Raw genomic sequence first — 1,153,433 nt, 5'->3', positions numbered from 1 at the left:
ATCTCATCTGGTCTAGAAGCCTTTCCACTAATAAGCGATTGTAGCTGCTTTTCAATGCCGCAATCGCTTATCTCAATATCTGCCATTTCGATGTTCGCACAACGATTGGAAGGAGGGACAGTGTTATGATCTTCCGCGGTGAAACAATTTTGGAAACCCGAATTCAGTGTTTCGGCCTTCTCTCTGTTACGGTGCGGTGCGGTCACTGACAGAATGAATAGATGACTTTGATCCAGTTACTGATTTTACACACGACGAAAATCTCTTAAGGTTTTTACTCAGTTCGGTTGACAACGTCTTACTTTCAAAATCATTGAAAGCTTCTCTCATTGCCCTTACGCTCATTTCTGCGTCGTTCAGCTTTTCTTTGTCAGCTAGGTTTCTACTCCTCTTGAATGTGAGATGAAGTGCTCTTTGTTTACGTTTCGCTTTACTAATATGGCTGTTAAACCATGGTGGATCTTTCCCATCCCTTAAGACCTTACTCGGAACATACTTGTCTAAGTCATATCGAACGATGCGTTTGAATTTTTTCCATTTGTTCTCCACATCTTCGTCCTAATCACGGATTATTAGATGCTGACTGCTGATATATTCTGAAATTTGTATCCTGTCAGACGACACTTTCCCGTACACAACAATCTCATCAGCAAACAGTCTCAGATTGCTGTTTACCCAACCTGTCGAATCATTTACGTTTATAGAGAATAAGAGCGTCCTATCGCACATCCTTGCAGTGTTCCTGACAGTCAAGCACAGTGTACTAGGCTCTATTACTTAAAAAGTCTTAGATCCACCCACGTATCTTGGTACTGACGACATGTAAATTGCAAAAGTGAATTCAGCCAGAGCCATATTCCCGAGACCAGCAGACCGAACTGAAGCCTAATTTTGAAACAAAATATTATTGCGCTTATAATACTTACGATCAGACGAGTACAAATTTTTATGACCAGTTTTAGAGCTACACCAATCCACGAGATGACATTCTTGAAGATGACGTAAGCGCAACCTCATAAAACTTAAAATATTAATTTTAAATTGTCAAAATTGATTTTATGAATAATTATGGGTCTATAAATTAAGAGAGCATTGAAAAAGAAATTAAATAAGTGTTAGGGATTGTCTTTATTGACTGCTAACGTACCTCTATCTTTGAAATAAGTTAAATTACAGATTGTTCAGTAAAAGAATAATTCATGGGATTTGTTAAGCTTGATAAATGGTGTGCATCATATAACTTAAGATAAAGGTATAATTATAAATGTCTGAGCTCTTTGGTGTAGTGTCACAAATGCTCCGTTTGCCTGGTAATGACGATAATATTGATCATAGGAATACAAATAAATGCCGGCCGGAGTGGCCGTGCGGTTCTAGGCGCTACAGTCTGGAGCCGAGCGACCGCTGCGGTCGCAGGTTCGAATCCTGCCTCGGGCATGGTGAATCACGCACGCACGGTTAATCTGCAAACCAGACAGTCCCTAGCCGCAATCGGGAGTGTGCTGTGGGTTTATAAACAAGCAAGAGCTGAAATGGTAACAGGATCCGTCGAGATTGGAAACGATCTAGCCGCAGAAATGGTGGGAGTATACGACGTCAGGAAAATTACAGAAAAACTATGAATCTGTAAAGGGAGACGTCGGTAGACAAGAATGAGCGAGCGGGTATTTTTGGCGCGGGGTATCGCCTTAGACGGCCCACGCCCTCTCCTTGAGCCCGCAGTGCATCGGCCTGCAGCCGTGGACCGCCGCTGATACATAAAACATCGCGCACATCGCAGCCGTCATCGATCGATCTGCCTAAAGACTGGCTGTTGCACCGCTGACAAACCCCCGGAAGGTCGTCGTTACTCATTTAGGACAGCCGCCTCTTATAATCAAATTTTGCGCGAACAATACGTCTTTAGAATTGCTAAAGCCGCGTGACGCTCATTCCGAGAAAAGCTCAACAGCGTCTTGCTGGCCTTATGGCAAACGTGCCCGAATATGGCAGCCGGCGTCTGCGGCCTGACACGGAGACCGGTCTAAAGAGGTGATTGACTCCAGCGGGCGGAGCGGGACTTTGGCAGCCAGGGACAGGGGACAGGCACCGGCAGGGGCAGGGGGCAGGACCTCGCGCTGTGCGCTGCACGCTGGTACTCGGGACCCGTCTGTAGCACTGATTGTAATCCAACGTAAAATGATTGTGATGCACCTGCGGAATTTTCAGTGGCAGCCGCTTAGAATCCTCAGCTGTACATCCATAGTCGGTCACTATTTCGTTTTCCATGTCGGGTGCATATCTTCTTCTGCATCTCCATTCGCCCTCTCCTATCTTATTTGTCAATGTAGATGGGAAAGGGGGGGAGGGAGGAGGGAAGACCGGGAGAAAGAAAGGGAGGGAGGGAGAGAGAGAGAGAGAGAGAGAGAGAGAGAGAGAGAGAGAGAGAGAGAGAGTGAGAGGGGGGGGGGGGGAGAAGGCAGAGAAAGGGTATGTGGGAGAAAGGTGTTTTTCACGCTTTTAGATGTGCGCTGATGCATTGATCAGTACATAACTACAGACGAGTCTAGAGCTTGCTCTGAATAATCAGTGAAGTTCCACTGCGCCATTTTCCTCTCCTCCACAAAAAGTAAATATATGTATTTACCATTGAAGTAAATCTACTTTCTTCCGATTTCATAGCCGTTCAGCTGAAATCTCCCGATACTAAGTCGATCCATAATTAGCTTAAAACCGAATTAAAACGCACAAGAACATAAATTTTTGTACTGATACCAGTAAATTGATAATTCTTGCTTATGAGACTTTTTCGAAAAAATTCTAATATTTACTTGAGGGCAGTTCACTTACACTTTCACTTGTTTTCATTACATAATTTCTTTTTATAGTAATACAATTTATGTGCTGTATTTCTCGTAGACAGGTGAATGGGTGCCATTATGGTGTCGAGTATTTATTATAAGTTTGAGAATTCCATAAATGACAGTCGTTTCTGACTCCAGTATAAATATACCATCCTAGAACTGTAAGTGATGTTACTGTTTTTGTTTAGTGATCTACCAAAAAACGCCCCTCCTCCTCCTCCCCAACCCGCAATCTTTAAAGAATCGATCTTCTATGTGTAAAATAGCATCAGACGTTTAATTAATTTGCAAATCAACTAATGCGTTAAATATTTAACGTTGAGCATGTAAATGGGAAAAATTTTGTAGAAAGCATGCAATGAATTTTGTTTATTGTCGTAAGTCGCTAAGTGTTCTCAGTATCAAACTCTGGATGAGTATGCTTTGGATATTCTGTGCTCCGTTTTAGGCAAGAAGCTATTTTTTCACACATCTCAGTCTTTATGATGTCATGTCTTCTGAACTGTATTTCGTACACTTAGATAATTTTGCAGGTACAGTCAGTGTTAAATGTGGATACTGTCTGCGAAATGTGTTGCGAATAGAATTGCTAGTAAAGAAGTAATGTTGAAACGTCCTCTTAGAAAAATTTATGAATGATTATGCTGGTAAATCCCTTACGTTATTTGATTTTCAAACAGCTGAGCAAAACTGAACCTACTCAGACATTTCTCTCTTTACTTATTCTGGTCATCACTAAACTGACACACAATATTTTTAGCGCAACGCAATCTGACTTTCAAAAATCCCTACAAAAGAATGGCCCTGACTAACAATAACCTATACGTTTCATGAATCACTTACCTCACAAAAATCTTCGTTACTCGAACTACTGCGATACAGCGAGCGCTAATACTGTCAGCTAAATAAAAGATTCTAACTACTGAAGGCACTAACTACTGATAGGCATAGTTAGCAAATGAACGATTTTGATAGAGAACAAACAATGTATTTACCTTAATAGTTTTCAAAAGTCATAATATATATATCAGTTCAAGACGTCCACTTTTACAAATTTACTCTCTCTGATGGACACACGTCCAAATCGTCCACTCTCAAAACTCCGCCATCTCACTCCCCATATCCACCACTGCTGCCGGCTCACCTCCAACTGCGCAACGCTACGCGCTGTTCACATCCAACTGTCCAACACTACAATAGCGAATGTTCCAACAATGCCAACCAGCCATAGACGGCACACAGCGCAGTCAGTGATTTTCATATAGAGCGCTACATGGCGTTACCAACATAAAAACCTAAACAGCCTACTTACAATGTATTAAAACGTCACGCCTGGTGCTGAAGTTGCACTGCATGAACAGCGAAAATGTAGTAAGCCATGATTTTTTTTTTCTTTCAGTGTTTTTTGAGGTGTGTCAACCAGTTCATGAAGGCTTGCAGTTAGGTATCAAGTTTGTTGGAGCTCGCTAAGTGCTCTCGTTCTCAAATACTGGATTAATATAGTCTGGGTAGTTTGCGCATCTTGAGTTAGGGTGCCTCACGACACAAGCACGGTTTCTAGCTATATTATTGTTTTCTTCTGTTTACGGTTTAACTTAAGGTTATATCTCTTAATGAGTAGATTATGACAGCATTTCAGATTTTCGAATTCGGCCAAGAGCTGTGTGAAATAATGAGATTCTGATTTTTCTTTCCCCTGAAAGCAACTGGGACCGTGCACCGTGCTCCGGGATCTCCATTTACTGATATAGAAGTCACAGGAATTTGGATGTGCTCGTAGAGTCACGCCATAGAACTTCGCTACCTTGTCTCGCTGGGACACAAAACAGCATAAATATCGTATTGTAGCTTACGTAGTAATGCAACGTAAGGTATAATTAATAGATGTGCACCTGATTGCTGTTAAACGCGACTGAAACAGAAAATTGTATTGTTTCGATGTGTTGAAGGGTTCACGAAATAAAAGGGATGCAAGATTTAGATGGTTCATCTTGCATATTCAACATTCTCCAAACAGCTATGTGCAATCATCATCATAAGTCAGTTTCAGCTAATGATCACTCTACACCACAGTTTGAGGCTGTGGAACATACTCCAATACCCATTTTGGAACGAGACATGTAGTATTTAGTACACTGTGCTCGCATTAGAGCGGTGGGAGGTGCGGGCGGCGCTTAGAACACACATTCAAATTTAGGTTCTGCATGGTTTCCCTAAATCTCTCCAGGCAAATGGTTCCTTGGAAAGAGACACGTCCGATTTCCATCTCTCATTCGAGCTTGTTCTCCGTTAAATTCTTATATTCCTTCCTTCCCTAGTTTCTTTAATTCGGTGTTAAAAGTATGATTCAAATAGTAGTGGAAGAGTACGTTTGATATTCATCAACTGTGTGACTGCAGCGACTACACGGTATTTAGGAAAATAAATTAACGGTTATTTTCCGTTAACAATTGGGGAATTCATATGTTTTGGATGGTTTGCTTATGTAAAGGATATGTCTCATCGCCTACGTTACAATTGACAGACTATCGGTCAGGAATTTACTTCTGGGCCATTCTGTTTTCTAACTTAAATTTATGTTTATTCTTGTAGTGATTGCTTTCTGTGCCCAACCACTCTTCGCTTTCAGATACCGGTACCGAAATTGTCTACTGGTTAAATTCCGTTGTTTTCTGTCTAGTGTCTTAATTATACCTAATTTTGATCGCACTACAGCTAATTTTTAGATCTAGGTCATATCTAACATGTTCCCTTCCTAGTTCTTGCAGTCAGAGAAAAAAGTGATTCAGATCAAGGCCAATTGAACTTCTCCTTCCCTATACGAAATTGATGAACAGAAAGCGATGTGAAACTCCAGTTTTTAAGCTGCAGAACATAGTTTTGCTGAACGTTCCGTAAGCTTTTAATTCTGAATTTTCATGTCTTGAGGTATACGTCTTATTTTTGTATGCGCTCGGTGTTGCTTGCTAGTCAGATTCGAATAAGAGGAAGAGTCAATTACAACTGTTTCGCATGCAGTCTCTTGACTAAAGACACCTCTTGAGCATCCTACCAATAACGAGCAGCTTGCCATTTGATTTAGCTACAACTGAGCTACTGCGATCGGCCTGCTTTATAATGTCACTCCTGGGCATATGTATTGCATGACTAATTTTAGTTAGGAGTCGACAATCTTGTATTCAAAAGCCACAATGAATGTAGGCTTGGGTGGGTTACAGTTTGATATAACTCCGTACTAAGAATTATTTAACAAATGTGCAGCAGGCCGCTAATATTTATAGAATTTTTATCTGATGAAACTTCGTGTGATCATTGTTTCAGTACAGTTTTTTTTAGATACATAGGGAACCAAAGTCTTAATAAAGCTAAAGGAAGACTGGTAACAGTAACTACTGATTTTCTGAAATCTTTGTCCTCGCACTGGCGACTTCTTGACAGGAATTCATTATCTTTTAGTGCCTACATTTTTGTTAGAATTTATCCGAAACAAAATATAGAAGTGTGAAGTGGTGTTGGAATAAAGCTGCACGACATAAAAATTACAGCCGTTTGTAATGAGATATTTTCGAACACAAATGGAGTATTCCTTGATGTTATCACAGATTACATCTTAAGACATGTGTGCGCGACTAATTCTGCAGCACTGCTGTTTCACCTCAGCTTTGGACGTTGCATTGTGATCTAAATTGATTTCAACGTGGCACTGACATCGCCTTCTGTTCTGGTGTCTTCAGAGGGAAAGGTTAAGGGGGAAGAGACTGCTTAAGCGCAGTCTTGAACGTTTCTGCACTTTCTATACCTAGAGCATCCATTGAATGAGACATTACCGTAAGTTTTAAGATTTAACGACAAGATCCAGATTAAGTTGGTCTGAAATTGTATGCCATTATCACTGCATATATTAGCTGCCTCAGCCAGGAGGCGGATATATGTGTAACTTAATGAGTACTTCTGTTAATTTTAGCGCTTTAGTTAGCCGTATAGTATCTTTACCTTTTTAACTTGTATGAAATAATACTCTGTAGATGACTTGTAATGCCGATCATTAGGCCTACAACTTCCTCACTAAAGAAACGCATTGCAAGACACTTGCGATTTTTTAATTATTTCTGTAATATTACAAGTTATATCTCGTGCTCTACTTTTTTATTTAAGTTTCAAAACCAATCACAGAAAAAGCATGTTTTACATTCAGCGCTTCCTCGTGTTCACAGGGTAGTTAGAGAAATAAAGCTAATCACTAAGCATATTCAAATTTTGAAGAAAGTCGTATTTCAGAAGCACCAAGAGCTTTTGATGAAATAACCTTTTATTCAGTTTCGAAGAGCCGATTCTCATCAGATATCATAAAGTTATTTACATCAGCCTGTACTGTATCGATCTTACTAGCACAAAAAGAAATTAATTAAAAAGCTATCCTGCGCGCAGAGTGCACTCTGCACCGGAGTGTGGAAGCTTAACATAGACAGTGCACTAAGATTATTTAACTATATGAACGTTTTGGCCGTTTACTGTGTTAATGAGTTTCACTACTGGCGGCAATTTATCAAGCAAGATAGTCTTTTTACCTCATTTTTTGACACCACAGTACGAACAGTATGATACAAGCTGATCTAAATAATTATATAGTATCTGATGATGATAGTGAATAAAAGTTTATTTCATCAGCAGCTCTCGATGGTTATCAGATATGTCTTTCTTCTGACACTGAGGCGTGATAGCCTCCAACAATATACCTTGGTTATCGCATAAAATGTCTCTTGTTCCATGGGGCACGGCTCTTCTTTTCCGATAGAGCACAAGGTAATAACCGTTTCTTATATTCACCGGCGTACGCAGCAGTGCGTCCGAGGAGCGGAGTACGGAATGATGGGTTTTCTGGAGGCCCACTGCGAGTGGCGCGTGTCGCCGACGGACCGGCTGTGGCAGAGTTGCGCAACGCCGTTGAGCGCGGCTTTGATATACGCCAGCCGGCCGTGGGCGGCCTCCGGTATATATTAATTAGCTGCCCGGCGGAGAATCGCCGCGAATTATTTACAAAGCGACTGCGGCCTAAACACCGGCCGCGGCTTGTTTACACAATATCTCTCTCGCGACATCTGCCTCTTTATTTCTTTCATTAGCCATTCTTCGACGCCTTCTGGAGCCCTCCTCCTCTGCTGATTTACGATTCGCCGTTACGTTACTCGCAACACGTCGTCTATTAGCCGAGCCAGTCAAAGAAACTCCAAGCGTTGTGCAGGGAGCTGTAATTCCAAACGGCCACTCTCAAATTACGAGTCAGCTGGTCGCATCACTGGCACGTAATTTCAGCAGTTGAGATTGCTAGCGATTTAAATATGATGCGCGCCACTCCCGCATGCTTATTCTTAGACTATTCTGCCGCCTCATTTTATTCCTACGCGAAGCTCTAGTATGGATTCCATATATCTGTTGCAAAGGAATGATGTCAGCTAGACAAGTTCAGACTCACCTTTATTTGGCAAGCCACGGCAATCTCCCTCATACTCATAGATTCTAAATTAAGTGTAAAATTTACTGTTGTATGCCTCTTTCTCAGTTACGTCGTGAGGCTACAAGTGGAAAACATATTCACTTTTTTTTTTCACTATGGTGTAGCGATCATATCAATTTCATACGTTCTCAGTCATTGCACGACGGTCACTCCAAAAGAAATGCACACTATTTTTGCAAAAGTACAGTTTTCATTCTGCATGTGTGAAAGTTTTACAGTGTGTAGATACATCCTTCCCACTTGTTTTCAAACTTAGTTCAACCTGTTCCCGTGAGTGGCGCCGTCACAGCATGTCTTCAAGATGGCTGTTACACTTGACGCTCGTCAGAAGCAATGTGCTGTCATAGAATTCCTGTGCTGTGAAAACGGGACAGTGGCAAACATCCACAAGAGGTTGAAAAAGGTGTATGGAGATGCTGCTGTCGACCGCAGTACAGTCAGTCGGTGGGCAAGAAAGTTACGTGATGAAAGCGGGCACGGCAATATTGAGGATTGTCCTCGCAGCGCCAGGCCTCGTTCTGCACACACTCCAGACAATGTGCAGAGAGTCAACGAATGGTGACTGCTGACGGACGCATCAAAGTGAACGAATTGTCACGCTACGTAGGGATAGGGGAAGGAAGTGTTTGCAGAATACTGAAAGTGTTGGCGTTAAAAAAGGTTTGTGCCAGGTGGATTCCCAGGAAGTTGACATAGCAACAAGAAAAAAGGTATGTAGCCTTACAGTCCTCACCTGGCTCCATGTGACTATCATCTCTTTGGGAAACTGAAAGGCTCTCTTCGTGGAACAAGATTTGAAGATGATGACTCCCTTGTGCACACTGCCAAACAGTGGCTCCAACAGGTTCGTCCAGAATTTTACCGTGCGGGTATACAAGCGCTGGTTCCAAGATGGCGTAAGGCAGTTGAGAGGGATTGAAGTTATGTGGAGAAATGAAAATATTGCTCCTAAAGTATGTATCTACACACTGTAAAACTTTCAAACATGTAGAATAAAAGATGGATTTAAAAAAAATAGTGTGCATTTCTTTTGGAGTGACCCTCGTATTATGAAGTGCGCCTCCGCAGCTCAGCGGTAGCGTTAAGGCGTACCATGCTAGGGGGCCGGGGTTCGATTCCCGGCAGGGGACTGGGTGTTGTGTGTCCTTCATCCTCATTTTCATCATCATTGACACGCAAGTCGCCGAAGTGGCGTCAACTAAAAAGACTTGCAATACGGCGGCCGAAACCTGAAGGGGATATCCCGGCCAATAAACGCCATTGTATTATGAATAGTTTGCCACGTCGTGGACCGATATAATCACTACCTTATCACATATTCATGTATTTCAGGCATATTTTGCATCATATTCTGCGAGACGATTGAGTGTATTCGAATCTTTAAAACATTTCGCTTCGTAGGTATATGTTCTCTAGTTAATATTTGTTGGTAAACGAAAGCGTGATTTTTGTACAATTTTTGAAAAGTCGTGTTTTATTATTAAAACACTCAATGTGCGCCTTCATTTCGACTGAAATGTTCCTTCGAATATCTCCGGTTACCAGTATCTAGTTACATGTTCACAAACTCGTACACAGTTAGAATATGTAGGTAACTTTCGTTGGCTTTCATGCTCTCGTCGATTACCCTAATTTCTGTGACAACGCGGAATAATCAACACACGATTTCTCCTGTGAAGATACATCTGATCCAGATCTTAGGTTTGTTTTGTCTCTGGTTAATGTCAGTACATATTTACCAGATCTAGTCCTGTGATACCGTTTGTAGCTGGTGACGCTAAGACGCAAACACGTAAGATATTTTATATTTCTTTATGGTTCTTGATTTCAGCGGATCTTCTTTGTAATCATTTCTTGTAATGATACTTCCGTAAATATTTTTGATACTGGAAATTTATTTAAACAGTCTTTCAGATACTGTTAATATCTTCTGTTCTTCTATACGTCGACCGAAGATGATCATTCCATAGAAGGTAGATTCGACGATAAATGATGTATTCTTTCAGCAGCCCTTTTTAGCGATAAAGACGACCTTCATACCATTGTAAACAGTTTCTGTATTTTTAAAGCTACTAGTGTTCCGTTGCAGTTTTTTGTTATATCTACGACTACCTGTATTTCTATGGTAGTTTGACCCTCATGTCGCAACATGTGTCCTATAATCTTGTCCCTTCTTCAAGTCGGAATTTCCCACGTATTCCTTTCCGCCGTTTCTGCGGAGGACTTCTTCATTTCCCGTCTTACCAGTTCACTTCCACACAACGTTGAGCTTCAGATGAACATTCTCCGAAATTGCTTCTTAAAACTAAGTTCTACGTGGGATATTAGCAGACATCTTTAATGAGGAATGCCCTGTTTCCAGTTGTTGCTTACGAGGTAGCAGCATTCCGTCAGTTCGTCTATTTCAACGTGCCCAGTTTTGACAACAAGTCGACAAGTTTTTCGATAATGTTATTTCAGCTGACTTCATCGCTTTCAATGTTACCTTTTTTTTTGTCGTCAGTCTTCTGACTGGTTTGAAGCGGCCTGCTATCATCAGTTCCTCTCTTGCGCGAACCTCTTCATATGAGAGTAACACATAACACTCGTGACTTATGTCCTCAATTATATGCTGGCTGCATTCCAGTCTCTGTCTTCCTCTACAGTTTTTGCCCTGTACAGCTCCCTCTAGTACCATGCAAGTCTTTCCCTTATGTCTTAACACCTGTCCTATCATCCCGCCCCTTCTCCTCGTCAGTGTTTTCCACATATTCCTTTCCTGTCCGATTCTGCGCAGAACCTCCTCAGTCCTTACCTTATCAGTCCACCTCTTTTTCAACATTCGTCTGTACCACCACATCTCAAATGCTTCGATTCTCTTCTGTTCGGGTTTTCCCACAGTCCATATTTCACTACCATACAACGCTGTGCTCCAAACGCACATTCTCAGTAATTTCTTCCTCAAATTAAGGCCTATGTTTGATACTAGTAGACTTCTCTTGTCCGGAAATAGCCTTCTTGCCACTACTAGTCTGCTTTAGATGTCGTCCTTGGTCCGTCCGTCACTGGTTATCTCGCTGCCTAGGTAGTATAATTCCTTAATTTCATCTACTTCGTGACCATCAATCCTCATGTTAGGTCGTAAGTGGTTCAAATGGCTCTGAGCACAATGGGACTTAAAATCTGAGGTCATCAGTCCCCTAGAACTTAAAAACTACTTAAACCAAACTAACCTAAGGACATCACACACATCCAGGCCCGAGGCAGGATTCGAAGCTGCGACCGTAGCGGTCGCGCGGTTCCACACTGAGGCGCCTAGAACCGCTCGGCTGTTAGGTAGTAGGATTCCTTAACTTCTTCTACTTCATGACCATCAATCCTCATGTTAAGTTCCTGTTCTCGTTTCTGCTAATTCTCATTACTTTTGTCTTTTTTTCGATTTACTCCTCTTAGTAGATATTCTGCACTCATTAGATCGTTCAATCCATTCAACAGATCATGTAATTCTTGGCTGTTGTGTATACTGTATATTCCCCTTCTCCCCCTATAATTCACCCCTATTTCTCTCCGAATTTCGAACATCTTGCATCATTTTACATTGTCGAGCGCTTTTTTCAGGTCGTTAAATCCTATGAACGTGTCTTGATTTTTCTTTACTCTTGCTCCCATTATCAACTGCAATGTCAGAATTGCTTCTTTCGTGCCTTTATGTTTCCTAAAGCCAAACTGATCATCATCTAACACATCCTGAATTTTCTTCTCTATTTTTCTGTATATTATTCTTGTCAGAAACTTAGCGAATTCATGAACTGTTAAGCCGACTGTGCGATAATTCTCGCACTTGTCAGCTCTTGCAGTCTTCCGAATTGTGTGGATGATATTTTTCCGAAAGTCAGATGGTATGTCGCCAGAGCCATACGTTCTGCGCACCACCGTGAATAGTCGCTTTGTCGCCAGTTCCCCCAATGGTTTTAGAAATTCTGATGTGATGTTAATTATCCCTTCTGCCTTATTTCATCTTAAATCCTCGAAATCTCTCTTAAATTCTGATTCTATTACTGGATCCCCTATCTCTTCTAAATCGACTCCCGCTTCTTCTTCTCTCACATAAGACAAATCTTCCCCCTCATAGAGGCCTTCACTGTGCTCTTTACACCTCGCCGCTCTCTCCTCTGCGTTTAAGTGTGGAATTCCCGTTGCACTCTTAATGTTACCACCCTTGCTTTTAATTTCACTGAAGGTTGTTTCGACTTTCATATATGCTGGTTCAGTCCTTCCGACAAACATTTCATTACAGATTTCTTCACATTTTTCATGCAGCCATTTGGCCTTAGCTTCCCTGCACTTCGTATTATTTCATTCCTAAGTTACTTGTATTTCTGTATTCCTGAGTTTCCTTGAACATTTTTGTTCTTCCTGCTTTCTTCTATGAGCTGAAGTATTTCTTCTATTACCAATGGTTTCTTCGCAGTTATCTTCTTTATAAATATGTTTTTCTTTCCAACTTCTGTGACTGCGCTTTTTAGAAAAGTCCATCCCTCTTCAACTTTGCTACCTTCTGAATTACTCCTTATTGCTGTAGCTAAGGACTTATAGAACTTCAAGAGCCATGCGGGATTAGCCGAGCGGTTTGGGGCGCTGCAGTCGTGTGCTGTGCGGCTGGTCCCGGCGGAGTTTCGAGTCCTCCCTCGGGCATGGGTGTGTGTGTTTGTTCTTAGGATAATTTAGGTAAGTAGTTTGTACGCTTAGGGACTGATGACCTTAGCAGTTAAGTCCCATAAGATTTCACATATATTTGAACATTTTTGAACTTCAAGCATATCTCATCATTCCTTAGCACTTTCATATCCTACTTCTTTGCGTATTGATTCTTCCTGACTAATCTCTTCAACTTCAGTGTACTCTTCATCACTACTACATTGTGATTTGAGTGTGTATCTGCTCCTGTGTACACCTTACAATCCAGTATCTGATTTCGGAATCTGATCGTGATGTAGTCTAATTGAAATCTTCGTGTTTCACCCGGCCTTTTCCAAGTGTACCTCCTCCTCTTGTGATTCTTGTACAGAGTATTCGCTACTACTAGCTGAAATTTATTACAGAACTCAATTAGTCTTTCTCCTCTCTCATTCCTTGTCCCAAGCCCATATTCTCCTGTAACCTTTTCTTCTACTCCTTCCCCTACAACTGCATTCCAGTCGCCCATGACTATTAGATTTTCGTCTGCCTTTACGTACTTCAGTATTCCATACACTTTCTGTATGTCTTCAGCTTGCGACATCGGCGTGTAGGCCTATAACTGAACTATTGTTGTCGTTATTGGTTTGCTGTCGATTATGCTAAGAACAACCCTATCACTGACCTTTATGCAATAACACACTCTCTGCCCAATCTTCCTATTCTAGGGAATCCTACTACTGTTATTCCATTTTCTACTGATATTACCCTATAATCATCTGACCAGAAATTCTTGTATCTCTTCCGTTTCGCTTCCTACTATATCTAGATTGAATATTTGCGTTTCCCTTTTCAGATTTTCTAGCTTCTCTACCACGTTGAAGCTTCTGGCATTCCACACCTCGACTCGTAGAACGTTATCCTTTCGTTGGTTATTCAATCTTTTTTTTATGGTCACCTCCCCTTTGGCAGTCCCGTCCTGGAGATCCGAATGGGGGACTATTCCGGAATCTTTTGCTAATGGAGAGAGCATCATGACACATTTTCAGTTACAGGCCACATGTCCTTTGGATACATGTTACGTGTCTTTCAGGCAGTTTCATACCCCTAGGACAAGAGAGTGCCCTGAACTTCTGTCCGCTCCACTGCCGTCTTTGACAAGGCCGTTGGCAGAATGAGGGTGACTTCTTATACCGAAAGTCTTCCGACGCTATTGCTGATTATTAATCAAATTTTAAGCGGTGGCGGATTTCGAACCCGGGACCGAGGACGTTACCCCTAGACCACAGGTGCATCTTCACCTATCGTACAGAAGCAGAATAACAAAGATTATCAGCATTATTAATTAGATGCTGGTTTACGAAACGATGGTGTCTCAAAATTCCTTTAATATATTGCTTTGAAACTTAGTATCTCATTTCAAATGAGACCTAAATTTATGAAAACACTAATTCATTTACGGTTAGAGTAAGCGTAGAGGAGTCAGTTAATTCTTGAAGCGTATTAAAACATGCTGCAGTCTGCATGCAGTCCTCTTAATAAGAGATAATAAGAATGTGATACAGGCATTTAGGCTTTCAGGGAATAAAATATTTATTGTGCCAAGCACATGTGTTGAATCATTGTCGATGAGCGTAAACAAAGTCGAGAGCAAATTTACAATTGAATTAGTGAGAAACAAATAAATATTGGAAAAATCTTGCTTTGTACACATCTGTACTATTGCTTCATTAAATAACGAGTTTCGGTTATAAAAGGACCATCCACAGGTGTTATGTGACTTCTTAATCAGATGTATGACGAATCAAAACTGTTATCATCTTGTTGTAAATTAGTGTGTTGGTCCAACTATAAACCTGTATGTCATATGTGCTCCAGGTTTACAGTTCACTTAACCTGTTGGTTTATAACATGGTGCTTGATAATAGTTATGGTTTGTCATGCATATTATTATGCTTTCACATTATGCCTTAGGATGTTTAGTTTATGAGCGAAACTGGTTGATTAATAAAGTAATAGTATAGCTGTGTGCAAATCATAATTTTCCAAAAACTTCTAGAAGCTGTGAATCGACGCCTCCTCAAAATAATGAAGAAATATTGACGGGCAGCTGAAAAATCGAGTTTCCCAAGGCGTTTGGCTGGACAACACTAGACACATATGCTCTGAGCTGTTATAAGGCGAGGCCTGTAGCGGGACGAGGCTTGGGAAATGCAAATGAATCCTGCCGGGACCAGGTCGACGGGGAGTTGGTGAAGGCTGGTAGCGGTGGGTTAGCGGCCGGGGAAGGCGAGCGACTCAGCGTTGGCCCCAGTGAAATCCCTTGCGTGGCTCCAGCTCCCCTAGCGGGTCGTTGGGATGGGGAGGCCCGCAATGCTGTCAGCAGCATACTGTCGACCACGTGGCAGATACAGGCATTGGCGAGACTTTCGTCTCAAAATAGCAGCGACAAGCCGCGTCCTACGAGACAACACAGCTGTATCGATAATTTTTCTCCTGCCGATACTGTTATTTTCGCGTGGTTCGACCACTGCACGTTCACCAATGTTATGGTGTTATGAACACGTGGCTTCCACTGCTCCTTTGCCGCTACTTTGTGCATCCGTCAAACAAATTTCCACAAATATATGTTCCGATAGGAACCTCTGTTTGGCTGCCAAGTGCTTTCAACAGCCACGGTCTTGGAGGATAACACGTATGTTACTGGGTCTAACCCCCCCCCCCCCCTGCACTCCACCACCGGAACACAAATTAATAAATTTTTAAAGCAGTGCTTAGTATATTGAACGTCACTTCCAAAAACTGCACTCAAATAAATACGTAATTTGAAAACCCGAAAACTATTCATCCGAAATACTGAAATCTAAGTATGTTATGCAAATGATTTAAGAACTATATTAGTAACAAACTCTCACAGTTCTAACAACGTCACAATTTACAAACTATGTAAGTGAACTTTGCATTCCCTTTATCAGTATTTCAATCAGCACTACGATACTGGACACGGGCCTGCATACCATGGATATGCGAGCGTGTAACTGAACGAAATACTGTTTCTTTCAGTCGTATTTGTCTACTTTTGGGGAAGTTGGTATTCGTTACTTTTGTTCTTTGTGGAGGATCTTTCCCTTTCTGTCTTGCCTTGCTCAGCTTTCTGTGGTTTACCGGCTCTACTCGTGGGCTCAAAAAATATATCTGGTTAGTTATGCGCACTCGGTGTGATCAGGCTGTGAATTTGTGCCTTCGTTTCTCGCTTCCCACGCCCGGGTTCGATTCCCGGCGGGGTCAGGGATTTTCTCTGCCTCGTGATGACTGGGTGTTGTGTGCTGTCCTTAGGTTAGCTAGGTTTAAGTAGTTCTAAGTTCTAGGGGGACTGATGACCATAGATGTTAAGTCCCATAGTGCTCAGAGCCATTTGAACCATTTTTTTTTTTTTTTGTACCTTCGTGTAAGGTGGACTGATAAGAAATGAGGACGTTTTCCGCAGAATGGGTGAGGAGAGGAAAATATGGAAAACATTGCGGAGAAGAACGGACAGAATGATAGGACAAGTGTTAAGACATCAGGGAATAACTTCCAAGCTACTTGGGGGAGCTGTAGAAGGTGCAAACAGAGACTGGAATTTTATTCTTCTTTTTCTTTTTATTGTGCCTCTGCGCGGAATCGGCGCAGCGTCGGCACGGTTATTAACGAATTTTGCACGATTAAAGGGGTGGCCTGATTCTCTTCTATCGCCAACCTGTTAGCGCCCTGGGATGGAAATCATGTACATCCAAGATCTGCGCGTAACGTTATTATGTGAAAGCGAGCGAAAGATTTCTGCCGGCCGGAGTGGCCGAGCGGTTCTAGGTGCTAAAGTCTGGAACCGCGCGACCGCTACGGTCGTAGGTTCGAATCCTGCTTCGGGCATGGATGTGTGTGATGTCTTTAGGTTAGTTAGGTTTAAGTAGTTCTGAGTTTTAGGGGACTGATGACCACAGCAGTTCAGTCCCATAGTGCTGAGAGCCATTTGAACCATTATTGAAAGATTTCTAAATGTCCGCAAATCGTGTAGTTGAGGCAGTACTTGGGTACCAGCCCGCTGTTCACCTAGTGGGATGTGAGCAACCGCGTAAAAACCAGTTCCAACTGGCCGACACACCGGCCTTTGTCATCAATCCGCCGGGCGGATTGTATCCGGGACCGCGCATCCCGTCGTCCCGGAATTGGCGCGTTAACACACACGGCTTATCCGCGCGGGTTAAAAGAGAAAATAAACAGACTGGAATATATGCGGCGAATAATTTAGGATGTGGGTAGCAAGTGCTACTCAGAGACGAAGAGATCACGGACCGCGTCGGAGCACTCGAACACCGATGACATACAGAATAGTTTAATATGGAAACGTCTCCTTGCGAGACATGCAGCTTGGCGCTAGTTCCATCGCCGTTGCTCTCCTGCACCATGTAACTTAGGCTGCGTTTCTCGGACCAGTGGTGGTTTCCCGATGTTGCTTGGAAACACGACGTACCAGCACGTGACAGAATCAAATTTATTCACTTCACACTTACATGACGTGTTCACTACTATCTATTCCTTGGGTTTAACTGTCAGTGTAGCAACAGGAATCACGTTGTGACATGGTTCAAATGGCTCTGAGCACTATGGGACTCAACTTCTGAGGTCATGAGTCCCCTAGAACTTAGAACTACTTAAACCTAACTAACCTAAGGACATCACAGACATCCATGCCCGAGGCAGGATTTGAACCTACGACCGTAGTGGTCGCGCGGTTCCAGACTGTAGCGCCTAGAACCGCTCGGCCACCCTGGCCGGCCGTTGTGATATATAAGTGAAGTAATCAGACTGAATTTTCACTCTGCAGCGAACTATGAGCTGATCTGAAGCTTCCTGCCCTTACGGGGCTCAAGACTGCAAAGTTTGCCCTTCGTGGTCAAATGCTCTACCGACTGAGCCACCTTCGCAGCTTTACTTCCACCCTAACGACTCCACCCAACAAATCAGCACTACTGTTCAAAGGCAATAGAAAAAGAGACACATGAAAACAATTCTAAGGCTTGCTCAGAAAGAAATGAAATTTATGTGGTATCAATTAAACTTAGCCAAATCTATCACTTTTATTCAGTATCAAACTCCACCGAAGTTGTTCTGCATTCGTAGCGCGACCAGTGTGGTAAGTCGTTCCTAAATATCTCAACCCGTAGAGATTTTGCTCGCGATTGGTAAGGATATCAGGTTGGAGCCTCAGTCCGACGCACAGTTTTAAACTGCCAGGAAATTTCACATGAAGCAATGTGAAATCCGATATGAAGTGTAGCTCATCATGTAAGAACCCTGGGAAGGCAAATGAAAAAATCCGGACATTTAAAATAAATACGGGTGCTAAAGTCAATTTGATTCTTCTAAACGCCAAGTGAATGTTCGAGAGACGGGCGCACGGAACACGTACGAGGCATAAAATCTGTCAGGCTCGCTGTGACTTCGCAGCCTAACACGTCCCCTCGCGCAGTAAAACGTTGCAGCTCGCAAGTGAAGGTGCAACTAAGCACTCGCTTGTTCTGCAGTCCTTGACGTGACACGCAAGTGGAGCATGAAAAGGCGTGCGAGTGCTTTAGCGGCAGATAAAGGCCGGATAGCCACGGTGACACTGTGTAAGAGATGCCGGCCGTAAAGCGCGGCGCAGATTTGCATGGTAAAGCGGCATTAAAGTGCGGCACAGGCGAGGCGGGATGCCAGCGGGGCCGGGCCGGGCCGGCGCTCGCGCACACACGCGCCGGGGAGTCGGCGTTCGCGCCCGTCCGGTCGCGGCTGCTGCGGCTGCTTCTGCCGCCCGCCGGCGAACGGGTCGCAGCGCACGCGACGCCGCGCGGCCGAGGAGGAGGCGAGGCGAGGCCGGCCAGAGGACGCGAGCATTTGAAATGGAAATACCGCACTCGCGGGATAAGCGGCTGCCGTGCACCGCCGCGCACTGCCGAGCGTTAACATGGCATTTTACAGCCCGCCGTGCGGTCGTTTTGCACACCTGGCGACCGACACCGCGCGCCGTTCCGGAGGTTTTAACGTCGGCAAGGGCGCCCGCGCTCGACGCGAATTCCTGTGTGTCTAAATGCCCGCGACGGTCTCGTTGCCTACGGACGGCATCCGGGTATAGACGCGAGACGCCGAGTTCTCGGCTCATTCGGGCGGGATTTAGTCGGCTGGCGAAAGGTTACCATTGTGTTCGCGGGGTCGACTTTCCGCTTCAAGTCCGCCAACTTTTCAGCAAATTACCTGGCGCGGACAGTCTTTAAATGCCACGGTCGAGTCCTCCACCGACCCTGGCCACTTCTAACCGGATCATCCGAGCCACTGTTGCGTGCTGCATTAAGATCTCAGCCAACGAATTCAAACATCACGACGGCAATAATTTCAGTAATTGCTCTCGTAATCTAAGAAACCAACTAATCGGAACTCTTGAAATTTCTGCATCTGCATCTGTACTCTGGTAACCACTACATTTTCGTAACTATCTCCCAGAGTAACAAAAACTGTTACCATATGTCTTGCTCTTCATGTACGTTGACTATCCCATGCTCATCCAGTTTGCTGCGGGTCGCACTCACTTGAACAGTATGCTAGGATGGGTTACACGAGATGTCTTGTAATTAATCTCCTTCTAGACTGTTGCATTGCCCTTGTATTCTACCAAAGAACCCCTGCCACGTGCTTTACCTACCACTGAACCATCGTGATCCATTTAATTTCCCGAAAACTTCTTCCACCTTGGTATTTATATGTGTCGACTTTTTCCAGTTCTGAGTAGTTGTTGTTGCAGTACAGTATACTACGGTACGTGTATTCATTTTGTAAAGCGGACAGTTTCACATTTCTGAACACCTGAAGCAAGTTTGTAATATTTGCACCACTCTGAAATCCTCTCAAGACATGAGTGAATATTTGTATAGCTCTTTTGAATATTTGTGCAGCGTTTTTTAATATTTGTGCAGCTTTTTACGGACACTACTTCATTATAGATAACTGCGCCATCGGTGAAAAATCTGAAATTACTGTTAACATTCTCAGCGAGTTCGTTAACATACAACATGAACGACAAGAATCCAAACACTTTTCTCTGTGACACATCAGAACCTACTTCTACTTTACTGATGATCTCCATTCAGCCTCTATCCTGAGAATCCCTCAATCTAGTCACAAAATTCGTTTCATAACACATACGACTGTACTTCGATAATAAGCGTCGATGTGGTCGTGAGGCAAATGTTTTTCAGAAGTCAAGAACTACTGCATCTCCCTGACTGCTCTGATCCATAGTTTTCGGGAAGTCGTGCGAGAAAGCGTTAGTCGCTTTATTTAAAGCACATAGTTGGTGAGTTTTGTGATATGGACATGAGGTCGTGGTCTGTGCTTAATATTACCTCCTCTAATATCGGAGACATCATGAGTCGCTTTAAAGGCCCAAACTTAAAGAAGCTCACTGATATGGACTGCTTATTCGCATCCGAGTAACGGTCGGATCATGATGTCGTTAGACCGCTGTCTAAGATAACTGAGATGCTCTGACGTGCGTTATGCAACTTGAACTGCAAAACACTAGGGCTTCCAACTCATCTAATTTCAACACTTCTTCTTTCCTGTTAAAGTTATTTTGTGCTGTAAAATTTCTGTGTTGTGCCTGTATATACTAGTATTGTGGTGACTGGTTTTCGATAACTCTTTAATATCGGAGAAACGAAGTTAGTGGTTTCCTCGTCCCACTGTATGATCTGTGCAATTGCTCTTTTGTTCCTTAAGCAGTGCGCAAATGCTTCTTTTAGCAATTCATAAGTGTACTTGGTGGCGTATCCAAGGGATTTTGCATAATTCTTCAGTGGCAAGCAGCAGGCATAAAGCCCTCGCAGCGTTTGAATATTCACGCTCATTTCTTGTCGCTTTAAGCACTGTGTCAGTACCATCTTTTCGTGAGTACTGAACCGACTAGTTTTACGATGGTAGGAAGATATTCCCTTAGCTGGTTTCTTTTTTGCTAGAAGTTAAAGAAACACAGAAATATGCCGTAAATCACAGCTTAAATCCCACATAGCAATAATCGCCAACTATGTAAATACCGACCGTGTAAACCTGTATTGTGTGTTTGAAACACATTGCACAAACCAGTCTTAGAAACTCTTATCAACTACTTAGGAAGAAAGGTATAGAGGTTTGTTACATAACAATCCGTCAAGAGACATTAGGTCTGATACCAGGAACCTCTGATCACATGAACAAACCGCTTATTCATCGTCTCGTGTAGCAACAGAGGACTGCAATTTGGGTTGGTGATGCACACTACATGATACCGTATACAGTTAACCGTGTGTTTGACTGTCAGATACCTGGCGAACAGTATGCATCTGAGTCTGTAGTGGCAACAAGATAATTCGCTGTAGGAAAGGTAATGCATGCGGCTGTTATTATCTTGCTTTGGACTCGGATCATTAGTTTTGTTGATGGAAAAGTGACTGCAGACAGCCCGCATCTCGTGGTCGTGCGGTAGCGTTCTCGCTTCCCACGCCCGGGTTCCCGGGTTCGATTCCCGGCGGGGTCAGGGATTTTCTCTGCCTCGTGATGGCTGGGTGTTGTGTGCTGTCCTTAGGTTAGTTAGGTTTAAGTAGTTCTAAGTTCTAGGGGACTTATGACCACAGCAGTTGAGTCCCATAGTGCTCAGAGCCATCTGAACCATCTGACTGCAGACATTTATGAAACCACTTGATCCAAACTTAATTTATCACACTGTAGCAACATATTCATAGTCCAAACAATTCCGTTTTTTTACCAATTTTGACTTACGGCCGTGAAATACTTTTGTTGAATTACCACACAGACTGGAAAACAAAGCAAAAAGTGCATCAGGTAATAGCTTGGATTGGAAGCCGTAATTATAAGTGTAATCAAAATTAAGTGACGACAGATGAACTGTGGGTAGCTGGACCAATTAAGTTGTTTGCTGGATTACGTAAGTTCAGAAAAGTTTAAGACCAGTTGGAAAAAAAGATGGGTGAGGACATCAGAAAAGATCGTAAAGCACGGAAATATGTAGAAAAGTCATTTGTCCAGCAGAGCATGTCCAATGCACGATAATTACAATGTCACAAAGAAAGAATCATCTCCTCCTGGTTCGAAGAATATCGACTACAGTATGTTTTAAAAACTTCAAACGTAACCGCGTGAAACGTCTTTGAGATGAGCTAGGAAGTCAGTAGCGTGTCAAGTTTATTTAAACCTAAATTATTCGATACGCTTCTCGAAGAATGTTACCAAATTTCGTCTTTAGTATGTCAAAACTTAACAGAAAGCTGTCCTTGACGATTTAACATTCTAATACTAGCAAAATGGCATTCTACGCACTGTTAGTTATATGACTGACGCTTACGGAATGAATGGCAATGGATGTGTCGTGGCTTTTGGCCACGTGAAGTACTTTGGTCACCTCGTAAGTATGAAGGGTAGTGGGAGACCAGAAATCTTACATTATATTAAACTAGGATGGCTTAAAATGTGTGGTGTCTGTCCTTTCGGACGTGTCCAAAAGAACAGGCACTATGTATATAAAATTAAGGCGAGGACGACCAATGATCTCTTCAGTGCAACTGCTCACCAGACTCGAACTCTTACGGGAGTCAGCAAAATGCCGCGAGTAATGGATAATGGGCGACGGGCATTACGTTAGTAGTAAGTGGATAAGTTGAGAGTGTGGGTCTGTCGAGAGGCGTGCTAGTGTAGTCTGTGCAATTGCGATGACCACTCTGTCCGGCTGGCTTAGTGGTCAGAGCTGCCTAGTAAGCAGGACCCACGTTCGAGTCAGGTCTGGCATAAATTTTCAACTTAACCCATTGATTTAAATCAATGCCCACTCGCAGCCAATGTCTGTAATTCCTTTGTGTCTTAAACAGGATATGTTTCGTGACTTCGAATGACAGCTTTCTGTAAATACGGTAAAATGCAAGATAATTAGAAGATCAGGAAAAAGAATCCTCTTATGTTCGAATATTGTGTTAGTGGTGTGCTACTTGTCACAGTGACTCCGGTTAAATAACTTAGCTTAACACTAAAGCGATATGAAACGGAACGAGCACATATGGTCGGCAGCAGGGAAGGCGAAAAATCGACTTCTGTTTATTAGCAGAAATATAAGAAAATTTAGCTCACCTATAAAGGAGACCGCCAACAGAACACTGGGACGACACACTCTTGAGTATTGTTCGAGTGAACGGCGTCCCCACCAGGTCGGATTAAAGGAAGACATCGCAGTAATTGAGAGGCTTACTGCTAGATTTGTTACCGGTAGGTTCGTTCAAGACGCGATAATTACGGAGGTGCTTCGTGAACTGAGATGGGAATCCCTGGAGGGAAAGCTATGTTCTTTTCGCGAGGCACCATTGAGAAAATTTAGAGAACCGCCATATGCAGCTGACTGCAGTACGATTCTACTGCCGCCAACATACGTTTCGCGTAAGGACCACGAAGGCGCGATAAGAGGAAATTAGGACTCGTTCAGAGGCATTTAAACAGTCGTTTTAAACCTTGCTCCATTTGAGAGTGAAACAGGAAGAGGAATGACTAATACTGCTACAAGTTAGCCTCCGTAATGCATCGTATGTACACTCATGTTGAACACACTGAACGACTACAGATAGGACATTCATACTCGTATTCACAGGACATGTACATTAGTATGTTTTGCAGAAATGATAGTACTTGAACCGTGTAGACCCTCGGGTTCAAGGTCAGATTCGATACCGCTGAGCAACACCACCTACCGGTAAAATGTGCCTGCGGCTCTCGTTGTCGCTATAAAGCGAAAGTAATGGACCAGAGTGATTTGAGCAGACGTGCAGGATGCCTCGGAGATGTATGTGCGAACCGTACCGTCAAATCAGTGAGTTTGAAAGAGGGCGCGTTACTGGCATGAGAGACTAGGATGCATCCATCCGGGAAATTGCTGCTCGTTTGGGATGAAGTGTTTCGGCAGTGCAACGGGTGTGGGCAGGATGGTTCACGGAACGCCGTACAACACGACGGGATGGGTCAGGTCGCATCACCCAGACAACCCCCCCCCCCCCCCCCCCCCCCCGAGAAGATCGACACCTTATCCGAATGTCCGAATGGCATTGCAGGACAGGTCTGCTTCCTCCTCGGCTCGGGAGCAACAATTTAACAGTGTAACACATCGTACACTATCAGGGGCGACAGTCCATGGCATGGCTACGTGCGCGTCGTCCACTTACCACTACTCCGCCTACCTCTGACGAATGTGCAGAAATATGCTAGACGGCAATGGTGTATGGAGCGACGTCACTGGCAACAGGAATGGCATCATGTAGTTTTTTCTGACGAATCTAGGTTCTCTTCGTTTGAAAATGATGGCCGCATTTTGGTTCGTCGCAGACAGGGGGGAGTGGCGTCACAGTGACAGCATTCGCACAAGACGTACAGCGCCAACTCACAGCCTTATGGTGTCGGGTGCTGCCGGATACAGCCACAAATCACAATTGACACTGTGACCAGTGTGACTTATGTGAATAACATCCTGTGACCGTTCTGCAAAATGCCCCACACGCCATTTTTGAGCAAGAAAATGCACGACCACATGTTGCTGAACGAATACGTGCCTTCATGTTATCACAGGATGTCAGCCTTTTTACTCTGGCCCACCAGATCACCGGACTCGTCGTCAATTGACAATATGTGGTATACGGTGAATTGACGGGTGCAGCGCTGTGACCCAATGACAACCACTACACATCAATTTTGGAACCAGGTGAGTGCAGCACGGATGGCTATACCACAGAATGTTATTCACACCTCATACGCGTCGATCCCATCACACATAGAACAAGTTATTAGGCCCCTGGCGGATCCTGTGCCTAGTAGGCAACAGGACACATGCTGTACCGAGGTGACTGAAATGCTAATCATTTATGCATAAAGTACGTATTCTGTGAATATGAACGTCCTATCTCTAGTCGTTCAAGGTGTTTTTTTTTTTTTTGTGAACTTGTGTGCAGACGTATATTGTTGAAGAATATTTAGTAGTATTCACTTAAAAGACGATGGATAAACTGACGTAAATAGTTGAAGATCTATGTCTGAATTACGGCTATGAGTCCTGAACATTAAGGAAAAATGAAACAGACCTGGAAACTACGTACAAACCCGCACTGAGCTTTAAGCGAAAAGATAACTGACATATGACGTCGTACATAGGATGGTACAACCTAGAGAGGTTGCTAGCTACTCTGAAATGATACAAGCAAGGACAAGCGGTTGTCAAGGCTGGTGCTGCATTTGGAGCAATAGCCGTATGTAGCGTTAGACGCAGGATACTGTAGGACGGCCGCACCGGGATTAGCCGAGCGGTCTTAGGCGCTGCAGTCATGGGCTGTGCGGCTGGTCCTGGCGGAGGTTCGAGTCCTCCCTCGGGCGTGGGTGTGTGTGTTTGTCCTTAGGATAATTTAGGTTAAGTAGTGTGTAAGCGTAGGGACTGATGACCTTAGCAGTTAAGTCCCATACGATTTCACACACATTTGAGATTTTGAGACATACACAAAGAGGTTGTCATGATATGACAAATATAACTGTCGGTAATAAAAAAAACATATCTTGATATTTCGTGCCATTCTGCCCTGTTAAAGCCATTTTTTGGGATTATATTAGCAAATATAACAAAACGAACCGAGAATGTAACAGGATAAGTTGTTAGTCATTTTTACTGTTTTCGAGTTTTTAATCTACACGACGAAAGAGGCTTTGATAAAAAACTGACAGGGGTAAACGAAAAATTGAACAAAAGAACGGGAAAATTGAGTATTGACCTGTGAATCGCTATTTGTATTAAGTGCAAGAAAAAGTAAGTAGCACGAAATGAGAGTATTGAAATTTTCAAAAGGCGAAAATTTGTTTGCATCTTGTAGCTGAACAACTAAAACTATCAGGCCGAATGGACCCAGATGTAAATAGTACGTTCAGATTAATAAATCGTGAAGGAAAATGATTAAGAATCGTCCCTGAGAGAGAACGCTCAGCATAACAGAGGACTGCCGGAAGAAATGTGTGACTGCTGCAGCACAGGTGGATATACTCCTATGTGCACTCTGATGAACCATTTTTCATGGATGGCCGTACGAATAAGAAATGCTTCAGAGGTTGACAATGTGTTACAGTTTTACTAGAAAACTTTCGGGTAGGCGCGTGATGTGTTAGGTGACAGTCATTATACTTTAGGTCACATTTTTGCCCTCTAAATGGTGACGAAATCATTCAGCACAGACGCAGAAAATAGTATTAAGAATAAGCCATTTTAGTAATAGGTTTTTTCCTCCTTTCTCTGCTTTAAGCAACTCAATAATGTACTTCACAGAGAATTAAGTAAAATTTATTAGAGTCTGTGTATAATTTTATCTGTCTTGTCGAAACGAACATTTAACATCGTCATGAAATATTCACCACCTTCCGAATGAAACGAATATATTGTTTAGTAGGAGTACAGTAGTGTCTTTATTTCAGCATGCTAAGCCCAAGTACGCATCGACAACTTAACGGATGCCTGCAGTAGCAGCCACTGCATTGCAACATTTTACAGTATTTCAGTGGAATACATTCTCAAGATTTTTCTGTTATGCCTTATCTGTAAGCAAAATTTGTTACACTGCGAGTGACAGAGATAATCTAGTTACTGGATTTGGTCTCAAATCTGACGGCTGGATGCCGTCCCTGCCTGTCTCCGACTTAGGAAAAGAACGAGCGAGCAGGACCGACCCTCTAAACTTGCAGCCTCAGCAGTAGTAGCGGGACTTCCCCCTCGTCCCCCCCCCCCTCCAATTTTTTAGCCATCCTCCGTAGAGTCTCAGAATGGACGCAGTGCGCTGAGGCGAGCGTCGTCGTAGAACTTTGTCAATTTCGGCAACGGCGGCGACGTGTTCAGTGGCGGTGCGAGCGGCTTCATTATGCGATGCTTCCTCGCCTTCCACGATAAGGGTTAATTAACGCTGCGGACGGTCGCCCTGGAGACGTCGTGCAGGTGCCGCAGAGCCCAGCCGCCGTTGCCATGGTGATGGCCGCAGCGGCGCCTGCCCACCACGCCACCCGCAGCTCGCCACAAACCACTGCCTTCCCGCACATGCTGCCACGCCTCCTGTGATTACCGTTGCACTGAATCGTGTGAGCACTGTTATTGAAATCACGAACTGGCGGTATATTTATGATCTCATGCGATGGTGCCTAAAAATAAACTTTTACAGTATCCAAGAAAATACAACCAGGGGCGTCCTTGATACTACTACACGGCAAAGCAAACTACACATCTGGCAGGATGGAACCACCACTGTGTTTAGGCCAAAGGAAAAGTATATTCATTCACATAAAGAGCTGTCACACACTACAGGTCTGTTTGCCAATGCCCTCTATAGCAGAGCAATCAAACACTGGTCAGTACTTTTGTTTTGCAATATTCTTCACTCACTAGCACTTCACCAACATTTAGTCACGGTGTGCTGCGCGTGCATTCACGATTCGTCTGGATGATTTAATTCTGAGGCCACATTTTATTTCTCTCCGTAAAAATCTAATCAACATGCTTTTCTGCAAACTCCGTACTCTCGTTTGCATATGGAGAGTGGACCATGTCAAACGTTCTATGTGACACTTTTACACAAAACGCGTTTTCAGTGCTATTGTGTGTTCTCGATATACAGGGTGGTCAGAAAATGTGTGAAATGCTTGTAGGGATGTTACATGGCAGGTTGTACTGAGACATAAATGTTAAGAAAGAAATTCGATACGTTGCGCCGTTTCCGAGTTATTTAGCATAGAATTTAGCCAATCGGGGCGTCGCGCGCTCGCATTCAAGCGGCCTGCCAGGGGCGGTGTTGCCCAACGAGTGCTCTGTGTCGTTAGCTGAAACTTGAATTTACGCGCGCGACGATCTGATTGGCTAACTTCAATGCTAAATAACTCGGAAACGGCGCAACGTATCGAATTTGTTTCTTAACATTTATGCCTCAGTACAATTGCCCTGCAGCATCCCTACAAGCATTTCACACATTTTCTGAGTCACCTAACGTTACCGCTGGATATACACTCCTGGAAATGGAAAAAAGAACACATTGACACCGGTGTGTCAGACCCACCATACTTGCTCCGGACACTGCGAGAGGGCTGTACAAGCAATGATCACACGCACGGCACAGAGGAAACACCAGGAACCGCGGTGTTGGCCGTCGAATGGCGCTAGCTGCGCAGCATTTGTGCACCGCCGCCGTCAGTGTCAGCCAGTTTGCCGTGGCATACGGAGCTCCATCGCAGTCTTTAACACTCGTAGCATGCCGCGACAGCGTGGACGTGAACCGTATGTGCAGTTGACGGACTTTGAGTGAGGGCGTATAGTGGGCATGCGGGAGGCCGGGTGGACGTACCGCCGAATTGCTCAACACGTGGGGCGTGAGGTCTCCACAGTACATCGATGTTGTCGCCAGTGGTCGGCGGAAGGTGCACGTGCCCATCGACCTGGGACCGGACCGCAGCGACGCACGGATGCACGCCAAGACCGTAGGATCCTACGCAGTGCCGTAGGGGACCGCACCGCCACTTCCCAGCAAATTAGGGACACTGTTGCTCCTGGGGTATCGGCGAGGACCATTCGCAACCGTCTCCATGAAGCTGGGCTACGGTCCCGCACACCGTTAGGCCGTCTTCCGATCACGCCCCAACATCGTGCAGCCTGCCTCCGGTGGTGTCGCGACAGGCGTGAATGGAGGGACGAATGGAGACGTGTCGTCTTCAGCGATGAGAGTCGCTTCTGCCTTGGTGCCAATGATGGCCGTATGCGTGTTTGGCGCCGTGCAGGTGAGCGCCACAATCAGGACTGCATACGACCGAGGCACGCAGGGCCAACACCCGGCATCATGGTGTGGGGAGCGATCTCCTACACTGGCCGGACACCACTGGTGATCGTCGAGGGGACACTGAATAGTGCACGGTACATCCAAACCGTCATCGAACCCATCGTTCTACCATTCCTAGACCGGCAAGGGAACTTGCTGTTCCAACAGGACAATGCACGTCCGCATGTATCCCGTGGCACCCAACGTGCTCAAGAAGGTGTAAGTCAACTACCCTGGCCAGCAAGATCTCCGGATCTGTCCCCCATTGAGCATGTTTGGGACTGGATGAAGCGTCGTCTCACGCGGTCTGCACGTCCAGCACGAACGCTGGTCCAACTGAGGCGCCAGGTGGAAATGGCATGGCAAGCCGTTCCACAGGACTACATCCAGCATCTCTACGATCGTCTCCATGGGAGAATAGCAGCCTGCATTGCTGCGAAAGGTGGATATACACTGTACTAATGCCGACATTGTGCATGCTCTGTTGCCTGTGTCTATGTGCCTGTGGTTCTGTCAGTGTGATCATGTGATGTATCTGACCCCAGGAATGTGTCAATAAAGTTTCCCCTTCCTGGGACAATGAATTCACGGTGTTCTTATTTCAATTTCCAGGAGTGTATTTCGTAAACCACATTAAATACTGACGAACCGATTCCACAGACCGAACGTGAGGAGAGGGGCTAGTGTAATTGTTTAATACAAGCCATACAAAAATGCACGGAAGTATGTTTTTTAACACAAACCTACATTTTTTTAAATGGCACCACGTTAGTTTTGTTAGCACATCTGAACATATAAACAAATACGTAATCAGTGCCGTTTGTTGCATTGTAAAATGTTAATTACATCCGGAGATATTGTAACCTAAAGTTCACGCTTGAAAACTCCGACGTTCAGTTGCGTGTTGTAACAAACACGGCGAGCAGCATCTGCAGGGACATGTTTACGATGACGACCGTGTTTGCGAGTGTGGCTGTAGTGCACTGTTGTGATTTGGTCTAGCTGTGGCAGTGTCCGCATGTAGCGCTTGCTGCTATTGTTATTCTGCATTCGTCTCCGCACGCAGACCAACTGTAGTACACCGTGTTACCAGACGTCTGTGATAGTGTAGTGTTGTGGGAACTGTGACCATGGTTATTCGAACTCTGAAAAGGTGGAGATGATACTCATCTATGGCGAGTGTCGACGAAATGCAGCTGAAGCCTGCAGGGTGTATGCAGAACGGTACCCGAACAGAGAGCATCCAACGTGCCGCACATTGCAAAACATCTACCGCCAACTGTATGCAACAGGTATGGCCGTAGCACGCAAACGGGTCCGTAACAGGCCCGTCACAGGAGAAGCGGGTGCAGTTGGTGTGTTAGCTGCTGTTGCCATGAACCCACACATGAGTACACGGGACATTGCGAGAGCCGGTGAACTGAGTCAAAGTAGTGTGATGCGCATACTGCATCGTCACCGCTTTCATCCGTTTCATGTGTCGCTACATCAGCAATTACATGGTGATGACTTTAATCATCGAGTGCAATTCTGTCAATGGGCATTAACAGAGAATGCGTTGCAGTTCTACCTGTTTACCAATGAAGCGGGTTTCACAAACCACGGGGCAGTGAAACTACGGCACATGCATTACTGGTCCGTGGACAATCCTCGCTGGCTCAGACAGGTAGAGCGACAGCGACCGTGGACTGTAAATGTATGGTGCGGAACCATTGGCGACCACCTCATTGGTCCTCACTTCATTGCAGGGGCCCAAACAGCTGCAACATACATCGCGTTTCTACAGAATGATCTGCCAACGTTGCTCGAAAATGTCCCACTAGAAACGCGTCGACGTATGTGGTATCAGCATGATGGTGCACCTGCACATTCCGCAATTAACACTAGGCTGACCCTTGACAGGATGTTCGACGGGCGTTTCATAGGACGTGGAGGACGCATAAATTGGCCAGCCCGTTCTCCTGATCTTACACCTCTGGACTTCTTTCTGTGGGGTACGTTAAAGGAGAATGTGTACCGTGATGTGCCTACAACCCCACAGGATATGAAACAACGTATTGTGGCAGCCTGCGGCGACATTACACCAGATGTACTGTGGCGTGTACGGCATTCGTTACGCCAGAGATTTCAATTGTGTGCAGCAAATGATGGCCACCACATTGAACATCTATTGGCCTGACATGTCGGGACACACTCTATTCCACTCCGTAATTGAAAACGGAAACCACGTGTGTACGTGTACCTCACCCCTCATGGTAATGTACATGTGCGTCTGTGAAAAAGACCAATAAAAAGGTGTTAGCATGTGGACGTAATGTGCTGTTCCAGTCTCTTCTGTACCTAAGGTCCATCACCGTTCCCTTTGGATCCCTTCGTAATTCAGTGCTCTCCGATACACACGATCGAACAGCGGAGGAGTGGTACTCAAGCGTCAACTTAGGTTGCAATATCTCCGGATGTAATTAACATTTTACAATGCAACAAACGGCACTGATTACATATTTGTTTATATGTTCAGATGTGCTAACAAAACTAACGGGGTTCCATTTAAAAAAACGCAGGTTTATGTTAAAAAACATACTTCCGTGCATTTTTTATGGTTCGTATTAACCAATTACACTAGCCCCTCTCCTCACGTTCGGTCTGTGGAATCGATTCGTCAGTATTTGATATGGTTTACGAAATATATCCAGCGGTAATATTAGGTGACTTATTCAAAATAAGGAAGATTATGGCTCACGTATGCCATGCCATACTTCATCTTAGAGACGAGCCATGTTTATCAATCGCAAAACACAAAGAAATATCGACGATGTGGTCATCTCTTCTTCAACAGCGCAGTAAGTTGTACGTAAACTTGGCGACATCTGGTCACTAGCCTGTAGCTTTGTAAGAAGCAGAGGTCAAATTTGTTTTTCTCTTGGTAAAAATTAAAAACATTCGAGAAATGGTTTATTGACTACTTTTCTACTAGTTAAAATGTCAGTGCTCTGTTTTTGTACTTGTAATAAGACAAATAAAGCCTAGTGCCTCAATGTTAATGGTACTTGAAACAAAAATTTACTTATCGGCCTTAGAATAGTTAGTTTCCTGGTATGGCATCTAGAACGTGCCTAGTAAATTATTTATTTTCTAATTTGGTTCATTGTTTTTTTGTAGTGGTGAGCCGAGCAGCTTAATTCTGTAGTATCCAAGTTAGTTCTGAGTTTTTTGATCACAAATAAGTTATATAAAGAAAGAGCTATATCTTTTTTCGATTCTCATTTCAAATGTGAGAATTGGCACTTAAAACGTTTGACATTCCGTTCTTCATATAACGACTCGTTTATACTAGCAGCTGTTAACACCAAATCGCGCAGACAAAATATTTTTCCCAGAGGGAAGTACAGTTCTGCGTAACAGTAGCTATGAAGTTTTCGCAAAGTTAATGTTTCATTGTATTGCTCGTAATATCGCAGAAATTCCTTCCTAGTAACACATAAACAGTATCCGAATCGTCAGTGAGATATTTATTGATTGCACCTTACTTCTTTTCCTATGGTATGGATACTTGAATGCCGCTTCGCTCACCATCATGACCCCCATTCCGCAATCTGTATACCAGCGACATACTCTGCTTTCAAGTTACGTCACCGTTCTCTTCGTCGTCAGAGAACTGAAAACGCAAACAAAAAGTAGACTCGTATGTACACTGGTGTCCAAAACAAAAGCAACAAGCTGCTGTTTCCACATCCTGTGGCTAACTCATGATATAATCATACATACTGTCAACAGATGTTACAATCGTGTTTTGCTCGGTAGATGGCATTAGCGGGGTAGTCCCGCTTCCACAGTCGCTATGCACACAGTCACAGACGGAGCAGTATGGCATAGAGAAGACGCCTGCAGGTTCTCTGCTGTGGAGGGCCATAGGAAGAATGGAAACAGCGTTACAAACTGATGTGGTCCAAAGGCTTAATGTGAATCGTCCTGTTGTTTCTCGGATGAGAGGGCAGTTTATCGAGACCGAAACTGTGTCCCGGAAACCAGGACAGGGCCGACCACGTGCGAGATCAGAAAGAGTTTACCGTTATTTATCAGGAAGGGCACGACGGTACCGCCTTATTACTGCATTGCAACTGACATTTGACCTCTTTGGGGACGTTTTGTATTGAGGTAAACGGTGTACAGAAGGTTTCAGCAGAATGGCCTTTATTGTTGGAGACCTGCGGTCTGTTTACCTCCGGAGTGTCATCAGAGAAGATGAAGTCTAGAGTGGAGGCGTCAATACGCCACGTGGACGGTCGAACAGTGGGCCAGTGTTCTTTTCACAGCTGAGTCCAGATTTGGCCTGGAGAGTGGTTCTCGACGGATTCGCATCTGGAGGGCACGTGGAAAGAGACCGATATCGAGAGGAGTCCTAATGGTGTGGGCAAGGATTATGCTGACCACTTCAAAACCTCTTCATGAAATTGTACTGGTGAATCAGCAAGATTTTACTGCTGTGAGGTACTGTGAGGAGATCTCATGCGTGGTTGTTACGAGGTGCTACGGCCCCCAGACTTCGTATTGGTGGACGATAATCCTCGACCTCACAGAGCCTGGCTGGTTTTTTTTTTTCCGGAAGATATGGCACACATGGCGTGAGCTGCTCGCCACTCTCCAAGACTTGTGAACAGCTCTGCGGGAAGAATGGGTGTTATCGCCTCAACATGAGATTGATGACATTCACAGCATGTCCCGTCGTTGTCAGGTCTGTATGGGTGCTAGAGGTGGCCACAGCCCATAGTGAGCACACTGACCAGTTGTCGGAAGGTGTGTGCTAATCCGTTAAATTGGAAAAAATGAAGAACATTTTTCTCTACCGTTATGAATGTTGCAGTTGATTACGTTCTGTGTTCTTTACATTGTTTCTACTTTTCTATCAGCTGTTTATACTGAAACTTCCTGGCAGATTAAAACTGTTTGCCCGACCGAGACTCGAACTCGGGACCTTTGCCTTTCGCGGGCAAGTGCTCTACCAACTGAGCTACCGAAGCACGACTCACGCCCGGTACTCACAGCTTTACTTCTGCCAGTACCTCGTCTCCTACATTCCAAACTTTACAGAAGCTCTCCTGCAGGAGAGCTTCTGTAAAGTTTGGAATGTAGGAGACGAGGTACTGGCAGAAGTAAAGCTGTGAGTACCGGGCGTGAGTCGTGCTTCGGTAGCTCAGTTGGTAGAGCACTTGCCCGCGAAAGGCAAAGGTCCCGAGTTCGAGTCTCGGTCGGGCAAACAGTTTTAATCTGCCAGGAAGTTTCATATCAGCGCACACTCCGCTGCAGAGTGAAAATCTCATTCTGGAAGCTGTTTATACTGTTTTGTGGCAAAATAAAAGCAATCTTACAAAATTTCCGTTTGTTGCATTAATTTTGGACGCCAGTGTATTTTCCATGCTTGCATTGCAAGCTACGACTAACACACTCACTACTCTGAATTGGAACGTGGCTGAACCTTTTTAAGTTCCCACTGCGTCAACGTCTTCCGTGTGCTTTGTCGAGTAATATCTCAGAATTTGAATTTGCTGTGTTGACCCCTTGATTGTGATAGGTCTCTGCAGTTAGTTTTCTACATTAATCACTAATAATGTCGTCTGAATTTGGACTTAATTAATTTGTAAAGAAAGTTTAATAAACTATATGACCATGGTTTGAGATTCATAGCAGAATGTTTTAGTAGCTCATTCTCATAAGGATCAGGAAGTGCTTATGACACATAATAGGCAAACCTACGAGAAGACATGAAAGGATTAAGTAAAACATTGTTATAATACTGAGGTCATAAGCAATGCCCGATGAGACTGTCCTATCTGTTAGTACGAGAGTGACAGATTCAAAAATTTGCTCAAGCATCTTGAGCTACTAAATTCTGGTCAAATAATGCCACAGGAGCTTTGTGGCCCTTTAATGCAAATATTTATAACGAAACAGAATAGAAAACACTGGTAGAAAGGATAGCCAGTAGAGGATAGAGTAAATAACAGGTACAATGCCCGGTGCCCGGTGCAGGAATCGTACAGTGTATAAATGACTGGAGGAAAAACGTAAAATGCTTGAACCACGCTAACGTAAATGCGATTATATAAATCCCGGAGGAGTACGAAAATAGGAAATAATAAATCGGTATCATTCAGAGAACGATAAAGTTGAAGTGCTGCATCAATGCTGATGGGGCTCGATGTACAGCTTGATCCCTTCAGCAGTGGTCAATCTGAGAATTAGCTCCTAATCTTCTCTCTATGATTTTACATGCTACGATATTAATAATGGGGGAAAACAGTTCTAATTCTTAGTAACCTCAAATTTGATTATGAAGTAATAAATTTTGCTGCTTTTCCAGATTGTGGTGGATAAACTGGATCCACAGCTTCTATAGGGGAAAATTTTTATCATGCAGCTATCAAATATGTTTATTTTATATTACTTTTGTATTATTTTACAACATTTCGAGCGTTATAGCTCATTTTTGATACGAACAATTCATTTCGGGTGAATTTTTCACTCTACAGCAGTGTCCACAGCTATGAAAATTCATGGCAGTTTAAAGCTGTGTACCGGACCTTGCCTTTCGTGAGCAATACTCTTACCGAGTCGTGGATGGATAGCTTAGTCGGTAAAAGCACGGCAACCGATACACGTATTTTACCTACCAGGAAGTTTCAAACAGCGCACACTCTGTTTCAGGGTGAAAAATTAACTCAAAATGCATTAAGAAATGAGCTACAGTGCTGCGAAAGAGTTTTGCAGAATACACATATTTTGTAGCTGCCTTATGAAATGACTAACAAATGGAACTGTAGAGCGTAGCGCTTGCATGGGATCAGCAGTGACCTCTCAAAGACCGTGTAACCATTGCAGCAATGCAAGCTGCATCGGTTATCGCTTATGTGATGGGTCGTCAGCATTTGACTTGGTCAGTTTGATCGAGAGCGAGTAACTGATCTGCCTTCCTGCTCTTCGAAGTACCGTCAAATTACCGTCCGTACTAACACCGCAACCGGAATGTGAGCGGTAGAAGGCGACCCATGTGAAGCGGAAGGCTTATACGCCCGTCAGAGAACCATGAAAACTTAAGTCGCGGTTTGCAAGGCAGCTTGGTTTCCTACATTTCTCAGCACTGGAGTCACTGCTAAATGTGTGTCATTCTGTGTTCCATAATTCGCCCGTGTATGTGCGTCATGGATTTCTCAGAAAAAGAAGCCCTAACACAGATGTCTATGTGATCCCACAACGGCTAATGTTGAGATCTGAACTGAACGGACATCCTACCAAGAAGTGAAGACGGCCGTGATCAAGCTGGACAACAATCTACGCCACAATACAATACTCATTACAACACACAACTTGAAATTGAGGTGGAAAAATTAGGACACAAGTGATATCTCAAAGTGAAAGTTTTGGCATTGACAGGGAGGTACTATTCTACATATGAACCCTAATTTGCCCACGCTGGAGGATGATGAATTATACAGTTCGAAATTGCAACAGAGAGCAGTCAGGGATACCGTAGAAGCTTCCCACCAGACGAAAATCGCGAGAATTTAGTTTTCGCTGTGTCGCCGGAAGAATTCATTATGACGCATACGATCTGTGCGCAGGCGCACTCCGCTTTCCTTGTCGACGCCTCCATCCAGATTTAATTAAAAGCGAGAAAGCCCCTTTTTCGGTACCACAAAGGATTTTATCTTGCCGCGAAATTGGAAACACCGCGAACTTGCACACACGCCGGTCCGGCACGACAGCGGCTGTTTACTGCAGTCTCGGCCGACGGGAGGACACGCCAGAAGAGAAAACAGGCGAAATTTGAGGGCAGAGGTGTAAAGGGAGATGACGCAGCGACGGGATTAGAGGCTGGCGGCTGGGGGAGGGGGATAAGGCGAAACACCGCCCTTCCCTCATGACTACGAACGCAACTCAGTTCCAGGAGTGCCTCTCAGTTTCTCGAGTCATTGTCAGTAATACGTGAATACTGAGGTCTCATGCCATTAGCCATGTGACAGACGGACACTGTCTGAAGAAAAAAAAAAAAGTGAAGCACCGGGTATACATGATCGGATGCGAGTGTAACTTCGTACACACATACACCACTGGCGGGAGTGTACTTCATTAGAGCTGCAATATTTTGTGACAGGTGCATTAGAGTTGTTACTTTTTAGTGTCGTTACCAGGCCTGGTAGGATAGATATGTGACATGAACAACCTGATAGGGTCTGTACGTGGCATGAACAGCGTCACTACGAAGAATACGAACATGTGTACTCGTGTGAGACAGAGTTATAAGCACCCGGCAGACTTCGAAAGGGACGTCAGTGAAGGTTTGCATTTGCCCTGCTGGTCGAATCGTGAAATATCCAGATTTGTTGAGCATTCGGACGTGACAGCTACACGATACTGTATTGCGTGGAAAAGTGATAGCACTTGCACTTGTCGTCAAGGTTCCAGTAGAGTATGTCTGACCACCAAAAAGGAGGCTCGCAGTGTTGTGGATTAAGCACATCGTAACCCATTCACTTCTGCGCCTGCCATCCGAGAACAAGTAATGGTACCCTTGCTATGCTGGATGGAGACCGGGCGAAACAGGGAATTACCATCCCACCCATAAGCTGTCATTAACATCACCATACACATGGCTGCGTCTGGACCAGTACTGTGACCAGAAACAATGGACTGCTGATGGATAGTGTCGCATTGTGCTTAGCGATGAGTTGCTGCTGTGCACTACCTGGTTGTCGTCGTCGGGGAGCCCCAATATTCCAATTTTAGAGAGGCATTGCGGTTTTGCTCTTAGCGTCATGGTATGGGGAGCCGTCCGGTATGACTTCGGGTCACGGCTGGAAGTGACTGAGGGCACGGCACGACAGTACGTCGTGGACATCGTGCGTCCCCATACGTTAACTGCTATGAGACAGTATCGTGGGGCCGTTTTTGAACTGGGCAGTGCTCGTCTACAAATGGAAAGTGTCTCAATGAACGGTCTGTCTGACGTTTACTCTCGAGGAACATGTGAGAGACCAGCTCGAATGGTTCAGATGGCTCTAAGCACTATGGGACTTAACATCTGAGGTCATCAGTCCCCTAGACTTAGATCTACTTAAACCTAACTAACCTAAGGACATCACACACATCCATGCCCGAGGCAGGATTCGAACCTGCGACGGCAGCAGCAGCGCGATTCCGGATTGAAGCGCCTAGAACCGCACGGCCACAGCGGCCAGCAGAGACCAGCTCGGACGTCGACCCTGTCCCAGTGCCAGTATTCAGGATATCAACTACCAGTTACAACAGTTGGGCTCAGGAGATGATACAAGGGATTTATGACACTCTTCCCAACCGAATTAGTGCATGCATCTAGACCAGAGGCGGTACAACGTCATCCTGATAATTGGGATAATACTGCCAAGTTCTTTGAAAATTTGGCTGGATACTGTAATCACTAAAATAACATCACATGCCCGCATTTTGTTTCCTTTTCCCCTTCTGGGTTTTTCACTTTTTTGTCAGGTAGTGTAGTTTACTTGTTTATTAACTGACCTTCCAGCGTTACCCTTTTACTTATTTAGACCAGTTAGTTACGAAACGAAGTGGAATGTGTATGCCATAGTTTTTACATATCACACATTTAACATCTTCATCCCCACAGCAAGCCTAAAGCCAACCTCGCACCGACTGTGAATTGTAACGTCAGTGTGCTACGTGACTAGTTTATCACGCCAAAGTTTGGAAAAGGTACTTTGCTGCGTCTTCCCAGACTAGCACAGTACTATGAGGCGTGTCAGATATTCTGAACGCGCTTTTGAGTAGCGTCGTACGTCGACTAATAAAATTGGGGAAAGTGACATGTGTTACCTATAGGCCGCTTCTCGATTCAGTATGGAGAGGAAATCACGACTGTTAGGACACGAGAAGAGTTGTGCTTTTTGACACTCCATTTAAAGAAAATTGTGTATACAATCTCAAAGGCGCAAATTAACATTAAGCCCTATAATGGACAACTAAATGAAAACGGCAGGGACGGAATAAAGTAAGTAAATTGTTTATTATTTGAAGAGTAATCGCTGTAGCTCTTACCACGTTTATCCCACAGTGAGACAGGATGCCCAATGCTTTCATGGAAAGATGTTTTTGGTTGCCTACGACATTATGATTGTATTGAGGCGTGCACTTCTTCGTCCGAAGTTAACTGACGGTCACGAACGTCTTTCTTCAGGTCTCCAAAGATATGGAAATCGTGTGGGAAGTGATCGGGACAATATGAAGGACGTTTAAGGGGTTCTCAGCGAAACTTCTTCAGCGTTATCAAAACAACCTTGGCAGTGTGTGGGCTGACATTTTGTTGGAGGGTTGATTCGACTACGCTGCAGAACTTTTTATGGGAAGCTCTTACACGTCCTCCAATAGTCCCGATTCCTCCTCATGTCGTATCCATACTTTTGATGCCCTAAAGGAAGACATTCGTGGCGGTTGATTTTTTCGAACGAGGACATGTTTGCCTGGGTAAGATCACGGTTCTGGAGGCACCCACTAAAATTTTTCCGTGAAGGCATTGACTGTCTTGTCTCATAGCAGGCTAAATTTATTAAAGGTTATGGCGACTGATTCTGAGCTTATAAACAGTTTACTTAGTTTTTCCATCTGTCTCGTTTCCATTTGACTGATCAAAGTAATAGCCACTATCGCGCGGAGGCTACTACTCGTATGTTTGCCAAAGTGGAAAGGACGGTAGTGTATACTCGTCCATGACAATTGCGTTTGATGTGCAAGACACCAATAGACACTGTATAAGAAGTGATTGCCCGTTTGGGTGACGCTTCAGCATTTATTCGTGAAATACCTGGTTGTTTTTAGCTTGTCAGACAATCAGTAGGATGCACATTCTGTTTGTGCACTAATGTAAACAGAACACATTTCAGTAACAATATTCATAAAACGGGGGTCAGAGCACTGTCTCTGAATATCACTAGCGTCAAAGCCTTCGAAGACCGCTAGCAGGGAAACGGGGCATCTCGGAGAGTTTCGTCACATGAAAAAGTGTTTCTTTTCATCTCTTCTAAACACTTTAAAATTCTATGTACTTATTTTTTTTACACCCTGTTTTGTAGATGAAGAAACACGTAAGTGATAAAAATGAATCGTTCAGACGATGAATGAGGATTTCCAAAGGAAAAAAAAATTCACCCATGAAAGAAAATAACTGCTGGTGAAGTGTAAATGTAAATGTATTTAATGACAATTTCTTGGCTGGCTCTGAGCACTATGGGACTTAACATCTATGGTCATCAGTCCCTAGAACTTAGAACTACTTAAACCTAACTAACCTAAGGACAGCACACAACACCCAGCCATCACGAGGCAGAGAAAATCCCTGACCCCGCCGGGAATCGAACCCGGGAACCCGGGCGTGGGAAGCGAGAACGCTACCGCACGACCACGAGATGACAATTTCTTGCTTATATATATATATATATATATATATATATATATATATATATATATATATATATATATATATATATATATATATATATATATATATATATATATATATAGTGAATCCAACAACGAGTAGGTAGGTTGACGTACGATTTCTCATCCCAGAACGCTTTCCAACGGAACCGATGTGTGGACGGCTTTCAAATGTACGTCTAGACGAAGATCCGTCCACTCTGATTTGGCACCAGTGCGTGGAAGCGCGAGCACCGAGTACGCGCGCTCGGCGTGCAGCTGAGAACCCGTCAAGGTTCGCTCGGTGCTCGTCGTATGCAGCAAGTCTGAAGTCAAGTGCCGCCCGCAGAGCCAGGCGCACGCCTGGGCCGGAGACAGCAGCCGCTGACGTATCGGCGGCACCTGAGCAGACGCCGCGAAATTGGCGCCGCCATCTCCATGCGGTGGCCGTTTGTCATCAGGCCGACGCGAGAACTTCCTCCACAGCGGCCGCCTTGGCGCGTTCATGAATTGCAGAATCCGCGACGAATGGAAGGTGGCTCCGGTATGGGGTAGAACTGCCGAAGCAGCAGGAAGGAGAGCTCAGAGTATAACCGGTCTGCCAATGTAACGTGGCCGTAGAAATTATTCAAGATACTGAAACTATGGATATGGCAGTGATAGTGCGCCTAGATTTATTTTGCACTATAGTTGTTCCTCGCAGTTCTTTCCTGCTGATACCCTGCAACATCAACATTTTCTTTGAAGCTTTCTGTGTGCGACTCGATCGTTCAGAGTGTAGGCTCTGCTAACACAGATGTCGATGATTCGATTCCCAGTCAACGAAGGTTTCTTCTATATGTGATCACGTCTTTCACCTATGGAAATTATTTTTTAGTGTTAGGAAATGTCAAACTCTATCGTGGACCGTAGTCCACGTTACACTGAAAGTGTCCGAATATCTGTTTGGGTACGTCAAAGGATTACCATTCTGGTAGTGTCATGTCTAGTAAAACACAGTTTAAACTTTTTTTTAGACAATGGAGAAAAGAACAGCAATCTATCGCCAAATCCGTTGTTTTGTTACAGCAGATCTAGATTTCAACTGTTACATAGTCATCTTCAGTGCTAAAAAATACAAAACAGGAGAATTAGGAACAAATGTAAGGTAGCTGATAACGTATCGTAAGTGCAAACATAAGCATCACTCACTCACGTAGCATATAACAACATATTACATTAGTCGAAAGAGTCACGTAGTAAACAAGATTGGTGTTGTAGAACGTCAAATGAAGCACTTCAGTTCCAGCTGTCTGGACATATTTAGGCTCTGAGCACTATGCGGCTTCTGAGGTCATCAGTCGCCTAGAACTTAGAACTAATTAAACCTAACTAACTTAAGGACATCACACACATCCATGCCCGAGGCAGGATTCGAAACTGCAACCGTAGCAGCAACGCGGTTCTGGACTGAAGCGCCTAGAACCGCTCGGTCACAGCGGCCGTCTCCATGGTACTAAAATGCATTTAGAACACCCACTTAATCGCCCAATACAATAAAACAGCTTCATTTAACTTTTCCCCATATTTGGTGCACCCGTAGCAGGATAAATTTTAGAGTGGCAGACGTGACGCGGAAGTGACAAATTAAGTCATGAAACGTGTCGATCGCTTGATCGATACGTTTCACATGTGATAATGCAGAAGAATGCCAACGATTAGATCGGTAGATTGAGTAACTAATGAATTGTTATATTATTCTGAAATATCAGGTACGCCAAGGTCGCTTGTGAGGTTTTTTAAATCAACGGTTTCGACAAATGTTACAAGGTCTGATGTTGAAAGCAGAGACCTGTCGAAACCGGTAATCAATAAAAAGTTTGAAACTTCCTGGCAGATTAAAACTGTGTGCTGGACCGAGATTCGAAATCGGGACCTTTGCCTTTCGCGGGCAAGTGCTCTACCAACTTTTTTTTTTTTATTCTCATTTTGTTCGTTTTCGTTCGTTGTATGTGCTCGGGGCGGACGTCGTAAGACATCCGTTTAAGTTTGTCTTTGATCGGTTAACTCAGTTTTTTTTATTACAGAGGGCTGCTAACCCTCTGACTGAACACGCTGAGCTACCGTGCCGGCAACCAACTGAGCTACCCAAGCACGACTCACGCCCCGTCCTCACAGCTTTACTTCTGCCAGTACCTCGCCTCCTACCTTCCAAACTTTACAGAAGCTCTCCTGCGAACGTTTCATATGTGATAATGCAGAAGAATGCCAACGATTAGATCGGTAGATTCAGTAACTAATGAAGAAATGTGTTTATATGTTTGACATTGTGTCAGCTGCTGGGGGCAATCTGAATTGTTATATTATTCTGAAATATCAGGTACGTCAAGGTCGCTTATGAGCTTTTCTTTTTTTTTTTTATTAATCAACGGTTTCGATAAATCTTACAAGGTCCGATGTTGAAAGCACAGACCTGTCGAAACAGGTAATCAATAAAAAGCGTTCTTGGCGTACGTTATATTTCTGAATGATGTAGTGATAAGATACTGAACTGAGGTGGGAAGAAAAGAATTTAATGGAAAATCTTGACTAGTAAGGTGTGATATGACACATCTTGACGCGTCAAGGAATGGTTAATTTGGTATTTGAGGAAGATCTGTGTGGTAACTATTGTAGAGGCAGGTTCAGATGGATGCAGGCTGCGGTAGTAACATAGAAATCAGGAGTGTTACACAGGACTGATTAGAGTGGAGAGCTGCTTTAAATCAGTATTCGGACTCATGTCAGGACAACGAGAACAACATAGTTGCACGTGTCGACATTGGTGTATGCGTGGGGAAGAGTTGGGTCCTGCGGTAGCCTATAAAAGCATGACACACCCCCGTGGATAGTAAAGAGTGCGAGCCCTACAGTTTTGCAGTAAGAGCTGGGGAGGTGGCGAACACGGCGAGAGGGCGACCGCGGCAGTGGCCGGCGTCCAGCCAGAGGCGGTGGGCCGTGACTGGCAGACGTGGGCCCTCACCTCACCTCACCCAGCCGTCGCTGCCAAACGGGCCAGCGCCTGGTCACTGGTACACTGGCCTTCTGGGAGGCGCCCGCTCCTGCAGCGTTTAGTGTGTGGTCCTGTGGCCGAAATAAGGACTAAATCTCTTCATCCTGTTCCTTGGACAGCAAGCAGATTCTCAATAGACAGTCACTAAGGGGTACTTTGTTGTTACAAACGTGTACGTAGAGCACAAATTAAGCTTGATACTTGCAGAAAATTAACCGATAACGGCAAAGAACTGGATACACAGAAATCAGAACTTCATTCGTGATTGTCTACCGTTACTGTACAGTGAAAAAGAGGTTTCAGAAGTCGGAGTGCGTGAAAGTAACGACACCGTGTGATCGTTAGCACGGCGTACACAGGCGGGTGGTGGCGGTGCTGATGAACTCTGCGCCGTAGTTGGCATTCGCTGCCGACCGTCGAAGTCGCCGTCTGCGTTTTAGGGATTTCCCGCCAATCAGAGGGCCCGGCAGCGCATGAGCCCGGGCTCGGAATGTATAAGAGAGGCGCAGTCCTCTAGATTCGCGTCGTGTCTCCCCGCAGACACGCTACGAGCATAGCTATGGCTGGCTGCGACCGTGCTGGCCGCCTCACTACTCTGCCTGACTGCTGCTTGTCACCGCTGAGCCCATACCTGCTCGTGATCATAAGGCGGAGAGCGTCTTTAATTTCTGCGTACATCTATTAAGTAACCTCAGATTTATGATTAAAGCAATCCTGTAGGCGAATCTCCAAAACACTTTCTCTTCCAACCACAAAGAAGTTCATGGTTTCTAGATTTAGTGTCGTGGCCTAACTCCAACATGTGGATCCTATTTGTTTCTTCCAGCAACCTGTTACTAATATTTTACAAATTTAAAAAGTGTTATTATGTACTGTGGAGCCTCCCGTGTTGGAGAGGCGAATAGCATTGTTTAATATCAAACCATATGGGGCTCTAGCAGGTTGCACAATATTAACGGCATGATATTTAATATCGACCTTACCCTGCTACGGATTACCAGATTGGAGGTTTTATAAGGCATCAAATGCCACTTTTCCTTCTCCTTATCACAGGCAAAATAGAATTCAGAATCATCTTGGCAATATGGGTCCAGTTGTCTTCCACACATACGATTAACAATACTGAGAATCTTCACCTATCGTTATTTTGTTTGTTACTAGCGAATACTTCCTCACTGAAATATTTGACAATCTGAAGGAAGTGTTCTGCACATCGACTGCATAGTTACTGTAGCATGGGTCAAGTTAAAGTATTTTTCCTCCGGAGGAGAGGCAGCACGGGAATACTTACATACCGTATACAGTAATCAGGGTTAATAAGATTCCACACCCTGTCTCTCTCACTGTGACCATATCACTTCGTCATATATTCATGGATGTAGACCGTCTTCTGGGTACGAAGTCTAGAGAATGTAGTGAAAGTGAAAGTGAGCGTTAAAGTTCCAAATAGATGAGTTTCCAAAACATAGGAATCTTATAATATTAGAGTCTCACAGGTAAATGAGTTCTAAGCCGGGAAGTAACATGTTCGAAGAGATGTAATACAAAAAGCAGTCGCTACAGAACACGAAATTATTAACTTCATAGAATGATGACAAAAACTAATGATCACTTGATTATCGTGAAATACTACGTAACTTAGCACTGCTGTGAAGTTTTTGAGCACGGTGACTGACACTCAACAAATCAGTGACGCTTGGACCAACGCGGAAATAAAGAAAGAACAGTTCGTTTCATATGCCACCCTGTTACTAAGGCGTAGATTCAATTTCATTGCACCGAGTTGGATAGACTGGACTCGCATTCGGGAGGACGACGGTTCAAACCCGCGTCTGACCATCCTGACTTAGGATTTTCCGTTATTTCCCTAACTCGCTTAAGGCAAATGCCGGGATAGTTCCTTCGAAAAGTACGGCTGTTTTCCTGCTCCATCCTTCCGTAACCCAGCACGTGCTGCGTCTCTAATGACCTTGTTGTCGACGGGACGTTAAACACTAATCTCCTCCTCCCTTCTCAGTTTCATTGTACACTAATATATGCAGACACTCCAATCGTATATGGTCTCGGTATGTCATTTATCATCCATATACAGCAAAACAAAATGTCTCCACTGCAATATTGTTGGCCGGCCGAAGTGGCCGTGCGGTTAAAGGCGCTGCAGTCTGGAACCGCGAGACCGCTACGGTCGCAGGTTCGAATCCTGCCTCGGGCATGGATGTTTGTGATGTCCTTAGGTTAGTTAGGTTTAACTAGTTCTAAGTTCTAGGGGACTAATGACCTCAGCAGTTGAGTCCCATAGTGCTCAGAGCCATTTTTTTTTTTTTTTGCAATATTGTTGCCGCCACCTGCATTTCATAAACGTGAATATCCTGTAGTAGATTGTGGCATGAAAGTGCTTTGGAGGCCTTCGGAATTTGAAATACCTAGGCATTACTCTGGTGGAGTCTGTTTACTGTCAGCTGGATGTTTCTTTTTTATTTCATTTGTCAGTCATTTATTTTCCTTCCACTTGGCGGCAGAGTGCAGCGGCCAAACTACCACTCTTCCGCAATATGTTACAAATTTTTCAGCTTTCGTATTATAAAATTTCAAAAGGTAATGTAAGCGACCTAGTTTGTTACAAAATTATACTGATTTGATGTACATCCACTTTATTTTGAGCATCGCATGACGAGGGCAGCCAGTAACTGGGTTGAGATGGGGATGTGGGAAGTACAGTGGATTTTTTTCCCGTTGTCACACTGCCGAGTGCCTGGATGCGGGCCGCCATGAATTCCTCTCTTGTGCCACACTCTTCATCTCAGAGTAGCGCTTACAGCCAACATCGTCGATTAATTTTTGGATATACTCGAATCATTGGGTTCCTCTACAGTTTTTCCCCTCTACAACCTTCTCAAGGACCATGGAAGTTGTTCCTTGGTGTCTTAACACGTGTCCTATCATTCTTCACGTCAGTGTTCTCCATAGGATTCTTTCCTTGCTGGTTCTCTTCATTTCTTATCTTACAAGTCCACTTAATGGTCAACATTCTTCGAACCGCCCCGCGAGGGGTCTCCGGCCACCAGTGCCATACGCTCATATATATATATATATATATATATATATATATATATATATATACTTCCATACCGTGCTGTCCTCAACCGTACATTCTCAGAAATATTTTCCTCAAATTAAAGCCAATCTTCAATATAATAACACGTCTTGTTGCCATAAAAAGCCTCTCAGCTTAGGGAAATTCGTATTATATGCCCTCCTTGCTTCATCCGCAGTTGTTTTTCGCTTCCGAGGTAGCAGAATTCATTCCCTTCGTCTACTTTGTGGTACCCAATTTTGATTCTAAGTTTACCGTCAGTATCATTTCTGGTATTCCTCATTACTTCAGCCTTTCTTCAATTTACTCTCAGTCGAGAGTATATCCCCATCGGACTTTTCATTGCATTCAATAGGTCCTGCCGTTCTTCCCACCGTCATTGGTAAACTCATCCTGAGTGGTAAATGTATGTGGGGTGCAACTGATAAGGTGGGTTGTGAGTGGTGGGGGATGAACGGGATGCCAGTTGGGCAAGTATGAGTTGAAACCTCGTTGAGGATGGGATGGGGTCGGTGGGGTTGGTGTAGGTTATGGTTGGAAGGGAGAGTAGATTTCAAAGATGATTTAATGGCCTGGAAGAGAACGCTATCTAAATTACATTGGGAAAGGAGACGGAGAGTTGGAGAGGGTGGGTTGTGTTGATGGAGACGCGGCAGCAGCGCAGCTGGATGGAGGAAGTACTCCCAGGGAGCAGTCGCAGTTTGAGGACTCGATGCATGTGAGCCGCGTGGCAGGGACCGCCCCCTTCGGCCGCGGCTATCAGTCGGAGACCGCGGCGACCTGTGCTCCGACCCGCCTCTTTCCGCTGCGGCTGATTACGCGGCTGCGGCCTGGCCGGCTTTCTTGTGGGGGCCGTGGCCGCCAGATCACGATCCGCGGCGGCGCGATTGTGTTTTTGCCGCTAATCGCCGATCGGCTTCCCGTCCCGTCCACGCTCGGCCGACCCGGCTGTCCCGCAGTCGTGAGGCAGCGGCGCTCCGCCCGCGGCAGCCATCCGTGCAGACCTTCCGCGCTTTGCTGAATCTCCACCCGCATCTCACCTCCTTATATCTCATCTCACGGGCTGCTGCTGCTGCTATAAGTAAAACAGGCACGTGCAGTAGGAGCCGCCGCAGTACCCTGAGCTATCGCGTTTTCGCTCTCAGGTTGGTGCAGTGCAATTTTAGCAAGCCATCGAATGTCCTCTCTCATAAATTTTTCCTGGTACGCATACACACTTTTATACTTTTGTCTTGCCCGTATTACGACAAAAACAAATTTAAAACATATTAAGCAGTGAAAAAAGAGGGAACGCTAAATTTTTATTCACAATTTATTCCTCATATTATATTTTCCATCATGAGGCGTAGCATAGTCAATAAGTAAACTATTTGCTCAAATTTATAATGAATGTCGGACTTCAGCGACAGTTTATGAACCCTCGTATCGTAATCCGTGAGGAACGCCTCCTGAAACGTACGGTGCGGTGAACAAAATTCATAGTTTACTAAGATGGTATCTGTTCTTTCGGACATTAGTAAATATATAGTTAAGGCTCACCGGCCACTTGACCATCTTCTTCTTCTGTGCGAATGCACAAACAGTGCCTGAACTTTTACGGAAATCGGCAACGCGCCGCGAGTAATGAATATAATGGACGGCGACACTACGAATGTAGTGCGGGACAATACGTTGAGAATGTGGGTTTCGCGGAAGGCGTGCCAGAGATAAATCCCCGCAGTCGCGCTATCCTCTGTGTTCTCGGTGGCTCAGATGGATAGAGCGTCTGCCATGTAAGCAGGAGATTCCGGGTTCGAGTCCCGGTCGAGGCACACATTTTCATCTGTCCCCATTGACGTGTGCCTGTAAGCAGCTAAGGGTGTTCATTTCATTGTAAAATTCATAGTGGCAGAGTTCGATATTCCTTTTATCACTGCTTATTGTACGCCTCCGTAGCTGAGTGTTAAGCGCAGCAGAAGGCCATGCGAAGGACCCGAGTTCAATTCCCGGCTCGATCGGAGATTTTCTCCGCTCGGGGACTGGGTGTTGTGCTACCTTCGTCATCACATCATTCTCATAGACACCCAAGTCGCCGGTGCGACGTCAATCTCATTGGCAATTCTCGCACTTTCATCTTTATGATATTTCTCTGAAAACAACCGAATTCTGTAACGGACGTGATCTCTCCAATATACTGTGTGTGCCAGGAGGAATGGTCAGTATTCAGGGATATGCCAGGAATGATCATTCGAAGCAAAAACATCTAGTAAACAAGGGGTCTAAATTGCACACCATAAGGCCTAGGAACACTTCACCTTGTATATTGTGAAACAAACCTCTTTTACTGCAAGCTCTTTGCTTTACATATTTTTGGATGAGGTAGTATAGATCAAAACAAGAAAAATTGTTTGTAAACATGGACTGTAAAGAGCATACCTCAAGAGCTATGAGTACTCAGTAGAAGAGATCTACTTGAGAGTGGCGAAGATGAATCAAGTGTTCATAGTTCATGAGTTATGCATTTTGGAGCCCACGTTTACTGGAAATTTTTCCTTTTTTTGGTCCATACTACTACCTCTCAGAATATGGGAAGCAAAGTACTTGCAGCAGAAGAGATGTGTTTCATAGTAACGAAGATGAAAAACCGCTCATAGCTCTTAACCTGTGCATTTTAGAGCCAATGTTTAATAGACTTTTTTGCTTCGAATGATCGTTTCTGTCTTACCCCAGAATACTGACTATTCCTCCCCGGAAACCATATATATCTGAGATAGATTCAAGTGTGTGACTGTGTGTGTGTGTGTGTGTGTGTGTGTGTGTGTGTGTGTGTGTGTGGGGGTGGGTGGTTCAAAATGGTTCAAATGGCTCTGAGCACTATGGGACTTAACATCTGAGGTCATCAGTCCCCTAGAACTTAGAACTACTTAAACCTAACTAACCTAAGGACATCACACACATCCATGCCCGAGGCAGGACTCGAACCTGCGACCGTAGCGGTCACGTGGTTCCAGACTGTAGCGCCTAGAACCGCTCGGCCACACCGGCCGGCTCTCTCTCTGTGTGTGGTGTGTGTGTGTGTGTGTGTGTAAGAGAGATAGATAGATAGAGAGAGAGAGAGAGAGAAGATTATAATTTCATCTATTGCTGCTATAGAGCAAACCTGATTTACCAATGCAGCTGATCAAAATTTTCAACTCTCTCGGTATTTCGGTCGCTCCAACATTATAGCGTGTGCATTGATAAATTAGCCAGTCATTTTCCTGATTTAGGTTCGGTAATACAGAGTGAAGCTGAATGACAATATAATCCTGACGGGATTGATTGTTAGATGTGGGACGCTGTGAGAGTCGGTCGGGCTGATGATTCGTCTCTTAGACATCTACGTCAGGCAAGAAAAACGGAATTTATTTTTAATTAATATTAGATTGCACCGCACGGTAACCATTAACATGGCGACAGTAATCAGGCATTCAGAGTCTGGGGTATTCTCGCGGTAGGTATACGTCAGCGCGTCGCAGAGCGCCTCTCACGCTACTAGAATTCCCTCGCTGTCATTACAAGAGCCTTTGTAGTCATTGTCGCCAGGCCAGCGTGCGTGCGACTGTCACTCTTTCGCAGTGTTTTGCTTTTATTTATGACGCGGCGGCTCCACTGAGCGGGTGGCGTACGAACCCGTGCGTGTCTGCCGCGAGACCCTGCATTCAGTACGTATGCTGCAACAAACGCTTTTTATCGATTTACAGGAAACGTGAGCCGCATTGCGTCTGGCCGTATGCGAGTGATCGCTAAAGAGTCTTTGTAGTACCAGTTGTCATTGAATTCAACGTAAGTTGTTGCTGTACAGAAAATTTGCAACTCTGCGCAGTAGAATATACATCAATACAATATCACATCAATTGCTGTTCACAGATTTTTCTTATTTATTTTATACGTAATCAGGCCTAGGATGCTATTTTGCATTTCTGCCTGTTTCTAGCTCGTGCTATTACTTTTATTTCTTCACATCTACTATACTGAACATCAGAAATAGTACTTTTATCTGTCTCTAAAGCTTCTTACCAGTATTGCTCTTTTGGGAACCTAGTAAACTCCAACTGAATGCTTTACAACATGTTACATTTACTTTTTTTTACTTCTTATAAAGACTTCCCTGACAGGTCTTCCTTTTTCTGTCACGGTTTTAGGATTTCTCTGTACACTTTTTTAAGATATATCTATAACACAACGTTTCCAACACTTCCTTGTTTTCAGTCTAGCTACTCTCCTCGTATTGCTTCCGAGGAGTAATAAATTAAAATGCCATGGTTCAAATGTTTCAAATGGCTCTGAGCACTATGGGACTTAACTTCTGAGGTCATCAGTCCCCTAGAACATAGTACTACTTAAACCTAACTAACCTAAGGACATCACACACATCCATGCCCGAGGCAGGATTCGAACCTGCGACCGTAGTGGTCACGCGGTTCCAGACTGAACTGCCTAGAACCGCACGGCCACACCGGCCGACGCCACTGTTTCGCTGCATGAACAGCGGAAATGTAATAACCGATAACTTTCTTCCTTTAATCATTTTGTGCGGAGTGACAGCGAGGGAAAGTTCCGAAGATTTGAAATTGTCTGTAAAGTGTGAAGTAGCTACGTGCTCTAGTTCCCAAATATATAGTGAATAAAGTCCGGGTATTTGCGCGCCATCAGTTACGATGCTTGAAGACAAACATAAATTTTCTAATCGTAATACTCGTCTTGTGTGTCAAACTTTTAAGATAAGATTATAGCTCTTAATAAGTAGATTATGACAGCATTTAAACTTTTTAAACTTAGTCGGTAATTTTTGCGAAATTTTTGAAAATCAAATTTCTTTGGTCCTGGAAGTCATTGGATATCCACACGGAAATTGGGACGGGGGTTCCAGGACAGTCGCTTAGTAATACAGGTATTTGATACCAGTACAGCTGTATTGTTAGAGAAAGTTATCTTCAGCCAGTCCATTTGGACGCCTTGTATAATATTCTCCTCTTGAAATTTCATTCTAATTGTGATATCTTCTTTGATGAACAAATTAAGCAGTAATGATGATACATGCAAGATGAAGTTCGACACATTTTCTTGCTATTATAGAATGGCTTCTAACACGCTAGTACGGTCGAAGATGGACAGGTCGAGCAGAGCCTTTATCGTGACCTCAATTCTCTGGAGGTTTGTGTCTAGAGTCATCTCAGAAATGAAGTATACAGCACCCCCGCTGATAAAGGTGGAGAAATGGAGCCGTGAATTTCACAGTCTTGTCGAGATTTACGGATGGTGTCTAAAAGAATTTGTAACTCATTGTCAGTGTAGAGACGAGTGCAGCATTGCATCCAAATGTGCGGACGACACGTGGAACACATCCTTTAAGAGGAGCGAGTGTATTATAAACTGTAACATTTAACGTGCTGGAGCAGTATTGTGTTTCTTGTTAAGGGAGGCCATGGATGAAATTTGAGCCGAGTTAGGTGGAGACTTGATCTAAAAATTTAAATTTAAAATATTTTTCTAGTAATTGGGGCCGCGCGGGGTAGCTTAGCGGTCAGAGGCGCCTTGTCACGGTCCGAGCGGCTCCCCCCGTCGGAGGTTCGAGTCCTCCCTCGGTCATGGGTATGTGTGCTGTCCTTAGCGTAAGTTAGTTTAAGTTAGATTAAGTAGTGTGTAAGCTAAGGGACCGATGACCTCAGCGGTTTGGTCCCATAAGATCTTACCACAAATTTCCAATTTCTAGTAATTGGGAGAATACTTCATTATGAAGTCAAATGGTTCAAATGGCTCTGAGCACTATGGGACTTAACTGCTGTTCCAGACTGTAGCGCCTAGAACCGCTCGGCCACTTCGGCCGGCCCATTATGAAGTCAATGACGCTTAGTAGCCACACACGCTCAATTATCTCGCAGACAGTTCTGTGCCGGACAGAGACTCGAAGCCGCTTTTCCCGCTTTAAGCGAGCGGTCGCCTTAACCACTTCGGCCATCCGAGCACAGATCACTGCCGGATGCATGCATGTGTGAATGAACATCGCGTTCGTACTTCTTAATAACAGCTGATGTTTCGTATATATTCGGCAGTACCAGGCCCTCGACTCTCAACAACTTCCTGGAGGGGGATATATGTAACTACGACTGCAGGCTGTGACACAAGGAAAACGATGTATGGAAGTTTGGCTCTGGCTCTGATTCGTGCACGGATAGCCGAAGCGGTTAAGGCGGCCGCTCGCATAAAGCGGGAAGTTCGGGTTTGACTTCTAATCCGGTACAAACTTCACTGCCGTCATTCCAATATACGACCGATGGTGGTTCATATTCGCAACTGCGAATACATTTTACGTATTTGTTGACGTCTGTAGTCGCTGCAGCGCCTGTATCCTTCGCACAAGCATGTATGTCCTAAAGAACATTGCATAGTACTTCGTAATAACACAGGCACTGCTTTTTCGTATTATCATACACTTTCGTCTACGTCTACGTCTTTCATCTGGGCCGGTTTGCGATTGTTATGCACTACGTATAAAATAAGATTCTACCTGCTAGTTATCCCGGTGGTTTTGGTGTATACGAAGGTGTCTCATCGAGTCGTGGTGACTTGTTTTACCTCAGGTCATTGGGCGGTCTCTCGTACTTTACGCTGTTCGTGGAAGCCGCCTTACTTTGGATATTAGCTGCGTCACGTTTTCCACCGCACTTCGGGACAGTTGTCTTCCGCCGTGCCGACTGTCGGTACATTCCTGCTGCCAGAGCTGCACAGCGCCGGTCGCCACGTAAGGGCGTCGACTTTTGGGTGGGTCTGGGCCGGAATGGCCTGGGTGGTGTCCCACGGCCGGCTGGCCGCCCTTGGGCGAGACGGACGATCCGCCCGGCCCGTAGCTCTGCCGGTGACGGATCGCCGCATCACGTCTGAAGGTCCCGTGCAAAGCCGCCGTCTGATTGCCGTTTTTGTGGGCGCTTCGCGAGCCACTATGAGAAAGGAAATCCGTCAAGCCGTGCAATACGTATACCCTTTGTCTACCGTCCGTAGCCTTTTGCTAATTCCCGCAGACCTGCCACCTGATCCTCCAACTTTGTCGCTGAAGTCTCGGTAGAATCGCCTGTTTTATACGTATCTGTGATCGTCAGCGTGCGCCAGTTAATGCCTGTAGCTCGCTTGGCTTTCATTCACCAACATACATAGTAACGACCAACTGCGTTATAAACAGCGGTCATGAAACGTCCTGGCAGATTAAAATTGTTTGCCGGACCGAGTATTGATCTGCCAGGAAGTTTTAAATCAGCGCACACTCCGTTGCAAAGTGAAAATTTCGTTCTGGAAACCGCTGTTATGTTGGACAATCGGCTCTTCAATAATCTCGCCCATGTTTTAGTTGTCTATGACTTGAACTTATTGTCATTATTCTTGCACTGACCTGTAACACTATGGACAAGGCACTAGATTTACAAAAGTTTCATCCTGATCGTACAATCAGAGCTCAGGAGCATCAAGTGAGAAGATACTGCGCTTTCCTCAGACTTCTGTACCATTGCCTATAGCGCCAACATACACCTGTGAAAATCTCGCAGTCATAGTTATCTTCTGTGGGTAACTGAAAGTAGCTCCATAGACGATCCGATGAGTAGTATACTGTTGCCCAGTTCAGTGCAGGACTACATATAGTAGCCGTACAATGCCGTACCATTTTCACACTGTAAAATACAAGTACACAAATAACCGTACCACAAGAGTAACGCTACTAAACTGCGTCACCAGGTGTAGTAATCAGCAAGTATGCAGAATCATCGCCATCGAAAGGAGACCTCGTCGGATGAGTCGGACGTATTTTGGCACCGTCCACTGGTAGAGTATGAATACACCAAGTAGCAGACAAGGCGACGGTTCTTTCTATCAGATCACAGTTCAGGCATGTTGTGTCCAAATAGGACGAAAGTTTGTCTTCGGGACATGTGCTACTGTTACTCACAACTGAATCGTGTAGAGACGATGTAGCAGAGCATGTACAATCCGTTTATTAGACTAAATAACCCTGCTGAATTCCAGTACGAAACTCACTCCCGAACTGTGTCTCAGTAGTTCTGCAGCAACAAGTGTACGTGTCTGCACCTCGAAAACTTTGGCTCACACATTCTGAGTGTCATTGTGTAGTTAAGAGTGGTATCAGGGAACCGGACTCTGCACTGGGATCAACCTCTGCAGACAGGTATCAGGCGAAGAAGGTTCTCAAATGCTTACAGAGAATTGTGGAGAGTTCATCATAGTTACCCCACTAAAGGCTGCCCTACATAGAGCTAGATATGAGAGCGTGCTGAAAGGTAATGCCTCCGAACTTTTTATGTGAAAACTCTTCCAATTCGCAACTGGATTACAACACGCTGTTTCACACACACTGCCATGTTACACACTAAAATTCGGAGGCCCCTAGTGGCAGAGGGCTGCAAATATGTAGACACGAAGAATAAAGATGTAGAATGTTCATAAAGTTTGTTTTATTTCAAAAAAACTTCAGGGGTTTTCACATAAAAATTCGGATGCGTAACTTTTCAGTATGCCCTCCTAGATCACTCATGTGGCTCGTTCGCGTGCATTGTAGACAGACAGACGTCTCGATGAGATCAACTATTACTGACGACACTACATGACTGTTTACAACACAGAAACTTAAATTTGCTCTTTAACACAGTCAGTTTCGAATACTGATATTATATCATTACGGGATTGAACTTGTAAAATTAAACTGACGGGAAATAGGGCATTCAGCAACTCCCTTAATTTCTTCAAGTATCTTGTTAAATTTTTATATTTACTCATTAAGAGTAAATGGACAGTCTTTCTGTGTTCCACATGTGCTAAAATGCGCATCGACGGGTAAGAATTGGTGAGGCTGTTTTGCTGTGTACTTACGAGACATTGCAGTAGGATGTTGCAGAATATTCACAATGACAGAGTAGGCTGATATGTATTGGGGATGTATTTCTCTTCTACAGTTCACCCGCGAGATCCCATTTGAACTTGGAGAGGAGACCTGTGACCCTTGTATGAGGTTCGATTATTAGAGCGAGTGTCTTGCTCACATGCTACTTTATTAAAATTGATTATCGCTGTCGGCTTTGCAGCCATCATCAGATCTAATGATACAGCAGCTACACACTGACTTTTATAATCTAATCCGATACAAAAGTCACAACATGCGTAATATGGCACTGTAGTATCCTTGGCTTGTCATTCTACTGTGATGCACGGAAATAGGGATACATGAAAAATATTTACCATTTGCTAAGGAACTGTGTGCAGTTCGTTTTATATTGCGGCACTTAAATGTTCTAACAATGATTATAGAAGAGGAAATATTATACAGAATTTTCTAACCTAAAATCTTCAACATATTATAAGTGTTATTCAGTAGCATTAGGCGCATACCAGGATGATTCCTTTCAAAAAGCCCCGTCCGATTTCATTATGTAACCTTCTTGTCTCTGCCGACCTCGGTGTCAACGAGACGCTAAGTCTTAAACTTGCTTCCTACTTTCACATTTCATGTTGCAGCGTTGCTTGTTTTTATCTTACCTATAGTGCTTCATAAGAATAATCTACTGTTCAGAGGAATATATCTCGAGTCGTGTAATGCATGAAAGCAATTTTTTTTTTTTTTTTTTGCTTAAGTAACAAATGGCAGTTACCGTGCAGGAACGTGTCACTGCCTCATAGGAAGACGTTACGTTCCACATATATAGTCGAAAAGGAAACTTTCTTAGACTTTCTTACAAGGGAACCTCCCCATCGCACCCCCCTCAGATTTAGTTATAAGTTGGCACAGTGGATAGGCCTTGAAAAACTGAACACAGATCAATGGAGAAAACAGGAAGAAGTTGTGTGGAACTAGGAAAAAAATAGGCATAATATACAAACTGAGTAGTCCATGTGTAAGATATGCAGAATTAAGGAGACTGTGTGCTCAGGAGCGCCGTGGTCTCGTGGTTAGCGTGAGCAGCTGCGGAACGAGAGGACCTTGGTTGAAGTCTCGCCTAGAGTGAAAATTTTAATTTTTTATTTTCAGACAATTATCAAAGTTCAGGCACTCACACAAAGTCAACTTCGATCTCCAAAATTCCAAGACATGTTCAGATTTGCTTGAACATATGCAGGATTTGACGGTCTACACACGGAAAAATTTGAAAACGATAAAAACATGTTTTGACAGAGCACAGGGAAAACTGAGCGACTGTGAAACTGTTGCATTCATTTGTTGCAGTTTATGTGACAAACTACACTCCTGGAAATTGAAATAAGAACACCGTGAATTCATTGTCCCAGGAAGGGGAAACTTTATTGACACATTCCTGGGGTCAGATACATCACATGATCACACTGACAGAACCACAGGCACATAGACACAGGCAACAGAGCATGCACAATGTCGGCACTAGTACAGTGTATATCCACCTTTCGCAGCAATGCAGGCTGCTATTCTCCCATGGAGACGATCGTAGAGATGCTGGATGTAGTCCTGTGGAACGGCTTGCCATGCCATTTCCACCTGGCGCCTCAGTTGGACCAGGGTTCGTGCTGGACGTGCAGACCGCGTGAGACAACGCTTCATCCAGTCCCAAACATGCTCAATGGGAGACAGATCCGGAGATCTTGCTGGCCAGGGTAGTTGACTTACACCTTCTAGAGCACGTTGGGTGGCACGGGATACATGCGGACGTGCATTGTCCTGTTGGAACAGCAAGTTCCCTTGCCGGTCTAGGAATGGTAGAACGATGGGTTCGATGACGGTTTGGATGTACCGTGCACTATTCAGTGTCCCCTCGACGATCACCAGTGGTGTACGGCCAGTGTAGGAGATCGCTCCCCACACCATGATGCCGGGTGTTGGCCCTGTGTGCCTCGGTCGTATGCAGTCCTGATTGTGGCGCTCACCTGCACTGCGCCAAACACGCATACGACCATCATTGGCACTAAGGCAGAAGCGACTCTCATCGCTGAAGACGACACGTCTCCATTCGTCCCTCCATTACCGCCTGTCGCGACACCACTGGAGGCGGGCTGCACGATGTTGGGGCGTAAGCGGAAGACGGCCTAACGGTGTGCGGGACCGTAGCCCAGCTTCATGGAGACGGTTGCGAATGGTCCTCGCCGATACCCCAGGAGCAACAGTGTCCCTAATTTGCTGGGAAGTGGCGGTGCGGTCCCCTACGGTACTGCGTAGGATCCTACGTTCTTGGCGTGCATCCGTGCGTCGCTGCGGTCCGGTCCCAGGTCGACGGGCACGTGCATCTTCCGCCGACCACTGGCGACAACATCGATGTACTGTGGAGACCTCACGCCCCACGTGTTGAGCAATTCGGCGGTACGTCCACCCGGCCTCCCGCATGCCCACTATACGCCCTCGCTCAAAGTCCGTCAACTGCACATACGGTTCACGTCCACGCTGTCGCGGCATGCTACCAGTGTTAAAGACTGCGATGGAGCTCCGTATGCCACGGCAAACTGGCTGACACTGATGGCGGCGGTGCACAAATGCTGCGCAGCTAGCGCCATTCGACGGCCAACACCGCGGTTCCTGGTGTGTCCGCTGTGCCATGCGTGTGATCATTGCTTGTACAGCCCTCCCGCAGTGTCCGGAGCAAGTATGGTGGGTCTGACACACCGGTGTCAATGTGTTCTTTTTTCCATTTCCAGGAGTGTATTATGTTTTCATCACTTTTTTTGGGACTGATTATCACAACCACAAGAAAACCTAAATCGGGCAAGGTAGAAGAATCTTTTTACCCATTCGCCAAGTGTACAAGTTAGGTGGGTCGACAACCTATTCCTGTCATGTGACGCACATGCCGTCACCAGTGTCGTATAGAATATATCAGACGTGTTTTCCTGTGGAGGAATCAGTTGACCTATGACCTTGCGATCAAATGTTTTCGGTTCCCATCGGAGGGGCACGTCCTTTCGTCTACTAATCGCACGGTTTTGCGGTGCGGTCGCAAAACACAGACACTAATCTTATTACAGTGAACAGAGGCGTCAATGAACGAACGGACAAATCATAAATTTGCGAAAATAAAGAAAGTAAAATTTTCGCTCGAGGAAAGACTTGAACCAATAACCTTTTGTTCCGCAGGTGCACACGCTAACCACGGGACCGCGACGATCCTGAGCTTACACTATTCTTTATGTTGCATATCTTGCAGATGGACTAGTCAGTTTGTATATTTTGCTTATTTTTTTCATAGTTCCATACAACTTCTTCCTGTTTTCTCGAGTGATCTGTGTTCAGTGTTTCAAGGCCTATCCACTGTGTCAACGTATAACTAAATCTGAGGGGGGTGCGATGGGGAGGTTCCCTTTTTAGTCTAGTTGGGAGTTACTGTTCATATGCTTATGTAGGATCAGTATGGCTAGGTGTCGGTAGATGTTGCGTGCGATTGTAAGAAACACTTTCGTGGACAGTTCATAAAACGACGAATTTGTCCATCTGCTCTTTTCTGTGGCCGTTTTGATCACCATAAACCTCATCAGTATGTTAGTTCGCTTGAAGACCAAGACAAGGGCTTTGTTAACGAGACAGGACTATATCACGGAGCTAACTGCTACAATTACTGCTGGCGCCGAAGTTGCGTGCAAATCTCCTGCGCTGCATCCCTGTGTTGTGTTTAGCATTTCGACATTTTAGATAGCTGAGTTAAAGGAACATTTTTGTACGGTAAAATACAAATGTTGAACAGTTACGTTATCGGAAGTGTACAATATTTGTTACGCTACTGCACAGAACTGTTTCTCCAAGTCAGTTGTGCAGGCAGTACTGTTACAATGCGCCCCATATGGGCCACGAGCTCTCCTGTGGCAGGGTGGCTTGGGTACCTCTACGAAACAGATATCTGAGTCGTAGGTGCAACCATGCTGTAAGGCTATTTCTTGAGAGGTCAGACTGACGTATATTTATGAAGATGGGTAACAGCCTTTTCAGTAGCTGCAGAGGCAACCACCTGGATGATTGAAGACAAAAAATAATTGGCTAAGTTCTGTGGGACCAAACCACTGAGGTCATCGGTCCCTAAGTTTACCCACTACTTAATCTAACTTAAACTAACTTACGCTAAGCACAACACTCTCACCCATGCCCGAGGGAGGACTCGACCACCGACGGGGGCAGCCACGCGAACCGTGACAAGGCGCCGTAGACCGCAGGGCTACCCCGAGCGGCCGATGAGTGACTGACCTGACGATACAGGAAGCAACATGAAACATTGATCCCATGACACGGCTAAACACGAGAGAAAGCTAAAGTCCTTTTAGTTTTATTGTTGTTCTCTATTGCTGTTCACTTTACATTACAACGTTTTGAGAAGTTTTCACTGCATCCTTTTCCTCTCTAATGTGTGATGTACGACCTTTTGTCCTCATATCAAAACCACACCGAAAAATTCTTGATCTACCTAACAGAATTCATATCCTGCCTGTAGCTTCCAGCCTGATCCAAGACTTTATTTAACGTGACGTGCCGCAGATAGCTTGTGTGTCACTTTGCTGTTTGTTTACTCAAACAGCTTCTCGTTTAACCTGGCGAGGCTGAGTGAACCCCTTTCCAGACTATTCCAACACAGAAAAAGGATGAGATGGTCACCGGAAATCGAACCCGGGATCTTCACGTCAGAAACCAGCAACGCTAACCACTAGAACACTAACAATCTTCATAGCCACTGATCGCTTTCTACGGATGGTATATCTTAAATACTATCTGCATTGTAGTATTTATAAAATGTAAGATTTAACGGCCGGAAATTTCACTTTTTTAACACACTGCGGACGGATCGCAAATTTCCTCGTGTTTCGCGCGCCATCCGTTACTGACGGGTCTCCGGGTTGACTCGTGTTTCCTGCGCTCAATATGTAGATGCCATCTGCTGCGACATATCTTAACTACTTCGTCTGTTTAGATATATACAGCAGCAATCAAGGTATCAAACTTCATTGGCTTCGTGTAATTTTTGCTTGTTTGGTATTTTTATTTGGTATTTCAGATAGTCATTATTTCCGTCTTGAAGTTCCTCCTGCTTTCAGAGATGGCCCTGTCCAGAAAACGAAAGGAAATGGCCGAATCTGGAATATTTTTGACGATTATTATTCAGATGTTCCTAGTGAGATTGAAGATCTGATGACTGTGTGACTGAATGTTTTTATGGTTCGGAGGACTATTGCAGTGACAGTGACATCATTAGATCTGTATAGAATCGTAAGGATGCAGTGTTTTTAGGTGATATTGACACTAACGACGTTCTATGAATGATTCGTTTTGTTAAAGTGTAATTCTTTTGAGACGGCGCATATGTCTCACTTGTGCACTGACTGAGCTAGTGCACGGTTGAGACTGGGGCGCCGTCTCGAGTGCATTAAAATATTCCGAGTTATTACGCCACGATCGAATGAATTTCTTGGAGAAACCCAAAGTTTCGTCCCCATTTGCGGATCATATCTTCAAATCGAATTATATCTTCTGCTAATATCCGATTCATACGCTTGCTCACTACTGACTGAGATAAAAGTTTGCGTGCTCCCGCGGAGGTACGATCTCACACGGTTTCCGAGCGCACTTTGGCGTTGTCAATTGCTGCAGTCCGCAGCTATTGCCACCCCACGGTGTAAGACTGGTACACATCCTCTGCAGCACTGTAATCGAGTGTTTAACCGCCGATAGATTCAAATGGCCGTGGGGTTCACGTGTAGGTGTGCTAAAGTGAAGGGCCGTTGTCGGTGAGTTCGGTAAGGGCTGCTCTATGGGTCGTTACGGGGTCCCCTAGAAGTTTGCAGCGGACAGTGTCGGAGGGCTGTGTGTGGGACTGCGGGGGAGGGTGAACGGCCGGCGTGTTGTGGGTGGGAGCGGAGCCGAGCCGCGCCGAGCGCGGGTGAACGCCCGGGCCGCGCCTCATGCATATGGAGTGAAGCGCCGCGCGGGACCGACACGGCGCGTCCTCTGCGCCGATCATTCACGGCTGCTCATCCCCCTGAGAGGGAACATCGCAGGCGCAGGCGCAGGCGCAGCAAGTCAACAGTGCGTCTCAACCAAATCGTTGTATGTACACACTGCCGTATAGCGTGTAACGTGTTATATTGGTACCGGATCTGCATATACAAAGAAGAATGTCCTTTTGTTCGTAGTTTATACAAATTTACAGTTTTATTCCGAACTCGGTGAAAATTTGGACTCTTTACATTCAAAACAAGAGTCAGATCACTGTCAACATAAGATTCCGCAATCGGACTTAAAACATATGTGTACGTAATATTTAAAGGGGAAGAGTTATTTAAAAAATCTCTAAAAGTTCTTACCGATTTACTTCATATTTCTACAAGATACCCTAATGAATATTTGGGTGCACACAGGCTATGTATTTTTTAATATACACAGTATATAAATTAGTTTACCCATACTGAGTATGAAGAGGCGATCTGTATTTACTTTAGTAGGAGGAGAAAAACGTCTTCGCCAAGATTGCAATAAAACACTGTGTTGTGGGTAACCGGTTTCGGTAAACTATGTTACCATCATGAGTTCTTCGTACAGATTATTACAAATATCTTGTATCAGATGCACACGAAATCTTTCCATTTAATCTCCAGATTCAAACATATGGTGATTTGTGTACATAGTAATTTTAAGTTTTATTTTTGACGTGCCAATACATCATTCATGTCACATGCTGTGCATCTGGAAATTTAAAGGAAAGATATCGTGTGCATCTGGTACAAGAAATTTGTAATAACCTGTACGAAGATCTCATGATGGTAGCATAGTTTACTGAAACCGGTTACCCACAATACAGTGTTTTATTACGATCTTGGCTGAGTTTTTCTTCTGCTAAGAAAAGATATATGTACTGAAAATCTATAAAGGGGAAACGTTGAGACGAAACATCTCGATAAGTATTTGACCTATTTGCTTAAAAGTTCCTTGACAATTTACTTCAAAATTTTACACTCAGATGAAACACTGAAAAAATTAACGAAAAATTAAATTAAAAAAAAAACGAAATATATCATGATAACCTGACTGAAATTCCTAAAGCGAGACTAAATGACAGAGGCAAAACCCGTCTTGGAAATAGTACCATCACACGTCATCTGATCGTTTAACGAGCGAAAGCTCGAGATTTTTACAGAAAGATGATTACAGACACTTACTTATTGATTAGTTGCCTTCGTTCGTTACATACGATATACACCTTAGAAAACATTTTAGTCAGTGTTTCACAGCTTTTTTTGTGATTAAAATCCACAGTGCAACACAAACACTAAGGCAGGTCATGGATATACAGCAAAACTCAATACATCGCGGGATGAATCAAAATATCTAACAGAACCACGGATTTTCTGAACCACGACATAAACTTTCCGAACAATAAGAGTCGTGCTGAAACACAGCCCTACTTGAAACAGTGAAAACTGAGCTGAAACAATAGAAGACGAATTCTCCAAAAACGCAACAAAATATTTATCGCAAAATGTAACAACAGCTGCCACAACTGGTCATCTTTTCATACAAGGAAAATATAAGGTTTACAAAAGTTTGCTTGAAGAAATGAAATGAAAATACTAATAGGAAGTCGTCTACTTCCTACCGAAGTTTAACAGAAATATCGAATTTCTGTTTATTGAACACTGATAACAAAGCACAACTCGACTTTCTCTGGAACCAAAAGTTTTAAAGTCTCCTACAACACCGTTTCTTATTTGACTATTGCTTAGTTTGGTCGTTAGGAAGCGTGACTGTTAGCTTGGATTACCATCTATTATATAAATCGTATTCAAGTGCGCCCTTCGATTCAAAGCGATTGCAATTTCCCATGCGGTTAGCATTCGCTGAATCAACAAGGTGGCCGGCCAGACTGGCCGAGCGGTTCTAGGTGATACAGTCTGAAACCACGCGACCGCTACGGTCGCAGGTTCGAATCCTGCCTCGGGCATGGATGTGTGTCATGTCCTTAGGTTAGTTAGGTTTAACTAGTACTAAGTTCTAGGGGACTGATGACCACAGCAGTTAAGTGCCATAGTGCTCAGAGCCATTTGAACCATCAACAAGGCACAACGCCAACCACTATGTCTGGCAGATATTAAACATCCCGGGCAGCGTTGGGCACTGCGGCTAGTTTGATTACAAAAATCAATAGTGTTGCTGTTGTAATCCTTACGTCTGATGATGACTGCAAAGCCGAAACCGATAATCAAATTTAATTAGGTAGCACTTGAGCAAGACAATGACTTTTGTAATCTAACCCGACACAAGTGTCACATGGCGCCTGCGCAGGTACAAAGGCATCCCGCGGGTCAACTGTATCAAGAAAACTTCACCCTCAATACAATTCATGCTCTCCCATCACGAAGGCTACATGCAACAAACATCAACTTTGCAGCTCTGCAGAGCTAATAGTTTGCGCGTAGCGAGCGAAAAAATATGAAAATGTCACGAATGGTTTTTGAAGGCCAGATACAACATTGCGGGTTGCATAAAACGACATCGATAGGAGCAGCCAAATCAACTTGTGTGACGAAAACTAGGAGAGAGATTCTCTGCTAGAAATCACATTTCAATGTTGTTTGCTAGCGTGTTAAATCTGATGTAAGAAGCTGAAACGTTTACCAGCACGTGTCAAAATGCGACAACGGCAGGATCGTACCTATCAAACCCACTTTTTATCGTTCTGCGTTTGCAATCGTCGAGATTGGCTAATGGTTTAAATGGCTCTGAGCACTATTGGACTTAACATCTAAGGTCATCAGTCCCCTAGAACTTAGAGCTACTAACTAACCTAAGGACATCACACACAGCCATGCCCGAGGCAGGATTCGAACCTGCGACCGTAGTGATCGCGCGGTTTCAGACTGAAGCGCTTAGAACCGCTAGACCACCGCGGCCGGCTGGTCGACTTTCCACGACTGCCATGCGAGTATGGAATCGATTTGTTTACGAGGTCAAACTTGACGTCCTGCAGGAGCTCGAAAGCCTCATGCGAATGTCACCCTAAAGGACAAACACAGTGTTCGCTCGGCTGTGTAAGATCATATAACCTTGTCACGTACCTTATTTGCAGGAAGAGAAGCAACCATACAGACAGTGCATTGATTTCTTGAGGACCAGGACTGTCAGCACGGCGATAATTGTTGTGCCGCTGGAAAATGACACATCCCTGAAATCAGCTGGTCGTGTAGATGACACTTTATAACAGTCGAGGTGGAAAATGGTTTTTATTTTTTTTTATTTTTTACCAAACTTCACATTTTCCGTCACAAGTATCGACATCTTAAATTCGGTAGCACTTCAGCGATGGAGCTATCCCATTGTGGCACATCGAACTCAGCCAGCGAAGAAATCTTATTTTTCGGCATATGCCGAAAGACAATCGCCTAAATTCAGTATCGCTGTGAAATATGTAAGGGGCTGCAAATTAAAACGAGACAGATCGAGAAACGTAAGTAAACTGTTTATTATTTGAAAAACAATTGCCATAACTGTTAATACATTTATCCCACTGTGAGACAAGACGGTCAGTGCCTTCATGGAAAGGTGTTTGTGGTTGCCAGTTCTGACTGTCACCACCCTCTTGTAGCCCAAAGTTAATTATTAATTTTGAAGTAAGTTAATAATTTGTGCCGCTGATGACATTTTCATATGACTTGGCACACTGAGATAGTGATACACTGTAGAGAGAGGTAGCAATGTAGAATTTGAAGAAACAGTTTTCATAATACTCATCTTTTATTCTTCTTCTTTGTCGTAAGCTGTAGGCTCGTAGTCCATTCCAAATGCAACTTTATATACCGGTATAGAGGATGCTTGGCTTCATTTTGTCAAATAATATGAAGACTGATGGACCTTCTGTTGTTGAATAGATATATTTTCAATCATTTCACTCTACAATGCAAATTAACATCAACCATCATGCTAACACAACACACACAATTTTTTCTCCATCCTCGCACTTCAAATTCGTACTACTAATTGCCCAAAGACAATGATTTACCTATAGCAAAGAAAAGACTATCATCCATCGATCTACTTGTGTAAAATCATCTTTGAAACATATATTTCAAAAATAAAGTACAAATAATTGCTTATCTTTGCTTATCTTTTTAAGAAGTCCATAATCAGCATCGTAAGTATATACGATGAAGTTAATAAATTTTCCTATAGCTATATGGTAGTGGTTTTCTGGGTTTTGAGTCATCAACTTTGGAATCGGTCATTTCATGTGATCTAAGATCGGTTAGTACATTTATCTCACAATAACCAGTTTTATTACATTACAGAACCATCATTCTACCGAGCGTGCACGTCTTCTTCTGAAGGGAATCGACGGTCACGAATGTCTTTCTTCAGTGAAGGCCCTCGTGTTGCTAAGGTTGTTTAGACTGCTGCAGTTTTGCTGGGAAGCTCTTACTGAAGGACGTGCAACTCCCGATTCCTCTGTATTTCTATTTTCTATATTTCTTGAGACCCGAAGGAACACATTCGTGGCTGTCGATTTGCTTCGGACGAAGAGGCAGACGCCTGGGTACAGTCATGGCTCCGTAGGCAACCTCAAAGGTTTTCCCATGAAGACGCTGACCGCCTTGTGTCACAGTGGGATAAATGTGTTAACAGTTAGGACGCTTACTTTTGAAATAATGAACAGTTTACTTACTTTTTTCCATCTGTCTCGTTTTAATTTGTCTGTCCCTTATATATAGCTTACAGAAGTTATTCAGATACAAATCATTGTTTTAGTTGAAAATGATAAGTAACAGGAAAAATCATGGTCTGAACGTTAAACTCTTGGATTTATTAGTCTGATCTTTACACATTTAACCACCGAGCCGGTATAAATTGCTGAATCAGCTTTGATTCGTGATACGATTTATAACCGCTCAAATGTACGTTTGTTCCTTGCGTAATAGACGTGCACATACAGCATTCCCTTCAGTGCTGCTGTCTAGCTTAGAATCTGCATAATGGATAGCGAATATGCATTTACAATCATACGAAATAACTTTGGCCAGTGATTACTGCAATGAAAACGATGCAAACCGTGTAATCGTGTATGTCGAGCAGGGTTATCTAGTTGTACGTAGCACGACTGAAATAAGTAACTTTCGCAATGATTTACGTCGGCTCTCCACCATCGAGTTCACCGGTTCGTGACCTGCTCGTGAGCATTGAATTATTAGAATTGTTCTGTTTCTGTTTATTGTCCTAGACGTTGTTCATTGAAGTGCAAAAGACGTGGGCGCTAGGTCACGATTGACGGGAAATAAAACGCCTCCGCAACGACGCACATACTCGTGCTTTACGTCAGTTCGATTGGACTGGTGATCTACAGAGCAGGCGCTCTGTGCTTCGAGTCTGGAACAAGGCTGTTCCCTTGAAACGTGCTCTGTGGTTACTCTCCCTTGTTTTTGTTGTGACAGTTCTCAGCCTCAGCAAAGAAACTGCTGAAAAGGACTAAAGCAATTGGTTTTCTATATTTGAGTATTTGTAACCGAGCCCAAACGAATTAAGCGTTTTAGTGTAACTCGATGTAGCTCCGTTAATTGCACTTAAAAGAAACCATACATTACAAAAATGATAATCTGCTAAAGTTATCGAGGTCATATGTTTGCTTTCGATATTTTTTATTTTTCTCATCTTTAGCTAGAGATCTGTGGTGATGTTTAACTTTGGAGATATCATTCATAATACAATTCTACATGCACAGTTTCATAATCTGAGTCTGTTGTTATCCGCGGTCTAGTTTCCCGCTATAACAGAAATGGTGCTGTTGTACATATATATAACTATTTCCCATAAGAATTTTTATCTGAACGTGACAAGTTTCTTCGATAGATTTTAACGTCCGTCGACAGCGCGGTGATCTGAGACCGAGCGCAAACTCGAATTAGGAAAGGATAGGGAAGGAAATCGGACGTGCCTTTTCCAAAGAAATCATGCCAGCATTTGCCTGGAGTGTTTTAGAGAAATCAAGAAAAACATAACTCTGGATGACTGGACACGGACTGAGCCGTCTTCCGAATGTGAGTCCATTGTGATAAACCCTGCGTCACCTCGCTCGGTATGGTCCTTCGATGTCAAGACAGACGCCAGTAATATTCGTACACTGTACAATTTTGTTCTCACAAAAGAATCATTCAGTGGCTGCCCTCACACAATTCACGAGAGCTCACAGTCATTAACTCACCTTTTATTAAGTACAAGCATTTTTTACTGAGGTGTTTATCTACCTAACACAGAACCATAATCACAAGACTGAGAGCAAACAACTGAAGGAAAAAGTACCGATTTCAATTACTGCCGTCGATCTTCATTGAGACTGAGTCTGCAGCTGCTAACCGAGCGAGGTGGTTAGCACACTGGACTCGCATTTCGGAGGACGATGGTTAAAACCCGCGTCCGGCCTTCCACAATCAGGTTTTCCGTGATTTCCCTATATCGCTCCAGGCTAATACCAGGATAGTTCCTTTGAAAAGGCACAGTAGATTTCCCTCCCCATTCTTGACACAATCCGAGCTTGTGCTCCGTCTCTAATAACCTCGATGTCGACCGGACGTTAAATCCAATGATTACTGCAATGCTTCTTTTTTGCAGCTGCGTTGAATTATTCACATGATTTAGTACCACCTGCAGCTGTCTGTTTTCCTTCACTAATTGTACACTTGTACAGTTTAAGCAAATTCTTGTGGATGTAGCCCTATATCGTACCAGTTACGACCGTAGCAGCATGATGAGGCTTGTAGAGGAGATACTAATCTACAGAACGGTATTAAACCGATCTTTGGATTGAAGACCGTAACAAAATGTTGTGTTCTCTCACCCATGTTAATTTTAATACTTGTTTTTGTACTCCTTGTATTACATTTCCTTTTCATGGTTATATTACGATTTTGTTTGAATAAATATATTAAATTTATAGAAAAAATTAGCCAGTATTTTGTGTAGCAAGTAGTCTATGCAGTTGGTATCTTACTAAAAGGGCGACTAGACTTTTTAGTGACTGTTGTCCCACCTGCAGCAAAAATAAAATACATGATTCAAATCCCGAACTGATGCTTCGTCGCACTCAAAACAGTTTCATGTGGACTGTAGGGTGACTTGCGGAGCGTGTATGTAGATGCAGATGGGGATTCAGTAACGCTGATTTGATGCAAATGTCTAGAAAATACACTGCGCTTATATCTCTTTCATATTAGCGATTTTATTTACTTTCTGTTGCCTTTAAGCGAAGTACCGCAAGTTTTCGGGGGATATTTGGCTTTCTGGGGATAGGTGACGCTGTGTGGGAATGAGGGTCGCCCGGCAGGCGTGCCGAGATAGTGGCCACAGTTGTCATAGAGAGTGTGGCCGGATGGCGCAGTGGTTAACGCAGCTGCCCAGTCAGCGGGGAATCGGGAGCTCGAATCCCGGTCTGGGACACCTTCACTCGTCGCCGCTGATTCCGCATGAAGGCCCGATGCAGCTGATATCATAAGTTCCTTCGCTTTGCTTTTTCTCCCCCCTTCAATTACATAAAGTGTGAATATTACCGAACTATCACTTTAATAAGTTATGACTGCAAAATACTAACACAAATTGTTTATAGGAAGAAAGAAACTGGTAGGAGTCGAGCACGGGATCGAAAAATTTGTATTCTGGAGAAATACTGACCCTATTAGTTCCATTAGAAGACAGTTTAAGGAAAAACAAACCTACGTTTATATCATTCGTAAAACGGAAACCAGATGGCAGTTATAAGAGTCGAGGGCACGAAAGAGAAGCAGTGTTTGAGAACGCAGTGAGACAGTGTTGTAGCCTGTCCCCCTATGTTACTCGATCTGTACATTGAGCAAGTAGTAAAAGCAACCAAAGACAAATTTGGAGTAGGAATTAAAGTTCAGGGAGAAGCAATAACAACTCTGAGGTTTGCCGATGACGCTGTAATTTTGTCAGATGCAGCAAAGTACTTGAAAGGGGATATAAGATGAACATCAACCAAAGCGCAACAAGAATGTAGTCGAATTAAATCAGGTGATGCTGAGTGAATTAGATTCGAAACCGAGACCCTTAACGTAGTAGATGAGTTTTGCTAATTGGGCAGCAAAATAACTGATGATGGCCGAAGTATAAAGGATATAAAATGTAAACTGACAATGGCAAGAAAAAAATTTCTGAAGAACAGAAATTCATTAACATCGAATATAGATTTAAGTGTCTGGAAATTTTTTTCTTTAGGCATTCGTCTGGAGTATAGCCATATATGGAAGCGAAAAATGGACGATAAAGGGTATAGATAAAAAGAGAATAGAAGATTTTTACATGTGGTGCTACAGAAGAATGTTGAAGACCACGTAACTAACGAGGTGATACTGAATGAAACTGGGGAGAAAAGGAATTTGTGGCACACCTTGACCAAAAGAAGAGTCGCATGATAGGACACAATCTGATAAATAAAGGAATCACCAATTTAGTACTGGAGAGGAGTGTAGGGGGTTAAAATCGTAGAGGGAGACCAAGTGATGGATACAGTAAACAGATTCAGAAAGATGTGACTTGCAGTAGTTGTTCGGAAATGAAGAGGCTTGCACAGGATAGAGTAGCATCGAGAGCTGCATCAGATCAGTTCTTGGGCTGTAGACCACAGCAGCAACAAGACAAATCACAGAGTAAAAATTGGTTTTTCTACACCAAAAACTAATACATAATGTAAAGTGTAATCATGATCCATATTCAGACTCTGGAATATACAAGGTAACGTGCCAGGAATGCTCCAAGTTCTACGTAGGACAAACAGGCCGAAATATCAACTCCAGGTACACAGAGCACATTAGAGCATACACACACAACAAACACACTACATCAGCAATAGCAACACACATACATAATACAGGACACCCATTTGGAAAAATAGAGCAAAATGTCAAAGTGCTCCACCGACTAAATAAAGGACATAAAATGGATTTGCTTGAAGAACTGTCGCTACGGTCGCAGGTTCGACTCGTGCCTCGGGCATGGTTGTGTGTGATGTCCTTAGGTTAGTTAGGTTTAAGTAGTTCTAAGTTCTAGGGGACTGATGACCTCAGAAGTTAAGTCCCATAGTGCTCAGAGCCATTTGAACCATTTTTGAAGAACTGGAGATATATTCACATTACAGAATATATGAAGATAAAATATTAAATGAAAAACTTGAAAGTGAATCAGTGAATTTCTTCAGATGTTTTATAATATACTTAAATAAAAATAGTAAAACATAGAAATAAGCACAATTGTAAAATCAATATAAGCAATTCATGAGCCAAATAGTTAAGATAAATAACCTCTGTACAAAAGCATATCATAATTTGTGGAAGACCTATAATGTTATCTCTGTGGACTACCTGTAAGAAGATCTTTGTAACTGTTTTGTTTATATAAGATATTTTCGATGTGTAAAGTGTACAACAAGTTGTGTGTGATGTTAAGTGTGTGTGAGACTCTACACAAATGGACCATTAGAAAACTGTAAGTACAAATTCTTCTAAATTTTAGCCACTAACCTCTCAAAAAGAACTAATACCCAACTAAAAATCGCGTGTTTCTTATGTATTACAGTAAAAGTCAACAAACTGAAGCAGACTCACACATACTGACAACATCAAAAGAAATGGCTTAATGCACACCAAAAAACGCACTTGAAAGTGGGAATTATTTCTCTAAACGCGTCGAGCGAATAGTAAAATAAGGAAAAAATCATGACTGGTAGCAGAAGATTTATTTATTTATAAACAAACCTATTATAACAAGACAAATGTAGAAGCTGAGGAAAGCACACGCTGCCGTTTAAAGCAGAAGAAAAACAGATGCTAACTTTAAGTGTAGGATCACGGGGAGCAAAGTTCTCTGTATTTCCCAAGAACTGCCTCTTCGACGACGTCGATCGTGGCAGTCTATGTATCTATATCTTTCTATTGTGCTATCTTCTTAATACTCGAACAGTTAATTTTAAACTTTTCAGTTTCCTAATTAGTTTTAGGTTTCGAAGTATACGGAGCTGTAAGTCTGTTAAATCTTCGTTAAAACACTAGAAAACCAAATACGCTTCGTTTTTATGCACACGTAGGACTTAATATTGGGAAAACATGACCTGCCTTAGTCACTGAGTGGCGGGTCAATTGTAAATGGTGGCATATGAAATGAAGTCCGCAGAAGAGGCGTGTCACGTTTGCGCTGGCTGCTGCCGTGACGCAAGGGGCTCCATCGCGTCCGGGGACTGCCGGCCACGGCGCAGCGCAGAGTGCCTCTAATTAGGGAGTTTTACTGTGAATGGGCGCCCGCCCGGCGACTCGGCCCAGCTGCGAGTCTGCGGCCGCGGCTGCGCGCTGGGGCCATTGGCTGTAGGCGGGCGCCGCCAACTAATTACTGACAATTTCGGCGCTCCTATTCGCGTCTGGCCACTCCTCCTCGGCTTTCGCTGCAGCGACTCCACTTCGAATTCCGGCAGCCGCCGCAGTTTTATTATGCTAATGGGGCGTGCGGTCTGGCTGCGCTGTCGCCCGTAGCGCCACCGTATTGCGCTTGCTTCGCGTTATTTATGCTCCTTCGCAGTGGATTTATGAGCTGTGCCTTTTTTCCTCCTCTTCTGAATAACAGCATTTAATGAAGTGTTAGTGTTCTCTTATTTCACGCCACGGCAACCGCCATTCACTGCGAATTACATAAATCATCGACAAAGCGTGCGCTGCGTGGGAGGACGCGCGCCGCGGGCTGCGCTACGTTACGTTACGTGCGCACCCCTCTCCTCCGCACCTCCCGAAACCCTCCTGTCCCGAGGAGGCTTTGCCGGTCACGACGCCAACGGGATCTCCTCGCGCTGCTGTGCTCTCCATTCGTTCCAGACTACCGTTTCACGCCGACTCCAAACTGCTCCGCGTTTTATGGCTGAGACAAATGTGAGAGCTGACAAGCCCAGTCTCCAAGCAAGGATATCGCCCATTGAATGTCCTATTGTTTATTAAAATTTCAAGCATCTCTAAATTGGCAAAATGAATTCTTATGTTTCGCGCAAGGTAGCATTGCAATTACATCTTCATCTACATTCACAGTCTGTAAACCACTTTCAACTAAATGGCACAGGACACTTCCTACTGTACCAGTTACTAGGGCTTCTTCCCATTCCATTCAAATAAGGAGTGCAGGCATAATATGCTTAAAAGTATATTAGGGCTGTGAGTAGTCTAATATTGTCTTCACATCCGCTGCAGGACCGATTCATAGGGGACAGCAGTAAATTCATCTACATCTACATTTATACTCCGCAAGCCACCCAACGGTGTGGCGGAGGGCACTTTACGTGCCACTGTCATTACCTCCCTTTTCTGTTCCAGTCGCGTATTGTTCGCGGGAAGAACGACTGCCGGAAAGCCTCCGTGCTCGAATCTCTCTAATTTTACATTCGTGATCTCCTTGGGAGGCATAAGTAGGGGGAAGCAATATATTCGATACCTCATCCAGAAACGCACCCTCTCGAAACCTGGACAGCAAGCTACACCGCCATGCAGAGCGCCTCTCTTGCAGAGTCTGCCACTTGAGTTTGCTAAACATCTCCGTAACGCTATCACGGTTACCAAATAACCCTGTGACGAAACGCGGCGCTCTTCTTTGGATCTTCTCTATCTCCTCCGTCAGACCGATCTGGTACGGATCCCACACTGATGAGCAATACTCAAGTATAGGTCGAACGAGTGTTTTGTAAGTCACCTCCTTTGTTGATGGACTACATTTTCTAAGGACTCTCCCAATGAATCTCAACCTGGTACCCGCCTTACCAACAATTAATTTTATATGATCATTCCACTTCAAATCGTTCCGCACGCATACTCCCAGATATTTTACAGAAGTAACTGCTACCAGTGTTTGTTCCACTATCATATAATCATACAATAAAGGATCCTTCTTTCTATGTATTCGCAATACATTACATTTATCTATGTTAAGGGTCAGTTGCCACTCCCTGCACCAAATGCCTATCCGCTGCAGATCTTCCTGCATTTCGCTACAATTTTATAATGCTGCAACTTCTCTGTATACTACAGCATCATCCGCGAAAAGCCGTATGGAACTTCCGACACTATCTACTAGGTCATTTATATATATTGTGAAAAGCAATGGTCCCATAACACTCCCCTGTGGCACGCCAGAGGTTACTTTAACGTCTGTAGACGTCTCTCCATTAAGAGAGTCATCAGTTAAAGGCGATTTGTGAAACTTTATAAGTGGGCTGTCAAAGGATGGTTTGCGTCTATCTTCGAGTATCTGCCAGTTAAATTCTTTTCAGAGTCTCCTTGACGCTCTTCCATGGGTCAAACAAATCTGTAAGCACTTGTACTGCTCCTTTTGTTTTATGGGTGATTCAGCTGCCCCTACTACTGGGTTTTATGGAGCCCACAACATCTTCAGCTACCACGCAAAAAACTTTCATATTCTCTCGTGCACTATGCACAAACTTTTAGTCTCCAGGAAAAATGAACAGGACTTTTTTATAGGAAATTTAATGAAGTTTGTAGTGTGATACATTTTCGCTGGAGGCCACGGTTTTCAACTTATTCCAGAAAAATGCATATAATGTCACTTTTGTACAATTTTGTTGAATAATTCGAAAACCATAGTCTCTAGCGGAAACGCATCCTAGTACAAAATTTAACTGTATTAAATATCCTACAAAAAGGCCTTATTCATTTGTCCTGTAGGACTAATACAAAGTTGCCAGTTTTTACAGTTTATCCGTTTATCCGTAAAATTTACGGAAGCTGCAGCATTTCACGGTTTTACGGATGAACGGTGTCATTTTACGACTTTGCAGCCAATAATTTGAAGCGTTAACTGTCGATAATCACCCCACTTCCGTACAATCGATTGTCTGCATGGGTTGAAGGCAAGGCGACAGTTTCCGCTCCGCAAATTCTTTGTTCCGCTCCGTTCCTTGTTGTGATTTAAACCATATTCTTCGACATGTATGGACCAATTGCATTCGTTCCATATATATATATATATATATATATGTGTGTGTGTGTGTGTGTGTGTGTGTGTGTGTGTATGTTTTTTACCATGTGCATATCGTTTGTTCACGAGGTTGGTGTCGTGTTCATTTAATGGTTTAGGACTTTGTGTGTTTTCACATTTTTCAATCAAGTGTTTGACTGCCTTGAGTGATTATGTTATAATTTTATGTGACGTTCAGTGATCCAGCTTCCTTTCGATGTTTCGGTACATATCGAGACATTTGCTCTCGTACATTTTCATGCTCTATACTCCTCTTGTAGGATTCAAAAATAAGTCCGTCAACAAACAGTATTTCCAGACATTTAAAGAATCGTCTTTTGTTGATTTGCCGTGCATACTAAAATCAAGAAAGGGAAAAAAATTGCCTTTTGCGCGGTATGTGGGTATAATATTAATATTCCACACGGAATAATGGAAGAAACGATTTAAGTAATCATGAGAAGTGGGGTGAACGCATAAGCTACGTCAAATCGAAGGAAGATAGCAAGAAAATCAACAAGTATTTTGTCAAGTCTGGAAACGATGACAGTGACGTAATTAGGACCGAGTGTTTTTTGAAACACAATGTGCCCTTAAGTGCGGCTGATCATGCTTGTACTTTATTTAAGATGTTTCCCACATCATAAGTGGCAAAGAAATATAGCTGTTGTAGCACGAAAACGACATGAATTGTAAATAAAATGACAAGAAATGCATCATCTGAAGTTGGTAAGTGCTGCAGAACGGACCATTTTCTTTGCCAACGGATGGAAGCAACGATAACGAATGCCAAGTCGTATCCTGTTGTTGTTGTTGTTACATTTTATGATATTCCGCAGGAAAAAGTAGTGAGCACTGTGTGCTGTCCATATCAGCGTTAGACGGGAACTCAACAGGGCGAAACATATGTAACCTGATGTTATCACTGCTGAATCCTCATAGCATACCAACTAAAAACTGTGTGGCTTTCTGCTCCGACAATGATATGACACAAAAATGGGCAGTGCTGAAGGAAGTTCAACCAGGTACTGCCCTCATAGCTTGCATTTGCCACCTGATTAATACAGCAATTGAGAAAGGTGCTGGAAGATAACCACTTAAAGTGGATGAGGTCGTTGTTGTTATATTTTATTTCTTAGAGAAGAGTCTCAAACGAAAAGAAGACCTTCAGGAATTTCACAGCTTACACAATAAAGAGGCAAAGAAAATTCTATAGCATGTATGTACTAGGTGGTTATCTATAGGCAGATGTTTGGTTAGACGACTGGACCAGTGGGATCCGCTTCTTTCTTGTTCCATAAAAACACGGGAGAACTGCCGGATGTCCGTAACGTCCTGCCACGTCGTGGCAGGACGTTACTGACATCCGGCAGTTCTCCCGTGTTTTTATGGAGCAATCAGTACGCCGGGAAAGCTTTAAACATCGCGTCTTTCTTTCTTTATGGAGGAAGTAATATTATGTACACAAAATATTTCGACGAGCTTGACATCTTTCATAATACCTAGAGTTGACCGAAACGGATCCAAAGAGTAACAGAAGAATTGTTGGTCCGTTGATTTGGGGGCAGGGGACCAAACAACGAGATCATCGGTCCCATCGGATTAGGGAAGGATGGAAAGGAAGTCGGCCATGCCTTTTCGAAGGAACCATCCCGGCATTTGCGTGATGCAATTTAGGGAAATCACGGAAAAGCTAAATCAGGATAGCTGGACGCGGGGTTTGAACCGTCGTTCCGAATGCGAAGTATTAGAATAGAGAATTCTTGGTTCTGCTACTACACATGCCCCTAAAAGAATAGCATATTCTTCCAAATGCGAGAAACCCATCGTAGCCGGCCGAAGTGGCCGTGCGGTTAAAGGCGCTGCAGTCTGGAACCGCAAGACCGCTACGGTCGCAGGTTCGAATCCTGCCTCGGGCATGGATGTTTGTGATGTCCTTAGGTTAGTTAGGTTTAACTAGTTCTAAGTTCTAGGGGACTAATGACCTCAGCAGTTGAGTCCCATAGTGCTCAGAGCCATTTGAACCATTTTTGAAACCCATCCTAAAAAGTAAGACTTCTGCTACAACATGTGAGGAAAAATTGTTCGTATTCCTGTCTTCAAACTTGAACAAGGCCTTTTTCAAAATCCTCCAAGTGTTTATTCCTGTATTTGATAAATTGAATGTCGCCATTCAGACTTCTTCACTTTTTACTAGACCTTCTAATGGATTTGCTAAAGCACATGTTCACCAAAATTGTTAAATCAAAAATTGTCAAAAGTTCCTCGTTGCTTGAGGTTGAGTTCAACTGGATTTAAAATTCACCTTTCGCAACACATAAAGCAAGTTGCTAATCTTGTGTTATTCTGCTACCTGCTCTGTGCCACGCATTGCTGTGGCGCAGCGTGGTTAAATGGAAAACAAAGAAAAATGAAAGCACACGTTTCTAATATGTATCGGAATTGGATATAAGTTATGCCCTAATCTCCTTCTTCTAAGTGTCTCTGTCCATCTCCTTCCCCCTTTCTTTGACTATTTCCTCTTACTTCGACCCTCTGTTTGCCAATTTCCTCTTCCACCCTTTCTCTGTCGATTTCGCCGCGCTTGATTAGCCGATCGGTCTAGGGCGCTGCAGTCATAGACTGTGCGGCTGGTCCCGGCGGAGGTTCGAGTCCTCCATCGGGCACGGGTGTGTGTGTGTTTGTCCTTAGGATAATTTAGGTTAAGTAATGTGTAAGCTTAGGGACTGATGACCTTATTAGTTAAGTGCCATAAGATTTCTCACACATTTGAACATTTTTTTGTTGTTGTCGATTTCCTCCTTCCCCTCTGTCTGTCTTCTCTTCTCCCCGCTCTCTGCAACTCCTCCTGCCTCCTCACTCGCTCTGTCTCTCTGTCCATCACGTTGTCCCCTTTTCTGTTTTCAGCATCTCGCCTCTCTCTCTTCATCTCCTCCTACTGCCTATTTCTGTCTGTCACTCATTTTCCTCTTTCTATGTCCAGCCGCACATCTCCTCCTCCTGCCCCCTCCCTCTGACCTTCAGCCGTGTTTATTGTTATTGAAAATTCAGATTCGGTTGTACTACTCCAATCATAAGCCGATAAGTCATAAATGCAATTTTCTTGCTTGCTAACAACTTCTTGCTCTCTCTATTACATTATGTTATGTATTTATTTTTATATAACATACGTTAAAAATAGATGTATAAAACACTCGCGTATATTTTTAGCCACTACTGGAACGTCTACGGAGATCTGGCAGTGAACAAAAGCACGGTGAGTCGTCGGGCGAGGCGACTTGGTCATCATCGCAATAAGGTCTTTCAGACCGGTCCGAACTCTCACGTGCTGGCCTGCCGCATACAGCTATAGCTCCTACAATGTTGAAAGTGCAGACGCTATTTGTTGTGGTGATCAACAGATCACAATCAACTGCTCAACTGGACGTCTCTGTTGGTAGGGCTGCCACCGTCGTCCACCAGTTGGGGTACTGAAAGCCGTGTGCCCGCTCCGCTTGGTTCCTCGCCGTCTAACGGAAGACAATAAAGAGCAACGATGGACCATCTATGAAGAATTGTCTCCGTGTTACGAGGCTGATCGTGATAATTTTTTGTCGAACACCGTCAAAGCTGTGAAACGGGTTTATTACTTGTAACCGGGAAGACAACAGCAGTCCATACAGTGGCGCCATACCACCTCTCCTCTGAACAAAAAGTTCAGATCCACACCCTCAGCTGGTAGTCATGACGATAGTGTCTGTGTGTGAAATCTTATGGGACTTCACTACTTAGGTCATCAGTCCCTAAGCTTACTCACTACTTAACCTAAGTTATCCTAAGGACAAACACACATACCCATGCCCGAGGGAGGACTCGAACCTCCGCCGGGATCAGCCGCACAGTCCATGATTGCAGCGCCCTACACCGCTCGGCTAATCCCGAGCGGCCTTGACGATAGTCTTCTGCGACTACGAAGTGGTTATTCTGTTTGATGTCCTCTCTCCTGGTGCAACGATCAACTCTGATTTGTATCGTGCTACCCTCAGCAAATTGAAGAAACGACTTCAGCGTGTTCCTCGCGACAAAAATACGAACAAACTTCTCCCTCTCCATGACAAGTTTGCGCACCCGAGAGCTCACTAGACTTCACCGGACTAGTCTTCATCATCCACTCTAACAGCCCGAATCTGGCACCTTGCGACTCCCATCTGAAGTATGCACTGCGTGGGACACAGTACGTGAATGATGGGGAGGTTACTGTTTCAGCAAGGTGTTGGCTCCGACGTCGACCAATAGAATGGTACCATGGGGGCAAGCAGGCCCTACCAGTGAAATGGTACCAGGTCGTCACGTTGAACAGAGATTATGTTGAAAAATATTGTTTTGTAGCCAAAAGAGTAGGGAATAGTACGGTAAATTAGAGTCTTGAATGAAACTAACCCGCCTTCAGAAGAAATAGAACGTGTTTCATTACTTACTGAATGGCCCTCGTTCAACTGTGTCACTGCCCCACGTGCCATCACTTACCGGAACGTTATTCCTCGACAGGAGACCGTGTAAACAACTGCATCGCTATACCAATCCATCGCGGGACATTAGCCGCGAAGTATCTACATCTATATCTACGTCTACATGATCACTCTGCAATTCACATTTAAGTGCTTGGCAGAGGATTCATCGAACCACAATCATACTATCTCTCTACCATTCCACTCCCGAACAGCGCGCGGGAACAACGAACACCTAAACCTTTCTGTTCGAGCTCTGATTTCTCTTATTTTATTTTGATGATCATTCCTACCTATGTAGCTTGGGCTCAACAAAATATTTTCGCATTCGGAAGAGAAAGTTGGTGACTGAAATTTCATAAATAGATCTTGCCGCGACGAAAAACGTCTTTGCTTTAATGACTTCCATCCCAACTCGCGTATCATATCTGCCACACTCTCTCCCGCCTATTACGTGATAATACAAAACGAGCTGCCCTTTTTTGCACCCTTTCGATGTCCTCCGTCAATCCCACCTGGTAAGGATCCCACACCGCGGAGCAATATTCTAACAGAGGACGAACGAGTGTAGTGTAAGCTGTCTCTTTAGTGGACTTGTTGCATCTTCTAAGTGTCGTGCCAATGAAACGCAACCTTTGGCTCGCCTTCTCCACAATATTATCCAAGTGGTCTTTCCAGCTGAAGTAGTTCGTAATTTTAACATCCAGATACTTAGTTGAATTGAGAGCCTTGAGAATTGTACTATTTATCGAGTAATAGAATTCCAACGGATTTCTTTTGGAACATATGTGGATCACCTCACACTCTTCGTTATTTAGCGTCAACTGCCACCTGCCACACCATACAGAAATCTTTTCTAAATCGCTTTGCAACTGATACTGGTCTTCGGATGACCTTACTAGACGGTAAATTACAGCGTCATCTGCGAACAACCTAAGAGAACTGCTCAGATTGTCACCCAGGTCATTTATATAGATCAGGAACAGCAGAGAGTCCGCATCTCGTGGTCGTGCGGTAGCGTTCTCGCTTCCCACGCCCGGGTTCCCGGGTTCGATTCCCGGCGGGGTCAGAGATTTTCTCTGCCTCGTGATGACTGGGTGTTGTGTGCTGTCCTTAGGTTAGTTAGGTTTAAGTAGTTCTAAGTTCTAGGGGACTGATGACCATAGATGTTAAGTCCCATAGTGCTCAGAGCCATTTTTAGAGCCAACAGCAGAGGTCCCAGGACGCTTCCCTGGGGAACACCCGATATCACTTCAGTTTTACTCGATGGTTTGCCGTCTATTACTACGAACTGCGACTTTCCTGACAGGAGTCACGAATCCAGTCGCACAACTGAGACGATACCCCATAGGCCCGCAGCTTGATTAGAAGTCGCTTGTGAGGAACGGTGTCAAAAGCTTTCCGGAAATCTAGAAATACGGAATCAACTTGAGATCCCCTGTCGATAGCGGCCATTACGTCTTGGTCTCAAAGCAGTTATCTACCGCTGTTTGTTAGGAGGGCAGCTGGAAGAGCTGACGCGTCCGTCTGGCACGGAGACGCAGCGGAGCTGCCCGGCCCGCTGCCGCCTCGACGCGGCGCCGCCAGCCAGCCAGCCAACCAGCCAGCCGCAGCGCACGTTACGTCGGCGCCGCGGGCGAGCAGCTCGTGAATATGCATGAGGCGGGACCGTGGCGGGCCAGCCGCGAGCGCTCCGCGCCTCGGTAATTGCTCGCCCTATTTTCGGGCGCCAGTTCCCACGGGCGCCTGTTGCCCTCCTCCGATATGACATGTTATTCTCCGTGGCGCCGTCCTCTGCTGCGGCCTGCTCTCCTCTGACTGTGACTTTCGAAAAGTCGTTTGCGAGGCTTCCTGTCTTTTACTCTCAGGTGGCCCAAATGTCAACGGACACAGTGTTTCCTGTTATTTATTCGGTTGTTACAGAAATAAAGCAATTGTTATTCAGATAGTGCACCACAGTAGAACATAAATCTGAGAACCTTCGAGTACAATACACTGAATCATTCACAATCAGTTTATTGCAGTCTGGAGTATGTCAAGCGTGGCACTGCTGTACGAAACCGTCCTCTCTTTCCATCCAGGATAAGGAGCGTAGCAGCTGTGCTGCATGGTACTGGGGGATTCATCGACAGATTCCATGTCACCCGTGGTTCCCCCCTCGGTGCTTTCCAGAAAAGAAATTGTTGCTATTAACAGACTAATAGTGAGTCACACGAGTACTAATCAAACAAGATATTTGTTACACATTATACTCTCTCCAAACTGCGAGCCCTGTCTCACTGAAGAAGACATTGTGCAATACTTTGTGATAAATACAGCCACCCAAGATAAGTTACACTATACAGTATTTTAGAAATTAACTCTTATTCTTCTGTTAAGAAGTGCATTGTGCAATACACAGTTGTAACGGTATATTTTATTAGAGACGATCGATTTCCGTCTTGGATCATATCATCATCATCGGGTCCAAAAACCATTTCAGCTATGCACATCCGTAATTGGAATCACAGGTATCAGGCAATCATGCACGGAGCAAAGGAGGTCAGTTTTGTTCAGTGCATAGATACACCACACGAATACGTTTGTGAGGTTAAATAGACATAATGTTACGAATTTACAGCTAATATCAATGATGGAACAATGAAATGCATAGCTCAGATGGTTTTTGGAACCCATGTCGTCTTATCTTAGACCAAAATCAAACGTCTCTAATAAAATCTACGGTTACAGCTGCGTATTGCATAATGCAGTTCTCAGCATTCACTGGAGCTGTACAACACCACCTCTATAAAATATTTCTAATTGTTTTCCTTTTACAGTAGTTCTTACTTCCGTGGACATTTCCGGTGGCAAATATATTTGCTGTTTCACCCGTCTGAGAAGCTATTTATATTAAGATTTCATATTAAAATTTTGTGACTTATATTGCAATGCTGCAGCCGCACTACTGCGCAAACTAATTAGCTCACACACTTGTTCCCTTACCTTTATACAATTCCACTAAATAATGCATGGTGTTTTATGTTTTTTTAATGAAGTCACACAAATGTCCTCTTCGTATTAGTATGCGACATAATTGTATCAGGTGAAATTTGATTTGTCTGAAACCAATGTTTTTTTTAAAAAAAGTATTCTTGATGAGAGGTGTTTCGTGTTCCGACCGTTTACAGAGTTCACTGTTTCTTCAACTGACTGCTGTTACAAATATTAGTGATTCCTTCACTCCAAGCCGGCCGGAGTGGCCGAGCGGTTCTAGGCACTACAGTCTGGAACCGCGAGACCGCTACGGTCGCAGGTTGGAATCCAGCCGCGGGCATGGATGTGTGTGATGTCCTTAGGTTAGTTAGGTTTAAGTAGTTCTAAGTTCTAGGGGACTGATGACCTCAGAAGTTAAGTGCCATAGTGCTCAGAGCCATTTCACTCCAAGGAACCGCATCATCTATTCCAGTTTAGCAGTGGCTTTAGGACTATATGAACCATTGTAAATTATTGGCGTGTAATGTTCTATCGCGGAAGATTAACTCCACAGTACCCAATGCCAATTGTCGTCGACTTGTCAAGGTCAGATTTTCAGACGAAACAATCGTCAAAGGTGCAGACATGTTGTGTAAGCACATTTTCTGCTGTAGGCCAAAATAATTTTTTATCTGTCGTCTCGCGCTACGTTAGTTACACAGCTAATTTAGAAAAGAATGAATCAGAGTACAGTTATGTGCAAATGAACATCGATTTTTGTTTTTTGTGTTTTATTCCCTAATCATGAAGGCCTGTTGTAGAACAGAAACGTATTCTATTCGGCCAGCTATCCCAGTTGGCTTCGAATGGTGCAAAGGTTGGAGAAGGGGCAGAAAGCCAATGATATAAATGGAAAAAAGCTCTTGTAGATGACTACAGGTTTTCAGGCCGTACATACGCCCACAGTTCTAGAGCCGGTTCACTGACACCTAGATAACGTAATCATGGAAATTCATGTATTTAAGTTTAAAGCCGTGTTTCCTATTGGATTTCACGTGACTGTTCCGTCACCCGTTTCCATGCATGCACTGGTGTGGAGACAGTAGACCTCCATGTAATGTTCACATCTTGGTGTCATGCAGTTAGGCTTCCACGTGAACTTTTCGAATGCGGGTTGTGAAAGAAATTTTCATAAATTTGGACTTGGTGAGAAGTGTAACAGATTTAGCAAGCGTCAGTTCCTACAGACATTCTGCTCACCGTTGTCTGAGTGAATGCTGAAACCTTTCTGCAAATTCTCATGGGGCGATGGCGTGTACTCTCATTCATGGAGATCCAGCCGTCTGACAGGGTGCTGAACTCGGCTGCTTCTTTGTTGTTGTTCGAGTGAACTAAGTGCTGTTGCCAGGTACCTGTGTACCCCGAGAAAGAAGTCTGTTTCAGGAAGGGGACTCTATACCAAGAATACTGTCATAACCTGTTCAGTGTTTCAGACAGGAAATGTGCTTCTGAACATAACTGCAACAGTTACGCTGAGATAATGTAAACATTGTAAAATGTATACCGAATTACATTCAGTGAAACACTTATTATTAAATGGACAAATGGTTTCTAAAATAGCATCAAACAAGAAGAGATGAAGATCAATATTTCTGAAAACACCCTGAATAACGACGGCGGTCAGCAGTTCCACAGCTTGGCACCCGGCCATCGGAAGGCTGGAGCGGCCGCGGCGGTCTTGTAACCAAAACATTATCTTTGTGTTCCAGCATTACGCTAGCATAAAGCACCAGCAGCTATATTTAGTTTCTTGTTATAGTTGCATATATATTCCTTAGTATTGACTAATTTCGAACGAGTCCATTCATTTTCTAACCATTGTCTGAGTCTCTTTCATGAGATTATAAAATAATTCCAGTGTAGTATATAATAGTTTTCCTCTGTTCTTACAGTATAATTTGAACTCTATGTCCTTGGCACAAATGATTTCCTTACATTGGGCCAAGTGTAGTGAAACTTTTATACCTACCACTCACGTTCACTTTTCTGTTAGTAATGAAATTTTATAGTCACCCAACAGTTCCACAGTAACGGTGATTTATCGAGAAGTAATTTTACTTTGGTTCAATTGGCTCTGAGCACTATGGGACTCAACTTCTGAGGTCATTAGTCGCCTATAACTTAGAACTAGTTAAACCTAACTAACCTAAGGACATCACACACATCCATGCCCGAGGCGTGATTCGAATCTGCGACCGTAGCGGTCCCGCGGTTCCAGACTGCAGCGCCTAGAACCGCACGGCCACTTCGGCCGGCTAATTTTCCTTTCTGAAGTTTATATAGCAGTGCTCCATAAAATTAAACCCATATCGTCTACCGCCCACTATGAAAGCTGGAGTGCCCACTAGTAAGCGGTCGGGACTGGGTTGACTATCACTGCACTAGGCCAATGTAACAAAATATCTTTAGACAGTTGGAATGTATGGTGTAAGAACAGAAGAAACTTCTGTATACTACACTGGATTATTTTACAATCACATCGTAAAGACGAAGGCAATGATTCGAAATTGAATGGACTCGTTCAAAACTCGTCATTATGGAATATGTATGCAGCTGTGACAGGAAACTAAACAGATAAAAAATGGAAACATTCCCTTATAAGGCGCTGCCCTGGGGCTTCTGACGTGACACGCAGTAGCAGTAACCACGTGATTCATTACATGCCAGTGGTCGAAGAGTACTTTTCCGAAAGCTTGTGGGATTTAAACAACTCTACGCAGCTGGAAGCTCGAGAGAATTTTATCGGTGTATATAGCCTCGAAAATATTAATCCGATTTCACAAGACTATACCTTCTACGTGAATGAAGATAACTTACACATAGGACTAAAAAGTTTTTCTTTTCAGAAAAAGTATGCAATTTTAAAGGTATCACGTCAAGTTATGTTTAGGATCAAAGTTTTCACTTACCCTGCACAGGCCGTACGTCAAACATCGAGACGACAATTACACACGTTGCATATCTCCGTGAGCCTGTTTAAAGTTACTTCATTCACTGATGTTGTTGAAAGGAGACACACAACGTACGCAGAGTTCATCGCAGATCCTACTAAAATAGTCATGTACTATGAAATCAGGCGACCTTGGAGGCAAATGTGTTGCGAGACCCGTACGCTGCTTACTATCGATTCGTCAGAAAGACAACTCTGTGTTAACAACAGGTCTGTCATGCAGATACCAGTGCGATGTTGTTCCGCAATGCTGAAAAATGAAATTTTCAGCATGTTCTCGCAGCTTTGGAGAAAGCCAGATGAACGAGTGAGCGAGCTGGCTGCCACAGGAACAGGAATACACCTATAGGCGACCACGTGAACTGAGAACTTACAGTGGCGCCGAGGTAGGATTTGTAGTCCTGTGCAAAAGTTTGGCGCCGAGGTAGGATTTGTAGTCCTGTGCAAAAGTTAACTTAACCCGAAGTTTCTATCTTCATTCATGCAGATGCAGTCTTGTAAAATTGTATGAATCTCTCTTGAGACACGGTGTGTTTACTGTTTTTGCTGCTTTTACTCGGTGCCAGATGACGGCTTCCAGACGCGGGCTCCCACGCGCCGAGCGTCCGCGTGACACCGCCGACCCAGGCCGGCTAATGAACGGCCGCGGCTCCGAATAAATACACCGGCGACAGTCATTACCCTAATTGCAGATGGCCGGGATAGTGGGATTTGCGTTTTATCCACCAGCCGCTAATTGAGAGGAGATACTGCGAGGCAGCGTTTTACTGGCCGCCTCTCCGATCTGGGCCACGCCACGCCGCGCCGCGCCGCGCAGCCACTAATTGTTGGCCACCCTTACTAGACAGCCTCCTCTTCGCCCATCGGACGCTAAGCTCCGTTGCTTTATATGGTAACAAACACTGCACAACTGTTCCGAAAGGAGCTTTTTATTTGTTAGAATATTACGATTGGTATTTAGCATCCTTTAGTTTCTCACGTATTGGAGTTAATAGACCATTATAAACGGTAATTCAAGTATAATTTGATAAAATGGCGCCAACCAATATCTTAAATAGAACTAGACAATTCCCAGAGCTCTACACTCATTTGTACTAGTTGCTGTTGTTGTTGTTGTGCTTGTTGTTGTTGTTGTTGTTGTTTTCAGTCCGGAGACTGGTTTGGCGCAGCTCTCCATGCCACTGTATTCTGTTCGAGCCTCTTCATCTCAGAATAACTACTGCAACCTACATCCTGAATCTGACTGCTGTATTCATCTCTTCGTCTCCCTCTACGATTTTTACCCGCCCACACTTCCCTCCAGTACTAAATTGACGATCGTCTGTTGTCTCAGAATGTGTCCTATCAACCGATCCCATCTTTTAGTCAAGTTGTCCCACAGATTCTTGTCTCTCCGATTTCCCCTATTGTGAGTAGTAGCTCCTCATTAGTTACGTGGTCTACCCATGTCATCGTCAGCATACTTCTTGCAGCACCAAGGGCTTCGATTCTATCTTCGCTATGACAGAAAATTCGCTATGCTGTTGCTAGTAGCTTAACCGAATTCATTATTAAATCCATTCTTCCATCGCCCTTATATAACGCTGTATTTATACTTCCTCCTGCCACCGAAATTCACTAAGTACCACTGATATGACTTTAATTATCTGACATTCCACTCTCTGATCCGTGGAACGCCAGTTTTGTTTCTCCTGATGACGACATCCTTCTGAGTAGCCCCACCTGGACACCCGAATGGGGAACTATTTTACATTCGGAGTATTTTACCCATCATCATTTAACCGTACAGTAGAGCTGCATCTCCTCAGGAAAAATTACGGCTTTAGTTCCCTCTTTCTTTTAACCGTTCGCAGTACCAGCACAGCTAGGTCGTTTTGGTTGCTGTTACAAGGCAGATCAGCCAATCGTCCAGACTGTTGCCCCAGCGACTACTGAAGAGCTGGTGTCCCTCTTCAGGAACCGCGTTTGTCTGGCATCTCAACAGACACCCCTCCGTTGTGGTTGCACCTACGGTATGGCTGTCTGTATCGCTGAAGCTCGGAAGCCACCGCACCGACGGCGAGGTCCACGGTTCAGCAGCAACGGGGGGGAGGGCGGGCGGCGGCATTTGCGTACTTTTAATTAAAAGTAACCTTTTCACAGCCGCACACTGCTACAAACAACTGATGTTGCGGTGTCGTCCGAGGAACAAGGTCCCATGTACCTCACAACGGAACGACAAGTGAGGACAGTCGCTGCCCGACTCAGCAACGAATGAAAGCCGTCGGTGTAGACATGCCCTCAAGAGGTTCGATACGCCGTCGCTGCTACAAGAGTGCTTCTGTGAGAGCGCAGTGCCGCTCAGCCCACGCTGCAATCACCGCTTACGACGGCAGCATCGTCTTACTTCAGATCCTGCAGCGCGAGTTGTGTTACAGGCAGGAACTGTATACGGAAGTTTATAGGCAATTGTACGTCAAGAAGAAACTATCATTCTGAACTGTATTAAGTTATTACTTATAGAGTTCAGCGACAGTGACAAATATATTTTGTCATCCTGTGGATAGGGATTGTTTCAAAGTTAAGTATTCTAAAAAAATGTTCAAATGTGTGTGAAATCTTATTGGACTTAACTGCTAAGGTCATCAGTCCCTAAGCTTGCACACTACTTAACCTAAATTATCCTAAGGACAAACACACACACCCATGCCCGAGGGAGGACTCGAACTCCCGCCGGGACCAGCCGCACAGTACATGACTGCAGCGCCTTAGACCGCTCCCCTAAGCCCGCGAGGCTAAGTATTCTATCTTGATCAAGTTTTAATAAAGTGATCTAATGTTTTGTGAGTTGTAGTATCTCCTCGACCTCCTCCAGAAGTAAATCTAGGCTTGCTAGGATCCACTACAGTGCCGACGCGGAAGTCTCAAGTGTTTCCTCCGTCCGCCGCTACATATACGATTGCAACATATCTACCCATCTCGATTGAACTATAAAATACGGACAAGAAGTCTTCCAAAAAATATCACAACTGATTTGCATTACATCACAAAGCAACAATTTACACTGAAAAATTTTAGCAAATACTTTAGGCACTTTCTTACGGCACAGCGCTTGGGAACGAGCGTCTTGGAAACGGTTAAGCTGGCCGGCTATTCACGTGCTGCTGTCGTGACCATCTTGGAAGTTGATTGACGGATGGTGAAACTAAGTATTTCCGAGCACACACTTCAGCGCACATTGTTGAACGTGGGGCTCCGCGGCTGACGATCACCGGATGTTCCAATTACGACTGCGACAGAGACGGGATTGTGGACCAATGAAAACGAGTCGCCTTGTCCGCTGACCCACCTCTATTGTTATGCTAAGCTGATGATCGTGTCCGGATACGGCATCTTCCAAGCAAACTACAGCCCGAAACATGCTCTGCGCCGCGGAAACGTAGTGGTGGCAGAAATATTACGCTGTGAGGCTCATTCATCTGGGCTGGAAGTATCATGGCAGCTGCGGACCACCTGCATCCTTTCATTCTTGTTGTATTACCCGACGGCGGTAGCACTATCCAGCAGGATAACTATTCGTGCCATAAGGCCGGAATCGTGCCACAGAGGTTTTGAAGAGCTTGATGGTGAATTCACATTGATGTAATGAACACCAAATTCATCTGATGTGAATCCGTTAGAACACATCGGTGATGCTATCGAGCTTCGTCTATGCACCAACAAACCACCAGCCCGTAATTTATGGGAACAGAGGACGCACTTCTGTAGTTTTAAATAATGGCAATATACAGAATGACTGTAGTCGTTCGGATAAGGGTACTCGTGGGAATGAAGTAAAAACATCTTTAAAAATGTAACGAAAGACTTGAAATAACAATCATGAATTTATGACATATCCTTGTACCCTTGTCATAAATAGGAATATAAAATGCAAAGAAGTAAATAAATGCAAAACTGCGACCATAATAACGTCTAACTGTATTTTGAGATTTTAACTGCATTTCGTACTTTATATAAGAATGTTAGGGCGTAGTAGTAATAGGTAAAACACAATTCAAGAGGGCAGTACAAACACAGATTTATTTGTCCTTTCGGGAAGTACATTCATTTATAAAGTTAACTTGTACGACGGAAGAGAGAATGGACTGACGCAGTGGTCTCGATTTTTATGTATGGCAATGCTACATAAAAGTTATCTAGTGAATAAGTTCTTTATAACAAACGAAATGGTATTTGTAATAAGATAATATGAAAAGGGAGTCTCTTATTCGTGATTAATAAATTAGCTTCTTAAAATATAGGTATGAAGCTGGGCATCAATGATCCCTTTTGCCTGTGATAGTTAAAAGTCTCTTTTACGTTACACTGTTCCGCAAATAGTAAGTTTTAGCGCAAAATAGGTATTCAGTGGCAGAACCTGATTAAGAGAAACCTTACTAATGGTACCTGATTCATTCCTGTACGATTAACATGTGTTGACAAAAAGGAATGTTGACTTTAGAAACAATATATATGACTGCGTGATCCATGCGTAGATATCTCATGCCACACACCTCTGGAAACCTTCTAAAAACTTGTCTAATTCATGCCACGCAGAATCGCTGCTATATTAAGCAGGTGGTGGAATGTTTTGGTTCATAAATATAAAAGAGGATTTCAAACACACATGAATTACTTTTAGGAAAGTAATCAAAGTGTTGGATTACTCACCTCCAACACGAAATAGGAAGAGGATTAGAATTTATTGTCCCGTTGACAATCTTTGCTGGTTAAACACAAACTCAAATTGCGCAAGGAGGATATAGTAAATCGAATTTGACTTGGTATTTACCTTGAGAAATTTAGCATAAACTGTTAAAATGTTGAAGCAGAATTGTCGAATTGTGATTTGACCCAATGTTCTCGGGTGGAAGTTCCGTGCAAGGTACGCACATTATCTCCTTTTCAAAACGATATTTCAAGATGGCCTTCTCTTCTACTAGGAATTGGCTCTTGTTATTTTATTTTTGATCGCTTGATGTAAGCCTCTTCTGCATTTTCTTCTTATACTATTTTGCTTGTGTGAAATTGAAGGTCGCTTCTACCTCTGCTCACTTATAGAAAGCGAAATAAAATTCAATAATGTATCAACCATTGTTCAAGTTAAATCTCATGGTATGTAAGAGTTTAAGATGTTACAAACGATTTCGGTCGATTATCTCTCGTGTAACGAGCCATGTGATGGAGCTTCTATCGCGCTGGCGCTGGGGAAGACGTCACTAAAAAACAGCATGCGAAATGTTCAGAATTTTTAGATAATGTGGAATTACAAGTAATTCATAACTGAAATTGGTATCAGATATGTATTGCTTATTGTTGTATTTTATTATAAGTACTTTTCGTCATAATAGGACCAACTGTCAATTTTATCGCTAAGCTTATGGTAATCTGGTAATGTCATGGCTTTGGCGAAGAAGGAATTGCGCAGTAACAACTTGTAATCGTTATGCAATAACGCCAGAGTTCCCTCTTCGCTTCCTTAGATGTTGCAAGCGTTTCTTTGTGCAACAGGGATATTTCAAGCCATTATACATAACGTAATACTTAGCCGCCTCTGTTTATTTTGAAGCAAAGCAAACTGGACAGCAATTATCTGATGAATATTTATAGAGCAATTACCGAAAATAAGAGTATGCCTGCCAATTCGTTCCAACAAATAATCTCCCGGCGCGTTAGTGCCAAATACTCTCCGACGGCTTCCCAAGAGCCAGCGCGAAAGAAGCTCCATTACATAGCTCGCTACGAGAGAGCTAATCGACCGAAAACGTTTGTAACGCCCTAAACTCTTACGAGTAAAACAAAAATCCTGTTTAGCAGGAAATTACTCCTAACTTAATCCAAGTATCTTTGAAAAAAGTACCACTGGCCAGTGAAAAGTCGTATTATGCTTCCGTAGGCTGATCTCCTTGTACGCAGAACTGGATTCAGTTTCCGATATAGATTGCTTCAGCAATACGTACGTTGCTCTTGCGTAACACCCATTGTTGTGAACCAGTATCCTGAAAAATAGTTCTGGTTTTTGTCGTTCTGATTCCTGTTAAGCACGCGGAATTCATTGAGAGAATTAACTCATTGAGGACGGATCCCGAGTTTACTCACGTTTCGCACGCCATCGGTTAAGGATGCTGAGATAGTTCGTGATTCCTACTCGCCTTCTGTAGATGTCATCTGCTGTGATATATTTTAACTGCTTCGTGTTTTTAGGTGTTTACAAATCGAACTTCATTGCCTTCATGTACATTTTGTTTATTTAGAGTAATGATTGTATTTTGATTTTTAGAATAGTTAGTATTTTCGTCCTGATGTTTCTCCTGGTTTTAGAGATGACTCTTTTCAGAAAACGGAATGAAATGAACGAATCTGAAGTACTTTCGGCGATTTTTGACGATTATTCAGATGTTCCTCCGGTTCCCGTGAGATCACCGAAGTTAAGCGCTGTCGGGCGTAGTCGGCACTTGGATGGGTGACCATCCAGCCGCCATACGCTGTTGCCATTTTTCGGGGTGCACTCAGCCTCGTGATGCCAATTGAGGAGCTACTCGACCGAATAGTAGCGGCTCCGGTCAAAGAAACCCATCATAACGACCGGGAGAGCGGTGTGCTGACCACACGCCCCTCCTATCCGCATCCTCAACTGAGGATGATACGGCGGTCGGATGGTCCCGATGGGCCACTTGTGGCCTAAAGACGGAGTGCTTTTTTTTCAGATGTTCCTAGTGTGAACAAAGATCCGTATGACTGAGTGAATGAATATTCTTAAGGGTCTGAGGACGATTCCAGTGACAGTGGTGTCATTGTACCTGTAAAGAAGTGTAAAGAGGCAGTGTTTTCATGTGATTTCAACAATGACGATGAAGGTGATTCTGTTCTACTGAATGACTCGCCTTGTCACCTCTTCGAGACGACGCCCGAGTCTCGCTCGGGCACTGGCTATCTTTATTTAATTAGTTTGGGAAAAACAAGAAATTCTGCTACAAGACCTTGAAGATCACACGATGCTATCTTTTACCTACGGCATCATTTGGATACAGTATGAAGGGGTATGTGTTAGTACACCGCTCTCACAACCATTGTTAGCTTTGTAAATCTTGGAGACAGTACAGCTTTTCAGCTGACTCCGTGATGCTGTATGTACTCTGCTCCAGTCCTTTCCCCAAGAAAAAAATCCCTGTCTGTACGGGTAAGTAAACGCGGATCATTCGCATGTCTGACAGCTCAGTTACAAGGACGGACTCATAACTATTATGTCGTTCCGATATTTAATATATATATATATATATATATATATATATATATATATATATATATATGTGTGTGTGTGTGCGTGTGTGTGTGTGTGTGTGTGTGTGTGTGTTCATTTCATATGGACATCTCAGTAAGGTTTCTCCTTCATATGGCTAAAACGGTCATATTTTATTTTCGCTATTTAACATTCTTCGATAGTTATCTAATCATGACTTTCGAAGCCTAAGAGGAAGATACGGTCTTTTGACCACACGATCCAGTCACCTGTTTGATATGGCTTAGAAAAAGTGTGGAGAACGTGAGTTAGAATGGCGTGAGATGACACAAATCTCGGCTGTGCCAATTTTGAACTCAGTATGCCGCCCCTACAGTCTGCGCAGTCCAAAATTCCAGATCATAGGTACCACTCTCTGCACCTCAAAAGTGTCGCTATACAGCAGAGGGTAAGAGCTGTAAGAAATCTGCACGTCCGAAAGTGCAGCTGGAGGATCACCGTTGCGAAGACACGGGCAACAAATGGGGAAACCCAATGAGATAAGCGACATTGACAAAGGGTAGATTGTTATTGTAGAGCCTGTGGTCGAGTATCTCGAAACGGTGAAGCTGTTCAAATGTTCCCGTGCTACTGTCGTGAGCATCTACGGAAAGAGGTAGAAGTATAGTGGAATTACTACTAGGCTGTAAACGGTTAGTCGTCCACGATTCTACACAGAACGTTGGGTTCGGAGGCTTGTCTGCTCTGTTAAGTAGGATGGATGGTGATCTGAGGCATCTCCGCCGAAAGAGCACAATGCTGGTGCACGCACAAGTGTTACGCAGCACACCGTTCGTCGTACGTTGTTGTACGCGGAGCTCCACAGCAGACCGCCACTACGTGTTCACATGTGGACCCAACGACATCGTCAGTCACGATTGGCAGTGGGCACGGGACCGGCGGGAATCGACCGTCGGTCAGTAGAAACGTGTTGGGTCTTCGGGTGAGTCATATCTTTGCTACAGGAGGTCGACGGCCGTCTCCCACAAATACCGTCACCGAGGTGCACGCTGGTTGGAGTGGTATTACGCTACAGGAGACATTGTCCTGCGCCTGCGTGGGACCTATGCTAGTAATCGGAGATACGCTGAAAGTTGCGAAGAACCTGCATCCATTCATGCTTTATGTCTTCCCCGATGGCGATGTCATCTTTCAGCAGTATAATTGTTTGTTTCTCGGAGCCAAAACCACTGTACAGTGGTTTGGGGAGCGTTATAATGATTTCTCGGTGACCAGATCCTATGGAACCAATCTGGGTCGCTATTGGGCGCCATCACCACGTATGCAAATCAGCGACCCATTACTCACGCAGATTACATGACCTGTACGTTGAGACATCTTATGCCAACTAACCGTTGGATCCGGGATATGCAGCTTCAGTGATGTATTTCTTTCCAAAGACGAACAAACAAGAAATTAAACAGGTGGTCATAAGTTCTGGCTCATCGGTGTATAAACGTAAACATTCTGAAGAGTACAAAATAACTTCAGATTTGTTGAAGCCAAACATCGTCAAATGAGAAGAGTGCTATGACACTCTAAAACATGCTAAACACCACGCCAGGAGACGTTGAGAAAAACAAATGTTGGTGAAGGACTGCCGGAATCCTCGAGAGTCAGTCACCAGGTGAATCCTAGTAACGACGGGTGCGAAATCGTGCACAGTTTTATCAGAGTTCGCAGTTTTTAATTACACCCGTTACGCACATAAGATGTACAGAAGCAAAATATTACATAGAATTCCCTGCATGTGGTCGTTTAATGTAAACCGCAGTGGTTTCTGTGAAAATATTCATAGACTGAGTATAAATCCTTCAGGGTTTCTTTTACACTGTGTAAGTAGGCTGTTTATGTTTTCTTATTGGCAACGTTACATAGCGCTCTGTGTGAGAATCACTGGCTGTGCTGTGTGCAGTCTGTGGCTGGTTTGCATTGTTGTCTGCCATTGTAGTGTTGGACAGCGGCAGCTGGATGTGAACAGCGCGTAGCATTGCGCAGTTGGAGGTGAGCCGCCAGCAGTGGTGGATGTGGGGAGAGAGATGGCGGAGTTTTGTAATTTGTCATGAACTGCTATATATATTATGACTATTGAGGTAAATACATTGGTTGTTCTCTATCAAAATCTTTCATTTTCTAACTATGCCTATCAGTAGTTAGTGCCGTCAGTACTTTGAATCTTTTATTTAGCTGGCAGTAGTGGCGCTCGCTGTATTGCAGTAGCTTGAGTAGCGAAGATTTTTGTGAGGTAAGTGATTTGTGAAAGGTATAGTTTAATGTTAGTCAGGGCCATTCTTTTGTAGGGATTATTGAAAGTCAGATTGCGTTGCGCTAAAAATATTGTATGTCAGTTTAAGCACAGTCTTGTATAATTGTTCTAAGGGGACGTTTCAACTGTAGTTGATAAAATTTTATGGTCGCTAGCAGTTTATTGGAAATGAGTCTTCGTGAATTATTGACACTTTTTGTACCAAAAAAGAATGTTTAAGCCTTATTGAAAATTGTTTCCGTTCTTAGTATTTTGTGTCGACTAAGGTAAATAAATTACATTTGGGGAGAAATATAACGAGAATCAACAGTTACTCTATCAAGGTCTTTGAAACTAGCTTCGGCAGGATCTTTTTTTTATTTCCATTGTAAATAATTCCTGTTACACGCTTTTGGACTTTAAAAGGTGTAGATAACGTGAAGAAGTACCTGAAAATATGCGTTTTTGACACTACATGTTCCATATAAGCAAACCATAAAACGCTTTTTGGTTTGGAACCTGGCCGTATGTGTCGCCAATGTACCCCCAAATTTATTTAAATAGGTGTTCAGATTTAATATCACCTGCTCTAAACTCGAGATTATTTTACACGTGTTGCATTTGAAGAAATCTCGTTCTTCCGTTATCAGACGACACTTTGTTACGTAGGGACCAAGTGTGATGGTACATATTTGCTGTCAAGCAGTTGGCGGAGCCGAAACAGAGGAGAGGACCGTCGCACAGCACTTTTCTGGCGGATTCTAGTCGTTAGGAGGCGGCCGGCGGCCGGCGGCCAGCGAGCGCGGGTGGAGGATGACTTTAGGAGGGCCGGGCACGTAGAAGATAAAACAAAGAATGCTGCTCCGGTCGGCGGCACGACGGGGGACGAGGGTCGCGACATGGAATGACTGGCCGATGAACTGGCGGGCAGCGGCGAGCCGCGAGCCGGCGACCTGCGGCAAACGCGACCCGTGTGCGCACGCAGGCGTCCACGTGCCGAGGACCACGTTAGCAAACGACGTGGTGTTGTTGCACCAGGAGAAGGCCATCCTCGCGCTTCTTTGGAATACGCAACTTTGGCTTCACAAAATGGTTCAAATGGCTCTGAGCACTATGGGACTTAACATCTGAGGTCCTCAGTCCCCTAGAACTTAGAACTACTTAAACCTAGCTGACCTAAGGACATCACACACATCCATGCCCGAGGCAAGATTCGAACCTGCGACCGTAGCGGTCGCGCGGTTCCGGACTGAAGCGCCTAGAACCGCTCGGCCAACACGGCTGGCTTTGACTTTACATCGTGCTCCATCCCTGCAGACACCAGATTGTATCTAACGGACATTGCTTCGATTATCAGCTGCTGAGAAATCAACAGCCTGATTGTGGTATTCTCCGTAGAATCTTCGGACGGCTTAAAATGCACTAGCAGCTAATTATTTCAGGTCAGACTCAGGCGTAGTGAGAGATGACCCTATGTCTGCTATTTCCTTCCCTCTCCAAATGTTAGCAGGCCATGATTAATAGCAGAATCTTAGCAAAAAATTAGTACTGTAAGGTCAAAAACAGTAGCAGCAAATCACGAAACGAATTCACAAACATTCGATATGGTACTGACCACAAAAAACTGTATAGCTGTTTAGTATTCAGTCATTATTTCCTGCAGTGCATACGTTCGTAAAAAGCTTACAGATTCCGCACCGTAACTAATTCCAGTTGCTGTGACGGGTGCAGCAAGTTTGGCTTTGAATCCACAAAAAAGTAGAATCTGATAAGTTCCCTACATATCGATGATGTGTAACGAACGGATATTGTCATCACCACATAGTTGTTGCATGTGATAAATTTGTATCGGTAAAGAAAGTAAAAAGGTAAGACAAGCAGTTTGTCGTGGAAAGTGTACGATTAACGATGTACATCGCTGTCAAATAAAGGTACTTGTCTCTAAAGAATACATTTTAATGATAGTTAACTGACTGGTGATGGAAATATGTGTATTTGCCTGCCACGTATCAACTAGCATCCTAAGTAAGGCACAAAGAACATCATCGTTGAGGAATACTCTCGCACACATTTCACAGTCTAGGTGCAGCCATTATAGAAACCAGTCTGGTGCTCTTCAATAGTGTATGTTATGTGGCGCATGGAAGCTCGTTCCCCACTCTCCTTTTTACTTTCAATGCCGTATTATCCATACAACACAAATGCTGCACTGGCCAAGTGATCATCTGTACCACACTTCACTGTTAGAAAATATGAAAGACTCCTTGATCACGGTGTAGCACAGGAAAACTCGGTTAAACTTGTCGCAGAATTGGGAGTCAAAGTGAGTTAGCAGTACACATGAGCAATACCTGTAGTACTCTTCTTTGTTTCCTCCAGCAAAGGATCTGCTGGAGGAAAGGTGCTTTTTAAAGAGGAATAGAACAAGTAGAAATGGGACAACGAATATGCGCACATCAGAAAGGTTTATCGAGGAGTTTCGAAAATGGATCGACATAGTGTGTAGCAGAACGTCCTTTGTAAACTGGAAATCGACATAATTATTTAGTTACATTTATTGCTGCACTTGTCGACTCTGTTCATCCACTCTTGCACATGTATATTGTACAAAAATATGTCACGAGTAATGAAAATAAATTTGTGCAAGGACAAATTGACTGTTTTCCTCGAACAGTGGGCTTAACCATTTTTAGTGAGTGCATTAAGTCGTATGCCAGTTTTTTAAATAGACTGATTCATAAACAGGGAACTACACCATCTGAGCTCGTCTCCAAACCTTATTCAAACTTCCACTGTCAGTGATATTTCAACATATGTTACAAGAATACTACTACCAGTGCTTTCATGGAATGAAATCGATGAAAGATCGTGACTCTCTTTGCCAGCGAAAACAAAACTTTGAGTCAGACCTGGATGGGTACTCAGTTAGCACACTGCTTGCGAAAAGCGAATAACCGGTGCTTGAGTCTCACTGTAACACAAATTTTAACTAGAGGTCGCTGGATCGAATCCCGGTCATAGCAAGGAAATTTTGACTCTGTATTTAATCCAGCTTTCACCTCTCAGCTATGCGAGAAGTCACTAGGGATGACATGTGGTTCGGATTCCGCGTTAAATGTAGGTCCTCTTTCCTTGTTTGGACAACCGCGGTAGGCCAGTGACATGAAAGCCGATGATGTGGCGTCCAATTGAAAGTCTTGTAGGTAGCCAATGAGCCACATGAAATTATTAATTCGTTTCTAGGTTAAGCAGTTCTGACTGGTATTCGGTACTATTTCACATGTCATTGCATCTTTGTTGTTTTCATACCCATCATCCACTCGTTTCTTTTCAGTGAATATAACTCAACTGATAAAACCCTGCCGCTACAGCTGTCTTTTATGCAACATGCACACCTTCAAATACCACGTGCAATATTTTCATATTGTTTGACTCGGTACACTCAAACTATTAGTTTTACAGAAAAAATGAACAAGGTATTTTTGTACGAAATGTAATGTAGTTAAATTTTGTACTGGGATACGTGTTCTTGCTACAGGTTGTAGTTTCCGAATTATTCAAGAAAAATGTTCAAAAGTGACCTTCAAACGAGTTTTTCTTGAATAACTCGAGAACCATGGCCTCCAGCGAAAATGTGTCCATTATAAAATTTGACTACAATGAATTTCCTACAAAAAGGTCCTGTTCATGTTTTCTGTAGGACTAACATTTTGCTCACAGCGAGCGAGTGAATATGAGAATATCGCGTGTGGTTTTTGAAGGCGTTGCAGGTTGTATAAAATCGACCAGTAGGGCAGCTGGATCACCCTGTATAAATTTACCACTGCAACCGCATATCATCTGCATCGACACCTTCATGTGCACCTACATACTTACTCTGCAAACTACTATGAAGTACATGGCAGAGGGTCCCCATTGTGCCACTAATTAGGGTTTCCTCTCGTTCCACTCACGTATGGAGCACAGGAAGAATGATTGTCTGAATGCCTCTGTATGTGGTATAACTATCCTAATTTGTCTTCACAATCCCCATGTGATTGATCCGTAGAAGGTTGTAGTATATTTGTAGAATCATCATTTAAACTGGTTATTGAAACTTTGGTAGTAGACTTTCTTTGGATAGTTCACGTCTATCTTAAAGACTCTGCCAGTTCAAGTCAATCAAACCTGTGACCATTAGTGCTACCCTTCTGTGTGTACGTTCAGTGTCCCCTGTTAGCCTGTTTCTTATGGGTCCGGAACCGCGCTGCTGTTACGGTTGCAGGTTCGCATCCTGCCTCGGGCATGGATGTGTGTGATGTCCTTAGGTTAGTTAGGTTTAAGTAGTTCTAAGTCTAGGGGACTGATGACATCAGATCTTAAGTCCCATAGTGCTTAGATCCTACAAAGTACTACATCCAGATATTTGTATAAGTTCACCGATTCCAACTGTGAGTCACTGATATTATTGTCGTAGTGTACTACGTTTCTTCGTTTTGTCATGCTACATCGAAACTTTAGCGGTTCGGTGGTACTGATCTAAACTAATCCAAATATGATAATCAGAAACAGATACTACAGGCATGCCAGTCTTTGCTATCATTATCTGTAAGGAATGCAACCTCTGTTTGATGTATCTTAGACTCCCAGGAGCAAAGAAAACAATACAGACCAGCGAACTGCCTTTGATTTATAGTAACGTTCGAATCTTCTGAACAAGCACATTTTGTCTCGGGAAATATTTAGCTTTGCCCTCCGCCAGGAAAACCGTACGGGTCTGAGCCCTGAGTAGCAGTCCTGATATTTTCCCGTCATTTCTCTTTCTCTCGTCGCCGAAATGAACGCTTTCATTACAGACGTGGGCGCGGTCTTTCAAAATAAACAGCGGAGCGTTGTTCCTGATGAAAAGTGGGCAGTCTGCGCGTCGCACCGGGACCTTTTCCCGGGGTCTGCGCATGATTGCCCGCCGGGCGCGGAAAATAAACACGGCGAGGCGAGCTGTGAGGTTGAGGTTGCGCGGCTGCGAGGGCGGGGGGCCGCCAGTTGGGGTAGCTCTGCCCTGCTCTGGCTGCCTTTATAAATCGGCCGCCCCGGGCTCAGCGAAATAAAGCGCGCGAGACGCGGCCTGCTAAATTATTTTTTCCCTCGCTGCATGTCGCGCTGTTAATGACCCCAGGGACGCTCCATTTGTCACCCCGCGTCACGGCTACCCGCTGGGAACTAAAGGCGTGCAGATTTCTTACAGCTGTGTCTTTCCGCTTTACGTGACACCTGTGAGTCGCTGACGGAGGTACCGATGATTGGCAATTTTAGACTGTAGGACTCAACTGGGAGAACACAACATATCACAACATCACAAGTGCTGTAACTTATAGCAATGAATAAGACTTTTACCTTTACAGTGCCAACGGCCTCGCCTCACTGAATTCACCGGTTATTGTCAAGTTACCGAAGTTCAGAACCGTCGGGCGTGGCCAGTACTTGGGTGGGTAACCACCTGGATATGCCACCCGCTGTTAACTGCGTTCCCTTAGCTTCACGGCAAAGTGGAGGGGAAGTGGTGGCGTGTGAAGCCCCCTGATTTCCAGTCTCTACCCCAATGCCTGGATTAAATTCGAAATCTCTCCGCAGTGTCTCATAGAGTGTGCAGGTGACACTATTGATGAACGGTCCGTCGGATGGGGATGTTAAGCTCGGCGGTCCACTTGGTGCTGTGCGAGAGGAGTGGGCCATGTTCCGGCACCGGCCTTCCCCCACTTCCTCCTCTCCCTTCTTTCATCATCATCATCATCATCATCATCATCATCACCCAACACAAACATGACACCCACTACACATACCCATTACTGTCATATGTACTTATCACACACTCATTACAGTCGCATATACTTATCACATATTCTTAAAATACAGAACTGTCACATTTCGCGAAGGAAATCCTACCTACTTACGTAGGTAGAAACACCATTTATGACTGCTCGCATTGGTGGTAAAGAGGAGACTGGAGGAGATGAAGAGGTGAATTAATAACGAACAGAAGAAGAGATCGTAGCCGAGTAGTCAAAGCATATACTGCAAACAGAGTTAAAGCCAAAATCACAAATGGTTATTCAGGCAAAGTCAAAATACTCTATCTAAGGGCACACACGTAAGTCTTCAGTGACTAGCGAGGGATAAGCCGCAGTCGCCGGGCTGCGTTATGTCGGTAAACACTCGTCAGAGGGCGACGCCACCTCACGTGCTTGCCGTGGTGACTGTGCCCCGAGCAGGTGCTGGCCGCGGATGTCGCCTGGAGCTCTACTATCTCTGAAGTCCTCTATCTCTACTTACGCTAGGCGGGCAATCCGAATCACCCTCGGATACTAAAAAAGATGCCACTGTGCGCAAAGGGTAGGAAAATCTTTACAATTAGGCGGCTCGACCTGCCCTTCGGGGTCTCCCAGTCAGCTGTGCCATACGATTTTACTTACTTTATGTCACAGTATTTCCTGGCCACCAAAACTCAACACAATTTCACTCACCGAATCCTTGTACCTTACACGCCTGTGTCCTGCACACGTACCTTTCCTTCATTACCCACATTTACGATGCATATCTCAGTATTGGATCATCCTGTTTAAAAAAAGTCGTAACTATTATTTTATTTGAGATACGTGCGTGTACAACGTACTGTTGGAAAGAGCAAACTCTCGAGTTTTAAATGGTTCACATAGGTAACAGCAGTGTGCGCCCACTTCAGTTCTAGTAAAAATTGTGTCGGGACAATAGAAATCGTTTTGTGTTATACGTTTTGCGTATTGCGGGTCAGTAATAATTATTCAGCGTGACTTCCATACTAGGTATAGTGTGGATCCTCCTATAGCACAGAGCATTAGACGATGGCATGAACAACTCCGAGAACAGGTTATTTGTGTGAAGGCAAATCGCCAGGCCGTCCCAAAGTGTCTGACACAGACGTCGAACGCATCCGCCATAGTTTCTCAAAGAGTCCGCAGCAATCCGTTCGCCGTGCAGCTCGACACCTCATCACGCCCCTGATGTCCGTTTGACGTGTGTTGCGTCGACGTTTACACATGAAACCATACAAAATGTGAGGGTGACAAACAACAACGTGTGAAGTTCTGTAATTTTGCTTTTGTCAAGATGAAGGATGATAGTGTTCTTCCACGCTTAGGTTTAGTGACAAGGCAACATTCCATTTAAACGGAAAGATGAACCGTCATAAGGTGAGAATATGGAGTACGGATCAACCACATGAAGTTTCACAACACGAGAGAAACTCTCCAAAATTTAATGTGCTTTGTGCAGTTTCACGGGAAAAGGTAAGTACATTTTTCTTTGCCGAGAACACTGTTACAGGAAGCACGTATCTCGATATGCTCCAGAACTTTCTTTTCCCACAGGTGGAGACTGTTTCGAACTACTTCATTTATCAACAGGACGGAGCACCACCACACTAGCATCTGGAAGTGCAGGAATTATTAAATCAAAGGATCACTGAACGATGGGTCAAATTATTCAGCCCCACATTACTGGCCTCCAAGGTCACCGGACCTGACTATGTGATTATTTCTTGTGGGGGTTTATTAAAGACTCTGTTTATGTGCCTCCGTTACCAACAACAATGAATGAACTGAGACATAGCATAACAGCAGCTGTGGAAGCCGTACTCAAGACATGTTTGCTGAAGTGTGGGAACAATCTGAATACCGAATGGACATACGCCGTGGATCTCAAGGGGGGCGTATTGAACACCTATGAAGAGGTATGAAAAAACTTTTTGAGTTTCTCGTTTATCAAAAAACAAAATTCATTGTATATGTTTATTAGTTTCAGAAACATAGACGTGCCAAATCGGATGATTCTTTTCGATGCACCCTTTATTCTCAGTGTAACATTTGTTTTCTTTTGGAGGTACATACTTACTCCACACAAGGATTCTCACACTCTGCAGGAAAACAAGTGCGGTAATTCCCCCTTTATTATTGTGCATAAATAATTTTTATGTTTTTTATTAATAGCTTTATATTCTGTTCATGCTGGGACTTGCCACAAACTTCTGCTATAATATCTGATTACGATGCTGGAGATTCTGTGGTTAAGGTACCTCTTACATTGGGGAGGATTAGGATTCAAATCCCCGTCGACTATTCAGATTTAAACTTTCCATGGCCTCCCTAAACCAGTTAAGAAGAGCACTTACCCATCCTCCTTCTTCCTGAGCGTATTCACCTCCTGTAATGACCTCGTCGTCGACAGAATGTTAACCACAATCCTACTTCCTTCTTTCCTTGTCATGGAAGTCTCATGAGATCGGTTACTTTTCTTCGAAGGTAACCACGGCTAAGCTCGCGCTTGTGAAATCCATTCACCGTGACCGAGATGCAATCTTTTAACATCAGATAGGGGCGCAGAATCGCAGTGGCCTCACGAGATGACCCGACCGCGGGCCGGTAAACCACGAGAGCCATTCGTTACGCGCTGCCGAAGGACCCACGGTTTCTGCAGCGGACATTCCACGCTGCTAGAGAGGAAGAACGCTTCGAGAGGCGACGGCTCCGAGGTCTCGCATAGGTAACCTATGTCACGACAGTTTGTCACTTGGCAGATACTATAGACAGATTTCATTCGATTGGAATGTGGAAGCTCCTATAGGGAAAATTGAATAATTGAATATTTCAGTATTAATTCAGAAGTAAATCGGCATATCGATGGGTCGCTATGACCTTCGGTTCACTCTGTCCTCTAGCCCGAATGGAATTATGCTTGATCTGTAAGCGTCGATTAAGAAAGCGTATTTAATATTGGCATGAATACAGTTTAGATGTCTACAATGCAAATGCTAGCTACAGCTTGTTTAGAGGTCTCTGTAGTGAATACTGAAAGTGGTTGTTGTGTAACCTAATTCTCTTGAGTTGTCTTTTTTGAGCATACTGGTCAAGTTTCTCATTTCAGAACCGGAATCAGTACACAGAAGCAGTGCGACAGAAGTCTTTCCTTAGGAAGCAAATCATATTTAATATGGAAGTCATTTCTAAGTGTTGTCTCTGCTTTAGAGAAATGCAACATAATAATTAATGGAAGTGCTCTCCAGAATACACTCAAAACAAAATTTACGCATGCTGTCGAAAAGGCGAATCCGCAATCCTAGAACTCACCTTACTGGGGTCCTGTATTCGAGCAATTTTACTTGCATCTCATGATTTAGCGAGAACTGTGGATAACTCGAAATCCCCTGCACCAGTATCTGACGTCAACAGTTTTGCAGGCTTATAAATAGCTTTTCCTGTCGAAAGACTGCAGTCTTGTTCGAAAACACCGTTTTCGGGAATCACTGACCTTAACGAGCATAGACTGTACAGAAATATATAGAATTTTTTGTAAAAACACGGGAATTTATTTAGAAATATTGCTGTAAGTAATACTGCATTGTTTCCGTAGGGACGCGCGGTTTGAGGCGCAATGTCACGGATTGCGCTGCCTCTCCCACCGGAGGTTCGAGTCCTCCCTCGGGCATGTGTGAGTGAGTGAGTGAGTGTGTGTGTGTGTGTGTGTGTGTGTGTGTGTGTGTGTGTGCATTTGAACATTTTTTGCCGCAGGGAATACCGACATCTAAAGTAATCACATAATAGGAATTACAAATATTTGTGCTATCTCTCCTTTGCGTTACATCCTTGTATTAATACCTGGAATTTTTCTCACTCGTAGTCTGGCTTTAATACGTCTACTCTACCTAATGTTCACGAGACAAAGATGATATCGAAATAATCTCCAGCGATTCGAAACAAACAAGAAGTAGAGACAATGGGTACGAGAAGGAAATATCTGCACCTCAGAACGGTGGTCCAAGAATACCCGAGTAACAGAACTAAACTATGTTTAACTACTCAATATTGAGTAGCTGAGAGCAAAATTCATAGATAATGACAGTGTTTATTAGCGTTATTCTCGGCGGAAGACGATGCGTTGATTACCTTGTATTAGCAAAAGAGACATATCATTGACCTCGAGTGGAATTACAATGCATGTTTCCAACTGTATGTTCCTACTGATATATATCACCGGATTATCTGATGGTGTTATAATACATTCATTTGTTTTCATAGATTTGGGTCGCTATGGTTTGGTGGATATCACCAGATTATCTGATGGTAGATCATTATAACAGATTCACTCGCTGTCATAGATCTGGGAAGTTATATTGTATTGGTTAATTTTTTTCCCAAAAGTCCTCCACGAGTGCGTCTCCTGTGCCAACCTCTTTACTTCGGGCTAAGACGTGCAACCAACGTCCTCAATTATTTTTTGGATATATTTTAGTCAGTGTCTTCCCCTAAAAGTTTGCCTTATACTGTTCCCACTAGTACGATATACGTCATCCCTAATGTCGCTACATATGTACCGTCATTTAGTCAGTGGTTTCCTCACATTCCTTTCCTCGACTTCCCTGCGGAGGACCTTTCCTTTTGTTACCACTCCACATAATTTTCAGGATCCGTGTATTGCTGGACATATCAAACAATTCTACTATCTTCTTTTCCGGTTTTCCAATAATTCGTGATTCATTACCATATAATGATGCACTTCAATCGTACATTCACAACACGTTCTTCTTCAAATTAAGGCATAGCTTCCATACTAGTGGACTTATTCTAGCTATGAATTCTTTAGTTAGCTACATATTCCATAGATCGTTCGAACGCTTCTTATATCAGAATGATGTGGAACAAGTAAGTTTATAGACATACGTTACACGTCACTACTGTTAACATTAATGAACACATTTTCTTACTTTTTTATAGGCTGTTGTTGTTGTGGTCTTCAGTCCTGAGACTGGTTTGATGCAGCTCTCCATGCTACTCTATCCTGTGCAAGCTTCTTCAATTCCCAGTACTTACTGCAACCTACATCCTTCTGAATCTGCTTAGTGTATTCATCTCTTGGTCTCCCTCTACGATTTTTACCCTCCACACTACCCTCCAATACTAAATTGGTGATCCCTTGATGCCTCAGAACATGTCCTACCAACCGATCCCTTCTTCTGGTCAAGTTGTGCCTCAAACTTCTCCTCTCCCCAATCCTATTCAATACTTCCTCATTAGTTATGTGATCTACCCATCTAATCTTCAGCATTCTTCTGTAGCACCACATTTCGAAAGCTTCTATTCTCTTCTTGTCCAAACTATTTATCGTCCATGTTTCACTTCCATACATGGCTACACTCCATACAAATACTTTCAGAAATGACTTCCTGACACTTAAATTTATACTCGATGTTAACAAATTTCTCTTCTTCAGAAACGCTTTCCTTGCCATTGCCAGTCTACATTTTATATCCTCTCTACTTCTACCATCATCAGTTATTTTGCTCCCCAAATAGCAAAACTCTTTTACTACTTTAAGTGTCTCATTTCCTAATCTAATTCCCTCAGCATCACCCGACTTAATTCGACTACATTCCATTGTCCTCGTTTTGCTTTTGTTGATGTTCATCTTATATCCTCCTTTCAAGACACTGTCCATTCCGTTCAACTGCTCTTCCAAGTCCTTTGCTGTCTCTGACAGAATTACAATGTCATCTCAAAGTTTTTATTTCTTCTCCATGGATTTAAATACCTACTCCGAATTTTTCTTTTGTTTCCTTTACTGCTTGCTCAATATACAGATTGAATAACATCGGGGAGAGGCTACAACCCTGTCTTACTCCCTTCCCAACCACTGCTTCCCTTTCATGTCCCTCGACTCTTATAACTGCCATCTGGTTTCTGTACAAATTGTAAATAGCCTTTCGCTCCCTGTATATTACCCCTGCCACCTTTAGAATTTGAAAGAGAGTATTCCAGTCAACATTGTCAAAAGCTTTCTCTAAGTCTACAAATGCTAGAAACGTAGGTTTGCCTTTCCTTAATCTTTCTTCTAAGATAAGTCGTAAGGTCAGTATTGCCTCACGTGTTCCAATATTTCTACGGAATCCAAACTGATCTTCCCCGAGGTCGGCTTCTACTAGTTTTTCCCTTCGTCTGTAAAGAATTTGTGTTAGTATTTTGCAGCTGTGGCTTATTAAACTGATAGTTCGGTAATTTTCACATCTGTCAACACCTGCTTTCTTTGGGATTGGAATTATTATATTCTTCTTGAAGTCTGAGGGTATTTCGCCTGTTTCATACATCTTGTTCACCAGAGGGTAGAGTTTTGTCAGAACTGGATCTCCCAAGGCCGTCAGTAGTTCCAATGGAATGTTGTCTACTGTCGGGGCCTTGTTTCGACTCAGGTCTTTCAGTGCTCTGTCAAACTATTTGCGCAATATCGTGTCTCCCATTTCATCTTCATCTACATCCTCTTCCATTTCCATAATATTGTCCTCAAGTACATCGCCCTTGTATAGACCCTCTATATACTCCTTCCACCTTCGTGCTTTCCCTTCTTTGCTTAGAAATGGGCTTGCATCTGAGCTCTTGATGTTCATACAAGTGGTTCTCGTATCTCCAAAGGTCTCTTTAATTTTCCTGTAGGCAGTATCTGTCTTACCCCTAGTGAGATATGCCTCTACATCCTTACATTTGTCCTCTAGCCATCCCTGCTTAGCCATTTTGCACTTCCTGTCGATCTCGTTTTTGAGACGTTTGTATTCCTTTTTGCCTGCTTCATTTACTGCATTTTTATATTTTCTCCTTTAATCAATTAAATTCAATATTTCTTCTGTTACCCAAGAATTTCTACTAGCCGTCTTTTTACCTACTTGATCCTCTGCTGCCTTCACTACTTCATCCCTCAAAGCTACCCATTCTTCTTCTACTGTATTTCTTTCCCCCATTCCTGTCAATTGTTCCCTTATGCTCTCCCTGAAACTCTGTACAACCTCTGGTTCTTTCAGTTTATCCAGGTCCCATCTCCTTAAATTCCCACCTTTTTGCAGTTTCTTCAGTTTTAATCTACAGGTCATAACCAATAGATTGTGGTCAGAGTCCACATCTGCCCCTGGAAATGTCTTACAATTTAAAACCTGTTCCTAAATCTCTGTCTTACCATTATATAATCTATCTGATACCTTTTAGTATCTCCAGGGTTCTTCCATGTATATAACCTTCTTTCATGATTCTTAAAGCAAGTGTTGGCTACCAATTTCTAAATAGAAATTCATCCATTGTGCAGAAATTTTCCAGGAGAAATTATTTTCATAGCTTTCAGACATCTTATTGTATTGGGCAAATAATCGGAAATGTTTGTTGCTGTATATACAGCTCTGACAGCCTTAATAATAATGGATAAATGCTTCGTTTGTCGAGCATTATTTTGCCGTTTGTTCTTTTCTTCTACTTTGTGGTTCCACGTTTTCGTGTTAAGTTTATCAATAATCCCTTTTCTGCTACTCCACATCACTTTCGTCTTCTTTGGTTCATTATCAATCCACATTCTGTGGTCAGCAGCCTGTTCATTCCATTCAAGTGCTGTAATTCCTCCTCACTTTTATCAAGGGTGACAATGACATTGTCTAATTTTGTCAGTGATATAGTTCCTTCCTGTATTTTAATCCTACTCCTGAACTTTTTTCAATTCTCCCTATTGCTTCCTCAATGTACATATTGAACAACAACGGTGGAAGACTCCATTTCTGTCTTCACCCTCTTTAATCTGAGCTTTTCTTTCATGTTCTTCCTATGGTATTGTTTTCTGTCGCTTTATTACGTGCGGTATTCCTTCTGTATCTCACTACATATGCCCATTTTTCAGATAATTTTGAAAAATTTGGTCTCTGCACTGTAGAACGCTTTTTTATTTCGACAAATAGTGTGGCAGTGTCTTGACTTTTCTTAAATCTTGCGTCCACCATCAAGCACAGCGTCAGAACTGTGTTTCTGGTACCTTTACTTATCCTAACTCCAAACTGATCGTAATTTAACAGATGATCAGTTTTATTTGGCGTTCTTCTTTATATTATCTTCTCATCAACTGCTAAGCTGATCCTGCGACAGTTACCACATTTATCTGTCTCTGAATTCTTTGAAATCGTGTGGATGACGTTCTTTTGAAAGTCTGGTGGTATGTCTTAGTCTCGCAGACTGTAACACTGTATCGAATAGTATTTATTTTTGTCACTTCCAGAATGATTTTTGATAAAATGTTGAGGAGTATTGTCTATGCTTTGTGCATACAATTCTGAGACATTGTATACCACTTTGGCTGGAGGCGTTGTGATGACGGGAGAAACTAAATGGTTGATTTTTAAGGCAAGACCCGTTAGGGTATCACCCCCACAACTCGAGTACAGTAGGTAGCGTGTACCTGCTGGCAGCGACCTTGTCCGAGGCGCTGCCCTGCGGCGTGTTTGTCGTAACAAGCTCCCCGAGCCGTCGATACTCGACACGCGCCTGCCGCCTGCTGAGTAGGCCGGCCTGCTCCACACGCCGCCACCCGCCGCTCCGCTGCCCTCGGACCCCTGCTGCGTTCGCTTATAGGCCATTTCCACTCCGCTAAGCGCTCTGGTGTACGTACCGCTCAAGTCGTAGTAGTCTTTGTCTAAACAGTTTCCTCTCTTATTCTGACCGTTCCCAATTTGTATCTCACTTTCTCTTTAGTTCTTCCACAAGGGAAACTGACGATAGGTAGAGCCCGAACCCACCCACCCCTTCCCAGCCCCCCCCCCCCCCCCCCCCCGCCCCAAAAGAATGACACCTTTCCCGTCTGTCGTCTTGTATTTCAGTTATGTTATTTAATTCAACGCAATCAGAATGTAGTTATTCATAGGGTAGAACTCGGCAAATCGGCAAATATGAAACGCTTCGTGTGTCAGGTTAATAAAAGGTGTCTATACAAGATATTACAGTACACAAAATATTGCATGACGCTTAATATTTTTTATATATTTTTTTTTTTTTGTGGGGGTTGGGGAAATTACCTACTTACTATATCCAAAAATTCATCTAATGAGTAGAAGGAGTTGCCATTAAGAAATTATTTTAATTTCCTTTTAAATGCTATATGGCTATCTGTCAGACTTTTGATGCTATTAGGTAAGTGGACAAAGATTTTTGTGGCAGCATAATTTACCCCCTTCTGAGCTAAAGTTAGATTTAACCTTGAGTAGTAAAGATCATCCTTTCTCCTAGTCTTGTAGCCAAATTTCATAAGTGAATATATATATATTGTGAGGCTACAGTGAAGATCTCTATTTCTTTAAATAAGTGTCTGCAGGTTGATATTGGATGAGCTCCAGCAATTATTCTGATTACACGCTTTTGTGCAATAAACACTCTTTTATTCAATGATGAGCTACCCCAGAATATGATGCCATACGAAAGCAGAGAATGAAAATAGGCGTTGTAAGCTAATTTACTGAGATGTGTATCGCCAAAATTTGCATGACCCTAATAGCATAAGTAGATCCTCAGTGTGTTTTTTCCAGTTCAATCCCTCATCAATGTATACACCTAGTCTATATTTATTAATGGTGTCATTTCATCTACTGTGTGGAACTGTATATACTGTGTTTTGTCAAAGTTTAATAGAGCCCATTTGTAGAGAACCACTTAATGATTTTCCGAAAAACATGGTTTACAATTTCACCAGTTAATTCTTGTCTGTTGGGTGTGATAGCTATACTTCTATCATCGGCAAAAAGTACCAGCTTTGCATCTTCGTGTTAAAGTTAAATGAATTTTGATAATTAGTCACATTAATTTCTTATTTTCAGTTATTAGAGAATGTTTGTAATCTCTAATTCAGAACGCATCGAGCACGCAATAATTTCACTGTTTATTTGACAAGCCTTAACTCTCCATCTTAACAGGAAAAGGTATCACTCTTCCCATAATTACAAAGCAACCTTCTTTACGAGTTTTTTCAATCTGAATTATTTCCAAATTAGCGGACCTGGTAAAGTGCCTGCCTGGAAACCAGAAGGTCGTGGGATGGACTCCCCTTTGGACCATGGAACTAGCAGTCTTCCTTTAACCTATCCTTCATCTCTCAGTGCTGTGACGATTCGCAAGGAAAGAGACTTGGTTTGGATACCACGTCAAACTGCAGGTCCCTTTTCCCAGGTAGAATTAATAAGGCGGGTTAGGGCAATGCAAGGCGCCGAAGTGGCATCCGATTGAAGAACTTTCACCATGCAGTTAAACTACATGCCATTATTATTATTTCAAAATTACATTTATAGAATGTACTTCAGTGTTCATCTCGATTTAGATACGAAACTTTAAACCCACAGGATTTAGTTCTAAAAGTCATACATTATCAGCTACTCTTTCTTACTGCTTACGACGTATTGTTAGTCACAATTATTTAACCCATTCTTATCACAAAGATACTCCTTAATAACATTCACATACCACGTATTATTAATTTTGTTTCTTTCATGATTTTTCCTGTTTTACTTATCGTTAGTTTTGCATTTCATATCAAGTACTACTCGAAATGCCTGTACTGCTCTAACTCCCATTGACTCAATTAAAAACGCACACGCGCTCGAACGAGAAAGCCACAGCGCCAGAACAACAGTAACCAACCAATGTTCATCTGACTTCCAAAGAATTTGGTCCGGCAGATTAACTGGAACCACTAACAATAGAATTCCGTGATTAGTATACGGTAACTTTTGCTTTATAGATTATGAAACGTGCTTACTATCTATTGTTTTGCACGTGAATAATTTGAAGGTTTTTAGTGTCACATCTTAACAGAGAAGTGGAATTAAGATGGTATAAAGTGTGAAAACTTCATAAGTAAGCCATGCTTCAAGATGCATCAAAGAAATCTTCGGACTGAGGACCACAACCACAAAATTTACGAGGATTGACCAGAGAGTAATGCACCACAGTTTTTTTCTCAGCCGAAAACAATGCAAACGTTACATATACATTATTTGAAGTCTCCTGAGTGAGAGTGCCAAGTTTCCATCTCTTCCAACACATAGCGTGGCTGCAGGACAGTTTCAGAATGGCGCCTGTAGGTGACGTACGTTACAAGCAACGTGCCTCATTGAATTTCTCACTGCAGTGAAAGAAACTCTGGGGAATATTCAAAAACGCTTGTGCAAAGTCTACGAGGCATCTGCTGTCCACAGAAGTACAGTTAGTCGCTGGGCACGGAGGGTTAGGCCATTAGGAAGCAGTTCGGTGGAGCTCCACGATTTGCAGCGGTCGGAGAGACCATCCATGGCTGTCTCACCTGACATGTTGCAGCAAGCTGGTGTTGTCATTCGCGACGACAGACGCATTACGACTCGGCAATTGGTGCTCCATCTGTCAGTCAGCAAAGGAACTGTGAATGTAATTATCCGCACTCTTGGATATTCAAAAGCGTGACAAGATGGATCCTGCGGTGTCTAACAATGGGTCACAAATCGCACAGAAAAAACATTTGTCTTGATTTGTTGCAACGGTTTGAAACTGAGGGGGAGCCCTTCTTGTCCCATTGTCCCGGATTGTGTCAGGTGATCAACCTTGGTTCACCATTTTGAGCCTGAAACAAAACGACAGTCGATGGAACGGCGCGCCACGGAAGAAAAAATTCAAAGCATTAGCTTCGCGGGTAAGGTCATAATCACTGTGTTCTGGGACTGTGAAGGTGTGATTTTCATTTCTGTGATGCCAGGAGGTGGTACCATTAATTCAGAAGGATATGTCAACATATAAACAAAACTCAATACGCGCTTCCGGCGGCTTCGGCGCCACAGCAGCCCAGGAGATGTTTTGCTGCAACACTATAACGCTCGGCCCCACACATGTCTGAGGACAACTGAACACACTGTAAAACAGAGTTGGACAATGTTACCCCATCCACCCTACAGCTCTGTTCTAGCCCCCACTGACTTCCACTTGTTTGTGCCATTCGTGAAAAAGATTTTGATGACGATGAGGAGATGATTTACACAGTGAAGCAGTGGCTCCGCCAGCAGGACAAGGGTTGGTACCGATAGGGCCTACACGCCCTTATTTCGCACTGGAGGAAGGCCATAGGACGGGATGGAGATTACGTGGAAAAGTAGCGTGTGTGGATAAAACACCATTCTTTCGTGTGTGTAATTCTCACTGTATTCAATAAAGAATTGTTGATGAAAAAAAAAAATGCGGTGCATAACTTTTTTGGACAACCCTCGTATATTAGAAACTGAAGTGAAATAAACTTTATAGAGATAACTGATTTCGTAAATTTCTATCGCTGCATGCTCCTGTCAATCACTTACTTGGCATATTCAGTATAGTACTTGCCTTATGAATGAAAGATGTTCCTTCTGTTCCATTCTTTGTAATACATAGCACAGTAAATATACCGATTAATGATATCAAAGAATATTTTGGAAACGTCCTGTAATGAAGCAGAAATTAGTTTGCAATGTACAAAACGGTTTCTGCCCGTCATCGCGACATTTTTCTCTGCAGCTTCCTTGCTAACTACTTACTAGCAGAGAAACCCGTTGTAGCCCAGATATTTGTTTACAGCTGTGCTGCCACATCAGTACCAGGCAGCGTCTGGCCTTGTGTTTCATGGTTATGACGTCACATCTCCTGGAATATGTGTCGTACTATGATATAATTCTGTAGGTACATACAGCGAAATATGTAGCAATGGCTCCAAAATGTGTTGCGAGTGGAAGTAGTAGCAACGAAGTAATAAATTTAAATTTTATCCACGATGCTGCAGTTTTACACTCATCTAATAGTCTATGACGTCATATCTCCTGCACCATGTGTCGTATAATTATAAAATTTTGCTGTTAGATTCACTGGTATATGTGCATACTGTCTGCAAAATGTGATGGGATTATAGTCAGTAGTAAAGCTGTAATAAATTATAATGCCATGCCTATTGCGATATTTTTACTGCTTGAAAAGCATAAAAGTAGTAACCGATAAAATGTTTTCGTTTATCATTTTACACTGATTGTCAGCGAGAAAAATATACATAAAGTTTTGAAATTATACGTAAAGTAATGGTTCAAATGGCTCTGAGCACTATGGGATTTAACATCTGTGGTCATCAGTCCCCTAGAACTTAGAACTACTTAAACCTAACTAACCTAAGGACATCACACACATCCATGCCCGAGGCAGGATTCGAACCTGCGACCGGAGCGGTCACGCGGTTCCAGACTGAAGCGCCTAGACCGCGCGGCCACACCGGCCAGCTATACGTAAAGTTTGTTGCAAATCGCTAAGTGCTGTCATTCTCAGATACTCCGTGAATAATGTCTGGGAACTCATGCGTCGCTCGCTGCGCTTCTTTTTCACCCCCACCTCGCCCCTTTGATAGGTATGTGATTTTTAACCCCATAACGTTTGAGTAGCACGTTTAGTTGAAATAGCTCCAGTGGTGTGGAACACACACACACACACACACACACACACACACACACACACACACACACACACACACTTAGAATTTCTACAGAGGTCGGCATAGTGGTCTAATTGTGCGGTGTGACGACATGGCGAGACAGACACGCGCTAATGTGCGGTTTTCTTTCGCGACTATTTCGTTACGCAATTACGCAACACGTCCTGTAATTGAAGTCACTTTGACGTGTACGTCAAGCTCATTTGCACTCCATCATCTGCCAGCGGTATGCGTTTTAATGATGTCCTGTTTGATATTAAAGATCTGACTGTGACATACAGAATCATGACGCCGCGTGTGATGTAGCGGACTAGCACGCGCCAGTAACACGCTTCATCTAACGCCTGAGCTGGCCTTTGAATACAACGTTCCATAACGGTAGCACCCTACGTTTTTTACTGCTAGTTGAAACATTGCTTTTGTCCGTATGTCGGAACTTTCGTGGCGTCACGCGAAATCACACTCGCGGCTGTGGGTGTAATACAAGCATTCTTAGCGATGCGCGGCGTGCGAGGTAAATTACGCGACGTACTGTTCCGTGGATTTAATAAACTTTTATTGGTGGACCCAGATTAATTTCCTATTCTGCTACTCCACCAACCTTTCTGAATAAATGTCACCATCCTCGCTTTGGCCCGCGAGACATGTTCAAACTGCTCACGACTCTAAAGCCGATATTTAAAAACCCTGAAGCTATCTACTTTCAGAAAAGATTTCGAGATGTAAGCACAGGACGGTAGTATGGTCACCGGCAATAGATCATTACACCGCCTCCATCACTAAAACACTACCATCCAGCTAGCTGCACGTTCGCGCTCACTTGAAGGCAACATTCGCCTAGAATACCAAGAAGTTCAACACGAAATTAACGCCCGCGTACGGTGACGCACGTTTGGGAATCTCTCAGTTATCCGTGCTGCCGGAAATAACACGCTTAAGAAAGTTTACCCTGACGTCTGAAATTCACTACGAACACCACATCCGCCACAGAGGGCACACACCACTCCACCACGATGAGGGCTGCAGGGAGACTCCTACATTTCGCGAGCACGAAACCACTCGACGAAATTATTTAACATTTATGCCTTTGGTCCGATCAGAATCTGATGTAGAATGTAGGCATTTAACCTGCCATTTGTTGCTCCCGATAATGAGACCTCTGTAAGGAGCTGCTTCCTGGGAGGACTTTTTGAACTTTCTCTGCAACAGATGTCGGAAAATACCGGCCATCATAGGAAATCACAGATCCTTAAGCCAGTAGGTTAGGCTCCAGCCACAGCCAATTTAGGATTAAGAAAATCACAGCCTATCGCCTTCAGTATGTAGAACAATACCTTTCCCCCGATAATGGCTCTGACTGGCACAAAGACCACCTGACGAATGCACGGGGGCGCCCAGCAAATTGTGTGTTACATAGTTCTGGCCGGACAATTTGTGACCCAAATAAACTGAAGCTCTATCTAGCAGAGTGGTCATATTTTTTTCTTCCCTCTTCGCAGCGTGATCAAAATACTAGCAGAATGACCTGATGATATTCTCTCGTTCAGTAGGGAAAGTTCGTTCGTTGAAATATTAGTGTTCTCTATTCTACTAACTTGGAATACAGTGGCAATGTGTAATAGTTGTAAGAGAAGTTTTATATCAGTTGAAAACATGAAGTGAATTCGGCATCTAAAAGGTTTTTTGTGTGTTCCTTAAGCACAAAATATTTCAGGAAGGAGTTGGAAGTTACTGTCTGATATTCCCGTTTGTTGCATTAGCGCTTAATCTGCCGGTGAAACTGGTCTTAAAAACAGAATTATGAGTTACTGTTTTTACCTTACATGCAGGCAAAAGTATTGAATTCGCGCAAGGAAGGCACTGACTGTCTTGCCGCTAGCATATTTTACATACGACCAGAATCTCTTTGGATTTGCTGGCAGGTTTCTAGACAATGTTTTGTTGTGGAAACTATTATAAGTATCTCACATTGGTGTCCGTGCAAAATTCGAGCTTCAGTAAAAGATCGTCAATCTTGGAGATTTTGCGCTCGTATAAATTTGGCATGTTTTTTTCGTTGTTTCTACAGCAGTGTTCTGGCCCGTTTTGTGTAGCAAGGGGGATCAGCTCCGAGGTTTGTTAATTTATTTGATATAAATCTCTCAGCTGCTATCAATATATTTCTTTGAATTCAAGCCACATCTGTTCTACACTTACATTATTAATTTGGATGGAGAGCATATCGTCTCTCAGGAAGGCATGAAGTGAATTTTTATGTGCCTTTTTGAATAGGTAGATTTTTCGTTTATTTTTGGAGGATTTGGGGATTACAATATTTAATCTCGCTACGAGAACCTTGTGTTCCCTAATCCCTGTACGCGTTTTGATGCTCGTTATTAGCTCAGGATTATTTGTTGTTAAGCGGTCAAGTGTGTTTTCACAATTGTTTACTATTCGCGTGGGCTTACGGACTAACTGCTCGAAATAATTTTCAAAGATTACATTTTCGGATGATATTTTATGCTTACCTCCAGAATTACAAATGTATTTTCGCCAACATATCGAGGATAAATTAAAGTCACCACCAACTATAATTGTATGAGTCGGATTCGCGTTTGAAATTAAACTCAAGTTTTCTTTTAACCTTTCAGAAATTGTATCATCTGAGTTGCGAGGTCGGTAAAAGGATCCAGTTATTATTTTATTCCGATTGCCAAGAATGACCTCTGCCCATAATAACTCACAGGAACTATCTACGTCAATTTCGCTACAAGATAAATTACTTCTAACAGCTACAAACACACCACCGCCAGCTGTGTTTTGCTTATCCGTACGGAACCATTAGGTTCTTCGCAAAAAAATTTCTGCTGAACTTATCTACGGCTTTAGTCGGCTTTCAGTGCTTTCTGTCAGCGCTCGGAGCTCTGGTAGTTTCCCAACACAGCTAGACAATTTACGACTATTATATTGATGGTTCCTATATCTACGTTTTTCCTATGTTCGATCTGCATCCTTTGAGACTGAAGCTCTGTTCGTATTTCCCCGAGGTCGTCCAATCTAGAAAACTCAGTCCACGCCACACAGTCTCTGCTACCTGTGTAGCCGGCCCTTGCTTGTACTGGACTCCTGATGTATGTAGCGGAACCCGAAACCCCACCTCCCTATGGTGCAAGTCGACGAATGTGAAGCTTGCACAGTCGCAGAACCGTCTGAACCTCTGGTACAGAGCCGAGTGGAGACTCTGAATCAAAGGTACGCAACTGTTCATGCTGATGTAAATTTGGCAATTGTAAGAAAAGGGTCACGCTTAGGAACAATGTAAGAAATAGGTGTTATGTAAAAGCCAGTGTGCCTTTGTTTGAAACTGAAGTTGCACTGGGAAGTGGAAAAGGTGGCAAGGGCGAATTGGCGCGCTAATAGAGCAAGCGCGCGAAGTAAGTCAGGCAGTCTGTAAGTATCAGTGTTTGAGGCAACACCTTTGTGGAGTAGCAGAAGCTTTGCCTGCAAATTTGCACAAAAATGGCTCAGATGGAGACTGCAAACGGCTTACAGCATAGCTGCGAATTGTTGGGCTACTGTATGTAAATTTTAACGACGCCAGCAAGATATTTGCAGGCCGTACTGTGGGTAGTGTAGCCGTCATAATTGTTCGCCACACCGAAGCCCACAGCCACCAGATAAGATTTTTTTGTATTTTACTTTTGTAAAGCGTGAACCATTAATTTAAACTGTATTTTAACAATCATTCTTTAACTTTAAAGAAACCGGTTCACTCTGTTATTTCATCCTCATCATACACCAAAATAGCGTTCCTTCTTTCGATTAATCCGATTATCCTGTTTTACAGACGTATGAAGTGCCGAGTTAATATAAAGAGGCACCATTTAAATTGTTTTTGTTTAAATAACGAGAAAGTTTTCCTAGCCATTGCAAAGTGTTACAGTAAAAGTTTGCTTACGAAAAATTCAATCAGAGTGAAGCCAAGTCACTAGAATCTGTTAAATGACTATGCTGTGTTAGTTCAAAGAATAAGTGCTTTTGAAAGTATAAATTCCAGTAAGAAAGAGGTTTTCTTGAAGTGAAATGTTCAGTATAAAAAGTGTATGCTTCAGTATCTAAGTATTTTAGTATTTAAGTTTGTTGATTATGGAAAGTCCTTTTCTAAAGGTCTCCCACGGCCAAATTTCTTAGCTTGTAATGTATAAGGGTGTAGTCCAACATTGTTGAAGTGGAGTAATATTTATTTGAAAAACCAAATTAAACAGTAGCAAAAAGTAGGCAAAATACTGCTTTTCCAATACTTCAGTATTCCATAGCCTGGAAACGATGGCGACCGTTTTACATATTTTAAACCGCTAAATGAACTTAGAACTGAGTTGTCCTCGCTTCAGTATAATACTCTTCATACTGCGTTTCTTTCTAACCCCTGGGTAAGATCTTAGGAAAAGAATTTAATAGTCTGATTTACTCATCCATTAGACACAACTCAGGTCAAATTCTGTACAAAGGGTAACTCTATTGATTAGCTTTTCCTTTTCCTTTTAACAGGACTATCCTCCCATAGTATAATTTATTTCGAAATTAAACTAAAATTTAGTAAGAGGGTTATACGTGGCAACACAGAGACAGGGTTTTCTGTTATTTAGGTAAAAGCATACTAAATTACAATAGTAGTGATAGGGTTATAGAAACACCTGTTAACAAAAGCTACTACTTCATGGGCGTAGCACCTCTAGACATCCGAAGGAGAACGGCAGCTAAAATAGAAGGAAAGAAGCAAAAAATGGTTCAAATGGCTCTGAGCACTATGGGACTTAACATCTGAGGTTATTAGTCCTCTAGAACTCAGAACTACTTAAACCTCACTAACCTAAGGACATCACACACGTCTATATCCGAGGCAGGATTCGGACCTGCGACCGTAGCGGTCGCGCGGATCCAGACTGAAGCGCCTAAAACCGCTCGGCCACACCGGCCGGCGGAAAGAAGCAGGAGACGGACAAAGGCACCCTCTGTCTGGAAGAGAACATCAACCACCAAGATTCAAATCGAGAAAAAGTTTCCTCCAGACAATGCAACCGATTCACACAACACCTGCAAGCCGTAGGATACAACTCTGGCAGAGCTCATCATCAGAGAAATATTGGGACAACCCCAAGGAAGAACTTGCTGCAGGTTATCACCTCCCATTCGAGACATGAAAGATCCTCAGTAGTCTGAGAACTGGAGTACCTCGGTGTAAGATGAACATGAAGAAATGGGGATACAACTCAGTGGACGATCTGTGCGAGTGCGGTGAACCTCAAGACCACTAGCACCTACTCAACTGCAGGAATTTTATATATATATATATATATATATATATATATATATATATATATATATATATATAATATTCTCTTCTGAACACGTATAAACAAATAAATTAAATAAATAAATAAAACAGCTGACCGCGTTCTACGAAACTGGCTAAATGGCTTAAAGCGTGTGGCTGTTGCTTTTGAATGGAAATATCCCATGGACTCTTTGTGGCGTGTGTTCAAAGAGAGCAAGTTTTAGGATCGCAGTCACCCATTGTAGTTCAGTAACACCTTGAGATCCCCAAACCTTTCATTATCTCACAAGAACCTTAACTATCATTATGCTGGCACCATCGTATATCTCTCGTAGGGACCGTAAGAACAATATAAGAGAGATTAGAGCACATACTGATGCATATAGACGATCGTTTTCCCCTTGCTCAAGACGCGGGCGCAAATGGGAATAAAATCGAAATTGCTGGTACCATGCACCCTCCGCCACGCAATGCACAGTGGTTTCTGGAGTATGTATGTAGATATCGAAGAGAAACATACAAATCCAAAATGACGTCAACTTGACCCTTTTTTTCTGCCTAAAATGAGACCTTTATATCTTGTTTACGACTACCCTCCCCTACCCTCCAGTGTTCTTATCATCCTTCAATGACGACGTATCAAGCTCGCCATAGATTACGCGAGACAGTAACGCAGTGAGAGTCTTTTTACGACTTCTCCTATAGCGCAACCACACCCACTGCACTTGTTGACTGTTCGCGAGAGCAAAACGCCAGTGTCATCATCAGCTATCGGCGTTCGCCGGTCGGCAGTAAGTCAGAGATTCCTGTGTAATTGACATATTTTACGAGGTGTAGCGTATCCGACACGGGCGTCCATAATAAGCGGCGCCGACGCCTGCTCCGCTCTAGGCGAGTTTTTAAGGACGCTCGTTTCCAGCTATGCTGCCTTCCCGCCGCAGTCGCTCCCTTTTCGGACGCACGGCACCCGATCTTTACGAGGCAGTTACAGCACGGAATAGCGTGCGTCCGAATAGCGCGTTCCCGAAACAAATCACCGGTTAATAATCACGTTTCCGGAGCGTCGGAATGCGCCGCCGCCGCTGTATGGATGTAGGGCCGCGTGGCGTGCGCAGTTAACGAACGGTACCGCAGGCTGCAGTACCGCCGCGGCGCTTGCGGCAAGAACCGGTTCGCCACACGCCAAGATGAAGATCCCTGAGCGATACGAGTGTGCGGCCAGCTACCGGGGGAATATCTCTGCGAGCGGAAATCGGCGGGAGCACTGTCTCTACGTGATTTCTTTGCCGTTCCACACGGCTGCGATGCGGAATTAACTCCTACTGTACTTTAATTAACCAGCGTGGCAGATAGCGCGTTTAGTGATGGATACCAAACCGCACATATCACTGCTATTTACAAAGATGGGCTAAATTGCTCTCCTCTGGGTTGCCTAAAACCAATGCGAAAATTAAAAATCAAATGTTGTGTTATCAGAATCAACTAGTTGTTAATGTGGCAGTACCATCAAGCAGTTTGGGTAAAAGAGATCATATTGAAAACAGAATCACACAGTATTAATGCTCCACAATAATGTGGTATTTTATATTTTGCTGTGCGCTTGCCATCAAACGAAAACGTAGGTAACACACTCCACAATTCTACACAAGGAGTACTCTGATCCATATCCTGTTCAACAGTAGAGACAAGATTCCACCTTCACAATACAGTGGAATTTATAGGATTTAGTGCAATTTGTGTGGAAAATTGTGTGTAGATTAAGCAGGTACAGCTATAACTAGGCGCAACAGTCTGGAACCACGCGACCGCTACAGTCGCAGGTTCGAATCCTGCCTCGAGCATGGACGTGTGTGATGTCCTTAGGTTAGTTAGGTTTAAGTAGTTCTAAGTTCTAGGGGACTGATGACCTCAGATGTTAAGTCATATAGTGCTCAGAGCCATTTGAACCATTTCAACAACTATAGCGACAAGAAAGACTGAACATGAAAGGAATTGGAGCCTAAAAAGGAAACGATTTTATCTTTGCAGAGTTTGCTCTGAATGAATTTCGTTTTTATTAAATGTAATATTCTCCATGCATCAAATAAATGCAAAACAGTGTCATTAACGGTACTAGAAACACTGGCTATAAATAAATATTTAATGGAGAGTGTTGCAAATACATAAAATAAACACCAGTCGTACAAACAAGATTTAATCCTTAGTAATGAAACAGAGGCCCAGTATTCACCCTTGCTAGAGCAGCAGCAGCCAGTTAACATTGTTCTCGACGTAAGATGATATGCTTGTTGTGAATTGTGTAATGTTTCCCACTTGCCACGTTGCATTGTCTCTTTCCTCTCCTCTGGCCACCCCCATTTTTCCACTTCATCAGACTCAGCAACGTTTGTATTTCTATTCACATGCCATAGTATATGCTAGTACTCACTTCGTGTAATGTTTTAACGTTTAAATTGGTACCAATAATACTCCCACCCTCGGCTCTTTAAATAATCGAACCACATTTATAAAACAGTTCTAAATGTCTGAGAAACGAAAATATAGTAAGTGATAAAATGTTTTTTCATTACTTTGTAGGCGAGTATCGGCGAGAAGAAGTTTCTAAAAGGTTTGAAATTATGTGTAAAGTTTGTTGCAAGTATCTAAGCGTCCTCAGTCTCAAATACTGAATGAATTTAGTCAGGATAATTTGCATGTTGTTGAGTTAGAATGCCTCATGGTATATACAGTTTCTGACTTAATTTTAGAGTTTTGTGTTGGACATTTAATGCAAGATTATACCGCTTATTGAGTAGATTACGACAGCCTTTTAAATCTTTAAATTTAGCCATGAAGTACTGAGATCAGATTTTGGCGCCCTTGAAAGCCTTTAGATAGGCAACCAGCAACTGCACCCGGGTCCATGTTTTTAGCCGTTGAGTCTTACAGATGTTTTCAGTCTTTGAGTACAATTTAATATGCTTACTTGCGCGTACCTTCTTTGTGTGCACTACAGTATTCTTACGACAGTTTATCAGTTTGTTCTTAGAAAGTTTAACTGATAACTGTATGGCTTCGATCTTCACATCGTCACAGATCTTTGGAAATTAGTCTTTGTACAGCTAGAATCTCTAGCTGTCGAGTGGACTATTGGTTCGGTTTTGTTGATGATTTTAGCCAAGAAAACTGAAAACCGGTTCACAACAAAATCTAAAATAAATAGTTTTGGAACATTAATGATGAGTGTTTTAGTTCCTGTAAGCACGAACGAAATATTCCACAGATCTTAAAGGAGATGATGCGCACAGTATACCATTACAGGATGTTGCAGTGGAGGTTGTGCTGAGAAATAATCGTTAAGAAAAAAATTCGAAAAATTGCGTCATTTCAAATTATTTAATTCTGAATTAAGCCAATCAGATGTTTGCGCACGCAAATCCTAGCACCTGCACGCACGAAAATGCGTTAATGCATAGACAACTGTGGGGCCATGTGCAGCTACTTGTTGAAATACTGATTACCATTTAAAATGTGCCTTCCACGGAAGTGATAAATTTAAGCTAAGTGAGCAAAAGCTATGTTTGTTCGGTTTGAGGCAACCAAGCGAAGAGCAAGTTTGGCGACAGTCTCTGGCAGGCTGCTTGGGTCCACGCGCGACGACCTGATTGGCTAGCCTTTCAATGCTAAATAACTCGGCAACAGTGCAACGTATCAGTTTTTCCCCCTAAACAGTTATATCTCAGCACAACCTCCCCTACAATACACTCACGAGCTTCTCAGACTGTTTCTAACCACCCTGTACAACATTCCCATATCTCATACCTAACTTCACTAAACTTTTGTGAGTGTAGCCTGATAAATAAAAAAAAATCTACAAAAGTAAATGTAACCAGAGATGTCAAAGAATGCTTCGAGAATCCCAAAATACCTACAATACACGTAAAAGTTCCACAACAGCTGCAGAGTTCATTAAAAAAATTAGTAATGGTGTTCTGGAATCTAGGAGGGTGTAAACTTTTCGATCTTTTATGAATCAATAATATTTAAACATTTTCTTTTTTCAGTTAATGATGAAGCAGCAGTAAACCAATTGACTACATTTTTACACAAAGTTTTTGTTTCGTACTGTTCGCATACCATCGCCTTAAATTTTCATAAGTACCTTGAAACAGTTGTAAGCATATCACTTTTAATTCCTAATCTAATAGGTGTCTTCGTGGAATTCTAGCCCCTTTTCAACATCACTGCCGATTCAGGAAAAATGTACCAGCTAAAAATACGGTCACTAATTATGCGCAGAAAATCTTTCACGTCTAAAATGAAATGAATAAGTCAGCTGCACTTTCTTCGATCCTTGGAATGCATTCGGTTTTCTACCATGCGTCAATCTTATATCAAAGATACAACAATACAGGATTATTCATAGCACCTCTGAGTTTCAGGAGATTATAACACATAAAGAAGAACGACACACATCAGTCGAGAGAGATTCTCCAGAAGTTCCGATTCGTTATACGCGCCATGGCGTAGTTGCAGAGCGCACCAGTAGGGGCAAACATGTCAGAAATTGTAAACATATCCTCCGCTCCGTATTATCGTACTGAATTGCTTCGCAATTGCAGATAGGCAACCCAGTGAACAAACTTCCAAGTCAGCTGTCGTCGTTGCGCCTTTCCGGGAAAGAGCAGCAACGAATTTAGTGAATGACACACTCGTATTTAGGTTTGCTGCTTCACAAACGGTGCTGATATTGGACAACTGTAATGTGAGTTGAAAACTTGGAGGAATGCTCTATAAAATGATGTACGTCTATTTTCTGGGTGTCTTGCAGTTTTGGAGCAGTCGCCTGATGAAACCACGGAAGCACTCTTTTGATCAGAAAATGCGAAAAGATCTTACAAACGGCGTAAACAATACATTGCTGAGATTACTGTGACGGTACTATTCAATACAGCCGAATCTCCGAAAGAAACTTACGAAGAAAAAAAGAAACTGAGAAAAGATCCTCGTTGACTGACCTTGTTGTGACCTGTGCAGATCATGCTACAGGAGAATACTATTCCCTGAGACTCTTTTCCTTTTTATGGTGCTATTAAGAGAACTACTTAGACAAATGTTACATATACGGTTTAGTGGCGGCTGGTTTCATCCGCTTGGCAGGCGGTTTCAGCAAGAGGCAAATGGAAAAATTCTGCTGTCTCTCTGGAAGTTAGACTGCTACAGGACAAAGGACGTAATATCTGCCTGCGCATTGACGAGGAAAACACGGCCATTAAGGCGAAGAAGTAGCTGTATTAGAGGGAACCAATCAGAGGAGAGAGAGAGAGAGAGAGAGAGAGAGAGAGAGACGGCCAGAAGGCCACGCAATGTTTATCCGAGCAGTAAAAACAACGGCGGCTGCATTACAGGGCGATTGGCTGCGTCCATTTGCCGGCCAATTTCCTTCCGATACGTCGGCGCTGCTCGGCGCCGAGATGGTATCGGCCCCTGCCGGCTAGCTGCCGCCCGGCCCGGTCCGGCGCGGCCCGCGCCACAGTAATCCTCTTATCGCAGCGCGGCCGATTGTTCTGCACCAGGATTTACTCGGCTCGCTAACCTCCCGTCTCAGACTCTGCTGCGTCCTGGAGCACTCTGCCAGATTCCACCTGCCAGCAACACGGACTTGACACAGTCACACAGCTGTGTGAGCTAAGCTGTCAACAATCACTGACAACAACAGCAGTTGATAAAGGTTTGCGCAGGTGGGGCTTCCAAGCACGTAAAGTAAAATAAGAAGCGTGTCTGCTAAGAACCTTCAATATGCCCTTGTATATTCATGACTCGTTTCGATACTACCATCATTTTCCGGTTAACGTAAGCAAAAATACTGACTTGCTAGGACGAGCGAATATCGACCTACACATATGTACAAAGCTTATATACTTCACGGTACATCTACATCCATACTCTGCAAACTACTTTGAAGTGCATGGAGAGGGTACGTTCAATAATAACATTCTTAGTGCTCCTTCCCTTTACATTCACGTATGGACCGCCCGAAGAATGATTTCTTAAGGGGGGTAGGACGTCAAACGGGCCGACTTGGAGCAGGAGAGGCACCACAGGACATTTTAATTTCCACTGTCCATACTTTTACAAATAAATGCATAAAACTTTGTCAGCATGACCAGGAAGGATTCAGAATTCACACTCGTAGGAGTGGAAGTTCGAAAACATAACGAAATGATTTTTTTTACATGTAAAACTTCATCATTTTTTTTCACTTACTAGTGGCAGTATTTGTTGCTATAGGTACACTTTTCTTCATAAGTAAGAGAGATTCTTCGATGAATTTTGCACAGCATAGAAAACCATGCTTAAATATGTATGTAACGCTGGAATTTTCCAAATCTATTAAAAACAGTGGTAAAAATTGAGGTAATTAACTATAAAATTTGTGTTTTTTCTAAACATGAAGTTTAAAATATAACAGTTCATTCGTTTTTTCATAAATTAAATAAATTCTAGAGTTTCATACACCTGTGATTATGATATGTATGCTGTGCAAAATTCATCGAAGAATCTCTCTAACTTATGAAGAAAAGTGTACCTATAGCAACAAATGCAGCCATTAGTAAGTGAAAAAATGATGAAATTTCGCACCTAAAAAAAATTTATTTTGTTATGTTTTCGAACTTCCACTGCAATGATTGTGAATCCTGAATCCTTCCTGGTGTTGCTGACAAAATTCTATGAATTTGTTTGTAAAATTATAGACACTGGAAATTAAAATGTCCTGTGATGCCTCTCCTGCTCCAAGTCGGCCCGTTTGACGTCCTACCCCCACTAAACGGCTCTTCGCGCTCTGTAGATTGGTCTACTCTTGTCTTCGCTATCACTGCGACAGCGATAAGTGGAGGATTGTAGAATATTCCTATATTCCTCGCTTAAAGCTAATCCTTGAACCTTTGTAGTTGGCGTTCACGGGATTATTTGTGTGTACCAGTTCAGTTATTTTTCAGCATCTCCACGGCTCAAACAATGTTCGCTGTTAGACGTAGTTGGTATAGATCTTACACATATGAACAATATTCTAGGACAGGTCAAAATGAGTGTTTCGTAAGCACTCTCGTTTGTTGACTGATTGCTTTTCACTAGTATTCCACCAGTGAAACGAAGAATGTCACTTGTTTTATCCATGAAGGAGTCTTTCGCATATGAGGCTATGATTCGCCTGACAAGAGAGTACGATTTTAAAGCTACTGTATATACCTTTTAACGTAGTCAGCTATGTATTATTTCTACACTTCTTAAATTAAATTGTTGCATTAATATGTAAAGACACATTGCAGCTTCTTGGGTTCTTCTTATTTTCTAATAATATTTCTTTACACCATTCTGAAGGAAGCAAATAGTAGAAAACTTAAGAACAGCGGACGCTCAACTTAGTTGTGCGAAGATCTTCAGTCGTCCTTGACAAAACGGAATGTCGAGTTGAATTTGCGTTTTCAGTTCGAGTTCCGAAAGAAAAAAAAAAAAATAAAGAAATTAGAGATGCAATATTACAGCCAAAATTAGTTACATAGGAACGAATGGAAGAAAATTAAGTAACATACATAAAATTTTTATGTAGGGATAGTCTCTCGTCATATAATACAGAAGTAGTACTTGAAACAGTATGTTAAGAAAACTAGGAAGAGGCTACAGAGATCGCAGACTGATTTAGAACCTGTACATTGAAAGCGTGTAGTTTTTAATTGGTAGACGGACAGTAGAAAAAGAGGAACAGATTCAGAAAAGTGTGTGATAAATGTGTGGACGAGTCACTCATTTAATTTTTGTACAGTATATACATAAACGAGTTATTTGGGAAAAAAACAATGGAACTAGGTACAGTAATAGGTCGCAATTTAATAGGACCGCTGCACTTGCTGAGATACGCTGATCACACAGCTGTGTTAGATATCAAAGCAATATCATGGTTTAACGCCCTCTCGACGAGTACCTCAGGCTACGGTGGTGATAGTTTCGAACTGTTGAGTCATATTGTACAACATTTTCATTTCGCTTCATTGTTTGCTAAAAATAAGTTTGTGGAACGCAGAATATTGCAACTGGAGAAGCAGTGTGTTAGCGTTCATTTCATTCCAGTGTTTAGGTGAAACCTGCATGAACGAAGAGTTGTACGTTGAACACGATATTTTACGGTTCATTTTGATAACAATGCTCTCGTAAGCAGTGCAGTTGAAATGAAGAGTCTATTTGACGAAATGCAAAAGCAACGAATTAATGACGCAGATCTTACGATCAAAAAAGAGTTTAAAAGGCCACAAGTTTGTACAAGTAGCCACTTTTAAGAACAAAATATGTGCAGTTTACAGTAATTGGATACATATATAAATTCACTGCTAACTGAAAGCAGTTTAATTTTCATCTCTCCAGCAACAGTCTGTAGCACGTCATCTTCGTGGTGTAGCAATTTTAATGGCCAGTAGTGTATAAGGCGGCAATTGCTTGTGACATATTTGTAAAAAAGACTGGTCGGAGTATTACGAGGAGCTATGCAGCGAGATTTAATTTCAGTCACATCATGCTTTACAGGCACTCCGTTTTCTAAGCAATTGTGACGATAATAATGTTAGTTGGTGACGTCGAGACTCAAGCTGAAGGCTCTTACGTAAATCAGTCCGCTCCATTAACGTCACTGGTACAGTGCAGTGAGGTCTGTCATAACGGACACTCATAATGGAATCACTTAGGAAGTGGCTACGGTGTTCCCTCAGGCAGCAGGACAGCTATTTAACGGCGCAACTACTGCTCAAGGCGGAAGCACCGCAAAGCTCGTAACTTGTTACTTCTGCGAAAGCAGCCACATGCTTTCCCCTACACTTGAAATGAGATGTCCTTAAATACCTCCTCTGGCCTTGAAATACACGTGGCAGTCTCTCATTTTCATGCTTAAATGTCCAATCTCCCTGTAGCTGCAGAAACGATTCTACGGGGATATAAGTTGCACAAGTAGACTGCCGGTGACAGGGAAGAGCCAACATTTCCTTAGAGACTATTTTTGTTCTGAGAGAGTTGTTTCTGGATAAAAATTATAAATGAATGATCGCTTGCAGTGGCGCATTACTTAAAGTACGGCACTGGTATGCGAGAGAACCGTGATTCAAGTGTGGTTATCATAATGTCGGTTTCCCATGTAGGTTTCCTTTGGAAAAGCTATGCAGGATTCCCTTTTTTCTTTCCATCTAAGTTTTTATAGATAAAACAGTGTAAGAAAGAGAAGCACGATTTACTTTTCATTACTCCACGGTGTATGGATGTACGGAGAACATATGCTGGGTTGTGGCTACACATTATCTTGGCTACACATTACCTCAGTGTTCATGTAAGCTGTGCCAGAGACTAATATACAATATCTTCGAAACTTCAAACAGCGGAGCGTACCACAACAGTTCCTAGAAATTGTGGGCAAAAATACGCCAACATTATGTCGGGTACGTATTTTTATTAGACAACTTTCATAAGGAAAGGTGACTTGGCAAATGTTCTAATGATGTTCGATGCCTTTAGTCAGACAAACATTGTCGCCTTCTATATGTCGCTGCTGAGTCAATGTTGGTAAATAAAATGCGCTTTTTGTTATCTGACACTCGATTCATTTTGATTCGTTGTAATTTAATTTTAATCATCCCAATGAAACTCATTTTAACTTCTTGAGAAACAGGTCCATCTCTCTATAAATTACTTAAAAGATGTCATTTGAGCTGCGCGACCGCTACGGTCGCAGGTTCGAATCCTGCCTCGGGCATGTATGTGATGTCCTTAGGTTAGTTAGGTTTAACTAGTTCTAAGTTCTAGGGGACTGATGACCTCAGATGTTAAGTCCCATAGTGCTCAGAGCCATTTGAACCATTTTTTTTCATTTGAGCTTAGGACTGCCCGTAACTGATTACGTACTATTGCAGTTTTTGTATGTCACTACTTTCCAGGGCAATCAGTTTTTGGCATTCGGCAGCATGAATTTAAGCTTTATTTGATGGAAAAATTTGGTGTATAACGTTCCATTTTACACAAATAGAAAAACTGAGAGAACCACAAGCATACCAGAATAATTTCGGCTATTGGTCGTTTGTACATCAATCTGTACTCGCTCAACCAAGAGCGGAGTTATTATGTCTGTGATGTGAGTGGTTTCGTCGGTTTCTTCTTCTGATCTTGTAAAACGTAATACTCCATAGTTTCCATCACTTACAGTTTAAAGTGATGCCGTACAACGGCACAAATTTATTATGCATGAAAGCAGTGTAAAGCCGAAATTGCAATACCACGTAATATAAAATAGGCATCCATAAGCCGAAATATTTCGTTCATACAAGTGATTCATTTTTCTCACAATTTGGTCGCCAATGTAGGCCACACTGCTATTGAAATTTAATTAAGTTCGGTATTTAATGAAATAGTTTTTGAAAGGCTTATTCATGAAGAAAATTAGAAGGGATAAAGAAAGTACTGGCATTTACTGTGTATGGAGGAGTCAACGTTTTGAGCGGGAAACGATCGGTTTTGTTTCAGCGGAACACGGAGAAAGGTGCGTGGTGGAGGGGATATTGTTTTACGTTATAGAAGGAGTTTCTTTATGATCGAAGTTTCAAGTATAGGAAAAATTTCTTGGTAGGTTCGAGATGCCGACAGGGAACAGTAACGTTTTCGTCGAATTCTCAGCAGTGACGGCTGCAGGTAAATAATACTATTGTGCTTTCATTATTGCTTGTTGGTGTGTGAGCGAATAGAACAAGTTGCCGAGGGCGAAAAAGTGAGTGACTAATATTGGTACCGAGCAGCATGGGTATGCCGTACGGGCACACACATTCATAAATCATTGTTAGATTGCCTATCGTGGAAACTCAGTTCCTGTAGTTGCTTTCAAGAGTAATATTCAGACTGTGGAACGTAGTAGGGAAACGACGGGAATGTCTTGTAGCCCAGTGTGTGGGACAGGTATGGGCGCCATTGGTGGGGTTGTCACTTTGAACTTCACACACGACGCACTGCCTATCTACTCACACGTAAGAGTTCGGATATCGCGATTTCTGGTTCGTTAGGAGTATGCACAGCTCGCAGTAGCCGAGATACTAATGTTGAACAACATATACCGCAGCACCGCGCCTCTCACTCGTCGCTTGGGTCACTGAGGGGAAAAAAGGAGAAATAATATTTGCTCGATAGTGAGATATGGAGTTCTAAATCTAGTGGCTAAGGACGGGAAGGGAATTCGGCCGCAGACTTGACTGCGGAACCGTCCGAGTATTCTGATAAATGTTTTAGGGAACCCGGTAAACGAAATCGACCATTGCTAGATGAGAATTTGAATTTCACTCCTTGTGAATTAAGTCTGTTGTCTCAATCACTCAGCCGCCTTGCTCGTTTGGTGACATTAAGGAGCGAATACAGAAACATGACAGAGACATGATACGTCTTTAGGTTTCGTTCAAACCGTAGATACTGAGTTGTGCAGCAAAGAAGTGTAATTAGACTCACATGTCATTAAATGTATTTATTTACTCGTTGAAACACAGTTAAGCCTCTCTTTATGGGAACTCACCGAATGGACATTGTGCTTATTCGGGAAATGACCTGTCAGCCTCTCGCCTGGTAAGACGTACTAACAGACTTTTTGTAACTATGGAACGGTACGCCAGCACGGTAGCTCAGCGTGTTCGGTCAGAGGGTTAGCCAGTTAGCCACTCTCTGTAAAAAAAACTGAGTGAACGGATCAACAAAGAACCTAAACGGGTGTCATCGGACGTCCGCCCCGAACAAATTCAACTAACAATGTAGAACAAAATGAGATTAAAAAAAAGTGCCCATCTACAGATCCAAAGGTTCCGGTTTCTGTCGCGTACCGCTTTTTTCACCTCTCTGTGTTTTTTGATGAGAAAAGTTTCGAGTTACGTAGTGGTTCAGAATGTACGTTAAACCGTAAGTCTCCCTATAACTAGTTAAGTCAGTTCAAAGGTCGAAGCAAGGCAATGGAATATCACTTCCATCACGACCATGCCTAGCAAAGCGCTGTGGTGTTGCATGCTAGGGATTCGCGACGTTGGCAATTTCATCGTCGGCGTATAAACATCGATGGCCGATAATAATCGACCCCAAGCCAAGGATGATTTTAACATGATGTTAAATGAAGAATTTGTAGAATGACGTAAAAATCAACATATGAAGACATCTACTATCATAATCAATAGAAACAGCAATAGTTAATTTTACACATCCCACAACTTCTTGACTACAGACTAATTTTTTAATCTCTTGGTAGTTCTAATAATGACCCAGGTATAAACTGATTCTTACTACACATGTACCACATTTGAAGATGACCGTCTCTATGATGCGCATTCACGAATCCATGTTACTTCCGTTTGACATTTATACCATAGCAGCTGATTGGTGCTAGCTACGCACCCACATCAGTTGTCAGCATTGGAAGAGAAACCCCGTAGAATCCGCGTTACGTATCACTATGTCCCTGACGTAAGCGGCAAACTTCACTTTGGTCACGGCCAATTTCACCAACGTCAATTAAAATTACGCACACCTTAAGATACTTAAAATATTACCGATTCCTCTGTTAGTTCATTGATGCATATTATTATTATACGAGGTGCGGCTAGAAAAAAACCGGACTGATGCTGGAAAAAACATTTATTTACAATTATTTACAATTTCATGTTATCTCCTTCAATGTACTCTCCTCCTCGGTCTCTACACCGCTCCATACGAATTTTCCACTGTTCATAGCAATGCTGCAGATCATTTTCGGTAAGTCCATACATTACTTCCGTCGCTTTTTCTTTTACTGCTTCAACAGTCTCAAATCTAGTTCCTTTCAAAGCTGACTTGACTTTAGGGAAAAGAAAAAAGTCACAGGGGGCCAAATCAGGTGAGTAGGGTGAATGATCTAAGATGGGAATGTTGTGTTTTGCCAAAAACGTCTTCACTGACAACGCACTGTGAGCTGGGGCATTGTCTTGGTGAAGGATCCATGACTTTTTTCTCCACAAATCGTTCCGTTTTCTCCGTACTCGCTCACGTAGGGTAGCCAGGACGCTAATGTAGTAATGCTGATTCACTGTTTGTCCCTCTGGTACCCAATCAATGTGCACAATCCCTTTGATGTCAAAAAAAAAAAATCATCATTGCCTTGAATTTCGATTTTGACGTCGTGCTTTTTTTTTGTCGTGGAGAACCAGGAGTTTTCCAATGCATCGATTTTGTAAGAAGGTGAAATCACTTTCAATGTTTTCCAGGATGTCAGAACAAATCATTCTTCGGCGTTCCTTCTGTTCAATTGTGAGACACTTTGGAACCATTTTTGAACACACTTTGTTCATGTTGAAACTTTCATGAAGAATCTGCCTAACACTTTCCTTGTCAACTCCTGTTAACTCAGACACTGCTCTGATTGTTAAACGGCGATCTTGTCGAACAAGTTTACCGATTTTTTCAATGTTTGCATCAGTTTTTGCTGACAATGGTCTGCCAGTGCGAGTGTCATCACTGGTGTCTTCGCGGGCATCTTTAAATCGTTTAAACCACTCAAACACTTGTGTTCGCGATAAACAATCATCGCAGTACACTTGTTGTAACATTACAAACGTTTCACTTGCAGATTTTCCTAGTTTGAAACAAAATTTGATGTTAACACGCTGTTATTTCTGTACACTCAACATTTTCCGACGCACAGACAAAACGTCAACTACTTAAAACAGACGTCACGGGCAGACTGAGTGCAGGAGGCAGATGAAACTCGAGCAGTAGGCGGAGCGAGTCACGTGACAGGCCACGCGACTTTCAGCCTTATTGCATTCGTTTTATTGTTTCGCCAGTACTAGTCCGGTTTTTTTCTAGCCACACCTCGTATAAGGCTGAGAACTGCGGGCCTCAAAGAACACTTGACTTCGGCCGCATGCTGACCGCAGTTTGAGAACCACTGCGGTCAGATGGGTCAAATGGCTCTGAGCACTATGGGACTTAACATCTGAGGTCATCAGTCCCCTAGAACTTAGAACTACTTAAACCTAACGAACCTAAGGACATCACACACATCCATGCCCGAGGCAGGATTAGAACCTGCCACCGTAGCGGTCGCTCGGTTCCAGACTGTAGCTCCTAGAACCGCACGGCCACTCCGGCCGGCCAGATTTTTGGTTATAACGTTAAACAACGACTTGTCTGTACTGTATGTGGTAGTATATACTAGTATTTACGTGGATAGAATGTAATCTCACGTACCGTAAATGGAAAAGTGTACTTACATTATTCGAAGTATTATTTTTAGCAATTAAAAAATAATTTTAGGTAATATGGGTACACACTACTTGACACCACGGGAGCATGAACTAAATCAAAAAGCAAAGGCATTAATCCACGTTTAGCTACAAGAACAGCCAGTTTTCCTGTAGTGCTTCGTTCAAAAAATATTCCTCCCACGCTGCCCTCCCGTAATGTCCGATTGATATGCCATAAATAAATTGCACTGGTGTCTTTGTGACATGTTTTGGAAAATATGCAATTAAATGACGAAACAAAATATTGACTGTAATGACAAATAGCTTGGTTTACTTGCCAGCATCAACAGTCGATGTTTTGTGTCTAACATCACCGTCACGATGAGTCAAAAACTACAGTACTGATACTGCAACATTGGCGTTTAAACATTCAACTTCTATATTTTGTAAATATCGATGATCACGGAACATCCCTTGTTGCAATCAACCTTCGGCAGTGAGTAGGTGCAGACTTACAGGAAAGCCTCATATACATGTTACAGGCTCCTCCGATATCGATTTTTTGCTGTGCAAATGTTTTACTTCGGCCTTTGGTCGCTTCAGGCTGGATACAGTGATCTGCGACACTGGTTTGGACGTTTTGAAGCCAGTATGAGGAAGGTGAAGCACGCCAGGACGTGCCCGCGCGCTGCGCTCGCCGCGAGTCCTCCTAGCACAAGCCTCCCCCACATCTGGGTCGCGCGGCGGGCAGCGACCGCGCCGGGCCTGGCGAGATGCTATCTGCAGCAGCCAGCGCCATTTGTCTGCCGGCCCGACGCATCTGATCGGCTTCCGCGTACCGCACCGCGCAACGCCAGCCCGTGATATATGCCGCCTCGCCTCGCTGCTGGGCCGCTACCCTCCCCTCACAGCCCCGCTCCTTTACTCCACGCCAAGGCTTCCCTTGTCTCGAACCTCTCCTCCAACGAGCAGCGGATAAATAAATGAACAGCTGAAACAAATGTTTACCTACTGCGCTGTATCTGCCTCACGTCGCGCCTGTGCTCGACGGCCATGTATTTTCCCCTCCTCGTCGTAAAGTTGACGGAGATGAAAATGCTTTATACCATGAATCACAGGTCCGATATTTATCAAACTTGCACATAACAGGTACTAAACGATCAAAGTTTCTTTCCATCGGAAATGATCACCATCATCAGCGTAAGTATGAATCTTTGTTCATTGTCGATGGATCACAGAGTTTTTGACATCCAAGAGGGGACTTGTCTCCATCGTAATTCACAGTTCAAACCCGCATCGGGCCATCCAGATTTAGGTTTTCTGTTGTTTCCCTAAATAGCACGAGCAAACTGCGAGGATAGTTCCTCGCAGCCGGTTTCCTTCCCCATCCTTGACACATCGGACAAGTATTACAATAGATAATTGTTCTTGATCTGAAAATGATTATTCCCGCTCTATACGAAATATAGCCACCCAGTTTGCAAGATACAGTTACTGCGGATGTGCGTTCACCCGGATAGCCGTGCGCATGAAAGATCCGCTTCCACAACGGGGAGGTGCGCTGGCCCCGGATCGAATCCGCCCGACCGATTAACGACGACGGTCGCTCGGCAGCCAGTATGAATGTGGTTTTTCGGTGGTTTCCCACATCCGAATAGGTGAATACTGGATTGGTGCTCAAGAGTCACCTCAGTTATACCAGTCGCCAACATTTACACTGACCAGTCACATCAATGTAACCACCTGTCATAAGCCCAAATTACCACCTTTTGCAGCGCAGACCTCTGTGCGACATGCAGGAAGATAGTCAATGAGATTCTGAGAGGTACCGATAGGGATGTAGAGCCATGCCGACTTCCAGTGCCGTGGCAACCTGCGCTAGATTTCTCGGTTGATGATCCATGGTGCGAAAATCCCACAGATTCTCGACTGGGTTTTAATCCGGGGAGTTTGAGGAAGGGAGGAATACAGTAAACTAGCCCTGGTACCCTTCGAACTACACTGCAAGCTTTGTGAAACGTTGCATTGTCCTGCTAGTAGACGCCATAGTATCAAGCAGAAACGATGTGCCTGTAGCACTGGACATGGTTACTAAGACTAGATGCACACTTCTGTGCTTTCCAGAACGACTAAGTCGCCTAGGGAATTCCACGAAAAAATTCCCCAGGCCATAATGCTCCTACCGAGCGAGGTGGCCCAGTGGTTAGACACTGAACTCGCATTCGGGAGGACGACGGTTCAATCCCCCGTCCGGCCATCCTGATTTAGGTTTTCCGTGATTTCCCTAAATCGCTCCAGGCAAATGCCAGGATGGTTCCTTTAAAAGGGCACGGCCGACTTCTTTCCCCGTCCTTCCCTAATCCGATGAGACCGATGACCTCGCTGTCTCGTCTCCTTCCCCAAACAACCCAACCCATAATGCTCCTACGATTGTTGCAGGCTGTTCGCTTTCAGATGTTTCACTCCGTACAAACCAACGGCCTTCAGTCCGATGGAGTATTAAACGCGATTCATTTCAGAAGGCCACCATTGGCAAATTCTAGCCTAGGTCGTTGAAGAACAGCACTCAGCGTGGGTGCGTGATCCAGGCATCTTCTGTGGAGCCCCATACGCAGCAACGTTCACTGAACGGTCGTTAAGGAGAGAGTGTTGGTAGCCCCGTGGTTCATCGGGGCGCTCCGTTTCCTAACAGTTGTACGTCTGTTCGGCCGTAGACATCTCCACAGCTGTCTTTGAACCCTGTCAGGTATGGCTCGTGGTGTACGGCGCAACTTTTTCATTCCGCGACTATAATAATCAAGTGGTTTTGAGGCGGAGAACTAGTCGAGCCATATTCAGGGCGCATTCCGAAAAGGAAGTTGCTTGAAGGTTGTTCGGTGGAGAGGAAAAAGCTGAAAATCTGAGGCCGTAAGGTCAGGTTAATAAAGCAAGTGCGGAATGACTATCCAACCCAACTGCTGTATATTGTTTTTTGTCAGTCTAACAGATGTGGGCGAGCGTTATCGTGGAGTAGCACAGTCTTCCTAGTCGTTGTTTTTGGACTGCGTCTGCAAGACATCTCAGTTGTTGACAACAGATGTCAGCAGTGATGGTTACACCTCAGGGAAGCGATTCGTAGTACACCACATCCTCGCTTTTCCACGGGATGCATAACATTATCTATTGTGGATATGGGCGGGTTGCTGTTTTCTTTGTGCTCACCCATTCCTGTCTTTACCTTGTGTTAGGGTAAAGAGACCATTTCTCGTCATCAGTAACGATGTAGGATAGGAAGGGAGGAAAATGGTCTGTGTTGTTCACGAACCAATTGGTGACGAGCAAGTAGAGACGCACACGTGGGCACCTACTGATTTTTGCGATTTTGGCTTGGAGCATGTGGTACCCATACACCTGATTTTTGAACCTTTCCCATTGGATACAAGTGTCGCACAATGATGGAATGATCACAGTTTATCAAATTTGCCAGTTCTCGGGTACAGTGACGTGCAGTAAACCGTATAAACGATCTTTATCAAACGCTGAAGGTGTTCCTGAACGTGAAAGATCACTAGTGTCAAAGTGATCCTCCTTAAAACGAGAAAACCATTTTCTTGGCATCCTCTGCCACCGCTCTGCTAAACTCAAAGAGAAGAATACGTAGGATATGTTTAGTTTTCTCCACTTGCACTCCATTTTCTAGCATCATCAACTCCACTCACTATCTCCAAATGACAGAATGACTATATGTAGCGCGACTGCTACGGTCGCAGGTTCGAATCCTGCCTCGGGCATGGATGTGTGTGATGTCCTTAGGTTAGTTAGGTTTAAGTATTCCTAAGTTCTAGGTTCAAAAATGGCTCTGAGCACTATGGGACTCAACTGTTGAGGTCATTAGTCCCCTAGAACTTAGAACTAGTTAAACCTAACTAACCTAAGGACATCACAAACATCCATGCCCGAGGCAGGATTCGAACCTGCGACCGTAGCGGTCTTGCGGTTCCAGACTGCAGCGCCTTTAACCGCACGGCCACTTCGGCCGGCTCTAAGTTCTAGGGGACTGATGACCACAGAAGTTAAGTCCCATAGTGCTCAGAGCCATTTGCACCATTTTTGACTATATGTAAACTCAAACAGCAACAGTGGGTACAAATAAAGAATGACAGCCGATAAATGGTCTCACAGCAACCGGAATACCAACATGCAAAACAAAAACGCTCTGATCTTATGTACGAACCTAATTACATTTTATTCTGTTGACAACGACGTAGAACTCATCTGTACATTGCAATGACGCTGTGTAACGAGTAATTGTTTGGTAGTCAGGAAATTTCCCGGTGGCAAAGCTGTGAACTACACCACAAGACTCACTGAGCGGCCGCCACGGTGTAATATTTCTGTAAAAATTAATGCTTTCCTAGCAGCGCCCGGCTGGTGCTTGAGCGGAACGCCTCACTTGTTTGCATCTGAAGAGCCCTCTCTGTTTCGTGCTGTAAAACTCCCCCTTCAGTGCGTTTCCGTATCGACAGAGCAAACAGGAAGAACGGAACGGCCAATGTCGTATCTTTTTCCAGCACATCTCCGACAGAAACGGAAATCCTGTTACCTCGGGAAATATTTGCCTGCGACGGTGAGCAGGGAGAAGGGGCATAATGCAACCTCGTGAATATTTGATGCGGAGCGCGAGTAATGGATTCAGAAAGGAGATGGTGTGGGGGCGGCGCGCGGCAGAACAGTCAGCAGTCAGCGTGGCGGCAGAGCGCGCCTTCGGTCCCCGGTCCGGGCCTCCCGTGCCGCCAGTCCATCAAATGGCACAGGCCTGCGGTTTCCACTGTCCAACGCAGGCCGCACTTCCTGAAAATCGAACTCGCATTACAATTCACAGACGCAACATTAGCTCTGGTTTTCTAGTTTTACTAACAGCCTTCACACTTCTTCCCAGACAGGTGTAATTGCTGGCCGTGGTGGCCGAGCAGTTCTTGCCGCTACGGTCGCAGGTTCGAATCCTGCCTCGGGCATGGATGTGTGTGATGTCCTTACGTTAGTTAGGTTTAAGTAGTTCTAAGTTCTAGGGGCCTGGTGACCTCAGATGTTAAGTCCCATAGTGCTCAGAGCCATTTGAACCAGGTGTAACACTTTCAGAGACGTGACACACACAGAGACTGCAACGTCCCCTTAGAAAAATTAATGAATGACTGTGCTGATAAACCTCTTACATTATTTGCTTTTCAAACAGCTGAGCAAAACTGAACGTACTCAGACATTACTCTCTTTACTTATTCTGATCAAAACTAAACTGACACACAATATTTTTAGCGCAACGCAATCTGACTTCCAAAAATGCCTACAAAAGAATGGCCCTGACTAACAATAACCTATAGCTTTCATGAATCACTTACCTCACAAAAATCTTCGTTACTCGAACTACTGCAATACAGCGAGCGCCAATACTGTCAGCTAAATAAAAGATTCTAACTACTGAAGGCACTAACTACTTACTGATAGGCATAGTTAGCAAATGAAAGATTTTGATAGAGAACAAACAATGTATTTACCTTAATAGTGTTCAAAAGTCATAATATATATATATCAGTTCATGACATCCAGTCTTACAAATTTACTGTCTCTGATGGACACAAGTCCAGATCATCCGCTCTCAGAACTCCGCCATCTCTCTCCCCACATCCACCACTGCTGGCGGCTCACCTCCAACTGCGCAACGGTACGCGCTGTTCACATCGAGCTGCCCAAAACTACAATAGCAAACAACAATGCAAACCAGCCACAGACTGCACACAGCACAGCCAGTGATTTTCATACCAAGCGCTACGTGGCGTTACCAATATAAAAACGTAAACAGCCTACTTACAAGACGTGCAAATCAGTTTACGTATTTATTGTGTACCAGTACTAAAAAGTCGCTAGATGATTGTAACTAACCTGTTTCTACGAGTTATTACGTTATTATTGGAAATGGAAATGCTTATTGATTGTGAAATTAACGTGACAAGATTAGGGTCGCCATCGATTCTAACCATGCAACTAATCAAAGGTTTGGCCGAATCGGAAAATAAATTAATTTGATCACAGACCAAAAACTCATAAAAATGCATACGTTGTGATGTCGCTCATAGGGGATGCGATGTAATTAATAGTATTGCCCTTGCACTGTTCAAGAATATCAAATATTTAAAATAAAATAGAAAATGCATGAACACTGTGCAGAAGATCGGCTCCCAGCAACACACCTGAAAATAAGACTTAATCTAAAGCACTTGTTTTAAAATAAAAGGCGAAACTAATCACTGGACCTGTGCGTAAGGAAACGCGTTGGATGTGCTAACCGGGAAAGCTATGAGGTGAGTGGCTTAGGTGCAAAAATGTAACCTCGGAGTACAAGAGCAAATTGTGGATAAAATCATTTATTCCTAAGATATGGATGTGAGGCATATACACAATTCCTGATAACATTAATTCCTAAAACATCAAAGAAAAGCATCGATACATTCAACGTTACAATCTACACCTAAAAGCACTGGTGTGAATCATTCATACAACTGCTATTGCCTGATAACTGATCGCAATAACTCGTGAAATGGTTCAAATGGCTCTGAGCACTATGAAACTTAACATCTGTGGTCATCAGTCCCCTGGAACTTAGAACTACTTAAACCTAACTAACCTAAGGACATCACACACATTCATGCCCGAGGCAGGATTCGAACCTGCGACCGTAGCGGTCACGCGGTTCCAGACTGAAGCGACTAGAACCGCACGGCCACACCGGCCGGCAATAACTAGTTAAACGGTACACGTTTCGCAGTACACCCGCGTGTCCACGTGGTTTGTGGAGATGCGATTTCTAGGTATCATGGCCAAGTTGCAACAATATCACATCACGCAATCATGAACAGTTGGTATTCTTTAAAAACAAACATGAGATCGGACAGTTAGTGATGACGGTAGCCCAACAAACTCTAATGTTCAACCACGTGGTTGGCTCCCCACGGACGAAAGAGACATAAAGCAAGGAAAATTTACGATAAGGCAAAGCTATTAATATTTAGAAAAATGAAAGCTTACACAGGCACAGCTGAAGGCAAACAGACATTCATACAGAAGCGAGTGCTCACTTCTTATCGACACCTTTGTGTGGCGCTCTTCCGACGGATCCAAGTCTGCTATAGAAATTTACTAAAAGAAAAATCTGCCAAAATTTTGCACTCCTTGCTGCGACGAGGCAAAGCAATCTTTCAGAGTTGAAAAGCGAGACCAAAAGCTAACAGGTCTCCCCTCGCCAAGTATCAACGCGCCACGCGGTCAGTCTAACTCACCCTTCTTCGACTGGAGCTCAGCTGTGGACGTTTCCAGTACCGGCGGCAGACTGCCCCCTTTTTCCTCTCCAGCCTCTTCCGCGCTCCTCGTGGCCCGGAAAACCCAAAGATCCCATTTACCCCACCAACCTAACGCAGGTGGATTTCTCACAAGTAGCGCAAAAGTCTTTGCCTACTTGACCACTACGAGAGTTGGCTCTTTTGTACAACTGCTGCTGAATCTGTACGACTATCGCAGACTTCCTGCAGCAGACTACGCCACCGTCTAGCAACGTGACACACACCCACATTCATTCAATCACACCCCTATGAGAGTTATGAGAAAAGATAAACAAGGAAAAGAAAGAGAAATGCTACTGAAAATGGGCTACCGGACTAATGAAAGGTGGCTACAGGACCCTATCATGATAATAATAATAACAATAATAATAATACTGATCGTTCATATATTTAATTGGCCTCGGTGTTTACGTAGCTGTACTGAAAATAAATTCCAAATATAGTTTCTCTTTAGAACCGTCTTCCACTCAGAGGTGCGACCTGAGTATGACTACTCGGCATTTGAAAATATCGAGCCCGCATCTCGTGGTCGTGCGGTAGCGTTCTTGCTTCCCACACCCGGGTTCCCGGGTTCGATTCCCGGCGGGGTCAGGGATTTTCTCTGCCTCGTGATGGCTGGGTGTTGTGTGCTGTCCTTAGGTTAGTTAGGTTTAAGTAGTTCTAAGTTCTAGGCTACTTATGACCACAGCAGTTGAGTCCCATAGTGCTCAGAGCCATTTGAACCATTTTTTGAAAATATCGCGTGAAACAAAGAATACGTTTTCATGAAAGACTTGCAGCAACAGGACATGAGTAAACAAGATATAAACGTCACTGTCTTCAAGATAATTGTATTCACTTGTTACAGTTTTGCCTGTTGAAATGGATATTAACTTTACATCTTTCGCGTGCAATCTACTTTCGACAGTTTCATGGTTTGTTCTCCCGTCACGCAACCTCACAGATTTCCCGTAGTTTTATTAGGTTTGAATTTATGAAATAATAGGCGTCATCTACTGTCGGTGCCTCGTTCTTCTCCTCATTCACCGAGCGAGGTGGCGCAGTGGTTAACACACTGGACTCGCATTCGGGAGGACGACGGTTCAATTCCGTCTCCGGCCTTCCTGATTTAGGTTTTCCGTGATTTCCCTAAATCGCTTCAGACAAATGCCGGGATGGTTCCTTTGAAAGGGCACGGCCGATTTCCTTCCCCATCCTTCCCTCACCCGAGCTTGCGCTCCGTCTCTAATGACCTCGTTGTCGGCGGGGCGTTGAACACTAATATCCTCCTCCTCCTCCTCCTTCTCCTCATTCCCCACGACTTTGCTTTTCTTCCCTCCCTGTTCCATACTAACTGTTTCGTATTTACACTCTAGTACAGTACTATAGAATACTTGAAATGTTAAGACTATGCGCGAACGTAGTTGAGTATCTAGTCACGAAACAGTATAGTCTCGAAACACTGATTTTTTTTTGCTTTGAAGAGGCTTGACATATCTCTTTTCCAGTATTAAGAGATTATCACTTGGGATGTAATCTTTTCACTACTCAAATTAATTTCTATGAAATGGGGACACGCTCCATTTAAGCTACTATGAGAAATGTACGTAAACGAATACTTGCGATTGAAGTATACAGTTTGATCTTCGGCAACGAAGCAGAAGAACTTAGTAAAGTAAGGGTAATTTATGTCTGAATATCATCTATGACAAGGCTAAAATAATGAACAGAGAACACATCGAAAAGAAGGTAATACAAATTAACATAGAGTGAAAGAACCAGTTGATGCATTTTTGTATTTATCAGTAAACCTCATCTATAACTTACAAATGGTCCATTGTGCTGTATCTGTTTTGAAAGAAAGCTTGTTAATCTGCCTGACTGATACGCTACGGTTTCTTGCTATGAGACTGATGCTAATTTCAGGGGGTGTACAAGCTAGAGGTTCTTATGAGTATCGTGAATAATCCGCGGATTCAGGTACGATGTACACACAGCGCTGTATGATATTTTACTTTCAAACCATTTACCGTACTCTCTGGTGGTTGTGGGAATTTCATATTCCTTACTAGAGTTGTAAAACTACCGTAGGCTACCGTCAGTAAGCGTAAACAACGGTAGTTTTCCTTGTAGCTCTGGTCAGTTAAGATCGTAGCTGCGTTACCTGTACGTGAGGTGTATTGCGTACCTATCCCGCGTTACCTCGTTTTGATCGCTTTGTCTGCGAGTGCGATCATTGTTTTCTTAGATTCCCCTAGAAACCATAAGCGGTAAACCATCTAAAGACTAAGTGTGGGGACGTAAATGACCACCTAACTTACGGAATATTTTTCCTTCGTAGTTATCCTTCTGCTTGTTACTCAAAAAATGAGTATTTATAGCAAAATAGAAATTTTCATTGTTTAATTCAGATTTTATTCAAAAACTGCTGATTTTAACGCAAAACACAGGGATATTGTAGTAAAAATAAAAAGAGGCAATAGAGATTTATGACTTAGCGCCACAAAACGCGATTTTTTCAAGAATAAAGGTAAAATTTAAAAAAATAGAAAACAAAAACATATCAGACATCGCTTCAGTACTTCATCGAAATTGGTTGAAATGGCTCTGAGCACTATGGGACTTAGCATCTGAGGTCATCAGTCCCATAGAACTTACAACTACTTAAACCTAACTAACCTAAGGACATCACACACATCCATGCCCAAGGCAGAATTCGAACCTGCGACCGTAGCGGTCACGCGGTTCCAGACTGAAGCACCTAGAACCGCTCGGCCACAATGGCCGGCTACTTCATGGAGCTTATATAAATTATGTTTCTGTTATTTCCAAACAACTTTCGCACTTATCAGCTAGAACAGGAAACTCTTGCCTTTCGTCATGACGAAGAAAGTTCTTTTGAGCACAAAATAACACTAAGTATATATATTTTTTTGTTTCTTCGTGCAGCTTGACTGCATCAGAAGTAACTGTTTTGGTTACAGAAAAGCTCAGAAGTTACGCGAGCAGCTAATTTTTCTTTTCTTTTTGTTTTTTGCTTGCAAAATGCAATTAATATTTCGTAACGAAATAAAATGTACAAAAGTCTAAGATTGAACGATGTGAGTTTCTAATGATATGGAAAACAAACAAAAAGCAGTTTCTATATCAACATACATTTGTGTTTCTTTTTACTACCAATGCTAGCAGTACTCCCCGTAATCCTAAAATTTACTACGTCATTTATCTTCTAATATGCCAAAGCTATCGAAACGTAATTTTGATAGAGGGCAAACACACACACACACACACACACACACACACACACACACACACACACACACACACACACACGCTCACGAGCGCACGCGCGCGGAAAGAGAGAGAGAGAGAGATGATGTAATTTAATATAGTGAGTTCAACATAATAACACAAAAATAACTGCGTTTCTTGATGTTACAGGTAAGAGCAACGTATCATCCAGCGCAGCATTTGACAAGAAGTTCCTGTTTCTGCCAGTAAGTAGAAGAACGTTAATTTTTTCGGTCTATGCATTACTGCTATCTTCAGCCGAATTAATATTTTCAGCTATAAGAGATAATAAGAAAAAAGGCAGCTGTCATCGAAGTATGAGTAATAGTAGTAGTAGTTGTAGTAGAAACAGTAATAATAATAATAACAACAATAATACTGAAACGAGATAGAAGGCTAGAGATACACAAGGCGTATAAAAACAAAATGACGCTGGCCGCTGATAATACGGAAATGGGCTCCTTCATTTTGTTTCGGCTCCACTAACAGCGTGCTGCGATACTGCGGCATTGAAATTTCTGAGAGCACCATGAGTGCAGACAGGTAACAGCAAACAAACAAAAAAAATTAATTACGTAACTTTATTTTTTGGAGCTAATGTTTAATACTTAATGGTTACCCCCCGTAGTCAGTCTGATGTTTTCTGCAGTACACGGAGACGATACCAACCGCATTCAGTTTCCCCCCTCTCGTCGCTCGTAGCTCGTGCGATTGATGCGCATAGATGTCGCCGGAGGTGGTTCGTCATAGAAGTTACATATGACACGGAGAAGCGACAGTGATAACAGCACTGGATGTATGACTGGTAGAAACGACTCAAGATATCTGATTGCGAATCTACGCTTGCAAATGCACTCCCAGTGTTGCGAGGGGTACAGGTGGTAGTAATAGCGGTGGCAGGCGGGGAAGGAGAGAGACGTCGCCTCGAGCTGAGGTGGCGACCCGCGGTCGCTCCCCAGAGTCCAATTAGCCCGGCAGCGGCAGAGCGGCTACCTACCTGGCTGCCCGAGCCAACCATTTCCTGCCAGCCGCCTCGCTCTCTAGGGGGACATGCTGACCTGCCGAGCCAGCAGCCACGTGCCCTTTCCTTTCCTCTCCTCTCCCTTACCTTTCCTGCTCCCGGGCCAGGAATCGCAGACAAGCATGAGAATACTCTAACTGCGGAGAACACTTCTTGATTTTTTAGAGGCGAGAGATTCGTCAACTTAACACTTATCATTCCGACATTTTTTTGTTTGTTTTTCTTCAAAAACCCAGCATTTACGTACATATTTGGTTGAACAAAAGAAACATAAAAAGAAACAACAAGTTTACTGTTACCAGCCACCGTATTATTATTTCCACGACGCGTTTCAAAGGTTTAAACCTCCATCATCGGGTGGATTTACATTAGTTAGAATGATATTTGTGTGTGTGTGTGTGCGTGTGTGTGTGTGTGTGTGTGTGTGTGTGTGTGTGTGGTGTTACGCTTTTTTGGAGGAACTTGTGGCACTGCCTAGTGGAGAAACAAGACACTATTTCACAACATGGTTTTGGATTTATTCTGACAAAAATTAAACTGATATCTAATGGTAAACATTAAATAAGTAAACTAGAGTACCTCCAGTAGTCACAGGTTCCTTTCACTGTCGTAACACATCACATGTATACTGTCACATTTGAAAACAAATATGGCGTCTGGAGGTACTCTAGTTTACTTATTTAATGTTTACCATTAGATATCAGTTTAATTTTTTTCAGAAGAAATCCAAAACCATGTTGTGAAATAGTGTCTTGTTTCTCCACAAGGCAGTGCCACAAGTTCCTCTAAAAAAGCGTAACACAACACACACACAAATGTCATTCTAACTAATGTAAATCCACCCGATGATGGAGGTTTAAATCTTTGGAACGCGTCGTGGAAATAATAAAACGGTGACTGGAAACAGTAAACTTGTTGTTTCTTTTAATGTCAATAACAGTCACGGTAAAGCCTAACCTAAAATGTTCTCATTTAAAGAAACATAAAATTATAATCTTCTAAATGGTCTCAGTTCGGAGAAGAAGAGAGTCCACAAGAGTCTCCTAGTACGAAGTATCCAGCTGAAACCACTCATTGATTGCATACCATAGAGTTACTAAATTAAAATGATGCTTATTGTACGTTTCACCCTCTGTTCAAAATAGTCCCAAACATTTTGTAAGCGATTAAGATCGAGTGATTTAGGGGCCACTCGAGATACAATAGGATGCCTGAGTATTCGTCAAACTGGGAACATAATAAACACGGGTGTTGTCATCTTGAGAGATGGATTATCTACAGCATACTCATCATGCTGTATAGTAAGAAGAGAATACACAACACTTGCTCACCGAGACTGTTCAAATAAACGTTCTCGTTCATTTTCACGGTAATCTGAATGAATGGCACCAAATCACATTACAAAAAATGCTCTTCAAAGATCACAGAACCACCTCCGGTCTGTACTACAGCCACCACACACACGAGGCTGAGTGCATTATGGGGCCGTCAGTGCACTCATTCGAAAAACACTGTAACGACTCGTCGGAGCACACACTCAGCTACTGCCCAGTTTCTGTGTTGCTGGACCCGTTGAAGGGTGCAGTTTTATGTGCGCTGTGAGCAGCCTGTTGCCACGTATCCAATTCTAAATGTCCATTTCATGCTGTTTCCTAGTAATGTTCGCTCGGAAGCACGTTTAGGAGTACAGATGATGAACAAAAACATGGACACACCAAAAACAGACCACATTACCATGCCTACTAAGGTATAGGAAAACAATCAAAGCAGCTTTCAGTCGTCTCGGAATGAATAAATACAGGTGCTGTACGGTTTCCAAAGGAATCTTACAGATCTTTCGTCCAAAATATTGGCAAGTTCGGATAACTATGATGAATGTAAGTAGGTATTGCGCTTCCCTCTCTCCGAAGTAGACCACAGTGGCTCAGTGATATTCAGATCTGATGACTGTGGTGGCCAGAGACAATGCATCTTCATGCTCACACAACCAGTCCTGGGCGGTGCGAGCTGCGTGAACATGGACGCTGCCGTATTGGAACAGAGCATCGTATCAAACATTGTGGCATGGGGTGGAGCTGATCAGTCAAAACAGTCGCGTTGTTGGCAAAAATGTGACCATTTGTTCCTACGGAATACCACGATACCACCGATTATCACCGAACCCCCACCATGTTTTACTCTATGGAAGTAAACTCACAAGAAGTTTGAAACAATGTGAAACAAGACTCGTCCAGACAAATGACATTCTTCTGTTGCCGCATGGTCAGGGTTCTGCGGTTTTGGCACCACATTTCCCTGTTACGGTCATTTTCACCACGGATTAATGAGTGGTTCTGGAAATTCAGCTCGCCCTACAGTGCCCTGCTTATGGAGCTCCCTTTGTATTGCTTTGGTGCTGACAGGGTTTGCGAGTCCGACATTCAGTTCCTCCGTGACTCTTGCAATGTCGTCCTCCTCATTTTCGACGCAATCCTCTTCAAGGACCGTCTGTCACGATCACTCAACACGCACTTTTCGTCCGTTTTGTGACTTGGCGGATGATGATTTTCCACTTTCCCTGTACGCGGTATAAATCTTCTATACGGTGCATCTTAAAACACCAAACACTTACACCTCTCCCTACGAGAACAAACAATTTGCCGACATTTGAATTCACTTAGCTCCGACATAATGCACTCACAATAACACAGAGCACTGTTCTGACCGCGTCTGACACTTGCAACATGCTGAGGACAGTGCACTCTTGCCGATCGTTTATGCAAGGATTCTGCTTCGAACAAAACAAAATTTGTACGTTTTCACTGATTCATGTACGTGTTCCGGTGCTCTTATAGTACCATCAGTGTGCTTTTTGCACAGTGATTTTTAATAATGTTTTTGTTGTTTTTACGAATGTGTTCAATTGTTGCTATTTCTGGTGGTTTCCACGCTCCTAAATTCTGTCCGTCTGTATAAAACAAGGTGTCGAAAGAATAAAAAAGTATAATTTAAATAAACACTTAAAACATTACCTAACATGAGCAAATACGAGCAACCAAAAGTCCAGCAAAGTAAAATAATGAGAAACCCACTGAGAATGGTATGACAGCATCGAAACATGTATCTAACACATGAACGTGTTCTGGTTATGGCGAATTTTTCAAACACACATCTTACTAACATTCGTGTTTTAGTACAAAGGCTGTTAGTTTCAGACAACTTTCTGGCAGATTAGGAATAATACAACATGTCTGTTTGCCTAGGGCATAAACAGAAAGTTAAGATAGTAACTGGCAAATATTTATAGGGTCAGATAAACACCAGTTGTTCATTTACTTCTCAATATATAGGGTATGCAGCAACGCAATTGAATTTGTCCTTACGCTGTGGGATCCACTTCTGTATTTCTGTACCGTAGAAGTCTGCCACTCGGGGTTGAAATCAATGAAAACCATCTACTGACCGAACATAAATGTCTTCCGGTATAAGAAAAGACAGAAGTTTGAGGGAATACGAAACTGATTGTTGGATGGATGGATGTTTCGCAGTTGTGCGCTGGGCAGCATGTTGGCGAAATGTACACCGACCAACACAAATGAACTGAACATACTGTGTCTCTTGTTCCGGATGCTCTTCTCGCAATTTCTTCAGTGCTTCGCAGCAGTGGTCAGTGTTCGCGGTTCCAAAGGAACGCCGGAAGTCAACGAACAAGAGTATCCCTTATGTCCCAGAGCACCATGGAGATCCACTTCCTTGTTCACAGTCAGCACGAATTTTCTTGTGGAAACAGATCCATTGTGACACAAATGAACTGGTGTTGATCTATTCGTCAGAAGTCTATGCCTCGCCGTGGAATTTTCGGGCGTTCCAAACATCCGGCAATATTCCATTACCAACGACGCTGAGAAAGAACAGGTTTTTGTTGGTTTTTTATGTATAAACCAGGGTCTATTTGCTACACATATCCAGCAGTTTAATGGTCAAAAACTAAACTCACGCAAAGCCTTCCCCAGATTTAAATATCAGTTGAGAAATTAATGTTTCTTAGTTTGCTGAATCATTGCTCAAGAAATATAGCTTGTTTGAAAAATCTCCAGAGAGCACCACGTAAGAAAAGTAAGCTTGTCTTTCATAGAATGTCGATTTATCGTTGTTCACTTTCTTTGAAACCGAAACCATGTTCATCTCTTGTAGGAGGCACATGGTCTTCGGTCGCATACTAACAAATGATTTCTTTGGCACCCTCGTTCTTTCTTCATGACGGAAAGTTTGTCCCGCCCAATTCGAGAGTTCCAGCCGCGTCCCATTCCCAGCCTTCTTATGCAGATAGAATGCAAATGCCATTTAATCCTGTTAAAGTGGCTTTGCAGCTTCGTCGCTCCAGCACTGTGGAATTTATTCACCACGAATAAGAACTGTAAATGCCTGATACAAAGTCCAGAGGGAATAGTACAGCGAAACTTTCCCGATTTTATGAACGATTTGTACCGCCTCCTAGAATGAAAAATACTGTGCTATGATGTGATTCTACAATCTCCTTCGTTAAAATCTGTATCTAGAACTTATATCCAAAATGAATCCGTATTTAAGAAGCGTGAATAGTGCAAAACTCAACTTGCGCTTTTTCCGCACACTACTCTACGAAACATGGATGAAACGCAACAGGCAGACTACATGTTCCTAGATATCCGGAAAGCGTTTGACAAAGAGGCACGCTGAGAACTGTTAATGAAGAGCCGAGCATACTGAATAGATTGACATGGACAGAACAGCTCGTTGGAAGTCTTCTGCAGTAATATTGAGTCATGCTGCCTCTACAGCCGTCCACAATTGCGAATGGGTTGCCGCAGCAAGATTTTGTGCACGAACTGACCTCTTGATTATGTCCCGTAAATAGTCGATGGGATTCATGTTGGGCAACCTTGGCAGCCAAATTATTCGCTCTCATCGCCCAAAATGTTCAAACCAACTGCGAACAACTGTGGCCCAGTGACATGGCACATTGTCATGAAGTCAGTGGATGGCTGCAGATGGCCCCAAATAGCCGAACATAACTATTTACAATCAATGATCGATTCAGTTGCCTAGAGAACCCAGTCCTTTCCATATAAACACAGGTCACACCATTGTGGAGCCACCACTAGCTTGCACAGTGCCATCTTGACAACTTGGGTGGGATCTGCGGCACACTCGAACCCTGACATAAGCTTTTGCTATTTGAAATGGGGGCTCCAGGTTCTCCAGTCGCCTAGGGTCCAAGATACACGGTTACGATTCCAGGAGAGGCGCTGCAGACGATGTCGTGCTGTTAGCAAAGGCTCCCGCGTCGGTCATCTGCTGCCATGACCCGTTAACGCCAAATTTCGCCGCACTGTCCTAATAGAAACGATCGTACAGACCCCCGTTGATTTCTGCGGTTATTTCACGCAGTTTTGAGTGTCCGGTAGCCCTGACAACTCTGCGCAAATGCTGCTGCTCTCGGTCCTTAGGTGAAGACCTACGGCGACTGCGTTGTCCGTGGTGAGTGGTAACGCCGGAAATGTGGTGTTCTCGGCACACTGTTGACACTGTGGTCTCGGAATATTGAATTCGTTAATGATTTTCGAAATGGAATGTTCCATGCGTCTAGCTCCCAGTATCATTCCGCGTTGTGCGGCAATAATCAGGTGGGAAACCTTTTCACATAATGACAGCTCCACCAATGCACTACCTTTTATACATTGTGTGCGCGATATCATCACCATCTGTATATGTGTATATCGCTATCCAATGACTTTTGTCACCTCAGTGTATATGGAATGTTTCATTCGAATTCGTCTATACTATCACATCCATATGTGTATATCGCTATCCAATGACTTTTGTCACCTCGAATTCGTCTATACTATCACATCCAAAACATTTACTATCCGTTCTTAAACACCCTGTACAAATGAAATGCGATTGGAGGGAAAAGCAGATGAGCAACGGAAGGGCGTTAGAGGGGGAAAGAAGAAAGACGAGTGGCGCATGTTGGTGAGGGGAAGGAGGGGTTGGAACGAAGGGGAGGGAAGAAGCAGGCAGTGGGAATGGAAATTCGCCTCTGACTTGTGATCTTGGAACAGACGTTTCGCTCGTTTCGTCGAACAACGGCTCTCTCCCTATAAGTTCTGGTGGCTTGTTATGACCAAACTGCCGAAAAGATTCGCAGCCGCAGCCGTGTCAGTGAAGCGTATCAGTCGGATAACGAAGTGTGCGCCGAAGAATCCGGCTGGCCGGCGGCTCGCGGCCGCCCTCGGCCAGCGGCGATCCGATCGCGTCTTATTCGCGAGCAGCCTTCCGCGGCGCGGGCTCTGGCACGGGGTAATGATCCCGAAAGCGCGGCCGCCTTCTCCGAAGCGCCGGCGGCAGCCACAGTGGAGCCGAGTCAACGGACTGCGCGGCCCGCCGCGACGAGACGAACCAGGCCGCCGCATGGAAAACTGTACGCGACTGGCGGCCGTCCGCGTTACAGTCGGCCAACTATGGCAGCTGGACTCTCCCGAAAGGAGCGCACGGAAATGGCCTGAACGAGCCGTAACATCGTGTAGTATTCACTCATTGCTCCCCTACGTCACACACACGTCCTGGACTGCTGCGGCACACACGTTTTACCAACTCTGACCATCAGATAGTGGTAGATGTCTACTCCTTATAGTACCAAACAGCGAGGACTAGATAGTGAAACGTTCCTTCCGTCCTTCCACAGAGCTACTGTGGCATCGTACGAAGTCCCAGCCTCGGCAAAGGCCAGTATCTGCGCACAGCGATGTGGGACGCGCGAGACAGATTACGCGCCGTATTCCTCCGTAGGCTTTCTCGGAAAAGTTTATTGACATACCCAGATTATTCGTCTGCCTCTACATACACACTCCGCAAGCCACCATACCGCGCGTGGTGGAGGGTAACCTGTGCCACCACTAGTCGTTTTTTTTCTGTCCCATTCGAGGATAGAGCGAAAGAAAAACGACTATCTAATGCGTCCTTACGAGCTCTAATTTCTCTCATCTTACGAGAAATGTACATTGGCGGCGCAGAATCATCCCGTAGTCAGCTTCAAATGCCGGTTCTCTAAATTTTCTCGAAAAGAACGTTGCCTTCCCTCCAGCGATTCTCATTTGAGTTCTCGAAGTATCACTTACCTATTTTTCGAACATACCAATAACAAATCTAGCCACCCGTCTCTGAACTGCTTCGTCTACTTTACACATGAACCACACTTCCCTAAAATTCTCCCAATAAATCGAAGTCGACCATTCGCCTTCTAGATTAAAATCCTTAAATGCTCGTTCCATTTCAAATCACTTTGGAACGTTACGCCTAGATATTTAATGCATATATGACACTACCAATGCTCCAGTCGAGCATTACCGGTTTGTTTCTCCTACTCAATTGCGTCAATTTGCATTTTTCTACACTCAGAGCTAGCTGCCATTCATCACACCAACTCGAAATGGTGTCTAACGCATCTTGTATCCTCCTACAGTCACTCAGTGACGACACAATCCGGTACACCACAACATCAGCAGCAAACATCCGCAGATCACATGGCTACCTGCCCTATCCGTCAGGTCATTTATATGTATAGAATATAGTATCAGTCCTATTACACTTCCCTCGGGGACGCCTGACAATGCCTTGTCTCTGACGAACACTCGTCGTTGCGGACAACGTAGTGGGTTCAATTACTTAAGAAGTGTTCGAGCCACTCACATATATGGGAACCTACGCCATATTCTCGTACCTTCCTTACCAGTATGCACCGTGTCAAATGCTTCGAAATCAAGGAATATGCAGTCTGCTGTTGCTCTTCATCCACAGTCCGCAGGATACCAGTGAGAAAACGGCAAGCTGTGTTTCTCACGATTGAATAATACCGTTCTGTTTCGTGGATAGAAGCTTCTCTGTCTCAAGGAATCTTATAATATTCGTACTGAGATTATGTTCGAGAATTCTGCAGCAAACCGTTGTTAAGGATCTTGTTCTGTAATTTTGCGGACCTGTTTGTTCTTTTACCATTCTTATACAGAGGAGTCACCTGCGCTTTTTTCTAGTCGCTTGGGACTTCTGGCTGGCCTAGAGATCCACTATAACTGCAAGCTAAGTGAGGGAACAATGCCGTAGAGTAAATCTGTAAAACCGAACTGTGATCCATCCGGACCTAGTATTTACTTGTTTTCAACTCTTTCGGTTGTTCCTCTACGCTAGGGGCCAATTACTACGTGCTACACGCGTGAGTCTGCGCGATGGTCGAACGACAGTATGTTTGAACAGTTCTCCAGCGTCAGAGATTCCTTAAACGCGAAAGTTAAAATTTCGACTTTCCGTTTTCTATCTTGTACTGCCTCTCCAAAGTGGTCAACGAATAACTGGGTGGAAGCCTTAGACCCGGTTAGCGATTTTACATAGCATCAGAATTTTCTCAGGTTCTTGGTAAGATCTTTTGCTAAGGTCTGACGGTGTTGGTTATTGTAAACTTTGCGCGTCGATGTTTTTACAGACGCACGAATATCTAATAACTTTTACCTATCGTCATTTGCGCTTTCTCTTTTGAACCGAGTGCCGCATCCTCCCGCACTACGGTATTATCAAATCAGTCTAAATGAAGAATGTCAGCCTATCTGTGCCCCGCGAGACAATGTTAAATTTGCCTCTGCTTTAGAATCAATAATTAAAGCCCTGTAGCGTTTTAACTAATTTCAGTAAGATTCCTAGACCACTGGACAGGAAAGTGCACACCGCTAGTAGTTCATACACCGCCCCTTGATGACTCGTACCAACTTCTGCAGGTAATTTCAACAACAAAAGAGGAATACAGTTTAAAGTCAAAAGAGAAAAATGGTACACAGAAACATCGCTCACAAGTTTTCAGAGAAACGCAGTGGATTCAGCTAGACCTTGCAAAATCCACTTTGTTCTTTGAAACCCACCTGCTGCTTGCTACTGGATCCCCATTCTAATCTGCACCCTATGCCCAAAGAGCATGTCCACACATGCCTAGAAATATGTGACTCAAGAGTTCCACAGCCGCGCACGGGAACGCACTTCCAGATTGCAGCAGGCCTTCCGTATCCGAAAATGCTTCACACTAAAGATCGCTTGCTACCCAATTCAGAAATACACCCCGAAACATCGCTTCTATCTCAAATGGCACAAAACGTTTACACACGCAGACTACGTACACGTTTCTGATACGTCAAATTTCAGTGACGTGGCAGCTCGATTTCCAGTTACAAACGAAATCCTAAGCTAACCCTTCAGCCGCTGCTGCCCGATGGTAACTGTATTTCAGAAGTAAAACTTCTGAATCGTGTAGCAGGATGAGATACGGCCTCTGTGTGGTACATAGCGTGTAGTCAACAGCTTGCTCTGTCGGTCTTTCCACAATCACATTTGTAACGCGTCTCGGACTAATTTGATTATACGGCAGCTTGTACTCATTTGGAAAAATAAATGTACCGTTGTCGATAATGATATAATTTAGCGTTAATACAAAACGACCGAGTTTCGCGACACAGTAATTAATTACAAGCGTGACAAATACCATTTTTTGTCCGGCTGAATGATGAAAAGCTAAAATCCGCCAATTCACAAGATGAGCAAATTATGATTAACCATTTTACAAGGGGAGTATAGGACTATTATCACAGGTGTTATTCATCCAAATTGGAAAACGCTTTGTCACTGTATGCTCATTACTGGCAGTGACTCGGTGCTCGAAAGTACCGAACGACCAAGTAGTAGAATACACCCAAAAATAGGTGACGGTTTCGAAACGTAAACAAACAACTTAGTTTAACGTCAGCTGTTGGGTTCATGAGAACATGATGATATTTATTTTTTCAACAAGTGTGAGCTGGTTTCAGTAACGTTTAATAGTTGTGTGGAGATACGTGCTTAGTGTACAAGCTTCGTATGCCAGCGTGTACAGGCTTACCTTACCTGCGATTGTGGTCTGGTCTGTTTTGGCGACACGGCTCCCTATATCAACATGGTTGTCGCGGATAACGAGCGATGTACAGGCTGAGGCAGCTAACGCCACCCGAAATACATTCAGAATGAGTTAGTACCTCATGGCGCGCGTTGCGTGCAATACGATGAATTCTGTCAAGTACGCAAGTGTCGTGCGCAAGTTCTGAACGAACTATATACTTCTTCTGTGTTATTGGAAAGACTCTTAAGAGAGGGTTTCAGTAAATTAAATGTAGAACTTGAATAAATAGTAACGAAATAAAAATGTCAGAAACCATCTGGAGTGGCGTGTCATAGCTGTTACGGATCGGCAGGGGAATGGTTGATAAAGTGCACAATCTTATACAATATTTATCATTAAACCAGTGGTCAATGTAAAACCAACCATGTAGTCATGTAACTTATGAATGAGATACACTTCAAAGATAATAAATACAGTAGTGGTATCACAGACGACACTCCTGAAGAGCATAACAGTTCTACAATGTAAAACTTACTATAAATTTTTTGTCTAAGATTAATGCTGAATCAAAACAATCAATACAGATTCCATTCATCGACAAATGTTCCCACATAAAATAGAGATTCTCTTCCCAAAATTAGCAGTTGACTCTGAAACAAAGTTCAGATAACAAATGACAATACACTGTTCAGTCACATGGATGTGACAACCTGTTAAAAGCCTTAATAACCATCTTTTGCAGCGCGAGACTTGCAGGACGAGAGGCAGTGAAGTTCTGGCGAACTGCGCTAGCTTTCTCGGTTGAGGATCCATGGCGTGAACAGCCAGATCGAGGTGTTCTTTGAACACCGCACGTACACTGCAAGCTGTGTGAACACGTTGCATTATCCTGCTGGAAGATGACACCGTGCCAAGGAAAACCAAACTGCTCGTACAGGTGGACATGGTCCCAAAGGAAAGACGCATACTTGTGTTGATCCACTGCGTCTTCCAGAATGACGAGATCACCAATGGAATGCCACGAAAACATTCTCCAGACGATAACCGCTGCTCCTAGTTGACGTACACGTCAACGGCCATCTGTCCAATGGAGCATAAAACGCGAGTCATCTGAAAAGGTCACCTGGCGTCATTCAGTGGACTTCCAGTTGCGGTACTGGCGTGCAGATTCCAGCCTTTGTCGCCATGAACAGCAGTCAGCGTGGCTGCACGAACCAGGCGCCTGCTGCGGAGGCTCAAACACAGCAACGTTAGCTGAACGGTCGTTGAGGAGACTCTGTTGGTAGCCCCTTGGTTCATCTGGGCGGTAATGCTCATCTATGGCCCGTGGTGCACCACAGTTCCCTCGGCGCAGGTTTTGGATAACACCATTTTGCCACGCACGGTTTACTTTAACCACCGCGGCTCACGAGCGGTTTAGAAACTTAGCCATTTTGGAAATGCTTCCACCTTCGACCCGAATATACTGTTCATGCCCTTTTGGACGCCAGATAAATCGTAAATCGTTTCGTTTCCGCTTTACGACAACGACTGCACTATTGCCCCGCCCCCTCCCTCGACAGGCTCTACATACCCTCCGCTGCTAGTGCTGCTACCCGCTGTCTGTTAGTGGTTATTGCACGCCGACATCGAACATAGGCTGCGATCACATTAATGCGACTGGACCGTGTATGTAACCACAGCAGCTGACATGACGTGAATGTTTTAAACATTTCTCGAAAGGAGTGTCACTAGTAGCTATACTGCTGACTGGTGGAACGTTCTCTGTAGAATGTACATTGTCATGTTGGAGTTCCCCAGTTTTGTCGCCAGCGCCTCTCACACAGCTTCAATAATGGGCAGGATGCGTGGTTGTTGCGCCGTTGAACTCGAGCCCCAGAGTCCGAGGCCGCACCGCGTGTCGTTCCGCCACGGGCAGTGGAGGGGCAGCCGCGTCCCCTGCGTGGCCCAGCGCTGACCCTAGGTACTGTGGCCGGGAAATTCAAATCCGCCGGCACCACTGGGCCGATGCCATGTCACTCACGCCACGGAGGCTGTCCAGCAGAACATGAATCCAAGAACATGTAAATCAAGCCAAGGTTTCAGCTGGGTAACCACTAGCCACCAAGTGAAAAATCAGAGAGGCTCTCAGATCAGCAAAGCGGCTGCCCAACGTGAACCGTGAGGATGGCTACAGACTGTCACCGTCTACCTTGCCAATAACTGCAGATCACGGGCCGACCGTGCTCGCAGAGCTGCCCCGCTGCTCTCTGTTAAGACCACTCTGCGGGCAACAGATCTCAGGTTCCACCGGCCAATGTGTCACTACGGAAACTTCTACAGGATTCGATAGTGAGAACTAAGAAAAATTTTATATCAAATGCTCTCAGCACAAATAATCTCATATCCCTCCTCCTCGGTACTGTAACCCAACCAAAACATGGTAACCAGCACGTCCAGTCATTTTTTTCACACCCAGCCATTTTCATACAGTGGGTCCTTCTCCTAAAGGTCGCCAAGCGAATTTTCCCTGGTGTTTCGGAAGATATTTACAATTTCCATTTTGCGATGTGTACCTGAAATCAGCCCAAACAAATACTGTTCATCACGATTTCATGCCGAAGGTGTCGGTTTCTTTCACGTTACAAACAAAATCATTTTTAAAACTAAGTTTGACGCGTCCATTCGATGGAGCGGTCCTAAATTAGTCTACTGCGATATTTCTTTCATCTATATGTGCTAACAGAGACACTACTTAAACTAACTTATGCGAAGAACAAAACACACACCCATGCCCGAGGGAGGACTCGAACCTCCGGCAGGAGGGGCCGCGCAATTCGTGACATAGCGCCTCAAACCGCGCGGCCACTCCGCGCGGCAGAGCGCGCGCAGCTCCCCCCGTCGGAGGTTCGAGTCCTCCCTCGGATATGTGTGTGTGTGTGTGTGTGTGTGTGTGTGCAGTCCTTAGAGTAAATTTAAGTTAGATTAAGTAGTGTTTAAGCCTAGGGACCGATGACCTCAGCAGTTTGGTCCCATAGAAGTTACCACCAAAATGAAACGGAGAATACCAATACTCAGCAGCACCGAGTTGTGCCTGCTGACTGCTACCGCCAAGCAGCAGTGCTATTCAGTCGTTGCTGGAGTTCTGGTTATTCTCCGTGTTTTACTGTCCCTGTAATGCATATCGATTAAACAAATATTGTACTAGACTAATTTGGGACCGCTCTACCAAATGGACGCGTAAAATTCTGCTTTAAAAATCATGTTGTTTGTAAAGGCAGTCATGGACTGTGCATCTGGTCCCGGCGGAGGCTCGAGTCCTCCCTCGGGCATGGGTGTGTGTGTTTGTCCTTAGGATAATTTAGGTTAAGTAGTGTGTAAGCTTAGGGACTGATTACCTTAGCAGTTAAGTCCCATAAGATTTCACACACACATTGCTTCTAAAGAAAAACAAACAGGTGCCTTCGGTAAACACTGGGCATCATATGAAAGACGTGATGAGGGGTATTTGTTTGAGCTGACTCCAGCTAAACATCGCAAAAAGAAATTCCAAGTAGCTGCCGAAACACCAGGAACAATATGCATGGCGACTCTTTGGGGGACAGAGGTAAATATAACTGAAACGCTAAAACACGTCATCGAACCAGATTGCCTTTAACAGGCTGAAACGCTCGTTTTAAACAGAAAATGAGTGTCGTTGAAGAGATCCATAAGAGAAGGGAAAGTAATCAGAAAAAAAATTCGCGCAAATGTGCTAAAAAAGGAACACACAGGCTAAGAGCAAATAAAGAAATTTGCAAGTATACCAACATTTATTCGTATATGAAAAAACACTGGCTAAAGTTCTATGGGCATATTAAAAGAGTGGAACCAAGCAAATTGACTAGACTGGTTCCGGAATTCAGTGAAAGTCGCGGTAAAGCTAAAACCGAAATATTAGGCAGAAAATTTACACTAGACAGAGAGAATGAAAGTAATACGGGCACAAAGAAGAACTCTGAAATGCACTTTGTTGTGCTGTACATATATAAAGCAGTAAACACAAACCACAAGTAGCCCACTGTCTACAACAGGCACATACCCAGTAGAATTTTGTTGGAACTTTTGCCAGTAATAAGTACGAAATATTTATGCAAGAAACGAATAGTAGATTACTTTCCATAGAGCAAACTGAGTTTGAAAGAGGGTACATTTTCCGCTGCTCGGGCAAATCATCCTCCACCCTCGATCTCAGGCCTTCTATCCTACTTCAGGGCAGGATGCTGCGCTAGCGCGTGTGAACATGATCTCTCTCGAGAAGGATCGTTAGATAAATAGCCTGTCAGAGCCGTCGACAATCTCAATTTCGGCCAACTGCTTCCATTTTCACACCACAAGCGTAGGCAGCAAACCCGTGCATGTTCTAGGCACTTGAAGGACCCGCGATCTCACGCCTCCAATAAGTCTCGCCATTGACATACAGCCTTTACTCGTTGGTAGCAGTGGAAGCGGCGTCGCACGCGAGCACATAGCACTGCAATCAGGTTGTCTTCAGCGGCGTATCTTGATTCTGTTTGGACTATGTACGGTCTGGATACCACGCAGTAAACGCTTTGGGATGGGTTGGTGACTGCCCTACCCCATGCGAGGCTGAAGAGAGAGAGTGTGTTAATACAGCAATGTTGGGCCGAGGCGGGACTCCCTGTTCAGTGGCGACTACGCAACGCACACTGGTGTACGGTGCCTTGTCGCCCAGGCGCCCGCTGCCGCGCGTGCGATTGTGCGGTCACCTCGGCAGCAATATCAGCGCCGCATGCGAGTGCATCGGTCGATCGATTTCCTATTTCCAATTTAATTTCGCATGCCCTTGCGAACCCCGATTCCAGGGTTTGGCTGCACTGGCTGGGGAATCCACCTGCGCGGGACTGGCTAGCGCGGAGAGCGCCAAGCTATCGTAACGTCAGCAAGGTTCCGAAAAATAAATGCGGCTTGCTTGTAACCAACATTAACAGTTGCTGGCAACCGACCATCGAGTAATACGAGTTATGATGTTTTGTGATCACACCAGTTTTCTTCTTTCTCTGCAAAGGGGAGAGAAATCAGCTGTAAGGTAACCATATTCTCGGAAACCTCACACTTTTTATCAATGCATAGATGATTAAAATTCTTCATAAGTAAATTAATATCTAAATTTCCCCCCAAAACTCAGTTGTCCTTTGATGCAGCTGTTTCATTATACCGGGTGATCAAAAACTCAATATAAATTTGAAAACTGAATAAATCACGGAATAATGTAGATGGAGAGGTACAAATTGACATACATGCTTGGAATGACATGGGGTTTTATTAGAACCAAAAAAAGACAAAAGTTCAAAAAATGTCCGACAGATGGCGCTTCATCTGATCAGAATAGCAATAATTATCATAACAAAGTAAGACAAAGCAAAGATGATGTTCTTTACAGGAAATGCTCAGTATGTCCACCATCATTCCTCAACAATAGCTGTAGTCGAGGAATAATGTTGTGAACACCACTGTAAAGCGTGTCCGCAGTTATGGTGAGGCATTGGCGTCGGATGTTATCTTTCAGCATCCCTAGAGATTTCGGTCGATCACGATACACTTGCAACTTCAGGTAACCCCAAAGCCAATAATCGCACGGACTGAGGTCTGGGGACCTGGGAGGCCAAGCATGACGAAAGTGACCGCTGAGCACACGATCATCACCAAACGACGAGCGCAAGAGATCTTTCACGCGTCTATCAATATGGGGTGTTTTTTTTTTTTTTTGTTCTAATAAAACCCCATGTCGTTCCAAGCATGTGTGTCAATTTATTCCGTGCTTTATTAAGTTTTCAAATTTATTCTGACTTTTTGATCGCAGTATATAACCGTAAAGAAAAAGAAATTGTTCAGAAGAGTATTAAGGCTCCCCCCGACAATCACGTGAAATTCGCGTGTTTTGTTGCTGCCACCACCAGCTGGCTGTTCACGTCGCCACGTGTATAACCAGGGGGAAGCGACGGGGTCGGACTATAGTGAAGTGAACGTTCCCTAACCTTGCTTCAGCATCACACCCCGATTTGTGGTGATGGAGATAAATATTCGAAGCGTTACACTTTTAAGAAATATCTATGGAACAGATTATAGAATGCACTCGCCAGCAGCCAGCGGTGCTAGCAATGAACCACGGGGGAAATTACAACCTATGTCTACTGGCCGAAACAGACGAAGGCACAAATAAAGAGAAGGGCATTGGCGTCGTACCTCTGTTAAGTGAATATTCATTTATCTTTGTGAAAACCGTCAATTCGGCGAAGCGAACAGGCGTGCCGGAGCGGCAAGACGCGGCGCTCCCCTCGCGGGAAAACAAACAGGGTAGGCAAGTATCCGGTCGTTTGAGTATTAGCGGAAAGAGCGCCGGGGCCGGCGGTTGGCCAGGCGTGCGTGGCTGTGCGTGGCTGGCAGCGGCGCACACAAGACGGCCGACAACAAAGCGGACAATTTTACGGGGCGGTGCGCGCCGCCCCTGTGAACCCTTTGATCGGCAGCGGCAGAGGCGCCGCCCGGCGTCCACTGTGCGCCTGCAATTACGCAGCACAGCATCCGGACAGGCCGCGTCTAATTACGGGCGGCCGCGGGGGATGCCCACGGCTGCCCGCGCACCACAGCCGGCGCAGTGTGCGAACACCGCATTTCTCCGCCGGAACAGCCACGTTGCAGCTGCCTATGTCAAGAGCCTACTGCTGTTGTGCCGTGGTGTTAAGTCCGAAGCGATGTTGATGCAACTCTAGAAGCTACTCCAACCCGTGCAAGCTGCTTCTCCTCTGAACACCTACCGTGCCCTGCGCCCATTTCAACTCCCTTACCGTGTTCACGCCTTCGTCTTTTTACAGCAGGGGTGTATAAACGTCTACCTTATCTGGGCCACATTGGAAGACGACGAGTATTTATGCGCTGAAAACGTAATATAGTTAATGTTAATAATAATGAGAAAAAAATACAGAAAAACGAAATGGACGGATCTGAGAATAGCGTTGTATGGCGGGAGTTTCAAGCTGAAAATAATCAGTTTATTTTAACGAAAATCTTTTTTCGTATTGTATAATAAATGCTGTCTTCTTCAGCCGCTTCGAGACTTGGCTTGGGCCGGATGTGACCGCGGGTTCGACACCCCTCATCTACAAATATCTGAGCAGAGCAAAAACAAGACACTCTAGAAATTACACGATGAATTTTTGTCCGAATTGTCATATACAAACGATGAGTGATAAATAGACAAATGGGGTATCAAATTCAGCAAAGTGAAATCTAATTTGTTCAGAATGGTTCAAATGGCTCTGAGCACTATGGGACTTAACATCTGTGGTCATCAGTCCCCTAGAACTTAGAACTACTTAAACCTAACTAACCTAAGGACATCACACACATCGATGCCCGAGGCAGGATTCGAACCTGCGACCGTAGCGGTCACGCGGTTCCAGACTGAAGCGCTTAGAACCGCACGGCCACACCGGCCGGCATCTAGTTTGTGAAAGAAAGATTTAATTGTTTGAAAGTAACATGTGTTATTAAGAAAACAGTAATTTTATGGAAAATTTCTCAATTTATTTTTGTCCTACTTTTCGTAGCCAAGCAAAGAGTGGACAATGGACAAATGTGGGTATCGAATAGACCAGCGTGAGGTCCTATTTTTCGAAGAAAGATTTAATTGCTTGAAAGTAACCCGAAGAATTAAGAAAATGTTAATTAATTTAAGGGAACATTTTTGTCTGAATTCTCATAGCCAACAGAATGTAGGAAATGCAGAAATGGAGCACCAAATTTACAGCGTGAAGTGTAGTTTTCCCAGCCATGTAAATGAAGTATCATAAAGTTCATTTCTTCATTTTTGTGCATAAAAATTTACGTTGGTGCAGAAATTGTGAATTTCTTTCTTTCATGGTGACAAAATAAAACAAATATAAAATTACTGGATAAACAGAAACCTATCTGCCTTCTTTTCATCTTTCCACTATTAATAATTATAGAGTAGTGATCGATATTTAAATAAATTACATTTAGGTAAAAATGTTTAAAAATAGTCAAATATTTCATGAAACGATTTCCCTGAACGTAAGAAATAAGATAAAGTAGAAAAAGTTCCACATGAATCATTTTTCGTATGTGATTTGGAGCATCATTGAAAGGATACATAAAAATTTTTCTCTAATCTATTTTATTTCTTACTTTTAGACAAATCATTTCACGAAGCGTCCGACCTTTTCCAATTTTTTTTGTTACCCTCAAACTTCTCTCCATCACCAAATTAATTATTTCTCAGTGCCGCAGCCGGCCGGGGTGGCCGAGCGGTTCTAGGCGCTACAGTCTGGAACCGCGCGACTGCTACGGTCGCAGGTTCGAGTCCTGCCTCGGGCATGGATGTGTGTAATGTCCTTAGGTTAGTTAGGTTTAAGATGTTAAGTCCCATAGTGCACAGAGACATTTTTCAGTGCCGCAGGATGCATCTCATCAATATAAACCTTCTCCTAATCAAGTTTTGCCGTTAAGACTCCTCCCACTCGCTACAGTCCCTCTTCATCGCTAAACCGATCCGCCTACGTAGATCCGTGGTGGTCGCTACTGTGAGCGCAGGCGCCGGTTTTCCCGTTTCCGAGGGACGAGTCTGTTCTGCGGTCTGGAGATAATTGGACGATCTTCCATTTATCCAACCAAACGATGGTGGTTTGGCCAGACTCTACCGTTCACAAAGGTGAATTACTTTCAGAGGATGGCAGGTTTTCCTAACACATCTTTGAAGAAAAAAAAATGTTAAAAGCTACTCTCTGGGTTGTCAGGTAGCATGCCTTACAGCAAACACTGTGAGTGTAAGTAGAATATTGCCAGGTGAAGTGCCTTCATTCTGCTCCGGAGGCTGGTTGGCAGAAGGGCCTGTATGTTAAAATAATTTCCTGGAACGGTTATGTAGCTCGCGAATCAGGAGTCACCAGCAGTCCACACGAGAGCAGGACGGCAGTCATGGGCCCTTAGGGGAGGAGCTTGTCTACCTATACGGCAGACCTACTTAGCATTCTTGTGTAACTCCACAGTCCAGAAGATTCCATTCTCGTTTTTACCATCCACGTTCCATTTCTCTCTAAGGCACGCTCCAGATAAATATGTACTTTAAGTAGACTTACTAACATTTAAATTTTTATTCGATATTAACAAACTTTTTTTCAAAACAGCTTTCCTTGCTGTTGACAGTCTGCTGTTTTTACCCTCTTTACTTCTTCCGTCGTCAGTTTTTTTTTTCTTTTTTCTTTTTTTTTGCTGACCAAGAAACAAAACTATCACCTGAATTAACCCAACTACACTCCGGTACGCTTGATTTACATTTGTTGACGTTTGTCTTAAGAAACTTTTTCAGCACACTATGCATTTTGTTCAGCCGATCTTCCGTGTCTTCGAATCTTCAGAAAAAATTGTGTCTGCTATACTGGGGGACTTCTAATCGTTCCGCTCAAGGGAGTAAGGTAGCACAGCGGTTTAGGAAGACGGCTGTTAAAGTACCCTTTCAGTTATCCATATTTAGCTTGTCCATGCTTTTCTTAAACTGACTTTACGCTTCGTCTGTAATGACTTCATAATCGAATGGATGCTAATTCTTATTTCCTTCTACCGCCATACTTTCGGGACTCGATATCTACCACCAAACTTTCGGGACTCGATAAATGTTGCCTGATGAGTGTTCTGAAATGAGGAAAACTGACTTTCTGGCTGTCCGTTATTGAACTGCCAGCATTCCTGTGCAAATGAGTGTTACACATAATATCTGTCATGCATGTAAAGCTAACGTTCCCATTGACTTATTGTACTCAGTGTTGACAACACAATTAAATTCCTTTTAGTTCTTCGTCCTCATAAATCACTTGTATAGAGCTCAGACTTCTCTCGCAGTTTTGTTTCGGGCAGTGTTAGTTGTACGTAGGCAACTTTTCAGTACTGAGTGGCACAAAAATTTCCTAAAAGTTTATAGCCTTTTAAGAAAGTATAAATCTGTTCCTGAACAGTAGCCTAGTCATTATGGAGATTGAAATTCTCTATACGTGATCTACAGAAACAATTTTGTAATGTATGATGTTATACTGTGTGGCAAGAGATTTATCCGACAGTTCTATGTTTATAACTTATTTCGTTTTCTGTTCCTTTACACATGTTCATGCAAAACTGATAGTGAAGAATCATTTCTACTGTTGTGTAGGTATTCTCATTGTAAGACAGTCACAAAGGTTTTAAGAGAACAGATCAAATTAATTATCACTTAATCAACCATTTAAGACCGAGTGCTCCATGTACGAGCAACAGATTGCCGCTGACACAACACTCAACGACTGGACCAGCCAACTTACTCCAACCACGTCGAAACGCCATGTACTGCATTTACTTTTCATCGGTTTGATGCACACCGCCTTTATTTCCTGCCCTGTGTGAATCCTGTTGTCTCAGAGTAACACCTACGAGTAAACCTCCACATCTGATTGTATAAAGACTCGAAATCCCATGTACAAAACAGCTTAAAACGTCTAAGTTCTTCAAAAATTAGTTAACGTGTTAAAATAGTTTGTGTGTGTGAAATCTTATGGGACTTAACTGCTAAGGTCGTTAGTCCCTGAGCTTACACACTACTTAACCTAAATTATCCTAAGGACAAAAGCACACACCCATGACCGAGGGAGGACTCGAACCTCTGCCGGGATCAGCCGCACAGTCTATGACTGCAGCGCCCTAGACCGCTCGGCTAATCCCGCGCGGCTGTTAAAATAGTTGACCTTAATGAAGTAAAACTCTTATGGTTTAAGACGCAAAACCGTAATCCTGCTGGTTTTATTAGTTTCGGATTATTCAGCCATAGATCACTGAAAAAAAGTCAAAAGCAAAAAATTTAGTAATTAGAACGACGCTACAATTTCACTGCATGAACAACAAATATTTAGTAACCGATAAACTGTTTTTCTTTCATTCTTTATAGAGAAGGTTTAAAATTGTCTGTAAAGTTTGCTGGTAATCGCTGAGTGGTCCCATTTTCAAGTACTGGATGAATACAGCCTATGTAATGTGCGCGCCGTAAGTTAGGCTGCGTCGAGACAAACACAGAGTTTCTGGATTTAATACTGGTCGTATTGCGTTAAGCCTGTAACTTAAGAATGTACCGCGTAATGATTAGATTTTGGCAGAATTCTACATTCGTTCAATAACTATATGACGTACACAAATCAAAATTTTATTGCCCTTGGGAGCATTTGGACAGACAAGCTACAAATGGGAATGGATGACCTTTTCTCCCGTTTATTAATATAGACAACCATTTATTACCAGCCGGCCGGTGTGGCCGTGCGGTATAGGCGCTTCAGTCTGGGACCGCGTGACCGCTCCGGTCGCAGGTTCGAATCCTGCCTCGGGCATGGATGTGTGCGATGTCCTTAGGTTAGTTAGGTTTAAGTAGTTCTAAGTTCTAGGGGACTGATGACCATAGATGTTAAGTCCCATACTGCTCAGAGCTATTTGAACCATTTGAACCATTTATTACCAGCGGCGTTCAATAAGTAATGCAACACATATTTTTTTTCTGAAAGCAGGTCGGTTTTATTCAATACACATACTGTTCCCCACTCTTTTGGCTACAAAACCATATATTTCAATATAACCTCCGTTCAATGCGATGGCCATACGCCTTCTTACTGGGGGGGGGGGGGGGGCCTGTATGCCCGCATGTTACCATTCTACTGGTCGACGTCGGAGACAACGTTTTTCTGCATCAATAACTTACCCTTCGTTCACGAACTACTTCCCACGCAGTGCATCCTTCATTCAGAATGGATGGTCCTCCGTCACACCTTATGGTCTTCTGTTAGGTTGCGAGAAACCCGTCAGGGACATACCTTTGCGAGTGCAACTGATAGACGTGTGTGTTAGCACTACCAACGGAGACGTCCAGCTGAGCAGCGAGGTGTCTGATTGTCGTCCGTCGATCACCTCCAATGAGAGTTCCAACACTGCAGGAGTCATAGCTGTGTACGGCTGGCCCACACCCAGCAGGTGGGACAGGGTTGTGTGATCTTGTTAGGATGATGTCAGACGCCTCGCCCAAAAACTTACCGTGCTTTTGTTCACTTCCAGGTCCCCGTAGACGTTCTACCAGCGCCTATGAATATCTGCGATGTTCTGGTGTTCCGCCAGAAGAAACACAAGGACAACTATCTGCTTGGAATTCACCTACGTTACAGACGTCATTTTGAAGGTTACGCCAACCGCCGCCACCCATCAGAACTTCATGAAACTATAGAGGGTGAAGCGGGAATACACCACGATGTCCCACAGAATATCCCGAAACTGGTGGAGATAAAGATTTGTTACATTACTTATTGAATACCCCTAGTAGTTAGCAACGTAGCTGCCCGTGCAATGTTTTGTAGCCTGCTACGTAACTCAGCGAAGCGTGTAGGAACACGGAGAAGCATGCATCACTTTGATTTGCATTAATTTAGTCGTTGTGGGGTGAAGGATGGTTGCATTAGTCACGAGCGGAGCTGCCGGGTAGCTGGCAGCAGCCGGCCGGCTCTAATAGAGAAAACACGGCCCGGTCTGGCGGCGGTGGGCGTCGCCGCGGACGTGACCGCCCGGCGAGCGGGCAGCTCGTGTAGTGTAATTGCGGCCGCATCTCATCTCACTCGGGAGCCCGCTGGGTGGCCCCTGCCTGCCTGCCTGCCTGCCTGCCGGCGACGGCCGCCGCGCTCCGACAATGAGCATCGTTTCGCAACACCGGCCTGCCCCTAGCCCCGAGCCCCGTGCCGTGTGATCTCTGTATCTCCCCGGGCAGCGCAGTCGGTCAGAACAAGTTATCAGAGTCATGGAGCTGTGTATACACATTTATCATCCGCCTGTGGCTGTACACGCTTGTACGGAATCCGTGTACGAGCTGCAGAAGGGCGTATTGACTGCCGCTGCTGTTTCTCCACAGAAATAAAAATTACAGTAATCTTCGCTGGAGTATCGCATACAGGATGATTCAACTACCCCTACCAGCGGGTTTTATGCAACCCGCAACGCCTTCACATACCACGTGCGGGATTTTCATGTTCTTTCACTAGCTACGCTCAAAGTATTAGTCCTACAGAAAAAAAGAACAGGACTTGTGGTAGGAATTTTAACGTAGCTAAATTTTGCAGTGGGATACATTTTCGCTCGAAGCCTTAGCTTCCAAATAATTCAAGAAAAACGTACAAAAGCGACCTTGAAATGTACCCCCACTCCTACACTCAGCCTTCACGGGTCAGGATTTCTAGTATGTTGTTCACGGCACTCCCTCCTACCGCTGTACAAATATATGCGACAGCAGTATTCTTTCCAACATTCGACCTTTTTTCGTCGTCATTGACTGGCCATCGGCTTAGTTGAGCACGTACAGATAGTAAAATTGACGTTTCCGTAAATTTTACGCAACTTGTGGATTTTAACAGCATAAATAAACAATTACATCGTTGTCCTCGTCAGGTCTTCTGACTACGACAGTACTGTGCTTATAATTAGTTTTCGCATAACGTTTACAAAAGTAGTTTCTCCTTCATTACCCTCACAGGCACGTTTAAATTAATAAATAGCCGACTGGCGTCATAATAGCCCAATCAATAGAGACAAAAACGCTCGAATATCGAAAATAGTTCGTGCAGCCCGTAATTATTGAGCTGTGGTAAAAGGAAGTGCCATGAGGAAAGTAGGCATTGTACAAATCCTGATTGGTGAGGAATGAGTGTGGGGCTAGAGGTGCGTCTGAAGCTCAATTTTGAGCGTTTTTCTTCAATAACTCGAAAGGCGTGGCGTCCAGAGGAAGTTTAGCACAGTAAAAAATTTAACTGCATTGAATTTTCTACAGAGAGGTCCTGTTCTTTTCTTCTGTAGGATTAATAGTTTGCGCTTAGCAAGCGAGAGAGTGTGAACACCTCGCGCATGCTTTTTCAGGGTGTTGTCGCGTCTGGCTTTTAACGCGTCGCGGGGTGTTCAAATGCTCAAATGTGTGTGAAATCTTATGGGACTTAACTGCTGAAGTCATCAGTCCCTAAGCTTAAACACTACTTAACCTAAATTATCCTAAGGACAAACACATACACCCATGCCCGAGGGAGGACTCGAACCTCCGGCGGGACCAACCGCACAATGCATGACTGCAGCGCCCCAGACCGCTCGGCTAATCACTCGCGGCATCGCGGGTTGCATCTAGCTCAAAGGTACCTGTTCCCTTGGACCATGGGAGCAAGACTACTTTGTCGTTGAAAGAGTCAATACATGATTTTCAGAATGCTGACTGAAAAAATTGTAAATAACAGAAACTGAATAATTATAATCACGAAAATAATTGTCAGATGGTGACAATAAATTACATTTTATACAGGTAAATTCTCGACTACTGCGGAGAACTTCTGTTCAGAACACAGAGACTGTGCTACAACAAAACCGTTCAATTTATACTTGAAAAGCTGGGGTTTATCGTTGATTAATTTTTTCAGTTCAGTGCTTAAGGATGTGTTACCCAAGTGCAGATCGTTTATCTGCCTCGTGTTCACTGAATGACTGTTGCAGTTTCCTCTGGGTAAGTCAGTATTGTCAGCAACAAATCTCGTGATGGGATACATGTACCGGGATCGCAAGCAGAAATTCAAATACAAAGGCCGACTCGAAGAGAGCGAACTGATACCGCAGATTTTCCTGATCGGCCTTCTCTAGGCTAAAAATATTGTTGGAGATAGTATACAGTTATGTCATACAACAGAATAAAGTGAAAATAAATAAACCTTCGCGTTTCATTGTCAGAGACAGTAGAAATTATTCTTTTAGTGAATACAGCACCATTCAGCCTCTACGCAATACGTTGAACGTGATGTTACCAAGAAAGTCTTCCATATATCGTCAGCACTAAGAATTTAAATGGTCGACTTCACGGTCTGTTTGATCACCTTCCCACAGTAAAATTTCCGTGTCATAAACTGTATATCTTGCCTTTTGTCGCAGTTGACTATCATCTGTTTTCTCAAAGCAAGGTGTTGATGTTACCAACAACGCTACTGACTTGATCATTTACATCACATTCTACTTCTTTCACAATAACACTTCTCGTCAACAAAGAGAATTTGTTTTTAATCTTATGTCATGTTTAGTGGAGTATCATTAATATACAGGGAAGGCTTCTAAGGGTGTTACAGGGGAGGTTATTTCTCAACTGTCAAGAAAAACATTCGATACGTTGCACCGTTTCCGCTCACGAGGAATCTCCTCGTCGCCTGTGACCTTGGCTACGGCAGAGGTGGGCAAGGGTAGGATTCGATACATTGCAGCAGAATCGATATGTGTACCTTTGCACTACTTTGTTTTCTGTAACGCGGCACATGAATTAGCTGTTATTACCCGAAGACGACATTGGAAACTTCTTGACGTAAAATAAACTGCTACGAGTACAAGTGTTAGCTTTAGTCTAATAGCAGTTTTGCAGGAGCGGCGAATGATACTCATCCCATTAATAAAAACTCTAATAGAACATTGTTAACATTTGTAGCCGTTCCTCGTGAGTGGTTGCTTTATTTATGTTTACAATTTTCATGAGAAAAATTCCATCTTTTGTAACAGAATGTTTTGTTTATAAAGAAATATTTCGTATATTCACGTTATGCGTATAAGTGGTCTATGGTACAAAAACAGTTACTTAATTACAAATATTTTGAGAGGAGATATTGTAGATCTTGGCAACTAATTTAAATTATCTATTGACACATACATTGATGTCATTTGTCACATATTTTCATTTTTCTATGTTTTTCATGTAAGTGATAAATCATAACTACGTGTTTGTAAATAGATATTTGAAATGAGCTGCCAATAATCGCTACAGATGTTCTAAAATATGTGTAATTAAATAATGTTATAAACCATTGACGATGTCTAGCGCGAAGAGTCGAAATATTTTTGATTAGAAACAAAACATTCATTTGCAAAAGATGGAATGCGAATATAACATTCGGAATTTTTCTTACCCACATGAGAAACATGCGAATATAAGCTTGCAGTTCCCGTCAGTTGTCAGTGTTTTCAAGAGAGGACGTGATCTAAATATTATGTTTCGTCTGTACCGGGTAATTTAATTTTGTCATTCAGAAATGCTTGGTGAAGTCTATGACTGTGGGAAAAAAGTTTTTCTGCTATAAACCATGATTTTGTTTTTATTTATATTTTACGCAACGCGTAAAGGAAATTTCAAGTGCGTTTTTCGCGTGCTATGGTATTTATTCGTGATGTTTTCGATATGTGAAGTTCTGAATTGTTCTGTTTGTAATGTAAAAACGAACCATTTTTTTTAATAATGGTCGAACTGCATATATTGAGTTACGGGTGAATTTTGACAGAACTACTTGTACAAATACTCATCAACTGTAAGCAGCTGTGGCTGTTTTGTTTTATACGTATGTTGTTGTCATTGTGTACTAAGCACACTATATTGTGTGCGATGTTTAGTAAGTGTGAGTATATGCACAGGTGGACCACAAGAAAAATAGTTAAGTAGAAGTTCTTTGCAAATTCGCCATTAACTTTATACAGAGTGTTAGAAAAAGGTACGGCCAAACTTTCAGGAAACATTCCTCACACACAAAGAAAGGCTCTGAGCACTATGGGAGTTAACAGCTGTGGTCATCAGTCCCCTAGAACTTAGAACTACTTAAACCTAACTAACCTAAGGACATCACACACATCCATGCCCGAGGCAGGATTCGAACCTGCGACCGTAGCAGTCGCGCGGTTCCGGACTGCGCGCCTAGAACCGCGAGACCACCGCGGCCGGCACAAAGAAAGAAAATATGTTATGTGGACATGTGTCCGGAAACGCTTACTTTCCATGTTAGAGCTCATTTTATTACTTCTCTTCAAATCACATTAATCATGGAATGGAAACACACAGCAACAGAACGTACCAGCGTGACTTCAAACACTTTGTTACACGAAATGTTCAAAATGTCCTCCGTTAGCGAGGATACATGCATCCACCCTCCGTCGCATGGAATCCCTGATGCGCTGATGCAGCCCTGGAGAATGGCGTATTGTATCACAGCCGTCCACAATACGAGCACGAAGAGTCTCTACATTTGGTACCAGGGTTGCGTAGACAAGAGCTTTCAAATGCCCCCATAAATGAAAGTCAAGAGGGTTGAGGTCAGGAGAGCGTGGAGGCCATGGAATTGGTCCGCCTCTACCAATCCATCGGTCACCGAATCTGTTGTTGAGAAGCGTACGAACACTTCGACTGAAATGTGCAGGAGCTCCATCGTGCATGAACCACGTGTTGTGTCGTACTTGTAAAGGCACATGTTCTAGCAGCACAGGTAGAGTATCCCGTATGAAATCATGATAACGTGCTCCATTGAGCGTAAGTGGACGAAACTAAAATGAGCTCTAACATGGAAATTAAGCGTTTCCGGACACTTGTCCACATAACATCTTTTTTTTATTTGTGTGTGAGGAATGTTTCCTGAAAGTTTGGCCGTACCTTTTTGTAACACCCTGTATAAACCATTAATGAAAAATTGCGGATGCTTTTTGCAGCAAAGACAACAGGTCAATGCAACCCTCAAACACCGAAAACGTGACGTATAAATGGCACAGCACACAAAAAACGCACTTGAAAATGGGAATAATTTCCCGAAACGCGTTGTGCAGAACTTAAATAAAAAGAACATCATGACTAGTACCAGAAAGTTGTTTCATAAAAAAAATGTACCTGGTAAACTGCTGGTCCAGTTCAGATCGGAAACGACGGTTCCGTGTCGTGACCCTGGGCCGGCCATTACCTGCCGCAACCCGGTGGTTGCTAGCTAACCACTCGCCTCGGGGGAGTATTCTCTCGTTCTCCCTCACAGCCTATTCCGCGGCCGCAGTTTAATGAAAGTCTGCAACCTGCGGCACCATGGCGGCAAAGAGCAGCAGCCAGGTACAGCGAGGAATCAATAACGCCCGTTTACCTGACTCCTCCCCCCTCGCCTGCCCGCTTTTCAGATTTACGATGGGCACTACGGCGGGTAGCTGGAGGACCCTCTTTCCCGGGAATTAACTCTGACTTCCGCGCCGGCCTGTGCAGTCGTTTCCTTGGCCTTAAGGAGGAGGAGAAACTTGCTTGGCCCCGACGAGTCGTATTAGCTAGAAGCCGCGCATGAAATAAGCGAGTACCGAACACGGCGTTTAGATTCCAGCTCGTAGCTGCGAAACGGGTTTCCTCCTTAGCAACTGCTGACTTACCCTCGCTTGTTAATAAGACCGTAGAGAGCGCTTGAGAGGTGAAATTAAATTATGCATTTCTCGAGACACGGAGTCACTTGCTTCCAGGTTTTTTTAAACCTCCTGACTGTTTGGATGAGGGGCTTAAATTAATTCAAAGCTCTAACCAAAGCGAACACACACACACATACTACAACAGAAGAAAGCCTTGTAGAAGCCAATCAGAGCTTGCATTATATCTCCTGTTTGGAATAGTAAAACGGCCACTCTCTCTGCGTACAAGAGAAATAGATCAAATACTTCAGTTTTATTAGCACACGTCACCATAACTGTGAAGTACGTCCGTATTTTGCAGACACTACAATTCACTTTTCAACTGGGAAATGTGTGATAATGCAGGTGCTCTTACCCGATAATTCTAATATACACGCCATTCTACGTAAATTGCCCAACCATAAGATTTCCTAGACATTTCTAGATACTGAAGAAGATCGATGGCTACTGCTACTACAAAAAGACCCGAAGATACTATTAGTTTATCAGTAGTCTGAATTTTCTCTTGTCCAGCGAGATGACACATTTGAAGAATTGATGTATAGTACATACTGTTACTATTTACTAATGTACTATTACTGTTTTTCTGTGCAAATAAAGTAGGTTCGTTGCAATGTAGTTGGCAACGCAACAGATCCTTTGACAGTTATTACCCAAAGACGTCTCTCTAACCTGAAAATCGTATCACGGAATGCTCTGCCCATTATTCAATGTTCAGTTTCCTGGAAGTGGCAAATAATGCCAATTCCACGAACTATTTAACAACATTCGATAACTCATGCAAAGAATCAGACTAAGAACAGCCGACCAGTTGCAAAGGATAAAGTAATCTTTACCTAGGTTTCAATAGATATAAATCTATCTTCTTCAGAAGACGGCAGTATTATAACATGAAGTGATATGTCCTTATCGTTTAGGCAAACATCCGCCTTCATGTTATAATACTGCCGTCTTCTGAAGAAGATAGATTTATATCTATTGAAACCTAGGTAAAGATTACTTTATCCTTTGCAACTGGTCGGCTGTTCTTAGTCTGATTTACGTGGAACCGTTGCTGTAGCGCAGCTATGTTTAAAGTCATGCAAAGAAGGTATATTAAATTAAACATTTTGTGGAAGGCGTAATATACCGTTAGCAGAGCCTGTTCTGTTGATGATGCGAATAGAGCGGTCTACTGCCTGTCGAATCTCTGAACAGTTCTGAAGCGAATACTACCTGTTCGTTTTTGGAGCATCACCTGTTGTGCAGCCCACAACACCTTCACACACTATGAGTAAGATTTCCATATTCTCTCGCTCGCTATGCGTAAACTATTATTCCTACAGATAAAATGAATACGACCTTTTTGTACGAAATTTACTGTAGTTAAATTTTGTACAGATATACATTTTCTGTGGAGACCACAGTCTTCGAGATACTCAAGAACAACGCGTTGCCAGGTCGCTTTTGCACGTCTTTCTTGAATTATTCCAGAATTACGCATCTCAGTACAAGATTTAACAACATTAAATATTCCCTAAAAGAGGTCGTGTTCACCTCTTTAAATCAAACTCCAACAAATTCTTTGAAATTTATTAGCACTAGAACAGTGACCCAGAGGCACTTATTGAATTGAACTCCAGTTCACAAAATAAAAGAATTTGTGACTTCTATAATTGCGGAAAGGAACAGTGACAAATTATCAGGGGTTAACGATTACTTACAGAAGCAAAAAATTCAAGATACTGAAAGTCGCTGGAGCATGTGAATTGGGCAAAACACGGTAACAGGCTCGATTTCGGCCGACGCCCCAGACAGTTGTTCGGTTCGGTACAGATTCTGAAACATACATACAGAAAAGTACATTAAATTTACTTTACGTAAATGGAAAATAGCGCAAGTACCCCAAACATGACAGAAAAAATGAGAGTAGACAAGTGAGTTCGTTTGACTCACGAGAACTTGTTATGAAGAGGAGAATTTACGTAACGACATAAAGTACAGCATAGCAGTGGAGCTTTTGAACCTTAACTGTCAATGAATAATATTAAAAAAGTTAAACCTGGAAAGTGCACATACCGTTAGTTCAGATGAAGATCGAGGTTAACAGGCAAGAGAAAAATTTAAGAAACTTAAAGCTGGGAAGCTCACGTAGTCCAAGTAAACGTCAAAAATTTTGCAAACAGAATACGATAAAATGGAAGCTGTCTTACAATCGTGTAAATTCTTAACTCGGGCACGTCCTTATTACCTGGGCCGCGAACCAGGCCACGTCCGAGTTACTCAACCCCAGCAGACAGACCTCAGAATGAGCTGCATGCGGTTTTAAATTCCACTCAATATGCCATCTCATGAGACGCCAGAGAAACTGTTCTTAAGCGAGGAAATCTGAAGGATTTGCACAAACTTGAGTATCGATATGAGCATGCGCACGACTCAGAAAGTTTAATATTTTATTTCCCCGTTACGTGATGAACTTGTCCAAAAAGATAAGTATCGAACCGGTGTTTCGATTTCTGTGAGACAATATCTCGAAATAGTACGGTGGTATGGTTGTGGAAGTGGAAGTGGAGAAATGGATTGTCGCCAGTGCGAAGCCGGAGTACTCAGCATTAGTAGATGTGCCACTGGCGTGGAGCAGGCCTGCCCGCTGGGCGGCTCTCAGATAGGTGCGGTTTGAGTGAGGGGGCTGGAACTCTGCCGCCTGGTAAGTGTGCGGGTGCCCTAGGGGACCGGCAGCAGCAGGGCAGGAGGCGGCGCGGCCACTGAGCGCGGCCTTCCCGGGAGGCCCGCGACGCCACGGCCGCTCACATTTAGCCGCGCCGCTTTACTTATTCACGGCGGCCCGAAAGCCAGCGCGCCGGCCGCCCGTGGGGCTCATTACGCGGGGCTCGCGCCAGCTCGACGTTGCCCCGTCTCTGACAGCTGTGTAAGCCGAGCAACGGTGCACGGCTCGTGCTGACTGCTGTTACAGAGTCAGGAACGTACTGAGAGAAGAAAATTATGTTCGCTCCACACTATAACACTCTTACGACCATCCCTAGTCGGGCCTGGTGATAAAGTTTTTTTTCTTTGTTTCCTAGCGTGTGGTGTGTCCAAAGTGCTACCTTCTTTGAAGCTGAACTGCTGGGTTGGTGCTGTGTGAGAGTTAAGGTTATCTGTAATGAAGCGTAAGCTGCGGCATGGGCTCGAGGTCCTTATACGCTGCTGAGATGGTGCTTCATGCTGTTTGCTTGTTATTGAAGAGCCTCCACAGTAGCGCGAGAAACTTTTGTCCGGTGCCACCATTTTGGAGCTTTAGAACCGGTGTATTCAAAGTGTCTCATTGTTGGCCATAATGTATCAATTTTATATAGGAATTTTCGTTCAAAATGGCTCTGAGCACTATGGGACTGAACATCTGAGGTCATCAGTCCCCTAGAACTTAGAACTACTTAAACCTAACTAACCTAAGGACATCTCACACATCCATGCCCGAGGCAGGATTCGAACCTGCGACCGTAGCGATCGCGCGGTTCCAGACTGAAGCGCCTAGAACCGCTCGGCCACACCGGCCGGCGGAATTTCCGTCTCTAGCCCTTCATTTGGTCCTCGTTCGTGAGCATTTGATGTTGTGCATGTAGATTGGTGATTCTGGTCCATCGGGGAGCACCCAGGCCAAGCCTTAAGCATCCATTTTGAATCGTCTGGCTTAAGGTCAGTGGGACTAGTGATTCTCCACGTGGAGCAGCCATAGAGCAATGCAGGTAGGATCGTTGCTTTGTATAACGGAAGTTTTGCTCTAGAATTCATGTGCCCACTAGCCGCAATATGGTTTATTTGGTGCAGATCATGGAGGAATATGCGGCTTAAAAAGCAGCTTATGGTCGAGGATAACTCCTATATATTTTACTCTGTCGGACCATGTTAGTTCATGGTCCTGCAGAATAAGTCTGTTTCGCAGTTTGAGACGTCGGCGAATGGTGATGTAGTGAGCATAGGCAGGACGCCATGATAATGGCAAGGTAGTGGACACACGTTTCGTGTAGCAGAGACTCAAGAATTACTTTTCGTGGCCTGTTGCCTGCTTGCTGCTCTTGGCGGGAAATAAAATGTAACATCTGCAGATATTGAGAGGATTCTCAGTTCTGTCGGTACTGAAGCTGATGGCGAGAGACTGAAGAGAACTGTTAGTGAACTTAATGGGAAGAACTTACTAAAGCATGTTGTCTCAAGTTGGCGTCGATGCAAGCTGGTGGTGCTGCTGCTGCTCTTGTTTCCTCAGTTGCAGCTGTTGTGGCCCCGGCACCATACGAAGAGGAGGAGAACAAACCTGGGAAGAAACAGGGGCGTGAATCACATGGTTATACCGTGGCTTTGGATCATTCGTCTAAGTTTTTAAAGTGCTACAACAGAAAAAGAGAAGAAACATGGGCAGAAGAATTGTAATCTAATAGGATGGACTTCGGAATACTTGGCTGTCGCTGTACGGCCACCTGAGTGTATTATTATTATTATTAGATGAAGTTGAAGTGACAATCAATACTGTACACAATACAGGTTGTGAAGAGTGTACCTGGAAACAGAGCAGTCGCAGGATCGAACCCCGACCGAAATACGAAATCTTTTCTCTGCCCTTAACCTAGCCGTCACCTTTAAATAATATAAAGATTCCCCAAGAACGACATGAGATTCGGATTTCAGTTTAAACTGTAAGCTATTGTACCTGGAACAATTACTGGGTTAGATTAGGGAACAGCAAGTCGCCCAAGTGGCGTCCAATAGAAAGACTTGTCCCAGGCCTTTGATCCACGCTAAATTATTATTGTTAGATACTAACAGCCCAGAGTTAAGAGTGTGTATGAGCTGGCCGATACTTCTATAATATGGACTGTGGGAAAACCGTAAAAGTGGAGGATCAAAGCATTTGAGATGTTGCGCCGCAGAGGGATGAAAAAATTGGACTGATCAGATAAAAAAAAGTAGTATGCATGGACAAAGGAATACGTGTAAAACACTGAAAAGAAGAACGGTCAGGATGATAGGATATGACAGCGCGGAATTAGCCGAGCGGTCTAAGGCGCTGCAGTTATGGATTGTGCGGCAGATCCCGGCGAAGGTTCAACTCCTCCCTCGGCCATGGGTGTGTGTGTTTGTCCTTAGGATAATTTAGGTTAAGTAGTCTATAAGCTTAGGGACTGATGACCTCAGCAGTTCTATAAGATTTCACACACATCTGAACATTTTTTTTTTTTGAAAGAATATGAATTATGCCATCAGAGAATAACTTCATGGTACTTTAGGGGAATATAGAGGGTGCAAACTGAGAGAGAAATATTAGAAGAGGAGAGAAATATTAGAATAAAGCGCAGTTCAAAATGACTACACCAGTTAAAGCAGCTTCAACGTTTCAATGCAAAACGATACATTGCTAAGAATCACAGAAAATGTAAAAGAAGAAAATGCCTAGCGCTGGTAAAACACTTTGAATCGGAAGCCAGCGCATTTCTGAATCAACATCTTCCAATTCCTGGGATCGATCGTACTGGACATGAGGACGCTGTGTGCTGCTCCTTGCGTATCCAGTAAGTAACATAGGTTGTTCGGTGTAATTGCAGATGTGAGGTGAAGAAGTTCGCACGGGAGAGGAAGTCGTGGTGCGCCGCATCATAGCAGCCAGAAGACTGATGGCTGCCCCTACACCCCCCCGCCCCCCCCCCCAAAAAAATCTGAATCAGCACGACAGTAGGGCGGCACAAGTTACACTATAAGGTGGATACGAGGAATTGTTTTTCTTTCCATGCTACTAAAATTCTACTGGAGTGATAACAGTTCAACATGTCTCTTTAGACGCATGGGTGAACATTTCATTTTTGTGGCCATGGTCGTGTATACTTCATTAAGAAATTTCAAATACATTTGAAACTATCAAAATATATATTTTATTTTATCAACTGGTTTCGTTTTATTCACTTAAAACGTTGTTAGTTGATTGGAATCAGCTGTATTTACAATTTTGATTTTGGTGATACATCTAGAGTAGTTCGTTTAGTAAATAACGCCATCGTCATTTCCACTTGCCACTACATGCAACAAACAAATTCTTATCTTATGAAACGAAATATTTTTAGACCCAGAACCAAAACCAAAATTATAGTTTAAATGTTTCCAGACCACTGATTTTAAGAAGATAAAACAAAACGCTTTTGGTATACTAAAATGTGCATTTTAGTAGCTCGAAATAGCCATTTGAAATCCTTTAATTGTACAGCTCTCAAGCCACGATAAATGCACGGTGTAGGGTACACGTCCTGACCTATTCCATTTGCTGTGGAGCAACGAAAAAGAAATGACTGTATTCCTCCGTATCCCTCTAATTTTTTCCAGTTGTCGCTATGGAAGATATCCGATGCAGATGAAATAATTGTTGCATATCTTATCAAGAATATCTTTCTCTATGGCCACCCAACACGATTTCGCAAAATAGCGTCGCTTTTCTTACAGATATTCCCATTTAAGATCCATGTACGTCACTGTTACACTTTCGTGTTGGCTATTTTGACCTCCTATGACCATAGTAGAGTGCTTATGAATTAATTCGAATTTTGATGTCAGGCTTAAGAAGATCTTCAAACAAAGGTGCAACATTCATGAAAAGAAGGCACTAATGTCTTGTATGCGATTTGCTTGGCGGATGAAGAACCTTCCCAAGAAAATTGAGTCTTGCGAACGCCTTCCTAGTACCAATTTCACGTTTTCGTCTCATTGTAATATTACCCCAGGTTCCATAAGTTAAGCACCAATCAAGTAATGAAATACTATCGTCTTCGTTCTGTTTGTAGACCTAAGATGTCCCGTACTGTTGGCAATATGTGACATCTAGAGCACAGAGTTTCAAAGATGATTAATTGTTCATGCTCCTCTAGTTCGTGCGTCTGTCACTAAAATGGCCAACTCATCAAGCGTATCATGAGGTATTGTACCTAACAATTTGACGGTTCTTTCTCAATGTGGAGCAACACTGTCACATATTAAGGAACGAGGCCGAAACTGCAAGCTCGGGCACACAGATAGACTTACAACAGAAAGAAAATGATATAAACCGGATCGAATCTGCGTGGTCCAAAACAAATTTTTGGTAACTACAGTGAGAATGAAACTACTTGTGGGCGGTTAGTTCTAAGCCACCGCCGGTACTGCTGAGTCCCAAGAAGTGGAGAAATTCATGAGGCAAAAATCGTGAGCAGGTGATCAATACAAAACCGAAATATGGTTGATGCTCATTCACATGCTCCGGAGACAACACTATACGGAGACTGCATCTTTGGGGAAATGGTGTTATTATTCAGAGCAACGCCCCAATTGCAAAACGCACATGGCCAGATAAAATTTTTTCGAAGTGATTTAGTGTAATTCATCTTTGGTGAGTGTTGTAAGCACTATCGGAATACTACGAAAATGCAAGCCATACAGTCACATAACTACTTTCACATTTACCGATAGGAAGTTGAAAGTCCGCTCAAGGTTCTTTGGACGTCGATCACACACAAACCAGACCTGTTGGTGTAAAAAAGTAAAGAAACTTCTACGCAACACATTACTGTTTTATAGTTGGTTCATGTTACACCGACAGTAGTACTTACGGCAATCTGAACTAGCTTCAGTAGTTATGAGTTTCGGAGAGTGCTGCACGGTAGCGGGTAGCGGAAGTTCATTTTGTGCAGTTCGCACCAGGCCCTTAGAGGAGAAACGTATTGCTAAAGCTAGAGTTCTCATAACACTTCTGTAGCTTTAGCTCAACAGTTCTTTGCGACAGTTTTCACAATTTTTAGTGTTCGCAATTATGTGTTATTGACGGTTAGTTCATCAAGTCGTCGTTTTCGTGGATTGTATTTGCTGTCGATTCACTCAACAATGGTACAGTTACTTCACTTCAACCTATCTCTTTAAAAGTCGCAAAGGTTTCCCATTGTTCGAAGTTGAAAAAAAAAAGCTGCTCTGTAGACGTCGCAAACTCTCTTTAGCGCGGTGGTGCAGGATACAGTAGAAGCGTAAAAACTCTGATAAGTCAGTGTCTTCAATAAAATCGCAGATGTCTCCCCAATGATTCATGATGGTTGGGCATGTGCCATTGTTGATGGTGGTTTGTATGTTAGACTTGAAATATTAGCGGCTTCAGTGGTGGTATACGAAAGGATTAAGTTACCTGCCAGTATCGGACTGCACACACTTCGTGACATCGTGAATAACAACACAACACGACAATACACTACGCAATCTCTCCCCAGAATCATCCACGTAATACAAACACAAACTTTATACTACATTACAGGTACATGAGATATCAACTTCCTTGTCCAGGATAACACTGTTCTGAGCTTTCCTTGTGATTATCTGACTGATTTTGTCTTTTGATTACATGTCCAATGATCCATTTCATTCATGGATTCTGCTCGAGAACAACGACTGCCTATACGCCACTATAAATACTATAATTGCATTACTGTCTTTGTGTACGTAGTGCGAAGTGTTCGTAGTGTGGAGGGAGGAGATGGAGTGTTCCGGAGGCAACGGCGTGGTAGTGATTGCAGTGCATTACCCCTTAATCTTTACGGCGTCAATTTTGTCATTGCATTTTGCGGATCCTGCAAGTTGCTTCGAAGTGACACAGAAATCGAATGTTTAAGTTGCCCACATGCTTTTAAAGGTTTGAAGTAATTACTGAAGCGTTATGTGTGTCTTCCGAACCAGGGTGGGATTATTTTATTTGCTTCTATACGTAAGCTTGGTTTTTCTCACAGTTCTCTTTTACGTGCAAACATAGGTTCCACTCAACAACGTGTTGCAAGAGCTTGCAAGCGGCTGCTGAAATAGAAAGACGTGGAGGTGGCAAGTAATCACAGCGTGCTCGTTAACTAAGCACATTTTTTTGGGTTTGGGTAACAAATAGCTCTGACAGGAAATTAATGTTGACGCAAACTTGAGGTGATGTATTAAGTGTTCACGGGCAGTTCGTTGCGAGAGACAGTAATCTGTTTGTTTTGACGCTGGTAATGCCGTTCCTCTAGATATGTGATACCACTGCAGAGGCTTGAAAGAATGGCTGACGGTAATAAGGTAAGCACGAGAGAAACTGCTGCGCCGGCAACATCAAAAGAAGTGACGTAAGCAAAGAGAGCGACGTGTGGGCGTGCTGTCATTGCGCACTCACAGCAGTATCTCTGACAAGGCGCTGTGTGGGCGCAATTACAAATAGAACCGGTGCGGCTCTGCGAAGCACTGGCGGGCCTGGAGCCTTGTAAATCTCTAGCCAGCGCGTTCACGAAGCTGTTAACGCACTCATTAACTTTTAAGAACCCAATCTGATTACAAATAGATTTCTAGATAGGCTTTACTATCAATACATTCCTTTTCCTTAGTACGCAACTGGACCGGTCTGTAGGATGCTCTAGCTTTCGCGGACTGCGTGTAACATTCATTTCTTTTTGTACTTCTCTTTCCTTCCTAGCCGTCCAATTTCCACGCCTGAGATCTGACAGATTTACCCGTGTAACGGACGTAGAATTAACAGGCCATGTGAAGATAAATATGCGTCGCTTCCTCCAGTGGAAGGACGCTTCTCAGAAATACTTCCTAGTATGGAGGAAGAAAATACATTCAACGCGTCAAGTATCACTTATTACAACGGAAGGCTCATTGATCTCCTCCTCTGTGTAGAGCGGAGTAATAAATAATGGAAAAGGACGTGTGTAGAAAAAGTAACTACATTATAGTAGAGTATCTAATATCCAAAGTCTGAAGACGCAAACAACGGTTGAAAGCTATAAGTTTCCAGGTATTTGTGCTGCAAGAGAACGTCGTCCTTCTGATACGACACTGGGAAATTTAGGTGGCTAATGCGCAATGGTAATAGCATTTATAAGGTCGTTTTGGTTTATTAAAAATAAATGAAGCAGCAGTTATTTAGAGAATATTAGCTATTTCTGAACCATACTGTATTTATTTGGGCAACTCCAAGTATGCATTGCAGAAACGAAGCTGAAAATATCTGCCGAAATGCCAGAGATAATGCGCCCTGTATATACCTATACAAGCACAAGGCTTTCATAACCCCAGAATTGAGTAAAAATTCATTCCCATCTCCAGATTATGGTCCAGGTTTTCGAGAGATTTCTTTTGTTTGTGAGAGAAATGTTACAATTGAAACGTCCCCTTAGAACTATTTATACAAGACTGTGCTTAAACTGACACAATATTTTTTAGCGCAACGCAATCTGACTTTGAATAATCCCTAGAAAAGAATGGCCCTGACTAACATATACCTTTCACAAATCACTTACCTCACAAAAATCTTCGTTACTCGAACTACTGCAATACAGCGAGCGCCACAACTGCCAGCTAAATAAAAGATTCAAACTACGGAAGGCACTAACTACTGATAGGCATAGTTAGCAAATGAAAGATTTTGATAGAGAACAAATGATGTATTTACCTTAATAGTCATAATATATATATAGCAGTTCATGACATCCAGTCTTACAAATTTCAAAACTCCGCCATCTCTCTCCCCACATCTACCACTGCTGGCGGCTCACCTCCAACTACACAGCGCTACACGCTGTTAACATCCAACTGCCCAACACTACAATGGCAGACAACAATGCAAACTAGCCACAGACTGCACACAGCACAGCCAGTGATTTTCATACAGAGCGCTACGTAACGTTGCCAATAAGGAAACATAAACAGCCTACTTACATAGCCCCCATGCTCCCCACAAAAAATTTTACAAATTGTTTTGGGCAGTGGCCAATAATGATTTGATAAAATTTTTCATAATAACAATAACAAAGAAATCAAATGCACACACTTATTGATACAATGTTGGTCAAAAGCTAAAATTTTCTCACAGTCCGTAAAGACAGTCCTGATCATTCATCACAGTAAAATAGCAGTGTTTTTTTTTTTTTTTTCAAAGTCTGAGCAGTAAAAGAGAATGCACGTGGAAGTAGTGGATTTCCATGCAGTCTAGAAGTAGTGTTGTCCTTCTAACGGAAAGACAGTGCTGACTCTTGATATGCAGACAGGTAATGGGCCACAACAGAGCAAACCCACAGCAGAGTCAGTCGAAGTTTTGAAGAATATTGGTAGGTAGGTCATCACAGAGCAGACCCACTGTAGTCCTGGTAGAGATTATGTTATTGATGGGCCACCAGAGGTGCAGACCCACTGTAGTCCTGTACAGACGGCCAGCAACCATCTGTTGCGACTGTGCAAGTGCACAGTCACCATCGTAGAGTCTTGCGGACAATATAGCAAGTCCATAAACCACCACTTGTGCAATCACAAAGTTTTTTGGAATTGTCCTTAGAACCAGCAATGCTGTTAACCAGTCCCTTGCTGAATTATTAACACATGTGCAAACACTAACAGTCCCTACTTCTCACATATTGTCCATATACTATGACCAACAGAAACGTGTGCAGTGAAATGTAACTTACAAGTTACTTAATTTGATGAAATGGTGTCAATTACAATTTTATAACATAAGAATACAATAACAAAGGTGCAAAATACATCATTAAAGAACATAACAATATAGATAACAATTGTAGTAACACAGGATTTACAAAAGAATAGAAATAAACATATACATCAGGAATTATGACGTAAGTAAATATATAAAATAATGAGAATAGTTTTCGAAACATTAATTTCACACATGAGCATTGAAACAGAACAGAATAAATAATGCCTAAACATCTTTACAAAGAAAATAACATATTATTTGAAAAATTCTACAACATAAATCTTGTTAGCTAAACACTTAAAGACAGGAAAAAGAGAAATACACAAGGGAACACAAACACGTAGAGGGAAACACAAGGAAAGGACAGGGTTTGTTTTACTGCAGTATTTTGCAAACAAAACTTTCTTTACTTCTCGGAGATCTCCCTTCTTTCTTTATTGTTTCCAAAAAGTCCTATCTATACCTGCTTTCTGTACTTTTTTTGTATAACTTCTCAATGCATTTCTTCCAATGCATCACAACTCATTCTCTTATATAGTCTACCCCCTCTTAAGCTAACTTAAATCTACTGAGCTCAGATGCTAAAATAAGGGATGAGGCAATGCAGCAGCATAAAACAATTAATACAAACAGCAATGAAAAAAAAATGGATATTGTCACAGCAAGCTGCAGTAAATCTAAATTACCAAGCAATGCAACATTACAACTAATATGAGCCAATGTGCAGCAACAAGAAAAATAAATCAGTAGTAAAACTAGCTTAACAGAGTAATACAAAGTGAAATTTAGTAGCACTATGCCTGGCAAACAGCCGCAGCAAATGCAATAACTTATATCTAAATATGAGAAAGCTCAAGCAGAAAAAATATTACAGTAAAAATGGCCATGTTTAATACCTATGTCACATCTTAACACTAGAGTGATGCATCACTGTAACTTGCTCTAGCAGACAAGTTACCAAGTCACTGACAAAAATTATGTATGCAATTCCTGTGAAGTGGAAATGTCTTTTTGTGCTCCCTCATTTTTTTTGGAGTACATCCATCATAAAGTTATTTTTTACTGGATCTGTAGGCATAAAATATTTATATTAGTACATCTATAAAATTTTATTTTAACCAATGCTGCAGTGCAGCTAGGAACTAGATATTAAACAAAATAGTCAATGCAAGGCGTGAAACGTCATTCACTAGCCATATGGCATTTCATAATGCAGCAAACAATCTTTCAACTAGCAAGACAATAGACATGAAATGTTTCTCATCATTTCATTTCAGTAAATATCATAAATTAAGAACTCTACAGTGTAATCATGTTTTCAAGTTTGAGGGTGTCATATTTACGATTCTTTCTACAAAGGAATGTCAATAGTGAGGATAATGGCCTCTTTTTTTTTCTTCTCCACCTGTGCCTCTGAAAGGCACACACTAATGTCTTTTTTCCAGGTGTCTGTCGTGCAGCTGGGTGGTCATTTAACTTTCTTACCGAAATATTTACGACAGCAGTTTTCGCTACAGTGACAGTCTCATATAAAAATATTTCACAGGTCAAGAATTTGCGTTACAAATCTGTAGAAACAAAATCCTATTGATATAACAGTGTCCAAAAAATTTTCGTTGGCATTGTAATACACTCACACATTTACATACATTTCATAACTCTTAAAGTACGATTCTTGGTTTCCAACATCCTTTTCCACAAATCAGAGTCTCTAAACACTACTCATTATTCATATACGTATTCGTCGACACTTCTTCAATATTTCATCAAAATAAATACATAGCATTATCAAATTCCTCATTTATGGTAGCATCATCTTATTGATCATAAACATACCTCAACAGCATAATACACATTGTCATCGTAATAATATCATAAAAACTCAGCCAAATCTCAAAAATGTTGTAGCTTTCAGTTATAATGTCAAAACCTAAAAAAAAATTCTCTGCTCACTTCAATAGTGTCATCTACCTCAATCGTACTTTAAAAATCGTGATCCCATACCAAATATATCATTCAAAGCTCTCATAATATCACAATGGTTCCGAAAAAATATGAACAGTTCACAAAGTACAGACAAAATACCATTTCGTAAGTGTGAAGTTACCCAACTGTGTAATTGCGTAAACTTGTGTCACTGATGTAGTGAAAAAAAGTTTATCTCTCAGTTAAATGATCAGATAGCTGTGTAATTTGTGTGTTAGAGAAATATGGTACCGATGTGTAAAGTTGTATAAGCAAATACCATATTAGCTAGGGCTCCTTGTGCTTGCCAAACACATCGTACACAAAGTAAGCATGTACCCCCCTGAGGATTAATGTAATTATACCCTCAGGTGGTACAGATTACAGCAATGGAATGAAATGTATCACGGAAAACTTTCTTTGTAATTCAAAAATCTTGAAAAATAAATAGTTTAAGTACAAAATGAATCACTCAAATGCGTGTCCTGTAGCGCTAAATGTGCGTCTTGCTGTAAGTTAATTCTGTGGAAGTGTCGTAGTTATCGTTCCCTGTAAGCAAAGTTCTGCTGAAGTCAATGTACTTATCTCATCATAAACTAAAGTGAAATGCTTTGCGTATAGATATCGTAGTTCTTACGTACATTACCGTGATCAAGAAAGTACTATAATGTAACATATTGTTGTGCTACGAAAAAGGCTGTCTCATTGTAGCTATACTACAAAAGTTACTACTAAAACATGTTTTACTTTCCAGAATAATTCAGAAAAACTGTGCAGATATAAAACAGAAACACCGCAAAAGCAGCAATGTAAACTGTGTCACACAGTAGCGTCGTGATATAATCGTGTAGCTGTCAAAGAAACCAAATACTAAGTCATCTTTAATCTCACAAAAACTACTTCAAATAAGGAATGTCTTTTCAAGTAAACCAAAATGTTGCATTAAGATCTCATTAGCAGTATATGTTCTAAGTATGTAAGCCTTATAGTCGTTATGTAATCGTGCAACTAACAAGCAAGAATGTACACACACAGTAACACTGTGTCCTCTGTTCACTATCACAATGCAGTGGTAATTTCTGTTTAAATAAGTTCTCTTGGTTCTTGACTGGATATTTAACTTCAGACATTGTTGATTGTTAGCAGATTCTAAGTCAGACAAAGCGTACTAGTAATGTAAAGTGAAAAATTTTATAGCAAAGGCTAAGTTAAAAAGCGGATTATCTCTCAATATATGGTTTTACATGTGAAATGTGGTGTAAACCTTTACTCTTCCTAGTACGCAGTGTTTCAGCTTCGACGCAATTATCATGTGGTATACGTCGGCAAAGGATACTGGAATTTTTCTCAATGTTTGCGTCTATGTTATTTTTCTCTGAGCCAGCCGGCGCACGTGGCTGCCTGCGGTGCGAGTCATTGTCTGTTTCTTTGTTGGCGTGCGTCGTTATTGGGATTTGGAGGTCTAACTTATACAAATTCACCTTGCCCAGAGGGCCCAGCCCTGTTTAAATCCCGCCAGTTCTGATGCAATTCAGCTCTGTTGTTACGATCATATCGTCTGTCGTCATGTTGGTAGATTCCATAGTTTCTTTCTTGTCGGTCACGTGGTGGAGAATTTCTCCCTGAATCGTAACTGCGCGCTGGACCATTGCGTCTACAGTTATTCTGTCTCCCTTGATAATAATAGTTCTGGTTACCAAATTGTCTGTTTCTATGATTGTCTCTGTCATTTTCATTACTACGGAACTGCGATCTTTCTCTCTAACTATTACTCTGCCAGTGGTTGTCATATGGGTGGTGTCAGTTTTGGTCACGATTTACGTTGTAAGAATAGACTTGTCGTGTCCAGTTATTGTTTCTGACGTCACGGAATTGTGACGGATGTGACCTGTAATTGTTGTGTTCCTGTTTTCGCGTTCCGCGATTGTCAGTGTCAATTTCTAATTCTTGTAAGAGTCCCTGAAAAACTTCAATGTCGTCTTTGCAACGTCCTGCCAATATAATATGTCGTAAATGTTCAGGTAATTTGATTAAGCAAATGCGGATGAGTTCTGAGGGGCTGTACATTCGAAATGTTTCATCATTATGATGCTATGTTTTACTCGGTCTTGTGTAGCTTGAGACCAATATGCTGAGAGGAAGGCATGATAAAATTCTCCTTCACCGTGACAATCGTGAATGACCGATCGCATTTCTACAGCTGGTTCATTCTCTAAGTAGCCACACATAAATTCTAATCTGTGTTCTAACGACCAGTTGGGAGGAAAACAATGAGAGAATTGATGGAGCCATGCTTGTGGATGAATTTCGTTGCCAGAATTCTTAAATGTTTTGAATTTGCGTGTAGTAATGAATAGCTTATAGTCAAAATCATCATGTCGGCGAGTCGCATGTCGGTCATTGTTACGTCATTTCGGTGGTTCCATCTCAAAATTCGGTGTACCTTGCCAATTTCTTTCATAATTTCCGAAGTGCCCTGTGTTATTATTTTGTGGCTGTTCAGTATTTCTATGTCCCTCTTCCCGTATTGGAGCGCGAGTGTCCTCTGAAATACGTAATTCTTGTATTACCTGTATCAGCTGATCTTGTACTTCCCGGATTTCCCTTTGGTGTTGCGTATTAATTTGATTCTGATTTTGCTTGAATTTCCTAATTTGTTCACACTCTCCTGTGTCATTAAAGACTACCGGTTTTGTGTCATTCAGATTATCATCTACCTTCGTAGATAAATTATTTAGCTGATCTGAAAGTTCAACTACTTTCTCTGATAATGAACTAATTTCCTCCATGTGTCTTTCTGAACCAATTTTCAGAGTATCTACTGTGTCCTTAAAGTTTTCCTGAGTTTTTGCAAGTTGCGTAACCGAATCGGTAGATGCAACTGAGTCAATTTTAGCTTGCAAGGTCTCATGATTTTCATGAACAATAGTTTGCAGTTCTTTTATGGCTGCTTCGTGATTCTGTAATGCATTTTCATCCGTGAAAAAATAGGTTGAAACTGCTCACAAATTTGTGTTTTTACGTCATTACAGACTTTTTGACATTTCGATTCAATGTTGTGTAACTCAGTAGTTAAATCTTCACGTGTTTGTTCAAGAGTTTGTTCCAATGAGTCTAACTTTTGAAGCTTTTGCTGTGTTTGTCTCTGATTTTGTTCCATTGTGTCTAACTGTTGCTGTGATTATCTCTGGTGTTGTTCCATTGTGTCTAACTTTTGAAGATTTTGTTCCATTGTGTCTAACTTTTGAAACTTTTGTCCCATTTGTTGCATTAATTGTAATAACAATGCACTGGTGTCTGAAACATGTTCCTCAGTGCTATTCGGCAATGCATTTGAACCGCCAATATTCGCATTTTGAAAAGCAGAAAATGTGTCTTGACTTATTTGAGAAAAAGGCGAGGACGCAAAACCTGAATCTACAGTATTTGCAAGATTGTGTCCTGTCATTTCGGATTCCTGAGGCAAGCTGTTGCCGACCGATCGATCGATAATGCTTCCCTGTTCACTAATTGTTTCACTGCTTACACCAGTATTTGCAGCCCGCTCCATTTCCCTATGTACAATTACCAAATTACTACTTTGAACATTAGTTAATTCATTACACGGTGGCGCTAACACACTGCTTTCGTCTTAACTGTCATTTCTCGGTTTACTTTGGAGCCTAGTATTACGTTTTTCACACGCCATTATTGTCACAATATTTCACACGATAACACAGAAAAGCACAGTTTGAAGAGCAAAAATAAGAGAACACATTAACATAGCACTGAAAATAATATCTAGATAATTGCAGCTGCGAAATACTTGGTGCAAATCTACATGCATGCCACAACTGCTTTACTGTACAACAATGAAAGACTGCAACTACAAAGGAGATTTTCTCTACAATTACGCGCTAGCAATAAACAAAAGCTACACTAATTACACAAACTACAAGAAAAAATCAGAAGATTCCAGTGAGTAATCCTCGGCTAAGGGTCGACATATGAAACGTCCCCTTAGAACTATTTATACAAGACTGTGCTTAAACTGACACACAATATTTTTTAGCGCAACGCAATCTGACTTTGAATAATCCCTAGAAAAGAATGGCCCTGACTAACATATACCTTTCACAAATCACTTACCTCACAAAAATCTTCGTTACTCTAACTACTGAAATACAGCGAGCGCCACAACTGCCAGCTAAATAAAAGATTCAAACTACGGAAGGCACTAACTACTGTTAGGCAAAGTTAGCAAATGAAAGATTTTAATAGAGAACAAACAATGTATTTACCTTAATAGTCATAATATATGTAGCAGTTCATGACATCCAGTCTTACAAATTTCAAAACTCCGCCATCTCCCTCCCCCCATCCACCACTGCTGGCGGCTCACCTCCAACTGCACAGCGCTACGCGCTGTTAACATCCAACTGCCCAACACTACAATGGCAGACAACAATGCAAACTAGCCAGAGACTGCACACAGCAGAGCCAGTGATTTTCATACAGAGCGCTACGTTACGTTGCCAATAAGAAAACATAAACAGCCTACTTACACAATCAGTAACCCCCTCGCAAATGTTTCCAATTTTGGCTCCATCTACCCCACTCTACCAGTTTGTCTCGTTTTGGCTGCAAAGTCCCTGACACTGCAGCGGGGCATTCCTCTAAGCGTCTGACATACGTTTGGGTATTGTTAGCGAAAGGTTATCTTACGATTTGTGCTGAAACCACGCTGCTGTCATAAGAGTCGAAAGACAAGAAGAGGAATTAGTGCTTGAGAACGCTGTGAGATAGCTTTTCATCTTGTCCCCAATATTATTGAATATGTACGTTTTTTCAAGGGTAGAAGCATTAGAAATTGGAAGTTTGGGGTTTTATGATAATATTGTAATTCTAAAATGTAGTCAAAATAAATAAGTTTGCGGTTAGGGAATTAGATTGAGGAGTGAGACACAGAAAGTACGAGTAGTAGAAGTGTTCTATTGTTTAGGGCCAAAAAAAGACGACGGCAGCAGTGGAGAGGATATAAAATGCAAACCAGCAAATCAAGAAAACGTTTCTAAAACACAGAAAAATGTTAACATTGAATAGATATTAAATGTCGGGAAATATGTTCTAGAGGTACTTCTCAGGTGACTAGCCTGGTATGGAAGTACGACATGTTAGCGAATAAAACAGTGATCCAGAAAGTGTAGAATGAATTTCTTTTATTTCCGTCTACCATCTTACAAATTTTTGGTCCTTAGACTACGGGTTTGACTCAGCAATGATCATCTTTATATGTACTTAAAAGATGTTGTAAATACATTACGACATGTTTTAAAACAGATATGAAGACCATCATCGCTGTCGAAACCGGCAGTTTAAGGACCAAACAGTTTTGTGATCTAAGATGTAAATATAAGAAAACTGTTGTACGGAAGTGGTACGTGGACGATAGGCAATTCACACAAGAAGCGAACAGGAGTTTTTGAAGTGTGGTGTTACAGGAGAATTTTGAAGATTAAATGGACGTATCGGATTGCTAATGAGAGGTAATGAATCGAATTGAAGAAGAAGGGAATTTACGGCACGATGTGATTAAAAGAAGGGCATCCAAATTCAAATGGCTCCAAGCACTGTGGGACTTAACATCTGAGGTTATCAGTCCCATAGACTTAGAATTACTTAAACCTAACTAACCTAAGGACAGCACACACATCCATACCCGAGGCAGGATTCGAACCTGCGACCGCAGCAGCAGCGTGGTTCCGGACTGAAGCGCCTAGAACCGCTCGGCCACAGAGGCCGGCTGAAGGACATTCAATGAGGTATCAAGGAATCGTCAGTTTGGTAACAGAGGGAAGTATAAGGGGTAAAAATGGCAAGAGGAGACCAAGGTTTGACCACAGTAGGCAGGTTCAGATTGGCGTTAGGTGGGATAATTAGGCAGAGACGAAGTGTCTTGCCTTCGGAATGAAGACCGCACGGCCGCAATAGGAACAGGGGACTTAATTAATGTGAAAAATATTTTGGCAGCTACCCTCGTAAGCTGCTTTTTTTCATTTAAGTTTTTATTTTCCTAGTAGACATAATGTTTCGACAGTCTGGAAGAACTTTCCCAAACGCGATAAATTCTTCGCTGAGAACCTGCCTATAGTCATCAAAAATGGTTCAAATGGGTCTGAGCACTATGGGATTTAACTTCTGAGGTCATCAGTCCCCTAGAACCTAGAACTACTTATACCTAGCTAACCTAATGACATCACACACATCCATGCCCGAGGAAGGATTCGAACCTGCGACCGTAGAGGTCGCCCGGTTCCAGATTGTAGCGCCTAGAACCGCTCGGCCTCTCCGGCCGGCCTATAGTCATCGTTTTGGTTTTGGATTGCTTGTCTATAGAGTGGATGGCCGTGGTGATCGCGAATGGAGAAATGAATTCTGAAGATGAGGTGCACGGTTTTGCGAAGCGCGAGTGCGCTGCAGAACACGACCATCGGGCCGTCGTGTACGAGTACAGCGCGTAGCGGCGCCGTGTCTGCGGCTCGGCGGGAACGTGTTCTGCGAGGCAGCCGCAGAGCCAGCTTTTTCTCTTGCTCCCTCCCTCCCTCCCTCCCACCCTCCCCCTGCGTTCGCACCTTAAATAAACATCAGCGCGTCGCGGGACGGCGAGCCGGCCGTAAAACACGGCGTGGCGAGTAGGCTGCCCCGCGGTCCCACGGCGCCTCTAGCGCACAGCCAATTGTACTCGCCGACAGCGTTCTTCGCAGACAGGGACAGCGGCTGATCTGGGACTGTCAGGTACTGATATGAGTGCGTAGGCGTCCACAGAAAGTGTCAATGTGAATGAAATTGTTTTCTGTATTCAGGTGCGAATTTAGGGTTCGTTTCTGGGAAGGAGGTAACCGCAGTTTGTTATCATCTCTCACACTTCGCCTCCCCCCACCACAAATTTAATTACTGTCACCTTCCCCTTCAAATGCGCTGTAATGATAACAACAATAAAATATAAGTCGCTACTAATTTGCGCTTCGTTACTGTCAACGCTGCCGTTGTTGAGATACATGTAATATGGTATTGCATGTAATATATACCTCTTCAAGTTCCTTCAAATGACTGTCACAAATACTCATAGTTACATATGACACACAGCTTGTATACTCGTAAGAATATATCCAGATCCTGTCTATTATCCAAGGTTCGACTCGTGAATATTAGTCGTCTGTATAGTCACCAGTATATCGTGTCTCCACACAAAATATTGGAACCACACTGTGTATGTAGAACGAAGATTAGCAGTGCTTGGTACATTTTGTCATTGATAACGTTATATATTTTACTACTTGACAACAGGCAACAATGTGCAATTGCACTGTGCTTAAGTATTTCTTTGTATGTGCGGGTAGTGTCAGTCCCATTACTTTAAGAGCCGCACTTTTGTTTTCAAAGACTCAAGATAGATCTTATGATCTTTGACCTTATGGGTTATACATCGCACATGTAAGCTCTTTTAAATGTCTTAAGTGAGTAAGTGACATCTTACTACATGAGTTTTCATCAGCACATATACCACACACTGTTATATTGGCAGTTGAATATGAAATGCATTGCATGTGTTCTCTCTCTTAGTATACAAGATATCTGATGGTGGTCTGATGACTGAAACAGATTGTAGTAAAGAAGTATTAATTACAACATAATGGAAGTGAACTGTGACTTTCTTAAAATAAAGCAATAGCAATAATAATGTATTTACATCAGTACGTACTACACCACTTTAGCATAACTTGTAAGAAATTGCAGGTCAAAGGAAAACAGCATTTGATAGACACTCTTCCGAAATTTTGAGCTGTGTCATGCAGTTCATTTAGAAACGATAATAGTAACAAAACTATCGCAGCTCTTACAAAATAAAAATTTTACATGATATTCAGTTGAAGTGTACATTCACCATTGTCAGTATTGCGCTTGGCATTGCAGTTGTCAACACAGATCTGCAGACGACAGGTATGTGAGAGAGTTAATGAGGGGAATGCTGTTCCTTACAATCGTTTCTGTGTATCTTAGGGATGTCGCTCTTTCTTTTAGTTAGTCGAGAATCGCCGCGCAGAGAAGATGCGCGGTTTGAGGCTCCGTGTTACTGATTGCTTGGCCCCTCCCGCCGGAGGTTCGAGTCCTCCCTTGGACATGGGTGTGTATGTGTTGTTGTTGTTAGCATAAGCTAATTTAAGTTCGTTTACGTAGTGTGTAAGTCTAGGGACCGATGACGTCAGCAGTTGGTCCCTTAAGAATTCACACACATTTGTACATTTAGTCGAGAATCTTCCGTTTTCTATTTTCCCTTACTTAACTTTCCGTGGTTTGACAACTCTACCTGTGGATTCACAAACCGTGTCAAATATGGATGTAAAAAACAGCATTCCATTTGAGTCCATAGATGTATCAGTGCACTGTACTGAACATATTTGAATGTTGTGCAGGGGCAGTTGAATTTAGTGAAACTAAATTTCTAATTGTTGTTGATTATAGAGCCCGTAACTCAGACTTCAGAGCATTTCTGCTCAAGCTAGAGAGGATTCTTGATTCACTTTGTATTAAGTACCAGAATTGATTTATATGTGGTGACTTCAATATAAATTTTGTATATGACGGTGCAAGAAAAAGGATGTTGGTAGATCTCCCAAGTTCATATGATGTGATGCAGCCGGCCGGTGTGGCCGTGCGGTTCTAGGCGCTTCAGTCTGGAACCGCGTGACCGCTACGGTCGCAGTTTCGAATCCTGCCTCGGGCATGGATGTGTGTGCTGTCCTTAGATTAGTTAGGTTTACGTAGTTTTAAGTTCTAGGGGACTCATGACCACAGATGTTAAGTCCCATAGTGCTCAGAGCCATTTGAGCCAAGTCGCTGAACAATTGAAATTGCTATATTCTCTTTTGCCTGTGAGGTGCTGTATGGATTAAACAAACGGTCCCCTAGGATCCGCGCCTTTGGACAGTACGCCACATCACTGTGAAACTAAAAACAGTAATCTTAAACGATGTGTCAACCATCTTTGCATCGATCTTCTTCAGGGCGCCTAGACTGAAATGTTTAAACGAGTGTAAATCCCGAATGCTGAGCAAAGAGACGTTGCACCATCTTTTACAAAGAACTGTTTCAATTAGGAATTCTTCGAAGAAGGATGGGAGATTGAGATTTAGCTTCCCACGGACTAATAGAGTGTAAGAGGGGGGACTCAAGCTTGCTCCGGGGAAGGGTAAGGAGTTACATCGACCACATAATTTTCCAAGGGGCCAATCCTGGACTTTGCCGTAATAGATTCAGTGAAACCACGGGAAGCCTAAATCGGAGTGGCAGGATGGGGATTTCAGTCATCTTCCTCCCGAATGCGAGTCCGTTGTCTTCCTCCCGAATGCGAGTCCGTTGTGTCTCCAATACAGACAGCGAAAACTCGAGCTTATTAAAATACGCTGCTTTCAGAGAGCACAGAAAATCTGCCTTTTCTTCGTCATGCTAGTTAAACTATCTTATATTTAAGGATGAAATGCAGCCAAATTACATTTTCTTTCCACCAATATTTGTTTACTATACACAAGTTTTCGCACTGTTTGACCATCATAAACTAACCGAGTAATGCTGCTGTAGGAAACCGCAGCAGTCATAATTAGAAATTTTTTGAGCAACATACAGTTTAAAACATTTTTAAACGGGCTACACGTCCCTAATATATTTGAAAAATGTCATGTTACGGTCATAACCTTCTTTTTTATCCTACACAGAGTAGGTAGAACACAGTTCATGACCACTCGTAATGGCGGTATCGGAGAGCGGGCACAAACAGACGGTTCCTGTGGTCGTTGACAGTGGAGTTCACAAAGTGAATGACTAGCCAGCAGCAAAGTCCACAGCGTAGCGAAAGTCGTCAGCGCGCGCAAACAGTCGAGGAAGCGATCTGAATCGAGAAACGCAAACACAAGCAAGGTCAGTCACTCTGCTATCAATGACTTCAGAGACCAGCAAGAACTGCCAGACAAAAGCGGGGCCGCAGTATTTACAGACACTGTCGCGTCATTGGACGGGCCCATGTGACATGTCCGCAGCGGCGGCCGTGGTTCGAAGCCCGAGTATCTCTGACCTTTCCTTCACATCGATACTCGGGCTGCGTGGGGACTCTGAATCACTGTCAGATATTGAATTGACGAGTAGTTTCGACAGGAGAAACCATTTTCAGGTCGACCTACGTAACAGAAAGAATACAAAGACGAAAGCGTACAACTATTTTTATATGTAGAGGTAATGTACAAAAAACTCTGATAGGTACACACTTGAAAATGAATTATAATATAAACATCTACGTGGATGACCGCAGACAAGACAACTGTTGCCTTGATATGCGTTTAACCTAGTTCAGTATATCAGCTTTATTAGGAATATGTCGCACTATTTTGTTACTGTGTTCTACAGGCGCTTTTTAAATGCGCAGTGGTTTTTATTAGAGGTAACAATCCTTTATAATGCCTTTCTTTCTTTATCAATATGTTTCTCTTAGGCAGCTGAGGTTAGTAAATAAACTTTTCTATGAATCATATGACTTGCCATGCGCTTCACAGTTGTATACAGAGAATGGATGTAGATGTAGATGTCGTCAAGGATGAACCAAGTGAGTGTGCACTGCCAATTCCAGCTTGACGATGTGAAAACAGAGACATCATGGGAGGACAGCAGTTCAAATCCTAGTTTTACCATCCAGATTCAGGTTATCTATGGTTTCCCTAAACCGCTTAAGGCAAATATTGACATGGTTCCTTTTCAGAGGGCACCAGAGATTTACTTTTTCCTATTCTTCGGCTGTTCGAGTTTGTGCTCCGTCTATAATGACTTCATTGCCTACGGAACGTTAAACCCGAATAATCTTTCCTTATTGTTTGTTTTACTTATTTGCGTAACCTGGTTAGATTAGGCGGATCAGAGTTTCACACATACAGTACTTTTTACTTCGAAGATACTTAAGAAATGACAATAAATTTAATAAGCTGTACAGGGTATCCCAAAAACGCCCAAGACGCTAGTATGTTGTGCGAGAAGGTACAGTGATCGGTTTTCGAGAAGAAATCCATGTCCATGTCCAGAAACGCACTGCTTAGGCGCTGGGGAGCTGCGGAGTCTGAGACGGATGTGCGTTCCACATTACGTCAGTAACCCATCGTGCTGCCTACATTACAGATGGCGATGACTTGCTTACCTTTTAGGTCAATGCAGAGCCTCACGCACGTGACCCAATACGTGCGATTGTCTTTGAAGTATTTCACTCGCTCTGTGGACTCGAGCAATAAAGTCCTCTGCTGATGTTACTGTTGCGTCATACACCATACACTTCACACTACCCCACAGAAAATAGTCGAGGGGTATCAGGTCTGGCGACCGTGCTGACCATGGAACGGGTCGACCCCTGCCAATGCATCGATTGCAATATGTGACGTTCAGGTGACTCCGTCATCAAAGTGGGCTTGAGCTCAGTCGTGTTACAGCCACACATCCATCCGAACATTTAGTGGCACTACGTCGAAAAGGGTAGACAAAACATCTCTAACAAATGTTAGGTAGATCGGTCCTGTTAGTCTGTTTGGCAGCAGATATCCTGGCCCAGATGTTAATACCGATCCTGTCTTGATAATTTTGAATCACCTGCGCACACGAATTTTCGTCCACCCAAACGTGCCTGTTGTGCAAGTATTCGCATGTATCAAGTACAAAGTGCTACTTCTTGCTGTACAGCGGACGCATCTCAGGCAGAAAACAGCTGCGTGCAACTTTCCAGCTTGTCTGAGGCGTCTCTCGATGCCCTCGAATGTGGAATGATGTTTGGGTACGTCTTTTTAGAAAACGTTCCGCATACAATCTTGCAGCAGATCTCCCATTCCAGTCACTTTGCCGTATGCAAGCATCATGTCGATTATTTGTGTACTGGTACATGTCGCACAGTTGTTAACAACGTCACTGCAGGGGCAGACGACATAAGATCCGCAATAGGTTGCGCACAAGGGATCTGTGGAGAAATGTAGCGCATGCACAGGAATGTTGTCAGGCTCAGGCCGTCCTTCCGCAGTACACAGATGGCTAAAGTGTTGCATACCCTCAGACACAAAATGAATCGGAACAAACCGTAACAAGTGTTCGTTCACAGACATCGACGCACTCCAGCGCCCAGGCCGGGAGTTTCCGAAAATGGGTTCCTCCTTGAAAACCGATCAGTTTGCATACTAAGCGTCGTCAACGTTTTTGGAACACCCTGTATAACAATAAAATGTTATTATTACATGTAAAAGTGATTTGAATTTACCTAATGGCAGTGTGAATAACAGTACTGACTAAGAGTTAATATCGTTTCTACTACTACTACTACTACTACTACTTTCGCCGCCGCAAATGAAAACAATAATACTAGCATATGCAAAACTGTAGGTGTAGAAAATTAATGTTTTCTGAGATGAGAGTGCTGACGCGGATAATTTTAGGTGAATTTCAACAGCTTGAGTGACTGAAACATCACAACGGCTATAGACGCAATGACGTCTCAGTACTCTTGAATAGATGTTATAGTGCATTGCGAAAACAAGGCAAGTGCTTTATACAGATGAGGCAAAAAAGAGCAACTGGAAATGAGGTGTTTGCATGAAGACTACAGCGTGCACAGTAAGTAATTACTATTGTATTCGACATAGCGTATGGCAAATAAGGTGTGGCACATCGTGCAGCTCAGTGATCCAGTGGACAAGGCTACTTGTGAACAGGGGAAGAGGACGGTGGTGCGATCGTTCAGCAAAGAACGTCACATCACTGAGCCGTACAAATAGGTCTACAGGCTTTCGTGGCCGTTTCCATCGGTGATAAGATCTTACTAGTTATTAGGTCGTCTCATGTTCCTCCTCAAACTTGGAGAATACTCGACATTTCGACCCCTGCGCTGCGATGTAGTTTTCTTCTGGTCTCCTCGGCTGGCTGTCGATGAGTATTTCCGCGAGCTGTGCTGCATGCAGAGTGACGCAGGGGTCAGCATCGCAGGCAGGCGTGCTGCGGGTCGCCAGTTCAAACCCGACCACCAGCAGTTGTATGTTACCAGCGACTTGGCCCTGCTTCGCACTGGTAGCAATAAGGATCCGTTGTCAGACGACTTGTGTGGCTTAGCGCTTTTTTTATTTTAGGGTCACTGAGTAAAGTTATGAATACATTTCAGAGAACAACGTTATGTAACTGAATGCTTGGACCGTCATGTCATTACAATGGTGAGAGCACTTCGTGATGGAAGTAATATGTTTATAAGACATGTAAATATTGTATGCGAATCATCGGTTTATATGTGTATTCAGTGATTCAATATGTATTGGAGGCAGGCTGAGGTGGAACAAATAAAAGAAAAAAAAGGAAAAAAACACGCATGATATACATGTTTAAGCTCGTGTGAAATCACTCCTTCTGTGAATCTGTACGCACTGTCATGCATTGTTGAGAGGCATTACCGGAATTCTTTGTCGTGGACTCTTTACGGCAGACATCTTCGCCGAGCTACACAAAGAACTGGGTTCATATTTAGGTGTGATTCAAGGAAGGCAGAAAGCTGAAAACTGAATCATCTGCTGGGCTGCTGAAAGAACGTACTGCATGTAAATGAAGGAAAGTTGCTGAACTTCTTTTCCGAAAAACATTTAATTTGTAGCAGCGCAATAAATAAATAAATTAATAAAACACCACATACATTTGAAGTAGCTAGTGTTTTCGCTATGCAGTTGTTCTCAAACGATTGCAGGGAAGCTACTTGTTAAAAATATTTCATTATATCAAACTGCAAGCCTCACAGCATAGCCTGATGAAGCTGCTAAATTTTCGTTACGATACTTCGAAGTTGCTACTTCACTGCTCGTTGTTCAAGGAATCTGCAGTAAATTAAGAGTGCGTATCGCGACTGCTAAAACGAGGGAATGTGTATCTTCACACCATTGAGAGGTAAATGCTAGATTAAAAGGCAGAGTGAAAAAAAGTGACCCAGCCATGATTCGAATCCACAGCCTTTTGGCTCCGAGCCACACACTCTACCGCCAGACTACCAAACCAGATGCGAATTTCATGAAATGTATTCGCAGTTGCGAATACGAACAACCACCAGCTATATAAGTGATTGACGAAACTGAAAATGAAGATTTATATTGTACCGGGACTCGAACTCGGATTTCCCACTTTACAAAAGCGGTCGCCTTAATTGCTTTGGCTATTCATGCACAACCCACGGCCAGACCCAAACTTCTGTATGTTGTCCTTCCGCGTAACGACCTATACTCGTTTACACATTATGTGACTTCCGTACAGTTGCTGCCAAGTCTCGTCGGCTAAAATACTACGTGAGTATTACAGTGTCTGTGTTATTAAGAAGAACGATGCAATGTTCCTGTTGATATGCAAACAAAATCTAAGAACATGCACTTCTGGGACTCCGAAGGAACATTGCATCCATTTTCTTAACAACACAGGCTCTGCACTGTCATATAGAGGTGAATTTGGTTCGACTTGCTGAGTTCTTGAAGCACTGTTTCTCTCTCGAGTTCGGGCGGCTATTCGCTAGGTGGCGTTGGCGTAGTTTTCACGTCTTAACTTTAATTCATCATAATTCAGACAATTTTTTATGAAATATTTATAAATTATACACAAAAACATTGGTTCAAATGGCTCTGAGCACTATGGGACTTAACTTCTGAGGTCATCAGTCCCCTAGAACTTAGAACTACTTAATTAAACCTAAGTAACCTAAGGACGTCACGCACATCCATGCCCGAGGCAGGATTCGAACCTGCGACCGTAGCGGTCGCGCGGTTCCAGACTGTAGCGCCTACAACCGCTTTTTTTTTTTTTTATAAATCTCATTTTGTTCGATTTCGTTCGTTGCATCTGCTAGGGGCGGACGTCGTAAGACACCCGTTTAAGTTCGTTGTTAATCGATTAACTCAGTTTTTTTATTACAGAGGGCAGTTAAACCCTCTCACCGAGCACGCTGAGCTGCCGTGCCGGCTGCTCGGACACACTGGCCGGCACAGAAACATTCCTCGTGAATCAATCTATTTGTCAAAACCAGATAAAATCCCTATGGCAGTTCCTGAAATTGATCAGCATATGCAGACGGATGAGATATGTATAGAGAAGAGACATAGTATTTATCATTTTTGGAAGGTTCTTGAAACGTGGTACTTATTGGAATTAAGGAAACCATGGAAGGGAGGACTCACCAATGTAACTTTTTCACACAACCTGTTTATTTAACAATATGTAACCATAACTTTTTTTAACAAAATGAAAAAAAATTCCCTTAAACCTTGAGATGAATAAACTATTGCAAAAGAAATCAAAACTGTACACTATATGACAATCATTACAAGACGGCCAGACCTGCAGCCCGCCTGTTATCGGGTCAAACAGCGGTGTTTATTACCGCGCTGGACACACTCTGTCTTATTAAATGCCCTTCTGCAGCACATTAAAACTACACTCCTGGAAATGGAAAAAAGAACACATTGACACCGGTGTGTCAGACCCACCATACTTGCTCCGGACACTGCGAGAGGGCTGTACAAGCAATGATCACACGCACGGCACAGCGGACACACCAGGAACCGCGGTGTTGGCCGTCGAATGGCGCTAGCTGCGCAGCATTTGTGCACCGCCGCCGTCAGTGTCAGCCAGTTTGCCGTGGCATACGGAGCTCCATCGCAGTCTTTAACACTGGTAGCATGCCGCGACAGCGTGGACGTGAACCGTATGTGCAGTTGACGGACTTTGAGCGAGGGCGTATAGTGGGCATGCGGGAGGCCGGGTGGACGTACCGCCGAATTGCTCAACACGTGGGGCGTGAGGTCTCCACAGTACATCGATGTTGTCGCCAGTGGTCAGCGGAAGGTGCACGTGCCCGTCGACCTGGGACCGGACCGCAGCGACGCACGGATGCACGCCAAGACCGTAGGTTCCTACGCAGTACCGTAGGGGACCGCACCGCCACTTCCCAGCAAATTAGGGACACTGTTGCTCCTGGGGTATCGGCGAGGACCATTCGCAACCGTCTCCATGAAGCTGGGCTACGGTCCCGCACACCGTTAGGCCGTCTTCCGCTCACGCCCCAACATCGTGCAGCCCGCCTCCAGTGGTGTCGCGACAGGCGTGAATGGAGGGACGAATGGAGACGTGTCGTCTTCAGCGATGAGAGTCGCTTCTGCCTTGGTGCCAATGATGGTCGTATGCGTGTTTGGCGCCGTGCAGGTGAGCGCCACAATCAGGACTGCATACGACCGAGGCACACAGGGCCAACACCTGGCATCATGGTGTCGGGAGCGATCTCCTACACTGGCCGTACACCACTGGTGATCGTCGAGGGGACACTGAATAGTGCACGGTACATCCAAACCGTCATCGAACCCATCGTTCTACCATTCCTAGACCGGCAAGGGAACTTGCTGTTCCAACAGGACAATGCACGTCCGCATGTATCCCGTGCCACCCAACGTGCTCTAGAAGGTGTATGTCAACTACCCTGGCCAGCAAGATCTCCGGATCTGTCCCCCATTGAGCATGTTTGGGACTGGGTGAAGCGTCGTCTCACGCGGTCTGCACGTCCAGCACGAACGCTGGTCCAACTGAGGCGCCAGGTGGAAATGGCATGGCAAGCCGTTCCACAGGACTACATCCAGCATCTCTACGATCGTCTCCATGGGAGAATAGCAGCCTGCATTGCTGCGAAAGGTGGATACACACTGTACTAGTGCCGACATTGTACATGCTCTGTTGCCTGTGTCTATGTGCCTGTGGTTCTGTCAGTGTGATCATGTGATGTATCTGACCCCAGGAATGTGTCAATAAAGTTTCCCCTTCCGGGGACAATGAATTCACGGTGTTCTTATTTCAATTTCCAGGAGTGTATATAAGCACCATGGATGACAAGAGCGACTCAGTTACTGAAAACAGATGACGTAACTTTTAATTTGAAGGCTGTATGTCGAAAGGTTCGGAGTTAAGATGCGCACCTGTTCTTAAAGGCTAAACAGATTAGGAAACAATATGACAATGGTAAGGCTTACTTCAAAGCAACCAACTTCTTAATTTCAATCGGCAACCAAGTTCCATCTGGATCCCCATCCGTCCCCTTTTGAGAATCTTATTTTGACTAAAGCCCTGGTGACAGTTAGCTGTTAATATTTTCAAAGTTAAACTGATTGTCAGTTATTAGCACCGCTCTGAAGAAACGTTTTAAAACATTACTTGTGGACACTCATTATAAGAGAACTCACTCTTCAGAAACACAAGATCCAACTAAAATACACCAATAAGGACATGGTCTTTCAAACACAGCAATGAACAGCTTAGTACAACAGGTTGTTCAGATTATAACTAATGGCTGAGAAATGCAGTTACAATCAAAGAATTGAATCAGTTACCATCTAAATCTAAACACAAGACAACTGACAACTAGTGTCTTAGTGCAATACTGTAAATATCGTGTGACTAAAGCTTCCCGTCGGGTAGACCGTTCGCCGGGTGCAAGTCTTTCGATTTGACGCCACTTCGGCGACTTGCGCGTCGATGGAGATGAAATGATGATAATTAGGACAACACAACACCCAGTCCCTGAGCGGAGAAAATCTCCGACCCAGCCGGGAATCGAACACGGGCCCTTGGGATTGACATTCTGTCGCGCTGACCACTCAGTTCCCGGGGGCGGACAGTACAATGCTACGGCCTATATTTACGACTAAAGAGCCTCCGAGTAAAACTTTGAGGGTCCGGTACAAACCAGAAAATAATAAGGAGGGCAGGCAGACAATGACACAAATCACCACGAGGATTACAGAATGTTACTCCCCTTTATCAACAAGCAGTTCCATGGATCCACGGTGTGTTCCCAGCGGTTACTGAGTGGTGCCGATGAAAGCGAGGTAGAAGAGGGCAGCTAGGACACGAGACGTCGTCCGACACGAATGTTGCCAACCAGCTAACCAAGGGGATACCGGCCTGCTGCTTGTAGTTGACGCTGACCCCGGTGAAGTACTCCGGTATCTTTGCTCGCCGCAGCCCTTTTTGCGCAGCTCGTGGCTTCGGTCGCTCAGACCTCGTGACCATCTCTTGTCGCGACGCTACCGCGAATCCCCAAACTTCTTGCCTCTCTCTCGGGGCTTTTTTTTTCCTTTATTGATTTTCAATTCCCCCCGAAGGGGGTGGGCTGGCAGCAGCTTAGTACGCTGCTCTACAGCCTACAGACTTTTATTTTAAAAAACGGAAGAAGAAAAGAAACAAGAAAAACAGGCGATAAAACGGTAACATAAAGTGTAAAATGGCGGAAAAATGCGGAAAGTTAAAACAGAAAGCAACGTTAATAAAAGACACAGGAATCAGACAAGTAACATAGTACACACACAATTAAAAAACACAGCGACAGTCTGGTTTCTGTTCGCAAGAGATAAAAAGCACACCCAGCGACTTCCCAAAAAAACACAACACGGAACACTCACTGTAAAACACTCACTGTAAAACACTGCACGAAAAGGGCGGCACAAAGATGACACTCCTCTCTCGGGGCAGCGAATACTGTATATATACATCGGCGAGCAAAGTCCTTGTAAGGACACAACCCACAGATGCCAACTCTTCCTCATAGATATTGGCAGTGGGGCCGCAAGAGGGATAATCGATACTACACCTGAGCCAGTGGTGCCAGACAGAACAGTCTACTGATACAACGGCGCCACGGCTCAGTTCTCAGAATTTCTTATTTTTTAATTTTTGCATATTTTTGAGTATTCGATGTTTGTATAAAAATCGGCAGTCCTCGTCCAGGAGTTCAGTTCTGTACTGACTGTGTGCTGATGTAATAAGTGTAGGTTCAGTGCTAACGAGGAGAACACGCCAAGTGCCATCACCCGATTTCCCAGGAACGTCGCTCAGTGGAAGAGGAGTCGAAATAAACGAACACACGTCTCGGCTTACCCGTGGATACTTGACCCTTTCTGAGAAAAACGACGGCCAAAGTTTTCGAGGTACTTTATGTACCTTTTACAGGCGATATTGTCAGACGAATTGGTGGCTTAGCGGTTAGCGCCGCCGCTTCTGAATTTTGCGCCTCGTGTTTGAAACTCGATTATTGCTTTTATTTTATTTTATTCTTATTGTTTTTATTTATCTATCCTTGTCCGTATAAGGTGGCTACATGAACGTTTCTTATCAAATTAGGGGATACAGGAGCCTTATTTTAATTGTAAAATTACAACTGGATTTCATAATAAGTGTCTCACATTTATTAAATAATATGTTTGTGTATGGCGTGTTGAGAGGCTACAAACCTTTTAAATTTTCACATTCTGATATTACATTCTTATATCAGTTCTTACTCGAATATTAATGCTTATATTTGATTCATATGTTTATTCTTGAGGAAGATTTGGTCCATTCCGTTTGATGATACCGATCTTAGAAACATTCGGAAAACTGATATTCCGAACACCACGAGCGTCGCTCGGAGGTAAGTTCGCCAGAGGGACATTTCTTCGTATGAATCTCAGTAGGAAAAGAAATGTCTTTGACACTGGTGAAGATTGCACGCGTTGGCGATAATTTTTCAGCAAACTATGCCTAACAGATCACTTTTCCGAAAACTGGCGCTTGCAGTTAGTTATGAATCAAGATATTCTTCAGGCATTACACCGAAATTAATTTCAAATAATGTTCTCATCTTTTTCTTTAAATTCATTCATCTGACATACAAGTAGTAGGCGAATCAGGACAACGTTATATCATTATACACTGGAAAACATTCGTTTAGTAATCTTCAACAGACATGGGTATATCAATGAAAAATAAAAATAATATTCTGACTTCGAATACGGGTCACAAAATTAAAAAGCCGCCACGCTAACCACTGCGCTACCATGACGTCTGAGGACATCGCGCGGTAAAAGGCACTTACCGTATCTGTAAAATACCTCGATAACTTTGACCATCTTTTTTCAGAAGCTGAGACACGATTTTCGCTTATTTTGACCCCTCTTTCACTAGGGAAGTTCGTGGGGAAATAGGGATATGCCACTTGCCGTGTTCTCCTTATAAATGTTGTACTTCATTGACGACCTCACTTTCGGGTTTCGACGTCATAGTGGTTAATACGTGACAATGTGACGCGGCCTGACATGACAGCTCAAAAAATTCACCATATTTTATTTTTATTTTATTTAGAGTCATCCGTCTTCTGAATGGGTTGATGCGGCCCGCCATAAATTTCTCTCGTGTGCCAACCTCTTCATCTCCAAGTAGCACTTGCAGGACACGTCCTCACTTATTTTGCTGGATGAATTCCAATCTCACCATCAACAGCTCAAATAGCTTCACATAGTAAACAATGAGGTCCTCTGAGAAGCGTGGCAGCGAAGGCAGAGTGCAGGCGGCGTCGAGGCGCAGGTGCGGCAGGGAGTGCCTCGGCCCACGCCCACGCCACACCGCGCAATCAGCCGACGACAATGGCGGGCCCGTAATTGGCTGCTAACGATTGTTATTAGAGGCGCGACGCGGCCAGACTGGACTGGTGCCGGGCACCGCGGCCGGGTGCCGAGCCAGGGGCCGGCGCAGGGCAAGGGGCTCCTGCCGGGGGAGGGGCCTCAGCTGTTCGCTCCTGAGTAGGAATAATTACTTTCTTCTTGAAGTGTGAAGGTATTTCGCCTGACTCATAGACTATCTGATAAAAACTACTCGGATACCCCTACATAACGCGGAATTGACATCAAGATATCACAAGAGGCGAACTCGCCAGTCTAAAAGGCGTTAGGAAGTACTGCGTTGTCAGTACAAAACCAAGTACCGGCAGTAAGGGTCGGTTTGAAGAACTAGAGACTGAGACGTGCGTTAGTCTTTGGATATCAACAAAGTAAGAACAAAGTAAGAGCATATGGACTATCAGACCAATTGTGTGATTGGATTGAGGAGTTCCTAGATAACAGGACGCAGCATGTCATTCTCAATGGAGAGAAGTCTTCCGAAGTAAGAGTGATTTCAGGTGTACCGCAGAGGAGTGTCATAGGACCGTTGCTATTCACAATATACATAAATGACCTTGTGGATGACATCGGAAGTTCACTGAGGCTTTTTGCGGATGATGCTGTGGTGTATCGAGAGGTTGTAACAATGGAAAATTGTACTGAAATGCAGGAGGATCTGCAGCGAATTGACGCATGGTGCAGGGAATGGCAATTGAATCTCAATGTAGACAAGTGTAATGTGCTGCGAATACACAGAAAGATAGATCCTTTATCATTTAGCTACAAAATAGCAGGTCAGCAACTGGAAGCAGTTAATACCATAAATTATCTGGGAGTACGCATTAGGAGTGATTTAAAATGGAATGATCATATAATGTTGATCGTCGGTAAAGCAGATGCCAGACTGAGATTCATTGGAAGAATCCTAAGGAAATGCAATCCGAAAACAAAGAAAGTAGGTTACAGTACGCTTGTTCGCCCACTGCTTGAATACTGCTCAACAGTGTGGGATCCGTACCAGATAGGGTTGATAGAAGATATAGAGAAGATCCAACGGAGAGCAGCGCGCTTCGTTACAGGATCATTTAGTAATCGCGAAAGCGTTACGGAGATGATAGATAAACTCCAGTGGAAGACTCTGCAGGGAGACGCTCAGTAGCTCGGTACGGGCTTTTGTTGAAGTTTCGAGAACATATCTTCACCGAAGAGTCAAGCAGTATATTGCTCCCTCCAACGTATATCTCGCGAAGAGACCATGAGGATAAAATCAGAGAGATTAGAGCCCACACAGAGGCATACCGACAACCCTTCTTTCCACGAACAATACGAGACTGGAATAGAAGGGAGAACCGATAGAGGTACTCAAGGTACCCTCCGCCACACACCGTCAGGTGGCTTGCGGAGTATGGATGTAGATGTAGATATCACCTGAGTAACAAATGCCTCAGGGACTTTCACGTCCTTCTAAAGTCGACTGCTTGTGATATAATTCCGAAGTGGAAATGCCACATTTGAACCAAGACCAGGCAGACCTTACGTACTGTCGGAAAAGGACAGTTGGGCATTCCGGAGGATGGTCGTAGATAACCGCATCTAATCAGTGAAAGGAATCACTCTTGAGTTACAAAGTGCTAGAGAAATCCAGATAGCACAATGGTCCAGCAGCTCCTCATAAGCCACACATTTCCATAGACAATGATAAGCAACGCTTCAAGTGGGGTAAAAAGCGACGCCACTGGGGAAGTAGATACTTTAAAACTAGTGATTTGTAGTGAAGAATCACTATCTGCCATGTTACCCTGGGGGCGTCCAATGGAAGGGTTTGGGTTTGGCGGATGACTGGAGAAAGTGACCTGTCATCGTATGCAACGCCACCAATGAAGTAGATAGGAGGTGCGGTTACGCTATTGGAATGTTTCTCGTGATTTGGATGTGGTCTCCTGAGTGTGCTTAAGAAAACGAACGCCGAATGCGGAAAGATAGGAACACATTTCAGAGCATTGTGTACTGCGTGCAGTAGACGAATAGTTTGCAGGCGATGATTCTTCACATCAGCACGAGAAAGTAACCTGTAAAAAATTAGCATCTGTGAGGTAACTCTTTGTAGGTATTAACATTCCTGAAATGGACCACCTGCCCAGTATCCTGGCCTGAACCCAATGGAACAACTTTTGGATCAGTTAGAACGTTGACTTCGCTCATGACCCCAGCGTCCAATCTTACTTCCTCCTCTGGTTTCCGCTCTTGAGGCTCCTGCCACTCCTCCACTCGGGTTCAGACACATCTTTGAAGTTTTTTGAAAGAAATTTCGGCCATGTGACTGCTAATTGTTCATTAATTCTACTGTGGTCCCACACGAAGGAAACTGCTTGCAGAGACAAGCATATGGGGGTGCTCTTGTATTCCAACAGATGAAGATATTGTTTTCAGTTCAACATGCACTTGAGAATGGTTATAAAGTCATTATAAAAGTGGATGATGGAGACACCGCACATTAATGTCCACAGAAGGGTGTTCGGGTACTTTTGCTCAGAAAGCATGTATCTTCCACAGTAGGTTGAATAGTTTCGTCATGACTAGTTCTCCCAAGTATCTCAACAGTTGTGAGGGAATGTCGTCTACTGGAGGTGCTCTGTTTCGACTTGTGTCTTTCAGAACTGTCGAATTTTTCTCGCAGTGCCGTGTCTTCTACCTTATCTTCGTCTAATCCTTATCTAGTTGAGCACAACAGCTGTCACTAATGTTAACAATTAATAGAAACCGCCTGAGCTGTAATATTACACATTTATTGTGTTACGACAGGTTCCGTCCGTTGACCATCTTCTCGGCAACCATAAGTTGTTCACCAAACGAAACCGATCGTAACACATTACATGTGTAATAATACAGCTGAGGTGGTTTTTATTAATCATTAACATTATCTTCATCTATCTCGTCTTCCCTTTCCATAATAGTTTCTTGAAGTTCGCGTCTGCATAGACCAGCTATATGTTCGTTCCACAATTGAGCTTTCCGTTCTTTCCTCATTACTGGCTAGCCATCCGAGCTCTTGATGTTCATACAGCTGCTTCTGTTACCTCCACACGTGTCCTGAATTTTCCTGTAGCCGGCATCCATCTTTTACGTAGTCATCCATGCTTCTACAGCCTTGCATTTGTTCGCTAGGCATTCCCAGTCAGTCATTTTGTATTTTGTGTCAGTCTTATTTTTTAGCACCTGTTTTCTCTTTGCCTTGCTTCACTTACAACATTTTTTATGTTTTCTCACTGCGGAAGTTAAATTCAGTAACTCGATTGTTATCCAAGGATTCCTACTAGGTCTCGTCTTTTTGCCTATTTCATCCTCTATTGCTTCACTATTTCAGTGGCGTCAAATATCGTGAATAGTATGATTTAATACGATTACAGCAGAATAAAAATTCTTCAGAAAAACTAAAGAACTAAAAGAGAAAAAACAGCGTCATGATATAAGAACGCAGAAGAACTACTACCGATGAAAGTAGCAAAGGAAAATGCAAAACTGAGTATGTATGTGTATTTATTGTAGACTGCAAACAGCAAGAAAAGGTTTCCTTTAAAGAAGTTTGTAAAGATCGAATATTAGTTTAAGTGTTACGAAGTCTTTTCGAAGTGTTTGTTTGAATTGTAGCATTATATGGAACTGAAACATGGATGATAAACAATGCAGACAGGAGAATATGAGCATTTCATATGTGATGCTACTGAAGAATGCTGAATATTGGGTAGGTATGTAGCACAGGTAGTACAGAAGTCCTGAATGATACCGAGGCTGGAGGGCCCTCCAATGTATGCTGCTCGTGGCGGCAGATCACAGTGTGACATACTATATCTGACTATTTTATACTCAGATAAGGTGGTAGTAGCTCATTTACAAACAGATTTGCCCTCTATTTTAACTGGCAGTGATATGCTACGACTTTTAACGGTATGTGAAATGTCCGAAACGTTCCCTAAAATTTTAGAGAGAAGTTTTTAATGTGTTACCAGGGTCTCTGGACCATGCACGTTTCTTGTGTAAGTGATCAGCAAGCCACATATCGCTGTGTGATTATTTTAGTTTTCCTCTTCTTTTACTTGTTTTATAATGACAGTTTTAGAACGTCTGACCATTTAACGCTGTTTACAGGCTATGAGACTGTGTAATTGTGCGGGTGACTGTGGCTGACACTGGGAGAGATCGCAATTTTATGTCTGAATAGCTTAGCGCCAGCTGCTTCGCTGGCGTAGGCTGTAAGGTCTCCAGAGATTTTTTTTAGCTTTTTTTTTCTTTGATCGAATTTTTATGTTGATCACAAAGTGCAACATCTAAACTTTTCACGCTAATAAGGGCCATAGAAGCATAGTCTTTTCGGAACGTACTTCCTACGAAAAAGAGATTCTGGTAGCTGGAATTGGACGTCTTTGTTAATGGTGCGTTTGAGTCGTTGTTGTGATATTTCCATAGAGACTTACATCCACTAACATGTATTTCTTTAAAAGTCAAATAAAAACTTTAATAGATTTAGCTTTAGAAATGTTTCAGTATAATGAAATATTCCACAAAAATTTTCATTCTCTGTTTCACCGCCATAGGGGCTAAATTTCGACAAATGCTGAAACACTGATTTCTTTATTTCTGACAGAGAAATCAAATACCCATTTCCGCACTTCCAGCTACAAAATTGCAATAACAGCTTTCAAAACAAGATTTCATCCCCTGTTTCACCTCCTTATGGGTGGTATTTTGAAAAATCCCTTCTTAAACGATGCCTACAGTATGAGGTCAACAGCCTCTCGAAATGTCTAGTCTGTATCATTAGCGGTTTTGGCCGGACGATGAAGGGTCAGTCATTCAGTCAGGACTTTGCCTTTTATATGTACTGATAGCTTTTTACTTCTTTTAGCACATCTTCGACGTTTTAATCACGTCCGTTCCTACTAATTTTCATAAGAGCGCTAGCGCGCGCACACACACACACACACACACACACACGCGCGCGAGCGCGCGCGCGCGCAAACGCGCGCGCCGGCGTTGGCACACCCTTAGCCTCGATAACAGCTTCCACTCTCGCAGGCATACGGTCAGTCAGATTTTGGAAGGTTTCTTGAGGAATAGCAGCCCATTCTTTACAGTGTGCTGCACTGAGGAGAGGTATCGATGTCGGTCGGTGAGGCCTGACACGGTCAGCGTTCCAAACATTCCAAAGGTGTTCTATACGATTCACGCCGTAACACCACCACCTCTCCGAATTTTACTGTTGGCACTACACACGCTGACAGATGACATTCACCGGACATTAGCCATACCCACACCCTGCCATTGGACCGCCACATTGTGCACCGTTATTCGTCACTCCACACAACGTTTTTCCACTGTTCAATTGTCCAATGTTTACACTCCTTACACTAAGCGAGGCATCGTTTGTCATTTACCGGCGTGATGTGGGGCTTATAAGCAGCCGCTTGACCATGAAATCCAAGTATTCTGACCTCCCGCCTAACTCTCATATAGTCCGCAGCTCGTGGTCGTGCGGTAGCGTTCTCGCTTCCCACGCCCGGGTTCCCGGGTTCGATTCCCGGCGGGGTCAGGGATTTTCTCTGCCTCGTGATGACTGGGTGTTGTGTGCTGTCCTTAGGTTAGTTAGGTTTAAGTAGTTCTAAGTTCTAGGGGACTGATGGCCATAGATGTTAAGTCCCATAGTGCTCAGAGCCATTTCATTTAACTCTCATAGTACTTGCAGTGGATACTAATGCAGCTTGGAATTCCTGTGTAATGGTCTGGATAGATGTCTGCCTATTACACATTACGACCCTCTTCAACTGTCGGCGGTCTATGTCAGTCAACAGACGAGGTTGGCCTGTACGCTTTTGTGCTGTACGTGTCCCTTCACGTTTCCACTTCACTGCCACATCGGAAACAGTGGACCTAGGGATTTTAGGAGTGTGGAAGCCTCGCGCACAGACGTATGACACAAGTGACACCCAATCACCTGACCACGTTCGAAGTGCGCGAGTTCCGCGGAGCGCCCCATTCTGCTCTCTTACAATGTTTAATGACTGCTGAGGTCGCTGGCAGTAGATGGCAGCACAGTGCACCTAATATGAAAAATGTATGTTTCTGGTGGTGTCCGGATACTTTTGATCACATAGTGTACCTGATAATATTCGCTTACTGTGGGCAACATCATTGGTTACAGGAAACTGAAAACATATAGTCGACGAATCTAGGATTTGAGTTCTTGCTGCACGGCATCACTCTGTGCTCTTCCTGGACTGGGACTTGTTTACACGCTTGCGTGGTTGCCTGCAATAAGGGTTGGCAGGTCTCTTTTCATATATTCCAATAAGGGGCTTTTAACCTTCAAAGACAACGGTTTGCACTGAGCGGCGCAACCGCTTTGACGCACAGCGACGCGGAAGAAAACGAGATGCAATATCCAGCAGCGGGTGTGCCACTGCCGGACGCGCGCTGGGGAGACGTCCCACTCACTCCCTGGGGGCGGCCGGCGCTGGACGCCAGCGGCTGCATCTGGCGGCGACGGCGTTGCGCTGCCGGAGCTCTCGGCAACCAAGTCTGCCCTTATATACAGTGCTGACTGGTGTGGGCGTATATTTCGTAAGCGGCTCTGAAGGGGTACTTCGTACCTTGGCGCATCGCGCTATCGACCAGCCGCTAATCGTGTGAATGATGACAATAATGAGGTGGCACCAAAGTCCACGGCCTTTTTGCGTTACGCGAGTAGCTTTTTCAACAGAATTGGTCGTTTTCTGCGGAGACAACTATCTAGGATTATAGCCTAGTTATGATTGGTGAAGGATGGTCTCGGTATGCGTAACGCGGGTGTCTACCGTGTGCGTTGCAGTTGCGGAATCTCATACGTTGATCAGACAGCATCAGCACCGTAGAGGACCGCTGTTGTCAGTGTAAGCATCACAAACACGTACGTTAGCCAAGATAATCTGCCCTTAGCATCAGTCATCCTATGGAATATTACAACGCAGGTATTCTGGCGTTAAGTTCCAGCTGTGGCATTACCCAAGAAACAGTTGATGTTAAATTAGCAGTGGTCTTATAAACAGAGACGAAGGTTATTGCGTAAATTCTGCTTGTAATCCTGTCCTTTATCTTGTTAAACAGCAGAGGAACGGAATCAGTGTTACTTGTCAAATCCAAATGGTTCAAATGGCTCTGAGCACTATGGGACTCAACTGCTGAGGTCATTAGTCCCCTAGAACTTAGAACTAGTTAAACCTAACTAACCTAAGGATATCACAAACATCCATGCCCGAGGCAGGATTCGAACCTGCGACCGTAGCGACCTCGCGGTTCCAGACTACAGCGCCTTTAACCGCACGGCCACTTCGGCCGGCTGTCAAATCCATTATAGGCGGATCCATAATAGGCGGTTGTCGACTACATCAAACGTTTACAGTCCCGTAAGTTTGTTCAGCAATTGTTTAGAGCTTACCGACAGAAAAGATCAATACATTTGGGTACTATACCGCCAGTAAATCTACAAGAACTGTCCATGTTCTCTACGCAGGGCGTGCATTTGACAACGTAATATACAGTACTGCATAAATTAAATGAAGTCCCCACAATGAATCCACTCAAATAGTTAGAAATCTTTGTACATAGAAAGGAATGTGGACTGAACGTCCTCAATTACAAAGACGAGACAACAGCAGTGAATGTTTTTAAAAGTTCCGTGGATGTACTAGAAGATATACCGGAACTTCTCCGTAGCAGGAATTAAATATAGAAAATAAAGTCTTTATTTAAAGAAATATGACAGAAATGTTTAGTTCATGAAAAATTGCGATGTTTATTTAAGAACTATACAAACATACTCGCCCACTTTCCCGCCTCTGGCGGTCGTCCTTGGGTAGTGTAATACTCTTGCTGTGTCAATCAGTTGGAATAAATGCGGTACGGGCTGCACTTCATATTGACGCTACTTTCAGACTATTCTCCTGTACTTACCAGGCATCGGTGGAAGATTGTGGTAGGAATGGCCTCCCCTAATACTTAAAACTGCCCAAAGGGCATAGCTTTAAGAGGAGAGGGCTACTGTAGCATTTCATGTACTATGTCAACTTCGGCAATATTTATTTGATATCATGAAATATCACTCCTCTAAAAGTTAATAAAAAGTGCCTCAAACCTACGAGTGTGGTACCCGAATAGAAACCATTAGAGTGGGTTGTGAGCTTTCAAGAAGTAGTACCGAAATTTTGGAAATTTGTGGTAAGATCTTATGCGACCAAACTGCTAAGGTCATAGGTCCCTAAAACCTACACACTACCTAACCTAACTTAAACTAACTTACGCTATGGACAACAAACACACCCGTGCCCGAGGGAGGACACGAACCTCCGACAGGGGCAGCCGCACGGGCCGTGACAAGGCGCTCCAGACCGCGCAGCTACCCCGCGCGGCAGTTGTACCGAAATAAGAGCTCACGCCACCGTGATTAGGAGAAAACCAGTGTTATTTAGCGGCTGACGAAAGGGTGTAATTAAAACCATAAGGAAAACAGAAAAAGTAGAAAACGCAGTCTTGGGTAGCGTGCACCCTCTCACACACGATATTTTGGGCTGTTGTCGGATAATTAAGGAAAGTATGATCATTACGGAAAAAGACCGAAAAAGAATTACGGAGAAATTTCTTAACCACAGCATGGGATGAACCTTTCACTCCAGAGCGGAGTGCGTCAGCTATAAAACTACCTGTAAGGTTAAAACTGTGCGCAGGACCGTATCTGAAACTCGCAGCCTATATTCCAGTTCTGCAACATAATACTGATCTTCCAGGCAGGTACCTAAGGCTGAGTAGATGTGGGTCTGTCGTGGAGGGACTGGAAAGAGGAAGTGGTGCTTCAGGAACCAGTTGTATCACAATAAAGTTTTCATTTTTCTGATTAATTAATGGTAGTGGGGGAGGGACTGGAAAGAGGAAGTGATGTTTCAGGAACCAGTTGTATCACAATAAAGTTTTCATTTTTCTAATTAATTAATGGTAGTGGGATATTTTGCAAAATTTCATATATATTACGGTTTCGTAGATGTTCCTCCTAAACCTAAAATGCCAAATTACAGTTCGAAATGTATGTTACCCTCAGAAGTAAAATTGGGCAAAAACAGAAAAATATGTATTGCATTATTTTGACCCTCTACATACGCATCTTGTTTCATCAAGATCGTTTTACAAATGGGAATGTTCCCTTGTCAGTGGACACTGCCTTATTCGTTACGCTTCCTTCATTTCTTTAATATTTTTACTAAGCGGCTGTCAAGAGGATATAGTCTAATTCATCAGGAAAGCAGAAATGCATCCACTCACACACTCGATTCTGGGCTGTTGAATAGCTCGTGTAAGGGTGGTGTTCCATGTAATAATTCTTATTATTTCAGTGTTTCCGCACATGAAAAACGTACGAGTAATTCCCCGCTGTCTTTAACATTATTTACTTTTTGCAAATATTATTGAAAAGGTAAACATATGAATCTTAAAGAGAACAGATCCCAGCAAGTTACGCCATGATGAATTCCTATACGTCGCGATGCATTGTCACAGATGCGCGCAGTTCTCAGTGCATCTTCCTTTATTCCGTCTATCGCTAATTACGCTACATCTACAGCGTTACAGTTCATAACTGGTGTTCTGTGATAATAAGGTAATCCTTTCCGTTGTACTCAATTACTTTCTTTACACGGGTCCACCACAGCCACTCAAAATTTGAAGTTGAGCCGCTTCTACGGCTTTCACGAAGGGTAGTCACTTGCTCGTATTCGGAGTTGTAGAAGTCAGCTCTCTGCTGTAAGCACGTGTTTTTACGGGAAATGTCGACAGAGAACCTAGAGTGCGCGTGACGACGGCAAGACTAGAGACACGGAAGGGCGTGGTGCACCGAGCTATCGCGACCCGTTCACACACCGCGCTGTCCCGGCCGTTTTTGACTGACGGCACTGTAGCCTTTTAACCAGAAAGACAAACAGTTTTTCGACAGTTTTTTATCGACGCCCAGAAAGTAAGTGGTACGGAAGTTGCCACTAATGGTTTCCTTTTGAGGGCATCTTTGTTCCCGGAAAGACGGGAAGCAGCTCCCTCTTTCACTCGGAGGGGGAACTCGGTGTGAAAGCAAAGAATTAGAGTGAGCACCAGGGGCCGAGCTCTTAGGGCTGTAAAATAAAATGCTGCTTTGTCTGCTGTACAGGTTCACAGCGAGGATTCGTTGGAGCGGCGGTGATATGTTCACAACAAATGATACTCGTATATTGCATAATTTTGAGGAAGACGATATGGCTGCTTTTCAACGTTAATTTTTAATGTGAATTCCGAAATAATTATGTGAGTGTTCAGTGAAGAATGTCCGCAGCTCGTGGTCTTGAGGTAGCGTCCTGGCTTCCTGCTCACAGGGTCCCGGGTTCGACTCCCGGCGGGGTCAGGGCTTTTCCCTGCCTCGATATGACTGGGTGTTGTGTCGTCATCATCATCATCATTCATCCCCATTACGGTCGGAGGAAGGCAATGGCAAACCACCTCCGCTAGGACCTTGGCTAGTGGGCGGTGCGGGTGTCCCGCATCGACCCCTACGCTCCTCGGAGTGTGGGACATCATCATCATCATCATCATCATCATCATCATCAGTGAAGAATTGAGATTAAGCACGAATAATACGTGAAAAAAATTTGTGAAAATCAGTAAATTTGATATGAATAAAAAACGGACGCAGGAAATTGCATTTAGGAAGGAATACTGATCTACGCTATAATAGCTTGTGAGAAATTTAGAAACTTTCTGTTTTTGATACTGTGTGAGATAGAAATGAGCTGCTGTTGGAAAATATCTATCACACCAGAGACGGCCGAGGCGTTTAAGCAACAGCCACTAATCCGATGGACTAGTGTGTCCCTAGTCTCACTTTCCCCCGTACATGAGGAACTAGCAATCTACGCGATGCTTCCCGTGCAGTGATAACATGATGTCTTGTATAAACGCTTCCGGGAAAATGACTGTAAGGAAATGGGTCACAAGCAGCGGAAAAGTTCACATTGTGAAGAAGGTACCACTTCTAGGGTGTTAGAACAGAAACTTAAAGAATGCTTTTAAAAAATGAAAACTTAGCCTCGGATTACATGGTGTAACGAGTGGGAGGTGGAGTAGTCTGCGGGAAAAACTTGACGCTGTCAAGAATTTATTTATCAGCAATTCCCGAAACATTTGTTGTTGGATAGAGTGGTAAACACTAAAACGGTGAGTTTCACGAGCGTAAGGTTGTATAATAGATGTCTGTAGTAAGCATTCAAAACTAACGCCAGCGTCATTTAAAAGGAAAAAAGGACGAGTGTAGCTCAGATATTTAAGTAATGGCATAAAAAAGCTGAAAGTATAGCCGACTGAATGTAAACACGAAAAACAGCAAGCAAAATCGAATAGCGTGGAAATTTTGGCGTCGAAACTGTTCCGCTTTCACAGCGCAACGGCCTCACAACTTGATATCATAAGAAATGACAAAGGGTGTATGGAACTCCAGCTAAACGAAATCAGCTAATCGTCTGTTGCAATAAATTGGCAAACGCCAACTGTTTGGCTGGCGTTAATTAACGTTTCCAGGCTTGTGGTAGCGAGAGCGTGGCGGTTGAGTGTTTGGCACGCACCGTGCAGCTAAATGGAAAAAACACAGCTGTGTCAAAGGCAGGCAAATAAGAGGGGTGGGGCCCGTATAATTCCGGTATTAACTGCGCGAGCACGATCGGGCCGGAGGCGCGAGAACGGTTTAATTTAGACTCGACTGCCACAATCTCACTTCTAGTTCAGGAGTGTTCTCGCGCATACGCCGCGTCACTGCTGCAGCTCTGCCCAATTACTGGAGCAGCAGAGCACTAAGGGTAAAAGACAACCACGCTTGACAAACTCCTATTTGTTAGCGAATACCACCGTGACATTATTCGCACGTGTGCTAACGAAGAATCGCACTAGTAGCCGTAGAACCTGCATAGCTTTAGACACGATTTAAATAATCGCTATTCATGATGTTGATTGGATTTAAGGCATAATCAATCCTTACGTGAGAATCTATAATCACCTATACGACTGAATTATTATTTCGAATAGCCTCCCTTTCTTCCTCACGCAGTCGATTCATATGTCGGTCGGAGGAGGATTTGCGAGTGCGCATTAGTATCCTGCATTATGACTCTTCAGGGTTCGCGATGCCTCGAGCAGTGTTTCCACTTTCGCATTCAGACACTACATAGCACCCAGCATAGCGGCGTACAAGTAGTTTGGCAGTGTCCCAAGTGATGCAACGGGCAAGTGCCATTCTGTCGTGTCTGTCTACAGGGTGGTTGCCGGCCGCGGTGGTCTCGCGGTTCTAGGCGCTCAGTCAAGAGCCGCGTGACTGCTACGGTCGCAGGTTCGAATCCTGCCTCGGGCATGGATGTGTGTGATGTCCTTAGGTTAGTTAGGTTTAAGTAGTTCTAAGTTCTAGGGGACTGATGACCACAGATGTTAAGTCCCGTAGTGCTCAGAGCCATTTGAACCATTTTGAACAGGGTGGTTAGAGACAGTCTAGGGTATTGGAAGGTAGGTTGTGCTGAGAAATAGTTTTTGAGAAAAAAATTCGGCATTTTGTAGTATTGAAGTTAGCCAAACAAGCCGCTGCGCGTGAATTTAAGCGGCCCGTCAGAGGCTGTGAAGCCAAATGTGTTCTATTTAACCCGAGCCAAAGGCTGAGGAGTCTCGTGCGCTATCGTCTACGCTATGAGAACGATTGACAATAACTGTATCTGGCGCACGCAACAGCCTGATTGCCTACATTCAAATCAAAGTATCTCGGAAACGGCGCAACATGTCGATTTTTTTCTTAACAATTACTTCTCAGCACAAATTACCCTGCAACAGCCTGATTAGTTTTGCAGATTGTTGTTGACCACCCTATATAGTGTGCACTACCAGATGCGCAAAGAAGTTTAGTTTTGATATGTGTGTTTGGTAAAACCTAATAGTAATCATTATCGAGGGGCATAAAGCAAAAACAAGTGATAGAGACGCTTTCCGAGCTTCAAATTTTTCGAGGAAACGTGAAATTGTGAAAAGCCGCATCTGCGGTTTTTCGGGTACCTGATGCCACTTCGGCGAATCGCACGTTAATTAACGTGAGATGAAATTATTAGAACATCAAAAACACCGAGAATCGAACTCGGGACCCCACGATCTAGAGGCAGCGATACTAATCGTTAGACTACTAGCTGCACATAGTCGGAGAAGAAACAGTGACCCAACGTGGCGTTTACTCCAGCGTTGCGAATAACCACGTTAGGAAGTGACTGGAGCCTGAAACCTGGAACAGAAAAAACATACTGGCGCCGCCCCAAAGTATTCTCCATCTCTCTCTGTGTAGAATGAATCACTACCAGCCTTCGTGCTTGCACACTCTTTTAGTAATCACTTAATGTGGTACTATCCACGCAGTACCAAATCGGAAACGCGCCTTTGCTGATCACTTCCTCTTACTCGCACTGTCAGCCACCCGGTATGAGTGCAGCTGCGATCTCTGTGAAGCGCTTCGCCTCCAGTGACCTCGATGTTGACGGGACATTAAACCCAATCTTACTTTTCTGTGAAATGATGCGGAGGAGACGGTTTCGTTACAAGGCAATCGGCCGACATTCACACGAGATACGACGTTGATAAGCGTCAGAGATTTTCCAGAAGTAAAATATACCCTCAAACTAAACAGGTGATGTGAAAATGAAGGGCCGGCCGTGGTGGAAGAGCGGTTCTAGGCGCTTCAGTCCGGAACCGCGTGACTGCTACGGTCGCAGATTCGAATCCTGCCTCGGGCATGGATGTGTGTGATGTCCTTCGGTTAGTTAGGTTTAATTAGTTCTAAGTTCTAGAGGACTGATGACCTCAGAAGTTAAGTCCCATAGTGCTCAGAGCCATTTGAACCATTTTGAAAATGGATGGTTTCTCGGCGGTGATGAATAAAATGTTCTCGGGCTTCAAAGCGGTTAAAATGCCACGAGCTTACGATGAAGTGTTCCTGGGCCGTTCTCAAGTGGAACAACTGCTGACAGGTTGCTGTTACACCTTCATTTTTATGCTAGCTGCCGGCCGTGACGTCACTGGTGCGTACGTTCGATGCATCCGCGTCAACTTCAAGATCATTGGATCCCACGACGCTCTTAGCCGTAGGTCGCGCAACTATTAACACCGATGTCAATGATATTTATTCCAATTCCCCCTGTAGTTACACTGTCCCAGGGTGAGCCAAGAGGAAGGTGTCGTCAAATTTAAGTTGAAGACAGTTCTCCAGAGTATGCTCGCCTGAACAGGTTTTGATTTTTCAGGGTAGCGTAGGAGATAAAACATCTCATCCTCCTTCCTCCGTAGTTCCACAGTCCGACATAAGGTTATCCGCCTAGTACGGTTTTTTCAACCCGTATGTGTTCTTAGACATGGCGTATCTTTAACAGAGCTCAATAATTGCCGGATTATGTGACGGAGGCTTCAATATTATTGGAGGAAGTTGAACGGACGAAATGAAAGGAAGATTTCCGATTTAACTGAAGTACTCATCAATGAAATTCATGTGCAACTTTTTTATAAGTAATTTTAGGACTGAAGTAAAAAACTGGTCCTACGTGCTTCAAGTTGGTTTAGGAATTGTTGGCTGTTGGACCTTTCTCTCCGGTATACTGCAACAATACTTTAAACAGTGGAAAATTTTGCCAGTAGATTTCCATACGTTTTGGTCCACTCGCTTATTTGCAGTTTCACCACGATGGGATTTTTGTATTCTTCGCTTCCAATTGTGAGTGGAGGGCGGCTAATAAAAAAATCTGAAAACAAAAACTGTCGCCGAGATATGGAAATAAAGATTCAAATGCTGATACTGGCAGTCTACGAAGGCGATTGACGACCGCTCCAGCTATAGGCAAGAACGTCTCTGTCTTGCCGTGTTCGTTCAGGTACTATTCGCAAATGTGTAAACGGTAGCGTGCTTCCTACAATGTGGTGTTTAAGTAGCGTACCACTTAAACACTGCAGGACAACACAGGACTATCGAATGTGGTCAACACAACTGAGAATAAAAAAAGTATTCTCCGACATAAATATCGTGCTCCAACCTGACAATGTGAAATTCCACTGGCCTGCCTCAGGCTCCGCCATAACTGGTACAAAGCAGGTCACTGTTGCTCACAGTCGATGCAGGCGCATCAATAGGAGTTTTACCGAAGTCGAGAAGTTGGTAGAACATGTGTAATGTTTGTAATTTCCTCTGTACCTCCTTAACAAGCATGATTCTTACAATCCGAGGCTGGATAGTAGAAGCATTTGTTTCATTCCCTGAAATACTTCCATGTCCGATGGTTTGAACCACACTTGTTGAGGAATCCGATGTTACGACGTCAAGTACATTTTACAATATTAAAGGTAATGGCAGTCTGTTTTTATATACTTTTTTCTACCAGAACTACACTTTGTTTTGCCTGTAAGACAAATCGAGAGAGACCAGTAAAATGGTTGAAATGGCTCTGAGCACTATAGGACTTAACTTCTGAGGTCATCAGTCCCCTATAACTTAGAACTACTTAAACCTAACTAACCTAAGGACATCACACACATCCATGCCCGAGGCAGGATTCGAATCTGCGACCGTAGTGGTCCCGCGCTTCCAGACTTTAGCGCCTAGAACAGCTCGGCCACCCCGGCCGGCAGAGAGACCAGTAGTTATGATATCTTTCAAACAATTGGTGAGTTTTGTATTACCCTTCTGAGTATTTAAATAACTGCTGGAGTAGATCAAGTTTATTTATAGTGTGTTGCTCGTAAAGCACCTCTGTTGCCGAATGGTTAATAACTTGTAAATGTTTTTAGGTATACAATTATTTTTGCAAATGTAAAATTCCTATTAGTTCACGGAGAAAGTTGTCAAACTAACCGAAGGGCAACTGAACAATGTGCAATATAGTTACCGATCAGACGCTGTGTAACTCAGCCGCCAAAGAAGTTCACGATGCTCAAAGTTTTGAAACATGACAATTTACTGGAATTCAGAGTGTTACTGGCATAACAGCAAAAGCAGCAGTTCTGGAAACTGCTGTGATAGTACGACGTGAGTATAAGATCAGTCAAAGAGGTGTTCCACCGGCCGGGGTGGCCGAGCGGTTCTAGGCGCTACAGTCAGGAACCGCGCGACCGCTACCGTCGCAGGTCGAATCCTGCCTCGGGCATGGATGTGTGTGATGTCCTTAGGTTAGTTAGGTTTAAGTAGTTTTAAGTTCTAGGGGACTGATGACCTCAAATGTTAAGTTCCATAGTTCTCAGAGCCATTTGAACCATTTTTTGAAAGAGGTGTTCCGCATATTTTTCCCTGAAAATGAGTTCCACAACTCCGAAACTGTTATTTACAGAGAAAAATACATTATCAGCAATGAAAACACAGTAAACATTTTCCCTTATAAAATAATGTTGACGATAATGAAAAAAAAAAGTCTGCGTATTCTTCATCCCACCAGTTTTCATATCTCACCAGATCAAGAATTAATGCTGCAGTGGGTATCGCCATCAATTCGAAGCTTCCAGCCATTCGCTCGAAGTGGTCCAGTGGCCGATCTTGATGCCTGTCGCGTGCAAGTGTGATATGTTAAGTGCAACCTCATCTCGCACTGGATTTTTAAGCCGTGTTACGGACCATAACGAGACGCCTCCGTACCCCGACACGAAATTACTCATTGCAACAAACAAAAGATAGCACTCAGGAAGTATGTGGCCGTACAACGCGTCTCCCTCGTGGCTGCGGACGTGGTGACGAGGACCGGTCCTGCCCGCAACACCTGCGGGGTGTAATTTCGTTAGCGGAGAAGAAGATGATACTTTGCGGCCCCGTACTGTGTAACGAATTTAAAAATATATCTGCGCTAGGAGGCGAAGCGAGACGGCGACGCACCCTTAATGACAGCGCGGGCGGCCAGCGCCGAGGGTGCTCGACGCCCCAGTTCGCCGTCGCCGTCGCTGCCGCCGCATTGGCTCTAATCGCCGCCCGGCTAACGAGCCCGCCACATTCTAACAAGCCGCTCTCATTATACCGGCACGCTCCGCGGAGCACCGCTACCTCTGCCGGAAGTAGAAACTTGCCGCAACTACGCGGGACGGCCTGCTTCCGCCGCGGCAGAACACCCGCTCCATCGGCGCAGCCCGCGGCTGCCGAGTGCCGGCTTTCTCCGAGTCAGCGGTGTAGCCGAGATGAAAATAATACTGGCACGCAAACCACCGTATCTAGGACGTGACCAGTAGACCGTATCGTCAGACACAGAGAGTAGACGAGTTGGCTTCGGAGACGCCTCATAGCCAATTAGAAATCAAACACAAGTTGATGAAGTATTCTCGAGTTGTCAGCCGAGACAAGGCGTCGTTCTGCGGCAACGTTTCGACAAGTTTCCTACTCGTCATCTTCAGGCGAAGACTTAACCTGAAGATGACGAGTATGAAACTCGTCTAAACGTTGCCGCAGAACGACGCCTTGACTCGGCTGATAAGCCGAGATGACTTCGTCATCGAAATTCTCCGAGAAAGCCTGCATTCCATACAGACTTAGTTAATGATGGAGTGGCATGGGCAGCAGCGATTTTTGAAATTTTACGAGAACTACATCAAATGAAATGCACAGCGTGACAAAAAAGTGAAGCATCCAGAAGATACGGTCTGATTTAAAGTAATTCCGAACAGGTGCACGCCATTGGGAGATATCTGATTGAGTGATGTCGCAGATAGAACGGCCACTGGAATCTGTTAGTGTTGTTTGTGTTTAGTGTTCTTCCAGGCCTCGGAGGATATATAATGTGCGTGATTAGGGTCAGATGTCGAGTGATCAATATGAAGGACACGGAGACGCCGTGCACTCCTGTGAGACATGGTTATCATCTCCTAATTGTGGGTCTGTACGAATCGCGCAATATCCAGATTTGTGGAGCGTACGCCTGTGTCCCGACGGTGGACTGCATTCTGGTCGTCAAGGTAGCGAGCGACCACGTCTGACGACCATAACGGAGCACATAGTAACCCCTTCACATCTGCCCCTGCCGTCGGAGAACAATTAATAGACTTCCTGCAACCTTTTGTGCCATCGTACACCATCGGATATTAGCAGCAGCCGAACTAGAGACTTACCGTTCCACGCTTATCCTTCCGTTAACACCACAATACAAACGAGTGCATTTCGTGTGTTGCCTTGACCGGGAAGCATAGACTGTTGATGAAAGGCGTCTCATTGTGTTCAGCGACGGACCGTGGCTCTGCACTATCCAGGATGACCATCGTCGTCGAGTATCGCGGTGGCATGGGGAGAGGCCCCATGCTTCCACCGTTTTGGAGAGGCACAGCGCTGTTAGTCCTAGCGTCACGGTGTGATTAGCCATCGGATGTAACTTAGTCACGGCTGCCAGGGATTGAGGAAACTCGACGGCACTGCAGTAGTCACGGACATCCTTCTCCTCGTGTGTTAGCTCTAAGGCTACAGCATCGCGGTGACATTTTTCGAAAGGGCACTACTCGTACAACAGATATGGTACTATCTTCTGTGAACTGTCTCCTTGATGTTAGGTGTGGTGTCACCGCCAGACACCACACTTGCTAGGTGGTAGCCTTTAAACCGGCCGCGGTCTGGTAGTATACGTCGGACCCGCGTGTCGCCACTGTCAGTGATTGCAGACCGAGCGCCACCACACGGCAGGTCTAGAGAGACTTACTAGCACTCGCCCCAGTTGTACAGACGACTTTGCTAGCGATGCTACACTGACAAATACGCTCTCATTTGCCGAGACGATAGTTAGCATAGCCTTCAGCTACGTCATTTGCTACGACCTAGAAAGGCGCCATTACCAGTTTATATTGAGATTATTATTGATGTATCAACAAGAGCGATGTTCTCCAATTATGGATTAAAGTTAAGTATTACATCAACTACGTACTTTATTTGGAATTAAACTGTTCCAGACCTCACTCCAGTTTGAGTGAGCTTAAACGCGTGCCTTTCGGCTACCCGTCACTGTGGATTGGCTGTCTTGCCAGTCCACAACATTAGGTACTCATGTGGCGAGCAAGGATCTGATCTATCCCTGACTGGCCTTTTGTGACAGGAAATCAACTTTGTCACATTGCCAATATGTAAGATATCAAGGACCTGTTACATCAGTTGTAGAGAAACAGTACTCGGAAGAGGATACAACGACTTCATGACAACCTTCATCACCGTTCAGTCCAGAAAGGATGCAACGCCATCCTGAGAAGTGAACTCATACCGCCAAGCTATTTGTAAATTTGATTCGACTGTGTAATCACTGGTATAAAACAGCGTACCCTGTCACTCGTGAAATTTCGTTCCGTTTTCTTCTTCTGGGTTTTCGCCTTTTCTTGAATTTCAGTCAAAATCAATCAACACATTCTTTACTTTAACAACATGAATTATTATTTATTTACTTTAATCATGAATACAGAAACCATAAATTACTAGGTAGATTTCAATGTAATAAAATGCTCTGCATTGCATTAACGCGACACGAAAGCCTACTAGTTAAAAGGATACTGGTTCCCGGTGTATGCTGCCCGCCAGTATCGCCCGCCCCTAGAGTAACTTGGAGCGTGTAAGTTTTTCTTCTCCTGTAACATTCTTCTTGCCGATGAGCGAGGCCTTCACCAAACACGACAAGACAGGATGATTTGGGAAACTATCTAAAACCATAGCCTACGTTTTGCTCGGCAATAGAAGCGCGATTATTTACACACTTTTATAGCTAATGTTGTCGCCGAAACAGTCGTATGAAGGTCGTACGCTGAGATAACAACTCTGTCTACCATCCGGCGTGCCTCTCTTCTGCACCTTCTGCAGAGTATCCTGTGTACGCATGACGTAATGTCAGTTTCGCTGCATGCATAAACGAAGTCCATCAACTGCAAATACCTGTTTAGCCGACTGCCAATGCCAGTAGCACGAGTCACAACGCCCACTTCTAAACAACAGTCCTGTGAGAGCTGCTGACACGTCATCCAGAACATTCCTGGATAGTGGGCATGTCTGTTTCCTATCAACAAGCAGAAGAGTACATGGAGAAACCTTCTGCAGTCTTGCTTGTTCGAGGAAGCACTACAGTTCCGGCGTAATGACGTATGGCAGATGTGTACTAATTCGTTGTCGGCTTCCTGGAGTTTCCTGGCCTTGTTACTTCTAGCTGACTCAACTCACTGTTTCTCTTAGAGATGGAAGTGGCCGTCAACGACGGTTACGGAAGGAGTTCTTGTGCGTCATTCCCTCTGTCTCCAGAACGTAAAGTAATCAGACATCTAGAGAAACACTGAATTAGGGCGTCATTGGTACTATATTTGTAGCTACAGGATGTTGTGGGTGGATGCATATTTCATCCACGTTCCTCGGAGATGTAGCTTCCTTCCGCCTAGCAACCGACATGCAGTTTGAGAAGTATCGCCTGCACTCCATATCAGCTGGAACTTCATAAAATAGCTACGGTGGGAACAGATTCAGTATGCGGATGCTCATATTTTCCTGCGACGAAGACTTCCATTTCATTTGTAGTGTCATTCGTGAGGCTGGATAAACAGTTTCTCTGCGTCGTCGGCTCTCGGACACGGTGTTGTTCTGATGCAATACCGCAGGTCCATGCCTTCGAACAAATTTTATCCATTCTCGTAGATCGCGCCTTTCTCACCTGATAACACATCATCGACAAAAAAGTAGACTGTGGTTCATTTGTGAATACTATTGGAATTTTTTGTAATCATAACAGTTTCTTGCATATTCCATTATGTGACTAATGTACTAACGCACATCGACTGTAAGTTGTAGCCAACTAACACAGCTGGGATAAAACTAATGCAGAGTTTTCCTTGTATTTGCCATTCTTCGTCGCCACTTGAAAGATATATCAAATATCACCATATTTTCCTGTTGCTATCAGTCACCTTAAAAATTACGTCAGAACTTTCGGATCACGCTAAAACTTATTTATGATGAAACTATTTCTCCCAAGACCGATAATGGTCTTACCTTTTCTTGTTACTTACCAATTCTCACTAAAACTCAGCAGCCTCACCTCAGATGAAGTCTCCTCAAGTCCGTCTTTGACCAGATGTTTGCGAGACTTCGGCTGAAGGTGTTTTTATTCGACATTTTTAGCCTCAGATCACTGTGGCTTGCAGCAGATGTACATGGGCCTCATGCGCTCTCACTTTCATTGATAGCCGACTATAATACTGTCCTCTTTCGCGCCTGTGTGGCAACTCCTGCATTTCTGGTGTCATAAGGTCCTCTGCCCACTTCGAACAATCCTTGCCAACTGGGGCAATCCACGTCGACGAATAATTAGGCATAGCTGCGCACAGAATTACCTGCAGTACAAGTGGTCGTCGTCAGTACAGTATTGCGGGTACAAACATGCCACTGTGTATCCAGAAGCAATATGGCAACAGATACCAACCAGTGCAGGCTCCTCAAGTTCACTCCGTTTTGTCATGCATGTTAACACAACTTGTACGACGTTTCGGCCACAGTTGCAGTGGCCTTTTCCTAGGTCTATTGGTGTGGTTCAGCTGTGTGGAGTGGTTTATATTTTTTCATTGCTGCTCGCTGAGCAAGACGTTACGTCACAACTTTAAAAAGACCGTTGTTGTGATTAGTTCAAATGGTTCAAATGGCTCTGAGCACTATGGGACTTAACATCTATGGTCATCAGTCCCCTAGAACTTAGAACTACTTAAACCTAACTAACCTAAGGACATCACACAACACCCAGTCATCACGAGGCAGAGAAAATTCCTGACCCCGCCGGGAATCGAACCCGGGAGCCCGGGAGCGGGAAGCGAGAACGCTACCGCACGACCACGAGCTGCGGACGTTGTGATTAGTTACTTTAGGCGGAAGGAATGGGAACTTCATTACTATAGGTTTCCACGGTGGAGGGAGTGGGGATCTGCTATTGTCTATTGTTTCAAGAACCTTGTAAGCATACTCTCCGTCCATGTTGGTAGGATGTAGCTCTGACGAATCGCTAGATCAGAGAAGCCGTAGAAATAATAAAACATCCTAACAACACGGACAGACAGGATGGATTCACAGTTTTCACAGTTGTTCCATGCTGGCTGCCAGACCTCAGAGTATTTAACAGGCCGCACCAACAACATGCGACGCGAGCGCTACCGGCGAGTAACTGTCACCGCGCGGCCTGCCTCCAGCAGGTGGGAAACTGCAGCTCAATTGTGGCAAACAATGAAAGAATCAGAATACAAGAGCACATCCCCATTCGCTCCAATGTAGCAACCTACTATAATAAAGTTACCGCTCTTTCTGCCTCAAGTGACCAATCACAACAACGGCCATCTTAAAATAAATTGTGACGTAACGCAAGGCTTAGTGAGCAGCAGTGACGAAAGATAAGCGACTCCTAAACAGTGAAAGCTCACCAGTACACCCATAAGAAGGCCACTTTAACAATGAACGAAACTTTGGTCTGTCCAGTACAGTTTTTTTTTTTACATTATGATGTGGTATGATACAAAACTTTTATATCAGCGAAATGTTACTTACAGGACATATGTAGCGTAGTAGAAAGAAGATAAATGTGGATATATACGGAGTGCAAAAATTTAGGACAAAAATCAAAATGAGTGTATGGCATCGCTAGCCAGGAGGCCCCATCCGGGGAAAGTCGGTCGCCAAGTGCAAGTCTTAATTCAGACGGCATTGGACGACTTGCACGCCGATGATGAGGATGAAATTATGAGGAGAACAACACATCACCCAGCCCCCGAGCGGAGAAGAACCCGGCCGGGAATCGAACCCGGGCGCGCTTGCATGGCAAGCGAGCACGTTACCATCCAGCTAAGCAGGCGGACTATTTGGGAAACAGAGCTGCCACAATGGCTTCTGCGGCTGTACATCGAGTCTAACGCAGCTTGGACAGTAGATACAGGTAGATCTTCCATGATTCTTTAAATTTATCCGGGTTTTATCAGTCGTAGTGGCTGGCGAGTATGACTTTCTCCAAATGTGAGAGTTATGTAGAACGTGCTGAGCGAGACAACAGTCGAATACCTTGTGCATAGAGGTATGTCTTTACAGTACGGTAAATACACTATGTGATCAAAAGTATCCGGACACAATCAAAACATACGTTTTTCATACTAGGTGCATTGTGCTCCCACCTACTGCCAGGTACTCCATATCACCGACCTCAGTAGCCATGAGAGATCGTGAGAGAGCAGAATGGGGCGCTCTGCGAAACTCACGCACTTCGAACGTGGTCAGGTGATTGGATGTCACTTGTGTCACACGTCTGTACGCGAGATTTCCACACTCCTAAATATCCTTAGGACCACTGTTTCCGTCGTGATAGTGAAGTGAAACGTGAAAGGACACGTACAGCACAGCAGACATCTATCCAGACCATCACACAGGAATTCCAAAGTGTATCAGGATCCACTGCAAGTACTATGACAGTTAGGTGGGAGGTCAAAAAACTTAGATTTCTTGGCTGCTCATAAGCCACACATCACGCCGTTAAATGCCAAATGACGCCTCGATTGGTGTAAGGAGTGTAAACATTGGACGATTGAACGGCGGGAAAACGTTGTGTGAATAGGCGAATCACGGCACACAATGTTGCGATCCGATAGCAGGGTGTTGGTATGGCGAATGACCGACCGGTGAATGTCATGCGTCAGCGTGTGTAGTGCCAACAGAAGGATTCGGAGACGGTGATGTTATGGTGTGGTCGTGTATTTTTTTTTTTTTTTTTTTTTTTTGAGGCTTGCAACTCTTGTTGTTTTGCGTGGCACTAACAAATTGATGTTTTAAGCACCTTCTTGCTCCCCACTGTTGAAGAGCAGTTCGTGGATGGCGATTGCATCTTTCAGCACGATCGAGCACCTGTTCATAGTGCACGGCCTGTGGCGGAGTGGTTACACGACTATGACATCACTGTAATGGGTTGGTCTGCGCAGAGTCCTGGCCTGAATCGTACAGAACACCTTTGAGATGTTTTGGAACGCTGAATCGTGCCAGGCCACACCGACCGACATCGATACCTCTCCTCAGTGCAGCACTCCGTGAAGAAAGGGTTGCTATTCCCCAAGAAACCTTCCAGCACCTGGTTGAACGTATGCCTGCGAGAGTGGAAGATGTCATCAACGTTAAGGGTGGGCCAACACCATACTTAATTCCAGCATTACCGAGGGAGGGAGCCACGAACTTGTAAGTCATTTTCAGCCAGGTGTTCGGATGCTTTTGATCACATGGTGTATATGGCCTTGTGTTATCTCGTTCAAGGTTAACACCACAGAAACCCCGAAGGCAGGGCACCGCCACTTACGGTAACGCGTGAAAGATGTAATGTCCGCTGTCAGTATTTGCGGATATGCGAGCCGCTGGTGGTGGTATTGTGTACCCAATGGCACTGTATACCATCACGCCAAGAGATAGGGCCATATGATGGCAAATACAATGTGACAGCGTTCGCTCTGCCCACAGCCTCCCCCCTTTCATTGTAATGCTGCATGTACAACCGAGTCTCGTCCGAAAAGGAGCGAGTAAGGCTCGCCCACCGAGGGTTCCGCACAAACTTAATGATGTATTGCATGGTTCATCCATTACGAGAATTGAGAATCTCGACGATTTTCCGCCATTATCGATATCGACATAAGCAAAATATACAATTTCCCATATCTCAGAAGAATAGGTCTTAACTGGAGGATAGCAAATGACAAAAAAAATGTTCGTATAATATCATTGCAAATTAAGTTTTCGAATTTTTTTTCCCTTTGCCTGAACTGTGAAACCCTGCTTCTTGACAAATATCATGATTGTGGTGTGACGAGTGAGTTTGCAAGCATAAAATGTACGACATAAATGGCCGTATCTTAGGACTGCATTGAGTTAGAAGCTTCAGCTTCTTACACCGCCAAGAGACTGTATACCTTAAAATGTGACATAAATTGCAACTTGATACGGCTGTCCATTCCTGAAGAAAGGAATTTTTTAACTGTCTAACAGACAGACGGACAACAGAGCGATCCTATGATGGTTCCGTTACTACCGAGTGAAGTACGGAACCCTAAAAATCCACTTGATGCAATTCCTGTGCCCCATGTTGTTGGGCACTTCACTGTCAGCACGAGTCTCTCTGCCGCGCGAAAGGGAACCGCCACAATGGTCGCCATGCAGACAATTCGAGGATCTCCAGGCGTTGCCGCACAATCCATACGAGAACTTGTCTTGCACCAAACAAACCCGTTTCCGGATTAAAGTAACGTGATGTGGCTGTTCGATCCTTCGCGGGCGCTAATCGCTTAGGGCCATCGAGATCTTGGGGGGCGTTAGGCACATTCGGGTGACAGTCGTGGCATGCTGAGGAACGCAACTAGCAGTACTGCAGAAACATAAACCGCACTCTCCATACGCCATGATTATGTAGCCGTCGAATATTGATACGTGCTGGAAGTCGTTTCTCCTTCGCAGACGAGACAGAAAAAATGATACAAATGGCTCTGAGCCCTATGGGACTTAACATCTGAGGTCATCAGTCCCCTAGAACTTAGAACTACTTAAACCTAACTAACCTAAGGACATCACACACATCCATGCCCGAGGCAGGATTCGAACCTGCGACCGTAGCGGTCTCGCGGTTCCAGACTTCAGCGCCTAGAACCGCACGGCCACTTCGGCCGGCACGAGACAGAAGGCGAGCTTCTCACAAACAAACAACGTTCAGATTCGATATCAATGAAAAACCTGCTGCGTAATCTTCGGTTGTATACAGAATGTAGATGGCATTACTCCTGTCTCCTTTGTGCAGTGGCGTTGAAATGCTAACAATTTGCATATCCGAGCATGTAGTAAACTTTGTGCCAGACTGTGCCAATTGCATGTCGCCTTCGTGGTGTTGGAGTATTAATGGACGGTAGTATAGTTATACACGTCTGTGTAGCAAATTACACTTCATTAGCGATAGCAAAGGCAACAAAACTGAAACTGGCTCGTATAAGCTGCTACAGCACCGCATAGCTTGGAGACAGCAGCCACCGCGCGCGCTGGTAGGTGCGCACTGGCCTCCCGCAGTGTAATGGCAGAGCGCAGACCGCGTGGCGTTGGGAGGTTCTGGCCAGCCGTCGTCCCGTCCCATGTAGGGCCGGCGCGCGCACTTACCACCGCCGCCATGATTTACGGGACTCTCCTTGAGACGGTGGCCATAAATTAGGCAGCCCGGAGCTGACACGGCCGGCCCACGCGGCCCAACAGGTGGTCGCGCCGCCCACGCCTCCGCCCTCCAGCCTGCCGCGGGTGCCTCTTGTTGACTTTTCACCACGCATTACCATAAATTATTACCCGCTTCACTTTTCGATTTCTGGCATCTTTCCTCTAATTCAACCAACAACTTTTTTATTTAAATAAATCTCGTAACACAATGAGGTACTCGTAAATGACGGTCAAAGTGATAGCGTACCACGGACGACGACCCGACATTCTACACTGTGGCGAAACACCAAAAAAAGACAAGACTATCTCACAAGTTCCTATACGATGTAGTGAAGCAGTATCAGTCAAAGTTGATGACAGAAATACACTGGGTGATATAAGAAGCAGACTAGCAAATGTAAACAGAGTATGCGTCGCTAAAATAAGTTTACTAGTGGAAAAAATGGTTCAAATGGCTCTGAGCCCTATGGGACTTAACATCTCAGGTCATCAGTCCCCTAGAACTTAGAACTACTTAAACCTAACTAACCTAAGGACATCATACACATCCACGCCCGAGCCAGGATTCGAACCTGCGACCGTAGCGGTCTCGCGGTTCCAGGCTGTAGCGCCCAGAACCGCTCGGGCACTCTGGCCGGGTACTAGTGAAAAACTTGGAAACTTGTGGTAAGGTCTTATGGGACCTAACTACTTAGGTCATCGGTCCTTAAGCCTACACACTACTTAACCTAACGTAAACTAACTTACGCTATGGACAACACACACACCCATGCCCGAGGGAGGACTCGAACTTCCGACGGGGTGAGCCGCAAGGACAGTGACAAAGCGCCTTATACCGCGCGGCTAGGCCGTGCGGCAGTTTACTAGTCTCTGACATCGGTCGTAAATTGTCGAAAATGTGACAATATGTGACATGTACATTTCGAGCAGAGCATTGTATAAAAAGGAAGCGTTGACTGCGTCTAAAGCAAAAAAGAAGAGAATCGAAGCGATTGACTCGTGGTGTTAGAGTGGACTGTTAAGAAATGAGATCTCCCAGACAATCGGCGAGGGAAGTTATGTATGAAAAACAGTGACAAGAAGAGCGGACAGGATGATACGACGTCTATTGAAACATCCGGAAATAACTTCTGTGGTACTAGAGGGGCTGTAAGCAGGGGTTCTCAAACGTTTCCTCTGACAGAATACGTTGAGCATTCTCTCACGTTAATGGGACACCTTGATTATTCTGAGGTCTAATAAAATGTTTAAGAATGAGGAAAACTTGTTTTATTCAGTGATTGCTTCATTTTAAATCATAACTAATAACGCAGAAATCATAATAAAATTTTAAAAAAAGTAGTTCTTATCGTCAGAATGTCGAAAAATTGCAATGTTGTTAATAGTTTTTTGCGGAGCACTTATTCACTTCCCGCGGAACATAGTTGGGAAACCTTGACGTAGAGGTCGAGAAACTACAGGGAAAGACTGAGATTGGAACATATCCAAGAAATAAATAAGACTTTGGGTTTAAGAGCTAATATACCAGGATGACGTTAGGTACTGAGGAGGAAACTAGACGCAGTACATCTCAGTTAAATCTTTCACATAACCCCACAGAAAGAAATCGCATGGGGTTAAGTCGGGAGAGCGTGGAGGCCGTGACATGAATTGCTGATCATGATCTCCACCACGACCGATCCATCGGTTTTCCAATCTCCTGTTTAAGAAATGCCGAAGATCATGATGGAAGTGCGGGGGAGCACCATCCTGTCGGTCTCCAGTTGTGGCATGAGCCAATTTTCCAGCATGTCCAGATACACGTGTCCTGTAACGTTTTTTTCGCACAAGAAAAAGGGGCCGTAAACTTTAAACCGTGAGATTGCACAAAACACGTTAACTTTTGGTGAACTGCGAATTTGCTGCACGAATGCGTGAGGATTCTCTACCGTCCAGATTCGCACATTGTGTCTGTTCACTTCACCATTAAGAAAAAATGTTGTTTCGTCACTGAAAACAAGTTTCGCACTGAACGCATCCTCTTCCATGAGCTGTTGCAACCGCGCCGAAAATTCAAAGCGTTTGACTTTGTCATCGGGTGTCAGGGCTTGTAGCAATTGTAAACGGTAAGGTTTCTGCTTTAGCCTTTTCCGTAAGATTTTCCAAACCGTCGGCTGTGGTACGTTTAGCTCCCTGCTTGCTTTATTCGTCGACTTCCGCCGGCTACACGTGAAACTTGCCCGCACGCGTTCAACCGTTTCTTCGCTCACTGCAGGCCGACCCGTTGATTTCCTCTTGCAGAGGCATCCAGAAGCTTTAAACTGCGCATACCATCGCCGAATGGAGTTAGCAGTTGGTGGATCTTTGTTGAACTTCGTCCTGAAGTGTCGTTGCACTGTTATGACTGACTGATGTGAGTGCATTTCAAGCACGACATACGCTTTCTCGACTCCTGTCGCCATTTTGTCTCACTGCACTCTCGAGCGCTCTGGTGGCAGAAACCTGAAGTGCGGCTTCAGCCGAACAAAACTTTATGAGTTTTTCTACGTATCTGTAGTGTGTCGTGACCATATGTCAATGAATGGAGCTACAGTGAATTTATGAAATCGCTTCAATCATCTGTAATAGCCCTGTATAACTACGTATCGAAGGTTCCCTGAACCAGAAAACAGTAGAAAATACGCGACTTTTCTCGAACAAGTACCGGACAGAATAACGTATCGAGACCACTAGAACGGCCGCGACGTTTCTCGTAGGTATGTGTTAGCTATCTATGTGCCAAACAGTAGACTGAAACGTATAAAATACGATGATGTAGACACCCGTGCTACTTAGGAAAGTACATCTATATTCAGTCGAGTCGACCGACGAAAGAAACGAACGAATAGCGTGCGGTCTGACTCGGGGGCTGCGCGGGTGTCAACGCGGGCGGCCCCCCAGGTGGTCGGCGGGGGGCGGTGGGGGGGGGGGGGGGAGGGAGAGGGGATGCGCCCCGCGCGCCCCACCCCCATATGAATCGGCCACTGGTTGGCACTGACCTAACGTAATGTAGGATATTCGCGCAAAAACCGAAATCAGAATGGCTACGCATTAATACTATCCACACTTTTACCGAAGATCAATTGGGCAGTAATGGGCGAAGCAGACTTCTTGTTGAAAGAACCGTCCCTACCTTCGTTGAAACGACAGACATCGCAGGTAAGTCCTTTACCTAGCTGACTGAGCAGGGATCTCTTCACTATCGATACGATATGATCATTTCGTCAGTTAACCTCACCCCTCTCATCTAGTGTTTCGGAAGATATTTCCAGTTTGGATTTGCATTGTGGAGCTAGAGTCAGTCCAAACAAATACTGATCGTCACAGCCCTCGTGCGACTCCCTGCGTCGCAGAAGGCGTCGGTTTGTTTCCCGTTATAAATAAAATTATTTTTAAAGCGGATGTTTCAAGTCCATTCGATAGACCGGTTCCAAATTGGTCTAGTGCGTATGTTCGTTTTATCTATATGTATTACCAGGGACAGTTAAACACAAAGAAGAACCAGTATTCCATCAGCGACAGCATCACTCTGGCCCAAGTTGATTTCGCCATGTAATATAAAGTATGAGGATGAGTCAATACATAAAGCGCAAACGCCAGAAACCCGCATAACGTTTTAAATTTCGCGCCCATTTGTATCTACAAGGTGGCAACACATGCCGCGTGGGAGGTATCCTATACATAGTATTCTGTGTCCAAAGCTTAATGATGTGCAGTTAGAGCTATGTGTGTTTGTACCAGCCAAAAAAAAACGCGTTTTTTGTGAGCTGAGGGACTGACCACAGCGAAATTCGTCCCGTAATGGTTCGAACTGTATTTCATGGAAATTTATATTCAGTTGGATAGAGCAATTCAGCAGTGGACAAGAAGAAGTGACAAACGAGGAGCGCCCTGGCCGCTCTGGTTATCCGGTGATGGCACATTGTTTCTCCGTCTAGGGGTGTTTGGCTATCGCCAGGAGATGTCGGTCTTGTGGGCTGCAGCAATTTAGGGAACCAAATAAACCTGTTGCGTACCGAGGGGTCACTCGTTAAATGCGAACGCTGTAACAATAATTCTTCGCTGCAAGCTTTTAACGCCTTGTCGAAGGTGGGATAAGTGCTTAAGTTTACAAGAGGATTATGTTGAAAAGCAAAATAAATTTCAGGCTGGTATACACGGCTCTAATGTGTTTCTCTCAGTTTCCAGTTTGTTTATTGACTCACCCTCGTATTACAGGTTGGCTTAGTTTAATACGAGCGCCAACTGCTAATGTGGTTACTATATGTCTCTGATAGTCATATCAGTCATAGCATCTTGTACAACATTAGACATTAGGATTCTGAAAGTATTCCCTCCTTCTTCCCTTTGATAAATAGAGTGAATATATCAGAACTTATTGTGGTATTTTATTCGCACTCCCAGATAAATTACCTCCTAATACTCTTTCAATTGTTTTACGGAGACAGGTTGACATACGGATATATCATAAGTACGATTTCATACAACTGACAATATTTTATGTAAATACCACACCTATTGTACTTTTGAGTACTGTGTCATGTTCACAAATAATTATTTTAATTGACATATGCTTAATCAATCTATGTAGTTACAGGATGAATGAAATTTAGATGATCATATGTATGCTTTGTATTGCATAGGTACATCAAGATGTGACATATTGTCTTGAAATCGATTGTACATATGTGAGATAAAAATCAAAATAAAAGAAAATACACAGCTGCCAGCCAATCAACTTTTGTTGGAATAAATAAGTAACAGCTGATAGTCCTACGAATATTCGCTACGCAGCTGACTCCACGAAAATGTTGAATTACGTTTTGCGTCATTGCCATAAATTACTTCATCCGAAAAGTGGGAGTGTTACTTCAACAACGCCACGATCGGTTTCCTCTAATGTCGTCGATGTCGCCGGGTCGTTACTACACACTTTCCTTCTGTCTTTCAGTTTCTGTGTCTTTGTCATTGATAAGTGACCGCATTTGTAATGATTGTAAACACAAAGAAGCCTTTCTCTTTTTATTTTATTTTTAGAAGCAGCTGACGTAACAAGGTTGAGGATGTTATATGTGGGTGTTTTCCATATCACATTTTTTTGCCAACGTGAAAAATAAGACAGTGCACGATGATCACTCGATTTGTTACGTGTAAGAAGCAGTACGGAAAGCGCACGTAAACTGCCCCTAGCAGCTGGACTGAGCGAGGTGGCGCACTGGTTAGCACACTGGACTCGCATTCGGCAGCACGACTGTTCAAACTCGCGTCCGACCATCCTGATTTAGGTTTTCCGTGATTTCCCTAAATCACTTCAGACAAAAGTCGGGATGGTTCCTTTGAAAGGGCGCGGCCGACTTTCCTCCCCATCATCCCTAATCCAGTGGGACCGATGACCTCGCCGTTTGGACCCCTCCCCCAAATCAACCAGTAACCAACCAACATAGCCGCTGGGTAACGTTCGTAGTCAGTGCTTTGTCAGATTGCTCGTCGCCTGCGGGGCTGAACTGGTACTTTCATGGAAATGAAAGTTATCAAAAAGACGAATTGTGAGCAGCCGATCACTTTCACCGAATCGGACGGGAAGGAGAGCGTGCGCACAGAGAAATCTCTGTTGACGCCGGCAGTGAGCGGTCTAGGAAGGGGCGCAGCTGCGGTTCTCCATCACGGTTTGTTTTGCTCCGCTCTTTCTTTCTCGCCCGGCCGTTCGGAATGCGCGGTGATAAACCGTGATTAAAGAGGAGTGCCCTGGGAGGCAGAGATAAAGATAAATTTTAATGTACGCCGGGGCCGGGCATTAAGCCGGCGCACGTGTCTGGCAGCGCAGGCGCGGTGGGAAGCTGCGGTCTGCCATATTACGGCTGGCGCTCACTCTGCCGCAGTGACGGATACCGGTCTGCTGAAGTACGCTCGTCAGAAAACGCCGTGCCGATAAGCCAAGACACAGGGAAAAACCAGAGGTAGGGAGGCACTAGCCGCGCACTTCGTCTGTTTGCCTTTTCTCGTCTGCTGCAGCGTGGAACAACTTCTGCCCCACTTTACAGATCTGTACGGAATGGAAGAAATTATCTTACGTAAGTGGGTCCCGGTATAGGGACACAAGGCTCCTCCTGGTAGAAACCACAGTGATTTCGACATAAGAATAATTAAACAGGGCTTGCAGTAAGTAATGCAACACAATTTTTTTTTCTGGAAGGGGGTTGGTTTTGTTCACATTTCCAATACACAATATTATTACCCCGTCTTTTGGCTACAAAACCGTGTTTTTCAACATATTCTCCGTGCAATGCGATGGCCTTACGCCACCTTAGTGGGGGAGGGGGGGGAGCGGGGGGGGGGGAGGGGGGAGCGGGAGGGGGGGGGCTATATGACTTTGTGGTACCACTCTACTGGTCGACATCGGGGCCGAGGTCTTTCTGCATCAGTAACTTCCCCATCACGCACGTACTGCTTCCCGCGGAGTGAATATTTCACTGGGCCAAACAGATGAAAGTCGGAATGTGCGAGATCAAGGTTGTAGATGCACGAGTGCGTGAGGCGTTGCATTGTCGTGGAGAAGTGGCCACGAACATGCTGAAGCTTTTTCAGCTTCCTGAGGGTGCGCAATATATTTCCGAGTTGATCGTTGCACCAACAGGGAGGACATCAAACAGAACATTCCCTTCGCAGTCTCATAAGACCGTCGCCATGACTTTACCGGGTGAGTGTGCGGCTTTGAAATTTTGCTTCGGAAGAGAGGTGATGTGGCGCCACTCTGTGGATTACTGTTTTCTTTCCGGTGCGAAGTGACGAACCCATGCTTCATCTGCTGTGATGATGTTCGACAAAACATTGTTACGATCACCCTCCTAATGCGCAAGCAATTCCGCGCACATGATCCTGCATTGCTCTTTATCACCTTTTGTCAGGTGGTGAAAAACCCACTCGGCACATGCGTTTGCGTACCCTAACTGGTGGTCCAGAATGTTAGCACTACCAACAGAGATGTCCAGTTGAGAGGCGAGGAGCTTGATTGTGATTCGACGATCACCTCGAATGAGTTTCCGCATTTTCCAACATTGCAGGAGTCACAGCTGTGTGCGGTAAGTTGGCACGCGGGAAATCCGACAGGTTTGCACGACCTTGTCGCGATGATGAGAGGTACCTCTGCCAAAGACTCAGCGTGCTTTTGTTCACTTTTTTCCAGGTCTCCGTAGACATTCTGCAAGCGCCGATAAATATCTGCGATGCCTCGGTTTTGCGTCGAAAGAAACTCAGTGATAGCTCTCTGCTTGGAAAGAATCTGTTCCAACGCCGCCACCTAGCGGAACTTCGTGAAACTACAGTGGCTCTAGCGGGAATATTCCACAGAGTCCAACTTCGAATTCCGCATTTTTTTAACCGAAATTGACCGAGAGAAAAGGGATTGTATTACTTATTGATGTCCGTCGTAATTTTTTTTTTTTTTTCATAGCCCAGCCACGTTCAGAACATGTCTAAATGACCAACCACTAGTGAGAATGGAGCTCTTTACTGCAGGTCACGTTACAAGACAGCGAGCTTCAAATTGTTATTCAGGTGTTTATTGCCAAGTACCTGCCAGTGGCATTTCGAGTGTCTCGGAAAGAAAACACGTCACCACAGCCGTTGCCTCGCTTTTACTCCATGTTGGCGAAATCTCGTTGTGACGAGTGCACACGTTGCCCATCAGCATCGTAGCTCAGGCCATACAGGAGTTTTACTAGCAACATCTTACTTAGACCAACAACAGTTCAGCAATATTTTTCCCGTGAATCAGTCATATTCGGTTTACTCTGTCATTTGAGGCCTCAGTTCAGGGAGTACAGCAGCTTCGTCAGTACTAAGATTTGAAACGAAGAAGGCGATCAAAGAACGTGGTAAAAATTCAGCACTGCTATCGTGTACTGAGGACAGTGGCGTTTCTTCTTCTCGCAGCGTGCTTTGTGTGACCCCACTGTCGAACGTACGTCTGGGAAGAGAGCACATCTCCATAGAAAGTATGAGTGGACTGCTGGTAGAGATTCTGCTACCTGCTCTTCGTCACAGACATCTCAGTGCGTGCGTAACGACTCTGATTTGGTCTTATATAGGCAGGGCTTCATCCGTTGGACCACTGTTTGACATCTCGTGCATTTTTCAAAGCAACAGTTGGAATGATCCCTTCTACAATGTACGAATATGTAAGAGTTCTCCTCTTCCTCTCTCTCTCTCTCTCTCTCTCTCTCTCTCTCTCTCTCTCTCTATATATATCTACCTATATGTCTCTCTCTCTCTCTCTCTCTCTCTCTCTCTCTCTCACACACACACACACACACACACACACACGCTCTCACGCCATCATCGTAAGACCTTAGGTTTTTACATGTAAGTTGTCAGCTGCTACAATTGGAGGGCTTCTGAAATGCGTCAAAGCTGACGTTGCCAGGTGTCGAGACATTTCCAATAAATATTATGCATTTATAGAACTTAATGCGCAAGTGAAAGTTGCCACAATTTTTTTCATACGTACTGTGCTCTCCGATTGTGTCCTCCCACCCCCCCCCCCCCCTTCCGACACCCCACCCCACCCATTCCTTCTAGAAACGTGCCATCGAGAAAGAGGTCAATAGGGATGGAACAAAAGCACAGACTGGAGAAATATGGAAAACAAATTAGACTGTCTCTCTTTCAGATGAACCAACCCAGCGTATTCCTTTCTAAGTACAATTACGTTTTCACTAGCTTCTAAATGTCTTCCAAATTAAAGCCAATAATTCTACATACGCTGATGACATGAACTTAATAATTCATTTTGCTGTTATGTCCGTTATTTGTTCCGAGTTATTGTCGTAGACAAGGTCGTGTATTCAACGTAGAGGCATTCTTCCATTTCTAGGAAAAAGTTACGGAGATGATACTGAAGTATGATATTTATGAAAGGATTACAGAGATGGAAACTCTTTTACAATGAAGAAGATTTTCAACGAATACGAGTAGAAGATGATTCTCTTGAGGGAGTTCTTAGCTTGGATCTAAAGATTCTGAGCCTCTTACATCTTGGAAGAAATGAGCCTGGTAACATGACGTTACCCCAACCTACACAGTCGTTAAGAGAGAGTGATGCAAGCGGGTATTGTTCACCCGCCGTACAGTAGCTAAGGAAATATGATGCAAGCGACCTTTGTTCCGTAGGCTCTTGTTTACTTTGAATACATCTGTTTTATTGCCAATAAATCTCAATGGTGGTTAAGTGAATTTGCCAATAGCTCAAAACATGTAGATTTTCACTTGCAGCAAGAAATGCGTGCCGTAGGTCATATCAAAACTTCCCCTTAAACACGGAGTAAATGACATCTACACCTTTCTACTTTTCCTCTGGAAACGTTGTGCTGGAGATAATCAGCCTAACGATATGTACGATATGTTCTCGTGGACCAAGGTCACTAGCGTGATAATTGTTGAAGTGAAGAAAGTCATCCGCGTTAGATCAGATAGGAGATTAATGATTTATAGAAAGATCAAGAGCCGGCTTCGACTGAACAGTGACGACAAAGCTGTTTTTATCCGTTATTTACAAAAGTTTTAGCCTTTGTTTCCCTACCCACTCTAGGATTTACTGAAAGGAGAACTCACTTGTAAAAAAGAAAAAATACTCAGGAGGTTACAGTTTGCACGCACAGAGATGAGCGAGAGGGGACGAGTTGGGGCGCTGCGGTGTGTATGTGTGTGTGTGTGTGTGTTGTTCCTCCACGCCGTCCGGTCCAGCCTCTCGCGCACGTTCCGTGTGGATGCACTCGACCTGCCATCGGAAACCGTAAATATGAGCCTCCCCTACCACCAGCCTGCTCCTTCCGTTGGTGGAGCACATTGCTCCATCACGACCAGTCCACAAATTGGCTCCGCTTTTACAATTTATTACTTTCACTCTTGAAGCTACTGTATCTCCTTACTTTCATCACGAAGGGAGTTCATCCAATTAAATGTTAAAGTGTGTTTTTGATTCGAAGCATGTAGTGGCTGAAACATGAGTCCTGCGAAATCATAATTCAGTCAACATAAAGAAATAAATGGTAGAAATATTGCTTCAGGATTATATTTAGAAACAACAGTGAGACATGAGACTTACGAAAGCTGCAGACAGTATCAGAGCAATAGATAATGCTGATTTTGGTCTGTAAAAAGAATATTCCTTGTTTTGAGCTACAATAAATCGACTTCACGTTGTACAGTGCAAGAGTGTAAGACGCAAATATTGCGAGGTGCCGGGGCAAGCAGTGTATTTAACACTAAATTCTAGAATCTACATATGTAAATGATGCTCTAAGCCCCCCCTATTCTAACTCCGACTTTTGCAGTTGCACATGGATTAAAAAATATACGCGAAGTGACTGTAATCAACCCTGCAAGTGGAGTAGAAAAGAGTTTGGCACCTGCAATAATTTAATTTGATAAATAAGTTAAATAAAGGAAGGTTTCATTAACGTAGTGAGAAATGATGGGTTGCTCTACCGATTAAGAGAATGAAAGTTCTGTCCAAAATAACAATATGATTTATTAAGACTAAACACAAAATAATAAACAAAAAACATGAAACATTTATAATACATCAAATTGGCTCAAATTGGATACTCATACAAACGCTGTGAAGGTGTAGTTGTCCTTAAACTCGATTGTGAGGTTTATGACGAAGTGGTATGTGGAGCCAATTCCTTGCCAATCAAATCTTAAGAGAGACACACAGCTAACCCAACATTAATTGCTCCTACTCAAGACAGAACAAAGTTAGAAAAAGACGAACAGGCGCGCTCTGCTGAGCTCTGATTATCACCTGGCAAAATCCCTATCTGCCGGTGCTGCAGACATACATTACCAAACTGTCTTCTTAACTACCAGAACACGATCTGGCGTACCGGAGGCGATGGCTGGTTGCTTCGACGTCCTCCACCGAAAGGCAAGAGCCGACTCCCCTGAGCACCCGTACAGGCCGAACACAGAAAATTCCCGCCCCCACGACAGTGGCCGTGGTTAAACGTTCCAATCAGCAACTCGAAACCCGGCGGAAAATTCCACTCCATTGCCGGAGCACTACCATTCCACCAATGGAGATTCTTGGCGCCAATTTCTGCGCTGATTTTGCTACGTCACGGAGCTATGCCCTGAGCAAGCCAATCACAGTTACTATTTTGCAGAAAGCGCGGGAATTTTTCCGCCACAACTGCCTGGGTACACAAGTCATTCCCACGCCTCGCTGGTAGCCCGCCAGAAAGTGTTTTAGCTAAGTTTCTGCGAAGTAACGGAACCTCTAGCCCAGCCGCTACTTCAGGCCCATGCGGGAGTGTGTCTTGACAATGTCGGCGTCTGGAAAGCATTCACTCGACTGCCTCACACCCGTCGGCTTAACCCTCTCGAGATCAGCAGAGCCCGCCTGTCACCGGACCACCTGGGTGACGAGAGACGCTCCGTGGGAAGTCCGCGTGTGAAGGAATAGCAACTTTTCACCGCATGCAATTAGAGACGAAAATCGTAAGATAGAAATATGAGAGGGGGCTCATGCCACCTCTCAATATTAAAAAGTTTCATTTGTCGTATTATTGTCGTTACTTTTCCTGATAATTTTGCTATATTCTTTTTAATACCGGTACCTGAAGTTATTGCTAATTTGTCCTTTCCTTCGTTGTCGTAAACCATATGTAAGGCTAAGATAAGTATGATATCTCACGTCAGATGATTCAAATTGCGGGCCTGTTAGTAGCCAAAGGCCCTTGGAATATACACTCCTGGAAATGGAAAAAAGAACACATTGACACCGGTGTGTCAGACCCACCATACTTTCTCCGGACACTGCGAGAGGGCTGTACAAGCAATGATCACACGCACGGCACAGCGGACACACCAGGAACCGCGGTGTTGGCCGTCTAATGGCGCTAGCTGCGCAGCATTTGTGCACCGCCGCCGTCAGTGTCAGCCGGTTTGCCGTGGCATACGGAGCTCCATCGCAGTCTTTAACACTGGTAGCATGCCGCGACAGCGTGGACGTGAACCGTATGTGCAGTTGACGGACTTTGAGCGAGGGCGTATAGTGGGCATGCGGGAGGCCGGGTGGACGTACCGCCGAATTGCTCAACACGTGGGGCGTGAGGTCTCCACAGTACATCGATGTTGTCGCCAGTGGTCGGCGGAAGGTGCACGTGCCCGTCGACCTGGGACCGGACCGCAGCGACGCACGGATGCACGCCAAGACCGTAGGATCCTACGCAGTGCCGTAGGGGACCGCACCGCCACTTCCCAGCAAATTAGGGACACTGTTGCTCCTGGGGTATCGGCGAGGACCATTCGCAACCGTCTCCATGAAGCTGGGCTACGGTCCCGCACACCGTTAGGCCGTCTTCCGCTCACGCCCCAACATCGTGCAGCCCGCCTCCAGTGATGTCGCGACAGGCGTGAATGGAGGGACGAATGGAGACGTGTCGTCTTCAGCGATGAGAGTCGCTTCTGCCTTAGTGCCAATGATGGTCGTATGCGTGTTTGGCGCCGTGCAGGTGAGCGCCATAATCAGGACTGCATACGACCGAGGCACACAGGACCAACACCCGGCATCATGGTGTGGGGAGCGATCTCCTACACTGGCCGTACACCACTGGTGATCGTCGAGGGGACACTGAATAGTGCACGGTACATCCAAACCGTCATCGAACCCATCGTTCTACCATTCCTAGACCGGCAAGGGAACTTGCTGTTCCAACAGGACAATGCACGTCCGCATGTATCCCGTGCCACCCAACGTGCTCTAGAAGGTGTAAGTCAACTACCCTGGCCAGCAAGATCTCCGGATCTGTCCCCCATTGAGCATGTTTGGGACTGGATGAAGCGTCGTCTCACGCGGTCTGCACGTCCAGCACGAACGCTGGTCCAACTGAGGCGCCAGGTGGAAATGGCATGGCAAGCCGTTCCACAGGACTACATCCAGCATCTCTACGATCGTCTCCATGGGAGAATAGCAGCCTGCATTGCTGCGAAAGGTGGATATACACTGTACTAGTGCCGACATTGTGCATGCTCTGTTGCCTGTGTCTATGTGCCTGTGGTTCTGTCAGTGTGATCATGTGATGTATCTGACCCCAGGAATGTGTCAATAAAGTTTCCCCTTCCTGGGACAATGAATTCACGGTGTTCTTATTTCAATTTCCAGGAGTGTATGATCATTCCACTGGACCTGAGGTGTCGGCTCTGTGTCATAGTTAGTACCGTTTGCGAGGCTCTTCATCCTCGTTCCGGACGAGAGTGGTACACAGATTCACGCTTTGTGGTTAGCCATTACTGGCCATGTGGCCATTACAGCGCAAATAAGAGCAATAATGCACCTAGAGACCCCTCTGGGACTACCATGAACTGTCTGCTTTAAAATGGGCTCTGATCACGCCAATATATAAATGACTACACAGCAGTTCATAATTTTGAGACTGGCAGAGGGCTCATCGAACCATCACTCGCCAGTTTAGACACCCTCTGGAGGATGAAAGTGGTCGAAGCTGCGTTTAGTGATGACATTTGGCATCAGTGATGGAGATTTGCCTTTTTACGGTCGAATATGTGAACATGAACAACCAGATTGTCTCAGATATTTTAGTGCAGAACCAACTCTGGGCATCGTGCTGATACCCCGTAGCTAATAGTACCTTTGGAACACATAACACTGTGTGATACAACCAGAGTGTCATCCAGACAATTCTGTTACCATGCCTACAACATCGACGAGGTGAGCCTTTTAGCAGGGCAATAATGCCAGTGTATACACTTTTCTCTCTAGTTAATGCGTCCCTCAACTCCTTGGCCAGGGCGGTCGCCAGATCTGTCGTCGTTTGAGATATTGTGGTAACGTAATGGACGGCGATTGGTGTATTCTGCATTACCGGTAATATTCCTTGATTAACTATGATAACACTTGGAATTAGCATCGACGTTCTTCGCAACGTCGCTAGGCACGATTTCAACACTGAATTGTACTTACAAGGGGCTGCCCGAGGTACTGATAATGTGGTTCAAGACAATTTATGCACAAGTGTATGGCCTTATGAAAAATAAAACCTTATTCATATGAGATCACAATTTCACGGTGTTCATTTTCCACCCTCGTATCTGACAAATATCCAGAGACTTAAGACTCAGGTTTCCTACACTAAGATTAAAGTTGACTGTGTTAGCTTGTGTGCGTAGCCTTGTGAGTGTGCCATACAGTGCGAAACGCTTTGTGCTTAGAGAACGCGATCTTCGCTGTATGGCTACTCCACAAGACTAAGAGTGGCGATTTAAATTTATAATGTGCGCCGTTCATTCAGAATCCGTTCCGCGCAGCCAACCGGTATTCATACACGTCGCCGTAATTCCTGAAAGGTAAACTGCACGAAGGTTACCGAGGGCAGCGCTTGAAGCGCACAGAGAATTTTGCGTAAGAGCTTTTGTGGCAACAGTATGCGTAGGCTGACGCTGTTCTTTATTACTAAATATTGCGTTCTCACCCTTGCGCTTATGAACCGCGTAACCTTAATATGACTCATTTCTCTTTTTACTTTTTGCTAGTGTACTATTTGCCAGAGAGATAATACTATCGTACAAATTTCTCCTAATACTTTTTTACAGTCTACATGAATTTACTAGAAATGGAGAAAATACAATGCTCGACAGAAAATGTGAAACACCCAGAAGACGTGGTCGTATGCAAATGTAACTTTGCACACGTACACACCATTGGCGCATATGTGATTAGAGTTGCAATTGTTCGTGAGTGGTAGAACGGCTGCCAGAGTGCATTAGTGTTGTTCGTGTTCACTGTGTTGTCAGGCCTGCCACGGCATTTAATGGGCGTGAATAGCGCCAGATATTACTATGAAGGACACAGAGGTGCCATGTACTCGTGCTGGGTGACTTATTGAACTATATCAAATAAAATCGTCATAAAAATGGTTCAAGTGGTTCTGAGCACTATGGGACTTAACATCTGAGGTCATCAGTCCCCTAGAACTTAGAACTACGTAAACCGAACTAAGCTAAGGACATCACACACGTCCATGCCCGAGGAAAGAGTCGAACCAACATTTCGAGGCTAGAATTTGTTTCCTGTGACTCGTGCTTCCTACAAGCGGCAGGTGCTTATCTCCAAAAGAAGTCAGAAAACACGAAAAGGGCCCCCGACTGGCGGCGCACACGGCGCCGTACTGCTCTGCGGCTGGGCATTGGGCGCAGTCAGTTCTGTGGCAGGACAACGCCTGCCGCCCCCTGTGGGTTCTGGGCCGAACTCACTTCGAAGAATCTTATGGCAACCAGGCCACGGTCCCGTCCACTGGTCACGGACCTGCTTCGCCGAAGCTCTGTCTCAAATCCAATATGCTGCACATTTGCATGTACCCCAGAAACATACGTAATCCGTCAAGAGCCATCACTGATTTAATAGAGACGTGCAACTTATACAGGGCACCCTTCTGCTAGTCAATGTGGTTCATAATATCAGTAACATAAACGCACCGATTTTTCCTATTATCAGACTCAGAATGACAATTATTGTCATTTTTTTATGAAATTGGCATGCAAAATACTTGCCACGTTTCACGTTACATCTACATCTACATCCATACTCCACAAGACACCTGACGGTGTGTGGCGAAGGGTACCTTGAGTACCTCTATCGGTTCTCCCTTCTATTCCAGTCTCGTATTGTTCGTGGAAAGAAGGATTGTCGGTATGCCTCTGTGTGGGCTCTAATCTCTCTGATTTTACCCTCATGGTCTCTTCGCGAGATATACGTAGGAGGGAGCAATATACTGCTTGACTCCTCGGTGATGGTATGTTCTCGAAACTTCAACAAAAGCCCGTACCGAGCTACTGAGCGTCTCTCCTGCAGAGTCTTCCACTGGAGTTTATCTACCATTTCCGTAACGCTTTCGCTCCAGCTAACTTATAATATGCTCTTGATCGCAACACACACTGACAAGGAAAGCTCCCCAATGATGCAATCGAGTTTTTGCAACCACATATGTGGTGGTGTAGGTTAAGAACCCAGGTATCACACTCTGAAACCATTCACCTTGGTGGCCCCTCCTTTACGAGTGAAAGCAGAGAAACTTCAAATGGCTCTGAGTACTATGGGACTTAACATCTGAGTTCACCAGTCCCCTAGAACTTAGAACTACGTAAACCTAACCAACCTAAAGACATCACACACATCCATGCCCGAGGCAGGATTCGAACCTGCGACCGTAGCAGTCGCGCGGTTCCGGACTGAAGCGCCTAGAACCGCTCGGCCACCGCGGCCGGCAAGCCGAGAAACAATTTAACCTGTTCCGCTAGAGAATTAAATTAAGAGCATGTTTTTGATTAGCGCCGTAGCGTAATGGACTGCCAAACTAAATGGTGCGGGTACGAATACTGTCACGTTATTAAAAATTTTCTTTTACTTTTAAATTTTATTTTTCTCTATTAATTTGCTTAAGATGCAATGTTCCTAATTTTTCAAATCCTTTCTAAGTCATTTTAACCATTTTATTAACTTTATTATTAGTTCTCATATTGCCTTCCTGTCATTTGGAATTTTTTCCATACTGTTTTAATTCATTTTTTATTTATATAGTGTAATATTTAGCCATTTAAAAATACCGATCAAGGGACTAAAAAATCGAAATAGTTATTAGTATTTACACTGATCGTGCAACAGTCACAAAAATTAAAAGGAAAGGAATATTATCGGAACGTAACAGGATTCAAAATCGTCACCTTCCGTTTTCGAGTCCGGCACACTAGCCATTACGCTACTGTCGCAGTCTAAAATATGTTGTTAATTTAATGGTCTAGCGGAACATGTTGTTTTTCGGCTTTTACTCGTAAACGAGGGGCCACCTTGTCAGTGTGTGTTGCAATCAAGAGCATATTATAATTTAGCTGGACAAAACTGTGTGTAACGTGAAACGTGACAAGTATTTTGCATGTCAATTTCGTCAAAAATGAGAATATATTTGTCATTCTGAGTCTGATAACAGGAAAGAACGAGGGTCCACCATGGTGAACGGCTTCAGGATGCGATACCTGGGTTCCTAATCTACACCACCTTGTAGGTGGTTGCAAAAAGTTGATTGCACCAGTGAGGAACTCTCCTTGTAAGGACAGCCGCTGGTGTCTCCTGGACCATAAACATGCAGCTAGGCGCCTTGTACTAACTCTAGTCTGCTCCTAAAACTGACTCTAGGTCGAACACCTGCAACAGTGCCCATGTGGTGTTCATGTCCTCTCCTCTCTCCGCCTGAAAAACGGAGGCAGTATCCTCAAAAGAGATGTTGCACTCAGGAGCATGACATGTCGTCTGATGACCTAACAGCCCAGGAACAAAAAACCGTGCCCAGTTCTTGGATAAAGGCACAGGTCACACTCATCTACCAGAATGGTAGTAGAAGTGATCCACAGAACTACTGTTCAGTATCCTTGATATAGATTTGTTCTAGAATCTTAGAACATATTCTAAGCTTAAACATAATGACCACCTCGACATCAACCAGCATGGATTTCGAAAACGTCTGTCATGTGAAACCCAACTTGCACTTTTCTCACATGACATACAGAAAGCTTTGCATCAAAGCAATCAGGTAGATGCAGTATTTCTTGATTTCCGAAAAGCATTTGACTCTGTACCACACCTACGCTTATTGTTGAAAGTGGGATCATATGGGGTATCAATTGAAATTTGTAACTGGATTAAGAACTTTTTGGTAGGGAGGACTCAACATGTTATCGTGGATGAAGAGTCATAGTCAGGTGTAAAAGTACCTTCCGATGTGCCCCAGATGGGCACATCCGTGGGAGTGTGTCACAGAGATACTGAAGGAACTGAATCCCGAGAAAATCTATTAACGAAGTTTCAAGACGTGGCTTTAAATGATTGCTCTAGGAATATACTGCAATTCCCTACGTATCTCTCACATAGAGACTGTGAAGATAAGACTAGAATAATTACTGCATGCGCAGAGGCATTCAATCAATCATTCTTCCCGCGCTCCATTCGTGAATGGAATAGGAACAAACTCTAATAACTGGCACAGTGGGATATAACCTCTGCCATGCACCTCACGGTGGTTTGCAGGGTATAGATGTAGATGCAGCCAGGTGATGTCTTCGACAACGCACGCATTCTCTCTCTCTCTCTCTCTCTCTCTCTCTCTCTCTCTCTCTCACACACACACACACACACACACACACACACACACACACACACACAACAAAACACACACACGTAATTAACAATAGCGCCACAGACAGCAAAAGATGACCAGTGTCAGAAGTTGTCGATAACGAATACTGCACCTGAGATAAAATAAGCAAGTGACCTTACCAATAAAGACGGGGGTTTTACTTAAATTCTGCTTGCTATCCTGCTCTCTCCCTGGACAGAGGGACAGAGTGAACGCTGTTTGCTTGTAAGTTGGTAAAAATTATTCTCTGTCTATAATTTCCGACATTAGTCACATTTGGTTGTGTGGTTGTGCTGTTTGTTTTCGTTGGTTGTGTTGTCTAACTGCATATGTCGTATTAAGGTTCTTGGCCGGAGTAGTCCAACCTTCTGAGAATGCCGTGAAAGTGACGGGATGTTCACCTGTCGAAATATTGACTGTTGTCGACGACGTCACCGAGCTACACTCCCTTTTTTGTACATTTTATACTTCGGGAGAAGCTCAGGATTCATGTCGTCTCATATTAACGTGTGGGTATCACAATAGGTCTGTCATCTGAATCTAGGACTATTTTCGTCAATTTTTTATGTAGCGGAGGTAAACTGAATATTGGTGATAATAGGCCTCCCTGGTGAATTCCGGATCGGATTTGTTTGCTTTTTCCGATGTCTGTTGGTGAGTAGTTACGGAGTAATGATGAATACTTTATTTCTGTGATAGTTGACAATTGGCACACTTACATCTGCCGTCACACCCGGAAGTTAATTCTACATTACCTACTTCTCACATGTTAGCGATACTAATGATTAACGATCATCATTAATGAAGTCGTTCATTAAGGCGCTGCTTGGGTAATTACTGATATTGGCAGAAGTTTTTCCGGTCCTGTTGTGGCAGTGCGATTTTGCGTAGATCGCGTACTACGACTTCACTTCCACTTACTGAGGGCGGCACGCTATTTACAGCAGCGAAATCAGCTTAACGAGCTGTACTTTTTTCCAGTTAATTAAACCGGCAGTTTTCGCAGCCGCGATAGAGCGGCGGTGGCGATCGCTCTCGCGGTTCGCCGAGCGGACGCAGTGGGGCCGTGTGAAATGTACCCCGCCCTGGAAACTCGGCCGGCCTTTGGCGCCTTTTCCTGCCCGAAGAAAGCGTCCGTTCCTAATTAGGGCGACTCAATCAGCAGCCGCGCTGGCCCGCGCTGAAAGCGCCGGCGAAAGCAATTAGCGCGTCTGAGCGACAATCGCGCGCGCCATCGGTCGCACTAAATCCGGGGCGCCTTCCCCAGTGTTCCGACAGCCCGACTGCCAGGTAATTTCACCGGCGTGGAACAAGTGACGACGCATGACGCAGCAAGAAGCGGCTCTTTCCCGCCGTCGCTAAATCCGTCAACATGCTCACTTTTTTTTCAGTGCGGTGACGATGACGTATATATAGCGCGGTCGCCTCGGAGTATGTCTTCGTTTGGCTTAAGGTAATGCTATCATCAAGCTAAAGGTTGGTTTGAATGCTCCAGTGCTTTTGATTTAAACAGGAAGGCAAAATAGTAGTGGTCCTAGCCCCCTGTTGCACCTACCGAAACTGAATTTATGGTGCGGTATCTCAAACTGTCATTCTAGAAAAGCCAACCAGTATCTCTAAAAAGCAGCAAGGGCCTCCTCACTAGATCTCTGTTAGCCACATTTACTTCACGAATTAATGACTCAACTACAAAGGCTATTCGGAAAGTAAGGAACGATCTGTCGCGAAATAGAAACCACAATGAAAATCAAAACTGTTTTATTTGCAGCAGTTAGCTCACCTTCCGGCTACTTCTCTACATAGTCGCTTCCCTACATAGACATCTATCGTAGCTTAGCACCAACTTTCCAATACCCAAGTCATAGAAGGCAGCCTCTTGTGCTTTCCGACAATTTTCTGCACTGGACTGCAGCTTGTTTTCCCCAAAATGTTGTCTTCATAGATAGCGGTCCATTTGACCAGAAATGAAAATCACAGGGAGCCAACTTCGTGCTGTATGGTGGGTGAACCAAAACTTCCCGTCGAAAACGCTGCACGACCGTCCTCGTAGTTCCTGCAGTGAGCGACTAAGAACTGTCGTGAAGAAGGTAATGCACGATGGTTACGTTATGTGGGTTTGCATGAAATCAGGTGAAATCTCCCGGCAGGCACCCATACTTGGCGAGAAACTATATATTCTAGGCATCTTTAGGCTCACATTGTGCGCTCAGAACTGAGAATAGTGATCTGACGATATCTACGGGCATACCAGAAACATTTCCCAACACATCATTGCAAAGCTTCTTCGGATTTTCACTGTGGTTCCTATTTCGCACCGATCGTTCCTTAGTTTCGAAATAGGCATCGAATTTTGTGTCTTTTGGCCTCTAGTGCTTCGTACTGGAAGATCAGAAGCGGCGCAGTTTCGTTTCCCATAGCACACAGTCTACATCTTTGGTCATTGCTGGCCGCTGTGGCAGAGCGGTTCTAGGAGCTTCAGATCGGAACCGCGCGACTGCTACGGTTGCAGGTTCGAGTCCTGCCTCGAGCATGGATGTGTGTGATGTCCTTAGGTTAGTTAGGTTTAAGTAGTCCTAAGTTCTAGGGGACTGATGACCTCAGATGTTAAGTCCCATAGTGCTCACAGCCATTTGAACCACTGGTCGGTCATTACACCTACCTTGAGGTTAATCTGCCTCCTGTTCAAGCCCAGTACTGCAGAATGCCTCTTAAAACATGGTTTCGGTATCATTAGCCTGCCATGTTTTTTGGATTTTACTTTCGTCTTAATGATGGTGAAGACACGTTCCGAGCCAACAAATGGAATCGCTCATGTCCTGGCCATCCTGTGGCATCGCTGTTTTCACCACCTCAAGCGTCGCTTAGCAATGATTAGAGAAATGTGTTTTTTGTGAGTGGCTGCTCGACCACTGTACCCCATTTTTTTTAACTCTTTACGCACACTCATTGCTCTAGCTCGATCACTGCAACCCCTTCTTCTTAACTCCCTGCTCACAGTCATTGTACTAGCATTTTGGAACTCAAAAGTGATCCCTTCCGCTGATTTCATGCGACTCTTTTACACCATTCTCCGCACTGCTCGACAGTCCCTCTCCGTCAGTACATAAAGTCTACGTGGTCTTTGTTTAGCTGTAGCTCCTCCCTCGTGTTTCCACTACACAGTCGTATCATCAACAGTCCACTTGGGCATTTTAGAAAGCTTGGCATACTCGTGATGGATTTGTTACTCAGGTGAAAGTACACATTCGAATCACTGAGCTTTCTGGACCGACCCATTCTGCTGTTACTGGTTCGCTGCTGACAACACGGTACTCCCCGTTTCCAAAAATGGTTCAAATGGCTCTGAGCACTGTGGGACTTAACATCTGAGGTCATCAGTCCCCTAGAATTTAGAACTACTTAAACCTAACTAACCTAAAGACATCACACACATCCACGCCCGAGGCAGGATTCGAACCTGCGACCGTAGCGGTCGCGCGGTTCCAGACTGAAGCGCCTAGAACCGCTCGGCCACAGCGGCCGGCCTCCCCGTTTCCTTTTTCACTGTCATGACATTTAGTGGTCCGTTCTGCGTTGCATAGAGATGTTCGAATACTTCTGATCAGATAGTGCCTAACCTATGTATTCGTAAATAACATGGTTACTAAGGCAGTGTCCCTTCCGGGAGCAGTCCAGTCCTGACGCCACGTCTTCTCTGTGACGCGGCAGCTGAGAACCAGCGTCATGTAATAAGTAAGTTATATTCCTGAGGGGAAAGCAGAGGGCAGCTATCAGATGTATCTTGGGCTCCCTGACCGGCCAGCAGCTGGAGCCGTAAACTCCGCCAGGTGAGCTGCCCTGCCAACTTGTCGTTCCGCCCAGCTAGTCACGCTGCGGCCTGCTTCCCCTGCGACGCCCCCGTCTCCCGTGGCGAAAGGGCTGCCGCAGGTCGGTGGTGACGGGGCCGTTAATTGGCTCCAAATTATCGCTCGTCTTGGCCAAGTAATTACTCAGAAGCCCGTGCTAGACGCTGACTCGTGGAAGCCGTCGCAACACTTCCGGCCAAACACTTAGCGATCCCTTCCTCCCACACTTTCAGGCGCCGGTTATGTGCCGTAATACCAACTATAATGCATGGCCTACAGAAGTGACAGAAAAGATGTTATTTTCGTCGTATTTTTTGGTCTCAAAATGCCTCGGGGAAGAATTATGCGTAAACTAGTTAATATACAGTTTCAAGTAAACCAGTATACTAGTAAGTACGAGTGCTATTCTTAAAGTAAAGTCCGATCGGGTGCAGTAGAAACCACAGGGAAAATCCGATAAATCTTTGCAGAGATATGTTAGGCAGTGTCTCTAGTATGCCCGTCAATCGCGTCACATCGCTGTTTTCAGTTCTGAGCGCACGGATGCCTAGACAATAGTGTCTCCCGCCAAGAATCGTTGCCTGCCGTGACATTTCGCCTGATTTCATATATCCCACATAACGTAAATGTCATGCATTTCCTTCTTAATGGGATTTGTCGGCAGTACGCTGCCGGAACAACTAAGACACTTCTACAGCGTTTTTAATGGGAAGTCTTCGATGGCCTGCCATGCAGCCCGGACTTAGCTTCCTTTGATTTTCACCTCTGCTCACATGAAACGCTATCTATGAAGAGAACGCTTTGGTACAGACAACGAACTGCAGATCAGCTTGGAGAATTGGCGGGGAGCACAAGCGGCTGCCTTATATGACCATGGTATTGGAAAGTTGGTTTAACGCTACGACAAATGTCTAAGTCGGAATGGCGACTGTGTAGAGAAGTAGCTGGAAGGAGTAACTAACTGCTACATTTCGCGATCGATCGGACCTTACTTTCCGAACAGCCCTCGTACTTATTTGATTTGGTACAGTTAAGAAATCATAAATGCTTCAAAAAGGTGCTATCAGTTTGAGTATTTGTACGGCATAAACAAAAATGTGCAAATCGTATTTACGTTTGTAGACCCTACTCTCCGAAAGTTATGATTTTGCTATAGCCTTTGCGCAGATGGTCGAAAGGATATGTATGGGCTAAGAGCTCATAAAACTCGTTGAGCTCATAAAAATTACTAATGTGTCACTACGTGAAATCTTTCACGCTCTTCTATTTTGAAGAAGCGTACGAAAGAAACACGACTGTACAGGCTCGTGTAGTTTGAGAACACATACACACACACACACACACACACACACACACACACACACACACACACACATATCGTTTGCTCGCGTATTGTTTTATTCTTTATAATAGTTGTTAAACATGTGGACGCCTCTATTTCGTATTGCACAACCAGATTTCCACCCAGTATTAACACGAAATGTCTCCTACTGTCTAACTTTGGCCTTGTGGTAAATATTGCTGTAGAATTTTTATGGCTATGTTGGTGTGGAGTTACAAGTTTTCCGTTATTAACGAAGTTGTGAAACAAGTTTCAGAACTTATTAGTCTCTTTAGTAGGTTCCAAAGCCGCAGCTTCCTTCTTCTCTCTTCCCATGGTAATACATACGCGATTTAACTTACTCCAATTAGCACCTCGAATCAATGGGACACTAATTTATGCTAAGCCCGCGAGCAACATCTCCCAAAATATACTGATACGTAATGTTCTTTTACCTGACTCTCAGATGCACTTCAGTTGTCAGTGGTTTCTGCCACTTGGTGTAAGGTTTGTCGTGGCAGTAAGTTATGGAGATAATTTAGTTGCGTTTTTATTCCATAAAAAAATTAAGTAGCTGTCGTCAGTTAGTCGGTCACTAGCCCCTTCTCGTATTAAAAATATGAAACGTTTCCGTAACAGTCATTCCGTAACATTTCAACATTTTGAGAACGGAGTTCTGTCTCTCTCGCAGTTCTATCTGCACATAACTCTAAAATGTTGTTCCTGTACGTCGTGTAATAAACAGTATCGTCAAATTTACTCATTGTTTATGGAAAGACGGTGCAATGCAATATAAAGTAGTGAAAGTTTTTGTGCTGTCCTGTGGGAGCAGAGTTGAAATGTGTCGGGCACAGTCTCCACGTCCGTCCCTGTTACTCCACATCGCTGCCTACACGTGAGATCCGGTGCTGGGCTGCGGCCGGGTCGCGCACGGCGCACGGCGGACACCTTGTCCGTACAAGGGACACTTAACGATCGCCCCTCGGCCGCTTTTTCTGGACGGAGTCCTACACTTCCAGAGACACAGGCCTAGTGGCGGCGAACCTCTTTCTCCGTCCAAAGGCAGGAGCAGCGGCCGCCCTTATTGCCAGTTTGTCGCACTCCAGTAACCCCTCCTGTAGCGGACGCCGTAACTCGTGCCATATGCAGCACCATTCTTGGTAAGATCGTATCATATATGGGCGACATAAAAGTCTCAGCGGCTCCAAGTATACAAGCTGAAATACAAGTTTTACAGCAAACCGTATGACAACTTGCGTTGTTACACATAATGCCGAGTTTTACCGGCCACGGAGTGAAATAACTAAGAGAGCGCACTTCCATGCAGTGATCAGGACCTGAACGTAGATTACGGTAGCCGTGACTTACTGTCACGCATTCCTGTTGCAGTTCTGTTGCTACATCTACAGTATTTACAATCAGTAATACCTGCAGATCCAAGGAGTCTCAGCAAGACGATACACAACAGTAGCTTGTAGATCAAGAATTCAGTAATTCAGTTTCGGGAAATTGTGTTATATTTACACACTGAAGAGCCAAAGAAACTGATATACCTGCTTCATATCGCGGAGGGCCCCCGCGAGAACGCAGAATCTATGGAAGCAAAACAAATGTAAAGTGAAGTATGAAAGTTCCAGTTAAACTGACAGTTAAATTTTCATTTGTTGCTTTAGACGTCATCCTCAGTGTTAGGACAGATAAAATGTTCAGTATCTTAGTATCTTCAGGACATAAAATCACAGGTTCTTCATGAATATACTCCATGCACCTCGAGCTTAGCCACTCACATATTAAAACCAGATCCTTTCGACAGATTTTGCAATTCCATGATTCCTTTGCTTCCTTCCTATTTTTGGTACCACTAGATTCTGGTTGGTTCCCCAACAATTTTGCTTCTCTAGGTCGAAAAGTTTTGGTTTTGTCTGTGGCACTTCCCCTTTTTTTCTGCTGTGAACCGCTAATACTTGTTTGAGTTCCTTTTTCTGCAAACGAAAACTTAGAAATTATTTTGCTGTTGGTATGTATATTTTTCTGTTGGTATGTACAGCCTCGCGTCAAGGTGCTCTTCGTGATACAGTTTTGGGGTAAGATAACACATATTGCAAACTTTTAGTAAGTGCGCTAGATATTGTGGATATTTCTGCAGCATTATTAGTGGGTGGTGTTTTCTGAATGTCACGGGTCGAATGATTCCCTAACGTTAGATGAGTAATTTCATGAGGACTGTCAGTTGCTGCATTATCAGATGACAGGTCAAATAATTAGTGGCTGAAATTAGTTTTAATAGTACGCTCCGTTAAAACTGAAGGTTCAAATACAGATACTGGGAATGTCTGAGGATCGAAAGAATTATTAAAATTACCATGAAACCAGCAGTCAAGTCAGCTGGTCTCATTGCTCTTAGCTGGGCACTTCGGAGACCTCACCGAATTTCACACGTGTGACAGCTCTCACTCCTGCAGTTTACCAGCAATTTACGACAGCACCGAAGCAGAAATCTTCAAATGATTTGAAAACACACTTGTCAAGCGGCTGACATTCATCTGCACAGTTGCTTGATAGGCATAAGAGGATGATGTTTTCTTCAGCAGCATTAACATGTTCGCGTCCATGTGAGATTTAGCTCTGTAAAAAATAACAAGGGTTTTAAGCTGGCTCTTATGTTTAGAAAAATGCTCAATCCAAAATGCTCTTTTAAAGACGATTAAATGCGTTTTCGAAGCGTATATAATACGTAATAAATTGCTTACAGGCTATCTAGATGTTTGGAGAAGTCACATACACTTTCTAAAGCTTGTCCAACGTAGCAGTCAAGAGACATCACAAAATTAAGAGAAAAAGTCAGAGCTGAAATGATTACTGGCCCCGTCGAGTCCTTACTAGCAGAAGGTTCAACATACACTATCATCCTCCAGAGCATGGGCATTATTTAAAATTGTATCTTAATTGATACACCGGCCTTAATGTTAGTCATCATATGCATGAATTTCAAAATGTATGTCATTCAGTCCTCAATCACGTGTATCTCTTTTGATGGAATGCGTAATAAAATGTACAGTTCATATTTTCTTTATTCATTGCGCAAGTGATGCTAGGAATCGTCTGTTAAGCTTTTTTCAGTAAATGTATTATTCTTGTCTGATTAATGGTATGGTTACTTTTATTTTTACCACAATAATATACTTTTTACTATACTATCTCTAATTTGCAAGATATTTTACATTTACGTTGAATGAAGCAGTTATTGTTTTCGTTGAAAAACATGTATTACCACCTGTTCAACCCATAAAGAACCACCTAACCTTTTAGCAAATTACACTAAAATATTTCAGGCGATTCAGTACGACACGACTCAATGATTATGTGACCTACTGACGAGGTGCAAGCGCTGTTTGGAAGAGTTACAATTTTTTTTCCAGGTGCCAGAAGGTTTTGAATCCGCAGTTGACCTTTGCAGATTTCCTCTAGGTTCCTTCCTTAATCACCCAAAGCTAGACACTGACGGTTGCAAACGTTTCCTGAAATTCCATCGCAAAGACTGCAAGTGTGCATTTATACGATGGTGGTCATATTGTTTTAATTTTCACCTCGAAGAAATAAAGTTACGTAATTAATTTATTATTTGTTTACAGGTGCCTGTCGGGCAGTTCAGATACACGTTGGAGGCCGTGCGCCATAGTACCGCAGTTAGCCGCTGGATACGCGAATACAGTATGGCGATGGCCATTGATAAATTGGAGATGGGGAGGGCCATATTGTTTAAGCGCCTCTAGCGATGTGGCGTAGGGCTTCCAGTATGTATCTGGACTACCTGACATGTCTGCCGGCCGGGGTGGCCGAGCGGTTCTAGGCGCTACAGTCTGGAACCGCGCGACCGCTACGGTCGCAAGTTCGAATCCTGCCTCGGGCATGGATGTCTGTGTTGTCCTTAGGTGAGTTAGGTTTAAGTAGTTCTAAGTTCTAGGGGACTGATGACCTCAGCAGTTAAGTCCCATAGTGCTCAGAGCCATTTGAACCATTTTTTGACATGTCTCTGTAAACAAATAACAAATTAATCACGTTCTTTATTTCTTCGAGGTGGAAATTAAAACATACGATTACTAGTCGTATTTCTCCGCTGCTACACAGTTACTAACAACATTGTAAGCGTCTTACTCTGGGATCTGGCGCCTCAGTAAGCAGGTGAGACCGTCGCTGTAAGCGTTTCCACTGAGAAACGCGCGTGGGAGCTGAAAGAATGGCCATTATTAGAATAGCCTGTTGACGATGAGCGTGGAAGCAGCACGGCGCGAGGACGCGGCCTTCATCAGCAGGCGCCTGGTCTGGCCATTCTCCTCTCAAGAGGCGCCTCGCCTCGCCGTTAGCGTGAGTGCGATGCGATTCTCCACATCGACACGCGTGTGTAGAGTGTATGCCGGCACTGGCGGCCATTGTGAGAGCTATCGGCCCGGCTGTTTATATTAAACTGCGCGTGGATAATGCAGCGCCGTAATGGTCCCGCTCCTGCGGCTGCAAAAGGCCGCGTAGCTGGGCGAGCCGTATTTGCATTCCGGAACGGCATGCTAATCGTCAGATGGGAGCCGATCTGAGGAGAGAGAGAGAGAGCGCGCGCTTTTGTAGCGCGTCGGACTCCATCGCAACACACCAAAGCGCCTGTGCTCAGAGCGCCTTCTAAAGCAGCACCCACTGCGGAGGCAGTTTGGCCTGTGTGAGCTCCGCTTCGTCGTATTTACCAACGGAGAGGGAACTATATCCTGATTTACGGAATGTTATCTGACAACTGTTGCATTGTGTGGAATGTGTGTCACGTACTGTCAATGACTTTCTTAGCAGAGAAAGTGGGATCTCCAGCGCCGAGGATTCACGAAGAAAGAATTCGTCGCGGCGGAGACAGCCAGATGCAGCATTCCGCATTTACATATAGTACATGACTGCCCTGCAATTCACACGTAAGTACCAGGCAGGAGGTTCATCGAACCAACTTCGGACTATTTCTCTACTATTAACTCTCGAACAGCGTATGGCGAAAGCGAACACTTAAATCTTTCCGTGGGAACTCTGATGTATTTTATTACGATGATAGTTTTTCCGTATGTAGGCGGACGCCAGCAAAAATATTTTCGCACTGGGAGGAGAAAGTTGGTGATCGAAATTTTGGGAAGAGATCTCGTCGCCACGAACAACATTTTTGCTGTAATGATTGCCATCCCAACTCGCGTATCATGTCCGTGATATTTTATTTCCCTGTTTCGCGACAGCATAAAACGAACTGCCCTTCTTTCAACTTTTTCGATGTCCTCCGTCAATCCTATCTGGTGGACCGCGTAGCAATACTCTAGACGATAACGGACAAGCGTGTTGTAGGTAATCTCGTTTGGAGATAGGTTGCACCTGTTAAGTGTTCTGCCAACAAATCGGTATGCGTTTCGCCGTCGCCACAAAGTTTTTCTATGTGACAGTTCCCACATAAGTTCAGTGCCACGGAGAACAGAGAATACGTTACAAGTTACATAAACACTGCTGCATGTAGTGGACGTCCAGTACGTTCAGGAAAAACGTACAGTATTGCATTAACATTGCACGTTGACAAATTCGTACGCAAAGCACAGTAAAGACCATGTTCCTAGATTGTACCCTTCACCAAACAAAAAGCCGCTTAAGAATGTGGGCGGGAAATTCTCAGTCAGCAATGCAGCAGTGAGATCTGAAACTCTTCTTCTTCTGAAAATGACTTCACCATCGTCATTGTGAATGCTCTACTGCACTTCAAAGTGACACAGATACATGACACCTTGTCTCAACGTAGTCACCACGTCTCCGTAAACAACGGTCGGAACGCTCTGCCAAATGCCCAATTTCTCGACGATGGAAATCCGCACATTCGTGGAGCCATTCGAGAAACTATGTTTGAGATTTCCCATTGCTAGAAAATCTCTTTCCCCGTCAGACGTTGCCAAAATGATGGCAGTGACATAGTGCTAGATCTGGAATGTTGGCACCATTTCAGTACCGCTAGAATCGACATTCCGTTTGGTCCATATATCGACAGCTTTTCCCAATGAATGGTGCTGTCGCGCCATCTTCAAGTTCGGAATACGTTTCCAGTTGCCGCATCATTTCAGTCGCACCCCGTGTTGCACCAGTTATACGTACCGCGGCAGAATTATGTCCGCAGGACACTCCTAACAAGTATTCGCTTCTGACAATGCGCCACTCTTGCTGCATAATGGCCTTAGCGTTGGACTAAACGTGTAGCTTACTTTGTGAAGTCCCCTACGCATTTGTGGATGTAATAATCTCACTGGATAAGCGAGTGTAGTAGTGGTCGAAATGGTCCATAAATGACCCGTTGCCAAATTGGATGCTAGATAACTGAAAGTTAGCGGATATCTGACATTTTTGTGTCCATGTGCATTGCCATTAGATCTCTAGAACAATAGTATTTCCCGAAAAGGTCTTACGACCCTGACTTACACTTTCCACACCGTACGCGGAACATGGCACGGGAAGTACAATTTATGAATTTCTCCAGTGTCAAAACAGTACTAAATTTTTCCTCGGTTTTTAGCCATTATTTGAGTAGGATTCCTACATGATAAAATCCAATGGCTCAGATATATTAGAAGCGTAAAGCAGAAATCCCTTGTTTGAAAGGGCATCGCGTTAATGTTCAGGATGGGGCCTGATGATGATGTTTGGTTTGTGGGGAGGGGGGGGGGGGGGACTCAACTGCGCGGTTATCAGCGCCCGTATAAATTCCCAACCTTTGCTCAGTCCAGTCACGCCACTTTCATGAATGATGATGAAATGGTGAGGACAACACAAACATCCAGTCATGGTTCAAATGGTTCAAATGGCTCTGAGCACTATGGGACTCAACTGCTGAGGTCATTAGTCCCCTAGAACTTAGAACTAGTTAAACCTAACTAACCTAAGGACATCACAAACATCCATGCCCGAGGCAGGATTCGAACCTGCGACCGTAGCGGTCTTGCGGTTCCAGACTGCAGCGCCTTTAACCGCACGGCCACTTCGGCCGGCCATCCAGTCATCCCGAGGCAGGTGAAAATCCCTGACCCCGCCGGCAATCGATCCCGGGACCCCGTGCTCGGGAAGCGAGAACGCGACCGCGAGACTACGAGCTATGGGCGATGGGGCCTGAGCTCTCCTAACCTTTCTAGTGACCGTCGAGCACGGACGTGAAAGCTGCGACATGGTCGCGAATAAAAAAGTGACCCGAACATAGAATAAATTTACTGTAATTTACGTGTGTGGTCACAAATTTTTTGTCATCAGACTACCGGTTTCGGTCTATAACGACCATCTTCAGATCTGTTCTATAAAAAAGCATGTTCTAATGTACTGCAGCCATAGTGGCATCGTCAGATGTTAAACATTGCTAATTTTGAGTTTAACATTTGACGATACCATAATGGCTGCAGTACATTAGGACATGTTTTTATAGAACTGATAAGATGCTCATTATAGACCGAAACGGGTAGTCTGATAACAAAAAATTTGTGACCACAGACGTAAAGTAAAGGAAATCTATCCGAAGTACTTTAATTACTGCAAACTGCGGAAATGAAGCTTTCGTTCTACAACATAGTTGACGATTTAATGAAGTTTCGAACTAATTAAAAGTGTGCGCCATTCTGCGACTCAAAGCTAGGTGTGTGGCTTTTCCACGCTAATGCGAGCAGTCCCAGTAATTTTGTGTCGACGCAGTAAAGTTTCAATCTGGCACGATCTTACACTACACAGTGCTTCAGTACGCAGTAGAATTTTTTATTCCGTAAAAAAAAAATAAAAACCGAAAGGATATCTGAGTAATTACTAGCCTCTTTCCCTCAACTCCATTTCTCTCAGAAGTGCCAGTCCTTTATGGAAGTCAGAAGACTTCTCTGGACTGAAAGAGTAGGAGACAGCTACTCACAAATTGGTGCGTTGAGAAAAAAATGAAGATGGTGGTTTTACGTCAGGTCGGCATCAAGGTCATTAGAGACGGAACAGAAGCTCGATTTGAGGAAGGATGAGGAAAGAAATCAGCTGTGTCCGTTAAAGGAACCATCACGGCATTCGCTGTAAGTAATCTAGGAAAATGGCGGAAAATCGACGAGCGAACGACGATTTGAACCTCCATCCAATGTTTTTATCTTTGTTTCGGCAGCTGTTCACAACGGACTATATCAGTATTGCCAGATTTCTGCAAGAAGCTGAAATCCAGTTATAAGTCAGACACAAAGGATGGAGCTTGAGAAGTTGTGATAAAAAAATGGCTCTGAGCACTATGGGACTTACCTTCCGAGGTCATCAGTCCCCTAGAACTTAGAACTACTTAAACCTAACTAACCTAAGGACATCACACACATCCATGCCCGAGGCAGGATTCGAACCTGCGACCGGAACGGTTGCGCGGTTCCAGACTGTAGTGCCTAGAACCGCTCGGCCACACCGGTCGGCGAAGTTGTGATACATGGGCTGTGTTAAATGTGTGAATTTACAAATTGTACCACAAAGTTTAACTGGAATTAATGTAATTTCTAATGCATATGCTGTATCTTTCGCATTGTATACCAAAACTGTAGTTACTACTCACTTCTCAGGTTAGATGATTAATTCCAAAGGGAAATACATTCAAAAATGCACATCTGTTGTTTGGAGTTGTTAGTTCAAGCTTACACCATGGTCAGTGCACTGTCGTGTTATACAGGGTGTTACAAAAAGGTACGGCCAAACTTACAGGAAACATTTCTCGCACACAAAGAAAGAAAATATGTTATGTGGACATGTGTCCGGAAACGCTTACTTTTCATGTTAGAGCACATTTTATTACTTCTCTCCAAATCACATTAATCATGGAATGGAATCACACAGCATCAAACGTACCAGCGTTACTTCAAACACTTTGTTACAGGAAATGTTGAAAACGTCCTCCGTTAGCGAGGATACATGCATCCACCCTCCGTCGCATGGAATCCCTGATGCGCTGATGCAGCCCTGGAGAATGGCGTATTGTATCACAGCCGTCCACAATACGACCACGAAGAGTCTCTACATTTGGTACCGGGGTTGCGTAGACAAGAGCTTTCAAATGCCCACATAAATGAAAGTCAAGAGGGTTGAGGTCAGGAGAGCATGGAGGCCGTGGAATTGGTCCGCCTCTACCAATTCATCGGTCACCGAATCTGTTGTTGAGAAGCGTACGAACACTTCGACTGAAATGTGCAGGAGCTCCATCGCGCATGAACCACATGTTGTGTCGTACTTGTAAAGGCACATGTTCTAGCGGCACAGGTAGAGTATCCCGTATGAAATCATGATAACGTGCTCCATTGGGCGTAGGTGGTCGAAACTAAAATGAGCTCTAACATGGAAATTAAGCGTTTCCGGACACATGTCCACATGATATCTTTCTTTATTTGTGTGTGAGGAATGTTTCCTGAAAGTTTGGCCGTACCTTTTTGTAACACCCTTTATACGCCAAGAATGAAACAAGTTCAAAAATGGTTGAAATGGCTCTGAGCACCTTGGGACTTCACTTCTAAGGTCATCAGTCCCCTAGAACTTAGAACTACTTAAACCTAACTAACCTAAGGACATCACACATATCCATGCCCGAGGCAGGATTCGAACCTGCGACCGTAGCGGTCGCGTGGTTCCAGACTGTAGCGCCTAGAACCGCTCGGCCACTCTGGCCGGCAATGAAATAAGTCTCGGAACTTTTTCAGCGGGCGGTGTTTAAATTGCTGGACGCAAGCATAGCAAAATAATTTTCTTCTGAACTTTGCCAAGGCTTAATCGGAGATTGTATATTACAGTCCTAATTCGGTGAATCTGGAACGTGTTAATCTTGTCCTGAAAAAATACCCACACAGAAAGATTCGAGAGGCAGACCGGCCGCACTTTTGGTGCGTGTTCGTTTTCTCGTTTCTGATCGCAAATCTCGGACTGGCGACGCGAGAGATTATGGGTTATTGCCCCCCGTCTCCACCCCCCTAACCCTCACCCCTCCTCGTAGCAGCTAGAGCGCTTGTTGCTTTACGAGCTCCGGCGCTGGCCGCCGACGTCTTAATCCTGAGCAACACACATCGCCGGCTCATCGACAGCCGGGATAAATAAACACCGTTTGCAATTTCCAGCCCGCCTCCGCGACCAGCCTCGTCGCGCCGGCCTGCCCCTAAAAGCCAGCCGACCGGTGACCGGGTCGCATTTCATTGCCGCGGCCGCGTTTGAGCAGCGCACAATTCACATCGGGGTGTCGGAACGGAACAATAAATATCGCGTCCGTATTTTGAGCGTAACGAAGTGCAGATTGTATCGGCGGGGGGAGAATTAGCATATGGAAGGAGCGACCTGCGACCCTGCTAATGGCTCATTAACGTCGTCGGCGGGCACGGTGCGAATTTATGGCGGCGCGTAACTCCCACGGCTTAAAATTCAATCGCGGGCCGCGCTTTCTCGCCGCGCCGCACCACGTCGCTACACCCACGCTGCGCCACGACACAGAGCCGTGGAAACCCCCGGTGGCCCGCTGGGGGGCTCCTGCCGCGCCGATGCTTTCACCGCAGTTACCGCCCATTCAGCTCTCATGTCACCCGCTGTCGCCGATTGCGCTAACGAGCCGTGATTAGTAGGTTGCGACTGAGACGTACTACCGCTGTGCGCCCATCTCGTTGTCAGATCTGCAAACCGTGGACAGCTAGTCGGTTCTTAGCTCCGACTGGAACGGATAGGATAACATTTTCTGCCAGCTGGTTCGGCTGCACCCATTCTATAAAGCACTAACTTTTTGTTTTGACTTCTGTGCTGTCCTCTTCTCCTCTTTCTTCTTCTTGCATTCCTGTATTATTATAAAAATGATGTATGTAAGTTCCACTGGACCGATTTCGTCCAACCTTGGTACACATATTACACCTATCGTTTCCTATCTGGAATCACTGTGGGGCTAAGAAACACCCGTCTCTCAAAGCGGCAGGGGGAGAAAAGGCAGTGTACCCGAACGCGACAATATCCATATTTTAGTGGTTCAGTATTTGACAGTGAGAGTACTTAGTGATACTTATACGTTATCTTTAACCTTTACGAAATTATTTCTCGCTGCGACCTCCACAAAATTATGCAAGGAAATAAGTTTACATTTACTACATTTTCGCTGCAAAACTTCCACATGAAGCATGACTTCAATTTATTACTACTTCGCCACATACCACGAGGGTTGGAACTTAAATAGTGGCAATTATTTATTTACAGCTCGTAAAAAATAGATACCTGTTTCAAAGTTTTACTGACCTTCAAAGTAGTCACCAGCATTGCGTATAACCCGTGGCCAGCTATGTGGAAGTCGTACGATACTCTTAGCAGTGCCAGTTGTGTTGACAGTTCGAGCGGCACGGTCTATTGCCCGACGAGTTTGTAGCAGTTCTGAAGCGAATGCCGTGAAGTGTTTCCTTCAGTTTAGAAACAGAGCTGAACTCAAGAGGGCTTAAGTCATGGTAGTGCAGTAGATGGTATAGCACTTAGCAGCCCCGTTAGTCAAACAAAGCAGTAACAGCTTGCACTGTACGTGCTTGAGCATTGACCTGCAAAATGATGGCCACGTCATGCAGAAAGTGTCATCACTTCTGTCTCTATGCTGTTCATTTTTGGAACACAACCTACAACCAGCTTAGAGACAGAAGTGATGGCACTTTCTGCAGGACCTGGCCATCATTTTGCAGGACAATGCTCAAGCACGTACAGTGAAAGCTGTTACTGATTTGTTTGACTGATGAGGCTGCTAAGTGCTATGCCATCTACTGCACTCCCCTGACTTAAGCCCTCGTGAGTTCAATTCGATTTTTAAACTGAAGGAAACACTTCACGGCATTCGCTTCAGAACTGCCACAAACTCTTCGGGCAACAGACGACGCCGCTCGAACTGTCAACACAGCTGGCACTGCTAAGAGTATCCTACGACTTCCACATCGCTGGCAACGTGTTATACACTATGCTGGTGACTACTTTGAACGGCAGTAAAATTTTGAAACGCGTATCTATTTTGTACGAGCTGTAAATTAATAGTTGCCAGTATTAAAGTTCCAACCCTCGTATATTCGCGACACATTTTCCAGACGGTATTCACATATACCACTGAATATCTAGAAAATTTACGTCTTTCTACAACACATAGTTCAAGAGAAATGGCGCCATAAACACTGAGATGCCTGAGAAACTGCCGCATCGTGTATGACGTTTTAATTTGTTGCTTCTTTACTACCAATCCTATTTACAATACATTTCGCAGACAGTAAGCATGTACGCTACTGGATGAGCACGCAAAATTGTATCATTGTACAGCACATAGTTCAGGCATGCGATGTCATAAACATTGAGCTGCGTGAGAATGAAACTGTTGGACAAACTTCGCTAGACAGACAGGTGGCACGTGCTTATGCTTGCAAAGACGTGGGTAAAGATCTCATCCTAAACAGCTAGAACGATTTCAATCAAATTTGGTACGCATAAAAGTTACAGTGCGAAAAGAAATACTCTGGGGGTTTGAACCATTCTCCTAATGGGGTCAGTGTAATAATGTGGAGAGAGAAGGGAGGACGTGAAGCCGGACGGGGTGGCCGAGCGGTTCTAGGTGCTACAGTCTGGAACCGCGTGACCGCTACGGTCGCAGGTTCGAATCCTGCCTCGGGCATGGATGTGTGTGATGTCCTTAGGTTAGTTAGGTTTAAGTAGTTCTAAGTTTTAGGGGACTGATGACCTCAGCAGTTAAGTCCCATAGTGCTCAGAGCCATTTTTTTGAGGACGTGGAGATGGAAGCAGAGACAGGGAGAGGAGGAGATGGACAGAGATAGGTGAGGGGGAAATAGATAAAGAGTGGCGAAAGGAGGATATTGATAGAGAAAGGAAAGAGGAGGGTATGGACAGAGACAGGAAGAGAAAGGCAGAGAGATGGGGGAGAAGTTTCACAGACAGAGGGAGAGTAGGAAGGGAAGCGAAGGAGATGAACAAGAAGAGGGGTGGGGGGGCAGAGAGAGGTGAGAGGAGGAGACGGATAGAGAGAGGGGCAGATGGTGGACAGAGATAGGGGGAAGGACGAGATGGACTAATAGAAAATTGAATAAATACGTACCTTTGTAGTATAAAGCTCATACATTTTTCGGCTGCTTCTGTTTTATACAATTCTCCAGAGAATTTGCGAGTAAACAAATGCCTGGAAAACATAAACAACAAGACAATAAGAAGGAACACTACTTACAATGGGAATAACAAAAATAAAAAACGGAATACAGAAATTCGAAACATTGTCTTAGGGAGGAAAGAATGAACAATGAGTATAAACGGTCATAAAAAACCAGTACTATATTCAAAATCGTCGAATTAAAGAAAATTTTACCTTATTTTCGAAGAACGCAAACATATCCTAATTCTGATCAGCGGCGTAACAAAATAACTCAGCAGCCGGCGTTTTCTTCTTTCCAACAGAAATATTAGTTCAAAGAAATGAGTAAAAACCTACCTTGCTGACGATTTTCGGGAGTATTTCGTGATGTGTATTGAGGGCTCCACAACCACAGGTAATGGTAAAGTGGATAGCGTTACAAGGATTTTATTTCGCTTCCCCATGAGACTTACACTTTTTCTGCAGAAGCCACCGTATATACAGCTTTTCATTATTTACAGATCCTTACAGCAAAAGATATTTTGATCTTAGCAGGTTATAGACGCTTGGCCGCCGATGTACAGATATCTGCGCTTCAAGAAAACTAATCCACTGGCAACGGACGTTATCAAAATCAACAAGGAAAACGAAAATCTCGGGCAGAAGGTAACACTTACGTGAATCAAAGGACACGCTAACCTTACATGGAACGAAATAGTCGATACTTAGCGTAGACCACCGCTCAAAACGGCACATCTAAAAACATGTTACTACCACCAGCAGACCTAAAGACTACATTATGTGGAAGAACAAGACGCCAGTGGGAAGAAGATCAATCACTGATACACAGTAAAACGAAATGCTATCGAGAAAAATAGCCCAATTTTCTCTGGGATCCCTGGTTGCACACAATTAAGGCAAATTAGAAATTCATAAATTCAATAATTTGCGTGAGATTTAATCATAGCTCATTTTTCGGCAGTCTACTCGAAATAAAAGTTCGAGATAACAACTGCTGCGAGTAGAAGATATCCGTCAAATTTTTTTCAATTGTGAACTCTGTGCTAACCAAGTTGATCTGATATGACTGTTAGTCAGATCTTATCAGCGATTACCTACTAATGTAGCAGCACTGCTTCGACAAATAGTATACTAATTAATTATGAAATTTTTAAATAGATGCGACCTTACCCTGTTAAAACCAAGAAAATTTCTAAAATACTGAATGAAAAAGAAGCAGAAGAAGGTTCGGAGTGACAAGGTGGTATATTTAAGACATTAAAGACTTACCTGGTAGTAGATGGGCTATAAAGGGTCAAACCTGAATGGAAAGACAGAGATTGAAGTGTATCAAACAAATACTTGAAAATATACAAGTGCTACTCTGAGATGGAAGAGGGTGGCACGGGAGAGGAAGTCGCCGCAGGCCGCATCAGACCAGTCAGAAAAAAAATAAGAAAAAAAGAGTATCATATCCAGTCAGCTAGATGTAAAGATAACAGTATCACTGTCGTTGTATTGGCCGATAATTCTTTCTACCAATGATCACCCTTGCGCTACGTTTCTTGTTTTTATTTTATATATAACATCCACTTAATGAATGGAATTTTTTGTTTGGGTCATCTCAAAAACTGAAATAAAGAGTACTTCCGTTGATTCGGTTAAACAACTGGAGCAGAAAACCGTAGTATGCTTTACCAGGTGATACGCGGACGTTGCAAAGAATCCGTAGTTCATTGGAGAAACGAGTGCAGTTCTACAACCAAATTCAAATGGTTCAAATGGCTCTGAGCACTATGGGACTCAACTGCTGAGGTCATTAGTCCCCTAGAACTTAGAACTACTTAAACCTAACTAACCTAAGGACATCACAAACATCCATGCCCGAGGCAGGATTCGAACCTGCGACAGTAGCGGTCTTGCGGTTCCAGACTGCAGCGCCTTTAACCGCACGGCCACTTCGGCCGGCCTACAACCAAATTCAAGAACGACGCGTGGAATAAGTCTTTTAACAGACGCGAATGTTCAGGAAACAACAAAATGAGTCCAATTAGGTGGGTAGTTAATAAAAAAGTTTATATTTGAATTGCATTTGTAGTAACTAGAATAATATTTCAACCTGATGTTTGGGGCAGCTTGTAACCACACAGTCGCACTTACCACGTAAACGGCTCGTTTGCGGACCAATGTTTACTACAACGTTTTTGCTTCTATTAATGTATATTGTGATATAGTTTAATTGAAATACATTAGTAACCAGTAATCTTAATCTACATCTATACCCCGCAAACCATTCTATGATGTGCGGTGGAGGGTACCAGCGTCACTTCCCCATTTTCCTGTTCCAGTTGAGTGTGGTTTGCGGGAAGAACGATTGCTGGTAAGTCTCCGTGTGGGCTCGAATCGTACTAATTTTATCTTCATGGTCTTTTCGCGAGATATACATAGGAGGAAGCAATATATTGTTCGACTCTTCTAGGAATGTGTGGTTGTGGAACTTAAATAGTGGACCATAACGTGATGGAGAACGCCTCTCTTGAAGTGTCTGCCACTGGATGTAGCTGGGCGACTCCGTGACGCGTTCGCGCTTACTGACTTAATCTGTAACGAAACGTGCTGCTTTTCCTCGGACCCCATCTATCTCCTCTATCAGCCTTGTCTCATATGTATCCCGCAATGCCGAACAATATTCAGGTATTGGTCGAATGAGTGTTTGTAAGTTACTTCCTTTGTTGATAGACGACGTTTCTTGCGGATTCTTTCAATGAATATCAGTCTGGCATCTGCCTTACTCGCAATTATTTTAATATCAGAACGTATATGAAGATCTATGATGACTCCATGTTTTCTCGAGTCGCTCAGTAAATGGACAATTAATTACAATGACATTCTTAAGCGTTTGATGTTAGTCAAGTTGAATCAAATACATTATGTGTGAAATACGAATGAAGTTGTGCTGGCATACGCATACTGTAGAATACATTTTTAAGAAGTGCACAAGTGCCTAAAAGTGCAGGTTATTTACCTAGTCAGTGCAGGGGAAACTCGAATAGACCGAGGTATCCGCAAAGCCAAAGGCAACTAGACACTAGAAACGTCGTCAGACATTCATTAAAAGATAGTTCTATTTTTCACTTTGGCCTTATTATGATAACAGTAGTTTATTTTTTTACTGTTAGCTGATTTCGATTATGTGCCTAATCATATGCTTGTAAATGTTATTGATGTGTTATTCATTGATTTTGGGAAAAATGAAATGAACTGACCATCTGGCATTACTGGCCTGGAGACACCGTCTTGGGCCGTTTAGCCACCTGGTGCAAGCCTTTCTGTTTAACGCCACTTCGATGATTTTGGTGTCTTAGAAATGAAAATGACCTGATACGGTTAAGACGACACAAACAACATGTCCCCGTGCGAAGAAAATCCCTGACACGGTTGGTAATCGAAGCCGTGGCCCCGCTGTCTAGTCGCAGCGACGCTGTCCAGTAGACCATGAGCTGCAGGCTTTAGTTTTAGAGTAAGCAATTAAATGTGGCACATCCCCGAAATCAGCTGATAGTGTGAAAATAAATTATTGTGATCATAAGACAACCAAGGTAAAAAATGGGACTATGTTTTAATAAATTTGTGGCTGTGGCACCAGATATAAAAATTACCTTCATACATTTAAATATAAAAATAAGCTAGAAGGCCAAGCAGAAGACACACCTGACGGGTAGCAAACGGGGCTCAGAAAAAAATATCGTGCCCAGAGCAAATTTTTAACTTGAAAACTCTCAGGATCAGAATATTGCGGAACATTAAAATGTCGTTATATTCATTGATTTCAAAAGAACCTCCGATTCTGTAAACAAGGAGACAACATTCCTAACCCTGGAAGATGGAGGTATCGAAAAAAAAGAACAGACAATTAGTCGAACAGACACTCAGAGGCACAACGTCCAGAGTTAAATTTCTAGGAGAAGTTTCTGAATCCTTCCGAATTAATGCACTTGTTCGTCATGGCGATGGTCTCTCGCCGATTCTCTTTAACGTAGTCTGAGACAAGGTCATGAGAGAATGGGATAAAGAACTACAAGATAAAAACATCGAAGGAAGAGGAAGATTTGAGTTGAAATGTCGAGCTTTTGCTGACGATATTGCAATTATTACTAAGAACAAAAGTGATGCAAATATGTTAATAGAAGTGCTTCACATCCTTGCTGCTAAAATCGGATTACAAATATCGTATGAGAAAACAGAATAATTGACCATAAATAGAGATCAATATTAGCTCGTACAAGCACAACACGAAAACAAGAAAAAAGAGTTAATAGGTTTTAATAAGTTTAAGTATTGGGGAGAATAGATACAATCAAATTGCTTAGATAAAACCACAAATAAATAAAGGTCGAAGAAAATAGAATTAGCGTACAAACTTACTCGAAACAGAGATAATAAAAGATCAGTATCGTTGAAAGGGTCCTGTAGCCACCGTTCATTAGTCCGGTAGCCCATTTTCATTACCATTTCTCTTTCTTCTCCTTGTTTCTCTTTTCTCTTTACTCTCATAGTGGTGTGATTGAATGAATGTGGTTGTGTGTCACGTTGCTAGACGGTGGCGTAGTCTGCTGCAGAAAGTCTGCGATAGTCATACAGATTCAGCAGCAGTTGTACAGAATAGCCAACTCTCGTAGTGGTCAAGTCGGCAAAGAGGTTTTCGCTACTTGTGAGAAATCCACCTGCGTTAGGTTGGTGGCGGAAATGGCATCTTTGGGTTTTCCGGGCCACGCGGAGCGTGGAAGAGGCTGGAGAAGCGGGAGGCAGTCTGCCGCCGGTACGGGAAGCGTCCACAGCTGTGCTCCAGTCGAAGAAGGGTGAGTTAGACTGACCGCGTGGCGTGCTGTTACTTGGCGAGGGGAGAGCTGTTAGCTTTTGGTCTCGCTTTTCAAATCTGGAAGATTGCTTTGCCTTGTCGCAGCAAGGAATTCAAAACTTTGGCAGATTTTTCTTTTAGCAAATTTCTGTAGCAGACTTGGATCCTCCGGAAGAGCGCCACACAAAGTTGTCGATAAGAAGTGAGCACTCGCTTCTGTATGAATGTCTGTTTGCCTTCAGCTGTGCCTGCATAAGCTTTCACCTTTCTAAATATTTAGAGCTTTGCCTTCTCGTAAATTTTCCTTGCTTTATGTGTCTTTCGTCCGTGGGGAGCCAACTACGTGGTAGAACATTATAGTTGTTGGGCTACCGGCATCACTAACTGTCCGATCGCATGTTTGTTTTAGATAGTCTTAACATGATTGTGTTATGTGATATTGTTGGAATTTGGGCACTATACCTAGAAATTGTGTCTCCACAAACCACGTGTTATCAGGAATCGTGTACATGCCTCACATGCTTATCTTAGGAATAAAAGATTTTATCTACAATTTTCTCTTGTGTTCAGAGATTACGTTTTTGCACCTAAGCCACTCACCTCGTAGCTTTCCCGTTAGCACATACAATGCGTTTCCTTATGCACAGGTCCAGTGATTAGTCTCCCCTTGTATTTTATAACAAATGCTTTAGATTAAGTCTTATTTTCAGGTGTGTTGCTGGGAGCTGATCTTCTGCACAGTGTTCTTGCATGTGCTATTTTATTTTAAATGTTTGATTCTCGTGAACAGTGCACGGGGAACACTATTAATTACATCGTATCCCCTATGAGCGACATCACAACGTACGCATTTTTGTGAGTTTTTGGTCTGTGATCAAATTAATTTATTTTCCGACTCGACCAAATCTTTGATTAGTTGTATGGTTAGAGTCGGTGGCGACCCTACTCTTCTCACGTTAATTTCATAACCAATAAGTATTTACATTCCCAATAATAAGGAATAACCCGTAGTAACAGGTTAGTTACATCGTTCCAGGCAAAAATTAAACACTATGCAACAATAATTAAACAGGAATACAGATATGAACGCTTAACACTGATTAAAAGAGATGAACACGAATAACTGGAAAAGAAAGATAGGAAAATATCCAGAAAAAGTTGAAGACCACGGAACAACAAAGGTAACCACTGGACGAAGAGGAGAAATGAAGATCTATGCGGAAACATAGAAACAACCACAAACACAATCAGGAAGAGATGATTTAAGTTTTACAGTATATTTACAGAGTGACTGGCAATAGATAACCAACAAAATTTTTAATTTAATTTCCGAATTAAAAAAAAACAAAAAACAAAAAAAAAACTCCACAGGTTTGTTGGAAGGTATGCGAAGGAATTTGAGGAAGTTTAACGTCACAGACTACGCGACAGAGGACAAAGAAAATTTTGGGGTACTGATCAATACTACAAAATTTGCTATCCAACAACAAAAACCACAACCGAGGAGAGTGATGTCAAATGAAGAGAGTCAGGCCATCAGCCAACTCATGAAGAAGTTCCGTGAAGATAAGAAGAAAAAGACTGTATCATAGTCTTAGGTTCTAAGCGGTCTATAACTGGCCAAATTCCGCAGTACTAAAAAAAGTATTTTTTTGTTTCATTACTTATTTTTATTTCGTATTGTGTCTAAATATGATTTTACATAAACTTTTTGTTTATTTATATTCCATAAATTAATGTCTTCATTAGTACATTATCAAAATTGTAAACTGAGAAAAATACTGTTATACAAAGAATATTCAATGTTATGCACAGCCTGCTTCAGAAAAAAGTGACGGAAGTTTTTTATAATACAATAAATGAGTAAATAAAGTTCGGTGTCCGTGTCCGAGAGATGAGACAGGCGATAGTTGAAGTACACATGTAGCAACAACAACTGTTTGTTTGTTTATTGACCAAGAAACGGAACTCAAGTCTCTGGGGATGAGTGTCCACATTGCTGGAAAACAAATTGAAATGTTTATTCCCTGACGTAGCCTGGAAGATGCTCACAATGTCGAGGCCCATGAAAGCTGTAGTTGGCGCTGAGCAGTAGGATGCCGAGAATGATTAGCGGTAGGGTGCAGCGAGGCTTTGGGCTCGTGTACGGTTGAGACGAAAGTCCTGCAAAGTGCTGAACTCGAGTGCTGCTGGGACTCAGGTCGAGCACAACATTGCACTAGAGGGTGGTCGACTGAAGTCCAGGCGCGCCAAGTAGCAGCTGCTCGAGGCGAGGGCGAAGACCACTCCGTCTGGTGGGCTGCAGATGTGGTCGGCGTTGACTTCGGAGCGTGCGCTGGCTGCAGAGTGGTCGGGCGGCGGCCTAAATACCAGCCAGAAAATGGATGCTGACGTGGCTTTTAGTGGACACATTATTTCGCGCAGGATTTCTTTTCTTCATTGTTATTTCACCCACCACGCCTCATATGGGCGGGGGAGGGGGGGGGGGGGGGTTGCATGTCAGAGGTACAGTCAACACGATCTTCGGCCAAATGACAACAAAAACTAAATGAGAAGAAAACAAGAAACAGAAAGGTAAGATATTTGAAATGATTTTTTTGCATTAGAAGTCGACTTATTACCAATACTATGCACCCAAAAACTGTTGTCCAACTTAAACTCGTGTGCTAACCTTTGACTAAACAGAACCTAATTTGAACTGAACTGTAACTGGTTTGAATACAACCTGTCTTTATATTAAATGTGCTCCTGAAGTAAAACAGTTATCTGGCCATAATCAAAATTTCCATTTACCTCGCTTCTTGATAACATTGTTGCAGATTTCTTGAAATGACAACAGCAAACAGCAAGCAGGCAGTGGCTAAGCTGCATTCATATTTTTAGATAAAATTTACAAACAATATTCAAACGGTTGTATACAACATGATGCAATGTGGTAATATACAGGGTGTTACAAAAAGGTACGGCCAAACTTTCAGGAAACATTCCTCACACACAAATAAAGAAAAGATGTCATGTGGACATGTGTCCGGAAACGCTTAATTTCCATGATAGAGCTCATTTTAGTTTCGTCAGTATGTACTGTACTTCCTCGATTCACCGCCAGTTGGTCCAATTGAAGGAAGTTAATGTTGACTTTGGTGCTTGTGTTGACATGCGACTCATTGCTCTACAATACTAGCATCAACCACATCAGTACGTAGCATCAACAGGTTAGTGTTCATCACGAACGTGGTTTTGCAGTCAGTGCAATGCTTACAAATGCGGAATTGGCAGATGCCCATTGATGTATGGATTAGCACGTTGCAATAGCCGTGGCGCGGTACGTTTGTATCGAGACAGATTTCCAGAACGAAGGTGTCCCGACAGGAAGACGTTCGAAGCAATTGATTGGCGTCTTAGGGAGCACGGAACATTCCAGCCTATGACTCGCGACTGGGGAAGACGTAGGACGACGAGGACACCTGCAATGGACGAGGCAATTCTTCGTGCAGTTGACGATAACCCTAATGTCAGCGTCAGAGAAGTTGCTGCTGTACAAGGTAACGTTGACCACGTCACTGTATGGAGAGTGCTACGGGAGAACTAGTTGTTTCCGTACCATGTACAGCGTGTGCAGGCACTATCAGCAGCTGATTGGCCTCCACAGGTACACTTCTGCGAATGGTTCATCCAACAATGTGTCAATCCTCATTTCAGTGCAAATGTTCTCTTTACGGATGAGGCTTCATTCCAACGTGATCAAACTGTAAATTTTCACAATCAACATATGTGGGCTGACGAGAATCCGCACGCAACTGTACAATCACGTCATCAACACAGATTTTCTGTGAACGTTTGGGCAGGCATTGTTGGTGATATCTTGATTGGGCCCCATGTTCTTCCACCTACGCTCAATGGAGCACGTTATCATGATTTCATACGGGATACTCTACCTGTGCTGCTAGAACATGTGCCTTTACAAGTACGACACAACATGTGGTTCATGCACGATGGAGCTCTTGCACATTTCAGTCGAAGTGTTCGTACGCTTCTCAACAACAGATTTGGTGACCGATGGATTGGTAGAGGCGGACCAATTCCATGGCCTCCACGCTCTCCTGACCTCAACCCTCTTGAGATTCATTTATGTGGGCATTTGAAAGCTCTTGTCTACGCAACCCCCGTACCAAATGTAGAGACTCTTCGTGTTCGTATTGTGGACGGCTGTGATACAATACGCCATTCTCCAGGGCTGCATCAGCGCATCAGGGATTCTATGCAACGGAGGGTGGATGCATGTATCCTCGCTAACGGAGGACATTTTCAACATTTCCTGTAACGAAGTGCTTGATGTCACGCTGGTACGTTCTGTTGCTGTGTGTTTCCATTCCATGATTAATGTGATTTGAAGAGAAGTAATAAAATGAGCTTTAACATGGAAAGTAAGCATTTCCGGACACATGTCCACATAACACCTTTTCTTTATTTGTGTGTGAGGAATGTTTCCTGAAAGTTTGGTCGTACCTTTTTGTAACATCCTGTATAATGATAACTACCTTTGAAAAGTGGGATCGGGAGAGTAAATGTTTCCGTGAAATGGTATTCCAAGACAACGATTTTAGAATGATAGATTTATTTAAAAAGACAGAGTAAAACTTCACGCGGTCTTCACACATAACCTTGATCTGAACAATACCATGCTTAACAAAGTGAACAATTAGTTGATACGTTAATGCATGACTCAGGGAGGTGGAGTCATCTTTCAGCTCTGAGCAAGTAAACAAAGTTAAATAACTCACAATAATCATTCCGACAAACTAACTGCGCAGTGCTTCAGTCTTACTTCGAAATTGTTCTCTTAAAACAAAAAAAACACCTTTTCATCTTTCAGTATACACATCATGTTCATTCTTGCTGTCCTTTAGAATAAATCTTTCTTCATCTAACAGACAGAATCACAATCAACAGAGCACTACTGAATCCGTCCATCACCTACCAGACTTGAACTAAGAATGTATCAGAGATCAGAGACTGTTTAACAGTAACGTAACTTGCTCTCTCTCTCCCTCTCTCTCTCTCTCTCTCTCTCTCTCTCTCTCTCTCTCTCTCTCTCTGACGTGCACATCTACCATATAACCTACAAAAATCAAAATGATATGTCCACCTTACATTATGTACATAAGAAATATGATTTCTTGCACTTGTGATTAAAAAATAATAATAAAAGGTAAAACGAAACCTAGTAAGAGGGCATTTATAAAGATTTAAAGCATTGCACCCAATCACTGATATTTAAAAGACGCACTTTCCTGGCACTAAAATTTGAATGACCTGCCCTGGGATAGGGAGTTTGTTATTGTAGGAGAAAATGTTGGCCGCTGAGGAGGGTAGGAATGTGTTGGTATAAGGATAGAGGACCGATGCATAGTATCGGTGATGTAGGAGTGACTGTTGGGACAGAAGAGGGCGTGAGGAAGAGGGGTTATTGTGAGGCTAATAGTTGATGGGGATATGGGGTCGGGAAAAAAAGGGGTAAGGGAATGTGGGGGGGGGGGGGGGGATGGAAAGGTAACCATGGTGAGGTGGAATGGGTGGGGTGAACTTATAGCTAGTATGAGGAGTCAAAGTCGGAGCGGAGTTCATGATCTGGTCGCGTAAGAAAGTGGTGCCCGTGATTATTGTGCTATTTACTCCGGTCTTCACGGCGCACATCTGCGAGGCTAGCGCCACCAGATGCCATGGAGGCTGTCAGCCTTGTCTGAAAACAGCCCGGCGAGTTGTGTTGATGTCAGCTGTTTACGTGCGATCTGCTGGGGTAGTGTTACTAGCGGGACATGGCTGCGGCTACCCGCGGTACTCATCTGTAAGAGTGGTAGCCGCGTCGCAAGGTAGCAGCCCGGCGTATATAATATACAGAACACTAACAGGAATGTCATTTTACGCTATTGCTTGCGATATGTACGCCGTGCATTTCAGATTTTACAATGTGGATTTAATATCGTATGATGAAAATGGAAGTCTATGCAAATCTGCTACATTATCTCGGAATTATGGAGACATCTCTCGGTACTCATTTCCCAAAAATTGATTTTGCTTGTTCGTTTCGCTACGTAGCGCTTTGCAGCGTGTCACCCTGATTTCTTTCCTCACAGTTCACTCATATATCACTCATACTATAGTCGCATACTATGTGAATATTTATATCATTCCAGTCCTCTGGTGAATCAGACGCTAGCTTGCGGGACTGGGATGTGAGGCAGATGCGGTTCGAATCCGCGCGGCATATTAACGACTGTATGCTAGTACATTGGCCAGAGTGTGGTTTTTTAAACGGCTTTCCGCACTCTTTTAGGCAGGTGCTGGGCTGATGTTGATCTACCGCCGCAAAGAATACGATTAATAAGCAGAATACGACAACACACAAACGAAGTTTACACGATTCGCAGACAGGTGGCGAATGCGACCTCCATTCCTTAGATTACCTTGACGACTGTAGCGTAGTTAGTTAGCTGCTTAGTTACATGTTCCATAGGTAATTTGATCGATTCTCTCATCGAAATGGTGTGGATTAGAGTTGTGCTCTAGCAAAACTATGGTTCATAGTTTTGGTACACTGGATACATGACGTACTAAATTGTAGGATTACTCATAGTACTGGTAGCATTGGTAAGGAAAGGAACATAGATGAGTGTGTGACAGAGAAACTGGGAACCGAGGACTTCTCTTTGTCTTTTTCTTGTGTGCTTGTTTGTTTTGCACATAATTAGAACTGCACATCAATGAGTGTTAGTGTATTTGATATCTTACATCAATAAGGAATATAAACTGCATTTTATAAGTAATAAAAATCAACTGATCGCGGCCGAGCGGTCTAGTGGCGCTGCAGTCATGGACCGTGCGGCTGCTCCCGGCGGAGGTTCGAGTCCTTCCTCGGGCATGGGTATGTGTGTTTGTCGTTAGGATAATTTAGGTTACGTAGTGTGTAAGCTTAGGGACTGATGACCTTAGCAGTTAAGTCCCATAAGATTTCACATGCATTTTTTACAATTGATTGCGGAACTTCTGCGCTTTTAAGCAGACAAAGCAATTACTTTTGATAAAAGTGAACTTTATAAGCACAAACTTAGAAAAGTCTGCATAATTATTGTTGTTACTCTATACTCAGCAGAACGTTTTTCACCATGCTCAAAGGTAAGAGTTTACTCTTATTATTGATAAATGCGAAGTTGTTTATGAATAACAGAAACATGTTTTATGTAAGTTCGACGAAGTATTTGAACTATGTTTTATACTCACATATTATTGTTTTGTGTTCTTTATTTCGCCTTTTGTTGAGAAAATTAAGCCTTCTAGCGCTATCTGATAAATCTTTGTTTCCTTTATTTTCACTGCAACATGCCACTGTTTCACGTCACAAATCAACAATTTTCGAATAAAACCTGAATAAAACACAAACAGTTTCAACTTTGCTATAAATACTGTTTATTTTTAAGTAACAGATAGAAGGATAGCTATGTTGAACAAAACTATTCCGTGGGTTACAAAGTCCTTTATATATCCTCACTCAATTCAATAACGGTTCATAGCTTTCGGTTTCTGGGGGAATCTGCGAGGGCTATTCGGAGAAAGATCCCGTCGGTCGCGAAATGGAAGCGACAGTGAAAATCTGACGAAGCGTTGCACAGATGTGATGGGCAGTGTCTTTAGTTCGCCCGTCGATCGCGTCACGTCGCTCTTTTCAGTTCTGCGCACATAATGAGCACATAAAGCTGCCTGGAACAACAGTTTCTCCCTACGAGTGCGGCTGCCCACTGCCAGCCTTCTCCTCATTTCTAACGACCCTACCTAACGTACCTGTCACGTATTTCCTTCTTCATTACTCAATCGTTGGCCACACAATGCAGGGTCAATGAGGATGTTCCTGCAGCATTTTCGATTTGAAGTGTTTGATCACTCACCATACAGCCTGGACTTGGCTCCCGCTGATGCTCATCTCTGCTCACATGAACCGCTGTCTATGAACACAACATTGTGGCACACATAATGAACTGCAGACCAGCGTACAGAAGTCAAGAAAATCACAGGGGGCTACCTTCTGTGACGATGGTGCTGGTAGAACGCTAAGACAAATGTCTTAGTCGGAGGGGTGCCTGTGCAGAGAAATAACTGGATGGTGTAGAAAACTGTTGCAAATAAAAAAAAATTAGTTTTGACTATGGTTTTTATTTCGCGCCCGATCGGACTCTACTTTCCGAATAGTCCTCCTAGTAAGACAGTGATCGCTTACATAAAGAAAGAAATCGTTATGTGGTAACGCCCGATAGATACGCGACACACCTAACGTTTAGATTATGCGGGTACAATCTTAAACTAGTAGGACCTTAAACTACTAGGAAAACTAGCGTAGTGCTTGCTATAGTCTAAGGCACAATACGATGTATCAGATCATGCCACTACACATACAAACTAGTTATTCTGTTTGAGCCATCTAATTTTAAAACAAAAATTTGTGCTTAGAATAAAAAGAGTTGTCCAGAAGAAACGATTTTTAAGGGCGTCCAGTCATAAAGTTAAATGAAATGAAATTTGCCTTGTTGTGAAAAAGTCGGACTTCGTACTAGACGGGAGAAACTCTAGGGAAAAGGAGGAAAAAAAAGATTTCAGTCATCTGGTGTTGATCGGCCAAAGAACACATGAGCGGGCTGTAGCCATCAGCAGCAGCAGCAGGCCTGCTACCGCGTGTCCCCGCTGGTCGCACGCTCACAATCGCGCCGTCCATCTCTCGGGGCCGGCTGATTTTCCGCGAACTGTTCCGCCTATTCTATTGCGAATTAAGCTGCGCGCCGGCCGTAAGTCGCGCGAGCGCGCGCCTTCCATTTGCCGTAAAGCAGTCGCGCGCTGGCGGCTGGCGGCCAACCTTCGGCGCCCACGACGGGGCCCGCGTAAAGCCGGATCCCGCGCGCTTGCGTTCCGCTCGCATAAAGCACCGCGCGCCGCCGACAGCGCAATTACAGGAAGATGCTTATCTGGCCGGCGCTCGATTCTAATAAGTTGTTATATCCCCGGCGACCTTCTCTGAGCTACACGTCTGATGACAGCACACAGAAACTGAGCCAGTGAGCGGCGTCACACGCGTATATTGCACAACGCAAGTCGACCGTATTCGTGCATCATAAATGAGCTAAGAGGTAATACATTATGGGATCTGAACGTTTAAGAAAATACTAAAACTTGCCGCGAAAAGCGTGCTTCAGAAATAGGGCGACACAGGATGAGATAAAGGGTCGAAAAACTACATGTTTGACATACTCGTCCCCATCAGAGCAGCGCTGGATAGCGACATCAGTATTCACCTGCTGTGGGTAAAAGACAGTACATAAAGGAACCATCGATCAGCTCGCAAAGAGAGACATCAGAGAAGGAACATTTCGCCCAGTCAGGATTGCCGGCACTGTCTTCGTTTCTGTTGCATAGAAAGTCATCGCTCCAACAGGAAGGCATGCATTTCCCCAAGAATCAGCAACAGATACCCTCAGTACATCTACACCTAGATACATAGTCCGCATGCCAGCATACGATGCAAGGCAGAGGGTATCCTGTACTACTGTTTCACTCTAAATGGAGCGAGGGAGAAACCGCTGTCTATATGCTTCCGTACTACCTCTGAATTCTCTTATCACGGTCTTGACGCGAAGTGTGTGTTGGTGGCATTACGATCGTTCTACAGCTCGTCGTAAATTCCGGTTGTCTAAACGTTCTCAATAGTCTTTCGCGAAAAGAACGTCTCATTGCCTCCAGGTATTCCCAAGTGAATTCACGGAGAATTTATATAATTCGCACCTGTTGATCGAACTACCGGTAGGAAATCCAGCAGCACGCCTCTTATATCTTCCTTTAGTCCGACTAGGCATGGATTTAAAACACTCGAGCAGTAGAGAATAAGTTTCTCAACTGTTCCATAGGCTGTCTCCTTTGTAGATGTTTTTCACTGTCTTATAATTCTCCATATAAACCGAAGTCGATCATTCGCTGTCCGTACAACAGACTTTACGTCCTCGTTTTGTTTCATATCGCTTTGCAAAGTTATGCGTAGATATTTAATCCTCGTGACTGTGTCAAGCAGCACACTGCTAATACTGTATTCGAACACTACACAATTGCTTTTCCTATTCACCTACATTAATTTACTTTTTTTCATATAGAGAAAGATACCATCCATCATTCCAAATAGAAATTTTATCCAAGCCATCTTGTATCCTTCTACACTCATTCAAAGAATACACTTTCCCGTAGCTACAGCGTCGTCAGCAAACAGTCGCAGATTGCTGCTCACCATATCTGCAGATCGTTTATGTAAATAGAGAACTAATACACTTTCCTGGTGCACTCCTTTGTCTTCGATGTACACTCAGCATCCAGGTTAACGTACAGCGTTCTGTTACTTAGATAGTCTTTGGGTCACTCAGATATGTGAGAACCTCTACCGTACGATCGGACCTTCGTTGTCTGCAGTGTGGTACTGTTTAAACGCTTTCTGGTAAATTTAGAAATATGAAATCTCCCTGTTGCCCTTCTTCAGTTGTTCGCAGGATATTTGCGAGGAAAGGTCGAACCGGATTAACGTCAACTTTCTGTTAATAATAAGAATGCGAGTGGGGCATGGCAGCTACCCAGCACATGTACAGAGGATTAAAGCATGAAACTCGTGGGTATGGGATCATAATGACACTGACAAGGCTGATCTGAATCACATCATGTACGAAGTATAATCCAGAGCGTGTGCACCTACTGGCAATGCCTCTGTGTTCGAATATCGTGTCTCTCTTGTACCCTTTTCAAGAGGAAAATTACCACATAGTGGCCGAGATCCTCATAGAAACAAATATTCTTATTTGAGATGAACACGATCTAAACTTATTAATGAGTAATGTTTTCTGTCTATGCAAGTAAGTCGCAAAACCCCTGTCCTTGTGCCAAAGTTAGATTTGCAGTCCGTAGGTTACAATAATTTACTGCAAATCCGTTAAGCAGGGACGAGTTCGCCGTTATTGCAAATGAATACAGACCATAACCATGTATGAAAAGAGACGTAAAACTGATGTATTTATTTGTGCCAAAATAATAGAACATATTCAGAGTTACAACATTATGACTTACGTGGAACAAAGAACACTTCTCCGTGGAAGTCAGCATGGGTCTCGACAACGTCTATGATTACGACGCAACTAGCACTTTGTCCACATAATATCCTGAACTTCATAGGCATAAGAAAACATGTTGAGTCCGTATTTCTAGACTTCCGCGAATCTTTTGATTCATTACAACATCGTATTATTCCCAAAAAAAAACGACGTTCCTGTGGAATACTTAACCAAGTTTGCGACAGGCAGGACATAGGACGTTATCCTGGATGGAGAATTTACTACAAACGGCGAAGTAATAAGTGATGTAACACAGAGTAGCAGTAGGGCCATTCTCGTTAACATATTAAAGACGTAGCGGATAGCGTTAGTTGCAGTCTCTGGTTTTTCGCAGATAACGCAGTGATTTTGAAGAAAACCTGTTCTGTAAAAATTTCGGTAATATCCATTTAGATCTCGACAAAATATCACTCTGGTGGTAACTATACCTTATTGCAAATCTGTACACATTACAGTATTAATGGCCAAAAGCTAGAGCCAGTCATGTCAGTTAAGTTTTTCGGAGTAGCAATGTGTATATACATGGCGTGGAGCAACTACATGTCCAGCCACATTAATCTGACCACCAGCGAAAGCCTGAATAACCACCTGTGGCAGCGCAGACTGCTGCGAAACGTCCAGGAAGAGAGTCGATTTGGTTCTGGAAGATACTGACAGGGACTCCTGTGCCCTGGCCATCTGTGCTACATCTCTCAGTTAAGGATCCATGGCGTGAAAGCTTGGTCCCACAGATTCTCGATTGGATTTCAATCAGGGGAGTTTGGTGGTCAGGGGAGTAGTATGGTAAACTCATCTTGGTACTCTCCGAAACATAAACGTACTCTGTGAGATGCGTGACACGTTGCATTGTCCTGCTGGTAAAATCTATCGAGCTGAGACAAAACAAGCTGCATGTGGGGGTAAACATGGTCCCCAAGGATAGATGCATATTTCTATTGATCCGTTGAGCTTCCAGAATGACGAGATCACTCGTGGAATGCCACAAAAACATTCCCCAAACCATAACTGTTGCAGGGTATTCGCTTTCGCATGTTTCACTGCATAAACGCCGATGGCAATCTGTCCGGTGGAGCAGAAAGCGTGATTCATCTGAAAATGCCACCTGTCACCACTCAGTGGACGTCCAGTTGCTACGGTCGCAGGTTCGAATCCTGTCTCGGGCATGGATGTGTGTGATGTCCTTAGGTTAGTTAGGTTTAAGTAGTTCTAAGTTCTAAGGGACTGATGACCTAAAAAGTAAGTCCCATAGTGCTCAGAGCCATTTGAAGCATTTTTAGCCTGCTGCGGAGGTCCATACGCAGCAACGTTCGCGAACGATCGTTGAGGAAACATTGTTGGAAACCCCTTGGTTCTTCTGGACGGCCGTTTGCTCAACTGTTCCATATCTAGTCGCCCATTCACATCTCCGCAGTCGTCGTTCCACCACTAGTACTTCGGTGGTGGTTCTTGGTAGCGCCGTTTTACGAAGGACGCTTTACTATAACCACGACGGCACGCAAACAGGTTACAAACTTAGCCGTTTCGGAAATGCTTCCATCCTAGGCCCGAAAGACAATGATCGTACTCTTTTGGACCTCAGCTAAATCGCTCAGTTTCGGCATTACGACAACAACTGCACTGTTGTCCATGCTGTGCTCTAGTTGTGTTATAATCGAACTTTATTTGATAAAGCACGGTGAGCCCATGGTGTCATATAGTTGCATCCTACTGACAAGCTTCAGTGAGGTTGTTGCCTCTCTATATACCCTTATTGGTGATTGTATGTTATAGTCTGTGTGTCAGCGTAGATTGTATTGTTCGTGTGGGTTGCCTATCTGGTGTGAATTAAGGTGTTGGTTATAATTAGGTGTTTGTTGTGCTGCCAAATGAGCAAGTGTTGTTCTCGCGGTTCTCTGCAAACTTGTTTTAAGTGAGGCGAATCAATATTTCTTCTGCATAAGATGTACATATATCTCCTGGGTTGTTGTTGTTGTTGTTGTTGTTGTTGTGGTCTTCAGTCCTGAGACTGGTTTGATGCAGCTCTCCATGCTACCCTGTCCTGTGCAAGTTTCATCATCTCCCAGTACCTACTGCAACCTACATCCTTCTGAATCTGCTTAGTGTATTCATCTCTTGGTCTCCCTCTACGATTTTTACCCTCCACGCTGCCCTCCAATGCTAAATTTGTGATCCCTTGATGCCTCAAAGAACATGTCCTACCAACCAGTCCCTTCTTCTCGTCAAGTTGTGCCACAAACTCCTCTTCTCCTCAATTCTATTCAATACCTCCTCATTAGTTATGTGATCTACCCATCTAATCTTCAGCATTCTTCTGTAGCACCACATTACGAAAGCTTCTATTCTCGTCCTGTCCAAACTATTTATTGTCCATGTTTCACTTCCATACATGGCTACACTCCATACAAATACGTTCAGAAGCGACTTCCTGACACTTAAATCTATACTCGATGTTAAGAAATTTTTCACGCTTTCCTTGCCATTGCCAGTCTACATTTTATATCTTCTCTACTTCCACCATCATCAGTTATTTTGCTCCCCAAATAGCAAAGCTCCTTTACTACTTTAAGTGTCTCATTTCCTAATCTAATTCCCTCAGTATCACCCGACTTAATTCGACTACACTCCATTATCCTCGTTTTGCTTTTGTTGATGTTCATTTTATATCCTCCTTTCAAGACACTGTCCATTCCGTTCAACTGCTCTTCCAAGTCTTTTGCTGTCTCTGACAGAATTACAATGTCATCGGCGAACCTCAAGGTTTTTATTTCTTCTCCATGGATTTTAATACCTACTCCGAATTTTTCTCTTGTTTCCTTTACTGCTTGCTCAATATACAGATTGAATAACATTGGGGAGAGGCTGCAACCCTGTCTCACTCCCTTCCCAACCACTGCTTCCCTTTCATGCCCCTCGACTCTTATAACTGCCATCTGGTTTCTGTACAAATTGTAAATAGCCTTTCCCTCCCTGTATTTTACCCCTGTCATCTTTAGAATTTGAAAGAGAGTATTCCAGTCAACATTGTCAAAAGCTTTCTCTAAGTCTGCAAATGCTAGAAACGTAGGTTTGCCTTTCCTTAATCTTTCTTCTAAGATAAGTCGTAAGGTCAGTATTGCCTCAAGTGTTCCAATATTTCTACGGAATCCAAGCTGATCTTCCCCGAGGTCGGCTTCTACCAGTTTTTCCATTCGTCTGTAAAGAATTCGCGTTAGTATTTTTCATCTGTGACTTATTAAACTCATAGTTCGGTAATTTTCACATCTGTCAACACCTGCTCTCTTTGGGATTGGAATTATTATATTCTTCTTGAAGTCTGAGGGTACTTCGCCTGTCTCATAAATCTCTTGGGTTACGTTTTTTATTGTGCGTTGTTTCTTGCCCCTTTCAATTTTTAATTATCTTGTTATAGTGGAACGAGAATTTATTTTTACGACATTTATATTATTATATCAGAAAGTAACTAATTTCGAAAATCGAGTGGAAGTGCTTGCCTTGTGTGTTTATGCGTTGGCTCTGCGTTGTAAGTTTTATATTAATGAGTGAGAATACGTAGTTAAGAGCCCACGTGTGTACAGCTATCAACCAAACTCTACTCCAACCGAAATCCTGAGGCAAAGATGTTTTGATTTTTGAGGTATATGCTCTGAACTTTCGTCTTTGGTTAAAGCACCATTTCAAAATTACTGGAGGCGCAGGTGCAATTTCAATAGGAAGTTCGTTCGTTTCGGAGTCTGAGCCGAAATTGCATTACATCCCCGTAGGAAACACACAGACAGCCCTCCACGGCCCCGTGTCGAGCGGCCGTGTGTGGCCACTGCAGCAGCGCAGCGCAGCGTGGCCACTGTGCTAATTGGGTCTGCAGACGGAACAGACGGCGGACCTGACCGCCGACTCGGCCCCGCACACAGGCGGCCTTCTCTGGTTGGCCACTGCCTCAGACCGGTCCCTCAGTGAATGGGCCCCTTTACATGGCTGCTGACTGGAGCAGACGCTGACCGACCGCACAAGCTAGCCCACTGACGGGCAGACGGTACCGAGTGAAAGCCACAGCTCTACAACCATTGATGTTTCAGAACGTTCTAAGCAACCGTGGGTAAGAGATCGTCGATCACACAAATAATGTAGTCAAATGAAAGTTCTTTCTTTCGTGATCTCGAAGCCCTATACACTGCGTTCGATATGCAAGACAGTTGCGCGAGGGAAAGGTGATGTAATGCTGGACTTTTTTGTTGTTATTGTTGTACCGAGTGAGTATAATTAAACTTTTCCTATTTAACACGTTATAACACGGAAACTATTTCCCGTACGAGGATGAAATTTGATAGCATTAATGTCAAGGTTACGGAAAAGAGCAGTAATGCAGAATCAGTTCAACTGAAACACTTTTAATGTGCCGCTGGGTACATCGTACCATTACGTATCAGTACTATTACTGCTACAAATGGGGCTCAATATGGTGCCCACCAGTGTGAAGAAGAGTCAAAAAGCTCAGGATTGCGTTGTGCACAGCAGAAAGAAGCATGTCCCTGGTATGCTGGCTACATCTTTTGATTTAAGCTGCGCTGCAGATCAGCGCATGTGTGAATGTTCCCCTCTTAAACCCTGTTCTTCAGGTAGCCCCACAAACAGAAATCACAGGGAGTGAGATCAGGTGGTCGTGCCGGGCAAGCATTTGGAAACGGTCGGCTGATAATTCGATCTTTTCCAAACGTGTTTCGGAAAAACAGGTGAAAATCACGAGCGATGTGCGGTGGGGCCCAATCTTGCATGAAAACTGTTGCGTTCAATTCGTCTCTCTCCTGAAGGGCGGGTATGACATGCAGGCGAGGCATATCGCAGTAACGCTGGTCAGTCGCACTAAACGTCTTTGGTCCTTGAGCGCCAGCCTGTTCAAAACAGAATGGGCCAATGACGAACGTAGCCGTGAAGCCACACCATACGGTGACACGTTCACTGTACAGAGGAACAGTGACTGGAGATGAAGATCCCCACATTCTCTCATTCTGTGTGTTCATCTCATGCGTCAGAGAAAAATGAGCTTCGTCTATCCATAGGATGCTCCAGGGCCAGCCTTCGCCAATTACAATCCTTGCGAGAAAGTCAACGTCATTGTGCCTCCTGTGGTGCTAGGTGCTGTACGATATGGATCTTGTACGGAAACCATTTGAGAATGGTTCGAAGCACCTTCCAGATAGTGGGTCACGGGATGTTCAACTGTCGTGAGGTAGCACGGGCACTGCCTGACAATCGGGAACTGCGCGCAGCGCTGTCTGGTACAGCAACAGCGACTTCATCGACCACCTGTGGTGCAACCGGTCGTCGGACCCTTCCCGGAGCGACGCCCAGTTCTCCAGTTGATTAGAACTTTTTCATCATGCTCCGCACAGCAGCTGGAGAAAGAGAACCCTTCCGTAATCCTTCTAGCCATCGATATTTTCGAAGTCCGGCTGCAGCATTACTGTTGTTTTGATAATAGAGCTTCACCAATAATGCTCTGCTTCTTATGTCCAAGCTCGTGTTGACACGTCAATTAGTGCACTGCGACTGGTCAGGTGTGTGACTACCTCAGTGGACCTTGACTAACCATCTGGTAGTTGTCAGTCTGAACTGATGTTCAACATTTTGTAGCCCAGCCTCGAATAATGACAAACACTTGGTCACACGGCATTGACCATCCGGTAATCACTCACTGACAGCTTCCGAGCTACCAGTGCGGCAAATGTAGATAACTGTTTGGCATGAAATCGGTCGGTAACTGCTGAACTGAAACAACTGGCTGAGTGAAGCTGTGCGTCCAAATTTATCTGCGAGCGGCGGAAAGATGTCAACCTGCGAATTATTTTTGGTGGATGAAGGAAGTAGCCCCAGGTGTCAATCGGACGGACTCTTTTGGCCGAAGAGTAATGAAGTTACTGTTACGTGCGCCGTACTGTGGCGACTGATCTACATATACATCTATACTCTGCAAACCACTGAAGTGCATGGCAGAGTGAACGTCACATTGTACCCGTGCCATTCACATATGGAGCGTGGGAAGAATTAATCCTTAGATTCCTCTGGGTGTGCGGTAATTAATCTAATCTTGTCCTCAAGATACCTATGTGAGCGGTAGCTAGGGGATGTAGTAGTCGTATACATCTAGCGTCATCATTCAAAGCTGGTTGTTGAATGTCTGTAACTAGACTGTATCGGGATAGTTTACGTCTATCTTCAAGGGTCTGCCAGTTCAATTTCTTCGGTATCTCTGTGACATTCTCCCACGAGTCAAAGAATCCTATGACCAATCGTGCTGCCTTTCTCTGTGTACATTCAATATCCACTGTTAGTTCTATTTGGTACGGCCCCACACACTTGAGAAATATTCTACAACCGGTTGCACGAGTGATTGGCAAGCAGTCTCCTTTGTAGACTGACTGCTTTTTCCCAGTATTCTACCAATAAACCAAAATCTGCTACCTGCTTTGCCCATGACTGAGCCTATGTGACCATAATGTGCTGCGTCTTCCTTGCTAGAAAGTCCTCCGTTCAGTCACAGATTTCACTTGATACCCCGTAACAAATAACTGATCATAACTATGTGACGTCAGACTGGTCGAGAGGCCGTAGCATATGGCGCATCTAACAATAGATGAGCGACCCCATTTAGCATCTGAACTGCACGTGGCAGTTGACCACGACTGTAAACAAACGATTTAGGGGTCGTACTCGAACCCTGACATGGATCAGGATTAGTGTCTTAACTTATTACAGAATGTGTAAAGAAATCAACGAGCAGCTTACAACACAGTGCAAAGCGAAGTGCACAAAGCATTTAGTAACAGATACAGCTCAGTTACTTGCTGAGGTTGGCAGTGCAGTAAAAGCGGAAGTTCAAACCCGACCTCACCGGTATTTTACGCAACTGTAGTTCCCAGCATCCCTTACCTAAAACTGCCAAGTTCTAGTGTCCAGATAAAATTTATTAGCGGTTATCAAAGCTACAGGAAACAGATACACTACGAAACTGAACCTCCGGGCTATTTCACTTACAGCACAGATCGCGCAAATTCTCTGGGAACCGTACTCGTTGGCGGGAAGATGAAGATTGAAGACAGAGGACAGAGTGTTACCAAAATCATGCACAAGTTTTGTGATGTTGGTTATTCATATCTGATAACTAATTTGGTATCATTCTCTGTAATTTCTATTCCGTTTCGTTCGGAAGCGTTACGAAAGCAGGGTCTCGTTTGCGCTTGACACATTTTGACTTGCCACCACCTCATTCACTTAAGCAATTTTACTTTCAGCTTATTTGCTCAATTTGAACAATTTCTCAACGGATCTGACTCCTTTACAAAATATTCTAAGGCTGAAAAAAGTGCCGTAGTTAACAGGATCGAATCTATTTTGGACGTTAGGATCAGAAACCACTGGTTCAAGAAATTTGTACTGTACTGTACAAACTTAATGCTTAAATAAGAAACTTTCATCAGTCTGTTAGCACGACAGCAAGTCTGAAAAACCCATAGCTCCTCTATGGTGCGGTAGCGAGATATAAAATTTCCTGGTTTAAAAGATGGCAGAAACAAGATAAAGTAGGTTTTTGAAAACTGCGTGGGGTTCACAGGAATAGATAAGAAAAAAAAGTATGGACGGAGCTACAAATACAAAAATAACAGATCCCATGTAGAACTGTAGAAGAAAATGAATATTTCCAAAAGTGGATATCACTGGGACTGAAAGAAGGAGATATACAACACAACACTTAATAGAAAGTACAGGTCCTATTTGGCTTTATGCTGATGCGAGTCGAGGAGGATAATGCTTCGTTATGACGTAAGTGCGAAGTAGCACAGGTGTTGTTAATTTGAATATTAAGGAACTCTAAAGGCAAACAGGTGGAAAATAACTGCTGTACGACTCACCTTGCCACAGTCACCGACTGTATTTCTGTGTATCCGTGTATTTCCGTCTCAGCAAAGAAAAACGTGAATCACCAGCGGCATCGCTTCTGACGGTCAAGAATCTACCAGCTGTGGAACGCTCAAACGCCTGAAAAGTTTTCGTACGAACCCAGCCATTAAAGAGTTCAGAAATTCAATCAACAGTAAATAGAGTTGTCCATAAGAGTATTTACACTTACTTAATGAAGAACTTGTTTCATTCAAATGCATGTCCAAAGGAAATCTGCATCGTATTTATCCGCCGCCACCGGGCAAGCGACTTTCAAGTAAAAGTCTCTCCTGTGCGCCAATATACATAATGGATGTGCGAGTACAGGTTGTAGACGTATGGTTGGCAACATATGCAAGTTTGGGTCTGCCGTGAGTCGTGCTCGGATAGTCAAATGATAAGACGACTGGCTCGCGATAAACGGGAAATCCGGGTTCGAGCCCCAGCCCGGCGCAAATTTTCATTGTCGTCATTCCATTCTACATCAGATGTTTGCCCATATTTGGGAATGGATTTGATGTATTTCATAACGGCTATAATTGCCGCAGTGCCTGTTCCTTTGGACATGCATGCACGTCCAAAGGAAATTTGCATCGTAAATCGGAATAACACAGGCGCTGCTATATGATATCGTTCTGTACAAAAAGTGTCGACTGCACGAGCTATTCCCGATATTCGAAATTTTTTGGTCTCTATTGACTCGGCTATTACGCCACCAGCATCGGCTACTTCGTTGACATTATTAATTTAAACCTGTTTTTGTAAACGATGCACTAATACAAATTACGTTGACAGTTCGATCCAAACTTAACCCTTACAAGCACAGTAGTTACGCAGTGAAAAGGCCTTACGAATACAATTATGTAAATGTTTATTTTATACTGTTAAAGTTCACAAAACTGTCTTGTAAAATTTACAAAAACGTCAATTTTACAATTTTTAAGTGGTCGACTAAGCCGGTGGCGTAATACGGCCAGTCGGTGAAGACCGAAAAAGGTCGAATGTGGGAAATATTTCGTGTTGTCGCATATATTTGTACAGTTGTAGGAGGGAGTGCCAGGAACAACGTACTAGAAATCCTGATCGGTGGTGCCTGTGTGTAGGAGTGAGAGTGTGTTTGAAGGTCACTTTTGTACGTTTCTCTTGAATAAATCCTCTAGCGAAAACGTGACCCTGTTTAAAATTTAACTACATTAAATTTTGGACGAAAAGTACCTGTTCAGTTTTTTTTTTCTGTAGAACCAATTGCGTGTAGACAGAGGGAAAATATGGAAATATCGCGCGTAGTTTATGAAGGCCAGCTATAACATTGAGAGTTGCATAAAACTACAGCGGCAGCGGCATCTGAATCACCATGTATTTCATATGATAAACCGTAGCGGTGTTTTACGTCATTCATAATTGGTAATCTCAATTTAACTGATCTGCCCACTTACGACAAGGGTGTTTAGGAGCTTCGTCATCCTGGAATTACACTTCAAACCTCGTGGATAAAGCCACCTTGTGCTGTACTTATGGAAGATTATTGTTCGTTAATTCGCGTAAATGATTCCCACACTAGCTTACGCTACGAAAGCAGGCCTAATTTTACACAGTATTGGTACAGAAAATGTTTCCTTAACGATTTTTATGTAAAATATTACGAAATTAACAACTCAGTAAGTAAATTACAGTCACTTAACCGCACCTGTTTTCGGGATGATGTTTCAGCTTCTAAATCAATGCTCTAGTGCTTTCTTACCTTCAAGAAGATATAAATATTTATACATCAGTTTTTAAGAAAATGTCCATAGCATCCTATCAGTTATTTACTAGTTCTCTTAAAAGCACTTCCACTCTTCACTCTACACGGTAGTAATGTAGCCGTAAACGGTGTCTCACCAAATCGTAATAGTAAGTTCTACTCACTTTCTTCCGTAGTTTAGAATGACAGGTTTGTATTTAAAGTGACAAGTCTGTAAGTGACAAGCGCTTCACTGGAGTTCTCAGCAGCATAATTATTATGTCTATACTCTGGCTGTGCATCGTAATTACTAATCAATTCTACCTTACTGGACTTCATGAGGCTAGTTTCCCCTCCATTAACAGCCACTCCAGTGAGATGGAATGAAGCGCTATAATTCGCTATAAATTTTGCAGCTGTTGCAAGGATGTTTGTGGTTTTAAAAATTACACGCTCGCCTACTATTCCGACATAACAAGGTATAAGCTCCATTCTGATTACCATGTAATGCGCTTTTGTGTTGTACCGGTGACTGTATGATGCCGCTTTTCAGCGCTGCAACGTTATCTCCTTGTTGTCTACATTCCCATTTTTTGTCCGTGATGACAAGTGGAATTACCTAATCACCATGTCCATTTCATCATAAAGTGCCGCCGATGAAAATATGTATCATCTTGGAGGTCATTGATTTCAGTAGAACCGTTAATACCGGTATATCAATGAATACTAACTAGCGTCATTTGTAGTACCCAAAGTTCGGCACGTTCTAATGTTCACAGACAAGCAGCGAAAATCATTTACAAGAGTCTGTTTGGTACGATTGCAGAAAATTTGTTAACTGGGATGTGGTCAATTCTGGCGGATTTGCCCACCTAAAATACAATTTCTTTCAAAATACGTTTTTGTTTTCCAGTAAATTCTAACTGCCTGTTCACACCTTCAATAGCTACAAGTAAAGTTACTAACAAGGCCAGTTATCTTCAGAAAATACGAAGTTTTGAAAAAGATATTTTGTTACATGTATGATTAGTAATAAGTTACTACATACCTTAGCTCTAAAACCCAATAAAAACATCAAGCACTTAGAATACAATAAAAATTTAAAGCATTATTGTACTGAACAAAAGCTCTCTTTCAAATTACACTATTATAGAGTTGATCTGAACACATCTTAATAATATTCAATTAATTAATGAAACCATTCAGCTCACTAACGTCTTGCCTTATGCACCATGATCTTCCAAACTGCACTTTTGACGGCTTCCGTTCTCTGGCAGGAACTTAAAAGACCCATCATAAAAAAGGGTAATATAGTTGTCTCTAACTTTCTTGTGAAAACTGTATTGTCTTAAAATCTTCCCCGCTACCCAAAGCGACGTGCTCAATCTTAAAGTTAGCAACAATGGTTACAAAATGATTCAAACAAGAGCTGTTCAAGTTACCTGATAGAGATTACAAAATAATTCAAATAACAGCTCATGCGAACAATACTTGAAGAGCTCAGACGCCCACAATTCCAACACGCTAGCCACAGCAACCTACATCTTGATCATTTCAGTACAGCTGAATTCAAATATGAGAAAATATGGATCAATTGAGCTACAATTCAAATTCTGGCCGAGGTTCGACCAGTCACCCTGATGTTTACAGCTGCGATACATGTGGCGATTTATACCGCCACCGTCAGACAGTCCGCCACAGAAACGAATCACAGGGTCATCCTGAGACACGGCGCTTACGCCGTGAATAACTCGGCCGTCTGTGCGTTGACTTCGGCAATGTTACTAATACAATTTACAGTTGTCTCTCTCGTACTAGCGTCGTCTCTACGGTTGCTGTTTACTGTACACTTACTTACGTCATCCAGGCACACCGCAGCTGATACAAATCAGAGAACAGGCCGTGGTAATTAAAGCCAGACAAGGCTGTTGTAGGCAGCGTGAGGAACACGTCTCTAAAATGAAGCGCCTTTTTCCGGTAGCGGAAACGGCTACAATTACGGTCTGCGTGGGTGACACGATGGCAATCACAAAGAAACAAATAGGTGACTAAAATTCAGTAATTGCTCCGGAAATTCGCCAATCTACTTTTTTTCTGTTCTCCCAGAAAAAAGTGTACATCGTTCTTTCTTTTTTTTTTTTTTTTTTTTTTTTTTTTTTTTTTTTTTTTTTTTTTTTTATTTTTTATTTAGCCCTCTCGTTACACGTGTGGCGGTGTTTGTGCAAGCCGGCTATTCTTGTGTGTTCCTCGCGCATTAAAGTAAAAAGAGTGATCGTGTAAATACTCGGCTGTATTTTGCATAGAAGTAAGCTTGCAAGAAGAAGTGATAAAATATGCGATACCTTAATTAGCACGTATTTTGAGACTGGAATATACTGAAAGTACGAAATACACCTGAGACAACAGAACTAGAGGAACCTGATGAATATTAGTCTGCATGATTAAGATGTGTATTACGGTTGAATCGTAGCCGATAGTGTACCTACGCTTGTCAACAGCACGCTAACAGTTCTTGCAATAGTCTCTAATAGCTATGTCGGAGGCGTGAAACAGAGCTACTAAAAAAAAAAAGAAAATTTAGTATTGACCTGGGCGCCTTACATCATTGACATGCTCTGAACAATACTTCATGTTCTGCTGACACGTTTATCCGTATTCTCACTCTGTGATTCAGAAAGTGACGCACAGTTCACCATGTTTGTTTGAAGTGCTTGTGTTTCCCACAAAATGTTTAAAGGCGATTTTCCACCAAACAATGTATTCTATTTGAAGGTGGGTGATTTCTAGAGAAGCTTCAGATTATGTCCGCTGTACATATAAGATGGGTTTGGGGGCGGGGGATAAAGATGATCAACGTAAATTTTAAAAAGATATAATACTCCGTCGACCTTGATGTCCCACTTAACTTAAGGTCTGCTGGCAGAGCTGGGAGCTGAAGTAAAACTCCAAGTTGGTAATTGATGGTTGTAGATACAACATCGCTGCTACAATTTTCTACAGAAGCCGGTTGATAGATTTTGGCCATTGATGTGATCGTGTATACGACAGTTCACCCCCTCGGCGTCAGTTTCGCCATGAAGATGGTGTATTGAGTCACAGAAACTGTCGTAATATTATAAAATAACATCAAAACGACAGCTGCAGGTGTTTAGTTTTATTACGTAAGTGAACGGCTAAAGATCTACAGATAATCGATCACTAAAATGGGCATACGAAAACTTTAGAAAAGTCGTTAAACAGATCTCGCCCGTAGATCGCGACAAAAGAAGCAAAACGAAGTATGTCAACAAGTGGACACGAACGCCTCAAAAATTTGATGTAATAACAAGAAGTTACTTAGGTCTTATTAGTATTAATGCTGATGCTGTTACACTTTCTCGTACTGAAGTTGTAATTTACCAGAGTCTTAAAGAAACTTACAACGAGAAACGGGAGCATCAGTATGAAAGCTGTCGAACTGTGGGATTTTTTTTTTTTTTTGTGTGTGTGTGTAACTTCGCTGTCAGAAGAAGGGAGAGGACGTGTGCGGGTGGCTGCTAGCTGGAAGCGGCAGCCCTTTCAAGGCGCCAGAGTCAACAGGTCGCAATGAATCCCTGAGCTGCGCCCGCCACGCCCGCCTTCGGCTGCCTTAAGAATTCAGCAGCTGCTTGCCGACAGATGGGTGTGCAGGTACGCCGCGTCTCACATCCCGCCGAGATGGAGACGTTGGCGAGCTGTACGCAAAACGTCTGGCGCTACTGCTGCCGCACCTTACACTCTCTCACCAAAGTATCCGGACGCCTATTAGTGAACGTTAATGTGGGGTGTACCAGCCCATCGCTTCTGTGAAGGCTTCAGCTCCGCTGGGGACACGAGCAAGAAGTTGTCTGAACGTCTATGGAGGAATGCCAGCCCACTCTTCCTGAAACGTTGTAGTCAGAGAAGGTAGTGATGTTGGACACTACGGTCTGAAGTGAAAACGACGTTCTAACTCATCTCAAAGATGTTCTGGTGGGTTTAACTCGGTGACTTGGGTTGGCAAGTCTATCTCAGGAATTGTATTATCCACAAACCACTGCCTCACAGATGGTATATTATGACAGAGTGCTATTTCATGCTGATACAAGCGGTCATCGTCTCCGAACTATTCCTTCACTGTACATAACAGACAATGCTGTAAAATGATTTCGCTTTCTTCCACATTAAGCTTTTCCTTAAGGGCAGTGAGGGAACCACATCCCAAGCACGGTAAACGCTCCCATACCTACTGCGACATATTACTATTTTTCTCTTTTTGCCTTTTTAGTAGAATTATTTATTAAGAGCAAATATGACGTGTGCTATGCGTGGTGAAGAAAAGAGCCATGTACGTGAAACCAAGTTGGCTTTGTAAAGCAATATCCTTCTTTTGTCTGACACACATCTTTCTCACTTCCTTCTTTACCTTTCCTCCCCCTTGTCTTAATCTTTTGAGATGTGTGTATCAACGTAAATTTCTACTAGTGAGAATAACTACTTAATTTCGCTCAAGGGTTGACACATGTTCTGTTATTTGATGCCACTAATCTCATTAATATGTTATTAATAGGTTTCCATGTGGAAGTGTGACTGAGTCTTGTTGTATAAACAGAAATAACCGTCTTGGACTATATCTATTTAGCCGCCATTGCGGCCTACTCGAGATATAACTATGAATTATGGTAATTACTGAGAGCCTGCAGCTCATGGGTCTCGTAAAACTTCAGCCTGTAGACGTTTCGTCAATTCAACGCACCCACCGCAAAAAGTTAGAAATACATAGATCTATTGTAACACAACCTCCTCCGTGTTTGACTGTTGGAGCTACACATGATGACAAATACAGGGCTATTACAAATGATTGAAGCGATTTCATAAATTCACTGTAGCTCCATTCATTGACAAATGGTCACGGCACACTTCAGATACGTAGAAAAACTCATAAAGTTTTGTTCGGCTGAAGCCGCACTTCAGGTTTCTGCCGCCAGAGCGCTCGAGAGCGCAGTGAGACAAAATGGGAACAGGAGCCGAGAAAGCGTATGTCGTGCTTGAAATGCACTCACATCAGTCAGTCACAACATTGCAACGACACTTCAGGACGAAGTTCAACAAAGATCCACCAACTGCTAACTCCATTCGGCGATGGTATGCGCAGTTTAAAGCTTCTGGATGCCTCTGTAAGGGGAAATCAACGGGTCGGCCTGCAGTGAGCGAAGAAACGGTTGAACGCGTGCGGGCAAGTTTCACGCGTAGCCCACGGAAGTCGACGAATAAAGCAAGCAGGGAGCTAAACGTACCACAGCCGACGGTTTGGAAAATCTTACGGAAAAGGCTAAAGCAGAAGCCTTACCATTTACAATTGCTACAAGCCCTGACACCCGATGACAAAGTCAAACGCTTTGAATTTTCGGCGCGGTGGAGATCATGATCAGCAATTCATGTCATGGCCTCCACGCTCTCCCGACTTAACCCCATGCGATTTCTTTCTGTGCGGTTATGTAAAAGATTCAGTGTTTAAACCTCCTCTACCAAGAAACGTGCCAGAACTGCGAGCTCGCATCAACGATGCTTTCGAACTCATTGATGGGGACATGCTGCGCCGAGTGTGGGAGGAACTTGATTATCGGCTTGATGTCTGCCGAATCACTAAAGGGGCACATATCGAGCATTTGTGAATGCCTAAAAAAACTTTTTGAGTTTTTGTATGTGTGTGGAAAGCATTGTGAAAATATCTCAAATAATAAAGTTATTGTAGAGCTGTGAAATCGCTTCAATCATTTGTAATAACCCTGTAATGTTCTCCAGGTATTCGCAAAAACCCATATCCTCCCACCGGTCTACCACGTAGTCTAATGAGTTTCTTCAAATCACTCGTTTCCCTCACTCACTGTCCAGTTGCGTCTCTCTTTACACCACCAGAAACGTCGGACTACAGAAATGTGTGGCTTATGAGGAACTACTCAATTACTGAACCCCATTTTTCTTAAGTCCCTCGTATTGTCGTTGCGCTAACCGGACAACGATTTCATGTGAAATTTTTAAAATCACTCTCCGGAATGTTTGACGATCCAGTCCGTCAGTGCAGGTGGCCTGCGCGGTCTCGGTTAAGCTGTGGTTATTCCTTCAGGTTTCCACTTCAGCCATATCGTCTGAGGGCAGGTTGTAAGTCACGCCTACATAGCTCTGCTGGTAAGAGCTTTTCCTGCGAAAGGCAGGGTTCCAGGTGCAGGTCCACTTCAGCAAATATACTCTCCCAGGAAGTTCCGTTCCACTATTCAAGTTGCACACAGTTTGGTATAATTCATTTTCTAGATATAACTTGCCTGGTCCGCCCACGGGAAATGTCTAATGAGCTGACTAACTGTGGAGTACTCTCTGTTGACACGAACAAGAAGCCTTCTTGTGAACTTAAGGCCTATCTCACCTCTTACTACTGTTCTCACGTTGTGCAGCATTCCCTAAACACTCATCGCTGTTGCATTAGTTCAGCCATTGCTGAAAACACAGATATTAGTGAGAGCACGCATTGTCTGCAAGGGAAACAGCGACTGTTGAAATCAAGTAGCACTTAATGAAACCTACAGAGTGCGACTTGGGGCTGTCTCAATAAAAGACGTGCACACATATGTTGAATAGTTCACAAGAAATACCAGCTCTACTACACCCTTCAGCACCGGTGAATGGAGTTACTGGCAGTCATTTTCCCTTGCTGTCACACGCGGAGAAGGTCACTCGTACCTGGTGAAATTAGAGTACTCGTGCAGGAATAAATGTTCATGATGCTTTCCAAGAGAAAAATGGTTACCTCAGGAACTCATATTCTCCATTCCACAGGTTTTCTGTTCAGATACACTGTTCAGTCACTTTAAAGTCAAAATCCTGAATAACCACCTTTTCCAGTGTGGACGTGCAGGGAGAGTGTAAGTGACGTTCTGAAAGGCACCGACAGGTATGTGGAGCCATGCAGGCTCCAGTACAGTGGGCACAGCCCGGCCAGGGTGGTCCCACAGATTCTCGATTCGGCTTAAATCGGGGGAGTTTGGTCGCCAGGGAGTACGGTAAACGCATCTTGGTACTTTTCGAACCACTCACGTACACTGTGTGCTGTGTGACACGTCACATTGTTCTCCTCACGGATTTCATTGCACCGAGAAGAAAAACTGCGTGTAGGAGTGGACATGGTTCCCAAGGATAAATCCATACTTGCGTTGCTTCGTTGTGCCTTCCTGAATGACGAGACCACTCAGGGAATGCCACGAAAACATTCCCCTTACCAAGAAGCACCCACCTACGGCATGGACCTTTAGCTTTTAGACGTCTTTTGTTCGATGGAGCTTAAAATGTGATTTATCTCAAAAGGCGAACTATCGCGACTCAGCCAGTCGGGCTACTGACGTGCAAAGTGCAGCCTTCGTCGTCGATGAACACCAGTCAACGCGAGTGCGTGAAGCAGGCGCCTGCTGGAGATGCCCACATGCAGCAACGTTCGCTGAACGATCGTTGAGGAGGCACTGTTGGTAGCCCATTTGTTCACCTGGGCAGTCAGTTGCTCAAACGTTCTACATCTACATCTACATTTATACTCCGCAAGCCACCCAACGGTGTGTGGCGGAGGGCACTTTACGTACCACTGTCATTACCTACCCTTCCTGCCCCAGTCGGTATGGTTCGCGGGAAGAACGACTGCCGGAGAGCCTTCGTGCGCGGTCGAATCTCTCTAATTTTACATTCGTGATCTCCTCGGGAGGTATAAGTTGGGGGAAGCAATATATTCGATACCTCATCCAGAAACGCACCCTCTCGAAACCTGCACAGCAAGCTACACCGCGATGCAGAGCGCCTCTCTTGCAGAGTCTGCCACTTGAGTTTGCTAAACATCTCCGTAACGCTATCACGCTTACCAAATAACCATGTGACGAAACGCGCCGCTCTTCTTTGGATCTTCTCTATCACCTCCGTCAACCCGATCTGGTATGGATCCCACACTGATGAGCAATACTCAAGTATAGGTCGAACGAGTGTTTTGTAAGCCACCTCCTTTGTTGATGAACTACATTTTCTAAGGACTCTCTCAATGAATCTCAACCTGGTGCCCGCCTTACCAACCATAAATTTTATATGGTCATTCCACTTCAAATCGTTCCGTACGCATACTCCCAGATATTTTACAGAAGTAACTGCTACCAGTGTTTGCTCCGCTATCATATAATCATACAATAAAGGATCCTTCTTTCTATGTATTCGCAATACATTACATTTGTCTATGTTAAGGGTCAGTTGCCACTCCCTGCGCCAAGTGCCTATCCGCTGCAGATCTTCCTGCATTTCGCTACAATTTTCTAATGCTGCAACTTCTCTGTATACTACAGCATCATCCGCGAAAAGCCAACGAATAGTTGCACGTCTGTTCTCCCGTACACATCTCCGAAGCCGTCGTTCACCCCTGTCATGCATGGCCCTGGTACACCACAACATTCGTCATGCAAGAGCCGTAGTACACCATAGTTGCCTCGGCGCCAGTTTTAAATAGCGCCATTTAGCAATGCGCTATATACTTTAGTCACGGCGGCACGCGAACGGTTCACAAACAACCGAGCGAGGTGGCGCAGTGGTTAGCACACTGGACTCGCAATCGGGAGGACGACGTTTCAATCCCGCGTCCGACCATCCTGATTTAGGTTTCCCGTGATTTTCTTAAATCGCTCCAGGCAAATGCTGGGATGGTTCCTTTGAAAGGGCATGGCAAACTTCCTTCTCCGTCCTTCCCTAATCCCATGAGACCGATGATCTCGCTGTTTGGTCTCTTCCCCCAACAACCCAACCCAACCCAACCCATTGTTCTAAAAACCGGAAAACCGTTTCACAAACTTAGCAGATTCGGTAATGCTTCCACTCTTGACACGAAAGCCAATGATCATGCCCCTTTGGAGGTCAAGTAAATCGCCCAGTTTCCGCATTACGACAGTGAGTACACCGTTTACTGCGGCCCCGTACACGCTTTACATACTCTCTACTGCTAGTGCTTCCACCAATCGTCCGGGAGTGCTTATTGCACATTGACGTGGGTGGCCACGTTATTGTGACTGGACCGTGTACAAGAGCCGCAGTGTTGCGCGAGACATTGCATGTTATCAGCCGGGATACCTTTTCTTATGCAAAACAGTGTACGAACGGTAGAGAGCAGGTGCAGCAGCAGCTACGCCAGCTGACTGGCGGCTGGGCAGCAGGTAACGGTTCGCGGCCCGCGTTCTGCGCTGTCAGCGGCCGGAGTGACGGCGGACAGAGCGAGCGCAGGAAAACGACTTAATAATGGGTCTCAGCAGGAAGCGCGTCGACGCCTAACGGGATAACGAGCGCTCGGACGCCGGCAGAAATCTGCAGCGCGCAGCACAAGGCGCTTCCAGAGATGAATGGCCTGCCTGGGATACACGCCGTCACGTTTGCTGCTCCACACTCAGGCGACGGGTCAGAGCTCCGTACGCTGCATTCGGCAGGGCTACCATGCAGATGTAGACTTCTGAGCCGCCGGCCGATGTGGCCGAGCGGTTCTAGGTGCCTCAGTCCGGAACCGCACTGCTGCTACGGTCGCAGCATCGAATCCTGGCTCGGGCATGGATGTCTGTGATGTCCTTAGGTTAGTTAGGGTTAAGTAGTTCTGAGCCTAGGAGACTGATGACCTCATACGTTAAGTCCCATAGTGCTTACACCCATTTGAACCATTTTGTAGACTTCTCGTGGCGTCCATAAATCTGTTAAAGCAAATGCTGGGGTACCTGATGCGAAAAATACGTGGCCAGTTTGCTTCCTTCATCCGTGTCCTGTCTGACACTGTGTCTTTCGGTGATTCCTCACTCTTCAGTGGTTGATGCTGTACGTCACGTATTCCTCTCTCTTGTGCGAACCTTTCCATCTCATAGTTGTCTCTACTAGTATCCAAAATGCTACGATTCTAAGTTAAACATTCCCAATCGGCACCTCCTTTGCTGCTCACGAGTCGAGCGTGACGCAGCGTATGTTTCTCTAATCTGTTTTATTTCGTACTTTTAGGCAAATCATTTAACAAACAAATTTATTGTTTTTTAAAAGATGGTACCTATTTTCAAGTTTAATTCAGGGAGCATGAAATGTTTAATTATCGATGGATATTCTATTGTTACTAGAAGTATATAGATCGAGAGAGAGCAGACAGGTTTCATTTTTTACTGTGATTTGATAGTTACTGCACAATTAGGACTAAAACTGGTTAGTTTAATACCCCATTTGTACATTTCCCATTCTTCGTTTCGCTAAGAAATTCCTATAAAAAGTTTCCTCCATATCACTAATTAAGTTTTTCTGTATTACCCTGATTACTTTCAAGCAATTAATTTTTTGTTTTTATTTATTTATTTATTTATAGTCTTTTTTTACAAAATTAAACAGGTCGATTTCATACTCCATTTTACCATTTCCCAGTTTTCGTTGGCTACCAACTATGAAAATTCGCACAAAACCACATCGTGTAAGTTAGTAGTTTATAGCCAGTCTTGTTTTCGCTCTGTTCAAACATTTGACCATAAAAAGGAAGTAGAAAATCATCCTCTGAGAATGCTCCTGCTACTCGGGGAATGCTGGATTTCCCGTTCGTGAGTAAGCATTTTCAACCAGTTTTAACAACAAAGAATCGTAGGGCGGCTTATTCTTTAAGGTGTTTCCTCCAGAGGCTAGACGGAGGCAGCTGAAGCCTGAGGTCACAGAAGCCGTGACGTGCGCACCCGCGGCTCATCTTGTTAGCTTCTCCACAGCAACGACCGAGGGCGCCGCAGTGCGACGACTGCGGCGCGGATGAGGCGTGTGAAAGATGCAGCGGCGGCGGCGGCGGCGGATCCGCGCTTTACGGCCTGAGCACCTGCGGGACCCGCCCTGCCGCATCAATGATGGACAGCCAGCCCCAAACAAGGCGGCCGCGAGCCCATCTTGCACAACTGCTTCTCTCAACCCCTTGTCTTGTCCTACGCAAAAACGCAAACAACGAGGGAAACAAATGCTGTCGTTTTCTTTCGCAGACAAAGAGTAACGATTCTTATTTCCCTACATACTGCCATGCTATAACGCATTATCACTACGAATTTAAAATACTGTCGCCGTAATGTGCTTGCGTGTGCGGACTCCGTAACATGTGGAAAGCAGCGGACTGTGATCTGCTTTGTGTTGCTCCACGCAATGGACTCCCACCTCGTGAACAGGGATACGACGGATTATTCAACTTATTAACTGTGCTTTTCTCTTCCCTGTCTCTTTTTGTTCTCTTCCTTCCATCTCATGTGCAAATGTTTTCAAAATTATTTCTCGCGCTTCCTTTGATCAATCAACTTATTTCCCACTTTTGATCTCTACTATACTTCTGCCATACATTTCTGTTAGACGGCGTTACGTAAATTCGACAAAAATATAATGAGGAAATCACACAATGTTAAGATGGCATTTCTCATGTACCAAATAGTAATTGTTGTTCCTGTTACTACACTATTACTATTATTATTATTATTACTATTATTATTAAGTAAGCTCGTTAATACCAAGGACAGTAATAGTTCTTGGTTGTATAACCAATGATATTTCACTAAATTTCTAAGTCTACGAACTGCATAATTAAAAGCAGGTAACCTCTGATATCTCATAGATGTATTGAGAACTGAAAGGACAAAAAAATCTCCTTAAGTGGCGATGTACAGCAGATCAGAGGGAAATTCACTGTATCTTCTTAAATGCACTATATAACAGTACAATGCTCTGTTGTTCCCCGGATACTTTGTAAAAGTAAAAATCGTTTTTGTTGCTTGTTTCAGGATAACAGCCCTGGCCAGGAGATCCTCGACACCGTATTCCGACATCTCAATCTCCTGGAGACGGCGTACTTTGGCCTGCGCTACCTGGACGCCTCAAATCAGACGGTAAGAAATTCATTCCCTTTCATATGTTTGACGCGTAATTCACAAAACCTTTCGGGTCAACAATAGCTTTGTAACTACACGTGATCGGCTGAATACTTCTTTTGCTTTGACACGTTTTCTGGAACAACAAAGAAAGAAATATTCCAATCGGTAGCTGCATAACTAAGACACTGTCAATATACTGTTTCACACAAAACATTAGTTGTGGTATCAATTTCGCACTTCTTGTAAATTTGTGGATTTTTAAGAATAGAAATATTCAGTCGTCAGTTGCACAAATTTTTATTAAATTAACTTCTTGATTAGTTTAGTCAAATTAATTTGTCATCCTCAGAAGATACACAGTGAAGCTTACGTCGGAAAGCAAAGCAATCGTCAAGCAAAACCTGAGCGACAGAGTCCTTCCTTAAAATTTTAACGAAGAACTCAATCGTCCAGAGTTTGCGTGACGATTTCTTTCCGATGTAAGCTTAATTGTATGAGCGTCTCAGGATGACAAATTAATTTGCCGAAACTAATCAAGAAGTTAATTTAATAAAAATTTGTGCAGCTGACGACTGATTATTTCTATTCTTGAAATGTGTGCTTCACAGCTGTTGTTTGATAGCCTTGAATAAAGTTTTAAATTTATTGACAATACCGATACGTGTTTGTTAAGTCATATGATATGATGACGGTATTTTAAGCTCTAATGTATCTTGATCGACGCTACATGGCCACCTATAGTAAGCCCACGTGTTTCAGGACGCAAAAGTCCTTGGTTATGGATGAGGTACGCCTCTAACGTATAATGCATTTATGTGGCAGCTAGAAGTGAAGAGCGGATAATTTGATTCTCCATTTTTAGAATCTTAGTGTTAATGTGCTTAAGAGACTCAAAAATAAATCAAGGTTGTCGACTCACACCTTCCATTGAGAGGAGCACTGTGAACCGTGGATGAGGCGATCAGCGATCGGGGATCAGCATTTACCTGCTGAGCGCACTTTGTCGCAGCACCACCCTTGGCCTTCATGCTATGGCCTGCCACCAGATACTCTTCGGAAGGACTGCACATCGCACCGTCAACACTGTTCCTACGTCCAGAATCGGTCATCTCTGAGGTCAAATTTATATGCTTCCTGTTGAGAAATTGTTAGAACCAGATTGTCATGGTTAAAGTGCAGCTAATCACAGAGTTCCAGTGTGGGACTCGTAATTATCGTATGGCAGCGAAACTTGTTACATATTCCAATGCGTTAATGCGAAACCGATGTACGCTGGAAAATTAGTTCCTATTTTGGCCAGGAAGTGCAAATCTGGCGCTATGCAGCATATTGTTGACGAAATGTGTAAGCAGCCGTTGATAGTAAAATCAACATTAAGCCTTTCTCACTTAGTGGACCTTTTCTACTCTCGTTTCTTTCCTAATGAACTACATGTGGAGGCATTTTATACGTCTTTCCTGCATTCACAGCGCCAAATTTCCACATGGTGACCAACATAGGAACTAATTTGTCTTCGCCGGCCGGGGTGGCCGAGCGGTTCTAGGCGCTGCAGTCTGGAACCGCGTGACCGCTACTGTCGCAGGTTCGAATCCTGCCTCGGACATGGATGTGTGTGATGTCCTTAGGTTAGTTAGGTTTAAGTAGTTCTAAGTTCTAGGGGACTGATGACCTCGGAAGTTAAATCCCATAGTGCTCAGAGCCATTTTTTAAAATTTGTCTTCAGCGTAAATGGTTTCACATTAACGTATTAGTATCTGCCAAGTTTCGCTGTCATACGATAATTACATCCCACACTGGACTTCTGTGAGTAGCTGCACTTTAATTACAACCAACCATTACCTTTTCAAGCAAAGGTTCATCGCTTAACAGAAATGCATTTTCTTCTGACACACAGAAGAGACAACAACCCTGCCAGTGCTTTGTTGTAAGGTATTTTGAACACGAATTTACCACCATATAAGTATTAGTTAAGATGAATGCGGAAAACAACCACACCAGTAAATTCACACAAGTGCAAGAACCAGGATTTTTCCTGCTCAGATTCTAGAAGTGTGACTATTGTTCCCCGGCTTGGGAATCTTGTTAATGCACGTATGCATTTCTATCATTAGGTGCCAACTTTATTTTGATGAACTCCCGTGCACATTCTCAAAAAGCAAGGTACAGCAGCTTTCAATGAGTGCTTAAAGTTTTTAATGCCCCCCTCCCCCCCCCGGGGGGGGGGGGGGGGGAAATTAAGCTCTTTCTTTATTGTTAGTATTTCGTTAAGATAAGGATGCAGTTTATCCTTTTCTTTAACTACCACTTTTGCTTTACCCTGGTTGGACTTCGGTCACCGGTATGTAAAACTGTGTCTTATAACTCGCGCTGCCTGTGGCATATTATATTCAGATGAGATTCTGTATATGTGAATGCTTCGAAAGCATAAAATAAATGCTCGACGCGAATTCGTCTCTTTCATATTTGGCGTTATAAAGTACTGTGAGTGGCAGGGACTGTTTGGATACGACATCAAATGTATTCCTTCAGACAGCGTCGCTCGAAGCCAATATCAACGCACAACATTCAGCACACGGAAATTTCTGCGAAATACACAGAATTTTTTCCATTTTCGGGATGACTGGTATAAATTTATTCCGGTGCCAGGCTTTAATTAAGTAATTAAATACTGATAGCGTCACGGCGTTAATTATAACTCTTTCCTGGTACCAGCAGGAGAAACTCGCGGTAAAGCCGGTAACATTATTTTCTTTTTTAATTTAATTTTGTTTGAAACCCGCAGTTCCTATATAGGTATGAGAGCAATATACAGTTCCTTACTGTGGGACATAATTTTACCGAACAGTGTAGTAATTGTTTAAGGCAGTGTTCTTCCGTCAGACCACAATTTTCCCTCACGCATTCACGTTTTAAATGCCAAGGAAGCCGTCGACTTCGGTTTGTTCGATACTCAGATAGAAATGTACTTTTTTTATTTGAACTGAAATCTCAGAACAATAAAGTAAATCAACTTTTGTGAGAGGTTCATCACCATAGAAAAGAAAAGTAAATATCAGCAGATAATGTTTCCAAAGGAAGGCAAATATGAACCTACAACAGCTAAAACTTCATCCAAAAGTCAACAAGAATGAGCCATCTTTAGCATGCACTGATGACCACTGACCACGGCTAGATTGTATGCACCCGGTGGCGGAGTAGTCACTTGACGCAGTAGTCACGTAACGCAGTAAGGAAAATGAGAGGGGCGTTCGATTAGTAATGGAGCACAGCTTTTCCGGAAGCATATTTTATTTAGGATTCCAATACACCATATTGCGTTCGATTAGTAATGCAGCACAGCTTTTCCGGAAGCAGATTTTATTTGGGATTCCAATACACCATATTGTTCGCCATTCTCTTGACTACAAAATCCCATTTTTCAACATAATCTTCGTTCAATGCGACGGCCTTACCCCACCTTGCTGGGGCGGTTTTTATGCCCGCCTGGTACCACTCTACTGGTTGAAGTTGGAGCCAAACTCTTGCTGCATAAATAATCTCCCATTATGCACGTACTGCTTCCTGTGGATTCCGTCCTCCGCTGGGCCAGATGGATGGAAGTCGGAAGGTAGGAGATCCGGGTTCTAGGGTGGATGAGGAAGAACAGTCCAATGAGGTGAGCACCTATCTGGTGTGCAGACTCACCGTGCTTTGGTTTACTGCCAAGTCTCCGTAGAGATTCCGCAAGCGCCTGTGACTGTCTGTGATGCTTGGTTTCCCCCCAAAAGGAACTCGGCGACAGCTCTCTGCTTGGAACGCACCGCCTTTACAGACGGCATTTTGAAGGCTACATATAGCGCCACCACCTATCGGAACTTCGTGAAATTATAGGGGCTGATGCTGGAATACCCACGATGTCCCATAACAAATTCCACATTTTTTCAACCGAAGTTGCCCGAGAAAAATAACGTGTTGCGTTACTTATTGAATGCACCTCGTACATTTTAGCTAAGCAGAGACGAATGGGAATTCGAGCTTGCGGCGATACCGCCAGCAAATGAGGAAATCCACTGACATCACTGACTTTGACAAACGGCGACATTCTTATGGGCTTCCGCCAGGAAACAAGCGTCTCGGAAACCATGAAGCTGCGGGCTCTTTGCGTGGTAGTGTCGTGTACATCTGTGGGAAGTGGTTGAAGGACTGTGAAGCCACGAGTAGGCGACTAGTTGTTGGAAGCCCTAGCCTCCTCACAGAAACTGGGGGTAGGAGGCTTGCCAGGTCTGTAATGTGGGATAAGCGGCAATCTGTGGCAGATCTAACGGAAGAGTTGATGTGTCCGCTGCTGGCTGCCACAAATAAACAACACACGTGAAGGGGACATTCAAAAGTTTGAACACAACTTCTACAGCAAAAATATTCTCCACAATGAAAGAAAAAAAAGATGGTCCTGCAATATGTGAAAACAAAATGGATGCTACTCCTTGAGTAAGTGAAACAAAATAAAAGATGGTTCGTAAATAACGGAGCCACTTAGACTTTCAGCATCAGAATGTAGATGAATAAGTTCCGGGACAAATCGAAGAGTTACAAACACTTCAGCGAGCACAGTCTTAAAGTCTTAAGGCGTGACAGTATGAGTGCAACGCTGATGCAGACGCAAGTGTATCAGACACTGAAGGACGTGGGGGACAGCGTATGAACCCTGCATCTTTCCATGTTGACCTTACGACATCGTCCATTACATTTGAACACTTTTTTTGGACTACGTGAAAATTATTGCTGTTCATCTGCATCCCTCCATGCTCGATGTCTTCCCTGTCGGTGTTAGCATCTTTCGGCCCCTGGTGGCCGAGCGGTTCTAGGCGCTTCAGTCTGGAACCGCGCGACCGCTACGGTCGCAGGTTCGAATCCTGCCTCGGGCATGGATGTATGTGATGACCTTAGGTTAGTTAAGTTTAAGTAGTTCTGAGTTCTAGGGGTCTGATGACCTGAGGTGTTAAGTCCCATAGTGCTCAGAGCCATTTGAACCATTTTTGTTAGCATCTTCCAGTGGAGTAACTGTCGGCGTCACATGAGTGGAAACGTGCTACTGTGGTGTGAGGAGGGTGATAGTGAACTCTGATTGAATATATTGGCCACCATATTCTCCTGACCTGAAACCGATACAACACATCGGGGACGTGATCGGATGCCAGATCCTCACCCACAAACCACTAGCTCGTGATTTACGGCGATTGCGTGACGTATCCATAGGCATCTGGTGCCACATGGTCTCGAAACCTACCAAAGACTTTTAGGATCCACGCCAAACAGGATCGTTGCTGTATTGCGTTCCAGAGGTGGACCTACACGCAATTAATCAAGCAGTCATAAAGTTTTGGCTCGCCAGTGTCAGTACCAAAGTGATAGCGAGGGTCGTAAGACTTGGAAGTTATACTGAGCCAGGAAAATTTCTCAGATGACGCAGAATGAACAGCTAAATTTTCAGCAGTGTATTCTGAAACGAATATTCGTGACAGACTACAGTTGTGGTGTGACTGGAACATTCGCTTCGGACTTGATCTGGCAATGAAGTCTCAGAGTACATTTCGATGTTTCATCACAAACATCGGTGTAAAATTTCATGACGGAAGCAACACCGGTATTTTAGTTTAGCCCATCTCCGCTACGTGGTTACCCCCAAGTGTATGGGGGTAACAACTCTGGAGCATCTACGAGCAGAGAGAGACACATGCATTGAAGTTCGAGTATGAACGCGTGAATAATTTTAAGACTTGTTGAATGCGAAGAAAGTGATCATCGTATGTCTTCCACTGTCAAAACAGTTCTAATCCGCCACATACTTCTCGTTGGATAGTTCCCAACATGCCGGCTACAGGAGTGACAAATCGCTAGAGGCGTCCTACATATTACTCGCACAATGCATGCACACAGAAGTGCTGAGAAGAGAGAGTACTCGTGCTTTCTCTGGCTGATATGAGAATACGTTGTGGGGCGTGCAACTACTCGTTCTCCCGTCTGCCTCGACCAGGGTAGCTGTCTGCAGCTGCTGACTCTAGCGCCGCGCCCCCTTGCAGTCTTGGCTGAACGACGTCAGAGCGCGGCTGGGGCGCCAGCCCCGCGGGGAACGCCGCGTCGCATTCTGCGCCAGCAATCGCGCCGTTTTAATCAGGTAAATGCGAGCTAGGCGTCTGCGGCCGACCGCTCCATTTGCCTAATGGCGACGGACGCATTGTTGCGCTTTTCACCTGACGGCTCCTGCGGCTGCGACACAACGCAGCACAGCGCCCCACCGCGCGTCGCCCCGAGAGACTGACAGCACTGGTGGGAGTCGCGACAGTGCGCGCGATAGCATTCTGCGGAGCTGCTGAACGCGGGAATAACACGAGTTGCGCCTGTGGTCACTGACAGTTTTCTGTGTCACTGGACCTACTTGTACACCTGCACGGTTATTCAGCAGTACACATTTAAGTGTTTGGCAGAGGTTTCATAGAACTACTTACAGGCTGTTTCTTAACGGTTGCACACTCTAATAGTATGCGGAAAAAATAAACACCTGAATCTGTCTATCAGTGCTGTAATTTCTCTTATTGTATTACGGTGATCTCTCTGCGTTAGTGACAGTTAGCAGAATACGAGAGCGATTATTTTTCTTTAACTTCCGATCGGTCGCGTAATTAAAACCACAGTGAAAATCCGGCGCACATTGCGCAGATATGTGCAGTGTTTCCAGTATGCCCGTCTATCACGTCACGTCGCACTTTTAATTCTGAGCGCTCAGTGAGATGGCGTTTATTGCTGAAATAACCGGTTTTCGGTTATAAAGGTTTCTTAAAGCCAATGTAACCTGACTGTTAAAACCGCTAAAAATAACCCGTTTCTGAAATAAGAGATTTTCGTTTATTTATTCCTGTTATTTCTAGCAATAAACGTAGAAATCGAACAAAGATTGATAAAATTTGACTCCTTCAGTTCCAAGATACGTAGAATGAAAATATTAAATTAAATAGGCATATGAAAGAAAACTTCGTCCGTCCATAATTCGCTGCTTTTCTCGTAAAGTGATAAGCGGTTGATTGTTCAAAAAGAAAAAAAGACACCAGTATTCTCCTACTGATTCTAATTTTTTAAAAGTCTCCTCAAAAGTCATGTTGTTTTCGGAGGATCATATCTCTTTTTAGACATTAGGAATAATCATTGCCAAAGTGTGGAAACTGAGGTTGATGAACTCTATTTTTCATGTTAAATTGTTCATTTTCTAGGGCTGAAAGCTGATACAGGCATGTCCTGCAGATAAAGTCAGCAGATCAGCTGCTTTTTGTTTTTATTTTAAGCTATGAACGAACCGATAAATTTTACGTGTTCTCCTTGTTTGTTATGGCTCCATCTGTTTTTAATATTTTAAAGCAAATGGAGCATTGTACTTCCTTGATACCGCACTTGGTAAAATACTTCCATACTGGGGGTAGTGCCATTCTGTAATACAACTGTGTCCGACGACGGCTGTGACAAACTACCCTACAGACCAGACGGGGTAAGTTTTGAACACTGCATGTACACATGTACCGTCTAATAGGCCAAGCCAAATGGCTTGACTCAGCAGTGCTGTACCAATTCTTATGCCATGTGTTTGGTGCTCGTTTCTGTTGGCATTGTTATTAAAGTACCACTCATCCCTTTTCCTAAAATTCTATGATAACGAAATGTTTCAAAACAATGCACATTTTACTAATAGAAATTATTCATTCTTTAAGACAATTTATCAAAAAACGAAAAATTTTAGCACTGCTGCTATGGCTAATCGACATTTCGGTTTTTTACGCGGTTATTAGTAAACAATAAAAACATCCGTTATAATTCAGACCAAACAAATACCGAAAAGTGCCTGTTACTGAGAACTAAAATACTGGTATCGGTTTTAATCAGTCTCTTTTTCTCATCCATCTTACACAGTGAGCATGTAAAGATGCCTACAACAGTAGAGCCTCCCGTCAAGTACATGTTGAGGAGTTTCGTCTCATTTCATGCAGTACACAAAATGTAACTGTCACTCGTTTCCTTCTTCATGACAATCCTCGCCCGCACACTGCACGTACAACGAAGATCCCCTTGCAGTGCTTCAATGGGACGTGTATGATCAACCATCATACAGCCCGAACTTTGCTCCATCTGATTTTCATCTCTTCGTTCACGCGAATTGCTGACTATAAGGACAACATTTTAGCTCACACAAAGAACTGCAAACCAGCGTAGGGAATTGGCGGAAAACACAAGCGGCTGCCTTCTGTCACGAGGGTATTGGGAAGGTACCAAGTACAACAAATATCTAACTCAGAGCGGTGACTATGTATAGAAGTAGGTGGAAGGTATAGCTAAATGTTATAAATTAAACATTTTTTATTTTCACTGTGGTTTCCATTTAGAAAAAAATTGCCCTCGTATTTTTGCATTCGGAGTACAAATTTCTTGGCTCAGATTTCGCTAAAACTCTCGCTGCAACAAAAAAAAAAACGCCTTTAGAATCATGATAGCCATCGCAACCCGCTTATCATATACCTGATACTCCCAATTATACAAAACGAGCTGCCTCTCTTTGGACTTTTTTTATTTCTTCCGTCAGTTCTATCTGGTAAGGATCCCACACCCCATAGCAGTACCGCGGAAGACGAGAGACAAACATAGTGTAGGTGGGCTCTTTAGTACATTTGTTCCATCTTCCTAAGTCTTCTCTCAATAAAACGCAATCTTCGACTCTTGTTCCTCACAAAATTTTCAGTATGATTGTTCCTATTCACGTTGTTTATCGTAACCCTGAGATATTTAGTCGAATTGACAGTCTTTAAATTTGTTTCACTTATCCTGTAACCGAAATGTTTCAGAATTTCTTGCGTCCATGAGGTGGACCTCACTTTTTATTCGTCATGGTCGGTTTCCACTTTTGGTACCATGCAGATATCTTCTGTGATCTTTCTGTAATTCGTTTTTATCTTGAAATGGCTTTATTAGACGGTGAAAAAATGCAAACCGTTTAAGAGAGGTGTTGAGACTATTTCTAAAATCACTTATATACAGGGTGACAATTATTGAACTATACGAAAAAAATGTAAATTAGTTGCAAACTACGGGGTGAACACACTTTATTCAACGTGTAAACGTCACTATAGATATTCGAATTTAGGGTGTCACATGTTCGATATGCCTGCCATCATTGGCGATGATGTAACACAGACGAATAGCGAAATTTTGTATGACCCGCTGGAGTGTCGGAACATCGATGCTATCGATGACCTCCTGAATGGCTGTTTCCAGCTCAGCAATAGCTTTGGGTTATTGGTGTACACGTTGTCTTTAATATAGCCAAATAAGAAGGAGTCGCATGTTTTAGATCCGGAGAATATGGTGGCCAATCGAGGCCCATGCCAGTGGTCTGTGGGTAGCCCAGAGCCAGAATGCGGTGCCCAGAGCGCTTCTCCAGGACATCAAACACACTCGTGCTTCGATGGGGTCGAACTCCGTCTTGCATGAGCCACATCTCGTCGAAATCAGGGTCAATTTGGATAATAGGGATGAAATCTTCTTCCAAAATCTTCATGTACCGTTCGGTAGTCACCGTGCCATCAAGGAATATCGTACCGATTATTCCGTGACTGGAAACTGCACATCATGCAGTTACACGTTAAGGGTGAAGAGACTTCTCGATCTCGAAATGCGGATTCTCAGTCCCCCCAAATGCGCCAATTTTGCTTATTGACGAACCCATCCAAATGAAAGTGGAATTTGTCGCTAAACGAAGCCATGCATGCGATTACTGATTCCCATCATGCCCCGCGGACAACCGTGCAATGTGAACGTCCTAAAGGAAACCGTTCTGGTTTCACTAGACGACTCACCGCGATTACTACTTATATCTTAAATCACTGCTTTATTACGCTATTAAATTCAACAATCACTCCATGCTAAAAATTATTTTGCTGACACCTTTCGGGTGTAGCCTATCATCAGAACATCACATAAAATCCCTTAAACTTAAGTATTGTGCCACGTAATTACTTTCTTGACATAGGTGTTGCGAAATTGAACCCTAACAGCTAAGAGCAGCACGAATAGTCACAGGTTAATTTGACATCAGTGCTCAAATGATGGCGGGCTGCCGTTTCAAATACTAACGACCAATGATTTAGGGAAACCAAAGACAACCTAAATTTGGTTGGCCAGCCAGAGATTTGAACCGCAGCCTTCTGAATACGAATACAGTGTCTTATAACTGCGCCACCTGGCTCTCTGTTATTACATAGCCGTATTTCAGTATAGGAGCACATAATTTCGTTTCTGAGAAGAGTGTTTTCTCGTGAAAACCGTTTGTGATGTACTCCACCTGTTTTAGACATTGAGCTGCTCGTAAAAAGTAACGATTCTGAAAACAAAGAGTCGCTCATCCGTTGGATAAATGCAGCAACAACTTTACTTCACTTCTACACCCCTCGCCACTTCCCGCACAAGAGAAATAGAAACCAAATCCAATTTCATCGCTTTGTTGCTTTTACTTCATCCTTACATTTGAAGGTCGTCAGTCCTTTGACGTAAAATAGGTATAATAATATTCTGAGCAGACTTCCATGACAAAGGAATTGTATGTTTCATCTTGAAAAACCGGGAAAATCGAGGGTCGGATCATTTAATGAACAATACGAATGTTGCATATTCGCATGGCAGTGACTGCTTCGTTCGCTTCTGTGGATTATACGATACTTTTCAGTGACAAAAGGAACACTTGTTACCCTTTGACGCTATTCTCCGTCGAGGCCGTATTGAAAGTTGCAGTGCTCGTGTGAAATGCGGAAGTCGCTGAATGCAGAGCACTGTAGAATGGCAGCAACACGGAAGGACCAAGTAAACAAGCGGTAATAATTGGAAATAAAAGACCGGTAAAATATAGTAAAAGCGCTGAAAAGGGGAGGACCGCCAGGCTGCAAGGAGGGAGAAATAAAAAAGAAGTGGCGCAAAGGGTGACGAGAGAGGTGACTATCAGCGCTAGATGAAAAAGATGAGCCGGCGGGCTGAATTTTGAAGAAGTGAAAACGGAGAAAAATGATTGTGGTAGCTGTGGAATCCGACAAAAATAAAAAAAAAGGAAAGAGGAGGGGCGGGGAGTCTTTTATGTAAGCACAGCCGCTAACTGGATTGCGCGCGACTGAGTGGCCGACGCGGCGCCACGAATCTCGGCCTGCTTGCCTCCCACCCTCCCCCCACCCACACAGCCGCCACCGCCGGATTTACATTTTTAATGCGCGCCGGCAGCTCCCGGCCCTGGTTAATTCGCAGGCCGTGGCGGAATAAACACGGAAGCTGCGGCGCGTTTGCTTTGTGCTCACACACACACACACACACACACACACACACACACTGCCTCACCTGGCTGGCAGCTGCCGGCAGCAGTAGCAGAAGCTTAGCGCTGGGCGCAGCATGGCGGCTGGCGTTGCTGTCTGACGCAGCAGGCTCCGGGAAAACTCCCGTCAAAACGTGTTCGGCACTTGTACCGTGACGTCACGTTATGCTGGCTAACGAACATGTAGTCCTGACAGCACCAGCGTGTTTAGATACAAACGATGCAGGGTAACGATGTCGTCAACCTCAAGGTCAGAACAACGCAGTGATGAACCTTGGCGTCGTCCTATTGTATGCCCTCGCCTCCATCCGACCTGAAAATTGACTCATCCAGCCAGCTGTAGGGAGGCCAATAGTTTAACGTGGGATTCGAACCGAGGTGCAACTAGGTTTTTTTCACTTAACAGTTCATTGACAGCAGTGAAAGAAAAAGTTCTACAACCGTCCTAGAGTTGAACCCTAGACCTCAGCTGCCGATCCACGTAAGCGATGTTGTCCATTTTTTCCTCCCTTTTGCTACAGTGTTTTCAGTCGCACTACCCACCTTTGTAGCCGCAGTCTACTCAGGCAGAAGTCTCAGATTCGATTCCTGAATATCAAGCGCGTTTTCTGTGCGTATATTCACCCTCGTGCGGACAAATGCGAAGCCTTTCGATGAAACGAAACGAAATCAGTTCGCAAGTTGGCGGTGGCCGAGCGGTTATAGGCGCTTCAATTCGGAACCACGCGACTCCTACTGTCGCAGGTTCGAATCCTGCCTCGGGCATGGATGTGTGTGATGTCCTTAGGTTAGTTAGGTTTCAGTAGTTCTAAGTTCTAGGGGACTGATGACCTCAGATGTTAAGTCCCATAGTGCTCAGAGCCGTTTTTAAGTTCGTAAGTTGACAAAGCGGCGTTAAACAGAGGTTCTAGCAGCCCAACAACATTTTTTTTAACCGCCTAATTAGCATAAAACGCAGTATCACGATATTTTTCGGCAATTAAGTTCGAAACGCAGAGCAGTAGCAGTCAGAAAGCGAAAAGACTCAATTTTCTTTTGAAACAGGGCGTCTACTACATACAAGAAACCTAGCACATTCCAGGTTCACCTAGATATCAGATTGCACTATAGATTAAAGACTAAATTAGTCATTCCCAATGTTTCTGCTATCAGATATAGTCTTAATCATCAACTTCAACATTAGCGGCTAACAGAATTTCAGAAAGAAAAAGGATTTTAATTGAATATATTGATTTTCAGAATGGCCGAAGGTAAATTGATATTTAATTTTTGTTGGTATTTTTAAAATCGCCATGTTGGCCACTTGCTTACTCCACGATCTCTGCATAATGGCCAATGAAAGACAGTGAATACACGCATGAACAGTCTCTGCTTTGCCCACTAGAATGGATCACAAATTCTAATAATCTATGGAAAAATGTAAAATATGTAGAGAATTTTGATTGGACGTGGTTAGTAGAACAGTGAGAGTTAAGCAAATACATGTTGGGTTGGCGTGAATGTTTGCTATGATTTGCAACTATTACAGCTTTCTGTCAGCACACACGGGCGGTGCGACGCTTCAGTTCCGACGAGAAGTGGTTCTCCTCTGTAATACATTACCTTTGTCGCGAGTTTCCCTGCCTTCCGGTCGAGGCGTCTGACACGTAGCATACGACTTGCCTTTTGTACGACGGATATTACATTCTCCCGGGCAACGTCGAGCAAGGATAATTCGAGAACGTGAGTTGGCAGCGCTTGACGTCACAAAGGTCTGTGGGCAGACTCCTGTCAAATGTGTGTGCTGGACACCGTTGTCGGCGGGCGTATGAATGGAGCTTTCGGGAATTCAGTAACCTGGAGAGGAATTCGCTTATAGCAAAGGGCCCTCAGAGAGGATCCGACCTCTTGCGTCGTGGGACACCACCTGCACTTTAACCGTTTGATTTAGAAAGCTATTTCCCTGTATACACAAGACAAATAAGTTACGTTAGCTTGCTAATAATAATCGTCAGTAGTACTATTACAAAGACAGATTGTTGTTTAACGTTGTTACCAAAAATGTTCATGAGTTCTAGATTGAGTTGCTTTAAGGTTTTGCACAACGCTCTAAAAACCATTTCATTCTTGCCGTCAGTATAACTCCAATGGCAGGGCATTTACACCATTAGAAAAATGGTTTCTCCTATACATATTGTTTCTCATTACATATATTTTTAAACATAGACTGTGGATGCAACAGGTGCTGTTTTGGTTTCTTCCACGTAGTCGGTTGTAACATAAAATAACAGAGTTGTATTTACACGTTATCGACTTATTATTAGAGTACTACTATGGATTATGATTTTGCAATAACAATAAGGCTGAGGGTCAGTTAGATGGGGGTAAGAGGAGATTTAAAGAGAAAGAGGGGGGGGTCAAAATGGACATAAAGAGGACAAGTTGGCAAACGGACAGAGAGAGGGGATGCTGGAGAAAATGAAGAGAGGAGGAGATGGACAGAGAGAGAGGGGAGAAGGGAAATGCGGACGCTTATCAAATACCCATATATACAATATTTAGCAATTGCAACACATTGCCGGGTTCGCTGGTTAATTATAACACCTGCTGCGGTGGCCAAGCAAACGAACATACACTGTTAGAACGAATGTTCGAGGCAGTGAGACAAAACTGATACAGACGGTACATTCGTGAAAAAGTAGTAATTGACATGGCCCCGCAGGTGTTAGCTGGGATAGATATCGGGGAAAACATCAGACAACGCCCGAAGGCCAATGCTCTGAGTACGTGGAAGTTGTGGGGAGTACGGGTAGGAACCTTTTCTCTAATAAAAGTCTTTTTTACTTTTAAAATTTATAACTTTATTAACTTTATTAACATTATTCGTTATAATGAACAACAAGACCCTCAGTATAGTTTGTTAATGAAAGTTCCTGAAGTATTATTTTTGCAGATAAGAGAATGGTTCTCAGAATCTATTTACAACGCTTAAAACTCAAAATCCCTTTTCAAGTAAAGGAAAAAAAAAATACAAATTGCATAATGCAAGGTTAAATAAAAGATTCTAACGCTACATGGCACGTGTTTTGGTATAAAAGACACCAATGGACACCTTCCAGGCGCGTGTGAAGAGTCTAGTTTACGAGGCTCCAGTCGATACTTACATGGACTTGACCGACACGGAAACAAAACGCCAAACTCCTGGAAATCTTGACCTTGTAAGAAAGTCGATGATGAGTCCCTTACGTTCTGTCGTAATCATGGTGGTCGACCTTTTGAACAATACCAGTAAGGGAACAGTTCAGACCTTGTTTTGTATTGACTGCAAACTGTTAGAACAGGTTGAACACAGCGTATTAAAAGTGTACCTGTTTTGCCCTAGGGTTATTGCAGGTATTCAGCAATAAGATATTGGTGAACTCTTGTCGTTTACACTAAAGTTCTCAAAAAATACCCCTAAATAGCTTCCGAAATTTTTTCGGTGGGGGAAAGGGAAAGGGAGCGGGGGGAGCGAGTTCTCCCTGAAGCCATTGCGACACCTTTCATATGACGTATTACTCTCTACGCTAAATGGCAAGAACAAAAGAGAAATGCATGTCTATTGTAAAGTCATGGCTGTAGAATTGCTAATTCAAACGACCGCCGACAATGATACTGAAGCGGTTCCAGAAAGGCACTTAGTGTCGACGTTCCACTATTCTTCTGTACTTTTGGAGGACCAATATTACCTTCAAAAGGACGGTGCCTCGGAAGGGTGTTCGTCTGGTGCACTACTGCCTAGATGCACACGATTATCTCACTGCTGCATTATCTCACACAAGCAAACTTCGGACGCATTCTTATATAAAATGGACGATCGTGTACTTGCAAAGGTGTAGTTGCAGTAATAGGCAACAACTTGGCACGTTTGAACATCCACTGTTGCCAGGCTGAAACTACATTTCTCTCATACACTTGCAGTTACAGAACACTATTCCCTGCAATTTGGAACACCGTATCATCCCACGTCTGGCAGAAAACGGATGTTTACTGCAAAAATCAGGCGTGATCCTTCGCGTGCACAAGCACTGCGCTGCGTAGTGTGTCTTTTCCTAGCAAAATTCTCACTTTTTGGGAGCACCCTCAAAAGAAGCGGCCAGAGTATTAATCAAGGAGGACAGATGTGGCTGTCAGCTTGCCTCCCTTCCTTCCCCAACCAGTTATTAGCGCCGCGGAATGGAAAGCGGGCGACCAGCGTACGGGGCATCACACTCTTCGGCCTGCCCTCTGGGCATCGCAAATAGAATGATTTCGCCGGATATTTAGTCAATTACTCCCCAGACGTGCTGAAGGAAATTATTACATATTACCGGCGAGTATATTCAATTACTGCAAAAAATTAAGCAATTACATCCAATTTTGCAGCATATTACATTCATATTACTTTGAGTTTCATATGACGGAGCAAATGACGTCATCAGTGCCCATCAATGTTGCTAAACGACTAAAATGGTGACCCGATCCCAGTTACAGCTTGCCTAGAGCACCCAGTGGCAACAAAAAATTCATTTTCGGTCTTCGGTACATTTATTACCGAATTTAAAAATTTAAAATCCTGTCACAATCTACTAATCAAGAGTTATAAAGGTTTAACACAGTAAGTCAAGTATAAAAGTTAGAAATTCTGTACATGTCTTCCGGCAGAGTAACACAACGTCGCACAAGTTTTTATTCATCCAGTATTTGAGAAAGACAGCACTTAGCGGCATCCACGAAGTTTAACGCATAATTCCAAAGCTTGTAGAAACTTACTACATTTTCGCTATTAATGCAGCAAAATTCAGCATCAGTCATGACGTTTTAATTTATTATTTCTCTGCTACTAACTTGTTGACAAAATGTACATATACTACTGAATTTACCTGCTAAATTACATCATTGTGCCGGCCGCGGTGGTCTCGCGGTTCTAGGCGCGCAGTCCGGAACCGTGCGACTGCTACGGTCGCAGGTTCGAATCCTGCCTCGGGCATGGATGTGTGTGATGTCCTTAGGTTAGTTAGGTTTAAGTAGTTCTAAGTTCTTGGGGACTGATGACTACTGCAGTTGAGTCCCATAGTGCTCAGAGCCATTTGAACCATTTTACATCATTGTGCTGCATACAGTTCTGGTTTCGTAAAGCAGTGTTTGGTAATGAGAGCACTTAGCGACTTCCAAGAGAAGTTAAACGTAATTTCAAATTTTTTCTAAACATTTTCACAGTTATAGCCCAACATAATAATGAAAGGGAAATGTTTGAAACTTTTTAACACATGAAATCATTTGCACAATAATCGAACGATTGAAGGTGTTTTACGCATCGGAGTTCGATTCTTTTAGGAATCGATGGAGGAGGGGGGGAAGGGGCTGGGGTACTGCTTACTATGTAGCGAAATGAAAAGATAAATCTGTGTACGTTAGCTGGAGATATGTTCTAATAGCTGAAGATCTTCAATGATTAGAATATGCTCAGCTAACGTAAACAGATCTGCTACTGTGCGTTTCATTGTCTACTGTGTTTCTTATGGCGTAACAATCATTTGTGAGCGTACATCTATGGACACGGCCACGTGCAGAAGGTGCTTTTTGATTTTAAATATTTTATTTATGACAGACCTTTATCTACACTACAACTTGGCGTGTGGTCCAACTCAAAATGAACATATTTTATAACAAAAATTTTTGAAGACCTGAAGATGACAGAAAAGTCTGTCGAGACCGGTTGTTTGTAAATAAAGATGTATTATGCGGTCTTTGCTTTAGGAAGTTTTTACCAATCCCTATTTCCACTGTCTGTCTTAAACAACATCCTAGATTTTATCAGTGAAGAAATTGGACCCTAGCAACTGCGAACGTGGTAGGTGTTTTCACCGTAACTTGGCCGATGTTGAATAGAGAGCCGACAAAAACGGAAAAGCGAACGCTTATTCTAGCACCAGATGCGGCAACAAACAAGAGAGCGGAGCGGAGAACTGTGAGCTAACAAGGCGCGCCTGGGTCTGTGTCAACTGCCGTCAGCGCTAACTCAGCGCAACTTGCCGCACACTCAGCTGGCTGCATTGCCGCTGCTGGCAACCAACACAACCAACAGCCGCTCATCTCTCATCCTCCGGTCCCCATACCCTCGTCTTCCAGGCGTTAGATACACCTCCTTCTCGCCGCGCCGACCGCACTGATGGAGCCAGCCTTGCGTCTCGTATGACACCACACAGGTGCGCACGTGTTCTGAGGAGCTGTGTAACAGCTACTGGCAAACACTCGATTAATACTACCGAGCGAGGTGGTGCGTTGGTTAGCACACTGGACTCGCATTCTGGTTCAGTTCCCAGTCCGGCCATTCAGATTTAGGTTCTCTTTGGTTTCGGTACATCGCTTAAGGCAAATGGCGGGATGGTTCCTTTGAAACGAAACGGTCGATTTCCATCCGCTTCGTTCCTTAATCCGAGCTTTGAAAGACTCCAGGCAATACTTGTAAGGAATATGTGATATCTGTTCTTTCGGACTTTTCCCCAGTGATTTAAATCGATGCCCACCAGCACCTAATGTCGCACATTTCTTTGCGTGAAGACTTTAAGATCTACAATGCCAACTTTTGGACCAGCTCCCTTCGGTTTCCTTCAGACGTATAAAATTTGAAGCTCACTACATCTACATCTACATCTACATCTACATCCATACTCCCCAAGCCACCTGACGGTGTGTGGCGGAGGGTACCTTGAGTACCTCTATCGGTTCTCCCTTCTATTCCAGTCTCGTATTGTTCGTGGAAAGAAGGATTGTCGGTATGCCTCTGTGTGGGCTCTAAACTCTCTGATTTTATCCTCATGGTCTCTTCGCGAGATATACGTAGGAGGGAGCAACATACTGCTTGACTCTTCGGTGAAGGTATATTCTCGAAACTTTGACAAAAGCCCGTACCGAGCTACTGAGCGTCTCTCCTGCAGAGTCTTCCACTGGAGTTTATCTATCATCTCCGTAACGCTTTCGCGATTACTAAATGATCCTGTAACGAAGCGCGCTGCTCTCCGTTGGATCTTCTCTATATCTTCTATCAACCCTATCTGGTACGGATCCCACACTGCTGAGCAGTATTCAAGCAGTGGGCGAACAAGCATACTTTGTTTTCGGATTGCATTTCCTTAGGATTCTTCCAATGAATCTCAGTCTGGCATCTGCTTTACCGACGATCAACATTATATGATCATTCCATTTTAAATCACTGATCATTCCATTTTACCCGGACATCAATTGTCTAAAGCAGTGTGACTCAAATTTAATAAATAAATAAATACAATCAACTGACAAAATTGCCTTCGAAGATTAGGTATCCACCGCTGTTACGAACAAAACATCGCTGGTCGCTGAGTGCGCAACTTAATATTTTCGCGATCGTAAACTGTGATTCGACTCTACCTAGAGACAATATTTTTTGTTTCTTATTTTCCACAATTATTAACAAATATAAATGGCAATTAACAAATAATGTATCATAATTTTAGTAAAAACATCATATTTTTATTTGTAACTACTACTCGTAGAAAAATAAGTTAAAATTTGACACAGATGTGAGAAATTCGTTTTTATTAAATGAAAATACAGTAATACTGTTCACTTTCTAGCAATAGAAAATTACTTTATTTTCTATATGATATTTCCATATTTTTGTGCAGAATATTAATTTATTGTGAATACTCGCCTTTTATGGAAATAGAAATTAAAATTAAAATTTTATTAAAAATGTGATTGAGTATTAATTATAATTTCCGTGTATTAATAAATATGGAATCAAAATAAAAGTAAAAAAAGGTTGCCATATGTGAGATTCAACCCTGCAACACTAGGGTCACGACTCTTTTATGCTACCCACGCAGCCAGCAGCTAATATGTTAATATTCTCGGAATGTTTCGTACTCAACAACGATTGGAAATCTTATCTTCTAAGCCGATTTTTTTAAAGCAAGCTGTTCATTATTTCAAAACTAACCACCATAACTGTTAACATATTTGTCCCATTGTGAGACAAGATGATCAGTGGCTTCATGCAAAAACTACGGAACGACGATTGTTCCCAGGTGGGCACCTCTTCATCCGAAGCAAATCGTCATCTAATTCATCAGGGCTCCAAAAGTATGAAAATCGTATGGAGAAAGAGCGGGACTGAATGGAGAATGTGTAGGGACTACCGCCGGCCGCGGTGGCCGAGCGGTTCTAGGCACTTCAGCCCGGAACCGCACGACTGCTACGGTCGCAGGTTCGAATACTGCCTCGGGCATGGATGTGTGTGATGTCCTTAGGTTAGATAGGTTTAAGTAGTTCTAGGGGACTGATGACATCAGATGTTAAGATCCATAGTGCTCAGAGCCATTTGAACCATTTTTTTGTATGGACTACCCAACGGAACATCTGCAGCGCGGTCAAAACAACTTTGGCAACATGTGGTCGGAAACAGCCACGATCTCTCTCTGTGTGATTTCCATAGTTTTGGAACCCTGAAGAAAGACGTTTCTGGCAGTCGATCTGTTTCGCTTGTTGAGACACTTCTGTTAATTGCCGTTCCTAGAGTAACTCTTGTATAAATCTTGTTGTTCAGTAACCTCGACAGAAATTTATTTCCGCTCAGCGTTGCTAGCCTCTTGAATGTTTGGCTCTAGCGGACCATCACAAGTACACTGTCAACTGCGAAGAAAAAATTATAGCCGCGCGGGATTAGCCGAGCGGTCTTAGGCGCTGCAGTCATGGACTGTGCGGCTGGTCCCGGCGGAGGTTCGAGTCCTCCCTCGGGCATGGATGTGTGTGTAAGTCCTTAGGATAATTTAGGTTAAGTAGTGTGTAAGCTTAGGGACTGATGACCTTAGCAGTTAAGTCCCATAAGATTTCACACACATTTGAACATATGAAAAATTATAGACAACCAGTTAAAGTAACATAACAAAAAACAGATTTTCCCATCACTCAACTGCTTTCGAACCAGCTTGCCGTAGTTCTTCCAGGTATCCAGTGAGAGCACACAAGGGTCAGTCCTGAACGATGTTTGGCACCGTCTGTACTTCCTCGCTGCCCTCGCTGTTCCCGCCAATTCGATCTATTGAGAGGAGCATTAACAGTTTGATCAACACTAGGGTGCCCTATTGTGCCTCGACTGTTCCTCTGAATCACCCGATCTTAATACCTTTAGCAATGTCTGGGACTGTTTGGTTCAAATGGTTCAAATGGCTCTGAGCACTATGGGACTTAACATCTGAGGTCATCAGTCCCCTAGAACTTAGAACTACTTAAACCTAACTAACCTAAGGACATCACACACATACATGCCCGAGGCAGGATTCGAATCTGCGATCGTGGCGGTCGCGCAGTTCCAGACTGAAGCGCCTAGAACCGCTCGGCCACAACGGCCGGCGGACTATTTGGAACACCTGTTTAAACGCAGTGAGTGAGTTCATCTGCATATGAAATACCTGAAGAAACTGGGTTCTCTTGCTCGTCGAATTCGGGGTTTATAAAGACAAGAGGCTGTGTTACGCGGTATTCGTATGAGCATGCTGTCTCCCCAAGGAATATTTTTTCTTTCTGGTACGCTTTCTGCTCGTACCTTTCTACGTATCCCATTAATGAATGCTTTTCTAGCTCACCTCTTTTTTTAATCGCACCAGAGATCTTATGATATTATACCCCGGTTCGAAAATATTTACGTTTTCACGTTATAAAAACATGTCAATGAACTATTAGCATAGAAGGATGAAGTGAAATGTCAGTGATGCTAAATTCTCAGCACGTTACTTTGGTGCAACACATGCTAGCATTATGGCCGCCAAAAGCAGAATAAGACGTCTTCTTGCTCTTCTGAGACTTTCTACGCCACAGAGTGATATCACATTCGTCTACCACAGAGAGGGTATTCACGAGCTTGTTGCATGGCAGAGAAACCACAACTGACATTGTCAAGAAGTTCTCCGTGCCGCACAGCGTTTTGGAAAAAGGAGTACTGTGATATTGCACTAGTCAACGATTTCAATTGAACTTCTCCAAATGTTCGAAGACGGACAGCTAACAACATACTGACTGATATATATCGAACAGCGGCTTTTTGTGAAGAGTTTCACAGCAAACATTATCAAGTGTTACAGTGCACTGTTCCTCTTCCAAACATCTCTTTAACGCGACTGAAAAAGAGTATCCTTTATATTTATTTAAAGATGAAATTGCGTCAATGTTTTGACTGGTAAAAAGTGATGAATATTAATCATCAACAAAACACGCGCTTCATTTGCTTCTGGTCGCTTATTGAACATTCGATTTCTGTCTGTTGCATTGTTTGCGTTTTCTGTGTTACATTATATAAAGAAGGAAGCTTAGCGCTTAAAATCCCTTCACTAACGAAATCATTAGCGAAGGAACAAAAGCAAGAATGTACCAAGGATAGGGAAGAGAACGCGGTACTATCCTACGTATGTGTGTTGTTGTTGTAGTGGTTTTTTCCCCTTGTGTGGCACTCGTAGTACCAGAAACGAGATAGGTAACCAAACATTAATTGCATCATATTAAATGCTTCAATAACGAGTCTCAGTGATTTAGTACTCAAATATAGCATTCACTAGACACTGCCTGGCAAATAAGTGAAACACCCATAAGGGAAAGAGAAAACGAAGTTAAACTTGACGGGTGGAGAAGAAGTGTGATATTATTTCAGTAAATACAAAATCTATCCAAATTTACAAAGAACTTGGCAGAATGATTCCATTTATCAGTATGACGTTATAGCCTCTCTGGCTTATTTGCATGCACTGATTCGTTCAGGAGGGTGTCATAAATCCACTGAGGCCGACAGTGTGGCCCTGTACAAACTCTGGCAGTTGTTGACAACTCTGTTTCCCACGAGTGCAGGACATCTCCATGTCTTCACATTCATCATTTAACATCTGAGTCTTCAGACCTTCTTATACACTCTACCAAGCTTGGTAGAAACGCTAAACACGAACAACACTAATGCAGTCTGGTGGCCGGAACTACCTGTCATAGAGAACTGCAATTCTAATCATTTACATACCCGCCTACGGTGTGTCCGCGTTTGAAGTTACGCTGACATCGGACCATCTTTTCTCGGTGCTTCACTTGTTTCGTCAGGCAGTGAATCTCGTTCATTTCAAACGTTCGTGAATCCTTTCTGCTTTATCACCCTGTCTGCAGCGAGCGACGACCGCCTTCCTCGGCTTCAGTTTCCGCCGTAATTCGAAAGGCACGTAAAACTAGCCACCTTACGGCCTGTCAACGTGGGAACCCGCTACTTTCACGAGTTAGTCACTTACCATTGACGAAAATGCGCTTATTGAATGCAAACAGCACGTAAGTAGCGAGGTGAGGATTGTATACACGCTGAGAAAACACATACCGGGGTACCGTTAGGCAACTCCTGTCCGCTAAGTGAACGCTTCGTCACGCTGGAGCACTGACCGCACACACTTCCCGTCTCCCTCCCCCCTCCACCACGTCCCTCCCTCCCTCTCTCTCTCACTCTCTCTCTATCTCTCTCTCTCTCTCTCTTTCTCTCCGTGTGTGTGTGTGTGTGTGTGTGTGTGTGTGTGTGTGTGCGTACCCTAATGATTTTACCACCACACGTCCTTACATAAAATTTCAAAGTGTTAAAAATACTCATAATCGTCGTCGTCATCTTCTGGTCAATAAAATACTTTTTACGTGTTTTGTTCAAATGGTTTAAACATCCAATAGATGTCTCCAACAGCTATTTGTGTTTAACATCTTCTCAGGATTTGTTGTTTCAGTTTGAACCATCGGTGTTGGCACTATCTATACATATTGTAAATTAGAGTTCCCTGTTGTATTTTCTGTCTCTATGTGAAGTCAGTTCTCAGGAACAACTGTAGATATTTTTGTAGTATTAGTGATTATGAACAAAAAACTTCATATGGACGCATTTCTTGTTCCGAATGATATTCGAGATAGAGCACATTTAATATCATTTCTGTATGTTCTTTTCTTGAATAACTCGAAATCCGCACGCTCTAGCGAAAACATGTCGCAGTACAAAATTAAGCTACCTTAAATTTAATACAAAAATTGTCCTATAATTTTTTCTCCGAGACCAATAGCATGCGCGAACAGAGCGAAAGAATGTTGAAAATCACACGCGGTGCGCATGTACCGTAGCTGAAGTAGTTTTCCAACTTTATAGATCACAAGTGTGCTGTATCAAATTCGTCATCTTAACTTTCTCCAAACTGTGGTACGTCGTAAATATTTGAATAATACAAATAATAAATAACAGTGTACATTAAATGCGTTCCATCTTCGAAACCATTCGAATAGGGCTTATATCCCTATGAAGTCATCTGATCAGAATCACCAGTGCTGTGACCTTGTTTAGAATCGCTAATGCTATGACTGCTTAAAGCACATGCCCTTCCCCCTCATTCACACTGCATAGAGTGATTAACGAAGGTGGTTTGTGTATATTATTTAATACCGCAGGTATTTCGTGCTGTCCGTGCGAAGACGGCTCCGATCGCTAGTCTTACGCAAAATTAAAATACGCTTGTACTGGCTTAGAGCAAGATGAATGTAGTCGAGGAACACTTTTGAATTCGAAAGTAGGTGAAGTCAAATTTAATTCGCCCTCATTCGTTTGAATTTTCCTCGATTTTCCTGAATCATTTTATCATGGTCATGCCACGTGTCCATCATGTAGTATGCTTACCTTACGAGAAGAGCGGAGTTCCTGCTTCTTCGACGTCAGAAAGAAAAATGAGATAGCGCTTAGACGTCTTTGTTCACTGTTATTTTTTTGGTACGTGCTCGTGCAACTCTACTTATTTGATCGAACGGTTCAGCCCCAACATATTCAAACCCCGTTTACTGCGCCCAGCGACTGGTCGTCGGGCGCAGAGCACGTGTATACTTGTTGATCTTCCGCAACTGTAAATACGCCACACTTATGTACCGTTATTCTTACGTAGAGAACACAATGAGGCGCTCTAAAGCATTGAAAGTCTGCAAGTTTTCGCCAGAACCGGAAAGAATTTTTTACTGTGCACTATGCGCCGATATGAAACTTTCTGGCAAAAGTCCCGGGTTCAAGTCCCAGTCCGGCAGAGAGTTTTAATCTGTCAGTAAGTTTCATATCAGCACACACTCCGCTGCAGGGTAAAATATTGATTCTGGAAAGGTCCAGAGGCTGTGGCTAAGCCATGTCTCTCTTCCAGGATTGCTGATGCTACAATTTTCTCACGAGAACTTCAGTGAAGTTGGGAAGGTAGGAGACGAGATAACAGCGGAAGTAAAGCTGTAACGATGGGTCGTGAGTCGTACTTCCCTTCAGTTGCTACAGCACTTGCCCTCGAAAAGCAACGGTCCCGGCTTAGCACTTTTTTAATCTGCTAGGGTGTTTCATACTGTCTTGAATATTTATCTCATTCAGTTGTTGTTTCGAATATCACCACGCCTTTACTGTCCGGGCTCACTAATCTTGTCGTTCGTATACGTTGTGAAAATGTGTGAAGTTGCTTCGTTTTCTGTAGCGAAACATAAGCGTGGAAAACCATTAATAAGCAGTGAGAAACGGATTGCGCTAAATGTCTTCGAGAAATTTTCAGAAATATAGTCCATCGTTGCCAATACAACAATTTTCAGAAATAAAATTTATGAAACTTCCTGGCAGATTAAAACTGTGTGCCCGACCGAGACTCGAACTCGGGACCTTTGCCTTTCACGGGCAAGTGCTCTACCAACTGAGCTACCGAAGCACGACTCGCGCCCGGTATTCACAGCTTTACCTCTGCCAGTATCTCGTCTCCTACCTTCCAAACTTGGTAGAGCACTTGCCCGCGAAAGGCAAAGGTCCCGAGTTCGAGTCTCGGTCGGGCACACAGTTTTAATCTGCCAGGAAGTTTCATATCAGCGCACACTCCGCTGCAGAGTGAAAATCTCATTCTGGAATAAAATTTATGTTTATGTTTATGTTTTTACCAGTCACATATATATGGAAATTTGACGCTACTAACGGAATCCCTCATTTATGTCGGATTATATCAGAGCAATCACAAACTGTCGAGCATAAGCGAACGCGAATTATCTCTGGCGTAAGCGGTAGACGAGAGCGAGCGAACAGCATTCACCCATGTTCGATCCACAATCCCAGCAGTTCGCTAGTGTTCCGCTGGGTGTCGACTTCGAGCCAATCATCAAAGGAATTTAATGATCTCTCCGCTTTGTCGCTAGCGGAAAAGAGAGCTTTCGTCTGATATTTTGCGTGCAAACTACTACTGTTCAAATGGTTCAAATGGCTCTGAGCACTATGGGACTCAACAGCTGAGGTCATCAGTCCCCTAGAACTTAGAACTACTTAAACCTAACTAACCTAAGGACATCACACACATCCATGCCCGAGGCAGGATTCGAACCGTAGCGGTCGCGCGGTTCCGGACTGCGCGCCTAGAACCGCGAGATCACCGCGGCCGGCACCACTACTGTTGTTGACAGGAGTTGCGCGAGCGATGGGGCGGTCGGAAGAGAATGTAACGCTGCTGAGAATGTAGATATACCAAGTGCTTGTGAGATGCAAAAGACCTTGACATAAATGCCGAAAAAAAAACATACGATTAGTAGGAAACCGACGAAGCACTCGAAGGTCCAACTGAGAAGCGATAAAAATGATAAATTCATTAGATAGTTCCATTAGTGAGATCGAAACCAAGATGCACAAACTTTGTGTTTCCTTTTATGAAATAGGAACGGCACAAAATTTTTTCTTTGAAGTAAACACGAATATGTATTTATTACGCTAAATAAGATTGTAGGTATACGAAAGACCTGATCCTGCCTGTTGCTTGCGTTCATGATGGCTATGGCGCCATAGCTGATGCATCGCTGCAGTAACCGAATGAATAAAAATCGTTTAATTGTGATCACGGTATCTGCTCTCTAACAAATTGCATAACAGCTTTTCTGAAGTGGTTTATGTGCACGTTGTAAGCATACTCGTATTTCACATTGCATGAATCATACTTTTATTCTCATTATCTTTCTTACAAGCACTTCAATGAAATCCTTCATTGCTTCAGTTGTGTGATTGCGACAGCAAGAAGTATGTGAGATATAGCAGCTACTGCAAATCGACTCAGTTACTAACGTAAGTGTCTCAAGTGGCTAATAATAATCGTGTTGTGCTGCGCTAGGCTTCTCAGTTGTGGATCCAAGTCGTGAACAGCCCTGTCGAGGTGGTCCCAAAGATTCTCGACTGGGTTTAAATCCAGGAACTCATCCTGTAGTGCTGTTAGAACCAGGCAGGTACACTGAGAGCTGTGCGACACATTGCATTGTCCTACTGGTAGATGCCATCGTGCCGAGAAAGAACAAACTGCTTGTAGAGTTCGGCATGGGTTCCCAAGGATATATGCATACTTGTGGTAATTCAGCGTGCCTTCCAGAATGAAGAGATCACCCAGGAGATGACGCGAAATCTTTCCCCAGCCCATAACGTTCTCCTCTGGTTACAGAGTGTTTGCTTTCAGACGTTCGACGCCGTACACGCCAACGGCCATATTTCCGATGGAACACGAAACGCGATTCTTCTGGAAAGGTCACCTGTCGCCACTCAGTGGACGCCCACATTCGGTCTTTACGTGCAAACTCCAGACTTCTTCGCCGATGAACAGCAGTCAGCGTGTTTGCATAAAGCAGTCGCCTGCTGCGGAAGCCCATAAACAGCAATGTTCGCTGAACGGTGATTGAGGAGGCACTGTTGGTAGCCCCTTGGTTCATCTGGGCGGGTCGTTGTTCAACAGTTGCACGCCTGTTCGCCCTTACACACGTCCGCTGCCACCGTTCACCTCTGTCATCTATGGACCGCGGTACACCAAAATTGCATCGACGCCTGAAAAGACTGAGCCATTTCACCATGCACGGTATAGTGTAAGCACGGCGGCATGCGAACAGTTTACAAACCTAGCCATTTCGAAAATGTCTCCACTGGCCCAAAAGCCAATGATAATTCCCTCCTGATCATCAGATATATTGCTCCGATTCCGTTTTATGACAACGGTTGCACTGGTTTCCGCGTCCCCCTCCCTGACACGCTCCATATACCCTCTACTGCCAGTGCTGTCACCTCGCGTCTGTGATTGGTTATTGCACTTCGACGTCGAGTCACATTAATATGACTGAAGGATGTACACTACTGGCAATTAAAATTGCTACACCACGAAGATGACGTGCTACAGGCGTGAAATTTAACCGACAGAAAGAAGATGCTTTGATATGCAAATGATTAGTTTTTCAGAGCATTCATACAAGGTTGGCGCCGGTGGCGACACCTACAACGTGCTGACATGAGGAACGTTTCCAACCGATTTCGCAAACACAAACTGCAGTTGACCGGCGTCGCCTGGTGAAACGTTGTTGTGATGCCTCGTGTAAGGCGGAGAAATGCGTACCATCACGTTTCCGACTTTGATAAAGGTCGGATTGTAGCCTATCGCGATTGCGGTTTCTCGAATCGCGACATTACTGCTCGCGTTGGTCGAGATCCAATGACTGATAGCAGAATATGGAATCGGTGGATTCAGGAGGGTAATACGGAAGGCCATGCTGGATTCCAACGGCCTCGTATCACTAGCAGTCGAGATGACAGGCATCTTATCTGCATGGCTGTAACGGATCGTTCAGCCACGTCTCGATCCCTGAGTCAACAGATGGGGACGTTTGCAAGACAACAACCATCTGCACGAACAGTTCGACGACGTTTGCAGCAGCATGGACTATCAGCTCGGAGACCATGGCTGCGGTTACCCTTGACGCTGCATCACAGACAGGAGCGCCTAAGATAGTGTACTAAACGACGAACCTGGGTGCACGAATGGCAAAACGTCATTTTTTCAGATGAATCAAGGTCCTGTTCACAGCATTATGATGGTCACATCCGTGTTTGGCGACATCGCGGTGAAGGTATTGGAAGCGTATATTCGTCATCGCCATACTGGCGTATCACCCGGCGTGATGGTATGGGGTGCCATTGGTTACACGTCTCGGTCACCTCTTTTTCGCATTGACGGCACTTCGAACAGTGGACGTAAAATTTCAGATGTGTTACGACCCGTGGCTCTACCGTTCATTCGATCCTTGCGAAACTCTACATTTCAGCAGGATAATGCACTACCGCATGTTGCAGGTCCTGTACGGGCCTTTCTGGATACAGAAAATGTTCGACTGCTTCCCTGGCCAGCACATTCTCCAGATCTCTCAACAATTGAAAACGAGCAACTGGCTCGTCACAATGCGCCAGTCACTACTCTTGATGAACTATGGTATCGTGTTGAAGCTGCATGGGCAGCTGTACCTGTACACGCCATCCAAGCTTTGTTTGACTCAATGACGAGGCGTATCAAGGCCGTTATTACGGCCAGAGGTGGTTGTTCTGGGTACTGATTTCTCAGGATCTATACACCCAAATTGCGTGAAAATGTAATCACATGTCATTTCTAGTATAATATATTTGTCCAATGAATACCCGTTCAACATCTGCATTTCTTCTTGGTGTAGCAATTTTAATGTCCAGTAGTGTAGCTTTGTATCCAGTGACACGTGTCTGACCAAAAAACACTGACGAAGTGTTCGTAGCTTTGACACAATATGCTTGTTATCTCGTGTTGTCATCCATCCCCTGCAGTGTAAACACATGTTCATGGATAAAGACGAATAGTACCGAATACTGGTGAATTATCTGCGAATGCTCGTTTGCTTGTGATCGCTTTCATTCGCTCCGGTGTAAACGAGCCGTTCAGCGGGACGAAGACTCCAGTGATGTAATAACAAACGTGGAGGAGTACGTAACGCAACGTTTACCTGAGTCTAAAGCCACAATGAACGGAGTGCAGAGAGGCGCTGCGAAGCAGCGTTCAGGGAAACACAGTTCGTCTCGGCTCGTGGCGTGGACCTGTCGGCCCCAGGGGCACGTGCGCCCCTGCGCTCCACGTGGCTCGGCTGGCTTTTAATTGCCGCGATTCGCCGGCCGGGCCGCGGCGTGCTTTGAAGCAGCAGACTCACTTTTGCGAAACGGGCCCCCATTAAAGGAGATTAAAACGGGCCGGCCAGGGCAGACTCCCGGCGGCCGGCGGATCACCGGCCGACAGCTAATTTCTGCTCGTCCGCCAGTCTACCCGGCCCTACCCTAGCCTCCGGTTTTAAGAACTCGCCGCACTTTGTGGCCCGACGCGCGCTGAAAAGGTCCGCTAAGCTGCAGCCGCCGTAGCTTTGAGCCTGTGCGCGAGGGCTCGAGACGATAAGAATCAAACAAGCACTATCCGGTTGAGTCGCTCCGCACACATTCCTCTTTAAAAGTTAATCCAAAAAGTTTCATTTGTACGAGCAGACGTTAAATGTAGAGAACTGAAAATTCTCTCGAAATGTAAAGGGTATAGGGGCTTTTGCCTTTACAATAAGAGGCACATTCTAAACATTCTGCGTGGTGCCTGTTTGTTCTATATCGTGTCTCCCTACCACCTTCGCGCAACGACGCTCTGAGTGTTTTTTAGGGAATTGACTAGTTTGAACCTGGGACCTGTTGCTGGTAAGGAGACGCCAGACCACACATGACATGTAGAATTCAGAAGAGTTCAGTGGGACTAGCGATGATATAACCAAATACTTAATGATTTCAGCGTCAGCTCCACTGCACCCTGTAAAGGAATCTTAATACTAACTAAATTTAGTGGAAGGGGTTCAAGGCTTTCCTATTTTTAGTTAGCTGGTAAAATAACGTCGAAAAAGCAGTTGAGTTTACAATTGGAAATTTTATTCTACTCACAAAACATTGTTTATAAATTGCACTATTGATAAAAACCAACTGCGTTCAACAAAAATGTGATCGAATATTCCCTGAATGGGTTTCCAAGTTCTACAATGGATCGAAGGATGACCTATGCCATATCACATCTATAATCTAGATTTAAATTAAGTTTCACAAAAGAGAAAACTATCAATATGGTCTACAGTGACCCTCAATTATCTTTAATTACTTGTCTAACTTGTCGTAAATTACAGTGGCTGATGTGGCTTCTCAATAACTATATATCAGAAAAATCATCGCGTTTCAGATTTCTACTTCAAGTGGCAAATGTGAACACCATGAGCTTTAATTGACGATCAACACTAGTATTATGCAAAACGGGGTTGTAACAGATGAGACTTCTGCAGTTCTGAGTGAAGCCTTATGTGCTCAAAAATGCGGCATCGCGTGCGTTCATTACCTTGTCGGTGTTCGTCAGGGGGCGGCGGCCGGCACAGCTCCGTCCAGCTCGCCTTCTCGGAAGCAACTCTCACCTCGCTGTCTCGGAAGCAACTCGCTCTTAACTTCTCTTTACTACAATTTACCGAAGTTGGTTTAGAAAAAACTATCTGGCTGTGTTTTCATCTGACCAATCAGGGTCTCAATGTTAACCTTAAGCTCCGCCTACAAAAATTCTGTCTATCCAATGAGAAACGTTATACTTTTCGTGGTGGGGCAATGTTTTTAAAGTTTGTAACGTAACAGAGACGCGAAAAAGTCTCACACTAAAACTTGCAGCTGGTGTGGTCCTTTTAGCGTTACCGTATGATCTATACTGTTCTTCTGGAGGGCTCTATCTTTTAACATGGGCTTGGGGGGGTGGTCCTAACGTAACAGAGACTCGAAAAAGGACTCACGCTAAAACTTGCGGATGGTGTAGCCCTTTTTGTGTTATCGTAAGATCTATACTGTTCTTCTGGAGGGCTCTAGCTTTTAACATGGGCTGGGGGGTGGTCTTGACGTAACAGAGACGCGAAAAAGTCTCACGCTAAAACTTGCGGGTGGTGTCGTCCTAGCGGTTAGCTGGCGACGTGGGTGTCCATCCGTCCCTTATCGTAGGGCCTTCCAGCTTAACACGGTTCTGCTCTCGGCTTCTGTTCTCGTTTCTCCCCTCGGAACTGCGTCTGTCTCACGGTGGGAAGGTATGACATGCATTTAGGCATTCTTGTGTGAGTCTGTGGTATTCCATTTGCTCACTCTTTACTCGTATTACTTTGGTTAATTTAATGTCACGATTTATTCGGAGCTATGTGACATACTACTGGATTTGCTTATCATGTCAGGGTTTTCATGGAAGGTGTTGAATTTGCCTGACACCCTACTTATCACCACCCTTCGAACTTAATTTTTGCACTGAATTTAGAAAATGATTGAATCGTCAGTCAAAAATTATTCCGTTGTCTAAATTTTGTTGCCTGCTGTTCAGCCACGTTATTCTGTTCTATGCTAGTTTGTATTACTAATTTATAATTTATATTCTTCCACATTATAATTAAAAATGAGAAGAGAAGAATATTTTTATGCTATTATTAATTTTTAAATATTTTCTTTCTTTATTTAAGTGTGAAGTTTGTTTTTTAAGAAGTTTGTTGTGAAAGTGAGGAGTCTTTCACATAGATTTTCTTAGAAATATATATATTTTTTATAAATGTAGTAATTCAGTAAAATCTATTCCTAACACATTTTCTAAATAGCATGTACAAGTAAAATCTTTTTTTTTCTAGACACTCATTTCAACATTGTTACACTTACAAATAAGAATAATTTCCAAGAATTGCTTTGACAAAGAAATATACATACACAAGTATTGAGATATTATTCTAACAAATGGCACAAATGTTAAAAAAATGGAAAACATCCAACAAGATACTTTTTTATTCTTTGTTTTTATAAGAAGAAAATAAGTAAAATATAGTTATTCTTTTATTTTTATGAGGAGAAAATAAGTGGCATAAAGTTTTAGTGTTTATTATGCCTTACTTTTGTTCTTTATATACTGTCCATTTCATAACTAACGACTTATTTTTATTGATAGTCTATTTTTTTTAAGTCCATGGTCATTGACTGTTATTTTGTAGTTTATTAGCTATCTGGTGTGCTTAACTTATTTAGTTTTTCACACATTTCTTTTGCACAATTCCGACATCACATAATTTGATTTTGCACGTTCACACAATCCTACGAATGTTTAAGCATGAGGTTGGCGAATGTTTTTGCACGAAGGTGATGGACTTGAGCGAGATGGATGTGGGCAAGTATTTGATGTACAGCTTCGTTTGTCATTCCTTGTTGGCTTTGCAAGTGTGTGTTGCTGTTGTGGAGGTCCCATAATGGAATGGAGCTGTGAGTGCAGAATCTCGTGGTTTACTGGCTTTGTATGCATGAAAGTCATCGTTATGTGTCGCTGAAAGCGGTCGTTTTTCGTTGTAATACTTCGCAGACGACTAGTTTACAATAGGATAGGGATTTGGGAAGGTATGTCGTCTATTCTTCACCCATCTTCTTTCTTGGTCTCAATCTTGCGAATCTTCAACTTCAGTTCTTCCTGCTTTTTCTCTGCTTCTTACTTGCTTCTTGGGTCTTCTCTGGGCAGGATATGGAAATATTTATTGATAACTAGTCGCTTTGAAGTTCTCCTCTTAGTAACAGTTTGATAAATGGTTTGGACATGTCATTTCTACTTTGTGGACGTTTTCTTCAGTTTCGTGCATCAGCGTGCTGTTTAATAGCAGTAGTGTGACTTTTACACATATTTTTTGCCAGTGGTGGCTTGCCCAAGCGGCCTTCTCGTTGGGACGTTTATTGCTTGCTCCGCTGAGTGGGGGCGCTCAGAGACCTTTCCGGCGTTCGGCGTTTGGCATCCCGTCGCATCACTACAGGGTTCCGCTACTGTGCGGGTCTATGTTCGTGTTCGTTCCAGCAGGGTTCCGCCTAGCGGTCAAATTTATTGCCCACTTCAGTTACAAGGGCCTTCTGTTGGTCTCACTGTCCTTTCCCTTCTTTCGACACATCTGCCTTGTAGGAATTGTGTCTAGCTAATTACGTCCTTTTCTTTCTTGATACTTCTCGCGTTGCAACTTGTGGGTCATTGCATCTGGTCTTTGCTGGAGTTTTTACAATGGTTCTTACAAAAAGTTTTACTTATAATCATCTAACTTATGTCTAGTACCTATATTGTTTTACGCCTTCTTAGAAGCTTTACAAATTTCGGTGCCCTTTCCATGTTACAATTCTAAGATATTTTGAATCTTAACTTCTACAAAAATCCTCAAATTCGTTTTATTTTTATTTTTTGTCTAGTGTCATGGTGAATAGCATTTTAGTATTTCATGCTGTTAGACTATCTACGCTTTATCCCTTCACCTTAATCTATGGTACTATTGGTGTTATTTTTGCTTTTATTGAAACTACTTTCTTTTTCCCACCTTCCTTTCTCTTCATTCTTCTTTCTCCTGACGATCTTTTCTGCAACATAATCTTGAAATATTGTGCTGATTATTTACCAGTAATAAAATTAATCTTCAAACTTGTACTGAAAGTGTTTAATACTGCCAGGCTTAGGTAAAAATACCTCTGCTTTATCTCGTAAAATACCCTCTAATTCTCTTTTACTGTATTCCGAAATACCTTGAACTTCTTGCAATTTTTCGTCGATTTTTTTATGGACTTCTAACATGAGTTGAGGCGATTCCCCCTTTTGTGCATACCATTCTAATTCTTCATCCTCTTTATCTCGCGTCATTCTCAATTGTTTGTTTATAACTAGTATTTCTTCTAATTTTAGCTTTTGCTCAAAGGGAAGTGTGACATTCCCGTCTGTTACACTACCTTTACCCATATCCATTATCGCTCGTCTATCATTTAAAAAATCTGCACCTATGATCAAATCTACAGTTAGTTTAGGTATAATAACGAAGTTGGCTTCGATCTTTTGACCTTGGCACGAAAGAGTTACCATGTTTGTCTCGTAATTTCCGCAGCATTGCTTCTAATAGGACCTCTTACTTTAATCTTACATGTTTTCAGAACTGGCAATTCCTCATTGGCATTACACCGCATGAATAAATGTTCTGAGATCGCAGTCAGTTCACTTCCGCTATCAATTACAATATTGACTGGGATATGCTTTACCGTGGCCTTCAAAATTGGTTGAATTTGAAAGGGTTGGTCCTGTTCTTCTTCTTCTTGCATCAACGAATCCTCCACTGAATCATACATGAGTCTTTTTAGGAATGTCCCTTGTGAATTCGAACTTTCTGCAGGATAAGCTTCGACTGCTACTTCTCTCTCTTTTATTTCCTCTTCTCTATTTCTTCCTTCATTTACGCTTTCTTCAACATCCTCTACTTTTTCCTCATCCTCGTCTATCTTCTCCTTCTTCGTCGCTACTTCCACATAATCGCATCTAAATGCTCTAATTATCGTTTCATAACTTCCTTCATTATATACGTTGGGTTGTGTGCCCACTAGTAACTTATTTTCAAGTTTTGTCGACTGCGCATTATCCTCATTGAATTCGCTTTCCCTGGTTTCCATCTCAAATAGCTCTGCAATACTCATTGCTTCCTCCTTTCCTCCTACATTCGTTGTGCATGCCTCTGGTAATTCATCTTCCTCGTCAGTATTCTCCCAATTAATTTCGTCCCAACACGATATTGTTATTTTCTTGTTTTCGTTTTCATCTGGTCCCTGCGGATTTGTTTCTTCCTTCTTCTCTTCTCGTGATAAGATTTCTACTTCTCTGTTCAAGGTGCTGCAATTGTCCTGGGTCGGTGCGTCATTCTCTTTGACATGGGCGCTTAGCTATCAATTCGAACGTTTATCGGGGTTTGGTGGTCTTACCTCCACCTCTTCTATCTTTATTCTCTTTCTTGTTCAGCTTGTTGATAGTGGTTTCTTGGTTGATAATTTGTCGGTCTATTGGTTCTCCAGTACCCGTTCCGGTTGTCGTTATTCCCTCTGTAATAGTTGTTGCCGTTCCTGGGTGAATTATAGTTATTGCCACATTCTCTTCTAAATCCATAACCGGTAATTTGTTGAAATCTATTGTCGTTTCTTGGTGCGAAGTTATCACATGGTTCGTAATTATAGTTTCTTCGTACTGTGTCTTGTGGATTCCACTGCTTTTTGCTTTCGTTTTCACGTGCGCTTCGTCTTTTTCTTGCGTCATCTTCCGAAAATATGAACTCTAGTTCCCTTAGAATACCTTTAAATACTTCGACGTCATTGTCTCCGCGATCTACTAATGATTGCTGGTATTCCAATGTTAGCTTCATCGCGCATAATTTAATCAACTCTCCGTCACTGTATGGTACATCTAAGCATTGGTTTTTCTTTGCCATTAATTCGAAAAATTTCACGGGACTCTTCTGTCCTGAATTTTCAAAATATGGGTTCTGTAATAATTCATACTTCACTCTGTTCTGTGCTTCGCTGGACCAATATCGTGAGAGAAACTTCTCTCTGAAATCTTCGTACGATCGGCATGTCACTGCAACATTTTGCATGGTTTCTGCGACTGTTCCTGACATGTGTGCACATATAAAGTCTAATTTGTGTGCTAGCGTCCAGTGTTCCGGTAATCCTACTCGGAATTGATCAATAAAAGTTCGTGGATGTAATGAGTTTCCTTCTCGAAAGTGTTGAAATTTTCTGACTGTGAGGAAATGATCGTTGTCGTACTTCGTCATAGTTCCACATGAAATTCGCGATTCTTCGCCACTTTTGTTTCTGATCATTTCTCCCGTCGTTCTTTCCGGTTGTGGTAGATCCATTGGATATTGTCCACTGTAACTTTCGCCTACCCTTGCGTAGTATCGTTGGAGTGGTACGCAATAATTTTCTTCCATCGGTTGTGAACGTGTAGCTGAATGCATTGCACTGTACTCTTCGCGACCTGGCTTTCCATTATCAGGTATTGGTTCGGTATCTTGTCTGGCTAACCTTGCTGCTTCATTGCACGATCCAAACTGTCTTGAAACATACATTTGTGGTTCCGCATGTGTTTGTGATGACGTTTGTTCATTAAGAATTTCGAAACGCGTTTGTTGCTGTGCAGGCTGTCTGATTTCACGTATGTTACTTTCCACCTGTGATTGAAATCGCAAATGCGTAATATCTTCGTTAATTGCTTGTTTTTCCGGTGCTGTTACAGATACGGATGTGGTTGCAGACTCTGTGCTTTCGATCCTGTTCACTACGCTCTTCAATGGTTTGCAACAACTCTGTTCGCAATTTCTGAAATTGTCGCTTCGTTTGCGCTTCTATTTTGACTATGCGGTTACCATATCTTTTCAGCGCTGCTTTTGTGATACGTTTGTGTAACACACTGTTTTCAACAATTTCACGCGCTGTACCTGCTGCTTGTCTAGTAATTTCGTTTATCTGTTTCTTTAGTTTCTTGACTTCTCCCTGGGTGTTTTTACGTAATGTTTTGATCTCGTCCTGAATGTCATTACGCAATGTTTGTACGTCCGCTTGTACTTGTCAATGTCTGTACTCAACTGATTGCGACCTGTTATTAAGTTTCCTATCACTTCTCGAGATTCTTTTGCCTCGTCTTCAATATGACTTAGGTGTAACTGAATTTTTTTGTTTTGTTCTTTAATCGCACGCATTGTCTCGTGGTTTCTGCATTTTGTTTCGTCATTTCTGCATTCTGAATTTCAATTTGGTTCGCAATTTCTTTATTTTTTTCTTGTCATGGTTTCCGTCATTAATTGTAATAATTCTGCCAGATTGGTGAGTCCTATTGCGTTTTCTTCCGACGTCCTACGCTCTGTGTTTTCGCCCAAGTGTTGGTTCGCAACCGATTGCATTGAACTGTGCGGTGATACGTTTCTGCTCGCATTCCTTGTACTCTGTGGTGAGGGAGCTCTGATTACTTGTACTATGGGTTCTACGTATTCAAGACGCAAGTTAGAATCCTCATCGACTGTCTCTCTACGTTCCTGCTCCTCTGTCGTATGCTGACTTACGTTTTCTATGCCTTGACGTACATTATCCTCGTTATGGTGCGTTATATATCCTATTTCTCGCGATACCACTTCGTCTGTTGTACTGTCCTCTATTCTCTGTCCATTTTCATGCTGGGTCTCTACCTCAATTCGGTCAAGGTCTCGATCTGCCATTGCTAATGTTTCCGAATCCCTTATTTTCTGTTTTAAAAGCAATTCACGCGCCCTACTTCGAGTCAACATGCGCTCATACGATCTCACGCGTTTCATAAACTTTTTGTTCACACGACTTGACACTACCAAGACTGACAATCCATTCACTTACTTGTTGGGTCAGAACCAACTTGTCAACGATGTATCCGCCACCTGTGCGCTTGCATTGGAGAGAAAACTTAATTCTAACAATATTAAAATTCACGACCTAATTATGCTATTGTCTCTGACACTTTCTTACTATATATCGCTGCAGCTACTGTTTTCGAGTATTTAAAACTTTAGGAAGAATAAATTTGTTACTACAAAAATTTTTCAACAAGATATTTTTCTGACCTAGTTAGGCATGTGGTCGACCTTCAATCATGGTATTTTACCATCCTGGCAGGGTCGCCATTTTGTAAACCTTCTGCGTGGTGTCTGTTTGTTCAATATTGTGTCTCCCTACCACTTTCGCGCAACGACACTCTGAGTGTGTTTTTTAGGGAATTGACTAGTTGGAACCTCGGACTTGTTGCTGGTAAGGAGATGTCAGACCACACATGACATGTAGAATTCAGAAGAGTTCAGTGAGACTAGCGATGATATAACCAAATATTTAATGATTTCAGCATCAGTTCCACTACAATCCCTGTAAAGGAATCTGAATACTAACTTAATTTAGTGGAAGGGGTTCAAGGCTTTCCTATTTTTAGTTAGCTGGTAAAATAACGTCGAAAAAGCAGTTGAGTTTACAATTGGAAATTTTATTCTACTCACAAAACATCGTTTATAAATTGCACTATTGATAAAAGGAAATGTTTTAATACACGATGGTAAAAACCAACTGCGTTCAACAAAAATGTGAACGAATATTCCCTGAATGGGTTTGCAAGTTATACAATGGATCGAAGGATGACCTATGCCATATCACATCTATAATCTAGATTTAAATTAAGTTTCACAAAAGAGAAAACTATCAATATGGTCTACAGTGACCCTCAATTATCTTTAATTACTTACCTAACTTGTAAATTACAGTGGCTGATGTGGCTTCTCAATAACTATATATCACAAAAATCATCGCGTTTCGTATTTTTACTTCAAGGGGCAAATGTGAACACCATGAGCTTTAATTGACGATCGACACTAGTATTATGCAAAACGGGGTTCTAACAGATGAGACTTCTGCAGTTCTGAGTGAAGCCTTATGTGCTCAAAAATGCGGCATCGCGTGCGTTCATTATCTTGTCGGTGTTCGTCAGGGGGCGGCGGCTGGCACAGCTCCGTCCAGCTCGCCTTCTCGGAAGCAACTCTCACCTCGCTGTCTCGGAAGCAACTCGCTCTTAACTTCTCTTTACTACAATTTACCGAAGTTGGTTTAGAAAAAACTATCTGGCTGTGTTTTCATCTGACCAATCAGGGTCTCAATGTTAACCTTAAGCTCCGCCTACAAAAATTCTGTCTATCCAATGAGAAACGTTATACTTTTCGTGGTGGGGCAATGTTTTTAAAGTTTGTAACGTAACAGAGACGCGAAAAAGTCTCACGCTAAAACTTGCGGGTGCTGTCGTCCTAGCGGTTAGCTGGCGACGTGGGTGTCCGTCCCTCCCTTATCGTAGGGCCTTCCAGCTTAACACGGTTCTGCTCTCGGCTTCTGTTAGGCATTCTTGTGTTAGTCTGTGGTATTCCATTTGCTCACTCGTTACTCGTATTACTTTGTTTAATTTAATGTCACGATTTATTCGGAGCTATGTGACATACTACTGGATGTGCTTATCATGTCAGGGTTTTCATGGAAGGTGTTGGATTTGCCTGACACCTTACAACATACGTTATATAAGTACCTGGAACAGTAATGTGTACAGGTAGTAAATGGAACAAACGCGCAGTAGATGCGTAGGAAACGCAATTGACTCGTTTATATTTTTATACGACACGAGTAAACTGCGGCGTAAATACAAAAGAAACTGCAAAACAGCTATAGGACCCCTACCGGAATGCTGGGTCCACACCGAGTTGAACTGTTACGGAATATTAAGCAAATAGAAAGAGCCAACGTCAGTGATCGCTGACTTATTTGTCACAGGAAGCGTGGAACACAAACGCTGAAACATCTCAACTCACAAAACAATCGAACAAAAAGGCCCACTAACGGATAGAATTTAACGTTATTAAAAAGGTAGCTGTTAACATTGGTTGCATTACAGATATCATTAACCAACTGCTGCTTAAGAAGGATAATAAAAGAAAGAACAAAGAAGAAAAAATGAAGCTTCGTGCGTACAGGTTGTATCACGGAACTATCCCAAAATAGATAGTGGACATTTTTAAGCCTCACTGCGTCAAACTAGCGCTTCAGACAAACAATTTAGTGAAGTACCGTCTGAAACAAGCTACCGGTAACACGGTGAACAAATCTGAAGGGCCGAGAAGAAATAAAATACAGTGCACGTCCTTGATGCAGAATATAGTGGACAGAAGGGAAGAACTTTCGGGTCACATCCAAAATACACAAAGATGTTTTCAGACATGAATAACTACTAGTGAGCAGTTGTTGACCGGGTTTATATATAGTATTTATTTTACCACAGTATGTAATAATACCTTTGACGGTCATACCCTTGTCGTCTATCTACTCTCATCGAATCCTGTATCTTGGCGTTTTTCTTTCAGTGGATCATACAGTGTAGACTTTCACGGCCGATATTGTCTTCACTTAAAACTTCAGGGCTGATTCCTTGTAGGGGACTGATGACCTTAGATGTTCAGTCCCATAGTGCTCAGAGTCATTTGAACCATCTGATCCCCTGTAGTTGTACACAGATTTATATCGGTATACAAAGAGAACTGTCAACAGCCGTCTTGTTGAACATAAGAGGAATTGCCGCCTGGGTCTCAAGGATAAATCGGCCCTAGCAGAGCATGTTTACCAGGAAAGTAATCGTAAACAAAATTCAGCGAGACCAGCGTCATATCTAAAACTTCCCATTATTATGCACACATGTATAGAGAGGCTTTCGAGATTGATACACACCCTAATAATTTTAACAGGAAAGAGGAAGGTGCTACATTGTATAAAATCCGGATGTCAGCGTTGCACCGGAAGCGTGACGATCGATTACTTTCAATCGAGAATGTTTCATTACCAGAGACAGTCTCACAGCCGACGCCACGAGATGGACAGTTGCGCCCTCTGCACTGCCTGTATAATCAGCGCTTCCTCGAATTCTCTTTGCAGCTGGCCGTTTTAACTCGGAGGATGTCTCCCGCAGTTTGAGACGAAACATCAGGATGGAGTTTTATACATCGACCACAGCCTCTCAGCCCGGAAGTTTCAAGTGAAGAATATCAGTGGATGTTATAACATTTCGTTCGCTAGTACTTCTTCATGAATAAGTTCTCGATAATGTCACTGAATCTGTGTGATTCGGCTGTATTAACACGTACGCTATGTGATCAAAAGTATCCGGACAGCTGGCTTACAAGTTCGTGGCGCCCTCCATCGGTAATCCTAGAATTCAATATGTCATTGATCCACCCTTAGCCTTGATGACAGCATCCACTCTCGCAGGCGTGGGTTCAATCAGGTGCTGGAAGGTTTCTTGAGGAATGGCACCTCATTTTTCACGGAGTGGTGCACTGAGGGAGGTATCGATGTCGGTCGATGAGGTCTGGCACGAAGCCGGTTTTCCAAAACATCTCAAAGGTGTACTATGGGATTCAGGTCAGGACTCTGTGCAGGCCAGTCCATTACAGAGATATTATTGTCGTGTAACCACTCCGCCGCAGGCCGTGCATTATGAACAAGTGATCGATCGTGTTAAAAGATGCAATCGCCATCCCCAAATTGCTCTTCAACAGTGGGAAGCAAGAAGGTGCTTAAAACATCAAAGTAGGCCTGTGATGTGATAGTGCCACGCAAAACAACAAGGGTTGCAACCCCCTCCGTGAAAAACACAACCACACCATGACACCACCGCCTCCGAATTTTACTGTTCGCATTACACACGCTGGCAGATGACGTTCACTGGCCATTCGCCATACCCACACCCTGCCATCGGATCGCCACATTGTGTACCGTGATTTGTCACTCCACACAACGTTTCTCCACTGTTCAATCGTTCAATATTTACGCCCCTTACACCAAGCGAGGCGTCGTTTGGCATTTAACGGCATGATGTGCGGCTTATGAGCAGCCGCTCGACCATTAAATCCAAGTTTTCTCACCTCCCGCCTAACTGTCATAGTACTTAGAGTGGATCCTGATGCTGTTTGGAATTCCTGCGTGATGACTTGGATAGATGTCTGCCTATTACATATTAAGACCCTCTTCAACTGTTGGCGGTCTCTGTCAGACAACAGACGAGGACGGCCTGTACGCTATTCTGCTGTACGTGTCCCTTCACGATTCCAGTTCACTATCACAACGGAAACAATGGACGTAGGAATGTCTATTAGTGCGGAAATCTCGCGTACAGACGTATGACACAAGTGACACCCAATTATCTGACCACGTTCGAAGTCCGTTAGTTCCGCGGAACGTCCCAGTCTGCTCTCTCACGATGTCTAATCACTACTGAGGTCGCTGATATGGGGTAGCTGGCAGTAGGTAACGGAGCACGAGGGTCCGTTGGGCTTTTACTGTTCCAGGTCGTCCAGATCGTTGTTTTTGTACATTTGCAACATAGCCTTGAATCTCGTTTCCCCTTTGGCGTTGAACTCCATTAACGTTTTCGTACTTAATGTACCATTTCAAAACTGACTGCCGTTCATAGAATGTTAGCCCTACACCTCCCGTGTTTACTCACGTAATTGAAAATAAACAAAACAACGCTCATTTGACGACTGTCATGTACCAAAACAACGTTTATGTGGCGACTATCACGTACCAATCCAAAGCTAAAAGCCTTTGTGGTGTCTGCCAGAACGTAAAATCTAAATTCCGTCCACATACCGTGGCGGTCCCGCGCTACCAGCCCACCGCCGTGTCATCTGCCAGATGCGTTCCTGGATGCGGTATTGAGGGGCGTGTGGTTAGCACACCGCTCTCCCGACCGTTGTCAGTTTTCGTGATCCAGAACCGCTACTGTTCGGTCTAGTAGCTGCTAAGTTGGCATCACGAGGCTGAGTGTACCGCGTTCCAGTCCTCTCACGAAAGGAGAAATCCATGTCAGTACCGCGTGTCGAATCCGGATCCTCTGCAACGCAGTCAGCCGCGCTGACCTTTCCGCTATAGAGGCGGACTGCTGCCAGAACAATAAACTGTTAGAAACGAGACGTTTCCGTCAATTAATTAAAAAGTTATGGACAGTTCAACAGTGTAGCGGAGACTGGGGTACATTTAAGCGAGATCATTTTCAGTGTTTTAAAGTTTTTTAAATTTAAAATTTTTAACTCAACATTACATTCAAGAGTGCAAAAGAATTTTATATAGTCTCAAGTCGCGTGCGTGAACGAGCTCTACGTATCATAGAACAGAATGATTAGGAAACAAAATACATTACTAAAATTATCAAAATACGTGTTATTGGTAGTAAACAATATTACAGACTTGCTTACACCAGTTAACAACTTAAAATATACAGAAATTTTACCGTCAGTAAAAAAAATTTCTGGCCACATTCCACCTGTTAGTATAGTATGACATACATATAAGTTTGATTGTTAATTAAAGGCATGTTCATCATATTCATTGTCCGAATTGCAATTAATCGACACAAAAATGTGTTTCCTGTGGCACAGTCGTCGCGAGCCCACCTTTTACATCAAAGGCACGGGACCCATTCTTGACTTCTTTGTGACTAATTGTATCGTTTCAAGTAGTAAATACAAATACAGTTTTCATCCTCTTCGTTAGACTGCTACGGATTATAACGGGAAGAATGAAGAACTGGATGGGTCACTCGCTGAGATGTTAGTTTTGGAAGGACTAGTTTGTGAGAGGAGATTGAGAGGAAGGAGGAGATACAAAATGATAGACGGCGTAAAAGGGAACGGAAATTAGGTGGACCTGAAGAGCATGGCAGAAGACAGAAGAGACTGGAGAGAGTTGCCACGTGAAAACCTACCTTTAGGCAGAAATCTTATGTATTTGAAGGAGACCTATCCTTGTTTTCTGTGTTCTTGCTTGTAGTAATAGCTTGCCCTTATCAGCCCTTGCTCTCATAGAAATATTTTTTTCTGCGTGAGATTCGTAAGGTTCAGATATTCTTTTTTAGTAACTTCGATTTTCTATTCTCCTGTGTCTTTTTTTTTAGATTGCTTTTGCAACTGCTATTGCCGTTAGAGTTCCTTGACTGGGGTATCAGTTAAGATGGAAATGCAAAATAGTGCGTACACGTGTCCCAAAAGAACTGCGTAAACTTGCGCCATCGTCATATTTGAATTAGTTTCGAAAGAAGAATAGTAACTTTCAGGCTTTGAAATCATAGAAATGTACTTTGTAAAGTAGAACAATCTCCTGTAAACAAACATATATTTATCTATTGTCGATTCCAAATCATATGCTCCCAAGGAACTAGATGTTTGAGTAACAAAATTTACTCACCTAGTGCAAAAATTCAAACATGTTCTTCGCGCTAAGACGCTCACTCAGCTAGTGCTTTGAAGTTTGTTGAAAGCCCCCGGTACTAATATTCCACTATCGGTAGTGCTCCAGCAAGAATGGTTCCCGAGAAAATTGCTCTGTTTAAACGTACCCCTTCCCTTCCGTAAACGTACCCCGGTCTCCTCTACACATTTTTTCGGGCCCCTCTGTATATTCCACTGTTATTCCACTGTTAGTACGATGCAGGGCGACGTTTATGAATGTGCCCCTCATTTCCCAAAGTAGGCACGGGACGTGCCTCCTGTTTTCCCTGTCTGTCACCTCTTTCTTCCCTAAGGCATTCGTAAACTGTAGTATGCTGTGCTTAAGCAAGGGAACATGATACGAATTTTACAAGAAAGCGAACATACTTCCGTTTTCGTCTATGCTCTTCAGGTGTGCATTGGTTTTCAACATTGACGGAGTTGAACATAACTTACCGTCAGCTAGATTCCCTCAACAGTCGTGCTGTTTTCGTATCCAACATTAGTGTCGACGGTAGAACCTCGGCGCAAGAGTTAAGACGCGGATTTTCTGCTGTCCTGTCCTGCTGTGTTTGCGGACGGCCGGGGTGAGGGCACCAGGGGAACCCCCGCGTGGCCAGCCCCCGCTCCCTCCTGCCCATCCTCGCTGCGTCATTTCCGGGGGAAATGGCGCGGCCGATCGCAGGAGCGTAGATTGAGCCGTTACGGCAAAGTGGCCGGCGCTCGCTCCAGTAATGAACACAATTATTGCCACGAAATATGCTCGCCGAGAAAAGAACTCGCATATACACAATGAACCAACTCCGAGATAACGTTTCAACTCCAGTTTAATGCAGATTGCACAGTCTCATCTTCTTGCTGGCTTACGGCCTAAAGTTTAGTTAAACTGTTCTCCGAGCTGAGAAGCCTGTACGGCACTGGGACAGCCATTAGACAACGTGGCCCCTGTTTTTCTTTACACAGCGACGTTTTGCTCGTGTTGCGTTCGGGCTATGAAATCCGGATGAACTTGCACACACAACAGCAGAAAATTGAAGTGCCCCTCTCTACTACCAGTAAACTTCTCTGGAATTTTATTTTATTTTTATAAGTGTGGTTTCTGTTCTTTTGGACATATCCAAAACCAGGATTTCCAGCTTATCACGAGCGGCCGCCTTGAACACTTTGGCTGTCCGAGAACGCTTCCCGAACAACCCAAATATCCAAATGTCGCACACTCCTTACACAGTGTCCGCTGTCCATTATCCTCATTGCTCGCAGCCTCACATGATTCCTGCAGGAAGTCGAAGAGTACACTTGCGCTGAAGGTGTCATTATTTGCCGTCAAGGCGCATATATTCACAGTGAGGTGTCAGTGCTTTAAGACGGGAAGTGTGCTTGGGTAGCCGAAGTTGGTGGGGCGACCACACGCGATAAGAGGGAAACCGGTCTGACATACATTTTCACTTGTCGCCAGTGGATTTATTTCAATGGACGATTGTAGCTGATGTCGGAATTTATCGTCCGTCATTTTATTTCTTGTATCTTAATTCGCATCACACTTGCTTGCTTCGTGCATGCTTCCCAAGTTCATAATGTGGCGAAGGCATTCACAAACAGAATCAAACATCGAACTTCCCTAACGACAGTCGTAAAGTTTTCATTAACGTCTCCGAAACAACCAAACTGCCAAAATGAAAGTTAGTGATGGTGTTAGACCTTCTCTACATAATCTGCGTATCCACCCTTCAACGCCTCTTTCTTTTTCTAGCAAGGTTTCCAACTCAAAAATCACCTTGTCATAATTATGGAAATGAATGCCACGCATTGGTTTGTTCAGTGGAGGAAACAGGAAGAAGTCAATGGGTGTGTCATGTCGAGAGAATAAGGAAGGGGAGAGAGAATATCACAGACCATAGAAGCAGCGCATGTGACTGCCATGTGCAGAATGAGCTGGAGCGTTGTTGTGGAGCGAAAATAGCCCCAAGGACAGCTTTCCGCAACGCTTCGTGTTGACATCCTGCCGTAATCTCGTCAGGAGATTTTGGAAGTACACTCCTGTGACGGTTTGCTCCATACAAGCATCATATGTGTGGATAATTCCACATGTTTTGTCTTCGTGCTTTCCCCCTCTGTTTCGGGGTCAACTGACACAACCAGTACACGTCCGTGCTGCACACACATTTTATCTGTATCGGCTTGACACAGGTGCAACATTTCCTCTGCTGTCGCGGTTCGGCGCACTGTTTGAATGGTCCGAGCAGTCGTGGAACAAAGCGAGCGGTGACCTTTCAAAGAGTCGTGTGTGATGTTTAAAGCCGATCAGTGATTGATTTTGCCCTTTTCCATCGTCAGCTCGAGTGTGATACGCCGGTCTCAGAACACCAGGGTCTCTATCTGTCTAGTTTTCCCCGCTTCTTCACAGACGGCCTGGCTTTTCATTCCTCGGCATTCGGACTTGTCTGGCGACAGTGGAAGCGTATGCAGCGCCCAACCAATGTCATATGGTGGTGCACCGTTGCCGCACGTATCCGCCAACATAGAAGGGATTGTTGGAGCGCTGTTCCCCTTCAAATGCAGAGAGCGAATTCACGCACGATGGGATGCATCATTTTGTGTTAGCTTTTCTAGCGGCACACTGTGCGAGGGGATTTCAATGCTATACGCGAGCAAGCTTCCACCATCCTTCACAAACTATGAGTGTAGCCTAGTACACAGGGCTCATCTCATGATACCCTACAGAGTGAAGTGATACACTTGGAAGAAATAGGAATTGAGATACAAAACAACAAATTAAGATGGTTCTGAGGAGCGTACGTCAGACCAAACAAAAGAAGACCAAGAAGAAAATGATGTGGAGTCTACGTTCTTTTTACCATACGTGGGAAATGTCTTCTAAAAATTGCAAGAATAATGAAGAAGCGTACAATGGATACGATCTTCCTTCCGCCAGCCAAGAAGGCAGCTCTCCTGGGATCTGTGATGGATGTCCTGCTTTAATGAAAAGGTACACAGGACAAACAAAACGCACTGTAAAAGAACGTTACAGTGAACACCAGCGTACACGCACCTTTAGCAGCCTAATGAATTAGAGGTGTCTTAACATGGTATTTCTATGTATTACGGAAAAGTTAATATACTGGTCACTGCCTCATCCTTATGGAATTCAGTGATCAAGGAAGCTATGGAAATACACACAGCCTCCTCAACCGAGGCTAGGGTTTCCAACTCGACAAATCATGGGAATCCCTCATTTTACGTCTGCTCTCTCAAATGAAATATTCTTTCTTCATGTCATTCATAATTATCAACAGCACGCTTTGCGAGCGCTGTGGATTAGCTGATTCTGTCTCGCTTTGTTTTGCTCTTACCGCATCATGTTTAATCTGTGACTAACGCTCTTTTTATCAAAAGTGTTATCTCTGACGCTCTCACATTTAGTCCACAATGCGTAAAGTGATTTAAAAATGAGCAAGCGACTCACTTTGGGAATGGCTGAAAGGATGTCAGCCGAAATATCGGAACATCATTTAAAAATATCCCGAAAGCACGCCCAAAAATGATGGAATATTCGTTCCGTCGGGAAAACTTCGAGAAACACAAATAAAAATTGTATTACCTTACTTTATTTTTTGCAGGAGAGAATTGAAACTTCACTGCTACCCATCGTATGATCTCCAGAAAGAGAAAACAAGAATTTTATACAGACTTACCGCCAACCCAAGATACTCTACTGTCATGCAATTTTACTATCAGGCACCATTGCTAAGTGCGACCTCAGCTCCTGCGTATTTGAAGCAAGTATCAGTTTTCTACACAAACGACAGGACTGAAATGTTGGAGATGAGTTTCTTAGTGTGATTTCATTTGCTGTATAGGGTTAACGAGACTAAATTTCTCTGGCGTCATAGATCCTTACTATTCTTTCCAACCCACTGTCGTTAGACCTTTTTTTTTTTTTTTTTTTTTTTTTTTTTTTTTTTTTTTTTTGTTTAACTCGTGATGTTAGACTTCTGTATGCTCTACAGAAACCAATATTGTTTATTACGTGGCCCTTTGGACCAATTTCACCTGTTGCTATGCACTGAAGGTGACCACGTAATAGTTGAAATCTAGAGCTGCTGTAATAAAACAATGGATTTCGCTACGATTGCTGTTCTTTCATCCATTATCGAACGTCGTATTTTCCACTTCTTCACCAGTAATTATTCTTCAAGTTGCTTTTACTTTCACAGATTTGTTGTTCTGTCTGCAGTTTTTGTCTTCGTGTCTTCGGCAGTGCAAACAAATTTCAGTTTTCTGTGTTCATCAGGTGACAGGAGTCTTCTGCATGCCCGGATATTGCCTAAATTTATTTTGTAGGATTCGACAGTACTTAAACAGTGCCGCCGGGTTTATTCTCTTTAAAAACAAACGTATGAAGTGAGCCCACTGCGCTGTTTCATCCTGTTCGGGAGATTCTGATTTCACGGTCGGCTAACGCTAGGCTGGCAGAGGTAACAAAATAATTAGATTTTTGTTAACGCAGAAATGAATTCACAAAATTATCGAAATGGTTATTTCGTTCCTGCTGCAAAAGGTCATTTGCAAATAAAAGGTGTAATGAAATAGTAATTCACAACGGTATTTGACATGAATATGCAATACCGTTTATGTGTTATGAAAATGCTGTACAGTCGCATTCATCAAGAATTTCATTTCGACGACCACAGCGAGCCTCGAAATACAAAGGGGTTTTCATGCGTATGGCATTCTCTCATTCACAGTTTATACGCTTTCAAATTTATTTGTCTTACTGAAACCTTTCTTCCTCATTTGCATATGCGATACACATCGAGCGAATCACTGATTTTTCACTTTGTTACTGTCTCCATTCCCCCCCCCCTCCCTCCCTCTCTCTCTCTCTCTCTCTCTCTCCCCCCCCCCCCTCCCTCTCTGTCCCACTCATTCACACACACAACACACACACACACACACACACACACACACACACACACATATATATATATATATATATATATATATATATATATATATATGCACACACACAAGCGATTGTTGATAGACACACTATGTTTATACTGCTTTGATGCAATAGAATGGCTACGACATTAAGATCCCTCAGTACCTCACTAAATCATTTGACAATTTCCTCTGTTTACAGAGCAGCTGCTACAACCGGGAGCATTACTCTAAAAATGGCCCACTTTTGCACCATCGACAGCTCTCAGTAACCTTGTTCTAGGAAACTAACCATACAGATGGCACTGATAAGAAGTTAACATTACAGCACACAAAGTTTTTTTACTTCCGGTCTCAACGTGGCTACATGCAAGGTCCCTTCGATTACCGAAGAAATACAGAACGTGTTATTGCTAAACGTGCTTCAAACTTTGAAACGTGGCAGTAACTTTATAACATGGTGAAAGAATCCAAACGTAATCCAGTGTTTGTGTAAAGGTATATTCCATATTTTTACGGTGTTGTTCGAATCTTTTGAAATATTGCGAAGTTGATGCTGTTCAAAATAGTTCAAATGACTCTGAGCACTATGGCACTTAACATCTGAGGTCATCAGTCCCCTAGAACTTGGAACTACTTAAACCTACCTAACCTAAGGACATCACACACATCCATGCCCGAGGCAGGATTCGAACCTGCGACCGTAGCAGTCGCGCGGTTCCGGACTGAAGAGCCTAGAACCGCTCGACCACCACGGTCGGCGTTGATACCGTGCCAGGTACATAATTGAAGATCAAATCATTCCATTATAGCGGCGCAAACGATCTTGCTTTCTCTGAACATTTCTCGATGCGGCTACACTTTCTTGTTAAACGAGTTGCTGTTGTGCAAAACATCGCAATGTCATAAGCAGGCCAGTTTGTGTGAAGGTGACCGAACTCCGATAGCAATATGTATACGGATGAAACTGATAGTCCTTAGGAAACTCTTCCACTAGAGCAAAACATTTGCATAGTTGTGGAGGAAAAACGTTAATTATTTTTATCAGCGCTAATATCATACTGGTACGAAGAGCACCGTGCCTATGGTTACTGTAACGTCGAGTGCTATGTTAACTGAATAGTCATTCAGACCAAGGCACAGAAAAAAGTGCACTCGACCAATACTACGGCGCCACAGTCACACCAGTAGTACCGCTAATAAATACTCACAGAGCTTCGGTTGGAACGAAGCTATTGTTCATACTGAAACTTCCCACTCCCATTAATTATTTTCAGCTGATCAACAGTTGTAAAAGCATAGTGTTTATTGTGTTGCACAGATTCAATGAAGCCGCCACAAAACTAAGCTGAAACAGTGTGTTATTTAAACGATCGTAGCCTGGAGCTACTATTATAAATACTCCTGTCCCTGTTTCTTACAGTGAACCTCTATTTTTTCAGCACTGGTTGGACCCTGCCAAGAAGATTGCCAAGCAGCTGAAAGGTAAGACGGCGGTATGGATATGAAAGGAACAGTTATATCTGTAAGTTTAAACGTAGTGCGTAAAGAAAAATGTATATATTATGTGACTATTCAAACAGCTCTACCAATAAACTTGGTGGTGTAGGTGTCTTTGCAGCTTTACCCCAGCTCTCTAACTTATTTTAGAACTAATCAACATATATACTGTACAATTCCCAGACGTCTGACGCTTCCCAGTTGATGATCACAGCATCGCTCGGAAGAACAAAAAAGAAAACAATGGATATGCTTGATAATGATTAATTTCACTTTCACAGAAGTGTTACTCACATATTCAGAAAGCGGAGCTGGTAGTATACGTGTTAATTGGAGAAAGAATTTAAAAAATCACATCCTCAGTACTGCCATAGCTTTATATAAGTATTAGAATAATAAGTTCCTATGCTCAAGAAAATTTGGGTCACAGAAGTAATTCATAATCTTCTTACTCTGTAGTGATTGATCCGAGGATTGATAGCCAGCAATTACGTTGGTGGCAGATCTCCACTTTTAACGTATCTTCGATTTCCTCTTCATTTCTTCATAGATCTTCCATGTCACCCCGAAGACAGGTTATGGGAAATATTTTTCTGATTTCAAGGCTCGTGCTTTATGAGGGTCTGCTTCTTTCTGAAAGCAGTTTTTGAGTAATTCCACTTCTCACTTCTCTTTTGTCCCGTCCATCCATTGTGATCTTACTTCGTAAACAGGTGAATGAGTCCTGATGGTCCAATATCTCCTTACCTTCGTTAATTGTGACTGGTTTTATCTTGTACATAACATGACACTATTTTGAACATTTTTATTTTGTTTTATACACTTCCCCCATAACCTCCTCCGTTTTACCTATATCGCTTTAGTATCTTCCTCTCGTGCACTAACCTCTTCACCTACACCCAAAGTCCTCAGCCATTTGTTGGATGCGTTCCAATCTCTATCTTCCCTATACTTTTTTACGCTCTATAGCCCCCTCTTGTACCACGGAATTAGCCCTGGTGTCAATATGTCTTAACATTCTGTCTCTTTTATTTCTCGCTAGTGTTTTAAACATATTTAATTCCCCCCAAATTCTGCGGGGAACTTTCTCATTTCCTGCTTCTGTAGCAGCACGTGTCAAACTCTTTGCTTCTCTCCTTTTCCGACTTACCCGCAATCCATAATTGGCTTGCGTACAATGCTGTGCTCCATATGTAACTTCTCAGAGATTTCATGTTGTAATTAAGTTCAATGTTTGACGCTAGTAGACTTCTTTTGGTCGGTGAAGTGAACCTATTGGAACTTGTACCAAAGAATTCATCGAGCGGACACGCCTTTGCAGCTAACAACTTTGACTTTGTGTTTAAGTCACCCGGTTCGATTCCCGGCGGGGTCAGGGATTTTCCCTGCCTCGTGATGACTGGGTGATGAGTGCTGTCCTTAGGTTAGTTAGATTTAAGTAGTTCTAAGTTCTAGGGGACTGATGACCATAGATGTTAAGTCCCATAATGCTCAGAGCCATTTAAGTCATCCGGTAACACAGGGATCACTATGACACTATAAGCACATCACATGGACCAACAGAAATATTATTTCCCACTTATTTTTGTAGCCACTGTTAGGGTTTCTTGCATCATCTGTTGTTGTCCCTTCCTAGTACCTTCGGGGTCAGTATGAGACGATGAGGACAGTGGAATATCATATCATCCTTGTTGTCAAAGCTACTATTTTTTTCAAAGTAGCTGACTTCCTCTCTCTGAATCAATTTATCCAAGTATTTTTATGTTCAGTTACATTTCTATGACACATTACAAGTTGTAATTTTTTGTGCACTGTGCACCACTGGGTTCAATATGACGCCAGTCCAAATTTCTTTTTGTTTCTTGAACGTAATATTTATGAAAATAGAATCATTGTTATTCCGCTGAACAACTGTAACCTATCTTTCTATGTTAGTTCTGGCGGTATATCCGGTGTAAATTAGTTGAGATCTGCTGAGACAAAAAGATCTTGACATTAGAAGGATTGAACAGCAATCGAACAAATGATTTACACTCGTCACAATGTGACCAATTGGCATTTAAAGCAGGACTCTGTCTTCAGGCCACAAGTGGCCCATCGGGACCATCCGACCGCCGCGTCATCCTCAGCTGAGAATGCGGATAGGAGGGGCGTGTGGTCAGCACACCGCTCTCCCGGTCGTGATGATGGTCTTTGACCGGAGCCGCTACTATTCGGTCGAGTAGCTCCTCAAGTGGCATCACGAGGCTGAGTGCACCCCGAAAAGTGGCAACAGCGCGTGGTGGCCCAAATGGTCCCCCATCCAAGTGCCGGCCACGCCAATTAGCTTTTAAAAAGGTTTAAATTCCCTGCATCTGATGTCGCTTTCATTATATATGTTTCCTTGTTACTTACTGAATGTGCTGTTACATGCGGCCAGAGGGATTTAAGCAGTTTTTCTTCTCGCGATCCATACTTGCATGGAACGACAAGAAACCTAAGTAAGTCGTACAATGGAAAGTACCCTTTATCATTTCGCATTGATTCGCTTAAACGTACATTGTTAGACTATATCTGTCGACTTCAAGATATTTGTCGATGGCCGTCTGGGGTGCTTCTGTTACGAGACCGACCGCAGCGCAGAGTACCGTCCACAAGCGGACACGCGGCGCGGCGCTGGCTACGCCCCTGGACGCTGCAGTTCCGAGGTGCCCCTCGCTGTACGAAGCGCACGTAATTGCTGCTCTCGGGTCGAGGCGCCTCCGCCCGCCGCCATCCATTTGGCTAAGTGCTTCCTAAATCCTCCAGCCCACGACCGCTCCTCCAGACTCCCTAATTGTGGTCATCGGCACCGCACAACTACGCAAATTAACAAAACATTTATTACCGAGGCGTCCCTCGTTAGCGATAGGGACAGTTAACTGCTCTCTTTTCCATTCCTCTAAAGTTATCGTCCACACACGCTAAATAAGAGCATCGGACAAAATATAAGCAGCCCCATCACAAAAAAACAAAAAAATGTAGTTAGTTTGGAGTGCTGTAGATGGTGTGTGTAGAACTGGTAGCCGGCAATCTTGCGGCCCTCTGACGCTGACGGAAGATAAGACGGTGCTGTGGCTTCTGTGGCAGCCAGTTGTGTGGAATCAGCGGGGAAAGATTTGTTGACGTAGAACGTGATAGAATGTCAGAAACGAGCTATCTTAATTGAACGTGCCACACCGTAAAGGAAACTGCCCGACTTGTTAACTCGTAGAAGGAAATATGTGTCCGGGGGCCACGCATGCATTTTTAGTTTGTTGGACAGACAATACTGTTGGTGCTATTGGTAGGAATACCTCTGTATCTTTGTCAGTCTTGTTGTGTGAGTCATAGTTGATGGTGATGGTTACACGTGAAGTAATAGCTGTGGTCTCAAAATCATGGTCAAAAATATATCTCCAGTAACGCATGTTTTGTTGTGTCTATTAGTGTGTCTATTAGACACGTATTTCCAAAAGCGATACTTTTATTTCTGGTGAGTAGAACTACTTGCAGCTAACTGGCCTTTCTTTTAGACATTCTTTTCAGCTGAAAGACCTAGGAAGTTCTTAATACGAGTGTATTATACAGGTGGCAAAAATGGAGCGGATTGCATGTACGTCACGATAAAGAAGACCAACAGAGGTATTGGGAGGGGATCAACCAAACTTCGAAGAGAATTGTGATGAGAAACTTGCTAGGAAGCAGGAAGAAGTAGATGGAGAGGAAATGGATGTAGAGGATTTATTTTCTGACTGCTCCGATTGTGATCCTTCGTATTCTCCTGTAAAAGCAGCCTCTAGGTCTTTCACTGATGAACAAGACTCTGTTGCAGGGGTTGACTTTTCCTGCACGGATGACCAACTAAATAACGATATTCCATTTTCTTTTATTTGCCAATTGAAAATGGATATTATTGGGAATCAAAAGAACCAACTATTGCTAGACAAATATCTCGAGATAACATAAACCGGAAAATATCGGATATAACAATGGCTGTTAAAAATATAGGTGATAATCCTAAGATGGCAATATTTGATCTTCGACGTTAGATTATGAACTCTTAGAACTAACTGTGAAATGGACAAACGCTAAACTTGAGCAGTACAGACGCAGGATTGAAATAAATCACCAGAGTAACTACAAATCTACTGATCAGTATGAAATAAAAGAGGAAGTGCAGTCTTTGTCTTGAGCAGAACAACACGTTCACTGCATATAACTCTGTGACCTGTGATACACCTGTACGCATGTATAGTCCCAGAAAAATTTGTGTGAAGTGTGAGTAGATTAACTAACTCAAAATATTTGTGATTTTGAAGCTAATCCCTGACATTAAATTTTTCTTTACATAAATCATGTATTTTTGTAGAGTTCCATTATACGAGTATTCAAGGAGGTAATAAATGCTGAAATCGTTACTTGATTGGTATGTCTAGTGAATCACTGTTCAGTTTGATCATTGTACTTATTGTACATGGTGGCAGCCAGTCAATGAATATTTTAGGGAGTTGGTTTAAAAAATTTATTTCAAAGGCCCAGTCAAATCTTTACAAGTGTTCTCCCCGAGTAACTTACGCCGTGCCTACGTGAAAAAAGTCGCTTGTGTTTCAAAACAGATGCAGCTCTGTCCAGTTAAAGCTGCTGACAAGAGACGCCTTGAGCCTTCTGCTGAACCTGCTAGCGAACTCACGCCATTGGTTTTAGCCAATAGCGTGCGTGGGATGCCGATCACGTGTGTGGACGCAGGAGTGTTCTACGGTGCGGATCACAGTTGCTTCTATCTCTTGTAATCCAGACTTCGAGCAGAACAGATGTCTTCTTGGAAGGCACAGCCTCTGGCTCTGCTTTTCACTACCGGCCACGAACGTAAGTTAACATGAACCGCTTCCCCTTCCTTTGCCCATTTCAATTAATTGCTCGACCTCCTAGACTGGCCTAAACCAGGTAACTTCCGACTCTAGGCGCGCCCCTTATACACCGCACATTGACATACACCCTCTTTATTGTACCTAATTTCCAGTTTTGTTATTTAACGGCAACCCTGGACACCCACTCTCAAATCCTGACCGCTCGACCTGCTTCACACTGCCGCCGCGAGACATATGCAACAACCACCTCCCCCCTTTCCCAAACCCCGTATACATTTACAGTTGGTGACCAGAAGTGGGATCATATACATTTACAGTATATTAATCTTTCTCTTTGCCAAAAAAGCAATCTTTTTTTTTTTTACCTTGTCTGTCAAATAAGTATTTCCTGTTAAGTAATAAAAATCGTTCTTACTGTCAAGGGTTCGTGTATGAACGTAAAATGTCCAGTGTGTGTACAAGGAATGGTGACCAATCGCAGAAACGCAGCATGGTTGCAGAACAATAATTCTAAGTATATCCCACATGACAGAGACTGGAGACAAGTATCACGCTTTGTCAATAAGAGGAACTGCTGTTGCCGGTGAATGTAGGTCGATATCAACCAATTGTAGACCGAATATTGAGATATACACTCCTGGAAATTGAAATAAGAACACCGTGAATTCATTGTCCCAGGAAGGGGAAACTTTATTGACACATTCCTGGGGTCAGATAATACATCACATGATCACACTGACAGAACCACAGGCACATAGACACAGGCAACAGAGCATGCACAATGTCGGCACTAGTACAGTGTATATCCACCTTTCGCAGCAATGCAGGCTGCTATTCTCCCATGGAGACGATCGTAGAGATGCTGGATGTAGTCCTGTGGAACGGCTTGCCATGCCATTTCCACCTGGCGCCTCAGTTGGACCAGCGTTCGTGCTGGACGTGCAGACCGCGTGAGACGACGCTTCATCCAGTCCCAAACATGCTCAATGGGGGACAGATCCGGAGATCTTGCTGGCCAGGGTAGTTGACTTACACCTTCTAGAGCACGTTGGGTGGCACGGGATACATGCGGACGTGCATTGTCCTGTTGGAACTGCAAGTTTTCTTGCCGGTCTAGGAATGGTAGAACGATGGGTTCGATGACGGTTTGGATGTACCGTGCACTATTCAGTGTCCCCTCGACGATCACCAGAGGTGTACGGGCAGTGTAGGAGATCGCTCCCCACACCATGATGCCGGGTGTTGGCCCTGTGTGCCTCGGTCGTATGCAGTCCTGATTGTGGCGCTCACCTGCACGGCGCCAAACACGCATACCACCATGATTGGCACCAAGGCAGAAGCGACTCTCATCGCTGAAGACGACACGTCTCCATTCGTCCCTCCATTCACGCCTGTCGCGACACCACTGGAGGTGGGCTGCACGATGTTGGGGCGTGAGCGGAAGACGGCCTAACGGTGTGCGGGACCGTAGCCCAGCTTCATGGAGACGGTTGCGAATGGTCCTCGCCGATACCCCAGGAGCAACAGTGTCCCTAATTTGCTGGGAAGTGGCGGTGCGGTCCCCTACGGCACTGCGTAGGACCCTACGGTCTTGGCGTGCATCCGTGCGTCACTGCGGTCCGGTCCCAGGTCGACGGGCACGTGCATCTTCCGCCGACCACTGGCGACAACATCGATGTACTGTGGAGACCTCACGCCCCACGTGTTGAGCAATTCGGCGGTACATCCACCCGGCCTCCCGCATGCCCACTATACGCCCTCGCTCAAAGACCGTCAACTGCACATACGGTTCACGTCCACGCTGTCGCGGCATGCTACCAGTGTTAAAGACTGCGATGGAGCTCCGTATGCCACGGCAAACTGGCTGACACTGACGGCGGCGGTGCACAAATGCTGCGCAGCTAGCGCCAATCGACGGCCAACACCGCGGTTCCTGGTGTGTCCGCTGTGCCGTGCGTGTGATCATTGCTTGTACAGCCCTCTCGCAGTGTCCGGAGCAAGTATGGTGGGTCTGACACACCGGTGTCAATGTGTTCTTTTTTCCATTTCCAGGAGTGTAGGAACTGCGTGTAATTGACGTTTGGAGTCGAGTACATCGCAAAGACCGTTACCGCCTGTCTTGAATGGGCCAAATTAGGCGCAAACTTGACGGTAGTCATCTTGTACCGTACTACATGGTCCGACGAGCAGTTATTTTGTCTCTTTTCATATGATGCAAGGCGTCGTTACATGAAACGTTTAACCCGCAATGTGTGAAGAGGGTTTGCTTCGTATCGGAGTAGGTTCTGGTATGTTTTTCCTTGCCGTGACTTGGGCACACTCATTCACGTTACTGCGAGTATGAAACAGGATGTTTATTTCAATATCCTCACTGACCAAGTGCTGCCCTTTCTTCTACATATTGGTGACGAGCGTGCTGTGGATCGTCCTCTGTTCCAAGACAACATTCTTATTCACAGGGCTGTACTCACTCGTGCCTAATTTGCCGAACACTCGGGCACTCAGGCACCTTGACTGTTGGACTATTTGGAGCAATTATAAACAAATAAATTATTAAAAAAACAGTTAAATATATAAAATCGAAAAGTGAAAGATCAATGGCCAGGTTTTCCCGCCGCTTCATGCGTTTCCTCCAGGGGTCCCGAGGAATTACGCAAGGGGCAGTCCGGAACGATGTGTGGCACCATCTGCGCCATTACAGTGCGGTCGCGCTTTTGAGAATTTCACAAATTCTCATCTCTGGAGAGCACCAGTTGTAGTTTGACGAACACTAAGGTACCCTACCGCGCCTCGACTAACTCACTAATCACCCTATCTTAATCCATTTCGGAAATGTCTGTAACTGCGGTGGCGGAAGAAAAATCACAACACCAACGAGTAGTTGGGAACATAAACGGAAATTGGTAGACGTGTATCTGCATATGAGAAATGATGTCTATTTAAATTTCATGCTAGTCGCATAAGAATGGCACTAGGAGAGCCTCTACAAGCTTGTAAATCAGGTTTGCTTTAAATACACGCTGTAACGGTCGTGAGCATTAGTTACCTGTGAGATTAGACGTGGTGGGTTGATGTTAGTCAAGAATACCTTCAAGGCGACGAGGATCCATTATCAGCATCTCACTGAGTTTGATCGAGATCGTGTAAAAGGTCTAGGGGAAGCTGCATGTTCCTTCTGCGATATTGCAGAAAGACTTGGTAGGAATGTAGTCACTGTAAATGATTGCTGGCAGCGGTGGACACGAGAATGTACCGGACTCAGGACGGTCACGAGGCGCTACCGAGAAGGAAGACCTAGGTGTTTGGTGTATGGCTCTGGCTCATCGTACTGCATATGCAGACTTAAGGACAGCTCCGAGATCGCTGCCCTGTAGCGTGCATTCCACTGACCCTAAACCACCGCCGTCTGCGACTTCAGTGGTGTCAAGCAACAGCTTATTGGACGGAAGGGTGGAGGTCTGTTTTGTTTTCTGATAAAAGCTGGTTCTGCCTCGGTGCCAGTGATGGCAGTATGTTGGTTAGGAGGAGGCCAGTTGGGGACCTGCAGTTAACCTGTATGCGTGCTACATATATTGGACTACACCTGGAATTCTGATCTGGGATTTCGTATGACGCCAGGAGCAATGCAGCGGTTATCCCACCCACGCTGATCGCACCATTGTACGTAAGTCTGGTGACTCGTCCTGTTGCGCTGCCATTCATGAACAGCATTCAGGGGTGTTTCCCAAGAGGATAACGCTCGTCCACATACCGTTGCTATAGACCGGCATGCTTTGCTCGTATAGTGCTTCGACACGTTGCCGTGGCCTGCTCGATCACCACATCTGTCTCCAGTTGAGCAAAAATGGGACATCATCGGGCGACAACTCTAGTGTCATCCGCAAACAGCATTAACTATCGGTCACCAACAGGTGCAACAAGCATGGCCCTCCCTCCCACAAACTGACTTCCAGCACTTGGGTAACACAATTCAAGCGCGTCTGCCCGCTTGCATTCAATATTCTGGGGGTTACAACCGATATAAATGTACCAGGATTTCACATTTGCAATGGCTTATCTCGTGATTACATTAATCTCTGACCTCACAATGTTAATCAATTAAATATGTTAACTAAGTAAGTGTATTCCCGAAATTTCTTTAATCTACACTCATTATTTTTTGGTGTTGCGATTTGTTTTTACGTCAGTTTAATATGCTGCATTGTGCAGCAGGAGATGGAAGTGACCTTATTTTATAGTTCTGCGATCAAAACTCTCTAGGACACAATTTTTATTTGTTTCTTAATTATAATTACCAATCAGGGTCGAGTTATGTCATCTTTAGAGCTAAACTAAGATACAGGTGTACAGATGCCACCACTAGCGGCAGCTGGTACGCGGCGCTAGTGTTCATCGCCACTAGCTGACGCCGCTGGTAGCAACTATCCTTTTGAATTTTAGTTTTAGAGCTGAAGATAGGCTAACTAGACCGACATCTGTGATTACAATAAGCTGCAAGATTACTTGACGTTCTTATTTCATTTTTGTTTGTTTGTTTGATCGCGACGAGATAAGACTTTCATGCAGGCTTTGACTGTTCCCTTGTACTAAACATAAACTTGTATGTTGACACTAATTTACATAAAAGTAAAGTAATATTTTATGTAGTGCAAAGACTTAATTATTTTTTAGAAACATCGTGCATTTAGTGAAATAAATATAAATAAAGCTATGTAAATAGGTCATTTCGTTCAGAAACCTGCAGTTACTCGGAAAAAATTTTTATCACAATTTTAAAGCAGTGTGAATTTGAGAGTTAAGACCAAAGAAAAATTGTAGGCTAGACTTTCATATATACAGATTCATACTGTAGTATCAGATCTGATCTCCACACACTGTTATTTTCCTGAATAGTACCGCTATAGTTTCTTAAGACTCAAAGCACTTTCCAACAAGAAACTCATACCTAAGAAATGTTTCACAGTACAATCCGTCCAAATGATATTTCCTCTGAACTGGAAATACCTTAATATTCACTGGATTAAGATACTCGACCTGTTTCCATCTGGGCAGGTAGAGCAGTAAACTTTCAGGTAGAGGATAGCGACATCTAGACTGTGTCTTTTCGTTGAGTTCCAGAAATGGTTGATAAAGGCAAAACTTGGCGACTTTTAGAGCCGCGCATTCTAACGAAAGGCTACAAGGACATGAGGATACTGGGAGTAGCCGGACGTAGTTCTTGGGTCCTCGGCACGTAAGCTACCCCAAATCCACTCCAGATGCTGCATGGTGAAGGCCGTGAAACATGGATTCATGACATGATGGTAGATTAATCAGACACTCACACGTCCATCTCACGTCACTTATAAAGTATCTTAAATCGGAGTGCATAGGTACGATTTTATCTTTACTATTACACTGCGTAACTTCTTGAATGTAGAAATAAAAAGGCAGTGCCAAAAACTATATTTTCTGTTATAGTGTTAAAATATTTTGTTATTTTTTAAAAGTAAAGTTACGGATTGGTCTACCAAGTCATTATCATAACCTATTGCACTGCATTATGCCTTTCTAACTGTTCTGAACCACCGATTACATTTATTGTTGACCCTTCTTTAGTTACGTTTCTGACTTCCCCTTGTGAAACCTACAACTGATAAAAGTATCTGCATTTTCGAAGCCTGGTGTACGCCTTTCTCCTTGCTAGTAACGACTATTTGACACCATACATGATTTCTAGCACTGCCATAGGTTTACGATAATTCAGTATCATTTCCTTCTTTTGCTTGTGATTGTAGGTTTCTGATTAGTATACAATGTTCTCTATTTTCTATACTTTCTATACTGAGTTCAATACAAATTACCTCGAAACGTGGTAGCGCACAACTAAGGAAGATAAAGCTATGGATTCAGTTCAGATTTAGACTTGTACATTACTTACAGTATTCAAGTAGAGCTCACATTACTGCAACATCAGAGCTTCAAATTATTTATCGTCTTCTGTGAACATGAGCTTTACTACTCAAGCCACTCACAATACCGAATTCCGTGCCGTGCTTTTCCGTTCTAAAATCCCTTTGTCATTGTCAAAATCACGTGGGTTATACATAACACCTTTGTTGTACACTCATTTCAATGGATCATAAAATAATTTTGTTTTGGCGCTTCTTGGCAAAAATATATTTTTGGCGTAGAGTTTATTTCATTATGTTTAAGGTCTTTGAAGCTTCCTCTGCTATCGATGATGTCATACGATCCCTGTACAGCTTCTCAGTGTTGTATCAAGGGCTTTCACAAAAATCTGTTTTACCTCTTCAGGAGTCCGTAAAATACGTTTGCTCGGAAAGCGTATTACGAGGTGCATTCAACTTCTAAGGCCTCCGATTTTTTTTCTCCAGACTGGAAAGAGATAGAAACATGCGCATTGTTTTAAAATGAGGCCGCGTTCATTGTCAATACGTCCCAGAGATGGTAGCACCGTACGGCAGATGGAATCTTACCGCCAGCGGCGAGAATGAGAACTGTTTTAAATACTTAAAATGGCGACGTTTTCCTTACTTGAACAGCGTGCAATCATTCGTTTTCTGAATTTGCGTGGTGTGAAACCAATTGAAATTCATCGACAGTTGAAGGAGACATGTGGTGATGGAGTTATGGATGTGTCGAAAGTGCATTCGTGGGTGCGACAGTTTAATGAAGGCAGAACATTGTGTGACAACAAACCGAAACAACCTCGGGCTCGCACAAGCCGGTCTGACGACATGATCGAGAAAGTGGAGAGAATTGTTTTGGGGGATCGCCGAATGACTGTTGAACAGATCGCCTCCAGAGTTGGCATTTCTGTGGGTTCTGTGCACACAATCCTGCATGACGACCTGAAAATGTGAAAAGTGTCATCCAGGTGGGTGCCACGAATGCTGACGGACCACCACATGGCTGCCCGTGTGGCATGTTGCCAAGCAATGTTGACGCGCAGCGACAGCATGAATGGGACTTTCTTTTCGTCGGTTGTGACAATGGATGAGATGTGGATGCCATTTTTCAATCCAGAAACAAAGCGCCAGTCAGCTCGATGGAAGCACGCAGATTCACCGCCACCAAAAAAAATTTCGGGTAACCGCCAGTGCTGAAAAAATGATGGTGTCCTTGTTCTGGGACAGCGAGGGCATAATCCTTACCCACTGAGTTCCAAAAGGCACTACGGTAGCAGGTGAATCCTACGAAAATGTTTTGAAGAACAAATTCCTTCCTGCACTGCAACAAAAACGTCCGGGAAAGGCTGCGCGTGTGCTGTTTCACCATGACAACGCAGCCGCACATCGAGCTAACGTTACGCAACAGTTTCTTCGTGATAACAACTTTGAAGTGATTCCTCATGCTCCCTACTCACCTGACCTGGCTCCTAGTGACTTTTGGCTTTTTCCAACAATGAAAGACACTCTCCGTGGCCACACATTCACCAGCCGTGCTGCTATTGCCTCAGCGACTTTCCAGTGGTCAAAACAGACTCCTAAAGAAGCCTTCGCCGCTGCCATGGAATCATGGCGTCAGCGTTGTGAAAAATGTGTACGTCTGCAGGGCGATTACGTCGAGAAGTAACGCCAGTTTCATCGATTTCGGATGAGTACTTAATTAGAAAAAAAATCGGAGGCCTTAGAACTTGAATGCACCTCGTATTTCACTTCATCGTCTAGCATTATACGGCGTGTTGTCGTTTCGGTCTTTAGTCTGTGGAGTGGTTTGATGCAGCTCTCCACGCTAGTCTACTCTGAGCAGCCCTCTTTATCTCGGCATAGCTACTGCAGCCTACATCCATTTGCACATTCTGAATGTACTCAAGCCTTGGTTTTCCTCTACGATTTTGCGTCATTCCCCCCTCACCCAATCCCCATACTTCCTTCATTTATCTAACTGATTATTCCTTGACGCCTCAGGATGTATTTTATCAAAAAATGTATCCTTTTAGTGAAGTTGTGCCATAAATTTTTTTTCTATTCAATTCCATTCACAATCTCTTCAATAGTTGTCTGATTTATCCACCTGATCTTCAGTTTTCTTCTGTAGAACCTTAGTCTTAAGTTCCTCACGTAAGATGAAATCTGTATTTGTTCCTCAGTTACCTGGCACCCACCGTATTTACAGCAATAAACAAATGGAAAAGAGTTAACCAGCTGTATTAAAAATTAGCATTGGATAAGACGAGAGGAAAAACAAAGTCGTCGCCGTCTGTGAGCGAAGTGGTCCTCGGTTACGCCGGTGAGAGTAATAAGGCATCTTTAGCTTCGCTTTACTTTTATTTCACATCAAAAGCTGCGACTTTTGGGCGTCAGTGTAGCGAGGGCTTAGTAAGAAGGCGGGCCGTGTCTGTGAGCGCCAGTGGTGTACTCTCCTTTCAGCGGACGAGGAGCGCTTCGCCCTGAGCTGTGTGGGCGTGTGCACTGTGCGAAAGACTTCCGGAGATGAAAACGCCGCTGTCCGCCACGAACGGCTCGCCGCGCCGCGCGGCTGCAATATTTTTAAGAAGGAAAACCTGCGGCGCACACTCTCGCCTGCCGTCGTCCGCCTGTTTGCTCGTCGCTGCGCGAGGCTATCGCAGGTGCTTCCCTTATTTTTCTTTTCCCTACTTTTTGCCCCTCGTTTCCTCGCCTCGCCTTTCGGTGTCCATTAGGGAGGTGCTTCGGCTTCCGGACAGGGCCTGAATAATTGAGTACCGGGGCTGTTTTCCGTGAGCGTCCCGTAAACATGATTTGTCAGCGCTGACGGATCCGACATGGCCTTTGTCACGATCAGCGAGGGCGCCCCACCCCGACGCCTCGCCAACAATCTACACAGCCTCCCACCACCGCGTACACATAATTTTCACATGATTCAAAACCTTACCGAAGGATAAGAGGGCTGTTCGGGAAGCAATGTTCGATCGTTCGCGAAGTGGAAACCTCAATGAATATCCAATAAAGCTTCGCATAGATGTGCACAGATGTGTTGGACAATGTGTCTAGTATGTCCGTCGACAGCGTCTCTTCAGTCCTGAGCGCATAGTGATCACGTGAAGTCTAGAAAGATGAGTCTGCCGCTGAGTATGAGGGGCTGGGGAGTGATTTCGCCTGATTTCGTGCAGCCCACACAATGTAACTGTCATGCATTTCCTTCTTCGTGACAATTCTCGGCCGCACACTACAAGAGCAGTGAGGTCGTTCCTGCAGCGTTCTCGGTGGGACGTGTTACATCACTCACCAACAGCCCGGGGTTGGCTCCCTCTGATTTTGATCTCTGCTCACATGAACCGCTGCTTTGAATATAACATTTTGGCACAGACAACAAGCTACAGATCAGGTTAAGGAATTGGCAGAAATCAGAGGATACTGGAAAGTTGGTACAATGCTATCACAAATGTCTCAGTCGGAGCGGCGATAATGTAGAGAAGTAGGTGAAAGTTTTAGATAACTGCTGCAAATAAAACAATTTTGATTTTCAATGTGGCTGGTATTTCGCCACGAATCAGACCTTACCTTCCGAATAGCCCTGGTATTTCAGCCAAATAAAGCATCACAAATGGCTCTGAGCACTATGGGACATAACTTCTGAGGTCATCAGTTCCCTAGAACTTAGAATTATTTAAACCTAACTAACCTAAGGACATCCGACACATCCATGCCCGAGGCAGGATTCGAACCTGCGACCGTCGCGGTCGCGCGGTTCCAAACTGTAGCGCCTAGAACCGCTCGGCTACTCCGATCGGCAAAGCATTACACGAAGAGACTGAAGAAACTAAGCACTTTCGCTGAAGTATACATGTAGCGTAATGTAAGAATACCTTTACGGGGTACCTAATATCGGTAGTGATATGAAGTAGTAGTATTAAGCCGGACTCAGACGGAACGTGTTTCCCAGCGTGAAGCACCCAAGACGTGGTTTCCATTTCGATTGATGTACGCTTAAAAACGAACTGATGCATCACACGTAACGTGCTCCTCATCTCTATTTGCGACCCCAATGCTCTCCAGCGTTAGCTGTCGACTATATCTGGCTCGCAACTCACACAGTTTGCACGCACATAAAATTTCTACGTTCGCTCTGTTGCACACTTCCTCCCTAACCAGTACACTAGCCATGTTGTTCTATCTGTAGTATACGCAAATAAGAACTTCAGTTCCTTGAACGTGATACAAGTCCGAAAGGAAAGTTTTATGTCCAGTCAGTAAGGACAAAACCTGTGCTTGTGGAGGCAATCAGACATAATATTTATAGAGCAGTTATGTAGCCAACAGTCTGCAAAACTTTTTAAACAAATACTGAATTTCAATGAGTCAGGCAGCGATGTTGAGAGCTATCTTCATTTCGTTGGTATGTATTTCCGAGTATTTTCAGAATATCGAGCAAACTCACTCCTGACATTGAGAAAGGGGGGCAGGGAGAAGTGAGCGCTCTTATACACGGTCCTCATTGGGACCACCGCCTGTGTTCGACGAACAGTTATTATTGTATTGCGGAAACGAGGCGATTTATCTGACGTCCAAAAGGGCGAGATCATTGGTTTTCGGGCCAAGGATGGGACCATTTCCGAAACGGCTTCGTAAACTGTTCGCGAACTGCTGTATACCGTGCATGCCAACATGCCGCTATCCAAAACCGACGCCGAGGCAACTGTGCTGCACCACGGGCCTTCGGAGAGAGGGTTGAACGACGGGAGCGAAGGTGTGTATAGTGTGTTAACTGTAAGACGGCCGAGTTGTGAGGGGAGTGCAGGGAGAGGAGGAAGCAAGCACTGGCTGGCGACGCGCGAGGAGAGGAGCGGGTGGGGGGGGGGGGGGGGGGCAAGGCACGCCTACCAGTTGCAGTGCTGGCACTACAAATTACGCGTCATGCTTACACGAAAGCAGACGAAAGCCTTGGAAGTAAAACTCGCTTTAAATGTTGTTCGTAAACGACGAAACTGAAATCGTTATGTTTCGACGTAAGTCTGGGAGTATGCGTGCGGAACGATTTGAAGTGGAATGATCATATAAAATTAATTGTTGGTAATGCGGGTACCAGGTTGAGATTCATTGGGAGAGTCCTTAGAAAATGTAGTCCATCAACAAAGGAGGTGGCTTACGAAACACTTGTTCGACCTATACTTGAGTATTGCTCATCAGTGTGGGATCCGTACCAGATCGAGTTGACGGAGGAGATAGAGAAGATCCAAAGAAGAGCGGCGCGTTTCGTCACAGGGTTATTTGGTAACCGTGATAGCGTTACGGAGAAGTTTAACAAACTCAACTGGCAGACTCTACAAGAGAGGCGCTCTGCATCGCGGTGTAGCTTGCTCGCCAGGTTTCGAGAGGGTGCGTTTCTGGATGAGGTATCGAATATATTGCTTCCCCCTACTTATACCTCCCGATGAGATCACGAATGTAAAATTAGAGAGATTCGAGCGCGCACGGAGGCTTTCAGACAGTCGTTCTTCCCGCGAACTGTACGCGACTGGAACAGGAAAGGGAGGTAATGACAGTGGCACGTAAAGTGCCCTCCGCCACACACCGTTGGGTGGCTTGCGGAGAATAAATGTAGATGTAGATGTAGATTAAAATCTATATGTGTGTTTGTTCGTATACTATGCGCTCACAAAACATTCATCCGATTGCAATGAAACTTTGGTGAGTTGTTCTCCGAACGCCCGAAAAGAGTAATAGACAATGTTTCAACAGTCAGGCCAATGTAGCATGCGTAGCGCAATTGATTAGGTAAAGGCTTGTCATGCAGCCGACCCGGGTGCAATTCCCACTGCTCGCAATTTTTTTTTTTTTTCATTTTATTTCATTCTTGGACCCGACACTTGCAACTATCAGTCTTCTCGATGAGGTCCCCCACGCAGTGACACCAACGACACTCTCTTCACGTAAGTCACCCTTCCTCTGCCAACATTTATTAAACGTAAAGTTATTATCGATCCACGATTCATAGAGATAAAATATTTCTCTGCCTGCTTCCCTGAAGTTCTTCATGTCAACAGTGAAACGAGATCGTCAGCGCACAATGTCTGGACGTTCTAACAACACATTCCTCTTGTTTTCCACCTTACACCATATGAATCCCATAGACAAAAGTACTTTTCTAGGCGAGACAATACTCCACTTCCAGCCTATTTTGTCGTGCAAAACTGGAAGCAGTGTTCACAGGCTCGGCACAATCTTCTGCACTGAATAAAATTCCGCTATCGAGTCGCGAATGACACGCTGGTTGAAATCATCGATCATTACTTCGATTTCTCCACTTCTTTTCTTAAGTTAAAAGAGAGAGAAAGATTTATAAGAAAATGCCTTCTGCACTGCATGTATTTTTTTGAATTTGGAAATGTGTTTCGAAATAATACAGTAACCAGTGTTGTTTCCATACAAAGCAATACGGTAGCAAGGAAAAATAAAATATAAGGTAATTCGGACGAAATAGGGGGCTCCTCCAAAGTGATCGCGAACAAAATATCTGAAATGGAAACTCACCTTTTCTTGACAGGCGTTTGTGGTGATACATCAGGATGATTCTTGGAAAACTGTTTGAATCTTCCAATGCTACGCATGCTTTGTCCTGTGTATGTAGCAGCTCTCACTGAAGATCTGTAAATGGGCTGAAGCAATTTTTTTCTGTTCCCTTTTCCTTTCGCAGCATTCAATCATACGCAATATAATTTTACGAGCATCGCTACGTAATACTGGTTTCCTTCTAACCGTAGGCCTACCGGTAGGGGTAGGGGTTGTTGGCGACTCCCGAGATGGGCCAGCAACTGCCTCTTCACTCATTTTGATAATTTTTAGCACAACTGCACAATAAAAACACGCAGAACATTACAGCGCAAAACAATAACGAAGCAGATGACAGTGGCTGCCTTGTACAACACAGTCAGCTACGTAATGTTGGCAGCAGTCGACACTGCTTGCCTACCGAAGCCTCCCGACGTTTACCGACTTCTACCGATTCAGGACTAGGGAGAGGTCTGCCATCTAATAGTTGACACACTGTACGGTCGAATAGACGTGCACCTGATGAGCAACTGGCTGACCAGTTGAACCAAGGGGCTAAAAACAGTGCCTCCTCAACGACCTCTGAGTGAACGTTTCTGTGTGTGGTCCTCCACAGCAGGCACTTGGTTCATGCCCCCATGCTGACTGCTACTCAAATGCGACGAAGACTGGAATTTGTACACCAGTACCGCAACTGGACGTCCACTGAGCGGCCGGCCGCTGTGGCCGAGTGGTTCTAGGCGCTTCTGTCCGGAACCGCGCTGCTACGGTCGCAGGTTTGTATCCTGCCTCGGGCATGGATGTGTGTGATGTCCTTAGGTTAGTTACGTTTAAGTAGTTCTAAGTCTAGGGGACTGATGACCTCAGTTGTTAAGTCTCATAGTGCTTAGAGTCATTTGACCCATTTTTCCACTGAGTGGCGACAGGTGTCCTTTCAGATGCTCCGTCGGACAGATGGCCGTTTGCGTGGACAGCGTGAAACGTCTGAAAGCAAATACCCTGCAACAATCGTCAGGAGGAGCCAGGCCGGAGGACTGAGCTTCAGGGCCTGGGGAATGTTTTCATGACATTCTCTGGGTGATCTCGTCATTCTGGAAGACACAGTAAATCAACAAAAGTATCCTTGGTGACCGCGTCCATCCCTACATACAGTTTGTTCTTCCTTAGCTGGATGGCATCTACCAGCAGGACAAGAAAACATATGTCGCATCTGGCAGTGTACCTGCATGGTTCGCATAGCACCAGAATCAGTTTACCATACTCCCCTGGCCACCAAACTCTCCCGAATTAACCCAACCGAGAATCTGTGGGACCACGTCGATCTGGTTGTTCGCGCTGTGGATCCTCAACGGAGAAACCTAGCGCAACTGGCTGGCCACACCACTAAGGTCGGCATGATTCCACCTCCCTGTCGGTACCTTGAACTTCATTGACACAATTCCTGCACGTCTCGCCGAGGTTCGCGCTGCAAAAGGTGGTTATTTAGGTGTCTAACCGGTTGTCACATTAATGTGACTGCGCAGTGTATATACATAACTTTGAATATTACAGAAGCGCTGTATATTAAATTAATTGCAAAGTTCCAAATTACGGGAAGGTGAGCAAAACAGCAGGTGGAGATAGCAGGAAGATAACGAACTACATTTTGCTTTGTAAATATGTGCTTCTGTCCACCACCATTCGGTGAACTGGTGTTATGTATGACATCTTTCATCTTACGATATCTGAAGGCTTTAACCGGTAATATATCACTAAACAACATTTAATTATGAATAATGATACCACGAACGCTTCGGTTTTGATAAATGTTCAACGTACCATTGCTTTGAAACGATATTCTTTTATAAAGTGACCTTATAATATGTAAATGATGAAATATTCAAATTCCTTAACCTCCGGTATGACGTTTCCGTCCAGCCTATTATAAAGAATCTTAACAAAAACTACGCGGTTTCGAGATATCTTCAATGTGCTGGTGCTCTCAAACATCTTATATTCGTAGGACTTAAGTTCCGAAGTTATAGTATGTAACGCACCGAGTACTAGCGTAATCTGCAAAAGACGGAATCCGATACGATGTCTCCTAAGTTTTGCTTGTGGCGTAGAATGCGATCTTGCATCTCACTACCCACTTTCTTGGACATGTAACGAATATGTGACTTGCCTTTCACGCTACGGAGTTCTGTGGAGCGTGGAATTCCACACTGGCACGTCACAGAACTGGACCGCCTTCTCGTCTACGAATGCCTTCACGCCTCGTATGAGGACGTTTCCGAGGCCTGTTGCAGCCAGATAAATCATCTAAAGAAGAGACTAAAATAAACTAAGCTCTTTGGAACAACTATACATGCAGCGTAGTGCAAGAGTACTTGAAAAAGTGGTACTACATTCTACAGTGGTGTGACGTAGCGAATGGTACTCCTAACGCATTGCTGGTTCTCTGGAAATTTCAGAGCCGAGCGCGTCCTTTAAAGGCAGGGGCATTGTCTTGCTATTACGTTTAGCAGTTGTCGAACGCTGCTTGCTGTCAGAACTCTTACACTCATAGCTACGCTCCCGGAGACTGACCTGTCAATCGCGATGACGGTGAGCACTATTTTTGTTTTTACGTTGTATTCCTGGCAACAGTTACTGTCTTCTGAACCTGTTGGGTACCGTACCTCAAAGCCCAGAAACGCTGTTTCCGCAATGTAAAAAAGCTACGGATATGACGAAAACAAACAGTGTATCAGATCTATAACACTTGTAACTATAGCAGTTTAAGAGCTACGGTGCATACGAACACGAAGTACATGCAGCACATGACACGATAATGTTATTACCCTCCAGTGTTTTACGAACTGTTACAAGGGTGAAATATTAGACGATGAGGCGATGTGTTGTTGCTTGGTAATGTGTCAGGCGTTCTAAAGCAGTGGAGAAGTGAGAACTCATCAGGGTCGTCAACCTGCTTCCCAGCAAGTGCTCGTACCTGTCAGCACGGACAAGTTCCGCCGCTCGCGACCCCCTCGCAGGCCGCCACCCACGTGCCGGACATAAATCCACTCCTAATTGTCGCCGTCCGCTGCTCGTCCGTCTCCTGCAACATTATCCGCTTTCTCTGTCGTAAGGGTGGCAGGCGGGCCTCGAGGCGAAGGAACAGGAACGAAGGAGAGGAAAACATCGGGAAAAGTTTTATACTTCTTCCGGACTCCGAAAGAATGAAATATCCTTTTGCGCTAATGTATAAACTTCTTTGTTGCTCTTTCAGAGTTCTGTTGCTTTTCTGCCAGGTCGTTGAAGAAAGACAAATTGCCTCATGATGAGCCATTATTGAAAGGTAGCCAGTACGGACGACGAGCGCTAAATCACTTACTGTTCTCTCCCAGCGTCCACCCCACCTCTCACGCCTCCCCCTCCTCTCTCTCTCTCTCTCTCTCTCTCTCTCTCTCTCTCTCTCTCTCCCCCTCTCCCTCCTCCCTCCCTCCCTCCCTCTCTCCCTCCCTCCCTCCCTCCCCTCTGATGCTACCCCCCCCCCTATCTTCTTTTGCTCGAAGTTTCGTAATATGTTGCTGGAAAATAGTTGGCAGGGACATGGGAAGAAGAAAGTAGCAGGAGCAGCTTCTTGCGACGACTGTGTCACTCAGTTGAAAATTATACGCATTCACATTTTAAACAAAGTTTACCAAAGATTTGTCTACTTTAAAATATAAGAAATGGTTCAAATGGCTCTTGGCACTATGGGACTTAACATCTATGGTCATCAGTCCCCTAGAACTTAGAACTACTTAAACCCAACTAACCTAAGGACATCACACAACACCCAGTCATCACGAGGCAGAGAAAATCCCTGACCCCGCCGGGAATCGAATCCGAGAACCCGGGCGTGGGAAGAAAAGAACGCTACCGCACGACCACGAGCTGCGGACAAAAAAAAAAGAAAGAAAAAAGAAAAATTAGTGTGTCACAGATGGATTAGCTCACTGACAAACTTTCCGTGTCCATATGACCATGTCAAAGATGGTGGAACTTCGCCTCTGTTCAGTCTTAAAATTAAACAATTGGTCAAAGGTTTTCAAATATTAAGTCACTCGTTATGAAGAAATAAAATGTAAGCTAATATATGCATAGTTCACTTCAGACGTCCTCAGTGCTACCCGTTAAAGAACAAAAATTACCAAAAGTAATAAAGTTTTGATAGCAAATAGTTAGCAAATCCCCACTCAGGCTGATGGTAGTAGTTTGTTGGCGTAGAACGGCTCCAGGTTTGACTCGAGGCAGTAGCATATGGTCTGGCGTACCGCCTCTCGGCCGTGAAAACAGCCGCCACGCCTACATACTGACCTCATATTTTCGGCAACGCAAAAATAATTATATCCGAATAACTATAAATGTCAGTGGCTTTTGCAGACTTTCACAAAAAAAGTCAAACATTATTTTCGAAATATATTATCTTATTATATGGGAGAATTCGATCAGATAGTTGTGAAACTGTATTTCCCACGAAAATTTTGAGACTACAGTTCTATACAGTACTCTCTGGCTTGGAGCTCAGGAACAAAAAAAATTATTTTAAATTTTAGACTACAGTATAATATGTTTCTCAGATACTGAACTGTGGTGTCCACTGCATGTACAGTAATTAATACAGGATGTGTCCTAACTCCAGCGACAAAGCCTCAGAGGTTGTACAGAGATAATTTCTGCGTATTTTAGTTTAAATGATCAGTGTTCTCCAGTGGCGCTTTACAGAGTAGTAGCATTCCTTCTGATTTATTTCCCTCATTTATCTTTGTATTTATAGTGTAATGAAACTGTCTGCAGAATGGTGGAAATGCTAACGGTGAGCGCTATCTGTCTCGTTTGAAAACAGACTTTTTCCATTCACTCAACCATTTAACTCTTCGCACCAAGTGTTGCTCGGTTCTGTTTAGGTTTTGTGTTTCCGACCGTGTTACTTGTACGTCAACAGTGACATAATGAATACGAATACTTTTACTAATGGCCGGTCGGAGTGGCGCTACAGTCTGTAACCGCGCGACCGCTACGGTCGCAGGTTCGAACCCTGCCTCGGGCATGGATCTGTGTGATGTCCTTAGGTTAGTCAGGTTTAAGTAGTTCTAAGTTCTAGGGGACAGATGACCTCAGAAGTCCCATGGTGCTCAGAGCTATTTGAACCATATGAACTAATGAAGAGTCGGCCAGTGTGCACCTCGTGTATGCGTTCACTAAGTACAGTGGAAGAACAGCACAACGATCCCACACTGAGCTGTTCCAGCGGCGACTGCGACCACATCATGGTACTTGTGCATCTGAGGGTTGTTTCATTGCTGTGGGTTTTGTGTTGTGCGATCTGGTGATTACTTAACACTGGCTTTTCACTGTTGCGTGTTATTTTCACAGAAACAAAGGTAAATGGGGTAACAAACCGAGTAAGTCACACTTACATTATTACCAAGCACTGAGCCACCGGAAATCAGGCGTCCCATACACCAATATACTGAGGAAACATCACTGTACAACCTCCGAAATCACGTCCATGGGTTTCTGTTTCACCCTTTAACGGCAAACTTCTTTCTAGTTTTGTAATCCTTCTGTATTACCGCACTTGTAAACGTTGTGGTCTGTGGTGCCGATTTCTCTTCAGTTACTGACATTTGTAGTCTACTGATGTCCTTCTAGACTTGGGGGATTTGAGCCATGGTCCATTAGGTAGTAGTTATACTGCAGGGATACCATGTTGAACTTTTAGGCGTAAGAGGGTGATACAAATGAAAATCATTATTATGCAAATGAAGTAACAGAAAAATTACAGATACATCGTTTTTCGACATAGTCCCCATGACATGTAACAAATACATTCGACCACTTCAAATGTGCATGTATACCTCATTAGAAGAGCTACTTTGTTTTTGAGAATACAGTCACTCATACACCATTGTTTTTACCTCTTTATCGCTTCAGAAATACCTGGTTCCAAGAGCATGTTCGAGCCATCAGAGCGATGCTTATAATAGTTTCCACAACAAAACTTTGTCTCGAAACCTGGCAGAAAATCCAAAGAGATTCTTGCCGTATGCAAAGTATGCTAGCGACAAGACACAATCAATGCGTTCTGTGCGCGACAGCAATGGAAATATGATCGATGACAGTTCTGCTAAAGCAGAGTTACTAAACACAGCCTTCCGAAATTCGTTCACCAATGAAGACGAAGTGAATATTCCAGAATTCGAGTGAAGAACAGCTACCAACATGAGTAACTTAGAAGTAGATATCCTCGGAGTAGTGAAGCAACAAAAATTACTCGATAAAAGTAAGTGTTCCAGTCCAGATTGTACACCAATTAGGTTCCTTTCAGAGTATGCTTTTATATACCAGTTAGGTTCCTTTCAGAGTATAGCTCCACAGTTAACAATCATATACAACCGCTACCTCGACGAAAGATCCGTACCCAAAGTTGCACAGGTCACATCAGTATTCAAAGAACCCTATAGGAGTGATACACGAAATTGCAGGCCCATATCATTAACGTCACTATACAACAGGATTCTGAAACTTATATTGTGTTCGAACATTATGAATTACCTAGAAGAGAACGGTTTCTTGACACACACAGTCAACACGGATTTAGGAAACCTCGTTCTTGTGAATTACAGCTAACTGTTTACTCACACTAATTGTTGACTACTATAAACAAGGGACTTCAAGTTGGTTCCGTATTTCTAGATTTCCAGAAGGCTTTTTACACTGTACCTCACAAGCGGCTTGTAACCAAATTTCGTGCTTACGAAATTTCATCTGAGTTACGCTACTGGATTCATAACTTCTGTCAGAGAGGTCGCAGTTCGTCGTAACTGGCGGAAAGTCATCGAGTAAAACAGAAGTGAGTTATGACATGCGACAAGGTAGTGTTATAGGCCCTTTGGTGTTTCTTGTCTATATAAACGGTTTGGCTAAGTATCTGAGCAGACGTCTTAGGTTGACTGCAGATAATGCTGTCGTTTATCTTCTATAAAAGTCATCAAAAGATCAAAACAAATTACAAAAGAATTGGAAATGATATCTGTATGGTGCAGAAATTGTCAGTTGATCCTAAATAGTGAAATGTATGAGGTCCTCCACATGAGTGCTAAAAGGAATCCGTAAAACTTCGGTTACACAATAAACCTATCACATTTAAAGCCCGAAACATTCAACTAAATTCCTAGGAATACGATTACAAACAACTTAAATTGGAAAGAACACAAAGAAAATGTTGTTGGGAAGGCGAACCAAAGATTGCGTTTTATTGTCAGAACACTTAGAAGATGCAACAGATCTAATAAAGAGACTGCCAACACTACGCTTGCCCGCTACCGTTGCGCCGTGTGGATCCTTACCAGATAGGATTAACGGAATACATCGAGAAAGTACAAAGAAGAGCAGCACGTTTTGTACTATCGAAAAATAGAGGAGAGAGTGATACGGACATGATACAGGATTTGCGGTGGACTTAGTTAAGAAAGGCGATTCTCGTTGCAGAGGCATCTTCTCATGAAATTTCAATCACGAAATATCTCCTTCGAATGCGAAAATATATTGTTGACGCCAACCTACATAGGGAGAGACGATCATCATAATAAAATAAGGGAAATCAGAGCTCGCAGGGAAAGATAGAAGAGATGTTCTTTCCGCGCAATGTTCGAGAGTGCAATAATAAGTATTATTGTGAAGGTGGTTCGATGAACCCTCTGCCAGGCACTTAAGTGTGATTTGCAGAGTATCGATGTAGATGTAGATGAAAGTCACTCAGAGCGAGGTCTGGCGAGTAACGAGATATCTGAGACATTCGAAGTGATTTCGTAGCATATATGAATTACTGGTCACTATTAATCCCTTTTTCGTGTAGTGCCCCAAAATTATCCCTTTTGCATTCCAAAAGAGAGTGAGCATAACTTTTCCTGTCGATTATTGAGCGTGGATTTTGCAAAGAGCTATGGTTCCATTACCTGCTTGATCTTTTAGTAGTTTCGGGCTGGTGACAGTGCACTCAGTTTTCATCTCCTAGAACAGTTCATCACCTGAAAACAATGCAAAAGTTCCTCAAAGGCGTCGACGTGACAGTTTCTCAATTCAGCAATCAACTGGCGTGACATACACCTTTTAGAGTCTTTATTGAATAGCAGCACATCATGGACAATGCTGTGCGCTGAGATAACATTGATATGCAAAATGTGCCTCTTGCTTCTACGCAGTACGTCTGTTTTCCATCAGAAACTCTTCCACTGCGGCAGTCTTTTCGTTCCTGGCTATGTTTTGTGCCAGATCTAGACTCAGAGCGTCTACCACAGAAGTTACACCTCTTTTAAACTTTCTTCATCCCTAGTACACTTACTGCATGGACACACACGAATCACCGTAGTGTGCTTTCATCCTGTGGTACGTTTCCATTCGTTTAATAGCTACACTACTGAAGGAACATTAGAGATAACTGCACCAGCGCTGTTCGAGTTGATAATAGTGCTGCCATAGCCGGCCGAAGTGGCCGTGCGGTTAAAGGCGCTGCAGTCTGAAACCGCAAGACCGCTACGGTCGCAGGTTCGAATCCTGCCTCGGGCATGGATGTTTGTGATGTCCTTAGGTTAGTTAGGTTTAACTAGTTCTAAGTTCTAGGGGACTAATGACCTCAGCAGTTGAGTCCCATAGTGCTCAGAGCCATTTTTTTGTGCTGCCATATATACAGTGAGACAACTTACTTTTCTGTGATGCAACAACAGGCTGCCAACTGTTCGTCATTTGCCAAAGACAATTACACTTCCTGCAAACTGCCGGATCAATTTCACTAAAATTTGGTAACCATACTACTTATTGTCTAGAAGGAAGTGTTGTGGTGGTGGGAACCACCTAGCTCCCATAGGGATTGGGGAGGGGGGGGGGGGTTGAGGCTAGGGAAAATGGGTCTGTAACACCTGACATTTAGGCTGCCCTCCGTGACTAACGTGCTGTGTGGGTATTATCGTAATGTGATGCAGGGGCTACACATGGTGATGGGCATGGCTGAACAGAGACAGGAGGGAGGCGATGGACAAATAGAGAGACTAGAGTGTGAGACAGAGAGAGTGGGGAGGAGGAGGGGCTTGACACACACACACACACACACACACACACACACACACACACAGAGAGAGAGAGAGAGAGAGAGAGAGAGAGAGAGAGAGAGAGAGTAGGGAGGAGGAGATTTCTTCAATAATATAAGTGCCATATGCATACACAGGTGAAGCTGTGGCTAAAAGGCTAGTACATACACTATGTGATCAAAAGTATCCGTAAACCCCAAAAAACATACGTTTGTCATATTAGGTGCATTTTGATGGCACCTACTGCCAGGTATTCCATATCAGCGACCTCAGTAATCTTTAGACATCGTGATAGAGCAGAATGGGGCACTCTGCAAAACTCACGGACTTCTACTGTGGTCAGATGATTGGGTGTCACTTGTGTCACACGTCTGTACGCGAGATTTCCACACTCCTGAACATCCCTAGGTCCACTTTTTCCGATGTGATAGTGAACTGGAAACGTAAATGGACACGTACAGCACAATAGCGTACAGGCCGTTCTCGTCTGTTGACTGACAAAGACCGCAGACAGTTGAAGAGGGTCGTCATGTGTAATGGCCAGACATCTATCGAGACCATCACACAGGAACTCCAAACTGCATCAGGATCCACTGCAAATACTATGACAGTTAGGCGGGAGGTGAGAAAACTTGGTTTTCATGGTCGAGCGCTGCTCATAAGCCACACATCACGGCGGTAAATGCCAAACGACGCCTCGCTTGGTGTAAGGAGCGTAAACAATGGACGGTTGAACCGTGGAAAAACGTTGTGTGGAGTGACGATTCACGGTGTACAATGTGGCGATCCGATGGCAAGGTGTGGGTATGGCGAATGCCCGGTGAAAGTCATCTGCCAACGTGTGTAGTACCAAGAGTAAAATTCGGAGGCGGTGATGTTATGGTGTGGTCGTGTATTTCATGGAGGAGGATTGCACCCCTTGTTGGTTTGCGTTTCACTGTCACAGCACAGGCCTACATTGATGTTTTAAGCATCTTCTTGCTTCCCACTGTTGAAGAGCAATTCGGGGATGGGGATTTCATATTTCAACACGATCGAGCTCCTGTTCATAATGCAAGGCGTGTGGCTGAGTGGCTACACGACAATAACATCTCTGTAATGGACTTGCCTGCAGAGAGTCCTGACCTGAATCCTATAGCGCATCTTTGGGATGTTTTGAAACGCCGACTTCGAGCCAGGCCTCACCGACCGACATCGATACGTCTCCTTAGTGCAGCACTCTGTGAAGAATGGGCTACCATTCCCCAAGAAACCTTCCAGCACCTGATAGAACGTATGCCTGCGAGAGTGGAAGCTGTCATCAAGGCTAAGGGTGGGCCAACACCATATTGAATTCCAGCATTACCGAAGTAAGTCGTTTTAGCCAGGTGTCCGGATACTTTTGATCACATAGTGTATGTAATGTGTGTGTGCGTGTGTGTGTTTGTGTGTGTGTTCCACATCTCCTGCTACGCAACTAGATCGATAGCAACCAAACTAGGTACAAATATCATTTACTATAGTGAAAGATGGAAGTTGGAGTGCGAATACTGAGTGGCATAGAGCTTGGGAATATCTGGAGCAATTTCAACCATACTTGAATCTACATTTGTATTATTTGTATAATTATTTGTGCAAAAATACTGTGAGGGTAATACATATCGATCACTCACAGGGGTGGGTTGAGAAGATGTGACAAAAAAAACGTGGTAACATCCCACATTCACAGTAGTATCGAATCCATAGGTTTTTGGGGGTGCTAAGCTCATTGGTGACAGTCCTGATGACGTTCCTCTCGTAGGGTTGGGAGATGATTGGAGAGGGTTGGGAGGACAAAGGCATTGACATATCAGCACTTCTACCAAGCTCGGCACACATGGCACTTGCTGTCTGAAAAAACTACTTTGACAGTAAGATACCCCTATGGGTGAAGCTGGTGTTTAAAAAGACTGTCATAAAAGCATAACTCAGGAATATGTGCAGCAGTTTCAATCAAATCTTGAATAACTTTACTCATTATTTGTATAAAAATTCTGTGGTAGTAAGATACCCCAACAACAGCCAGGGAGGGGGTGCCAGTGAGAAACATGGAAAAACAACTAGTTGCTATTTATTTCCCGTAATCATTTGACTTGAAATAATTTAAAAGTATGATGCGCACTCTGTCTCATATGTGTTGTTCAGTGCGTCAATCAAGTCGCGAGAGTGGTACAGCAGCATGCCAAGAATATCTTCAACATGTCATACCGCTAGATACCCTAGACACATTTAACATCCACTCTGAAGTCACATGGCGTAATCGGTTACCGGCGTGAAATATATGTGTCTGTCTTATGGTTGGGCTTCATCTGAGCAGAGCGTCCCTTCCACAGTCGAAGGCAACGAGAAGCGACAGTGGGACCATTGCGTCCGCAAGTTGCATCGAGGAAGGGAAAAAAGTAGCGACGCGGCTGCTGCGGTCGCGCCGGCCAGTGGGACGCCACTTCAAAGGGAAGCCGCAAGTGGGCGGGGCCGACCGCGGCGCGCAGCGCAGCGCCGACCGCCGGCGGAATCGGGTTAGCGTAAGAGGTTTATCCTGCCTGCCTGCCTGCCTGCGGCCGCGGGGATTTTTCCTCTTCGACGCCAGGAACCTTGGGCGCGTCCTCTGCTCCCGGTGGCTGGGGGACCCTGGAAGGAAACACTATTTTCTGGGGAGGCCGCCACATCCTGAGCAGCCGTCGGCGTAAACATCCCCTGCTATGGATGAAAACTGGACTAACCCTGATAGGAGTGCAGCGACAGTTTCTACTTCAAAAAAATGCATGCCTGTGGTGTGCGTACTGTAAAACCTTCGGTACACACACCATCAGATTATTTGACTTGTCGCTCTAACGAAGTAGGCGAGTGTCAGCAATATCTCTCGTGGTCTTATCGTGGCGTGTTTATCTTCTGCCGTTAGGTCAGACGATAGAAATGCCACTTGCACGCTTAGAGTAGTAGATTGACGGTGACCAACTTTAAACAGAACTTGATTAATTTTCACACACATTTATTAAAATAATAATAAATATAGACTTTACGTAACTTGATTCTGGATGCTGTTTACAATTGACAATATGAAGTTCCTTTGGTCTTCGTACGTTAATCTTATTTTCACATATCTCTGATACTTGACCAAGTGTCTATTCATTTGTCTTCATGGCTATGTACAGGAATATGATAATCTTATTAGGCGCTGACTGAAACTTGACTATAGACTGGTACAGACAAATGTAGACTAATGCAGACTGATGCAGACTCACTAATCGGAGGTCTGTACACCCGTTATAATACCTTGGGCGTTCAGGTATCACTGCGCGAGTGTGATCCGCGAGGAGAAAAGGTTCTACTTTAGCAGCAATGTCGTTGGCTGCGTTACATATTAATACGCGGATCAGCGGAAGCAGAATTGGGTCCGTCTCTCAGACAGCGCTATCTCGTAGTGCGGAGACGGACGAGCGCTGCGCCTGCGCTGTTGTGCTTAGCGGGGCGCGCTCTATTGGGAAAGTTGTGTACGCGCTGACTACGCGGAACTATGCACGCAACAATACCAATGTTGAGACTTCAGTGAAAGTAAGTACTCAGATATTTTTGTCGCTGATAGCAGGAAAATTCTGCGTCCGTATTCTTCCCCTCTTCATCACAGACTCCACCATTACTGAAAATATCTTAACGATCTACAGAAAACTGTTAAATGAGTTATTGTACAGATAAACCATCGTAGGCCGAATTTTATTTAGTTGTCCTGTTTCGCTCATCAGACGCTCTGGTGACAACACGTTAGTGCTTTAACAGGTTGGTTGCCACGAAGCTTCTGGCTGACAAAGCGGAGCTTCGCGCAAGACACTGTGAGCCCGCTCTGTTTAATACACTGTATCTTTGAATGGCGTATTTTTAATACAGCCACATTCGCATGCCACTTTTTGATGAAACATAATGTTGATAAATGTGGCATGTAAATGCCATCTTGAGTTTGCGAGGTATTAACAGTTTAGCCTTGGTCGCAGTTGGGGCTTCTTACACCTGTGCTTGCTGTTGATTTCTTCCATTCTACCGCCATCTCCGGTACCAGCACAATCGTTCTTATCGTCACTGTTATCGATATTAGCTGTGTCCACAAATGCATATTCTTCGTCAGAAAACTCCAGTAATGCTGAATCACCGAGATCAGAATCTGATCCTTCCAAAATCCTCAGCAATTCATCACCGCTGAAACAAGTCGTTTTTCCACGTTTACAATGTTGTGCCTTCCCACTGGCTGACGGTGTGGGATCCATTTGAGCTAAAACATTTTAAGCTCTTCCTATTGTGCTTAGCGGGGCGCGCTCTATTGGGAAAGTTGTGTACGCGCTGACTACGCGGAACTATGCACGCAACAATACCAATGTTGAGACTTCAGTGAAAGTAAGTACTCAGATATTTTTGTCGCTGATAGCAGGAAAATTCTGCGTCCGTATTCTTCCCCTCTTATCTTTGCATAAAGATAATTTTTCAAAACTCTCCAGCCCTAGTTAAGCAACATCCATTAACCGTGCTTAAATGCACAGTGCTATTTAAAGTAGCTTATGAGACGATGTGTGTGATGTCCTTAGGTTAGTTAGGTTTAAGTAGTTCTAAGTTCTAGGGGACTGATGACCATAGATGTTAAGTCCCATAGTGCTCAGAGCCATTGAACCATTTTTTGAGACGATGTGATGATTACTTTAGTGTTTTGTAAATGAAATAACCAAGCTTCTCCTCAGGTGGTAGGGTATTTGCTCTAAAACCGATATTTAAAGATAACACTGTGCGCAGTACAACATATTCCAGTTACTTTGCAACCATCCTGGAAAAGAAATGGCGATAGTCTTGAAGTGCATCAGTCCATCTGCTACAACTTACCGGATGGAGAACACAATTACATCTCGTACAAGACGTTCTCTAGCCTCTAAAACATTTCTTTGCAACAGCAGTAAGATCTTTAGTAGCGTTGCAGCTTATTCAAATGGGGACAATGGACACAGACAAATATCATTCACTTACAAAAATCCAAGTCTATAACACGCTAAAGTGGCTACAATAAAGTTTGCCATCTAGCACGTCCAATCGTAATAGATATAATCATTAATATGAATAACAATAATGAAAGTATTGGTAGACGCTGCGGATAGAGAAAAGACGAACGCAATGGGTACGCAAACTTGTCATCATTTTTGAGGCTGTTTCCGAATAGTTACACCTTATGTCAGCGGTCCAAAGAAATTTCGAGAGTAAATACTTATATACCAAAATCACTACACTCCATGACTACCGCGGTGGCACTGGTACAGCAACCGAAAAATCCTTAGATACCGATAAAACAGTTCAGCTTGCACAAGATTGGTTTATTTAATCTTTACGCGTGACGCCTTTCGCCTAATCATCATCAGACAATCGATAAAAACTCTTGCTAATCGTGACCGAGGCGTCGAACGTAATTAAAAGTCCCATTGAACTGGGAGGTAACAGCCAGGTAGCCACAGTCGATGCATTGTTACATCACTGATAAAATTCTTCCTACTCATATACGAGGCGTCAAACGTGATTAAAAGTCCCAAAGAAATGGGAGGAAACAGCCAGATAGCCACTGTCAATGCTTCTTTACATCAGCCATAAAGAAACCGCCCCATGAACACAAATACGGCCTGTTTACAACACTCTGAGCACGCGCTGTCATGCCGGCAGATAGACTGAAAGTGGCCATCTGGCTGTCTCCTCCTAGTTCTTTGGGACTCTTAATCACGTTTGACGCCTGGGTTACGAGTAGGAATAATTTTATTGGTGATGTAATGAAGCACCGACTGTGGCTATCTGGCTTTTACTTCCCGGCTCTGCCGGACTTTTAATTTCGTTCGACGCCTCTTCGCGAGTTGCAGGAGTTTTTGTCGATTGTCTCATAATGCCCTCAACAAGCGAAACGTGTCACATGTGAAGTTTAAATAAAACTTTCTTGTGCAACCAAGATTGTTTTTGTTGTATTTAAATATTTAGATATCAGTGAGTCGTATTCCTGTAACAGCAGACTGGGATGCAATTCAGTTTCACTGCCACGATGACATTATTTTGACTATACCTTTCTATGTGATTAAGTCACTAAGCCATACGGCATAAACACATATAACAAGCGAACGGCGTTGCATTAGCTTGCATTACCACGATCTGTCTATTCCATTTAGTGTTTCACAACGTTATCTGTTTTCTAATGGCAAAGACTGATTAACATTTATAAAATCATTATTACATGTTATTTCTTTCTCGCCTTACGCTGATATGAAGTCTGTAATACGTTTTACAAACTGTCTTAAAATTGATTTGTAAGCACAGTAAGAAAATGTTTTCTACATTGTTATCTCGAACAGACGTCACGGTCTCTCTTGATTCGCTGTGACGGTAAGGGACATTGGCACAACCAACTATTACAGAACGAAAACCTACCGCTTTTTCCCTTAATTGTATGTTTTGATAGGTGTCGTATGTGGGAGGAGTAGGGTTTGAATACATCCAGCTGTTTTCGGCAGCTTAACGAAATACACTGATCAAAAGTATCCGGACACCTGTTAGTGGACATTAGCATCGTGTAATGTCCAGCCTCCGCCTTCACGACAGCTTTTTGGAGACACTTTCAGTGCGGTGTCTGAATGTCTGTGGAGGAATGGCATCCAAATCTTCCTCAAGAACCGACACTATCGAAGGTAGTGATGCTGGACGCTGAGGTCTGGGCGAAGTCGACGTTCTAACTTATCCCAAAGGTGTTTCATTGGGTTGATCAGTCCATTTAAGGAATCTCGTGTTCACAAACCATTGCCTCACAGATGCTGCTTTGTGGCAGAGTGCATTGTCAAAGTGATACGAACAATCATGGACTCCGAACTGTTCCTTTACTGTGTGCAGTGCATAATGCTGTAAAATGAGTTCAAATCCTTTCATATAAACCGTTTTCTTAAGTGCAATATGGGGACCGCAACCTATCCACGAAAAATACCCCTCTACCGTAAGACCATTTCCTCCAAGCTTCACTATTGGCACCACATTTGATGCCAGGTAACGATCTTCAGGTATTCACAAAATCCAAATCTTCCCATCGGATTGCCACAGGCTATAGCGCAATTCATCACACCAAATAAGGCGTTTCCAGTCACTCACTGTCGCTTGCAATTTATAGAAACGTGTGGCTTACGAGAACCATTGTATCCCATTCTTTTTCACAAACGAAGTCATTGTGCTAGATGGACTGCTGTAGTACTGTAGAACTAACGAGTGATCGCTTCCGCTGATTTTATAAGATTTTTTACAACCACCATCGGCAATCCTCGACAGCCCCTTTCTTTCAGCAAATAAGATTTGTATGGTCTTCGTTTAGCTGTGGTTGTTTTTCACGTTTCACATGCTCAAAAATGGACTTCGGCAATTTTAGGAGTATTGAAATGTCCTGATGGACTTGTTATTACGATAACATCCAGTGACTAGTCCTTGCACGATGTAACTGAGCTCTCTTGTCCGACCCATTCTGCTCTTACTGCTCGTCTATTGGCAACACAGTATGACCAGTCCGCAGCTTGTGGTGTAGTGGCTAGCGTTGCTGCCTCAGGATCACGGGATCCCGGGTTCGATTCCCCGCCGGGTTGGGGATTTTCTCTGCCCCAGGACTGGGTCCGTGTTGTCCTCATCATTTCATCATCATCATCATCATCATTCGTGATAGTGGCTAGCTTGGACTGTGTAAAAATGGACTTTATACGGGCGCTGATGACAGCGCAAATGAGCGCCCCACAAACCAGAAATCATCAAAAGTATGCCCAGCCTCCTTTTATACCGGCCTCTCGTAGCATGTAGTGGTCAGTTACGCGTCCGGATGATTTTGATCAAACAGCGTATGTCTCAATTAAAGCTAGTAGAAGTCTAGGATTTCCTTCCTCTAACGCTGTCATTGGCCAAGAATCATTATGGTTACCTACAATTACGGAAAATTCGAAACCATTACAGCTAATAAATAACAATTCTGTTAGCATTCGCTGATATAAACTTTCTAGTCAAAATTAATGAGATTACGAAAGCAGTAACATGACAAATATGAATAAACCTGAATAATGGAACAACCAACAAAGACTTTTTCACCAGACACTTGTGGTAGCAACATCACCACAACGCTACGACAACGTTTATGCATTGGCGCATACAGACACAAAGAGTATCTCAAACTGAGTTGCATTGCCGTATGTCAGCCAGAAAGTGACCTTATGCGCGCAACAGTAACAGTTTCAGCAACGATAGGACTGACTATAATGTCGTAATATCTCTGGGAAGATAGACACAGCTAGCTCTAAATTAAGTCATAAGATGTTACAGTTTGTATTGCAATACCTATTCGATGATCACATTGCCAAGTGCTAATATAAACATGAACAACAAACGATATCATAAAAACTTTTCGCAGTTCAGTGTTTGCGAGATCTATACTCATTTATCTTGTTCAACGGAAACTCTCTCTAGGTTTTCGGGATTGAGTGGCTAACACTCCTCACACCAATTTTTTTATCTACTTCCTTTTTTTGTTCTGTCTGCAACAAATAAGAGAAATTGCAACAACAACATCATCTTAGGCTTTTAACATTTCGAACGAGGTTATATATTGAACAATGTCATTGCATATTTTCATTGAACAGTCTAGGAAGAATTGAAGAGTTTGGTGCAAGAAAATGCTAAGCCGCAAGAGCGTATTTCCCGTTATTGCATGTTAGTTGTTTCGTTATATTGAAAGCCATGAACAAGAATACAACAAAACAAAGCAGTTTAATTGTAAACAGCATTTTCTAACGGCACTTGTAAAACTACTTGGGGCGGCCGTTGTGGCCGAGCCATTCTAGACGATTCAGTCTGAAACCGCGCGACCGCTACGGTCGCAGGTTCGAATCCGGCCTCGGGCATGGATGTGTCTGATGTCCTTTGGTTAGTTAGGTTTAAGAAGTTCTAAGTTCTAGGTGACTGATGATCTCAGATGTTAAGTCCCATAGTGCTCAGAGCCATTTGAACCATTTTTGAATAACTACTTGTTACCAATTTGATCGATACGGAAACGCATTAGATAATTTAATCTTTGTTTTTCCCGGTGTGTTTCTTGGTCCATAAAATGACAAGAATTCAACTGTAACCAAACTTTTTTTCCTGTGAGTATTTCGGCAAACCGTTCAGCATTCTTCGGAGGGGATCCTAAAGACTGGTGGTGGATTTAATACAACGTTATGATGGAATAAACCTCGAAGTGGAATCTGGCGTTGGTAATAGTTAACTCTCCAAGACAAGGATACTCTTTTCCTGTCAACCAGAATTTGTGATAAAACATCCCTCGGAAGAGCGTCACGGTAGTATGTATCTGTGCGGCGCCGCCCGTGTGCTGTTTCTTCCCCCGCCATTATCCATGTATGCATATGCAGCTGGCTGGCTCTACCGGTGTATAAGATGGACGGCAGCGCTTTGGCGCCAGGCTTTACGGTTCACTCCGAAAATGGCTGACAAGTTTCCAGCCGAAATATTGGAAGATGACAGGAATCACTGTTAAGTTTCCATAATTTTATTTTTGTTTCATCCATTATAAATGGTTAAATTAAGTTTTCGACTGTAATAATAATAGGTTTTCTGCTACCAGTAACGATTTTCTTTCGTGTTTATTTCGTGCGCGATGGGTTTAGAGGAATTATTTCCATTTTCAAGAGGCTTTTTACGAACATCAAGCCATTTATAGGAGCTGTTTTTGATGTGTGAGGTTCTATACTGTTCTGAGGTCTTTACTGTAATATATAAAAACACATACAATTTCGTTGTTAATGATCAGTCATTTATATAGAATGTATGGCGAATTTACAAAATACTTTTGACAGTTTGTTTTCGTGTGGCCCACTTTCGGAGAAACTCACACAATTTACGATGCACTGTGCACCTTGAAAATAACCAACATACAGAAAGAAAACAGTAATATTCTTATATACAGCCGTCAGAAATAATGTTGTAGACCATCCATAGAATATGATATACTACAAGTGGCGCTTAATAAGTAATGGAACACATTTTTCTCTGAAAGTAGGTTCAGTTTATTCAGGATTCCAATATATCGTATTATTCCCCACTTTTTTGCTACGAAATCTTATTTTTGAACTTAATCTCCGTTTAATGCGACGGCCTTACGCCACCTTACTCAGAGGACTTGTATGCCTGCATGGTACCATTCTACCATTCGACGTCGGAGGCAACGTCTCGCTGTATCAATAACCTCCCCATCATCCACGTACTTGATTCCCGCGGAGTGCGTCCTTCATTAGACCAAACAGACGGAAGTCGGAGGGTATCGAGATCCGGGTTGTAGGGTGGATGCCAACGGGCACACACCTTGGACTACCGCGACTGGTGAACGAGTTTGTCAGGACTACCGGCAGAGACGTCCATTTGCGCAGTGAGATCTTTGTGGAACGTCGATCACCTCGAATGAGAGTTTTGCACGTTCCAAAACTGCAGGAGTCAAAGCTGTGTGTGGCCGACAGGCGCGCGGGAGATAGGACGGATTTGCGCGACCTTTTGCGATGGTGACAGGCGCCTCGCCCAAAGACTCACCGTGCTTTTGTTCACCCCTAGGTCTCCGTAGACATTCTGCAGGTGCCTGTGAATATGCTCTAGCTTTCTGCCGAAAGAGACTCAACGACAGCTCTCTGCTTTAAATGCACCTCCGTTACAAGACGTCATTTTGACGACTACATATAGCGCCTTCAGATAGAAATTTCATGAAACTGTAGGAGCTGAATCAGCAATATTCCACGACGTCCCACAACGAATACCGAATATTTTCAACGGAAAATTTATTGAACACTCTTTGTGTTTACCCGTACATAGGCTACTTTTGTTGTCTACTCTGAATCGTTAGTTGCTTATATACAGAGGGGTCCAAAAAAATGTATCCACTGTTTAAAAGTCCATAACTTGCAAACTAATTGACGGAGTTGTCTCATTTTTGGTGAAAGTGTAGCTTATATTCCAACTTAAAGATATCACTGTAGATGTTCGAAATGGTCACCATTAATATCCACACACAAACGATGCCGACGAACTACAGCACGAACTACAGACTGCAACGTGTTCAGTTGGATATTTGCACATGAATATACGATTGATTCTCGAAGTTCATCCGATGTGCGTGGCATTTGTCAGTAAACGACGTCCTTTAGTGTTCCCCACAGGTAAAAGTCCAGAGGAGTTAGGTCTGGGGGACGTGGTGGATACTCCGCAGCACCTCTACGGCCTATCCATCTTCCTGGTAGATTTTCGTCGAGATACGCCCTAACACGATTTTGGCAGTGGGCTGGGGCACCATCTTGTTGAAAGTAAACTCTTCCGTCTCCATACAAGTCTCAGATGGCAGGTAAAATGGATGTCTGAAGCTTCTGAAGGTATACCTCACCGGAAATTGTGCCGTCAAAGAGGAATGGCCCAATCAAGCCCCGGTAAGACAACCCCCACCACTCTTTTACTCCTGGCAAATCCACGGCTTTGTCTACATGGACGTTCGGATTTTCGGCGACCCAGTAGATGGAATTGTGGCGATTTACTGTACCACTAAGTTTGAACAGTGCCTCATCAGACCATCTCTGCAAACTCTTCATCGTTGCGCACCATGTTAGTAAACCACTCGGAGTACTCCATCCTACGATCTGGGTCGTCCTCGTTCATTGCGTGTAGCAATCGTGGGATGTAGCACTTCCACTTTGCTGTCTTCAAAATTCGCCGAACACTTGAGCGACTCACTCCAGTTTCACGGGCACACTGTCTCACAGGCTTCTGTGGTGACCGAGTTGTAACACACGACGGGAGTTAGCTGGACTTGTTACTGTTAAAGGTCGTCCAGATCGTTGTTTTTGTATATCTTTAACACAGCCTTCGGCTTCAAATTTGTCTGGAATGTGACGAATCATTAAACGTGTCGGTGGCTTCCTCTCATCGAATTTAAGCCTTGCGCCAGCCATGTTTACTCAATGCGACTAAGAACAAAACACTATCTGGTGACTGTCATCTGATAAAACAAAGCAACGCAATACAACGCTTGTGTGGCGATTTCCGGAATTACATACTATTACACTACCAAAGATGAGACAATCCGTCAATTAGTTTGCCAGTTATGGACTTTTAAACAGTGTATACATTTTTTTGGACCCCTCTGTATTATTTACAGTGGTATTTATTTCTGTGTGTGAATTTATTTAAGATAAAGTGACCAACTAATAATTGAGGCCTAGCACTTTCCTCCCCCGATCCCTTCGGCTGGGCTCGTGGCGGCGCCTGGGTGTGCGCAGCCCGCAGCGCGCCTGACGCGGGCCCCGGCTGTGGCAGCGCGGCCGGGCGAGGCGGAGCGAGGCACGCGGCGTTAACCGCTCCGGCGATTCGGAAGGAATGCACTCGGCGAACCAACTTCAAGCGCCCCAAAGTGATTTACGGTCGGCGCTGGCGGCAATCCTGAGGCCAGGCGAACAGCCAATAAAGCGAGAGTAAACCCTCAATGGACGCCGGCTGAGCGGCATAACAGATCGCAATCTCCTCCCCACAAACGTTTACTTTCCCTCATAACTATAGCAGCCACGGGCTGCAGCTTGTTTTACGATATGGGGCAATCCTCGTGGTCAATAAGATTCTATGGAATGTGAATTGCGCATTTGGTAGTGAGTTGCAACATATTTTGCTGTATCCTGCATTTATTTCACGCCACGACACACACACACACACACACACACACACACACACAAAATCACACAAATTATGGCTTAGACAGCGCCAAAGCTAGTGACAGCGCTGTATTAATTTGCTGAAGGCGTAATAGTACCCAGTACCGAGTACCTTGTCCTCGATGGTGAGTCTTCATCGGAGATGAGGGTATCATCTGGAGTGCCACAGGGAAGTGTGGTAGGTCCGCTGTTGTTTTCTATCTACATAAATTATCTTTTGGATAAGGTGGATAGCAATGTGCGGCGGTTTGCTGATGATGCTGTGGTGTACGGGAAGATGTCGTCGTTGAGTCACTGTAGGAGGATACAAGATGACTTGGACAGGATTTGTGATTCGTGTAAAGAATGATAGCTAACTCTAAATATAGATAAATGTAAATTAGTGCAGATGAATAGGAAAAAGAATCCTGTAATGTTTGAATACTCCATTAGTAGTGTAGCGCTTGACAGTCACGTCGATTAAATATTTGGGCGTAACATTGCAGAGCGATATGAAGTGGGACAAGCAGGAAATGGCAGTTGTGAGGAAGGCGGGTAGTCGTCTTCGGTTCATTGGTAGAATTTTGGGAAGATGTCGTTCATCCGTAAAGGAGACTAAACACTAATACGACCTATTCTTGAGTACTGCTCGAGCGTTTGGGATCCCTATCAGGTCGGATTGAGGGAGGACATAGAAGCAATTCAGAGGCGGGCTGCCAGATTTGTTACTGGTAGGTTTGATCATGACGCGAGTGTTACGGAAATGCTTCAGGAGCTCGGGCGGGAGTCTCTAGAGGAAAGGAGGCGTTCTTTTCGTGAATCGCTACTGAGGAAATTTAGAGAACCAGCCTTTGAGGCTGACTGCAGTACAATTTTACTGCCGCCAACTTACATTTCGCGGAAAGACCACAAAGATAAGAGAGATTAGGGCTCGTACAGAGGCATATAGGCAGTCATTTTTCCCTCGTTCTGTTTGGAAGTGGAACAGGGAGAGAAGATGCTAGTTGTGGTACGAGGTACCCTCCGCCACGCACCGTATGGTCGATTGCGGAGTATGTATGTAGATGTAGATGAAGGCCCATAGGGCGAAAAGAATTAAACACGTGCAAAGCTATTCCCATTAGCTACGACTCTATATTGCCAGTACCCGATAAAACGTAGCAGCTCCAGAGTGGAAGGTCTGATGAAAGGATATACATTGATGAGCCACAACATTATGACCACTAGTAGTATGGGCTATATTCCGCGTTTCCATACTGCAGTAAAAAATATTATTAAGACGAAACGCGTTTCGCTTTATTTCAAAGCATCTTCAGTGGTCACTACATCAATTTGGTTTTTCTTTCAAATCTGTTTGTAGGATCGTAAATCGTAAATATACTCACACCACGAAGGGATTATCCGAATGGGAAGGAAATCGGTAAATCGATGTACATTTACTGACAAACAAATGATTGATTCAAGAGAAAGAGCTTCACAAATTGAGCCACTCAGTAATGTGTTGGTCCACCTCTGGCCCTTATGTAAGCACTTATTTGACTTGGTATTGCTTGATAAAGTTGTTGGATGTTTTCCTGACAGACGTCTTGCCAAATTCTGACCAATTGACGCGTCAGTGATGCTTCGAGATTTGATGGTCAATTGTTTCGTTATCTGTGGTAGTACAAGCGTCTTCTATTTCTCCAAGTGTGTGCTTATATTTTTCAACTAGTGGTTTCCAAGTAACATAACTCAGTGAACATGGCCCTTAAATAGAAAGAATAGCTACAATACAGGGTGTCCCAGCTATCTTGTCCACCCAAGATGTCTCTGGAACAATAACAGCTATTGGAAAACGACTTTCAACGGTATCAATGTAGGGCTGGGGCCCATGAATGTACATATTTGGAAACATTCTAAAACGAAAGCATATGCGTTTTTTAACACAAACTTATGTTTTTTTAATTGGACCTCCTATATTTTTTCTTCAGCAATCCATAGCATGACAAAGCACATACACAATGGCGTTGATTGCATCGCAATATTCCCATTACATCCCGAGATATTGAGACGCGAAGTTGACGCTTGAAACACCCGACATGCGCTGCTAGCGCACGTCCTGAGGCTCAGGCGTGAACCCCATGCTGCCCGTAATCGCGATGTGATTTACAAGTAAGTGTCCCTCTTGATAAGTATGGAGGTGTGATTACACATGTCAATCACATCGCGATTACGGGCAGCATGGGGTTCACGCCTGAGCCTCAGGACGTGCTCTAGCAGCGCATGTCGGGTGTATCAAGCGTCAACTTCGCGTCTCAATATCTCGGGATGTAATGGGAATATTGCGATGCAATCAACGCCATTGTGTATGTGCTTTGTCATGCTATGGATTGCTGAAGAAAAAATATAGGAGGTCCATTTAAAAAAACATAAGTTTGTGTTAAAAACACATATGCTTTCGTTTTAGAATGTTTCCAAATATGTACATCCATGGGCCCCAGCCCTACATTGATACCCGTGAAAGTCGTTTTCCAATAGCTGTTATTGTTCCAGAGATATTTTGGGTGGACAAGATAGCTGGGACACCCTGTATAGTACGGACGGTAACTGAAAGAAATACATGGTATGTCGAACAGAAATGGCACTGTTAATCAAAGACAGTAATTACTCTGCAGTCACTCCGATTCATGGTGGTTCACTGGACATTGAAAAAGGCGGTACATGGTTCTTAATAGGGCGTGTGTTCACCACGGAGGGCAGTGCATGCTCTGCAACGAAGTTCCATGCAGCCCACAAGGTCGGTGAGGAGTTCTGTGGTAGGGTTTTCCCTTCCTCCACCGGTGCGTTAGACAATTGATGATCGCTGTTGCATGTGGACGTGCTCCAATAAGTCTCCCCAACGCTTTCCACACGTGCTCGATGGCATTCAGGACGGGGCAACGGGAACGCGAGTCCATTTGACGAATATCCGCTCGTTCCAAGTGCTCCTTCACCTCCGCAATATCATCCATAAAAATAACGTCAACGTCCAGTACACCACTGAAAAGACGCACGTGGAGAAAAGTCCAGTAACTGGTGAGTGTACTGTGTTCAAAGATTTCGAGATCAACTTTATAACTCTACACACCATAAAACATCGAGACGCTCACTTTCGACAGTGTCCCTGGGTGTCCGCCCCCGGTGGCTGAGTGGTCAGCGCGACAGAATGTCGCCGGGTTCGATTCCAGGCTGGGTCGGACATTTTCTCAGGGACTGGGTGTTGTGTTGTCCTAATCATCATCATTTCATGCATTGTGTGTACCCACCTATCTTCATATGACAGTACGACCAGCATAATAAAAAACTTCCTTCCGAACAGGCCTGGAAGGCCCAACGTTACTGACCGACCGCCATGTCATCCTCGCACACAGGCGTCACTCGATGCAGGTGTGGAGGGCCATGTCATCAGCACACCGCTCTCCCGGCCGTATGTCAGTTTATGAGACCGTAGCCGCTACTGCTCAGTCAAGTAGCTCCTCAGTTTGCCTCACAAGGGCTGAGCGCACCGCGTTTGCCAACAGCCCTCGGCAGGCCGGATGGTCATCCATCCAAGTGCCAGCCCAGCCCGACAGCGCTTAACCTCGGTGATCTGACGGGAACCGGCGTTACCAATGCGGCAATGCTGTTGGACAGCATAATAGCGAAATAATTATATGATAAAAACAAAATAAAACTATTTGGACACGAAGTCCATGCATTTATCGGCGTCACCTGATTGTTTCGCTTCTGCACACAATCGCCAATTCCCCATAAGTGCTGTTTTCCTGAAGTGGTAACACCGGCCACATCTGTACCAAGTCACACTTGCAGCCTTTCCGTGCACTGGTTAGCTCTATAACGAAGAATATGGCTCCAACTGGCTGCACTGAGCCATCAACCATTCAGTAGTATTCCATAGGTATTGCAGGTGCCATGAAGAGAGATCCACTCACATATAACGTACTGCAGAAAGTTGCTGAGATGAATAATACACAAAAAAAAAGTTTCGCATCATCTTGGATCCAAGAGTTCCGGGACCTGTACAAAAAATTGGAATAGAGGTCAATATAAGCATCATTTCCGCCAAATTTATTGCTCATGAAAACCACACATTGCATGTTGTACCACCATACAGCGAGACTTTCAGAAGTGATGGTCCAGATTACTGTACACACCGATACCTCTAATACCCAGTAGCAAGTCCTCTTGCATTAATGCTTGCCTTATTCGGCGTGGCATACTATCCACAAGTTCATCAAGGCACTGTTGGTCCAGTTTGTCCCACTCCTCAAGGACGATTCGGCGAAGAACCCTCAGAGTCGTTGGTGGGTCACGTCGTCCATAAACAGCCTTTTCAATCCATCCCAGGTATGTTAGATAGGGCTCACGTCTGGAGAACATGCTGGCCACTCTAGTCGAGTGATGTCGTTATCTTGAAGAAAGTCATTCACGCGATGTGCACGATGGGGGCGCGAATTGTCGTCCATGAAGACGAATACCTGGCCAATATGCTGCCGATATGGTTGCACTATCGGTCGGAGGATTGCATTCACTTATCATACAGACGTTACGGCGCCTTCCATGACAACCAGCGGCGTACGTCTGCCCCACATAATGCCACCCCAAAACACCAGGGAACCTTCACCTTCCTGCACTACCGAGAGAGGTGGCGCAGTGGTTAGACACTTGACTCGCATTCGGGAGGACGACGGTTCAATCCCGCGTCCGGGCATCCTGATTTAGGTTTTCCGTGATTTCCCTAAATCACTAGAGGCAAATGCCCGGATGGTTCCTCTGAAAGGTCACGGCCGACTTCCTTCCCCATCCTTCCCTAATGCGATGAGACCGATGACCTCGCTGTCTGGTCTCCTTCCCCAAACAACCCAACCCAACCCTTGCTGCACTCGGGGGACATTGTGTCTAAGGCGTTCAACCTGACCGGGTTGCCTCCAAACTCGTCTCCGACGATTGTTTGGTTGAAGGCATATGCGACGCTCATCGGTGAAGAGAACGTGACGCTGATCCTGAGCAGTCCATTCGGCATGTTGTTGGGCCCATCTGTACCGCGCTGCATGGTGTTGTGGTTGCAAAGATGGAACTCGCCATGGACGTCGGGAGTGAAGTTGCGCATCATGCAGCCTATTGCGCACAGCTTGAGTCGTAACACGAATTCCTGTGGCTGCACGAAAAACATTATTTGACATGGTGGCGTTGCTGTCAGTGTTCCTCCGAGCCATAATGCGTAGGTCGCGGTCATCCAATCTTTGGGTGGCTTGAGTGAGGCATGTTATCGACAGTTCCTGTTTCTCTGTATCTCCTCCATGTCCGAAAAGCATCGCTTTGGTTCACTTCGAGACGCCTGGACACTTCTCTTGTTGAGAGCCCTTCCTGGCGCAAAGTAACAATGGGGACGCGATCAAACCGCGGTATTGACCGTCTAGGCATGGTTGAACTACAGATAACACGAGCTGTGTACCTCCTTTCTGCTGGAATGACTGGAACTGATCGGTTGTCGGACCCTTCGTCTAATAGGCGCTGCTCATGCATGGTTATTTACATCTTTTGGCGGGTTTAGTGACATCTCTGAACAGTCGAAGGGACTGTGCCTGTGATACAGTATCCACAGTCAACGTCTTTCTTCAGGAGTTCTGGGAAGCGGGTGATGCAAAACTTATTTTCTTGTGTGTATTAGAATATGAAGGACTTGTCTAATCCACGTGACGTGTTCCAAACGCTATGAATCAGGTGCTCATGGTATTTAATTCATGTGACAAAGTGTTTATCATCCTTTGCTACTTCGGATCGCGTTTATATTTTGTCTAATGTATTTGAACGGTCCCTAGCGATTCTGCCAGGTATACCAGAGGAAAAATTGGGGTCGCGCTACATTCCAAACGAGTTAGATCAGTCTCAGCGCTGTTGCAGCCCCACGATGTCTTTAGAGAAGGGTGGAATCGTCTGGGGAGAATGTATGTCATCAGTGTCAAAGCTTGTCAAGAACGTCGTTTTGTTATACATCACACTGCTTACTGTCATTTTCCGCCGCAGAATGTATTTAAATGAACGACCCAAAAGAATGGGTGGTGTCATTGAGCTCTTTATGCCACCTCCTTTAAGCTTTTTGTGTCGATTCTTAGATACGGTTTGTCTTAAATGTTTCCGCAGCCACTCAGAAGAAAACTACGTGATTTCAGAGCTGGGCGTTGCGTCTCTGACCTCCACCACAGAGGCCTCAAGGGAAGTGATGAGATGGCGGCAAGGGGAGGGGTGGCAACCTTCCCATAGTGTGACATGTCCACAATGGAGTGAGATAGCGTTGTGGTGAAATTTGGCGCCAATGTGGCGTCATTAACTCACCTTACACCTCATATGAACTTCCGAGTGTTGGCCCTTTTTCGCAAGTGTCGACATTTTGTTGTTTGGAGCGTCATCGACGCCATGGTTGAGCCACAGAGTGCCACGCTTTTGCACCATCACTGAGGAAGCTTGCAGGCACCTTTAGGCCAAATTTCAAACCTCGGTTTCAAACGAAGTGGTCCTTTAATTCTTTTGTGCAGTGTAGTTAAGCTCAGTGACAGTTAAAATCGTCCAGTAACATAGGAATGTTAATAAAGTAAACGTCCTTAATAAAATAAGCTGACAGAAAATATATCTCTATCCCTGGTTTGAGGACCTCTGGTCGTAACTTAGTCTAGAAAGTTCGAATCCCATGTATTTTATGACTGACATTGTTAGGTATGCAGACGCAGCCACGGTAACGGTACATTTAAAGCTCGAGCTCACGCCAAAAGCAGAACAGGAAAATACGTAAGGCCACTTTACGACAGAGCCACTTTCCCCACAAAATTTCAGTCATTGCTGAAGGTCTCCCACCATTCTGACAGCGTTCTCGTGCGCCTCCATGCGCTCATAATATTTCTGTAGACGTTCTTATTGTAACTTTCTACTTAACATATGTGCTGCGAATCATTAACGCTTTGAGATATTTTTTTTATTTTTTTTTATTTTTTTTAGGGAGGGGGATCGTCAGTCTTCTATTTGTTACGACTCCCACAAATTTCTCTCCTTTGCTAACTTCTTTGCGTCTTAACACATGACCTATTACCATCCCGCCCCTTCTTGTAAGTGTTTTCCCCACGCCAATTGTGCAGAGAACATCCTCAGTACGTATCACTCCACCTAATTTTCAACATCCTTCTATAGCACCATATCTCAGACACTTTAAATTATCTTTTGTTCCTTTTTTCCCCATAGACCATGATTCACTACCATACAATGCTTTGGTCCAAATTTTTACTCGAATTAAGGCCGATATTTGATACTAGGATACTTTCTTTTGCCAGGAATATGCTATTTGCCTGTGCTAGTTTACTTTTTATGTCTCTCTTATTCGTCCGTCATAGGTTATTTTGTTTCCAAGGTAGGAGAATTCCTTCACTTCGTCCAGTCCGTGGTACCCCATTTTTAAATTAATTTTATTGCTAATCTCATTTCTGCTACTCCTCACTACTTCCCTTCTTCGATTTACTCTCAATTCACTTTCTGTACTCATTAGACTGTTACTTCTATTCAACAGAGCCTGCAGTTCTACCTCACTTTCACTGAGGACAGCAATGTCATCGTCGAATCTTGTCACGGATATCCTTTCACCCTGAATTTTAATCCCACTCTTGAAAGTTTTATTTCTGACGTTGCTTCTTTAGTCTGTAGACTGAATAGTAGTGGTGGGTGACTTCGCTCCTGTCTTATACCCTTTCTAATCCGAGCATTTCGTTCATATTTTTCCTACGAGTCTTGTAAGTATTGTATATTACCCTCCTTTCCCTATACAGTGTATATATTTTCCTGAGAATTTCGAAGATCTTGTACCATGTTACGTTGTGAAATACTTTTTTAGGTCGGCAAATCCTATCAATGTGTCTTGATTTTTTTGCTCCCATTATCAAGTGCAACATTAGAACTGTCTCCTGGTCCCTTTACCTTTTCTAAAGCGAACCTGATAGTCATCTACCGAATTGTCAATTTTCTCTTCCATTTTTCTATACATCTTTCTTGTAATCATCTTGGATGTTGCGGTATAGTTCTCTCACTGACGTGCCCTCGCTACCTTGGGGATTGTGTGAATGATGTTTTTCCAAAACTTCGTTGGTATGTCTCGAGACTCATAGATGCTACAAATCTACTTGAATAATCGTTTGGTTGCTACGTTGCCTCGAGGCATGTGCCAATTACGCGTCTGTATATGTAGGCCAGTCCATTCCGTCGAAAAAAAGGCATGTAGTTATCGCGTCCAGTGGTGTGGCTGCCACCGGCACACAAGACAGAGAGCGGGCCGGCCATCATAGCCTCGTTAACCGGCAGTCTGGCAAGTGGGCGGGGCTGTTGATCCCTGACCCCTGGACCAGCACCACCCGAAATTTTAAACACATTAGCGAGTGCTCCGCGGAGCAGAAGGCTAACCGCTCGCTGTAAACAACGGCTCAGGGAAGTAATTCTCTCCACCCTGCTGATGACTTTCAAAACTTTACCAGTGCATTCTCCTCCTGCGTCTCAGCGCTCCGATGGTCAGACTGTTTACTGACGTAACACCATACGTTACTTCTCCGTAATGGCAAATGTGTAGATTGAGAGTAAACCAAAGAAAGAAGAAAGTATGGGGAGGAGCAGAAATGAGATTATCGACCAACAAAAAATTTAGGACCACTAAGTAGCTGAAGTTCAGGAATTCTGCTATCTTGGAAGCAAAATACACAGGACGGTTGAAGGAAGAAAATCATAAACAGCAGATTAGCACGGGCAAACAGGGCATTCATGGCCAAATAAGTCTGTTAGTTAAAATATTTACCCTAATATGAGAAAAAGATTCCTGAGGGAACGTTCGTATTGTGTGGAAGTGTATCATGTACAGCGGGAAACCGAGAATAGAAGAGAACTGATGCCTCTGCGTTATGGTGCTGAGAAAGGATATTGAAAATTATGGGGACTGATAAGAAATGAAAAGGTTATCCGAAAAATCAGCGAGAAGAGGCACAGGCACCATTGACAATAAGAAGTGACATGGTCGTAGGACATGATTTTTATAGGACATGTTTAAAATATCAAGGAATGCATACCATGATGCATGGGAGAGCTTTAGAGGGTAAAAACTGTAAAATAAGACAGAGACTGCACTATATCCAACAATCTGAGTGCAAGTGATATTCAGAGCTGAAAATGTTTGCACAGGACAAGAGAGGGATTCACGGCGTGCCGCATGTAACCAGTCAGAAAACTTATAACCCAAAAGAAAATGACAAACGTGGCGTAACTTCTTTAGAAATATTTGCAATGTGGTGAACTGCATGATTTTCCTGGAAACACATGCTCACGTGACAATACGAAGGAGAAATTTGTGATGTGTATTCTTTATGGAAAAGAATCGTCAAACTTTTAATCTACGTACTAGGCCTAAATGTTGGCTCTCGATATCGTTGTGAATAGCTGTAGTTCTGAAATTGGATAAATATTTCTTTCCATAACATCAGCCATTGGATATTTAGCCATACCTTTGCGTGAGATTGTAAACTATACAAAATTCTTGGTCGCGTTATAAATAATTACACCCAGATGAACATCTTTTCCTTTAAACTCTGAAATGTACTGAGGAAAATCTACATGTCAGTATATTACAGTTGTTTACAATGCAATTTTTTTTAGTACTCGAAAGAATTGACTTTCGTCGATGTTCTGCTCGCCACACTGCGAACCCGATTTGAAAGGCAAAATTGGTTTGCCGCTTTTTCGAAGCGAATTCGATTAATTAATCAGAAGTGGGATGCTTGGGAACCGACAGATGTACGGAAATGAAACACCCCACCCGAAAAAATGACTCTCGCAAAAGTGCACCTGTTACTGAATTATTGCCTCCATTGTCCTGCTTCCCGGTCGGTTACTGCAGACGTGTGCTTTGGTCTCGAACCTGTTTTTCTACGACAACGCCCGTTTCGCGTTGCTTGCTGCTTGCTGCTGCTGCTGCTGCTGCTGATGATGATGATGATTTTTTGTTTGTGGGGCTCTCAATTGCGTGGTTATCAGCGCCCGTACAAATTACCAGTCTTTTCAAGGTCCATTCTCGCCATCTTCCCAATGATGACGGAGTGTTGAGGACAACGCAAACACCAAGTCTCCGGGCTTCGCGTTGCGTTGGCATGGACCTGAGAAGAGGCACAGTTCAGACATACAGCGCTCTTCCCTTAGTCTCAGAAAACTCGCAGGGTATAAAAACAATGAAATCTCCTGTTAGCGAGTGTCGCAGTGTTATAAAGGAAATTAGGAAATAAATTTGCTGGCTAAAAGGAGTTAAGCATCGAGAAAAAGAAGAGGAAGCCTCCTTGGTCATTGATCCATGCACTGACTTGTCTGGGACATAAACTGGCCCATAACTGAAAATTGGCAATGAGACAGAGTTGACCTGGTCCAGCATACATTTTGTCGGGGACAGATTGGGGGCTCTTTCTGGCCGAGAGTGTACCTCACACCATCATGCACGCAATTGCAGCTGTAGACGAGCGTTATCCTGGTGAATCATGGCACTAGCATATTGTCTGGTAAGAGTTGAAGGGTGAAGGCAGAGAACGCCTACGCCGCTATAGATCCCTGAATCAGTTTCACGGATGACATGACTTCATGTTACGGCACTCCACTCTTCGTACCCTGACTCCTGCCTGTGCGGTAACGACTATATTCTAATTGACAGGAAAAAATGGCCAAAAGGAGAAGGAGGGGTTATGACGTAAACTTATTGAAAAACTGACTTTGTCCCTTGGTAATAAAGGTTATATCAATAAACTCTACGAAGTGTCACATGGAATGAAGGCTTGTGATATTTTTGAAGGATATCCTTTTGTCGGCATGGGACATTCAGCTTGGCGGCCCCCTCGGATCTCTTCCAGAAGGGCAGGGTGCGGGCCGATATCGGGTTTCCTCTCCTCCCATTCCTCCACCGTGGACAGCACAGATACAGCACTAGGCAGACTCGTCATACTGATCAATACGAGATTTCAAAACTAGTCGGAGGAAGGCAACTGCAGTAGGGATTCTCATATCTGACTTCATCGTGCATGTTCTGAATATGGGATTGACTTTATGTTTTAACCTACCCGTACATAACCGGTAACTCTTCTCCGACATGTTAAGAGGATATCCTATCAAAGCCTCTTGCGTGGTGTTTTACATTATAATAAATGTTGATGAAGAGTAGTGGAGATCCTCGAACAAGAATTGTAAAACGAAAGTTTTTACAGTCGGATCTTCACAAATTAGATTGGGAAACATAAAACCCAAATTACAAACATCTGTTTTATAATTCGACTCTCTTTCACTTGGAAAAGCTTTACTTTAAAATAAATATAAAATAAAATGTGACTAAACTCGCATACATAAGATGCAGTCTCATACTAACTCTAAGACCCGGATGATACACGTAAATAGGAGACGTAAACTGTACGCAGTTTGTCCCCCTACTCTTAAGAGCTACATACGCCCATCCTTTATATCTGATTACAACAAATGAAAACCAGTGTCTGTATAGTTATAATCCTGTATACGATTGTCATTCTTTCCAAGCAGAAGATATATGATCTTACAAACTTTTATATTAAGTAAGATATACTTTAACAGAACAGCGTATACACCACAAGATAATTTACGTAAAGAAAAAAAAAAATTAAGATGGCAATGCTTAACATGCTATATTAGGAAAGAATATTTGTCATAAAAGAAGCAAAAGCAGAATTTCAAAGTTAAAACAAATAGAACCATTGCCATATGCTTATGTAAGTGCGCAAACCACAGAACGTCCGCCAGCAGGATGTTTATGTTGCTGGTGACTTCGATGGCGGCATCGATGCGGTTCGGACAGGGCGGCACAGCACCCCATTGTGAGCATATGGAGAATTTCCGGTGGAAGCGGACTCTGAGTTTGCAGGTAAACCGTGAATGGGGTAATTTCTCAGAATATTGGCCGCTAGTTTCAGTTTTTTGCATGGATTCAAATTTAACTAGGTACAGTTCTCACATATCTGGTTAAGAGGCAGTTAGACGTTCGGAAACCATCTGTACGATATGATCATGTCACCTGCTGTAAACATTTAATTTGTCAAATAATGGATTTTTACTTTTTGATAGTCAGCCAGGGAGGTCATCGCGCAATGCGCCTACTTATCCAGTATGCGCCTACGTATCCAGTATCTGAGCAAGTCTATAGCTCGGAGCTTGTGCCCTAGAAGGGGACAGGCAGTGCCTCGCAGCCGAAGGGGACATTTTCTGCAGCCGCATTTCCGCCAGCCCGGGCGGAAGCGCATCTCATTGTTTGTTCATTCATCACCCCAGGCCGAGTGTTAAATTACCCGCCCAGCGGCCTCCCGCCAACCCCACGGGCAAAAACTTGGCCTCCGCAGCCGTCGTTACAATTAGAAGCCGTGATGAAGAGGGTATTGTGGGGGGGTACCAGCGCCCTCGACCTAACTCCTTAATTGCTGTACCCGAGACGTAATCCTTCCTCGCCGGCGGAGTCCCGGCCGCCCATCGCGACGAGCCGACTGGAAACTTGAATCGTTCCGCGAGGTGGCGCCTCCCGGGCCCTGGGTAATCCTGCGTTATGAGTGAGATTAAGATGGCGCCTGCCGCCACTCGACTGCTAACGATCGCCGATCGCAGCACCCCGATAAGGCGCTCGAGGTGCGACTTCTGCAGCCGCCCCGGGCCCAAGTTCTCTTTCTAGCATTCATTTTTAATCCTTATTTGGCACTTTTCTTTTACGGAAAAATTTAGTGTTTCTTTTCGCAAAAGATCCTTCCTGTTTACAGTTACCTGTTTCAGATAACGTTGTCACTAACCCGAAGGTTGAACTGAACACCGCTATAGTTTTGTGCAGTAGAGATTAGAAGTGAGCTCTGTATATTAGGTTTAAACCTCACCAGCGGTTCCTCTGACGTCATTTTCGAACTCGCCATCTTCGTACGCTCGGGGACCAGAGTATCCAGTCTCTTTCACTGCCCACTTACCTGAAAACTCCTCACTTGACACTGTTGTTAGGTACAAGTGGAAACTAGCCTCGTAGAACGGTGACCGAGTACTCGAGTTCGCAAGTATATCCACGATCCCACGGGACTGTCGCTATATACGCAAAAACTGGGCGTGAATATTATTTATACCAACACAATGACTGATGACTTAGCAGTGAACGTTGTTCTCTTTACACACAAATTTATTTAGACGAATAAACGCGCGTGTGTGTGTGTGTGTGTGTGTGTGTGTGTGTGTGTACTCAAATGGCTCTGAGCACTATGGGATTTAGCTTCTGAGGTCATCAGTCCCCTAGAACTACTGAAACCTAACTAACCTAAGGACATCACATACATCCATGCGCCCGCATCTCGTGGTCGTGCGGCAGCGTTCTCGCTTCCCACGCCCGGATTCCCGGGTTCGATTCCCGGCGGGGTCAGGGATTTTCTCTGCCTCGTGATGGCTGGGTGTTGTGTGATGTCCTTAGGTTAGTTAGGTTTAAGTAGTTCTAAGTTCTAGGGGACTGATGACCATAGATGTTAAGTCCCATAGTGCTCAGAGCCATTTGAACCATTACATCCATGCCCGAGGCAGGATTCGAACCTGCGACCGTAGCGGTCGCTCGGTTCCAGACTGTAGTGCCTAGAAACGCTCGGCCACTTCGGCGGGCTGTGTGTGTGTGTGTGTGCGTGTGTGTGTGTGTGCATATAATTATATGTATACAGCGTGATTCAGCTGACCTTACACCGGGGTTATCGGGGTTTTATGCAATCTGCAATTTCATCAGGTACCACAAGCGAGATGTTGATATTCTCTCACTCGCTTCACCCACTCTGTTAGTCCTACAGAAAAAACTTAACCGGATCTTATTGTAGATAATTCTTGTAGTTAAATTATTTTCTTGGATACGATTTCGCTAGAGGCCGTAGTTTTCGAATTAGTCAAGAAAAACGCACAAAAGTGACCTTCAAACGCGTTTTTCTCGAATAACTCCAAAGCCGTGGCCTCCAGCGAAAACGTATCCCAATACAAAACTTAGCTACATTAAATTTCCTATCAAAAGGTCCCGTTCAATATTTCTGTAAGACTAATAGTTTGCGCATAGCGAGCAAGAGAATATAAGAATCTCATGCGTGGCATTTAAGGGCGTTGCGGGTTGCTCAAAAACGATCGGTATAGTCACTCACTGTTGCCACATAAATGCCATGAGAAAATGAATAGTTCACTAGCGCTCTTTTTGGTCGCATCGGCATAAGTGACATCGCTCTGTGCCCTATTTTCATTTGACAAAGCACATACGTTTTCCCATGGTGAAGATGGAGTGAACAATCATTTTATTTGCGTTCCACGAAAAATGGCTCTGAGCACTATGGGACTTAACTTCTAAGGTCATCAGTCCCTTAGAACTTAGAACTACTTAAACCTAACCAACCTAAGGACATCACACACATCCATGCCCGAGGAAGGATTCGAACCTGCGACCGTGGCGGTCGCGCGGTTCCAGACTGTAGCGTCTAGAACCGCTCGGCCACCTAGGCCGGGTGCGTTTCAAGAATTTTATGTGTTTTTCGTCTGAAGCGTGGGCTACAGCATCGAACTATCTCCGGATATCATAGTCCTCTTATGGAGCACATTTGCAATTGCATACGCTACATCACGTAATTTTCGTCTTACACGCTTCACAGGTTCGTAAAACGCAGATTTGTTAGAAATCACGACAACCGGTCATTTTCGCCCTGTCATTGCTACTTTACAACAACAAGATCGTGCACTCAACTTCCATACTAAGTCACGAGTAACCTCATTCCAGCACGCTTCAGTAAGAGAGAAAGTGTCTACGAGTATGAACCAACCAAATTACCAAATTTCTGACTCCTCGTACTCGTTGAACTATTGCAGGAAGGAACGAAGCCAGTATAGCACTGACGTTTGGAGACGGGTGGTAGGGCAATGCGCAGTGTAAAGCAGCAGTGTACCACGTGATTCTGCCGCTTCTTTCTGCACTTCAGGATGAATTTAGAACATACAGCGTTGGTGTTCATATTAGTGAGTGTACACAGCCAAAGTAGTGTCTATTATGAACAGCATAAAGCCAACATGAGAAGCATTACATGAAATGATGTGAATAACACTTGTGCAAAATATACTTCAGCCCAACCGTTTTTGAACAAATGATAACAACAAATTTCAATCAGTAAAAAATACGGTATAACAGAGAAATTAGTCAACTTATAAAACTACAAACCAGTATGACTACTCACTGCCGAAAAAGTCACAATTTATGAAACTAGTAAGAGTTCAAAGTATCCTCCTACGTCTCCCGACATCTAATTAAGAACGACTTTGTAACTAGTGTTTAGATATTTAAAAAAAAATGCCACAGGCCGCGCACAATTATATTTACTAGCACCTCTTTCGCTGGTGAGACGTGAGCATCATCAGTTTCCTGCGAGCTCTGATTTCCCTTATTTTAGTATGACGATCATTTCTTCCTTAGTAGGTCGGCGTCAACAAAATATTTTCGCACTCGGAGCAGAAAGATGACGATTGAAATTTCGGGAGAAGATTCTGCCGCAACGACAAACGAGGCCCGCCCCAACTCCTGTATCATGTTAGGGACACTCTCTTCCACATTTTGTGATACTAAAAAACGTGCTGCTCTTCTTTGAACTTTCTCTATGTACTCAGTGAATCATCACAGACCACGCAGCAGTACTCCAAAAGAGGGCAGACAAGCGTAGTGCAGGCAGTTCCTTTAGCAGATCTGCTGCATCTTCTAAGTGTTCTGCCAATAAAACGCAATCTTTGATTCGCCTTCACAACAACATTTTCAATGTGATGTTTCCAGTTTAAGTTGTTCGTAATTGTAATTCTAGGTATCTAATTGAATTTACGGCCTTCAGATTTGATTGATTTGTCGTGTAACCGGAGTTTAAGCGATTCCTTTTAGCACTCATGTGTGTGACCCCACACTTTTCATTATTTATGGTCAATTGCCGATTTTCGCACCATTCAGATACCTTTTCTAAATTGTTGTTCAATTTATTTTGATCTTCTGATGACTTTACTAGACGGAAAACGACAGCATCATTTGCAAACAACCTAAGACGGTTTGTCAGATTGTGTCCTAAACCGTTTATATATATAAGGAACACAGAGAGCCTATAAGACTACCTCAAGGAACGTCAGAAATCACTTCTGGTTTACTCGACGGCTTTCCGTCAATTACTACCAACTGTGACCTCTCTGACAGGAAATCACGAATCCACTCACATAACTGAAATTTGACAACATGCCGCTTGTGGGGTACAGCGTAAAAAGCCTTCTGGAAATCTAGAGATACGGAACCAATTTGAAATCCCTTGTCAGTAGCACTCAACCCTTCGTGTGTGTAAAGACCTAGTTGAGTTTCACAATAACGATGTTTTCTAAATCCGTGTTGACTGTGTGTCAATAGACCGTTCTCTTCTAGGTAATTCATGATTTTCGAACACAGTATATGTTCCAAAATCTTGCTGCATATCGTCGTTAATGATACGGGCATGTAATTTAGCGCATTACTCCTACTGACTTTCTTGAATATTTGTGTAACTTCCAGTCTCTGGGTATGGATCTTTCGTCGAGAAAGTACGGAACTATTGCATCAGCATACGCTGAAAGGAACGTAACTAGTATACATTCTGGACTGGAAAACTTACTTTTTTTATGTGATTTAAGTCGCTTCACTACTCGAGGAGATCTGCTTACTCATTCTGGCAGCTGTTTTTGATACAAATTCGAGAATATTTACTTCGTCTTCTTTGGTGAAGGAATTTCGAGAGGCTGTGTTTAGTAACTCTGCTTTGGCATCACTGTCGTCGATAGTATTTTTTCCATTGCTATCGCGCAGATAAGTCATTGATTGTGTCTTGTCGCAAGCACACTTTACATTCGACCAGGGTCTCTTTGGATTTTTTGCCAAGTTTCGAGACAAAGTTTCGTTGTGGAAACTGTTATAAACATCTCGAATTGAAGTCCGCGCTAAATTTCGAGCTTCTGTAAAAGATCGTCAGTCTTGGATATTTTGAGTTCATTTAAATATGACATGCTTGTTTCGTTGTTTCTGCAACAGTATGCTGACAAGTTTTGTGTACCAAAGGGGGTCAGTACCGTCATTTTTTTTAATTTATTTGTTATAAATCTCTCAATTGCTGTGGATACTCGTTCTTTGAATTCATGTCACATCTGGTCTTCACTTATTGGTATAATGTTAATTTGGAAGGAATGGAGACTGTCTCTCAGGAATGCGTCAAGCGAATTTTTATCTGATGTTTTGAACAGGTATATTTTCCGTTTATTTTTGGAGGATTTGGGGGTTACAATTTTCAGTCTCGCTACGGCATCCCTGTGATCAGTAATTCCTGTACCCGTTTTGATGCTGTTTATTAGCTCAGGATTATTTGTTGCTAACAGGTGAAGTGTATTTTCACAACTGTTTACTATTCGAGTGGGCTCACGAACTAACTGCTAGAAATAATTTTCAGAGGATGCGTTTAGCCCAATTTCGGAGAACGAATATTCCTCCCTACAGCCGAATGTTAGGGAAATTCTTGATATATTAAAACTTGGTGCTGAACAGGGACGCGAATCTAGAACCTCGGGTTTGGGAGGGAGGAGAGAGGAACTGGCGGAACAGAAGCTGTGAAGGCGTGTCGTTAGACGTGAGTGCTAACTCAGTCGGTAAGGGCATCGCCCGCGAAAGGCAAGATTCCGGTTTCGCATCCCGGTGCAGCACACACTTTCGACCTGTCAGGAAATTTCAACATAATTCAAGTTTGTTAGATTCAGCCATGTGTATAGTGTCACATCCTGGTCACCACACTGATCAGCGGCAATAAAAAGATATTCTGTCTACTTTGGTTGATATGAAATTCTAATATCAGGCACGATATCCAGAGTCAATAATAAAAATTACAATCCCTGCACAGTTCCTCTACAATGATCGTTCTCAGCCCATTAAATCATCCAACTCATGTCAAGTACCCAATCCTAACCCCAATGGAGAGCAGGTTTGTTCTCAATAATCCTGTTGTGCCGCCCATCCTTGGGCTGCTCACCTACCTCTAGGCTTTGTCTCCATTAGGATATTAGAGCAAACTGTGCACGCTCATTTCCTATTTCCCCACTCTTCAGATTTTCTCTTTTTCCCGCATGCTACTGATACTTCCAAATAATTGTTTCAAAATCGGTTGCTAGGTTTCTGGAAGTACATATGGCCTTCAGATCTCGTTTCCCATACGAAACTCTTTTTAACTGTGTCATCTTCCGTACAAAGGAATTGAAGGTGTGTGTTTTTTTTGGCATGTGATCAACTACAACGGCATAGTACTTAAACTAGGTTCTGCACACGAACGGTGGTTAATGAGAAGCATTTGATGCGTAACAAAAGAATATATACAATATCTAGCACCTTTCAGATTATGTTGAGATCAGAGTAAGTTGTCTCATTTTTATAACTTTTCTATCATCACATTCCACTTTAAAAAATTAAAGAAATAATTTGTGTATTCAACTGCAGGCGGTAATACTTTTTCCACTACTACGCTTCCTCACAATTTTTTGATTTTGTTCAGTGTACTATGAACTGTTTTACGTGAGAGAGAATGAAGATACTCGTCGCAGATTAACGTAGTGTTGTGTACGTATAGGTCATGTACCGGAAGACAGGCTGTGATAATGAATATGGGCTAACGTCCTTTTTAATGAACTATATGACTTCACCATTTGACAGGCCCAATAAATATTTTCATACAACATGTGGAACATACTTTAAAATAACTATTCTTTATTTCGTTGAATATGCCTTTTACATATTGTCGCAGAAAAATTAGAGAATATTCCTCACAAAAATACATACGGTACATCTTACGCTTAGTAGATTACTGTGAGCTAAAAATCTGTTCCTTGTAGTAGAGGGTAACTTGAACTGGAAGTTCAGTTAAAAGAGGCAGCCCTTTTACTAATATTTTCTCCTAATTCTTTCATACTTTGCAGCGTGCGAGGCAACGCTGAAGCATACTCCACAGACGACTGGAACAAAAAAACGAGATAACATTTCTGTTGACTGAATTTTCGTATTTTTATTACGGATACCCAGAAACCATTTCCAGTTCCGCTGGCTCAGCAAGAAATGGTGAACAGCTTTCATTGAATCCGTGCTCTCCCGACAGTTATTCATTCTGTTCGCCCCCCAACGGTTCGGATTTTTTATTTTTTTCGTGAAAGAAATTGTTTCATTCGAATTGAGTTTCACCGTGTTATGTAAATGGCGCCGATTTTCCGAGCGCGGCGGAGGCTAACAAAAACGCATCGGCCGCTACCTGCGCAGCGCCGGCCGCGGGCGCGGGCGCCGGCCGTGTTATTTGGGCCCGCGGCCGGGCGCAGCGGCCAGGCCCGGTGATACGCTACCTGGCAATTACGGCCGCCTGATGAATGTCTCGCTCTAATAAGAAGCGTTCCCAGCGCCCGCGGCGAGCCGGCCTCTCTGCTCGCCTCCGCCTCTGCGTGCCCTACCGCCCTCCCAGCCCACGGCCCAGTCTCTGTCACCGCACCTCGCACCGTTCTTTCCTTAGCGTTGTTCGCTTTGTTGAGCGGGGTGCCTATCGTATGTGTAACTACACTACTGGCCATTACAGTTGCTACATCAAGAAGAAATGCAGATGCTAAACGTGTATTCATTGGACAAATATATTATACTAGAACTGACATGTGATTACATTTTCACGCAATTTGGGTGCATAGATCCTGAGGAATCAGTACCCAGAACAACCACCTCTGGCCGTAATAACGGCCTTGATACGCCTCGGCATTGAGTCAAACAGAGCTTGGATGGCGTGTAGAGGTACAGTTGCCCATGCAGTTTCAACACGATACCACAGTTCATCAAGAGTAGTGACTGACGTATTGTGATGAGCCAGTTGCTCGGCCACCATTGACCAGACGTTTACAGTTGGTGAGGGATCTGGAGAATGTGCTGGTCAGGGCAGCAGTCGAACATTTTCTGTGTCCAGAAAGGCCCGTGCAGGACCTGCGACATGCGGTCGTGCATTATCCTGCTGAAATTTAGGGTTTCGCAGGGATCGAATGAAGGGTAGAGCTACGGGTCGTAACGCATCTGAAATGTAACGTCCACTGTTCAAAGTGCCGTCAATGCGAACAAGAGGTGACCGAGACTTGTAATCAGTGGCACCCCATACCATCACGCCGGTTGATACGCCAGTATGGCGATGACGAATACACGCTCTCTTCCAATGTGCGTTCACCGCGCTGTCGCCAAACACGAATGCGACCATCATGATGCTGCAAACAGAACCTGGATTCATCCGAAAAAAATGACGTTTTGCCATTCGTGCACCCAGGTTCGTCGCTGAGTACACCATCGCAGGCGCGCCTGCCTGTGATGCTGCGTCAAGGGTAACCGCAGCCATGGTCTCCGAGCTGATAGTCCATGCTGATGCAAACGTCTGTTCGTGCAGATGGTTGTTGTCTTGCAAACGTCCCCATCTGTTGACTCAGGGATCGAGACGTGGCTGCACGATCCGTTACAGCCATGCGGATAAGATGCCTGTCATCTCGACTGCTAGTGATACGAGGCCGTTGGGATCCAGCATTGCGTTCCGTATTACCCTCCTGAACCCACCGATTCCATATTTTGCTACCAGTCATTGCATCTCGACCAACGGGAGCAGCAATGTCGCGATACGATAAACCACAATCGCGATAGGCTACAATGCGACTTTTATCAAAGTCGGAAACGTGATGGTACGCATTTCTCCTCCTTACACGAGGCATTACAACAACGTTTCACCAGGCAACGCCGGTCAACTGCTGTTTGTGTATGCGAAATCGGTTGGAAACTTTCCTCATGTCGGCACGTTGTAGGTGTCCCCGCTGGCGCCAGCCTTGTGTGAATGCTCTGAAAAGCTAATCATTTGCATATCACGGAATCTTCTTCCTGTCGGTTAAATTTCGCGTCTGTAGCACATCACCTTCGTCGTGTAGCAATTTTAATGGCCAGTAGTGTATATTACATTTGTGAGTGGGCATACCTTTCCCACTGCAACAACGTTGTCTTAAGCCAAGACTTTAGGGAAAGTCGTGTCCTGCATCTATTGGCGGATTGTGAATAAAATTATTATGTATTGCTAATTAAACTGGCGTGCATGGAATATAAATTGAAGGGGCCTTCGGTTAGAAATGCAACACTTTTTTTCTGAAAGCAGGGGTTGGTTTCATTCAGGATTTCAAGACACCATATTAATCCCAACTCTTTTGCCTACAAATCCCTGTTTTTCAACATAATCTGCGTTCAATGCGACGGCCTTACGGCACCTTACTGGGAATGCCTGTATACCCATTCTACTGGCCGACGTCGGGGCCAACGTCTTGCTGCATCATTCACCTACTGCTTCGCGAAGTGCATCCTTCATTGAGCTAAACAGAAGGAAAAAGGAAGGCGCGAGATCTGAGCTGTATGGTGGATAAGGAAGAAATGTCCAACGAAGTTTTGTGAGCTCCTCTCGGGTGCGCAGAATTGTGACTTCCCGTGGAGCAGTGAGGTGTTTGATTGGGATCCGTCGATCACCTCGAAAGAGAGTGTCCGCACGTTTCAACATTGCATGCGTCTCAGCTGTGTGCGGTCAGCCTTCACGCAGGAGATCGGACATGTTTGCGCGACCTCTTTGCTATGATTGGAGATTCCTCGCCCAGCGACTCGCCGTGCTTTTATTCACAGCCCGGTCTCCACAGACACTCTGCGATGCTCTGATTCTCCGCCAGCAGAAACTCAATGAGAGTTGTCTGCTTGCAATGCATCTCCGTTAGAGACGCCATTTTGAAGGCTATGTTTGGCCCCGCCACATATCGCAACTTCATTAAACTACAGGGAATGAAACGGGAATGTACCACGATGTTCCACAACAAAGTCCGCATTCTTTCAACGAAAACTGGCCGAGAAAAAAAGTGTCTACGTTTCAGCACATTTATTTACAACAATGATCAATGGATTTATGTAGCCAATATATGTAAATGCGGTTTTGTTTGATTATACATCACTACTGGAGTGCTGTGGAAGTGAGTTGTTGCCATCCCACAGCTTTTAACAATGCGTCCAAAGTCCTTTCACGCTAAAAGGGAAGGAAATGGACATTTGAAAACACGTGCGCACAAAAGTGATGACAGTCGCCCAAGAGGCAATGATGAATGAGGCCATGAATATCATCCAACCAGTTTAGAAACCACGTCATCGTCAAATGAGAATTCAGACATTTCATGTATGCTGTAAATTTTGGAACATGTTTCTTCTTTATGTTAGTGTCCGCTATATTTCTTACTGTCTTGTTGCTTCATATGCTGGTGCTGAGAATGAGGCTGAAAACATTTTTCAAGATCAGAGAGCAGTTCCCTGGACTGCAAGTACTAACAGCACAGTGAAGAGACCGCAGCTGTGGAACACAGTACCAGCTACTAGTAGCGAAAGAGTTACACCTACTTGGAATAATTCCTTGCCAGAAGCAGATGATGTGAAAGCTGCCATAGATTATTTTCGCATCTTTGTGACGACTCATTTACAAACCATATAGTTGAACAGAGTAATATATTTTCTGTTCAGAATAAGATAAATAGGCCACTAAAACTCACAAAAGAACTTGAGCAGTTTCTTGGCACAGTTTTACATATGTCAATGTATCATCTCCCTTGCGCCTGTATGTACTGGGCGATGGCAAGTCAACTGACCCATGTTGCTGACTTTATGTCACGTGATTTGTTAAAGACATCTCAAGAGAAACATTTATTTCGATGATAGTGAAAAAATTCCGATCACTGATGATCCAAACATGGATGCGCTGTTCTAAATACGACCAGTAATTGACTCATTGCTTCCCAAATGTCAGCTGTATGTCAAAATCAGATGAGTATTGATAAGCAGATGATTCCATTCAAAGGCAGTCTGCATTAAAGCAATATTTGCCCAAGAAACCCATTCAGTGGGGTTATAAAATATTTATTTTATGTGACAAAAAAGGAATGGTGCACAATTTTGAGATTTATACGGGCAAAATTGTTTCAGTGGCGGGCTGTCTGGACAGAGGTGCAAGGGGAAATACTGTGTTACACCAAGCACAAACTATTGAAGACGGCCACAATAATGTCTTTTTTGACAGCTGGTTTTCATCTAGTAATCTGCTTGTTACATTGATTAAAAGGAGGATTTATTCATCGGAAGTATTCCACTCAAACCGTCTTCCAGGTTGTACGTCTTCAACTGATAGGAGCCCGAAGAAGCGAAGAAGGAAGTCTTTCAAAGGAAAGGAGGTTACTCTTGATGGTGTACACGTCAGAGTAGTAAAATGGTTTGACAACAGAGGCGTGATTCTTGCCAGTACATTTGCATCTGCTTATCCAGTTAGCGCAGTACGAATATTGGACGTAACACAAGAAGCACACGCTCAGGTATCATGCACTAGCATTGTTACAATCTTCAACAAATTCATGGGAAAGATGAATTTGCTTGATGTTCTAATTTTATGTTACAGGATTTTCATGAAATAAAGAAAACGTTATCACATGTTTCTTTTTCACTTGGTGGTTCTTGTAGTAGCGAATCGTTGGTTGCTGTATCGAAGGGACAGTGATACTTTGGGAATTCGCCTTCGCAAACAAAATGGTCTTCTGGAATTCAATTCCAGAATAGCACATGTTCTCTGCAAGCAAGGAAAAGACATAACATGAAAAAAGAGAGGTAGGCCCTCACTAAGTATGGAAATGGAAATTCAGTGTAATAAGCATAGGGTTCTGACAAACCATAACAAAATAAGTTTACCCGCACAGATGGGATTGGTCACTGGCCCTGCGTAACACAGATGCAAAAGACCTAGCTTCAGAGAGCAGACAGTTTTAAGTGTACTAAACGAAAACTTCACCTTTACCTAAGCACAAACTGAAATCGATTCAGGCATTCCCATGAGTAAAATAATTGTAACCCCATGCATTGGAATTAGACACAAACAAGGTATAATTCAAACACATGTAAATTACTTTTTCTATCGAGTCTTATGAGAAAGTTCAACAGAAAAAATCTCTCAATGAGGAGTTGTAAGTCTTTTACTTCTCAAACGCCTGTTGTCGCAAATTGACACATACCCAATTATACCAAATATGTATAACATTTATTACATTTGACATTATTAATGGTCTAACATCCCAATAGTGATCAAAAAATAAGATTTTTGGTTTTTCTTTCAGTAGAAATTAATTCACGCACTAAGAGGGTAAAGAACGGCGTCATGGAACCACAAAATGCTCCTATAACGTAAATAAATCCAAATTACAGCAGATTTTGATAGCTCCATGGTTCTTTAAATGTGTGAAACTCTGCAACTCTGTTTACAGAAAACATTTTGAAATGTATTCGCAGATGCGAGTATGGACAACCATGAGCTGGGTAATGGAATGACAGTAATGAAAATTTGTGCCGGACTGGGACTCCGCCAAGAGAAACGCAATGACAGCTCTCTGCTCGGAACGCACATCCGGTACATTTGCCATTTTCAATACTACGTATAACGCCGCCATCTATCAGTATTTCATGAAACGGTAGGGACTGAAACGTTAATACTGTATAGTGCCCCACAACAAATTCTGCATTTTTTCAACCGAAATTGGCCGAGAAAGAAATTGTTGCATTAAATATAAAACCCCCTTCGTACTAAGAATGATGAATGCGCACTCCGACTTTATATCGTGTAAATTTTGTTATCGTCAGTGTTGCGAGAGTTTGTTTCTATTATCGTTCTTAAATTAGTTCCACGACACGTGTACTCCGATTTTCTGGCCAATGTACATTTCTCTATATTGCCAGTTACTCTACAGATATGTACACAACACTGATGTAAACAAATTATTATTATTGTTATATCAAGCCATTTTGTGTAATCAAACTATTTATTATTATATATTACATATTTTATCGTTGCTGTCATCAAAGTCGTAGGCATTAGTGGTGCACTAGATGTGGCAGATTGCAATTTATATTTTTTAGGGGGGGGGAAGGGGGGGTAGAAGCATTATCAAACTGCGACCCCCTGCTCCTCCTTCGCTACCAGAGCCGCATCCTGCAACTGTGCCTGGTAAGAGCTTAGGAACTTACACACGCTTTCGGGATGAATGCCGTTAAAAGCCCGCGTGAATATCCAGATTTAGACTTTCCATGGTTACCCTAATGCCAGAATGGTTCTTGTGAACCACTCATTCTTGATCATCTTTCCGTGATAGTTAACAATAAATATTGTGTTGAGCCAAAGGACATTCCTTATAAATGTGTTTCGAACTGTTTTCACTTCGTAAGGCATATCATACTTCTCTGAACAGTGTCCATATATTCCCCCTTCAATCAGTCTAATTGCTACTCGAGGGGGACAGTGCAGTGTTAACTTACTCTGGCTTTCTGAATACGTTACTGTCTTTCCATTGTATTTTTACAATAGCTCCCACACTATAAAAATTGAAATAGCATATAATTTTGGTAAGCAATTTGTTTCATACAACTTTTCCCGGTGATCGTAAACGAAAGAACGTAAACGAAATGTTCAGTTTCACATGTCTCCTCGTTTGTAGCCAGTGGTATGTGCATAACATGATCCGGTCTGTTAGTGACTCATTAATTCTGTAATTGAGGCCCATTGGCACGTTTCATCGATCACGTAGACAGAAATAGCTATGATGTATCATCATTTTGGCTGAAGTTATACTCAGATGATGAAAATGTATAAATGGCAACAAGCTAATCATTTACAGATAGGCAATTGATGGTCGCTGAACCGGAACGCTAGACATCAATGCATCTGTGTGATCTCTTTCCAAACCCCCCCCCCCCCCCCGCCCACCAGCCACCCTTCGCCCCCTCTCTCTCTCTCTCTCTCTCTCTCTCTCTCTCTCTCTGTCGCACGTGGACGCTCAGACGCTCACACGCACACACACACACACACACACACACACACACACAAGAATGGCTAGAGACTTTATCAGGGAACGATGACACATCTTCACTGGCCGTATACTAAGCATGAACGACAGAAAAGTGACCCATGTTTGGAAGCTCAAAGGAAGACCTACATAGGACTCAGATGAAGTCAAAGAGTGGGATAACGTAACTAATTGTGCCGAATAGGAACGTCTTAAACCAGACGACGGGAAGGCTGTCGACCGAAAACCATAAACAGAAGAATCAGAGAAAAATACGTATTCAGGTGACGAATACCGTACTGACAACCATAGGCAGATACGACGGCGTGCAGAAAAGTGTTACCTCCGAATTTCGTATGTGAAAACTCTTAAACTGTTTTTTAAATAAAACAAACGTTATTAATATTCACATCGTTATTTTTCATGTCTACGAATTGCAGCGTGGAACATTGTGGTGTGTAATGTAACTATGTCGGTGAGTGAGGAATAGCGCGTTTCGAATTCGAAGAGTTCGCCCACACATAGAGCACCCTCTTCTTCAGCATGCCAGTCCTAGAACACACTCGACCGCTGCGACATCTGCAACAATCCGACGCTATGGGCTCCCTGTTATCGATCATCCTCCGCACAATCCCGAATTGGCCCCATCCAATGTTCAATGTTTCATAAACTTAAGGAACACCTTCGAGGACTTCACTTCGGCAGTGATGAAGCGGCGCAAACAGAGGTGAGGTTGTGATTCTACCAACAAAATCAAACGTTATCCAGGGACGATATCAATAAACTGGTCTTTCTTTCGGAGAAACGTGTTTCTCGCCAGGGTGACCATGTTGATAAATAGATACGTAGACATGGTGAATAAAGACGTGGAATGTTATTAACATTTGTTTATTTAACAAGGTTTATGAGTTTTCGCATAAAAAATTCGGAGGCTTTACTTTTCAGCTCGCTCTCGTATTAGTGTAGACAGATGATTATATGAACCTCTTCTATAAAGAAGCCCAGAATGGAAGCCCCGGTTCTGTAGGATGTTCATCGCACGCCGACCTCTGCACAACCCCACAGAGAATTGCGAAGTTAGTACTGTGCTTGCTCGATGTTCATATTTTTGATCCTCTGACTATAACAGATAAGATACAGTTGCAACGCTAACACTACAGAGTTCTCCCTGACCTGCATTAGCTACTACACTCCCGGAAATGGAAAAAAGAACACATTGACACCGGTGTGTCAGACCCACCATACTTGCTCCGGACACTGCGAGAGGGCTGTACAAGCAATGATCACACGCACGGCACAGCGGACACACCAGGAACCGCCGTGTTGGCCGTCGAATGGCGCTAGCTGCGCAGCATTTGTGCACCGCCGCCGTCAGTGTCAGCCAGTTTGCCGTGGCATACGGAGCTCCATCGCAGTCTTTAACACTGGTAGCATGCCGCGACAGCGTGGACGTGAACCGTATGTGCAGTTGACGGACTTTGAGCGAGGGCGTATAGTGGGCATGCGGGAGGCCGAGTGGACGTACCGCCGAATTGCTCAACACGTGGGGCGTGAGGTCTCCACAGTACATCGATGTTGTCGCCAGTGGTCGGCGGAAGGTGCACGTGCCCGTCGACCTGGGACCGGACCGCAGCGACGCACGGATGCACGCCAAGACCGTAGGATCCTACGCAGTGCCGTAGGGGACCGCACCGCCACTTCCCAGCAAATTAGGGACACTGTTGCTCCTGGGGTATCGGCGAGGACCATTCGCAACCGTCTCCATGAAGCTGGGCTACGGTCCCGCACACCGTTAGGCCGTCTTCCGCTCACGCCCCAACATCGTGCAGCCCGCCTCCAGTGGTGTCGCGACAGGCGTGAATGGAGGGACGAATGGAGACGTGTCGTCTTCAGCGATGAGAGTCGCTTCTGCCTTGGTGCCAATGATGGTCGTATGCGTGTTTGGCGCCGTACAGGTGAGCGCCACAATCAGGACTGCATACGACCGAGGCACACAGGGCCAACACCCGGCATCATGGTGTGGGGAGCGATCTCCTACACTGGCCGTACACCACTGGTGATCGTCGAGGGGACACTGAATAGTGCACGGTACATCCAAACCGTCATCGAACCCATCGTTCTACCATTCCTAGACCGGCAAGGGAACTTGCTGTTCGAACAGGACAATGCACGTCCGCATGTATCCCGTGCCACCCAACGTGCTCTAGAAGGTGTAAGTCAACTACCCTGGCCAGCAAGATCTCCGGATCTGTCCCCCATTGAGCATGTTTGGGACTGGATGAAGCGTCGTCTCACGCGGTCTGCACGTCCAGCATGAACGCTGGTCCAACTGAGGCGCCAGGTGGAAATGGCATGGCAAGCCGTTCCACAGGCCTACATCCAGCATCTCTACGATCGTCTCCATGGGAGAATAGCAGCCTGCATTGCTGCGAAAGGTGGATATACACTGTACTAGTGCCGACATTGTGCATGCTCTGTTGCCTGTGTCTATGTGCCTGTGGTTCTGTCAGTGTGATCATGTGATGTATCTGACCCCAGGAATGTGTCAATAAAGTTTCCCCTTCCTGGGACAATGAATTCACGGTGTTCTTATTTCAATTTCCAGGAGTGTATTTTGGCAACACATTGTGAGGGCAAAAGCAAGGTATGACAACCGTTAACCGAACTTTACGTCTCTGTCCAAAACTTAACAATAGTTAATACGAGTAGTTGACTATTATAATAGATTTGTTACTCATGAATCATTGGCCCATAAGAAGTCATTATAGTCAGAGACAATGTTTGCCAAGTTATAGGTAAGTGTGGCAGTAGAATAACCTAAGCGCGTTAAACCTCTACTGCCGATACAGCATTTTACGTGGACCGATGCAACAATGTAGGCAATGAAAGGACCCTCTTGCCAGAGATCACTCTTTAGAATTTGGCAGAAATGTCTTAAATTCAGAGGCTCTTCATGGTGATTTCAGAGACATTCGAAGTATGTCTGTTGATAAAATATCGATACATCTTCCAAAAAATATCAATATGTATACCGGCGGTATTATCTTCAGCGATAAATCGATATCGAAATGGCAATATCGACGGGTGATATTTTTATTTTATATTATATTTTCTTCGCCATTTTCGCTGAATATTTGGAACTGTTCTTTTGAAATTGTTCCTTACCATAATTTTGCTTTCGCTGTCTGAAGGAGTCTTACTAGCTTTTGAGCTTTCGTCAGTTCCAGCCTTTCTCTTTGTCTGTATGAAGCAAGTACAGGCGGTACAAAGAAGAAGTCCGACTGCACTGGGTAGTGGCGGTATGAATGGAACAAGATGATTTCCGGTGTGAAGTTAGCACGCCGGTTGCCTTAAAAAACAATTTTTAACGCAAGTAGTGTACTATTCCTTCTCATTAGCATTCTTCATAAACAGTTGCTAAAAATGATAAACAAAAATATAAATGCCAAGATGATCTTTGTGGTGGGCGGATACGTGTGAGCGGAAATGCTGACTTAATCGGCGCTCGGCGCGCGCTACCAACAGAAACTGCATCGTTCAACTTCACCACGCAGTTTACAACTGCTAAGTCGCTGGCGTTTGCAGAAATGAAAAAAACAGGGAAGTTGCCGTGAAGTGTTCCAGACAAATCCAATGTGTGACGAAACCGAACGACGGATCCATCGGACAGCTAGTATGCAACTTGCATGCAATTACTATTGTTAGCAAAGTGCGTATCGCCAAGCGTGAACGTGCATCGTTTTCCTTTCAATCCTTGCTGTAAATGTATGTCCACGCGATGCCTATTTCGTCGTGCGAAATCGCAGATGCACGGGAATAAAATGCATGAACTAAAATTTGTGGAAAGAGCACGTGTACGCATGGGTGTTTTCGTTTCCACACGTTGCCTCATTGCACAAGCAGTCTGCTGTGAATCTCCTTCTTTGCTTAGGATCTTGCGTTGCGTTTTTCGTGATGAAAAGGTGACAGAACAAGAAAACGCAAAAGCGACTTAGGTAAAGAATTATATAAGCAACAGAGGTACGAGAAATACAAAGTGATGACAACGTTTTGTCTGCTAATTTCAGAAAGAGGTCACGACGAGATTTTAGATTTTCTGCTTGGGGAACTGCAGTGGTAAGGCTGGCAATAAATTTTTGTTACCTATTAACTGGCGACTTATAGATTCGTTTCAGTTATTTGTTCCTCATTTCAAAACAATGCATTTTAGTTCTATTCAATTTCTAGTTTATAATGTGGAATAATTGTAATTTATTACTTGAGTGTTTCATACCTCTTTTCACAGTGGGAAATGCCCAAGTTTGTAATTATTAGGATACTTTGTTCCTGTACAATATTGCAGTTTGTATCTATTAGCATCTATAAAGACTGTTCTCATGTATAATTATGAGTTGTTCCATATCCATGGTGATCCCTTGCATAACGAGACAACAGAATACGAATTAGTAAATAAAAATTAAAGTGATTATTCCTGCTACTAAGAAATACTTAATGGTAGTTCTTGGTCGTTATGTGAAAGTTAATTTACTTTCAAAGAGTCAGTTGCATTTAATACTGAAATATGGTATGTAGATTGGCATCCTCGGACTCGGCAAATTTGGGAATGACACGTGAATCCATCAGAGCGGAGGTTGTGTTTTTCAATTTCGTATTGTTTGCATCATCAGTGTGCTTCATTTCTGTTTTTAGTGATTTTTTGAGGAGCTCCACTATCCCATCACTTCTGTCGTTCAGATATCAAGCTCCTCAGTTATTGTGCTTTTAAGTTGCCATAGAATGGATATTCGTCCACAATTTTCATATACATTTCTCATAAATTTTTCGGTTACTCTTCTCAGTTTTCCTACTTCGAAACTTACGGTATTTCATTGTTAACATAAATACACTCCTGGAAATGGAAAAAAGAACACATTGACACCGGTGTGTCAGACCCACCATACTTGCTCCGGACACTGCGAGAGGGCTGTACAAGCAATGATCACACGCACGGCACAGCGGACACACCAGGAACCGCGGTGTTGGCCGTCGAATGGCGCTAGCTGCGCAGCATTTGTGCACCGCCGCCGTCAGTGTCAGCCAGTTTGCCGTGGTATACGGAGCTCCATCGCAGTCTTTAACACTGGTAGCATGCCGCGACAGCGTGGACGTGAACCGTATGTGCAGTTGACGGACTTTGAGCGAGGGCGTATAGTGGGCATGCGGGAGGCCGGGTGGACGTATCGCCGAATTGGGGCGTGAGGTCTCCACAGTACATCGATGTTGTCGCCAGTGGTAGGCGGAAGGTGCACGTGCCCGTCGACCTGGGACCGGACCGCAGCGACGCACGGATGCACGCCAAGACCGTAGGATCCTACGCAGTGCCGTAGGGGACCGCACCGCCACTTCCCAGCAAATTAGGGACACTGTTGCTCCTGGGGTATCGGCGAGGACCATTCGCAACCGTCTCCATGAAGCTGGGCTACGGTCCCGCACACCGTTAGGCCGTCTTCCGCTCACGCCCCAACATCGTGCAGCCCGCCTCCATTGGTGTCGCGACAGGCGTGAATGGAGGGACGAATGGAGACGTGTCGTCTTCAGCGATGAGAGTCGCTTCTGCCTTGGTGCCAATGATGGTCGTATGCGTGTTTGGCGCCGTGCAGGTGAGCGCCACAATCAGGACTGCATACGACCGAGGCACACAGGGCCAACACCCGGCATCATGGTGTGGGGAGCGATCTCCTACACTGGCCGTACACCAGTGGTGGTCGTCGAGGGGACACTGAATAGTGCACGGTACATCCAAACCGTCATCGAACCCATCGTTCTACCATTCCTAGACCGGCAAGGGAACTTGCTGTTCGAACAGGACAATGCACGTCCGCATGTATCCCGTGCCACCCAACGTGCTCTAGAAGGTGTAAGTCAACTACCCTGGCCAGCAAGATCTCCGGATCTGTCCCCCATCGAGCATGTTTGTGACTGCATGAAGCGTCGTCTCACGCGGTCTGCACGTCCAGCACGAACGCTGGTCCAACTGAGGCGCCAGGTGGAAATGGCATGGCAAGCCGTTCCACAGGACTACATCCAGCATCTCTACGATCGTCTCCATGGGAGAATAGCAGCCTGCATTGCTGCGAAAGGTGGATATACACTGTACTAGTGCCGACATTGTGCATGCTCTGTTGCCTGTGTCTATGTGCCTGTGGTTCTGTCAGTGTGATCATGTGATGTATCTGACCCCAGGAATGTGTCAATAAAGTTTCCCCTTCCTGGGACAATGAATTCACGGTGTTCTTATTTCAATTTCCAGGAGTGTATGATCGGAGACTTTTTATTTAATACGTGACGCTCGGGGCAACACATCTCGAATTTTTATTTAAATAATCTTCAGAAGCGGCTTTACACACGATTTTTTTCTTTGTCTATAATCATCTACAAACTGAAGCATGCATCTTTCGGAGCCAACAGACATTATTAGACATACATCACCTTACAGCATAGCCTGCTAGCTTGTTGACGTACAGAATAATAATAAATCAATTACTTGACTATACAGCTCTAAAACCGGCAGTATATTCACAAAGTGCAGCTCATTATCTTTATAAGCCAATACGTCGACATTTTTTCTGCAACGATCGATACACCGATACTTTTCTTCGGCATATCAACGGCCGATAATGATATTTCTTTAAATGTCGAAAATCGGATCCCCGATATTTTTAAAAACTATCAACAGTCCTAATTCCAAGTAATCGCTTATAAAATGAATGAATCATTGGTTCCAATCCACGGACTAAATGGAAATCAGATAAACACCAGGACTGATATACCATTCATGGAAAGCTATCGCTAGACTACTATTTCAGAGATGATAAAAGAACTGGATACCTTTGGGAGTGAATTAGGGACCACCTACGTCGCCACTAGACTCCGAAACGAAACCTATAATAAGCGCCCCTCTTGAATCCCAATCAGGAAATTACAGGTGTAAACCACTTTTGGTGTCGGACTTCAAAACACGAGTAATATATTAAGAAAAAAGTAGTATCTATTTTACTTTTAGTATCACGCCCACTGAAGTTGCCTCAATAGGTCAACGGTTTAACCTTCTGTTGCAGGGACGGATCCTTTCACGCTGTACTTCGGCGTGAAGTTCTACGCGGCTGACCCGTGCAAACTGCTGGAGGAGATCACGAGGTAAGTCAGAGATCGGTAGGCCGCGCCACGCCCCCTCTACCGCTACCCAGAGCACTGAGCAGCCTTTCTAGAAATCTCCCGCGACGGCTGCAAACGGTATCAATCACTTAGCCTCCAGGGAGAACGTTAAAGATTACAGAGTAATTATTTTGCTCCCTGCGAGATAAGATGTGAGCGACACGAAAGTAATTATGAACTGTGGAATTTTCTCTTTTTTGTGGAAACACTGAGTACGGTTTATTTGACATAGAGGAAACATAACTCTTATTGCGTTACTGAATTATGATGTATGTCAAGTGGTAATGTACTATAAAAAAAAGAAAATTAAATGTTAAAAGAAAAAGAAATCTCTAACAAAAGTAGTTGAAGCCCCGACAGAGACTCAATAAAGGAACAAAGATTCTCAATACACAGATGATTAAAACAGAACACTGTAAAAATTTTAAAAAACATACCCGACCACTGATGCAACAAGTGAGTATAAATATTTATTGACCAATTTGTGCTTCATAGATGGAACTTAGCTATAAGGTAATCATACGGTTTTCTTTATTTAGTCAGCGTCACGTTCCACCAGCACTAAAAATATTGAGAAATTTGTGCAGTACGCATATTATGTAGGTTTTATTTGAAATGTTGTTATACGGTTTCTGCAGTCTTTATGCATATCTCTCATTCAACTGGTATGACAATAGCACGTGCCAGATTGAAGAATCTAGCACAGAAGTTACTACATAGAATCTTTAGAGAATGCTAAACATTTTGGGATAGTTCATTGCGGTAATTCGAAAGAAACCAAATCCCATTAAAATTGTAAACAACACAACTGTGTTGTCTCTCTCCGTTATTAATGTCAGGTCTACCTGGAAGTGTATATGGCTGCAGACATGGAACTGAATTTTCAATAGCGTTTAGAAAGCGTTTAACATGAAGTAATGAGAAGTAACGTAGGCAAGCTAAGAAGTTAACTTCATAGCGGAACGACGATTCTCAGGTTATAAGAAAGTACTGAATGCTTACCGTATTGGCTCCGTCACTAATGACTGCATCTGAGGCATCGTTTCTTAAATGACTGATACGACAACAGAAAAGCTAATGATTTTAAGCTTGTTTTCTTCAGTCGAACTGGAATTACAGAGACTGATTATGTTCAAGAAGTTGGATGTGTAGCTTTCATAAAGATTCATAAAGCAATATGAAGTATTTTCTTTTTTGTTGCATCTACCTCTCCCCCCCCCCCCCCCCCCTTTCAAACCCTACCTCCAACATATACCTATTTAAAACATTGGCCGCAGTTGCAAAATACAATACGCTGATATGTTAGAGTTGGCAAGTCTGGTTGCTCACGCAATTGCTTAGGTAAATTCTACTTGTAAGTACAGTTCTTTTCTTTTCTGTTATTGTAAAATATTAGATGGTACACATATAGATTTACTTTGTCCTAGATCTGAAGATGATCCGGAGTGATCGAAACATGTAATCGAATTTAAAAGGTATGTGTAACTGAGACGGGTCAAAAAATGAGAATTATCTTAAATATCTGTTCTAAAAATTGTCTGAAATGTGCCTGCTTTCAATGAGAACAGGAACTTCTTTCGGGTTTTAAACAGACTGTAGCGCCTAGAACCGCTCGGCTACCCTGGCCGGCTGTCACTATTAAAGTTTGAACCCTCGCAGTAAGGTGATCGCTCGCGATAAGTGGGAAATGCGGGTTCGAGTCCAGGTCCGGGACAAATTTTCACTGTCGTCATTCCATTATACAGCTGATGGTTGTCCACATTCACAGCTGCGAATGCATTTCATGTATTATTGTTGTTTAATGCACTGTGAAGAATACACAGATTGCTATATGCCATGGAGGTTTATGATAACATAGTCACAGTAAGTATGTGTGGGATGGGGGGTGGACAGGACAGGTGCCTTTTCTATCTGTACAAACGTCAGTTAAACGGAGGTAGCGAAGTTGTGTGCGCCATCTGTCCGTTTATCATGTAAATTTTTCTCTGTGTATTCAATTTGTTCAAATGGCTCTAAGCACTATGGGACTTAACATCTGACGTCGTAGGTCCCCTTGACTTAGAACTACTTAAACCTAACTAACCTAAGGACATCACACACATCCATGCCCGAGGCAGGATTCGAACCTGCGACCGTAGCTGCAGTGCGGTTCCAGACTGAAGCGCCTAGAACGGCTCGGTCACAGAGCTGGCTTTTCTGTGTGTGTATGTATTTTAACTGTTTAGGTTTCGTATTCTGTGATGCGGAAATCGGGGACCAGTCGAGCATTTGCGTAGACGAACATTGGAAAAAATGGCTAAAAATCATACTCACTCTCGCCGTTATTCCAGACCAACGACTGTAAATACATCACGAAGATTCGGTATGGGACTGTCTCACTACTCTTTCTACCAAGGTATCGTGCTGCGCGTTAATTTACGCGGTACAGTAATACATGTCGTTGTTGTTGTTGTTGTTGTGGTCTTCAGTCCTGAGACTGGTTTGATGCAGCTCTCCATGCTACTCTATCCTGTGCAAGCTCCTTCATCTCCCAGTACCTACTGCAACCTACATCCTTCTGAATCTGTTTAGTGTACGCATCCCTTTGTCTCCCTCTAAAATTTTTACCCTCCACGCTGCCCTCCAATACTAAATCGGTGATCCCTTGATGCCTCAGAACATGTCCTAGCAACCGATCCCTTCTTCTAGTCAAGTTGTGCCACAAACTCCTGTTTTCCCCAATCCTATTCAGAACCTCCTCATTAGTTATGTGATCTACCCATCTAATCTTCAGCATTCTTCTGTAGCACCACATTTCGAAGGCTTCTATTCTCTTCTTGTCAAACTGTTTATCGTCCATGTTTCACTTCCGTACATGGCTACACTCCATACATATACTTTCAGAAACGACTTCCTGACACTTAAATCTATACTCGATGTTAACAAATTTCTCTTCTTCAGAAACGCTTTCCTTCCCATTGCCAGTCTACATTTTACATCCTCTCTACTTCGACCATCATTAGTTATTTTGCTACCCAAATAGCGAAACTCCTTTACTGCTTTAAGTGTCTCATTTCCTAATCTAATTCTCTCAGCATCACCCGACTTCATTCACTGCATTCCATTATCCTCGTTTTGATTTTGTTGATGTTCATCTTATATCCTCCTTTCAAGACACTGTCCATTCCGTTCAACTGCTCTTCCAAGTCCTTTGCTGTCTCTGACAGAATTACAATGTCATCGGCGGACCTCAAAGTTTTTATTTCTTCTCTATTGATTTTAATACCTACTCCGAACTTTTCTTTTGTTTCCTTCGCTGCTTGCTCAATATACAGATTGAATAACATTGGGGAGAGGCTACAACCCTGTCTCACTCCCTTCCCAACCACTGCTTCCAATTTGTGTCCCTCTAGTCTTATAACTGCCATCTGGTTTCTGTACAAATTGTAAATAGCCTTTCGCTCCCTGTATTTTACCCCTGCCACCTTCAGAATTTGAAAGAGAGTATTCCAGTCAACATTGTCAAAAGCTTTCTCTAAGTATACAATGCTAGAAACGTAGCTTTGCCTTTTCTTAATCTAGCTTCTAAAATAAGTCGTAGGGTCAGTATTGCCTCACGTGTTCCCATATTTCTACGGAATCCAAACTGATCTTCCCCAAGGTCGGCTTCTACCAGTTTTTCCATTCGTCTGTAAAGAATTCGCGTTAGTATTTTGCAGCCGTGACTTATTAAACTGGTAGTTCGGTAATTTTCACATCTGTCAACGCCTGCTTTCTTTGGGATTGGACATACATGAACGGCGACAAATCGTAACTCACAGCATAAATAAAAAGTATGCCGAGCACGAGAAAACAAATTGCGAGGACCTATAACTCACAAAAGCAAGACGCAGAAGCAGAATCGGTGGAGCGAATGTGTGTGCGTCATAAACGCTCCTCGGCTGCCCACTTTGCGTGAATTGTGGGAGGTTGTCCCCGGTGATGTTCCGTATCGCTCCGCTTGCGTCACTCCAAACGGGCGGTCCAGCACGTGGAGACTGGGGCGCGGCGGGGAGCAGCGGCGCTCGTTCCGGAGAGCCTTACCTTCCGCGCGGTTTGCTCTCACATGTGACGACCGAGTGAGCGCCAAGTGTTATAGCACCGCGCTTTTCTTCCCGCGAATGTTAGCTCTTATTTGCTCCAACGGGCTGCGCTTTATCGGCATGGGAGTCATTGCTGAATTGTGCTTCCCAGGATATCAGCCGAAAGGGCTTTGGCTCCGAGTGTCGTACGAAAACAACCCCAAACATCAGCGCATGCAAAGAGCGTGCCAGATCATTACGGATAAGTACTTTCCCGAAAAGTCGAAAACACTACAAGATCTGAAATGCAAATCATATTTTACTTTCTACAGGCCACACAACCGTGCAAGTGTACAGCATTTATTTTGGTTTGGAGGGAATCTGAAATCGAGTATGCATCTGGAGATACGACGGCATTGACAATGTCGTCCATGATCTCAGTCATAAATCATTTTTGTCAGGAGAGATACGTAGGAAAATAATTTTTGACGTCATTAAGGAACTACACCGATTTTACTTAATATTTTAACAAAAAAGCATTCTAGACGCAATAAATTATTTATTTTTAATTCTGGTAACTGGTTTCGGTCTACAGTTGGTGACAGGTATCAGTTGGTACTCAAGCAGCTCCGGGAACGAGCTCCTCATGTCATCTGGAGCCTCTTTTCTGGAGATTGTCGTGTAGACCTAAACCGGTTGCGACAATGAAATATAAACAATTTATTGCGATCTGGAGTACTCTTTTGTTAAAAATCTTGGAAAGTTTAAGAACTCGTGTAATGAACACTTTCGACATTTTTTTTCTATACTAAAACACATGCAACCCATACTGTTGTGAATAACCCTAACTTTTTTAATTACTGGTGCTATTTGGCGGTGCAAAAACCTGCACTTCCTCGGACTTATTTTCTCTTATCATCATGTCATATGTAACAAATGCTCTAGTCTGCAACAAACTAGTATTAGATGTAAATCTTTCTTAACGTGTAAACTGCCTGTAAATTTAAAGTGTTCCCACTCAATACTTGTAATTTAACAAATGGAACATCTTGCTCTAATTTTAACACGCTGGACGAATTCTTCTGGGAGACTAACATAACAAAATTCCAGTTAAACACGATAGAAATTCCCATGCAAGGTGTAGTTTTATTGAAAAGAACTAAGGTGCGATGCTTACACGTGTAGTTTAAGATAAACTGTAGAGTAGGCGGCGTCCCTTTTGTGTTACTGTGATAAATGAGATATACGCACAATTTAAATCGAAGGCGTTTCATGGTTATTCTCGCATCACTTGACAAGCGAAATCTGCCGGCCAACTACGAAGTCCCAAAGGATGAACTCTTTCTGCGGCATTCTTTGTACTGCAACAGTTCACACGTGAAAAACGTGCTTAGCATGAATGACCTTGGATTGAGTTCATAGCAGTGTCCTATCACCATAGAGTACCAAGAAATATTCTGGTACTACATTGTTCATATTAAATAGCAATAGGAGACTGTAAGGTAAACGATTATTTTCTGTTGAAAAGTCCATCAATGAAATAAGAAATACATTAGTTGAAAGGCCCAACACGTGAATGTTAAGGAAAAGTTATCTTATCTTATCCGTAATAGAATCGCAAAGCCACGAAATTTTCACAAATAACACAGTAAGTAGAGTGTGCAGAAGTTTACTTTTGTGAAGTAGTACCAAGATGGCGGACTGAAGCAGAGGTAGGGATTGTGGCAGGGATAACAAGGTATCGTCGAACTTGTACAAATGCACGCTTGAGTAAAAAAAGGAACTTGACATTTCCATATTCTGTCAATCTAGAAAAGCACACATATGTACTTTCCTTTGTTTATCGAAAATAATCCAAATAACTTAGTGAAAACATCGTTTTGTTATTTTTTAGGATAATTAGCATTAGAAAATTATATTTACGATGAAATTTGTCTTCCTGTTGCTGCCTAATTTGTCTTCCTGTTGCTGCCTTGCAGAAAACGTTTCTGATTCTTATTGTAGAGCAGCTAGAGTTTTGAGGAAATTGGATCAGATACAAGTATTTCGTTTCCATTGCAAGATTTTTTGAAGAAAAGAGAAAGTTCCTGTGGTAACCATACCCAAAAATTTAAGAAACTATAGCTTTACCTCTTGTACCAGCAAAGGTGCTGGTGGTTTACTCTATTTCATCATCAGAAAGGTATCTCTTGTGTTCTTCATAGCTCCGTCCTCTGATGTTGGCTTCACGTAGAAAGCATTGTAAACAGGCACTATATGCGAAGAAGTCTCTTGAGGCTATTCAGCTTTGCTGATTCCCTCTCTTGCTACTTCTGCCTTCTACGTACGCCTCTGATGAGCGTGTTTCAGTTTTCCCGTTCGTCTTTCATTTCTAATCTGCTTATTAACTGTTTTTTGGGCAAGAGTCTTTTTTGTTTTGGAATGAGGAAAAACAGAATAAAATCTTCATTAAAACACTTCTCTATGCAGATAGAGTTTTAAGACCTAATTACAGCAGGCCACAGGACAAGGATGGTACACAACAATGGAAGAACACGGTGTCTTTACCTTTCATTAGTAAGGTTACAGATCGAATCGGCAAAATTTTGCTGAAACATAAAGTTAAACCGGTATTCAAACCTACCAGAAAAATAGGACAAGTACTTCGCTCTGTTAAAGATAGAAGACCACCATTATCATCTAGCGGTGTTTATAAAATTCCGTGTACATGTGGCAAGGTCTATATTGGTACTTCGAAAAGAAGTGTGAATACGAGGATAAAGGAGCATAAAATCTTTGCCGACTGGGTAAAATAGATAAATCGGCCGTTGCGGAACATGCACTTCAGTCCGGTGACCATGTAGTTAAGTTTTCTGAAACTACAATTTTAAGTGCTACCACGAACTATTATCCACGACTGTATAGGGAGGCTATTGAAATATATAAACATGAAGATAATTTTAATAGAAAAGAAGAGGCCTTGAAATTAAGCGAGATATGGACAGTGGCGTTACAGAATCGATAAGTGATTTTTATCTATAACGGACTATTATCGATAGTTACATTTTATCTTTGACTAGTTTTCTCTCTGCTACTATGTGCAAACTAGACCACACCCACTTTCCTCGGTATTTAGGCCGCTCTCCGACGCCCGACTCCTCAGTCGGCAGGACTCAACAGGACCAACCATACCTCTGAGGATGTCCAACGTAGTATTGGACGAAACGTTAGGAATAGAAGTATTCCATGAACCACGGCCATAAAACTCGGAAGAATTATCAACAACTGTAATGAAGATGCGTTCCAAGCAGAGAGCTGTCATTAATTTTGTTTCTTGGCGGAGAACCAGAGCATCGCAGATATTCGTAGGCGAGTGCAGAATGTCTACGGAGACCTGGCAGTGAACAAAATACAGAAACCTCGTAGGACAAAAAGGCAAGTCGTTGAGAACGGCGTCTGTCATCATCGCGACAAGGTCACGCAAACCTATCCGATCTCCCATGTGACGTCCAGCCGCACACAACTGTGACTTCTGCAGTGTTGAACGTGCAGACACTTTCATTCGAGGTAATCGACGGATCACAGACAAACACCTCGCTGCTCAACCGAACATCTCTGTCGTTAGTGCTGACGCATTCGTCAACCAGTTGCGGTAGCCAAAGGTGTCTGCCTGCTGGGTTCCTCGACGCCTAACGGAAGACTATAAAGAGAAACGGAGGACTATCCGTGCGGAATTGGTTGCGCGTTACGAGGCTGATCGTGAAAATTTTTTGTCGAATGTCATCACACGTTCAAATGTTCAAATGTGTGTGAAATCTTATGGGACTCAACTGCTAAGATCATCAGTCCCTAAGCTTACACACTACTTAACCTAAATTATCCTAAGGACAAACACACACACCCATGTCCGAGAGAGGACTCGAACCTCCGCCGGGACCAGCCGCACAGTCCATGACTGCAGCGCCTAACACCGCTCGGCTAATCCCACGCGGCTGTCATCACAAGTGATGAAACAGGGGTTCTTCACTTCGAACCGGAAACAAAGAGACAGTTAATGGGGCTGTGCCACACAACCTCTCCTCCGAAGAAAAGATTCACAGCCAACCCCGACAGACGGTAAAATCGTGGCGTTGGTCTTCTGTGAGTCTGAAGGGGTTACTCTGTTTGATGTCCTCCCTCATGGTGTAACGATCAACTCTGAAGTGTATTGTGCCACCCTCAGGAAATTGAAGAAACGACTTCAGCGTGAACATCACCACAAAAGTTCAAACGTACTTCTCCTTCTCCATGGCAATCCAAGGCCTCGTACAAGTCTGCGCAAGCGAGAGCCGCTCACAAACCTTTATCGGACTTTCTTCCTCATCCGAACCTACAGCCTCGCACTTCACGACTTCCATCTGTTTGGTCCGTGGGAAGCAGTACGTGGGTGACGGGGAGGTCATTGATGCAGGAAGACGGCTCCAACACCGATCTGTAGAGTGGTACCGTGCGGGCATATATGTCCTCCCAGTGAGGTCGCGTAAGGCCGTCGCATTGAACGCACTTTGAAAAATAAGGTTTTGTAGTCAAAATGGTGGAGAATAATATGGTATAAAGGAATCATGAATAATACCAACCTCCTTTCAGAAAAAAATGTGTTGCAATTCTTATTTTAGGGCTCTCGTTTGTTATCACATGTATGGTAAACAGCACTTGTTTCTACCTCACGAAAGATGAAATTTAAGTATATGACATAAAGAGCGCAGATGACTTTTTCCCCAATATATCTAAACCAGCAGTGTCGGAAAATAAAGAAGGGCTCGCTTCAACGGTTAATTAAATTTGGCCAGTGGCGTTTCCACACGCGTGCAAAGCAAACAGAGATAGTAACAAGTGGGATCTGCCGGCGGCAGCAGCAGCAGCAGGGTTCAGCATCAGTAATGTGTGGGCGAGCTCGGCTCAGCCCGGCCGGCTGCAGATCGATGGGATAAACGCAGCCCCCCGAGCTGGCCGGCGCGGCTTCTGCCGCGTGTATTTCCGCCTCTCTGACAGCAGACCGCGCTGCCACTCACGGCACGCGGTCGGGCGGCCGCCATTGGGGGTGGTTAATTAGAAAACGGACGCCGCGCAGCGGTCAGGGGGTGCGCCTATTTGCGTGCGCCACCGCCGCCGCCGCCGCCGCCGCCGGCCCCCTCTCGCGTGCGTTCTTAGCCGCCCCCGCCGCCAGCGCTGCAATAATACACGCAGTTTTGTGTCAGGGCCAGGCGCGGCATTCACGCGCAAACAGCCCGGGGTGGAGCGGCTGTTTGTTCTGCGGGATTGGCTACACGCTAGGGGATCCTCCATCCGCACGGCGACCTGGACTTGACGCGCGTCTCTAACGCGATTGTTTCCGCGGGACAAGGAGATGCCTGTTGCTACGTCTATATACACGTATACAGACGTCTCTAGCGGGCTGTTGTTGGTATTCCGAGACGACAGGGATCGTACTTTCCCCAAAAATAATTTTACCGCTATACTTTCTACACCAGATTGTTTTCTTTCCTTTACTTTTACAAAATAAAAATTTGGAGTAGGAATTAAAATCCATTGAGAAGAAATAAAAACTGTGAGGGTTACCTACGACATTGTAATTTTGTCAAAGATAGCAAAGGACCTTTAAGAGCAGTCGAACGGAATGGACTGTGTCTTGAAAGGAGGATGAACAACAAAAGCAAAACGAGGATAACGGAATGTAGTCGAATTAAATCAGGTGATGCCGATTGACTTAGATTAGAAACTCAGACACATAAAGTAGTAGATGAGTTGTGCTATCTGGGGAGGAAAATAGCTGATTATGGATGAAGGAGAGAGGATATAAAATGTAGACTGGCTATGCCAAGGACAGCGTTTCTGAAGAAGAGAGATTTGTTAATATTGAGTATAGATTTGTCAGGAAGTCCTTTCTGAAAGTATTTGTATGGAAGTGAAACGTGGACGATAAATAGTTTAGACAAGAAGAGGAGGAGGAGGAGATTAGTGTTTAAACGTCCCGTCGACAACGAGATCATGAGAGACGGAGCACAAGCTCGGATTAGCGAAGGATTGGGAAGGAAATCGGCCGTGCCCTTTCAAAGGAACCATCTCGGCAGTTGCCTGAAACGATTTAGGGAAATCACGGAAAACCTAAATCAGGATGGCCGGAGACGGGTTTGAACCGTCGTCCTCTAGACAAGAAGAGAATAGAAGCTTTCGAAACGTGGTGCTACAGAAAGATGTTGAAGATTAAGTGGGTAGATCACGTAACTAACAGGAAGTGCAAAATGGCTAAGCAGGGATGGCTAGAGGGCAAATGTAAGGATGTAGAGGCTTATCTCACTAGGGGTAAGATAAATTCTGCCTACAGGAAAATTAAAGAGACCTTTGGAGAAAGGAGAACCACTTGCATGAACATCAAGAGCTTTGATGGAAACCCAGTTCTAACCAAAGAAGGGAAAGCAGAAAGGTGGAAGGAGTATGTAGAAGGTCTGTACAATGGTGATGTACTTGAGGACAATATTATGGAAATGGAAGAGAATGTAGATGAAGATGAAATGGGAGATACGATACGGCGTGAAAAGTTTGACAGAGCACTGAAAGACCTGAGCCGAAACAAGGCCCCGGGAGTAGACAACATTCCATTAGAACTACTGACGGCCTTGGGAGAGCAAGTCCTGACAAAACTCTACTCTCTGGTGAGGAAGATGTATGGGACAGGCGAAGTACCCTCAGACTAATGACGACGTAATGAATAGAATTTAGGAGAAGAGGAATTTGTGGCACAACGTGACCAGAAGAAGTGATCAGTTGGTACGCAACGTTCTGAGGCACCAAGGGATCACTAATTTATTATTGGATGGAAGCGTGGAGGGTAAAAATGGTAGAGGGAGACCAAGAGATGAATACACTAAGCAGATTCAGAAGGATGTAGGTTGCGGTAGTGAATCTGAGATGAAGAGGCATGCACAGTATAGAGTATGATGGAGAGCTGCATCAAACCAGTCTCTGGACTGAAGACCACAACAACAACAACCACCAAACTGTTTCCAAGATGGAATGTACTGTATTTCACCTATTTGGCCGCTCTGGCTTTATCAGTATGATGCAAGGTATTACTGTGATATCTCATTATAATAATCGAATGGAGCCATCCACGTTTGGTTATCTTCGGTGTTGTTAAATCTTACTGGTTGAGGGTCGAGTTCCATGAAACATTTTTTTCCTGGCATTTCGCCCAGAGTTGGATGTCTTCACACATTCTCTTTGTTTCGCTGAGTCTTACTCAGTAACGAGTTGGACGTCGGAGAGCGACATAAATACTGTGACAATGGGGCACCCTAGAAGAATACAGGTGATAATATTTTTCAAACATAAAACTCGTCGATCTGTTTCATCGAAGATATACTACGGATTCTGTAGAGGTACTGTCCGTACATCATTAAGTTTTATCCGCATTTCAGTTGCGCCATAAATCGCTTCTCTCCACGAGTACATTAAATACTTCATCATTAGTTATCCACTCTAATCATCTGTAGCATTATTTTTCAAAGATTCACTTGTCTTCCTGTCTGTATCGTCCATTTTCACTTCCTTGTAAGGTTACACTCGAAACAGATACTTCCAGACGTCCTTGCAATATATTGTAAGTTTGAATTTTATATCCTCTTCTGTCGTCTGTTATTTGCAGCCGATATACTAAATCTCGTCTACTACTATTATTGTCTCATTTCCTAATCCAGTTTCCTCAGCACCACTTGACTGAATTTCATTACCCTTTATTTACTAGGTATTCATCTTGTTACCTCCTTCCATGACATTGCGTATTCGATGTAACTGATCTCACAATTTCTTTGTCATTTCTGAAACAAGTACAATGTTAGTGGAAATTTTATTTCTCTTCTCCCTGAACTCTAATTCATTTTCAGAATTTCTCCTTAGTTTCCGTTATTGTTTGTTTTAGGTTCGGATTGAATAATTTGACACTCTGTAGCCCTGTCACACTTTCTCCTCAACTACTGCTTTCCTTTCATGTTTTTGTACTCTCATTACTAAAAGCTGTTTTCTTTTTATTACGAGGGACGTTCAAATGTGTGTGAAATCTTATGGGACCTAACTGCTAAGGTCATCAGTCCCTATGCTTACACACTACTTAACCTAAATTATCCTAAGGACAAACACAAACACCCATGTCCGTGGGAGGACTCTAACCTCCGCCGGGACCAGCCGCACAGCCCATGACTACAGCGCCTGAGACCGCTCGGCTAATCCCGCGCGGCCCTCTCACAGTTCTGTGACTGACACCCGAACAACAGAGAACTGACATGTATTGAGACTAGAAAATATACATTGATAATGGCTATGCACTAGCCAAAATCTGTAATTGCCAAGTAAAACCTCCAAAAAAAAAAAGAAAAAAAGAAAAAAGGACGACTGATCGCTGTGCTCTATCATTTATAAATCAGATCACGGTCGCAGACTGCATCCACCTTCTAATGGAAGGTGACCTGACGATCATTCCATAACAGTTCCGTATTTTGTCAATTACACTGTCAGTTAGCCTTCCCTTCTCAACCAACCCTTCACCATCATTGAGTTTTTGTTTTTTGATCCCATTCGTTTCTGTGCGTGTCCTACACACCCAAATTTCTTCACTACAACATCATTACCGTAGGACTTCAGTTCTTGAATATGTTTGAAACTTTAGGAATCACCGCCACCAGGGTAATTTACATATCGCACTTTATCATACGCAACAGAACGCTGAATTGTACTAGCAACACCAGCTACTTCTATTCTTCCACTAGTGCCACTATAGTTAGTTGTGCAATTATTTAGATGTGGACCTTTATTTTTATGTGGACACCTACAATATTTACATATTACTGCTACATCTGAAACTTCCTGTATACATACTAGTTGCAGATACTACGCCAGAAAAGATGTGTGGGCCCGTTCATGCCAGGTACCATCGAATGCTGTAGTCAAGTCTCTATTACCACCGTTTTCTAGTACTGCCTCTTCCACACCCTTCTTCATAGATTCTATAAAGACTTTTCTACTTTAGACCCAATAAATCAATTACAGTTCGTAAACTTGGTTGGGGGATTTGGAAGATTCATCACGTCACAGAAAACTTGAAACGTCCCCTTAGAACAATTATACACGTGACTGGGCTTAAACTGACACACAATATTTTTAGCGCAACGCAGTCTGACTTTCAAAAATCCCTACAAAAGAATGGCCCTGACTAACATTAACCTAAACGTTTCACAAATCACTTACCTCACAAAAATCTTGGTTACTCGAACTACTGCAATACAGCGAGCGCCACTTCTGCCAGCTAAATAAAAGACTCAAACTACTGAAGGCACTAACTACTGATAGGCATAGTTAGCAAATGAAAGATTTTAATAGAGAACAAACAATGTATTTACCTTAATAGTGTTGAAAAATCATAATACACATAGCAGTTCATGACATCCAGTCTTACAAATTTCACAACTCCGACATCTCTCCCCCACATCCACCACTGCTGGCGGCTCACCTCCAACTGCGCAACGCTGCGCGCTGTTCACATCCAGCTGCCCAACACTACAATGGCAGACAACAATGCAAACTAGCCACAGACTGCACACAGCACAGCCAGTGATTTTCATACAGAGCGCTACGTGGCGTTACCAATAAGAAAACCTAAACAGCCTACTTACATAGCCCCCATGCTCCCCACAAAAAAATTTTACAAATTGTTTTGGGCAGTGGCCAATAATGATTTGATAAAGTTTTTCATAATTACAATAACAAAGATAATAAAATTTAATGTTGGTCAAAAGCTAAAATTTTCTCACAGTCCATAAAGACAATTCTGATCGTTCATCACTGTAAAATCGCAGTGTTTTTCTCAAAGTCTGAGCACTAAAAGAAAATGCACACAGAAGTAGTGGATTTCCATGCAGTCTTGAAGAAGCAGTGTTGTCCTTCCAACGAAAAGACAGTGCTGACTCTTGACATGCAGACAAGTAATGGGCCACAACAGAGCAAACCCACCGCAGAGTCTGTCGAAGTTTTGAAGAATATTGGTAGGTAGGTCATCACAGAGCAGACCAACTGTAGTCCTGGTAGAGATTACGGTATTGGTGGGCCACCAGAGGAGCAGACCCACTGCAGTCCTTGTAGAAATAATGGTATTGGTGGGCCATCGAAGGTGCAGACCCACTGTAGTCGATGTAGAGACGGCCAGCAGCCATCTGTTGCGACTGTGCAGGTGCACAATCACCATCGAAGATTCTTGCGGAGAATATAGCAAGTCCATAAACCACCACTTGTGCACTCACAAAAATTTTTTTTTGAAATGTCCTTAGAACCAGCAATGCTGTTATCCAGTCCCTTGCTGAATTATTAACACACGTGCAAACACTATCAGTCACTACTTCTCACATATTGTCCATATACTATGACCAACAGAAACGTGTGCAGTGAAATGTAACTTACAAGTTAATAATATGATGAACTGTTATCAATTACTATTTTATAACATAAGAATACAATAACAAATGTACAAAATACATCATTAAAAATATAATAATACAGATAACATTTGTAGTAATAGGGGCTTTACAAAAGAATGGAAATAAACATATGCATCAGTGTTACAGGAATTATGACATAAGTAAATACATAAAAGATCAGAATAATTATTGAAACATCAACTTCACACATGAGCATTAAAACAGAACAGAATTAATAATGTCTAACATCTTTACAAAGTAAATAACATTATTAATGCAAATTATATTTGAGGATAACAGTATTCCTCATCATAGTAAATGTAGCTTAGTACTAGAAAAACTCTACAACATAAATCTTATTAGCTAAACACATAAAGACAGGAAAAACGCAAAAATGCAAGAGTACACAAACACATAGCAGAATAACACAGGGGGGAAAGGATAGGGTTTGTTTTAAGTGTAACATTTGGTACTGCAGTATTTTGCAAACAAAACCTTTTTTTTCTTGGAGATCTCCTTTCGTTCATCATTATTCCCAAAAAGTCCTATCTATACATGCCTTCTGTACTTTTTTCGTATAACTTCTCAATGCATTTCTTCCAATTCATTGCAACTCATTCTCTTATATAGTCTACCCCCTCTTAAGCTAACTTAAATCTACTGAGCTCAGATGCTAAACTAAGGGACGAGGCAATGCAGCAGTACAAAACAATTAACACAAACAGCAATGACAAAATATTCAAATTGGCCAAGCAAGCAGCAATATTACAACTAATATAAGGGAATGAGCAGCAAACAAGAAAAATAAATCAGTAGTAAAACTGGCTTAACAGAGTAATGTAAAGTGAAATATAGTAGCACTATGCCTGGCAAACAGCAGCAGCAAATGCAATAAATTATATCTGAACATGACAAAGCTCAAGCAGAAAAATATTAAAGTAAAGACAACAATGCAGATAAGGGAAATGTCTATTCACATCTTAATATCTATGTCATTAAAGTGGTGCACCACAACTTATTCTACAAAATAAATTACCAAGTACTTGAAAAGAAAATTATGAATGCAGTTCCTGTGAAGGTAAATGTCTTTTTGTGCTCCCTCATTTTTTTTAAAAAAATTATTATTTACTCGATCTGTAGACAGAAAATATTTATATTAGTACATCTATAAATTTTATTTTAACGAATGCTGCAATGCAGCTAGAAACTAGATATTAAACAAATTGAGTAAATAAATACACTCCTGGAAATGGAAAAAAGAACACATTGACACCGGTGTATCAGACCCACCATACTTGCTCCGGACACTGCGAGAGGGCTGTACAAGCAATGATCACACGCACGGCACAGCGGACACACCAGGAACCGCGGTGTTGGCCGTCGAATGGCGCTAGCTGCGCAACATTTGTGCACCACCGCCGTCAGTGTCAGCCAGTTTGCCGTGGCATACGGAGCTCCATCGCAGTCTTTAACACTGGCAGCATGCCGCGACAGCGTGGACGTGAACCGTATGTGCAGTTGACGGACTTTGAGCGAGGGCGTATAGTGGGCATGCGGGAGGCCGGGATGGACGTACCGCCGAATTGCTCAACACGTGGGGCGTGAGGTCTCCACAGTACATCGATGTTGTCGCCAGTGGTCGGCGGAAGGTGCACGTGCCCGTCAACCTGGGACCGGACCGCAGCGACGCACGGATGCACGCCAAGACCGTAGGATCCTACGCAGTGCCGTAGGGGACCGCACCGCCACTTCCCAGCAAATTAGGGACACTGTTGCTCCTGGGGTATCGGCGAGGACCATTCGCAACTGTCTCCATGAAGCTGGGCTGCGGTCCCGCACACCGTTAGGCCGTCTTCCGCTCACGCCCCAACATCGTGCAGCCCGCCTCCAGTAGTGTCGCGACAGGCGTGAATGGAGGGACGAATGGAGACGTGTCGTCTTCAGCGATGAGAGTCGCTTCTGCCTTGGTGCCAATGATGGTCGTATGCATGTTTGGCGCCGTGCAGGTGAGCGCCACAATCAGGACTGCATACGACCGAGGCACACAGGGCCAACACCCGGCATCAGGGTGTGGGGAGCGATCTCCTACACTGGCCGTACACCACTGGTGATCATCGAGGGGACACTGAATAGTGCACGGTACATCCAAACCGTCATCGAACCCATCATTCTACCATTCCTAGACCGGCAAGGGAACTTGCTGTTCCAACAGGACAATGCACGTCCGCATGTATCCCGTGCCACCCAACGTGCTCTAGAAGGTGTAAGTCAACTACCCTGGCCAGCAAGATCTCCGGATCTGTCCCCCATTGAGCATGTTTGGGACTGGATGAAGCGTCGTCTCACGCGGTCTGCACGTCCAGCACGAACGCTGGTCCAACTGAGGCGCCAGGTGGAAATGGCATGGCAAGCCGTTCCACAGGACTACATCCAGCATCTCTACGTTCGTCTCCATGGGAGAATAGCAGCCTGCATTGCTGCGAAAGGTGGATATACACTGTACTAGTGCCGACATGTTGCATGCTCTGTTGCCTGTGTCTATGTGCCTGTGGTTCTGTCAGTGTGATCATGTGATGTATCTGACCCCAGGAATGTGTCAATAAAGTTTCCCCTTCCTGGGACAATGAATTCACGGTGTTCTTATTTCAATTTCCAGGAGTGTACATAAAGCAAGTCATATGGCACTTCTCTCAACTAGCAAGACAATAGCCGTGAAATGTTTCTCGTCATTTCATTAGGCAATTTAGTAAATATCATAAATTAAGAGCTCCACAGTATAATCATATGTTTTCAAATTTGAGCATGTCGTATTTGCGATGCTTTCTACAAAGGAATGTCAATAGCGAGGTTAATGGCCTCCCATTTTTTTTCTACCTGTGCCTCTGAAAAGGCACAAACTAATGGCTTTTTCTCCAGGCGTCTGACAAGCTGGGTGCCTATGATGCATTACGTGCAGGTGGTCACTTAACTTTCTTACAGAAATATGTACGACAGCAGTTTCCGCTACAGTGACAGTCTCATATAAAAATATCTCACATGTCAAGAATTTGCGTTACAAATCTGTAGAAACAAAATCCTATTGATATAACAGAGTCCAAAAAATTTTCGGCGGCATTGTAATACATTCATGCATTTACATACCTTTCATAACTCTTAAAGTACGATTCTTGGTTTGCAACAACCTTTATCACAAACCAGAGTCCCTAACCACTACTCATTATTCCTTACCTTATTTGTCGACACTTCTTCAATATTTCATCATAACAGATATGTAGCATACTCAAATAATTCATATAGCATCAGCTTATTGATTATAAACATACCGCAACAGCATAATACACATAGTCATCGTAATTATAACATCATAACACCTCAGTCAACTCTCAAAATCGTCGTAGCTTCCTCCAATAATTTCAAAACCTAAAAAAAATTCTCTGCTCATTTCAATAGTGTCATATACCTCAAATGTACTTTAAAATCATGATCCCATACCAAATACATCATTCAAAGCTCTCATAGTATCACAATGGTTCCAAAAAAATATGAACAGTTCACAAAGTACAGACAAAATACAATTTCATAAGTGTGAAATTATCCAACTGTCTAATTACGTAAACATGTGTTACTGACATAAAAAAAATTATGTTTCTCTGTTAAATAATCAGATAGCTGTGTAATTCTGTGTTGGAGAAATTTGGTACCGATGTGTAAAGTTGTGTAAGCAAATACCATATTAGCTAGGGATCCTTGTGCTTGCCACACACATGGTACACAAAGTAAGAGTGTACCCCCCTGAGGATTAATGTAATTATACCCTCAGGTGTTACAGATTACAGCAATGGAATGGAATGTATCACGGAAAACCTTTGTATTGTTGTACTTCAAATATCTTTAAAAATAAATGTTTTAAGTACAAAATTAATCACTGAAATACATGTACTGTAGCGCTAAACTGTGCGTCTTGTTGTAAGATAATCTCTGTGGAAGTGTCGTAGTTATTGTCCTCCGAAAGCTAAGTTCTGCAGAAGCCAATGTACTTACCTCATGATAAACAAAAGTGAAATGCTTTGCGTATAGATATCTTAGTTATTACACTTATTGCCGTGATGAAGAAAGTACTGTGCTGTAACGTATTGTTGTGCTACTGAAAAGGCAGTCTCATTGTAGCTATACCACAAAAGTTACTACTAAAACATGTTTTACTTTCCAGAATAATACAGAAAAACTGTGCAGATATAAAACAGAAACACTGCAAAAGCAACATTGTAAATTGTCACTCATTAGTAGCGTCGTGATAAAATCGTGTAGCTGTTACATAAACTAACCACTGTCTCATCTGGTATCTCACAGAAAGTACTTTAAATCCAGAATGTATTTTCAAGTAAACCAAAATGTTGCATTAAAATCTCATTAGCAGTACTGGTAAATGTTCTAAATATGTGAGCCTTATAGTCGTTACGTAACCGTGCAACTAACAAGCAAGAATGTACACACACAATAACACTGTGTCGTCTGTTCACTATAACAATGCATTTGTAATTACTGTTTAAATAAATTCTCTTGGTTCTTGATTGGATATTTAACTTCAAACATTGTTGCATGGTAATAGTTTCTAAATCTGACAAAGCATACTAGAAATGTGAAGTGAAAAGTTTTATGGCAAAGACTAAGTTGAAAAGCAGATTATCTCTCAATAAATGGTTTTACATGTGAAATGTGGTGTAACCCTTAGCTCTTCCTAGTACGCATAGTTTTAGCTTCAGTGGAATTATCATGTGGTATATGGTACATCGGTAAAGAATACTGGAATTTTTCCCAGGGTTAGCGTCTATGTTATTTTTCTCTGAGCCAGCCGGCGCACGCGGCTGCCTGCGGTGCGAGTCATTGTCTGTCTCTTTGTTGGCGTGCGTCGTTATTGGGATTAGGAGACCTAACTTCTACAAATTCACCTTGACGAGAAGGCCCTGCCTTGTTTGAAGCTCGCCAGTTCTGATGCAATTCAGGTCTGTCGTTTTGTCGGTAGTTTACACAGTTTCTTGTTTGTCGGTCATGTGGTGGAGAATTTCTCCCGGAATCGTAACTGCGCGCTGAACTGTTGCGTCTTAATTTATTCTGTCTCCCTTCATAATAATTGTTTTTGTTCCCATATTGTCTGTTTCTATGGTAATCTCTGTCATATTCATTACTACGGAAATGCGATCTTTCTCTGTAACTATTATTACTCTGCCAGTGGTTGCCATATGGGTAGTGTCTGTTTTGGTCACGATTTGCGTTGTAAGAATAGACTTGTCGTGTCCAGTTATTGTTTCTGTCGTCACGGAATTGTGACGGATGTGACCTGTAGTGGTTGTTTTCCTGTTTTTTGCATCCCGCGACTGTCTGAGTCAATTTCTAATTCTTGTAAGAGTCCCTGAAAAGCTTCAATGTCGTTTTTGCAACGTCCTGCCAAAATAATATTTCGTAAATGTTCAGGCAATTTCATTAAGCAAATGCGGATAAGTTCTGACGGGCTGTATGGGTTTGACAGGTATTGATTCTTGTGCAACATGTCTTCAAAATATTTCACAGGACTGGAAAATTCAGATTGTTCAAAGTGTTTCATCATCATGATGCTATGTTTTACTGGGTCTTGTGTAGCTTGAGACCAATATGCTGAGAGGAAGGCATGATAAAATTCTCCTTCACTGTGACAATTGTGAATGACCGATCGCATTCTTACAGCTGGTTCATTCTCTAAATAGCCACACATAAATTCTAATCTGTGCTCTAATGACCAGTTGGGTGGAAAACAATGAGATAATTGATGGAGCCATGCTTGTGGATGTATGTCGTTGCCAGAATTCTTAAATGTTTTGAATTTACGTGTAGTAATGAACAGCTTATAGTCAAAATCATCATATTGGCGAGTCGCATGTCGGTCATGATCACGTCGTTTCGGCGGTTCCATCTCAAAATTCGGTGTACCTTGCCAATTTCTTTCATAATTTCCGAAGTGCCCTGAGTTATTATTTTGTGGCTGTTCCGTATTTCTATGTCCCTCTTCCCGTATTGGAGCGCAAATGGCCTCTGAAATACGTAATTCTTGTATTACCTATGTCAGCTGATCTTGTACTTCCCGGATTTCTCTTTGGTGTTGCGTATTAATTTGATTCTGATTTTGTTTGAATTTCCTAATTTGTTCGCACTCTTCTGTGTCATTAAAGACTACCGGTTTTGTGTCATTCAGATTATCATCTACCTTCATAGATAAATTATTTAGCTGATCCGAAAGTTCAACTACTTTCTCTGATAATGAACTAATTTCCTCTATGTGTCTTTCTGAACGAATTTTCAGAGTATCTACTATGTCCTTTAAGTTTTCCTGAGTTTTTGCAAGTTGCGTAACCAAATCGGTAGATGCAACTGAGTAAATTTTAGCTTGCAAGGTCTCATGATTTTCATGAACAATAATTTGCAGTTCTTTTATGGCTCCTTCATGATTCTGTAATGCATTTTAATGCCGCGAAAAAATAGGTTGAAAATGTTCACAAATTTGTGTTTTTACGTCGTTACAGACTTTTTGACATTTCGATTCGATTTTATGTAACTCAGTAGTTAAATCTTCACGTATTTGTTCAAGTGTGGTGTGAAGATTTTGTTCCATTGCGTCTAACTGTTGCTGTGTTTGTCTCTGGTGTTGTTCCATTGTGTCTAACTTTTCAAGCTTTTGTCCCATTGTTGCATTAATTGTAATAACAATGCACTGGTGTCTGAAACATGTTCCTCAGTGCTTTTCGGCAGTGAATTTGCACCGGCAACATTCACATTTTGACAAGCGGAAAATGTGTCTTGACTCATTTGAGAAAACGGTGAGAACCCAAAACCTGAGTCTACAGTATTTGAAAGATTGTGTTCTGTCATTCCCGATTCCTGAGGCGAGCTGTTGCCGACCGATCGATCGATAATGCTTCCCTGTTCACTACCTGTTTCACTGTCTACACCATTATTTGACGCCCGTTCCATTTCCTTATGCACAGTTACCATATTACTACTTTGACTGTCTGTTAATTCATTACACAGCGGTGCTGGTAAGCTACGCTCGTCGTCACTATTATTTCTCTGTTTACTTTGGAGCCTAGTGTTACGTTTTTCACACGGCATTATTGCCACAATATTTCACACGATTACACAGAAAATAAGAGAACACATTAACATAGCGCTGAAAATAATATCTAGTTAATTGCAAGCTGCGAAATACGTGGTGCAAATTTACATGCGTGCCACACCTGTTTTACTGTACAACAATGAAAGACTGCAACTACAAAGGAGATTCTCTCTACAATTACGCGCTAGCAATAAACAGAATCTACACTAATTACACAAACTACAAGAAAAAATCATAAGATTCCAGTGAGGTATCCTCGGCTAAGCGTCGACATATGAAATGTCCCCTTTGAAAAATTTATACATGACTCTGTTTAAACTGACACACAATATTTTTAGCGCAACGCAATCTGACTTTCAAAAATACCCACAAAAGAATGGCCCTGACTAACATTAACCTAAACGTTTCACAAATCACTTACCTCACAAAAATCTTGGTTACTCGAACTACTGCAATACGGCGAGCGCCACTACTGCCAGCTAAATAAAAGATTCAAACTACTGAAGGCACTAACTACTGATAGGCATAGTTAGCAAATGAAAGATTTTAATAGAGAACAAACAATGTATTTACCTTCATAGTGTTGAAAAATCATAATATACATAGCAGTTCATGACATCCAGTCTTACAAATTTCACAACTCCGACATCTCTCTCCCCACATCCACCACTGCTGGCGGCTCACCTCCAACTGCGCAACGCTACGCGCTGTTCACATCCAGCTGCCCAACACTACAACGGCAGACAACAATGCAAACTAGCCACAGACTGCACACAGCACAGCCAGTGATTTTCATACAGAGCGCTACGTGGCGTTACCAGTAAGAAAACCTAAACAGCCTACTTACAAACTGTACCTGCATTAGCACCCATACCAATTGTACGCAAGGCATAAACAAATTTAATGTTGTGTTCATAGACTTTGCTACCATTTTCTTCATTTGGAGTTACAGCAATACTGTTCCAGAAGGTGGTCATGTATGAAGACTTACCGCACTTCAGTTCCATTTCACTGGCAAGTACTACGTGATTTTTTATAGAGAGTTCCAGACCGACTTCACTACACTGAATACATCTTACAAAGTTCGTAAAAATTCCGATGAGAACTGACATATCAAATATTTCATTCACATTCGATTCGCTTATAAGACATTCATACTTTCCACTAACTGAACCAAGGTTCCTCTACAAAGTACTTCCTTTCTCAGTTTCATTGCAGTGGGCAAGTGTACCAGCAAGGTTAGGTTCACGCACTTGGTTATCGCCTTTATTGTTTGCGGTAATAACGCCTATCCTCGCCTTTCCAACCTTTGTCCTTTTCTGAAAAGCCTTCAGATGATTTCTAATCACTTTACGTTCACCCATTATTATCCTTCAGTACAACAGAGACTTCAGTGAACAGAATTCACTACGAATATTTTCAAGCTTACAAGAGATTAAATAAACATGAAACACACGATAATCGAGCGAGTGATACATTTCGAACTATCACCGGTTAGCCTCAACGCTTATTTTGTAACAATTATTTTCTCTCACATCACTAAAATGTACACTATGAGCATGTAGATTCGTAAGTACAACATTTGACAGCAGTTTACCAGCGCCACAATGGGTCATGCCCATGCAGAATATATTTCAAAAATATTTTAAAAATAGTTATAATCTTCTGAACTGAATAATTTGTACATAAATTGAAAGGGGAAAGTCTGTAGATTTTTAAAATACAAGAAAGAAAAAATTGAACATGTCATGATTTTGAACCTTTCCGGAGCCCCTTAATAGATCAGAAAATGTACAAGTACTCCAATGGTTGCATCGCCACATACAGAGGTTTCGTATTGTGTACAGTAATAAAAACACAGTTACTTCCAGACTCTCCAGCATCTTTACACATAAGGTATTTCTGAAGGCTGTGATCGTCATTTTATGTTAAAATGAAAAAAAATGTGTCGTTTACATACAAAAGGCCTTTTTCGTCTGTAATAATGACATTTAATTTCATCCTCAGTAGATTTCTGGAATAGTGTACAGTTCTTTTCTATACGTTGATCAAAGGTTTAAAACATTTCCATCCTAATTTTTTACAAATATACTGATTGTCTTGCTTGTGCTGGCGATTTCTGGTTTTCCTCTCATGTTGTCACAGGTTGAAAAAAAATCTCTCGCACTTATGGAAATTTAACACATTCACGTCATTACTCATTTTCTTGCTTTCTCAGACCAGAGTTCGACAAACTCGAAAAAAGTTGTTAAGAAATACCTGTAATCTCACTCCACGAAGAGGACCTAAACTGAATCAATTGTATTCAAATGCAGGTACTGTTTTGATACTTTTACTGACTCCTACAGATTCTGTATCCAGTCTGGTCCAGATGAGCTAGTGATCTGTGTCTGATCACCTGACTGCCGTGCAAAGATAAACCATAAACCATAACAAAAATAAGATAATCATGTTAAGGCGACGACAGCGTATCGATATTATAGTTGCTTAATTGGATGCTATTACTAAAACTTTAAATGACTGGTGTCCAAGAGTAGTTTGGCCCTTAGGATGAAGTATTTCGATTCAAAATCGATTACTTATGGATGAATGGGTTTATCTGAAACGCCTTTTGAGCACGCTCCAATGGACGAATTGCCCCAGTAAGTAATGTTTTCAGTGCATTTGATTTTCAAATGAGAGAAAACGCTCTGAAAAAAAAGTGTGAAAATAAGAATGAGACATATATTAAATTAAAAAAGGAAAGAGGACCGAGTTGTAACTCTTCCGTAACATTGCGTGCTATAAGTATGTGAGCAAAGAAGGAAATGTAACACACATTTTTCAACGAAGGGAAGCAACTGCTGTCGTTCAGTTAGCGGCACGCACTGTCGGCAGTTCTTCGGAATGAAGTCCTCAGTTCGGCGCCCTTGCAGCGCCTTGCACGGCACAGGGCACGAGGCTCGCTTCCCCCACTTAGCTGCGCCCTTATTGCCTCGTTAGCGACACGGCGGCTCGAGTGGTTCGGTGCCCTCGTGTGAACCGCGCCCATTCTGGCAGGTGGAGCGTGACTTTCGCCGAGCGGATTCATTACGCATATTGGGCTTGGGCGCCGCCTGGAGTACCCGGCCGCTGATTAAAAAGGCGTCGCGTGCGTGTACGGCGCCCGGCAAAAGGTGTGCGTCGACACCCATCGATTCTCGTCCCCACTAAAAGCTCCTCTCTGGCTCTCTTTCCCTCGTTCCCTTCCGGTGGATTTAATATTTCACACCCGGCGATAAATTTACGGCTTTCGAAATCTTTGAAAGGCTGGAACTCCGGCACGTATTCCATCACGCGTGCTCTCCGTTGCGATTAGGAGAAAGGGGTCTATGTTGCAGTCAGTTTCTGACGACTTCTTCTGCTCATTATTTTGTAATATTTGGAAAGTTTGCCTCTATTCCGCATTGCGGAGGGAAAATATCAATTTTGGTGTCGTAACTGAGGTAAGGAACAATTTTTTGCTGTTTCATATCCAACATATTACCTGCACGTGCTCTTAGTTTGTGCAGCTGCAACTAATGATATCTTGTTATATTTTGACATGATTCAAGAAATGATTGGCCAGTGCTCATTACATGGCATCCAGTTAACACACATGTTACCAGCGAACAAATACTGACCTACTCCATCATATTTCGGACGTGCATTCTGGACAGCATATTTCCCATATTTCGACTATCTTCAACGTGAGTCTAAGACCGAGTTAAATGCACTTGATACAAAGATATACCGTCGAGAAAGTGCGTGTCCATCAGAGACAGGAACGTCGGCTGAAGAGCGTCCTACCGAGCGAGGTGGCGCAGTGGTTAGCACACTGGACTCGCATTCGGGAGGACGGCGGTTCAAACCCGCGTCCGGCCATCCTGATTTAGGTTTTCCTTGATTTCCCTTAATCGCTTCAGGCAAATGCCGGGCCAACTTCCTTCCCCATCCTTCCCTAATCCGATGGGACCGATGACCTCGATGTTTGGTTTTCTCCCACGAATCAACCAACCATCCAGAGCGTCCTGGATAAAACTTCTGTCGTCTAATAACAAAACATAGATAGTGCCGAGTCAATATATCCACAGTCCTTATTAATTACGTGGTTAATTTTTAAAATGTACAGCATGTGTTTGAATGCCATGTAGTGAAGACTCAGAACAGTAACGCCCCTCCAAGCGTAGACGTGAAGTGAGTGGTTTCCATGACTTGTCGAGCTGGAAACCCTCGTCACAATTCAGTACATTGTCTACCAATTTGGATTGCACAGCTTCTTTGATGACTGAGGATGTAGACCATATCCGTTGTAGCCAGTACCTTGACTTACCCATACTCCAAGGAGTGCCCAGTGGAATGAAGTGCCACTGTGGATTCGTTTCCCTGGTGTTCTATACATCTTTCTTGTCCAGTACGTGTTGTTTGCCTTGTGTAACATTTACCACACTGACCAGGAAGTAAATACCAGACTTTCTTGGAAGTATATAATCTTTTAGAGGTTCCAGAAGATTAGTTGTTAGTTTGGGGGAGGGGACCAAACAGCGAGGTCATCGGTCCCAATGTTTCAGAAGAGCTGGCGCCCTGTCTGGTAGCCTTCTTCATTATTGTGGCAGTATTTGAAGAAACATTTTTGTATAACCATTTTTACTGAATCCATTTCCCAGATGTTGCAGTTGGTTCTGTATGCAGCCAGCACTACGTCGGCCCTAAGTACAGGAGTTGGCACAGATTTGGGAAACATCAGAAACACAACACATTACCGTCCCTAATACGATGCAACAGAACCGTTGGTTTTTAAAATAGCTTCAAGTAGTCTCAGAATAGATAAATACAGATCTAGTAAGATTTTCAACCTTTTTCTATTATTCCTACAAAACAGGAGCGATTTCAGGTGACGATAATGGACATGGATGACGGTCACGACCCTCCCATCTAAAGCAGACCACGAAGACTCAATAATACTGAGATCTGGTGGCCAAGGGAGATGCTACAATCCATCTTCGTGCTCACAAAATCGGTCCTAGAGGATGCGAACTGTGAGAAAAGGTGCCCTGTCGCCTTGGAACACTGTATCACTGTTGGGGAACAAACCTGTACCATGGCATGGACCTGATCAGCCAAAATGGTTACGTAGTACTTGACAATAACGCGACCACCTGGAACATCACGATATGTCTCCCAAGTCATCACCGAATCCCCGCCACATTTCACTCTTGGGACAGAAACTCTATCAGAACATGGAAACCGTGTGAAACAAGGATTATCCGACCGAATGATGTTCTTCCATTGCTCCATAGTCCAAGTTTCATGGCTTCGGCACAACTGTTGCATCACTTATGAGTGGTTTTGAAATTAGAGCTGGTCGTGCAGTTCCCTGCTTTTGGAGCTCCCTTCGTGATGTTTTGTTGCTGAGATGGTTCGTGATTGCAATTATTCAGTTCCGCAGTGACCTTTACAGCTGTCGTCCTCTCTATTTTTCGCCGCACTTCTCTTCCATGACTGTCTGTCAAGATCAATCGACACGCACTTTCGTCCGCGCTGTGATTTAGTAGATGATATTTCTCTGCTTTCTCTGTATAAAGCTTCGATAGGGTGCTTCTTGAAACACCACAAACACGTCTTGGTTACGGAAGGACCCACCCTACGAGCACTGACAATTTTCCCACGTTCGAAGCCACTTAGTTCCGACATACCGCACTCACAACTGCACTGAACACTGTTCTACCTATGACTGACACTTGCTCCATATTTTTGTCCACATCCTGTAACTGTTTAGGCTCGCAACGGATTCTTCATTTCTTTCTATATTTCCGTATTTGCAACCGAGCGAGGTGACCCTGTTATTGAGGTACTGAACTCCCATTCCTGCAGGAGTAAGGTATGAGGTCCAGTCATAAGTTTTAATTGAAATAAGGCAACGAAAAAAGTTTTTGTTTGTTTGCTGGTGTACATCTACAGTCATGGTTACATTGATCTCCCGCGCCATTGTACCGTAAAACAACGCTAAAGTAAATAATAATAGTGCGTCCCGTTGATAAAGTGCAAACTGGCTGCGCTATTTTGTGATGGGTCCTAGAACAGTGCGTCGCGGGCGTTTCTGTATGTAGGACTCCAAATAAATAAAAAATAATTTCAAAACTATATTTTTTCGAGATACTCGAAAGTTTATGAATAATTTCGCTTCATTCCATTTAGTTGTAGTCACGTTTTTACTATTGCAAGCAATTGCATATTAATCCGTAAACACCGCGCACTACGTAAAAGTGAGGATGTCTCCATGCAACCGAGTTGATCAGGCTGTGTGGCAGTCCAGCGGTTTGGGGGAATAGCAGCAGTTGTGTGAATATCCATTCCCTGAATACAATACCTGTGCCACGTATTCTCTACGAAACGTCGTCTCTTTATCAAGAAAGAAAAACCAATGTTGGACCTACCCCATTTTCTTCGACAAGCTTATTTCTTAAAGTTATTCGAAATTATAATATCAGGTAATTTTGAACAGTGTGCACTGCGATGAGAAAAAGTCATGGAACAGTGATATGCACACATACAGCTGGTGGTAGTATCGCACGCACAAGGTATAAAAGGGCAGTGCTTTGGCTGACCTGTCATTTGTACTTAAGTGACTCGTGTGAAAGGTTTCCGTCGTAATTGCGGTCGCACGACGGAAATTAACAGACTTTGAACGCGGAATGGTAGTTGAAGCTAGACGCATGGGACATTTCATTTCAGAAATCGCTAGGGAATTCAATATTACGAGATCCACAGTGTCAAGAGTGCCGCAAAGTATCAAATTTTAGGCATTACTTCTCATCACGGACAACGCAGTGGCCGACAGCTTGCACTGAACGACAGAAAGCAGCGACGTTTGCGCAGCTTTTTCAGTGCTAACAAACAGCACTGCGTGAAATAGCTGCAGATATCAATGTAGGACGTACGACGAATGTATCCGTTACGACAGTGTGGTTAAATTTGGCGTTAATGGGCTATGGCAGCAGACGAAGACGGGAGTACCTTTGCCAGCAGCACGACGTCGTCTGCAGCGCCTCTCCTGAGCTCCCGACCATATCGGTTGGACCCCAGAAGAATGGAAAGCTGTGGCCTAGTCAGATAAGCCCCAAGTTTCATTGGGTAAGAGCTGATGGTAGGGTTCGAGCTTGACGCAAACCCTAGGAAGCAATGGACCCAAGTTATCAACAAGGCACTGTGCAAGGTGGTAATTGCTCCATAATGGTGTGGGCTGCGTTTATATGGAACGGACTGGCTCCTCTGGTCCAGCCGAACCGATCATGGTTATGTTCTGCTAGCTGTGGACCATTTTCATCCATTCATGGACATCATGTTCCCCTAACAAAAACAGAATTTTTATGGAAGGCAATCCCCCATGTCAGAACATTCTTAACAATTCGAACCAATGATGTGACGACCCAGACCGCCCGGAATGGATCCCATGAAACATTTATGGGACATAATCGAGAGATCAAAAAGATGGTTCAAATGGCTCTGAGCACTATGGGACTTAACTTCTGAGGTGATCAGTCCCCTAGAACATATAACTACTTAAACCTAAGTAACCTAAGGACATCACACACATCCACACCCGAGGCAGGATTCGAACCTGCGACCGTAGCGGTCGTGCGGTTCCAGACTGTAGCGCCTAGAACCGCTCGGCCACCCAAGCCGCCAATCGAGAGATCAGTTCATGCACAACATAGTTCCCCGGCAAGAGTTTCGCAATTATGGAGAGCTATAGAGGCAGCGTGGCTCAGTGTTTCTGCAGGGGGCTTCCAACGATTTGTTGAGTCCATGCCATACGCCGGGCAAAAAAAGGTCCGATTCGATACTAGGAGGCGGTTCTTGACTTTGTCACCTTAGTGTATTAGTTTAATGACCTTTTGCCGTTTCCGCCATGGCAAGACGCATGTGTTAGCGGGATACGTTTGCTACATTCTTCAACAGAGACTTTTTAACAATAGTGAATCATATCGTTACTAATTTTACAGTCAATCGAGAATACAGACAAGTTCAGCCCTTAGGCCAGAATTCACTGGTATTTCAACTCGCACTTTGGACAGTGTACACTGAGATGAAAAAAAAGTCATTTCCCACTCCTGTAAATAACTAAACATTTCCACACGAAGGTTAGTCCCTTCCTCAATTATTAAAGAAATAAATTTTCAGTAGTGAGATAGATCTCACGTATAAAGAAATTTTCACTTGTTTTAAAATTATATTTTCTACAATTTGCCATCTGGATCAGTGGAATTCTCCGCTCCCGTCCACCCTGAGTTAATAGGGGCTGTGCACCTGCTAAGAATTCCCTATCTTATCGACCATCTAATATCTTCAACTTCAGTCTATATAATCTCATCCGAGACCCCTTCTCGCTTCTGTTTCTGGTTCTCCAACGGTCTAAATTGTCTTTATAGACATTCGGACACCTCCAGAGGTAGCTGGATTTTTCTTAAAATACATTTCACACCTAACCCAGACGTCTGTCTGTATGGCAAAATGCTTCTAAACCAATGTTTAGTGGACAACGTGTCGTGGGAGATACGCAGATGAAGACTGGATTTCAATAACAGCTTCTTACAAGCAACATACTGCTACAAGCACTGTTGATGAAGAATTCTTGCAGAACATGTTGAATACGCCTCCTATTGTGTATAATTCAGAAAAAATTCACTCTGTCGTACTAATAAAGAAGAAGTAGCTGCCAATTTGAACATCGGTCAACAATTTGATTTATACGATAAGAAGTACGGAGCGAATTTTAATGATATTTTCATTTTACGCTCCAAACGAATGCGAAGAGCTTGAGCTACAGAAGTATTGACAGCTCGCAGATATGGCCAGGCGATACATTATTGTTTGAAGCACATCAATGTCTTTTTTTTTTTTTTTTTTTTTTTTTTTTTTTACCGAAGCGTCCTCGAACGATTCAATAACGTCGAATCAACGACTCCGCAAAACAATGTAAAAACGGTCTGTTTTATTAGCGTTGCGATTTGTGCACCGTGAATGACCATTCGTTAAAACAGCTGAATTCCCCTTTTTTCATCCGAAAAACGAATGCGGAGGACAGTTATGAAGATTAATTGCGTTGCTGTGTTGCTTTTACTCTTAAGCGCAGTCCGACTGAAAATCGCTTAATCCATATAATTCCGTTATTGTGTTGGAGAAAAACGGATTTACGAGAATAATTGGCGGTGCTCTTTTTGTGTGCACGCTTGCGGTCTAGTACTCGAAGATCCCCTAACGTTATTCCGTATACAGCAGAACGGCTCAGCTGCTTTCAATCAATCCAGCAATTCGATACACGGAGCGACAGTCGAAAATATACCAGTACCATTACTGAGCCTTCAGTCTTTCTGACTGCAGCTTAGTATGTTTTCAGGTCCTTGAATACTGGTAATTCCCGTAGCCTACTGGATTGCGATGAATATCACAGATAAATTACAATCAATTAACTTCCAGCTGACATAATACAGTACTTTACGTCCAGGAATGAAAGACCGTCCACGTTTATTACACCTGGATCTTGAGCGCAACATGTACGGAGTCAGAAAATGTGGAATAGGTTCGGTCCTATCCCAAGAAGAACGTGAGTACTTAATTCTAGTATAAAAGATCGTATGTGGCTCTTATTCTTATTTCTGCGTCACTGCTGACAATTTCTGATGATCTTTTTCATGAACTGAAAATGTAGCTAATTTTGAAATTATTACAATATCTGAGTGTAATTCTGTGATGCTAACATGGTTTTTTTTACAACAGTCGAAGGTCTGTGTTATTACAAAGCATAATTTTCCTTATCACAAAACAGTTACTAAGCTGGGTTCAAAAATGGTTCAAATGGCTCTGAGCACTATGGGACTTAACATCTATGGTCATCAGTCCCCTAGAACTTATAACTACTCAAATCTAACTAAGCTAAGGACATCACACAACACCCAGTCATCACGAGGCAGAGAAAATCCCTGACCCCGCCGGGAATCGAACCCGGGAACCCGGGCGCGGGAAGCGAGAACGCTACCGCACGACCACGAGCTGTGTACAAACTAAACTGGGAATATCGTGTAAATACGGGGTGATTCAATGTGAATGGGACAAATGAAAGTATTCCTGTGGCCACAGTAACGAGCTTACTTCAAAAATACATACATCGACTGAAAGGTTAACTCTCACAATTCTTATGGGCATTCTCAGATGTTCGACGTGAATGGAGTATGCCTTAACTGCTGCAAGTGCAGGGGGAATCAGGATACGGAAACCACGTCCTTCACACATACACGAAAGAAAAAATTCGTTGATGTATGCGACCTGTGGGGGCCACAACATGAACTACACACACATCATTCGAGTCAGCACTGCCAATCCAACGCTGTGGACGATGTTCATCGAGGTGTCCACGCACGGGGGCCTCCGTCGTGCTGCAAATCGAGGTCGGGTACCTCTTCTGTCAGAGAGAAAGCATATCGAGATAAGTTATACCTGTAACGGTAGCTTCTGCGAAAACGAAAGGACTAAACCCTCTATGTTTGGCTATGTGGCGGAAAACATGAAGTTTCGGAGAATCATGTTCATGTTCCAGAGAGGCGGTTTTTGTGTGCCTTACATTCTCAAATGTTACTTGTTTACTTTGCCACTCAGGTGAAATGTGACTTCGTCAGAAAACACCTCCAACCGTAGTTGAAAGTCAGTGCATTGTGTCTATCGCGGTTTATCGGCTGGTTTTACGCCTGCAACATTTGAATTCTGTAAGCCTATAACTGAAGCCGTTGGTGCAACGCACGCCACGTTCCTTATTGTGACACATTCTCTTCTCTGCAGGCACGCTGCGTGGATTTTCTGGGGCTGCTTTCGTCGATCGTTACGAATGTTTTCCATCTCTTCATTCTCGATAGATGAGCGTACTGTTGTTTTCTTTTTGCGTACTACTTTGTTCATCTAGTTCGGTTTATCGGCTGCTTTTACGCCTGCAACATTTGAATTCTGTAAGCCTTCAACTGAAGACGTTGGTGCAACGCACGCCACGTTCCTTATTGTGACACATTCTCTTCTCTGCAGGCACGCTGCATGGATTTTCTGGAGCTGCTTTCGTCGATCGTTACGAATGTTTTCCACCTCTTCATTCTCGAAAGATGAGCGTACTGTTGTTTTCTTTTTGCGTACCACTTTGTTCATCTAGCAATGTTATGACTATATTGTACCACTTTACCAAACTTGATCCGAAAATCGCTTTGAACAACGATTGTTGATAATGATTCTGCGTATAATATGACACAATGTGCCTTTTCCATCAAGGATGCCACCACTCTCAATATCAACGCGAGCGATAAACAACAGTTGTTTCATTGTTGACAACCTAAACTGTGGGCCATAACACTTCATACTATACGTGTATCTCTGAAATTAAGTCACTGCAGAAGTCACAGGTATTCTTTCTTTTTGTCCTATTCATTTTGTATCACTCTCTAGTTGCCTCTTTCGCTTCCAGAAGAAAATCTTAATCCCAAAGATTCACGATGGCAAATCAGGTAAGTATGGTTTTATTATACCGTTGTCGTGTATACATAGTATCTGGTTTTGAAATGCAGGAGTTGGGAGCTTCTTTCTGTTAAAAATAGAGCAATATTGAAAATCCAGGTGATGATGTCTTCGAGTATGCAAGTGTCCTTCGTTGTGTTTAGCAGTTGATTGTAGTCTGTACTGAAAAGTTCTTGCCCAGCTCACAACAGCGCAAACTATAGAGCTGTATCACTAAGCGTATAACCCTCCTGAGTCCTTGATGAATTCTGTAAGCGTTTATGTGTGTTCAACTTGAAACTGACGAACAACCGCTGTTCCTTCCTTCTAGTATTTATAGTAAAGGTAAAGTCTGTAGCGTTCAACCCGCGGACGGGCTTCCGGCCGTCTTTTAGACCCTTGGGAAAAATGGCGAGTGCTCAATCTAAGAGGAGGCCGAGTGGACTTGGGGCCGTCCTCGAGGGACTGGAACGAGAAATATTCCTGCTCCCACCCGGGGTTGAATCCGGGATCTCCAGGGCTAAAGCCTACCGCTCTACTCGCTAGACCACCACGGCTATCTCTAGTACTTATAATAATATCAAACCGTACAGCCTATTATCACTTATTATCATAAGCATTAAATAGTCGCTAGACGACAAACTGCAGTCTGCTTCGGTTAATACTTAGAATTTTACCTGGCTAATATAAATAAAGCATACAGGAAATACTTTCGCAATGGCGAATACGGGCAACCTCCAACTCTAGAATGGAATGACTAAATAGAAAATTTGTGCCAGACCGGGACTCGAACCCAGATATCTCCCATGCCGCGAGCGGTCGCCGTAACAATTTCGGCTGTCCGTGCACGATTCACGGCCACACCCAAACTTCCATATGTCGTCGTGCATGTATCATGAACAGTACTCGTACACTTTCTGTAATTACCGTACATGGGAGACATTTTATCGAAAGTCGCTAGCCTCGTATCGGCGGATAAATATGGCACGATATCGTAGAAATAATGCAGTCTATTTGGGGTAGCAAATTGAGCGCATATGCAGCACATACCATATAAACGATTCGTCGCAGTAACACTGTGGTAGTAGACGCAAAGAGGGGGGGGGGGGGGGGAGAGGGCGTTTGGGTAGCGGAGGCGTGTCGTGAAACATGACAGCTTTGATTAGAGCGAAAATAAATGTGTCTCACATGAAAACCTACCTGGGGTCGTCGAAGAGAATTATTCTCGTCTGTACCGGAGTCGTCTATGACACACCCTTAGTCATGTTATGAAAATGATAGTACACAACACATTTTCCTGAATAGTAGTTGATGTGACTGATATCTTCAGAAATTTTTGGGAGTTTTAATTTATGCGTACAAACTTGCTACCCACCTGCACCGGAAACAGTTTGAAACAACGAGCTGAACTGAATATCGCAGAATACATAACTATTGCATGCTACACCACTGTCATACTTTCGGCTAATTGTAAATCGCAACGAGAACGAGCAGTAGTATGTTGTAAGTGGTATGTTAACCGAGGACCTAGAAACGACGGAGAGGCTCCGTCCCCTCCGCAGCCGTAATGGTCCACAACGCCACGACGACTACCGTAGTCCACTTCACCCCTCCGCCGCCCCACACCGAACCTTTAACCTAACCCAGGGTTATTGTGCGGTTCGGCCCACGTTGGACCCCCCCCCCCCCCCCCCCAAGGAACATCTCACACCAGACGAGTTTGCGTGGTAGAGTAAATGTGGTGTGCCCGTAAGAACTTGTTTGCCCAGCAATCGCCGACATAGTGTAGCTGAGGCAGAATAAGGGGAACCAGCCCGCATTTTCCGAGGCAGATGGAAAACCGCCTAAAAACCATCCACAGACTGGCCGGTTCACCGGACCTCGACACAAGTCCTCCGGGCGGATTCGTGCCGGGGACCAGGAGCTCCTGCCCAATCCGGAAAGCCGTGCTGTAGACCGCTCGGCCGGCCGATGTGGCCGTGCGGTTAAAGGCGCTGCAGCCTGGAACCGCAAGACCGCTACGGTCGCAGGTTCGAATCCTGCCTCGGGCATGGATGTTTGTGATGTCCTTAGGTTAGTTAGGTTTAACTAGTTCTAAGTTCTAGAGGACTAATGACCTCAGCAGTTGAGTCCCGTAGTGCTCAGAGCCATTTGAACCATTTTTTGTAGACCGCTCGGCTAACCGGGCGGGCGAGCCAATAGCAACTCGTTGTCACATGCCAGCAAACAGCGCCCTGACAACAAGCGGAGTCTTGCCCAGCAGCCAAAGCAATCTTAATATACGGATTCCCTATTTTTGGAAATCAAGTATTAAATAGGAATTTACCTGTTTAATAAATGAACTAAGAAAAAAATTAAGAATTATTGAAAACTTATAAAATTTTTGTGTCTGCGTTCCCGTACATGGACATGTGAACGAGATTAGTCATTTGCCGGTTTTCAAGGAGACTTTTGCCATTTGCATACCGACTCGCTAAGAAATGCTGCGAAGAGAGCGTATAACCATTAGCTTGTTAGACTGAAGAAGTTATTAAGGTGTGAAAAAGAACACTCAGTTTTTCCACTCATGCAGCACATTCGTTTTGTTTCTCTACTGAATAGCTTGGCACTGCAGAAATGTCACATTTATTTCATTTTGTCGGTGTGTTTGTTGTACTGTTCAGTGAGGTCATAATGGAATGCTTCACCTGCCAAACTGTAATCGCTGCTTCTTCTGCTTTGCACTTCTCATACGATAATGTGAAGTTCATGTACTTGCTATTGTTGTCGTAACAAGAACTTCACTCCATTGTAAGTTTATTTTTTTTCTTCAGCTGCTTGTCTCTGTCTGCTTGCTGTCTCTTTCGGTCCTCTTCCGTAATTTCATCTCGCTGTTCATCTGTTAAGTTTTTCCTCAATGTGTTCATTCTCTTCCGTTGTTCTCGCTTCTTATTTGTTTCATTTCTTCCCTGTTCTTGCTGTTTCTTTTCAGTTGATCACTGTCAAGATCTTTACGTTTCAGCATCCCGTTATGTGCTAATTTTATTTAATACACAAAAATTCCACTTAACACACAATTAACTATCTTAAGTATTTCATTTTCATTAAAATTTTTTTTCACTTTCCGTCACTTTGACTTTTCCTTGACCCACTCTAATCGATTTCCAAAGTATACTACCACATAAGTGTCGCAATCGCACCTCTTGAACTGGAACGCATCCTCATCACAACAGGGTAATGAAACATTCGAGACAATTGTCGAACATCCTGGAAGATTCTGGTAGAATTCTAGAAAATTCTAGAACATTCTGGAACATTCTCGAACCTTCTAGAACATTTTATAAAATTTTCAAACTTTGTGGAATTTTCTATAACATTCTCGAACCTTGAACATGCCGGCTAGGGTCGGCACTCGAATCCCAGCTGATCCACCGACTTTGCGAGGTTCCCCTGTTTTGAAGGGTATTTATTTTTCAAAATTTTGCGTCTACTGATACTCAACAAGGAGCTAAAGTCAATTCGTTGCATTAATCAGTGCTGCAGACTAAGTAGGCAGTAAGTAGGAAGCTAGTTCCCACGAAAGCAGAGGCAGCGACCGGACCAAATGGCACGCTGGTAAATCACGAGAGTGGGGAGGGGAACGCGAGCCCTGAACACGGGTTATTCGGCAGGAAGTACGTAGGAGAACCACTGGTGTCCTGGCGCGAAAGTCCGATTTTACTTTATTAAATGTTCAAGGTTAAAGTCCTTCTTACCATAACTGGTACTAGAAGAATTATAGGGGTCATCATAGCTTCAACAGCATAATAACGCTATGCAGTAAACGACATAAATTCAGTAAACAACTGAATATTGCTAATTTACTGGAGCTGTATGAAGGGCTATGAATTTTATGATGTGAGCAAGATATATCGGCTGCGCGCCAACCCCGCCTGTCGGTGATAGGATGTACTTGGAGCATGTTCGCTTGTGATAGTCGGCTTTGCCAAGCTCTCGGAGTTTATTAAAGTTTTGGGAAGAATCGTTTCATGGTACTAAACTGTTACTATTTTACGCTGCATGCAAATAAACGCATTATTATGCCTTCGGCGACCTGGGATTTACTTAATATAAATTAGCTACCCACGTTACCACTTAGAATCAGAGAACGCCTGCTTGCATCTTCTGGTGAATCCAGTGCGCTACAAGAGCTGTTGTGATGGACGACAGCAACAGGAGTTTTATAGAGATCAATTAGGAGGAAATTCTAAGCACTAATTCACTAAAATAAACTATGACAGGGTCCTCTTCACTAGCGCAGTCTCCAGGCTGAAGGCTCGACCAGTATACTGTACCTCACGTACAACACTTTTCATACAATCGCGGCTGAACTGAGAAACTTATATGGGTATTTAGGACCGAGAGGGGAGTTTGCAACTTCTCATAAGATTCCCGCTTTTGACACCCGTATCTTTGGACCGAATATCTGCAGTTTCCAGCTGAAACTTGCTTCATGGGAACCTCTGCAGTTTCAAAGCGAAACTTTCTTCATGGGTGGAGGATGGAGGTCAATAGAATCCAAAGGGAATTGCGGAGTATATACGCAGCAAGCGTTTTTGTCCATGCATGCCAGTACAACCCCGCAGTCCCATTGGGATGCGAATATATGTTAGTTTCAACATCGTCATACATATCTTCTTTACGTGGGTTGTTCAGCAGTGCTTGTGTACGGCAGGCATTATGCTCGCATTTCAACCTAAATGCGCTTCATCACTACTTGGCCGAGGATTGTGGACGACAGGAATATACTCATAACCGTTTGGACTGTTGATGACAAAAAGGACGCTGAGTCACGCAAACGTACAAGCTCAGAGTGGCCGTCACAGCGTGCGAAAGCTCGGGTCTTGCGCTACGAACTGGTCGCGACCTTTGCGCTCTGATCCCTGACAAGACGTGCGAAGAAATTCGAATTTCTCTCGGCTTATCGCATAATCTGCCAGTCACAACGGCGGAGAGAAAGCAAGACACGGGCGTCTCCGCGACAGGGCAGCCAGAGTCGTCACGGGTCTTCCAGTCTGCGACCTGGCCGACTTCTCTGCTTTCCGTTACACGGACTAACACGTGTTCCTTACTACCGGTCCTAAACCGGCCACTCTCGAGTCGCTCTCTAAGCTTCTCGAGAATAGCTTCAAATGAGGGTTTAAATATATTAAAGTAACAAAGACGTAATGTGAAATTTCGTACGCCTTTCCTAATAAATATAGCTTAGACCTTGCCGACCTCCTGATACATTAAGGTTCGTAAGTGATCGAGATCACGAAACGGCGTGAAGCAGATCGATAAATGCGTGCACTAAAAAATGCCTCGACAGCGTGACAAAGTGTGACACGTTCCTCTGACCCGTCTTCGGAGCTTCCGTTGCGTTTGCGTGAAGTCTCACAGCCCGAAATCATATGAATCGTTTTCCGCAGAAACGCAACTGGTCCATAATTCATAACTTTCCATTTTTTGACAATTATTGTTCTAAGTTGTCTACCGCGAAACGGAAACCTGTTTGCGCGATGACATGAGTCCGGCAACGTCGTCAATTTTCCGTTATCTGATTATGAGGAGCTACACAGGGACATGTTGGTGAAAGAAGGAAAGCTACTATACAGCGGATGACATTGTAGCTCTGGAAATAATTGTTCGATTTGTAATTATTCTTTCTCATATAATTACAATAAATTGGTCAAAAAACAGTATGTTTTGCTGTGTTCAAATAAAAGTGAATCGTTTTATCGAATACAGCTCCTGATGGTCTACTTTCTGTAAAAGAACCCGCCTCAGTAGTTGATTCGTATGGTAAAGTCATTCCTAGACACCTGAAAAGGGTTCTCACTGTTTCAAAACATCGAGAGTTGACTTTTCAGCTGAAAATCCTCATAGTGTTAAGAGCAACATGAATAATTCTGGCTTCACGATGGATATTTTGAGGCTGAGAAAAGCTGTGCAACCTTTGGAACTCTTTCCAAAGACAATATCCCTCAAGACAAGATGCAGTTTTGGACTTCAGTCCGATCATGGCCGACAACATCTGTATCTCGTGGTGTAGATGAAGATAAGTGAGTAATACAACCGTGCAAAACGTGAAATATTATTCAGAAATACTTAACAAACAATGTTTATTATAATACAAGACTTCTATATGTACAGTTCCATAGCAAAGCAAGTACCTTAACATTAAAATTAATCTCAAACGCTGCGTATTGCAGAAAGGGAACATGTCCAACTTTTACGTGCGTATAATAAGTTAGAATACATACATCAAGAAACCAGAAATACATGTCACGTGACGAAATGGTTAAACCTGATTTTAGTCACTTTTTGTCTTTACTGTGCAAGTATGAAATGAGAACATTTTGCATTTCTGCATTAAGTGGTTGATATACAATTAGCGATGAGACAAATTATGGGATGTACCGCTCATGTACACTGTGATGAAAAAGGTCATAGAGTACCTCCTAATATTGTGTCGAAACTCCTTCATTCCAGGCTTAGTGTAACAATTCGACGCATGGACTCAACATGTCGTTGGAAGTCCTCTGCAAAAATATTGAGCCATGCTGCCTCAATAGTCATCCACAATTGCGAAGGAGTTGGCAATGTAAGATTTTGTGCACTAACTCGCGTCTCGATTATGTCCCGTAAGGGTTCGATCGAAACCATGTCGTGCGATCTGGGTGGCCAAATCATTCGCTGGAATTGTCCAGAATGTTCTTCAAACTAATTACCTAGTGACATGACATCGTTGTTTGGGAGCAGGAAGTCTACGAATGGCTGCAGATGATCGGTTCAGATGGACCAGAGCGCACAGTCCATTCCATCTAAACGCAACTCACACAATTATGAAGCCACCACCACCTTGCACAGTGCTTTGTTAGCAACTTGGGTCTATAGCTTCGTGGGATCTGCGCCAAACTCGAACCCTACCATCAGCTCTTACTAACTGGGACTCATCTGACCAGGCCCGGTTTTCCAGTCGCCTAGGACCCAACCGATATTATCATGAGCTCAGGAGAGGAGCAGCAGGCAACGTCGTACTGTTAGCAAAACGCACACGCTGCTGTCTTGTGCTGCCATAGCTCATTAACGCCAAATTTCACCGCACTATTCCAATGGATACGTTCGTCGTACACGCCACACCGATTTCTGCAGTCATTTCACGTGGTTTTGCTCGTCTGTTAGCATTGGGAACATTACGCAAACGCTGCTGCTCTCGGTCGTTAAGTGAAGGCGTTCAGCCACTGTGCTGTCCGTGGTGAGAGGTAATGCCTGAAATTTGGTATTCTCGGCGTACGGTTGACACAGTGGATTTCGGAATGTTGAATTTCCAAGCGATTTCTGAAACGGACTGTGCCATGCGTCTAGCACCAACTACCATTCCACGTTCAAAGTCTGTTAATTGCCGTCGTATGGCCATAATAACGTCGGGAATCTTTTCACATGAATCAACTGAGTTCTAATGACAGCTTCGCCAATGCACTGCCCGTTTATACTTCGTGAACGCTATACTAGCGCTACCTTCCCATCATGGCATTTATCACCTCTGTGTAATTTGATCGAAAACTTTGTTGACAGACCATGATTAATACCTTTTACTGCTACAGTATTAAAGCAGTGTAAATAAGAGTCATGAGTCTCGCTTTGACACGGGAGACATGGTTAAAAATGTTACCACTCCCATATGTCACAAACGTCCACCAGATTTTCAACTACTTTCAGAGGATTCTGAGATCCAGACCAGAAAACCACAGTAAACTACACTGTTATCTAACAGCTCTCCTCGGTAATCCCCCTTCATAAATAAAACAGGATAGCAATATAAAGGTAACAGAAAGGATACATACAAAAACACCTTACATAAAGTTTTTACTGGAAGAAAAGGAAGCTCTCTTCTATTACATCTCGACAACTCAGAACGTTTACCCTACAGTCTAACGGAATGTAAGTCTACCAGATAAAATAGTAGTCATTCCCTTATATAGGCACACAGGTCGTTTTGGAGCGATATAGATGGGCAGAACTCGAACTAGGCTGCCGTTTGACCCTCTACCGGGGAAGTAAGTAATTGTCGGTGAACAAGGGAGGCCCTTGTTCTTCGTCGACATGATTAGTGTGCTGAGGACATTCCCGTGTTCCGAGATGAAACAGCCTTGATCACTCGGCCTACCTCGGCGATTACACTGGTCTGCCACTTAACGAGACCTTAACCCAACAGGAAATACCTAGGATTATTTCAAAAAGCGGCTGAAACGTAGCAGTAGACACTCTCGTAATATGTTAACAGTGTGGGATGTAATCGACAATAAGTGACTTACTTTGGTAATTTTTTATACATATGATCCTTGAAGCTCACAACTTAGATGTTAATCTGCCAAAACAGTCGTACAACTCTTAAAATTCTCAAGAAAATCGACTTTGATGTTTTCCGAGCATCTTTAATTTGCTGAAGTAAGGCCCATGTTTTGGTTGACCTCGTAGTTCTGTGATACACTGCTCGCTTGCCATGTGGGGAACTGGCGTTATTTGTTAACAAAAAAACTGTTGGATTCACAGTCAATGTAAATTTTTAAATAAATGTGCACGTTCTACGAGCATTAGCGTGAAATATAAAATACAAAAGCTGGAAAAATAATTTTGTAATATTTTTTTCAATTTTAACAATCTTTGTTAACTATCGTTTATAAAAGTTCAATGCCGGTAATTAAGAATTTCTATTTGCAATGAAAAGTGGAATTCCATGTGCAATATGTAATTATAAATAATAAAACTTGCATTATATGTGATTTAATTAGGGTACATTCGATGAATTTCATATCTAAATGTCGTAGGTGTTCGAACTGATAGGAAAACAACGAAAAGATAATGACCAGAACAAGACTCCAAGCAACTATTACCAGTCTTGCCCCCCATCCATTTTTCTTTTATCTTTACATGTTTTACATTGCATGGAAGTGCTCTTAGTAAATGGACCTTTCGTTAAAATTTCTTTATACCTATGATCCTTGAAGCTCACAGCTCAGATTTTAATCTGCCAAAGCAGTCGATTCAACTCTTAAAATTCTCAAGAAAATCGACTTTCAAGATTTTAGAGCATCTTTAATTTGCTGAAGTAAGGCCAATGTTTTGGCTGCCAACTTGAAGGGTGAGAGGTCTACGACAGAAACGCGTGGCCCATCGAAAAATATTCGTAGCTTAAGCAAATTAAAGACGCAGGGAAAACGTCAAAAGCCGATTTTCTTGAGAATTTTTAAGTGTTACACTGAACTGTTTTGGATGACTGACTGTAGAAAATTACAAAAATCCGATGGCCGTGTGGTATGCTTGTTAGATACATAATACATAAAGAAACTTGTGGACTTTTTTCTTCGGCAAATGGATGATATTATCAAGGCTACAGGCTGTTTTACGTGGTATCATCAAGATGTCTCATGGAGGTGAATAATTTTACGGCCGGAGTGCTGACGAAAAGAAGGAAGGACGACTAGTTGTGGCGTCTCCTCCATGTTGTGGTCTACATCTACATCTACATTTATACTCCGCAAGCCACCCAACGGTGTGTGGCGGAGGGCACTTTACGTGCCACTGTCATTACCTCCCTTTTCTGTTCCAGTCGCGTATGGTTCGCGGGAAGAACGACTGTCTGAAAGCCTCCGTGCGCGCTCGAATCTCTCTAATTTTTGCATTCGTGATCTCCTCGGGAGGTATAAGTGAGGGGAAGCAATATATTCGATACCTCATCCAGAAACGCACCCTCTCGAAACCTGGCGAGCAAGCTACACCGTGATGCAGAGCGCCTCTCTTGCAGAGTCTGCCACTTGAGTTTGCTAAACATCTCCGTAACGCTATCACGCTTACCAAATAACCCTGTGACGAAACGCGCCGCTCTTCTTTGGATCTTCTCTATCTCCTCCGTCAACCCGATCTTGTACGGATCCCACACTGATGAGCAATACTCAAGTATAGGTCGAACGAGTGTTTTATAAGCCACCTCCTTTGTTGATGGACTACATTTTCTAAGCACTCTCCCAATGAATCTCAACCTGGTACCCGCCTTACCAACAATTAATTTTATATGATCATTCCACTTCAAATCGTTCCGCACGCATACTCCCAGATATTTTACAGAAGTAACTGCTACCAGTGTTTGTTCCGCTATCATATAATCATACAATAAAGGATCCTTCTTTCTATGTATTCGCAATACATTACATTTGTCTACGTTACGGGTCAGTTGCCACTCCCTGCACCAAGTGCCTATCCGCTGCAAATCTTCCTGCATTTCGCTACAATTTTCTAATGCTGCAACTTCTCTGTATACTACAGCATCATCCGCGAAAAGCCGCATGGAACTTCCGACACTATCTACTAGGTCATTTATATATATTGTGAAAAGCAATGGTCCCATAACACTCCCCTGTGGCACGCCAGAGGTTACTTTAACGTCTGTAGACGTCTCTCCATTGATAACAACATGCTGTGTTCTGTTTGCTAAAAACTCTTCAATCCAGCCACACAGCTGGTCTGATATTCCGTAGGCTCTTACTTTGTTTATCAGGCGACAGTGCGGAACTGTATCGAACGCCTTCCGGAAGTCAAGGAAATGGCATCTACCTGGGAGCCTGTATCTAATATTTTCTGGGTCTCATGAACAAATAAAGCGAGTTGGGTCTCACACGATCGCTGTTTCCGGAATCCATGTTGATTCCTACAGAGTAGATTCTGGGTTTCCAAAAACGACATGATACTCGAGCAAAAAACATGTTCTAAAATTCTACAACAGATCGACGTCAGAGATATAGGTCTATAGTTTAGCGCATCTGCTCGACGACCCTTCTTGAAGACTGGGACTACCTGTGCTCTTTTCCAGTCATTTGGAACCTTCCGTTCCTCTAGAGACTTGCGGTACACGGCTGTTAGAAGGGGGGCAAGTTCTTTCGCGTACTCTGTGTAGAATCGAATTGGTATCCCGTCAGGTCGAGTGGACTTTCCTCTGTTGAGTGATTCCAGTTGCTTTTCTATTCCTTGGACACTTATTTCGATGTCAGCCATTTTTTCGTTTGTGCGAGGATTTAGAGAAGGAACTGCATTGCGGTCTTCCTCTGTGAAACAGCTTTGGAAAAAGGTGTTTAGTATTTCAGCTTTACGCGTGTCATCCTCTGTTTCAATGCCATCATCATCCCGGAGTGTCTGGATATGCTGTTTCGAGCCACTTACTGATTTACGTAAGACCAGAACTTCCTAGGATTTTCTGTCAAGTCGGTACATAGAATTTTACTTTCGAATACACTGAACGATTCACGCATATCCCTCCTTACGCTAACTTTGACATCGTTTAGCTTCTGTTTGTCTGAGAGGTTTTGGCTGCGTTTACACTTGGAGTGAAGCTCCCTTTGCTTTCGCAGTAGTTCTTAACTTTGTTGTTGTACCACGGTGGGTTTTTCCCGTCCCTCACAGTTTTACTCGGCGCGTACCTGTCTAAAACGCATTTTACGATTGCCTTGAACTTTTTCCATAAACACTCAACGTTGTCAGTGTCGGAACAGAATTTTCGTTTTGATCTGTTAGGTAGTCTGAAATCTGCCTTCTATTACTCTTGCTAAACAGATAAACCTTCCTCCCTTTTTTTGTATTCCTATTAACTTCCATATTCAGGGATTCTGCAACGGCCTTATGATCACTGATTCCCTGTTCTGCACTTACAGAGTCGAAAAGTTCGGGTCTGTTTCTTACCAGTAGGTCCAAGACGTTATCTCCACGAGTCGGTTCTCTGTTTAATTGCTCGAGGTAATTTTCGGATAGTCACTCAGTATAATCTCACTCGATGCTCTGTCCCTACCACCCGTCCTAAACATCTGAGTGTCCCAGTCTATATCTGGTAAATTGAAATCTCCACCTAAGACTATAACATGCTGAGAAAATTTATGTGAAATTTATTCCAAATTTTCTCTCAGTTGTTCTGCCACTAATGCTGCTGTGTCGGGAGGTCGGTAAAAGGAGCCAATTATTAACCTAGTTCGGTTGTTGAGTGTAACCTCCACCCATAATAATTCACAGGAACTATCCACTTCTACTTCACTACAGGATAAACTACTACTAACAGCGACAAACACGCCACCACCGGTTGTATGCAATCTATCCTTTCTAAACACCGTCTGTGCCTTTATAAAAATTTCGGCAGAATTTATCTCTGGCTTCAGCCAGCTTTCTGTACCTATAACGATTTCAGCTTCGGTGCTTTCTATCAGCGCTTGAAGTTCCGGTACTTTACCAATGCAGCTTCGACAGTTTACAATTACAATACCGATTGCTGCTTGGCCCCCGCATGTCCTGACTTTGCCCCGCATCCTTTGAGGCTGCTGCCCTTCCTGTACTTGCCCGAGGCCATTTAACCTAAAAAACCGCCCAGTCCACGCCACACAACCCCTGCTACCCGTGTAGCCGCTTGCTGCGCGTAGTGGAATCCTGACCTATCCAGCGGAACCACCCTATGGTGCAAGTCGAGGAATCTGCAGCCCACACGGTCGCAGAACCGTCTCAGCCTCTGATTCAGACCCTCCACTCGGCTCTGTACTAAAGGTCCGCAGTCAGTCCTGTCGACGATGCTGCAGATGGTGAGCTCTGCTTTCATCCCGCTAGCGAGACTGGCAGTCTTCACCAAATCAGATAGCCGCCGGAAGCCAGAGAGGATTTCCTCCGATCCATAGCGACACACATCATTGGTGCCGATATGAGCGACCACCTGCAGATGGGTGCACCCTGTACCCTTCATGGCATCCGGAAGGACCCTTTCCACATCTGGAATGACTCCCCCTGGTATGCACACGGAGTGCACATTGGTTTTCTTCCCCTCTCTTGCTGCCATATCCCTAAGGGGCCCCATTACGCGCCTGACGTTGGAGCACTGGCTCTGCAGAACATAATTGGTTAATAAAATCATCCACGGTATTGTTAAAAGAAGCACTCCTAAAGTATGCCACCGAGCGAGGTGGCGCAGTGCTTAGCACACTGGACTCGCATTCGGCAGAACGACGGTTCAAAGCCGCGTCCGGCCATCCTGATTTAGGTTTTTCCGTGATTTCCCTAAACTGTTTCAGGCAAATGCCGGGATGGTTCCTTTGAAAGGGCACGGCTAACTTCCTTCCCTAATCAGATGGGATCTATGACCCCGCTGTTTGGTTCCCTCTCCCGAATCAAACAGCCAACCAAAGTATGCCATTTTAGGTAACTAAGGCACGCTTAAATGAGGATGTCACGAAGGATTTTTAGAATTCTATCCCGCAGTAAGAGCAGTGTGCTGGCCACGCTGCCCCCCCCCCCCCCCACCTCTCCTTGCCTTCCTCTCTCGGAAGATACGAAAAGAACTGCGAGATTATAGCGGCTCTAAAGACGGGGGAGGCCCGCGAGGGCGGTGTTGCTGCTGAGGGTCAGGCTCGCAATAATTAATGGGGTAATTTTTGTGTTGACGGGCCGCCCTTAATTGTGTAGCGCTCCGGCGCGCCCGGGGCGAGGTCTCGCAGGTATGTGCGCCGCCTCCGCGCCCAGGAAGAGCAGGAACGGCAATTAAACGACCGCAGTTACTGTCTGCGCCTTCTTTACAGCGCGCCGCGGAATCCATTTTTGACCCTAGAGGCTCGAACGTTCTCTTCCATCACACATGAAATGCGTTTCCGAAACTTCGCACCGCAATCACGAAGCGGTGATTTAGCTTGTATTGGGACGCACAAAGGGCAGAAACAGTTTCGCCTAAGAATTAGAAACAAGAGATGCTGAAGTTTGTAAACAGTGAATGTGTTAAGTTTAAATGCAGTGCTCTCAGAGCAAAGTATACAACGAAGATGCAGAGGACTACAGGTATTTTGACTTGTTTGGTTCCCAGGATCAGTGCACCTTAACTAAACACCGGATCTGGCACCTGATGTTGTACAAAACTTCCGAAATGCATCGTAAATGAAAAAATAAATAAATTTAATGACTGACTACATTTTATTTGTTTTGTAAACAGCCAACCAAACAATTATACGTGTACAGACACATGTTATGCTTAGAATGGTTCACTTTTAAAATTTCTCATTTTGGAATGGTTTTCGGAACGGATCAATCTGGTGTTTATTTTCCTTTGTTGACTTGATTTAACCAGGGAGATAAAACAACAGTCATCATAGCCCCCCCCCCCCCTGTCGCCCACACCGAAAATCAGTACGGTACCTCTCCCTGTCCTTCTCGAGAAACCAACCAGTACCCTTAAAGAGTAGTAGGAGCCCCTTTTCTAGAACTCTGTTAGTCATAATTCCTTCATCAATTAATGACCCAAATATTTTGTGTCTTTTAGCCTTCATTGCTTCGGCATTAGAAGATTAAATTTGATGATGTTTCTTCACCAGTACCACGTAGTCCACTCTTAGGGCTTCTTTCTACAAATCTGTCGTGTGCAGGTGTGCTCTGAAATTCCCATGGCCAGTCATTGATCTACAACGGCGTCAATCTACCTCCTGTGCAAGCCCAGCATTACAGAACTTCTCTTAAGACATGATTTCGGCATTGTGAGCTTGCCATGTTTTTCTGCTACATGCTACCTTCTGATCCAGATACGTAGTCCAGATTTTACCACCGCATTAGTAATAAACTGAATTATCGTCGCTGCCCAGGCTGTCCTATCAGCTTGTTCCTTCCTTCCCACTAATTCCTGAGTGATCGGGCACCGGCCACAGGTTTGTCATGTTGCTTTCCCCTTGTCTTACAAGGCTTTCGTGACATTTTGCAAACATCTTTATTTCTTTGCAGAGACCGAGAAAGGTTTCAGAGGTGCTTGACCCTCTGCATGAATGTGGATTCTACTCTCTTTGTACCACCTACCTGAATTCTTCTTCGGGCATAAACTGCTAGCGAATATCTCCGCCTTTTTCTTTGTTACTTATTTACGGTTTACAAACCTAGAGTAATCGAAGATACACTCCCAACAGTTCACAATAAATTTACAATACTTCTCAGTACACTGGCAACAGTCCAGTGAAATTTATAACATTTCGAAATCATTTCTCAGTAATTTGCAAGAGTTCCACCTTAGGGTCCAGTGCACTTTTCTACTCTCAGAATAACATATTACTTGTCTTGCTGCATCTCTCGTTTCTCAAAGAGGCCAGCAGCTGTGTAGAACATGATGCATCTTTAACAGCTCATTTGCTGTATGTACCCGTTCTACGTACAAATGTCTTCGTGCAACCCCAAAACCAAAAATCTTTGATATGTCAGGAGATTTTGATTGCTACTGACGCCACAGACCACAGACGGGGGCATGTGCGATTCAGATGTGGACTAATACTTGTGGTACAATGTGAAGTTGGAAGTACATAGTATTTCCTGTGCCCAGTGGAAAATGTTGTGGTTGTTTCGAATGAAAAGCGATGCTCGTTGAGGGTCTAACATATCATTCGCAGTCCATTCCTGACTAATCGTCCTGTGTCCATTGTGTATGCTAAAGGCGGTTTCCAGTATCCTAAACAAAGTGGTTTTCTCCAAGCTAGAGACAATGAGTCGTTGCTAAATGGTTCATGGCCTGAACCCATATGGTTGGCCAAGGAGGTTGTGACATATCGTGAGGCCGGGCGAACTTAAGATTGTGGCAGGAAGCAGCACCTTCTAGAGACATTTTCTTAGCGGAGGCGCTAAGTAAACAACGGGAACAGCTGAATCTATCCCTGAGACTGACTGGTTGGGACGGTTAAATATTAAATAATCTCGTGGAGTAGTTCAGAGCTCGCGAAACCTGTGAGTCACCCGACAGCTCTCTCGAGGTTGAGGCTGTAAGTCGTGCGCACTATGGAATTGGTGTTTTGAAATATCTAACCCAAGTCTGGTGTTAGCCTTTATTATCAGCAGAGCTACTTTTCATGTACGGAAAGACTACAACAATCGGAAGCGTTTTTACCTTGAGCGGGAGTGGAATTCTGTTTAGCCCTTTTCCACCGAGGAGTCTTGTATCAGAACGTGGAGCCTAGTATACGCAGAACGAAGCGGACTTGGCAGGATGTAACAGAAGCAAATAAATTCCATTTCTTCTCGTGGAAATTTGTGTGGAGTTTTAGTGAGGGTTTTGACCTTTTGACAACCTGAGCTGTATTCCTGCATTGGTGTTGTGGAGATAATAGGCAAAACTCGTTCGTAGCCAGCTCAAGGCGGTTCATCAACTGTTAGCGGTGTACGTATTCCAGTCTCGTGGTCGAATTTCGCATTCTTCCTGTCACTAGAACAATGTTGAAAAACTTTTATTCAAGAAAAACGGATGCCACCTCATTCATTTCTCCAAGAAAAATCAGGAACACTCATATCTGTAAATATGGTAAAATAAATGCCGCGTGAGATGCACTAAAACCCCTTCGTCAATACTGCGACCGCGGTCTAATCATAATATCGAGCTCCCCAACTATTGTACCTAATATCACTGCTTCCTTTGATAGTTATTTATACCAAATCGAACGTTGCCCGAAAAGCTCTTAACAATATTACTTTGAACTGCGAAACGATAACTGGTTCGTTCGCTAACGAGTTACGTGTTCCCATCAGCGAGCACAGAACAAGACGGCTTGATGATCACGCTCGGCAGTTTCTCGCTTGCGGGCGCAGGGCGTATTCGCGTCATAGACCGACCACAACCTCCGACATTCGTTTCGTTAATCTGATTCATTTTTAATAAATAGTGTTGTAAATTTGAAACTCCAGTAAGAATAAAGTTTTTAGTTTGGTCAGTTTGGTTTATTGATGAATTGAGTATTGCTATTACCTGAAGTTATGCATCTTGCAACCAGTTTTGTACAGGAGATTCTATAGTCTTCCGTAGCTCAAGGAAGAAGTTCCTCACAAGAAGAAAGTCTCCCACACCCCGGGTCCAGTTGTCTTGACTATCTGTCATAGTGGAGTGAGTAACCTGCCTCTCTTCTGATACGTGCAGCTATAGCAAAGAATGCAACTCTGTCCGGACATCAGATCATCATCCGCAGTGTGGGTTGGGCCCCACCTATTCGCAATGATAGACGTAGATTATATAACAGTACAGCAAAGGTACTTTCCTTCCGTGTTTGTACATAATAAAACACCCAGGCTTTCGCCACAACAAAAAAGTCTTTGGTACAGAGAACACTGGGAATTACCCCTTTTGTCCGTTCATGATGTTTGGGCATTACTCACTTCCTTCTCAGCAAATAATTCGACTCTTGTCAGCTCCTGTTACCGCAGCCGAAACACTGCTCTTCCGGAGCCGCGAGGTACACGGGAGCCTGTACAGCGCCAGTTTTATGCCAGCCATCAAACAGTAAAGCCATAAGAGAGGCGCCGGTGTTTTTGTGGCAGTTACACAGCTCGGCGACCTGGTCCCGTTTCCTGCGGCGTTCCGTACCGGCCAGCGGGTCGACGGGCCGGAAGTGGGCCATCGCGTGCGTCCAGCCGCGCCTCTGGCCTCCCCGTCGTGGGCGAGAGCCGGCAGACAGGCGCGGATTAAGCTGCCGCCGCCCGTCCTCCCCCGCAACCTCGCCCATTACCCGCACGAAGTCACTCTCACCAGGAATTGCGACACACACCCGACAATTCCTGTCTGCCGCGAAGTAGAGCAAACTCACCGAACAGACCTCAGAGTTTCTACAAACTGTTGCAAAAACGGCAGAAAGGGGAAGACTGCAGATCCATCCCTGACTTGTTCTTTCAAAATAGTGGACACAGTCCAGAAAAATAAACGATGTCTTCAGTAACGCCGCAAGTTATTTATGCAGCCAATGCTGCCTTTGGGGGGGGGGGGGGGGGGGGGGTAGGACGTCAAACGGGACCACTTGGAGCAGGAGAGGCACCACAGGACATTTTAATTTCCACTGTCTATACTTTTCCAAATAAATTCATAAAACTTTGTCAAAACGGCCAGAAAGGATTCAGGATTTACACTCATAGCAGTGGAAGTTCAAAAGTATAAGAAAATAATTGTTTTTTTTTTTTTACATTTTAAATTTGACCTTTTTTCACTTACCGTCGGCTGCATTTGTTGCTATAGGTACACTTTTCTTCTTAAGTAAGGAAGATTCTTCGATGAATTTTGCACATCATACAAACCATAATTACTGGTGTATGAAGCTCTAGAATTTTCCAAATCTATTGAAAACTGTGGTAAAAATTGAAATAATTAACGATAAAATTTGAATTTTTTCTAAACATGAAGTTTAGAATGTAAAAGCACGTTCATTTTTTCATAAATTAAATAATTTCTAGAGTTTCATACACCTGCATGTATGGTTTGTATGCTGTGCAAAATTCATCGACGAATCTCTCTTACTTATGAAGAAACGTGTACCTACAGAAACAAACGCAGCCAATACTAAGTGAAAAAGTGATGAACTTTCACATGTGAAACAAAATTAATTTTGTTATGTTTTTGAACTTCCACTGCTATGAGTGTAAATCCTGAATCGTTCCTGGTCATGCTGACAAAGTTTTATGAATTTATTCGTAAAAGTATAGACAGTGGGAATTAAAAAGTCCTGTGGTGTCTCTCCTGCTCCAAGACGGCCCGTTTGACTTCCTAGCCCCCTTAATGATACGCGCTTAGGTTGTTCGACTGGACGTTTATTTCCTTTCTTTGTTTAGTGTGTGTGTGTGTGTGTGTGTGTGTGTGTGTGTGTGTGTGTGTGTGTGTGTAACGTGGCAAAATATACACTACTGAAACGAATTTGTTACTGATACCTGGAGGCTACAATTGGTCTGGAATGTAATGTTCCGGTAACACCTGTCCTGTGAAGAGCCGGCTGTGGCTACTTAATAGTACAATAAATGGTATCAGATTTAAAAAGCGACTGGTTGCGTACTATCCTTACGTGACTGCCAGTAAAAGTCACATTGCAGTTATCAATCCACACTGGGTGTAATGAATGGAATGATGCTACATTCCGAATGGTTTGCTAAACAGAACGTTATGACCACCTACGTAATAGCCAATATGTTCACTTTTGGCACGGATAACGGCAGCGACGCGTCGTGGCACGGAAGCAACGAGGCCTTGGTAGGACGCTGGAGGGAGCTGGCACCACATCCGCACACACAAGCCACCTAATTCCCGTTAATTCCGGGGATGCGGCCAATGAGCTCTGACGGCACGTTCAAAAAATGGTTCAAATGGCTCTGAGCACTATGGGACTTAACATCTGAGGTCATCAGTCCCCTAGAACTCAGAACTACATAAACCTAACTAACCTAAGGACATCACACACATCCGTGCCCGAGGTAGGATTCGAACCTGCGACCGTAGCGGTCGCGCGGTTCCAGACTGAAGCGCCTAGAACCGCTCGGCCACAACGGCGCGTTCAATCACATTCCATATGGTTCCGATCTGGTGAACTGGTAGGCCAGCACGTCAGTTGGAACTCGCCATTGAGTTCCTCGAACCACTCCATCACACTCCTGGCCTTGTGACAAGGCGCATTATCCTGTTGAAAACTGCCACTGCCGTCGGCAAACGCGATAGTCATGAAGGGCTGTACGATGCTTCTCGGCCACTGGACCCTTGGACGCTCGCGTGAATGTTCCTCAGAGCGTAACGTAACCGCCGGCAGCTTGTCTCCGTCCCGCAGTGCATGTGTCAAGGAGCAGACCCCCTGGAAAACGGCGGATTCGCGCACTCCCATCGGCATGATGAAGAAGATATCGGGATCCATCAAACCATGCAACGTTCTGCCACTCCGCCAACGTATAGTGCCGAAGGTGACGTGCCCATTTCAGTTGTAGTTGCGATGTCATGGTGTTAAAATTGGCACATGTATGGTTAGTCGGCTGCGGAGGCCCATCGTTAGGAGTGTTCGATCCACTGTGTGTTCAGACACACTTGTATTCTGCCCAGCGTTAAAGTCTGATGTTAGTTGAGCCACAGTTCGTCACCTGTCTTGTTTTACTAGTCTGCCCAATCCACGACGTCCGACATCTATAATGGGGTGTGGCACGACGCCTGGACGAAGATTCACCTTAGTTTCACCACGTGTTGAATGCACTCACCACACCACTCCTTGAACACCCGACAAGTCGTGCAGTTTCCAAAATGCTCATACCGAGCCTCCCAGCCATCACAATCTTCCCTCGCTCAAACTCAGATACATAGCTCGCCTTCCCCGTTCTACACACTGAAAGCACGCTCACTGATAGTACATGCACCGTGCGTGTGTCTGACTAGAAGTTATTCCTCGCCAGGTGACACTGTTGTCGCCTGGGCGGGTTTATATCGGTACCAGGTCGGTGGTCATAATGTACTGGCTGATCGGTGTATATTTACGAGTACATAGCTTAGTAGCACATGGTTTCTTGTCTTGACTGGACGCAATTCACAAGGCTATTTTTGTAAATGGGGACAAACTGCAGAAAACGGTCCCTTAGAGCAGCGGTGTCCCACCTTTTAGATTACCTGAGACACACTGGAAGAACACGAGTATCTCTGGGCCGCAAATAATATACTTAACTCTAAATGCAGAGAGGTAAAACAAAAGAACGCGTTTGGTGTGAACATCAAATTCAAAATATTCAGTTTATCATAGAAGAATGTTATGATTTTCACTGATCGTGTGATAGATGCTCGCTGCTTGAGCTGCATTGAAACTTGCTTTGTCCCGCATCCGCGTTGGAAACCTCTAGCTTAGAGGACAAGGAGTAAAAAACTTAATATGAACACCCGACATAAATGTCCAAAAATATCAGTCTTCTTTACCTCTTTGCTTCTGATATGATTTGTACGCTTCGTTACATTTCATTGTTATTTCGTAATTTCCAATTATTTCGAAACTTCCAACCTTCAATAGTTTTTCGTGGGCTTAATACTTCACTAATGATTCGCGTTTGTAATATTTCTCAGTTACCTGTTTTATCGTTTAGTGTTGTACAGTTGCTCGCATATGGGTATTCTGTTGTAATTCCTTAATTTTCCGTTTGTAGACAGGCATTTTTTTCATTCTAAAGGTCTTTAGTTACATCATATTCAATTCCTGTTTGTCCGAAGCTCGTGGTCGTGTGGTAGCGTTCTCGCTTCCAGCGCCTGGGTCCCCGGGTTCGATTCCCGGCGGGATCAGGGATTTTCTCTGCCTCGTGATGACTGGGTGTTGTGTGATGTCCTTAGGTTTGTTAGGTTTAAGTAGTTCTAAGTTCTAGGGGACTGATGACCATAGATGTTAAGTCCCATAGTGCTCAGAGCTAATTCCTGTTTAATTTACCCTTTCTCCTGAAGCTGTTCTTTTCAAACCATTTTCTTGGATTATCTCTCCTTGATATTTAAATTTTTTAGCCTCCTTTATTTATCCAATACCTGCCTCCAGATATTTCGATGCATATTTAATGTTTGTTAAGTAGTTGTTTTTCTTGCAGAAATTCTTAAATCTGTCCCATAGCATATTTCTCTTAAGATTAATTTGAAGCTTATTATTTTAAGCGTTCTGAGATTTCAAAACAGTTGCACGCCTCATACAGTAGCTCAATGTGCACAAAATGGTTCAAATGGCTCTGAGCACTATGGTACTTAACATCTGAGGTCATCGGTGCCTTAGAACTTAGAACTACTTAAACCTAACTAACCTAAGGACATCACACACATCCATGCCCGAGTCAGGATTTGAACCTGCGACTGTAGTGGTCGCGCGGTTCCAGACTGGAGCTTCTAGAACCGCGCGGCCACACCGGCCGGCCAATGTGCACAGAAAACAGAGGAAGGATACATCGAAACAGAACTAGCTAGCAACATCAGCCCAATCCTATATGAAAGCTAAGAAAGATAAACTCGCAGAATAATCATCGAACCTAAACAATCTCCAAAACATAATCCTATTTTAGATTTTAGAGGGCTTCTACTCACTTGTAAGGGGAATGCCGAAATTATACCGTACCCTCTAAAGAGGAAAATCTAAAATCAAAAGTCAAATAATGTAAGAAGAACAATAAATTCAAAATCCACCCTATCCCGCAAATAAATGGAGCACTATTCCTGGTTGTCGGGCGTCAAGGCTGGCGACAGTCAGTTTGGTAGCCCACCGCTGTTATCCCACCGCTGTCTGCTACGTCTCTAGACACGTCTTCGACCTGGAATCTCATTCACTGAAGTAGAATTATCTTCAATGATGAGTCCCGCTTTGAATTAAGGCCCGATAACCTGTCATCCAGGGCTTACATTTCAGCAACATAATTCCCGCCCATGCACAGCGAGAGTTTTCTATTGCTTGTGTTGGCACTTAGTAAACTCTACCTCGCATAGCAAGGTCACCGAATCTCTCCTCAACTGACAACATTTGGATGATTGTGGGCAGGGCCTTCCAATCAGCTCGGGATTTTGACGATCTACCGTACCAGTTGGACAGAATTTGGCACGATATCTCTCAGTAGGACATCCAACAGCTCTCTCTGTCAATGGAAATCATTGCTTGTCTGGGGGCCACAGGTTGACCAATGCGTTATTGACTTGTGCAATTTGTGAAGCTCTTCGTTGAGAATAAATCATCCATTTTTTTTCTGAAATTGTAACTATTCGTTTGTCTCTACATTTACATTACATGTACCGATTTTCGTTCCATTCGGATAATTCCTCCGTGGTGTGCCGTTTTTTTTTTTTTTTTTTTGTTTTTTTTTTATCTTAGAGTGTACTAAACATTCCCAAGGAGACAAGATCCAAACTACCTGACGTTACCAGAAGCGGCCATTCAACAGATCAGACGGGAATAGTGTTTAACGAGCCCTAATGCCTAGGAAGTTCCGATGGCGACCCCGAGGAGGTTAGACGTGAAAAACGACGGTGGCGACGAGCGGCCGATTTGTCGGAAGCACCAGCGGCTGCGTAATGTGGTAGTAGCGGTGGCGGCGGCGGCAACCGGCGGAGCAGGTCCGTGCGGCGTGGACGGCCCGAGGCACGAGGAAGTCGGCAATTAGCAGATCGCGTCCGGGAAGACGGGCAGGGCAGGGGCAGCGGCAGCGGCAGTAGCTGCAGCGGCCGCGGCAGGCTGGCGACCCGGGCCGGACACGGCGCCGCGACCGGCGCGCCGAGCGGGCAATGACCGCAGCGCTGCGCGGGCCGGGCGGGGCCACGGTCGCGGGAGCAAGCGGAAAGAAAAAAAGAAAGAGAGGGAAGCAAAGACACCACTGCCGTGCCGTGCCGCGGCGTGACGTGACGTGACGTGACGTGACGTGTCAGCGGCCGCGGATACGCAGCGGTCGCATCGCGCCGCCCGCGCTGACAGCCGATAGCTGCCGCCACTGGCTCGTAATTCGTCACTCGTTTCCGCTATTACTGATTTCATTCGGAATGAACGTGTGGCGTGCGTACTGTAAGACTTTCGGTACACACACCATCAGATTATTTGACTTGTCGCTTTAACGAAGTACGCGAGTGTCAGCAATATGTCTCGTGGTCTTATCGTGGCGTGTTTATCTTCTGCCGTTAGGTCAGACGATAGACATGCCACTTGCACGCTTAGAGTAGCAGTTGACGGTGACCAACTTTAAACAGAACTTGATTAATTTTCACACACATTTATTAAAATAATAACAACCACAAACCTTACTTAACTTGATTCTGGATGCTGTTTACAATTGACAATCTGAAGTTCCTTTGGTCTTGGTACCTTAATCTTATTGTCACATATCTCTGATACTTGACAAAGGGTCTATACATTTGTCTTCATGGCTATGTACAGGAATATGGTAATCTTATTAGGCGCAGACTGAAACTTGGCTACAGACTAATGCAGACTGACTGATCGGAGGTCTGTATACTCGTTATAATACCTCGCGCGTTCAGGTATCACTGCGCGAGTGTGATCCGCGAGGAGAAAAGGTTCTACGTTATCAGCAGTCTCATTGGCTGCGTAACATATTAATACGCGGATCGGCGGAAGCAGAATTTGGTCCGTCTCTAAGACAGCGCCATCTCGAAGTGCGGAGACGGACGAGCGCTGCGCCTGCGCTGTTGTGCTTACGGGGCGCGCTCTAGTGGAAAAGTTGTGTACGCGCTGACTACGCGGAACTATGTACACAACAGAACGCATTCCATACAACTCTCTACAAAACTGCGCTGTTGACCACTGAAGTTGCAACCCAGTGTAGACTACTTGCAACAAAAGTGAAATTGAAAATACTTCATTTAAATTGAAAATATTTTATTTGTCGGGCCTGGTGTTCTTAGTGGCCCACATTGGTTAAGACACTGGAATCGAAAATGGCAGAGCTGAGTTCAGATCCCCGTGGTGATATCCAGACTTCCCTAGTTCGCGTAGTTTCCCCCAAATCACTTCAGCGGAATAATACCCGAGTAGTTTCTTTCAAGAGTGCAACGCCTGTTTACTAGTCCATCCTTCACCAGTTGAGCAGTTCCTCTGTGTCTGGTGGCAAGACTATCGACGCTATAGTAACTTACTTCGTTTTCTTATGTGAGGACCCTATCATAAAGAGGGTGATAGTTCCAGGCGCCTCGCTTTCCTTGCTTTTTACAAGACGATGTTGCAGTTTTGTTCCGGAGCTCCAAATTTAATACCGCTCATAAATTGTATGAAAGACACCTGGTGAATCAGTAGAAGAGGCCGAACGGACTGTATTCCTGCCATACTGTGGAGCAACTAGCAGTAAGTTAGGACGTCTGCTGCAGAAACATGGGCTAAGACCAGTGTTCCGGCCCGTCCCCAAGATACGAGATATGTTGCGCCCTCTTAAAGACGGCATTGCTCTTCGAGTGTCCGGTGTGTATGGTGTACCTTGTGAATGTGGCAGCATGTATATCGGACAAACAATTCGCACGTTTGCGGAGCTCTGGTGGTGGTGGTGGTTAGTGTTTAACGTCCCGTCGACAACGAGGTCATTAGAGACGGAGCGCAAGTTCGGGTTAGGGAAGGATTGGGAAGGAAATCGGCCGTGCCCTTTCAAAGGAACCATCCCGGCATTTGCCTGAAACGATTTAGGGAAATCACGGAAAACCTAAATCAGGATGGCCGGAGACGGGATTGAACCGTCGTCCTCCAGAATGCGAGTCCAGTGCGGAGCTCTGTATTGCGCACAAGCGCCATATAAAACAAAGGGAGCTTGATAAGTCGGCCATAGCAGGGCGTTGCCTAGAAAACGGACATAAAATACTGTTCGAAAATACAAAAGTGTTGGCTCATGTGTCTACATATTGGGACTGCGTTGTAAAGGAAGCGGCCGAGATTCGTTTAAACAACAACAATTTCAACACAGACCAGGGGTACACACTCAGCAGGCATGGGGGCGGGCTTTGGACATCGAAAGAAAGCAAAGACAGATGCGCGACGCGGGAGCGGCAGTTTGCTGCCACGGGCAATAGCTCCGCTAGCTGTCCGGCTCGACTTACGCGCGCGCCCCATTGGGTCGATCTGAGTGGCTGCTAATGATGTCATCAGGCCTATACAAGCGAGAAACCGTAGCAGCCTCGGCAGTCAGTGAACTCCTGACGACGATGGCGAAGATGGTCATCGAAAGATCGAGGATTTTATTCGAATTGACGCGGCTTGAAAACCGAGAAATTTTTATTCATGTATGCCGTCGCGAAAGACTCCGAGAACACATAAAAGAATGGTGTTTTATCTACACACCCTATGTTTCCACGTAATCTCCATCCCGTTGTATGCCCTTCCTCCAGCACGAAACAAGATCGTTTATGCCCTGTCAGTACCATTCCCTGTCCTGGTGGCGGAGCCAGTGCATCACTGTGAGAATCACCTCCTCATCGTCCTCAAAATGTCTTCCACACAAGGCATCCCTTATTGGCCCAGACAAGTGGAAGTCCGAGGGGGCTAGGTCAGGGCTATACAGTGGACGGGGTAGTGCTCTCCAACCCTGTTTTGCTATGTGTTCAGCAGTCCTCAGACTTGTGCCGGGCCGAGCGTTATCGTATTGCATCAAAACGTCTCCTGGGTTGCTGTGGCGCCGAAGTCGCTGGAAGCGCGTCTTGAGCTTTGTTAATGCGTTGACATATGCTTCTGAATTTATGGTGCGGCCTCTTGGCATCATATCAATGAGAATCACACCTTCACAATCCCAAAACAGGGTGTTTGTGACCTTACCGGCGAGAGCAGTTGCTTTGAATTTTTTCTTCTGCGGGGAGCAGGAATGGCGCCAATTCCATCGACTGTCGTTTTGTTTCGGGCTCAAAATAGTGAACCCAGGTTTTATCACCTGTCACAATCCGGGACGAGACGGCCTCTTTCTCAGCTTCAACACGTTGCAACAAATCAAGGTAAATGTTTTTTCTGTGTGATTTGTAATCCATCGTTAGACACATTGGGACCCATCTTTTGAATATCCAAGAGTGAGGATAATTGCATCCACACTGCCTCTGTTGATTGACAGATGCAGCGCCAGTTTCCGAGACGTAATACGGCTGTCCTCGCGAATGAAAACATCAGCTCGCTGTAAAATGTCAGGTATGACAACCGCGGATAGTCTTCCCGACCGCTGCAAATCGTGGAGCTCCGCCGAACCGCCTTCTGATGACCTCACCCTCCGTGCCCAGCGACTAACTATACTTCTGTCGACAGCAGATGCTCCATAGACTTCGCACAAGCGTTTGTGAATATTCCCCACAGTTTCTTTCTCTGCAGTGAGAAATTCGATGACAGCACGTTGCTTGTAACGTAAATCACCTACAGACGCCATTTTGAAACTGTCCTGCAGCTACGCTATCTGTCGGAAGTAACGGAAACTTGGCGCTCTCACCCGAGAGACTTCAAATAATATACATACGTAACGTTTCCAATTCGTAGAGATGTTTTTGACTGAGAAAGAAAATGTGGTGCATTACTTTCTGGGCAACCCTCGTGTGTACAGAGGTTCTCTTCATTTGGCCAGGCAGTGCTTTTACTTCCTTGTATATAAACTGAAGGATTACGTATCAAGGCGTACAAAATAATGGTCCAGTTAAGTATAGCGTAGCTGTTAAACGACACAGCGTCATTCAGTCACTCTAAATGTTAATTCTCGTGTACAACTTCATAAACAATGGTAAGGAGAGTTGGACTACAGGGCGATGCAGCAGCTGACATAGTAGGAAAGCTGGAATGGAGAAGAAATGATTAGTGAACAAGTTGCTTCAAATGGCTCTGAGCACTATGGGACTTAACTTCTGAGGTCATCAGTCCCCTAGAACTGAGAACTACTTAAACCTAACTAACCTAAGGACATCACACACATCCATGCCCGAGGCAGGATTCGAACCTGCGACCGTAGCGGTCGCGCGGTTCCAGACCGTAGCGCCTAGAACCCCTCGGCCACCCCAGTGGGCAGTGAACAAGTAACACAACAAACAGAAGATTTACTTAACTTGTATTTCTCCAAACGTGCGGATACTCATTACCACTGATGCACGAAAAGCAGTGATTAGGCAGCGTCTGTTTGGCGTCCCATAGAGAAGTGACTCCAAGCACGACTGGGCTGACCCGCTGCTGCCAGCCCTCTTACCACGGCGGCAGAGGGCGCTCGACGCACCGAGCAGCTAGAGGCGTGGCTCAGCGGGCGTGCTCCATTGGCCGCACCAGATCCTCCATGAATGCTGTCAGTGTCTCACAGTATCCTGCAATATCGTTGCTATGATGCTCAAACGATACGTGATACCACATTAATAAACAATATCTTATAAATAATTAATTTAGAAGTATCATAAAGGAATGACTTAAATATTCAGTCACATAAGACAAAAATTGATTACCATTTATTTATTTCGGTACATTGTAAGTCCTCCAAATTGTTTTATAGCCTCGCTGATTACCAAATAAATGCTTTCAGTAGTTATCCAGCAACTTAACAGCATTGCAGAGTTTAAACTTTACTTTGTTTAAAGTTATTGTATCTCAAGCACATTTGTAATGACCAGGTCGCTTATTAATGTGGAAATATATAAGGTTCTTAACACCAGGCCAGCACCTTGTTAAGGCTCCGTTTAGCCTAATATCGTCTGTAAGCGGCAGTACATAGTCGTAGCAGTCACCAGATTAAGTCTCGAACCTACGCACTTCTTGTACTCACTGACTGCCTAACCCTGACTGTCCTTAACTTTGTGCGCTTCTGGTAGACTTAGATTCCCTTAGGAAAGCTTTGTGGGAAAATTCAAGTTACAGCTCAATTATACATTCAGTAATAATGTAAAACACATGAAAAAGTGATTTCATACGGGATACTCTACCTGTGCTGCTAGAACATGTGCCTTTACAAGTACGACACAACATGTGGTTCATGCACGATGGAGCTCCTGCACATTTCAGTCGAAGTGTTCGTACGCTTCTCAACAACAGATTCGGTGACCGATGGATTGGTAGAGGCGGACCAATTCCATGGCCTCCACGCTTTCCTGACCTCAACCCTCTTGTCTTTCATTTATGGGGGCATTTGAAAGCTCTTGTCTACGCAACCCCGGTACCAAATGCAGAGACCCTTCGCGCTCGTATTGTGGACGGCTGTGATACAATACGCCATTCTCCAGGGCTGCATCAGCGCATCAGGGATTCCATGCGACGGAGGGTGGATGCATGTATCCTCGCTAACGGAGGACATTTGGAACATTTCCTGTAACAAAGTGTTTGAAGTCACGCTGGTACGTTCTGTTGCTGTGTGTTTCCATTCCATGATTAATGTGATTTGAAGAGAAGTAATAAAATGAGCTCTAACATGGAAAGTAAGCGTTTCCGGACACATCTCCACATAACATATTTTCTTTCTTTGTGTGTGAGGAATGTTTCCTGATAGTTTGGCCGTAACTTTTTGTAACACCCTGTAGATCTCATTTACACTGTTTTCCTTTTTTCTCTTATTTGGTTTATTGTTATTTTAGTAATAGCTATAACTGGGTAGTCGTTGTGAAGGAATAGGTCAGTAACTGCCTTAATTGTAAATGTTTACGGTCTAGGGCGCTGCAGTTATGGACTGTGCGGCTGGTCCCGGCGGAGGTTCGAGTCCTCCCTCGGGCATGGGTGTGTGTGTTTGTCCTTAGGATAATTTAGGTTAAGTAGTGTCTAAGCTTAGGGACTGATGACCTTAGCAGTTAAGTCCCATAAGATTTCACACACGTTTGAACGTTTTTGTAAATGTTTACACAATAGCTTATGTATCGGTTTCCTACCGAAAGGAAGAAGAGTAAAAGATACCAACAAAAGGCATAAAATGTATTCGCAGTTGCCAATGTGGACATCCATCAGCTGTATAATGGAATGACAACAATGAACATTTGTGCTGCACCGGGACTCGAACCCAGATTTACCGCTTGTCGCGAGCGGGTTCGAGTCCCAGTCCAGTACAAATGTTCATTGTTGTCATTCCATTATACAGCTGATGGCTGTCCACATTCGCAACTGCGAATACATGTTATGTATTTTTTAACGCCTGTAGTAGCCGCATTAGCTGTTCTTTCGGACACGTATGCATGTTCGAAGGAAAATTGCATCGCAATTCTGAATAACACAGGCCCTGGAATATCATATTAACAAAATGTGTCTACAACACATTGTAAATTCTGGCTCTGAGCACCAGGGTATTTTACAGAAATACATGGTCTTTCACATGTATTCCAGTGCGTGACACAGGTTCTACATTTCAAGAGGACTCACTTGGCACCCCAAAAGATAAACATTTATCCCCCCTCCCCCTTAGGTTCGACGTACCTTGCGGGCACGAAACTCCTGCGAGACAGCTGTCTGTGTTCCGCCTCTGTGTTCGGTGTGGTAGTCCTCAGGGGCGGCCCAGGAAAGTAGTTTCGTTCCGGCTGCGCATCGCGATCCGTCCGTCTTAGCTGGTTCACACAAGGGAGCGCAAACGACAGGAGACACTCTGCTCACGCTGCGCCGTAGGTCCGGCAGGGCGGTCTCTGCAAGCTTGTCTTTAGACCACATTGTGAAAAGGAGAAGCAATTCATTGTGCATATAACCAATCAAGTTTGAAGGGAAAATCTGCCCAAACACAGTAAAAGTAATTATGTTGTTGTTGCTGTTACGAACGCTTTGATTCCAAATGTGTGCTGTCGTTTATGAACAATTAAACCAATAATGTACACCCGTTAACAGTAATAAAAAAATATTATTCTGCTGTTTGGCACGCTATTCCACGAGCAATACTTAACTGATGTTTCTCTAGACTGCTTCCAGAGCCGGATTTTCAACTACTGAAAAGTCGAACGTCACAGTAGCTTCTCTCTGAACGGTATGTAACTGTTGAGAGAAGAACTATGAGCAAAGATTAAAATTCTGCCTTCGCTGTCGGATAGAGGAAAAGTGGCTTGATCCCGGTTTCTTCGTGTTACGACACTGTCGTTGGGAACGTTGAGTAATATCAGGCTGTGATTTTTTGTCTCCGAAGAGCTATTCTGCGTGTTATAGAATTAAATATTTTGCATATAGCTCTCTAGCACTTCTACGCTCTGTTTAGCATGACGTACAGCACTGAATAATGCAATAATTGGTGGAAATTATTGTGATAAATCGTCGAAAGGGGCGGAAAGGAACCAGTGTAAAAACAGAATTAGTTTGAAGCAGGAATTATCTTCAGTGGTACTGCTTTTATTCTTCGTCACAGAGCTGAGGTGAGATGGTGGGCGAGCATCTCTCAAGTACGCTAATCGTCCGTAGGAGTAGCCAAGATAGTGATTCAGTTTCGTAATATTAATGGCGGAAATGTGAAACGGCAATACGTGCGACTATACGAGAGGTGCTTGATGAAGTGCGTGTCACAAAGCAGTATCAATCAGTATCGTGTTTAATTACTGTTACGCGCAGTTCAATTAATAATAATCGCTGATGTGGATTACCTGCAATGTCATAATTGTTTGAATCTAATGTCACTGTAAGTGAAATATCGGATGGCGTGTATTGGACTTGATCGGTGAACTGCTCCTAAGTTCTTTATTTCAGATGACACTAAATTACCACGTGCCACTTGTGTCGACGGCTGAGAAAAATGGTTAGGGGCATCTCGTTAAAGTAGCAGATAATGACACATGCCGGGGCTGTCATAGAAGAAATAAAAATGAAAGCGCTGTACTGTTAGCTTATAAAATAAAGGAAGGTCGACAACGTGGTCATTTGATACAGAACACAAACTCGGATTGGCCACGGGTGGAGAAATAAATCTGTAGCGTTCCTTCCAATGTTACTGTCCCGTCATTAGCTTTAAGCGCTTTATGGCAAATCACGAAACAACTAAATGTGGGTGACCGAACGGGGATTTGTGACGCCGTCCTACCGACTGCGGTCTAGGTGTCTTAAGCGCTGCGCCACCATGTCAGACTGTCACAGTAAGGTCACGTCAGTACCCTCCAAATAATTCGTAACTTGAGTGATGGATACCCATATGCTAGTGCGAAATACGACAGTCGTTTCTCTTACGAGCGAAACGCCTCATTGGTTAAAACACTGAACTCGGGTTAAGGACGATAAGGACTCGATTTAGCTCTTCACCCATCCCCTTTCTTCATTCAAGCGGTTTACCTAATCGCTTGAAAGCGCCACGGTCGGTTTCCTATACAGCCTCTTATAAAGCCTCCCTTTATATGGTTCAAATGGCTCTGAGCACTAAGGGACTCAACTGCTGAGGTCATTAGTCCCCTAGAACTTAGAACTAGTTAAACCTAACTAACCTAAGTACATCACAAACATCCATGCCCGAGGCAGGATTCGAACCTGCGACCGTAGCGGTCTTGCGGTTCCAGACTGCAGCGCCTTTAACCGCACGGCCACTGCGGCCGGCCTCCCTTTATATCCTTCTGTTTGCTATTGTAAGGCTGAATTATTCTGAACGTTAAAGCTTTAAGCAAAGATCAGTGGAACAAGCCAATGGATATTTTGAAGAGGAACGAAGTGGATTATAAGGAAAGACGACTGGTACAGAATGTGTTTAGGACAGAAAGTAAGAATAAAGATTGGAAATGAAATAGCGGAAGGAAGCAGCATCGGAAGGGGTGTCAGACAAGAGGGTTTTCTTTCCCCTATATAATAATAATAACCATTATTATTATTGCGAAAGGCTTATATAGAGAAAAGAGGAGCATGTGGAAAGAGAATATTTTGCTGATGATATGGTGTTAGTGGCAGAAAGTGAACGAAGTGTAAATATCTAACATATCTGAATTAAGCTTGGCCCGCATCTCGTGGTCGTGCGGTAGCGTTCTCGCTTCCCACGCCCGGGTTCCCGGGTTCGATTCCCGGCGGGGTCAGGGATTTTCTCTGCCTCGTGATGGCTGGGTGTTGTGTGATGTCCTTAGGTTAGTTAGGTTGTTAGTTAGGTTTAAGTAGTTCTAAGTTCTAGGGGACTGATGACCATAGATGTTAAGTCCCATAGTGCTCAGAGCCATTTGAACCATTTTGAATTAAGCTTGTGTGGATTGTGAGATGTCACTCAGTATAGCAAAAACAAAGCGTATTGATATCGGCATAGCATGGAGACTGCAATATCAAGATAGTACAAACTAAAGTCAAGTAAGAGCATTTAAATATCTTGAAAGTACGATCACTGAAGAGTTGACATGTTATCAGGATATGAAAAATTGCACTGCTATAGCGAAGGAGGCATTCAGTAGAAAGAGGAGATTACTAAGTGGGAAACTAGATAAAGGTCTGACGAAAACACTTGGCAAGAGTTTTGTCTCGAGTGTGGCACTCTATGTGGCAGAAACATGGACACTGAGACGAGAGGATAAAGAAAAAGCTAGAAATATTTGTGATGTGGGTATGGAGGAGAATGCAGAGGATAAGGTGCAGGGAAATAGTAACGAAAGAGTGTTGGAGAGGACTGATAAGAGGAAAAGACTGCTGTAGGTTAATAGAAAAAGGAAGAAGTAGTGGATGGGATATTTAGGAGGGAGTGTTTGCTGACAGACGCTTCGCAACGTCTAGTTTGTGGAGCAGATTGAGAGGAAAGAGGAGATACAGGATAGACGCCAAGGGAACAGGAAATTACGCGGACTTGAGGAGGATGGCAGGAAACAAGAAAGCATGGAGAGTTACTATGTGAAAATCTGCCTATTGGCAGAACATTGGCGATGATGATGGTGGTGATAACTAAACTGATGATCTTCTGAGGTTTCTATAGGATGTAGAATAAATTAGATTTGTGAGCAATGAAAAAGTGGAAGTTGGCTGTAGTCATCAGTCGAATTATAAAAATAAGTAAAATCATTCTTAATGTTGTCCACAGCTGGGACGCAGGTTTATACAGTACAACTTGACCTTGAGCTGGGTCATAGACCGTTGTTTCACTTCTGCTTCTATCAACGGCACTATGAGATGCGTATACACTCTTTCATCATTAGGTGCCAGTAAATTATTTTCATAGTTTTCCATGTGTTGTTACATCCATTTCACTTTAGTGTTACAGCAGTAATAGACCATTCTAAAAGTGCATCTAAATTCCAATTAACTGCTCAGAAGACGGAAGGAAGGTTAGACTTTAACGTCCCGTCGACAACGATATCATTAGGGACGGAGCACAAGCTCGGATTCTTTCAAAGATGGGGAAGGAAGTCAGCTGTGTCTTTTCAAACTGCTCAGAGACAAACGCATGTGTAAATGCTATTGCACTACCAGTTTCTTATTAAATTAAATGGATCTTCAACTGTGTTGTTGGTGTTTCATTATGGCAAATATTGACGTTTCACTAAGGCAAATAAGTAGTATCAACAAATGCGTTCAATTATGCATAAATGGGAAGAGAGCAATGGGCCACACGAATTGCATACATTGAATAGAGGCTGTTGTAAGCTGCATTGTAGGAAAAAGATATTTGTTATCTAAGGCACTGCATCGTTTAAAGTAGTTTATTGTTACATTTATTGATAGTTTCTAGGATGTAGGCATTTATCTCATTAAGTTTGCTAATATTTAATCTTTATACACGTACGTTTGCTTAATGAGAAAGAGTATTACTTGGTAGGCTTGTTTTGGTGACAGAAAAATTAATGGTTTTCCAGTAGTAATTCACTTCTCTCTAACGTCTAACATCGTCAATACATCATCATTACACCAAAAGATAATGGCACCGGAGAGCAACTAAAATTTTCTCACATATTCCCTTGGAGCATTATCTATGTATGTATCTGTGGACCAGATCGAGAACGGTATTTATATTTTATTTAATACTACCCACCGCTTTAATAGGCAAGTGGTTCTTACCCCGACTGCGATTGTTCTCAGACAGTAACTGATGTGTGTGCCAAGTTTGCTTGAAATTGATCCTGGGGTTTCGGAGGAGACGTGGAACATACATAGAAGCATGCAAACATACACGCGTTTTTATACTATGTACGAATATCGTTTCTTTTTCATGATCAGCTTTCAACGAAATATAGCCTATACGGTGCCTCTAGGTACTAAGCTAAAGTTGCCAGTTAAAACGTCGAATCCGTCTATTAGTTTTTGAGATTAGCGTGTTCAGATAGACAAAGTTATTTATAAAACTTTGAATCACGATATCTCTTTTACTGTGATTCGATTTTGATGAGCTAAAGCCCTAAAGTATGCTCAAATTACCGCTGAACATGTGTAAAGACAGACACGTGACGGTTTTACGGATTTATTACAAGAATAGAAGCCGGCCGGGGTGGCCTAGCGGTTCTAGGCGCTACAGTCTGGAACCGCGCGACCACTACGGTCACATGGATGTGTGTGATGTCCTTAGCTTAGTTAGGTTTAAGTAGTTCTAAGTTCTAGGGGACTGATGACCGCAGAAGTTAAGTCCCATAGTGCTCAGAGCCATTTGAACCAAGAATAAAAGCGCGAAGGCAAGGTAAAATGTTCTCGGCTTGGTAATGAAAGGAAGTTTTATTATCTTAATGAAATGTGGTGCTGTCGAAAAATATTAAAAATTAAAGGGAAGAGCGAAGTAAAGATTAGGTGAGGAAAGGAGTTTATGAAAGACGTTTACTAGAAAGCAGACATCTGGTACGGCGTAGAGAAATACAGTTTTGCGCTGGAAGTAACAGAGAGGGGGAAACGCACTAGTGGAATATATGAAACGTATTAGAGAGGATGCTGGGTTTGGTAGTTGTATATAGATGAAAAGATTAGTACAACATAAGAGAAGATGGACAGGATCAAACAAGTCAAAAGCTAGCTTTAAAAAACTCAAAAAAGGTATAGAGAGAGAAAAGAGAGGGAGAGAGAGAGCGAGTGAGAGAGAGACAGGCAGAGGAGAAATAAAAGAAAGTGGTGGGTAGACAGAAAGAGAGATAATGGCACTCAATTGCTGCTGTACTGGACCTCTGTGGACAGAAGGCTTTTTCGAGTGCTGCAATGAACGCCGCTACTGGAGCGGCGGTGTTGGTTTCGGGAAAGCGGCCAAAAGCCGACCCCCGCTGGTTACTTGGAATAGGCATGACGCCACTCTTTTTAATAACCGTGGCGCATAAAGCATTCGACCTTCCGAGCCAATAATTAAGAGTCGCGCGTGTGGCAGCGATCAGGGTTCGTTTCCTGGAACCGCACGTAACGCCGCGAAACGAAGTGCCCCGCGGATCGTAACTCGCGCGGCGCCCCTGCGCTAACGACTGTCCTTTTGTTGCCGAGCTAGATTTATCTCCTTCAGACAGTAGACAAGGGCGCTGCAGTGTGCGTGCCCGGCTTCGGAAATTCGCCATCGCCGACGGTGCTCCTCTGCGACCTCGCAAAGCATCTACGGAGGTTGCCGAAGGAGCGAACTTTCGTGGAAGGCTCGTTCCAGACGAGGACGCCGTCATTAACTCGAGCCCGGGGTAATATTCATTACAGTGCCGGCATTCTTCCTGACGACCGTATTGTACAGTAAATAGTTGGAAATTAATTTTCGGGGGTTCATTATTTCGCTCCTATTGTGGCGAGCGGCCTGACAGTGATTGACTGCATGCCGCGACCGCCATTCATCGCACTCAAGTAGGGGCTTGGCCCCTGTGGTGGGGATCGCAGGTGTTGAACTACGATTTCGGGATGAGCAAAACAAATATCACTCCCTCCTCCCCTGCTAGTGACTATACGATTCACGTGTTTAGTAAGCATATAATTATACGTAGCCTTAAAGTAATTGTAAGAGACGATGTTTCCGTCTGAGGATGTTGGTGCAGCGTATAAGCAACGTAGCACGATTCCGAATTGGCTATACAGGGTGTTACAAAAAGGTACGGCCAAACTTTCAGGAAACATTCCTCACACACAAATAAAGAAAAGATGTTATGTGGACATGTGTCCGGAAACGCTTAATTTCCATGTTAGAGCTCATTTTAGTTTCGTCAGTATGTACTGTACTTCCTCGATTCACCGCCATGATTTCATACGGTATACTCTACCTGTGCTACTAGAACATGTGGCTTTACAAGTACGACACAACATGTGGTTCATGCACGATGGAGCTCCTGCACATTTCAGTCGAAGTGTTCGTGCGCTTCTCAACAACAGATTCGGTGACCGATGGATTGGTAGAGGCGGACCAATTCCATGGCCTCCACGCTCTCCTGACCTCAACCCTCTTGACTTTCATTGATGGGGGCATTTGAAAGCTCTTGTCTACGCAACCCCGGTACCAAATGTAGAGACTCTTCGTGCTCGTATTGTGGACGGCTGTGATACAACACGCCATTCTCCAGGGCTGCATCAGCGCATCAGGGATTCCATGCGACGGAGGGTGGATGCATGTATCCTCGCTAACGGAGGACATTTTGAACATTTCCTGTAACAGTGAAGTCACGCTGGTACGTTCTGTTGCTGTGTGTTTCCATTCCATGATTAATGTGCTTTGAAGAGAAGTAATAAAATGAGATCTAACATGGAAAGTAAGCGTTTCCGGACACATGTCCGCATAACATATTTTCTTTCTTTGTGTGTGAGGAATGTTTCCTGAAAGTTTGGCCGTACCTTTTTGTAACACCCTGTATAAGTACCAACATATAGGAAGGAGATTAGTTGACATTCATGTCCTTCCGACGCTTGTGCGTTATATGCGGAAACGTGAACTATGGCGACGTTATTACCAAATGCGTGCAAACACGACCAACGTGCTGTTATTCTATTCTTGGCTCCTGGAGGACAGATCCTGGTAGAAAGGAGAATTTGTGTGGGGCAGGATGTCCATGTAAAACCATCTTGTGGAATGACGCACGAAGTTCTGAGTGCTGCTGCTTCATGATAACGCAAGTCCCTGGATCTCAAATGTCTACGCTGACTCAAGTGGGAGACAATCGAGCATCCACCCTATAGTCTTGATCTCTGCCCATGGGATTATCACGCTTCGGTTCCTTAAAAAAGACAATGAGGCGTCGACGATTGCTGTCGGACGAGGAAAGGCATCAGGCAGCTACGGATCTCTACGCAGCAGGACACAGTGTCTTACAAAACGGATATCTTCAAGCTGGTGCATCGATGGAATGATCGCATCAGTGCTCATGGTGATTCTGGTCTGTATTGGCCTTCGAACGGAAACTTTTGATCGCTCCTTATTGTATTGCGGAAACTCTGTGGTGAGAACTCCTCCAGTCACCCTTTTTCTATAAAGCAGGACGAACGACATGTGAAACTATTACAACAAGGAACAAGAAATTGAAGAGGAAAATGGTGATAGATATGATAATGTGTCTTCCACAGCTCCCAAAGGATCAGCCAAGTGAAATGTTTCTTATGGATGCGGAAAGAGTAAAAAAAGTCTGAAACATGTTTTAATTTCAAAGATAATAATACACTTCTCACAAGACATGTAAATTTACGATATACTTGGGTGCATTTATAATCCTCAGGTTGTTCTAACCGTTTGAAAAAACTCTTACTTCGTTTGGATTTTACGTGAATAACTACGTTTTTTGTGAGCTTTTTTTGAAGGAAACTGCGGACATGCTTTAAACTTACACAAATCGGTTCAAATTTTGTACGAATTTTGTACGAAGGTAGATACATGGATAAAGCCTAAATGAATTTTTTATCTAATAATCTTCGTCTATTGTCGAGATACGATGTTTTAAAGTCGAGCTAAATACAGAACGTCAAATTAGTCCTTACTGATTGGAATGCGCATAAACGATTTAAAGTGAATCAAGTAAATAAAGAAATCCATTTTAGAATAAAATTGAAAATTTACTTTCAAAAATTTGGGTTCATTTGCATTTTACGTGCAAAACCACATTTTTGTAAGTCTTTTTTGGTCCGACAACTCTATATTTCACAGTCGTGCGAACCGATTCAAATTTTGTAAGAAGGTAGACAAATGCATGTAATTAATGGGCAGTATGTTGTTTTATGAAAGCTTTGTCCGTTTCCACGATATAAGCGACACAGTTCGACAGACAATAAAACAACTCTATGCCAGATCTGCCGTCGCCCGAATTAGTAAAAATCTACAGCAGTTGCCAAGCTGTGGCTGTCTAATGTCAAAATTACGGTGGAGTTAAATTTGGGAACCAGAGTGAAAAATGCTCTCATAATAGCACAAAAAGGGCGAATATATCCTGGGCAGAATTAGAGATGTAAAAGAAGGTAACAAGTTTTCCGACTTGTCTGGTAGCTTCAAAGATGTTTAAATCAAAATATCTTGATATATTCGCGCTTTCTTACGATTTAACCCTATTTCCCCAGCGCAGTAGCTCTCCTAGGCGAAAGGTGTTGGTAGTGCGTCTTGCAATTTACAGGCTTAAGTCCTCGCCAGCCACAGCAAAAACCACACAGGGTGAGTCAGAAAGAATACACAGTTTTGGAATGACGATTTGTTGAGATAACTTACAGAATCTGTAGAAGAGTCATTGTGTCGCAAAAAACTTCAAGTTTCAAGTAAAAGTGGCAAGTATCATTTTCGTTCGATGTGACCACCATCTGCGATGCGGCAAACATTGCAAGTCCCTGTCTCTCAAATGTCTACGCTGACTCAAGTGGGAGACAATCGAGCATCCTCCCTATAGTCTTCCCACACTCGTTGCAGCAAATCGGGCGTAACTTGTGCAACATCAGCGTAGATTCGATTCTTCAGGTCAGCGAAATTGTTTGGTAGGGGAGGAACATACACACGGTCTTCAATGAAACCTCAGAGGAAGGAATCCAGTGGTGTCAAGTCAGGGAAGCGAGGTGACCGTGCTAGTGGCCTTTCTCGGCCAGTCCACCGACCTCGGAAGCGATTATTGAGGAAACTTCGAACTTCCGTCAGGAAATGAGGTAGTGTACCGTCTTGCTTTAATAAACTATACCATCTCGATCATTTTCGTCGATCTGTGAAATTAAAAAGTTTTCAAGTATATCCAAACAAAGTAACAGAATCATCAACACGCAGACGACCTTGTGATTTCTCTTGTCGTAGTGAACAACCCGTCTCAACAAAGTTTTTGTTCCAAGAGTAAATTGTGGGCCTGTTTGGAGGTACTTTGCGTATTCGGTATTAAATTAATGCCTAGCAGCTGCTGTAGAGTTCGTTTCATGAAATCAAAACACACAGCGAGCATGCTCCGCACCAGTGAAAGCAACCATTTTTATTGTCCACTACGCTGCTTAAGGTTGTTTGCTACAAAACGACACGTGTATTGATTCTGTAAGTTATCTCAATAAATATCTATATCGTTCCAAAGTTGTAAAGTCCTATTTGACTCAGCCTGCAAAATATCATCTGGCGAAAAGAATTAAAGTAATAGCTATTTGGGGGGGGGGGGGGGGCGGCGGCTGGATGCTTTATATTATGTGATATGGGTACTAAAACTAACAAGTAAAAAAAGCACGAATATGTCAAGATGTCTCTGAAGGTACCAGATAAGTCGAAAAGCAGGTCCCGTTCCTTTAAATCGCCAACTCTCCCAGGACACATTCGCCTTTTTCTTATTGTGGTACCAGCAATTCTCGTTTTGGTTACTGTACAGCTGTCTGAGTTTGGGGAGTGCAAAGCTTATTTGTTGATGCATGTTGAGATGCACAGCCTGATGAAGCTGTGGCAGGTACTTGTCCCGCTAGTGCGGAATGTGTCCGCAGACAGCTGTCGGAGCGGGTGCCTGCTGGCAGCGCGAGTGTTCTCGGCCGTGTCCCTGATTCGTGGGAACCACCTCTCCGCGCCTCGCCGGCACAGACTGCCGCTGGCCAATTACACGTGGCACAGTGCTCCACGGGCATTCCTCAGCCTACCTCCGCCCCCGCCCACACCACACGCCCCCGTAAATTATACCGCCCGCTCCCCAGCGGCAGCACATCCCACAGGCCTGCATTCCGAAGAAGGGAAATCATTAGCTGCTGCCAGTCTAGGAGGCCTACAAACAACACTGCAGTAACGTCTTCGTACTCGTTTCGTTTTCGTATAAAGTTCGCAAAGTAATTAATTCTGTTCACTGTACCGAAGCTGATAACCCTTCTGAGTAATAAATATTGTTGTAATCATCTGTTATGAGTACCTGTTTGAGAAAAATGTTATACATGCAATTGCGACTGCAAAGGGCTACGTACTCGTATATTGCTTTCTTCCGTTTGCGTTCCGGTACATACAGTATCTACATGTGCTGTGAGGAAAAACGGTTCGGTTACGAATAACTGTTGAAAAAATTGGAAATTGCTGGTAAGTTCCTATCGGACCAAGCTGCCGAGGTCATCGCTTTCTAGGCTTACACACTACTTAATCAAACTTAAACTAACTTACGCTAAGGATAACACACACACACACACACACCGATGCCCAAGGGAGGATTCGAACCTCTTAACTAGTTCTAAGTTCTAGGGGACTAATGACCTCAGAAGTTGAGTCCCATAGTGCTCAGAGCCATTTGAACCATTTGATTCGAACCTCCGACGGAAGAAGCCGCGCGAACCGAGGCAAGGCGCCAAGACCACTCGGCTACCCCGCGCGGCTAACTGTCGAAGACAGTGAAGACATATCGTAGCGGTTGCTAATGTGGCGCGTGTCGTTTGAGGTTAGATACAGAGAAATATTTTTTTATTTTTTAACTAACTGTTTAATGAATGTTAGAAGATAAATGTGACAAAATGGTGTAAAAAAGTCGTTTTATGTTCACGCCTGCTTGACACCGGGGACGTTACAGACGGAGCTCAGCTCGGATTGTTTCGAAGATGGGGAATGAAATCGACCGTGCCTTTTCAAAGAAAGCATCAAGGCATTTGCCGGAAGCGATTCATGGAAACCTAAATCTGGATAGTCGGATGCGTTTTTGAACCGGTCTTCCTCCCAAGTGCGAAACCATTTTGCTGGCCACTACGCCCCCTCGATCAGTACACCAGTTAAGGAGTCAGCGTCTTAGGCTTTGGATAACAGCGGTTCTTCCCCGAGCACACTACACTTGATTATCAGGCGGCAGATGGGAACCTCTTACAACTGAATAACAAAATAAAATTTACCAAATCCTGCGTAAACGGACCCCGTATTGGATGGGATAAATCCTAGCGGAAAGAAGAGGACTGAGTTGTATTCGTGGTGAGCTGCAAGGGTTGGACAAAAATATGGAAACAGCAAAAACACAATGCATTATCATGCCTAATACGATGTAGGGAACCCGTTGGGGCCCGCATCTCGTGGTCGTGCGGTAGCGTTCTCGCTTCCCACGCCCGGGTTCCCGGGTTCGATTCCCGGCGGGGTCAGGGATTTTCTCTGCCTCGTGATGGCTGGGTGTTGTGTGCTGTCCTTAGGTTAGTTAGGTTTAAGTAGTTCTAAGTTCTAGTGGACTTATGACCACAGCAGTTGAGTCCCATAGTGCTCAGAGCCATTTGAACCATTTGAACCCGTTGGGATTCAAAACAGATTCCAGTGATCCCCGAATGGATAAATAATACAAGTCCCGTATGTGTGAATTTCTAAGGGACCAAACTGCTGAGGCCATCGGTCCCTAGACTTACACGCTACTTAAACTAACTTATGCTAAGAACAACACACACACCCATGCCCCAGGGAGGACTCGAACCTCCAGCGGGAGGGGCCGCGTAGTCAGTGACATGCCGCCTCAAACAGCGGGGCCATCTGCGCGGCAAGTCCTGTATGGTTTCATACCATTCTTCCTACAAGATAGTTGCCAGTTCTGGTAACGATGATGGAAGTGGATAGCGATCACGTAGCCTTCTCTCCAAAGAAGACGCCAAAGGCACAAAAAATTGAAATGTGGTAACCATGGTGGCCCGGAGAGGTGCAATAACTCACCTTCGCTCTCACAAAAGCAGTACTGGAAGATGCGAGCTGTGTGAACGGGGCCCATGCCTTCTTGGAACACAGCATCACCGTTGAGGAACAAACACTGTACAACAGGATGGATCTTCTAAACCAAAATGGATAAATAATCCTAGGCAGTTATGCGACCTTGCGGATTAAACGTGGGATCCGTGAAATACCACAGTATGGCTTACCAGATCATCACCCGAACACTTGCTGTGTTTCATTTTTGGGATGTAAAGTTGGCCAGAAGTTGGAAAAAGTGGAAAACAACACTAACCTGACGAAATGTCATCCTTCCACAGCTACATAGTTCAGGTTTTATGGCTTCAGTAGCACGTTCTCCTGTTACGGGCATATGTATCACTGATGAGCGCTTTGTGATTTCCAGTTCGCCTTGCCATTCTCTGCTTATGGAGATCCATTCGTGTTGATTTGGTGCTGACAGAGCACGCGAGTGCGACATTTAGTTCTGGAGTGACTTTTGCCTCTGTCGTTCTGTTATTTTTCGTTAAATGCTTTGCAATGACCGTACTCCACTATCACTCAACACACACGTTTGTTTGCGTTGTGACTTAACGAATGATTGTTTTCCGATTTCCCTGTATGTGGTATAAAACTTCGATAGTGTACTCTCTTGAAACACCAAACACTTGGGCTACGTTAGTTACGGAAGCGCGCACAATACGAGCACCAACAATCCGCCAGTGTTCGAATGCACTGAGCTCCGATATAACACTCTCACAAGTACACATAACGCTGCTCTCACCGCGACTGACACTTGCAACGTACTGAGGAACACAGGTACCTTTCGTCGTCAAATACAACAACGCAACATGCAGGCTTGGGTATCATCTGCATTTACGTTCAGGCATGTATTTCTCGTGGTGTTTACATATTTTTGTCCAACCACATTATTATCGAAGTATGATACGAAATCGCGGTGAAAAAAACTTTTATTTATCGATGAATTCATGCGTGTGTGGCAGTGAAGTCATACCTGCTTTGAGTGACTGTATTTGCCATATACAGATGAATGTATAGATTAATAAACGTTCTTCTTCTCATCATTACTTATTACACCTCGGTTACACATTGCCACGAATGTGTCGTTATTGTTATTGTTTTCGTTACTGAAGGAACACAACTCGTTCTGGCAATACAAGTGGAAAATTAGGAAAACGGGTGAAGAAATTTGATGCGAACGCTGTACTAACGGACATCTAGTCCGGCGTCTTAGTAAGTTGCGCCAACGCCGCTTCTCGAAAATGCGGGTTCGGTAGTTTTGTTACAGTGCACAAATAATGCAGTAAATGGTAGGAGTACTGTTAGTATTGGTAGCACTGGTAGAAAAAGACGCATAAATTAGTTTGTGAGAGAGAAACTGGTAGCTAACGACTGCTGTTTGTTGTTTTCTTGTTTTGCACATAACTAGAACGGTATATCGTTAGTGTTATTCGATTGTTATTTTATATCTTTTCAAAATATAATTTGCATTTTACAAGTAAGTCAGTTGATCGCTTAACATCTGCGCTTTTGTGTAACCAATACAATTAATTTTGACGCAGACACCGTTTATATGCACAAACATAAAAATTTACGTAATTACTTATGTTATTTCGTACTCGGTAGAATGTTCTTCGTCACGATCAGAGACAGGAGTTTCTTGTTATGATCTACGAGTGGGAAAGTTGTTTATGAATAACCGAAACGTATGTTATATAAGCTCGGCAAAATATAGAAGCAATATCTGGTATGTTTTTGTTCTGCGTTATTTTTATATTACCTTTTTTTTTCTTTTGAGGAAATTGCTTTTTCGAGCGCTATAGATTTATTGTTTTCTGTTTTTACCGTAACTTCCCTCTGTTTCACGTTACAAATCACTTGATACGCTTTATTTTTACTTTGTATTGTATTACACTGAAGTGGGAGCCTAGAAACGACGGAGAGGATTCGTCCCCACCGTAGTCTCTGTGGTACACAACCCGTCACCCCTCCGCGGTCCCAGACCGAACCAAGGGTTATTGTGCGGTTCGGACCCCAGTGGGCACCCACCCCCCTTGCCCTCCGGGAACGTCTCACACCAGACGAGTGTAATCCCATTGTTTGCGTGGTAGAGTAATTATGGTGTACGCGTACGTGGAGACTGCGCAGCAATCGGCCACATAGTGTAACCTAGGCAGAATAAGGAGAATCAGTTCGCATTTGCCAACGCTGATGGAAAACCGCCTTAAAAACCATCCACAGACTGGCCGGCACACCGGACCTCGACACTAATCTGCGGGGCGTATTCGAGCGGAGGACCGGCACGCCTTCGTGCCCGGAAAGCAGTGCGTTAGACCGCACGGCCACTGGGAAGGCTTTTTATTACTTTACAAAAACGTTCAAATGTGTGTGAAATCTTATGGGACTCAACTTCTAAGGTCATCAGTCCCTAAGATTACAGCCGGCCTGAGTGGCCAAGCGGTTCTAGGCGCTTCAGTCTGGCACCGCGTGACCGCTACGGTCGCAGGTTCGAATCCTGCCTCGGGCATGAATGTGTGTGATGTCCTTAGGTTAGTTAGGTTTAAGTAGTTCTAAGTTCTAGGGGACTGATGACCTCAGATGTTAAGTCCCATAGTGCTCAGAGCCATTTTGAACGTGAGCTTACACATTACCTAACCTAAATTATTCTAAGGACAAACACACACACCTATGCCCGAGGGAGGACTCGAACCTCCGCCGGGACCAGCCGCACATTTACTGACTGCAGCGCCTCAGAACGTTCGGTTAATCCCGCGCGGCTCTACTTTACAGACAGGAGAACAACTATACAGAACAAAAATATTCCGTAGATCATGCGGCTAATTATAATCCTCACTCTGTTTCTAGACAGTTCACCGATTCCGGTTTCTAGGGTAATCTAACAGGACCTTGATTGCATACACAAACAAAGCGCTCGAAATGAAGTAACGCTCGATGGCTATACAACAGACCAAACGTACAGATAATGCGTTTACGAGATTTTTAACCGACCAAGGCTTACTTATAACAGTCTCCGGTAGCCTACGTTAGTTTTAAAACTCTACTCATAATACTTCGAACCTTCTGAACTTCTCAGAAAGGCCTGAGAAGCGCATCCTTCTAGAGCAGCATTCGTTATATGTAAATATGTACTACAGTCGTGCAAAGGATGAGCAGATTCGGTGACCCGTTGGGCGTGTACTTCCGTCGTAAAACAATTGAGTTGTCCTTTGTACTGATTATGAAATCTCATTCTGTCACACAGACTGCTCAGATTTGCTTTTATTTGGGAACAAATCCTAATCGTAGCTTGCACGACTCGATATTTTTGTTGTTTTATATATCTCGATGAAAAAGAACACCTCGCGAAGCGGCTCCTGAGTGCACGCCGTCACTGGTGATTATCTCGAGGATCTGTCACAGCGCTGCGTCAGCGGCGCTGCTCCGCGTTCGAGCCTGGTGTTTATGGACACGCCGCTAACATCGGCGATGCCCGTCCAGGCCATGGAGCGCGTGCCGCGGCCAGTCCCCACGCGCGCTGCGCGCTGCCCACGGCCCGTCCCGTCCCTCTAACTCCTGTAATCGGTGGGTCGGAGGGCGCCCGCCGGCACAGATAGAGGGCGCACCACACCACAGCACGCTACGCTACGCCACGCCACGCAACGGCCGGCTTGTGCGGTGTCTGCTGACAAGGCCGGCGCGCCGCGGCGCTCGCCCACGAGCCTGCTAACGCCAGCGCCCGCTCTGTGCCCCGAACAGCCGTATAATAGCGGCCGCTGAATAAAACCTCGCCGCGGAGTGAATACCGCAATTTGCCTCCGCTTACACACGTGTAAGATATTGTACGAGCCCACAAAGCCCCACCGTCCAGGTACGCACGTAATTTCAAAATATCAATCTAAACCCGTATTCGATGAAAGGAATTACAATTTTTATTTCGTAATCTCCACGCTGAAAATTTATATTATCACGTAATATTCACCGCAAAATATGCAGGAATGGTTCCCGTGGCTCAGTTATCGTCCTTAAATTCTATTACGATCCATTCTTCCTCTATTCGTTAAAATTGCAGGCCATCACATATTTTGCTGTCAGTATCACGCAACCGGCAAAAAAGTATTGAATAACCAATGATTGTTCTATAATCAAGCTCCTACTACTCATTTATTTTTTCGTTTCTTTGTTCATTTCTCCATTTCATAAAACTATCACTCGGTGTGGAGTAGGTATTACATCGAACAGCACGAGCATGGCAACCTTCGTTTATAAATAGAGTAGGAAAAACTTTCAGAAAATATTGTAAGTAGAGATATCCAAATCGCTGCTATGTTTAGAGTATTCAGTGCTTTATTTGTTTGCTATAGGCCTATTTCGGCAACACTGCCGTTTTCTAGCTGCCTGCGGGTAATACACTTTTAAGGCAAAATATTATGACCACCTGCTTAATATCTTCTTTGCTCGTCTTTGGAAGGAAATATGCCCACATCACGGACTCTGTGTATCAGTGGTCTGACGGTTTGTTGGTAGGTTTGTGGAGGCATGTGGCATTAGATGTCTACGCACAGGTCATGAAATTAGCATAAATAACGGGCCGATGACTTTCGTACGCAGTGATGGCGCAAGATAGGATTTACGTCTGGCGAATTTGGTCGCCGAGACATCAACGTGAGTTCGCTATATCGCTCCTCAAATGACTGTAGCAGGGTTCTGGCTCAGAGACACGGCCATTGTACTGCTCAAAGATGACATTGCCGTCGGGGAAGACATCAAACATGAAAGCATGCAGGTGGTTCGCAGCTGTCAGCGTATCTTCGATTACTACCACAGGTCCCATGCAAGCGCACGAAAATGTCACCCATAGCATAATACTGCTCCCATCAGGTCACCTATAGTTCACATCTACTTGTGAGGATTACGAGTTTGATGATATTTATACGATTTATCCTATACTGTATTAGTACAGATTTTAGATGAAGCAGTACTCAGGGACCAGGTCGAAAGTACACATTCAAGTTGTGGTCCTGTGCATGTGGATATAACGACGTCTAAGCAATGTTTTGCAAACTCATGCTCCTGAGCGGACTTCTGGGGTGCTGCTCAAATTTCAGGTGTATAGCAGATATTTCAAACAGTCTCGAAGTATCTGGGGTAAACTACCCACGTCATTGGAGTGATTCACTCGGCTTCCAGCCTGTAGGCCACCAACTAAGCTTAGGAGGTTGGTTCAAATGGCTCTGAGCACTAAGCGGTCATCAGTCGCCTAGAACTTAGAACTAATTAAACCTAACTAACCTAAGGACATCACACACATCCATGCCCGTGGCAGGATTCGAACCTGCGACCGTAGCGGTCGCTTATCAGGAAGTAGCACCACTTTGAAATCTTATCAAGATCTGACTGAATATTTTTACATCTTTTTTTCAGTACTTCATAGTACATTGTTGTTCATTTGCAAAGGGTCTGATGTTACTGTTGATACCGTCTGCCAGGTCACTGATATGCAACATAACCAGCAAGGATCACAACACCTTTCCTGTCGATGACTTTCCATCTCAGATAATATGCTGCGTGCTCCCTACCAAGAACTACTTGGTCCAGCCACAAATTTCGTTTGATGTGGTATATGATGGTACTTCGGCTAATAGTTTTTGCTTTCCTGTTAAGCGCTTTTCAGAAGTGAAAAAATACCAGATCTACCTGTCCCTTGTTACATGTCATTTACAATCTATGCAACCTTAATCCCTGTAGAATAATTGCCGGCCGCGGTGGTCTAGCGGTTCTAGGCGCTCAGTCAGGAACTGCGCGACTGCTACGGTCGCAGGTTCGAATCCTGCCTCGGGCATGGATGTGTGTGATGTCCTTAGGTTAGTTCGGTTTAAGTAGTTCTAAGTTCTAGGGGACTGATGACCACAGATGTTAAGTCCCATAGTGCTCAGAGCCATTTGAACCATTGTAGAATAATTTGAATACTTATTTATTTCTTGCTGCTGACAAATAAAACCTGCACTCTCTTATATCTAATGCAGATTATATATTACAAATTGTAACTGTACAAGTATTAAAATATGCATTCACATAAATTTGGTGTTGAATAAATTTGATACAGCTAAAATAATCTATTTTAAGATTTAACTAAATGCACCATCTTATATATATTAGTTTATTGCTCGCTGTTTCGCTTGCCTAGTCTCTATGGCTTGCAGAGATATTTTTTGTTTTTATTTAATCGAATTTTTATGTTGTTCACAAACTGCAACACCTTCTAAGTTTCTCACTTAATTAAGGCCATAAAGCATGGTCTTTTTCGAATTTACTTCTGATCAAAAAGAGGTTCTGGTAGCTGGAGATCAAACATTTTTATCATTCTTTTTGCGTTCTTGAGGAAATAATTCGATAGCCGCTTTCATCCCCTAACAAACATTGCTTTATATTTAACCGAGAAGTGTTGCTTAAAAATTTTCATCACCTACCGCACTCCCGTAGGGGTTGAATTTCCAGAAACACTGCAAAGCGTATTTTTTTTTTATTCTGCACAAGAAATCAAGTACCAGTTATCATAGATGTAGCCTTAAAAACCTTTAGTAGCTCTTTAGTAATTATTTATTTTCAAAAAACTTCGACCCATTATTTTACCCCCTTAGTGGCTGAATTTCCAAAAATTCTGAATCACGTATTCTTTTTCATTTTCTGACTGAGAAACTAAATAACAATTTTCGTAGTTCTAACTTCAAAATTCCCTTAATAGCGACATACTTTCAAAATGCCTTTCATCACCTATTTCGCACCCTTAGGATGGAATTTCGGACAATCCCTTCACAAACGATGCTTACAAAACGGTGCCTACAGTATGAGATCCACACCCTCTACAAACTTCAGGTTTCTGTCCTTAGCGGTTTTGGGCTGGGCGATGATGATTCAGTGAGTCAAGACATTGACTTTTATAAATAGAGGTTATGGCCTGGTATTGCTGGACCATCTGATGCTTTGGCATGACATACTATACTTCAAGAAAAACAAAGTACAACTCCTGCACTGTAGCTATAAACTATTTTACTGTAAAGGAACAATGAATTACTCTGTCCAGTGTTACAGTGTCGAATCCGTTTCCTTACTACGAAATTATTTTATTTGAGTGAGAGTGAGATGACGAAACTGGTGTTTGTCCAGACAGGCGTTGACGAGCTGGCTGTTTGTCCGTGTTGCAGGTACCAGTTCTTCCTGCAGGTGAAGCAGGACATCCTGCAGGGCCGGCTGCCTGTGACGTTCGACCTGGCGGCCGAACTGGGCGCCTACGTCGTGCAATGTGAGTACCGCCGCCGGCACTTGCTGCTGCTGCTGCTGCTGCTGCTGCCAGCTGCTCGCTCTCGCCACGCCTCCGTCTGCACTTAACACCCATTGGTGTGACTGGGGCAACCAGGGTATTCTTGCACTCTGCCACAACTCCCTCTCTCCTATCTATCTTTTGTTTTGTTTAATTGTCACCGCTGCCTAACAGACTTTTTTGTTTTTTCTTCTTTTTTTATGATACAAATTCAAAATATATAAAACACACAGTCCAAAGTCCCACTGCTTGCAACAGTACCGCGGTTCCGTCTTCATTACTGCATTGCCTATCAATAAAAAGCCATGATAAGCAAAACGTTGCGTTGGTTCCTGTGTAATGAGAGGGCTCCGTCTAGTAGGTGATAAAAATCAAGGGCGTCTCTGTACCGTGGAGAGCTTTTATGCAACTGTTGCTCAGCACAGTCCAATACGAACGTCCTCATGATTTCCTTTCATACATCTCCGCCCCCTTCCTCTTTTAGCAAACTCCAACCTTCCCTTCTTCCTCCCCCCTCCCACTTCGTCCTTCCTTTTCTCCTTTTCTTCTGTATCTTTTTTTTTCCTCACAAAACTGCGTCCTCACGGAAAGGGTGCCCAGGGCACGCGCACGATCTATGACTCCCTGTTTACGCCACTGCTTACGATTTTACTGTTGGTGTACGTCTTCATGCAGTGAATGTTAACTCCTAGATTATCTGAATGATTTTTTTCGAAATGGTGTGGAATGACTCAGTTTAAAGTGTGTGTATACATGATTAGCTACAACAATCATCATATTTTTCAGTCCTACTCGTTGAAGATCCTACTAAAAAATAATTTCTTTGGATTCACAAATTATCATCAGCTTCACTGATAAGACCTCTTGATGAACATTTTGATATACAAAATCTTTAGTGCTGAAGCTAAATAAGCGTCTCGTCCGGCTAAACGTGTTAATCGAGCTACAAGCATAAAGTGTTCCGCTTCTCAGACCTTATTCACCATCAGCGACGATCCTTCAGAAGGCACAACGTAGTCGACGCCAGTCTTTCAAATATTATTCACACTTTCTCGAACTGTAACCCTGGCTAATGATTCCCTGTCCCTGTATGCTGTATTCATGTAGACAAGAGCGACTATATAATATATACCGTTTTAAAAGTGTAGGTTGTGGTCTTAAGCGTTCTGCCCAACATTTTATCTCCGCTGCTTCGAAAAAGTAATACTTCTGACACAAACTTGAAACGATCACATATAACACGTTGAAAGAAGAGCAGATAGAAATTGATGCTACAGATGCGTCTAAAATCATTATCCACAACCTGTTCGTCAGATGATCGTGTTTACCGAATTGGCTATGCGACAGACGACAGACACCTGACGCCCATGATAAGAAACTGGTTTAGTTAACACCACCTTTACAGAATAGGTGCCACAGCACCCTCCTGATTGGCTCAGTTTCTTCACTCACATACTCTTTCCCTGTAACCAGTTAAGTAACTTTGTGCGAAAGAGTAAGCGTGGTGAAACATTAGTCTCATGCACTTAGTAAGAGATTATAGCTTGCAGATATAACTGAGTTTATATTCACTTGGAGAGTTACTGTATCATTCGAAGGTCGCTCAGGCGATGCATGTATGTGTTTTTAATCTTTACCTTATACGCCATGGTATAACGAGCAGACTGTAACGACTTCACTTCGGAGCGAATCAATGTATTTGTACAACTGTGTAGCTATTTTTAATTTCCATAATTAAAAATAATTGTACACATTACCTGTTTCCATGGTGATCTTTGATCAGTTGCGATCTACTCTGCACGTACACCTATGAAATAACATACCAAATTCCATAAAAATAAACATAAATTGAAGGTTTTACAGGGAACGATACTAAAACAATCTCGGCTGTTTAAGCCGTCGCTTCTATTAAAGTATTCGAATTACTGGTTTCTCGAAGTGATTAACCTCTGAGAATTTAAACATATATCCGCACATCCTTACATTGTCTCAGGAAATGGGAGACAAACGTTAATCAGGCACTTATACATCAAGCCACGGCCTAAAATGCAAAAACCGTACATGACCCGTGAAGTATACAAGCTTTTGTTGTGTGGATACCTGTCCTTCATCGAAGAGCAATTTCTTCATGCAGTGAACCACAGCCGTGAATTTCTTAAAGACAATGTCATGGTTCCACCTTGGCTGTTACTTAATTAACCAGTATTTGCTTCACTATGTTTTGCATGATTGACCAATTTCGGCCTTATAGACCATTTTCATTATCAATAACATGTAATATATCTGACTGTAGCTCTCGAGCATTGCGAATAATGCTGAAACTGGCCGATCGTACGAAACGTAGTATATTGTGTAAATTGAAGGTCGAGAGGGGAGGGAGGGAGCTGCGTCGGGTCTTCATGCGGAATCAGCGACGATGAGTGAAAAATGTGTGCCAGACCGGGATTCAAACTCGTGATCTCCTGCTGACTAGGCATGGGCGTTAACCACTGCGCCACCCGGACACAGTGTTTATCGCAGTTTCGTGGGCTATTTCGGCACGCCTCCCAGCCGAGCTACATACTCATCTGGTGCCACCTATTCGGAATACCCGTCCATGTCCTCCAGGATCGCTACTCTGAGATTCGTAATCGTGCATCTGCACTGAACGTGGTGGATCCACTGCCCATCGAGGCAAATCAGTTATATGAATGCGTGGTGTCTGTTCTTTCGAATACGTCCACGCGTTCTTAGAAATGTAGTATAGTAAATACTTGTTAATTCACTAGCAGCCGATGTGTAACCAAGACAAAAACTTCACCGAAACATCATGGGCACTCTGCCAGTTCTCTTTCTTCTCCTTTTTTTTTTTTCGTCTGTACAAGTAATGAAGTGAGGTCATTTCCACATTTTTAGTTTTTAAGATATTTATCACTGTTTGGATACTCAACTTATTACAAGACTCAGAGAGACAAAACGGAAACGTACGTTGCTGGCAAGCAAAGTTTCTGCAGTTCCAGGGCCGCCGCGCAAATCGGACACAGGATAAGCAAGTGGCTGCATTGCCGGTTTTCCATCTCTCCAATTTTCGATCCTGAGAAAAGGAAATATGCAGTGTACGTTTCCACGATCCTGCGACCTGATGTGAAAACGTCTGGATGGATACATGTTCGTAGAGTGCGTTTACCCGGAGGTTCGTCAGTTCTTGTATTCAGTTTCCGCAGCTAGGCCTCCCGTTTCGAAACCTGTCCACGCCAATGCTTTCTCGCGCGGGAATGACCCCTCTAGCTGCACTCAACGGTACAACTCCCTATTTCACCGTCACTGATTCGGTCCACGTACGCTGCTAGTTAATAAGAGCGTGCTCTGCATGACGCGAAGCCGCGTTGCGACGACTAGCCATTTACGGCAGAACACGCTCAACCGGGCGATAGCTGACGCTAATGCTTCCCAAGTACGACAGTCATTACTCTCGCAGTACAAGCGCTCAATACTCCAGATTGTACGCGGCTTTGTGATTCGATATGAGTGTTACAGATATTTACGTGGAGGAGCGGTGTAACTCTGAGAATAGGCGCGCCGCTGATACTCCTGCAGCTCTCTGCCCCACCGCCTCCTGCCTGTGACGCAGACTGTGCATCAGCCACCGCGGCAATAAACGCGACAGTGCGGGGCGTTTGTTATTTGCACGCGCGACTTTTAGCTCGCCACTAACGACTAGCAGGAGTGGGTCGCTCGTAAAGTTCAGGGGGACGGAGGACAGCGGAACGGCAAGTCCCTCCATCTTAACGTATTGCGAGGAGAATTGTTTCCTTGCTTTCTTATGCCAGTGGTTCGAATGCAGTAGTGCAGCGCGTTCCGTGGAGTTCTAAAACCACTATCACTCAGAAAACTGTACATATTCAGAACGCAGCGAGTTTGAAAGAGTCAGTGCTTTCTACAGCGTTCAGATATTAGGCAGCGTAGTAAACCAGTATTTATTTCAGTGTGACTACGTCTTTTGAAAATCGGTCGCGTCATCCTCCTTGTCGTTGCGGTTCCACACGTCCTCTAGCCCAAGGAAACAAGCAAAGAGTGAGAAAGAAGTACCAGAGCTACTCTGAACAGCATCGCATGTGGACATTGTGGGGAATTTTGTTTCTGAACCTGTAGAAAGCGACTGCGTAACTTCGGCTAGCCGAACACGTCCACCCTCCGACCCAAATCTCCATATGCCACACACTGTAGAGTAGTGTTCCCTGTCCTTTATTCCTCTTCGCTCAATTTCTCTTCGCTCGCAGCCTTACTGTACTCCCGCGGGAGGTCGGACATTATTGCGCATCTGCACTGAAAGATCGATATGGCATCAGGCGCATATGTGACGAGGGCTGTTCTTTAAGTAAGGTCCTATCGGTCGTGAAATGGAAACCACAGTGAAAATCAAAATATTTTTATTTGCAGTAGCTACTTTTCTACATAGTCGCCGCTCCGACTTAGACGTTTGTCGTAACATTGCACCAACTTTCCAATACCCTCGTCATAGAAGGCAGCAGCGTGTGCTTTCCACCAATTCTATACGCTAATCTTCAGCATGTTACCTGAGCCACAAAGTTGTCTCCATAGCCAGCAGTTCATGCGAGCAGAGATAAAAATCAGAGGGAGCGAAAAAAAAAATTTTTTTTAATGTTCAAAAGTGTGTTAAATCGTATGTGACTTAATTGCTAAGGTCATCAGTCCCTAAGCTTACACACTACTTAACCTATATGATCCTAAGGACAAACACACACACCCATGCCCGAGGGAGGACTCGAACCACCGCCGGGACCAGCCGCACAGTCCATGACTGCAGCGCCTTAGACCGCTCGGCTTATCCCGCGTGGCAGAGGGAGCCAAGCCCTGGCTGTATAATGTCCAATCAAACACTTCCCATGGAAAACGCTGCAGGAGTGTCCTCAATGCCTCTGCAGTGTGCTCTTGAATATTGTCATGAAGAAGGAAATGCATGATAGTTTTGTGGGTTGCATGAAATAAGGCGGAATCTCTCACAGGGACTCAAACTTAGTGGGAGACCCCTTACTGTAGCGCAGAACCGATAAGATCGATGTGGCGCGATCGACGGGTATACCAAAGACACTGTATGTAAAGCTTAATCGGTTTTTCACTATTGTTTCCATTTAGCAGTCGATCGGATCTTACTTTCCGAATAGCCCTCGAATATAAGTACTGTGTCTGGTCTTTCGGGCGTATATTATATAGATAGTGTGCCTGTTCTTTCAGACATACCTATCCGAGAGAACAGTCACCTTCATAATACATGCCCCTGATGGCATATCGATCTTCCAGACCAGATGCACAATAATGTCCGACCTCTCGCGGAAGCACGGTAGTGCTGCGAGCGAACTAGAGTTGTGGACAGGGGAAGCTACTTTGAAGTGTGCTGCATGTGGCGATTTGGGTCGGAGGATAGACGTGTTAGCATAGTCGAAGCAGTTAGGGCCACCACGCGTAAATCGGAAAAACCGGTTTCGAATCCCGGTCCGCCACTTATTCTCAAAAAAATGGCTCTGAGCACTATGCGACTTAACTTCTGAGGTTATCAGTCGCCTAGAACTTAGAACTAATTAAACATAACTAACCTAAGGACATCACACACATCCATGCCCGAGGCAGGATTCGAACCTGCGACCGTAGCGGTCGCTCGGCTCCAGACTGTAGCGCCCAGAACCGCACGGCCACTCCGGCCGGCCACTTATTCTCATACGTCAGCATTGAGTTATTTCGGTGTCCCATTGTAGCAAAAATCAGAAATTTCTTTGGTCAACTACATTGTTCTTTGCTTCTGTCGCTCTGAACTTACCGTGGTAGTGACACTGTGTCTTAGGTCCGTTCAGCCTACGAAGAAAAGCATAGGACACAGACACCAGAAAAGCGTCGGTTGCCACAGCTATACGTCCTGCCGCGTGGGATTAGCCGAGCGGTCTTAGGCGCTGCAGTCATGGACTGTGCGGCTGGTCCCGGCGGAGGTTCGAATCCTCCCTCGGGCATGGGTGTGTGTGTTTGTCCTTAGGATAATTTAGGTTAAGTAGTGTGTAAGCTTAGGGACTGATGACCTTAGCAGTTAAGTCCCATAAGATTTCACACACATTTGAACATTTTTGAACTATACGTCCTTATGGATTATCTCCTATTTCGCCCTTGTTCTAATTCCACACTCCTACGACATTAGCCTGCAACGGGCTTTAGTTGTGCGTTCCTTACTTCATCGCTAAAAAGCCTAACAAAAGCCGTACAAGCAGGACTCTAATACATTTGGCCGGACACGACCGTAAAAATTTGGACAGGTGCGGCTAAAGTCGTAACCTGACAACCCAAATCCGAGCAGCGCGTTTCTGACTGGTTTGATATGGCCAGCGTCTTCACTTCACAGCAGCACTTACACAACGCTCTCTGTTATTTGTCGTACAAAGCTCAATTTCTGCCTTCATTTACAATTACGCTCTATAAAGTATCATGGGAGTTATTCCTTGATACTGCATTAGCATACGATCTCATTCTGTCACGTCTTCTAGTTACTGTTTCCGCATATTCTTCTCCTAGCCAATTCCATGAAGGATCTCCTTACTCCTTACCTTATCAGTCCGCGAATCGTGTACGAAGTATGAGGCTTGTCTGTGGGACACTTCTTGCGTTATTAATCACGCCATTGGAATGGGATTTAGCTGGCGAAGCTAGTGGTGATACTGCAGTTAACGCAGTCACCTGTGTCCCACAGAAGCAAGAACACGCTTCATGAGTAGCTCTCCGATCAGACAACGTCCATCTCCCGAGGCAACGTGAAGCAGTAACGCGCCGGCGCTAAGCCGTCGCCACACGGAGCGTGCCGACTTCAATGTGCTGCTGAACACTCAGAAATGATGCGACTTGTTCATTCGATACATGGGCCCCAGCGTGGTATACGCGATCGCAGCGCGCTCCAGTGGCAGTTGTCGGCTGTATCTTGCTCGTAAACCACACTGTTTACGAGGTGGACGGGGTTAAAATTCCCATATTAGCTATATTAAAACGTTCTCCCTTCCCAATACGTTAGTTAGGTTGTTCTGTCTGAAGCATACATAAATTAAAACTTCAGTCTCCGTGAGAATATTATGAGGCGCAGAAATGAAAGTACCATGTCCAGTCAGCTAGGACATCGGCTTGTAAAAACTCGATCACAAATAGTGCGATACAAATTCATATTAGTTCTCCACATACGATGAAAATTATTTCATCGTTCTCACTTTTTAGTAAAATCCTGAGGTCATTCTTACTTGATGACTGTTCCAACTGCAAGTAGAGCAAGGTGTCCTGTAGATTAAGCCAATCGAACAAACTCGCCCCTCAAAAAGAGCGCGCATACATTTAAATAACATAGAATATCATAGTATATACTCGTATTAAAATAATAAGAAAGTATCAGAACTAGTAAAAACGCGAAATTACTGGATGGAGTAAAACGCGAATCACCAACACTACGCTTCTGTGACGCTGCTTATTGCGCTACCGCGACCGCCACTGTTGAGAGACCATACCTAGTTTGTTACTGTGTCCTGATAGCTTCAGTTGTAGCTATATTACCAACTGCAATTTAATTATGACAAATTGGATCCTCAACGTGCTGTTGATTTCAAATGGCATACTCTCATAACACGCAAGTTTCAATAATTCTTTTACCAGGAATACAACGATTCTTATCATTTTACGACAGCAAATCGTTCAATTAACTGAGGGTTCTCGAGAGCTCCCCAGTTTTCTGGTGCTCAGAAACAGCATATACAGGGTGAAGCGAAATTCTCAGCGTGACTCCTCACATGCTACCGATAAAAAAAAAAAAAAAATGTCTGTCACAAAATTTCATCCGGCGAGTTCATCCGACAGAAAAAGGACGTTAAAGAGTAGCAATCTGGCAACACTGTTACCATACATATGGTAACTTGCTCTGTCAGCCCAAATCAGTTGTACTGTGCAGTTGGTGCAGTAGATACAGTTTTGGATTAGCATGCAAGAGGTCGATGGTTCGATCCTGGGTTGCTGATATTACTCTGCACGTTCTTAAAGACTCCCCAACGTGCTGTTCCACACTAGGACGTTAGAAACTCAGTACGCTCAACGCTCGGATGCACGGTCCGTGTCCCGGTGGCGTCAGTTTCCGAGTGGATTTGGTGCGGAGTGAGACACTCGCGGAGAGGCGTGCGGCGTGGGCTCGCCGACGCCTGCGGCGGTTCCCACGCCGGCACGGAATATGCCAGGTGGCGGGGCTCGCTCGCGGCCTTCGCGCTTAATGCGCTGCACTTCCGATTCAGTTGTTGGCCCCAACAAATCACACCTAGATTAATCCTCTGTGGAAACAAGTGGGAGTAGCCCGTTGAATAGTAACTAATGGGACAACTTCTGCTAAAGGGTGTGGGCAATACCGCGACGACGACTCGAGCCGAACGGTGAAGCTGTGTCGAGTAGCAGTAGCAGGCGACAACTCTATTAACGAGTGCTGTTCCGTTCCTTCTTCTTGAAGCTAATCTCGGTCTGCGATCCTGTACAGTAAAGCAATATCTCTGAGGATACAAAAAGTGCAGCTACACTCAGCTGTTCACAAAACTGCTTCGTATCTTTCATTACCACTCCTCCGCTTCTGATCTGGTGCTTGCCACGCTCCGCGTGTAGCGGAGTTGCACTGTCGTGTTATAGTACACGTAAAGCTTTTCTGCTTATATGCGCCACTTTTTATTTACGCTGGCAACATTAGGGCTATTAGGTCTTCTCTTACATCTTAGGTAATCTTTATATTTCACAATACATTCACTAAGACACACGTAAGTGGTCATACATCTCACTTCAAATCCAACAACCGCTGTTTGTTGAAACGAATATGATGCCTTAACTTTGCTTTTCGTTTGTTTAATCTGTTTTAAAAGACAGATAACTGGGCTGTGATAGAAAATTTCATTGTGTTACGAATAACTAACTGATTCTTCCATCGATGTTTGGTAGGAAATTATCGTGTTTATAATAAAAAGCACCAAAAGTGGATGTTCTACGGTATGGTAGATTTTAGAAGAAATGCATCAACAGTCTGTATCTCATCAAGTGGTTTAGCGTAAGCAACGCTTTTCAGATTCCCCCACATCTAAAAATCGAGAGGGGTTAAGTCTGTTAATGGAGGTGGCCACGCACAGGGTCTCCTCGTCTTATTCATCTCCTGGGGAAGATATTGTTGAGATGACCTCGAAGAATGGTGCACAAGAGGGCTGGTGTTCCATTGTACGTCTGTCTTATTATATGTCGTGTTGAATAGGAACAAAAATATGGATGTCCTGTAGCACTGTAGAACATCCATATTTTGTGCGCTATTTATATATAAATACATAGTTCTGCTAAGCAGCGACGGTGGAATTAGTTAACACTTACAAAGAGTTAAGATATAAATAGTGGGAATAGTTTTCGTTTGTGAAAAGCAGAAGAGTAGAGATAAATTACAAGGCAGGCAGATTTACATTGCAAGCACTGGTAAAAATGGTTGTGATAGAAAAGAATCGGGGAGAAAGAGAGAGAGAGAGAGAGAGAGAGAGAGAGAGAGAGAGAGAGAGAGATAGGAACATGGTAGAATGCAATAATGAACACAGAACGAAAGAAATTTGCGTGACCAACGATGAATGAAAAGAGAAATAATTGTAACTGGGAGATGTAAGGGTTTGCTTCGCTCTTTGACATAAAGAAAGAGCCGCAGATGTTAATATTGTAGGGGATAGTTATGAGACTGACCATCTTAAATGAATATGGTATTTAATTTGGCATGCGGTAGATGATAGCTTGTTCCAGAGACGGGGGGGGGGGGGGGGGAGGAGCAATGAAGAAGGAGTTTGCGAACGTTTTTACTTAACGTGAGGACACAAGCGGGATACTAGATAAGCGAGAACTTGCGTTATAGTCATTATGAAGTGATAGGTACTTTACCCGTGTTGGGTATTGGAATGCGTACACAGTGAGGAGCCGATGAAGTTGGCAAAGTGTCGAAGCGTATGGTGGTCATCCTAAATGGACGCAGTCATCCTAACTCAGCGTATGAAATACTGATAAGGTCAAACAGACACGAGCTGCAGATGTAACGCGCACAAGCTTTCACGCTCAGCTTTTACTCTCCAAAGTTTCCGCTTGCACTCTCTTGATCGACTAATCTTCGTAACCGAGTGTGATTCCGGATCGCGTTGCTAATGTGCGTGCTAGTTAATTTTACATGTAGAATAGTTTGTATATGTATGAAGAAAATACCTCCACACGCCTCTCGCCACCCAGAAAACTGACGTCTACGTCCCACGGAGAATTCCTGACGATGAAAAACGAGTACATTATTTATCGTGAACAGGACTGCGAACTATGGCGTGGAGTGTAAACGCGGACATTCCGTGAAACTCCAAAGAACCGGTCGCACGAAAAAGGTACGGCAGCGCACAGAAATTCTGACTCACCTCACGCGATAACGTCGTCTCGTGCGAACCGAAAGAGCGGAGAGCAAAAAAGAGTGTGCTAGGAAACAGTCGCCGACGCTGCGATGCAGGAACTGGTCCCGCAGGAGGCACCGATTTACGTGGTGCCAGGGTGCAGTCTGTAAATGAAAAGTTGCGTGTAAAGGCTTCAATGCCGGGAGAGTTTGAGAGTCTGCGTGACGTGTTCCATGTTCCGCAGAGGCTGTGCAATGTTTACTGATAGAAGGGAAGAACATTCAAGCGCCCTTTGACTCGTTACAAACGTGCGCCGGGTCGTAACGTATCTGTGGCTTTCGGAAGTATTCTACCCGACCACACCGAGCTACATGATACGGTTCACAGGCTCTCTCGCACCTCGGTTCTTCTTGCTGTTCAAGAACTGAAATTCATCTTGTGTCATATATTTCATTTGCTAGGATCTCCTGTGATGGACCACTGCCAAAATCACAGATTCTAATTCAAGTCGAAGTCTTGGACGCAAGTTCTGGCAGCGGCTATGTATATCACAACAACACGTGCTTTTGTCTGACGAGTTAAACTTCAAATAATGTAATACTTTTTGTTGGAAATATTGAACGTATACATGGTGAATATTAAGTAAGAAGACAAATTTTCTGATGACAGAAACAAAAAAATCTCATGACTGCACAGGTCCAGAAATGAACGCTGAGTGCAACGAAGCAATTAGCACTTGTTAGCACCTGTACATTACATCATTCATTCATGGTACGAAATATACATTAGCGTGTTAAAACGTCGTTTTCTGTTGTTGCGTGATATTTACAATACATTTAAAAAAAGTAATGTATCGTAGACCAAATAAAGAAAAATTAAATACATGGTTAAGAAATATGTGCTATGAGGTAATGCCCAGGCTGTTATAATTATTTCTCATACAGTTCATTACGGACATTTTTTTCAGAGAGAACAAAAATTAGAAAAATGATAAAGTTGATCATCGCTGCGTGAAATAATAAAATCTTGTCGAGAATGAGTATGGCTACGATTAGATAATAAAAAAACGTTACTTAGGCCTACTCATTCTATCAAATATGTTTGTTGTTTGCGTTTTTCGAGAAACGAAATTAATTAACTAGAAAAATGTAAGCAGTCGTTTCAGAATGAGCTTAAACGTGAAACTAGCTAAATTAATCAGACACTGGAGAAAATTGGGGCTAATTGAAGTATTTCATTTTTCCCTTATCGTTATAAACCTTTCTTTATCCCAACTACGTGTTTTATGATCGTTAAGTACCTGAGTGCAATAATTTCACTGTCTCCTAATTATGATCCATCCTTGAATCGTAACTAACAAATGTTTGACGATAGGAGGTATATTTCCGACATTCGAATCACTGGAAAACAAAGGATTACCCTTCTCGAGAGAAATGTTTACAAAGATCGTATGTAGAACGTACTCACAATGGTTTCCATCGACACGGTTTCACATTACACTAACGCCCACACAGAAAAGAAACAACCGATTCTTGAAACACAACCTACGGAAATAGGAAAAGCATTCGGATCAGAGTATTTCTCAGTTTTGCAACATGGACTCACTGTTCTTCTGAACGAATCTGTGATAACACATGTAGACAACGATCGTGTTTGCCTTGGCAACACAAGTAATGACCCCCCCCATGTTTTGACGGCAGGAGCAGCCCACGTTATTCTCATAACGCCGCGAGCAATTAGAACAAGTTTCCCCTGTCGCCTCGATTATAACGTAAACGTTTGCCGCGGCGCGCTATCGGATTTCCAGTATAGCTCAAGGATAGCGATCCCAAAACGACCAGCGACGACAGGGCACAATTTGCCTCGCGCTGATTCGGATCTCCGACACGGGTGCAGGCAGTGCATACAGAGAAGCGCGAATCGATTTGAACTCGTCGGCCTGCCATATACGGGGTCGGCCATATATTCAATTTAAATGGCCGGCGGTGCGTTGAGTAACACCTGCTTTGCATACTCGTCTCGAGCACGCTCCGCTGCTCAAAATATTTTGAGCTCGGTGCGATCAGATTTTCGCAACGGTCGACTTGGTCTACGGCAATACTCTGTCCACGACGAGATGCATCCCCCGAGAGATGCACAATTGCGTTCACAGCTGATTTATCTGGACGTCACCCTGGAGCCACAAATCACTGTCAAGTGAATAGCGGATGGTGCTTCTTATTGTTACGACGTTTTTAATCGTTTTCCTCCTCCGTTCACTAATGGAACGTGGGAAGAGTGTCTGGCTTCAAGCGTCCACACCTGCATTAATTAATTAATCTTGTCATCACAATACATACGAGCTTCGTGAGTAGGTGTATACACAACTTTCTTTCATTCCCCATCTAACAAACGCTGTTCGTTCTAGCTTTACCGACGTTACCGTTTATTATGAGAAGTTTGCCCACTTATTTCCTGCTTATACAGTGTGTTCGGAAATTCCCGTCACAAAATTCTAGGATATGTAGAGGGCAGAGAGTACATAATACTATGTATAGGAACCCATATCCTGAATCGTTATCCAACGACGTCACAGGTTGTCGAAGTTACAGGGGTCGGCGCCTGTGAATGTAGGTACTGTACATACAGGGTAATTCCGTTATGATGTTAAAAACTGAAAAGATGACGAAGACGGATAAACGTATCACTTTGGGGTGAGGGTCCCTGTACCGGAAACGAACGCGTCGAAAGTTATAAGCGAAAACCGTTCTGATACGTCTGACAGTGGAAAAAATGTGCCAGTATTGTTATTGCTAAGAATGTAAAGTATGTAACTTTCAGGCGTAATAGTATGGACCAATAAAAGAAAAAATGTCTGGTCACCACAGGCTCTGAAATGCATACGTGAGGAGCTATGAACACATGTTCATCTTCGCTAGTGTGACTCTATTGAACAAGTGTTCATGGCTCTTCAGGTACACGTTTTGGAGCACACATTTACTAGATATTATTCCTTGTTTTCGTTCATACAACCACTTGTGGAAGATGCCTGCCCTACAGACATAACAACAACAGTGCCGGTGCATGTATTCCACTGTCAGAGGTATCAGAACGGTTTTCGCTTATAACTTTAGACCCGTTCGTTTCCAGTACAGGGACCCTTACCTCACATTAATACATTTATTTTTCTCCGTGATCCTTGAAAGTTTGTAATCTCGTCACGGTATCTCGCTTTATTTACATACTTTTACAGGCGCTGGCGGCTATATTTTGGCACTCTGCAACGTCGCTGGATGATGTTTCCGGACATGGGTTATTCAAAATGTTATGTACTAACGTCGGAGACGTGTTTGGAGGCAACCCGATCAGGCTGAACGCCTTATACACACTGTCCAGTCTGCCTCGTGATGACTGGGTCTTGTGTGCTGTCCTTAGGCTAGTTAGGTTTAAGTAGTTCTAAGTTCTAGGGGACTGATGACCACAGATGTTGAGTCCCATAGTGCTCAGAGCCATTTGAACCAAGCCAACACTATCTAGCGAGTGCAGCAAGGTGGAGATTCCCTGCTGTTTTGTGGTGGCATTATGGGGGGTCGACGTACGCCGCTGGTGGTCATGGAAGGCGCCGTACTGGCTGTACGACACGTGAATACCATCCTCTTACCGGTAGTGGAACAATATTAGCAACACATTGGTGGGGCATTCATCTTCATGGACCACAATTCGCGCCGCCATAATGCACATCTTGTGAATGACTTCCTTCAGGATAATAACAAGTCCTAGAACTCTGGAACGGGAATTTCCGAACATACTGTATGATGACTGTAACAAATTTTTGTACATTTCTCCAAATTCTGTTGCTGTTTTTACACGTCTGGCCGATGACTTTAACTGCACAGGGCTTCTGCGGCTGTACTTTTTTTTCCATGCAATTCACGGCCACGATAGCGGTATGCAGACAATATTTTCTCGCCTGTGTTATTGAGGTAAAGCACAAAATTTGAGCTTACTGGTATTCCGTCAGTCAAAGAAAACTGTTCAGCAGTGCTGGGGTACAAACTCAGTGTGTCAGTGTTTTAATGCCTAAAGATGATGACGGCGACATTATTAATTTATTAAAATTATTTATTCATTTATTTTAGCGTTCTGTCATTGTACAGGGTGTATCAAAGTCAAGGATAACAACTTTTGTCGGAGACGAAACGTTCGCCGGCGCTTGCCGATGACGACGGCCAGGTGTCTTTCTGTATTGGTTGTACACCCAAGAAGTGACAGGGCGTAGGTGCTCTGCAGCGTGTGTGCAAATATGCCTTGTGTCCTGCCTATAATCCAGTCAGCTGCTACGTATGAAAAGCAGAGACACAGCAAAATCAAAGATTCCGATTCGCTTCTAAAATATCTCTCTGCGCCTAGAAGCATCATTTTTAAGGTTTTCTTGTTGACAGTCACTGTCGGTTCATTGGGATTGGTAGTATGCAGTACACCTGGTTAACAGATCCTGCAATTTCTGTGAAATTTCATGTCGGGCGCGAACACAAAAGGATGCCTAGCGTCACCGGAAAGCACCAGCAAACTGTTTGTCTCTAACAAAAGTTTTTCACCGCAACGTGATCTATCGCAGCCGTGAGTTTGATGCCAAGACTTTCACTCTGTAAATGTTTTATTTTATACAATTAGTATTAGCAATTAACTGCTTTAGCGATTGCGAATTTTTTACTGTTTATGTGTGTTTCATTATGCAACAATATCTTTTTCAGTTATGTAAGACAACTCGATGAGTATTTCCTGGTAGATTAAAACTGTGTGCCGAACCGGGACTCGAACCTGTCACGGATAAATCGTCTTTCGACTGAGCTATGCAAGCGAGGCTCGCGATCCGCCCACACAGCATCGCTTCCACCAGCGCGTCTCTCCTGCCTTCCAGACTTCACAGTTCGGCAAACCTTGCACGGCAAGGATTCCTGGAAGAAAGGATACAGCGGAGAAATGAGTTACATTAGCACACAGTTTTGATCCATTAGAAAGTTCCAGATCAAAGCACACTCCGATGCAGAGTGAAAATTCGTTCTGGAAATAATTATTATTACGTTTCCTATTGGAGAGAGAAGGAATTTACTTTGCGCAGTGTCTCGAATGCACTGCTTCGATCCTCGCTCTCTAGTATATTCGACAGACGGTGTGCTGCTGAGAGTGGAGGGAAAAATTTCGTGTCGCAATTTTGTCCGCTACTGAGAAGTTAATGCCATACCGCCACCACTTTCAGTTGCACTAGCACCGCATAACGGCCTCGGCTGCTGTAAAATGCAAAATCACCTGTAGTAATAGAGAATGGGCTTCGGTTTTACGCCCTGCGCTCCCTCTATTTCTTATTTCCGGCATCACTGCCAGCCTTGTGCGCAAGCCGAGAGCTGCCGGGACAGGGAGCCACATCGTTCGGCCACCACGCCGCTGCTGCTACTACTACTACTCGCTTCGCTCACGTGCTGTCCGCTGACCCTACGAGGGCCTCACTGAATAAATCAGCAGATTGTCTCCGCAGCGAGCAGGGGCGTCGTCCCATCTGAAGACCGTAATCAAGATTTACAGGAATAGGCACCGGTTCTCCGCTGCTGCGAAAGGCCAAACTGCCGGGTAATCCCGCCGTCTGGTGTGCTAATGCTCTTCAGCGTGACTTGCTGGCTAGTCCATACCCCGGTAATATTTTGGAATGGTTTGCACGACCCGCCATGAGTGTTAAAGGTGTGCTTTTCAGCCTCCTGTGTACCAACACCCTTGATTTCCTTCGGATCTGGTACACGGAAGAGCCTGAGTACCTTCTACAACCGAACTACACCCCGAATCCTGTACTATTGATTCTCCACTGTCCAGTCACATTACTGTGAGCGCCTGACAAAAGCCTAATAGCCATATTTTGCAGCACGGACGTGCAGGAGGAGTGTCAGTGAGGTTCTGGGAGGTACCAGGGAGGATGTCGAGCCGTACCGACTCCAGGGCTGTGGCCAGCTGCGCTAGATTTCACGGTTGATCAATGATGCGAAAAGCCCAATCGAGATTGTACCACAAATTCCCGATAAGGTTTAAATCCTGGCGGTTTGGTAGCATGGAGAGTTCGGTAAACTCATCCTGGTGCTCTTCGAACCACGCACGTGTACTGCAAGCTGTGAGACACATTGCGTTGTCCTGCTGGTAGATGACATCCTACCGAGAAAAAACAAACTGCATGTGGGGGTGGACATGACCCCCAAGGATAGACGCATGCATGTGTTGATCTTTTGTGCCTTCCAGAATGACGAGATCACCCAGGGAATCCCATGAAAATATTCTCCAGACCTTGATGCTCCTTGCTAGTTGCAGGGTGTCTGCTTTCAATGGTTTTACGTCTTACACGGCAATGGCCATCTGTCCGATGGAACATAAAACTTGAGTCATGGGAAAAGGGCAGTGGACGTCCAGTTGCTGTACTGGCGTGCAAATTCCAGGCTTTGTTGCTGATGTACAGCAGTCAGCCTGGGTGCTTGAACCAGGTAGTTGCTGCGGAGCCCCGTACACAGCAACGTCACTGCATGGTCGCTGAGGAGACACTGTTGAAAGCTCCTTGGCTCATCTGAGCGGTCAGTTGCTCGACAGTTGCACGTCTACTCACCCGTATACATCGCCATAGCCATTCTCACCCGCGTCATTAACAGACCGCAGTTCACTACAGCTCCCTCTGCGCTGCTTTTGGATAGTAACATTTTCACGTGCACCTTATACTTCAACCACGGTGACAAACGAACAGTTTACAGATTTAGCCGTTTCGGCAATGCTTCCACCCTTGTCCCGAAAGCCAATGATCATGGCTTTTTTTTCCGCATTACGACAACGACTGCACTGTTTCCCGCGTACCCCTCCTCCCCCACCCCCTCCCTCCGACACGGCTTTAAATACCTTCCACTTCTAGTGATGCAATCGGCTGTTTGTGACTGATTATTGCACGTTGACGTCGAACGTAGGTAGTGGTCACATTAATGTGACTCGAGCGTGTATTAAACAGAAAAGGTCATAGGCCGTCACAGTGTTGGAATATTAACCGTCAGTCTGCGGTCCATACATTGGTAGATAAAATTGACAGAGGAAATATAGAACCAAAGAACAGCAGCGCTACAAGAGAAGCGTCCTGCATCACAGTGCATCTTTCCTAGAAAGATCAACCAACACATTTCTTCCTAGAGAAAAGACCACGAAGATAAAATTAGAGAGTCTGGATCTCACTCGGAGACTTACCAACAGCTGTTCTTTCCACGGACCATTCGCAATTGGAACTGGATGGCTTACGGAGTTTAACTGTAGATGTAGATATACTTACCAACGGCGTATTACTAGTGTTATGTAGCAGTTCCCAGATTAAAACGATCAAAGCAAGATTGAGTTTGATGCTTTAACTACTAATATATTATGTCCATTTAAAGGAAAATTCCACGTTCTAATTATGTTGACCATACGCAATCTCTGAGAATTCAGTATATGATCTGGAACCTCCATGTGCCGCAGCTAGATGTTCTGCGCCTTGTATGGAATCAGAGTGGGCCAGAATTTGCCACTAGGGAATTTTCCTTCATACGGTTCGTAAACGTACCCACGAGACACCAATAGTGGTTGCTGAAGCAGCGTGACGAACAATTTGCCGACCTAACATATACCAGTTATATCCAAAGAGCTACGTGTCGAGCTAACGTGCAGACTAGGGAAAACAGTGGCACTCACTGTTCTTTGAAGAACGGTTCTACATTCCACTGCCACATATCATCGGGACCTGTCCGATTGTAATTCTGCAGCTGGAAAAGCTACAGTGGTGAGCATCTCCGGCTGTGAAACCACTGCAGTGCAGCGTCTACTGCTCACATTGTGCTCAGTACTTAGGAGTTCAGACGCATCTTGTATCCAGTGCCTCCTCCCAAGATGTTTGTCCGCTACAATATCCATAGACTAACGTTGCCAGGCCACGGTAGCGGCAGTCGCTGAAGGACGCGTTTAAAGGGATTCATCCAGCTCCACAACGACAGCGTTTACTAACCCATCGCTGTCTGATACCTTCGTGGCTTCCGCACATTGGAACCCAACACAATGGTATGTTTGCTATCAGCCCATTCCGCAGCAAACAGCTTCGAATCGTCGACGTAGAGAGGCAAAGACTGCAGACGAAGGAGCTTTGCCGCCTCTAATGCCATACTGATATCGGTAGTCAGGATGACTAGTAACGTGAAGCAGTAACCGGTCCTGTCTAGCTACTGCTGTCTTCTATCCACCAGGTCCTCAGAAGCGACACTTTCTAACCAACAAGCATATTCATTACTGATCGGAATGTCACAAACCAATTTCTAATTGTTCTGCCCCATTCTAATTCACTCACATTTCTGATCTTTTACCCACTGACAAGGCACAGTGGAAGTTGCGTACCTGTTTCAACACCGTCATTTGGTTACACTTAACACAACACCGATATTCCCAGCCACGCAAAAAAGGACCATGCAGGGCTTCCTCGTACGCCTTCTCTCTGCAGTCTCACTTATAAGTGACACCCTGTTCGGGACACCTTCGAATTTGAAATCGTTCTGACATATATGGCTGTTGTCATTTTGTCAAACTATAATGTCAGATGTAAGCTTTTCTCATTTTACAAAAAGTAGATTCAAATTCCAGAATGAATTTACTCAATAGCTATGCCGAAAGTTTTCGACATATTATAACTGTTTGCCGTGACTTGGATCTAAACCGTATCCCTGTCGTTATCGACGGAGCGTTCCGGACCCGTCTCAAACTATCCATTTCAAAGCTCAACAGAACGTTGCGTTGCCGCGTACACCATACTGCAAATTCATTCTAGAATAGAAGTGCTCCTGACGGTAGCTTGTCCGTGAAGAACTACGGGAGATTTTGTACGGAGCTTTGAAACTAGTTGAGACCTACTGTGATAGAGACATTGGCCTTGGTAGCATACGTGGGTAGCCGCACCGTCTCTCACCTCGACCCCATTTATGAGAGTTTCGTCTAACTTGAATTTTTTTTGCAGTCTCTTTCACTACCGTACAACGCGAAGCTCTCGAGAAAGAAAATTTTGTTACTTGCGTTATAATTTTTGCGGGGTCGTACTCAGGCTAAAAGTAAAATTCCGCTTAGCAACGAGATATGAACGTTGAACAAATGTTTTTCATATTTATGGCAACGGTTCTCCATAACCAGGTTGCTCGCGCCAGTAGCTTTGGATGGCAGGATGCCAGTCAGTCGAGGAATACCATCTGCTGCTAAAGTCTTCTACTACACTAGCAACTTCACCTATGATTGGTTGCAGCTTTTACCTCTACCAGTAATCAATAGGAGCAGTAAAACGCTCGACTTAGCTCACCGTTAAGTGACCGGTGAAAATCAATGACCAGTGCCCAGCTTGAGGTTGTTAACTCAAGCACTCCACTTCTTTGGAGCAAGCGCAGATAATTACATTCACCTAAGTAACGCGACACTTGTTTCCGAAAGTGTCCTACCAACTGTGGACACCAGAAGACTCCTTAAGAAGATCCCTGCGGAAAAGGGCAGTAATGTCGAATATTAAAGTAGTAATTTGAAGAGGAGCTTTTCGCCTACTATAGTTCTTTTATCATGGCGGTTCGCGCATCCGCGCCCAGACGCGGGAGATTGCTGCGTTGCCAGTTGCACGCGCCAAGCAAGTTTACGTTAAGGGGGGAGCGCGCAGTTTATGAAAGAAAGCCACCACGGCCGCATTAACACTTTCGCTGCTGCAGACACGTGCTCCCCGCATTCCGCCGTGTGCGCGATTTTGTCATCACTGCACTGCTCACCTGTGCAGACACATGGTGTTCCGACTGCTTTGACACACTTATCATTCGATTTCATAAAAACTATTTGGCCCAAAAATTTGATTTTTACACATCTTCTTGACTGATACCTTCCCCCCCCCCCCATAAATGACTTAATTTTGTTTCGATGTTCAACGCAGTTATTGTGCAGCATTAAATGTAGTAAACCACTGCACGAAATTTTTAAGAGGTTACAGAGGTAAAAGTCCATAGCGTATACTTTCTGTATGGTTGATTTCAGTTGCCACTAGAAATTTCAAAAAATTACATTGAAACAAATAAAATTCATGATGTAAGACACTTCGATATTGTTTTTAAATAAAGAAAATATTAAGCACAGAACATGGTTTGAACTCGGAACATTTCTCTTAGCAGCCAAACACTTTAACCATTATGCTAACGCAGCTCATCATTCAATATAGTTCCTGGAGGACTTTAAACGAGGACGCAAAATACCGACAAACACTGTTGGTATGACTATGAATTACTCACGTTTCGTCGAAGTACAATAGGAAATAAACAATTACTGCTGTTCTTTATTGCGAAAAAGCGGTTGATGAGAATGATACAAACACCTTTCCTTGTTATCGCCTGAATTAGGAGGCTTATTGCTTGTTTGGTTTAATTAATTAATAGAATATGAAGCAAATGGTATACAGAATGCTTTTTACAAACTTTCTATAAAAGAAATTCTGCTATCAAGATATTGCTTTCGTTCAGTTACTTTATTTATGACTGAACGTTTCTAAAACTGAAGACACTCGTCCATGCTTTGTACTGCAGTCGAGCTCTGGCAACATCGTTCTCTGTTCATTGGCTGACTGTGTTTTGTGTCGTCAGATGCGCAGAACGAACCTACACACGGCCGCCGTCATAAATGACGCGCACTTTAGTCACCTAAAGGATTTTACATTCAATGGCAGCGGCCACGCCCGCAGTTAACAAATGTCATTCTGTGTGTAGTAGGATACGCGTGCTGTCAGCTCTCTCAGTTATCGCTTCACACAACTTTTACCTGCTCGTTTTGAAATGGGTGCAGTTTCGAGTAGGTCCACCCACGGCGATATGGAAAGTCCAGATGCAAGTCCTGCAGCAGGAGCAAGCTGAGTCAGCAGGCAGGGAAAAGCTGGCGCTGTCCATCCGCGGCCTTAATCCCGGCTCGTGTCGCCTTGCCAGAGAATTAAGCGCGGTGATTACCGAGCGGTACGCGGCGTGACGCCACACTCTCCCCCGTGTCGCTACGGCTGTTTATCACTGCCACATGTCTGGCCAGCTGCATGCACCTAACCGTGCCCCTATCACTAAAACTGCGCTGTTGTTTAGTGAATAAAATACGAGCTTACCGGATTTGTGACTGGGTTAAGGATTCAGTCCTAATCAGAACTCAGTCCGTTATTCTTAACGGGTCGAAATCGACAAATATGAAGACAATTTTTGTAGTACCACAAGGGAATATTGTAGGGCTATTATGGTTTGCAATATAAGACTGGAAGCCCTTTGGAGCTTTTTGCAGATGATACTATGGTCTACAGTTTGGGTTTCTTAAGGGTTCTGATACTGAGAAACCTATTTACACTTACAGCGAAAATGTCCTTAATTCATTGGACAACAAACTAGAGGCAACTGGCATATTCTGTGACCTGTCAAAGGCGTTTGACTGTGTGAATCACAGCATTCTTTTAAATAAATTAAAATATTATGGCGTCACTGGTAGTGCTGCAATAGAAAACAAAGGGTGTCGATAGGTAACACTTCAGCAGTAGGCAATCAGACATCATCTGACTGGGAAGAAATTACATGTGATGTTCCACAAGGTTCCATACTAGCTACACTACTGTTTCTTGTGTACATTAATGACCTGTCATCTGTTACATTACCAGGTGCCAAGTTTGTCTTATTTGCAGATGATACAAACATTGCAATAAACAGTAGATCAAATATAAATTTAGAAAGGGCAGCTTATCAAATTTTTACTGACATTAATAAGTGGTTCATAGCCAATTCACTGTCATTAAACTTTGAAAAGACACACTATATGCAGTTCAGAACTTCCAAGAGAGTTCCCTCTGGTGTGTGTGTAAAATATGATGACATGGAAATAGGAGAAGTTGAGAGTGTAAAATTCTTGGGATTAGAACTTGATAATAAATTCAGTTGGGAGCAACATACTAACGAACTGCTAAAGCACCTAAACAAGTCTGTGTTTGCAATGCGAATGATGTCAGACATAGGAGATATAAATATTAAAAATCTGTCATATTTTGCTTATTTTGCCTCCATTATGTCATATGGTATCATATTTTGGGCTAACTCAACAAACAGAAAATTTTTTTAGAGTACAGAAGCGTATAATAAGAGTAATGAGTAGTGTAAATCCAAGAACATCATGTCGAAACCTATTCAAAGAAATGGGCATATTAACCGCAGCTTCTCAGTATATTTATTCCTTAATGAAGCTTGTTGTAAATAATACATATCTTTTTCCAACTAACTGATTAGTACACAGTATCAATACTAGGAATAAGAACAACATACATAAAGATTTAAAATCACTTTCTCTTGCCCAGAAAGGGGTCCAGTATTCAGCAACGCATATTTTCAATAAGTTACCAGCAACCATTAAGAGTTCAGTTTCAGACAAGGCACAATTTAAACATAATTTAAAAGAAATTTTGGTGGCAAACTCTATTCCATCCATGAGTTTCTCAACAAGTGCCGTAGACCATTTTAATGAAAATTTATTATCCTTTAATTTTTGACAATACTTGGTTGTAACAGCCAAGTAACTACCTGCTGTGTGAATGATGGATGTATGGAAACCAGATGTAAGTCTTAAGTCTGTAAATAGTGGAAGTTTAATTTTAAATCTTGTACATAATCTGACTGTTCTTAACTGAGGATCACTGAAGTAAATAATTTACATTAATTTTTGACAATACTTGGTTGTAATAGCCAAGAAACTAGCAAATGTCTGAATGATGAATTTAATGAAAGCAGATATAAGTATCAAACCTGTAAATATTAGAAGTTTAAATTTAATTCATGTACATAATTTTACTGTTTATTGACTGAGAATCATTAAAATTAATGAAACTCAACTTCGCCGATCTAAGACACTCTTTGATCTTCCTTGTCGGTTTGAAAATCGTCTTTACGCTCGTAACGAGAGCAGGACGAATATGTGAGCCGCAACACCTCAAACGAGAAATGCAACACCTGGAAACTGTCCTGAGGAGCAATGGGTACTCCACAAATTATATTAGAAGTGTAACAGAGCCAAACACTCGGAGAAGTAAGGAACCAGAAAAAGAAATGTCGGGTACGGCCTTTCTGCCATACATTCCTAGAGTGATTGACAGAATCGGCTGTATATTGCGCAAACATGGCGTAAAGACGATTTTCAAACCGACAAGGAAGATCAAAGAGTGTCTTAGATCGGCGAAGGAGAAAAGAGACTCACTTGCAATGTCGGGAATATACCGTATACCATGCACATGCGGAAAAGTTTATGTCGGAATGACTGGACGATCCATCAACACCAGGATCAAAGAGCATAAGCGACATTGCAGGTTGGGGCAGGTGGAGAAATCGACCGTGGCAGAGCACGCACTGAATGAGACCGACCACGTAATAAAATTCGCCGACACGGAAGTTCTGGCTGTAGAGAAGCACTATCACACGCGCTTGTTCAGAGAAGCTGTAGAAATACAAAAACACGCGAACAGTTTGAACAAGAAAGAGGAAAGCCTTAAGGTAAACGGATCATGGCTTCCCGTACTGCAGCGAACGACCGTCGCAGGTAGCAAGAGGAGAACCGCACCGGAAATGACCGCAGAGAAGCCCTCGGACGTTGGCGCGCCAGGTACATATAGTCTGCGCCCGCGAGCTCGGCTCCAGTTCACCACCGGCAATGGAGGGTGAAGCTTTGACAATGCCAGCCACTCGTGCTGGCGAAACGTCAGAAAAATCATTATATGAACGTCGGCCGAAGAACCCGAGACAGAAGCCAATAGGCAGTTTGTCAACAAGTGGCCACGAAAGCCTTAACAATTTTGAACAAAATTTATCTTTGTTCGCCGAGCTCAGTTGTAGCTATGGAACTGCACACGTGGACTTGCGGTTGAGATCACACTAAATGAGTCACGGTTACTGTGTGGCAAACGTTCAGAAAGGCCGAAATGTGGCTTCAGTACAGTGACTAGAAAGCACAAGCTCATAGACACTTGTTGACACCGTTCTGATAGCGTTGGCGCGTAGGCATAGTTCACAGGAGATGGAAGTCTCTTCATTCCCAGGCGGTTGACCCTGGCTGTGTCTCGGCGATTAGGCACCACAAAGACGTTACTCCGATAGTAACTTTCTGGAATGGGGCAGGGCCCGACCTCGAACAGAACGGCGTTCCTGGTCTTTGGCAACGCTAGGGCGGAGGCGCGACTGTGGTGTCTCGGAAGTAAGGGAGGCACGGCTTCTTCCTAGTATCTCATTGCCGCCCCTCTCTGCGGTGGTCGATACTTTTCCGCCGCTTTCGTTACTCGACGACAGCGCAAATGTAGCTGTACAAACCACAAAGTGTGTCCTACTGCCACTTAGAAGAAAGCTGTTCTCGTGAAATCCGGAAATATTATTTAGCCAACCGCCTAGAACACGTAAGTAGTAATGCCAGTTGCTACTTTGCCTTTGCAGGACAGTTAATAAGAACAAGTCTCTTTGCATTGCAGAAAACTTTGGTCATAACATTTTGCCAGATAAAATCGACATAGTCTTTCTCTTTGGTGCACAGTCTCCCGTTTCCACCCATCGTTTTGATTGCTGTTCAGTTTCTGAAGTGAGTGGACGACGCAAGTCTCTTCTGTAGTGAAAAAATTGTGAAAAACATTAAAACAGTCTAAAAATTACTAGGAAATATTAGTCAGTACTCAACAAATGGGGTACCTACGCCAGACGATGATTTATCGCAGTTATTTCCTTGTGTAGACCTTATCACACTGTTTTTTTCCGAGATGCCTGTAGTATCAGCCCTTACATACACATTTTTATGGTAGGGTGTTGGATGGCCGGCGATTACTTTCTTCAGTTCTTTCGTCTGTAGTTGCAGTTTGAGATGTTCGTATCGTAAACAATTTGAAATACGGGATGGCGTGTTTGAATTCAGCTATCCATTTCTTAATGGTTTCAAATGAAAAACAGACACAGTACAAAAATTCGCCAACCATCTCCTGTACCATATTGCAAAGCCACAGCCCGCTTACTTAAGTGGCGTTAATAGGTTGTTGTATACAGATATCGGTATGTTGAACCTGATGTGGTCAGGGTGTTTCTGTGTGAAACTAGAAATGTAACATAGTTTTTATTCCGGGCAGTTATTCTTGCTAATAATGCTGCTTTTGTAGCTCTAGCATTGTAGCATGAAGTTCCAAGCGAGGTCGTTCGTTGGTGGCTAGTGCTAGAAATACGAGGCTGTGAACATTGATTTTCCTGCGTTCTCAGGACACGTGCAATGTAGGGACTTTACGTTGACAAACATCACACAGCGTCTCTCACTTTTTAACCAGACAGCACTCCAACTACGTACTGCCCTCTAGTACTTATGTTACAGACCAGTTTTCTCCTGAATATCGCTTCTTGGTTCCTTTCTCACTTTTAGTTTCACACGGTATACAAATTAGTCGTAACATTAAAATCTTCTAAGAAGCCCACAACAGAATACTTCTACAGCTTTCCTGTTTAACACTGTCATAGAAGCGTTACTTTTTATTACATTACTGCTAGATTATTCGGCTTGTAACATGGACCTTCAGGCAAATGGGCAACAACTGCGCATGTTGCTGATGGATACGTCATATTTGAAACAGACTTCGCTTATATATGCCCGCAGTTCACATTTTAATTTGTCCATTAAGCATATGAAAAAGGCAGTATACATCCGTGGATATATAGATTATTGACAGTGCTTAAATGGTGTGTGTTGAAGTTCACGCAAAGAGATCTGCAGCAAACACACTTGATTGGAAATGAAGCGATGTGCAACATTTTTCTACTAGCAATGAGAAACACAAATCGACGCGTCATTCTGTTAGTTTAGTTATTGTCTTCAGTTAACTGCTTAATGGAGGGTATTTGAGAACAGGCTACGAAATTATTAAGATAATTAACCTATTTTTAACCTTAAGTAGAAAAGTTTGCAGCCGCAATACAAGATAATTACCGTGGAAACGCAAGGAACTGAAAAACAGTTAAATTATTGTAGCTGCGTGACGACCATGACACACTCAGACTACGCAACATTTTGCAAGACACTATTTCTCGGAACTGCACACTGCGTCCAAGCGACCAAGATCGCATCTGCATGCTTTCCACGAGCGAACGTTAAAGGCGGTTCCCATAGTTCACACTTGCTTCAGATATATCGCGGGTGTAAGTCGTAGTCCTCCATAGAGATTTATAGAGTACGGTTTCAGAATAGTGCAGTAGACCGCCTTTCCACTGCAAGTTTATGACTCTTACCTCCAGACGTACAGTTCACACACCTCTCACGTTAGTTGCTTAACGACGGGGGTAGTAATTAAATAAATTCATCTCACATTTTACGCTTTTTTCGGTACAACCTTAAAAAGTAATATTTTAAAGAATGGTCATGACTATATCTTCCAAATTAATTGTAGAAATTTAGTTTTATCTAATGACGAAGAATTAAATACAATAAATATCCAGTTAAAATATTAACGACTGCAACCCACAAATTCACTCAATAAACGATGCCTATCATATATTAAGCAACAAATGGCAAATGAATCGATATAACAATAAATACTAGTTCAAGTAATTTACCTGTAATTTATTTGGATATGTTGACGAAACCACTGAAAAGAATCAGATTTATGAGGGAAAATTATGTTCTTCGAAATCGATCTCCAAAGTGACTAGCACTAAAACAGAGCCACACCAAACAATTACTACAGTAGTTTAAGATTCTAGTTTCGTATTTAGGAGGACCTTAGCAAATTTTCACACTTGATTCTCAGTAACTACTCTGAATCGCTTCAGGCTAATTGTAGAACAGTATTTTTGGATAAGCTTTTGCTCCACCACTAAGAACATCGTTGACGGGGATGTGTTAACTGGTAGTATTCTTTCCTTCCTTAAAAACATAGCAAGAGGACTGTAACCTAACTTCAATAAGCTGGACAGTGTCGACGACATTAAAAAATGTGGTTCCTTCGTCCATAGTCTTCTAAGACCGTTGAGAAACTCTTGTAGATATCAATTACACGAATATTATAGTCTTGTAAAGAGATTTTTCGTCCTTTTTCTGGAACTAACTATTTTCTTCGAAGATTCATCCGTGTATAGCCATTGATGTTCCGACAGGGGACCAGATATACAGAGTATTCGGGCATAATAGTGTCTGACATGACAATGGAGTGTGGCATCATTTGGATGCGGTAGGGAAGGATATGGGGTCGATATGCCAACCTCGGCTACTGGAACAAGAAGCTCCTCAGTTGGCATGATGAGGCAGAGGGCACGCCGTTGAAGTCCGCCCACCAAGTAAAAAAGCACCGGGAATTGAATCCGAGTGCTCCACATGCTGGACAGGTGCGCTGACCACTTAGCTAAATGCCCCAGTACCGGACTGAGAATTAAATAGAGGATCATCTTAAAGTCTGTATACATTTACGTGAAAATACGTGTTTATTAAACAACTGAAACACACAAAGCAACGTACATCACAACAGAATCACAAATCAGTAGCTACCCGCCAGATTGCCCTCCAAGTCTAGGTACACATGCCAACGCTCTTCCACAGACCGAAGCACTCTGTTCAACATAGCTGGAGAGACCTGATCAACTACGTCTCTAATTCGTTGTATCCGTTGCGCTACACTGTTAATCTTCAGCTGGTACACTTCAGCCACGAAAACCTCCCACGCAAAAAATCTGTAGAGATCAAACATGGAGAGCGAGAGACTCAAAGCCTTCCAGAACCACACCCAGTCCACTTGCAGTAAAACAGCTCCATCCAGGTGCTAAAGCAAAATGGGGTGGTCCACCATTCTTCTGAAAGTAACTGTCCGTAATGCCGTCTTTTACTGAGGCTCCAGAAAAAATTGTCAAGGTATTAAGTTAGGGCCGCCTGCTGAGGCCGAGCGATTCTAGGCGCTTCAGTCCGGCGCCGCGCGGCTGCTATGGTCGCAGGTTCGAATCCTGCCTGGGGCATGGATGTGTCTAATGTCCTTAGGTTAGTTAGGTTTAAGTAGTTCTAAGTCTAGGGGACTGATGACCTCAGATGTTAAGTCTCATAGTGCTGAGAGCCATTTGAATCATTATTAAGTTATGTATCTCCCGTAATACTTTCCTCTGCAAACATAGACAGTAATCCTTGTCACCCCTAACTCCACAATGGGTGTGTCTGGTTGCCGCTCCTGCTGTGCGAACGGTTGTTCATCTGCCCAGATTCCACAACTGTGTCCACCCGCATGCCCACAGGTGAAATATTGCTTCATCACTGAACGACACAAGTGCCATGAGATTCTCATTTTCTACACCCTATAACAGGTCATAACATACAGCCGGTCGAGCAGCACATTCCTCAGCTTCTAGCTCATGCAGAATCTGGACGTGGCATCAACGTTGCTGCAAAAAAATGGCTCTAAGCACTATGGGACTTAACATCTGAGGTCATCAGTCCCGTAGACTTAGAGCTACTTAAACCTAACTTACCTGAGAACATCATATACGTCATGCCCGAGGCAGGTTTCGAACCTTCGACCGTAGCAGCAGTGCGGTTCCGGACTAAAGCGCCTAGAACCGCTCGGCCACAGCATCCGGGCGTTGCTGCATAGTAGGGTTTTCGAAACTGCGTAGCGAGCTAGGTATTGAAAAACCTACAACGCTGTGATAAGTGTGTAGGGGCTCCGTGTTATTGCACGCTTCCCAGAACGTCCCTCGTGATTAACAGTACCGATAACTTTGAATTTTTTAAACTAAATTCTTTAATTGCCAATCTTATGGGACCTGGTTTTCTAAATTTGCTGAAAATATCTTCCCACACCTGTTGAAATGTCATCCCACGAAAACAGCTCAAACAAAAGCGGTTCCTCCTCCTGATGTGAGCAATGTGTCGGATCATCTGCAACATAAATCGATTTAGCTATAATATCATAAATAAGCATACAAACCGTATGACCACTCTGTACTTTTGAAGTGCACCTCGTGGCGTACTTCAAGACACCCTTTATTAAATCTGGGAAGTGGGATGGGATTTAAACCGCCGTCCTCCCAAAAACCAGTGAAATCTAGGAAGTCGGACGGATTTTTAACCGCTCTCCCGAAAACGAGTGTAGTTTATATCCAGACCAGGGGCTTTGGGTGCTCTTCAAGCAGGGCTTCTACGTCGGCGCCAATTAGGCTGTTGCTGCCGAGTCCGCACCTACACAGTACTCTATTCCACGCAACATCGATAGGGGTCCACAGGATGCAGAGCTGCAGCTCTCGGAGTGCGCAGATCAAGGGATGGATGACATATCGTCGATCTAGCATCCTGAAGATTTAATATCTTATTCGTCTCTGTAGTGACCGAGCGAGGTTGCGGGGCCGCTGAGGCAAGGGATAGAATGAGAAATAGTTCGTTTCGGTCATCTCGGGCACCAGCGAGAGACGCGTGTAAGTGACGTTTGCTGGGCGGCAAGTGTGAACGACTGGGTGTCGATCGTATCGAGGAGGGCGGAGGCGTCGGCGTCGGCGTCGGCGTGACTCACTTCCGGAGAGTGTGCGCAGATTTACGCGGCCGTCGCCAGGACACGGCGGCCGGCCCACGCAGAGCAGCGCAGAACCTCGTACGTCACGCCAAGTGAGGGCGGCGGCACCACTCTCCGCTACACGGTGAAAACTCGCTAAACCCTGCTCCATTCCTAGTCCAGCCTATAGTGCAACCACAGCAGCAATTTTCTGCCTCATCTTCATCGTAGTCACCATCACGCGGATTTCGTCGTTTTACATCTGGAATTGCATTTATATTGTGCAAAAAAAAAAAAAATGGTTCAAATGGCTCTGAGCACTATGGGACTCAACTTCTGTGGTCATCAGTCCCCTAGAACTTAGAACTACTTAAACCTAACTAACCTAAGGACATCACACACATCCATGCGCGAGGCAGGATTCGAACCTGCGACCGTAGCGGTCGTGCGGTTCCAGACTGTAGCGCCTATAGTGTACAAATGTAAAATGATTTTGACAGGCAGCGTTGTGACGAGATATGCTGCCGAAAAAAATTCATCATCCTCTATTATTCTATTCAGTGGCATCAGGATATGATATGTGCGTACTGAGTGGCTGTCATGTTAGTGACTCATTCATCACGGTCGTCCTCAGTCAGGTGGCACTTTGGAAGCCTGTTTGTGCGCCCTCTGTTTGGACTCTGCAAGCAGTAACTGTACTGAGTTTAGAGGTAAACAGTGTTTGCATCATTCATTCAAGGATACAACCATGCCCCACCCTCGAGTATGTGCTCCTGCTGAACAATTTCATCGATTTGAACGGGACCACATTATGGGACTAGGGGAAGATGGAACGACATATGGACGGGTTGCTGTACACGCACATCGTAATGCATCTGTTGTATGTTACTGTTTTGAGCAATAGTCTGTGGAACATTCTCACACCGATAGACCACGATCTGGACGTCCACCTATTACAGATGCACATCAATATCGACACATTGTAAGAGTAGAAATGGCCCAACTAACATAATCCTTGGAAGAAATGTGGGCACATGTTGCACCTGATGTGTGCCAAGCACCACTGGGGGCCGTCTGCAGCAGGACTTGTGAAGTCACGTTTGCCTCTGGCTAGGTTACCACTGACACCACGGCACCGCCAGCACGGCTGCTCTGGTTTAGCGAAAGAGTAGACTGGAGTATGGAAAGGCTCTCGTTGTCTTCAGTGATAGCAGTAGGTTCTGTTCGTATGCGAGTGTATGGCGTAGACCTGTTGAGCGACCTATTCCGGAGTGTATTCGCCCACGATTCACAAGTCCCACCCCAGATTTCAAGATGGCTGAGGGGGGAGGGGGATGGGTGGAGGGGGGCATAAGTTGCAACTCATGGTCACCGATTTTTCAGTGTAAAGTCACCAGTGCCCGCAACATTGCACATGTTGGCACGTGTTGTTATTCCCGTGCAATTGCAAATTTCTTCGCCAGGAAGGTAACGCGCTTTTCAACAGGACAGCGCTATATACAACCAGCTACAGCTACTGCGACGCAACGTGTTCTTCATGGTATACAACAACTGCCATGATCACAGATGTCCCACCAACCGAGCACATGTGGTACATAGTGAAGCGGGAACTTTTTCGTTTTCCAACTTCTGTATGACCCATTGCCGAATTGCAACAAAAGGTGCAAGGTACTTCGGACAATCTATCGCAAGAAGGAATTGGGCACTATTACGATCGACTGTATTGCCGCCAAAGGGGATATGCTGTGTACTGACGTGACTATTTGGAAAACCTTTACTGTGACATACGAATTCAACTTTGACTGAATACTCCTACAATGGTGCCTACCTACCACATCACTTGTCAATAAAGCAAACTTGTCCCTGAGGGTGTTGATTTATTTTTCTGAAGTATACATAAGTGTCGTCTAAAGCCAATGATCAAATATGACGTTTGTACTACTCACGTATGTTCGAGAGCAATGTGAAGCTTTCTTAGTCTGTCAGTGGAGAACGTCGGAAGTACACTTACTACTCGTCATAAGCTCTCTACAGATCAGTATACTTTGTTCAACATTTTTCAATTTGGGAGCTTCCATCCTTGATGCGTCGTCGGTAATTTGTGTCGGAACCTGTTAATCGGTCTGGAGACGTTTCCCAGTTACTTTTTATTTTTTTTATTTTTACGTGTGAGTTCACAGCATGTGTTGATGGTAACAAAAATTGTGAATATGGTGCCTTTTGATTCAATTTATTATTGTCGTTGTATGTATTTGTACAACACATAATAAAGCTATGTTAGCACACAACTAACCGTTTCGCGACTCACACTCCTATCAGATGGCTATCATGGAAGTCATCAATCGAAAGTACTTAAACTTGCAAAGTAGCAGTTATGAAATGACGCAAATTTATACAAAAGTTCTGGGCTTATTTTAAATCGCTCTCTCGTGTCCCTCTCATCTGTCCCTTCACACTACCGCTACTACAACAGAGTGCCTCATATGCTGCAGTGTCTCCGACCGCATCCGCTTGTTGCCACACCAGCTGACTGCTAATACAACGGCTCGTCCAGTGAACACTATATGGACGGCACGACATGAATACGTCAGCTGTTCCGTGTTTATGCGTGATCTGTTTGTACATAATAGGGCCGTGAAGCGTACTTGAAGGACTAGAAACAGTGGTTTACAAGGATAGATTTAATAAAGCACAGATGGGATTCTTAAAGGTTTCGTGGATAATGCAGAAGTAGAGAAGACATTCTATTCGACGGACGCTACTGTGATGGGGAGGGACAAACGGACTCCATATGGCGATTTTAAGGTAAGACGAGGATTTCTTTTTCACATGATGGTATTTTGTAACTACTTCCGTGCATGCTCAAATATAATCGTATGTGAGTGTTGATTTAAGCACGGACAGCCAACTGATGAACGAATGGCTCTCAAAAAGCGTAATTGTGTTGCATTGTAGATAAATATGAGGATTAACTGAAGCACTACCTTGGCTCCATAAGATGAGTAATAATAAAACTCCTACTGCAGATCTCTAAAGATCCGCGAAGTCAAGACACCTGTACGGACGGGTGCACTGTCGTGAAGAAAGATATGACATTTTCGTTCTGCAATCCGTCCGTCTTGCCACGTCTTCATTATCTACGTTCATTCAGAAGGTTAGTGTAGTTTCCACCAGCTATTGTAGAAGAATCCACTGTGGATCGCATGAAACCTTTACCATACTTCTGCGGCAGATGAGATCGATTTCGCCTTATTTTGGAGCCGGACATCCGCTTTCCGCCCACTGCTTTGATAACTGTTACGTTCCTCTCATGAAGTGACGAACCCGCATCTCATCTACAGCAGGACATCAACGGAAACAGTCGCATCCTATTTAAAACGCACCGAACATTGCTGATAAATTCGTTTTCACATTTGCTTTTACGTCATCTACATCTACATCCATACTCCGCAAGCCACCTGGCGGTGTGTGGCGGAGGGTACCTTGAGTACCTCTATCGGTTCTCCCTTCTATTCCAGTCTCGTATTGTTCGTGGAAAGAAAGATTGTTGGTATGCCTCTGTGTGTTCTCTATTCTCTCTGATTTTATCCTCATGGTCTCTTCGTAAGATGTACGCAGGAGGAAGGAATATACTGCTTGACTCCTCGGTGAAGGTATGTTCTCGAAACTTCAACAAAAGCCCGTACCGAGGTACTGAGCGTCTCTCCTGCAGAGTCTTCCACTGGAGTTTATCTATCAGCTCCGTAACGCTTTCGCGATTACTAAATGATCCTGTAACGAAGGGCGCTGCTCTCCGTTGGATCTTCTCTATCTCTTCTATCAACCCTGTCTGGTACGGATCTCACACCGGTGAGCAGTATTCAAGCAGTGGGCGAACAAGTGTACTGTAACCTACTTCCTTTGTTTTAGGACTGCATTTCCTTAGGATTCTTCCAATGGTTCTCAGTCCGGCATCTGCTCTACCGACGCTTAGTTTTCAACAAATGTGGCGCCCTATTTGCACAAAGCTTCCTAATAGTAAATTCGTCGTGAAAATTGTACTGACCTGATAGGCATAGGGGGCTGACTACCTCACACGCCAATAATCACCGAGCGTCCAAAATAGTATTGCACACATTCTCTAGGTTAACTCAAAAATGGCTGGCTCTGAGCACTATGGGACTTAACATCTGTGGTCATCAGTCCCCTATAACTTAGAACTAATTAAACCTAACTAACCTAAGGACATCACACACATCCATGCCCGAGGCAGGATTCGAACCTGCGACCGTAGCAGTCGCGCGGTTCCGGACTGAGCGCCTAGAACCGCGAGACCACCGCGGCCGGCTTAACACAAAAATCTAAACAAATATAACCGAGTAAAAGACGCGTTTTAATATTTCATACCTCATGTACAGGTTCACTGATTGTAAGAAATCCTTCTAAAAAAGTCTCACAGCGCCTACTCGCCCATAAAATTACTACCATTACAATTATTTCCTTCATAGATTGAATTAGCACTTTCAGTAGAATCTACACATTATTATTAATACGCTTCAAGAGGCACTGACAGATCCTTACAACTCTTTCGCTGGATGTAATGCATTCACGGTGACCGATAGTTAATCCTGGAGACACTAGGAATGGTCGCCACAGTCAGCACCTTGAGCTGACGTCTGCGGCAGGCGCTTTCGCTATTGTCGTGTATTGTCTAGTGTGGGAAAGCGTGAGCAGACGACTCGAGCCATAACTCTCGGGCTGCTGGAGAAAGCAAACCGTTAGCGCGATGTCGATAGCAATACGCGACACGCCCAGAAACCAACAGAGCACGTCCGCAACAGGCTCACGCTGCGGAAAAGTCAGCTGATACGGCGATGGTTGCAGAAATGTCAGTGTTTCGTTCCGATCTTTCGTGACAACTTTTCTAAATACACACCATGGAATCGCACATAACTGCCGGAAAATTCAGGTGGAGATGCTTTCATATCAAGGACACCCGTGCAAAGGCAAACTAATTCAAAATGAACTGTGTATCAACGCGGTGACAATTCATTACTTCATATCAAGGGACGTGCAAGACAAAGAAATGCAAAACGAACTGTGTAACAACACGCTGACAATTCAGTATGTCGTATACAGCCGTTTCAGTGTTCAAAAATCTAAACTGGTTCTCTACTTGTGCATACAAAGTGTTTCAGGGGAAATATAATATTTCAGGAGGCATCTCTATTAAAAGGTTTTGAATGAAGGCTCATATGACTCTTCAGGGTCGTTGTTTTTGACACGCCCAACACAGTATCACACATTTGCACCAACAAGTGATGCTTCAGATGGGACATTGAACGTCGGTGCAACCTACATTTATGGGGCACATAACTATGGAAAGTAGTTCAGACCATCTTCCTGCATTGTAATAAAGAACGACTCCTACAGTTTCCCAATAATAGCTGACATCACGTCACAGTTATGGATCCCGGATCTTAGTTGTTCTCATTAATTGATTTAGTCTGTAATTTAAACTGTGTGTGACTGTTCCAGGAACGAAACACGGAACAACGTGAACTAAACTGGCAAACGCTTTATTAAAAGCCACGTACTGCAGTCTGAAACTGCGACGAGAGTGCAAAAAAAAATGTTCAAAATAAAAACAGCTCAGTAATACTAAAATTGAAGATAAGAAACGAATCTGTAGCGTAGAAAGCGGAAGGATGATCAACAAAGACAGAAGAAAGCCTACTGCAGAACGTAAAGGTAATAAATGACCACTCTGAATTCACGGAAAGAAACAAAATGTTCAGTATACAAAGGGTTGAAGAAGGCTAAGCAGCATATTAAGGGCAATGGAAAGTAAAAACGGACTATAAACTGACAAACGAAGAATTATAATGATTGTTTCGCTGCGTATACTCGTAAGTGTTTGACAGTGACAGGATGATGCAGTCGGGTAGTTCTTTAGTGTGCTCTCTTTCCGAGGACATCCTGTGTTACGCAAGTCGGTGCTGAACACATTAGGATCTTATTCCGAAGGTGAAAGGTGTGCTTGTAAGACACAGCAACACATTCACAACACCGCTGCCCTTGATAGACTAACAACCGCCGCTCGGTGTGTTTCTCGAGGAGTGCCTGGTCTCCCGCCACTGTGACCGGTCATCGTACCTCTGGACCAGCCGGAAGTGAAGTGCTCTGGGAACGACTGCAACCTGACCGCCATTAATGCCGCAAACTCGCTCCAAGTTCTTCTTTTTATTGCCACCAAATTACTTCCCGCACGGCGTTCTGGTTGCGTGACGGCAGTAGTAACTTGGGTAACAGAACTAATTTGTAGCTTAATTTACGGTCAGGTCTGCGATGCTATTTACATAGCAAAAAAGTGACAGAGCCGTTCGCCCTCTCGATGCATTTGTTGTTAACTATTTATGACCCTTATGAAATAGCATCAGATCGCGTATTTTAGTCAGCTTCTCGTTTACTTAGCCTTTATATTTTAAAAAAAATTTTTTGATCTCAACTCGTGTGGCGAGTAATGAACATGCTGGTGCTTGTGGAGTCCGGAAGAAAATTGGATTGAAACGTGAAACTGTTCCTTAAGCAATTTTAGTTTCACGCTTAGAGCGCTTTCTGCTGACTTCTTGTAGAAGGGAAGGGAAGTGGTCAACTTCGGTTTATTGAGAGAATTTTGGGGATGTGTAGTTCATCTGTAAAGGTAACCGATAGAGAACACTAGTGCGACGCATTATTTACTGCATGAGTGGTTGGGATCCCCATCTGGTCGGATTAAAGGCAAACACCGAAGCAATTTAGAGGTGGGCTGCTAGATTCGTTACCGGCAGGTTCGAAAAACACGCAAGTGTTACGAAGCGGCTTTGGGACCTCAAATGGGAATCCCTGGAGGGAAGGGGCCGTTCTTATCGTCGAACACTATTGATAAAATTCAAAGAACTGGTATTTGAAGCTGATAGCAGAAAGATTCTACTACCGTCAACGTACATTTCGGTTAAGGACCGCCCATATAAGATAAATTAGGGCTCGCATGGAAGAACGTAAACAGTCGTTTCTCCCTGTCTGTGTTTGCGAGGGGAACAGGAAAAGAAAAGTGGTGGTACAAGGTACGCTCTGCGACGCAGAGTGCTGTGGCTTACGGAGTATGTATATAGATGTAAACGATAATATATGACTTCTTTTGTCGGTGAAGCAACAAGAACAACGGTCCAGACTCGTTACAATACAGTGTCACGCTTACAAGGTAAATAAACATCAAGTCAAAATAAGTCAAAATTTGCACCTCCTGCGTCAACTACTGAAGAAATCGATTCTCATACTGAGTCGAATGTTACTTGAATGAATGTAAGAGGAGAGATTGCTGGCTTCCTGACTGGTTCGATGCGGTCCCCTATCACATTACCATTCCCACTTCTGTGCTGATCTCATCATCTCAGATTAGCTTTTCCACCACACTTCCTCAATTATTTGTTCCGTATAATCCAATCTGTATCCTCCACTACAAGGTTTATCCACTATGGCTCCCTATAATGCGATGGGAGCTACTCCCTGGTGTTGTAACACGTGTTCCCTTGTCCTAGCCAGTGTTTCCATTCTTCGACAGTTCAGCGGATAACAAACCTCTACATTCCTTACCTTAACAGTTCACTTACTTCTCGGCATCCTTCACTAACCTCACATCATTCGTTTCCCTTCTTTATAGTGCGCATAGTTGAAATATATGCTCGTAAAGTACAAATTTTCTACTGAAGTTGCATAATTGGCTATGGCTCTGAGCACTATGGGACTTAACTTCTGAGGTCATCAGTCCCCTATAACTTAGAACTACTTAAACCTAACTAACCTAAGGACATCACAAACATCCATGCCCGAGGCAGGATTCGAACCTGCGACCGTAGCGGTCGCGCGGTTCCAGACTGTAGCGTCTAGAACCGCTCGGCCACTCTGGCCGGCAGTTGCATGATTTTATCTCCGAAAAAAGTACGCCTGACAGCAACATTGGGGTAGGTACATTCCACGTGTCGCCAAAGTCATCGATTTTACTCTATGTACACATTAACAAATATTCTTTTCCATACACTGACCTTTAATTTTTTGTGAGGTTCATATCATCCCAGAATTTAATTAAAATAGTTTCCTTCCTCCGGATCTGATAAACATTTTTGGGATGTTTCCCTTGGTTCTAAGACAAATCCCGAAACCAGAAATCCCCAGTCGTCTTCCAAATATTCCCATTGACACTCCGTCTGCCTCGCTACTAGTTCGACTGAAAATCCCTTAGCTCTATCATGGACCCTTACAGCCCTCTCTACCTAGGGAGACAAAAAAGCTACGGTTTAGTAGCTGAAAAAGACGCAGCTGGTACATGTTCATCAGTTTGTCTATTTTTCTTTGTATTATATTCTTCGCCAAGTTCATTGTATAAAGAAATGGGAGTACTGCTACATAAGCAAGGGAAATGTGTAAGATGGCTTAATCCATAAAAGTATTCCTTTCGAGGAGTAGTCGCCGATACAGGTTTTTATCTCTAGACCTAAATCTATAGTTCGAGAGCCACATAACAGGGCGTGGCAGGGGATACTTTGTGCATCGTTCCCATTTTCCCTGTGTTTGTTGACGGAGAGTATTGTAATCTTTCTCTTGCATGGATGGATTACATTCCTGAGGATACTTCCGATGCACCTCAATCTGGCATGACCCTTACCTGAATTTAGTGTTACGCGGTCGTTCTGTTCTCTCCGTATGCATATTTCTACATATTTAATGGATGTAACTGCTTCCAGTGATTGCAAAGCAATTGAGTAATCATTCAGTAATGCGTCTTTCTCTGTATTTATGCGCAGTACTCCATATTTGTCTATTTTAGGGGTTAACTGCCGGTCCTTGCATGTACTGTCAATACAATGCTCCTGCGCTTCGCTATAACTTCGAAGGGTTTTTCTGCGTACTACAGCATCATCAACGAAATGCCTCGTGGATCTTCCGACGTTATCCTCCAGGCCATTCATATACCGAGTGTTTCAAAACTACACCGGAGAACTGCTAGGGAACATAGAAAGTGTCTTGAGGAACAAAATGAGGATAGAAACCCGTGTACAGAAACGTCATCCAACGACGCTACAGAACGTCGAAGTTATATAGGTACCGGCGCCTGTATATGTATGCGTATATAAATTACAGGATGATGTTACAAAGTTTCAGGGATCATGGAGAAGAATAAATGTATCAATTTGAGATAAGGAACCCTGGTCCAGAAATAAGAGTCGAAAGTTATAAGCGCAAATCATTCTGGTACCTCTACAGTGGAATACATATTCCAGTACTATTGTTGCTAAGATTGTAAGGGAGGCAACTCACAGAGACGGTAGTATGGGCCAAAACAAGAAGAAAATGTCCAGTAAACATGAGTTATAAACTGAATAACTGAAGAGCGTTGAGTACTTACCATCTTGGCTATTGTGAAACACATCTGCTCTATTGAACCAGTGCTCATAGCTCCTCAGTTATGCATTTTAGAACACATGTTTACTGGACATTTTTTCTTGTTTTGGCCCATACTATCATATCTGAAAGTTGTCTACCTTACAATATTAGGAACAATTGTACTGGAACATGTACTCGTATACCGTTGTCCGAGGTATAGGAACGATTTGCTCTCCTAAATTTCGACTCGTTCATTTCCGGACCAGGATTTTAATCTCAGACTGATAAATTTATTCTTCTCCATCATCCATGAAAGGATCATCACGGAATCACCCTGTATATTCACAGACATATACAGGCGCCGGCGTCTATATAACTTCGACACTCTGTAGCGTCGTTGGATGATGTTTCCGGACACGGATTGATATCCTCGTTTTGTTCCTCAACACACTTTCTACATCCTGTCAAAGTTTTTCGGTGTAATTGTGAAACAACCTGTATATTGTTCAAATGTGTGTGAAATCGTATGTGATTTAACTGCTAAGGTCATCAGTCCCTAAGCGTACACACTACTTAACTTAAATTATCCTAAGGACAAACACACACACCCGTGCCCGAGGGAGGACTCGAACCTCCCCCGGGACCAGCCGCACAGTCCATGACTGCAGCGCCTCACACCGCTTGGCTAATCCCGCGCGGCCAACCTGTATATTGTGAAAATTGATGGGCCTGGAACACTCTGTTGGGGTACGCCCGAAGCTAGCTCAACATCTCAAGGTCTCTCCCCATTGAGTGTGACGTGCTGTGTTCTGTTTGTTGGAAACTCTTCAGTCCAACCACACTGTTGGTTTGATATTCTGTAGTCTCGTATTTTGTCCATTCGGCGGCAGTGGGAAATTGTATCGAATACCTACCGGAAGTCAGGAAAAGCAGCATCAACCTGGGCGCCGGTATCTACTACTTTGTGAGTCTCCTCATCGTCACGATTCTTCTCTCCGCGACAAACGGTGTACTTCTTACGACTCTGTTGTGGTCAACGGAAAGTACAGCCCGGACTGTGGAGCTATAGGAGCCGTTAGCCGGCACTCGGCGGGGGTCTCGGTCCGTGCCGAAGGTGCGCGCGTGTAAGCGTAATTGAACAGATAGGGCCGGGGCGATGTGAAGTACCGCGGGATACAAATGGGCTGTCGGCCGGCTATCTGGCGCGTCATGTTTCACGGCGGCCGCCGTTCGGGACCGGCCAATAAACGCCGCCGCCGTAGCCCGCAGCTTGCGGCGTGCAGACTCGCCGCAGTCGACGCCGGCGTCGGCTCGCCCGTCCGACAGCAACCCTCGCCGCGCCGCGGTAGCTCGCGCTGATCCTGCCCTGATAACGCAGCCGCCTCTTGCCGGCCAGCAGGACGCCACGCCTGTTCGTAAGGCTGTACGAGATTAAAAAGGTGTAAGACAGTGATGTAGTCTTTGTCCACTACTATTCAATCTGTACGTCGAAGAAGCAATGAGGAAACCAAGGAAAGGCTCAAGAGTAAGATAAAAAGTCAGAACGAAAGGATATCGATGATACGATTCGCTAATGACATTTCCACCCCGGCGAAAGCGAGAAAGAATCACGGGTCATACATACTAAAAGGAATGGACAGTCTACTAACAAGGGGGCCGTACGAACTCCCTCTCACCGATTTGATTTGTATCGACAGTGTGTGTAGGACACGATAGGACTTGAATATGTGTGAATAGGAAGTCACAACTCTCAAACAGTTACTGAGAAAATAGAGTTTGAATATTTTAGGTCTGTTTACAAACACAAGTGCTTAGTTTCATAAGATCGAGTTCTCTGTATCGAATCTCGCTACCGGTACTTTTTTATGAGTTACCTGCACAAATATTTGGTGTTACGCTTCGATATGCGTGGTACGCCGTGAAACTGCATACCTTTTATGAATGTAAACCAAGTGTGTTCTGCAATTCAAATGGTTCAAATGGCTCTAAGCACCATGGGACTTACCCGGGTTCCCGGGTTCGATTCCCGGCGGGGTCAGGGATTTTCTCTGCCTCGTGATGACTGGGTGTTGTGTGATGTCCTTAGGTTAGTTAGGTTTAAATAGTTCTAAGTTTTAGGGGACTGATGACCATAGATGTTAAGTCCCACAGTGCTCAGAGCCATTTGAACCATTTTTGAACCATGGGACTTAACATCTGAGGTCATCAGTCCACTAGACTTAGAACTACTTAAACCTAACTAACCTAAGGACATCACACACATCAATGCTCCAGGCAGGATTAGAACTTGTGTTTTGCAATAGACACACTGAAAGAAACCATCGACATGCAAAAAATCAGCGTTCCTTACACCTGTTGTATATCGCTATAGTTATTGTTTTTCGAATTTCTACGATGAGTATCATCCTGATTGGTGCAGTGCTGCATAGGTTATACATTATACCTTTCACAAATACAGATACAATACTGTAAATGAAATGACTATATCGATTTCACTGGATTTTCTCGCGTATCCTTCTTCATTTCCGATCTCCTTAAGAAAAAACACTTTCTCCTTTTTTTCATGTTAAATATTTGAAAAATAATAAATGAATCATTAGATATTGATATTTTTAAGGTAATAATAAATCTGTTGATGGAATTAGGTGGGAATAAAAAATAATTACCAGCAATGAGATTCGATCCAGAGACCTGGCGTATAGGAAACTGAGACCTTACTCGCTCGTTTGCGGATTGTATTAACGTTAGTGCCCCTACAAAGCTTACAGCATTCACACGCCTATAATCTTCAAACTTAATTTTCTCAAAAACGCTTGGAAGTTGCGTCTTCCTGTTTACATATGTTAAATTTCTAGTCGTATCGTATATCCACCTGTCTTCGTCGTCGTCGTTGTTGTTGTTGTTACGGTCTTCAGTCCTGAGACTGGTTTGATGCAGCTCTCCATGCTACTCTATACTGTGCAAGCTTCTTCATCTCCCAGTACCTACTGCAACCTACATCCTTCTGAATCTGCTTGGTGTATTCATCTCTTGGTCTCCCTCTACGATTTTTACCCTCCACGCTGCCCTCCAATACTAAATTGGTGATTCCTTGATGCCTAAGAACATGTCCTGCCAACCGATCGCTTCTTCTAGTCAAGTTGTGCCACAAACGTCTCTTCTCCCCACTCCTATTCAACACCTCCTCATTAGTTGTGTGAAGTACCCATCTAATCTTCAGCATTCTTCTGTAATTCCCCTGTCAACGTGAATCAAATCGATAGGGGGAAATTCGTACTGTCACCTAGCAAGCGCAGGTTGTAGATAAGAAAAATGTCATGGCTGTCCAATTTTATTACTGTAAGGAGTTGCGTGGTTGCGAGGAAAGGAGAGAAACTTTATTAAGACTAATATTAAGGCTGTACACAAAGCGCGGTGTCAGAAAGTGGGCCAGTGCTCCATACGAAGTCAGACTTGTTGACAGCCTGCTGAGGAAACGGCAGTGCTGTAGCGGCTAGGCGAGGACAACGCCCTCGAGCGCCAAGGCGACTAACAGGCGCTGGCATACAGCCAGAATGTTCCAGAACCTTCGAAAGGTTTCTGCAAGAATCTTTTGGAAGACCTTCGGAAGAGTCAAGGAAAACATCTCCACAGGAGAAACTCACACGGAAGTCCCTGACAAAATAGTATGCAAACAGCTAGTGCAGGGGGTCATGACAATCATTGTCAGGATGCAGAAGAAGCAGTATTACAGCCGAGCTTCGGAGTCCCTACAGAGTGATACTTCGATGCTGCTACAGTAAAAACTACGAGAAGACTGTACACATTCGAGGGAGGAAAACTAAGTTTCCGAAAAAATACGCAATAACATTTATTATCTTGCATTTTCTATCTGCTAATAAACAACAAGCTCTGTAGAGTTTATCAGTAATAGTACCGGCGAGTAATTGTCGATGTCTCCTGTGTGTCGGAATATAAAGAGGAGAAAGTGCTTTCTCGCACCTGTCTCCTGTTGTGGTTAAAGTACTTGATAGTGTACTGTCGGAACGAGTGGCAAACAGAGCGCTCGTCTCTGATAGTGAAAGGCGGAATTCAAGAACTGAGAATAGCTGAAAAGGACTAACATATAATGTGGTAGAGTGTACTCTTTGGTTTGAAAATGTATGAAGCCACTGTAACGCACCTCTCCGGATAATGCTGAACTCTTGGGAAATAAATTTTTCTTAAATTGAATCCCTAAGTGTTTGTATTATTAATCATTTCCTACGAATCCAACAACTCCTCCTCTCCATTTCAAAATCATTTGTGCTAGGTATCATGCGACGCTTTCTCCCTGACACTCCATTAAAGGGCTTTGTAGAACACGGCCCACATTGTCAACGTCCTGATTGCGTCCTACCTTAGTCCAAAGCTGGTGATAGGACCTGTACCGGGCCTTGACAAGCAAACCGAAGAACGATGAAACTGTAATGACAAATGGCAGAAATGAGATTAGTAAGAAAATTACCGTCAAAATTCTGGACCGTCAAGCATAAGAAATGAAGGAATTCTGCTATCTTGCTAGCAAAGTAAGACATGACGGTCGAAACAAGAACAAGAACAAGCACAGGCAAAGAAGGCACTTGTGCCCAAAAGAAATCTTCTATCAAACATTGGCCTTAATCTGAGGAAGAATTTATTGAGAATGTACGTTTAGAGCAGAGTATTGCATCAAAGATAATCATGGACTGTGGTAAAACCAGAAAAGAAGCGGACTCGAAGCGTTTGAGTTATTCTGCTGTAGAATTAAATTGAAAATTAGACAGATTGACAAGAAATGAGGAGAATAATCGCCGAATCGTCGAGGAAAGGTACGTGAGGGGAAAACTGGCAAGAAGAAAGGACTGGACGGGGAACATGGATTAAGATATCAGGGAATCTTCATGGTACTAGACGGAGCTGTAGAGGTAAAAACTAAGGGAAAAAACAAAGATTGGAATCCAAACAAGTAATTGAGGACTTTCGATGAAAGTGTTAATCTGTGGTGAGGAGGTTGGCACAAGACAGGAATTCGTGAGAGGTCGCATCAAACCAGTTAGACGGCTAATGACGCCGTAAGAAAAGGCTGTATTTCCACAAGCTCTGAACATAAAAATGCCAGTACTGAGGGAATGGGGTGACGTCGCTAAGACATCCTACTCATATTATGGACCATCTACGTTTACTGGTGTGCCTAAATCGTTTCAGGTAGTCTCTTGTGTGCCTCTTGAAGAAGATATGGTCGAAGATATCGTAAGAAATCGCAGGAAAACATATACATAATTTCCGCGTGGTGTAATGAATGTCATACCTTTTTAAATGTACGCTAATCTCCGTAACAGAGAGAAAAAGCCGATAGGAGCTCGTTACAAGTTCAGCGGTAAACATCGTGAGCACGTCGCAGGGCATGAGTATGCAGGGACAACAATAAGAAGCGATTTTAAATGGGAAGATGACGTTAAATACTCATTAGGAAAGCAAATGGAAGATTTAAAACAGTTGTAGGGATATGACGAAAACCAATGCTTCTGTAAAGAAAATTTCATACAGGGAGATAGTACATAATTCTAAAGCGATGTTCCAGTGTCTGGAGTTCTTACCAAGTAGGCTCGACTACAGACATCTAACAAAAGCAGAGACGCGCTGCTAGGAACTTCACACGTCAATATAGTCCATACGCAAGTCAAACAGAAATGCGCGGGGGAGCCGAAATGGGAATTATTGAAAGAAACACGACATAGTTTTGGCGAATCTTGTCGCTAAATTCAGAGGTCCCGTTTTCGAAGCAGATTGTGCGATCATATGCTGCCATCATCTCATAAATCGCTAAGGGATGATGATGATGATGACCATGATAAGACTGCAGAGATTAGGGCAACTCAAGAGGACGTGATCTTTCCCCGTTCAATACGCCAAAGGAGCAGGAAAAAAATCTGTAATGTACGGCGTACCTTCCGCCGTGCACTGTGCAGGGGCTTGCTGAGTAGATGTATGACGGTTATTCGTTTATTAAGGTCCGATCGGTCGCGAAACGGAAACCACAATGAAAATCAAGAATATTCCAGATATTTCTATACAGAGTTGTCGCTCCGACATAGTCATTTGCCGTAGGCTCCCACCAGCTTGCCGATATCCCTGTCATAGACGACAGCCGCCTTTACTTCCTGCCAGTTCTCTACGCTGGTCTACTGCTCGTTGTCTGTGCCATCAGTTCATGTGAGCAGAGATAAACGTTAGAGGGAGCTAGCTGTTTGGTGGGTAATCAAGCACTTCCCACCAAAAACGCTCCAGGGACGTCCTCATTGCCCTTGCAGAGTGCGTCCGAGAATTGTTATGCAAAAGAAGGAAATACATGATAGTTAAGTGGGTTGCGTGACACCAGGAAAAACCTCTCAGCAGGCACACATATTTAGCGGGGAGACCCTATTCTCTGAGCACCTTTATTTGCTCTCTGTGCGCTCAGAAGTGAAAAGAGCGACTTGTCGCGGTCGATGGGAAAACTAGAGACACTACCGAACACGTGTGTAGAAAGCTTCATTGGAGTTTCACTGAGAATCCCATTTAGCGACCGGCCGAAACTTAAAAAACGAATAGCCGTCAATTTTCTTTCCCGTGTCTGTCCAATCTGAATTCATTTTAATGACCGTGAACGAGAGAGGTGCGCAGTGGATACAGGACTGGACGACAGAGTTCAAACCTCTATTCACTCATCCAAATTCAGGTTTCCCAATGTTTCCACAAATCGCTTAAGGTTTGAAAATAACACGGCCGATTTCCTTCCCCAGCAATATTCAAACAAGGCTTCGGGATATCACGGAATACCAAGTAGATCGTACATCGAATATGCTGCTTAATTACCCCGTTAGCTAATTCATATGCATCCAAAACTCTTACACAGCGACTAGTCACCTGTGACTAAAAAGAGCGAAAGTCACTCCTGTTCGCAGAAAAAGTAACAGAACACTCTTTTTTTTAAAAAAGGAATGTCCGTCTCTTGACTGTTAACTGTTCATTGATTTTACGCAGTCATGATTTCGGCTTCATAGCTATTCTTAAGTGGATGTTGGAATGTGTCTGACCTATCTGTGACGTGTCATTTTTTCTGGCAAAAGAACTGATGCACAGAACTACACGCGAACGTCACTGACGTCGGGTAATTGTAACATCCTAGAGCATCTAAGTTTAACCATTATGACGTTCTGTGAGAAAACGAGTGTCTCACAGAATCAGCACGATTTTATAAGACACAACCCATAAGAAACACAGCTCAGTTCTTTTCACAAGAAATCTTACAAACAATAAATGCAGATAAACAGATTTTGTTTTCCTAGATTTTCTAAAGATGTTACGCTCTGTTCCACATCGTCGACTACGTCATTAGACACGGAAAACCAGTCTTTGATTCAGTAATTTACACCCACTGGTGCACTGAGTGAGAGCAAAGCGAACTGTATGCCTCTCTTACTAATTTATTATAATAATCCCTGCGCGAGATATACGATGCTGGCAGCAGAGTGCACGCACAGCCTCGAATATTTGTTCTGAAAACTTAGCGAAGAACGTTCCCTAACAACATCATCTTCTTTGCTTCAAAAATTCCAATGTAAGTCCCCCAAGGATCCCTGTTAAACTTTCGTACAAGCTGTAACGACTGGTACGGCCCTTATAGCACGCCTCTGAATTCATTGGGTGTCTTTATGACGGCTGCCTGATGAAGACTTGAAACCCTGGAACACTCCTCCGGAACACACTATCTTGTAAGAGGGACAACCGCAGCCATAAGTAGACATGATTTATAACCACTCGGCTGCTTTTGTAAATAATTCATTTGACGACCGGTTTCGTAGCTTTGAAGCCACATCATTTAACATATCGAACGAGATGATGTGGCTTCAAAGATACGAAGCCGGTCGTTAAATAAATTATTTACTAGAGCAGCCACACAGTTATTATTCAAGTCTTCACGTCACGCGTGCAGCTTCCCTTATAAATGCACTGTACTTTTTCACAATCACTCCAATGATGTTACGTCTTCCGTTCGCTTTCCCTAAAATACATTTCAGTTCTTCCCCTCCTATCTTACGGTTTCTTCGTATTACTTCTGAATTTTTAAACAATTTGACGTGCTCCGGGTATTCTAAGAAAAAAGTGCAGTAAACATTGGCTGTAATATGCATACCTTACTAGCGTTGAGCACGTGTTCATTTTCGATACTGTGAAATACAGCTCTTCCACTGAAGTATTGCTCATAGCTCTGAAGGCATTCATTTTAGAGCCCATCAGACTTTAATCGTCGAATGATCGTCCCGTCTTACCCCTGAATATTGACCACGCCTCCTGACACACCCTGTGTACAAAAGACCTCGAGTAAAAAGAAGGGAAGGAAGATTTGGTTTAACGTCCCGTCGACACTGAGGTCATTAGTGGTGGAGCTGAAGCTCGGATTGTATCAAGGATGGGGAAGGGAATCGGCAGTACCCTTTCAAAGGAACCATCCCGGCATTTGCCTGGAGCGAATTAGGGAAACCACGGAAAACTTTTATCTGGATGGCCGGACGCGATTTGAACCGCCGTGCTCCCGAGTGCGAGTCCAGTGTGCTAACCACTGCGCCACCTCGCTCGGTAGCTCGTGTAGAACTTCGACTGTTCCACGAGGGTTTTTGTGGTTGATGCTGTTGTACAATGAGAAGTCGTAATTCCAGAAAATTGTAGAAAAATGCAGGAAGACCTGCACAGGACGACGCTCGGCACAGGGATTGGTACTTGACCTCAGCTTAAACATATATAACGGGTTGCCTTTATATAGCCAGAATGACTCTTATTGAACGGTTAGTCCATTGCAGAATAAGTAGTGGAACAATCACATAAAAAAAATATGTAGGAGTGTGCCTACGGAGCGATTTAAAGTGGAACGACCATATAAAACAAATAGCAGATAATGCAGATGCCACACTGCGATTTATTGGAAGAACACACACACACACACACACACACACACACACACACACACAGACACACATGGTAGCTATGGTAGCTCACTAAATTTGAATATTGTTGTCAGTCTGCGATCCGTTCCATGAAAGGACTGATAGACGAATACTAGAAAGACCCACAGAAAACCAACGCGTTTCGTAACAGGTTCATCTAGTAAACGCGAAAATGTCACGGAGATGCTCAAGTGTACATTTGCGTAAGGGTCAATCAGTATATTTCTTCCTCCTACGTACACGTGCGAAAAGACCGTGAAGATAGTTACAGGTCACTCTGCAGTTTACCAGCATACCATTCGCGACTGGAACAGGAAAAGGGGAAATGACAGTGGTATACAAAATACTCTTCGCCACTATACCCTAAGGCGGCACTCGGAGAATAGGTGTATATGTTATATGAATGCCTCGATGTGCTATGAATCCGCTACCGCCAGTGCAGATGCATGTTTACATTCGAACTCCAGCCGGAATCTAAAATTAGCGAGCACAGAGGACATGGACTGTGGATGAATGGTGGCGCTAGGCGAGAGTGTGAGTCGGCCGGGGAGTGTTCGGGTGGCGCAGGGGTTAACACAGCTGCCTAGTAATGAGGAGGTCTCAGTTTCGAGTCCCGGTCTGGGTTACATCTTCACTCGTCACCGCTGAGTCAGCATAAAGTCCCGATGCAGCTGGTTTCATCAGTTCCTTCCTTTCCCTTTCCTTTTTTGCCCCACCCCTCAATCGTCAGTTTACGTCAGATGAAGATGTAGATGTTCTACTTCAAAGAAATATATCTCGGCATTCCCACACAGCATAATGACTTCTCCGTTTGAGAACTTGGCGAAAATAATGTGTTGCTAATGGATTTCCAGCAGCTATGGATGTAGGTGAGGTAATTAGATTAGCCAAAAAAATTAATCATAAAATATTTACTTACTGGTCACTGCAATGACAGGTCGATAAGGTAAACAAGTGGGAAACGTTGAGAACTTCTAGTTGGGACGGGATGTTGAAACACGTCTGGGTTTGAAAGCCACGTAAATGGCACGATTCTCGCGGGATGTGAGATGCCGGACGGCTTACGGGAGGATGCTCCGCAGGGAGACGAGGGCAGCGCGCGCTCGCCGGCCTTGTAAATTGGGCAGCAGGTGTCGGGAGCCGGCCGCCGTTACCGGATCCGGAGGCAGCCGCGCTCTGCTGAGCTGGACCCGTGCGGGCTATTTCCCCTAGGACGCTGGCCGGCCACGTGATTAGGAAACCCGGCACTGTTTGCACAGCCGAGGGCGCCACGTGCGGCCCACTACGCCCTCTCCGGCGCTGCTCCCACCCGCGAATGTAATCTCGAGCCGACCGGACGAATCCTTACCTTGGAACGTGTGACTTCCCAACCTCGAGCCATCCTCACAAGGGAGATCGATGCTCATGTGGAGCTGTACGAGTTTTGTGACGTCAGGGCCCGTACTTTCACATAGAGAAAGCTTGAAACACGAAATTAATTCTGAAATATTTCGACAAACTGCAACGGGTTATTTAACCACAAAAACGCAAGAAAGCTCTCTGCGTCTCAAGCAAAATTTGGAGTCGCCATATTGGATTTCGTCGTTTTCAATTGAAAATCATATCTTGAAGGTTTTATAGCTTGCACCGTATGAATACAAGTCGTTTCAAAGCATCAACAAACTGAAGATTTCTCGAGAACGCGTCGTTATTAGTACGATTTGTTGTAATAAAATCATGGGAAACGTCATTCTTCAAGATAAATATTTTCGTGTTTGGTCTTTTTCGTATCATAGCATGCATGTTACGAACGTATGCCGTTTCAAGACAAGAGCTCATTGAAGATTCATCCAATAATGTTAGTGGTACGATTTTTGTTATAATTAAACCTCAGTTAATAACACACAGCCTTCACGAGATCATAACATAAAAGACACAGTTGTTATGTTGCAGACATTCGGTGTAGTGCAGTGCATAGATTTGCGGAGTAACAGACAAATGTGTAGCTCGCTCATGTGTCGGTATATTAAAAATAAACTTATTCATCTTCGCGTATCTAAAAGGTTCTGCGACTTTCTTATTAATTTAATAGTGCTTTGTTCCCCTAACATTCGATGGGATATAAATACAAGTACACTCTTTGTTGTGTACATACCAAGAAACATGGCCAAAAAACTGCAAGATTGTTTTCTACGTGCCCGATGCGCTAGCGGACACACACACACACACACACACACACACACACACACACACACACACACACACACACATACATGAAGTACAGTTTAGGTCACAGTTATATTGCAGCAAATAATTTTTTTCTATCAACTTGAGAGCATGCACTAGTTGCAGCAGGATATTTCGAAATTTCTTGTTTCAAGTCTTGTATTTCACATGTCCTAAAAATTCCGCTGCTGAACAGAAACAGTAATGAAGTAAGAATGACTTCAAGAGGGCAGCACCAGATAATCTTGTCCTTTCCTTTGGGAATTCAGTATGGAGCTCTGACAGCGCTCAGTGGATACGCAACTTCTTGTACACCTCCTCGTCCGGCACTAACTACTTTACGAACTGTTGTGCAAATTCTACCCATTGCTGCTCTATATCATGTTAGATTATTAGACCACACATTAATCGTAAATCAAAGCCGTGAACAGAAAAATAATCGACTACAAATAACTAACAGATTTAATACAGTCAAATAATAATCCGTGTCGTATTAACGGCGATTGTTACAACACACTTTACTCTCTCGATCCGAAAGCAGTAATTTTCTTTCTACGTGATGTGTCTCAGATAAATGTAAGATACAGTTATTCTTGAATTTTTATTAATACAGTTGATCCAGCTACCGATCAAACGGATCGTTGGTTGACAGTTAACCGCAAACGTTCCAGTCACCAAATTCAAATTTGCGCACCTGCTGTGTAGAAGTTCCGCTGGCCCTGAGGCGTCCAATTCTGCGGTTTGCCCCTATTGCCAACCGTCACTGTGACTATGCCACGATCCAACAGAACTTTCGTTTGTGACAGACCGTGATCTTGTGTCGTTCTCACTGGTGAATAAACGTAAGCGTTCTTTATTTCGTGTTTCAAATATATAAAAAATAGTTCTCTGGAATATGGTGTTCGAAAACGGGCATTAAAAAGAAAAGTGGTGCGATGAAAAGATTTGCAGGCGTGCTTGACAGTGAAGGTGGAATCTTGCTTAGAAAAACGTTGAAAATGACAGACAATTAGACACTGCAGTTTATCCATACTCCATGCAAACGAGCAGCTGAAGAAGAACAATGCTGTGAGGAAGCGTTTCACTGCTCTGGTTAAAGGAAGAATGTGATGTTGTCCAGTTGCTTGAAAAAGTTTGGGAGTTTCAGCTCTATAGCAAGAACAAATTTTCGACTTTCTTTCCTAAACTGTAAACCTACCATTTTGATCTTGCTGCCCTGTCGGGCATTGATTACTCATGGTATATTATCCGATGGATTCACATACAGTAGTAATTTTCCTTTTGGCCGACAGGTCCTTGCATCTGAAATCACTTCTTAAATACTTTCAACAGCCAAATAATTTTGCTGAAATATATTGGGACGTACGTTAATCTAAAACTATTAGTAAGCTGAGTTAACACATATGTTGCCGCGGTATGTTTCCCTGAACAACCTCTATTATAAGCGTACACAAACCATCGTCTACTCCGATCACTGATTTCGTTATGGTTTAAGTTTAAAACTTTGGGATAAATGGGCAATGAAGACATGCAAGTCTGTAATCGAGTCCGGATGGTAACTGGATAAATCTATTGCGTAATTGATATCTCCACAGTGTATTATGTGATTAGTGCGCTACTATTGGTGATGCGCCATACAATTGTGTGGAGCGGTCCTCTCCGTTAATTTCATTTCTTAATTATCATTTACAATGCAATCACGACATTAAAACCGATGGGCATCGTGCACACTACACACGACTACACTTGACATTTCGTAACAGTTCGGAGGAAAGAAACAACAAACACCTGCAGTAGTATCCTGCCCAGGACATCAGCGTGGTGTTTCTGGTCTGTTCCTAAAGCTTGCTGTGCTCGCTGACTTTGAATTAAGTAGATTGCAATACATAGCTATTTTGCCACCAATGTAAAACTAATCTAGACAGATCCATTTTAATTTTGTGATAAACTATAACCAGAAAGGAAAAACGAGACTTTGCTCACGGTATCTCAGATCTCTGCGTTCGCAGCTTATTTCTGCGTTGCATACAATTATGGTCCCGCAGTCATGGCAACAAAGATATTTCCATATGGCCTTCTACCGCCGTAGGTGTAAGTTTCATTTCCGTGAAATTCTGCTCAACTTTTCATTTTTGAGTTTTTTATGTTTCTGTGAGCGCTATAGATTTTAATCCGAAACGTAATTACTCGTAACACGTATTTCGGCGAGAGAATATTTGAATACGCTTCCACTGACAAAGCGCCCGTCGCAATAATAAAAATGAGTTTGTAGAGGCGCTTTGGTAGGGGATAGGAGGACGCCGACGCACGAATTAATTTGATGAATAGTACTTTGTTTAATATTCCGTTGAAGCTGAAGAGTCAGATATCTAAACTACAGCGCCATATACATCAAAAGCGTTTCTGTAACAAGCCAGATCTGTCACGCTGACAGTGACTTTTCATATGATTGAGAGAAAAGCATAAAACGTTGGTTCTTCTTCTTTTCGTAAGTTTTGTCCTCTCTAGGGCGAGCTTTGGTGTACTCATGTTTTTATTTAATTTAATTTTGCACTGTTTCCCCTTCCTACCGCTACAGCTTCCTGATACCTGGGTGGTGGATTTCGTATGCACCACATGTCTGGAAATTGTGTAAACTTTGTTCTGTGTCTGATCGAGTTTTAACTGTCCGGGTATCGCATATTCTGAGGCGGAATGTGGGAACCAGCCCATCATTTGCACAAAAGAGGGTGAGTAACCGCATAAAATTTACAAGCAGGCCTGTGCGACAGACACGGTCGTTAGTTCGCCACGCGGATCCGATTCGGATAAGGCTCACCTTCCGGTCGCTCAAACTAGCGCGATGCGGTGCGCGGTACTCTGTAGGAGAAGAGAATACTGCTATTACCAGTACTTAACACTCCTGCTACCAAGAAGTGGACGCTAATTACCTAACCATTTTCGTCATTACAAAACAGCAATAAAAGACAATGAGAAGAGCTTTCTTGCACAAAACATGCACCGAATGTCATGATAAATTGTTCCGTACTGTGTATTTCAGCTCTTGACCCTGCAGGGAATTGCGTTACACGGGGAACAGTCGTTGGCGGCTTTAAACCAACCCTCACACAATCTGTTTGTCGGTTTGCTTTCCGGCTTTCTGACCGCCCTAAATAATTTAGTGGCTTTTATCACCGGAACCGTTTGTGAACTTCTGCGTGCGGCCCATTTATATTCTCGCAAACGGAATAAACTCGAGTCCCGGATGAGGTAGGAGATTTTAATTTCGAGTGAATACATTGTTTGGATATCAACTCAGGGGAATGGAGCAGCAACAACCTGCTGGATTCAGATGTGGAGGTAGCGCGGTTTGCTTCAAGACTTCACGGCAATTCTGGACCCGTTGTCTGCCAAACGCCGTGGCTAATCTGTCACAGCGTCACTGTCCGCTGCAGGGCGTGGTGATTATCAGGTAGAGCTACTGGCCGACACCGAGACATCATTCCCAGCTGCAACGTTTTTAAATTTCTCTTAGTATGTCGGTAACCAGTCGAGTAAGAGACTTTTTTTGGGGGGGGGGGGGGAGGAGGGATGGGACATTACGTCGGGATCATCTAACATCAAAATAAAAATTTTTACTAGACGTAAACGTTAAATTCTTGCATTTAACTGCGATTACAAAGACGAGCTCTACACGAATAGTAGTTTACGGAAGTGTCGAGTGAGTCCTACAGTTATTATTAAATACTTAATTAATAACTTCATTAATAAATAAACGTGCACTGGAAGAAATGAGTCATCAGACAAATTATTCTGATTCTGGTTGTCATAAAGCTTACCGTGTTCAGGAATATTCAACGACATGTTACTGTAAAAAATTAAAATGATTGGAAGATTTGGTACACGCTTTCAAATCCAAAACATTTTACATTTGAGGATTCGGGTCACTGTTTTATTCGCGACCATGTCGCAGGTGTTGAATTTAATTGACGAAAGGAGAAAATATAAAAATGCAATAAGTGAAGCAGGCAAAAAGGAATACAAATGTCTCAAAAACGAGATCGACAGGAAGTGCAAAATGGCTAAGCAGGGATGGCTAGAGGACACATGTAAGGATGTAGAGGCTTATCTCGCTAGAGGCAAGATAGATACTGCCTACAGGAAAATTAAAGAGACCTTTGGAGAAAAGAGAACCACTTCTATGAATATCAAGAGCTCAGATGGAAACCCAGTTCTAAGCAAAGAAGGGAGAGCAGAAAGGTGGAAGGAGTATATAGAGGGTCTATACAAGGGTGATGTGCTTGAGGACAATATTATGGAAGTGGAAGAGGATGTAGATGAAGATGAAATGGGAAATACGATACTGCGAAAAGAGTTTGACAGAGCACTGAAAGACCTGAGTCGAAACAAGGCCCCGGGAGTAGACAACATTCCATTAGAACTACTGACGGCCTTGGGAGAGCCAGTCCTGACAAAACTCTACCATCTGGTGAGCAAGACAGGCGAAATACAATCAGACTTCCAGAAGAATATAATAATTCAAATCCCAAAGAAAGCAGGTGTTGACAGATGTGAAAATTACCGAACTATCAGTTTAATAAGTCACAGCTGCAAAATACTAACGCGAATTATTTACAGACGAATGGAAAAACTGATAGAAGCCGACCTCGGGGTAGATCAGTTTGGATTACGTAGAAATATGGGAACACGTGAGGCAATACTGACCTTACGATTTATCTTAGAAGAAAGATTAAGGAAAGGCAAACCTACGTTTCTAGCGTTTGTAGACTTACAGAAAGATTTCGACATTGTTGACTGGAATACTATCTTTCAAATTCTGAAGGTGGCAGGGATAAAATACAGGGAGCGAAAGGCTATTTACAATTTGTACAGAAACCAGATGGCAGTTACAAGAGTCGAGAGGCATGAAAGGGAAGCAGTGGTTGGGAAGGGAGTGAGACAGCGTTGTAGCCGCTCCCCGATGTTATTCAATCTGTATATTGAGCAAGCAGTAAAGGAAACAAAAGAAAAATTTGGAGTAGGTATTAAAATCCATGGAGAAGAAATAAAAACTTTGAGGTTCGCCGATGACATTGTAATTCTGTCAGAGACAGCAAAGGACTTGGAAGAGAAGTTGAACGGAATGGACAGTGTCTTGAAAGGAGGATATAAGATGAACATCAACAAAAGCAAAACGAGGATAATGGAATGCAGTCGAATTAAGTCGGGTCATGCTGAGGGAATTAGATTAGGAAATGAGACACTTAAAGTAGTAAAGGAGTTTTGCTATTTGGGGAGCAAAATAACTGATGATGGTCGAAGTAGAGAGGATATAAAATGTAGACTGGCAATGGCAAGGAAAGCGTTTCTGAAGAAGAGAAATTTGCTAACATCTAGTATAGATATAAGTGTAAGGAAATCGTTTCTGAAAGTATTTGTATGGAGTGCAGCCATGTATGGAAGTGAAACATGGACGATAAATAGTTTGGACAAGAAGAGAATAGAAGCTTCGAATTGTGGTGCTACAGAAGAATGCTGAAGATTAGATGGGTGGATCATATAACTAATGAGGAGGTATTGAATAGAATTGGGGAGAAGAGGAATTTGTGGCACAACTTGACAAGAAGAAGGGGCAGGTTGGTAGGACATGTTCTGAGGCATCAGGGGATCACAAATTTAGCATTGGAGGGCAGCGTGGAGGGTAAAAATCGTAGAAGGAGACCAAGAGATGAATACAGTAAGCAGATTCAGAAGGATGTAGGTTGCAGTAAGTACTGGGAGATGAAGAAGCTTGCACAGGATAGAGTAGCAGGGAGAGCTGCATCAAACCAGTCTCAGGACTGAAGACCACAACAACAACAATGTCGCAGCGTGTGACATGCTTACCGGTTTGCCGCCTCAAATGTTGAGGGAGTCGAGAGCTTTTTTTTCTGTAATAGGTGATCAAAAAGGTTCCTTTCGAAGGCCGTACGGTCCAGAATCGGTATGCCAATCAGGCAAAATCGGCGTGAACAGTGAGGCAATCATCCCACCAACGCACCCGGTTAAAGATACCCTTTTCGTAAAACACCTTGCCCTACTGCGTGATGGCCGGCCGGTGTGGCCGTGCGGTTAAAGGCGCTTCAGTCTGGAACCGCGTGACCGCTACGGGCATGGATGTGTGTGATGTCCTTAGGTTAGTTAGGTTTAATTAGTTCTAAGTTCTAGGCGACTGATGACCTCAGAAGTTAAGTCGCATAGTGCTCAGAGCCATTTGAACCTACTGCGTGAAGAAGTCTGTAAATGCCTGCTAAACGTCCTCGTCCGATAAGAATCGCAGACCTTTCAAGGCCTTTTTAAGGCACGACAGGCGTGATAATCGCGTGGGGAGAGACCAAGAGAATAGGGTGGGTGCTCGGGTGTCTCCTGCTTGAGTTGGCGTCACTTCCGCGTTACACTTTTTGCTGTATGGGGACATGTGTTATAATGAGCAAGCAGCACCCCTTGTCGCCACTGGTTTCCGACACACATTCCGTTCCATATACATTCTTCATTCTCCGGTTATTGGCTACCAGTGCTTGTCCTTCGACAGGCAAAAAGAAATAACAGCACGTTGCTCCTGTTTGGACGCTTTCAGTAATAACGTCGCTATAGTTCACACTTCCGCATTTATCGCTTACACACCGGAAAGATACAAATGTCAGTCTAGTCCTTTGCCGACAGTCCTTTGCCGACAAGTTCATGGTTATTTTCCAGCGTCGGAGTCGCGCTACGTTGCATATACACTGTAGCAACGCTCTGAAATGGAAACTTTTTGATCGTCTTTTGTAACTTTAAAAGAATGTTCACCACTTCCAAGTGAGTAATGGGTACCGCCGTGGAGATAGCAAGATAGAAATTACCTACCGTCACGCAGAAACATTAGTGCCTACATTAAAGATATTTAATCTCCCTAAGAGAGACTTCGAAATGTTTAGAATGTTGAGCCATGGTACCCTGGTGGTTTCACGTTCTAGTTTTAGATTCTGCACCTTCCACGTTAGATTATCGTGTTTTTAGCCTTCACCTCTGTCTAGCATTTCCCGGAATGGGCGCGCTAATTGGACGAGAAAGATTTGAGAACGTAGGTCACCAGCGTGAAAGCTCTCGCGCGAAGCCGTGCGGGCGTATCTCACACGCATATCTCGCGGCGGACATTCGTCACCGACCGAGGCCGCGTCGGCCGCTCTGACAAACCGCTCGCAGATCACGCCGATAAAATATGGCAAACGGGGTAATTTAACATTCTAACGCCACACGTCTCCGGGTCAGTGTAAAAACGGGAAACGCGAGCGAGGACCTTCACAGCGCCGGCGAATCTTAGGTCATTTAACGCGGAAAACTGTCGGTGCCCTGTATTTCTGTTTAACACTGATCTCATTAACACCTCTTAACGTCACTTTAACCGGGGCTTCAATCCAGCTACAATGCTCCTGGTAAGTTTTTGGCTCGAGTCATCATCAGAAAGTGACATAAGCACACGGGACAAAGAATTAGTCACCGTTGGAACACATCACGCTAATACCGCGAAAGATTGCCTCTGGCATTCATAAAGGCCTGAGAAAGAGAATTCACGTATTTCTTTAGGCATGCCACATTCAGTTGAAGCCACTTCTTGTTGATCACATTCCGTAGAGCTGCCACATAGCAGAGATTTTCATTGCTAGCTGTTCTTGGTTGTCACAGACATTACCCACACGATTGAGATCAGGTTATTTAGCAGATCAGCCGACGTGCTTTAGGGGTTCTGAGTGTCCGTGAAACCAAGAAGGTTACGCGTACAGCTCTATGAGCACGGCTGTTGTGGACGAAGGGAGTGTTTTTGTTCTGGTCTTCAGTTTTAAAACTGTTTTGATGCAGCTTTCCGCGATACTCTATCCTGAGCAAGCCTCTTCACCACCGAATAACAACTGTCCACTTTAACCAGGTTGCTGAACTCGTCTCTTGGCCTCCCTTTGCAATTTTTACCCGTCCCCCCTCCCCCCCCCCCCCCCACCTCAAACATCCCAGTAGTACTAAACTGACGATTCCCTGTTGTCCTCAGAATGTGTTCTATCAATTGATCCCTTCTTTTAGTCAGCTTTCGCTAAGATCTCATCCTTCCTAATTCTACTAAGTATCTCCTCATTTATTAGGTGATCTATCCATCTAGTCTTTAGAATCCTTTTGTAGCACCACATTTCAAAAGCTTCTTGTCTGAACACTTTATCGTCTTTCGTCCACACTTCACTTCCATACTAGGCTACTCTCCACAGAAATAGTTTCAGTAACAGCTTCCTAACTTTTAAATTTGTCAAATGAAACTTTATGGTTCGAGAGATCTTTACTAGTGTCAAATATATATGATGTATGTGTGCAGACTGGAGCAAGTACCAAGGCCAGGATTTGAACCCATGCCTGCTGCTCACTAGTTAGGTACACTACCAGTACGTCACCCTGGCACAGTGGCTTTGCACAACTGCACGGACTACCCTAGAACGCCTCCCTCCTCAATACAGATTCCCATTCACGCCTTGGCCCATTTGGCGCTTCAGAGACTCTCCAAATGTCTCTGAAACCATAAAGTTCGATGTGACGTCTGGGTTTCGGGCGTGATCCCCCGTTTCGTTCGATGCTGAAGTGCTATTCCAATACAACTGGAGAGCCTGTGCAATGTTGTTCGGTTTTAGGGGAAATATCAAATGGACTGAGTCGTCAATGGGAATTTGGAGAAAGGGGTCTAGGATAGTCTCTATAGTTGAACAAAGCCACTGTGCCAAGGCGGCATAGTGGTCAGCCCCTTTGTCTAGTGAGCAAACGGTCGGGTTCGGATCCTGGCCTTGGTACAAATTTTCATTCATTGCTTCAAACTGCATATATACTTAAATTTATATTCAATGTGAACAAATTTCTGTTCTTCAGAATCACTTTCCATATCACTGCCAGTTTGCATTTTTATATCGTCTTTAATTCGGCCATCATAAGTCATTTCATTGCCTGAATAGCGAAATTCATTTACTACTTTTGGTCTCTCATTTCCTAGTCTAATTCCCTCAGAACCACCTCTTTTAATTCGACTACATTCCTTGCCCTTGCAGTGCCTTTGTTAATGTTCATCCTACATCCCCCTTTCAAGACACTATCCATTCCGTTGAACTGCACTTCCATGTCCTTTGCTATAGAAGGGAGAGTTCACATCATACTCATCTTGAAGACGTAGAAGAAACGGCAACACATGGTTACCGAAATGTCGAAATATTCAACTTGATCTATGCACACAGTAATCTGAAAGAGTTGGCCAACTGATGGTACGAAAAACGCCAGAGAAACATCACAGAACCATATTCATCCTGAAATACACCTTCAATATGCTTCACTTAAATACTTCACTGGGAATCGGTGCACTCGACGCCAAGTGTCATTTAAACAGAGGCAAAATCGCGACTCTTTGCACCACACTACACGGCTCAGTGCCGCTATGAGCTATGGCCTTTCTCGAGTTACGTCTGCTATTGTCCGTTGCGCGCAGTGCTCTTCACAGTGTTAACTCAGAAAGAGCTTGAGATACACCAGCAGTCACTGACGACAGCAGTTCCTCTCGCTACTGGTGAAATTCAGTTTTTATGAAGCTAAGTAACTAAAATGAAAGTGGTATAGACGGCGCAGTTCCGATAAGTGCCCACTATCCTAGCCTTCATGATATCTTACACATTGCCATGTCTCAGTTAGGTTAATAAAGTCCAGTCCTGCACTAATTTACGAGATGTGTTCAACTGGAATGAAAGGGCATGTGGTTGTCGTAATGGATGTTATTGCACAGCTTAGTGGTACGTACCAGCTGCCAACAATTATCTTCGTACTGTGGCACTGTTTTGTAATGTGCGAAGTACTTACTATTTGGTTTCAGTTTCTTACAATGATCTGATAAAGAGCTGAGGCTCGAAACTAGTCAGCAACTGCTAAAGAAAATTAATACTGGACTTGGACAATTCTCTGCAATTTATTGCATAATTTGATTCCTCTCGCGGTTGAAACCGACTGCTAGTGACAAAGCGTGACACTTCTCTCTGGCCTCTACTGATTAGGCCTCAGCTCTGTTTCATGGCTACGATTGGTACACCATTCCTTGTAGATACGGCGATATACCAACAAATTAGAGGAACAGTGGTTGTGGGCACGTCCACACGGTAAATCCTTTCTGCCTTTCTGTCATCTTACTGGACATTTTCCGTACTATCTACTGGCAAATAATTCACTGTCATGACTTACGTGCTTGGTGGAGGGTCACATTTTCGCGTCGAACCAGTTCTACAGGGCTCAAAAACGACCAGTGTGCTCTTTAAGGCTGTGACTAATGTTCTGGTCAGAGAGCTTAGTAGAACCTTCATTATCCCAATCGGGGTAGCAGGAATACTACCGACCGCATTGCACTTCTTAGCGAGTAGTAAACGATGTAATAAAACAAGTGTGTGTGTGTGTGTGTGTGTGTGTGTGTGTGTGTGTGTGTGTTGCTGTTTGTGGATTAAGGGCGTTCGAAGACGAGGTTACCAGCGTCCATGCGGAAAATAGTCGAAGCGAATGTGGTTAAACGCAGAAAATACGATAAAAGGAGTAAGAAACAATCTGAGATTAAATAGCACCCAGTCTCTCCCAAGTAATGAAACAAGTCTGGGAGGCGCACGTTTACGGTGGTAGTGTCGTACCAATAAAACTGCCACCTCTGATTCCTTAGAGAATCGAACTGCCCTGTGATTAACAGCTTCAAACGTCTGATTGCTTTCCAAATGAGTTAACGTGTTAAGTATCTGACAATTAACCATGTAAGCAAGAAAGCGTATAGAAGAAATCTAAAATTATGTTTGAAGTGTGTTGTAATTTTCCAATTGCTCTCATTATCACTCAATAATATGTGTTACGTTCACGCATGTCATTGTGTATGTAGTCTTAGCTCCTGAACTGCGTCGCACAGTGACATCATTTTGCGGGTAAAGTCCGTGGTGCGTGTGGATGCTGTCTGCAAAATATATTGCGCACGCAGTTAATAGTAAAGAAGTAATGAAACGTCGTGCCGGATGCTGAAGTCTGATTGCGTGAACAGCGAAAATATACGAAGCGATAAACTTTTCTTCATTGCATCATTTCGTCAACACCGACAGCGAGAAAAAGTCTCGTAGAGGTTTTAAATCCATACATATTATAAAAATGGATGTGTGTGTGTGTGTGTGTGTGTGTGTGTGTGTGTGTGTGTGTGAACTATTTGACCGATTTCTGGTGACTTGCAACAAACCTTACACATAATTTCAAACCTTTACAGAATTTTTCCTCCCTGACAACCCCTACAAAATGGTGAAAGGAAAAATGTTTATCGCTTACTATTTTTCCGCTGTTCAAGCAGTAAAAGCACCACCTGTGGCATGAAGTTATAATTTATTTCATCTTTACTACTGATTGTATTCGCAACGCATTTTGCAGACAGCATGCATATAGGCCACTCAGTGTCAGTGAAAATTATATCATTGTACGACACGCATTTCAGGAGATATGACGTCTTAAACAATGAGATGCGTGAAAAACTGCCACATCGTGCGTAACTTTTAAACTCCATTCTCAAAACATATTGTAGACAGTAACCGCACATGCCGCTGAGTGTACCTACAAAATTATATCATTGTACGACACATTGTTCAGGAGAGACGACGTCAGAAATATTAAGTACAAGGCGAGATGCTGCGCGGTACGGGCGTGGTCGCACCGCTATAAATAAATGTCTGGACTACGTAGGGTTTCTCCGCTAGTTATGTATCAGGTTTGTTGAAAATCGCTAAAGTTCTCTCATTCTCAAATACTGTATGCATCTGGGTAATTTCCGTGCTGTGAGTTACCGTGCCTCTAAATACAGGGTGTCCAGAAAAGGGCTCCCTGATTTCAAAATTAAATATTTCGAAAACAAAGATCGATAGGGGAATGCAGTAAACGGTATGTTTATTGTGAAAGCTGTAAGAAGTTTATACAGCAGTTTGAAATAATAGTTACAAAAGCTGCTAACAGATGGCGCTGTACGCTGTACAGCTCATATCAGCATACATAAGTGAAATAATCGTATGAAAACAATCTTTGCAAAGAATCACATCACAATGTTTTCAAAATGTTCACCATTGGCACTACAGAGGTGGCGCAAACGAAGAATGAAATTCACCATCACATTTCGTAGTGTCTCAACCGAAATGGATTCACATGCCACAGAGATCGCCGATTCAAGCTCGTCCAGCGTAGCGGGATGCTTCGGGTAGACCATGTCTTTCACTGTGCCCCCCCAAAAAAAAGTCACAGGGAGTCAAATCCGGCGAATATGGAGGCCAGTCCATGCCTGCACCAGTAAATTTGGGATTTTCCAAAGCAATGACTCGATTCCCGAAGTATTCCTCAAGAAAGCGAAACACTTGTTCGGTCCGATGTGGTCGGGCTCCATCTTGCATAAACCATTCAGTACCTGGTCGATCCTCTAACGCTTGCTGTGTGGCGACAAATTGTTCCAAAATTGCAACGTAACGTGCACCAGTGACCGTTTCTCGAATGAAAAAAGGGCCAATAATGCCTCTGCTGCATACTGCAGCCCACACAGTAACTTTAGAAGAATACAGGGGTTTCGCTTCACACCAATATGGCTTTTCGGAACCCCAAAATCGCCAGTTCTGCTTAGTCACGTATCCATTCAGGTGGAAGTGTGCTTCATCTGTAAACCAGATGCAGCCAACAGCAAATCCTTCACTATCAATCATTGTGAGCATCTGATTAGCAAAGGCAACCCTTTGTTGCACAGCTCGTACGGGTATGTCCTGGTGCGTTTGAATTTTGAATGGAAACATGTGTAGGCTCTTTCTCAGTATTTTCTGCGTGCTGGAACGCTTCAAACCAGTCTCAGGTGCAATTCTACGAACGGATGACATTGGATTTCGCTGAATAATTCCAGAAACTGTGGCGATATTTTCAGGCGTAACTGTGGTTTGCTTGCTGCCAACATGCCCCACTAGATCATCAGTTACGCTGCTGTTTGTTGAAATTTTGCGAAGAGCGTACGAATGGTTTTCGCATCGGGTCCTTTTGGAACATTAAATCGTGCTTGAAAACTTCGCCTTGTTGCAGTAGGACTCTCTTCTAACCTGTGGTACTCTAGCACCAGAAAAACGCGTTGTTCAGTGGAGTACATGGTTTTAATCTCTTCCTTCGGTACGCTAACCTCCTTTCACGTTTCAATAGTGGAACTGATCGCTCTGGGCTTCGGATCACTGTTTATACTAGGCATTACGTATGGCGATTACAGCGCCATCTGTTAGCAGCTTTTGTAACTATTATTTCAAACTGCTGTATAAACTTCTAACAGCTTTCACAATAAACATACCGTTTACTGCATTCCTCTATCGATCTTTGTTTTCGAGATATTTAATTTTGAAATCAGGGAGCCCTTTTCTGGACACCCTTATACACAGTCTGTAACTGCAATATGTGTCGTCCTGTGTGAAGTCCTTAACATAACATTATGTCTCTTAATGAGCAGATTGGCACCATTTTAAATCTTTAATTTTGGTCAATAATTGTATGAAATACTAAGGACCAACTTTTTATTGCCCCTGGAAGTCTTTACATAGGCAACCTGAAAGCAAAACCGTGTAGCGTGTTATCCGTTCGGTAATACAGGTGGTGCCGCCTCCCCTACAGGAAGAGTTCGGAGCCAGAGCGCCGGCCGGCCGGACGCTGGCCGCGCAAAGCCGTTGCAGCGGCGATCAGCCATTCAGGACGGCTCGGCACGTCTTAGCGCCTCCATTGTTCCCGCTGCCCATTGTGAGGAAGCGAGCATTCCGACGCGGCGCGACGCACCACGGAGCGTTTTTTCCGACTTTTTTTCGGTGCGCGAAGTGTCCGGCATTACGCGCAACCGGCGCGCCGTCTTTTGTCTCGCGACCGGAGGCGCTGTAATTCCGTCACTCGCCTCTTCCGCTGTCCAAGATGGCGTCACAGCTCTTCGCGATCTGTGCGCGTTCAGTATCGACGAGACCCCGCCGACGTCGCTGAAAGAGTTTTCGCGTGCGGCCCCCGCTGCGCCCACTTGATAGAATTAGAATGCTTCCGCTGTCCCCGGCGTCCCTTTGAATCCGACGTCCCTCGATTTCGCACGCCCCGCCACCCTCACTCACTGCCGACTCCCCCGACACGCCGCTTCTTTTGTTTGTCGATGGATGCCGTCAAATGAGAGCGACGTTCGTCGCCCAGCCCGGTCCGGTCCGAGGCGGCGAGCAGCGCTCGATCGATGAGCCCACCCTCAGCGAGAGAGTTTGTCCTAAGCGCGGGTGACAAAGGTAAACAAATACAAAACGGAAAATCGAAATCAGAAGCCGCCATTAAACGCGAGTATTTTTTTAGAAGCATTTATTTGTTCCCTGTTCATTCGACGTTTTTATTATCACCTTGAAAGAAAACGGATGTTACTAGAATTGATGCAGTGGAGATAGGTTGCATCATTTTATTTTGGCTCCTCTAGCGTCACACTGCGATATTTTGACGCGGGTATTTCAGCATCTGCGAGGGCTGTAGACTTATACTTGCAAATAAACCAAAAATAATAACGGAACATTGTTTGAGGTGGCAGTTAAAATACATATTGTGATAGTTTCTTAAAGTAGCGGAATTTAGTGTCTCATAATTTCTATATAGGTATCTTAAGTTTTGATTTTCAACCCACTGCAACGCACATACTGCGAAGTGTTTAAGCTTTCCGACCGAATTAAATATGTACTTCTTCCCTCTTTTGCTTAAAAAATTTCAGACAAAATTTGAAAAATTCGTCAAACCGATTGTCAGTCTAACAAAGAGTAGAGATTTGTCTGTCATGATTTACCACCGGCTCGCCATTGCTTTCAGTACAAACGGTGATTTTTTAAACTTTGTAATAATAAATAAAGACCAAGTAAGTGATCCAGCAATGAAATCTAGCTAATGTTATTCCCGTCACCATCCATTCCTTAAGAGGGACTTGTATACAACGCTCGAATATCTCTAATTTATATATATCAAACATTACGTATTACAGAGTCACGTATATACATACCAAATACCTGTAGCTTCCCGCATAAGCAGAGCACTTGGGCAAGAATTTATCTACCATTTGAGTTTGCCAACATCCAAGCCGGAGCTTGCAGCTGATTGCCATCTATTGAACAAGGAAGGAACGAAAACTAGGATTTAACCTCCCGTCAATGACGATGTCATTAGGGACGGAGCAACCGCTCTCAATGAACAAGGAAGAAGAATGATAAATGCCGTGTACTTCCTAAAGGAGATATTTGCCTTAACTGGGCTAGGGAAACCCCATAAAATCTTCAACTCAGTGGCCAGACAAGGATCTGAATCCCTCTCCTGAATGTGGCTGCAGTTATCAGTAACTACTATCTGAGAGAGTTAATACACAGTGAATGTTCATCTCGCACCAACTGCTTTGTTCACGGCATCCTAAAAGGACAGCACAGCCTACTTATGTCAGCCTTTTAGGTCCTCTTGAATTAAGAAAACGGCCCGCCTATGTGGCCGAGCGGTTCTAGGCGCTACAGTTTGGAACCGCGCGACCGCTACGGTCGCAGGTTCGAATCCTGTCTCGGGCATGGATGTGTGTGTTGTCCGTAGGTTAGTTAGGTTTAAGTAGTTCTAAGTTCTAGGGGACTGATGACCTCAGAAGTTAAGTCCCATAGTGCTCAGAGCCATCTGAACCATTTGAAAACCTCTCCCTTTCTTGAAGGATATCATTTCACCTAGCAGATAGCTTCCATAGACGCCCAAGGATCCACGTCGAGCATTTTGTCCGAGTCAAAAGTGCTTGAAAACTTCTTTCTTTGTTGCCTTTCCTTCACTTTTCGTTCTCTCCCCCATGGATTAAAGTGGGCTGTTTTTGACCCAGTTCATTATACGGTTCTTTCTCAGCAAGTACTAGGTGAACTGGTAGTGGAAGCAGAGGAACTCCAGTATTTAGGTGACAACCAAGAAAAATCTTCCGAAACCCTTGGTCGCACTGGGGGATTGGAACTGTTTTCATCTATTTCTGGAATAATGCCATATTGTATATTACCCGTCTTTCTCTAAAGCTTATCACTATCTTTCTCGGAATTTCAAACTTCCTGGACCATTTTACATTGTAGAACGCTTTTTCGAGGTAGACAAATCCTATGAAGGTGTCTTGATTTTTTTTTTTTTTTTTAGTCTTGTTTCCACTATCTACCATTCCTAAAGACTAACTGATCATCATTCTAACGCATCCTCAATTTTCTTTTCCATTATCTTGTATGTTATTCCTGTCAGCGACTTGGATGCGGGAGCTGTTAACCTGATTGTGCGACAATTCTCGCACTTATCGGCTCTTGCAATCTTCGCAATTGTGTGGATGAATTTTTTCCGCCAGTCTCATACATTGTAATAGTCGTTTTCAGAATGATATTTTCACTCTGCAGCGGAGTGTGCGCTGATATGAACTTCCTGGCAGATTAAAACTGTGTGCCGGACCGAGACGCGAACTCTGGGTCTTTACCTTTCGCGGGCAAGTGCTCTACCAACTGAGCTGCCCAAGCACGACTCTCGACCCTTTCTCACTGCTTCAGTTCTGCGAGTACCTCGTCTCCTGCCTTCCAAACTTCACAACAGCTTTTCTGCGAAGTCGTTTTGTTGCCACTTTCCCCAATGATTTTAGAAATTCTGACGGAATGTCATCTATCCCTTCTGCCTTACTCGATCTTAAGTGATCCAAAGACCTTTTAGATTCCGATTCCAATACTGGAACCCCTGTCTCTTCTGTACCGACTGCTGTCTGTTCTTAAAGCGCTGATTCGGCCAGTGACAGCTCCGCAGGAATCGGGATGCGCGGGCTGCGGCGCGGCGCGGCGCGGCGGCTGTCAGACCGTGACCTGGCCTGAATGCCACGCACGGGCGCAGAGTCTCCGGACCTCAGGCGGCCGTCGCTGTGCGTAATTACGCGGACGTGGGCGCCGTCCGGCCGTGTCTGATGAGCGGACGGCGCCGTCACGCCACCAGAGCCGGCGCCGGCCCCCGCTGCGTCTCTCTCGACTATAAGTCAATCTCTGGAGCGGCTCAGCAACAGAATCACCTCATTGTTCGAGTTCGTTTTTCGGCTTGACCTAGCGCGCTGCCATCTTTCGATACTTTTTTTCGTAATGGATTAAGGAACATCCTGACTCTGTCGACTACGGCTGATGAAACTACGCTGTCAGAAAAAAAAATTAATACACACTTTTAGAGATTTCCATTTCACTCAAGGTTTATTGTTCAACAGTGCATAAGGAGTAGGGGCCTACATACGGTAAATGATTACATTTACAGATCATCAACACCACTGGTTCTGAGGTACCAGATATTGATCCATGCAGAAAAAAATGGTTCAAATGGCTCTGAGCACTATGGGACTTAACAGATCCATGCAGAAACACCCATATTAGTACCTGGTGTAGCCTCTACGGGCAGCAATGCATGCGTTGACTCTGGCCTTCAGTCTATTGTACAGGTCACGAATACTGTCCTGGAGAAACGTTATGCCACGCTTACTCGACCTGTTCACGTACTTCTGCAAGAGTTGTTGGCTGACGAGCCGCACGAGCCACTTTTCGTCCCATCATGTCAAACAAGTGCCCGATTGGATACCAGTCTGGAGGTCGTGCTGGCTAGGGAAGTTGTCGCATTCTTGTAGAGCATGTTGAGTTTCACGAGCAATGTGTTGTCGAGCATTATCCTATTGGAACAACACATCACCTTCCTGTTTTAAGAATGGCGAAAGAACGGTTCTAACAACACTCTGCACGTACAGAACGCTGGTTGGTGTCCCCAGACCACAAGGCATGGAGCGGAGGGGGGGAGGGGGGAGAGTGTGTCTTGGACGAATACACTCTGAGACAATACTCACCATCCCTACGTCACACGGGCAAACGATCATCACCTGCATGCAGGCAGAATCTGCTTCCATCGCTGAAGACCACGGCGCACTAATCCATCTTCTGACCTTCTGATCTGACGGGACCAGTCGAGTCATGCACGTCGATGCTATCGCGTGAGTGGAAGACAGACTGGATATGTCTGTGCTCTTAGTCCCACTGCTAATAACTGGTTCGCAACAGTTCGTGTTGACATGACTTGGCTTACAAAACATCTTATTTGTGCTTCGATAGGTACAAGATTTTCCACTGCTGTTCTTGCAGTACGATGATCTCGGCGGTCGTCTGTGCTGCGTGGACGTCTAGAACCTCGTCTACGGGTTTGAGACTGGCTACATGGCCAGTGTACCAGCATCGTTGCACAACTGATGTAACACGTCCAACTTGTGTACCAATTCTCCGAAAGGACCATCCCGCCACACGGAAGGCCTCAATTTTGAACTCGCTCAGCTGGCTGTAGGAAGCACGAGCGTGTCTCCGTGGCATGGTTGTCTGCTTGCTTCACACGTCTGCGCCACACTGAGCCTTCTGGCTGTGAGCGCTCTCTATTAAAGGGTAGACACAGATAGCGGTCTGGTAGCTGTGCCACTACGCTATATGTTGGCGGACGACGTTGAAACCATTATCAGTACACCTGCTATACCCCATATGGCGTATGCTGTCATGAGATCAAAATCAACGTCGTATTCCCAGGTGTGCTCATCTTTTTCCCGCGGTGTATTTTATTACGGTTTTTGTTTCAGGTGTTACCTCACCCCTCCAACCTAAATGCACATTTACTTTATTACAGACGCCGTATATTGTTATTGTGTCTTCAGTGCGAGAGTGATTTGGTACAGCTGTCCATGTTACACTATCCTGTGCAAAGCTCTTAATCTTTGCATAATTACTGCAGCCTACATTTATTCTAACGGCTATTAGGAATATAAGGTCCTATCGGTCACGAAATGGCAACCACTGCGAAAATCAGAAATATTTTATTTGCAAGTGTTTCATTTGCAACAACTAGCTACACGTTCTCACTACTTCTCTACATAGTCGCCATTCCGAATTAGACATCTGTCCTAGTGTTGTACCAACTTTCTAATACCCTCGTCATGGAAGGCAACCGCCTGTGCTTTCCGCCAATTCTGTACGCTGGTCTACAGCTCGTTGTTTGCTCCGAAATATTTTCTCCGTAGCCATGTGGTTCATGTGAGCAGAGATGAAATTCAGGGGGAGCCAATTACGGACTGTATTCTGGGTGATGAAACACTTCCCATCGAAAAAGTGTCAGAAGTGTCTTCATTGTCCCTGCAGAATGTGGCCGACAGTTATCATGAAGAAGGAAACTCATGACAGTTATGGTATGTGGACTGCGTGACATCAGGCGAAATCTCTCAGCAGGCCCTAGTACTTGGCGGGAGACACTGTTTTCTAGGCATTTTTACGTGCTCACTGTGCGCTCAGTACTGAAAAGAGCGACGTGACGCGATTGATGAGCATACTAGAGATATTGCTCGACACATATCTGCAAAGCATCATCGAATTTACACTGTGGTTTCCATTTCGCGCCTGATCGGGCCTTACTTTCGAATAACCCTCGTACATTCATGCCTAGGACTGCCTAACAATTCTTATCCTCCACAGTTTTCTCCATTACCAAACTGACACTAATTTGATGTCTCAGGATGTACCCTAGCAACCGATCCCTTCTTTAATCTAATTGCACAATAAATTTCTTCCCTACCTGATTCAATTTGGTACTTCCTCATTTGTTATGCATTCTATCCATCTAATCTTCAATATTCTTCTGTAGCTACTGTTCTCTTCTTGTCTGAACTCTTTACCGTCCACGTTTCAAATACGGAAATATACAGGATTTAACGGTTATAAGTTCCAATATTATTAAATGTGGTACCTTAATATGTCCACACATCAGCGTATGAGTTGTTTTTTCTCTGCGTCGAACAATCTTCCCATAAACACACCACAAGTTTTACGACCTGACTTTTTTGTTCGTGGCTGCACCTTGGCCATGAAGTGAACTACACTGGTCTGTGTAGACTATCCTTTCGCCTCCACCCACCCACCCACACTACAGTACCGATCTGCTGCCCAGTGGATAATAAGCTTTAATGGTTTGTTTGTGCCACGAGTACTAGCCAACATAAAAACATACTACTCATAATAGCTATGATTATTAGCCTGCAGATAATACTGGTGTAATGTTGATCAGGCACAGTCCTCAGTCACCAACACGAATATCTGCACTTAGACCCGTTACACCTTGCATATTTCACAAGATATTACAATCCAGAAAAATATCTTCAGAAATACTTCCTAACACTTAAATGTAAATTGGAGTTAACAAATTTATGTTTCCCATACACACTTTTCTTACTATTACTAGCCGGGTTTTTTATCCTCTCTTCTTCGTCTATCATCAGTAATTTTTCCCCCCAGACAACAATAATCATCTACTTCTTCCACTATTTCATTTAACGGTCTTATTCTCTCAATATCTCCTTTCCATTATACTTGTTTAGCTTTTGTTGATATTCATATTTTAACCACTTTTCAAAACTCTGTTCTTCCATGTCTTTTGCCGTCTCTGACAGATTGTAGATTTAATTTTTTAATATTCGCATTATGTTATAAATTTTCACAAGCAACGCTTTCGAAATATTGACACAGTGCACAGTAAACAGAGTTTGCCTCCCTTTTACATGTGAGGTTAGAACACAATGTTATGTATCTCATAGGAACCATGTTCTATAGATTTTTTTTTACATTACCGACTTCCTCATATTTATCGATAACTTGCATCTTTTTGTTGCGTCATTATGTGTAACACCGGATAAAGTTGGAGATTTTTGCGAGATGTGGCATCAGGATCCTAACAGAGGGATGTTATTATGCTGTCAACGTGTAAAGACACGTAAAATGTGTTTATAGTGCACTGTGTTAATATTTCGGTAAGCACGCTTGTGTATAGGAAGAATAAAATGCGAGTATAGAGAACAAATATTAGGCCTGCAATTTGTTACCTACGACCAGCAACCTGCTGGTATTTCACACAGGTACTACGTGCCCTACGTAACGGTAATCAATTATATGAACAAACCTTTCGTGAATCAGCCTCAGTATTAGCGAAAATCATATCAAAATCCGTTCCTGAGATTAGCCTTCAAATGCGGACAGTAACACATGGAGGGAAAATTTATTCATAATATGTAGTGTTGAGGACCTATAGTCCAGTATGACCCTTATTTTATTTCATTTTATTCAATGGGCTCTACAAACTGGGTGTCAACAATTAATGTTGAGATAACTGTCACTTGAAACGCGTATTTGAATTGCATCAGGGACTATTAAAGTAGCTGAACGCAAATAGTTTTTGCTGAATGATTTATTCTCGTCACAGGCTCCACTCTTACTAGAGGGACCTGTGCGAGTACAATAACTCTCAGGATTCTTCACTGGCTCAGAGACCGAGTGGGTTGGGGCAGTGGTTACCGCACTGGATTCGCATTCTGAAGGACGACGGTTCAAACCCGTGTCCGACCATCCTGATTTTGGTTTTTCCGTGATTTCCCTAAATCACTTCAGGCAAATATCGGGATGGCTCCTTTGAAATGGCTTGGCTGTTTTCCTTCTCCATCCTTTCCTAATCCGAGCTTGTGCTCCGTTTCTAATACCCTAGTTGTCGACGGGATGTTAAACGCCAATCTCCTCCCCCTCCAGCTCAGAGTTAGGCAATTTAACAAAACAGTAATCGTAAGGTACAACTTAAAGGCCTTTCCGTCCGGTGCATTAGTCCCGTATCCCGAGCACGAAAGAAATGGACGATCTTCGGCTGTGTAGGATGATTTGTGCCTAATATGACGCCACCATTTTCTGTTGCCTTCAAAAGTTAAGGATTTTGTGTCACGACGTCATTTGACCCCCCGATCTGTTGTGTAACGTTGTCACAGGTTGCTCCCCTCACGGCGAAGGTCCACCGAGATCTTTATGTCAAGGCAACTGCAGCGCCAGATGAGGTGACGACATACCGGTTAGAGCAGCAGGGCTTAATTAAACAACGCGTGACTGGCTATAACTTCTGCGTTAGATCTGACCTTTTTCGAGCGGCGAGGTCAAGCTTTCTAAAGTACGTTGAATCATAGCTAACCGTTGTTAATTTCCGTTTATGACAATAACAGCTGCCTTTACGACGTTCGTTGGCTGATAATAATGCATTCCATTTGAAGCTTTTTCTATGAAATGCCTTTGAACTCTCACCATGATCACTTGCTTTATAGTCGCAGAACATTTGATACGTGTTTTACCTAGCTCACTGAAACTGTATAAGGTTAACATAATGCGGGATCTGCTTTTTCTTCATTTTTATGTCCAATAAGTAATCTTCTATCTCTTAACTGTAATTAAAGCAGCCTAATTATGTGACTCATCAGCCACATTGCGGTGACGATGTAACTAATCAACGTGAAAGTACATTAGTCAAAGCGACGAAGCACAGGTTCAGTATCCTATCGTGTCATGTTTATATACATATTTATTTAAGCATTTATTTTACCTAGCAAGACTGAAGCATTCATTCAGAGCCGCCTCTTACATATTACGCGACATTCATAGCGACTCAACGCTACAGTATGCTTACTACATAAACAGTAAATAATATGAATACGTAATAATATCAACAATAATAATAATAGTAACTTACATTTAGTAATTAACCTGTGTTGAAAATTGGCTCATATCAGAAGATTATCGAAAGCAAAATTAATCCCACTATCCAAGAAGAAACATAGAGGTTCATGTAATAATTATCGAAGAATAAGTTTATTAAACGCTGGATATGAGATATATCTGAAAATAATAAATAATGATCTCAACGTGCACCTTTATCGGAAGCACAATTCAGATTTTTAAAAAGCTGGATCCTGTATAGATAACGTACTTAGGTGTAAACATATATTGAAAAAAAGAATAGAGCGTACATCGCCTTTCTTGGCGATGAAAAGGCTTAATAAAGTCAATAGGGAGCAGCTGTGGAGCATAACGCAAAAGAATTGATCTCCGAAACATCTGACACATTTAGTACAGTATACGTAAGAAGTAGTCAAAAGGTGGAAAGAAAATATTTCGAGCGCTTAAATTTATTCTACAGGAAGATTAAGATAAACTTCAAAGACCATTGTACAGAATACGTTTCATTAGTCGAATTTGAAATCTGCGTTTATGCAGTTATCAACCTATAGAAAAGTCTCCAAATTTACTTACCTAGGATATGAAATGCCTTTTAGTGACGATAACAAGGTGAAAAAGAAACTCCACATATTTCAGTACACGCGCGTAACATTTTGACGAACACTGAAAGGCAAGATACGACACCAGACTCACAATACGTTATATAAAACCATGGCCATATGGGAAGTGAGAAGTGGGTAAATGAAATAAAATGTAGACATTTGAAGTGAGATTTTTAAGAAAAATGAAAGGTTACTCCATAAGGGACAGAAAAAGGAACGAAGAAATTAAAGAACAATAAAAATATTTTCGTCGGATGAGAAAATATTTCAGAGTAGAGTAAAGTTGAAAACACATACTGTGGAAGGACAATTACCCGTGAATATTATCCTACTAAAAGAAGAGACTGTAGTCATCTTGAGAAAAGATGGTCTGAAATATGAGGTCGGAACAGGTTACAGGCCTATCCATGAAGAGGAAGTAAGTATAGCAATAATAACAATAATATAATAATAATAATGATAATAATTGTAATAGTAATATTGGACATACTGGCTTTCAGAAATGTCGTTCTTATTAAAATTGCATTAAGCAATGTTCTAACTGCGTTCTTGTCGAATGTAAGTAATGACATCTAACAGAAGTGTGTGGCAGGAGTACGGAAGGATTCCACTGTGGAGAAGAAACTGACTGATCATAGGAAGAGTGTGGAATAACAGGCTAGGATTAGCTGGTGAGAGTGAAGGAAGCAGAGATAGATATGGCCTTCCAATGAGTGCTGGGGCTATTCTATCAACTAGGACAAGGCCGATTCGTTTATAAGTCTTAAGTTTAGCGACTGCCCCATACCTTCTAACCGCGGTCATATTACTATGGAATACATTTCTTGAAAGCTATTCCTCTGGCACAATGAATTTTAGTTTTATAGTGTGCTCGATCTATTTAAAGTTGCAATAGGAGAACCTGAAGAGATTGGAAGAAGTGTTGTGCCGTTCATTCACATCACCAACGCCGACATTCAGACTGTTGCCAAGCAGATTGCGACTCTGTACGCTACAAAGCTGTTTTCTCAGCTGATAATAGAGAACATAAGCACCAAATGAAAATTTCTTGACAGAACAATCAAAGAGCAGATTTATCTCTCTCATTAATGGAGCTCATAGGACCGCAGTAGTGACCTTTTAAAAAGTGCGCGGTGCTTCGTGAACTGATATAGGTTTCGAGAAAAGACGCGAATCTGAAATCAACACGACCCTGGCTTATACAAATCCAGCTCGTTCTCCGTGAACTGCCTCAGGTAGAACGGCTGCTATTATACGATATTAACTAGAGTACCTCTTACCGCGTGCAGGGTACGGCTTCTAGTCACGACAAGTGAACTGTGCGCATTTATGCTGTGTCTACACACAGAGATTCTGACAGATTACGCGGGAAGCGCTATTTGCATATGCCTTAGCTGCCCATGGCCGAGCGCAAATAAATTAAGCTGTTTAAGCTCTTGTGTTGCAATTCAAATTTCTCTTATCTCCCCATTGTGATCACGATAATCTCCCATCTACTTGTTCACAACTCGTTCTATGTGGTATTTCTATATTTTACGTCGTCTCTCATAGGAAATGCATTGGAGTTACCAATAGCAGAAACTGTTTCATTATTCATTAAGCTTACTTGCGAACATTTGTCCGTTTGCTCGTCCAGTTGATTTAGCGCTCCACCGAGGTGAATACAGACTATTTTTCTAAGCACGTAAAACAACTAAGACCTGAGCTTCGCCGCAACTCCGATATGATTACGCAACAGCGAGAAAGCCTTCGTTTTCATCATACAAAGCTGTGGTAAAGGTCTTCCCGGAGCGTGTAGTTATGGTTATCGTGTTATGTCATGTTTGTCCTCCAGTTCTTTCATCTGAAAGCGTGTTTCAGTCCAACCCTCAGAATGGAATTTTTAATGAAATGGAAAAATTCTCGGCATTACTCGCTATAGTGTGTCCTCTATTCAGATACACCGTCCTCCTCAGCAGTAAATACGACCTTCCGACAGGCGTCGTGTCATTCGTATTATCCTGGTAATGTCCAAAATCTCGAATCTTTATTTATGCAGGTGATGGCAATGTGACTGCCGTTTGCGATGAAAACAAGAGACTTTTTCGATGTATCTGTAAGCATTTCAAAGATTCTACGATTAGCACATGCCACGAAACTGGTTCACGTCGTCACAGGAGTCTCTTGAAAGCTTCATTTCCTATTAACTAATTCCGTGTATTTATTTTTATTTATTTTATTAATTTATTTGAAATCAGGGTCTTCAGGGCTCCTCCCACATCGGACGGGAGTTTAACGCATACAGTACCTTTTTTTGCGTCATAGTTAGCTAAGAAATAACGATAATTTTAATATGGAATTCGTGTAATTAAAAATGACTTGAACGTACCTAGAAGGGATGTGAATAAATAGCACTGCCTAAGAAGTAATTAAGTTAATACTAACAGTACCACAACTATTGCTTCTGCTACTGTCGATATAATAAGAGTACTAGTACTTCTATTAATAATAATAATAATAATAATAATAATAAGCAACAAACCTAGCAACCAACACAACTGGATACAGATCACAAGTATACACAACATTTATTGCCAGATACCCAGAATTAAAATTTTTAACAGAACAACGACTAGCTGATCAGATCGGTGTAATAATCTAAAATAACAGGATACCCCAGTCAGAATTAGAAAACATCAAATAACAAGTACAACAAATACTGGAACAAAATAATGTGCAATCAGAAGAAGAAGAAAATACAGTAATGGACTCAAACATCCCAGAGCAAACAAACAAAGAACAACACGCATCAATTAAACAGTCAGAGGAAAACGAAATCTTAAGACAGCCACCAGAACAAGCACAAATAGAACACGAAGTGACACACATGTTAGATATAGAAGAAAAATTTCAGCTGACATATATAGAATACAAAGACACAAATACAGACATTAGACCATTCTTGCATAGACCGCCAAATAACTCACAAGTCGAAACAACAATAAAAACTATCAACACAATCATACACAACAAAATAAATGAAAACACAACTATGGAAGAGTTACAGCTACTGGTTTATATAGGAGCACTCACTACGCTAAATATACACAGTAGGCAGAGATCAGAACCAACCAACACACAGAAGAAACCCACAAAACCAGCATGGCAACACAGGCTACAGATCAGAATAGAAAAACTGAGAAAAGACATCGGACAGCTAACACAATTTATAAGAAATGAAATGTCAGAAAAAAAGCGAAAAAGGTTAGGTAAAATCTCACAACAAGAAGTGATAGAGCAATTAGATGAAAAGAAGCAGAAATTACAAGCATTGGCCAAACGACTTAAAAGATACAAAAAAAGCGAAAATAGAAGGAAACAAAACCAAACATTCAACACAAACCAAAAGAAATTTTACCAGACAATAGATAACACACACATTAAAATAGACAATCCACCAAACATAACAGACATGGAACACTTCTGGAGCAACAGATGGTCAAACCCGGTACAACACAACAGGCATGCACGATGGATACAAGCAAAAACAGATACATACAAGATGATACCACAAATACCTGAAGTGATAATTTTGCAACATGAAGTCACCCAAGCAATTAATTCTACTCACAATTGGAAAGCCCCTGGAAAAGATAAAATAGCAAATTTCTGGCTAAAGAAATTCACCTCAACACATTCACATCTGACTAAATTATTTAACAGTTACATTGCAGACCCATACACATTCCCTGATACACTTACACATGAATAACTTATCTGAAACCTAAAGATCAAGCAGACACAGCAAACCCAGCTAAATATCGACCCATAACATGCCTACCAACAATATACAAAATATTAACTTCAGTCATTACACAGAAATTAATGACACATACAACACAGAACAAAATTATAAATGAAGAACGAAAAGGCTGTTGCAAAGGAATGCAGAGGTGACATATCAAGCTAAAACTAAACAAAGGTCGCTACACTATGCATACATTGATTACCAAAAAGCTTTTGATAGTGTACCCCACTCATGGTTACGACAAATATTGGAAATATACAAAGTAGATCCTAAATTGAGACAGTTCCTAAACATAGTAATGAAAAATTGGAAAACCACACTTAATGTCCAAACAAATTCAAATAATATCACATCACAGCCAATACAGATTAAGCGTGGAATATACCAAGGAGACTCATTAAGTCCTTTCTGGTTCTGCCTTGCTCTGAACCCACTATCCAACATGCTAAATAATACAAATTATGGATACAATACTACTGGAACATACCCACACAAAATCACACATCTGCTATACATGGATGATCTAAAACTACTGGCAGCATCAAATCAACAACTCAACCAATTACTAAAGATAACAGAAGTATTCAGCAATGATATAAATATGGCTTTTGGAACAGACAAATGTAAGAAAAATAGCATAGTCAAGGGAAAACACACTAAACAAGAGGATTACATATTGGATAACCACAGCGACTGCATAGAAGCGGTGGAAAAACAGATGTCTGTAAATATCTAGGATACAGACAAAAAATAGGAATAGATAATACAAATATTAAAGGAGAACTAAAAGAAAAATATAGACAAAGACTAACAAAAATGCTGAAAACAGAATTGACAGCAAGAAACAAGACAAAAGCTATAAATACTTATGCTATACCAATATTGACCTACTCATTTGGAGTAGTGAAATGGAGTAACACAGACCTAGAAGCACTCAATACACTTACACGATCACAATGCCACAAATATAGAATACATCACATACATTCAGCAACAGAAAGATTCACATTAAGCAGAAAGGAAGGAGGAAGGGGATTTACTGACATAAAAAACCTACATTTTGGACAGGTAGAAAATTTAAGAAAATTCTTTATAGAACGAGCAGAAACTAGCAAAATACACAAAGCAATCACTCATATAAATACTTCGGCTACACCACTGCAATTTCATAACCACTTCTACAACCCTTTAGATCACATAACATCAACAGATACCAAGAAAGTAAATTGGAAATAGAAAACACTACATGGCAAGCACCCGTATCATCTAACACAGCCACACATCGATCAAGACGCATCCAACACATGGCTAAGAAAAGGCAATATATACAGTGAGACAGAAGGATTCATGATTGCAATACAGGATCAAACAATAAACACCAGGTATTACAGCAAGCATATTATTAAAGATCCCAATACCACAACAGATAAATGCAGACTTTGCAAACAACAAATAGAAACAGTAGATCACATCACAAGCGGATGTACAGTACTAGCAAATACAGAATACCCCAGAAGACATGACAATGTAGCAAAAATAATACGTCAACAGCTTGCCTTACAACATAATCTTATAAAACAACGTGTTCCCACATACAAGTATGCACCACAAAATGTACGGAGAACGATGAATACAAATTATACTGGAACAGAGCCATTATAACAGATAAAACAACACCACATAACAAACCTGACATCATACTCACCAATAAAAAGAAGAAATTAACACAACTAATCGAAATATCCTTACCCAATACAACAAATATACAAACGAAAACAGGAGAAAAAATTGAAAAATACATCCAACTGGCTGAGGAAGTCGAAGACATGTGGCATCAGGATAAAGTTGACATCATACCAATTATACAATCAACTACAGGAGTCATACAACACAATATCCACCAGTACATCAATGCAATACAGCTACATCCAAACTTATATATACAACTACAGAAAACTGTAATTATTGACACTTGTTCAATTACCCGAAAGTTCCTAAATGCAATGCAACATATACCATACAGTTAAAGGAAGTCACGCTTGATCAAGGTCCGCGTCACCTTCCATTTTTAACCAGACATAACGTCTGAGACAAGAAAGAAATAATAATAATAATAATAATAGTAATAGTAATGGTAACTGGAGATACAAAGTCATAGAGAGTTCTGAGTGAAAGTAATGCACGTTCAGTGCCCACGAAGAGCGTTGGAAAATGAGATAGATCTGTTTGGACGGCCACATGTGACGAGGTAAAGAGTTTGTGCGAGGACAGAGGTAGACATTATTGCTGGATCACTAAATACTCGTACGTCATTAATTGTCTTATGTAGCTGGATATGTTATCCAGTTCTGTGATATAATGAGGGAGGTCATCTTAGTGTCCGGTTCCTGCTACCGAAAAGGACTTCGAGAAAGCGCCTGAGTGACGTGAGTGGCAGAGAAAGGATTTTTGTTCTGGCGGGATATTTCTGCTCTGTTGTTCAGACGAGAGCATTAAGGTCTAGGAGAGATATGTTGATGAGACAGTATAGAAGACGGAGGGTATGGGAACCTTTGCGCTTGTCTGCACACAGCTAGGATATCTATGCATATGATAGTGAAATATGATTAAAGAGTAGAACATCACAGATATATCGAATACAGTCATTCATAACGAGTACCAGACGCCGTGAGGTTTCCTGAGAAAGGCCTTGCAGGGTAACATCTCTGTAATCAACAACTGGAAGTATAAGTATCGGTACGTTTCCTTTTCAAGTTGAAAGGCGATAGCTTTTTATGTTTTTGTAGGGCTTGATAAGGTGCTCATGCCTTCTTGCAGATTGCCACTGTGTGTTGGGCACAATTTAGCTTTTCATCTATTATTACTCATAGACTATTTGCTGAGGGAGATTGTATTTGCACCGTGTAACATCAAATGTGGTAGATATTTGCGATATTTCTGGCTAATGAGCCTAGTACGACCTACCAGGACCTCTAGGCTTTTGGTTAGAGTGAGCTTTAACCCCATAGTCTGTGTCCCTGTCGATATTGCACACAGATCAGTATTGAAAATCTCGATAACTGCCTTTAGGTGTATTGATTTTGCACTTAAAATCGAGGTCATCGGCTTACATGTGGTGTTTATAGCACGACGTGACTGATGACACGTTATTGATGTACAATGGAAAGAGTATAGAAATAGACCTAATACCGACCCTTTGGTAAAGATTATCTAACAAGTTTCCACTGACTCCTACATTTAATTAAAGATTTATTCCAGCGTTTTCTGTTAAGGAAAGAAAATTACAGCTTCAATTTCGGTCGATATCGAGATTACTGGAAGCGGTACACAAACCCAGTGGAGAAAGGATGGGCAGGGGAGTCAAGAGTGACACATTGAACCAGTCCGGTTTTAGCCTGAAATAATTTAGAGAAAAGACAATTTCAAAGGAACCATCCCCACATCTGCCTTAGTTGATATACGGAAATCATGGAAAACCTAAATCTGGAAAGCTGGACGAGGCTTGAACCGCGCTCCTCTCGATAAAGGAAAGAAGGAAGATTAGTACTGAACGTCTTCGCTAGGAGATCATTACAGACGGAGTGCAAGTTCTGATTTGGGAAGGAAATCGGTCGTGCCCTTTCATAATAACTACCTCCGCTTTCGTCTTTAGTGATTTAGAGAAATCACAGAAAACCCAAATTTGTTATCAATTTTCACTCTGCAGCGGAGTGTGCAATGATACGATATATCCTAGCAGATTAAAGCTGTGTGCCGGACCTTTGCCTTTCGTGGGCAAATGCTCTAACAACTGATTCTGGAAACATTCCCCAAGTTGTGACTAAGCCATGTATCAGCAACATCCTTTCTTCCAGAAAAGCTAGACCCGCAAGATTAGCAGGAGAACTTCTGTGTAGTCTGAAAGGTAAGAGACGAGGTACTGGCGGACGTCAAGCTGTGAGGACGGGTCCTGAGACGTACTTGGGTAGCTCAGTTGGTAGAGCACTAGCTGTCGAAAGGCAAAGGCCCCGATTTCGTGTCTGGCTCCAACACACAGGTTTATTCTGCCACGAAGTTTCTAACCAAATCTGGTTGGCCGTGCGGAGATAGGCATAGCCGTGGTCCAGAGCGCGACTCCAGGGTCTCACCATTGCATCACCTGCTCGGTGTGAGGTAATAGGACTCTCAACACTAGTCTTTCTCTGCATAGCTTTTCCAATAGTTGAGATTATGTATATTTCGAGTTCCTCTTTAACTCTCAATTTCTGGCTGTGGTTTGCCACAGAAGGCGAAAGAATGCTTACGCGATACCATCCCACGGGCGTCACGAAGTTGGCACCGGAACTGAAAGTTTCGTCAGAGCCGATAGCGGTCGTGCAGAATTCGGCGGACCCAATGTACCACGCCCCAAGTGGCTCTGCCGGCAGGTCTGCTCGTGGCTTCGGTCACATCGTTTGTACTGTAGTTAGAGAGCTTCATCCTTGCTGACACTGAAAACTGGACTTACTTCTTGCTGCTTATTTGCAATGAGTCATGGTCCACTTGGAAAAATATAAGTTAAGGAAATATTCCGTTTTTTGTCTTAACTCGTTGGCTAATCATTTCCGCTCCTCTCCAGCTTTCCTACGACGTCAGCTGCCGCACGACACTGTAGCCCACCCTCCCTTACCGCTGTGTACGAAGTCGTACACAACACAATCCTGTTTCACGTCAGGTGTGCTCCCTGCCGCCGTTGGATAAGCAGCTGAGCAGCAAGTCGTATACTCCTAGCTCACTCATTTGTTACATAGTTTAATTCTTAATTTCTTTGCGTGTTTTTGGTACTTGCATTGTTTAGTTCATAAATTTCGGGCGTATTATAGTATTTGAGAGTGTAGCATCGTGTTTTAGTATCTGAATAGTGTAATTTCGCTTAGTCTCCTTCCGTCGCCGAGCAGTGTCAGCAGTGCGCAAGTAGCAGCATTACTGCATTTACTAGGCAATCTTGTATTTTAATAACCGTTTAAATTTTGTCGATTTGTTTGCGCTCTCTGTAGATTAGTTCAGACGTTCTTAGCAAAACAGTTTTTAGCATGGATAGGAACTGCAACTGCTGTGTTCGGATGCAGGCTGAGTTGGCATCCCTTCGCTCCCAGCTTCAGGCAGTGTTGGCTTCGGTCACACAGCTTGAGGCTGTTGCCAATGGGCATCACTGTGGGGGTCGGGATGGGGGTTTGTCGGGGACGGCCAGCTCGTCCCACGCATCCCCTGATCGGACTACGACTGTGGTTGCCCGGGATACTGCCCGCATTGAGGCTGATCCCTCACCTGTGGTAGAGTGGGAGGTCGTTTCAAGGTGTGGCAGGGGGCGAAAGACATTCCGGAGGGCTGAACAGAAAGCCTCTCCAGTTTGTCTGACGAACCGGTTTCAGGCTCTGTCTCAGGCTGATACTGATCTTCGGCCTGACATGGCTGCTTGTCCTGTTCCAGAGGTTGCCCCTCAGTCTGCAAGATCCGGGCAGTCGCAGAGGGTGGGCTTACTGGTAGTTGGGAGCTCCAACGTCAGGCGCGTAATGGGGCCCCTTAGGGAAATGGCAGCAAGAGAGGGGAAGAAAACCAATGTGCACTCCGTGTGCATACCGGGGGGAGTCATTCCAGATGTGGAAAGGGTCCTTCCGGATGCCATGAAGGGTACAGGGTGCACCCATCTGCAGGTGGTCGCTCATGTCGGCACCAATGATGTGTGTCGCTATGGATCGGAGGAAATCCTCTCTGGCTTCCGGCGGCTATCTGATTTGGTGAAGACTGCCAGTCTCGCTAGCGGGATGAAAGCAGAGCTCACCATCTGCAGCATCGTCGACAGGACTGACTGCGGGCCTTTGGTACAGAGCCGAGTGGAGGGTCTGAATCAGAGGCTGAGACGGTTCTGCGACCGTGTGGGCTGCAGATTCCTCGACTTGCGCCATAGGGTGGTGGGGTTTCGGGTTCCGCTGGATAGGTCAGGAGTCCACTACACGCAACAAGCGGCTACACGGGTAGCAGGGGTTGTGTGGCGTGGGCTGGGCGGTTTTTTAGGTTAGATGGCCTTGGGCAAGTACAGAAAGGGCAACAGCCTCAACGGGTGCGGGGCAAAGTCAGGACATGCGGGGACCGAGCAGCAATCGGTATCGTAATTGTCAACTGTCGAAGCTGCGTTGGTAAAGTACCGGAACTTCAAGCGCTGATAGAAGGCACCGAAGCTGAAATCGTTATAGGTACAGAAAGCTGGCTTAAGCCAGAGATAGATTCTGCCGAAATTTTTACAAAGGTACAGACGGTGTTTAGAAAGGATAGATTGCATGCAACCGGTGGTGGAGTGTTCATCGCTGTTAGTAGTAGTTTATCCTGTAGTGAAGTAGAAGTGGATAGTTCCTGTGAATTATTATGGGTGGAGGTTACACTAAACAACCGAACTAGGTTAATAATTGGCTCCTTTTACCGACCTCCCGACTCAGCAGCATTAGTGGCAGAACAACTGAGAGAAAATTTGGAATACATTTCACATAAATTTTCTCAGCATGTTATAGTCTTAGGTGGAGATTTCAATTTACCAGATATAGACTGGGACACTCAGATGTTTAGCACGGGTGGTAGGGACAGAGCATCGAGTGACATTATACTGAGTGCACTATCCGAAAATTACCTCGAGCAATTAAACAGAGAACCGACTCGTGGAGATAACATATTGGACCTACTGATAACAAACAGACCCGAACTTTTCGAATCTGTATGTACAGAACAGGGAATCAGTGATCATAAGGCCGTTGCAGCATCCCTGAATATGGAAGTTAATAGGAATATAAAAAAAGGGAGGAAGGTTTATCTGTTTAGCAAGAGTAATAGAAGGCAGATTTCAGACTACCTAACAGATCAAAACGAAAATTTCTGTTCCGACGCTGACAATGTTGAGTGTTTATGGAAAAAGTTCAAGGCAATCGTAAAATGCGTTTTAGACAGGTACGTGCCGAGTAAAACTGTGAGGGACGGGAAAAACCCACCGTGGTACAACAACAAAGTTAGGAAACTACTGCGAAAGCAAAGAGAGCTTCACTCCAAGTTTAAACGCAGCCAAAACCTCTCAGACAAACAGAAGCTAAACGATGTCAAAGTTAGCGTAAGGAGGGCTATGCGTGAAGCGTTCATTGAATTCGAAAGTAAAATTCTATGTACCGACTTGACAGAAAATCCTAGGAAGTTCTGGTCTTACGTTAAATCAGTAAGTGGCTCGAAACAGCATATCCAGACACTACGGGATGATGATGGCATTGAAACAGAGGATGACACGCGTAAAGCTGAAATACTAAACACCTTTTTCCAAAGCTGTTTCACAGAGGAAGACCGCACTGCAGTTCCTTCTCTAAATCCTCGCACAAACGAAAAAATGGCTGACATCGAAATAAGTGTCCAAGGAATAGAAAAGCAACTGGAATCACTCAATAGAGGAAAGTCCACTGGACCTGACGGGATACCAATTCGATTCTACACAGAGTACGCGAAAGAACTTGCCCCCCTTCTAACAGCCGTGTACCGCAAGTCTCTAGAGGAACGGAGGGTTCCAAATGATTGGAAAAGAGCACAGATAGTCCCAGTCTTCAAGAAGGGTCGTCGAGCAGATGCGCAAAACTATAGACCTATATCTCTTACGTCGATCTCTTGTAGAATTTTAGAACATGTTTTTTGCTCGCGTATCATGTCATTTCTGGAAACCCAGAATCTACTATGTAGGAATCAACATGGATTCCGGAAACAGCGATCGTGTGAGACCCAACTCGCCTTATTTGTTCACGAGACCCAGAAAATATTAGATACAGGCTCCCAGGTAGATGCTATTTTTCTTGACTTCCGGAAGGCGTTCGATACAGTTCCGCACTGTCGCCTGATAAGCAAAGTAAGAGCCTACGGAATATCAGACCAGCTGTGTGGCTGGATTGAGGAGTTTTTGGCAAACAGAACACAGCATGTTGTTATCAATGGAGAGACGTCTACAGACGTTAAAGTAACCTCTGGCGTGCCACAGGGGAGTGTTATGGGACCATTGCTTTTCACAATATATATAAATGACTTAGTAGATAGTGTCGGAAGTTCCATGCGGCTTTTCGCGGATGATGCTGTAGTATACAGAGAAGTTGCTGCATTAGAAAATTGTAGCGAAATACAGGAAGATCTGCAGCGGATAGGCACTTGGTGCAGGGAGTGGCAACTGACCCTTAACATAGACAAATGTAATGTATTGCGAATACATAGAAAGAAGGATCCTTTATTGTATGATTATATGATAGCGGAACAAACACTGGTAGCAGTTACTTCAGTAAAATATCTGGGAGTATGCGTACGGAACGATTTGAAGTGGAATGATCATATAAAACTAATTGTTGGTAAGGCGGGTACCAGGTTGAGATTCATTGGGAGAGTGCTTAGAAAATGTAGTCCATCAACAAAGGAGGTGGCTTACAAAACACTCGTTCGACCTATACTTGAGTATTGCTCATCAGTGTGGGATCCGTACCAGGTCGGGTTGACGGAGGAGATAGAGAAGATCCAAAGAAGAGCGGCGCGTTTCGTCACTGGGTTATTTGGTAACCGTGATAGCGTTACGGAGATGTTTAATAAACTCAAGTGGCAGACTCTGCAAGAGAGGCGCTCTGCATCGCGGTGTAGCTTGCTCGCCAGGTTTCGAGAGGATGCGTTTCTGGATGAGGTATCGAATATATTGCTTCCCCCTACTTATACTTCCCGAGGAGATCACGAATGTAAAATTAGAGAGATTAGAGCGCGCACGGAGGCTTTCAGACAGTCGTTCTTCCCGCGAACCATACGCGACTGGAACAGGAAAGGGAGGTAATGACAGTGGCACGTAAGGTGCCCTCCGCCACACACCGTTGGGTGGCTTGCGGAGTATCAATGTAGATGTAGATGTAGATGTGTATCTATTCAGATTTACCTGCAGAGACGTCGGGCACACTCTTGCTACAGTGAGTCGGAGTGGTTTTCAACATCTATTTGCACCATGCTCACGACTGAAGAAAGCACTTTTTGTAAATTAATTACTTGCTTCAGAAACTTACGCGGATGACAGTAGTACAACGAGAACTCGTAAACATTGTGTCTGAAGATTTCAGTAAAACTTCATGTTTTTATTTCACAGTCTCTCTCTCTCTCTCTCTCTCTCTCTCTCTCTCTCTCTCTCTCTCTGTCTCTCTCTTTCTCTCTTTCTCTCCCTCCCCCTTCATGAAGGGTCGTCGAGCAGATGCGCAAAACTATAGACCTATATCTCTTACGTCGATCTCTTGTAGAATTTTAGAACATGTTTTTTGCTCGCGTATCATGTCATTTCTGGAAACCCAGAATCTACTATGTAGGAATCAACATGGATTCCGGAAACAGCGATCGTGTGAGACCCAACTCGCCTTATTTGTTCATGAGACCCAGAAAATATTAGATACAGGCTCCCAGGTAGATGCAATTTTTCTTGACTTCCGGAAGGCGTTCGATACAGTTCCGCACTGTCGCCTGATAAACAAAGTAAGAGCCTACGTAATATCAGACCAGCTGTGTGGCTGGATTGAAGAGTTTTTAGCAAACAGAACACAGCATGTTGTTATCAATGGAGAGACGTCTACAGACGTTAAAGTAACCTCTGGCGTGCCACAGGGGAGTGTTATGGGACCATTGCTTTTCACAATATATATAAATGACTTAGTAGATAGTGTCGGAAGTTCCATGCGGCTTTTCGCGGATGATGCTGTAGTATACAGAGAAGTTGCTGCATTAGAAAATTGTAGCGAAATGCAGGAAGATCTGCAGCGGATAGGCACTTGGTGCAAGGAGTGGCAACTGACCCTTAACATAGACAAATGTAATGTATTGCGAATACATAGAAAGAAGGATCCTTTATTGTATGATTATATGATAGCGGAACAAACACTGGTAGCAGTTACTTCTGTAAAATATCTGGGAGTATGCGTACGGAACGATTTGAAGTGGAATGATCATATAAAATTAATTGTTGGTAAGGCGGGTACCAGGTTGAGATTCATTGGGAGAGTGCTTAGAAAATGTAGTCCATCAACAAAGGAGGTGGCTTACAAAACACACTCGTTCGACCTATACTTGAGTATTGCTCATCAGTGTGGGATCCGTACCAGGTCGGGTTGACGGAGGAGATAGAAAAGATCCAAAGAAGAGCGGCGCGTTTCGTCACCAGGTTATTTGGTAACCGTGATAGCGTTACGGAGATGTTTAATAAACTCAAGTGGCAGACTCTGCAAGAGAGGCGCTCTGCATCGCGGTGTAGCTTGCTGTCCAGGTTTCGAGAGGGTGCGTTTCTGGATGAGGTATCGAATATATTGCTTCCCCCTACTTATACCTCCCGAGGAGATCACGAATGTAAAATTAGAGAGATTAGAGCGCGCACGGAGGCTTTCAGACAGTCGTTCTTCCCGCGAACCATACGCGACTGGAACAGGAATAGGAAGGGAATGACAGTGGCACGTAAAGTGCCCTCCGCCACACACCGTTGGGTGGCTTGCGGAGTATCAATGTAGATGTAGATGTAGATGTAGATGTAGATGTAGATGAGTGCTTTGCAGATTGTTTGTTTTTACTAACAATCGCGTCATCATCGCCTCGTCGGAGACTGACTCGAACTTCTTTAGCTTTTCCAGCAATTTTTTGTTAGCAGCTTCTTACTTTCCACTTTTCACGTTTTTTTTTGTACTCTCTCTCTCTCTCTCTCTCTCTCTCCCTCCCTCTCTCTCTCTCTCCAAACAAATTTCCACTCTATCCACTCTATAAGGCACCTTGAATTCTTCGGTTTTGTTGCTCCTTCTGCTCTTTGTCACGTACGTAAATGAACATCTCGAAGACAAAGCACACTGAGAAATGCAACGCAAAGTAGCGTAACGCAAACTTGCATCCCGCGAAGACAACTCGCACTCGCGCTTGTTTTTGGGAAAGAGATGCCAGAAAAAAAAAAAAAGACCAACTCTACTCCTTGTCAAAGGACGCGACGCAAAGTTCGAATCACGCGCTGGCTGGCGTTTCGCAGTTGTCTTTCGCAAATAGTGCAGAAGCCGAGGATAAATTGCACGCCGCCATGGTACATATAAGTTCTTCGGTGCGCATGTCGTTATTCACGTTGTGACACAGAGAGATGGTCCGCTCGGGAGCGCCAAGGTGAGATAGCGTGGGTGGCACACGCGGCCACTGGAAGAACAAACACAGGCGCAGGAAGCGCGGCGCGCAGTGAACTGGCGACTCGCGGGGGCGCAGCCGGGCGGGCTCCGAACCGCGGGCCATCTGTCTTGCGGCGGCCGCGTCATAAATCGCGCCGCTCTGCCTGGCCCGGCGACAGCCGTCCGTGGCTGGGTCACGCCGACGGCCGACGGCACATGCCGCCCTACAAGGAGCAGGGCGCGCCGCGCCGCTGCGCAGCTGTGACGTCAGCACCGGCCTACTGCGTGCGGGGTCAGTGTATGTTGCTCGGCCTGCACTAACACTGAGGTGACGAAAGTCCTAGTATCGTGTCGGACCTCCTTTTTGTCCGGGGTAGTGCAGCAACTCGATGTGGCATCGACTCAACAAGTCACTGGAAGTCTCCTGCAGAAATACTAATCCATGCCGTCCATAATAACGAAAGTGTTGCCGGGCAGGATTTTGAGGCCGATCTGGCCTCGTTATTATGTCCCATAAATGTCGTATGGAATTCGTGTCGGGCGATCTGGGTGGCCAAATCATTCGCTCGTACTGTCCAGAACGTTGTTCAAACCAATTGGCAACAGTTGTGGCTCGGTAACGTGGCGCATTATCATCCAAATAAAGTCCATCGTTGGCTGCAAATGGTCTCCAAGTAGCTGAACATAACCATTTCCACTCAGTGATCGGTTCAGTTCGATCAGAGGACACAGTCCAGTCCACGTAAACTTAGCCAACATCATTGTGAACCATCACCAGCTTGCACAGTCCTAGTTGATAACTTGGGTCCATTGTTCTGTGGGGTCTGCGCCACACTCGAACCCTACCATCAGCTCTTACCAACTGATATCTGGCCTCAACCGGGCCACGGTGTTCCAGTCATCTCTGATGTCCAACCGATATGGTCGCGAGCCCAGGAGAGATGCTTAAGCCGATGTCGTGCTGTTAACAAAGCACTTGCTTCGGTCATCTGCTGCCATATCCCATTAACGCCAAATTTTGCCGCAGTGTCGGTGCGGGTACATTAGTCCTACGTCCCACATAGACTTCTGCGTTTATTTCATGCGGAGTTGCTTGTCTTTTAGTACTTACAACTCTTCGCAAATGCCGCTGCTGTTGGTTGTCAAGTGGAGGCTGTCGGGCACTGCGTTGTCCGTGGTGAGCTGTAATGTCTGAAATGTAGTGCTCTCGGCACACTCTTGACACTGTGAATTTCGGAATAATGAATTCCCAAACTTTTCCGAAATGGAATGTCCCGTGCATCTAGCCGTATCACTTGCGTTCACAGTCTGTTAACTCCCGTAGAGTGGCCATAATCACGTCAGACACCATTTCACTTGAATCACCTAAGTTCAAATGACACCTCCGGCAGTGCACTGCCCTTTTATACCTCGTGTACGCGATACTACATCCATCTATATATGTGCATATCGCTATCCATTGATTTTTTTTCACCTCACTTTACTCTCACAAGGGGGCGGACTGGCGCCCTTCGATTTTCTCGATACACTGTCTAATAAGAAAAGTGAAGCTCCCAGAATGGGCGGAGGAAACGAAATGAAATGTCTCGTGTTGAGACGGGATATGTAACGTTATTTCAGTGATTACAAAATCGAGTCAACTTTACAAAGAACTTGGTAGTATGACGCAACTTATTAGTATGATGTTGCACCTCGTCTTGTGTGGACGCATTCACCGATTCGGTTGGGGAAAGGTGTATATGTTCCTGAGGCAAGCTGACCCACAGCTGTTCTAACTGTTCCCCGATATCCCGGATAGTGGCTTTTGACAGAGGTGACACACGAGCGTGCCCCACACATGTGGTATCTTTGCAGACCAGGGGAGTTCGTTAACCTCAGACAGTTCATAGATACATGTGCCTCGTGTGAACTAGCATTTTCCTATTGAGAAATGGCTCTACAGGACTGTTGCTTAAGGACTCAGGATGTCTATGACGTAGTATTGTGCCCTCGGAGTTTCCTCAAGTAGCAGTGACCTGAAGTCATACCCGACGACTCCCCACATTCGCAACAATGTGCAACCGGGATAGCGCAGAGCAGCGATTCATTGCTGAACACAATTCTACACCATTCATCAGTAGTCCTTGCTTTCCAGTCATGGCATCACACCAAACGTAGCCGTTTGTGTTGTGGTGTTAACGGCAGCCTACCCATGCGACGGTAATTCCCTAGTCCAGCTGCTCCTAGTCTCTGGTCAGTGATGCGGGTCGACAGTGAATGTTGTAGAGACTCCATTATGTGTTCTGGGATGGCAAGTGCAGATGTGAAGCGGATGCAGTGTGCTTGATCCACAAGCAGCGACACTCTCTTGTGGTGGACTGACGTGATGGACCAGAACCTTGGCGATAAATGTGCCAACACACATTCCCATCAGTCCAACATATCGCCACTGTCACATCCGAATGCCCCATAAATCCAGAGATTTCAGGATTCCACTAGCCGGCCGGATGGAGATCAACAAATGAGGCCCCTTTCAAACAAAGTCATGTGCTGATAATGCTGTTTCATGTGAGTATGTGCATCTCGGTGTCCTTCGCACAAATCACTGAATATTTGGTGAGGAGAAAATACACACATACGTATTTACGTAATTAAAAGCTCTAACTTAAAAAACATTTTCCACAGTAAATTTTTAACGAACAGCATTGATACTTGGTGCTACACGTGCCAACCCGAGGCAGAAAGCCTCGTCTGCTCATTTCGTCTCAGATTTGATTGCATTTCTATGCAAAATGGCATTCCTTTGTCTCACTGCACGCCTCTTTGTTAAGTCTGCAAAGCTAGTACTACTAGTTGAAGGCGCTGCATCATAAAGCGTTGCTAGCTATACGGTTTTAGTCTCGGCTATCTAGGCATGTTACGAGGCCACGTCTTGATTTTCTCAGTTAATGTTAGCTCCGCCTATCGCGGACGCTGCATCTAAACGTCGCAGCTTTCAGCAAACAATAAAGTGTGAGATTATCTGAGGCGGCCGTACAAGGCGTCGCGTCGAGCAGGGGAATTCCTTCCGCAGCCGCTGCCGGCCGATCAGATGCGGGCGTCGGCCTGGCCGGTACGCTGATAGCCCTGCCAGCGCCGTTAATGAGCCAGCGGGGGTCGAACCCAGGACGCTGCGCCGCCGCTCGTTACTGCCTCGTCGTCTCCGCCTCCGAGTCAGAGTCGAGAGGGCCACTGTCCTAGGACCGCACATGGGAAGAATTTGGGCTGATGCTTCGTATGCACGGGGCACATCAAAGACGCGAGAGTACACTTAATCAAATAATTAAAATGTAAGTTAATTCAGTGACCACTTTCCGAATTCACTCTACTGGACAAGGGTGTAGAAATTTTTTTCTTAGGTCTTTCAGTGCTCCGTCAAACTCTTCTCGCAGTGTCTTATCTCCCATGTCATCTTCAACTACTTCATCTTACTTCATCTTCTATCTTCTGTTTCTATGTCTTCTGTATGTTCCCGCTTATTTTGCCACTATGATATCGTTCAAGTTCCAACAGCAAATTCAACTTCAGTAGTATTCAATAATTCTCCCTTACTCATTTTATGCATTGTATTTACCTTTTTGTCAAAGGGCAAAGCACTACTCTACAACCTAATGTTAACGACTTTCTGGCCAGATTCGGTGTTCGGGGAGTGTTGTGTCTTGGTACATGTTTCATATTTTAGCTTCTAGCCAGCCCTGTAATAGAAGTTAAAAATATTTTCTTATCCATTTTTAAATTACGTCATTCATTTTTTGTTGCAGTAGTCTTTTCATGAAATTGCTAAAACTACTCCGAAAACTTAAGATCTTTTTTTCCTAGTGGGAAAAAACATTTTCTAAGACACTACACGGTCTTCTACCTAGGAACTAATATTTTATTTAAATTTAAAAGCAGTACAATCGAGAAAATCTTGTCATAATTTTATTTAATCGTCTTTCTCTTACATTATTACTCCACTAAACACCAATAATCAATGAAGGAAATCAAATTAAGCACAAGTTACAAGTTAAATACATTTTGAAACAAATGCTGTTGGAAGTCAACACAAATTTCGGTTTTAAAGACAGGTAAAACATATAAAAGAGTCTCAGTTCACGTATCGAATGTTCCTTGGTAAAAGACCTTCTGTTTCGAGATAAAAGACGGCGCCCGACCGATGAAGTGTGGCTTGACCGTACACGCTTTATGTAACTAGTTTTAAAGATGTAGAGAATTTTAATCACAATATAATTCTGTAACTGAATTATTAACAATATATTCCAAATAGCTTTAATGTGTTATACAGCACTTATAGGTATACGTACGTGTCCTTCGATCACAGACCCTGCGGACCACGCGCTGCTTTTGCAAACTGCCTTGATTCCTTTCTGTTTTGCGCTCGGTTTGTCCACGTGTCTCCAGTCCCCAGGGCAGCCAGTCCTTCGCCAGGTAGTCCATCCAGCGTTGCCTTCGTCATGCTGTGGCTTTTAGTTTTCCATCAAATGCCTTCTTCACCTGTTTTTCCTTTGGCATATAGACTACATGGTCCACCCACTGCATTCTTTCGCTCTTCAGCTTCTACAGGATTGGTGGTTGTTGTATCAAGATATAAATTTCCTCGTCCTTCCCTTTCCTCCATTTTCCTTTATCTGAGATCGGTTCTCAAATCTTTCTCATTGCTCTTCTTTCAGATATCAGTAGTTTTTCCTTTTCTCGTTTAGTCATTCTCGATCTTTCTAAACCGTAAATGACTGCGGGGCGTGTCAGTGTGTCACATATTCTCATCTTAGAATTTTCTGATACTGATTTTGAGCTGAGTGACTCCCTGAGGGAACACATGCATTTCATTCCTACTGTTATTCTTTCCTTGATGTCCATTTCTATGCTGTTGTCATTGCTGAGCCAAGATCCTAAGGATTCGAACTGGTGAACTCTCAAGCCATCTATCTCAAGAAGCTCTTTCTGCTTTTGTCTTCTTCCTAATTGCATTATCTCTGCTTTTTCTTGATTCACCTTAAGGCCAACGTTCTGGGTGTAGTTGTCCGTTTTCTGGTACGTTTCTTTCAGCTCATAGTTTCATTCCTTTACTAGTACTATATCATCAACATATGCGACAAAAATGGTTCAAATGGCTCTGAGCACTATGGGACTTAGCTGCTGAGGTCATCAATCCCCTAGAACTTAGAACTACTTAAACCTAACTAACCTAAGGACAACAGACACATCCATGTGCAGGATTCGAACCTGCGACCGTAGCGGTCGCGCGGTTCCAGATGTAGCGTCTAGAACCCCTCGGCCACTCCGGCCGTATGCGACACAAATGAAATTACTATCCATCAGTACTCCAGCCCACTCCTGTTGCCTACATTCCCGTATTCCTTTCTCGCACATGACATTGAACTACTCAGATGAGAGGGCATCCTCTTGTAGCAGCTTAAATGAGTAGAACTCAAAATATTTAGAAAAGCTACACAACACACAATCTCCTGCCTCAGAACAAAAAACAGAGTACAAAATTCAGAATCTGCTTATGGGGGTCTCCAGTGCGCATTCCTTCACGTTATTCTAAAATCAGTCACTAGACTGAAGTACTGACCGAAAAGATCACATGTTCCTACGGATGCTATCATCTAGGCACGGTTGTAGTTGGATGACTTTAAATTTAATGACTGTCGTCGTCTGTTGTTCCTGCTACTGCTTGTCGAGTATGATATACAGTAGTTACCCTAAAAAAAAATTAAAAAAAAAAGTAAGCGATCTGAAAGAACTGGAGATTCGGATTAACGATGACGGAATGATCGAGGTTCCTTTATATACTGGATACAACCGGTATAAGTGCAGGTATTTTTATATGTGGTAGATTAATATGTACATATATACCTGTGTTGGTTGTTTTTCCTCTGCGTCGAACAGTCTTCCTGCAAACACTACAAATAATTTACTACCTGATGTTTTCTGCACGGTTGAAATTGGAACACTAAGTGGACTACTCATGTCAGTATAGATTAACAGTTTTACGACCAAGCAGCCGGCCGGATTGGCCGTGCGGTTCTAGGCGCTACAGTCTGGAGCCTAGCGACCGCTACGGTCGCAGGTTCGAATCCTGCCTCGGGCATGGATGTGTGTGATGTCCTTAGGTTAGTTAGGTTTAATTAGTTCTAAGTTCTAGGCGACTGATGACCTCAGAAGTTAAGTCGCATAGTGCTCAGAGCCATTTAAACTCATACTGTTAACAACAAAGAAAATATCGGAGTCGACGAGAAGTTCGCGAACTTACACAACATGTTACCCGAACTGCCCGTTTCTGAGCCAAAAATGCCCTTTGTGAATGGAAAACTTTGGATGTGTCTTAAGCGAAAACAAACGAAGTAGACTAAATTTGGTGTTGGGCTACCACTTATTACAAATTCTATTACAATGGTAAATGTAGCAGCATTCAGTTTTTGAACAAGATCCTGGCCATGGTACTAGTGGTCGGTCGGCTGTGACGAGTCTAAACTTCCATAGGCCCGTGTAAATTAGAGGAATTGTATGCAACAGGCAAAATGTGTTTAAGAAAGCGGCCCTAATTAAACATGATACTTGTATTAGCCATCTAGTAATGTATTTATTTAGTGTCAAGGAAGACATTTAACCACCGAATGAATCAGGATTCCAAATCAAATTAATTTATTACTTAATGCAGTTAGAAAACATCAGCATCAATTGAGTGATACTATCTTATTGATGATCAGAATCACAAGTACTCAACCTAAATGATCGTTCAACGTGAACGATACTAAAGTCTTGGGAAAGAGTGGAATAAAAGGGGGATGCTTAATGTTATAGTCTCATAAATCTATATAATTTCGAACTCGTGGCATCTGCTCAGCAGTTGCATCATTACGCCGAAAGGTTAGTTATCTAACGTATGCATACTATAGCAACAAATAAGATGGATGAAAACTCCCCCAAACTCACTATGAGAGAACGATATTCGAAACTATTGCTCGTTCTTAACAACTTCTGGGTCTCCTCACTCTACCTAAGCACATGTCACCAAACCTTAATCTGCGCGGGCGGATCAGAAGTCAAGTTTCCTTGAGAAATGTTGCTGGCAAAGAGGAAACCAGCCCCTCGTCAGTTGCGTTCTCCTCCGCTTTCATCGGTGAAGTGATCTATTTGGCGCCCAGTGGAGAAGTGGGTTCCGTTCACTCTCCAGACTACCAGACTAACTCTCCCCTCTTTCTCTGGGCGCCTCTCGGTGCGCCAATCAGAAAATTTTACAAAACTCTACCCAATGACTCGGCCGTAAATAAATCAACAACTTCCGAATTTACAATATTAATCTATGGAAGGACTCAAGTTTGAAAAAGACATCCCCACTCTGCTATCGAGGTCCCTCTCTAGCCAACCCACTGGTTCCACGTTTTGGACTTTCTGGAAGCCAACGTTGGGCTTCGCCCCTCTGCTAAATTATTCCTGTTAACTAGTAAGAAGTCCCGTTCTAAATTTTCAACAAACTGTTCGGGCTGTCCCTGTGAAGACTTGGACTTCGCTATGATTATAGGATGTAGAGGGAGAGAGAAGGGGGCAGAAACAATTACGTCGCAAATTGGCATTCGTTTCACATTGATCTCAAATACTGTGTCCCGCTGTTTGTCCGTGGATTTCCAGTCTTCTAGTAAAAATTTGGTTTCCGGCTGTAGATTTTCGCATCCTCACGCTGGGTATCTGGCCGGGAAGGCAGGATCGCGTCACTGGAGGACAGGAAGAAATAAAAAAGTGTAAAAGGTTTGGCTGGGGAGAGTAAGGTGCCGGGATTGCAAAAGGCTCTCGAGTACGGCCGCTGCGGTGGCAGCGGCGGTGGGGTAGCGGACGCGAATAATGCACTCAAGTTTTTTAATTACGAGATTTAATTTCATATCGGCGGCACGGCGGCCAGGAGAGAGCGCCAAATGTAATAATCGGAAGCGCCGGCGCCTCGCATTAACGTCGCAGCGCGTCGTTAATAATTTAACAGCTGCCACGTCCCCGACACTGCCGCTGTCGCCGCCGCCGCCGCCGCCGCCGCCGCCGCCGCCGCCGCTGCACTCCGGGGAGCCGTCCCCCTGGCCCCTGCTTATCTCCGCTATCGTTCGCACACTGACGCTGCCGCCATATTCCTGTGCCCGTGCACTTAAATTGGATTGCTCTTCTGCTCACCTGCGAGAGTCCCAAAATCCTGGTCGTCGTATCAGAGACCGCCAGACCGGGCGGGCACTGTATTTCTACTTAATGCTCGCACATTATTTCCCAGTATCCTGCTATATCTCGAAGAGGCAATGCGAATACATTACGTTTTAGGCCTGTTGTTCCACTCCATGTGGGGCTCCGAAACGAGGTGGCATAGCAGAGAAAACCCAGGACTCGTTCGGGAGAAGTTCCAATCCCAATCCAGATTTTGTGGTTTGGGTTCGTGATTTCATAAATCGCTCCAAATCTCACTGGTTCATTCACCTCTACCTCTGGGAATCGCTCAAGTCCTACTTCATAATGAAATGCGAGGTGTGAAACCTACACTAAAATAATAAGGGAATAAGAGTGAAGAGCATTTTGTTGTGTTTTTAACAGACTTCTAGTAACTAATTTTAATGACGATTTGTTTACATCACGTGTCCGCCTGTTTAACAGTAACTGGAGGAGTAAATCGAATATTGTTGTGTGTGTCAGTGTTTCTCACACTGTAAATTATTCTTCACATTCTGTCTGTTTTACCAGTTCGTTTTGTTGTGGTTTAGTAGGGTGCACTGTACAAGACCGACAGTTAGTTGATAAAGCGGTTGTAGAGAGAAGTCATATTTATTTTTAAAAGGGAAAAAAAGGGATTTTCAAAATTTTTCACCTCTTTTTTGACTCGGGTATCTATAGAGACAATTTCAGTGATACATTTCTAGTTCTGACAAGAAAATCTGGAGGAAAATTACATCGATTATGAGGATATTTTGCTGCTGTTGCAGTCCTTTGAATGTTGCACCGCGGCGAACTTCACTGCACTTTCCGTCAAGAGTGGCGTAAACGTCAAGTTTCGCTTCAGTTGCCATTGCTTGTTTCAGTGATCAGTGACCTAAGTTTCTAGAAGCGTTGAGAAAAACCCGGATTTTTTTAAAATCAACCCAGTTGGTTATATTGGGTTTTTATAAGCATTGGGACTTCTAGCACTTTTTCGTATTGACAATAGTTTGATTTCTTGTCATTGATTTATTGAAAACACCAACTGATTCTTACAACTACTGTATTGTAGATAAATTCTCAATAAATAAGTGGCAGACTGTGGTAGTGACATCAGTGCCGCATGTACCAGTCTGAGATTATTTCACTTTTCAACAGTCTCCCGCTGCATATTTAAACACTTATCTCGTAGTCCTACAAGGCCTTAAAGCTCTTCAGCACGAAATTCTTGTGACAGCATTAGCAACCAACAAGTGATCTCTCGGGCAGTAACCAATTTGTAAACTGAAGGCAGAGGAGGGGAGAAATGAAAGGGCTTACTAATAATGTCAGGTGCATCGGGACATTACGCAGAATCGACGGCGAGGAGTGAAAATGTGTACCAGACCGGGATTCGGATCAGGGATATCCTGCTTACGAGGCGGGTGTGTTAACCACTGCGCGATCAGTTATCGTAACTGCGCGGACGATGTCGGCAAGTCTCACGGCTGACTCATATTCGCACCGAGCGCCACCCCTGTCCACTACCTCCTTCTCCGCAACTCTGAGATTCCCGCAGGAGTTCGGACGTACTCGCGCTTCCGCACCGAAGAAGGTGGATCCGTTGCCCGTCTAGGTGAAACTGTTATATGAATGCGTGATGTCTGTTCTTTCACACGTCTCCGAAAGAACAGACACCAGGCATTCATATAATAACGAATTTGTTCGGTTCCTTAAATTGCTGCATCCAACAACACCGACGTATTGTCGGGATAGCGAAATGTTACTCGACGGGGAAACATCGCTGCGTCATTGGATAAGCAGAACGGCCAGGACGCTCCTTGAAATTTCCTGCCGGATGAAAACTGCGTGCCGGACTCAAACTCGGGACCTTTACCTAACGCGAGCCAGTGCTCTACCGACTGAGCTCCCCAAGCACGACCCACGACCCGTCCTCACGGTTTAACTTCCTCCAGTACCTTGCCTCCTAACTTCCATACATCACAGAAGCTCTCCTGCGAACTTTGCAGAAGTAGTTTTAATCTGCCAGGAAGTTTCATATCAGCGCGCACTCCGCTGCAGAGTGAAAATGTCATTCTACGATACTCCTTGTTTTTAATTTTTTCTTTTCCTTTGTTGAGTTACTGAGCTGTACATTTCTAACCATATACGACGCGAATTTCACTATGAACGTCCTTTGCGGAAATCGATTGGCTTACAAAAATCATGCCAAGTCGGGTAGACATTTGCAGTACTACTGCCATCTCGCTATGACTGCAGACCAGTAAGGGTTTACTGGGAAATACTGTTTGTCGTCTACCTCCACGCAACATGTTCTGTCGTCTTGCAGATAAGTAAGAGCGCGAAATTTAGAACGACGTGTGGTAACCTGGCGTTCGCCACTTATTTATTGAGTCACTCTTGTATGCATAAATTTTGGCACTTTCAAGAGGTCTCTGCTGACAGTAGAAAAATATTCGATAATGTTATATTTTATAGAGATGTCTCTCATCTCCGACAACTGTCAGAGGTTAGTAGAGACGTAGACTTTCTTCAAGCAGACAGCACAAATAATGCATAAGGTGTCGAACTGTGGATCGATCTTTTAGAAAGTCCTGATGTAGAAACCTGTAAGAACGTAATAAAGAAACGAAAGGAACAAGCATTAGAATCCTTTCACTGTCATACTAATGTGCTAGGTTCAATATTCAGAGGGAGAAGATTAACTGCTGAACGAGAAGAAAGTACAGAAAACTGGCTCATAGGCATGCAACCAGAGGGGATTCCAAGTGTCATGTCCTCTAGAACTGTTGATTCTGATTACTTTCCTGCCACTAAGTTTTCTGATGCAGTTGTAACACACTTCCATCCAAACAAATGGTGGAAGGTAATGGAGTTGAAAACAGAAAATAGGAAACTTACTCACAAGATTTCTTAATTTTTTGAAAAGTAGCAGTTCTTGTCCTGCTAGCACTTGCATGCATTGAGAGAATCTTCTCCACTTACGGACTTATTTGATCAAAATTAAGAAATAATGTAGGAGAGAACTGAAAAATTAGTGTAAATCTAAAAGTTTCTGCGTGCATCCAAGGAGGACTAAATTGTATTTTGCAGTCATTATGATTTTATACCACGTTAAGGATTTATTTCTGGAAGTTAAATGTTATTTAAGTGTGTTATATTGCAAGAAATGTCCAAACATGCTGTTAGTAAAAAAAGTTCTTTTGACAGTAAATAGCCGGCCGCTGGTGGCCGAGCGGTTCTAGGCGCTTCAGTCTGGAAGCGCACGACCGCTACGGTCGCAGGTTCGAATCCTGCCTTGGGCATGGATGTGTGTGAGGTCCTTAGGTTAGTTAGGTTTAAGTAGTTCTAAGTTCTAGGAGACTGATGACCTGAGATGTTAAGTCCCATAGTGCTCAGAGCCATTTGACAGTAAATAGTTGCTTTCAATGAATAGAATGGCTCTTTTTCATTTGGCTAACTATATACCGTTTTGTATAATTATTAATTTTTCGTAATTAAGTATAGTTGGGTTTTAATGGAATCCTTTGACGGGATTTTTCGAATATTTTTCTAAAGAAACTCGAGGGTTTTTTGGTCGATTTAAATTACATAAACTCTGTTTTTTACGCTCCGCGCCTTTCAGACGGCCGATCCAGCAGTAGAGATATCCTCATATTCAATGTATTTTTTCTTCCTAATTCTTGTAAGACTTACAGAAGAATGGTTCAAATGGCTCTGAGCACTATGCGACTTAACTTCTGAGGTGATCAGTCGCCTAGAACTTAGAACTAATTAAACCTAACTAACATAAGGACATCACACTCATCCATTCCCGAGGCAGGATTCGAACCTGTGACCGTAGCGGTCGCTCGGTTCCGAACTGTAGCGCCTAGAACCGCACGGCCACTCCGGCCGGCCTTACGAAGAGTTGTATCATTGAATTTATGTCGTGTAGACCTGCAAATGTCTTATGGCATCATGTTCTGGGGAATGTAGCGCAAATGCCAAACAATAGCTGTATTGCAATCAGCTCTTATTTACTTCTCTTTGAGCTATCAGTTTCGGTAATTCACTGGTGCCATCCTCAAGTCTGTATGCACAGCTCTCTGCTATCTAACCGGTGGGGTACTCACTTCAGAAAAATATTTGTGGAATCAAGGTTTATTGGATGGCACCTATTGCATTGCACCATTGCATCCGTTTACAGTGTATATTGGGGCTGAGGATGGAAACAGTAAACTGCCGAAACTTGTAGCTTAAAGAAAAATGAATAACAACTGATCGATGAATAACAACTGATTGAGATACGGCTGCTTTTGTTATTTGCTATACGTACTTTTTGATCGGCCGAAGTGGCCGTGCGGTTCTAGGCGCTGCAGTCTGGAACCGCGAGACCGCTACGGTCGCAGGTTCGAATCCTGCCTCGGGCATGGATGTGTGTGATGTCCTTAGGTTAGTTAGGTTTAACTAGTTCTAAGTTCTAGGGGACTAATGACCTCAGCAGTTGAGTCCCATAGTGCTCAGAACCATTTGAACCATTTGATCAGCCGAGTACATGACGGATCCAAGAAGATTGAATATTGTGGGGTAATACATCAGTGAGGAAAAAGTGGTTGTTGCACAGAATCGTGTAATAATGACAATGCGTGCTGTCGATTCTAGAGCCTCCTGTAGACAGCTGTTTAAAAAGTTGTGTCTAATGAGAACAGCCCGACAGTTTGTTTAGTTCCTCATGAAGTTCGTCGTCAAGAGTCAGTCGCTGTTTGAAAACAACTGTAACATTCACAGACGTAATACTAGAATAAATGTTTACGCTATCTATTACACAGCCGTAGTCTGGCACAGAAAAGAGTGATGTATCCAACAATAAAAATCGCTGACCACCTACCTAGTGATATAAAGATTTTAGGAGAAAATAAAATTAGTTTCAAGCCAGAAATGAAATCATATCTGCATGACAATTCCTCCTACTCCATAGAAGAATACCTAAATGTATAATAGTGTTGTTGTTTTGTGTGTGTGTGTGTGTGTGTGTGTGTGTGTGTGTGTGTGTGTGTGACAGACAGAGAGAGAGAGAGAGAGAGAGAGAGAGAGAGAGAGAGAGAGAGAGAGACAGAGAGGAAGACTGAGATAGAGAGGAAGACTGAACATATTTCAGTGTAAATCAGGGCATGAATGGAAAAAATAAAAATCATGTTAACGGTCTGCATGTTGCCGTATTTTTCACTGAGAGAGGACGCACTTACGATCCACGGAATATGGATGGAACTAACTAATAAATATGTTGAACACATTAAACGTTATTTGAGGTTTTGAAGCGAAAAAGTTTGGCGCCTTAGCCTGTACACGAAGTTAGAGGTGAAGAGTCCGTCATTGGCGACAGCTACGGAAGAATTGTCACGCGAAGATTAACTGCAACCAAATATATCTGCACTTAAGGAAAACTCCGAATGAAGGAGATAAGGCGAAGGATGACGGAAGTTTGCACAGCCTTTGCTCTCAGCATACGACTTCAGACCCACAGTAATGTGCATAGGCCGTCATACGTGTTGCCTCGGATTAAAGGAATAAGAAAAAAGGAAGAACCCGATGAGAGACGGCGGCTCTGGCACCGCCGAGACCACCACTCAAAGGGGATGACCCCGGGGGCAGGGGCAGGAGTAGGAGTAGGAGCAGGAGCAGGAGCGAGAGGGAATTTTGTGGCGGCGTCATTAACAGCGGCCGCGGCGCGCTCAGCCCCACTCGAGATCAGACGCGGAGCTGATAGCCGCCCCCCCCCCTCCCCCACTGCTTCCTCCCCGCTGATTGCAGCCCAGTCCCTCTTGCGGGACCGCTCCGTATCTACATCTACGGCACCAGACCAGTCCCCTGTCCTGTCCACATTATAAGGCCTGCCCGAATCACTTCTTATGCCTACGCAGCAGTCTCGTTGCATCGACGCATGTTCGGTGACCAGACTAACCTCACGTTATCTGCTAATGACAGACAATCGTCTTCTTCTTTTTCTTCTTCTCCTCCTCCTCCTCCTCTTCCTCCTCCTGTCATGTGTTAGGCCTTCCACGGCCTGCTGTAGCTACATATGGTTCCTCCATCTTTCTACTGTTCTTGCAATTTACCTTCTGCCTTGCGGAATATATTGCCAAATGATGTGGGGGTAATACTTACTACGTCATTCGCAACAGATAGAATATCCATTTTGCCTATTTTCTTCAACCTTTTCGTTTGTATTAAATATCTTCAATTCCTTCGTAATATCTAAGTTTCTTTTCTAATATGATATTATGTACCGTGCCATTTTTCCGAGTAATTACATTTCGTTGGCCTGTAATATTAGTTTATCATTTTTTCCTTCATAAAATATTCACTCCCAAACAGCAAATGTTGGTACCGGTATAATTTTATTATATTTAAGATAAGCTTCTGTTCTTACTTTGTTTTGGAGAGATTTTCTAATGCTGCTGCTTTGGTAATTGAAAAAAGGGGTGCATATTTTACAGTAGGCGGATAAGTCATGTCAGCTCCACGCTGTATGATTTTCGGCCATATGTTATATTGTTTTCATCGTAACATGTTCATTTTATTATTTTTATAGATTATTTAAGTCAAATGACTTCATGTTCGTACTAAGAAAATATTTGTAGACAGCAATCTGAATTATAACGTAGCAAATCTAACTGCATTTAACGCCACCTAGCGAGCCACAGATTGTGATTTAAGGCAGACCACCTCACTAAATAGCACTAGTCTGTGATACAAGTCCACACGAAAACTGATAAGACATATAGTATCGCGGTTTTATTTTCGCTTTATCGTATGTATGTATTGTGCTATTTGTACCGTGGCTGTGTCCACAACGCGTTAAGCTGCATAGTTAAAAAATATAAAAATAACGATTAAGACGAACAAATGTACTGAGGACTCGAAAACTGTTGTTAAGTCATTTACAGTCACTTCCAGAGAGAGAGAGAGAAGAAAAGATTCATGGCATGCAGTTTGGAAAGCTGTCAGCCTTCGTATCTACCAGCTTTCAAAGATCATTCGAGGAAATTGCTATAACTTAATAAAAGAGCAGAGGAAAAGTGATGCGAATTTAAGCTTGAAATTCAAGATCAGAAGAAACAGCCACAGCCCATCATACAGAATGTGACTCGCTGTAAAACGACAAATCGTTTTTGCTAGCAGAGGATGAAGCAGTTGTGCAGTTTGACGAAATTATATGCGAGACGAAGGGTGTCATTTACTTGCTCAGATGATTGCAGCGGCTTCCAATTGCTGGAGGAGAGGTTGTGGTGCCGATCGTCGCTTGCGATGTTCCGTACGCCCATCATGGATGGTCGGCAGCTCGCAGCGTGACCGTCCCGAAACGTAGCAGCACGACCCCGCGCTCAGCAGTCGTTAATGTCCACCACTCACCTGTTTACACGTCTTCATCGGCGGCTGCCCACGCAGACCTGTCGCTTTTAGCGGCTGTCGGCTGTCATCTGTATCTTATGGATACGCCTAGGTGCGGCACAGTTCACTGTCCTCACTGGCGATTCGAGCCTCAACAGCTCCTCGAAATAATGTAAAATTTGCGCAAATATTCCTGCAGATTGTTAATTGACCTCGGCTAGGACTCATGTCACCTGCGAGCATACCGCAGTGCGTTATGAGCGTCTTGCATCCGGTCGTGTTCGGATCGCCAATCATGACACAGTGACATCCGTACTAACATAGCTTAACACGTGGGCTAGAACCCCCGCATTACTTAATGGCTCCGCTGAAAAGTTGTGGGACAGCAATGTAAACGTTCCAGGCGCCAACACCAGTTGGTTCTAGTACGTATTCTAACAAATAAAGTGACTTTCAGTTCTGACAGTTCTTTGTAAGTGTGGAAAAACTCGGGATTACGCCTTTAATTTTTTTTTGTTTCTCCCTTAAATTGGCTGCGTGAGCCGTCCTCACAGCAGACACAGAGAGGAGCCTTTCTCTTCCAATAGAGGCACGTCCAGTGAGAAACTGTGGCTTTTAGATCAAACATCTGGTTGACAACTGACTCAGTTCCTTTGTTGTAGTTTCAAACTATAAAAAGTTTTTCTCAAACGCGTTTGGATTACATGAAATTACATGTACTCCGTGGCACAGTTACCTGCGAACAACTATGCAGGTCTGTCGACGAACTGCGGCTTAGTCGTCTGTCTAAGGCGTCTTCGGATGTTAGGTCAATACACTGACCCATTGGCAGTTAGAAAATAATGTCGTAAGTTGGGTTGGGACACCGAATTCCGTTCTCTTTCTTCGCGCACATTGGCATTCTTCCTTCGTGAAATACTAGTGTAATGTTCTAAGAGTTACTGTTTGTATGTATCTGACAATGGAGAGCACGTGAAGTGGGATGTCGTATTTTTGTTTTCGATGAGAATGACAGAGATGGTGATTTTCTATATTAGTGGGTGGCCTGCTCCTGTCGAATTCCAAGTAGAGGCTTGCCAAACTTGCCTGCGGAAGACACTGCAAAGTGCTTCGGATTTTAAGCCAGTGCACAGAATGTCTCGTGATCAGGATATTTACGCCTCTCCCGTCATTATAGGCCTAATACTAACGATAAAATTTTTTTCCACCACCAGGGTCGCAAGTGATCGTGAGCCACCGTCATAGCTCGCGTTTGCGACCTCTCATACTGAGATCTGATATTGTCAGCTTTGGAAAAAAGTGGAGGTGGTTCTATTTCATGTAGGTTTTTACTATCGCATGTTTCGACTCGTCCCCTGGTCTTCCCACCCTCCTAAGCTGCACCAAGTATGTCTCAGATATACTGATCACTTAACTGCGGGGCTTTTATCTTTCTACAAGAGAGAACGACTCAACCAAAACCCGACATATACGATATCTAAAAATCTTTGCGACGGACTTCTACAAGTGGTAGATCACGTCATAGGGAACAAATTTTATTAGAGACAAAATATTTGCCGACGATTTTCGGCGATGTTAGGTCTTTTTAATACAGTAACTGGTTATGACCCTGAGATGCATCAGGGCATAGTCGCGCTGTAGTGTTCGTAAGTGAAGTGTGTTGCCTATAAGCCAGTCATCTGCCCCACGTGAAAGGCGCTAGACTGAGCTTCTAAAATAATTTTCTCCGCATAGACACTCATTCTTAAGATTTTATGTTGAAACTCACAATAAATTTACTGGTGTAGATAGTGTGCAAATGCAACACACCTGGTTAGTAGACCATGCTAGTTCGATGAAGTGTCATAGTCGCAGGGCCAGCGGTATAATAAAACGATGACTGGTGTCTCCAGCGAAAATTTTGTCTCGGACAAAAGTTGTTCCCCATGACGTAATCTGTTATCCACAGACTTTGAAGCACGCCGAATTTTCTATTTGCTCACACCAGACGACAAAATATTTTTAGTTTAAATGTAAAACGTGTCGTATGTGTCTAAGAATAAAAGAATTCACGACAGGGCTACGAAACAGACAGTAGTGGATGACACTACAACGTGGCACAGCTGAACCCGCGGGATTTGGCGGCTCAGTAGGAATTACCAAGCTGCAGGCGTTCTCCTGCAGCAACACATCTCGCACGACTTGGGATTCAGACAGGTGGACGCGTACGTCACTCACATCTCCGGCGGCAGTAAAATGCGCGCATTGTCCGACATTCTTATCGGGCCGAATTTTGCCAACTCGCGTTTCCAGTCGGCGGGCATCTCCGGCGGGAATGCGAGGCGCCTGGTAACGGCCGGCCTAACCCGCTCCCAGGCGGCGCCCTAACTTCACTCCCCACCACACCCACTGGACAGCCTTGGTCGCTTACAACGCTCACCATGCAACTCGCTGGAGGTACATTTCTACGTGATTGTGACCAGCTACACAAGCAACAATACGAACGCCAAGATTTGCTGATGCTCATAAGCAGTTGAAACTGGTATTAACCCTAGCAATATTAACATATTTTCCATAATGTGTACTACGAAAGGGGGGAGGGGGGGTTACGTTATGCCTGGCAGCAACACACTTTTTAAACATCTACTGATATGTAAGTAGGGTTCAGAACCTGTCAATATCTTCTACATCAACTTAGCAATGCCATGACCAAGGAGCGATACTTCATGACTACCATAAAAAAAAGAAAAATACAAATTTAGATAGCTGTCGTTGACATTTACTCACAACATACTTTTCAGAAATATACTGATATGTAATAATGGTCCTGAACCTGAAAATACAAATATGACATTTGTTGTGAAAAGGCACAAACAATTACAGAGTCTGGTAGAAGATATCATTGAAAACAATACCAATTTCTCCAAAATTTTAAAATATAAGATATATGACTAGGTATCCTCCACCGGATATTGCGGGCTTAAAGATCATTTCTTTTGAATAAACCTTAGAAAATTATTTAATTTTAACACCAGTTCGACTGTTTATGACTATCATCAGATTTCGTTGTTGGTACTGTTACACCAGTAACCCATCATAATCACGTAAAAATGTACCACCAGCCAGTTGCTTAATACTTCAAGCCCTTCTTCTTGTGGTCTTCAGTCCAAAGACTGGTTTAATTTACACTATCTGATCAAAAGTGTACGGGCACCCTTATGTAAAGCGTAATCGACCAATACATGACATGAGATGCGGACGTGCGAGGAGTACTGTTTTCTCAGCAGAGAAGCTGTAACTGCGGAATGGGACTGGTAACTGGATGTCACATCTCACATAAGTAACAAAACTATCTGGCTCATTCAGACTCTTCTAAAGTCCCCCAAGACGACTGTTGCTGATACGACTATGAAATGCAAATGCTAAGGAACATCCACAGCTAACTAAGACCAGGTAGTGAGGGACTGTCGTGCATTGGGGGGGGGGGGGGGGCAGGGGGGGAGGAGAGGATGGGTAGGGGAGGGGAGGTTGTAAAATTCGCCTGAAATTAGCGGAAGGTCTCATTCGAGAATTCCAAAGTACTACCAGTACCCCACCTAGTATAGTGACCGTACGCAGGAAGTTAAAAGGAATGGGGAACAATGATCGAGGAGCTTCTATAAGCCACACGTTCATGTCGGCAGTGCTAAGCGACGCTTAAGGTGGTGTAATGGGAGGCTACTGGACAGCTGGCGAATGGGAAAGAGTGATGTGGAGTAGTGGATCACACGCTATATCGTGCGGAAAGCCGATAGAAGGGTCATCTGCCACCGTGTGTAATGCCAACGGTAATGTACGGAGGATGTGGTGCTAGTGTGTGGGGATGTTTTTCGTGTTTAGTGTTTGGTCCTTTTAATGCGCTTATGTTCAAATGTGTGTGGATTCCTAAGGGACAAAACTTCTGACGTCATCGGTCCAAAGACTTATACACTACTTAAACTAACTTATGCTAAGAACGACACACACATCCATGCCCGAGGGAGGACGAAAACCTTCGGCGAGAGGGGCCGCACAGTCCGTGACACGGCGCCTCAAACCGCGCAGCCACTCCGCGCGCCAATGCGCTTAAGGAGGGATATAAGCACATTTTACAGCATTGTGTCCTGCTTATAGTAGAAAAACACGTCGGACACGATGAATGATCGTAACCGCAAGGTCATAAAGCACTGAGATGATGGTTTGTGGACTATAACATACCTGAAATGGACTATTCTCATCACCGGAGTGGAACATCTTTGGAGTGAATCAGAACGTCGACATGCCCGCATACCCCAGCGTCTATCATTACTAGCTTCTCTGGTTTCGGCTCTTGAGGAAGAAAGAGCTGCCACTCGTCCATGGACTCCCTGACACCTCATTCAATGCGCCCCCAGCTGAGATCAAGCTGTCATAAAGCTGAAGGGTGAGCACTCTCCACATGTTAATATGTACTAATACTTGTCGGGATACTTCTGATCGAATAGTGTGTCTTTCGACGCTGGTCTATCCTGTACAAATTTCATCATCTCTGCAAATAAATCGCAACCTGCATTCATCTGAATATGCTTGCTGTACTCTAGCGCTGGCTCCTCCTTCAGTTTTTGGATAAAGTTAAGTGCAATACTAGCAATCGACATTGACCAGTGATGTAGTAGATATGCGTCAAGTGACGTAGAAAATAATGACTCAGACGTCATATCGTGGTCGTATTTAGAAATTTATATAACTTTCGATTATGAATATTTACTACATTCGGCAGAAAAATATTGCGAGTTACAACTACGTTGCTAAATCGTTTCTGCACTTCATGGATTAGGCATTATTTTCCGTTCCGACTTCATAGTTGCCTCCAGCGTGTGAAGCGTCTGCCTGGACCTCTTCTGCTTCTCGGCTTGTAATCCAACGCTGCCTTGTGAAGTCTGCTATTTTCTTTCTTTTCAAGTGATTGATTCAGTTTTGTTATTTAATACGTTATTATGTGCTGATTGTATACAGGATGATTCACCTAACGTTACCGCTGGATATATTTCGTAAACCACATCAAATACTGACGAATCGATTCCACAGACCGAACGTGAGTAGAGGGACTAGTGTAACTGGTTAATACAAACCATAAACAAATGCACGGAAGTATGTTTTTTAACACAAACCTACGTTTTTTAAATGGAACCCCGTTAGTTTTGTTAGCACATCTGAACATATAAACAAATACGTAATCAGTGCCGTTTGTTGCATTGTAAAATGTTAATTACATCCGGAGATATTGTAACCTGAAGTTGACGCTTGAGTACCACTCCTCCGCTGTTCGATCGTGTGTATCGGAGAGCACCGAATTACGTAGGGATCCAAAGGGAACGGTGATGGACCTTAGGTACAGAAGAGACTGGAAAAGCACATTACGTCCACATGCTAACACCTTTTTATTGGTCTTTTCCACTGATGCACATGTACATTACCATGAGGGGTGAGGTACATGTACACACGTGGTTTCCGTTTTCAATTACGGAGTGGAATAGAGTGTGTCCCGACATGTCAGGCCAATAGATGTTCAATGTGGTGGCCATCATTTGCTGCACACAATTGCAATCTCTGGCGTAATGAATGTCGTACACACCGCAGTACTTCTGGTGTAATGTCGCCGCAGGCTGCCACAATACGTTGTTTCATATCCTCTGGGGTTGTAGGCACATCACGGTACACATTCTCCTTTAACATACCCCACAGAAAGAAGTCCAGAGGTGTAAGATCAGGAGAACGGGCTGGCCAATTTATGCGTCCTCCATGTCCTATGAAACGCCCGTCGAACGTGTACCTCACCCCTCATGGTAATGTACATGTGCGCCAGTGAAAAAGAGCAATAAAAAGGTGTTAGCATGTGGACGTAATGTGCTGTTCCAGTCTCTTCTGTACCTAAGGTCCATCACCGTTCCCTTTGGATCCCTACGTAATTCGGTGCTCTCCGATACACACGATCGAACAGCGGAGGAGTGGTACTCAAGCGTCAACTTTAGGTTACAATATCTCCGGATGTAATTAACATTTTACAATGCAACAAACGGCACTGATTACGTATTTGTTTATATGTTCAGATGTGCTAACAAAACTAACGGGGTTCCATTTAAAAAACGTAGGTTTGTGTTAAAAAACATACTTCCGTGCATTTTTTTATGGTTTGTATTAAACAATTGCACTAGCCCCTCTCCTCACGTTCGGTCTGTGGAATCGATTCGTCAGTATTTGATGTGGTGTACGAAATATATCCAGCGGTAATGTTAGGTGACTCACCCTGTATATAAATTTTTTCCTAATATCTCCATTTCGTATCCTAGTCATCTTTGTACATCCTTTAACATTGCTTAAAAATCTCATTTCTCCTGATTGCATTTTATTTGCTTTTGTGTCGGCACCCAGGCTTTGCAGCCATAAAGCAATGTACGTAAAGTCATTACTTTATTAAAGTTAGTTTCTTTTCTTCCATAACTTTATTTTTAAAAGTCCTTTGAATAGTCCTACACACAGCTTGAAATTTGCTAACTTGTTGGTCAATATTCTTGTCATTACAAAAACTTCTGTCACAGCCAAGGTATTTAAAAATCGTTACTTGTTCTAAAATACTGTTTTCTAGCACATTCTTTCAACGATTGGAATAGTTATTTTCGTTTCATTGACTGATATTTTAAAATTGTAAGATTTACGTAGATTATTTAAAACATACATGGATCTCTGTCACTGAGTCTCATTTTGCATGAATCGCAATGTCAAGGACAACTGACGATGGTGGCGCCATTTGCGCTTTACGACGAATTATCAGTTACCTAGCGAATCGCATACGCGGGCAAACCAGTGTCCGTGTAACGTGGAAAGCTCCGATTTTCCAGAAAACGTTTTCACCAAAGAGAGCGATAAGCAACGGCAGGTTCATTACTATCTACACAGTTACAAAATCCGTTTGCGAGATATGAAAGAGATTCATCAGTCAGCAGAACTGAAACAGTCGCCTGCATTGATCGACGAGCGTGCAATCTGCCCCGCCGGCCTCACGTGCGCCGCAGCTTTTATCTCGGTGGCCTTTGAGTAGCGCGCCAGTGGCTTTGGCGCCCGCTGTAGCGGCAGCCCTGATAACGCGGCCTGCTGCAGGTACGCCGGCGCGTCGGACGCTGGCTTCATTAACGGAAGCTGCACAGCTCCACCGACCGGCTGTTAACAAATACATTCGCCTCCGAGCAGATGCTTATGAATTCCTTGTGGCTTGTGTCCTGCTATCGTTGTCGAGCTTTCGCAACAGATGTTTCTGAGATTTGATCCACAGTCCCTATGGGCCACCGTTCTGCGCTGTCCGCTCCCAGATTTCCTTCTCCGTGTTGTAGCCTGTTGCACCTCGAAAGCTGAGTGTCGTAAACGAGAAACGAGTCAGTGTTAAACATTCACACGGTTTTCTCGGGAGTTTTGGAAATCCTTTCGTTTAACTGAATAACAGTAACAATTAAAACTTGTATTTGACCATCAGCATTTAGTGTTGATTGCAACGTTCTTTAAACAGATAGTACGTTGTAATATACAAGCAGAACGAATGTAAATATTGCAATGCAAAATTAATATTCGAGTACACTGTAAGAGAAAGGTGAGGACGGACAGCGGATGATCTTTCCTAATGCGACAGAAATCGGTAGATGTGACGTACATGTAGAGACAAACAAATGATTACAGTTTCAGAAAAATTGGAAGATCCATTCAAGAGAAATAACTTCACAAATTGAGCAAGTCAATAACGCATTGGCCGTCCGGGCTGGCCGAGAGGTTCTAGGCGCTACAATCTGGAGCCGCGCCACCGCTACGGTCGCAGATTCGAATCCTGCCTCGGGCATGGATGTGTGTGATGTCCTTAGGCTAGTTAGGTTTAATTAGTTCTAAGTTCTAGGCGACTGATGACCTCAGAAGTGAAGTCCCATAGTGCTCAGAGCCATTTGAACCATTTGAACCAATAACGCATTGGTCCACCTCTAACACATGTGCAAGCAGTTGTTTGGCTTGGCATTGACTGACACAGTTGTTGGATGTACTCCTGAAGGATATCGTACCAAATTCTGTCCAAATGGAGCATTAGATCGTAAAAACCTAGAGCTGGTTGGAGGGCCCTGCCCATAATGCTCCGAAAGTTCTCAAATGGAGAGAGAGATACGGCGATCATGCTGCTAAAGGTAGAGTTTGGCGAGGACGAAGACAAGCAGTAGAAACTTGCCGTGTGCGATTGGGCATTATCTTTCCGCAATGTTAGCCCAGGAAGGCTTCCCATGAAGGGCAACAAAACGGGGCCCTGCGCTGTAAGGATCACGCGGATGGCAACCAAAGGGCCCTACTATGAAATGAATGGCTCTCTAGACCATCACTCCTGATCGTCGGCCCGTATGGCGGGCGACGGTCAGTATGGTGTCCATCATTGTCTGCGGCGTCTCTAGTCAAGTCTTCACTGGTCATCGGGACACAGTTCGTAGCAGGGCTCATCACTGAAGACAATTCTACTCCAGTCAATGAGATTCCAGGCCGAAGACGAGAGTGGAGTCGCTCCAGACAGTAGTGTGATTCCAACCTCACTTTGGCCACCATACCACCCGACAGCCAGGAGACATAGTCTGGGCTGCCATTTCCTTTCATGGCATGACCCCTTTCTTTGTCATCCGAGGCACACTTACAGCACATCAGTACGTCGACGATATTCTACGCCCCGTTTTGTAACCCTCCATGGAAAGCCATCCTGGGCTTACGTTTCAGTAAGATAACGCCCGCCCGCACACGGCGAGAGTTTCTACTACTTGTCTTCGTGCTTCCTAAACCCTATCTTGGTCAGAAAGGTCGCCGGATCTCTCCCCAATTGATCAATACTAGGATTTGTCGATCTAAAGTGTCAGTTTGACGGAATTTGGCACTGTATCGCTCAGAAGATCATCCAACAACTGCATAAATCAGTGCGAAGCCGAATAGCTGATTGGCTAAGGGCCAGAGGAGGGCCATCTCGCTATTGACTTGCACAAATTATGAAGATCTTTGTTTAGATCTTCCAGTTTTTCTGATACTGTGATCATCAGTTTGTCTGTACATGTATATCACATCTACCGATTTCTGTCGCATTCGGACAATTCCTTCGTGGTGGGTCTTTTTCTTTTTTTTATTGTCTTAGAGTGTACTCTGTGAACAGCAAGGGTCGTAACACACTTTCGTCGGACACTCCTGGCTACTTCTACGCGTGTCTATGGCTGTCCAGCCGAGACAACCTGCTCCGTCCGCGCAAGCAGTAGACGCGCGGCCCGCGCCCCTGGGCGAGACCTCAGTTTGGCTGCTCGGCCTGGTCCAGCTGCAGCTGCAGGGGCAGACGGAGGCTGGCGCCACAGCCCCCACCGCCCCCGCACGCCGGCGGCCAGGTACGGATCTTGGCTTGGGCCGGCCCGTTAATGACGTGGGTGTGGCCGGCAGCGCCCGTGGCTATTAATCAAACACTGCTACAGAAACACCGCGCGCCCTCGGACTTGTTCCCTTTGGAAGCTCAGCTGTGTTTATAGCTGCAGGCGGCTGTAAACCCGGTCCGTACAGGCCACTTACAGAAAATGAGACACGCAGCCCTTCCTCATAAGGTCGCTCTCAAATGGAAAGCCACACGTTAGCACGCACCCACCGAACCTATCTGTTCCCAGCAGTCGCGTCGATTGTTAATCCTATTTGATTCCTAGCATGCATCTACATCAACATATACAGGATTAACCCGAACGAGCATACAGAATGATTCAGCAGCCCCCACGCGAGATTTTCATACTCCCTCATTCGCTACTTGCAAACTGTTTGTGTTATGACCAGACGAAACTACAATCGTTCGGCCATAACTGTGGGTTCTTTAATTTCTCTGGTAGACTTCTCATTGGAATACAACATGTGAAGTATTAGTTGACTTCATTACACGAATGAATAAAAAGATTTACTTAATTTTATACGGTTCTATGCCACAGGAGTGTTGAAAACTTACAGCTGTCATAGACGTTTAGAGCATCACTCATTCATACAACAACAACTCTTCTTTTGAAGTACAATGTTTAACATTTACGAAAGTACATTTTCGTCTGCAACTTGAATAATTCTTTAGTCTTACTCGATCATGTTGACTGCTTCAGTAGAGGTCACCAGCTGGGCAGAGCGCTTCCATGCTCGGCTCTATATCGACCTCGTGGGAGGGCGCTGTGTGGTGAGAGACAGCGGATTGCAGCGAGACACCGCTACGTCTGTGTATCGATGCGCGTTGCTGACTTTGGTGTGGCTCCGCGGTCTTTGGATGCTACCACAATTAGTCTTACAGAAAAGACGATCAGGACCATTTTACATGAAATTTAATGTAGTTCAAATATGCACTGGGATACACTTTCGCTAGAGGCAGTAATTCCAGAGTTACTCAACAAAAACGTACAGAAGTGACCTTTGTTCTTAATTGATTGGCCTTATTACGCGACTGGCTTAGTCGAAGACTTGCAAATTGTAAAACTGACATTTGTGCGAATTATACTTAACAGTTTTCTTAATTTTAACAGCATGAAATAAAAAATTATGTGATTGTATTCGTCAGGCCTTCTGACAATGTAACTACTGTGCTTGTAAGGGTTAAGTTTGGATCTAACATCAACGTAATTAATCTTAGCGTACCTCATAGGCACAATTAAATTAATAATGCCAACGAAATAGCCGGCTATTCTGGTAGCGTAATAGCGCAATGAAAGAGACCATAAAAGGTCGAATACCGTGTAGTAGTTTTGTGCAATGGCGGAGGTAAAGCCACGAACAACATACTAGAAATCCTGACTGGTGAGGGATGACTCTGAGGATGGAACTGTGTTTGGAGGTCTCTTTTGTATGTTTTTCTTGAAAACTCGAAAATCGTGACCTCCAGCGAAAAAGTATCCCAGTACAAAATTCAATTACTTTAAAGCTCCTACCAAATGGTCGTGTTCATTTTTTCTGAACGACTATTAGTTTTCGCGCAGCGAGCGAGAGAACATGAAAATCCCGCGCGTCGTTTTTGAGGCCAGATACAGAATTGTGGATTTCGTAACACGACATTGGTATGGGGCAGCTGAATCACCTTTGTGTATGCATTCATAAAGTCTCAATAAAGACTTGTTGCATTCACTCACGGTATCTTCTTTGGCAACAGCAGTGCTCACTTTAATCGTAGACCAGTCGGTACTGCTCCGTTCTGTTTCGATTTGTTTTTGCAGCAGTATTAAAAAATGTTCAAATGTGTGTGAAATCTTATGGGATTTAACTACTAAGGTCTTCAGTCCCTAAGCTAACACACTACTTAACCTCAATTATCCTAAGAACAAACACACACACCCATGCCCGAGGGAGGACTCGAACCTCCGCCGGGACCAGCCGCACAGTCCATGACTGCAGCGCAGCAGTATTAGTTGCACGTTATAAGTGATACACAGCAATATCTATGGCTTCACTGATGAAGAGTTAGTTGGAATGCACTTTGAGTATGGATACATTGAATGCAATGGAGAGCGGCACAACCACCGAATGCTTGTTATCAAGTCTTCGAAGAAAGCACTCGAATAACGAATTCACGCTATCCAGATACTGATTGCGGCAGTATGCCAATATCGATACATCTTAATGTCTGTACATTAAGTGCCTATGGGGCCTGAATATGGCATATTGTAGTGACACGACTGGTTGTCAAAATAAAATTAAATAACTTATCAAAACGTTCGACTATTTGGTGACTTTCCTTGGTAAATATTTGATCAGCTGCTGTCCCCCAATCACAGTGGATCAACAGAGACTGAATGATAAACTGTTCCTGCAGCGAATCTCATTACAGTTCGTCTGCATCTGAGGGTTATTGTACTGAAACAAAGTACGAGGGGTACCGTCTTGCTTAAAATATCTTGAACTTTGACCCTCGCTCGAATCGGGCAAAACCTCCAAGAATGCCAGAAAATCTTCGTAGAGTAAAACTCTGACTATGAGGTGAAAGCCCAAATGGCGAACATTGTCTGGATTTATTATGCCCAGAAAAACTCGTTAACGGTATTATACTGGATTGTACAATATATTAGCTCATGAGAGACACTCTAAGGGATACACATGAAGTACGTGTTGTTGTTTGTAATCCCAAAGCACGGAATTGCACTAGGACGGGCTCATCGCATGGTGCACAGCGTTGCAGACATCGAGGAAGTATTGGTGACGTCGGAAGTACGTCGATTAGAGACCTCGTGCCGCCGTACGTCGCCCGCAGGAGAACCTCAAGCATAAGAATGCAACCAACTGAAACCAGATTCGAATCACTATTTCAACTAATAAACACTAACTTCATTTTCGGTAAATCTTAATTTGAACTGATCACGCTTGATCAGTTATGAAAGCCGTTAATGGTACTAATGCCAACCAATGTCTCGTTTATTTCATAAAATACCCTTGTACACTCACAAAAGGTAAGTGGGGTAACAAACCGAATAAATAATAAGAACATTATTATTCTGTAGTGAGCAATCGGAGTGCACGCGTCCCTTATCGTGAAAACGCAGAAAACATCCCCGAAGAAACCTCAGAAATTCTGTCGGTGGAGTTCTGTTCCACCTCTAATATTCCACCATCCACTGTGCAGGTATGGCTACTTCACAACAGTATTACCAATATGTGTGTTACTAAACGGCTAACAGATGTCGAGATTATCTAAGGGCTTCCAGTGGCAACAAAAATTTGTTTTTCAAAAATTAATGCAGTTATTGACCGAATGTAAAAATTTTAAATGTTTTCATAATCTACTCTGAAAGAGACGCAATCTTAAAGATTAGAGGCAGCCCAATTTACGATGCGCCAATTATCCAGAGCCTATTCATCCGGTATTTGAGAATGATTACGCTTAGAAACTTCGAATAAATGTTACACGTATTTTCAAGTATTTTATAACAATTTTGTCTCTTATGTGTTTACTGTCAAGTATTTAACACATTAACTCATTTGTACTCAAAATCTTGAAGCTGATTGATGAATGGAAATTCAATTTCTTAAAGAATCAGAGTTGGCGACTTTAGTGGTTCTCTCCTATTCGTTTCACCTATTGGGCGAGGGATGAATAGCTGTATGTATGCCTCTGTACTCTCCTAATCTTATCTCATTCTATATACGACAGTATCATAGACTGGTAGCATGGTTCTCCTCGAATACAGATTTGGCGAAAACAAATGGATACTTTAATTTTGATACCCCGAGCACCTCTATAAGAATTGCATTTGGGCTGTAATGACCTGTTACGATCATAGCGTATCTGAATTCGTATGGCGTCTTTTGTTATTTGATAAAGACTGCAACCGCTGAACAATACTGTAGAATTTGTCGCACTAGCTTCTAGTTGGCAATTCCCTTTAGAAATGCACTCCCTTTTCCCAGAAGATTGACATTACCATACAGTTCGCTACTAAGTGAAGGTCTTCTCAGCCTCGCATTTTCTGGGTGGGTTTGTTTCTTTGATTTACTGAATTACGTGAAAGACCTCGCCCTTTCCTCCACAGTGGAGTGGAAGGTACCGTTCAAAGGTCGTAGTAATGAATGCCGAGCTGCGTTGGTGGCATGTCTGACAGTAATTACACTACGAAGTAATTGAAGCTCGGAGTTCCTGCGCATTTGTATGAGCATTGTCGCGGGAGGTAATTTGAATTTGCCTAGCAAGCGGCTATAAACCGTATGTAGCACGTAAGTCACGGGCGTAATAGCGGTTGGCACCTTCACGGGCAGTCGGGCCGGTCGAGGTATGCCCCGTAAACAACAATATACTCTGGTCTAGTCCGTGCGTTTCCGGACGTCGACGGCGCCGCGTGATTCTTAGCACAGAATGGTTTTTCGCAATAGTTAAGGAGGCGCACTGTCAGTGACGAGAACAGCTGGCGGACTGTCAGAGCTTTCGCCAAAAGGAGCTTCACACCCGACGCCTAGAGCATTGCTCCACGCAACGCGAGAACTGGCAATCGTCGCGGCGTGGACTCCCTTGTTGAAATTATCCTCATGACAGCTCAGGCACCACCCACAACTCGCAAGGGAAATGTACCTCCTACGCGTAATTGTGTGTACCCGTTTTTAGCACGATTATGCTGCATACTTAGATGTAACGAATATTGTTGCAATACGTTGCGCTTCTCAGGGGTTTTCGAGAAATCGCAGTTCAAATTTTTCGAGCCTCTTAAATGTCGTATGAGGGAGACACCCGTCGAGCGCCTACGTTAGGCGAGCCAGCTAAGGCGGTGGAAGAGAAAACTGCTCATAGTATATTCGAGTAATTTGATTTCCTTTTTTCCCCACTAATTTTCAGCAGGCTGTTGTACCACTACAACGAATCGTGTTTCTTATGAGAGGTACAATAACAGCAACTACAATAACAGTGATGACTATAATAATGAATATTATTATTATTACTATTATTATTAGTATGATTACTGTCGGACTTTCGTGGCAAGGTATAATCGGGAATCGTGATGAAATAAACGTTTATTTGTCGATATATTCATGTGCGTATAGTGTGCACTATTCAAAGCAGGCATAGCAGAGCATGACTTCACTGCGGTTGGCGATGTACAATGTAATTATAATAATGTATCGTGATAAAATGAAGATTCAACTATTCGTGCCTGCATGTTCGTATCTTTATTCAAAGCGGTTATCACACGACATATTTTCACTGTAATACACGCACGAATATATCTAAAAATAGCTCATCATTTCATCAGGATTCCATATTGTATCTTGATTATACGTTGGCACGATGTGCCACAATAGTCATCGTTGCGCCTGTTGTTCTTTTCTGTAGAAACATTATTCGTCATAGCGATATAAGCGTTCAGTGGAAGATTAAGCAAGACGGCGAGAGTAACGCAGCTGCTCGACAGCTGGCGGTCTTGTGTGGTTTCCGAGAGGCTTGTAATACTTTGAAGATTTCTGGAAAACCGTTGAAGAGCTCGTCGTTACTAGAGCTACGGTCTTACATATGCGGTTTCCGATTCTGATCTCTCCTCAATCGCAGCAAAAACTGAGGTCTCCTGTTTCACAAATCGTGCCACCATTGCAGGAGAGCACATGGTCAGCGCCAACAGAATACTGTGTAAGAATGTACTGTATTCGATAGCCTGTTAGCTGTAAAACAAAAGCTACTACCCTTTGGAATACTGTGATCCTAACAAGAATCTGTAACAATTGTGAATGTATAATCCGAAGGGAAACGGCGTTTGGCCTTTATAGGATACGAGGTGTGGCTGTACAATAAAGGAACTGATGCTGTCACAGAGTAAGTACGCTCGCTCCAAGGATGCACGCTGTTTTGCATGCAGTTTTGTCAGTCGAATGCGGCATCTCTGATGTCTGTAGACAGATTCTGTGTCCGTGGTCTTCGTCTGCGTCATTTTCTTTTGCTGGAAAAATGATAAATCTAAAAATATAGCAACGTATTGTTGTGAAGTTTCACACGAAACTTTGGATAACTGCTAGTGTAACCTATCTGTTACTAAAATAACTTTATGGCGGATACTGTTTATTATGTAGCGAATTCCTGAGCGTTCCAGGTGTTTCCAAGAAGACCGAGAAGTTGTTGAATATGACTCACACCCGGGACGCGCTTCAACATGAAAATATCGAAGAAGCAGGTAATTTGATTCGATCAGACCGTCAGTTGCGTGTTCGGTCGATTGCTAAACCTGTAGGAACTGACGAAGAAAGCGTGAAGCAACTAAAATGAGAAAAGTGTGTGTGAAACTCGTGACGAAAATTCTCACTATCGAGCAAACAGAAGCCCGTGAAAATATTGTATACAGTTGAGAATGATACTAATTTCATGGAAAGAGTAGTAACATGTGACGCATCTTGATTTTTCGTTTATTATCCAGAAAGTAAGCATCAATCCGTACGTTGGAACGGCCCAGCTTCACCGAGAGCGAAAAAAGCTCGAATAAGCAAATCAAAATTAAAAGCAATGATTTTTTTCGATATTCACGGAATTGTGTATCTTCCCTGGTTTACTGGAGGTCAAACTATTAATCAAGACTGCTACCGTGAGGTTCTTTCACAACTCCTTGAAAGAATACAGAAAAAAATGACCTGAACTGGGGAAGAACAAGTCACGGATTCTGCAGCAATACAACGCACCACCTCCTACCGCATTGGCTGTTAAGAGGTTTCTAGCGATGTATAGCAACCCAGTGTTAGACCACCCACCTTACTCGCCTGATAATTTTTTTAATAATGCGGGGCCACAGTCATAATATATTTCTTTAAAGTCAGTACCGCCATTAGACTGTTGTTTATTTACAATGTTAGATTTAATCTTACACAATCATGATTTCGGCTTCAAAGTGCCATTACGAAGTGTTTTAAGTGTTATAAATTGCCAAAGATAGCATATTGTCGTATTAAAATACAGTATTAAACTCATTGTCTAAGAGTCGATATTTCTGGCATTGTGTCTAATAGTGTATTTTAATACGACAGTATGCCCTCTTTGTCAATTTATAACACGTAAAACACTTCATAATGTCACTTTGAAGTCGAAATCATGATTGAGTAAGGGTAAATGTAACACTGTAAATAAACAACAGTCTAATGGCAGTACTGACTTTAAAGAAATTACTCGCCAGACTTTGCACCATGTTACTTTTATCTGTTCCTCAAGGTCAAATCTGCGTTAAAAGAAACAAGATTTCAGTCCGTTGAACCAGCGAAAGAAAAAGCGTCACACGTCATCAAGGAGCTTACAGAGGAACACTTGAAAGCACTGCTTCCGTCAATGAAAAATTCGCACGTAGGTTTGAACGGATATATGAGGGGAGTATATTGAGGGTAACAATAAATGTTTCTGAAATATTTTGCAGCAATACTCCCGTTATTTTATAGCCACACTTCGTATTTAAGGATAAGTAATTAATGTACATCGGGAAGAGAACTGGTCCTAATACGACACCCTGAGGAAACGGCGTTGCAGTACTCCAGCTGGGTGCGAGATCAACGTACGGTAGTTGTTTGCAGCCAGTGGACGGGAAATGTGAATGAATGGGAGGAGGTGCGCCGCGAGACGGCCGCCGGGAGCGACCGCCGGCCCTGACCGCGGCGCTCGGACACTGGGCCGGAAGTTGCGCCGCGCATAACGGCGGCATTACGCTAAGTCGGCGGCGGCCGGTCGTTGGCTCCTGGACCAGCCGGCGCTTCCTGCGGCGTCACGAGGCCCGGCCTTCTGCGCCGCCTGGCCGACGACCGCGCGCCGGAAACGGCCTTGCCCGCCCCCAGGCGACTCTAGCGCCCAGCTCTCTAGCTCACTGCTCCTGTCGATAGCGGTGACGTGTCCCGACCAGGGCAGTTCAGCATACACTGCGGCACCAGCGATCTGCCGGGTAGCGCGGCCAGCAACGAGAGACTTCCTGCTGATGACGCTACTGCGTACCGAAAAATGTCGTCGTTCGGTTATTGTAGCGCATGGCCGGCCACGGCGTGCCAAATTTGACGTGTTCAGTGTGTGCGGCCCGTCTCCGCTTTGCTCGTTACTTCCCGGAAATACCCGGTGCAGTGCGACATTTCATTTAGTATTGCGGTGTGGCATTCTTCAGTCGACGCAACCCTTTTCATTTCGTCAGAATCGTGGTGTCAGTATTATTTGCCGTCTGCCATTTGTGAAACAAAGGGCCGGCCGCGGTGGCCGAGCGGTCTAGGCGCTACAGTCTGGAACCGCGCGACCGCTACGATCGCGGGTTCGAAATCTGCCTCGGGCATGGATGTGTGTGATGTCCTTAGGTTAGTTAGTTTTAAGTGGCTCTAGGGGATTTATCACCTCAGAAGTTAAGTCCCATAGTGCTCAGAGTCATTTGAACCATTTGAAACAAAGGACGTTCACATGTCAGTGGCTATTTACACGCACACGCTTTTAAAACTGAACGGGAAAGACAGAATTGAGAGATGAGAATTCTCGATGTACACTGAAGGGTCACAGAAACTGGTATATGCATGCGTGCGCAAATAGCGAGGTATGTAAACAAGCAGACTACCGCGCTGCGGTCGGCAACGCCTATATAAGACAACAAAAGTCTGACGCAGTTGTTAGATTGGTTTACTGCTGCTACAATGGCAAGTTATCAAGATACAAGTGAGTTTAAATGTGGTGTTATAGTCGGCGCACGAGCGATGGGACACAGGGAGGCTGAAACATTAAATCTCCAACATCGCTGCGGCCGGGAAAAGATCCTGCAAGAACGGGACCAACGACGACTGGAGAGAATCGTTCAACGTGACTGAAGTGCAACTCTTCCCCAAACTGCTGCAGATACCAATGCTGGGCCATCAACAAGTGTCAGCGTACGAAACATTCAACGAACCATCATCGATATGGGCTTTCGGAGCCGAGGGCCCACTCGTCTACCCTTGATGACTGCACGATGCAAAGCTTTACGCCTCGCCTGGGCTCGTCAACACCGACATTGGACTGTTGATGACTGGAAACATGTCGCCTGATCGGACGACTATAGCTTCAAATTGTATCGAGCGGATGAACGTGTACGGGTCATGAATCCATAGACCCTACATGTAGAAGCTGGTGGAGGCTCTGTAATGACGTGGGGCGTATGCAGTCTGAGTGATATGCGAATCTTGATAGGTCTAGATACGACTCTGACAGGTAAATAAATAAATGTCGTGTCACCGTTCGCCGGGTGCAAGTCTTTCGATTTGACGCCACTTCGGCGACTAGCGCGTCGATGGGGATGAAATGACGATGATTAGGACAACACCCAGTCTCTGAGCGCAGAAAATCTCCGACCCAGCCGGGAATCGAACCCAGACCCTGAGGAATGACAGTCTGTCGCGCTGACCATTCAGCTACTGGGGGCGGACACTCTGACAGGTGACAGGTACGTAAGCATCCCGTCTGATCACCTGCATCCATTCATGCCCTTTGTGCAATCCGACAGACTTGAGCAATTCCAGTAGGACAATGCGACATCCCACACATCCAGAATTGCTACGGAGTGGCTCTTCTGAGTTTAAACACTTCCGCTGGCCACCAAACTCCCCAGACATGAACATTATTGAGCACATCTGGGATGCCTTGCAACGTGCTGTTCAGAAGAGACGTCGACCCGCTCGTACTCCTAAGGATTTATGGGCAGCCCTGCAGGATTCATGGTGTCAGTTCCCTCCAGCACTACTTCAGACGTTAGTCGAAGCCATGTCCCGTCATGTCGCGCCAATTCTGCGCGCTCGCGTGGGCCCTACACGATACTAGGCAGGTGTACTAGTTTCTTTGTCTCTTCAGTGTATATGATCCAGGTGTATAAGCGACGGATACTTCAGATTTGCTCTGAAACTACATTACAATACCATGCAGAGAGAGTTTAAAGGTTTAACCTGTGAATGGATGAGAAAAAAATTCCAGCGATCGACAGATGGGTTTCATTGTTATGTACAGCAAGAAGCACTTTGTGCTAAATTTGCATGCATGGAGCAGGTGAAGAAGTTGGTGGTGAGCCGTGCGAGGCTCGTGTTCATGCCAGATCTCATTTGACATCCTGTTTTTACTGTATTACCACCTCGTGTCACCGAGTTGCCACCTTGCCTGCCCGTGAGCGGCAGCAGCGGCGCTTATCGATATAAGCGCTGGCATATTATCTTTGCTGACTGCTGTTACTTCCCGGTTGTCGTGTGTTCGGGTGAGCTGGGATCTGCCAGTGAGTTGGGAGGCGCTAGGAGTGCAGTTCGGACCTGGCAGTAATTGACTTGGGACGCGGCAGAAGTTCTTTTGGGTCGCGGCTACAGTGAGGTCCAGACAGCCATGACTTGCCCGACCGTTGCCGATATACCGGGTGATTGAAAAGTCAGTATAAATTTGAAAACTTAATAAACCACGGAATAATGTAGATAGAGAGGTAAAAATTGACACACATGCTTGGAATGACATGGGGTTTGGCTTTGGGGTTACCTGAAGTCGCAAGTATATCGTGATCGACCGACATCTCTAGGGAGGCTGAAAGACAACATCCGACGCCAGTACCTCACCACAACTCCGGACATGCTTTACAGTGCTGTTCACAACATTATTCCTCGACTACAGCCATTGTTGAGGAATGATGATGGACATATTGAGCATTTCCTGTAAAGAACATCATCTTTGCTTGTTTTACTTTGTTATGCTAATTATTGCTATTCTGATCAGATGAAGCGCCATTTGTCGGACATTTTTTGAACGTTTGTATTTTTTGGTTCTAATAAAACCTCATGTCATTCCAAGCATGTGTGTCAATTTGTACATCTCTATCTACATTATTCCGTGATTTATTCAGTTTTCAAATTTATACTGACTTTTTGGTCACCCAGTATATCACTTGAGTGCGGACCACCTTGGTTGGTCATCGGTCTTGTCGGACGTCGTGTATGTTGGCCGGTGATCGCTTATGGGTTGCCTGCGTTTGCCGACTCGCGATACGTCCTTGTTATTGCACAGTCGCTGCCTGAGTCGGTCGGTTGGCGTGGGGCAGCGAGGAAATCTCCGTGGGGCGTGGTTTGACTGGACCCGCCGGCGGTCTCTATGCAGTGTCTGACTGTGTGGAGCTGTTCCCGTTGCTACGAGGTTCGTGGCTCACCGACCCTGGACACAAAAGTTGAGTTTGGATTTAATGTACCAGCAAGTCAAGACTGTTCACATTGTGCCGTTTGGTTCTCGTTGATGGCTGTTGGGACATTCCCGCGAGCAAGAGCGTGTGCCTTCGAGTTGGCGAAGGTTTAGCCACCGTCTGGTGGAGTCTTAACTCTACTTGTTTATTTGCAATTGAAGTGCACCAGCGGAATTTTCTGCCTTGTGGCCGTTAACGTTCCGGTTACCTGCCCTGGCTGTTGACATAAATTTAGACAGTGTCCTTTCCTCACCGTGTTGTCGCTGTCCAGCACGGTCTGTAGTTCGACAGCTTAATGGATGCTTGGTTGTGAGCGTCCATGCCTTTACGTTTGCATTGAACTCCCGGTTGTGTGCTGGTCGAGTGGAGCGCAAGTTACCTTGTTGGTAGCTCCGTTGACTGTCTGTTGATTGGGTTGTCGTCGGATCGAGTGTGGTTGGGCCGACTGCCTGTCCCACCTAAGTGAAGGTTGGTATTTCAAGTGCTGGCCGACCCCCCGAAACTTCTGAGAGCTGTTAGCTGCACTGACTTTTCTTATTTTCTATTGTGTGTATTTGTATGGCTCATAGCCGATGGTTTTGAATTAAAGTTGAATTGTTTTTAGTGGTGTTTTCAGTCATGGGACTTCAGCCGTTTTAAAATTATAGTTCCTTGCTTGTCAAGTGTTAGATTGTTTGGGGCTTTCAGCCTAATTTAAGGCTTTGTTGTTTAAATTTATTTCTAAGTTTTTCAATACATGTTAATCTCTAGTGCAGTCTCCGTGTGATTGAGCTGTCGAGTTGGAACAGAAGAACGAACGTAATCCATTGTACTGGAGCTTACATTCGGAGATACGCCACAGAAGCGAGATGACGCAGCTGGAGTGCAGACGGCGCTACTTGAGTAAGCAGCAGCGCCTGCAGCCCACGCTGTAGGCACCCCTCGTGGCGCGTCCTGCCTAGTGGAGCAGAGCACACGGCACAGTACCCGGCCGGTCTTCCTGGCAGGCCTATACAGGGAGGGTGGCTACGGCCTTTGTGCGCGCGCAAGCCGACACCCGCCCAGGACTGTGCCCAACACAAGGACACACAGCCTGCACCGGATCCTTCGACAACGCACGCCTCTCAGCATGTGTGTTCTGTAGAGCATCCGACAGTGAAACCAGTCAACCTGAACACGAAATTCATATGTAATATTTCATACATGGTTTACGGTCTAAGCAGGAAAGTGTCAGATTACCAAGCCCAGATGTTGGAATTCGACCCCTTGGTGGCCCCACGATTTCTTTCCGTCATTCACCGCTTCTTCAGTTGCCGTCAGAACTTCGTGTAAATGAAAAATGTCGCGGAAATAATCAGCCAGCTCCAATGGCAGTCGCTACAACACAGACGTTGTGCCTCACGATGCGGGTTACTGATAAAATACTGAAAGCATACGTTCCTAGATTAGACAAAAAATATATTGCTTCCCCCTACAAATATCTCGCGAAAAGACCCTGAATGTAAAACTGGAGAGACTCGAGCTCACACAAGGAGTTACCAACAACCGTCTTTCCTGTGGACCATTTGGAACTGGAAAATGACAGAGTTAGGGGGGGGGGGGGGGCAGTGACAATGCTACACAAATTACACCCCACCACAAACCATAAGGTGGCTTGTGGAGCGTGGATGAAGGCGTAGACCATGCCAACATGTCTGCGGTCTTTAAAAAAATCTTTGGGTGAGGATACAGTTACTTTATATGATGATACTCTAACCGGCAACTTAACAGCTTCGATATTTACATACCAATCTTAAGGATGGAAAGAATGAAGCCGATTCTTCATCCTTTAAGCATCACAATATCACAAATATAATTTACGGCTGTCGCCTTCTTGCTTCACGTTTGCCACCAAGTGACGACCAAATTCGAGTGTACGATGTTAAATTTTTATAAAGGTCCAATGACTTTTGTATAGGGATGTATAGAGAGGACATAGAAGTTAAATAAAACCCAAAAACAACTGTGACAGAAAAAAGGAGGGCTGAAATGAAACATGTTGTCAACCTTACTGGTAAATATAGGAATAGCGCCATCATGTCTGCACTGTTGGGCTGCTACGAATAGCTTGGTCTGCTCTCAAGCAAGCAGAAGGAAATTTCTGCTACAGTGTACTATTTCCAACATCTCCACAAGTAAACACTAGCGACAATCTACTCACCACATGTTACCAAGAAAAGGAGGAAATCAGTAGTGTCTTCATAATTATTTTTACACTTGTGTTTGCTGTGCGTTCTGTTTGTAGTCAAGGCTTGAAGTGCTAATCGTAGTGGTACTATTATAATTATTTCTTGCGTAGCGTACAGAGCTGTGTCAATTAGACACGAATCAATTAGAGATGCCGTTAACTACCCTTAACGTCTGTAGCAGACCGCCGCACCACTCTTAAAGGAACATACTGCACAACTTCTAAGGTACCACCCGCCATTTACTGTATAGTGGCTTGCAGAATGTAGCTTGTGCTTATAATTGAATTGCAGCTTCTCACAGACGTCCAGTGTGGGCTGTAATTATCGTACGGCAGAGAAACTTGAGAGACATTCTAATGCGTTAATGCGGAACCGTTTTACGCTAGGAAACAAATAAGTTCCAATTTCGGCCGCCGGGTGCAAATCTTTCGCTGTGAATGCAAGAAAGACGTATAGAAATGTTTCCATATGCAACGAATTAGGAATAGGATGTGGGCGGAACAGGTCAACCAAGTGAGAAAAGCATAATGCTGATGTTATTATAACCGCCACTTACACAATTTGTTCAGTACGAGCAGCGGAGACATCGACGAGGTGCTGTGCAGCGCCAGATTTGCATCCGGTGGCCACAATTGGAACTAACTTTTTCCTAGCGTAAATCGGTTCCGCATCAACGCATTAGAATATCTACCAAGTCCCGCAGCCACACGATAATTGCAGCCCACACTAGACCTATATGAGTAGCTGCACTTTAATTATAACTCCGGTTGGAGGAATCGGTTGGTGGGACACGTCCGGAGATGTCAGTGAATAGTCATTTCGATAACGTAAGGAAATTTGAGAAGCAAAAGTTGTAGAGGGAGACCAAGGCATGCTAGTAAGCAGACTTAAATGGATATAGGTATCAGTAGGTATGCAGAAGTGAAGAGTCTTCCATAGGATGGACTAGTATGGAGAGAGCTGCATCGAATATCATCAGACCACCAGCGTGCCACCAGTGAGCTCGCTCTTCTATCGCTCGTTGTCTCCGATTAGGTGGGGGGCGGGGGAGGGGGGGGGGGAGGCGCCACGCACACCCGCCACCAGAGGACGCTGTATTCACATGACCTCACGTCCTGTGACTCTGATTGACTGGCGTGTCTTTTTAAGCAGCCACACTCAGAGCCTCACTCCAGACTCATTGGCTCTACAGACTCATATCAGTCTTAGTACAGAAGATTTCAATGATGAAAAATACATCAACGTAGCATGGCGCTACTAAGCATTATTATTTACCAGTGACTTATCTAATTGTATCAGCATTCATGACTATTTGTTTCTATCAAGAATATTAATCTCTTTATCTATAACTCAGCACCACAGAAGGACGTATAACATTTCAAAGTTATGTACATCTCTGTAAGTAAGGGCAAAATTGTAAATAAACTTATTAATTTGTTATCTTTTTTTGTACGAGGGGCGTACAGTAAGAAATCAACAAATATTTTTTCTCGGCCAGTTTCAGTTGGAAAAAAAGCGGAATTTGTTGTGGGACATCGTGGAATAAAGCCGCTTCAACCCCTACAGTTTCATAAAGTTCCAGTAGGTAGCGCGCTGTACGTAGCGTTGAAAATGGTGTCCGTAATGCAAGGGCGTCCCGAGCAGAGACCTATCATTGAGCTTCTTTCAGTGACAGACCAGATCATAGGGGATATTGATTGACGCTTGCAGAATACCTGAACAAAAGTAAGCTGAGTCGTTGGGCGACGCGACTGTCGTCATCAAAAAGAGGTCGCGCAAACCTCTCCTATCTGCTGCGAACCGGCCAGCCCCACACAGCTGTGACTCCTGCAATGTTGCAACGTGCGGAAAGTCTCATTCGAGGTGACCGACGGATCACGGTCAAACACCTCGCTGCCCAGCTGGACGTCTCTGTTGGTAGTGGTGACACATTCGTCCAACAGTTGGAGTGCTCAAAGGTATGTGCCCGCTGGGTCTGTCGGCACCTAACAGAGCAACGAAACACCATCTGTGTGGAATTGCTTGCGCGTTACGAGACAATTTTTTGTCAAACGTCGACACAGACGTTGAAACGTGGGTTCGTCACTTCGAACTGGAAACAAAACAGCAATCCACAGAGTGGCGCTACACCACCCCTTCCTCCGAAGAAAAAGTACAAAACCGCACCGTCACTAATAGTCATGGAGACGGTCTTCTGTGACTCTGAAGGGGTTATTCTGATTGATGTCTTCCCTCGTGGTGCAAAGATCAGTTTTTAAGTGTATTACGCTACCCTCAGGAAATTGAGGAAACGACTTCAGCGTGTTCGTCACCCAAAAATAGGTAAGCTACCAGGATAGGAAAGTGTCAGGATAGTTAGGTACGGCAGGTCGCAGCAGTAGCACTTTGAAGAACTTTCTTTCATGTATTAAATAGCTATTTGCAAAGATTGGAATCAGAATAGATACAGGTAGTGAAGAAAGCAGAATTGTAGGGAAAAGGGCGTGTGTTATTGTGTTGGAAAATTTTGCATTTTTTACTGTTTTGTGTAGCTGTTAGGGCATAGGATTTTCAGGTGATAGGCACAGACGCAGAGTGACGCAGAGACGCAGTGTGACGCAGCATCATACAAATTAGAATTAAGAAATAACATTTTTCTCCCTTTGCAAGCACACAGGTAGAGATTGGAGACTCTAGCAAAGCGGAGAGAACATTAGCCGAGAAGTCACGACGTTGTTGTTGTTGTTGTTGTTGTTGTTGGTTCAAATGGCTCTGAGCACTATGGGGCTTAATATCTGTGGTCATCAGTCCCCTAGAACTTAGAACTACTTAAACCTAACTAACCTAAAGACATCACACACATCCATGCCCGAGGCAGGATTCGAACCTTCGACCGTAGCAGTCGCGCGGTTCCGGACTAAGCGCCTAGAACCGCTAGACCACCGCGGCCGGCTGTTGTTGGTTCAACCAACTGGTAAGTGGTCTTACAGTTTTTTAGACAGGGTTGTGGAGTGTTGAAAGAATTTCCATGTTAACGAGAGCACAAGCCAAAAGGTTACGTGAGAGACAGCAAGTAGACAAGATGGGTTAGAGTCAACCAGATAGACAGCAAGTAAACAGCTTATTGAGAATAGGACAGAAGGTGAACCTGAAAATAGGACAGACGGTGAATCAGAGAATAGGACAGTCGGGGAGCTGCAGAATCAGCAGGCTCAGTTAGACTGGGATAAAATTGAGACAGATCAGACAGATGGGAATCGAAGGGATGAGAACATGGAATTTCCAGAATATGAAATCCCAGGTAGGGCACATTCTGAGCCAGAAATAGACAGCCCACGTAGGAAATGGCAAAGATTAAAGGTGAAACGAGCACAGGAAACGCGTTGGTTTGCCGCATATTCAGGGACAGAATACGCGTCAATACAGTCAATGAACCGGCATTTAGCTAACGTTCAAAGAGAAGTAGACAGTGAGGAATAGAGGGAACATTTAGAATACATCGAACCTATGGTACACATTCTAAATATGCCCCAACAGCAGACACAGAACTTTGCGGAGTGACGAGCGCCACTAAAAGGTTCCGTAACAGACGCAACTGTACCTGCAAACACAAGGCATACACATTCTCCATTACAACGGAAGAAGTCTGCACGCCCGAGAGGAGCTCTCTAAACTTCATTGGACTTTTATTCCTCATTCACCCTACATCCCGGATTCCGCAGCTTCCGACTTCCATCTGTACGGCCCAATAAACGATGCACTCCGCGGGAGGCAGCACGTGGACGATGGGGTGGTTACTGATGCAGCAAGATGTTTACTCCTGCTTGCAGAGTGGTACCAAGTGCGCATACGGGCATTCCTAGTAAGGTGGCATACGGCCGTCGCGTGAAACGGAGTTGAAACGTCCCCTTAGAAAAATTAGTGAATCACTGTGCTGATAAACCTCTACGTTATTTGATTTTCAAACAGCTGAGCAAAACTGAACGTACTCAGACAATACTCTCTTTACTTATTCTGATCAACACTAAACTGACACACAATATTTTTAGCGCAACGCAATCTGACTTTGAAAAATCCCTACAACAGAATGGCCCTGACTAACAATAACCTATACCTTTCATGAATCACTTACCTCACAAAAATATTCGTTACTCGAACTACTGCAATACAGCGAGCACCACTACTGCCAGCTAAATAAAAGATTCAAACTACTGAAGGCACTAACTACTGATAGGCATAGTTAGCAAATGAAAGATTATGATAGAGAACGAACAATGTATTTACCTTAATAGTGTTCAAAAGTCATTATATATATATATATATATATAATAAGTTCATTACATCCAGTCTTACAAATTTACTGTCTCTGATGGACACACGTCCAGATCATCCTCTCTGAAAACTCCGCCATCTCACTCCCCACATCCACCACTGCTGGCGGCTCACCTCCGACTGCGCAACGCTACGAGTTGTTCACATTCAACTGCCCAACACTGCAATAGCGAATTTTACAACAATGCCAACCGGCCACAGACTGCACACAGCCAGTGATTTTCATACAGAGCGCTACGTGGCGTTACCAATATAAAAACCTAAACAGCCTACTTACACCTAAACAGCCTACTTACAGAGTTTACGTTAAAAAATATTTTGTAGCGAAAAGAATGGGGAATAATATTGTGTACTGGGGCACTGAATAAAACGAACCCGGTTTCAGAAAGAAAAGTGTTGCATTACTTACTAAACGCCACTTGTATTTGTAGCGTAACACGCGGTCGTATTACCTCTATGCGCTACACACTGACACAAGTGTCGTGACGTCGTCTGTCCCGCTGCAGGCCTGGGCGTGAGCACTGCGCTTTGGGCGCGTTTCCGCCCTCAGGTTAACTGAAGCCGGAGACGCCCTCGCCGGCCGGGTCCTCGACGTAAAAGCATTCCCCTCGTCGGCGGACCTGGAGGGCCGTCTCGTCCCGGTGTCCGTTGCCGGGTCGGCTCTAACGAAGGCAATCACCGTGAGGCGAGCGGCGCCTCTAACGACCAGCCAGCCACACTTGCCGCGCCCGCGCCAGATGAGGGCGAAATATTCATCGGCGCTGGCCCGCTCCGCCCCATATTAGCATTCGGCTGCCGTGGCGTCGCCCGCGGCACCACGCTTCTTTCTGCGTCTCCTACGTCCCCTCCCCTCCCCCCCCACCCCCCCCCGTGTCCTCCACCGGTCGTGCAGCCTCGAGCGCAGGGTATTTGTTCCTCCGCCAGCGCGCTCCCCCCCCCCCCCCCCCCCTCCTACTCCTCCCCCGCCACCTCCCTCTTTTACCTTTTCCACCGGAGAAAACCGGGAAATATTTTTTAACAATATCGCGTACCGGGCTAACTCGCAAACGGGAAGGAAGTAATACCTGGCAGGTGCGACCGTGAATATTAACAAGCGCCGCTTTGACGCCCGTCCGTCGCTTCGTCGCGCCACAATATTCACTCGCGTGGAGGGCTCCCAGCTGCCGCCTTTGTCGCCCAAGTGCGCTGCAGCGGCCAGCTTCTCTTTTTATGTCCCCCCGCCGCACCGCCTTACACTCCTTCGCAGAAACTGAACGCTCATGAAAATAAGTACGGGGCACACATGTGATTTTACTTTCTTTACTGGCGAAAGAAATGTGTGAATTCATAACAGACCTCCTGTTGTGTTCTCGAGAACTTCCTCTTCAGTTTAAACTGCCGTACAGTTTTCAGAGTTCAGCGTTCTCATTTTTTAATCCAAAAACAGCACGTAATGGCACCTTGCGCGGCACAAGTAGGTAACATTCTGCAGTGTCGACACTGCAATTCACACCGAGTACAAGCGCGGCCGTTTCTTAATTGGTAGACTACATACAAAGCGACCTCACCCGTGCCTGCACAGACGGCGCGGTGGCGAATGGGACAATGGTAGGTGTGCGGAGCTCCGTTGTGAACGAACATCGTGCAGTAGGGGAGTTTTAGTGTCAGAACTGAAGCCTCTGCACAACCATATATCTGGGTATAGCTTGTAAAATACAGCTAGCGATTCTTCAAACGATCGTACTAAGACATTATGTCAAAATAACGAATAATTCGACAAATACAGACTGGCAGGACTTTCGAGTTTCACTTAGAGTCTGCGTCCGTTCCGGGTGGAAGGTGATAAGGCCGAAGGCCAGCTCGAGGGTATACAAGTAATGAATCTGGAAAGACGACTTCAGTCGTCACGCAGCTGCGCGTACAACAACACTGGACGGCGAACTGAGATGCCACACTACGGGAGGAGATGTAGGCATTCTCGCCAGATGCTCTATTTGGCCATTGATAATATAGAAGTTACTACCAGTGATAAAGGTGCACCTGAAGTTGTTTAGCAAGGCCCGTCCGTATTTTGCGGCTGTTTTCTGAACCTTACACTTACGAAGAGTGATACGGCTCAACATAGTAATTTACAAATCTTTAACATAGTGCAGCGCTTCAGCAACCGTGAATTGTTCAAAAATTAAGAAATTCAGCCTTCTGTTGCAAGGTAAAATTTCATTAGTTTACCTAGGTTTCGACGCCAATTTTGGTATCTTCTTCAGAACAAAAATTAAATTATTTTGAGGGCCAAACGTTGGCCGTGTCACAGAATAAAATTAAAACAGAATAAAGACGCGTAGTCATAAGATTATGTCTGTCAAAACTAAAAACATTAAGACTAACTTAGACGGAGCTACGCCGGCCAGGAATAAGAGTCACACGCAAGCAAAAGGTTTCCTTATCTCTACAAGTTATCACCCCAATCTTAGGAAGTTGCTGGTCCACAGTATTTCTTTTCAGAAAGTAAGTATTTTTTGTTGGTTCAAACCTATCTACGGATTTAGGAGCAGCTTTTTAGCCGTCGCCTTTCCCGCGTACGCACATGTCACATATAGTCGACATATTTCACACATATTTCACCTGCATCTGTATCTAAATTCCCCCCAGCTGTTTCGTTTTCATTCAAATCAAAGTTTTTGAGGTCATATCTCCCAAATTTTGTCTCATACAATGATATAAATTCACAGGTACATCGAGTGGTATATTCGATTACTGTCTGTGAAGTGTGTTGTGAATAAAGTTAGTAGCAAAGAAGTAATAAATTAAAACGTCATGCATGAGGTGGCAGTTTTTTACGCATTTCAGCGTTTATGACCTCACATCTCTTGGATTGTGATATACTATTGGTAGGTACATTGAGCGGAATACGTGGCTACTGTCTGCGAAATACAGGGTGAGTCAGGAGTAAAGGTACATGCTTTGAGACGCGATAGTATTAGTGATACTGAAAAAAAACTTCATACGAACCTGTTGCAAATGGTTTCTGAGATAGAACACGTTTTATATCACTCCTTTAAGTATTTCTTTAATATCTCGAAATTATCACACTCCAACGAAAACGTGTCTCAGTATGCAAACTAAATTAAATTTGTTACAAAGAAAGGTCCTATTTACTTTTTTTTAGCACTAACACTTTGAGCGAAGAGATCGCGTTGTAGCGTAGGTGTTTTTTGTAGGCCAGTTTGAGGTAGTTTTCCGACTTTACAGACCGCAAGCATCCCGTATCAAAACTTTCGTCTCAGCTTCCTCTATACTACTGTGGTACGTTGTAAACAATTAGAATGAGTAATACAGAAAATAAATAGAAATGCATTTTAAAAGTGTTCTGTCTCGGGAACCATTCGAAATAAGGGCATATGTCTACATCAAGTTTTTTGTTCAGAATCACTAATGCTATCACTAGTAAAAACACGTACCTTTCCTCCTGACTCACCCTGTATACTGTGAATAGAGTTAATCGTAAAGAAGTAATTAATTAAAATGTACTGAATGATGAAGCAGTTTTTCGCGCATGTCAGTATTTGACGTCATATCTCCTAATCCATGTTCGTACAACAATATATTTTTGTAAGTACATTCTTGGGTATATGTGGATACTGACTGCAAAATGTGTTCCGCATAGAGTTTCTAGCAAAGAAGTAATAAATTTAAACCTTACGCATTGTGCAGCAGCTCTTCACGCATCTCAGTGTTTATAACGTCATATCTCATCAACTATGTGTCCTACAATCTTACAATTTTGCTGGTACCAGTGATATATGTTGTCTGTGAAAAGAAGTAATAAATTAAAACGACGTGCCTGACGTGGCAATTTTAGTGCATTAACAGCGAAAAATGTAGTAAACCATAAACTTTTTTCCTTTCATCATTTTGTGTGAGTTGTCAACGAGAAAATGTTTCATAAAAGTTCGAAGTTATGTGTAAAGTTTGTCACTGAGTGTTCTCATTCTCATATACTGGATGAGTATAGTCTGGCTATATGCGTGTCGTCAACTACGCAAATTTTTCATCCCCAGCCCTTTGACAGGTAGATTGCTCTTAGCCCCACAGCGATTCTTGGGAGAAAGTTAATAATCTGTGTACTAAGTTTAGATGAAATCGGTTCAAAAATGGTTCAAATGGCTCTGAGCACTATGGGACTTAACTACTGAGGTCATCAGTCCCCTAGAACTTAGAACTACTTAAACCCAACTAACCTAAGGACATCACACACATCCATGCCCGAGGCAGGATTCGAACCTGCGACCGTAGCGGTCACGCGGTTCCAAACTGACGCGCTTAGAACCGCACGGCCACACCGGCCGGCATGAAATCGGTCCTGTGGTTTAGAAGGAGATGTGGAACATACATACTTGCACACATACATACACACAAGCATACATGTGTACAACCTTTTTCATAACATGTATGAATACCGCTAGTTCCCTGCTGTCCATCATAATAAAATTTACGGTTGACTAATTTTCCCTTGGGCTGGGTCCGCTGTGGACACCTGCACAGGCCACAAAGTGAAGCAGAGTCTGTCTCCCGGAAACTACGTCTAAACTTTTGCTTTGGGTTCTTTCCAGACCCCGCTGGCTTACCCCGCCATGCTGACTGGCAATATTTGAGAGCCGCCAGCCGGGCTTGCTCCTGAAATTTCTATCAGACGTCCTCGTCCTACAGCCACTGCTGAACAAATTCTGATAGGCTCGCTGAATTAAAACAAATTTCGCCATTGTATATACTCTGATTTTTATGCTCTTTTCACCATTCTTAGTGTAAAAAAAATCTGCTTTACTTAACATGTTGTGCAGCTAATTATTTTCGTGCTTCATTGCTTAATTCGTTTAGTTATCAATGTGTGTGAGTGCAGTCTTGTCTCAGCACATTGCCACATTTACACCTAAAAAAAAAAAAAATTCCTCTTCTCCATCTTCTGCAGTTTGCTGAAGTAGTGGAGCCTTTGAAGTTACTTGTAGGTATGCTCTCACCCTTTTTATTCTCTTTATTGAGCGTTAAAAATAGCTAGCGTTTCCTGCAACCTTATCAATCACAATTTTCAATAAGATTTTTGCTTGTTTCTTTGCCTCTTATGACAAAAAATTAGTATTATTGCGTAGAATGACACGTGCCTAATGGTGAAGAATTTTCTACGTACCTATGGTGCACGAAGATTATGGTGCCACAGTATGTAGTAAAGAGATAGCTATGAGAACGCTCTAAGTTAGCAAATCGGGAGGTAACAGTGGCCTGCTGTGGCCGCCCTTTCGGAACATGGGGATGGAATCATCCAGTTCTCTTGGTGAGAATGCGTATCTGTGACAGTGACACATTATTCTGTGTGAGCCCTATTAACAAACATCCCAAGGAGTAAATTCACTGTTCGGTAATTCTTTACAACAACAACAACAACAACAACAACAGATGATGTATGCTCCATTTGTCATTCCACTTTGTTAATCAGGTGTTGTAATGTATCTATGAAAGATAATCAAATAAATAAAATGAAATTTTGAATGTTAATTGTTCAAGAGGTGGGACACATCATATTACCAACAACAGGCATATAACAAAAATAGCTTGGAACTGTCGACTTTTTGGATTTTTGATTAGAATGGAGTACCTGCTTTGTCGAAGGAAAATTTTTACCTGAAATTTCATATTCTTTTGAAATTCAGCCGCAGAAGTCGTCATTGGAGAGCAGAGAAACCTGGTGACGGAAGACGGTGAAAACATTAAACTGCAGTGCAAGAAAAGATTTGTAAGACAATAGCAATGTTAATCGGACTGCGTAAAAAAGAAACTTAGACTGTAGGTTCGATTTGTGAAAGACGTAAATGTACATTCGATGGCGTGCTAATGGCACTCATTTATCACGTCACCAAGTCGTTCACTTCCCACGGCTTAATTAGCTGCAACATATAAGCACAAACTCCAAATAGTATTAGTAGAAGAAACTGATGACTTTGTCAATAAAAGTAAACACAGCAAAATTCATTCATGCTTGTTACTAAAATCAAATTACAGATAGTAAAATGTACAGGACCTTGCAGGATGGTAGTCTGGGTACAAAAGGGCATCAAGAAGAATTAACTCATGTCTTTACTTTTACAAAACATAAGAGGAACGAAAATCGAACGTAGATGCGTTTAGTTTTAAAGACATAAGTTCTGCTATAAACTCATAATGATCTATGATCTGTTCGCTGACATTAGGAACACAGTTATTCGTTATAGTATGTAGCCCCAATTTTTAAATGTACTTCTACAATCCCCTTCGCAAGCCACTTTGCAATGTCTGACGGAGGGTAGGTTCGGGTCCCCCCCTCCCCCCCATCTCCCGTGGTGTTCCATTCGCGAATAGGTGTGTGAGGGAGGGCAACTTCCGGTAAGCTTCCATATCAGTTCTAGTTTTCTAAATTTACTGCACGAACATTTCACAAGACATGTGAGGGAGGAAGTGACTCTTCTTGGGAAGTCCCTTCTCGAAATTTCGGTACCAAACCTCTATGTAATGTCTAACGCCTCTCTTGTAGCGCTAGCCACTGGAGATTATTGAGCGTACTCATACCGCTCTTGGCATTATTGGACGAAACTGTAACAAAACAGTGACCTGTTTGAAGAAACCGTCTCGTGATTCTCGTGATTGAAACAGTGGAAAGCCTGAATCAGTGTAGGAGGCGTAATTGAGAGTGCAGTCCAGCGTCTTAAACTGAGCATCACCGTTCTCTCCCACATTTCGTGCAGGGGCTATTCGTTAGCAGCCCATGCGTACGTACGGTATGTAACAAGTTTCTAATATTGTAACTACGAAAAAACACATTGCCACTGATAGTAGTGGACATAAACAACGAAAGACAGCCGACGTATATCTCTTACGTATCCTAGAATAATTTTTTATTTAAATCTCTTTGATTAATTTAATTTCTTATCACGTGGGTTTAAGAGGAAATACTACTGGAAATGTATGATGTAGCAAACATCCCATAAAAATGGAAAAAAGTTCGAAATCACCAGAAATACCCTAATATGTGTCTGAACTGAATGCTAAGCCTACACTGATCGTAGATTTCAGGATATAATATGGTCACAATAACTACACCACACATTTTGCTGCGATCTTTAGCTATCGCGGACGTAGCGAAGAAAGAAAAGAGGAAATTCCTGCTCGCATCTTTGGTGACGATTTATTTCTGTGACAAGTAACGCGATGTATGTCCCGGCGCTAGCATAAGGCTGTTCGTATCGCGGCACGAGACAGAGTTATGGTGATAATACTATGGAAAGCGGCGCACGTCTCCTCTCGGACAAGGATCCCACAACAAGCCGTATCTCGCGAAGAAAACAAAGACTCCTGGTTTGCTTCTTTTCTTCTTTCATTGTGACAGCTATACGGTCTCTATTGTTTCGTTGTGAAAGTGTTGTATGTAGTCACACGCGGTATGGTAGAACTTTTCCTCCGTTCAGATGGAGAAGCACTGAATTTGAAGTCATAATCTGTTTCTTTTACAGATATAGATTTAGGGAACAATACTTTGCCGCACGTCAACCGAACGTGTATTGTATTCAGAAAGCAAGTCATTTCTTATTGGAACCAGTTACAAAATTAGGCTCCATATCATTTTCTCATTCATCCGACATCTTCCTTGAAAACACATTTAAATGATGATAATGTTCTAAGAATCATAATAACAGTGACTGTGTTTTAACATCATGTGGCTATGAGCTTTGAGCTGTCTCACAAATGCCCCGTCATGATCTGTACTAAGCAGTGTGCTATTAAATTACAAAAATGTTTCTACATTTTAATTAACTTCTGTTGAATGTGAAAAGACGTAACGTGATGACTGTTCACGTGGCACTTCTAAATATTTGAAAAACTACTCTGAAAAATCTTCGGTTGCTCTTTATTTTCAATCTAAATACACACATTGGTAAACGGAGATTCGAGGCGCTGAGGGGGAGGTAAAGTGGGTGGGCAAATGGGATGAGTAAATAAGTAACTGAATTAGCTCGTAAAATCTGCCACCTACAATTGTTAGGTTTGTCCTGTTCCTTCACGAAGAAAACTCTCTGCGAGATCCCGGTCTATATACGGGTCACAAGAGACCACTCGTCTACTCATAGCCTAAGCAAATATGTGAGGGAGGCCTTTGGAGGAACATCACTACCTCGACAGTGTTGAGCAATATTGTATAAAGGATGTGTGTTGCTTTTGTGCCGTTGATTTTCTGTCATTAATCAGTGATGATGACGTCATGAGAATTCCTCCTAACTGAAGGAGATTTTCTGCATCGGTGTACCATCTGTCTGGACTCTGTTCAAACTTCCAAACGCCAAGATCGCTAGTAAACCATAATTAGATTTAGATAACCGTTTTCAGCAAGGCTATGTTGTCATCTTCGGATCTAATGCTTTACAACACTAAATCGTCTTTTTGCACAGTAATGATACTAATGCGCCGACTACGAGTGTTCTCAGACTAAACTCATTATCATCATTAATGCACAAAAAGATGATTTAATGTTATGTAGCGTTAGATTTGGAGATGACAACATTCTTGCCGAAACATGTTATCTAAATCTAATAAATGCTTCATTAGCGATCTTGGCGTTTGGAAGTTTCTTCAGGGTCTACACCAATCCAGATCGTTCCCAGGCTGATAGAATCTCGTTAATACATATGTACCGTCTGCTGTCCATCATGGAATTTACGTTGCAACAACTTCCGTCTAAATGTACAGTTGTTATGTGAAGGCGGCTTGTTACTACTAAGAAACTCATATTTCAATGGAGTTCTACACTTTTTCAGACGTCTGAACCAGTTAAGCCTGTCTAAAACGGAATCAGTGTCCCTGAAAAGCGACTCTGCAGGCATGAACTCGCTTGCCGAGAGGAATATTTTCGCTTCCATTCAGAGAAACTTCACCATTTAAGTAAGAACTTGATTCTGCGAGGACCAACTTGTTAAAGGCCAAGCGCACAAAGCAATCGGAAATGTAATTAAAAGGGACAGGAGTGAGGCAGCCGCTACGTCGTTCATTAAATGCGGGGTAATTAGTGAAATTAGGACCACGTCTGGTCGAACGACTACGCACACCTGCAGGATACAAACTAGAAAGAGATGTCCAGATGTGGGATTATACGGAATATTTTTAAATGCAAATGTTAGCGTTTCGATTTTGCAGTCGCTTTGGTTCTTTTTACGGGGCCTTCAGATCCACCATGCGCTTACCGAAATAGCAAATTAACGTGCTGTCTTAGCTTCGGTTTTCTTACTAGTTTTGCAGAGCTATCTTTTTCTCGCCGATTCTTATCTCTGTAGTAAAATAAAACTTAGCTGTTGACCATGCTAGAAATTGTTTCTCTTATTTACGTAGAGCTCTTCTCCGTTTTTCCCTTGACATACTCGACACACAAACATGCAGTTATCGGCTTCATAGCGGTGAATGCTTTTCTATCGACCAACCTAGATACATTCTAACAAGTAATATATGAATTAGTGCATACGGCGAGCTCCCACAAATATTTATTCAGCATGACACAGACCACTTTTAAAGACACACAGTTTCATATCAAATAACAGCATTGTTTCCCTATACATTCCCTGTTGCAAAATTGTAGTACAAATACAGCATGCCTCACAGGCTGTAACCGAGTTCCTCTTATCTATCCTATGTTTATGGTATTTTAATTATTTACCCGTTGCAGAATGCTTTTCAATTAGTCAGTGGCTGTTTTCGATTGTGGAAGCCAGCTCCGTATGGCTACACAGTATTGCAAGCGTGTCACAGGTCTCTGGAGAAACGCCCATGGACGAAATAAGTTGTTCATTAGTGGAAAATCCTTATGAAAATGCCCTACGTAAAAACATTTCAGTTCCACACATTCACTTGGCCGATAGTAGACATCTTTGCATGTTTCCTGTCTGTGAAGTTCGGGGCAAAGCTTAGAGCAGCTTAATTTGTGACATAAAGACCTATAACCATTATGTAGCTCCGCACGTCCTTGTCACGTCAATAACAATAAGATTCCACTTCCCATAAAAACATTTCCGGCATGGCTCGAAATTATAATGTCATAGTAAGCATAAACAGAGTGATGTGTCAAGCAGTATCTGCCGTAACACTGGTGCTCAGAGTTACGATACATACTGCTTGACACGACTAAGTTTTTCTCTGATATTATGATGGATCGTGCCCGAAATGGGTTATAAAAAGCATTAACAACAAGTGGACACTTCTCAGTAGCAACCTACAGCGATACCGACGTCCACAGTTAAGGGATAGGACGTCCCTGAATCTAGTTTTTGTCCTATGTAGCAGTGTACTCAGAAATAAATTTTCATTGCAAATAAAAATTGAAATCTACCTGGATGATCCCAATGTCTCCACTGCTCGGGGTCAGCACCTGTCAGTAAATTTCTCATGCAGTCATATTCTGGAGGAGTGCAACACCATACACCATACACCCTGACACCGATAGTGGACACTAATAATGGGTTGTGACCAGCATTCGCCTTCATAACGGCTTGAATTCTGCTGGGGACACTTCTAGAGGTGTCTGAATGACTGTGGAGGAATGGTAGCTCTTTCTTCATCAAGGCCGAAACTCTAGAAGACAGTAATGTTGTACGCTGGGGTCTGCAACGAAGTCGACCTTCTAATTCATTCCGTTGTGCTCAGGTCGCTACTCGGACCAGGCCAATTCATTTCAAGAATGTCATTATCCACTAACCATTACCTCACAGATGCTGCATTACGATAGAGTGCATTGTGATGAGGATATAATCACTCTTCGTCTCCGAACTGTTCCTTTGCTGTATGCAGTAAACAATGCAGTAAAATTTGTACATTAGATGCATGAAACGTTTTCTTAAAAGCAATGAAGGGGTCACACACTAATAACGAAAAAACATCCCCTCACCGTAACACCATGTTCTTTATACTTCACTGTTGGCACTAGACGTGATGGAAGGTAACTTTCACCAGGCATTCGCCAAACCCATACCCTTCCACCGGATTTCCGTAGAGCACGTGACTCCAAATCACTCATTCCCAGTCGTCCACTGTCCAATGGAGTCGCACTTTACATCACCTTAAACGTGTGATAACATTGACTACAGAAATACGAAGATTGGAACTTTAATAGTGGCAACTATTTGTTTACAGCTCGTACAAAATAGGTACGTGTTTCAAAGTTTTACTGACCTTCAAAGTAGTCACCAGCATTGTGTATAACCCGTTGCCAAAGACGTGGAAGTCGTAGGACACTCATAGCACTGCCAGTTGTGTTGACAGTTCGAGTGGCGCGGAATATTCAAAATGGCTCTAAGCACTATGGGACTTAACATCTGAGATCATCAGTCCCCTAGACTTAGAACTACTTAAACGTAACTAACCTAAGGACATCACACACATCCATGTTCGAGGCAGGATTCGAAACCTGTGACAGTAGTAGCCACGTGGTTACAAACTGAAGCGCCTAGAACTGCTCGACCACAACGGGCGGCCGCGGTCTATTGCCCGACGAATTTGTGGCAGTTCTGAAGCGAATGCCGCGAAGTGTTTCCTTCAGTTTAGAAATTGTGTTGAACTTACGAGGGCTTAAGTCAGGTGAGTGCAGTAGGTGGCATAGCACTTAGCAGCCCCATCTGTCAAACAAATCAGTAACAGCTTGCACTGTACGTGCTTGAGCATTGCCCTGTAAAATGACGGTCAGGTCCTGCAGAAAGTGTCATCACTTCTGTCTCTAAGCTGGTCGTAGATTGCGTTCCAAAAATGAACAGCATAGAGACATTTTGAGACAAGCAGTGTGGTAATGGCGATTTGTGTTGTGGTGACAAACGAAAATTCGCCGTCTCGGAGTTTGCTCTCCAGAAGTCAATTCATATGTTAATCGGCCGCGATCTTCAGTTCTCGATTTGCTTCAGACAAAGTTGCCTTTCCGGAAATGTCGCGTTTGCGTAACAGTAAAGGTGCAGATTCGGTGTACGTTGCTCTTCGACTCTCAACTGGAGTAGTACCTACACAGAAAAAGTTCCTGGACTGTACCAACATCCGCCCAAAGCCAGCGACCTGTCTAGCAAGGCCGAAATTCTATTCTCGATGTCAGCACTCGATACGGAACGGTAATAACAGTATTGTAATAGGCGAGGAGAATTTCTCTTACGTGGGCCAAAGGGCCGCCGAACGCGGACTCCTGCTGACAGACAATTACAGTTATTATCCGCCCTGGTAGCCGGGCGGCGCATGCGCAGATGTAAGTCGCGATAGTCCTGACCGCGAACAATGCGGGCAGGCGCCACGGCGTGGGGGCCCTCATTAGCCGCAATTTACCAATTACTCTCCGTTATGTCGGTCTGTCTGTCTGCCTGTATCCCACAGAAAACCTTCGCCTATAGCTGAGGCTGTTTTCTTTCTTTGTAGTCCATTTTTTTGTCGTTACTATCTGACAATGTGTTTTTAGTTAGAGGCGGAGTTTCTCAGGCAAATATATGGCTGTTTTGTCTTACACGTCAGCCTTTGACCCCGTAGGTATCCAGTAATCAGAACTCACAAGCAGGTCAACGCATTGTTTTATGGTCGTGTTGCCATTCAATCGATGTTTGGGCGATACGATTACAAATTATGAGGTCAAAGTAAAAAGCACGACGGCGTGCTCAAAAGTAATGTGACCGAATTTTTTATGCGAAAACTCTTAAAGCTTTTTAAATAAAACGAACGTTTTTAACATCCTACATTCTTATTCACGTCTACATACTTGTGGCCCTCTGTCGTTAGAGGGCTCCGAACAGTGGCGTGTAACATGGCAGTGGGTGACGTAACTACGTCGGTGCGTGAGAAACAGCGTGTTGTAATCGAGTTTCAATTTTGAGGACGTGAAGCACCGACACCTTCAGCTTGACAACGCCACACGAGCGCTGCAACAACTGCAGCAATCCGACGCCTTGGCCTCACTGGCATCGATCATCTTCCATACAGTCCCGACTTGTCCCATACGATTGTCATCTGTTTCCAAAACGTAAAGGACAACTTCGAGGACTTCACTTTGATAGTGATGAAGAGATGCAGACAGAGGTGATGTTATGGCTCCGTCAACAAACATTCTACAGTGACGGTATCTAGAAGCTGGTCTCTCGTCGGAATAAATTTGTTCGTCGCCAGGATGACTATGTTGAGAAAAAAATATGTAGACATTAAGAAAAAAAATGTAGAATATTAATAACGTTTGTTTTATTTAGAAAGCTTTAACAATTCTCACATAAAAAAAATCGGAGCCCTTACTATTCAGCACGCCCTCGGACCATATTCTTTCGCACGAGTAAACGTTACCCTTCAGCTCTAATCACGATTTATGTTAGAATTATACTCATTGCTTGCACTAAAAGAATCAAAATTAAACTTGAAACATAGACTAGTAAATAAGTTAACCTTGTCGAATGATACAAATCTATCATTACTTGAAATAGATGTCTAATTCTGTCGGCTAGCTCTAGAGAATTTTTACTATATTTTTAAGCAATATATCCAACTTTATTTATTTTTTTTTATTTTTAAGCAGGACTATTTACATAATTAGTGATGAGCCGAATAGGGGTACCAGGGCCGGCCGAGGTGGCCAAGCGGTTCTAGGCGCTGCAGTCTGGAACCACGCGACTGCTACAGTCGCAGGCTCGAATCCTGCCTCGGGCATGGATGTATCTGATGTCCTTAGGTTAGTTAGGTTTAAGTAGTTCTAAGTTCTAGGGGATTGATGACCACAACAGTTAGTCCCATAGTGCTCACAGCCATTTGAGCCATTTGAGGGGTACCAGTTTTGTGCATTTTGGGCTGAGCACGTCAGGTTAGTGTGCACGGATTCATAAGCAAGAATTCTTTAACACAGTGAAACCTTTCGTTTCTGCCTAGTTACAGTAACTTGATGAAGTGGCGTGATCAGAAAAAAACTGATATAAATTTATTTGCACTAGCTTTTTCAAATCAGTCCTTAACTATTACCATCAGCGTCTCGCCATTATCATCATGGATAACACTTAAGAAATTAAGGACTGCTGATGGAAAACGCAACCAGCCATAAGTATTTTTAAAGATATTTCTTTTTTGCCATGACTATTTTACGGCTATCATGCCCATCTTCAGATGGCTACACTTGTTTGAAATTGAATGCTATTGTTGAACACAATGTTTTTTTTTTGTGAGCACAATTGTAGTACGCATTAATAAGACAATGATACGGAAGTACCAATTTGATTATGTAACGTTTCCACTGTCGTGTAAGTGCGACACAGCAGCACTGAACAGCTCACGTAACAAACGGCTACAGCTAGAGTAAGGAGTGAGTTAGTATAAATGGCAACGTTTTCGTTACAAGAACAGCGGGTAATTATTCGTTTACACCACTTATGGGTATGATACCAATTAAAATTCACCGCCAGTTGACTGAGAGGTTATCCACAGAATCGTTGAGTGGAGGGACGTGTGGAAAACATTGACAAGAAGAAGAAACAGGATGGTAGAACATGTATTAGGAAATAAAGGTACTCTCTTGGTACTAGTGGAAGCTGTAGATGGTAAAAGCAGTAGAGGAAGACAGAGATTCAAATGTACCCAAAAACTAATCGATTACGTTGGGTGTAAATGATAGTCCGAGCTGAAGAGGTTGGCAGGTGTGAGGAATTCGTGGCAGGCCACATCCGACCAGACCAAAGACTGAAGACAGACCAAAAAAAACCTGACCACACCTCGTAATATAAAGGAGACTATTGCTTTTCTTTGGTAACGTAAGAATTACAATCCTTGCTGGTATCGAAATTACGGGCAGTAAGTCATCTGTTGCTTTGAAGAGCAAACTGCTTTGCAGAACTAGAGGAGAGCGCTGCCTGCGAAGGGCCGCGTTGTTGGGCGGGTTCCTCGCTCGGTCTGTGGTGTATATTGCGGTTTTAATATCCGCCGCCAGTGCGGACAGGCACGTGTAAACGCAGTCAACAGGTGCTTTGCTCCTTAATCTATAGTCGCTCGCAATTGGGCGTTCCTTCGCTCGTGGGGAGCTAGTCAATAAGCGTCTACGTGTAACTACACAGACACTCTGCAAGCCACAGTGAAGTGCGTGGCAGAGTGTACTTTCCATTGGAGAATTTATAAGAATTTGTTCCCGTTCCATTCGTGTGCGGTCCCCAGGAAAAAAGACTGTTCAAACGCCATTACACTCGTTGTAATTAGTCTAATCTTTTCTTCGTAGTGCCTGCAGCGGCGATACGTAGGGAGCTGTAGTATATTCCTAAATTTCCACTTAATATCGTTTCGTGAAACTTTGCAAGTAGATTCCCGCTGATAGCATCTATATTCAAGCGTCTGCCAGTCCGTATTTGTCAGCATCTCCTTAATGTTCAGCCATGAGTCAAAAACCTGTGACCATTCGCGTTGACCTTCTTTTCATACGTTCAGTATTCCCTGTTAGACCTATTTGGTATGTCCTACACACCTGATCAATATTCTACCATGAGTAGCACGAGTATTTGTAAGCAGTTTCTCTGTAGGATGGCTGTATTTTTCCGGTATCCCAGCAATGAACCAAAGTCTACCACCTACTTCAACTACGGCTCACCATTCCATTTTATAACACCAACGTGTTGGTACATCCTATAAGCTTACAAACTGAAATTAAGACAAATCTGGAAAAGCTGTGCAGTGGGAGAGAAAAAGTATGTAATGTGGAATTCTGCGTAAGAACAAGTAACTCTGCAGCTGCAGCCAGGGGAACTTGGTGATGGCAGTCGACCGTTGTTCGTTTCCAGAGCTAATGAACAACAGTAACGGATAGGAATGTGCTTAGAACAACTCCCTCCCGATCGTTAATCCTCAGAATATTTTCACTGTCGTGCTTACACGGGTTTCCAGTTTTGCAATGACTGAGGTGAAAGAACCCGCTGTAGAAACTCCTCAAATGTTAAAGCAGGCTTTTGGAAACAACGCTTAAGATAGTGAGACTTTTCATTACGACTACCGAAAACGGTTGAAAATCGACGATTGATGACGACCGTTACAGTGGTTCTCAACAGTCAACACACTAGAAAATCTCCAGAAAGTGAGGAATTTGGTTCTGCAAGATTGTCGACACACCATTCGAGACTTCTGCAACACCTAGGGAATAAGTACTGTGACATAAATATTGAACGTGAGAAAAATTGCAGTGAAGCTAGTGCCACGACTGCTTGATCGGAAGCGATATCGCGTGGCAGTCTACTGTGAACTTAAACAACTGTAAATTTTTTCGTAACAAGTGCCAAACCCACAAATTTAGTAAAGGACATTTCAATTTTTCACCTTCGCTTTATTACTATCACAGTCATTTACTTCACACCGTCAGCTGATTTTGGCGATGTAACATTTTGAAATACTTGCTCATAAAAAATACGTCTGTCATTTAAATCTAACTGCAATTGACTGCAGCAGATTCGAACGAGAACAACGTCCTTCACCCATGCAATACTGCATTACGGCGGCATTCTTCTTTAAATCCTTGACGGGTATGGAACGTGTTTCTCGCTTGAGTCTAATAGTGCATTTACATATTTAAATAACAGACGCACGTTCTTTGAGTAAGCACCTCAAAATAGCACATCTTTGAAAGCATCTGATTGTGTGAAGTAAATGATTGTGATCATAATACAGTCAAGATGGAAAATGAAATTGTAAAACAACTTTTTCAACACGAAGTTGGAATTTTTTGGCTATGGCCCTGCAATTGTCGGAGTGGAATTCTTCACCTCGGCCACAAAAACGTATCTAAGTTAGGAGTATAACACTATACATTATTCAGGAAGTTCTGACTAAAAATAAGACGACAATTGTTCCCCATTGGCCGTGCTCGCCAGACATAGCTCCGTGCGATTTCTTCATCTTCTACTTATTCTTCTTCATCAAGATGATGAAGTCGAAGGCTTGAAGATTTGGTACAGTTTACGATATTGAAGTGGACCCACAGAGGAGGCTAAACTCGCTAACTTCCATGATGCATTTCAAAGCTGACGTAAAGATCATTGTATTCGCTCCCAGGGCGATGACTTTGTAGGTGATAGTACGGAATAAGCTTTAGGCAAGAAGCAAAAATTTCAGTTAATGTGTTCCGGAACGTTTGGATACCACCTGGTTATTCCTCCACAATAATTTTAGGGCAGCAACATACGGCATCTACAGGAGATTCCCTATGTAAGAAAGAAGATTGTGACCTCCAGATGTTACATAAAATTCTCACTGATCGTAAGCCAAAACTGCGCTATGTAATGTACATAGAAAAAGCGACCATTCTACGCGAGTTCGCTTGCCAAGTGTCCACTTTGCGCTGAGCTACTATGCGTCAGAGAGGCGCCAGGCGGTTAGGCAGACCCGCTCGGCGCTCGGCGGTGCGGCCGCCGCTATTTATCTGAGCCGTCAATTGGCTAACACGGCCGGCCGCGTGTAGTGCCAGCCAGAGATTTATACGTGTATCATTGTGCTGTCAGGAGATTATTGCCGGAGCGCTGGGTGAGAGGGCAGCCGATCTACATGTGCCGTTCTCTCTGCTCTGCACTGCTATGGTGCCACCGCTTCTCCACGCACTCCATTATCATCGTCGACCTGGACTAGTGATCATCAACAGGGGATGAAAATAAAGAAGGGTTTGATTATGATTTTCTTTTAAAATCCTCATTGTCATTTTTTAGACTACTATTTAATAGATTTACATCGACATTGACATCTATAATACACAAGCCACGTTGCTGTAATTGGTGGAGCGTACTTAGTGCACCACTTCGCTTCCTCCTTTCCTATTCCTGTCGCCAACTGTCCTCGGGAAAAACGAGTATTGATATGCATCCGTGTGAGCTAGAAGTCCTCTAATTTCAACCTCGTAGTATTCTCGCCAAATGTACATAGCAGGGAGCAATATATTGGTTGAATCTTCTAGGAACGTAGACTCTTCCAACTTTGACAGTTAACTACTTCTTGTTAACGAATGTCACTGGAGTGGAAAGAGCATCTCAATCACGCCTTAGCACTTACTAAATGAACGTGTAATGAAACGTGCTGCTCTTTCCATCTTCTCTCTGTTGCTATCTCTTCTCTCTGGTACTGATACCAGACAGACCGACGAGCAATACTCAACGAAAGAGGATATTGTTAGCTACCTCCTTTGTGGATGGACTATACTTCCAGAGCATTTCTTCCATTGAATCTCGGTCTGGCATCTGCCTTGGCTTCGATTAATTTTATGAGATCGTTCTACTTTATATTGTTCCGTATGAATACTCCTAGATATTTGTGGATGCGACTGCTTCCAGTGAATGTTTTGGAATTCTGTAATCATATAACAATGGCTATTCCTCCCTATTTATGTGTAATGCGTCGGATTCATTTAAGCTAAGGGTCAGTTGTCAGTCTGTGCACCAAGGGTCGATCAACTGCATATCTTCCAGCATGTTACTACAATTTTCTAGCATTGGATGTTCTCTTTACACCACATTATCAACCGCGAAAGGTGTCTCCCAACTTCCAACTTTAACTTCTAGAGCATATAAATATATATAGTGCAAGGTAATGTCCCTACAACATTTCCTTGGAGTATATCCGAAATTATTTTTATTGTTGTGTCATAATCATCAGTGAATTGACATCCACTGCTGGATAAAAGTATCTTTCCTATGCCTTACTTTCTTCAGCAATACGCGTACGTGGAGATTTTTCAAGTTTTATACTGAAATCCATAACCTTTTCATTGGGACGTTGTTTCGGTCTATTGTTATCTCCTGGAACCCAGAAAAAGAGTTCCTTGGTCCACTTTCCATCTGTAGGCCTGGCCTTACGTTTCACTCACCTCCATTTTGTTTTAATTACACTCGTAATTACACCTTTCATTCCATTGTGCTCGATGACCCGTTTATTTGTTTTCCTTGTAAGCACCACCACGCGTCTTTCCTTTGCTCACTGAGCAGCTTTCAGTTTAAATGGTTAAATTTCGTGTCTATCATAAGGCAAAGCCACACTGACTGTAGACTTTGAGACAAATAGGAAATTTTCTCCCCAAAACTATCCTGTTTACCAAAAGAACGCCAGGAAATTTTTATCCGTCAGTTTATGTCTTTTGCTGCCTGTCCAGACTTACAAGGTGACATTACGCAAAATTAAAAAAAAAATCTTAGAATTGCAAACTCGCTGGGTCGCTTTTACTTAAATTTCGTATTTATTATCAATCGGAGAAGTTGATTAACAACTACTAAATCATAATACTTTAATAAAAATTACATATTTTCAGTCACTAATCGTATGTAAATGCGAGTATACTGAATAAATTAAAATTTGGTACAAAAATGCATAACATCAAGTAGAACATAATATATTTTTTTATTTCTGAGACAGAACAGGATTATTGACGTATGCAGTTTATTCACTAAACAATGTTACATTTCGCAAGTCTGTATCAAATTTCAATTTATTTTTATGCGTTTGATAACTAAAATAAAAAAAATGAATACATTTTATGGATAGCTAGGGACCCCACTCATAATGGAAATATATTGGATGCAATGGCAACAAATAGACCTGAGCTCCTTGATCAAGTCCACACTTAGACTGCTATCAGTGACCATGAGACAATAGTAGTAACAATGATTACCAAAGTATAAAGTGCTAGTAAGACGAGTAGCAAGATTTTTATGTTCATTGTCATATCCCAATGAGTAACTTCAAACTTTTACGTCAGGACAGGAGCATGTAGAAGAAGTGTGGGTCATGTTGAAAGAATCATTTACCATGCACTAGATAGATGTACCGAACCGATCAGTTCATGATGGGACGGTCACTCCATGGTATACAGTCACTGCAAAGAAACTGAGATTATTGTATAATAGGCATAAAATAATGCATAGGACTATAGGTAGAGAGATGCTGAATGTGACGAGTTTTACTGTCCAGAGGCCAATGCATGAAGCTTCCAGCGACTACCATAGAGGTATTTTACCGAAATAACTCTCATAAAACCCGAAGAAATTTTGGCTTTAAATAAAGGGTGTTAGGAGCATCCAAGTTAGTGTCCAGACACTCATGGACGAGATAGGAACTGATATTGAGGGTGGCAAAGCCAAAGCAGAAATGCTTAACTCCGTTTTCAAATGTTCCTTTACAAAAGAAAACTCAGGAGTATTGCAATTTAATTCTCGTCCGACTAAAAAAGATGAGTGAAATAGGATTCAGTGTCAGTGAACCCAGAAACAGGTAAAACCGGTAAAATTGAACAAAGCTCCAGGGCCTGATGCAATCCTTATCAGGATCTACACCGAATTTGCGGCTGAATTAGCCCTCGTTTAAACATAATGTATCGAAGATCCCCAACAAAATCCTCTGTTCAGTGGTTGGAAGAAATCACAGATTACACTTAGCTACAAGAATGGCAGCAGAAGTGATTCACAAAATTACCGTCCAATATCCTTGACATCCATTTTAGAAGATATTCAGAGCTCAAACGTATTGAGACACGTTGAACGAATGATCTCTTCTACGCCAACTAGCATGGATTCCGAAAACATCCATCATATGAAACTCAACTCACACTTTTCTCACGTGACATTCTGGAAGCCTTCGATCAGTGCATTCAGGCATATGCAGTATTTCACGATTTTCGAAAAGCATTTCACTCAATACTACAACTACACGTAGAAATCAAACTACTGATTGGACACAGGATTTCTTGGTATGGAGGACACAGCATGTTATCTTGGGTGGAGAAACATCAAGAGACATAGAAGTAGCTTCTGGAGTGTCCCAGAGAAGTGTGTTGGGACCCTTTCTGTTCATTTTCTGTATTAATGACCTTGCAGACAAAATTAATAGTAAAGTCAGATTTTTTCGCAGATGATGCAGTTGTCTGTAAAGTAGTGTTGTCCGAAGGGAGCTGCTCAAAAATTCAGTCAGATCTTGATAAAATATCAAAATGGTGCAGACTTGCTTTAAATGTTCAGAACTGTAAAACTGTGTACGTCACGAATCGAAAACACAAAGGAGTATTTTGTGACTGTAATATAAATGAGTCAAAATTTGAATCTACTAAGTCATACAAATACGTGGCTGTGATAGGTAGTTGGGACATGGAATGGAACGATCACAGCGACACAGTCATAGCTGACAAAATGCGGTCAATTCATTGGTAGAGTAGTAAGTAAATACAATCAGTCTACAAAAGAGACTGGTAACGAAACTCTAGTGCTGCCCGTCCAAGAATATTGCTCAAGTGTGTGAGATTTGTACCAAATAGGACTGGCAGGGGATATTGAACGGATACAAAGAAGGGCAGCACGAATGGTCGCGGGTTTGTTTGACCCAAGGAGACAGTGTCCCAGAGATTCTTAGGGCAGACTCACTAAGGCTGTCGCAAACTATTCCGTGTAATACTACTTGGGAAGTTTCTAGAACGAACTTTAAGAAGTGTTGAACCAAGGAATATACTACAACCCTCTACGTACCGAGGTGCCTCAGCATACATGATATGAATGGGAAGCCCTAACAAACACTCTTTGCTATGCGCATCACAGTGGTTAGTAAAGTGTAGATGTAGATGTAGGTGTAGATGTAGATGTCACTTTATTGATAAATTATGACTCAGTATTTGTTGATTAACATTTCTGTTTAATAGTAATAAAGAATTTAAATGAAAGTAAAAAAGTCGCTCTTTCCGAAAAGCGCCCCGACCTGGAAATTATAAGACCTTTCAGACTCGGCTACAGGCGACTCTGTAACCATGCTATTTCGTATTTACAACGCTTGGAAATCTTCTAATTTCGAAGTGCGATGTTTTGAATAATTGCATCGTATTGTGTTAGAACATTGGTTTCTGGGATCTGTGTTTCAAATCCTAAAATTATGAGGAAAATCTAAGATTGCCAGTCCGTCAAGTCCCCTTACTAATAGTCAAATGGTTCAAATGGCTCTGAGCACTATGTGACTTAACATCTGAGGTCATCAGTCCCCTAGAACTTAGAACTACTTAAACCTAACTAACCTAAGGACATCACACACATCCATACCCGAGGCAGGATTCGAACCTGTGACCGTAGCGATCGCGCGGTTCCAGACTGAAGCGCCTAGAACCACTTGGCCACAGTGGCCGGCTTACTAATAATCAATGTACTTATTAAACGAAGCACACTGATCGTGTTCGGATTGTATCTCTTTCCTCTATAGATCCTATTTGGTACGGATCCCAGACTGACAAATAGTATTCAAGTATTAGTCGAACGAGGGTTTTGCAAGATGCCTCCTTCGTGGGTGGACTACGGTTCCTGAGGATCCTTCCAGTGAGTCTCTTTCTGGCATTTGCTTCACCTGCGATTAGTTTTATGTGGTGGTTCCTCTTTAAATCGTTCCGTACACCAACTCCTGATGTGACTGCTGCCACCGACCGTTCTGCAATGGTGTAATCGTATAATAAGGGGTCTCTCTGCCTATTTATTCGCAACACGTTACATTTGTTTAAGTTGAGTTTGAGTGCCAGTCCCTGCGCCAAGCGTCGATCCTCGGGTACAGGTATGGCCCTATTCGCGTTCATTTATTTAGTTACGCAACCACGGTCTTAGACTCAGCAGATGTAAAGTGTATTCTGAGGAACGTAGCAACACTGCATCCACAGCCTGAGCCGTAATATATTACAGACTTCAGAGGTGACCTTCCAGTGTTAACGCTGTCATTACGAGGCGCCGGACAGAGTGATCGTTAGAAATGATTTATGGACCGCTGTGGTAAGTAGCAGGCCGTGGATTTATCGGAGATTGATGCCAGCAGCCTTGCACAGTGATTTAAGAGTAACCACTGAGCTGAGAATCCACGTATCAAAGAGTGTGGGGGGAGGGATGGGGGGGGGGGGGGAGTGCGTGGGGAAACATACGTACGCGCGCAAGCGCGTCGCCTATCGGCTGTTTGCGTTTTCCGAAGCAAGCAGTCCGTTTGTAACAAGCACGGCGACGTAATGCGCTAATGGGTGAATTTGCGTCGTTTCCTCTCGCTGCGCCGCATTACCAATTCAAATGTAATTGCGCCGTCGCAGCTGTCTTTATTGGAGGCGGCAGGCGGCCAGGGCGGTGCCTGCGAGGTGCGGGGGCGTGGAAGCTACTCCGTGGGGGGCCTCGCCGTCAACGTCAGCGGCAGCAGCGACAACCACCCGTCTCACAACTCGGCTCTAACCCCCTTTCACGCAGAGGTCACCTCATGTGGTACAAGGGATGGCCATCACAATACGGACACCCTCCTACAAACACCTCAATCCCGAAAACTGTTTTCTGACTGCATCATATCGCACTGGCGGCGACTTGTCTGTGCCCTTGCGACATAATCTCTCTGCAAATGTGGCGAGCCGCCATAGAGCGTAGTTTTTGTGGTGCTGTGCTGCTCTGACGTCATGTCGTGTAATGCTACCTCCCGGTCACCTTGGCATACTGATGTATTTTTTTTTGTGACATGAGTAGTTCAGCAAGAGGTCGAGCAGATACTACAACACACAAACAAATTATTGGTAATATATTAATACTTGAACATGGTTAACACTCTGTAAACAATTATTGTCCATACAGGTGACAAGACTTTGATACTGTCTCTGACACTTATTCTTTCGCGCTTCTTTCATTGCAGAATATTTTCACAGCAGAGTAGAATTCTTTCAAAAATGGTTCAAATGGCTCTGAGCACTATGAGACTTAACTTCTAAGGTCATCAGTCCCCTACAACTTAGAACTACTTAAACCTAACTATCACACACAGCCATGCCCGAGGCAGGATTCGAACTCGCGACCGCAGCGGTCGCGTGATTCCAGACTGTAGCGCCTACAACCATTCGGCCACCCCGGCCGGCTAGAATTCTTTAATACAATTCTTTAATTTGATATAAAGTTCGGAATAACTTTTCTACTAGTATGCAGCCAGATTTGTGCTAAGATGATATTGTCATCATTGTCGATAATTACATAGCGACTGAGCTGATTGCTTAGAGAGTGGATACAGCGTCGTACGAAAACACTTGGAGGCGTGTCTACGTTGTCGTATACTATTCGTTGCTGTGTTTGGCAGGGACTGTGTATGTTATGTTATGTTAATCGGGGACCTAGAAACGACGAAGAGGCTCCGTCCCCGCCGCAGCCGCAGTGGTCCACAACCCCACGACGACTACTGCAGTCCACTTCACTCCTCCGCGGCCCCACACCGAACCCAGGGTTATTGTGCGGTTCGGCCCCCGGTGGACCCCACAGGGAACGTCTCACACCAACGAGTGTAACCCTTATGTTTGCGTTGTAGAGTAATTGTGGTGTACGCGTACGTGGAGAACTTGTTTGCGCAGCAATCGCCGACATAGTGTAGCTGAGGCGGAATAAGGGGAACCAGCCCGCATTCGCCGAGGCAGATGGAAAACCGCCTAAAAACCATCCACAGACTGGCTGGCTCACCGGACCTCGACACAAATCCGCCGGGCGGAATCGTGCCGGGGATCGGCGCTCCTTCCCGCCCGGAAAGCCGTGCGTTACGCCGCACGGCCAACCGGGCGGGCGCGACCGTGTGTACTTGTGGTGCCATAGTGAAGTACCAAATTTTGTGTGAGACCTCGTTCTTCGGACGAAACCAGGTTTTTGTTTTTCAGAAAATCATTTGTTGGTACTGTCTGTCTGCGTTTTATACATCCCTTGTATCTCTGCTGTCACCGTTTACTTCGATGTCCAATTATCATAAGTCGTGTACTACTTTTAGCGTTTCATTTCTTAATATAGTTTATAAACTATCATCTGATGTAACTGTGCTACATTCCATTATACTTATTTTGTTGATGTTCAATTTATACATTCTTTTGAATACATTCTGTTCAACAGTTCTGCCAAGTCCTTTGGTGCCTCTGACAGAATTGCAATGTCATCACAAACCTCAAAGTATTTATTTCTTACCCCTGAACTTAAATGACTTTGTATCCAAATTTGTTTCCTTTACTGCATGCCCAATATATAGAGCAAACCATCGGGTATTTCTTCAACTCTTAGAACTGCAATCAGGTTTCTGAAGAAGTTCTACATACGACGTATCAAATACAAATCAAAAATAAGTAAACCCACTGTTACAAGAAAATAGAAAGAATGATAAGTATATCTGAAGACCGAATAGTATCCGAAGTCTTCTCAGCTGTCTAGTTCTAATGGTTCTAATGGCTCTGAGCACTATGGGATTTAACTTCTGAGGTCATCAGTCCCCTAGAACTTAGAACTACTTAAACCTAACTAACCTAAGGACATCACACACATCCATGCTCGTGGCAGGATTCGAACCTGCGAACGTAGCGGTCACGCGGTTCCAGACTGTAGCGCCTAGAACCGCTCGACCATCCCGGCCGGCTGTCTAATTCTCAGTTGCTGACACTAAGAAAGAGATTTTATGGGAAGCTCATTTAGTGATTAGCGTGGAGTTTCAGAATGATGAAATCATTTTAAGAAAACACCTTAGTCTATCAAATTGTATTATGCAAGATGGGATATATGTATTTGAATCGGCGATGACACAAACATCACTGTCGCAGATATATTTGAAAATGGGCACAGGCCGAAACTCGACAGTAGTGTCAAATATATACAGGGTACAATAAAGCTCGTCTTGCACAACAGAATTTGACAGCCCACAGTGGTTTTCTATAACGGTTTCATCGTTCAAAAATTATGTCGAGACTGTGGACCCACACATAAAGAAATAAGCGTGGAGTTATTTTGAGGTGGGTACGTATGTTAGGGTGCTTCTATTGCTTTTAATATAAGGTAAGCAAATGAGTGCATAATTTTACTTTAAATGTAATGAAGGCACTACAGTGCTACGAATAGTATAGCTTTTCGTCAAACTATTCTTCTAAAGCACGTCCAGATTTCATCACAAACTACAGTGATTCCGTAAAAGAATTAATATAAAATAAGCACAGGAAATATAACGTACAGGAGAACCTTTGGATATATTCTTCCCATGCAACGAAATTTGTAATACTTTACATTCGATGAGCAGTTTCTCTTTCTCGTCTAGCCTTTAAGAGACAAACAATAAAGAGCAGGCATTTGAAAAACATAAGAAGGAACGCATATTTTAACAAATATCTGGACGGAATAAATGTAGACAAAAATATTCCGTTTTTCTTGAGACCCATGAGTAGGGTTGTGAGTGTTATGCAAGGGAAAGTCTGTCTTGATTGCATGCGAACTCTGCAGTCCTTCACTATTGGAACCTACCAAAACATTCTGAGAAAAATAGTTTTTACTCGTCGCATTTTAGCCTTCTGTAGCTCACCTCATACTCCCATATGTTATTGTTTCCTGGAGGACGAAAATAATTTTTGTATAAAGCTGCATAGCCTTTTGCGTTTTCACTGCAGATATTCGCTCTCCTATTTTCAGCTAAAGAGCGATAGTATTAGGACTCCTTTCTGTTTTGGTAGAACCAGAAAACTGCGCAGTAACTACACTTGCCTGAAACGCGGGGCCATTTTAAAGAGAGTTAGGGCTGTGACTGGTGCCAATGGCCGGAATAATACAACCTACAAGAGCGTAACGCTCGCTATATTAGTACCGTTGCAGAACTCCACCTATCCATTGTGTAAAGAATTCGTAATGCTGTCGAGCTGTGTGATGCACTCGATTCAGCATGTAAAAACAAACATATCACGTCGTATCAGGTAGGTCGGTGTCCCGGATGGCAGGTGATTTATTGAAAAGCATATTCACCAGGATTGTTTTCGCTCTGTTCAATAAAGGTTAGCGAACCTCGCGCCATGCTCGTTGTCGCATAAATTCCTCGCGAGACTGCACACGCTGACAGAATACTCTTTCTAAAACTGCCTGCAACTGCTGAACAGCTCACTCGGAAGAAAAGCGGCATCTCGACCCGCGACCTTAAACTGATTCAAAAGGACCGGTCCGTGCCGGAACGATGTAGAAGCAAACACCGCCGGGCGACACGTAATAACAGCGACCGTGCGTGAACGAGGTTTGCCGATGGGAGGGGAGCGACACACAGTCACAGAGAGCGCCGGAAACGCAGGTACGGCCGTATCTCATTATTGGCTGTTGACGGGGAAGGCCGCGCGCGTCGTACTGTATATCTCGGCAAGAGTGCAGCCGGCGGCGCGGGCCCCGTCTAATCCAATCCGCCCGGAGCTCGGCCCGCGACAAAGCTTGCAGTTAGTTCAGCGCCCCAGCCCGGGATATTAAACCGGCTGACGGACCGCTCCCGGCAAAAGAGTCAGCCAGCCAGCCTCTACACAAAATTACAGTCCCCCTCCTGTCACCCTTCTAAGCGCGATTTTTTTCCCTTTTTTCTGCACTGTCGGCAGTTCTCGTCAGCGTAGCAGGCAGGAAATAAAAATAAAAAATGCACCGACTTGCGGCGCGCCAGTTCGTCAACCGCGGGCACAGCGCGGCGAGGCGTGTGTACGAACGGACGTGTCGGTCGACGCACCGTGAAATGTTCCCGGCTGCGTAATATCAGCGGGAGGTGCTGCTGCGGAAATGTACGAATGCCTTCCCCTTCTTTCTGCTCCAGGGACGGCAGTTTCGCAGGTCTTGTCACATTTCTCCCGAGTGTGTTTCGCTTCCCTTCCTCACGTAGACTGCGTACTTGTTTTCTTGAGGGAGGGACTTGATGATAAACAGATAACAAGGAGACCTTACGGACTCCCTTTCTCCGATTTTCTTCAAAGAAAATGGTTCAAATGGCTCTGCGCACTATGGGACTGAACATCTGAGGTCATCAGTCCCCTAGAACTTAGAACTTCTTAAACCTAACTAACCTAAGGACATCACACACATCCATGCCCGAGGCAGGATTCGAACCTGCGACCGTAGCAGTCCCGCGGTTCCGGACTGAGCGCCTAGAACCGATAGACCACCGCGGCCGGCAAAACTCATTCATCAAAATCTATATGGTACTTCCCGTTGATCCAGTTTCATGATATTTGGCATGAAACAAGATTTCACAGTATAATCTAAGTAAAGGGAGAAAATTATAATTGTTAATTGTTAAATATATCGCAAGAAAACATATTTCTTTTGTCATTTCGTACCGGACGTTAAACTTGAAATTAAAACAATCATTAGTTCTGCATTCACTTTGACTGGGTCGCAATGATAAAAGTAAAACATCAGTCAAAGAATGAGTTTATTGCTCATATGAAGCGATTCGGAATGTATCCATTACTGCACGCCATATCTAGGTGCAGTAATCGCTCCTGGGTACCTGATGATGGATACATTCCGAAACGCGTCCAACGAGCAACGAAGTCATTCCTCACCTGATGTTTGACTTTTTCCATTTCGACCCAGTTAGCCTGAATGGAGAACTACTGATTATTATAACAATTGTCACCTGCCTCCTACATGACTTAATGCCACATTTGTATTATTGAAATTAAAACATTCTCGAAAATCTTGGAATCCTTGGGACCGATATCTTTCCAGAATTAATGTCAATAACAAGCAGAAATGATCGAAATTCTGGATTCCCGGAATGGATGAACTGTCTTTATAGACAGGTAAGTTTGTACCAAACCTTTTTTTTTACTTCCACTCGCATTCTGTATGTACTGCGAAAATGTTAATTAATAAAAATTGAATCATCCAAAAATGAAATTTTAAATTATATCTCATTTCCATAGCGAGCATTATATTGAAATTAATCTTCTCCTTCTTCTATGGCACTATAGCCCTTGATGGACCTTGACCTCCTCAACAATATTGCTGCACACATATCTGTACTCTGCTTCTCTCTTCCATCGGCGGATCTCCATCTTGTTAAGCTCAGCGAGCAAACTGTCCAGCCATCTCTCTTGGTCGGCTCTTTTTTCTGGTGGCATACATTCTGACTTTCATTATTTGTTTGGGAATCCTGTCATCTATAAGCCTCTCTATATGTCCGTATTCTTTGAGATTTAATAAATTTTACTTCATCTTTCTTTTGTATATGTTCTTGTATTTCATGTTTGTACCTTCTGCTCCATCCATCTGCCTCTCTCACAGGCCCATAAATTTTTCGCGGGATTATCCTTTCAAATGTCGTTATGTTGTTCATATCTGCTTCTGTCTTCGCCCACATTTCTGACCCATTGTAACAACTGGTTACACAAGGGAACAGTATACTCTTATCTTGGTTGATCTTGTAATTAGATATTTCCTTCATACCTGTACGTTTGCCTAACAGGCACTATTTCCTGTCTGTATCCTTTCTCTAATACATTGTCTCATGTTGTTGAATGGTTCAAATGGCTCTTAGCACTATGGGACTTAACATCTGAGGTCATCAGTCCCCTATACTTAGAACTACTTAAACCTAACTAACCTAAGGACATCACACACATCCATGCCCGAGGCAGGATTAGAACCTGCGACCGTAGCAGCAGTGCGGTTCCGGACTGAAGCGCCTAGAACCGCTCGGCCACCACGGCCGACTCTCACGTTGTTATTGCTGGCTATAGGACACCTATATAATGGAAGAAGCTGGCAGCTTTAAAACATTTATTAGAGGCGTTCAGGTCATGCGGTGTTCGTCTTGTCTTAGATACTTAAGAAAATCTGAGAGTTTATTTTCTCCGTGAGACGCCATAGCCTCCTATGATCACCAAGGACGAACCGTTTTAGTTTTCTCCCTCAATAAATTTCATATTGAACTCAGGTGGGTTGGGGGGAAGAGAATTGAAAATAATTACTCCCAGATTGGGAACGACAACTCTAACTCAAAGGAAGTTATTCCCTGATATCCTACAAACATATAAAATTGCCCTATGCCTCCTTGTCCCTAGCGGATTAGCGGTGCCCAATGCTGAAGTCAGCGTGTAGTTGGCAGGCTACGCTGTGTGCCCAGACGGCCGAGTTCCTCCGCACACGTACCTGCTCGCAGCCACGTTAGCGTTATTCCATTATTTCAGTAATGACAGCGTAATGCTTCTCTTAATTATACGTTTCCCGCTACCCGCCTCCGGCGCTGCATGCGGAGCCTTCCCTCTTAAAATGGGGGCGTAATTGTAATAACAGATAATTACACGCACTCGAAACGCCGAGCCCGCGAGAGTTGTGAGTCGTAGCGCGAGATGGGCGTCGCCATTAAGAGGGAGTCCCCGCTGCTCCCCAGCTCGGCGCTGCCTGCAGTGCCCACGGGGCGCGGGGTCGCTGCAACTGCCCTTTCGTACGCGTGATACATGATGGGCCACAAATGGTAAACACACCGCGCCGCCATTCGGGCCACTTCTGTCAAAAAAACGTAACCATCACTCAGGGATTAGGCATTAGGTCTGTTCTGACTCGCCGGCTGCTGCTTACAGGGTGGTACACTCAGCGATTTACACTGATGAGCCAAAACATTATGACCGCCTTCTTTATAGGTTGTTTGCCCGATTTTGAAACGAAATACAAAAATGGTTCAAATGGCTCTGAGCACTATGGGACTTAACATCTGTGGTCATCAGTCCCTAGAACTTAGAACTACTTAAACCTAACTAACCTAAGGACATCACACACATCGATGCCCGAGGCAGGATTCGAACCTGCGACCGTAGCAAACGAAATACATCACTGATTCTGTGTATCAGGGACCTGACAGTTTGTCAGAGGGTTTGAGGAGGTATGTGGCATTAGATGTCTACGTAAAAGTCATGTAAATCGCGTGAATAATGAGCCTCTGTTTTGTGTACGCGGTGATGACGCCGGATAGCGAGCCAGATGGCTTCCACAGGATTATATCAGGCGAATTTGATCACCGAAACATCAACACGAGTTTACTAAAATGTTCCTCAGACCACTGTAGCACGGCTCTGGCTCCGAGATAGGGACAGTTATACTGCTGAAAGGTGACATCGCCGATGGGGAAGACATCAAGAATGAAGGGATGCAGGTGGTTCGCAGCTGTCAGCGTACGTTTTTAGTACCACAGGTCCTATGCAAGAGCAAGAGAAAGTCTCCCATAGCATAATACTGCTCCCAGCAACCTGCGCCCGTGCGCGCTGCACGTTTCGAGCCACTGTTCACCACGATGACGGCATTTGTGGAGACGACCATCGACCAACTGTAGCAAAAAATGTGAATCAGCCGAAGAGCTGACATGTTCCCATTGATCGACGATCGATTCCCGATGGTCCCGTGCCCACTGCAATCGTAACTGACAATGTCGTGGGTTCAGCATGTGAACACTTAGGGGTGACATGGTATGGAGCTCCATGTTCAACAATGTACGATAAGCGTGTGCTCCGAAACACTTGTGCGTGCACCAGCATTGTGCCCTTACGGCAGAGATGCCACAGATCGCCATCTATCCTACTTTACAGAGTAGACAAGCCTCCGAACCCACTGAGCGAAGTGGAGCAGTGGTTAGCACACTGCACTGGCATCCGGGAGGACGACGGTTCAAAACTGCGTCCGGCCATCCTGATTTAGGTTTTCCGGGTTTTCCCTAAATCACTGCAGAGAAATGACAGGATTGTCCCTTTGAAACGACGCGGTCGATATCCTTCCCCATCTCTCCCTTATCCGATGGGACCAATGACCTCGCTGTTTTGTTCCCTCTCCCAAATCAACCAATGAATCAACTTCCGAACTCTACGTTCTGTGAAGAGTGATGGACGTCCAACCATTTAGCGCCTTCCGTAAATGCTCACGACACTAGCATGTGAACATTCGACCAGCTTCGCCGTTTCCGAGACACCCTTTCATTGGCTCTGAATAATAATAATAATGATAATAATAATAATAATAATCTGCCCTTGGTCAAAGTCGCTTATCTCAATGGATTTCCCCAGGGTGATCCCCTGTCCATGTCTGCTCCGCTTAAATACTTTGTTACCTCATCACATGGCCGCAACATTACCAGGCGGCATCCAACGTCGTGGTTGGCAGCTTCCTACCTCAGGAAGAAGCTGAGGAGGTACTGAGAGTCAAACTGGGCCCTTCCGCACTGAGAGTAGCGACTCTAACCATTTGGCTACAGTAGCGGTCAATATTTTTAGCTTCATCGGGCACATACTGCTTCTACACATTGTGTGTTTACCAAGAATATTCATACACACGAAGTCAGACCGCTATATTCACGTATACACTTAGGGGTAGTATCTCGTACACAAGGTACAAAAGTGCTTATGGTGAAGCTACGGATCACTACGACTCCCGACCTCGAATAACTCACCGTTTGATACGCCTGCGGCTGGCAGTGATGCCAAATACTGGAACAAAACAATTAATTCTTGCATAGATATTCCACATAAAAAGTCTTTACCAATGAGTAATGGTTTGACAGGGTGTTCGATATTGTTTCTAGGTGACTGAAAAGTTGTAACAGTCCATGATAAGATAAGCCCACCCAATGAGGAGGACTGTTAGAAACCAGGGCAAGGCCATTTGAACATTTTCTTTGTATTATTAACACTGTGAATTATTTCTCTAAGTTGATAACTGCAAATAAGCACTGTACTGTTGTACAGTTTTCTTTCCGTAACAACTCAAAAAACTAGCATTTCGCGATATATGCTTACATGGCTCTTTTTTGTTTCCACTTGATAGGCTCGCTACTGTTTTTTCTAGGAATTTTTAACGTGTTCTGTATATCAGCAACTCATTGTATAGTGCATTGCGAAAGGTAGTACTCAACGTTATTTGTTCTTCACTTTCGTGAATGGAGCGCAGCACAGATGTATAGTTTCATGAATCCTTCCGCAACATGATCTTATTCATCTTGCTCCTCTCGTAATTCACGTAGAATGGTTCAAATGGCTCTGAGCACTATGGGACTTAACTTCTAAGGTCATCAGTCCCCTAGAACTTAGAACTACTTAAACCTAACTAACCTAAGGACATCACAAACATCCATGCCCGAGGCAGGATTCGAACCTGCGACTCTAGCGGTCGCGCAGTTCCAGACTGTAGCGCCTAGAACCGCTCGGCCACCTCGGCCGGCTAATTCACGTAGAGAACAATAGAGAAACTTTTAACATTCTTCCTCACTTATTGATTTTTTAAACTTGCACAATAGCTTTTCGAGTAACAACTATCGTCTTGCTACCAACGTTTCCCTTATAAGATCGTTAGTTTCTCTGCGCACTGTCTTATTGGCAGAAAAGACCAGTCTAGTCTAGCGGCAGGACTCCGAAAGTCCAGCAGCTTCTCCTCGAGTCCCGTCTTGTGCGGGGCTCAAACACTGGAGGGTATAGTGGGAAATGAAGGCTAGTCAGAGCTTTTAACAACGGCAAAGCAGCACGGGAATCGTCGACTTTTACCACACTGTGCCTGTGGTTTTGGAGAAACCACTGTTTCATTCCCAGGAAATTGCAGTTGCTGATGAAGGACGCGCGTTTCTTAAACACCAGAAATTTGTGGTCGTGCGTCGTTCGCTTTCCAAACGTCCTAATTACACCGCATACTGAGTAGTCTTTGCCTGACGCAAGTCATTTTTCCCACTCTCTTCGGAATGAGGTACAGACTACCGCAATGTATGACCCAATATTACAACATTATTGCCTAGTCACTTAATTTTTTTTTAAACTGAAATTACTCTTTTTCAGTAAAGATAGTTTCGTGCGGCACTACCGAAGGACGAACTTCAACGTATTTCCTTGCATTCACAAAATAGCTCTGAATGATTACTGTCTAATCGTGCGTAAATGTGTTCCATTTATCTTATGTGCCTCAGTGCTGTAGTTATTTAAATTGTGAACCGTTGGCCCATAATGCATACCAAGATTATGATTAATTTGTTACAACTGAATTTTACCACAGTGCCTTAGCATGTCAGCGGGGGGAAACAAACTTCCAGTGTGAGAGGTCTTTCCACAAAGTTAATCCCAACATTGGAAAGAATAATATAGTTGTTCGCCACATCTGTACACAAAGCTTCAAGCTGCCAATGCATTTCTGCGTTTCCAAATTCCAAGAAGTCATTCTGTATATCCCGCAACACCAGCATCCGTGGGATAAATTGTGATACGGATTATTGTTTAGTTTTAATTCAGCGCACACTCCGTTCCAAGGGGAGAGATTTATTCTGGAAATAGCCTGCAATATGTGCCGCAGTCGCTCTCCTCAACAGTATGCACTAGAGCTTTGGTGCTCAACTACTCTGTCTTACTGCGCTTTCTGGCTGTTGCAAGCTATCATGTAACTCGGAATAACTTTCAAGACGAGCAGAAATCCTATACCTATTATAAAAGTTCTCTCAGACGAATCTTTTTCCATACGGAAAGAGACGCAAAGTTCTTCACAGGCAGGCTTGTTAATCTGTCCCTGTTCATCATCTTCTTCTTCATGGCCTTAACCCGTGTTCCGGATTAGCATTGTTAGTGACAGTCACCACTTCCCACTGGGACGGAATTTTGTGTACCACAGGTGCCTAAGTCTACAGTTACAGCAAATGCAAATGTGAGAACGTTTTCTAAACGTTTGTGAGTCGTGTAACTGGAACGAGACGTCATTACGAGCCGGGTATTCATGTAGTCTGATGTGAGGTACCGCCTAAAAGGCACATCCAGGCAGGCCGACACGCGGGCGGTCATCGTCAATCGATCAGGGGCCGGCGCGGATCCCCGTGTCCCGGCAGCAAGCGCCACAACACGCACACCCATCCTTATTTGAATAACCACAGCTCAAAAGAAATCTTACTTTAGTGATTCAGATAATCAAGTGTTCTGTTTTATATTCTAGAAACATATCACGTTTCTTCGGGTTTGCTACTGTAGGTCGCTGATTTCCTGAAGCAGCGTGACATAATTTCTACCTGGGGTCCTATTTGACGATCCAAAATAAACAACGTTGAAAAAACTTACCAGGTTACCAAAATAAGATCACCGGACAAAAAGTTAGCCACCACAGTGTGGCTGGACAGGTGAATAGTTAAGATTTACAGATGGCACAGCGGTCGAGTCACGTACTCAACCACGCGTGCACTGCATCTGCGTCACTATAAGGCAATAGCGATCAGTGAGACATTAAAGGCTTCAAGCGGACATTGCAGTCAAACATGGGTAAATGTAAGGATGTGACAGAGTGACAAAAAGGGGCCATACGGTGTGTGGAGTTATTGGATTTGTTGGCGTCTCGTGGCACGCTGTTCAACGAATCTAGGCAGTTATCAAGTCCAGCGACACAAGTACAGCGTATTAAATGATGGTTTTAATGATTTCTCTATGGGCGTGTAATTTCTTGTCCGGTGAGCTTATTATGTATCGGTGAACGCACTTAAGCCAGACTACACGGAATAACTAATGCTGTCTTTAACCCGAAAGCTGAACACCATAGTCCTTTACTTGGCATGGTTCTGTTGGAATTGGTGTTCCCTAGTCTTCCGGCGACCATTGAGAGTATTTACCAAACAACATACAGGGCTGTTATGGTTTAACGTGGACTCCGAACCGCGGCGCAGTTTGCATTTTTCGCGTGTGCAAAGTGTAATTGGGCGTGAAAGAAGAGACAGGAAAAAAATTTAGGACCCACTGTGGATTTAACATCGATTTTTTTAAGTTTGAGGCCTAACTTACCTACTTGGCTACCGAGCCACAATTGAGAACGTCCATGCATTACAGCAGCGGAGAATCAACGACTAACAGCGAAGCAATGGGGCACGAGACGTACTCGCCAATAACGGATTCTCTTTGAAGTGTACCTCATGGACTGGATAAAACAGACGTGTTCGCACTGTCTTTAACATCACTAGCACGATCCACAGCGCTGCAAGAAAACACACGGAGTTTTAATTTACTGATCCTTAATTTTCGTTATTGTTCCCCTGTCGTCCTCCGTTGCGTGCAATTTATCTTGACATTTTCTGGTTAGATCCATCTGTTTGCAATTTAGTAAAGCCAGTTTTATGATGCCATAAGAGTTCCGCCTTTGTTTTTTGATGGGTTGTACCAGTGGCCTGAAATGTATACGGATTTATGTGTATACTATTGTATTTTATATACTAGCCAAAGTAATCCCACGATAGAAACAGTTTTGACAGTTTCTGACGTTCTGTAACCTAATAATGATCCAAATTTTTTAATTAGAAAGTTTATAGGTGCTGCTCAGTGGTTTTAAAGCTGTTTTTCTGCTTTCAGTCTATCGAATACTCCCCTGCCAATTGTGTAATGTATGTTTGGGATATCACAAACACATATTCGACAGTTGACATCATCCAATAGTTGGCAACAATATTCAAAATAGAATACGAATAAAATGTGTGTTCTTATTCTCAATGCTGTTTTAGTGAAAATGAGAAGGACTGGAAGTAGAAGAACAGCTTTAAAAAGAGCAAAGAAACAGCCAATCAAGTACATGTGTACATCTGCATCTACGATCCGCGTAAGTAAAAATTTGGAATATTATTATTTTCTATAAAGTCTGAAAGGTGCAGAATTGTTTCTAAGCCGAAAGTACACTGGCTGGTATGTCATTCAAATAGTATACACACACACACACACAAATATATATATGGCCAGTGAAGCTACCTTTCAAAAAGTAATGGAGAAACGCTTATAGCGTGATAAAGTTGGTGTTAGTCAATTGCACAAATTACCCGACAGGAAAATTATGGACATAAAAGGGCATTTACTCAGTTTTCTGACAAACGCTCACGTCCGATTTCTGCCACAGTGTTTCTCTCTCTCTCTCTCTCTCTCTCTCTCTCTCTCTCTCTTCTCTCTTTCCAGCAAGTAAGCTGTAACAGTGTCGGTAGGTGTTCGCGAAACTGAGGTAGCTGTTGTACGGCAACTGCTTACGGCAAGAGACAGCACCTTTCCCACCGCTTCTCCGTGGCCGCACGGGACTATGCAGAGCCGTCAGAACGCATAAATAAGCTGCTGCTCGTGTTTCAGCATGCAGGCACCACAGCCTCACCGCGAGCCTTTGTGTCGGTGCACCTCGCACGATTCCAGGTAACGATCATTCAGAGTCGCACCGTAGCCGAGACCGCGCGCCGCCTGTGTAATTCCGTCCCCGGATGCAGTGCGCCTCCGTTGTCTCAAATGCGCGGCATGCAAGGCGCGCTGCAGGCTAGTTCTACGGCCGCCGTTTTGTTGCAGTGCAGGAACAGTCAGCACGAGAACTGGCAGCGCCGCTACGCAAGGGAGGCCATCGAAACTTTTCTTCTCGAACTAACAAGGAAACATCACCAACTCGACATTTTAAGGGGAAAAACTACACCTGCAATATTTCGGCCCCAGCAGTCGACCCCGCGCGAAAATTCGGGCCGTAATTCTGACACTACACATTTACGACCTTCCGAATGTAGAGCGTTTACGTTACGCGCGTACCGGATGTTTGTCACTCGCCCCACTCCACTGCAGCCGCCTAATGTCAGAGCACCATCTACTGAACGATGGAGTGAATAACAGGTTTGTGAGATAATGCTGTGACACTGGTAACACGTTATGTTCATTATACTCGTATCAAAGTGCGAGATTTCTAACCTGTAGCTTGTGCCAGAGATCTCTTTGCTCTGAACTGTTCTGTGGCGCGAGTAATAAATGCAGTGTAAATCAATGAAACGAATGAGTGTGTCATTAGAGAAGTAAAGGAGCGCTGCTTCATTATTAACGCCGCTGTTGTGCGCCATTTATTTTGGATTTTAAACCTGAAAATGTTAAAGTGAAGTGCAGGTACAGACGCAGAAGATGCGCTGTTCTTCAACGTCACTGGCATCATTAAATCGTAAATCGAAAAAAATTAACTTCATTTCATAATAATTCTTCAGTTTCTTATTTTTGCTCATTTTTCTTTTGATGCACATAGACACCTGCAGAATATCAATATGAGAATACCGCTAAATAATACTCAAGGTACGTTATCGTGAGCTTGAAAAAAAAATGGCTCTGAGCACTACGGGACTTAACATCTACGTCATCAGTCCCCTAGAACGTAGAACTACTTAAACCTAACTAATCTAAGAACATCACAAACATCCATGCCAGAAGCAGGATTCGAACCTGCGACCGTAGCGGTCGCGCGATTCCAGACGGAAGCGCCTAGAGCCTCTCGGCCACACCGGCCGGTTCGTGAGGTTGACCTATTATGTACTGTACTCACATTACTTACCTATTTTTCACCTAGAATAACATGTGTTCTCGAAGAAGATTTCGTAGCACGTTTGACAGATGTGTGCATCACTCCCCACCTCTTCCCTCGCCTTCAACATCCCGCCAATAGAAGTAATTTGGTTGTCACTCCGCCGTTGAAAACTTCGCGATTTTTTTTTTTTTTTTTTTTCGTGATCGATTGCAAGGGCTGATACCTTGCAACTGTACTTTCTTCCTTTCTTCTTCTTAAAATACGAGGTAGAGTTGGTGATGTTTCCTTGTAAGAGAGCCTCAGTTATTTTTTGAGCATTTTACAAACTCTATGTTTCGATGAAGTGACACGTTCGTTTTCTTTGTGACCAGTCATAAAAGTAGAGAAATTATATAACACGATAGCACGTGGAATTTTTTTATAACAAAAAAGTTTTGCGTAAATTACGCCTCTGGCACTGATAATGGCCTCAATTTCGGCCATTTCCATAAGACTTTTAACGGCATTCCTCACAAGCAACTTCTAATCAGATTGCGTATCCGCGGAGCATCACCTCAGTTGTCCGACTGGATCCGTGAGTTCCTGTCAGAAAGTTCACAGTTCGTAGTAATTGACGGAAAGTCAAACAGAAGTATTATTTGGCGTTCCCCAAGGGAATATTATAGGCCCTCTGCTATTCCTGATCTACATAAACGACATAGGATGCTGCCATATACCGTCTTGTAAAGTCATCAGATGATCAAAACCAATTGCAAAATTATTTAGACAAGATATCTGCATGGTGCGAAAAGTGCAGAGGACACTAAATAATGAAAAGTGTGAAGTCATCCACATGAATACTAAAAGAAATCCGCTGAATTTAGGTAACATGATAAATCACACAAATCTAAAGGCTATAAATTGAACTAAATATATAGGAATTACAATTACGAAGAAGTTAAATTGGATCAGAAACAAAATGTTGTGGAGAAAGCAACTAAAGACAGCAATTTATTGATAAAGCGCTTATAAGGTGCAACAGATCCGCGAAAGAAACTACTTACTCTAAGACTGTCCACGTTTTTCTGTAGTATTTCTGTGTAGTGTGGGGTCCGAATCAGAGGGGACTGAAGAAGGACATCGAAACAGTCGAAGGAGGGGGAGAGAGTTCTACGGACAAGAACTGGGGTGGCAGTCAGTTAAACAAAGGGATGTTTAGGCATATTTCGTTGGAGCAAGATCTGCTTTCGAAATTTCAATCATCGACATTCTTCGCCGATTGCGAAAATATTCTGATGGCACTCACCTACTAGGGAGACATGATCATCATTATAAAGTAAGAGAGATCAGAGCTCGCACAAGAAGACTTAAGTGCTTGCTTTTCCCGCACGCCGTTCGAGAATCGACGGTTAAGAAATAGCTTAAAGGAGGTTCGTTGATTCCTCTGCTAGGCACTTAATTTTGAACTATGATCATCTATATGCAGACATAAAGAGTGTATACAGGTTTCTTCAGGTACTCCACATCCACGGGAAGCCACGCCTCCTGCAGATCTACCAAACTGCCGCTGCTACGTCTTAACCGCTATTCCAAAGTGCCACAGAAATTTTGTAGCGGCTTAAGCGCGATGATTTTTAGCAAGACATTCGAGAGGCGAGAGGGTGCACCAGTATTCGTCAAGCCGGAAATGAACGCGTGCGACACTGTGAATACGGTTGTTGTCATATTGGAAGATGGGAGTGTCCGCTGCATACTGATCATGAAGATATACAGAAAGAAAAATTCTTGGTCACTGTGAATGTTGACGGTAGCCTGAGTTCCCCAAAACAGCATAAGAGAACCATCTGCGATCCGAACTTCCCTGATCCCCGTCGTAGTGGCATAGGGAAACTGGAAAATCTGTAACAACATAATTTACACGAATAAACTCAGGAAAAAATTCTTATTCACGAAACTGCATATATACAGTATGCTATTTATGTTTTCTTTACAAAATGCCACAGACTCTCTCTTTACTTCATACAGATGACATCGGAAAGATGTGCTCCAATTTGGTGTTCACATTGTAATAGCTCATTATGAAAAATTTGGAATGCTCGATGTAGCATGTCTCGAAGAATGGCAGTGGTTTCGTCTTCAGTCTTTTGTATCAGTTCGTGGATAGATGCTGGATATGTGATGTGCACATTGCTTTCAAGACGTTCCACTGAAAGACATCGCACACACTGAAATCAGACCTTGCAGGCCACGGAATGTCACCATTACGTGAAATATTGTGCCTTCCAAACAATTGGCGAAAGTCGTCTACAGACTGTCGAGTGGCATGTGACGAGACTACATTTGTTCGATGTTAAGATCACGCAGTCCCGGTATAAAGAATTTTCCAAGCATACCAATTTACCGAGCGGATGTTACTGTTGTTGCAGGGCCATCCTCACGTTCAAAAAAGTAAGGACAAGTGACATGATATAGCACACCATACTGTAACCTTGGCACTATGGGAAGGAAACTTGTAAAACCCACATGGATTTTCATGTGCTCAATAACGGAAGTTCTGTTCGTTAACGTATCTGTTAAGTGGAAGTAGACTTCATCTAACGCCCATTTGTTGTTGAGGTTCAAATGGTTCAAATGGCTCTAAGCACTGTGGGACTTAACATCAGAGGTCATCTGTCCCCTAGACTTAGGACTACTTCACTGGCAGGACACTTAGAAGATGCAACAAGTCCACTAAAGAGACAGCTTACACTACACTCGTTCGTCCTCTGTTAAAATATTGCTGCGCGATGTGGGATACTTACCAGGTGGGATTGGCGGAGGACATCGAAAGGGTGCAAAAACGGACAGCTCGTTTTGTATTATCACGTAATAGGGGAGAGAGTGTAGCAGATATTGTTGTGACTTGGCAAGACAGCCAAGCCACTATGAGGTGAAGCCGAAAGGCACGCGTTAAAGCTCACGCAGGCTGGCGTGAGGTCTGGAAAATGACAAGGTCTTTATAGTAGCAAAAATAGTACGTAGCTTCTGGAATACTTAACTTTAATCCATAATTGGTGAACATCTGTCTGACGGTACATGCATCACAAGATAAATAGCGAATGATAATGGCGCCTTGCTAGGTCGTAGCAAATGACGTAGCTGAAGGCTATGCTAACTATCGTCTCGGCAAATGAGAGCGTAATTTGTCAGTGAACCATCGCTAGCAAAGTCGGCTGTACAACTGGGGCGAGTGCTAGGAAGTCTCTCTAGACCTGCCGTGTGGCGGCGATCGGTCTGCAATGACCGATAGTGGCGACACGCGGGTCCGACGTATACTAGCGGACCGCGGCCGATTGAAAGGCTACCACCTAGCAAGTGTGGTGTCTGGCGATGACACCACAGATATGATACGCGAGTTGGGATGGAAGTCATTAAAGCAAAGACGTTTTTCGTCGCGGCGAGATCTATTTACGAAATTTCAGTCACCAACTTTCTTTTCCGAATGCGAAAATATTTTGCTGAGCCCAACCTACATAGGTAGGAATGATCATCAAAATAAAATAAGAGAAATCAGAGCTCGAACAGAAAGGTTTAGGTGTTCGTTTTTCCCGCACGCTGTTCGGGAGTGGAATGGTAGAGAGATAGTATGATTGTGGTTCGATGAACCCTCTGCCAAGCACTTAAATGTGAATTGCAGAGTAATCATGTAGATGTAGATATAGATGTAGAACCTAAGGAGAGCACACACATCCATGCCCGAGGCAGGATTCGAACCTGCGACCGTAGCAGCAGCGCGGTTCCGGACTGAAGCGCTTAGAACCGTTCAGCTACAACGGCCGGCCCAGGATAACATTACGACGTTATTGTAGAAAAGAACAGTGAAATACTAGTCCTCACTCTGTGGTCAACGCGTGGCATCACCGACTGTCAGTGCTGTGCCTTCGGACGTAACGAGTGAGCAGTCAGATAGCGCAGCTTGTCCGCTTGTGTTGCCTGTTAGTGTCGGAATCGATTTAGAGCGCTCGCGAGCGCAGCTGACTTACGAGGACGGAAAGGTGTCGCCGCGTGAGCGATGGAAACCCGCGCTGGCAGATGCCGGCCGCGCGCCGCCACCCACTGTCCTACGACTCGTCTCATTGTCCAACAGCATTTTTCTGCTGCTCCAATCACGATGTGAGAAACTTAACTTCTGCGGCCAGCTTAGAAACAACTGCAAGCTCATCAGAGGATGGAGTAAATTACAGTAACATTATTTCCATGAAGAATGTGCGTGTGCCTGTTTTTTCCGAGACGACCCGAAACCAACAGAAGCGCAAGCAAGGCACTTCCGAGAAAATCATAGCGTTGTTCTTTGACTGAACCGAACATGTATCCACCACTGCCTCAAAGGATAGAAGACAAATTAATGCCGAATGATATACAATGATAATGTTATATTAACTAATGCATGAGCATGGTTGAGCATCGTTTCTGAAGTTCTTGAGAAATTCAGTTATATTAACTAATGCATGCTAATAATGGTTGAGCATCGTTTCTGAAGTACTTGAGAAATTCAGCAACCAGCCGGTTGCTGTATTTCTTCAAATAACAGTTGGTTTACCACATGTCGTTGATGAGATCAGCGTAAACTGAGAACGTCGCGTCATTCTTCACCATGAACCTGCCTGTTCTCCCAGAGCATGTCAAACAATAGATTATTTGACGGAGAAATACACTGCCCATAGCTACCTGATTTATCGCTTCATTACTGCCGGCCGCGGTGGTCGAGCGGTTCTAGGCGCTGCAGTCCGGAACCGCACGACTGCTACGGTCGCAGGTTCGAATCCTGCCTCGGGCATGGATGTGTGTGATGTCCTTAGGTTAGTTAGGTTTAAGTAGTTCTACGTTCTAGGGGACTGATGACCTCAGATGTTAAGTCCCATAGTGCTCAGAGCCATTTTAGCTTCATTACTTGTTTCCGTTCCCTCATGTCAAAAAATATGCATGAACAGCGATTTTCATTATCTCATCAAGCTGTTGAATCCTTTCATACTAGTATGTAATTTAATTATCAGTCTAATACAATTGTTACGCGGAATAGTATATTAGCTGCAGAATAGATGAATCACAAGTTTGGAATGTCGCTGACCCCTGCATGCCCGATGGGCTAGCTAGGTAATCGTCTTGCACCGTTTTTTCATTTCCTTTTCGACACTTCCGCAACTCTCGCATTCACACGACACTGGACATTTTAGGCTTGTTGGATTCCTTTCGACGAGAGATTTCTTCTCACTTACATTTTCTATATTTCCGAGCATGTTTACGAGTCATAGGATACGGCATGTTTCATTATTTTGAAATTTTCAATTTAATCCCCATTTTCACTTACATTCCAGCCAATATGTTTGATGTCTCACTTATGTTATAGTAGTCCTCCGCACGCTCCTGAAAATGACAGGCAAATTAATATCCTAACGAAATGCGTTTCCGTGCTACACCAATTTATAACTTTACACGAAGCTAATCAATAACACTCAGGCGTATGCACCTACATTGCAAAAACTGTTTACGCATTATTAGTCTCATCCTTATTAGCGATTCAGACATCACGGTATTATGTCACACAAGAAAGTTCGACCGACGGGCGAATAGACGTTTTCACGTCAAAAAAAAAAATTTCACCATACTTTACGTCTTGATCCAAAGGGATTCGAGGCCCATCTTTTTACGCACTCCGAAGCATCTCTGGGGCTGGAAGCGACCGGCATGTGTTTCATATGAATCAGTTTTTTTTAAATCTAGTCATCATCCCTGATTACAGAAACTACAGAAAAATTTATTTGAAACCCGGGTTTCCGGGTTCGATTCCCGGAGGGGTCAGGGATTTTCTCTGCCTCTTGATGACTGGGTGTTGTGTGATGTCCTTAGGTTAGTTAGGTTTAAGTAGTTCTAAGTTCTAGGGGACTGATGACCATAGATGTTAAGTCCCATAGTGCTCAGAGCCATTTTTATTTGAAATACGATCGACCACCACGGAACAATGAATTGGGCGCATAGTGCCAAAAACAGTTTTTTTTAATAATTTCGAAACAAAAATATATTTCGGTAAGTATAAATATGTTTAATATTAAAAGAGAAAGAAGTAAGTGCTAAGGCATGGACTGTAACAAAAACAATTCTTTCTTGCTACGAGATTAGTACAGGAATAGGTAAGATCATCTGATGGCCTGAGTAAGACTTTTCATTTCGTAAAAACTGCGCAGAAAAATTGTTTTATTGATACGATCCTAACATCCCAACAGGTCGAAAAGCTTTTCGTCCAGAAATTTCAGTTTTTTTGAAAATTCAGTTCTTCGTTAAAGTTAATCTAAAACGGATACCATTCGAAAAATTTGCGATGTACATTTCTAATTAAAAATGTTTGAATGTTAGGTCTGGGACATTCGATATTGAAAGTAGGTTATTCTTCTGTGATCCATATGATAGTTCTATCATCAACAGAAAATAGTCACTGCATATATATACATTTTGAAATTAGAAGTAATTCTTTTGCATGTAGTTAATTTTTTCACTTTGTTCTTAGAAAGTCTTTCATCAACTTTGGCGTGGAATTAGTTCGCTGCGTTTGTGGAAGTCGCTCTCAGTTTTGAATAGCAGACATTACAAGGTCCCGAGTTCGAGTCTTGGTCCGGCACACAGTTTTAATCTGTCAAGAAGTTTCATATTAGCGCACAATCCGCTGCAGTTTGAAAATATCATTCTGAAAACATCACCCAGGCTGTGGCTAAGCCGTGTCTCTGCAATATCCTTTCGTCCAGGAGTGCTAGTTCTGCAAGATCTGCAGGAGAGCTTCTGGGTAGTTTAGAAGGTAGGAGACGAGGTACTGGCTGTGAGGACGAGTCGTGAGTCGCGCTTGGGTAGCTCAGATGGCAGAGCACTCGTCCACGAAAGGCCGAAGGTACCTAGTTAGATTCTCGGTCCAGTACACAGTTTTAATCTTTTAGGAAGTTTCATATCAGCGCAAATTCCGCTGCAGAGTGAAAATATCATTCAGCAGACGTTACACATAGACGTTATTGTTACACAGCATTTTCTACGTTATTGAAGTTACGCTCCTGCCACATACGATCGAATCACGCCAGCCCTCACACAGTAACAACATATTTCATTGAACACCAATGGCAGACTGGGAACTCGAACCCGCAAATTCCGCCATTACGGGTGACGATGCAGCCGCGAGAGCACTTAGGCCGACAAATAAATGTTGAGGAAAATAAACTGTTGGATTATCAGTAGCTTCCGGTAGCAGTGTGTTTCTTGGAACATCATTCTACAAGTAATATCCAGATAGTACGACCTCCTGACCAGCAGAGGAAAAAGATTTGTAGTGATCAATACGATTCACCGTAAATAGATCTCCATAGTGCAGACTGGCTTAACGACACGTATGGAGTACCGCCCACCCTTAGTAAGAATACGTTATCTTCTTCGTGAGCGGGCTGCGTGCGCTGCCTGCTGTTGCTCCTGCTGCTGGCTGTGCCTGCGTTACTGGGACCTCCCGCTGGCGGGGGTCGAACCCGGGCCCGGCGCCTCAGCGGGGCTCCATAGGCCATTTGTTGTGCGTCAGACGCAGGTGCGCCCCACGCCTCGCCCCCTGACAGCCAATCCGGCCGGGCGCTCCCTGCCGCCATTCTGTTTGCGAACGTCGCGCACCCGCCCAACACTCCACACTCCTGGGTCTTTCCACAAACCCTTCCCCAGTAAGCTGAAGCACGTGCTGTACAGGGACGTTAGGAAGCGCTGACGTGGAATCAGATTGTAATCTATCAGTGTTGAAACGCTACAATTCCAAATTTCCGAGAATAGTTACGTGCTGTTACTTTCTTGAGACATTCTTCATCTCTTATTTGTTTTCCTTGGGGTTGGGTTGTTGTTGTTTTTGGGGAAGGAGACCAGACAGCGAGGTCATCGGTCTAATCGGATTAGGGAAGGAAGGCGGCCGTGCCCTTTCAAAGGAACCATCCCGGCATTTGCCTGGAGCGATTTAGGGAAATCACGGAAAACCTAAATCAGGATGGCCGGACGCGTGATTGAACCGTCGTCCTCCCGAATGCGAGTCCAGTGTCTAACCACTGCACCACCTCGCTCGGTGTTTTCCTTGGTAAAAATCCATGACTATGTTTGCTAGTATCAAATACTGTTTTTTCTGCATTAGTACATGGGGGAGGGTCGGGAGTTTATCAAAATAGAGGCAGTCGTTTTCGTAAGCCGGAAAGGCTATGCCCATTTTTTACTACGCGGTGCAGTCACGTTAATATGACCACCGCCTACGTTCGACTACAACGTGTAGTAACCACTCGCAAACGGCCGGTTGGAACACTGGCATGCCGGGGAGACCTGGAAAAAATTGCAGTCATTGTCGTAATGCGGAAACGGAGTGGTTTATCTGACGTCCGAAAGGGCGTGATAAGTGGCTTTCGGACCAACAGTTGAAGCATTTCCGAAACGGCCAAGTTTGTAAATTGTTCGCATGCCACCGTTGTTAAAGTACACAGTGCATAACCAAATGGCGCTACCCAAAACCGGCATCGAGACGACTATGGCGTAGCACTTGCCTGGATGACAGGATACATAGAATGTATTCGCAGTCGCGAATATGGACTACCACCGGCTGTATAAAGGAGTGACGGCAACGAAAATGTGTACCGGACCCCATACGTCGTCACCGATGTGTATACAACCTGTACTCGTACATCTATTATACTCGTACATGCTCTCGTACAGGGGAGAAATTTTACTTGAAAATCACTTGCCCCGTGTCGACGGACAAATACGATATTGCAGTGCCTGTCCTATTCCGAATTGCAATGGAGTGTTCCTTCGGACATTCAAGCATCGCAATTAAGAATTGCACACACAGCAATACCTTATAGATGACAGTTGTGAACGACAGCTGCAAAGATGTGTAGGGGCAAATAGATGTCCAACTGTTGAGCAACCGACCGTCCAGAAGAGCCAACAGTGTCTCCTTATAGATGACAGTTGTGAACGACAGCTGCAAAGATGTGTAGGGGCAAATAGATGTCCAACTGTTGAGCAACTGACCGTCCAGAAGAGCCAACAGTGTCTCCTTATAGATGACAGTTGTGAACGACAGCTGCAAAGATGTGTAGGGGCAAACAGATGTCCAACTGTTGAGCAACTGACCGTCCAGAAGAGCCAACAGTGTCTCCTTATAGATGACAGTTGTGAACGACAGCTGCAAGGATGTGTAGGGGCAAACAGATGTCCAACTGTTGAGCAACTGACCGTCCAGAAGAGCCAACAGTGTCTCCTTATAGATGACAGTTGTGAACGACAGCTGCAAAGATGTGTAGGGGCAAACAGATGTCCAACTGTTGAGCAACTGACCGTCCAGAAGAGCCAACAGTGTCTCCTTATAGATGACAGTTGTGAACGACAGCTGCAAAGATGTGTAGGGGCAAACAGATGTCCAACTGTTGAGCAACTGACCGTCCAGAAGAGCCAACAGTGTCTCCTTATAGATGACAGTTGTGAACGACAGCTGCAAAGATGTGTAGGGGCAAACAGATGTCCAACTGTTGAGCAACTGACCGTCCAGAAGAGCCAACAGTGTCTCCTTATAGATGACAGTTGTGAACGACAGCTGCAAAGATGTGTAGGGGCAAACAGATGTCCAACTGTTGAGCAACTGACCGTCCAGAAGAGCCAACAGTGTCTCCTTATAGATGACAGTTGTGAACGACAGCTGCAAAGATGTGTAGGGGCAAACAGATGTCCAACTGTTGAGCAACTGACCGTCCAGAAGAGCCAACAGTGTCTCCTTATAGATGACAGTTGTGAAAGACAGCTGCAAAGATGTGTAGGGGCAAATAGATGTCCAACTGTTGAGCAACTGACCGTCCAGAAGAGCCAACAGTGTCTCCTTAACGACCTCTCAGCGAGCCTTGCTGCGGATGGACCTCCGCGGCAGGTGCCTGGTTCATGCACCCGTACTGACTGTTGTTCATCTGCAGTCTGCACGCCAATACCGCAACTTCTAACAACCCTGCCACAACAAAGGTCAAAATTTAATGATTGTGGTGTTGCTCATGCTGCTAAATCTGCATTTTCGGGCAACAACAGTCATATTATGTGGCAGGTGTCATTAGAGCACAGTTAATAAAGTTAATAATCAAAAAACTAGGCACTCATCTTTTTGTGTTTCCCACGCTGGTCTCGTCGTAAAATCATGGCTCAATCGTTGAAAATTTAGGTAGTCATGATTCCAAGCTCGGATGCAAAGAGGCCTAGGTTTTATTCTGCTATATTCAAAAGTTTTGTAGATGCGCTTCACAAACCATTCTTGAAGATTACACTTTTACTGGACAATGGTGATATAAAAAAAATAATCAGCACTCCTAATTTAAGTTACGCTTCCTTTTAGTTGCAATATCACGTGACACACAAACATCACTTCACAATACAAAACATACTTGAAAACATCTTCCTCACATTTTATAAGCCAACTACAAAATGCATCTTTCCAACATGACGTCCAAGACTTGACCTTTTCAAGGTCCGGCTCTCTAACAAGTTAACACTAACTAACTAATAATCGCTTACGTGCCCAAAAATCAGAGTTACAAGTACGTCAAAGATCATAGTGACAAAAGAAAGAATACACATAAGAATAATATCATTGCAATATAAACATATCGATGTATCACAAATGAAATGAAATCTGAATGTTGCCTCAGAAATATGTTAAGTAGTTAACAGAAATACAGTAGAATATTACTGGTATCGAGAGGTTCAGGTGAGGTACCATAATGGTTACGTAATTCAAGTACCATTAGAAACTGGACGTCCACTGAATGGAGACAGGTGAAATTTTCAGATTTTAATTACTTTTTATGCTCCATCGTAGAGATTGGCGTTGGCGTGTATGGCGTGAAAAGTCTGAAAGCAAATACCCTCCAACAGCTATGCCTGGGAACTGATTTTGTGGCATTCCCTGAGTGATGTCTTCATTCTGGAAGTCACAAGGGAACAACACAAGTATCCATCTGCCTTTGGGGACCATGTTCAATTCTACATGCAGTTTGTATTTCCTCGACACGATGGCATCTACCAGCAGGACAATGCAACGTGTCACGCAGCTCGCAGCGTACGTGTGTGGTTTTAAGAGCACCAGGATGAGTTTATCGAAATCTCTTGTCCACCAAAATCCCAGGGTTTAAACTCAGTCGAGAGTCTGTGAGACCGCTCGAACGGGCTTTTCGCGCCAAGAATCCTCAGCCGAGAAACCTAGGGTATGGAGTCGGCATGGCTCCACGGCCCTGTCGGTACCTTCCAGAACGCCACTGACTCTCTTCCTGGACGTATCGCAGCGGTTAGCGCTGCAGAAGATGGTTATTCACGCTTTTGGGTGGTAGTCACTTCAATGTAATCTGATAGTGTAGAATGCAGAAAGGGATTCTTCACATCGATTACTATGTAAAGGGCGAAATAACGCAAAAGAGTAACTGGTGGATCCTAAGCACGTCTGAGTAACGGCCTTGATCGTGAAAAGCAAGAAAAGAACCTTTTCCTTACAGGCGCTTTTTCCAGCAGGAACTATGTGAGCATTGTTGTTGCGTTTGTCTAATTCACGAGATTTGGTGCATTCTGGCTGAAAAATGTTTCCAACCCAATGACAAGTTTATGACAACCACTGATCATTATTTGGAAAATCTTGCTGGATCTCAGTTCAGGTAAGAATTCAAATTACAGGAAAAACAGTAGGCAAAATGCGTTGTTCTGAAAGGCACCTAAATCAAATGAACGGGTCTATTCTTTACCAGTGTGCTATCCCCTTACACGCACTCACCTCGCTGTTGAGCTCATGGGTCATGCGTCGGTGGGAGGATGAGTGTCTGGAAGTGACTGACAATAAGCTCCGTATAGTCAAGCCCACAACGCGTGTGTGGTGTACTTCCTTTCAGCCTCATCGACGGGACGAGGTTCTCCTCACTCGGCTTCGAATAGGCCACAGCCCTATGACGCATGGCTTCCTGCTCCGGCGAGAGGACCCTACAATGTGTGGTGCTTGCGGCGTCCAGGTCACTGTGCGCCACGTTTTATTGGATTGTGTTTTATTTTATGACCAGCGGGTCGCGGCAGACTTGCCAGCGGACCTGCCATCTCTTTTAGGCAACACTCGGACGAATGTGGCTAAAGTTTTAAAGTTCTGTGCCCAGTCAAATGTGTTTACAAAGATTTTAGGGAGAGGATTTTAATTTGCTCACTGTGTGACAAGCTCGCCCATATTTTATGTAAGTGGCCAGCCAATAACAATTTCCTATGACATTCTTGTTGCTATGTTTCCCCTTTCCTTAGGTTTTACTTTCTTATGTAGCATTTTCCTTCTTTTCCTGCTTTCTTTGAGTGTGTGCTACATCTACATTTATACTCCGCAAGCCACCCAACGATGTGTGGCAGAGGGCACTTTACGTGCCACTGTCATTACCTCCCTTTCCTGTTCCAGTCGCGTATGGTTCGCGGGAAGAACGACTGTCTGAAAGCCTCCGTGCGCGCTCTAATCTCTCTAATTTTACATTCGTGATCTCCTCGGTAGGTATAAGTAGGGGGAAGCAATATATTCGATACCTCATCCAGAAACACACCCTCTCGAAACCTGATGAGCAAGCTACACCGCGATGCAGAGCGCCTCTCTTGCAGAGTCTGCTACTTGAGTTTATTAAACATCTCCGTAACGCTATCACGGTTACCAAATAACCTTGTGACGAAACGCGCCGCTCTTCTTTGGATCTTCTCTATCTCCTCCGTCAAACCGATCTGGTACGGATCCCACACTGATGAGCAATACTCAAGTATAGGTCGAACTAGTGTTTTGTAAGCCACCTCCTTTGTTGATGGACTACATTTTCTAAGCACTCTCCCAATGAATCTCAACCTGGTACCCGCCTTACCAACAATTAATTTTATTTGATCATTCCACTTCAAATCGTTCCGCACGCATACTCCCAGATATTTTACAGAAGTAACTGCTACCAGTGTTTGTTCCGCTATCATATAATCATACAATAAAGGATCCTTCTTTCTATGTATTCGCAATACATTACATTTGTCTATGTTAAGGGTCAGTTGCCACTCCCTGCACCAAGTGCCTGTCCGCTGCAGATCTTCCTGCATTTCGCTACAATTTTCTAATGCTGCAACTTCTCTGTATACTACAGCATCATCCGCGAAAAGCCGCATGGAACTTCCGACACTATCTACTAGGTCATTTATATATATTGTGAAAAGCAATGGTCCCATAACACTCCCCTGTGGCACGCCAGAGGTTACTTTAACGTCTGTAGACGTCTCTCCATTGATAACAACATGCTGTGTTCTGTTTGCTAAAAACTCTTCAATCCAGTCACACAGCTGGTCTGATATTCCGTAGGCTCTTACTTTGTTTATCAGGCGACAGTGCGGAACTGTATCGAACGCCTTCCGGAAGTCTAGAAAAATAGCATGTACCTGGGAGCCTGTATCTAATATTTTCTGGGTCTCATGAACAAATAAAGCGAGTTGGGTCTCACACGATCGCTGTTTCCGGAATCCATGTTGATTCCTACATAGTAGATTCTGGGTTTCCAAAAACGACATGATACTCGAGCAAAAAACATGTTCTAAAATTCTACAACAGATCGACGTCAGAGATATAGGTCTATAGTTTTGCGCATCTGCTCGACGACCCTTCTTGAAGACTGGGACTATGTGTGCTCTTTTCCAATCATTTGGAACCCTCCGTTCCTATACAGACTTGCGGTACACGGCTGTTAGAAGGGGGGCAAGTTCTTTCGCGTACTCTGTGTAGAATCGAATTGGTATCCCGTCAGGTCCAGTGGACTTTCCTCTATTGAGTGATTCCAGTTGCTTTTCTATTCCTTGGACACTTATTTCGATGTCAGCCATTTTTTCGTTTGTGCGAGGATTTAGAGAAGGAACTGCAGTGCGGTCTTCCTCTGTGAAACAGCTTTGGAAAAAGGTGTTCAGTATTTCAGCTTTACGCGTGTCATCCTCTGTTTCAATGCCATCATCATCCCGTAGTGTCTGGATATGCTGTTTCGAGCCACTTACTGATTTAACGTTTTGGCTGCGTTTAAACTTGGAGTGGAGCTCTCTTTGCTTTCGCAGTAGTTTCCTAACTTTGTTGTTGTACTACGGTGGGTTTTTCCCGTCCCTCACAGTTTTACTCGGCACGTACCTGTCTAAAACGCATTTTACGATTGCCTTGAACTTTTTCCATAAACACTCAACATTGTCAGTGTCGGAACAGAAATTTTCGTTTTGATCTGTTAGGTAGTCTGAAATCTGCCTTCTATTACTCTTGCTCAACAGATAAACCTTCCTCCCTTTTTTTATATTCCTATTAACTTCCATATTCAGGGATGCTGCAACGGCCTTATGACCACTGATTCCCTGTTCTGTACATACAGAGTCGAAAAGTTCGGGTCTGTTTGTTATCAGTAGGTCCAAGATGTTATCTCCACGAGTCGGTTCTCTGTTTAATTGCTCGAGGTAATTTTCGGATAGTGCACTCAGTATAATGTCACTCGATGCTCTGTCTCTACCACCCGTCCTAAACATCTGAGTGTCCCAGTCTATATCTGGTAAATTGAAATTTCCACCTAAGACTATAACATGCTGAGAAAATTTATGTGAAATGTATTCCAAATTTTCTCTCAGTTGTTCTGCCACTAATGCTGCTGTGTCGGGAGGTCGGTAAAAGGAGCCAATTATTAACCTAGTTCGGTTGTTGAGTGTAACCTCCACCCATAATAATTCACAGGAACTATCCACTTCTACTTCACTACAGGATAAACTACTACTAACAGCGACGAACACTCCACCACCGGTTGCATGCAATCTATCCTTTCTAAACACCGTCTGTACCTTTGAAAAATTTCGGCAGAATTTATCTCTGGCTTAAGCCAGCTTTCTGTACCTATAACGATTTCAGCTTCGGTGCTTTCTATCAGCGCTTGAAGTTCTGGTTCTTTACCAACGCAGCTTCGACAGTTGACAATTACAATACCGATTGCTGCTTGGTCCCCGCATGTCCTGACTTTGCCCCGCACCTGTTGAGGCTGTTGCCCTTTCTGTACTTGCCCAAGGCCATCTAACCTAAAAAACCGCCCAGCCCGCGCCACACAACCCCTGCTACGTGTAGCCGCTTGCTGCGTGTAGTGGACTCCTGACCTATCCAGCGGAACCCGAAACCCCACCACCCTATGGCGCAAGTCGAGGAATCTGCAGCCCACACGGTCGCAGAACCGTCTCAGCCTCTGATTCAGACCCTCCACTCGGCTCTGTACCAAAGGTCCGCAGTCAGTCCTGTCGACGATGCTGCAGATGGTGAGCTCTGCTTTCATCCCGCTAGCGAGACTGGCAGTCTTCACCAAATCAGATAGCCGCCGGAAGCCAGAGAGGATTTCCTCCGATCCATAGCGACATACATAATTGGTGCCGACATGAGCGACCACCTGCAGATGGGTGCACCCTGTACCCTTCATGGCATCCGGAAGGACCCTTTCCACATCTGGAATGACTCCCCCCGGTATGCACACGGAGTGTACATTGGTTTTCTTCCCCTCTCTTGCTGCCATTTCCCTCCATGTTGAGCGCCCATAAGCCCCAACACACCACCACCACCACCACCACCACCACATTTAAGCACAGCCTTTCACGGCCAAGCAGAAATATTTCCTTGTTGCCGTCAGATTGTTCTAAGAGTTCATCCACGAATAAAGCAGCAATGGGTCACCTTGTTACTCTTAATATTTTATTATTATTAATTTAATTAGTAATGTGCACCTAAATGGCAGCTTCATCTCATAGCATTTTCATACAAATTGCAGTTGTTACATTTAGTGTCCTATAACTGCCGTAGAGTGAGACAATAGACGATATCTCCTTGCTGCTACATTATGTATTACACGTTGCCCTTTCATTCAAATGCATGATTTTGACATTCTTACATTCATTCGAAGCAGTCTAATATCAGTGTCATTATGTTGTTGGTACTTCCATGTTAAGGTAAGTGGTTAGTCTGGTTTTGAGATGTATACAAAAAACAAGTTTTCATCATTTCTATGCAGTTCAATTAAAAATGCTTTGAACATAACACCATAGACAGGATAGGCATCATATATGATGTAGCTGAAATTCTACTTAAGCTAATACACAATCGACTTCGACTAAAATTTTTAATTTGACAGTTTCAATACACGACATAGAGGAACTTACATAGTAATAAGAACACAATTACCAGAAACATACACATAATATTTAGTAATTATTTGTGCCTACAATGCCAAATGAAATCAAAATACAACATATGCAGCAATGGATGAAAAATCATTTTATAATTTTTCTCCACTTTTTCGAATAGTTAACGAGACTGTTAAGTTGATTCTAAAGTACGTTCCTGTGTAGGACAGCATACAAATTTCTAGTTCCAGAGCAAAATACCTGAAACGCTGAACACTGAACGTACGGGAAAATGGAGGAAACGACATACAATAGTTTAAACATCTCATATAACATCACAACAGTGCAACACAATAGTATTCATCATTCTAACATACCTGATTTTTACTTTTTATCTGTTATCTTATCTGTTTTTGGATATAGCTTCTCTGTCAGGTGCAGATGAAGTCTCTCTACTTTTTTCTTCTTATTTCAAGTCTTATCTCATGTCTTCCCGAAGTCAGCGTGTTATCTTGAATTTGATAATTTTATTGATAGAGGGTCGGCGGATGTCTTTCCTACCCTCCCCCACCCCAATCCCTCCCAACACAACGAGTGCGCAAATTTTTCTTTAACCTGTATTTTACTTTGCAAATGGATCATATTCCATATGAAAGCAGATTGACGGAGTGTAAAACAGTGTGCCATACCGAGCCATAAATAAATTGTCGAACCAAGCAAGAACACAGAGTCAGCGTTAATGATTGAGCGGGAAACGTTTCAACGTCTCCTGTTGATGGCACACGTTCCATATACTAAGGCGCTGTATTCATAGGTCGTTGCTCATTGTGGTATGAAAAATAGTTAAAGAGTTTTATTATTAGGATATATTTCAGTGAGGAAGTTGAACAGTGACTACGAAAACGTCCACACTTGCGCACGTAAGCTAGAAGTTCCGTACAGGCGCATAACGCCATTACCAACAATGCAATAAAGCCTACAGTTAGTCTGGACAATTACAGTAGGCACTTGAGATTTCACATCGATCTAAACAGTAAGAGTTAACTATCTTAAACGCTTATTTCGTCATGTGACCTCATCCTATGAGTTTTAATGCCGTGGGATACTGAAAACGTGGCCGTGTTACTACTCACATTAACTTTACTGGTAGTTGCAACGTAAGGTGTGTGCCTCGCCAAAGCAATTACACACAAGGGCTCCACACCAACGATCTCTCCTTAAATCGCTCGTTTGTGGGAGACCACGAATGACAATCGAGCGATCTCCATTTGACTGTGACCAAAGCACACAGCTCAGTTTTGAACTGGTAACTGCTCAAGAACAAAAAACTAAGCAGCTTAAGAGAGTTGGTATATTTTCTTCAATGCATGTTGCCTGTAATCTTTACGTTTTTCTCGTGTTAAAAATTACTGACATGTCTGGTATTCGGTCGGTATTGCAATTACTGTCGCTTACTAGACAGTTGTGACTATATCATCCACAGTTCCATTCTGCGTTCATAAGTCACACTGAACGTCCCTCTAATTTATAAGATAACTATGGATTCCACTACACATCAGCGAACTTCAGTCCCTGCAGAGGGCTCGTACGGTTGCTTCTTAGTTCATAAACTGGCCATTATCTGTTTTCCCACGCTGTATTCAAGTTAAAATACAGTGCCCTCATAAAGATTTCGAGAGTGACGTCTTGAGAACGGTAACTATTTTATGATACAGATTTTGAGCTGCAGGTAATAAAAACACAAAGCCATTCTCAAAGTCTAAAATATGTGGTGGTGAGATAACTCTTGAGTAAGAATCTGGTCTCCCGTAGTAGCTCACTCGCACACACAAGCAGACACACATTTTTGTTTCACTGTTTCCCGTGAAGGTTTTTCGCTACAAAAGAAGTCCTGCACTTTCATTGAGTAGATTTTTTTTAGGTTGAATACAACTCTTTAAAAAAAGCGGAAGGTACCATAGCCGTGGAAAATCGTGCACACATGTGCTTTTAGGAGGGCAGTAGCTGACGTTTAACCTTTACACACGTTTACTTTGCCCAATACTTTCTCCTGCTCCATCTTTCTCCCCTCCTCCCCCCTCATAACCACCACTACCACCAACTCCTCTTTTTTCCAAACCCTATCATCCCTGAAAAAGTGTACCTGAATAAGACCCACTATTTTAACAGCTACCCGCTACTTGGATGCTTCACTAGTCTAACAGTTTGCAGAAATATCAAGATGATGGGGAACGCAGTATCTTGTTGCAGTGCATTCTCTCGCGGACTGTCAGACGTACAATCTCCAGTAATACTGGTGACGCATCGTGACGGAACCTCAGGAAATGGTTCAAATGGCTCTGAGCACTATGGGACTTAACTTCTGAGGTCATCAGTCCCCTTAGGACATCACACACATCCATGCCCGAGGCAGGATTCGAACCTCAGGAGCTCTGGTCTTTTCAAACGGGGTGACAAGAGATAAGGTTCAATCCCACTCGCGTTGCGCGTCGTCTCTAAACTAATCTCAAAATACTCCGGCTCCCTTTATCGCATGTCCAGTTTTGACCCGAGAGTTTATGAAGCAGAAAGGCCTGTGAGTAGTAAACTTCACGATTCTTGGCAGTTACTGGGCATCCTGCCGCAACCGCTACATCACCGCTCCTAAATGACTACAGAATGACATGTCGCACTGTGCTGTGTGACACATCGTTTAAACGCAAAGGAACGTCCAGTGCTGTTGGATTAGCCACTGGAAATGCACAGCTGCTGCAGACAGACTTTCTTTAGAAGCTAAAAACTGAGTAAGGGTGTCTACGAGTTTGCCACTAGGAAGTGTCAAGGATGTTTGTGTAATTCCTCGGGAATGACACGTACTTTTTTCTCGTAGAGAGTATCATATGGATTTCCAGCGCACTGTACTGTTTTGGAGCATACTCAGTCAGTCCAATGAATTTTGAGAAGGGATTCATTTAAAAAATAGAGAAAAGTTAAGGTGGTGGTTTTAACGCTTTCGATGTTCTACATTATCTCCCTGCACTTCAGTACAACGCACAGAACATTCATGCATCCACGTGATACGTTAAGGAATCTGGAACATTATCTACTGTTAGCATTAGTATTATTATTAGACTACTACTACTACTACTACTACTGCTTCTACTACCACCACCACCACCACCGTCGCCGCCGATTCTACTACTGCAAGTGGAAAACAGTAGATAGGTTCTTTGGGATGTTCTTCAAGTCGCACATTACAATGGCGTGAGCGTCGGTTAAATCGTCAAGGAACTGACCCTTCATGCGAATTTCTGCTTTTTAGTTCAGTGTAAGGTTCTTACTGATAATACAAAATCTCTTCACCCATGATGATTATTTGCAGAAAAAAATTGTCTATTCTTTACAGGCGTTCAAGCGTCGTTGTTTTTGTTCGGGACTAAAGAAGTGTGGGATAAACTTTGCACACACTTTTCTCCTTCTCAAAAGATTCTGGAGAATGTCTTGAACAACTGCATTAGAGATGTAGCTCAATTGCGAACTATGACACAACAATGTTGACACACTACGATCGCTCGTCCACTGATTAACATTGCCGGCTCACTACTGAATGATAGAAAGCGTATCTGTCGTTTGCAGTTGGTAGTCTCGAACTACCACCGTAGTTATGCGCTGACATCGCCAGCAATAAAATAATCCTCTGTACCTTTGTAAGTTGCTCTACAGGTAAAAATCTGTTTAGAGTGAAAACAATATTCACCAAAAAGCTTAGATGAAATTAACGGCTTACATCTACATCTACATCTACATACTCTGTAACCCACGTACGGTGCGTGGCGGAGGGTAACCTGTACAACTACTTGTAATTCCCTTCCCTGTTTCACTTGCAAATAGAGCGAGGGAAAAAAGACTGCCTTTATGCCTCCGTATGAACGTACTGGAAATGTATGCTGCCGACGGTAGAATCGTTCTGCATTCAGTTTCAAATGCCGTTTCCTAAATTTTCTCAAAACGATTTCTCGAAAAGAACGATACCTCCCGTTTGAGTTCCCGAAGCATCTCCGTAATACTTGCATGAAGTTCGAACCTGCCAGTAACGAATCTAGCAGCCTGCCTCTGAATTGCTACGATGTCTGCCTTTATCCCGACCTGGTAAGAATCCCAAACACTAGAGCAGTACTCAAGAATACGCCACATTAGTGTCCTATATGCGGCCTCGTATACAGATGAACTACACTCACCTAAAATTCTCCCAATAAACCGAAATCTGCCTTTCAGCTTCCTCACCGCAATCCTTAAATGCTCATTCAACTTCATATAGCTTTGCAACGTGACGCCCATATATATAAACGATATGACTGTTCAGGCAGCACACTACTAAAACTCCAAATGATTATTAAATCTCTGTGTAGATTTCAGTTTAGAAATAAAACCTCTGATTATCATGACATGTTGTAAGAAAGCTGTAATGCAAAAGAGAAGTTATCATCTTAGAAAAATTGCAGGTTAAAAGACCAAGAGTATAAATGGACATACATGCATTCCGCATGTCAACATTTCTTATAAAATATTAACCAGTGGATGATGGAAAAACTCTGTTGAAATATATTTGGGAAAATAAAGTGTTTTGGCATTCAAGCCGGACTCACATGGCACGACGTGTTGGCCCCCACATCATCTCTCTGATGGATTGCCTCCCACACAATTCACTCTGATCCGATAAGTAGACACATTGAGAATTTTCCTCGAGCTTTCTCCCCAGATTGAATAGATGAAGGCACTCTTCCCACATGTTTATGGCAGCCGGCGAGATATGCTGTGTTGTCATGCCTTGGGGGAGCGTCTTGAGTTTTTAACGGGAAATAATAAGTCTGTGTAACCAACATGGCCAAGTCTCTAGTCCTGTGAACAAAATGAGACAGTCTTTATACGAAATTCTTAAAAGCATTCCTTCAGGAAAATGATATTGAGTTTCGGACGTCAGTAAAACGGCGAATGACGTAACACACAACTCGAACCAGGTGTCCCCTTCACTTATGTGATAAACAATTTTGAGTAAAGATGCATCAGTTCGTATGATAAGCTTGTATCTCGCAACAAAGACGGGTATACGTTTTATAAATTATTCTGCTGTAAAGCTAATATTTTATTTTTATTGGAGAAGTGGTATAGAGGAGCTTAGCAGCTCGTCGACAAGTTACTTGGATTTCCTTGGCGGCTGCAACTTGACATAATGCAGTCGTGTTTATTAGAAGATTACACGTGTAGATCTCAATCTGGACTGTCACACGCCCACCACCTTCTTCGCGAGCTTAATGTAAATCGAGCGCTGCGCCAAAAAACCAGAGGCTCACCTTGTCAGGTGCCAGAGAAAACATTGCTAATAACTGCGGGAGGACAGCAGCAAATGGAAATCAGAAGTCAGATCTGCGTAAGTTAATACCAGGCAAGTGCCTCCGGCATTGTGACGTGGAGTAACTGAACGGAGGCATTTCTCTAGTATCCACTGTGGGCTGAAAGACTGATGTAAGTAATGCATGATACTTAAGAGGAAATAGTAAAAGAAGAGGCCAGAAGCGTTTTACTAAACTAAACCCAAATATCGAATCATTTATTGCAGTTGTTTTGTCCAGTATGTTCTTCATCTTGGACACAAAGTATCCGCAACTCTTATTATTAACTTGAACAAGGGACAACTCCAGTTTTGCAACACGCATCTTGTATCACGCATCTTTAGCCCCCAGGCCATTCTCAAGTGATCGGGACTCGAATATTCATGGACTCACCACAAGACTCCTGTTTCGTTAAGTAACTCCTAATCGCCTGAGAATGATCTAGCAGCCAAACCCTGTTGTGTTGTACAAGTGAAGCTACAATTTATTCAGTTTTATTGCTATTTCTGAAGTGTCGTTATCCATGGAGTAAATACAGCTCACTCTTGCAGTTCAAGCCGGCCGAAGTGGCCGTGCGGTTAAAGGCGCTGCAGTCTGGAACCGCAAGCCCGCTACGGTCGCAGGTTCGAATCCTGCCTCGGGCATGGATGTTTGTGATGTCCTTAGGTTAGTTAGGTTTAACTAGTTCTAAGTTCTAGGGGACTAATGACCTCAGCAGTTAAGTCCCATAGTGCTCAGAGCCATTTGAACCATTTTTTCTTGCAGTTCATATCCAGGATGGTTATAATTAAACTTTCGCTATTTGAGCAGTGTATGCGGAAAACTACTTACCATATTGCTACTCTTTATAGGAATGATACGCAGACTGTGCGCGTCAGGATTTGCGTTATTAATAGTGTTAGTCTAGTGACTTTGTTTTAGGCGCTGGTACTGATACGGCACATGTGGTTGAAACAGAAGTATCAGTGAGCATTACAGCTGCAGACACTCAATATGGGTCTGGACGAGGTGGGCAGGGCTTTACTCGTAAAGCTGTTTTTCAAAACAACAGCAATAAAAAATGGTTTAAATGGCTCTGAGCACTATGCGACTTAACTTCTGAGGTCATCAGTCGCCTAGAACTTAGAACTAATTAAACCTAACTAACCTAAGGACATCACACACATCCATGCCCGAGGCGGGATTCGAACCTGCGACCGTAGCGGTCGCCCGGTTCCAGACTGTAGCACCTAGAACCGCACGGCCACTCCGGCCGGCACAACAGCAATAGTACCGCTGCACTCTGTGAGTACCGGCACGTTAAAGCAATATGGACAGGTGCTCTTTCTGTCCCGGAACAAAAGAAAATGATGCAGAATTTCGAATTACCTGGAGATTTGCTAATTGCGCGACAAATTATTGAACAAGTTACTGTCGCCATAGCTGAGAATGCTGGGCGCAGTGTGCGAACTTCAAACCAGTTGAACATCTCGTGGTCCACCGCTCAAAAGTTCAGCAAGGGAGCAATCTAAATCAAGGCTTGCAGGCTGCCGTGGGTGTATGTAGTTGTCGCACTGAGCAACGTTTTTAACCTGAACGTAAACGTGGTACAGTATTAACAGATGTTGCCTCCTCATGTAGAAATTGAAATGTGTTTCTTTCAATCGTTTATTCGTTATTTCTCATGTGTCCACAAAGTTTGATTGCCCTAGCATCACAAGTTCTTCACAGGGACTCTCTGAAGTAGCGGAAGATTAATTACAGCCACCATGGACGTTAGCAACAGAGACTGCAGCGTATCATACGCTAAAGTAACAGATAAGGTAAAAAGGGAAACTTTTTAGGTAACCTTTATCTAAATCACTTCACGACTCAAGTAAAGGCGTAGTTTTTTATAACGAAGAAACGCGAATGTGGCTTCTAATGTAGAATTGTTGCAAACGTTAAGGAATCTGGAACATTATCTGCTGTTAGGACTAGTATTATTATTAGACTACTGCTACTACTGCTACCACCACCACCACCACCACCACCACCACCACCACCGATTCTACTACTGCAATCGGAAAACAGTCGATAGGCAGCAATGCAAACGTATTTATCCCTTTCCTCCCCTCTCCCCCCACCCCTTCCCCCTGAATGGTCTTCTCTTCATATGTAAATACATAATTTTATTCCATAGCTTGTATTCTATTGCCTTGCACAAAAGTTACTAACGTACACTGTCGCAACCAGCCGAACACGGGTCTCCCCCCCACCACAATACACACCCTCTTTGTTTCTTTGATAGTAGCTTCCATTCTCACAAATAGATAAGTCCCCATCACACAGTTCTGAAGTAGAGCCCGTCAGAAAGTATCTTATAGTCATTAACCTTATTATTGGTTTGATGCTGCCTTCCGTCTTTTCTTTTCTTGTGCTGATATTTTCAAATTTGCCTAACTCTATAACCTAACAGTCTCTACAATCTGTTTTGTGTGCTGTTTTCTGTGTTTCTCATATTGTTTTACCACTATTTCTTTCCTCCCACTGCTCCTTCCAGCGCCAGGTTAACTACTCTTGTAGGCTGCACCACTTATCCTTTCTTCTGGTAAATGTCTTCCACGGAGGTCTTTCTTACCTATTCTTTTCAGTATTTTGTTCATTTGATTCTATATTATAGTAGCAACATTATAATGAATAAAATTTAATTATAAGCACAATGAATAAAATTGTTGAGACTTTCGCTCCCACTTGACGTGGTGATTATTGGCTTTCGTCTCTACATATTGGCCGACCTTTGTTTAATAATGTCACTGACGTTTCGTCAGCGTGAATGGCTGGCCTTGTGAAAGATTCACCCTCTATTGCTGGCTCAGCGGAAGGCGAAAGCCAACAATCAACCCGGCACTGCAACGTAATGTGTGATACACGAGCAGGGAAAATGCAAGGAAATAGAAAATAAATCAGTGGAACTGTAACTGCACTCTAAAAATGAAGTGAAAAAATTAAGCATGAACTAAAAGGTATTAGAATAGACATGGAGAGAAGTGTGTGGAACTCTTTTTCAGAAGAAGGGAAAGTTTCCTGGTATTAGGATAAAAGCTGCTGCAAAAGGCAAGAGATAGTAAAGAAAAAAAAAATGAGAATATTTAGCAAAGAATTGTCAAGACAATAGCGCTTAGTTTGCTTGTGGATTTGAAACTGGTATAAACTACGAAGAAATCCAGGTCCACAATACAACGAAGATATCACTTAAAAATCAGCATGTGAGCTGGCTCGCGGCATGAATAGCCACTGGTCGCGCAGACCGCTAAGTCGCTCGTAACCACCAAGTCCACGTCATGGGTGTGGATGCACCTTCACGTGAAAATACCGCGTACGGGGCGAAATTATCTACTTCATACGACGAACATTACCTCGAATAGATGAAGGCATAACAGGTCAGTCAACGAAGACCAAAAAAGGTCAACCGGAGGAAGGGGGGAAGAAATTTGTATAATGGCAAATTTTTGTACAGTGGTAGGCGGAAGTACCATGAACAACACATCAAAAATCCTGTTCGGTGGAGTATGAGTGTAGAGTGTGGAGTGTAGGGATGCGGAGGGGGGGGGGGTTCCTTTGAAGATCACTTTTCTTGAATATGTCGAAAAACCTCGACTTCTAACAGAACTGTTTCGCAGTACAAAATTGAATTGCATTGAATTTACTACAAAAAGATCCTATTCATTTTTTCTCTAGGACTGGTAGCTTCGGTGCTGCAGGGGATCGAAAAATCGCAGATTATTAAAAACTCTGCTTTAATGGCATCAACTGGATGTTTATTGTTAAATTAAGTGGGCTAAGAACAAATATAAATTGCGTGTACCGCATCAAAGTGCGAGAGAAACGTAGCAAGGGATATAGTTTGTTTTGTTGGTGTGTCGAACTGACGGGATTGGGGGGGGGGGGGGGATGTTCGAGAGTAGACGCGTGAGGGAACTCAGGTCGCCATATTGTGGTCACGCACTGAACTGAACAGCAAGCAGGCGATTACCCACGCTCTCTACCGCACTAAGACACAAATGCCGCTACAGGGTGTTTTACAAAGTTATACCGACCCTTCCGCAACGCGCCTTATGCATCAGTGGCGACGCAGTGTGCAGACACTGCGTGAGGACTATTATTTTCAACAAAGTGTGTTAACACTACATCGAATACAGATACGAGCTGCTAAGTGCAGTTATTATAATACCAACCTAAGTAAAGTTTGTGCACAGTTGTAAGGAAATCTCTGCAAACTGTTCTATACTGCGACATTTTATTTCGGTCATTCTGTACAGCAGTTGTAGCGTTCTTCCGGGAGAGGCGACTTGCTCCATCACGAGCGCTGCTCGCTTTTTAGTTTACAGGCGAACTGAACTATACCTCAGCAGCATTTACTGTCCAGTTCTCTTAGTAAATTGACAAAAGAACCTCACAGAGTTCGTGTTATCTAGTGGAGTTATTTTCAGTTTGTCGAGTACTTAATTGCACTAGTTAAGTCAGCTTTTATGTAAAATACGTTCCTGTAAGCAATGGCTGAGAAATGATTAATTTGTAAGTGTGATGTTCTCAGTGACCTGTGCAGTGACCGTGGAAAAAGGTATTGGATAGGTAAATGTGGTATCTTGTTGATGTCTGTCATTGGCAGCATATTTAACCGTGTCGTAGTCATTCGCTAGCGAATTAATGAATCACCAGAAAGTTATTGCACTTTTTGCACCATTCATCGTGTTGCTGGTAGACTGCATAACTCTCTTCCATTCAGGAATTGTTGTCTCTTGGCTTGCACTGAGAAGAACCACTTGCCACATCTCCACGGGATATATCTTGCAAGGTAGAGTGTCAATCTCTCTAATGGAATAGGACTGATCCGCTCAATTCTAGAACAGTAACTTGCTGTAATGCATTGTTTGACTTGTGTTTAAATATCTTAAGTTCCGTAACATCTAGGGGACCAACTTCTATTACAGAGGGAGCAAATATAAGTCTCTGGGCCTCTTCAGAGGTTGGGGAAGCTGAGGTTCAGGTGATTCATTTGATACCTATCATGTCGTAAAGAGTATTCCAGCCATTGATAGTGGAGGGAATGAAATCAACGTTGTGGAACACATTTTGCTGACTTGTTGCTCTTGGAACAGGCTCTTCATTGTGGTAGACAATTGTCTGCTCCAGTTATTGAGCTTTCTACATGATAGCTGACTTAACAACTGTAAATAAGTACTGACTTAATAAACTGAAAATGACTCCACTAAACAGTGTGTTTCAGAGGTGGTGGTCAATATTCAGGGATAAAAGAGGAATGATCATTCGAAACAAAAAGGTCAAGTAAACACGGGTTCTGAAACGCACACCTTAAGAGCTATGAGCAATTCTTGATTTTCGATACTGTGAAACAAATCTCTTCTACTGCAAGCTCCTTACTTTCCATATTTTGGGAAGTGGTAGTATGGACCAAAACAAGAAAAAAATTGCCGGTAAACATGTGCTCGAAAATGCATACCTCAAAAGTTATGAGCACTTGTTCATTAGAAGAGTTGTATCTCAAAATAGCGTTTTAGGCCACATATTTACTGGACTTTTTTTTCTTGTTATAGTCCATACTACCACTTCCCAAAATATGGAAAGCAAAGAGCTTGCAGTAGAGGTGATTTGTTTCACAGTATCGAAGATCAAGAATGCTCATAACTCTTAAGGTTTGTGTTTTAGACCCCATGTTTACTTGCCTTTTTTGTTTCGAATGATTATTTCTGTCATATCCTTGAATACTGACCGTCACTTCTGAAACACCCAACATAAACACCAGCTCAGTGAAGTTATTTTGTCTACTCACATAAGAGAACTGAAAAACGAGCAGCGCTTACGGTTGAGTTCCTAATTGGGGTGAGATCCAGCGACCTTGTGAGCCAAGGTGGGATTTGGAAAGCACGAAGACAAACAGTACCATCTACTGGTAGGCATTATCTTGCTGAAATGAAAGCCCAGGAATGTTTGCATGAAGGGCAACAAAAGTGGGGTGTACAACACCGCCGGAGTATCGCTGTACTGTAACTGTTCCGCGGAGGACAACCAAAGTATTCGCTGGTTATCGGGGCTCAGTTCGATGCAGGACTCATCACTCAAGACAATTCTGTTCCAGCCATTAAGATTCCAGACCAAAGACGTGTCTGGAGATGGCCCGGACAGTGGTGGGATGCCAACCTGACTGTCGCCCACCATACTTCCGACAACCAGAAGTGATGGTCTGGGGTGCAGTTTTTTTTCATATCAGGACCCCCTAATTTGTCATCCGCGACACCCTTACGGCACGACGTTACCTCAAGATTTTTATGCCTCAAATTGTTGCCCTTTGTGGCAATCCATCCTGGGATTACATGGCGAGATTTTCTACTGCTTCAGTTACTTATTGTCAAACCTTACCTTGGCCAGCATGGTCGCCGGGTATCTCCCCAATTGAGAACGTTTCGAGCATTATGGGCAAGGTCATCCATAGGTCACGGGATTTTGACGATCTGGCGCTCGAATCGGACAGAATTTGGCACGATACACCTCAGGAGGACATTCAACAACTCTACCAATCAATCTCAAGCCGAATAACTGCTTGCACAAGGGCCAGAGCTGGAGCGACGCGTTACTCACTTTCTCAATTTGTGAAATTCTCTCTCTTGACTAAACTATCCAATTTTTCTAAAATTGTAAACACGTGTTTGGCTGTGTGATTGTATTGATGTTTTTCATTACAGTGTACTCAGCCTGCGAGGTAAGGTGGCGTTGATGGTTAGCGACGTTGCACCTCGCCTCGGGCGTTTTCCTCTTAGCGGCTTCCCCCGTTCGGTCATAAGACGGCGTACGTGCTTCTGAGTGGCAATCTGGTGGGGGCTCATGGTAGCGTTGCCCTAAAAGCACCATAAATTACATACTCGCCCGGCGTTTGCCTGAATTTGTGCCCCTCCCGCCTCCCGCATTGTGCGTGATTAATAGCAAGCGATACACGTCACGCGTGCAGGCGGCGCCGTATTCGCTTCCCCTAAGTGCCTGAGGCTGTTTCCGTACAGAAAATGTTTCCATTTCTCAGTATTTTCTGCATATATATGGTCTTTAATGTAACATCAGATAAGGACAATAGTCATTTTAAAGCTGACATTGTTGACCGGGAAGCTCTTCCCTTCTCTACTTACCTCTGAACCAAGAAAGACGCTAACTTTTGCGATTAATTATTTTTTTAGCAAGCCACATTTCGTTTCTGATGGTAGGAAATTCGTACTGCATTATTTTACTATTTGTTTTGAATTACGTATCTCGCTAGAAGGGTTGGCATTTCAGTGCAATACATCTGTACTGTGATGCAATACGCCTCTAAAACAAGATAGACATTAAGATATCTCTATAATTACCTAATACCGTTCACAAGCATACTGAAGACTTTCATTCATCCAAGGCGATAATAGAAGTCTCGCCGTTGGCTGGTTTCTGTTTTACGCCAGGTCTCCCAAGAGGTGCTCGGTTTACCTGATGAAGAAAACGTGGAAAATTGATGGGACTAGCGTCTCAGGTAGTGTCAGATGACTCAAAATACTGAGCTTTAAAACAAATGTTTAGGTTGAAACTCGATTTTCCTTTTCTGTTTTGCACAACAGCGAATAACTTCAGCTTTCTAACAAAGCACTGTGGGATTGTAAATAAATTTTAGGCTATCCTACTCTTCCTTTTGTTTAAGAATGCATAATTATTAGCGACAGTTTTTCTTCCGCTATGTTTTAAGGGATCACTAAAATAGACATTGCTGTTCAGTGCAGAATCATATTGGTGTTTTAGTGACTCTCACTATTCCTGCTGTATTTTGATTTGGAACCTTCAGTCGTAAATTCAACCTCTGTATATCAACATTTTCCCTACAAGAGCAGAGCCAGACGTGCGTAACATGATTCCTAAGTGGAAGATTCAGATCTGATATCGTTCCGGATGTCACTTTTGTGTAGAATGCCGGCTGACTTCTTCAACCTTTCCGTGTCTCACTTTCACATTTAAATTTCATACATCCGAATTAAACTATGCAAAATTTCGTACAGCTGCCCTGTGAGCTAACGTATCTGATCCGTTACCAAAAGGGGAAGTGTTTGTTAACAAACGGGAGACACGTAGACCACAGGTAACCTACAGGTTTCAGACATAACTTGCTTTTGCTGATAAACTGAAACACATATTTTCTGCGAATTGCACAATGGTGCAAGGTCGTAAGTGCGCGCTCTGCTCTGTCGACACGGACAGTGACCAGGCGACTGCAGATAAGACCTGACATGCTCTTTCACGATTGCCGGCACTATTGAGATACTGCTGTCCTTATTCGCTGCTCTTTATGGGCTTTACACTACGTACCTTCGCTGGGATTTTTCTAGACATGCTGTTTTGCAGTGACAAGCGGACAACTTTCACAGAAGCTGGAGTAAATGTTAGTGATATGTTGCCTTCCGTAAGACAATGTTTCACGTTCTTGGCGCTGAAGTTAACTATCTTATTCGAACGTCAGCAGGGAAATCTATTGTTCTGTGGTTGTCGTTGCGAATGTAAGCCATTAAGGGAGTTCCAAATTGATGTTTGAATGCGGTACTTTAAGTCTATCGACACTGTATTGTAGCATTACTCAGTCAGCAATCTGTGACAGTTAACATGAAATATCAGACGTTTACAAAAGCGGACAAGCAGTTTGTCAGATGGATCCCCGAGTGGGCGCGCCCACATATTGCCGAGGTTGTTTCGAATACGCTGCGTAACTTTCACTGGAAGGCTCTTACACATCCTCCGTACACAATTCCGGTCTCTCCCCATGCGATTTCCATATTTTAGGAGTCCGTGGTCAGCAGTTGTGCAGTTACTTGAGCTGCACATGGGGAACAATGTACGCACGTGACACTTCAAAGGAGGCGGTGATCGAGATACCCGTTGTAGTGAGCGAGCTAGCGGCTGGTGAGCGGGGTAGGGAGCAGGGAGAGGAAGCCGTATTAAGACGGGCTGCTAATTCTAATTAGGGGAAGGCGGGGGAGGGCTGTAGCGAGGCGACTCCCCGCCTCCCCCTCCCCCCTCCCTCCTCGCCGCTTTGTGACGGCCGCCTCATCACCGGCCACGGGGATTCGCCGTCCAATTAGCGACGCCTGCGCTCTCGTGGCCAGCGCCAAACAGTCGTCACCCTGCCACTTGCAGTCACAAACTGCAAGCAGAAACGCGGAAACGGAAGTACTTGCAAGGCCGGAAAAGTCATCCCGAAATTATTTTAGTACCGTTCTACTAATCCTAGGTCAAGTGGATTGTTTGGCAAAATTAAAGCCGCAAATGATAATGTGAACATCGAGCACAACGTTTACTCGTATAACTGAAAACTCCAAGTTATCGTGAAAAATGTTGCTTTTGCTGTGGTATGCTGGCCGGATAATTGTTTTATGCAACTCTTCATGCTACTCGAGCCTGTGCAATCCTCTTGATCTCCGAATTACTACTACAACATACATCCTTCAAATGTTCACATGTGTGTGAAATCTTATGGGACTTAACTGCTAAGGTCATCAGTCCCTAAACTTACACACTACTTAACCTAAATTATCCTAAGGACAAACACACACACCCATGCCCACGGGAGGACTCGAACCTCCGCCGGGACCAGCCGCACAGTCCATGACTGCAGCGCCTAGACCGCTCGGGTAATCCCACGCGGCAAACCTACATCCTTCTGAGTTTGCTTACTGTATACATGCCCTGGTCTCCCTCTATGATTTTTACTGTCCACACTTCCCTCCAGTACTAAACTGGTGATCTCTTGATGCCTCAAAATGTGTACTATCAACCGATTCCTTCTTCTAGTCAGGTTGTGCCACAAATATCTTTTTTCCCCAGTTATATTCAGTACCATCTCATTAGTTACGTGATCTACACATCTAATCTTTAGCATTCTTCTGTAAGACCACATTTCAAAGCTTATATTCTTTTTTTGTCTAAACTGTTTATCGTCCATCTTTCACTTCCATACATGGTTACATTCAATACAAATGGTTCACATGGCTCTGAGCACTATGGGACTTAACATCTGAGGTCATCAGTCCCCTAGAACTTAGAACTACTTAAACCCAACTAATCTAAGGACACCATACACACCCATGCCCGAGGCAGGATTCGAACCTGAGACTGTAGCGATCGCGCGGTTCCAGGCTGAAGCGCCTAGAACCGCTCGGCCGGCTTACATTCAATACAAATATCTTCAGAAAAGACTTCCTGACACTTAAATCTATATTCGATGTTGGCAAATTTCTCTTCTTCAGAAACGCTTTTCTTGCCGTTGCCAGTCTTCATTTCGTATCCTCTCTATTTCGGCCGTCATTAGTTGTTTCGCTGACCAAATAGCGAAACTCATCTGCTACTTTTAGTATCTCGTTTCCTAATCTAACTCCCTCAGCATCACCTGATTTAATTCGACTACATTCCTTTCTCCTTGTTTTGCTTTTGTTGATATTCATCTTATCATTTCAGGACACTACCCATTCCGTTCAAATGCACTTCCGAGTCCTTTGTTGCCTCTGACAGAACTACAATGTCATCGGCAGACCTCATAGTTTTTATTTCTTCCCCATTGACTTTAATTCCTGCTCCAAATATTTCTTTGGTTTCCGTTACTGCTTGCTTAATGTGCAGATTGAATAACATCGGGGATAGGCTACAACCCTGTCTCACTCCCTTCTCAACCACTGCTTCTCTTTCACGCCCCTCGTGAAAGATAGAAAGTCATTCTTAGGACTACAAACAGTGCACGCAGCTGTAGGCCTGTGGCAGTGTTGTAGAATTCTGGACAACGTTTTATATTCTGAAGACAACGGTCTTGTGAAACTTGTTAAATACAGCCAAGTCGTCAGATATAGTGTGTCTGCTTTCACAGATCGTTACACAATATTCAAACAAATCGTATTAATGAGTTTTATTATAAAATGAAAAAATACAGTACTTAACTTTGTGGTACACAGATGTGTCGCGAGCAAACCAGACACTTTCTGTCATGAATGGAAAATCTCTCTGAATATGGATAAATGCCTGTTTAAATCGAATTTCTTTTCTAGGTACAAAACGTAGCTACTTTTCAGCGCAGTGGGCAGCATGCCACAGTAAATAATTATTCTATTTCCTTTTTTAGCAACAAGTCAACTGCTGTCCCTATGGGTGGCAAGGATGATATTGTTTACGATTGTTAGCGAATACCTAACAATGAACAGAACAAGCTCCACACCAAAACAGCCGCTGAAGCCGTTTCGCTTATGCGGAAGCGTATCTAACGCCGTTCAAACGTGTGCGAAATCTTATGGGACTTAACTGCTAAGGTCAAACAAAATAAATCCGTTCAGTATAACAATTTACAAGCCCATGTTACATAGACAGTGCAAGCAAGTGATTAGAGTTGACGTTTCCATCCGCTAGTCTTGAAGCTTCTATAGATTTGGGCGCGGCACTTAAGTCCTCTTCGCATAGGGCCGGTGCTGTCTCGTTGTCATCCTGGAGAGGGGTCGGTCAGGGTGCAATTGGCTGACGTCTTCTCACAGCCCTCTTTCGCTCGTGATGGGCGTGCCGGCGCTTAACTTTACGCCGTCACAAAACTTGGTTCGGTCTGATCGTCCACGAGACCCATCAGCAAGTATATACCGGCGACCTATTTTGTGTTCCTTGACTTCCGACAGGAGTTCGATACGCCGCGCGGGATTAGCCGAGCGGTCTAGGGGCTGCAGTCACGGACTGTGCGGCTGGTCCCGGCGGTGGTTCGAGTCCTCCCTCGGGCATGGGTGCGTGTGTTTGTCCTTAGGATAATTTAGGTTAAGTAGTGTGGAAGCTTAGGGACTGATAACCTTAGTAGTTAAGTCCCATAAGATTTCACACACGTTTGAACGGCGTTCGATACGCTTCCGCTTCTGCGAAACGGCTTCAGCGGCAGTTTTGGTGTGGAATTTGTTCCGTTCATTGGGAGGTATTCGCTAACGATCGTAAACAATATCATCCTTGCCACCAATAGGACCAGCAGTTGACTTGTTGCTAAAAAAGGAAATAGAATAATTATTTCCTGTGGCATGTTGCCCACTTGCTAACATCAAAGCCACTGTGCTCAAAAGTAGCTACGTTTTGTAACTAGAAAAGAACTTGGATTGAAATAGGCATCTATCCATATTCAGAGAGATCTGTCATTCATCACAGTAAGTGTCTGGTTTGTTAGTTTAGTGGTAACGTGCGACCATGGAGACCGTAAGGTCGCATGGAGACCATAAGTTCTCGAGATCGAATCTCTGTCAGACCGTGGAATTTCTCAGTCTGCTTTTACGCTAGACTTCACCTCTCAATGATGTTAAGATATTCCAGGTACTGCACTGGTTCGGATTCCACATTAAACCGTAAATTCTCATTCCCCAGTAGGACTGCTTGGAAAGGTTAAGGGCGCACGAATCGCCGGAGTGTCGTCCGATTAAAAGAACTTGCAAATAGGCGACAGAACATCCCTCTTAGCGGACTCCCAGTCGTTATACTATTCGAATGTACCTTTTTTTTTTATTACACCAGCTGTAAGTTTCTTCCAAGATTTGCGATCGTCCATCCGGCCGCGGTGGCCGAGCGGTTCTAAACGCTTCAGTCCGGAACCGCGCGACTGCTACGGTCGCAGGTTCGAATCCTGCCTCGGACATGGATGTGTGTGATGTCCTTAGGTTGGTTAGGTTTAAGTGGTTCTAAGTTCTAGGGGACTGATGACCTCAGATGTTAAGTCCCATAGTGCTCAGAGCCATTTTTTTGCGATCGTCCTACAATGGTAATTTACTGTACACAAGAGCATCGTCAGCAAACAGTTTCTTAGTTCTGCTGACCTGTGCAATACATCGTTGGTATAATTATATTGAGAACATGAGACATCCTTGATCTCTCTGTTCACCTGCATCTAACGTTTCAAGATACCGTGCATTTGAGTAGAATCCCGTGGTAGATCCTTCGAAGAAAAGGCAAGGTCGATTTGCTCTGCTATTTTCTTCATTCTGAGCATATGTTTGGTACATAACGATCACGTCGTCACTGAGGCATTAGACCCTCAATTTATTTACTTACTTGCACTCCCACACGCATTTCCAGCAAATCACGTAAAGTGAATTCATTGCTGCTGTACACACAACTGTCTTTGCATATTCACTCATGACACAAGCAGAAAAAGCTCTAAAGTGAACCGACAGGATTTGAAGCTGATGTATCAATGTATCATGTCAAGCAGTTTATGCGTCCTCCAGCGTGGAAACACGCTCGTACACCGCCTTAGCTGCGACCGATTGTGTTGCGCGTCCGACCTAGGCCTTAAATATCGCTGCCGCCTTAAATGCACACACGACTTGGGGCAAAGCCAGGCCGCTGTCACTTTGGACACGCCGAAAAGCAGTTCTTCCAAAAGCCGGTGTAACAAGGACCCCCTGGCTTCCTACGCACATTTCCGTACGGAACGCGCGGTACAAATCTGCGCTCCGTGAAATACAGAGAACAAACATAATGGAAAATAAAAAAAAGAGCACGTGCGTGGAACAAACGGTGCGTCCGCGGCCTGCGCCATTATGGCGACCGGCCAGCGGTCCAGCGGTAGTGGAGGGCGAGGGAAAGGGCGAGGGCAGCAGGCGGCGGTCAACCGCGGCTCGTTAGCCCGCATATCACGCCGGATTTATTCCCCGCGCATGCAAATCCCATCCGCACTTACTCACGCGCTCGCAAAATATCACATTCACCCTCGAAATGATGTGATCGTGCCACATGTCGACGGTCTTGAAATAATAAGCGCATCGACATCTGTTGGCGCAGCTCTTCGCACGGGTAATAGCTAATGAAACTCTGTATAGTGAACACAAAATATTTTAGTCCGTATCTGAGCTGACTGTGTGATTGGAGAAGGACAACTACAGTGTCGGGTGCTCCGCTACGAAGGACAACCGCGCGGAAAGGGACGAGGTTGGGGTGCGGGAAGAGTGCAGTGCTATCGCTGAAGTCATTTAGCAGCCAGCCGTATATCTTGCATAATTCGTAAGCTACTGCTATCGATTCTGCAGACGATGGTCTTTTTAATAGATGATATCAGAACGACCGATAATTCGACAAATATAGGCATCGTAAAACAAAATACGAGGTTTGGTACTTGAGTAGTGGCAACTATTTACAGTTACGCAAAATACACTACTGGCCATTAAAATTGCTATACCAAGAAGAAATGCAGATCATAAACGGGTATTCATTGGACAAATATATTATACTAGAACTGACATGTGATTACATTTTCACGCAATTTGGGTGCATAGATCCTGAGAAACCAGTACCCAGAACAACCACCTCTGGCCGTAATAACGGCCTTGATACGCCTGGGCATTGAGTTCAAAAATGGTTCAAATGGCTCTGAGCACTATGGGACTCAACTGCTGAGGTCATTAGTCCCCTAGAACTTAGAACTAGTTAAACCTAACTAACCTAAGGACATCACAAACATCCATGCCCGAGGCAGGATTCGAACCTGCGACTGTAGCGGTCTTGCGGTTCCAGACTGCAGCGCCTTTAACCGCACGGCCACTTCGGCCGGCCGGGCATTGAGTCAAACAGAGCTTGGATGGCGTATACAGGTACAGCTGCGCATGCAGCTTCAACACGATACCACAGTTCATCAAGAGTAGTGACTGGCGTATTGTGACGAGCCAGTTGCTCGGCCACCATTGACCAGACGTTTTCAGTTGGTGAGAGATCTGGAGAATGTGCTGGCCAGGGCAGCAGTCGAACATTTTCTGTATCTAGAAAGGCCCGTACAGGACCTGCAACATGCGGTCGTGCATTATCCTGCTGAAATGTAGAGTTTCGCAGGGATCGAATGAAGGGCAGAGCCACGGGTCGTAACACATCTGAAATGTAACGTCCACTGTTCAAAGTGCCGTCAATGCGAACAAGAGGTGACCGACACTCGTAACCAGTGGCACCCCATACCATCACACGGGGTGATGCGCCAGTATGGTGATGACGAATTCAAGCTTCCAATGTGCGTTCACCGCGATGTCGCCAAACACGGATGCGACCACCATGATACTGTAAACAGAACCTGGCTTCATCCGAAAAAATGATGTTTTCCCATTCGTGCACCCAGGTTCGTCGTTGAGTACACCATCGTAGGCGCTCCTATCTGTGATGTAGCGACAAGGGTAACCGCAGCCACGGTCGCCGATCTGATAGTCCATGCTGCTGCAAACGTCGTCGAACTGTTCGTGCAGATGGTTGTTGTCTTGCAAACGCCCCCATCTGTTGACTCAGATATCGAGACGTGGCTGCACGATCCGTTACAGCCATGCGGATAAGATGCCTGTCATCTCGACTGCTAGTGATACGAGGCCGTTGGGATCCAGCACGGCGCTCCGTATTACCCTCCTGAACCCACAGATTCCATGTTCTGCTAACAGTCATTGGATCTCGACCAACGCGAGCAGCAATGTCGCGATACGATAAATCGCAATCGCGATAGGCTACAATCCGACCTTTTTCAAAGTCGGAACGTGATGGTACTCATATCTCCTCCTTGCACGAGGCATAACAACAACGTTTCACCAGGCAACGCCGGTCAACTGCAGTTTGTGTATGAGAAATCGATTGGAAACTTTTCTCATGTCAGCACGTTGTAGGTGTCGCCACCGGCGCCAACCTTCTGTGAATGCTCTGAAAAGCTAATCATTTCCATATCCCAGCATCTTCTTCCTGTCGGTTAAATTTCGCGTCTGTAGCACTTCATTTTCGTGGTGTAGCAATTTTAAAGGCCAGTAGTGTAGATATATGTTTTAAAGTTTTACTTCAGAGTTGTGACAAAAATTGTGCATAAGCGGTTGCCAGCGATATGGAGGTCATAGGATACCATTAGCAGCGTCACTTGTGTTGATAGTTTCAATGGAGCAGTCTACTGCCGGACGAATCTCTGTTAACAAGTCTGAAGCGAATGCCATGAAGTGCATCCTTCAGTTTAGGAATCAAGCTTAGTCACAGGGTCTTAAGTCTGAGGAATGTGGCGGGTGGTAAAAGCACTTTCCAGCCCCACCGATCGAACAAGTCAGTCACAACTTGTGCAGTGTGCGCGTGGGCATTCTCCTGCAGAATGATGGGCAGGTCGCGCAAAAAATGTTCGCCGCTTCTTTCTTTAAGCTGTTCTTTTGTGGAACACAGTCTGCGACCAGCTTAGAGAAAGAAAGGGTGAACTTTCCGCAGGACCCGCCCATCATTTTGCGGGACAATGCGTGGGCGCACATGGCGCAAGTGGGGCTGACTTGTGCGATCGATGAGGCAGGGAAGGGCTGTACCACCCACCATTGTCCCCGAACTTAAGCCCTTGTCACTTCAACTTCATTCCGAAATTGAATAAAGCACTTCATGGCATTTACATCAGAACTGCTACAGAGATGCATTGGGAAATATACCGCTCCATTCGGCGCTTCTAAGGATAGCCTACGACTTCCACATCACTGGTATCCTGTCACACACAATGCTGGTGACCACACTGAAAGACAATAAAACTTTGAAACATATATTTATTTTTTATAATGCGTAAATAAATAGTTGCCACTATTAAACTTGTAGCTCTCACACACATGTGACATGTAAATTATTTGCGGTTTCTGCAAATCTCTGAAACACAGTTTTAATGAGATCTTTGCTTCCTCGTTTGTCTGTTCCGACAAAAAAATCTATGACATTGCATATGCGGTGCAGGAACGCATTTCCTTCATGAGTGCTGGGCGATTCCCTCCTGTTGTTCTGAAACGGCGGCCGCTCCGTTGAAGGTCGCCTGCCTATATAAACAATTGGAGCGTTCCGTTGCTGTCTCTTAACTACACAACGCGGCACTACAGTCTTCGCACACCATAAGCGCATGAAAAGTTCTGTATAATCAGGCACGTGTGATGAGTCACAGGCTGCAGCCGTGTTTCTGAACGAGTTTCACATCCCAATCTATATTTCCAGATTGTAGTCACAGCCCTTACTGCAGTATTCTTCATTACGCGGATCTTGCCCGGGCAAATGCAGTGTATCTACTGATCATCAGATTCTTAGAATTATTCCAACCGATTGCAGGCTGACGTTTAGTTAGTTTCTGTTAGTAATAACTAACGAAATTCAAACTTCTCTCTATATTAAGTAAAGGCCGGTGGACCATATGGCTTTGTCAGTGGATAGTGGTGTGAGGCGCTGTGGCTAGACGTGAGAAAGGCCGTTATGTCTGCAGCGAGGTACGTAGAGGAAGCATAGTTATTCTGGTACGAAGTAAGTAAATTTGCTTAATGAATATTTGCTAATGAAAGTCGCTTTTTCCAGTACAGATACTAGGAGAAGCCTACAAGTCACAAGTACTTTCAGAACAACAACGACAGAAATCGGTCATCTTAATAAATAAATGAATAATGTTTAAACTAACGAAAACGCACAAACAGTTGCGAAATATAATGAGTCTAAGTTCGAGGTACAGGCTGCCATAGTCGCCAGTCAGCGATAGGATGCCTTCGAAACTAGACTTGCCGTAAACCACGCTCTCAGGAAATTATTGGTTTTCAGTTAATTATTATTGTGTCGATATTAGCAGTTTATGGTATTTAGTAAACAAATACATCTAAAAGGCAACCTTTTTCAGAGTTATTCGGAATAATATAGCTTCCCGTTTCATATCGTAGAATCACAGGAAGTAGAATTGCACATTACAGAGGACGCGATGGAATTGATACTGCTTCCGAAGAGGATATAAACTTTGAGAGCTTCTTGGCAAAAAGAGTAGAAAGAATCCTACACGATGACTCACTAAGGTAATACGAGGACGTATTGTATTAATCTCCGCAAAACTAGGCTGGAGAAGGATGACCAATCATACTGTACGCTACACATATCTACATCTACATCTACATACATACTCCACAATCCACCATACGGTGAGTGGCGGAGGGTACCTCGTACCACAACTAGCATCTTCTCTCCCTGTTCCACTCCCAAACGGAACGAGGGAAAAATGACTACCTATATGCCTCTGTACGAGCCCTAATCTCTCTTATCTTATCTTTGTGGTCTTTCCGAGAAATGTAAGTTGGCGGTAGTAAAATTGTACTGCAGTCGGCCTCAAATGCTGGTTCTCTAAATTTCCTCAGTAGCGATTCACGAAAAGAACGCCTCCTTTCGTCTGGAGACTCCCACCCGAGTTCCTGAAGCATTTCCGTAACACTCCCGTGATGATCAAATCTACCAGTAACAAATCTGGCAGCCCGCCTCTGAATTGCTTCTATGTCCTCCCTCAATCCGACCTGATAGGGATCCCAAACTCTCGAGCAGTACTCAAGAATAGGTCGTATTAGTGTTTTATAAGCAGTCTCTTTCACAGATGAACCACATCTTCCCAAAATTCTACCAACGAACCGAAGACGACTATCCGCCTTCCCCACAACTGTCATTACATGCTTCTCCCACTTCATATCGCTCTGCAATGTTACGCCCAAATATTTAATCGACGTTACTGTGTCAAGCGCTACACTACTAATGGAGTATTCAAACGTTACAGGATTCTTTTTCCTATTCATCTGCATTAATTTACATTTTTAGAGTTAGCTGCCGTTCTTTACATCAATCACAAATCCTGTCCAAGTCCTCTTGTATCCTCCTACAGTCACTCAACGACGACACCTTCCCGTACACCACATCATCATCAGCAAACAGCTGCACATTGCTATCCACCCTATCCAAAAGATCATTTATGTAGATAGAAAACAACAGCGGACCTACCACACTTCCCTGGGGCACTCCAGATGATACCCTCACCTCCGATGAACACTCACCATAGAGGACAACGTACTGGGTTCTACTACTTAAGAAGTCTTCGAGCCACTCACATACTTGGGAACCAATCCCATATGCTCGTACCTTAGGACTCTGCAGTGGGGCAACGAGTCAAACGCTTTCCGGAAGTCAAGGAATATGGCATCCGTCTGATACCCTTCATCCATGGTTCTCAAGATATCATGTGAAAAAAGGGCGAGTTGCGTTCGCAGGAGCGATGCTTTCTAAAGCCGTGCTGACGCATGAACAGCAACTTCTCTGTCTCACGGAAATTCATTATATTCGAACTGAGAATATGTTCGAGAATCCTGCAACAAACCGATGTTAAGGATATTGGTTCTCCATGTACTCACTGGCAAAACTGAGACATTTCTGGACAGTTAGAACAAGTGGGAGGTTCTTGCAAGCTGTCCTGCCACACATACTTCAAATGCTCTGTGTGTGAGACGTGATTATCTTCACGAGTCAAGCATTTCTCCATCCAGTATATGCCAGCGTTTTATCTTATACGCAGGGCTAAAGGCAGGACCTCAAGACGTCTGCTGACGTTGGACCAAACGCATCCGAGGAAGGCTGTAGAACTGCTTGCTTCATCCGCACCACAGCCAGTTTCTCAATCACAAGCCTAAGTCTATGCGCTCATACGCTCGCTCCAGAACCCGTTACGGGGTGGGAATATGGAACAGTGACCACCCAGACAAGCGAGGCCGTAGGAGAAAGGACTCTATTAGCAGCGGAACTGACACGGCCGCGCAAGCCAGCGAGGCGGCGCGGGACAACACCGACTCAAAGGAAGGCCTCGGCGCTTGTCGGTGACGTCACGTCAGCTAGGCACGGCGAACGCCAGATCTCTGTTGCAGACAGAAACGCCTGGGCGTGCTTATCACTATAAATCTCTTATTTTTGGATAAAATGTTTGGTACTGTTTTGGATTCTGCAGTTTTATTTAGATGAAAGATTTTCTTACCATCGTACAGCTACAAATGAAGATCATAGCTCTGTATTACTCAATCCTGTCGAAACAAACGTAGTTCAATATGAGAAGATGCTTTGCCCCATTGCAAGCTTCGGAAATTTGACATTCAAGTAGCTATATTTACTTGATCCATTTTGTTATCGAAACTTACCCCAACCCCCTTACAATGAACTCATTTCTTTTATTTATTTATTTATTTATTTTCGTTTGACATCGTCGCTGGAAATGTGAACTAATTTACATGTGTAAATGTCCAACCGTTGCCAGTGATTAGATTACAGTCGTTTTCAACGAAAGGAATTCAAAACAGAAAACAAAATAGCTTCATACATCGAAAATACTGCTGAGCTTAAACTTTTTTAAACAAGCACATTAGAAATGATAAATATTCCCCTCTTGCAAATGAAAGGAGAAACTTTATTTGATAAAACAAGTATCTCTCTTTTGCATCTTCTTCTGTCCCCCACCCCCTCCCCCAAAGTGTACAATCGCAAGATATTTCATTAATATTCAGTGCTCCTCACCCCATAGTCAACCAAGATACCTAAAGATACCAATATGTTCACAGTTTCTTGTAAAAGCAACCCAGTACAAACGCAACTTCCTCAGATTTACAAATAAGGTAAAGAAGCACGAATTCTGTTGCTGCTGGACCATGAAGTTGTTTTTGAATGTCAATCCTTAAAACAGGTGGAAATTTAAGTTCAGGAGTACACTATTTGTTAAGAAGTGTAATGAATTGCACAATTAATTGATTGCAGAAATCTCTCAGAACAATGTGTGTTGGTCAACTACTGCCAATAGTTTCACATTTTCCTGTGTCAGAGGGAGACACCACCATTATGAGTATGCCTGCAACAGATCTGGCGTTCGCCGTGCCTAGCTGACGTGACGTCACGAACAGGCGCCGAGGCCTTCCATTGAGTCGGTGTTGCGCGGGACCGCTGAGCTGCTTCCACGGTGGGAAGCTAGGCGTACTTACTGAGCTATACTGAGCGCAGTCGTGGTGAAGAACTGAAGAAAGGTAGGGGAAGGAATGTGCGCCGCGACACGGGAGTGTGCGTGCAGCTGGAGGTCCGGCGTTTGGCGACGCGTCGGGGCCGCCGCCTGCCAGAGCTCATGCATAAACATCGATCTGGCCGCCCACGCGGCGGCGGCGGCGGTGGTACAGCGGGCCGGCCACACGTCCGCATGAATGTCCAATTAGCAGTCACGGCCGCGCAGGCAAACGAGAGCACCGAGCACGACGCCCCCACCGCGACAACTGGGCCACCACAGGCCGGCCGGCCCGTCTCGTCGGCTCGCCCGAGGTTGGAACCCTTTTAAAGGCGATAGCGGGTAGCGTGACAAATAGAAAAAGGGGAGCACAGCAAGAAGTGCTACATAGACGGCATAAATGATGGGGATACAATATTCTGTGAAGTTACACTATCTGATTAAAAGCATCCGGACACTTATTAGTCGATGTCCGCCCCGATAGCTGAGTGGTCAGCGTGACGGATTGCCGTCCTACGGGCCCGGGTTCGATTCCCGGCTGGGTTGGGACTGGGGGTTGTGTCGTCTTCGTCGTCATTTCATTCCTATGCGTGCGGATCGCCAAATGTGGCGTCGAATGTAATAAGACCTGCACCAAGACGGCCGGACCTGCTCCGTAAGGGGCCTCCAGGCCAATGACGCCAAACGCTCATTTCATTTCCACTTATATGCAACATATCCTGCAGTTTTTTTAATCTCCATCTTTGGGACTAAGTTACATTGTTTCATGATTTCATTAATGTTCTACTCCTTACTAATTATTCACGTGTCATTGCATTATTGTGTATCCCAATTGTTTCTCAATACTGGTCCTTTCCCTTCACGAATATTAAATTAGTCCCTCTCACGTCATGGTAGTTAATTAGTTATTGTTATTATGACAGTTTCAAACCTCGTGGGGACACTTTCATTGGCGTGTCCGAGTTAGAGGAATGGCAACCCAATCTTCCTAAAGAGCCAAAACCGGAGAAGGTAGTGACGTAAGACGCTGGGGACTTATGTACCACTTCGTACACAACAGTAAGGAGAGCTGGGCTAGAGAGCGGTGTCGTCGTAGGAAAGCTGGAGAGGAGCAGAAATAATTATAGAACATTTCTGAGAAAATAAAACGCCTACAGCCGTCCTTATGATTTTATTTATTTTATTGCAATCAGTTTCGACACTTCAGAGCTGGTTGTAACAAAATAAATGAAATCATAAGTACAGCTGTAGGCGTTTTATTTTCTCACAGTAGTAAACGTCCGTCGTCGCAAAGACCTCCTGCCAAAAGGATGGACATACAAAAACCTGATTATAGAACAAGTGAACTCGACAGGCAAAAGATTTACTTAACTTGTATTTCTTCAAGTAAACGAAGGCTCGGCAAGAACTACAGTCCATCTCATAGAATAGCAACTGAGATGAGTCTTGCTGTCCTAAGGACGAAGGAAGGTGTCGTAGCATAGTGACTCCAAGTGTGGCTGGGTCGCTACTGCCGGCTATTCTGTGTGGTGGCAATAGTGTGGACTCATAGTACAGAACCACTGGAGATGTGGCTCAGCAGGCGTGCTCCATTGGGTCCCCCAGATCCTGCACCACTGCTGCCGGAGTTGACCAGGAACTTGCAATTCCGACGGCAGGTTAACGACTGTGGACTGGTATCGGTACGTGATCTACAGGGACTGGAGCAAAGTCAACGTAGACTCTCATCGCAAAGGCGTTAATTGGGTTGAGATCGAGACTGTTGGCAGCTGATACAATCAGTCATCGTCTCCCAATTGTTCCTCAGCTGTATGCAGCACACAGTGCTGTTGAATATGTTTATACCTTTTCAAATTTATCGTTTTCTTAAGCGCAATAAGTAGACCACATGCCAAACACACTCATAACCGTAACACCACGTCCTCCGTACTTCACTGTTGCAACTACACATGATGACAGTAGCGTTCTCCAGACATTCACCCAAACATTGGACTGTGGCAGTGTGTAGCGTGATTGATCATTCCCAATCACTCGTTTCCAATCGTACACTGTCCAGTTGCGTCGCTCTTTACATCACCGCACGCGCCGCGTAGCTACAGAAATGTGTGCCTTAGGAGGAGCTGCTCGATCGTTTTACCCCATTCTTTTTAACTCCCTACACACAGTAATTGCGCTAGGTGAGTGCTGGTACCACTTTGGAAATCACGATTGATTCTTTCCGCTGATTTCATGCGATTTCTTGCAACTACACTCCACAGTTCTTTTCGGTCCCTGCCCGTGAAGACATGAGGTCTTGCTGGTCTTGGTTTAGCTGTAGCTGTTTTCCGCGTTTTCATTTCACAGCTGTAGAAGGGCTGAAATGTCCCTGATGCATATGTTAGCCAGGTGACATCCTGTGACTGGTCCACTCTGGAAGCCCTCAGTTCTCCTGGCCGACCCATTCTGCTGTTACTGCTTCTCGAGTCACGATACAATACTCCCCTGCATACTATAGTGGCGGGTCCGCTTCTCGTGATTTGTAGTGGTCAGTTCCACATTACATGAGGGTGTCCACGTACTTTTGACAAGATTTTATATTTAATCTTTAATACATGTCTGTAGAGCAGGGAGCCAGAGCATAGTTCCACAGGTTTTTAGGCGGACGTGTCTTACTTTTGTTCTGTAGTTTCACCTGGCACTAAAGTCGGGAACTCTGTCCAAAGTCCCCTTTAAAAGGCTATTGAAATGCACGAGTACCATTTTATAAGATAATTCATTGCCGTACCAATGCAAGTTTCTCCATACAGTTCTGTCGCATATTTTATATTGAGCTATAACTACATACAAAAGATTTCAAGGCAATTTCGTCTGATCTCTAGGTACCATACGAGGGCTGGAACTTAAATAGTGGCAACTATTAATTCACAACCGGTACAAAAGAGTTTACACCTGTTACTGTCCCTCAAAGTAGTCACCAGCGTTGTGTAGAACCCGTTGCCAATGATGTGGAAGGCGTAGTATACCGTTAGCAGAGCCTGTTCTGTTGAAGGTGCGATTGGAGCGGTCTACAGCCTGTCGAATCTCTGGAACAGTTCTGAAGCGAATGCCACAAACTGGTTCCTTCATCTTCGGAACCAAATCAAAGTCACAAGGATTTAAGTCCGGGGAGTGTGGTGGATGGTCAAGTACTCCCCACTCCGATCGACCGAACAGAGCAGCCGCAGCTTGCGCTGTATGCGCCCGCGCATTGTCGTGCAAAATGATGGGTGGGTTGCGCAAAAAGTGTCGCCGCTTCTTTCGCAAAGCTGGTCACAGGTGATGCTCCAAAAACGAACAGTAATACGACTTAAGTCCTTGTGGCTTTGATTTGATTCCGAACTAGTCCGTGGTATTCGCTTCAGAACTGTTCCAGAGATTCGACAGGCAGTAGACGCTCCATTCGCACCATCAACAGACCAGGCTCTGCTAACGGTAGATTTACGCCTTATTCATCGCTGGCAACGGGTTCTACCCAACGCTGGTGATTATTTTGAAAGACAGTAACAGGTGCAAACATGTAACTCTTTTATATCGGTTGTAAATAAATACTTGCCACTATTTAAGTTCCAACCCTCGTACATAGACTTGGAATCCATTGTACACTTCACTGCACAAAAAGTGGCTACCTAAAATTCGCTGCCTGAGTCCTGTAAAGCAACGACGCTAATGAAACGCAATACGTCATTTTTCCCGATTACGTTGCGAACAAGAAGGTAATTAGGCAAATATGTCCCCAGCTGTATTCTAGACCTATTTCAAGAAGACACGAATACTTTCCTGCAAATAAAATACTCTGTTATTAACTATAGATTGTCTACATAGACCCTTGACAAGTAAAGTCTTGCTGATCGTCCATGTAAGGGCTGAAAATCAAATAGGATCACTTGTGGTGGCAGGTGTGATAAAACTAGAGGCAACATTTGCCGTTAGACCACCAGTATGGAATGGATCTGCCTTCCCCAACAATAACAATAACAATAATAAATTAGTACCACCACATTCTTTCAGAAGGCCGAAATTATCAAAAGATGATTATTCAGTCCATACAACAGCAGCAGCATGAACTTTGAGATTCACTTACGATCATACTACCGAATTCTGGCAAGGGAACCTCACACTCGACGATCCATCATTTTCTACACGGTGTAACACAATGATTTGGGACCGCTCTAAAGTAACTCTCGTAAAAGTGATCAGGTCACGAGCTCTCAGGAGATAATCATAACGCATCTCATTTCTTATTATATCGTTCAGACAGTCTCTATTTGAACTTCGTCTTGACAGTGAGTTGGGTGACAAATCCGACAAACGCATTCAAACCATACAAATGTTCTCTATTATTCTCACTGAATAAAATACAGTTTAGCGCACGCACATTCCTTTTGCCTAATACTCACCGGAAAAGAAACTTGGATTATATTCATGAAACCGCGTCTGTGCATAATTATTTAATGGTAAGAAACTTCCTGAATGACAACACGAAACGATATGAGCTATGATTATCTAAGGTAACTGCATATGGTATTATTCTTACCAATTTTATTACACTGTCCTGTTTAATATTAAGTTTTATTAAATACTTTTTTATTATCCATGTGAAAAATAAGAAAAAAACGTAAGTGCTGGGTTTTGAACCTAGAGACTATGAATGTAAACATTTCTTGGTATATATAGTTTGCAATGCTTTCCGCGACGAAATATTGTTCATTGTTATAGCTAAATGCATGTTAGGCACTAAGAGCCGTAGATTGTATGCAAAACCATGATTTGTTGGTGCACTCATAACTGCTCATCAAGGCACCCGGGCTACACTATGGTGGCGTTAAGTATAACATACAGTTTAAACACAACTGGCCACATGTTCAGGAAGTGTACAACAAGACATGTGTACAATCTTTCCGTATTAAAAAGTCCACAATTATTATTTTGTATACAGGCACTCTTTCTCAACAGGTACAACTGAGAAAGAGTTTTCATAACTCATTTTGAGGGACACGAAATGCAACGATGCATCTCCGCTTCTCAAGTTGACTTGCCAACAGTAATTTTAAGATCGTATTGTTAGAAAGAAAATCTTTACTGTAAAAAGACTGCCATTACATTACCTCCCAAACAGCTTTTGCCTTTTAGTGGTAAAAAAGGGTCATGCTGCCCTGCAGTTATCCATACGCCGTTATACAAAAGGAATACATTTCTGTTCGTGCATCCTGTGTCTTAATTTTTCACGTGTTCTGCTGAGCGTTTTTTTAATGAGTTTAATTTATTCACCCCTCTGATATCTCTTTCTTTCCCTCATATGTATACCTTGCCTTTATTTCAAAACAAGCAGACAACGACAGAACGAAAAACAAATGGATCTCTGTATGAGAAGAACAAGAACAACAGAACAATCACATAAAGTTCATTTCAGAGATCGCTGAATCCACGCAAAACGCGGCAACGAAAACTGTGTTTCGCTGTTGTTCGTATTTAAAGAAGCTGTGTAATGTTGGGAACAGAAAAAAGTTGTTTATTGCAGGCCTGTGAGATTTCTTTTGTAATAAAAGCACAGCATTCTACCGACGAAATGCTTAAGTACTTACTGCCACAAATCCCTGATAAACTGCACATACAATTTCTGTAGTTCTCTTCATACTCCGAGCTTGAAATAAATCCAGTGCGTTTAATGGCACAAAGAGGTAACCTAACGGAGAGTACTTCATTTTATATTGTCTTGTTTTTCTACAGCAGTGCATTATCATCTAGCTTCCTGCAATGTACTAACAAAACAGTTTATTTGTGTGAAGTGTGAATTGAGAAACATAAATGGCAGGTTAATTGTCTCACGCAAGCACACACACACGTGAGTGAGCACAGACATATGCACTCACGCACAAAACTCTGTATGCACCAAGAGGTAAATAGATCTATCCTAATGAAAAGGTCTGGGGTTGTAGTTGCAACACTTGGTCTACAGTGCCGGCCGCGGTGGTCTAGCGGTTCTAGGCGCTCAGTCCGGAACCGCGCGATTGCTACGGTCGCAGGTTCGAATCCTGCCTCGGGCATGGATGTATGTGATGTCCTTAGGTTAGTTAGGTTTAAGTAGTTCTAAGTTCTAGGGGACTGATGACCACAGATGTTAAGTCCCATAGTGCTCAGACCATTTTTGGTCTACAGCGGTGTCACGAATCGTCACTGAAGAAACACTGGAGTGTCGAACTGATCGTAACGTGCAGCATTTACCTCTTCCAGAATTAACCATGAAACTGATGTCACGCCTATGTTCTTCACGTCAGAGCAAGCATTATGAAAACTGATATTTTTAGGAGCTGTGTTCAGTCAACAAGTGATCATTTTGGTCACCTGCAACAGCTGTTTGATGCAGACGGTAAAACTTAATTAGTTAGTTTGTTTGTTTGTTTGTTAGGTCTTCCATAAATCATATTCTTGAGAAACGTTTGGCTGCGGATTTTCAAGAAATTTAAAAATATTTGTATTACTGCATGATGGACATTTACAGATTTTTTCTGTATAAATGACTATTTTTCTTCAAAAATCATCTATGGTACAGAAGGAGTTGTTAAGGGGGACATCTACATTTGAAAACACTTTTCCTGTCAGGCATTTTATGTCCATGACTAGTTTGTCAAAGACATCTCACCCCTTTCAGAATCAAAGTTAGGTGCATCAAAGGCTAACGCAGATCATTTAATCTTCTTGTGTTGTACTTGAGAATACCTCTGTTACTTTCAAATTGAATTAGGAAGTGAATAAATGTACTGGGAGGCTGTCGGTAACAATCTCAGTTGCTTAAAGAAATGGCTGCACAACGTATGTGTATGAAAGCCACATCAATCATCTTCTTTTTTGCAATGGATACTTTTTGCCTATTAGAAGTTCCCCAGCATAATACCTCGCAAAACAAAAGTGAATGAAAATATTCAGAATATGTTATCTTACTGATTATGTAACCTCAAGTTTGGTAACTGTTCGTAAGGCAAAATAAGTGGCCGAAACCTATGGCTTTAGTAGGTCTACTAAATGATTTTTCCAGCTTAAATTTTCATCAATATGCAACCTAACCCTTGTTTATTGTTTCTTGTTGGTATACTAGGTTAATAGAAGCTAGGATATTTTTGATAATGTTTTTCTCAAAGTATATAGCTAGCCCTCTTGTGGAAAATCAGTCACTGGCCTTCACAAAACCATTTACTATTTTGTCCGTTCACGCTTCTTTGCTCCGCTGCATAACAATACTTGTATCATCTTCTAACAGGACTAATTCTGCCTCCTGATTCAAATGAAATGGTAAGTCATTTACATAAAGCATGAACAGTAGTGAGTCAGTGCTCAAACCCCTCAAGACGACCACTGTAATTTCTCCCCATGCAGATGACGTCGCCTCCCTCTTTGTTTTACTGAAAGGGCCAAGGATAACTTCCTGTATTCTGTTTCTCAAGATAACTAAAGCAGGCACGTATTCCATAACTACTTAGCTTCTATAATAGAATATTATGATTGACACAATTAAATACCTTGAATAAGTCACAAAATATCCCAACTGGTGATATTTTATTAATTAAAAACTTAATTATACACTCACTAAATGTACGAGTATAAATAGCTGTCTCAGAAGAGTATCACTTTTTAAATCCAAACTGTGATTAGCTAAGCACTGCAAAGGTGGGTGAAAGCCCTGTAGAATATTATTTTTCCAAATATTTTAGACAATTATGTAAGGAGTGATAATAGGTGGTAATAATTTCCATCTGTAGAGTCACCTTTCTTTTAGAGAGGTCTAACAATGGCATATTGGCTCTCAAGATGCACTGAAAATTAATGATGTATTACATTACTAGAACAATACGCATTACACGGCCACAACTTTTTAGTGTATTATTGGAGTTATCATCCACCCTATATGAACTTTTAGAGTGCCGATGATCTCCCTTATTTCATATGGAGATAATTTTTCTTTCACTAAATGTCCTCTGTATCGCATTTCCGGTATACTGGTTTTTTCTCTTCTGAACTGTTTGAACTTTCTGCAGAAATTTTCACTCTTAAAAATATATGTTATACGTGAAGTGTCTTTTACAGTGTTCCAATTCTCCTTAACTGAAGTAATGCTATATTCAGTGGCTTCTTTTCCAAACGCTCTTTTAAGAATATTCCGTATTGATAGATTGTACTGTCTGATCTGTCAAATTCAGAAAGGATGTGCACACTTCTGAATTTTTTTTTGCAAGTTTTCTTAGTATCTTGCAGTACTGTTGATAATATGAAAGTATTTCTGGATAGTTACTTGTTCTAGCTATTTTGTACATGTCCAGTTTTTGCTGTGATAAGTTTCTGACACCTGTTTTGATCCAAAGTTTCTTTAATGACTTTTCGGTATTGAATTTATTGTCTTTTTACGGAAACTCTTCTCAAAAATGAATCTAAAATTGAAAATACATCACTCAGTTGTAGACTGATGCTGACACCGCCAGGTTTCTTGTGGCAATGGGAGCTGTCTTTCGCTCGGTGGCACTCTAGTCATTATGTCTTCCTTGCTTTACCCATATTATGTAACCTTTTTCGTAACAGCAGAATACTTCCAGTTTTTCTACTACATCTAGATTTGATGTTTAGATAGTTGTAATACTCTTTTTTGCTAGGCGTCACTTATCTCAATTTTTATAGCATGTGTTCCTTCTAATCAGCCTGTCCCTACAGTTTAACATTTGTTTTAAACTCTCATCACTTCCATACAGGAGCGGTATATCACTGACGAAGCTTAACATTGGTACATTCCGTTGCATTTACGTTCTTGTAACAAACTTCTCATCGCCACAAGAAACCAGCAGGTGCCAGCATCAGTCTAGAATGGAGTGAGGTATTTCCATTTCTGCTGCAGCATTTTTCTTCAACACCGTTTATAAATTACAACTCCATTACAACCCATTTACCAAGAGCTTGTCTTTCTTCAGTTTCTGTTTACATCATCACGTTTAGTTTTCGTAGATGTTTTAAAATCACTCTACGGTGTCTGCACTTTGATATCTGTTCTCCTCAGTATCTGACATCACTATGATCAGAGACAGGGACATCATCAGCAGTGCGCCAGGGAGGTGTGATACGAACGCTGTTACTTTCTACATACATAAATAATCTGGCGGACAGGGTGGACAATACTCTGCGGTTGTTTGCAGATGATACTGAGGTGTACGGGAAATTGTCGAAGATGAGTGATTGTAGGTGCTTACGAGAGAACTTAGATAAAATTTCTAGTTCGTGTGTAGAAAAATGTAAGTTAATGCCGATGATTAGGAAAAACAAATGACAGCACGCAATCAAGTCGATTAAATATCTGGGCGTAACGTCGCAAAACGATATGAAATGGAACAAACATGTCAGTATTGTGATAGGAAACATTGGTTTATTGTGAGAATTTTAGGAAAGTATGGCTCTTCTGTAAAGGAAACCGCATAGAGGACGGTAGTGCGACCTATTCTTAAATACTGCTCAAATGCTTGGGATCCGTACCAGGTTGGATTGAAGCAAGACATCGAAACAATTCAAAGGCGGGCTGCTAGATTTGTTACCTGTAGGTTTGAACAACATGCAAGTGTCACGGCTATGCTTCGCGAACTCATATGGGAATCCCTGGAGGGAAGGCGACGTTCTTGTCGAGGAACATTATTGAGAAAATTTAGAGAACCGGCATTTGAAGCCGAGGTGCAGAATAATTAAGCTACCGCCAACATACATTTTGCGTGAACACCACGAAGATAAGATACGACAAATTAGTGCTCATGCGGAGGCTTATAGACAGTCGTTTTTTCTCTCACTCTGCGAGTGGAAGCGGAAAGGAAATTACTAGTAGTGATAGACTGTACCCTCCGCCACGCACCATACAGAGTATGTATGTAGCTACAGACGTGCACCCATCATTTTACTCGACTCGATAAAAGTCTGTCCCAGGTCTATGAAGTTTCTCCGAAGGCAAGCTATCTTGTTTATGGTTTCCTTCCCATGTTTGTATTACCCTACGTTCATTTGTTGCCCCGGTCCCTCTGTCGTTTCTGAAGACGAATTCATCGTTCAACAAGATGACAAATCTATTTCTTTGCTGTTCATTGTGCCACTGAAATCCACTGTCTAACGAAAAATGTACATGCCGGTCTAATTTCAAGTAAGAGGACAAACTGAATCTGCGAATTAGTAGTTTCGTGAGCAAAGGTTTTGTACCTAAGAGTAATGTACTGATGAAGCGAAACTGCGTAAATTGCAAAGAACGTGGTTTTGAATTTCTAATACTGAGGTTATTGTGAAATGAACACGGGATCCAAACAGCTGAGTGTCGTGCGTTTTGGGACGTACTAAAAAAAAAAAAAAAAAAGTCGCTGAAGTGCGTGATGAACGACTGTGTGAGTGAGTAAGTGTCGCCGGTAGACCGTCTTTGGGAGCAGACACGCACGCAGTCAGTCAGACAGCACCCACCTTTCTGGGGCGCAGCAGCAAGCTCCCCTTCGACCCGAGTCCCGAGGGAGATTAACAATTCCTGCCATCCGCCCCGGCATTGACTCGCTTACTCGCAAGCAAAAAGAGAAAAACACTGTGCATGCAAAATAGCGGGGATTTGCGTCGTGCGGAAGGCGTTGACAAAACGTCACCTCTCCAACCTCCTCCGGCGTCGGAGCTTTTGCGAAAGCTGTCGCTTTTTCTCTTTCCTCTGTCTCTGTGCCTTTCTCTTTTTTGATATTGTGTAACTAAAGTAAAAGTAATATTACCGAAACTGCACAGGAGACAGAAACATAAGGGAACAGGTGTAAAGATACAGGAAGAGTTAAAAGCATTGGTACCTGTGCTGTATAAATGCGTGTGTTGACCCACAATTCGCTTCCCTCTTTTTTCCATCAGTCCTCTGACTGGGTTCATACAACCCGTCACGACTTCCGCTCTTGTGACAACCTCTTCATCTCACACCCAATATCTTCGATTGTTTGTTGAGCATATTCCAATCTCTGTCTTCCTTTACAGTTCTCAGCCTCTACAGCTCCCTCTAGCATCATGGAAACTATTCCTTCAAGGCTTAACACATGTCCTCCTTATCAGTGTTTTCTCCGCATATTTCTTTCCTTGATGACTCTACAGAGAACTACTTCATTTCTTTTGATATCAATCTACCTAGTTTACAACATCGCTCTATAGTAGCACAACTCAAGCGTCTCGATTATCTTCTTTTCCTGTTCCCACGTGATCAATAATTCACTTCCATACAGCACTGTACTCCAAACGACCATTCTGAAAACTGTCTTCCTCAAATTAAGTTCAATATTTCATAGTAGTTGACTTCTTTTGGCCAGGAGTGCTCTGTTTGTCTGCACTAGTCTACTTTTCCTTCGACCTTCGTTATTTTTCAACCAAGGTAGCATAAACCCCTTAATTTCATGTAATTCGTGATCCTCAATGTTGACGTTAACTTTATCAAAAATTTCATTTCTGCTATTCCTCATTACTTTCGTATTTCTTCGGTTTACTCTCGTTCCATATTTAGTAATAATTATATGTTAGTAATATCATCAGCAAATCTTATCATTGATATTCTTTCATCCTGACTTTTAATCCCACTTCTGCACCTATCTTTTATTTCAGTCACCGCTTCCTCGATGTACAGGCAGAACAGTCGGGGAGCAAGACGGCAAGCTTGATTTATACACTTCCTAATTCGAACACTTATATCTTAGGAACTAAAATCCCATTAATTCATCTTTCTCTGGAAATATCTACAAAAATTAATTATTCTGGCAAATATGTATCATTGATTTGGCGACATAGCTTCTTCTGAATAGCTCTTTCCAAGGACCGTATTTTTATATATGAATAATAATGAGTCATTATCTGTACTGCTATTGAAAGTAACTGAGTTGCTGTACACTGTAAACGATCAGATGCAAAAATATGAGTGACAGACAGATCTCTTTGGAAAGTCAGTTAAACTTCCGAATTGTATGTAGCTAAATGAGAATATCGTTTACGAAAAAAAATTTGGCGAATACTGCAATATTATTTTTGAGGTAAGGGCTCTTCACGAATCTGTCTCTAGCTGCTTTGGAAACTTCCACTTTTGCTGTGTTTGCAAATTAAAGATTCCAGCTCCCTCTGGTGTTAACATTACACAAAGTCACAATCTGTGCATATGCCACAGTTACACTATCACTCAGTCACTTTTCATGACAATGAGCACTTCACCACGAGTTGTCTGTATAGCAAACCTAAACGAAAACTTTTTCCAGTTTTGTATTAAATGGAGCTTCCCAGCAATCGATAAGCGTTCCATTGTACCAAATACTTGAGAGACAGATCCCAGCCCGTCGTAGAAACGAGATTATTAACAATGGCTGCCGCGCAGGGCAAGCTAGATTAAGTAGTGTGTAAGTCCCTAGGGATGGACGACCTCAGCAGTTTGGTCCCATAGTACCTTACCACAAATTTCCAATATTTCCAATTAACATTGGCTGACAACTGGAACATTTACATACGACATCACACTGAAATCATTTCTCTGAAAAGTAAAATCGTTCCGTACAATAATTCATCAGTCTTCGGAACTGAAGCATTATGAATAATCGGAGTCAGTAAATGTGTGACGAACCTGACCTCTAAACCGGAGCTATTCTTGGGCAGGTAGTTCAGTACTAATATGAAACTTCCTGGCAAATTAAAACTGTGTGTCGGATCGAGACTCTAACCTGTGACCTTTGCCAATTGCGGACAGTTATTCTGCCGACTGAGCTATCCAAGCACTACTGCCCTCACAGATTTACTTCCTCAAATACCTTAGCTACCTCCTAAACTTCACAGAAGTTCTCCTGTATACCATGCAGGCTCTTCTTCCTGGAAGAAATGATATTGCGTAAAACGGTTTCGTTACAGCATAGGCGATTGTTTCCAGGATGAATTTTCAGTCTGCAGTGGAGTGCGCACTAGTTTGAAAGTTCCTGGCAGGTTAAAACTGTTATAAAGTTTTTGAAATCAGCAGCCAGTCGGCTGCAGAGCGATAATTCATTCTGGACCTCAGTAGTAATTGAGCTAGCAAAGCATGTCTCCCAGAATGGCTAATAAACTCATTTGTCTGCAAGTGCCTTCACTAGTTGTGTATTCTTCACCGTCTAAATAAAATATAGTGTCTGTTCAACAGATAGCCGGTGTAGAAGCCGTTAAAGACAGAGCGCTTCCTGAATCACGCGCTCGGACAGTGATATCATTGTCGCACTCTCTGAATGCTGGTCCGGTGTTTTAACCACTGCACTACACCGGAGTACTAATATAATCTGGGTCTAACACCTTTTGAAGGAAGCATATACCAAAGCTCGGATATTTCTGTTAGTAGAGAGCTTAGAAGGCAAATACTTGGATACATTTTAGCGAACACTTCTGCAGTCCATTAGTGAATATATGTGGTGTTCGCGCGAATCATTACGGGCTATCCCTTTTGTTATCATCTCGCTGTCAGTGCATTAATTTGTGGGTGAAGGTCAGCTCTTTCAACTGCGAGGAAGCTAAATACGTTATTCGTTTACCTGTGTGACTAGGCTGTTGCGAAACTGCGACTTGAGTATTCCGTTGTTTGTTCTTATTGGCCAATGACAGTTTCTTCGTTAGAGAGAACATGATTTGTTCGCTTATCTGACGACGATTTATTTTTTAGTTTGTGTCAGTTTGTTCTGTAGAAGTCAAAATTAGTTATATCTTCGTTTGTGCTTCCGAAGAGTAAAAATGTATACGGTGAACATACTGCTCGATACGGCTATCTCCCCGCAGGACTTAGAATCCAATTTAAAGGCGAATAGATGAAGGTCAGAGGCCTCGCGTTAAGGCGTATGGAGTGATGATCGACTGTGGACGTAGGTGCGTGATCAGTGATGCCTGATCACCGCGCATCGGCTTAAACAGAAGTGAGAGAGCTGTCCGCGAGCTCTGCGGATGGCTGCAAGTAGCGAAACACCTCGTCCAGGCCCATCCCGTTCCAGCGAACCGATCACGCGGCGGTAATGCATGGAGGGGATGGCCAGAAACCGCAGGCGTGATGTTCGGCTCTGTGGTTTATGAAACTCTGCCGACTCCTCCCTTCAAGAGAGCTGCAGCAGCAGCCGGCTTGTTTGCGGCTGAGTGACGGTGACCACAAAAGCTGCGCTGGTCGCAGGCACACCGCAGGTAATGGGATCACCGACGCAGCGTGCCTTATATCGCGACTTCGACAAGTTGCTTTATCAGATGGAAGCGCTGCCAACACTTCCACGTACCAAGTACTTCCTCGTGAAATGACCACAACGAAAAAATTATGGATAATACGGAGGTTTGCCGTGATCAATCTTCCAATGTGCCGTTTGCAAATCGCAAATGGGGCGGAGTAGGGACGGAGGGAGTGGTAAGAGGTACTCTCCACCACACAGAGTAAGACGGCTTGCGGTGTACAGGTACAAATGTAGATGTAAGTAGCATGTATAAAGTATTACCACAACCTTCCATATCGAGTAAAGTATGGAACTTTTATTTGTTTATGTATTTGGTGGAATTTGAAGTATGGCCTGCTGCCTAGGTACTCTGTGTTCCATCTATTATTATGAATTTTTAACTGATTGCACATGTATTATGCTCCAGAAAATAAGTAACTATTCAGCCATATTCTATTAATGTATCATTAAACAACGTTCGCGTTTGTTATTGAAATATGTTAAAGTATGTCAGTATATTAGAACTAAGTTAGAAATTCAATATATATATATATATATATATATATATATATATATATATATATATTCTGTGCTCAGTTATATACGTTTTTGACAGAAAAATTTTTATAGTATTACTGTATGGCATTTCCTTGCTTAGTGGATCCTGCCCGCCTCACACGAGAGGCTTCAAAACCTGTAAACATGTTCGTTATCATAATACTGGAGGTAATTCTATGAACACCATTGCGTTAATTATATTGTGAGCGTTTTGTCTTTCACCTGTTGTTGTGTTAGATGTTGGAAGTGTAGTAGGGCAAGTAGTAGAGCGTTTGTTTAGCTTAGCACGGTAAACGGCCTAATATCCGTACTAGGGTTGGTCGATGTAGCAGACCAACACCTGACCGTGTTATTCTTGGTTGTCCGAGCACAGAACGTGATGCTGAACGCTACAGCTGTGTTCTCTAAGCAGTCTCGGCGCACGATATGCCGCGATCCAGTAAGGCGTGAGAAGCTTTGCGGCAACTTTCAGGTATTCATCCGCAAAGTGAACTACAGGCATTTTCGACTTCATGGCGCGAGCCATGATGCTCCGAGTATAATGGTGCGCGATGCCGAAAGGAAATTTGAATGCTTGCCACTACAAGGACGGGAAACAGCCAGCCCGGACACTGACTGTCCAGATCTCACTGAAGTAGAGCTACTGTATAAACCTAAAGCGAAACGTGCTCTCTCTAGGTCGTCTCAGGCGCCAGAGGCACTGCCGTGCACTCATTTGCCACGAGTAGGCGATTGACAAGCCATCTTGTTAAAGGAACTGTAGCTACTATAGATCAGAAATGCTCGCTTGATACCCGCCAGCTAGTTCTGTGACGTCATCTCCGAACTCGCCGTCTCCGTGAGTCCTAGATTCGACTCTTGAGTCTCTGCCGCTGCCCACTCGTCACCGGACTCATCTGTGTGGTGTAAGTGGACTCGACTCCCTCAGAAAGGAGAGTGAGGACACAGGTTCAAGAGTATAACCGATAACCGCGGGCACGCGGCATTCCTGCTATATACGCAACCGCCTTGAAAGAAATCAGCGCCATTAAATTGTAAATTACTATCCATTTACTTCACACAGTAATGGTTCAAGTGGCTCTGAGCACTATGGGACGTAACTTCTGAGGTCATCAGTCCCCTAGAACTTAGAACTACTTCACCTAACTAACCCAAGGACATCACACACATCCATGCCCGAGGCAGGATTCGAACCTGCGACCGTGGCGGTCGCGCGGTTCCAGACTGAAGCGCCTAGAACCGCTCGGCCATTCCGGCCGGCCACACAGTAACAATTTCGACTTTATAGACGTTCTCAAGTGCAAGGTGAAATGTCACAAAATGTCCGACCTGCCTAAATGACAGATGGAATTTATATATCAACATTACTGATCGGTTAGCAGTGAATATTGTTTTATTTATGCATACATTGGTATAGATGAAACTTTTTCGAAGACTGCTGTAAATTGATTTTAATATTTAATATCTGTTCAGAGAACGCCTAACAATTATGTTGACATACACATATTTTCGAAGTGTTACCGAGTCTGTAGCGACAGTTCCAGAAAGTATGACATGAGAGTGAAGTGCAATTCTTGAAATAAATTACGGATACGAGGATAAGCTAAACAGGTGACTGTTAGCCCATAAACGCAAGTTGCCGTGACAAAATGAGTACAAAAATAGCGCAGTTATTGTCGCAGGGATGTAACAGAAAAGTTGGTTTGTGTCCAGTTTTCGTTTGACTCAGCCCATATGTTTTCTCATGGCGAAGGCGGAGTAGACATGAATGCAATCATTTTGTTTTTATTGAACGAAATTTGTATGTTCTTCGTCTGAAGTGTGGACTGCAGCGTGAAACTTAGTCCAGATACCACTCCTCCTCTAATGGAACCTCCCGTCGGAGATTCGAGTCCTCCCTCGGGCATGGGTGTGTGTGTCGTCCTCAGCGTAAGTTAGTTTAAGTTGCATTAAGTAATGTGTAAGCTTAGGGACCGATGACCTTAGCAGTTTGGCTCCATAAGACCTTACCATCAATTTCCAATTTTCTAATGGAACACATTTGCAATTGTGTACTTTGTATGAGTTAATTTTCGTCTTACGTGCTCGACAACCTCGCAAAACACAGCTTCGTTAAAGGCCATCTGATTGGGCAGTTGGTAACTTCGACCCTGTAGTCCTATTTTACAGCAGCTAAATCGTGTGTTCCTCTTCTGTGCGAACCGTAAGTCACGAGTAACCTTAGAGTGCTGCATGCTTCGGTAAGAGAGCACGAGTTGACGGATACGAAGCGACCGCAACGCCACAATTCTCAGAGTCGTCATTTTCTCGGAACTACAGCGGGAACGAAGGAAGCCCGTAAGCACAGATGAACAGCGGCGCCTTGATTTCTGAAGTATGCAACCCGTAACTGTGAACTCGTACTCGCTCTGAAACTTCCTGGCAGATTAAAACTGTGTGCCGGACCGAGACTCGAACTCGGGACCTATGCCTTTCGCGGGCAAGTGCTCTACCAAATGAGCTGTGTGGACGGGGCGTGAGTCGTGCTTGGGTAGCTCATTTGGTACACAGCAGAGTGAAAATCTCATTCTGGAAACATACCCCAGGCTGTGGCTAAGCCATGTCTCCGCAATATCCTTTCTTTCAGGAGTGCTAGTTCTGCAAGGTTCGGAGGAGAGCTTCTGTAAAGTTTGGAAGGTAGGAGGCGAGGTACTGGCAGAAGTAAATCTGTGAGGACGGGGCGTGAGTCGTGCTTGGGTAGCTTATTTGGTAGAGCACTTGCCCGCGAAAGGCAAAGGTCCCGAGTTCGATTCTCGGTCCGGCACACAGTTTTAATCTGCCAGGAAGTTTCATATCAGCGCACACTCCGCTGCAGAGTGAAAATCTCATTCTCGTACTCGCTCTGTTTCTGGTCTGTAATAGCTGCACCGTGTGACAGCTTCGATACGCGAGCTAGCCGTCCCCATTTCCCGCTAGAGAATAGTGAAGCGCACCACCTAGCGAATCTTCCTCGGTGTGCGACGGGCTACCCCCTACAGTGCTGGCTGGAGTATCGACCACAGTTGCCAGCGCCTGTTGCTGGGTCGGCGTAGCTGTCCGATGCATGAGGAGCGGGCCGCGGGGTGGCGGCGATGCCCCTGGACGTAGAAACAATAAAGCAAGCCGCCCGCCGCCTGTCCAGATGCTATCTGCCGCCGCCACGCCCAGCGGCACGCGTCCGCCGTCGCCGTAATTGATACGTCACTGAGATAGCACGCCGCTTCTCCAGCCCAGCCGCAGCAGCGTTTAATTACGACGTCTCTCTCTCCACCGCGCCGTCTCCCCCTGTAACACTCGCCGTTTAATTCGCTCTCCTCCTCTCTCTCTCTCTCTCTCTCTCTCTCTCTCTCTCTATTATAGCACGTGCTTTCTTTCTCAGATTCTTTCCTCCCGCTTTCCGCCTCGGACCAGACAATCTCCACAAATCGGAAGACGCGGGGTTCGCACTGACAAAAAGGAAAAGTGTCTCCGCTTCTCCCAACGGGGCAAACATCTTTCCCCGCGAGTGAGAAGGACGGCTGGCCTGCGCCACTTCGGAGAAAAAGGAAAAGAGCGGCTGTCGCGAGGAACGAAGCGCTCGAGAGCCCACAAGCAGCACCGCGTGATGTAGTGCAAAGGTCGTAAATACAGGCGCTTCTGTGTGTATGTGTTCGTCCGAGTGCTGATCGTATCGACGCCGTAACTGCGACCCCTATTGCTTGCGTGCTACAAGCGACTTAATCGAGTAACAGCATCTGTTTTTCTCGTTCTGCGCTTCTCTTCTTCTGTGTGTGTGTGTGTGTGTGTGTGTGAGAGAGAGAGAGAGAGGGGGGGGGGGCACAGAGAGACAGAGTTTCAAGTATAAATTCCACTTCTTATGAATACCTAAGCGCCCGTTGTGGCCCCGAGTTACACCTCGTGTCACAAGTGTCTCGGCCATAATCGTTCTGCTAGTGCACTTGTTACTTTTAACGCCTACATTTTTATCAGTTTTTCTCTTATTTTTCTAAAAGTTTTGTTAAGAATTGTCTGCTTTCTACTCATGTGATGTGTCGTAATGACTAGTAAGTGGAACAATAGCACGTTTAGCTGGTAACACTTCTGTTAAAAAATAGCTTTGTAGTGACTTTTAATATTTTGCGAAGAGGTATCACCTCCATTGTTGCTTCGAATGATAACGTCCAGAGCTATGTCATCTGAGAATCGCGAGATCAAGCACAGGGTTGTCTGGAGACGCATGAAAATAAGACAAATACATCTAAGATTTTCTCATTGGTGTCACCCAGTATCCATGTTGTATAAAGGTGCAATGCTATATTCCCATTCACAGTTTTGCGAATAGTGCCGTCTGTATAGCTCAGTTTTTTTAAAAAGTAATTGATATGTTTTGCCCACTACCATATTCAGAGCTCACCTAATTTAGGACTTCTGAGACAAAATTCCATGTTAGTTGCAATAAAACCTCTGACGATCTGGAGCTTCTGGGTACGTTAGTTTTTCTGTGAGGCATTGTAGATTTTTGTCAACGGGTCCCAAAAATACAGATTAGTCCCAGTGTCTGGAATATTGCAGGAAGAAAAAAAGGAAGATGAATGTTTCACTGCCGACCGACGATGAGGGCAGTAGATTCGGAGTACAAACCCTGTTTGAGTGAGGATGATAAAGGATTCGGTCGTGCTCTTTTCCAAGGAACCACTTAACTGATTTTCGAAAACCTAAATCTAATCAGCCAGACGGGGATTTAAATCCCGCTCAATTCGGCTCGAGCGTGACAACGAACGGTTGATTTTCTTATCTCTTTCTATCAATCCCAGTTCTGTCACCATCTAAGACCTGTAGTCAAGCCTCAGTCTTTGTTCCTTCTTTTCTCCAACATCAGTGTCCAGTAACACCCCACAGCAGATATTTATTTATTTACGCATTTCTTTCACTGGCAATATTAGGCCTTCTGTTCTTGTCCTACATTTATCCAGACATCCTTAGTGAATCAACGTTACAGTCTGGTAGTACTTTACCAATATAATAATAATAATAATAAGAAGAAGAAGAAGAAGAAGAATAAGAATAATAGTAATGTTAATATGTATTGCAAAGACTATGTAGAGTTTAACTATGTCTGTCTTCATCAGTTTACCTTCCAATCAGAAGGCTGTTGCACGCAGCGTCTTATATTGACTTGACTTGCATTGATCAAAAATGATAGTGCATTGAGAATGGCTAGTTTCTAGCTGAAATCTAGATGTGCCAATAAAATTTAAAAAAGGACGACTGATAGCTGAAATCTATTATTATTTACAAGTTATATGTCTGTCTTATCAACATTAAGCTAGTTCTTTATTACGTTCTTATCGAATGTAACTATTAACATCTAACAGAAACTTGTGACGACAGTACAGAAGGAATAAATATGGAGAAAAATTACAGTGGAGAGCGAGATATAATATGGCAAGATTACCAGATGAGATGGAAGGAGGAAAATACAAACAAAAGGGACGACAAAAGCCAAGATAATTCATAATGTGACAGAGGTTCAGGTTCCCTGTTGGACAATAAGGAAGCTACCCCAATGTCGACAGATAAGCCTTCAATCGCTTGTAAGCATAGTGGCTCAAATGGTTCAAATGGCTCTGAGCACTATGGGACTTAACATCTGTGGTCATCAGTCCCCTATGACTTAGAACTACTTAAACCTAACTAACCTAAGGACATCACACACATCCATGCCCGAGGCAGGATTCGAACCTGCGACCGTAGCAGTCGCCCGGTTCCGGACTGCGCGCCTAGAACCGCTAGACCACCGCGGCCGGCTAAGCATAGTGGGTTTGGAATAAGACGCAGGTTACTGGGTAATCTGAGCCACAAAAGTATCGCTAAAAAGCAACTATTAGGTTAAGTTCTTGCTTGATGGCCGCTCCTTTATATACACACATCCCACCATCACTACACCTACACACGCTTCATATTCTTTTCCAACGCAACATCAACCGACTCCATCTCCCAGACAATGAAATCCGCTAAAATATTTATCTATCCTACCAGTTATTGCTTTCCCCATGTCGCATTCCACATCAGGGCTTCCCCCGCGCGTCTCTCACTCCACTGTATTTCACCTTCCTCTCCTGCCCACCCATCAAACTCATCCTTCCTTTCCGAGCTTTCTCAATACCCGCCTTACCATCTACCTTCTTTCTACAGATACCACCCAGAAGCTTATAAATTTGCACCCACAAAGACTCCAGCATTTAATCTCCCAACAATTCTTCAGCCAGCTTTTTAGTGAAAATGCAGTGCTTCTTTTTAACGAAAGTCGCCGTTCTTTTTAAAGTTTTTTAAAGTCTATTTTTGTCTTTTAATGTTTAACTGCCAGATTTTTCATTTCCTGTTTAAACTTTAAAAGAAGAAAACAACATTGTATATTTGTAAGCATCTCTACCTCATATTTTAAAACTTTCTTTAAATTTTGCATCCATGAATATCATTTTTAATGTTTTCATTTATTTTCTGTAAATGTTGTACGCTGAGGAGCGGGATATTATACCACTGGCAGCCCACTTCCCGCCCATGTGGGGCGAGCGGCATGAAATCAAAAAAATGAAAAAAATTGACATAGTATAGTTAGAATTAAACGTTTGCTGTAAAAATATAACCCAAAGGCCACCTTCTTATCTGTGCATTGTTAGCACTTAGCAGAGACATGATGGAAGCCAGTTGAGGTATGTCGGTCTTCTTCAGTTTATGTAGGAACTCTTTTTTATGTGCGCTGTACTTCTTTCGAGGGAAAATTATGTGGTTAATACCCCCAGCCGAATTGCTGGCGCAGTCGCACTTGGAGGAATCTGACAAGTGAATACTTTGCATTCTGATAAGTTGGGGAACTGCCACGGTTAAATACCATCCTAATAATGGTAAATATTCCCTTTCAATGGCAATTAAAGGAAGCGAAGCACGTGGCTAAATTCTGTAAGCCGGATTTCAATATCGAGTATTTTTTTCTGTTTCAGCGGAGCTGGGCGACTACGACCCCCGGCGGCACTCTCCCGGCTACGTCTCCGAGTTCCGATTTCTGTCCAACCAGACCGTCGAACTGGAGTCCCGCATCGCCGAGCTGCACAAGGGCCTCGTGTGAGTAGCCTCCGCCGCGGCCCCTCCAGCTGCTTCTCACGCCACCCGCACAGCACGCCCCACTGACCGCGGAAGGAGAGCATTCTATTGCGCCTGTTGCAGTAACGCCACGAAGCAGAACCGCAGCTGTGGTTTCCCTCTCGTAACCCACTGAACAACTTAAATTACTTTTTCCTGAAATGGAACGATGCTAAACCACCATTCATGAAAATACGTGCATTGATTTCCCAGTTCTATCTACGTGATTACACATAGCTCCGTTCGAATCCGACGTCGTTCGCAAAACGCAATTTCGTAGTTCAGTGTCTAAATTTATTGTTGAAATTGAGATTTCACTGTCGATGGTACAATTCGTTGTACAATGATCAACTCAGTCCTTCTTACTCATGTACTCTGTGATTTTTTTCACTATTGTCTGAACATGAAAACCCTACCAGCCAGTCGGACCTTTTCAGTCTAATGTGATAATCAACAAGAACTGCTTACAGGCCGACAAAGTAAAGTGTGTGCCTGGGTCGAAAACTGTGGATTTTGAAACAAATTGTATTGGTGCTGACACGACCATTATCATAATTTAGGACAGGGGTGGCCAAGATTTAGACCATGCCGAGGCCGGAGTGCCAAAGCGTTTAGCCTCTCTTCACATTTCATCCACCACCAGGCTGCGCTGTCTGAGCGCGGGGAGGGGGAAGAGAGAAAAACAGCGAACGCGCCGCATCTAAATGGCAGTAAAGCTGTACTGCATATGACTTCGTTTTATATTTCACAATTTTCAACAACGTAGAACACAAACAAAAAAATATTTCAGTATTAATTAATTATTTTTGGCGCGCTGAAGACTAAATATAACCTTTATCTGATACAAACAGCCGGCATATCGACCGACGCAGACAATTTCACAGAGTTTCGCATTCAAATTGCTACGTAAGGTGAATTATTTAGTTTCATAATCTAAAAAAGATCTTTCACACAGATATGTCGATCGAAATATTGTAGCACTTTTGCGAGCTCATTATGGAGATTTGCAGACTCTACCTGAGGAAAACAATGTAAACGTCCTGGACAGTTTTAATGTAAAAAGATTTGTGATTGAAATTGGAGTTACCTTGCAGGTCAGTCAGTTACATCGGTACATCCTCAAAACTTTTATAAAACTATCCTTCGAACTCTTGCAAGACCACAAGAATTCTTCAGACCTCTCGCTTCCTTTAACGCCAGTGAACTTAGGGAACTGGACTGTCTGTGTCAGAATGTGTCCCTTCTACAAAGCGATATTCTTTTTAAATGTTTCCCCCTCATATCATAAATAAGTTGTTTCTCACCATGCAGTGTCCCACTGCGCGCAGTGTAAAGTGAAGTCCACTTAAAATTCAAAATCTGCAATCTATTCTGGATGTTGTAATTTTCTTCCTGCACTCCTTTGTCCTTCATAAATTCAGCAATAGAGAGTTTCAAATCGAAAAATCGTTCCAGCCATGCCCCTTGACTTAAACAACGTACTTTGCAGTAATATATGAAGACTCCACAATGCTCGTTCATTTCCATTGAAAACTGACAACGGAATAATGGAAGCAACTCCTGGAATTTTACTATTAATGCTACAGTTTCTTCATGTGCTCCATGAATGTGTAGGACAATGAATCCCGTCTGTCAATCGTAATTTTTTGCTCTTTCGTGGTCATCTAAATGCTTAAATTCTCGTTGCATGGTATTGCAGTGTCGTTTCATAGGAAATAAGCGGTACCTATCGCTTATGCGAATTGAGAATTCTCATCACTCTCTTCTGTCATTCTCATTCATTTTAAAGGAGTGTGACGATAGATCGCCAGACTTCCTCTTTTTGCCCAAACAGCCACTGGAACTATGAAAAAACAGCGAAGGGTACAACGGTGACACCACGATTCTGCCGAACTTAGAGAGTTGCGCCAACCGAAAAATGCCGCACTGCAATGCTGAATGAAGAGTCTCGCCGTTGCAGTACTTCCGAGAAGGACCGAGCAAACGCGAGTGACAGGCCGGGCCTTGGCACGCCCGTGGCCCGCGCACGCTGCACCCGTGAAGTCTGGCACGCCTTGGCCAGCCCTGATTGAGAAGAGTACCGACACCCCGCTTCAGCAGCATTTCTCCTTTCCGTGGACACCCATTTGCAGCATAACGCGGCACAGCGATTCTCTCCATTCGCATTTCTCTATGTTGGCACTGAGTTGGTAATACATTTTCTCCAGAAACCATTTTTGCTATACAGTGGCCATATCTTTCTACATACACATTCAGTCGAGAGTACAGCCTCGTAACAACTGTCGTATACATAATTTTATATTTTCTCTGGTAATCCCTCGGTCGCTATATTCAGTTGTGATATTCGTTCGTGCAAGTACCGAGTTTTAACAAAGAACTATTAAATGTCACCCACAAAAGTTACGATGCATTGAACTTCGAATCACCCTTATGGTATGTAATAGGTGACTGCAGCTACATTCAGTGATCGCGAAAATGCGAAATGAAATTGGTAACATTTTAAAAATGAGTAAATATGACCTTCAGAACCCAGACAAGATATAAAAACAGTGCCTATACCTGTAAACCAAATGTAAAGAACAGCGTCAAAATTGAAAATGGCATAATCTACAGTAGATATTAATTCTACTCGTGTTACAGCCCACCAGCGGTAGTTTGAAAATAAAATAACCGAATTTATAGCTTATATAATCCTCAGATTTAGCAATTTCCATATTTAGCCTATCTGTACACTCTAGTCATGCGTCATATAGTCTTTTCGGGTATAGTAACAACATCGTGTTTCGTACTGTTGACTCCATCGGAATACTGTGCCGCAATAAATAAAATAATTTCAATAATTCTCCAGTTGCTGGCGTAAAGATCACTCTTGATCCTTGCACCTATGAACTGTGTAGGAAGCGGACATACTTCAGCCAGTCGCCAACTTCCAACACCATTTGCAAATTTTTGCAGAAAAGATTATTGCCCTTACTCTCTGTATGTGTGCTACTTTTAGCAGTTTTATCACCTTCCCCATTTTGCAGCATATTAGCTCATTGTAATCAGACAACAGTTATAAGACTCGAATGGCATCAAAAGGAACCAGTGGTTAAGAAGGTGGTGAGACAGGGTTGTATCCTATCCCAGGTGTTATTCAGTCTGTACACTAAGCAAAGAGTATGGGGAGAAAAAATAAAAATTTGGATTAGGAATGGAAGTGCAGGGTGAAGAAATAAAAAATTTGTCGTTCGCCGATGACATTGTAATTCGGTCAGGGAGAGACAGCAGAGGACCTGGAAGAGCAGTAGCTCCTCAGTTGGCATCACAGGGCTAATGCACACCGGTCCAGCCCTTCCACCAAGGACAAAATTCGTGGCACTACTGGGAACCGTACCCGTACACGTACCCTTTGCATGAGGGTCTGTCGTTACGGACACGGACAATGACACTTAGAATCACTCAGTTTAGTGGTACGATACTTAGAACATTGTTACTAGATTAAGTATTTTCTAATTTCTCTCAGTTTTTTGCGATGATAAGATGAGCAATTAATTCTATGGCCTCACAATACCTTCTCAGTTTTTTTATACAAATAAGTCATATAGAAAAAGAGTTACATTCTTTTTTTATTCTCCTAACAAATTTGAGAGTTGACAAAAGCTTTACATTCACACTCTTTAAGTTTGAAAGTCGACTTCTTAAAAAAATAGTTACGTTATCCACATATGTTGTAAAATCAGTTTTCTGTCGATATTTTTGTAAGTAAATATCAGTCGCTGCATGTATGAGAGTCCATCACCTGAGAGCGGCTTGGCCGATTTGGTTGTTCTTTATTGTCAGGACAAGGTTGGCATGAACGAAAATTTTTGGAAAATCCATCGGAAAAGCTGGAAATTAAAATCACTTGCGAAAGATCATCACTTGAGAAGTTGGCAGACTTTTCTTTTTTGTGATCGTAATTGTGGATGATAACGGTACTTTTAGTATGAAAAAGAAAATTTTAAAAAATGCATCCTGTCTGACAGTTCTGCTGTTACATGTTTTCATAATAGAAAATCACTTTGACATTTATATATAATTTATCAATACATCTGTAATATATAAAAGACGAAACATTGTTGCCGAAAATCTCGAAACGTTTTTGACCGATTTACTACAAATTTTTGTGCGACACACTAATGAACGTTCGGACGGACATAGGCTATATATTTTTGTAATATATATAATATACACCACTGGCCATTAAAATTGCTACAGTACGAAGATGACGTGCTACAGACGCGAAATTTAACCGACAGGAAGAAGATGCTATGATATGCAAATGATTAGCTTTTCAGAGCAATCACACAAGTTGGCGCCGGTGGCGACATCTACAACGTGCTGACATGAGGAAAGTTTCCAACCGATTTCTCATACACAAACAGCAGTTGATCGGCGTTGCCTGGTGAAACGTTGTTGTGACGCCTCGTGTAAGGAGAAAAAAGCGTACCATCACGTTTCCGACTTTGATAAAGGTCGGATTGTAGCCCATCGCGATTGCGGTTTATCGTATCGCGACATTGCTGCTCACGTTCGTCGAGATCCAATGACTGTTAGCAGAATATGGAATCGGTGGGTTCAGCTACGCTACAGGTCAATTTATTTATGAAAATACAAAGTACAGTCTCCAACAAATTTTACATATTCACATGTTCCTTTACCTTTAATCCAAATAAATACAGTTTCATTAACAGATATTTTACGTCTATTGCGGGTATACAAGGAAAAGGGTGAGGGTGACATATATGATGATTTGCCAAAGTCTTTATTTGCATTTTCACAAACGTGGTATGTGCGGTAGGCTATGACGTCACGGTCGACAAAGCTTTCCAGTCCAGATACATTGGGTACACCTGTACCACCTCGAACAATTGCAACAGTTAGCCAGCCGTTGCCATGAGAAAATGTATCATTCAGATCAATACTGAAGTTCAGTCTACATCCACAGAAGACAGCGGGTCCATCTAGTAGTGAATGTGCAGCGACAGATTTTATAGTATTCTTCTTCTTGTCAGCAGCAGATGTTGTCATTTCGACGTCTTCAATTGTTTTATATATTGTCTGTCTTGCACGGAACGCCGTGCTGGATCCCAACGGCCTCGTATCACTAGCAGTCAAGATGACAGGCATCTTATCCGCATGGTTGTAGCGGATCGTGCAGCCACGTCTCGTCCGCAGATGGGGACGTTTGCAAGACAACAACCATCTGCACGATGAGTTCGATGACGTTTGCAGCACCATGGACTATCAGCTCGGAGACCATGGCTGCGGTTACCCTTGACGCTGCATCACAGACAGGAGCGCCTGCGATGGTATACTCAACGACGCACCTGGGTGCACGAATGGCAAAACGTCATTTTTTCGGATGAATCCAGGTTCTGTTTACAGCATCATGATAGTCGCATCCGTGTTTGGCGACATCGCGGTGAACGCGCATTGGAAGCGTGTATTTGTCATCGCCATACTGGCATATCACCCGACGTGATGGTATGGGGTGCCATTGGTTACACGTCTCGATCACCTCTTGTTCGAATTGACGGCACTTTGAATAGTGGACGTTATATTTCAGATGTGTTACGACTTGTGGCTCTACCCTTCATTCGATCACTGCGAAACCCTACATTTGAGCAGGATAATGCACGACCGCATGTTGCAGGTCCTGTACGGGCCTTTCTGGATACAGAAAATGTTCGACTGCTGCCCTGGCCAGCACATTCTCCAGATCTCTCACCAATTGAAAACGTCTGGTCAATGATGGCCGAGCAACTGGCTCGTCACAATACGCCAGTCACTACTCTTGATGAACTGTGGTATCGTGTTGAAGCTGCATGGGCAGCTGTGCCTGTACACGCCACCCAAGCTCTGTTTGACTCAATGCCCAGGCGTATCAAGACCGTTATTACGGCCAGAGGTGGTTGTTCCGGGTGCTAATTTCTCAGAATCTATGCACCCAAATTGCGTGAAAATGTAATCACATGTCAGTTCTAGTATAATATATTTGTCCAATGAATACCCGTTTATCATCTGCATTTCTTCTTGTTGTAGCAGTTTTAATGGCCAGTAGTGTACATATATATGTAATATATAAAGGGGAAGCGTAGTTATCACAAATCCCGAAAAGATCTTGACCGAGTTGCTTCAGTTCTTACACAATATTCTACTGAACATTCAGACGGATACAGAATACAGAGAGGGGGAGGAGGTTGTCCACAGAGAGATGGTGGTAGGAGAATGACTCTCGCGGTTAAGACTGGTTGATGAATGTGATACTAGTCAAGACCAGTGTGGTGAAGGGGCGGGCAGAGAACAATCACAGCAAGCGCGGCCTTAACGGCGGGTAATCGAACCAGCGGCCGAGCGGCGCAGTAAAACGACGCCGTTATGATCCGCCACCTGCTGGCGGGGAGTGGCCGCAGTTAGGCGATGCAGATATAGCCGTAGCTATAGGCGGCGCGCGTGCGCGGGAGCGAACGAGAGCCGCTTGCTGCGGCGATAACAGTTAACGCGGGTAATGGCTTGTAGCTGCGCGCGTGATGAATGCGCCCACTCTGCGGTCCCTCTCTGCCTACGCCTGTATTGGTAGCCGGCTGGCAGCCGTAGCTCACCGTGCCTCGTACAAGCTGCAGTGTCCACTACTGTACTGCTGCGATTCAAACGTACAACACCCAAAAGTAACCCTCAGGTGTCGCGTCGTAACCTCAAATACCTAGCAAATCTAATCTGCCTCTTTAGGCGCAGTCTCGTGACATTTTCCATACCTGCGTAGAGCTGTTAGACCTCACTGCACTAGGAAATCAGAGATGACCTCAGAACGAAATTTATCTCCAACTAAGTTTAATCGTAAACGCTTGCAAAACAATAATACGCAGGATGTACAGAAAAAATAGAACGACCGGTAAAAGTCAAACTGATGGGAGGTCAGATTAGGTTCCGGAGAAATGTAGGAATTCACGAGGCAATACTGACAATATGGTCTATCTTAAAAGGCAGATTTGAAGGAATTGAAACCTACATAGATAGAATCAAAAAGCTTTTGACATAGTTCGTTGCAATATAGTCTTCGAATTTCGGACATTACCAGACATACAGTAACAAATGCTTTAAGAAACTACAGCAATCAGTAACGTATCTTCCGTTAAAAATGTTGACTGTAATTTGGATGCTGCGGCAGCCTTTCTGTTACACTTGTTGTTGTCCCTACTTACCGCATTCATACACATGGCACGCCGCGCGGTTAGGAGAGCCGTGTCACGGATTGAGCGGCTCCTCCCGCCGGAGGTTCGAGTCCCCCCTCGGGCATGGGTGTGTGTGCTGTTCTTAGCATAAGTTAAGTTAGTTTATGTAATGTGTAAGCCTAGGGACCGATGACCTCAATAGTTTGATCCCTTGGAAATCCCTCCCCCCCCCCCCCCCCCACACACACACACGGTACTGACACTTGTATGAAGCACAAACACAAGCGCAATGTCCGCCGTGCTAGTCGACAACGTCGCGCATACTGCTCTGTACACAACTGCGTCATCGGCAAACAGCGTCAGAGATCAACAAAGCTGCGTGATTCTACAGATATTACGTGAATGAACTTCTAGCAGTAGTTTATCGCTAGTCACTGGAGCAACGAAGATCACCTACCTACCTACTGGAGAAAAAGCAGAGATTATTCCCGTTTTCGAGAAAGGTCGAACTACAAACGCACATAATTATAGGTCTATTTCGCTAACGTCAGTCTATTTTACAATTACGGAACATGCGTTGTGCTCATGTATTATGAATGTTTCGGAGAAGAACGTCTCCTGTAAACAAATCAACGTCCGCAATCAGAGAACAGAAAACTCGCTCTTTTCCTCTATCCAGAGCGCCGTAGATATCTGTGTGGCTCCCAGGTTGATACCATGCCGTGTTGCTTGACTTCAAGAAGACATTTGTCAACCAAGCACGAGTTCACCGAGTATCGGACCAGTTTTGTGACCGGATTCAGAACATCCTTGCAGACATAACACATCGACAAATGTAAAGGCCATTTCAACAGTACCCCAAGAAAATATGATAGAGCTGGTGGTGGTGGTTAGTGTTTAACGTCCCGTCGACAACGAGGTCATTAGAGACGGAGCGCAATCTCGGGTTAGGGAAGGATTGGGAAGGAAATCGGCCGTGCCCTTTCAAAGGAACCATCCCGGCATTTGCCTTAAACGATTTAGGGAAATCACGGAAAACCTAAATCAAGATGGCCGGAGACCGGATTGAACCGTCGTCCTCCCGAATGCTAGTCCAGTGTGCTAACCACTGCGCCGCCTCGCTCGGTATATGATACAGCTATCACTGTTTACATTATACAGGGAGTTTCAAAATCACACCGAAAAAACTTCAAGGAATGTTGAAGGCGTCTTGAAGAACAAAATGAGTATAGGAACTAGTGTTCGGAAACGTCGTCCAATGACGCTGGAGCGTCGAAGTTACAGGCAACGACCACTGTATATGTATGTACTCGTATGATGTTACAAACTTCCAGCGATCACGGAGAAGGATAAATGTATCAATTTTAGATAAGGGACCCTAGTCTGGAAACGACGGAGTTGAAAGTTATAAGAGGAAAATCGTTCTGATACTGCTGATAGTGGAATACATGTACTGGTACTGTTGTTGCTACTGTTGTAGGGTAGGCAAGTTTCAGACAAAAACAAAAGAAATCCACTAGACACGGGCTGTAAAATGAATACCTTAAGAGGTATGGTCACTTGTTCGTCTTCCCTATTGTGAACCACATTTCCTATATTGAACGAGTGCTCGTAGCTCTTAAGGCATGCATTTTAGAGCATGTTGACTTAACGTTGTTTCTGTCCATACTGCCACCTCTGAAAGTTGCCTACCCTACACTCTTAGCAACAACAGTACCGGTACATCTACTCCACTGTCAGACGTATCAGAACGATTTTCGGTTATAACTTCCGACATTTTCTTTTCCGGAACAAGATCTCTTGACTCAAATTGATAAATTTATCCTTCTCCGTCATCCCTGGAGGTCTGTAACATCATCACGGAATCACCATGTATTTAGGAAGTACAAAAGTGCAGTGCCCAAACAAATAGATGTGATACAGGAGACAAAACAAAATATTTCGAAAAGCAACCATGTATCGGAAACCCATGTTCCGTGAGCACTGAGCGTGTGTAGGTAATACACGAGTGTATCAGATGAAAGCGTTGTGTCTAACGTCGTTACGCCAAGTCTGAGATGTAGTATGTTGTGATGACATGCTCTTCGGCACCGCAAGAGCCTGCTTTACAGTTGTAGTGTCAACATGGACCACGGCACATAGGAAAAATTGCGAAACATCCACTTTGTTTACGGTGCGGCAGGAGGCAGAAGCACGATGTGGTTTCAGCATGGTGAGGTCCCAGTGGACTTTTCAGAACCAGTCAGAGCTGTAATAACCATTACTTTCGGCAATCGGTGGATCGTCCGGGGAGGATGGATCGGCCGGGAATGACCTGTACATTGGTCTGCAAGATTCCCAGACCTGACACTATTAGACTTCTGTCCCTGAGGCTACGTGAAAGCCGAGGTGTATTCTACCCCTGTTGACTTGGAGGCGGAATTGATTGCAAGAATCCTTGCAGCAGCAGCCGCACAAATACCATGCATTTTCCAGTACACAGAACTTTCTGCCACGTCGATACCATCGCTGTGCCGAGATTAATGGTGCTCATTTTCAACATTAATTGAAGGGTGATAGTGATCAGAACAATAAAGCACTGAAAAACACGTCACACCGTTTTATTCTCAATCACACCCAATAGCCTCCTGCATACTGAGCACTCCGAAAATATGCGCTTCCGACACATGTTAGTTGTGCGAAACATATTGGCTTTTGTCTCTGTCATCTTTCTTGTTAGTGTGGACCCTGTTGCATACATGTGGAGGCACCGGTGCCTATAACTTTCACGCGCTGTAACGTCGTTGTATGAGGTTACCATCCTCATTTGTTCCTCAAGACACCTACTTCCCCTCGAAGTCCAATGGTTGAAATAGCTCTGAGCACTATGCGACTTAACTTCTGAGGTCATCAGTCGCCTAGAACTTAGAACTAATTAAACCTAACTAACCTAAGGACATCACACACATCCATGCCCGAGGCAGGATTCGAACCTGCGACCGTAGCGGTCGCTCGTTCCAGACTGTAGCGCCTTGAACCGCACGGCCATTCCGGCCGGCCCCTCGAAGTCTGACGGTATATTTTTGAACACCCTGTATATAAATAATATAGTGGCTGTTCGCAGATTATGCGATTGCCTGTAAGAAAGTAGCAACGCGAGAAGACTGCGAATAGCACAAAGACCTGTAGAGAATCGACGTTTAGAAATTGGAAATTTGTGGTAAGTTTCTGTGGGACCAAACTGCTGAGCTCGTCGATCCATAGGCTTACACACTACTTAATCTAACTAACTTACCCTAAGTACAACACACACACACACACCTATGCCTGGGGGAGGGGGGGGGGGAGACTTGAACCTCCGACGGGGGAAGCCGCGCGAACCGTACAAGGCGCCTAAGACCGCACGGCTACACCACGCGGCGATCGATGATTAGTGCAGGGACTGGCAGTTGACCATGAACGCAGATAACTCTAACGCACTGCGAGTAAACACGCGAAGACATCCAATGCTGCACAGCTACACAATCACGACCAACAGCTGGAAAAAGTATCTACCATAAAATATCTAGGCGTAACCATCAGCATCGACATTAAGTGGAAAGATCACATTAAACAAAATGTATGAAAATCAGATGCTAGGATGACATTCTTCAAAAGAATGTTAAGTAAATACAATTCATCCACGAAAGAAGTTGCTCACAAAACACTTGTTCGACCTATTCTTGAATACTGCTCATCAGTATGCGACCCTCAGCAAGTGGGATTGATACAAGAGATAGAAAAGATCTAACGATGAGGGACGTGTTTCGCCACGAGACAGTTTAGTCCGAGCGACAGTATTACAGAGATACTCAACATTTCTAGTGGAAGACGCTACAAGAGCTGTGTTTAGAATCACGGGGAGGTTTACTGTTGAAATTCTGGGAAAGTACATTCCAAGAAGAGTCGGATAACGTATTAGTTTCTCTCATTTATATATTGCGAAATGATCATGGCTAGAAAATCCCAGAAATGCATCCAGGGACCCGGATCAGTTGTAGGTTGCCTATCGAAGGGCTTCCAGGGGCAACAAAAAATTGATTTTCAGTATTACATAAAAATAATGACAGAATTTAAATATTTAAACTACTAACAAACGCTATTCATTAAGAAATATATTCTTACATGAAAGGTTGTACGAGGAAGACAACTTTTGCGGTTATGAACTGTGTATGTGTGTTAAGGCAGCTTAATTCACCGTGAGCAAATACCCAGAATATATGCATCCAGTATTTGAGAATGAGAACACACAGTGACTTGCAACAAACATTAAACGTAATTTCAAACCTTTACGGTTTCTCAGGAACGATCATTTGAAAAGTCTAGTGAACATGTTATTTAAGATACATACCGAAAAAACTTTGAGCACTGGTTCATCTTCGTTATTGTGGAATAAATCACTTCTACTGAAAGCTCTCTGCTTTCCATATTTTCAGAGTAGTATGGAGCAGCCCCTGACGCCACCCACAAAATTATGAAAGGAACGAAGCTCAAGACTTACTACATTTTCGCTATTCAGGCACTAAAACAGTCGTATCAGGCATGACGTTTTATTTCTTCAATACTGCTTTTTGTGTTCCCAACACATCCTGCAGAGTCCACATGCAAGGTATCCTAGGAGAAGTGGTCAGTACTCAGGGATTCAACAGGAAAGATATCTTCAGAGATATGAGCATTTGCCCATCTTCGCTTCTTTGAAACACACCTCTTCTACTGAAAAAAGTGTTCATGGCTCTTAAAGTGTGGATTTTAGAACCAATATTTACAAAAGGAGTTTTTGTTGTTGTGTTCCATACTCGTACTTCTCCGAAAATACGAAAAGCAAAGAGCTTTCATTAGAAGGGATTTATTTCACAGTATGGAAGATGAACCATTGCTCAGAACTCTTACGGTATGAATCATAAATCCCATGTTCACTAGACTTTTTTTTGCTTAAAATGATCGTTCCTGACATATCTGTGAATATTGCCCATTCCTCCGGGGACACCCCGTACAGCACGGAATGTATCTGCTAAATTATATTGTAAGTAAGCTGTTTAGGTTTTTATGTTGGTAACGCAACATAGCGCTCTGTATGAAAGTCACTGGCTGTGCCGTGTGCAGTCCGTGGCTGGTTGGCATTGTTGGAATATTCGCTATTGAAGTGTTGGGCAGTTGGATGTGAACAGCGCGTAGCGTTGCGCAGTTGAAGGTGAGCCGCCAGCAGTGGTGGATGTGGGGAGAGAGATGGCGGAGTTTTGAGAGCGGATGATCTGGACGTGTGCCCGTCAGAGACAGTAAATTTGTAAGACTGGATGTCATGAACTTATATATATATATATATATATATATATATATATATATATATATATATATATATCGTGGTCGTGCGGTAGCGTTCTCGCTTCCCACGCCCGGGTTCCCGGGTTCGATTCCCGGCGGGGCCAGGGATTTTCTCTGCCTCGTGATGGCTGGGTGTTGTGTGCTGTCCTTAGGTTAGTTAGGTTTAAGTAGTTCTAAGTTCTAGGGGACTGATGACCGTAGATGTTAAGTCCCATAGTGCTCAGAGCCATTTGAACCATTTTTGAACTTTTGAACACTATTAAGGTAAATACATTGTTTGTTCTAGATTTTTGTGAGGGAAGTGATTCATGAAAGCTATAGGTTATTGTTAGTCAGGGCCATTCTTTTGCAGGGATTATTGAAAGTCAGATTGTGTTGCGCTAAAAATATTGTGTGTCAGTTTAGTGTTGATCAGGATAAGTAAAGAGCGAAATGTCTGAGTACGTTCCGTTCTGCTCAGCTGTTTGAAAATCAAATAACGTAAGGGGTATCCAAGCACAGTAATTCATAAATTTTTCTAAGGGGATGTTTCAATATCATTGTCGACACATGCTTTCTGAGATATGACGTCGTAAACAATGAGATGCGCAAAAAACCTGCGTTTGCTTAAAACGGAGTGCAAGTTACCGATAACATACTCATTCAGTATTCTATAACGAGAGTACATAGCTACTTCCAAAGAACTTTAAACATAATTTCAAATATTTTTCTCGCTTACATGTTTAATGTCAAATATTTAACACATTAACTGATTTGTTGTGCTGGCGTAAGCTGTCGCCAGCACACCGATCGGCAAAGATGTAGCGTGAAGGTCGATAGTAGGCGCTGGATCAAGTGCGCCTATCACGAGAGAGGCCAGAGACACACCGACAAGAAACAAGCCGCCAACGCCTTCTCGACAGCGTGTACTTAGGCCGCCGCCTCTGACCGGAGGGCCTCACTGACTCGCTCATCGAGTTTGGCGCGTGTCATTATCTCTCAGAGCGGGCTCAGTTCACGTCACAGGCTACGACAGTACATAGCGACCAGATTAGTGATTACAGCGAGACTAAAGTTTGTAATACCAAGATTACCGATATTGTCTGCAAAAGGACTCTTAAGGAAGAGCTTGTACCACAACATATGGACTCTATTCCAGTTAAATAGATGTTTCCACTTCAAGTAAATAAAGAACGGTATTAATCGGCGTGTGCCTTTGTGTTACAGAAAGAGAATACTGGCCAGCAATAACAACATCCTCTCCCTTGCTTCCTTGCGGTACAAGACTCTACATTTGTAAACTAATCGCAGGCCACTGTGACCGAGCGGTTCTAGGCGCTTCAGTGTGGAACCGCGCTGCTGCTAAGGTCGCAGGTTCGAATCCTGCCTCGGGCACGGATGTGTGTAATGTCCTTAGGTTAGTTTAAGTGGCTCTAGGTCTAGGGGACTGATGACCTCAGCTGTTAAGTCCCATAGTCCTCAGAGTCCTTTGAACCATTTTTTGCAAAGTTATCAGGAATTTTAAGTTGTTTTATACATGGGAGTTCGATTCTTTAAAGAATCTCGCGTTTACTGGTTAGAGTTAATACATAGGTTTACCGAGACTTATTCTTCCCGAGCAACATTCGTGAATGGAACAGGAAAGAGGGTGTCTCGACGGTTGGTAAGAATGAAGAAACACTTGCCGTTTACTGCTCAGCCCGTAGCCGTTTCACCGCGGCCTCGCCCCTTCGGTGGAGGCGGCGCGTGGGCGCGACCTGACCTCCGGAAGAGAGAGATCGATGCGGCGCGGCCGGGCCACGCCGGAACACCTGTTGGCGCTGTTTGCCGAGCCCAGCAACACGTGGCCAGCCCGGCCGCGCTCTGCCGACACGCGCTGCCCGCTGCCTGCTGCTCGCTGCCGACACGCAGCACGTCCGCACAGTGGCGCTACCCGTGCCTCGTCCCTCCCTCGTGTAGGCCCGTAGAGGATGTCACGTGTTCCACAGTTGTTGGTTTACCAGTGAATAGTTATTCACAGAAGAGCATTGTTCTGTACTCATGACAGTCTGGAAATTTCTCTCGCGTCATCCAATGCCGCATAGCTCTATTTAAGAAACACGCCTCTTCAAAGATGTCTGCTTCATTCTGTTCATCATACGCAGTTAAGATAGTAAGGTCTCTCTCTCTCTCTCTCTCTCTCTCTCTCTCTCTCTCTTTCTTTCTTTCTTTCTCTGTCTGTCTCACACGCGTACATACACAAGGGAGCGCGCGCGCATGTCACATGATCTCTTTCTCAACCGGCCGGTGTGGCCGTGCGTTTATAGGCGCTACGGTCTGGAACCGCGTGACCGCTACGGTCGCAGGTTCGAATCCTGCCTCGGGGATGGATGTGTGTGATGTCCTTAGGTTAGTTAGGTTTAAGTAGTTCTAAGTTCTAGGGGACTCATGACCTCAGATGTTAAGTCCCATAGTGTTCAGAGCCATTTGAACCATTTGATCTCTTTCTCACAGGTTCTTCAGGGATATTTTCCGAGTATTTTGTTTAAGGGATACGTATTGTCCGGTGGTTCGTAACAGGCTAATGATGTAACTGTGATTTAATCGGTTTATTATCCCAGTTACCTTTGTTTGTGTGGAAATACCCTTACAGCAAGTGAAAAGAACAGTCATATACAATCATTATAACGCCGAAGGATTCGGTTTTTGTCGTACGCTTCTACAGGTAAATGATGTAGCTGTCGCCGACAGGTGACCAGTCCAGCGATGGTGTTGCGGTGCCGTATGCTTTGAATCCACGGGTCCCTTCTGCCGACTACTTAGAAGATACCAGTAAACACCCAATTGTTTGAAGAAGCGAACTCCCTTCTATGAGAAAGCTTCAAACGTCTGATTACTTTACAAATGAGTTAATCTGTTAAACGTTTGACCTAAAACATCCAAGCGAGAAAACGGTTAGAAAAGGTTTGAAATTATGATTGAAGTTCCTTGGAAGTCGCCAATTGCTACCACTATGAAAAACTACCTGAGTATACTATGGGTAATTTGCGCTGCATTTTAAGCAGAAGCAAGTTGTTAGGTATCTTCAACATTTATGACATCATATCTGCTGAGCTATTGGTTGCGCAATAATATAATTTTGCAGGTGTATACAGTGATACGTGTAGATTGTGTCTGTAGAGTGTTTCGCTAATAGAGTGAGTAGTAAACAGGTAATAAATTGAAACATCATGTCTGATGCAGAAGTTTTGGTGCACGAAAGGCAAAAATTTAGTAAACTATAAACTTTTTCCTTTCATCATTTTGTAGAGGGTGTCAACTAGAAAAAATTTCTTAGGCGTTTGATATAATGTGTAAAGTTTGTTGGAAGTCATGGGTATTGTTTGTTAGAAGTCATTAAAGTAACTGCTCTAATTCTCAAATACTGGATGAATAAAGTGAGTTACGCTGCTAGAAGACACCCAGAAAGTTTCTAACTGTAATACTTGTTTCACAGCGTTAAAGTTTTAAAATGCGATGATACCTCTTAATCAGTAGATTATGACAGCATTTAAAAAAATTCTAATTCGATCACTAATTATGCGAAATATCAAAAATGATATTGCTTGGTGCCCCTGGAATCAGTTAAATAGGCACCTGAAACTTGTACCTAGTACCGTGTTCCGTGATGGTCTCTAAGTAATATAGATCCGTTATTAACCTCCGACATTTTGTTTGCTGCAGTTGGGCCTTCATGACCTGGTCGGGTGGAGTTTAGTTTTTTTTAGGGTTCGCCGTGTATGTAGAAAGCTGTGCTACGTGCTGTGTGGCGTGGCGGTTAGTGTCGCTCTCTGGAGTGATGCGGGTCACCGCTTATACTCCGACCACCAGCAATTATTTGTTATTTAGTATTCCTAATTTCTGGAAGTTACTCAAAATTTCTTGTGTTAATGATGTTTGTATATTGTGAAATATTCAATGTTTGAATTAACAGCAGCATTCTCCGTCCAGGAGTGCTGTTGTCTTCTGACTGTAAGTTGTCGTTCGTAATAAACGTTCTCTCAGTGGTAAAGCTGTACTTCACTGACTCTCCTGCTCTCGGATTTGGAGTGGAGGATGCTCGCAACGTGGTGATTTATAAAGGAGACTCATACAAGCTGTTGATCACAAGTATTTGCGGAACTGTATAAGATACCTTAATTCTGTTTTCACGCAGTTGAATTGTGAGGAAGTCGTTACTAAACGACAATTACAGAGGTTTCGGTATCGACTTTGCTTTTTCAAATGGAGTTACAGTAATTTATGCTGCCAGTATCACAGTTCTGAATGTGACGAATTCAGCGGCGCTACATTCTTCAAAATCGGATTAGTACTTTCAGAGAAATTACGATACGTAGAACTTCAGATTTATCTGTTTTGCTGTCTTACGTGAAAGTCCGTTTTCTTACACGTAACTGTCGCTTAATGCTAATGGTACGCACCAGATGACGCAGCTACGAGACTCTGCTTAAAAGTACAGGACGAAAATTGAATGCATTTATAAAACAGGGGACTGAGATACTAAATTTTTATATAACTTCACGTCATGAGTCTAACGTCAGGATACAGATCCATATTGAAATGGTGCATCAACAACAACAACAAAAAGGAACTCCTAAAAGAATATGGTAAAAAACATTGCCTTAAAATTCCTTTTATTTCACCAGATATTTGAAATATCCACGATCTACTGCAATAAACGGATTTAGTGGTTGGTGTAGGCAGTTATGGACAGACTGAAGACAGTCCTTCGGTTTCATTGCATAAGCTACAACAATGCGACGTTTTAAAAACTCTTGGGTGATTGGAACTTGGGTACAGATTTCAACTTTGAGTTAACCGGAGAGAAAAAAGTCCAGTGGCGTCAAATCAGGTGAATGTGCAGACCAACTGATAGCGCCCTGAAGTGCTATCCAGCGACCAGCAAAGAGATGGCCAAATGTACCGACCGACCGCCGAGTCATCCCCAGCCAATAGGCGTCACTGGTTGCGAATATGGAGAGGCATTAAGGACCCTCATCGACATCAGTCTCTTTCCTCAACGTTTTCATCCAGAGATTGTGTTCCACGTTCCCTCCAGATGCGAATCCTTCGAGAATCATTCTCCAGATCGAATCAGGACTGATCTGTGGAAAGAACATTGGCCCACTGTTCGACGGTCCAGGTGGTATGGTGGTGATTTCACTCTGGACTTTCCCTTCTGTGAAGACGCGTCAGCACTCTGCCGAAACCTCCTATACACGGTTTGTAGGATACAATACGTCCAATGGGCGCTGCGAGATCAGATGCCAGTTACAGTCAAATAACGGCCCTCTCTTTCTGATGTTACACGTGGTCGTTCCTGCTCTGGTCTTCGGGATTCATTGTCGATCTCTATAAGCTGTCGCCACATCCGAGAAACAACAGAACGATTCATATTAAGGCATCGGGCCACATCAGTCTGCGACTGTCCTGCTTCCATTCTTCCTATGGCCCTCCACTGCAGAGAGTCTGGTAGGCGTCTTCTCTGTGCCATACTGCAACGTCTCTGTCTGTACACAACGACTGTGGATGTTGGACCACACAGCAAACACTACCCCGTTCGACATGTGTTCTGACGTCATCTTTGGCACAATTGTCCGTTCACCGGAATGCCATCTTCAGTTCAGAGCGCGATCGTACGGACATTTGATAACACCTTGAATGATCATACCGTGAATTAGACACAGGTCTGGAAAATAGAGGTTTGTTGTATTAATTTTAGCAGCCAGTGTACAACTTAATTTTAATTTGGCGCGTTAAGTGGTTCAAATTAGACTTAATCTGAAAATAGAGCATGTCAAACAAGCTATAAAACATGTTCAGTAAAACATGAGTAACTCACTGTTTTCGTAAACGCAACCACAAAAATATTTATGTAAACTGGAGTATCCACTACACACCGCATGGCTCGAAGCGAGCTGGTTACGTGCCTACATCAGACTACTCAGTCTTTTTCAAATTCGTCATACACTAAACAAATTTCTTGTTTCGAATCAGCATCCATATAGTCAAATTCATTATCATCAATGAAGTTAGTAAAGCCTACCTGTCATTCAGATTCACATAACGAAAATTAAAGTTTTCTCTTATGATATGTACAATTTGTCTTATCAGGATCAGTTTTTTCTTCTTAATTTTCCGTTATTTTCCTTCTTCGCACTTTCTTTGATTTTCCGTCTCCCTTCTTTAATTTTTAACGCTTCTTTGTATGACATAGTTGCCAAAAATGTGGAGCGTTTCTTTTCTGTGTTATATTTATACATCTGTTACTATATTTGCAACCATGTAATTTTAATAAAAATAAATCTATAGTTCTGTGAAGTTATCCGAAGTAGGCAGTCATTGGATGCCATATTACCCCAGGGTACATTGGTTGACTAAATACATTAGAAAAATTAATTATCAAATGCAATCTATTAAATGCTGATTCTCGGGATGTAGAAACGTGTTAAGTGTATCCTGTCATAAATTCATTTTTAATAATTACCTCCTGAAATTCACAGCAGAAAAATTCCAACAAACGATGGCAAAACATCTAACAATTCCATCTAACCCAGTGGCATTCTGCCGAATAAATTCAGTCAACACCAGTAGAGCGTAGTAGCCTTCAGGAGCTTACAATTATCTACTTCACAGTGATCGACCCCTGGCTTTGAGCTCATATTCTGGTCACACTGCGTGAGGAACATTGATGTGTTATATCTCGCTGGAGTCGTTGGAATGTCTACTTTTATTTGAAAGATGAATATTACATTTTAGTTGAAAATCGGGCGGCATACGCGGTAATATTTAAGACAAAGAGTGCTTTTTCGAGTATTTTTGGCCAAGTGTCAAATTTGAGGAGTCATACAAGTCAGACCGCAATTGGGAGAAAACTTTCCTTTGCACAGTTTAAAGATACAAGCTGCTCAACTTCTAGTCTAATTGTCGTGGCTTTCCAATTAGCCGTTTTGTCCTAGTAACGGTGGGTCTGAATTGCTGAAATTCGCCTAATGTTGATACATATTAACGAGAGGAAAAGCGTAAGTGCAAGCTCCGTTGTGGCCTTTTACATCTGTTATGTTTTTATGCACGTAAATCTACATAAAGAGCTAATGTCACACTTTGATTTAGTGTTTCTATGCGTCGCGTGCACGCGTCGGACCTCTGAACAGTATTTCCACTTCACTGTTCATTTTTGTTGTGTTTACATCGCGGCTACCCGACAGGTAGGGAACAATCGTGCTCCCATTCGATGTTTATTCGTTTGAGACAGTGCTCGTAACTTAATTAGTTGGCTTGTACTTGTGTGAAATCATGCATCATTTAAGGAGCTGTGAAAAGTCTATGGTGATCAGGCTGAAAGAGGACAGGACTCGAGCAGTTCCGTACCACAGCCAGTAAAGAGAGCGTATGAATGTCTTGGTATTACTGAAAGTACAGTGAAGCGAAGTTCGTAAGAATATAGATAGACAAACTTAATGCCTTGTGTCTCTACAAATAAGAGTTCTGGAAGATGACAGAAGTTTTTAGTGGACGAGTTTGCACACGGAGTCATGAGAAGAAAATTCACGACTTCTATGTGGAAAAGCAGTTTCCAACAGTGTCAGCCGTGTTGTAAAAGTTGAAGACTGAAGTGGAAGATTTTCCTAATATGAACGAAAAAACCCTTTGGCGTACTATTCGAAAATTAGACTTCGGATGCAAAAAAGTTCAACAGAAGACGTGTGCTGATGGAAAATAAGAAAAAGATACGAGTTTTGCGGTAAATAAGACACTTGCGCAACATTGGATGGTCTATTTATTACACTGTTGGTGTGGTGAAAATCATTCCAGAAAGTTTGTCTGACAGGAACGAAAAATTACTTATGCATCTGTTGTCACAGAGGAAGTGTTAAAGAGTGTATCGGCTGGAAAGGAGGAATTCAAGCAGCATCCGGTTCTGGAAAAAGGATTATAGTGTGCTACACGGTAACAAAGATGAATTCGTGCAAAATGGTAGCTTACGTTTTATTGGCAAAAAGGAGGTGCAGATTATCATTCTGAAATGAATGCCAGACATTGCGAAGAGTGGTTTTGAAGCGTTCTCGAAAAAGTACCAAACAGATCTGCGATTGTTTAGGATCAGGCTCCATATCTCACAATGATAAATCCAGTGTCACTAAATCAATCTACGAAATGGAGAAAGGATTCTATTGTTGAGCGGAATTTACCGAAGCTGGCCTTACTGGAATACGCGCATTTCAGAGCGCTGGAATACCTTTTGGAAAGCATATTGCGATCAGTGGACAAGGAAATTAAACTTCTGTGGTTGCCTGTAGCGTACTACGAATTGATCGCCATTAAAATTATTTGGGCATCTGCCAAGAACAAGATAGCAAAGAAGGACAAGAATTTTAAAATAAACGATACTTCACAGTTGGGTCGCTCCGCTCTGGAAAGTGTTCTCCAAAGTGTTTAGAGGAATTGTGTGAGTCATGTAAACAAACTTGAAAATAGTTACGCACAAGCAGCCCACTGTCTTGACATAGCAATACAACCGTTGCTGATCCACGTAGACGACTGCAGTAGCAGCAGCGAGACCCCAGCCAGCAGCCAAAGTGATTACGGTAGGTTTTATTTCAGTCATCATTCTTTATTGCAGAATTTATTCGAACTTACCGACTTTTCCATTTACTGTAGATATGTGCTAGACAAATGTTCATTTATTGTGAGTTGCTTCCATATCGAACATTTATTTGCAATTTTCCATATTATTTCCCTCTGCTCGCAACAGAAACTGAACGCGGTTATGCTGTACTGGAATGTGACTACGAAGTTGCCGCTCTTCGCTGATAAACAGCCGCTTATGGCGCATTACAACGGTGGTGGTGGGCTGGTGTGACAACGACGCTCCACGGCAACCTCGCATATATTGCAGCTACTAACGCAATGGCTTTACAAATTCTTAACTGACAAACACGAGAAATGTTCATTAGTAAAGACACACGCTGTAAGCAACGAATGTTCAAATTTAACACCAATGCCTTGTCCGTCGCAATAGCTGCAACGGTAAGATTAATCGCAGCGTTGTACGTTTGACATTATAGCCATGATGATCAGAAAATAAGTAAAATCCGGCTGTAAATAGAACAAGCTCGTATCTTTAAACCGTGCAAAGGAAATTTTTCTTCTAGTTACGGTCAGATTCTTATGCGTCCTTAAAGTTGACACTCACCGAAAAAAGCTATAAAAAACACGGTTTCTCTTAAATATTATCGCGTTTGCCATCCCCATTTTAACTACAATATAATAGCCATACACTATATAAAACTAGACATTTCCACGATTCCGGAAACATATCGATGTGACCAGAATATGAGCTCAAAGTAAAGGGTCAATCATTATGAATTGGATACTAGCTTAGAAAGTGGTAAGACGCAGACATGTGCTATGTTACCAGCTACGTCAAATTCCCCCATCCTCCTCTGCTTACATTGTTTTATGTGCCTACTTATTTCCCTGAACAGACAGGATGACAAATATTGAACTATATGAAAAAAAGTAAATCAGTTGCAAACTACGGCGTGCACACACTTTATTCAACATGTAAACGATATTCAGATTTAGGTTATGACATGTTCGATATCTTTGCCATCATTGTCGATCATGTGGCGCAGACGAATAAATTCCGCATGACCCATTCAAGTGTCGGAACACTGATGCTGTCGATGACCTCCTGAATGGCTGTTTTCACCTCAACAATGGTTTTGGCGTTATTGCTGTACACCTTGTCCTTAATATAGCCCCACAAACAAGGCGCATGTGTTCAGATCCGGAGAATATGGCAGCCAATCGAGGCCCATGCAAGTGGCCTCCGGGTACCCCAGAGCCAGAATGCGGTCCCCAGAGAGCTCCTCCAGGACATCAAACACTCTCCTGCTTCGATGGGGTCGAACTCCGTCTTGCATGAACGACGTCTTGTCGAAATCAGGGACACTTTGGATAATGGGGATGAAATCATCTTCCAGAACATTCATGTACCGTTCGGTAGTCACCCTGCCATCAAGGAATATCGCGTCGATTATTCCGTGGCTGGACACTGCACGCCACAGAGTCACCTGTTGACGGTGAAGAGACTTCTCGATGGCGAAATGAAGATTCGCAGTCCCACAAATACGCCATTTTTTCTTATTGACGAACCCATCCAAGTGGGCTTCGTCGTTAAACCAAACCTTGCATTCGCATACTAATTCCCATCATGCGCCGCGGCCAACCGTGCAGTCTGTACGTCCCAACGCAAACCGTTCCGAAGTTATGACAGTTTAGTTTCACATAGTTCAATACTTGTCATCATGTGTTTTTTCAAACTAAGGTAGCACAATCATTGTGGAGGTGCGGGATTCACATCTCATATGATCTAACGGACTTTGATGTTCTTTGGTTTCCCTCATACATTTAAAGTGACTGCCAGGTTGGATGCTTTGCAGATCCCTCGGCCGATATCCTCCATCGTCCAATCCGTGCTCGTGCTCAATCTACAATCACCTCGTCATCGTCGGGGACGTATAACTCATATCTTCATCGCTCCCATCATCTAAGTCTAAATCTACTTACATATTCCACACTCCACCATATGGTGCGTAGCGAAGGGTACCCTGTACCACTACTAGTTTCTTGCTTTCCTGTTCCATTGTCAAATAGATGGAGAGAAGAACGACTGTCTAGATGCCTCCATAAGAGCCCTAATTTAACGTACCTTATCTTCGTGGTCATTACGTGAAATGGATGATACCAGCAACAGAATCGTTCTGCAGTCACTTCAAATGGCGGTTCTCTAAATTTTCTCAATAGTATTCCTCGGAAAAAACGTCACCTTCCTTACAGGAATTCCCATCTGCGTTTCCGACGCATCTTCGTAACACATGTGTGTAGTTCGAATCTACCGTAACAAATCTAGCAGCCATCTCAGAATTACTTCAATGTCTTCCTTTAATCCGACTTGGTGCATATTCCAACACTCGAGCACTACACAAGAACAGGGCGCACTAGCGCCCGATATGCGTCTCCTGCAAAAACAAACCCTACTTTCCTAAAATTCTCCCAATGAAATGAAGCTGATAATTCACCTTTCCTACCAGAATCCTTACATGCTCGTTCCATTTGATATCGCTTTGCAACTTTATGCACAGATATCTAAACGACGTGACTGAGCAAAGCAGGACACTACTAACACTGTGTCCGAACATTATGGCTTTGTTTTTCCTACTCATTTACATTAACATACATTTTTCTACGTTTTGATCCACTTGCCTTCCATCACACCAATTAAAAATTTTGTCAAAGTCGTCTATGTCATCGTACTGGCACTCATCTTCGACACCTTCGAGTGCAGTACAGCATCATCAGCAAAGAACCACAGATGGTTCTCCATCCTACCTGCCAGATCATTTATGTGCGTAATAAATAATTGCAGTTCTGTTATACTTCCCTGTGACGCTTTTGACAATACTCGTGTCTCTGATAAACACTCGCCGTCGGAGACAGCATACTAGGTTCTATTACTTGAGAAGTCCTCGAGCCACTCACACATCTGCTATTCGTTAGCAGTCCGCAGTAGAGCACAGTGTCAGTTGCTTTTCGAAAATCTAGGAATATGGGATTATCTATAGTTCGCAGTATATCACGTGATAAAAGGGCATGGTGAACAAACTTGGCAATGTTACTCGCATAAGCGTCTTGTTGTTCCCGTTCTGAAACAGCAGCTGCTGTCGATGGGACCAGCGCGTTTTGCGGCAGCGGCGGGAGGACGCCGGCCGACCGAACGCTGTCGGATGATGGAACTCTGCTAACAGAAGTAGGGGGAGGGGGTCGTAGAGCTCCTAATGGCGCGGCCGTCCCATGGGAAGCAAAGCCGCTGGCCGCTGCGCCCTCACACCAGCAAGAGGGAGAGGGAAAGCTGCGCCTTTATAGTGTCCACTTGCCAAAGCTCTCCCCCACCGGCGCTGCAACAGGACCTCTCCTTTTCCCATCCTGACCACGTACATCGGGTTTGCCGTGCGGAAATGTCGCCAAATGAAAAAAATTAAAAGTTTCCATTACTTTTTAAGAATATACACTGAAGCGCCAAGGAAACTGTCATAGGCATGCTTATTCAAATACAGAGGAACGTAAACGTGAAGGATATGGCGCTGAGGTCGGCAACACTTACATAAGATAACAAGTGTCTGGCGCAATTGTTACATCGTTTACTGCTGCTACAATGGCAGATTATCAAGATTTAAGTGAATTTGAACGTGATGTTATAGTCAACGTACCAGCGATGGTACACAGCATCTACGAGGAAGCGATGAAGTGGGGATTTTCCCGTACGACCGTTTCACAAGTGTACCGTGAATATCAGGAGTCTGATAAAACATCAAAACCCTAACTTCGGGCTGCGGCCGAAAAAAGATCCTGCAAGAACGGGACCAACGACGACTGAAGAGAATCGTTAAACTTGACAGAAATCCAACCCTTCCTCAAATTGCTGCAGGTTTCAATGCTGGGCCATCAACAATTGTCAGCGTGCGAACCATTCAACGAAACATCATCGATATGTGCTTTCAGAGCCGAAGGCCCACTCCTGTACCCTTGAGGACTGCACGACACAAATCTTTACGCCTGGCCTGGAGCCGTCAACATCGGATTGGACTGTTGATGACTGGAAACATGTTGCCTGGTCGGACGAGTCTCGTTTCAAATACCCTCGAGTGGAAAGACGTATACGAACATGGAGACAACCTTACGAATCCATGGACCCTGCATGTCAGCAGGGGACTGTTAAGCTGGTGAAGGCTCTGTAGTGGTATGGGGCGTGTGCAGTTGGGATGATATGGGACCCATGCTACTCCTACATACGACTCTGACAAGTCAGACGTAAGGATCCTGTCTGATCATCTGCATCCACTCATGTCCATTGTGCATTCCGAAGGATTTGGGCAATTCAAGCAGGGCAATGCGACACTCCACACGTCTAGAATTGCTACAGAGTGGCTCCAGGAACACACTTCTGAGTTTAAACACTTCCGCTGGCCACAAACCTCCCCAGACATGAACATTATTGAGCATCCAGAATGAGATTTTCACTCTGCAGCGAAGTGTGCGCTGATATGAAACTTCCTGGCAGATTAAAACTGTGTGCCCGGCCAAGACTCGAACTCGGGACCTTTGCCTTTCGCGAGCAAGTGTTCTACCATCTGAGCTAGCGAAGCACGACTTGCGCCCGGTCCTCACAACTTTACTTCTGCCAGTATCTCGTCTCTTACCTTCCAAACTTTACAGAAGCTCTCCTGCCAACCTGAAGAACTAGCACTCCTGAAAGAAAGGAGTGCTAGTTCTGCAGGTTCGATGGAGAGCTTCTGTAAAGTTTGGAAGGTAGGAGAGAGATACTGGCAGAAGTAAAGCTGTGAGGACCGGGCGTGAGTCGTGCTTCGGTAGCTCAGATGGTAGAGCACTTGCCCGCGAAAGGCAAAGGTCCCGAGTTCGAGTCTCGGTCGGGCACACAGTTTTAATCTGCCAGGAAGTTTCATTATTGAGCATACCTGGAATGCCTTGCAACATGCTGTTCAGAAAGATCTCCATCCCCTCTTACTCGTACGGATTTATGGACAGCCCTGCAAAATTCATGATTTCAGTTCCCTGCAGCACTACTTCAGACGTTCGTCGAGACCATGCCACGTCGTGCTGCGGCACTTCTGCTTGCTCGCGGGGCCCCTACTTGATATTAGGCAGGTGTACCGTTTTCTTTGCTGTTACTGAAAGACTTTTGTTTCACTGCAGAAATGGGCACGCTCTTTCAGAAAAAGTCACTCCATGTACATTTTATTCGTAACGTGATAAATCTCACAAATGCGATCCTATACGCAGAGCGGTGAATGTCATGGAAAGCACTGGAGGTGACATCGGTCATCGACTGTTGAATGCTATGCTATGCGGTTTTCTCCGTCCTTATTTTACTCAGTCCGAGTAGAGTATCTGGAAGCCGATAAGATGAAGATACTGCAAGTTAACAGCAATCACAAGGTGCGAATAGAACGATCGTATTATCAACAGTGCCATTCTGTCAGAACACCATACAAAAATACTACATGCACAACTCCAAAGAGAGCATTTATTTGGTATGTTTTTCGAAAATTTGTGTTTACTGTTCAATATTATTGTATTGTCTTTGAGTCAATAACCGCACAAGACAACCATCTGGTGCTTCTCACAGTTTCTACACAACATTTATCATTTATTAATTATGAAAATTGGATATATTAAATGGCTCTTGTATGTTTCACGTGATACTGTGAATTCCCGTTGTTGCTCGTATGTATGTGAAAAATACAACTAACTATCGGATATTTATTGATAGAAGCTCCCACAAAGTACATATGTAACTTCTGCTTCTCTTCTTTAGCATCTACAATAACACGCTTTCCCTCTGGAATAACATTCCCATTTGCTATATTTTATTCTTCCAGCATAACGTCAGTCCTATGATGCTATACAACCAGTGCAACTGACCTTCCATCTTAACCTCACACGCTATACACGCACTTAAAATGCCGGCCGCTGTGGCTGAGCAGTTGTAGGTGCTTCAGTCTGGAGCCGCGCAACCACTACGATCGCAGGCTTGAATCCTGCCTTGGGCATGGATGTGTGTGGTGTCCTTAGGTTCGTTAGGTTTAATTAGTTCTAAGTTCTATGGGACTGATGACCTCAGATTTTAAGTCCCAAACCTTCGATGTTCGGTTTACACACTGCATTGCTCCACAGCAAAGGTCGTTGGCGCAACAGAACTGTGTTCAGATAAGGTAGCAATATTTTGCTGTCTTCATTTGCCTTTCAACGTTGTAGCTTCTGCAGAGAATCTGGCAGCGTTGATACTAAGCTTGCTATCGCTACGTTTGTCCACACTGCAGCACTACATCTGAATACGACATAGAAGTGACGGAGGTGGATCTGCCAGAAGTACCTCTATAGGTTATTTAACAAGATAGTGACACAAGGCTTCTCTATTACCAGCCAAACGCAGTAACAGAATGCTTTTTGTTATACAGTCGTTTGCAAACGCACAGACTTCTGTTAAACATCAAGAATTAGCGTTATTGATGCATTAGAAATTTTCTAGTATACACAGCATGTACTGCCGCATTTCGACACTGCTGCTGCTTCTCCTCGACAAGCGAACTCGGATTCACGATACGTACTTTAGAAGCAGTCTGCGTAGGCCGCCACGCTGGCAGTTGTGCTGCGCGGGTTGCGAGAGTAAGAGGCGCGGGCAACAGGGGATCTTTCTTGTTTGTTCAGACGTGATATTTTCTGAGCCAACACCGCTGCGACCAGAATCAACATTTCTCCTAACGGCCTACTAAAACTCGTGTTCGCTACGGCTGAGTGATGTATTCACTGAGCGTTTATAATAACATACGACCATGAGCCGTGTCAGCAACGGTGGCGCCGCTGTTTTGAATAAGCCCCCAGTTGTGCCTCACTGCACTGAAAAGGTTTCATCACATGCGTTTCTTTTGCTGACGCATTGCTTTTATTAAGTGATTATTTTTGTTCTTAAAAGTGAGTGTTCTGATTTTAAAAATAATAATAAATGATATAAGTTTTTATGTTAAACTACCGGCGGTCTCTTGTCTGTAGAAATATCTATCTTCTTAAACGTTCGGTGGTGTCCACCTTTTCCTTCCTTGTGCTGATCTATCCATCCCTAGGTAATTAATACAATCAACATGAAATGTTTTGCACGTTCTTGTCTTTCCTTTCCATTTTTCCCTCTACTACTCATTGCAACACCAACTAACTCTGGATGATATTGTGCGTATGTGGTACATACCTGTCCCTATTTCTGATAAAGTTCTTCACTGTTGACTTTCTCCCTCGTCTTCTCTTATTATTACTTTTTCATTTCATACTTTATCTGTCCATTTAATTTTTAAAATTTATCTGTAGTGACACCAAATATTCCCAGCTTCTTCTTTTCCGGATTTGCGATGGTTCACCTTTCTTTCCATCCAATGCCGTGCTCCGGAGGTACACTTTAAAAACTTCTCCCTCAGCTTCATATTAATGTCTGATACCAGTTTTTTTACTTATTCTAGACAGAAACAAATAAAGTACATGGTAATTACCATTAAAAGAAAGATTTATCAAGTTACACTACTATTGACCGGTAATTACCATTAAAAGAAAGATTTATCAAGTTACACTACTATTGACCAACCTTAAGTAACTTCAGTTGTACTAGAAGTCACGAGCAGAAGCTCTTCTTCTATGCAAGATGCAATGCATAGTTGAGGCTGAAGATTACCCCACGATGTTCCAACTCCAGACGAAGACGCCTGAATGACTGCACGATTCAATTCTGTCATCAGATGAGAGGGTTATCGAAAGTAGAGGCTTAGTACAGTTATTTCCGAATCAAGAAATCCACATTTGTTTTCTAGCTGTAACCGCTGTTTTTTGCAAGAACTGCTGGATTTCAACCTTGGGACTGCTGGAAAGTGCCCATATAGTAGATGGTTTTCCTGATGAGCCTGATGTGTTCTCTCCGCACTGGAGGATACTTCATGAGGAATATCTGGTGGCGCTTTGCTTGCTGGTACAGTAGTAAAAGTGGAGTAGGTTTCAAACAGCCAATAATAAGTCTACACGTTCCCTTTAGCGCCTTGTCAAGCATGTTTCGTGGGTAGATTTGTACCAGGCTGGGCACGTTAGTCGTACGAATGCTGCACAAATCAAGGTATCTAATGACCCGAAGTATGCCACTGGTAACCGTGAGACCATGATACTAACACTGCTAGATTTCAGAAAAGCATTGGATATCAACTTTTACCTACTGCTCAGTCGAAAGCTGCAACTAAAGTTTCGAAATTCACTTTTTTGGCTAAAGGGGCCTGTACATTTTCGACACCATGCAACGGAAAATCAAACATAATATTTACCTGATCATCTAAAAAACATGTTTTTAAATTGTTTCAGAACGTAAAACGAATGTTTTACGTTAATCGCCCTACAAAGATGATTACTGATTAAAATTTTCAAACAAAATGAAGTGGTCGCTATATTTTGTGCCCCAAAATATGTTTTTTGCTTTGTAGCCACTTTGCAAGTACTTCTCTGCAATCTACAATGACACAACTCAAAATAAGCGCGATTCTAATTGGGTTCCCAGATTAAAGCTGGCATCCAAGATATGCTACAAGATTGCATCCTAAATAATCAAACGAAAATATATATTTGAAACTAACCAGCTTATTACAGTTCTTGGTTGATATAACCTTCAGTAGATAATTTGCTACCTATGCTATTTTTGGTGATTATAATCATTTTAATGTGTATTTTGTACTACAAATTTTGTTTTCTGGAGTTCTAAGTTGCTAAACTAAAACTGATTTGCTGTGACGTATTTGCTATCTTCATGATATTTACATTTCATGTCACTGCAAAGAGCTCCATTTTACAATGAAACTTACTTCTTGTGTTTCTAATTATTAATAGGATATATAATTTTGTTGTTTATTCAAGTTCTACAGAGATGTCATAGTAATTCTATTAAGTGCACTGATGTTATCTGCAACATAATATGAAAAATGATAAAAATAAGACTTCTGAGACAACGTGAGATAGTAAGCAATAACATGTTACAAGAGATAGTTACCGAAAAGTCACAAGTGGTTCAGTATTGATGTGCCGCAAAGGCTCTACAAAAATTAATTTCCATTATACGATAAATCTAATCTTTTACTGAAATTCACACAGATAAAAGCAAGTTAAATTTCTAACTATGTTTTTTGGGGCTTTAATTAAATGAGATCCCTCGTCATATACCTACAAGCTAATTCAGAGACGCAATGTTTTTGAAGACAGATAATTTCCTTCACAAAACATGTTCCTGCATTGTCTAAACTATTTTCAATACTCTTCAAAAATCATAGCCACATTACTGGCAGTTCGCCGGCCGCGGTGGTCTCGCGGTTCTAGGCGCGCAGTCCGGAACCGTGCGACTGCTACGGTCGCAGGTTCGAATCCTGCCTCGGACATGGATGTGTGTGATGTCCTTAGGTTAGTTAGGTTTAAGTAGTTCTAAGTTCTAGGGGACTGATGACCACAGCTGTTAAGTCCCATAGTGCTCAGAGCCATTTGAACCATTTTTTTTTTTTTTACTGGCAGTTCCGACGGTAATCTGTTTGTTTCCGCTTGCAGAGGTCAGCTGCCAGCAGTGGCGGAGCTGAACTACCTGGACAAAGTGAAGTGGCTGGAGATGTACGGCGTAGACTTGCATCCTGTGCTGGTAAGTAACTTTTCCCCACAATAAAGACCGTTCTAAAGCAAACAAAATGGGCAGCCTTCTTACAGCTTTTGAATACAACCTTCCAGCCTACAACAAACAGCTGCTTTCTCTAATATCTCACTGACAGAATTATTTCTTAGAAGCTTGCCTTGCTGTTCCTTAACACCATCTTTCCCCATATTAAAACCCACCCACCTACCCACTCACTCACTCACACACACTCGCTCTCACACACACACACACACACACACACACACACACGTGTGTGTGTGTGTGTGTGTGTGTGTGTGTGTGTGTGTGTAGGTTTTATACTTTACACGCACTGTGTAATCAAAAGTCTCCGTACACCCGGCTGAAAATTACTTACAAGTTCGTGGCACCCTCCATCGATAATTCTGGAATTCAGTATGGTGTTGGCCCACCCTTAGCCTTGATGACAGCTTCCACTCTCGCAGGCATACGTTCAATCAGGTACTGTAAGGTTTCTTGGAGAATGGTAGCCCATCTTCACGGAGTGCTGCAGTGAGGACAGGTATCGATGTCGGTCGGTGAGGTCTCGCACAAAGTTGGCGTTCCGAAACGTCCCAAAGATGTTCTGTATGATTCAGGTCAGGACTCTCTGCAGGCCAGTCTATTACAGGGATGTTATTGTCCTGTAACCACTCCGCCACAGGCCGAGCATTATGAACAGATGCTCGATCGTGTTGAAAGATGCAATCGCCACCCCCGAATTGCTCTTCGACAGTGGGAAGCAAGAAGGTGCTTAAAACATCAATGTAGGCCTGTGCTGTGATAGTGCCACGCAAAACAACAAGGGGTGCAAGCTCCCTCCATGAAAAACACGACCACACCATAACACCACAGCATCGGAATTTTACTGTTGGCACTACCCACGCTGGCAGATGACGTTTACTGGACATTCGCCATACCCACACCCTGACATCGGGTGGCCACATTGTGTACCGTGATTCGTCACTCAAATGGTTCAAATGGCTCTGAGCACTATGGGACTTAACTTCTGAGGTCATCAGTCCCCTAGAACTTAGAACTACTTAAACCTAACTAACCTAAGGACATCATACACATCCATGCCCGAGGCAGGACTCGAACCTGCGACCGTAGCGGTAGCGCGGTTCCAGACTGTAGCCCCTAGAACAGCTCAGCCACTCTGGCCGGCTGATTCGTACTCCACACAACGTTTTTCCACTGTACGGTCGTCCAATGTTTACGCTTCTTACACCAAGCGAGGCGTCGTTTGCCATTTGCCGGCGTGATGTGTGGCTTATGAGCAGCCGTTCGACCATGAAATCCAAGTAGCCCACCTCCCGCTTAACTCCTATAGTACTTGCAGTTGATACTGATGCAGTTTGTAATTCCTGCGTGATGGTCTGCATAGATGTCTGCCTATTATACATTACGACCCTATTCAACTGTCGGTTGTCTCTGTCAGTCAAGTGACACCCAATCACCTCACCACGTTCGAAGTCCGTGAATTCCGCGAAGCGCCCCATTCTGCTCTCTCACGATGTCTAATGACCACTCAGGTCGATGATATGGAGTACCTGCCAGTAGGTGTTTTCACAATGCGCCTAATATGAAAAACGTATGTTTTTGGGTGTGTCCGGATACTTTTGATCACATAGTGTACACCTTGCATTGTGACAAGATGTGAACTATATGAGTAGCATCTAATGTGAACAGAAAACAAAACGACATTTAACCTTTTGAACGTCATTCAGTGACTGAGAAATAGTCAAATCTCCAGTGATAAATTTCCTCTCTTGGCCACTTTAGCTAATTGTACGCATATTGAGGGAATGGTGAGAGAAGGACCTAGCAGCAGTCTGTATCATGGAGCCGGTAGCAATGTGTGTCCTGGTCGAACCGTTCTGTAGGGGGGCACGTACATGTGACTGACAAGTTTGAATTCCTTGTCTCACCAACAGATTTATTTGTTAGCAACTTGTCCTACTGTGCCCTCTCACCCTCTCTCCCCAGAATAAGAACACACACACAAAATTCCATGTTCCTTCGAGTCATTAGTTTGTCACCTGCCTTTGACATGGGCGTTGTAGTACTGTCGTCTCTGTAGAGCAGCAAGAAACCTTTGATTGGGTCCATTTGACTTACAACATCCTATCGCAAGGTGTCCACAGTATTACTGTTAGGCGGGGTAGGTCTGCTTAGGACAGTATTGTCTGGTGAAATAGATCTTTTTCCTTGTGTCTCCGGCTGACTAGTTTCCTCGAACATACAGAAACCCCTGACAAAGTAACTCAAAATACCGGTCATCGGTCTGCAGTGTAGCGCTTGATCATCCTGTGTGGGGACCTCTTGTACGACGAACTTAAGTTTAAAAACTGAAAGCAGAATTAAAGATCACAGACATTAATATTTAGATACCTACCAACTTTGACTTCGACTTGCCTCCATTCTACTAACCTGCACCTCCCTTTCCCCTCTCCTTTCCCACCCCCCTACCCCCCAAAAAGAAGATCCCTAGACAGATACCGTTAGATCTAGGTGGCTGCAGGCTGTAAAGTAGCAGCTTAAACGTACATTTCTCTCGAATGTACGATGTCTATTTAAGAAGTAATTTAGCATGTCGTTATAGTCCACTTAGCGTGATTTTTTAGTTGTTCTGTTGGTAACCACGTCTGAAAACTGATTTACAGTATTAGTCATATCGCATACTAATTCTTCTGACAGCTGTCAAAAAGGGTACATGTGTTATTGTAGCATTAGCGATTCTTTATTGTGTATAAAAATGGATCAGAGAATTTAAATGAAATGTTGTTGTAAGAATAGAATGAAGTGCAGGGAAGTTTTAGAAATGTTAAATATTGCTTTCGGGTGTCTGTTATGAGTAACTCAACCTGCTTCCAAATTTGCTGAATTTCTAGCAAAACCAGTAGCGAGTGCAAATCGCTCAAGAGTCACTAGATGAAGTCAAGAACGAAGCAGAACTACTGAAACGTCTCATAACAGCTGATGGATTACAGGTTTAGGGATATGACGTGTAGATTAAGGTTCAGTCGTGTCAGTGTAACCATTCCGCATCGCCAAGGCCGGAAGAAGCTCCACAAGGCCGCTCGAATGTGAAAGATACGCTCACTGTTTCATTCGATTTTGTCCGTGTAACGCACCATGAGTTCTCCCATAAGGTCGAAAGGTCAATAAGGAGTAATACTTAAAATTTCAATACTATCTGCATGGAGGAATTCGAAAAAAATTCCGATTTGAAGCGAAACGCTTCTTAGCTTTTGCACCGCTTTGTAAGTTATTGCTTGTTCGTGAATCTTTGCCGAAAAACAGTACCTCCATATTCGGCAGATATGGTTCAATTCGACTTTTTTCTGTTCGCAAAAGTAAAGTAAACTTTACACAGGCGTCGTCTGACAATCAGAGGTGAGATTAAAAACGCACTGCTGAGAAAGCTAGAAGCTTTCGCAAAGGTAATATTCCAGACCTGTTTCGGAGATTGGAAAAGCTCTGTCGTAAGTGTATAATACATAATAGGGATTATTTTTAAGGGAATAGCATTCATGTAGACGAAAAAATAAATAAATTGTAGAAACTTCTTGGACTCAACTTGTATAGATATTGTAAAGCCAATAGTTTCCGTGTGACACTTCCTTAAAACAAGACCGTGGTAATAACAAATCCAAATTACGTTCCCTTCTGGTTTTGTAGCGTTTCGCTATATTTTGGAAACCAGTGTGTATTTGAAAACACCTCGAAGATTTGATAGGACCCGCGACCCAAAGTGTCCATATCAGAATGTATATAGAGTATATTTTTTCCTCCCTCCGAACCTCTGGGCCCGTGCCGGTGAGAACGCGTGCCGTGGTCGGTGTGGCGTGGGTGTTCCTTCCGGCCCGCACACGGCAGGCTTCCTCATCAGGCATCGGCCGTCCAGCGCCCTCCGCTCAAAGGAGCTGAGCTGCCTCTTAGCCCTCCTGGCCTTTGCGGGGTTAGTTCCGAGCGGTCCTCCTGCAGATCAAATGGAGCCGCCAAGTGCCGGCGGCGGGGTAGGGAGGGCAGGGGAAGCCAAGGAGCACGAGGGCCAGCGAGAGCTGGGCCACGTAAACCGACTCGACTGGCAAAGAACATCGGAGGTGCCACGCAAAGGACCGCGGAATCCCAGCGGCTGCGTGCGGCCAGTCTGCTGTGGGGCCTGAGACAGTTCATAGCCACAGCGAGTCGCAACAGGACGCCCCAAGACCCTTGCAACAGAGCATACTAATGAGTAAATTCTTTCCGTCTTTTCAAATCCACGAACACTGACTGTGACAAAACTTCATAAACATAGCAAGAAATTACTAATTTGGATATCTGTGTTGAACCAAGAATTCATAACTAAATCCTGCCACAATGAAGTAAAATATGTTCATTCATTACCTTAAATCTCAATCTCCTCAAAATATTACCTGTCTTAGTAAATGCCTCATTCAGTGCATAATGATAATATTCCATTTGTAATAATAATAACTTCCATCAGATCAATAAAATAATTCCTAAGAGCACAATGTTTTGTGTCCTTCCTGTTCAGTCTCATTGCCAGGACATCCCACTACAACTCCCTTCTCCTCTTCTCACGACCAACACGTAACACCTACTTATCTTCGCACTGTGTCTGACGAGACTGTTCGACATAACAAAACAATACAAATATTACATGCGCGTCCTAAGGCATCCAAAAACAAGAAAATTACCATTAAAATTATATATACACACACACCTTTCACTAGATGTATCGTGCGAAAGATGGACAACATATCTGAACTGTGAGGTGCATGCTTCCCTTGTGACAGCCTGTCACCTGATCCAAAACGGATCCTGCACCGTGACGTTTCACAGCGATGTTTTCAATGACGGAACGTGGTGAGCTAAACCCTTTCAGAGGAACTACTCTCTAGTAGCTGCCGACTAACAAATTGCCTGATCAAAAGTCTCTCGACACGTATCACTATACATTAATAGTGGGTGTATCCACCTTTGCCTTTGGAGGAATGGCAGCCTGTCCCTCCGCACGACCCAGAACCAGAGATGATGTTGGACGATAGGGTCTCGAGCGAAGTCGATGTTTCGACTCACCCCAAAGGCGTTCCATTGGGCACAGGTATGGACTTTGTGCAGATTCATTTCAGGAGTGTCATTGTCCACAAACCACTACCTCACAGGTGCTACTGTATGACAGGGTGCATTGTCATGATGATACAAACTACCATCGTCTCCAAACTCTTCTACAAGCAGTACAGAATGGTGTACAATGTGTTCGCATGCTTCTGCATTTAGCATTTTCTTAACCACAGCCTACCCACGAAGAACTACCACCTACCGTAACACCACCTCCTCCGTAGTTCCCTGCTGGCACTACACGCAACAAGCGTTAATATTCTCCAGGCATTCGCCAAATCCAAACCCTTCCATAGGACTTTTACAGGGGCGTGATTCATCACTCCAAATCACTCGTTTCTAGTCATCCAATGTCCAGCAGCGTCGTTCTTTGGACCAACTTAAGCACTGTTTAGCACTGACTATACACATTTGAGTCTTACGAAAAATTGCCGACCGCTGTATCCCATTCTTTTTAACTCCCTACGGGCAGTCTCTGTGCTAGCTCGACCGCCGATTTGGAATTCATGAGAGTTTCCTTCCGCTGGTGTTACACTATTCTGTACAACCACCGTCCGCAACGCTCAGCGATCCCTGTCCGTGGCAGCATTTAGTTATGATTTCTTGGTTCAACACAGATGTCCAAATTAGTAATTTCTTGCTATGTTTATAAAGTTTTGTCACAGTCAGTGTTCATGGATTTGAAAAGACGGAAAGAATTTACTCATTAGTATGCTCTGTTGCAAGGGTCTTGGGGCGTCCTGTTGCGACTCGCTGTGGCTATGAACTGTCTCAGACCCCAAGGCACACTGGCCGCACGCAGCCGCTGGCATTCCGCGGTCGTTTGCGTGGCACCTTTGATGTTCTTTGCCAGTCGAGTCGGTTTACGTGGCCCAGGCCTGACTGGTCTTGGTTTAGCTGTGGTTGTTCCTCAGCGTTTCCACTTCACAGTCAAATCACGAAAAGTCGACTTGGGATAGTTTAGAAGGTTTGAAATGTTCGTGATGAATTCGTTACTCAAGTGACTTCCAATGAATCCATCTTGCCGCGGTGCCCCATTGCAGACTGCTAACGAAGGTACGAGCATATGGACTAGGTGTCCAGATATTTGAGTGGCTCGAAGACTTCTTAAATAGTAAAACCCGGTATATTGTCCTCGACGGCGAGCGTTAGCAGTGATAAGGGTGTCGTGAGGAGTCTGCCAGGGAAGTGTGATAGGAGGACTATTGTTTTCTATGTGGATAAATGATCTGGCGGACAGGGGAGAACTGCAATCGGTGGTTGTTTCTACATCTACATCTACATTTCTACTCCGCAAGCCACCCAACGGTGTGTGGCGGAGGGCACTTTACGTGCCACTGTCATTACCTCCCTTTTCTGTTCCAGTCGCGTATGGTTCGCGGGAAGAACGACTGCCGGAAAGCCTCCGTGCACGCTCGAATCTCTCTAATTTTACATTCGTGATCTCCTCGGGAGGTATAAGTAGGGGGAAGCAATATATTCGATACCTCATCCCGAAACGCACGCTCTCGCAACCTGGACAGCAAGCTAAACCGCGATGCAGAGCGCCTCTCTTGCAGAGTCTTCCACTTGAGTTTGCTAGACTCTCCGTAACGCTATCACGCTTATCAAATAACACTGTGACGAAACGTGCCGCTCTTCTTTGGATCTTCTCTATCTTCTCTGTCAACCCGACCTGGTACGGATCCCACACTGATGAGCAATACTCAAGTATAGGTCGAACGAGGGTTTTGTAAGCCACCTCCTGTGGCTGTGTTGCTGATGATGCTGTGGTGTACGGTAAGATGTCGAGGTTGAGTGACTATAGAAGGATACAGAATGGTTCAGACAAACTTCCTAGTTGGTGTGATGAACGGCAGTCAGCTTTAAATGTAGAAAAATGTAAGTTAATGCGGATGAGTAGGAAAAATAAAACCCCTAATGTAACAGCATATTTAGTGTGCTGCTTGACACAAAAAAAAATGGCTCTGAGCACTATGGGGCTTTACATCTGAGGTCATCAGTCCCCTAGAACTCGGAACTACTTAAAACTAACTAACCTAAGGACATCACACACATCCATGCCCGAGGCAGGATTCGAACCTGCGACCGTAGCGGTCGCGCGGTTCCAGACTGAAGCGCCTAGAACCGCTCGTGCTTGACACAGTCACGTCATTTAAATCTCGGCGTAATGTTGCAAAGCGATATGAAATGTAACGGGCATGTAAGGATTGTGGTAGAGAAGGCGAATGGTGGACTTCGGTTTATTGCAGAATTTTGGGAAAGTATCGTTCATCTGTAAAGGAGGCGGCATATAGAACGATAGTGCGACCTGTTCTTGAGTAGGCCTGCTCGAATATTTGGGATTCGCACCAGACTGGATAAAGGAAGACGTCGAAGTAATTAAGAGGCTCGTTGGTTCGAAAACATGCAAGTCTTACGGAGATGCTTCGGGAACTGAAATGGGAATCCCTGGGAGGAAGGCGAGGTTGCCGGCTGGGGTGGCCGAGCAGTTCTAGGTGCTTCAGTCTGGCTGGAGCCGCGCGACCGCTATGATCGCAGGTTAGAATCCTGCCTTGGGCATGGATGTGTGTGATGTCCTTAGGTTGGTTAGGTTTAAGTAGTTCTAAGTTCTACGGGACTGATGACCTCAGAAGTTAAGTCCCATAGTGCTCAGAGCCATTTTTGAACCTCTCGTGACATCTAGTGGTAAGTTCCGCATTACGCAGGGGTGTCCAGATACTTTTGTCAGATAGTGTATGCTGAATTCGGATGACCGATTTGGCCGCAGCTTATGGCCTCTGCTTGACAGTGTCGCGACCGAGCCGATGGATCTGGAAAAGAGGCAACGAGGCTAGCAGGTACCTAGCCCGGACGCGATAGCCGCGGTTGTGCGCGGAGGAGAGATAGACGCTGGTCGGGGCCGGCTCCGCGTGTTCTTGAATAATGCACGCCGCTGACCGCGCCTGACAAATTGAGGCCGCCCTGCTACCGCCGCGGCGCGATTTATGCTCGTGACGTGGGGCGGGAGGCGCACCGGCGAGGCGGCCGGGAAGCGCTGGGCGCGAGCTCAGAGCGGCGACCGGGCCGCGACTCGGCCGATGCGTATCGCCGCTGCAAGAAGCTGCCGGCGCGCCATTAATCCACCCGACGCCGGGCTTTTTGCTCGGCCACACCCCGCACCTGTGCTGTGCCGCAGATAAATCCACTTCTCACCAGCCTCTCCGTGCGCACAATGCCGTCGCCGAGCGCGCGTCTCAGGCACGCTGCCAAATACCTCCCACCCCCTTTTGCAGAATGACGCATATTTCTCTTTCGAAGATGTACACCAAAAGGAGATGCGGTAGCAGTGGTACTATTCACATTACATCGGGTGGTTATAATTAAATTGCATATACTCACGGAGGTAAGTATCTTACGCAACGCAACTTGGTAGATATTCTAATGCGTTAATGCTTAACTGATTTACGCTGGCATAAAATTTTGGGCCACCAGTTGCAAATTTGGCGCTTTACAGCATCTCGCCGAAGTCTCCGATGCTCATATTGAACAAATTTTGTAAGCAGCGGTTAATAATAACTTCAGCACTATGCCTTCTCCCCTTTTTGACCTTTTCTGCCCGTGTCCCGTTTCTAATCCATTACATTTGGAAACATTCATACGTCTTTCATGCATTCACAATGCCACATTTGCGCCTGGTCGTCAAAACTGAAATTATTTATTTTCCACCGTAAACCGGTTCCGCATTAACGCCACGTTTCGCTGCTGTACGACAATTGCAGCCCACACTAGACCTCTGTGAGTAACTGTACTTCAGAATGAGATTTTCACTCTGCAGCGGAGTGTTCGCTGATATGAAACTTCCTGGCAGATTAAAAATGTGTGCAGGACCGAGACCCGAACTTGGGACCTTTGCCGTTCGCGGGCAAGTGCTATAACATCTGAGCTACCCAATCACGATTCACGACCCGTGCTCACAGTTTTACTTCTGCCAGTACCTCGTCCCCTACCTTCCAAACTTTACAGAAGCTCTCCTGCGAACCTTGCAGAACTAGCACTCCTGAAAGAAACGATACTGCGGAGACATGGCTTAGCCATGTTTCTAGAATGAGATTTTCACTCTGCAGCGGAGTGTGCGCTGATATGAAACTGTGAGGACTGGTCGTGAGTCGTGCTTGGGTAGCTCAGATGGTAGAGCACTTGCCCGCGAAAGGCGAAGGTCCCGAGTTCGAGTTTCAGCCCGGCACGCAGTTTTAATCTGCCAGGAAATTTCAGCTCCACTTCAGCTATAACCATCCGGTACGAAGTGCTATATACACCCCGTCAGTCCAAAAAGTTTAGAGACTGAATTAATAAAATTTAAAACAAATTATGATGGTTTTAATGGTTCAAGTGTTCTGCATGGTCTCCCACCACTTGAGTACAACCCCACAGAACGTCCATAAAACCATGTGAAGCGGCGATAGAACTTCTTCTCTGAGATGCTGTCCAACTTTCGCGACGGATTCACTCCTCCATCGGTTTTGGCATCCATTCTGCATTTCGTCGTTTTGTGGTAGGTTCGTATCGATGAAATGGTTTTTCCAAAAAAAGAGTTTTCCTCGTTTAACATTTGAATCAATATGCGGGAGGTGTCCACAGGCGCCGGCCGGGGTGGCCGAGCGGTTCTAGGCGCTACAGTTTGGAACCGCGCGACCGCTACGTTCGCAGGTTAGAATCCTGCCTCGGGCATGGATGTGTGTGATGTCCTTAGGTTAGTTAGGTTTAAGTAGTTCTAAGTTCTAGGGGACTGATGACCTCAGAAGTTAAGTCCCATAGTGCTCAGAGCTATTTGAATCCATTTTTTCTCCACAGGCCGTTGTTTTCGTTCGGGAGTGAAGATGTGCGGGACAAACTTTCACACACTTCCCTTCTATACAAAACATTTTGAGGAATATTTTGAACACTTGAATCAGAGATGTTATTCCATTGCGATTTGTACAGAAACGTCCACTGCTTTAAGTTACAGTTATTGGTTCAAGTTGCCACCGTAGTTATTGCGCTGACGTCACTTAAGCGCCAGGAACAAAATGAGTCTCAGAAATTTTTGACCGGATTATATAACTTACTGAAACGTGAAGTGCAGACAAAATGGTTATAAGTAGTTTTGGTTATGAGGACCACACTATCATCAATTCCCGAAACATGTTAATTAAAACTACACTGACCAATCACATTAATGCGACCATCGCCTATGTTCGACGCCAACCTGCAGTAACCGCGCACAAACGGCAGGTGGCTGCACTAGCAGTGGAGGATATGTAAAGTGTGGCGGGAGACGTAGAAAACAGTAAAGTCACTGTAATGCGGAAATGCAGCGATTTATCTGAGGCCGGCCGAAGTGGCCGTGCGGTTAAAGGCGCTGCAGTCTGGAACCGCAAGACCGCTACGGTCGCAGGTTCGAATCCTGCCTCGGGCATGGATGTTTGTGATGTCCTTAGGTTAGTTAGGTTTAACTAGTTCTAAGTTCTAGGGGACTGATGACCACAGCAGTTAAGTCCCATAGTGCTCAGAGCCATTTATCTGAGGTCCGAAAGGGCATGATGATTGGCTTTCGGGTCAAAGGTGGAATCAGTTCCGCAACGCCTCAGTTTGTAAACTGCTCGCTTGCCGGCCTGGTTAAAGTATACCGTGCATGGAAAAATGTTGCTAACCAAAACCGGCCCCAAGCCAACTGCAGCGCACCTCAGACCATAGGTTACAGAGGTGAACGACGGCTGCGGAGACGTGTACGGGCAAAGAGAGGTGCAACTGTTGAGTAACTGACCGCCCAGATGAACCAAGGAGCTACCAACAGTGTCTCCTCAACGACCGTGCACCGAACATGCGTATGAGCCTCCGCAGCAGGCGGCTGGTACATGCACGTATGCTGGATGCTGTTCATCGGCGACAAAGGCTGGAATTTGAACGCAATTACTGGAGTGGCGACAGGTGGCCCATTCAGATGAGTCGCTTTTTATGCTCCATCGGACAGACGGCATACATCCTGAACAATCGTCGGAAGGGTCCAGGACAGAGAGGGTGCGTTATGGTCTGAGAAATGTTTTCGTGGCATTCCTAGGCTGGTCTCGTCATTCTGGAAGCCACAGTGCATCAATACAAGTATGTATCTATGTCCACCCCTGCACGCAGTGTTCTTCCTCGGCACAACGGCATCTGCCAGCAGGACAATGTAACGTCCCACATGGCTCACAATGCACGTGAGTGGTTCGAAGAGCACTAGTATGGGTTTAGGTATTCTGCCGGCCACCAAACTCCTCGGATTTAAACCCAATCGAGAATCTGTGGGATCACTTCGACCACTGTGTTCGCCGCATGGATCCTCAACCAACCTATGGCGCTGGAGTCGGCGTCGCTCCACATCCCTGTCGGTACCTTCAAGAACACATTGACACTGTTCCTGCACGGCTTGCAGCGTTCCGCACTGCAAAAGGTTGTTATTCAGGCTTTTGGCGTTAATGTGTCTGGACAGTGGATTACGCCATACCTAGATCGCATTCTGCACCATCACCTTCGAAGTAGTTCCCCTTGATGAAACTATGCCATTCCCAGCGTTTCTGTCACCTTGTAAATACATCCTAGAAGTCTGTCTTTGTAGAATGTTTTGTAGCCTCTATATTTCCTCTCGAATCTTTTCCATTGTGTCAAATCTTCTTCGTTTCAACTTGATTTTAATCTTGGGGAAGACGAAGAAGTCACATGGCGTCTGGTTAGTACGATGGGTGGACAACAACTGTTCTCTTGCCTGTATTAACGTGGGGCCCTATGCGGTCGTGCATTCTGTGGTTCTTGACGCTACTTCTGTGGACACGTTCTCTTCGGGTCACCTCTTCCACGCCTTCGAAGATCGCGACAGAACACTTTATTGACCGTATGGCCTTCCAGTGTGACGATTGCTGCTTAGTTTCAGGGCCACCCAGCTTTCGTCCCAAGTGATAACCTTTGAAAGAAAGTTTGGAACGGCTTAAAGCAGGTCGCTTTTGATCAACTTGAAGCACTCGTGATACAAGCTGGCCGTGATCCTTTTCATCTTTCAGTCTTCTCACAGATTTCGTTCTCTTGTAGCATACCTTATTCCCAAAGTGTTGCAGGGACCTTCTATGGTCAGTCTACGATCTTGCAGAATCAGCTTCCTCACTTTCTGAACTACTTCTGGTGCGATCCTATTTGACGGCCTAACGGAACGATTATCGTCAGTCGATGTTCGCCCGTGTTTTAAACCATTACACCTGTCGTAAGTCGGTGTCTGACCTAAGGCGTTGCCTGTAAAAGCTTGCTTCGACATTTGGCGCGTTTCTGCAGACGTTTTCCCAAGTTTAAAACAAAACTTTGTATGATATGATGCTCTTCCATGTCACTTCCATGTCGCCCTTCACAAAACTACAAATTCACGGAACATCTAATCAGATCACTCCAGTCGCAGTCACTTGCCACACTGGTTCAAGAACGAAGTATTAGGAGACACCTAGCGGTATTTCAGTTTACTCGAAACTATTTGCGCACAAAATTTTAATTTCCCAATTTTTTATTACCTCCTGCTACATTCACGTACCTTGCCAAAAACTATTCTTGAATTTGTCTGGAAAACCGAACAGAGCGGTTGAAATTAAGGACGGCCGATGATCAGCGATATTTAGAAAATACCGGTGCTGTGAATTGAAACATCGATGTTTCAACATCGATTCTCAAATCTGAAAGCCTTACACTATTTTATACGTTAACCTGTGACTTCGTAAGGGACTATTGCCCCGATTTTTAATACCTTGAAACATTACTCCTTTATATGTGATGGTGTGGACGCACAACAACGTCTTCAGCGCCTTTATATAGAATCTGATACATATGTGAATAAACGCAATCTATCTTTGTTTTTAAATTTCATATAGACATACCATGTCAGCATTCTCAACACTTTTTTTACAAATACGTGTAGCATGCTTCGACGATACAGTAGAATTGATCAGCAAATCGCAGTCACCGTTTAAAAGTTATGTAAACTCAGGTAAAACAGTGCATCAAAACAAAAATGACAATCTATAAACAAACCCGCAGCATCATAGATCCATCAGAGATCAATTGGACTAATGGAAGCCTGAAGATGGCAAGTAGTCGGCTTGCCGAAATATTGTGCCTGTCGGAAAACGCCATCCATCTGAATAACCGAGAAATATTCAAAACTCATAGCAGTTAGAGTACCAACACGCGAAATCTAAACTACTCTGTAATCAATAAAATGTGGACACAGGTTGTATGGAATGTTTTATTCGAATTTGTCGGTTTTACCACCCCCTAAAATATTTACTATTACTCTTGAAACATCCTGTAAAGAACGCACCACAGTCATTAGTAAAATTAACGTATCGCTGATTTCTTTGTTTCGGTGTCCAGAATTATTTATGAACCATTGAGAACATTAACACTGCATGGGTCCCTTCTATGTACTGACGAGATGCAGACACGTTCGACCAGACGCTCAATTTATGTCGCGATGCCCGTTTCACCACATCTTTTGTGACTCTACGTGGGTTTTAACTTGTTTTTCTGGTGTATTCACTGTAGTGCTTCGAATTATTTAATTACAAATGTACTCCAATGACGCTTGGTGTCATAGCAGTTGACTGCACGAAAAAAAAACATTATCGTCTGTGACCTCTAGCACGATAAACTCAGTACGGCAGCATATCACGCGTAAATAGCTGCAGACAAGCATGCTATTTACGTGGCGGTTGCAGCAGAAGATGATCCTTTCTGATGGGCCGTTAGGTTGAAGAGCGTGCACAAAATCGAGATACGTTCTGGACTCGGGGATGAATGCGAGTCCATATCATAACTCTGGCAGCACGGAGCTCACGAGTACGTGTCCAGTGCTTGCAGTGCCACGGCTGACTAGGGCCATTGTCCTCAGCGTGACTCTCTTAAGAAGCAGTGCGGCAGTGGGGGGCCCGCGTCCTGTGCTCCACAGTAGACGTGGCCTCCGAGGAGACCTTCCTGCAGGTCTACGGTGGATAACGGCAGCCAGTGCACACTCGGTTTAGGACCGCTAGATTTTGCTTGGAACCACTGAGTGTCGTTAACTGCAGATGCCTTAGTATGGCTCAGAAAGGAGTGAGGAAATTAATTAGAAGACTTTTTTCAGGAAGAGCTTCCACTGCAGCGGAATTTGCATTGATTTGGAACTTACTGGCAGATTAAAACTGTGTGCCGAACCGGGACTCGATACTAGGACCTTTGCCTTTTGCGGTCAAGTGCTCTACCATAGGCTGTGGCCAAGCCATTTCTGAGTAATACCCTTTCTTCCAGGAATATTGGGCCCGCAACGCAGTAGAACTTCTGTGAAGTTTGCAAGGTAGGAGATGAGGTGCTGATGGCAGAGGAGCTGTGATGGCAGGTCCTGAGTCCTGCTCGGGTTGCTCAGTCGGAAGAGCACTTACCGCGAAAGGCAAAGGTCCCAGCTTCAAGTTCCCCATTCCAGTGCACTGTTTTAATGTGCCAGGAAGTTTCAGTTCTAAAAATCTTTGACCGCATACCTAAATATGTAAAGAATTTAATAGATAGTAAAATTAACTTCACACACAAACTAAAATCACATTTGTTGAATTTTTACTGAGAAAGTGTACAATAATAATAACACTTATTTCTTCTGCATCATAGCAAGGTATTGCAATTACGAGCCGTGTAACAACAAATAATGAAACTGAGCTAAACGATGCAACGCGAAGATCCCAGGTACGTCGAGTGTCATGTCAATTAGGAGAATGAATCATATTCCTAGTTGCTGGGCTTGTATGACGATATGAATGATCCTGTTCCCAAATGGAGTGCATTTTGGAACCTTTCAAAATGTGCGAGATTATCGTGATTAAAAGTAGTGCTGCTCTGATGAAATCTCTTAACTGTTTTGGGTGCAGGTACTCTGTTCAGATGCCTGATGTAGCGTAAAATGTCTGCCGACGCTATGTAATTTACATCTGTATTTGCACAACTGCAATATGTTGTGTGACGTGGACAGCACATAGCGTAGTGTAATAGTGCAGTTCTCAGTCCTACCTATTCCATTTGCAAATAGGAACGGCGAGCGGTCTACCTCTGCATAGGCCCGAATTTGTCAAACTTTGCCGTCATGGTAATAGCGCGGAAGGTATACGGAAGAGATAGACATTTTCCATACGTAATCTTCGAACGTGAGCTCTCGAAATTTTAAGATTAAGTTTTCCCATGACATGCAACGCCCGAAAAGACATCGTAGAGTATTTCTGTGATGCTCTCGATCAGGCTAGACATGCTAAGAATTCTTGAGTAACTATCGATACTCACGAATCGGTTGGATAAGGGTTTTGCGAGCAACCTACTACGCGCACGGATTAAACTTCCTTGGGATTCTTCCAGCGGAAGTGAACCTAGTCGCTTTCCTTTCTCGCATCTAGATTTACGCGAGCTTTACAGTTTAAATAGCTGTAGAACGATACACCTTTACCTTTGACGTAGTGGCTGACACAAGTCCTAAATTGGCGATAATGTGATCAAGCAATATCATGTGTTTTTGCCTATTTATGCACACTACATTTGCTTACGTTGGACATCGGCTACAAAGTTTTGCACCAAGCGCTGATCGTATGCATATCCTTTGCATTTGGGAATAATTTTCTAACGACGCGACATCGGTGTACACAACTGTACGGCCTTTAGAGAAACCCAGAGAACCGCAGACGTTATCTTCCTCGTCATTTACATATATCGTGAATAGTAACGCTCCGGCAACTCGACGCCACTTTCACTTCTGATGTCTCCACACAGAGAACGTTGTATAGAGTTTTTATTTGCTACGTAGCTTCGATTCCAATCGCAAGTAGAACTGCTCGTGACAACAGACAGGGATTGGGCCAACTTCATTTGCATTGGAGACAGGCAGTAACACAAAAGACGCCTTTAACAAAAAATCTTCACCTCCATGAGGACACTGCAGCTGTCGCTCGCGCTATCCGTGTAGTCAGCAACTGTTGCACTGTTGTGATTTCAAGTTGTTGTTTAGTGCTGAAATGGAGCAAGACTTTGGGTTGCACAGCATGGTTCACCCGAAGCAGTCTATCGCGCTCCAAATCCATCGGTTGTTCATAATGTGTCCTAACTCGCCCAAAAAATGTGGACCGACTCAAGAAACAAGTAATATTTCATAATTGAGATCTCTACAAGCTGCGCTAGCTACAGCACAATGAATGACGCTGAACTGTAAGTGCAACCACTCAGCGTGTGACTGATGTCTCGTACCTCTGGTTTTTTTGATGAAATTCAGATATTATTACATAGCGATTGTTTATGTGTTTATGTTACATAAACACGACCAGAAATGAAATAAAGAACTGAAAATTTGTTTTTCTCCATCTGGATATCTGCATGTCTGGATATAGATTGAAGGGAATGAAACAATAATCCTTATGAAAGTAACAAAAAAAAGGAAAATACTTTACTGTGAACTAAAACAAGACAATTCCACAAGCCGCATTGTCTTCTTCACGATTGGGGAGACAACGCGTCTACAGCCCTGCAAAGAGGAGGCAATTTTACATTTCCCTCGTTTAGACACGGCATAATTAAGAGTTTTCAATATTTCTTTGACACTTACCAATGAATCAAACAGATCTGTGATCACTTACGCAACGTCCGTTTCTTACAGACTTCATGGCCCTTGGCAAGCATGTAAGAACAAGTTGTATTTCAATAAGTATGTTACAACCACTTTATAAACAATTCGTTTTGCAGATTTGCAATTTTCCAATATCTTATCAATGAACCGACATCAACTATTCATCTTATCCACGATATGACTTACGTCATTATTCTGTAGAAAGTGTGCGATTTCTGCAAGAACCACTCTTAAATTTTTGCGATTCTTTATGTGAGCGCTTATACGAACGACAGGTGGTACCTAAATTCTGTAGATGGTAGGACTGCTCTCTCCCATGACTTACCCGATTGTGTCTCGGCTGCTAGATAATTTCACCGCAACTGATCCAATGTAATGAACACGGGATAGATCTTGTTTTCGAATTACAAAGTTATAAATGGGGCAAGAACCAGCAAAAATTGGTCCATTACGTTAACAACGGTGGTATCGCGCCAGTAAATATTGTATTCCACAGCAAAATCGGTGATTCGACCAAGACATAGGTCGTACATCTATTTTTTTCACAGTTTCCACTTTGCTTTTGCCATTACATTTACTTCGAATAAACTATGTTTACCTAAGTCAAGTGATAAATTTATTTCTCTCGACGAAACAGAGACGACGAGGAAGTTAAAAATTTCTAGTTTAAAAATGAACACAAACAGTCTCGATCGCAAAAACATTTGTTTTGTGGCAACCGGTTTCTGTCAGTTTTTGACTATCTTCGGACCTCATACCACGATGATAAGCGGTGGCGGTGTACGCAGAAGGCGTTATGGCTGGTTTGCGCTCTCTATCCAGCGTTGCTCGCATGAGGCTGTTAACTGCGTGAAGTCTTCTTCTGTGCATTTCCTTTATCAAGTGCACGCTTCCATGCATTGCTAAGCGCATAGCCCCATATGTCTATTGAAGCTGTTTTCACAATGACTAATTTCAACTGCGAGACACGGGCTATGCACATAACTATGCATGGAAGCGTCCACTTGACAAAGAAAAATTACAGAGAAAGACTCCTCGCAGTTTACCGCCTGATGCAAGTGGTAGCGCTGCAAGCAACGCTCGATAGAAAGCACAAACAAGATTTATGGACGTAGAGAGTGCCAACTCAGTACGCGCCATTTTCGTGTTGGCCCCGTGACCTAAGATAGCTAATGAGATGCCGTCCTCTGTGTGTAAAACTGGGAACCTAGTCAGTTCACGGCAGTCGGTTTTAGCCCCTGACAATGATGAAGGAGGGGGGGGGAGGGGGGAGAGGGAATGAGTGAAAGCTTCAAATTTTATCCGAACTTCACGCTGCCAATAAATTGAGAACTTTTTATACAACTAAAATTGTAGTTATAGGTCATTAGTACAGCGAAAGCAAGTCCTTAGTGCAACTGGCAACATGCAAGGACGTTTCCACTTCTTATTTCGTCTCAGTGTACCTGGAATCACTCAATAGAGGAAAGTCCACTGGACCTGACGGGATACCAATTCGATTCTACACAGAGTACGCGAAAGAACTTGCCCCCCTTCTAACAGCCGTGTACCGCAAGTCTCTAGAGGAACGGAGGGTTCCAAATGATTGGAAAAGAGCACACATAGTCCCAGTCTTCAAGAAGGGTCGTCGAGCAGATGCGCAAAACTATAGACCTATATCTCTGACGTCGATCTCTTGTAGAATTTTAGAACATGTTTTTTGCTCGCGTATCATGTCATTTCTGGAAACCCAGAATCTACTATGTAGGAATCAACATGGATTCCGGAAACAGCGATCGTGTGAGACCCAACTCGCTTTATTTGTTCATGAGACCCAGAAAATATTAGATACAGGCTCCCAGGTAGATGCTACTTTTCTTGACTTCCGGAAGGCGTTCGATACAGTTCCGCACTGTCGCCTGATAAACAAAGTAAGAGCCTACGGAATATCAGACCAGCTGTGTGGCTGGATTGAAGAGTTTTTAGCAAACAGAACACAGCATGTTGTTATCAATGGAGAGACGTCTACAGATGTTAAAGTAACCTCTGGCGTGCCACAGGGGAGTGTTATGGGACCATTGATTTTCACAATATATATAAATGACCTAGTAGATAGTGTCGGAAGTTCCATGCGGCTTTTCGCGGATGATGCTGTAGTATACAGAGAAGTTGCAGCATTAGAAAATTGTAGCGAAATGCAGGAAGATCTGCAGCGGATAGACACTTGGTGCAGGGAGTGGCAACTGACCCTTAACATAGACAAATGTAATGTATTGCGAATACATAGAAAGAAGGATCCTTTATTGTATGATTATATGATAGGGGAACAAACACTGGTAGCAGTTACTTCTGTAAAATATCTGGGAGTATGCGTGCGGAACGATTTGAAGTGGAATGATCATATAAAATTAATTGTTGGTAAAGCGGGTACCAGGTTGAGATTCATTGGGAGAGTCCTTAGAAAATGTAGTCCATCAACAAAGGAGGTGGCTTACAAAACACTGGTTCGACCTGTACTTGAGTATTGCTCATCAGTGTGGGATCCGTACCAGATCGGTCTGACGGAGGAGATAGAGAAGATCCAAAGAAGAGCGGCGCGTTTCGTCACAGGGTTATTTGGTAACCGTGATAGCGTTACGGAGATGTTTAATAAATTCAAGTGGCAGACTCTGCAAGAGAGGCGCTCTGCATCGCGGTGTAGCTTGCTCGCCAGGTTTCGAGAGGGTGCGTTTCTGGATGAGGTATCGAATATATTGCTTCCCCCTACTTATACCTCCCGAGGAGACCACGAATGTAAAATTAGAGAGATTAGAGCGCGCACGGAGGCTTTCAGACAGTCGTTCTTCGCGCGAACCATACGAGACTGGAACAGGAAAGGGAGGTAATGACAGTGGCACGTAAAGTGCCCTCCGCCACACACCGTTGGGTGGCTTGCGGAGTATCAATGTAGATGTAGATGTAGATGTAGATGTAGACAATGATTCTCGCATTATGTAGTTTAGAGATGTTCGGAGGATAGAGAGGTAACGGCGACGCCTGTTGTTGCTAATAATTTTCAGCGAGTAAGAAACTGTTTCAGATTAACGAGAATAAATACGTTGGTGAATAACGTTTGTTCCGGTGAAAAGCAATCTCAGTTATGGCGTTCTGGGCGGTTTGGCGTTAGTAAATTACGAGGCGAGATTGGCGGCCGGCGACAGGGCTGTGTTATTAGAGCGCGAGCCAGAACGGCTGCAGAGCGGGGCGGCTCTGCCGTTACCGTCGCTATTCTCTATTAAACTGATGGCTCTGCTAATGAAAAACACGCAAACGGCGCGCACACCCGGAATCGATTTTCCATGACGCGTCAACTGAAGGGGCCGCAGCGTAGAAGGAAGGGAGCTAGTCGCTGAATATCATTTGGCCAGTACTGTACGAGTATTCGGCTTCACACTGAACTGGTCCCCCAGTTGAATTACCCGCGAGCAGTTTGTTGACGAATGGTAGACTGGAACTTTCCTGGTATGCTCAGTCGTTATTAGAGAGGGCCTTCGTTTGAATTTTATGCATGAAATCGTACATTATTTTGTACTGCAGTTTTCCAAAAATCTTTCTTCGGACGATTTAAGGAAGGTTTAAGGTAATATGCCGTCGACACCGTCACAGTTAGAATGTAAAGGCAAAGGAAGGGGAAAGAGATGTCAGTGGTCCTGTTGAACGAATCCTGCCAGCAACTACCTGGCGTCACATTAGGAAAACTAAGGAAAACTTAAATTGTATAGATATGTAAAGGATCCACAATTCCCTACTCATCGAAACTGCTTGTTCATTCCTACAGGTCACGTGTATGTTCAGATATCGATTGTCGATGTCGACACGCTGAGAGCGCTTTTCAGTGATGTTAGGTTTGTTCTTCCAGTATTGTTGAAAGAGAGCGGTTGAGAGCGTCGCCTTACTTGCGGGCACGCTCTCAAAAATAGCCGTAATTGCAGTGATTATCGAGAAGGCATATAATGAGAGGTTATAAAAGGAGAGTTGTGTTGATATTATGTGAGTGAACATTATGTTTTATAAACAGAATACATTCGTCTTTGTTAAACTTCAAGGACGATATGAACTTCATTGGAAACTCAATTAAAGCCATTGTTAGCCGGCCGCGGTGGCCGAGCGGTTCTAAGCGCTTCAGTTCGGAGCCGCGCGACTGCTACGGTCGCAGGTTCGAATCCTGCCTCGGGCATTGCTGTGTACATAGTTCCGCGTAGTCAGCGCGTACACAACTTTCCCAATAGAGCGCGCCCCGCTAAGCACAACAGCGCAGGCGCAGCGCTCGTCCGTCTCCGCACTACGAGATGGCGCTGTCTTAGAGACGGACCAAATTTTCCTTCCGCCGATTCGCATATTAATATGTACCGCAGCCAATGAGATTAGTCTGTACCAGTCTATAGTCAAGTTTCAGTCTGCGCCTAATAAGATTATCATATTCCTGTACATAGCCATGAAGATAAATGCATAGACACTTCGTCAAGTATCAGAGATATGTGAGAATAAGATTAACGTACCAAGACCAAAGGAACTTCAGAACCAAGTTAAGTAATTTTTAGGCTTGTTATTATTTTAATAAATGTGTGTGAAAATTAATCAAGTTCTGTTTAAAGTTGGTCACAGTCAATCTACTACTCTAAGCGTGCAAGTGGCATTTCTATCGTCTGACCTGACGGCAGAAGATAAACACGCCACGATAAGACCACAAGACATATTGCTGACACTCGCCTACCTCGTTAGAGTGACAAGTCAAATAATCTGATGGTGTGTGTACCGAAGGTCTTACAGTACGCACACCACAGGCATGAATGTGTGTGATGTCATAGGTTAGTTAGGTTTAAGTAGTTCTAAGTTCTAGGGGACTGATGACCTCCGATGTTAAGTCCCATAGTGCTCAGAGCCATTTGAACCAAAGCCATTGTTAGTATGTAGCCCTGGACTACCGTTGGAACATTTCCCTTTCCGAGGCGATCGCCCTAGTCCATTAGCCACAATCACTAACTCACTTAAGGCTACATTCTTTTATATATATATATATATATATATATATATATATATATATATATAAACAGGGTCTGAGAAACGATAGGAAGAGTTACAGGCTGGATAGGGATTTGCATTTGCATCCTGCTTCTCACGAATACCGCATCATTATCTTACAGTCATATTTACCAGATCTGACAAAATTATGTTATTTCTATGTTATTGTTGATGATCTTTTGACAATGCTATGAAGCTGTTTACGCAATTGTAACCAAAAACACAAGAGAGAGAGAGAGAGAGAGAGAGAGAGAGAGAGAGAGAGAGAGAGATATGAGAACCTCTATATAACGCTCAGGGTGAGCAGGCTCTGCGTATGTTCAGAAGCAGAAAGAATTGCGGTCACATACAGCTTTTAAGAGTAAAATTCAGACGAAATTAAAAAAATTCCGAATTTTACCAAATAGGAGCAATAGTAAAGACTTGTGAATGACTAATTCCGAAAGGGAAAACTTTTTTTTTTATTGTTTTCGCCGGAGTTCGTGTTCAACGTCATTTTTTAAGATACTTTCCAGACTTCTCTTTGCTGAATCCTGTGCTGGCCAGCAAGTTGCGAATCAACCAGATAAATCGAAGCTGGTGATAGTGGGAACACAACCAATTATACTGAGACAGGGCAGCAATGCATATTTATTTTGCTATCGACATACACAGCGTACACCGCATAACAAAAATGTAGATCACAGTAATTGGTCAAAGCGACGATCGCCAGTCTACGCGTGCGCTGCAACGGCGCATGCAGTTCTGCCGCGATATGGCAAAGATACCAGCTGTCTGTTGTACACTGGAACCGGCACTGGGTGATAAACAGCGTATACGGCAGACCACCAAACATACTGTACACAACTTAGCTCATAGCAAGTGTGTCACGTGCCAGTCGCATTTAAGGGGCTCCGGAACGCCCTATACTTGCAATGTTAAAATAACGCTTATAAATTACATCTTTCCTCACAAAGTATTTGAGGTAGGAAGTTGAACTTTTTACAGATTATTTATTGGAATATGGGCTACAACTTAACACAGGGATTTTACAAAATTTTTGTTCAGTTATTAAAGATGATTTTTTTTCAATTGTAATGAAAAGCCGGCCGCGGTGGTCTAGCGGTTCTAGGCGCTCAGTCCGGAACCGCGCGACTGCTACGGTCGGAGGTTCGAATCCTGCCTCGGGCATGGATGTGTGTGATGTCCTTAGGTTAGTTAGGTTTAAGTAGTTCTAAGTTCTAGGGGACTGATGACCTCAGATGTTAAGTCCCATAGTGCTCAGAGCCATTTGAACCATTTTTTGTAGTGAAAATTCACAACATTTTTTTGCAATTTTTTATTTATATATTCAAAAATATACAGTTTTTTGGAAAAAGGCTGTGTTAAATTATGCAGAAGGTACTGTGTAACATTTACTGAAAGTTTGAAACAAATATGTTTGGAAGATCCTTAGAAAACATGTAATTAGTATGAGAAAATAAAAGTTTTGGGAATCGAGCGACAAAGATTGGATAAACTTTTTAGTGCATTCCAGGTCCATAGGATGGATTATCTTCATCCTCTGCAAACTCCTCCTCCAGCTTCCTCTTGTTCCTCCTCCTGTTTACTCTTGCTTGTATTTCTAGACTCTTTACAGCCCTGTCTGCAGCCCGAAGGCGTTCCTTGTCTAAAGCAAGCATCGCTCGTTGTTGTGTTCGTAGATTTTGCTACCATTTTCTTCAGTTGCAGTTACTGCAACACTGTTCCAAAAGGTGGTCATGTATGAACACTTATGACATTTCAGTTGTATTTCACTAGCAAGTCCTACATGCTTTATTATGGAGAGTTCCAGACCAACTTCACTACAATGAATACATCTTACACAGTTTGAAAAAATTCCTTTGAGCCCTGTCTGCAGCCCGGAGGCGTTCCTTGTCTAAAGCAAGCATCGCTCGTTGTTCTGTTCGTAGATTTTGCTACCATTTTCTTCAGTTGCAGTTACTGCAACACTGTTCCAAAAGGTGGTCATGTATGAACACTTATCACATTTCAGTTGTATTTCACTAGCAAGTCCTACGTGCTTTATTATGGAGAGTTCCAGACCAACTTCACTACAATGAATACATCTTACACAGTTTGAAAAAATTCCTTTGAGAACCGACATATCAAATATTTCATTCACATCCGATTCGCCCATAAAACATTCATAGTTTTCTTTCATTGAACCAAGCTTCTTCTGTGAAGTATTTTCTTTCCCACTTTGACTGCTGTGGGCAGGTGTACTTGAGAGGTTAGGTTCACTCACTTGGTTATCGTCTTTATTGTTTACAGTAATAACACATACCTTTGGCTTTCCAACATTTCTCCTTTTCTTAAAAGCCTTCAGAGGATTTCTAATAACTTTACTTTTACTCATTATTATACTTCAACAAAACAGAGACTCAAGAAACAGAATTAATTACGAATATTTTCGAGATAACGACAGAGTAAATAAACATGAAACAATCGACAATCACACCAGCGATATATATTGAACCATCACAGGTTAGCCACAACACATACTTTATCTCACATCACTAAAATGTACCTGATCAACACGGACGTTAATAATAACACCATTTGACAGCAGTTTAACAGCGCCAGAGTGGGTCACGCCCATGTAGAACACGTTTAAAAAAAATTTAAAAATAGTTGTAGTCTTCGGAATTGAATAAATTATATATCTATTAAAAGGTAATAATCTGCAGATTCATAAAACGCAAAAAAGTAAAAATTGAACTTTTCATGATTTTGAGCCTTTCCAGAGCCCCTTAACGCACCGGCGCATTAGCCTGTGCCGCATGCACGCCACTGTTCAAAATGTTCAAATGTGTGTGAAATATTATGGGACTTAACTGCTAAGGCCATCAGTCCCTAAGCTTACACACTACTTAACCTAAATTATCCAAAGGACAAACACACACATCCATGCCCGAGGGAGGACTCGAACCTCCACCGAGACCAGCCACACAGTCCATGACTGCAGCGCCTCAGACCGCTCGGCTAATCCCGCGCGGCCACGCAACTGTCCCTTGTGTCAGATGTCCATTGCTTCAGAAGCTTTCGATTTGTCCATGAGGAGGTGTATGCCGCGTAGTCAAAAACTGAGCGCTACTCGTCACGAGAGTTGGTAGACATGCATGTAAAGTGCGCTGCGGCTGTATCTAGTGTCTGTACAGGAACACGATTGTGCTGCGAACGCGTTCCCAACAGGCATCATCATAACTGGAAGAAGTTTCTCTCCGAGCATATCACCTTATGAGAGACGGGGTCGCTGACGCCACGGACAGCCGGCCATGGTTCCCGGTAAAGACATGTCCGAACACCAGATTTTGAGAACGTGTGTTGCATCGTCTGGCCGACATCCCAGCTGTAAGCAACCGTCAACTTGCCCGTGAAGCGCAGAATTCAGAAGATACGATGTGTAGAGTACGGTGGAACAGCAATTACACCCCTATCTTAAAGAACGTGTGCTCGGGGATGAACGATTTTGAGCTCCGCGTTCACTTCTGTCGACGGATTATTCACCGCAGTGCTGTAGGACCGAAGTCGTTCAGTTTGCATTTTTCACGGGTATGGTGTTTTCAACAGCCGCAACAACAATGGCTGGAGGTGGACAATCCCCTTCCCATCCACGTCGGTGGCCGGCAACAACGATTCTCTATCAGTGTATGGGCGGGCATTGTCCAAGATTACCTAATAGGACATTATTTGCTACCTCCCCGTTTGGTTGTTCGTCGTCACCTCGTGTTCCTGCGAGATGAGCTGCCGCAGATCTTGGAAACTGTACTCAAAAAATGTTCAAATGTGTGTGAAATCTTATGTGACTTAACTGCTAAGGTCATCAGTCTCTAAGCTTACACACTACTTAACCTAAATTATCCTAAGGACAAACACATACACCCATGCCCGAGGGAGAACTCTAACCTCCGCCGGGACCAGCCGCACAGTCCACGACTGCAGCGCCTAGACCGCTCGGCTAATCCCGCGCGGCGGAAACTGTACTCCTTGTTGTCCACGGAAGGATGTGGTTTCAACACGACAGTAAATCAGCCCAATTCGATGTTAAAGTGACAACACTTACCCGCATCGTCGGAATGGAAGGGAGCGCGATCGTCAGATCGAATACCTCTGGACTTTTTCCTCTGAGGTTACTTCAAGACGTTGGTGTATGAAACATCCGTAAAAACGGATGAAGACTCGCTTGCCGGGCCCCAAGCTGCCTGTCTCCTGGTACAAAAGATACCAGGACTCTTTCAGAGAGTGTGGCAGAACTTCATGCTCCGTTGTCAGGCTTGCATTGAGACTGGCTGTCGTCACTTTGAACCATTACAGTGAGTTACATTGTTATCATGTGGTGTACGCTGTGTATGTCTACAACACAATAAGTATGAATTTTCGACCAATGGTTCTCTATGCAACATAACTAGTTTTGGACCCAGTATCACCTGTTTCAGTTTGACCCAAAAGGTTTGGGGCACCGTGCACACATCATTACGACGTTTGCACAGATTTCCACAAATACTTACGCACTGTGAGACAGAACAAAGCCGGTAGAAATGGCTATAATCCACATCCACTACCCTCAAAGTCGATGGAGTGGCTGGCAGACGAGATGGGGCGTTGAACCCAGAGGGAGAAGCAGGACGCGTGGCGAGCGGCAGAGTCGTGAGCCGGGCGCGCGAGCGTGACGGAGCCCGGCGCCGCGATGTCAACAGCCGCCGCCGCCGCCGCCGCCGCCGATGCCGCGGCCGGCTGCGCCGTCCCAGGCCAGCACGAGCCGGAGGGCAGGCGGGCACTCCTGTGACCCCTGCTCCCTGCTGCCGCCGACGCCGACTCCTGACTCTGACACTGCCACTGTCATTGCCACTGCCAGTCCTCTAGTGACGATGCTTAGCGCCAAAGCGTTACGCTGGCCTCGTTAACTTCTTTGGTTAAACAACATACCTCATCAATGCTCTCGTAGCCGGCCGGTGTGGCCGTGCGGTTAAAGGCGCTTCAGTCTGGAACCGCGTGACCGCTGCGGTCGCAGGTTCGAATCCTGCCTCGGGCATGGATGTGTGTGATGTCCTTAGGTTAGTTAGGTTTAATTAGTTCTAAGTTCTAGGCGACTGATGACCTCAGAAGTTAAGTCGCATAGTGCTCAGAGCCATTTGAACCATTTGAATGCTCTCGTAAACATCTACGCTCTTTCCGCCGCCTCCAATGGTCATACACACGATTGAGTGCTCCTCGGCTATTGTCAGTTGTTAACTGATTGCCTCGTGTACTTTTCTTTCTGTAGATAGAGCAAGCTGTTCGAGTAATGACTCCTGTTGAGTCAGAGGTCAAAGAATGTTCACCCAAATACCAGGTGAGCTTCCGATTTCGAATCCAAACTGCTCACGGATTATGACGTTTCTAGAGATCGAAAATCTGCTCTGTAGGAATCAACATATATTCTTGAAACAAGGATCGTGTGAAAACCGTACGTCCACGTGACGCAGAAAGCAGTACATACAAGCGACAATGTTGACGCCGTGTTTCTTGGCATCCAGGAGGCGTTTGATGCCGTTCAGCAGTGCCGCCTAGGAAACAAAATACGATCGTACGGAACACCAAGCAAGCTGTTTGATTACACTAAAAAGTTCGTTGCAAACAAACATAGAATGTTATCCTTAACATCGTTACTTTTCACACTGTATGTAAATGACTTAATGGATAATGTCGGAAGTTCCATTGGGTGTTCGTGGATGACGATGTATACAGAGAAGTAGCAACACTAGCAAACTGTAGCGAAGTGCAGGAAGAATTGCAAGGGATCGCCGCTTGATACAGGGATTGGCAGCTGACCCTCAACGTAAACAAATGTAATGTATTGCACATAAATAGGCGGAAAGACTAATTATTGTATGATTGCACGATTGCAGAACAGTCACTGGGAGCAGTCACATCCATTAAACATCTACGCCCTACTGGTATGCGTACCGAGTGACTTAAAGTGGAACGACCTCGTAAGACAAATCGGAGGTAAAACAGATGCCAGACATTCAGTGGAAGGAGCCAACAAATATTGCTCGTCAATCTGGGATCCGTACCAGATGGTACTGATAGAGGAAGTAGTGAAGATAAAAAGGAGAGCAGCGCGTTCCAGAAAAAAATGGTTCGAATGGCTCTGAGCACTATGGGACTTAACTTCTCAGGTCATCAGTCCCCTAGAACTTAGAACTACTTAAACCTAACTAACCTAAGGACATCACACACATCCATGCCCGAGGCAGGATTCGAACCTGCGACCGCAGAGGTCGCGCGGTTCCAGACTGTAGCGCTTAGAACCGCTCGGCCACTCCGGCCGGCGCAGCGCGTTTCGTTACACTTTCATTTAGCATGCGTCAAAGCGTCATGGAGACGCTGATCTAACTCCAGCGGCAGACTCTGCAAAAGAGGGATTCTACACCGGAGCGAGGTTTACTGCAAAATTCCCCTTTCCCAGGAAAGTCAAGCAATATATTGCTTCCTCCCACATATTTGTAGTTAAAAGACCACGAACATAAAATTGGAGAGATTCGAGCTCTCGTAGCAGTTTACCGACAATCGTTCCTCCCGCGGACCACTCACGACTGAAACAAAGATATTTTTCGTAGCGGCGAGTTCTTTTCATGAAATTTTTTCTGCTCTGCAAGCAGAAATATTTTATTGACGCCCCCTACATAGGATGAAATGATCATCGTAATAAAATAAGAGACATCAAGAGTTCGCACGGTATGATGTAGTTGTTCATTTTTCCACTTGCTATTCGTGAGGAGAACGTTCGAGAAGTATGCTGAAAGTGGTCCTGTGAACCGTCTGTTAAACACTTAAATGTGAATTTCAGAGCAGTCATGTAGGTATAGAATTCATCCGTAGTGTTAAATGAATCATTACAAAGTAGAGAAGAAACGAGAACAGTTAACTAGGAAATGGAGTCTGCATTGTCGTACGTTACGTTTCTGCGCTTAATCATACCGTGCGTTAAAAAATCATATTGTGCGTTAAAGAAGTTGCTGGGAGGTAATACAACTGTAGCCGTATTTGAACTCCACAAACTATTGCTCGACATGTGTCACACACTATATGATCAAAAGTATCCGGACACCTGGCTGAAAATGACAAGTTCGTGGCGCCCTACATCGGTAGTGGTGTTGACCCACCCCTAGCCTTGATGACAGCTTCCACTCTCGCAGGCATACTTTCCCATTCTGGTCTCTCACGATGTCTAATGACTACTGAGGTCGCTGATATGGAGTACCTGGCAGCAGTTGGCAGCACAATGCACCTAATATGAAAAACGTATGTTTTTGGGGGTGTCCGGATACTTTTTATTATATAGTGTAGGTACGGTCCGCATGCGCGTGTGCTTCATCCTCATCACCAAGTCTTTTATCCGCTTCTGCAAATATTATAATTCTTATAGTCCATTTTAAACCGTTCGGTACCCTCGACTCTGACGGTAGGGTTGCCGCTGGCATAATTTTTGTCTGCTGAAGTCAGACCTCGTCATGTCATTTACATTCCATTGACTTAAGAACGGAGAGGATGACCACAACCACCTTTGTATAAACATTTTCATGATACTTCCATAAATTCCAATTTTCTGTTGATATTAATAAAACAGGCCTTGATAAGTTTTCTGCGGAAGAATTCCGCAGCTTTTGGAGGCCAACTGGAGTCGTGATACAAGTTGCCGTGACATGTTGTATGCTTTAAAGGTAGAAATATATGCTGCTTTGCTACGACGGTCGTCTTCCGCTTCTTAGCTTCTAGTTTCCTCTACGTACAATCTTCTTCCTGAAGCCCCACTTAATTCGGTGCATCCTTAACATCTTGCATCCATCTTGTAGGTGGTCCTTCACGTTTTCTTCGTTCAGCTGGTGTGCATTCATAAATTCTTTTCGGCAATCGGTTATCGTCCATTCGATGGAGGTGCCCCGTGACAGGTTAAAATTTTGTTATTTGTGGAACTGAGAATAGCGTCTCCTTCTCTTTTAATTTACTCTATTCTGCCATAGTCTGGAGATGAGGTAATTTCTTCGCCAAAAAGTCCATCTCAAGGGATATAAATTTATTTTTCTGCTGTTTGGTTAGCTCTTTACTCTCTGCGATTGACTTGTACAGCAAGACCTTTGTTCACTTTATAATATTGTCATTCCATAGCAAAGAGTTTAAGTTGGCCAACTACTCTTTTTCTTTGTCCAATTTTATTTGTGATGTCTTTTGTCCTCCTTCCATTTGTTGTACAAGTGACGCCCAAGTATTTAAATGTGCAGACATTTTAAATTTTACAAAACAAGTCATGTATCATCCATGATACTCTCTCCTCTATTTCACGATAACAGAAACCGAGCATTTTTTTCAACTTTATCGATGCCCTCCGTCAATCTTATCTGGTGAGGTTCCCACACAACGTTGAAATACTGAAAGGACCGATAATCGGAGTGTAGGCTGTCTCTTTGGTAGATCTTTAGTCCTTTCGAAGTGTTCTAGCAATAAAACGCCATCATATTTGTTCGCGTTCCCCAGAATTTTTCTGTGTGGTGGCTCCCATTTACGTAGTTCGTAATTCCACATGCTTGATGTTTAGTTGACTCGACAGCACTTAAATTTGTGTGATTTTCTACCTGATCATAAAGGTTCTAATTTACGCCCAATTTTGTACCACATTAACCCCCGATAATGCAAGGGGCTGTTAAATGGAAACTGAACAGCCGCCAAAAGGAAGATGGAACGGTTCCATTCAAAAGTAGTCACCACATACGGTAAGACATTTACGCCACTGGGAGACGAGACGATCAGTTGGCGTTTCGTAGAAAACGGTCGGCAGTTGACAGATCCGCAATCGCACCCGCTCTTACACTTCCTCAACCGATTGTAACCGACCTCGACGCATGTCGTTCTTCAGGTCACCAAAGAATTGAAAATCATACAGGCTGTACGGAGGATGTTGCAATGTTTCCCAACCAAATCGCTGAAGCGAAGCCTTCGTCCGATTTGCATTGCGGGGGCGGCCGTTCTCGTGCAACGCGATGCCGTCTGCAAAGTGTCTACATAGGGCTGCGCATTGATTGTGGGTCCACCCTCGAGCAGCTCAACGACCCAGCATTCGAAGAAGGGCATCATGGCCTTACCAGAACTCGTGTGAACAGCTTTGGATTTCTTTGGGGAGCAGCGGATGTGGAATGTTTCCACGGTTGTCTTTGCCGTTTGCCATCGGTCTGCCCGAATGCATGTTGCACGATAACGTCCGTTCGCACAGTGGTTGCGAAACAGTGCAGCGTCCTCCGTACAACCCGGGGCTTCCACTGTGTCATTTACACGCCTTTGCCGACCTTAAGAAGTCGGTTTAAGTCGGACGAGGAAGTGCAAGAGTGGATGCGGTTGCGTATCCGTCACAGGGATTGATCGTCTCGTCTCGCAGTGGGAGAAGTATCTTAACGAGTGTGGTGATAGCTTGTGTTGGATGTGGTGTCACCGCCAGACACCACACTTGCTAGGTGGTAGCTTTAAATCGGCCGCGGTCCATTAGTACATGTCGGACCCGCGTGTCGCCACTGTGTGATCGCAGACCGAGCGCCACCACAAGGCAGGTCTGGAGATACGGACTAGCACTCGCCCCAGTTGTACGGACGACGTAGCTAGCGACTATACTGAAGAAGCCTCGCTCCTTTGCCGAGCAGATAGTTAGAATAGCCTTCAGCTAAGTCCATGGCTACGACCTAGCAAGGCGCCATTAGCTTTACATAGCAATTATCGTCTAAAGCATGTCTCAACAAGAACGATGTATACAACAAGGATGGATTAAAGTTAAGTATTCCAAAAGCAACGTACTTTTCTTTATAGCATTTATCGACCGTCCTGTTTCAGACTTCCCGATATTCTGCGTGAGCTTATAGCGTGCATATCGGCCCCCTCAAAATAACACTGTGTCGGCACTTCTGTCGACACATCATTGGAACCATGCCGTGGTCCCATTGTGGCGGGTGTTCGGTTTTTATTTGACTGCCCGTGATAAACAGGAATCTGAAACTCGCTGGCCTTCATTTTCATTTAACAATCTTGACAGTGACACGAACAGCGTTCCCTGCCATTTCCGACCAGCGTGCCACTCCCATCCAGTCGGTGCCGCAGCAAGGCGGCCCTCTAAATTAATAAATCTCTTTCGTTCGCTTCTGTTTAAAAGCTTTTTATTTCCAGTTGCCAGACTTCTTTCCCCTCCATTGTGAAGGCCCTCCTGTCTCGTACCGGCAATTGTAGGCTGATTAATTGCGATTATTTGTTATATGCAGCCCGATCATTGAACACAATTAAGGATTGTTACCGTAAGTGCTCTCATTGAATTACGAAGAGGAAGGGCGTGCGGCGCGGTGTGGAGGGGCGGAAAGAGATTGTAATCTGGGGATGCGCCGCGTGCGTGTCCGCCGGCGCAGCTGATGGATATCACAAATTAAAAACGCCGGACGCGCCGGCTGTGGCGGGGCGACGGCGCGGAGAGCCGCCGAGCATCTATCATCGGGGAATTACGGCCGCCGTCGCCGCCCACTCTCTGCTCCCGTTATGTGTATTGGGAATGCTAGGTGCTACAGCTGTCTAGACTCGTGACAGGTTTCCAAAAACTGGACATCCACAGCTGTATGGCGAGACACCGCCCGGAATTAAACTGTGGCGCTCAATGTCTGATCGTAGATATTAGGTGATATACACTGCCGGGGAAAAAAATGCAACACCTTCAAGGACCGTGCTCAGTGCCACCAGAATATATGTGCGCGCTGAGGGGTTACACTGTTAGTTATTCATGTGTCACGGTCATCGACGAACACATGGCGCTCAGGATGCCTGTCTGTACACCCTCTGTTGTTACTCTGCAAGCAGTAATTGTGCTGGGCTTAGAGGTGGATACTATTTGCAACGTTCAATCTCGGATACAACTATGCCCTCCCGACGAGTAAGCACTGCCGCTGAACAGTTTCATCTGTTTTATCGGGGTCGCAATCTGGATGTATGGGAAGCCGGATGGGCGTATTGTCATACTGCCGCAAATGTTGCGCACAGTGTATCGGTGGCGTGTCACTGCTTTCACCAGTTGTGTGGAGAACATGCCCATTCTGGACGTCCGTGTAATGCATACCCGCGTCAGGATCGACGGATTGTGCGAGCAATGGCGGCCGACCGAACATCATCCAGGGACGAAATCCGGGAACATGTTGCGCCTGCTACGTCATCACGGACCGTTATAAACCATCTGTTTGCAGCAGGACTGTGATTACGTTTACCTCTGGCCAGGTTACCATTCGCACCAGGACACCACTAAGCATGACCACTCTGGTGTCGTGAAAATGTCAACTGGTGAGTGAAATGTCACTGTGTTGTCTTCGAAAATAAGAGAAGGTTCTGTCTGTATGCGAGTGATGGACGTACATGTGCGTAGCGTAGACCTGGTGAGCTGGCTATTCCAGAGCTCATTCACCTACGACACATACGTCCGACACAGGTGCCATGGTGTGTGGGGGCCGTCAGTTACAACTCGCGGTCACAGTTGGTTGGTTAAAATGGCTCTGAGCACTATGGGACTTAACTGCTGTGGTCATCAGTCCCCTAGAACTTAGAACTAGTTAAACCTAACTAACCTAAGGACATCACAAACATCCATGCCCGAGGCAGGATTCGAACCTGCGACCGTAGCGGTCTTGCGGTTCCAGACTGCAGCGCCTTTAACCGCACGGCCACTTCGGCCGGCTCACAGTTGGTGTTTCTGCAGGGTAAGGTAACCAGTGTACGGTACATTGCATTGACTTTATCCCCGTGCTACTACCATTTCTTCGCCAGGAAGATGAGGTGCTTTTTCAGCAGGAGAATCAACGTAGACATAAGGCTTGTACTAGGCTGCCGAATAATGCCGGCCAATAATGCCATACCATCCTGTTATTTCATTTTAATCTCTACATAACTACCGCAACCAGGCGTCTTCGTCTTGCTCAACAATTTTACGCGTGACGTTTCTGTGCTTTACCAAACTAACGATTTCTTGATGCCTCAGGATCATTTAAAAAGCTTCTCTTCTTGTCTGAATTGTGTGTCGTTCACCTATCATTTCTGTATAAGGCTACACTACTTCACAAAAGAGTTCCTTACACTTAGATTTGTACTGCTTCAGTGCAATGTCTGAGAGAATGCGTTGACGATCAACAGCGACAGCGAGGCGATGACGAAGAAAACGGTGTCCCAAACGGTGCGGGAATCGCGGTAGCATAGTGCGAGCACAGGGGAGAGTAGGCACCAGGACAAACAAGAGGTTTGGGCCGGTCCTGGAGGCTTGCTCGGATAGCCGAAGTCGTTAAGGCGACCGCTCGTGACAGGTGGGAAGTCCGCATTCGAGTCCGAGTCCAGCACAAATTTTCATTTGTTCTGAAATATTCTCCAGCTGTTGCGGAACGATACTGCAGTCTGTGAGTTCGTTCTTAAATTTATATTAGATGCTATCAAGTTTCTATTTTTCAGAGATGCTGGTCTGTTGTTTCATATCCTCTCTGCTTCTACCATTATCAGTTACTTTTCTACCGAAATAATAAGACTCATCAACTAATTTTAGCCTCACTTTCTTATCAGATAACCTCATCTTCACCTGATTTACCGAGTTTCTTCTCATGACACTATCCATTTAAAGTCCCTGAAAGAATTACAGTTCATCAGTAAGCCTCAAAAGTCTTAATTTCTTCTCCCTGAACTTCAATTTTCTTTCCAAATTTTTCCCCGGTTACTTTTACTGCCTACTGCAACCCTGTCTCAGTCCCTTCTCAACTGCTACTCCAGTCTCAAATCCTTCGATTATTATAGTTGCACTCTGACTTCCTTAAATGCTGTAGATCATTTTGGTTCCCTGTGTTTTGTCTCTGCTACTTTCAGAATTTCAAAGAGTGCATTTCAGTCAATATTTTCAAAAGCTTTTTCTAAATTCAACAGATGCCGTAAATGGTTCGCCCTTCCTCCGTCTATCTTCTAAGATAAGTCAGAGGATCAGTACTTCGCGCGTTCCTGCATTTCTCCGAAACCCAAACTGATCGCAAAAGTATTGGAGAAATATGCTAAAATTGAAAGTCAAAGCTCCCGGATTCAGCTATTGTGGTGTAAACGCCACCTATTGTCGTGTAATCACCACCTAAACTTATCTGTTATGTAAAGTTCATTTCAGTCACACGTGTCACTGGTGTCGCAATTTTTTTATGTTGGCATTGCACAGAACAATAAACACGCAGTGGCAGCGAGTGCTGTCCTGCCAGTTTTCAGAGTGGCGACACAAAATTCGCAATAGGCGGCTGAAGGAAATGGAGTGCTGCTCCCGCAGCTTCGGCAGGCAGCAGACACCGGGCAGAGTCCCCGCGGCGCGGCCTGATGCGGCCCGGCCCGCTAACTGGCTCCATTTCCTGTTCGCGAAAGCCAAATTAGCCAGCCGAGCGGCTTCCCGCGCCGGAAATCCCACAGATCGGCGCTCTCCGCTCCTCGCTCCTTCTTTCTTGAAGACAGCTGTCGGCAAAGGGAGCGCGCCCCGCCTCATCTGCAAAGTAAATTTCATCCTCTGCGTGCAGCCAATAAGGCGCTCGCAGCCCTAGGCGGGGGGGCCCTACACTTGTTTTCGCAGCTTTGGCCGCGAATCCTCCATAGTTGATGGACGGTTCCGTGTATTCACTGTGCTGAAAACTTGGAATAGTCTGCACTGGTTTTTTACCAATTGATAACACACAAATTAGCGATTCATGTGTTTCAGGAGAATATGTTACGATCTTAATTGCGCTTGAGGAATGTTGGTGTCCAGGGTCAGGCGGCCGAGCGTGGTCCCTAGTCAACCACGACCAGAATATCTAGGCATGTCCCAACAACAAGATTTAAGGCAAAGTATCGGAAAGAACAATATCACAAATTTCGCGTGTAATTAAATATAATACGAGTTCCTGGTCGCTTCCGTATGTCTACATCTACATGTACAGACGCTGCGCCGGCCAGTGGCCGAGCGGTTCTAGGCGCTACAGTCTGGAACCGCGCGACCGCTACGGTCGCAGGTTCAAATCCTGCCTCGGACATGGATGTGTGTGATGTCCTTAGGATAGTTAGGTTTAAATAGTTCTAAGTTCTAGGGGACTGATGACCTCAGAAGTTAAGTCCCATAGTGCTCAGAGCCATTTGAACCATTTGAACAGACGCTGCCCATCCGTCCAAAGATTTCTTAGACTGATTTCATTCCTGGCATATAAGCGATGTCAGCGCAGTAACTACGGAAGTAGCTTGAACTGACAACTGTAAACTACAGACGCGCATTCGACCAGTCAGCTGTGAGCGGGACATGGACGTGCGGCTGTACTGTGTCACAAACAGCAGTGAAGCAATATTTCTAAATCAAATGTAAAAGGCATTCTCCACAATGTTTTGAAGCAGAGAAAAGTGTCTACAAAATTTGTTCATTACACCTTGACTTCCGAACAAAAACAACGACGCATGGGCGCCTGCCGCGACTTCATTGAAATGCAAACATGGACAGTTCTTTTCTGGAAAAAAATCATCTCGGGCGACGAGACTTGGTGTTATGAATACGAAGTTGCGACACAACGACAGAATGCAGAAATTTAGACGAAGGTAGGACTTTTCTGACAGCTTCACATGGTTGTATGAACGCTTTACGCGCTCTGTTCAACTGGAGGTAGACTATGTAGGACATCGGAACCATTAAAACCATCATCTTAATGTTTCTTTCTTTGATTATTAACCCAGTCTCGAAACTTTTTGGACTGGTGGCATATGGGCCAATTTAATACAGTGCACTCGAATTACAATGATGCACTTCATGAGAAAAAAGACGCGTCGCACCCAACCAATTACGCTAACAACTTTGAAATTTCCTCCTGGAAAACTTCTGGACACTATTTGAACATGGCGAATTCTGCTGTTTTAAATTACCCAGTTATTAACTTCAAATGATGGACATGGGTTTGGACGACCTAAACGTCAAAATCGCTGTCTTAACTTATCTTTGTTTTTAATTAATCCACTTTGGACCGAAGAGATAGATACTCCGCTAGCCACTACACGGTGCACAGCGGAGGGCACATTGTACCACTACTGGTCATTCCCATTCCTGTTCTCCTCGCAAACAGAGCGAGGGGAAAACAACATTCCATACGCTCCCGTACCAACCTGGTTCTTCTTACCTTGTCTTCACGGTCCTTACGCGAGATTTACGTTGTTGGCAGCATAACCGCTCTGCAGCCTACCGCGAATGCCGGTTCTCGAAACATTCTCAATAGCATTTCGCGAAAAGAACGTCGTTTTCCATGCAGGGATTCTGATTTGAGTTCACGGGACATTTCTGTAAATCTCACGTCTTGGTCGAACTTACCAGGAACAAATCTTGGAGCACGCCTCTGAATCGCTTCTATGTCTTTGTTTAACCCGACCTGATGTGGATTCAACCTAGCAACGCTCAGGAATGGGCCGCGCAAGTGTTCTTTGCGCTGTCTTCTTTGTAGATAGCTACACTTTCGTAGAATTCTTCCAATACACCGTACTCGACCATTCGCCTTCCCTACAACCGAACTTAACGTGCTCGTTGCAATTCATATCACTTTGCAAAATTACGCCTAGAGTGTGTACTCGAACATTATTTCCTACTCATCTCCATTAACTTGCATTTGTTTCCACATTTCGAACAAGCTGAAATTCATGACAGCAAATGGAAAATCTGTCCAACTCACCCTATATCCTCCAACAGTTACACAACAATAACGTTTCTCCCTACACTACAGCATCGTCATCAAAGAGCTCCAGACGTCTGCTCATCCTATCCGTATATGTTATGTGGAGCTTTGCAATGTACGTAAAAGCCTCTAACTCCACGTCGTTGATTTCTTGTCACCCAGAACGAATTGTTGTAAGTGTTAAGGAGCTATTTTCTTGAGTAGTTTCTGCTCAGTGCTGTCGCTGTTACAGTTTCCTCCTGCAGACACTCCGTCCTGTTGTCAGAATCGGAAGTAGCGTGAAGCATGTGTTGCCGTAAACTCTGCCAACTATTAAAATTCCAACACCATGAAGTACGGCAAAATAATGAGATTGTTCTCAGTTTGTGTACAGAATACAGTAGGAACAACATTTGATTAAATTTGGAGGTGTTTTGGGAGGAAAAGGATGCGAAATTTAGTACACAGTGCTGCCATCTCTGGCACTAACATGGCTCCTAAACAGCTAGGCATCGAGTCTAGCCAGTTTGGATGACAGATTTGGGATGGCATTACATGCTGTTTCTATTCAGAGCTCACCAGCTGTAGTGGCGGACGAGTGGGGGCGTGTCAGTCTCTCGGAAACCCCAAGACCAGATGTTTTCAGTGTGCTGGCCAAGGCAATAGGCGAACATACACTGCATCCAGGCAGGTCAGGACAACACGGGCTACATAGCTCTTGCGTTATCTTATTGAAACATAACATCACGGAGACCTCAAGAGTACGACACAGCCTATGGCCTTAAAATGTCAGAAATATAACGCCTGCTGTCCGAATTACCGGCTCTATGAACCAACGGTAATCACGTAGCGTACCATACGGACCCCCATGTTATCGCGCCGGGTGCTGAGCCCAATGACGACGAGAAATGTGATCGTTTCCTCGGAGCCTGGACAGACTAATACGTCCACTGCGACGCTGCGTGCAGAACCAAGACTCGTCTGAAAAGCTGACACGGTGGCAGTCCTGCATTTAATGCTGTCGATGGACGGCTCGTCTCTCTCCCTCTCTCTCTCTCTCTCTCTCTGCTCTGCTGTTGTGTCAAGGGATATCGCAACAGTAGTCGGCGTGATGCCAGTATTTGGTGCTCCAAATGTCATCGCACCGTCCTTGTGGATACTCGCCTCACTGCAAACAACCCAATTTCATGACTCGAGGTACATGACGAGCCTTTACGATCCTGCTCAGCCGAACCAACAATATGTGATCTGGCCATCATGGCCAGGGGACATCGGCTAGTAATTTTATTGACATTGACATTAATATGTGGGTTCTCTCGGCTGGTAATTTTATTGACATTCACAATAATATGAGTGTCCTCTCGGGCGCTAGTCGCACGAGGCTAGTGAGAACCCACATGTCATCGAGTATTGCCCTCCTGAACTAATCGAGTTCCATTTCCACATGACATTCGTGGCTTCCGACCGATGCGAACAGAACGAGAAACAGCATTCTCGATAGGCCACGATCCTGCCGCTGTCTAATCCCGATATTTACTGATTGTCATATCTCCTTCTTGCATCATGTACAACACGATCATCTCACAAACAACTAAAATACAAATGCAACTTCTGAATGAGAAAACCAATGCGTGATCTTTCCTTATACTAGGTGTGGCTGTAAAATAACAGGGCTGATAATGTCACAGAGTAAGTATGCATGCTCCAAAGATGAACGACCAGTAGCTGATAAGCATGCAGCCTTCTAGTCCAAGGCTGCATTTCTGGTGTTTGTAGGCAAATCAATGTGGTCGTTGCCTTCGTTTGTATAATACCTGTTTTTTTTTGGGGGGGGGGGGGGGGGAATGAGAAGTGTAACAATAGAACAACGAATTGTCGTGAAGTTTCACACGAAACTTGGAAAAATTGTTGCTGAAACCTATCTTTTACTAAAAGAAGTTTATAGCGAAGACTGTTTATCACGTATGCGAGTTTGTGAGTGTTTCAGGCGTTTCCACGAAGGCCGACAAGACACTGAAGATGAGTCACGCTCGGGACGGGACGCCCTTCAACATCAAAAACGGATGAAAATATCGAAAAAGTAGGTAATCCGGTTCCAACCGACCATCGGCCATTGACCATCGACTAAGAACACATGAGGCAAATTTTTCGTAACCAATTCGACACGAGAAACGTGTGTGCGACACTGACGCCGAAAATTCCTACAGTCGAACAAAAAGAAGTTGGTGAAAAAGTCTGTATTGATACTTTGCATGCCATTGAAAATGATACTAATTTCTTGCAAATAATATGTGACGAGTCCTTGCTTCTCATTTATGACCCGGAAACTAAGCGCCAATCCGTGCGCTGGCAGGGATCAACTTCACTGAAAGGGAAAAAAGGTCGAATGAGCAAATCATGATTGAAAGCTATGATGACTGGTTTTTTTCGACATTAATGGAATTGTGCGTCTTCACTGGGTTCGTGAAGGTCAGACTATTAATCAGCATTACTGCGTTCAGGTTCTTGGTCAGCACCGTGAGAAAATACGAGAAAAACGGCCCGAATTGTTCAACAACTAGTCATGGGTTCTGCATCAAGACAAAGCACCGGCTCATAACGCATTGTCTGTTAAGAGGTGTTAGACCACCCTCCTTATTCGTCTGACCTAGCACCATGTAATTTTTACCTATTTCCCAAGGTAAAAACTGTATTAAAAGCATTAAGTTTTCACTCCGTTGAAGCAGTGGATGAAAAAAAAAAGCGGCACTCGTCATCAAGGAGCACGACTTCCTGCACTCTTCCCGTCAACGGAAAATCCGCATGGTGCGTTGTATGCGTAGAGGAGGAGAGTATATTATGGGTGACAATAACTAAATATGTTTTGAAATAAGTTCTACGACAATACTCCCTTTTTGTAGACACACCTCGTATACAGAATGCAGACGACATTACTCCTACACACTTTGTGCGATTGCCCTGAAATGCTACTCAATTGCATATCCAAGCATGTAGTATATATATCATGCCAGTTTGACCGTTTAGTAAATATAGACATAATAACAGAAATTTACAGTTGAGAAAAGCAGTTTCTTCTCTATTCAACCTGAAATTTTCTAACTTGACAACTTCTCTGTATTTGTCATGAATGAGAACAAAGAATTTTCCGTCTTTTTAATATGAAATTATCTTGTATTTCTGTCGGGCGATCTTCTAGAATGAAACGCTGTGGTTGTATACACAATCATATTTGGCAAGAAGATGTACCAATATGTGAGAGATACGGAAAATCATATTAATTGTTCGGAAGCGTCACTGAAAACCCTACTCTATATTAAAGACATAAGTTTACATTTACTTATGAAGACCTCGTGCACGTTAAAAAAGGCATCGTCAGCTTTCAAATGTGTCTCCAATAAGAGGCTAACCACTTATAGTAGCTGTTCATAGTGTCCTCCTGTTTCAGGGAGAGGACAATGTGGAGTACTTCTTGGGCCTCACTCCCAGTGGCATCATTGTCCTAAGAAACAAGAACAAAGTCGGAAACTATTATTGGTAAGATATTGCTGTACCTTTCTCTTATATTCATTTTTTAAATGTATAATTTAGGAAAAGTTTCCATCTACCACGTAAATGTTACTTTGCGCACGTATACTGTTGTGTGCTCTACGGAATTTATTTATTTATTAATTTTTTGCTATATCTGTGTGTACGACATTCAAGCATTCTTATTTCTGTCTTAGGCCCAGAATTACCAAGATTTACTTCAAAGGCCGATACTTCATGCTTCGGGTGTGCGACAAGAACGTAAGTATTTATATGCTTTTTTTAACGTTCGAGAGTTGAGTAGGTCAGAATAACAACCATGCATCCGTAAATTTCCACTACATAGTAGCAGTATCAGCAGTTTGCGTTCAAGATATAAATAATGCCTATACTTCTGAAAGAATATCTGTAGTTTCTAAGACCCTTGACAGAATACCTCTGAGTCGAGTACACGCCCTCTGGTCAACGATTTGACGTAAAAAGATTTATTAAAAGATGAAGTAAACGCAACAGCAGTAGTTGCAACACCTTTCACGAATAAATACACTGATGAAAAATTATATCTTCTGTTCTTCACTGTGCAACTCCCCATTGGCTGAGTGGAGACATTTCGATTGGATCATCAATTCGGCAGTCAAATACGTGTTTATTACAAGAGAAACATTATTGTTTGACACCCCATGGACGATTTGTATGTTCCTGTGTCTAGTATGCTGGAAGAGACGGCGCACGCTGTTGCTTATACTAAATGTGTTTAATCGGTGACATCGCAGATTGAGGTGGTGTCGGCACTACAGGCAACATTACGGTACAGCAGAATGGTGCTCGAGAGTAATACAACGGAACGAAGTGGGCTTCAGTTCTTGACCACTCTCAAGAAGTGCTAGCGCTCTACAGGAATCCCACCTCCACGCATGCGTCCTCGGACAGTCCACCAACACCCTACAGCACTTTGTGACTGGTGAACAGAATGTCGCGTGCGACGTGTCGTCTGTCTAACTGCGCTTCATTCTTGGCGCTGATAATAGTCGAACAAACATTTGGCACCCTAGCGGCCAACACAACAATGAAGCAGTGACACATGCTGTCATATATCACGAACAACAGGAATAATGATTAGAAAGATCATGGGATTACAATCCGACGACCTCATTTTTTCTTTACTACAGATAAGTTTCTAACGCATCTTTCATGCTTGGCACTTGTTTTCCTTGAGAAAATGGCTCTCTTGTCCTCGACAGTGTCTGCGTGACATCGAAGTGGAAGTATGCTCCATCCCCTTCAATACAGTACTGGAACCCATAAATGGCTGGATATGCTTGGCACTTGTTTTCCGTGAGAAAATGGCCCTCTTGTCCTCGGCAGTGTCTGCGTGACATCGAAGTGGAAGTATGCTCCATCCCCTTCAATACAGTACTGGAACCCATAAATGGCTGGATAAGTCATGTTCAGTCTTCGAAGAAAGGCAAAAGCATACCGCCACCAATAGTCCATGCCTAGCAAACCTCAATTGTGTTATGAACAATCTTCGGTTTGAGAACAACTTTGCGTTTTTAACACGTAAGTTTTTTATGTATTACAAGTGGTAATGCTTCGAAATTTATTTCAATTTATGTGGATTCCTACAGTCTGAAACGAATGGCGAGATGACATGTAGTGTATACCTGTATGATTCGTTCAGTAAAAATGTCGCGTGACTAGAGCCTCCCATCGGGTAGACCGTTCGCTGGGTGCAAGTCTTTCGAGTTGACGCCACTTCGCCGACTTGCGCGTCGATGGGGATGAAATGATGATGATTAGGACAATACAACACCCAGTCCCTGAGCGGAGAAAATCTCCGACCCAGTCGGGAATCTAACCCAGGCCCTTAGGATTGACATTCTGTCGCGCTGACCACGCAGCTACCGGGGGCGGGCATTCGTCCAGTGAAATCCCCACCAGTGAATCCCTCTTACCCCTCCTTTTCTTTCCAAATGGTTCAAATGGCTCTGAGCACTATGGGACTTAACATCTTAGGTCATCAGTCCCCTAGAACTTAGAACTACTTAAACCTAACTAACCTAAGGACATCACACACATCCATGCCTGAGGTAGGATTCGAACCTGCGACCGTAGCAGTCCCGCGGTTCCGGACTGCAGCGCCAAGAACCGCACGGCCACCGCGGCCGTCTTTTCTTTCCAAAAAAAGAAATCTTCTGCTTCGTCTGTAGTTCCCTCGAAACTGAACATTAAGTGCGATGCATGTTATTCCCGTGAACAGACATTGCTTTTAACATACAACAGTTGAGGAAATGTTCTCAGTATGATATATTAACCGATAACATGTGAGAAACAGATCAGTGGAGCAGGCAGTGGCCACGAGGCCATTTACCACATCAAATAGATAAGATACCAATTTAACAGTATAGCAGACTGTGGATATCCGTATCCAATATTACTAAGTGCTTTCCTCAATTATTTTAAAACTGGAGCGTGAGAATAATTATCACTTCCGTGACTATGAAAATGCTTAGTGAACTAAGACTGTATTGACGACAACCATATATCTCAGACACTATTCTGATATCAGAACAATCATACGACCACCTGTTTTCATCCTGCTCGGTCCATGTTCAAATCTACTTCTGCGCAGTTCAGATAAAAAGATCCCGTATACCTCAGTAGGGCAGGTCGTGACAATCGTTCACTGGCAATCCTTATAGTAGACGAGCCGCAGTGTCTGAGTATCCACCAAAGAACCGAAGGTTGCTGCTTGCTTTCTCCTCGACTGAACCCATGTGATGGTCTGACTTACAACTAATTAATCTTGTAGGGGACAATTATCACCTGCTTTGTTCTAGAGAAGAGCGAGAATAGCGCGGCTTTGCATTTTTCTGTATTCTGTATCATAATTAATAGCGACAACTGACAAGGGTGAGAATATGTGGCAATAGAGGCAAAAATGGTCCCGTAAACAGGGATCCGCGAACGAGCTGTAACGTCGCTTGTATGCGATTTGAGTAAAGGTGAATTACGAACAATCTTTTAGATTAAACCATGTCCAATGTTGGACTGATTCAACAGCAAATCGTGGTTTCAGATCACATAAAAGTGGACATTAAGTCGGTGAGATAGAAAACTGTAGAAAGCTTTCCACAATAATACTATCATTCTTGAATCTCCTCTCTCTCTCTCTCTCTCTCTCTCTCTCTCTCTCTCTCTCTCTCTCTCCCTCTCTCCCCCTCTCCCCTTTCCTCTCCCGACATCATTAAAAATATGAACACGGAAAATTCCTTTACAATTAACTGTTTTGGTTGAAAATTTTGCAATCGCGAATTTTCAAAATTATAAATACGTCAATGTCCCTACACATTGATAGATCGGACTTCGTTAAAATGAAACAGGCAGCTTTTATGTAATAAATATAAATGATAATTGCCTCAACGAAACTGCCACAAAGACGGTTGTGCAAATCGCGACCAAGCCAGATAATTCTTCTCACAAAAAGTCATCGTCTGATTTACTAGATGAGCTACTAAAAATTAATAAGCAATCAACATTTAGTTAGCATATTGTGGTATTGAAACAAAGAGATGCAATACATGTCTCCTCAACCGTTCCTTAGTATTTAAGAACTCTTACATAGCTATTTAGTCGCAAAATTACAAGCAAAGTAGGGACACGTAAAGCAAAAAAAGACAGAAATCATTTTTACTCAGGGAAACAAAAAAATTATCAGCATTATAAAAAGACTACATGAATATGAGATACATTTATCTTCAAACATTTTGCGATTTCCTCGCTGGGTGAGAACGTGTTATTCTCCGTTTGACCAAATACTATTATTCACACAAGACGACTTACACATTTCAAGACTGGAAAAAAACTATAGTGACGTTTCAGAGCTTATTGCGTGATAATTGTGAGTGGTTACCAGTCGCCACTGGCTTCATTACTAAATATTGTCATAGTTGGTACAAATGTGTTCGAAATGTTAACTTTTAGATTAAGTCCCCACCTGATTCGGCTCAAATTCCATCCATGGCGTACCTCAACAAGAAGTTCAAAATTTCTTCAACACATTACATGTTGCAATTTACTGTACACACGTTCCTGTTAAAGGATGTCTTTTTCTCGTCGTCTTCGCATTTGTATGGAATACTACACTCGTCATTGCAGTGAGGTGCGAATTCTTTCAAATACGTGCTGATGATTTCGTAAATCTTGAGAAGACTGTACAGTTGGCTTCTCCAGTTCTTCTACCGTATCAACAGTAATGTTGTACCTTTCTCAGAGGACTAAGGTCAGGTGATCTTGGAGGCTAAGGTACAGAAACTGCTCGACCCAGCCACCTTGAACGTATTGGGAGTGTTGGATGTCACCCTACATCAGGTGCCCTATCATTCATGTACAAAATTCCCCAGTCATGGACCATGGGTGAAACTTAAGGCCAAATTAGATAGCGACGTAATGGAAAATTTTAACTTTCAGATACATTTCTGTTAACTAGGACAGTATTCCAGACTGAAAGCAGTGACAGCTCCTAACCACAGAGCTATAGTTATTTTGCAGACGGCTCGTTTGTGTACCCATACCTACCGGAACTTTTTTGCTCCTGTTGTCGTATACTTCCACCTGTGTCGGTCTTCGCTGTTAATTACGATACACCCTTCAAGGGGGGTAATCAACGAAGACTGAGACTGATTTTTACCTGTAACTTCCGTGATAGTTTCCTATATGTACCATGAACGTTTGAAGAGAACGATTTTTTATACGTAATGTCCATCGGCAGCGCACTCTCGTGGTAGGTTGGTAGTAATGCTCCATTTTGTAGACCCTTTTTGCATTTCACATACCAAACAATGGGGGTGACGTATGACACAATAAAATTCGGTGTTCGTTTAAACCATACAGCATTGAAACTTGATAAAAATCTGCAGCAGGCGTACGGTGAAAATGCACTGTTTCGTGCAAGAGTGTTTAGGTGGTTCAGGGACTTCAAAGAAGGCCGACTTAAGCAAGATAGGCCTGGTGTTTCGGCTTCTGCTGTGACTCAAGTCAACATCAACACAGCTGCTGTGATTGTCGGTAAGGATCGGCGGGGAACATTACCTAAACTCAGAGAAGTGTTGATAGTTTCATATGGCAGTGTATTTACGATTATGCATGAGCTTCTCCGTATGACCCGTATTTGTGCCCGTTTCCGTGCCACGTCTGTTGACTCCCGAGCAAAAACCTATGCGAATGTAGACAAGCCGTGAGGTGCTGCGTCTATTTGCTGATGGAGGGGATGCTTTTCTGGAGTCGATTTTCACCTGTGATGAGTCATGGATGAATCATTAAGAGCCTAAAGGAAAACGAGCCAGTGCTGTTTGGAAATTGACAGGTTCTCCAGCATCAAAAAAGGCGAAAGTTGCTCCATCTATAGAGAAAATGATGGTGATCATATTTTTTGATTGTCATGGAATGATTTATCAGCATGCAGTTCTCCCTCACACTACTGTTACAGCAAGGTACTGCACATCGGTATTGGCTAAACTGAGGAAGCACATTGCAAGGAGACGACCAGAACTTTCTCGGATTTCCCATCATTAAAGGCAAAGCTTTGGAGCCTTCGATTTGAGAACTCTGAAGCAATCCTCAAGAAAAGTGAGGCGATCTCAACGACGTGACAATGAATGACCTGAACCTTGTGTTCGAGGAATAGCAGACTCGCTAAAAAACGAGCATTGAAATAGGAGTGAGGTACTTTGAAAAACTTAATGTAAACCCTGAAATGGAGTACTAAACATGTGTGAAAAAAAATCAGTTTAAGTCTTCGCTGATCAGGCGTAATATATTTAGTGTCTGCTGCCAATGCCTACGCATCGCTGAGGCCGGGCTTAATCAAAATAATATTCACTGAATTTTTCGTCGATGTCAGTATGTAGGTAGACAACTGCATCATCTACGACAGTTAAAACGTAGCAGACAGTTGTCTTTCCTCATCTTAACCAATGTGATTGATCATTTTCACGCCCTTAAGAATGAAAATGAAAAATTATGCTGTTACTTTCCCATAGATATATTTTGGAATACGCGATATCTTAAATGTAAGAGCCAAAGATATACAGTTTGTAATGTATGACTGATGTTTCTCCCAAAAATTCTCATTCACCCTGCAGCTGTGCGATCAACTTCTTTATGTCCTAGAAAAGTGAAAGTTATGAATTACACAAGGTGAAGGAGGTCGTTCTATTAGAGTAACCGTTGTCAAGTGAGATTGCAAGCAACCGTTTCCACACACTGCATAGGAGACGGCTTGCTGTATTTAATTATCCGAGACGTGAATAACTGGTAGGACACGATAATACAGTGCAGCCGAGGAACCATCAGGAATGTCGGCGCCGGCGGTTCAGAAAACGCGGCCTGACAGCTAATTTTGCTGCGCGCTCTTCCTTGGCCGCTGGAGCCCTCGGTCGTTGGTTCTAAATTGCCCGCTCGCCTGTCCCGTTGTCCTCCCCTTTTCCACCCTAGGCCGGTGATTAATTCGCTCAGTTATGACAACGAACGATTAGCGTCAGAACGCAGTCCGCCAGGAATTTAGACTCCGGCGTCAACACTAATAAGGCGGCCGTTATTAATCGCTCCCCGCCACTTCCCCTAGCCTCCCATACCCCACCATCGATCGTTCGCTTTCGTCCGACAGCCAAATGTTCCGGCTTATCAAGTTAAAGAACTGAAAGGATTATTTTGCTCTGAATTCTGCTCAAAGTTGGGAAATACTGGATATTGTTATACCTTTGTGAAGTTCGGTGTCAGAAACGTAGCTCGCAGTTCTAACCATTAAGCTGTAGGTCCACTTCAGTTGACCCGTCCCTGTAGGTGAAGTAGATGACTCGTAGTTTTTTATGCTCCATCGTAGCTAGTCCATTCAAAACTAGTGGTAGTAGTCTTTCATTCCTGGTACTTGGCATTATATTCGTATTTAATGTCATAGAAGAGACTGTGAGGTGTGGTTCCTGACCGCAAGATTGAAGCCGGTGAATATCCCATGTTCACTCTTTCACTGATATCCGTTTCGTTTTTTGATCATCGTACCTGTAGTTTACCGTTATCTTCTTCAGACCTGATGATATACCAAATTCCTAAATGGGAATGAAAAAAGCTAAAGGATGTACTATTGTTACGATTATTATTAGCATCAATCACATTTTAAAGATTCAGACACAACATCACCAATAAAAAGTATCTGTATTACAGTACAAACACGATCACACTCTTATATTTAAAACATATATGTATTATATATATTTCGAATAGATACAGATCACAGATATTCGGCAGATGGACATAGTGACAGAGGAGGGGGGGGGGGGGGATAAAGAGAGTGAGGAGGCAGGAGCCGATGGACAGAGAGGGGTAGGAAGAGAAGTGCAATGAGGAGGGACTAAGGAGATGATCAGAAAGAGGGGAGAAAGAGATGGACAGAGAGATGGGATTTAATGGGCAGATGTAGGAGACAAGTGGAAGACGGAGAGGTATAGAGGGCAGGTACAGAAGGAAGAGGGGGGGGGGGAGGCAGGAGGTGGACAGAGAGAGTGAGAAGAGATGGACAGAGGAAGATGAGAAAAGACAGACGGACTGTGACGGGGGGACGGGTGGCAGGAGGACATGTCCGAAAAAACAGACACCATGCATTCATATAACTGATTCGCCCAGGTAGGCAACGGATCCACCTTCTTCAGTGCGGGTGCACAAGTACATCTGATGTCGTGAGGGAATTTCAGAGTAGCGATCATGGAGGAAATGGACAGGGACTGCGTATAGGTGGCGCTCGGTGGGAATGTGCCGAGACAGTCCGCGCAGCTGTGACAAACACTATGTTCAGGTGGCGCAGTGGTTAACGCAACTGCTTAGGAAGCAGGAGATCCCAGGTTCGAATCTCAGTCCCGCACACATTTTCACTCGTCGTCACTGATGCCGCACAAAGTCCTGATGTAGCCGATATCAATAATCCCTTCCCTTTCCATTCTTTTTCCCCCTTCCTGCTTCAGTTTAAATCATCTGCTTCAGAACTACGCATTCCGCAGACACTACGCATTCATACAGCTCGAAAAGTGATTGCATAGCTGAATGTCGCACGCGCGAACCCAACCACCATCAAAGCAACACGAAGAGAGCTCCATACGCTGAGAATCGAGGGTGAACTGGAATTCCAAAACCACACGTCAGTGATGCAAATATCTGTAACAGAAAAACGTGGTGCCGAAACCATAAAACCTGGTCTGTGGAGCAATGGTATAGTCAACTGGCCGGCTGAATTCTGTTTCACACTGTTTCCAACTTGCGGCGTATGCCTCCCAAGCCTACGATGCAGACTGCTTGTTGCCGAGAATGAAACATTCCGGTGATGGTTTGGGCAAGCATATCGCGGTATTCCACGGCGCGCATGGTTGCTCTGCGCGGTCGTATTACTGCCAGGAATTATGTGACCATCAAGTCCAACCCATAGTACAATGTTTGTTCCCCAGTGGGACGTTATGTTGAAAGACGACAGTGCTGCTGTTCACACACCTCGCATCATCCAGGACTCTTTTTGCGAGCACGAAGATGAACTGTCGCATCTCCCCTGACCACCAGTCACCAGATCTCAGTATGACTGAGCCTTTGTTGTGTATGTTGGAGAGAGGGGTGTGTGATCGCTGTCCACCTCCATCATCTCTACCTGAAACTGCAACTATTGTGCAAGAAGAATTGTATAAGATATCCTGAAATCCATAGGAACCTTTATTTATCCATTTCGAGACGAAAGCTGTTTTGAATGCCAACGGTTTTCCTACACCGTATGGGACAAGTGTTGTATGTTTTTGTTGTTTCAATATTTTTGTCCATCCCCTGTACCCACTGTCTTCCTTCTGTGCACCTGGGAAACTGTATTTCTCTCACATACTCAACGCCATCCCCCAAATAATTCTGTTTTTATTTTCTTACATTTCATTTGCCAACTCTCACCTATTATATCTCGCCCCCTCCTTCTCCTCTTCCTCTCAGAATGTTAATAAGATTACGATTTCTGCGATACCTATATTCAGTGCTATATTATTATCTTCTTTCCTTCCTCAGACATTTTTATTATTATTATTATTATTATTATTATTATTATATGCGTACTGCTCTACTACTCTAAGAGAAGACCTGAAACCCCTAATCTTGCCTTTAAAATAAATGCTTGGATAAACAAAAATATTATCCTCTCGGCTAATCTTACTGGATAACCATATAGTTTCATTTCACTTTGAAAATTTTCAAGTTTTAGGTTGGGCATTTACCGCTGCGCGATAGCAATAAAACAGACGGTTTTTAAAATTCGTTCACGAAAGAAGAAGCAATAATTATTCCAGAATTCGTATCAAGAATAACTGTAACTGTACCTAGATAGCTTCAGTGTAGTGAAACAGCTCAAACCACTTGATAAAGACAAGTCTTCCACTCTACACTGTATAAAAATTAGGTTTATTACAGGTTATGCTGATGAAATAGCTCCAGTTTTAGCTATCGTAAACAACCACTCGCTTGACGAAAGATTCTCATTTAAAGACTGGAAAGTTACGCAGGTCACAACAATACACAAGAAACGAAATACAAGTATTCCGTTGAATTATAAACTCATATCATTGCATCGATCTCCAGCAGACATAAATATATATGAAATACCTCGAAGAAACTAATTGATGAGAAGTCATCTAATAAAACAGCTGGCATTCTCCAAGGAAGTGTTACAGGCCCTCTGCTGTTCCTAATGTGATTAAACGATTTAGGAGACAGTCTGATCAGCTCTTTTGAATTGTTTGCAGATGATGCTATTTTTCACCGTCTAGTAAAGTCATCATAAAATCAAAACAAATTGGAAAATGATTTTAACGCGATATCTGTATGTTAACCCTAAATAATAAAAAGTGTGTGGTCCTCCACATGGGTACCAAAAAACCCGTTAACATTCAACTACACGATAAACCACACTGAAGATTATCGATTAAATTAAATAGCTAGGGATTACAATTAAGAACAACTTAAACTGGAACCATCGCCCAGAAAATTTTGTGGGGAAGACGAAGCAAATACTGCTTTTTGTTGGCAGGAAACTTGGAAGATACAAAAAATTTACTGAAGAGGCTGCCTACACTACGCTTGTTTATCATCTGGAGTACTGCAGTGCGATATGGGATCCTTATCATATAGGATTGAAGGAGAACATTGAAAAAGTTCAAAGAAGGGCAGCTCGTTTTGTATTATCGGGGAACAGGGTGCTTGTCACGGATATGATAAACTATCTGAGTTGGTTATCAAGAAAACAAAGGCGTTTTTCACTGCGGTGAGTTCTTTTCACGAAATTTCAATCAGCAATTTTCTCCCCCGAATGCGAAAATATTTTTCTGGCTTCCACATACATAGGAAAAAATTACTATCTTAATGAAATGAGAGAAATCTGAGTTCTTAGGGAAAGGTTTAGATGTTCATTTTTCCCATGTGCTGTTCGAGAGGGGAACGGTAGAAAGAAAGTCTAGAAGTGGTCCTATGAACTCTCTGCCAAACACAAAAGTCTGAATTGCAGAGTAGTCGTGTAGATGCAGATATGAATGTAGGCTTGTGTCATAAAGCACCTTGTCGGATTTTTTTTTTTTTTACCAGTAACGAAATAAATAGTAGTTATCAGGTGAACAACGGGCTCTAAGGGTCAGCGTATTGTGCGGGCACAGTCTCCATTCCCCGGCTAGGACTCATCATCCCTCCGCCGCGCAGAGACGCGCTCTCGGGAGCGAAGCGGCAGACGTGCGAGTTCTGCCGCCGTTGCTGCACAGCGAATTCGCCAAAGAAACGCGATAAGGCCGGAACAGCTCGCCAGCCTCTAAGCTAATCCAGGGGCGCACAATTGCGACGCAGTTTTAAATGAACTCCACCCTATCCCCCCTCCCCTCCACCCCTGCCTCACCCCTCTGCACGGACGACTGCCGAGTGAGGGTGGTTGCCTGGGCATTGTGGCGACAACCCTTCACTAGGCATTCACGGGCCACCCTCGCCGCGCTTTCACACAGATACTCGCTTGTAATTTTTGTGAGGGCGCCGTCGCTGAGAGGCCGACTTCTAGCAGATCTCTCCACCCTTAAGTCTGCGCTCCTGTACCTTAAATAAAATAATTCGACACTTTCTGGTTTGAATTGGACTCATTCCGTGAGACGCAATTCAAAACGTAAACAAGCTTCATTTCACCTTCTCTTGCATACCCTTTCTTCGGCGCCTGTGAGGCGTGAAAGCTCTGGAGGGTGTTCTTTAGACGGGAAAAGTGAGAAATATAAACGTACACCAAACTGAATAAGCAGCGCTTATCAAATGCAGACGGTGGTGGTACCGTCGAACACGTGGTGAAAGTGTTTCTAGTACACGCCTCGAACGAAAGAAAATATAATGTAGCGCACCGAGTATTTGTAGCTGCTACAGACTCTACAGAAGGTAACTAAACACTATACTTTTGTAGTAACCATAATAAAAGTAATAATAAGCTGCACCATACTTAAAGAAGCCCCAGTTGTGAGAATGAAAGGTACTGCGTAATATTGCATCGTTTTTCACGCACCGGCGTTGCGTCCGCTTAACTGTTATTGTAACACTAGACTGATTGCTCTGATTGCCTCCTAAAACGTTTGGATGGTGAACAGTTCCACTACAGCATGTCCGAAACTTTCTCACACCCTCTTCGTCGATGTTCACCTCTGATATCATTTACAGTTGAAGACCCACACTTTCCAGGGTTGTTATTCAAAATGGTGTCATTAGTTCACTTACGATACGCTTGCACCAACGAGGCCCGTGATGAGGTCGTATTCCCCAGAAATGATAAATATTCCCACTTTTAAGCGTCTTTTGATTTTTAGTATGTTTTTACGTTCTTCATTCTGCAGAACTTCTTATTCCAGTTGGCTGGGAGTTAGGCAGAGGGAATCCCAATTGGGAATATAAGGGAGGGGTTTTTTTTTTTTGTTTTTTTTTTTTAATTCCATTTTGGCGGAGGGCACTGGTGGGTTACAAAATAGTGTGGCCCTTTTCAGCCGATAGTGTTAGCTTAAACTTATTGGTGTTCTGGTTTTATTGGGGGTGGAGGGGAGGGTGGTGTTCGGTGCAGAATGGTGGGGGGAGGCGACTCAGGCATTCGCCTTGCGGCCCGAAGGGGTGGGTAGCCCCCAAGGACTATCAGTTTGGGGCAGCCTGCATATGGTGCAGTGACCACTGCATCTATCATGGCGGCAAGTGCCTTATTGGCAGCAGTTTTCATTGCTTAACCATTTTCATTCCATCTCCAAGCTGTGAGGCTTCATACAAAATTGTCGTCGGTTGTGCCGCGTCTTCTTTCGTGTGGGATGACAGCGGTGTCTCTTCGGTTGCGCCAATTTCCTTTCCATGTCAGGTAAGTAGCCTTTTTTACTCGTAATGGCGGCAAGTAGAATGCGAGTTGACTGAGTTAAAGTCCCATTATATGCTTACACTATAAGGCCACCCACCTGATGTCTTTTCGAGGTTACGTAATAGATACAACTACTATGCTTTGCGTTCTAAGGTGTACAAGCGCAAGGAAAATTTCTGAACATGACACAAGTATTTCATGTCCAATTGTGTCCAGGGAGGGAATTGAAAACAACCGATTGGTGGCGGTGGTAAGTTCCTATGGGACCAAACTGCTGAGGACATCGGTCCCTAGGCTTACACACTACTCAGTCTAACTTTGACTTACGCTAAGGACAACGCACACTCACCCATGCCCGAGGGAGGACTCGAACCTCCGACGGGGTGACACCGCGCCAATCGTGACAAGGGGCCGTAGACCGCGCACCTGCCCCACGTGGCCAAACACCCGATTGGGCCGTAGCTGTAGGAGATCTTAAGTTACATTCCGTCAGAGAAATAGTCGTGTAACATGTGCTGCTTGCGCATTTATTCACTGACGTCGAAATCGCTACCAAACGGAATCGTCAATGAAATATTAAACACTAAAACATTCTGATACGGCTAAAACGTAAAGTGCCAGTGGCCCGCCCAACAACAAACAGACAGACATTTTCGTCAACTATTCAAGAAAACTTCCATTGCAGTTCTGCTATACACGTCAGTAATGGAGAGGCAAGAGGACTCGGTTTATTAGTTGCACTGTTGCCCAGCCGCCAACGATTAAAGGTGCGCATGCGAAAATTCGCGTAGAGTCGTGAAAACTACGTTCAAAATAGTTCAAATGGCTCTAAGCACTATGGGACTAAATATCTGACGTCATCAGTCCCGTCGACTTAGAACTACTTAAACCTAACTAATCTAAGGATATCACACACATCCATTCCCGAGGCAGGATTCGAAGCTGCGACCGTAGCAGTCGCGCGGTTCCGGACTGAAGCGCCTAGAACTGCTTGTGCACAAGTTAGATGGGGGTCTGCATTTCTTGTGGGCCGCGACCTCCTGTAACGTACGTCATATATTGTAGGCACTACACAATGACGTGCCTCGGTACAGAGTTAACAGGCACTGGTGCAAATGGTTGAGCAGTGACAGCTCCTGCCCGAGGCGGTACTACTAGCTTTATTACAAGTACAGTCTGCCGGGAGCGACCGGTAACTGCGCGCGGCGGAATGGCCGAGGCGGCCGTTGCTCGAAGTTGAGACAGTGGACGGCTGGGCTGTAACCCTGCGGGAGAGGGACCGCCCGCGGCCGGCCAAATTGAACTGTCGAAACTTGGGGATTAGGTCCGGCGCTGTAATTAAGCGGCCCGGCGCACTTGTTTGCGTTTTAATTCGCCAGCGTGGAGCGGGCGCTAACAGCGCGGCCTACCGCCAATTGCTCGCCCGGGGCCCGGGGCCCGCGCCTGCGGCCACCAAGCCCTGCCCTGCCCTGCCCGCTCACGTCAACACAGCCGACGCCCGAGTTGGATGCCTGACCCGCAACGTTGCTAAAACCGATTACTCTCCCGCTACGATTCTCGAACTTTGCAGCGTCAGAATCAGCTGTCGCGTTAAGAGCTTATTTAGGTGTTTCCCAGTTTACCTCTGATTCTGTGAAACCTGCACAGGAGTTGCAATACAGGTAACAAGTTCGCTTAATAATTGAAACAGCCAGAGCAAGGCTTGCGAATATTGCAACAGAACTTCTAGGAATTTCTATGAGAAAGAGAAGAAAGATGGAAAAGCCAAACCAGTCACACAGAAATGTCTATAACGAGGAATCGATTTCTTTCAGCGATACAGTACAACACAGTCATACACGGTGCTGTAGAAAACTTAACTGGCAGGCTTACCAATATTTATGTTCCAAAACGCCGCGCATAAAAACAAAATTTTTCGTTGACATACCACGGGTTCTACGGTGATAAAAAAGTTAGGTCAAGTGATAGCCCTTGGGCTAGGTTCCATTTGTATACCCAACAGAAGGGTCGTCCTAAGTGTCACTATCATGCAATATAGGGTCAAACTATGAATATTATACACTCCCTCAAGCTTAGAAAAATTGCACTTCATGTGGCCTACTTTGGGCTTGATGGGACTTCCAGAAGCACCATTAGTCCATGGGCGGTTCCCCGGTAAACGCCACAAAAAGTATTTTTAACTATATTTTTGCCGTCACCAGCGAACCAAATCCAGTCGCGGATTCCAAAACGGCTATGCCCAGAAAATGGCAGACATTTTTACGACATAGTTCTAAGATTCCGATCTCGAACACTCTTAAAAATTTTCTTCGTATTTTTATCCCAGATACTGAAATCAAAATCCATGGAGAAGAAATAAAAACTTTAAGGTTCGCCGATGACATTGTAATTCTGTCAGAGACAGCAAAGGACTTGGAAGAACAGTTGAACGGAATGGAAAGTGTCCTGAAAGGAGGATATAAGATGAACATGAACAAAAGCAAAACGAGGATAATGGAATGTAGTCGAATTAAGTCGGGTGATGCTGAGGGAATTACATTAGGAAATGAGACACGTAAAATAGTAAAGGAGTTTGCTATTTGGGGAGCAAAATAACTGATGATGGTCGAAGTAGACAGGTTATAAAATGTAGACTGGCAATGGCAAGGAAAGCGTTTCTGAAGAGGAGAAACATGTTAACATCGAGTATAGATTTAAGTGTCACGATGTCGTTTCTGAAAGTATTTGTATGGAATGTAGCCATATATGAAAGTGAAACATGGACGATAAATAGTTTCGACAAGAAGAGAATAGAAGCTCTCGAAATGTGGTGCTACAGAAGAATGCTGAAGATTAGATGGGTAGATGACATAATTAATGAGGAGGTATTGAATAGAATTGGGGAGAAGAGGAGTTTGTGGCACAACTTGACAAGAGGAAGGGACCGGTTGGTAGGACATGTTCTGAGGCATCATGGGATCACAAATTTAGCATTGGAGGGCAGCGTGGAGGGTAAAAATCGTAGAGGGAGACCAAGAGATGGATACACTAAGCAGATTCTGAAGGATGTAGGTTGCAGTAAGTACTGGGAGATGAAGAAGCTTGCACAGGGTAGAGTAGCATGGAGAGCTGCATCAAACCAGTCTCAGGACTGAAGACCACAACAACAACAACAACTGAGATTCAAATTTACCCTACTTGTACAAGCAAAATACGCAGGTAAAATCCGGCGTGAGGCGAAAATGTATTTTATAAAATGACATAGTACCGAGAGATGTGCTGCAAAGTGTTTCCATTAATGTCTGGGAAATCCACGTTGCAGTATTGAAGCACATGCAAAATTTTTGTGAGTGAAAAATCCAGTCTGAAACGTAAAGTTAGTTTTGCGTTGCTTCAGTTTCACACTAGCAAACTACCTACATGTCCTGCTGCAGCGGGGAAAAGAAGGGAACCGTAGGAAAAATACTCCTATCGGAGCACAAAAAATGCGAGTATGTCACTGTTTATTTAAAAGACTTCGACTAAAAAGTGAGATACCAGATGTCTCATTCTACCTTCCTCAGCACCTTTAAAAATTTTCCAAAACTTTCGGCATGCGAACATATTCGAGCTTTCTTATGCTGAGAGAGAAGAAGGTAGTGGCAGTGTCAAAGAGATTCAAAAGTAATAAATACTGGAAGATAGTAGAAAATGTTTGTGCTATTGAGAGAGAGCGAAGTGAGAGGAAGAGAACGACACAGTGGCAGTGGAACATAGTTTTCAGTGATAGAACAGTGCTAGAAAAACTTTCCGAATAATATGAGGCGTAAACGAACTTCAGAATCAAACAATAAAATATACACTCCAAATATACTTTTCTATAGTCAACACTTTATCGTTAAGTTCAACACATTTTGCAGTTAATGTCTTTTTTTTCTTTCTTTTGTACAAGCCAACGGCTTTGCCGCAGTGGTACTATCGGTCCCCGTCATCTCACCGAAGTTACGTGCTGTCGGGCTCGGTTAGTTCTTGCGTGGGTCACCGCCCAGGCCTGCCCAGTGCTGTTGGCAAACGGGGTGCACTCAGCCCTTGTGAGGCAAACTGAGGAGCTACTTGATTGAGAAGTAGCACCGGTCACGAAAACTGACAACGGCAGGGAGAGCGGTGTGCCAACCACATGGCCCTCCGTATTCGCATCCGGTGACGCCTAAGTGCTGAGGATGACGGTCGGTACCGCTGGGGCTTTAAGGCCTGTTCGGATGGTGTTTGTTTTTGTTCTTTTATACCAGTGGCTTCCAGCCTGGGGGTAATTACGCCGTAAGGGGCGAAATGAAATTTTCTGAGCGCTGACAACAAAAGCAGTGAATTGTGTTTCGGTCACGAAACCAATTTTTAAAAAAATACATCATTACTAGTATCATTATTTTGTAAGATGGTAAACTGTTACATAATTTATCACTAATGTTTTTTTAAATTTAAGCTGTAACGTCTGACACAATTTGGTGGAGTCATAGCTTGTGGAATGAACATATGAGCAACATCTTCCTCATTAGTCCTCCCACCGCACGTACCTTGCACTTTGTACCATGCATTTGCGACAGTAAAATGGAGATGTATATATCACATATGCTTACACATCTCTTGAAAATGCCTTCTCCGAGTTGCAGCTAGTCCCCACAATGCGCCAGAAATTGATTTGTTATTCACTTCGCAATAGGTAAATTTACTGACAGAACAACCCAAAGTAACTTTGCTGGCCCTACTCAGTATTATTATTAGTTCTACTACTACTTTTATTATTATTACTATTATTATTATTATTATGTCATCATCATCATCAAAAGGAGACACAAAGCAAAGGAATCCAGCGATCAAGTGATTTTCCAAAAGTAAGCGTAGAGTAGGTATTTCAACGTGGTAGATTTTAAATGGGGCTGCAGGGTACGGGCGAAGAAAGTGTCTCCAGAGACAAGGCTGGTGCAAAGGAAGCATATTTTGTAACAAGAGCATAGTTAGCTTTGTTTTTTGAGGAGGAGTTGTAGATAGCACTCGAGGTGTACTGGTAATTACTTCATCATTCTATAAGAAAAGTTTATTAGGAATATGCAGTACCATTTGTCTCGGTGACTCGTTAGTTCGTCATTTAATAAAACACCTGCAAATACTAATTACCATTTACCTTTCGTCATTTTTAAAATAAAAGTGTTCGAAGAAAATTCTTTCTCATTCTAAAGTTTAATTAGGCGCTGCTGTTGATGACTGTGAGGGTTGAGGTTGGACGTACTAGCTGAAACGTCCCCTTTGAACAATTTATACAGGACTGTGCTTAACCTGACACACAATATTTTGTTAGCGCAACGCAATCTGACTTTCAAAATTCCCTACAAAAGAATGGCCCTGACTAACATTAAACTATACCTTTCACAAATCACTTACCTCACAAAAATCTTCGCTGCTCAAGCTACTGCAATACAGCGAGCGCCACTACTGCCAGCTAAATAAAAGATTCAAACTATGGAAGGCACTAACTACTGATAGGGATAGTTAGCAAATGAAAGATATTAATAGAGAACAAACAATGTATTTACCTTGATATCATCATATATAAATATAGCAGTTCATGACAAATTACAAATCTCCGCCATCTCTCTCCCCACATCCACCACTGCTGGCGGCTCACCTCCAACTGCGCAACGCTACGCGCTGTTCACAGCCAGCTGCCTAACACTACAATGGCGAGTATTACAACAATGCAAAGCAGCCACAGACTGCACACAGCATAGCCAGTGATTTTCACACAGAGGTGGCGTTACCAATAAAAAAACCTGAACAGCCTACTTACCTACTCTTCTCTCTTTATGTCAATGATGTGTCATCGGTCCTGACCTATTGCAAATACCACATGTATGCTGATGACCTTCAGTTGTATCTAAGTGCGAAACCAAGCAATCTCAAGAAAGCTATTGAAAATTTCAATACTGACCTCGACGCACTGTCAAAATGGGCACAGGACATAGGTCTAAAACTAAACCCATCTAAAACCCAAGCTGTACTTGTTGGTCACTCTAAGCTCATTAGCCCAAAACATCGGGAATCCGTACCACCTCTTATCCTAAATGGAACAATTATTAACTTCTCGCCCTCAGCAAAGAGTTTGGGAGTAATAATAGATGAAAATCTAAGTTGGACAGAGCACGTAACTGCAGTGTGCAAAAAAGCATCAGCATCCCTTCATGTCCTACAAAAATATAAAAAACTCTTCCCTTTAGATCTGAAAAAGAAATTAGTACAAACGCTTATACTCCCAATCATTGACTACAGCGATATTATCCTATAAGGCCTCTCTCAGGAAAATTCCCGACGTCTAGAACTGGTCACGAATGCCTGCGTCCGATATATCTGTGACGTTCGACTTTTTTATCACATTTCACCAGCATATGCAAAATTGTCCTGGCTGCGTGCAGACAAACGCAGAGATTTCCATACACTCTGTCTCATCTACTGCCTTATAAATGTACACTGTCCCTCATATCTCTCCTCGTCCCTAACACTCATGTCGGAACAACATGACAGAAACACACGTTCCCATCATAATAAAATCCTCTCCGTTCCACTGCATCGCTCAGTCACCTTCTCCAAGTCCTTTACAGTAGCGGGAACCCGACTCTGGAATAACCTCCCTCGTTATGTTAGAGAACTCAAAAATATGACCGGCTTCAAAAAACAGTTAATGACGTATCTACTTAAGCAACAGTAAGTCCTTCCTCTGTACACGAGTGCACTTCACCTCATTACTTCCCTCTCTCCCCCTCCTTAAAACTCCCTTACCCAAAACTCGCTATACCAGTAAACATCTACTTTACACACCAAAATATTAATGTACATCTGCACAAACCTTCATTACTATTGCGAATCTTTCTCATGTTTGTCATTATTATTTGATTTTTTTTTACTGTTATTATTATTGCTTTCACCATAATCTGTATGTATAGCACCTGATGTAAAAATACTGCCAGCATTTACTTTATTAGGTCTTAGTCATGTTTATCATTATTATTTGATTTTTTGTTTTACTGTTATTATTATCGCTTTTATCATAATCTGTATGTGTAGCAACTGTTGTTTTTTACTTTATTAGGTCTTAGTCACTAGTCTTTATTCATATTGTCACTAGAGTAAGCTAATTTTCTCATTTAAACTATGTTTATGATGTTACTCTGATGTGTGAAATGCTGCATGTGTGGAACACTGGTCCGATGTAAGAGAGGGCCTGATGGCCCTAATCTGATAAGGTTAAATAAATAAATAAATAAATAAATATATTTTACCTGAACTAGATACCACGGTATATGAGAATGGTTTCGTTTACCGAGTGCAATGTTTAATGTATGTTTTTGGTAAGACAACATTACTGTTTTCTTAAAAAAATTGTTCATTAATGCCATGAAGCCTTTCTCGTCCGGTATTTGCAGCAGTTAAAACTTCCAGGCTCAGACGCCACAGCTGAATCTATGAAACTATTTGCTAAAGTTTCGTCGCCATCTGCGGGACACGTCTCCTAAGCAGTCGACAGTTTTGTCTCTGGAGGTGTTTTCCGCAGGTTGGGATGAAGCATTAGTAAATAGACCGATACATCGACCGCAGCCTCTCAGACCTGAAGTTTTAACTGAAGCAACAGTGGGCTCATATGACGTTTCAGATTTCACATCCCTATACCGAGTTTCAATATGTGTTGCAGAACGACGAGAACACGTACGGGTTCGAGACGCCGTCCAAGTCAGCGTGCAAGCACCTGTGGAAGTGCTGCGTGGAGCACCACGCCTTCTTCCGCCTGGTGCAGGTCTCGCCCACCACGCCCGACATCTTCTCGCTGGGATCGCGATTCAGGTACAGGTGAGACCAGGCCACCAGCGCCTCGCCCCTCTGCCCGACACGCCGCCGATTGCATTAGAGGCGGAGCACAAGCTGGGAAGGATGTCACGTGAAACATCCCAGCATTTCCCTTAAGCAAGCAGTCAGGCAAAGCACTGAAAACTAAAGTCTGGATGACCGAAAGGTGATTTCAATCGCTGTCCTCTCGCCAGTGCGCCAATTCACGGGGTCTGACAATTACCTTGCGGATCATAGACAACCACTGCCAGTAAAATCCTATTTATTATTTTCTTTAGAAAATATACTGAAGGAGCTTAACGCACATCTAAAGAAATATAATATTTCTTTATGGACATGGGCGTCCGCAGAAATGTATCCGAGAGGGGACCAGATCTACTATTATCGCTTTTCATATAACTGACGCGAAGAATTTGAAGACGTATCGTGTCCTATGAACAAAATTTGGCATGACGTTCACGAAGTTTGAGAGTTATCGACTCAAAATGTATTATAAAAGTTGGCTGTTTTCAAGTCTAAAATGTAAGCAACACCATTAGTGTATGCAAAAGTACATCTATTTGTACGTATTATTAATCAGCTAAGGGTCACAAAATTTCACCATTTCTAGAAATGCACGAAACTTCTGCGTTGAATTAATCGTCTTTACTCCAGATTCTAGGAGAAGGCAAGTACCTCCTCTTTCTTCCGCTTCTTACCTCTCCCCACGGCTACGATACACCCTCCATACTTTTGCATACTCCTTTAAACCTGCTTTGCTGTAATGGATGTTCTTTCTACCAGCACAATCACAAATGGTACAGTTCCAGTCAACGATGTCAAAATCTGTCGCTCATGTACAGATGCTATAAGCATTGGTTTTGCTTTTTTCCGTCTGTCTTGTAAGATAAGTCGTGGGGTCACCATTGCCATCCTGGTCTTGCCCGACGACGGCTTCTAACAGTTTTCCATTCATCTACAAATAGCTCGGGTTAGTATACTGCCACCTCCGTAGCCAAGTGGTCAGCATGTTTGACTGCTATACGAAAGATTCTCAATACTTCCAAGCATTTTTCCTTGATGTTGGGACTGGAACTATATGCACTCAGTCTCGTGATGGCTACTTGAGTGAGGAATAGCGGCTCCAAGGTCTGGTAAACTGAAAACCGCCGGGAGAACTGTGCATTGACACCCTGCCCCTCCATGCTGCATCCGGATGACGCCACTGGTTGGGATGACACACGACCGATCGGTACTGATTGCCTCTCAGAGCCAGTACGCGTAGGTGTTTTTATTTTTTATTTTGCAACGTGATTAATTAAACTAATATTTACACCTGCCAGCACCTGACAAATCTTAGTCTATCTCTCTCCCCGTCCGAAAAGGCCTCGGAAGGCTCAACGGTGCCGGCCGACTGCCGTGTCTTCTTGAGCCGACAGGCGTCACTGGATACGGATATGGAGGGACCTGAGGTCAGCACAACGTTCTGCCGGTCGGTGTCTGTCTACGCGATCGGAGCTGCTACTTCTCAGCAGCCTCACAAGTGCTGAGTGCACATCGCTTGCCAACAGCGCTAGACAGACCCGAACAGTTAACTATCCAAGTGCTAACCAAGCCCGACAGAACTTGACTTCGGTGATCTGACGGAATCCAGTGTTACCACTGCGGCAAGGCCATTCGCGACAACTCTTAGGAATCTGCATTATCAGATTCGTCTAGAAGTTTGAGAGTATTTCACCTGTCACAATATATCTCTTTTATCTATCATATAAGTAACTGGAAAAGAGCTATGTCGCAACGTATTCATTCTCTCACGATTATTGCTATGTGCTGTTGCAATTTTCTGATTTTACGATTTTTCGGACCAAGTCAGGTTCGTGTCAAAGGAGCAAAAGTTTCATTCGTGTTAAATACATTAAAAACTATAGATAAAGCGAACACTGCAACTATGTTTAATTGGCGACATTTGTGAAGTGCACTGACAAGAGTTTTTTCGACAATAGCGGAGAACTAAATGGTTTTCGGTATTTTATGTAAACTTCACAAAAGCACACTTTCAGGAAGCCATTTTTTAAGCCTTGGCGCTCCTTGAGTTTATTCGTGACATCCGTTCGGCCAGCTTCAGTGGACAAGGGCCATCGCAGCGAGTTTTTGTGGCGTCAGGTGTAGGTACAGGCTTCGGGCGACGCCCTCATTAACTAATTGGCTCTTTACCCGCTTCACTACCACCTGCCCCTTCCCCTCCCCTCGCCTCCCTTTCACCCGCAGCACATAACGCCACTGGCCGCGCAAGGGCGGAGCTGCCATTTCTGCAACGCTTCCTGAAATCCGCGTGGTACGACCCGTGCACAAGCGAGACGTTGATGGTGAATGCTTCAAACGCTTGGCCGGAGGGACGTGACTTCGGGGAACCTAGTCTCGTACTTGGAGGAACCGACCCTCTCTAACCCACTTAAGGCAAGTTCCGACGTGATATTTTCGACAGTCACCGCGCGTCCTTGTCCGCTCTGCGATCCGATTCCCTCGCTGTGACAAGACACTGAGAGTTACCAACAGCAGGAGCATCATTACTAGGGCTACCCATTAAATAATGAGAGTTTTATTACAAATTTCTTTTATAAATCTGCACAGGAAATGGTCGTTGGTTTATTTTTTCAACAACATCATTCTGCTTTGCAATACACCTTGCGCGCCTCTCTATAAACTCGCGAACTGTACCCTTGTTCTGCGCAGACGTAAATGGTGTCGTGTAACAGCAGTACTCCTCACCGGGCTTCAGCTGTCTTGCAACTTGCTGAAGCGAGCGCTATCAACAGCCTAGCCATTCTCTTGGAAATGCGTCTACAGAAGATTCTTGGTGTCCCAAAAGGTTGCCAGCAACATTTTCGCAGTGGATGTCTGTGCCTTGAATGTTATATTCACTCTATATGATGAGTGTTTTCCCCATCAATTGTGTTACTCTGATTCGTAATGGAGCATCCAGTTCTCACCTCCTGCCGCAGTTCTGTTGAGAATAAAAATCCTACATCACGTGTATCCATTCGGCTGGCTGCGTTTCATGAAACTTTTCACAGTGCAAAGAACACTGTTGTCTCGAAAACAGGTCGCACACTAGTATGCGACGACAAATCGTTCTTCACTAATGTGAAGTCTCTTTTATTCTGTGCCTAGCTGATATATTTATGCGATATTCTGTTTTCGTAGACAATGGGTATTAGGGTAGCTCTGATACAACATTCTTTAAAATTTATGATGGTTTTTTGCGCGGCCCCCCAGTTTGGTTCCATTTCATGAAAAAATTTGGACACAATAGGATAAGGAAAAGTGTGTCCCTGGGCCTTCAAAATCGGAGATTGCATGGTGCGTGTGTGTGTGTGTGTGTGTGTGTGTGTGTGTGTGTGTGTGTGTGTGTGTGTGTGGAGGGGGGGGGGGGGGGACGGGAGGGGGGGACACCAATTTCCCAAAATATTACTTCTGTATGGCAAATTCATTCCTTACCAAATGTAGGCAGGTAGTTTACTTTAATTTCCTTAATTGAATGCCATCTCATTTCACTGATCGCCCTGGTTGGGTTGACGTGACGCATCAGTGGACCCAAGAGAGGTAGAGGGCAGAGCGAGCCGTGCCATTCCTTTTTACAGCCAACCCAGTCCAGGACACTGAAATTCCTTGAAGATGGACATTTGAGGCACCTTATTCATAAAATGTCGACCGATCGGGAATTACATCATGAGCTCTCCCAGAACTATGCAGAATGCGGAGCAATTGTAGTTGGATGACATTACGACCATAAACATAGCCTTCCCAGTGCCATTATAAATTTTGTCAAGCTAGTAAATCAGCTGGCCTAGGTTCGAGAAAGTGCTTTAAGAGGTAGGTCACACAACTCAGTCACGTCATTCAACATTGTAATTGTACCTACATCGACATTTTTATGTGGTACCCTCTGCACATGTGCTTGCGGAGGATTTAACATGGTATAAGGTAGCAGTTAGACATCAACCCAATTACTCACGAAATTGATAGATCAATAAAGCAGCCAAGAAGGTCAAAATATAAAAAACGAAAAAGTGGAGGAAAGGATTACAGTAAACATTTTTAACATAAGCGTAAGAAAGCTCACTATGCATTTTTCCAGTGTTCACGGTATGCTTTCATTCTTAGCTACTTCCACAGTAAGTTTTGTAACATTAAAAGACCCCTTTCATCAAAGGCTAGTAAACACAAATCAGTGAAATATTTACTATTTATGTGCATACAGTTAGTAAACTTTTAAGTTCTTTGTATAAAATTATGGATTGTACGAGGGGTAGTCATAACTGTCTATTTATCATTTTGAAAAATAAAGCTACACAATTAATGTTTTGTTTATTTGCAAGTACATGTCTGCAGTCATCGTACGCCTTGAAATTCCCGCACACAGAAATGTAGTACGCCGGTATTATACCGACGTGAAAGAAGTCAGCTGGGCTGCCCTGACACAGCTCCAACGTTTTCGCTGCTACCGAAAACGAATTACCGCACGCGCCTCCATTTTGTCAATGGATAGGCCTTTTGTTTTGGCGTCCTACGGTACTGTGGCGCGGGGTATTCCAAAGTGTACCATGTCTGCAAACAAACAAATAATATATAACTTCTCTTTTTTCGAGTATTGGATGACTGGTGAAACTCGTAATAAAACTGAACACAGTGCAAAAATCTTAAAATTATAGACTTGGTTAAGTTACTACTAAATGTCGAAATATGCATGAAGACTATATCGCATAAAAGTTAAACTAAGGGCCTAAAAGATGATGAATTTAACGTAACGGAGAAAGGCTGTACAAACCCCTCTCGAGTGAACCAGTGAGTAATTGGAGCTGTACTGTGAGTGTTGTGTGTGGCTATGTGTGCAGCGGCCGCACGGAGAAGCAAGCCCAGCGCGACGCGCAGCTGCGCCTGCGCAGTCCGCCGCAGTTCACGCGCACGCCCAGCCGGCGCTACCAGCGGCGCATCGTCGAGGGCGCGCAGGACGGTGAGTACCTCACAACGTCTAACTGTTCTCTCCAATCTACTCGATTTATAATCTATACATTAATCTATACATAAAAGGTTGGTGTGTGTGTGTGTGTGTGTGTGTGTGTGTGTGTGTGGGTGGGTGTCAGACTTTTTTCCATGACCACCCACTGCCACCCCCTCGTGGCTGTGGTGGTAGACGGCCCCTGGTCTCATGCTGTTATAATGTGTTCTTCATAAGAGCCGGCCGAAGTGGCCGTGCGGTTAAAGGCGCTGCAGTCTGGAACCGCAAGACCGCTACGGTCGCAGGTTCGAATCTTGCCTCGGGCATGGATGTTTGTGATGTCCTTAGGTTACTTAGGTTTAACTAGTTCTAAGTTCTAGGGGACTAATGACCTCAGCAGTTGAGTCCCATAGTGCTCAGAGCCATTTGAACCATTTTTTCTTCATAAGAATAAACCGTAAACGTTACACCAAGCATTCTTCCGCGTTTTCTTGAATCTCGTTAGATTTCGTTTCACGTGGAGCGGAAGCTAATCTGTGTCCAGTCAAGTACAATCATAAGGATACGTGTTATGCTGTGTTAGAAGCATGTAGAGTGTGCGAGAATGCGGGAAAAACCTTTACCGGCGCATGGCCAGCCAGCTGGCCCACCTATCCTGCAATGATGTCCGAGGTTGCAGTTCAGACGTAAAAAGCCACGAGCAGAGAAACAATATAGCTTCGAATGTCATTTAATTTTTAAAGAGAATGAAATAATATTCGGCGAATCTCCAGCACTATCGCACGCTTCTTGGGTGGCCAGACGGCAAGCATAAAATTCTCTCATTCTGGAGAAGAAATAAAAACTTTGAGGTTCGCCGATGACACTGTAATTCTGTCAGAGACAGCAAAGGACTTGGAAGAGCAGTTGAATGGAATAGACATTGTCTTGAAAGGAGCATATAAGATGAACATCAACAAAAGCAAAACGAGGATAATGGAATGTAGTCGAATAATTAAGTTGGGTGATGCTGATGGTATTAGATTAGGAAATGAGACACTTAAAGTAGTAAAGGACTTTTGCTATTAGGGGAGCAAAATAACTAACGATGGTCGAAGTAGAGAGGATATAAAATGTAGACTGGCAATGGCAAGGAAAGCGTTTCTGAAGAAGAGAAATTTGTTAACATCGAGTATAGATTTAAGTGTCAGGAAGTCGTTTCTGAAAGTATTTGTATGGAGTGTAGCCATGTATGAAAGTGAAACATGGACGATAAACAGTTTGGACAAGAAGAGAATAGAAGCTTTCGAAATGTGGTGCTACAGAAGAATGCTGAAGATTAGATGGGTAGATGACATAACTAATGAGGAGGTATTCAATAGAATTAGGGAGAAGAGGAGTTTGTGGCACAACTTGACAAGAAGAAGGGACCGGTTGGTAGGACATGTTCTGAGGCATCAAGGGAGCACAAATTTAGCATTGGAGGGCAGCGTGGAGGGTAAAAGTCGTACACTAAGCAGATTCAGAAGGATGTAGGTTGCAGTAAGTACTGGGAGATGGAGAGGCTTGCACAGGATAGAGTAGCATGGAGAGCTGCATCAAACCAGTCTCAGGACTGAAGACCACAACAACAACAACATCTAACACAGTGTTCTAATTACAAACAAGAGTGATCAAAATTCCTAATTCAAACACAGGGTAATTTCTCTGAGCGAGCTGCGTGTGATGCAAAAGCATACAGCAGGGATTTCACCGTGTTGTTGCATACAGACCCCACTGAAGGTATTAATTAGAGTCAATTGTCTAGTAATCTCTTAGTAGCTTCCTTATCCGAATCCGAGAAATACATTTCAAAAATGAAACATCCTGGCAGATTAAAACTGTGTGCCCGACCGAGACTCGAACTCGGGACCTTTGCCTTTCGCGGGCAAGTGCTCTCCCAACTGAGCTACCGAAGCACGACTCACGCCCGGTACTCACAGCTTTACTTCTGCCAGTACCTCGTCTCCTACCTTCCAAACTTTACAGAAGCTCTCCTGCGAACCTTGCAGAACTAGCACTCCTGAAAGAAAGGATATTGCGGAGACATGGCTTAGCCACAGCCTTGGGGATGTTTCCAGAATGAGATTTTCACTCTGCAGCGGAGTGTGCGCTGATATGAAACTTCCTGGCAGATTGAAACTGTGTGCCCGACCGAGACTCGAACTCGGGACCTTTGCCTTTCGCGGGCAAGTGCTCTCCCAACTGAGCTACCGAAGCACGACTCACGTCCGGTACTCACAGCTTTACTTCTGCCAGTACCTCGTCTCCTACCTTCCAAACTTTACAGAAGCTCTCCTGCGAACCTTGCAGAACTAGCACTCCTGAAAGAAAGGATATTGCTTCGGTAGCTCAGTTGGGAGAGCACTTGCCCGCGAAAGGCAAAGGTCCCGAGTTCGAGTCTCGGTCGGGCACACAGTTTTAATCTGCCAGGAAGTTTCATATCAGCGCACACTCCGCTGCAGAGTGAAAATCTCATTCTGGATTTCAAAAATGGTTCAAATGGCTCTGAGCGCTATGTGACTTAACATCTATGGTCATCAGTCCCCTAGAACTTAGAACTACTTAAACTTAACTAACCTAAGGACATCACACAACACCCAGTCATCACGAGGGAGAGAAAATCCCTGACCTCGCAGGGAATCGAACCTGGGAACCCGGGCGCGGGAGAAATACATTTCAGTTGTGGAATTGTCATCTGCTACGTTTATATCGAGTCGACCAACAAGAGAATCTACGAAGCCACCTAGGCGCCATATTTTCTCCACTTCTTTTATGACGTGCCGTTCTATATTCCGCCAGCGCTCGGCAGTGACCTGTGAAAAAACTGCGTGCTTTAGTTGCAGAGCGTCTGGCAGTTTCACAGTCTTATTATTTCTCGCGACAAATTTAACTTGGCTCCAGATCAGTTCTGTTGCGTTGATGTTGTAATGCTTCAGTGGCAAATGTAAAGATGCCGCATTTTTATGGTGTGAAAATGATTGTTTTTCATGTTTCTACGACACTTGTCACTATGGTTCGTGTGAGACTACACCTGTGTTATAGTCCAAATAAAGAGTATTTGGTTTTGCATTTTTGTCCTAAAAATTGAATTGTTATGTTTCCTTTATTTAAGCAATCTTTCATAAAATATCGATAATTGAGAATTTATATTTGAAACGAAAACAGGAATTTTGCGTGCAGTACGCAATTAGAAACAAAAAGACATGCATTATTTGTAAAAAAAATTGATGAATTTTACAAGTACGAGGTGAAGGTATTTCAAATTGAACGAGAAATAAAGGATGACCAAGGCGAGACTTGAACCGATTCCGCCATACATCCGTTGTGTATTTGTACCTCAAGTGTATCAAATACAGTCCCTCGGAAAACTTCAAACCCGATTTTTCCTGTAAATTTTTGAAAAACACTAGGAACAACCTATTTCTCGGCACTTTTTAACAATGTTCCACAAGCATGTTTCGCTACGGAGCAGGAAGCAGCCTCAGCCATTTTCATACCACCCATTTAACAGCGCGACAATCAGAACACAATAGTCAGACGCTGTGACTGTACACGATTTTTAAAGTAAAAACTACACTGCTAAAGCGTGATTAAGAAAAACAAGATGGCTGCTAATACGTTACAATATCTTAAAGTTTCATTTAACGTAACTTACTAATACATAAGTGGACCTACTTCCTCGAGTGTAACAATACCAGCGTTGGTGAGCTATGGCTTCTGATCAATCATTGCGTTCGTGTTTGTATACCTCAGGTTTATTCTTGTGATGAGCAGAGTATAGTAGGGAGTTTGGTCGCGGTGCGTAGCAGTGAGTGTGTGTGGCTAGCAAAAGTCCACGAAATATGGAGCTATAAATACTCTTAGGAAAAAGCTACATTTTCTGTGACACGAATTTTACTGTACATGTCAAAACGCATTAATTGTTTCATTCGACCGACATAATACGATGCTTGCGCGGTTTCGTCATTCAGACTTTAATAACGACGTACAATATCAAATAGACCAGCTTTTAATCTCTCAGAGCGTTTTCGTCAGTCACACCTTACCGACGATCAACTAAGACACAAAGAAAAAAAATCCAGATAGAGCCAAAGATAAAAATAATCGTAACTCACACCTAAATAATTTCGCAGTACAGTGCAATGATTTCGGATAAGCATTTCACTTTTTCTTCCTCATAATTTAGCGCGACTTCGTCAATGACTTCACTAATACCTAACAAAATAAAGTAACTTCAATTTCCTTCCACCTTCATTTAAATACTATTACTTTAAGACAATATTACTAAAGTAACTATCTGCCCCGTGGTGTTACTCGCAGTTAAATATGTTTGGGTAACGTAATGTTGCCGCAAGTAGGGAAGGAACAGAGTGAGGATTGTATAAGCGAGTTTAGTCACTAATACGGTGAAGTCCAAAAGTCGTAAAGCATTTGGTGTTTACTAAGAGAACTAAGTGTTCCACATCGCAAATTGTATTGAGATAACTGCCAATCACAATTACCCACTTCCACCCACCACCGTACGGATGAAACACGTTGACGACTCTACCACCATTATATTGCATCGTGAATGAAACGCTTAAAACATTTTCACGTATACAATAAATTCCTTAAGTCATACATCATTTACCATTACCTAAGAGTATTTATTCTACCATATTTCGCAGATTCTTGCCAACAACATTCACCCACTGCCACGCACCGGGACCATACTGACAGGAGAACTGCATTCAATGTAACCTTAATGAGACGTACTTCTTTATGCCGCTCGTATCTAGAATGGTACTCATGCCTCGTCCCATGTCGTATATTCTGACCCGCGCAACGTCGGGCTTCTCTGCAAGTTTTTTATACTTTCTTTTACTAAGCAGCTTTCCATATCTTGAAGTTTATTAGATTCAATAGTTTCGAAAAAAAAAAATAACAACGCACATCTAACAAGCTACCTTTGACACCCACAATAATATGTATACCCCTGGCACTGTGCCGACTTTATTTCATCAGGAGAGTGCCCTGAAATTTTTAGGTTAAAGTCCAAATTTCCCTGTTGTATGTTCATTAGCTTTTAAGGCTGCAAATGTTTTTTTAGTTTGCACGTCATTCATTAGTGATTATTTAAAGTTCATCTAGAATTTGTAGTTTTATGGACAATTCCGTAAATACCGCCCCTGGAAAGTACTTCGTTGCCGTCGTCTGTCACCATTCCGTGTCAGCGTACAGCAGCTTAAGTAGTCGAGAAATCCTTGCAGGAATGCGTTTAGAACTTGTTTTCACTATAATGTAATATCAATAGACTCTGATAAACAGTGACGCATCAATAGCAAACCGGACGCTCGTCACATTATGGGCATTGTTAACGTCCAGCATGACGCTGCGAGAAACACTGTGAAATACTGTTTCGTATTGAAATTAGTAATAACGAAACGAAACCTGAATATTCTATGTTGACCTGTATAACATGCCTGTTTAAACATGGATATGTGTGTATAATTTATAAAACTGAAAAACCAGCTTTTTTATTGTGCGAATGACGAATTGAAAGCTACGTGTCAAATTATCCTCACAGGTTGCATTTCATCAAACTCACACTCATGCAATGGCAAACGGACCTGGAGCCCGAAAACCGACGGACAACGGATATTCCCGAGGTTGACTCCTAACTTCTCCTCACGCGTCTCCCCAACCGATTATTTCCGAAGCAGAATCTCAGACTGATACGTTACAAAATGACTCAGAACATTTATTTCCGTCAACGAACACACCGCGCCCCCTCCTCCGCCAGTCTATCGGAATTCCTTAAGAATTTTCGATTTCCCAGACAAATCACCCCTCTGCCTAGGAATCGGTACATATAAATCCTGACTAGTGGCCAGTGAGATTTTAGACATTCCTCGTGAAGAAACTATCTTAATAATGAGCCAATAAACATTTTTCATATACCAGCTGCCACGACGCAGTAATATTCGATTCGGATATTGCAGAGGCCACATCCTTGTGATCATAAAAAAAGACTTATCAGACGTTTACAGCCGTGCTTCAGCATTATCATCTTGATACATGCATTCTCCTGCGGGAAGAAATACTGGTGACAAATGATCATTTACAATAGTATCACGTACTCCTTCTTATAGTGTGACCACTGGATCCACTGTTGAGCCAAAACAGTATGGCTAGCTCCTTACTAGCGTTTTGATCCATCTTTGTAACGCAATATTGCAGCGATTATACGTGGCATGGATTAAACAAGTCCCTGGTAGGTTTCCTGACGTATGTGGTACGAGGTGTCTACGCAAAGTCACACAATTCAGTATATACAGACAAATGGTTTATGTGTGCCCGATAGCGATGTGTTCCATCTGTTTTAGATCAGGCAAATTTAGTGGCCAAGACGACGACATGAATTCGCTCTCATACTCCTCAAACCACTTCAGCACTATTCTGGCCTTGTACGTGGACAGTTGTCCTGCTGAAAGAAGTCATGAAGAAATGCAGGTGATCCGCAATAAAGTTCGCACTTGCCACGGTACCTTACTTTACTACCAAAGTGTCACAGAAGACCAGGCAAATGTTCTCCATAGCGTAATGCTGCCCCTGCCAGCTTGCGTCTGTAGCACCTAGAGTAGCTGTTCGCCTAGATGACGGCGTATCCAGACACGGCCATCGATCTGGTTTAACAAGAAACGTGATTTGCCTGATCAGGCGACAAGTTTCCACTGATCCGTGGTTCAGTCTCGATGATCACGTGCACATTGCAGTCATAATAGCCGATTCAACTTGGGTTCACGTAGTGGTTGTCGGCTACAGATCCTAGTGTTCAACAACTGAACGGTTTGCTGAAAGAAACTTGTGGCTGCACCACCACTGTACTTGAACGTCAGGTGTGCCACAGATCTTTACGGAGCACGTGAGCCCCCGACCTCCAGGTTCTGTAGTGAGACGTGGACGTCCCTACACGTGATTTCACCGTTCTTCAAAGAAAACCAGCTTCGCTGTTTTCGAGAGGCTCGTTCTTTTAAATCAGATGATTTCCCATTTTGCGCCCAGTATCGTCGCTAGAATAATTTTCCACTCGTCTCTGCTCCGCTTATTTACAGAGGGGTCCAGAAAAATGTCGACACTCTTTGGAACAAAATGACGTATCTTTGCAGTTTCGCGCGGTAGCGTATTACGTTGCCTCCTCGACATCTTGGCGCACATTTTCCAGCAGATAACAGTGCAGCAATGAATGAAGTAACATTGTCGTTTGAGCAGCGCAAGGCCGTATTAAAGTGGTACGTGAAGTACGAAAAGTTGATGGAAGTAAATGGCAATGGCGTAATGTGTTCACAACTCAGCCACCAACATGTACAACAATTTATCGTACTCGGGATAAACGTGAAGCCGACACTACTACCGAGCGAGGTGGCGCACTGGTTAGCACATTGAAATCGCAATCTGGAAGACGATGGTTAAAACCCGCGTCCAGCCATCCTGATTTAGGTTTTCCGTGATTTCCCTAAATCGCTTCAGGCAAAGGCCGGGATGGATCCTTTGTAAGGGCGCGGACGACTTCAGTTCATATCCTTCCCTAATCCAATGGGACCGATGAGCTCCCTGTTTGGTCCCCTCCCCCAAATCAACCAACTAACCAACCAACAGACCGTACTGTTCAGAATGAGCAGAAGGAAAGTTCTAGCCAATCAAAGGCTCCTGTGTTGCAACATTTTACTTGGTCACCTCAAAAATCTGTAAAGTAGGGTGCGCATGAAAGCAGCGTACGACGAATTCTGAAGGCTACAAAGTGGAAAGTGTACATTCCAAGATCGCTGCACGCTGTGGACGAGGACGACTCGGATCGGAGGATGGAGTAATGTGAGCAGTTTGAAGGCATGCTTCGCGAGGACGAACGGTTTGCAGGGATGATTGTCAGGTCTGAGGATGCGGAATTCAAATTGAGCGGTACTGTAAACCGCCACAACTGCGTGTAGCGCGTCCCTGAAAATCCTCACGTTCACATAGACAAATATGTTAATCTACCAGGTGTTAACGTGTGGTGTTGTCTGTCGTTGCGCTGTACGATTGGCCCATTCTTCTTTGAAGTTATCGTAACTGGTGAAGAGTATCTTCATATGCTGCAAACATCGATTTTACTTGCCATCCGAGGGATTCTTGAAAAATGAAAGACTTTACGTACAACAAGATGTCGCTCCGTCTCACTACAACAGATATGTCAGGGCATACTTGAATGAAAATCTACCTGGATGATGGGTAGGTCGAAGAGAAGCTGTCGTTGCGCTGTACGATTGGCCCATTCTTCTTTGAAGTTATCGTAACTGGTGAAGAGTATCTTCATATGCTGCAAACATCGATTTTACTTGCCATCCGAGGGATTCTTGAAAAATGAAAGACTTTACGTACAACAAGATGTCGCTCCGTCTCACTACAACAGATATGTCAGGGCATACTTGAATGAAAATCTACCTGGATGATGGGTAGGTCGAAGAGAAGCTGTTGAGTACCCACCACAGTCTCCAGACCTTACACCTCATGACTTCTACCGGTACGTACGAGAGACCCTGAAAAATGAAGTTTATCAACGGAAGCCAGCTACACTGAACGTGCTACGACAAAATACCCGGGCGTCCTCTGCGACTATCACACCAGCAACACTGGCAGCTGTAGTTCTATCAACAGTTCAGCGGCATCGACGTTGTCTGGCTCCTGTTGGAGGTCACTTTGAACACATAACTTCCTATGTTTCATAAATCCACATTACAAACAAGATTACTTTAACGTGTCCCCCACCCCAAGAAAAGTAGCTAGCCATTAAAACACAACGTTTCCAACTGAGTTGGCGTACTTTTTTTATGCGTTGGGCGAGGAGGTATGAAATTCATATTACCGATCATTATTCTGTCAGTTGGTCTTCTCATTACGAATCCTAACGAGAAAGGAGAACCATTTGCTGAGTGTCGTGGGTACCACAACACAGCAACGTCTCAAACACACTATTCCCAGTACTACGTGAGAATGGAAGCCCGAGCAGGAACCTGCGGTACACTATTTGTTTAGTAACGATGTATACAAAAAACTCCAAAATTGTGGAAATTTATCTGACAGTGGAGATACCTTGAAACGTTGGTTTTAATGAACCTCGTAAATTTTTTATAGCAGTTCGTTGTTGACTATAGACAGACGGCGAGTTGCGTCATGATCATGAACTTTCGTCCTCCCACTCGTGAACAGACGACACCATTGATCTTCACTCATCACTTTCGATCAGTATTCATCACAAATTTTGCGCTGCATGACAGTGCCTTCGAATTTTTTTTTTTTTTTTGCCACTAAAAAGCACATCACAACAGATACCAAATTTTGTAGGATTACAACAATCATTATGAACGGCTACTGTAGACCAAGAGAAACTATGCGAATTTCTTGTTATCGCAACTGTAAGTACAAGAACTGCTATGTACGTGAATCAGCATAGTGACTGATCCGTTCCTCACATTACTCCCAGTGCTACATGAAAATGGAGGTTAATTTCCAGATATCCCCCCCCCCCCCCCCGCCCCCCCACCGCGCGCGCGCCCACACACACACACACACACACACACACACACACACAGAGAGAGAGAGAGAGAGAGAGAGAGAGAGAGAGAGAGAGAGAGAGAGAGAGAGAGAGAGAATGAGAATTTGAGAGATTATGTTACTAAAACTGTGTTTGTGGTTGCAGCGCCTAAAGTAGAGGAGACTCTCAACAAGGAAAACGCGCCGCCACCACCACCGCCAGTTCAAGAGCTGAAGCCAATTTCGACAGTCCCTCAGCCAATACCTTCGTAAGTAGCAGAATGAAAATAGCTTATATTTACTGTCTACAACCTTATAAAATGACAGCATATCCAAACTGCAGAGTAAACAGTTTGCAGATGGTGCAGGTCCTACATCTACCTATAAGCACAGCACTTCGTTCATGCTGCATTGCATCTGTTTTCAATGTTATATCACTCAGAAAGGAAGATAACTACAACATCACAAATATGGCGTTAAACAGGGATGCTGAAAATTAATTGGTCTGGTATGACAAGAAGCGAAGAGGATCTCTGCAGAACTGACATGAAAAGGAATATGTTCAGAAGTGAACTAGAAGAAGTGGCAGGGTCACAGGATACTCGGTGTTAAAACCGTCATCTCTCTGGAGCTGCAGCTCCTGACATCACGCCATCCAGTATCCATCATAGCTTTTTCCCTGCAGCTTCATCCACAGATGCACTCAACATATGTATTGCACACTTCTCCTCCCTCCACTCTCGGTCCATCTCGTCCTCCCCCTTCTCCATTTTGATCTCCTCCTCCCCTCTCTCTATGCTGTCTCCTCCTGCCCCAGTCTCTCTATCTCACCTGCCACCTCTCCCTATCCATCTCCTCCTGCCCTCTCTATAGCCATCTCTTCCTGCCCCCTCTCCCTACACCTTCTCTTCCCTTTGTCACCATATTCACTTCCTCCTGTGCTCCTCCTTTCTCTGTCCCCCCTCCTTCCACCCTTTCACTGTCTCTCCACTCCTCTCTCCCCCCGTCTCTCTGTCCATCCCCTCCTCTCTCCCTATCCATCTCCTCCTGGCTCCCACTCTGCCCATCCTCTCTTCTATTCATCTCAAACTTTCCCCAGCCATACCCATCTAAACATACAGCCTCTGCAAAACAGCTCGAGAAAGCAGGCCAATACTACTGCTACAAGGCACCTGTCGTGCACACAGCCTGTATTGCAGGGGCTGAAAAAAAAAAAAAAAAAACACGTGATTGCCCATATCTCCTCTTTTCTTGGAGCTAAGAGGTTATAAGCCCCACAGTACTGACCATATCCTGCTTCCTCTCTTTTTCTCCATCTCTGCCTCCCCTTCTTCCTTTTCCACCTGCCCACCCTGTCTTCACCTTCCACATGCCTCATGCACCTCCCACTCTTCCCCTGTCCATGCCTCATGCACCTCCCACTCTTCCCCTGACCTTGTCTATTTCCTCCTCCCCCTTACTCTGTCAATCCCTTCCTCTATCCATCTCAACCTGTCCCCAGCCATGCTATGAATACATGTATCCCCTACAATACAGTGCAATAAAATAACTACTCCCACAACACACCTGTCATGCAGAGCAGGCTGAACATCAGGGGTTGAAATTCATTTATTTCCACCTGACGTACAGGCTCCCATGCAAAGCAGGTCGTTAAAGCAGGCTGATAATATTATAACACAAAACACCTGTCACACAGGACAGCCTATGTGTCGGGATCCAGGAAACCGTTTCTTGCGCCTGACAAGTAGGCTACTGTACAAAGCAGGTTGACTTGGCAGGACGACACTGTTCCCATCCAACATGCCTGTCACCCAGGGGCTGTAAAAAACATTTTTTGCACTGTACATCTGCTCCTGTTGAAGCTAGGAGGTTATGTGATTTGTATACCAATGAGAAAAGGGCAGTTACTACGTTATATCTAAGTGTGTCTCCTCTGTGTTTCTTCATTCTGTTGCCAAAGAACAGGACAAACAGTAAACTAGATAAATAGATGACTTGTCCACATTTTATATTTCCTGTCATTCAAGGTCTACTTCTGGATTCTAAAAATAATTTTCAATTGGATGCCAGATGCTACCTGTTTTCATAACAGCAATGTATACATACATTGTTCCACTCAAACAGTGATGGAGATTGTGCATTCTATAAACAAACTATAATTGCTAATTCTCTACATTGAGCAGAATGTATCTCAGCTCCTCACTAAATATTGATGCTTCATAAGTTTTGCTGAAGTAACTTGGATTTTCCTCAGTTTCCTGCCAATAATGTTCAACTATTTTGAAACAGTGTACTAATACCACTGTTACTCTACAGTATTTGTATAATGCGAATTATTAAAAATTTTACTTATTCATTGTAAGTATAACAATTAGCATCTTAGAAAACTAATCAGTTGTCACTCACTACACAAATCCATTAAATATCAACATCATATTGATTCAGATTCCCTATAATTCAGCTTGGTTATATATGACTGTTGTCTGATGGTAGAGTCATGCCAAAATAGTGATTGGAGAACTGATTGCTACATTTTGTGTTAAAAAATATATGGATTCTTGTTCACAGGGTAAGCAGTTTGTACCGATCTACGTGTAGCATCCCAGCAGCACTGCCATCAACACAACAGCGGGCAGATTCTCCTCGCTCGACACGGTCGGCACCGTGGACACAACCGGTTCACCAGCCACACATGCGTGGTCTCTACTCCAGTTCCAGCCCACGTTCTGTACGCTCTGCAGGACATCACAACAGTCAGCTGCTCAGCCGTCTCACACGCCGCTCCTCCAGTGTCGAGAGTCAGAGTTCGAATGACTCACGCTCCTGCAAGAGGTGTGTGCACAGCTCTGACATATTACTTTAACAGCATCAGACTGTTGCATGTAGGGGTCTGTTTATGACATATGTACTTTTTTTTTTTTAATTCCTGAAAGTTGTGGACTGTAATCATCTGTAGTTCACTTGGTACTTAACATTAAAAGGTTTTATTTATAAAATATCACAACTCTGCCAAGCCTCCTCTTTCCAGTCAAGCAGCAGTAATAAAATTGTTTCAAATTTAAATGTGTTGTTTCCAGGTAAGGCACTGACATGTGATCATGCTTTAGCCATTTTATATAAGGATATAAGGAACTAAATGGTAGCTCATCAACTGTATAGAGTTCACTTGTAATTTATTTTAAGGGTTGAGCATAATCCCTGGAAAAATGTTTCTGACATTACATTCACTGGGAATACACAGCACTACATGTCATACACAAAATCATAATATTCCATAAGCCAAAACTGAGAGCTCCACATGCTTAAAGTTGGACAGGGTGGTACACTTCGAAGGTTTGAGATTCTTTCCTGTGAAACACTGTTCAAAATGTGCAAAGGTATTTATGAAAATAAAGGAACGACACTCAGTGCTTTTCATCTTCAAATTATTGACAAACTATCTGAAACAGTGTTTTACTGTTTATTTGCCTCTCTATTCTCATATGAAATTAGCCTCACCCATTAACAGTGTCCAGAGATGTAACATTTGCATTTTGTAAGGGTATCATTTGTGTGTGGTCAGATTCTTGTGAGATGCCATGTGTATGTACTGTTGACTCTTAGTGGACAGTGCCAGATCAGTGAGTTGTAACCATTTTCAGTCACCCAGCTTTCAGTTTGTTTGCAACAAAGCCAATTACATGGAATTTTGCTAGAAGTTTCACCCATACCCTGTGGTTAATCAGTGATCTGTCTTCATGGCACTGGTTAAAGTCCTCTACAAATAACATGGGTGCTCCTCTCTCCTGATATCAGGATGATCTCAATGCTTTCAGCTTGTGTTAAAACTATCAGCTTCCACACCACCTGAAGGAAGAAACATCGGTCACAGCTCAAGAGTGAATAAAGTTATCAAATGTAAGGCACCATTGTTTGGCATGTGTAATTCTCTCACTCTTTGATGCATCACATGACACTCCTTCCATTCATAATTATGAGCGGCATCTAGGGTGGGCACTTAGAAATTTGCCGTCATGTTGGTAACAGCCTCACAGGCTTATTTAAATTTCTGTTTCTCTGCCTGGTTTTGTTTTAGAAGCATAGTTCTGCACCTGTAGGTCATCCTATAACACGGCCTTGAAAACCGAACCTACAATTTCTTTCCTGTTACTGAGAGCCAGATTGTGATAACTTTTCATGCTCTCACATAATTCTGCTATGATAGGTCATTTTTCTGTGGCACAAAATTAAATTAGATGCATGTTATATTTTCCCAGCAATTTTTTGCTGTCCAGCAGCTTATTATTTTCTAGCAGCATTCCTGTAACTGCTACCAGTAATACGGTATTGACACTCATTGCAGACATCGTCACCATCGCAGTCGCCGAAGTTCAGACAATGAGAGTGAATTGTCAAAAGGCTCTGGGTCTGGCAAATCTCACAGCCATGGCCACCGACGACACCGACATCGATCTCACGGTACTCACCGGCGCGAGTCCAGCAGTGAACAGGACTCTCACCACCGCCACAGACACAAGAGCTCCAGCAAGCACAGGTACACATCAATATGCCTCAAAGTGAGATATCTGTTAGCAGAACTACTGATATCTTGGTGGGTGGGGGAGCAGTCTACTTAACTAGGCATCAATGCCCTCTGCAGTCCCAATAACTTCTCACCTGAAGCACAATATTAACATATTGACCAAATGAGAGTACTGGAATTACAATTACATTCAGCTATAAATTTCCAAATGCTCAACCAGATTTTAGTTTTTCTTGGTTTCTACAAATCATACTAAATGAATGAGTATGTTCATCTGAAGATGCCATGGCTAGTTCTTGCCCTATCTTTGTCCAATCTAAGCTTGTATTGAAGGTTCCTTAACCTAGGCTCCTGGATAATTTTGCTGACTATTTCTGTACAACATTCCCTTTTCTCAGGCTCCAGAAACCAGTGGATCTTTCATTTCTTTGTATCCCTCCTTTGGCAGACTGCTGACTGTAAAGCTGACAACTTAATTTCTACCTTCAATTTCTATGATACAAAATATTAATTTTACAAGTAATTCAAAGTGAATAGTTTGTGTAAATAAAATGTTTTTTTGAATCTGTGTCCAAACTTCTTTGTCTGCAAATGAGTCTCTCTCAATGAAATAAACTAGATTCATCTTTAATCATGTATTTTTTGGAATATTAGACTAAGATAGCTAAAAGTGGCAATTGTCACTATTTGATAAGAACTACCTTCCTAAATTTGAAATAACTGAGTTCATCACACAGGCACAGCAGCCATTATGAGCTGGTGGACTCAGAAGCACAATGGAAGGAAGTGCAAAGAAAGCAAGCTGAAGGAGGTACTGGCATACATAAGGCTAATGTCATTCCAAGTCGAAGATCAGGCTATATGAACAGTGGTATGGAGACTGAATCAGAGCTGTCCTATCACCAGAAACGCAAACAGAAGAAGCACAGGTAATACAGATTTATATAATTACAGCAGCAAAGAGATGTTTAGCAGTATAGAACTTCATTAAACAAAACCATCTTCAGTTACAATATCTATAGTAATAATAAAACCGTAAAACTGTCATGTTTGCCTGTTTGAGCACATGATTCCTCAAACCTACTTAACAAATTTCCATGAGGTTCTCAAAGGTAACTTGAGCATAGCTTGGGGCAATGTATAGGCTTTATTTCATCAAGATTAGATCATAAAAAACAAAAAAGATATCGTGATTTAAAATTTTGCCTAAAACTGTCTTGTCTGTCCGAACACACTACCTCCAAAACTTAATATAATTGAATAGATAAAAAAAATTTATCCACCAAGTGGTGGCAGGAGGAAACCCATATAAAAGTTATGGAAATGTGCAAGTTTTCAGAGCCAGTGGATTCTTTTTCTAGTGGAAGGGTTGAAGGGGAATGAACAATAAAGGAAAAGGCCTGATGAGATTCAGGAAAGGGGAGAGTTATGGAAAAGTTGTCCAGAACACCAGATCAGGGGCTTACTGGGAAGGATGAGAAGCAAAGACTGATTGTCAGGGACAGCACTAGACAAGATTTGGAAACCTGAAAGATTAAAGGTGAAAATAGGGTAATAAGCAAGACAAAGATTACATCATACAAGAGTTAGTGAGAACAGGAAGCTAATTGCATTACATGTGGCGACATGTGACATGCTGAGGGGGGAGGGGGGAAGATAAAATATAAAGAAAACTAAAAGAGAATAAAGAAAGGAATAGTTACTGGAAGAAAGTGTTGAGACCAAAGAAATTAATGTAAATTAGGGCCAGGTGAGTGGCGAGAAACGAGGACATGTTGTAACACCAGTTACCATGTGAGTAGTTCTGGGAAACTGGTGTGTGAGGGAAGAGCCCAGGCACAGATTTGATGACAATCATGTTGTAAAGCATGCGCTGCAATAGGATTTGTGTGTTGCCAGTATTTACCCTCTGCCTATGTCCATTCATCTTAACTGGGAAATTGATGATAGTCGTACCAATGTGGAAGGCTGAACAGCTGGTACACAAGTGTAGTTTCACAGACAGCTATCCCTTTGATGGTATATGTTTTGTCAGTTACTGGGCTGGTATAGGTTGTGGTAGGAGGATGCATAGAGCAAGTCTTAACAGTGGGGACAGTCACAGTGACAGAAGCCATGAGGTAGAGAAATGAGTGCAGAAGGAGCACATGTTCTGACCAGGATACTGTGCAGAGTGGGAGTGTGATGAAAAACTATTCTAGGAGTGGTGGGCAAAGTGTCCAACAGAATGGACCTCATTTCAGGGCATAATTTTAAGAAATCATAGCCTTTTAGTTGATATATTAAGAATGCATTAGTGTATAGTTGTTATATTGTGTGAGGGAAGTGAAGGGGTCCTTCCTCCTCCTACAACCCTCCTCACCCTGCAGCGGTCTGTGTGAGGCATGCTCCCTGCACACTGCTCTGAATTTACACATCATTTGGGTATACCAACAGCTAGTTGGTCTTAATCAACTCCACCAGGGATTTGAAGTCTCCTAAGCTCCTCATAGAGGTTCTTTCCATTGAATGAGGCCCAATATTGTATTTACCATAATGAAAAAAAAAGTGAAAAGTCTTACATACTCTTCTCACAAGACAATTTACTGTAATCACTTTGGAATTTCTTCTCCAACACTTAAGAGAACAACTGAAAGTATAGTTCAGCAGTGTATTTCCCAGCATGACTGAACATTTTGCTGTACATTTCTGAGACCAGCGTAGATTTCATCATATGACAGGTGTCACATTTACCATCATTTGAGGCGAACTTTTATATTAGTTCAGATGTGTATTCTTGACATGAATAGCACTCCATGTCTCTTTTTTCATCTGTTTTCAGCAATTTAGACTGCTACTTCATAATCATTTTGAATTAAAGTGTAAAATGTTATTACTCGAAATTTGTCCTACAAATTGGTGAACTATATACATATGATACAATATAATTACATTCTATACAACTATGCCAAAAGATTTAACTGAACTATTTATTTAGTTAATATCTTTCTTACAGGTCTAGATCTCGATCTCCATCCGAAACAAAGCCAAGGCTCCCAGATGAGTTAAAGAAACATTTGGAATTTGATTTGATTGATACAGAGGGAATGTCAGAAGCACAGCTAAGAGAAATTCCTTATAAAGTGGTTGAAACAAATAGTAAAGCCTTAAGAGTCAAACTGTCACCAACCAGCAAGAGAAGACAACGTTCCCCACGAAGGACAAAAAGGTAAAGTTTCAATTTTATTTATAGGGGAAGCAACAATAATTTTATGAAGCTAACAATAATTTCCATTGAACTTCTTAGTCAAGAAATTGTCTCAATTCTGGTATTGTTTAGATGAAACAAATAAAACTGTATAGTTCCCAGTTGTGATCTTGGTCATACATTGCAGCTACATATGAAAATATTTTATTTGACTGTACATATCGTTGCACAGCTGTTCCACGCCGGAAGAGAAATGTCAGCCTCCCAGCAGTGGAGACAGCCCACCACCTCCCTACTCTCCTCCAGATGGTAGCGGACCACCCAAGCCTGGCCCTTTACCCCCAGGTGGGGGAGGCAACTCTGGCACTCAGGGTGGTGCAGGCTCCGGACTGACGGACTTCCTGAACAAGAACTCCGGATCCAGTTCCGCCAGCCCTGCAGGATCTCTGCGTATACGCAATACTAACACTGATGTCAATGGCATTAATAACAACAGTAGTAACAACAGCAATAGCAATAACAATAACAGCAGCAACAACAACCATTTACCAAGGTATGAGGATATTCCTCCACCCCCTCCTGGAATGCCACCAGGTTTCTTTATATGATATTAGATTATGTAATGTGTTTTATGTGTCATTGTGTTGTTCACTACATCACAGAAGAAAATACGAATGAAGTTACCTGTTATTTGTAAGTGTTTGTGAACTTTGTTACGTAGAAAGTGCTTTAAATTTTGAATTTTCTTCAATATATGAAAAAAGAAACGCTGTTTTGTGACATATAAGCTTCCATCACATTGTGCAGTTACATGAAATATGGTTTCCTCATGAATTTAAAAATATGCCATTGCTTGATTTTATCAGTGAAACCTTATCTACAATAATAGTTGTGTAGTCTGTAGAACTTAATGGAGAAAAATAATTTGCTGATCACTGAAGTTGACCGAAAAGATAACTACTCAGAACTAGAGCAAGAATCAGGTTCCACATCAAGATCAAACCTGGACATCATTGTTCTGCCTAGCACAGTGTTTATTACTCACACATCATTAGGACTGACGACAACTTATCTATGGAAATTGCCTACAAATGACTGCATTCAAATTAACAATATTATTTAAATAGTAGTGCAGCTATTAATGCTTCACCTATAAACATGGAGAAACTACATTTATTTGGTTCACCACACAGTCTAGCCATTTCTGCCTTTCCCACACCAATGTACTTAAATATGGTCAGAATTGTGCTCAACTATACAACCTTTCAGCCTGATAAATGCTAATATGATCATATGTTGTAGAACTGTAGTGTGAAGGGGAGAGGAAGATGAATAAACATTTGTTCAAATTGTAGGTACACTCATTTCTTCCATATGTCTGCAAGAGATTTGTTGTAACTTTTGGATTCTTCAGCACTGTCTGAAAATCCTCCCTTTTAATAAGCTCGGATTTAGTATGTTTATCCAATGATCGCAAATTGTAAACATTATGTAACAATATGAAAACAATATTTCATTCTTGAAGGGGGCTGAGTTGAGGGGAGTGGGGGGGGGGGGGGGGGAGAATCTGCAAGAGCATCTCTCCAAGATTATAACTCACACTACATTGCAATGGCAGCCCAGTTTGTGAATCTGGTAATTGGGATGCAAGATGCGAACTAATTTTATGTGACAATATAATGATGAGGGTGAACAACAAAACCTGAGGATAGCACAGCTTACAAGTGCAATCAGTATTTGTAAAGATTCTACAAACTATTTGTGGGCTTCCCTCTACCAGTACGACCTGATACACAGCAGTAACAAACAACATGTTGCAATCGATTCTCTGATAACATATCATGGGACACATATGCTCCATTAATAGTCAAAGGGTTAAGACATGAAATTACACTAACATTTCTATAAATTAGAATTCTGGACTTTTTAGGTACCAGAATCAGGATACTGTTTTGGAGAGTAACTCTTCTTGTATGGTTCCTTGAATTAAAACATGGGATCACATACATTTCTACATTGTTGAAAATACAGCACTGGAGGCTTTCAACAGCTCAATTATATATGTCAAAGGCTTTCAGATCATACCATTTTTCTTCAATCTTGGTGCCTTCAACCATCTTCCCAGAACTGTTCTAAACTAATATGAAATAGTTTGTGGAATACTTGTTGAGGATGGTTACTAAATATTATTAATTTTCATTATATGAAGGCTATTCAAAAAATATTTGACTATTATTTATTAAATCAGTCTTAATCAGACACAATTGTTTGACACTAATCACCTTCAGAGTGGCCCCCTTCACCTTCTACACACCACCCACAATGCTGCTGCTACTGCTGGAAAGCCTTGTTTGGTATGGTGTGCAGTGCTTCATCGAACTCTACATATCTTCTGAAGTCTGGATCCTTTCAGAGTCTCTTTTAGTTTAGGGAAAAATTCAGAAGTAACTCAGTACTATGTCAGGGGAATAGTTAGATTGACAAATCACAGCCATGTTGTGTTTTGCCAAAAAAAAAAAAAAAAAAAAGAAAAAAAAAACGCCTGTGAACCGATTGAGAATTAGGGACATGTGTGTTATCAAAGTGAAGGTAGCAACTACCCACTGCCATCAAGTCTGGCCAGTTGTGTCTCACTGCCTCATGAAGGTGATTCATAACTTCTTGTTAGTACTCCTTAGTGACATTAGTACCTTCTGGGGCATACTTACGACGGAGCGAAAAATGACGGTCAGCTCAACTTCCACATTGCTGCAGACCTGCCTCACATTTTTGGGTCTCGGTGATGATGGCTGCTTCTATTGTGGTGACTGGAACTTTGTTTCTGGTTCATGGTATTAAATCCAGGTTGCATCACTAGTGATCACTGAGTTACGAAAGCTGGGATTACTGTTCATAGTATACAGAATATCGTGTGTGACCTCCGAATGTAGTTGCTTCTGCTCAGTTGTTAGCAACTTAACACAAATTTTGCAGAGATCCTTGTGAGGTCCATATCTCCCATTAAAATGGAATGAATCGAATCAGTACTAATTTTAACCTTGTCTGCAAGTTCTCTGTTCATGATTCGTGTATCCTGCATCACTAGGGTCCTTATGTGATCAATAACCACGTCATTTGTGAATGTTTAGGGCCTACCTGAATGTGCTTCACACTTCAGCGATGAGTAGCCATCTTTGAAGCAGTTGTACTTCACCATTATCTGTGTAGTACCCATTGCTTCAGCCCCAAATACTTGCCGAATCTTGTGGCTAATTTCAACTTGAGAACTGCCAAGCTTAAAAAAAGTGGTACAGTTACATAGTTCCTCTTTTCCTTCATTTTTACCACAACACAAAACCCAACAACTACCACTTACATGTGTTCACTTGTTGACAGTTACCCAGTGCCTGGTTGTTTCTGCAGTCATGGAAAACATCAGGCATGCACAGTGTGTATGCCTAAAAACATAGAGCATGTGTGCCTCATTACTATTGTCACGAAAATAAGGTCAAATACTTTTCTGAACAGCCCTCTCACAGGGTACTGAAGTCCATCATTAATCATCCCCTTTTTTTCTCTTCATGTGACACATCTATGAATGACAAGTTAAATTTTTACATAGTCTAACACAGAAGGTTTTTGTACAGTGCACCTAACACTCACTGTCATTCACTTGCAAGGAAATTCTTCACAGACAGATTTCACGATCTAATATAACATTTCATGACAGAACAACATAGTTCAATGACGCAAAAGTACTGTTCCCCAGTAAGCAGGGCACCACACTCTGAAATGTTTTCTTTCGTTACCATGGGGAATTTCTCCACCTTCCATTTGTTCCTGTGAGCTGCAAATCTAAAATCCCAGTAGTGGAAGTGCATTTGGATTTGAAGTTGTGAAAGTGCAACTAAAAAAAATTGGACACACAGCACTGTAATTTATGGGTGGTTTATTCCTAAAACATGTATAATCTCGATGAGTCAGATACTAATCACTAACACAGCCTCAAACTGCACACACCATTATAATCACTCACTGCTAGGTTACATTAAGACAGATCTCAACAATTCTGACATTATTCCTGTGTGGTACACTTCATAATGTTCACATAGGCTTTAACTAATACTATTACTATAGTTCATGGTCTCAAGAATTCACGGACCTTCTCACAGCTATTTATACAGTTAAATTCAATTTATAGTCTCAACCTCTGACAGCAGTGTGTCACTTTATGGTTTTTAGTCAATTGCAAAAGAATGCTAGATTGAGAATAGAAAAAAAAGAGAAAATATAAAGATAACAAGCCCTGGATTTTATGAGAGTCATCATCAACAATTTATGTAAGAAAAGCTTAAACTTTTAATATTCCCTTTAAAAATCAAAATATGTGAAATCTAAGGACATCACCAGTTCAGAAAATTTTGGGCTTCAGTTAGTACATCAGGACAGAATTTTGAATTATTACAAGTGTAAAAATTAGTAGTATCTTGAAAGCCTATCTTAAAGAATTAATATCTTTTGAGTTACAGAAATTTACATGCAACAAATCACTTTCTCAGAATCAGGGACAGTCAGTCTACAGAACTGACCAGTTGCTGGTTCTGAGGTTGCAATTTTGACACACTGATTTTTTTGCACGGTAATGAAAATACATCTTCAAATCCTGATGTCTCCTGAACTAATTAACTTTAAGTAAAAAAGATTAAAAGTGTATAGCAATTTTATATAATATCCTATTATGTCAATATTAAATAAGTATTACAATCTGAATAATTGTTAATTTCAAATGTCCTCTGGCAACCAAAAAAAGAATAGCTTCACTTCTTCAGTGGGTGTATCATCTGATCTCTTTAAAATACAGACTGACACATTCCCATACCTACAGATCAAAGATACAAATTCATTATCACTATGATATATGAATGGAATGTGGTTTCTACACCTAGCTCCAAACTTTTAGCTTATATTTAATGATTATATATATTAAAACCCTTTGCTTCTCCACATGTATAATGTTAGCCAATGACAATGACACTACAGTGCAAGAAAGAACTACTCTCAGCCAAGAGCACTCATCATTGTTAACTATTTCATACATCTTATTACTACTAATTCAGCTTACTTCTCTTTCTTAACTTTATGTGTTTACCACAAGAACAGTTCCACATCACAGACAAACAAAAAGGTTTCACTGTACTTAACTGCATGAATATTTAAATTCAGTGAGGAAACTTAGCAGAATTTGGGTACAATTTCTTCAGTTGCCCTCATTATCTGTTTAGTTGTAAATCATTGCTTCACTTTTGTGGGGTTCAAAGGAAAGCAAAGCACTTTTCTGCAGCAAAAGAAATAATTTGCCGGAAAAGTTCTTGGGAATTTAGGTTATGGGTATGACACACCATTGTAAATCAAATATTAATAACCTGTTGTAGCTACTGAACTTAGCAAAGTTTGTACCTTCTGCTTTTGTAAGTTCTTATCTCGTAAAATCCCTGTAATTAGTTTACCTTCTTTGGATGTTTCTACCTAGCATGAAATTACATTATGTCTCAAGGTCACATGTATACAGGTTTCTTCTACTGATGAGATTTGTACCTCAATGTGTCTCTTACAAATAATAAAGCTGCCATTACATTCACATTGAATTCCAAAATCTGAAAAGAGGAAAACTTAATTTACGAGTAATAAGCCACTAAAATGTTAATTATATTACATATTTCATTTTTAAACATACAACATAGTCAAAAGCCCAGTCTCACCAGTAGAAGAAACTTGATCGTCTTTGTTTTTGCATGTTACCTATCTGCATGATATCACTGAACAATCAAACCATATTTATGTTCTGTTTCACCACTGCTCCATTGTTTTGTTTAATGTTGTAGAAGTCACTGTTGTAGCATGAACTATTACAATTTACAAAATGCATGAAAGGAATGAAGTTACCACCTTTCTGGGATGAAGACAGGGAGAAATTCTTCACCCTCTCTGTTAAGTTTTCATTTTCTTTAGTGAATGACAGCTTACAGTCTATTTAAAAATTGTAATGAAATTTCATTGTAGTGTGGCTTACTTCTGTATCAGCTGTAGATGCTGCAATGCTGTCAGGTGTAATAAAGGATGTCAACTTATATAGTAAACTCATATAAATGTAAAATAGTCATAGTTATTAAAATAACACTGTAATACAAGCATTTTACTGATCTCAAGATGTTTTCACTGAAACTTGTTATACATATATATTGTGAATTATCTGTGAAATATTATTCAACACAATAAAATATTTGTCATTCTGAACATCACTTTTTCTTCATGTAACAATAAGAAGGCTGGATAAATACTTTCCTTCCAAAACACAATATCATTTCTGCAACCAAATAGACCAGATAAAAGTACTGTCCCTCTTACTACGTGTATGGGAATATGATGACGTATAGTAAAAATATAGGGTGGATGACGTAACTGTTAAAAAAGTGTCAGTGTAGGATTTTGCATTAAAAGAGATGTATCAGAGCTTTACATATAAATTTCTTGATTATATTTTCGATAACACGACATAATGTCTCTAAATGAAACAATACTAACGGAAATATAAGAGTATGAAACAATATCCACTTTTTTGTGTAATGTTATATTTTTCTCGGAGACATATTCAGACTTCAAAATTTTTTCCACTGCATCAGTTGTCACAAATGATATGTGTTACAAAATAAATAATTTCATATTCACTAAAGTATACTTATTTTTCAAATTTGAAGAAATACAGGTCTTTGCATAAAAGTGGGCCATCTTGCACACACCACCATAACACCTTTTGCAACTGAGTAATGGTTGAACTATTTTGCCCGTGTTCCAGTCCTACTGTTCATTAGTTAAGCAAAATATTTTGTTTTGAAATACTACTGCAAATTCCTTTCGAGATTTTTTAATCATTTCTGGTGCTTAACAAATCATAATTTGATATCCAAACATGTATATTGGCTGAGTCCCTCCACCCCTTACTCTGTATGTGCTAAATATACTATGAAGTTGGTAACTTGCCAATTTCCAGCAAAGCCTGTCTTTTTCAGCTATATTTTGTATCTTCCAGTGTGCACCTTATAAAAATTTACATCGCAATCCAATATGCACAATTTGTACTGAGTACATATAGCTTTCTGTCTGAGACAGGAAAATGGGTCATACCTGGATCAGATTCATACTTTAATTTGATGATCAATAATACATTATAATGTGCATGGTTTCTTGACAGATTTACAAAAACATTTGAGTAACTCATGTGATAGTAGTTCTGTATATCTTCCTGGTAAATATAATATATAAACAACTGCAATACAACACAAACAGAGCACCAGTCAAATAATTCAGAGACTGGACATGTACAAATGTCCATGCCGTATTTTCAGAAACAGCACTTAGGCACATAGGCACAGAAATCAATGCCAGATATGGGGTGAGTGAAATATTTACTATTAAATTTCAAATAATGATAACTGGAACAGCAAAAACAGTGATATTAGCTGCAAAGTAAAGTCGGTGACAGAAACATATACAGTCCATTATTCCTGTTGTCGAGCATTATATTTGTAAAAACTATGTGGCTGATAGTACTGACATGGGGATTATCTGTCCAGATGTTCAAAATGTTACATATGCTGTGACAGAAGTCACTGAATTCTTAATATTTTTAATGCTCAATCACACTTAATGTTCCTGAGTAAAAACAAATTCAATAAGTCTACATACAGGGTTTTGTGGGCATTATCAATGATAAACAATTTGAAAGAATTTATTGGGCTCATATGCATCTTAATAAACACAAAATTTCAATTAAAATTGGAAGGATATCATGTTCCTGTTATAGTTTCTTTCTTTATTAAGTGCTGTTGCAATTTCAAAATTTGCTTCTTTCTTTATTAAGTACTGTTGCAATTTCAAAATTTATATCATACACAAGCATAATCAGTTCATTCCACTGGTATTAACTCATATTATAATTGGAAGCTTCTGTAATGTCAGTGACTTCATATCATTTACATCAATTTATGGTGTGCAGTGGTACAAACTGATTGTGTTTGCAAATGAGATAAATATTTCAGTTGTAACAGAACATGTTAAAAAAAAGCAAAGGTCATAATGTGAACATATCATTGAAATAATATGTACATGCTGTGGATTATTTCCTCAGGAAATTGATCAATTAAATTTCTTGTACCAAATTGTCTCAAATGTGCAATATAAATTGTATCAAATGTGATAAATCAATTACGAGCAGAAGGAAACTGAAAACCTACTGCTCAAAATTTTACTTGTTGTTATTAAATGCAATAAAATTAAATAAATTTGTTGTAGACTGTCAACAGCACTAAACGTGTTGGAATATCGTGGCAGTAATGTAAGTGGCAGCAGTACTTCACGTGCTGGCCATCCAAGGGCATTCAGTTCTGCATTATATGACAATCCTACAACTCTCCTTGGAGGCAAGACCAATGGGCACCTGCCACAAAATATTAACAACTTAAAAGCAAGTGCGTCCGTTAGTCACGAGCATTCTGATTCGGGACTCAGTGCAGAATCCCAGGATTATAGTTTATATAGCACAGCAAGGTGAGAAATGTACTCAACAGATACAAATGTATAATATAAATTGTATTAAATGAGGTAAATCACTTATAAGAAAAGAAAATTGAGAGCCTTTTTCTAAGTCTACAAATTTGTCTCCAAAGGCACCGCACTGACCTTCATTTCAATGTAATCACACATCTAATTTCAATTACTTACCCTGATTTTTATTTACCATAGAACTCATATTTTGGACTCGCTACTCAAATGATGCACTGATGGGCCAAAACATTATGACTACTGCCTACTGCTATGTTAAATGCCTCCTTGTGGTGTTGCACATGACACTGTAAGGAAAGAATGCAAGTGGAAGAGAGATGAGTGGGCAGTCATTATAGTGAAGATACGGGCTGCAAATACAGAAATCCTGTGATATAAGTGGTTTTGACAAAGGGCACATTGTTGTGGTCCTGCTGTTGGAAACAAGAATGTCTGAAACTGTGAAGCTGCTCGACTATTTGGTTACTGCTGTCGTGGGCACCTTAGGAAAGCAGGTGGAATAATGTGTAGGCCATACAGTACTGGACGTCCACGTCTCTTCACAAAATGTAGGGGTCAGAGGATCCCCCCCCCCCCCTTGTGTAATCCAGGATAGGCAGCAGTCTTTGGTGAATCTGAAGTCAGAGTATAATGCTAGTGCAGGCAAAAGTGTTTCAGAACATACCATTCAAAAGCTATCGTTGAACATAGGGCTCCACATCATACGACCCCACATTTTCCTGTGTTGACCCAACAACATCATCAGTTACAACTGCAGAGGGCACAGTATCACTGACGTTTCACAGTGGGTCAATAGAAATGTTCACCTGTCAAATGAATCACATTTTATACCAGGTCAGTGGCTGGGTTCTTACATACTGTCATCCAGATGAATGGTTGCTTCAAACCATCACGGCATCACAGATGCTGGCCAGTGAGAGCAGAATAATGCTATGGGGTGCACTGAATTGGTCGCCTATGGGACCTATGGTAGTACTTGAAGACACCATGACAACAGGGTAGCTCTCCATGATGCAAGGCCAGAATTCCACTGCAGTGGTTTGAGGAGCACTCTCACATTGGTGTTTTACCCAGCAAATGCCCCTGAGCTGTACCCACTGGAACACATATTTGGTGCCAGTTGTGTGCCCACAGACCATTGTCCCATAATTTGCAGGAATTTAGCGACCTGTGAGAAGACATCTGGTGCCACGTAGTTATGGAAACCTATAAAAGACTTGTGGAATCCATGCCAAGCTGAATCGCTGTTGTACTGTGTTTGAAAAGTGGATTAACTTACTGTTAAACAGGTGGTCATAATGTTTTGGCTCATCGGTGTAGGCAAGCCTCACAGATGCTCATGGTGAAGTTCACCAGCTGCTGGATAATTTTCATGTGATTAATATCCAATATCACTGATATAATAATATCAGACATTGCAAGAGTGTGCAACTATCTTTATTTTCTCTCTCATTCATTTATTTATATAATCAGACACAACTTACGTTGTATAAATATTCCAGTATTTACTATCCATCCCCTACAAAGACTGTTCTACATCTACATCTTACAGCCATCCTTTCACTGCTTTGTCTCAATTGCACACTGCAGTTTTACGTAAGTACAACTGATAGATCAGTGTCGAGCTTAATATGATTTGCAGACATGGCTTTGTGACTGTGTAATTCAATACCTTCTTTGATCGGCTGCAACATGTCTTGAGGAATTTATGCCCTAGAAGTGAGTCAGATCAATTTTGAGCATACCTTTCCTACAATGAAAATTATGTAGGAATATGTCACCAACCAACTCATACAAAACAAGTAAGAAACATATTTCACTGCTTATCACAATAACATAAACAGCAACAATAGTTTCCACACTAACAATGTATGGCACCTGTTCTACGCGTTGTTTGTAGAAGCACTTCTGGGTGTCGATACCCACAGGCCATATAAAGGTTGTGGATGGACAATGAATTTTCACTTGTCTATGATAATAAAAAACAGCAGAATATGCTGGACCATAATGAGTACTAGACTCCCTTCTGAACTCATTTCACAATAGTGTATAACATGGAGAATGACACAGTGAATGAATTTTGTGAATGAATTTTCAAAACTATTCTTTCAGTATATGTGGTTGCCATTTATCACTGGTAATAAAACTATCATACATATACAAGAAGTATGTATGTTCATTAAATGCTATAACTAAGCATAGCAGTCTCACAATGAAATGGAATCAACTGCATCCTTTTTCTGTAAATTGTAGCCATTTCCTTTGAAAATCACACAAGATCCAGTACCTCAACCCTTTCAGACTTGAATTTTTTCTGGAAGAAAGAAAACTTTCCTTTGTGTGGTAAAGCTCTTCGGTGATTTTTTAATGATTTTAAGTCCAAGGTTTATACAAAAATATGTACCCGTTTTCAAAACATACTTTGTACACTTGGCTTCATTTTATGGAATAAAATAATTAATTACAAAAAAATCCTCTAATGTAATGAATAGTAACAATGATTACTCAATAATTATCATGCAAAATAACAACAACAGTATTGAATTACATCATAGAATACAGCAAACCAACCACATCTGTGTCTTCAGGTGGTCATGAGCTGCAGGGCAGTACTGCACAGTTGGCAGCACTCAGGCATGATGAAAAGGCAGAACATTCACAAATGTGTACCTGAGGTTTCCATTGGGAAAAAATCCTTTTTTTTAGAGAAGACATACTAAAAGTTAACATACACAATTCCAGCCAGGGAGTATGATGGGGTTAAAAGTTAATGTTTTTTCTTTTCTTTCCTGAAGTTTTATGATGAATGTTCTGTCTTAACACTTCTGTGTTCAGCTCGGTCACCAGTCAAAAGATGTGAGACTTCTAGGTTCACCAAGTTGTTCCATCTTTATGTATTTGAAGCACAGTTTGCATCGGTTATGGCCAAATGTGATCCAAGTGAACCCATTAGACTTGTTATATTTCATGTCAGTTGTGTTCCCCGTTTATGCATATACAAGTGTGCATGTTCATTAAATACCGCAACTAAGCTTATCACTCTCGCAATAATATGGAACCAAATGCATCCTATTTCTACAAATTGTAGCCATAAATATTCTATAAATAGTTTTACCACAGTGTACATTTTTTGTTATAATAAAAATTGCAAATGTGAAAATTAGTCTTCAATTGCAGAAAATTCAAATACCCTAATTGATATTTTTTTAAATTACAATATTACTATATGCAGTAAGCATTATGTTTGAAGTTTTATTCTTATGGTTGTTGTAGAAATAAATGCTTTAAAAACAAAAGCCTATAAACCTCACCTAATAGTCACAACTTAATTAATTAATAATTCAATTTTTGTTAAAAAATAATGTTAATGACAAATATATATAATTCATGAATAAGCTGTTTGATTTGTGTACAACTAGAGCTCCACTATTCACGAATTCAGTATTCAAAATTGTTAAAGCCATTAGAAGTGTATACTATATTATTCTATAAACAATCCTGAATATTTAATCACTTTCAGGTTTGACACGATAGTTATATATGAATTATTTTGTCGTATGAACACTGTCTTGGTTTCGCTACTTTTATATGTTTGTTTGCTATTCCTGTTATTATGACAGATCCAATTTCCACAGATCAAATGATGGGCCAAAGTACGCACAAACAACAAAGCTGTCAACTGTATCTGTGCAGCCTCCTCTGCCTTCCTTAGTGAGTAAAGGTGGTGGCCGGGATTACAGTCAACAACAACAACAACAACAACAAGCTAACACTCGGCCTTTTCACCAACCTACCTCCCACTCTTCACAAAGGCAATGGGAAGATGGTTCTTCAGGGTTATATCGCTCCTCAGCTTCTAATGTAAATAATAACTGGAGCCAGCAGCACGGGGGTAGTGGAGGCCGCAGACGTGGGCCTCTCTACTACCAGCAATCATCAGGAATCCTCAGGGACTCAAACAAGTTCAATGTGAGTATAGAGTTTGAGATTATAGTGTGACACCATACCATGCATGTCCCGTTCTGCTGGCTTGAAGCTGCTTGCAGTCTACAAGCTCCCACCATTTCAGTAGCAACTATTTAACAGGAAAAGTTAGATGTAGCTGTACTCCTGATAGTATTTTTCATTTAAAACTGTTTTACTGAATAACATTTCAAAGATGAGGGAAATGGGTAGTTTTTTAAAATTAAAAATTTAGTTGCACCCATGAGCAGTAAATAAATGAGATGCCACACACTATAGATGTTTGGAGAATTGTGATTTGGAAAACAACACCATGAACCACTGAATCCAGATTTTTTTAAATGAGGTTATTTGCCTTCAGTATTAAACAAATTTTTAGTGACAGAGAAAGGAAATATTATATAGAGATGGCAGAGCATTCACTTGTTCACATTCATCTCTAACTCAGAACTTTATCTTGACTGAGGTCTTTTCAGTGTTCACACTGCCTTTCAACATAACCTCTCCATCACTACATCCTAACATTTATCATATGTGCCTGTTGTCTGACAGCTCTCCAAATTTTAGTATGTACAGTCACTTGGTAAATCTTTTGCACTTGGAGGGGGTGAGGGAGAGGAGGTGGAAAGGAGAGGAGGGGGGGGGGGGGGGGGGGGGGAAGAAACGGTGTAGCACCTCATCTCTTTTTTCACCTCTGCCAATCTGTTCCAAAATATTTGTGGTTTTTTTATGATTTTCTCTGAATCACTTTTGTAGGCTGGATTTTTACTACCCATTTCCACTCAAACAACTTTATCTCTTAGAGTTGCTTGCTGCTTTATACTTCTTTATTTTTCTTACTTTTGGCTTTGCATTTGCTTATAGTTTGATGGTTATTATCAGGTGTTGAGTCTTTTCTGCTTAGCTTTTTATCTGAAAATTTGTAGAGTTGTGACAGTTGTTTCTTAGCACTAAAGATTGCAGATACTGAAGTGACTTGAGTGACAAAATGACAGTGACATTACTTGAGACTGAAATTACACACAAAAAAAGTACAGACATTGAGCCACAGAATGGCATACTGAAATGACTAATAGTGAAGAAAAACATATGATGTGTGTTCATCATAAGGAGAAGGAAGAAATGGACAGTGATTGAGGAAACGTCTAGAATGGAGCAGGGTGAGAATGGTGTATTGTTGTGCAGACAGGAGATTTGGACGCAAGACGTTGTCGAGGCCAGGACGAACCGGGACTAACAGCCAACTTGCTCCACCAGAGGTCTCGCTCAGCCAGCTTAGAGCTTATACTCTCGCCTCTCATCCAAAGCACATACAGTGAGTATCAGCTTGCCTGCACCTTCTGCACAACGGGTGCAGTGGTTTTCAACCTCTGCTGCCGGTAATCCAGATTCTCTGCGTGCTATTTTCTGTAATAACTAGGACATAATCAAAAAGATGAGAATAAAAATGAAATCATGAGATTCATGATCTCTGATAAGAGAGCATAAAAAAGTGCCATGTGTATTAAGTAAAAATTGATCTGCTGCTGGCAAAAAAAATCTTGGTTTATCTTTATTAGTATGAAATTTTGCTTGTGCATGTTCTTTGTCTCCATACCAAGCATAGAAGTTAATAGCTAATAGAGGTTGAAAATCATTGCATGCCTTGGAGTTGCAGTAGCTTTAGAGCAACAAGTAGAAAATTATATGCAAGTAGTATAGAATAATTTTTAGCTAGTCTCACATACTACATGGACTGCTTTTATTCTTGTATTTTTCAGACAATATGCTTTTTAATAGATATGGCTTATTCTATTTCTGCATTAATGGTGCACTAGCTTTTACAAGGCACTAGAAACAACTGATAGAACTTCCCAGTATGACATTGAAATTATATTTATTTAACATTGTGCAGTATATTGACTATAGTTATATAGATGCTTCCTGTAGATTGGGATCAATCCCCATTTGCAAAATATAATTATATTTCTGTGTTATCTGAGAAAGAGAAATGAACTAAATTAAAGAAATGTGGAAAACAAATGTGTGTTAACTGGTGAAGAAGAAGATAAATGACTTCATATAAGTTGACGATACATGGAGTGCCACAGGACAGAAGAACTCGTCAAATTGTTGTCGGCATTCATGAAAGATCTGACATTACCATTCTTGAAAGATTTGATATTACTGCAAGTGCCAGTGCCTTAAGACATTTGCAGATGTTGTTGAAACTTCCAGAAAAAAAGGTTTAAAAATGTATAATGAAAAATGGCAATCACACAAAAGTGAAAGAAATGTAAGTGGAATCCAGGAATTATAAGAAAGGTGCTACTTAGCAAGAGGTAATCTCCCAATCTGAAGGCTACTCACCATTACAAAAGGCCAGAAGACAGGTGACATGCCTGTACATGCTAACAAATGACCTTGGTATTTTGGTAGTAAGATGTATTCCATCATCTGTTATGATAGTTCTCTATTTGGAGTCATAATACTGCTAAATACAGAAACAAAATGCTGGACAAAGAAACATTCCTTTCCCATTGGGTCTTGTTATTATTTTACTTTTTGAGACTGATACAAAATCTGACATGACGACAACAGTACTGAAAATGAATTTGCATGCTCTTCATCATAGAAAATTGAAAAAGCTATCCTAATTTGACATCAAACACGAAAAGTTTAAGATAATATTGTATGCATATTATGGAGGTGAGATGGGAAAGCACAGCTGCTGATCACAGCTTGTTATTTTAAACAGGCACAAGGAAAATGATAAAATGAAGAGGACTAGTAGAAAATAGCACTGAACTGAGCACATGATAGAGAATTTTCCTTACTTCACATACCTCGTGTCACATATGCCACTAAATTTGAATAGGATTCATAGCCCTCATAACAGATCTATCTACCAGATGAAAAGAGAAGATTCTGATGATCTATTCCAGACAGCAGCTTTATTACTGCAAGCAGGAGGCTACTATATACAGTCTAAATTATTTAGCACAAGCAATTGCAATGGAAACATTGAAAGAAATTCTGTACTAATAAAATACATGAAGAAATTAAGAGTAAAAATAGTCTCATGTGTATACCAGCAATAAATTAAATTATAAAATTAAACAATGAAAAACTCCAGGATGGAAGAATGACAGTGTTATGAAAAGGATAGATAACTATTAGCCATATATGGGAGATGTTGAGCCGCAGACAGGCACACCAAAAAGATTACAAAAACATGTAAGCTTTTAGCCAAAGGACTTCTGAAATAGAGAATACACACACAAACACATATTCATGCAAACACAACTCACACAAACTTGGACATTGTCTGTGGCTGGTGGAGCCATACTGCGAGCAACTGTGCATGATGGGAGATGCAATCTGGGTGGTAGGGATAAGGAGGAGGCTGAGGTGGGGAGGAGGAGGGAGAATGGGGTGTGGTTGGGGAACAGTAAAGTGTTGTTTGTGGGAGCATACAAGGAAAAGGTGGAGAGAGGGTAGGGCATCTAAGTGCAGTCAGGAGGTTAGAGGAGGGTAGGGGGGAGTAGGAACAGGGAAGGGGATGGCGGGTGAAGAACAGTGACTAACAAAGGTTGAGGCCAAGAGTGTTACGGGAATGTAGGATATGTTGCAGAGAGAGTTCCCACCTGCGCATTTCAGAAAAGCTGGTGCTGGAAGGAAGGATCAAGATGCCACAGGTGAAGCAGTCACTGAAATGAAAAACATGTTAAGTAACTGGGTGGTCTAGCTGTCTTCGCCACAGTTTGTCGGAAGCCATTCATGCGGTCAGACAACTTGCTGGTTGTCATGCTCACTTAGAACAAAACACATTTATTGCAACTTAGCTTGTAGATCACATCACTGGTTTCACAGGTAGACCTCCCTTTGATGGGATAGATGATGCTTGTGACTGGACTGTAGTAGATGGTGGTGGGAGGATGTATGGGGCACGTCTTGCATCTAGATCTATTACAGGGATATGAGCCATGAGGCAAGGGGTTGGGAGCAGGGGTTATCTAGAGATAGACAAGGATGTTGTGTAGGTTCAGTGGGTGATGGAATACCACTGTAGGAAGGGTGGTAAGGATAGTGGGTGGGGCATTCCTCACTTTAGGGCATGGTGAGAGGTAATCAAAACCCTAGCAGAGAATGTGATTCAGTTGCTCCAGTTTTGGGTGGTATTGCACAATGAGAGGAATGCTCCTTTGTGGCTGGCTCCCTCATTCCTGTAACCCTCCTGACCTCAACCTTCATTAGTAAATGTCCTTCACCCACCATCTCCTTCTCTGTTTCCATTCCACAGCCTTCTATTCAACAAGCACACCAAAAGTCTTTTTACTTCTCTCCTTTTCTGCCCCCTTCCCTGTCCCCTTCTCTGTCCTGCCCTCCATATAACCTTCTGACTGCACCTAGCTGCCCTACCTTCTCTCCACCTCATCCCTGTGTGCTCCCATAAACACCAGTTTACTGTCTCATACTCGTATCCTGCTCTCCTCCCTCTCCCTACCTCAGCCTCCTCCTCACCCTGACTAACCAGATTGCTTCTCGCATCATGCACAGTTGTTGACAGTGTGGCCTTAGCAGCCAGAGGCAGTGGTTACGTGTGTGTGTGAGCTGTGTTTGCATGAATATGTTTGTGTATGTTGCCTATTTCAGAAGAAGACCTTTTTGCCAAAAGCTTACATATAAATTATAGAGTGCAGCAATCAGTCGTCCATTTTTACATTTTATTACGCAAATCCAGATTTCGGTTAGTAGCTAGCCATTCTCAATGCACTATATTCTTCTCTCAATGTGTGCAAGTCCCTGTTGTTTGGGCGTCAGTCACAGTTCTTTGAAATTTCAAAGAACTGTCACTGACTCCCATACAACAGGGACTTGCATGCATTGAGAATAGAAAACAGTGCATTGAGAATGGCTGGCTACTAGCCAAAATCTGGATTTGTGTAATAAAATGTAAAAATGGACGACTGATTGCTGCACTCTATAATTTATAAGTCACATAACAGTCGCTGAGTGCACCCACTTTCCGAATGGAAGGTAACCAGAAAAAGCTTACATGTTTAGTAGTCTTTGTTGTTCCTGTCTTCAACTCATCTCTGTTATATGGTGAATAGAAATCTATCATTTTCATAATATTGTCAAATTATAAAATTGACATGTCTGTGCTTTGTCCTACACAGAACATATTTTTTTTTTTTTTTTTTTTCAGTGGAATTTTAGAGTAACACACTTATTAGTATGTTATGCAAACTGGAACTTGGAAAACCAGAAGTTGTGTAAGGAAACAAACATAAACATCACCTGATATTTATTATTTTATATTGTGGCACGTTTGTGCATGATACAGGGAGGGGCGGGGGGAAGAAAATTTTAGTTTTCCACAAATTAAGTCATGCATTTCTTCTTTGTGATACAAAAATTTTAAAAATCAGGTAAGGAATGCAGATGTTAAGTGCTCTTATTTTGAAGAGGGGAATTCAAATTGCCACGTAGCCAACCTGATTCATGCTTCTCATGGTTTCCCCAAGTCACTGCCACTGAGATGGTGACATTTCTTCTGTCTGCCTCTGTCTGTCTCTAACGACCCTGTTGTTCACTGTACAGGGTGTCCCAGTACGAATTTTGCTGCTAAGGGGTATGACAGGAATGCTCATTTGAAGCAAAAAACTCCATATGGACATATGCCCTTTTCTGAATGCTTCCAAGACAGAACACCTTTAATGTACATTGTTGATACGTCCAGTCATTTTACAAGAACAATTGGAAACAGGACATGTATTCATATGATGTTTTTTGCTTCAAATGATTGTTCCTCTCATATCCCTGAATATTGGTCATTCTTCATGGGACACCATGTATGTTGAACCTTAACCATAATTCCAAAACTGGAAGCAAACAATGGATAAGAAATACTTTTATGATAAAGGAGAAATGTTGGTTTGTAGCAATGATTAAAATCAATCAGATTTGAAGGTATACATTTACATGTTCCTTTCAAATCAAATAATGTTAATTTGCTCAGAGACTCGAAAAAAATCTTACAACAATATGCAAATTGGTGTGAATACATTTATGTATCTAGTTACTTTGCATACATAGAATCATAAAAAACTGTAGATAAAATATGAGAGTTTTATAGATATTGAAACTCACAAAGAATTGAAATAATGTAATGTTATGGCATGTAGGACTTCTTTATATCTTTTAAATTTGAATGTACTCGTAACTCTAATTTGGGATGATACCTGATAAACAGCCAACCCAATAAAAAACAGTATTTTTTGAAACATTCCAGAATATTTAAAGATTCATGGAAACATTTTCAAAACTATATACCAGTAATGAAACTTGAGTAGAATCTCTGTCTGATGTTCCATCACTGCTGTAGGGAATCGGCAATCTTGCACTGCATTTTAAATTTTAGTAAATGAAAAGCCATATGAACTAATGTTGAGAAGTGGAATATTGTACAGGCTTACTATTTGTGTAAGGCAGTTCACTGCCAGAAAATAGTGAGGGACTAGAATTTTAAACAGAATGATGCCTACAAATGGATTTTATGGCCCAAAATATATTTCTAACGATTGCTTTACAGAAGAGTACTGTAGGTTGTACATAGTTCAGTGTCTAGTGTATGACAGTGTCTTCCTTGATAAATTGTCTTTTACTTCTTCATCTGCAAGCCATCATACAATGACTGACACAGGTTTCACGATGTACCAGAAATATTACCTCCACCACCTACCCCACCCACTCATCCCTTCTACTCATCACACAAATGGTATGGGAGAGGAAAACATGTTGGTATCCATGCCCAAATTTTAGTGCCAGAGGCATTACATAAGATGTATGTAGAAGAAAGTGATATGTTCTTGACACTGTTTGGAAGATTACTCAGAATTTTGTGAGTAAGGCTTTCCAGAACACACATAGTCTCTCACGTAACTATCTTGCATTCACTACAGGGACCTGCATATAATATGCAGCTCTTCTTTGGATCTTTTCTCTCTATTATATTAAAACTTGGTAAAGCTTTCAGATTGACAAACAGTGCTAAAGAAGTGATTGAACAAGAGCTTCGTTGATGACCTCTTTGTCCATGATTTTCAGTGCTTCATGATTCTTAAAAACAAATTTGAGTCTGAAACCCATCTTCCCCACGGCTACATTAGTGTGGTTGTTGCACTTCAGTTTTCTCCAGAGGGATATTCCTAGGTACGTGAAAGATGTGATTGATTCCGAGACTGATCACAAATTCTGTAGCTGGACAATATCAGATTTTTTGTCTGTTACTGAAAATTACATTATGTTTATTTGTACAGTCAGCTGCTAATCTTTGCCTCAGATAGTTTCTTCCCTAACTTGAGATATGCCAGATGCTGCCTTCACTTCTGATGACGTCTCCCATTAAGAACAAATTACAGGGTTTTGTGTGCTAGGAATTCTTCTATCCAATTTTATACATGTTCACTTATTCGTAAGCACACACTGTGTTTACCAAGTGACAGTGTGGGAATGGAAGATAAGAAAAATGTATCAATGTGAGCTATGCTATCTACTACCACCTAGATCTAAAGGCCGATGAAGCTCAGTTTCACACAGGTAGCTCTTAGAAAATGTTGATTCCTACATAGATGTCATTGGGCCTCCAAAAAAGAAGTACATGAGTGCAATATATGTTACACATTTCTACAAGGTAGTCTATAGTTCTGCACATCCGTTATGTGACCTTACAGAAGAACTTACACTTTACTCCAGTTAAGTCAGGTTGAATGTTGCAACTGCATCATGATTTTCTTCAGTGAAGCTGTTTCAGAGAATACCTTCATTTTGACATGTTAATATGCATTCTCTGACACTCCGTTGATCCTCTTTTTTTTTTTCCCACACATCTGTATCCATTTCACATACATCATAAGTTCAAAAATTATATCATTTGAAATGATTGCCAGGTCCTTTGGAAAATGCTTGCATCAAATACAAATATAAAACATTATTAAAGTGTAGACACATCACCTTTTTGAAGCAAGGAACCTTAGGGTTCTAACATCTCAGTCAAATTTGCTGTGGATTTTTTTTTTTTTTTTTTTTTTTTTTTTTTTTTTTTTTTTTTTTTTTTTGCACTCACCACATGCCTATCACATGACTACAGGCAGAAAAGACTAAATAATTACAGCATATTGTTACAGATGTTGTCAGATAACATCAAGAACTATACCTGATAACTGTTTAGCAAATCAAAAATTCTGATACATAGCAGTGTGATGGGGTACTTTATGGCCACAAACTGTATGCATGACATGATTAATAAATGCAAAATCCAAAATACATACAAGCAGAGTAATTAAACAGTAATAACATTCACAAACAAGTCATATAAAGTAACATATGAAAATTTAAGTCAGGATCAAAGTTTGAACCTGGATTTCCTACTTCTAATGAGCTTTAGGATTAACCGTAAGTTGGCTAAGGTTCATTTCGTAACGTATACCAACTCTCGTCCTGTGCTAACATATAGGACCTCCACCATTGTCCTTGCAGTGATGCTATTTCCACAATGGTAGAATCTCTGTACATAAGAGTTCAGAAACTTAGATGGATCATCAAACATTTGGTTCAGTACTTTGGAGGTATTCTTGAACTGCCTAACAGGAAATCCAAATTCATCACTGCCGTAAGATGTTCTGCTTATTGGCAGGTTCCTGACACCATTGCTATCTCTCTCTGATCCTTTTCCACGTCATCTGATTCATAGTCTGGTATCTCCCTCTTTTCACTTCAATCTGGCTTTTTTGTTCTTATCCTCTCTATTTTCATATGTATTTCAGTAGCTGTTGTTAGAATCCTTTTACTTGCCTTATATGTCTCACTCAGTCTGCTTTCCTTTCCTTGATCAGCTGTATGAGGGTTCTTTGCTCCTTTACCCTTTCCAATACTTCACTGTTCTTCACTTTATCCATCCATTTTATTTTCTCCATTCTCTTTCAAACCCACATTTCAAAAGCTACAATTTTCTCTCTTTTCTCTTCTTGTATATCCAGTTTCACAACTGCACAGAAACACCTCCACACAAAGCATTTCACTCATTTTTCCTTAACCCCAACCGAAATCTGCTGCATAATAATCATTTATTTTTCTGGAAAACTTGCTTTGGCATTGTAATTCTGGATCTTGTTTCTACTTCACTCATCCATTTATCAGTTATCATACTCTATAAATGTCTGCATTGTGCAGCCTTTCAACTTCTTTTGTTTTCACTTTCTTATATTCTGTGTCATATACTCTCATGACCTTAGGTTTCTTTGTGCTGATTTTTATTCCATACTCTTGTAATTATTCATCTCAGGAGAGTGTTCTATTGAGAGATATTGTTTTATCTCCAAGAAACACTATTTCATCAGGACATCTGTTGCATTTGATCTTCTGTCCTCCTATGCTTAGTCCTTCTCTACTTCTAGCATCTTCACTATCACATCTTCAGTACACGTAACAAGCAGCATTGGTGAAAGACAACAACCCTGTCTTAATCCTCTTCTAATTTCAAACCTGTCTGTCATACTATTTCATGGTTGCTTTCTGCCTTTGTACAATCCCTTAATTAGTCTCCTGTACTTCCAGTTCACCTTCTTCAATTTTAGAATTTCCATCATCTTATCCCATTTCATTTGGTCAAAGATCTTTCCCAGGTGTATGAAGAAACTCCATTTTCCTCTTTCTATACATCTTTCATCAATTATTCTAATGAGTCCTACAGCTCCTCTTAAACCTCCCCCTTTTCGAAACCAAATTGCTCTTCCCCTTCCTTCTCTGACATTATGCACATCACAATGTTATGAAAAAAATAGGTTGCTACACACCGTAAAGATGACATGCTGAGTTGCAGACAGGTACGACGAAAAGACTGTTACATGTAAGCTTTTGGCCCATCTATTCTTCAGAAAAGATAGATGCATACACATTCAAAAGTCAGGGGTGTGCACTGGCAGAGGTCAGTGCACAATGAGGGTGATGGGAGGTGAATTGTGAAAAGGGGACAGCAGGGGGGAGCAGGAACAATTGGATGTATGGAGAATGTGGGGCAGTATGTTACTGTAGGTTGAGGCCAGGATGATTTTGAGAGCGGAAAATTTGTTGTGAGGATAATTATTACCCGTGCAGTTCAGAAAAGCTGGTGGTGGAGAGGAGGATCCAGATCACCCAAATGTTTTTGGGGTCTGGAACCATCACTGTCTTGACAAGGTCTTCTGGCCATGAACTACTTTCATATGTAACACTGTATCCAGTAACAATAATGATTATGATAACAATGATGCATACATTCTAAAACTAACACCAGCTCAAATCTTCAGACTCAATTGTTGGTATTTTATGAGGGGTACACAGATGTCATGAAAAGTGTTAAATTATTCAGTACCCAATATCAAGAGAGAAATGAATATATAACTCAGGGTATTACAAAATAATAAAATGAAGACATCATTCATTCATTCATCCCCCCCCCCCCCCCCCCCCCCGACCTCTTTCCACCTTATCATCCTCCTCCTTCACAATTCCTATAAATTTTGATCTGTCAGTTTTGCATCATAGTCTGTACTGATGAAGTAGTTAAAGGGTGAATGGCTGGATGTCAGAGTGAAACAGGCATAACATTTTGGTAAGTGACAACATTGCCATCATCAGGTATCTCTGAGGAGTGGACTGCGTAGATGTCAGCACGACACTTTTATATCCCCCCCCCCCCATCTTGCCCTTCTGCTGTGTCTGCCATCCATGCCCATCAGCTCCTCCTCCACTCTGCTCACAAACAAGCTGCTCTATCTTTGAGTCTTGCCCAGGCACCTTTCACATATAAACGGCAGCAATAGAAGTGCCAGGACCTGGAATTATATTGATTGATAAGTCCATGATGAGTTAAGAATCTCAACTTTCTTGGCAGAGAAATTATAAGAAAAGAACAAGTTAATAATTTAGGACTGATGGTAACAACTCAACAAATAGTGGAAGCATTAAGTCATTGACAGGCACAAAAAAGAATGAAAACTGCTCGAGTTTTTACCTTCACTCCAAAATTATTTACATTCTGCCAGAACATTCCATAACATAATTATATGAACATATTGAGCTACATTTTCTTCAGTGTAATTTATTCCTCCAGAATTAATTTCAGATTCAAGCTCAACTTCAGATGATGACATATCAGGGTGAACCTTTGCTAACCTTCTACTTATTACATGCTCACAGAAAACATAATAAAAAACATGAAAACAAAACTACTTAAACAATTCAATTTACTCTGAGTTCTTTAGTAAAGTGTCACATGTGAACAAAGCATAACACAGTCAAGTTTATCCTCGCCACACATGCATCTTCGATATGTTCATTGTGACTGTAGAAACTGAATGTCTAATACAAGTTCTCAGTATGGAGATGTCATCCAGTTTAGGCAAATATATGAAGTCCTTTATGTAATGCCAACTCTTAAACAATACATTCTTTTATGTATGTCTGTTTTAGAGGAAAAAACCAAAAGATGATGACAGTCAGAGAATAGGTCCACTACCCGCAGTCCTGCAGTTGTGATATTTATCATACAGAAACTTGCGGACAGCTATAGTCCAATAGGTATGGTGAGGAGAGAGGGGGGAGGGAGGGGGCACAGCAGCATCCCCCAAAAAACAGAATATAGGGTTGCCAATTCTCTATGGTTATAACATTCAGAGTACTCCTATGTGTCAAAATACATGACAACAACAAAAAATGGACAGATCAACCTACTTTTCAATGTACACTGAACAAATTCAGTGACAATACATGGAAGCCTAAATTCAAAAATTAAATCAGTGCCACAGAGAAATAAAAAGTCGCTTCATTTGAAAACAATGTGTTTCCAAAAAAGTCAATATTGCCATCCATATAAAACTTCTTATTCATTACAAACGCCCATGACTGCAGCTTATCATAATGCTATAGTCTTAATGAATGTGAAGTTTATCAGCATATAAACTGAGCCTTTTTTCATGCTGCACCATGTAATGAAGTTTCCAATACAAAGTTTTCTTGATACTTAATATATGGAATTTTATTCACCTTTTCTCTGGAAATAATATAACACATACCACTGAACTGTTTTCATATCTGATGAGTCCAATGTATGTGCATACTTTCTTTGCACTGAAATATTGAGTTTTATTTCTGCATATAAGAAACCAAGTGGTGCTCAATGCTGCTGAGTAGTTACTTTCCTTTATATGATTGCAGTTGTCTCTGATGGTCACTAATGCTTATTTATTATGAATGGACAAAATTGTTTGAGGGTCTGTTTCCTCATACATTAATTCACTGTCCATAGTTATTTTAGTACAATTTCTAAAACATAAGGTCTCTCTGCAATAAACATTCCATATATCTTTAGATTAGTATTATTTACTAATGATAAATGCCAGTTGCAAGAAGATTGGCTTAAACCCTGACCCAATTACAAAAAATATATCGTTACACTGAAGAAATGATAACTGCTGTCTTTCTTCACTATCATTTTCATATTGTGGTTCCTTCTGCCCATTAATTCATTCATTCATTGTGTTCTGTAGATCCCATCAATACATTAACAAGCGACAAGAAAATCTGTATTCTGTACTGACAACAAATTATTGCTTTGCTTAGTGCTATTCATGCTATTTACAGCTAAATGTAACTGACTAAATTAAAAAGAAAGCTGCTACATTGAAAATCCTACCTCCTCAGCTATATTATACAACTGCTGTTTAACCTGCTGTTGGCAGCTTAACATTACTTGATTAAAGTGGTATTTTTCAGAGAAAATTACTCCTATTTGCAGTACACCACTAATTTTCATGCAACTCTACAATGGATACTCTATTTGGCATGTAACTAACAGAAATTCTCTATTGTTGAATCTAGATGTTCCGATAATTAGTGGAGTGGCTAATCAGACACATTTTTAACTTCCTTTTGAAACAGCAGGGAGCCCCCATTTCTTGCTTCATGTTAGACAGGAGCTTGTTGAATATCTTCCCACTGTAATATGTACTCCAGTCTGAAAGCAAACAAGGAAGCAAAGGCTATATGAAAATTATTTCTGTGTCCTGAATTGTGAAACTACACAGTACAATCACCTGTAGTGTCACTAAGTAAAATATTTTAATTACAGTCATAACCTTTGTAACTAACACAGACCAATTAATCCTGCACTAACACAATTGTTGAAACGTATTTCATTTGCTTTGCTTTCAGACAAGCACGATGAGCTCTGTTTGGAGCAATGACACAGAGACTATATGTGAAGATGAAGAACCTCTAGAAACTCAAACAATGTACAAGCCCAACAACGGGGATTCATCCAGCAGTAAATCTGATATGGCCAATGGACATGAAGTTGCACATGAAATGAGTACAGAGCTATAATAAAATTTGCACTGGCCAAATTACTGAACAAAAAGAAATTTCATATAAAGACATAAGTCATGTGTGTGATAATGTGAACTAAGTGTTTTACCAGTTGAATTTTGTACCCATCTTATTGTCAGGATACAGTGTTCTGTAGTTGAAAAGGATTTATATAAAATTTTTAATACTGTGTTTTAATAATAGACAAGGAAGAACAAACCAAAGGATGAGGACAATCTGGAGAGAATGTGTTAGTCTGAAATAGAAGACATTTTCAAATACCAAATATTTGAAAGAATGACTTGCAATCAATGTAAAATTTCAATTAGTACTGCAGGTAAAAGCAATGTATCTCTAATATTAGTAATGATGTGCCTGCAACAAGATGAAGTAAAAGAAAGGCCCATTCTCTTTCATTAATCCATGAGCTTTCTACTTCCACTACAGAAGTGTTTACTGATGTGCCATGGTATTGCTTTTTGTCCCCTCATGTTTGTGCTAATGTCATATTGTGTGTGTCTTATTTATGTGAAAATGTATTTAATTTGAAATATATGTGTCTGTTGTATCTGTGGTTATTGTATGTATGCTCAGTGGCATTACTTAGTTTTGTATATAGCATATTCACATTCCACTGTAAATATGCATGGACTGTAAATAATATTTGAAACAAATAACAGACTGAACTACCAAGAGAAAGTATCCCTGTAAAGAAAACCATATCAGATTTTCTTCAGTTTACCAGCCAAAGCATGTAATAATGGTTTATATAGTAGTAGTCCCATTAATCACATGAGCATTATGTTGAATCTCATATATTTTGTTCCTCTTGCCATATTATTTCATTTTATTCCTATAAAGTTAACTGTGGTGCAACCATGAGTTTTAATGTGTTGTTGTTATTTTTAAATAAGGAACTCTGTGTGAAGTTGGCAATTTCTACTGCAGTTAATATTCAGAGTCCTGCAATAGATGTGCTGTGATACTAAACAGTGTACTGACTGACTGTATACTTTCTTATAATAATACCATGAAGGCTCATATTACAAGTAGTTACCAGCCACTGTAATGGGGAGTAAATTTGAATTGTGAGCACCATTGCCCTAAATGAAACAGAAGTTGTACCTATTATCAGATGCTGTACTGAGTAACAAAAATCCCTTTACTTGCCCATATAATGCTGATTTTCCTTTCCTCTCTCTCTCTCTTTTTGACAGATATTGCCTCAAAACTATTTTTGAGCTGATTTTCAGCATTGATAATAGCAATAATTATTCTTTGAAGTACAGTGAGCTAATGTTAACTATATAAGAATAGCTCAGAAGGGCATGAGAGTGTATGCTTTGTTTCCCCATTGTACTTGCCATAACTGTCAATGCAACAAAATGTCCGAGGTTGTTCAGAAGTAAATAAGTCACTGATACATGTAAAAACCTTGTCATATTTGTTGCTCCAAACGTAATTTCAACAGGTATTCAGATAGATTGTAACAGACATCTTTATAACAAATGTGTTTTTAAAAAATACAGAACATCCAATGTATTTGTAAACATCCTGCCAGTCAGAATGAATGTTTAGCTGCCTCAATTCATCACATCATTAAATATTCCAACATGCAGCAAGAATGCTTATACAATATTTGATTATTTTTATCTCAGAAACATGCACTAATTTATGAATGATTCTGAAATTTTGAAATATACATCTTAAATATTATTACTGTTACAGATTTAAGCTTTATCAGATTTTGTATTCTATAATTAACTGTAATGATAAATGAAATGGCTGTGTTAGTAAACAGTCCTTAATGTCCATACCATTTCAAAATATCCCATGATTCATAAAAAGATTGCAGTGGAAAATTATCCAAATTAAACTGATGTGGATGATGCTTCTTTACATGTCAGTTGGATTAAAAATAAGGGGTTGTCATATACATGTTTTTACACTTCACTAAAATTGAAGTAGGTATGGTGAAATTTGTCCATCAAATGTTTCTGCAAAATGTACGTAACTCAAAACATGACTGATGGTATTGTGGTAATCAAATATTTTGTATTACCTTTCATTGTGCTCTTTGTGTGTGATCTACAATTTTATACAAATGTGCAAGTAATGAAAAGATGGGCACATTTTATTTTTTGTCATATATATATTTCCATCCAAAAATTTGTGTTTTTAATAAATGTACTAGAAATTGAAAAGTTCTTCCCTTTTGCTATGTCTGTTAGATATGCAGAAACCTCTTGAAACCAAGATGTTCAGGCCTCTACAAGAAGTGCCTGAAATACCCTCTTATAAAATTATTTTTGAAAATTGTGAATAAACAGGCTAGCCATTACTTACCTTAAGGAGGCAAAGTTCCTAGTATTACTACATAAATACTTACAGTGGGAAATGCTGAACTTAGCTTTCAGAACCATGGGTTCCTTCTTCAGGGAGGAAAGATAGATTAGTTGGGTGGATGGTTCAAATGGCTCTGAGCACTATGGGACTCAACATCTTAGGTCATAAGTCCCCTACAACTTAGAACTACTTAAACCTAACTAACCTAAGGACATCACACACACCCATGCCCGAGGCAGGATTCGAACCTGCGACCGTAGCAGTCCGGCGGTTCCGGACTGCAACGCCAGAACCGCATGGCCACCGCGGCCGGCAGCTGGGTGGAGGGAAGGAGAAGGGGGAGAAGGGCAGTTTATTCTTATATTTTCCTGCTCTTCTTCTCAAACCTCTTTTTGAGTAATCTTTCACATCTTTGCAATCTTCTCCAATCACTCTCTCTTTCCTCCCCAGAAATTGATCACTATATAATGGTTAGACTTCCTGTGTCTGTAATTTTAACTATTTTCTCAGCTTAATTTACCATCTGATAAATTATTGTCAGCATTGCTAATAACATTAAGATACAAAAAACGTCTTATACAATCATCAATGCTTGAGCCATGCCTCCATAATCCATATCAACAAAAGTGACAACAGAATTCTTTTGGGAGACACTTGGAAATAAGATCTTATAAATTCCCCTATTTAAATGTGAAAATTTTAGCTGGTTACTTCAATGCCCACGTAAGATGAAAATGAATCTAAAAGAATTGTAAGATACCCAATGCATACAAGAGCTAACAGAAATAGAAAATATTGGTCCTTATGTCTACTTATTTTAGAGCCCTTCCAAACACCTGCCTCTACCTTAATCTTTATTAGGTAAATTTAAGATTGATTATATTGCAACAATAACCAACAATAAAAGAGACACCATAAATGCCAATGTCAGGATTGCCAAAGTAAAGTTGAAAATAAGACAAAGATTTACATATAATTGCTCAAACCATACAAAAATAGTTACCAAAAACAACTTATCAAAAACGGGAATGGATACTTAGGGAGACATAAACAAATCTTTCACAAAAGCAGCTCAAAATCCTTTGGCAAAATGGCATCGACTGCACATTTTTCGTGTAGTGATGTCTCATTTTCTTTAAAAAGTGATAGTGAGGTTTGTAAAATTTGCTTGAAGAAGGTCAAAAGAGGTATCCTGTGTGTCGACTGCAAGCACTGGTACCAACGATAAATGTGTCAAAGTCAATTTGAAATATATAAAAGATGAACATGACTGGACATGCCGACACTGCTTCATAAGTGCCGCAGAAAATGAAATAACGAACAAGCTAAAGACAAAAGAAAAAATAATAAGCATGTTAACAGATGATTTAGTGTCAATCAATACAAAATATCAAGAACTTCTGAGGAAATATCAAGAGCTGGAAATTAAATATAAAGCAGTGGATTGGAATTATCGCCTAACTCAAGACAATGCCATTGTTAATGGTCATTCCGCGCAGAAAATAAGACTTGTGCTGAAAATAACAAACAAGTAAGTACAGCCCCAGTGATACCATTATCAAACAAATTCTAAGCACTAGTAGTGGATTGTGGTAACACAACAGACATAAACAAACAAGAAAGTAATCACAAAACTGCCATTAAAGAACCAGAAAAGAACTTGCCAACCTTAAGATGCACCAAAGGGCTCCTTCTTTATGCCAACAGTCATGGAAAAGATCTATCCAAACGTTTTCGTGGAAGTATGCATTCAAAGCATTCAGTTTTCACTTAAATCAAGCCTGGTGCAATGTTGAATGCAGTAGTGGAGAATATTACAACAGAAAAAGTCAATTGAACAAAGACGCTCACATTGTGATTATTGGTGGCGGCAACGACGAATACAAAAACGAAAGCAAGACAGCCCTGCGATGTTCCCGTAACATATTACCAAAACTATTTCAAACGAACATTGTCATCACAGAAATGCTAGTGAGACATGATTTACCACTGTGGTCTTGTGTAAACAAAGAGATTCGACACTACAATTCCAAGCTAAAGAAACTGTGTGATAAATTTAGCCATGTACATTTGATAGACTTAAGTAAGATGAGTCGTGATGAACACACAAAACACGGATTCCACCTAAACAGGAAAGGGAAGGTGAAGCTAGTTTCCCACATAAGCAAACTGTGCGAGAAAGACAGTGTGGAGAAAGCTCCAATTGCTCTGCGCTACAACCACGAGACTTTTTTAGAATAAAGGACCATAATAATAGTTTTCAGGGATGTATTTCGGATATGACTGAGTACTGTTCACGCAAAGAAAAGCCAGGCTGTGAAATAAGTGATCAGTCATTGCAGGACAGTTCTAAAAAACCAGTGTATGCAAAATGTCGTAAAAAGTGTAACTCAAACAATTTTGATTCATGCAAGATGGTAAATAAACAAGAAGGGATAACACCCTTAAAGTTAATGCACTTAAATGTGCAATATCTCAGAAACGAACTAGATATACTACAAATATTCACAGAGGAACACTTGCCACATGTACTAGTAATAATGGAACATGGGCTAAAATGCAGTGAAATAATAATTATAGATTAGAAGGTTACATACTAGCAAATAGTTATTGTAGGCAAAACCATAAAGGTGGTGGTGTGGCAGTTTATGTTAATAAGGATATAGAAGCTAAAAAAAATTCCTTTCTTGAATACCACACCAAAGAAGGATCAATTGAAATGACAGGTAAGGTACTCCACAGTAATGATGATGGAGTATAAAGGCCACCAAATGCTGATGTAATGCTGTTTATGGATAAACTTTGTAGTGTTGTTGGTCAGGCCGGTTCTAATGACCTTATTATATTAGGTGACTTTAATATAGATGTAAGCTCAAATAGTACAGTAAACTCGAAACTCGGCGATGTATTGACCTCATACAATCTCGTCAATATAGCAAATCTGACACCAGAGTGACGGACACATGTTCCACTAGAATAGATTATGCTATAATCAACAAAGATGTTATAGATAAGGTAAATTACAGTAACTTAGATTTTTTTTATTCTGACCACTTCTGTCAGGTGATAGAATACATAAATTCAGTTGTGCCTACAATAACAAAAATTGTGCTACAGGAACAAATGCTGAATACCTCAAATATTAATGCTCTTAAAGACAAACTAGCAAATGAGAAATGGGATTCTGTGTACCAGGTAAAAGGGTCGGATGAGAAATGGTATGAATTCTACTCAACCCTACTGCATCATTATGAGTATAGTTGTCCAGTCAAAGAAATCCAGAAGGTAGTTAAACACTGTCAAAATGGAAGTAATCCTAGACTAAAACTCCCACCAAATCTGATTAGACTAAGGCAGCAAGAACATGATCTAAACCAGCTTTATAAAGCTACTACTATGCAGGATTTCAAGAAAAAATACAATAGGGCCAAGCAAACTTTTAAAACCGAAATTGTTAACCTAAGGAATCAGATTAACAGCAAAACAACAGAACAGTCTGACAACATAAGCAAAGCATCTTGGAAGCTGATTGACAAATACCGAAAAGGTCCCAACAAGATGAACATGGAATCACTTAGCATAAGACATGATGGTAACATTATAAGAAACCCAGACGCTATATGTAATATTTTTAATAACTACTACACTTCTGGCAAACAATCAACCCATATTATAGATTCACAGGTAGAGACCCGATGCCATCTCACCCAGTGTACCGAATTTGAATTTGTGGAAGTGAATGAGCAGGAGGTTCGCAGGGCAATATACATGCTAAAGAAAAAATTTTCATCTGGATGGGATGGCGTATCCAGTGCTATTACTAAAGCATGCTTAAAAGAAATCTCTAAACCTCTTACTCGCCTGATTAATTGCAGCATTAGAGAAAACATGTATCCAACGTTTGTAAAAATGAGTGTAGTGAAACCAGTGTATAAGAAGTTAAGTAAGGAAGATGTCTCCAACTATAGACCAATATCATTAATTCCCACTTTTAGTAAGATATTTGAAAGCATTATCCTTTATCAGCTAAGTGCTTTTTCACAAAACATAAACTGCTTGTAGATTCGCAGCATGGCTTCAGAAAAGAGCTAAGTACAACCACAGCAGTTACACAGTTCATCCAAGAAGTTAACTGTCTGTTGGATCAGAAGATGCAGACTGCAGGTATATTCTTGGACCTGACAATTGATACAGTAAACCTAGGGTACTTCTTAAAAGCTAAAATCTTATAGTATTGGGGATCAAGCCATGAATCTTAACCAAATACCTGCTGAATTGTAAGCAAAGCACTAAATTGTGATACAAACTAGATAATAAAATCATGAACTCCCAGTCCACCAGTGAACTGTATTACAAAGTGTACCACAGGGCTCAATCCTTGGGCCCTTTCTCTTCCTTATATACAGGGTGTCCCAGCTATCTTGTCCACCCAAAATATCTCTGGAACAATAAGAGCTATTGGAAAACGACTTTCACCGGTATCAATGTAGGGCTGGGGCCCATGAATGTACATATTTGGAAACATTCTAAAGCGAAAGAATATGTGTTTTTTAACACAAACTTATGTTTTTTTAAATGGACCTCCTATATTTTTTCTTCAGCAATCCATAGCATGATAAAGCACATACACAATGGCGTTGATTGCATCGCAATATTCCCATTACATCCCGAGATATTAAGACGCGAAGTTGACGCTTGAAACACCCGACATGCGCTGCTAGCGCACGTCCTGAGGCTCAGGCGTGAACCCCATGCTGCCCGTAATCACGCAGCAGACGTATTATTCGTTTCGGACCTCTTGATAAGTATGGAATTGTGATTACGCATGTCAATCACATCGCGATTACGGGCAGCATGGGGCTCACGCCTGAGCCTCAGGACGTGCGCTAGCAGCGCACGTCGGGTGTTTCAAGTGTCAGCTTCGCGTCTTAATATCTGGGGATGTAATGGGAATATTGCAATGCAATCAACGCCATTGTGTATGTGCTTTGTCATGCTATGGATTGCTGAAGAAAAAATATAGGAGGTCCTTTTAAAAAAACATAAGTTTGTGTTAAAAAACACATATGCTTTCGTTTTAGAATGTTTCCAAATATGTACATTCATGGGCCCCAGCCCTACATTGATACCGGTGAAAGTCGTTTTCCAATAGCTCTTATTGTTCCAGAGATATTTTGGGTGGACAAGATAGCTGGGACACCCTGTATATTAACGACATTGCACAACCCATTAACTCCCATATTGTAAGCTATGCAGATGACACATCAATCTTATTCTATGGGAGTGAATCTAATGAGCTACAATCTCTTGCTACTAGTGGTCTAACAGAAGTAAGAAAATACTTCAATGATCAGGGTCTCAAGGTGAATGTCACCAAATCTCAACTATTAACATTTAAAACAGGCAATTCTCACCACAACAATATGAATAGTGTGTGTAATATCTCTGCAACAGAAAATGGTAACTGTAAATTCCTGGGTGTGTATGTTGATGAAAATTTGCGGTGGACATACCACATTAATTTCATATGCGGAAAAGTCAGTAGTGCCATATATCTCCTCAGCCAGCTCGCAAAGATGGTTCCTAGCCAAGCACTGAAATTAGTATATTATGGAACACTTTATCCCTTTCTCAATTATGGAATTGAACTATGGGGCTGTGCAGCTGATGTACATTTAAAAAGAATACTACTACTACTACTACAGAAAAGAGCAATAAGACATATACATGGTATGGGACATAGAGATTCATGTCGTGAAGTGTTTGTGCAGCACAAATATCTGACAATATATTCTATGTACATCTTCAAAATAGTCGTATTTTTTTAGAAGTCAACCAACAGAAGCTATCAAGGGCAGTGATGTACATGGTCACAACACTAGAACAAAGTGTAACTATTTCTGTAACAGAACGACATTAAAAATGACTGATAGAAGTCCATATATCAGTGGTTTGATTTGGTATAACAAGCTACCAAATGCTCTATGAACATACACGTGAAATGTTTTTAAAACAAAATTAAAATCTTTTCTAATAGAAGATTGTTTATATTCTTTCAACGAATTTTAAGCTAGTGATTGTAACATGAGGCATTAGCATATCAGTTGTAATGCGACAAATGTAAAAAATAAACATAAGAAGCAACAGCTACAGAATATAGTGTATTTTATAAGTGTAAATATAACCATACTATTAAGTCTGGACGGAGCGAGGTGGTGCAGTGGTTAGCACACTGGACTCGCATTTGGGAGGACGACGGTTCAATCCCGTCTCCAGCCATCCTGATTTAAGTTTTCTCTGATTTCCCTAAATCGTTTCAGGCAAATACTGGGATGGTTCCTTTGAAAGGGCACGGCCGAATTCCTTCCCTGTCCTTCCCTAACCTGAGCTTGTGCTCCGTCTCTAATGACCTCGTTGTCGACAGGACCTTAAAAAACACTAACCTAACATAACCTAACCTATAAAGTCTGATGTTTGCAAAAGCCATCATTACAAAGGCTCCTTGCAAAGAAAATGTAAATAAATAAATAAAAAGATAAGGAAATGGTGGAGATGCTCTCAGTAAAAGGCATAAAGTCCAGAAGAGATGGTATTCCAACCAAACCATGGAAAAATGGAATGACTTTATTCAACGAGGATAATCAGAGCAGAAAAAAAGCATTCTTGATAAAATCTGTGTTGAAAGTCTGAAAGAAGACAAAAAATAACACCAGAAAGTTTTATAACATTTTAATGGAAGGATTATAACAATATTAGCCTTAATCTCTGTATTTTAAAAGGAAGATCAACATTCTAGTACCAAACAGGGAGGAAAATTGCCAATGTTTGACAGCTATTTTGATGTCTTTAAACTGGGAAGAACCACAGAAGAGACTTAAATTCCAAGAATCACTACAATTTCACACAAGTTAAAAACCACTGAACAATAAAACATGCAGGGAAAGATAGAGTACTCACAAAAATGTGGAAAAGTGGATGGGCATGCTAGCAGAGAAACTACATAAAGTGCAATATTTGAGAAAAAGAAAAAAAAATCTCTGAAAACTGAACAGTGGCCTCAAACACTCACTACATATCTGACTCAGACAACCATGAGGAATTTTGCTGCTTACCTGTTTCCTACAAATTATTTTCCAGTGTCTTATTAAATATAGAGAAAAAAGAGGTTGACTACCAGTAGGATGAATATCAAGACAGTTTCAGGAGAGTGAAATCCTGTGTGGAACAAATCTTTTGTCTCAAATGAAGTGATCATATGGCACTATTGGCTGGGAGGCCCCATCTTTTTATTTGATCAAACAATGGAAATTCCAGGTAGGAATATCAGCAATGTAGGAAAAGATAGATTACTACTTACTGTAAAGACGATACATTAAGTTACAGACAGGCACAATTAAAAGACTCTTACACAAAGCTTTCAGACACAGACTTCATCAGAAAAAGAGCAACTTATTCATTATCCATACACACAAGCAAGCACACCTCACGTACACATGATCTCCAACTCCAGAAGCTGTGACCCAAGCTGCCAGAGATGATGGTCATGTGTGTATGAGGTGTGTTTGCTTGTGTGTACGATTGGTGTGTGTTTCTCTTTTCCTGATGAAGGCTGTAGCCGAAAGCTTTGTGAATCATTTGTGTATGATCAGTCAAAGGAAAAGACAGTAGTCATGAACAAAGAAGAAGAAGAAGCAGCGTGTGGCTCTCTTTACAGACATACATTCGTCAAAAGTTTGAAAGGATCTGGAACAGACTGAAGAGACCAACTTTACAGCATGTGGCTCTTTTTACAGACATACATTCCTCTTAAGTTTGGATGAATTTGGCATGGATCGAAAAGACCCATTTTAAATCAGTTATTATGGGAAACTCTTTTCAAGTTAAATTTGAGAGCCATCTGAGATGGAGATAAGCCAACAGTCTGTCACTGACGTTGTTTATCCTGGGTATAACAATGAGACACAAAAAGCTGCAATAATCTTAGCAGAAACAGTCTCTCCTCCTGTTCCATTCACTTATGGAGCAAGGGTAGTACATGGTGTAATTTATCTAATCTTGTCTTCAAAGCCCCTATGAGAATGATACACTGGAAGATGTGTTATATTCCTAGATTCCTCACTTAATACTAAGTAAGTAGGGTTTCATGGGTTAGATGACATCCATCAGGCATCTGCCACTTCTTCTCCAGCATTTATGTAATGCTATCCCACTGGCGAAACAAATCTGTAACCATTCATGCTGCTCTTCTTTGTACATTTTCAGTACCCCTGTTAGCCCTATTTGGTATGGATCCCACACTTCAGCAATACTCTACATGGTTCTTATTTGTAGACTGAGTATACTCTCCAGTATCCTACGAATGAGCCACAGTCAGCCATCTGCTTTACCTAGGTTTAAGCATAAAGTCAAATCTTTGCAAAAATTGGAAATCTTAACATTATCTGAATGGCTATTTGTGCAGCAATTTCAAATAGTGCTTTACTAAAGATAACTTCATCATCTGAAAATTTCCTAAGTTACAATTGCTGTCAGGTTATCAACATGCAACATGAACAGCAAAGTCCCAACACACATCCCTAAGGAGTGCCTGAAGTTAACTTCTACAACTCTGGACAGTTCTATATCCAATGCTGTATCTGAAATCCTCAGTCCAGTCACAAATGGTCACATTTATGTTAATAAGCTTTGGCTGGAATTGAGTAAAATGTTTTTCAGAAATCAAGAATAACAGTAACTGCATCCACCTGTTTCCCTTGATCCATGGCTTTCAGAATGTCATGGGAGAAAATGTTAGTTGGTATCTGCAAGATCAATGTTTACAGAATCATTCTGTTAGATATACTTCGCTTCATTTGAGTTCATAATATATTCTAAGACTCTATAAAGATAAAAGTCAATGCTACTTGATGGTAGTTTTGTAGATCACTTCAAATAACAGTAAAATCAAATCAAGGTAGACCTACCTAGTATTTCTAATGTGGTGCCACAAAACACTGTAAAGGATTTAGTCATGGCTTGATGATGTATATGTGCTTCAAACAATGCCAAATCTAGCTCCTACATAAAAAAGGCCTTTGTGAACCTCGCTGTTGGTAGAACTGGAATAGTAAAAACTCCTCTCAGTGATTGTTCAATAGTGACAGAAAGCTAGATCCCTGTGTGGCAATGGCAATCATTCAAACAAAATGTTACACTACTATCTGGTCAATGTCTTCTCTGCTGGTCTGGAGTATATCATTCTTGTTTTCAGCAATGAAATGGCACATTGTACTCTCAACTGGAACTCTCCTGATGGCCTTCCATATAACTCAAATTTGGTGGAGCGATTTTGGAGCTCAAGAATTCTTGGTGCAATGTTTTCTTGCTCTCTCTAATCATATCCTGTCATTTGTGCTGCTGGAAGACTGCACTCTTGTCAATGTTATGCAACTTTCCATTGCATTTTTCTTTCTTTGGAACTGACAGTGGTAATACTGGTAAGCCAATAGTGCTGACACACAAAGCAGCACATGGGATTAGAAATTCAAGGCCTCACCCTGAGGTTGATGAAACAGGCCATTATGCATTAAAGCAAAGCTCAGCAATAAAATGTCATTCATCCTCTTCAGAACAGTGAAGCCTGCCTTTTCACATTCATCCTGTAATTTTTTGATGATTACATACAATGGGTCTCCAAGAAATAAAAAACATTACTAAATAGTTCTAAGTAACTTTACCTTCCTTTTGGAGATGGCACTGCCTGTCACGAGACAGAACAAATGGAAAGTGATGGAAGTACTTCATTACAAATCATTGGCCCAACTAAATGTATCGTTAATACTTTACATGAAGCTGGCAAAGAAGCTCTAGGTGAAGCAGTTAATTGCAAGGGGACAAAATCAATATATTATTTTTACAGGTATAGAGAAAGAAGTACAAATAAAGAAAGACAAATACAGAGAACTTATAATTAAACTTCCACCACTCGAGCCAGTGTAGATGGAAAAATATTTACTGTACAGGTACCCAACTTAATAAGAATGATGTTCAGACTGCATTGTCAGTAGTGTTAGTCTCATGACTTGCCATTTGGCGCATTATGACTTGTCATTAAGAGCCAGTACAGTTACAGCAACAGAGGGAGGAACTTGGTCCCCAAGGATCAAGGACATGCAGTGTGAATGGCACACATTAGTGCAGTTTGCTTTGCTAACATGTGAAGAGAGAGGTGCTATGGAGTCACTTTTCTGATGCACAATGGAGCTCCAACTCACAGTGCTCATGAGGTCACCCACTTACTAAATAACAAGTTTGGAGAAGACCAATCATTGGCTGACCATTCCAAACTGCATGGCCACCGACATCACCAGATTTGAACCTGTATGATTTCTGACTGTAGGGTTACCAGAAGGACAAGGTTCATCAACAGGACACTAACACGTGTTGGAGATTGAAGACAAGAGGTTGAAGATGAGCATAGCAAGAGAGGTAGCCAACATCCCATCTGAGATGTTTCAGCAGCAGTAGAGCAGTCTCTAGTGCAGTTCCAGGCTGTTGTGGATGCAGATGATTGTCACATTCAGCAATGTTTGCAACCTGGAACATAAACATGGTACACAGTTAACAAATGTTCCCTGCCCATGTGGAAATTAAAATGTGTTTATTTCACTGCTTTATTCATTATTTCTCTTTCACATATCCTTACAAATGTTTCACATAGTTTTGTTATCCTATGCTCACTCAATTTTTCGTGAGCATCCTCTCAAGTATTGAAAGATTAAAACTGCTAAATACTCAACATATTTGGGACAAGATAGAATTAGGAGGGCAACAAGCAAAAATTAGAAAAATACTGATGGAAATGAAAGTTTAAACTTGGGAAAAAACTTGTAATGAAATTGATAATCTTTTTAATGGTAAAAGCAGCTCAGAAGCATAGAGGATATTGAAAATACTAGGAAAAAAATTCATAAGAAATACAATAAATTAAATGTATTAGTATTCAGTCTTGGTAAAAATATTTTAAAGAACTGTTGACAGAAAATAGGATAATTTTTTTGGACACAATTAACGACGACACAGAGATAACATAAAATAATGAAGGCATTTCTTTGGTCATAGAGATACTAAAAGATTCAGTCAAAACTTTAAAGAATGTAAGAGCTGCAGGAAATTAAAAAAAAAAAAGGCACAGAGGAATTAATGACATTAACTATCAGTGGACACGGATTAAATCAGTGGGCAAAGTTGAAAATTTGTGATGGACCAGGATTCGAAACTGTCTGCTGTTTACTAGACATGTCCAAAAGAACAGACACCCTTTTGATTCTACAGTCACGATGAATCAAGGCACAAAGTAATAAATGACATAAGCTACAAATGCGCATTGACTAAATCAATGGGGAAAGTTGAAAATTTGTGCAGAATTGGGACTCGAACCCAGGTCTCCTGCTTACTGGGCAGATGCACTGACCACTTAGCTATCTGGATGGTGCAATGGTCAGTGCAACTGCCTAGTAAACAGGAAACCTCAGTTCGAATCCTGAACCAGTACAAATTTTTAACTTTCCTCGTTGATTTAATCAAGGCCCACTTGCAGCTAATGTTATTAATTCCTTTGGGTCTTGATTCATAGTGGCTGCAGGATCAAAATTACATGAAATTACATGAAATTTTGAAAAATCTTTTTGAAAAATATTTATGTGGCAAGACCAAACCAAAAGATTGGAAAGTACGATTTATATTAACAATTCGTAAGAAAGGGGAAAAAAGATGAGTGCAAGAATTTTAGAGGAATAACTGCGACTAATATATTTTGCAGACTTTATGGAAGGATTATTGAACTTTTATTTGAAACAATATAAGGAAATTGCAGCTGAAGAACAAGCTGGCTTCAGAGTAGCAAGATCAATTATAGACCATAAACTTTGTTTGCAACAAATACTTACAAAGAAAAATATTCAAAATCAGCCTCCTTACTTAGTATTTGCAGGCACAGATAATATACCTTTAAACAATTTGTGGAAATCTTTAAAATTATCTAATATTAATCTTATAATTAAAGCAATTCAGAACCCATATGAAAACTCCACAACAAAATAAAAATAAAAAATGTCTCTCACTTGCATTTAAATTTACGAATGGATTATGTCAGGGATATAGACTATCACCAACACTTTATAAAAAATGTATTGGAAAATTATAAGGAGAAATGTAACAACTTGAGAATCCCAATAAATGATGTTACTACATATTCACTAACTTTGCTGAATACCAGGTAGTTTTAGCACAAGATAAAGAAGGTACCGATATATCACCAGGAAATTAACAGAGGGGTATAAAAAATGGGACCTTCAAGTCAATATGAAAAATTAAATACATGGTAATAGGAGAAACAAATCCATATTTGGCACTGGGTGATGGGATGGAAATAATTAGACTCTGAAGAGTACAAATATCTAGGAGTAAAAATCACACAATATAAGGAAATTAATTCTAGAATAAATGCTGGAAAGTTCACTATTGGAACATTAAATGATGTTTTACAGGATCAAACATTTGAAAAGAATCAAAAGTAAAATCTGAAAAAACAATTATTAGAAGCATTGTGATAAATGGATTAGATGTATAGACAGTTAAATAATAATTAACACCACAGAGCTCAGAGCCATTTGAATCATTTGAACCAATTAACGAAAAGATTGATGGCAACTGAGATGGACACACAGAGATGGTGTGGAGGTATATCCAGACACAGAAGGGTCAGAAATGAAGTCATCAGGAAGGAAATGGATGTCACAAGTTTGACTGTTAATTTTTTGAAAGGAAAACAACTTATATGATATGGCCATTTGAAAAGGATGTCAGAGGAGAGATTGCCACTACAGATCATGGAATGGAAACCACGAGGGCGGAAGAAAAGAGGGAGACCAAAGGCCAAATGGATAGAAAGAATTCAGACATCATTAGAAGAAGAAATAGTGAGGAAAAATTATTGAGAGATAGGCACAAATGGAGAACGAAAACCAAATCTGATACATAATCTTGGGTTACCAGAAAATGTAAATACATTGTAAAACTGGGAAAATAATAATGAAATGCAGATTTAAATTAAATAAACTGCAATCATTAAGGAGATGGGGCCTGGATAAATTCAAGGGACCAGAAAATTTTGAGTTTCAGAGGGAACATTACACAATTGGGGGGGGGGGGGGGGGGGGGGGTGAGACAGGGCCTAGTAGAAATTTAGAAATTCCTGGATAACACATGGGACACTAACTTTAATAGATAAAAACAGAAAATATAAAACTGCAGCAAATGAAGTGGGTGAAATGGAATACCTATGTCTAAAAAATGAGGCTGACAAAGTGCAAAATGGCTAAGCAGGAATGACAAGAGGGCAAATGCAAGTCTGTAAGAGAATGCATGGCAACAGGAAACTAAAGAGATCATAGAGAAAAGGGAAGCAACTGCATGAATATCAAGAACTCAGATGACAAGGCAGTGCTAAGCAACAATACGAAGGCTGAAAGTTGGAAGGAATATACAGGGTGATTTTGCTAAACGGAGACAAACTGCAGGAAATGATCCCTGAGAGGATAAGGAGCAAGAAAGATCATATGAACATATGGCCAAAAATGTGTTCCCAGGGAGGTACACCCACTTGATGGGGATGGAGATGAAAGCTCATTGACAGTGCAGTTTTCAATGACTGAAAGCACACATAAGAACACATTAGACAAGTGGGCATGTTCCGTCTGTACTAGTATTTTAGCTCCACACTGAAGGAAGCAGTGAGCTGGAACACCATCAGGTAGTGACCATCACCAAAGGCACATCTGCCAGCAGGGATGCAGGATCAGCCAGAGGAAGTGTATATATTTTTCACCTGTGAAGGGTTGTGGATAGATGACTGGTTCCATGAGGCGATCACTAATAATCACAGCCCTCACATAAAGGCTGAGTCAGTACTAATGGTTCACTGCCACCACACTATGGAGATTCTCTGCAGTCCACAGGTGTATGTTTTGAATGGTGTTGTGATGGTTGATGATACAGCCCCTTGTAAAAGTAGCCTCATCTGTGAATAATGTGGATGACAGAAATCCAGCACCACAGCGGCCTGTGTGACAAACCACCAATAAAACTGTCATCATGGATGCAACTTCACACTGTTAGTGATATGGACAGTGGCAGTTGTTGTGGATAATGGTCCACGCAGTTTTCTGGCTTACCCTGCGTTGGCAGGCTACCTGCCTGGTGCTGATACTGGGATCACTGTTGACGATGTTTTATCTCCATGTAGCTGAATTAAAACAAGTGATGCTGAGGGAATAGATTAGGAAATGAGATATTAAAAGAAGTAGATACAATTCTACTATTTGGGGAGTAAAATAACTGATGAAGGCCACAGTAGAGAGGATATAAAATTCAGACTGGCAACAGTACAAAAAGTATTTATGAAAAAGGGGAATTTGTTAACATCTAATATCAATTTCAGTATTAGGATGACCTTACTAAATCTATTTGTCTGGAGTGTAGCCTTATATTGAAGTGAAATGTGAACAATAAACAGTTCAAACACGGAGTGAATGGAAGCTTTTGAATGGAGTGCTACAGCAGAATGCTGAAAATTAAATGAGTGGATAGAATAACAAAAGAGGAGGTAGTGCACTGAAATTGGGAAGAAAACAAATTTGAGGCATTACTTGACTAAAAGACAGAATCAGCTGATAGGATACCCCCTGAAAAACCAAGAAATTGTTACTCTGGTAATGGTTGAAGTGTCGATGATAAAAATTATAGAGAGAGACCAGGACTTCATTTCAGTAAGCAGGTTCAAATGGATGCTGGTTGTGATACTTATACAGAAGTGAAGAGGCTTGCACAGGATAGACTAGCATTGAGAGCTACATGAAATCAATCTTCTGACTTAAGATCGCAATAACAGTGACATGATTTCAGCCAAATTTCCAGTTACACTATCCGTGTAATAATCAAAAACAACAGGATACCCCAGTCAGAATTAGAAAACATCAAACAACAAGTACAACAAATACTGGAACAAAATAATGTGCAATCAGAAGAAGAAGAAAATACAGTAATGGACTCAAATATCCCAGAGCAAACAAACAAAGAACAACACGCATCAATTAAACAAACAGAGGAAAACAAATTCTTAAGACAGCCGCCAGAACAAGCACAAATAGAACACGAAGTGACACACATGTTAGATATGGAAGAAAAATTTCAGCTGACATATATAGAATACAAAGACACAAATACAGACATTACACCATTCTCGCATAGACCACCAAATAACCCACAAGTTGAAACAACAATAACAGCTATCAACACAATCATACACAACAAAATAAATGAAAATACAACTATGGAAGAGTTACAACTACTGGTTTATATAGGAGCGCTCACTACACTAAATGTACACACTAGGCAGAGATCAGAACCAACCAACACACAGAAGAAACCCACACAACCAGCATGGCAACACAGGCTACAGATCAGAATAGAAAAACTGAGAAAAGACATCGGACAGCTAACACAATTTATAAGAAATGAAATATATGACAAAAACGAAAAAGGTTAGGTAAAATCTCACAACAAGAAGTGATAGAGCAATTAGATGAAAAGAAGCAGAAGTTACAAGCATTGGCCAAACGACTTAGAAGATACAAAAAAAGTTAAAATAGAAGGAAACAAAACCAAACATTCAACACAAACCAAAAGAAATTTTACCAGACAGTAAATAGATAACACACACATTAAAATAGACAATCCACCAAACATAACAGACATGGAACACTTCTGGAGCAACGTATGGTCAAACCCAGTACAACATAACAGACATGCATGGTGGATACAAGCAGAAACAGAGACGTACAAGACGATACCACAAATGCCTGAAGTGATAATTTTGCAACATGAAGTCCCCCGAGTAATTAATTCTATGCACAAATGGAAAGCCCCTGGAAAAGATAAAATAGCAAATTTCTGGCTAAAGAAGTTCACCTCAACACATTCACATCTAACTAAATTATTTAACATATAATAGAGGGAAACATTCCACATGGGAAAAATATACCTAAAAACAAAGATGATGTGACTTACCAAACGAAAGCACTGGCAGGTTGATAGACACACAAACAAACACAAACATACACACAAAATTCAAGCTTTCGCAACCAACGGTTGCTTCATCAGGAAAGAGAGGGAAAAGGGAAAGGATGTGGGTTTTAAGGGAGAGGGTAAGGAGTCATTCCAATCCCAGGAGTGGAAAGACTTACCTTAGGGGGAAAAAAGGACAGGTATACACTCGCATACACACACATATCCATCCGCACATACATAGACACAAGCGGCTTGTGTCTGCAAGTCTTTCCGCTCCCGGGATTGGAATGACTCCTTACCCTCTCCCTTAAAACCCACATCCTTTCGTCTTTCCCTCTCCTTTCCTCTTTCCTGATGAAGCAACCGTTGGTTGCGAAAGCTTGAATTTTGTGTGTATGTTTGTGTTTGTTTGTGTGTCTATCAACCTGCCAGCGCTTTCGTTTGGTAAATCACATCATCTTTGTTTTTAGATATAAATTATTTAACAGTTACATTGCAGACCCATACACAGTCCCTGATACACTTACACAAGGAATAACTCATCTGAAACCTAAAGATCAAGCAGACACAGCAAACCTAGAAAAATATCGCCCCATAACATGCGTACCAACAATATACAAAATATTAAGTTCAGTCATTACACAGAAATTGATGACACATACAACACAGAACAAAATTATAAATGAGGAACAAAACGGCTGCTGCAAAGGAGCATGAGGATGTAGAGAGCAACTGATAATAGATGCAGAGGTGACATATCAAGCTAAAACTAAACAAAGGTCGCTACACTATGCATACATTGATTACCAAAAAGCTTTTGATAGTGTACCCCACTCATGGTTACAACAAATATTGGAAATATACAAAGTAGATTCTAATTTGATACAGTTCCTAAACATAGAAATGAAAAATTTGAAAAACACACTTAATATCCAAACAAATTCAAATAATATCACATCACAGCCAATACAGATTAAGTGTGGAATATACCAAGGAGATTCATTAAGTCCTTTCTGGTTCTGCCTTGCTCTGAACCCACTATCCAACATGCTAAATAATACAAATTATGGATATAATAGTACTGGAACATACCAACACAAAATCACACATTTGCTACACACGGATCATCTAACACTACTGGCAGCAACAAATCAACAACTCAACCAATTACTAAAGATAACAGAAGTATTCAGCAATGATATAAATATGGCTTTTGGAACAGACAAATGTAAGAAAAATAGCATAGTCAAAGGAAAACACACTAGACCAGAAGATTACATATTGGATAACCACAGCGACTGCATAGAAGCGATGGGAAAAACAGATGCCTATAAATATCTAGGATACAGACAAAAAATAGGAATAGATAACACAAATATTAAAGAAGAACTAAAAGAAAAATAAAGACAAAGACTAACAAAAATACTGAAAACAGAATTGACAGCAAGAAACAAGACAAAAGCTATAAATACTTATGCTATACCAATATTGACCTACTCATTTGGAGTAGTGAAATGGAGTAACACAGACCTAGAAGCACTCAATACACTTACACGATCACAATGCCACAAACATAGAATACATCACATACATTCAGCAACAGAAAGATTCACATTAAGCAGAAAGGAAGGACGAAGGGGATTTACTGACATAAAAAACCTACATTTTGGACAGGTAGAAAATTTAAGAAAATTCTTTATAGAATGAGCAGAAACTAGCAAAATACACAAAGCAATCACTCATATAAATACATCAGCTACACCATTGCAATTTCATAACCACTTCTACAACCCTTTAGATCACATAACATCAACAGATACCAAGAAAGTAAACTGGAAACAGAAAACAATACATGGCAAGCACCCGCATCATCTATCAAAGCCTCACATCGATCAAGACGCATCCAACACATGGCTAAGAAAAGGCAATTTATACAGTGAGACAGAAGGATTCATGATTGCAATACAGGATCAAACAATAAACACCAGATATTACAGCAAGCGGATTATTAAAGATCCCAATACCACAACAGATAAATACAGACTTTGCAAACTACAAATAGAAACAGTAGGTCACATCACAAGCAGGTTTTCAATACTAGCAAATACAGAATACACCAGAAGACATGACAGTGTATCAAAAATAATACATCAACAACTTGCCATACAACATAAACTAATAAAACAACACGTTCCCACATACAAGTATGCACCACAAAATGTACTGGAGAATGATGAATACAAATTATACTAGAACAGAACCATTATAACAGATAAAACAACACATAACAAACCTGACATCATATTCACCAATGAAAAGAAGAAATTAACACAATTAATTGAAATATCCATTCCCAATACAACAAATATACAGAAGCAAACGGAGAAAAAATTGAAAAATACATCCAACTGGCTGAGGAAGTCAAGGGCATGTGGCATCAGGATAAAGTTGACATTATACCAATTATACTATCAACTACAGGAGTCATACCACACAATATCCACCAGTACATCAACGCAATACAGCTGCAGCCAAAGGTATATATACAACTTCAGAAATCTGTAATTATTGATACATTTTCAATTACCCAAAAGTTCCTAAATGCAATGTAACATATACTGTACAGTTAAAAGGAAGTCATGCTTGATCAAGGTCCATGTCACTTGTACTTTTTAACCAGACATAACATCTGAGAAAGGAAAGAATTAATAACAATAACCATCAGATGAGCAAGATGTATGAGACAGGCGAAATTCCCTCAGACTTCAAGAATAATATAATAATTCCAATCCCAAAAAAAGCAGGTATTGACAGATGTGAAAATTACTGACCTATGAGTTTAATAAGTCACAGCTGCAAAATACTAACATGAATTCTTTACAGACGAATCGAAAAACTGGTAGAAACCGACCTCGCGGAAGATCAGTTTGGATTCCGTAGAAATGTTGGAACATGTGAGGCAATACTGACCCTACAACTTATGTTAAAAGAAAGATTAAGGAAAGGAAAACCTATGTTTCTAGCATTTTTAGACGTACGGAAAGCTTTAGACAATGTTGACCGGAATACTCTTCTTTCAAATTCTGAAGGTGGCAGGGGTAAAATACAGGGAGCGAAAGGCTATTTACAATTTGTACAGAAAGCAGATGGCAGTTATAAGAGTCGAGGGACATGAAAGGGAAGCAGTGGTTGAGAAGGGAGTGAGACAGGGTTGTAGCCTCTCCCCGATGCTACTCAATCTATATATTGAGCATGCAGTAAAGGAAACAAAAGTTCGGAGTAAGTATTAAAATCCATGGAGAAGAAATAAAAACTTTGAGGTTCGCTGATGACATTGTAATTCTGTCAGAGACAGCAAAGGACCTAGAAGAGCAGTTGAACGGAATGGACAGTGGTTGAAAGGAGGGTATAAGATGAACATCAACAAAAGCATAACGAGGATAATGGAATGTAGTTGAATTAAGTCGGGTGATGCTGAGGGAATTAGATTAGGAAATGAGACACTTAAAGTAGTAAAGGAGTTTTGCTATTTGGGGAGCAAAATAACTGATTATGGTTGAAGTAGAGAGGATATAAAATGTAGACTGGCAATGGCAAGGAAAGCATTTCTGAAGAAGAGAAATTTGTTAACATCGAGTATTGATTTATGTGTCAGGAAGTCATTTCTGAAAGTACTTGTATGAAAGGTAGCCATGTATAGAAGTGATAAATAGTGAAGACAAGATGAGAATAGAAGCTTTTGAAATGTGGTGCTACAGAAGAATGCTGAAGATTAGATGGGTAGATCACATAACTAATGAGGATGTATTGAATAGAATTGGAGAGAAGAGAAATTTGTGGCACAACTTGACTAGAAGAAGGGATCGGTTTGTAGGACATGTTCTGAGGCATCAACGGATCACCAATTTAGTGCTGGAGGGCAGCGTGGAGGATAAAAATCATAGAGGGAGACCAAGAGATGAACACATTAAGCAGATTCAGAAAGATGTAGGCTGCAGTAGGTACTGGGAGATGAAGAAGCTTGCACAGGATAGAGTAGCATGGAGAGCTGCATCAAACCAGTCTCAGGACTGAAGACCACAACAACAACAATAATTAACATTTTAGTTTTTACTTTTATGTGTCATGAAAATGTTAACAATGAGGAGGCAATGTATAAATTATTGCTTCAGGACTTCTCTTCGCTTTCAGTTCTGTAAGAAAACATAATTTTACAATTGTTGCTTTTCATTTTTTTTTTGACAACTCTGAAACATTTGTAGACAAGCATTCTTTTTTACATCGCATTCAAATATTTCTATTTTTCAACCTTTTCATTATGCCAACCATTTGGTCTAGCTGATTGGTCTTGCTGATTAAGTCTTTTGTGCAAAGTACCAAAAAGCCCATTTGTTACTTTTTCTGTTTTAAAGTGTCTCTTTCATTATATTTTTCATTGTACCACTTTGGAAATGAAGGTGTTCACGAAGAAACCCAATGACATTTTTGTCCATTCTTCTGTTAGTTTTCACTGCACTTAAGGACAACTGGGTTTTGCACTGTTTAGACGAACATTTGTGTTATTCCAGAGTCTTATTTTCCTTGATAGCAAGCATCAATCTACTTCCAATTATGAAGACATAATTGCAAAATTTTTGCCAGCCACTTTCTCATTTTCAAATGCTTATGGGTTGTTTGCCTGTAAGTCAACAGTTTGCTTAAATCATTCTTAGCATCCATTAAAAGTATATAAAACAGTGATGATCACTTATGGACTACTGAAACACCTGCAAAGCAGCCAGTTAATATGTAAAATACAGCATAACATGTTTTCAAGCCCAGACCATGTATAAATCTGAACTGGGATGTGGCTTGCACCATAATGAAAACAATAGTTTCAGTTACTCACCTTTGTAACCACACATTAGTATTTCATTACCTCTTTAAATACGCATTATGCATGACAAGTAATTTTTCTGCAAATGTAGTAGTAAAGTTCTTGTGGAATGTGAATACTTTAGGATTAAAGGAGATCACTCACTGAAAAGCAGAAGCAATGAGTTGTCGATAGGCAAACACAAAGAAAGAAAACTTGACAGCTTTTGGAGTTATCCTTTCACACACACACACACACATACACACACACACACACACACACACAAACACACACACACATGCCTACATTGTTAGACTGACATTGCCACAATGCTATTTTTCAGCAGATGGAGTGGTTGTGGTTAGGATAGTGTTAGGTGGGGTGGGTAGAGGGAGAGGGAGGTAGGAGGCAAGAAGAGGATTTGGGGTAGGTGGCTAGGGGTTTGGAGGGTGTTGCCTGGTTTGGCTGCTAGGAGTGCAGGAGGGAAGGATGGCATGTATATGGACCGGCATGATTATAGTGGCCGATGAAAAGAGGCACGTACTGAAGGCGATCTGGAGACACGAATTGGGAGGGAATGACAGGATGAAGGAGGAGAAACTGCTGGATGGAGGGTGTGGGGACAGTAAGTTACCTGAGATTGAGACCAGGATGATTACAGAAGCAGAGGATAATTTTTAAGAACCACTCCCATCTGTGTAGTTCAGAGAAGCTGTTGGTTGAGGGAACTATATAGATGGCTTGGGTTGTGAAGCAGCCATTGAAGTTGAGTCTCTTGTGCTCAGCTCCATGTTGTGCCTCAGGTGGTCAACTTTGTTCTAGACAACAGTTTGATGGTCATACCAACATTTGTTAGTTATACCAACATTTGGTACGGCTGTGCAGTGTTTACAGCAGAGTTGGTAAATGACATGGCTGCTTTCACAAGTGGCTAGCCTGCAACAGGACTGGAGTAGGAAGTGACGGGCTGGTGTCCGAGCAGATCTTGCACCTTGGTCTGCCACAGAGATGTGATTTCTGTGTCAAGGTGTTGGGAGGTGTCATGTAGATTGGACAGGTGACAGAACATTACTTTAGGAGGGGTGGAGAGGATCTTGGGATGTCCGTTTCAGTTATAGTACAGCTGCCAGCTGCCATCCCTTCTACATCAACCCCCCCCCCCCCCCCCCCCCAGCCACCAATGGACAATGTTTCTGCAGCAATGAGAACTCCCTTGCCCAGTATGCCGAAGACCTCACAAACAGGCGACAGCTCCCCAAAACCTACTCCACAAACAGATTTCCTGTGCCATATCCTCCCACTACCCCCAAGAATCAGCTACAAAGGAGTGCCCACCTTATCAGCCATTACCCCCTTGGACTGGAACAGCCAAGGGGTCAGGGCTTTCATTACCTCTTGCCATTCCCCGATATGAGGAACATCCTACCCCAGACCCATCCCACCCTCCTAAAATGGTGTTCCGTTACCCACTCAACCTACACAACATTCTAGTCCATTCCTATGGCAATCCCACTCCCAGCCTCTTGACTTGACGTAGGAATCATACCCCGTGGCAGATCAAGGCAACCTCATCAGAGGTCGGGCACCCTGTGAAAGCAGCCATGTCATTTACCAACTCTGCTGCAAACACTGCACAGCATTTTACACTGGTGTGACTATCACCAAGATGTCCATGGGGATGAAAGGCCACTGCCAGACTGTTGTCAAGGACAAAGTTGACCAACCAGTGGCACATTATGCAGCTAAGCACAACATGCTCAACTTCAAAGGCTCCTTCACAAACCAAGCCTTCTGGATCCTTCCCCCTGCCACCAGCTTCTCTGGGCTACACAGGTGGGAGTTAAACTTACAATACAACCTCCACCCTATAATCATTGTGGTCTCAATCTCAGGTAACCCACTGTCCCCAAACCCCCCACCCAACAGTTTCCCCTTCCTCCATCTGGTCATTCCCTCCAAATTCACATCCCCAGGTCGCCCGCACCATGTGCCATTTCCAACTGGCCACTACAATTGTGCAAGCCCATACACTTGCCACCTCTCCCTCCTGCATTGCCAGCAGGCAAACAGGAGTCTCCTTCTGTGCTGCTAGCCACTCAAGCACAGCCTCTCCCCTGGCCTCCTGCCTGCCTCTCCCTCTACCCACCGCACATGACACTGCCTCTACCACACCCAGTACACTTGCTGCAGAACAGCATTGGCACTGTTAGTCTAGCCAGTACCATGTAGGAGCATAGGCATGTGTATGTGTTTGTGTGAGTGTGAGCGTGTTTGTGTGAGTGTGTTTGTGTATTTCACTCTAGGTCATCAAAGGATAACACTGAAAACTAGCAAGCTTTCTTTCTTTGTGTACGCCTACCAACTCAACAGCTCTGCTTTACCATGAGCGGTCTCTTTTGACCTAAAGTATTTAAATTGTGCTGCAAAATCATTTAAGGCACATATGTAAGCAACACAACTACTGCCTGTATAACTTAGCCCTTTTATAAACAATATTTAAAAATTTCTCTCTACAGAGCCACAATACAAATATGAAGAATACAAAACAACTAAATGTTTCACAGAAGTAATGAAAATATTAGACTCTGTCATTCTTCAGGATCTGGCTGCTGACTTTCACCCTTTGGCTGTTCAACAGTTGTTGATGGAGCTTCTGAACACGCCACTTTCATGTCATCTGGCTTCTGAATACCAAACATCCAATGATTTTCTGCAGTCTCTCTTCTTTGAGCATCTTTGCATGTATGAACTGATACTTCACACTCCTGTAATGACAAACGTTTATCTAATGACATCATTTTTTTATTGTTTTGTTTTATCATTTAAAAATATTAATTCATTTTGAAAAAGGATTATGTGTGATTTTTATAACCTAAAAGTTTTTTAAATAGTGCACTGTGCAGTGCATTTACTTTGAAAAAAAGGAACAAGAAACTGTAACTTCTCAAGCCAGCACCAATCCTTACCTACACAGATGTGTTACTTTTTCAGAGTTTAAAAGACAAGTTTAATCCTGCATATTATAGGCCCTTTTCATGGAGATGAAATTAGAATTAATTTAATACTTTCAGCTGCTGACGGGCGTTGATATATATTGATTTTCAAAGATTAGGTTGGGTTTGCTGTGAAAACTTAATACTGTTATACATGACTTTTAAAATAATTTTGAGAAAACAGTGAGTACTAAGATTGGACTGTCATTTTCAATTTTGTATTTGTCACCCACAGCTGTAATGTTTCCCAAGGGCATGCAGCTTTACTGTATGGCTAAATGATGATGGTGTCCTCTTGGGTAAAACATTCTGGAAGTAAAATAGTCCCCCATTCAGATGGACAGATTAAAGTTAGATATAGAGGGAATTAGTGAAGTTCGATAGCAGGAGGTACAAGACTTCTGGTCAGATGAATACAGGGTTATAAATACAAAATCAAATAGGGTAATGCACGAGTAGGTTTAATAATCAATTAAAAAAATATATATATATAGGAGCTACTGCGAACAGCATAGTGAACGCATTATTGTAGCCAAGATCGACACGAAGCCCACGCCTACCACAGTAGTACAAGTATATATGCCAACTACCTCCACAGATGATGAAGGGATTGAAGAAATGTATGATGAGATAAAAGAAATTATTCAGATAGTGAAGGAAGACGAAAAATTAATAGTCATGGGGGACTGGAATTTGATAGTAGGAAAAGGAAGAGAAGGAAAAGTAGTACGTGAATATGGCATGGAGGTAAAGAATGAAAGAGGAAGCTGCCTGGTATAATTTTGCACAGAGCATAACTTAATCACAGCTAAAACTTGGTTTAAGGATCATGAAAGAAGGTTGTATACATGGAAGAGGCCTGGAGACACTGGAAGGTTTCAGATAGATTATATAATGGTAAGACAGAGATTTAGGTTCCAGGTTTTAAATTGTAAGACATTTCCTTGGGCAGATGTGGACTCTGACCACAATTTATTGGTTATGGACTGTAGACTGGTTGGTTGGTTTGTGGGGGTTGAAGGTACCAGACTAAACTGTAGACTAAAACTGAAGTAACTGCAGAAAGGTAGGAATTTAAGTAGATGGGACCTGGATAAACTGAAAGAAACAGGGATTGGAGAGAGTTTCAGAGAGAGCATTAGGGAACGATTGACAAGAACAGGGGAAAGAAATACAGTAGAAGGAGAATGGGTAGCTTTGAGAGATGAAATAGTGAAGGTAGCAGAGGATCAAGTAGGTAAAAAGAAGAGGGCTAGTAGAAATCCTTGGTAACAGAAGAGATACTGAATTTAATTGACAAAAGGAGAAAAAATAAAAATGCAGTAAATGAAGCAGGCAAAAAGGAATACAAACGTCTCAAAAGCGAGATCAACAGGAAGTGCAAAATGGCTAAGCAGGGACGGCTAGAGGATAAATGTGAGGATGTAGAGGCATATATCACATATATACTGCCTACAGGAAAATTAAAGAGACCTTCGGAGGAAAGAGAACCAATTGTACGAATATAAAGAGCTCAGTGGAGTCGAAAGAGGACGTAGGTGAGGATGGAATGGGAGATATAATAATGAATGAAGAGTTTGACAGAGCACTCAAAGATCTATGACAAAACAAGGCCCCAGGAGTAGACAACATTCTATTTGAACTACTGACAGCCTTGGGAGAGCCAGTCCTGACAAAACTCTACCATGTGGTGAGCAAGATGTATGAGACAGGCGAAATTCCCTCAGACTTCAAGAATAATATAATAATTCCAATCCCAAAGAAAGCAGGTGTTGACAGATGTGAAAATTACTGACCTATGAGTTTAATAAGTCACAGCTGCAAAATACTAACATGAATTCTTTACAGACGAATCGAAAAACTGGTAGAAGCTGACCTCGCAGAAGATCAGTTTGGATTCCGTAGAAATGTTGGAACATGTGAGGCAATACTGACCCTACAACTTATGTTTAAAGAAAGATTAAGGAAAGGAAAACCTACGTTTCTAGCATTTTTAGACTTACGGAAAGCTTTAGACAATGTTGACTGGAATACTCTCTTTCAAATTCTGAAGGTGGCAGGGGTAAAATACAGGGAGAGAAAGGCTATTTACAATTTGTACAGAAAGCAGATGGCAGTTATAAGAGTCGAGGGACATGAAAGGGAAGCAGTGGTTGAGAAGGGAGTGAGACAGTGTTGTAGCCTCTCCCCGATGCTATTCAATCTATATATTGAGCAAGCAGTAAAGGAAACAAAAGTTCGGAGTAAGTATTAAAATCCATGGAGAAGAAATAAAAACTTTGAGGTTCACTGATGACATTGTAATTCTGTCAGAGACAGCAAAGGACCTAAGAAGAGCAGTTGAACGGAATGGACAGTGGTTGAAAGGAGGGTATAAGATGAACATCAACAAAAGCATAATGAGGATAATGGAATGTAGTTGAATTAAGTCGGGTGATGCTGAGGGAATTAGATTAGGAAATGAGACGCTTAAAGTAGTAAATGAGTTTTGCTATTTGGGGAGCAAAATAATTGATAATGATCAAAGTAGAGAGGATATAAAATGTAGACTGGCAATGGCAAGGAAAGCGTTTCTGAAGAAGAGAAGTTTGTTAACATCGAGTATAGGTTTAAGTGTCAGGAAATCTTTTCTGAAAGTATTTGTATGGATCGTAGCCATGTATGGAAGTGAAACATGGCCGATAAATAGTTAAGACAAGAAGAGAATAGAAGCTTTCAAAATGTGGTGCTACAGAAGAATGCTGAAGATTAGACGGGTAGGTCACGTAACTAATGCGGTGGTCCTGAATAGAATTGGGGAGAAGAGAAACTTGTTGCACAACTTAAATAGAAGAAGGGATCGGTTGGTAGGGTATATTCTGAGGAATCAAGGGATCACCAATTTAGTACTGGAGGGAAGCATGGAGGGTAAAAATCGTAGAGGGAGACCAAGTCATGAGTACACTAAACGGGTTCAGAAGGATGTAGGTTGCAGTAGGTACTTGGAGATGAAGAAGCTTGCACAGTCTTAGGACTGGAGACCACTACAACAACACCTTTTTTTTTAAAGGTTGGTGTTACATGAGCTATCGCTGGGAAGGTGCCTGATTCTATTACATTATCATTTTGTCTACACATTTTAATGCATTAATACTGCAGTCATCATGCTTCGTAAAGCTGGAGGATTTCAAAGACCGAATGATACTCATTACTTCTTTGCAATTTGTGGAGGGCTAGATAGATGAGGTCTGTTCAAAAAATTCTGGAACTTTGTCCACAAATTTTTTCTACAGTAACCTTTTACTTATTGTGGATAGTTTCCCACAAAATATTCTCCTCCACAATTGATACACCGCTCCCAACACTATTTCCACTTCTGGAAGCAGTCTTGGTGCACCACTTTTATCTCGTCCATCACTGCAAATCATCATCCTTTCAATGGGATTTTCAGCTTTGGAAATAAAAAAAGTCCACAGGGGAGTACAGTGGATGAGGCAGCACAGTTATTTCATTTTTTGTGCAAGAGTCGTGCACCAACAGGGATGAATGTAAGGGTGCATTTTCATGATGCAGGAGCTGTGAATTGTCTCGCCACATTTCAGGCTGTTTCCTTCTCACATTTTCTCATCCTTCTCACCTATTCTCATTGACATCACAACATGTACCTGTGGCATGAATTCATGATGAACCTTCAAACTCAAAGAAAGCTATCAGCAAGCTTTTGACATTTGACCTGACATGACGAGCTTTTTTGGGTCTTGGTGAACCTTTCCTGACCCATTGTGAAGACTGAACCTTGGCCTCAACATCATAACCATAGACTGTCTCATCATCAGTTATGATTCGCTAAAGGAACATGTTCTCATTTGTGCAATCCAAAAGCTCTTCACAGATTGCAAGGCAAAGGTCTTTCTGGTCTTGAGTCATGATCTGTGGGATGAACTCAGCAGCAACATGATTCATTCCAAGATGCTGTATCAGCATTTCATGACATGATCCTGTTCCGGCATAACAATAGGTGCTGGCATGACGATCAAATGGAAGAGCAGAGAGGGCTATGAGATGACGTCAGCCAGTAGTATGCTGACGACCTCTCTTTAGGTTGACACCAAGACAGGAGCGGCCTCTACACGAAGAGAACGTAAGTGTCTCGCCACCTAGCTGGAGTGGAAGACAAGCCATCATACAAATGACTTATGAATTGAACTGTTTTGCTTGCATTGAAATTGTATATACTAAAGGACATTGATTATATGCATGTCGCCAATTGCTTGTGACACACCTTTGTGAATACACAAAGTTAAGTATTGTCAATTTAACTTACTGTAATAAACTCCATTAATACGATTTGACTGAATTGTTGTCTATCGATCTGAGAAAACAGCTTCCTAGGCACCCTATACTGGACGAGTGGGCAGAACACAGTATTGACGACGAGGATTCAAACACCACGTGCCTCACGGCCACTGAATTTTCTTTTGTGTTTTGCTGGTGCCTTAATTCTCTTTGTCTTTCCTTCGCAAGGGTGTTTACTTGCTTTAACGGTCTCTTATCACATTTTTGCTAATCAGTGTTTTCAGGTGGGTGTTGCAGAAATTTTCTTTGCTTTTGTACTCACATTTCTTGCTTGCCTTCTCTGTTTATTGCATTTGTCTCTTCCAACATGCCCACCCCACATACCCCACCACCTGCTCAGGTGCCACAGCTGCCAGCGTTAGATGCAATGCAGCTAATACAGATGTTTCAGCAGAGCCAGCAAATATCCTCACTGCTAAACATGGTACAGTAGCTCTTGGTGAACCAGACTACTAATGCAGCACAAGCACCACCTACAGCAGCTCCAAGTGCTATAATGCCTTTTCAGCAGTTTCATGAACAAGAAGAGGAATGGCTCGAGTGGTTGCAACAGTTTGAAACCCACAAAATTGCTCACAAAGTACCAGGTACTGTGAAGCTCCCAAATTTATTGTCCACAGTAGGAAGTGCAATGGAGACTCACTCAGAAGTTATTTCCTGGTGCCACTCTGAGTGAACTTTCATACGATCAGGTTGTAGATTCGCTAACTATTATGACCAACAAGCGAATGTGGCAGCAGCTAGGTATCGATTCCTTAATTGTAAAAAACAGTCAGAACAAACTTATGGCATGTGAGTAACAGGTTTGCAGAGTATGATGAGGAAATGCAAATTCAAATGTGCTTGTGGTGCTTTATATTCAGATGTTAAGTTGCGATCATGTACAATGTAACTGATGTCAAACTCGGAGAACAGATCTTGAAACATTCTGATCCATCATTTCAGCAAGTAGTGCAAATACTAGATCAGTACGATTCAGGTATCCTGTCAGCAGATAAATTTGACCAGCCAGCAATATGTCAGGTTGAGTCCCTCGTTTGCGACTGGCCCATTTGGCAGCAGCAACTTGCACTCACCATGCCGCATAAACAACTCTCCACACCACATAAGCAGCTTGCTAATCAGGTGGCTACACAGGTGAACAGAATTAGGTCATGCCCTCGGTGTTATTCATTGCACAAATCCCAAGACTGCCCCTCCCAACAAGCACAGTGTTACGCCTGTGGCAAGAAAGGGCATGTACAATCAATATGTGTGCAACAGAACAAACATAAGAATTTGGCCCACTCACAAAAATCTAGTCAAAAGGCCCACATCATTAATGCAGTATAATCAAAATCTGCAACAGGCATTAGCAAAACTAGTAAGTGAGCAGTTTCTTCACTGCTAAGCCAGTCCAACAAACTTTATGTTTATTTGCTTCTTTGTGGGAAATGTGGGAAATTTCAGCTGGACACAGGTGCCTCTGTTACATTGCTGAATCATCACACATATGAAATGTTAAGCTCCCCACGTCTGTCTAAAACTAGTATGCAGCCGACAGCTTGTAATGGACAAGACAGTCCTTTTCCAGAAAATGTACTTTGCCTGCCAAGTATCGCTCGCATACGCAAACAGTAACTTGTACAGTGCTACAATCACGCAATTGTGAGAACATATTTGGTCTTGATTCCTTTGATTTGTTTGGCTTTCACATTCAGAACAATGTGTTGCCAGTGTCTGCATTCCATGCAAAAGACAGTGTAGCTAGCTTGCTGAAAGAATTCCCAGAACTCTTTTCTGAAGGTTTAGGTAAGGCTAACAATTTTGTTGCACATATTACTCTAAATACAATGCTCAGCCAAAATATTGCCATGCCAGACCTGTTCCCATTGCATTACAGGAAAACATCACAGCTGAACTTAAAGAATTGCAAGATAGCAGAGATATTGCGCCCATACAAGCTAGCCAATGGGCAAGTCCACTGGTTTTGCTCTCCAACCCTTCAGGCCACATTCACCTCTCTGTTGACTGTAAGTCTATGGTCAACCCACAAACTGTGATTGATACTTACCCCTTGCCACACCCAGAGGATATCATGGACAGATTAGGCACTGGTTGCTACTTCTCAAAAACTGATTTGTATGACACATATCTTCAAATAATGCTTGATGAAGAATCTCAAAAAGTGTGTGTAGTGAATACTCATTTGGGCTTGTTTAAATACTTGTGTTTGCCTTTTGGCAGTGCTTCCACACCTGCCATTTTCGAATGGTATTTGGAACAGCTGACTGCTCAAGTGCCAAACTGCTCAAACTATTTGGACAATATTGTTGTAGCAGGTCATACACCTGAAGATCATATTACAAATTTGTGTACTTTGTTTTGTGTGTTATCTGATGCAGGACTAAAGCGTGGACTGGACAAGTGTGATTTTTTTAAACCTGAGCTGCAGTATCCTGGTCATGTCATACACAGTTAAGGTGTACAGCCCCTTCAGTTACATTTTTTAGCCATACAAGATTTGCCAGTTCCTTGCAATGTCCCAGAATTGCAGTCAGTCTTAGGGAAAATGAACTATTATATTCGGCTCATACCGAATGCTGCACAAATCACAGCTCCATTGCACCTCTTGCGTCACAAGAATGTTCCCTTTGTTTGGACAGACAAGTGTCAACAAGCTTTTCAAAAACTTAAAGATGCATTGCTCAGTGATCAATGCTTAGTTCACTTTGATCCTGACAAATCAGTTGTACTGCAAGTTGATGCTTGATCTTACGGAATCGGTGCAGTGCTTTCACACAGAATTGGTGATACAGACAGGCTTATCATTTTCACATCAGAAGTGTTGTCCAAAGCGCAGTGTAACTATTCACAAATTGAGAAAGAGGCTTTGGCTATTGTGTAAGGTGTCACCAAATTCCACCCCTATTTGTATGGCAGAAAATTCTACTTAGTAACGGATCACAACCCTTTGCAGTCCTTGTTTCATCCGACAAAACCAGTTCCTGTACGAACTGCCCAAAAATTGCAAAGATGGGCTTTGTTGTTATCTCAATACCAGTACAAGATTGTGTATTGTCTGACAGTGCAACATGGTAATGCTAACACACTTTCACGTTCTTGTGATTGGCCCTGATTCAGACTTTGAAACTTCTGCTGCACCTTGTTGTCACATCGATGCCCAGGATTCTGAATTGCTTCAATCTTTTCCACTGAACTACAGGAAAATTGCACAGGACATGGAAGCTGATTCAGATTTGAGCATTTTGCTTACATACATTCGCACATCTTGGCCTCGTTACTTGCATAACATAAAGAACTCTGTTAGTGTGCTGATAGTTTGTATGTTGACATAGCCTCGCTATACAGAAAGGTGTGATTCTTGTACAAAATGGCAGAGGACAGTCATGTGTGTTGATCCTACAGCTTTGCAAACAGAAGCGTTGCAGTTATTTCACCAAGGACACTGGGGGACTGTTCATGGGAAACAGTTAGTGCGTCGACACTGTACTTGGCAGGGTATGGACACCCAAATAGGACAGATGATGTCACAGTGTCACGCATGTGTGGAAAATCAGTCCGCTCCACCACAAAAATTCTCTGCTTGACCTAAGTCACAATCACTATGGCAACGTGTGCACATAGACTTTGCGGGACCTTTTTGGAACACTCATTGGTTGATTGTGGTTGACTCATATAGCAAGTTTCCTTTTCCTGTGCCAATGAATGTGACAATGTCACATAGCACAATTCAGGTGTTGTCCTCTATTTTTTGCCTCGAAGGTTTACCTGAAATCATAGTGTCAGACAACAGCCCTCAGTTCCAGTTCATGTCAAATGAATGTGAAACATTCTGTGAACGCAATGGCATACAGCATCTAACTAGTTCACCATTCCATCCTCAGTCAAACAGCAAATTGGAATGTTTTGTCAGAACCTTCAAGCAGCAGTTGGCCAAACTTCGCTCCACACACACCAGGGATCAAGCATTGCAACTCTTTCTCTCCTCCTATCATTTGCACACACGAGATGGACCATTGCTGGCAGAATTGCCTCATGTCTTGTCGCCATTGAGCACTACTCCGCATGCTCCACTCTCCTCAGCATCCGGTGCCCAAGGAAGATCACAGGTATTGCTTTGCACTGCATTATATTGTGTTTTATAGGGTTTTTAGTGGCAGCAGATGGTGGGTGCGGGGTGAGATAGTCTGACGACTTGGTGCTTGCATGTATCTCATTTCAGGTCCATACGGATTGCACCATCAACATCACAATCAACTTACCACTGTCATGTGCACAGTGATCCTTCTGTGTCTCTTTCCCCCTGATTCATGTATCCCGAGGACACTGTGGCCACAGGAGCCACCAGAGGGTGTTATCACGACACCGCGGGACAACCCCATGGAGACTGAGCCTTTGCCTCCTCCGCCTCCTCTCATCCTACTGATGGGCTGCCTAGAGGAAAACTGGGAAATCTACTTTACATTGGGGGCTGGTTATCATGTGCTAATGTGCTACACCACACTGTAAACATCGCACTAAAATTGTGTGATTTCTCTGTAAATGCAAGCCCGGAATCACATAAAATTTCTCTCTGACTGGGAGGTAAAATCACATGGAAATTACACTGTTTATATTTGAATGTTTGCTGGTATCCAAATAAAAAGGACAAAAACATGTTTTGTAGTGCTCTCTCCATGATAACAAGAAACCATTGTTGAGCGCTGAAATGGTCCACCATGCTCTGGATCAATTCAGAGAATGAGATGCAGTTGTAAGATTTTGACTGCACACGCTCTGATGTGACATCATCCCTTCCAACACTGTGAATGCTACATTGCTCACAGCACTAGGTCAGTATTTTTCTTTGAAATTCCATGTAACATGTTGTGCAAGAGCAGAATCTGAGGGGTTTTTGAGGTGTGATTTCAGTAACGACTCCATGGGAGAGTGGTTAGCTACATTGAATGCCGACTGGCAATACATTGGCCCATGTTAGGTTCATGCTGCCACCAACATGATTCTTTTTATTTCATTTTGCTCCTTGCAGCCTTAAAAAATTGATCATGAAGTTTAAATATATTCAAACAGTTCAATCTATGAATGTAAAAATTAATACATTCAATTTAGTTACAATTACTCTGCTTGTAAGTCAAAAGACTATAGATGGTCGTAAAAAAGGTAAGTATATGAGTAAATTTAGCATGACAGTTTTTTTCCCTCTTTATAGTGGGTACCACAGCAATGAGTTTCTTAAAAGAAGGTGGCATTTTCCACTTTTCCTGTATAAATTGTATTTGTTCGTGACTAGTTTCAGCCTTCTGGCCATTAGAAAGCTATGCCTTACACACTGAAACATTGGCTGTCTTGTTAGTTTGAGAGCATTTGTGGACAAAAATGAATAGAAAACACAAATTTAAAGATTCTGTCATTTCAATATGCAAGGGTGAGGCATATTTTTCTATTACAGAACGACAAAATCACTTGAGAAATTGCCTAGAAGGCTGAAACTAGTTACGAACAAATGAAATTAATACAGCAAAAGGGGAAAATGCCACCTCCTTTTACTATGAAAGTGTTTTCTGTAGATGGTCTGCTAAATAGACCCCTTTCCAGTAGATCTTAGGATGAGAATATGAGATCTAAAGAGTTAGGTAGATCTCTCATAAATCTAACAGGGTGATGTGAGTTGAGGCTCACTGATTTGGCTCAAACTATGTGAATAGAAGCAGGTAGATGACCCTTAAAGTTCCTAGAATATGTCACCTGAGTGGGCCATAGGAAGAAGTAAAATGCTCTCTAAAATGTTATGCCTAGAGTATGAGTAAATTTTGAGCATCAGATGTTGAAACAGTGTGGCAGCAAAATGGTTAAGAGTGTAAACTAAAAGTTCACAAGATGGGATTCAATTCCCAGTAGTTCTATCATTTTCGCTCTTTCATTTTATTTTATTCTTCACAATGTTAAATTATTAAACAGAAAATTTAAAGATACATGGAATATTTGGAAAGTAAGTACTGTTTTGGAAAAAAAATCATAAAAACATTTTTTCATACTGAAATCTATTTTTCCAAGGAAGAACATTTCTTAAGCTCCTTTTCTACATAGTTGCCACCATTCTTCAGATATCTGTCATAGCAGGAAAGCAACTTTTCTATGCCCTCTTCATAGAAAGATACTATCAGTGAATGCAGTTACTGCTGAACACTGACAAAGTGCCTTCCTCCAAAATTACCCTTCCAGTTCAAGAACAAGTGGTAGTGAGAAGGAGGGAGATCAGGTCCATATGGTGGGTGATTAAACTGCTCCTAACTGAATTTGTGAATGATGTTTGAGTAACACCAGCAGAATGGGGATGTGCATTGTCATGAAACAGCACAATGCCTCAGCTGAGCTTTCCATGCCTTTTGTTTTGAATTGTGTACTGAACTTTTTTCTATGTTTCACACTGTCATACCATAATGATGGTTTCACCTCCGGGAAGAAACTCAATAACCACAAAATGGTGCAAGAAAAATCCTGCGTTCAGCAGCGGCTGTCTTCACTGGAGGCATCTTCCTATGAAGAGGGCACAGAGATGTTGGTTTCCCACAGTGACAAATGCCTGAACAATGGTGGCAACTATGTAGAAAAATAGTTTAATAGTTTAAGAAAGATTCTTTCTTGTAAAAATAAATTTTGGTTTGAGAAACATTACTTACTATCCAGACATTCATCGTATTTAAATAGTTCAGTTTATGTAAGTAAAATGAATACATACAATTTAATAATGATTTACTATCCCTGTAAGTCAAAAGGCTACAGGCCTCCACTGGTTATTTATACAGAAATTACAGGCCAGGCATCAACAAGGTTGAGAGTCATCACAATGAATAACTGACTCTGCAATCAGTCTCTAAAGATCATATCATTCTCTGACAACACATCACTGGAATGTGGTATGGAGAGGCATTTTCTCATCAATCTGCTCTCCCAGATGTTGAGTGCACCCTGTTCCAGCCTTTCCAGCAAGAAAAAACACCTGAAAGTACTGGGAATTGAAACCAACTCATCTCTGTGACTCTCAGACATGCTGATTGCTCAGCCTATTGAGGTCCACCATATCTATTGGTGGAGCAAATTACAGTTTCCTAGTTTGGCACAGATATTCCCATAAAAAAAACTTGCTTCTGCTGCCAGTCTCTCTCCCCTTTAACTTCAAGTTGTTACTGCCATACTTAGCACTCCAGTTTTCATCTAATACTTAAGACTTCTAACAAATCCTTGTGCAATAGCACTGTCTGCAACACTTCCTTTTCTTCTATTTGGCAAAGGAACCTTGACTAAAAGAACAATTTATTCTGGCAGCTTCTGCAAGAGTATACCAATTTCTACAAGTAGATGGTTTTTCTGTCTTGTTTTGATCACAGTTATCTTCTAAAGTTTCTTGTTGAAAAATATTTATTCTGTCAGGACAGTGATCTATGTTACTAAACAGCTACAATGGTCACCCAGTTACAGTTGCAGGTTGTGTATCTAATGGCTTCAAGGGGCAGCAAAAATTTGATTTTCAGTGTTTCATTTCATTACTGCCCGAATTTAAAAATGTAAAATGCTTCCATAATTTACACATTAAGTGGTATACTCTTACATTAAGTGTTTAACACAATAAGACAAGTATTAAATTGATTTAGGAGATGACGTGTTGTTCAAAGATCACAGGATTGAAAATACAGTCCCATGTGAAGTGAGGAATATGATGAAATCAATACTGAGTGTCATCACCACTGTTGGCTATAGCTGCTGCTACACACCTTGACCTTGGCATTGAATCAAAGAGGCTCTGGAAATGTTGTTGGAGTATAGCAGCCCATGCCACTTCCACATATTGCCAAAGTTGATCTGGTGTAGTAGCAGATGGTGTATCCCAGGCCAGTCATTCCACAATCATCAACTAGAAATTTTTGATAGGCGAGAGATTGAAAGAACAAGGAGGCCAAGGCAAAAATGCAATACAATGGACGATGAAGATGTCTCGAACATTGTGTGCCACACGTGATCACGCATTATCTGGTTGCAATGTGGCCACTGGCAAGCTCTGAAGGTATGGGGCAACAACAGGCTCCAACATTTCAGAGATGTGACACTGACTGGTTGGTGTAGCTGCGGTGTGTACTATGGGGGTATGGGAATGGAATCCAATAGCACCCCAAACCATGATATTGGATATAGGGCCAGTATGGCGATGCATAAGACAACAGTCCAACAATCTCTCAGAATGGTGTCTCCAGGCTCTAAGCCGACCACTGTGGTGATGCAGGCAGAATCAGGATTCATTAGTAAACACAGTGTCATTTCATTTGTTTATCCATGTCGGTCATTCATCACATCATTGCCAGTGCAAACGCCTTTGGCATTGACTCATTGGTAAACACAGCAATGGAGGCCTTGTGAACAGTCCACTCTGCTGTTAACAACATCGAGTGGTAAGTGCGGAAACTGATTGTTGTGTAACAGACAAAATTGTTGTGCTATAGTTCATGATGTGGCAAAGTAATCCATTACTGCCACATACACAATATGCCTGTTGTCACATGCAGGAACGCAATGTTGGTCCATCATTCCCTCCTGCATTAATTGATTACAAATCCGCATCACAGTTGCTTGGTTCTCTCCGACATGATCATCAATTTCTCTGAAGGATAATATGCAATCCCTATAAGCAACAATATCTCAGTAAGCAACTATTCTTTCTCAGTCAAACTATGAAATTTGCTCGAAAGGTGCTCAATGTCTTCTGCAAGGTATACTCAAGCTGCTTACACAAAACAACTGAATGAAAGAACAAGTCCAGAATGCCCACACGGCTGCCTGTTGCCCCTCATACAGTGCTTGCAGGTGGCACTACTGGTGCCGTGATATGTGCCTATGCTGAAATGTGTATCTCTCATCGCTGCAAAGGCATGCTGTGAATTTCACCTGATTTGGCTGCTTCCTCCAGGGTGTTGCATCTTGGAGGGCCAGCAGTGTATAAAAAAAGTATTTACTCTCAAGCTTAAAAAGAAACACACAGAGCCACTAATACTCCCAATCCTTCATTATGGTGATGCTATTCTTATATGACTTTTATATGAGAGCTCACATCGGCTGGAATTGGCAATGAATGCTTGTGTGTAATACATTTGTGATGTGTGTGTATCACTTCTGCCTATGAACAAAATATCATCATCATCTTGATCACTGTACTCCTTCTTATTTATCTTCAGTCATTACACTAATATCTGAAGGAAAGAAACAGCAGAAACACCTGTTCTCAAACAAGTAAAATCCTCTCTGAATCACTACACAATACTGCCATGTTCTTCAGATCATTTTCTGTATCAGTAACCTGACTTTTGAACAATCTTCCCCAAAATATTACAAAAATTTAAATCTGTTTGAATTGCAAAAGACAGCTAATGAAACACGTTCTATCACAATAGCTATCTCTTCTGCAGCTTAATCTCATCAACCCTTCCTCTCCCACCACTTTTCCCTTCTCTTGTCGACAGAGTTCTCTATTGAGATCATCTTCTTTCCTAGCAGCCATTGTTACTTTCATTTCAATCTTCCCCTCTTTCATCATCTATTCCAGATCTTCTAATACAAAACATGCTACACAGGTGCTAAAGTAGATAATAAGATTCTTAATGGATCCATTATTTTATCATTATTAGTTTTACTCCTATTATTCTTAGTCTATTGACAATTATTATTATTTATCAATAATGCAAATTATTATTATTGAGTTTTTTATGTAATACTTAATCAATAACATTCTTAATTCCGCGATTATTTTTTCATCATTATTAATTTTACTGTTATTGTTATTATTATTATTGTTATTATTGCCAGTCATGAAAACTGACAACGGATGGGAGAACAGTATATTGATCACACGCCTCTCCATACCCACATCCAATGGTGCCTAAGAACTGAGGATAATACGACAGCCAGTAGGTACTGTTGGGTCTTCATGGCCTGTTTGGACTGTGTTTGTATTACTGACAGTTATTCTTTATACCAATAATGAAAATTACTATTTTTATTGATAATTAAAATTATGTTCTGGTCACTGTCATATACTATTTTTTTGTATGTGTTGTTTCCGGTCAGATATAAGAGGGGGACTTAAGGCCCTAATCTGGCCAGGCTAAATAAGCAACAAATAAATACACATATTCCCCAGTGATTTGAGAATGAGAGGACTTCACAATTTCTGAACAACTTAACACAAAATTTTAAATCTTTTTGAAACTTTCTTCGTGCCCTCTCCCACAAAATACAAAAATATATAAAGGGATTTTTCCTTCTTAGGTTTACCAGTTTTGGTTTTGACTTTTTTCATTAGTCTGTGGGTGAATAATCTGAAACTACTGAAACAAACATAGTTTTGAGTCTTAAACCACAACAGAATTACACACTTAGTATCAAAATTGAACACATTTCTAATCAGATGTTTGAATCAGTCAGGTCATATTATTTCTAGATGTGAACTGAGTTTACACAAGCACTTTCAGAAGTGTGAGAGAGAATGAAAATAAAAGGTCAATAAATCAATAGTGACATATAAGGTTGCTTTCTACTATTTAACTTCCTTCTCAACCTTTCTAAAATGTATTTCTTACCCCTGCAGTCTGAATTTTTTTCCCCATGTTATGTATTCCACAGCTCTCAGCAACTTTCACTCTCTTCCTGTTTCCGTATATTTTTTTCCAATGAAGAGTTACTTACAAAGGCATGAAATTCCAAACCAATATAGAAAATGCTCTCAGCTAGCAGAAATGGTAAAGTCTGCCAGCCTTGCTTCCAAGATTAAGGTGGAGCTCACCATCTGCATCATCATCGATAGAACTGACTGTGGTCCTTTGGTGCACAGCCGAATGGAGGGTCTGAATCACAGTCTCAGGCAGTTCTGTGACTGCCGCTTAATAGGTCAGGAGTCCACAACACACAGTAGGTGGCTACATGGATAGCGGGGGCTGTATGGAAGGGACTGGGCAGTTTTTTTAGGTTAGAGGGTCTCAGGGAAGCACAGAAAGGGCATCTGTCTAAAAGGAGGCAGGTAAAACACAGTAAAGTACTTGTAGAAACAATTGGTATTGTAGCTGTAAATTGTCATAGCTATGTTGGAAAAGAACAAAAGCTCCAAGCCCTAACAGAAAGGGCTGAAGCTCAAATAGTTATAAGTGCAGAAAGCTGGCTAAAGCTGGAAATAAGTTTAGCCGAATTTTTTTCAAACAATCTACCAGTGTTCAGAAAGGATAGATTAAATACAGTTGGTGGTGGAGTATTTATTGCTGTCAGAAGTAGTTTGACTTGTAGTGAAATTGAAGTATGTAGTTCCTGTGAAATAGTATGGATAGAGATTATACCAGACAATCAGACTAAATTAATTGGATCGTTTTACCAAACCCTTGATTCAGAAGATGTAGTTGCTGAACAGTTCAAAGAAAACTTGAGTCTCATTTCAAATAGGTACCCCACTCATACAATTATAGTGGTTGTGACTTCAATCTACCCTCAATATGCTGGTAAAATTATATGTTTAAAGCCGGCGGCAGGCATAAAACATCATCAGAAATTGTACTGAATGCTTTCTCAGAAAATTATTTTGAACTATTAGTTCATGAACCCACTCGAAGCATAAATGGTTGAGAAAGCATACTTGACCTCTTAGCAACAAATAATCCTGGACAAATGGTGAGTATCATGACGAATAAAGGGATTAGTGACCAAAAGGCAGTTGCTGCTAGGCTGAATACAACCATAAAAAAGAAATGCAAAGCGTATCTATTTAAAAAAAACTGATAAAAATGCTCTTAACACCTTTTTAAGAGACAGTCTTCACTTCTTCCTATCTGATCATGTAAGAACAGAAAACTTGTGGAATGATTTCAAAGAGATAATATTGACAGCAAATTCAGAGATATGTACTATGTAAATTAATACGTGATGGTACTGATCCCCCATGGTACACAAAATGGGTCAGATCATTGTTGCAGAACCAGTGAAAAAAGCATGCCAAATTTAAAAGAACACAAAATCCCCGACACTGGCAAAGTTTTGCAGACGTTCGAAATACAGCACGTACTTCAAAGTGAGATGTTTTTAATAATTTCCACAGTGAAATTCTGTCTCAAAATCTGGCAGAAAACCCAAAGAGATTCTGATCATACATAAAGCACACCAGTGGCAAGACGCAATCAATACCTTCACTGCATGATAACAATGGTGAAGTCACTGATGACAGTGCTACTAAAGCAGAATTATTAAACACAGTTTTCTGAAACTCCTTCATCAAAACAGATGAAATAAATATTCCTCAATTCCAAGCAAGAACAACTGCCAAGATGAGAAACATAGAAGTAGATATCCTCGGTGTAACAAAGCAACCTAAATCACTTAATAAATCCACGGCCTCCGGTCCAGATTGTATACTGGTCAGGTTCCTCTCAACTTATGCTGATATAATAGCTCCATATTTAGCAATCATAGACAACTGCTTGCTCACAGAAAGATCCGTGCCTAAAGACTGTATAATTTGTTAAGTCACACCAATACTGAAAAAGGGAAGTAGGAGTAATCTGCTGAATTACAGGCCCATATCACTAACGTCGATTTGCAGTAGGGTTTTGGAACATATACTGTATTCGAACATTATGAAGTACCTCAAAGAAAATGATTGGCACATAGTCAGCATGGATTCAGAAAATATCTTTCTTGCAAAACACAACTAGCTCTTTATACTCGTGTCAAATTGATTCCATATTTTTAGATTTCCAGAAGGCTTTTGACACCATTCCTCACAAGTGTCTTCTAACCAAACATGCGTGCCAATGGAATATAGCCTCAGTTGTGTGACTGGATTCATGATTTCCTGTCAGGAAGGTCACAGTTAGTAGTAATAGACAGAAAGTCATCGAGTAAAACAGACGTAACATCTGGCATTCCCCAAGGAAGTGTTATAGGCCCTCTATTGTTCCTAATCTATATTAACGACATAGGAGACAATCTAAGTAGCCCTCTTAGATTTTTTGCAGTTGATGCTGTCATTTACCATCTTGTACAGTCATCAGATGACCAAAATGAATTGACAATGATTTAGATAAGATATCTGTATGGTGCGAAAAGTGGCAATTGACCCTGAATTTACATGAGTACTACAAGAAATCCGCTAAATTTTGATTATGCGATAAGTCACAAAAATCTGACGGCAATAAATTCAAATAAATACTTAAAGATTACAATTACAAATAACCTAAATTAGAACAATCACATACATAATGTTATTGGTAGAGCAAACCAAAGACTGAGATTCCTTGGCAGAACACTTAGAAGGTGCAACAGGTCTACTCAGAGACTGCTTACCACGCTTGTCCGCCCTATTCTGGAGTATTGCTGTGCAGTTTGGGATCCGCAGCAGGTGGGACTGATGGATGACATCAACAAAGTACACAGAAGGTCAGCTTGTTTTGTATTATCGTGAAATAGGGGAGATAGTGCCACAGGCATGATACATGAATTGGAGTGGCAATCATTAAAACACAGGCATTTTTCATGGCGACAGGATCTTGTCATGAAATTTCAATCATCAGTTGTCTCCTCCAATTGCGAAATAAGAGAAATCAGGGCTCACACAGAAAAATTTAAGTGCTCATTTTTCCCACATGCCATTCAAGAGTGGAACGGTAGAGAGACAGCTTGAAGGTGGATCATTGAACCCTCTGCCAGGCACTTTAATGTGAATTGCAGAGTAATCACGTAGATGTAAATGTATTTAAGAAAATGTTGTGCTAGTAACAAAAGTGGAGGACTTTTACATATATATAAAACTCTGAATGAAACAGGCTGTTGCAATCATACTACTATTGTAGAAATTGTTGTCCCACAACAAAAAGAATAATAAAGCATCTAGTGGAAAGGAAAACAAAAGAAGTGGTTTAGAGTCATATTTACAGTATGAAATACACTTGAATATTCCAGTCAAACACTACTGAAATATTAATATCCCACTTCTAAAAACAACAAAAACATGTTTATTGCCAACTGAATATGACGTTATTTCACTAAATCTCTGTTTTTTTGTGATGGAAGGACATACAGGAGTGAATCATACCATTCCAAAAAATGTTGGAAACCAGATACCGGGTTCAACTGCCAGATTTCTATTGGATGCTGAGTGATTGATGAGTATTTTACTGTGAGGCTGGAAATAAAAAGCAAAATAATTAAAAATGAAGATGTTTAAATAATACAAAAAATAATGCTGCAAAAGACTATTAGATAATAGGGCTCTAATAAACAGATTTTTCTTTTAGTTGAATTCTGAACTACGGGAAAGGACTCTATTTTAAAAAGGTACTCATCTTACATTTTACTGTCTTTGTGCATTTTTATAGCATGGTGATTACTTACTGGAACTGGTGATCCTTCACTCTCTGGGCGTTTACTGGAATCCCAATACAGGGCTCGCCATCGACAACAAGTGTTGTTGTAACAGGACAGCATGATAGCAGCAAAGCCAGATGCCCCAACTCCGATATTTATCTGGGGGATACGTGACTCCACAAAAAGAGGCTGCAAGTTCCATACCTTTTTTTTAGTGCCATTTCAAATACCCAGAAACAAATAAGTATAGATTATTAGCTTTATCTGTCATTCCCCAGTATATTAATGGGTACATTAATGGAGTCTAAACAGAAAAGTAGAATACCACTCACACACATTGCATACAATAAACTTTCATACTGAGCAAGGAAGTGTGGGGCCAGAACTTTTTGTAACTTATAAGCACAACATAAGATTAAAAATGTGAATGTATTTCAGGCCCCTGAAGATGTCTTGATAAATTACACCAAAACAATGCACCTGGCAAAACAAAATTTTATTTATTCATTTGCACTAAGATGTAACCTCACGCAATTTTCAGACAAATGTATCTACGCATACTGAGCCATGTCAGCTCATTCCCTGTTTTTACATCTTTGCCATCTCTGTCCAGTCGCCAAATGGTGCTTTGGTCACCTGTTAGTTGAGTCTTTGGTTGTAATTCCTTGGAGCAGGTTGTTGACCACATCGGCAGTTAGTCAGTCACAGTGAGGGAGGGGGAGAGAGAGAGAGAGAGAGAGAGAGAGAGAGAGAGAGAGAGAGAGAGAATAGGCACATGTGACATACAGTGAGCTGTTCATGGAGCTTATGGGCACATGATTGTCTAAGCGGCTGGTGGTTGATAGAGTGGTGTTAGTCAGCAATACCGTATTTACTCGAATCTAAGCCGCACTCGAATCAAAGCCGCACCAGAAAAATGAGACTCAAAATCAAGGGAAAAAAAAATTCCCGAATCTAAGCCGCACCTGAAATTTGAGACTCGAAATTCAAGGGGAGAGAAAAGTTTTAGGCCGCGTCTCCAAATCGAAACAAAGTTGGTCCATTGTAATATGAGACACAATTTAGGTCGAATGAATGCCGATACAGCTACAGTAATTTGGTTCGAGTCGTAACCTTAGCAGTTAAGCTTTAGCAGGTAGCCATTGCTATGCGTCAGGCGCTCCGTCCGTATTTAAACGGGTACCCTTCCTTTTTCACGTGCTTCGTCTGGTTTGAATTGATTGCTTATTTTTCTTTGATCTGATAAGCGCCGTTTTCTTTGTTATAGGTGTTTACGTCACTCTAAGCAGAAAATGCATTACTGTACTGTGTCATGCATTGTTTGTCGCATTCAGATAGTGCGTGTTTACGGCCTGTCGCCGCTCGCGGCATGGCTTGCTTTTGTGCGCACTAACGCCGCTTACAATTAAAAAAAAAAAGAGAGGAATCGTCTCATTAGCGAAACAATGGCAAGAGATTGCTATTTGTTGTTACTTACACTGCTGCTTTCTTTGATAATGATCAACAAGAACCAAATAATCCATCCAATGTACATTGTCTCTGGAAGAATAAACTACTACTACTACTACTACTACTACTGCGCATGATAGAAGATGTTCTGAACGAGAGTTAGCGAAAATTTTTCTCCGTTTGAAAATCTTTGCAGGCGCCTCTTTAGTACATTGCATTCTGCACAGAAATTAGAGTCATCTTAGATTTAAAAATCTAGTCAATTGTTGTGCTTCATTTCTGACTGTATCAGTATTAGGCATAAGAATAATACGAATATAAACATGACATGATATGTATATTCTTCCGCGTTTGCTGTTGTCTCACTCTAGTTTCGTAGTTTATTAGGCAGACAGGATTTAAATGAGATAGCAGCAAACACGAAACACTACATGGCTAAATGTTTATATTCGTATTATTCTTATGGTGAAGAGAATACTGCATGTGATTCACAATTCATAGAAGTTCCTATTAGCAGCCATCTCTTCTCACAGGTAGGAAAAAATTCAGGACGTAGAGTTGGCCATATTGACAAACATCCCAAACAGTCTTGCCAATCGGATTTTCGTAGTACATTGAAATGCTGCTACACTCGAAGATGAACAATACGGAATTTGTATTTACTTCGTTGGATAATGTACGAAAATGCAGTGGTCGAAACTCGGGGCGGAGAAGAAAAGCTCGTCTCCCACCTTTTTTTGTAATTTATTTACTGACGCAGAGGATTTGGTGCCAGTATTAATCTTTGTGCCTAAAAAGCATGCCTGTGTAGCGCTACACATATTCGACGGCAGAAGTAAGTTGTGGCGGCACGCACCAACATTTTTCAGAACTTCCGCTTTCTTTGCACTCGATTCTAAGCCGCAGGCGGTTTTTTGGATTACAAAAACCGGAAAAAAAGTGCGGCTTGGATTCGAGTAAATACGGTACTTGGGCCCAATGCCGATAAAGCCGGTTTACCCTGGATTAACCAGGCGTAGTTGCTGTGTGGGTGTCGGAGTGCTATTCATTTTCTGGCATTGTCTGTTCTGCCCTTTGGAGGTAAGGTACTTGTTACTTGATTGACATGCATGCTCCCTTGTTGAAGTTGGTCCCACTACCCGGGATTGGCTCTGGTTCTCCATCACACTGCCTCAAGCATAAAATTCACCCTTTGGTCTTCATCTGAAATTATCTGGATGCCGTATTTGTGTGTTTTAAAATTTCTTTTAATTACAACTTGTTCAATGTCTGCTTATCTTGCCAGTTCCACATGACATTAACTGCCATATGTTCTAGGCCACCACATGTGTGAGTGACCGCTGAGGTCAAATTAGAGTCTTATTTATGTTGGAAGCTACTGCTTCCCTGACTGATGTAGTGACAATAAAATTGTTATTTACTTATTTGTCAACATAAATCTCTTTTTCAGTACATATATTGCACACAGGATATTGGACAGAAAACCTTTTTAGCTATTGGTTTTGCAAATGTCAAACATACATTATTTAAATTTTTATGACAAATTGAATCTATATAGTTAATAATTACAAATTTGTGAAATACTTTATATTTATAACTTATTTCTACAATTAAAGATACAAATTACATTTTTTCTTGCATAAGAAACTGTGAGATTGAAGAGTAGCGGTTTTTCAGGAGGTAGGCTGTCACAAACTTTTTAAAGCTTTGCAGTTCAGGAAGAGATTTTATATGCCTTGGTAATGTGTTGTAAAGTTTTGTTCCTGCATGATATACACCTTTTTGGCAGAGTGTGGTGTTACACTGATTAATATTCTATTGCTGTGGTAAGCAAACGATAGTGGTCCAGTGAATTTTGGCTCACTTGGGTAATTAAGTTCCATAACTATCATGAGGTTTTGCCACTTTCACGAAAATTAATATTTATTGTTTAAAATACAATTACTATTGTAGCCCCCAAGATTTGCCTGTTACCTTTCAAGCCATTTAAGTTATTGTATCTATGTACCATGTGATTTACTGGTTATTAAATTAAATTATTATATTTCATTGTAAGATTAACCGGCTAATCCTTTTAGTAATTTCTAATGTAAAATTCTTGTTGTTATACGTAAGGTTTGGTTGGGGCTTGGGGCCATGCTCACATTGAGCTTCTTGTCCTGGTCTGAGCATTTTCATATGTTCTATGATTATTACACATGAATTATATGTTTGCTTGTTTGTTTTTGACCTTCCAAGCTGTTCATAGCATTTGGGGGTGCTGCCCTGTGGTGTCAGCTGCTACCCACCAGTTCATCAGGTATAGCCTGTCCGCACCGGCTGTGTACGTGCGGGTGGGTGGTGTGTCGCTTTCTGTCTCACTGTAGCCTCCGAGACATTACGGGCTCCTGGTTTGCTATGGCATCCCTCATAAGTTGAGTTTCTATCTTGTGGCAATTGGGTGTTAATTTAACCAGCAGTGCTTGTTATTCTAAACCATCTTACTCTGACCTGGCCTGACATATCTATCCCTTCCATGTTTTCCCTGTCTGAAGTTTGGCTTTTAACATAATAGTTTCAATATTGGTGTAATTCTCAGATTGTTAAATCGTATTTTATTATTTTTCCACAGCTGTATCTTGAATATGCCCAAGGGGCTTCTTTGATTGGTCAAATATTGGATATCTGAGTTGATACTAGACTTGAAGAATTTATGCTACTACACTTTTTGTAAGTATGTTCATTAATGTTAAGCACTCGTTTGGCCAACCAAATGTTCAAATTGTCATTGTTTGCCCAGCTCTAAGTGCATGTTTGAGATGTACTTGATTATACTATGTGCTTGTTAGTCCTTCCTAAAAGCGTACATTTTATTCATTTAAATTAACTGATTAATCATCTATTGGTTCAACTGAAGGGATTTTGGAATAATTACCTGAATCATTTGTGTATTATTAGTGCTTTTGGTACCTGTGCAATAAAAGATTGTTGTTTTGTGAAGTAAGAAATGACTTGTGACAAATGGCCGGCAGCTTACGCATGTCTGTTTCGTTATTTCCTCATCCTGGGAGATCCCCTGACATTTCACATACATTGCCCCCTCTTTACTTCATTTTGGCAGCTAGCTATATTGGTGTGTTAGCTGTAACTCTTTCATGTAGTTAGTTGTTGTTGTTTTTTGGGGAAGGAGACCAGACAGCGAGGTCATCGGTCTCATCGGATTAGGGAAGGAAGTCGGACGTGCCCTTTGAAAGGAACCATCCCGGCATTTGCCTGGAGCGATTTAGGGAAATCATGGAAAACCTAAATCAGGATGGCCGGACGCGGGATTGAACCGTCGTCCTCCCGAATGCGAGTCCAGTGTCTAACCACTGCGCCACCTCGCTCGGTCCATGTAGTTAGTGTAATGAGTCTGTATACAATGTAGTGTCATGTTTGTGTGGTTATTGTTGTTGTTGTTAATGTTGTTATTGATGATGGTGATGATGATGATGATGACGACGAGGAGCAGGAGGAGGAAAGAGAAGAGAGAAGTGAATCTGGCAGGTCATACCCAAAATGTCTCCATTACCATCCAAGGGCGACTCATCCAACAAGTGGGCCGCCATAAACCATGTTACATGCCTTCAATCCATGAGATACTGCAAAGATGTTTGGGTCGATACCCAGGACATTTGCACAATGGCTGCTAAACAGGAATTTTATGGTGCCATTTATTCTCCCCTTACCTCCCAAATGCTTGTGATAAAAATCTTTTTGCCATCAGTATTTGAACTGGTTACCTACAAGTGTAATGCCACCACACAAGCAAGCAAAAGTGACCTTGGCAATTAAGTTGAGTACATGCTAACATGAAAACAAATCAGTGAAAGCCACCTGAAGGTGCACCCAAAAGAGTCATATCACTTCAATGACGAACTTACAAATGCACATGAACAGGCATGTAAGCACATGTGGAAACTAACAACAAGTATATTTCTAAACAAACAGTGGACTACAGTGCAATGGATAACTTTACAGCACCTGTCACCCAAGTTTTTGTTGACTAACAATTATTTGCTGAGTGATAAAACATGGGCAAACTGAAATAAATCACTCACCAATTAACCAGTTTCTTGACACAACAACACTTCACTTCTGGTACAAGAAGCACATAGCACTTGAAAAGCACAACAGCTATCTCTTCAGCTTTTAAAATTGTGAACACATCCCCACAAATGCCAAGAATTCCTTTCTTTAAATAAAAGAAAATACCATCAAACATTTGTTTGTTAAATTAATGTTACAAAAAATCAACAATATGAAATAGGATAGACTGCTGCTCAGCATGTGGAGGAGGTGGTAGGCAAACTGAAAGAGGACTACTAGAATCCAAGTTGCACAACTCACACACTCGTTGTCCCTGGGCATTAAGAAAATAATAATAATAATATTGTATTGATTGGAAGAAAACAGCCCTCGGTCACTATTTTTAATGAATTAACTGGATTTCAACACTGCTAGGAGTGTCTTCCTCAGAATTCAAATCAAAGAATGGTCTATAACATAGTCACAGAATTATGACTAAAAACATATGATACAAAGTATAAGTACCGAATCATTGTGAAAGACTGGCAGTACTTATATGTCTTTTATAAAATAATAAATATGCCAAAAGGGCATTAGTCACAAAGATATTTAAGATAAAAAAATGTGATGGAGAGCCACTAAGTGCTGCTCATTACTTATGCGGTTACAGGTTGCAAATGGACTAGTCATAATTCTGTGACCATGTTACAGACCATTCTTTGATTTAAATTCTGAAGAAGACACTCCTAGCAGTGTTGAAACCTGGTTAATTCATTAAAAATAGTGACCAAGGGTTGTTTTTTTTTTTTTTTTTTTCAATTGTAACTATTCACAGTCTCTGAATGTGCAGCCATGTACAAAATTTTGAAAATATTGTGTCTTTAATTAATATGAAATTGGTCTACCAAGCAGTGACTGGACAATCCAGTAATACTCAGAAGATTCCTTGTTTCCAGAATCCAAACATACAAGTTTTTTTAATCATACACTAGATATTCTTTCACATACAGCTGGTGAGTAAGACCAAAGCTGTGAAACTTTTTTAAGATTTGTGCTCCTTCTCTAGTTTCAGAAGCGAATAAGGAAATTGTCCTTCTAGACCGGTCTTGTTAAATAAATTCTGCAAACATTTTTAATGACTGACAGTTCAGTTGTTGCAGTAGGTCCTAGTGAATACTGAAGGTTTTGTGGACTGCATCCTTCATTACAGAGATGGCATATGGTAACTCATAAATGAAAATGCTTTAGTTGCCATTAAATACAATGACAGAAAAAATTGCACCACCAAAAAATAATTAATGTGGGGTAAAAGAATTTTGGGAATACATTTGTCTAGGTAATATATTTATGTGATTAACATTGCAAGAGCACAAGTTAATGTAAATGCGAGGGAAGCCACAGCAAATCTGAAATGCTGATACATTAATAACTATTGTAACTGCAAGCATGTAAATGTCCATGCATTGTGTTGTACAGGTGCCAGATGTCAGTCTGTGAGATGGAGTTCCATGGCTGTTGCACTTAGTCGGTCAATACAGAGGTGGTTAATGCTAGTTGTGGATGACACTGGAGTTTTCCAATGATTTCCCAAACACACTCAACTGGAGACAGATCTGGTGATCAAGCAGGCCAAGGCAACATGTTGACACTGTGTAGAGCATGTGGGTTACAACAGCGGGCTGTGGGAAAGTGTTATCCAGTTGGGAAACATCTTAGGGATTGCTATTCATAAATGGCAATACAACAAGTCAAATCACCAGATCAGCGAACAAATTTGCAGTCAGGCTGCGTGGGATAGCCGCAAAAGTGCTCTTGCTGTCATACAAAATTGCACCCAGACCATAACTCCACGATGTATAGGTCCAGTGTGTCTCGACTGCAGACAGGTCGGTTGCAGACCGTCAACTGGCCTCCTGCTAACAAACACGTCTATCACTGGCACAGAGGCAGAACCAGCTTTCATCAGAAAACACAGCAGACCACCACCCTGCCCTCCAACAGCTCTCGCTTGACACCACTGAAGCCACAAATGGCAGTGGTTTGGAGTCAGTGGAGTGCACGCTACAGGGTGTCTGGCTCCAAGCTGTTCTTGAAGTAACCAATCTGTAACAGTTCGTTGTGTCACTGTGGTGCCAACTGCTGCTCAAATTGCTGCTGCAGCTGCAATATGATGCACTGGAGCCATACGGTGAACATGATGGTCTTTCCCTCTCCATAGTGCCATGTCACTGTCCAGAGCCCCGTCTTCTTATTACTGTATGTTCTCATGAGCACCACTGCCAGCAATCATGTACAGTGGCTCCACTCCTGCCAAGTTTTTCTGCAATATTGCAGAAGTAACATCCATCTTCTCACAGCCCTACTACATGATCTCATTCAAACTCAATGAGGTATTGGTAATGGTGTCTTTGTCACCTTAAAAGCAAAGCATTCTTGACTAATATCAACTCATAAATGTCCAATCCCAAAGATAACTAATGCTAATGACCACTAATGCATGTATTTAAAGCAAACCTGATTTGCATCCTCATAGTGGTGCTACTAGTGCCACTCTTATGTAACTAGCTGAAATTGGAATAAACATCATCTTCCAGCTTTTGTTTGTCACACTACTCCTTTTTGGTGTTGTGATTTTTTTCTGTCAGTGTACTTCCATTTCAGTATTCATTAATGTCACTTGGAGTACTACTGCTGGACATATTTCAACTACATGAAAAGGAACATTCCATTAAATAATTTGTTAAATTCACAAAGAGGAAACTCAATTCCCTGTACAGCCAACATAAACACATCACAATATATAATATCATTCTCAGCTACAGAACGAAAGGTTAGTGGAGGATGGACAAGGGGAGGGTTGCAGTTCACTCCAACCCCAAATTAAGGGCCGCCCACCATTTGAGGCCAAATATGAAGTAAAACCCATTAGATAGAGGAGGAGGTCATAGTACAGAAGCAACCATGACTTTGATGGAAGTGAGAGATACCAAGAGAAACAATGTGGATATAGAAAAGGGGGACAATTCAAGAGGAAAATTAACACACATAAAGTATAATAAATGGGTGGAATAAAGATAAAAAAGATAGGCAGCTACAAATGCTAAGAATGAACTAATAAACAAACAGCATAAAAATTCTAAGGAACCCACTGGGGGAAGAGTGGGGCAATCAGAACGTATGTTGGGGAACAAGTTTCCATCTCTGACACTAATGGTATAGCAACACAGCCAGTCTGTCTCTTCATGAATTTGACAGAACACTGTTCAGTTACAGTTGCAGGACTTTATTCGTCCCAGAAGTTAACACCAATTTCTAGAAAAATAGATATGGTAGTTTATCTACATTGGTCTAGTTATTGGTAAAACTTCAACATTGTATAGAGTTGATTATAAAAATAATGACAAGATCATCTCTGTATTTTGATTATCATTGCTTACTGTAGTAAAGGAACTTAATCTGAGTGCTCTTGTTTGTGCAATTAGTTAGAATACATGGGAAAAATGAGGGCCTCTCCTTGCCCAATAAGGGCAGCTTGTTGGCATATGGTTAACTGTAAGAAGTCTATCAGTGTATTAGATACGCTAAAAACAACATTCACAAAGGTGGTGGCTGTGTACATGACAAAAGGGAGGATATCAGTGAACAGTAATAGTAAATAAAAGCTGAACCTTTTCAATCTGGATTGCCACATACTGAATAGGAATCATCACAAAAAGCTACAGTGCACTTATGTATCTTAATTCACATCAGAACTCAATAAGAATATCGCCAATTAGTATCTACAATCACTGTCTGATACAAGCTGCAAAAACTGAAAAACTGCCATCGGGTGACTGTCTTCAAGTCATTGTTATAATGAAGAATGCATAAGTAGGATGGAATGTAGGTGATGCCAAGACCATGCAACAAGGACCAGCAATGATCGTAAAAAATTAATGTGTTACAAAGATACAGATGCTGTTATTTAACAAATACATCAATTCCAGATGATAATTCTCCAATTAGTACTTTGTGTCCTTTTCAACCACTGCTTAACAAACACTGGGGAGGGGAATATATCTCCTGACACATCCAATCAGCTGGCTTAAACATTTTTAAGCATCTGAGTTCAAATTCTGAGCAAATAATTTAGTACACATTTGCTCTTGGATGGTGAATTATATAACTAAACCTTACAGTGCATGACAACTGATCAAAGCAGTACAAAAGCAGTTCATGTAGTTCTGTTATTCCAAGAACAACATTCACATATTTATTCTGCACCCCAGAAATTAGCAATACCAGTAAAAAACTGCAATTAATTATACAAGCCATGGCTCTTAACTAATTTGAAATAAAAATTCAGTAACATTTATTTCACATAATCTTTTACCAACCAGATTTCCGTAGCTCTCAACTGGACACAAAACAAAGTCTTGGTTGAATTTGACAGGTACACCATTTCTGGAGTCATCTCCATGTTCACTGCAATGAAAAGCATAAAATAAGTATTTTTTGTCTGCTGTGAAAAGAGTTACAGTTCTATTTAGTATTACAGTTATTAATGTTGTTCTTTGATGCTTCCAAGTATCTAAGAGTCCATCATAGAATACAATTGTTTTCATACTTCATTCTGTGGATCTTTCAAACATTTCAGTTCTTCAACTACTCATCTCCTTCTCCACTAAACACAAAGTTCTGTGTGGATGAGAGAGAGAGAGAGAGAGAGAGAGAGAGAGAGAGAGAGAGAGAGAGAGAGAGAGAGAGGGGGGGGGGGGGGGGGGGAGATGCAGTAATGAACATTATCAGCACGAAGTCACTTAATGTAAGTGCAGCAACAATATATATTCAAGAGGGTAATTCATGGAAAATAAATACATATACACAAACATACATACATGATTCTCTGCTTTGCTCCTCCCTTACTTCACAAGCCTACAAACACTAAATTTACTTTCACAGAGATGTCTGAGTGCACTCTTTATCATACAGATATTTCATAAAATGTAACAATAAAAACACAGTATGCACTGTTACAGGACTTGATTACATCACAGTTAATTCCACTCAGTTTCTTCTATGCTTGCAGCATCATATCTAAGAGTGAATAACTGCCTAAAGTGATTCCATGGAAAGCACAACTGTCCATCAAACTAAACTAGCTGTAGATTAGCTGGTACTGCCATGAGTTGGGTGACAAACACTACATAAAATGATACCATCATAGAGAACACAGCTGTACTCTACCTGATGAACAGCATTTCTTTAACTACAATGAGAGTGGTGTTTTGATGGAGCTAGTACTGCAAAATCATTTCAAATGTTATTTAAGAGGAAAATAAACACCCCAGATGCTGCCATGCAGTAAAATATTCTAACAGAAAGGCCAAAAATGTGCAACGTAAAAAGGTCTACACTAAGACCTAAGTTAGCCTGCCTGGCTAGTCACGCATTCTAACGCGCTGCTTCCCGAGTGGGTAGGCATGCCAGTCGCCAGCACGAATCCACCTGGTGGATTAGTGTCAAGCTCCAGTGTGCCGGCAAGCTTGTGGATGGTTTCCCATCCACCTCGGTGAATGTAGGCTGATTCCACTTAGTCCGCCTCAGTTACACTATGTCAACAGTTGTTGTGCAAACACTGTCTCCACGTACGCGTACAACATAATTACTCTACTATGCAAACATTTGGGATTACACTTGTCTGGTATGAGATGTTCCCTGGGGAGGGGGAGGGGAGGGGTGTCCACTGGGGGCCGAACCGCAAAATAACCCTAGGTTTGCGGTGGGATGGGTGGACTGCTGTGGCCTGTTGTGGGATTGTGAACCACTGAGGTCTACAGCAGGACAAAGCCTCTCTGTCATTTCTAGGTCCCCGGTACAATACAATACAAGTCCTAAGTTAGCTAGTTAGTTAATTTCATTTTCCACAGACTCCTTATGTCTACAGGATGACCATGGGTGAGTACCACAGATTGTAATTAGAGTACATTTCTGAGCAATGAAGAATGAAGACTTTCTTTCTTAAACATGAGTTATCTCTCAGAACATTATTTTACATGAAATTGTTGAATGAAAATACCCAGTGTATGTAAAATAACTGATTTATCTTTCCCCAAGATTTGCAATGATTCTAAGTGCAAATGTGGCTGAACTAAGCTGTTTTATGAGTTCCAAAATGTGTTTATTTCCAGTTTAAATTCTCATCAATATGGATACTTAAAAATTTTTAGGCTTCTTCCTTATTTTTTTATTTTCTCACTACGTGTTACAATTACCACTGGTTTAGTACCCCTAGATATGCAGAGCTGCATATGTTCTGTCTTTTTAAAACTGAGAGTGAGACCACTCACAGAAAACCAGTCAATGATACTTATAAAAATATTGTTCACCACTACTTCTGTTGCTGTTTGAGTGCTTGGATTGATTACAATACTAGTGTCATCCACAATGAGAACTAATTTCTCCTGTTGTATATTAGTTGGTAGATGGTACACATTCATGAGGAACAATATTAGCTCTCACACTGAGTCTTGAGGAACCCATAGATGATTTCAACAATGGTTGAATCACTAGGTAAAATGGGCTACATTCTACTGGTTAGATAAGGACACTGTCCATTGGTTGGCTACATCAATTGCATAAAAGCTCAGTTTATCTAGGAGAATACTGTGATTCACAGTCAGTTACCTTAGACAGGTTGCAGAAAATCCAGCTGGTGGTATTTTATTATTTAGTGCTTGTAAAATTTGGTAACTGAACACACAAATGGCATTCTTAGTTGAGCAATTCTTCTGACATCCAAACTGTGTTTAACTGAGGATATTATTGTTGTTCATATGTGAACTATTCTATAATGCATTACCTCCTTAAATTGTTGTGTAATAGGTCAATTGTTATTGGCATATCTCCTATCACCTTTCTTACAGAAGGGTTTAACAAACGCGTATTTCAATCTCTCTGGAAAAATGCCTGTTATTGGTGATGCATCATGTACACTCTTAAAAAATACCCATGATAAACCACAAAGCAATTATTCAAATAGGATGGAAATCGTTAGATGTGAGGTACATTTACAGACAAATAAATGATTACAATTCACAAAAATTGGATGATTTATTTTTAAAAAAGCTACACAAAATTAGCAAGTCAATAACATGTTAGTCCACCTCTGGTCCTTATGTAAGCAGTTATTCAATATAATGGAAGGAAACATTCCACGTGGGAAAAATTATATATAAAAACAAAGATGAGGTGACTTACCGAACAAAAGCACTGGCAGGTCGATAGACACACAAACAAACAAACACAAACATACACACAAAATTCAAGCTTTCGCAACAAACTGTTGCCTCATCAGGAAAGAGGGAAGGAGAGGGGAAGACGAAAGGAAGTGGGTTTTAAGGGAGAGGGTAAGGAGTCATTCCAATCCCGGGAGCGGAAAGACTTACCTTAGGGGGAAAAAAGGACAGGTATACACTCGCACACACGCACTATGACATGACATCTTGCAACAATAGATGCAGGTGAACATGAAGATTTCTTCCGCCTAGATTAGGGTGACCAAATTATTTTCAATGAAAACCGGGACACATTCACCCGGGTGCCAATCGACACCTCATTCCACATGTACCCAGGTTTCTTAATTTTAAATATTAATGTTTTGTTGATAAATTTTGTTAACCCGATTATTATACCTAATAAGAGGATACAAAAGATTGATATAATCTAGATTATCTGTATAATTAATGACGTTTAATAAACGTATACAGCAATAAAGAAACGTATTACGATTTTACAGCCATTAAACTTTTAATCAATTAATATTAACAATTAGCTTTAATATTACTGAGCACTTGTAGATGGAATTGACTGTCCTTGGAGAAATGGGTATTTTTCACTGCCTCCAGCCTTCTTGATCATGTCTTTGTTCTTTGAGACACAGTGATAAAACTCGGCACAATCCATTTTGTAGTTGTACAGGATATGCACGATTGCTTCAAAAGAGTCCACCTCCATTCTGTTTCTTTCATCAGTCCACTGGATATTCATGAACGAAAATATTCTTTCCACATTGGCATTATGGGCTGGGATTGCAAATAAATACCTTGCAATTATTACCAATTCAGAGTAATGCTGAAGACAGTCACACCTTTTAAAAAAACTCACCCACTTCTCATGACATTCCAATGGTGTTTTTTTTTTTTTTTTTTTTTTCCATCATTCCACTTATGAAGACTTTCTTCAACAAAATTTGTCAGTATGCCGAACTGATCAAAGAGAATGGAATCATCAATTTCAATCTCTTTACTCTTCAACACTTTCCCATTTTGGCACTCTCTTCAGTAACATCCAATCAAACCCCGGCGATGAGGGAAAATATGAGGCGCTCCACTTGCTGTGATATTCTACAAAAGTGTCATAAAAATTGTTAATTTCTTCTCTAAAACTCCTTTCCGCTGCTTCTGATACTTCTGCTCTTTTAAGGACAGATTTGACATTAAGTGAGTAAGTGGCGCGACAATCGGACGTTTCATAGCTCTGTTAAAATAATACAACTTACTACTTGTTGGCCAAAATACCGCTCAAAGTAAATTATTGCCTGAGTGTATCAATACTGATACTGTGATTACTAGTATGGGACAATGGAGGTTTTAGACAAATAAGCTAAAATATATTAATTTCTTGTGTTGTATTTCCTTTAATATAGCGAAATCCCAAAAATTTGAGAAAGTTTCACGAAATGTATTTAAAAACTGAATTCCGGGACTTTTGAGCGTCCCGAAACAAATTTTTGGGACACCGGAACACAGGGATGAAAACCGGGACAATCCCGGTTTTCCGGGACGTTTGGTCACCCTAAGATGCAATAGTATAGAGGATCTGTAAAAATAAACGCTGGAGGAATATTTGGTTAATAGAAACAAGTACATTAAACTGGACGTTGAATGTTCCATAGAAACAGATTTAACAAGGAAGCGTAATTGCTCCTCTAATGTTTACACTACACATGGTGTCTCTGCTAAGAGTCGTCAGGCACATTTTCTGTGCTGTTTCAGCAGATATTTGCAATTTCGTATTTGCATTGCGTAGCTGGAGTGATCCCAAACAATTGATACTCGCCACGTCTTTCATGCGATGCCCAGTGACAACAGAAAGCGTCGGTTTGGTTCAAATGGCTCTGAGCACTGTGGGACTTAACATCTGAGGTCATCAGTCCCCTAGACTTAGAACTACTTAAACCTAACTAACCTAAGGACATCACACACATCCATGCCCGAGGCAGAATTCTAACCTGCGACCGTAGCAGCAGCGCGGTTCTGGAATGAAGTACCTAAAACCGCTCGGCCACAGCGGCTGGCCAGTGTCGGTTTGCTTTCTACTGTGTGTTAAACTGGGGACCTAGAAACGATGGAGAGGCTTAGTCCCTCCATAGCCCTCAGTAGTTCACAACCCTACAACAAGCCACAGCAGTCCACAGACCCCATTGCCGGCCCCAACAGAACCCAGGGTTACTGTGCGGTTCGGCCCCCAGTGGACCTGCTCGGGAACGTTTCATACCAGACGAGTGTAACCCCAAATGTTTGCGTGGTAGAGTAATTAATGGTGTACGCGTACGTGGAGACAGTGTTTGCGCAGCAATCGCCGACATAGTGTAATGCTCGGTTTACACTAGCAAGTTATTGCAGCAATTTACTTGGGCGGAGGAACTTGCCGCGTGATTTGCGAGTGTAAACATACGGCAAAGTCGACTTGCGACCGTCGCAATTTATTGCGGAAGTGACCTGCTGCACGTTTTCCGCTTCCAGTGTGAACACCACGCAAGGCGTATCTGCAAGTAACTTGCAGCTTTTAGGATTTATTTCTATTTCTTGCAAGTAGGAAGCGCAAGTTATAGTAAGTATGTCGTCTGCATAACATTCTTGTTTAACATTTTACTTAATGTGGTGACTTAATTTTATACAACCTTCTTACGTATTATACGCAAACAAATTTCAGAAATGGAGGAGAAATGGGACTGGATGAAGCAGGATACAGAACATTTTATTGAAGCCGTGGAGAGCTACCTCGAAATATGGGACGTGCATAACCGAGACGTAAAGGATGGAGTGAAGGAAATGAGCGCATTAAATGAAATCTCGTCGATATTCGACACATCTGTGAAAGAAGCACACAGAAAAAGTAGTATAACTCGAAGACACAACCCCTTTGCCACCTGCATCCACTCGCTTGTAGTTCTAGGAGTCTAAAGACGATGTGTAATCATTACATGTTCTGTTTAATTAGCTTGTCACTTTCCATTTTATGAGCATCAGAAAAAAACATTTTTATAAGCATATCATTCTGTAAAATGCAGTTTATTTCAATAAAAATTTAATTTCATTATTGTGTTTTCACATACCTTCAAATAATTTTCTCTTTTCAAGACGTCTACATACATCGGGTACGATCAGATAAATCGTGCTGACAGGAATATGAAACAAGTACATTAGGGACTTGCATGAGTCTCCTACAAAGAAAAGATTTCAGAATTTTTTTGGTTGTATGTTTCACATAAATAAATGAAAAGGCGTATTTTATTCGTAGCTCACCTGTAGCTATAGATCGTAGAGTGACTAGCAAACGTTCCTTGCTGAAATAGCAGTACGGAAGTTTGTGTCTCATTTTTATATGACAGGCGCTATTAACGTCAACAAACACTCCAGATGATTTGAGAACATTCTGCAGAAGTTTTCAAAAGTATCCATGCTCTCGATACTAAGTTCTTGCAAAAGGTTATTATGGGTACCATTCTGCGATCTTCTCATTATCCACTCTCTAACCCAAATGCTTCTGTTTTTCTTTTTCATGTTTTTCATTACAATTACAAGATCTGTAGCATATCCCACCCAACTACTTGTCATTTTATACTTCGGCTCACACTCGTAGTGGTACTGAAAGCATATGTAAAAGTATCAGCAAGTTGTTGATGCAAGTTTCTTGCCAAAGAACTTGCGGAAGAATCTTGCTTAATTCTTGCGCTGCTGTATAAACAAAGCTGCAAGCAGCTTGCAATAACTTGCAGCAATAACTTCTGCAAGCGACTTGCTAGTGTAAACCCAGCTTAACTGAGGCGGAATAAGGGGAACCAGCCCGCATTCGTCGAGGCAGATGGAAAACCGCCTTAAAAACCATCCACAGGCTGACCGGCACACTGGACCTCGACACTAATTCGCCGAGCGGATCCGTGCCTAGGACCAGCACGTCTTACCGCTCGGGAAGCAGCGCGTTAAACCGCGCAGCTAGCCGGCCGGGCTTGCTTTCCATTACAAACAAAATGATTTATCATGCGGAATTTTACGTGCCCATTCGATACAGCCCTCCCAGATTAGTCTAGTCTGATGTTCGTTTTATTGATATGCATTAACAGGGACAGTAGAACAACAAGAATAAATAATATCCCAGCAGCGACGGCACTGCACTGACCCAAAGCTGACTGCCACCGCCAAGCACCCAGCGCTACAGTGTCACTGCTGGATTGCTGTTTATACTTCGTGTTTTACTCGTCCTGTTAATACATATCAATGAAACGAATCTAGACTAATCTGGGAGCGCTCTATCGAATGGGCACGCAAAATTCCCTTTAAAAATCATTTTATTTGCAGTGGAAAGCAAACCGACGCATTTTGTTGTCACTGGGCGGCGCATGAAAGACGTGACGAGCATCAATTGTTTGGACTGACTCCAACTACGCAGTGCAAAAACGAAACTGCAGATACCTGCCGGAGAAAATGCGCCTGACGAGTTTTAGGAGAGACGGTTAATCAGATGGGATCAGCAGCACTAGCAATATAAGACTGTTCCCTGACGATGCTGTTGTATACGAAGGAGTGCCGTCATTGGGCGGTCGTAACGAATTGTAGAAAGACTCGTAAAACATTTCCACGTGAGTATAATGAATGGCAGCTCTCCTCAATAGTGGATAAATGGAAGATGACGCATGTAACACAGGGAAATAACCGTATAGTAGTATTTGATTACAAAGTTAGCAGTGAACATCTTGGCACGTCCCATCATAAGTACGAGGGCGATCAATAAGTGCCGGCCGGGTGGCCAAGCGGTTCTAGGCGCTACAGTCTAGAACCGTGCGACCACTACGGTCGCAGGTTCGAATCCTGCCTCGGGCATGGATGTGTGTGATGTCCTTAGGTTAGTTAAGTTTAAGTAGTTCTAAGTTCTAGGGGACTCATGACCTCAGAAGTTAAGTCCCATAGTGCTCAGAGCCATTTGAACCATTTTTGATCAATAAGTAACGTAACACTTTTATCCTCGGCCAATTCCCGTTGAAAAAAAAGCAGAATTTGTTGTGAGACATAGTGAAATATTCCCGCTTCAGACCCTACAATTTCATGAAGTTCCGACAGGTGTCTGTAACGGATGTGCGTACAAAGCAGAGAGCTGCCGAGCCGTCACTGAGTTTCTTTTGCCGGAAAACCAGAGCATCGCAAATGTTCATAGACGCTTGCACAAGGTCTATGGAGAACTGGCAGTGAAAAGCAGCACGGTGTGCCACTGCACGAGGCGTCTGTCATCATCGCAACAGGTCGTGCAAACCAGTCCGATCTCAGGCGCGCCAGCTGTGACTCCTGCAACGCTGGAACGTGCGGACCCTCTTATAGTGCGAGAGTGTGGCGCATCTGTAAGTGCAATCGCGACCAATTTTGAAGTATTGTTCCAGTGTTTGGAGTCCTTATCAAGCAGGCACGGCCGTAGACATCAGATGAATTCAGTGACACGTTGCTAGGATCGTAATCGGTCGGTACAACGAAGACGAAAGTGTAACAGAAACGGGACTCCTTGGAAGAAAGACAACGTTGTCCTCGTGATTCCCAGTTGCGTAGATTTAGAGGTCCTGCATTGGAAGAAGAATGTGTTACCATCTCGAGCAGAAATGAGAAAAGTGTAGGAGAGATTAGGGCGCTTACGGAGCCATTTAAACAATCATTTTGCTCTGTTTCAATACCCGAATGAAAGAGAAATTATTCACAGTACTGGTACAGTTTACCCTCAGCAATGCACCGCACAGTACCACGCGCAGTATTTATGTAGGGATAGAAGCTGGCGCGTCATTTCTTTAAGAAAGTAACTGTAGTAAACGTAGAGCCGGTGGAGAGTTTGTACTGCTACTGCTGCAGACGAGGGACGTGCCCAGCGTAGCGGGGAAGGCGCGGTGCGAGTGAAGGCGGAATGTCGCCGGCCGCGCCGCACCGCTGCGTTTCTTGCGACAGGGCGACCGACTCACCTTGGGGAACGCGCCGTGCCTTACCCGTGTCGCTCGCCGCACAGTGCCCACCTGGACAGCCTGATGCCACAACTCGTACAACCGCTAGCATTCAATCTTCAGCTCTTCTCCTGCACCGAGTCCCATTCAGCTCCAACATTCTGTTCGACAATGGGCTTCTAACGGCTGCCCTTACAACGTGTATGTCACCCTGTATTCTAGCTGCGAAGCATACCGCTGCTAACAAGGGGACCTCCCCCTCGCACCCCCCTCAGATTTAGTTATAAGTTGGCACAGTGGAAAGGCCTTGAAAAACTGAACACAGACCAATCGAGAAAACAGGAAGAAGTTGTGTGGAACTATGAAAAAATAAGCAAAATATACAAACTGAGTAGTCCATGTGCAACATAGGCAACATCAAGTATAGGATGAGCTCAGGAGCGCTGTGGTCCCATGCGCGAAACGAGAGGTCCTTGGTTCAAGTATTCCCTCGAGTGAAAGGTTTAATTTTTTATTTTCAGACAATTATTATCTGTTCGTCAACACTTTTTTGGGAGTGATTATCACATCTACAAGAAAACCTACATCGGGCAAGGTAGAAGAATCTTTTTACCCATTCGCCAAGTGTACAAATTAGGTGGGTCGACATATTCCTGTCATGTGACGCACATGCCGTCACCAGTGTCGTATAGAATATATCAGACGTGTTTTCCTGTGGAGGAATCGGTTGACCTATGACCTTGCAATCAAATGTTTTCGGTTCCCATTGGAGAGGCACGTCCTTTCATCTACTAATCGCACGGTTTTGCGGTGCGGTCGCAAAACACAGACACTAAACTTATTACAGTGAACAGAGACGTCAATGAACGAACGGACAGATCATAACTTAGCGAAAATAAAGAAAGTAAACAAAACTCGAGGGAAGACTTGAACCAAGGACTTCTCGTTCGCCGGCCGGTGTGGCCGTGCGGTTAAAGGCGCTTCAGTCTGGAACCGCGTGACCGCTACGGTCGCAGGTTCGAATCCTGCCTCGGGCATGGATGTGTGTGATGTCCTTAGGTTAGTTAGGTTTAATTAGTTCTAAGTTCTAGGCGACTGATGACCTCAGCAGTTGAGGCGCATAGTGCTCAGAGCCACTTCTCGTTCCGCAGCTGCTCACGCTAACCACGGGACCACGGCGCTGTTGAACCTATACTATCCTTGATGTTGCCTATCTTGGGCATGGATTACTGAGTTTGTATATTTTGCTTATTTTTTTCATAGTTCCACACTACTTCTTCCTGTTTTCTCGATTGATCTGTGTTCAGTTTTTCAAGGCCTATCCACTGTGCCAACTTATAACTAAATCTGAGGGGGGTGCGATGGGTAGGTTCCCTTGTAAGATGTTTTATGATCGGGTTTGTCATTACCTTTCAAAAGATTGTAGCTACTGAGGGTCACACCGAAGGTTTTAGCGGCATCTGTTGCAGTTGTTGTTGCAATTGCCAGTCCGAAGACTGGCTCGATGCACATATCCGTGCTAGACTCTCATATCGAGTCTCCTCGTCTCTGTACAAATACTGTAACCTACATCTACGTGGACCTGCTTATTGCACTCAAACCTTGCTTTTCATCTACCATTTTTACTTTCCGTACTAAGCGTCCGTTACCGAGTTAATTATTCTTTGATGCTTTAGAAAGTGTCTCATTAACCAATACGTTCTTCTTGTCAGGATGAGCCATAAATATATCTCCTCTTCCCCAGTTCAGTTCCGTATCTCATCAGTAATCCGATCTACCCGTATAATCCTCAGTATTCTCCTGTACCACCACATTTCAAAAGCTTCTATTCTCTTCTTATCTGAACTGTTTAATTTCACGTTTCGCTTCCATATAAGGTTACGCACCAACCTGATACTCCCAGAAAGGATTTCCGAGCAATTAAATTTATACTCTTTTTCAGAAATGCATTCTCCATATTGCCAGTTTGTATTCTACACTACCTGATAAAAAAACACCCGGACATATATTAGTGAACATAATGCGGGGAACGTCCACTCCTCGCCTTCGCGACAGCTTAAAGTTCGCCGGGGGCACTTTCAATAAGGTGTCTGAATGTCTGTGGAGGGACTCCAATCCGTTCTTCTCCAAGAGCCGAAACGAGAGAAGGAAGTGATGTTGTCATCCCGAAGGTGTCCCATTGGGAGCAGCTCGGGACTCTAAAGCACGCCATTCCATTTCAGAGATGTTACTGTCCACAAACCGGCCCCTTACAGATGCTGCTTTATGATGACGGGGTGATCTGTCATGCTGATATAATTAATCATTGTCTACGAACTATTCCTCTACTGTACTCAGCAGATAATGTTGTAAAATGTGTTCATATCCTTCCGTATTTAGCGCTTCCTTAAACGCAATAAGGGGTCACACACTAACCACGAAAAACACCCCCATACCGTAACATTACCTCCTCTATACTTCACTGTTGCCAATACATATGATAGCATGTAACGCTCTCCAGGTATTCGACAAACACAAACCCTTCCATCGGGTTGCCACAGGGTGGCACAGTGTGATTCACGTCCAGCCGCTTCGCTCTTTGCAGCACCTCAAGCGTTGGCTTACGAGGAGCTGTTCGACCATTCTACCCCATTCTTTTTAGCTCTCTACTCAAAGTCACTGAGCTACATGACTGATAGCACTTTGAAACTCACGAATGATTCCTTCCGCTGATTTTATGCAGTTCTTTACAACCACTCTCTGTAATGCTCTACGGTCCCTGCCCGATTGGTTGGTTGATTTTGGTGAATGGAACCAAACAGCGAGGTCATCGGCCCTATCGGATTAGGGGAGCATGAAGAAGGAAGTCGGCTGTGGCCTTTCAAATGAACCATCCCGGCATTAGCCTGAAGCTATTTAGCGAAATCACGGAAAATCTAAATCGGCATAGCCGGACGCGATTTTGAACCGTCGTCCTCCCGAATGCGAGTCCAGTGTGCTAACCACTGCGCCGTCTCGCTCGGTTCCTGTCCGGCAATGTACGAAGTCTGACTGGTCTTGTGTTAGCTGTGGTTGTTCCTTCATGTTTCCACTTCTCAATCAAATGACCAATAGTCGACTTGAGCAGCTTCAGAAGGGTTGAAATGTCCCCGATGGATTTGTTAATCAGATGTCAACCAATGCTTAATCCACGTTCGCCGCGCGGGATTAGCCGAGCGGTCTAGGGCGCTGCAATCATGGACTGTGCGGCTGATCCCGGTGGAGGTTCGAGTCCTCCCTCGGGCATAGGTATGTATGTTTGTCCTTGCGATAATTTAGGTTAAGTAGAGTGTAAGCTTAGGGACTGATGACCTTAGCTGTCAAGTCCCATAAGATTTCACATACATTTGAACATTTTTTTTTTTTAATCTACGTTCGAAGTCAGTGAGCTCTTCTGGCCGACCCGTACTGCCGTTACTGCTTTTCGACTGACAACACAATACTTCCTTCTGTACTTCCGGGTCCGCCAATCGTGGCATCTAGTGGTCAATTTCGCATTACAAAGTGGTATCCGGATACTTCTGATCAGGAAGTGTACATCAAATGGCTCTGAGCACTATGGGACTTAACTTCTCAGGTCATCAGTCCCCTAGAACTTAGAACTACTTAAACCTATCTAACCTAAGGACATCACACACATCCATGCCCGAGGCAGGATTCGAACCTGCGACCGCAGAGGTCCTGCGGTTCCAGACTGTGGCGCTTAGAACCGCTCGGCCACTCCGGCCGGCGTAGTGTACATCAGTTGCTTTGCAATGCAAATAGCAGAAATCATTGATTACTTTTAGCATCCTTAGCATCGCAAGACTTATCTGACTACATTCCATTACCATTCCTTCGCTTTTATTGATGTTCATCTTATAACCTCCAAGCTTTTCGCCGTCTCTGACACCCAAACCTCCAGATGTCAGATACTCAGATCCGTATCAAACGTTGTATGTCGATAGAGAATCAACGAAAACACCGTCGTCCTATGTGCTGGCGTCCAGCAGAACATGCGTAAACGGCAATTATAAGTAACACTTGAACTACAGAGCACAGGGCAATGGTATGTGTGAGTTGTTACAAATCTCGCGTGGGTGAGTTCGCAGAGCGTGAGGTCGTCGTACGAAAGCTTCCGCGCTCAAACCCCACAGATGACAATTTTTTTAACTGTTTACGCTTGAACTGTTATATGGGAAAACATTTTCCTGACATCTAAAAAGACATTTCGGAGTTTGTAGCAATCTTCTTTTGGCAGTCTGCTTTCGCTTCGTTAGCTGAAAGTACATTTGTATAGGTGTGGAGTTCTGTCGCACATATTGGTTTGAGCGCAGGACCTTTCGTACAGCGACCTCACGCACTACCAGCTCGCTCACACTAGATCTTCAACAAAATTATTCACAGATACGCATTTCCTGTGCTCCGTAGTTCTGGTGTTACTTTTAATTTACGCATTTACGCGTGTTCTATTGGACGACAGCATACAGCACGAATTTTCGTTGATACTCTGTTACGATGTACAATGTCATCGCAAACCTCAGACTTATTATTTCTTTCCCCTGAACGCTAATTCCCTTGTCAAATTTCTTCTTGATTCACTTTACAACGGCTAAACCAAAAATATACCCAGTACAATACAAAAAATTTCACTGCATAAGAGGAAAGCGAAGGTAAGTACCCAATATGGTCGAAATAGTACCTAATAATGAAGCAGCTGAACAAATGTAACATTTTACATATTTGCCCTGTCACAAATATCGATGAAAAGCTACATACATTTCAAGCAGTATGTGGGATAATAAGCAGAGCACTTCAGCAAAAATCCTGAAAAGGTACAAAAATTTAATTTCGTATAACTATGGTGATACCGTTACTGTTATGTGGAAGCGAGAGTTGGATAAAGAAAAGAAAACTGGCAGCAAAATACAATTACCAGAAATGAGACTTTTGAGGAGACTAAAGGGCGATTAAGAAATTTAATAAAGAATGAAGATGTTCGATATAAGTTGAGCGTACATGCTATTAATGAGGAAATTACTGATTACAGAAAGAGGGGAAACAACATGGGAACCGAATGGAAGATGAAAGAGTGCTCAAGAACTACAACCTGAAACGTCGACTAAGGAAACGATGGGCATAAACTTTGTGAAGACGGCACAGGAATACGCCTTATATGTAACACGACGACGTCGTCGTTTCCTCTACTACTTGTTCTTAATGTACAGACTGAATAACATCGAAGATAGGCTACGACCCTGTCTCACTCCCTTCTCAACCACTTCTCCCCTTTCATTCCTTCGACTCTTGCAACTGCAGTCTGGTTTCTGTACAAATTGTAAATTAGTCTTTCGCTCACTGTATTTTACCCTGGCCATCTTCAGAACTACAAAGAGCGCTCAAGTGATCATCCTCAAAATACTACTACCTACATTTATCTTTCTACAGAAAGACTTTACGTCTATATTACGATTTATCGTTACTCTGTCGCTAAAGGTGCTGTACTGTAGCATAGTTTTCAGCATTTCTTCACTTCTTTAATCACGAGTTCAGAATGCTGGTTTTCTTCCCCACAGCCGGGAGGAACAGCGGCAGGTGTAGCGCACGTTCGGCTTCTCTACTGTCACCTGCCCTCGACCGCCAATGCCCTGAGGCCTGGTTCTCGCTTCCAACGATTTTTGCTGAAACGTTACATACGTATACAGCCTCCACCATTCTGGTATTTGCGAAACCTACTACGAAGAATCTCGTTGTATGCAAGCACAAACAACAGCATGTACGCAGATAGTACACAGATTACAATACGACGTCTTCCATAACGTACAGAAATTTTTGTCATATATAGATGCTGTCAGTGGCACAAATATTAGCAAACTGTCAGAAACAGAAAGTTACGAACGCTGTAATGTTCAACTGCGTTCCCAATCAACCCTGTACTAGTGCAATGATTAGATACACTAACAGTGTTGAAAGCAACTGAATCCTGTAACACTCAAGAGAGCCAGAGTCTGCCAGAGCCTAAATGGGTTCTCTGTAGTATTTGTAAATGAATTTGCTCCAGTATTAATTCAATAATTTAGCACAGATCATTAGAATAGCGGGCTGTTCCCAGAGAGTGGAAAAGACTATCTGAAATAAGGTAGTAGAACTGAAGCACAGAACTACTGTCCTATAACCACTCATCACAATTTATAACAGAATTGTTGCTATGAACCAAATATTCTCCAAGGCAAAAAATATAAAAATCATCCGTGCACTCTTCACACTTGATACACTTAGAGCACTGAATAGAAACAACAATGTCGAATCGATGTTTCTAGATTTGCAAAAAGCTTTCTATACAATACCACACCGACTCATATTAAAAATTTATTTCGCACGAGTAGTCTCAGCAAGTCTGTGACAAGAATGAGAAGTTCTTAACTCCGATAGGGTCATTATTGTTCATGTTCGATAATAATGACTGAGAGCTGACTGAGTTGGTAACAATCTCAGATTTTCGCAGTTGTTTAAGGACGGACAAAATCGGTCACGATAGAGAGATGTTCTGCACTTCACACAAATTAAAATTAGTACCATTTGACTACACATTTATGAATAAAAAAAGACAGTCATTCCACAAACATATGCGGAAATAATATATGGGAAGATCAAATGGAATGTAAATAAACAAATGGTAGGCTTTAGTTTGTTGGTAGGACACTTGAGACCAACAGTCTGTCAATGAAGGCCATCGTTTTTATAATATTTAGAAGAAATGTATTGCAATATTTTTCAAGGATACAATACGTATATATAGTAGGGCAGACACCAGACAATGGTGGGGCGGACAACAGATGATTATTTTAGCGAGTGTAAATAGCTGATTATCTATTACAGACTGAACTGCAACATTTATTTTTTCAAATGCATTGTAAAAACGGAGAATGACTTTTTAAATCAACAATTTTCAAAACGTTAATGAACTTAGCTTTCTCGAACGAATAAATTTGTGAATTGAAAAGGTCGCCATTTTTCATACGCAAAATTTAATTTAAGGCTATTATATTTTCGAATTCAACTACCCTCCAAACCTTCATGAACGTACATTTCTCGAATGAATCGATGTTTTCATTAAACAGGCAGCCATTTTCAATTTTGAGAAGAAATATCAAGCTGATAATTAACGAACCTCAAAACCCTGTAATATTGATTTTTATTTCAATCCAAATCTCTTTTTTATTTTTGTCCACCTTTTTCGAGAAAAGGACTCACAGACATACTTGATTGTCGAGAGAGTAAGGGAAATTCTGCCAAGACGGTTTACAACTCGCGAAATCTTGGTTAGAAAATTCCAAGAGCCAGGTGTCACAGCAGAACACACAAATATTCGTCACCCTCAGCTCTCGTCGAGAACGAGAGGATAATATTGGGCGGTAACAACGTGTAAAGACGGCTATAAATACTCTCCAGACGCTCTATTTGTAACGCTAATGTATGCTGTAATAAATATTACCTTCTGTGATTTACAGAGTATTGAGAAAATAGTATCAAATTAATAATCAGCGAAACTCAAAACCGTGGAGTACTGTATGTGAATAAGCAGACCGTCCCAGTTAATATGAAATACAATCTTGTCGACCTAAAGTTCTAAAAACGACCCTACCCAACAGGCAGAACCCTGACAAAAATCGTAATGATCTCTATGGAATTGAGCGAGCCAAGTGGCCCAGTGGGTAGGCGTTGTACTCGAATTCGGCAGGACGGCGATTCAATCCCCATCTGGCACTCCAAATTTAGATTTTCCGCGGTTTCCTAACATAGCTTATAGCAGAAGGCGGCATGGTCCCTTTGAAAAGGACAGGGTCGATTTCCTTCTCTTATCTGAGCTTGTACTTCGTCCTGTCCGCGTAAGCAACGGCTTTTACACTATGTGATCAAAAGTATCCGGAGACCCCTAAAAACATACGTTTTTCATATTGTGCTGCCACCTACTGCCAGGTACTCCATATCAGCGACCTCAGTAGTCATTAGACATCGTGCGAAAGCAGAACGGGGCGCTTCACGGAACACATGGACTTCGAACGTGATCAAGTGATAGGGTGTAACTTGCGTCATACGTCTGTACGCGAGATTTCCACACTCCTAAACATCCCTAGGTCAACTGTTTCCGATTTGATAGTGAAGTGGAAACGTGAAGGAGCACGGTACAGCACAAAAGCGTACAGGCCGACCTCGCCCGTTGACTGACAGAGACCGCCGACAGTTGAAGAGGGTCGTAATGTGTAATAGGCAGATATCTATCCAGACCATCACACATGAATACCAGGCTGAATCAGGATCCACTGCAAGTACTATGACAGTTAGGGGGGAGGTCAGAAAACCTGGATTTCATGGTCGAGCGGCTGCTCATAATCTACACATCACGCCGGTAAATGCCAAACGACGCCTCGCATGGTGTAAGGAGCGTAAACATTGTACGATTGAACAGTGGATAAACGTTATGTGGAGTGACGAATCACGGTACACAATGTGGCGATCCGATGGCAGGATGTGGGTATGTCGAATGCCCGGTGAACGTCATGTGCCAGCGTGTGTACTGCCAACAGTAAAATTCGGAGGCGGTGGTGTTATGGTGTGGTCGTGTTTTTCATGGAGGGGGCTTGCACCTCTTGTTGTTTTGCGTGGCACCATCACAGCACAGGCCCACATGGATGTTTTAAGCACCTTCTTGTTTCTCACTGTTGAAGAGCAATTCGGGGATGGCGATTGCATCTTTCAACACGATCGAGCACCTGTTAATAATGCATGGCGTGTGGTGGAGTGGTTACACGACAATAACATCCCCGTGATGGACTGGCCTGCACAGAGTCCTGACCTGAATCCTATACAATACCTTTGCGATGTTTTGGAACGCCGATTTCGTGCCGGGCCTCACCGACCGACATCGATACCTCTCCTCAGTGCAGCACTCCGTGACGAATGGGCTGCAATTCCCCAAGAAACCTTCCAGCACCTAACTGAACGTATGCCTGTGAGAGTGGAAGGTGTCATTCCAGTATTACCGATGGAGCTGTAAGTCATTTTCAGTCAGGTGATACTTTTGATCACATAGTGTACATAACCTAATTGTAGCCAAGGTGATGTAGATGTTTTTCTGTATCCGGCATCTCCACCAAATAACGCCACGTCGAAACCACAACCAAGTCCACATGCGAAGGCCGGATCGTCAACGAAGTACAGCACTTGGCATTGAAAGCACGTTTATTGCTGAGTCCAGTGTACCTCCGGGCATGAACTGGCCTGCACAGAGAGTGTAGCTATTTATACTATCATCGGATATTCCAGAATGCTGGCATTTACATAAACATCGAATCTTCCAGGATATACAAACATTACAGAGATAAGATATTTCTATAACGTTGTAGAATCGATAAATACTAAATTAACAAATAATTGCTGGTGGTCGGTTTGAACTAGCGACCCACAGGACGGCGACCAGCGATGCTAACTATCGCGCCACACTGCGTGGGTCACAACTCGCTACGATGTAAGACAGCTTTGTAGATAACATCAAGCGGTAAGAAGGGATGCTGTACTTCATAGTTCAATTCTTCCCCATTGATGTCCCGCTTCACCTTCATCAATATGTTCATCGTTGAACTCATATGTAAATTGCTTCTTCACCGTCTTCGTCGAATTTCTTTTTTTTTTTTTCCTTTTTCAAAGCCTGAATGAGATCAAAGTTTGTCAGTAACCACTTCTGTATCCACTAGCATACTACGAGGGCCGTTCAGTAAGTAATGCAATACATTTTTTTTATCTGAAAGCTAGTTGATTTTATTCAGGATTCCAACACACCACATTATTCCCCATATATATATATATATATATATATATATATATATATATATATATATATATATATATATATATATATATATATATATATATTTTTTTTTTGTTTGTTCCAAAACACTACTTTCAACGTTATCTCCGTTCAATGCGATGGCCTTAAGCAACCTTACTGTGAGGGCCTACACGCCCGCAGGGTATCGCTCTACTGGTTGTCGGAGCCAACGTTTTGCTGCATCGATAACGTCGTCATTATCCACGCACTGCTTCCCGCGGAGTGCATTCTTCATTGGGCCAAACAGATTGAAGTCGGAAGGTTTATGGTGGATGAAGAAGAACAATCCAATGAGTTTTGTGAGTTCATTTCGGGTGCGCAGACTTATGTGTAACATTGCGTTGCAATGGAGACGTTCGTTAGCATTTCTGTGGCGACGAACACGGTGAAGTCGTTTCTTCCGTTTCCTCAGTAAAGCACAATTCAGTTACGAGTTGACTGTTGCTCCATGAGGTAGGAGCTAAAACAGAATAACCCCTTCACAGTCCCAGAAGACCGTCGCCATGACTTCATCGCCTCAGGGTGCGGCTTTGAACGTTTTCTTCGGAGGAAAGTTGGCGTGGCACCAGACCGTGAATTGCCGTTTTGTTTCCACTACGAAGTGGTGAACCCATGTTTCATTGCCTGTGGTGGTGTTCGACAAAAAATTGTCACAGTCAGCCTCGTAACGCGCAAGCAGTTCCGCTCACAAGGTCCTTCGTTTCTCTTCTTTATGGTCTTCTGTTAGGCGGCGAGGAACCCGGCGGGCACTCACCTTTGAGTACCCCAACTGGTGGACGAATGTATCAGCACTCCCAACAGTGACATCCAGTAGTGCAGCGAGGTCTTTGTGATCCGTCGATCGCCTCGAATGAGAGTGTCCGCACGTTCCAACGTTGCATGAGTCAGAGCTGTGTGCGGCCGGCCGGCGCGCCTGAGATCGGACTGGTTTGCGCGACCATGTTGCGATGATGACAGACGCCTGGCACAACGACAAACCACGCTGCTTTTCGCTCCCAGATCTACAAAGACCTTCTGCAAGCGTTATGAACATTTGCGATTCTCTGGTTTTCCGGCAAAAGAAACTCAATGACAGCTCGGCAGCTCTCTGCTTGGGACGCATCTCTGTTACAGACACCTCTCAGAACTTCATGAAACTATAGGGGCTGAAGCGGGATTTTCCACGATGTCAGACAGCAAATTCTGCATTTTTTCAACCGAAACTGACGGAGAAAAGGACGTTGCATTACTTATTAAACGCGTCTCGTTTACAGCCGTCTTCTAATCTCACCTTCTTAAAAAACACTATCAATACTTTCACATACATCCACAGCACTCGGTAGTTTTACAGTAACTCCTTGGAGAGCTTTTATGACCTGGTTGATACTAAACATAATTTCATACGAGACTACTGGACAAAAAGAGATCGAATTCTTGCAGGTTTCTTACAATATTACTGGCACTGACATTGACATATCTAAAGAGGCTACAAGGTCTCTATCTGGCTTTCCCAACGGTTACCCCTGAAAGGTTTTAAAGTAGGTTTGCATAAACGCTTCCTCAAATTCCCCGTCGATAGATAGCCATAGGACTGAAAAAGTTGTTAGCCATAGGACATGACAACACTGCATCTTTCTTGATAAGATGTAAAGAATGAGCCCCAAATGGAATAAAATAATACTCATGGATTATCGTTTTTAATTCATTTTGAACTATTATCCCCTTTTTCCCTTTTCATATTCGAATCGTTATCACGTTTTTGGCCTCGTGTGTAATCCACATGACTCTGTTGTCTCACCATCTCGGAGTGGTTTAACTGGAGAAATCCAATTAAATGTTCTTCGATAATAATGTCTGCACCAGGCTCTGGCTGATGAACGACCATTTTCTGTATAACTTAAATCGGTCGAAAATAACGGTGAAGATTGCTGCTTTTTTTGAGCTGATTTCGGATACGCGTAATAATAGAGTAATGAATGATATTTTGTCAATTAATGGTCCTCTTTATGCAAAAGGGCTCTCCGGCGCTCCTAAAGCGGTCGCTTGGAGCTCCAGCCGGCCCTGTTCCCCAGATGCAGACGGAAGTGTGCGGCTGTCCCGCCGGCTAGTGATGCGGGACACGGAAGCGCAGCCGGGTAAAGCCCGGCGCGCCGGGTCGACGCACCGTTCGCCGGCCCGAGGCTGCTCCTGCGTGCCGCCAAATGACGGCCAGCCACTGCCAGCGGGCCCCGTCAACCACGCGGAACCGAAACCCGTGCTGTCCGCCGGTGCGTGCTGTCTAGCAGCAAGCGCTGCCTGCACAAATCCGCAGCGTATCCGGGCTGGAGGTATACACAAACAAATCCTTCCGAAAAGGAAAGAACTCGGCATTTTATCTTGTTGGACAAATGCGAAATGGACAGAGGCATTCTCCAAGATGTGATGCTCACCATGCCATGACCAGCGCTGAATCGCATGGTGCATGCGCGCCATTGACAAGGCAGCCCTATCTCGACATCTTGGCGAACTACTCAGTTCCACAGATACCTTCCACCGCTCAATTTCAGTGCATGAGGTTTATCAGGGACACTGTTTACGTAACAAAGATTCGAGATCTGGTAGATTTGAGACAACGTGTCTACGCCGCAGTAGAGGCCATAACAGAAGTTTAGTACCATTACGATATCTGTCGAGCCACAAATGGTGCCCATGTCGAACTATACCAGCAAGCTTAAAAATGTTTGAGCTCCTGTTTACAATGTTGGACAAATAAAGTAATACCCTTTAATAGGTACTGAAATATAAACACACGTTTTTGTATATCTCTAGCTCCGACATCCTGTATTACAATTACCCTGACGTGTGCAATACAAACGTTAACAAGTACATAGATCGTAGAAAATCGTGATGCACTCAGTTTCCGACAAGGATAATATACAGAAAAATGCAAAATAACATTGAGCAAATGTTGGATGTCGATTAGTTTGTGTTTAAGAAAGGTAAAGATAGCAGAGAGGCAGTTCTGATGTTGCGCTTGATAATTGAGCCAAGACTTAAGAAAAATCAAGGCGCCTTGACAGGATCTGTCGAGCTAGAAAATACAGACAGGTGCAAAATGTTCGTAATTCTCCGTAAAACAGTAGTAAGCTATAGCGTAACATGAGTAATATACCACATGCACAACGACCAAGAGGGAACAATAAGATTAGAAGACCAGAACGAAGCGCTCAGATTAAAAATTGTGCAAGTTATGGCTGGTTCTGAGCACTATGGGACTTAACATCTGAGGTCATCAGTTCCCTAGACTTAGAACTACTTAAACCTAACTAACCTAAGGACATCACACACATCCATGCCCGAGGCAGGATTCGAACCTGCGACCGTAGCAGTCGCGCGGTTCCGGGCTGAAGCGCCTAGAACCACTCGGCCACCGTGGCCGGCTGTGCAAGTTAGGAATGCAGCCTTTGTCCATTACTGTTCAATCTGTACATTGAGGAAGCAATAAAGGAAGTAAAAGAGAGAACTAGGAGTGGGATTAAAACTAAGGGTGAAAGAATATAATTGATAAGATTCGCTGATGACATTGCAATCCTCAGTGAAATTGAAGAATTACTGGATCTGTTGAATGTAACGAACAGTCTAATGAGCACAGAATGTGGATAGGGAATAAACCGAAGAAACACGGAAGTGATTATGAGTAGTATAAATCAGATTAGCGAGAAACTTAACATCAAAATTGGGGACGCCGAAGTAGACCAAATGAAGGAATTTCACTATCTTGAAAGCAAAGTAACCCGTGACGGACGTAACAAGGACGACATAAAAAGCAAACTAACTCAAGCAAAGAGGGTAGTCTTTTCCAGAAGAAGTCTATTAATATCAAACATCCATATGATTTCAGGCAGAAGTTTCTGAGAATGTTATGTTTGGAGCAGAGCACTGTATGGAAGTAAATCATGGACTTTGTGAAATGTGGAAAAAGAGGAGAATCTAAGTTTTGATATGTGTTTCTAGAGAAGGATGTTGAAAATCAGACGGACTGGTAAGATAACAAATAAGGAGGTTGTCCGCAGAATCAATGAAGAACGGAATAGATGGAAAAACATTGACAACAAGAAGGTATAGGATGACAGGATACGTGTTACAGACACCAAGGAGTAACTTCCATAGTACTTGAAGGACCTGTAGAGGGTAAAAACTATAGGGAAAGACAAAGATTGAAATACACTCAGAAAATAACTGAGGACGTAGACTGCAAGTTCTACTCTGAGATCAAGAGGTTGGCAAGGAGAGAAATTGGTGGCGGGTCGGATCAAGCCAGTCAGAAGATTGACGACAAAGAAAAAAAAATATGAACTGAGTGCGGTAATAAGGAACTAAAGGTTGAAAATGAATATTTGGTTTTTAAAAAATTCTTGGCAGATTAAAACTGAGTGCAGTACCGGGCTCGGAATCATGTCTTTCGCGGTCAGTGCTCTTACTTACTGAACACGACTCACGACCTCACTGCCCTACTTCCGCCAGTCCCTCTCACCTAATTTCTAAACGTCACATAAGTTCTCCTGCATACATTGCAAGACTATAAACCACTCCTGGATATCGCGGAGAGGCATAGACACAACCCAGGGAATTGTTCTCACAATTTCCTTGTCTAGCGCAGTGTGCGTCATGGCGGAGTAAAACTTTGTGTGGGACCAAGAGAAGTAGAGCTCAGAGGGCAGGTCGTGAGTAGTGTTTGGGTAGCAAGAACAAGAAAATCTGTTAGATTTGCCTCGCACAGTCCGGTCGCGCACAGCTGTGACGCATGCAATGTTGCAGTGTGGGGACACACTTATTCGATGAGATCGAAGAATAACAATCAAGTGATGACACACTTGCCCGTAAGTTAGCGTATTCAACGGGTTGTTCCCGGTAGGTTCCTCGGCACCTGACTGAAGAGCATACAGAGGATCGTTACGGGAGATGAAACATGGATTCACCACTTTCAGCTGGAGACAAAATAGCAATCTATGAACGGGCAACCACGCATCTCCTTCGAAGAAATAGCTCAAAACAGTATTCTCATCTGGTAAAGTCATGTCTACAGTCTTCTGGGGCGCTGAAGGGATTATTTTGTTCGACTTTCTCCCTCACGGTCAAACGATCAACTCCGAAGTCTTTTGTGAGACTCTTACGAAACTGAAGAAAATTACGGCGTATTCGAGGTAATAAAAATTCGAAACCTCTTCTTCTTCTTCTTCTTCTTCTTCTTCTTCACGATATCGCAAGACCTCGCAAGTGTGCGCCCGAGAGGACACAAAAACATCAGTGGACTGTTCTTCCACATCCGCCCTACAGCACGTACCTCGCGCCTTCTGACTTCCATCTCTTTGACCCACTGAGGGATGTACTCCGAGGGAACTACTACAGCAATGATGGGAAATTACTGATGCTTGGCTGATAAGCAAACCAGTAGAGAGATAAAATGACGGCATAAAGGCTCTCACGGTAAAGAAGTGTTAATTCCATAGAACTGAACGGAGATTACGTAGAAAAGTAGGATTTTATAGTCAATGAATTGGGGAACAGTGTGTTGTCAGTAAATCATGAATGAAATCACCCGGCTTTGACAAAAATAAAGTGCTGCATTCTGGGGATGTGGTGGTAGGTACGTAGTGTACCAGTATAAATTCTCTCCACCCCTGAGCCTCCTATTCCACTAACCGATGGCACGCAGGAAGAAAGATTCTCGGTATCTCTCCATATGGACCGAGTTTCTTTAATTTTAACGTCACGGTATACTGAGGAAGTTGTATGTTTCTTGATTGTTTGCAATACTGTGAGTAATTCTCTCCACGATCCACAACGCCTCTCTCATAACGTTTCCACTGCAGTTTGTTGAGCATTGCCGTGACAATCTCACATGATAAATACGTCCGTGACCAATTACGTCGCTCTTCTCCGAATCTTCTTTTTATTTCTTCGTAAACCAACATGGTGATGGTTCCACAGTGAAGAATAGTGCCACAGTGCACAATAGTTTCTCGGAAGCGGGTCCCGTAAACTATCTCTTTCGTGCGTGAGTTACACTGCCTCAGTATTCTTCCAATAACGCCAGTGTTGCGTATTTTGTGAAGTGTTAGTTTTATGTCGTGCGCTGTGACTGGTGTTTGTGGTATGTTGTGCAAACAGTAGAAGCTGGGAGTCAGGGGAGCTGCAGTGGTATTCGTGCGTTCATCGATTGTTGGGAACAGGGAGTAGCCAAAATGCGGATCATGAAGATGTCGGAAGGATAGGATTGCTCAGTTCGTCATGTAGGGGTTGGTTGTTGTGGAGGAGTGGGCAGTAAGGGATGGAATTACTGCCAGTGAGTCGATGGAAATTTTCCAATACTTGGAAGAGTTAACGTGGAGTGCAGCACTGAGTCTAGTGCAAGTCTGCCGCCAACCCCCACAGCTAAATAGGCCTATACAATGAAAAACACATAGTGTTACGTACTTTATAGTGATTTGTAGGTTACAGATAAAATGTTCTGTGGCTTTTATTGCTGGTTTGGACTCGGGCCGACAGTTTTGATCGACAACAAAGCTAAACATAACATTTTAGACACTAGCGTGACAGTGGTAACAATATGAAATAAGACTTACATGAATAGTGCTCCAGTCCACAAAACAAAGCCCACTGCTGAGCGGTTCAAAAAAACTGCATGGATTTGCTGTCCTGAAGTGCTCAAAAGCCCGTCCTGAACAGCATCGGAGATCTTTTGTGTGAAGAAGAGCGTCAGCTGTGTGCCACATCATCTCGTCGAAAATCTGCAACACCTATTCATCGTGAGGAATTGAAACGAATTTCATCTTGGTTGTGTCACAGGTCATCGGAAAGCCCTCCGCGAACAACCAACGCTGTAATAGTGACAATAGGCTGAGGTATTTTGAACGAATAGCAGCAACAGCCGCCCGGAAATTTTTCGCCCCATAGCCCCATTCACAGTAGCTTCAAAATTACTTTTAAAGTCCTTTCCGCCTACTTGAACAACGGTAAATATAATCGGAAAAGGTCTCATTATAAACTAAAATCAAAAGGGACTCTCATCTTCGTTTATGTATATTTGACTCTGCTACTGAGGAAAAAATTGCAGACTGCCTTTAGCAAGTAAAGCATTTCTGAAAGAGCGTACTTTGTTTTTATCTACAGGGTATTTATAAATCATTTTTGCATAACTAATCTTTAATCGTGAAAAGGGTAAATAATTTACAGAACTGTTTGAGACAGCACTGAATGCAATATATCTTCAAGTTTTATTCCCGCCTAACATCGTTAATTCCTGAAGTTCCCGATAAGCAGCATGTGCGAATGAGTTATTCCAACAGCCATCTTGAAGTAGTATAACGATGCAGAGCGTGCACGGTTGTTGTTTACGTTTTCATGAATCCAAGTCCACAACTACAATTCAGAGACAATCCAGGACTAACAATTGCAAGCCACCAACTCAGAGACAAAGTGTTATTAATTGGTCGATGAGCTGCGACAATGGGTAACACAAGCAGTTGCCACCTTGCATGAAGACATGTTTCATAGGATTTAGCAGGAAAATAACTACAGATGGAACATTTGTCGTGTTACAAGAAGGTAGCTACACTGAACATTTGAAAATAAAACTTTAACATATACTGCATTCAGTGCTTTATCAAACATTCCTGTAAGTTATCTATCTTTTTCACAATTAAACGTTACTTTTGTATAACTGATTTATAAACAACACGTAATATAAATTTAAGTATTAGGAAGACCTTCCTGAAGGTATCTGCATGGAGCGTAGCCATGTATGGAAGTGAAATATGGGCGATAAATAGTTTAGACAGGAAGAGAATAGAAGGTTTTGCAATGCGATGCTACAGAAGTATGCTGTAGAATAGGTCGGTGCCGGTAGACCGAATAATTAACGAAGAGGCAGAGAAAAGAAATGTGTGGCACGATCTGATTAAAAGAAGGGATCGGTTGATAGGACACAGTGATTCATCAAAGAATCGTCAATTTGGTAATGGCTGGGACAGTCGTAGGGAAAAACCGTAGAGGAAGAAAAAGGGATGAATACAGTATGCAGATTGATAAGGACGTAGGTTGCAGTAGTTATTCGTATATGAAGTGACTTGCACGTGGTGGAGTACCGAGAAGAGCTGCATCAAACCAGTCCTCAGACTAAACAACACAATAACAAGTTATATCTACTTGTGGAGAGTTTGTGACTAATATTGTCATGGATGGGGAAAATTTGTTTTCACTCGGAAATTATATAAAATTTTGGCTAAGCTCAAAATTTTTCGCCAGTATAAAAATATTGGTATTACTTCAAATACTTAAATTTTGATGGATAAATATTAACAATGAATCAGATGTGTGTCGACGCTTTATCAGATGAAATCGCGTCATTTGAAGATGGGAGGGAAAGCAGCCCTTGCTGCTATTTAGAAAGTGCTGTGGTGTTCTCGTCTCTCCAGCGCTGCGCGGAAGAAGATCACACTTGTCGCGCAGGGCATCGAGTTCCGGTTTGTGGTTGTTCTTTCTGAGTAGGAGTAAGGAGTGGCTAAAATTACGACACCATCGAGGGAGGCATGCATTGTTCTCAACACAAGCACGCGCATATTTTAACATTCTTCTCGTAGACGTTTCTGCATGGGTTAACGGGTAACAGCCGAGCTAAGGCTACTTGCACTCTGTCTCAGCAACTAAAGTTACATTTTCCATTGTGCAAGTCCTCCGAGAGAAGGAGCGTTTTGGCAGTATGGCTCAAGAACAGAAGTTATTACTGTCTTTCTGCCAACCATGAAGTCCGAGAAACAAAATAGTTACGACCGGAACAGATGAGGAGAGGTACCGGTAACCGAAACTTTCTCGAAAATTATAAACGCTTGCGCTTCCACAAAGACACACAAGAGAATAAATAAATAATATATGGTATCCATCTTCAAACTTCTTTTTTACACAGCAGTCTATAATGACAACAGCCACACAGTTACTCCCTCATGTTTGTGGTCAACAAAAACCATAATTCAAAAATAACTTTGTTGAGCCCTGATGTAACACTAGAAGGCAAAAAAAGCCTTTCATTGCTGATCTTTCTACGGGCACATAAATGAGCGAATTATGTAGCCATTAAAATTTTATATTGTTCACCATCTGTCATAAATCACGAGCTCGACATATCTCGCTCTATAGGAAAATTATTTCCGTGCGCGCGCGTGTGTGTGTGTGTGTGTGTGTGTGTGTGTGTCCATAAGTCCGCAAGTTGGGACCCATTGTGCTGGAAAGGTACCCTAGGAGGCGAATGTCGCTTATGCCCTATTAATAATATTTAAAAACATATTTACGGCTTGCATCTGAGTCACCATTGTAAGATGTATTGACATTATTACATACTCACGTGTTTCACGTGTAAAGATCATCATGTGTGTGAATCTTGAACAGCTAACAATAGAACTAGCTAAGTTTAGCAAAGCAACCTACAACATAAAGAAAGGACGTCCACTCGTTAACAGCTGCTCTGACCCTAAATTACTTTATCTGCAATAAAAGATGGCACTGACATACATCAGAACAAAAAAAAAAAAAAAAAAAAAAAAAAAACGAAAAAAGACAAAATAGATTACCTAACGCTTTTAAACAAACATCAGAAATATCTAAACTGATTTTTCTTTTAATAGGTGTGCCTTATTTTCTTTCATAAGAAAAGGTGATAACTTAGTGTCTTTTTCGGTTACACATACATGTTTGCGTACAGAAGTCAATGCCACATGGACCTAATTTTATGTTTTTTTTTAAAAAATACCTAATACTTTTACACGGTATGGGTGATATTTATTTAGGCATAATCTATTGCCTTTTTTTTTAACTGTTCATTCCAATGTGTGGCATTTATTTCTCACATTTACCAGGATAACTTAGGTAGACTTATGAGATCTCAGCGGTGAAACAGTTGGTATTTGTGCGAGAGACGAACTTTCTTTTTTAAATGTTTTGCAAGATTGCCGATTGTGGTCATCTAGTACTTACATTTTCTTGCCCCATTACCTGACGATTACGTTGTTCGTTAATTTTGAGTTAAACATTTTCTACAGAATTTTCCACTAAGCAATAAACTGGAAAATGGTAGACGTGGTGCATTTGTATATTGATTTGAACCAGTTTCGATACGAGGGCTAATTTTGGCACTGTAAGGGAAATGGGATGGAAATGTGCCTCATAACGGTAGTACGGTAGCATTATGAAATTTTTAGGTACAGACTTTCCAAGTCACTGCCATCCCTAGACATTCGTCCAAGAGGTGATTCATTCATGTGCTGCCCATCAATATAGCACCACCCTTGCTCTTCTTCAGCCGCCCATCGTATCACAGGATGCTAGGGTAAGAGATAGGGGATAGGAGATAAGCCAATGGACGTTACAAGGAAAACACTTTTCATCAAGTATTGGAAATCTCAGACGCGTCGTTTTGTAGTTTGCTGTTGAAGCATATTGTGGAAATTACACACAGTTAGTTTTAGGACTAGCCCACATATTTTTAGTACCAATGTTAATAATAATAATAAAACAGACACAAAAGTTGAAAAACCAGAGAAAGACGCAACATCCTAGGTCTGGAAAGATCTGTCAGAAACTGAAAAAGGCTACTATAATACTGCAAGGTGGATATCAGGATATCAAGAAGAAATTTTCTAACAACAGATTGCAACAGCTGAAGGTAACATCTGAAACGGTCAAAAAATGGCTGAAGAAAGTCAAGAATTGCACATCCCCTTGCAACGATCTGGCTCCAACACCTGACCAGTCTGCACGTTAAAATGGAAGAACTGTTCAAAGTAATGCTGCAAGCACGAAACATCAGTGAGAGGCTAAAAGCTGGGGAACTTATTTAACACAGAAGAACGCAGCTAAAGAGCCAATACCCAAAAACTACAGGCCAATAAAATGTTTGTCGACCATTTTCAAGCTACTGAGAGGCATCAGACAGAGAGAATTAATGACTGTCTGGAAGAATTTAGCATCCTACCAGTAGAACAAAGAACAAGCGAAGAAGCAGGGAGACAAAAGACCAGCTCCTGACTGACAAAATAACACCATCGGGGCAGCAACAATTTAGGGAAATTCGCAGAAAACCGATGGAACACTGAGCGTCTTGCCAGTAGAACAAAGAAGTAACAAGCGAAGAAGCAGGGGACAAAAGACCAGCTCCTGATCGACAAAATGATTCTGGAGAACTGTAAAAGCCGGAATACAAATCTAAACATGATTTGGATTTATTGTAAAAAGATTCTGATTCACTGCCTGAAAACCATCGGGGCAGCATCAATTTCAGGAAATTTGCAGAAAACGGGATGGAGCACTGAAATATAGCGATATTTGGTGGGAAAAGAAAGTTACGGGCTAGTCAACATCACGAGAGGCACTTTCCAGAGGAATTCGGTGCCCCCACTGTTGTTCATCGTCGCCTTGATGTCACTGTCAATTATCTTTGTAAAACAAATCTGGGCTATCTAACAGCGAGAAATGATCAGAAAATACTCTACATGCTGTACATGAATGACATGAAGCTCTACGGAAAATCTGAACTGAAACCCCGTCTCTGGCGAAAGCATTCCGAATCTTCAGCAATGACAACAACCTGAAAATTGGCTTAGACAAGTTGTCCACATGGCACTAAAGAAGGGCAAAATCTCAGAAGCATCGAAATGCTAAATGGACAAGCCAGCAATGGCCATCAGCCTAAATCATACAAATATATACACATTTTGCAATTGGACAACATCAAGCATGGGCATACAAAATTGCGGTCAGCAAAAATTACATCCAAAGGGTCAAACATATTTGAAAAGGAAATAGAATGGCGGTAATATCATCAAGGAATTCAATACCTGGGCCGTACCTGTCATCATACACACCGCAAGCATCGTGCACCGGACACAAGAAGAGCTGGATAATCTGGATGGGACAACAAGAAAACTAATGAAACTTCACGGAGCATTTCTACCTCGCAAATACGTCGGTAGGCTGTGCTTGCCGAGAAAAGCAGGCGGTAGAGGGTTTTTGCAAGTGAGGCAGGGGCATACAAAAGTGGGAGAAGAAAAGCATCATTGGCAGACAGTGTGAAAGGTAGGTAAGAAACAGACCTAACTGACGTTAACAACAGAAAGCTTCTCAAAGAACAACAAACCAAGAATTAATATTGGAAACACGCTTTGGCAGTATTTAGATACTGCTCAAAGAAAAAATAGAAAAGAAAGGCTTGATCTTTTCTGACCAACGGAACCCTAACGAAGGGATTTGGAAAACTGATTTTAATTGCACAGGAACAAGCAATCAGAACTAACTCTATCAAAGCCAGAAAAGAGAAACTAGCAGAAGATCCAAGTAAAAGCTACGCAAAGAAGGTAAGGAAACAACTGGACATATCTTCAGCAGCTGCAGAAAGCTCTACCAGACTCCTTATAACATATCAACTGGAACTTAAATGCCAAAATTACCGCCTGGCGGGGGCAAAAACACTGGTGGGACCACAAGCCAGAAAAGTTGTCGATAACGAAAATGACAAATTATTCTTGAACTTCAGACGGAAGGAAATGTTGGAAAACTAGAAAGTGTGAATCACTGATATTGGCATCCCAAGTGATACCAGAATCGAAGAGAAACAAGTGGAAAAACTTTCGCGATACGAGGACTTGAAAGTCGAGCTACAGTGACTCTGGTGCAAACTAGAGAAAGTAGTCTCAGTGGTTCCCTGCAGATTGGTAGCACTGCTAGAGGATCTTAGTGGGCACTTGAAAGCCATTGGTATTGATAATATCCCTCTACCAACTACAAAGAGCACCTTACTGGCATTTACACGAATTATCCGCGACTCATCACGCAGTTCTAGACCCTTGAGTGTGTCCGACTAGTGGTAAAATACCAAATCCAACACAGAGATGAAATTTGCTGCGTTTATTGTAAAATAATAATAATAATAACAATGTGCGTTCACAGGTCAGTTCAGTGCAAGCCTTTCGATTAGATATCACTTCCTTGCTTTCCTGGTCGATGATCCTGCATATTTATTAGTGCAGCTATTCATCGGGGTTCCCACAGTTGAGTGGCTCTCTTTGCAGACATTTCTGGCGCCGAAGAATCTGACAATGAAGCAGTCATCGGCAACCTAATCCGCTACGCCTACCAGGCCAGACGATAGGGGCTACATTTACCCACAGAAAACGAGATGTCTGCCTAACGATTATAGCAGTGTGTCACTTTGTATTTCGATGGTATGGGATAATATTTATTTAGGCAGGCATAATCTTGCATTTGCATGCTCTTTTTTTTAACTGTTCATTCCAATATGTGGCATTATTTGTACATTCAAACTAAATTAATAATAGAACACTCAGGGAATCATTTTTCGGACACTTTATTGTACTTCTCTGTATGATCGCTGACCCAATAGATCGCCGCATCATTGTTGGAAGCATAATGATTCTTGTAAACTCCTATATCGATTTCGACAATGTATTTACTACGGAAGTGGGTGAGGAAGAACACGTTAGCACCTGGGACAGAAATCTGAGCGTGTATACATCCGACTTTATTGCAAAACGGATAAGAAGTTACTTCTCCACAAGTCAAAATCAGAATACAATAGTAATTATGTAAATTTGCCCCTTCTATACGGGAAACACTGGATGTTACCAAAAATTTTCTCAGCCGGCTTCGAGACATTACAAACTGCTGCAACGCCAAATCATAAATATCAAGTGGCCAGAGGTGTATTTCACTGGGAACTTACGAAACATTATTGCGAGTCAATCGAAAAAGAAGTAAGAAAAAGTGGTAATTATTAGAACACCAAGAAAACAAGATGACTATTAAGAATAAAGTTATGGGCTGGGTTATGTCAGTTGGAGGAAACTCGAAAGATCGAGAAACACAAATCACTGAAATCTACCCTTAAAGGGAAATCGTGAGAAAAAACATACAGAATGAACAAGAAAGGTTCCACGGATGACTTACTTCAATCCACCACAACTGATAGATATTATACAATAATTATTGTCCCGGCCTCATGATCGTAAAGCTCTGCGTTCTAGCCTGACTGGTCAAACGGGACCGACCGACCGCAGTGTCATGCTGTGCTAAAGGCGTCATTGGATGCGGTATGGAGGGACGTAGTGTTAGCAGAGCGCTCTCCCGGCCTTTGCCGGCTTCTTTGACTTTGAAGCTACTACTTCCCACTCAAGTAGCTCCTCAATTGGCATCACGAGGCTGAGTGCACCCCGGTCCAGTCCTCCTATACCTGAAAAATACATGGCAGTATCGGGAATTTAAATCGGCTCCTCCGGTTAGCAGCCAGGCACGCTGTCTTTTGCGCTACGAGGGCGGACTTGTGACCGCAAGCCATTCATCATAATTAAATAAATACTATTCATTCGTCAAGCAATGTTCATTTAGTTTACAAATTCCACTCAACCAATCTATTCATAGCTTGACTACGTTTAATTCACAGTAATGAAAGCGACTGTCGGATTATTTGGAACGCTTGGAATTTATTTTCATACAGTGTGAAAGGGAAAAATATTCACGAAATCAGTTTGTCTTGATTCCACTCTCATTGTGTCGTAAATGACGTTCTTCAAATGTGTACCCGAAGTAAACTGCGAGTACTAACAATAAGTCAGTGGAATCCTGCTGTTCCAGTCCATTGTTTTTCGCGGCTACTGCGTAGCTGTACTTTAGGTTCGAGTTAATGGAATTCATTTGTTTCAAATTTCTAAACAGACAAATTTGAAGAGTGAGTGCAACCGGCCGCAAAATAAATTTCAAAAAGGAATATGTAACTCCAAAACAACATTCCGAATGCGCAGCTTGTCTGAGAAAAAGATGTTCCTCTATGTTCCAATATCGCTCGTTCCTCTGTTTATAGAAGAGGTTCTGACATGTCGTGCAAGGTAGGCAGGAAAACAGACCCTTAATTCACGGTCCTAGCAGATTCAGCATCCCTGGTTGATTCAGTAGTTGAAATAGGAAGGACTTATCGTTTCAATGCCCCGCCGAGACGAGTTCATTAATTACAGAGGAAAGGTCAGCAAGGAAATATTACTGTCTTTCGACTTGACTGGACTGGTATTTCAAACCTTTTCTCCTGCGCAGGAGTCCACAGCGTTACCTCCTCTCCCTAGATCTCATTGCTAACTTTAAATGCAGAGTACTCGGAACCAATTACCAGATATTGCTTTCGTTTTTTCTGTAACAAAATTTCTCTAACCGTGTCCACTCACTATTAATTAATTAATAAAAGAAGTCCTAGTCGAAAAGGCATATAAATTAAAAAAGTGTCTTAACCCTGCTGTTCTGTTCACTTTTACTTGACATATATACTGTTCGGGTCAATATGACCCGACATATCAAAATGCTTTAGAAACATAAATTTTGGTACAGTTTTAGCTATCGACATTGTTGTTCTATTCCAGTACCTTGTTAGTAATAATAATAATAATAATAATAATAATAATAATGGTAATAATAATAATAATAACAATGCATACAACTTTATTGAGGGATATTTTTCATTTAAATATGCACATAAATTTGAAACAACAGACAGTTTCCATTACAGGCATTCAACTTAGAAAGCACTACAGTTTTTCCATACTTCTATTCTTATTGTTGACAGTTTAGACGTAAGTATTGACATTTTCTAACAACAGACAGTTGTCATTACAGATATTCATCTTAGAGCACACTACAGTACAGAACACACTACAGTTTTTTTATTACATTCCAACATAGAAAGCACTACAACTTTAGAATCCTCTCTTCTTACTGATTGTAGTTTAGGCACAAGTATTCACATAAATTTGAAACAACAGAATTTTCAATACAATCATCTTATAAAATACTACAGTTCTTTTCTTACTGCTTGCACTGTGGACACAAGTAGGTTACATGTTTCTTGCAAATATGTTTACTACATTTTCCACACACCATGTTTGTTTTATTGTCATTACTTGATGGACAGAACTTACAGCGTGCACGTTTTGTAGATTTTCTTGTTGTTACCGATTCTGACACACCACCCACATCATTCGGGTTTTGGATGCTTGTGACCATTCTCAAAGAATCTTCTGTTCTTGGGAAATGCGTTCTTGATGCAATATGTTCTTTTATCAGTGACTTTCCAAGTTCCTCCAAGAATATTCTCCTTCTAGTCAATTTGCTTGCATTCCAATTAGGGTCAACCGAAATCCACAAAACGTATGCATTATAAGCAGAAACATCAAGAATATTGTAGAAAACTATCATTGGCCACCTATTACTTTTTCGTTTGCATGTATATGTACCTAATAACTGATCAAGCGTGTCTACAGCACCTTTGGTTGAATTATAGTCCAAAATCATTTTTGGCTTCTTATCAGCCCTGTCACTGATTTCCGCATCATGGTGGAGAGTGCTCATAAGTACAACATTCTTGTGTCTCTTAGGAATATAATTAACCACAGTAGTGTCATTTGTGAAGTAAAATGAAGAGCTGTGTACCTCCTTGTTGGTCATTTTGTGTGGAAGCTCCGGCTTATTTTTCCGTATAGTTCCCAACATAGTCAATTTCCTTTTCAGAAGCAGCTGCCCCAAATTGTACGACGTAAAAAAGTTGTCACACGTGATATTCTGACCACGTAACTCAGAAGTGAGATCAGATACCACCCTCATTCCCTGATTTCTTTCTGGTGCCGCTCCACTCACCTTTCCTGTATAAATTTGGGCTTTCAGTACGTATGAAGTTTTGCTGTCACACATGGTCCATATTTTGATCCCATATTTTGCCGGTTTACTTGGGATATACTGCTTGAATGGACAGCGACCTCTAAATGCTACTAACTGCTCGTCAACAGTAACATTTTCTCCTGGATTATACAGTTTAGGAAGGACCTCTACCCACTTCTCCCAAATACTACGAATTGCGGCAAGTTTGTCAGTACGTCGTCTTTCCTCTCTAGTAGATTTCTTGTCAAATCGCAGGACACGTGATATCTTACAGAATGTTTCATGAGACATGGTTGCTCGAAATATGTTTCGCCCAGTATCTTTATCCCACAAACTTTTTGTAGACTCCCCATGAGATCGATATACACCCGCTAGGAGTAAGAGTCCTAAGTATGCATGGAAAACAGAACCATCAATATCTGTCCACTGTTCACCATAAACTCGCTGCCCTTCAATATTTGTCATCTCTATTATTTCATTTTGAAGCGCTGTGTGAAATACTGCTTCAAATGAACATTTTACATCAGATATTCTGCTGACTGCATACCTGGTAACTCCTGGGGTACTCTTGATGATGTTCGAAGCTGGTAGGCGACCATGTTGTGCTGGTGGATGCAACTGCCATTCTATATTCCCATTTTTAGAAAGAAAAGTCTCTACACTATTTTGTATGGGCTGTGGACTGTCGTAACTGTCATCGGAACACTCGCTTTCAGATGCATTGCTGATGTGATCTTCAAACTCAGAAAGTGATCCTTCATCTGGTGAGGCATTTACTATTTCTTCCAACTCACGATCATTCAATGGTCTCATCGCCATGGTGTCACAAGTCAAACTGGGCAGAAACAAAGCATTCCAATTATTGAGAACTGCCAATTATTATTTCCTGGGGAAAGCAACAAACAAGCCCATTGTTGTGAACGCATGGAGCTTTAGGTGATTGTTGAGAGTAAGTTGGAATGATGCAGTCACTATTCCCACACAACACAACAAAAATAATTTTCGCCATTTCCAGATTTTAGAAATAAATACGAGTTACACTAAACATATTTGTGTCGGGTCATTATGACCCGAACATTACATATGCAACTATTACAGTTGAAGCCCAAACTTCTTAAACTTTTTTAAAACCTTTTAAAACACATGCTGCTCATCCATTTTCAGACAAAGTCACAAAGTTTCATAAATATATATTGGTATTTACATAATGTAAAATAACGTTCATATTCGTTTCGGGTCATATAGACCCGAACAGAACAGCAGGGTTAAACATTTACTACAATTTTATGCGTCGTTTTATCTCCACTACATTACATTAATACTTGTTGCATACGTGAATACGTCATTTCGTAATGATGTGGAACGTGTCAGTCTGAAAAAAAGGTTTCTTTCCACTATATAATTAATATTTTCTTTTTTTTTCATTTACCACTTCATATCTAAAAATTCATCGATTGGGAAGGAGTTGTGATTCCGAGATTCTTTTAATTTGTTTTTAAATGATGGTCGCTTTCTGTGTCAGTCAGATTCAACCCAGAATAATGAAGATCATCCTTTCTTCTAGTGTTATAGCTATGCACTTTATTATTTTTGAAATGGGATGGAAATTAATAAAAAATCTGAGAAGTGAATATATGTACTGTGATGGTACAGTGAATATCCCTGGTCCATCAAACAAACGACTGCTAGACGATCTTGAGTGGACTCTAGCTATTATTCTGATTACACTTTTTGTGCAATGAATACTTTTTCTCTTAATGATGAATTACCCCAAAATATGATGCCATATGAAAGCACTGAATGATAATAGGTACAGTAGATTAATTTACTATCACCAAAATTTGCAATAACCCTAATAGCATAAGTAGCTGAACTCAGACGTTTCAGCAGATCATCAATGTGTTCCTTCCAATTTAATATTTCATCTATGCACACACCTATGGATATTCTGTTCAAAGTCTATATTTATCAATAGTGTTACGCCATTTAATGTACAGAACTGTATATACCGTGTTTTCTCAAAATTTATTGAGCGTCCATTTGCAAAGAACCACTTAATAATTTTCTGAAAGACATTATTTAGAATTTCCTCATTCAATTCTGTTTCTTGGGTGTGTTTACTATACTTGTATCATCAGCAGAAGTAAATAGCTTTGCATGAATACAGTGTGGCAAGTCCTTGCGAACTTTTACTTTTGACTGGGTTTATTATTTTCCTAATTTCAGAAGGAAACATGGGTAGAATTTCAATTTTATCAAACTGCATAGTTATTGTCTCTTCCTTACACAGACTTGTCTTTTCTAATGACCATCTGGATCCTATTTTCTCCGCAACATTTAAAAATTACTATTAAAAATATTTCTATTTCTGACTTTTTGTTAACAAACTTTCCGTTGAGTATGATAGAAATACAGTCTTCCTGTGCTCTCGGTTGCCCTGTTTCCCTTTTAACAATCTTCCGAATTGTTTTAATTTTATTATCAGAGGTGCTAATCCACAGACTTCTGGACTTTTTAAGAACTTTTCTTAATACAACACAGTATTGTTTATAAAGTTTGAATGTTTCTGGATCATTATTCCTTCTAGCTTTAAGATACATTTCTGTTAACAGAGTAATTTGCTGGTGGTATCTGACTGGAGCTGCAAGTGCTTTATACACAGTTACACGAATACTGTATTACACAGTCCACAGAATGAAGAATAACAGTATCCATAGCAACGCCAAAGATATAAACACAATCAAGGCACATATTCTAATTCTCAAAATTTACCTTTTCTGTTTACAAGATATTTTTATCCCTTTAGCAAGCCGCAGTTTTTAGGTGGCTTCTTACAATTACTGTTTTCTTAGGGGAACTGTTTTCAAATATACCCCTTTTGAAGTATCTGATGAAAAGTATCAAGACTACTTCCTATAATTCGTAAAACTGACATTTAGTCGTTACTGTTATGTCATTAATCGGTATAGAATTTCTCCAGAAAATTATTATCGCTTTGCAATAACAACTATGACGACGATCAATAGTTCAGTAGAATTTTCTTCTTATTCTTGCGGATTATCTACGACCAGCGCGGCTCCTCCGCCCCCAGTCGCCATTTTTCTGTCTTGACTTTCCTCAACGTTCATATTCCTTGCTTCCGTTGCCTCCTCCACGCCATTTTTCCAGTTGAGTCGTGGGCGGTCGCTTTTCCTCCGCTGGGGGTATCCATCGTAGTATCCTGTTTGGTATACTGTCTTCACTCGTCGTATTCACATAAGCAAACCACAACAGCTGTTTTTGTTGGATGTCGTCACATCCCTATCCATTTTCGTGCTTTGTAGATTTACCTCAATTCTTACCCTATCCCTCCTTGCACAGCTTGAGCTTCGTCTTACGCAATCCATCTCAGTGGCAAGCAGTTTATTCTTATATTTTTGCTAACGTTCAGGCTTCTGCTCCGTACGAAACTACACTTTGGCCTATAGTCTCTTCTTCGTTGCTCCTATCATTTTGTTCCACACAAAAGAGTTAAATGCCCTTGTTACAACTCGTCCTTTATTAATCCTATTACTGGTTTAATTGTTTACTTGTGCCCTGTTCATTAAATAATAACGCAAGTTACTTTGCTTTTTCCACACTTACAATTAGTTCTCCATCTGCCTCTAAATCATTTACTTCTTCCGCTCCAACGGCAAAGTATTCACACCTACTCACAAAATTTAATGATATCAAAATACATTGATGCGCAAAATTTAAGTACGAAAGTAACTTTCGCGTGATATGTGACTGCCAAGTAACACAGAGCTCGACGAAACTTCGGCCATACATACAGGGTGAGGAGCCAGTCACCTTTCTCACTTTTAGTCACCTTTTTTTTTTTACGTTGTCCGTTTTGTAAACTTTTTAAATTTTTGTCACATTTTTCAACATTTTTGGCAGCTTTTGAGAGGAAATAAGATATTTTTTTTTCTTGCCAAGTTTCTTTATTCCTGTTAATTCATTTAGTTTTATGGAATGGCGAAAGCAGATAAAATCTCACTTCCGAAATTTAAGAAACAATGTTTTTGAGCTTTTTTTTTTTTTTTTTTTTTAGCGAAACTCTTATTAGTGTCAGATATTCCTCTATTACAAATGCTTTTATTTTTGTTCCAGATTTTAATTTTACAATAGTAACAAAACTGCTTCTGCGATACTCTATTCAAGACTGAAAATCAACTTTTCGAGATGATAACATGCAAATTACGAAGTGACTGGCTTGAAAAGACAGATTGCTCGAAAAGTAAAGTCTCTGCATGGGGGAAAAAGTTAAAGTGAACTATTCTGCAATGTGTGTTCTTGCTGTATTAATTTTGATACGAAATGTTTTCAGGCAGATTTCAACCACTTAATTTCAACAAAACGTAAGTGTAACTTCGAAATTAAATGTGAACCACGTCAGTCATATTCAGAACTTTCAGATCAGATACCACCTTCACGTTCGTTACGTGCGCCACAATGCGGATGTTAAGTAACATGGATAGTTCCACCAACGCTGAATTGGTTTGGACAATGACATCAGTGATATCCAAATACTCTACGCATTCGTCAAATGATACTTGTAACGTTTTTAGGAAGATGTTCCCTGTTGGTGTCACTGAAAGTCTTTCACTTTCGTCTAAGAAAATGAGATACCCAATAACGATGGACTGGAACATATTTACGGGAATATACTGTCATCATATTACACGTTGATTTTCGATGAAATCACCAGGTTTAAAGATAAAAAACAAAGAGTTGAAAAATCCATAACATTTTGATCAGAAAGAAAGTATTGTATTGCAAGGCATCAACTAACAACTTTATCGCCAAAGCAGACGGTAAAACGTTACGTCAGAAATTATTTGAAGAACTTTCTGAAGCCAACATGTTCCTAAATAAATGCATTACGCTGGAATCGGACAGCCCGCATCTCGTGGTCGTGCGGTAGCGTTCTCGCTTCCCACGCCCGGGTTCCCGGGTTCGATTCCCGGCGGGGTCAGGGATTTTCTCTGCCTCGTGATGGCTGGGTGTTGTGTGCTGTCCTTAGGTTAGTTAGGTTTAAGTAGTTCTAAGTTCTAGGGGACTGATGACCATCGATGTTAAGTCCCATAGTGCTCAGAGCCATTTGAACCATTTTTTTTGGAATCGGACAGACCTATTGCCAATAAAACAAACTGTTTAGGCTTTTACATAGTGAAGTCTAGAAATCCCGTGACAGATATTTTACAGGTATCAGAACTTGAAGCATTCTTACAATGCATAATGGCTACGCAAAGGCTTTGGAGTGTTCAGGTGACGAAGTATCCAAAGTCCTCGTCAGTATCTACCATAATATTTTGACAGTTGGTCTGTTCGCTGGGAAGAATTTGAAAGAATTCAGTCTAACATTCCACATCAAAAGCTTTTGAGGCATGCAGCCACAAGGTGGTTTAGCTTAGGACCTACGGCCAACAGACTACTACACCTGCGCTGTACGACGCGGTCGCGTACTGTAATCCGTAAAATAGAAGTGAGGTCGGTATGCATCGCTAAAAAGACTCATTTGGGGAAGGAGTATAGAGACACAATAATATTTACCGGTGAGTGCAGCTTCCCAGGCCGTCACACCTGGACCACCAAAACGATTATGTTGAACAATGCTGGACGTGTCATGATATGGGGAGAGACGAGAACTAGTGGCGCACTCGGGATCGTTGGCTTCAGGAAAGCCATCCGACCACCCACAGTCACTAACACTGCGTCAACCCACATAACAGTGCCGACGCCATAGTGAAATGGGAAAACGAAACATTCAAGCCTGGCCTTCGTTCCTTACACCAATTTCTCTTTCGTGTGGTTTCTTATTTTAACCATGTAAGTTAAGTACAACAACGCAATGGTGGAAACAGAGAATCAGTCTAACACCTGCCTAACAACAGAGGGGACAAATGTCAGAGACATCGAACCTCCAATGTTAGTCTAGTAGGTACGGATCCAGAATTCGGTTCTGATAGACGGGTTACTGTCCCCCCACTCCCTCCTCCATCCCATCCACTTCCAGTTATTTCAAAATGACAGGAAGCTTTTTAGCTTGTCGGTGTTCGTTATGGCCGCATTTGCCACAGGCATAGCAATTCTACCACCAACTGTCCCGTATTTTGATTACACATCGACAGTGTGAACAGACGTCGATGTTGGTGGGTATATCGCCTAGGACTGCGCCGTGCAACTGTGTGACTACTGGCAACTATCATGTGTCTGGATGACAGATTTCTGCGCGACAACTGGTCGTCCTGTAAGTTGTTTACATGCTCTATGGCATGTGCTGAATTCCGTAGCATCCTACATTGTTTGTGTACAGCTTTAATATATTATTGTCCAAGGATAATATCCCGAGCAAACACCTATGCTGCGGCACTAGTCTAGAGAATACTTTGAACTTGGAATCCCATATGTTTCAATTTGTTGCTACTTAAAAAAAATCCCAAGAAATGGAGACCAGTGTTAACGCCCTAGAGTTCAAGCAGCTATATTCAATCATATTCATACAGTGAGAGATCCAGACAGTATTTTCTCCCACTGTAAGGGAAAATTTTTGTTTTCGATACGTCAGCAAATCAGTCACTTGCTGAGAAGATTGAAACCTGTCGTTTCCACTAGTAATTTAACGCTACAGAAGAACATGTGCGTCGTTAGCCGCGGAGGAGTACAAGTCACTACAGAGAGCAGGCGAAGCTTGGCGTTTCCCGTGGGAGAGCGGTGGTCAGCCGGAGAGATTTACGCGGAGACCAGCCACCGGAAAGATGGAGGCCCAGACAACTGGGCCGGACACGTGGAAGCAGTCACTTAGGAATTCTACCCATCTCAAACACGCTACACAAAATTACCACCGAATGCCAGACACCTAGCGGAGGAAATTATGAATGCTACGATGCGTGGGAGAACGCAGAATATAATCTCCGGAAGTTCTAATTTCTCACTGTTTTCCATCTCTTGAGGTCATTGGACCTGTTCCATAGGCTTGACCTTGACGAGGCATCGGCGCACTGTGCGAACAAACACCACTCTCTAAATGTAGAAATGTCTATATTTGAGCCCTACATGGCTAATGGTTCAAATGGCTCTGAGCACTATGCGACTTAACTTCTGAGGTCACCAGTCGCCTAGAACTTTGAACTAATTAAACCTAACGAACCTAAGGATCCTGATCTTTGTCTGTAGCGATATAGGTAAGCCATGGAAAATCTAAGTCAGGATGCCCGATTTAGAATACAGTGGTACCTAACGCAATGGAGAGGTGTGGCTGTGCTACGAAAGAGAATGCTTACAGAACGACAGTGCAAGGTCTTTCGTTAAAACACTTCTCCATTATGTCGCATGCGCATCCCGTTCAATCAGTATCAAACAGTATCACACTTAACTGAGCGAGCAATGGAACAGCATGGGCGAACGTAAATTCGGTACGATCGCCAGTGGAATTTACTAAAATTTTGAAGAAACTGACCAAACCGACTCTCGAAAGAGGCTCCGATTGTGTCAGGAAAAAATCATTTGCGAAACTACGCCAATCAGTCCTCGTTGAGGAACCTGATGCACCTCTCTGCCGCCCATACAGAAACCACTAACAGATCGATCTGATTCTACGTTTGAAAGTGTACAAGCAATTTTTCCGCGATGCTACCATGAACGACAAACCAGGAATATTCCACATTAAACAACGATGCAGCCTCGTACGTGCATATTTTGATCTGCAATGTTTCTGGCGTGTTTATAAAGCCCTCTAAGAAACTCCTAGAACGTGTAGACGTGCTGGGTAGATAACGGTCAGGAGACGCGTCGTTTCCGTGAGGCATAAACAAACTTGCATGTAATCTGTTGCACTCTCCCGCATCTACTGACTGAAAGCGCGATGATAATTCACTGTGACTGGTGATCACTAACTAACGAACTGCTGTAGTAACGATGTTCAGCGCTAAGATACAAAGAAGACGCAAAGTATACACTACGTACTCTGTCTCTCTTTTTTCACTGCTGATCCTCATCCAGCTGTACTAATAAACGCTGTTTCTGCAGTTTGGATGTGGCACGTCACCAGACGTTGTCTCCTAATTACACAATTACCTACCCAGTAACTATAAACATTCTAAGACATTGTAAGGGGACATCAGAACTACACATTAGCTTGCAAATAAATATGTGCAGTAAGCGATACTTTCCATCTTAGCTCCATGTGGAATGTTTCTGGCGTATAATTCATTGCACGATCGTGAAGAAAGTGCGCAAGAAAAACATTTTTTGCTGACGATTTCTACTGACAATGTGCATGTACGACGAAAAAAATCAGACCTGGCAGCAACTTGCCATGAGGTGTTACGTGCCGATGAGCAGACATTAAAACCACTATCCAACAGGAAATTTAATGCTGCCTGTGGCGCTCGGGCAGGTGAGGCGGTAAGAAAGTACATGAGATTACCAGAGCCAAGTGGAGAATCATTTTAGCTGCGAGACGGGCCGCAAATGGAAGACGCCACTGACATAAGCGACTCTGATAAAGGACTGGTTATTACGGGCTGGCGCTTGAGAACGAGTCTCTCGGAAACGGCGAAGTGGGTCGGCTGCTCGCGTGCTACGACCGTTCAAGGACTGTGAAACCACGAGTAAATGCCAAAATGTTGGACGTCCACACCTCATCTCAGAACGGGTAAGTCGGAGGCTTGTCTGATCTGCAAAGCAGGACAGGCAGTACAATGCTGGTACACCCACAAGTATTTCAGAGCACACTCTTCAGAGACCACTGCAGATAGAGTATGGGACTCCACATCAGACGCCTCCTGCGTATTCCCATGTAGACCCAACAACATCATCAATTACGATTTCAATGCCCACGGGAGCATTTAGATTGGATCGTGGATCACTACCGAGCGAGGTGGCGCAGTGGTTAGCACACTGGACTCGCATTCGGGAGGACGACGGTTCAATCCCGTCTCCAGCCATTCTGATTTAGGTTTTCCGTGATTTCCCTGAATCGTTTCAGGCAAATGCTGGGATGGTTCCTTTGAAAGGGCACGGCCGATTTCCTTCCCAACCCTTCCCTAACTCGAGCTTGCGCTCCGTCTCTAAAAGACCTCGTTGTCGACGGCACGTTAAACACTAACCACCACCACCACCACCATCGTGAATCACTGGAGAATTACGTTTCTCCTTATGCCACGTTGATGCTCGTATCTGCATACGCCTGCATCCAGGTGAATGGCTGCTCGAAACATGCACCGAATCATGAAAGCAGGTCACTGAGTACCATATTTTGTTACGAAGCTCATTCCATGGACTTACTTCTCTCTCTGATATTGCCTCGGGCATGGATGTGTGTGATGTCCTTAGGTTAGTTAGGTTTAAGTAGTTCTAAGTCTAGGGGACTGATGACCTCAGATGTTAAGTCCTATAGTGCTCAGAGCCATTTGAATTCCTGGTATCTTTCTTCTCGGGTCAAACAAAAGATTCTTCATTTCTTTGATAGTATAGTGAGAAGAGATGGAACAAATCTAGAGAAAACAATCATGGAAGGATAGATACGGGGTACGACAACAACAGGGAGAGCAGCGAGCAGATGGACGGATAACATCAAGAAGATCTCTTGTCTGCCGCTTCACCAGTCTTTATGAGAAGATGGTAACCGTCTTGAATGGAGACGCTTGGTTCATCGGGTAACGACGCTCGCCAAAGAGCACGACGACTTGTGGTTATGAACCCTGGGCTTCCACGCGACTTGTGTTAATAATCGAAGACATCGTGACAGCTGTGGACAACGAGAACATTACTGTGGATCACCTGTGTACCTTCATGTTTCATGTCTTCCTCGAGTGCAATGGCACCTTCCAGCGGGATATCTGATCATGTCACAAGGCCACAATCGCGCTACAGCGGTTTGAGGAGTGCTACAGCGGTTTGGGGAGCATGAGAATGAACTCACACTTATATCTTGGCCACCAAATTCGGCCGATCAGAGCCCGATGGAAAACATCTGCCACACTATCAGGAATGAGCTCTGCGTTCACAAAACATCGGCCTCTAATTTACGGTATGTGTGACACCTTTTCGTAGACATCTCTTGCCACATCCCTTCGGAGACCTACCAAGGACTTGTCGAATCCATGCCATGCATAATCACTGCCTTAATGCGTGCTAGACATGGACCTACAGACTATTAAGCAAGTGGTCATTCTGTTTGGGTCCATCATTGAGTACATGTAATAATAATTACTTCGCGGGTGACATCTATAACCACTTCTACAAGACTGCTCTGCAATTCGCACTTTAGTGCCTGGCAGAGGGTTTGTGCGGGAAAAACAAACACTTGTTGTTGTTGTAGTCTTCAGTCCTGAGGCTGGTTTGATGCAGCTCTCCATGCTACTCTATCCTGTGCAAGCTTCTTCATCTCCCAATACGTACTGCAGCCTACATCCTTCTGAATCTGGTTAGTGTATTCATCTCTTGGTCTCCCTCTACGATTTTTACCCTCCACGCTGCCCTCCAATACTAAATTGGTGATTCCTTGATGCCTCAGAACATGTCCTACCAACCGATCCTTTCTTCTTGTCAAGTTGTGCCACAAACTCCTCTTCTCCCCAATCCTATTCAATACTTCCTCATTAGTTACGTGATCTACCCATTTAATCTTCAGCATTCTTCTGTAGCACCACATTTCAAAGGCTTCTCTTCTCTTCTTGTCCAAACTATTTATCGTCCATGTTTCACTTCCATACATGGCTACACTCCATACAAATGCTTTCAGAAACGACTTCCTGACACTTAAATCTATACTCGATGTTAACAAATTTATCTTCTTCAGAAACGCTTGCCTTGCCATTGCCAGTCTACATTTTACATCCTCTCTACTTCGACCATCATCAGTTATTTTGCTCCCCAAATAGCAACATTCCTTTACTACTTTAAGTGTCTCATTTCCTAATCTAATTCTCGGAGCATCACCCGACTTAATTCGACTACATTCCATTATCCTCGTTTTGCTTTTGTTGATGTTCATCTTATATCCTCCCTTCAAGACACTGTCCATTCCGTTCAACTGCTCTTCCAAGTCCTTTGCTGTCTCTGACAGAATTACAATGTCATCGGCGAACCTTAAAGTTTTTATTTCTTCTCCATGCATTTTAATACCTACTCCGAACTTTTCTTTTGTTTCCTTTACAGCTTGCTCAATATACAGATTGAATAACATCGGGGAGAGGCTACAACCCTGTCTCACTCCCTTCCCAACCACTGCTTCCCTTTCATGTCCCTAGACTCTTATAACTGCCATCATCTGGTTTCTGTACAAATTGTAAATAGCCTTTCGCTCCCTGTATTTTACCCCTGCCACCTTCAGAATCTGAAAGAGATTATTCCAGTCAACATTGTCAAAAGCTTTCTCCAAGTCTACAAATGCTAGAAACGCAGGTTTTCCTTTCCTTAATCTAGCTTCTAAGATAAGTCGTAGGGTCAGTATTGCCTCACGTGTTCCCATATTTCTACGGAATCCAAACTGATCTTCCCCGAGGTCGGCTTCTACCAGTTTTTCCATTCGTCTGTACAGAATTCGCGTTAGTATTTTGCAGCCGTGACTTATTAAACTGATAGTTCGGTAATTTTCACATCTGTCAACACCTGCTTTCTTTGGGATTGGAATTATTATATTCTTCTTGAAGTCTGATGGTATTTCACCTGTCTTATACATTTCGCTCACTAAGTGGTAGAGTTTTGTCAGGACTGGCTCTCCCAAGGCTGTCAGTAGTTCTAATGGAATGTTGTCTACTCCCGGGGCCTTGTTTCGACTCAGGTCATTCAGTGCTCTGTCAAACTCTTCACGCAGTATCATATCTCCCATTTCATCTTCATCTACATCCTCTTCCATTTCCATAATATTGTCCTCAAGAACATCGCCCTTGTATAGTCCCTCTATATACTCCTTCCACCTTTCTGATTTCCCTTCTTTGCTTAGAACTTGGTTTCCATCTGAGCCCTTGATATTCATACATGCGGTTTTCTTTTCTCCTAAGGTCTCTTTCATTTTCCTGTAGGCAGTATCTATCTTACCCCTAGTGAGGTAAACCTCTACATCCTTACATTTGTCCTCTAGCCATGCCTGCTTAGTCATTTTGCACTTCCTGTCGATCTCATTTTTGAGACGTTTGTACTCCTTTTTGCCTGCTTCTTTTACTGCATTTTTATATTTTCTCCTTTCATCTATTAAATTCAGTATCTCTTCTGTTACCCAAGGATTTCTATTAGCCCTCGTCTTTTTACCTACTTGATCCTCTGCTGCCTTCACTATTTCATCTCTCAAAGCTACCCATTCTTCTTCTGCTGTATTTCTTTCCCCCATTCTTGTCAATTGTTCCTTTATGCTCTTCCTGAAACTCTCTACAACCTCTGGTTCTTTCAGTTTATCCAGGTCCCACCTCCTCACATTCCCACCTTTTTGCAGCTTCTTCAGTTTTAATCTGCAGTTCATAACCAATAGAATGCCCCTGGAAATGTCGTACAATGTAAAGCCTGGTTCCTAAATCTCTGTCTTACCATTATATAATCTGATACATTCTAGTATCTCCAGGATTCTTCCATGTATACAACCTTCTTTTATGATTCTTGAACCAAGTGTTAGCTATGATTAAGTTGTGCTCTGTGCAAAATTCTACCAGGCGGCTTCCTCTCTGATTTCTTACCCCCAATCCATATTCACCTACTACATTTCCTTCTCTTCCTTCTCCTACTATCGAATTCCAGTCACCCATGACTATTAAATTTTCGTCTCCCTTCACTACGTGAATAATTTCTTTTATCTCATCATACATTTCTTCAATTTCTTCGTCATCTGCAGAGCTAGTTGGCATATAGACTTGGACTACTGTTGTAGGCGTGGGCCTCGTGTCTATCTTGGCCACAATAATCACAATAATGCGTTCACTATGTTGTTTGTAGTAGCTTACCCGAACTCCTATTTTTTTATTCATTATTATACCCACTCCTGCATTACCCCTATTTGATTTTGCATTTATAACCCTGTATTCACCTGACCAAAAGCCTTGTTCCTCCTGCCACCGAACTTCGCTAATTCCCACTATATCTAACCTTAACCTATCCATTTCCCTTTTTAAATTTTCTAATCTACCTGCCCGATTAAGGGATCTGACGTTCCACGCTCCGATCCGTAGAACGCCAGTTTTCTTTCTCCTGATAACGACGTCCTCCTGAGTAGTCCCCGCCCGGAGATCCGAATGGGGGACTATTTTACCTCCGGAATATTTTACCCAAGAGGACGCCATCATCATTTATCCATACAGTAAAGCTGCATGCCCTCGGGAAAAATTACGGCTGTAGTTTCCCCTTGCACTCAGCTGTTCGCAGTACCAGCACAGCAATGCCGTTTTGGTTAATGTTACAAGGCCAGATCAGTCGATCATCCAGACTGTTGCCCCTGCAACTACTGAAAAGGCTGCTGCCCCTCTTCAGGAACCACACGTTTGTCTGGCCTCTCAACAGATACCCCTCCGTTGTGGTTGCACCAACGGTACGGCTATCTGTGTCGCTGAGGCACGCAAGCCTCCCCACCAACGGCAAGGTCTATGGTTCATGGGGAGGAATAAACACTTAGATTATCTAATTTCTCTTATTTTATTTGAATTATGAGTTATCCCTACTTAGGTGGCGTCAACAACATTGTTTCACATTCGGAGGAGAGCGGTGAACTCTAAATTTCGTGGAAATATCATGCGGCAATGAAAAACATCTTTGTTTTAGTGAATTTTGTGTAGATCAACATGTAGAAGCATATGCCTATGTGCTTAAACTAAATAATGGTACTTTTATAATTGTAACTGTATACAGGTGGCCACTGAGAAATTTTCAGCTATTTCAGAAAAATTTCGATTCTTCGTTGTGCTGTCAGTCAGATAAAGGGATTTCAATGTCGGTTTTCTGAGAGAGTCTGATAGGAAGAATGACCTTGAAGTATTACTGGGTTCTTTCAATCTGCCATCAGTTATTGATTTTCCCATTCGGATAGAACAGAAAAGCAGCACACTGATAGATAATATTTTCATACACTCAGATAAATTTAATCAAATAAACAGTTATCCTGTTAGAAATTATCCTTCTGATCACGATGCACACCCAGTTTCAGCATATTACGTAGCTCCTTACAGTAAAGCATAATAGTCTTCCAAAATGATGCATTCAATTAACGACTTAACAACTGCAAATTTTAGAGAAAGCTTGCAGAAGTCAGACTGGAAGAAATGAACCGGGAAGCTAATTCTAATTTAAAGTATAACTAATTTCTTGACAGTTTGTGAGTATATTTGAAAATAGCTAGACGTATGTTTATAATGTCTGAGGTTACCACCCCTAATAATAAAATTGAAACAACAGCACAGGAAGACTATATTACCATCAAAATGAAGAAACAGTTCGGTATCAAAAAGTCAGAAGTCGAAAATATATTATTAAATTTTTTTAAAGATGTTGTCGACAAAATAGGATCCAGATGTTCATTAGAAAAAGCAAGTCTATGTAAGGAAGAAACAACACCTATGCAGTTTCATAAAATTAAAATTCTACCCACTTCTTCTTCTGAAATTAGGAAAATAATAAACTTAGTCAAGAGTAAAAGCTCGCAAGGAATTGATGGCATCCAAACCAGCAGTAAAAGCTCGTTACCAACGGATAAAGAGGATTCTCAGCCCCGTATGTAACAACTCGTTGAAACAGGGCATTTTTCGTGACGTACAGATATACGCTATTGTTAATCCATTGCATAAAAACTGGGATAGTAAAGTACTAACAAAATGTCAGTTTGGTAGTGAAAGGCATCTCAACAGAAAATGCTAGATATGCTTTCACTAATAAAATATTAAATGCTCTGAACAACCAAACATCACCCACAGGGATATTTTGTGATTTCTCAAAGGTTTTTGACTGTGTAAATCACGGAACTCTTCTGGGTAAGCTTAAGTATTGTTGGCTTAAGTATTGTTGTAAAGTGGTTTAACTCATACTTAACTGCAGAAGGCTGAAATGAACAGCTCACATAACATACAAAAATCAGCAGATTCCTCAAATTTGGTAGGCATCATGAATGGGATCACACAGAATTAAATCTTGGTTCTCTTACAGTCCTTAATATACACATATCAGTCAGAACATTGTGATCACCGACCTACTATCGGTATGAACCTGTCTAGGCGACAGCAGCGCCACCTGACTGCTAGCCAGACTCACGCACGGCGCATGTAGAATAAGTGAGCGTGCTGCCCGTGCGTAGAATAGGGAAGGCGTGCGATCTACCTGAGTTTGACCGACGGCAGATTGTGATGGTACGGAGGCTCGGCACGTGCATTTCGTAAACTGCACGACTTGTCGGGTTTTCGAGGAGTGCTCTGGTGAGTGTCTTCAACAAGCGGCGAAACAAAGTTGAAACCACATCCAGATATCGTGGTCTTGGGCGGCCACCGCTCATTACAGATGCCGGATGTGGTAGACAGGGCAGACTTGTAAAACAGGACAGGCGGCGAACTGTGGCGGAACTAACATCAGACTTTAATTCTGGGTAAAGTATAAGTGTGTCTGAACACACAGTGCACCGAACACACCTAACAATGGGCCTCCGCAGTCGACGATCCATGCCTGTGCCACTGTTATAACATCACAACATCGGCAACTACGGCTCAAACAGGCATGTGACCATCGGCAGTGGACGTTGACGCAGTGGGAGAACATTGCTTCGTCGATGAATCCCTATAACTTCTTCATCATGCCGATGGGAGGGCGCGAATCCGCCGTTTTCCAGGGGAAGAGCTGCTTTACACCTGTGCTGCAGGACACAGAAAAGCTGGCTGCGCTCCATTATGCTCTGGGGGTCATTCGCGTGGCACCCGATCGAACACATGTGGGACGTGATTGACTGTGGCGACAGAGCTCATGGCCTCCCTCACCAGAATTGACGAGAATTAGGTGACTTGTGTGCGAAGATGTGGTGCCAACTCCCTCCAGCGACCTACCAAGACCTCACTGCTTCCAAGCCATGACGCATCGGCGCTGTTACCCGTGCCAAAGGTGGGCATACCGGCTATCAGGTAGGTGGTCATAATGTTCTGCCTGATCAGTGTATATTAATGACCTGCCAGTGGTCCAGTGGAGCTCGTGCAAGGTACCATGACGGCCAAGGACTACCGGACACTGTTTGCATACCACCTACAGCCCCTCATGGTGATCATGTTTCCCGATGACAGATGCGCTTTTGAGCTAAATAATGCGCCATGTCACAAGGCCACGAGTGTGATGGAATGGTTCGAGGAACAGAGTGGCTGGCCCCCCCCCCCCCCGCCCCTCTAACCAGATCTGAACCCGATCGAACACATGTGGGACGTGATTGACTGTGGCGACAGAGCTCATGGCCTCCCTCACCAGAATTGACGAGAATTAGGTGACTTGTGTGCGAAGATGTGGTGCCAACTCCCTCCAGCGACCTACCAAGACCTCACTGCTTCCAAGCCATGACGCATCGGCGCTGTTACCCGTGCCAAAGGTGGGCATACCGGCTATCAGGTAGGTGGTCATAATGTTCTGCCTGATCAGTGTATATTAATGACCTGCCAGTCTATATTCACGAAGATCCAAAGATAGTTCTTTTTACTGGTCATACAAGCATAGTAATCACACCCAACAAACAAGAATTAGCTGAGGAAATTTTAATAACGTCTTTCAGAAAATTATTAAGTGGTTCCCTAAAAGTGGAGTCACATTAAATTTTTGTAAAATTTTTAGTTCTGTACAGTAAATGACATAATAACATTAACAAAAACACTGAGGTGACAAAACTCATGGGATACGTCCTAATATAGTGACGGACCTCCGTTTGTCTGGCGTAGTTGAGCAACTCGACGAGGCATGGACTCAAAAAGTCCTTGGAAGTACCCTGCAGAAATATTGAGCCATGCTGCCTCTATAACCGTCAATAATTTTCGAAAGTGTTGCCGGTATATCCGCGCGGGGTAGCCGCGCTGTCTTGGGCGCCTTGTCACAGTTCGCGCGGCTCCCACCGTCGGACGTTCGAGTCCACCCTCGGGCATGGGTATGTGTATTGTCCTTATGTGTAAGGCAGTTGAAGTTAGGTTAAGTAGTGCGAAGTCTAGGGACCGATGACTTCAGCAGTTTGGTCCCACAGAAGTTTATCACAAATTTTCAAAATTTTTTGCCGGTACAGGATTTTGTGCACGAACTGATCTTTGCAGTACGTCGCATAAATGTTCGATGGGATTCATGTTGGACGAAGAGTAACTCCATGAATGACTGTAAATAGTCTCCAAGTAGCCGAAAGTAACCGTTTACAATGAATGATCGGTTCAGTTGGAGTTTGTTCACAACTTGGGTCCATGGCATCGTGGAATCTGCGCCACACTCGAACCCTCCCATCAGCTCTTACTAACTGAAGTTGGGACTCATGAGACCAGGCCACGGTTTTCCAGTCGTCTATGGTCCAATCGGTACGGTCACGGATTCAGGAGAGGACGCTGCAGGCGATGTCATGCTGTTGGCAAAGGCACTCGCTGCGGTCGTCTACTACCATACCCCATTAACACCAAATCTCGCCGAACTATCCAAACGTCCGTCGTGCGTCCCACATTGATTTCTGCCTCATTTCACGCAGTGTTGCTTGTCTGTTACCTCTGACAACTCCATGCAAATCCCACTGCTCTCGGTCATTACGTTAATGCCGTTGGCCGCTGCGTTGTTACTTGTGAAAGGTAACGCCTGAAATATGGTATTCTCGGCACACTCTTGACAATGTGGATCTCGGAATATAGAAATTCCCTAACGATTTCCGTAATGGAATGTCCGATGTCTCCAGCTCCAACTACCTCTACGCGCTCAAAGTCTGTTAATTGCCTTCTTGCGGCCATAATTACGATGGAAACTTTTTCACATGAATCATCTGAGTATAAATGACAGATCCGCTAATGCACTGTCATTTCATACCTTGTGTACGCGATACTACCGCCATGTGTATACGTGCATATCCAATAACTTTAGTCGCTTCTTTGTATAGACTTTGAACAGAAGTCTGCAGCTACGGCAGAAAACCGCACTGTTGAGAGATTCAACTGAGAGAAACACATTGATAATCTGCTGACAAGTTTGAATTCAGCTACTTAATCTAATAGATTTATTGCAGATTTTTGAAATAAACATATCAGTAAATTAGCCTACAACGCCTATTTTCATGTACTGTTTTCGTGTGGCATCGTATTTTGGGGTAATTCCTCATTAAGGAAAAAAACATTCATTACACAAAAGCGTGTAATCAAAATAACAGCTGGAGCCCATCCAAGATAATCCTGCAGACTTTTATTTACGGAACTAAGGACATTCACAGTAGCTTCGCAATACGAAAGTTCAGTTATGAAACTTGTTATTAACAACCCTACGCAATGCAAAAGTAATAGCAATGTGCATAGCTACAACATTAGGAGAAAGGCTGATCTTCACTATTCTGGGTTAAATATAAATCTGGCACAGAAAGGGGTGAATTATGCTGCCACAAAAGACTTTGGTCACTTGCCAAATAGCATTAAAAGTCTGACAGGCAGCCAACCACAATTTAAAATCAAATTAAAAGAATTTCTGAATGACAGCTCATTCTACTCAATAAGTGAATTTTTAGATATAAATTAGTAATTAAGAAATTGAATTCTGTCATGTAATGAAACCTTTTGTTAAACTGCCACGTTTCACATCATTACGAAGTGTCGTATTCCTGATCTGTGGAACTAGTATTACTATAATCTAATTGCCACGCAAACTCACGTGCAATAAAGTGGCACTATCACCCCTATTTCGCAATAATAGAAAAGGAGCTTATCTTCTTTGAACTTTTTCGATGTCCTCCGTCAGTTCCCCATACTGCACAGCAGTACTCTAGCAGAGGACGGACAATCGTAGTGTAGGAGGTCTCTTCACCAGACCTGTTGCATTTTCTAAGTGTTCTGCGAATAAAATTCAGTCTTTGGCTTGCCTTCCCCACAACATTATCTATGTGCTCATTCCAATTTAAGTTGTTCGTAATTACAATTCCTAGGTGTTTAGTTGAAGTGACAGCCTTTACATTTATATGACCTAACCGAATTTTAACGGATTCGTTTCTATACTCATGTGGACGACCCCATATTTTCAATTATTTGGGGTCAACTGTCACTTTTCGCACCATGCAGAAATCTTGTCTAAATCGTTTTGCAATTGGTTTTGATTTTCTTATGTCTTTAGTAGACGATAAATGACAGCATCATCTGCAAAAATCGAAGATGGCTGCTCAGACTGTCTCCTAAATCATTTGTATCACATCTGTTTCACCCGATGACTTCGGTCAGTCATTACGAACTGTGACCTTTCTGGCGGGAAAATCGCACAGCTGAAAGGATAATATCAGATGTGGCTGCAGATGCCCATGGGTACATTTATTTACATCTCTCATCATAATACTGGCTACTGGCTAAAAGTTAAAGACAGCGTCTATATTGTAATAGGATTACCCTTTACTTGTGTTACATGCGATCAGTGTACACGATTGTATGGAATAGAAAGACATGTAGGTATACCGTATCAGAATCGACTTTCTGGTTCTTTTTTACAAGACGTGAAATCTGATACATTTCCTTTATTCAGACTGCATTAAACATAAATAAGGGACTCAAATGTTGGGTGCCATGGCTAGACGCAGAAAGAAGTGAGCTCAAATTTGATATTATTCAAACTGCGTTAAACATAAATAAGGGAATCAAAACGCAGAAAGAAGTTAGCTTAAATTTGATGCGATTGGCATTCAGAAATGTCCATCTTTTAATACACATTGAAGCCTCAGCGCTGTTGTGTAAAGAGGTCAGCACACAAAAATAATTGAAGCCAGATGCAAACCGACAGTCTGAGACGCCGCATATTCAAACCGTTAAAGTGATTTACTAAATTTTAATATCAGCGGATGGGATAGCAATAAGTCCATTCACTCACGTAGCTAGCTGCAGTTGCTCCTTATGGAGGCACTGAACCTATTATTATTAGCTAATGATTAGAACTGAACGCTACTACCGTTCCAGGGCACGAAGGTTGCCGCGCGGGGTAGCCGCGCGGTCTGTGGCGTCTTGCACGGCTCGCGCGGCTCCTCCCGTCGGAGGTTCGGGTCCTCCCTCGAGCATGGGTGTCTGTGTTGTCCGCAGCGTAAGTTAGTTTAAGTTAGATTAAGTAGCGTGTAAGCTTCGGGACCGATAACCTCAGCAGTTTAGTCCCATAAGATCTTACCACAAATTCCGAATAATTTCCTCGAAGGTTGGCCCAGATCCAAGAGAAAATGTTTCCGTCAAGATTACATGCCACGGATACCGTCAACAAAGCTTTGAGAGAAGACTCGGCTAACAATTTATTTTTAGTCAACAGCAGTAAACGTTCACACTTAAATACAGTTTTAAACATTGGCGAAGTACAAAGATTCAGTACATTCTGATATCGTCGCAGACCACGATTCAGAAAATATGACCGCTGTAATGCCAAAATATACACAAGTAGATAAAGCTGCATACTTAAAAGTTCATTCCCACTATTAATAAATTACATTGGCTAATGGGAAAATGCTTCTTTTACTGAAATAAATTACATTATTCTCTCCTTTAATTAACATAGTTTGTGGTTCATTCAAGTACATCGTTTCCCGTCCCAATACAAAGAATGTTCGCTAGCAAAAGGATACTTGGCTTTCCTCTATTTCTAAGATTTTTGGAATCACGCAATATGTGACTGTTCCTCTACGATAATCTACTTTCTCAATGCGATGAAAATCTGTCGCAAGATCCATAAGTTATTATTTATTTACTTACTGGTGACATTTTAAAATATTTCCTGTGCATTAGTATGTTGCTGGAAGCGCCCACGGCAGTTTGGAGGTTGGATCCGATCAACAAGTACGAATAATTACACATGTAACGATTTTGTACATTAGAAAATAAGATTTTATTTTAGTATATTACAAGCATCTAAGAGGTATTTCAGACTTATGTACTGCGCACGACAGTTCTTCGTTTACTGTATAAAAAAATCTAAACCAAACGACCATAATCGTTTCTTTTCTATCAAAAGAAAAGGCCAAGTTATATTATGGTAAGTAGTCTGCAACCCTGCAAGTGTTTGTTGCATGGTACACGATAAATGGGCCCCTTATTTATGCCTACAAATATCTATCTTACGGGATAACACTCTCCACAATGACATATTACGTCTGCATTGCGACATTCATCATCACGTTCTTCCTCAGCTTTAGCCAGCGCACTGTTTACGGTCTGTTACCTACACCAGAAGGTACCAGGTACACATTCTTGCTGCGTGTTGTAGTATCGTGTAGAAACCCTGTTTGCAGTATTTGTGTTTTTCATTTCCTGTTCCTCGAAGTCCACCCACTTACATAACTCGACTCTGCTATACCGATTTCCTCTAGACACTGACCTCAAATGTTCCACGTTCCTACGCCAACTAGTGTACGGCTCCTCTTCTTTGTATTTCATCCAATGGGTGTATTTCTAAGATCCAATGATGATGGTCCTATCAGCTCTTCAAAATAATTGTAGTACCACTCCATTCTGCACTCTAAAGAAGAATACACCTGCTATCGTTGCCTGCACTGGTAGCAACAAAAAGAGACAAGCCTATAAATGCGTGCTATCGTATGGTAGGAGCATCAAACGGATAGGTGATGTAGAACGAGGCATTAGAAGTTTATACCTTTCCACGGCAAAGTGCTCAGTATCTACGATTCGTTAAGCAACCCTAAAAAGAAAGGGAACAGCAGTTCCCATTGCACTCACATTGCCTACGGCTCCTACATACGCATACATTTCTGTGAGATATTAGCTATGCCGCTACAGTGAGACATCGCAGTCTTTGGTATTGATCGGTCACAATACAATATCTGAGACCTTCCGATGAAATCTCCTATACATGCCTGATGCTTTTCATCGTGGCTCGTATGACCATGAAAGCGAATGGCCTATTTGTAGATTGTACAATGCAACGAATTACCTTCCTTCATTATGTTTTTTACGCGTAACTGTGGTGTTTAAGGAATCCATTTTCCTCTGTTGAAGAAAGTAAACGGCGCGTTGTCTTTAACGTTCTCTTCGAAATTCGAACGAACAGTTCAAACCGAAATCCAAATAGGCCTATACGACGTTAGACATAAAAAGAAACAGCTGATGCAATCACAGCGTCAGGCCTAAGTTACCGACTCATAAAATTTCTCTTGGAAATCTTTTTTTTTTTTTTTCATTGCTTATACGCTTACTCGTAACATGAATGTTTTTACATTCCATGCATACGAGTAGACAATCAGCTTCATTTACAAAAATAGTTCAAATGGCTCTGAGCACTATGGGACTCAACTGCTGAGGTCATTAGTCCCCTAGAACTTAGAACTAGTTAAACCTAACTAACCTAAGGACATCACAAACAGCCATGCCCGAGGCAGGATTCGAACCTGCGACCGTAGCGGCCTCGCGGTTCCAGACTGCAGCGCCTTTAACCGCACGGCCACTTCGGCCGGCAGCTTCATTTACAAATACTGAACAGACTGTACGTATTACGTAGACAAGAACGACGAAATTTTATTGACTGTGGCCATTGCAGCTGTTTTTAATAAATTTTTTATTGCAGCCCTGCAAGACACATTTTTACCAACGTAATACATTGTTACACTTTCGAACTTGTTACGCTCTTCATCAGCCGTATTTTATTCACTGCATGTATGCGAAGAGAAAAGTTACTTAAATAATCCAATATTTACTATCTGATAATTTACAAACCATGTCTCACGTAATCTTAGGTAGTCGCTTCTTGTTTGAAACTGGTGTGGGAAGGAGGACCAGAAAGTGACATCAGTTGTTGTTGTTGTTGTTGTGTGGTTGTGGTGGTGGTGTTGGGCTGCGCCATATAAATATTGTGGAATTGCGATTTCCGAGTTCCAAATTTTATTTGTCATCCAGCCACAGTAGTACATTTTACTGCATAATTACGTCACAACTCGGTATGGAATAACTGCACATAAACATTCTCGAGTAATATTGTTAATCCAGAATGCGATTTTCAGTCTCCAGCGGAGTGTGCGCTGATATGAAACTTCCTGGCAGATTAAAACTGTGTACCGGACCGAGACTCGAGCTCGGGACCTTTGCCTTTCGCGGGCAAGTGCTTTACCAACTGAGCTACCCAAGCACGACTTACGCTCCGTCCAAACAGCTTTACTTCTGCCCGTACCTCGTTTCCTACCCTCCAAACTTTACAGAAGTCTCCTGCGAACCTTGGAAAACTAGCACTCCTGAAAAAAAGGATATTGCGGATACTGTTAATGTCGATGTGCGTTACAAACACAGTCCTGTACTGATTTTCAGGAAATGTTGCAGCAAGGTGCCTTGTGATCAGTTTTTATATAGTGGTTCCACCCGAAACTACGTGAGAAATGAAGCCTGGAACGAAGAATGCACAATTCCGAAATCAGCTCAATAAAACAACCACTAGCACCACCACAGTGGACGTCATTGTTTCTCCCCCAGTCTAATTACCCCACCAGAAGTGACTGCATGAAGACAATGTTTATAAATTAAAATGAATTAAATTTTTATTATTTCAATAGCTTTTTGTTTCATGTGCAATAAAAATACCTGCTAATGAGCGAAGCACCCCTGTACTAATATATTAAATAAAGAATGTGACAGGTAGCAGCAAAAAATAGTGTGAAATTTGAGAAAGGTATTTTTCACGACAGCGGCATTCCATAACTTCCTTCTCCAACGTTCAGAGAACGGGAGTTTGACACAATCTTTCATGTCAAGAGCGTCCAGAGATGAATGACAGGTGCGAACTATTGAAGGAATTCCAACAAAACATGAAATCAAACAGAACACTGTCATCTCCGATCAGGCGAGTAATTCGCTCCAGCAGCTCCGACGGGCCCTGCGGACATTTAGGAATGAGAGACGGAAACAGAGAGAGAGAGAGAGAGAGAGAGAGAGAGAGAGATGGAACGGCGGCACGTGAAGGACCGGCTGCGGCCGTTGTCATAAGGCGGGCTACGAGCGCCGTTATGCTAGCAAGAGCACCTGCCGTCAGCGCAGCCTGTTTCCGGGGAGCGTTGAACCGGCAAGCACGTCCCTCTTGTGCGCGGCCCTCCGCGCTAGAAAAAGGAATGGGTCTGAGAAGTGCGACAGGCGGCTTCTTCTCAAGGCGGTGAGTCTCAGCTCTTGTGTCGGAACGGATCTGGAATAGCCCTAAACAGACACTGACCGTACAGCTTCAGTAGCACTCTCTACACGAACTTTCCAGAGCTCAAAAATAAATGAAATTTATGTGGTAGATAGGATATGTATTCCCAAGCTTCTAACCGGACTGACAATTATATTCTCCAATATGTTTTAAAGATTAATCAGTCAGCGTTAGTTATCGCTCGCTGAATCGTTTGTCAACGATGTTTGTCACTGAAATATTGTTATTGGAAGACAGAGCGAGGTGAAACAGTAGTTACTGAACTCCTGTTCATGAAATACGTCGATAATCCTTGAGTTAGGCCACTGTATGATTTGTATGCTCCGACCGTAACCCAACTACGTCCATAGTCACTTGAAAATGCGTGCCGCGCGGGATTAGCCGAGCGATCTAAGTCATGGACTGTGCGCCTGATCCCGGCGGAGGCATGGATGTGTGCGTGTTTATCCTTAGGATAATTTAGATTAAGTAGTGTAAGCTTAAGGACTGATGACCTTAGCAGTTTGGTGCCATAAGATTTCACACACATTTGAACTTTAAAAAAAAAAAAAAAAATGCGTACACAGCCGAAAGTACGCAAGAGTGAATGACAAACAAAGGGACATTTTAATTACAAATGAAAAGCACAATATTAATAATGTCCTACAGTATTAATTTATTTTCGGCTTACATGACTGACATCAGTCTGACGATGGTCTTGTAAGCCGAAAACAGGTTGACAGAATGAATTAATACTGTACAAAGTACAAAATATTGCGCTTTTCATTTGTAATTAGGAAGTTGTACGACCAAGATGGGACGAAAGAACAAGTTAATACAATATTAGAGTTCAGCCAATAACAGGCAGTGCTGTAGACTTATCATTCAGAAAATTTGTGGAGGCTCTGGACTCCATTTCTACTAAATTATTATTATTACTCTTTCTTTTCTCGTTATGCCCAGTTCAAGAGCGCGTCTAAACTTGCTAGCATGGTTTGGCAGCTTTTTTAAGAAGAAGAAGAAGCTGTCAGACCAAGCTAACAATCACTTCATGAATTCGCTGTGTTTTCTCTTATATTCCTCTCTCCACATCCACAGTTTTCCAGTTTGTTTTTCTTAGTTTTCTCTGCCGAAGCGTAATACGCAATTACGATTCCAAAGGCTTTGCGTTCTCTCAGGGTATCTTCTGTGGCATTCATTTCTCGCAAGTCCTGCTTAAATTCTTCTAATCAAGTGATGTTTACCTATTCTGAATTTATTATATTAAGTAGTTTTTATCTGTCAATTTGGTGTTGTCCGTTCTGCACACGTTACCAATGAAGTTCATGCGTCTTCTACTATCAGTGAACTTGTCTATTGGTGTGGATAGGTCTTTAGTTTTTCGTTTAATCCACATGCCATTTATATTAACCGGACCATAAATTTTTCTTAGAATTTTCCGCTCTTCCTTTGCAATTTCATCAGGTCTTGAATGACCTCGTAGAGGGGTCGTTCCTGAGGCATATAGCACTTCAGGCAACAGAACTGTCCCGTAATGCCGAAGTTTAGCGAACGGAATATCACTCGCTTATTGTGGCTGTTCCAAGTTGTTACATTTCGCTAGAGCCGTCTAGGACCACGTTAAGTCTTGGTACATTTGACAGTGAACTTTGCTTCCTTTGAAGCCCAAAGTTCTTTCATTCAATATGAGTGGGCTTCCTTACGCTCCCCCGTCCAAAGGGCGCCGCGTCTTGGTTTTGGTTGCTCTTCTGGCTGCAACCCGTTCTCGAGAAACGCTTACCTGTCATTGGCAACTTCGGGTTTAATCTGCACGAGATGGATGGTCTTTTTTGGTATTTCTAAACCAAGGCATTGTGTTTTTCGGGTTTTAATAAAAAAATGGAAAATGGTTTTGTCAACCTGTTCCCATCCATTCGTTTGAGGTGGCCGTAAAATCGTATACGTCTTTTGGCGGACTGTATCTGCAATTTTCTCTCTTTGCCATAGACTTCCTTGTTGGATATTTTTTGGTGGATGTCATTCTTGTAATTGTAACACATAATTGTTCTAATGATTCTGCGCTCTTTTTTCTTCAGGTCTTCTAGGATGCAAGCATTTAGGGACAGGATTTCGGTTGCACACTTCAGTACTGGCTTCAGAATCGTTTCATAGTGATGTATTTTAGTGTTCTGTGATAGGCTTTTTTTGCTATAAATTATTATTATTAGTAGTAGTAGTAGTAGTAGTAGTAGCAGCAGCAGCAGCATTACATACTTTGCAATCTGTATTTCCTAATTAATTAAAACCAAGAGTTCAAGCACTATAAAGTCTTAGCCCATAAACTGATCGCGTCCACACCACTAAGCTGCTCTTATGTAGGCTCTTCCCAAAAACCCTGCATAGGGTATCGACAACAGGAGTACACCTGTTTCTGCGTTGCACCGCATTCTCCAAATCTTAGCGTCATGGAAACCCCAGCCGTACAAACTCCAGCTGTACGAAGTGCCTTTGCGTCTAGCATCTCCAGTCCGGAATTGGTTTAGAGATTTCCAGTGACCAGCTCTCCTTGTATCCAGTGTTGACAGATTTTCTAATGGTGCGATCGAATGGTGTTCCTTCGATTTCATTTACTTCTCCAGTCGGGAAGAGATGCCCCTTAAGTCTGCAGTACATCTAACAAAACTTTACGTGGACTTAGATCATGTTGAAATAGATAGTTTGGCACTCTCCTTGCAGACTGATAACTCTACTCTAATCGGTGAAGGAACTGTAGCGCCCAGTTAATAATTGTTTCTCAGTTGCAAGTGGTCGTAGGCAGCCAATTAATAATCCAAGTGGTCGTAGGCAGCCAATGAACAATCGGGAGCATAGTCGACTCTCTCCGATGTAGGGATTTATACTACACCAGGCTTGCACATTCGCTAGTCAAGAACCGTATTGCTAAAACTGAAGTTGTAGTTCTTATAACTAATGGTCTGAGTCCCTAAGTTGTACTGATTCATTTCCGAGGTACTTTATTTCTACCACTGATATTCAGTTCGGCGTTCAAACAATGTTTCTGGAATGTCGTAACTAGATTTAAAGTAACTCCTAAGTAAGTGGGATTGGCACACTGCTCCAGTACCATATTTCACAATGAAATTGTCAGATACCATGAGGCTTCTCCATGCCATGACAACGCAAATAATGAACTCGCTTTCTTGATTAGCGTGGTTCAAAATCCCATTTGGCTCTCCTTAGTTATGTTCTTTCTAGATTCCCAGCATTACATAAGACGAATCGTAGGATCGTTTATTTGAAAATGTTACGACCTATCCCATGCTTGACCAAACGAAACCAAAATTCACTCTGTAACACACCTCAAATTGTCTGTGATGTGAAATCTTATTGACAGTGTCAAAAGAGAGTATACAAGTCGAATACGATAGTAAAAGTTGTCGTCCGACATATCATTTACAAAAATCAATAGACGACGAACTGCTCCTACAATTTGACGTGCATCATCCTAGCTTGCGAGACCAGATGTGAGCCAGAGCCAAATGAATTCCGCACACGGCAATAACAACTGTTGGTCTTGAACTTCTGCCTTCATCAATAAGGTTTTAAGAAGGGTTTTACACACTCATCTCAGCAAATGGCAACCTAGTTCCACATTCCGCATCCGAGTTGCAATACACTAACAAATAAAAGATAAATACAGCCAGAATAAAGTTCACACAACTCATAGCCGGCCGGCCGTTGTGACTGTGCGGTTCTAGGCGCTTCATTCTGGAACCGCGCGCCTGCTACGGTTGCAGGTTCGAATCCTCCCTCGGGCATGGATGTGTGTGATGTCATTAGGTTGGTTAGGTTTAAGTAGTTTCAAAGTCTAGGGGACTGATGACTTCAGATGTTCAGTCCCATAGTGCTTAGAGCCATTTGAACCATTTGAACTCATAACCAGATGATGCACATCACTCTTCTACACGGAGGCCATCAGGACACAGAATTGAAATAATAGGCAACTCATGGATGCCTGAGAAAAAGAGTAAAAAAAGGAAACAATCTGAAAATTGAATACCTAAAAAAGTTAAAATACGGCAACCTGCCGATTTTATGAAGTGCTACACTATAAAAATCAGTAACTGTTTCGATAGTTTCTTGTTTCCTCAACAATATTATTATTATTATTATTATTATTATTATTAGTGAACATCAGTTTTGATTCAGTTGTGAACTAGAAACAAGAGACGTAATTTTGGCACTGATGCTTTTTAATGCAAAGCAATCACAGAAAAAGGAATCTACTGATCAAGCCATTGTGAGAATAGTTACAGGTAACCAGTGACCGTGAGAAAATACAGTTTGCTTTTCCCGCTAAAACTGAAATTTTGCTGCCGAAGATAGCTATGCAGAGAAACACGTTATAAATTTTTTCTTTCTTGAGTTCGCTCGTAGAGGTAAGCGTCAAACGCTGTGAACAAAGTGATCGTCATTTTAGTTCTGTCGCAGATTGTTGGCCGCCGTTTTCTCAGATACACTGCACGTCACAACGTTGTGATTATGTTACGACATGAGTTTAAATACAGGGCTACAAAACGCGTCGTCTGTCGCAGTTCGATCACCGATCATTTAAGATCTGCTTTCGACAGAGCATCTTCCATTTCCGTCATACCTCGCGTCGCTTCCAATCTCTCTCTGCGTGACAAACTGACACAGCATTTGTGAAGTGACACGACGAGGTTTTGTGTCTTGTATAACCGATCGGTAGCGGGCACTGGATGTGGCAACACTGTAGCGAGAACTGACAGACGTCAAACACCAAACAATTTTAATCGGACTGCAGTATTTTTCATAAGGACTTGAACCAAAAACTGCAAAAGGCGCGAAACAAAGAAGGCATCTACCTCCTCTTTAATTCACAGCCTACATCCAAGATGCTATCGATAAACAATGTTTTCGAAACAGCTGAGGTGGGGATCAAAATTAACGGACAGAAGATACACGTGCTGCGATATGCAGAAGACACTGATGTGGTCGCGGAGACAAAACAAGATTTAGACAAGGTCCTCTGCACAATGTAAAGTATCTTCTGTAACCAGCATCGTACGAGAATAAAAAAGAGAAAGACTATAGTGATGTTATGTAAGACTAAATAAGAGTATGAACCTCTAAGAATGAGAATTGGAGGTGAGCAATTTACCTATTTGGGAAGCAGCATTACAAGAAATTGTAGAAGCCAGAAATTCTGAGCAGAATACAACAGACCAAAAATGCATTTAATTTGACAAAGAACCAGCAATAACATCAAAATGGAAATAAAAAACGGATCATGAGAGCGTCTGTTTCAAGTGTGACCTTAATGTGGTGTGAAACTTGAACAGTAGGAAAACAAGAGGGAAAACGGCTAGAAGCCCTGGTGATCTAGTGCTACAGAAGGATGTTCAGCTGAATAGATAGAGTTACCAATGGCGAGGTGCTGAGAATAAAGGAGCCAGATTCCTCTACACACAAGCAAACGGACAGCGACACATTTTAAGACACGATAACATCCCTGGAACAGCAGCAGAAGAAGCTATTGAGGAAGGAACTGCCGCGGACGAGCGAGTATGCCATACACGCAGCAAATTATGAGTGACGTGTGCAGAAACGAAGAAGGCTGACAGAAGTGTGTAATGGCGCACTGCTGCAAACCAGCATTAGAGCTGAACAGTAAAATAGAAAAAGAAGAAGAAGAAAGAAAGAAAAAGAATTTTGAAACATAGCTTCGTTATCAGTTACATCATAAAACAAGTGCTAAAAATGTGTTTCCAACAACGACTACAAAGGTCAAAATAAATGTTGCAAATTGCCGAAACTTAAGTACTGAACGTTGTGATCCAGAAATACTTCACGATATCAATACATTGGTTTGTTTGTAATGCAATTCTAACGGAAACAGTCCATGTTTCTACCGTGAGTGGGCAGTATGTGCAGTCTATGGCAACCGCGTCACCTGCAAACATTACAGTACTTCTACTGAGTGTGATTACGAGTCTGTTGCTTGAGGATGGTTCGGACAACAATAACGAATGGTCAGAGGCTCTGTATAGTCACTCTAATAGAGCAGGGGATAAGACAGGTGGATGTCGCAGCGAATGTCGCTGAGTGGAAGTGACGTCTCTATCTCTAGAATCTGGAACGAGTTTCTAGTGATAGGATCAGTTGAGTATCATCACAGTAGTGGCCGCGGAAGAAAAGCAACAGGTGTGCTACATCTGTGTAGAACAGCGTCTACGGCGACAGTTCCAAACAGCTACAGTAAAGCCGTTGTCAACACAAGCGATACGAAATATGCTCCATGAGCAGGGATTACGTGCCAGAAGACATCTCATAGCTCCTCCTGTAAATCGGGTTCGGAGAGGGTCTCGTCTCGCATGGACACGAAATCACTCTCTGTGGACTTGGCAGCAGTGGGACACATCGCTCTTTCCTGATGAGACGCGTATCAATCTCCACCCTGGCATTACTGATATCCGTCTGTGGAGGCAACGAGGACAATGTTTACACCTTAACTGTATCGTAGACCGTCACCCTTATCAAGGCAGATCAGTCACGTTTTGGGGTGGAATCATACACGGCCGTTGGACACCCCCTGAGTCAAAACATGGTACGGTACCTGGTGTGGAGTATCGGGATGACATCCTTGCATACACTTAGGCTCCATTTAGTGCGCATAATGGCGCGGGATTCACGCTGACGGCCGACACTGCACGCCACCATCGTCACAATCTCATGAACACCTTCCTACTAAGCATATGAACAGTTGGATGGAATGACCCCAATATTCTATATCTCATGTTCATTGAGAATGCATGGACCATGCTAAAACGAGCGGTTTTCAATCATCCTGTCACACCGGAGATCTTACAAGGTCGCTGTGGAGAAAAGGGACAATATCACGTAGGTTTATCTGGACAGTTTGGTAAGGTATTTGCCTAACCCCATTCAAAAGCGTATCCAATTACGAAGAGGACCAGTTGGTGCATAATGAATCTGTTACGCAAAATGTCAGTGAGAAGAAACTGCAATGTTTGCAGTGGAATCTTTTGTAAAGTATTGTTCCTGTTTTTTGTTTACAATTATCAAGTGGAAATAAGTTTATCTTCTTTACTTTTGTTTTCTTACGACTATATCTGACAGAACAAAATCAGTTTTGTTTCCTGTTATGTCCAATATTAACAATTAAGCAATATTCATAATTTATTTTGACCACTGTGTTACACAAGCATAGGCAATAGATCTAAAAATAGTTACAAATAAATAAATGTTTCGTTGATATACAGTCTTTTTGATTTTAGAATACTTATTCCTTTTCCTCGGCACTCCACTGCATTATAGATCTAGTAAATACCACGTTTCATCACTCGCCTGCGTACTCTCCGCCTGTCACGGAGCCTCAGCAGTAATTGCTCGATGTTTGTTTGTAAACGACCATCTTCATAGATGCTCATCCAGAGCTGACAATTATCATGCAATTTTCCTCTATTACACGACTGGGGAGAGATGTACTGGTACACAGTATGCTCTTCTGTACTACTACATTTCATTTCAAAAGCTTACTTTCTCTTCCTGCCTGTACTGTTTATCGCCCACTTTTCGCTTCTGTACGTTCAGAAAATACTTCTTATCTCTTATATTTGTAATCATTTGTAACACACTTCTCTTTTCCCAGAAATTATTTTCTTGTTATTGCCATAAAGCATTTCATATCCTCTTCAACTTACTGACGTCAGTTATTTTGATGAAAAGCAGAAGAACCTTGTGTACTACTTTCAGCCCTTGATTTCATAATCTAACTCCGATGCCGACTGACAATTCGATTACGCTCTAACTTGTTCTAGTTTTATTTCTGTCCATCTTTCCAAGACGCTATCCATTTCCCTCATCTCTTCTTCGAAGTTCTTTAACATCTCTGGGATAATCACAATGCTCTCGGTGGATCTCGATTTTTTTTTATTTCTTCCCCCTGTACTTTAATTTCCTTTCAAAATGTCTTCTTTGTTTCCTTTGCTGCTTGTTCAATGTGTAGATTGAATACATTGGAGGTAAGATACAACCTTGTCTGTCTCCCATCTCGACCGCTTTCACATCCTTCGTCTCTTAGCACTGCAGTATGGTTTCTGTACAAGTTTCAAATAACGTTTTGTTCCCTGTTTTTCATTCCTGATGAAACCACAATTTCTAAGAATATTCCAGTCACACAATGTCATAAGCTTTTCCTACATTTACACATGTTTTACATGTGATATTGTCTTTGTTCGGTTACTCTGCTAACACGAGCTGCAGGATCAATATACCAGGGTCGTTCAATAAGTAATGCCCCACATTTTTAAAAGGCCATTAATATACATAGACAAACATCCTCGTTGGTGCTTCACATTTGGTGTTTGTTCTGTGCGCCGGTGAAGTTTCGAACGGTTCTGGCAGGTGGCAGAGCGGTAGTACAGCATCAAAATGGCGTCTACGTATGACTCACGTTACAAGCAGCGTGTTGCTATTGAATTCTTATGTGCACAAAAAGGAACCGTGGTCAACATCCATAAGCGTTTGTGTGCAGTGTATGGCGATGCTGCAGTTGATATGAGTACAATTGGGCTGTGGGTAAAGAAAGTTATGGCTTCAGGAAACGCAGGAACAGAGCTCCATGTTCAGCTCGTGCGGATGCCATTATTCGTGTCGACCGGCGCATCACAACTCGACAATTGGCTCTACAGTTGTCGGTCAGCATTGGATGTGCGTCTGCAATGATAGAGACTCTCGGATATTCAAAAAGGTGCTCACGATGGGCTCCACCAATGCTCACAGCGGACCACAAGGTTCAAAGAAAGGCCATTTCATCTGAATTGTTGGAGCGTTTTGGGACCAACGGAGGGGCCTTTCTGTGACGGATCGTTTCGGAGGACGAAAGCTGGGTGCATCACTCTGCAACGGAAACAAAAAGGCAGTCCATGGAGTGCCATTATCCTCATTCACCACAAAGGAAGAAATTCAAGACAACCCCCTATGCCGGAAAAGTCATGGTGGGAGTCTTCTGGGATTGTGATGATGGTGTCATTCTCGTGGATGCGTTGCCAAGAGTGTCAACCATCAATTCAGAGGCATACGTGAAGACTCTGAATAAACTCAAGAACGTTTCCGAAGTGTTCAATCGGACAAGAATCCAGCAGAAATCTTGCTCCAACACAATAATGCACGCCCACACACAAATCTGAGAACCTTGGAACACATCGCCGAATTGGGTTCGACACCACTGCCTCATCCACCCTACGGTCCAGACCTGGCATCCTCGGACTTCCATCTCTTTGGGCTGCTTAAAGATTCTCTACGGGGAACACATTTTGAAAATGACGAGAGTGTCAGCCATGCAGTGAAAACTTGGCCTCTCCTACAACAGGACAAGAGCTTTTACCAGCATGCTCTTTCACAACGCTGGTGGACGGCCATAGAAAGTGATGGAGACTACGAAGAAAAATAAGACATGGACAAGACATGTTGACGTATGTTGTTGTGGTCTTCAGTCCTGAGACTGGTTTTATGCAGCTCTCCATGCTACTCTATCCTGTGCAAGCTTTTTCATCTCCCAGTACTTGCTGCAACCTACATCCTTCTGAATCTGCGTAGTGTATTCATCCCTTGGTCTCCCTCTACGATTTTTACCCTCCACGCTCCCCTCCAATGCTAAATTTGTGATCCCTCGATGCCTCAGAACATGTCCTACCAACCGATCCCTTTTTCTAGTCAAGTTGTGCCACAAACTTCTCTTCTCCCCAATCCTATTCAATACCTCCTCATTAGTTATGTGATCTACCCATCTAATGTTCAGCATTCTTCTGTAGCACCACATTTCAAAAGCTTCTATTCTCTTCTTGTCCAAACTATTTATCGTCCATGTTTCACTTCCATACATGGCTACACTCCATGCAAATACTTTCAGGAACGACTTCCTGACACTTAAATCTATACTCGATGTTAACAAATTTATCTTTTTCAGAAACGCTTTCCTTGCCATTGCCAGTCTACATTTTATATCCTCTCTACTTCGACCATCATCAGTTATTTTGCTCCCCAAATAGCAAAACTCCTTTACTACTTTAAGTGTCTCATTTCCTAATCTAATTCTCGGAGCATCACCCGACTTAATTCGACTACATTCCATTATCCTCGTTTTGCTTTTGTTGATGTTCATCTTATACCCTCGTTTCAAGACACTGTCCATTCCGTTCAACTGCTCTACCAAGTCCTTTGCTGTCTCTGACAGAATTACAATGTCATCGGCGAACCTCAAAGTTTTTATTTGTTCTCCATGGATTGTAATACTTACTAACTTTTCTTTCGTTTCCTTTACTGCTTGCTCAATATACAGATTGAATAGCATCGGGGAGAGGCTACAACCCTGTCTCACTCCCTTCCCAACCACTGCTTCCCTTTCATGTCCTTCGACTCTTATAACTGCCATCTGGTTTCTGTACAAATTGTAAATAGCCTTGCGCTCCCTGTATTTTACCCCTGCCATCTTTAGAATTTGAAAAAGAGTATTCCAGTCAACATTGTCAAAAGCTTTCTCTAAGTCTACAAATGCTAGAAACGTAGGTTTGCCTTTCTTTAATCTTTGTTCTAAGATACGTCATAGGGTCAGTATTGCCTCACGTGTTCCAATATTTCTACGGAATGCAAACTGATCTTCCCCAAGGTTGGCTTCTACTAGTTTTTCCATTCGTCTGTAAAGAATTCGCGTTAGTATTTTGCAGCTGTAGCTTATTAAACTGATTGTTCGGTAATTTTCACATCTGTCAACACCTGCTTTCTTTGGGATTGGTATTATTATATTCTTCTTGAAGTCTGAGGGTATTTCGCCTGATTTGATGTATATTGTCACCAAATTCTGACTCTTAACAATAAATACATTATTAAAAAAAATTGGGGCAATACGTATTTAACGACCCTCGGACTTAAGCATTCGTACATATCTCCTGTAGATAATTCGTGTAAGTATTATTATTTTATGCGCCGCAAACGAGATACACTAAAGAGCCAAAGAAACTGGCACATCTGCCTAATATCGTGTAGGGTCCCCGCGAGCACGCAGAAGTGCCGCAACTCGACGGCGCATGGACTCGACTAATGTCTGAAGTAGTGGTTGAGGGAACTGACACCATAAGTCCTGTAGGACTATCCATAAATCCGTAAGAGTACGAGGGGGTAGAGATCTCTTCTGAACAGCACGTTGCAAGAGTTCCCAGGTACGCTCAATAATGTTCATGTGTGAGGAGTTTGGTAGTGTTTAAACATAGAAGGGTGTTCCTGGAGTCACTCTGTAGAAATTCTGGACGTGTGGAGAGTCGCGCTGTTCTTCTGGAATTGCCCACATCCGTCGGAATGCGCAGTGGACATGAATGGATGCAGGCGATCAGACAGGATGCTTAAGTACGTGCCACCTCTTAACCGTCGTATCTAGACGTATCAGGGGTCCCATATCACTCCAACTGTACACGCCCCACACCATTAGAGAGCCTCTACCCGCTTGAATAGTCCCTGCCGAGATGCAGGGTCCATGGATTCATGAGGTTGTCTCCATACTCGCACACGTCCATCTGCTCGACGCAATTTGAAACGAGACGTGTCCGACCACGCAACATGTTTCCTATCATCAACAGTCCAATGTCGGTGATAACGGGCCCAGGCAAGGCGTAAAGCTTTGTGTCGTGCAGTCATCAATGGTACAAGAGTGGGCCTTCGGCTCCAAAAGTCCATGTCGATGATTTTTCGTTGAATGATTCACGCTGACACATGATGATGGCCCAGCACTGAAATCTGCAGCAATCTGCGAAAGGGTTGCACTTCTGTCACGTTGAACGCTTCTCTTCAGTCGTCATTGGTCCCGTTCTTGCAGGATCTTTTTCTGCCCGCAGCGATATCGGAGATTCGATGTTTCACCGGATTTCTGATATTTCCGCCGGAAGCAATATCGGAGATTTGATGTTTTACCGGATTCCTGATATTCACGGTACACCCGTGGAATGGTCCGGGAAAATCCGCATTTCATCGCTACGTCGGAGATGCTGTGTCCCATCGCTCGTGCGCCGACCATAACACCACGTTCAAACTCTCGTAAATCTTGATAACCTCCCATTGTACCGGCAGTAACTGCCGACCGCAGCACCATATTCTTCCTGTTTACACATATCTGTATTTGAGTACGCACGCCTATACCAGTTTCTTTGGCACTTCAGTGTAGAATAGACAGTTAAAAAAAAAAAGCAATCAACCCCCCGCCCCCTTCTCCTCCCACATCTCTACCTAACATACAATTTCATTAATTTACACTAACAAACACACACACACACACACACACACACACACAAAGTTGCTTCACAGGTTGGCAACACTCACAACGTGAACGAAAACAAACGAACAGATATAAACACTGTTACCGTGCAGACTGAGAGTTTACAAAAATGAAGTGTAAATAATGTAGCGCAAGAATAGCGTACTGCAGAATGGTAAAAACTGCAAATTGCGTATGTGCCTCGAAGTCTTTCGACGTCAACCACTGCTAACAAGGACGGAAGCAGCAGAATAAGCAAAGAAACACCGTAAGTAACTTGCACGCCAACTTTATAAACAAAACAATTTTTAAGATAAAAGAGCGAAAAATGTACAAACGTATGTATATACTTTGCAGAATAACCACGGATGGTGCTTTATAAATAGGAGCGAATCGCATCTGATGTAATTATCTTTAATTAAACTACAGTAAGCTCAAGACGGATGACCAACAGTAACTGATTTTAACAGCTGCTGCGAAAGATGGTCATGCAAACAAACGCATTATGAGGTAGAATAGTTTCGTCATGGCTGGTTCTCCCCTGGATCTGAATAATTACAGTGGAATCTATCGTAAAATGCACTGTAGAGATGTTCTTGGTTCAAAAATGGTTCAAATGGCTCTGAGCACTATGGGACTTAACTTCTGAGGTCATCAGCCCCCTGTAACTTAGAACTACTTAAACCTAACTAACCTAAGGACATCACACACATCCATGCCCAAGGCAGGATTCGAACCTGCGACCGTAGCGGTCGCGCGGTTTCAGACTGAAGCGCCTAGAACCGCTCGGCCAGCCCGGCCGGCATATTCTTGGTGTTCTTTTGTGAATACAGCGGAGTTCATAATGTGTGTGCCTGACTCTCCGCTCTAGGTTTTGGCTTTCAACAATTCTCCCCTCCCCTTCCCTCACCCCGATACAAAAACTATAATGAAATACGGTCAGCACAACCAATCTCCTCCACGAAACGTGGAGCCATATTTAACGGGATTTGTTCTAAACGTTCCTTGAAAGACAATTTAAGTAACACGGTGGATCATTTGACTGTCGTTGCATCCCGCGACCAAATAAGCTCACCGCACAAAAATTTAACCATCCATGTGCGCACACACAGATTAATAATTGAGCCTTTACAGATGGCGCAGCGACCGAATAACGTGCTCTACGTGAACATACGAGGTAGTAGCGATCAGTGAGACATTTATTTTTCAAGCGAACATTGTACATAAACATGGGTAAACGTAAGGCCGTGACAGTGGCAAAAAGGGGTAATAGTGTTTGGCCGTGCCCATGGCCATACGCTGCGCGATAAAATCCTCAGCGAGTGGCTTAACCTGGATGCGACGTTCCTGCATATACTTGCAGACTCACATTCTAACCGAATCCAGGCGGATTTCGAGTCCAGGGGAGGAATTACATGGTATTAAATCATGCTTGTAATGACTTCTCTAGGGTGTCTAATTTTTTGTCCGGTGAGCTTAGATACGAACGAAAAGTGAGCCTGAAAGAGATGTACGAAGTCCCCCGTGAGTTATCAGTCTTAGAGGTCGGTGGTCGTAGGGACTATTAATAGGAAGCTATGTCATTTATTTCTATATGCAGTGAATAATGCTAAGTCGCCTTTAATAATGTTACAACACAACTCTATACTTTATACTCCATGGAGCGATCATACTATTCAAGTTGAAAGTAACTGTACGAAATCGACGAGTATTTCCACTCTTATGTTTTCAGCTCCTACATAATCCAGTCACACATTACGTCGCGGACATAGCACGATACAGGAACACCCCTCAATTTCAACAGTATCTCCCGCTGGACGTCCACTTAGTATGTGAGATTGCATGCCTTCCGGTGAATTCGGCGGGAAAATGAACGACACAGCAGAGGAGAGGTAAATTATTGTGCCCAACAGGGAGGTGGCTCTCTTTAGGAAATTAGGAGAGGCAATGGAAGATGCAAGGCACCAGGATACAGCGTCGTCAACCAGCTATGCGGGGGGCCGGCTAGCAAAGCTCAGTTCCTGGGGACAGAGGTATACGGCAAGCTTTGTAGAAAAGTGTCCGGTACTGCCTTTTTTGAAATTGCTACGAAACTGATGGATTACAACAAGTTATCGGTGTCGTCCAGGTTTGTCCAGAAGACACACTTAAACGCGGGGGTACAAAAAACAATGTACCATGTAAGAAGTCTTACACATGTAAGACGAAATGGGCCAAAACACTGAGTTTAACAACGAAAATGTGAGAACAAATATGATTCTTCCGGGAATAAGTTTAATACAATCGAGTAAACCTACTGTGTTTGATAATAACAGCAACAATTTGGTACGGAAACCATCACACGCAGAGTACCATCAAAAGATAGGTTTCAAAACAGCAAAGCTTGGAGCTGACAGTATGGGGATCCATGACAGCCTCCGGTGAACAGCCGGCCGGAGTGACCGTGCGGTTCTAGGCGCTACAGTCTGGAACCGAGCGACCGCTACGGTCGCAGGTTCGAATCCTGCCTCGGGCATGGATGTGTGTGATGTCCTTAGGTTAGTTAGGTTTAATTAATTCTAAGTTCTAGACGAATGATGACCTCAGAAGTTAAGTCGTATAGTGCTCAGAGCCATTTGAACTATTTGAACCTCCGGTGAACAGAAATTAGTCTCACAGGCAGATACATTTTTTGCATCCATTCCATGCATTTACTACAAGAAATGATTAACAGTATGTACCGCATTATATAACTTCAGTACAACACAGTCATGGAAAACCAATATGGCAAATGACTGAATTTGAAGGGGACTGCTATTTGTTTTTTATTCTTATAAATTATTAAAAGGAGGCCTGATGTCTTCTGTAGGGCAATGGTACAACAAAATCAGGCCCGGAATTCTGAAAATCGATCGTGCAGCGGAAAACGCTAGAACAGAAGGGTCAGGTAATAAGAAATCTAAAGCGTCCCAAAATTACTAATTCAGAACAGATACCTGAATTAAATGAATTTTCCCATCATTTGATTTATGACAGGACTTAGATTTGGTAGTAACTTGAGGGTAATGATCATCGACTGAACTACCTACAGTGTAAATTTATTATGCCATTAATCATCATTAATACAATAAACTAACAGGAATATAACTGTTATTTTAGTGAGGCGCGCGTAGGGAGCTTGGCACAAGGCAGTTCTCTCGTGGAGCTGGTAAGTGCTTTTAATCTGTTGCACAAAATTTGACACCTGTGCCGATAACCTGAATTCACAGAGCATAATTTATACAATAGAGGTAACTTAAAGGATTGGAGGTAATATGCACATGTTCGCGGTTACGCACATTCGGAAGATGTGAGATTCATATTCATTGACTACACAGTGCAACCTACATTCAAACAATGGCAGAAGCGCCCTTTGTTCAAAACTCACAAAAATATTCATCAACATGTTTCAATGGTGGCACTACACGTGATGGCAGGTATCGTCTCAAGACATTCGCTAAACACAAATCCTTCCATCGGATTTCCAGAGAGTACAGCTTGGTTCATCGCTACAGATCTCTCGTTTCTCATTATCCCCTCTCCACTGGCGCCGTTCATTACACCCCACCAAGCGCCGATAAGTAATGACTACAAAAATGTGTGGCTTACGAGGCGCTGCTCGACTTCTTGTTGTGGTCTTCAGTCCGAAGACTGGTTTGATGCAGCTCTCCATGCTACTCTATCCTGTGCGAGTCTTATGATTGTGCAAGCTGAACTTGTTCCTTCGCATTTTCATATCAGCAAGAGTCGACTTGGGCAGTTTTAGAAAGGCTGAAATGTCACTAACGGATCTGTCACTCACTTGACATCCAACGAGTAGTCCATGTACAAAATCACTGTTCTCTCCTGACCGACCCATCTACTGATACTGCCCTCTGCTACAAATGCAAACGCTGGTACTGGCAAGCCTTTTGCCTGGCTTGGCGATGAGCAGGTTAAGCAAAGCATTTGAATGCTGTTCCTGAAGTTGCTCTATGGAGTGCAGATGTTAGGGCCTTTCTGGCAGAATTGGTCTCTGGTGTATGCGAAGTTGTTCTCCCTAGGCTATTGAACGGAGTGCTACTTCCTCAGCAGGTCTGGCCAACTTGCTGTCGGCTTGCGGTGTACCGGATGGGCAAGATCCTCAATCAGCATATAATGGCAGTGCTCCATGTTAGTGTAGAACGATCAGCCAGTCTGCTGGAATCTGCCCTGCAGCAGAAGGATGTCTGTGTCTTCGTAAAGTAGATGTGTTGAGTAATCTCGTGGAAGGCGCGAGGAGAGCTTTGGCGCCCGGTTTTGCACCCTCTGCAAGTTTCCTAACGGCTGGCTGCGGCGCTTTATCACACTACGGCTACGTACTCCAGCACTGATGTGACCAGCTCTACGTAGAGCAACCCAGCGAGGTAGGACATCGGCACCCCGCGCATAAATAGTGTGTACTCGAGGCCATCGTGCCACGCGGAGTCAAAGGTCTTGGAGTCGAGTAGTAACACCCCTAGATAACTTGCACGTCTCCAGAGTGCACACTGCTTGGTCCACCAACCTCAGCAATTGGTGCTTGGTGGCGTGGCCACTTCGAACCCATTGACCACTAGATGTCTTGAGAGGCTGGCCCTCCAGTACAAAACGAAGCGGGAGATTACGCTGTCAATGTCAAATATGACAGCACAATAGCCGGCCTACCTTTCATGACGTCTAGTGGTCAATTCCGCATTACATACAGGTGTCTCCATACTTTTCATTGACAATGTGTATTCTATAAACACTGTGAAGTGTGTAGCAGGTGGTACTTTCTGTTGTACCATATACTAAGGTTTCTTTCCGTTCCATTTACATATGAGATGTGGGAAAAACGACTCCTTATTTTACCTGTTTGATCGTGCAGAGTAGATACTGCAAGGGTTGAAAAATATTCTAAATTTCTGTTTTGAAAGAGGGTTCATCAAAGGTTCGAATGAGGTTTTTTTCAAAATTTCATTTACACTTCTTCGACAAACAATCCTGCAAACACTCACACCACACTTCTTTGTGTTCGCTTGATGTCTTCTGTCAGGTCGAAGGAAGGAAGATTGGGTTCAATGTCCCATTGAGATTGAGGTCATTAGAGATGGAGTAGAAGCTCGGATTGTGTCAGGGATGGGGAAGAAAATCGACCATGCCCTTTCAAAGGAGCCATCTCGGCATTTGCGTGGAGCGATTTAGGAAAATTGCTGTCAGTCTGACTTGATGTGCATTCCACACACTACAGTAATATCATTTATCGACAGCACGAGTATTTGTATGCAACCTCTTTTGTAGACAAACTGAATTTCCCAATATCCTATCAATTAATCGTAGTCTCCAATTTGCTTTATATACAACTATTCTTACGCCGTCGCTCACTTTATATCTTTACAAACCGTTATTCCAACATATTTGTATTACATGACTATATGTGACTCATGAACCCTACAGTCGAAGTACACAATACTTTTACATTTCGAGCAGTGAATTACTACACATTTCTGCGCACTGACAGCTAGAACAGGATATTACTGCAATTTTTATATAATTGAATTTCCTCACAAAACTCAGCATCTCCGAAGAACTTGAGGCTGGAAGTAATACTTTACGTTGTTTAACACGAACAGCAACGGTCACAGGACACTAGCCTCGGGTATGCTAGATGCTACTCGTACTAAAGTGTCTGTAGCTGACCATCCATTTAGGACAACATACCGTGTGCTGCTTATCAGCAAATTTTCGATCCAGTCGCGAACCTGTTAGAAACCCAACAGGAACATATTTTCTTCGGAGAAGTAGGTCTGGTGCTGAATCAACAGCTTGACTGAAGTCATTTTGGTTTCCTCTATTCATGTCACAGTGTATATCAAGAGTTCGATTTGAGTTTCGCATCATCGATGTTTTCTGAACCTATAATGATTTCTATGGAGAATTTATTTTGCTACAAGTAGATCGTCAAGTGCTACAAATAGATGGGATTGATGTAGGGCGGTAATATGTGCAGCAGTCCTATTTCCTTTATACAGCTGCCTGTGACCTGTCCTCTTTATCAGTCTCTAGAAACATTATCTCTACTTAATAGATCTGGGGTAAATTATGATCAACAGCGATTCTAATTCACTTGCAAATTCTGAATAGAGCTTGATGAGTAATGCATCTGGCCTTGGAGAGTTATTGAGTTTTAGCAATTTAAGTTACTCTTCACCTGAACGGAACTGCTTTTTATGTCACCCATTTTGCAGTGGTATGGAAATTGAATGATGGCAAAATTACTTGATTGTTTTCCTTTGTGAAGGAATATTTGAGGACAGAATTCAATATTTCAGCTTTTATTTTGCTATTTTCTATTTTGGTTCCTATTATGTCCACTGGGCATCGATATTGTATCATCAAAATTCCTTAGTGTTTTGGAACAGGTCTTGTGACATTATCCTCCTACGGTGGTCGTTGCAGGTTTCACATGTTACCCTGGGCTCAGTGATCATGATGCAGCTCTAGCAGCAAAGGGCACCAAGGTACAAGGGGCTAGAAAACCAAAAGAAAAATCTACACGTTCAGTAAAATGAAATGAATAAGGAGATTATCTCATTTGGAAGACGGGAACTAGACTCATTAGGGTCCGGGCAGGTAATACGTAGAGAAACTGTGATTTGAGTTGAAACAAATAATCGATAAAGTTGGATGCAAATATATACATACCAGATTCACATTTTGCTGTACAGATGATATCTGAAAGCTAATTAAGAAACAGTGCCTATTGCACAACAGATACAAAATAAAGCGTAGAGAAACGGCCAGGTAGACGTGAATTGAAGCACATTCAATTGAAGACAGAATAGAGTAGCATGGAGAGCTGACCCAAACCAGTCTTTGGATGTAAGACCACAACAACAACAACAACAGCAATGCTATAAATGAACGGACAGTATGCCGATCGATCTATCAATTTCGGTCAACAACATGACTAAGATCCTTGAAGGTGGAGTGTTCTCTGGCTCATTAGCCCAGGTTTCTTCCTCTTCAAGAATTTGCAATAGTGGACAATTTGGATGCCTAAGTTCCCAACATGGTAGAGTTCATGATAAAATGGCTGAGCAACCAATGTAGCCTCGTCTAGAAATGTGTTTCTTCAAGCTCTCAGGAACGACAAATTCTGTTTTTTTTTTTTTTTTTTTTTTTTTTCCTTCTTCTTCAGAGAAGAAACGTTTGACGAAATCTTTATATAAAATAACAATTGAAGGGGTATGCTGGAGAAAGCGGCAACTCAATAGATCATATATTGTGTGACTGCATGTTATATGTTTGGTTATATGGAGTACAAAACATGGTGCAAAGAAAAAAATGCCGCCTTCTATTTTTTTATGGAAAACTACTGATTGGTGTTTTCTCTTTATTTTGATGTATATTTCGTTAATTTTATATGACTGTAAGTATTTTTAATTTATTTTGAAATAATTTACTGCACAAACAATTTCTCAGGTTCCATGAGCACTCGTTCAGTTATAAAATATCTCGGGAACTCTAGAAGGTGGTGATTTAGGTTGACTTTTAATAAACATGCAGCTGCATAGGTTGGCTATATTGGCTGCTGTAATATAACTTCCAGTTTGTGGTATGATGCATGGTATCATCTATGTTTCGTAAGGCGCATTCCATGTTTCACTGCATATATTTGAACTTTTGCTCATTGAGTTGTGTTATTCTCTGACTCCTCCAAAGGGAATATCTAAGAAGAGAAGAAATAAGGAAAATACACTCATGCTCATAAATTAAGGATAATGCTGATACCTGGTGAAACAATGCTCTGGTGGGCGGTTTGCAGGTTTAAATCACCTCAGGGTATGACCACGCGGTGCAGTTGACCTGTGGTCGTCGCACGGTGGCGCTGGTAGCAGTCCACATACGCAGAGGTGTGTTGGTGCATGTCAGAGTACGGTGCAGCGAGTACGTGTGCAGACGTTTTCAGTCGTGCTAATGGTGACTGTGTGTTGAAAATGGCTCAAAGAACACATATTGATGACGTTATGAAGGGTAGAATACTAGGGCGACTGGAGGCTGGACAAACACAGCAGGTTGTAACATGGGCCCTCCGTGTGCCACAAAGTGTGATCTCAAGATTATGACAACGATTCCAGCAGACAGGAAACGTGTCCAGGAGCTACAGTACGGGACGTCCACAGTGTACAACACCACAAGAAGACCGATGTCTCACCATCAGTGCCCGCAGATGGCCACAGAGTACTGCAGGTAGCCTTGCTCGGGAACTTACCGTAGCCACTGGAACAGTTGTCTCCAGACACACAGTCTACAGACGACTGAACAGACATGGTTTGTTCGCCCAGAGATCTGCAAGGTGTATTCCAATGACCCCTGATCACATGAGAGCCCGTAAAGCCTGGTGTCAAGAACAAAGTACATGGTCATTGGAACAATGGTCCCAGATTACGTTCACAGAAGAGACCAGCTACAGACTGAACAGTGATTCTGGCCGGGTTTTCATCTAGCGTGAACCAGGAACAAGACGCCAACCATTTAATGTCCTTGAAAGGACCTGTATGGGGGTCGTGGTTTGATGGTGTGTGGTGGGATTATGATTGGTGCACGTACACCCCTGCATGTCTTTGACAGAGGAACTGTAACAGGTCAGGTGTATAGGGACATCTTTTGCACCAGTGTGTCCGCCTTTTCAGGGGTGCAGTGAGACCCACCTTCTTCCTGATGGATGATAACGCACGGCCCCACCCAGCTGCCATCATGGAGGAGCACCTTGAAACAGAAGATATCAGGCGAATGGAGTGGCCTGCCTGTTCTCCAGACCTAATCCCCATCGAGCACCTCTGGGATGTTCTCAGTCAGCATATCGCTGCACGTCTTCAAACCCCAACGACAGTTCAGGAGCTCCGACAGGCACTGGTACAAGAATGGGAGGATGTAGCCCAGCAGCTGCTCGACCATCTGTTCCAGAGTATGATAACCCGTTGTGCAGCCTGTGAACGTGTGCATGGTGATCATATACTATACTGATGTCGGGGTACACGCGCAGGAAACAGTGGCGTTTTGTAGCACATGTGTTTCGGGACGGTTTTCTCAACTTATCACCAATACCGTGGACTTAGAGATCTGTGTCGTGTGTATTCTCTATGTGGCTATGCGCTTAACGCCAGTTCTGTGTAGTGCCACGTTGTGTAGCACCACATTCTGCAATTACCCTTAATTTATGAGCATGAATGTATATTCTACAGAACATGTCCCGTTGGAAGTTTACATCAACAGAATGAGGTTAGGGCAAGCAGCACTGAACAAACTTCTTCTCCACCAAGTGCCTCCATGATGAAGCTTGTGTACAATGAAACCATTTCCAGTAATATCAGTTTAATTAAAGGTTTAAGTACACTAAAAACAATGTTTAATCAAATTATATGCTGTAATTTCTGTGACTGGTAGATAATAAATGCTGACAGTGCTTCTAAAAGAAATGGTTTAGTTCTTAGTTTGGAAGTCTCTTGTTTGAGTCATGATAGTAACAAAGAATTTTGGACATATGAACAATGTAAAAACAATAACCTTTCTGAGACGAATGTCATGTTTCTAAGGGCTGATATGCGTCAGAAAAGGCCCTAGGACTGGAAAAACTGCGTGCTCTTACGAATCTGTCATGGCCCCTACTACACAGATGTTTTAGGGGAAACAGTAAAAGTAAGTGCAGACGAATCAATGAAGCTGCAACGGTGGAAGCAGTTGAAGAAATCGGTGGTAACAACGACATTTGCACAGCATTTGACGAATCATGGCACAAATGGTGCCACTAAAATTTCTTGTGGAGTTGCCTTAAGTAGCGATAATGGGGACGTGTTTGATGTAGTATTATTGTCAAAACATTGTCGCGGATGCACAAAAGAAACAATTTCATGAACATGACTGTCAGAAAACATGAGGGATTCAATGGAGGAATGGAAATTCCTCAACTGTGGAGATCTTTCAGCACTCACGAGAACAACGTGGGGTTCACTATGCTAAATTCACTGGTGATGGTGATTCCAGTTCATTCAAATCAGTAATTGGTAGCAGGCCCCGATGACCTAACACCGCAGAAGTTAGGTGTCTGCTATGTGCAGAAACGAATGAGGACCCGATTGTGTAAAACCAGGCAGAATTTTTCTAGCAAAAACATTGAAGATGTCAAGAGTGTTAGACGACGTTTGACTGACAAAACAGTCAGCTAAGTGAATACCACAGCCATGCGATTAGAAAGAACACAAACAACCTAGAAGAAGTGAGAAAAGCAGCAGGGTAAAGTTTTTCCACAAGATGTCAAGTGACGGGAAGCCACTCTCACATAACTTGTGTTCAACTGACTGGTATCAGTACCGCAAAGCTGAGGCAACAGGAACCGGATATACCCATAGAAACACTAACCCTGATGCTGTTGGAGCAGTAATAAAGCCAGTACAGAGAGTTCTAGAACGTCCAGATCTTCTGAAGAAATACCTCACTGGAAACACTCAAAATGTAAAGAGTCCTTCAACAATGTTATATGGACCAGGGCGCCAAAAGACATATTTGTAGGCTTCAAAACACTGAAGACTGGGATCAATTATGCTGTGATGACCTTCAATAATGGAAATGCAGGCAGAGTAAAGTCCTGAAGCAATTTGGAATCAAGTCTGGCCATAACACAGAAGCAGTCCTACGAGAACTCGGTAGACAGCGAGTCTCCAAGGCAGAAATTGTGTCCAAAATACAACACAAGCTGCGAGATCTCACAGCCGGAGGAACAGACTGCATCTGGTTGATCATCAAGAAGATAAAGATTACAAGGTTCCACAGTTTTAGACTGTCTCTTCATTCGATAGTCAGCTTTCCTTTACTCCAAGTTTCAAGGGCGAGTTATTAAAAACTACTTGTTTTTGCAAATGTTTCCCATTTTATCAGAAACTATTGAAACTGTACATATAAAATTTTTACCTCTTTTTGACAGCGGTATTATGTTTATGTGGATCTCAAAATCTAATGATAAAATTTTTTTTTAAATTACATAAAATCTTAAGACTTTTATTAAAAAATTAATATCTTGATTCCTAACAAAGTTAGATTCTTGATGGCCAATCAGTAGATGTATATGGTGTGACTGAATCCTGGCAAAGTTTTGTTTTATTACCTTGGATACTTGCTGTGGAACTGTTCTTTCTAGCTGTAGCTCGAAAACTACTTGTTGCGAGAACCCGCACGTTCGGAAAGACAACTGATATCATCAGGCTAATCCTTACTGAACTGCGGGTAACATTTTCTCTTGCCGACGCCTTCAATCCATTATGGTTTAATAACGAAAGGCACACATCACCGAAGGAAAATAATCGTTACCGGTGAGTGCCATAGATATAATTTGCTATTGGTTCTCAACAATTTGTGGTACGATGAAATATGAGAAATACTGGACTGTCGGCCATAGATTGAATAAAAAACTGTACTTTAACGAGCTAGAACGATCGACAAAAAGTTTTGACGCTTTACGATAACTCGAAATCTCATGTGATCAGAGCAACTGTGCAAAAACAGTGTTACTGACTTTCTCGTGGTAACTGCTAGAACTTTTTCGAAGTTGTAGTGGTTAAGAGTAAGTTCCCCAATAAAGTAGCTGTAAAATGTACCGTATCCTATTTCTGTTTCTATACCATCAGATATCGAGATTCCAAGTGAATGCTGTCAACGTACTAGTATCTAAATGGGAGAAACCTAAACTTCGAATGATCCCTATTTCGGCCAACGAAACTTGTATTCAGTGAAATTTCTGTTCTTTACTGTTTCACTGCCGAATCTAAAACGTCAAAGGCAACTGTGTAATATAATTCATCTGTCTAATATAGTTCAACGATTAACTCATACAGTATCCGTGATACATGACATTTTCGAAACGCAATAATGGTTTGGACATTCAACAATCATTATATAATGGCGCACGGACAAAATATTTAAGTAATCAGTTGCGACCTTAGAAGCTGCATTCACCTGTTGTCTTCTGCAGTAGGAAGAAATTTATACCTGAACAACATACCTGCGAATGCGGAAGGTATTTCGAAAGCATGGTGGAGTCGTCAGCTTCGAACAGACGAGCGGGCTTCCTGTGACCAACTGTTGCGCGCGGTCCACCTGCCTTTCAGTGATCAGCGTCGACAGCGCCACTGGGAAATCGGTGGCCAGCAACTGAACCACGTCGCCGAAACGCACCCATTCCGCAGCGGGCGCTAGTTCCACCTAGCGGATTAAACGAAAACTCGCTGACATCGTCACACTGCGCGGAAGAAAGCAAATGATACAGGCTATCTTTCTCAGCTTTCCGCTACACGAGCGGCGATTCTCTTTTTGTGTCATACAGATATGATTACAACACTCGCTCAGTGACAGATTCTTTTCTGGCATGCACTCATCACTGACTACGCGAGTTAGTGCGTAGTGCGACAGCTCAGATTTCTGTGATGTAAGTAAAGTAAGAATTTCGTCTTCGATCCGCAGTGCTGGAATTTCTTCAGTACTCATTGCGAATTTCGTCTCTGATAATTCTTCGTAAATGCGGCTGGTGCCGAGTCGCACTTTGGCTCGAATTTCAGTTGAACTGCAGCCAAATCGCACACTTTGCTATGTGAGTTCTCGGGCCGAGAAAAGGGATTTTTTTTTTTTTTTTTTTTTTTTTTTTTTTTTTTTTTTTTTTTTTTTTTTTTTTTGAAGCACAACACACACTTTGGAATGTTGCATCAAATATCATGTGTGGTAACAAAATACACGCGATAGTATTACGTATATATTGGATTTTCAATGTACGCAACACTCTAGCAGAAAGAATGCTATTCTATAAGCTCCTGAAGTCTGCAAAAGAAAAGCGCAGGCACTGGACTGGCTCAAGAGGACGTCGTTATCAGGATAAAGAAAACTGGCGTTCTACGGATCGGAACGTGGAATGGCAGATCCCTTAATCGGGAAGGTAGGTTAGAAAATTTAAAAAGGGAAATGGATAGGTTAAAGTTAGATATAGTGGGAATTAGTGAAGTTCGGTGGCAGGAGGAACAAGACTTTTGGTCAGGTGAATACAGGGTTATAATTACAAAATCAAATAGGAGGAATGCAGGAGTAGGTTTAATAATGAATAAAAAATAGGAGTGGGGGTAAGCTACTACAAACAGCATAGTGAACGCATTATTGTGGTCAAGATAGACACGAAGCCCATGCCTACTACAGTAGTACAAGTTTATATGCCAACTAGCTCTGCAGATGAAGAAAGTGATGAAATGTATGATGAGGTAAAATAAATTATTCTGGTAGTGAAGGGAGACGAAAATTTAATAGTCATGGGTGACTGGAATTCGAGAGTAGGAAAAGGGAGAGAAGGAAACATAGTAGGTGAATATGGATTGGGGCTAAGAAATGAAAGAGGAAGCCGTCTGGTAGAATTTTGCACAGAGCATAACTTAATCATAGCTAACATTTGGTTCAAGAATCATAAAAGAAGGTTGTATACGTGGAAGAATCCTGGAGATACTAGAAGGTATCAGATAGATTATATAATGGTAAGACAGAGATTTAGGAACCAGGCTTTACATTGTAAGACATTTCCAGGGGCATTCTATTGGTTATGAACTGTAGATTAAAACTGAAGAAATTGCAAAAAGGTGGGAATTTAAGGAGATGGGACCTGCATAAATTGACTAAACCAGAGGTTGTACAGAGTTTCAGGGAGAGCATAAGGGAACAATTGATAGGAATGGGGGAAAGAAATACAGTAGAAGAAGAATGGGTAACTCTGAGGGATGAAGTAGTGAAGGCAGCAGAGGATCAAGTAGGTAAAAAGACGAGGGATAGTAGAAATCCTTGGGTAACAGAAGAGATACTGAATTTAATTGATGAAAGGAGAAAATTTAAAAACGCGGTAAATGAAGCAGGCAAAAAGGAATACAAACGTCTCAAAAATGAGATCGACAGGAAGTTCAAAATGGCTAAGCAGGGATGGCTAAAGGACAAATGTAAGGATGTAGAGGCTTATCTCACTAGGGGTAAGATAGATACTGCCTACAGGAAAATTGAAGAGACCTTTGGAGAAAAGAGAGCCACTTGTATGAATATCAAGAGCTCAGATGGAAACCCAGTTCTAAGCAAAGAAGGGAAAGCAGAAAGGTGGAAGGAGTATATAGAGGGTCTATACAAGGGCCATGTACTTGAGGACAATATTATGGAAATGGAAGAGAATGTAGATGAAGATGAAATGGGAGATACGATACTGCGTGAATAGTTTGACAGAGCACTGAAAGACCTGAGTCGAAACAAGGCTCCGGGAGTAGACAACATTCCATTAGAACTACTGACGGCCTTGGGAGAGCCAGTCCTGACAAAACTCTACCATCTGGTGGGCAAGATGTATGAGACAGACGAAATACAATCAGACTTCAAGAAGAATATAATAATTCCAATCCCAAAGAAAGCAGGTATTGACAGATGTGAAAATTACCGAACTATCAATTTAATAAGTCACAGCTGCAAAATACTAACGCGAATTCTTTACAGACGAATGGAAAAACTGGTAGAAGCCGACCTCGGGGAAGATCAGTTTGAATTCCGTGGAAACGTTGGAACACGTGATGCAATACTGACCCCACGACTTGTGTTAGAAGAAAGATTAAGGAAAGGCAAACCTACATTTCTAGCATTTGTAGACTTACAGAAAGCTTTTGACAATGTTGACTGGAATAATCTCTTTTAAATTCTAAAGGTGGCAGAGGTAAAATACAGGGAGTGAAAGGCTATTTACAATTTGTACAGAAACCAGATGGCAGTTATAAGAGTCGAGGGGCATGAAAGGGAAGCAGTTGTTGGGAAGGGAGTGAGACAGGGTTGTAGCCTCTCCCCGATGTTATTCAATCTGTATATTGAGCAAGCTGTAAAGGAAACAAACGAAAAATTCGGAGTAGGTATTAAAATACATGGAGAAGAAATAAGAACTTTAAGGTTCGCCGATGACGTTGTAATTCTGTCAGAGACAGCAAAGGACTTGGAAGAGCAATTGAACGGAATGGACAGTGTCTTGAAGGGAGCATATAAGATGAACATCAACAAAAGCAAAAAGAGGATAATGGAATGTAGTCGAATTAAGTCGGATGATGCTGAGGGAATTCGATTAGGAAACGAGACACTTAAAGTAGTAAAGGAGATTTGCTATTTGGGGAGCAAAATAAATGATGATGGTCGAAGTAGAGAGGATATAAAATGTAGACTGGCAATGGCAAGGAAAGCGTTTCTGAAAAAGATAAATTTGTTAACATCTAGTATAGATTTAAGTGTCAGGAAGTCATTTCTGAAAGTATTTGTATGGTGTGTAGCCATGTATGGAAGTGAAACATGGACGATAAATAGTTTGGACAAGAAGAGAATAGAAGCTTTCGAAATGTGGTGCTACAGAAGAATGCTGAAGATTAGATGGGTAGATAACATAACTAATGAGGAGGTATTGAATAGAATTGGGGAGAAGAGGAGCTTGTGGCACAACTTGACAAGAAGAAGGAACCGGTTGGTAGGACATGTTCTGAGGCGTCAAGGGATCACCAATTTAGCATTGGAGGGCAGCGTGGAGGGTAAAAATAGTAGAGGGAGACCAAGAGATGAATACATTAAGCAGATTCAGAAGGATGGTTCAAATGGCTCTGAGCACTATGGGACTCAACTTCTCAGGTCATTAGTCCCCTAGAACTTAGAACTAGTTAAACCTAACTAACCTAAGGTCATCACACACATCCATGCCCGAGGCAGGATTCGAACCTGCGACCGTAGCGGTCTCGCGGTTCCATACTGCAGCGCCTAGAACCGCACGGCCACTTTGGCCGGCGATTCAGAAGAATGTAGGCTCCAGTAGATACCGGGAGATGATGAAGCTTGCACTGTATTGAGTAGCATGGAGAGCTGCATCAAACCAGTCTCAGGACAGAAGACCACAACAACGGACTCTGGCTCAAAAGAGCATTATTGTAAAACAAGGAAGGTAGTTTTATGATTGTTGACTGTACGAAGAGTCATGGTAGGCAGTGTGGCTGAGGGGAATAGCTGTTTCGAATGGTCTCGGTCGGTGATGATAGGTGGTGATGATACAGACCGCACACGACGATACTATGTTGAAACCAACGCCTCGATCAGCTGACTAGTGGTGGCAACCAGTTGCAAGCGACTTCTGCAGTATGCTGTTGAGTTAGCAAATGTTTCTTTATCGTAGTGGTGAAATCTTGAGCACCGTTTAGTTGCACAAAAAAAACAAACACGAGAATAAGTCAGTGAATTTACAGGTTGAAGCTAAGTAGTGACATCGTTGGCAGGCAAATACGAATGGTCTGCTACCTGAGAGTGTTTACTTATGTTTATGCCTTGGGAGGCCTAATCAGATCAAAAACTCGATAAATGAAGAAGACTTTGACTCGTTAGAAACTTAATACCTAACTCACTGCAAGAGTTTTCTCTGTAAACAATTTTTCTAATATGTCTTATTTTCAAACTATTTCGGTATCTGTACGGCATTCGGCAGAAATCATGAAAACTACACGCTTCTTTCATACACAAACGGAACATTAAGGACAGAAATGCAAAAAAGACACGAATTCACTAAACAACTATAATTCAGTCACTTGGAAAAGTGAAAAGCTGTGAATACAGGGTTTCAGACTGTTTGTTTCCATTTCACCTTCTCAAACGTAAAGAGGTTAAAGGTCGCGTCAACAGCGGGAATTTCGAAGAAGGTGGGTTGACTGTCCTACTATGTGTTGATTTCGAACTTTAACGTGAAGAAGATAGAGGCGTGCGCCATGTATATGACTTGTTTCAATGGCCTGAAGGCCGACGTAAACGATCAAAGTTGTTTGTCAAATACGCTCTTATCGTTCCACGGATTTGTAAAACAAGCCTACACATATACCAACATGCTTTATCAATTTAACATCAATTTTTAAACAATGCTCTTTCTATATGCTGTATTTTGTCACTTTTGGGAATGGCTACACTCGCAGGTAAAGCATTTCTAACATCGATTCTGGCGCATCGTTTAAAGCAGAAGAATAAATCAAGAGGATGGTCCAAGAAACAGTTTAAAACGATATGAAAACCCGTTAAAGGAAATATTACACTCGGAATATGATGATTATGTAAAATTACTGCGAATGGAGAGTGAAACTTATATTACTTTATTTATAGTTATTTAGCCCTCACATTGAAAAAGAAGGCATAAGTGTGTGGAAGTTAATTCTCTTCTACTTGGTCCGCTAATGACAGTTCATTAAAATAGCACAACGTGGGAATATATAGCCTACATCGACTGTGGGAGATCCGGAGAACTTAGATTTTATTACTTTAGTGCACTTCGGCTTGTACGTTGTGCGTGGAATACTGATTTTCTTCTTTAACCTCTTTTACATAATACTTTATATGACTGGGAAAGATGTGACACCACAACCGTTTTAGTTAACTTTCATTATCATTTCGTCTTTATCCTTATCGTAGCTTCCATAGTTGAGCAAACTCACGACACACGGAGAGAAATCGTAATAAGACTATTTTTTACTATACATCAATACAACGTCCACCATTTTGTCAAATTTTTCATCAATCAAAGTTTGTCAAACATACTCTATGTTTGATAAACACGCCAAGCAGAGCCATAGACAGTCAAATATTTGACAAACAAAGTAAAATCTGACGAACTGTTTGTTCATGTAAAGGGGCCTTAAAGCAGCTGACAACTTTTTCGGCATAGCCAATGTAGTCAACCATAGTTAGCAGCTGGCGTGTTCAGTGCGTCTGCTCCTGCACTGGCCGAGTTAGAGATCATGTTACATGTAACTGAATTTGAATTGGTTTAAACTAGTTGATTTGTTCAATGAAGATACTGTCTGCACACATTACTGAAAGCTGAAGTTAGTAGCGACCGAAAACAAGTGAATATTGGTCCAAAGTCGTCGAAGAAGCTCGAATCTACAGAGGTACCCTAATGCAGTAATCATGACGCCAACGCCTTAAGCACTCTGCCATAGTAGGAAAATCAAAACACTGTGAGTTTAATGTGTGTACTGCATTGTCATTCATCGAAATATGTTTGTGTAAATATAGTTGTTTGTGTTACCTATGGGTACAAAAAAAGATGTAGAAAGTCAGCTGTTACTTTCTACAGGTAAGTGCTTTAACTAAAATGATACTTTTGGTTAAATATGGACAATTCGTTCCGATGTTTACAATCACTGGCTTCAAACTTTTATGATGCCGTACAAAGGAGAGCGCAAGAAAAATTTGTGAACAAAGCATTGCGACGAAATATAGCACACCAATCAAATGCGGCGCAATATGTTCAGAGCACTTATACAGAGTTCGCATTGATTGATTTTGTTATTTTATACAACTGTTTGTTTTCCAGTGTTACCAAAAGGAGTTCCCCTCAATCCTGATATATCGCCCCATGACAATATTGATCAAATCAAGAGAAAGCTGAATACACTGTGCGAAGTGAATATGCAATAAAGTAAGAAAATAAAGCTTCTGCAGCAACCAAATTGTTGCCTCATGTGATAAAGGCCTTGCAAAAGAAGAACCACGTAGATAAAAATTTCTGTCATTCTTACAAAATGTGTCTTAGCTCTACAAGAGCACACAATTATTTCAGGTAATTGGTAGCAGAATGTGGCTGGAACACCTAGTTACACTAGTGATGCTACTTGTTTGTCAACATAATTCCACTGATTTAATGGTTGGTGAAATTACAAATTAAGAGTGTTAAGGAGACTTCATTTCTGAATATTTGTGTGCCGACATGAGACATCAATACCATCAGATAATCACGTGAGTGGTGAGGTAAGGCGGTTACGCCTCAAATCCAAGATGGTGGCGATGACGTCGTCCAAGATAGCGGCCGTGACGTCAACTGATGACGTTATCCAAGATGGCGGCCTTTGGCTAGAAGATAGGTAAATTGGGCTACCTCCACTAAACTAATCCCCCCCCCCCTCCAACCCCAGAAAATGGCGGGAAGTTCAAATTCCATCAGGACAATACAACACATCTCTACTAATCTAAGAAAATGGCAAGAAAGAAAGGGCAGTTGGGCTACCTCCAATAACCTAAGTCATCTGATCATCACCTCATCCTAGGAAATGACAGGAAGAGGACTCGACCTACGCTGGACATAAGTATTTATTTTGTATGCACTATTTATTTAAACAATTAGAGGCAGTACCACCATCAAGTGTAGTCACCATGGGGTCTGCAGCCCAACTGACCTAGTAAATAATACTGCCACCGGAGGGCACTGTTGACCGTTCTGTGACATAATCCAAGATGGTGGTCTGGGGTGGGGGAAATTGCGGTAAACAGTGTGGTCGCCATGGGGTCTGTGATACGACTGACCTGGTACACAGTACTGCCACCAGAAGGCGCTGTCGTCTGTTCTGTGACTTAATCAATGATGGCGAGGGAAAATGGAGGAAACAGTGTAGTCGTCATGGGGTCCGGAGTCCAACTGACATAGTACACAGTACTGCCACCAGAGGGCACTGTCGCTCATGCCGTGAAGTAATCCAAGATGGCAGGGGGAAATGGAGGAAAACAGTGTGATTGCCATGGGGACCAGCGTCCAACTGACCTAGTGCACAGTACTGCCACCAGACGGTGCTGTCATCCATTCCATGATGTAACCCAAGATGGCTGTCTGGAGGGGGAAATGACTCAGCTTGTGCTGGGCTGCTGGAGAGAAGAAGGAGTGTACTTTATTTATTTTGGGACAATTTATTTAGAGATGCATTTGAGTTAGTATATTTATCACACTGATACAAAACACACGGTTTGACATGCTTGGGGTCACACCACACACCCTACAGACCTGTAAACTACTCCTAAATAATGCATTACTGACACACAAACAACTCCTAAATTACCAAAATAATTTCAGTACACAGCGCACAGATATGCAAACTCCTCCTAAATAATGCAGTACACTAATGTACACCCATGAAATCAACTTGTCAACTGTCAAATAATATATAGCACAGCCTACAGACCTGCTCGCAAAATAATGCAAAAGACACACAAACAATGTGCACAGACACTGTCTGCTGCCCCCTGTGAATAGTGCAGTACACTGGTGTGCAGATACGAAATAAACTTGCAAATTGTCCTAATAATGCATAGCACTGCCTGCAGACTTGCTCACAAAATAATGCAACAGTCACGCAAACAACATATACAGGCTCCGCAAGCCATCCCCTGTCCACTGGACTGCACAGGAGGCTACTGCACAGGCTTCCAGAAGCTGGAAGCACCTGCAGCCCCAGAAAATGATGCTGCCATCAGCTGCCAAGCCACACACAGTTGCCCATTCAGGTCTCTCAAGCATGAGGTGGCGGCCTCCCTGTCATACTTTACACCTGAGAAATTCCTCTCGAAATACGTGATCACCTAGGCACCATTGCTGACGCAACCGGACGGGAGCAAAGACCTATTTTCAGAGCACAGATGCTTCAAGGGTGCGCGTGCGTCAACTCCACTGTGAGCAACCACCGGACGCAGGCCAGCGCGAGCCATCGCTCTCATGCTGCTGCTGCCTACAGCGACAGGTCAAAGTACGGTCTATTTTCGGGTATACAGTTAGAGTTCTTCCAGTATTATACTGATGTCACAGAACTCCAAGGCACGCTCACACGCACCCCATATGCGAGATGCCTCTGGGCAGCACATGTGCTTACCATTGCTGACATGATACCTGCAGACACTGACATTGTAGAATAGCACATGGTGCTTTGTTCCTAGCAATCCTAAAGGAACATGCGAGCTGTGTCTAGCCGTGCATGCATACCCAACATGGCTGACGTGTCGTGCGGAATGTTCGTCCTTCTATCATGGAACTTTCTATACATACCTTCCCTCCATCTTGTTCGAATCAGTTTGTAAACAATACTATGTCCCAGCACAAAGGATGTCTTGTGTGTGAATAGAACAATATGATAGTATGTTGTACAGAGCACCATATTGCACTGACAATTAAACCTTGCAAACTGGCCTACAGATCATCAAATATGGAAAGACTCTTACTCAATTACACTGCCCTCCCACTGAGGACAGGAGCTTGAATATTAGAGTGCGAAATAGCAATATATCACCTCATACCGCGTCGATGTAGTAAACATACAATTCGTATCCTGCGCCATACAAAATCAGCCTTTTTACATCATTCGTACATATACCGCAAAGACAGACAGCACCGTAGATACTTCTCGCAGCACTAGATTATTCAATGCGAGGTCGGCGGTCATCCACCCCGACGGGTGACCAGAGCGCCCTCAGTGGACTGAAGTCACTCTCAGAACTGTTCTACAAATTCGGGCTCGTTCCCCCTCGGCACAAACGCGTTTCTGTTTCTGGTCCAGACCTGCTTGCTTGCTTGCTTTTTCTATACCCATCTCCAGAATCTAGGATTACAAGAACACATGTATTTTCATATCGTATGCCATCATATTACACCATTTTCGCGGTACTTTTCCGTATCAACCACACAGCAGTGTTCTACTGATCACTCTCGCAACATAATTCTGAAGATACAGACTGGAAATTATTTCTCTACAAACCCGAAACTTTAGCTAGGTGGGGCCTGCTGTAAACAACTGACAAACTAGAATCTTGTCACGTCTGCGAAGGCATTGACGCGGAAACTCGAAAAAAGTAAAGAAAACTGATATTTCCATTTGCGAATACCAATGTCGTTGATGTAGCAGATTCCAAATCATCCCCATAATTTACAAGGTCAACTAAGGTGTTTCTCATGTCCAGAGAACTGGCAAACGTGTCTTCCACATGCTAGATGCAGACACCACAATCGATCTTCTCTCAACTAAATAAAGGCGCGAAATGTGCATGAGCAGTCAACCAAACAATTTATATGGGAAGGAATAACGGTACAGTGCAAACACACCTCCTTATTCAATCTTCTCAAATTTCCATGTTATCACGAAAGCTAATCAACACATACTAAGTATTAGTTCGCTATTCGGTCATCTAGAGGGCAACACGGATATGTCATCTGCATTCCTACACTCCAACAGGCCTCTCCATTTGGAAATGTCCTACCGTTGACGGAAAACGTGAATCATACCCATACAGGTCACTGGCGCTGCGTGCCAAGCACACACAGGTAGAATTATCATCCTAAGAAATCAGTCACATATATATTTTATATGTGTACTTACAACTAAATGTTATAATCGCGGTGTCAGTTGAATGACATTCGCCAATAAGTGAAGTATCGGAAATACACCCAGTTGATGGCTGTGGCTCTGGAAAGAGAAATATCAGTACCATTATTATGACTCTGCGCTACCATCCCTGCAGCTTTGTTCACCTGATAGTTCCATTGTAAGTCGGTACTGAATAGGGGTTGGAGGAAAATTATATTTACCACCTTCTGCAACCCGTGTAGAAACAGGCAAAGATGAGTTACTGCAGCAGAACTGATTTGACCATTCAACGGAAGCAACGCCTGCTCCTGCAACACAAGGTGGTATAAAAGTACCTTCCAGGTACTGATCCTAGATACTGGAATAATACTTTAAAACTGATGGCCTCATTGATGTACGTAAAAATGCTTCAAACTCCATCAGTCTGGAGCTGCAACGCGCATAAAAATCATCCGTTTCTTGTTCTTCTTCACCGTCTGCTATTACATCAAAACACTTTCAAATCTGTTATTATACATCGATAAGGAGTGCTAACTTCCTCAACATGTGCGCATCTCGAGAAATCTTGTGCAATCGGATGGGCGAGGACTCGGCAAGCTCCATTCATTCACGAGACGTGGAATGTAGTGGTCAACTTCTGGTCGATTGCAGATTAAATCGCTAACGGTGCTGCAGGGCGGGTTGGTCAATGACAGTGCGAGGGGGTCTTTCAGTCTCTAATGTTATACTAAGACTGCGAGAGTGCTCTGTGACTCCCATCAGCATAAAGGTAGATCGTAAATTAAGCACTATGCTAGAAGTGTTGAAAGATGTAGTGCACTGTTTGATATACTTCGATGACGGATGTGTTCGAGAATTAACAATGCGTGGATGTACTGCACAGTCATCTATCCACATTCGTAATGATACTTGCAAAGTTGGGAGGGGGTGGTTTAGCTATGATACTGAATGCAGGAAACATGCTGTCACATCATTGGTCGGTGTTGAAATTACTGTAAAATTGTTCTCACAATCAACTGTAAAGCTTATTATTCCAGTCTTTTCCGTCCTATCTGTCCACAGGTACACTGCTGGTTACCACAGAATGACTGACTGACGTCACTTGTTTGAATTGGAGAAAGAGCTTTGGTGGAGGGATAACACCTTCTTGGGATGGATAGCACCAAAACAGTGATCGCGTACGTGACTGCAATATGAGGAATCAGTCGAAACGGAGCACGGAGTCATCAGCTATTCTGTCACTGTGATAGATGGGTTTAAATGTAGAGGTCATCATTTTTGAACAGCAGTTTGGAAACTCTCCACAATGCCGCCAAACTCTTCCAGTTTCCTTATGTTGTTACAGTATTTTATTTAAAATTATCCAGTGTGTGCAGTGTGTTATGGTAGCCGGAGTAACAAGATGATTTACACCGTGTGACATCTAGTTTTCTGAGAGAGGCAATGGATTAGAGCATGTTAATGTCAGTTTAGAACCTGACACAGACCTCGAAGTTGCGGCAGAAAAACAAAATCTTTGGCAGTGTACAAAGCATGTTACAGCAGAAAAAAACAATGTTTCAAACAATGACACAGTGTCACAGGGAGCATGGCCTGTGGGATACGGTCATCCTCCTACAGTACAGGTGATGAAACTTTAAAGTGGTATGCGCAGAGGATCAATACCTGTATATTTAATAGGAATATCACATGTGCTTGATGCCGGCAAGCATGTGATATTTGTTTTTGATATATGGGAGGAGAGAGATGTGGTAAAAATCTTATCATGTTCTCTATCAGATGAAGTTAGCGGAGCTTTTATAGTTCGTAATTTTTCTCTGGTGGATGGAATAGAATAACTATGATAGAATGTTGGGGTGATAGAGGGACGTGGATCCTGAGGGACGTGGATCTATAGTACCTGTTTGTAGTTTGGAGAAGCACCATAATGCAGTAGCAAAATCCACATCCTTCCCCCAGTTCCCGTACTGTCTTTTATACCACCTCGTGTTGCAGGAGCAGGCTTCATTTCCGTCAAATGGTCAAAACACAGTTCTGTTGCAGTAACTCAGCTTCGCCTGTTTCTACACAGGATGCAGAAAGTGGCAGATATAATTTTGCTCCATCCCCTACTCAGATCCGACATACATTGGAATGATCACGTGTGCAAAGCTGCAGGGATGGTAGCGCAGAGTCTGAGGGGCAGTTGCACGATGCATACGGGCTACTTAAAACGAGGTGGTAATTTTATTGTAGCACATAGGTTAGAGAAAGGTGACTCGTTTTGAGATAAGGCTGTAATCATTAAAAGACTTCTCCATAGAATCCAACACACTTCATTCCAAATCATGGTCATCATTTCTAGCGGATAGCATAGCACTAGAGATCTGAAAAGCTAGTGTACATTTCTTACGACGGCAATGAGCACACCATCTACTACTGTTTGTGATCCTTCTCAATCAGTCATCACCTATAACTCAATAGATATATCGCAGAACGTCTGACATTCTATCGAGACAGAATACGTTACAAATACTGTAGAAATATCTTGTGGCGGCGGCGTGAGGGGGGTTGAAGATAGTGGTTTCATACCACGTTCCTTAGCTGAATCACTTTCAAAATTCTGCAATTTTATGACGAGGTTGCATCATGGGCTAAGTGTAACCAGACTGCTGGTCAGATAATATACACTCCGGTGATCACTGTCTCGGTATTTGTCGTGAAAAACCACATGATTCATAGGTAATACCATTTGTGGATTTATAAAGCTGATAACATGGATACTTGTGTGCACTTGTAGAACCAAGACTGCGTGCCCCACCTAGCTAAAGTTTCAGGTTTGTAGAGAAACAGTTTGCAGTCTGTATCTTCGGAATTACGTAGCATGAGTGTTTGTTAGGATACTGCTGTGTGCTTGATATGGAGAAGTACCCTCGAAAATGTTATAATATTATGGCAAACCATGCGAAAATACGTTTGTTCTTGTAATCCTAGAGTTTGGAGATGGGTATAGAAAAAGCAAGCAAGCAAGCAGGTCCGGACCAGAAACAGTAACGCGTTTGTGCTGACGGGGAACGAGCCCGAATTTGTAGAACAGTTCTGAGAGTGACTTTGGTCCGCTGAGGGCGCTCTGGTCACCCGTCAGGGTGGATGACCGCCGACCTCGCAGTGAATTATCTAATGCTGCAAGAAGTGTCTACGGTGCTGTCTGTCTTTGCGGTACATGTACGAATGATGTAAAAGGGCTGATTTTGTATGGCACAGGATACAAATTGTATGTTTACTACATCGACACGGTATGAGGTGATATACTGCTGTTTTGCGCTCTTAATATTCAAGCTCCTGTCTTCAGTGGGAGGGCAGTGTAATTGAGTAAGAGTCTTTCCATGTTTGGTGATCTGTAGGCCACTTTGCAGGGTTTAATTGTCAGTAAAAAATGGCGATTTGTAAAACATACAATCATATTGCTCTATTAATTCACAAGACATTCTTTGTGCTGGGACATAGGATCGTCTACAAACTGATTCAAACAAGATGGACGCAAGGTAAGTACGGAAAGTTCCGAGAAAGCAAGTGTTCAAAGAAAAGTTGAAGCAAACCATCCATCTCTGGTGGGGATGCCGTCACTCATCCGCCACTGTGGCATTAGGACATCTCCAGACCTGTAGCTGTAGGATATTGAAAATTCCAGCCATTTTTTTCTTCTGTAAGACAGTGCTTCGAATTCTGTTTGCGTAATTGTTCTGATACCCCCCCCCCCCTCCCCCGCTCCTTCTGTGCTTAGAGAGTGCTCTCTTTCCAAACAACAAGAATGCTTTTGTGATTAACGGTGTTTTCGCGAGCGTGCACATGCTTTTAGCGGTGAGAACGTTTCAAATTTCTGAGACATATATTGACAGCCTAATGCACATTTTCCACGATGTGTCAACCACACTAGGTACACGCGCACGGCTAGGCGCAGATCGCATGTTCCATTAGCATAGCTAGGAACAAAGCACCATGTGCTATTCTGTGACGTCAGTATCCACAGGTATCGCATCAGCAACTGTAAACACACGTGCTACCCAGAGGCATCTCGCATATGGGATGGGCATGAGCGTGCCTTGGAGTTCTGTGATGTCAGTATAACACTCGGAGAGCTCTAACAATATACCGAAGAAAAAGACCCAACTTTGACCTACTCGCTGTAGGCAGCAGCAGTGTGAGAGTGATGGCTTGCACTGGGTTGCGTCCAGTGATGGCTCGCAGCAGCATCAATGCATGTGCGCCCTTGGAACATCTGCGCTCTGCAAATAGGTCTTCGCTCCCATCTGGTTACCTCAGCAATGGTGATCACGTATTTCGAGAGGAATTTCTCAGGTGTAAAGTCTGACAAGGATGCCGCTGTCACATGCTTGACAGACCTGAGCACCTGTGTGTGGATTCACAGCTGACAGCCACGTCTATTTGCTTGGACTACAGGTGCATCCAGACTTCTGGGTGCGTGTGCAGTAACCTCTTGTGTGGGCCAGTGTACAGGGGGCGGCGGGCGGTGCAGGCATTGTTTGCGTGTCTATCGCATTATTTTGTGAGCAAGTCTGCAGGCTGTGCTATGCGATATTTGGACAGTTGACAAGTTGATTTTGTGTCTGCTCATCAGTGTACTGCATTATTTAGGAGGAGTTTCCATGTCTGTGTGCTTTGTACTTAAATTATTTCGGTAATTTAGGAGTTGTATGCGTGTCTGAAGTGCATTATTTTGGTAATTTAGGAGTAGTTTGCTGGTCCGTAGGCTGTGTGGTGTGACCCCAAGCATGTCAAATAATATGTTTTGTATCAGCGTGATAAATATACTAACTCAAATCCATACCTAAACAAATTGTTCCAAAATAAATAAAGTACACTCCTTCCTCTCTCCAGCAGCCCAGTGCATGCTGTTTCATTTTTCCCACCAGATAGCAATCTTGGGTTGCACATGGAATGGATGACAGTGCCCTCTGGTGGCAGTAGTGTGTACTAGGTCCAGACCTCGTGGTGAACACTGTTTCCCACCAAAATCCGCCATCTTGGATAATGGTGCTTGCATCATCTGGATGGTGATACTGCCTCAAATTGTTTAAATAAAGACTGGTGCATGATTTCGACAGTTGACGATTAGCAAGCATGTATGCAGAGTCTTTTAGACAGCTTATTATTTTGACGATTTACGAGTTGTTTGGCTCTCTGGACATAAATGTACTGCATTATTTACGAGTGGTTTGCACATTTGTAGGCAGTGCAACGCATTATTTTGACAGTTTACAATTAGCAACCACGTCTGCAGAGCATTATATATGGTTTATTTTGGTAATTTAGGAGTAGTTTACAGGTCTGTAGGCTGTGTGGCGTGACCCCAAGTATGTCAGAGCGCGTATTTTGTATCAGTGTAATAAATATACTATCTCTCAAAATCCATCCCTAAATAAATTGATCCAAAATAAATAGAGTACACTCCTTCCTCTCTCCAGCAGCTCAGTGCAGGCCGAGTCATTTTCCCACCAATTCCTAGGAAGAGGTGGCAGTTGGATGACTTAGGTTAGTGGAGGTAGCCCAAGTGACTTATCTTCCTGCTATTTTCTTAGGTTAGTAGAGGTGTGTTGCATTGTCCTGATGAAATTTGAACTTCCCGCCATAGTGTGGTTGGTGCCCAACGCGCTTTCCGTCTTGAGCTTAATCTACAGCCATGGGCTCCCGTGCTATCAACGAAAGCTATCCTCCTGCGGGTGAAAAACTTTGAAGCCACTGCAGGCACGACGAAGAAAATAGGTGGTAATGAAAAAACAATCTGGACCCCTGAGAATATTGATCATGTGCGCGATGCATTAGCACGAAGTCTGCGAAAATCAGCTAGGCGGCACAGCGCTGAACTTGGTCTCAGCAATCGATCAGTGAGACGGATTTTGAAGAATAACCTACACTATCATCCATACAAAATACAGACAGTGCATGCCCTGAAACCAAAAGATTACAATTATTGCATACGCTTTTGCCAAGCGATGTTTAATGTTAAAGTAAGAAATGGGGAAAGAGTGCATAACTTAAGGATGAGTGATGAAGACCACTTTCACGTTAGTGGCTACGTCAACCAGCAGAACTTCCGGTACTGGTCCTCAAATAATCCACGTGATCTTCATGAAGAACCTCTCCATTCTGAAAAAGTGACAGTTTGGTGTGCAATATCTTCTCGTGGAACCGTGGCATCCTATTTTTTTTTTTTTAAGATGAACATAGTAACACAGTAACGGTGAACTCTGAACGCTATGCTGACATGCAACTTTTTGTCTGTATGAAATCTATCAGTATGATTCAGATGAAGAAACACTCTTCCAGCAACAAGCCACACCGCTACGGTCTCAATGGATTTGCACTCGCATTTCCAGGACGGCTAATCAGCAAGAATGGTGATATCCCTTGGCCTGCACGTTCGCCAGATTTGACCGCCCCAGACTTCTTTCTTTGGGGCTATCTTAAATGCAACGTCTTCGAGGAAAATCCACCAAGAACAAAAGAAGATCTGAAGGAGCGAATCTGGCAGGAAATTAACAACATTCCGTTGCAGATGCTACAGAACGTCATGGGCGGATTTCATCTTAGACTCCGATAATGTGTGCAAAACCAAGGACGCCACCTTTCTGGCACCATATTAAAAAAATGATTGTTTTTAAGGTAAAACATTAATTTCCACTCATGTACTTAAGATTCATGTTGAAATAATTATACTCTTTTTGTAAATATATTATTGGTGATTTTTCAAAACTGTGCCGTTTCACTGCCTCGCCCCTGTAGTTTGGCGTGGACTCCGATCCACAGTGGGACTCGGTATTTTTCATATTGATAGATATCGGCAGAGTGAGATACTCATAGGAAAAAATCCTAATACTGATCGGGGAATGATCACGAGGACCGAGATCTTTAGATCCATAGTCGGAACTTTTACCACTGAGCCACGAAGCTTACACTAGGAAAAGTGATGTGCTCAGAACTTTAGGAAAGTTCGTCCTTCGATGGTCTTAAGATTCTAGAAGGAATTACTATTAATATGAAACAGGAAAGTCACAGAGGAGGCTGAAAGACTGTAACATTTAGCAGTTACAATGCACAGATATACCTAAGTTTGTAGACACCTGTTCCTCCTCCGAGAAGATTATACCAGTAAAGTATGTGGATAACCACAGAATCCAGAGAATGAAGTGACTTGGAAAGCTACGGAAAATTATCATACTGGACAAATTTGTGATTCTCTCAATCGATTCGTGGTTGGTTTTATTCCTCCAGCCCGTTTAAATCCCATCCACGCCCCCCCCCCCCCCCCCCCCCAAACATTTTCATAGCCCTCATCAAAGACACAGGATGCAGGTATTAGTTACAGATGGAAAAAAATAAATTCGTGACACAAATCGTAGTGGCTGATGGTATGCAACCAGATACGACTGATTAGGCCCTGCATGTACCTACGAAACAAGCCACATAATGAGCGAATAGTACACGAGGAAAAAATACAACTGGCTGGTAGCTGGTCCCTACCACTCGTATCGCTGAAACATAAACGACAAGCTTTTTAATCGATGTATTTTTGCAGTATAAAACATTGCAGTGAATCTGATACTGACATTACTTTACATCTCCTATGTAATTGATTATTTTTGCACTTTCAGTTTATCAGATTAACGTTGTAATTCCATTTAATGGCGTTATAAGGCAGACTTTGTGTGTTGTTTCTCATGTTGTGACAGGACACTTTTCAAACTAAATTTCAACAATTTATATAATCCTGGAATGCAACGGAAGAACTTTTCGCAGCTATGTCTTCTTTGGCGCCCATCAGTTCTCTTCAGGAGGTTAGCTCTTAGCAGATTGTATTTTATTTTCTTTCTTTTATCACGTAGTATACATCCGAATTTTACAGCCCACTTTATGCTTGAGAATGTGTTGTTTATAATCGTGCATCTGGTTTCATTGATTATCTAGATGAACATTGATATGATACTTAAACTGGTGTGCACGATAGACACCAACCTACATAGCCAAGGTCATGAAATCAAAACACTACTTTCCTGACTTTTCATTGTTGATTTTTATTACCGCCACTGCAAACTGACACCCTTCAGACATGCCCATCACAGTATCCGTGGTCGGAAAAGAATATTCCGGGAGGTACGAAGTGTTCAGTTAGTTTGGACAAGGTTATGAGGGATGCAAACCTGACGAGCAGAGAAACGATCTTACATAATTCTGTGAAAATACTCGCTTAGGCCGATGATGTAGATATACGAAGGCGTGCTGAAAAATAATGCCTCCAAATTTTTCATGAGAAAACTCTTAAAACAATTAAACAAACGTTATTAGCGTTGTGCATCTTTATTCTTCATGTCTATATATTCATTTCTCAACATAGTCACCCTGGTGACGAACACATTTCTCCCAATGAGAGGCCAGTTTGTTGATACCGTCAGTGTAGAATGTTTGACTTTATTGACGTAGCGACACCTTTACCTTTGCTTGCACCGCTTCATCACTATCAAAGTGAAACCGTCAAAGGTGTTCTTTAAGTTCTGGAAACAGATAAAAACGGATGGGTCAAGCCGGGACTGTACGGAGGACGATCAGTCAACCCAAGGTATTGGATTGTTGCATATGTTGCAGCGCTCGTCTGTGGGCATGGCATTATCATGCTGAAGGGGAGGGTGCTCCAAGTATGGGCAAACTCTTCGAAACTCGATTGCAGCATCAACACTGTTACATTACACTCCGCTATGTTACATGCTACAATTCGGAGCCCTCTAGCAGCAGAGGGTTGCAAATATGTGTACACGAAGAATAAAGATACAGAATGTTAATAAAGTTTGTTTTACTTAAAAAGCGTTAATTTACTGCACTTGAGGAGCCAAGTAGGATTATGGTAGTGAACATCAACTAGCAGAAAACAAATTATATGGCGGCTGGGAAAGTACGCCATAATATTCGGCAATTATATTCTCGAGAGAGTTGAGCAGGTTAAGTGCCTGAGATAGGCACTCACCCGCCCAAAAACACTTCTTATGAAACGCCAGAGAGATTAACAGCAGCCAATAATGCCTATTTTACAGTAAAACTATTTTCCTCGAGGCCCTCAACACCTGTCACCAAATTAATCATTTATAATACACTTGTAACACCAGTGCATACACTTGCCTTGGAAACTCGGTCATTAATATCAAAATATATTGGAATGCTAGATGCCTTTGAGACAAAGGTATTGCAAAGAAATCATCGACCCAACCTCCGAAAGAGGAAGACGGAAGAGGAGATACAGCCATGAGCTGTACATTGTATATAAAGCTCCATCTGTTAAAAGAATAGTGATATAAGCCAGACTGATATGGGCGGAGCATGTAACCACTGATGAGTGATACAAAAGTAGGTAAAAGGATATTAGCTGGAAATTCAGGGGATCAAAGAAGACAGGACTGACCGATAGCAAAATTGAAAGACGGAGTCACGGAAGACCTGCAGAAAATGGTCTGTGGGGAATGGACAGCTCGAGCATTGAATCGTGATATCTGGCAGAGAACTGTTGAAGAGGACATGTTTCAGAATGAACTGTAGAGTCTACAAAGAAGAATAAAAATCTTCAAAGAGCAATACATATGAGGTACTTGTTTACAAACAGTTAAGTTTCATAGCAACCGCCTGCATCTACGCTAAGAGGGAGTACGTAAAAAAAAAGAAACGCCACTGTAGCTGCCATGTTTCATGCATACTGTGGTAGTAGGTACAAACGGACAGTAGAAGAATGCAAAGTACACTGAAATGTTCCTGGCACTGAGACAAAAACACATGATTAAATTGTGTAAAATAAGCTAGTAAAAGATTTTGGAAGTATTGGGTCGTTACTATATCAGTAACAAAATGGCTGGCTCTGAGCACTATGGGACTCAACTGCTGAGGTCATTAGTCCCCTAGAACTTAGAACTAGTTAAACCTAACTAACTTAAGGACATCACACACATCCATGCCCGAGGCAGGATTCGAACCTGCGACCGTAGCGGTCTCGCGGTTCCAGACTGCAGCGCCAGAACCGCGCGGCCACTTCGGCCGGCCAGTAACAAAAGGTGCGGTACTTAAAGCCGGACAAATTTCAATTTGAATTTCCTGCGAATCGCAGTTCCGCCGGAGGTCGCGATTGGCGTTCTTGGAAGCCTCAGGCATCTAGTGAACAGTCAGAATCTCAAAGTGGTCGAGATGTTACGGACAATTGCGGAGTACAACCGAAGAGCCGCGATTATCGAAAGTCTTCGCGCTCGGCGTTCGCCCATTGAAATAGTTCGATTCTTCGAGTACAGGACATCAACTGATCGTGATATTGTGGCTAACTATAATGCTTCGGAGAGGTATGGGGAAGATTCTGCTAACCCGGCGAGGGAAACTCGTTCGAGGAAACGCGTGTCATGAACTGCGGCAGTCACTGAAAAGGCGCAAGGTGCTGATTTCGGAGGATCCGGGGCAATAGCTGATGAAATTGGTGTCAGTATTGAATGTCAACAAGCGAACAACGCGTCGGATGGCAGAGGAGGACCTCATACGAGCTATTTAGTTCAAGACTGGCTCTCGAATAACGTTGACATGTTCTAGTCAAAGGAGTTCTGGCCCCCAAATATTCCGGATTTGAACGCCCTCGATACTACTTATAGAATGTAGTCGGAAGAGATACCAGTGAAAGAGGCACCCTAATGTCGCATGTCTACGCACCGCTATCGAAGCAGCATTCGCGAATATGGACAGCACTGTTTTTAAAGAGCGCGTGCTGTCGCTTCAGGAGAAGATTGGAGGCAGTCATTGCGGCTGAAGGAGGTTACATCGAGTCATGTGACTCTTGAAAGATACCACTAGGATTAAATCCTCTCTGTAAAAGGATTTTAATTACTATTTGTATTTTGTTTTAGTAAATTTGCTTTTAAAAAAAGTTTCATTTGTTCGGAGATAAGCGCCGTACCCTGTACATAGTCTATCCACAGTGATGTTTCCACTTCCAGTACAATCGGCCCATGCAGCCACTGTAAAAATGTTCAGGCTCTTTGATATAACTGCTTTGATGCTCGTTCAGGAGAATGTACATTAGCAGAAGTTAATAATGAAACCCCCAACACATCAGTATTGGGGAAAGGACTATCGATTGCTGTTATTAATAAATTAACATTCGTGTGGCTGTGATGTCATAAGTACATTCTGTGTGTGCTGGACAAAGAATCTGAGTGTACAGAGGTGCCAGTCGAAACAGTAGCTGGGCAAGTACATGCAAAAAACTTGAAGTACAAAGAAATGATACTAGGACAGCACCAACAGTCCACCCCAGCAGATGAGCACATGAACGAGTGGTGATCGGAGTAGTTTGCAATGGTACACACCGCAGAGCTACAGGAGAGCCGACATCAAGACAATGGAGTAACACGAGCTATATTATCCTGCCACAACAAACGGAGGCTGTGAACATGGCATCCGAAAATGGCAGCAGTTGTAGCAGCTCTACAACAGCACAGGCTGTGAAGCATCACTGGAGTTGAAGGACAACAAAAAAGAACCCAGGCAGCACGCAAAATATGAGCATCTGTGTTATGACTTGCATTATAAAAGCCGATAACAGCAGTACATCATGTAGCGTCAATAACACTGGGAAATTAACTCACATTTGTCTTGTATCAGTTTGCACGACGAAATCAGTTGAAATCTGTGGTTATCCCAGAGTAGACTTGAATGTATCTGCATGTAAAATATATTTGGCTAATAAATGATTGTTAGGAAGTGCTGCAAGCGCGTATTGTAAATTTATTCGTGTTTCAGTGTTGGCTGGGCCGAGTTCAGGCGTTGTCAGTGTCAACTGTCACTTAATTGTATTGTTATGAATACATCAGGGGTAGACTGCATGAGTAAGTCAGTGCAACAGAAAGATAGTTAAATTTATTATGACAACGCCAACGTGAATAGAGATATCGTGCATTTAGTAATATCTCTGCAGTGTGAATCTGAGAAAATAGGTCTATGGAGAGTAAAAGAATCAGGAAGCGTAGTCAGTGCAATATTGCAAAAAATATGTATAACCTGTTTAAACAGGGAATGAAAACAATGTGTCTTCTGGTGAATCAAGTTTGCATTGCAAGTATTATAGGTATAAAAAAAAGGCTGTGAAGGAGCCGGTTCTAATCACGTGAAACTAAAAGAGAGGATTTATGATGTTCCAGTACTGATTGTGTCTGGGTTGGCATTGCCCATAATATTAGGCGCTGAAAGGTTACTGAAGTATCAGCCTCGCTTAAAATTTTTCTAGTGGATGTATTAAGGTAATCAATGAAGATGAAGAAGTTGTTATTGCATTTAAAAATGACGTTGTGAAATGAGAAATGATAGGAGCGACAATGGTAGCTTTATCACAGAATCACAGACTGTACTGCAGAACATGCACAATGAAAATGCTACTGCCCTGAACAGAAAACAATGGAAATGAGAAGACCAAATTAAGAATGAGGACCCTCAATAAGCATTCAGAAGCAAGATAGCTTTACTACAGCAGGATGAATGTCTTGTGAATATTCTGAAGAAGTATTGTCAAATTTTTTAAAATTAACCAGGCATATTTAAGATATGTGGATGCAAACTAGAAATAAAGGAACATGAACCGTTCTTTCTAAGATCTTATCTTATTCCCCAGGCATGACAAGAAGCTGTTGATAAAGAAATAAAGAAAATATTAGAAAGTTGGGAATTGTAGAAAGATTAACAAGCTAGTACAACAATCTACTATTCATTGTACAGAATGAAAATGGTGACATCAGAGCAGTACTAGAAGCTTGACCAGTAACGAAAATCTAAAAAAAAAATGATGCAAATGGCTCTGAGCACTATGGGACTCAACATCTTAGGTCATAAGTCCCCTAGAACTTAGAACTACTTAAACCTAACTAACCGAAGGACATCACACACACCCATGCCCGAGGCAGGATTCGAACCTGCGACCGTAGCAGTCCCGCGGTTCCGGACTGCAGCGCCAGAACCGCACGGCCACAGCGGCCGGCCGAAAATCTCATTACCACAAAAAAGAGACGTCAGAATATTGAAGAATGCTACAAAACTTTCATAGAGCATAGGTATTTAACAACATTGATTTAAAACATAGCTATTGACAGGAGCAATTACATAAAGATACACGGAAGTATATCGCCTTTCTACATGAAGTCAACAGTTATCACTATTGTGTTCTACCATTTGGCATGAAAATTTCAACTTCAGCTTTTATTAGATCAATGAATATGGTATTAGCGGAACGACGTTTAAGAAACGTTGCTTCTTGTGTCGATGACATCTTTACAGCCACATCAACGTAGGAAGAACTTGAAGAAATTTTAGATAGCGCTTTAACTAGTTTTGAACATCTGGTGTGACGATGAACACAGGAAAAATATGCATTTGCAAAGGGTAGTATTCACTTCCTAGGTCATATGATTAGCAAACAAAGAACTGAACTGGAAGAAGCAAAATTATGGTCTACGTCACAGCAAAAAACAATAATGGAGATTCCTCAGTTTATCCACACTCTATACAAAGTTCATACAGGATCAGTCACTGAGTAATCCTCATTTGTTGAACCCCAACAAAGAGCTGTGGCAATGGAGGGAAGATTGTCAGTGAGGATCTAATGAGATCAAGAGTCAGTTCTAATATCTTGTCACACCTAAATTTAAATAAAGAATTCTATACATGTGATACATTGGATTGTGGGGTTGCTGTGCATCTCTAACAATTAGATGACACATCTGAAAGAGGTATAAGAACCATAGACATTGCAAGAACCATAGACTTTGCAAGTCGAGCACTAATAAAGCACGAGAACTCCCATATATGATCACAGAGTGAGAATCCCTAGCAATCCTTTGGAGTATTTCACTATGATTTCCATTTTGCAACCAATGGACCTTGAAAAAAAAATAAAACAGCCCTCATATCTGGCAGGGAGAGTAACAAAGATAATGATGTACCACAAAGTACTCTCTCTCTGTTATTTGAAAGTAATTTGCATCACCGCAGACTGACAAGATGGGCACTTGCACTTTACCAGTACGAGTTTCAGATCACATATCGAGCAGTAAGCCAAACATTGTCCTAGATGCATTAGCGAGAATGCTACCAGGTGTTGAAAATATTAATGTGAATGAAACTAATGGAAGCGAGTTGAGATTCAATCTGATGAAAGGTGTATGGCATAATGTTTATGTGAAGAATCTGATAAAGAACATATAGGATGAACAAAACTTGAATCCAGGAGTGAAGCTCGTTAACACCACATATAGTTGTGCAAGTCAGGGAAACATTCAGAAGCATTACCTGATACATTACATTTTCTGTGACCATGTCAATGAGTCAGAAGAAGAGTGATGTGTGTGTGTGTGTATTCTGGAGCTTGTGTTGAAGAAACTAATTTTGTACACCCACTTTAACAATGTACATTTTTCTGCCAATAAGTGTATTGAAAGACTGAGAAGAAAATATATATATATATATATATATATATATATATATATATATATATATATATATATATATATATATACAGGGTGTTACAAAAAGGTACGGCCAAACTTTCAGCAAATATTCCTCACACCCAAGAAAGAAAATATGTTATGTGGACATGTGTCCGGGAACGCTTACTTTCCATGTTAGAGCTCATTTTATTACTTCTCTTCAAATCACATTAATCATGGAATGGAAACACACAGCAACAGAACGTGCCAGCGTGACTTCAAACACTTTGTTACAGGAAATGTTCAAAACGTCCTCCGTTAGCGAGGATACAGGCATCCACCCTCCGTCGCATGGAATCCCTGATGCGCTGATGCAGCCCTGGAGAATGGCGTATTGTATCACAGCCGTCCACAATAAGAGCACGAAGAGTCTCTACATTTGGCACCGGGGTTGCGTAGACCAGAGCTTTCAAATGCCCCCATAAATGAAAGTCAAGAGGGGTGAGGTCAGGAGAGCGTGGAGGCCATGGAATTGGTCCGCCTCTACCAATCCATGAAGTCTCATCCGTAAAGAGATGAAATGAGTATTGACACATTGTTGGACGAACCATTTGCAGAAGTGTACCCGTGGAGGCCAATCAGCTACTGATAGTGCCTGCACACGCTGTACATGGTACGGAAACAACTGGTTCTCCCGTAGCACTCTCCATACAGTGACGTCGTCAACGTTACCTTGTACAGCAGCAACTTCTCTGACGCTCACATTAGGGTTATCGTCAACTGCACGAAGAATTGTCTCGTCCATTGCAGGTGTCCTCGTCGTTCTAGGTCTTTCCCATTTGCGAGTCATAGGCTGGAAGGTTCCGTGCTCCCTAAGACGCCGATCAATTGCTTCGAACGTCTTCCTGTCGGGACACCTTCGTTCTGGAAATCTGTCTCGATACAAACGTACCGCGCCACGGCTATTTCCCCGTGCTAATCCATACATCAAACGGGCATCTGCCAACTCCACATTTGTAAACATTGCACTGACTGCAAAACCACGTTCGTGATGAACATTAACCTGTTGATGCTACGTACTGATGTGCTTGATGCTAGTACTGTAGAGCAATGAGTCACAATTCAACACAAGCACCGAAGTCAACATTACCTCCTTCCTTCAATTGAGCCAACTGGCGGTGAATCGAGGAAGTACAGTACATACTCACGAAACTAAAATGAGCTCTAGCATGGAAATTAAGCGTTTCCTGCCACATGTCCATATAACATCTTTTCTTCATTTGTGTGTGAAGAATGTTTCCTGAAAGTTTGGCCGTACCTTTTTGTAACACCCTACATATATATATATATATATATATATATATATATATATATATATATATATATATATATATATATATAGGGTGTTACAAAAAGATATATATATATTACATGGTCATCAAGAATGAATGCCTTGATACAGCGGAATTACAGGTTGAGAAACTGGGCAGATATAAAGGAAAACATCATGTCCAAAATATCAAACCAAATCATAAATATGACTGATTTAAGGACTCTTATACGCAAAAAGGACAAGTTTATCATATATCACATAACAGGTTATCAGTATGTGCTTACAGTGTGAATAAACATTGGGACTGAAACTTGGTTACAAAATTTCAACTACTCTGTAAAATGTTTAATGTCAAGATTTCATGTGTGATGAAATGTTGTATTATATGTTTTTATTATGTTAGGTTCTTGTGATGACTCTAGTACGTAAAACTCACACTATCGTTATATTATTTTGTTTATAAACATCACTATTTCAATTTCTGTATATGTCTACAACTGTAACGAGAGACACCTATGGAGGGTACTGTATCAGAAGAATGGACATATTAATGGCATATATGCTGGGGTAACCTGAATAGTTAATTTGGAGTTGAAAGGAGCATTATAGCGGAAAAATAGTGGGGGAAACCCAAAACCGATAACCGATTAGACAGGGTGTTGGGTGTAATAGTTTCTCCCAGATGAAAAAAGTTGTCTGCTCTTCAGGATCGCATCCACAGGCATCACTTTTTTCATGACCTCACAATTCAGAATGGAATCATGCATCTTCTAGCTAGTCTGATTAAGCCTCACATATTCAGGATGGGAAATGCAGCCCCTTAACCTTCATTGAGTCTCGAATCACATGAGAGTCATGATTTGGGCATTCATTATAATAGTAAATATCTGAGAATAATAAATGACTGATGCAATAGGTAAGTTTAGTTATGAATAGTAAATACGCTGCTAAGAAGTTCCGGCAATTAAATATTTTGCTTTTTTCAAATGTAAGGTGACTAAACAATTTGTTTAGTTGTATTAGTTATTCAGTCAACCAGTATTCTACTAAAACTTGGAAACAAATAAACTATTCCTGTCGTCTGCCTCATAATTAATGCTTAGCTGCACTAATATAAGTGATAAATGAAGATACCGTAAACATGCCAAGATAAGGGAAATGTTTTCATGAAATATGTATGTGATGGGCCAATGACATATGAATTCCCTCCGAATGGTGCAACAGTAAATTATAGAGGCATTAGCTGGTAATTTTATATTTAAAGTGCAAGTAATAACGGAAAAATACAACAGCATCAGTTTACACTAATGTCTACCTGCTTAATGGCGAACTGGTCGACCTTTATATCGCAATACAGCAGTGATCCTGCATGACATAGATTCGGCAAGTCCTTGATAGGTTTCCCAAGGTGTGTGGTACCGCGTATCTACGTACAGATCATACAATTCCCATTAATTACGAGACGGATTGTAGATGCGATTCTGGCACCCACGTGCGTCCCAGATTCGTGCCATCGGGTTCAGATCAGACGAATTTGGTGGCCCAAATATCAACGTGATTTCCACCGTCGTCCTCCTCAAACGCCTGTAGAACTAGCCTGACCTTATGACATGGACAGTTATTCTGCTGAAAGATGCCATCGCCATTGGGGAAGACACTAAGCATGAAGGGATGCAGGAGGTCCACAACAATGTTCACGTAGTCCACAAATGTCATATTTCTATGTCATCGACTTTGTGTAACAAGAGCGTGATTCATTTGAGCAGGCAAGTTTGTTTACATAGATCCACGGTCCAGTCCCGATGATATGATGCCCACTAGAATCGAAACTGAAGATGTCATTGGGTGAATGTGGGAAAATGTAGCGGTAGTCTATTGCAGAGCTCTATGTTGAACAATGTGAACTGAACTGTGTGCTTCAACACACATGGGTCTTCACAAGTATTCTACTCAGTCGTCAGACGTCTGATGGAAAGTCACTGAGTAAAACAGGAGTGATTTCTGGCGGTCCCCGAGGTAGTATTATAGGCCCTTTGCTGTTCTTTATCTATATAAACGATTTGGGAGACAATCTAAGCAGCCGTCTTCGGTTGTTTGCAGATGGCTCTGTCGTTATCGACTAATAAAGTCATCAGAAGATCGAAACAAACTGCAAAACGATTTAGAAGAAATATCTGAATGGTGCGAAAAGTGGCAGTTGGCCCTAAATAACGAAAAGTGTGAGGTCATCCACATGAGTGCTGAAAGGAACTCGTTAAACTTCGGTTACACGATAAATCAGTCTAATCTAAAAGCCGCAAATTCAATTAAATACCTAGGTATTACAATTATGAACAACTTAAATTGGAAGGAACTCATAGAAAATGTTGTGGGTAAGGCTGACCAAACACTGCGTTTTATTGGCAGGGCACTTAGAAAATGTAACAGACCTACTAAGGAGACTGCCTACACTACGCTTGTCCGTCCCCTTTTAGAATACTGCTGCGCGGTGTGGAATGCTTACCAGACAGGACTGACAGAGTACATCGAAAAAGTTCAAAGAAAGGCAGCACGTTTTGTACACTCCTGGAAATTGAAATAAGAACACCGTGAATTCATTGTCCCAGGAAGGGGAAACTTTATTGACACATTCCTGGGGTCAGATACATCACATGATCACACTGACACTACCACAGGCACATAGACACAGGCAACAGAGCATGCACAATGTCGGCACTAGTGCAGTGTATATCCACCTTTCGCAGCAATGCAGGCTGCTATTCTCCCATGGAGACGATCGTAGAGATGCTGGATATAGTCCAGTGGAACGGCTTGCCATGCCATTTCCACCTGGCGCCTCAATTGGACCAGCGTTCGTGCTGGACGTGCAGACCGCGTGAGACGACGCTTCATCCAGTCCCAAACATGCTCAATGGGGGACAGATCCGGTGATCTTGCTGGCCAGGGTAGTTGACTTACACCTTCTAGAGCACGTTGGGTGGCACGGGATACATGCGGACGTGCATTGTCCTGTTGGAAAAGCAAGTTCCCTTGCCGGTCTAGGAATGCTAGAACGATGGGTTCGATGACAGTTTGGATGTACCGTGCACTATTCAGTGCCCCCTCGACGATCACCAGTGGTGTACGGCCAGTGTAGGAGATCGCTCCCCACACCATGATGCCGGGTGTTGGCCCTGTGTGCCTCGGTCGTATGCAGTCCTGATTGTGGCGCTCACCTGCACGGCACCGAACACGCATACGACCATCATTGGCACCATGGCAGAAGCGACTCTCATCGCTGAAGACGACACGTCTCCATTCGTCCCTCCATTCACGCCTGTCGCGACACCACTGGAGGCGGGCTGCGCGATGTTGGGGCGTGAGCGGAAGACGGCCTAACGGTGTGCGGGACCGTAGCCCAGCTTCATGGAGACGGTTGCGAATGGTCCTCGCCGATACCCCAGGAGCAACAGTGTCCCTAATTTGCTGGGAAGTGGCGGTGCGGTCCCCCACGGCACTGCGTAGGATCCTACGGTCTTGGCGTGCATCCGTGCGTCGCTGCGGTCCGGTCCCAGGTCGACGGGAACGTGCACCTTCCGCCGACCACTGGCGACAACATCGATGTACTGTGGAGACCTCACGCCCCACGTGTTGAGCAATTCGGCGGTACGTCCACCCGGCCTCCCGCATGCCCACTATACGCCCTCGCTGAAAGTCCGTCAACTGCACATACGGTTCACGTCCACGCTGTCGCGGCATGCTACCAGTGTTAAAGACTGCGATGGAGCTCCGTATGCCACGGCAAACTGGCTGACATTGACGGCGGCGGTGCACAAATGCTGCGCAGCTAGCGCCATTCGACGGCCAACACCGCGGTTCCTGGTGTGTCCGCTGTGCCGTGCGTGTGATCATTGCTTGTACAGCCCTCTCGCAGTGTCCGGAGCAAGTATGGTGGGTCTGACACACCGGTGTCAATGTGTTCTTTTTTCCATTTCCAGGAGTGTATTATCGCGAAATATGGGAGAGACTGTCACAGAAACGATAAGGGATTTAGGCTGAAAATCATTAAAAGAAGGGCGTTTTTCGTTGCGACGGAATCTTCTCACGAAATTCCAATCACCAACATTCTCCTCCGAATGCGAAAATATTTTGTTGACACCAACCTACATAGGGAGGAACGATCACCACGATAAATTAAGGGAAATCAGCTCGTACGGAAAGATATGTGTTTTCATTCTTTCCGCGCACTATGCGAGATTGGAATAATAGAGAATTGTGAAGGTGGTTCGATGAACTCTCTGCCAGGCACTTAAATGTGATTTGCAGAGTATCGATGTAGATGTAGATGTAGATGTGCTACGAAGGCGTGCTGAAAAGTACTCGGTTGACGTTCCCGCTTCGCTGAACTAAGTTGCAATTCTCTACCGCTAGAGGGCTCCGAACTGTAGTATGTAACATGGCGGTGTGTAATGTGACTATGTCGGTGTGTGAGAAACTGTGTGCTGTAATCGAGTTCTTAACCGCAGAAATGTTCGTCTACAGATGGAGCACCCTCTCCTTCAGCATGACAACAGCGCTGCAAAAATCCGACGCCAGGGTTCACTGCCTTCGAGCGTACTCTATAGATTCCCGACTTGGCCCATCCGACTTTCATCTGTTTCCAAAACTTAAAGGATACCTTCGAGGACTCACTTTGATAGTGATGAAGCGGTTAAAACAGAGGTGAGGTTCGGGCTGCGTCAACGAAGTCACACGTTCTGCGGAGACGGTATCATCAAACTGGTCTCTCATTGTGTTCACCAAGTGTGTGACTACATTGAGAAATGACATGAACAATAATCATGTAGAATATTAACAAAGTTAAAAAAAAACTTTAAGAGCTTTCACTTAAAAAATTCGGAGGTATTGCATTTTAGCACGGCCTTGTACCATAGAATGCCGCCTATCCTGGTTTGCGTAGTGGGAAGCCTTCGACCTCCACGGTGTGTAATGAAGTGTGGACGTCTAACACCTTGTCAGCAACTTATAGTTCCACAGTCCCTTATCCACTTTCCATAGATGCTTACAGTGTAGATCAGCGTGCGAGCAGCCGAATATCTTCGTCGTTTGCGAGTTGCTCGTTATCCGGACCCTAACAATCTGGCCTTGTCAACCGCTTATTTCAGAGGATTTTCCCATTTTCGGCACTTATCTTCGCTAGAACGATTCCCAATTCCACTACGTTTATACCCTTTTCTTAATGCGTCATGTGCTTGCAACACCACCAGACTGTATTCAATCTCGTGGTGTACAGTTCATCATTATGCACCGATGGGAAAAAAATCACAACACCAAGAGGAGTTGCGCAACATAACCGAATGTTGGCACGCGTGTTTCTACACCTGAAACATAACGTCTATTCAAATTTGGGTCCAGCTGGCTGTATACACTATGAGGATGCAAATCAGATTTGTTTTAAATACACGCTGTAACGGTCGCGAGCGTTAGTTACCTTTGAGTTGGACGTGGTGAGTTGATGTTAGTCTGGAATGCCTCAAGGCGACAAAGACGTCGTATCACCATCTCACTGGGTTTGAATGAGGTCGTGTAATAGGGCTACGAGAAAGTGGATGTCCCTTCTGCATTATTACAGACGGACTTGGGAGGAAAGTAGCCACTGTACATGATTGCTGTCAGCGGTGGTGAGGAGACTGTACGGTCGCAAGCAAACCAGTCTCCGGACGGCCACACAAAACTACCCAGAGGGACGACCATTGTGTTCGGCGTGGGGCTCTAGGACATCGTACTGTATCTGCAGCGGCAATCTGATCAGCAGTTGGCAGCATAATGACGCAACGAACTGTTACAAATAGGTTACTTCAAGGACAACTCCGAGACAGACGCCCTATAGCATGCACCCCACTGACCCCAAACCACCGCCATCTGCGACTGCAGTGGTGTCAAACGAAAGCTCATTGGAGAGCAGAGTGGAGATCAGTTGTCTTTTCTGACTTTTCTGACGGAAGCTGCTCCTGACTAGTGTCAATGATGGCAGTGTGTTGCTTAGTAGGAGGCCAGGTGAGCGCCTGCAACCAGTCTGTCTGTGGCCGAGACACACTGGACCTGCACATGGAGTTATGGCCAGGGGTGCGATTCTGTATGCCAGCAAGAGCACTCTCGTGGTTGTCTCACGCATCCTGACTGCAAATTTGTACGTCAGTCTAGTGATTTGACTTATTGTGCTGCCATTTATGAATAGCATTCCAGGGGATGTTTTCCAACTGGATAACGCTCGCCCAGATACCGCTGTTGTAACCCAACATGCTGTACAGAGTGTCGACATGTTGCTTTGGCCTGCTCAATCACTACGTTCGTCTCCAGTCGTGGACATGTGGGATATCATCGTACGACAACTCCAGCGTCATCCACAACCAGCATTAATAATCGTCCCTGTATTGACGGACAAAGTGCAACGGGAGTGGAACTCCATCCCACGAACTGACGTCCGGCACCTGTACAACATAATGCATGCACGTTTGCATGCTTGCACTCCACATTCTGGCAGTTACATCGGTTATTAATGTACCAGCGTTTCACATTTAGAATAGCTTATCTCGGACTTACATTAACCCGTGAACTTGCAATCTTAATCACTTAAATAGACAAATATATTTTTTTTCCATCTGCGAATAACTACTTAAAACGATTTAGTTGTTACAGCTACTACGTTATTTGTATTTGAGGAAATTCCTTTGCAATTAAAATATGTGAGTGCTGAATGTGAAATACAGGAGAATTTGGAATGATACTCGTCAATGGGTCATTACGATAAATAGCGTTATTGGCTGCTGCAGACTATAAAGTAAGACTCGCACTTTTGATCTGTCAGAAGCAGGGCACGGCCGTATGCGACAGCGTGCGGAAACCGTAGCAGGCAGCCAAGCATGACTGTACGTTCACCTACACAATGGCCGGCCGCATAGCGAATGCCGGAACACTTATCTGCAGGAATCTTTATACCTACCTACACACACACATCATCGATTGTCGTCTACCGAAACGCAGCAAGCTAGCGAATAAGTAGAATGTATTGCTATTTCTGTTTCTAGAGATACTTTTTAATAATACACCAGTGTATGACACATACGAATTACGTTTTATTCGCGTATTGTACATGTTGTGCGCAGGTGTGTCACAGAGTTACATACGTTCAGAAAGACTGACTTGGACAGCAGTGTCAGCTGCTTGCATAGTTTATTGTAACTATAATGCAGACCTGCAACGTGCGCGGCGACGGTCACAAAGATGTTGAATGAGATATGGGGAGACAGCGTTTGTGGCGAAGCAAGTATATCTTCCCTACCTTACTTGGTATTTATATGGCGCTCTGTACGTGGATTACCAATGGCCTTGCCGTAGTGGTAACACCGGTTACCCTTATATCACCGAAGTTTAGCGCTGTCGAGCTTGTCTAGAACTTGGATGGGTCACCATCCGGGTCTGCCGAATGCTGTTGGCAAGCGGGGTGCATTTTACCCTTGTGAGAACAATTGAGGAGCTACTTGACTGAGAAGTAGAGGCTCCGGTCACGAAACGTGACAACGGCCGGGAGAGCGGTGAGCTGACCACATGACCCTCCGTATCAGCACCCATGACGCCTAAGGACTGAGGACGATACAGCGACCGGTCGGCATCGGTGGACCTTCAGGGTCTGTTCGGATGGTGTTTGTTCTATATGTGCTTCATAACTTCGAAGGCATTTGTTTACAAGAGGAGGTGATCCTAATGCCATCTGCCTCTAGCGCAACTACATGTCGGCGCGATTCCTGTGTAATATTTGCAGATGAATAAAAACTATTTTTTAAGTTGTCGTAGATCAATAGAAATAATGTTTCCTGAATTCTAAGAAGGTGAAGTAAGGATGCTTGAAGTTTTGGTATGTTTTTTTATGGTTGGCACGAAATTGAGATAAAGAGTTCAAACTCGATAAAAACTTGTAATAATATATAAAAAATTTCAGCTGTTTCATTCTTCTCTGTATACAATCTGAAATTGGTAAGTTCAGTAAAAAATACTGATACACACAGTTAAGTAAAATCTGTGTAGCTTTACAGTCTTTTCATTTAAATGGACAATAAAAAAAGTCTCATCACTGAAAAAATCCCAAATACGAATGCTAGTATCAACTAGAACGATCAGAACGGGCACGATTGCTAAAGCTCGTTGACATAACAAAATTCCATTTCTTGGTTATTTGCAGTTCAAACACTTTGTCTACACCTTTCTTGTTTTCAGTTATTTCAACATCACTTTTGGGTGTTTCATCGTTTTATCGAAACATTTGTTTGTAACCGCCCTTACTACACGATTTCATTCGCGCAACAAGTCGTAAGCCGGTGCACCTGGTTGCACCTATACTCTAACCGCTGAGTCGTTGTATAAAACAGACGCGCAGACTGTCGAAATCGATCCGCAACAACAGTTTCCCTATAGTGTTAAGCAGCCAGCCGCGCCGGTGAACGAAATCTATTGTACGATCATCGACGGAGCTGCAAGCCGAATGAAGAAGAGAAGAACCCATAAAACGAGAAAGAGTAAGCAAAAAAGGCAAGAAGCTGCAACGATTCGTTGCAAAGCTCTTCGTGCTGGAACTTCGGCTGACCCAGGAGCATATTAGTGGACAGTCAGTGAGCGACCCGTTGGATAAGGAGTCTTCCGTGTTATCCAGCGCTGTCTCCGAACTTTACCTCGGATGTGTTGTACTTCGATAAATTTTCAGTCATTTGTACGGAACTTTGAAATCAGAGAGAGGAAGTAACCAGTGTGTCGTTCTTATTAGCTGTCTTCCGTAATGATACCAGTGTTAAATACCGCGTGGCAAGTGGAGTGTTTGTATGTGATTGACTGAATTTAACTATAACAGTTGATTGGCGATCTCCAAATAGGGCGAGCAACTTTCATGATTGAACTTTACCAACTACAACCACTGGTCAATTTTTCACTTTTACAAATGAAAATTTCTATTATTCCACTTTTAAATCAGTTAGAATTTGCAGAAGACTTCGTCATAGTGAATATGAAATTATTAATTAGAGAACATAACCTTGTTGTAACAAAAAATGAATTGAGATTATTAGTAGACAACAGGATTTCCCTTCCTAATACGATCACGTAGTACAGGGCTCCTGTGACGAGACTGTGAGAGACATCGTACGGGGACACTTGTTTTTTCCAGTATTTTTCACGTATCACTTACAACCATAGCTGCTGCCATTGTAGAGTTAATGTCGTAGCTGGACAATTAGAAGTCTACGAACATCACCGAGCAAGGAGATTAACCACAAAAATTGCGCCGCAAGTTCCAGCTTCTTTCCTCAATAAGAGGCAGGTCGAGTGTTAGCACCGGTCAGTGGAGTTGATAGTAAATTCAAATGGTACGGAATGACTGGATGGAAATCCCGAGTTGTGGGTTCTACCGCTAAATTGGAAACACTTTTGTTTCTTTATGTGCACTGACTCCTTTCCTTCTCGAAGTAGGAAAGTTATGTTTTACGCGCGTCTCACATAATGGGTGTATGTACAGTGAAGTTTCGTGTTTATATTGCATGATGACGAAAGGGGACAGAGTGCGAAACCTCCTGCTTACACATACCCTATTCCTCTAGAACAGCACAAAGGGGGCCCCCGAGCTTAACATCCCCATACGATAGTGGATCTCTGTCAACAGTATCATTTACATCACGGAGGAAGGTTTGGAACTTAGCTTTACGCACTGACGCACAGTCTGGTGATCAGGTACTGTACAGCACCTCTTCCTCTCCCGTTGCCAGTCAAATACTAGTGGCGAAAATTCCTTCCACCGCCAGATTTCGAACCGGCTACCTCCAAAGTGACCCCCACCACAGAAGGTACCTGGCTACGGAGACCACGGAATATCTAGGCGAGTGAGTTCAGTAATTATATGTATTGCCTCGTTGGAAGAGTAGGTCTACGCCTCCCTGACGTTTCGTATCGGCAAGACAGAAGACTGTTTGATGTTCTACATCTACAGTGTGAATTCGAACTTCATCAACAAAAGTTTGGAAGCTCTTCAAAGACATTTTCTGTGTATCTTGGTACAAAGGTAACGTGGTTTCGGTCTGTACTGATTTATTTTTGATTATGCATAGTTCTCGATATATTTTGATATCTCAACTTCATTAGCTTGCCTCGTACAATTAGAAGACCAGAAAATAATATCAAATTGCAAAATCAACTGAAATAACAAAACAGTTTAGTTGCAAAGTCTGCTACCATTTACATATTTTGAAAAACCATCTGACAACGTACACAATTACACTTATGGGAGATTTAAAACAAAAAGAAATTACCTATGTATCCTAGCACGACCTACAAAAGCAAGTTGATACGTTCTCAGCTTATTAGTGAAACACTGTGTTTTGTAGGTCAAGGGATCAACGATGCACTTATTTTTCTGTTTAGTACCTTTCCAACTCAGTGAATTCTATCCAAAGTTTTCCATCCACGAAGTGCAGCTCTGAATCGTCATAAAAGTATCCAACTGTGGCTGTTATATCTTTTTTGCCCTCAAAACATTTTCCAGGTAGGTCTATATATTTTTGCAGTTGGGGAGGTGCAAGTCAGAATATGGCAAAACTCTAGAATAGGGTAGCTGTTTCAACAGTTCGTATTTCAAAAGAATCTTCGTGGACATTTACTTAATCCTGATAAAAGCCTATTTTTGTTTTCTTTTTCATTCCAGAACTTTTCTCGTTTTTCCCGCCCTGTCGGTCCATAATACATGTCTAATAGTCGATAGTTATCGTATTACTCTTTGGATCATACTGAATTCTTTAAATTTATATTTATTCATTTAGTGCACAATTAAAGACCCATTACTTCATACTTTAAAACAGGTTGACCTTCAACAATTATCATCACGTAACAACATAAATTATTCCAAATTACAAGCAAAACTCGTTTTCAGCAAACAAAATCAAAATAATAATAATGAGGCACCAGAAAACTAAGCAAAGTATAAGCTACAATTTAGTTAAAGAAAACGGAGGGTGTTAAGTAAAAACGTTAGTAAAAAGAAAGATAGGAAAAGATAGATAAGATGGTTTTCCGCCACCCTCAATGGTCGGAAGAAAGGCTCGGTACTGTATCGGGCCTTTGTATTTAGATTTTACACTAAAAGTTTTATACCTAATTGGCCTGTGAATTAAGGGTAATAATTTGCTATTATCGGTATAAGTACACTATTATACTATAGGATAAAAAACTAAATCCAAGCTAAACTTCGTTGTGAAGATCTAAAGGTACCGACCGGCCGCCCTGTCTTCCTTAACGACAGGCGTTACTGGATGCGGATATGGAAGGGCATGTGGTCAGCATACCGCTCTCCCGACCGTGTGTCAGTTTATGAGACCGGAGCCACCACTTCTCAACCAATTAGCTCCTCAGTTTGCCTCACAAGGGCTGAGTGCACCCCGCTTGCCAACAGCACTCGGCAGACCAGATAGTTATCCATCCGAGTGCTAACCAAGCCCAACAGCGCTAGACTTCGATGATCTGACGGAATCGGTCTTACCACTGCGGCAAGGCCGTTGGCATAATACTATAGGATGGGTGTACTAATAAAATACTGGACAAGACTAATTCCACTTATATTCCACTGGTAGATGAAAGCGACGTCGCCTTTAAAGGCGGGAGGACACAGAATTTCACCAACTGCTTTGATCGTTGTTTTGTTTCTGGTATGAAGCAGTAGACCACACCTGAGCCATACTAACAGATGAACGCACAGAATTTGTTAGTTTCTAATTGAAACAGTCGATGCAGCTACTAAAAAAAATCGTGAGCGCGTTCACCTTGACAGTAATCAATCGATGAGGAACCCATCTAACTTACGAATCCGTCAAAACCAAATTATGACTGCGCGTATTTTTACTAATTCATGAGCACAGCAAGATAACTGGGTTTCAGGTGGCTTCGCGTATTCTTTTGCAAACTACAGAGTGATACATACGTCGAAATAAGTGTCTGGCCTCTCAGTCGCAGCGAATGACACACGCCAAGAGTAAACCTTGGTCTTCAGCAACAGTAAACTTGAGCGCAGTGCAGTAAACATTAGTGCTCACACAAAGAGTGTAGGACAAACATACAGCCTCCATGTTGAGACTCTAAGAAGCTGCTCCAGTCTTGCCGACTAAAAAAAGTTGTACTGTACAATAAAGAGTTAGGCATTTTGAGTATTGCTTCATAGAATATTTATTCTCTCATGAAATTTGTTGTATATAATCCACTATAGATCAAAAGGAACAATGAAGTACATAATTACAATACCAGACGAAAAAATGACATTCATTACTCCACATTAAAGTTGTCTTTAGCATGAAAAGGAGTGCACAACACTGCAACTAAAAAATTTGATCATTTACCCGGTGATACGTCTGATGGACAGCTAAGTAAAATTTGAAAACAAACTGAAAAGGTTTCTGCTCGACAACTCCTCCTATTCCGTAGAAGAATTTCTAATATTTTAACGTGCCAATGGTGGTGGATATAAATTACTGACTCACTTCTGTATATATAATAATAACAATAAAAACAAAACAAAAAGTCTTGTAAACGATCCGCATATACCCATATTTACAAAATAATTTGCGATGAGAACTTCAAATGACTCGTTCCGCATCATTACCATTCATCGTACAAATGATCCATAGGAAACTAAACCAACAAAATAACACAAAGCTATCTCTCGATCAATTAAATAGGTTACATTGGAGCTGATTTTAATAATACTGTAATGGGTGTGAAGCCATCCATAAGCTGAAACTGACATGAAAAAGTGTTTGAATCAAAATATTGTTTCCAATAACGTCATTTATGGGTGATTGTGTCTTTAGTTTGGCTGTAAGGTAATGCGTAGAAGCGCAAAAACTGCGTTTAGCAATCCAGTGTTTGGAAAAGTGTGAGCTAAACTGTGCGCTCAAAACTGGTGTAAGACTTCTCTAAACATCTGATCTAGAGACTAACAACTTCAGCCATTTATGGGCTCTCAGTTAAAGTACGACGTCATGTAAATTAGCTTTCTCCCTTCCATCCCCTGCCAATGTCAGCATAATTATTATCAAATCACCGCCAAGCGGCCGGTATTTTCTAAATCTACAATGTAAAATAACAACTATATAAATATAACAGTGTCGAATAAAAAGGTCCGGTGTGTTTCTCGTGTACCACTTTCAGCTGTTGTAATTCAAGACCACATTTTATCGCTACTCACTTGCTCTAGGAAAGAATTTGTTTAGTGTCCATACGACATACACTTTAGCTTCTAACTTTTCAGGCAGAGTGTTAGACAAAGGAGGATGTGTTATATTCATGGCTTCTGAGCTGGGTAAAGGACATCTCCAGACAGCTACACCATCCAAAACGTTTACGTATATTTTTGTTTAATTCAGTATGTTCTATATATATCTGTTATCGCTAGGTTTGAGCTCGTACATTTTTTGAATAGCTGCTTTGCTTTCTTCATTGCTGTAACATCTTTAGCAGTTTGCCCCAGTACCTCTGTTCAATACGTACCTATTCACTTACGTCTTCATTTTCAGAGCCCTAAATTGTTGCTGACACATCTTTGCTGCATAAATTTTCATAACGTACACTTCTAACGTGAAGTTTGATGAGAGTCACTTTCCTTCTAGCTTTGTATCTGTTTTTAATCTGCATCTTACTATCCAATCATTATTTTATGTTTTAAGGTTGTCTACGATCGTCACATATTCTTAAATCTATTTATCGTTTAATGATATAAATTTCATTCTAATTTTCTTTTGGTTCTCGCCTCACCCGTTCCCTCCTCGTTTCTGCTGGACACATGTCTCAAGCAAAAGCATTCCATCTCGGTGAATTTTGCTAATATATGTCCACTGTCATTTCTGATACAACACCTAAAGTTTCCCGCTAAAGAGTCGTTATTGTTTTACTCATTTTTACATTAATGTCCCCCATTAGTAATACTTAGTGGAATTTCACGCCATTTATTAGTTTCCAAATTCTTCGTAGGTATCTCCTACCTCCTCATTAGCCTGGACATGTTTTTGTTCCTTTACTAAGCATTGTGTGAGAACTGCTTGTCTGGAATCTTTACTTTTTCTGACACCAAACCGAACATTATCTGACACCCCTCTATTTTTTTTTCTATTTGATTGATTTTTGACACGAATTCAAATAACATTCTACTTCCTATATCGTTCTATGATCTCGGCAGATGCGCCAGATAACTCATCAACGTGAAAATTTCTATGCACTGTCATCATTCACGAGCTCTTTCTTCTGAGCTTAAGAGACGTTTCCCACAGTTTATACAATTTACATTTTACTCACGTGGGAGTTATTTACATTTCGCAGTTTTGCCTCAACCTTTTCTTTTTCAGTTTTAAATATGTGCTTTCTAAGTCACCGTACGGTGTATGGCGGTGGGTACAAAGTAAACGAAACACTTTTCCTTCCATTCGCAGATGGAGCAATTGGTGATGTGTCACATCAGAAAGGAACTAATATAACGTACTGAAATAATCATTTCTAGTGCCTCATTTCCATCTTGTGTTGCTTCAAGGCAATTTGCCGTTTCTCATGTCAAATGAGGTGGCCACGATTTATCTTCGCCAGAACCCATGATGAAATTCAAGTCTTGACAAATGGGAAAAAAGGGGGGGGGGGGCAGCAAGTTCAAATTCCGTTAAGGCAACGTGTGAAGTTTATCGCTTAATGTCTCTGTAGCTCACTAAAAGCATTATTTTTTGTCTCACTCCTATCGTCCATGGAACAACAGTTTATTGGTGTTATTCTGCCAAAAGTGAGCAATCGGGGGCCAGGATGGAAATAAAAGGGAACCATTAGTATAGTTTTATGCGGGACATCAATCTCCTCACGAGAAAAATTCCACTTCTATGACTGTGTTTTATTTTGTAGGAACTTTCTGGTTAGTACACTTCCTGTTTCCCTATATTCTTTTGAATTTTAGCTTATTGTTCAGCGTTATTAGTTTACGTACTGGATCCACACTGTACCTAAATATGTGATGCTTTTCAGGACGTTCATGTGGTGCCTAAACCATTGTATAATGACAATGTAATCCATTTGATATCTGTCGTTGCCTTTTTAAAGTATGTTTTCTTCTATGGTTAGTTTGGAATACAATGTTCCTTCTAACCACGCGAAATCCTCGCAGGACTCTATCCTTTTCCAGTTTCGTGTTTTTCGTCTGGTCCACATTCTCCAAAAAAATTCTGCTGTTTCTCCTCTTCTCGAATGTAACAATCCTATCCTACAAGACAGTAATGTCTTCAGCCCCTCATATACTTCAGCAAGACCTTCGATTTCTTCATGTGTGCTGTCTATATTATCGTGATCATCATCATCATCATCATCACCACCATCAACAACAGCAGCAGCAGCAACACCATAAGCTACTCGAGATGTATACATGTACCTAAATCTGTAAAATAGCAATCAGTGTTGGTTCTATTGCAAAGTCGAGAATAATAATTCAGCTCTGTAATGCCCATAGTCAATCATTCCGTTACCGATATTCCCAGTCACAACGATGCCAACGCCTGCTATTACCGTTCACTAATATTGATAATGTCTTATAATCGGACGATCAGGAATCTTAGTTGTCTTTGGATTTCATACACTGAACAGTTTACATCCAACTTCAGCCTATGAATAAAATGACTGGAATCATTTGGAATGAAAACCAGTTAAATGGTACCAGGGAAATGCTTTCAGAAATGCTGAACCTGACATGTAATGAATACGCTGTGACAAATGGAATTTTATGCTAGACCAAGTTTTAAACTCGATTCTTGAATTTCTTGCGAGGCGGTTGGCTAATTGAGAAATACTCTAGGCATTATTCAAATGTTGATTGACTCTAACGTTTTCTCCTACAGCTTCTGACACTTCAAACAGAGATTCTTCGACAAAGTATGTCAAAATAACACCACTCGGGTAATGGGTGCTGCAAGGACTAAGGCTTATCTAGCAGTATAGATGAATATGATAGAACAAAATTCACTGAAATAATGGTGATGAAGTCTACGAAATGCACTCTTTACATTGCAGTGTTATCGTTTATGAACAGATTTTACGGATATCATTTCATGTCAATCCATTTAATTAATTTCAACCCCACTGATCTCATTCATTTTAATTCCAGTGATTCAAATTCAATTCGTACGTATGTCAGGGTAAAGTACAGTCACCCTTCTTAGTTTCTCATGAACCAGTTTCATGTAATACCTTCGAGGTAAGAAAAATACATACTTCCTGTAAGAAATAAAGCGCCATATGTTCAGTAAATCGGCTACTTAAAAAAAAATCTGCAGATACATTTTAGGATAAATGCTCGGGCCGTCAGGCCAAACCACGCGATTACAGTTAGGAGATACGCTGGTTTGAGAGATAAAAGATTTAACGAGTACTGTTATCAGCAAGTCCCGTATTGCTGGCTTATCTTTTTAGCTGAGTGACACCGTTCCGCATGTACATTTTCGTGTCTTCTACACGACGGTCTTCTTACCTCGTTGCTATACAGCACATTTTTTGCGTACCGGAAACAGGTCAACCCGATTAGTTTTCGCGACAACTGCACAAAACAGCTTCAAATACGAAGAAAACAATGAGGCACATAAATCCTTAATAATTCTCTGTCAAATATGCCTTAACATCAGATAAGTAACAAAGTGCCAATATAATTATAGAGTTCACCCATATAAAGTAAAAGAACACTCAATGAACAGAAGTCACTCAGCCTAATGAGATTAAACTCACTCAAGTGACATCATCGAATGAAAAAATGTCTTGTACCATTTTTTTAACGTGCCATCACTCTAAGGATCGTTTGGAACCCTATTGTGCTTTACAAGGCGTGATCTTACTGGCGTTCGGAGGTGTTATGCCGTCGCCTTCCTCCGACCTTAAGCAGCAGTAACTGGGTCACCTACTGTTTACGTGGATTCCGAACACAGTGCAACTCGGCATTTTTCACATCAACAAATATTACCAGAAGTGAAAGAAGTGATAAGTGACAGAAATAAATCCTAGGACTGACCGGGGATCGAACCCAAGACCTTTAAAGATTTGTAGTCCAGCACTTGGATTGAGCCATCGAGATACACCTTTTGTTTACATACTACCAAAATTATTGCTGAGCTCATTTCTCACCATTTATTTATATTAACCTGCTTCAATGCAGGATTTATATTTACGATGCTGTCCAGTTCCCTTCTATGAAGAACTGATGCATGAGTACCCTCCACTACGCAGTTACAACGATTTGCGGGGTACAAGTGTAAGTTAGAAAACTGAATGTACAAAAGTACCGTACAGATATGTAATACATTTATTCTTTTGTTTTGGTGAATAGGTGATGTGCGGTGTACCTCTAATCTTTTCATCTGTAGAGGATTATATTTTTTCTTGTTCGAGCCCTTTCGTCGTTATTTCCTTTGCAACTAAAAACATGTTTAATTTATTAACTAATCCATGTCTGAGACACTTCATTCTACCATTCACTCCTATTATAAGGGGCTATCAATACGTTTTCGTTTCAGGGCGTTGCTGCTGCGTATATGCAACGCAGGGCGACTCCGATGCGGGTGTGTAACCACAGATGTGGAGGAAAGGGATTAGTGGGCCATTCGTCTCTTTCTGCCGTGTGTGCCGTAATGCGGCAACATGGACTTTGGCGACGTTACTACCGCCGGTCGCTGTGACAGAGCGGTTCTAGGCGCTTCAGTCCGGAACCGCGCTGCTGCTATGGTCGCAGGTTCGAATCCTGCCTCGGGCATGGATGTATGTGATGTCCTTAGGTTAGTTAGGTTTAAGTAGTTCTACGTCTGATGACCTCAGATGTTAAGTCCCATAGTGCTTAGAGCCATTTGAACCATTTCTGACGTTATTACCAAATGCGTTAAAACAAGACCAACGAGCGGTTATTCTTTCAAGACTGCCGAAGGACAGACACCGGTGGTCATCCTTTGGAGAGTGAAGAAAGTGCATAGGGCAGCATGTCTGTCGAAAACCACTGTTGTCGACTGGTGCGCCAGTGCTGATCGCGGTTCAACACGAGACGCCGGTCGATCTGGGAGGCCGGCCTCATCCATTATGCCAACAGAAGTGGGAGGCACACTAGCACCCGCCTTATAGTCCTCTTCTCTCTTCGTGCGATTATCACGCCTTTCATCCCTTAAAGAAGGCTTTGAAGGGTCGATGACTCCCGTCCAACGAGGGTGTGCAACAAGCAGTTACGGACGTCGTCACGTACCAGGACACAAACGGGTTATCATCAAAAATTCAAATGGCTCTGACCACTATAGGACTCAACTGCTGTGGTCATAAGTCCCCTAGAACTTAGAACTACTTAAACCTAACTAACTTAAGGACAGCACACAACATCCAGCCATCACGAGGCAGAGAAAATCCCTGACCCCGCCGGGAATCGAACCCAGGAACTCGGGCGTGGGAAGCGAGAACGCTACCGCACGACCACGAGATGCGGGCGGGTTATCATCGTCGGTATGGTTGCTACGGCGATTTTGTCTGATTGGCATACTGATTCTCGACTGTACGGTCTTCGAAGAGAAACTTTCTGATCGCCTGTTACAAATTCGCTACAATATTCTTAATTACCCTGTAACTAAAGAGATCTTACATCACTTGCTAGTGCTTTCGAATTAGTTTTCCATATACTTTCTCAATATTTGCTCCCATTCAGTTCTCCTTTTTATCTCTCTCTACTACAGGATGCAGCGCAGGAACTTACTTATTTGAAACACGCGCCACACAGCTCCTTCAGTCAGTGGTGTGTAGGTTGAGCGCTCTCGAAAGGGCGGGACCAAACATTTTCTTTTCTTTTAAAAGTTAGTTTCGTAGCAATATGGAGTGAACGATAGAGGAGCGCGTGTTTGCTGTGGCAACTTAACTTTTTTCATTGACGGTTCGATCATCGAAACCCAGTGTGCATTCAGGGGAGAATTTAATGTCGCGCTTGGAAGTCTGTTCTCGATCGAAAATAGATTGTTATGTGAGTGGACAAGTTTATGGATACTGTCAGTGTGCGGAAATAGAAACCAGGACCTTCAAGAACCTCCACGACACCAGACAACGTGGAGAAAGTGAGGCTGGCGATTTTGAATTCCCGCAAGCGATCTGACGCAAACGTTCAGCTGCTCTTGCAATTTCTGATCGCACAGTGAGATGAATTCTTTACGGAGACTTGAAATTTCATCCATAGAAAGTGTCAGTGTTGCACACACTTAAGCCACGCGATTTTGTCTCATGAAAAAATGCATGTGAAGCCTTGATATAAAATCTGTCTCCTGACGTTCTTCAGCGTCGAGGCACACTTTCGTTTGTGTGGATGCGTGAATAAACAAAACATGCGATACTGGAGTGGCACGAACGCATCGACAACTTCACGAGTCGTTCCTGCACGTTCAACGTGAGACTTTTTGGTGTGCATTATCTAAAACTGCATTATTGGCCCATAGTTTCTCGAAGAGAATGATAGGTCACTTCTCAGCGTTATGCTTAGATGATTGACGACTCTTTTCCCTACCTCGAAAAAATTAATTTGCGGGATGTTTGGTTCCGACAAGCCGGCGCCACGCCTCACACCGCACGAATGTCATAGACACTCTTGCGTCAAAAATATTCGTGCGCTATTGCCAACATAGGCAGAGATATCCTGGACAAAGTGGACTGAAACTTCCCAAATGTATTGAGCATAAGGGAGGCCACATTCAAGAGACCATTTTCAAAACCTAATGATTAATACTTTAAATGCACTCTACTTAAGGAAAAGTGAATTTATTTGGTAACTCCAATACTTTCTCTTTTATGATTTTTTAAAATAAGGAAGTTCTCGCATCACACTTTGCACATAGACGACAGGCGAATTCGTTACATATTTAAAGGATTTTTCCATATTCTGTCTATACTCTGTACTATAATGAAATAACTCTTACACTTTTCAAACTGAAAAGTCTACGCTCTTCAGTACCGTTAGTCTAAACCAGCAATCCCACCGAGTTCCTTACAGACTCCAACTCCGATGTATAAAACAGATTCTCATGTCTGGTTGCTTTACATATGAGTTAATGTGTTTAATATTTGACGTTAAGTGTGTAAAACCTTTGTGGCTGAAGACACAAAATCCTAAGTATGTTGGTTTTATTACTTTTGGATTATTCACGCACAGACTCGTGAAAAAGTCAAAACTATGTGTCGTACAATGATATATTTTCCTAGGTACATTCAGAGGTATATGTGGATACTAGGTGCAAAATGAATTGTGAATAGAGTCAGCAGCAAAGAAGAAACAAATTGAAATATCAAACCTGATGCTGAAGTTTTACAGCATGCACAGCGAAAATGTAGTAGGCAATAAACTTTTCTTCTTTCATACTTTTGTGGGGGGCTGTCAGCGAGAAACAGTTTCTAAAATATTTGAAATTATATGCAAAGTTTGTTTGAAGTCGCTAACTGTACTCATTCTCAAATACTTGGTGAATATAGTCTGGGTAATCCGCGCGCCATGAGTTAAGCTGCTTGCAGACATATATACAGTTTCTAACTTTAATTCTTGACTTAATATATTAATCCTTTACAGGAAGATGGTATCGCTTAATGAGTAGTTATGACAACATTTGAAATTTTTAAATTTGGTTAGTAATTGTGTTGAATATTGAAAATCAAATCTCTGATGTCCTTGGAACTATTAGGCAGGCAACTTGCAACTGGGACTGGGCGACCGTTTTCGCCATTTACTGATACGGCTTACAATTCCGAAATACTTAAATGGTAGTTTAGGAACAGTTGACTAACCTTCTTAATAAATAAAGCCATAGCCTTGTAGGTTTGCACCTACTGCGGTGTGTGTGGTCGTCAGCTGCAAGGGAAAGCTTTGGAGACGCCTGACTAGTGCTGGCCAGTGCGGCCGAAAGGCAAGCATTGAACCGCCGTCAAAAGAAGAGCACGTGAGTGCCCAGGAAAAGACCAGACTATGGTTTCCCTGAGTTTGGCACGGAGGGAAAACTGGAGAACCACGCTTGCTTTGTGAATATGGTTTTTAAAGGTGTATTGGATGAATGCGAAGAAACACTCCAAAATATTATATTCGCAACATTCAGAGCTATGCGTCACAAAGGTCATACGCAGCAACTACACTGAAATGAAAATGAAGTCCCACGCTTCTTTACAGAGCGTAGGGGAACGATGCGGGAGACCCGCACCGCCATACTAGGCAAGGTCCTAATGGAGGTGGTTTGCCGTTGCCTTCCTCCGACCGTAATGGGGATGAATGATGATGATGATGACGACACAACAACACCTAGTCATCTCGAGGCAGGAAAAATCCCTGACCCCGCCGGGAATCGAACCCGGGACCCCCTGCTCGGGAAGCGAGAACGCTACCGCGAGACCACGATTGGCGGACAGCAACTACACTACTGGCCACTAAAATTGCTACACCACGAAGATGACGTGCTACAGACGCGAAATTTAATCGACAGGAAGAAGATGCTGTGATATGCAAATGATTAGCTTTTCAGAGCATTCACACAAGGTTGGCGGCGGTGGCGACACCTACAACGTGCTGACATGAGGAAAGTTTGCAACCGATTTCTCATACACAAACAGCAGTTGACCGGCGTTGCCTGGTGAAAAGTTGTTGTGATGCCTCGTGTAAGGAGGAGAAATGCGTACCACCACGTTTCCGGCTTTGATAAACGTCGGATTGTAGCCCATCGCGATTGCGGTTTATCGTATCGCGACACTGCCGCTCGCGTTGGTCGAGATCCAATGACTATTAGCAGAATATGGAATCGGTGGTTTCAGGAGGGTAATACGGAACGCCGTGCTGGATCCCAACGGCCTCGTATCACTAGCAGTCGAGATGACAGGCATCTTATCCGCACGGCTGTAACGGATCGTGCAGCCACGTCTCGATCCCTGAGTCAACAGATGGCGACGTTAGCAAGACAACAGCCATCTGCACGAACAGTTCGACGATGTTTGCAGCAGCATGGACTATCAGCTCGGAGACCACGGCTGCGGTTACCCTTGACGCTGCATCACAGACAGGAGCGCCAGCGATGGTGTACTCAACGACGAACCTGGGTGCACGAATGGCAAAACGTCATTTTTTCGGATGAATCCAGGTTCTGTTTACAGCATCATGATGGTCGCATCCGTGTTCGGCGACATCGCGGTGAACGCACATTGGAAGGGTGTATTCGTCATCGCCACACTGGCCTATCAGCCGGCGTGATGGTATGGGGTGCCATTGGTTACACGTCTCGGTCACCTCTTGTTCGCATTGACGGCACTTTGAACAGTGGACGTTACATTTCAGATGTTACGACCCGTGGCTCTACCCTTCATTCGATCCCTGCGAAGCTCTACATTTCAGCAGGATAATGCACGACCGCATGTTGCAGTTCCTGTACGGGCCTTTCTGGATACAGAAAATGTTCAACTGCTGCCCTGGTCAGCACATTCTCCAGATCTCTCACCAACTGAAAACGTCTGATCAATGGTGGCCGAGCAACTGGTTCGTCACAATACGCCAGTCACTACTCTTGCTGAATTATGGTATCGTGTTGAAGCTGCATGGGCAGCTGTACCTGTACCCGCCGTCCAAGCTCTGTTTGACTCAATGCGAAGGCGTATCAAGGCCGTTATTACGGCCAGAGGTGGTTGTTCTGGGTACTGATTTCTCGGGATCTATGCACCCAAATTGCGTGAAAATGTAATCACATGTAAGTTCTAGTATATTTGTCCAATGAATACCCGTTTATCATCTGCATTTCGAACCACGTTCAAGCTATTTCTCTACCGTTCCACTCACGAATAGCGATAGAGAAAAACGAATACTTAAATCTTTTCATTAAAGTTCTTATTTCTCTTATTATGATGATCATTCCTCCCTAGGTAGGTGGTTGCCAACAAAATATTTTCAAACCCTTAGGAGAAAGTAGGTGATTAAAATTTCTTGAGAAGATCCTGCCACAACGGAAAACGCCTTTGTTTTAATGATTGCCACCCCATTTCACATGCCATATCTGTGGCGCTCTCTCCCCTATTTCGCGATAGCACAAAACAAACTGCCCTTCTTTGCACTTTTTCGATGGCCTCCGTCGATCTTATCTGATGCGTATCCTACATCGCACTACAATACTCCAGAAGAGGCCACACAAGCGTAGCAAGTGTAATGTAGGCAGCTTCTTCAGTAGCATTTTCTCAGTGTTCTGTCACTAAATTGTAGTCCGCTTTCACCACAACATTATCTTTCTTGTCGTACCAACTTAAGTTAATCGTTCGAGCTACAGTCTGAGAAATGAATACTGAACGTGTAAACTGTGCCTGAATTGGGAATCCGCATCCGTTACACAATACATGAAAGTTATAATTTTTTTATCTTTTTTTAAATATGTGTCGCATGTGTTGTTTCATATTTGATTTAGTGATAATTTAGGTAATTCATTATACTGGCGATTAATAAAGAGGTTTGTATTCGAATTGGGTACTTCCGTAAAATCTCATACACCATCATAAAAGGCACAGTAAGTCGATTCAAATTAATACGAATATACCAGTCCAAGTTTATCAGAACTTTTGGTCGGTGATAGAATTTGGCTGACAGATGAGACACTTTAACTTTTATGAGGCGAGATTTGAACATAAAACTTTTCCAGCAGTTTAAAGTGATTGTTTGTAGAGGGCGGCAGAGACTTGAACTTAAACGGGTGCCATTGGCTATTTAAATTTTGTGCATGTTTTGTAACTATCTATCAAAATTGGAGAAGCTGTTTGTACGATCTGCACATTCCGTAAGACTTGGCTGCACTTTGTCATCATTTATGATACTTTATTGTACAACGCCGCCATTCACAGCACGTCTTCGAATTGGTTTAAATAAACCCTATTTCATTTAAAACTTGTAAATTTTAATTTCGCCTGCTTCGATAACCCTCTTTCATTTTCGCGATTCACTCTCCCACAATGATTTTATTTATACGATTTCGCAATTCTATTTCAATGTTTGACTTTAAGATCAATGAAACATTTCTGAATTTCAGCATGTGTTGTTGCAGGGCCTGAACGATAGTGGCGTGCAACCCATCCCTGAGATCAACAGTTAAGTCATCAATATTATTACTTAAGTCACACATTTGTCCAGACTCACAGAGTTGCATTTATTTATTGAACGAAAAGAAAGTGGACGAAACTATCTTTCTTCTGTCAGATGTCTATTAGGCTCCATACTCCTACTCTGATATACTGTCGCTGTATTAGCTCACATTTAAAACAATTGTCCTAGCCACACGAGCTGCAACACACTTGTTTTAATTTTTTTGAAAATCTTAATACTTTTGCAGACTTTGACCTAGGTAGAGTGCTCTTGAGACGACAGTACAGTTGATTAGCTCCGTCTTCTGAATTACTTTTAGATATCTATTTCTGTGCTCTCTCATTATGCCTTTCACTTCCTGCGCCTCTCCTTCTAATTCGCAGCAGCTAACTGTAATTTTTCGTAACGTTACCCTGAGCCATTTATAGCGATTTCTAAAGTTGTCACATCTTCAAAACACTTCAGGTTACGAAAAGAACTTTGTTGTGTTTACTTCAGCAACCGTAACGCTACAATAAAGATGCCACTCTTACTGTCTGTTTGAAATATCACTGTCGCTTTTAGTTTTAATGTCTACGTTCCCAGCACCGACATTGGATACCTTTTTCTGCAGACTACCTTGCGGAATGCACTTCATTCACGGTCCAGTCACACTGATGTGATCATGTGTCAAAACCCTGAAGAAACATCTTTTGCAGTGCAGACTTACAGTAATAGGGTCAGAGAGTCTGAAAGGTACCTAGAGGGATGTGGAGCCATGCTGATTCCAGTGCCATGGAAAGCTGCTCCTGGCTTCTCGGTTGAGGGTACACGACGCGTACAGCCCGGTTGAAGTAGTCTCACAGATTCTCGATTCAGTTGAAATTCGTGGAGTTTGGTGACGAAGGGAGTATGGTAAAGTCATCCACGTGTTCTTTGAACTATGCATGTACACTGTGAGCTGTGTGACACGTTGCATTGTCCTGCTGGTAGATGCCGTCGGGTCTAGCGAAAAACAAACTGCATTTAGGGGTGGACACGGCACCAAGGATAGATGCAAGCACGAGCTGATCCATTGTACCTTCCAGAATGATGAGATCACCCAGGGAATGCGAGAAAACGTTCCTGATTACAACGCTCTCTCCTGCCGTATGGACCCTTTCCACGATTGTTGCAGGGCCGTACACGCCAAAGGCCATATGTCCAATGGAGCATAAAACGTGATTCATCTGAAAAGGCCACCTGACACCACTCAGCGAACGTCCAATTGCGGTTTTGGCTTGAAAATTCCAGCTTTCGTCGCTGCTGAACATCAATCAGCATGGGTGCAAGAACCAGGCGCCTGCTGCTGAGGCCCATACGCAAGAACGTTCGCTGCTGGTAGCCCCTTGGTTCATCTTGGCGATCAGTTGCTCAACAGCTGCGGGTCTATTCGCCTGTCACATCTCCGCAGCCGTCATTCACCCGTGTCATATATGGCCCATTTGCCTCGGCGACGGTTTTGACCATTTTACCATGCACGGTATACTTTAACCACAGTGGCACGGAAACAGCTTAAAACTTGAAACTTCCTGGCAGGTTAAAACTGTGTTCCGGACCGAGACTCGAACTCCGGACCTCTGCCTTTCGCGGGCAAGTGAAAATCTCGTTCTGGAATCATCCCCCAGGCTGTGGCTAAGCCATGTCTCCGCAATATCCTTTCTTTCAGGAGTGCTAGTTCTGCAAGGTTCGCAGGAGAGCTTCTGTAAAGTTTGGAAGGTTGGAGACGAGGTACTGGCAGAAGTAAAGCTGTGAGGACGGGGCGTGAGTGGTGCTTGGGTTGCTCAGTTGGTCGAGCACTTGCCTGCGAAAGGCAAAGGTCCCGAGTTCGAGTCTCGGTCCGGCACACAGTTTTAATCTGCCAGGAAGTTTCATATCAGCGCACACTCCGCTGCAGAGTGAAAATCTCTCGTTCTGGAGTTTAAAACTTAGCCGTTTCGGAAATGCTTCTATACTTTGCCCGAAAGCTAATTATGATGCCCTTTTGAACGTCACATAAATCGCTCCGTTTGCGTATTATGACAACTACTGCACTGTTTTCCGCGTCGCCTCCCCCCATCTCCCCTCCCCCACCCCGACATCAGGCACCGTTAACGCTACTGGAAAAGTTGGAAATTTGTGGTAAGGACTATGGGACCAAACTGCTGAGGTCATCGGTCCCTAGACTTGCGCACTACATAATCTAACTTGCTGCGGACAACACACGAGGGAGGACTTGAACCTCCGACGGGGGGAGCAGCGCGAACCGTGACAAGTCGCCCCAGACCGCTCGGCTACCCCGTACAGGAGTGGACTATGTATTTCGATATCTTTAGTACATACACCATTGACTAAAGTAGTTTTCTCTTCAATTCAAAGATGACCAATATCGGTGGCGTTGTGAATGAGGACTAATGGATCCTAGTCAGATCATACACAGACTTTTCAGGCGAGATAGCACTCTTTGAAACATAATATAGTGTACATCCCTCAAAACTCATGCCCTCACATCCGTCTACACGAAAAGGTCTCATATGTGATCCACAAAACTATTATCCAATATCAGGAACAATCCCCTGTTGTAGAATTTCAGAACATATTTTGAGCTCGAACGTAATGAGGTATCTCGATCTAAATGACGTCCTCTGCGTCAACGCCGCATGGATTCTGAACACATTGCTCATGTAAAACCCAGTGTCTTTCTCTAACATGACATCCCAAAAGCAATCGATCAAGGTAATCAGATGGATGCAGCAGATATTGATTTACACAAATCATTTGCCTCAGTACCCTACCAATGTTTATTAACACAAGCACAGTGGTAACGCGTGTCAAACGAAATTTGTGATTCGACTGAAGATTTCTTCGTAGAGAGGACGCAGCATGTAATTTTGGATGGAGAGCCATCAACAGAAGAAACAGCAACTTCAGGCATTTTCCATGGAATTATGCTGAGATCTTCGCTGTTCATGATGTATATTCATGACCTGGCAAACTATATTAACACTAACCTCACACTTTTTGCAGATGATGCGTTTATCTATAATGAAGTACTGTCCGAAAGAAGCTGCGTAAATATTCAGTCAGATCTGGACAACATTTCAAAGTGGTCCAAATACTGGCAACTTGCCTTAAACGTTGAGAAATGTAAAACGTGCACTTCACAAAACACGAAAAGTAGTATCGTAATACTACAACATCACTGGTATCAGACACTTCATACAAACACATGAATGTAGCAATTGGTGGGGATATGAAATGAAATGATCACATAGGATCGGTATTAGGTGAAGAAGGTGGCAGACTTCGTTGGCAGAATACAGGGAAATGCAGACAGTCTACAGAGGAGTTTCATTATAAAAAACTCGTGCATTCCACCTTAGAATATTGTCGAAGTGTGTGGGTCCCTTACCAAACAGGAGTAACAAGGGATACTGAACGTACAAATAGATGGGCTGCACTATTGGTTCACGAGAGATCGTCAAGGAAACAAAGAAAAAAATTGTCCTATGACTGAAGATAAGACGCCACGGTGGCTTATAGCGTATGAGTATAGGCGTATATTATTCGAGCCTTCATTCCACTCACATTATTTCTTAACGATTTCAGAATTCCTGAGCTAAAGTTCGTTTTCCAGTAGTTTAAAAAATTTCGATAAATTTAACTGCTGTACCTTAGACGCTGAGACAACTGTAATCACGACTCTGAAATTAGTGGTAAGAATGCTTTGGTCCTACGGTGCTGTTTGGTCTCCTCCTATTTTTCGTTGCATTATCGTGATCAAGCGAACACACGTAGTTAGTGTGAGCAGGGTTGGTTGGTTTAAAAGGGGGGAAAGGGACCAAACTGCGAGGTCATCGGTCCCTTGTTACCAGTAGGACAATTACCTAAGGGAAAGAAGAAAACGAAGAAGACATACAGCACAATAACAGGAGAAAGGAAGAACCAGAAGAACGACAGAAGGACAACAAACATTGCAGTGGACAAAACAGGACAAGAAAACCACAGAGACGCAAGAAACAGGGAAACGAGATTAAAAACAAGAAAGCAGATCACCATGGCTGGCTGACCATGAGAATAAAAAAGGAGAAGCCAGCCACTCTGAATCACATTAAAACCTCCACCCTAAAAGTCCTAGTGTGGAGGACACAGAGGGACAAAGAACATGCACTAAAACTTTGATAAAACCCACCCTCACGAATAAAACGAAAAACTAAAGCTGCTGTTGAGGCATTGTCACGCGTCCCGAAAGTAGGGCGCTGGGAAAGTTAAAATTTCGCTGCAAAGCGGCTGAAAGTGGGCAGACCAGCAAGAGGTGGACGACTCATTTGGGAGCCACAGCGACACTGAGGCGAGTCCCCGCGACGGAGGAGGTATCCATGTATGAGCCACGTATGGCCAATGTGGAGCCGACAAACGACAACTGATTCCCCGCAAGAAGTTCGCAGGGAAGACTTCCACACATTCGCAGTATCCTTAATGACATGCAGTTTGTTGTGCATACTGTTATGCCACTCCGTCTCCCAAAAACGAAAACCCTTGCGGCATAAGACAGAACGCAGGTCAGTTTCAGAGACGCCTATCTCCAGGAGCGGTTTCTGTGTAGCCTGTTAAGCCAGCCAGTCCTGGGTCCACACAAACACCACTGAACGACGAGACCTTTCCAGGGCATAGATGGGCTCCTGAGTGGACGCTACCAAAGGATGGCGAGGGTAGCACTGGTCGATAGCGTGTAGGCTGCTCAAGGAAGCAGTACACAGGAGAAATGACTCGCCAGGGCAGGAGAGGATGTGCTCAAGAGCACGAGATATGGTCGCAAGCTCTGCAGTGAAAACACTGCAGCCATCTGGCAAGGAGTGCTCCGTGAACATACGCAAAGCCTACGTGACCTTCAGCCATCGAGCCGTCGGTGTAAACAACTCCAAAGCCCCTGAACACGTCAAGAATCGAGAGGAAGTGACAGCGAAAAGTGGTGGGGTTAACGGAGTCCTTAGGGCCATGCAAAAGGTCAAGACGAAGCTTCGGCCGAGGTGTACACCATGGAGGTGTACATGAATGGACCTCAAGTAGAGCTGGTAAAGGGAAGGACTCCAGTTCAGAGAGAAGGGATCGCACGTGAACCGCAATTGTGAGCCCTGATCTGGGCCGCCGATACGGTAGATGAACTGCCGTGGATGAGAAAAGGAGATGGTGATTCGGATGCTCAGGAGAACTATGAATGTGTGCAACATAACTGGCGAGCAGTTGTGCACGCCTAACCTGCAATGGAGGGACTCTGGCCTCCACCATTGGAGGGATTCTGGCCTCCACCAGTACACTGATCACCGGACTCGTTCTAAAAGCTGCACTGGGTCGAGTAAACGCAAGGCTGAAGGCGCCGCCGAACCATAAACCAGACTCCCATAGTCAAGGCGAGATTGAACAAGGGCTCTGTAGAGATGCAGCAGCGTAGAGCGATCTGCACCAGAGTTGGTGTTGCTCAGGCAGTGGAGGACATTGAGGTGCTGCCAGCACTTTCACTTAAGCTGACGAAGGTGAGGTAGCCAAGTCACTCGGGCGTCGAAAACCATTCCTAAGAATCGATAGGTCTCCACTACAGTGGGTGGATCGTCATTAAGATAAAGTTCAAGTTGTGGATGAACGGTACGACACCGACAGAAGTGCATGACACACGACTTCGAGGCTGAAAACTGGAAGCCATGGGCTAGAGCCCATGATTGCGCCTTGTGAAAGGCTCCCTGTAGGCGCCGCTCAGCAACACCAGTACTGGAGGAGCAATACGAAATGCAGACCACTAATAATAGAAATACACTCAATACGGAGACCTGCGGAACGCTATTTCCTGAATACGGAGGGAACTACGGGAGGCACAAACTTGCACACAGTAAGTACGGAGTGACAGTGGATAAAAATCGGAAGCGGGCCCCAGAGACCCCACTCACACAATGAGGCAAGGATATAATATCGCCAGGTCATGTCGTATGCTTTACGTAAGTCAAAAGGACGGCAATCAGGTGTTGGCGTCTGGAAAAGGCTGTTCGGGTGGCAGACTTGAGTGACACAAAATTATCAGTGGTACAGCGACCCTGGCGGAAGCCGCCCTGACAAGGAGCCAGTAGGCCATGTGACTAAAGGACCCAACCCAACCGTCGACACACCATACGTTCCAGCAGCTTACAGAGAACGTTGGTCAGACTGATGGGCTGATAGCTATCCACATCAAGCAGATTTTTACCGGGTTTTAGCACCAGAATGATGGTGCTCTCCCGCCACTGCGATGGAAAGACGCCATCGCACCAAATCCGGTTGAAGATGACGAGGAGATATCGCTTGTAATCAGACGAGAGATGTTTAATCATCTGACTGTGGAACCGATGCGGCCCAGGAGCTGTGTCGGGGCAATGTGCAAGGGCGCTGAGGAGCTCCCACTCTGTAAAGGGGGCGTTATAGGGTTCACTGTGACGTGTAGTGAACGAGAGGACTTTCCTTTCCATCCGCCGTTTGAGGGTGCGAAAGGGTGGGGGGTAGTTCTCCGATGCAGAGGCTCAAACATAGTGCTCAGCAAAGTGTTTGCATCGTGTCTGCGTCGGTAGAGAGCACGCCATTGATTTTAACGCCAGGGACACCTTTTGGGATCTGATACCCAAAAAGACGTCTGATCTTCGTCCATATTTGGGAAGATGACGTATGGCACCCAATGGTCGACACGTACAACTCCTAACACTCCTGTTTCCGTCATTTTATAAGCAGACGAACAGGGGCACGAAGCCGTTTAAAGGCTATTAGGAGCTCTAGGGAAGGGTGTCGCTTATGTCGCTGTAGAACTCGCGGACGCTCTTTAATTGCCTCAGCGACTTCCGGCGACCACCAAGGGACTGTCTTTTGCCAGGGCACCCTAGAGAACGAGGAATCGCGTTTTCCGCCACAGGAGCGATCGCTGTAGTGACCTGCTCAATCGCACTATCGATGGCACCGTGTGGGGGAGATTGAACGGTGACAGCAGAGGTGAAGGCTACCCAGTTTGCCTTGTTTAAAGCCCATCTGGGTAGGCGACCATGGGTATGACTCCAGGGGAGTGACAGGAGGATTGGGAAGCGGTCACTACCACACAGGTCGTCGTGTGCTCTCCAGTGGATAGACAGGAGAAGTCCTGGGCTGCAAATTGATAAATCAATGGGCGAGTAACTACCATGAGCCATACTGAAATGTGTGGCGGCCTCAGTATTTAAGAGGCAGATGTCGAGTTGGGACACTAAATTTTCGACATCCCTGCCACGGCCAGTAAGCACGGTGCTACCCCACAAGGGGTTATGGGCATTAAAGTCTCCCAAAAGTAGGAAAGTTGGTTGGTTGTTTCGGGGAAGGAGACCAGACAGCGAGGTCATCGGTCTCATCGGATTAGGGAAGGACGGGTAAGGAAGTCGGCCGTGCCCTTTGAAAGGAACCATCCCGGCATTTGCCTGGAGCGATTTAGGGAAATCACGGAAAACCTAAATCAGGATGGCCGGACGCGGGATTGAACCGTCGTCCTCCCGAATGCGAGTCCAGTGTCTAACCACTGCGCCACCTCGCCCGGTAAAGTAGGAAAGGTTTAGGGAGTTGATCAATCAGTGCAGCCAATACGTTCAGGGGTACTGCACCATCTGGAGGAGGATATATGTTGCAGACAGTTATTTCCTGCATCGTCCATATCCTGACAGCCACAGCTTCAAGAAGAGTTTCAAGGGGCACAGGTTCACTACATACCGAGTTCAGGACATAAGAGCAAACTCCACCTGACCCTCTACTATACTCGCTGTGGTTCTTCTAATATCCCCTGTAGCCGCGAAGGGCAGGGGTCCGCACTTCCGGGATCCAGGGTTCCCGAAGGGCAATGCAGAAAGCAGGTGTAAAGCTTAAGAGTTGCTATAGCTTAGCTAGGTGGTGGAAAAAACTGCCGCAATTCCACTGGAGGAATACGCCTCAGGGTCACTTGCTGCCACCGACTCATTTCCTGAATGCGGTATATACATTGTGTGTGGGGGTCTGGCGAGATCTAGGTCCTCAGAGGACACGAGAATCATCACCTCATCCTCAGACGCAGAGCTTGTATGCAGCAGTGTGGGGTTTCCACTGCAATTCCCTTCGTTTTGGGGGCCTTCTTTCTGGATTTCTCTCACCGATCCTTGGGTTTCCCGGGGGGGGGGGGGCGGGGGGGAGGGCATCACTGATTCCGTCTCTGGGATAGAGGATGGTCATGAAGCCCTATGACCAGCTGCTTTTGGCCACTTCAGACACTGGTGGATGTTATCTTTCCCACTAGCAGAAACCTGGAAAGGGAGTGACCCAAGGGACTCCTCCCTAGCGTGAGGAGCTGAAGAAGACTTACACTTCTCTGGCTGAGAAGTGGGGACTGGTGTCCCTGATGGTTAGGGAGACAGTGCTCCCAAGGTAGGTGGTGCAGGAGCAACAGGGAGGGAAGTGCCCCCCACCATCAAAGGAGCAGGTGTAGTCTTCCAGCTCTGAGAGCCGACTGGAACTCGTGGAACTGAAGGGGCTACAACTGTTCACATAGCGGTGGCATAAGAGGAGGTCATAGCCACAGGATGTAGGTGCTCAAATTTCCTCTTAGCCTCAGTGTACGTAAGTCGGTCTAGGGTCTTGTATTACATGATTTTCCTTTCTCGTTGTAAAATCCTGCAGTCTGGTGAGCAAGGAGAATGATGCTCTCCACAGTTGACACAGATGGGAGGAGGGGCACCACAATCTCGACATGTGATGCTGGAAGTACAGCGAGAAGACATATGGCCGAACTTCCAGCACTTAAAGCACCGCATTAGGGGAAGGATATATAGCTTGATATCACAGCGGTAGACCATCACCTTGACCTTCTCAGGTAATGTGTCACCCTCGAAGGCGAAGATGAAGGCACTGGTGGCAACCTGATTATCCCTCAGACCCCGATGGACGTGCCATACGAAATGAACTCCTCGTCGCTCTAAGTTGGCGTGCAGCTCGTCGTCGGACTGCAAAAGAATGTCCCTGTGGAATATAATACCCTGGACCATATTTAAGCTCTTATGAGGCATGATGGTAACGGAAACATCGTCATCCTTGTCACAAGTGAGTAATGCCCGTGATTGGGCAGAGAATGCCATTTTTATGAAGACTGACCTCGACCGCATTTTGTACAAGCCCTCCTCCTCCCCAAACTTGTCCTCTAAATGCTCTACAAAAAATGGGGTTTCATCAAGACAAAGGTGTCCCCATCAGCTCCCAAACAAACGAGGTACTGGGGCAAATAAGGTTCTCTGCCATCCTTAGCCTGGCGTTCCTCCCATGGTGTGGCCAGGGAGGGGAACGATTTAGTATCATACTTCCTTGCATTGTGCTGAGACTTGGAACGCATAGAGACTGCTGGCGTCTGATCACCAGCAAGTGATGACGTGATACGCTTCATCGTGCGATATTTGCCCTGATGCCACCCACTCCGACCAGGGGCCCTCCCCAGGGCGCCACCCAGCTGCAGCAAAGGCCACCTGGCAGGATGGCCATTGCCGAGAGACCCGATGCCCCAGGATGACAGACATCTACTCCTTGGCATCAGCAGTGCAATCCCTGTGTAGTCAGGGGCAACAACCAACAGGGTACATGGCGGCCCTACCACAATGGACTGGCTACCTTGCTGGATATGAGATGCAAAGAATTCCATGGTCATCGTCGGCGCAGAAAACAACACTCCATAGTGGGTGGAGGAAAATGCACCCAGGAATGTGTCCTCGACCAAAAGATGGAGGATGAGCGGGACTGCAAAGCCTCGAAGAGAAAGTGGGCTAGAGAGCTTAATGCAGGATGGACACGATGCACCAAGTAAGGCGCCCTTCCGCAATTGGCTCGCTCTTCGGGATAATTTTGAAATATAGAGGTCCACCCCTACAGGCGACCATCACATAAAGGCCGAAAGGTGTGAGACTCCTTTTAGTCGACTCTTATGACAGGCAGGAATACCTCGGGCCTATTCTAACCCCCTGGCCCGCAGGGGAGGAGAGCAGGGGTTACGTTCCGCGTCGAGCCATCCGGATTCCTGGTTTACGTGTTTCCCTAAACTGATTAAGGTAAACACCGGAATGATTTCTTTCAAAGGGTCGGTGCCCCTTTCCTTCTCCATGCTTCCCAAGCTCGGTGCTTGTGTTCTGGCGATAATAACCTCGTCGTCGTCGTCGTCTCCTTTCTTTCGTATATCATGCTCCGAATATGAGCGAATGGTCAAGTGTTATGACACCATAAACAAATCCTTTAAAAGCTCAGGCACGGACCTGTCATTCTCCACGATACACATTTCCAAACATTTGCTAGTTCAGCAAGGTAAGCTGAATCACTCCTATGGAAACTCGGGGGATAAGTTTTGGGAGAATGGAAAATGTGGAGGAGAGTTCCTGTGTAACTTTACCTTCGAAAAGTATGCATTAAGGTTGGAGCATTAGTCTGGCATATTTTTTCTGTCAGGGGTTTCATAACAGAGTACACCTTTCTACAAGTCAAAGTGTTATTCTGAAAACTGTGAAACCATTCGGATGTGTGTATTGCACATTACGTCTTCTAATTTAAGCACACTAAGTCTGACGTTGTGCGTGATATCCGTTTGAATCTTATGAGTTGATACTGGAACGTATTAGAATTACCATACTGAGCCACATAATATTACCTACAAACCAGTGGTAACGGAATGTTACCGTGAAATTAGAGAACAAGAAAAATTCATTGCTCGAGATACCATCAAAGTATAAACTAAAATCCCTACTAAATTCATGACGTTGTAAAATGTAAATAAATGGTGAATACCAGTCCATTCTAGTGGATAGTAACCAAATGAAAACGGTGCTCCCAGAGTACACAAGCGATATAAGGTCACGCAGGTGAGACAAATTGACCCTAAAGACGAAACCACTCCAACATAGACGGCATACGTACAGAAAGAACTGCCGAACAGTTTATTATCATAACTGGTGTTATTTACAGATCTGTAAGCAATAATAAATATGTAACGTACAGGAATGTACACAAAACATAGGTATACCACTTTTTCCAAGCAGTGTTTCCCTTGACATATCCAAGCAACTCATTTCTTAAGTGCTGAAGGTTTTGTCTGCATTAGGCGGCTAGACGATAGTCAAAGAGTTTTCTTTCACATGAGACATGTCGTCAATTGTTATGAGAAACCGTTGCTAAGTGCAGGTACTGCAAGGCTCTATAAAATGTCTAAAAAACGTCGTAATTCGTCACCAAAAGCTCACTGTAAATACTCCATTACAACCGGTTTCAATCCTCATACCATCGTCAGGTACACCAAGGAAGAGAACATATAAAATGTATATCATATTTAAGTGTCAGTATATAGATAATTGGTATACAGGCTCAAGGAAACTCAACGAAATAAGATGTCACATACTCACCTAAGACGTTTATCAAATATAAGTCACTGAAAATAAAAGTAAATAATACATAATAATTCCAATGGAGATACATTCACTAATGTTCGTAATTAACGTTAGTATCCCATTATCTAAATTACTGCTACTACATATTATATACTCTCACGGATCTGCTAACAGTAGGAAATGGTTTTATTTTTTTAATGCTCGAACAACCAGATGAAGGACTGCCAGCAGAAGGAATAACCAAAGATGACTGCCTTATGAAGAAAGGCTCATTAGAACCAGTTCAAAAGTCATTTACAGTCGGTTTCACCAAAGAAAGTACTTGAGTGTCTGGATGCCACGAGTACCTACACGAAAGAGCTGTTCATTCAACCTAATGCGTAGAAGGCTAGGGCACGAGACAACGCAGCGAACTACACTCGAATCAATTCGGGACATCGGTTAACGACCGGTTTTTACACCTGCTATCCGGGGTATTGTTTTAAGCAGAATCTTACATCTACATCTATACTCTGCAAGCCACGGTGGAATGTAAGGCAGACGGTACTTCCCAGTTTACCCGGATAAGACTGCGCGAGAAGGAAGACTGCTTAAATGTATTTGTGCGAGCTGTAATTAGTCTGTTATTGTCTTCGCGGTTGGCATGGGAGCGATAGATAAGACGCTGCAATATATTCCTAGATTCTTCACTAAATAATAGTTCCCGAAACCTGTAAATTCAGTGTTTTCAATATTCGTGTGACTCTCTCCACTCGGTCAAACACACCTGTGAGCATACGCGCAACTTTTCTTTATATACGTTCCATATCCTCTTTGAGTCCTACTTGGCACGTGTCTCGCATTTGAGCAATATTCTAGTGTGGGTCGCATGAGTGGTTTCTTAAGCTACCATCTTTTCTCAAAAAGGTCACAATGAACCGAATTCTGCCACCTGCTTGCCCCACGACTGGCCTCTGTTTTCATTCCATTTCGTATCCTTACAAATCATTGTGTTGTTGTGGTCTTTAGTCCGAAGATTGGTTTGATGCAGCTCTCGAAGCTACTCTATCCTGTTCAAGACTCTTCCTCTCCAAATAACTAGTGCAGCCGACATCCCTTTGAATCTGCTGGTCTCCCTCTACGATTTTAATCCCCCTCACTTTCTTCCAATACTAAATTCGTGATCTCTTGATGTCTCAAAATGTATCCTATCAATCTATTTCTTCTTCTAATCAGATTGTGCCACAAACTTCTTTTCTCATCAATTCTGATCTGTATCTCCACATGTTACGTGATCTACCCATCTAATGTTCTGCATTCTCCTGTGGCGCCACGTTTCAAAATCTTCTACTTTCTTCTTGTCTAAACTGTTTATCGTCCACGTTTCACTTCCATACATAGGTACACTCCCACAAATACGTTCAGCGCAGACTACCTAACACTTAAATCTATATTCGATGTTAACAAATTTCTCTTCTTCAGAAATGTTTTTCTTACCATTGCCAGTCTACATTTTATCTCCTCTCTGTTTACGCCATCATCCGTTGCGTGGCTGTCTAAATAGCAAAACCCATCTACTACTTTAAGTGTCTCATTTCATACCCTAATTTCCTCAGCATTACCTGATTTAATTCAACTACACCATTATACTTGTCTTGCTTTTGTTGGTGTTCATCTTAAATCCTCCGTCCGAGACACTGTCCATTCCGCTTAACTGCTCTTTGCTGTCTCTGATTGAATGACAATGTCATCGGCAAACCTCGAAGTTTTATTTCTTTTACCCGAACTTTAATTCCTGCTCCAAATTATTATTTTCTTAAACTGCTTGTCCAATATACAAATTTATTAACTCCCTCCCTTCTCAACCAATGCGTCCCTTTCGCACCCTTCCTCTCTTGTAAGTGCCTTCTGTTTCCTGTGCAACTTGAAAATAGCCTTTCGCTACCTGTATTTTACCCCTGCTACCTTCAGAATTTCAAAGAGAGTATTCCAGTCACCCTTAAAGGCTTTTCCTAAGTTTACAAACGTTATAAACATAGATCTCCCTTTAATTGCAATGATTACATTCCTGAGGGTATTTCGCCCGTCTCATACATCTTGCATACCAGCTGGAATAATTTTGTAATGGGCGGCCTCCCAAGGTTATCAGTAGGTTTGACAGAATATCGTCTAATCCGGAGCCTTTTTTCGGGTAGGTCCTTCAGTGCTCTGTCAAACTCTTCACGCAGTATCATATCTCCCATTTCATCTTCATCTGCGTCCCTTTCTCTTTCTTTAATCTTTGAAGTTCATCTTCATAGTGTAGATCCTCTATATACGCCTTCCACTATTCGGCTTTACATTCCTTGGTTAGGATCGTTACACACAGGTATTTGTATCTGTTTAGTGATCCCAGTTGTGACACACTACGAGAATGCTATGTTTTTGGGTTTTGTAAAGGGCACATTTTGCATTTATTAACATTTACAGGAAGTTATCTGTCCTTACGCCATGCCACATAGAAATATCATAAACATCTGACTGGCTATTTGTGGAACATTTTTCCCATAGTAGATAATTGAGGTTACTATTAATAATATCTGCCAGGTCATTAATACGCAATATGAACAGCAAAGATCGCAACACACTTTCCTAAGACACGCCTGAAGTTACTTCCATTTGTCGGTGACTCCCCGTTCAGTATACCGTGCTGCGTCTTACCTACGAGTACACTTGTAAATAGAAACATATACGAGTAAAAGCTTTTCAGCTACATACATAGATATAGTCGACATTCCTAGAGGAAGGATTCATATGCACTAAAAGCAACTAAAACATGTAAGCAATAAAAATTGCAGATATTTGCAAATCAAGAAATCCATACTACAATACGCGATACAAGTATTGAAAATAATCCCTACTTAAAAGGAAAGAACCAATAGTAAATCCGACCATATTTACACACTCAAACACTTTATCAGCTGCTTCTAACATCAACGATAATAACTGTTTGTCGTGTCTCTTGCAGTATATTACGAACTATTTTTCAGATTTTTTATCTTCCAAAAATTTTAATGTTTGAAAAGTTTCTCTCCACTTCATATTACGTTGGAGGGCAAAATTTCAATGCAGGAATGTGGATAACAGAGAAGTTCTCTAATTTTTTCTCTGACTTCCCGCTAAGTACGAGCTGACGTCCTGAATAAAATGTAGCCCACATCCCTAGCCACCATCTTACTTACATTAAACATAAACTGAATCTGCAAGATCACCAGGTCATTGCTCTTTCGTAACACAATGCTGTATTTTCAGAACAGACACTAAAGAAGTCCTGCTCCAGCCAATCGGTTAATAGTTGCAGTGTGATTTCGTGTGTAAAAGCTGGCTTTGCATTGCAGCTATCTATATTTTTAGCTTCATTAACTTTTTCAGGGTAAACGAAAACCACTGGATGCAAGCACGGCTTACTGTAAAGACACTTTCGCACGTTTGATTGGGAAGTCCTGGTCATACTTCACGAAAAAGACCAAAATTTATGGTAACTTCTCTCATCTGTGGATAGAACTGTGTTACAGTCGCTTACATAAATTTTAAGTTATCCTGATAAGGAAGTGGCACAAGGATCGTATAGGCTGCTGAATGTGTGACAACACTTCATAAAACCTGTCACGGCTAATCATCTCATAGCACATTTCCTCGTCAGTTTTCCTTGATCCGCCCATCAATAAAGTGTACAGCTTTAGTGTACAATCATGGCACCCATCTATGCTGAGCGGCAAATTGCTTCTTTTGTTGTAATTTTGGCAATGTATAGGCCAACGAAAATGACATATGGACATAAGTACCGGTATCAAATTTGTGTATCTGAAAAAATGCTTAACTAACATTATAATAAAAAAACATTATGCATCTTTTGCAGATGGTCTGAAGATGGCAGCCTAGCTGAAATGGATCCATTAAAATAAATACATCGTTAAACTGCTATAGCACCAACCTGGAATTTGTTACATAACACGGGGAATGTTCAGTTTCCAGCCATATTCCCACTTCACACAAAGTATTCAAAGTCCGAACGTCTTGCAAAATATTTCAGAGTAGCCTTCATAAATAAAAGTTCCCGTGACGTATGATAACTCTAGAGTTTGAAAACTGTCAGAAATATTGCAAAGTCTAACTAGAATCATACCTACTTCAATGTCTCACAACTTAGCACACTTGTAGAACTTCTCCATGTCAGCATACACCACTAAGTCGCTGCTCATCTCTCTACACTCACAATCATGACAGTCCGCAACCACGTCAGCACAATCACCATAGTTGCAGAAGGACCTGCACTGGCATTCATCAGAAACACCCGACGTATACATTGACCTTGCAGATGCGACTCCAGCAGGCCAAGGCAATTACGCCTTTCAATCTAAGATGCGTTAACGAAAAATGATTTAGAAATCCTACGGAAACTTCTGATGTCATATGTGCAATATGAAACACAATAGTAATGAAGGAATCCTTAGACGAAAATGCCCTGTGAAGCAGTTGCTGTTAGGTCTTGTTTGCAGAGTTTAAAACTGAGTGAATAACTACATTTGGTTATTAGATGTACAGGGTAAATGGTATGACAGCAGGTATGAAACAAAATTCACTAATTTTGAATAAAAATTATTGATTTCAGTGCTATATTAAATGATTTTGGCACAAAATTAGTCTCATTTTGATACAAAATTCCATAATTTCAATACAGAACTCGCTGATCTCGACTCAAAATTGAAAAATGAAGATGCAGTTCAAGAAAATTAAACACAAATCGATAGCTCACACTGACGAGCGTATTAATCAGTAGTTATCTTGCTGAAGGAAGCACACAAGTTTTCGTTGCAAATGATTTAGAAATCCTGTGGAAACATTCAAGCTGATGTACTCCCCATATTTAAATATGTAAATGCAGAGTAGCTGAGATGCAGTACCACTGAACATATGAAATTATTGTATTTTTGCAGTTACTCCCCTAAATATTTAGTTCTTCCATACTTCCTCATATCTGAATCCTCCTAGAAGTCATTGTATGACGTTGCTATATCGTTAGACTTTGTAAGCATTTGTTGCCCCATACCTCTGGAAACCTGGAGGAATCCACTGTGGTACCACTTTGCTAGCCTGCTAGATCTGCTGACAGTCGTATACCACCATGTGGAAAACGGATAGCAGCAGTTCAATACTCTGAGTCGGATTTACCCACACAAATGGATGTACAGTATTTTTACTGTCTGTCAATGTAGCTCCTAAAGGACAGAATTCTTAAAGTTGCACTGCACAGTGGTATCTAGAAAAAGTGTATATTTTGTAACACGAGGCATACTTGACATAGGCGACAAATGATTGTAGGCATAACATCCTGAACGATTATACTGCTGAGTGCAGCAGCATAGATATAAGCATCTTTGACTGAAACCTATTCGTTCATTGGAATTTAACTGAAAAATCGCTTAAAACACTAAAAAAGCAATCCTGTAATATGGCGTTTGCAGAGTATAAACCTCCTCTGCGATATATGTTGCTCTCCAAGAAACGCATTTCACTTACAGTCAATCCTCAACCTTTGAAGGTTATCATGCATTCTGTCAGAATGATGCACACAATACGAACTGCCAAACCAGAATTGGATGGGAATTTCGTAACCATTTGATGCCACGTATCTCTGGGCTTGCCCAATTCATGTAACACAGAATCGACGCTGTGTGGGATGTAACGACTACTGACAAATTCCATGGACATTAAAGCCTATGTGCTGTGAAAATATGTGATAGTTAAAAAATAATACTGTCGTCAATAGTGGTGAATATTCACTGAATCTGACTGTGGCTTTACCCGTAAAAAATTGTTAACTAGGCCCCAGCAAAGATCATGAAAATCCTGTAGAATACTGCTATGGAGTTGTTACACCAGTTTAGTCTATTTGTCAATGTGAATGGATGGACTGCGTTTGCATGTCCTAATGTTGGCTTGGTGCTCTCTATCGCCTCGAAGTTGTTGAAAGAGCTTGAATACTTCTCATGTGAGTGTCTTGCTAGAAAGCTGAATGTTTCCGCGTTCTGGTGCTAGATGGTATGTCAGAAGTAGAGTTACTTAAAAATATCGTAAACGCTTACTCATGTTGGAATGAAATTAGAATGGATTTTCATGTTCATTACACATCACTACAAGGGTTACATCGCACTCCTCCAGCACAATATACTGCTATCCAGTCCTAAAATTGGAGGAAGGTTAAGTGTGAAAGTGTGTAACATTAGAAACGCGACCACACTGTTGCATTATGCGTTGTGGCAGTAGCCACTAGCAGGGTCACAGTGGAGCAGGCTTGTTATAGTTGGGTATCGTTGTGTGTTTGTGAAAGCTCTGAGGCTGAAACTATTAAAAGGGAAAACGATGTGATATGCGTCTGTCCACATTCCAAACTGTGTGAAGTGTATCAGGATCATTGACGCGGCCTCTCTACAGGGGTGTAATGTATGCCATTGTAGGTGGCCTGCAGCATTCGGGTGAGGCTACTGCAGCCACTTCAGCTATGGCTCAGAAGCCAGTTGTGTGCAGCCTGTCGTTGTATGCTGTCTCCTGTTGACGTTTATAAGAAGCCTTAGTGGACAACGCCAGTCAGTGTCTCATATCAGTCTATAGACTTCACACCTCTTACTGGCCTGTAGACGTTAGCATAATTGAAATAAAACATCCAAATAAGTAAAACAACACCGCAATCTGAGTCCTTGTCACGCACCCTCCTGACCAGCTGTGCAGGGACAGTCGGGGTGGTGTGGAAGAGGACCTTCCGATGCAGCATTTATTCAAACAGCACTTAATTTCAAAACAGAGCAACTGGGATCTTATCACTGACATGTGGGGTGATGAGGACTGTTTAGATACAATTTTAAACTGGGATATTTGAATTTTTTGTCATTTTGAAATGCCGTTCTATTTGACAAGTGACCTGAGACATCAATGGAAAGCCCGATCACCATCTTGAGTTTTTACAAGTGACCATCTTGGATTCTATACTAAGTACAAGTGATCTGGCAACCATATAGCCTATTATCATATGCCCAGGTCGACCATCTCGAATTCTGATACCATAGGGCTGTGAATAACCCAGTAGGACAAGTGACCTGGCAGCTATACAGGCTGTGCTCCGGTCTTCCAACTTGGATTGTGATGCCATAGGGATGTACTCAGGTCAACCATCTTGGACTTCATACTTAGGACAATTAGGATCAGTCAACGATCTTCGATTTTTGAATTTCTTGCCATTTTTATCTTAGAAAAATTGAACTATTTTGAATTTCTCGACACTTTTTGAAATTCTGCACTTTATAAAAAGGACAGTTGGCCTGTGATTGCACGAGGGTGGGAGAGATATCTGGCAACAGTGACATTATAGGACGAAGGGAGGTGGTGGGGTAAATCTGGCAACTGTGTATGCGTCTCAGATCCCACGTAGCCCCCATATGCAAAGGCTTACAAATGAGCGATACTGAAATAAGAATTCGTGGTACTAAGAAATGATTGAGATTATTCACAGCAAACAAAGTACCAGGTCCTGAGAGGAATCATCTTACATATTACAGCATGTCCCTTTCAAGCCTCCCGCATTTCACAGGCCCACAAATAAAACTACAGTAGGTGTCATAATGGAATTGCACCATATGCTAGAGAATCTCAGGGAATTTATTTAAGAATCATCAGTACTGCTCTACATGTAAACCACTTCTAGCACGAAGAATATCGAGTCTATATTCAATTTCTTCCCATGTTTTTCGTAACATGTTTCTGGCACTGTTGCAGTCACATCAGTGACACGATGTCTTAACACAGGAATGTCATCCACTTTGATAGCACATAAGTGGTCCTTTGCGAATCCCTCAAGAAGAAATCCAGTGTTGTGTTGTCAGGGGAACGTGATGGCCATGCAAGGGGTTCTCCTCGTCCGATTGATCGACTGGGAAATTTTCTAGAATACTGCTATGGAGTTGTTACACCAGGTTAGTCTATTTGTCAATGTGAATGGATGGACTGCGTTTGCATGTCCTAATGTTGGCTTGGTGCTCTCTATCGCCTCGAAGTTGTTGAAAGAGCTTGAATACTTCTCATGTGAGTGTCTTGCTAGAAAGCTGAATGTTTCCGCGTTCTGGTGCTAGATGGTATGTCAGAAGTAGAGTTACTTAAAAATATCGTAAACGCTTACTCATGTTGGAATGAAATTAGAATGGATTTTCATGTTCATTACACATCACTACAAGGGTTACATCGCACTCCTCCAGCACAATATACTGCTATCCAGTCCTAAAATTGGAGGAAGGTTAAGTGTGAAAGTGTGTAACATTAGAAACGCGACCACACTGTTGCATTATGCGTTGTGGCAGTAGCCACTAGCAGGGTCACAGTGGAGCAGGCTTGTTATAGTTGGGTATCGTTGTGTGTTTGTGAAAGCTCTGAGGCTGAAACTATTAAAAGGGAAAACGATGTGATGTGCGTCTGTCCACATTCCAAACTGTGTGAAGTGTATCAGGATCATTGACGCGGCCTCTCTACAGGGGTGTAATGTATGCCATTGTAGGTGGCTTATGAAATGAAGCTTCATCTTGTTGAATGATGATGTTGGGTTATAAGTCTAGTATCTGAGGGTATTCAGACTGCTCCAACATGTCCAGATACACTGACCAATTCATTGTGTTTACTGCCCAGAAGAATTGTCCAGGAATTCTGTCGTGCATTCGCCCACAGCAGGCGATCAATTTAGGTACATCACGTTTATGTTCAGTGATAGCAAGTGGATGTTGCGAGCCCCAAATCCGAGCATTATACTGATTAACCGGCCCTTACACATGAAAGGCTGCCTCACCTGAGAATAAATATCTTTCGTATCAATACACTGCAGCATACCTGTAGAAAATTGTTGTCGGATTGATTTGTCGTTCGGCATCAGATGACGCATGGAATTGCACATTGTAAGCATACAAAGGACGATGTTAGCGTACTACACCATGCAGTGTTCCTCAGGGTACAGTAGGTTGCCTAGATTTCTAGAGAATTGATTTGCGTTGGCTTCTGAAAAGAGCTTGTCTGATGCCCTCCACTGCCTCTTCCAAAACACTACGATGTGTGCTGCCAGAATTTTTCAAAACATTTCCAGTTGGCTTAAACTTACGATACCATCCCCAAATTGTTTACGCATCACGTGAATGACGTCTATGCAACGTAAGATAATTTCTTTGCACAGTAATCGGCGATTTTGTATCTGCTATAGAATCGCCATTCCCACTTCATGTGAGCATGCTGCACTCTGGCGAGTATAGTTTGCACGTCTGACGCGGGAGTATAAGTTGCTTGAGATGCTCTTATTAGCACATGGCTCAATTTCATTATCATATTAACTGTCGTTTTCTTTCCTGTGAAGTATGGGACATTTTTATATTCAATACGCTGATGTAGTACCCTTTTTAGTAATTTATATCTATATAGAAACATCCCGTGTGATTGCAACAGAGTGCAGGTCAATCTAGTTTACTAAATGCATACAAAAACGGGTTTCCTGTTCCGGATTCTTAAGCACATTATAAACTCGACTAATGCTACGAGTCTGGACGAAAAGTAGCTTTTCTCCAAGAATAAGGATGACTCGAAGAAAACATATTTAAAAGGAGCACAGCTTGTTTTATTCATACACGATACCTTACAAATACGAGTTTTAGAGAAGATAAGATTCTGTGTTCCCGGTTTTCTGAAAGACTTTCGACACTGTACCACATCCTCGATTAATAACCAGAATCCATCATGAGATACGATGTGTATTATCACATAAGCGATTACGTCAAAGATCTTTTGACTAATAGAACCCAGTACATAATAATGGGCGACGATTGTTCAAAGATAGTGAGACTGAGTGTGCCCCAAGGAAACTAGTGCTATTAATTAGCATAAACGATTTATCAGAGGGAGTACGCAGCACTATCATATTGTTGATTAATGATGCTGTTATCAGAAGGAAAGCATCACCGTTCGAAGATCTCAAGGAAATGCATAAACACTTTGCCCAAATTTACACCTAATGACACGAATGGCAGCTCTCTTTAAAAGTGAGCTAACGATACATAATGTTCTTAAGAAAAAGAACGAATCCGATGGTAACAAATTACAAGATCGGCTGTAAACTTCTGGAGCCCTCTAATAGTTTAAATACTTATGAGTGATACTAATACGTGGTATGAAATACAACGAAACATAACATCGGTAGTAGGGAAGAGGGATGGAAAATTTACATTTGTTGGAAGGGTTCTCGGATGTGCATTTCACGTATAAAGGAAATATCACACAACGTGGCAGCAGACGTCGAACGAATTCAGAGACGTGCTGCTGGGATCGTAACAGAAAAAAATGGTTCAAATGGCTCTGAGCACTATGGGACTTAACTTCTGTGGTCATCAGTCCCCTAGAACTTAGAACTACTTAAACCTAACTAACCTAAGCACATCACACACATCCATGCCCGAGGCAGGATTCGAACCTGCGACCGTAGCAGTCGCGCGGTTCCGGATTGAGCGCCTTAACCGCGAGACCACCGCGGCCGGCCGTAACAGAAAGTATAGCCTTTAGGAAAGTTTACAGGAACTTAAATGGGAATCTTCGGAAGAAAGACGACCCGTGATCTCACTGAGCAATCAGCTAATGAAATATTTGTATCAATGGGTGGTTCACAGCAGATGGATTGTCACTGAATTTTGACAAGACCCAGTACATACTGTTTAGTACCTCACAAAGAATACCTGGCCCTATAAGTATAATGTATTCAAACAATGAAATTAAAGCTGTAGACAGTGCCAAATTTTTAGGGCTACAAATTGGACACAACCTAAATTGGAAAACTCACACACTAGACTTAATGAAACACCTTAGATACGCTACATTTGCAATACGCATGATAGCAGAAATATGTGATTTAAAAATGGAGAAGTTAGTTTATTCGGCATACTTACAGTCACTAATGAGTTATGGAATCATTTTTTGGGGAAACTCCTCTCACAAAGAGAACATTTTCAAAATTCAGAAACGAGTCATTAGAATTATATCTGGTGTCAGTGCTTGATCATCATGCAAAGACCTCTTTAAGATACTTGGTATTCTAACTACTACTTCTCAGTACATATACTCATTGATGTCCTTTTTCATTTCCAATATGTCTCTTTTTACACAAAATAGTGCAAAACATGATTATAATACCAGAACCAAAAACAATTTGTATAAGGACTACAAAAGCTTAACATTAGTACAAAAAGGAGTCAAATACATGGGCACTCATATATTCAATAACTTACCAGAGCATATCAAAGGTCTTGTAAGGGATAAAGATCGGTTTCAGAGTGAATTAAAGAACTTCCTGTTGGCCAACTCTTTCTACTTCATCGATGAATATCTTCACAAGTATTATAGACCATAACTCTGTCTGCATTAGAATTGTACAACATCCATGTATCTGAGTAGAAAATAAATAAATAAATAAAACCTTTGACTCTTTCCACATCCGAGACACTCCTCTCCAAGGGATCCATGGAAAACGATAAATGTAATGTAACACTGACCTGGCACATTTCTATTGCTGCTAATATTGTTACCAAGTACCCTCTGCTACTCACTGTGATTGCAGCTTATGTAAGATTCAGGTAGGTGTATAAAGGGATTTCAAAAAGTAATTTACACTTTATTAAGACAGACAAAGTAACTTATAGTCAATACTGCACTCCACTTCAAAGTGGCAGACAAATGGCACTATGTTTCGACATAGTCACCAAGTCCCAGTAAACAACTTTCGGAACGTCCTGGCAATTGTTCAGTTCCTTGACGATACAAATCCGCTCCTTGGTTATCAAACCATTGGAGATTAGCCCTGTAAACGATCGTCGGAAAATCTGCAATTGCTACTAATTATCTCCTCGATTGTCTCAGTAAACAAAGGTCGGAACTTTCTGGCAATTGTTCAATTCTTCGGCGATACAAGTCCGCTCTTTGGTCACCAAGCCATTGGGGAATAGCTGTGTAAACGTCCTCATCGTCGGAAAATCTGCAGTGGCTGCGATTCAATTCCTCAAGTATCTGGACACGGTCGTCTGTGGGCGATGTCGACGGTCTTCCTTCCTGATCATATTGATCATATTGTTGGCGCATTTTCACTATGGCTGGACTCTACATGGCATTCGCTCGATATACCCCCAGAATTTCAAGTTGAATATGCGTACGAGTTAGACTTTTGCCCACAAGAATCGTACTGTCCGATGTACTTCAACTTTGGAGCGCATTTCTAGATCCCACACCGTTTCACTCCCACACTGTGATGCACCTGTTACCTATACCGCAGCAGAACTATGTCTGCAGGAAACCGAGGACATGTCTACTCTACAGATAATGCGCCAGTCTTATGGCGCAGATCTTAGTATGGGACAAGATGTGTAAATCAATTACAACTGCAATATTTACAGGTAAATGTGCCTTCATGCGAAATATTTAATTTAAATATAAACGTGGTTTCACTAATATAAGTATTTTTTCCTGATTCTCGTCCACATTTTAGTGTACGGAATCTGTAATCAGATCCATTCGTTTCTTGTCCATGTAAATTTGTGTTTTGCTCAGGAACTTTTTTACAATAGTAAACAAAGAAACACCACCTGACAACGAACTATTCCGTCCCATACCAGTTTGTCAGCTCGCATAAGGATAACATTTTAATCAATACGTTCCACAAGCGTGAAAATACTGGAGTATCAATATGGTAGCATTTGGTCACGGTGTCCATAGTTGCTCACTTTCCACTTCCGTCAGTGATGTTGGTTCACCCTACCACAGTCGCTCTCTAGGAATGGACGTTTCCTACGTCCAAGTAGGGAGGCTAGGGCTTAGTGAGGTATGTTAGCTAGCAGGAAGTTTCCAGAAGGCTGGGCGAAAGCTCTGCCCAGGAAAATTGACCCCAAAAAAATCTGAAATTTTCGTCCAGTATTCCTCGAAAACAGCTGCTCAGATCTATTTGCACCCCAAAGAGCCTTACCCACACAAAAAATGTCCCATAGGAGTCACAGTCTACCTACACTCTGAAAGTTTTTGTACACCCCAATCACCCTTAACCCATTTCTGCCTGAGTTATTTTTTTCTTCTGATTTCTACAAATTAGATATTTATCTGTTTATTGTCATCAAAGAAAAGCAATACAACAATCAAAACAAAAAATAATCAATAATTCAAACAAAAAAGGGCGTAACATACATGTCACGCTAGGCAGAACATACATTTTAGGCAGAATATATGACAACAAGTAAAATAATGCACTGTATGTGATTCACATCAAGTTCAGGCGACAGTACTCACTTCCTGTGATATGGCACAAAAAATTCTATGCACAAACCAACATCACATTTGCAGCACATTGTTCTTGGGGTTCCTTTGTAGTTTTCCGCCGCACAGCGTCTGCTTTTTTCTGTGGCACCATGGCTACCAGATGATTTGCTTCATCATATCTAATATCATGCAGCACTCTGCCTTGGTTTGAATTACCTGCAGGGCGTCCAGGACCTCTTGGTACTGCAGCATTGTAAGTCAGGTAACATTTCACAATGTAGCGCCGGAAGTGCAGCTGAGGCATATTTATACCAGTCTTTCTATGAAGAAGCCACCCATTATGTATAGAGATATGTAGAAGCCATGTAAAAATTGGCCACCACCATTTCTTTCCTCTGACACTCACTCTATATAACGCTACATTTTTATCCATTCGGTCAGTTCCTCCCACATTTTTGTTGTATTCTCCACTTTCATTAGGTTGGGGTACAAGTATTCTTTTCTTTTCTTGTCTAGAGTATCGGGCAACGGTGCTGACTGACTGATACCATGGATTGTGGAAGCAATTGTCACTGTAGAATTATGTAGCCATGTGGCAACGATTATTCCACTTTCCTTGCTGCTCTTGTAATCAAAATCTCCTCTCTTATTCCTTTTGGACATAGTGTTAGAAGGTATGAGATGACACTCTTTAGGCAGACGGTTCTCACGAATAGTCCCAGTTGCACCAACACCTTGTTGTTTCAGGTAAATCAACAATGTTTGTGATGTAAACAGGTTGTCAAAATAAAACCTATAGGGTAGATGGTCGTTCTTTTCAGGAAGAGAATCGATTATTTGAATCAAAGGAGCAGCACATTAACCAAATGCGTTCTCATATTTTTCATTCCTCTGAGGATCAGCTCCTTGGTATATTTGAAAGTCCACTAGATAACCCATGGTTGTGTTTAGACACCATGCTTTGTACCCAAGTCTAATGGGTTTACCTTTCAGAAACTGTTTACATCCATGTCTGCCAAAATACTTTATCATGCTCTCATCGTAAGACAAATCTTGCTCAGGTTGAAAGCGGAGGGCAAACTGTTTTCTTAGAATATTTATTAATGGACGAAGTTTCCACATTCTATCATTAGCATCTATTTTTGTATTGTCACACGAGTGAATGAATCTCATAATTGTTAAACCTGTCCTTTCTCATCGTGCTGTGGAACATGTCATTTCTCATGTCCAATCCAGAATCCCAGTAATATCTTCTGCTAGGTAAAGGATTATAGCCAGAAAGAATTAGAATTCCTAGAAAACCTTTTATCTCTTCATATGTTATTTTTCGATCCGAGCAGTTCTTGAACAAAGCATACTTCGTCTATTCAGTGAGAAGAAATTCAATTACTTCTTCGTTCCAAAATAATTCGAGGCACTGAACTGGAGACAAGTTTCTGTATTTACTATAATCACTCTCAGGAAATACAGAACTAACGCTACCCAGATCGTCTTTTTTCCTATCTCTGATTACAGTTTTTAAGATCTGTGACTTTTCCTGTTCATCTGGTTTATTATCAGGAGAGAAACTAATCTCAGGTTCACTGCCTAACATGTTTTTACTTGCAAAAACCACTTCTGCACCAGCCTGGAGTTGCCTTGGTCCAAGATTATCCACGTTTCCTCTCCCATCTTCTTCCCCGGAATCTTCATCCGAATCCACATTAGCTTAAGGAGGTTCAATAAATATATCTGTTGCATCTTCTTCCTCCCCTTCAAGAATAGACAGGATCTCATGGAGAGACAGACCTCTAAAGAGAACGAATCGTTATTTTTACTGTTTTGCCTAGGGTGACATATATGCAACACAAAATTAAAACTGTATTTGGAGCCACAAAAATAAGAATTGCATTTTGTAGATAACCATTAACATAAATTTCAGTACTTTTAACATTGTAATCAACCACAATTTAAACAAATTGTATTATAATTTGCGATAAAAAATGATACTTCTTATTCCAAGACACACCACACTCAGAAAAGTCTTCCGTACTTGAAGCACCAGTCACTGGCCACTTAAGGCTTGCAACTGACTGAAACCTACCTAAACATGAACAACAAAACCTCCTTATCTGAAAGCCATACAACAATAGCCACTCCAAACGCAGGCATGGTTGTCAACGAGAGAAAACAATGACAGGCTGTTCCGTGACATATATGTTACGCTAGGCAGAAATGGGTTAACACGAGTTTTGTAATGTTCAGTTTGTCCTCCATGTGTGTTTATGTGCTTGTAGGTTCGATATGGAATTGTCAACTACCATGCGTGGTAGGCTAAGTTGCCACTTTGAATATTACTGATACACTCTGTCCACTCAAATGTGACTCCTAGCCAAAAGCCTGAATAACCACCTTTAGCAGCACGGTCCATTGAAAGACGAGCAGGAAGAGAGTCAGGTTCTGGAAGGTACTGACAGGGATGTGGAGCCACGCTGATTCCAGTGCTGCGACCAGTTACGCCAGGTTTCATGGTTGACGATCCATGGCGCATGCATGATCAAGGTGGTCCCACAGATTCTCGACTGAGTTTAAATTTAGAGAGTTTTTTGGACAGAGGAGTGCAGTAAACCCAACTTGTGCTCTTCACACCACGAATGTATATTCCGAACTGTGTGACATGCTGCGTTGTCCTGCTAGAAGATGCCATTGTACTTAGAAAACACAAGCTGCATTTAAGAGTGTACATGGTCCCCACGGATAGATGCATATTTGTGTTGATCCGTTGTGTTTTCCAGAATGACGAGGTCACCCTGCAAATGCCACAAAAACATTCCCCAGATCATAGCCCACTCTTCTCCGACCTGAACCCTTCCGACTATTGTTGCAGGATCGTTGGTCTCAGTCTTATCACGCCGTTCACCCAACGATCATCTGTCCTGTGGAGCATAAAACGTCGCCACTCAGTAGACGTAATGCTGCTGAGGCCCATACACAGCAACATTCACTGACCTGTCATTGAAGAGAGACTGATGGTAGTCTCTTGGTACATCTGGACAGTCTGTTGCTCAAAATTGCACGTACACTTCGCAGCTTCTGTTTGCCCCTGTATTCTCTGGCCAGTGGTGCACTCAGTTGCCTCGGCGCCGGTTTTAAATAACTCAATTTTGCTGTACATGGTATAATTTAATCACGACGGCATGCGAATAGTTTACAAACGTATCCGTTTCGGAAATGCTTCCCCCCCCCCCCCCCCCTTGGCCTGAAAGCCAATGATTGTGCCCATTTCGACTTTAGATAAAGCGCTCCATTTTCAGATTAAGACAACTACTGCACCGTTTTCCGCGTCCCCCAAACACCCTCTATATACCTTCCACTGCTAGTGCTACCATCTGCCGTCTGTGCGTGGTTATTGCACGTTGACATCGAACTTCCGGGGGGTATCACATTAATGTGACTGGACTGTATACCTTAAAGAGAATAAAACTACTTGAGACTGTGATTTGGCACTGGTCAAAAGAGACATAAGCTGCTAGGTGTGGATAAGTGGCTCCCTGCCAGAGATGGGCGCAAGTGCAGACAACGTATGCAGACAGTCCGTTTCAGAACTCTTTGTTAAGAATCATACATTAACGCAGAGCAGTGCGTCTGCACCAAGCAGACAATAGGCAATGGATGACGTCCTTCTGACGTGAGAAAGTTTGCACAGACGCGCCGGCAGGGATGACAGCAAAACGAGGCAGTAACGAGACAGCTGGTCACCAGGGCTAGACAGGCATGCCCAATAGGACCACCTGGGTGATGAATATGGAACTACAGGCAGGAGAGCAGTGGCGGATTGCGGAGGTCCCCCACTTCATAGAGCTGGCTGGAACTCACTGCATGGCTCAAACCAGGAGACACCAGCAGAATGCTGTCTGCCCAGGCTCAGGCAGTCACACGCAGTTATTGGTACGGGGCTTGGAGATGGCGGTTGAGGATGTGCAATAATTATGGTAACGACTGGCGTGGGCTGTATATCATGGTATAGCCCAGTTGTAATGATGATGACATGGTGAACCTTATGGTTTAAATACCACTGTCCAGGACTGTCGCTGCGGGAGGTATCGTGTTTCTGTTTCGATTGGAAACATCTGGAACAGAGGCCGATGATCGAGGTCTAGCTACTGTCATTCGGGAGTTGCTCACTGCCCAGACTCGGCTGATGGCTCGCGGAAGTGGACGGAACAGAATCGACAGCGTTTGGTGAGGTTGCTGTGTAGGGAGGGGCGTTGACCACTGCTGGCAGGCTGTGGCCGCGGCCTAATTATGATTCTGAGCTCTGTTCCATTCCACTAGAATTCTATGCCACTACACATCAGTGAAAGATGTTTGCCCTATTGCAGTAGTTCTCCAGGAGTGGATGTTTCCTGTGGCTAGGTGGACAAGCTAAGACTTGAGGAGGTATGACAGGCCATCTCCTGACAAGCAGCTAATGGGAAGTTTCCAGGAGGATGCGTGAAAGCTGTCCCCGGTGAAATCGGCGCACTCAAAAAAGAAAAAAAACAGAAAAAAATTGTGAAATCTGCGCCCAGTATTCCTCTAAACTACCAGCACTCGATCTATCTGCGACCTAAGAGTATTAAAGAGCATATGTTGAAAATGCGTATTCTATTACTCAAAGTTGATAGTTAATTTAAGAGCCGTGGTTATCTGTGAATAGAATTCTGGTAGCCGCCGGCCTTTGTAGCCGAGCGGTTCTAGGCGCTTCAGTCTGGAACCGCGTGACTGCTATGGTCGCAGATTCGAATCCTGCCTCGAGCATGGATGTGTGTGACGTCCTTAGGTTAGTTAGATTTAAGTAGTTCTAAGTTCGAGGGGACTGATGGCCTCAGATGTTAAGTCCCATAGTGCTCAGAGCCATTTGAACCATTCTTTCTGGTAGTCATAAGTATCCTGAAATACCACTCCATATACACGAGAGTGTAAACTAGTGATGCAGCACAGTTTAACTGGCTGAAACGTGTCACATTGGAATGAATGAAGCAGTTGAACGTCATGTGAATAACAGCAGCGCCTCATTAAACGACAGTTTCGGCAAAGCAAGGAGTGGAGGTGATTAGTGTTTAACGTCCCGTCGACAATGAGCTCATTACAGACGGAACACAAGCTCTGATTAGGGAAGGATGAAGAAAGAAAGCGACCGTGCCCTTTCGAAGGAATCATTCCGGTATTTGCCTTAAATGGTTAGGGAAAGCTCGGACGCCTGTTTGAACCGTCCAGTGTGCTAATCACTGCGGTACCCCGCTCGCTACTGTGCAAGAGTACTTTCTTGATGAAATATCATTTACATACATCTACATCGCTTCAGACAAATACCGGGCTGGTTCCTCTGAAAGAGCACGGCCGATTTCCCTTCCTATCCTTCCCTAATCCGAGCTTGTGCTCCGTCTCTAATGACGCCGTTGTCGACGGGACGTTAAACACTGATCTCCTCTTCCTCCTCCTAGATCTGTGTCATCGTCCAGCCTCTCTCTACACGTTATCACGTGTCAGGCGTATTTCACGTATGTTTAACAAAATGGTTCAAATGGCTCTGAGCACTATGGGACTCAACTGCTGAGGTCATTAGTCCCCTAGAACTTAGAACTAGTTAAACCTAACTAACCTAGGGACATCACAAACATCCATGCCCGAGGCAGGATTCGAACCTGCGACCGTAGCGGTCTTGCGGTTCCAGACTGCAGCGCCTTTAACCGCACGGCCACTTCGGCCGGCTATGTTTAACACATTTCACATGTTATTTGTGTACATATTTCACCTGTATATCTAGCAAATTTCGTTCTGCAGTCTCATTTTCACGTAGCTTAATGTTTATGACGTCTATCTCCTGAACCACGTGTCGTACGATTACGTAATTTTGTAAGTATTCGTGATTACTGTCTGCGAAATGTATTCTGAATAGGGTTAGTAGTAAAGAAGTAATAAATTAAGACGTCGTACGTGACGCTGCAGGTTTTCACGCATCTCAGGGTTTATGATATGATTTCTCCTGAACTGTATGTCATAGAATGATACACTATTCTAGGTACGTTCAGTGGCGAATGTGGGTACTATCTGCGATATGTGTTGCGAATAGAGTTAGCAGCAAAGAAGTAACAGATGTAAACGACATTCATGTGCGGCAGTTTTTCACGCATCTCAGTGTTTATGACGTTGTATCTCCATAACCGAGGACCACGAGAAAGACAGACCGCGACGTATACGTCACGAGGGTGGGCTTGAGCTCGCTCATTAGGTCAGCTCAGCAGACGAACTGCGATTCCACTCTTGTTAACTCGTAACTGGATATTTATGTACAAACGAAAATTGCATCTTCTACTGAAATACGCTTCTATGGAGTCTTACGGGCTACTAGTACTACAAAGACCGGATACCTGTAAGCTCACCACCAATTTTTTACAGCTGTACTAGGTACAATAAAACTAAAATCATGCCAAAATGATTATCGCTTGCATGAGGCACTACACATTATATGAAATGAGGACTGTTAAGCACAAGAGACTAATGCTATAAACAGGCCATTATTCAATTTGAGTCGAGCACTGGTAGTAAAATACAGCATACTGCAAATTTGTATGTTTCGTTGTAGTACTAGTTATCAGTAAGACTCCATAATAGCGGATTCATGTAGAAGATCCAATTCTCGTTTGTATGTAAACACCCAGTTACGGGTTAACAGGTGTAGAAACGTAGTTCGTCTGCTGAGCTGAAGTGAGTAAGCGAGCGAATTGAGGCCCATCCTCGTGAAGTACGTGGAAAATGTGCCGTGAAAACAGTTCTTCTACATCTACACCTGCATCTGCATCTACATGTTTACTCCGCAATTGGCCTGGCAAAGAGTTCATCGTATGATTTTCAAGCTGTTTCTCTGCCGTCCTATTCCGAAAAGCGTGCGGGAAAGACAAACACTTAAATCTGATTTCTCCTTTTTTATTATGATCATTTCTCCCCATGTAGGTGGGCGGAAGAAAATATTTTCACACTCTGAGAAGAAAGTTGGTGATGACCACCCATGACGCGAGCGATTTCAGAGATCGCGCGTCCGAACAGTTCACACGCCCGCCTGTAGAGGCCACCTGAGTCGGCCCCCTGGCGCGCTCTGGTGAGCCGCCAAAGAAACAGTATTATTCGAGCGAGCGCAGACGTGTGGCTCGGCCTATTCCGTACAGGCGTACACCGTATTACTGCTGTTCAGATCAACGTCTTCTGCTCACAACCTGTACTTCATTGTACCTTACGTGCTGCTCTTTAAATCACTATGTTCCAAAATCGTGTTTGTTCTTGCTACAGCAGTTAGTGATTGAAATTTCATGAGAAGATTCTACCTCAGCGGAATAAGCCTTTGTTTTAGTCATTGCCACCCAAATTCGTGTATCAGGTCCGTGCCAATCTCTCACCTATTTTGCGATGATACAAAACGAGCTAATATTCTTTAAACTTTTTCGATGTCCACCATCAATCATGTATGCTGATCTCACAGTCAATAGTAAACAGGTAATGAAATATAACGTCAGTTTCATGCGGGAGTTTAACTGCATGAACATCGAAATTTTCGTAAGCTATAAACTTTTTTCCTCTTTTTATTTTGTGGGGACTATCAGAGAGAAAAAGTTTTGTAAAGATTTGAAATTATAAGTAAAGTTCGTTACAAGTCACTAAGTGCTCTCATTTTCAATTACTCGATGAATAAAGTATGGGTTTTCGAGCATCCTGAGCTACACTAAATTTTCAGTGCCACCACCATCCCCTTGTTAGGAAGATGGTTCGTATCCCCCAAGGCGATTCTTTCCAGCTAGTAAATGATATGTGTAGCTAACTTGGTTTACATAGGTCTACTGGATTAAGAGGAGATGTGGAACATACACACATATATACATACATAAATACGTACATCCATTTTTATAATATGTATGGATTTACCCGTCACGCCCACCTCTTAACGACTTTCCCCTGCCAGACTTGCGTATATCATCCTGTGAGCTGTGGTTTTTGTTCCATTTATCATTTCTCTCTACTCAAATCCATGAAAATGATATTTATTTGGTTTACTTTATTTTCTGTAACAACACTGAGTAATTTTCGAGTAATATGTACATGAACCTTGAAAGCATAAACTGTTATAACCAACTAAAAAAGGGGAAAGTTTTACGTTCCGCAGTCATCGAACTCATTAGATACGAAGTACAAGCTCGGATTGTTTCTAGAATGAGGAAGGAAATTGGTTGTGTCCTTTACAAAGGAACCATCTCAGCATTTGCTCGCGCGATTTAGGGAAATCACGTGAAACATAAATCTGATTGGCCGGAATACGAGACTAGTGTGCTAACCACTGCGCCACCTCGGTCGGTACTCAGATAAGATTACGGTAATGGAAGCCCGCGAGATGATAGTACCTTATCTGATGTTTTGGCTATATAAGAAGCAAAGGCAAACGTGGTTGGCCTATCTTAATAATGTACTGACATTATATGGACAGAAATTGTCTCTTATCATTGGCTGCATGAACGTGTCTATGTACCACAATAAACTTTGGAATTCGTCTGATTACGGAATTGCCACTGGTAAGACGAAAAAACGCGACCCATGTTTAGATGCAGCTTTTACAACAAAGGCTTACAGCTCTGAATACTGTTGCCGAGCGGAAAGGCGCAATGGTTTGAAGCACTGGGCTCACATTCGAGAGTAGTGGGGCTCAAATCACAGAACGGGAATCCTGATTTCCGTCGATTCCGTACGTCACTCATGGAGATTACCAGGAGGGGTCCGTCCCACTCTTGTCCACTCCGAGACGCGAAAATTAAAATCTATGACCACGAATGGAATATTAACAATTATTGTGATTAAGTTTGTTGAAGGCCTGTGTAATTGTGCTAAGTAAGGTAAGTAACTGAATAAAATGTTCTTTGTTTTCAAGTACCATCATTCTAAATAAAATTTTATTCGAAATGCTGCAAATTGAATATTTGAGGCGATGTTATTCAGGCCAGCCATCCCGAAAGAGTCCGAGGACGCAAAGACAGATTCTCATGAATCGCACCATACTTCCTGGAGGCTCCCTCGAACTCCGCCGTCAGTGAGACCTCGCACACGTTTCACATCAACGAACAGTTAGTGTCACGTATTTACTAAGAAGACTATGTGACAACGAGAGGATTACCACCTACTGAACTCAGAGCGATAGCCGACACGTACGGCTTCTGTTTCGTAGCATAAGCCAGCCCCAGTTCAAAAACTTTGTATGTTTGTTAGTTAGCTTACAATGGATGTGAGTAAAGACCCTCAACGAATGTGTCTTTGCTAAGGTTACATCTTAGTAACAACTTAGTGGACTCTTGAAATCATCCACAGGGCCGTATGTTAGATAGCTCACGGTAACGTTTCTTTCAGTCCATGATCGAATTCGGATATCATGTTGATAACAAAGGTCATTAGCAAGAGTATTCCGGATTTGGAGCATTGTTCTTCATAAATTAGGAGTAAACGTTAAGCAGTTGACAAGAAAGGTGTTGATTCTTTTGGATAGGAGCAGTAGATTTCCTTTCTAGTCTTTGTGCAGATACTGTGTCTCCTTTGTCCACGACGTTCACCGGACGTTAGCCTCTGTCCTGCTTGCCTGCCTGTCTTCATTCATTAATTCAACGAGAAACACAGTGTAATGAAACGTGACGCAAGAGAACACCAAAGGTAGTAAGTTTCTTGCTTCCAACGATATTCACGGAAAATTTCAAACGACGTAACGAAATGGTCACGTGCCAGCAAGATGCACATTCTGAGGGTTCCGCACAAACTTATTATGCATATATACAGTTCATCCATTCCAGTAATCGAGATTCTTTACGATTTTTGTTTGTTACCGACATTGCTACTGGCAAGATATCGATCCTGAGGATTAGAAGGCTTTCGAGAATATGTTAATTTCAAGGTTGAAGTCAGATAACAAATGCCAAAAGAAATATTTTTCGTGTGGTATATTTAGAGATTAATAATTTTCCAATTTTTCTCGTTTACTTGTACTGTGAAACCTTCCTTCTTGCCAAATTTCGTAAATCTAGGTCAACAGAAAGTACGCTACAGGTTTTTATGAGTGAGTTGGAGACTCTCAAAATATGTGACATAAACGGTCGTATCTTGTATCTTTTGATTGCGTTGACTTAGAAACGTCAATTTTTTTCACCGCCAAGAACTATAAACAGTATTTTGTGGCATGAATTTCAGATTTATACGTTTACCCATTCCAAAGAAGACTATAAACATTATTTTGTGGCATAAATTTCAGCTTGACACGTTTAACCGTTCCAAAGAAAAAGTGGACTTAACAGACGGGCGGACAGTCGGTCAGTAAAATAACAAACGACAAAAATTTGTTTCGTGTGATACAATTACAAATTCAATTTCTGAATTTTATCCTTGCCTTATTCTCAGTAAACAAGAAGTACCCCACAGATTTTGGTGTGGGAATCAAAATATGTAACATAAATGGTCGTACCTTTTGACTGCGTTGACTTCGAAGTTTGTTTTTTACTCCTTTAAAGGACTAAAACATTATTTTGTGACATGAATTTCAACTCAATACGTCTCCCCGTTCCTGAGAAGAATGGTTTTTAACACGCGGACAAAGACAGACAACAGAAGGAGAAAAGAATTATCCTATAAGGTTTCTGTTTTCACCGACTAAGGTATGAAACCCTAAAAAAACTGATTCGTTCGTGACACGCTTCAATCTACCGCCACGCCACTTCGCCGTCTACTGAAAGCGTACAAAGTATAACTTAAGGTGATCTATTTTTCCATTCTCGGATTTCCATCAGTTTCTTCTTTCTCAATATTAGTCAAGTAATCTAACAGTGTATTTTAAATTTAACATTTATTTCTGTGGCCGAATACTATTCGTATATCCATGTCACTCTTATCTAAGATGGTAGGTTGTGCACGCTGTCTGCGAGTGGTGTACGTAAATTTCTTTCCTGCGCACTTTTGTGTTTTAATTCTTTGTGTGATGCGTTTACTGAGGAGGGAAGAAAGTTCCAGCTTGGTATTTCGCTAGACAGCTGTGTCACACCGTCCAGAACCAAGCACAGGCAGACCGATATTCTGTTAATCCCGTTAATTGAGAGCACGGTTTCGATCGTGTGACTTATCTTCAGCTGTTGTTTTTCCAGGTTATTGGTATCAGGCCGTGGCCATTCAGCCACCTCACTAGTGTAATGTCAGTTTTGAAGATAGGACAGTAAGGTCCCCGAGCGGAGAAAATCTCCGACTTGATCGGGAATCGGATCTGGGCACCTTAGCTTAGTAAGCCACCGTGCTGACCTCGCAGCTACCGAGGCGGACATCTTCAGCTGTTGTCTACCAGGTAGTGAAATACAAACGAATCAACAGTCATTCTTATCAAAGTCGCGTGATCTTTCAGAACTCGACAACGAGAGAATGAGTTTGACTGTCGTTAATTTACTATTTGAGATCAATCCAGTTCTGCTTCTTCAGTCTGTGCATAAGGTTCTCTGATTAGAAGGAAAGAGGAATCTGAAGTGGGGAAAATAATAATGTCTAATTGGTTTTTGATAAATTGAGAAGTTAGGTCTAGTCGGAAAGATGGAGAAGTTATAGAGCAAAGTAGACCTAAGGAAAGAAGGACAGAATTCTCCGAACTATCGCCGAAACGTAAATTAGAAATGGAAGGGATTTAACCCCTGTGAGAAGTGCGAAGATGAATAAAAGTTCACCTTTCAGAAGGATTAATTACATTGTGCTGGATCTGAACCAAATAACTGAATTCAGAGGCAAAGATCTGCCTTCGAAATTCAGTTTGCAATACAGTTTTAATCTGCCAGAAAGCTACACTACACCATACACTGCTACGCAGTGAAAACTCTGAAAACAACTCTTCGGTTATGGCTAAGCTGTTTTCGCAGTACCTTTTGCACCAAAACTATTAGAGCATTAAGATATGCAGGAGAATTCCTGTGAAGTTTAGAAGACTAGGAGAGCAGTACTGACAGATTTAAGATTTCAGTCGCGCTTCGAGGAATGCTCGCATGGCTTAGTTAGCAAGAATTATGTCCGCTAAAACTAAATGTTCCTCTATGAACCTCGGTTCAGAAATCATTCTTAACCTGTTAGGAAGGAGCATTACAGCTTATTTTCAGGTGAAGAATGGAAGATGAATTCGAGGATCTGCAGTTACATCCAGTTTAGTAACATGGCACTGAAGTTTATGTTAAGAAATCATTACTGTTTCGTTGTTCGCATAGTAAAAAAAACTTGCTTGGTCATCTTAGTCTGATTAATCACTTACTCCCCGAAGACTAAATGTGCAATATAACAATATGCAACTCTTCCCATTGCTTTTCAACTGTGTTGTAAAAAAACTAATCCGAGAGATGAAGACTAAAATCGGAACTTGAAGTTGACGAACCAATCTAATTGCGAAAACAAATAATAGGGTAACTGCTTACCTTTTGCAGACGATCTGGGGATTTTAAATGGCTCTGAGCACTATGGGACTTAACTTCTAAGGTCATCAGTCCCCTAGAACTTAGAACTACTTAAACCTAACTAACCTAAGGACATCACACACATCCATGCCCGAGGCAGGATTCGAACCTGCGACCGTAGCGGTCGCGCCGGTCCAGACTGTAGCGCCTAGAACCGCTCAGCCACCCCGGTCGGCTCTGGCGATTCTGTCAAGACATTTAACCAACAGAAGAACAGCAGAAACTCTTAAAGAAACATCAGAAAGGATATGTGTGCAAATATCATTTGAAAAAAAATACAGGTCTTGCTATGGCACCCAAAATTCTGATAAAATAAATACGAGAAAATCGAGAGAATCTTTCAGTTCAAATATTTAGACGAAACCATTCTGGTGACTGGCTTGTAATAGACTGGTTACAAAACTCGTTGCTCCAAAATGGAAACAACCTTCAAACTTACAAAAAATACTTGTAACAAAAAATATTTGTAACAAAAAATGCATCTGATAATACAAAAAAATTGAGCCACAACACAGTCATCAGACCAGAGTGCCTTATTGGGCTGAAATACTCTTTTTAAACAGAAAGAGAACATGAAGAAGTTAAACAGGGGGTATTAAAAGTAGTCATGAAGATTTTAGGTCCAAATTATAATGAAAATGGCTCTGAGCACTATGGGACTCAACATCTGAGGTCATCAGTCCCATAGAAGTTAGAACTACTTAAACCGAACTAACCTAAGGACATCACACACATCCATGCCCGAGGCAGGATTCGAACCTGCGACCGTAGCGGTCGCGCGGTTCCAGACTGAAGCGCCTAAAACCGCTCGGCCACTAATTATAATGAAGAAGGGACACATAGACTAAGACAAACAAGCTGAGAAGTGTACCAACGTTTACTGGGATATGAAAAAACGGGAGCTAAAATTTTATGGATATATTAAAAGAATGTAACCTATCAGATCAACTAGACAGGATGTGGAATTCTACAAAAAAACGCAATTTAAGTAAAACTGAAACAATAAAATGGATTGGAGCCGTAAACGAAGACCTGAAGGAAACAGAGATAATACAGATTGATATGCCAGACACCTTTCCAAAACAAAAGTAATATCCAACAAATGGGTCCCAGCTGGAGATGTGAAAGTCAAGGACAGTCTACTAGAAGAGGTCAGTGAATATGTCTACCTTGGCCAGATTATAAATATGAAGGGAGACATAAGACCAGAAATCTATCGACGCATCAAGCTTGGCTGGCAAGCATTTGGGAAGAATTCAAAAGTATTCAGATCAAAAATGCCAGTAAATCTGAAGAAAGCAGTATTTGATCAATGCATTCTTCCTGTGATGACGTACGGATGCGAGACATGGACACTGAACTCATTCACAAAAGGGAAACTTAGGACAGCACAGAAGAGCCATGGAGAGATCAATGCTGGGCTATACAAGAAAGGACAGGAAAAGGGCAGATGACATCCGGTCTGTGACGAAGGTTAATGACATTTTAGAGAGAGTAGGTCCCTTGAAATGGCAGTGGGCTGGCCACGTCGCAAGAAGAAAAGACAACAGATGGACGAAGCTAGTACTGGAGTGGAGTCCGAGAGAGCACCGGAGGCCTAGAGGAAGACCACCAGACAGATGGGACAAAGACATCAAGAAGATCGCTGGTAACACCTGGCAGAGAACTGCCCAAGACCGTCCCACTTGGAGAAGACTTCTGAAAGCCTACCTGAATCCACGACTCTAAGAGGCCACATCATCTAATGATTGAATTGGCTGATGATGATGATGATGATGATGCCAGACACAGAATTCACAACTGGACAGCTAGCCCAGCAGAAAAACCCAAGAAGACCGGAACAACTTGGTATGACGAGCGGAAAAGAGGCCCATTCTGAGAGAATGTAAGTAATATGGGCACAATAAAAAGCTAAAATAAAACCCTGAAAAAGCCCTTTGTTGTACATCGTATGATCTAGAAGGATCGAGAACGTGAAGAGTAATAAAAATGATACGAAAATACAAGTTCCTGTCTTCTAAGAAGACACACATATGTCTACATGATATGGAGAGCATTGCAAGTTTCATTACCAATCTACAAGATGGATCAACAATATCAGAAACTGAGTCAGCCTTGATGCAAAACACCTTGTTATTTGTTTACTTATTTATTTCTCAAACTAGTTTCGGTGACAAATATCACCATCATCAGTGGGCTTTTTTCAAATCTAAAACATGCAGAAAATAGCATAGTTATACAAACACAGTAACACATTATTACATTTTTACTGTCGTTTTTTGAAATATAGTTTTCTGTCGATACTTTCATACTACCTTATTTATTGTATGGTATGGCATGGCATGTTTTTGCATCATGGCGGACTCAATTTCTGTAACTGTTGTTTTTCTATGCAAACACGGACCAAATGGAAGAGTTCCAAGATAAAGTTATTGTACATGATGGATGTTAAATGTCACATCAGCAATGAGGTGAATAACAGGCTTTGAGGCCAAATTGATGTAAATGTAGAAGCCTTAGAAGCCACACGCGTAGTGTTCCACTTGTCGCGTGAGGACAGAAGACAGCTGCGCGCTAGATACTGCATTGTCAAGTGTAGCATCTGGCGTTTGACGACAGGCAACGGGAGTGCGGAGCCAGCTGAGCAGCAATGAATATTGCGTCAGCGTCTCACAAAAAGAAACCGGAAGTTTAAAACCGTACTAGAACTACGGCAGAGAGCAAACAGTGGGCAATTGTCGACTGTGGCTCCTTCCACACTTCATTACTCTACAGAATTTGTACAATATTTAACTTAAGCCACACTACATAAATTTGTCTCCTCCTTTCTTCAGGTCTTATGAATTTGCCCGTTACGTCCTCTTGTGTAGTGCATCTATTGTCAGTCGTTAGTTTCTATTTGATCTCTCCGTCTGATCTCTTCCTTGCTGGTTAACAGTTCATTTTTTTTAGGCATTCTATTTTCATTCTCCCTTCTTTTATTCATATAGTACATGGCCTATTCATTCATGCTTTCAATTCCTACCTCTTGTCTGATTGTTCAACATGCTTTCCAATTATTTGTCTCACAACAAACGTATTGTCTGAAGAGGACCTGCTCTTCTTGAAACCAGTTTGGACTTCAACAAGAAATATTCTAAAATTATTACAATTCTTTGTGCTATTATCTTCGAAAATGTTTTATAGCCCGTGTAGAGTAAAGAAGTGCCTCTACAATTTTCACAGTGCTTCCTGCCTACTTTCACATATAAAGTGGCCACTATACTCCGATTAAAACTGATGTTTCAGCGAGTCGAGTGGATGGAATCAACCGCCAACTAATCGTAATTTTTCTGGAGCGCCACGTGCTCGCTATGTTGCCAGTTTTGTAGGTACTAACATCCACGCTCCCATCTGTGAAATGCCGGTTTTGGTTTTCCTGATAACGATATCCTCCTGACTACTCCCCACCTGGAGATTAGAATGAAAGACTATTTTACCTCCGGAATAATTTACACAAGAGGATGCCGTCATCATTTAACCACGCAGCAGAGCTACATGCCCACGAGAAAAGTAACACCTGTAGTTTCCCTTGCTTTCAGCCGTTCGCAGTACCAGCACAGTAAGGCCATAGTGGCTAATGTTACACGGCCAGATCAGTCATTCATCTCGACTTTTGCCCCTACAACTACTCAAAAGGCTGCTGCCCCTCTTCAGGAAACTCATATTTGTCTGGACTCTCCACAGATACCCCTCCACTATGGTTGCGCTTATGGTATCGCTGTCCATATAACTGAGGCAGGTAAGGCACCCCTCCTCGGCTGGGTCTGTGATTCATGGGGGAGCGGGTATTAACTGTTGCAATCTCAGAGCTACCTACAACCAAGTGTTAATCAATCAAAAATGCAGTAATATACCACCAGATTTGGACAAAATATTAACGTGGTGCAAAGACTGGCAATTAGTTGCTAATGTCGAGAAATGCAAGTATATGCCCTTTACGAAACCAATGAGTCCTTCAATAAGAGTTGAACGAGTTCCTTCTCTGCATTAGTATCAATCCTCTGACAGGAGTACACACCAGTCACTTCTGTGCATTTGTTAACGTTTCGTCACCATTTGGCCCATTACAGACGGAACCTTAACCCAGACAGGACGAAGGTAGGAAACGGAATGGACCATGCCTTGTTGAAATAATCATCCCAGCAGTCTGCTAAAATAATTTGCGAAAATCACAAGAAAACGTTAATCAGAATACCTGGATGGGGCTATAGCCCCGCTTGTCCCAAATATTAAGCTTCCAGAATACGTAACTAGTTATAAGATTCTTGTAAATATGTAACTGTGGTTCCGTTTCACTAATATATGTTATTATTTAACTTCCATGGGCGGTATCTTTTTAATACCGACAGTACGGATTGTTTGACGAATAAGCGCTACATAATGAGCGGTTGTTTACCGTCTCACCTTCACGTCAAGCTTTTGTACATGTCGAATGTTTACTGGGTCATTTTTTTCACAATCCTATATAACCGCTGGTTATAAAAATGTTTAATTTGATAACAACCGTAAACTAAACTGTGTTGCTAAACTAGCGCCCATCACATCACATTTCACAAACGTGGATACCATCAACATATCCTATAAGAAACAGAGGCCTTAATCAGTGCCTTAACTACAGCTTCAACTCATTCGCTCTGCAGATGAGAGGTAGTCGAAGGCTGAAACTCTGTGTCTGTCCATGTTGCTTGCAGTATTGACGCAGCTAATCTGTCTGTGTGCTGCCCCTGTGTAGTCAAGAAAAACCTTTCAGTAATGGGCTTATTAGTTAGCTAGTTACATACTCCATGGATCATTTTGGGCGATAGACCGTAATTATGCGGAACGAATCATTTTACAATCACATCGCAAATTAATTTGTACATACGATTACACTATGAACGTTTCTAAGTTTTTATTTTTTATTTGTTTAATTATTTTTTTCATTGCAAAAAGGAAAAAGATATACAGATGTGAGTTACTAATTCCTGCCCACCACCTTTTATACACTACTGAAATAGAAATTTTTCCACGGAATAGAAGTTATCAAGTAGAAACTTTCTCAGTTCGTTTTAGAACTTCCTCAGTTTGTTTTCGAATTTTACTTTGCTGTCTGTCAGGCATTTTATATCTCTGGATAAGCTATCAAAAATTTTTGTTGCTGCATTGTGCATCACTTTTTGTGCTAAAGGCAACCTTAATGTGGAATAATGACTGTTGTGGATTGGCAAGAGAGCCAACCCACTATGAGAGGAAGCCGAAAGGCACGCGTTTTAGCTCACGCAGGCTGGCGTGAGGTCTGGAACAGATCAAGGAAATGAGACTAGCAAAAAACGTACGTAGCTGCTGGAATACTTAACTTTAATCCATAATTGGTGAACATCGCTCTCGACGGTACATGTTTTACAGCATCAATAGTAACTGGTAATGGCGCCTTGCTAGGTCGTAACAAATGATGTAGCTGAAGGCTATGCTAACTATCGTCTCGGCAAATGAGAGCATATTTTGTCAGTGAACCATCGCTAGCAAAGTCGGCTCTACAACTGGGGCGAGTGCTAGGAAGTCTCTCTAGACCTGCCGTGTGGCGGCGCTCGGTCTGTAATCACTGATAGTGGCGACACGCGGGTCCGACGTATACTAACGGACCGCCGCCGATTTAAAGGCTACCACCTAGCAAGTGTGCTGTCTGGCGGTGACACCACAATGACACTCATTTTTCCTTCTGGTACTGTACATCATTGTTTCTTTTGAACCATAGTGAATTACTTGCAACAAACTACACGAGGGAATAAATATACTGTCAAGCAGTATTCCGAATGCCGAACTCCTTAAGCAGATGAATACCAGATGATAATGGGTGAGCACCAGATTTATTCTTACAGCTCAATGAAGACTTTTCTTCTTGAAGATGAGTTACCCCAGAACATTATTCCAAATGACATTATTGAATTAAAATATACAAAATATGTCAACTTACTGACTTGTCTCTCCCCAAGATTTGCAATGATTCTAAGCGCAAATGTGGCTGAACTAAATTGTTTTAGAAGTTCCAAAATGTGTTTATTCCATTTTAAATTCTCATTAATATCGACCTCCATATTTATTATTTCCTCACCATGTGTTATACTTGTCGTTGGTGTAGTACCTACAGATGTGCAGAACTCAATATGTTGTGTCCTTTCAAATTGAGGGTGAGACCATTCGCAGAAAATCAGTCAGTGATACTTTGAAGAACTTTGTTTACCATGTCATCAGTTTATGTATATATGCTTGGATTGAGTACAATACTAGTGTCATCCGCAAAAAGAACTGATTTTACCTGTTGTATATTAGGCGGTAGATCACACACACACACACACACACACACACACACACACACACACCACCACCACCACCACCACCACCACCACCACCATCATCATCATCATCATCAGCCAATTCAATCATTAAATGATGTGGCCTCTTCGAGTCGTGGATTCAGGTAGGCTTTCAGCAGTCTTCTCCAAGTGGGACGGTCTTGGGCAGTTCTCTGCCAGGTGTTACCAGCGATCTTCTTGATGTCTTTGTCCCATCTGTCTGGTGGTCTTCCTCTAGGCCTCCGGTGCTCTCTCGGACTCCACTCCAGTACTAGCTTCGTCCATCTGTTGTCTTTCCTTCTTGCGACGTGGCCAGCCCACTGGCATTTCAAGGAACCTACTGTCTCTAAGATGTCATTAACCTTCGTCACAGACCGGATGTCATCTGCCCTTTTTCCTATCCTTTCTTGTATAGCCCAGCATTGTTCTCTCCATGGCTCTCTGTGCTGTCCTAAGTTTCCCTTTTGTAAATGAGTTAAGTGTCCATGTCTCGCAGCCATATATATGCGAGGAACACTAGCGGACCTAATATTGAACGTACTGCGTGAATTACAAAATACAAGTTTCTGCTTTCTTTTGCTATAACATTATCCATTGGTTGGCTATACCACCAATCCCAGGAAACGTCAATTTATCTAGCAGAATACTGTGATTCATGCAGTCAAAATCCTTAGAGATGGCCAGCCGGCGCCATTTCATAATTTAATGTTTGTAGAATCTGGCGAGTGGACTTGTAAATGGCATTATCATTAGAGCAACCCTTCTGAATACTAAACTGTGATTTCCTAAGATACTATTGTTGCTAAGGTGAAATATTATACTAGAATACACCACTTTCTCAAAAATTTTGATGAATCATGCTAGTAGTGAAACAGTTCGGTAGTCACAGACATCTCTCTTGCCTCATTTCTTAAAAAGGGATTTCACAACGGCATATTTTATTCTCTCTGGAAAAATGCCTTAAGTTACTGATGAGTGGAACATATGCCACGAACCTTAGCAACAGCTCGGCAACATCCAGACTAACAAGTTAGGTCTAAAACGCCGCCCCCTCAGGCTGGTAGACATGTCACTTCTCTGTGGATTCAAACAAAATTGTTCCCAACCACTGCCCATACTGTAGACAATTAAAATGCATGGACACCACCCAGCAACACCAGGATGGCAGATTTTTTCAGTTGCGATCCCATGATACTGCAGCACTGAATCAGTGCGCACTGCACAGGATACTGTATCTGTAGCAGATGTTCCGAAATTGCTCTCGTGAAATAGAAGATTCTGATATTTTACTAACCTTGTATCATTGATCAAACGTTCAAAAGTAATTTGCACTCATAATCAGGAAATTACATTTTAAAACATCTGATTAATTGTAGCAGGCTTTTTTTGTTGCAACTGAAGCAGAACAATACGTAGATCGATGTAATGAGCCATGACTAATAATCTGAAGAAGTGATACAATATTACAACATGACGTCTCGCCGAGTGCAGTGTCGTTGGAGACGGAGCATTTACTGAAGTAGAGAGGGTTGAAAGGAGGGGAAAAATATGGTACAGTTCTTTTCGATGGAGCCATCCTGGCATCGTGATTAAGGGCAACCAAGAAAAATTTAAATCTCGGTAGCTGGAAAGCTTTGAAGCCCCACTCCTCGCAGCTGTATCATGAATGCCCTCAACTGTACTGTGGGTCACCACTGCGAACAGCCACTGTGCTGTAGGGGAAAAGAAGTTCTAAAGCTGAAGCATGTCTCCAATTAACGTGTAAGCTACAATTAGCGGGTCTAAAAATGATTGTATTAACAAGTTATGTCAGTACAACTATTAATTTGACAAATATAGATGTTAAAAGTCAACAGCTTTGCATTAGAGTACCAAAAAAGAAATAGAAACGCATGATCAACCGAAGCAAAACAAGTCTGAACTCTTGCTGCCAGAAGAAAATCTCACAAAAAAAGGGGTAAAAATGTAGCGTCGCAAACAACATCGTTTACTTCGATCCTAACAATGTAAAATAAAGAACTGGTACCACATGGGAATTATGGGTCAGTATTCTGACAACTGTTCATCAAAATTATCTAACTGCAGAATTTTCTACTCCTTCTTCCATGTCTTTCCTGAAGTACGTGTAGTTGTTTTTCCTCCTACTTCTTTATTTCCCAATTATGTGATTGGAATAGCTAGTGTTTCTTGCAACCCTCTCAAGCACACTTTTTAATGACTTTTTCCTTCCTCGTTTGCGTTTTTTAATATAAATTTAGCGGCACTGCATATAATCACACTTGTCTGATTATAAAGAACTTTCCCTGCACCTAGTGAACTCGAATACTGCTGTGACATGCTATGTAGTTCAGAGACAGAGAACACTGAAAGTGGGCAGATCGGCAGGCGACAGCCAACTGAAGTGGCTGCCCTTTCGGAACAAAGTGACCTCCCCCAGCATTCAGTGCGAGAATGTGTTTCTCTGTCGGGGTCTCATTATTCCGACTTCGATTTTTTGTTGTTTTCTGATGCCGTTTGAAGAAATAAAATTTCCCAGAGCACCCAGCAAACGTGCTATCCAGCACATAATGCTCAATTTATACGTTCGAACAACCTATTGTAATTTACAGCTAAACAACACAGTTTCACAAAAGCGTGGTAAAATTTTAGCAGTGACCTAGAAAATGAGATCTAAAAGGATTTATTTCAAAGGAAAAGAGTAAATAAGTTGCGTCAATAGGTAGAGAGCAATTACAAACCAACTGTTCACTGCAATGCAACACCGAACATTCAACCAAGAATGTACGCAGTGGCAATTAAACGTGTAACATTTACCTTAGGGCTCTACGAGCAGCGAGCGTTCTTGAAAGTTCCATGACGGATAAATGTCGAAAGTCCCAGGATAAAGTCACAACCAACTGATTCAGAATATTTAGACATAAAGGCATCGACTCGAAGACAGAGAAAAAACGGAGGGATATGATCTATCACTACGCAAGTTCGAATCCTGCCTCGGGCATGGATGTGTGTGATGTCTTTAGGTTATGTGATTCTTCAATTTCTCCAGGCGTATTTTGTGACGAAATAAATCTCGGGCTGTTCACCCGAGATTTATTTCGTCCTTAGGTTAGTTAGGTTTAAGTAGTTCTAAGTTCTAGGGGACTGATGACCTCAGATGTTAAGTCTCATAGTGCTCAGAAACATTTGAACCATTTGAAATAACAGTTCAACAATATTCTGACTATCTCTTGTTTCTGAAAAATTGTCTAATAATTGTCTTTTCAATAGGGAATTTCATTTAACTTCTAAGACCTTTTACACATTGCACACAGTAAAAGGTTTGAATCAATGATTTTTAGCATCTGTGAGAATTCAAGTAAAACCAGGATCACTGTTGATGACTTTCTAATCCAGAATATTTATTCCTTCCGCAAACCACGAATGTTTAAAATGGACATGAAAAGATGTATAAGTTCCAGCGCTTGACAGGAAAATCAGAAAATCTTTCAACTCCACGCAGTCTCTATATTTTATGCGCAACAACATAGGTTAACTTAGTTATGAAATTTTATAAAGCACAGTTTACTATTTGTAAAAACGTAGCTGATCAAATTCCTACTACAAAGGTAGGAAAAATTTTCATCACTTCAGTGCCCTAGAAGTTCCTGCTTTGGGATGTCTTTACTTTCCCATGCAACTATTCGGTTGTTGTGCCTTTTACTTTGCCTGTCGTAACTCGTGTATTCTCAGGACCAAAGATACCCTTAGCATCGCCAATTTAAAAGACGGTCACGTCTATCCCCATATCATTTTAAGTTGTTTCATCGTCTTCGTCCACATCCTTAGAAAGGAGGAACTGGTTGTATAACTCCCAGCAACTCTCACGAATTTCTTAAGTTTTTAAGATGCTTTCAATTTTAGGTCATATGTATCAACGGAAAGCAGACAGCAAAACTAGCAGCTGGTCAGAGAAGTGGCACAGGCATTTCCGGAGTAGCTGATGGACATTGCACACTGCATCAGTTTTCAATTAAATTCGACTAAGCCAGGCAGCAGAGTGAGTTAGACACTTGACCTGTATTCAGAAGTATCTATCTAGGTCCAAATCGCCGTCCTGCCATCTAGATGAGCAGCTCATATTTCCAAATTATTCATAGCACACAGTCCCCATTACAGGTTGCCTGTCTAACGGCATTCAGAGGAACCAACAATATGATTTTCTATAATCATTGCTGAATTTAAGTATTTAAAACGCTGTCATAATCTACTCGTTAGTAACTACTTGACACACAATTTCAAACCTATACGTAACTTTTCTCCCTAACACCTCCTTCAAAAAAGTTTATCGATTACTTCATTTTTGCTGTCTATGCAGTAAAACGTCAGCATCAAGCTTTGCATTTTAATTTATTTCTTCTTTACTATTAATTCTAATCGCAACACACTTTGCAGACAGTATCCATAATACCACTGAATGTACTTACAAAATTATATCATTGTACGACACATAGTTCAGGAGATATGACGTCATAAACATTGAGACGAATGAAAAACTATAAAAACAGAACGCAGATTCTTCTTCTACCTCGCTTTGTCCTGTTTCCCTACAGTGTCGGTACTGTTACATGGGTTTTGGGAATATTAGTGACAGTTGGCAGTCAGATGCCTTTCCTAACCCCACCCACCACTCCATCAGGGACGGAGTCTGTGTACGCCATCTGCTTGCGTCTGGACTAAATCTCAAGTCGAAGTGCAAGAACTTTTGTACATGTTTGTGTAGCGTGTATCTGAGGCGGGACGAGGATACCAGCCCGATATTCTACATCTACATCTACATCCATACTCCGCAAGCCACCTGATGGTGTGTGGCGGAGGGTACTTTGAGTACCTCTATCGGTTCTCCCTTCTATTCCAGTCTCGTATTGTACTTGGAAAGAAAGATTGTCGGTATGCCTCTGTGTGGGCACTAATGTCTCTGATTTTATCCTCATGGTCTCTTCGCGAGATATACGTAGGAGGGAGCAATATACTGCTTGACTCCTGGGTGAAGGTATGATCTCGAAACTTTAGCAAAAGCCGGTACCGAGATACTGAGCGTCTCTCCTGCAGAGTCTTCCACTGGAGTTTATCTATCATCTCCGCAACGCTTTCGCGATTACTTAATGATCCTGTAACGAATCACGCTGCTCTCTGTTGGATCTTCTCTATCTCTTCTATCAACCCTATCTGGTACGGATCCCACACTGGTGAGCAATATTCAAGCAGTGGTCGAACAAGTGTACTGTAACCTAGTTCCTTTGTTTTCGGATTGCATTTCCTTAGGTTTCTTCCAATGAATCTCAGTCTGGCATCTGCTTTACCGACGATCAACTTTATATGATCATTCCATTTGAAATCACTCCTAATGCTTACTCCCAGATAATTTATGGAATTAGCTGCTTCCAGTTGCTGCTATATTGTAGCTAAATGATAAAGGATCTTTCTTTCTATGTATTCGCAGCACATTACACTTGTCTACATTGAGATTCAAATGCCATTCCCTGCACCATGCGTCAATTCGTTGCAGATCCTCCTGCATTTCAGTACAATTTTCCATTGTTACAACCTCTCGATATACCACAGCATCATCCGCAAAAAGCCACAGTGAACTTCCGACGTTATCCACAAGATCATTTATATATATTGTGAATAGCAACGGTCCTACGACACTTCCCTGCGGCACACCTGAAATCACTCTTACTTCGGAAGACTTCTCTCCATTGAGAATGACATGCTGCGTTCTGTTATCTAGGGAAAAAGGTGGCTGTCAGAAACCTCGTAAAAACCACATCCAGGCTGTCTGGATCACCAGTATTCGTCGCTAGTCTGCGAGGTGGATTCGATCCGCGTCATACCCATCTCCCACGATCCTGGAAGTTGCACGTTAACGCGATCGGCTATTTGGACTTGTCCTAGATGTAACGCAGCTGAAATAAAATATAAAATAATTGTTATGAATTTATACTTTAACTACGTTATATGTCTAGTTGGACACCTGTAAGAACGCCCATAGCTAAGTTTGACTTGTTTTTTGTGTTTATTTGTATATAGTTTACGATAACATAGAAGCTCTTGAACCAGCCGATATGCACGTAAGTCTCCCAAGTACATATATGGCTTCTCAGCTTCCTCTTCTGCGCCTCATTTTTTTCATTCTTTCCAACCTGGTTGTCATTTCTTCGTCAGTTATGGTATATTGTTTTTTTAATTATTTTAATTAAAGTCTTGTGTCTCTTTTACTGAGAATTGTCTCTTATTCTCTGTTTTCACTTTGCTGCATTGTTATGTTTAATTCTTGTAGATTGAAGACGAGCATGTCACTCGACGGTGTCCCAGATGTGCTCAAGAGGACTGAGATCGCGTGCTGCGTAGCGCGATATTAGCGCATTTGTTAGCGGCCAGATCACGGGTGCCCTCTGCATGGTACATTCCACCTCCGAAGTCGCACAGATACTGGGAATTTCACGCGCCACCGAGTTAAGGGTGAAATTTATCTCTTTTCGAGGAAAACTGCCGCTTTCCAAGTCAACTGTCGTCGACTACAACAAATTTTAACACCGGATAGAGGACCACAGAGCTCTTGCCAATTCAGTGCTACATAACAACAAAGAGTGAGCTTGCCATTCCATCCGGCAGTGGAGGTACTTCCGTGTCAGGGTGTTAACGTGTTATGAAATGGGGCCTCTAATACGTCTACCATCGTTTCTCGTTGGCGAAAGATTCAGGAATTCACTATACAACCTCGTACAACTCTACGTTCGCTACACTGCTTCATAGACGACCTGTGGTTTCAGCAGGATAATCCGTCATCGCATCATTCTTGAACTGCGTACTGAGCGAGCCAGCATATTGGCTAAGACACTTTAATCGAGTTCGGGAATGGCGACGTTCAAAAACCCTGTATCCTGATTTACGTTTTCTTAAATTACTTAAGGCAAATGTTGGGATGATTCTGTTGAAAAAAGACACTTCCGCTTTTCTTCTTCGTCGTGGTCTCCATGCAAACTTGAGCTCTGTCGTCTCTCGATGTCATCGTCGGCAGGACAACAAATTCTCATCTTCCTTCCTATCGAACTGTACCACATGGTTTCAAGAGTACTCGACGGACATGCTGATCCTTACGGGGTACTCAATATCACCTGATCTGTCCTCTTAAGCACATCCGGGACATCACAGAGTAGGATGTTCGCAGCCTGAACCCAGATTTGACCAGTCTCCGTGATTTGTCAATAGTACATAAACTGTCACGAGTCAGGGTAGGCTCCTAACGAGCAACATCCGGACACATGATGAAGCTACCCAACATGAAAAGCAGGAAGCTACTGCAGAGGGACACTCCTCTCCGGAAACGGTAGCTGTTTCACGAAAGACGACATGTGGGTGGAAACGTTTACATTCCTGTCGAGACCTGTTGCCTGATACGAAACGTCTTCAAATGCTGCGCGCACGCCGAAGCAGCGAAGCGGAGAAAGTATTACGTGTACCGTCCTTGGAAATTTCATGCTGTGAAAGGCTGAGGTCACCATACCAACCGAGCGAGCAGATGCTCTTCGGAGAATGGGAGGTTTTGGATAGCAAAGGAAGATTTGACGCCGACAAGACCATTAGACGTGTAGCAAAATTTCAGTCTAGACAAATATGCTCAAGGAAATCGGACGTGTCTTCTTGAAACGAACCATTCCGATGTCTGTCTTAGCTAATTAGGGAAATCACAGAAAACCTAAATCTGAATAGCCAGAAGACGGGGATTTGGATGCAATTACAGTTGGCTCAGTATGGCCGTCACGTGTGGAACTAGAGCCTCATTGTTGTGCAGTAGAATCTTAATCCAGATATTTTATTACAAAAATTGACTAGGTGCGTGTAGGATTCCCACACTGAGGGTTGTGAGCAAAATTAATTACTTGTATAGACAGTTCATCCACCCCAGGAATCGAGAATCTCGACCATTTTTGCCTGTTATCGACGTTGGTACTGGCAAGACATCTTTCCAAGGGATTCCGAGATTTTCGAGAATGTTTTAATTTCAATAATATAAATGTGACATAAAGTTATGCAAGAGGCAGCGACCATTACTATAAGAGTCAGTAGTTCTCAATTCAGCCTGACTGGGTCACAATGGTAAAAGTCATAAATCAGGTAAGGAATAACTTTATTAATCATATGAAGCGTTTCAGAATTTATCCATCATCAGATATCCAGGAGCGATTACTGCACATAGATATGGCGCTCCAAGTTGTATGTGAAACAAACCTTCCGGAGTAGTCTGCGAATGTTTGATTCACATACAACTTGAAACGCCATATCTACGTGCAGTAATTGCTCACGGACATCTGATGGTGGATAATTTCCGAAACGCATCATATGAGCAATAAAGTCATTCCTTGCCTCAAGTTTGACTTGTACCATTGCGACGCAGTCAGCCTGAATGCAGAACTACTGATCGTTTTAATGTCAAACTTTTCACCGGATAACAAATGATAAAAGATTTTTTTCGTTCGATATCATTACAAATTAACAGTTTTCGGTTTTTTCCCCGTTACTCGTACTGTGAAACCTTGCTTCTTGCCAAATTTCATCATTGTAGATCAACAGGAAGTACCCTATAAGTCTCGATGTGTGAGTTTTGGAGTATCAAAATATGTCACATAAATGGCCGTACCTTTGGCTGCATTGACTTAAAAGCTAACGTTTGCTATACAGCCGAGGGACCATACATCTTAGTATGTGACATACGTTTCAACTTGATACGTCGATTCGTTCCTGAGAAAAAGAAGACGAACTGACAGAGTGTCAAATAAGAAATGACGAAACAAATTTTCGTGTGATATAATTATAAAATTACAGTTTTCTCATTTTTTTCCTTTGCTTGTATTGTGACACCTTCCTTTTTGTCAAATTTCATGATTCTAAGCAAACAGGACGTACTCTATAGATTTTGATGAGTGAATTTGTGAGTATCAAAATATGTGACACAAATGGCCATATCTTTTGATTGGATTAACTTAGAAGCTTCAATTTTTTACACCGCCAAGGGAGCATGGACTTCAGAATGTGACATAAATTTCATCTTGGTGCGTCTACTCGTTCCTGGGAAGAAGAGTTTTAAACAGACAGACAGGCTGACAACAAAACGAACCTAGAAGGTTTCCGTTTTTACTGACTAAGGCACGGAACCCGAAAAAGTGGTCAAAGAACATAAATATAATCCATAAATTAGTATTTATGTACCTCTGGCAAAATGAACAATAGCTCCACGTACTGTCCACGTTTTCAACTGCAAATACGCACACATCATCAAGTTGCATGAGTTGCGAGCGTGACGCATAAGTCATAAATTAAGAGAAAGCGTCAATAGTAGTATAACAGCCAAAAATAAGTTACCGTGAAAAAATGTGTACCGTTCAATAACTGGAAACCTTCTCTAAGAACAGTGTTCCATGCATTTGGGTACACAGCCATCATACATCGATTTAAAGAAGTCACGTTCCTATAATACTATATTTTATTTGGAAATCATGCTTTACTCATCACTATTGGTCCCTTTCAAATTTAAGTTCTTTTTCAAGAGAGATTGTAGATATTATCAGCAGATTATATGTGAAGTCAAACATAAAGAGAAAAACATGAGCTCTGTTCCAAATATATCGTGTGAGAGCACTTATTTGGTGTTATGTTTCGTAATGTGATTTATTTTCATCTGGATCGCGAATTCCGTGCTGTAACAAACATGTTTAAGAAGGCCGCGCAGAATCGCGGTTTGGGGTAGGGGGCGTGGTCTTGGTGCTCAGTCCCTGTATGAACTAGTAACATGGGGTGAAACGTTTTTAGTCTAGTCCGGACCAGTGGTCATTTGTGTAGACATTCGAACTTCTGTCTTACTTTTAGTATATTGAGAAAGATTTGAAGGACAAACCGGACCTGGGGCGTAGACAAATTACGCGAATTGATTAATTCATTTTGAAAAAGATGTTAATTGGGCTGAAATCAACGCTCAGCTAATGGCACAATTTGCATGTGCTCCGTTCCGATTTTACGCGCAAATAGGTGCAAATAACACGTTTTTCTAGGTCTTTGACGCGCGTCAGTTCTATACTTTGGACTTGTACGAATCGTCAAACTTAGCACTAAATGGATAAAATCAAAACGTATTTTTTTCCAATAAAGTTTATATGTTCTCGAAATATGATGGTTTAAAGTGGAGGTAAATGTACGACTTAAAATTCATTCTTAACGTGCTCTGAAATGGTATAAAGTGATTCAAGTACTTAAAAACGCATTCTTACGATATGATTGAAAACTTTCTTTCGAAAATCTAACTGCATACGGATTTTACGTCCAAAAAATACTTTTTTCCTTAGTTTTTTACTCGCGTCTGTTGTTTTGGCAAAGCTTTATCCACTGCTACGATACACGCAACATCGTTCGAAAGACCAATAAAAAACCTATACCTGGTCAGTCGTCGTCCAAGTCAACAAAAACTACATCGGTTGCCAAGCTACAGTATGGTGGTCGATGTCAAAATTACGGTACCGCAAAAGTTAGGAACCAGAATGAAAAATGCTACTATCATAGAACAGTGGCACATCTGCATTTGCATTTTGTAGGCCAAAGTCCCAGATCATATGCCCAAAATCCAGAAGATTCTCCAGCAATAGTAAACAGCATACAGTATCATACTTTACGTGACTCGCCCAAAAACATACGTTTCTCGTATTAGGTGCATAGTGCTGCCACCTACTGCCAGGTACTCCATATCAGCGACCTCAATAGTCATTAGACATCGTGAGAGAGCAGAATGGGGCGCTCCGCGGAACTCACGGATTTAGAACGTCGTCAGGTGACTGGGTGTCACTAGTGTTGTACGTATGTACGCAATATTTCCACACTCCTAAACATCATCACTGGGTCTATTGTTTCCGATGTGACAGTGAAGTGGAAACGTGAAGGGACACGCACAGCATAAATGCGTACAGGCCGACCTCTTCTGTTGACTGACGGAGATCGCCAACTGTTGAAGACGGTCGTAATATGTAATAGGCAGACATCTAACCAGACCATCACACAGGAATTTTAAACTGCGTCAGGATCCACTGCAAGTGCTTTTTCATGGTCGAGCGGCTGCTCGTAAGTCACATATCACGCCGGTAAATGCCAAACGACGCCTCGCTTCGTGTAAGGAGCGTAAACATTGGACGACTGAACAGTGGAAAATCGTTGTGTGGAGTGACGAATCACGGTACACAATGTGGCGATCCTATGGCAGGCTGTGGGTATGGCGAATGCCCGGTGAACTTCATCTGCCAGAGTAGTACCAACAGTAAAATTCGGAGGCGGTGGTGTTACAGTTTATCGTGTTTTTCATGGAGGGGGCTTGCACCCCTTGTTGTTTTGCGTGGCACTATCACAGCACAGGCCTACATTGATGTTTTAAGCACCTTCTTGCTTCCCACTGTTGAAGAGCAATTCGGGGATGGCGACTGCACCTTTCAACACGATGTATCACCTGTTCATAATGCATGGTTTGTGACGGAGTGGTTACACGACAATAACATCCCTGTAATGGGCTGTCCTGCACTGAGTCCTGACCTGAATCCTATACAACACCTTTGGGATGTTTTTGAACGCTGACTTCGTGCCAGGCCTCACCGACCGACATCGAACCTCTCCCCAGAGCAGCACTCCGTAAAGAATGGGCTGCCATTCCCCAAGAAATCTTCTGTGGTGTCACCGCCAGACACCACACTTGCTAGGTGGTAGCCTTTAAATCGGCCGCGGTCCGCTAGTATACGTCGGACTCGCGTGTCGCCACTGTCAGTGATTGCAGACCGAGCGCCGCCACACGGCAGGTCTAGAGAGACTTCCTAGCACTCGCCCCAGTTGTACAGACGACTTTGCTAGCGATGCTACATTGACAAATATGCTCTCATTTGCCGAGACGATAGTTAGCTTAGCCTTCAGCTACGTCATTTGCTACGACCTAGCAAGGCGCCATTACCAGTTTATATTGAGATTGTAATTATGTATCATCAAGAGCGATGTTCTCCAATTATGGATTAAAGTTAAGTATTCCAGAAGCTATGTACTATTTTTGGCTACTATAATTACTTTACCTTGTTCCAGACCTCACGCCAATCTGCGTGAGCTTAAACGCGTGCATTTCGGCCTCCTCTAGCAACACGGTGTTGGCTCTTCTGCCAACACAGCATCTTCCACCACCTGACTGAATGTATGCCTACGAGAGTGGAAGCTGTCATCAAGGTTAAGTGTGGGCCAACACCATACTGAATTCCAATATTACCGATGGAGGGCGCCACGAACTTGTAAGTCATTTTCAGCCAGATGTTCGGATACTTTTGATCACATAGTTTATGACTCAAGAGGGTACACCGTAATAGCTAAGAAGGTTTTTCTCTGGGGATAAAATTTCTGGGAGTGAATTTTTTCTTGGCGGCATGATATCATGTGTCATGTTACTTTACTTGACAGGATGCACTTTATATGACATGGGTACTAATACTAACAAGTAAAGAAGTGCGAATATGTCAAGACGTATTGATTCAAATTTCTTTGGAGCTGGCAGATAAGTCAAAAAGCTAGTTCCCTTCTTTTACATACCTAACTCTTCTCACGACATATTCGTCTTTTTTGCGCTATTTTCATTCTGGTATGATCCTATGTATGTGTACATTTGAAAGGACCGTTTGCTTGAAACCGGCCAATAGTGGTGAATAAAGCATCTCATTCAAAAATTATACAGTCACACTGGATATATTGTCGAGTGTTTAGTGGTCAAGCGCGTACCGGGAAACCGAGAGGTCACAGGGTCGATTCCCGTATCCACCACAGAAATTTTCAGTCTGCTTTTAACCGAACGTGCAGCTCTCAACAATGTGAGGGGTCAACAAGAATGTACATTGCTCGGATTCCACGTTAAATTGTAGGTCAGCTTTCCCCGGTTGGCTAATGGAGGTAGATTAGGAACACCCAAGTCTTCGAAGTGGCGTCCAAATGGAAGACTTGAACCTTGAACCACACGCAATTATTTGTAGCGGATCTATGACTTCATTTAATCTTCTCCAAGTAGGTGGTGAATTTGGTTGGTTGGTTGATTGGAGCTAAGGAACTTAATATTTAGCGGTAATAGCGGACAGTGAAATACAGCAACCAAACAAATAAAAAGTCTCTTCATCCATGGGTTTTTCATACGGAGTTAATAACGTCCACGAAGAGTGTTTTCTGATGATAAAAGTACATACGAACGGTAAGACCAAGGCATTGAAAGTAATAAAGATGCCAGAGCTGAGAAACAATTTACGGAGATGTATGGATCGGATCGATACTTAGGTCAGATGAGGAATGGTGTCTCCCAGGGCTCACCCAATGGCGATAAAAGCCCCTTCTCACGTCCGACCCCCGCCATCCTGATGAAGGGCGAATACAGTTACAGGGCAAAGAACTTCTAATCAGCAGATTCAGGACAGTAGAAGTGAGAGGGTCAAAATCTGATGGACATCAGTTGGACAGTCAACAATAAAAACAAGAGGAGAAATATCCAGAATGAGATTTTCACTCTGCAGCGGAATGTGCGCTGATTTGGAACTTCCTGGCGGATTCAAATGGCTCTGAGCGCTATGGGACTTAGCTGCTGTGGTCATCAGTCCCCTAGAACTTAGAACTAGTTAAACCTAACTAACCTAAGGACATCACACACACCCATGCCTGAGGCAGGACTCGAACCTGCGACCGTAGCAGTCGCGCGGTTCCGGACTGAGCGCCTAGAACCGCGAGACCACCACGGCCGGCTCCTGGCGGATTAAAACTGAGTGCCGGACCGAGGCTCGAACTCGGGTCCTTTGCCTTTCGCGGGCAAGTGCTCTACCAGCTGAGCTACCCAAGCACGACTCACGACCCGTCCTCACAATTTTACTTCCGCCAGTACCTCGTCTCCTACCTTCCCAACTTCACGGAAGTTCTCCTGCGAAACTTGCAGGATTAGCACTACTGGAAGAAGGATATTGCGGAGACATGGCATAGCCACAGCCTGGGGGATGTTTACAGAAATGAGATTTTCACTCTGCAGCGTGACTGCACGACTGGAAGTTTCGCAGGAGAACTTCTGTGAAGTTTGGAAGGTAGGAGATGAGGTACTGGAGGAAATAAAATTGTGTGGACGGTTCGTGAGTCGTGCTTGGGTAGCTCAGCTGGTATAGCACTTGCCCGCGAAAGGCAAAGGTCCTAAGTTCGAGTCTCGGTCCGGCACACAGATTTAATCTGCCAGGAAGTTTCAACAGGAGAAACAGGTAACGTAGAATATGGGCGCTACAGGGCTGTTGCTCACCCACAGCGTCCCATACCTGCTCCAGTGTAGTCAAGGCGTTAAACTGCAGCACCTCTAAAACGGAATATAAGGGAATATAGGGTGCAGCACAAATGGGGACATACCGGGCCTAAAAGCAATTAAAACAGAGCAAGAGAGGGATCTACATCTACATCTACATTTACATGACTACTCTGCAATTCACATTTAAGTGCTTGGCAGAGGGTTCATCGAACCACAATCATACTATCTCTCTACCATTCCACTCCCGTAATGCGCGCGGCAAAAACGAACACCTAAATCTTTCTGCCTATGTAGGTTGGGCTCAACAGAATATTTTCGCATTCGGAAGAGAAAGTTGGCGACTGAAATTTCGTAAATAGATCTCGCCACGACGAAAAACGTCTTTGCTTTAATGACTTCCATCCCAACTCGCGTATCATATCTGCCACACTCTCTCCCCTATTACGTGATAATACAAAACGAGCTGCCCTTTTTTGCACCCTTTCGATGTCCTCCGTCAATCCCATCTGGTAAGGATCCCACACTGCGCAGCAATATTCTAACAGAGGACGAACGAGTGTAGTGTAAGCTATCTCTTTAGTGGACTTGTTGCATCTTCTAAGTGTCCTGCCAATGAAACGCAACCTTTGGCTTGCCTTCCCCACAATATTATCTATGTGGTCTTTCCAACTGAAGTTGTTCGTAATTTTAACACCCTGGTACTTAGTTGAATTGACAGCCTTGAGAATTGTACTATTTATCGAGTAATCGAATTCCAACGTGTTTCTTTTGGAACTCATGTGGATCACCTCAAACTTTTCGTTATTTAGCTTCATCTGCCACCTGCCACACCATACAGCAATCTTTTCTAAATCGCTTTGCAACTGATACTGGTCTTCGGATGACCTTACTAGACGGTAAATTACAGCATCATCTGCGAACAACCTAAGAGAACTGCTCAGATTGTCACCCAGGTCATTTATATAGATCAGGAACAGCAGAGGTCCCAGGACGCTTCCTTGGGGAACACCTGATATCACTTCAGTTTTACTCGATGATTTACCGTCTATTACTACGAACTGCGACCTTCCTGACAGGAAATCACGAATCCAGTCGCACAACTGAGACGATACCCCATAGGCCCGCAGCTTGATTAAAAGACGCGTGTGAGGAACGGTGTCAAAGCTTTCCGGAAATCCAGAAATACGGAATCAACCTGAAATCCCCTGTCGATAGCGGCCATTACTTCGTGCGAATAAAGAGCTAGCTGCGTTGCACAAGAACGATGTTTTCTGAAACCATGCTGATTACGTATCAATAGATCGTTCACTTCGAGGTGATTCATAATGTTTGAATACAATATATGCTCCAAAACACTACTGCAAACTGACGTCAATGATATAGGTCTGTAGTTCGATGGATTACTCCTACTACCCTTCTTAAACACTGGTGCGACCTGCGCAATTTTCCAATCTGTAGGTACAGATCTATCGGTGAGCGAGCGGTTGTATATGATTGCTAAGTAGGGAGCTATTGTATCAGCGTAATCTGAAAGGAACCTAATCGGTATACAATCTGGACCTGAAGACTTGCCCGTATCAAGCGATTTGAGTTGCTTCGCAACCCCTAAGGTATCTACTTCTAAGAAACTCATGCTAGCAGCTGTTCGTGTTTCAAATTCTGGAGTATTCAATTCGTCTTCCCTGGTGAAGGAATTTCGGAAAACTGCGTTCAATAACTCCGCTTTAGCGGCACAGTCGTAACAGTATCATGGGCACTGCGCAGCGAAGGTATTGACTTCGTCTTGCCGCTTGTGTACTTTACATACGACTAGAATTTCTTCGGATTTTCTACCAATTTTTCGTTGTGGAACCTATTAAAGGCATCTCGCATTGAAGTTCGTGCCAAATTTCGCGCGTTTGTAAATTTTAGCCAGTCTTCGGGATTTCGCGTTCTTCTGAACTTTGCATGCTTTTTCCGTTGCCTCTGCAACAGCGTTCGGACCTGTTTTGTGTACCATGGGGGATCAGTTCAATCTCTTACCAATTTATGAGGTATGAATCTCTCAATTTCTGTTGCTACTATATCTTTGAATTTGAGCCACATCTCGTCTACATTTGCATAGTCAGTTCGGAAGGAATGGAGATTGTCTCTTAGGAAGGCTTCTAGTGACACCTTATCCGCTTTTTTAAATAAAATTATTTTGCGTTTGTTTCTGGTGGATTTGGAAGAAACGGTATTGAGTCTAGCTACAACGACCTTGTGATCACTAATCCCTGTATCAGTCATGATGCTCTCTATTAGCTCTGGATTGTTTGTGGCTAAGAGGTCAAGTGTGTTAGTGTGTTTTCGCAGCCAAATACTCGCGTGGGTTCGTGGACTAACTGCTCGAAATAATTTTCGGAGAAAGCATTTAGGACAATCTCGGAAGATGTTTTCTGCCTACCACCGGTTTTGAACAAGTATTTTTGCCAACATATTGAGGGAAGGTTGAAGTCCCCACCAACTATAACCGTATGCGTGGGGTATTTATTTGTTACGAGACTGGTCAAGGAGGTAGAGTCAGAGGTCCCCCAGACCCAGCATGCAGTGGGAGACGGCCAAACCCCAACTCAATCTTGGATCTTCTCTACCTCTTCTATCAGTCCTACATGTGAAGGGTCCCAGATTGATGGACTATACTGAAGAATCGGTCGAACAAGCGCCTTATAAGGCACTTCTTATAAGGATCGGTTACATTTCCTTAAGATTCTTCCTTTGAATCTTAGTCAGGCATTTGCTTTTCCTACTGTTTCTTTTACGTGGTCGTTCCACATAAGATCGCTCTGGATAGTTACTGCTGGATACCGGATGGCTGTAATAAACTAACGGCGTTACGAGTGCTGCAGTGCGGGCTGTATACATTGCAGGACGCTGTAACATGGTAGGCATGTTCATTAATCGGTGCACTCATGAAGTATGGTGAAAAAGTAGTACTTCCACTTTCTGCGAAGTATTTTCTGTTTTGACGTCAGTATGCTGTTTGTCGCTTGGTGATGCATGATGATTTCTTTTGTGGAGTGACTATTAGTGTAAAGGATTAAGAAGGTTGAAGTTTTCCATATGAAACGCAATGATTACTAAGAAGGAAGACTGCGCACGCTGGTAACGTTGTTTTAATCAGAATGGCAGCAATAGCAGCGCTGCACTGCTGGAATATCGCTGACAGAAACAGCTGCGAAGAGGTCTCAGTTCAATAAATGGGCTAAAGTACTGTGATCAAGAAATTTGAAGAAACAGGTGAATTAGGTGGTGCAGCAAGGAGAGGGAGGCGGTCCATCCCCATGGCAATTGTTGATGAGGTTGCTGTAGCTACAGTCCTTCATGCAGCACATGCCTCAAATTCTGCAGCCAGTGCTCGATCTAAGTCACAGGAATTTTCTCTCCCGTAGTTAACAGTTCGAAAGTTTTTGTGGCGCATTTTACACTGGTATCCAAGTGGACCACATGAAGTCCCAGGATAAGCTACAAGGCCGTGATTTTGCCCTTCGTTTTTTGACACGCATGGAAATGGATGACGTGTGGCTGGGAAGCGTTCTTTGGACGGATGAGGCACATTTTACTCTGCACGGTGCTGTGAATGCACAGAACTGTCGCATATCAGGTTTTACTCCGCCACGTGTTGTGATGATGATGATGATGATGTTTGGTTTGTGGGGCGCTCAAATGCGCGGTTATCAGCGCCCGTACAAATTCCCAACCTTTGCTCAGTCCAAACTCGCCACTTTCAGGAATGATGATGAAATCATTAGAACAACACAAACACCCAGTCATCTCGGGGCAGGTGAAAATCCCTGACCCCGCCGGGAATCGACGCCGGGACCCCGTGCTCGGGAAGCGAGAACGCGACCGCGAGACCACGAGCTGCAGACATTTATTGTGCAGGAACATCCACCAAACTCATCTTATGTGACTGTGTGGTTTCACAACCTCCTTCATGTTTGGTTCGTTTATATTCGAGAAGATGGCACCTCGTAGGCATATTAAGTCTACAACAACACCTGCATCCTTATGCATCACGTGATTCCAGCTTTGCATGAATACAACTGTGTCCACAGCACTATTTTCATGCAGGATGGGGCGACAACTTATATCGCTTGCCACTTCCAGGTGAAAGATTTGTTTGGGAAAGTTTTACTAACGACCGCATCATCTCTATGTAATTTCAAGATTTGTGGGATTCCAGATCCCCGAACTAAATCCATGTGACTTCTGGTTGTGTGGATATCTGAAAGATCGTTACTATCATTGACATTGTAAGGTGGCTTTAATTTCGCACCTTAGAAGCACTCATCCACATACTTTGCCGTGATGTACAAACGCAGTTAGGTATCTTGTGATAGGCTGTACATCGTATATATGAATATATAAAGGAGACTGCCATTGTCACGTACGCCTTGTAAATAATTGTTAATGCCTATTGCATGAAAGGTGACGGAGTTTCTTTATTATCAGAATGGCTTAATGAATGATTGCCCATACTAGTAGAGGTTAGAACGACAGTGGAAATGAAACGGCAGGCGGAACTCAAGCGCTGGGTGGAAGGCCCACACAGGTGTGTTGGTTCTGCTTAAACACAGGAAGTAGCAAGACAGATGTTGGGACACCTGAGCGCTGGAGCACAATAGAGTCGCGACTGGGCGGTGTTGTAGCCGGACGGGAAGGGCTATACTTCGGAAAATACGAAAATCTTGGACGCAGTGTCACCTTGGAAATCATGAAGGCTTGGTTATTTCCACGGATTTTTACTCAGAAGCGTACCATTGTACGAGTACAGGTTTTTCTTCGCAGACTTTCCGCGCTGGACGACAAAAGACTAAAACATGGTTGGTCAGCGTTCGGAAGAATCTGTAGAGAGGGAGAATATTCCGTGGTTTCGGGAATATGATTCGTTTTCGGAATTACGAGGGTGGGGAGCCGAGCCTTGCTGGGAAGCCAGCAGTGGAGAGACGAGGGTCTTCAGTTGTAAGAGCCCGTGTGTGACGGTCGCTCGGTATCAGCTTTGTTGGTACAAACTGACTTGTCTTTGCTCTCAGGAGAGTTAATAGTTAGAACAGTTAGGCACTGTACTGTTGCGAACATATACGATTCTGGACTTCACCTCTGAGTTGGAAGTCGTCGTTGAGTACGCAGTGTTCAGTAATTGAGAGCACTTCTTCCGCCTATACTTACGTTGAGACATTATCTGAACTCCGTCCTTGTGGCTGGGCGTTCGCGTTTCTCATCTGCAGAACACAGAGAGGAGAAGACAGTATTAGAGAATATTAGTCGGAGGACCGCCTTCTGCCGTCCTAGTGTTTGAAAGAGTTTATTTGTGGCTGGAGTTCTTCCATCGTCGCAGACGGCTACGAGAACCATCACTTCGATGCAGCGGACGCAGTACATATGGTGATATCGCAAATTGCTTCGGCTTATTAGGGCTATAAAGCTAAACAGCTGTGATCACGTTAGTTTATTTCCACTGAGGTTCCACACCGCCGTAGATCATCTTTGAAAGTAGTGTCTTCTAGTGTTTGGTACATAGATAATGTCAGTGATTTCACGTTATTGATATTAGATCGCGCAGTCATAATAAGGGGCAGAGTTGGGCAATTGATTAATAATTTTAGTTAGGAAATATAGACAACTGTACTTAAAGGGTTGATTTTAATCCATAATAAAAATATTGAACAACAACGTTTATCATTTAGTAGTATTAGTTGCCTTCATGACACATTTATGTTTAGATTGTAATATATATATATAATAAGAGAATGAAAAGATCCTAAGATCTGCTTCAGTGGATAGTCAGACAGGGCCAAATCATCATTTTAGCGTTTATTATTTTCCGTTGCGCACATTCATTTTACACCCGCCTGGAGTAGCACCTTGGAACGTATCCGGACTCTTCCTAATCCGAAAGACTGCGAGCTGCGAGCAACTGTTAACCACACCATGTTATGGATGTAACATGCCGATAGGTCGGGAGACCATGTTCACATGTTGTAGCTTGTGACCATACCCTAATAAACGTGCCAGAACCACCGTTATCATGTGTTTGATCGTTCTCCCCTTTTCCTACAGCCATACCACATTCTGACTACTTTCAGCGCCATATTGTTACCTGGTGGCAGAAACTTGAACAATTATATTTTTCAATATACTATACTAGCTCTTCGATTAATGAACATACCTAAGATGCTTAAGGGTCCTGCAATGTATTCAGTCCGCACTTCAGCACTCAGAACACCGTCAGTTTAATTATAACTACCCGGTATTTTACAGTAGATACTGTTCCAGGAATTGGCCATCAATAGTCTAATTGTACAGTAGTGCATTTTCTTCCCTATGGATGCGCAATATGTTACATTTATTGGAATTCTGGATCACTTGCCAGAGTCTCCATCATTCATCAAGCGTCTGGAGGTTGTTCTGCAAATCGATACTGCCGTCTGGCGCTGCTACTTTTCTGTAGACAACATATCATCTGTGAACAGTCTTAAAAAGCTTCCGACGCTTTCTACTATATCATTGATGTATATTGCAAACAGTAAGAACCCTATTACATTCCCTTGGAGTTATCCGGAATTCGCCTAAACATTCATCTATTTTGTTCCATTAAGAGCGAAATGTTGAGTTCTATTTGCAAGGAAGTCTTGAATCCAGTCGCAAAGTTGATCCGATACTCGGTGAGCTTATATTTTTTCCTCTAAACGCAGTGCGAAACGGTGCAAATGCCTTGCTGGAGTCAAGGAACATGGTGTCAACATGGGTGCCGTTGTGTACAGCGCTACGGAGGAACAGAGGGAGCTGCGTTTCGCATTATATCTGTTTGCGGAATCCATGGGGGCGACTGAGGCTTTAGGGTCATGAAACAAATCAGTACTAATTCACGGCTTGGGCACCAACCAAGGATGTGGAGTGCACTAGAAAACACGGGGAGCACATTCCAGAGAGGAGAGGCGGAGATCCTGGCAGAGGCGCATTCCAACCGGTAATCCCACCCGAGAGCGGATATCAAGAGGTCGACGCCACTCTTACGCAAAAAAAAAGGGATACGTTGGATGATCTGGGAATTGCATACGAAACCAAGAATTGGTACCGTCGGAACTGAAAGGGCAAGGAAGCTGTCTGCGGGGCTAGTCCGGAAAGCGCCAGTGGTGAGACCAACTCCACGACGACGGACTGGGTCTAACAATTTTAAAGCCGAAGGCATCGACGAGCCATAAACCTGGCAGCCACAGTCCAGCTGCAGTGTGACGAGAGCCTGGTAAATACGGAGAAGAGTAGCACGAACCACAGCCCAGGAGGTGTGGGCAAGGAAGCAGAGCTAATTTTTCGCATGCAGCTAGTATTTCTTTGAGAACTATAGGACAGCCAAGACAGCATTTCACCAAAGACGGAGCGACTCATTATGTGAAGATGCTTTGGACAAACGAAAGAAAGCCTTCTGGAAATATAGTAGCAAAGAATCACCTGAGATAAAACGACACTTCTTCTAAATTAGAAAGCAGGTCACAAAATTAATCAGTCAGACAAAGAGAAGACAGCATGAAATAACAACTAGAGTCTATTGAGAAGAACTTTAGGGAACACAACATGCGTGACATTTACAGGACATTCTGAGGAAAAGTCCGTGAGTACACACCGCAGAACCTATGCTTCAGAAAGCAGGGTAGTAAACTCGGTTTGAGAAATCACGACAGCTGTAGCGAGCTAGAGATATAGCTCTCTGAGCTGCTAAACGGTCCACAACCACCTGCAAGGTTTCCCACAACCACCTGCAAGGTTTCATAGGGACACACACACACACACACACACACACACACACACACACATACACACACACAGTCAGATATATCCTTAGGGTCAAAAACAACAGCACATCTGGGGAAGATGGTATCACCGCTGAATTATTGAAGCACGTAGGGAGAAATATAATCTAAGAACTTACACAAATGAGCATGGATACTTAGCAAACAGAAAAACTGCCAGAAAACAGGAAGTACATACTCATCGACCCCCTCCACAGGCAAGGACGCAAGACAGAGGTAAAGAACTATAGAGGGATCTCTTTCCTTCAAGTCGCGTAGAGTATACTATGAGCATGTTTACTTCAAAGAACACGAGCACAGCTTGAACATTGGAACGGAGAATAACAAAAGATCTTTCGAGCTGGGTGCTCTTGAGCAAAACAGATCTTCAACTTAGAAACAACACTAAAATATAATGCAGTCCTGAACAGCCCAATAATGTGCCCTTTGGTCGACTTCAAGCGGCCACTTGATTCGGATGACTGACAGTCTTTTTAACATCCTAGAAGGGTAGGGACTAGACCCAAAGTCAATATGCCTCGTCGAAGCAAACACCCATGGACCCAAAGCCCAAAGTAAACTTTATGGGGGAAATATCAGAGCCCTTTGAAATTGAAAGCAGCGTTCGTCAAGGATATGAACTGTCGCCACTCCTCTACAGTCTCATCCTAGATAAGGTCATTAGGGAATGGCGAAAATAATTAAAAAAAAAACAAAATTTCTAGAAGACGACTCAGCTTGGACGAACAAAATATGACTTTAAGATCTCTTGCTGATATTGTGCAGACGATTTAGCGATACTACCGGACAGTGAAATACAGCAACCAAGCAGATAAAAGTCCTGAAAGATGCACAGAAGAAGTTGGCCTACAAATGTCTTTCAAGAAAACTGAGATCGCCTGCCGTATATCGAACATTCAGGAGCTGAACACAAGGTATGGGCAACTCACAAGGGTCAGATACTTCAACTATCTCGATGAGATGAAAGATCCAATGGGGTTACAGAGAGCTCGGTTACAGAAACTCAAGAGAGCGTATGGTGGGAGAACGCATGGCACCTACAACAAAAACCGAATGCCCGCACACACTAAGGTTAGAAATTGTGACACGGTGATCAAGCCTGAATCACTGCATGCGAGCGAAACTTATGAACAGAAAAGACGATCTAGAAGACACTCAGAAGGAAGAACGAAGGATTATGAGGAATATTTCTGGTCCAGGAAAAACGGAAAACGGATATGGACTGAAATCCCGTAAAGCAACAGAACAATTATCAATCCTGGCAGCAGACATTAGAATACGCAAATTAAAAATTTATGGGCATGTTAAAAGACTCTCAAAAATGAGGCTTCCACAAAATAATGACGTATGGAGGGAAATTAAAGAACATATTATGGATCCATAAATTAAAAAGCACCTCGAGGAAGCCGAGATACTAGTAGTGAATGTAAAGGACTGGAATCTGCTTCAGTTAAAAGGTAAACAGTTGGGTAGTACAGCCACAGAATGTGGTTCCTAAAAAAACAGCAACTAGGTGGACTGAATTAGCCCACAGAGAGAGAGATGGTTCAAATGGCTCTGAGCACTATGCGACTTAACTTCTAAGGTCATCAGTCGCCTAGAACTTAGAACTAATTAAACCTAACTAACCTAAGGACATCACACACATCCATGCCCGAGGCAGGATTCGAACCTGCGACCGCAGCGGTCACGCGGTTCCAGACTGAAGCGCCTTTAACCGCACGGCCGGCAGAGAGAGAGACTGACAGTCATTTGGGAAAATAAATCTAAGAGCACTGCGTTAATACAACGGGGATCATACGCAAATAATAATAATAATAATAAGGTATTCGCATGTTCGTATCAAATTTTAATTTATTTTCGCATGTTCGTATCAAATTTTAATTTATTTTCATACCATTAGTAATTGAGAATAAAAAGATGCTATTTTTACTAAAAATTATGATTCAATATTTGTTAATTACCATTTCTATTTGTTACTAAATGTGAAATTTGTATGAAAGTAAAAAAATATTGCTATTTGCAAGATTAGAACCGACGGCTATAGAATTACAAGACTTTTGTGTTCATCTACACCGAATGTGATAGATTACATGTATTTTGTACATAACAACGCTTGGAAATCTTTTATTCTTCAAACACGATTTTTCGAATTTTTTTAAAGACTTGCGTCGTACTACTTTAGTATATTGATTTCCGGGCAGCGATCTTCAAATCGTATGAGTTAGTGGAAGTCCGTTAGGTACCCTGGTAAATTCAGTAAGTTCAGCTAAGCTGTGATCTGCTCCAAAAATGGACTTCTACCGCTTGTCTCACCTCAAAAACTATCGCTTTATCCAAGCTACTAAATTACAATGACATGCTTCTGCTGAATAGCGTAAAATTTAGAAAATGTCTGCGTGTTTAATGCAGACAATAATTAAGTGTAGTACAGTCTTTTCCATCTTTCAACGCCAGGCATTTTTTTCTGACCGTACATCGGCTCTGCGCCCAATGGTTCTCTTTCAATTAAAACTATGGTAAACCTATCATTCTATCAAAATTACATTATACAAAGAATAAATACGTAACTATTATTTTACTGATTAATAGGGCATACCATTATGAAGCGGGTTTTTATGCGCTTGTAAATGGTGCTATCAAATTTTGTATATCTCCCACGTTTTTTAATTATAGTTGACCAATAACCTCACCCCTGATTCGTTGAAGAACCGAACTCACACGCATGCAACAACTTCAAAAGTCTGATAACATATCTGACGTTAAGCATGTAGAATATTAATGGCTGAAGACGCAAAACCACATGCTGAAGTTTTACTGCAATAACAGAAAAAGTGTTGTAAGCGATAAACTTTGTTCTTCCCACTATTTTGTTGGAGGTGTTAGCGAGAAAAAGTTTCTAAAAGATTTTAAATTATGTTTAAAGTTTGTTGGCAGTCGCAAAGTGCCCTCATTCTCAAATACTGGATTAATATAGTCTGGGTAATTTGCGCCCCATGACTTAGACCCCTCAAGATATGTATACATTTTCTGTCTTTGATACTTGTCTTATTGTGTTAAACGTCCGAGCTAAGATTATACCTGGTAATGAGCAGATTATGATAGTATTTTAAATTTTTAAGTATAGGAAATACTGAAAATGAAATTTTTGTTACCCCTGCAATCTGTCAGATAGGCTATCTTCAGTCATTTCAAGGCTAATTTTACACAGAAATCAATATTTTATCTAAACAGCTTTTACATAGGTATGTAGGTAATGTTGTGTTGATCTCGTGCTCTCATCTTACAACGCATGTATGTCTGAGTTACAGCATCCTGGCTAAATTTATACTTTGTTCACTTTTCTGTTGTAGCGCCTTAAGAGTTCAACGAACTGCAGAGACATTTTGGTTCGACGTAGCTCTTAACAGCAGCCGCCGTTTGAAGAAGTGTACGTCTTTGTAGCTATATTGGTGTACTACAAATTAAAGTTTCATTAACAGACAGAATGGTATATTTAAATCTATATGTCGTCAGTTAGCCAAATTTCATCGCACAGACTGTAGTGGAATGTCAGGTCCATCACACTGATACAAATGAAAATACGTGCTACAATTTTTCGCAGCGTTTATAGTTCATACATAATCTGATTCTCGCTGAATACAATGCCCACCTCTTTCGCATACTGCCCAGGACACCCGAAAATTTCCATAAAACCTAGGCATAGCACTCGCCCTCCTCCTCCGAGAAAGAACGGCACCCTTTGACACGCAAATGTTAGAACTCCAACCCTGGTACTGCAATCCATTCACGGAGTTCATGTCGCCGTTGGCTGTCGCATCACACGTACGTCACGTTAATTTGGATTAGGTCCTGTTTTTTCGGTCATTATCCGTCTCTGGTATTATTTCATTCTTACACTTATTTGATCCCTATCCATGATATTTTCGTTATGGGTTTGGGTCCAGTTCTGTCCTGATAATCTGTAGGAAGCTTGATCTTCAGTTTGAAAGTTACGCTGTTCTAAATTTGTTTCCTGTATCCCATTTCTTTCAGATGCTGCTTTGTTAATAACAGGTAAAATACTGGTAAAATATAAGAACTCTTAGAAAGACAAACAAGGCTCTCAAAGATGTGTACAGTGGTACAGTATGTAACATATTAACACTGAATATAAGAGAACAATCAGCATGAATTTCAGCTTAAAGAAGAGAGGAGGAGGAGGATTCAGCTGAAAGAAGGAAAACAACTATATCCCATTAAATATGAGAGGGCGTGACGGAATGAAAAATTTTTATGTGAAAACTCTATAAATAAAACTAACGTTATTAACATTCTACATCTTTATTCTTCATGTCTACATTCATTTCTCAACATAGTCACCCTGGTGACAAACACATTTCTCCAAACGAGAGACCGGTTGTTACTGTCACTGTAGAATGTTTGACTCTATTGACTGAGCCACAACCTGACCTGTGCTTGTGACGCTTCACCAGTATCATAGTGAAGTCCACGAAGGTGTTAAGTTTTGGAAACAGATGAAAACTGGGGCAACTCGGAACTGTATGGATGGTGATCGATGGCAATGAACCTAAGGATTCGGCTTATTGCAGACATCGATGCGGTAGTGTGTAATCTGGCACTGTCATGGTGAAGGGTAGGGTGTTTCCTGTGTGGATTCACTTTTAAAATTCGTAATTCAATCACAATACGCTGTTTCTCACGCACCGACATAGTTACGTTACACGCCACCATGTCCCAAGCTACACGTCAGAGCCCTCTAGTGGTATAGGGCTGCAAATATGTAGACGTGAAGAATTAATATGTAGAATCTTAATAAAGTTTGTTTTATTTAAAAAGTACAAAAACTTGGAGACTTTAATTTTCATAATGCCTTCGTATATTTAATGTGACAAAGTTATTTTCCTTCTTTAATTTGGGTAACAAACACAACGTACTTAGCGATAAATATTGGTTATCAGTGGACATGGAATGAACCACGACGATACTGGCAAAGTGGATGTCACCATCATGTTGCACCCTTCGGATTCTGTCATTATAGTGTACCACCCAGTGCTTTTAGTGACATATTTTTTCTGTGTAGACTCAATTCTTAGCTATAGGAGTCTTTTCTGCGGATCAGATGCACAAAATATGGACATAATTTTCAAACTACAGAAAAGGGCCGTAAGATTATTAAATAAAAGTAGCTGTCAGACTCACTGTAGACAAGTATTTAGAACATTGCATTTTCTTAATGTACCAAGTGTGTTCATCTACCATTCTGTTGTGTCCAAAAGGAAAAAAAACATGAATCGTGTTTTGCTAGTAGTCGCAGAATGACAATGAGTCCATGAATGATCTTGCCTACTCCCGCCATAAGTCTAAAATGTGACTGTGTATGTTGCGAGTAGCAGCCGATGAGGACTATATCCTCCAGGCGCTTCTAAGCTTCCTACATCACGAGATAAAAGCGTCTGTACAGGACCACCGTAACTTGGATGGGCAGGCAGGATTGCCTAGCTCTATTTTCATGACAACTATCCACAGAAATTAACGAAGACTCCTCTGAATTTTAATTTCTGATAGAAAACATTGTCTGTACACTGATGTGGCAGAAGTTATGGGCTACCTCCTAATTCGTGTCGGAGCTCCTTTTGCGACCCGTACTGCAAGAACTCGACGTGAGGTGTACTAAACAACTCGTTGGAAGTCCCCTGCTTGAGTCATGCTGCCTCTATAGCCGCCCATAACTGCGAAAGTGTTGGCGGTGCAGGCTTTTGTGCACTAACTGACCTGTCGATTATGTCGTATAAATGGTCAATGAGGTTCATGTCGGGCGATCTGGGTGGTCAAATCACTCGCTCGAATTTTCCAGAACAGGTTTGGTGACGTAGCGCATTGTTATCCACAAAAATTCAGTCGTTGGTTGTGGACACGAACTCTATGAAAAGCTGCAAATGGTCTCTAAGTAGTTTAACTTAATTATTTCCAGTCAATGATCGGTTTAGCTGGATCACAGGACCAGTCCACTCCACGTAAACACAGATGACATGATTGTGGAGCTACCACCAGCTTGCACAGTGCCTCGTTGACAACTTGGGTACATAGCTTCGTGGGCTCTGTGCCACACTCGAACCCAATCATCAGCTCTTACCAGCTGAAATCGGAACTCATCTGACCAAGCCACGGTTTTTCGGTTGTTTAGAGTCCAACCGATATTTTCACGAGCCCAGGAGAGGCGCTGCAGGCGATGTGCTGTTAGCAAAAGCATTCGCGTCGGTCGTCTGCTGCCACATCCCATTAACGCCACTTCCCGCCACCCTGTCCTAAAGGATACATTCTTTGTACGTCCCATATTGATTTCTGCGATTATTTCAAGCAATGTTGCTTCTTTGTTAGCTCTGACAACTCTACGCTAACGCCGCTGCTCTCGGTCGTTAAGTGAAGGCCGTCGGTCACTGGGTTGCCTGTGGCGAGAGGTAATGCCTGAAATCTGGTATTCTCGGCACGCTCTTGATACTGTGGATCTCGGATTATTGAATTCCCCAACGATTTCCGAAGTGAAATGTCCTATACATCTAGCTGCAACTACCTTTGCGCATTCGACGTCTTTTAATTTCCACTGCGCGGCCCTAATCACGTGGGGAACCTTTTCACATGAATCATCTGAGTAGAAAAGACAATTCCGCCAGTACTTTACCCTGTTACATCTTGTGTACGCGCCGGCCGGAGTGGCCGCGCGGTTCTAGGCGCTACAGTCTGGAGCCGAGCGACCGCTACGGTCGCACGTTCGAATCTTGCCTCGGGCATGGATGTGTGTAATGTCCTTAGGTTACTTAGGTTTAATTAGTTCTAAGTTCTAGGTGACTGATGACCTCAGAAGTTAAGTCGCATAGTTCTCAGAGTCATTTCAACCATTCTTGTGTACGCGCTACTACCGCCAACTGTAAATGCGCATGTCACTATCCCATGATGTTTGTAATTTCCGTGTAGTTTTCGTCTGTCTTTCCTTGATAAATGTTAAGTCCAAACTGACACACTTGTTGCATCATCACTATCTGCGAAGTACTTAGTGATGTTTTATGTTACGATAGGAAACCCGGCAGTGCTTCGTAACTGCTAAATATGTACAAGGGAACTGGATATACATCCTAAACTGCTATCCCCTCTCTCTGTCCATCTCCTCATCCTGCCTCTCTTTATCCATCTACTTCTCTTCCCATGCCTCCCTCTGTGCATCACGTCCTCCCCCCTATCTTTGTCCATCTCATCCTTACCCTCCTCCTCCTCCCTCTCTCCATCTCTTCCCTTTCTCCATCTCCTCCTCCCCCTCTCTCTGTTCATCTCCTCCTTCCCCCTCTCTGTTTCCATATCCCTCTTCTCTGTCCATATCCTCTTCTTCCCTCTCTTTGATCTTGAGCCTTGTTTATTGTTATTATAAACGAAACCTTGATTGGCAATTGAAGTCGCTTAAACTGAAGGATAAATTAGTTAGGCCCATTGGTACACAAGGTATGGGGGGAGATCTCTCCAGATGCTGGATCTGTGAAGATAATTGCTTCGATGACAGTATTTCGAGGAAGACAACAAAACAGCACATAGTTGTCTATACGTAAGGAGAATGACCATACGTGGGAGAATCAGTTTGTTTATGTTTGCATGCCTTGCTATCGTAGTTAAAACTGACTGCGAGAAAGAAAACGAAAATGCATATTTTCGCAGGACAGCACAGCGTAACACAGCAAAGAATAGCATTTTCTTACTCGCAGTCGGTTTTCACGGAATACCTATGCATTGTCGTTTAAAAAAAAAAATATTCATTTCATTTGAATATCTATTAGTGCATTACATGAAATTTGAAGTAAGTGAGTCAAAACGTTTTCCAGATTTTTGCTAATAACGTTCCCCCTTAATATCCTTCCTATGTCCATCCGATTGCTTATTGGAGTGATGTGTGAAAATTTGAAATAGATCAATCAAGAAATTTCCGAGATTTTTGGTAGAAATAGTTCCCCTTTAAATATTATATACATAATTACATACGATTAAGGAAAGGCAAACCTACGTTTCTAGCATTTGTAGACTTACAGAAAGCTTTTGACAATGTTGACTAGAATACTATCTTTCAAATTCTGAAGGTAGCAGGGGTCAAATACAGGGAGCGAAAGGCTATTTACACTTTGTACAAAAACCAGATGGCAGTTATAAGAGTCAAGGGGCATGAAAGGGAAGCAGGGGTTGGGAAGGGAGTGAGACAGGGTTGTAGCCTCTCCCCGATGTTATTCAATCTGTATATTGAGCAAGCAGTAAAGGAAAATTCGGAGTAGGAATTAAAGTCCACGGAGAAGAAATAAAAACTTTGAGGTTCGCCGATGACATTGTAATTCTGTCAGAGACAGCAAAGGACCTGGAAGAGCAGCTGAACGGAATGGACAGTGTCTTGAATGTAGGATATAAGATGAACATCAACAAAAGCAAAACGAGGATAATGCAATGTATTCGAATGAAATCGGGTGATGCCGATGAAATTAGATTAGGAAATGAGACACTTAAAGTAGTAAATGAGTTTTGCTATTTGGAGAGCAAAAAACTGATGATGGTCGAAGTAGAGAGGATATAAAATGTAGACTGGCAATGGCAAGAAAAGCATTTCTGAAGAAGAGAAATTTGTTAACACCGAGTATAGATTTAAGTGTCAGGAAGTCGTTTCTGAAAGTATTTGTATGGAGTGTAGACATGTATGGAAGTGAAACATGGACGATAAATAGTTTGGACAAGAAGAGAATAGAAGCTTTCGAAATGTGGTGCTACAGAAGAATGCTGAAGATTAGATGGGTAGATCACGTGACTGATGAGGAGGTATTGAATAGAATTGGGGAGAAGAGAAATTTGTGGCACAACTTGACTAGAAGAAGGGATCGGTTGGTAGGACATTCTGTGGCATCAAGGGATCACCAATTTAGTATTGAGGGCAGCGCGGAGGGTAAAAATTGTAGAGGGAGACCAAGAGATGAATACAATAAACAGACTCAGAAGGATGTAGGTTGCAGTAGGTACTGGGAGATGAAGAAGCTTGCACAGGGTGGAGTAGCATGGAGAGCTGCAGCAAACCAGTCTCTGGACTGAAGACCACAACAACAACAACAATTACATACATCAAAAATCTGTAGTCGAAGTGCATGAGAATGTATACAAGAGCATCATGTAAAAACTTGTAGTAAATGATGTACTTTTTCAAGATTTTTTGGTAACAATTTTAATAACAACGTGTCCCTGTACTTTTATAGTAGTATAGATTCACTGTCGACAAATTACGGGTTTCATTTCAGAGAGCGAATGCTGGAAAGCTGGTGGCACTGACCTGCTACCATGTTTAACGATATACGTAAACACCACCTCCTGTTATCAGTCATCTCGTATCATGTTTAACAGCTTCATCCACACTCGAACCCTCCTTACAGTATAGAAGCATGCTTAGGAATAGGACATAGTATCTAATGTTGCGAATTATCTTTGGTCACTGAATAGGTATCGGTGCACTAGGCTGCTGTGCGCACTATTGAAGACCTTCCAGACTCTGAATGGGATCGGCAAACATATCGAAACATCACAAAGACAACACAATATATACCAAGCGTAATACGTTGTAGGAAAACTGTTGTCATTAAAAACACCTAACACTCGTCTCGTAATGGATCAATACGGGTCCTGCATGGTTTTCAAGTTCAGGAAACAATAATGGATTTGGATGGTGATCACGCACTCTTCTGTCAAAAGTGAGCCACAAAAGCGCAATTACATTGAGATCTGGTGACTGCAGGGGCTTGATAGTATCGCCCCCCCCCCCCCCCCACCTTTAACGTTTGAGATAGGACTCGAAAAACTAAAAAATAAAATTCAAAACTATGTCCATTTTGTAGCGCATATATTTCTGAAGAGTTTGATATGTAATACATATATGTTTAAGGAAATGTAAGACATGTTCTTCAATTGACATGTAAAACATAATTATGTGTTAGAGGAAATGTAAGACATATTATTCGGTGCAGTGATGCGCCTCTTCATGGAGAATTCTTCTATTGCATGTCACTATATTTTGCTCTATGGGATTCAAGTGTGTATGTTTTGATGTGGGGGCCATCGGGCCAATATTCGGCTGGTGCCTCTCCTGGTCCCTGTTGGCTGGTCTTCTTTCCTTTCTACGGAACAATCTGACACCTCAGAGTTCGTCATGCATTTTGCTACACGAAAAATGTAAATGTGGTTGATTAATACTGAACAAGCTGTTAATACGAGTAGTACACAAGACTGGTGAGGTTTCTCGATTTCATTACGTCTGTTTTGTCACTGTCTGATAGATAATACGAAACAGGCCTTTCTAATATTGCAGCAATTCTAATACGTACCAAATAAACGAGACTGTTTTGGCACGAAGGGTCATTTTTATGTATCTCGTTTACATAAATAACACGACAGAACATAATTCACAAAATATCAATGTGAAATGCCTATTATGCTAGGAAATAGTTTCACATTTCATTCACACGCTCCAGTTTCTCAAGCATGAGATCGAAAAGTAGTAGTACGAAATTCTTATACAAATTTCGAATCGTCATATTGTTCCATATAATTTGTTTGATGTCCCCGTTTCCACCTCTTCCTCGTTCTAACAATCTTGTTACCAGAATGAGATTTTCACTCTGCAGCGGAGTGTGCGCTGATATGAAACTTCCTGGCAGATTAAAACTGTGTGCCGGACCGAGACTCGAACTCGGGACCTTTGCCTTTCGCGGGCAAGCACTTATTCTGTAGCTATTCCTGCCATTATCAAAACTTATTCTCCGGTTAACTTTACTAATCCTGCCAGAATCACAGGTTCAGTTATCCCGCGTTTATTCTCCGGTTAGTTGTTACTACATGTTCGTATGACGCGTTTTCCGCGCCGTTCCTAGAACAGAACTTAAAGCGGCTGCTAATAGGGAACCGTACAACTAGTAGTGTAGCGCTGTGACAAAAATTTT

General features: G+C 43.0%; 2 protein-coding genes and 3 non-coding genes across 5 annotated transcripts; 2 read left to right on the top strand and 3 right to left on the bottom strand.

Moving 5' to 3' along the window:
* Positions 1–33,875: 33,875 nt before the first annotated feature.
* On the bottom strand, positions 33,876–33,950 carry Trnas-cga (transfer RNA serine (anticodon CGA)). The gene has a single exon. It is a non-coding gene; the product is annotated as a tRNA-Ser (tRNA).
* Positions 33,951–34,110: 160 nt separating this feature from the next.
* Positions 34,111–34,185, top strand: Trnas-cga (transfer RNA serine (anticodon CGA)). The gene has a single exon. It is a non-coding gene; the product is annotated as a tRNA-Ser (tRNA).
* A 272,441-nt stretch (positions 34,186–306,626) lies between these two features.
* On the top strand, positions 306,627–889,631 carry LOC126484914 (band 4.1-like protein 4). The gene is made up of 20 exons (XM_050108514.1): positions 306,627–306,725; positions 307,615–307,719; positions 358,003–358,045; positions 430,392–430,470; positions 512,993–513,090; positions 746,870–746,990; positions 777,740–777,827; positions 818,845–818,933; positions 819,122–819,185; positions 839,039–839,193; positions 844,065–844,183; positions 853,905–854,007; positions 856,307–856,570; positions 858,081–858,272; positions 858,998–859,189; positions 861,256–861,468; positions 861,680–862,000; positions 869,776–870,030; positions 873,681–874,014; positions 887,245–889,631. Exons 1-20 carry the CDS (start codon positions 306,627–306,629, stop codon positions 887,413–887,415), a joined length of 3,105 nt encoding a protein of 1,034 aa, XP_049964471.1. The 3' UTR covers positions 887,416–889,631.
* Positions 332,747–332,821, bottom strand: Trnas-uga (transfer RNA serine (anticodon UGA)). The gene has a single exon. It is a non-coding gene; the product is annotated as a tRNA-Ser (tRNA).
* Positions 889,632–913,156: 23,525 nt separating the features above from the next.
* On the bottom strand, positions 913,157–1,101,654 carry LOC126484913 (cilia- and flagella-associated protein 161-like). Its single transcript, XM_050108513.1, has 6 exons — positions 1,101,418–1,101,654; positions 1,026,446–1,026,645; positions 942,297–942,384; positions 932,452–932,613; positions 932,153–932,242; positions 913,157–913,470 (listed from the first exon to the last, which is right to left on the bottom strand). The coding sequence occupies exons 1-6, from the start codon at positions 1,101,652–1,101,654 to the stop codon at positions 913,294–913,296; spliced, it is 954 nt and encodes a 317-aa protein (XP_049964470.1). The 3' UTR covers positions 913,157–913,293.
* Positions 1,101,655–1,153,433: the final 51,779 nt, after the last annotated feature.

This window comes from Schistocerca serialis, chromosome 6, assembly GCF_023864345.2.
Source record: "Schistocerca serialis cubense isolate TAMUIC-IGC-003099 chromosome 6, iqSchSeri2.2, whole genome shotgun sequence".
Taxonomy (NCBI): domain Eukaryota; kingdom Metazoa; phylum Arthropoda; class Insecta; order Orthoptera; family Acrididae; genus Schistocerca; species Schistocerca serialis.
Note: the sequence above shows the minus strand (reverse complement) of the source record. Positions and strands in the feature narration are given on the sequence as shown.

What these genes read in the sequence shown, in the direction of transcription:
- LOC126484914 (XM_050108514.1), top strand. Translation starts at nt 306,627, where the DNA reads ATGCAGCGGCGGCGGCGGCGGCGGATCCGCGCTTTACGGCCTGAGCAC. An exon ending in GGGCGCCTACGTCGTGCAAT is followed by an intron (nt 513,091 to 746,869) that starts GTGAGTACCGCC and finishes TTTCTGTTTCAG; the next exon opens with CGGAGCTGGGCGACTACGAC. An exon ending in CGTCGAGGGCGCGCAGGACG is followed by an intron (nt 844,184 to 853,904) that starts GTGAGTACCTCA and finishes TTGTGGTTGCAG; the next exon opens with CGCCTAAAGTAGAGGAGACT.
- LOC126484913 (XM_050108513.1), bottom strand. Translation starts at nt 1,101,654, where the DNA reads ATGCCTCAGCTGCACTTCCGGCGCTACATTGTGAAATGTTACCTGACT. An exon ending in GTGCTGCAAATGTGATGTTG is followed by an intron (nt 1,026,646 to 1,101,417) that starts GTTTGTGCATAG and finishes TTAATCCGCTAG; the next exon opens with GTGGAACTAGCGCCCGCTGC. An exon ending in GTGAAGGATCACCAGTTCCA is followed by an intron (nt 932,243 to 932,451) that starts GTAAGTAATCAC and finishes TTTTATTTCCAG; the next exon opens with CCTCACAGTAAAATACTCAT.